Source organism: Scyliorhinus torazame, chromosome 13 (assembly GCF_047496885.1).
Source record: "Scyliorhinus torazame isolate Kashiwa2021f chromosome 13, sScyTor2.1, whole genome shotgun sequence".
NCBI lineage: Eukaryota > Metazoa > Chordata > Chondrichthyes > Carcharhiniformes > Scyliorhinidae > Scyliorhinus > Scyliorhinus torazame.
Genome location: NC_092719.1, coordinates 61,077,308 through 62,230,740, shown reverse-complemented (window position 1 = coordinate 62,230,740; position 1,153,433 = coordinate 61,077,308). Strand labels below are relative to the sequence as shown.

Below are 1,153,433 nucleotides of genomic sequence, written 5' to 3'. Positions count from 1 at the left end.
TACCTCCCACACCAATGGTCTTACAGCATCAACCTGGGTACCGCAATACCGACTACCACCCCCCCCTTGTAACTTTAAATTCCACCCTGGGAAAAAGTCACCAACTGTTCACCCCATCTATACCCCTAATAATTTTATAAACTTCTATCAGGTCACCCCTCAGCCTCAGTCTCTCTAGGGAGAACAATCCTAGTTTATTCAATCTCTCTTCATAGCTAATACCAGAACAGGAATGCAGTAGGGGTCCACCGGGCAGTCATATCGTGTTGTAAATAAAACTATGTTTCTTTATTTTACTCAGTGTGGACTCCCTGTGTCCTTTTTAAACTAACAATATTAGGTCAAGTGACAAAAAGTTTGCTTAAGGAGATAGGTTTTAAGGAGCATCTGGATGGTGGAGAGAAGGTTAATGAAACAGAAAGGTTTAGGGAGATAATTTCACAGATACCTTAGACAGCTGAAGGCATCGCTACCAATAGTGATGCAATAAAAATTGTGGATGTGCAAGAGGCCAGAATTTGAAGAGTGCAGGGATCTCAGAGAGGTGACTCCATGGACGGGTTTGGAAACCAGGGAAAACCGAGCCATTGCTGAATTGGAACATAAAAATATTGGCCTGGACACAAAATAGTGCAATGAGATATTTTATATCCACCTGAGTCGGCAGGCGGGTCCTTAGTTTAACATCGACGGCTCCGAGCGCCATCTTGGATTTTGACCACCATAATACCAGTACCAAAGAAGAACAAGGTAGCCTGCCTCAACGACTACCGACCGGTGGCCCTAACGTCTGTTATCATGAAATGCTTTGAGCGGCACATCATGAGACAGATCACTGCCAGCCTCCCAGACGGTCTCAATCCACTGCAGTTTGCCTATCACCACAACCGGTCCACAGCAGACGCTATCTCACCGGCTCTGCAATCAACACTCAAACACCTCGACAACAAGGACACCTATGTAAGATTGCTGTTCATAGACTACAGCTCTGCCTTCAACACCATTATCCCAACAAGACTTATAACCACACTCTGCAATCTTGGACTTGACCCCTCCCTGTGCAGCTTTGGTTGCATGGTGTACCAAAAACAACCTCTCTCTAAATGTTGGAAAGACCAAGGAAATGATCATCGACTTCAGGAAGCACAGTATGACACACACTCCTGTCTGCATCAATGGCTCCGAAGTGGAGATGGTCGATAGATTGAAGTTCCTGGGGGTCACCATCACCAACAGTCTGTCCTGGTCCACTCACGTTGATGCAACAGTCAAGAAAGCCCAAAACTAAGGAAGCTAAAGAAATTTGGCATGTCTGCATCAACTCTCACAAACTTCTACAGATGTGCGATAGAGGGCATCCTATCTGGCTGCATCACAGCCTGGTATGGCAACTGCTCGGTCCAAGATCACAAGAAACTGCAGACTGGTGAACTCAGTCCAAAGCATCATACAAGCTTTCCACCCCCACATTGATACTGTATACACCTCCCGCTGCCTCAGGAAGGCAGACAGCATTAGCAGAGACAGCATTACCTCCATTGCCCTGCCATTTTACCAGCTGCAGCAGGAGGCTGTAATAAAGCCACAGTTGTACCCAATCTGCGTCTTTGTGCAATTGATTGCGCATCAATTTATTACAGTCAGATTTTGCCACAGAATGGATATCAGAATCAAAACCGATCGCCTGCAGCTGGATCCGCACTCACCTGACGCCAGAAAAGACTTTACTCACTGGCTAGCATGTTTTGAGGCCTACATCAACGCTGCGGACCCCGCGCCAACGGAGGCTCAGAAGATAAACGTCCTGTACTCCAGACTGAGCTCCAGCGTGTTCCCGTTGATCCAAGACACCATAAATTACGCGAAAGCAATGGAACTCCTTAAAGAACACTATGCGCAGAAGGCGAACACGCTCTTCGCCAGGCATGTACTCGCCACCCGCTCGCAACTACCTGGTGAGTCCATCGAAGACTTCTGCCGTGCCTTAATTCCACTCGTCCGGGACTGGGACTGTCAGGCCGTTACGGCCGCTGAACACGCGAACCTCCTCATGCGCAATGCTTTCGTGACGGGGATTGCGTCGGACCGCATCCGGGAACTATTACTGGAAGGAGCCACGCTCGAACTGGCGGAGATGAAAACCTTGGCGCGCTCCATGACGGTCGCATCCCGTAATGTGCAATCTTACTCCTCCCGCCGCGCTGCTCACCCTGATACCCCTTCCTACCCCTCCTGGACTCCGCTGACGACCTCCTCAGCTGGGGCCCTGCCTTCCCAATACGCCTGCGCCGCACACCGATCCGCGCACCCCGGGGGTCCCCGCTGCTACTTCTGTGGTCAGCAGAAGCAACCCCGCCAAAACTGTCCGGCCTGCACTGCAGTTTGTAAAGCCTGCAGTAAAAAGGGCCACTTCGGCGCGGTGTGCCAAGCCCGCTATCGCCCCCTCCCCAAGCCAGATGCACAATGGGAGCTCCTCCTGGGGCCATGTGTGACCAATGGGCGCCGCCATCTTGTCTCCCTTCGGCCACGTGCGCCCCATGGGCGCCGCCATCTTGTCCTGATCCCGCAATGTGCGCACCATGGGCGCCGCAATCTTGTCGCTCACAGGGTCTCCGGACATTCCGAGATCGGAACCGCACACGCTCGCCACCCGAAGCATCCGATGGCTACCCGCAGCTCGCTTCGATGATGCTGGACCAATCTCGCCCGCACAACCTGGCCACCACTTCGACAACGGTGAAAATCAATGGCACGCGACCTCGTGCCTGCTGGACTCCAGGAGCACCAAAATCTTCGTACACCCAGATACGGTAAGGCGCTGCTCCCTCGCGGTCCATCCTGCCAATCAAAGGATCTCCCTAGCCTCCGGATCCCACTCCATCCCAATCCGAGGCTTTTGTAGAGTCACCCTCACTATCCATGGCGTAGAATTTAGTAACTTCCGCCTCTATGGACTTCCAGTGCAATCTCCAGAGCCTCACCCTCACATTTGGCGGTTCCTTGCCCTCCCTTACTGTTTGCGGCCTCGTGACCCTCAAGGTTGACCCCCCTCTCCCTTTTTGCCAATCTAACTGCGGATTGCAAGCCCGTTGCCACCAGGAGCAGACGGTACAGCACCCAGGACAAGACCTTCATCAGGTCCGAAGTCCAGCGGCTGCTTAAGGAGGGTATTATCGAGGCCAGCAACAGCCCCTGGAGAGCCCAAGTGGTATGGTTAAAACTGGGGAGAAACACAGGATGGTTGTGGACTACAGCCAGACCATCAATCGGCACACGCAGCTCAACGCATACCCCCTCCCACGCATATCTGATATGGTCAATCAGATTGCGCCGTCCCGGTTCTTCTCAACAGTTGACCTGAAATCCGCCTACCACCAGCTCCCCATGCGGAATTCGAACCGTCCATACATGGCCTTCGAGGCAGACGGTCGGCACTCCCACTTCCTTAGGGTCCCTTTCGGCGTTACAAATGGGGCCTCGGTCTTCCAAAGGGAGATGGACCGAATGGTCGACCAGTACGGTTTGCGGGCCACCTTTCCGTACTTAGATAATGTCACCATCTGCGGCCATGACCAGCAGGACCACGATGCCAACCTCAATAAATTCCTCCGCACTGTCACTCTTCTCAACCTGACCTATAACAAAGAGAAGTGTGTGTTCAGCACGATCCGGTTAGCCATTCTCGGCTATGTAGTCCAAAACGGACTTCTCGGGCCCGACCCCGACCGCATGCGCCCCCTCATGGAGCTTCTCCTCCCCCACAGCACCAAGGCCCTCAAACACTGACTGGGGTTCTTTTCCTACTACGCCCAGTGGGTTCCAAACTATGCGGACAAGGACCGCCCACTCATTCAGTCCACCAAATTCCCCCACACGGCCGAGGCACAACACGCTTTCTATCGCATCAGAGCAGACATCGCCAAGGCCGGGATGCGCGCAGTGGACGAGTCACTGCCTTTTCAAGTAGAAAGCGACGCTTCAGACGTCGCCCTTACCGCCACTCAAAACCAGGCAGGCAGACCCGCACCCTTTCTTTTCCCGCACCCTTCATGCCTCTGAAATTCGACACTCATCCGTCGAAAAGGAGGCCCAAGCTATCGTTGAAGCTGTGCGGCATTGGAGGCATTACCTGGCCGGTAAGAGATTCACTCTCCGCACGGACCAACGGTCGGTAGCCTTCATGTTCAATAACAGACAGTGGGGCAAGATCAAAAATGATAAAATCTTGCGGTGGAGAATCGAGCTCTCCAACTATAATTATGAGCCATGATGTGGAGATGCCAGCGTTGGACTGGGGTGAGCACAGTAAGAAGTTTTACAACACCAGGTTAAAGTCCAACAGGATTGACCTGAGGAAGGAGCAGCGCTCCGAAAGCTAGTGACATCGAAACAAACCTGTTGGACTTTAACCTGGTGTTGTAAAACTTCTTACTATAATTATGAGATTTTGTATCGCCCCGGTAAACTCAACGAGCCCCCAGACGCCCTCTCCCGAGGTACATGTGCCAGCGCACAAGTGGACCAACTTCAGGCCCGACACGACAGCCTTTGTCACCCGGGGGTCACTCGATTGTACCATCTGGCCAAAGCTCGCAATCTGCCCTACTCCGTCGAGGAAGTAAGGACAGTCACCAGGGACTGCCAGGCCTGTGCGGAGTGCAAGCCGCACTTCTACCAGCCGGACCGTGCGCGCCTGGTGAAGGCTTCCCGCCCCTTTGAATGCCTCAGCGTGGATTTCAAAGGGCCCCTCCCCTCCACCGACCGTAACACGTACATTCTCAGTGTGGTCGATGAGTACTCCAGATTCCCCTTCGCCATCCCATGCCCCGATATGACGTCTGCCACCATCATCAAGGCCCTCAACACCATCTTCGCTCTGTTCGGTTTCCCCACCTACATCCACAGTGACAGGGGATCCCCATTCATGAGCGATGAGCTGCGTCAGTTCCTGCTCAGCATGGGTATAGACTCCAGCAGGACGACCAGCTACAACCCCCAGGGAAACGAGCAAGTAGAACGGGAGACTGGGACGGTTTGGAGGGCCGTCCAGCTGGCCCTACGGTCCAGGAACCTCCCAGCCTCTCGCTGGCAGGAGGTCCTCCCTGACGCTCTACACTCCATCCGGTCACAATTGTGCACCGCCACTAACAACATACCCCATGAACGTGTTTTTACCTTCCCCAGGAAGTCCACGTCCAGGGTGTCACTCCCGACTTGGCTCGCAGCTCCAGGACCAGTCCTTCTCCGTAGGCATGTCCGACACCACAAGGCGGACCCCTTGGTGGACAGGGTTCACCTGCTCCACGCCAACCCTCAACATGCCTACGTTGAGTTCCCCGACGGCCGGCAAGATACTGTCTCACTCAGGGACCTGGCACCGTCAGGTTCCACCCCAACATACACCCCCACCCATGCGCCCCCCCCTCCCACCACCCTGCCAACATTGACCCCACCAGACCACCCCCCCCCCCCCTTTCCGCACAAGAGGACGAAGAGGACTTCGGCACGCTCCCGGAGTTCCCCGATGACTGGCCAGCATCAGCACCGCCACCACCGCCATCGGTGCCACCTCCACCACCGACCTCGCTGCCACCGTTACGCCGCTCCCAACGAAGCATCAAAGCACCAGACCGGCTGAACCTTTGACGGACTCCGGACCGTCAACATGGACTTTTCTTTCCCTACCACTGTACATAATTGCACTATTTGTATATAGTGTCACATCACCACCGCCGGACTCATTTTTAACAGAGGGTGAATGTGGTGAACCACTGTATTAGGGGATGTAAGGTAGGACCTGCACTACAGGTTCGCCAGCTGGCTCCACCCACTAAGAACTGTATGAATGTGCATGACCTCCATTGCCCTGCCATTTCGCCAGTTGCAGCAGGAGGCCACGCATCTGACTGTAATAAAGCCACAGTTGTACCCAATCTGCGTCTTTGTGCAATTGATTGCGCATCACAGACCCTTCCATCAGACAGAAAGTACAGAAGCCTGAAGACTCACACATCCAGTCATAGGAACAGCATCTTCTCCACAGCTACAAGACTCCTCAACGACTCCCCCTCGGACTGATCTGTTACCTGTAAGAACACTATTCACGATGCCTTATTCTGCTCTTGCTCATGTATTTGCTTTGTTTAGCCCCTTGTTCCGCACTGTAACTGATCACTGTTTGTCGATGCACCATTTGTCAATGTTCTCTGTTGATTATTCTTTTGTGTACTATGTACATACTGTGTACGTTCCCTCGGCCGCAGAAAAATACTTTTCACTGTACTTCGGTACATGGGACAATAAATCAAATCAATCAATCAATCTTATCTAAAAGACAATGCCTCAAACAGTGGAGCACCCCTCAGTACTGCACTAGAGTGTCAGCCTTTATATTTGAGTTTAAGTCTGTGAAATGGTTCTGGAACCCACAACCTTCTGGCACAGATGTCAGGATGTTTCCAACTGAGCTACAGCCAACACCATGGGAGGAGCATATTTGTTTAGAAAATTAAAGATACATAAAAACATGTGAAGAATCTTGTTGGTGGTAATTTGTCTCTGGCAGTGACACTAAAATTCCATTGACTGCGGCTGATAATCTTTGTCCAGTTTTCAATTCCACTAAGTTCAATAGAACTGAATATGGACTGGGGTGTATTTCAGGAAGCCTCCATGATAATGCCTGCTCCACTCTTTCACCCTGGCCATCTTTCTGACCTCCTCGTACTTGGAAAGGGGAAAAAGGTAGATTTGCGGATATTGAAAAGATTGAGATTACATTTTAGTCTATTGAGTCTATGCTTAATTGAAAAGATTTCCTTAAGGTGGAGCAATAAAAGTGAATGAACAATAAAATGTAAGATTGTGTTCTCATAGAAGAATTATAGAACCACTACAGTGCAGAAGGAGGCCATTTGGCCCATCGGGTCTGCACCGACCCTCTGAAAGAGCGCCCTATCCAGGCTCCCACCCTACCCCTGCAACCCTATTACCCTACCTAACCCATACATCCATGGACACTTAAGGAAATTTAGCATGGCCAATCCACCTAACCCACACATCTTTGGACTGTGGGAGGAAACCGGAGCACTCAGAGGAAACCCATGCAGACACAGGGACAATGTGCAAACTCCACACAGTGACCCAATTTTGTAATTGAACCCAGGTCCCTGGCGCTGTGAGGCAGCAGTGCTAATCACTGTGCCACCGTGCCGCCCCTCTGTCACTATGGTAAAGTGGTTCATCTGAAGGAAGTTAAAATATCACTGGAACATTTCCAAAGTTTATCACTGAATTCTTCGAAATGCAAACACAAAGATACCTAACAAATCTAAGAAATATGTTAAGGTGACAGAAATGTTTATATCAATCACACACCACTGATGATAGTTTGGCATGAAATGTAATTGATGATGTGTGCAGTGACTTACATCTTCTGAAGCTGGTATAATGAGGCAATAAATCTTTTCTGCTGGAAGTTTAAAATGTGTAATATAATTTAACTATTGTGGTGATCTGGTTCGGTGGATACAGCTCACACAGCCCTCAACTGAAACTCCAGTAAGTAGATAATGAAGGATATGAAGCAATGTAAAATGAGGTTGAAAACATATAATCCCAAAATTACAGGACTTCACATATCAGGGGCGAAATTCTCCCGAAACGGCGTGATGTCCGCCGACTGGCGCCCAAAACGGCGCCAATCAGACGGGCATCACGCCGCCCAAAAGGTGCGGAATGCTTCGCATCTTTGGGGGCCGAGCCCCAACATTGAGGGGCTAGGCCGACGCCGGAGGAATTTCCGCCCCGCCAGCTGGCGGAAACGGCCTTTGTTGCCCCGCCAGCTGGCGCGGAAATGACATCTCGGGGCAGCGCATGCGCGGGAGCGTCAGCGGCCGCTGACAGTTTCCCACGCATGCGCAGTGGAGGGAGTCTCTTCCACCTCCGCCATGGTGGAGACCGTGGTGGAGGCAGAAGGGAAAGAGTGCACCCACGGCACAGGCCCGCCTGCGGATCGGTGGGCCCCGATCGTGGGCCAGGCCACCGTGGGGGCACCCCCCGGGGCCAGATCGCCCCGCGCCCCCCCCAGGACCCCGCCCACGCTGCCTTGTCCCACCGTTCAAAAGGTGGTTTAATCCACGCCGGCGGGACAGGCAATTTATCGGCGGGACTTCGGCCCATCCGGGCCGGAGAATCGAGCGGGGGGGCCCGCCAACCGGCGAGGCCCGATTCCCGCCCCCGCCGAATATCCGGTACCGGAGACTTCGGCAACCGGCGGGGGCGGGATTCACGGCAGCCCCCGGCGATTCTCCAACCCGGCGGGGGGTCGGAGAATGACCCCCCAGATAATCAGACAGATGTCCACATGCTTGATGCACACCTTCTTCAATTTTAAAAGTCCAAAATTGCGAGAGGCAATTGGGTAAGGAGCCCCGTCTCTGCTCAATGCTCTGGTATATTTTATGAGTTATCCTCAGGATAAGGAAGAGGCCATTCAGCCCCTCGATCCTATTCTGCCACCATTCAATGAGATCATGGTTCACCTGTATTTTAATTCCATCCGCCTACCTTGATTTCACATACTTTGATAGCAAAAAACAGAATGAACTCAGAATTAAAATTATTAATCGAGCCAGCGTCTTCAGCTTTTCCACACTTCTACCACCTTTTTCACGAAGATGTGCTTCCAAATTTCTCTCCCGAATGGCCTGGCTCTTATGTCTTGTTGTCCTTGACTCCCCCACCATCTTTCTCTCTGTACATCCTGTCAATTTATTTCAAACGCTTAGTAACCTCATTTAAATCACCCCTTAGACCTCGTGAAAAATGTTAATCACACCCTGAGTGTGGAGTCTTGCAATTTGGGGCCAAAGACTCTTGCAATATCGGCCATTTGACCTATTGTGCCGCTGTTGGCCCTTTGAAAGATCTATCCAAATAGCACACACTCATACTCTTTCCTCTATAGCCCTTAAATTTCTCCCCATCAAATACTGAACCAAATTCCTTTCAAAGGTTGCTACCGTATATACTCATGCAAAAGTCAATCTTGCCAAAGTTGACTCCATGATTTTTGGTATATAAAGAAAAAGTCATATCGCTTGTGTAAAAAGTTGACCCTAGATTTCCAGGGATCAAAGCCCAAACATTTCAGAACCAAAATTTATGTGGGGCTGGGAGAAGCCATTGCTTCAGATGCTTGGGCTGCAATTGAAAAGCAAACCTAATGCTACTCAACATGGGCAATGCGAGAATAAATCCATCCCAGTTGCCATAAAAGCTACAAAGAGCTAAATACTTTGATGGGTTAAGAAATGAGATTATAAATGCTGACTTAATTTCATTTTGTAAAAGGGTGAGAATATATCTGGAACTTTGCATTGTGCAGAATTAGAAGATGGGCTCACTGACAGATCACTCAAAACTGTAGCAAATATTTTTTTGTAAAATTTGGTCAAAATGTAGAGACAGACGAGGGTCTTTTTGTAGCAATGTATGGTTAAGACTATTGAGCAGAAGATTGGGTTTGAGAGATTTATTTAACAGGCTTTCGTCCCATTTTACAAAGGTTAAAAACTATTAAATTTGGTAATACCTCAGCTTCCTCGCCACTACGATCCCCTTGTAAATTCAAAACTGGATTCTCTACCGGCAGCATTCTCCGTTGCGCCGGCAGTGCACCCACGACCACAGGTTTCCCAGCGGCGTGGGATGGCCACAATGGGAAATCCCATTGCCAGATGGTGGGAACAAAGAATCCCACTGCCGGTGAGGGCGCTCCGCCCGGGAAAAACGTGGCTGGAGGACCAGAGAATCCCGCCAAACATCATTTGTGTAAATGTGACTTTTGACCTTATAGAATTCGACTTTTACTCAAGTATTTAATTTGCTTCCAATAACTTTTTAGGCAGTGCAAGCATTACACATCAATACAGAATGAACTTATTCAGCAAGGTCATTCTGATGGGCCCTTCAATCATTGGAGACAACGGGGGGGATTCTCTGTCGGCGGGATCCTCTGCTTCGGTGGCAGCGCACTTGTGCCGTGGATTTCCCAACGGGGAGAGAGTGGCCACAATGGGAAACCCCATTGGCTAGCTGCTGGGACGGAGGATCCCACTGCCGGGAGGGGCGGAGAATCCCACTCCACATATTTAGTACATGAATGTCATTAGTGAGGTGGTACTGGCTGAACTCTCAGCATTAGTCTAATTTAAATCATTTGGAGAATTCCTCGTATTTGTATTTATGAATATGATCATTTCTGAGGGAGAAATTGCGTGCCAAGCAAAGCTTTAAAAGCAGCGGCAGAGAGGAAAGGTTTTGCAGTGCAAGCAGTGAACCAGAGAGAACTGGCCAAATCTCAGTCAGAATGTAGGCCCATTGACCGTATATCTCAATGATTAATTAATTGAATCAACATGTTCCTTCAGTTATTCATAGTAGGCAGAGCGAATACTATCTTCAACCAGTCCACGCTTGTAAAACCCAAAACTACGGGTGGGATTCTCCTATCCCGCGGCGGAGTGCCCACGGCGTCGTAAATGCCGCTGCCAGGAGTAATTCTGGCTCCTACAGGGGGCCAGCACGGTGTTGGAGCGGTTCGCGCTGCTCCAGCTGCCATCCTGCTGAAAACTGAGTGCCACGGGGTCCGCGCATACGCAATGGCACTGGCGCCAACGCGGTCATGCACTGTGGTCTCCTTCAACGCGCCAGCCCCAACGCAACATGGCGCAGGGCTACAGGGGCCGGCACGTAGGAAAGGAGGCACCCAGCCAGAGAGCTCTGCGGAGAATCGCACGGCCCCCCGGCGATTCTCTGACCCGGATGAATCCCGCCCAACATGTCCACTGTTAGGTATGATTCTGTGATTGTGCAGCAGTTTCTGAACAATCCTGAGAGCGCTAACAGCTACAATGGCAACCAATTTAAGATAATCAGTTGAGCTCATAATGTGGTTCATTGAAATGAAAAATGAAATGAAAATTGCTTATTGTCACAAGTAGGCTTCAAATGAAGTTACTGTGAAAAGCCCCTAGTCGCCACATTCCGCCACCTGTTTGGGGAGGCTGATACAGGAATTGAACTGTGCTGCTGGCCTGCCTTGGTCTGCTTTCAAAGCCAGCGATTTAGCCCCCGTGCTAAATCAGCCCCTGTGCTAAATCAGCCCCTCCTGTGCTAAACCATTGACGCTTGTGAGAAGTGACACATTCATATGCAGGGACCTGTTCTCTGCAAACAAAATTATCATGTTCAGTTCTTATATCTTTTTTTTTGAATTGCTTGGGTGCTTGGGAAGCCTCTGGTGTCCCATTGCTTTTGCCATGGCAACCCCTCTGCCAATCAGAGTAAACTTGCCAACCAATCAGCACATTTTTCTCCTGTAGTATAAGTGATGGTGATTGTTTGAAATTTGGCATTCTTGCATTTGTCCTGATTGTCACTGTGCACAAAAGTTCTTGGAAATCCTCATTACTTTCTCTGTTAAGCCTATTGATCTCTAGCCTGCCTCCATAGCATAATTATCTGATACCTGAAGCTATTATGAATAACCCTTGTTCAGTTTCCTCCACTTCAATGCAGTGATATAAATAGAAATCAAAATCACCATCTGAACAATTCTTTACACAGTCAGAATCACTCCCTTACATTTACATTCTCTGGATCTATTTCGAGGCTCTAGCATTTCATCACTTTGAAAAAAATCATCACATTGTGTTAATGCTTGGCAGTTAAATGATCCATCTCATTTTACAATATGTCATTTATTGTGTGATACTAATTACTCTCATGTATCTCACATTTTCCAACACTTAATTCAATGGAGTTCTTGGCCAACGTTTCCACTCCGGCCTGCTGGGTTTCTATAGGAACCAGAGTAACTCCCATAGAAAATTGACCCCTTTCGTTCCACACTGTGGAACTTCTTACACCGCTGTCCCAAGAATCTTCCACAACATCATGATGTGGGTTGTGAAGGAAAGGGACAATAGTTTGATCTATATAGTTTATTGCCACTTCATTAGGATACCCCAAAGTGCTTTAAAATCATTGGGTTCCATTTTTCATCACTTTGAAAGAAAGAAAGATTTGCCCGTTTCACAACCCCAGAATGTCCCAAAGTCCTTTCTAGGCAATGAAGTGCTTAAGAAAATTGGGACAGGAATTTTCAGATGGCACGATTTCCCACCTTGCCCACTTGAACAGTTGCCCACTGTGCATGACAACCCCACAGAATTTTAATTTTTTAAAAATAAATTTAGAGTACCCAATTCATTTTTTTCCAATTAAGGGGCAATTTAGCGTGGCCAATCCGCCTACTCTGCACATCTTTAGGTTGTGGGGGCGAAACCCACGCAAACACGGGGAGAATGTGCAAACTCCACACGGACAGTGACCCAGAGCCGGGATCAAACCTGGGACCTCGGCGCTGTGACGCAGCAGTGCTAACCACTGCTCCACCTTGCTGCCCTCTACCCCACAGAATTTAACGCTCCAGGAAGTGTTAATCATCTGGAAATCTCCACCCGTCACTCAGGAGGAAGTCCAGCCTCAGACAGCTGCCAGCCCCAGCAGTGCCAATGGCATCAGTGGCCAGGACTTGTACTATAGACAGTCCCCAGATTCAAAGGTCCAGGAGCAAGTAAGTGTGCAGAGTCTCATGGTCGGACCGCAGATGAGGCCTGTGAGACTGGGTTGGGCAAGGAGTGGGGGTCCTGATGGTGTGGCAGGGGATGAGGGATCACCTGGGGCGGTGGGGGAAGACCTTTGGTGGGCCGTACAAAAATGCAGCCCTTGAGGGAGGTCCTCCCCTTTGAACCAGAGGCCCAAGCAGGGTGACCATCTGGGCACCCTTGAGCTCCTCCTGCGAGCTTCGAAATTAAGGCTGGACAGGAAGAGATGCCTAAGTGGCCAATAATTGGACACTTCAGGGCCTCAATTGGGGCAAACATGCTGCCCTTGCCACTGAGTTTCAAAGCATGGCTGAAGGGGATGGTAAACAACTACAGGGCAGTGTGGCCGTAAAGTCTGTGGAGGACTGCTATCACTGCAGGTCAGGGGGGTGGGGCATCCCCAGGAGACTTGCCATGTTCGGTGTTCACGTGCTTCCGATGCAACCGAAGGAGCACAGTCAAGCAAGTTCACGCACGAGGCAAAGCGTGCCAAAGCACAAAACAGCAGCAGCAGTCCACAGGGCCACTGACTATAGTAGAGAAGAGCTCTGAAGAAGTGCACACAATGAATAGGTTGAATCCAGTCCAATTGCATAAGACGGCTCAAATGAAATTGCCTTCAGGGTCAATGGTAGACCCTTTAAAATGAAACCAGGGTTTCAGTGACCATAGTTGGTGAGCAGAGCTTCCAATATCTTTGCATAGGAACACAGTCTTTAAGCTTAAATAGTACTACAGCCAAGCTTTCGACATACGCCGGGGAAATTTTGAAGATCCTCAGAACAGCCAAGACCCCAATGGCCGACAAAGAGCAGGGGCCAATTTGCTTTGGTTGTCGTGGAAGAGCATAGGCCCAGTCTTCTGGGAAGAGACTGGTAACAGAGGAATAGGCTCAACTGGCTGGAAATCTACAAAATATCCAACAGCGTCCTCCAAGATGCCTTAAGGTGGCATGAAGCCGTCATCCACAAGGCCGGATTAAGGGAGTAAAAGCCAAGATATAGGCCAATGCAAATTCCACACCCAAGGTTTTAGAGACAGACCAGTGCCAAATGCATTTCATCAGAAGGCTGAAGCAGCGCTAAAGAGATTGGAAGAGCTGGGGATAATCAAGCCAGTCCAGTTTTCAGAGTGGGTGCCAATAGTCCCTATCCTTAAAACTAATCGATCGATAAGGATTTGTGGGGACAATCAGCTGACCATAAATCAGGCTGCCCAGGTTGAGGATTTGTTTATTGTCACTTGTACCGAGGTACAGTGAAAAGTATTTTTCTGCGAGCAGCTCAACAGATCATTAAGTACATGAGAAGAAAAGTGAATAAAAGAAAATACATAATAGGGCAACACAACATATACAATGTAACTACAAAAGCACTGGCATCGGATGAAGCATACAGGGTGTAGTGTTCATGAAATCAGTCCATAAGAGGGTCATTTAGGAGTCTGGTGACAGTGGGGAAGAAGCTGTTTTTGAGTCTGTTCGTGCGTGTTCTCAGACTTCTGTATCTCCTGCCCGATGGAAGAAGTTGGAAGAGTGAGTAAGCCGGGTGGGAGGGATCTTTGATTATACTGCCTGCTTTCCCCAGGCAGCAGGAGGTGTAGATGGAGTCAATGGATGGGAGGCAGGTTTGTGTGATGGACTGGGCGGTGTTCACGACTCTCTGAAGTTTCTTGCGGTCCTGGCCGAGCAGTTGCCATACCAGGCTGTGATGCAGCCTGATAGGATGCTTTCTATGGTGCATCTGTAGGATGCTTTCTATGGTGCATCTGTAAAAGTTGGTAAGAGTCAATGTGGACATGCCGAATTTCCTTAGTTTCCTGAGGAAGTATAGGCGCTGTTGTGCTTTCTTGGTGGTAGCGTCGACGTGGGTGGACCAGGACAGATTTTTGGAGATGTGCACCCCTAGGAATTTGAAACTGCTAACCATCGCCACCTCGGCCCCATTGATGCTGACAAGGGTATGTACAGTACTTTGCTTCCTGAAGTCAATTACCAGCTCATTAGTTTTGCTGGCATTGAGAGAGGGATTGTTGTCGCTATACCACTCCACTAGGTTCTCTATCTCCCTCCTGTATTCGGACTCATCGTTATTCGAGATCCGGCCCACTATGGTCGTATCGTCAGCAAACTTGAAGATGGAGTTGGAACCAAGTTTTGCCACGCAGTCGTGTGTGTACAGGGAGTAGAGTAGGGGGCTAAGTACGCAGCCTTGCGGGGCGCCGGTGTTGAGGACTATTGTGGAGGAGGTGTTGTTGTTCATTCTTACTGATTGTGGTCTGTTGGTCAGAAAACGAGGATCCAGTTGCAGAGTGGGGAGCCAAGTCCTAGGTTTTGGAGCTTTGATATGAGCTTTGCTGGGATTATGGTGTTGAAGGCGGAGCTGTAGTCAATAAATAGGAGTCTAATGTAGGAGTCCTTGTTTTCGAGATGCTCTAGGGATGAGTGTAGGGCCAGGGAAATGGTGTCTGATGTGGATCGGTTGCAGCGGTATGCGAATTGCAGTGGATCAAGGCATTCTGGGAGTATGGAGGTGATGCGCTTCATGATCAACCTCTCGAAGCACTTCATTGTGACTGAAGTCAGGGCCACTGGTCGGTAGTCATTGAGGCACGTTGCCTGGTTCTTCTTTGGTACCGGTATGATGGTGGTCTTCTTGAAGCAGGTGGGGACCTCAGAGTGGAGTAGGGACAGGTTAAAGATGTCCGTGAATACCTCTGCCAGCTGGTCTGTGCAGGCTCTGAGTGCACGACCAGGGATCCCGTCTGGGCCCGTCGCCTTCCGAGGGTTCACTTTCAGGAAGGCCAATCTGACTTCGGAAGCTGTGATGGTGGGTATGGGTGAATTATGGGCTGCTGGGGCACTCGCCAGCGGATTGTTGGTTACCTGCTCGAACCGAGCATAGAATGCATTGAGTTCATCGGGGAGGGGTGCGCTGCTGCCAGAGATACTGTTCGGCTTCGCTTTGTAGCCCGTTTATTGTATAGTCCTTGCCACAACCGCCGAGAGTCTGTCTTTGACTCTAGCTTGGTTTGATATTCTCTCTTGGCATTCCGGATGGCTTTGCGGAGGTCGTACCTGGATTTCTTGTATAGGTCAGGGTCGTCTGCCTTGAACGCCTCAGATCTGTCCTTCAGTAGGGAGTCAATCTCGCGATTGAGCCATGGTATTCGGTTGGGGAACGCACGTACTGCTTTCTTTGGCACGCAGTCGTCCACACATTTGCTGATGAAGTCTGTGACGGTGGTGGCATACTCATTTAAGTTGGTCGCTGAGTTCTTAAATATGGACCAGTCCACTGTCTCTAAGCAGTCACGTAAGAGCTCTTCTGTCTCCTCGGACCAGCACTGCACAACCTTCTTAGCTGGATTCTCCCGCTTGAGTTTCTGCTTGTATGCCGGGAGAAGGAGCACCGTCTTATGGTCTGATTTCCCAAAGTGCGGTCGGGGGATGGCATGGTAGGCGCCCTTGATTTTTGAGTAGCAGTGGTCAAGAGTGTTGTCGCCCCTGGTGGGACAGGAGATGTGCTGGTGGAATTTTGGCAGTACACTCTTGAGGTTGGCCTTGTTGAAGTCTCCGGCCACGATGAACAAGTCCTCCGTGTGTTCTGTTTCGTAGTTGTTTATTACGGTGTATAGTTCATCCAGCGCCTTCCTCACTACTGCCTGGGGTGGGATGTAGACCGCTGTGATAATGGCTGAAGTGAACTCACATGGAAGATAATATGGGCGGCACTTCACGGTCAGGTATTCCAGGTCTGGGGAGCAGTAGGTCGCCAGAGTCGCCACATCCAAGCACCAGGAGGAGTTGATGAGGAGGCAAACCCCTCCACCCTTCGCTTTGCCTGATGATGCCGTGCGGTCCGCCCGATGAATTGAGAAGCCTTCAGGTTGTATGGCACAGTCCGGTGAGGCAGGGGTGAGCCATGTCTCTGTGAAACAGAGCACACAGCAGTCTCTTACTTCCCTCTGAGAGGTAAGTCTGGCGTTAAGTTCATCCAGCTTGTTTTTGATCGCTTGGACGTTTGTCAGGAGTATGCAGGGGAGAGGGGTCTTGAAACCACGTTGCTTCAGTCTAACCTGCAGACCGCTGCATTTCCCTCGCTTCCTCGGTCGGCGGCTGCTGCTGGATGATCCTGGGATCCGATGGGAGATGTCAGCTCTTGTGGAAGGTAGGTGGTCGCGTCTGGCGGGGTCCAGGGCGCTGGCGGGGACCAGGGCGCTGTTTACGTATCTGGGGTCGCGTCTGGCAGGGTCCCGGGTGCTGGTTGAGGGAGAGGCGTTGCTAGGGCGGCATGTTTGCGGTCTGGATGGGTCCCGGCGTTCTGCGGGCGCGGGAATACCTTGCAGCGCGTTCGGGTCCTCGTGCGGGGTCTCCGCCGTTTCGGGGGTCCTGGGTCCTGGGCAGGGGCTTCCTGAGGCAGGTTGGGCTGGGTCCCGTGGTCTGTTCCCTCCCTGGGCGCTCCTGGGGTCGGATCCTGAAGTAGGCCCGGTTGAGTCTCCACGTGGAATTTTCTTTGTTCCATCAACAGGTAGGTCGGGTCGCTGGGCGGGTCTCTCGGGGTCGGGTCGCTGGGCGGGTCTCTCGGGGTCGCGTTGGGCCGGGTCTTGCCGTCGGGTTGGGAGCTCCGGGGACTGGGCAAGGCGATCCGGGGGCTGGCGTCGGTAGTTAGGCCGGGTTTAGAGCTCCGAGGTCTGGGTCGGCTCCAAATCGAGGTCGGGGCTTCACTTCCGGTTGGCCCCAATCTTCTTCCAGGTCGCGGAGGTCAGGTCGGGTCGGGTCAAAAGGTCTCCAAGGGCCTCTGAGGATGTTCAAGCCTGCAAGAGAGGATAAAAGAGAGAGGTTAGTAATAATGTTAGGTTTAGAATTAAATTTTAAAAGATTAGAACGAGTATAAGTTAAGTAAAAAGATCTGTTTGTGAGAGCTCGCAGAGAGTCGCCTCGCTCCGGCGCCATCTTGGTCAAGGATCGGTCTTCGATCGGTCTTCGATTCCCTGAATTGAGGACCTCTATGCTAAATTGGCAGGGGGCCTTACCTATTAATAATTGGACCTCAGTCACGTCTATCTGCAACTAGAGTTTGGTGAGGAGTTTCAGGCATTTGCCAATACCCACAAAGGTCCCTTCCAGTATACCATTCGGCATCACTCCAGCCTGCGATATCTTTCAGCGCACAATGGAAAATCTCCTCCTGGAAATTCCCAAGGTGATGGCTTACCTTGATGACGTGTTAATCACTGGCACTACTCCGGAAGAACACATGGCCGACCTAGACGAAGTATTGAAAAGGTTTTGTGATGCAGGGGGTCTGCCTAAAACATGAAAAATATACTTTTCAGGCCTCGGAAGTGACGTTCCTAGGATTTCGCATTGATGCGACAGGGTTGAAAAGGTCAAGGCCATACGAGACGTCCCTGCATCCAAAATTGTCAATGGGTTTAAGTCCTTGGTATGATCAATTACCATGGAAGGTTTATTTCAAATCAAGGCACAACATTGGCACCATTGCACCAGCTAGTAAGGAAGAATCAGTGGTGGCAATGGAGGGAGCCTAAAGAAGAAACCCTCCGAGTTGTGAAGAAAGCAGTACAGTCGTCAAACCTCTTGGCGCATTTGACCCGGGGAAACCAATCATGCTGACATGTGATGCATCCCCTTACGGGATCGGGGCTGTTTTATCCCACAAAATGGTAAATGGTTCAGAATGCTGTGTCGCCTTTGCCTCAAGGACCCTTTCTGAAGCAGAACAAATTGAGAAGGAGGTTTTGGCAGTTATGTTCGGTGTGAAGAAATTCCACCGTTATATGTATGGTCGACGGTTCGACATAGTGATTGACCGCAAGCCATTACTGGGCCTGTTAAGGGAAGATGAGCCTATGCCACCCATAGCCTCGGTGATGGTGCAACGTTGGGCCTTGCTGTTGGCAGCTTACAACTATGTTTTACAGCACCAGCCTGGGATGAGAATGGCTAATGAGGATGCACTAAGTCTCGTGTCCCGACTCTGTCATAATATACACCAGTATATCATGGTGCCGACACACACTGATAGACACACAGTGGGACCAATCAACATGCACAACACCGCAGCCAATCACCAGTGAGAGCACATGCACTATAAAGACAGGGGACATCAGAGTTCCCGCTCATTCGAGTAGCAGCTAGCTAGGAGCACAGAGCTCACAGCCTGCAACACAGACATTCACCATGTGCTGAGTGCATCAACTGGTTAGGACAAGGCAAAGGTCTTTAGTTAAAGCTGGTATTGTATTTACCCACAGTTCAAGTATGTTTAAATAGTTAACCTTTTAATAAAATAGTGTTGCACTACTTCAAGTGTTGGTGACCTGTATGTGATCCAGAACACCCAACACATCATGATACCAGGCGTGGTTGCATACTAACACTTCTTAGGCCTACCTGCAAGTGATCTGCCTTCCGCCAGCATTCCGTCATTCTGCAACATGGACAACATCAGCCCGCCGCCACTCCGCATCGCCGGCAACCTCGGGGCCAACTGGAAGATTTTCAAACAGCGCTTCCAGCTCTACCTCGAAGCCACGGAAAGGGAGGGCGCCTCGGACACCAGAAAAATTGCTCGTCTCCTCTCCACGGCCGGGTACCATGCCATCCATATTTTCAACTCCCTCACCTTTGCAGATGACGAAGACAAGATGAAGTTCAAGACGGTTCTCCTCAAATTTGACACTCACTGCAGCGTAGAGGTGAATGAAAGTTTTGAATGCTATATGTGTTCCAGCAGCGTTTGCAGGGTAAGGACGAACCTTTCCAATCCTTTTTAACGCACCTCCGCATCCTTGCACAATCTTGCAGCTACGGGCCCACCTCCGACTCCATGATACGCGACCAGATCGTTTTTGGTGTTTAGTCGGACCCCCTACGTCAGCAGCTCCTCAAAGTAAAGCAACTCACCCTAGCAACCGCCATCGAGACCTGTATCCTACATGAAAATGCCACCAGTCGGTACTCCCATATAGAAGCGGCTGAAACGGCGTGGCAAGGTCCCCACGAGGCGGAACAGGTCCAAGTGATTGAACACCTCCAGGGCCTCAGCCTGGATGAGGGTGGCCATTTCGCGCGCTTTTCGCGGACTCCCACGCTTGTACACACCAAACGAGGGGACGGCGACATGGAGGAACGTAATGCGCAGGCACGCACCATGCAGGACTGCACCGCACATGCGTGGTGGCGCAGCGAACGTGCTGACGTCACGACGTGCGGCAACTGTGGCTCCGCCCATTTAAAGCGGCAATGCCCCTCAAAATCTCGACAATGCCTACGATGTGGAAGATTTGGCCACTATGCTGCCTGCTGTCGAGCCTTCCAATTCATATCGCTTCAGCCAGCCTCGCAGGAATGTTCGGGCAATTCAACCCACGGTCACCGAGTCCGATTCCAACCTCCCACACAGCAGTGACACCGAGGACCCAAAGGTGCCTTTTCGAGTCGGTGTTGTAACGAAAAACAGGCTGTCCCCGAAGCAAAGACACCAGCTGCTGTCGGTATACAGCATCAATCCAGACGATGAGTGGTGTGCCACCCTGACGGTCAACCGGTCCCATATACGATTCCGCCTGGACACTGGTGCCTCCGCCAATCTCATGGCGTGGTCTGCTTTCCAAAGCCTTTGTGTCAAACCAACCATTCTCCCATCGGCCTGCCAGCTATTGGACTACAATGGCAACATCATTCCTGCTACCGGCTTATGCCAACTCGAAGTGATGCTCAAGTCACGAAAAGCCATCCTTCCTTTCGAGATCGTGGGCTCCTCGAAGGACTCTCTGCTTGGCGCACAGGCGTGCAAATTGCTAAACCTCGTTCAAAGAGTTCACTCTCTCTCTCCTGATGACACGTCTGCCTTCCAGGATGCTGACTTCAGGGTGCAACTCAACGCCATCATCGACCAGCACCGCAACGTCTTCGAAGGCATGGGCACGCTCCCATATACTTACAATATCATACTCAAACAGAACGCCACGCCTGTGGTGCATGCACCTCGCAGAGTCCCAGCACCCCTCAAGGACCACCTCAAATAGTAGCTGCAGGACCTCCAAGGCCAAGGAGTGATCTCCAGAGTTACGGAACCAACCGACTGGGTCAGTTCCATGGTGTGCGTAAAGACGCCTTCCGGCGAGCTCAGAATCTGCATTGATCCAAAGGATCTGAATCGCAACATAATGAGGGAGCATTACCCAATCCCCAAACGCAAAGAGATCACATGCGAGATGGCTCAGGCCAAGCTCTTCACCAAACTTGACGCCTCGAAAGGATTCTGGCAAATTCAACTAGACAGATCCAGCAGGAAACTGTGTACCTTTAACACCTCTTTTGGCAGATATTGTTACAACAGGATGCCGTTTGGGATCATATCGGTGTCAGAAGTATTCCACAGGATCATGGAACAAATGATGGAAGGCATTGAAGGTGTTCGCGTCTATGTTGACGACATAATCATTTGGTCCACCACCCCGCAGGAGCATATCAGTCGCCTCCAGCGCGTGTTCAAACGCATACGGGAGCAGGGCCTACGCCTCAACAGAGCCAAATGCTCCTTCGGCCAGACGGAACTCAAGTTCCTAGGGGACAACATCTCCCAGTTGGGTGTGCGGCCGGATGTGGACAAGGTGGCTGCCATCACAGCCATGAAAAAGCGAGAGGACAAGAAGGCGGTCCTCCGATTTCTGGGCATGGTCAACCTCCTGGGGAAGTTCATCCCTAACCTCACTTCTCATACCACAGCTCTCAGGAACCTGGGGCGAAATTCTCCTATCCGCCCCGCCACATTTCTGCCCCGACCGGCCGGCGGGAGTCTCCGTAACACCGGCCGGTCAATGGGGTTTCCCATTGTGGGGCAGCCCCACGCCGTCGGGAAACCCCCGGGCGCCGGCAAAACGGAGACTCCCGCCGGCGGAGAATGACGCCCCTGGTCAGGAAGACGACAGACTTCCAATGGCTTCCTGCCCACGAGAGCGAATGGACAGACTTAAAACCAAACTTACCACGGCCCCGGTATTGGCCTTTTTTGATCCAGCGAAAGAGACAAAAATTTAGACCGATGCCAGCCAATCTGGCATTGGGACAGTGCTCCTGCAACGCGATGAGGCCTCATCATGGGCCCCCGTTGCATATGCGTCACGTGCCATGACCCCCACGGAACAGTGCTACGCGCAGATAGAAAAGGAGTGCCTGGGCCTGTTGACCGGTGTCGTCAAATTTCATGATTATGTGTACGGCCTTCCCCAATTCACCGTCGAGACCGATCATCGCCCGCTGGTCAATGTAATACAAAAAGACTTGAACGACATGACGCCTCGCCTCCAGCGCATTCTGCTCAAACTCCGGCAATACGACTTTCAGCTCGTATACACCCCGGGCAAAGACCTGATCATAGCCGACGCTCTGTCCAGGACAGTCAACACCCCGTGTGACCCAGCGGGATTCGTCTGCCAGGTTGACGCCCATGTGGCCTTCGTGACCTCTAATCTACCGGCCACGGATGAACGCCTCGTCCAAATTCGCCGCGAGACTGCGGCTGACCCCCTGCTACAGCGTGTCATGCACCACCTAACAGATGGGTGGCTCAAGGGCCAATGCCCGCAGTTCTACAACATCAGAGATGATCTGGCGGTAGTCGATGGTGTCCTCCTAAAGCTGGACCGCATTGTTATCCTGCACAGCATGCGCCAGCTCGTCTTGGAACAGCTACACGAGGACCATCTTGGCATGGAGAAGTGCCGCCGACGGGCCCGAGAGGCAGTGTACTGGCCCGGCATCAATTACGACATCGCCAACACAGTGCTCAACTTCCCCACCTGTCAGCGCTTCCAGCCGGCCCAATCACGTGAGACCCTACAGCCCCATGAGGTGGTCACGTCCCCTTGGTCCAAGGTCGGCATCGACCTGTTCCACGCGCTGGGCAGGGACTATGTTCTGATTGTAGACTATTTTTCAAACTACCCGGAGGTGGTACGTTTGCACGACATCACATCGTCTGCAGTCATCCGTGCCTGTAAGGACACCTTTGCTCATCACGGCATCCCACTCACTGTGATGTCGGACAATGGCCCCTGCTTCGCAAGCCAGGAATGGTCCAACTTTGCCAGGAGGTACAACTTTGTGCATGTGACATCCAGTCCCCTGTACCCCCAATCCAACAGTAAAGCGGAGAAGGGCGTCCACATAGTCAAACGGTTCCTCTGCAAGGCTGCCGATGCGGGATCCGACTTCTACCTCGCCCTGCTGGCTTATCACTCGGCCCCACTGTCCACTGGCCTGTCGCCAGCCCAGCTGCTCATGGGTCGCACCCTGAGGACAACGATGCCATCCATTCACTTCCCAGACCTTGACCACGTTCCGATCCTTCAACGAATGCAACTGTCTCGTGCACAGCACAAGGCGGCTCATGACACCCATGCAGCTGATCTCCCTGCTCTGGCTCCAGATGACAATGTCCGCATCCATCTTCCAGATGGTGGCTGAGATGCAACTGCTGTGGTTCTTCTGCAGGTGGCTCCCCGCTCGTTCCTGGTTCGTCTACCGGATGGTTCCATTCTGCGCCGTAATCGGCGTGCCCTTCGTCTCGTTCTGCGCTCGCTATGTGATCCTCCGCCAGTGCCACACCCTCCTGTTGTCCCTGACCTGGACTATGGAAAGATTCCAGTTACTCTGCATCCTCCTCACTCTGACACAGTCCAGCCCGCTCCTCAGCTGAGGGCTCCTGACCCACCCTTGAGGCGGTCAACCAGAATTCATCGCCCACCTCAGACTTAATTTGTGAACTTTGCACTAATGGACTCTCTGGTCTGTTCTGTTCTTCCGTTTAATCGTTCAAGTGGTTTGTATATAGTGTTCATCTCGTTATTTGTGTGACACACTGTTTTTTTCTGCACCAGGCACCTTCCCATGTAAATAGCTTAGTTTTATGTACATAGTCCTGTAAATATTTCGCACACACGTAGTCAGGAACATTCACCACACACTATTTATTGTCACGCAGGCACATTTTTTTATATAAAAGGGGGGATGTCATAATATACACCAGTATATCATGGTGCAGACACACACTGATGGACACACAGTGGGACCAATCAACATACACAACACCGCAGTCAATCACCAGTGAGAGCACACGCACTATAAAGACAGGGAACATCAGAGTTCCCGCTCAATCGAGTAGCAGCTAGCTAGGAGCACAGAGCTCACAGCCTGCAACACAGACATTCACCATGTGCCGAGTGCATCAACTGGTTAGGACAAGGCAAAGATCTTTAGTTAAAGCTGGTATCGTATTTACCCACAGTTCAAGTATGTTTAAATAGTTAACCTTTTAATAAAAGAGTGTTGCACTACTTCAAGTGTTGGTGACCTGTATGTAATCCAGAACACCCAACACATCAGACCCAAGAGCATTCTGCCACCACGGGTACCCCAGGAGATCGTTCTAGCTTTAAACTTCCTGAACACTCTGCCAGTGTCCGCAGGGCACGTTTACATCTGGACCCAGAGGGTCTCTATTCTTTCAAAGATGAAATGAATGATACAGTCTTGCTGGCCGTACGAGAAGTCTGAACAGCCGACGCCCTACTTCATTCATCAAGTTGAGTTGACGTGTGAAGGCAGCGTGATTCTGTGGGCATCACAGGTGGAAAAGCTGCCTTAGGCTTGCCACCTTCAGGAGTTACACTGCACCCACCCAGGGCAGTCAAAGATGAAGATGTTGGTGTGCAGTTACATCTGGTGACCAGGCATCGATAAAGCCATTGAAGAACTAGTACAACCGTGCCATACTTGCATAATGCAGCAATCTATGCCGCCTTCCGCCACCCTTCTTTCTCAGGAATGGGCAGGCCACCCATGGGCCAGGGTCCACGTTGATCATGCTGGCCAGTTTATGGGCAAGATGTTTTTGATGCTGGTGTTTGCCCGCTCAAAGTGGTTATAGGTCCAGGAGATGGGGACCACGACCTCGGTGGCCATGGTGGATACCTTGTGCTAAGTGTTTGCCATTCATGTGCTTCCTGAATCAATTGTTTCAGACAATGGCACCCTCTTCACCAATGATTACCAGATTTTTGTGCGCGCAAATGCCACACGACACACAAGGACAGCCCCCTACCACCCAGCATCCAATGGGCTGGCTGAGACAGCCGTTCAAACTTTCAAGAATGCCATAAAAACTGACTAACCAGTTCGCCAGAAGTCATCGAATCTTTTGTTGTTGTACAACTTAGCCCCTCAATCCACAACGGGGGTCACAGCAGCCGAGATGCTCAGGGGCCATCGGTTGAGAACCTGCTTGGATCTTGGATTTCCAAATTTGGCGGGGACGGTGGGTGGAGGCACGTCAGGCCTCCCAGAAGAGTCAGCGGTCAGGGCAGAGATCTGCAATTTTGTTTCAGATTCGCCTTGGTTAGAAGGATGGTCTCTGGCCCAGTCAGGGCACCGCGTTGTCTTATGTGGTCATTGTTAGCAGGGGGACTGTCAGAGAGCACGTCGGTCACTTGCGGAGTAGAGGGGTGGCGACCCCCAACGCGAAACTGGCTAGTCCAGCTCGCACCATGAACGCTCCTGTAACTCGGTCCAGCCAAGGGGTGCCAGGGACCCCTGATTCTGCTCAACCAGCTGCGCCTGTCGAAGCCAGTGAGGCCAGTTCGCCTATCATTGAAGTGGTGCCTCCTGAGGTGACACCGACTGTTGATCACTCGATCACCCAAGAGTGCCGAGCCTGTGGCAGGACTATGGAGGTCTAGGAGGACCCAGAGGTCTCCAGACTGATTGACCTTTTCATGGACTTCCTTTCCCTTGTTGACTCTGCTAATAATTGTAACTTGTGTATATATATATATTTAGTTTTTGGGAACTTGGCGGGGGGGGGGGGGGGGCGGGTGTGGAGGGTCGTGGAAATGTGGCCCCTTTAAGGGGGTGGGCTCCACAGACCAAGTGACTGGCTTAGGGCCAATCGCACATGAGCATGCGAACCCAAGCCAATGGAGAGTTTGCATGGGGCCTGGGAGTAGGACCCCGGGCAGTGTGGACCAGCGCACTTCAGTGTAAAAACCTGTTGTATACTGTTCGGTGCCTGTTACTTAACTGTCTGTGCCTTTCATCAATAAACCTCTTTGAAAACTACTGGAAGCCTCCAGTGTGTGTCTCAAAACACCACAATGATATCCTTATTTAATTGCTAATGGGCCTAATCACGTTTTTAGTCTGATAGATCTGTAGCTTGTTCCTGCGGCATCAATTGGACTGGAGAATCTGAAATGTGGATATTAGCACCACCTACTGGGAACATAAAGTAATGCAAGATTCAGAGCTGAGTAAAATTCTGTGAAATAAGTGACATAAAGACAGTGATGTGTGCAGCAATTAGGCTGGCAAGCATGACTGTGACAGAAAATATGTGAGAACTATTGAAAGTATTACCTAAGATTAAGTGTATGAAGACAGGTGGCTTTTAAAACACTGGGTTGATTTTACGCTTCGTGCACAATCAACTTTCTGGATGTAAATTGCTCCCAAAATCATTCTACCTTTCAGCAGTGATTTATTTGCTCAAGTTTCCGCTCAAACCAATTTGCATAAAATCTGTCATAAATCAGTACAGGCAGGCAACACTTTAGAATGTCATTTCTTCAACAAGAGAAGCATTACTACAGACAACTTTAGGTTTGTTCATTTCTCTTACTCAAAATTGAACATCTCCCCCAGCCCCTTCCCCCCCGCCCCCCGCCCCTGAAACTGTTGGCATTGGCCAGTTACTGACCTGCCTGTAAAGGCTTAATTAAATGAGATCAAGAAGAAAGTCTAATGTTGTATGCTTGCATGGTTGGAGTTGCCCAAACTGATTCCTGGTATTGCAGGACTGATGTGTGAGGGGAGATGGAGTTGGTTAGGATGTATTCTCTGGAGTTCAGAAGAATGAATGAAGAGGGTTCTCATGGAAACCGATAAAATTCTAACAGGACCAGATAGGGAAGATGCGAGAAGGATGTTCACGATGGTGGGTGTATCCAGAATCAGGAGTCCCAGTCTCCGGATAAGGGGTAGATCATTTAGGACAGAGATAAGGAGAAATTTCTTCTCCCAGAGAGTAGTCGGCCTGTGGAATTTGCTACCACAGAAAGCAGTTAAGGCCAAAACATTGTGGGCTTGATTCTCCGGACCTGCGGCTAAGTGCTGATGCCAACAGAGGATCCGCGGAGTTCCGCAGCGGAGAAATTGACACCACACCCGCACCGATTCGACTACCGCTGAGGGGCTAGCACCGGCGCTGTGTGGAACACCCGTGGAACACCCAGAAAATGGTGAGAGTTTGCCGGGTCTGTGCTGGACACGCGCAGGGCTGACAAGCTGCAGCCACGCGTACCCTTACACCCCCCACCCCCCCCCCCCACACACGCACCAATCGCGTCTGGAAATATGGCGCCGGTTGTGCTGGACCGTGTACCCATCCACTCCGACCCCACAGCTCACTTCCCGGCCACTCCCTACTACAGCCCTCAACCCTGGCAGAAGTGCCCTGGCCAGTGGGATGACTGTCAGTGACGAATGGTGGTGCTGGACACTGTCAGTACGTCCTCTCTCTCTCTCCGCGGCCACGACACCAGGCTCACTACTGTTGAGACCACAGGTGGACCTCGCCATCGGGAACACGGCCTATTGGAGGTGAAGCATCACGGGTGGGCCCGATAATGAGATGCAAACACGGTCGTAACTGTGCGCGGCGTGCATCACAATGACTCCGACTTAGAGGGGGTGGAGCATTGCGATTCAGCATCAAACCGGCATCTGCTGTGAGTTTGGTGTCGGGAGCTATTTTCCGCCTGATCGGCGTTCCCAATTTTGGTGTCAGGCAACGGAGAAACCCGCCCTGTATGTTTTCAAGAAGTAGTTAGATATAGCGCCTGCGGTGAAGGAGATGAAAGGACATGGGGGAAGGTCGGGATCTGGCAATTGAGTTGGATGATCAGCCATGATCATTATGAATGGTGAAGCAAGCTCGAAGGGCCGAATGGCCTCTTCTTGCTCCGATTTTCTATGTTTCTGTGGAAGTTGGTCAGGAGTAAGATAGAAGGAACTGAAGGGAGGATCCTTTAGAACTGAGATGAGGAGGAATTTCTTCAGCAAAAGGGTGTTGAATCTGTGGAACTCATTGCCGCAGAGGGCTGTAGAGGCCAAGTCACTGAGTGTCGTTAAGACAGAGATAGATATTAACAAGGGGATCAGAGGTTACGGAGAGAAGAAAGGAGAATGGGAAGGCGAAACATGTCAGCCATGATTGAATGCCGGAGCAGACTCTATGGGCCGAATGGCCTAAATCTGCTCCTATATCTTATGGTCTTATTGCCATCAAAATCTTTAACACCGGTGAACTATTTTCTGTTGTACATCATCATGAGGGAGGCGCTCTAATCGATGCAGGAGATTCTGAACCCGATGAAAAGACTTTTCAAATAATTTCATTTATTTGCTTTATTTATAGATAATACAGTACATTTGAATTTTAAAGACCTTTCGCTGAATTTTAAAATATTGTTATTTGAAATAATCAATTTGACAATAATTTCTAAGCATTTATATAAAAGTTGTATTTAGAATGATTTTATACTGAAATATCTACTTGTGGTCAGCAATGAAGGAACAGAGCTTGTCATTCACGACACTGACAGCTGCCGACAATGTTTTGGGGGTTTTCTGAGCAGGCATTTGCTGCGGATCTGGAGTCACATGTAGACCAGACCGGGTAAGGGTGACAGATTTCCTTTCCAGAAATTTGATGGTTTTTTTTTTTTAATGATAATCGACAATGGTTTCATGGTCATCATTTAGATTTTATTTAAAACCCGGGTTTTTTTTAAATTCAATTTTTACCATCTGACATGGTGGGATTTGTAGCCGGGCTCTCAGAGCATTATCCTGGGTCTCTGGATTACTAGTCTAGTGACAACACAACTGTGCCACTGCCTCCCCAATAAGATAGAGAGAGAACACAAGGAACAGGAGCAGGAGTGGACAATAGGCCCATCAAGCCTGCTTTGTCACTCAATACGATCATGGCCGATCTTGCGCTTCAACTTCATTTTCCCGCCCGTTCCCCATATCCCTCGATTCCCAGCTTTAAATGTATTCAACAATGGCTCATCCACAACCCTCAAGGCTAATGAATTCGCAACCCTTTGAGTGAAGTTGTAACTCCTCATCTCAGTCCTAATTCCTCAGCCCCTTATCCTGAAACTGTGCCCCTGTGTTTTAAGCTCACCAATCAGCAAAAGCTGTTTCTCAGCGTCCACCCTATCAAACCCCTCAGAATTTTGTAGCTTTCGATCAGATTGTCTCTCATTCTTCCAAACTCCAGGGAACATGAGCCCAATTTACTCAGCCTCTCAGCGCAGAATGGCCCACCCATCACAGGTGCCAAATTAGTGAATCTTCACTGTGCTGCCTCCATGGCAAGTATATCGTTTCTTAAATATGGGGACCGACTTTTACACCTGGTCCGCCAATATGACAGTTCAGTTTTCCACAAGAGGTATTATTGCCATCTTTGATGCTGATGGTCTAGCTTCCAATAAACTTTGTACCACTGAATTGTACATGGATTGAGATTATACAAATTTACATACAGCCTTCAGAGGAGGTTTTCATCAAACCAGGCTGGCTTCAAAACTAAATACCAGAGATGCAAGTTCACCCTTGTAATCCGCCGTATAATTTAATACCTGTGAAATGATCGATCATGTGCAATCTTCCATTCACAACACAACTGGCTTAACTTTAATCCTTACACCAGAGTTGTTACTGAATTGTTTTTACAACATTATTGTATTAATTTAGCTTCTACCAGACAGGACATAAACAGTGTCATAGTTTCGGGCAGAAGTTTACTTAAAATTGTTCTGAAATCTTAGAATGAAGTGATTTATAGCAATGTTCCATTTCAACTGAAGTACTTTCTGTGCATAAGAAATGCTCTCTTTTGTTAGGCTATTAAGTACAGTCATTATTATTTTTAAAAAACCTTTGACTAAAAATATGAATTTCAGTGGTGCTCAAAATAAATGAGCTATTTTTGTTAAAGAATGCATGGAAAAAGACAGAAAATTATTTTGATTTAAATACTAACTTGAAATCATGCTTATTATGAATATTGTTATGGACAGGAGCAAGGGGCAAACTGTATTCTTTTATTTTCTCACCATCTGACCATGAACAGAGGCGTTTTAATTTTTGAAATAGGCTGTGGAGTGTTTCCCATATCCCTGTTTGTGAAACAACTTGCAGCAAACTCTATTCAGAATTAAATCAGGAGTATAGTTTATTCCAGTGTTTTCAAACTTTTTGGCCAGGACCCATTTTTATCAACCGGCCATCCTTCGGGACCCAAGCCGGTCGACCTTCGCGACCCACACCAGCCAACCTTCGTGACCCATGCCGCCCCAACTTCACGCCCCACCACTTTTGCTTACCTTTAAAAGGTGACAGGTGAGCCTGCTTGGTCCTTACGATCTCACTTGCTTTGTCATTCAATGTCGCAATTCTGCTAAGGACTTCAGCTGATGATTTAAGATCTCACTGCATCCGTTGAGAAAGATCAAGAGGTTTGTCCTTGAAATCGCCATGCTTAGTCTTGAAGTTTTGAGGGTGTTAATCTTTCATTTGCCAGTACTTCCTTCAAATACATACATGAACATTGCATCCTGATTTGCAATGGCACAATTAATAAACCCATACCTCAAGAAATCAACTTTATACTGCTTTGTTCTGTTTTCAGCTTCTTCATCATGGGTTTCTATCCAGACATCCTGGAGCTCACACCAGCACCGCTGGCAGCTACAAAATGGAGGATCTTTCTTGTGCCCAGAGCACGTGATGTTAGTGTATGGGGCGCTTGACCGGCTCTCTGCAGCCGTCTCTGGTTTTAAGGAGGAATAGACGAGCACTCCTAAAAGTGACACAACCTGTTGCTGACCAGCAAGGCAAGGATGTATATGAAAGTTTACATTAATCAAAACTGACACAAGCAGTGAACGAGTTAAATGTCAATGTGCTGAATGATGTTCAGAACAATGATACAATCATAGTAGAAGTACCTACAGAAGTTCAGAATTATCACACAGATTCACCATAAGACCATAAGACATAGGAGCGGAGGTAAGGCCATTCGGCCCATCGAGTCCACTCCACCATTCAATCATGGCTGATTTCAACTCCATTTACCCGCTCTCTCTCTATAGCCCTTAATTCCTCGAGAAATCAAGAATTTATCAACTTCTGTCTTAAAGACACTCAACGTCCCGGCCTCCACTGCCCTCTGTGGCAATGAATTCCACAGACCCACCACTCTCTGGCTGAAGAAATTTCTCATCTCTGTTCTAAAGTGACTCCCTTTTATTCTAAGGCTGTGCCCCCAGGTCCTAGTCTCCCCTGCTAATGGAAACAACTTCCCTACGTCCACCCTATCTAAGCCATTAATTATCTTGTAAGTTTCTATTAGATCTCCCCTCAACCTCCTAAACTCCAATGAATATCCAGGATCCTCAGACGTTAATCGTATGTTAGGCCTACCATTCCTGGGATCATCCGTGTGAATCTCCGCTGGACCCGCTCCAGTGCCAGTATGTCCTTCCTGAGGTGTGGGGCCCAAAATTGCTCACAGTATTCCAAATGGGGCCTAACTAGTGCTTTGTAAAGCTTCAGAAGTACATCCCTGCTTTTATATTCCAAGCCTCTTGAGATAAATGACAACATTGCATTTGCTTTCTTAATTACAGACTCAACCTGCAAGTTTACCTTTAGGGAATCCTGGACTAGGACTCCCAAGTCCCTTTGCACTTCAGCATTATGAATTTTGTCACCGTTTAGAAAATAATCCATGCCTTTATTCTTTTTTCCAAAGTGCAAGACCTCGCACTTGCCCACGTTGAATTTCATCAGCCATTTCTTGGACCACTCTCCTAAACTGTCTAAATCTTTCTGCAGCCTCCCCACCTCCTCAATACTACCTGCCCCTCCACCTATCTTTGTATCATCGGCAAACTTAGCCAGAATGCCCCCAGTCCCATCATCTAGATCGTTAATATATAAAGAGAACAGCTGTGGCCCCAACACTGAACCCTGCGGGACACCACTCGTCACCGGTTGCCATTCCGAAAAATAACCTTTTATCCCAACTCTCTGCCTTCTGCCTGACAGCCAATCGTCAATCCATGTTAGTACCTTGCCTCGAATACCATGGGCCCTTATTTTACTCAGCAGTCTCCCGTGAGGCACCTTATCAAAGGCCTTTTGGATGTCAAGATAGATAACATCCATTGGCTCTCCTTGGTCTAACCTATTTTTTATCGCTTCAAAGAACTCTAACAGGTTTGTCAGGCACGACCTCCCCTTACTAAATCCATGCTGACTTGTCCTAATCCGACCCTGCACTACCAAGAATTTAGAAATCTCATCCTTAATAATGGATTCTAGAATCTTGCCAACAACCGAGGTTAGGCGAATTGGCCTATAATTTTCCATCTTTTTTCTTGTTCCCTTCTTGAACAGGGGGGGTTACAACAGCAATTTTCCAATCCTCTGGGACTTTCCCTGACTCCAGTGACTTTTGAAAGATCATAACTAATGCCTCCACTATTTCTTCAGCTATCTCCTTTAGAACTCTAGGTTGTAGTCCATCTGGGCCCGGAGATTTATCAATTTTTAGACCTCTTAGTTTCTCTAGCACTTTCTCCTTTGTGATGGCTACCATATTCAACTCTGCCCCCTGACTCTCCTGAATTGTTGGGATATTACTCATGTCTTCTACTGTGAAGACTGACGCAAAGTACTTATTTAGTTCCTCAGCTATTTCCTTGTCACCCATCACTAGATTACCAGCGTCATTCTGGAGCGGCCCAATGTCTACTTTTGCCTCCCATTTGTTTTTAATGTATTTAAAGAAACTTTTACTATCATTCCTAATGTTACTGACTAGCCTACCTTCATATTTGATCCTCTCTTTCCTTATTTCTCTCTTTGTTATCCTCTGTTTGTTTTTGTAGCCTTCCCAATCTTCTGACTTCCCACTACTCTTTGCCACATTATAGGCTTTCTCTTTTATGCATTCCCTGACTTCCTTTGTCAGCCATGGCTGCCTAATCCCCCCTCTGATAACCTTTCTTTTCTTTGGGATGAACCTCTGTACTGTGTCCTCAATTACTCCCAGAAACTCCTGCCATTGCTGTTCTACTGTCTTTCCCACTAGGCTCTGCTCCCAGTTGATTTTCGTCAGTTCCTCCCTCATGCCCCTGTAGTTATCTTTATTTAACTGTAACACCTTTACATCTGATTCTACCTTCATTCTTTCAAATTGGAGATTGAATTCTACCATATTATGATCACTGCCTCCTAAGTGTTCCCTTACTTTAAGATCTTTTATCAAGTCTGGCTCATTACATAACACTAAGTCCAGAATGGCCTGTTCCCTTGTGGGCTCCATGACAAGCTGTTCCAAAAAGCCCTCCTGTAAACATTCAATGAATTCCCTTTCTTTGGGTCCACTCGCAACATTATTTATCCAGTCCACCAGATTTACCAAAGTTGAAGCGATCAACAAGAAACAGAAAGAAACCGGAATGGTTGGATCTGTGAATGGATAATATATCTGTATGTGATGCAAAATACATTGTGATGCATATCATATGTAATATTTACTGAAATAATGGATTATATGTTTTCATTGAAATCTCAAGGAAAGGGGATGTAGTGATATGCATTAACAAGTGTATGTGTAAATATGTATAGCCTCTGACCGCAGGTGTCAGGCAAGGAGCAGCATGTGACACTGTAGCCTGGGGGGAGTCTTGAGGAGAAACAATTGTGGTCAGTCGTGTTTGTATTAGTTCCAGTTTTATAGCATTGGTTTCCTACCCACAGTTTATTATACTATAATAAAATTAACTAGTCTTGAATTAGATGTTCTTTAGTACGACCACTCAGTAATTATCTCTGTACAAGAACATCACAATGAATAGCTTAAAAGATAAAGAACCATAGATTATGGATATCAGTTCATGTGCGAGCCCAGAATGTCAGAGTCCAGTGAGAGGTCCTTCACACAGGAGTTACAGTTCAGGCAGGTTCAGTTAGCGTGAAGCAGGAGTTACAGAATTCCTTTCACGTTGGCGGTGGCACAGTGGGGTGAGCTTGGTTCTACAGAGACTTGGTCTGCTCGGCAAGCGATGGCAGGAATCTTCCAGAGAACCAGGCTCTGAGGAGGCTTAGACTTGATTAGGCTGTTGGTCAGCCTGGAGCCCTGCTTTGGAGTTTGTGGTCTGGAGGTTAACGAGCAGACTGAGCCATCAGTCCAGAAAAGTAAAAATATTTTTTCAAACGGCCGGTAGCTTAGATCATGTGATTCATTAGTTAGGGGGCTCATGTGTGGTTCAGAATAATGCCGATAGCACAGGTTCAGTTCCTGCCTCCAGCTGAGGTAGACTTGAGACCTGCCTTTGAGAGAGAAGGCAACGGCAAACCATCACAGACAAAATTGCCACGAGCTCAGGGTGAAGCATCAATAGAGAATGAGGCAAGGGTCTGTCTTCACCCAGTGCTCACATGAATGAAGGTATCCATACGTATTTGTATGTATTAAAATCAGAGAAAATGCTATGTTTTTTGGTGTTTGTTGCAACAGCCTAATAGAACAATGCAACTTCTAGGATAAGACAGAGCAGGTGATCCTGTTACAGCATTACCCATTGAAATAGTCTGAAGAACTGTTACATTATTTAGTGAAGTATTACTAACTTGTGATGATAAATGTGCAGAATTTTAATACGGATAAAGAAGTGGTCTGACTCTATCAATCTTTGTGTCTCTCACCCAGCTGCCTCACTTTTTCACAAGGATATGCTTTTTCCAAATCAGAATGTATTTAACTATTTAAGCTGTGAGTAAACAGAGCCAATCAAATACAGTTTTCTTGATTAAAGAAAAGAGCTGTCTCACTCAGCTTCCGGCATCTCATTCATTTCTTTTGTTTCTACAGGCTCTGTAGATATCATTGACCTGGATTTGGCGGTTGCAATGACAGCAAAGCTGTCAGCATTCCCTGTCAATATGCTGTGACACTTTGCACCTTCTGACATCTGCAAAGTTAAACCTGGAAGTCCAAACGCTGCTGACAGTGATTCCCTCCATCTCAGCTCTTTCTGAAGTTCGCACAGTTGGAGATGCTTGAAATTGCTCGAATTGACGTCAACTTCCACTTTTATGCTATTCTACTTGTGAAAATCCCTGAAAAGATGCTAAATGAGATGTGACACAGTATTTCAAGTTCACAATTACAACTGAAAATGTTCTATTTGTGGAATGTTTATATCTCATGTTACGAAACTACGTCCCTCATTTTAAAAAAATTAGGCAGGATTCTCCAGTCCGCCAGCCACGTTTTCCAGTGTGCCCCCGCCAACAGCGGGTGTGGTGGTATGTATTAGGGGTAATACGGTACACCACATGTCGACAGGCTATTGGTGGAGGGATGCCAGGTCCTGATAGGATCTGCCACCTACTGGACTCCACCCAGAAATGCCGGTATAAGAACCCAGTTTTTCCCTCCATTTCCCTCAGCAGTTGCATTCTGTAACCATGCTGCTGGGGATAAAGTTCTGCTTAATAAAGCCTTCAATTGACATTACCTCAACCTGCCTCGCGTCATATTGACGGTGCTACAATTTATTAAGCAGAATTTAAATTGAAGAAAACGACGAGGGAACATGGAGCTCCGAATCACCCCGGAGTGCCTGCGCATCGCACCCCAAGCAGCTAACTCGGTCTCTATCTTCAAACACTGGATGGCATGCTTTGAGGGCTACCTCCGAACGGCCCCCGGCACACCGACTGACGAACAAAAGATGCAGGTCCTCTATTCCAGGGTGAGTCCTGACGTCTACTCCCTTATCGAGGACGAGGACGGTTTCACCGGTGCCATCGCCGCGCTGAAGGATATCTACATCCGGCCCGCCAACCAGGTTTTTGCTCGCTACCAGCTCGCCACACGACGGCAATTTCCGGGGGAAATCGCTGGACGAGTTTTATAACGCCCTGCAGATCCTGGGTCGAAATTGTAACTGCCCGGCGGTAACAGCGAGTGAACACAGAGCTCCTGGTCCGCGATGCGTATGTGGCAGGTTTGGCCTCTTCCCAGATCTGCCAGAGGCTTCTGGAGAAAGAATCTCTGGGACTTACAGAAGCTCGGGCCCTGGCGGCATCCCTCGATGTGGCCTCGCGTAACGCCCGCGCCTACGCCCCCGACTGCACTACAGCCCCTTGGGCTCCATGGACCCCCGTTGCGGTCGACTCTCCGACACACCCCCACCCCCGCAAACCTGCACGGCCAAAACACCAGACCAACCGGGGGGGGCCCCGCTGCTACTTTTGCGGCCAGCCGAAACACATTCGGCAGCGCTGCCCGGCCCGCGCGGCTACCTGCAAAAGCTGCAGTAAGAAAGGCCACTACGCGACAGTGTGCAAGTTCCGCGGGGTCGCCGTTAACTCCGGGGAAGAAACGGGACCACAGACCCAGCCCCCCCAGCGATCCACGTGTGACCAACGGACGCCGCCATTTTGGACCCCGGACGCCACGAGGGAGAGATGGGCGCTGCCATTTTGTCCACCCCCGACCGCGCTCGATCAGTGGAGGCCGCCATCTTGGCTGAAGGACCCCGACACAGACGGCCACATACTGCCTGATTACGATGCTCAACTTCAACAACCACGTCTGGCTTCGACGACCCTCGACCAGTCACGACCCCGGACGCTCCAGACTGCAACTACTACAGTCCTAGTGAATGGCTACGAGACGCCGTGTCTTATCGACTCTGGGAGCATGGAGAGCTTCATTCATCCGGACACGGTAAGGCGCTGTTCCCTCGTAATTCGGCCAAGTACCCAGGAACTTTTCCTGGCGGCAAGTTCCCACTCCATTCAGATCACGGGGTTCTGCATCGCTAACCTAACGGTGCAGGGGAGGGAGTTCCGAAATTACCGGCTGTATGTCCTCCCCCATCTCTGTGCGCCCACATTCCTAGGGTTGACTTCCAATGCAACCTCCAGAGTTTAACATTTAAATTTGGCGGCCCTATACCCCCACTGACTGTCTGCGGCCTCGCGACCCTCAAGGTTGAACCGCCTTCCTTGTTTGCGAACCTCACACCGGATTGCAAACCAGTCGCCACAAGGAGCAGACGGTACAGCGCCCAGGACCGAGTATTTATCCCGTCCGAAGTCCAGAGGCTGCTGAAGGAAGGCATCATCCAGGCTAGCAACAGTCCCTGGAGAGCCAAGGTGGTAGTTGTTAAGACCGGGGAGAAACAGAGGATGGTCATCGACTATAGTCAGACCATCAACAGATACACTCAGCTAGATGCGTACCCTCTCCCCCGCATATCCGACATGTCAATCGGATTGCACAGTACAAGGTCTTTTGCACCGTGGACCTCAAGTCCGCCTACCACCAGCTCCCCATCCGTCCCGGTGACTGCAACTATACTGCCTTCGAAGCAGACGGGCGGTTATACCACTTTTTAAGGGTTCCATTCGGCGTCACGAACGGAGTCTCGGTCTTCCAACGAGAGATGGACCGAATGGTTGACCAGCACGGTTTACGGGCCACGTTCCCGTATCTCGACAACGTCACCATCTGCGGCCACGACCAGCAGGACCACGACGCCAACCTCCAAAAATTCCTCCAGACCGCTCACGCCCTGAACCTCCCTTACAACAAAGAAAAATGCGTGTTCCGCACCGATCGTCTAGCCATCCTGGGCTACATAGTGCGTAATGGAGTGATAGGCCCCGACCCTGAACGCATGCGCCCCCTCATGGAGTTCCCTCTCCCCCACTGTGCCAAAGCCCTGAAACGTTGCCTGGGCTTCTTTTCTTATTACGCCCAGTGGGTCCCCCAGTACGCAGACAAGGCCCGTGCACTAATCCAGTCCACTACTTTTCCCCTGACGACAGAGGCATGCCAGGCCTTTAGCCGCATCAAAACGGATATCGCAAAGGACACGATGGGCGCCATCGACGAGTCCCTCCCCTTCCAGGTCGAGAGCGACTCATCGGATGTAGCTCTGGCGGCCACCCTCATCCAAGCAGGCAGACCAGTGGCCTTCTTCTCCCGAACCCTCCACGCTTCAGAAATCCGCCACTCCTCAGTGGAAAAGGAGGCACAAGCAATAGTGGAAGCTGTGCGACATTGGAGGCATTACCTGGCCGGTTGGAGATTCACTCTCCTCACTGACCAACGGTCGGTTGCCTTCATGTTCGATAATGCACAGTGGGGCAAGATCAAGAACGACAAGATCTTGCGGTGGAGGATCGAACTCTCCACCTTAAATTATGAGATCTTGTATCGTCCCGGAAAGCTGAACGAGCCATCCGATGCCCTATCTCGCGGCACATGTGCCAATGTACAAGTGGACCGTCTGCAAGCCCTCCACGAGGACCTCTGCCACCCGGGGGTCACTTGTTTCTACCACTTCCTTAAGGTCCGCAACCTCCCTTACTCCGTCGAGGACGTCCGAATAGTCACCAGAAACTGCCAGATCTGCGCTGAGTGCAAACCGCACTTTTTCAGGCCAGATAGAGCGCACCTGGTTCAGGCCTCTCGACCCTTTGAACGCCTCAGTTTGGATTTCAAAGGCCCCCTCCCCTCCACCGATCGCAACGCGTACTTCCTGAACGTTGTTGACGAATACTCCCGTTTCCCTTTCGCCATCTCCTGCCCCGACATGACCGCGTCCACGGTCATTAAAGCCCTCGGTACCATTTTTACACTGTTCGGTTTCCCCGACTATATCCATAGCGACAGGGGGTCCTCCTTTATGAGTGACGAACTGCGTCAATTCCTGCTCAGCAGGGGCATAGCCTCGAGCAGGACGACCAGTTACAACCCCCGGGGGAACGGGCAGGTAGAAAGGGAGAAGGGCTGGCCCTCCGGTCTAGGAGCCTCCCAATTTCCCGCTGGCAGGAAGTCCTCCCGGATGCCCTTCACTCTATCCGGTCCCTGCTGTGCACCACCACGAATCAAACACCTCACGAGTGCCTCCTCCTCTTTCCTAGGAAGTCCTCCTCTGGAATGCCACTTCCGACCTGGCTAGCAGCTCCGGGACCCATTCTGCTCCGGAAACATGTGCGGGCGCACAAGTCAGATCCGTTGGTGGAATGGGTGCATCTCCTTCACGCCAACCCGCAATACGCCTATGTGGAGTACCCCGACGGGCGACAGGACACGGTCTCCCTGCGAGATCTGGCGCCCGCCGGAGCTACCCACCCCCCCCCCCCCAACGCCAATCACCACCTCCTCACTCCCGCCGGTTCATCCCGCAGCCACCCCCTTCCCGGGGGGTTCGGTTCTCCTCCCAGACCCACCCAGGAGTAAGGACACAGGGGACAGCGCTACGCTCCCAGAGTTGACGGGACTCGAGCCAGCACCATCACCACCACGCCCGAGACGATCGGAAAGGACGACCAGGGCGCCCATCCGGCTCATCGAATCACTAACTCTCAACGTTTTCAGTTATTGTGTCTTGTTATAGTTATGGCATCATGCCGACCCTGTTTGGCCCGTTGGCCCAGTTTTCAGTTATTGTGTCTTGTTATAGTTATGGCATCATGCCGACCCTGTTTGGCCCGTTGGCCCAGTTGAAGCGATAATTTTGTGTTTTGTTCAAAGTTACGGCACAGTACCGACTCTGTAAACCCCTACCACCATCCCGCTGGGTTTATTTTCAACAAGGGGTGAATGTGGTGGTATGTATTAGGGGTAATACGGTACACCACGTGTCAACAAGCTATTGGTGGAGGGATGCCAGGTCCTGATAGGATCTGCCACCTACTGGACTCCACCCAGAAGGATCTGCCACCTACTGGACTCCACCCAGAAATGCCGGTATAAGAACCCAGTTTTTCCCTCCATTTCCCTCAGCAGTTGTATTCTGTAACCACGCTGCTGGGGATAAAGGTCTGCTTAATAAAGCCTTCAATTGACATTCCCTCAACCTGCCTCGCGTCATATTGACGGTGCTACAGCGGGTTTCTCCGTTTCCACAGCCGGCCAATGGGGTTTCCCATTGAGGCCACCCCACGCCAAGGGGAAACCCGCGGGAATGGGTGGGCTGTTGGCGGACCAGACGATCCTGCCGGCGGACAATTCCGCTGATGATTTTTCGACGTTCAACTGACCAAAAATGTTGTAATTTGAACTGAAACAGAGCAAACTGGTGAAAAATGCAAGGTCTCATTCCAAGGTGAATGTGAGAAATAAAATAATCACCCTCGGGAGTGTGAAGAGAGAGTCATTCCTATAATCCGGAGACCCATTGAAAATCACAATTGTCATAATGAAGAGACATTAAGAATGCAACGTGCTGGATATTGAAGCAATAGTTGCCACAGACAAAACCTCTTGGAAATACACAATGGGTGAAGTATTTTTGGCAAGGCTGTCACGCCACATGAGAGAGATTGCAAGTGACACAGATGGTATGTCAAGACAGTCTTCAGCAGAGCAAACAGGTGCAAGGTTACTCTTCTCTCTCTTAGGAAACAAGAACGTCACACAGCTTCAGAAACCAACTCTACCAGAAACCTACCAGAGGCACAGTGGTTAGCACTGCTGCCTCACCATCCAGGGATCCAGGTTCAATTCTGGCCTTGAGTTTGCACTTTCTCCCGGTGTCTGTGTGGGTTTCCTCCGGGTGCTCTGTTTTTCTCCCACAGTCCAAAGATGTGCAGGTTAGGTGGATTGGCTATGCTAAATTGTCTTTTAGTGTTCAAAGATGTGCAGGGTGAGTGGGGTTACGTCAATAAAGTGGGCCTAGGTAGGGTGCTTATGCAGTGGGTTGGTGCAGACGCAATGGGCCGAATGGCTCCCTTCTACACTATAGAGATTCTATGATGTAACTGCATCCAAGAATCTGGTAAATTTAAATCAGCTGTAATGCTTAAAATCTACCCTTCAAGGGCAATCGAAGAACATATAACCGTAAATTTGATGTGTGTGTGTGCTTGCGCCCATGTTTGTGTGCGTTTAGGCCCGAATGGCTGCTTGAGGTCCAAATGCCTGACTTGCATTTTAATATTTTTCTGGGGTTCAGCGTTTAATAATGTTGCTTTCCTTGACTCAAGAAAATCTTATTTGATTAGTTCCTTATTGTTCACAGCTTCAGCAGTTAAATACATTCTGATTTGAAAAAGGAATATCCTCGTGAAAAAAAAACTTGAACTTTTGTTGTGACATGCTGAGAAAGCTGAATGGAGGGGAGCCAGTCCACCCCTTCTCACCTCGTTGTAACATTCTGCATTTATGATAAATAAAAATGCCAACATTTTTAAAGACAGTTCAGCTTCTGTTTTAAGCTTAGCCTGCTCAATTACATCACAGTAGCTGTCAGATCTCCTATCACAGGCACTGAAATTAATGTCAGGAGCAGGGCGATCCACATCAGGGATCGCTGGATATTTTTGTATACTTTTTTTCAAGGTCAGCGGCTAGCAAAATACAGATCATTGTGTCCTTTATCTCCTTTCTTTGTTTCAATCACTACCTTGATTTCTGCAGTCACCCTTGACCACAACCCCATCTCTCATCCCAAATCTATGATCTCCTCTATCCATCAGTCTCTTCCCAGACCTATCACTCATTTTTCCCCCTTCTCCATCTCCTTGTTCTTCTGAGATGCAGTCAATAGATGAAGCGGGATTAAATCATTGGCTTCAGTAGATGGCAGCACGACATTTTAAATCTTTAAATGGCTGTTCGCGCTGAAGCCTTATGACCGGGCTTAGCTTAGAGAGGCATGCAGCACCTACAGTAAATGGCTACAATGGCTAAGGGCAATAAAATGAGAAAGTTGAATGGAGGGGAGCCAGTTCACCCCTTCTCACCTCGTCGTAACATTCTGCACTTATGATAAATAAAAATTCCAACATTTTTAAAGACAGTTCAGCTTCTGTTTTAAGCTTAAGGGAGGGCATGGATGAGAAGGGTTGCACATCTGGATAGTAGGAAAGGTGAAATTCAGGTCAGGGTTAGCAGTGGTTACTGGGTAGGTTGGAGAGATGGGGGAATAATGAAACAGCTGTAATTCTGTGGGAAACCTGCAATGTAATACAAGTTGACGATAGATTTAATTTTGGAAAGTACAACAGCCAGGGTTTACTTTCCACAGGCAAAGGAAACAAACATTAAAAAAGTTCAGGCAGATTCAAGATATTTATTCATTCACAGGGAATCGTTGACAAAAATCAGTATTTATTGCTTATCCATAGCTGAAAAAGGGAAAATGTACCTTCTTCATGAACCGAAGGCTTCGTACCCCAGTGCTAGCGATGAAGAAGCAGAGATCCATGTCCAAGTCAGAGTGGTGCATGACTTGAAGGTGATGCCATTCTCATACAATTATCCTCCTTGATATTGACGAAGAGGCAACCAGTGTTCCGAACTCTTTCTTAAAATAATGATCATTATTGCATTGAAACTAATTTTCCAGGTGCTTTGTGAAACTGATTTTCAGTTCAAATACACAGAAAAGTGGAAGTAAGGTTTCCAGATTGCAAACAGCTGCGCTATTGTTTTCATTCATTTAAAAAAAAATCCTTGAAGAATCCATTTGTTTATTCTGTCAAAGAACCTCTTTCACTGACATTCGACAAACAATTGCATCCAGTAAGTTGCCAACTTTGTCCTCAGGAGGAGACACTTTGTAAAACTGTGAAAAGTAAAACATTTTGATTATAATGAATAAGAGCAAGGCCCCTTTATAAAATAAAATAATGTTAGATTCCCCCCGTCGGCCCACCCCTTCTATTACTTTATGTCTTACAATTCTTGGTTGAAGAAGAAATATAGCTTCAAAGTTGCTTTAAAGTTTGCCATTAGCACATGATTTGCAGTTTCTCACCCACCCTTCCAATGAAGAACCAAATTGGCCTCTTCAGTGTGTGCCTTTGCAGCAGCAATGCTGGGACCAGACTTGTTAGTCATTGGACTCGAAACGCTATCTCTTTTCTCTCCCTACAGATACTGCCAGACCTGCTGAGATTCTCCAGCATTTTCTCTTTGGTTTCAGTTTATGAACGATTGTCGGTGTGAAGAGGCAGTTGTCATTGCTGTGACAAATAAATCCCAACTAAGAATGAGAGCACATCATCGCACTATGCTGCAACATTTTGCCATCAATAATTCATCTGTCAAGATACTCTGATACTCCAAACTTGATATAAAAAATGTTCTTATTAAGAACACATCTTGTAATGATGCAACAACTCGAAGTCAATACGGCAGCCATTTGTTCTTTGCCCAGCTAGTTTTGGAACATTGAGTGCCATTGGAATGCAATAGTTTCTGTAAGAAATAAACTTAGCTGCAAAACATATTTTATTCCTGTTGATAACATGTTGAGATAATTCACCACTGCGTGAAATGCAAATTGTATTTTTGCTGCCAATTGTGCAAAAAAAAAACCCCAAGTAATTTTTAAAAATTTGCAATGCAGCTACCAAGCAGGACTATTATTTTACACGCTTCGTCATGATTTACAAACCTTTTTGATTTTGGCCACATCTGCTATTGAGGAGATGTCCTGGACACAGATTTGTTGCCCCTCCACTTGCCTTATGATATCTTCTAAATGAGATTCTCTCTTTCCATCATGCACCAGAACGACAAGAACAGCAGTGTCACTGTCTGATATCCCAAACTTTCTGAAGGCATCAGAAATCTGGGGAAAAAAATTAGTAATGATGCATTTGGGGAATCTTTAACGTTCTTCGCCACAGATGGGACGTGGAAGGAAGTTATGTTATGTTTAAGAATCACATTTTAAAGAGAAGCTATCTGAGGCTGGAGCAATGTGGGACGCCTAATTAGCCACCCACCCCTATTATTGTCTTTAAGGATGCGAGCATTAAGCAATTCATTTTCCCCTTCCAAATAACAACCATTCCTGTGGTGGGGATAGTTCTATCATTCTGACAGTGTGAGGCCAGCATGCGATGTTGCCAGAGAAAAGGTTCGTGAAGAGGGTGGTTGGTTTGATTGACAGAGCTACAAGTAAATCCTTGAAAAGGGAAGGAGTCAAGAAATTTTGTAGCTCTTTTTCTATTCTTATAATGGATAAATATTAATTTTAATGATAGATTACATTTGTGAGTGGCATTACTGGTTAGTTCCAGTGAGCTCTTTGAATTTTCCACCCCAAAGGTACCATCAGTTCACAATTGTGAGGCTTAACGCTATAGTTACGTAACTGGTGTATTCAGGTGATATCAAGGCAACAATGTAAAGCAGCATGAATACATCTGATAATGAGAGATTACAGCACGCGCCAAGATGAGTTCATTGCTCAGGAAATCAAATCTTACATTATTTGTTGGCGAGAGATTAAATATGATTTCAGAGTAAAGGCCTCTTGTCTTCATTTTGGACAGTTTGTGTAAATGAACTGCTTTGTTAGCTGCTACAAGGATCTGAAATGGATCCACTATCTGCAACAACAAAAAAAGAGATAAAGACTATGTGCAGAGTTTACACAAAATGAGGTATTGTAATGACAACTCCATTTGTTAAATCACATCACCATTGAGAAAAGCATCAGAATAGGGTGGTTGCATTTGGACATAAGGGGCGGAATTCTCCATTCGCGGGACTAAGTCCCCACGCCGGTGGGAAAACCGGCGCGAATCACTCCGGCGACAACAGCCCCCGAAAGTGAGGAATTCTCCGCACTTCCGGGGGCTAGGTGGACACCGGAGGGGTTGGCGCGACGCCAGCCGGCGCCAAAGGGACTCTGCGAGCTAGCGCATGCGCAGATCGGTTGGTGTATTCTGGCACATGCACGGGGGACAGTCTTCTCCGCGCCGGCCAAGGCGGAGCCCTACAGGGGCTGGCGCGGAAGGGAGAGCCCCCACGGCAGAGGCCCGCTCGCAGATCGGTGGGCCCCAATCGCGTGCCAGGCCCCCCTCCCCCCCCCCCATCCACCACCACCACCCCCCCACCACCACCACCCCCCCCTCCCCCCCCACCCGCCACCACCACCACCCCCCTTCCCCCACCACCACCACCCCCCCCCCCCAACCACCACCACCCCCCCTCCCCCACCACCACCACCACCCCCCCCCACCACCCCCCCCTCCCCCCCGCGAGGACTGCCCCAGCCAACATACATGCCAGACCCCACCGTGTGGTACCATGTCTAATCCACGCTGGCGGGACTGGCCAGAAACGGATGGCCGCTCGGTTCATCGGGGTCCGGAGGATGGCCGGGTGTGCCGCTGCCAACGGCCCCCGGCCGGCGTGACATGAACCCGCCACCGCCCGAAAACCGGAGAATACGGCAGCCGTCTTCAGGGCGGGATTCGCACCGCCCCCTGGGGATTCTCCGACCCCAATCCCGCTGAAGGTCTTGCAAATCAAACATAAATTACAATATTATAATAAGAGGAAAATGTCTTCTGAAAATAGCTCGGCCGTTAATATTTTTAACATTAGAAAATTTTAGGCCTGACTCTGATACTGCAATGATTTTATTCGAGGAAGTTAGCTCTAATAATTGTAGATTGAGGTGCTTTGTAACTGCGACTTTGCAGGATTTAACATCACAAGAAGATTGCTGGTTATCCCTCACTGCCACAACTTACCTTATAGGATATCCAAACGTGCCTGAAGCTGGACTGGGCGGGGCAGGGAAAAAAAGGTGACCACGCCCAAACATGATGTTTTCCGCACCCAAAAACTTAAAACGTATAAATTTCCAAGACAGGCCATTGGATAACCATACAACAAGGAGTGAAACCCTGGCTTTTTCTTTTTCTATCACTACCCCAAAGTTCCTGGAGCCAGCGCTACCTTGTCAACATGCCTTAGCTGAGATACCGAGCTAAGATCAGCTATTTAAAGAGTTGGTTAGTTAAAAATAGTAGAATTCATACTAACCTGGTAAACCGCAAACAAAAGCAGATTCAGGAGATCCTGCCTGGCTAAATTCCTTGATTTATGAGGAAGTTGTACCAAAATGATCTCAAGAAAGTCCATAGATCTAGTGTACTTTCCATGTAGGGCTGAATGTGGAACGTTCCTGGTGTAAGTGGATCAGCAACACTAACCCAAATGTAATGATATACCCAATGGTATAACAGCATTGCATAAAATGACATGCAACTGGAAATCACACTTGTTTAAATAATACATGAAATACATTGGGTGGAGTTCACCGTTCCCCGACGCCGATATCGTAATCGGTGATTGGGTCGGAGAATTCCTTCCGATGCTGAAATCGGGGGGTGGCGGCGGTTTGACACCGATTTTCTATCTTCCGCCACCTCTGAAATGGCCTCATCGCATTTCGCACCGCTCGCCGTTGGAACAGCATTGGTGCGTCACCTGAAGGCCTTCCCCCGATGGGCCGAGTTCCTGACCGTGCGGGGGACATGTGGTCACAGCGGTCGGGAACCCGGCTTGGCGGCTGCGAACTGTGTCCAGCACCACCACAGTCGGCCGGGAGTCGAGGTGCTGGCCTGGGGAGCTTCTGAAGGGGACAGGTGGGTCATGGCCATGGGGGCACTTTTTGACAGGTCGGGTTCGCGCACGGCCTGCACCATTCTCCAACCGTTTATATCGTGGGAGCCAAGAGTTTTACTCGGCGCGACTGCAAGCAGGATCATTGAGGGAGGGTTCGGTGTCGATTTTGCCATCATAAATGCCACTGTTCCCACGTCAGCCTTGGCACTTAGCCTCCAAAATAGTGAATCCAGCCCATTGTTTTTTTCTGCTCATCCGCTGGTGTTATATCTTGTACTTACACCATCTCTTCAACTATAGAATATTTCATTTCAACAATCTAGTCACAGAAGGCAGCACGGTGGAACACTGAGGACCAATCCCGTCCACGGGTCACTGTCTGTGTGGAGTTTGCATTCTCCCACTGTCTGCATGGGTCTCACCCCCACAATCGGACGATTTGCAAGGTAGGTGGTTTGTCCATGCTAAATTTCCCCTTAATTGGAAATTTTAAAAAGAAAAACAATCTAGCCATGAAATATAAAATCACAGCAGTAATTTAGACAATAATTCTCACCATCGATGCATTTATTAATGCTCCATCTATAGCTCCCTCCACAGCCTTCTTTCGAAGTTCAGCAGCATTTTTAACATCTTTGAACAAAAGAAGTGTTACAGTGCATCCTGGAAAGAGTTTGAGTTCATGTGTCATAATCATCTTGTTCATTGCTAAAAACAGCAATTCTTCGGATGATAAGCAGTCCTAAAGTAACAAAAGTTATAATTTCAACTCAACAAAACACTTGCTAAGAAAAAAGTAAATAAAGTAACCATGCAAAGTTCCATAATTACAACTTAAAATCCTTTTTCAAAAATACTGCATGGTTCATACCAACACTTCACCAAATGATAAACAAGAATGAGTTCACTTTCTGGTTAGACACAAGCTAGAAAACAACTTTATTTCTTATTACTTGTTTAGTGTGAAGACCTACTGCCTTGAATGGTGAACAATATTAATTAACATTTTATATAACTGCAGTATTTCTAAACTACACCCTTCCACCTCTGCCTCACCAGCAGAATGGGGATAAAATGCCAGTACATGCTTCCTTAAGAATAATGCTGTTCATTGTCCTTCACTGATTCATTAATCAATGGGCTGGATTATTCCGCCCCGCCCACCGCAAGAACACCACGGGCGAGAGGCGGACAATGGAGAACTCCATTGACGTTGGTCAGGATTTTCCAGTCGCCATGCGAACTCGGTGGCGAATCCTGCCCAATAACACCAAATTTGGTTATTTAAATCCCATTTATAAATTTTCCTAAAAGCTATTTTACAAATAATGAAAGTCATGACCTTTTAATATCTTCATTTTTGGGGTGTTTCTTATTCTTTGAAACATTGGGAAGATCTAGTGAGGTAATAAATATGGCTTAAACAGAGCCATTACTATCAATGGCAATTATCAGGATTAATGGTTTAGCAACTTGGAAGTTAGTATAATCTATTTCAAACTCACCCAGCTCCACTTTCTTCACATTTACCAGAGCAACTGGAATGGGAATAACTGTTATCATCTCATAAATGGAGTTCAGCCCACAAACTCAGTAGTGACATTGGCTGAGTAGTCTGAGCATTATTTCAAAATTATTATTTTGTTCTGCAGACCATTTGTGATTACAGAATAGGAGACAATTCTGTGACACACTAAATATCATTACAAGGGAGTCAATGAGTACTGGGGTGGTTAGCACTTTGAATGCTGACTAATGTACAGCCCCTTTTCAAACCTGGCACAAAAGCAGGCCAGTACAGACATACAAGGCTCATGTCAATGTTGTATAAAATAATGAAATTCATATTAACCTGGTAAACCGCAGACAAAAGCAGATTCAGAAGATCCTACCAGGCTAAACTCCTTGACTTTTATGAGGAGGTTGTACCAGTGATCTACAGGAAGCCCATAGATCTAGTGTACTTTCTCTGAAAAACAAATATGACAATGGTCACAGCAGAAGATTAGTTTAATTTGAAAGGTTGGGAGTTCAGCACAAGTCTTGGGAATGGGTTAAAAAAGAACTCAAGGGGCGACATGTGGCGCAGTGGATAGCACTGGGACTGCAGCGCTGCAGACCCGGGTTTGAATCCCGGCCCTGGAGTTTGCACATTCTCCCCATGTCTATGTGGGTTTCACCCCCACAACCCAAAGATGTGCAGGTAAGGTGGATTGGCCACGCTAAATTGCCCCTTAATTGGAAAAAAAAAAATTGGGTACTCTAAATTTTTTTTTTTAAATGGACTCAAGGATAAAAGAACCATTATGTTGGCCAGAGTGGGGAGCAGAACGTTGAACCTTGGAACTGGTTTTAGATCATTACTTGCTATATCTTCTGGTAACTATAAATTAAACGTAATCACAATTTAGATTCAAATAAAGTGTATTTCTGTCAGCTCTCCATGTAGGGCTGATAAATTACTAAGTGCACAACAGCAGTACAACAATGAACAGGGTATGTGTTCACATAACCATCAGTTCCAAACTCTTTACGAATAATATAACATACTGTTTTGAATTTACATTATTTACTACAACACAGCAGTAATTACATTTCAAGTGTATTTCATTGGTTATAAAGTGCTTTTAGATGTTTGAAGGTTTATGGAAAGCACCATAATAAATTCAAGTCTTCTAATGATTTGGATTCATAAAGTAAATGCAAATTAGTGAAACATATAGACAGCAAAACTGGGATGAGGAGTTGATAGGAGGGGATAATACAAAGACATTCTATAAAAATGGAAAGAACGATGGTGAACAAGCAAAGAGGGTGCAAATTAGGGTCTGGTTTAGCACGCTGGGATAAATCGCTGACTTTTAAAGCAGACCAAGGCAGGCCAGCAGCACGGTTCAATTCCCGTACCAGCCTCCCCGAACAGGCGCCGGAATGTGGCGACTATGGGCTTTTCACAGTAACTTCATTTGAAGCCTACTTGTGACAATAAGAGATTTTCATTTCATTTCATTTCAAATAGACAACACACTAATGGTCTTGAAATGGTTAAGAATGAAGTTTAAAGAAATTCAAGAGTCTTGAAGACTTGGATGCTCAGCTGCTCCCAGCAGAATCTTCAAACAAAGAAAATAATGAAATAAAGAAAACAGAAAATGCTGGAAGCAGGTCTGACAGCTTCTGTGGAGGGAGAGACAGAGCATCCAATCATGACGAACTTTCAGATGGGCAGCCACAATAGTAAGTCTCCCAACACCAACTATTCCAAAGAATTAAACCAACATCCGATCAAGCTCCTCCAGCATTTCATTCCCGCCCTCATTTCAATAAATGCATCTCACCATTAACTCCCGGGGCAGCCACTGACTGAAAGCGGCTCCGCGTTCCCACCAACATATTGAACCCCCGACAGGCTTGGAGCGGCGACAATGGTTCCGGTGTCCCCCCTCGTGCGTCACTCCAGTCCCGCCCCATCTCCCTGCGTCACGCGTCCTCATGCGTCACTCCGGCCCCATCTCAGCCTTACGTTTTACCGCCCCGCCCCACGTTCCTTGCGTCGCTGTCGCCCCGCCCCCCTCCCCCCTTGCTCGGTCGGGCCCAGTCCACTCCGGTCCGGCTCGGGATGGAGCGCCTGGAGCCTCTCCTGTTCTCAGCCGTGGTGAGCTGCGGCTTCCTCGTTTCCTCGGTCGTCTTCGCTCTGCTCAGCCGGGAGCAGAGGAACCCTTACATGGACGAAGTTTTCCACGTGCCGCAGGCGCAGCGCTATTGCGATGGGAGATTTTCCCAGGTAGGCGCGGGGAACGTGTGGGTTAAAGGCGGCGGCGGCGGCTCTTCCTCCTCCCGCTCTGACTGAACTGAGTCCGTGCAAAGCCCCTCACTCACCCACATAAACATCATCTGCATCGAGGAACCGATCCCTTCCAAGACTTCTGAAACGTTGCACAACTGAGTTTCCCTCCAGTTGTAATCAATTTAATTGGATGAAATTTTCACAGAAGGAGACCGTTCGACCCATCCAGTCTGTGCTGGGAAAACTCAGTAAATAGTCCCACCACCACCCTTGGTGCTGTCCCCAAAACATTTCACTCTCCCTACCTCCCCCCCCCCCCACGTATTCAATTCCCTTTAGAAAGTTACCATCAATCTGCTTCTACCGTCCTTTAAAGGCAACACTTTCTACCACCTTGTACAAACTTTTGCCTATCATCTGAGGGATGGAATTCTCCTGCCGTTGCGATTCTCTTTTCCCACTGGCAGTGCACCTCGCCCGCAGAGTGGGATGGCTTCAATGGGAAATCCTGCTGACAAATGGTGGGAAGGGAGAATCCCGCTCCCAGCGAATGGTGCACCGCTGAGAAACATGCGGCTGGGGTAACGGAGAATCCAGCCCAAGATCTTTGACTTTTCCTGACTTTTCAGTTGCTTAAAATTTTTTTATTTTTTTCCTTCATCGCCATATCAGTATATGTGTGACGACAGCACGGTGGTTAGCATTGTTGCCTGACCTCGCCAGGCACCTGGGTTTGATTCCGGCCTTGGGTGACTGTGTGGAGTTTGCACATTTTCCCTTCGTGTGGGTTTCCTCCAGGTGCCCCGGTTTCCTCCCACATGCCTAAGATGTGCAAGTTGAATGGAATGGCCATGATAAATTGTCCCTTCGTGTCCAACACTTAGGTGGGGTTACAGGGCAGTGGGCCTAGGGTGCTCTTTCGGAGGGTTCAGTGCAGACTCAATGGGCTGAATCGCCTCCTATACTGTAGGAATTCTATGATCAAACAGTTGCCACGGTATATTGCCTGATATTGGCAAGCTCTGCACACGGGTGGACCACTGAGGCAGTTAATTGCCCAATGTAGGACCGCTTCCCACACCCACTGGCATTTTACCTGCATCAGCAGGCCCTGATGTGAGTGGTAACTTCAGGTAAAGCTCCGTGGGAGTGCGTCCCCTGTATGGCCACTGGGTCCCCTGGCAACTGCCCCCCCCCCCATCACCATGACCTCCCTGTGTTGTCTGAGCATGATCACAAAGAAACATCCATTCTTCAGCTGGGCTACAGCGCCTAGGGATGAGATTCTGTTCTCAATTGGATGGCTGTCCAAGCAACGGCCTATTAGTTAGCCACCACCTCCTTGCAAGATGCTGTGATTGGGTCCTGCTGCCCACCCTGAGTGGGGTCAGCTCCCACTTTTGATCCCAGCGGGTCTGACTTATCACCATCCAAGAAAATTTGGCCCTTATTATCACCAGTGATATGAACATGAGGTTGAGAACTCTCCATGATTTCCTGGAGTCTTTAGGAATAAAAATTAAGAATAATCTTTATTGTCACAAGTAGGCTTACATTAGCACTGCAATAAAGCAGCGCCTGTTCGGGTACACAGAGGGAGAATTCAGAATATCTAATCCACCTAACAGCACATCTTTCGGGACTTGTGGGAGGAAACCCATGCAGACACAGGGAGAACGTGCAGACTGCACTGACAGTGACCTAAGCTGGGAATCGAACCTGGGACCCTGAAGCAACTGTGCTAATCACTGTGCTACTGTGCCGCCTGAATACATGAATACCTAAATATCTGGATGCTTTTGTTAGCAAATTCGGAGAAGGAGTTTTGGGACATTTTCTTATCCACTATGTTCATTTTTCCTCCTTTTCGAGTTGTCATGTCCAGATATTATTTTGCAGTAATTAGTGAGGAAAGGCCCAAGTTTTAGTTTTGTGGTGAAGTGACAGTTGATTTTAATTTTTGTGTTTCCCATAATATATGGAAGAAATTGACCTCACTTGTCACCTCTTGACTGGTGTTGCTGAACAGCAGAAATTATTACCACAACCTTTCAATGCGGTATGATTGTTAACTTGCAGTGTGTAGCAATTTTAAACTTGGATTTTAAGGCGTTCCATCCATCCGTCTTTAGCCATAATCTGTGAGGGGCCATTGGCACCTCTTATCTGCTCACTGCAATTCTGCACACCACTCATTCCTCCCTCCATCCAGTTTCTGATGTTGCCCAGCCCATCCAGTCCTTCTCTGACCAGACTTATTCTTTCCTGGTGTTTTTTTTACCTTTTGTTGCCAACACTAGACTCTCAACTTGCCTTTGCCAGAGGTCATATAGTCTCAATTTCCTCTTCACTTCAGCTAAAATCTCATGAGCTGCTGGCACACAGATTTTCCTGCGGACAAATTCATAAGTTCTTTGCTTTGTCCATTTTATTCTAAGGACCATTCAAGGCATTCATGAATGCTAAAGATAATGCACCAACCTGTCGGTACTGTCACTCTTAACCTGATGATTCCAGATTTACCCAAGACGCAAATGAAGTATTTGCAAGATTTTAGGCTTATGATTTAAAAGTAACTTTTCAAGTATAACATTCTTGGAATAGTGTGGAAAGGCAAATCATGAGGTGTGCAATGTTTATCAAACAGACACCAATAATGCGTTATGGCTTCCTTTACTAACACCTATATAAAATGACAGATATTCAAGTTCAAAATCCTGTAAATTGCTCTTCCCCAAAGGTGTCTTTATTGTGTGGGAGACAATAAATACATGTTCACAATTCTGATATATTTAAAATTGTAAATTTTCAAATGTTATGCAGTGGGATCCAATGATCACGACTCTACCTGGCCTCTATCTGGTATCTACTGGGATAATCAAGCCGGTGTCTTGGCTGATGGGCTGGACAGGAACTGTGGTGTGTTCTACGGGAATGCTAAGATTCATTAATCTGCTGTTCAGCACTGGGAACCTCTACTTACTTTACCTGCTATTGTGCAAGATACACCAAAAGAATAAGGTACACAAGTTCCCGTTCATTTTTCTTTTACGCACCAAAATAATAAAGCGTGCCTGCTGCACTTAAAATTGAAAACCCTGTAATTAAAACCAATTGACTTGTGTTGTAAGAAGTATTGTATTCTGGAAAGCCAATTGGTGAAAGCAGGTGCTGGAGCCAAGTCTTAAATTTATTTACAGAGGTAAACATTAAAATCATGCACCTATCTCAACCAGTCTCAATAAGTGTCTCTTTATCTTTGCCCTAGTGAAACCCCAGTTAATCACCATCTGCATATAATTAAACACCTTTCGCAAACAATTAACGTGAACTGCTTCTTTGATCTTAGTAGTTCAAACATACCTCTTCAGAATTTTATGTATTTATGCAGAGAAGGATACTTCTGTTCTGTAGAATATCTTCTCTTCCCCCCCCCCCTTCTAAAGCACTGATATGCAGACATATGAAGGTAAAATTCCGATGACAGGCTCACAAATTCAAGCCGCAGAGCATGATTTTCGATTTCTTCTCTCCTTACCCTCTCTGAAACACTAGGATGTGAAACTTAGTCCTGGTTTCCTTGTTGCTAGCCCATGGGCTTTGAGCAAAAGATCAGACCTTAGTTAATGTCGTGCAGTGTCATACCAAACTACTTCCCCACGTAACCATCACAGGAGCTTTGTGCTGGAATATTTTCATACTTCCATCTGACATGTCTGTGGACGTGGAAATGCTGTTTAGAACTAATGGAAATGACACTGTTTTCAAATTCCTTTTTATTCATCAAATATTAAGCTATAACAGGGGGCCCAGAGTAGCAATGAAATGTTGCCCCATTTACCTTCTTGGACCAGTTTGCATTCCTGGGGAGTAAATTTGAAGAAAGGAATTGATGATAGCTCAAGGAGTTTACCTGAATATTAAAATCTGCTGAGCTGTATAAAATAAAAAAAATGTTGCAAATATATGTTGATGTGCCAATTTTCATTATTGTTCTCCCTTAATGGAATTGGCACAGAATGCAAAGCCATTGGCTCTCCACAAGTATGATTGAAGAATTGTAATGGATGCGCCACTAGATTATTTTGGGGCAGTTATAACTTGTCATGGTTAGTTTCGATTTGAAAAATATATCGTTGGGACAAGTGACTTACAAACCAGTTGTATCTAGGGCCCAGTCTGTTAGAGTAGAAACGTTCAGAACCAGCAAAAATTCCTACGCTCAAATGTTCTGGTGTAGGGGACGCAGAAAACATGCTTGTTTTTCCTGGCCATGCTAATCTAAATGGTGGTTGGCCTAACATCTGAGTGTATTAACAGGACTAGTGGAGCCTGTTGTTGGGAGTGAATGGTGATCATGTGAGGCAGTGGTCAGAAAAATGAGGAATATGAGCATTTGTTCTAAAATTAGTTTTTTTTCGTTGATTTAATGGAGATGTGTTGTCAATGATTAATGTTGTAATTGTTTCTTTATTTTTCCTTCCCAGGCTACCTCCGCATTCCAGCGAATTGTGTCTGCATTAGCACTTGCTTCATTTCCCCTGCTTTACTTTTTCTCATTCCTCTATTACACAGATGCAGGCTCAACGTTTTTCATATTGTTTGCTTATCTGATGTGCCTGTATGGGAGTCACGGTATTGCTGCCTGCCTTGGCTTCTGTGCCTTTATGTTCAGGCAGACTAACATCGTCTGGATTATATTCTGCGCAGGAAGTGTTGTTGCACAGAAGTTGACAGAAGCGTGGAAAACCGATTCACTCAAGAAAAAGGATGAAAAGACACCCCCTGTTCCAAGTTCAATTGCAGAAATCATGAAAATTGTGCAATTCCTTTTAGAGTATGTCCTGTCGCTGAACAATCTTAAAGCACTGATACTTCTGATCTGGCCATACATCATCTTAGTTCTGGGTTTTCTGCTGTTTGTCTTCCTGAATGGAGGGATAGTTGTTGGCGATAGGACCAACCACGAGGTCTCTCTGAATTTCCCTCAGTTATTCTACTTCTTCTCCTTCACCCTTGTATTCTCTGTTTCTCACCTGCTTTCCCCTCATAAGGTTTCTTCCTTCCTACATTCAGTGAAGAAGCATCCATTGTTTTATACTGTTCTTGTAATTGTCTCCCTGTTGCTGGTTTGGAAGTTCACTTATGTTCATAAATTCTTGCTGGCCGATAACAGACACTACACGTTTTATATTTGGAAAAATATCTTTCAGAGGCACGAACTGATCAAGTATGTTTTGGTCCCAGGGTACATCTTTGCTGTTTGGGCATTCATTGAAACATTGAAGTCCAAATCACTATTCTGGAACTTAGCATTTTTCATCTGTTTGGGTGTTGCTACTGTTCCACAAACACTATTAGAGTTTCGTTATTTCATTGTGCCATACCTGATCTACAGACTGAACATTCCGATGCCCTTGGGGTTTAAGATTCTTGCAGAGCTGGCTTTGTATTCTCTAGTAAATGTGCTAACTATTTATTTGTTTCTAAACAAAACCTTTCAGTGGCCAGATAGGAAAGAAGTTCAAAGATTTATGTGGTGATTATTTTGGGGGGGACTGGAAAAATCATGTACAGAAACGCTTCTCATTCTTAATTTGTAATGTCCATAATACATTACGAAGAAGAACCATTTTTCCCATTATTTCTTCTCTATTTAGTTGACTTGGCTACAGTAGTTGTGCTAGATACAATCATTGAGCTTTTTTGCCAAACTGTATTCATTGTGATAACTTTGTTTATTTAGAGCTGTAAAATAAATGTAAATGTCGCCACAGTCCCAAAGGACTATAGGCTGCTCTTCCCCTTTGAGTGAGAGAGCTGATTGGTGGTGATTTAACCTGAGGATCGCCACACCTCAGGCGAGGGGCAAGGTTGAGAAGGTAGGGTCATCATGAATTCCCTCAGCTGGTACGGGAATTGAACCTGTGCAGTTGGCGTCACTCCGCATCACAAACCAGTCGCCCAGCCAACTGAGTAAAGAACTTTTTAATCACATGTACTATATTGGTTTTGCTTGTGCTACCTCAGAAGTAAGCCTAGTTGTTGATGTATCTGAATTATAGATACATTTAATGGTATATTTTATATTCCTTAATCTCTTATTAATGAAACAGCCTGTAAAAAAGAAAATATTTGTTTATCCATTAGAAACTGTGACTCTATCCATGGTGAACAGTTTGATCTTATTTTCGCATCACAATCCATTTGAGTTCTGCATGTCATCACTTAATGCGTGTTTTTCATATTGGTCTGAGGATTTAAGGAATTGTATAAATATTAGACATTTGTGTCCTGGTATTCTGATCCGTTAAAGTGTTTCTATTGTTAGGCCTACATTAGAGACATTACTCATGTTTTCCCTTGGTGTATTCTGGTCATGTTTGACATTGAACTGGAAAGTCAGTCATGCTATCACAGCTTTTATCTGAAACACAACATTACATTTGGTACAGATATCTAACTATTTTATGACCTTGAATAATTAGCATTCCTAGCAAATCTTTTGTGGCGTTCCTCATTGCGTTGGAGGTCATTATGAGGGAGGAGAGTTGGGCATTTCTACAGAGAGGATTTGGAAAGTCGTTTGAGATGTCAGGTGCAGTAAAGTATATTTTTGGTTCATAAAAGAAAAGGTTTAATTTGCCTACCACAGGAAGTTAAGTAAATAAATAGTTATACCCAACTGATGAATGAAATTACCTGCATTTAATAATACCTGTCACATCATCAAGATATCCCAAAGTGTTTTGCAGTCAATGAATTACTTTTGAACAGTAGTCATTGTTTTTGTCAGCAAATTCAGCTGTCAGTTGCATATAGCAAAGCCCCAGAAATAACAGATGAATAACTGACTTAATCTTGTTTGGTGTTAGTTGAGGGTTGGTCTGGACAGAAAGGCCCTTCTGTCCATCAAATAGACAATGGGGATCTTTATGAAGGTCAAAACAGAGCCTCAGTTTTACATCTAATCTGAAAGACAATTTCCCCGTTAATGCAATGAGGCAGAATTAATTAATGAATGTCCTCTGTAAAGGATCCTCTAGGTAACAGTGATCATAACGTGATGGAATTTTGCATAACATAATAGAATTTTGCATTCAGTTTGAGGATGGAGAAATTTGTGTCTGAAACGAGTGCCCTAAATAAAGGCAATTGTAAGGATGTAAAGACAGCTAAGTGGAATGGGAATGTAAATATAAGGTAAATCGGTAGAGGAACAGTGGCAGATATTTGAGATATTTAATTGCTCTCAACAAAAGCATTCCATTCAGAAAGAAAGATGCATGAGATGAATGCACCATCCGTGGCTAACTCAGGAAGTTAAGGACAGTATCAAATTGAAACAGTATGTATAATGCTGTATGAGAGAAAATTAGCAAGAAATATAAAAACAGACAGTAAAACTGTAAAATTTTGTAATCTTGCAAAACTCCCCAGATTCTGGAAAGGATCCCTGCAGATTAGAAAATCACAAATGTAATGCCACTTTTTAAAGAAAGGAGGCAGACAGCTGGAACCATAGACCAGTTAACATCTGTCATTGGGCAAATGCTGGAATCCCTTATTAAAGAGATAGCAACAGGACATTAAAAAAATTATAATACAATCAGGCCTGGGTTTTGTGAAAGGGGAATTATGCCTGATAAATTTATTAGAATTGATGAAACCGAGTGGATGAAGGGGACCCAGTAGATGGGGCATAGGTATTTGGATTTCCAAAAGGCATTGGATAATGTGTCACATAAAAGGTCATTGCACAATACAAGAGCTTAGGGTGTTGATGGTGGATATATTAGCATAGGCTTCTCAGGTACAGGCCTCCAATGGAATATCCCAGTAGACTTTTTTCAAATAGATAAAATGTTGCTTTGCTTCCAAATTTAATCATTTGTTCACAAATGTAATTTTTTTTTAAAAATAAAGAACCTTATTTTTAGTGCTGAGTCGCTTTGACAGTGGAAGTTCAAAATGGTGGTTCAAAAGACTTTTTAATGATATTGCACCATACTAATTGGTGCATTTCCATTGGTAGCTGGTTGATTTTGTATTTAACATAATAAGAACACAAGAACTAGGAGCAGGAGTAGGCAACCTGGCCCTTCGAGCCTGCTCCGCTATTCAGTGAGATCATGGCTGATCTTTTGTGTACTCAGCTCCACTTTCCCGCCCGAACACCATAACCCTTTATTCCTTTATTCTTCAAAAAACTATCTTTATCTTGAAAACATTTAATGAAGGAGCCTCAACTGCTTCACTGGGCAGGGAATTCCATCGATTCACAACCCTTTGGGTGAAGAAGTTCCTCCTAAACTCAGTCCTAAATCTGCTTCCCCTTAATTTGAGGCTATGCCCCCCTAGTTCTGCTTTCACCCACCAGTGGAAACAACCTCCCCGCATCTATCCTATCCACTTCATAATTTTATATGTTTCTAAAGATCCCCCCGCATCCTAAATTTCAACGAGTACAGTCCCAGTCGACTCAACCTCTCCTCGTAATCCAACCCCCTCAACTCCGGGATTAACCTCGTGAATCTCCTCTGCACACCCTCCAGCGGCAGTACGTCCTTTCTCAGGTAAGGAGACCAACACTGAACGCAATACTCCAGGTGTGGCCTCACTGACACCTTGTACAGTTGCAGCAAAGCCTCCCTAGTCAAATGCCATCCCTCTAGCAATGAAGGACAAAACTCCATTCGCCGCCTTAATCACCTGTTGCACCTGTAAACCAACCTTTTGCAATTCATGCACTAGGACACCCAGGTCCATCTGCACAGCAGCATGTGTTAATATTTTATCATTTAAATAATCCCTTTTGCTGTTATACCAAAATGGATAACCTCACATTTGTCAACAATGTATTCCATCTGCCAGACCCTAGCCCATTCATTTCAACTATCCAAATCCCTCTGCAGACTTCCAGTATCCTCTGCACTTTTTGCTTTACCACTTATCTTAGTGTCATTTGCAAACTTGGACACATTGCACTTGGTCCCCAACTCCAAATCATATATGTAAATTTGAAGATTTTCTATTTGCTTTTCCTCTTATCATTTTGTATATTCCTTATGTTTTGTCCTTATATTTTTCAAATGCTAAATTAGAGCCAGTCACATAAAAGTAAAATTTGCTTGACATGCAATTGCCAAAGTAAGATCGACACAGTTTTAAAAATCTTTTTATTGGTATTTCTCATTTTTATAAACCGTTGTATATATACATTACATTTTTCTTGCCCGCGCTAATTTACTTTATTGTAGAGAGAGGTTTATTTTGTCCTTCGTTTAACTGACCCAATGTAGATTTCGCTGCTCTCTGGATCGGTCTGTGGTTTCTTCCCCCCCCCCCCTTTGGCTTCAGCTGTGTTTTTCTTTTATTTTCCAGGGAAGAGGGAGGCGGGGTAGCTCCCCACTGCTCCCGCCTCTTTTGTGGTTTCCCCAGCTTCCGTCTCCCTCCCTCCCCCCTGGGTTGGGCAGTCCTTTGGTTCCTCATCCATCTTGCTTTTTTATTCTTAGCTTACTCCTCATTGCTGGCCTCAAACAGGTTTTGGAACAGGCCGACAAACTCCCCAAGTATCCAGGAAGCCTTCCTCCGACCCTTGGATGGCGTACTTAATCTCCAAGTGGAGAAATTCTGAAAGGTCAGCGAGCCAGTCTGCAGCTGTGGGTAGTGCTGCCGATCACCAGCCGAGCAGGATTCTCCAGCGTGCGATTAGGGAAGCAAAAGCAAGGGTGTTAGCCCCCTTCCCCATGTGTAGCTCTGGCTGCTCCGATACCCCGAAGATTGCCACGATCGGGCATGGCATCACCCTCACCCCCACAACCTTGGATATTGCCTCGAAGAAGGCTGTCCAGAACCCAGCAAGTTTGGGACAAGCCCGAAACATGTGGGTGTGGTCGGGCCGCTCTGGCAACTTCCACATTGTCCTCCATCTCTGGGAAGAATCTACTCATTCGGGTTCTGGTCAGGTGCGTTCTGTGCACCATTTTTAGCTGCATTAGGCTTAGCCTTGCGCAGGAGGAAGTGGAGTTAGCCCTGCTCAGTGCTTCGCCCCAGAGTCTCCATCCTACCTCTGTCCCCAGTTCGTCCTCCATTTTTGTCTGGTTTCATCTAGTGGTGTTCGGGCTCTGTCCAGTAGCTGTCCGTATATTTTCCCACATAGCCCCCCCCCCGTTCTCGTTGCTTGTGCTTATCAGGTCCTCTAGTAGTGTGGTATCTGGGGCCCGGGGTACCCTACTGTCTCTGCGGAGGAAGTTTTTTTTTTGGAGGTGTCTCATTTCCTGCCCTTTTGCTAGTTTCCACTTCCTCGTCAGTTCATCCAGTGTTTCCAGTCTACGCCCAAGTAGAAGTCCCCGACCGTCAGTGGCCCCCGCCTGCCTCCACCTTTTGAAGGTGGTATCTAGCATGGCTGGGGGGGGGGGGGGGGGGGGGATCTGTGATTGGCGCAGATGGGGGACATTTTGGTTATCCCGAAGTGTCTCAACTGGGTCCACGTTCTCAGCGTGGCCTCCACCACTGGGCTTGTGTATCTTGTTGAGAATGGGAGTGCTGCTGTAGCCAGTGCCCGGAGGGTCATTATTTTACAGGATGATTCCTCCATTTGTACTCAATCTCTGCCGGGTTCTTGTACCCATTCCCTCACTCTTTCTGCCGTTGCTGCCCAGTGGTAGTATTGTAGGTTTGGTAGGGCCAAGCCCCCTTTGATTTTCCTTTGCAGTGTCGGCTTGGGAATTCTCGGGTTCTTACACCCCCACACAAATGCCATGATTAGACTGTCTACATTTTGGAAAAAGGCCTTGGGGATGAAGATCGGTATGGATCTAAACTGGAAGAAGAAACTTGGCAGTTTGTACATCTTGATCGTCTGCACTCCCCCCGCCAGGGAGATGGGAGTGAGCCCCACCTTTGAAGGTCTTTTCTTCCTCCACCAGGCTGGTCAGGTTCGACTTGTGGATCTGTGTCCAATCTCTGGCTATTTGGATCCCCAGGTAGCAGAAGCTGTTCTGGGCCGTTTTAAACGGGAGCCCCTCCAGCTCTGTCTTCCCCTTTTGGGTTTACTGGGAATGCCTCGCTTTTGCCCAGGTTAAGCTTGTAGCCTGAGAAGGTTCCAAACTCTTTCAGTATTTCCAGTATTGCCTTCAGTCCCTCCTGTGACTTTGAGACATAGAGGAGCAGGTCATCGGCATAGAGTGAAACTCTGTGCTCTCAGTCACCTCTCCGGATTCTCTTCCAGCTTTTCGTGTCCCGCAAGGCTAGCGCCAGGGGGGTGGCGGAGGGGAGCGGTCGCACATAGAGGAGCTCCGGAGGGGTGGAACATAATCGCGTCCCGTTGCCCCCACAAAGAACGCGTCCCTGGGTGCGTGAGCTGGGCCCCCGCACGGCGGGAGAGAAGGAAGAGGAGCGACCTGGACTCTGGAGCGGGGCTGGAGATCCGGGCGCTCGGGAACGGAGCGTGTGGCAGGAGAAGTACGAGGGAAAAGAGCACCCCTGGGGAGGAGAGGAGGCCTGAGGGAGGAAAGGTACGTGGGAGGAGCCGGGCGCTGGAGACCAGGAAGCGACCGGAGAGAGTCGCGCCCCCCCGAACGGAGATGGCACAGCGGAGCGCGGGCCTGTGAGCTGGCCCGACCAACCAAGCCCCCACCCCCGCACAGCAGAACGCGGGGCACGGGACAACAACGCGGGGCAGGAGGAGCAGCGTCCTGAGCCAAAGTGGGATCCGAGCCAGCAGCGAGGCCTGACCACCCACCCCCCCCCCCCCCCCCCCCCCCCGCTCTCGGCGGCAACCACCATGAGGCAGGCAGCGGCGGAACAAAGGGGGACTCCTGGCCCGGGAAGCCATTCTCTCTCTGGTTCCAGGGTGAGTGAGGAGGAGGGGGAAAAGAAGAAAACAAAAACTCCCTCTTTTTTGAGGGAGGGGGGGAAAAAAAGAGGAAAGACTTAGAAAAAGAAAACTGTTAAAGGGACAGAACACTCCCTCTCTCCTTCCACGCTTCTCAAAAAAGAAAACCAAACTTACCTGAAAAGAGTCTTCAGAAGAGAGGAGGGGGAGAGAAAAGGGGGGGAATAAGGAGGAAAGGGGAAAAAATGCCAGAAGGGAGTCAAAGCAGAGGGAGAAAGGGCACCCAGAGCAAACGGGCAATACACAAGCCCACTCAGACGAGCTAATAGGCACACGAAGCGGCGGAATGGAAGCCTCGCTGCAACTAAAAGAACTGGGCAGACAGGAGCATTTTCCCCTGGGCCAGAGGGGAACTGGAAGGCAGCCTTTGCCGAGGCGCTGAGGGAACACCAGCAAGAAAGCAAGGCAGGGACCAAAGCAGACATAGAGGCCGCAGTACAGGCAGCAATTGCCAAGACTCTGGCGGAGGTGCAGCTCGCCCTGGGCAGAGCAGAGAAGAAACTGGAAGCCCAGGAGGAGAAACTGGAAACCCAAAAGGCGACCATTAAGGAGCTGGAGAGGGCTGCGACTGACAAGACCAACTGGATCACGGCCCTGGAGAAGGAGGTGGCGAGAATGGGCACAACGCAGGGGAGCCTGAAGGGCAGAGTGGACGACCAGGAAAACCGCTCAAAAGACAAAATGTCAGGATAGTGGGCACACCAGAGGGGATTGAGGGTAGAAACCCCACAGCTTACATGGCCGAGATGCTGGGCAACTTAGTGGGGAGGGAAAATTTCCCCAACCCACCTGAAATGGACAGAACGCACCGGTCGCTGCGCCCGAAACCCAGGGTGGGGGAACACCCGAGGGCAGTTATAGCCAAACTGCACCGGTACAAAGACAGGGAAACAATCCTGTGCTGGGCCAGGCAAAACAGAACCTGCAGATGGGAAGGGCACCTCATTAGAGTGTACGAGGACATTGGGGCAGACCTCGCCAGGAGACGGGCCGAAGCCAATAGAGCAAAAGCAACCCTTCACAGGAACAAGGTGCGCTTTGGTATGCTGTACCCAGCGAAGCTCTGGGTCACATACCAAGAAAGAGAGTATTTCTTCACATCCCCCGCCGAGGCAAACAAATTTAGCGAAGATCATGGGCTGGAAAACCAACAGCGAGGATAGAAACACGGGCCCCTGGTAAGGGGCAACAACACGCCGACGGGGAGTGGGGGGGTAAGGCAATGCCAGGCCCCCCCCCCCCCCCCCAACATGGCAAGCGCACCCTGAACAAAAAGCAAACCGCTACCCAACGAACCGCCATAGGTGGGAAACCAGGCCCCAACATAAGGGTACGAGAGTAGCGGAGAAGGGTGAGCAAACAGGGGGAGTGCAGGGTAGGGCGGGGGAAGAGTGGGCGAAAAAACGCAGAGGCCGGGCAGGGGAGAAGCGAGACAGTAACTCCCTAGAGGGGGGGTCGCCGCACTAGCAAGTAAGCTAGCACCGGGGACATGCAAAAAAGCAGGGCTGCAGCGCGCCCCCAACAGAGGGGACGGCGCCAGGCAGAGGGCGGGTGGGACCACTCAACAGAGGCGGGAGGGCAAATGGGGACAGAAGCAGGGCAAGGAGGGACATATGGGAGAGGGGGAGGAAAGGGAGGGACTGGGGGGGTAGGGGCACGGGGGGGCGGAACACAGGGACGGAGGGACAACAAGGCTAGAAAAGGAACAGTAATAGGGCTACAGAGTGCCGCAACCAGGGGCTCGGAACAAGGAATCGCTGCAAGCACCCACCCAGTACGGCCTCTGGGCGAAAGGAAACCCCAGAGTGAAGGGGGCTACCCGCGTGGCGGCCACACAGTGGGCGACCACGGCGGGGGTCCCCTGGACGGAGAGAAGCCCCGGAGGGCAGGGGCCTGACCGCATGGAGACAGCAGTGACAGCGACCAACCAGGATGGCCCCCTAACAAGGGGGAACCCTGGAGGGCAGGGGCTCGTCCACCAGGTGAATATGGTTAATCCCACAGGAGCGAGGGGACAGAAGCCCCCCACCAGGATAGTCACCTGGAACGTAAGGGGACTCAACAGCCCAGTGAAAAGCTCCAGAGTCCTCAACCACCTAAGAAACGTGAAGGCAGACATAATCTTCCTTCAAGAGATGCACCTGAGAGAGCAGGACCGACTGCGGGTAAGAAAGTGCTGGGTGGGACAGACCTACCATTCCTGTTATGGGACGAGGGCCGTGGGGTGGCAATACTGGTCAGCAAATGGACGATGTTTAGGGTGACAAAGACGGTTGCGGACCCAGGGGGACGGTACGTCATGGTTAGCGGGACCCTGGATGGGCACCGGTAGTACTAGTTAATGTGTACGATCCCAACTGGGACGACCTGAGCTTCATCAAGAAGACCATGGCAGAAATCCCTGACATAGCGACGCACCGGCTAATCATGGGGGGGGACTTCAACTGTGTACAGGACCCAACGACTGACAGATCGAACCCCAAAACGGGGAAAAACTCAAACATGGCAAGGGAACGCGGTCACTTTATGGAACAGATGGGAGTGGTGGACCCCTGGAGGTTTACCCACCCAGGGGAGAAGGAGTTTTCCTTCTTCCCCTCCCCCCCCCCCCCCCCCCCCCCCCAGTACACAATGTGTACACCAGAATTGACTTCTTTGTGGTGGGGAAAACGGTGCTTCCGGGGATAGACAAAGTGGAATACTCCGCAATTGTGATATCAGACCACGCTCCACACTACATGGACATGAGGCTGGAAACGGGCAGGGCCCAAAGCCCCACATGGAGGTTGGACGTTGCCCTACTAGCTGACAAGGCCGTCAATGAAAAGATATCACGTGCCATAGCAGAATACACGGAGAACAATCAGAACGGAGAGGTCTCGCCCTCCACGTTCTGGGAAACGCTAAAGGCCGTACTAAGAGGGGAAATCATTGCTTTCAAAGCGCGAAGAGATAGGGAGGAAAGGGCGGCTAGGCAGCAGCTGGTCGACTCCATACTGGAGGTAGACCGTAAATACTCCGAGGCCTTGACCATAGAGCTCCTGGCGGAGAGGAAAGAGTTGCAAAGGAACTTGATCTGCTCTCCACCAGGAAAGCAGTGCTTCAACTCCGCCAAGCACGTGGGACCTGATGCACGATCAATGACCACTAAAGCAAGGCTGTAGTCCAACTGAAGGCTTTAATAAGCTAGATGTTTCCCCCAGCTCAGGTACAGAATGAAGGCTGCTTGGGGCACGGGCTCTTATACCCCGCCTAGCAGGGCGGAGCTACCATACATCCTAACCAATAGAAAGCATACAGTTTCCACCAATGGTGCTCCAGCCTATCAGGTACCGTAATACCTCTAATACCACATTCAACCCCTGTTAAAAAAGAGTCCGGCGGGGGTGGTGGCCTGATACTACAAACATGGCAACATGGTAGAATTAGTTATGGAGGTACCGTAATACCTCCGTACAGCGTTTTGTAACTATTTACAATTCTGATAGCTATTTACAATTGATGATTTAAATTTACAGTTTACAATTTAAAATGAAGCAATCAGTCGATCCGGCGCCCTGATCGTCCTCTGTGATCGTCGGAGCTTCGGTGGTGACTCCGGTGGAGGCTCGGGCGTCTATGACTCCGGGAGCGTGGCTTCGATCTCCATGGCAGCTTCGGCACCCCTAGACGACACTGGTGGAGAAAACGGTTGATCTGGGAAGGGAGCGCCTGCAGGGTGCGTCGGTGGGTGGGGGGCCTAGACGGGGCCGGCGGAAGGACCGATCCTCCTGTAAGGTGCCCCGGTGGAAAGGAGGGTGGGACTGGTGGCTGGGGTGTGCGTGGGGCTCCGGCGGGTGCCAGGTCTCATAGGGAGACTATCTTGTCGGCCGTCGGGGTACGCCACGTAGACGTACTGAGAGCATGGAGCAGATGGACCCTCTCGACCAACGGGTCCGACTTGTGTGCCCGCACGTGTTTTCGGAGCAGGATGGGCCCGGGAGCTGCCAGCCAGGTCGGGACGAGGTCCCAGAGGAGGACTTCCTGGGGAAGACGAGACGTTCGTGAGGTGTCTGGTTGGTGGTGGTACAAAGCAGTGACCGGATGGAGTGTAGGGCATCCGGGAGGACTTCCTGCCAGTGGGAGATTGGGAGGTTCCTGGACCGTAGGGCCAGTAGGACGGTCTTCCAGACCTTTCCGTTCTCCCTCTCTACCTGTCCGTTACCCCGGGGGTTGTAACTGGTCGTCCTGCTCGAGGCGATGCCCTTGCTGAGCAGGAATTGACGCAGTTCGTCGCTCATAAAGGAAGACCCCCTATCACTATGTATGTAAGCGGGGAACCCGAACAGTGAAAAGATGCTGTGGAGGGCCTTGATGACGGTGGTTGCGGTCATGTCGGGGCAGGGGATGGCGAATAGGAACCGGGAGTACTCATCAATCACGTTCAGGAAGTACGTGTTGCGGTCGGTGGAGGGGAGGGGGCCTTTGAAGTCCATGCTGAGGTGTTCAAAGGGACGGGAAGCCTTTATCAGGTGCGCTTTCTCTGGCCGGTAGAAGTGCGGTTTGCACTCCGCGCAGATTTGGCAGTCCCTGGTGGCTGTCCTGACCTCCTCGATGGAGTGGGGCAGGTTGCGGGTCTTGACAAAATGGAAAAAGCGAGTGACCCCCGGGTGGCAGAGGGCTTGGAGGCGGTCCACTTGTGCGGTGGCACATGTGCCGCGGGACAGGGTGTCAGGAGGCTCATTTAGCTTCCCGGGACGGTACATGATCTCGTAGTTGTAGGTGGAGAGTTCGATCCTCCACCGCAAGATCTTGTCGTTTTTTATCTTGCCCCGCTGTGCATTATCAAACATGAAAGCAACCGCATGTTGGTCAGTGAGGAGAGTGAATCTCCTGCCGGTCAGGTAATGCCTCCAATGTCGCACAGCTTCTACTATGGCCTGGTCCTCCTTTTCGACTGAGGGCTGGCGGATTTTGGAAGCATGGAGGCTACGTGAGAAGAAGGCCACTGGTCTGCCCGCTTGGTTGAGGGTGGCCGCCAGAGCTACGTCAGACGCATCGCTCTCGACCTGGAAGGGGAGGGACTTATCGATGCCGTGCATTGTGGCCTTTGCAATGTCTGCGTTGATGCGGCTGAAGGCCTGGCGGGCCTCTATCGACAGGGGAAAAGCTGTAGATTGGATCAGGGGACGTGCCTTGTCCGCATAGTTGGGGATCCACTGGGCGTAGTAACTGAAAAACCCGAGGCAGCGCTTCAGGGCCTTGGAGCAGTGAGGGAGGAGGAACTCCATAAGGGGGCGCATGCATTCAGGGTCGGGGCCTATAACTCCATTTTGCACTACGTAGCCGAGGATGGCTAGGCGGTCGGTGCTAAACACGCATTTATCCTTGTTGTATGTCAGGCTACGGATTTTTGCGGTCTGGAGGAATTTTCGGAGGTTGGTGTCGTGGTCCTGCTGGTCGTGGCCGCAGATGGTGACATTATCGAAATACGGGAATGTTGCCCGTAAACCGTACCGGTCAACCAGTGACTAGAAGACCGAGACCCCATTGGTGACACCGAAGGGAATCCTTAAGAAGTGATAGAGCCACCCATCTGCCTCGAAGGCAGTGTATTTGCTGTCACTAGTGCGGATGGGGAGCTGGTGGTAGGCGGACGTGAGATCCACCGTGGAGAAGACCTTATAATGCGCGATCCTGTTTACCAGGTCGGATATGCGGGGGAGAGGGTACGCGTCCAGCTGCATAAACCTGTTGATGGTCTGACTGTAGTCGATGACCATCCTATGCTTCTCCCCGGTCTTTACCACCACTACTTGAGCTCTCCAGGGGCTGTTACTGGCTTCAATGACCCCCTTCCCTCAGTAGCCTTTGGACCTCTGACCTAATGAAGATCCGGTCCTGGGCACTGTACCGTCTGCTCCTGGTGGCGACAGGTTTGCAATCCGGGGTGAGGTTCGCAAACAGGGAAGGCGGGTCGACCTTAAGGGTCGCGAGGCTACAGACAGTAAGGGGGGGTATAGGCGAATTTGAAGGTTAGACTTTGGCAGTTACACTGGAAGTCTAAACCCAGGAGTGTAGCCGCGCAGAGGTGGGGAAGGACGTAGAGACGGAAATTTTTGAACTCCCTTCCCTGGACTGTGAGGTTTGCTACACAAAACCCCTTTATCTCCACTGAGTGTGAACCGGAGGCCAGGGAGATTTTTTGATTAACGGGGTGGATGAGGAGACAGCGCCTTACCGTGTCGGGGTGTATGAAGCTCTCCGTGCTCCCAGAGTCGATTAGGCAGGACATCTCATGCCCGTTGATGAATACGGTCGTTATAGCAGTTGAGAGTGTTCGAGGCCGGGACTGATCCAGGGTCACCGAGGCTAAATACAGCAGTTGAGAGTTCTCCTCGGGCAGTGCGTGGTCAGCCGAGCTGGGATCCTGGGGGTTCATCCAAGATGGCGGCTCCCATTGGTCGCAAATGGCTGGGGTGCACAAAATGGTGGCACCCATGGAAAGCATGTTGCGGGGTGGAGCAAGATGGCGGCACCCATGAAACACGTGTTGCGCGGAGGAGAAGATGGTGGCACCCATTGGTTGCACATGTCCTGGGGAGGAGAAGAGGATGGCGGTGTCCATTGTCCGTGACTTGGGGGGGGGGGGGGTGGGGGGGGCGACCGCGGCCGCGGAGTGAGCCTGGCACACTGCAGCGAAGTGGCCCTTCTTCCCGCAGGCCTTCCAAAGGGTAGCGCGGGCCTGGCAGCGTTGGCGGGGGTGTTTTTGCTGGCCGCAAAAGTAGCATCGGGGCCCCCCGGGGTTCGCTGGCTGGCGCGTAGCGCAGGCCTATTGGGTGGGTAGCGCCCCCGCTGGGGCAGCTGCTTGTGGGGCCCATGAAGCGTAGGAGGAGTGGTCCGTGGGGTTGGGGGCGTAAGACTTGACATTGCGCAGGGCGACCATCATGGAGAGCGCTAGTGTTTTAGTCTCTGCGAGGTCGCGCGTGGCCCCTTCTAGGAACCGCTGCCTGATAATATCGGAGCCAATCCCAGTCATAAAAGCGTCCCGCATAAGGAGATCTGCGTGCTCCTTAGCTGTAATGTCCTGGCAGTCACAGTCCCGAACTAGTGGGATCAGGGCCCTCCAGAAGTCTTTGATTGACTCACCAGGTAGTTGAGCATGAGTTGCGAGCTCGTGCCTGGCAAAGAGAGTGTTTGTCTTCTGTTCATAATTTTCTCTGAGTTGAGTCATGGCGTCAGCGTAATTGGGCTCATCCTGGATCAGCGGGAAGACTTTAGAGCTGAGTCTGGAGTATAATATCTGGATCTTCTGAGCCTCTGGAACAGGGGTCGGCGCCGCATTGATATATGCTTCAAAACAAGCTAGCCGGTGATGGAAGTCCCTTCTGGTGTCGCTTCAGAGTGGATCCAGCTGAAGGCAATCTGGTTTAATACGGAGGTCCATCTTCTGAATCTGAGACTAATAAATTGAGGCACGATCAATTTGACTGGAGACGAAGTTGAATCCAAACTGAGGCTTTATTAGTATCTGTGTGGCCTCCCACAGCAGCTGGCGAAATGGCTGCGAGCTGGAGGCCACGCATATTTATATCCGCCTCCTGGGCGGAGCGAGCATGCAGGATCCACAGGTGAACCTGCAGTGTAGGTTCTACTGTACAACCTCTAATATCAGAACACAGTGGTTTACCACAAGTCCATTAAGATCGACAAAGTTAAGTTTTTATAATGGTCCAAAGAATTATATATGGATGGTTGTCATTTGCAATAATGCTGACCCTTTCACACACTAACACAAATCAGTATATAGGAAGCCGAGGGTGTTTAAAGAGGCCCATATTCAGGCAGAGGAATCTAAATGAATTCTATTCAATGGAAATGAGTGGAATTATTGGCCTGGATTTTGAAATGATTAGCAAAGTGATGGCACTCATCACTGGCAAAGAAAGAAAACTGGCCACAAAGATCTAATCATCCCTGTGATGCGGATTTAATCTTTTCTGAGATTAATTTTAGTCTGGCGCTGTCAAAAGGTGATCTCCATGCATCCAGTAACAGTGATGTGATCATGCAGGATAAGCAGCCAATCACATTGAAGAATCCTCACAAAGCAAACTAGGAAGTAATGTGCATTGAATATCTTTTTTCAATACATTTTGCAGAGCAAAATAAAGATTGGGACACGCTGATTGGGTAGCAGCTGAAATGTCATAAACATGAAGAAAGGAAGGCTGGAATTTTTATCATAATGGGAAAAACCTGCATTGTACAAATATAAATTTTATTGCTGAAGAACCCAACTGTGGAAAACAGTTCAGACTTGGCATACAGTTAAAATCCTAGTTGCACCTTGTTCCACAATTAAGGAGTAACTTTATTCAGGGGTTTTAACTGCAATATTATAATCAAAGTTATCGCCAGTCCAGTGATTTCTAAATGATTTCCATCTGCAGAATCATTAATAGCAGTGTAGAATTGCTGACAGCAAATTCTGGATTACCACATTTAACCACATGGACTGCAGATGTTGCTGTAATGACAGCGAATGCTACAGTTTTGCTGTTGCTACTGAAAAATCTGGGCAATTCAGTTCGTACTATATATCGCAAAACTCATGAATTATTTATATCTTTGAACCTGAATTTTATACAGTATCATTTAGAATTGTACATTTTTCGCATTTTAGAAACAATTACAGCTCAATGTTAAATCGAAGCTAATATCCAAGAATGGGACAATAAGAGTTTGAAATATGCCAATTCCTCATCTTATTTTGGCAGATCGATTTGTGCATTTCTGGATTTTAGATTTTGTTTAATTTCCTTGATCATTGTACATTGACTCAACTGGACCTTCATTTTTAATGGCCAGATCAACAAACAGGACATTCTAACTGATGCCAGGTTTAGGAAAGTGCAGTTAATGTGGCAAGAATATCATGACTCTTTAATAAAGATAGTCTTTCCAAAACTAACCGAGAAGCCAAATGACCAATATTTAGAAATATATTTTACAATACTGTTACAATCAGGTAAGATGGAGCTGAATGGCCCATGACACAAACACAAAACCTTGAAGGGTATTCTGGTGGTGATGATAGTTTGATGTCTTTGTGAGCATCGTCTGGCATTGTGTTGTGAGGTATGTCCTGTTGACAAATTGACTCGTTCAGGTTCAGTGTAGGAAAGACTGGTGTTTGGCGTTGAATCTTCAGTAGATCTCGGCGATTGCGTCGAAAGAGCATTCCCTCTGCAGACTTAACGATGTAGGACTGCGGTGCTGCCTGCCTGAGCACCATGGCTGGATCAGAACATCCTCCTTCTGGATTCCTTAGTCTGATGGTGTCACCTATTGTCAGTGGCTTTAGTGGAATCGCGTGCTGATCATAGTATCGCTTCTGTTTAGAGCGTAGTTCCTGCATTTTGTTGAGAATAGGCATGTGATCGGGATCTTGGAATTGCATGGCCGGTAAGGTTGTCCTGATGTCTCTGCCGAAAAGCAGCTGCGCTGGCGATAGTCATGAGCTGAATGGGGTTGCTCAGTATGATAGCAAAGCCAGGTGGATGTCGGAGCGTGAGTCAGTTGCCTTGCTGATGAACTGTTTGATGATGTGGACACCTTTTTCCACTTTCCCATTTGATTGTGGGTAGCATGGACTAGAGTTACATGACAAAAGTTGTAGTTGGTGGAGAATTCTTTCTATTCCCAACTCGCAAAACAGGGACCATTATTGGACATTATCGTGTGCGGAATCCCATGTCTCGGAAATGTCTCCTTACACACGCCTTGATTACAGATGATGACGTGAGATCAGGGAGTTTCATGACCTCCGGATAGTTCAAGTAATAGTCCATGATTGGAACATAGTCACGACCCGTGGCATGAAATAAATCAATGCCCACTTTTGTCCATGGTGACATTGTCAGCTCGTGTTGCTGAAGTGGCTCATTTCACTGCGCAGGTTGATGCCTCTGGCAGGTGTCACATGTCATGACCATGTCAATGATGTCTTTGTTAATGCCAGGCCAGTAAACAGCCTGTCGTGCTCGCTTCTTACATTTCTCGATTCCGAGATGTCCCTCATGAATCCTGCATAGCATCTCGGAGCGTAGAGTCGGCAGGATCACAATTTGTTAATTGCGTAACAGGAGGCCATCAACCGCTGTCAGCTCGGTCTTGATGTTCTGGTATTGTGGACATTGTCCCTTTGTCCAACCATGCTGGGAAGGTGCAGCACTCTCAACAAGGTTGCACCTTTCTGCGTCTCTTGACGAATTTGTCGTAGTTTCTCATCAGAAGAGGGAAGATTTTCCGTGCATAGCTTGGGCCTCGATTTCTCTGATGAATTCTGGTGGTGAGCTTTGTGTCGATTGATCTGGACAGCGTGTCAGCAATGGCGAAATCTTTTCCCAGAGTGTATACAAAGTTGAAATCATACCTCCTTAACTTCATCATACTACGTTGCAGGCGAGGAGTCATTTCGTTCAGATTCTTATCTATTATGTGGACTAATGGTCGGTGGTCTGTGTCCACTATGAATGTGGGAAGACCGTACACGTAGTCGTGGAATTTTAGTAGCCCCGTTAGTAGTCTGAGACATTCTGTTTCTATTTGTGCGTATTTGCACTCTGTTGCAGTCATGTCCCTGAAAGTGTATGGAACCGGGACCCAGTCAGATTGGTTGTTCTGTTGGAGAAGAACTGCACCGATCCCATCCTGACTGGCGTCAGTGGAGATCTTGGTGGGCCTGGTTGGGTCGAAGACGGTGCCATCGTCAGTTGCTGCTTGAGATCCACCCATTCATTTTGGTGGCGGTGTCCATTCAAAATCGGTGGTCTTCCGTATCAGATCGCGTAAAGCTGATGTCCTCGTGGACAGATTCGGGATAAACATATCCAAGAAACTGACAAAGCCCAGAAATCGTAACAGCCTTTTTGTCATGTGGCATCTTCATATTCTGTATCGCAGAAATTTTTGCCTCATCTGGTCAGATGGTTTCTTGACACATATGAGAGAACTGACCCAGTCCGTTGGCTGCATGACTCGCGAGATGATGCCTTGTGACTGTAGTCTTCGAGTTCTGACTTCAACTTCTCTCACAAAGGAGCTGCAACCCTCCTGGGCGGGTGAATTACAGGTTTAGAACATAGAACATAGAACATTACAGCGCAGTATGTTGCGCCGACCTGTGAAACCACTCTAAAGACCATCTACACTATTCTCTTATCGTCCATATGTCTATCCAATGACCATTTGAATGCCCTTAGAGAATCTTGTACTGGCAGGGTAAAGTACCCATGCCCTTAAATACGTTGGTGTATTATTACAGTATCAGCCGGATTTCATCTTCCATGTGTGGTGTATCCTGAGTGTGCATGTAAATTCTTTGTACCAGCCGCAAGTCTTTGCAAGCCTGAGCACCTAGCAGTGAGGATTTGTCATATTCCACGATCTCAAATCGTATCTTTTTCTGTATCGTCTTGATTTCCACTTGGAGACGGCACAATACCTTTGAGGTGGTCTGATTGCCATGTAGTCCTTCAGCCTACATGTAACAGGTATCACCTCGTGTTCTCCTGGAATAGAGTCGAGATCTTTGCTGGTGAGGAAGTTGGCTGAAGCCCCAGAGTCAAACTTGAACACTACCGGAAAGTGGTTGACTTGCACTGTTGAAGCCCATTCACTGCTGGAGTCGATCATGTTGACCGGTTGAGGGATGCTGTACGTTGCGTGAGGTTCCTCAATTTGTTCGATCATTCCCACAAAAACCGTGTTGTCGTAGGAGAAATTGTCCTCGTCTGATGCGTAATCGCCATTGGATTATTTGTACTCTGTTGATTTTACATTACGAACGTTGAAGTTCCTTTGTTTTGGCCTAGGAGTTTTTATTTACCGTGCAGCTCTGCATAGTGCAGCATAGTGGCTGTGTTTTCCACACTTTAAACACTGTTTGCCTTGAGCCGGACATTGCCACATCGGTGACACGTCATGACGCTGCCTCTCCACGCTCGTGCATACGCAGAAGGCTTCCCGTCAGTTTCAAATTTTCGGGTAAATGTAAATTTAGGAACTTTTTGGCAAGTTTGGAATTTTTGGCAGTATCGGCTCCAATGCACTCAGTAGTATTTTTGGTTTTCTCAGAGTCTGAAAGATTCTTGTCAGACAATAAGGAACGAACGTCATGGGCTTTTCCCTGTTTTTCTGCTTTGCAATAGAAAGGTGCAAATCTCTGCTAGCCAGTTCAGCTGCTATCCAAATGAGACAAATAATTTCTTGCACAGCCCCCCACAACAGATTTTAGTGTCAATAGTGAGAACTCTGTGTTCTGGGCTCAGACCAGTTACCTCACAATCTTTTTTAAAATTTAGTAAGAAGTCTTAAACACCAGGTTTTTTAAACTTGTTCATGGGATGTGGGCGTTGCGGCTTGGCCAGCATTTATTGCTCATCCCTGAGGGTATTTAAGAGTCAACCACATTGCTGTGGATCTGGACTTGCATGTAGACCAGACCAGGTAAGGACCACAGATTTTTATTTCCTTCCCTAAAGGGGCATTCGTGAACTAGATGGGTATTAACAGCAATTGACAATGGTTTCATGATTACTTTTAATTTCAGATTTTTATTGATTTCAAATTTCATCATCTGCCATGGCAGGGATTCAAACCCAGGTCCCCAGGTCCCCAGAACATGACTCTGTGTCTCTGGATTACTATGCCACTGCCTCTCCATGTTGAAATTCCCATGAATGGCGTCATCACTGGCTAAAGTGGGGCTTCCTTACTCCGTTACAATTCTAGGCCTGATTCCTTTCCTTCAAGTTCAGTTGCAAAATGGTTGGATACAAGGTTTAGGTTTTCAGGCTTCCTAACCTTTGGACAGGTATTTATCTCTAAATGTCTAGCCACACTCCTTAATAATTCACTCTTACAGGAAGGTTGTGACCTTGAAGTGGACATAAGGGGCGAGATTCTCCGACCCCCCACCGTGTCGGAGAATCGCCGGGGGCTGGCGTGAATCCTGCCCCCGCCGGTTGCCAAATTCTCCGGCACCGGAGATTCGGCGGGGGCGGGAATCGCGCCACGTCGGTTGGCGGGCCCCCACCCCGCGATTATCCGGCCCGGGTGGGCCAAGGTCCCGCCGCTAGGATGCCTGTCCCGCCGGCGTGGATTAAACCACCTCTCTTACCAGCGAGACAAAGCGGCGCGGGCAGGTTCCGGGGTCCTGGGGGGCGCGCAAGGCGATCTGGCCCCGGGGGGTGCCCCCACGGTGGCCTGGCCCGCGATTGGGGCCCACAGATCCGCGGGCGGGCCTGTGCCGTGGGGGCGCTCTCTTCCTTCCGCCTTCGCCACAGTCTCCACCATGGTGGAGGCGGAAGAGACTCGTTCCACAGCGCATGCGCAGGGATGCTGTGAGTGACCGCTAACGCTCCCGCGCATGCGCTGCCCAACAATGTCATTTCCGCACCAGCTGGCGGGGCACCAAAGGCCTTTTCCGCCAGCTGGCGGGGCGGAAATCAGTCCGGCGCGGGCCTAGCCCCTCAAGGTTAGGGCTCGGCCCCCCAAGATGTGGAGGATTCCGCACCTTTGGGGCGGCGCGATGCCCGACTGATTTGCGCCGTTTTTGGCACCGGTCGGCGGACATCGCGCCAATACCGGAGAATTTCACCCAAGTACTCTAGCACAAGAAAACCAATATGGAAGGTTTTTAAAATGTACTTCTCAGGATCAGTTTGGCTTGCTGCTTCCAATTTCTCATTTGTGTGTGGGGTCGATTCTGAATGCGGCCCACAAATATTTGCCATGAGCAGGTGGAGGGGCCGAATGGCTCATCTTCCCATTCCTCCTTTGACTGCAACCATTTTTTTTTTAAAAAAAGGATGTGTTTGACAATTCATTGAGTGTTTAACTATTTACTTGCTGTGAATGTAAAAGACACACACGTAGGTTTTCGATGGGATTTATTTTGTTTATAAATTTAGAGTACCCAATTTATTTTTTCCAATTAAGGGGCAATTTAGCGTGGCCAATCCACCGAGCCTGCAGATCTTTGGGTTGTGGGGGTGAAACCCACCCAAACACCGGGAGAATGTGCAAACTCCACACGGACAGTGACCCAAAGCTGGGATCGAACCTGGGACCTCGGTGTGAAGCAACAGTGCTAACCCACTGCACCACCCTGCTGCTCTTCTATGGATTTTTATTATACTTAACCCGGTCTAAGTAAAATAAGAAAATGCTCTGACTCTCGCATGCAACACTTGAAGTTCGTGCACACATGTGTGGAATGAGTTAAGTATTTTAAAGTCGAGTAAAGTTTAAGGGGTATACAAATCTTGACATTTGGTGGCTTGGCTGGCTTCAGGCTGAATTCTGTGGTCTCTCTGTCTTTGGCATCGAGACAGTTTATAAGATGTAGATGGGTAATTTATCTGTTCTTCTGAAGATAGCAGTTTCAGAGTTGATTTCTTTTTTAACATCTGTGGCACATGGGGAGTCAAAAAAACCAGATAAATTGAAAACTTGCAAGTTGGATAGAGGTAACCCATTCAGGGTCTTCTTTCTCTGCATCTACGTTGCTTGTCCTGTTCTGCAGAGAAATTAGGTGCTTAAACACACAAAGGGTTGGCTTGTCTTATGGTCCTCTCACTCCAACTGTCCAGGGACAGCCAATACATATGGCTAGTGTATTTCAATTATAATGACTGGAAATCCCTCTCAAAGGGTCCCACTGTCCAAGTAATCATGTCTCATGGTTTGTTTCCACTCTGTTGCGTATCAGTTGCGTACCCAGGTAATTGTCTGGATGCTTTGTCAATGGGATAGGAGATGACCCCATTCATACTCCCCTAAGGCCAATGTACCTGCTATGGTTTTACTGATAGGTTGTCTCCATTTCAATGTTATTGCAATGTACAAGGTAAAGTGATGTAACTATTCAGCCCATCTTTGACTGCGATTCCAAGTCACTAGAAAGTGGCTTTAATCTTACTTTAAAAAAATCAAGTGCAGCTTTCCAGCCAGTAAATTCAAAGATCATTTTATATGAATTATATAAAGCATGGTTTCACGATTGAAAATGGAGACACGTTCAACAGAATTGTATCTTGAAAATTAAGCACTGTACCTTTATCCAATTTCGTTGAGGCTTCTGAAAGTAGCAGCATTGAATTGTTTGACCAGAAGATGGCAGATGGCCCCCAGGAAAAGCTACATGCATGAAAATAATAAACTTGGGACTTTGGGATTTTTTTCCTTTCTCCACTAATTCCATTATCATTTGGAACAAGCATTAACACTTCATCCCTCAATCAACATCACGAAAACAATTACCTGGTCATCATCAAATTGCTATCAGAGTTTATTGTCTGCAAAATTGACTGCTGCGTTTTCTACATTACAATAGTGATTACAGCGATTATAGTACTTCATTGGCTGTAAATTGCTTTGCTGCACCCGGTGTTCATGAAAAGCATGATATAAATGCAAGTATTTTTCCCTTTGATAATATTCAAGACACTTACTCCAATGGACAGCTCTACATATTTTTCACTTACAAGGTTTGCATGTTAAAAGTGTGAGGTGTCACTTGACGTTGACTATTTAAATGTAAGTGACCACCATTTTAAAAAATTCTGTGGGTCAATTTATGTTACAGCACTAAATTACATCAGTTCAAGCAACTCGAGAATTAAAGACCGTATGTTCACTCAATTTAAAATAGAAAAAGAAAATCATATTGCATTCTAATTTATTTAGATGTTGGCTACAAATGTTTAAAATAGGGTACAATCTTCCCAAAAGGGAACAAAGTCCCGGAACGAGTGGGTTTAGCAGCGTGTTTCCCTGCACTCGCAGTGCCGAGAAACACATGGCTATACAACGCGACTCGCTTTGAATAAGGGGCCTGAATGGGGAACACGTGGCCGAGGCCGCACATGCCCCCGTTTCTTACAATGGGGAGCTCCACTCACCAGAACTCCCCATTGTAGCCATTTTTCAATGGCGTCCCAATCTCTGAGGCGCCAAAAAGAATCCTCGACTGCCCCCCAGCCCAAATGCAACATGGGAGGGTCCACCAGCCCCATACCAGGCAACACCAGCCAATCGCATGCGCACAAAAAATGCCAGCTAGGCAGCCCCCCTGCCACCTGGGCACGTAGGTGGCACTGGCAGTGCCAGGGCACCATCCTACTCAAAGGGCATGCAGCTGGGGGCCCTCCAATCCCTTTGGAGACCCTCCAAAAGTGCTGTTCCATCAGGAGTACCAAACGACGCTCGCCCAAATCCCAAAGCCTCCGGTACCTTGGGAATCTGCACATTAGAGTAAGGCTTACTGCCTCGCTCTAAAATGCAGATTTACTAATTTACCATTGTGGGCGGGATTCCCCTTGCAACGTCTCACGAGATTGCAAGGGTAGTTCCCAGGAATGGGGTCACCTGGCTTTCACAGGCCATGCTGGTAGAAGGGCAGAGAGTGTGATTGATCCATGGAAAGAACATAACTCATGTAAGCCTTAAGTAAGCACAAGACATTTCACAGATGTGGATGCTCAGGGTTCGATGCTGACTCTCAGGGTTCTGGGGAGGTACATTGTTTATTTGAAACAATAGCATAGCCCATCATGTTTACAATGAGGACATTTTTGTCTATCCTTGGCTGTGCTTTCTCAGAAAATATTAAGATTACAATCGTCTGCTGGCTTCAGGCACATCCTTTGGTCCACAGATTAGCTTGGATCTGATAGTTTCGTTTGAAAGGTGTGGTAATACCAGGTATTGCAGTACCTGAGAGGTGGATGCCCATTGGCCAAACCTAGGAGTCTACCATTGGCCAATGTACGTAGCTCCGCCCTGAGAGGCGGGGTATAAGAACCCATGCCATCCCAGTAGCCCTCACTTTCTGTTTCGGAGCTGCTCGGTACAGTTCTAGCTGATTAAAGCCGATTAGTATGACTCCCCTCGTCTCACGAATAATTGATTGTGCATCAATTTAATCAGCTATTACTTCTGAAAGGATGGACCTCCGCATCAAGCCGGAGTGCCTTCAGCTCAGTCCCCACGCAGACAACTCCGCTGGTATTTTTAAGCACTGGCTGGCGTGTTTTGAGAGCTTCATCGACACAGCCGCCGACACCCCCACGGAAAGGCAGAAGATGCACCTTCTACGCTCCCGAGGCAGCCCTGCAATCTACCCTCTGATCGAGGAGGCGGAGAATTATGCTGCAGCTATCACGCTGCTGGAAGGACATTACATCCGTCCCCTGAACCAGGTCTACTCCCGTCACCTGTTGGCAACTAGAAGGCAGAGCCCTGACGAAACACTGGAGGACTTCTAACGGGCTCGACTAGTGCTGGGCCGGAACTGCGGCTGCCCGCCAGTCACGGGGAATGAGCACACGGAACTTTTAATTCGGGACGCTTTTGTGGCAGGTATGTCTTCTCCTGACATCCGCAGAAGGCTCCTTGAAATGGACACGCTCGGCCTCACTGAGGCACGGGCTCTGGCAGGGTCCATGGACGTTGCGTACAAGAACGCACTGGCTTTTGCTCCCGGGCGCACGGCACCCCCCTGGGCTGCGTGGCACCCTGTTGCGGCAGCCCCCCAGACTTTCCCGCTAACCCCGCAGGCCTGCGCCGCTAGACGGCCCGGTTTCACCGCCGGCCAACGCTGCTTCTTCTGTGGCCAGGCGAATCATCCGCATGCACGCTGCCCGACCCGCACCATCACCTGCAAAGGGAGCGGCAAGAAAGGCCACTATGTCGCGGTCTGCCAGGCCCGCGCCGTGGCAGCGGTCGGCAGCGACTATCACCAGCCTTTGTTCCAGGTCCCGGCCATCCAAGGCCCACCGCCACCCTCCTACCCACAGGCAACGTGCAACCCACGGGCGTAGCCATTTTGCCCCCCGGCCACCACGCTGGGTGGATGGCCGCCGCCATTTTGTCCCTCGCCGACGCCAACGTCTGTATCCCCGGATTCCATGTGCGACCCGTGGCTGACGCCATCTTGGATGGGGCATCAAGCCCCCAGCGCTGCCGACGCCACGCTGCCTAACCGGAACTCCCCCTTGCTACAGCTGGCCTCCGTTACCCTGAACCGGCTCAAGCCCCCAGCACCGCCGACTCCACGCTGCCTGACCAGAACGCCTCCTTGCTGCAGCTGGCCTCCGTGACCCTGGACCAGAGTCGGCCCTGGACGCTAGCGAAAGCCACCACAACGATCGCTATCAACGGCCACGTGACGTCGTCCCTGATCGACCCCAGGAGCACGGAAAGCTTCGTCCACCCTGACACGGTAAGGCGCTGTTCCCTTGTCACCCATCCCGTAAACCAACGGATCTCCCTGGCCTCCGGGTCACACGCAGTGGAGATAAAGGGGTTCTGCCTAGCGAACCTCACTGTCCAAGGCAGGGAATTCCGCAATTTCTGCCGCACCTCTGCGCAGCCACTCTCCTTGGGCTGGATTTCCAGTGCCATCTGAAAAGCCTAACTTTTAAATTCGGCGGCCCTATTCCCCACCTTACTGTCTGCGGCCTCGCGACCCTCAAGGTCGAACCGCCTTCCCTGTTTGCGAACCTCACCCCGGATTGCAAACCCGTCGCCACCAGGAGCAGACGGTACAGTGCCCAAGACCGGACCTTCATCAGGTCCGAGGTCCAAAGGCTGCTGAAGCAAGGCGTCATCAAAGCAAGCAACAGCCCCTGGAGGGCTCAAGTAGTGGTGGTAAAGACCGGGGAGAAACATAGGATGGTCATCGACTATAGCCAGACCATCAACCGGTTTACGCAGCTGGATGCGTACCCTCTCCCCCGTATAGCCGACCTGGTAAACAGGATTGCGCAATGCAAGGTCTTCTCCACGGTGAATCTCAAGTCTGCCTACCACCAGCTGCCCCTCCGTCTTGGGGACTGCCAGTACACTGCCTTCAAAGTAGATGGGCGGCTCTATCGCGTTTTAAGGGTTCCCTTCGGTGTCACGAACGGGGTCTCGGTCTTCCAGCGTGAGATGGACCGAATGGTTGACCGGTACGGTTTACGCTCAACGTTCCCGTATCTTGATAACGTCACCATCTGCGGCCATGACCAGCAGGACCACGACACCAACCTCAGAAAATTTTTCCAGACCGCGCACCTCCTTAATCTGACCTACAATAAGGAGAAATGCGTGTTTAGCACCAACCGTCTAGCCATCCTAGGCTACATAGTGCGAAATGGAGTCATAGGCCCCGACCCTGAACGCATGCACCCCCTCATGGAGTTCCCCCTCCCTCACTGCCCCAAGGCCCTAAAGCGCTGCCTCGGCTTCTTTAGCTATTATGCACAATGGGTCCCTAATTACGCAGACAAGGCTCGACCCCTGATCCAGTCCGCAACCTTCCCCCTGTCGACGGAGGCCCTCCAGGCCTTCAGCCGCATCACGGACATCGCAAAAGCCACAATGCGCCTTCCAGGTCGAGAGCGACGCGTCCGACGTAGCTCTGGGGCCACCCTCAACCAAGCGGGCAGGCCCGTGGCTTTCTTCTCCCGCACTCTCCATGCTTCCGAAATTCGCCACTCCTCGGTCGAAAAGGAGGCCCAGGCCATAGTAGAAGCTGTGCGACACTGGAGGCATTACCTGGCCAGCAGGAGATTCACTCTCCTCACGGACCAACGGTCGGTGGCGTTCATGTTCGACAATACACAGCGGGGCAAGATTAAGAACGACAAGATCTTGCGGTGGAGGATAGAACTCTCCACCTTCAATTACGAGATCTTGTACCGTCCGGGGAATCTAAATGAGCCTCCTGATGCCCTGTCCCGCGGCACTTGTGCCATAGCACAAGTTTCGTCACCCCTAGGCGGCGATCCCTCCACGAGGACCTCTGCCACCCGGGGGTCACTCGTTTCTTTCATTTCGTTAAGACCCGCAACCTGCCCTACTCCATTGAGGAGGTCAGGACAGTCACCAGGGACTGCCAAATCTGCGCGGAATGCAAACCGCACTTCTACCGGCCAGAGGCTACCTGATAAAGGCTTCCTGTCCCTTTGAACGCCTCAGCATGGATTTCAAAGGCCTCCTCCCCTCCACCGACCGCAACACGTACTTCCTGAACGTGATTGACGAATACTCCCAGTCCCCATTCGCCATCCCCTGCCCAGACATGAGATCAACCACCGTCATCAAGGCCCTCCAGGGTATCTTTACACTTCGGTTTCCCCGCATACATACACAGTGATAGGGGGTCCTCCTTCATGAGCGACGAACTGCGTCAATTCCTGCTCAGCAAAGGCATCGCCTCCAGCAGGACGACCAGTTACAACCCCCGGGGAAACGGGCAGGTAGAGGGGGAGAACGGAACGGTCTGGAAGCTGCTGGCAAGAAGTCCTCCCAGTGGCCCTTCACTCCATTCGGTCGCTGCTCTGTACTACCACAAACCAGACACCTCACGAACGTCTCCTTGTCTTCCCCAGGAAGTCCTCCTCCGGGACCTCACTCCCAACCTGGCTAGCGACACCCGGACCCGTCCTGATGCGGAAACATGTGAGGGCGCACAAGTCGGACCCGTTGGGCAAGAGGGTCCACCTGCTGCATGCCAACCCCCCAGAACGCCTACGTAGCGTTCCCTGATGGCCGCCAAGACACGGTCTCCCTTCGGGACCTGGCACCCGCCGGAGCCCCACGCGCACCCGCACCATTGCCCCCACCCTGACCAGAGGGTCAGTACTGCCGCCGCCCCTACTCAGTGCCGAACAGGCACCGACGCCCCCTACAGGTGCCCCTCCCCCTGCCCACTTTTCACCCCAACAGCGCCGCCTAGGGGTGACGAAACTGCCAGGGAGGAAGACACCACGTTCGCGTTCCCAGAGCCACAACCGCCGGGGCCTACACCAGGATCACTGCCGAAGCCCAGATGCTCCAGAAGGCCGACCAGGCCACCCGATCGTCTGATTGCTGCACCATAAAACAATAAAAACTTTCTCTGTTACCCTCAACATCATGGTACCTGCAATACCTGGTCCTCCCATGCAAAAGGCGACAGTAACACTGGCCATCACCCCGCTGGGTTCTTTTTTAACAGGGGGTGAATGTGGTAATACCAGGTATTGCGGTACCTGAGAGGTGGATGCCCATTGGCCAGACCTTGGAGTCTACCATTGGCCAACGTACATAGCTCCCATAGAGGCGGGGTATAAGAACCCATGTCGTCCCAGCAGCCCTCACTTTCTGTATCGGAGCTGCTGGGTACAGTTCCATCTGATTAAAGCCGATTAGTATGACTCCCCTCGTCTCACGAGTAATTGATTGTGCATCAAAAGGAATAGTTGAATTTGTAGCTTCCACAGGGACTGGATGTTTTATTTTCAAGCGTTAACTGCTGTTTTTCCGGGAGTTCAAATGTTAAAACTCCAGGTTGCCAAGCAAGTATTTTACATGCTTTATCTACTTAAGGGCTCTGAATGGTTATTCTAATTGGCCATTTAAAGAAAAATCTCTTTGATCTTGGGTGGCAGGTTGATTCTTTGGAATCGGAGTAAAATGTATAAAAGCTGTGGGCTTTTCCCTTGTGCTTCATTTCTTGCTTCTCATGTCCTATTTCACATTGACAGAGAGCCTCGAATGGGTCAGCACCTGCGCAGTGTTTTATTTGTTGGAGGCTGTTGAAGAAAAGATTATGGATTATATTGCTTTGGAGCCCTTTAAATATCTTGTAAATCAAGAATTGTATAACAGTTGACTTGCTTCATTATAATTATGTTGTAAATAAACTCAATTGTTAACAATAGCTTGAACCTGAAGGTGCGATTCTTATTCTCTTTTCCTATGGACAGAATAATGTAATGGCCACTCCATCCTGCACAGCTCTGATAGAGAATACAAAGCAAGAGTAATTCCTAGTTTGTGTCACATTGTTCCAATCAAAGTATATCTATGAGTTTCATTCCACAAGAAACATTTTTAAAAGTTTATTCATGGGATGTGCGCAACGCTGGCTAGGCCAGCATTTTTTGCACCTCCCTAATTTAGTGGCTTCCTCGGCCATTTCAGAGACAACCACATTGCTGTGGGTCTGGAGTCACATGTAGACCAGATAAGGACGGCAGATTTCCTTCCCTAAAAGGCACTAGATAGATTTGTACAGCAATCAATAATGGTTTCATGGTCATCATAGAACGTGGGAACAGGAGTAGACCATTTGCCCCTTCAAGCCTGTTCTGCCATTCAATATGTTCATGGCTGACCCTCTATCTCAGTGCCATATTCCCACTTTCTCTCTTACCCCTTGATGCCATTAAAATCTAATACATTACAGAACCATAAAACATTTACAGTACAGAAGGAGGCCATTCAGCCCATTTTGTCCATGTCAGCCCAAGGACACCCAGGTGCCCTTTCTAATCCCACCTTCCTGCACGCGGTCCATGGCCCTGTAGTTTACAGCACTTAAGGTGCCAATCCAGGTACTTTTTAAAAGAGTTTAGGGTCTCTGTCTCCACCACCAACTTGGGCAGCAAATTCTAGACTTCCACTGCCCTCTGCATAAAAATATTCTTCCTCATGGCGGCACGGTAGCATAGTAGTTAGCACTGTTGTTTCACAGCGCCAGAGTCCCAGGTTCGATTCCGACTTGGGTCACTGACTGTGCAGAGTCTGCACGTTCCCCCCGTGTCTACGTGGGTTTCCTCCGGGTCCTCCGGCTTCCTCCCACAAGTCCTGAAAGGTGTGCTTGTTAGGTGAATTGGACATTTTAAATTCTCCCGCAGTATACTCTGACAGGAGTGTGGCAACTAGGAGATTTTCACAGTAACTTCATTGCACTGTTAATGTAAGCCTACTTGTGACAATAATAAAGATTATTATTATGTTTCCTCTACATCTGCCATTTATCTTGAATCTATGTCCTCTGGTTCTAGAATTCTCCTCCAAGGGAAACAATTTTATCCTGTCCACTTTATCTCTTCCCATCATAATTTTATACACCTCAGTTAAATCATCCCTCAGCCTTCTTTGTTCCAAGGAAAATAACCAAACCTATCCAATCTCCTAGTAGCTGCACTTTTCTAGCCCTGGCAACATTCTTGTAAACCTCTTCTGCACTCTCTCCAGAGCAGTAGGGCCCTTCCTGTAATGTGATGACCAGAACTGCACACACTACTCCAGTTGTGGCCTCGCCAGTGTTCTATACAATTCCAGCACTATATCATTACTTATATGTTCTATACCTCTGCCAATGAAGGAGAGTGTTCCATATGCTTTCTTTACAACCTTGTCCACTTGAACCGCTGCCTTTCACAACCTGTGTACTTGTAAGCCAAGATCTCTCACTTCATCTAACCCTCTTAGTATATTCCCATTTATAGTGTACTCCCTATAACTGTTTGACCTCCCTCAATGCATGACTTCACACTTCTGTGGTTGAATTCCACCTGCCACTTTATCGCCCACTCCACCAACCCATCAATATCATTTTGGAGATAATAGTTATCCTGTGCATTGTCCACCACTCGGCCAATCTTTGTGTCGTGGGAAATTTTCCAATTGTGCCCCCCACATTCACGTCCAAATCATTAATATATAACACAAACAGTAAGGATCATAACATTATCAATGTCTTTCTTAAATACATTGTGACTTGGCCTCCATAGCCTACTGTAGTAAAGAATTCCATAGGTTCACTCCCCTTTCAGTGAATAAATACTTCTTCATCTAAACACCAAATGATCTACCACGTATCCCGAGAATGTGTCCCTTGCTTCTAGATTCGCCAACCAGGGAAAACATCCTGCATCTAGTCTGTCCAGCCCCATTAATACATTGTTCATTTCAATCAGATCTCCTCTTCTCCTTCTAAACTCTAGCGAATACAGGCTCAGTCGATCCAATCTCTCCTCATAGGACAGTCCCACAAACCCCAGTATCAGCCAAGTGAGCCTCCGTTGCACTCCCTCTATGCCATGTATATCATTTCTTAGATAGGGAGACAAAACTGCAAAAAATACTCCAGGTGTGGTCTCACCAAGCCCCTGTATAACTGTAATAAGATATCCCTACTTCTGAACTCAAACCCTCTTGCAATAAAGGCCAATATACCATTTGACTTCCTAATTGCTTCTGCACCTGCTTCTCCACTTTCATTGACTGGTGTACAAGGACACCCAGATCGTTTTGTACACCCACACTTCCCAATATATCGCCATTTAAATAATGCCCTTGCTTTCTGTTATCCACACCACTCTCGGTGGTTGTGGCAAGGCTTAAACAACATAACGGGCTACAAAGCAAAGCTGAGTAGAATCTCCGGCAACAGCGCACCCCTCCCCGATGAACTCAATGCATTCTATGCTCATTTCGAGCGGGAAACCAACGAACCATTGTCAACTGCCCCAGCAGCCTTGGACACACCCATACCCACCATCACAGCTTCCGAAGTCAGATCGACCTTCTTGAAAGTGAACCCTCAGAAAGCAAGGGTCCTGTCGGAGTGCCTGGTCATGCACTCAGATCCTGCGTGGACCAACTGGTGGGTGTGTTCATGAACATCTTCAACCTCTCCCTACTCCATTCCGAGGTTTCCACCTGCTTCAAGAAGACCACCATCATACCAGTGCCAAAGAAAAACCAGGCAACATGCCTCAACGACTACCGTCCGGGGGACTTTACATCTATCTTTATGAAGTCCTTCGAGAGGTTGGTCATCAATTCTATTCTCCCAGAATGCTTTGGTCCACTGAAACTCGCATGCCGCCACAACCAGCCCACAGCAGACACCATCTCCCTGGCTCTACACATCCCTGTAGCATCTCGACAACAAGGACTCCTACATCAGACTCCTATTCATTTGCTACAGCTCCCCCTTCAACACCATAATCCCAGCCAAGCTCACATCAAAACTCCAAAACCTAGGACTTGGCTCCTCCATCTGCAATTGAGGCACCTTATCAAAAGCCTTCTGAAAGTTTAACTACATCACATCCCCTGGTTCTCCCTTATCCGATTTACTACTGTATCCTCAACAAACTCTAGTAGATTTGTTAAGCATGATTTGTCTTTCATAAACCTATGCTGATTTTGTCCAATCCAGTTAATGCTTCCCAAATGTTCTGTTGTCATGTCTTTTATAATAGAACAGTACGAAGTCTTACAACACCAGGTTAAAGTCCAACAGGTTTGTTTCGATGTCACTAGCTTTCGGAGCGCTGCTCCTTCCTCAGGTGAATGAAGAGGTCTTATAATAGACACAAGGGGCGAAATTCTCCATTATCGGCGGAATGTCCGCCGATCGGCGCAAAAAACGGCGCAAATCCCACTTGCGTCACGTCATAAAAATGGGCCGATAGTCTGCGGCCCGAAATGGGCTAGCAGCGACGTAACGGGATCCGCGCTTGCGCAGTGGTTCACGCCGTGCAGCGTCATACGCGCTGCACGGCGTGACGGCTCATAAGGCCGCGCAGCTCCCCCCCACCCGACCGGAACAGCCGACCGCAACACCCGACTTGATGGCTGGCCGTCGCTCAGCCCCGAGGTTCGAGTCACGCGATGTGGAGGCGCTCCTGGACGCGGTGGAGCAGAGGAGGGACACCCTGTATCCCGGGCACGGCCGCAGAGTTGCCCCACGCCACAGCCGGCGTCTGTGGAGGGAGGTGGCAGAGGCCGTCACCGCTGTGGCCCTAACACCACGCACAGGCACCCAGTGCCACAAGAAGGTGAACGACCTCGTCAGAGCAGGCAGGGTGAGCCTCCCCATATCCCCCATATCCCCCCTCCCCCAAATCCCCCCCTCCCCCATATCCCCCCCTCCCCCATATCCCCCATATCCCCCCCTCCCCCATATCCCCCCCTCCCCCATATCCCCCCCCTCCCCCATATCCCCCATATCCCCCCTCCCCCATATCCCCCCTCCCCCATATCCCCCCTCCCCCATATCCCCCATATCCCCCCTCCACCATATCCCCCCTCCCCCATATCCCCCCTCCCCCATATCCCCCATATCCCCCCTCCCCCATATCCCCCATATTCCCCCCTCCCCCATATCCCCCCTCCCCATATCCCCCCCTCCCCCATATCCCCCCTCCCCCATATCCCCCCTCCCCCATATCCCCCATATCCCCCCTCCCCCATATCCCCCCTCCCCCATATCCCCCATATCCCCCCTCCCCCATATCCCCCATACCCCCCATATCCCCAAGTGAATCCAGCCCTAACCTTAACCTCTGCAATGCACGCGCAACCGATGGCGTGCATTCATATACCTGCCTAACACTGTTGCCTTTTACCCCTGCCAACACCCACCCCCGCCCCCCCCAGGAGAAGCGCGCACACAACAATAGGGAGCATGTGAGGACTGGAGGAGGGCCCGCTGATGAGAGGCCACTGACCGTACACGAGGAAAGGGCCCTGGAACTGGCTGGCGGACCTGAGGACCGGGAGGTTGCTGATGCAGAGGTCGGGGCCCCACGAGCAAGTGAGCCACCAACAGCCCGTCCCCATATCCCCCCTCCCCTATATCCCCCTCCCCCGTATCACCTGATCACTGCCTGATGTCTAACCATGCATGCTTCATTGTGTATCGCAGGACCAAACGTCCAGGCACCCATCCCCGCAGATGCAGACCGCCCGCAGGATGCCCCTCGGAGACCACGGGAGACGGAGAGACCCGAACCCTCCAGCATGCGACGCCCGCAGGATGCCCCTCGGAGACCACGGGAGACGGAGAGACCCGCACCCTCCAGCATGCGACGCCCGCAGGATGCCCCTCGGAGACCACGGGAGACGGAGAGACCCGAACCCTCCAGCATGCGACGCCCGCAGGATGCCCCTCGGAGACCACGGGAGACGGAGAGACCCGAACCCTCCAGCATGCGACGCCCGCAGGATGCCCCTCGGAGACCACGGGAGACGGAGAGACCCGCACCCTCCAGCATGCGACGCCCGCAGGATGCCCCTCGCACACCGCGGGAGACGGAGAGACCTGGAGCAACAGGGAGACGACACCCCCGTCACGTGCGGGAGCGACCACCCAGCGATGAGGGGGCAGCCACAGGCCCCCGTCACATCCGAGCCAGGACACCACTACCCAGGACACCACTATCCAGGACACCCCTACCCGGGACACCACTACCCAGGTCACCCCTACCCGGGACAGCACTACCCGGGACAGCACTACCCAGGACACCCCTACCTGGGAAGACGAAATACCGGACAGTGACTCAGAGTGGATGGGTGGAGACGAACCCCCACCCCAAAGTGCCATGGACTCAGAGTGGGACGAAGAGCACGACACAACGCCACTGCTGTCACCAACACCCTCCACCATCGCAGAAACACTCACCACGGTTGGGCACTTTAGTGATGAGGCGTCTGGTACACTCACTGGTGCGCACAACACAGCCGTCCCGGTACAGCAGGTGGAGGTAGGAGCAGCAGAGGGACCGGGCGGTCGGAGGGCAGCCCAGGCCAAGCGAACATCTGCCGCCCAGATGGATCCCGGGTTCCTGCAGTTACCACACCCACACATAGATCCGATGCAACCACCGACACGGAGACGAGCGAATAGGGTGACGGGTGGCTTGCGGCGGCTGCGGTCGCAGGTGGAGGAGTCCACCCGCGTCCAGGAGCTGGGAGTGGTCCCGGTCATGCGTGCCACCCAGGCTGACACCGCACGGGTGGCGTCCGCGGTGGAGGCAATGGGTGCGACGGTGTCAGACATGGGGAACGGTTTGCGAGGCCTGGGGCCTTCCGTGCAGGCGGCGTCTGTGGCCCAGGAAATGGCTGCCCTCTCACAGGAGGCCATGAGCCAGTGCCAGCGCCAGATGGCAGAGGCGCTCAACGCCATAGCCCAGTCTCAGCAGGCCATGGCCCAGTCTCAGCAGGCCATGGCCCAGTCTCAGCAGGCCATGGCCCAGTCTCAGCAGGCCATAGCCCAGTCTCTGCAGGCCATGGCCCAGTCTCTGCAGGCCATGGCCCAGTCTCAGCAGGCCATCGCTGAGGGCATCGGCGCCAGTGGCCATGTGCGAGCTGGCGTCGCACTGTCGCAGACAGGGTTCGACAACCCCCTGGGCTCCATGGCTGCAAACCTGCAGACCCCTGTCGATACCAGCACAGGCCTCCAGGACTGGCAGCGCCAGATGTCGGGGGCGCGTCGGATGGCCAGTCCGTTCGTATCCCCCACCCATGTAGAGGCCTGGGGGCCATCGGGCACCCCGAGGGAGGAGGAGGTGGTGTGGTCCATCCCGGCTCCCTCTGTAGGGGAGGTCCCGGTACACCGCGACACCTCGGACTCCCCCCCTTCCGTCCCAGGTGCATCGGGTGGGCAACGGGCAGGACAGGCTGGCAGCTCGCCATCCCAGTCGCCCGGGCCGCAGCCTGGCCCATCTAGGCCAGGACGCCCCAGGAAACGGCCGCCAAAGGGATCCAGTGTCCGAGGGCAGGAATCACAGGAGTCCACCTCCAGTTCTGCTGTACCGTCTGGGGGACCACGTAGACGTAGTCAAAGGGCCCGTAAGGCCAAACAATTAGACACGGAGTAAGTTGGCACGGGTGCAGGGCACAGATGAGTTTTAGGGGCTAGGGCACGTGCATGAACTCCTTTGGTGATTAAAGTCAATGTTACACCTACCGAAGCTGCCTTTGTGCTCTGTCCAAAGTGTGCGGGGGTGTCATGTACGTTGAGTGCAAGTGTGTGTGTGAGGGGTGGTCTTACCTCAGCCCCAGGTGAGTCTGCCCCCTTCCCCCTGGGCCGCCATCAACATCCCCCGGGCAGAGGACGGGACCGTGCGCTGCAGTGTCACAGCCTCATGCAGGGATGGTCCGGGTGGATGGTGGTACTGTGGCCATGGGTCAGACATAGTCCAACGATGTAGAGCCAGGAGCTCATCGGAGGCGGGTTGTCATCATTCTCCATGGCCTGCGATAGACACGCGTCCACCCGCAACTGGGTGAGCCCGGCCCGTTGTGCCGCCGGTGGATCGGCAATTGGGGGTGGGGGGGTGGTGTGCATGCGGGTGGGGTGTGTGGGGTTGGGGAGGGGGGTGAGGGTGCTGGGTGGGTGGATGGGTGGGGGGTGTGGGTGGTCGGCTGTTGTCATGGTGTGCGGTCTGTGGCCATACTACCCGATTCCCACGCCCATCTAGTCAGTGAAGCGGGCGTCTATCAGTCTGTCCCGTGCCCGCTGGGCCAGCCGGTAATGGTGGACAGCCACCCGCCTGTGTCTACCCCGTCTGCCCTGACCATTGCCCCCATCACCCTCATCTGGGGAGGACTGGGCCTCTTCCTGCTGCTCCTCCACTCCGCCCTCCTCTGCCTGCGGCACATCGCCCCTCTGCTGGGCTATGTTGTGCAGGACGCAGCACACCACAATGATGCGGCCGACCCTATCTGACCGATACTGGAGGGCGCCCCCAGAGAGGTCCAGGCACCTGAAACGCATCTTCAGCACGCCAAAGCACCTCTCGATCACTCCCCTTGTCGCTACATGGGCATCATTGTAGCGGTTCTCCGCCTCATTGCGTGGCCTCCGTATAGGCGTCATCAGCCACGATCGCAATGGGTAGCCCCTGTCGCCCAGCAACCAGCCCCTCAGCCGGGGATGGCGTCCCTCGTACATGCCGGGGATGGATGACCGCGACAACACGAATGAGTCGTGTACACTGCCTGGGTGACGGGCGCAGACGTGCAGGATCATCATGCGGTGGTCGCAGACCACCTGTACGTTCATTGAATAGGTCCCCTTCCTATTAGTGAACACGGCCCTGTTCTCTGCAGGTGGCCGCACGGCGACGTGCATCCCATCGATCGCGCCCTGGACCATGGGGAACCCGGCAACGGCAGAGAAGCCCACGGCCCGGGCATCTTGGCTGGCCCGGTCCACGGGGAAGCGGATGTAGCGGTGCGCCATGGCATAAAGGGCATCTGTCACTGCCCGGATGCACCGATGCACCGATGTCTGCGATATGCCGGACAGGTCCCCACTCGGTGCCTGGAATGACCCCGTTGCATAAAAGTTCAGGGCCACCGTAACCTTGACGGACACGGGGAGAGGGTGTCCCCCGCCAGTGCCACGCGGTGACAGGTGTGCCAGCAGGTGGCAGATGTGTGCCACGGTTTCCCGGCTCATCCGGAGTCTCCTCCTGCATTCCCGGTCCGTGAGGTCCTGGTATGACTGCCGGGGCCGGTACACACGGGGCGCCCTCGGGTGCCTCCGTTGCCGTGGGGCCGCGACGTCCTCCTCCCCCTCCTCGTCCTGTCGGTCAGGTGTCCCTCCAGCCTGGGCGGCTGCCGCCTGCCCCTCTGCGGCAGCATGCGCCGCCTCTCTGGCACGCTCCTCCTCCTCCTCCTCATCCAGGGCAACATAGACATGAGCGGCTGCCACCACGGCGGTCAACATCGCTGGATGGTCTGAAAACATGACGGCCTGGTGGGGGGGAGGGGAACGACGACATGTCAACATTGCCCATATCCCCTCCTCCCCCCAGCCAGGTGGCATGGACCGCATGGGTCCAACTGTTGGAGGCTGGCACCTGGCCAGGTGGACCAACTCATTTGCCCTCCCATCACCCACCCCGGCACGGACCCCAACCCCCCCAACCTCCACCCCGGCACGGACCCCCCCCCAACCTCCACCCCGGCACGGAACCCCCCCCCCCAACCTCCACCCCGGCACGGACCCCCCCCCCAACCTCCACCCCGGCACGGACACCCTCCCCAACCTCCACCCCGGCACGGAACCCCCCCCCCAACCTCCACCCCGGCACGGACCCCCCCCCCAACCCCCAACCTCCACCCCGGCACGGACCCCCCCCCCCCCAACCTCCACCCCGGCACGGACCCCCCCCCCCCCAACCTCCACCCCGGCACGGACCCCCCCCGCAACCTCCACCCCGGCACGGAACCCCCCCCCCCAACCTCCACCCCGGCACGGACCCCCCCCCCAACCTCCACCCCGGCACGGACCCCCTCCCCAACCTCCACCCCGGCACGGAACCCCCCCCCCAACCTCCACCCCGGCACGGACCCCCCCCCAACCCCCAACCTCCACGTCCTGCACGGACCCCCCCCCCAACCTCCACCCCGGCACGGACCCCCCCCCCAACCTCCACCCCGGCACGGACCCCCCCCCCCCCAACCTCCACCCCGGCACGGACCCCCCCCCCCAACCTCCACCCCGGCACGGACCCACCCCCCCCAACCTCCACCCCGGCACGGAACCCCCCTCCCCAACCTCCACCCCGGCACGGACCCCCTCCCCCAACCTCCACCCCGGCACGGACCCCCCCCCCAACCTCCACCCCGGCACGGACCTCCTCCCCAACCTCCACCCCGGCACGGACCCCCCTCCAACCCCCAACCTCCACCCCGGCACGGACCCCCTCCCCAACCTCCACCCCGGCACGGACCCCCCCCCAACCCCCAACCTCCACCCCGGCACGGACCCCCCCCCCCAACCTCCACCCCGGCACGGACCCCCCCCCAACCTCCACCCCGGCACGGACCCCCTCCCCAACCTCCACCCCGGCACGGACCCCCTCCCCCAACCTCCACCCCGGCACGGACCCCCCCCCCAACCTCCACCCCGGCACGGACCCCCTCCCCAACCTCCACCCCGGCACGGACCCCCCACCAACCCCCAACCTCCACCCCGGCACGGACCCCCACCCAACCTCCAACCCCGGCACGGACCCCCTCCCCAACCTCCACCCCGGCACGGACCCCCTCCCCAACCTCCACCCCGGCACGGACCCCCCCCCCAACCTCCACCCCGGCACGGACCCCCTCCCGGCACTCCCCCGGAGCCCAGCCTACTCTAACCACCCCCCACCCCGCCGCACACACACACAAGCCGAGACACACCTCTCCTCACGCAATCAGTCTGCGGCCACGCCATTTCCTGCCCAGAGCCAACCCCCCAGGCCGTCACTCACCTCCTCGCTGGTCGGCGTGAGCCTGGAGCACCGGGTCACGCCGATGAAAAGGAGGTTTGATTCACGTCGACGTGAACGGTCATCACGTCGACGGGACTTCGGCCCATCCGGAAGGGAGAATATCGGCAGGCCGAAAATCGGCTGCCTTGCGCAGACCCGTGACATTCTCCGCGGCAGCGGCGCCATTAACGCCCCGCCGACTTTTCTCCCTTCGGAGACTTCGGTGGGGGCGGGGGCGGGATTCACGGCGGCGGGGGGGTCGGAGAATGACGCCCCTGGATCTTCAGATGTCTGTAATTCTCCCTTTTTTCTCTCCCTCCCTTTTTAAATCATTTAAACTGCTCCAAAGTCTATAAACCTTTGGAAGATGACCACCAATATTTCCAGTGCCACTTCCTTTAATAATCTGGGATGTAGATTATCAGGCCATGGTGATTTGTTAGCCTTTAACCCCATTAATTCCCCCCGCATCATTTTCTTACTATACTGATTTTCTTCAATTCTGCTCTCTCGTTAGACCCTTGGTTCCCTAATATTTCTGGGAGGTTATTGGTGCCCACTTTTGTGAAGACAGAACCAAGTATGTCTTCCATTCGTCTGCCATTTGTTCCCCATTATAATTTCCCCTGCTTCTGACTGTAAGAGATCTACACTTGTCTTTACTAACCTTTTTCCTCTTCACGTATTCATAGAATATTTTACGGTGAGTTTCTATGTTCCCTACAATTTTACCCTCATTAAATTTCTAATTCCAGATTCTCTTCATTGAATTCAAATTTCACCATCTGCCATGGTGGGATTCGATCACTGGCCCCTGGGTCTCTGGATTACAAGTCCACAATGCCATCAGGGCATCACCTTCCTTGTACACAAACTATTGGAGGGAAAGGCCAAATGCTAACGATAGATCTGGAAATCTAGCACAAAGACCTTTACTAATCTTCAAGCATAAGAAAATAAATTGCACAATGGGTAATATTCATGGAATTTACAGAACAGAAGGAGGCCATTCAGCCCATTGAGTCTGCATCGGCCCTTGGAAAGAGTACTCCACTTAGGTCCCACACCTCCACCCTATCCCCGTAACCCAACCTAACCTTTATGGGCGCTAAAGCAATTTAGAATGGCCAATCCACCTAACCTGCACATCTTTGGACTGTGGGAGGAAACCGGATCACCCGGAGGAAACCCACGCAAACACGGGGAGAACGTGCAAACTCCGTACAGACAGTGACCCAAGCCGGGAATCGAACCTGGGACCCTGGAGCTGTGAAGCAACTGTGCTAACCACTATGCTACCGTGCTGCCCATGGTACTGCTGAATAATTTTCAAATACCGATGTCTAGTGATATGCAATAAATGAAAAAAAAATCAGTAGGGTTAAATCTTTTACAAATTAATTCTTTTTTTAAATCAATGATATATTCAACAGTGATAGATTATGTTTGATGCTGCTCACAGGAAAACAGGAGACTGGGGAATAGGGGCTGGAGAGGCTGACAAGAAAAGAATGCTTCCGCATCCTTGATTTCCCCGATCCTCATGCTTTTGGGCGGTTTCTTGATTTTAAAGCTTATTACACAACAGCTGCTGCTATACAACCACAAATAAAGATGTTCAAATATGAGGGACCCAACCTTTACACATGTTTATATAAAATATTTGTAGAAGTTGCGTGATCTGATGTCACATGGTCAGATGCCATGTGGTCAGAACATCAGCTGATCAAACCTCTAGGAATGCTTCCAAACACAGTTGGCAGCTCTACTGTAGCAGCAGCTCATAGTATCAGATGAACTAACAACCACTACCCACCATCCAACACTTCAAACACCAGCAGCTGTAGCACATGGAGGGGAGTGGGTTGTGGTCCTTAACAAGGGTCTGCAGAACATTAATCCCCAAACCCCCACTGGGGGTTCTCTCAAACCCCCACCCACACTGGCATCCATCCCTCCCCCATGTCATCCCTGATGTAGTTTGAATCTGCCAGTCAATCTGACCCTGTTCAGGTTGTCAACATATCTATCATTGGAAAAGGACTCTGGGACAGCAATGGAAACCTAAAGGACAGAAAATGAACTGAAAAGACATTGCGCTGGCAAGGCTCCAGAACTAGACATGATCCAATGTGGAGCCAAAAGAGAGATGAAACATGGTGGGAGACATGGCCAATACTGAAATATAGGCTCATCTGTTTGACTATATACATAATGACCATTTTTAGATGAGGGCGCAAGTTGCCATTTTACTCGAAATAACAATTAGAAGTTATTTGTGCTGCAGGCTGAAAATCAGAATAAGTTGTACACAGTTTAAGACCTTTATTTGGATTTTATTTATTTCAACATGATGAACCATCAAAATATAATAGGCTGAGCAAAAATCACATTTTGCACTATAGCTCAGTAGACAGGATTGTATTTATGATAAATACAAATTGTCAAATTTAATAATTACATAATTGAATAATTTCCGAGAAAATACTTGAGCGAGAGAGGTACATTAATCGAACACCAGTATGTTTTTTTGAACATATTCATTGTAGGAGACTGAAATGGAATACCAATCAAGAAGCAAAGTGGGAAAGGACCTTTGAAGTCACTTTGCTCTTGCATCATAACTAACTGCACTGTAGATGGTAATTCTTAAAGGCCTTTGTAATATCTTTAAACATCAAAAATAAGGTTGGAATACTGATTTATCTCTTACAGAGTAGTATGATATAAAATAACCTAAGCCCCCCGAGCACCATTTAAATGAGCTAACCTTTGTTTCCTTTTTTAGAACCTGTCCCTGTCTTCAAGGGGCTGGTTTAGCACAGGGCTAAAAAGCTGGCTTTTAAAGCAGACCAAGGCAGGCCAGCAGCACGGTTCAATTCCCGTGCCAGCTTCCCCGAACAGGCGCCGGAATGTGGCGACTAGGGGCTTTTCACAGTAACTTCATTTGAAGCCTACTTGTGACAATAAGCGATTTTCAATTGCAACACACGCCGAACTGAACTTTAACGAAAGCCCCATCATCTTTATATTTGGTGTTCATATCTGGAAGATACATAAACCATTAAAATTGTTCACCTTTAAGAAGGCTACTTTATTAAGGCTGTTTTGTTGGTGTGTGCTGCAACATCAGTGTTCTTTGCGAGTTCTTTAAATGTTAGATTGTTATACTGAATGAGTGCAACGAAGAAATTCTTGACACGTTTTTGTTCTCGTAGATTTACTAATTCTTTTTATAGCCTAGACTTTTATTTGCATCAAACCCACTAGGAGCATGTTATCACATGACACTACTAACATTAGTCACCATGGCAACAGTATCTGTGCCATTTCTGAATCCCAAGTGCTACCCCAATGACTGCCACAATCATGCACTCATTCCGAGCTGAAAAACTGCATTATTTACACCATTCTGGGGCTAGGAAATGGCTTGCATTAAGGAATGAAGTCTATCCAAAAATTCTAATAACAGACACTGCTAAGCTCATTTGATATCCCTCCTGATTTGCGAGAATAAACTGGAATTATATCATAACAAATTAATTTTCTGCCTGTTTACAGTAACGTCCTCTGTGACAAGCCCTTTATTTGTCTTCTAAAAAAAATCAAAGTGCCCATAGCATCTATAACAATAATACTCAGATTGCATCTGCATTGTTCTGATTGGTTTGTTGGGGGATTGATTTGGTGGAAAGTTCCTGATGTATGCAGAGGACTGGAGCATGCCACTAATGTCCACTCCCAACAGTTTGAGGGAGCGGCGTATTGGCAGACTTTGGAGGTGAACAATAACAGTAGAAGGCAAGGGAAGTCCAACAACAAAATTACCCTGACTGGAGAGATTGTTTCTGTGAGGAATGTGTTGGGGATGGCATGGGAGGGATTGAAGGAATGCAATGACGTGAGAGAGAAGAAATGGGAAGGATGGAATGGGGATGACACAGGAGAGCAGGATGAGATGATAGGATTTCATAAGTGTAATGGCGGGTTTAATAATGCAATACATATTATTCAAAAGCTATCCTTTGTGCTAAAAGTGAAAATGCACTAGATTCAAATGGAATTGTTTTAGAAAATCTGTCAGGTGAATGAAAAGTGGACATCAGCATTGATCCTAGAGACAAAGAACAAAATAACAGTCTACCCTTTGAGTTTCTACACAGTCTAACTCCAATGGACATGCTGCTGCGCAAGCTTAAATTCAAGGAAGCAGCAGCTATATGTTGCCTCTATCTGAAACAAGGACTTGGTTATAAACTCTCCTCATTGGGAGTTCACTAGGTGCCTTTTAGGGTGGAATTAAACAATAATATGAAAGACAACCCGTTGACATTGACCACATATGACACTGGTCCCGACTGGGTCATAACCCATCCCGCTAGCCAAGGCGGCCCTGAAGCAAAGTTACCGAAACCAAAACCCGGTCTCCCACCTGAAAATGACGTGTCATCCTGCTGCTGTGACCATTGACTCCTCTGGGAGGCCTGATGTGCCTCCACCCTCACCGACAAATTTGGAAACACGAGATCCAACCGGGTTCTCAGGCGACAGCCCATGAGAGGCTCAGTGGGTGTGACCACCATGGTGGCATGGGGGACTGAGTTGTACAACAACACAAAATTAGCCAAACGCTGGTAAAACGGTTTGTCTGATTGCTTTAGCATTGCATTCTTTAATATCTGAACAACCCTCTCAGCCATCCGTTAGACATCGGGTGGTATGAGGCCGTCCTCATGTGTCATATGCCATTGGTTCATACAAAAACCTGAAAGCCATCGCCTGTAAAAGGGCTGCGATTATCCGATACAATCGATTTCGGAAGCCCGTGAATAGCGAACACTCGGTGCAAGGCATTCACTGTGGCCGCTGAGGCTGTAGCCCCCATCTCCTGAATCGATAGCCACTTAGAGTGGGCATCCACCACAACTAAAACATGTTTCCCATAAAAAGCCTGGGTAGTCACATGGACCCCAGTACATGGGCAACCTTGCCATTCACAAGGATGGAAAGTGGTCGATGGAAGCAGAGACTGATGTGTTTGACAAGGATGGCACTATTGCACCAATTCTTCAATGGCTTTATCTATGCCTGACCACCAGATGTAGCTGCATGCCAGCATCTTCATCTTTGTCTGCTCTGGGTGGGTGCAATGCAGCTCTTGCAGGAGCGACCCTCTGGCTGAAGGCAGAATGACTACTTGTGATCCTCACAAAATCACACCATCCACGCAGGCCAACTCATCCTGACGGTTGAAGCAGGGTCTTAGTTGCTCAGATTTCTCAAAGTGCCACTGGGTTTGTACCATTCTCTTCACCTATGAAAGTATGGGGTCTCTCTGGATCCAGTTACGGACATGTCCGGCCGACACCGGCAGGGTGTTGAGGAAGTTAAAACCAATACAATCTCCTGGGGTACAGGTGGCAGCGGGATGTTCTTCGGCAGGGGGAGATGACTCAATGCACCTGCATTGGCAATCTGCGTGCCGGGCTGGTGCTGGAAAACATAATTGTAGACCACCAGAAGCAAGGCCCAATGTTACCCTCTAGCCAAGGCTATGGACAGTATGGGCTTGTTTTCCCTTAAAAGCCCCAATAACGGCTTATGGTCAGTAACTATGTCTAACCACCATCCATACACATATTGACGGGATCTCTTTGCACCTTATACATCTGCTAAGCCCCCCTTCTCAATCTGGGCATAATTCTGTTCCGCTTCTGAAAGGGACCTTGAGGCAAAGGCGATATGACACTCAGAATCATCTCCCATCTTGTAGGGTAAAACTGCCCCAATACCGTAAGGGGACGGATCACATGTGAGTATGATCGGCTTCCCCTGGTCAAAGTGAACCAAGAAGTTTGAAGACTGCAAGGCTTGCTTCATCATTTGAAAGGATTCCTCTTGTGGTTCCCGCCACTGCTGATGGTTCTTTGTAGCTGGTGTAATAGTTCCAATATTGTGGCTAAATTTGAAATGAATCTTCCATAATAATTTACCATACCAAGGAAGGATGTGAGCTCACTGACATTTTTGAGTGCAGGGACTTCGAGTATAGTCTTGACCTTTCCTTCCAAGGGCTGCAACCCTGTCTCATCGACGCAATGTCCTAGATATGTCATTTCTGAAGCCTGGAAAGTACACTTTTCGCATTTGAGACAGACACCCACATCCTGAAACTGCTAGATATGTATTCTTCGGGGGTGGTGCCGGTGACTTGAACATCGTCAAGGTAGGCCATCACTTTGGGAATTCCCTGTGTGATAGATGTAATAAATTGTTATATTTTATATTTGTTGCAGTAATGTTATAAATCACCCTGAATCCCATGCCTCCGTGTTTTCTGCAGTAGCCTACCGTGGAGAACCTTATCAAACGCTTTACTGAAATCCACATACACCTCATCAACTGCTTTACCCTCATCCACCTGTTTGGTCACCTTCTCAAAGAACTCAATAAGGTTTGTGAGGCACGACCTACCCTTCACAAAACCGTGTTGACTATCTCTAATCAAATTATTCCTTTCCAGATGATTATACATCCTATCACTTATAAACCTTTCCAAGACTTTGCCCACAACAGAAGTAAGGCTCACTGGTCTATAGTTACCGGGGTTGTCTCTACTCCCCTTCTTGAACAAGGGGACAACATTTGCTATCCTCCAGTCTTCTGGCACTGTTCCTGTAGACAAAGATGACTTAAAGATCAAAGCCAAAGGCTCAGTAATCTCCTCCCTAGCTTCCCAGAGAATCCTAGGATAAATCCCATCCGGCCCAGGGGACTTATCTATTTTCACACTTTCCAGAATTGCTAACACCTCCTCCTTATGAACCTCAAGCCCTTCTAGTCTGGTAGCCTGAATCTCAGTATTCTCCTCAACAACATTGTCTTTTTCCTGTGTGAATACTGACGAAAAATATTCACTTAGCTCCTCTCCTATCTCCTTGGACTCCAAGCACAACTTCCCACTACTGTCCTTGACTGGCCCTACTCTTACCCGAGTCATTCTTTTATTCCTGACATATCTATAGAAAGCTTTAGGGTTATCCTTGATCCTACCTGCCAAAGACTTCTCATGTCCCCTCCTGGCTCTTCTTAGCTCTCTCTTTAGGTCCTTCCGAGCTAACTTGTAACTCTCGAGCGCTCTAACTGAACCTTCATGTCTCATCTTTACACAAGCCTCCTTCTTTCTCTTGACAAGTGTTTCGACTGCTTTAGTAAACCACGGTTCCCTCGCTCGACCACTTCCTCCCTGCCTGACAGGTACATACTTATCAAGGACACGCAGTAGCTGTTCCTTGAACAAGCTCCACATTTCCATTGTGCCCATCCCCTGCAGTTTTCCTCCCCATCCGATGCATCCTACATCTTGCCTCATCGCAACATAATTGCCTTTCCCCCAGATATAACTCTTGCCCTGCGGTATATACATATCCCTTTCCATCACTAAAGTAAATGTAATCGAATTGTGGTCACTATCACCAAAGTGCTCACCTACCTACAAATCTAACACCTGTCCTGGTTCATTACCCAGGACCAAATCCAATACGGCCTTGCCTCTCGTTGGCCTATCCACATACTGTGTCAGGAAACCCTCCTGCACACACTGGACAAAAACTGACCCATCTAAAGTACTCGAACTGTAGCGTTTCCAGTCAATATTTGGAAAGTTAAAGTCCCCCATAACAACTACCCTGTTGCTTTCGCTCCTATCCAGATTCATCTTTGCAATCCTTTCCTCTACATCTCTGGAAGTTTTCGGAGGCCTATAGAAAACAGAACTGGCTGGCTGAAAGAAGACAGCGAGTGGTAGTGGATGGAAAGTATTCCGCCTGGAGGTCGGTGACCAGTGGAGTCCCGCAGGGATCTGTTCTGAGACCTCTGCTCTTTGTGGTTTTTATAAATGACTTGGATGAGGAAGTGGAAGAATGGGTTAGTAAGTTTGCTGATGACACGAAGGTTGGTGGAGTTGTAGATAGTGTCGAGGGCTGTTGCAGGTTACAACAGGACATTGACAGGATGCAGAGCTGGGCTGAGAAGTGGCAGTTCAACTTAGATACATGTGAAGTGATTCATTTTGGAAGGTCGAATTTGAATGCTGAATACAGGGTAAAAGGCAGGATTCTTGGAAGTGTGCAGGAACAGAGGGATCTTATGGTCCACGTACATAGATCCCTCAAAGTTTCCATCCAGGTTGATAGGGTTATTAAGAAGGCGTATGGTGTGTTGGCTTTCATTAACAGGGGATTGAGTTTAATAGCCGCGAGGTTTTGTTGCAGCTTTATAAAACCCTAGTTAGACCACACTTGGAATTTTGTGTTCCAGTCGTCTCATTATAGGAAGGATGTGGATGATTGGAGAGGGTGCAGAGGAGATTTACCCGGATGCTGCCTGGACTGGAGGGCATGTCTTATGAAGAAAGGTTGAGGGAGCTAGGGCTTTTCTCACTGGAGCGAAGAAGGAAGAGAGGTGACTTGATAGAGGTGTACAAGGTGATGAGAGGCATGGATAGAATGGGTAGCCAGAGACCTTTGCCCAGGGCAGAAATGGCTGTCATGAGAGGGCATAATTTTAAGGTGATTGGAGGAAGGTACAGGGGAGATGTCAGAGGTAGGTTCTTTACACAGAGAATGGTGGGTGCGTGGAATGCACTGCCAGCGGAGGTGGTGGGGTCAAGAGTCATTAGGGACATTTAAGCGACTCTTGGACAGGCACATGGACAGCAGTAAATTGAAGGGGTGTGGGTTAGGTTGCTCTTAGATTAGGATAAGTGGTCGGCACAACATCGTGGGCCGAAGGGACTGTACTGTGCTGTACTGTTCTATGTGCTATGTTTCTGGGTGTAACCAGGCACACTGATTTTGTGAATGATGTGGTGAATTCCCTTCATCTTACCTAGTCCTCTGAACAGCTGTGGAAATTCAGCTGTGAAGTCTTTAGGTTGATCTTCTCGGCTTTCCAGGTCCTCTACTCTGTAAATCAGATGTAAGTCATTATATACTTTCCTGCTCAAAATTTTTTTTAAAAGAAAAAGAAAAGAAATTTAGAGTACCCAATTCATTTTTTCCAATTAAGGGGAAATTTTAGCATGTTCAATCCACCTACCCTGCACATCTTTGGGTTGTGGGGGCAAAACCCACGCAAACACGGGGAGAATATGCAAACTCCACATGGACAGTGACCCAGAACCAGGATCGAACCTGGGACCTCGGCGCCGTGAGACTGCAGTGCTACCACTGCGCCACCGTGCTGCCCTTTCCTTCTCAAAAATGAGCAACTCTAGTTCTGAATCACATGCAATGGGCGGGATTTAGTGCCTGCGCTAGCCACTGTGCAAATCCATCATGGCCACTAAATCTTGCAAGAGGCCAGAAACGGGATTTGTGTGGACAAGATTTCCGATCGCAATCTTCCAGGGCCCTCCCCGATCACTCGATCAGATTCACGCCTGAAGGGCACGAACCTGATTTGCATTAATTTGAATCCATTGCCATGTACTTAGTGGGGTTAACATTGCATCTTCAGACCTTATTCACGCTTTCCACTCACAAGACGTGATGCATGCCGGCATGAGTTACTACTGCATTTTCGAAACAGGAAACAGGAGCCATGACCTCGGAGAGGGTGGAAGGAGATTAACACCACTGTCTTCACTGAGCACCCGTGAGTCCAAGGGAACGGAACCCACTGGCCAGCTTTCGAGAGAGGAGTGTCGGGGGCTTGGAGGAGGGTGTGAGGGCTTGGAGGGGGGTGAGGGCTTGGAGGGGAATATGGGGCTTGGAGGGCGATCGGGAGCTAGGGGGGTAGTGGGGACTTGGAAGGGGAGTCGGGGGTGTGGGGTGCTTGGAGAGGGGGAGTCGAGGGTGTGAGAGAAAGAGGAAGGCAGCTGTCGGGGGCATAAACCCGCACTACTTGGGGTGGGTGGGATTGTTGTTGGTGTGTGTGGTCCTGAGGTTTGCTGTCTGTGTTGTTTGAATGAGCTTTTAGGGCTGCGTAAGTCTGCAGTCTGCAACATGAGAGTGAGGGGCAGTCATGGCTGCAGGGCTCATGGGGTGGGAGGTAGAGTGTGCTGTGAGTCACGGAGCTGGGCCTAATGGGATGAATGGATGGATGAGACCCCAAAAGCGAAGGCAACAGTGCGCGTCCTGGGGTCGGGGGCTGGTGGCGGACGGAACCTCTGGAGTAGCTTCCAGGAGGCTTAAATGCTGAGGCATGACAGCAATGAGATCGCTGAATGATACAGCTTGAGTAAGAAGAGTGCCTATTAGCTTTGTCTATCGCTGAAGCATTAAGCAATTTTGCCCTCTAACATTCCTGAGACTTATGCTCATCAAACTAATTGGCCATCAAGAGTTAACCCTCAGCAATGTCAGCTGCCCACAGACTCAAACACAAGGAACGGAATCAGTACTCAGGGTTCAGGTCTCAAAGCTGGGACACAAGGGATCAAGAGGCATTGGGCTCGCTTCTCTGCTGGACCCCAATGCCTGCCAGTCAGGATCCATTAGCCCCCAGGTGGACATTACCGTCCAGTTTACCCTGGCCATTCAGATTGAGCAGCATATAACCCTTCTGTCAGAACCCCCAGTATTAGAGAGCATAAGCGAGGGGAGAACCAGACCAGAGGCCAAAGGCGAGTCTAAGTGAGTGAGGACATAGGCCAGGGTCAGTTTTGTTATGAAGGTGGGACGGCACCTGAGGTGTGAGTAAGCAGTCGCCACCGGATAAGGTCTGGGACTGGCTACTTCCAGGTCCAGGTGACCAATGAGCCAGGGGAAATAATGATGGTCAGCAGTCGAGACCCCCACCTGACTTTTTCTCTCTCTTATCCATTGTAGAAATCCGATCAATATTGGTGTGGAGCCAGTGGAGCTGGCCAGCCTCTTAATAACTACGCTGGAGGAGCACAGACTCCAGCAGCAACTTACGGTGGAACCGAAGGAAGATCCTGCGGATGGAGGCCAGGGTTCGCATGGCAGACTCAGGGGCCGGAGGCTACACCAGCCTTGCAGGGGCCACGAAGGCTCCAAAGGAGACCAAGAGTCAACAGGATTCGGGTGTCCTTCATGGAGATATCTGACAACATGTGCCATCGAAGACTCTGCCACACGAGGGAGACTGTGCAGTGCCTGTTCCATGTCCTTGCGGACTCGGCGCCATGTGGTACCAGAGGACACCCACTCCAAACTGATGTGGCTGGCCAGCCGGTATTTCCCTTAACAAATGGCGATGAGGATGGGATCTGCCCAGGTCAGTTGTGAAGGCAGGTCTACGATTTGGCAAGTATTGTCTTTGATAATACTCCCAACCGGGTACTGTGCTTAAAATCAACAGGTGATTAGAGGGGCGGATCCGAACCAAGTAGGGACCCCAGGCGTTGGAGGTTGTTAAGAGAATCCCCATGAATGGTCAGAGAAACTTTGAGCCATGGCTTTTAACACCAATAAGGTGACTGCTGAAAAGGCGGACCTTGGGTTCACTGCAGTTTTGGGAGGTGAAGGGACAGTGTCCCTGCACATTTCCCCAAAATATCATAAACTAATTGGTAAAATGCGAAAACAGGGCTGGATTCCAACAGACATCCTGCTGCACGGTTAGAAGATGCTGGAAGGCCCAAACAAGTGATAGAAACTGAGAACGCCACTGTGCTTAGCTTGAGCTTTTACTTACAGCGAAGCTCATTCAGAATTACATGGGGGCGGCAGCTCCCCTAGATGCGCTGCAGGTTCCCGCAGCTAACCGATCCTCCCAGCTAAAGCTGAGTGGGATTTAGGGGGAAGAAGAGGCAACTGAGTACAAAGAGCAATGGGAGAATTGTAAAAGAAATGGAGGGTCATCCACCTCCATATAATGGATCCAGTGCCATCCCACCCAGAGTGTGGATAACCACTTACCAAACGGTGGGGAAACCGCAGCACGACGGGGCCCAGATAAGGGCCGGGATTCACCAACCCTGCGCCGGGTCATGAATCCCCAGGGGAAGTGCAAATCCCGCCCCGACGCCGGCTGCCCTATTCTCTGGCACCGTTTTTCGGGGGCCGGCGGGATTCCCGCCACGCCGGTCGGGGGCCATTGACAGCGGCCCCCCTGCCGATTCTCCGGGCCAATGGCCGTAATGTTTTGGCCAGTCCCGCCGTCGTGAATTACTCACTTCACGCACGGCGGGACCTGGCAGTTAAGTGCGCAGTGGCTGTCCTGGTGGGGGGGCACGGGGGGATCTGACACAGGGGGCACCCCCACAGTGGCCTGGCACGCGATCGGGGCCTACCGATCTGTAGGTGGGCGGTTCCATGGGGGGCACCTTTTTCCTCTGCGCCGTGCCCCTGTAGGGCTCTGCCATATTGCCATGGGGCCGGTACGGAGAAGGGAACCCCCGCACATGCGCAGAAACACGCCGGCCGGTCCGTGCATGTGCAAACTCGCGGAATCTGGAGCGGCGCCAACCACTCCGGCGTCAAACTAGCCCCCAAAAACGTGGAGAATTCCTCACTTTCGGGGGCTGTTGACGCCGGAGTGGTTGGTGCCGGTTTTTCCGCCGGCATGGGGACATAGCCCCATTTCCGAAAAATCCCGCCCAAGGAATATCGTAACAGTGTCTGTTACTACTGCAGAGAGACAAATGTTATCACAGGAGTTACACACCCTTAAGAAAAATTGTGGAAATGTTGTGTTTAGTTCCTGAGGAAAAAAATTGTAGGAATGAGAATAGGACAGAACAGTATAACATTTGAGAAAGTGAAGTTCAATATGGTGTTGAGAATTTGCTAAGAGAAAGTTACGTGGAGCTACGCAGTTGCGTACTCCAAGAATGTTTCACTCCGTCCTTTTAGACTCTGCAGAAACATTAATCCTTTCAGCAGACAGTTGAGTTATTTTTAAATTGCCTGGAAACAACGGCCGGCGATCTCCGGTCTGCCAGCCTTGTGTTTCTCGGCCAGCCACTCGCCATTCGCTGGCGGTGGGATTCTATCTTCCCGCCGATTGTCAATGGGAATTCCCATTGAAGCCACCCCATGCCGGTGGGAAATCCGCTGACAGGGCTGTGCTGCCGGCGGGTAAATAGAATCGGCAAATCGGAGAATTCCAGTCAATGTTTCTCTTCACACCCCTGGAACTCACAATCTGGGGATACTTTTGACATTTATCTCGTTCATATTTCTAGGAGTGCTGGAATTATGAAAATGTGTTTGCGATTATATATGTGTCTATGTTAATTTATATAAGGATTAATTCTGTTTTTTTGGAACTCAATGACCAGTTACGTGGGGACATTTTAAGCAAAGTGTGGAGGAATTTGGAATAAGTATGAGAATTTTAGTGTGTTGTCACATCACTCCCAGATAAAAAACTAATATTTTGCAGGTGGTAATGGGCAGCACGTTAGCACTGTGGCTTCACAGCTCCAAGGTCCCAGGTTCGATTCCTGGCTGGGTCACTGTGGCAATACCAGGTATTGCAGTACCTGAGAGGTGGATGCCCATTGGCTAGACCTAGGAGTCTACCATTGGCTAACGCACATAGCTCCGCCCTGAGAGGAGGGGTATAAGAACCAATGCCGTCCCAGCAGCCTTCACTTTCTGTATCGAAGCTGCTGGATACAGTTCTAGCTGATTAAAACCAATCAGTATGACTCTCCTTGTCTCACGAGTAATTGATTGTGCATCAATTTAATCAGCTATTACTTCTGAAAGGATGGACCTCCGCATCAAGCCGGAGTGCCTTCAGCTCAGTCCCCACACAGACAACTCCGCTGCTATCTTCAAGCAGTGGCTGGCGTGTTTTAAGAGCTTCGTCGACACAGCCGCCGACACCCCCACGGAAAGGCAGAAGATGCACCTTCTACGCTCCCGAGTCAGCCCTGCAATCTATCCTCTGATCGAGGAGGCAGAGAATTATGCTGCAGCTATCGAGCTGCTAGAAGGACATGACATCCGTCCTCTGAACCAGGTCTACATCCATCACCTGTTGGCAACTAGAAGGCAGAGCCCTGAAGAAACACTGGAGGACTTCTATCGGGCTCTACTAGTGCTGGGCCGGAACTGCGGCTGCCCAGCAGTCACGAGGAATGAGCACCCGGAACTTTTAATTCGTGACGCTTTCATGACAGGTATGTCTTCCCCCGACATCCGCAGAAGGCTCCTTGAAATGGACACGCTCGGCCTCACTGAGGCACGGGCCCTGGCAGGGTCTATGGACGTTGTGTACAAAAATGCACTGGCCTTTGCTCCCGGGCGCACGGCGCCCCCCTGGGCTGCGTGGCACCCCGTCAATTGTGCATCAGTCACTGTCTGTGCAGAGTCTGTACGTTCTCCCCGTGTCTGCGTGAGTTTCCTCTGGGTGCTCCAGTTTCCTCCCACGTGTCCCAAAAGATGTGCTGTTGGGTAATTTAGACATTCTGAATTCTCCCTCCGTGTACCCGAACACGCTCCGGAATGTGGCATCCAGGGGCTTTTCACAGTAACTTCATTGCAATGTAAGCCTACTTGTGACAATAAAGATTATTACTATTACTATGTTTGGGTACGAATGTGTTTCTGATTTTGATTCAAGAAAGAAAAGGAGATGTCTATAAAGTCAGGCATTGGATATTGGCTTAAATGGAGCAAAGAAAAGCTAAGTTACAAAGAAGGAGAATGAAGGGGGATCTGTTTTTTTTTCAATTTTATTCAATGAATTGTGAGTTTCTCATGCTCTGTTTCTTAAAGGAGCTTTAGCTGCGAGAGAATACTGAGAATTAACTGTTTGAAATTTACAAGCTGTGAGAATCTTTGCATTTCATTTGTTTTATATGAATGTTCATAGTTTTGTGTTATCATTGTTTTGAGCTACATTTGTTAAGGTTTCTCTTTATGGGGAAATAACCTTATCTTGAGTTTTTAATTGCAGGCATTTTGGAAATTTAAAAACAGAGAACCACAAGAACACTTACATAATTGTTTTGGTTACTGTTGTATATAGCAAGAGCTATGATTCTCTTGATGTTTGGATAATATTTGTGTGTGGTATATTTCGAGCTTTAACGTTTTCCTGTCTGAAATTGTGATTCTGTGATCGCAGTTTAAGTGATTTAATTCAAAAGCTAACAAGAAGAAATGTAATTACTTTTTTTTCCCAAGTTATAACAATAATCTTTATTGTCACAATTAGACTTACATTAACACTGCAATGAAGTTACTGTTGAAATCCCCTAGTCGCTGCACTCCACCGCCTGTTCGGGTACACAGAGGGATAATTCAGAATGTCCAAATTACCTAACAGCATGTCTTTCGGGACTTGTGGGAGGAGACCGGAGCACCCGGAGGAAACCCACGCAGACACAGGGAGAATGTGCAGACTCCGCACAGTGACCCAAGCCAGGAATCGAACCTGGGACCCTGGAGCGGTGAGGCAACAGTGCGAACCACTGTGCTACCATGCCAGCCCAAGTTATGAACCTGGAATCATGATTACTGGCCAGAATCATAATTCCAGGATATTTTGATCATCATGGGGGAATTTTAATCCAAATACAAATTCATGCATGTGAGAATGAGATATTTGAAATGATTATGACCAATCCTGTGTTGGATTGATCTTAGGTTAAAACATCTTGTCAGGTTCAAAGAATTCTTCCTGACGCAACTGGCACAACAGGCAGCATGGTGGCACATTGGTTAGCACTGCTGCCTCACAGCTCCAGGGACCCGGATTCAATTCCGGCCTCGAGTGACTGTGTGGAGTCTGCACTTCTTCCCCATGTCTATGTGATTTCCTCTGGGTCCTCCAGTTTCCTCCCACAGTCTAAAGATATGCCGGTTAGGTGGTATGGCAATGCTAAATTGCGCCTTAGTGCCCAAAAGGTTAGGTGGAGTTACAAGGATAGGGTGAAGGCATTGGGCCTACGTATGGTGCTCTTTCCCAGGGCTGGTGCAGGTTCTAACGAATCATAGAATTTAGAGTGCAGAAGGAGGCAATTTGGCCCATCAAGTCTGCACCAAACTTGGAAAGAACATCCTACTTAAATCCAGGCTTCCACCCTATCCCTGTAACCCAGAAGCCCCACCTAACATTTAGGACACTAAGGTGCAATTTAGCATGGCCAATCCACCTAACCTGCACATCTTTGGACAGTGGGAGGAAACTGGAGCTCCCGGAGGAAACCCACGCAGACATGGGGAGAAAGTGCAATCTCCACACAGACAGTCACCCGAGGGCATAATTGAAACGGAGACCCTGGAGCTGGGAGGCAGCAGTGCTAATCACTGTGCTACCATGCCACCAAGACAGGAACATTTTGTGATTATATGTTGAAAGAAAAAGTTTAAATGGAGAGCTTACAAAGAACAAAGAAAAGTACAGCACAGGAACAGGCCCTTCGGCCCTCCAAGCCCGTGCTGACCATGCTGCCCGACTAAGCTACAATCATCTACACTTCCTGGGTCCGTATCCCTCTATTCCCATCCAATTGATGTATTTGTCAAGATGCCCCTTAAATGTCACGATCGTCCCTGCTTCCACCACCTCCTCCGTCAGCGAGTTCCAGGCACCCACTACCATCTGTGTAAAAAACCTGCCTCGTACATCTACTCTAATCCTTGTCCCTCGCACCTTAAACTTATGCCCCCTAGTAATTGACCCCTCTACCCTGGGGAAAAGCCTCTGACTATCCACTCTGTCTATGCCCCTCATAATTTTGTAGACCTCTATCAGGTCGCCCCGCAACCTCTGTCGTTGCAGTGAGAACAAACCGAGTTTATTCAACCGCTCCTCATAGCTAATGCCCACCATACCAGGCAACATTCTGGTAAATCTCTTCTGCACCCTCTCTAAAGCCTCCACATCCTTCTGGTAGTGTGGCGACCAGAATTGAACACTATACTCCAAGTATGGCCTAACTAAGGTTCTATACAGCTGCAACATGACTTGCCAATTCTTATACTCAATGCCCCGGCCAATGAAGGCAAGCATGCCGTATGCCTTCTTGACTACCTTCTCCACCTGTGTTGCCCCTTTCAATGACCTGTGGACCTGTACTCCTAGATCTCTTTGACTGTCAATACTCTTGAGGGTTCTACCATTCACTGTATATTCCCTACCTGCATTAGACCTTCCAAAATGCATTACCTCACATTTGTCCGGATTAAACTCCATCTGCCATCTCTCCGCCCAAGTCTCCAAACATTCTAAATCCTGCTGTATCCTCTGACAGTCCTCATTGCTATCCGCAATTCCACTAACCTTTGTGTCATCTGCAAACTTACTAATCAGACCAGTTACATTTTCCTCCAAATCACTTATATATACTACAAACAGCAAAGGTCCCAGCACTGATCCCTGCGGAACACCACTAGTCACAGCCCTCCAATTAGAAAAGCATGCTTCCATTGCTACTCTCTGCCTTCTATGACCTAGCCAGTTCTGTATCCACCTTGCCAGCTCACCCATGATCCCGTGTGACTTCACCTTTTGTACTAGTCTACCATGAGGGACTTTGTCAAAGGTCTTACTGAAGTCCATATAGACAACATCCACTGCCCTACCTGCATCAATCATCTTTGGGACCTCTTCGAAAAACTCTATCAAGTTAGTGAGACACGACCTCCCCTTCACAAAACCATGCTGCCTCTCACTAATACGTCCATTTGCTTCCAAATGGGAGTAGACCCTGTCTCGAAGAATTATCTCCAGTAATTTCCCTACCACTGATGTAAGGCTCACCGGCCTGTAGTTCCTTGGATTATCCTTGCTACCCTTCTTAAACAAAGGAACAACATTGGCTGTTCTCCTGTCCTCCGGGACATCACCTGAAGACAGTGAGGATCCAAAGATTTCTATCAAGGCCTCAGCAATTTCCTCTCTAGCCTCCTTCAGTATTCTGGGGTAGATCCCATCAGGCCCTGGGGACTTATCTACCTTAATATTTTTCAAGCTGCGCAACACCTCATCTTTTTGGATCTCAATGTGACCCAGGCTATCTACACACTCTTCTCCAGACTCAACATCCACCAATTCCTTCTCTTTGGTGAATACTGATGCAAAGTATTCATTTAGTACCTCACCCATTTCCTCTGGCTCCACACATAGATTCCCTTGCCTATCCTTCAGTGGGCCAACCCTTTCCCTGGCTACCCTCTTGCTTTTTATGTACGTGTAAAAAGCCTTGGGATTTTCCTTAACCCTATTTGCCAATGACTTTTCGTGACCCCTTCTAGCCCTCCTGACTCCTTGCTTAAGTTCCTTCCTACTTTCCTTATATTCCACACAGGCTTCCTCTGTTCCCAGCCTTTTAGCCCTGACAAATGTCTCCTTTTTCTTTTTGATGAGGCCTACAATATCTCTCGTTATCCAAAGTTCCTGAAAATTCCCCTATTTATCCTTCTTCCTTACAGGAACATGCCGGTCCTGAATTCCTTTCAACTGACACTTGAAAGCCTCCCACATGTCTGATGTTGATTCACCCTCAAACATCCGCCCCCAATCGAGGTTCTTCAGTTCCCGCCTAATATTGTTATAATTAGCCTTCCCCCCAATTTACCACATTCACCCTAGGACCACTCTTATCCTTGTTCACCAGCACTTTAAAACTTACTGAATTGTGGTCACTGTTCCCGAAATGCTCCCCTACTGAAACATCCACCACCTGGCCGGGCTCATTCACCAATACCAGGTCCAGCACAGTTGGACTGACTACATATTGTTGCTCCTTACAAACTCTGCCCTGTCTAAGCCCCTGGCACTAAGTGAGTCCTAGTCAATATTGGGGAAGTTGAAGTCTCCCATCACAACAACCCTGTTGTTTTTACTCTTTTCCAAAATCTGTCTACCTATCTGTTCCTCTATCTCCCGTTGCCTGTTGGGAGGCCTGCAGTAAACCCCCAACATTGTGACTGCATCCTTCTTATTCCTGATCTCTACCCATATAGCCTCACTGCCCTCTGAGGTGTCCTCTCGTAGTACAGCTGTGATATTCTCCCTAACCAGTAGCGCAACTCTGCCACCCCTTTTACATCCCCCTCTATCCCGCCCGAAACATCTAAATCCTGGAACGTTTAGCTGCCAATCCTGCCCTTCCCTCAACCTCAACATCATAGTTCCAAACAAGTTCATAATGAGTTGGTCTCTGTAATGGCAACAACATCATAGTTCCAAGTACTAATCCAAGCTCTAAGTTCATCTGCCTTACCCGTAATACTTCTTGCATTAAAACATATGCACTTCAGGCCACCAGACGCGCTGTGTTCAGCAACTTCTCCCGGTCTGCTCTGCCTCAGAGCCATACTGGCCCTATTCCCTAGTTCTCCCTAGCTTGCCTAGTTCTTCCCTAGTTTGTTCAATAAAAATAAGTCCCGGACAATGTCCTTATTAGGTTAAAACAAAAGGAGTGTGGTGATGTAATGACATCCATTTTAGAACTTTTACTCCACCCCTTTTCAAACTGGCGGAGAATTAACTCTTGCCTACGAACAGCTGAAGCTCATCATACCTGAAGATGTATTGATATTTTTACAGGAAATGGGAAATACAAAATTTCTGAATTGTCAAATATGTTCAGATGAATTAACCTATTTTGCCCCAAGCAGAATGGATCTTTTGTGTTTTGTTTTACAGGTCACTGCAATGTTATGGTAGCTTCAAGAATTTATTTGTAGATTTTCACTATCTCAGCAATAGCCATGGACTAAAGGCTTTGTTTTTTAAAAAAAACAGATATCTTAACCTATTCAGGCCACTTGTTGATCCCAGAAACAAGTGCTTGGGTGTGGGAAATTTGATGTAACTGCCAGGACTCGGCACAAAAAATTGGAATTGATCAATTAATTTTAATTCATATGATTTGGTATTCTAAAAAAATAACTGACGTTTGAAGCGATTCTAAAAAAACAAAAAAAACATACACACAGTCTAAGTGGTTTCTACGGATATAAGAACAACGTTTATTTTGAATAAGAGATGAAATAAGCATTAATAGAAATTTGTCAGCCCATCAACACTGTCATTTGAACTTGAGACAACTCTGAGATGTGAAAAGTGAGCTGTATTTTAGCAAGTTACTTTTGAAAAATGATGTTGTCACCTAAGATAAAGAACAATCAATCAAAGCATGTTGACACCTGGCATCAAATAGAAATATTTAATTTCTGTTTTAAAGGTATGAAAATATTTTATTCTACTGCAATTTCTGCAGGGCTCATGATTGGGATAGGATAGTAACCAGTGCAATGCATCAAACTGGATAGATAATAGAAAATCAAAACAGCAAATGGAAATTAGGATATTGGGTGCAATTCAATGGAATATTTCAATGTAGCATTGCTGCGTTTTCTAACAAAAGGAAAGTATAGATGAGGCTCATAAATTGATAGCTTTCTCTTGGCGATGTTTGTGTCTTTATTTTTTTTTTACGAGAACCAACTTTGATACTCTGGTCACCGCCCAAGGCATCGGGACCATATGTGGAGAGAGATAAGCAATAACTTTGAGATCTTTTAAAAAGATCACAAGGAATTCAAAATGTGTGGTGTGACACTTGGGGCATTGCATAAGTGTGCAGTGTTACACTTGTGTACAGGAAACAAGTTCATAATGAGTTGGTTCAAAGATTTGGAAGTACTTGGACTACTGCACTGATAAACAGGTCCCAGGCATTGACACTACTTGACAAACAAGATGGCTTAAAATGGTTAATGGGGCCATTAGAGTAAAACAACACCATTAAATACTCAAGGCACAAGCACATATTCCATAGAATCCTCACAGTTCAGAAAATTCCATGGACAAACTGTTGTTAAAATAATTCAAACAGAATTAAACACATTGATACCTGTCTAGGTAAGCAAAATAAAAGAGAAAGGCTGAATCATTTGGACAGGAACAATTAAGGGCCTTGGGGTAATTAAACCTAGTAAGGACTACCTACAAGATGCATGATGTGAATTTGAATGATATTGAGTGAGGTGATCTGCAGCTGGGAAGTATCAGGCAGAAAAGAGCATCAATCTAAATTGACATTATTCAGAGATCACATTCAAGTTACAATGGATTATTTCATATAATGGAATTCAACACAAATTATGGGAAGAGGAAACTGAAATCGAAACAAGTGTTTTTTTTGTGTGTGCAGATCACCCCACTCAAGGGCTAGAGAAAACAAAGAAAGTGATCAATAATAATAATGATGCAAGGGGTGAAGATGTAAGATCTCACCCTGTGAAAACTGGAACCTTTTTATACATGACTCACAAATTGAAATGACATTTAATCCACATCGGAATCAATGACTGAAATCAATAACATAGCAAATGGCCAATTTTGAACTTTTACAAATGATAGCAGGGTTAGTAAATGGTTTGTGAGTTGCAATGATGAAGCCAGAAAACATGGGCTATCATACTTAGTAAAGTGGGGTCGATCTATGGAGTCTAGTGCCCATACTTACAAGAGAAAACACAATGCGAGATATTTGACACACAGCAGTAGAGTTATATGTGGGGCATCAAATGCCCAGGCAATCTCAGCCTCAAGGTAGGGAAACTGATGTTCAATGATTCATTTTAATTTAGTTAATACACGATCTAAGTATGTCAACTCAATATGATTTTAAACAGAATTCTGGGCCACAATCTCATCACATGACTTGATCATAGCATCATATTCAAAATTGACAAGGGAGAAAGAACATATGGTCTTAAGGCAGTGATGCGAGATATCAAGGTTGAATGATTACTGGTACAAACTATCCACCTACCTTGCAATTAAAATGATTAAGTCGGTTCTCTAAATTCAAACTCCTTTGTGCAAAGAAAAACAAGTATTAAAACATTCAGCCTTGCGCATTAAATTAGTGCAGTTTAACTTGTGATGTTTACGAGAAGTCACTTTATTTCACACTGTAACCAACTTTGATTTTGTAAGTTTAGAGTTAATGGGCTGGATTCTCTGCTGTCGGGATTCTCCGTTGCGCCGGCAGCACACCCTTGGCCAGGGATTTCCCAACGCCGTGGGGCTGCCCACAATGGGAAATCCCACTGGCCGGCTGGTGGGATGGAGAATCCCGCTGCCGGCGGGGGCGCACCGCACCAGAAAACTGATGCGGCGAGACAGAGAACCCCACCCAATTTCTGTAGTTAGCTTTTGAAACTCTTTTACATTTTAATATCTGTTAGTTGAATGTACCATGTTCCATGTATCATGTTCCATGTAACCTTTTGGAAACAAGGAATAATTTAGCATAACCTACACATCTTTGGACTGTGGGAGGAAACTGGAGCACCCGGAGGAAACCCACACAGACACAGAGAGAAAGTGCAAACTCCACCCGAGGCCAGAATTGAACCCAGGATTCTGGAGCTGTGAGGGAGCAGTACGAACCACTGAGCCACCGTACCGCCCAACTAAACCAATCATAAATTGATCACACCACTTAACCCAATTAAGAAGTGGTCCTGCCTCATTTAGACCAAATTAGATCACACTGTGTGTTGTGGCTTGCAATTAGTTAATAAGCAGCAGCTTTCACTGACCAAGTTGAGCCTTGATTATGAACTGAAGTCTGTTTGTTGAACCTGCTGTTCAGAGCGAAGAAGAGGTGAGGGGAAATTAACTTTCAACTGTTAATTTGGCCCGTTTGGGTAATTGCCAGTGGCCAGAATGGGGGATTGAAAGAGTTAAGAATCAGACATGCTGTAAGAATTTCTATGAAGCAGGGGGTGGCATGTGGTGCAGTGGTTAGCTGGGTTCAATTGGGACTACGGCGCTGAGGAGCCGGGTTCGAATCCTGGCCCCGGGTCACTGCCTGTGTGGAGTTTGCATATTCTCCCCATGTCTGCGTGGGTTTCAACCCCACAACCCAAAGATGTGCAGGTTAGGTGGATTTGTCACACCAAATTGCCCCTAAAATTGGAAAAAAAAATAATTGGGTACTCTAAATTTAAAAAAAAGAATTTCTATGAAGCAGCTGTAACTGCAAATACAGCAGAACAATGGACAAAGGGTCCATTGGGCAGAACAATGGACAAAGGGTCCATTGGACAACTTAGGTAACCATATGGGAGTCGCAAGCCACTTCTCCGGATAATGATTGCAGACAGTCAAGGATTATTCATAAGCATTTTAGCCAATGATCTGATAGTATAATTATGTAGACATGCCTTGTTAATGATTGGATATTATAATTAGGTATCTGTATTGATGATGTAATTGATTAACTGAAATCATGTGTATCGAGTGTCACAGGTATGGACATTAATTGTATTAGCCTCTAGATAACAGTAAATTTCAATGTATACTTTTGATTGGTATATGATAATCACTTAGATGATAATTTGGAGGTGTAAAACTGGATGTAATGTATTATTCTGGGGGTCCGTGCGTCATTATGTGAATATGGCTCCCTTGCATGATTGAATAAAACCGCTGAAAGAAGAATCCTGTCTGCGGGTTGTCTCTCGGGTAGAGGAAGTGTGATGAATGATATCTGTATACATATCTGTATACATATGTACCTTTAATGCTTAGGCCCCTATAAGACCTGGTTTGGAACCCTGGGGGACTCCGCTTCCGCCCCCAGGAAGCTGTATATAAGGTTACATTCAGTAGGCAGCGTGCAGTGAGCACATTACTCGGCAGCTGTCTGGTTATTAAGGCCTTTGTATTATCAAACGCCTCTCCTGAGGGTATCTCAATTTAATTACCAGACTACATCAAGATTGACAGCGGTCTAAAGCCGGAGAAGCTCAATTTGGACACTCGGTCGCCGGAAGCCACTGAAATTTTTAAATACTGGCTCCGGTTCTTTGAGGCCTTTCTGAATTCCTCAGAGACTGAAGTTGACGGACCTCGCAAGCTGAGCTTACTACATGCCCGGGTGGGCCACCGACTATCCTCCGTGATCGAGAAAGCTACGACGTACGAAACGGCGGTCAAAATCCTACAGAAACGCTTCGTAAAGCCGATAAACGAGGTACACGCCAGACATTTGCTCTCGACCTGCCGCCAGCGCTCCGGGGAAACGCTAAATGAATACTTGGAGAGACTCACCGCACTCGCCAGGAACTGCGACCATAAAGAGATGACGGCAGAAGTCCACATGAACTTATATATTCGTGATGCTTTCGTGTCCGGTATCCGATCCACGTACATCCAGCAGTGGCCCCTAGAAGACGGAGCGAAGGACCTCCAAGGCACGGTAACTCTCGCCTCTTCCCTGGAAGCGGCCCACCACAATCTCCGCACGTACTCCGCGGACCTTGTGAGTCCCTCTCGATCCCCTCCAGACTCGGCCACGCTTCAGGCCTGTGCCGCGCGGCGACCCGCTCACACCGGGGGCCCCCAATGCTATTTCTGTGGGCAAGGCCAGCACTCACGCCAGCGTTGCCTGGCCTGCTTCGCTATCTGCGGCGAATGCGGAAAGAAGGGGCACTTCACGAAGGTCTGCTTGGCTGGGCCCAAAGGCCAGAAACAAAAGTCTCATCGGGCCCAGAAATCGAACTCCCGGGACCACAGGCCCCGCAACGCGGCCGCGCGGTGGCCAGACACGCCTACGTACGACGTGTCATCGGCCTCGTGCGAGTCATGGGGGTGGACATCTTGGCGGCGGCCATCTTCAAAACTCAAAACGTGCGACCGACGGCGGCGGCCATTTTGTGAGTCCGATTCAACCGAGGACTCTGACTGCCCGCAACTAGGAGCGATCACGCTCGATCAATCTCGGCCGAAGCACCTGCAAAACTCAATGATGCAGGTTCAAATCAACGACTGCGACACCCCCTACCTTTTTGACTCCGGGAGCATCGAGAGTTTTATCCATCCAGACACGGTAAGACGCTGCTCCCTGCGCACCTATCCCGTCTCCCAAACTGTCGCCCTCGCATCCGGGTCTCATTCAGTCCAAACGCTGGGTATTGTGTCGCGCACCTCGCTATCCAAGGAGCCAAATACGCCCGGTTTAAACTTTATGTCCTCCCTCACCTCTGCGCCCCCCTGCTGCTCGGTCTGGACTTTCAGTGCAGCCACCGAAGCCTGACCCTGAAGTTCGGCGGACCCCTGCCCCCGCTCACTGTATGTAGCCTGGCGACACTCAAAAGTTGCACCACCCCCCTCTTCACGAACCTCAACACCGACTGTAAGCCCATCACCACCAGGAGTCGGCGGTACAGTGCCCAAGACAGGACTTTCATCAAGTCAGAGGTTCAGTGGCTACTAAAAGAAGGGGGTCATAGAGGCTAGCTACAGCCCTTGGAGGGCACAAGTACTGGTAGTCCGCTCCGGGGAAAAACAACGTATGGTGGTGGACTATAGCCAGACCATGAACCGCTTTATGCAACTCGATACCCACTTCCCCGCATAGCAGAAATGGTGAACTAAATCGCCCAGTAACGAGTATCCTCCACGGTCGACCTAAAATCGGCCTATCATCAACTCCCTGTCCGCCCAGAAGACCGCCCCTATACAGCCTTCGAAGCAGCCGGTTGGCTCTTCCACTTCCTCAGAGTCCCTTTCGGGGTCACAAACGGAGTCTCTGTTTTCCAAAGAGCGATGGATCAAATGGTGGACCAGTACGACTTACGGGCTACATACCCGTACTTGGACAACGTCACCATCTGCGACCATGACCAGCAGGACCATGACGAAAACCTGAGGACGTTTCTCCAGACCGCCCGGGCCCTCAATCTGACACACAATAAAGAGAAATGCGTGTTCCACACAACCCGGCTAGCCATCCTCGGCTATGTCGTGGAAAACGGGGTCCTAGTGCCAGACCCCGACCATATAAGGAACTTCCCCTCCCCCGTAGCCTCGAGGCACTCAAACGGTGCCTGGGGCTCTTTTCCTATTATGCCCAGTGGGTCCCCAGATATGCGGACAAAGCCCGTCCACTCATTAAGACCACGGTTTTTCCCCTGACGGCTGAGGCTCAGTCGGCCTTCAGTCGTATCAAGGCCAATATCATCAAGGCCGCCATGCACGCGGTGGATGAAACCATCCCCTTCCAGGTAGAAAGTGACGCATCAGACGTGGCCCTGGCTGCTACCCTCAACCAGGTGGGTAGACCGGTAGCGTTCTTCTCCCGAACCCTCACCGCCTCGGAAATCCGACACTCTGCAGTTGAGAAGGAGGCACAAGCCATAGTGAAGGCTGTGCGGTACTGGAGGCACTACCTAGCCGGTAGGAGGTTCGCCCTCGTCACCGACCAACGGTCGGTCGCCTTTATGTTCAATAACGCACAACGGGGCAAAATAAAGAATGATAAAATTCTGAGGTGGAGGATCGAACTCTCCACCTACACGTACGATATTACATATCGTCCGGGGAAGCTCATCGAGTCCCCGGATGCCCTGTCCCGCGGCACACGTGCACCAACGCGCAGAAAGACCGTCTGCGGGCCATCCACGATGACCTCTGCCATCCGGGGGTCACCCGGCTTGCCCATTTCATCAAGTCCCGCAACCTACCTTACTCCACCGAGGAGGTCCAGGCCATGAGCAAGGCTTGCCAGATCTGTGCGGAGTGCAAACCACACTTCTATCGACCAGACAAGGCTCACCTGCGTGGACCAAAGGGCCCCTCCCGTCCACCGACCGCAACACCTACTTCCTCACTGTCATCGACGAATTCTCCCGCTTCCCATTCGCTGTCCCCTGCCCCGATATGACCTCGGCCTCCGTAATCAAGGCACTGCACAGCATCTTAACCCTGTTTGGTTTCCCCGCTTATATCCACAGCGACCGGGGTACATCGTTCATGAGCGATGAGCTGCATCAGTATCTGCTCAACAAGGGCATCGCCTCGAGCAGAATGACCAGCTATAACCCGGGGGGAAACGGGCAGGTGGATAGGGAGAATGCAACAGTTTGGAAGGCTGTTCTTCTAGCCCGACGGTCACGAAGTCTCCCAATCGCCCGTTGGCAGGAGGTCCTACCCGATACCCTGCACTCCATTAGGTCGCTCCTCTGTATGGCCACGAACGGGACCCCTCACAACCGTTTGTTTGTCTTCCTCAGGAAGTCCACCTCTGGGGTCTCGCTTCCACGTTGGCTGTCGACTCCGGGACCGGTTCTACTCCGGAGGCACGTGAGGAGCCATAAAACAGATCCACTGGTCGAGAGGGTCCAATTATTAAACGCAAACCCTCAATATGCCTACGTCGAGCACCCCGACGGCAGACAGGACACTGTTTCCCTGCGAGACCTGGCACCCGCTGGCTCGCCCACCGACGGCCCCCCCTTCCACCGACGCTCCCCTCCCCGCACCGGCGGTCGACTCCGATAGCGCCCCCCCCCCCCCCCCCCAATCACCCTAGTCACCCTGGATACCCCCCTGCTCCAACGCGGGTAAAGGCTCAGACCGCCGTGCTCCTGGATATACTACCACCGAGGACGACTGTAGCCGCCGCACCACCGCCGGAGCTGAGAAGGTCGACACGAGCAATCAGACTACCCAAAAGTAACTTGTAATTCCACTTCACCCCCGACGGACTATGCGTTTTTTTTAAACTGGGTGAATTTGATGAATGATATCTGTGTACATATGTACCTTTAATGCGTAGGCAACTATAAGACCGGGTTTGGAACCCTGGGGGACTCCGCCTCTGGCTCCGCCCCCAGGAAGCTGTATATAAGGTTATGTTCAGTAGGCAGTGTGCAGTGAGCACACTTCTCGGCAGCTGTCTGGTTTTCTGGTTATTAAAGCCTTTGTATTATCAAACTCCTCTCCTGAGTCGGGTATCTCAGGAAGCAAACCAAGTGTGCCTGCACGGCTAGCAGTTCCCGTAACATGGCCTCTTTGGTGGGGCTGTTTCCCTACCTGTGTTTCTCCCTGCCACGCCAATTACAGTTAGCCGGGACTGTTCATGGATTCTTTTCCTGGGCGAAATTCTCCGTTTGCGGCGCAAAATCCGACTTGCGTCACGCTGCAAAAATCGTCGCGAAGTCTCCGGCCCGAAATGGGCTAGCAGCGACGTGACGGGATCCGCGCTTGCTCACGTGGTGCACGCCGTGCAGCGCCATACACGCCGCACGGCGTGACGGCTCATAAGGCCGTGCTACTCCCACTCCACCCGACTGGAACACCCGACTGGATGGCTGGCCGCCGCTGAGCCCCGAGGTTCCAGTCCCGCGACATTGAGGCGCTCCTGGATGCTGTGGAGCAGAGGAGGGAGGCCCTGTATCCCGGGCACGGCCGCAGAGTTGCCCCACGCCACAGCCGGCGTCTGTGGAGGGAGGTGGCAGAGGCCGTCACCGCTGTGGCACTGACACCATGGACAGGCACCCAGTGCCACAAGAAGGTGAACGACCTCGTCAGAGCAGGCAGGGTGAGCCTCCCCCCCATCCCGCCCGATTATACATATCCCCCCCCTCCCCCATATCCCCCCCTCCCCCATATCCCCCCCTCCCCCATATCCCCAAGTGAATCCAGCCCTAACCTTAACCTCTGCAATACACGCGCAACCGATGGCGTGCATTCATATACCTGCCTAACACTGTTGCCTTTTACCCCTGCCACCCGCCCCCCCCCCCCCCCCCCCGCCACAGGAGAAACGCACACACAACACCAGGGAGCATGTGAGGACTGGAGGAGGCCCCGCTGATGAGAGGCCACTGACCGAACACGAGGAAAGGGCCCTGGAACTGGCTGGCGGACCTGAGGACCGGGAGGTTGCTGATGCAGAGGTCGGGGGCATACTAGCAAGTGAGCCACCGACAGCCCGTCCCCATATTCCCCTCTCCCCTATATCCCCCTCCCCCATACCACCTGATCACTGCCTGCGTGTCTAACCATGCATGCTTCATTGTGTATCGCAGGAGCAAACGTCGAGGCACCCATCCCCGCAGATGCAGACCGCCCGCAGGATGCCTCTCGGAGGCCACGGGAGACGGAGAGACCCGGACCCTCCGGCATGCGATGCCCGCAGGATGCCCCTCGCACACCACGGGAGACGGAGAGACCCGGACCCTCCGGCATGCGACGCCCGCAGGATGCCCCTCGCACACCACGGGAGACGGAGAGACCCGGACCCTCCGGCATGCGACGCCCGCAGGATGTCCCTTGGAGACCACGGGAGACGGAGAGACCTGGAGCAACAGGGAGACGACGCCCCCGTCACGTGGGGGTGCGACGACGCAGGCGTGTGCCACCCAGCGACGAGAGGGGCAGCCACAGGCCCCCGTCACAGCCGAGCCAGGACACCCCTACCCGGGACACCCCTACCCGGGACACCTCTACCCAGGACACCCCTACCCGGGACACCCCTACCCGGGACACCCCTACCCGGGACACCCCTACCCGGGACACCCCTACCCGGGACACCCCTACCCGGGACAGCACTACCCGGGACAGCACTACCCAGGAAGACGAAATACCGGACAGTGACTCAGAGTGGATGGGTGGAGACGAACCCCCACCCCAAAGTGCCATGGACTCAGAGTGGGACGAAGAGCACGACACAACGCCACTGCTGTCACCAACACCCTCCACCATCGCAGAAACACTCACCTCGGTTGGGCAGTTTAGTGATGAGGCGTCTGGTACACTCACTGGTGCGCACAACACAGCCGTCCCGGTACAGCAGGTGGAGGTAGGAGCAGCAGAGGGGCCGGGCGGTCGGAATGCAGCCCAGCCCAAGCGAACATCTGCCGCCCAGATGGATCCCGGGTTCCTGGAGTTACCACACCCACACATAGATCCGATGCAACCACCGACCCGGAGACGAGCGAAGAGGGTGACGGCCGGCTTGCGGCGGCTGCAGTCGCAGGTGGAGGAGTCCACCCGCGTACAGGAGCTGGGAGTGGTGCCGGTCATACGTGCCACCCAGGCCGACACCGCACGGGTGGCGTCCGCGGTGGAGGCAATGGGTGCGACGGTGTCAGACATGGGGAACGGTTTGCGAGGCCTGGGGCTTTCCGTGCAGGCGGCGTCTGTGGCCCAGGACATGGCTGCCCTCTCACAGGAGGCCATGAGCCAGTGACAGCGCCAGATGGCAGAGGCGCTCAATGCCATGGCCCAGTCTCAGCAGGCCATGGCCCAGTCTCAGCAGTCCTTGGCCAGTCTCAGCAGGCCTTGGCCCAGTCTCAGCAGGCCTTGGCCCAGTCTCAGCAGGCCTTGGCCCAGTCTCTGCAGGCCATGGCCCAGTCTCAGCAGGCCATAGCCCAGTCTCTGCAGGCCATCGCTGAGGGCATCGGCACCATTGGCCATATGCGAGCCGGCGTCGCACAGTCACAGACAGGGTTTGCCAATCCCCTGGGCTCCATGGCTGCAAACCTGCAGACCCCTGTCGATACCAGCACGGGCCTCCAGGACTGGCAGCGCCAGATGTCGGGGGGGTGTCGGATGGCCAGTCCGTTCGCATGCCCCACCCATGTAGAGGCCTGGGGGCCATCGGGCACCCCGAGGGAGGAGGAGGTGGTGTGGTCTGTCCCGGGTCCCCCTGTAGGGGAGGTCCGGAACACCGCGACACCTCGGACTTCCCCCCCCCCCCCCCCCACCTTCCGTCCCAGGTTCATCGGGTGGGCAACGGGCAGGACCGGCTGCCAGCTTGCCATCCCAGTCGCCCGGGCCGCAGCCTGGCCCATCTAGGCCAGGACGCCCCAGGAAACGGCCGCCAAAGGGATCCCATGTCAGAGGGCAGGAATCACAGGAGTCCACCTCCAGTTCTGCTGTACCGTCTGGGGAACCACGTAGACGTAGTCAAAAGGCCCGTAAAGCCAAACAACTAGACACTGAGTAAGTTGGCATAGGTGCAGGGCACAGATGAGTTTTAGGGGCTAGGGCACGTGCATGAACTCCTTTGGTTATTAAAGTCAATGTTACACCTACAGAAGCTGCCTTTGTGCTCTGTCCAAAGCGTGCGGGGGGTGTCATGTACGTTGAGTGCAAGTGTGTGTGTGAGGAGTGGTCTTACCTCAGTCCCAGGTGAGTCTGCCCCCTTCCCCCTGGGCCGCCATCAACATCCCCCCGGGCAGAGGACGGGACCGTGCGCTGCAGTGTCACAGCCGCATGCAGGGATGGTCCGGGTGGATGGTGGTACTGTGGCCATGGGTCAGACATAGTCCAACGATGTGGAGCCAGGAGCTCATCGCAAGGCGAGTTGTCATCATCCTCCATGGCCTGCAATAGACACGCGTCCACCCGCAACTGTGTGAGCCCGGCCATTGTGCCGCAGGTGGATCGGCAATGGGGGGGCTGGTGTGCATGCGGGTGGGGTGGGTGGGGTTGGGGAGGGGGGTGAGGGTGCTGGGTGGGTGGATGGGTGGGGGGTGTGGGTGGTCGGCTGTTGCCATGGTGTGCGGTCTGTGGCCATACTACCCGATTCCCACGCCCATCTAGTCAGTGAAGCGGGCGGCTATCAGCCTGTCCCGAGCCCGCTGGGCCAGCCGGTAACGGTGGACAGCCACCCGCCTGTGTCTAGCCCGTCTGCCCTGACCATTGCCCCCATCCCCCTGATCTGGGGAGGACTGTGCCTCTTCCTGCTGCTCCCCCACTCCACCCTCCTCTGCCTGCGGCACATCGCCCCTCTGTTGGGCTATGTTGTGCAGGACGCAGCACACCACAATGATGCGGCCGACCCTATCTGACCGATACTGGACGGCGCCCCCAGAGAGGTCCAGGCACCTGAAACGCATCTTCAGCACGCCAAAGCACCTCTCGATCACTCCCCTTGTCGCTACATGGGCATCATTGTAGCGGTTCTCCGCCTCATTGCGTGGCCTCCATATAGGCGTCATCAGCCACGATCGCAATGGGTAGCCCCTGTCGCCCAGCAACCAGCCCCTCAGCTGGGGATGGCGTCCCTCGTACATTCCGGGGATGGATGACCGTGACAACACGTATGAGTCGTGTACACTGCCTGGGAAACGGGCGCAGACGTGCAGGATCATCATGCGATGGTCGCAGACCACCTGTCTGTTCATCGAATCGGTCCCCTTCCTATTGGTGAACACGGCCCTGTTATCTGCAGGTGGCTGCACGGCGACGTGCATCCCATCAATCGCGCCCTGGACCATGGGGAACCTGGCCACGGCAGAGAAGCCGACGGCCCGGGCATCTTGGCTGGCCCGGTCCACAGGGAAGCGGATGTAGTGGTGCGCCATGGCATATAGGGCATCTGTCACTGCCCGGATGCACCGATGTCTGCGATATGCCGGACAGGTCCCCACTCGGTGCCTGGAATGACCCCGTTGCATAAAAGTTCAGGGCCATCGTAACCTTGATGGACACGGGGGGAGGGTGTCCCCCGCCAGTGCCACGCGGTGACAGGTGTGCCAGCAGGTGGCAGATGTGTGCCACGGTTTCCCGCCTCATCCGGAGTCTCCTCCTGCATTCCCGGTCTGTGAGGTCCTGGTATGACTGCTGGGGCCGGTACACACGGGGCGCCCTCGGGTGCCTCCGTTGCTGTGGGGCCGCGACGTCCTCCTCCCCCTCCTCGTCCTGTCGGTCAGGTGTCCCTCCAGCCTGGGCGGCTGCCGCCTGCCCCTCTGCGGCAGCCTGCGCCGCCTCTCTGGCACGCTCCTCCTCCTCCTCCTCATCCAGGGCAACATAGACATTAGCGGCTGCCGCCACGGCGGCCAACATCGCTGGATGATCGGAAAACATGACGGCCTGGGGGGGGGGGGTGGGAACGACGACATGTCATCATTGCCCATATCCCCTCCTCCCCCCAGCCAGGTGGCATGGACCGCATCGGTCCAACTGTTGGAGGCTGCCACCTGGCCAGGTGGACCAACTCACTTGCCCTCGCATCCCCCTCCCCGGCACTGACCCCCCCCATCCCCCTCCCCGGCACGGACCCCCCCATCCCCCTCCCCGGCACGGACCCCCCCCCCATCCCCCTCCCCGGCACGGGCCCCCCATCCCCCTCCCCGGCACGGACCCACCCCCCATCCCCCTCCCCGGCACGGGCCCCCCATCCCCTGGCACGGACCCCCCCCCCCCCCATCCCCCTCCCCGGCACGGACCCCCCATCCCCCTCCCTGGCACGGACCCCCCCCATCCCCCTCCCCGGCACGGACCCCCCCCCCCCATCCCCCTCCCGGCCCTCTCCCGGAGCCCAGCCCACTCTAACCACCCCCCCCCGCCCCCCCCCCCCCGCCGCACACACACACACACATCCCTAGACACACCTCTCCCCACACATTCAGACTGCGGCCACGCCATCGCCTGCCCAGCGGCCAACCCCCCAGGCCGTCACTCACCTCCACGCTGGTCGGCGTGAACCTGGAGCGCAGGTTGACGCCGATTTAAAAGGAGGTTTGATTTACGTCGACGTGACCGGTCATCACGTCGACGGGACTTCGGCCCATCCGGACGGGAGAATATCGGCAGGCCCAAAATCGGCTGCCTTGCGCACACCCGTGCCATTCTCCGACGTCTGTGGCGCCATTAACGCCCCGCCGACTTTTCTCCCTTTGGAGACTTCAGCAACCGGCGGGGGCGGGATTCACGGCGGCCAACGGCCATTCTCCGACCTGCTGGGGTGCTCGGAGAATGACGCCCTCTGTCCCTGTTGCTTTTTTACCACAGCTTTCCTTTTTCATTTTTGACATACACCACTGAATAGCTATTTTTAAGATAGAGATCCCCCTGTCCCTTCTAGCCACCGATCAATTCTACATCCTGACCTCTACATGATTGCTCAGTTGAATTGCCTTTGCTAAGGTGACATCATCTTTTGACTGCAAGTGGTCAGACAAGGCATTATCCAACACTCCCATGACTACTCTGTCTCTGATGAAATTATCTTTTAAGTTGCCATACCCACAGTTCTCTGCAAGTCTATACATGTTGTTTCAAAATCCATCAACACCTTGTCATTTGGTAGATTTGTTCAGTTTAGCCCGCTCAACAATGGTATTCTTTCTCAGGTTGAAGTGTGCATCGAGTTCTTTAATTACTTCATTGTACATGGCTTTTCCCTCACCAATACCCTGCCTGATGACCATATCATCTGCACAGCCACCCATTGCTTAAAACAGCATACTGACCTGCTCACTGCTCACCTTTGCAAAGGAGTCTGGCACGGTTCGATATCTAGCAAGTTTCCAATACTAAATTTTGCATGTTTGGGCCATGTGACCTTTCTGGATTTTTCCGGTAATGACCGAGAATTCTCCATAACTATTCTATCACCAGCTGCCACCATGAAATATTCTTGGGATTGTTTGACTATTAGAGAATGTGTAATGAGACTGCAGAGCTATATAAAACATGACCTCTATTGGAACAAATTTTAATAAGGCTTGGGGAGTCCAAAATAAAATAAAGTAAACATTTATTTTGCAACAATTATATACGTGAATACCGGCAGAACCTCACCGGCTATACTCTCCTGTTGGTTGAGTCCACACTGGACACCCGCTTCTCCTTGTCCCTTAGCCATCTCAGACACTACCTAGATAACCTCCCCCTCAACCCCCGATCCTAATGTCCTGATGAATTTTCTCCACGGCTGGTCACATCATTGTCCTCAAGATTGATTGTCCTGGAGATTGATCTTCAATTGCTGGAGACTCCTGGCCAATTCTGGAGGATTGGCAACCCTAGACTCCCCAGATCCTTTCCTGGAAACCCCTTCCCCACGAGCCTCACCAGACACCTCCCTAGCCCAATATTGGAGCTGGCCCCACGGGCCTAGGCCTGAGACTGCTGCCAACACTGGACCCTACTTCAGAACAATCACCCCCACCCTGGGTCACGCCTGAGAGTTGCCACCACTGCACCCGGTCACCTCTGGACTCCCCAAACCCAACCACCCACCTTCAAAGCTGTGTGGGAATTGGTGACAGCCAGAAATGTTCCTGTTCCCCACTGGCTGTGTCTGTGTCACTGCAGTATTGGCCCTCACACTCACAACAGTGTGCATATATGGACACCAACAATGATCGGGCAACGCCAAGAGGAGAGAAATCTGGGACAACAGGAAACCCACTCCCGGGATGGGGGACAGGAAACCAAAGTCCAGGACAATCCTGGAAAACCTGGGATGGTTGGTCACCCTGCTTGCTGTTCCTCACCACTCAATGAGATCACAGATGATTTGTGATCTAACTCAAAGAACAAAAAGAAGAAAGAAATGTAGAGCACAGGAACAGGCCCTTCAGTCCTCCAAGCCCGAGCCGACCATGCTGCCCGACTAAACTACAATCTTCTACACTTCCTGGGTCCGTATCCCTCTATTCCCATCCTATTCATGTATTTGTCAAGATGCCCCTTAAATGTCACTATCGTCCCTGCTTCCACCACCTCCTCCCGTAGCGAATTCCAGGCACCCACTACCCTCTGCGTAAAAAAACTTGCCTCGTACATCTCCTCTAAACCTTGCCCCTCTCACCTTAAACCTATGCCCCCTAGTAATTGACCCCTCTACCCTGGGGAAAAGCCTCTGACTATCCACTCTGTCTATGCCCCTCATAATTTTGTAGACCTCTATCAGGCCGCCCCTCAACCTCCGTCGTTCCAGTGAGAACAAACCGAGTTTATTCAACCGCTCCTCATTGCTAATGCCCTCCATACCAGGCAACATTCTGGTAAATCTCTTCTGCACCCTTTCTAAAGCCTCCACATCCTTCTGGTAGTGTGGTGACCAGAATTGAACACTATACTCCAAGTGTGGCCTAACTAAGGTTCTATACAGCTGCAACATGACTTGCCAATTCTTATACTCAATGCCCTGGCCAATGAAGGCAAGCATGCCGTATGCCTTCTTGACTACCTTCTCCACCTGTGTTGCCCCTTTCAGTGACCTGCGGACCTGTACTCCTAGATCTCTCTGACTTTCAATACTCTTGAGGGTACTACCATTCACTGTATATTCCCTACCTGCATTAGACCTTCCAAAATGCATTACCTCACATTTGTCCGGATTAAACTCCATCTGCCATCTCTCCGCCCAAGTCTCCAAACAATCTAAATCTTGCTGTATCCTCTGACAGTCCTCATCACTATCTGCAGTTCCACCAACCTTTATGTCGTCTGCAAACCTATTAATCAGACCAGTTACATTTTCCTCCAAATCATTTATATATACTGCAAACAGCAAAGGTCCCAGCACTGATCCCTGCGGAACACCGCTGGTCACAGCCCTGCAATTAGAAAAGCATCCTTCCATTGCTACTCTCTGCCTTCTATGACCTAGCCAGTTCTGTATCCACCTTGCCAGCTCACCCCTGATCCCGTGTGACTTCACCTTTTGTACTACTCTACCGTGAGGGACCTTGTCAAAGGCCTTGCTGAAGTTCATATAGACAACATCCACTGCCCTACCTGCATCAATCATCTTTGTGACCTCCTCGAAAAACTCTTATCAAGTTAGTGAGACACGACCTCCCCTTCACAAAACCATGCTGCCTCTCACTAATACGTCCATTTGCTTCCAAATGGGAGTAGATCCTGTCTCGAAGAATTCTCTCCAGTAATTTCCCTACCACTGAAGTAAGGCTCACCGGCCTGTAGTTCCCTGGATTATCCTTGCTACCCTTCTTAAACAGAGAAACAACATTGGCTATTCTCCAGTCCTCTGGGACATCACCTGAAGGCAGCGAGGATCTAAAGATTTCTGTCAAGGCCTCAGCAATTTCCTCTCCAGCCTCCTTCAGTATTCTGGGGTAGATCCCATCAGTCCCTGGGGACTTATCTACCTTAATATTTTTTACGACGTCCAACACCTCGTCTTTTTGGATCTCAAGGTGACCCAGGCGATCTACACACCCTTCTCCAGACTCAACATCTACCAATTCCTTCTCTTTGGTGAATACTGATGCAAAGTATTCATTTAGTACCTCACCCATTTCCTCTTGCTCCACACATAGATTCCCTTGCCTATCCTTCAGTGGGCCAACCCTTTCCCTGGCGACCCTCTTATGTACGTGTAAAAAGCCTTGGGATTTTCCTTAACCCTATTTGCCAATGACTTTTCATGACCCCTTCTAGCCCTCCTGACTCATTGTTTAAGTTCCTTCCTACATTTCTTATATTCCACACAGGCTTCGTCTGTTCCCAGACTTTTAGCCCTGACAAATGCCTCTGTTTTCTTTTTGACGAGGCCTACAATATCTCTCGTTATCCAAGGTTCCCGAAAATTGCCGTATTTCTCCTCCACACTCTTCCTTTACTCTGCATTCATTAATACCTTTGGTTAACAGAAATCTATCAACCTCAGTTTTAAAATGACCAATTATTCAAGCAGCAGTTACCATTTGTGGAAGAGCGCCCCAAATATCTCGCACTCTCTGTATGTGGAAATTTTTCCTAATTTCACTTATCCAATTTTTAGACTATGCACTCTCATCTGAGACTCCTAAACACCAGGGGCGGGATTCTCCGACCCCCCACCGGGTCGGATAATCGCGGGGGGGGCGGCGTGAATCCCGTCCCCGGCGGCTGCCAAATTCTCCGGCCCCCCAAAAATCCCGTTGACGTGAATCGCGCCGCCCACCTCGGAGAATAGCGAGGACCGGGGCAACGCAATGGGCCTTGGGGCCGCCCGAATTCTTCGGGCAGGATGGGCCGAAGTCCCGCCGACGTGACCACGGGTCAAGTTGGCGTAAATCAAACCACCTATTTAACGGTGTCAACCAGTCGTGCGGAGGTAGGGCTCGGCGTGGGGTGGCCGCAGGAGAAATGACAGCACGGCCGCAGTTGGTTGAGGGGGGGGGGTCGCAGGATCCGTTGGACTGTGCGTGCCGGGGGGGGGGGGAGGGAGGGGTTTGGGGGCACGCGTGCCGGGGAGGAGAGGGCACGTGCTGGGGAGTGCACGTGCTGGGGAGGGCGCGTGCCGGGGAAGGGGAGGTGCATGCCGTGGTGGGGAGTTGGGGGGCACGTGCTGGGGAGGAGCGGGCAAATGCTGGGGAGGAGAGGGTGGGGGGGGGGGGTTGGGGGGCGCGTGCTGGGGAGGAGAGGGAATGTGCTGGGGAGGGGGGTGTTGGGGGACGTGAGGGGGGCGTTGGGGGACGTGTGCTGGGGAGGAGTTTCCGCATGCTGGGGAGGAGAAGGCGTGTGCTGGGGAGGGCGCGTGCCGGGGAAGAGGAGGTGCATGCCGGTGGGTTTGGGGGGCGCGTGCTGGGGAGGAGGGGGCGTGTGTTGGGGAGGGGGGGTAGGGGGACATGTGCTGGGGAGGAGATTGCGCGTGCTGGGGAGGAGGGGGCGTGTGCTGGGGAGGGGGTGGTTGGGGGACGCGTGCTGGGGAGGAGATTGTGCGTGCCGGGGAGAGGGGGGGGGGTTGGGAGTTGCGGGGCGGGGTTGGGGGGCGCGTGCTGTGGAGGGTGGGCCCCGTGCTGGGGAGAGGGGGTGGGGTGTTGGCGGGCGCGTGGAGAGGGCGAATGCCGGGGAGGAGAGGGTGAGTGCCGGGGAGGAGAGGGTGAGTGCCGGGGAGGAGAGGGTGAGTGCCGGGGAGGAGTAGGCGAGTGCCGGGGAGGAGTAGGCGAGTGCCGGGGAGGAGAGGGTGAGTGATGGGGAGGGGGGGTGGGGTTTGGGGAGTGTGTCCGCCTGGCCAGGTGCCAGCTTCCAACAGTCACGACCATGCAGCCCATGGCACCTGGCTGCGGAAGGGGGGAGGGGCGGGGGTTATGGGCAATGATGTCATGTCATCTATCCCCCCACCCCCTGCAGGCCGTTATGTTTGGTCATCACTCAGCGATGTTGGCTGCCGTGGCGGGAACCGCACTTCTACATGTTGCCCTGGGGAGCAGGAGCAGGAGCGTGCCAGGGAGGCGGCAGAGGCTGCCGCAGAGAGCGTGGTGCAGGGAGGCAGGTGGCAAGCGCCCAGGCTGGAGGGCCGCCCGCCCGACAGGAGAAGGAGGTGGTTGTGCCACGGCGACGGAGACGCCCGATGAGGGCCCGTGTGCACCGGCCCCGCTCATCGTACCAGGACCTCACGGACCAGGCATGCAGGAGGACACTCCGGATGAGACAGGAAACCGTCGCCCATATCTGCCACCTGATGGCACAAGTGGCACCGCGTGGCACTGGGGGAGGACACCCTCTGCCCGTGGCCGTCAAGGTTACGATGGCCCTGAACTTTTATGCCACGGAATCATTCCAGGCGCCGAGTGGGGACCTGTCTGCCATCTCGCAGGCATCGGTGCACTGATGCATCCGTGCAGTGACAGAAGCCCTAATGCCATTGCAGACCGCTACATCCAGTTTCCTGTGGACCGGGCCAGCCAGGTTGCCCGGGCAGCAGGCTTCGCTGCAGCGGCCAGGGTGCCCATGGTCCAGGGGGGATCGATGGGATGCACGTCGCCGTGCGGCCACCTGCGGATAACAGGGCCGTGTTCACGAATAACTAATTCCGTGAACATTCAGGCGGTCTGCGATCACCGCATGGTGATCCTGCACGTCTGCGCCCGGTACTCATTCATATTGGCGCAATCGTTCATCCCCGCAATGTTGCCCCCCCCCCACTCCGCTGGATAAGGGGCTGGTTGCTGGGTGACAGGGGTTACCCGTTGCGGCCGTGGCTGCTGACGCCTATACGGAGGCCACAGACTGACGCGGAGAACCGCTACAACGATGCCCATGCAGTGACCAAGGGTGTGATCGAGAGGTGCTTTGGGCTGCTAAAGATATGCTTCAGGTGCCTGGACTGCTCTGGAGGGGCCCTCTAGTACCCGTCAGATAGAGCCGGCCGCATTGTTGTGGTCTGCTGCGTCCGGCACAACATAGCCCAGCAGAGGGGCGATGTGCTGCAGGCAGAGGAGGGGGAAGGGTAGGAGCACCAATACGAGGTGCAGACCTCCCCAGATGAGGAGGATGGGGGTAATGGTCAGGACAGATGGGCTGGACATGGACGGGAGGCTGCCCCCCGCTACCGGCTGGGCCAGCGGGCACGGGGAAGGCTGATAGCTACCCGGTTCACGGACTAGGGGGGCACGGGAATCGCCGGGTATGGGCACAGACTGCACACTACGGTGCAGCATGGTAGCATTGTGGATAGCACAATTGCTTCACAGCTCCAGGATCCCAGGTTCGATTCCTTGGGTCACTGTCTTTGCGGAGTCTGCACATTCTCCCCGTGTCTGCGTGGGTTTCCTCCGGGTGCTCCGGTTTCCTCCCACAGTCCAAAGATGTGCAGGTTAGGTGGATTGGCCATGATAAATTGCCCTTAGTGTCCAAAATTGCCCTTAGTGTTGGGTGGGGCTGCTGGGTTATGGGGATAGGGTGGAGGTGTTGACCTTGGGTAGAGTGCTCTTTCCAAGAGCCGGTGCGGACCCGATGGGCCGAGTGGCCTCCTTCTGCACTGTAAATTCTATGTAACTACGGCACCAGCCTACCACCCTCACCCCACCCACCAGCCTACCACCGTCACCCCACCCACCCACATGCATACCACCCCTCCATTGCACATCCACCTGTGGCACAACAGGCAGGGCTCACACGGTCGCCGGTGGAAGCATGTCTATTGCAGGCCATGGAGGATGATGACAACCCGCTCTGCGATGAGCTCTGAGCTCTACATCATTGGACAATGTCTGAGCCATGGCCACAGTACCACCCTCCACCCAGACCGTCCCTGCATGCGGCCGTGACACTGCACGGTCCCGTCGTCTGCCCAGGTGGATGGCGAGGGCGACCCGGGGGGAGCTGCACACTCACCTGAGGCCGACGTTCTATCACCCCTCACACATACACTGGCGTTCACCTCACACCACACCCCCGCACGCATCGGACAGAGCACAAAGGCAGCTTCTGTAGGTGTGAAAGTGATTTTAATAACAAACAGTTCATACACGTGCCCTAGCCCCGACAACTAATCTGTGCTCTGCACCCGTGCCAACTTATGGGCCCTTTGACTACATCTAGGTGGTTCCTACATGGGTCGGGGATGCAAACGGACTGAGCATCTGACGCCTGACACCTGGCACTGCCAGTCCTGGAGGCCCGCCCTGGTATTAACAAGGGTCTGCAAGTTTGCAGCGATGGAGCTCAGGGAGTTGGCCATCCCTGTCTTTGTCTGGGCGACGCCGGCCAGCACCTGGGCAATGGTGCCGATGCCCTCGGCGATGGACTGCTGAGACTGGGCCACGGCCTGCAGCGACTGGGCCATTGCCTGCTGGGACTGCGCCAGGGCCTACTGGGACTGTGCCATGGCCTGCTGAGACAGGGCCACGGCGTTGAGCACCTCTGCGATCTGCTGCTGGCTCTGGCTCATGGCTGCCTGTGAGAGGGCAGCCATGTCCTGGGCCATGGACGCCGCCCGCATGGAACGCCCCAGGCCTTGCATACTGCTCCCCATGTCTGGCACTGTCGCACACATTGCCTCCACCGCGGACGCCACCCGTGCGGTTTCGGCCTGGGTGGCACGCATGACCGGCACCACTCCCTGCTCCGGCACGCGGGTGGACTCCTCCACCTGCGTCTGCAGCTGCCGCAAGCCGGCCGTTACCCCCTTCGATTGTTCCTTGGTCTGTGACTACATCGGGTCTATGGATGGGTGTGGTAACTCCAGCAGATGGTTGCTTGCGCCGGGCTGCCCTCCGACCGCCCGGCCCCTCGGCTGCTCCTGCCTCCACCTGTTGTACCGGGACGGCTGTGTTGTGCGCACCAGTTAGTGTCTCCGATGCCTCATCGCTCATGTGCCTAACCGAGGTGAGTGTCTCTGTGATGGTGGAGGGTGTAGGAGATAGCAGTGGCATAGTGTCATGCTCCGCATCCGACCCGAAGTCCAGGGTCCCCAGGAGTGGTGGGTTCTTGTCCATCCGTCCCCTCTGTGTGGGTGAAGTGCGCGTCAGTGTCCTGTGCGTCAGTGTCCTGTGCGTCAGTGTCCTGGGCGTCAGTGTCCTGGGCGTCAGTGTCCTGGGCGTCAGTGTCCTGGGCGTCAGTGTCCTGGGCGTCAGTGTCCTGGGCGTCAGTGTCCTGGGCGTCAGTGTCCTGGGCGTCCGTGTCCAGGGCGTCCGTGTCCAGGGCGTCCGTGTCCTGGGCGTCCGTGTCCTGGGCGTCGGTGTCCTGGGAGTCGGTGTCCTGGGCGTCGGTGTCCAGGGCGTCGGTGTCCAGGGCGTCGGTGTCCTGGGCGTCGGTGTCCTGGGCGTCGGTGTCCTGGGCGTCGGTGTCCTGGGCGTCGGTGTCCTGGGCAAGTGTGTCCTGGGTAGTTGTGTCCTGGGTAGTTGTGTCCTGGGTAGGTGTGTCCTGGGTAGGTGTGTCCTGGGTAGGTGTGTCCTGGGCGTTGGTGTCCTGGGTAGGCGTGTCCTGGGTAGGCGTGTCCTGGGTAGGTGTGTCCTGGGCGTTGGTGTCCTGGGTAGGCGTGTCCTGGGTAGTTGTGTCCTGGGTAGTTGTGTCCTGGGTAGGTGTGTCCTGGGTAGGTGTGTCCTGGGTAGGTGTGTCCTGGGTAGGTGTGTCCTGGGTAGGTGTGTCCTGGGCGTTGGTGTCCTGGGTAGGTGTGTCCTGGGTAGGTGTGTCCTGGGTAGGTGTGTCCTGGGTAGGTGTGTCCTGGGTAGGTGTGTCCTGGGTAGGTGTGTCCTGGGTAGGTGTGTCCTGGGTAGGTGTGTCCTGGGTAGGTGTGTCCTGGTAGTTGTGTCCTAGGTAGTTGTGTCCTAGGTAGTTGTGTCCTGGGCGTCGGTGTGTCCTGGGTAGGTATGTCCTGGGTAGTTGTGTCCTGGGTAGTTGTGTCCTGGGTCGGTGTGTCCTGGTAGTTGTGTCCTGGGTAGGTGTGTCCTGGGTAGGTGTGTCCTGGGTAGGTGTGTCCTGGTAGGTGTGTCCTGGTAGGTGTGTCCTGGTAGGTGTGTCCTGGTAGGTGTGTCCTGGGTAGGTGTGTCCTGGGTAGTTGTGTCCTAGGTAGTTGTGTCCTAGGTAGTTGTGTCCTAGGTAGTTGTGTCCTGGGTAGGTGCGTCCTGGGTAGGTGTGTCCTGGGTAGGTGTGTCCTGGGTAGGTGTGTCCTGGTAGTTGTGTCCTGGGTAGGTGTGTCCTGGGTAGGTGTGTCCTGGGTAGGTGTGTCCTGGTAGGTGTGTCCTGGGTAGTTGTGTCCTGGGTAGTTGTGTCCTGGGTAGTTGTGTCCTGGGTAGTTGTGTCCTGGGTAGTTGTGTCTGGGTAGGTATGTCCTGGGTAGGCTGCAATGGGGGCCTGTTGCTGTGGCTGCCCCCTCGTCGCTGGGTCTGGCCTGCCGGCGTCGCCGTACTCGCACTAGATGGGGGCATTGTCTCCCTGGTGCTCCGGGTCTTCCCTGGCTCGTGGCCATCCTGGATCATCCTGGGGGTGTCGTATGCCTGATGGGCCGGCTCTGTCCCTGGCCCGTGGCCGCCCTGGATCATCCTGGGGGCGGTCGCAATCCGCGGGGACGGGTGGGTCGACGTGTGGTCCTGCAATACACAATACAGCATGCATGGTTAGTCGTGCATACGGGGATATGGGGGATGGGGGATATGGGCGAAGGGGGAAAGGGGGCAGGCAGTGGGGGGCCTCACTTGGTGGTGTGCCCCCGTCTTCTGCATCCAAAACCTCCGGTCCTCGTGTCCGCCTGCAAGTTCCAGGGCCCTCTCCTCATGGATGGTGAGTGGTCGCAGTCTGGGTGGACCCCTCCAGCCCTCTCGCGCTCCTGGTTGTTGTGAGCGCGCTTCTCCTGTGGGGGCAGGAGGGTGGCAGGGATAAAGGGCAACAGTGTTAGGCAGACATACACATGTGGACCAGCGGTTGTGTGTATGTTGGCAGAGGTTCACAACCCATGGTGCCACTGCAGCCTGCATGGGTTGGTGCAGCCATGTCGGTTGTACCTCGAGCTGTGCCACCCATCAGGGGGGGGGGGGGGGTACTCGCCCTGGCTGTCCTGACAAAGTCATTGATCTTCTTGTGACACTGGATGCCTGTCCTTGCTGTCACGGCCACAGCACTGACGGCGTTTGCCACCTCCCTCCACAGGCACCGGCTGAGGCGTGGTGCGACCCTGTGGCCGTGTCCGGAGGAAAAGTCCTCCCTCCTCTGCTGTACTGCGTCCATTTTGACGGGTCTCCGGGGGGGGGGGGGGGGGGGCCTCTTTTGTGCTGCGATGCGGGGGGGGGGGGGCCTCTTTTGTGCTGCAACATGAGGGGGGGGCCGTCTTTTGTGCTGTGATGCCTCGCGTGTCTGTGACGGGTGACGCCGTCACGCATGGCATCATGCTGCTGCTAGCCCATTCCCGGCCGGAGTATTCGCGACGTTCCGGGGGGTCCGACGCCGGTGTCATTCGCACCGTTTTTGCCGCCGGGTTCGGGCCATCGCGCAGATTCACGGAGAGTCCTGCCCCAGAAATAGTTTCTCACTATCTACCTGCCTGTTCCCTTACGGCAGCACGGTAGCATTGTGGATAGTTGGAGCGCACAAAGACTCCGAGAGACGAAGAGAGTGAAGTCGATGAGGCTTTATTAAGCATGTCTGTTCCCCCGCAGCTCGATAGTAGAATGGCCTGCGGGGGAGGACTCCGGCTTCTTATACTCCGCCTTCAGGGCAGAGCTAGAGGTCAACGGCCAACCAGGACCCGGGATCTGTCAGCCAATGACATTAGGGCTTCCTGTCCCACATGACCCCTAATACATACTACCACATTCACCCCTTGTCAAAAATGAACCCGGCGGGGTGATGCTTCGCATGGTGGTGAGGGTTTACAGGGCTGGTCCTGGGAGGAAAACATTCATATGGCAATACAGTATGTACAATTTTGTCCTGTTTCAACTATTTACAGAAGGTATCGGGAGAAAAGCAAAATGTTCTTGTGAAAAGTCCATATATTGATTTAGATCGACGCCACGAGTCGGTCGGGCGGTCTGGTCGGCCGTGTCGATCGCCTCGGCCCCGGTGGTGGTGGTGGTGCTTATACCGGTGTTGTCGTCTCCGGGAGCCTTACGGTTTCAGCTTGGGCTTTATTCTTGGTTGGGCCTGAGGGGAGGGGAACCGATCCTCCTGGGAAGGGGGTGGTCGCAGGGTGCGGCGGTGGCAGGAAGGGGGGGGTTGGGTGAATGGTGTCGGGGGGGTGTGTGTGTTGCCGGCGGGCGCCAGATCCCGCAGGGAGACTGTGTCCTGTCGGCCGTCGGGGTACTCCACGTAAGCGTACTGCGGGTTCGCGTGGAGGAGGTGAACCCTTTCGACCAACGGGTCGGCCTTGTGTGCCCGCACATGCTTTCGGAGCAAGATGGGTCCTGGGGCCGCCAGCCAGGTCGGCAGCGACGTTCCAGAGGAGGACCTCCTAGGGAAGACAAGGAGACGCTCATGAGGCGTTTGATTAGTGCTCGTACATAATAGCGACCGGATGGAGTGGAGAGCGTCCGGGAGGACCTCCTGCCACCGTGAAACTGGGAGGTCCCTGGACCGTAGGGCCAGTAGGACGGTCTTCCAGACCGTGCTGTTCTCCCTCTCTACTTGCCCATTCCCCCGGGGGTTGTAGCTGGTCGTCCTGCTTGAGGATATGCCCTTGCTGAGCAGGAACTGGCGCAGCTCGTCACTCATGAAAGAGGACCCCCTGTCGCTGTGGACGTATGCGGGGCAACCGAACAGTGTGAAGATGGTGTTCAGGGCTTTATTGACTGTGGCCGCGGTCATGTCAGAGCAGGGAATGGCGAATGGGAAGCGGGAGTATTCGTCCACCACATTAAGGAAGTATGTGTTGCGGTCGGTGGAGGGGAGAGGCCCTTTGAAATCCAGACTAAGGCGTTCAAAGGGGCGGGAAGCCTTAATCAGGTGCGCACCATCTGGCCTGAAAAAATGCGGTTTGCATTCCGCGCAGATGTGGCAGTCCCTTGTGACTGTACGGACCTCCTCTAAAGAGTATGGGAGGTTGCGGGACTTGATAAAGTGGAAAAACCGAGTGACCCCCGGGTGGCAGAGGTCCTTGTGGAGGGTTTGGAGGCGGTTAATTTGTGCGTTGGCACATGTGCCGCGGGATAGGGCATCGGACGGCTCGTTCAGCTTTCCGGGACGATACAAGATCTCGTAGTTGAAGGTGGAGAGCTCGATCCTCCACCTGAAGATCTTGTCGTTTTTGATTTTGCCCCGCAGTTCATTATCGAACATGAAGGCTACCGACCGTTGGTCGGTGAGGAGAGTGAATCTCCTGCCGGCCAGGTAATGCCTCCAATGTCGCACAGCTTCCACTATGGCTTGGGCTTCCTTTTCCACTGAGGAGTGGCAGATTTCTGAAGCATGGAGGGTTCGGGAGAAAAAGGCCACGGGTCTGCCCGCTTGGTTAAGGGTGGCCGCTAGAGCTACGTCGGAGGCGTCGCTCTCGACCTGGAAGGGGAGGGACTCGTCGATGGCGCGCATCGTGGCCTTTGCGATATCCGCTTTGATGCGGCTGAAGGCCTGGCAAGCCTCTGTCGACAGAGGGAAGGTCGTGGTCTGTATTAGGGGGCGGGCCTTGTCTGCGTACTGGGGGACTCACTGGGCGTAGTATGAAAAAAACCCCAGGCAGCGTTTCAGGGCTTTTGAGCAGTGCGGGAGGGGAAATTCCATGAGGGCGCGCATACATTCGAGGTCGGGGCCTATTATCTCATTGCGCACTACGTAGCCCAGAATGGCTAGCCGGTTGGTGCTAAAAACGCACTTGTCCTCGTTGTACGTGAGGTTCAAGGCTTTGGCGGTCTGGAGGAATTTTTGGAGGTTGGCGTCGTGGTCCTGCTGGTCGTGGCCGCAGATGGTTACATTGTCGAGATACGGGAACGTGGCCCGCAACCCATGTTGATCAACCATTCGGTCCATCTCCCGTTGGAAGACCGAGACCCCGTTTGTGACGCCAAATGGGACCCTTAGGAAATAGTATAATCGCCCGTCTGCCTCGAAGGCTGTGTACTTGCGGTCACTTGGGCGGATGGGGAGCTGATGGTAGGCGGACTTGAGGTCCACGGTGGAGAAGACTTTATATTGGGCAATCCGATTGACCATGTCGGATATGCGGGGGAGAGGGTACGCGTCTAGTTGTGTGTACCGGTTGATGGTCTGGCTATAGTCTATGACCATCCTTTGTTTCTCCCCTGTCTTCACTACTACCACCTGTGCTCTCCAGGGACTATTGCTGGCCTGGATTATGCCTTCCTTTAGTAGCCGCTGGACTTCGGACCGAATGAAGGTCCGGTCCTGGGCGCTGTACCGTCTGCTCCTAGTGGCGACGGGTTTGCAATCCGGGGTGAGGTTCGCAAACAAGGACGGGGGTTGCACCTTGAGGGTTGCGAGGCCGCAGATAGTGAGTGGAGGTATTGGGCCGCCGAATTTGAACGTAAGGCTCTGTAGATTGCACTGGAAATCTAATCCCAGTAATGTGGGGGCGCAGAGTTGGGGAAGGACGTGTAGTTTGTAGTTTTTGAACTCCCTTCCCTGCACCGCTAGGGTAACTATGCAGAAACCTTGGATCTGTACGGAGTGGGATCCTGCAGCTAGGGAAATCTTTTGTGCGCTGGGATAGGTGGTCAAGGAACAGCGTCTTACCGTGTCGGGGTGGATAAAGCTCTCCGTGCGCCCGGAGTCGACTAGGCATGGTGTCTCGTGCCCGTTTATTAGCACCGTTGTCGTCGTCGTCTGGAGTGTCCGGGGCCGAGCTTGATCGAGCGTAATTGACGCGAGACGTGGTTGTAGTAGTGGAGCGTCTTCCTCGAACCCCGTGGAGCCGTCGACACTGGGGTCCGTTGTTGCCGTCCAAGATGGCGTCGGGGATGAACAAAATGGCTGCCCCCATACATCGCACATGGCTGGGGGGTCACAAGATGGCGGCGGGGGTGGACAAAATGGCCGCCCCCACGCCTCGTACAGGTCTGGGGTGGTCCAAGATGGCGGCGCCCTTTCTCCCCTCATGGTGGCCGGGACCCAAAATGGCAGCGTCTGCGGGTCGCACATGGGGCGCTGGGGGGGTTGGGGAGCGTTAGGACCTCGCAGGGCTCCCTCATCTCTGGGGACAGCGGTGGTCGGGACCCAAATTGGTAGCGCCGGCGGGTCATACGTGGGGACGGCGGGGGAGGGGGTTGGGGAGCGTAAGCGGCGTGCAGGGCTCCCTGTTCTCCTGGGACCGCGGTGGTCGGGACCCAGAGCGGCTGTGCCTGCGGGTCGTACATGGGGCGCTGGGGGGGTTGGGGAGCGTAAGCGGCGTGCAGGGCTCCCTGTTCTCCTGGGACCGCGGTGGTCGGGACCCAGAGCGGCTGTGCCTGCGGGTCGTACATGGGGCGCTGGGGGGGTTGGGGAGCGTAAGCGGCTTGCAGAGCTCCCTGTTCTCCCGGGACAGCGGCGACCTCGCGGGACCGGCACACAACCGCGAAATGGCCCTTTTTCCCGCAGCTCTTGCAGATTACTGCGCGGGCCGGGCAGCGCTGCCGGGGGTGTTTCGCCTGGCCGCAGAAATAGCAGCGGGCGCCCCCGGTGCGACTTGGCGTTTGGACCGCGCAAGCCTGTGGGGTGTCCGGGGGGGTGGGGGTGGGTTTGTCGCGATGGGTACGTACGGAGCCCAATGGGCTGCCGCGCGGTCGGGGCCGTAGGCGCGGGTATTACGCGCGGCCACGTCTAGAGAGGCTGCTAGGGCCCGTGCCTCTGAGAGTCCTAGCGACTCTTTTTCTAGAAGTCTTTGCCGGATTTGGGAGGAATTAATACCTGCCACAAAAGCATCGCGCATTAACATGTCCGTGTGTTCATTTGCGTTCACCGAAGGGTAGCTGCAGGCTCGTCCCAAAATCAGCAGCGCGGCGTAGAATTCGTCCATCGATTCTCCGGGACTTTGCCGTCTCGTCGCGAGCTGGTAGCGAGCGTAGATTTGGTTAACTGGGCGGACGTAGAGACTTTTCAGTGCTGCGAACGCCGTCTGGAAATCCTCCGCGTCTTCGATGAGGGAGAAAATCTCTGTGCTTAACCTCGAGTGCAGGACCTGTAGTTTTTGGTCTTCTGTGACCCGGCCGGTGGCCGTTCTGAGGTAGGCCTCAAAACAAGTCTGCCAGTGCTTGAAGGCTGCTGCCGCGTTCACTGCGTGGGGGCTGATCCTCAGGCATTCCGGGATGATCCTGAGCTCCATAGTCCTTTTTAGGCACGCTTAATAAATTGTAGCGCACAAAGACTCCGAGAGACGAATAGAGTGAAGTCGATGAGGCTGTATTAAGCGTGTCTGTTCCCCCGCAGCTCGATAGTAGAATGGCCTGCGGGGGAGGACTCCGGCTTCCTATACTCCGCCTTCAGGGCGGAGCTAGAGGTCAACGGCCAACCAGGACCCGGGATCTGTCAGCCAATGACATTAGGGCTTCCAGTCCCACATGACCCCTAATACATACTACCACAATAGTACAATTGCTTCACAGCTCCAGGGTCCCAGGTTCAATTCCGGCTTGGGTCACTGGCTGTGCGGAATCTGCACATCCTCCCTGTGTGTGCGTGGGTTTCCTCCGGGTGCTCCGGTTTCCTCCCACAGCCCAAAGATGTGCGGGTTAGGTGGATTGGCCATGCTAAATTGCCCATAGTGTCCAAAATTGCCCTTAGTGTTGGGTGGGGTTACTGAGTTATGGGGATAGGGTGGAGGTGTGGACCTTGGGTAGGGTGCTCTTTCCAAGAGCCAGTGCAGACTTCGATGGGCCGAATGGCCTCCTTCTGCACTGTAAATTCTATGATAAATCACTCCTTAACCACCTAAATCCAAATGTAACCCTAATTTGTGTAATCTGTCCTTGTAATCTAATCCTTGGAGTCCAGGGGTTTTGGTAAGTCTACATTGCACTCCCTCTGTGAGCAATACATCCTTCCTAAGGAATGGGCAGGATTCTTCGTTTGCCGATGCCGAAATCGGAAAAGGCGATTGGGCGGAGAATATGTTCCGATGCCAAAATTACGACAGGTGCATTCCGGAAAACATCTACAGTAAACACCGTTTTCATGCCATTAGCGGACCCGACCTGGTACTCTCCGGGGCCGACGTAATTCTCTTCCTCCGATAGGCCGAATTCCCGACAGCACGGTTCACTTGCACTTTTAAAAATCGTGAAACCGGCTATGTGGCAGCTGAGGGAGAGAGAGGGTAATGGAAATTGTTCAACATCGCCATAGTTTGCTGACAGGTGTGCTGCTACTTGGGGGTCTTCTGCCAGGGCTGGGGGGAGAAGCGGGTGGTGACCAGGAGGTGGGCTGTGGGGTCGGGATGGATGGACACGGAACACCATTGCTGCAGCCAGCAATGCAGCCGTGCAGCTGCGCATACCACTAACAGCCCACTGTGAACTCAGTCCCATGGGTCATATAAGTGCCCCCCAGGGCACCCCCCTGGGTTCCCTCTGGCCCCAGCTGACCCATTAGTTGTATGGGAGTGCTCCAGCACAACCAGTGCCATCTTGTTGGCTGGGATGAGTGCATGTGGGGAGTGTAATGTGTATGTGTGGCTGCAGCTTGTCAGTCTCCCGAGTGTCAATCACGGACACGGTGAATCCCGCACCATTTTTCATTGGAATTGATTGATTGTGTTCCAGACAGCACCGGTGCTAGCCCCTTAACAATAGCGGAATTGGTCCAGGTGTGGCGCCAGTTTTGCTGTCGTGAAAGTTCACAAATTCTGCGTTGGAGTCAACTTAGTCTCAGAAACGGAGAATCCAGGCGGTGATGTCGAAAATGCTCATAATTCTCCAGATATTGCCTAACCAAGGCTTCCTATAGCTGTTGTGTAAATTCTGCCCTTTTGTTTTGCAGTCCTTTGGATATAAGGGCCAGCATTTCAAAATTAGTTTCTGAACCTGTGCAGGACATTTTAATAATCCCTATAACTGGATCCCCAAGCCTCTTTGGACTTCTACTCATTCTAGCTTTTCACCAATTAGAAAGTGTTATGTTCAATCCTTTTTAGATCCAATGTTGTTGAACTCACATTTGCCTAAAATGAAATTAATGTCCCTCTGTTTTGCCCACTCATTTAACCTATTGATAATTTTATGCTTTAATCCAGACAGTTTTCAATACTTCCTATATTGGCAAACTCAAATATGGGACTTTCTATCCCATCATTTAAGTTGTTAATAGATAGTGTATAGTTGAGGCCCCTTGTGGTAAACTAGTATTCATATTTTCCAATTACAGTATCTGCCCAGTATCCTTTTCTGACATTCAAACAATTTCTAATGAGATCAACAATTTGCGTCAATTTGACAAATCTTAATTTTAGCTAACAGTCTCTTATGTGGAACTTTATCAAATGCCTTCTGGAAGTCCACTACTTCAGTAACCCTGCAAAAATTCAGTCAGGTTTTTCATGCTTAACATACACTTTACAAATTGATACCCTCTCTGATGAGCTGAAAACTTTTCAAGATGTGCAGTCACTTTATTCTTAATTATAGACTATGAATTTGCTGGCAGCAGTAGTCAGGTGAACTGGTTGAGGTTTTCCTGGGAATCTCTCTCTCACCTTTCTTTAATAGTTGAGTGACCTGTGCAATTTTCCAGTCTAAAGTGATAATTCCCGAATTGAGAAGATTATAATTAGGGAATCTGCAGTGTTCTTACCTACTTCTGATAAAACTCTGATATCAAAACCATGTACCCTGGGGATTTGTCACTCTTTAATACCATTATTTTCTTAATTACTGCTATTTTGCGAATGTTAATTTTGGTTCATCTCTGTCACTGATTCAGTTGTAGCTTCCTTGGGATGTCCGGCAGGGTAACCTCTTCCTCTACTGTAAATACTGATGCAAAGTAGTTATTCAACATGCCAGCCTTTTCCTAGGCAAGAGTTTTATTTGATTGATTGATTGATTGATTGTCACATCTACCAAAGTACAGTGAAAAGTATTTTTCTGCGGCCAAGAGAACGTACACAGTACATACGCAGTAGCCAAAAAGAATAATCGACTAAGTACATCAACAAATAGTGATTGGTTACAGTGCGGAACAAGGGCCAAACTGGCTGGGATCGGCATGCACCCAACCCGCAAATGCGATATATCGCTCAAGAAGGCAGTGGGCATGCTTCCCGATGTCATTACGCACGTGTGTGATTTCAAGGTCGGTGAGCGTGTGTGCAAACTGCATGCGCACCTGCCAACAAATTAAAAGGCCAATTAAGGCCATTAGTAGTGCAATCAACAGCAACGTCATGCTGGCCATGTGATTTTGCAAAACAGGTGGGCACTCATCAGGTTTTTAAAATTTCCTCATCCAAATGTGAGATAAAAGGCAAGAGTAGTTTCTCTGTGACCAAGAGTTTGTAGCTGTGTAAGTCAAGGGATTTGCTTGAGTTTCCTACTTATTGTTCAGCATTTGAAGTGCGACTTTCAGCATTTCAGGACTTGGGAGGATTGGAGCATGGTAATACCTCTTCCCCCGCCCCACGGCCTCCAACCCCATCATAAAAACACGCATTAAGACCCTAGTACTGTGACCTCTGCTTCTTTATTGTGATCAATATTTGCTTGACGCTGATCTGTTCCCAGGCCTTCCCAGTATGTTTGTAAGGAACCTTCCCTTAGACTACACAAAGACCACATTAGCACTTACCCAAAGAGGACTATGCAGGTGACAGCTAGATAAGCTGCTCAAATGATAACATCCACAAGGCAGCCATGTTTGTTGGGGGTAATTTCAGGGTGAGCGATGTTCAGTGCTGGATACCATTTGATTAGAACGTAAAAGCATACCAAACTGATAGGAAGAGAAAGAAAAACAGCTATTTCATCAATTCTGGCCCACATAACAATGTCCGGACCCCCTACTGTTGCTAAATATCTCTTCCCAGCTCCAACCTCTCTCACACGTCAGCAGCTATGTCATCTCCTGGCAAAGGTAAAGAATTCAGGGACAACAAGGAGAAAAGATTCTGTAAAATGCCTCTCCAACCCTCTTGGGCAATCAAAGCCAGTCCAGGAGTTCACATTTTGTTAGATATAAAGACACCCTGGCCTTCCAGGTGATGTAAACTCAGTTTGGAACCAGATCCCTCTTGAAAACACGCTGATGGTTTGCACTCACTAAACCAGCAGATACTCTACTCTGGAGGCTCACAATTCTCTGAGAAAAGAACAACTGCCAAATATCCAATCTGTTCCTTCTCTGTGCTCAACAAACTTTGTTTTACTATTTGGCTAGACCCGCATTTGCTCATTCATAATCTCCCTCGAACTGAGTGGCTTGCTAGGCCATTTCCGAGGGCAGTTACGAGTCAACCATCTTGCTGTGGCTCTGGAGTCACATGTAAGCCAGACTGGGGAAGGATGGCAGACAGTCCTTCTCTGAATGGAATCAATGCGTTTTTACAACAATGGATGTTAGTTTAATGGTTACCGTTAATGAGACTAGGTTTTTACATTACATTTCAGGTTTACACATATTCCACATTTTATATATTTTCCATAGCAGCCATAGTTGGATTTGAACCCCTGTCCCCACCGTATTAGCCTAAACCTTTGGGTTGCGAGTTCAGTTACGCCGCCATCTACCCCCAACTACGTAAAACAGGCCTCCATGAAAAGCATAGGACGATCAAGTAATTTAGGTAGACGTGATCTAAAAGCCTTTCCTGAAGCAGGGAAGAGAAAAAATTTGATCTTGAAAATTATTCAACTGAAATCAGATTTAAGTTGATATGCCTGTACATGATTCCTTGCAGTCATGTGTGTTTATTTCTGAGATACACACTTAATGCATTTGCATTTAGATAATTTCATTAGTTTTAAAGTAATATATTGCTGAACAAACACTAAATACAATGTACTTTAATCATCGTATCAGTGTTGTATAGCTCACCAAATGGCAATTAAAAGAACATTTGGATAGTCATTTTATTTGGGCACGAGCATCTTTAGTGAAGTTGAAGACTGAATTGCTGAACTTTACTAATTTTTCTCCACTTGGTGGCATTACTGTTCTACTGTACCGCACTGAGCATCATAGAGTATTATAGTCACGATGGCCATTTTGATGGCCTGTTTTGTACAATTATCTTTGTACAATCATTTTTTCGAGTTTAAATGAGAAGTATTACATATAACTTGCACAATGATACAAAATCAAACAATGAGGGGAGGTGGTGGCATCGTGTTATTGTCACTGGACTAGTAAACCAGAGATCCAGAGTAATGCTCTGGAGACCCAGGTTAAATCCCGCCACGGCAGATGGTGAACTCTGAAGTCAATAAAAGCCTGGAATTAAAAGTCTAATGATGACCATGAAGTCAGTAAAAGCCTGGAATTAAAAGTCTAATGATGACCATGAAACCATTGTCGATTGCCGTAGAAACATATCTGGTTCACTGGTGTCCTTTAGGGAAGGAAATCTGCCGTCCTTTTCTGGTCTGGCCTATGTGGTTGACTCTTAACTGCCCCCTCAAGGGCGAGATGGGATGGGCAATAAATGCCAATCCCGCCTGCGACGCCCATGTCCCATGAACGAATAAAAAGAAAAATATGCAAATAATCTGTTTTATTATTCATTCTTGCGATGTGAGCACTTAGTGCCCATCCTCAATTACTCTTGAGAAGGCGGTGATGAGCCAACTTCTTGAACCATTGTAGTCCAAGTGGTGTATGTCATAATATCTACTCATGTATATACTGAAGTGCAGACAGGCAGTGATTGACATACAGGACGACCAGTAAGCACACAGCACAGTGCAGCCAATCACCAGACAGCACACTACCACGATAAAGCCAGAGGGCACTAGGTTTTCCGCTCTCTCTGGACCCAGCCACTGAGACAGTCAAGAGTCCACAAGCTAGCACAGTGCAGTAGCTAGTAAGTCTGGTCAGGCTAATACAAGGTCTCCAGTCAGTTCAGTATAGTGTCGACCCGCAGCTGAACATGTATATCAGTTCTATCATTGAATAAAACAGTGTTGGATTTTCTCCAGTGTTAGACGTCTGCTTCTAGCTTCTCTGCATCGAGTGCAGTCCACATCGAACCAGTCAGCCTAACACATCATGGTACAGGAGTGATACTGTTATTGACAGACCTACCTCGAGTGAATCAGCATTGACCAACAAGCAGCCATCCAGTGAAATGGAAAACATCCAGCCTCCCCCGCAGCTCCGCATCTCCGGCAACCTTGGCACCAATTGGAAGATCTTTAAGCAAAAGTTCCTCTTGTACATCGAGGCCTCCGACCTCGAAGCTGCATAGGATGCCAGGAAGATCGCACTATTTCTCCCCACCGCAGGGGACCACGCCATCCACATCTACAACTCCCTTATGTTCGCTGACGGCGAAGACAAAACAAAATTCAAAACAGTCCTGCTGAAGTTTGACAACCACTGCGACATTGAGGTGAATGAGAGCTTTGAACAGTACGTTTTCCAACAGAGGCTTCAGGTTAAGGATGAACCTTTTCAGTCCTTCTTGACCCATCTCCGCATCCTAGCACAATCATGTAACTATGATTCGCCGGCTGATTCAGAACGTTTTCGGGGTCCACTCCGACTCCCTTCGGCAGCAGCTCCTGAAAGTCAAACAGTTGACCCTCCCTGTCGCTATCGAGACGTGTGTTGTCCGTGAGCATGCTAAGGATCGTTACTCCCACATCAGGGCGGCAGAAACTGCGAAGCTGGCCTCCCATGAGGCGGAACGGGTTCAGGCCATTGCATAGATGCAGGGCCTGAGCATCGAGGAGAGTGGCCGTTTCACGCGCTTTTCCAGGGTCCCTGCGCATGCGCGCCTCGACCGAGTGGACGACGAGCCCAACAACCCGACTGCGCAGATGCGTACGTCGACCGACCGCACTGCGCATGCGCGATGGCACACGGAACGCGCTGACATCAACGTCATGACGTGTCTGAATTGTGGCTCCGCCCATTTAAAGCAGCAATGTCCGGCAAAAGGACGCCGGTGTCTACAGTGTGGCAAGCTTGGCCACTACGCAGCCCTTTGCAGATCTGCTCCACTGCTCAGCAGCCAGCAATCCCAGCTGCGGCGCAGAAGTGTCCGCTCAATGCAGCAAGGCATTCCAGATTCCGATCCCGACAGCCCAACAGACCCTGATGCTGAGTGCCTCAAGTCCCCGCACTGGGTGGGCATCATAACTACACATGCACTGCCTTCCACCACAACGGCGCAACGCCTATCCATCCTCAGTGTGTATCCCGATGATGAGTGGTGTGCTGTCCTCACAGTTAACAAGTCTCGCATCCGGTTCAAACTGGACACCGGCGCATCGGCGAACCTCATCTCAAAATCCGACCTCGACACCATCCGCGCCCGACCAAGCATTCTTCCACCGGCCTGCCAGCTCCTTGACTACAATGGCAGTGCTATAGCTGCCAGTGACTCGTGTCAACTAGCGATATCCAACAAGGCGATCAAGGCGACGCTGCGGTTTGAAATCGGCGGGCCTGACAGAGCATCCCTGCTCGGTGCTCGTGCCTGCAAGCTCCTGAACCTGGTTCAGCGCATCCACACCATGTCATCATCACCGGCGACGGCCTCGCCTGATGGTAACTTGCAAGCCGACGTAGATGACATTATCACGCAGTACCACAGTGTATTCGATGGGATGGGCACGCTCCCATACCGATAGAAAATCCTGCTCAAGCTGAACGCCACCCCTGTAATTCATGCCCACGCCGGGTGCCGGCACCCCTCAAGGATCATCTGAAGGAGCATTTACAGGACCTCCAAGACCAGGGCATCATATCGAAGGTCACAGGGCCCACAGACTGGGTCAGCTCCATGGTCTGCGTAAAGAAGCCGTCAGGGGTGCTTCGCATTTGCATTGACCCGAAGGATCTAAATCGCAACATCATACGGGAGCATTACCCGATTCCAAAACGTGAAGAGTTGGCCAGTGAAATGGTTAATGGCCAAATTCTTTACTAAGCTGGACGCCTCCAAGGGTTTTTGGCAAATACAGCTCAATGCGTCCAGTCGCAAGCTGTGCACGTTCAACACCCCATTCGGTCGCTACTGCTACAACCGGATGCCCTTTGGTATCATATCTGCCTCCGAAGTATTTCACCGAATCATGGAACAGATGATGGAGGGTATCGAGGGGGTGCGAGTATACGTTGATGACGTAATCATCTGGTCCACAATGCCCCAGGAACACATCGCTCGCCTCAAGCACGTATTCCAGAGAATTCATGAACATGGTCTCCAGCTCAACAGAGCCAAGTGCTCATTTGATCAATCAGATATTAAGTACCTAGGTGACCTCACCTCGCGGCAGAGCATGCGGCCAGATGCCGACAAGGTCTCAGCGATCAACGCCATGAAGACCCCGGAGGACAAGAAGGCGGTCCTCCGCTTCCTCGGGATGGTCAACTTCCTGTGGAAATTCATTCCCAATATGGCATCCCACACCACGGCCCTCCGCCATCTCGTCAAGAAGTCGACGGAATTCCACTGGCTGCCCACGCACGAAGAGGAATGGCGTGAGCTGAAAGCAAAACTCACCACAGCCCCAGTTCTAGCGTTCTTCGACCCAACCAAGGAAACCAAGATATCAACTGATGCAAGCCAGGATGGCATTGGGGCGGTGCTCCTCCAGCGAGATGACTCCTTGTCCTGGGCTCCAGTGGCGTATGCCTCCAGGGCCATGACGTCCACTGAGCAACGGTACACTCAGATTGAGAAGGAGTGATTGGGCCTCCTGACAGGGATAGTCAAGTTTCACGACTATGTTTATGGCCTGCCAAAATTCATGGTAGGAACGGACCACAGGCCTCTAGTCCACATAGTCCAGACGGATTTAAATGACATGACACCTCGGTTACAGCAAATTCTTCTTAGGCTACTCCGCTACGACTTCGAACTTATCTATACGCCAGGCAGAGCTGATCGTTGCAGATGCCCTACCAAGGTCCACCACCACAATGTGTGAACAAAGTGACTTCATCTGCCACATGGAAGCGTAGTTGTGTGCCACCAACCTTCCGGCCTCTGACGAACGGGTGGTCCAAATTCGTAAGGAGACGGCCAAGGATCCTCTGCTGCAGCGTGTGATGCAGCACCTTACCAATGGCTGGCAGAAGGGACAATGTTCCCAGTTCTATAATGTAAAATATGACCTGACAGTGGTGGAGGGAATCCTTCTGAAACTCGACAGGATCGTAATTCCTCAGAGCTATGGTGCTAGGCCAACTCCATGAGGGTCACCTTGGGGTCAAAAAATGCCGACGCATAGCTCGGGAGGTGGTCTATTGGCCGGGCATCAGCCAGGACATTGCCGACACAGTCCTCAACTGCCCTACCTGTCAGAAGTTTCAGCCAGCTCAACCCAAAGAAACGTTTCAGCAATACGAGATCGGGACCTCTCCGTGGTTCAAAGTAGGTGTAGACCTTTTCCACGCCAAGGGGCGTGACTACGTACTCCTGGTCGACTACTTCTCCAGTTACCCAGAGGTGGTGAAACTCTCCGACCTCACGTCAAAGGCGGTAATCAAAGCCTGCCAAGAAACGTTCGCCAGGCATGGGATACCGCTCACGGTATGAACAACAACGGTCCTTGCTTTTACAGCCAGGAATGGTCTGATTTTGCACAGTCCTACAACTTCCATCACGTTATCTCCAGTCCCCACTACCCGCAGCCAAACGGGAAGGCCGAGAAAGAGGTCCATATTGTAAAGCGGTTGCTGTGCAAATCTGCAGACTCAGGCTCTGACTTCAACCTGGCGATGCTGGCATACAGGGCAACCCCACTGTCCACTGGATTGTCTCCAGCGCAGATGCTCATGAATCGCACTCTGAAGACCACAGTTCCAGCCAACCACGTTCCCGACCTTGACCACCTCACAGTCTTACAAAAAATGCAGCAGTTACAGGCCGAACAAAAAGCCACATACGATGCTCATGCCACGGATCTACCCGAGCTGGCCCTCAATGATCATGTTCGTGTCCAGTTGCATGAAGGCGGCTGGTCAGCCACAGCTGTTGTGATCAAACAAGTGGCCCCAAGATCGTTCCTTGTGCGCATGACTGATGGCTCCCTGCTACAGCGCAACAGACGGGCACTGCGATGAGTTCCACGTCCGCTACCTGACCGACTTGCCCCGCCACCTACGATGCTTCCTCCGGACATACCCTACCACGAGGCCACCGATCTGCCACCAATCCTGCCGGCCCACGCGACCACCGCGATGGCAGCGACCCCGCCTATCCAAGTGCAGGCGGCTCCTGATCCACCTCTGCGGCGATAGACAAGAATTCGTCGCCCACCACAAAGACTGAATCTATAGACTGAACTCTTGTACAGTTTGTGACTTCATCGCTTTAACCTCTGTAAATATTGTTTAATTTGCCATGTATCTGCACTATCGACACCTTCCTATGTATATACGTCCATCCAGACATCTTTTGTATATAGTCAGGCACATATAGTATATTTATATATCGCTCACAAACCCTAGTATTTATTTATCTAAAAAAAAAAGGTGAGAGATGTCATAATATCTACTCATGTATATACTGAAGTGCAGACAGGCAGTGATTGACATACAGGACGACCAATAAGCACACAACACAGTGCAGCCAATCACCAGACAGGACACTACCACTATAAAGCCAGAGAGCACTAGGTTTCCTGCTCTCTCTGGACCCAGCCACTGAGACAGTCAGAGTCCACGAGCTAGCCAGTGCAAATACCATGAAGTCTGGTCAGGCTAATACAAGGGGCGTCATTCTCCGACCCACCGCCGGGTTGGAGAATCGCCGGGGGCTGCCGTGAATCCCGCCCCCGCCGGTTGCCGAAGTCTCCGGCACCGATTCTCCAGCCCGGATGGTCCGAAGTCCCGCCGATAAATTGCCTGTCCCGCCGGTGTGGATTAAACCACCTTTTGAACGGCGGGACAAGGCGGCGTGGGCGGGCTCCGGGGTCCTGGGGAGGGGCGCGGGGCGATCTGGCCCCGGGGGGTGCCCCCACGGTGGCCTGGCCCGCGATCAGGGCCCACCGATCCGTGGGCGGGCCTGTGCCGTGGGGGCACTCTTTCCCTTCTGCCTCCGCCACGGTCTCCATCATGGCGGAGGCGGAAGAGACTCCCTCCACTGCGCATGCGTGGGAAACTGTCAGCGGTCGCTGACGCTCCCGCGCATGCGCCGCCCGGGGATGTCATTTCTGCGCCAGCTGGCGGGGCAACAAAGGCCGTTTCCACCAGCTGGCGGGGCAGAAATTCCTCCGCCGCCGGCCTAGCCCCTCAATGTTGGGGCTCGGCCCCCAAAGATGCGGAGCATTCTGCACCTTTGGGGCGGCGCGATGCCCGTCTGATTGGCGCCGTTTTGGGCGCCAGTCGGCAGACATCGTGCCGTTTCGGGAGAATTTCGCCCAAGGTCTCCAGTCAGTTCAGAAGTGTGTCGACCCACAGCTGAACATGTCTATCAGTTCTATCGTTGAATAAAACAGTGTTGGATTTTCTCCAGTGTTTGACGTCCGCTTCTAGCTTCCCTGCATCAAGTGCAGTCCACATCGAACCAGTCAGCCTAACACATCAGTGTAGATACATATGGTGTGCTATTCTTTTCTGTAGTGGTTTTTGCTAATGACTTGTAAGGCCATTTCAAAGGGCAGTTAACAGTCAACCACATTGCTGTGGATTTGGAGCTCCAAGTAGGCCATGCCAGGTAGAGATGGCAGATTTCCTCCCTGAAAGAAATTAGTGAGCCCGATGAATTTTTCCAACAATTCAATGGTTTCATGATCATCAAGACAGATTTATTAATTTATTGAATTAAGCCCTCCAGCTGCCATGGTGAGACTTGAATTTACATCTCCATAGCAATCGCTTGGGCCTCTAATCCAATAACAGGACTACGATGCGAGTGTATTCCCTGAGAAATGTAAAAATGAGTCAGGCATTTATTGCAGAGTTTTTAATAATGTACGGCCTGAAATAACTGATGGAATACAATAACGCAATGACTGACATTAAATGTGTTATGAAAGGTAGTAAAATGTCACAATGTGGCTCACAGGTGCATTATCAAACAATATTCAACAGCTATTTCAGGAGTTATTCCGACAGATAAGCAAGAGGTTTTATGAACATCTTAGATGAAGAGAGAGAGCGAAAAAGATTTAGGGAAGGAATTCCAGAGCAATGGATTTAGGCAAGCGAGGGCATGGTCACCAATAATGAAGCAATTAAAATTAGGAATTTTCCAATATTCCGTAATATGCCCAGATCTCGATTACTTAAAACATAGAGAATGAGTTCTCAAAACCAAGAAAGAATTAAACTATCAGGCTGAATAAGCTTGCATTAGATCTGCATGATCATCCAAGTCAGGAGTATGATGGAACACTCTCCAATCGCCTGGATGAGTGCATCTCCAACAAAATTCAAGAAACCTGACACCATCCAGGATAGGACAACCCACTTGATAGGCATCCCATCCACAACATTAAACATTCGCCCCATCCACCACTGGTGAATAGTGATAGCAATGGACACCATCTACAAGCAACTGGGCAAGACTCTATTGACAGGACCTTCCAAACCTGCGACCTCTGTCAACTGGAAGAACAAAGGCAGCAGATGTCTGGGTGATTTAGATAAGTTTAGTGGGTGGACTCTAAAGGCCTCCAGGGATATGGAGAGAGAGCAGGAGTATGGCTTTGAGATAGAGGATCAGCTGTGATCATTTTGGATAGTGGAGTATGTTCAAAAGACCAACTGACCTACTCCTGCTCCTATTTTCTATGTTTCTACCCAAAAAACACTCCAACACCCCGATCCCACATGAACACCCGACTACACACTAACCTCCTGACTGCCCTCTTTTCCACCTGACTAACATCCACGGGACCCCCCCCACCAACCCTCCACAGGATGCGTCCACTACACCCTCACCCACCCCCCCCACAACTGCACATCACCCCCCCATTCCCCAAATGCGTTCCCCATTCCTTGACTACACCCCCACCCACCCCACTGCCCTCCCCATACCCTGACCACATCCCACTTCCACAAATCACCTACACACCCCAAGCCTTCTGCCCCACCCCGCAATCCTCACCCACCGACTACATCTCAACCACCCCCGACTGCCAGCCCCACCCCTTGCCACTGGCCACCACCTACTGTCCAACACCCCCACCCCCTCTCAATTGACCAGCTCCTCAAAACTGGCCACCCAACATCTCCCTGACTCATTCCACTCCCCTCAACCCCAGGCCTGCCCATTTACCTTCTCCATTTAACTTCTTGGCTGCTCAGATTGACTGGACCGTTCCACGTACCTGCTTTCTGGCAGTTCCTGCTGTAAAAGAGGGGGCGTGTCCGCCTTCACTCTTGTGCTGCCCTGTACAGAAAGCCTCGGGAACCCACTGCGCATCACAGATCTCACTCAGCTTGAGTCAGAAGGTCGAGAGAGATAGGATTTCCAGGTAAGGAACTAAGAGCGGAGTGACAAACTGAGTCAATTGCCCCTCCACTGCAAGTTACGATAATATCTTTCCCTGTAAATCAAAACTTCAGTCCTATTATGTTCTGTGTCAGCACATGCCTATTGGTCCCTGTCTGCCAGCATTATTTCATACTCCAGCCCTCTCTTCTCACATTTTCCTTTTTCTGAACTCTTAAACTCAGACCTTCATACTTTCACGGGCTAAGCTTCCAAACATGTTGCACCAGCCCCTGAACAGCCTTGTTACCCGATCATTTACATGTAAGTTGTCTTCTCACTGCATACTCTAAACTTTAACAAAGATCAAACATTAATGTTGACTACATCATTAAAGGACCTAATGTGAGGCCATGCAAAAAGATGGGAATACACACAGACGTGAAAAAAAAAAGCCAGAGACGAGGGTGATAAAGAGCAGGACACTGTGAGCAGAATTTCTGATTCAAGCAGAGGCAGAAACATAAGTAACAAGGCTGGAAAATTGGTGTTCAAGAGGGGTACACCGTTTGCTAGCATGTTGTTCCCATTTGATAGAGGCAGGTTCAGTGGGGGTAGAACCCAAACGTGGTGGTAACCTACTAAGGCAATTAAAAGGCCTATTAAGACCAATGTTTTGAGTGATGCACTATAAATTACGACGAGACGGGAGTAGAGAGTAATCAAGGCTTTATTAAGCAGAGATGTATAGCCTCCTGCAGCTACTGCCGAAATGGCTGCAGCTCGGTGAGCACACACATTTATACTCCCGCCTACTGGGCGGAGCCAGCAGGCAGGGATCTACCCCAGTACCTGTAGTACAGGAGCCTTACCGTATTACCCCTCATATGTGATATATACAACAGTGGTGACTACCACATTCACCCCGTGTTAAAAAAGAGTCCAGCGGGAGAGGTGGAAAACTATTTACATGCATTTTAATGTAAACATTTTGGGGAAAGTTCACAAATTCAGCCGATCGGGTGCCTTGATCCTCCGTTGTGAGTGCCGCAGTCCTGGTGGCGATGCAGGCATCGGCTCGGTCGCCGGTGACTCCGGGAGCGTGTAGACCTCCTCTTCATCCCTGGGTGGGACCAAGGGGAGGACGGATCGGCCTGGAGCAGGGGCTGTGGTGAGGTGCGCTGGGGGGAGGGAGGGTGGCGCCCGGGCAGGGGGGGGAGCCCAGCTGGTGCCAGGTCCCTGAGGGAGACTGTGTCTTGGCGGCCATCGGGTACGCCACGTAGGCGTACTGCGGGTTTGCATGGAGTAGCGTACCCTCTCGACCAACGGGTCTGCCTTATGGAGCCGCACGTGCTTGCGGAGGAGAACGGGTCCTGGAGCTGCCAGCCACATTGGGAGTGAAACCCCGTAGGTGGACTTCCTGGGGAAGGCAAGGAGACGTTCATTAGTCGCAGTGCAAAGTAGTGATCGGATGGAGTGCAGGGCGTCGGGGAGGACCTCCTGCCAGCAGGAGACCGGGAGATTTTTGGACCGTAGGGCCAGCTGGACGGCCTTCCAGACCGTCCTATTCTCCCGCTCTACCTGCCCGTTTCCCCGGGGGTTGTAGCTGGTCGTCCTGCTTGAGGCGATGCCCTTGCTGAGCAGGTACTGACACAGCTCATCGCTCATGAATGAGGGTCCCCGGTCGCTGTAGATGTAGGCGGGGAAACCGAACAGGGCGAAGATGGTGTTGAGTGCTTTGATGACGGTGGCAGACGTCATATTGGGGCATGGGATGGTGAAGGGGACTCTGGAGTATTCGTCCACCACGTTAAGGAAGTACATGTTTCAGTCGGTGGAGGGGGGAATTAATATTAAACCTAAATCTGAACAAACCAACAGACATCAAGGAGAAAAGGTCGCCATTTCCAATGAGAATCTTTGCCACAAGTTCTTCGTTTGACCCTTTGCACGTTTTAGATTCTGAAGGATCTCGTTGAACTGCATCATGGGCCTGGTTACAGCTGCGATCAAGCGGGCCTGGCATACAGCAGCGAAATGTCTTTTCTTTCCGCAGGCCTCGCAGAGTGCGCTCCGCGCTGGGCAGCGCTGCCGGGGTGCTTTGTCTGTCCACAGAAGTAGCACTTGGGTCGCCCGGGGTTGGCTGGCTGCTGCGCGGCGCAGGCTTGGGGTTGGCTGGGAGCGGTTGCTGGTGGGGTCAATGATGGGGTGTTCGCTGGTGGGGTCCACGAGGTCCAGGAAGAGGGCGCCGTGCGGTCGGGGGCGTACGCTTGTACATTACAGGAGGCGACTGTTAGTGAGATTGCGAGTTTCTTGGTCACCGCGAGGTCAAGGGTAGCCCCTTCTCAGAGGCGCCGGCGGATGTACGGCGACCCTATGCCCGTAACGAAAGCATTCCTAATTAGGCATTTGGAATGTTCAACGGCCGAAACGGCCTGGCAATCGCAGTCCCTCGCCAGGGCACGCAGGGCACGCCAAAAATCTTCCACAGACTCACCGGGAAGTTGATGCCGCGTGGACAGGAGGTGCCTGGCATATAGTTTGTTGGTCTGCTGGGTGTAGTTCTCTTTCAGTAGTGCCATGGCCTCAGCGTTGGTAGGCGCGTCCCGGATGAGGGGAAAGATATCAGAGCTCAGCCGCGTATACAGGATCTGGAGCTTCTGTGCCTCTGAGAGTGGTTCTGTCGCAGATCCGATGTAGGCTTCAAAGCAAGCTAGCCAATGTGTGAAGGCTGACTTGGCGTTGTCTGTTTGAGGGTGCAGCTGCAGGCGATCCGGCTTGATGCGGAGGTCCATCGTTGTAAATTATCTGCTCAATAAACTGATGCACTATCAATTACGATAGGACGGGAGTAGAGAGTAATCGAGGCTTTATTAAGCAGAGATGTGTAGCCTCCTGCAGCTGCTGCCGAAATGGCTGCAGCTCGGTGAGCACACACATTTATACTCCGCCTACTGGGCGGAGCCAGCAGGCAGGGATCTACCCCCGTCCCTGTAGTACAGGAGCCTTACTGTATTACCTCTCATATGTGATATATACAACAGTGGTGACTACCATACTGAGGCTGACTGGAAACCAGTGGGCCCCATCCCACCCCTCCCTGCCATCCCCCTCCCACCTTACAATACCTTTTCCTGCTGCGCCCTCCATTGCACCACCCAGGTCCACCCCAATCCCTGTGGAAACCAAAGTTCAGTCGATGCATGGAGATAGCTTACTGGCAGCAGACCAGGAAGGCCAGAACTCCAGAATCGTTGTAAACCCCTTCCCACAATGGCGGTCATGCAGATGTGGCGACTTTCTGTTTTGCGAAATAATCACGTGGATTTAGAGGCCCCTTCTCTCACTAATTGACATCAGCAATGCCCACTCTGATAGTGTAACTGCTTCCCTCTCAGTGCTGGATACCCTCCTTATTGGTCCGTCAGTGCTTGCAGTCAGCCCACCATCTTTAACTGCATGGTGAAGGACTCGCTCTGACCACTGATTGCACAACCCCTTCAAAATTGCATCGCATATCAGGCCCTGACACTGTGCAGGATTGGGACCTAGAAATTCTCCTCCATGAGAATCCTGACCCTAAAAGTGAAAATTCAGTCGAAGGAAAGGGATTCAGGTGGACATCATATTGATCGATAATAGAGAAATAATGATAGGAAGACAAACCTAACCAAAACCACAAGGTGCAAAGAAATAATTAGTGGAGAGGATGCAGAGAAACAGCTACAAAGAGAGAGACACTTTTTTCTTTTAAAAGATAATTGGCAAAGGACCGAAAGGGGATGGCTGAGGAGAATTGATCTGGAACATCCTATCTGAAATGACAGGAAATGCAGATTCATTAGAGATTTACAAAAGAAAATAGAATATTTACTTGAAAAGAAGATATTTGGAGGTCTATAAGAAGGATTGGGTCTGGACGTGAGATTAATTGGACAGTTCTTTCAAAGAGTGTGCAGAGGCCAAACAGATTATTTCTGTGCTGTGTAATTCAGTGAACCAACCTCAGATTGCTTGCTGACTTTTAGGTTTGCTCTGGTGGTTGAATGTGATCATAAAATTTGTAGGAGTGAGGTGAGAATTGGTTATGTTGCCATAGTAATCTGCCAGGACAGATGGTCTTTGCATTGTCCAACAACAACAAGATTGTACACCCTTGTAAAAAAGCACTTTTAATGTATACTGTTCAATTGTTGAGTGCTTGGTTTGTTGAGCAACTTGAAGTTTTAATGTATGAAAATAATAATTGTTTTTTATTCTTCTAAAGATATAAGCAGCAGATGATGGGTGAGAATTTGATAAAATATTAAAGTTTACCACTTATGGCTGAAAAAACACATTCAATGTCATTCTTTTTCAACCAATATTCGATGCAATATTTCATGCTTCTCTCACAAGGTCTGACTTGTTATTTGTCAGATTGCTTCAGGCAATATGAAAATGCACACATTTTTCCATTAGTTCTGTCATTACATTTTAATCTTAGGCCAATAGCATGTTCCACTTAAAGGAATTCTCCCACAAAACAAAAGTTGTACTAAGGCAAGATAAGGATTCCTGATTCGCTGCTGTAAATGTTACAATCACATGTAACAAGGTCAAGGACTAGAAAAGATCATTTGTCCTATGAAGGCTCATTTTATGAGTTCCAAAACTCTCCCAGTGCACTGCCTAAGCCAATTTTAGCCTCGCGAATAAGCTTGCATCTATTATATATGTGTCAGAGATGAGTGAGCTACCTTTCAGTCCAGCGTTAGTTTTTCTGACAGATTGCTGCATTGTTGGAAATAGCCCTTTTTGCATGAAAGATTAAACTGCAGTTCCCCATCTACTTGTTCAAGTGAATGCAAATGATCTTGTGTCACAAGTTAAAGAAGAGCAAGGAGTTCTCTCAATGTCCTGGTCAATGTTTTCCTGTGAACCGACACGATCAAAACAGATTCGCCCCACTAGTCTTTGAATTTAACAGATCATCATCAGCCATTTCCCCACCTCCAGCGTGACAGCAGTACCAAACAACATTTTACTCCCTCTTCCGTTTGTAAGGCTCCTTCTTGTTTATTTCCTGTTCATTTCCTTATTTCCCCACTCTTTTATTTTTACCATTACATTTTTGGTCCATGGATGATTTCTGCACCTATGTCTTTAAGGCGGCATGTATCTTTAATTCAAACAGAAGGCAGCAGCGGTCTGTGTCTTTAGTTCAAGCAGAAGCCTGTGCTGATTTAGACTGGTGATTGCAGACTGGCCAGCAACAGTGATGACTCGGTTTGATTGATATGGCTGGTGGTCAATGAATTGGACCAAAAAGCTGTGCTGTGCCTGGTAACAGGTGGTGATTGGATCTCATCCCATTGGAATGTTTTCAGAGTCACGAGGTTCCACGTTTGGTTTCATTTTTGATTCTGGCAGCCTGGGTGAAGAGATCTAACTAACTCACTCCAAAAAGGTCGAACTAATTCTCTCCAGAAGGCCACTGTGGGGGCTGACTCTCTCTCCAGCAAGTTTTGGTGCCACTCTCCTGAGACTGCAGAGGCCTGAAGTCAAACCATGAGCTGAAAGCAAGGTTTGAAGTAAAATAAAGTGTCTCTCCAGAAAGATATAGGCCTGAAGCTGAATCTCGAGCTGAAGGCCCAGTTTGATGAAAAATTAAGGAGCAATTTAGCATGGCCAATTCACCTACCCAGCTCATCTTTGGGTTGTGGGGGGGGGGGGGGGGGGGAGGTGAGGTGAGACCCACGCATAAATGTGGAGAATGTGCAAACTCCACCCAGACAGTGCCCTGGGGCTGGGATCAAACCTGAGTCCTCGGCGCTGTGAGGCAGACTTTTGCTTTAGGAAGGCATACCACATGATCTCTCACTCCCCACTCCTACTCTGCAGCGGAACTTCAAAACTCCAGACACCAGACTGCTTTTTGAAAAAGACTCTACTCTGGCTTGGATAGAAGGCTGCATGAGCTCTTTTCCCATCAATGAGTGGCACCCGAGGAGGTGCCGGAATGTGGCGACTAGGGGCTTTTCACAGTAACTTCATTTGAAGCCGACTTGTGACAATAAGCGATTTTCATTTTCATTTTCTTACATGGCTAATCCAAACACATCTCTCAACATCTCTCCTGAACTATTCTTTTGTCTCTTTCATCTTTGCTTCCATTGTCCTTAGCGCCCCTTAGAAACTTAACTTTACCAGAATATACAAAATCTTTCATTTTCTCCCTATCACTCCTACTTTTGGATCAAATAAAATTAAATTACCTTGCCTTATTTATTTATTGAAACTTTGCAAGCTGTGAAGCTCTTTTTCTTCCATTTGAAATATAACAATGATAAACAACATGCCTTGAAATGCACTCCCTTTATGTCCTAAAGCTTGTAAACAATCAGTCTCCAGCTTAATTGAATTAAGTTCACACACAGACATACATTTGCCGGGGGCTGGCATGGAAGGCAGCGTAGAGCACCCAGCCGAAATGCCCCGAAGAATTGTAGGGTCTGTGGCCGTGCATGCACGCGGTGGCGGACTGCAGCGGCTGCGCCGTGCCACATGGCGCTGGCCGCTCGCGGACCCGGCCCACAAAATAGTCCCCCCCCCCCCCCTTCTGCCGGCTCGCACGCCTCGCACCACCACCCCTACTGTGCCCCCAGCTCCGAAAAATGTCCCCTTCTGCCCCTGGATCGGCCCTCCCCTGACTGTGGCAGCGCTGGATTCTGTCCGCAGCCACCATGCCGAGTCCCTGACAGGTGAGACCACGAGAGACCCATGCCGTCGGGAACTCAGCCTGTCAGGGGTGGAGCATCGGGGGGCGGGCCTCAGGCAATGTCCTGAGGCCACCGATACATGACGCAGGGGCGGGGGCATGGAGGAGGCGGAACATCGCAAAAGCAGCACCGCCCCTGATTTGGTCGGGAACCCAGATTTTCCGGCCGTTCGCCGAACGCGATTTCGGCGTCGGTGACCAGAGAATCCAGCCCAATAAATCCCAAAATATCAATCTCTCATCACAGTAAACTCTTTATAATGTGTTTTGGACAAAAGCAAAGGAATTGTCAAACAATAAATCTCAATTTTAACAAGGAGGGTGCAGAAGGCAGATTCAAAACATTAGATGCAGGATTCTCCGTTTTCTGGTGCGGTGCGCCCCCGCCGGCAGCGGGATCCTCTGCCCCACCAGCCGGCCAATGGGGTTTCCCATTGTGGGCACCCCTACGCTGTTGGGAAATCCGCGGGCATGAGTGCGCTGTCAGCGAAGCAGATAATCCCACCGACGGAGCATCCAGCTGTAGGGCCTTTTCACTAGAGCAGGCAAACGTGGCCTGATATGGGATGTCAAAGTCATGAAAGCTTGTGATAAGATAAATAGCAGCTGATTAATCCCACAGGTTGGTTGTGTAAGCAAGGGGATGAAAGGTTATCGGGGGTAGGTGAGAATGTGGAGTTGAGGTTGCAATCAGATCAACCATGATCTTATTGGATGACGGGCCAGACTTTAGGGGCCCAGTGGATACTCCTGTTCATATATATTAAAGGGCACCAGTTAAAAACAATCAGAATAAATGATCAGTGGGAAAGTTGGAAACAAATCCTTTACACAGAGGATGCTTAGACCATGAAGATCTCCATCCCAAGTCATTGTTGACATAGTGTAAAAGTTCCTTTAAAAGAGAATTAGATGGCTATTTGAAAAGGAGGAACAGTGAAGTGCATGAGAATGTGGAGTGTGGTAACCACGTGACTCATGGAGAACATCAGTGACAGACTTGACGGACTGAGTGGCTTGTTTCTGTGCAGGAACATTCCGTGCAACTACAAATTTTATTCATTTATTCGTGAGATACCAAGGTTGCTGGCAAGACCAGCACTGATTGCCCAACCCTAATTGTCCTTGAGAGGTAGTTGATGTGCGGTCTTCTTGAGCCGCAGTCTATGTGGTGTAGCTAAAAGGCAAAAATATTAAAAGGAGAGAGAAATTGGAGTAAGAGAGACAGCTAACTGGAAATATAAAAATAGATGCTTAAAGTTTCTGCGGTTAATTAAAAAGGAAGAGTGAGTAAAGTGAGTGTTGGTCCCCAAAAGAGTGAACATGGGGAATTAATAATGAAAAACAAGGAAATAGTGGATGAATTGAACAGCTATTTTACATCTTCACTGTGAATCAAGGGATGAAAGGGAGGAAGAAACTTAAAACAATTGCAATCACCAGGGAAAGGGCACTGAGAAACCTAATTGGACTTCATCCTAGAGTTTTAAAATATGTGGCTGCTGAGATAGTAGGTGCATTTGTTTTAATTTTCCTCGATTCAAGAAAGAGCCCATCAGATTGGAAAATAACAAATGTGACTCCTGTATTCAAGAAAGGAAGGAGACAGAAAGCAGGAAATTCCACTGCCACAGGGACATTGCTGGAATTTATTATTAAGGAGGTTAGAAAATCACTTAGAAAATGCCATTGCAGTCAAGAAGAGTCAACAGGTTTGTGAAAGGGAAATAATGAGAGACAAACTTATTGGAGACTTGGGCAGAGAAATGGCAAATGGAGTTTAATCCGGCCAAATGTGAGGTAATGCATTTTGGTTGGTCTAACATAGAGGAGAAATATACTGTAAATGGCAAAACTCTTAGGAATATAGAAAGTCAGAGAGATCTGGGCTTGCAGGTCCACAGATCTTTGAAGGTGGCAACACAAGTGGACAACGTAGTCAATAAAGCATACGGAATACTTGCCTTCATTGGACGGGCATCGCGTATAAAAACTGTCAAGTCATACTACAGTTGTATAGAACCTTGGTAAGGACGCACTTGGAATATTGCGCACAATTCTGGTCGCCACACTACCAGAAGGATGTGGAGGCTTTGGAGAGGTGCAGCGGAGGTTTACCAGGATGTTGCCTGGCCTGGAGGGTGTTAGCTATGTGGAGAGGTTGAATAGACTCAAACTGTTTTCATTTGAAAGACGGAGATTGAGGGGTGACCTGATAGAGGTCTACAGGATTATGAGGGGCATGGATAAAGTGGATGGGTAGGCACTCTTTCCCAGGGTGGAGGGGTCAGCCACATAGGTTTAAGTCCGTGGGGCAAAGTTTAGAGGAGATGTTCGAGGCAGGTTTTTTTACGCAGAGGGTGGTGAGGGCCTGGAACGCGTTGCAATGGGAGGTTGTGGAAGCAACATTAACGGCACTCAAAAGGCATCTTGACAAGCACATGGATAGGATGGGCACAGAAGGATACAGCGCAAGGAAGTACTGAGGGTTTTGGCAAAGGTTGGTATCATGACTGGTACAGGCTTGGAGGGCCGAAGGGCCTGTTCCTGTGCTGTATAGTTTTTTGTTCTTTGAGGAAGTAACAAACAACATTGGTAAAGGTGAACCTGTGGATGTGCTGTACTTAGATTTCCAGAAGATATTTGACAAGGTGCCACACCAAAGGTTACTTCACAAAATAAGACCTCATAGTGTAGGGGTAACATATTGGCATGGATCGAAGATTGGTTAGCTAACAGATAGCAGAGAGTAGGGATAAATAGATCATTTTCGGGTTGGCAAGATGGGATCAGTGTCGCAATTGTTTACAATTTATATCAGTGGCTTGGACGAAGAGACCAAATGTATAGTTGCGAAATTTGCTGATGGAACAAATATAGGTGGGAAAGTAAGTTGTAAAGAGCACATATGGGCTTGAATTTCACGCTTGGCGTGCATGTGAAATCGGTGGGCCTGTGGATGTAGAACCCGTTCTCCAGATGATTTCACACTGGATTGCCCCAGTGCGAGTGGGAGTGGGTGGGAATGGGTTGGGTGCCGGGGCCAATGGGGACCCAGTAGGGGGTTTGAAAATTCTGCAGGGAGCACCGTGAGGTTTGTTTGGGTCATGGGGGAGGGAAAGGGTGGCTTCTGCAATGGAAGGAGTAAGCATTGTTTGTGATAATGGCCTCGGCAGCTGTTTGGCATGAAAGGAGGGAGAGCAGATCCACTGTGCACTGTGTCTCCTGTATTGAATATCTCGGTGTTCTGCTGGGTGAGGTCAGCGACAGGCGGGATATTTTGAAGCTCGGACAGTGAGAGGAAGTCGACACATGTCATTCAGAATGCCTGGACAGAGGTTGCCAGTTCATAAAGCTAGAGCACTGTGTACAGTTTTGGTCTCCTTATTTAATGAAAGGATATAAATGTCTTAGAAACAATCCAGAGAATGTTCACTTGATTGCTACCTGGGATGGTGGAAGTGGGGGGGTTCTTATGAAGATAGGTTGGACTGGTTGGAATTGTATCCAATGGAATTTAGAAGATTGAGAAGTGATCTCATTGAAACATTAAAGATCCTGAGGGAACTTAATAGGGTGGATGTTGGAAGTATCTCCCACAAGGGAAAACTTCCTCTCCGCATATTTAAAATCTCCATTTAAGATGGAGATGTGAAGACATTTTTTTCTCCCAGCAGAGATTAACAGCAGCACAGGCGGCACGGCACAATAGTTAGTTAGCACTGCTGCCTCACAGCATCATGGTCCTGGGTTTAATTCCGGCCTTGGGTGACCTGTCTTTGTGGGTTTCCTCTGGGTGCTCCGGTTTCCTCCCACAGTCCAAAGATGTGCAGGTTAGGTGGATTGGCCACGCTAAATTGTCCCTTGATGCCCAGGGATGTGCAGGCTGGATTGTGGGAATAGGGCAGGGTGGATGGTGGAGTGGACCTGGGTGGAGTGCTCTTTCGGAGGGTAGGTGCAGACTCAATAGGTTGAATGGTCTCCTTTTGCACTGTAGGGATTCTCATGATCAGATTGGTGATTTGTTGGAACTCTTCCCCAGGGAGCAGTGGAGGCAGGGTCAATTAATATTTTAAGGCAGAGGTAGATAGATTCTTGACCAACAAGGGAGTCAAAGTGGGGGCAGGTGGACTGTAGAGTTATGTCTACAATCAGATCAGCCATGATCTTATAAAATGGCAGAGCAGGCTCGAGGGGCCGAATGGCCTACTCGCGCTCCTAATTCATATGTTCATATGTTCGTTTGTGTTGGAGTGGGAGTTTCCCTCCACTTAAGTCATACACCATCCTGACTTGGAAAAATATCGCCATCCCTTCACTGTGGCTGGATCATTGCAGGTGATCCCATGCCTCGGTGCCCTTTAGGTATATTTTCAATTTCAGCACCATGGTTATCTTTAAGAATTATGCCTGCTTTTATAACTATTATGTTACTGGAAAAAGGTTTGAGTTAGTTTGCCTCCCTGAATATTCTCCTTGCTCCCTGTGAATTTTATAATCCACTTTTCTTCATGATTTTAAAAAAGTTTCCCGATTAATTAATCACGGGACTTTTGTGTATTTATTCATCATATATTTCAGCATAGATTTATAATTGTGCCATTTCCTCCAAACAGAGAACCCAAACCCTTCAGAACTGTTTTATCTCAGAGATCATATACTCCTTCGCTAAAATTCGATTTGAACACAAATTACTTTTGCAGTGTTCTGTAATACACCATCTCAGATCAATCCTATACTACATTCATAAGTCCCACTTTGCACTAGACAGATTAAAGTTATCCATTATCATAATATCATTTGGCAAGTCGGCAGTTCGTAGTGCATTCTATGAAACAATAAGTGTACAGTTTTACCAAACTGTATAACGTACAATGTTTATTTTTGCTCATTTTAATCTGAATGTGGCTGATTTAACTGCCTAGTTCTGAAGTAGGTTTAATGCTTCAGAGACTGAAAAATGTCTGCCAATTTTCAATAGCGCAATGAGCCAAAGATATGATTGTGAATTTGGTGCCAATTTTCTAAAATATGAACCATCATTCTTAGATTCTCCTTATTTATTAATCCAAACAACTCAAGGGAACAATATTTCGCTTAGTCTTGCAGGTCAGTAGGTCGTAAGAGTCACTTTTATGATTCAGAGCAAACAATGAATTCCAGACATTCTTAGTTTTTTTTCCATCACAGCTAACATGAATTCCATCCAACTGTGATGTACAATCCCTCCTGAATTCTTGTTGACATGAACTAAAGCAAGATGGCAACCACGATTTAATAATCAGAAACAACAACTTGTATTTCTCTAGTAAAAGGCCCTAAGGTTATTACAAAACAAAATCTGACACCCAATCACTTAAGGAGATATTAGGGCAGATGGCCAAACCCTTGGTCAAAGAGATAGGTTTCAAGGAGCATCTTAAACGATTAAAGTGAGTTTTAGGGAGGGTATTTAGTAGCTAAGGTTCCAGGCAGGGATGGCCACCAATAATGGAGCAATTAAATATTGGAGTGGTCATGAGGACAAAATTAGAGGAGTGCAGATATCTCAGAGGGTTGTGGGGCAGGAGGAGATTACAGTGATGGGGAAGAGAGAGGCCATGGAGGGATTTGAAAAGAAGGACAACATTTTTAAAATTGAGGTGGTGTTTAACTGGGAGCTAATGTAGGTCACTGTGCACAGGGGTAGAAGCTGAGCAGGACTTGGTGCTGGTTGGGATAGAGGCAGCAGAGTTTCAGATGACATTGAGCTTACAGAGGGTACATGTAAAGATGTACTTTCACAGATTTCATTAACGAAAGCAAACGGTATTTATTAATAATAATTGCACAGCTGCCGCTTGGCTGCAGGTAACTCCCAAAATGTCTCTGCTTCGGAGCCTCTCTCTCACCATGGGGTGACTCCACACCCCGAGTCCCGATTGGTTACCCAGGCCAGGTGTCCCTTACTCTGCTGTGTTGCCCTTAAAGGGGCAATCACCACAGTAGGATGTGAGAGGCCAACCCAAAATGGATTAAAATAATGGATTCAGGTGGTAACAAAGGAACGGATCAGGTTTTCAACAGCAAGTCGGCTGAAGCAGGGCAGAATTGGGTGACGTTACAAAGATGAAAATAAATGGTTTTGGTGATGGAATGGATGCTTATTAAGGTTAGTCGAATGTATTATTACATTTTATGCAATCTTTTTCGGTCCCTATCCATTGATGTGAATATATGTTATTCTTCTGAAAAGCTAATGTTCTTTTTTCAACTGCAGAGCCACTATGCTTGGAATAATTTTAAGTTAAATTTTAAAACAAGATAAAAATCATGTACCTTTGCATAATGCTCTTAATGAAAATAGCTGTAGCTGTCAAATGTAATATACTTGATTTACAGAAGTGCTTCTGGCTCATCTTCGGTCCCTGTATCTACTCCATTTTTATGCTGCAAACTGTATTCAAGATATCTTTCAATTAATGTGAGAATTTTGAATGATAAAAGGATAGTTATAAATTAAACTTGCCCTCATAAGTAGTCGACAACCTAAAATAATATTGATATTTCAAAAATTAATTTAACCTCTGCCTCTTAGGTAATGTTAGATGCAGCCAAACAAAAAGATCCAAAAGTTAACTGGTACAGTGCCTCTCTGTTGACAGGATCTGCAGCCCAAAATTGAGGTAAATGTTCCTGGACAAGGAGCTACTATGTAACCTATCAAGAATCAGATACAAAGCTATAGGCGGCATTGCAAGTGGTGTAGGTGGAAGCATAGTATAATGGAGAGATACTAATAGAAGAAATGGGTGGTTAAAACTGTGGCAAATGGATTCCAATGCAGACTATGTGAGATTGTCCACTTCTGACCTAAGAAAGGTTAGAATCAGGTAACTTTCTAAATGGTGAAATATTAGAAACAGTGGAGGTCCAAAGAGTTAAAATGTCATGAACAGGTACAGAAAATACTTTAAAAGATTACTGAGTGGCAGGCCTTTATACCTAGAGGCTAGAATGAAGAGTCATGTAGTCATGACTCAGGGGAAACAGTGGCGGAGTGGTATTGTCAGCGGACTAGTATTCCAGACACCCAGGGTAATGCTCTGAGGACATAGGTTTAAATCGTACCACGGCAGATGATGACATTTGAATTGAATAAAAATCTGGAATTAAATATCTAATGATGACTGTGAAACCATTGCCAATTGTCATAAAAACATCTGGTTTACTGATGCCCTTTTGGGAAGGACGTCTGCCGTTCTTACCTGGGTGTTTACAGCACAGAAAAGACCCATCGGCCCATCATACCTGCGCTGGTCAAAAATGACCATCTAAGAATTCCAATCTCATTTTCCAGCACTTGGTCCATAGCCTTGTATGCCTTAACATTGCAAGTGCACATCTAAAATACATTGGATTGATTGATATTTATTGTCACATGTACCAAGGTACAGTGAAAAGTATTTTTCTGCGGCCAAGGGAACGTACACAGCACGTACATAGTAGACAAAAGAATAATTGACAGAGTACATTGACAAATGGTACATCAACAAATAGTGATTGGTTACAGTGCGGAACAAGGGCCAAACAAACAATACATGAGCAAGAGCAGCATAGGGCGTCGTGAATAGTGTTCTAAATGCATCTAGATTCCTGTGATTCAATGATTCTTAAACATTCTGAGGGTCTTTGCCTCCAACACCTTTTCAGGAAGTGTGTTCCAGACTCCTACCACCCTCTGGGTAAAAATGTTTTTCCTCACAACCCCTCTAAACCTCTTGCCTCTGACCTTAAATCAATGCTCCCTAGTCATTGATCCTCCCACCAAAGGAAAACGTTTATTCCTGTCTACTCTATCTATGCCCCTCATAATTTTATACATCTTTAGCGTGTAATGAGGCAGTGGGGAAGGGAACACTGACAATGGAGAGTACTTGCAGGCACGGAGATGGGTTGAAGTGTGTATACTTCAACGCAAGAAGCATCAGGAATAAGGTAGGTGAACTTAAGGCATGGATCGGTACTTGGGACTACGATGTGGTGGCCATCACGGAAACTTGGATAGAAGAGGGGCAGAAATGGTTGTTGGAGGTCCCTGGTTATAGATGTTTCAATAAGGTTAGGGAGGGTGGTAAAAGAGGTGGGTGGGGGGGTGGCATTGTTAATTAGAGATAGTATAACAGCTGCAGAAAGGCAGTTCGAGGAGTATCACCCTACTGAGGTAGTATGGGTTGAAGTCAGAAATAGGAAAGGAGCAGTCACCTTGTTAGGAGTTTTCTATAGGCCCCCCAATAGTAGCAGAGATGTGGAGGAACAGATTGGGAAACAGATTTTGGAAAGGTGCAGAAGTCACAGGGTAGTAGTCATGGGTGACTTTAACTTCCCAAATATTGAGTGGAAACTCTTTAGATCAAATAGTTTGGATGGGGTGGTGTTTGTGCAGTGTGTCCAGGAAGCTTTTCTAACACAGTATGCAGATTGTCCGACCAGAGGAGGGGCAATATTGGATTTAGTACTTGGTAATGAACCAGGGCAAGTGATAGATTTGTTAGTGGGGGAGCATTTTGGAGATAGTGACCACAATTCTGTGACTTTCACTTTAGTAATGGAGAGGGATAGGTGCGTGCAACAGGGCAAGGTTTACAATTGGGGGAAGGGTAAATACGATGTTGTCAGACAAGAATTGAAGCGCATAAGTTGGGAACATAGGCTGTCAGGGAAGGACACAAGTGAAATGTGGAACTTGTTCAAGGAACAGGTACTACGTGTCCTTGATATGTATGTCCCTGTCAGGCAGGGAAGAGATGGTCGAGTGAGAGAACCATGGTTGACAAGAGAGGTTGAATGTCTTGTTAAGAGGAAAAAGGAGACTTATGTAAGGCTGAGGAAACAAGGTTCAGACAGGGCATTGGAGGGATACAAGATAGCCAGGAGGGAACTGAAGAAAGGGATTAGGAGAGCTAAGAGAGGGCATGAACAATCTTGGGTGGGTAGGATCAAGGAAAACCCCAAGGCCTTTTACACATATGTGAGAAATATGAGAATGACTAGAGCGAGGGTAGGTCCGATCAAGGACAGTAGCAGGAGATTGTGTATTGAGTCTGAAGAGATAGGAGAGGTCTTGAATGAGTACTTTTCTTCTGTATTTACAAATGAGAGGGGCGATATTGTTGGAGAGGACAGTGTGAAACAGATTGGTAAGCTTGAGGAAATAATTGTTAGGAAGGAAGATGTGTTGGGCATTTTGAAAAACTTGAGGATAGACAAGTCCCCCGGGCCTGACGGGATATATCCAAGGATTCTATGGGAAGCAAGAGATGAAATTGCAGAGCCGTTGGCAATGATCTTTTCGTCCTCACGGTCAACAGGGGTGGTACCAGGGGATTGGAGAGTAGCGAATGTCGTGCCCCTGTTCAAAAAAGGGACTAGGGATAACCCTGGGAATTACAGGCCAGTTAGTCTTACTTCGGTGGTAGGCAAAGTAATGGAAAGGGTACTGAAGGATAGGATTTCTGAGCATTTGGAAAGACACTGCTTGATTAGGGATAGTCAGCACGGATTTGTGAGGGGTAGGTCTTGCCTTACAAGTCTTATTGAATTCTTTGAGGAGGTGACCAAGCATGTGGATGACGGTAAAGCAGTGGATGTAGTGGACATGGATTTTAGTAAGGCATTTGATAAGGTTCCCCATGGTAGGCTTCTGCAGAAAGTAAGGAGGCATGGGATAGTGGGAAATTTGGCCAGTTGGATAACAAACTGGCTAACCGATAGAAGTCAGAGAGTGGTGGTGGATGGCAAATATTCAGCCTGGATCCCAGTTACCAATGGCGTACCGCAGGGATCAGTTCTGGGTCTTCTGCTGTTTGTGATTTTCACTAATGACTTGGATGAGGGAGTTGAAGGGTGGGTCAGTAAATTTGCAGACGATACGAAGATTGGTGGAGTTGTGGATAGTGAGGAGGGCTGTTGTCGGCTGCAAAGAGACATAGATAGGATGCAGAACTGGGCTGAGAAGTGGCAGATGAAGTTTAACCCTGAAAAGTGTGACGTTGTCCATTTTGGAAGGACAAATATGAATGTGGAATACAGGGTTAACGGTAGAGTTCTTGGCAATGTGGAGGAGCAGAGAGATCTTGGGGTCTATGTTCATACATCTTTGAAAGTTGCCACTCAAGTGGATAGAGCTGTGAAGAAGGCCTATGGTGTGCTCGCGTTCATTAACAGAGGGATTGAATTTAAGAGCCGTGAAGTGATGATGCAGCTGTACAAAACTTTGGTGAGACCACACTTGGAGTACTGTGTACAGTTCTGGTCGCCTCATTTTAGGAAGGATGTGGAAGCTTTGGAAAAAGTGCAAAGGAGATTTACCAGGATGTTGCCTGGAATGGAGAGTAGGTCTTATGAGGAAAGGTTGAGGGTGCTAGGCCTTTTCTCATTAGAACGGAGAAGGATGAGGGGCAACTTGATAGAGGTTTATAAGAAGATCAGGGGAATAGATAGAGTAGACAGTCAGAGACTTTTTCCCCGGGTGGAACAAACCATTACGAGGGGACATAAATTTAAGGTGAAAGGTGGAAGATATAGGAGGGATATCAGAGGTAGGTTCTTTACCCAGAGAGTAGTGGGGGCATGGAATGCACTGCCTGTGGAAGTAGTTGAGTCAGAAACATTAGGGACCTTCAAGCAGCTATTGGATAGGTACATGGATTACGGTAAAATGATATAGTGTAGATTTATTTGTTCTTAAGGGCAGCACGGTAGCATTGTGGATAGCACAATTGCTTCACAGCTCCAGGGTCCCAGGTTCGATTCCGGCTTGGATCACTGTCTGTGCGGAGTCTGCACATCCTCCCCGTGTCTGCGTGGGTTTCCTCCGGGTGCTCCGGTTTCCTCCCACAGTCCAAAGATGTGCAGGTTAGGTGGATTGGCCATGATAAATTGCCCTTAGTGTCCAAAATTGCCCTTGGTGTTGGGTGGAGGTGTGTTTGGGTAGGGTGCTCTTTCCAAGAGCCGGTGCAGACTCAAAGGGCCAAATGGCCTCCTTCTGCACTGTAAATTCAATGATAATCTATGATTAATCTAGGACAAAGGTTCGGCACAACATCGTGGGCCGAAGGGCCTGTTCTGTGCTGTATTTTCTATGTTCTATGTTCTATCTCAATCATGTCCCCCCTCAGTCTCCTCTGCTCCAAGGAAAACAGCCTCAGCCTATCCAATCTCTCTTCATAAGTAAAACTCCCCAGCCTAGACAACACCCTGGTAACTCTCCTCTGCACTCTTTCCAGTGCCATCACATTACTCTTATAATGTGGATTCCAGAACTGCACTCAATACTCCAGCTGTGGCCCAACCAACATTTTATACTGTTCAAATATAAGCTCCCTGCTCTTAAATTCTATACCACGGCTAATAAAGGCAAGTATACCATGTGCCTTCTTAACCATTGCTACCTTAAAGGGCCAGTGTACAAGCATACCAAGGTCTCTCTGAATCTCAGTGCTTCCCAGGCTCCTGTCGTTTATAATGTATTCCCTTGCCTTGTTTGTCCTGCTCAAGTGCATCATCTCACACTTAACCGGACTGAATTTAATTTGCCATTGATCAGCCCATCTGATCAGCCCGTCTATATCCTCCTGTAATCTAGGGCCTCTTCACTATTTACCACCCCACCAATTTTCATATCATCCGCGAACGTACTGATCAACCGTTCTACATTCATGTCTAAATCATTTATATAAAGGCACAAACAGCAAAGGCCCCAACACTGATTCCTGCGGTACCCCACTAGACGCAGGCTTCCAATTGGAAAAACATCCCTCAACCATCACCCTCTGCTTCCTGCCACCCAGCCAATTCTGGATCCAATTTGCCAAATTTCCTTGGATCCCATGGGCTCTTACCTTTGCTATGAGTCTCCCATGTGGAACCTTATCAAAAGCCTCACTGAAGTCCAAGTAGATGACATCAAATACATTGCGCTCATCTCGGCACCTGGTCACCTCTTTGAAAAATTCAGTCAAGACCTCCCCTTCACAAAACCATGCTGACTGTTCCTGATTAATCCCTGTCTCTCCAAATGCAGATTAATTTGGTCTCTCAGAATTGCTTCCAATAGTTTCCCCACCACTGAGGCTGGACTAACTGGCCTGTAGTTTCCTGGTTTATCCGTGCTACCCTTCTTGAATAATGATCTGGTCTACATGTGACCGTAGACCCAAAGCAATGTGGTTGACTCTTAACTGCTCTCTCAAGGATAATTATTAGGGACAGGCAATAAATACTAGCCCAGCCAGTGACACCCACAGAAATATTTTTTTTAAGTTACTGCTATACAAAACCCTGATTAGACCTAGCTGGACAACTTTGAACAATTCTGGGAAGGATATTCTAGGAAAGATATGTGTAACACTATCCCTGCTCACCATTTCAGGCCCTAAATATTCTTTTCAAGTGAGGCAGCGCTTCACCTGCACCTCCATTCAATCTGCTCTATTGCATTCACTGCTCACAATGAGGTCTACTCTACATTGGAGAGACTAAACACAGACTGAGTGACCGTTTTGCAGCACACCTCCGGCCCGCCCACAAGCAGGACCTTCCTGTTGCTTGCCATTTCAAATCACCATTTTGCACTCAAATCCACATGTCCGTCCCTGGCCTGCTACATGTCCTTCCCTGGCCTGCTGCAATGTTCTAGTGAAGCCCAATGCAAACGGGAGGAACAGCATCTCATCTTCCGATTAGGCACGTTACAGCCTTCCAGACTTAACATTGAGTGCAATAACTTCAGACTGTGAACTCTCTCCTCCACCTTCACCCCATTTTTATTTTGTTCAATTTATTTTAATTTTCATTTCTTCCATGAATCTGTTTTTCCCCTCACCATTGTTTCTCCCCCCCACTCCACTTGGGCCAACTGTTCCTAGTTGCCTTTTAACACACTGCTCAACTTTGTTCTGCCATTCACACGTTCTAATCTCTTTATGTGCCGCTATCAACGCCCTTCTTAGCCTTAATCACCCCCATTTACATTCCTTTTGTCTTCTGTCCACGACAACTTAGTCGATTTCCACCTGTCGCTGGCTCCCTATCCAGCTCCACCGCTCCACTCCAGTATAAATCTGACCCCATTTCCAATTCTCTCTAGCTCTGACAAAGAGTCATCCAGACTCAAAACGATATTTCCCTTTTCTCTCCACAGATGCTGTCAGAGCTGTGGAGACTGTCCAGTATTTTCTGTTTTTGTTTCAGATTCCAGCATACACAGTAATTTGCTTTTATCAAGGAACGATATATTGTCTACAGAGGAAGTGCAAATTACAGAAACACATAAAGTGTGGTAGATACTTGGAATTAATGGGCTGGATTCTCCGCTGTCGGAATTCTTCATTGCGCCGGCAATGCACCCCAGGATTTCCCAACGGCGTGGGGCTGCCCACAATGGGAAACCCCATTGGCTGGCTGGCGGGAGAGAAAATCCCAGTGCCGGCAGGGGCGCGCCACACCAGAAAACTGGTGCGGTGGGGCGGAGAATCCCGCCCAGTATTTTTAAAAATAAATTTAGAGTACCAAATTATTTTTTCCACTTAAGGGCCAATTTGGCCCAATGTACCTACCCTGCACATCTTTGAGTTGTGGGGCTGAGACCAACGCCGACACAGGGAGAATGTGCAAACTCCACACGGATAGTGACTCAGGGCCGGGATCGAACCTGGGTCCTCAGCGCCGTGAGGCAGCAGTGCTAACCACTGCATCACCGTACTGTCCTGATATTTGGAATTATATATGATGGATTAATTATTAATTTTAAATCTGCAACTGATCATTTTTTGTGAGCCAGTGATATAAAGGGATGTGAGCCAAAGGCAGGTTTATGGAAATAGGCACTGATCAGCCGAGATACATTGAATGGCGGGGCCGGTTTGATTGGCTTTAAGGCCTGCTTCTGTTCCTATCTCCTTAAATGAGATGAACATTGGTGTTTTGGCAAAGCATATGTTGAAACAGTCAAAATTTGAGTGGATGCTTGATTGATTGCTATGAATGTTGCAAGTTTTGATTGTACGACAGGTTTGCAACAGTTAAATTCTGCCAGAAGATGGTTGACACTTAAGTGTCACACAATCATATTTAGTATACTAGATGTAGGAGAAACCGTCTCTTTCAAATCATGGGTGGAATGTTCCCCACCATGCCATGAGAAAGTGTGATCTTTATCATCACATGTCAGATGGCTTATCCATTCACCAGGATTTTTGGAATGACTGCTCTTCATTTTTGTAGAATTGTGCTTCTTCTTCAGGGCTTCTTCTGTAATAAGGAATACTTTTTTTCCTTCAGTATTCGTGGAATAATATGCCCATCAAGCAGTTGCTCATGGAAAAATATTCCTTGTGTTTGTACTTTAAATAAATTAGCAGAAACATTGCAGTTTTTTCCCCCAATTAATTTGCTTTGAGTCATTTTTAAATTGTACCTCCTTGAGGTGGGTATCTACACTCTCATCCACGACCAAAGGAAGAAGGCTCGTTTCCACACTACATAAGTTGAAATTGTCAACAAATGTGCGTAACCGTTCCAGCTTTGCTGGACAGGTGTTGCACCCTCATTAACACATTCTGTAAACCATCATCCCATTTCAAAGATGGATGTAATGTCACTTTTAATTACAAGTAAATTAGATACTTTAGAATTTCAGAGCATGTGTTAGCTTCGTGGTACAGCTTCCTCACAGCTGCATATTAAGCTCCATCTTTATGGTGCAAGTTGGCAATTAATGATCTTCTTGATGCTCAGTCATCAAATGATCTGTGCACATAATGAATACTGAAGATTTTAAGAAGACTGCCACTCAATGCTTATTTTCTTAGACATTCAGACTTCGAAATAATACTTAGCCAACAGGCATGTATTGCATAATAAAGTAATGATTACAATTCAGATATCATAATTTGCATTCTCGTCTTCATCTCTGACATTCGTTTCTTCACAATTTCTTGAATTTATAACCTAACCAGTTTCACAGTATTTCTTTGGCCTATAGAAACTGATAATTCCTGTCAACTACCGTGAAGGCTTACTTGCAATATACTTTCTATTCTTACAAATAATCGAGATGATAGATTGTGAGGGAAGAGTTTTAAACACGTTTTACACACAGATCCATGCATAATGCAAAGGAGCATTAACGTAAGGTCAATGTTCCAAGTTTCTTGTGCTCGCGCTCTGTGAATTATTGGAAACGGTTCCTGCTTTAGAGGCAGTGTATAGTGTGGCCAGCAAACAGAAATTAGGGGTGAGCGGTAAATTGGAAAGTACAATGAGTTGTTGGGGAAAGGACAGGTAGTTCAGACAAACTATACAGAGTGCCATCATTCTGGCCATCTCAGATCAGCCATTATCTCATTCAATGGTGGAGCAGACTCGATGGGCCGAATGACATACTTCTGCTCCCACATCTTATGGTCTTCTGGCCAGACGAATGTCCTACTAGTTTATTCGCAACCTTTAAAGTCAGTTTAAATTCCCAGTTTTTTTTAATGTTTATTTTTATGTTTAGCATTAAATCCAGGAGAAACTTTTGAGCCCCCCAAAAACCCAGTAAAAAATGTGTTTTTTCACTTTGAACATTAATAAACCTCAAGAAAACCATCAACAGATGAGTAAGGCAGGAAATGATGGCTTAAATTTTACGAAATACTCAGCGATAGTTCCACAGGTAATTTGCTTCCATGATTGCAAAGCACTGGGTGCGATTCAGCCAATAAGTTGGCTCTGTGCAGGTCGCACCGTGTGAAACCTGCGAGAGCCCCAAACCGGGCTCTGCACCCGGCGCAGGGCCGATCACGAGTCACCCGACTCATGGCGCCCGTCACGATCGGCATCACGCCCACCGAGACAATGATATTTAAATATGCTGTTCGGGATACCTTGGCCCTGGCATCCTGTCACCCTGGAAGTGCCACTCAGGCATCCTGGCAGTGCCACCTAGACACTGCCATGGTGCCAGGTCGGCACTTTCAGAGTTCCGGGTTGGCATTGCCAAGATGCCTCGGTGCCAGATATCGGTGCTTGATGGGACATGGCCATGTAAGGGGGTGATGGGGGCTTGAAGCATGCAAAAAGGTTGGGGGAGTGAAGGGGGGGGGCGGAGTCCTGAAAGCGGGGAGGAGGACCTGAAAGAGAGGATGTAGAGTTCGGGGCAGCCGTTCAAAATGGTGCCCCAATCTGCGAGGAGCCTTTCCTGCTGCCGGGCCCAGCTCCCCAGTGGAGGAAAACTGCTTCTTATGTGTGGCCTCGACAGGGAGAAACTCCCTGAAGGCCCAAAAAATGGCACGTGCCTTTGAATAGTGGGGTGAATCTCAGCGTTGCAGTGGCTGGGAAACACCCTGTAAACGCATCCGAAACCAGACACTTTCAGCTGTATCTTGCCCACTCTTAAGCTATTTCACAGAATTGTTACGGTGCAGAAGGAGGCCATTCAGCTCAGTGTGTCTGCACAGGCTCTCCAAGCGAGCATTATGACTTAGTGCCATTTTTCCTGTACCTTTGCACATTATTTATATTGAAATATCATCTAAAGCCCTCTTGAATGCCTTGATTAAACTTACTTCAGCAATAAAATATATTTATAATATTTGTGGGTGGATAATGCACTGCCAAGAGGTTGCCTGCTAAAATGCATATTTAAAGTAACACATCAACATTATGTGAGGAAGCACAAAAATTGAAGTGTTGATGTTGACTCTGTGTTAACTCTCTCATGTCTGAATCAGAAAGTTAGCTGTTGACGTCCCATTCCGGAGACTTGAACGCATAACTCAGGCTGAGATTTCAGTGCAAAGGAACTGTGAACCTTCTAATAAGACCATAATAATAATTGATTATTGTCACAAGTCGGCTTCAATGAAGTTACTATGAAAAGCAAGACATAGGAGCAGAATTAGGCCTTTCGGCCCATCAAGTCTGCTCCGCCATTCAATCATGGCTGATATATTACTCATCCACATTCTCCTGTCTTCGCCCCCTAACTCCTGATCCCCTTAATAATCAAGAACTTATCTACGTCTGTCTTAAAGACACTCCGTGACTTGGCCTCCATAGCATTTTCCGGCAAAGAGTTCCACAGGTTCACCACCCCCGGTTGAAGAAATTCCACCTCATCTCAGTTCTAAAGGATCGTCCCTTCACTCTGAAGCTGTGCCCTCGGGTTCTAGTAATTTAATGTGACATTAAACCAAAGTCTTGTATGCCTTATTTGAATGGAAAAGATCCCATGGTACTATTCGAAGAACAGCAGAGGAGTCCTTAGCTCTCAGCATCCTGTCACTATTTATCTTTTGACCAACATCACTAAAACAGGCTGCCTGTTTGTTACCTCATAGCTGTTTGTGGGAACTTACCATGAACAAAGTAACAACTGCATTTCCTATGTTACACCAATGACTACATTTTGAAAGTACTTAATTGGTTGTAAAGTGCTTTTGAATATCCTGAAGATGTGCATGATGTGCTTTAAAATGAAGATTTTTATTATTATCAATCCCCAAAAGTGTTTCACAACAAAATGATTGCCAAGCTCATTGTAGAGATGCACTTTCAGAGACTCCGGGCGCGATCTAACCCAAAAAAAAAATTCACAGTCTATTCTGGGTGAGATTAACACGATCATTCCGGCACTTGTAGTGAAGGGAATGACCCTGCTATCTAACGGCACTCTTGCTATTTCGGGCCCTGGCGGGGAACACCCCACCGAGGCCGCACTTTAGCATAATTTCCTGAACTGAGGAGCTCAGCGAGTGGGGCTACTCAGTGCAGGAAGAGAATGGGAGGCCAATTTTAAATGGTGCCCTCCAGACCCTCCCAATGTCCCAACTCACCTGTAAGTTGGGAACCTCTGCACCCTACCTCACAGGGACAGGGCACCCCTGTGGGCAAAATGCCAGCCTGGCACCTTGGCACTGCTAGCCTGGCACCCTGGCAGTGCCTTTCCTAGCCAGGCAGAGCCAACTGGGCACTCTGGCAATGTCAAGTTGGCAACAGGTGGCACTGCCAGGGTGCCCAGGTGGCACACCCAGGGTGCCAGGCTGGCAGTGCCATGATGCTTGGGTGGTATCAGCAGTGCCAGGGTGGCACTCTTCCCGGAGTCTGATCACCCAGGGGGCTCTGATCACCTGGGAGCCCCCCCCAAATGCCATTTTGCCTGGGCTCGCTTTGTGGGGACCTGTGCTAAACGGGCCTGGCTGGGATATCCTCAGCGAGGCTGATAAATGCCCGGTGGCCGTTTCATCCAGCGTGTGCATGGCTAAGTTGGTTTCTGAACTCACTTAACCCTGCGAGGCTGGGTCCCACCCATTGTGGGCGGGATCCAGATCACGACATCTCGTGAGATCTAGTTAGATTTTGTAAGGTGAATCAGCCATCGGGAATCCCAGGGGAGGCTTCTCCCTGGATCTACCAGCTGCGCCTCACCCTGTTTCCGGCAGGACGTGGCCGGTAAATCACACTAGCCATTAGTAAAAACACAACAAAGGATTTATTAATATGAATTATTCAGCAGCCTCATGGCTGCAACTAGCTCCCTACATGTCTCTTTCCGAAGAGGGCTCCCAAAATGCATCTTGTCTAAGAGAACACCCTACCCCCCCCCCCCCCCCCCCCCCACCCCCACCCCCGCCAACCTCCGAGGTGATTTCCTACTCTGAGTCCCAATTGGTCCCTCAGGCCAGGCAACTCTTAATCTGCTGTGTTGCTCTTAAAGGGAGAATCATCACAATGCTCTCCCTTTAACTCCTTGATACAATCTTCAGTAACTAATTCACTCAGTCCTAAATACTAACTAAATGTTATATGCACGAGCTGGACAATTGTAAATCAAGTTCATTACTACATGTTCCACGGAGACATATGTCTACAACAGGTTGATCAGGTACTTTGCTGCTGATGGGTTCGAAAACATGTCTTGATGGCAACACTGACTGCTGGAGAGTCTCTCTGCTCCTCAAGTGGTCCACATGTTTACGAACGATCTGTCCCTCCATGTCTACTTGGTATGACAGGGGTCCAGTCTCAGATATAATAATTCCAGGGATCCAACTTGATCCACTACCAAAGTCGCATATTATGTACTTAATATGGATTCTTTTATTGTTGCAGTGGTGATGGCTCATCGATAAGATCTTGAGACTTCGGTGTTTAAACATAAACACTTTTATCGGTAGGCTTGAACTATGTAGTTTCAAATATGATCTTGCATGGAGCTGTTCCATGCAGGCTAGCTGCTTACTAAGTTCTGTCCCAGACAGTTCTCTGACCCTGTAACTACGTATATTACTCTGTGAGCAGTACCACTTTCCAGTCCCACCTTGACCCTTTCTCCGTCATTGTAACCTACCTTACATTATGCATGCAGGCACATATCATCACAATATAACTGTCTTATGTCTTGACTGTCCTTTCACAATCTTGGTCTGTCACATGTGAAGGAATGGTCAAGGTACTTTGTTTCTGGTACTTGAAAATGAAATGAAAATCGCTTATTGTCACAAGTAGGCTTCAAATGAAGTTACTGTGAAAAGCCCCTAGTCGCCACATTCCAGCATCTGTTCGTGAGGCTGATACGGGAATTGAACCGCGCTGCTGGCCTGCCTTGGTCTGCTTTCAAAGCCAACGATTTAGCCCTGTGCTAAACAGCCAGCTACTTAGGTCGTGTGATAAAGTTTCTTCTCTTTCAAGCATTTCAATTCAGCATCTTTTTAATTGACAATTTTGTCATATTGGTTCTTGTGCTTTTTCTTATTTCTAGTTGCTCTTTCATGAAGTTCAGCTTATTCTGCATTGTCTCATTAATTTCTCCTTCTTAACTTTCATTTGTAAATGTTTGCAACTTTTTTCCAAACTTGCTGCCAGTCATTTCATATTGTTGTTTTAACATCTTCTCTCGAGCTTCAATTCTTTTTACTGATTCCTCTTTATGTTCTATAGTTTGTGGTTTCATTTTAAGTCTTTAATTTGTGCATTTCTTCCAAGGAGAATCCATCATGTTCTTACTGGATGTATACATTTCATAAATGGAACATAATTTTCTACTTGTCTTAACTTAAGCCAAACCTTTTGGGCTTCACTATTGGTCAAGTCTGTCTCGGACAAAGTATTGGCTTGTTCCCGTTCTGCAGTTCTCACAATGCCCTTCTTGTGGGGTCTTTCATTGCCCTCCTTCTTGAGTCTGTCAGTGCCCTCCTTCTGGGGTCTTTGATTGCCTCCTTTCTGAAGTCTTTATTGCCTCTTCTTTGAGGACTTTGTTGCCTCCACTGAGGTTTTTCCTTGCCTGTTCTTTGAGGTTTTCTTTGCTTAGAGACCTTTTTTGAGAGTTGTCTTCTATCTGGGGTCTTGTCTAATTTTCTTGTCCATAGCCGTTTGTTCCTCCTTGTGGCTGCCGCTTTAAATGAATTGTCACTTGAAATGCATTACCTCTTGAAGGGAATTATTGCTTTAAGACTGTCATACTTTTTTCACACAACTGTCAGCTTTCTTTCTGCATTTTTCCCGCACTTTTGGAATTTTGGCTGCTCTTTTTGAATTGATAAAACTTCAATTTTTATTGAAGGAAGGTCATTTCAGTGATCTCTGGAGTCTTTTTCTTCTATTCGTCAGTTGGAGTGCTCACTGCTTCTTTTATTTTCTTTAATGTGCCAGTTTTCTTTTATTTCTCCTACACTTGGAGACCTGGTGCTATCATAGTCTGATCAGGTCATTTTTTTGAAAACCTTGTTAACTTTCCTTTCTTTGTTCAAGAGGTTGAGAAATTCTCTGCTTGATTGAAATTCATCAGAGCAGCGATCGCTGCTATGGAACTCTCAAAAGCTCTGCTCCAATCCTGCACATCGGGAGCTAGCCAGATTCAGCTTCATAATGTTTCCCATGCTTTGGGATACCTAGCTAACTACAGTGCACCTGGGGCTTTTTCTTTTACTTAAAGCACAGCTTCCTGTGTGCTCCTTTAAAACAAACTTTGTAGCAATTCTTTGTTTTTAAGTTATTTTTTTAACTTAAACCCACAGCTCTTGCTTCACAGGGTTATTTTCTCTTTTTGTCTATACGTTTCTTTCTAAACCTTTGACTGTGCCAGCCAATTCAGGTTTCTTCTGCACCTGTCCCTCAGCCTCTTCAATACACTGAGCCTCCCAGACCATCTTCTACTCCATTACTCAGGGTCTGGGAATATCTCAGTATACCAAATGGACCTATTTGCCCGAAGAGAGGCTTTCCGGTGAGTTTGTTTTTGAGATTTCCATTAAAACAGACTACTCACAGTGTCTGGCCAGAAGCGGTGTCATGATCATTTACTTTCGTTGCCAGATGTGATTATGCACTTTCAGAGGCTCCATTGGTAAACACAAAAAGGATTTATTAATAAGAATTATTTAGCAGCCTCATGGCTGCAGCTCGCTCCCTACATGCCTCTTTTCATAAGATGGCTCCCAAAATGCCTCTTGCCTAAGGGGACTCCACCCCCTGAGGTGATTCCTTACCCTTGCGTCCCAATTGGTTCCCCAGGCCAGGTTACCTTTAATCTGCTGTGTTGCCCTGAAAAGGACAATCACCATACTCTTTGAAGTGCAGTAATTGTTGCAATATGCACAAATATTACAGCAAAACCCTTCAAACACATTTATGGTTGACCAGAGAATCTACCAGTACAATGGCCAACCGACAATGTAGCCATTAATTCATTGAAAAATAACAATGAAGCCAAATTCTAACTCTTATTAATTTCAAATATTCTTATTATTTCTGTGTTCAGTTTATGTGCATTATTTTAATTGATTTGCAAGCCCTTTTCATGAAAGATGTTTTGGAAAACATGCATATTTAGCAAGAAATTTTAAAAATTGCTTTCTGAATCTAAGAATTGCGTAATAAAAAAAATCCCAAGATCCATTTAGTTTTTCTCCTACTACCCTGGTAGTTGAATGTTACAATGAGAACAGAGTTGTTGACTAAAGATAGCAATCAATCTGATTATTAGTCCACAAAAGACCCAGAAATAGTGTGAGGAAAGTCCCAGGGAATCAATCACCTCTTTCCTCCTAAGCAGGCTAAACTTACTGAATATCAGAGTTAAAATTACTCATATTCTGTAAATCAAAATGGGATTACTAAAATTTCTATGTTTCAAATCCCACTCCCAGTATATCTGATCCACAAAATTAAAGCTGAAACTCCAATTCCGACCAACCTTGAAATGTCCTCCTTCCTAAGATCTGGGTTTGTGCCAAAATTGGGAGTGCTGCCCCTCATATTATCCAAGCAATACCCTGACACAGTCATATTCATGGAATCATATTTTACAAACAATGTCCTAGACACCAGCATCATCATCATCCCTGGGTATGTCATGTCCAACTCAAAACCGGGCATCCACGAGGCGCTGTGGGTCAGCAGGAGAATTGTACCCTCATATAGTCCGGCATATCCCCCACTTTACCATCACCACCAAACTGGAGGATCAACCCTGGTTCAATGAAGAATTCAGGATGGCATACCAGGAGCAGGACGAGGCATAACTAAAAATGAGGTGACAGCCAGTTAAAGCTACAACACAGGACTACTTGCATGCCAAAACAATACAAGCAGAATGTGATAGACAGAGCTATGTAACCCCACAAATAATCGATCAAATCTAAGCTCTGCAGACAACCACATCCAGTTGTGAATGGTGGTGGACAGTTAAATAACTCACTGGAGGAGGAGGCTCCACAAATATCCCTATCCTCAATGATGGGGGAGCACAGTGCATCTGTGCATTGAAAGAATGTTAACCTGCAATGGGTGTTGCTCTGCGCAGATGATTAAGTCAACAGGAAATACTGGTGTGGTGGACCCCTGACATGATTCTGTTCACTCCTGCATTTAACCAATGCTACAGACCACTGGCGGACCTACATTTTGGGGGCCCTGAAGCTTGAACTGTTATGGGGGCCCCTTCGCAACCAGCATCGAGGTCTGGGTAACCACTGTTATCTTCTTCAATGGGGTTGTTCCACGACAGATCACCACAAATTTTAAAAAAATTAACCACTACATCTCAGATTTTGATTAAAATTGCTGTACTGGATTATCTCACATGTCAAAGTCACTGGTGTGAATAGAAAATTCCTATGCCTTATAGTTTTTGAGTTATGGGGGGATGAAAATTAGGGAAATGTTATATACATGCATGATGCATCATAGAATGATGAAATAAAACATAGAAAAGACCACAGTCAATATAATCTTTTATTTTAGACACCTATGAGAATACATACTACATGAAGCACATTTTGCAAAATACTCTTTTTTCTGTTTTTTCACATCCAGTTTTGTCATATGAGAGCTTCCTTGCAATGTCATTTTCTAGAGACAAAATGCATAAAGAATTTAAGCGCTCTTCAGTCATGGTAGACCAAAATTTGTTCTTTATAAAGGATAGCTTTGAAAAATTCCTTTCTGCTTCACAGCTCTTGATTGGCATTGTTAAGTACAGCTTAAGCGCAGTAGTAATATTGGGGAACACTTCAATTAGGTGTTGCTCACAAATAAGCTGAAGAACTTCTGCGCATTGCATTTTAGATGGTGTGTTTTCTTCTGTGTTCTGGGATTTCCTAAGGTGCAAATATTCTTTGAACTGATAACCCTCGTTTACTAATTTGTGGTCAATATCTGTGCTACTGACTTTCAAACTTTGGGATTGTTGAAATATATACAACAAAAAATTAATCAATTTGAGTTGTGCAACTATTGTCGATTGCTTTGAAAGGAAAACATTTTAGGTCTACTTTCTGAGAAAGGTTTTTTTTAAAACCCCTTCTCAGAAAGTAAAGCGCCATTTTTTAAGATTTATAATAAATAAGCTAAATAGGCTTATGTTCAAGCTAGCCTACGCTAGGCTAGACTAAGTTTGGCAAGACTAGGCCACCAAAACTCATAGGCTAAGGTAATGTAACACAATTTTACCATTATTTGAACACTTTTCAGAATAAACACCTGTAATTTAACACAAATTCACCCTTTTATTACTTTTTCATAAATACTTGTAATATAGTATTAGCCTAGGCTATGCGGTCGTCGCCTACCTTCCATTCACCTCTTCATAAAACAATAGGCTTAGGCTAATCTAACACTATTTCACCTTTATTATTTACCTTACTTTTCTAAATATAACTTTTTTGAGTAGGGGTAATTAAAATATTGTATCCTTCTGAACACTTTATTGAAAAATATTCTTGTCGAGATCGCTATGACGAGTGCTATCACGTTGAAAATTCACGTTAGCATTGTGATTACCTTTTCAACGGCTCCCCTTTTTTGTTACGACACATCATCTACTGTTTGTATTTCTGTCATAAATGTTAATAGTGTTTTAAATTATTTATAATTATTTTATATTAAATATATTTAGAATGAAACATCCTTAATTTGAACGTTTTTTCGTTTACGGCTAGCATACATGATACTTTAATAACCTTTAAATTTTTATTTTAACTATTATTTTGTATTGAATTGCACTATATTATTAATATTATTATTTTTTTGAAACCCTTTCTCACACAGTAGACCCAAAATTTTTAAGCAATGTGGACTAAAGTCACTTGTGGGCCCTCTCCGGGATTAGGGGCCCTGAAGCTTAAGTTTCATTAGTTTCATAGTAGATCCGCCCCTGCTACAGACTTTCCCACAGATACACGAGGCAGCACGTGGGACGCTGACTGCTGACTGAACGATGCAGAATGTGGGACTCGACTGAAGAACTAGAACAAGAGGGAAGGAATTAAATCATTGGATAGATTCAAAGTTGAGTTAGATCAACTTTTGTTTGACAGGGGAGTCAAGGATTATGGGAGATGGGCAGGAAGGTGAAGCTATCACTTCAGCCATGATTTATAGTGGAGCAGGCTCTAATAGCCATATGGCCTACCCCTCCTCCTATTTCTTATGTCCTTTTGATTAGGAATACCTTGAATAGAGTCCCCTCCTTTCCATGTGTTCCTTCTCAACCTTCCCTCTTATCTTCCCAACCCACATGTCCCTGAAAGCAAAAAACTGGAGTGCACTTAGGTTGGGGGGGGGGGTGTATTGGTGGGGGGGGGGGGGGGTTGTGGTGGAACCTGACGGTGCAAGGTCACTGACAGTATCTTGGCGGCCGTCGGGGAACTCAATATAGGCATATTGAGGGTTGGCGTGGAGCAGGTGAACCCTGTCCACCAAGGGGTCCGCCTCGTGGAGTCGGACGTGCCTACGGAGACGGGCCGGTCCTGGAGCAGCAAGCCAAGTCGGGAGCGACATTTCGGATGTGGACTTCCTGGGGAAGGTAAAAACACGTTCATGGGGTGTATTATTAGTGGCGGTGCACAATAGTGACCGGATGGAGTGCAGAGCGTCAGGGAGGACCTCCTGCCAGCGAGAGGCTGGGAGGTTCCTGGACCGTAGGGCCAGCTGGACGGCCCTCCAAACCGTCCCATTCTCCTGTTCTCCTTGCCCGTTTCCCCGGGGTTGTAGCTGGTCGTCCTGCTGGAGGCTATACCCCTGCTGAGCAGGAACTGACGCAGCTCATTGCTCATGAATGAGGATCCCCTGTCACTGTGGATGTAGGCGGGGAAACCGAACAGGGCGAAGATGGTGCTGAGGGCCTTGATGACGGTGGCAGACGTCATATCGGGGCATGGGATGGCGAAGGAGAATCTGGAGTACTCGTCGACCACACTGAGAATGTACGTGTTACGGTCGGTGGAGGGGTGGGACCCTTTGAAATCCACGCTGAGGCGTTCAAAGGGGTGGGAAACCTTCACCAGGCACGCACGGTCTGGCCGGTAGAAGTGCGGCTTGCACTCCGCACAGACCTGGCAGTCCCTGGTGACTGTCCTTACTTCCTCGACGGAGTAGGGCAGATTGCGAGCTTTGACCAGATGGTCCAATCGAGTGACCCCTGGGTGACAAAGGCTGTCGTGTAGGGCCCGGAGTTGGTCCACTTGTGCGCTGGCATATGTACTTCGGGAGAGGGCGTCTGGGAGCTCATTGAGTTTACCGGGGCGATACAAGATCTCGTAATTATGGGTGGGGAGCTCGATTCTCCACCGCAAGATTTTATCATTTTTGATCTTGCCCCGCTATGTTATTGAACATGAAGGCTACCAACCATTGGTCCGTAAGGAGAGTGAATCTCTTACCGGCCAGGTAATGCCTCCAATGCCGCACAGCTTCAATGATAACTTGGGCCTCCTTTTCGACAGATGAGTGTCGAATTTCAGAGGCATGAAGGGTGCGGGAAAAGAATGCCACGAGTCTGCCTGCCTGGTTTAGAGTGGCGGCAAGGGCATCGTCTGAAGCATCGCTTTCTACTTGGAAAGGCAGTGACTCGTCCACTGCGCTCATCCCAGCAAGGGCGATGTCTGCTCTGATGCGGGCGAAAGTGTGTTGTGCCTCGGCCGCGAGGGGGTATTGGGTGCACTGGATGAGTGGGCGGGCCTTGTCCGCATAGTTTGGGACCCACTGAGCGTAGTAGGAAAAGAACCCCAGGCAGCGTTTGAGGGCCTTGGGGCAGTGGGGGAGGGGAAGCTCCATGAGGGGGCGCATGCGATCGGGGTCGGGCCCGAGAAGTCCGTTTTGGACTACATAGCCGAGAATGGCTAACCAGGTCGTGCTGAACACACACTTCTCTTTGTTGTAGGTCAGGTTGAGAAGAGTGGCAGTGCGGAGGAATTTATCGAGGTTGGCATCGTGGTCCTGCTGGTCATGGCCGCAGATGGTGACATTATCTAAGTATGGAAAGGTAGCCCGCAAACCGTACATTCGGTCCATCTCCTTTTGGAAGACCGAGATCCCATTTGTGACACCGATAGGGACCCTAAGGAAGTGGTAGAGGCGACCGTCCACCTCAAAGGCAGTGTATGGCCGTTCCAACTTCCGGATGGGGAGCTGGTGGTAGGCGGATTTCAGGTCAATTGTTGAGAAGACCTGGTACTGCGCAATCTGATTGACCATATCAGATATGCGTAGGAGGGGGTACACATCGAGCTGCGTGTACCGATTGATGGTCTGGCTCTAGTCCACGACCATCCTGTGTTTCTCCCCAGTTTTAACCACCACTACTTGGGCTCTCCAGGGGCTGTTGCTGGCCTTGATAATACCCTCCTTAAGCAACCGCTGGACTTCGAACCTGATGAAGGTCTTGTCCTGGGTGCTCTACCTTCTGCTCCTAGTGGCAACGGGCTTGCAATCCGCAGTAAGATTGGCAAAAAGGGAGGGGGGATCGACCTTGAGGGTCGCGAGGCCGCAAATGGTAAGGGGGGTAAGGGCCTGCCGAATTTGAAAGTGTGGCTCTGGAGGTTGCACTGGAAGTCCAGTCCCAACAGGAGTGCAGTGCAGAGATTAGGAAGGACATAGAGGCGGAAATTACTAAATTCTACACCCTGGACCATGAGGGTGACTGTACAAAAGCCTCGGATAGGGACGGAGTGGGATCCGGAGGCTAGGGAGATCCTTTGATTGGCAGAGAGGACCGCGAGGGAGCAGCGCCTTACCGTATCTGGGTGAATGAAGCTTTTGGTGCTCCCGGAGTCCAGCAGGCACAGGGTCGCGTGGCCATTGATTTTAACCGTCGTCGACGCAGTGGCCAGGTTGTGTGGGCGAGATTGGTCCAGCGTCATCGAAACGAGCTGCGGGTAGCCATCGGATGCTTCGGGTGGCGAGCATGGGCGGTTCCGATGTTGGGATGTCCGGGGACCATGTGGGGAACAAGATGGCGGCGCCCATTGTGCGCACATTGCGTGGTCAGGACAAGATGGCGGCGCCCATTGGTCGCACATGGATCCGTGAGGAGAAGATGGCGGCTCCCATTGTGCATCTGGCGTGGGGGAGGGGGCGATAGCGGGCGCGATCACAGCGATTGCGCGGGCCTGGCACACAGCCGCGAAGTGGCCCTTTTTACTGCAGGCTTTACAAACTGCAGTGCGGGCTGACCGCAGAAGTAGCAGCGGGGACCCCCGGGGTGCGCGGATCAGCGTGCGACGCAGGCGTATTGCGAAGGCAGGGCCCCGGCTGAGGAAGGCCGGTGGCGAGGTCCAGGAGGAGTAGGAAGGGGTAAAAGGGTGGGCAGCGCGGCAGGAGAGGTCCGATTGTACCTTACGGGATGCGACCGTCATGGAGAGCGGCAAGGTTTTCGTCTCCGCCAGTTCGAGCGTGGCCCCTTCCAGCAATCGTTCTCGGATGCGGTCCGGCGCAATCCCCGTCACGAAGGCATCGCGCATGAGGAGGTTCGCGTGTTCAGTGGCCGTAACGGCCTGACAGTCCCAGTCCCGGACGAGTGGGATTAGGGCCCGCCAGAAGTCTTCGATGGACTCACCAGGTAGTTGCGAGCGGGTGGCAAGTACATGCCTGGCGAAGAGCGTGTTCGCCTTCTGCGCATAGTGTTCTTTGAGGAGTTCCATTGCTTTTGTGTAAGTCGTGACGTCTTGGATCAACGGGAACACGCTGGAGCTCAGTCTGGAGTACAGGACGATTATCTTCTGAGCCTCCGTTGGCGCGGGGTCTGCCGCGTTGATGTAAGCCTCGAAGCATGCTAGCCAGTGAGTAAAGTCTTTTCTGGCAGCGGGCGAGTGCGGATCCAGCTGCAGGCGATCGGGCTTAATTCTGATATCCATTCTGTGGAAAATCTGACTGTAATAAATTGATGCGCGATCAATTGCACAGACTAAAGTTGGGTACAACTGTGGCTTTATTACAGTCAGATGCGTGGCCTCCTGCTGCAGCTGGCAAAATGGCAGGGCACTGGAGGTCATGCATATTTATACAGTTCTCCCTGGGCGGAGCCAGCCGGCAGGAGATACTGGCGAACCTGTAGTTCAGGTCCTACCTGACATCTCCTATTACAGTGGTTCACCACACACTTTGCTGCACTTCTCTGAGTTGCTGAATGGCCAAGGCCATAGTTTTTCCTATTTAAAGATTGAGAGTGCTGGCAATTGATGTGGGCCACCATGTTCTTGATTCCCTGCCATGCTTGATACACCATACAGATGGCCGCACTCTCGATGGAGGCAGACATCAGCACAAAGGCCTGAGACATCATGGGCTAGATTCTCAGGTCGCCAACGGCGAAAACGCATTCGGAGACCAGCCGGAGAATCCGAGTTCTCGCCCAAATCGGGGGCGGTGCCGCTTTCGCGATGTTCCGCCCCCACCAAAGTGCGCCACGTATCGACAGCCTCAAGACATTGCCTGAGGCCCGCCCCCCGATGTTCCACCGCTGACCGGCCGAGTTCCCGCCAGCGTAGGTCTCTCATAATCTCATCCGTCGGGAACTCGGTGTGGCAGCTGCGGACTCAGTCCAGCGCTGCCACAGTCGGGGGAGGGCCAATCTCGGGCTGGGGGGGGGACATTATTTAGGGCTGGGGGCACTGTGGGGGAGGGGGGGGGGTAGTCCGGGGCGCGCGAGCTGGTCGAAGTGGGGGACTATTTTGCGGGCCAGGTCCGTGAGCGGCCGACGCCATATAGCATGGCGCGGGCAATTCTCCGGGGCGTCTCGGCAGCTCGAGCTGGGTGCTCTACGCTGCCGTTGTGCTAGCCCCCAGCTAAACGGGGATTCGATGGCCCTTTTGCCCCATTTTATCTGGCGCAAAATGCCACCATTCCCACGCCGGCATGGGGACATAGCCCCAGAATCGGAAAATCCAGCCCTATGGTACTCATACTAGCGACGGACTCTTCCACCGCTCACGTCAATGGTCTGCATTCCCTGTGCTAATGCTGACCATTACACATTTCTGTATCTGTTCCAGAATGGTCCTCTTCATGGATGACCCATAAATCAACATTCACAACCAGTTAAAAAGAGCGTTTGTGCCCTTTGGCAAGGACTCCGTCTCCATCTGCAACACCTGTTCCTGCTCACCTATGATGTGTGGCTTGCCATGTGACACTGAAGCTGCCGGCCTTTTGAGGCCCAGTTGAGGTGGTATGCATCTATACTGGTGGAGCTACACCCAGGTTGTGTGACGATGCTTCCTCACGGCAACCTCCTCCTGCACCAACTCCACATCACACTTAAAAGACAAAATTCATGAATTAAAGCTGATATGGGTAAAGGGTTGAGACATCATTGTGCAGATAATAATCAGTTGGACAGCCGGGATTGCCAAGTGATATGTGGCAGTGTAATATTTAATTCTGTCACTAGGCATCTCCAATGGCCATGTCCTCTCCACTCTACTGATCTCCATGTCCTCCTCCATAGTGTTCAGATCGGTTATGATTGGAGGGCCTTTCCCAGTTCTCTGTCTCTCCTTGAAGCTTTCTTCCACTAGGAGAGAAAACAGACTTAAGAGTGTGAGAAATGGATTGTGAGGCGAGGAGGGAATAACAATACTTGTGGAAATTTTCAGTGAGGTATGGATTGGAAATGGCAGTGCGATGAAGATGCCTGTCTGCATTGGCTATTCAGATGAGGATCTGCAGGTATCGTGAGAGAGGAATGGGTCGAGCTGCAAGCTTTGTTGATGTGAGGAGGACTGCGCAGGAGAATGCTGGGGATCTCAATGTGAGATTACTACTTGAATGTGCACTCACCTTTCCACCTTCTACCCTAGCCACCACCCGTCTATATTCTCACCATCCTACCACGTCACCCAGCCACTAGCGTACCCACCTCACCCACCTGCCACTTTATCTACTCACCCACTTATCTCACCCAACCTACTACCCTACCCATTGACTCATTCAGCCGCTCGCCTATTCACTAACATTCACACTGGACTTATAAACTTACCTTACAACAGCTATTAGCGTATAAGGGGGTGTGAAGGGCAGAATGGTATGCAGGATTAGCACTGCTGCTTCACGGCACTGAGATCTCAGGTTCGATCCCGGCTCCAGGTCACTGTCCGTGTGGAGTTTGCACATTCTCCCCGTGCCTGCGTGGGTTTCGCCCCCACAACCCAAAGATGTGCAGGGTAGGTGGATTTGCCACGCTAAATTGCCTTCAATTAGAAAAAATGAATTGGGTAGTCTAAATTATAAAAAATACATACATACATGCCTTCTGTTCTGATTCTCTTCACTGTCCTCTTTGTAGATTCCTGTACAGGAGGAGCTCTTCTTCATCGTGGATCGGACGTTGGAGCCTTTTCAATGTATCCAGGTAAATGAGCAGATTTCTGTTCAATCAGTGATGGGCAGTGGCTCCGACGTGAATCAGAAGATTTGGTCCAGTGGGTTTTGGTTTGGTCAGCAAGTGTAACAAAACCCAGAGAATAAGGAACATGTCCAAGATCATTTCTGAAGAATACGACCCAGTTTTCAGATCTTTATACTTCTGCTTGTCCCTTTTCTTACATTCACACTACAAAAGTCAGGAAATGTTACTGATTGGTTGGACTGTTTCAGTCTCTCTTGCAATATGATGGCTCTGCCTAGTGTTACATAGGGTTTAGGTGTAGGAGTAGGATACTCAGTCCTCGAGCCAGCTCCGCCCAAGTGTTCCAGCACTTGCGGATGCATCTGAGCTGTCCTTTCATCCACATATCACTCAATAAACATTCTTCAGAGTGAATACAACTTTCTAATCACTCCTCGGTTTCACCACTGTTGAATTGTTTTCGATTGAGTCAGGTATACTTCCTGCTTTACTTTTTCTGCTTTCCTTGCATTCTCTTAGTTTTGTCTGCAGGTCATCCAATTTGTCCGAGGGTCATCACATTTTTTTGTCTGCCACTTGTTGATACGTGTCTCAATATCTTTACTGAGCTCTTGGGATTAACCTTTCTGGCATTCATCTCAAACTGAAAACACCACATTAGTTTCCATTCAGATGCATTGTAATTGCTGTGGCATCTCAGACAAGCCTTATTAGGTCTCACAGCTCTTGAGACTCGCAGATGAGTGTCAATATGGGGTTGTGTGATTCACAGCTGTGCTTTGACCCAGGTTTGCTCGACCTGTCGTGGAGTTTTAGCCTCAGCTAGTCCGATCTATTTATACTTCTTGGGACATGTCACAATGTTCAAAGTGCTCTATAAGTACAAATTGCTTTTGCTAAGTCTTGGCCGGGGCTCTTAACACTCAGTTTAGTTTGATTGGATTCGCTGTTGATTCTCAGCCGAGGGTGATTGAGTTCATTGGCAAACATCAGTCTGGGCTGATTTGGTTTATCGCTGCTCCTCAGCCTCAGCTGATTAGATTCATGGCTGAGGCATCCTAATTGGGTTCACTGCTAACCCTTAAATCTTCCATTGTTTAGTCACCTCTCTCTCTATCTAGCAGTGTACGAAATATGGGTATAAGTGGGGCTTTCACTCTGATTTTCATGCTGTCAATTGCACTTCTTAACTCCACATCACCTTGAATTAATGGGTGTTTCTCTGGCTGACAATCAGTAGCTAGTGGTGTCCCTCAGGGATCAGTGTTGTGTCCACAATTACATAGATGATTTGGAGTTGGGGACCAAGTGCAATGTGTCCAAGTTTGCAGGCGACTCACTGAGGTGAGTGGTGAAGCAAAAAGCGTAGAGGATGCTGGAAGTCTGCAGAGGGATTTGGAAAGTTTGAGTGAATGGGCTAAGGTCTGGCAGATGGAATACAATGTTGACAAATGTGAGGTTATCCATTTTGGTAGGAATAACAGCAAAAGGCATTATTATTTAAATGATAAAATATTAAAACATGGTGCTGTGCAGAGGGAGCTGGGGTGTCCTAGTGCACGAGTCGTAAAACGTTGGTTTACAGGTGTAACAGGTGACTAAGAAGGCGAATGGAGTTTTGTCCTTCATTGCTAGAGGGATGTAGTTTAAGACTAGGGAGGTTATGCTGCAACTGTATAAGGTGTTAGTGAGGCCACACCTGGAGTATTGTGTTCCGTTTTGGTCTCCTTACCTGAGAAAGGACTACTGGCTCTGGAGGATGTGCAGAGGAGATTCACTAGGTTTATCCCAGAGTTGAGGGGGTTGGATTTCAAGGAGAGGTTGAGTAGACTGGGACTGTACTCGTTGGAATTTAGAAGGATACGGGGGGGGATCTTATAGAAACATATAAAATTATGAAGGGAATAGATAGGATAGATGCGGGGAGGTTGTTTTCACTGGCGGGTGAAAGCAGAACTAGGGGGCATAGCCACAAAATAAGGGGAAGTAGATTTCGGACTGACCTTAGGAGAAACTTCTTCACCCAAAGGGTTGTGAATCTATGGAATTCCCTGCCCAGTGAAGCAGTTGAGGCTTCTTCATTAAATGTTTTAAAGGTAAAAATAGATAGTTTTTTGAAGAATGAAGGAATAAAGGGTTATGGTGTTCGGGCGGGAAATTGGAGCTGAGTCCACAAAAGATCAGCCATGATCTCATTGAATGGTGGAGCAGGCTCGAAGGGCCAGATGGCCTACTCCTGCTCCTAGTTCTTATGTTATGTTAACTACAAGCCGTCTTTCTTCATCCTTTGCCCTATATAAACAATATAATCGAGGCAATATTGGTCCCTACTTGTTTTCATGCTATGGGTGGCATGATGGCACAGTGGTTAGCACTGCTGCCTCACAGCACGAGCGACCCGGGTTCACTGTCTGTGTGGAGTTTGCACATTCTCCCGTGTCTGCGTGGGTTTCCCGCGGGTGATCCAGTTTCTTCCCACAGTGCAGAAATGTGCAAGTTAGATGAATTGGCCATGCTACTAATTGCCCCTTAATGTCCAGAGCTGTACAGGTTAGGTGGGGTTATGGAGATAGGGTTCTCATCTTAATAATGGTTGTAATGTGCTGGCCCCTGTCGTATCTCCAGAGATCTTGCCAATCACCATGGGACAAATTTGGGCTGACTAACCATCTTGAATCCTGGAATGGGTTGTGGGCATACGGAGAGTCAGATGCAGGCAAACAGCTGACAGCAATACTTTGGAGCTGGGAGCAACATTCCTGTTTTCTGCCACCTCCACAGAAAGGCAAGTTTTAAAATATTTTCTTACCTTTTTGAAAGCAGATGGCCACTTAAGGACTATTATTGGTTTGGCTTGGTTTGGAATCAAAAGAATTGGGACAAGTTTCATGGGAAGGTATATAAACAGGTTTCAGGTCCCACCTTAACGCATTCTAAAAGACGAATGCATTGGTGTTAACTGTGTTTTATTTGGTTGCACATTCACCTCTAAACCACAAAGTTCTGCATTCAAATTCCAACACCAGGACTTTTGAGCACGAAAATCAAGGCTAACACTCGGTACATTACTCTGTACCATTGGAGGTGCCACCTTTCAGATGAGATATTTCATTGAGGACTTATATGTATGGTCATTGCTACAACCCTCATAGAGGTCACGGGATGTGGACCATCTGGTTCCCGTGACCTCCACGGAGTACGAGCTTCCCCGGTAATGGGGTGGGGCTTCCCCATTAATGAGAGGAACCCTCTTGTTATAAAACCCCCGATCTGGGTGAAGGTCAGGGAGTGAGACCCTTCAGGGAATGGAGAGTTATTGTGTACAGAGAATAAATCTGCTGGATTCTACATCATAGTGGTTGAAAAGATCCCATGGTATTATTTTGACGAGGCCCTTGGAGCTGACCATACGTATTCCTCAGTCAGCATCGTAAAAACTCTGGATATTATCACACTGTTGTTTGTGTCATGATATCCACATCAGCATATCATGGTGCAATCACACACAGACTGATGGACAGGTAGTTGGACCAACCAACACACACACAACATCGCAGCCAATTACCAGTGAGAGCACATGCACTATAAAACCACCACAGTTCCCGCTCATTCTACCAGGAGATAGCTCAGAGCACAGAGCTCACAGCGTGCCACTCAGACATAGACCATGTGTTGAGTGCCTCACCAAGATAGTGATAGGGCTGGGTCCACAGGTTAGCTGGTGAAGCACAAACCTAAACCAGCAGTTAGTAGATGTCATTGTTTAAGACAATAAAACAGAGTTGTACCATCTACAGCCATGTTGGATCATTTGTGCATCGGAACACCCAACATGACAGTTTGTGTCTACCAACTTGCCTCCATTACAACAATGCCGACACTTCAAAACACATCACTGTTTGTAATTCACAATGAGATGTCTGTTGGTCACATAAAGTGCTGTATAAATGCAAGTCTTTCTTTTGTTGTTGTTTTAGGTGATTGTCTGAACATCACCCCCATCCAAAATGGGGCTGCACATACTTCAGCCGTTCTGGATGTTGCAGCCCCAAGATCGGTCCTTCCCCTGCCATTTCCCCCACAGAAAACAGGCACAGTGGGGACCAGTTTATCCCCTAAGTCATCTGTTGGGCCTGAGAGGAAGATCTCAGCATGGGCAGCATGGAAGCACAGTGGTTAGCACTGTGGCTTCACAGCACCAGGGTCCCAGGTTTGATTCCCGGCATGGGTAACTGTTTGTGCGGAGTCTGCACGTTCTCCCTGTGTCTGCGTGGGTTTCCTCCAGGTGCTCCGGTTTCCTCCCAGAAGTCCCGAAAGATGTGCTATTAGGTAATTTGGACATTCTGAATTCTCCCTCCGTGTACCGGAATGTGGCGACTAGGGGCTTTTCACAGTAACTTCATTGCAATGTAAGCGTACTTGTGACAATCAAGATCATTATTATCATTATCTTGCTGCTGTTGATAAATGAATTAGATTTTGGATTTTATTCAAATCTTGGAGGGACCTTGAAATGTAATGAACCAATCAAAACCGCGAGTGGTTTCAAGGTTCCCAATAACTGGCTGTTACCCTTATAGGTCCACCAGCTTGGCTGTACTCAGCTTGATATCGTTTTTTTCCAATTATTGAGAGCTATCTGTTAATTTGAATCTGAAGGACTGTGATGACTTTGCGCACCATCCTTTGATGATTGAAAAAATGCCATGTTGATTTGCAAATGTTTCAGGCTGATGAAAATGTAAAATTAGGCTTGAAATGTCTGATTGCTGCGTATTTGTTGGCTGACAAATAATATCTGAGCAAATTGCTTTCAGATTTTTGGAGCTAAGTGTGCACTTTCTGTGGGTAAGGAGGCATTTGAGTTCTGGGATGTGCAGCGCGCTATGATAACAATCACTTTCATGTGGAAACTGAATGATGACCTTTTCCTATCGAGTCTCTATTCAGCAATAATAAGATGTAAGGTGCCATAAACGTGTTATAATGAACCATTTGTTTTCTAAACAGTCATAATATTCACTGTTACTTCCAATAAAGCAATAAATTGAAATTATTAAACTATTATAATGCCCCTGGAATATCTTGATAATAGCTCAACCATAATAGGAATTGGAGGAGTTGTCTCATCAAAATATAGTGAAGTTAATGATTCAAAACGAGGATACAGGATATCCTTTCTCTTTTAGCCAATAAATGCTAAGGAAATGTTCGCATAGGGAGCTAAAGAAAGCAACATTATGGCAGTCAGTAGCTATTATATTTTATCTTCCTGTCTCATAATTCAAATTATAAACAGGATTTTAAAAATTTAGGAAGGTCTCCTGGCTTTTATCTCTAAGCTAAAAGGGCAACAGAACAAGGTAAACTTGCATCTTCTTCAATTTTTCTCAGTGGATTTATCCTCTTTCCTTGTCTTCAAAGTGCTGACTCCTTGTTGGAGTACAGATCCACAGGCGCTTCAGTATTTCTCAAGTCGTCACTTTATTTCTGAAACTTGACCGTGAGCGGGCTTGCTATTTGACTGTGAAGTGCATCACAGTAATACGCCATTGCCTGCCTCCACTTTGCATAAAGGTGCACCATTCCCTGGCAAGAAAGCAGAGAGAAAAGGGACAGAGATTCATTCTGCAAGATCTCCTCCTCCATCCTTCATGCTCATTGGGATCGGGTTCCATCAGGTGGAGTTCACAATCCACGTGCTCTTGCCCAGCGTACATTCAGACAAAGAGGCAAAAAAAAGGAACATGACAGCACCTTGATGTAAATGCAACAAAGGCTGACAAATTCTACACTCCTGCTTAAACAGTGAATCTTCTGCTCTCCTCTTTTGAAGGCTGACTCTAGGACATGAACCCACGGTTGCTAATAGTCTGAAAAAGCGAATCTTTACACTATCTGACAATGTGGGATAACACAGTGGAACAGCTTCCTGTCCCCACCTTCTAATGTATGTTACTGAGATTTTAAAAATCTCAACCTTTGTTTTTAGTTCGCATCATGGTTTCACTCCTCCTGAAATCTGTAGCCTCCTCCAACCTTAAAACCCTCGGGTCTGTATCTCGATCCAATTTTTATGCATCTACGATTTTCCTCTCTCCGCCGCACACCCTGAAGACCTGGCCACCTATCAGGCTGAGGAAGAACCCAGAAGGGGAGGCCAGCGACAGCCCAAGCTGGACAGACGTCGTTGATCATTCAATGAGCTGATGGAAACCATGTGCTGCAGAAAACTGCATCTCAGCAAGGAGACAGTGCGACACGTGTCAAGTTCTCACAGACTTGGCACCCCGTGGAGGAGGAGGATACCAGATCCCAGTGAGCGTGAAGGTCACTACAACCCTGAACATTTATGCCACTGGGTCACTCCAGCGTTTGAGTGGGGACCTGATGCATCCGGGAGGTTATGGATACTCTGTATGCCTGAGAATCCAAATATATCACCTTCCAGCTGAACCAGGCCCACCAAGATGTCTGGGCTGCTGGATTAGCTGCCATCGCCGGGATGTCCCAGGCTCAGGGAGCCATCGATGACATGCATGTCTCCCTGCAAGCACCGGGGTATCAGGGAGTGCCCTGCATTAACAGTAAGGGGTTGCACCCCCTGAATGTTCAGATCATGTGCAACCACAGCCTCCAAATCATGCACATATGTGCCTGCTAGACAGGGAGCGCGCATGACAGCTACATCCCCGGTGTTTTTGAGGACCACCCCGGGTGATGAATTGGCTCGTGGGGGATAAAATATACGCTCTGAGGGTATGGCTGATGACACCGGTGCGGAGGTCAGAGACCAAGGTGGGGGGGTGTGCCTCTGTGCTGATGGAAGGTGTGGGTGATAGCTGTGATGCCTCGATGGTGGTTTCCAAGGACTACCTCTAAGGTAATCTCTTGGGTGGCACGAGTGGCGATGACTCCTGATGGCCCGGCCATCAGGAGTCATCGCCAGGAGTCAGATGGAGATCCAGCCAGACTATGTGGTCAGTGAGAGGAAAAGATCATTTTGTCTGACATTAACTACTCACTTGAGACAGGGTGAAGGGGCAGTGGATCCTCACCTCTGTGGCGCAGGCCAACCTTCCTGTTGGCGACTGCTCTCTCCTCGGGTAATCCCACGATTTCCAGGATCCGCTCCTCATATGGGGTGAGAAGCCGAATCTCTGGTACTCCACCCCCCATAAACCTTCTTGTTTATTATGGGAGATCTTCTCCTTCGGGGACAAAGAGAGGCTATTGTGAGCTGCACGATTGATGGGTCTGGGGGGGTGGGGGGCGGTGTCCCCAGCAGGTGGCATGTGTGGGCACTGCACCTGGACATGAAGCAGTTGTTCTGGTGGGTGCCAGTGGATTCTGAGGAACAAGCACAAAGATTGGATGTGGGGAGGGTGCGAGATGTCAGCCAATGATTTGTGGGGGGGGTGGGCGTTTGGTAATTTGAGGGTGGCAGGCGGAACTGATGCCAGGAGATGTTTTGTTATGCTCGTGACGTAGCATAAGCTGCATTCTTGATGTGCACTCTCTGACAAAGGAAGGTTCAGACTTGGAGATAGCTTTAACAAGTTTATTAAACTATTAATAATTCTCCTACTTGGATTCAACGCTACTGTTAATCCTGCTATAGCTACTCAGACTGACGAACCAGTCTTCTACAATCCACTTGGTGGGTGTGATGTTCAATCAACGCTCGTGTCTGTACTCAATGAGTGTCTCCACTGGAAAGAGACTGAGCATGTGTGCTGTGTCCTTTTATATGGGTTGGTGTAATGCCCTCCTGTGGTAGTGTCACCTCTGTGTGTATCTTGAATGCCCATTGGTTGTGTCCTATCTTACTGACCTATTGTTTGACTGTCTGTGTGTCATGTCTCTGGTGCTCCCTCTAGTGTCTAGCTAGGTGTAGTGTATGTACATTAACCCTTTGTGTACTTACAGTGATGTATATCACCACATCCCCCCCCCCCCTGTTTTTCATGTTACATATTTTCTGTACAATGTTAACGAAAATTGAACAAACTAGGTAGATGAGTGATGCTATGTACAAGTTATGATGACTGTGATGACTGTACAATAGTATACAAGACCAAATAACAGTTGCGATGACTTTGAGGATAAGACAATACAAAATAAAAGTTATGAGTCCAAAGTTCATGAATTTATATGGTCTGGTATAGAAGTGTCAATGGTGACGTTGTCATTCCCTTGTGAACGCCGTCAGCGTCCTGGTGTTTGGTCATCAGGAGGGGTTCAAGTGTTCAAATCACCTCATTGACTGATTTGGAGTCTGTTGCTTTTTTCTTCGATGCTTATGGTAGCAATTCTTGATGGCATCTGTCCTGAAAGCCATGTTGCCTGTAGGTAGTGCAGCAAACGTGAATTGGTAAGATGCATCATCCTGCCATGGTATGTCATTGGACGCTGTTGCCTTTGGTATGCTTCTTGTTATTGTCTTTGATGTTGTTGTTGTGTTGGTTGGTTTTGTTGTCGTGTTTGCTGTGCTCAAGGACCACACTCTGTGGATAATACGAGTCCTTCACACAGATACTCGTGTCAGCGTCCTTTGTGGCATCTGCTGTCTCCATGAGCGTGCCGTCACTGAATTTGCAGCGCTCCCCGTCTGAAGTCATGTCCGGCTTACTGGAATCAGCTTTGACTTGTCGATTCTCCCCGTCTGGAGTCTGGTCTGTTTCACCTGAGTCAGTTTTGGTGTCTTGATGCTCCCCATCCGGAGTCATTGCAGGTTCACTTGAGTCAGCTGAGGTTTCTTGATGCTCCACGTCCGGAGTCAAAACATTCAGGAATGCATTTGCTTGTGGAGAGGCTCGAGCGAATGAGTTTTGAAGTAACCTGGTGTCACCGGAGTCACCAGTAGTCTCACTGTGTTTGTCGAGTGCCTCTGTACATTCTAACTGAGGTCTGTCACGTTGCACATCTTGTATGGGAAGTGGGATGCCGTTGTCATTTGTCTCACATACAGTGGGTAGAGCCTCAGTGTCTTCATGTCGTTCACTTGAGCTGGGTAGACTGTCAGAGTCTTCTTCTGGTGGCTCAAATAATCTGGCTAGACTGTCATTGTCTGCTTGCTGTACACTTGAGCGTGGCAGACTGTCATAGTCTTCCTGTTGTTCACTTGAGCGTGACAGACTTGCATCGTCTGCTGCTGGTTGCTCAGAGGAGGTTGCTAGACCCTCATGGTCTTGCGCATGCAAGGACTGCGCTTCGGAGTCTTGCGTTGCTTCTGTCGTGGAGGCTGTCCACGAGCTCACTGTGGAGGCTTGTGTCACTCGAGTCACTTCTTGTTCATGCAAGGACTGCGCTGTGGAGTCTTGCGTTGCTTCTATCGTGGAGTCTGTCCACGAGCTCGCTGTGGAGGCTTGTGTCACTTGAGTCACTTCTTGTGTGGAGACGTGCAGTTGTCTCGCTGTGGAGTCTTTCATCGTTTTCTGTGTGGAGGCTGGGACCCTTCGTGGTGCGTGGACCACTCTCTGTGTGGCAGCAGGCCGCTCTCTGTGGGCTTGTACCGCTCTCTGTCTCTTGGTGTCAGGCCTCAGCATAATCCTGCACTCACGAGTCAGGATGTTATATATGCTGGGCTGAAGATCCTCAAATCCGAAGAACACATCCGCGTCTGTGTCGGATTCTTCACTGTAGAACACATCTTGTTGCGGTTCGGATTTGGTACTGGGGTCGCCATCTCCAATGATGAAAACATCGTCTGAGTCATAGTCTTCTAGGACCATATCATCACCTTTTGTGTCGGAGCTGGCACTGGGCTCGTGATGTCCAAAGAAGAATTCAGGGTCTGAGTCATAGTCTTCAAGGACTGTATCATCTCTTTGGGTGGTGTGTGCTGCTTGTTGCAGGGTTCTGTGGAGGTTACTTTCAGCTACTGGTCGAATTTCAGGCATTGTGCTGTCATTCCAGGTGAAAAAATCTGGGTTTGAGGCTTAAAATTTTTTTTCCTTGTTTTGGGACATTTCCCCTTTAAGTGGGCGTGGTCAGGGGCCTCTGACGTCATGACGCTTGTGACGTGGAGCGTAGGAGGCGATTGCGCATGCGCAGATCGCTGTTCCTTTATTTTGCGCGTTTCTCTCAACTGTGCATGTGCGGTACCTTTTCCAAGATGGCTGCAATTCAAAACTGCCATTCGTTGTTGCAAGCCAACTCGTGGTGAGGTTTGGAGCCTCTTTTACCTTTTCTTCTTGTATGTTCCTCGCAGAATTCTTGGAATTTGTCCAGGACTGCCTGGAAGTCACCCTTGTTTTGCCCCTACTTTCAACTGCTTCTGGACCCGCGATGGTAAGTAGAAGCTTTATTTTCTCGGCATCCGCCATGCCATCTATGTCGGACGCTGCCAGGTAGATCTCAAATCTCTGCCTGAACCAACGCCAGTTTTCACTGAGATTGCCTTGGCACCTGAGCTGCTGTGGAACCGGAATCTCGATCATCTTGCCTGGGTGTTGTTTCTTGTTGTCACTGTTTTGTTGAGTTGAGCTATATGGATTTAACAGTCACTCCTGGTACCATGTTTTGTTATGTTCTTGACGTAGTGTAAGCTGCTTCCTTGATGTGCACTCTGATAAAGGAAGGTTCAGACTTGGAGATAACTTTAACACGTTTATTAAACTATGAACAATTCTCCCAATTGGATTCGATGCTACTGTTAATCCTGCGATAGCTACTCAGACTGACAAACCAATCTGCTACAAACCACGTGGTGGGTGTGATGTTCGATCAACCCTGTGTCTGTACTCACTGAGTGTCTCCACTGGAAAGAGACTGAGCATGTGTGCTGTGTCCTTTTATATGGGTTGGTGTAATGCCCTCCTGTAGTAGTGTCACCTCTGTGTGTACCTTGAATGCCCATTGGTTGTGTCCTATCTTACTGACCTATTGGTTGACTGTCTGTGTGTCATGTCTCTGGTGCTCCCTCTAGCTAGGTGTAGTGTATGTACATTAACCCTTTGTGTACTTACAGTGATGTATATCACCACAGGAGAGAGGTGGAAACATATCCTTGCAGCTCGGTGGAGGTTGTTTATCTTCTTCCTACGGTGGTCCTCCTTGTCATTTTGCCCGCACAGAGAGCCGCTGCTACTGCCTCCCAGGCAGCACTGCTGAATCTGCTGCTGGTCCTCCGACCCCCTTAGGAGAGCAGGGTGGCCCGCTTCTCATCCACAGCGTCGAGAAGCCTGGCCAGGTCGGCATCCCCAAACAAGGAGCAGGTCTGCGTGCTACCATGTGTGTGTGTTGACTGGGAGTGAGTGGTGAGGAAGCGTTTAAAACCAACTCGCCCTAATTAGCGGCAAGCTGCTGATGCATGAGTCAGACGAATCAGACAGCAAGGGAGCCAGTAATGCCAAGAGTCTCGTAGGGGCTCATTTTTAGCACTACATACCATTGAATACTGAGATCTCTCCAACATGGCCATCATGAAACACCCCACCAAACGAGCCAAAACCGGACTTTGAAATTTTTCCATTGAATCCTGCCCATTGTGTCAAGCTGTAAAACATTGTCACTCGCACAGGATATTTCAATAAGTTTCTGTTTGAGTTTCTCCCCCATGACAACCAGATCAGGTTGGCATATCTTTGAGCTGGAATGCATCCGGAATTCTCATTTTACCTTAAGTTAAAGGGGACATTTTAAAATATAACCATCTTGCGAAGCTCAATGTTCATAACACGTTAAACGAAGATGACAAAAATAATTAATATATTTAATTGTATAATGCAGAGATGTGTGCGGTGATACATTTTGGCCGAAGGAATAGGGAGAGGCAACAGAGACTTAGTTATTTGTTCTAAAGAGTGTGCAGGGAAAGAGGGGGCTCATCTATTTAAATCTTTGAAGACTGCCCGGCACTTTGAGAGAGTGATTAGCAAAGCAAATGGAATCCTGGGCTTCATAAATAGACAGATTGAATGCAAAATCTAGGAAATTATGCTGTTTCTTAATATTTATCACCGGCTCTCCATTATCAAGAATGTAGTTATCAATCATCTGCCCTGTCTAAGTAGAATTTCCCCAAGGTAAAAGTGCCCACTGTAATAACAATTCTGTATGATTATGTCTTTCCCCCAGACAACTTGACAGCAGTACGAAATGGTGAAAACATCCTCCATTGTTCATTGTTATCCTTGATAACGACCATCTGGTGCTCATCTCTTTCTGGGGTCCCCTCACCAGCGAGATGTGTCCTTGGGCAGATTTCCTGCAGCAAACAATTTCAGCTAATCAGCCTATGTGTGTAATACAGATCGATACAGAAGAGAAGGGAGGCCGGAGAGAGTGCAAACCTGGTGGGGAGAAGCTGATCGGAGCGCCAGGAAAACCTTAAAAAGAGCAGCGCAGCGAACTTTCGCTGAATCCCGGGGCGTCATTCTCCGACCCCCCGCCGGGTCGGAGAATGACCGTTGGCCGCCGTGAATCCCGCCCCCGCCGAAGTCTCCGGTACCGGAGATTGGGCGGGGGCGGGAATCGGGCCGCGCCGGTTGGCGGGACCCCCCCGTTCAATTCTCCGGCCCGGATGGGCCGATGTCCCGCCCAGGAATTGCCTGTCCCGCCGGCGTAAATCAAACCTGGTATTTACCGGCGGGACCAGGCGGCGTGGGCGGGCTCCAGGGACCCGGGGGGGGGCGCAGGGCGATCTGACCCCGGGGGGTGCCCCCACGGTGGCCTGGCCCGCGATCGGGGCCCACCGATCTGCGGGCGGGCCTGTGCCGTGGGGGCACTCTTTCCCTTCCGCCTCCTCTACGGCCTCCACCATGGCAGAGGCGGAAGAGACTCTCCCCACTGCGCATGCGCGGGAAACTGTCAGCGGCCGCTGACGCTCCCGCGCATGCGCCGGGAAACTGTCAGCGGCCGCTGACGCTCCCGCGCATGCACCGCATTTCCGCGCCAGCTGGCGGGGAAACAAACGCCATTTCCGCCAGCTGGCGGGGCGGAAATCCCTCCGGCGTCGGCCTAGCCCCTCAATGTTGGGGCTAGACCGCCAAAGATGCGGAGCATTCCGCACCTTTGGGCCGGCGCGATGCCCGTCTGATTGGCGCCGTGTTTGGCGCCAGTCGGCGGACATCGCGCCGTTGGGGGAGAATTTCGCCCCAGAAGCGGCGCTCCTGAGGTGACGGCAAGGTTCAGAAAGTGACCCGGGCAAGAGGAAACGGCTCATATGATGAGTAAGGACAAGTGCGGGTCAGGTAAGGAAAGCTGGGGCATACGTTTCAGTAGCACTACATTATAGACTGAACACTTCTGTGTGATATCACAGGTAAATGACTGGTAGGTGAGTCGTTCTCTCTTCTACATTTCTTACATTGGAAGTGAAGGATAGGTAGGGAAACAGAAATTGTGGGATCTAAAGATTAGTGGTATAAGTAAAAACAAATTGAAATTCTAAATTAAATAAATTCTGATTAAATAAAATTGGGATGCAGGGCCAGGCGAAGTGCTGTAGCTGCAACATGTGGGAGCTGGTGTACCCCATTGTGGTTCACAGAGACCAGGGGCGAAATTCTCCGTTATCGGCGGAAAGTCCGCCGATCGGCGCAAATCCGACTTGCATCACGTCGGAAAAATGGGTCGATAGTCTCCGGCCCGAAATGGGCTAGCAGCGACGTAACGGGATCCGCGCTTGCGCAGTGGTTCACGCCGTGCAGCGTCATACGCGCTGCACGGCGTGATGGCTCATAAGGCCGCGCTGCTCCCCCCCACCCGACCGGAACACCCGACTGCAACACCCGACTGGATGGCTGGCCGCCGCTCAGCCCCGAGGTTCGAGTCACGCGATGTGGAGGCGCTCTTGGACGCGGTGGAGCAGAGGAGGGACGCCCTGTATCCCGGGCACGGCCGCAGAGTTGCCCCACGCCACAGCCGGCGTCTGTGGAGGGAAGTGGCAGAGGCCGTCACCGCTGCGGCCCTGACACCATGGACAGGCACCCAGTGCCACAAGAAGGTGAACGACCTTGTCAGAGCAGGCAGGGTGAGCCTCCCCATCTCCCCCTCCCCCATATCCCCCCTCCCCATACCCCCCTCCCCCATACCCCCCCTCCCCCATATCCCCCCTCCCCCATATCCCCCCTCCCCCATATCCCCCCTCCCCCATATCCCCCCTCCCCCATATCCCCCCTCCCCCATATTCCCCCTCCCCATATTCCCCCTCCCCATATCCCCCCTCCCCCATATCCCCCCTCCCCCATATCCTCCCTCCCCCATATCCCCCCTCCCCCATATCCCCCTCCCCCATATCCCCCCTCCCCCATATCCCCCTCCCCATATCCCCCCTCCCCCATATCCCCCTTCCCCATATCCCCCCTCCCCCATATCCCCCCTCCCCCATATCCCCCCTCCCCCATATCCCCCCTCCCCCATATCCCCCTCCCCATATCCCCCCTCCCCCATATCCCCCCTCCCCATATCCCCCCTCCCCCATATCCCCCCTCCCCCATATCCCCCCTCCCCCATATCCCCCCTCCCCCATATCCCCCCCCCCCATATCCCCCCCTCCCCCATATTCCCCCTCCCCATATTCCCCCTCCCCCATATCCCCCCTCCCCCATATCCCCCCTCCCCCATATCCCCCCTCCCCCATATCCCCCCTCCCCCATATCCCCCTCCCCCATATCCCCCCTCCCCCATATCCCCCCTCCCCATATCCCCCCTCCCCCATATACCCCCTCCCCCATATCCCCCCTCCCCCATATCCCCCCTCCCCCATATCCCCCCTCCCCCATATCCCCCCCTCCCCCATATCCCCCCTCCCCCATATCCCCCCTCCCCCATATCCCCCTCCCCCATATCCCCCCTCCCCCATATCCCCCCTCCCCATATCCCCCCTCCCCCATATCCCCCCTCCCCCATATCCCCCCTCCCCCATATCCCCCCACTCCCCCATATCCCCCCTCCCCTATATCCACCCTCCCCCATATCCCCAATTGACTCCAGCCCTAACCTTAACCTCTGCAATGCACGCGCAACCGATGGCGTGCATTCATATACCTGCCTAACAGTGTTGCCTTTTACCCCTGCCACCCCCCCCCCCCCACCCCCCCACAGGAGACGCGCGCACACAACAATAGGGAGCATGTGAGGACTGGAGGAGGCCCCGCTGATGAGAGGCCACTGACCGAACACGAGGAAAGGGCCCTGGAACTGGCTGGCGGACCTGAGGACCGGGAGGTTGCTGATGCAGAGGTCGGGGGCGTAGTAGCAAGTGAGCCACCGACAGCCCGTCCCCATATCCCCCCTCCACTATATCCCCCTCCCCCGTATCACCTGATCACTGCCTGCGTGTCTAACCATGCATGCTTCATTGTGTATCGCAGGACCAAACGTCCAGGCACCCATCCCCGCAGATGCAGACCGCCCGCAGGATGCCCCTCGGAGGCCACGGAAGACGGAGAGACCCGGACCCTCCAGCATGCGACGCCCACAGGATGCCCCTCGGAGGCCACGGGAGACGGAGAGACCCGGACCCTCCAGCATGCGACGCCCGCAGGATGCCCCTCGGAGGCCACGGGAGACGGAGAGACCCGCACCCTCCAGCATGCGACGCCCGCAGGATGCCCCTCGCACACCACGGGAGACGGAGAGACCTGGAGCAACAGGGAGACGACACCCCCGTCACGTGCGGGAGCGACCACCCAGCGATGAGGGGGGCAGCCACAGGCCCCCGTCACATCCGAGCCAGGACACCACTACCCAGGACACCACTACCCAGGACACCACTACCCAGGACACCACTACCCGGGACAGCAGTACCCGGGACAGCACTACCCAGGAAGACGAAATACCGGACAGTGACTCAGAGTGGATGGGTGGAGACGAACCCCCACCCCAAAGTGCCATGGACTCAGAGTGGGACGAAGAGCACGACACAACGCCACTGCTGTCACCAACACCCTCCACCATCGCAGAAACACTCACCTCGGTTGGGCACTTTAGTGATGAGGCGTCTGGTACACTCACTGGTGCGCACAACACAGCCGTCCCGGTACAGCAGGTGGAGGTAGGAGCAGCAGAGGGGCCAGGCGGTCGGAGGGCAGCCCAGCCCAAGCGAATATCTGCCGCCCAGATGGATTCCGGGTTCCTATAGTTACCACACCCACACATAGATCCGATGCAACCACCGACCCGGAGACGAGCGAAGAGGGTGACGGGCGGCTTGCGGCGGCTGCAGTCGCAGGTGGAGGAGTCCACCCGCGTCCAGGAGCTGGGAGTGGTGCCGGTCATGCGTGCCACCCAAGCTGACACCGCACGGGTAGCGTCCGCGGTGGAGGCAATGGGGGCGACGGTGTCAGACATGGGGAACGGTTTACGAGGCCTGGGGCTTTCCGTGCAGGCGGCGTCTGTGGCCCAGGAAATGGCTGCCCTCTCACAGGAGGCCATGAGCCAGTGCCAGCTCCAGATGGCAGAGGCGCTCAACGCCATAGCCCAGTCTCAGCAGGCCATGGCCCAGTCTCTGCAGGCCATGGCCCAGTCTCAGCAGGCCATGGCCCAGTCTCTGCAGGCCATCGCTGAAGGCATCGGCGCCAGTGGCCATGTGCGAGCCGGTGTCAGACAGAGTTTGCCAACCCCCTGGGCTCCATGGCTGCAAACCTGCAGACCCCTGTCGATACCAGCATGGGCCTCCAGGACTGGCAGCGCCAGATGTCGGGGGGGCGTCAGATGGCCAGTCCGTTCGCATCCCCCACCCATGTAGAGGCCTGGGGGCCATCGGGCACCCCGAGGGAGGAGGAGGTGGTGTGGTCCGTCCCGGCTCCCTCTGTAGGGGAGGTCCCGGTACACCGCAACACCTCGGACTCCCCCCCCCTTCCGTCCCAGGTGCATCGGGTGGGCAACGGGCAGGACAGGCTGGCAGCTCGCCATCCCAGTCGCCCGGGCCGCAGCCTGGCCCATCTAGGCCAGGACGCCCCAGGAAACGGCCGCCAAAGGGATCCAGTGTCAGAGGGCAGGAATCACAGGAGTCCACCTCCAGTTCTGCTGTACCGTCTGGGGAAGCACGTAGACGTAGTCAAAGGGCCCGTAAGGCCAAACAATTAGACACTGAGTAAGTTGGCACGATTGCAGGGCACAGATGAGTTTTAGGGGCTAGGGCACGTGCATGAACTCCTTTGGTTATTAAAGTCAATGTTACACCTACAGAAGCTGCCTTTGTGCTCTGTCGAAAGTGTGCGGGGGTGTCATGTACGTTGAGCGCAAGTGTGTGTGTGAGGGGTGGTCTTACGTCAGCCCCAGGTGAGTCTGCCCCCTTTCCCCTGGGCCGCCATCAATATCCCCCGGGCAGAGGACGGGACCGTGCGCTGCAGTGTCACAGCCGCATGCAGGGATGGTCCGGGTGGATGGTGGTACTGTGGCCATGGGTCAGACATAGTCCAACGATGTAGAGCCAGGAGCTCACCGCAGGGCGGGTTGTCATCATCCTCCATGGCCTGCGATAGACACGCGTCCACCCGCAACTGTGTGAGCCCGGCCCATTGTGCCGCAGGTGGATCGGCAATGGGGGGGGGGTGGTGTGCATGCGGGTGGGGTGGGTGGGGTTAGGGAGGGGGGTGAGGGTGCTGGGTCGGTGGATGGGTGGGGGGTGTGGGTGGTCGGCTGTTGCCATGGTGTGCGGTCTGTGGCCATACTACCCGATTCCCACGCCCATCTACTCAGTGAAGCGGGCGTCTATCAGTCTGTCCCGTGCCCGCTGGGCCAGCCGGTGACGGTGGACAGCCACCCGCCTGTGTCTACCCCGTCTGCCCTGACCATTACCCCCATCCCCCTCATCTGGGGAGGACTGCGCCTCTTCCTGCTGCTCCTCCACTCCGCCCTCCTCTGCCTGCGGCACATCGCCCCTCTGTTGGGCTATGTTGTGCAGGACGCAGCACACCACAATGATGCGGCCGACCCTATCTGACCGATACTGGAGGGCGCCCCCAGAGAGGTCCAGGCACCTGAAACGCATCTTCAGCACGCCAAAGCACCTCTCTATCACTCCCCTTGTCGCTACATGGGCATCATTGTAACGGTTCTCCGCCTCATTGCGTGGCCTCCGTATAGGCGTCAGCAGCCACGATCGCAATGGGTTGCCCCTGTCGCCCAGCAACCAGCCCCTCAGCCGGGGATGGCGTCCCTCGTACATGCCGGGGATGGATGACCGCGACAACACGAATGAGTCATGTACACTGCCTGGGTGACGGGCGCAGACGTGCAGGATCATCATGCGGTGGTCGCAGACCACCTGTACGTTCATCGAATAGGTCCCCTTCCTATTAGTGAACACGGCCCTGTTATCTGCAGGTGGCCGCACGGCGACGTGCATCCCATCGATCGCGCCCTGGACCATGGGGAACCCGGCCACGGCAGAGAAGCCCACGGCCCGGGCATCTTGGCTGGCCCGGTCCACGGGGAAGCGGATGTAGCGGTGCGCCATGGCATATAGGGCATCTGTCACTGCCCGGATGCACCGGTGCACCGATGTCTGCGATATGCCGGACAGGTCCCCACTCGGTGCCTGGAATGACCCCGTTGCATAAAAGTTCAGGGCCACCGTAACCTTGATGGACACGGGGAGAGGGTGTCCCACGCCAGTGCCACGCGGTGACAGGTGTGCCAGCAAGTGGAGGGTGTGTGCCACGGTGTCCCGGCTCATCCGGAGTCTCCTCCTGCATTCCCAGTCCGTGAGGTCCTGGTATGACTGCCTGGGCCGGTACACACGGGGCGCCCTCGGGTGCCTCCGTTGCCGTGGGGCCGCGACGTCCTCCTCCCCATCCTCGTCCTGTCGGTCGGGTGTCCCTCCAGCCTGGGCGGCTGCCACCTGCCCCTCTGCAGCAGCCTGCGCCGCCTCTCTGACACGCTCCTCCTCCTCCTCCTCCTCCTCATCCAGGGCAACATAGATATGAGTGGCTGCGGCCACGGCGGCCAACATCGCTGGATGATCTGAAAACATGACGGCCTGGTGGGGGGAGGGGAACGACGTCATGTCATCATTACCCATATCCCCTCCTCCCCCCAGCCAGGTGGCATGGACCGCATGGGTCCAACTGTTGGAGGCTGGCACCTGGCCAGGTGGACCAACTCACTTGCCCTCCCATCCCCCTCCCCAGCAGGGACCCCCCCCCCCATCCCCCTCCCCGGCACAGACCCCCCCCCCCAACCTCCACCCCGGCACAGCACCCCCCCCCCCAACCTCCACCCCGGCACGGACCCCCCCAACCTCCACTCCGGCACGGACCCCCCCATCCCCCTCCCCAGCAGGGACCCCCCCATCCCCCTCCCCAGCAGGGACCCCCCCCCATCCCCCTCCCCGGCACAGACCCCCCCCCCAACCTCCACCCCGGCACGGACCCCCCCCCAACCTCCACCCCGGCACAGACTCCCCCAACCTCTACCCCGGCACAGAACCCCCCCCCCCCCAACCTCCACCCCGGCACGGACCCCCCCAACCTCCACCCCAGCACGGACCCCCCCATGCCCCTCCCCGGCACGGGCCCCCCCCCCAACCTCCACCACGGCACGGACCCCCCCCCCCAACCTCCACCTCGGCACGGACCCCCCCATCCCCCTCCCCGGCACGGACCCCCCCCAACCTCCACCCCGGCACGGACCCCCCCATCCCCCTCCCCGGCACGGACCCCCTCCCCCAACCTCCACCCCGGCACGGACCCCCCCATCCCCCTATCCGGCACGGACCCCCCCCCCCCCCCAACCTCCACCCCGGCACGGACCCCCTCCCGGCACTCCCCCGGAGCCCAGCCTATTCTAACCACCCCCCCCCCCCCCCCTGCCGCACACACACACACAAGCCGAGACACACCTCTCCTCACACATTCAGACTGCGGCCACGCCATCGCCTGCCCAGAGCCAACCCCCCAGGCCGTCACTCACCTCCACGCTGGTCGGCGTGAACCTGGAGCACAGGGTCACGCCGATGAAAAGGAGGCTTAATTTACGTCGACGTGAACGGTCATCACGTCGACGGGACTTCGGCCCATCCGGAAGGGAGAATATCGGCAGGCCGAAAATCGGCTGCCTTGCGCAGACCCGTGACATTCTCCGCGGCAGCGGCGACATTAACGCCCCGCCGACTTTTCTCCCTTCGGAGACTTCGGCAACCGGCGGAGGCGGGATTCACGGCGGCCAACGGCCATTCCCCGACCCTCTGGGGGGTCGGAGAATAACGCCCCAGGTCTGTAGCAAATGTTGGTTGCTCGAGGAACTTCGACTCAGATTTAGTGAGCTGGAGTCTGAGCTTCAGACATTGCAACACCACAGGGAGGGGGAGAGTTCCCTGGATACAGTGCTTCAGGAGGCAGTCACACTCCTTGGATAACTGCCTTAAATTCTGTCAATGGTCAGGGACAGGAGGGTGTGACTGAAAGTGAGACAGGTAGAGGGATCCAAGGGATAGCACTGTAGGAACCTCAGCCCTTGTCCCTATCCATCATATGCAAGATTCTTATTCTTCTGTGGATGAGAGAGGGGATTGTAGGGACGATGACCACAGCACCAGGGAGCCATTCAAATGGGAGAGAAGAAATAAATGTAGTCATAGTTGGGGATAGGGCAGCATGGTAGCATAGTGGTTAGCAGTTGCTTCCCCGCTCCAGGATCGATTCCCGGCTTGGGTTACTGTCTGTGTGAAGTCTGCATGTTCTCCCCGTGTGCGCGTGGGTTTCCTCCGGGTGCTCCGATTTCCTCCCACAGTCTAAAGATGTGCAGGTTAGGTAGATTGGCCATTCTAAATTGCCCTTAGTGTCCAAAAAGGTTAGGTTGGGTTACGGGGATTTAGGGGATAGGGTGTTTCATAATATACACCAGTATATCATGGTGCAGACACACACTGATGGACACACAGTGGGACCAATCAACATACACGACACCGCAGCCAATCACCAGTGAGAGCACACACACTATAAAGGCAGGGGACATCTGAGTTCCCGCTCATTCGAGTAGCAGCTAGCTAGGAGCACAGAGCTCACAGCCTGCAACACAGACATTCACCATGTGCTGAGTGCATCAACTGGTTAGGACAAGGCAAAGGTCTTTAGTTAAAGCTGGTATCGTATTTACCCACATTTCATGTATATTTAAATAGTTAACCTTTTAATAAAATAGTGTTGCACTACTACAAGTGTTGGTGACCTGTATGTGATCCAGAACACCCAACACATCAGGGTGGAGGCATGGGCCTTAAGTAGGGTGCTCTTTTCAAGGGCCAGTGCAGACTCAATGGGCTGATTGGCCTCCTTCTGCACTGTACATTCTATGATAATCTATGATAATATAGTCAGGGGAATAGACTGTTCTCTGTAGACAGGATTGAGAGTCTCAAAGACTGTGTTGCTTGCCTGGTGCCAGGATTTAGGACATCTGCTGTGGATATAAAGGAATTTGCAGTGGGAGGGGGAGCATCTTGTGGTCATGGTCCATGTAGGCATGAACGACATAGAATAAGTAAGGAGGTTCTGTGTCAGCAGTTTGAGGAGATAGGCACTAAATTAAAGAACAGAACCTCCAAGCTTCTAATCTCTGGATTATTACCTGAGCCACATGCAAATTGGCAAAGGGTATGTAAAATTAGAGAGATGAATATGTGGCTCAAAGACTGGTGTGGGAGAAGTGGGTATCAGTTCATGGGCCATTGGCATCAGTACTGGAGAATGTGGAGGCTGTACCGTTGGGACGGTCTACATCTGAACCATGCTGAGACCAGGGTTCTTGCAGACCGTATAACTAGGGAAGTAGAGAGAGCTTTAAACTAAAGAGTGAGGGTTCAGTTGCTGGGAAAATTAGGAAGTCAGAGTTGAAGGTAGGAGTGCGGGTTAGTGATCGGTCTGAGTGTCAACAGAAAACAGGTAGGGACAGTTCATATGAACATTATATTGTACCAAGGACTCATACAAGAACCCTAACTAGGAGGGGGGAGGGTTCCAAGAACAGAAGGTTTAAAAAAATCAGGGGTATATGAGGGAGCGGTGACACAGGATAGTGAGGGGAAACTTGACTGCCATAGTGTGACAGGCTAGGGCAGGAAACATAAACAAAAATATTGAACAGAGCAAACCCAGAGTTGTAAATAACTGTAAAAAATCAAATATAAATGTTCTTTATCTGAATGCACAAAACATTTACAACAAGATAGACGGGTTGATAGCACAGATTGCATCATATGAGTATGATGTATTAGCGATTACAGAAACCTGATTGCAGGATGACCAGGGCTGGGTGCTCAACATTCCAGGGTATAAAATGTTCCAAAAGAACAGGCCAAAAGCCTGTGATTAACAAGGGCTCTTGTGGTTAAGGATCCCCTAGGGGGTAATGACCATAATATGATAGAGTTCCAGATGCAGGTTGAGGGTGAATGCCACAGGTCCATAACCAGTGTCTTCAACTTAAATAAGAACAGTTATAATGGTATGAGGGAGGAGTTGCCCAAGGTGTGTGATGAATGTAGGTATTTCAGATACATTGTATTGTAAGTATTTGGTGAAGTTAGGGTTAAAAGCCTGGGTTAGAGGGGGTTTGACTGCTGAAGTCATGTTTTAGAAGAATTTTGGTTTGAAACACAACAAAGCTTTTAGGAGCCAGAGGTCCAATTAACCATCGTAAAAAGGTTTGGCTAATGTAATTTTGTTTTGATTAATGGGATTCATTGGGGAGTTAATTTGTTTTCAGCTTGGTGAGATGATGTAATTGTCGGGGGGAGCTAAGGCATCAGGCATTTTGAGAAAGCATTTTCAGTTCAGTTCCATTCTGGGTGAAGCTGGGACCGCAAGTCGGGTTTTTCTCTCTGCAGTTTAGTTAAAAAGAGATTAACATTCTTTAAAACAGTGCAGACTTGTCTGAGGACAAGGGGGAGCTGAAACAAGCCAGTTGAAACTGCTTTGGAAGACATACAGCCAAAGGTTCTGCATGGTCCTTACCTAAAAAAGGGATGTAGTCACATTGGAAGGCAGTCCAAAGGAGATACACAGGCTAACTCTTGAGATGAGAAACAAAATAGTTTGGGTGTGTATTCCTTGGAGTTTAGATGAATGAGGTGTGACCTTATTCAGACGTATAAGATCCAGAGGGGGATTGACAGGGTAGATGGTGAGATGTTTTCACAGAGGGTGGTGAATCTCTGAAAATTCCCTGATCCGCAGGGTGGTGGAGGCTGGATCATTAGAATTATTTGAAGTAAAGGTGCATAAATATTTGATAGATCAAGGGATCAAGGGCTATGGGGAAATTGCACAGAGAAGTAGTTGAGGTCGGCATAGATCAGCCATGATTGTATTGAATGGCGGGGCAGGCTTGAAGGGCCTGGTGGCCTACTTCTGATTCTATTTCTTGCGTTCTTGTGAGGAGGGATGGGGTGTGTGGGGCGGGTAATTCAGCCCCATAAAATCCACCCCTTCTGATTCTAAAATTACATGTGCTGCTTTTCAAGGGTTTCAGAGAATTTTATCGTGAAGGGGACCTCAGAAGCCAAACCTCTGATTTGTTGAATTGTGCTCATTTCATTTATTCCACCCTACAACTACCAGTGGAGATTTTGTCACCTTTCCAGGGGTAATTTAATATAGAATAACACTGTTATTTACCTTTGTGGTATTCTTCACTCACATAGAAAAGAAGGTTTCCAGTTAAAAGGTTCACCTCATGTTCATGGCAATTCCTATTATTGTACTTTGGTACATTGCTTGTTGATGGGGAAGATATTGGATTTAGATCAATGAGCTATTCATTCTCTGACAGAGTGGAAAATACATCAAAGGAGTTCTGTGTACAAAGGATCTCTGTGTAAAGGATTTGCACCATCAGTTGGTTGGGGATTTGAAAAAGCACATAGTTTCCCTCCTGTCAATCTATTTGCCTTTTTGGAATCTGTAATTGCTTTACTGTGGTTTCAACACCCAGAACAAATAGAATAAAAATAAAGGGGACCCTTGTCTAGTTCTCTCCCCAGGCGAAAAACTTACGCATTCAGTGGTGAGAGATTTAGCAGCAGGGAGCTGGAAGTGTTTTTTTTATTCAATGCCTAGCTGCTGCACAGCTTTCGAAAATAAATCTTCTGCTCAAGTTAAACTATATATTATACAATAAACACCAGCACACTTTGGAGATTCCCTGTTCCTTAAATCTCCAAGAGTCGTGTCGGTTTTGTCCCTTTTTTTCAAATAGGCAATGAACCCTCACAAGCATCCTGCTTGTTTTTAACACAAAACAGTCCTCTGTTTCATGGGTGTCATAACCCCCATGGGACCATGGGGAAACCATTGTCGATCTCCCAGAGGGACTCGTGGAGTACAAGCTTCCCAAGTAGGGGCGGAGGCTACCCGTCTGGAATTCGTTAGACCAAGCAGGGCCCGGAGCTGATGGGTGTCCCAGCAGGGACTAGATTGAGAGAGAGTTACTGCCGTGGGGCAGAGTATTGTACATAGTTCAACAAATCCTTGTTCCACTACCGCTGGCTTCCTCAGTTACTAAAATGAGCCTATCATAGATTTTCTACTCCATTCCCTGCCCTTTTTAATTTATCTCTTTTTTTTGCAACACAGATTCCAGACCGAGGCTCCTGCTATCTTTATTAAAAATTGATCACCTATCTCCATTCTCGATGCAACTTCTAAAAGACGTGTTGAGGAAACAGAAGCAACTCTAAATATTATACATTCAGGCTTTTTTTTGAGTATTCCTTTGACTTCTAAGACATTTTTTTTCTCACTTGCATATTTCAAAAGAAAACAGAGGACAGGAGTGCCCCTTTCTCCCAGCCCTCATACATAATATACTACCTTACTACCTTGTCCAATACTATCTGCTGCCTTGGTATCAAACCAGTTCCCCACTAGCTCTAATCCTTTGGATTTAAGTCGTGATCCCACAAGCAGCATATTTTTTTGTTTGGGTAAGTTTTGAATCCTGCATGTTTTGTTCACAGCAACAGCAAATCACTGATGGCTGCTTTGCTCAATAATTCAAATGGTATTTTTGAGATGTTTTAAAACATTAAGCACTTTGCAATTACATATGCATTCACTAAACCTTTAACTAGTCCCACTCTGTGCAACTTAACACACAGATGAATAGGCTTTGTCTCATCAGATTAGTTTATATTATTTTTTCAGTTGCGTGAATCAGAATCTTTGACCTCCCTATTCAGTTCCGAACACTGAGGCACTTTGTTTTCCAATATTCCATCCACTGCTATGCTAAATTAATGACATTTATCATGTCATGTACATTGCATCATTTCCATGGTAAATGTGCCCAAGGAGGGAAGTTTTAAGAATCTAAATGGAGATGTGATAATTTCAGTGCATGAGAAAAAGAAGTGTGTTACAGTACAATCACAAAGACTGCCACCAAATACTCAGGTCAACATTTCCCCAAATACATTACAAGAAAGCTGCAGAATATAGTAATGAGCAGCCAGGTTAGCAATGCAACAGTGAGGTTGAAAAATGAAATGAAATGAAAATCACTTATTGTCACAAGTAGGCTTCAAATGAAGTTACTGTGAAAAGCCCCGAGTCGCCACATTCCGGCACCTTTTCAGGGAGGCTGGTATGGGAACAGGTATAGGTTTTGACAAGGATCAGAAATGGAGATAGGTCATTCAGTTCCTTGAGTCAGTTCAATTATGGGTTGCCTGTATCTTAACTTGATCTATCTACCCTGGTTCTATAACTAGGTACATGGCGTCAGGATTAGGTTCTGTGAGACACGCAAAAGCACTCTTGCACAGTTTCAATGGATGCTGTGACCACAGACCTCTTGCTTCCCACGTCATTCCTCCTTCCATCATAGCAACCTTCCCCATCTGATTTCCTGCTGTCAGACACCCCAAGAACCACCACCTCCCCCGCAATAAAGGTCCCCAGACGAGGAAGGCGAGCAACAGCTCGACACTAATGAAGAGCCCTCACCACTTGACCTGACACTCAACTGAAGTGTCTGCCATTGAATTTGAACCTGGAGATTAGCCGAGAGTTGGGACCGGCATGTGATGAGTCATCTGGTCATGAGTTGCCCTGCAGCCAGGCCGGGGAAAGGATGGTTCATTTGCCACTCATCAGAGGGTGAGGTGACAGAGAGGTACTGCTGAATAGGGTTCAGTTGAGGACGTTGCTGGGGTAGCATCCAGGAGAGCACTGATGGTTGCACCCACTGAGATCTTGGGTTCATTGGTTGAATGGCCAGGAAGCCTCGTACCGTTTTCAAGGATCACGGAGGGGTTTGGCTCCAGATTGGCAGAGGGAGGTGGCTCAGAGCTTGCCCTCTTTGAAGGCACTGTTCCATCTCCCTATCACCTTGCAGACCCAGTGCACTGACACTGCTGCCCCCAAAGGTGCCGCAGCCTTTGTGTTGACAGACCACCTACCCCTCAACCCCTCACATCCACCCATCTTACCGTGTCACTTGTGAGGATGCTCTGACAAATCCAGGAATTCACATCTGCGGGACCACTCCAGACTATTTACATACACTTTGCGATAGAAGACGTTCCCCCAAAAAATCTTGCCATCAGGATGGATGTCGGCCCTTTAAATAACAATAACATCTATCTTGCAGCTTGCCACTTGTTTGCAGAGCAACTGACGAGGAGGTTGCCTGAATATGCATTAGCCAAATTTGTAATCCTGGCATCATATCATCTAATTGCGCTGTCTGACCATCGAGATAGCATCAATTCAAGATCATCCGGCACACTTAGGGGACACTTTCTTACCCAGAAACACTGTGCAGGACATACAGGAAGTGGTCGGTAGCATGGGGCAAGCAGAGTGGCATAAAAGTGTCAGCAGTACCGCTACAAGTGATGAATCACAAGGATCATCTTGCCTGAATTATCTATACATCTGAAGAAGTAGATAAACTCTTTTAGAAAGAGGGAGGAATGTCAAATTAAATTGAACATTTTTACTGTTAAACACTCCACAGAACATTCCAGATGTCGATCTCACTGCAGCAAACGAAACTGTAATCTTAAGTATTCAATTTGTGAAAGCCAAAAGGAAGGTTCCATGACACATTGTGGGGACGTGTAGACATCGGATTGTTTCATTACTGTAAACAAGATTTTTATTTCAAAAGTGGTGGATATTTCTAGTGACCTGGCTCAATAAATGTACTACTTTTTTGAAAATTTAAAGTGCCCAATTATTATTTTTTCAATGAAGGGACAATTTAGTGTGGCCAACACACCTACCCTGCACATCTTTTTGGGTTGTGACGGTAAGACACACGCAGACACTGGGAGAATGTGCAAACTCCACACAGACAGTAACCCGGGGCCGGGATCAAATCCGGGTCCTCGGTGATGTGAGGCAAAGTGCTAACCAGTGCGCCCATGAATCTACTACTTCTGATTTATATTTATTTTCTCATAATGATATAATTATTTGCATTCAAACCGGACGGTGTCCACCCATCAGAGAGCATTTGTGTCTTGGAGGAAGCATGTGAGTTCATTGAGCAAGCTGCTCAGTCCATTGCTATATTTTGATGTTGGGCAGAGGAGGTTTAGAATACATGGCTGCAGTACTGCTCTGCTTGTACGAGGAATTCCCCTTTTGAAGGGTTAAAGAATGCAGGTCCATGAGGGAAGAGTAGGACTAATTGGATAGCGCTTTAGAGTGTCGCAACACCCTGGGCTAGTATGCGGTCAATTCCAGCCCCACTTGATCCGGAATCATAGAATCCCTACAGCGCAGAAGGAGGCCAACCATTCGGCCCACCAAATTTGCACTGACCGTCTGAAAGGGCACTCTACCTAGGGTCGGCCCCTACCTTATTCCTGTAACCCAGTAACCCCACGGATCCTTTTGGACAATAGGGGACAATTTAGCACGGCCAATCCACCTAACCTGCACATCTTTGGACTGTGGGAGGAAACTGGAGCACCCGGAAGAAACCCATGCAGACACTGGGAAATAGGGCAACTACACACTCCATCCAAGGGCAGAATTGAACCCGAGTCCCTGGTGCTGTGAGGCAGCAGTGCTAACCGCTGTGACACCGTGCAGTCCACTCACACCACAGGTGAAATTAGATTTTATTTAAAGTATCCAAGGTCTTTAGTTGATGCAAATAAACTACAGTCACCAGGCTTGTCACGTTAAAACACAAATGACCTTTTCTTATGTACAGTATTAGAATTAAATTACTACCCCTTTCCCAAACCCCCCCTTCCTAACTCTCCCCACTTTCTACACACACATTCACAACCAAACAAAACAGGTGGAAATAGGTATTGGAAAGCGAAAGAAGATATTGTCATGTGAGAGTACCTTTAAGAAATGGATGTTTAAGCAATGTACCTTTAAGGAATGGAGCTGATCATGTTACTGAAGTGATGTCAGAGGTTGGGGGAAGCTGAGCTCACTTCTGCTTTTGGTTTCAGTTTGAGAGAGCAGCTGGGAGAGTCTGTGTGTTTAGCTGAGAGCTGCAGGAAGAAAAGCAAAGTGCTGGAGCTGAAGTCAACCAAGCTGATATATCTCTGCCATCCAACAGGAAATATATATTAACTGTGACCTGGTGTGTTACTGTTTTTTTGAAGGTGAAGTCTTGTGGATGTTTAAAGGGACAGTTTGAAAGATTGGGTAGTGTTGTATTATTTTCGGGGTTATCTTTGAAGTAAGGGGTGTTAAAGGATCCGATGTTTATTTAAAAGGTTAATTTGAGTTCATGGAATAAACATTGTTTTGTTCAAAAACCCACGTGTCCATAATTGTAATACCACACCTGGGGAACAAGCCGTGTGCTTCAAAAGCAACAATCCATTAAAGGGGGAGGTTGGTTGAACTCCATGATACATTTTGGGGTTCTGAAAACACCTCTCCCATAACAATATAAACAAAAATAAAAGGATAAGGATCTTTGACGCACTGAGATGACTTCCAGTCAATGTCTTTCTGAAGTTCAGGCTTTTGGTACTTCTTCCTTCTAGTCTTGAGATGGTTTTCTTTGGCAAAGTTGTCTACTCTCTCTGCAGACTCAGCATAATTTCAGGTTTACAGCAAAAGATGTGCCAGGCACTGACTGCTTTCAGAACAATAGAGTAGTTCATAGAATCCATAGAATATCTACAGTGGAGAAGGAGGCCATTCAGCCCATCAGGTCTGCGCCCACCCTCTGCAAGAGCACTCTACCTAGGCCCACTTACCTGCCCTATTCTCGTAACCTATAATCATGCCAATCCACCTAACCTGCACATCTTTGGATTGTGGAAGGAAACCGGAGCACCCGGAGGAAACCACACAGGCACAGGGAGAACATGCAAACTCCTCACACTCGCCAAGGCCGGAATCAAACCCAGGTCCCTGGCACTGTGAGGCAATAGTGCTAACCACTGTGCCACCGTGCCACCCTTTCACTTCAGCAAGCAGGAAAGAGAGAGATAATTCCTTTCACTTCCAAGGCCTAAACACTTCTGCTAAGCTCTGTCCGAAAACACCATGCGGGAACCAATCACTGACCGTGATTCAGGCAAAACATTGTCCCTGGCCAACCCACTGGTTGGCAGTTAACCAATCGAACCGACTCTCTCCAGAGCTGGTTCCTAAGATCCACTCAGTGCCGAAGATTCTGGTTTCTTCTCTCCAAAATTACAAAACCTGGGAGCACAGTGTCCTGGGAACCAGGCTGCTTCACTGTGAATAGTCTGCTTAAAGGCACATCCCGATTATGGGTCCACGGACCAAAATAATAAAATAAGATAGAAGAAATGGGAACAAAGAAGTAAACAGGAAGGACTCTTACAAGTGGCAGTGCTATTGTATCATTTATGAGTAGTGGGTAATTCCAAAGCATGGACACCTTTGGACCATCCCAACCTACACCAGTAACAATGGTCAATGTGGAAACCATGAAGATTCAGTCGGAAATCAACCGTGATGACAATGACATTTGATCTTTCCAGTGAAGTCATCCTTCGGCATAGATTCCTCATGCCCAACTCCTACATACCGGGAAATTGCCACCGATGAGAGACATGGCAGCTGAATAGCATATGGCCCTGCAGAGTGGCAATCACTATAGATGAGTGGTCATCTTGATGACTCACCTGAAAGGCTATCTGGATTCCCAGGGTTTGTACAGCTCTTCACTAGCACGGCAGATAAAATAAGCAAGCTTCAAGCAAAACTATCTTCCAGTAATTATCCTCTTAGTAAATGATAGACCTGCACACTTGCTTCAGAAATCACTTTTAGCCCAGCAACCCTGTGACACTTCCTAAGGTTGCTAAGTAACAGGATATTCAGCAAAAGACACTGAGGTCATACATTTTCTTCACTGAAAATGGGGATCTGAATACATAATTTGAGTTGGCGACATAAGCTGTCACTGCTCCTGATTGACGAGGACTGATGGGGTTATTTTAATTTAACCCGCCTGTCAGGAAGCTGACAGAATTGGGTTGGCCACCTGATTTTGAAATCAATGGAAAATATAAACGGACGATGTTGAAAATGTGCAGCCAATCTGATCCCTGCTGAGTGGCTTCAGTTATAATTGCCCCCCAATATTACAATTTATAATTCTCTTAAAAATGCATTATGCATTCCACATTACAGATCGATCAGTCTTCCCTGTTGGGGGTGTTTAATCTTTATGCACTAGCTGAATCTCATAATGACATGGTATTAAAATGATTTTGTGAAGTGCGTAATCAGTTTAAGATCAGGGTTTACAACCTGAAGTTGAGAATGCAGCATGTTCCCACGATGGTTCCCTCATTACAGGAGCTGCGTTCTGCAGCAGGAAGATTAGAACGCCTCAGAAATTAGTGTCAAAGGTGCTCCAGTTTCAAGCTGAGCTGAGTATTTACTGCATCTGCTCTTGAACTTGCTGTCTTCATCATTTTGTTCAACTGTCAGTTCGGAAGGCTGAATCTGCTGGCTCCTGTCATGGTGACATTTTATGCTCCAAACATAGTTTTCTGTAAAAGGTTTTCATGCACACATGATAACAAATGGTTGGAATAAGAATGAGTGAACAAGTAGTGTTTCTTGACTGTGTTCTTGCTCTAGGGATGTCATCAACAATTTTCCTCAGGCCTTGTGTTCGACTCTATGTCCATCTTTGACTATAAGATAGACTTAATTTTTCATCATTGGACAGTAGTGGTTTAACTAAACAGGATGTAACCTTTATTTTTAGTTAGGTTTTTAGTGGCATGGATATCCACTACTCATTATAATAAGACCATAAGATACAGGAGCAGTATTAGGCCATTTGGCCCACCAAGTCTGCTCCACCATTCGATCATGGCTGATATGTCTCCCATCCTCATTCTACTGCCTACTCCCCATAACCCATGATCATTATGATTTCTAATGTTCTGAAAAAAAACAACGGCGGAATTCTCCACTCCTGAGCAAGTATTGACGGTGGGGCAGGATTCGTGGACTTCTACGACCGGAAAACTGGCGCCGTACCTGGACTGATTCAGCGATTGCTGAGGGGCTAGCACCGGTGCCACGTGGAACACAAGCAATTTCAAAGAAAAACGGTGTCTGATTCGCTGGATTCATGATTGACAGGAGGCTCACAAGTTGCAGCCGCATATACACACATAACCCCCCCACACTCATCACAGTCAACAAGATGGCACTGGTTGCGCTGTAGCGCGTGCATCCCATTGATGGGTCGGCTGGTGCCAGAGAGCAGCAAGGGGGGATGGCTTGGGGAGACACCCATACGACCGCTGGCCCTACGTTCATAGTGGGTAGTCAGCAGTGTGCGCAACTGCATGGTTGCCTTGCAGGCAGCGGCAATGGTGACCCATGCCCATCCACCGCACAAGTGAACCTCGCTGTCGGGAATTTGTCCCAGTGGAGGTGGAGAATCGCAGAGGCCCCGGAGAATACCGGGTCAGGCCCGCTAGAGATATGCCAATGGCGTTTACTGTACCTACAGAGGGGAACACATTGATGCTGCTGTCAAGGCAATGGAGAATTACGATTTGACGTAAAACCGGCGCCCTCCAGGATTTCGGTGTCAAAACCGATTCTCCTCTCAATCGCGCTTCACGCTTCCGGTGTCAGCCGACAGAGAATCCCACCCCATATTTGTAATAGGATTTTCAGCTTTTGGTACACACAAACTGGACACAGAGCTTGGCAAATGGTTTTCACCCAGAAAATCAGAAAAGGTTTGAAACAAACTTCCGGTAGCGGCCATGTCTGACTAGGTTGCATACACGGCAGCTCCCGTCGGAATCGGGGTTTCGGGCCTTTGAACGGGGCGGCGACGGCACTTGAAGGGTGAAAACCGGCGTGGTAAAGGACGCTGGAGAGGTTCCCCGCTCTGCTGTATGGAGGGAACCAGGAGCGGGGCCGTGAAACGAGCGATTGCGGGGAAGAAAGCGGAGCGGGTCCGGGAGGACAAAATGACGGCCGGCGCGGACCAAGAAGCGTGGGCCCAGTGGTCAAGAGAGCAGCAAGACTTTTTGAGGAGCTGCTTTGCGGAGCTGAATACGGAGATGCTGGCCCCTATGAAGGCCTCCATGGAAAAGATGGTGGAGGTTCAGAAGGTTCAGGAGAAGGCGATCAAGGAGGTGGAGAGGAAGGTGTCTGAGAATGAGGACAAGATCCTGGGCCAGGCGGTCAGGGTGGAGGTGCAGGAGAGGCTGGATGACCTTGAATATAGGTCTCAGCGTCACAACCTGCGTAACCTGGGCCTCCCTGAAGGTGCGGAGGGAGCGGATGTGAGCACGTATGTGACTGCAATGATGGGGACGCTGATGGGCGCGAGGGCCTTGGAACTGGACGGGGCGCATAGAGACCTTGCGAGGAAGCCGAGGGCGCACGAACTGATGGCGATGGTGGTAAGTTTCCACCACTTTACAGATAGGGAGCGTGTCCTGCGTTGGGAAAAGAAGGAGCGGAGCAGTAAGTGGGAGAACAGCGAGATTCGCATATACAAGGACTTGGGAGCTGAACTGGCGAGGAGGCGTGCGGGTTTCAACCGGGCCAAGGCGGTCCTCCACAGCAAAGGGGTGAAGTTCGGGCTCCTGCACCCGGCGAGACTTTGGGGAACATACCAGGACAGGCACCATTATTTTGATATGCCGGATGAGGCGTGGACATTCATTAAGCACAAAAAGCTGGACTTGAACTAAGGGGCAGCTGCACGTGGGTGAAACGTGCTGGCGGAGATGTGCAATCGGGTGTCGGCCTGGTGTAAGATTGTTAGTAGAATTTGAGTTTGTTTGCTTTTCTTTTGCTGTTGTTTTGTTTCAGGGGGCGGGGGAACGCCCGGCTTGTGGTGCTCGGTGCACGGGAAGGATCCGGATGGCAATTGCCCTCTTACCCTGTGGGGCAGGGGAGGTTGGGCTCCCGAAGAGGGAGACAGCAGTAAGTTTGGAGATCGAGGCAGGAGCGGCCGCGGTCAGCTGACTTACGGAAGCGCAATGGGGGGGAAATCGGTGCTAAGCGGGTACTTGGCATGGGGGTTGGGATCGTGTGGCTGGGGGGGGGGAGGGGTGCTGCTTTGCTGACTGAAGGGGAGCCAACTGTTGGGGATAGATGGAGAGTCGGGATGGGGGGCCTCCAGCGGGAGGGCTGGAGCGAGCGGGGGGCCCGGGCACGTGGCTGGCCGAAAAAGGGAGATGGCTAGTCGGCAGGGTGTGGGGGGGGGGGGGGGGGGGGGGGGGGGGAGAGGGGGGGGGGGGGGGGAGGGGGGAGGGGGGGAGGGGGGGGGGGGGAGGGGGGAGGGGGGGAGGGGGGAGGGGGGGGTCAACCCCCTGTCCAGGCTGATCACGTGGAATGGAGGGGCCTGAATGGACCGGTCAAGAGGTCCCGCGTGTTCTCGCATTTAAAGGGGTTGAAGGCGGACGTGGCCATGCTGCAGGAGACACACTTAAAACTCGCTGACCAAACTAGGTTAAGGAGGGGATGGGTGGGCCAGGTGTTCCGCTTGGGGCTAGACTCAAAGACCAGTGCGGTGGCAATTCTGATTAGTAAACGAGTGGCGTTTGAGGCAGGGAGCATTGTGGCGGACAAGGGGGGCAGGTACATAATGGTGAGTGGCAAGCTACAGAGGGCCCGGGTGGTGTTGGTGAACGTGTGTGCCCCGAACTGGGACGATGCGGAAATCATGGGGTGCATGTTGGGTAAGATCCCGGACTTGGAGTCAAGTAACTTGATCATGGGGGGGGGACTTTAATACGGTCTTAGATCCGCCGCTGGACAGGTCTAAGTCAAGGTCGGGTAAGAGACCGTCGGCGACCAGGGCCCTGTAGGAGTTCATGGATCAGATGGGGGGCGTGGACTCGTGGAGATTCGTGCGGCCAAGGGCGAAGGAGTTCTCCATTTTCTCCCAAGTCCATAAAGTCTACTCGCGGATTGACTTTTTTGTGTTGAGCAGGGCGTTAATCCCGAGGGTGGAGGAGGTTGAGTATTTGGCCATTGCGGTCTCGGACCATGCCCCGCACTAGGTGGGCCTGCGACTGGGGGCGGAGTGGGGGCAGTGCTCTCTGGAGATTCTTAGGGGAGACAGGAAGTATGTGGAGGCCCCGAGGGGGGGCTGCTAAAGGAGCGCCGGAGATTACAGGCGGAGTCCGATTTGCTGACCACGAGGAAGGCGGATCGGGGGAGTGAGGGATAAGGAAGGTAATACGGTGTTGAGCCCAGAGAGGATCAATGAAGTCTTCAAGGAGTTTTATGGGAAGCTGTACGAGTCAGAATCCCTGAGGGGAGGGGAAGGGATGAAGCAATTTATGGATCAGTTGAGGTTCCCAAGGGTGGACGAGGATCGGGTGGAGGGACTGGGGGCCCCGATTAAGTTGGAGGAGATAGTTAAAGGACTAGCAAGTATGCAGTCGGGCAAGGCCCCGGGCCAGACGGCTTCCCCGTAGAATTTTATAAGAAGTTCTCGGAGCTACTGAGCCCACTCCTGCTAAGAACCTTTAAAGAGGCAAAGGAGAGAGCAACGCTCCCCTCGACAATGTCGCAGGCATTGATGTCGCTCATTTTGAAGAGGGAGAAGGATCCGCTTCAATGTGGGTCCTACAGGCCGATATCGCTCCTGAATGTAGATGCCAAACTGCTGGCAAAAAATCTGGCTACCAGAATAGAGGACTGCGTCCTGGGGGCAATAGAGGAGAACCAGACGGGTTTCGTCAAGGGCAGGCAACTGAACACAAATGTGAGGAGGCTCCTGAATATTATTATGATGCCCTCGGAGGGAGGGGACGCAGAAGTAGTGGCTGCAATGGATGCAGAGAAGGCCTTTGTCAGGGTGGAGTGGGAGTACCTGTGGGAAGTGCTAGGGAGGTTTGGATTTGGGGAGGGATTCATAGGGTGGGTCAAGCTACTGTATCAGATCCGCGTAGCGAGTGTGTCCACGAACCAGCTGAGGTCGGAATATTTCAGGCTGCACCGAGGGACGAGGCAGGGGTGCCCCCTATCCCCGTTACTATTTGCCCTGGCAATTGAGCCGTTGGCCATAGTGCTGAGGACTTCGAGGAACTGGAGGAGGCTTGTCCGGGGGGGGAGGAGCACTGGGTCTCCCTCTACGCGGATGACCTGCTATTGTATATTTCGGACCCGCTAGAGGGGATGGGGGAGGTCATGCGGATCCGGGGGGACTTTGGGAGCTTCTCGGGGTACAAGTTGAACGTGGAGAAAAGTGAGCTGTTTGTTATCCATGTTAGGGGTCAGGAGGAGAGATTGAGAGAGCTCCCGCTCAAGATGGTGGGGAGGAGCTTTCGTTATTTAAGTATACAGGTGGCTCAGACCTGGGGCACCCTGCACAGGCTCAATTTATCTTGGCTTGTAGAGCAGATGGAGGGAGACTTTAAAAGGTGGGACATGCTCCTGCTTTCCCTGGCGGGAACAGTGCAAACTGTGAAGGTGACGGTTCTTCCCAGATTCCTGTACGTTTTTCAGTGCCTCCCCATTTTCATCCCCAAATCCTTCTTCAAGCGGGTGAACAGGATTATCACGGGATTTGTGTGGGCAAATAAAATCCCGCGAGTCAAAAGACTTCTTGGAGCGTAGCGGGGGGGGGGGGGGGAGAGAGTTGGCACTGCCGAACTTCTGCAGCTACTATTGGGCGGCTAATGTGGCCATGATTAGGAAATGGGTAATGGAGGAGGGGTTGGCGTGGGGGCAGTTCATGCAAAGGCACCAGCCTAGGGGCACTAGTAACGGCACCGCTGCCGTTCTCGCCGGCACGATACACAACAAGCCCGGTGGTGACGGCGGCACTGAGGGTCTGGGGTCAGTGGAGGAGGCACAGGAAGGAGGAGGGGGCCTCAGGGGACCTTTGTGAAATCCTACGGAACAACCATAGATTTGCTCCGGGCAAGATAGACGGGGGGTTTCAAGGCTGGTATAGGGCAGGCATTAGAAGGATGGAGGACCTGTTTATAGATGGGACTTTCCCCAGCGTGCAGGCGCTGGAGGAGAAGTTCGGCCTGCTCCCGGGAAATGCTTTCAGATACCTCCAGGTCTGGGACTTTCTCAAAAACAGGTGCTGACTTTTCCGCTGCTACTCCCTCGAAGGGTACAGGACAGGGTAGTGTCTGGCATCTGGGTAGGAGAGGGGAAGGTGTCAGAGATATACCAGGAGCTGCAGGAGGCGGAGGAAGCCTCAATGGAGGAGCTGAAGGGCAAGTGGGAGGAAGAGCTAGGCGAGGTGCTAGATGTGGGCTGATGCCCTGGGCAGGGTGAATTCATCCGCATCATGTGCCAGGCTCAGTTTAATTCAGTTCAAGGTGGTGCACCGGGCTCACATGACGACGGCGAGAATGAGCAAGATCTTTGGGGTGGAGGACAGGTGTGCGAAATGTGCGTGGAGTCCGGCGAACCATGTCCATATGTTTTGGGCATGCCCGGCACTTAACGAATTCTGGCAGGGCTTTGCGAGGGCTATGTCCAGGATTTTGGACACGCGGGTGAAGTCGAGTCCAACAATAGCGATATTTGGGGTGCCGGAGGATCCGGGAGTGCAGGAAGCGAAAGAGGCTGAGGTGTTGGCCTTTGGCTCCCTGGTAGCCAAAGGTGGGGGGGAATTGTCTCGTTAATGTGTATTTGCGTTTTGTATAATGATAACTGTCATGATATCTACATTAACATATCATGGTGCAATCACACACACTGATGGACAGAAAGCTGGACCAACCAACACACACACAACATCGCAGCCAATCACCAGTGAGAGCATACGCACTATAAAACAGGGAACACCACAGTTCCCGCTCACTCTACCAGGAGATAGCTCAGAGCACAGAGCTCACAGCGTGCCACTCAGACATACACCATGTGCTGAGTGCCTCAATAAGATAGTGCTAGGGCTGGGTCCACAGGTTAGCTGGTGAAGTGCGAACCACAGCCAGAAGTTTACAGTTGTTATTGTACAGAATAATAAAACAGAGTTGTATCATCTACAACCGTGTTGGTTCGTTTGTGTATCGGAACACCCAACACGACAATAACAACCACCTAGTTTTGTTAAATATTTTTCGTTTATTTTTCTGTTATGTAAAAGTTTTGGTTGAAAAAAGCTTTCATAAAAACAATTTAAAAAAAAGAAAAGGTTTGAAACTCCTCTTCAATTCCCCAATTCAAATGGACCTGATGAGATATCACCTTGGAATCAGATAATATCAGCTACAATACCCTGAACCAAACTATTATGTACTGGAGCATGTTCAATGCCAAATTGTAGGCTTAATCGAGACATGAGCTGAGATTAGATACCCTGCTGACTAAGATGCTGTTTGGGACGTCTTTCAACTGAACTGGAGGTGGCAAACATGGGTTGACACTTGACTCCCAGGCAGTGGGTGGAAATATACTGAAAAGTATATTGTAGCACTTACTGCCTATACACTGCTGATTCAACACAGCAGCAGAATAAAGCAGAGAAGCCAATAGTTTCACAACTGTATAGAGTGGAATGACAATTGTTCAATTAGTAATAAGTGCACTTGCACTGCATTACTCAATAGCCAAACTGAGACTGCTTGTGACGAATGAGCAGAAGTTATGAAGAGCATATGCTTGTGTGCTCATCTAGAATTGTTTCAATAATAAAGATTTTGCTTGCTTTGTGAAATCCTATCCCACTTCAAAGTAAAACAGTTTGGAATAATGTCCCGTAGGTTCCTCTCCAGCTTAAGTCGCTGGTGCACCGCGTAACCTGGAAGTGCGGGTGTACAGGCAGGCATGCTGGAAGTGTGTGGCGTTCAAATTCCTGGCCTATTTTGTTTTGACAGCTTCAAGCCCCGCGCTGCACTGGAATGAAAAGAGCTAACTTCGTCCACTTACCTGGATTTTAGGTGAGTGTTTACATATTTAAAAATGTTTGGTCTAGCAGAGGCAGGAGACATCGGGAGACACTTTTTTGGTAGGTTGATGTTTCATATTATTCGTGTTTAGCATTTATACATATGCTTAAAATGCAAATAATATGAAAGGAAGATGTATATATTTTTTTAATTTTGGTTTGTCGTGAGTCTGTTAATTCTATTAAAAGGGTACTTTACTGTATAAAGAAAGTCACAGAAAGTAAAATATAGATTTTTTAACTTTGGTGTGTCATGATGAAGTTAATTCCATTACATGAACTATAATGGATAGAATGCAGCGATCACGCGTGAATGAGTATGATTGTCCACCTGAGATACTCCTTGTTACTGATCACGGGTTCTGTGGGTCCTTGTGTGGCTGATGAGCCCGATCCAAGAGCCGCATCTTCAGTCACTCACTTGGTCGGAGTTTCGAAAAGGTGGGATCGGACCTCGAACTCTAGGTCGCGGTATTCCTTTCTCAGGCTCTTTTCTGGGCCTCCTCTTGTTGTAGGGTGTTTTGTGACCAAGTTAAGTGATAGGGAAACCTCAAGCAGTGATAAAACCAGCGCCCTTAATACCCATTCCAGCATTTTACAAGGGTCCTAATTGATTGCGTAGGACCGCTTTCTAAAACGAAAAGTGGGAATCAATGGGCGAAATTCTCCCCCAACGGCGGGACGTCCGCCGACTGGCGCCAAAGACGGCACCAATCAGACGGGCATCGCGCCGGCCCAAAGGTGCGGAATGCTCCGCATCTTTGGCGGCCGAGCCCCAACATTGAGGGGCTAGGCCGACGCCGGAGGGATTTCCGCCCCGCCAGCTGGCGGAAATGGCGTTTGTTGCCCCGCCAGCTGGCGCGGAAATGCAGCGCATGCGCGGGAGCGTCAGCAGCCGCTGTCAGTTTCCCGCGCATGCGCAGTGGGGAGAGTCTCTTCCTCCTCCGCCATGGTGGAGGCCGTAGCGGAGGCGGAAGGGAAAGAGTGCCCCCATGGCACAGGCCCGCCCGCGGATCGGTGGGCCCCGATCGCGGGCCAGGCCACCGTGGGGGCACTCCCCGGGGTCAGATCGCCCTGCGCCCCCCCCCCCTCACCCCCCCAGGACCCCGGAGCCCGCCCACGCCGCCTGGTCCCGCCGGTAAATACCAGGTTTGATTTACGTCGGCGGGACAGGCAATTCCTGGGCGGGACTTCGGCCCATCCGGGCCGGAGAATCCAGTGGGGGGTCCCGCCAACCGGCGTGGCCCGATTCCCGCCCCCGCCGAATATCCGGTACCGGAGACTTCGGCGGGGGCGGGGGCGGGATTCACGGCGGCCTACGGCCATTCTCCGACCCGGCGGGGGGTCGGAGAATGACGCCCAATATCTTTTGACTATAATGGATGTGTCCACTCGGTTTCCAGAGGCCATTCCAGTATGTAATAATACAGTTAAAAAGATTGTGGAGGAGTTACTTAAATTCTTTACTAGATATGAACTACCCACAGAAATACAATCGGGTCCAGGATCAAATTTTACCCCAAGGTTTTTCAAAGTTATGGATAGCTTAGGAACAAAACAATTTAAATCAACTGCGTACGATCCAGAATCGCAGTGAGCGGTAGAAAGGTGGCATGAGACATTAAAGACGATGTTAGCTTTGACAAAGCTTTGACAAAGAGTCATCGGACTCGAAACATTAGCTCTTTTCTCTCCCTACAGATGCTGCCAGACTTGCTGAGATTTTCCAGCATTTTCTCTTTCGTTTCAGTGTGCACAACACCTTCATCCTGGTACACCCGCTGATTCCAGGCAAGTTCGAGACACCCCCCCAGTTGGGGGGTTGGCTCGTGGGTGACAGGGGCTATCCACTGCAGTCCGGAGGCCACGGACTGACACCGAGACCCGCTACAACGACGCCCAAACAGCAACCAGGAGCGTGATCGGCGATGCTTCGGCCTCTCTAAGATGTGGTTCAGATGCCTGGACCACTCTGGAGGGACCCTCCAGTATGATACTGAGAGGGTCGCCCACATTGTGGCAGCCTGTTGCGTGCTCCACAGTATTGCGTAGCAGAGAGGCGATGTGCTGGAGGAAGAGGATGAATGCAAATCCTCCTCTGATGAGTAGGATATGGGGAAGGGGTAAGATGGGCAGGACATGGAGCACAGGCAGCCCCTGGGCTACTCAATGGGACGAGGGTGCGAGCAGAGCTAACCCTTGAGGCCCCCCACCACCTGGCACTGCCAATCCTGGAGGCCCGCTCTGGTCTCGACCAGAGTCTGCATGCTCGCAGCCATGGAGCACAGGGAGTGAACCATCTCCACCTGGGACTGCGCTACATCACACTGTGACTGTGCCATCACCTTCTGGGTTTGTGTCACATCAGCCAGTGACTGCACCATCTCCCTCTGGGATTGGGCCACCTCCCTCTGTGTCTGCACCACGTGGGCCAGCGCCTGAACAATGCCGCCGACGTTCCAAGCCGTGGCCTGCTGTGACTGGGCCAGAGGCACCGCTGCGATTTCAAGGTGGCTCAGGGCCATGTTCGCCTGAGAAGCAGTAACCCCGTCCTGAGCCTCAGCCTGCGCCTGCTCAGTATTCCCCAGGTCTTGGACATGCTGATCCATAGCCAAAACCTGCGTCCCCAATGCCGCCACCGCAGACACCACCCATTCTGTGTTGGTCTGGGTGACACCACCTCCTGCCCCCGCACGCGGTTAGACTCCTCCAACTGCACCTGCAGGTGCCGGACACTAGCCGACAACCCCTCATGTAGTGTCTGGCTCTGTGACTGCATCTCCACAATCGATGGGACTGTCTGTTCCAGAAGCACAAAACCTACCTGGGGTCAGCCTGCTCTCTGATCGTCTGTCCCGTCGGAGTTCCTACCTTCAGCTGCTGTACCAGATCAGCTGTGCGGTGCACCAGATAGTGTCCAGGAGCCTCTTCACTAAAGTGCCCAACCGAGGTGAGTGTCTCTGGGATGATGGAGGGTGTTGGAGACAGTTGTGATGGGAAGTCAGTGTTATCCTCAGGCTCGAGTTCTAGGGTGTCCTGCGTCTTGGCTGGAGAGCTGGTGTCCGAGCTACTCTCATCATCAGTGTTCAGCGTGGGTGGAGGGTGGGGGTGGGGAGGGAGGGGAGGGGAGGGGGCTGGGCTCCGGCTGTGGCACTGACTGGGGGCGGGGGACACCAGATGGGGCCGCCCCATCACCAGCAGGTCCTGTAAGACACCAGACAAGACGCAAGATTAGACCGTGGGCCGGGGGGATGGTGGGGTTGAGGGTGGTGTGGGGGTGAGGTGAGGGTGTGGGTGGTGTGGAGGTGAGGGTGTGGGTAGTGTGGGGGTGGAGGTGAGGATGTGGTTGGTGTGGAGGTGAGGGTGTGGATAGTGTGGGGGTGAGGGTGTGGGTGGTGTGGGGGTGGAGGGGAGGGTGTGGGTGGTGTGGGGGTGGAGGGGAGGGTGTGGGTGGTGTGGGGGTGGAGGTGAGGGTGTGGGTGGTGTGGGGGTGGAGGGGAGGGTGTGGGTGGTGTGGGGGTGGAGGGGAGGGTGTGGGTGGTGTGGGGGTGGAGGTGAGGGTGGGGGTGAGGGTGGAGGGGAGGGTGTGGGTGGTGTGGGGGTGGAGGGGAGGGTGTCGGTGGTGTGGGGGTGGAGGGGAGGGTGTGGGTGGTGTGGGGGTGGAGGGGAGGGTGTGGGTGGTGTGGGGGTGGAGGGGAGGGTGTGGGTGGTGTGGGGGTGGAGGTGAGGGTATGGGTGGTGTGGGGATGAAGAGGAGGGTGTGGGTGGTGTGGGGGTGGAGGTGAGGGTGGGGGTGGAGGGGAGGGTGTGGGTGGTGTGGGGGTGGAGGGGAGGGTGTGGGTGGTGTGGGGGTGGAGGGGAGGGTGTGGGTGGTGTGGGGGTGGAGGGGAGGGTGTGGGTGGTGTGGGGGTGGAGGGGAGGGTGCGGGTGGTGTGGGTGGTGTGAGGGTGGAGGTGAGGGTATGGGTGGTTTGGGGATGAAGGGGAGGGTGTGGGTGGTGTGGGGGTGGAGGTGAGGGTGTGGGTGGTGTGGGGATGGAGGTGAGGGTGTGGGTGGTGTGGGGATGAAGGGGAGGGTGTGGGTGGTGTGGGGGTGGAGAGGAGGGTGTGGGTGGTGTGGGGGTGGAGGTAAGGGTGTGGGTGGTGTGGGGATGGAGGTGAGGGTGGGGGTGGAGGGGAGGGTGTGGGTGGTGTGGGGGTGGAGGGGAGGGTGTGGGTGGTGTGGAGGTGGAGGGGAGGGTGTGGGTGGTGTGGGGGTGGAGGGGAGGGTGTGGGTGGTGTGGGGATGGAGGTGAGGGTGTGGGTGGTGTGGGGATGGAGGTGAGGGTGTGGGTGGTGTGGGGATGAAGGGGAGGGTGTGGGTGGTGTGGGGGTGGAGGTGAGGGTGTGGGTGGTGTGGGGATGAAGGGGAGGGTGTGGGTGGTGTGGGGATGGAGGTGAGGGTGTGGGTGGTGTGGGGATGAAGGGGAGGGTGTGGGTGGTGTGGGGGTGGAGGGGAGGGTGTGGGTGGTGTGGGGATGGAGGTGAGGGTGTGGGTGGTGTGGGGATGGAGGTGAGGGTGTGGGTGGTGTGGGGTTGGAGGTGAGGGTGTGGGTGGTGTGGGGGTGGAGGTGAGGGTGTGGGTGGTGTGGGGATGAAGGGGAGGGTGTGGGTGGTGTGGGGGTGGAGAGGAGGGTGTGCGTGGTGTGGGGGTGGAGGTAAGGGTGTGGGTGGTGTGGGGGTGGAGGTGAGGGTATGGGTGGTGTGGGGATGAAGGGGAGGGTGTGGGTGGTGTGGGGGTGGAGGGGAGGGTGCGGGTGGTGTGGGTGGTGTGGGGGTGGAGGTGAGGGTGTGGGTGGTGTGGGGATGGAGGGGAGGGTGTGGGTGGTGTGGGGGTGGAGGTGAGGGTGTGGGTGGTGTGGGGGTGGAGGTGGGGGTGTGGGTGGTGTGGGGGTGAGGGCATGGATGGTGTGGGGGTGGAGGTGAGGGTGTGGGTGGTGTGGGGGTGGAGGTGAGGGTGTGGGTGGTGTGGGGGTGGAGGTGAGGGTGTGGGTGGTGTGGGGGTGGAGGTAAGGGTGTGGGTGGTGTGGGGGTGGAGGTGAGGGTGGGGGTGGAGGTGAGGGTGTGGGTGGTGTGGGGATGGAGGTGAGGGTGTGGGTGGTGTGGGGGTGGAGGTGAGGGTGTGGGTAATGTGGGGGTGGAGGTGAGGGTGTGGGTGGTGTGGGGGTGGAGGTGAGGGTGTGGGTGGTGTGGGGGTGGAGGTGAGGGTGTGGGTGGTGTGGAGGGGAGGGTGTGGGTGGTGTGGGGGTGGAGGTGAGGGTGTGGGTGGTGTGGAGGTGGAGGTGAGGGTCTTGGTGGTGTGCGGATGGAGGGGAGGGTGTGGGTGGTGTGCGGGTGGAGGTGAGGGTGTGGGGATGGAGGGGAGGGTGTGGGTGGTGTGGAGGTGAGGGTGTGGGTGGTGTGGAGGTGAGGGTGTGGGGGTGGAGGTGAGGGTGTGGGTGGTGTGGGGGTGTAGGTGAGGGTGTGGGGATGGAGGGGAGGGTGTGGGTGGTGTGGGGGTGGAGGGGAGGGTGTGGGTGGTGTGGGGGTGGTGTTGGTGGGGGGGGGGTTAGGTTGAAAAGTGACACAGGGAATCACAACTCAGCAGGGTCTCATTTCCTAGCCTGCTGCCAAACTCTACACCATCGCCCTCCCATTCCTCCGGGCCACCGACTACGTCCAGGGCCCTCTGCTCTGCCACGGTGGGGTCCGTACGTCCGGCGGTCTCCCTCCAGTCTTCTCCCGCTCCCAGGAGGCCTTCTCCTGGTGCGGAGCAAATGGAAAATGATAATGATAGACAGTTCAACTCATGCAGCCCAGGGGGTGAGTAGCTGGTGGGCTCAATGGCCAGGGCACCCAGCCATGGTGGGCGGTATGGGTGGCGGCATGTGGTGCAGGGTGGGGGTTCGGCCGCCCTCTGGGTTGGGGGGGGTTCGTTTACGGGTGTATGAGATTGGTGCCAGGGACACAGTTCTGCCTCCTCACTTTGCCGCCCTGAGAAGTTCGTGCAGCTTTCTCCGGCACTGCTGGCCGGCCCAGACAGGGTTACCCACGGTGCTCACCGCCTCTACCACCTGTGCACAGACATGGCGGTGGCTGGCAGCCTCCTTCCCGGGCCGAGGTACAGGGTAATCAGCCTCTCTTCCACGGCAAGTAGGAAGGTCTCCAGTTCAGTGTCGGTGAAGTGTGGAGATGCTGTCCTTGCTGCCATCTTGTTGTCTGGATTGTGTGTATGTGGAGTGGTGTGTATGCACGGCTGCAGCTTGTCAGCCTCCTGAGTGCCAATCACGAAACCGGCGAATCCCATACCGGTTCTCATTGGAATCGATGGCACTGGTGCCTGCCCCTTAACAGTAGCTGAATCGGTCCAGGTGCGCCGCCAGTTTTGCTGTCGCGAAATTCCACGAATTCTGCACCGGGGTGAACACTTGTTGTCAATCCTCTGATTTTGAGGTGCTGTCCGGAGCATGGGTCTAGTCTTACGACGGAAAAGTCGGTGCCGCCCCGGTGGGGGGCTAGCAGCTGCGCCACGTAAATCTCCCGACGTTCTCCACAGATACGGATGGAGAATTGCCGGGTCTGTCGCGCCACACAACATGCCCCCTGTGACCCTCTCGCCACCCCCGGACCACCTCCCACCAGTTCTCCCAGCCCCCGCTGACCCCCGGCCAGCAGAACGGCTCCCCCCCCCACATCTGTAATGGAGCGAGTTCACGCGAGGTTGACGAAACCTCAGACCACAAGTGATCCACGCCATCGGGAAGTTGGCCCTTCGGGGGCAGAGCATCGGATAAGGGCCTTCAGGCGACGTCCTGAGGCCGTCCCAAAGGCATGCGGTGTACTCACCGATGACGCCGTTTTGGAGGGGGCAGACCATCCGAAAACAGGCGGCACCCCCGATTTCGGCATCAAAAGGGATTCTCCGCCCAATCGCCGAATGCGATTTCGGTGTCGGCAATCGGATAATTCCGCCCTTGGTCTCAGAATGTAGAATCAGATGTGTTGGGTGTTCTGGATCACATACAGGTCACCAACACTTGAAATAGTGCAACACTATTTTATTGAATAATTAACTGTTTAAACATACTCAGACTGTGGGTTAATAGGATAGTAGCTTTAACTAAAGACCTTTGCCTTGTCCTAACCATATGATGCACTCAGCACATGGTGAATGTCTGTGTTGCAGGTTGTGAGCTCTGTCCTCCTAGCTAGCTGCAACTCGAATGAGCGGGAACTCTGATGTCCCCTGTCCTTATAGTGTGTGTGCTCTCACTGGTGATTGGCTGCGGTGTTGTGTGTGTTGATTGATCCCACTGTGTGTCCATCAATGTGTGTCTGCACCATGATATACTGGTGCATATTATGACATCTCCCCTTTTATAAAAATGTACCTGCGTGGCAATAAATAGTGTATGGTGAATGTTCCTGACTACGTGTGTGCGAAATATTTACAGGACTATGTACATAAAAACTAAGCTATTTACATGGGAAGGTGCCAGGAGCAGAAAAACAGTGTGTCACAAGAATATCAAGATGAACACTATATACAAACCACTTAAACGATTATACGGATGAACAGAACAAATCAGAAAGTCCATAAGTCCACAAAGTTCACAAATTGAGTCTCTGAGGTGGGCGACGAATTCTGGTTGACCGTCAGGGTGGCACACCACTCATCGTCTGGATCGATGCTGTGTACCGACAGCGGCTGGTGTCTTTGCTTCGGGGACAGCCTGTTTTTCGTTACGACACCGACTTGAAAAGGCGCCTTCGGGTCCTCGGTGTCACTGCTGTGTGGGAGGTCCGCATCGGACACGGTGACCGTGGGTTGAATTGCCCGGACATTCCTGCGAGGCTGGCTGAAGCGATATGAATTGGAAGGCTGAGCTGCTCGACGGAAGGCAGCATAATGGCCAAGTCTGCCACATCGCAGGCAATGTCGAGATTTTGCGGGGCATTGCCGCTTTAAATGGGCGGAGCCACAGTTGCCGCATGTCGTGATGTCAGCACGTTCGCTGCGCCACCGTGCATGCGCGGTGCGGTCGTGCGCGGTGCGCGACTGCGCATTACGTTCCTCAACGTCGCCGTCCCCTCATTTGGTGCGTACAAGCGCGGGAGTCCGTGAAAAGCACGCAAAATGGCCACCCTCATCCAGGCTGAGGCCCTGGAGGTGCTCAATCACTTGGACCCGTTCCGCCTCGTGAGGACCTTGCCGCGCCGTTTCAGCCGCTTGTATATGGGAATACCGACTCGTGGCATTTTCATGTAAGACACAGGTCTCAATGGCGGTCGCTAGGGTGAGTTGCTTTACTTTGAGGAGCTGATGACATGGGGGTCCGACTGAACACCGGAAACGATCTAGTCGCGTATCATGGAGTCGTAGGTGGGCCCGTAGCTGCAAGACTGCGCAAGGATGCGGAGGTGTGTGAGAAAGGATTGGAAAGGTTCATCCTTACCCTGCAAACGCTGCTGGAACACGTAGCGTTCAAAACTTTCATTCACCTCTACGCAGTGAGTGTCAAACTTGAGGAAGACCGTCTTGAACTTCGTTTTATCTTCATCATCCGCAAAGGTGAGAGAGTTGAAAATGTGGATGGCATGGTCCCCGGCCGTGGAGAGGAGAAGAGCAATCTTTCTGGTATCCGAAGCACCCTCCCTGTCTGTGGCTTCAAGGAAGAGCTGGAAGCGCTGTTTGAAAATCTTCCAGTTGGCCCCGAGGTTGCCGGCGATGCGGCGTGGCGGCGGCGGGCTGATGTTGTCCATGTTGCAGGATGACGGAATGTTGGCGGAAGGCAGAACACTTGCAGGTAGGTCTAAGAAGTGGTAATATCCCACCACACCTGGTATCATGATGTGTTGGGTGTTCTGGATCACATACAGGTCACCAACACTTGAAATAGTGCAACACTATTTTATTGAATCATTAACTGTTTAAACATACTCAGACTGTGGGTTAATACGATACTAGCTTTAACTAAAGATCTTTGCCTTGTCCTAACCAGTTGATGCACTCAGCACATGGTGAATGTCTGTGTTACAGGTGTGAGCTCTGTTCTCCTAGCTAGCTGCAACTCGAATGAGCGGGAACTCTGATGCCCCCTGTCTTTATAGTGTGTGTGCTCTCACTGGTGATTGGCTGCGGTGTTGATTGGTCCCACTGTGTGTCCATCAGTGTGTGTCTGCACCATAATATACTGGTGTATATTATGACAGAATCCAGCCCCTTGACTTTGAAAACCAGGATGGGAATTTTAAACTCCACCGTGGCCTTGGCCCTCCATAACTCTGAAATCTAATTCGGCCGCATAATCCTCCAAAACACCCGTGCTTCTCTAATTTTGGCCCCTCAATAATGACTGTTTTCACTGTTGGTCACCTTGCCTTTAGTTGCCTAGGCATTAAGCTGTGGAATTTCCTCTCTGTTCCTCATTGCCTCTCGACCTCACTTTCCTCCATTAAGAAACTATCGCTCTCTGACTAAGCTTTTGGCCATCTAATCTAATATCTCCTTATGTGGCTCAGTGTCATACCCTTGTTTTATAGTGCTGCTGTGAAGCACCTTGAGACATTTCATTATTTTAAAGGCACTATTTACATACGAGTCATTGTTGATAGCTGCTTTCACAATCTCAGAATGTCTGAAAGTACCAATTAACGACCATTGAAGTGTCATCACTGTTTTAGTGTACAAAATTGTTTTCAAAGTGTTTTGTCTAAATGCATTTTCTTCATTCTCTTGCAAATGTTTCAACAAAGCGAAGTTTGCTGCTTTAAGATGGATACAGGAATTTCCTGTAAAAAACTGAAACAGTATCCATCTGCTTTTCACTGCCATAATTCAATGTTCCAAATGTTATTTATGCACCGATTTGTTTCAATGCATATGTTTAAATGACTGTAAAGCAGAATAGAATTTTTAACACATATTTATGTTCTATATTAATAACTTGGATAAGGAGACTGACTTATTGTTGCCAAATTTGCTGACAATGCACAGGAAAGCAAGTTATGAGGAGGACAAAAAGAGTGTGCAAAGAGGTATCGGGAGGTTAAATCCAATTCCAATCCTCTTCTCCCACCCGGTGGTGTACTAACGCAGACTGTTCCACAGCTAATCATTCCCAGAACAGCTCGTTAGTCTGCCACCAGAGGTTGATAGCAAGGGCCCACTCCACATCAAGAAGGTGACTGGAAGTCTCTCCCGCTCTTTCTGGCAGCCATTGATGTGTTGGCAGGATTTGCAGGTTGGCCACGTTATGAACAGACCTTTCTTGGCCATCAAGTCCTGGACTGGGACTTCATAGAGTCCCTCAAGTGCAGAAGGAGGTCATTCGGCCCATCGAGTCTGCACCAGCCCTCTGAAAGAGCACCCTACCTAGGCCCAATCCCCCAGCCTATCCCTGTAACCCCAACTAGGGGCAATTTATCATGGTCAATCGACCTAATCTGCATATCTTTGGACTGTGTGAGGATACCGGAGCACCCGGAGGAAACCCACGCAGATACAGGGAGAACGTACCAACTCCACACAGAGAGCCACCCGAGGTCGGAATTGAACTCGGGTCTCTGGCGCTGTGAGGCAGCAGTGCTAACCACTGTGCCATCGTGCCACCCAACCTGGACTTGAACCTGGAGCTTCTGGCTCAGAAGCAGGGATGGCAACCACTACGCCACTAGACTTCCCTGATAGATTAAGTGAGTGGGCAAAACTTTGGCAAATGGAGCTTAATGTGGGAAAAAGTGAGGTTGTCCACCTTGGCAGGAAGAATGGAAAAGTAAATATTATTTAAACTCCTAAAGAGTACAGAATGTGGCAGTACAGAGGGATCTAGGCGGGATCTGGGTGTTCTTTGTACATGGATCTCAAAACGTCAGCATTAAATACACTAATAATTAATAATGTTATCCTTTATTAAAGGAGGATGAGTACAAAAACAGAGAAGTCTTGCTACAATGTACAGGACATTGATGAGACCACATCTGGGAGACTGTGCATAGTTTTGGGCCACCTTGTTTAAGGATGGCCAGACCTGCATTGGAAGCAGTTCAGAGAAGGTTGGCCAGGCTGATTCCTGGGATGTGAGGTTTGCCTTGTGAGGAAAGATTGAGCAGATTAAGCCTGTACTCATGCAAGTTTAGAAGAGTAAGAGGTGGTCTTATTGGAACATATGGGCTGGAATCTCTGCAGCGCTGTCAGTAGCAAGGTCCCCGATGTGACGGAGAATCGGGTGTCCGGAATAAATCGGGATCGACGCCGGGTGCCAATCCGATTGCGATGTTCTGGCCGGCCACTAGCGGGGGGGGATTAGGGTTCACGCTTGCGCGCCAGCAGGAGGATGCACTTAGCAGGCCTGGCACCTGAATCTCTGCGCCCCCCCCCCGTGATTCTCCATTCCACTGGACAGGGAATCACGTCGGCGGGGATTACAATAGGTATCACCAAACGTGAAACTGATCCGGAGGTTCTTGCAATGGGCCAATGGAGTAACCCCTTAAGGGAGTTGCCCCCAAAGTCCATCTGAGGGGCCGCCCCCACCCCCCACAATGCATAACTTGCGCACCTCTCCCCTACCAGACCCCACCCCACCAACCCCCCCCCCTCCCCCATCAAGACCCCCTAAAACGGGAGACCACCCCATCTAAATGGGCCATATTACAGGGAACCCCCTAACTAGAGGGATCCCTCACCGAGACCCCCTAATTAGATAGACCCTCCATGGGGACCTCCCAACTAAAGGGAAGCCCCATAGAGACCCCCTATCTAGAGAGAGGCCCTCCAACTAGAGGGTCCCTCCAGACCACCCCCAAAAAAAGACCCTTTTCTGGAAACTAAAGAGCAATCCAGACAGGGACAGTGAAAAAAAATTACAGTTGTATTACTTACCTGGAAGCTCCAAGTGTCCATTCCCGGAAGGAGAGCTCAGCACTTCAAAATCAGTCAAGAATGAAGGTGCGTGCTTGGAATGCGCTTAACTCTCTTTGATCTGGTTGATGTTTGTCAATATTGTGGTTTCAGCAGTTAGACTTATTCATCTATGAAGAAGATGAGGAAAGCAAGGCTCACAGCTGGTTTGAGGAAGCTGTCAGTCACAGCCCAAAAGCAGAAATGAATCAATGGCTTGCAGCTAATGGATCTGAGGGGTTTGGACACAGGTCACAGCTGTTCTTGTGATTTGGGAGCACAAATGACATGCAATTTAGCTCCAGAACATAGGGCAGGATTCTCTGTCCAGCGTCGCCGGAATCGCGACGCATGATCGGATGGCTAATCGCACGTCCGCCGAAAATCGAGGCCGAAGCTGGCGCCATACTCTGGTGCTTCAACAACGGCGTCAATGAAATTAAACGAAATGAAAATCGCTTCTTGTCACAAATAGGCTTCAATGAAGTTACTGTGAAAAGCGACTAGTCACCACATTCCGGCGCCTGTTCGGGGAGGCTGTTACGGGAATGCATTCTACACTGCCCTGTCATGTGCCTCAGCCACTACCTGCACAGAGTGCCCCACGCCTTGGACATCCTGAGGCTGACATCCTCACCCCCAAGGCCTCCACCGCGGACGCCACGCATGTGGTGTTGGTCTGGGTGGCACGCTTGGTCGGCACCGCCTTCTGCCCTGCAGGTGGTTGGACTCCTCCAACTGCATCTGCAGGCATTGGATGGTTGATGACGCCCCCTCAAGTAGTCCCTGGCTCTGTGTGTCTGCATCTCCCCAATCGATGGGCAGCCCTTTCCAGAAGCCCGAGATCCATCTGGATGGCAGCTAATCCCTGGGGTCTAAATGTTACGTACACTCTAAATCTTAACACCGGCTAAAGCCACCTTGCTTTAGACTTAAGTTTATACAATTATAAAACTTGATTTTAAAAAAAATTATTCATTCAGGCTATGTGGGCGTTTCGAGCTTGGGCCAGCATCTCTCATTGTCCTTGAACTGAATGGTTTGCTAGGCCATTTGTGCAGGGAAATCTTCTTGCTTTTGGAGAAATTTTATGTATTACAAGCAGCATATAGCATAAATTAAAAATAAATCCTAATTGCCTCTGGTCAACATGCCCAAACATTCAAGATTCAATCTGAATATTGACTTACCTTCCAGTCCCCCAACTTGGTGTAGTAAACCACGTTATTGTATTATATTCACTGTGCTGTATTGTACATGCCTGGGCATGTCCAGGCTGGCTCCTCCTGTGGCTCTTCCCCTCAGGCTTCTGTATAAAAGTGGCAAGTCTCCGCCTCCGGACCCAGTTCGGGTCCAGAGGCAGGAGGCTTGCTGTATCGTGCATTAAAGCCTCAGTTACGTTTATCATTTGTCGTCTATTATTGATGGTGCATCAATTTAATACACTAAACTTCTAAAGGTGGACTCTTCACTCAAGATGAACTCCTCACTCAAGCCTGGTCGCTTGCAACTGGACCCACAAGCAGGCAATGCTACAGAGACCTTTGAACACTGGCTAAGCTGCTTCGAGGCCGATCTCGCATCGTTCAACGAAGACTTCACAGACCTCCAGAAGAAAAAGTCTTCCACGCACGGGTGAGCCGAAGAGTCTTTAACCTCATCAGGGACGCCCCCTTGTACGCGGAGGCTATAACGCTGTTAAAAGGACATTACGTGAAATCTGTTAACCAGGTATATGCTAGGCACCTCCTCGCCAAGAGACGCCAACGCCCTGGGGAATCACTCGCGGAATTCCTGTGTGCCGTGCGCATCCTCTGCCGGAACTGTGACTGCAGGGCGATATCGGCTACCCAGCACGTGGAGCTGCTGATCAGGGATGCCTACGTCGCGGGCATGCACTCGAACTATATCCGCCAGCGATTATTAGAAGGGGGGACACTCGGCCTCCCAGAGACAGTACAACTCTCCAACTCACTGGAGGTGGCCTCCCAGAACTTGGACGCCTACACCTCCAACCGCGCGGCACCCTTGTGGACCTCGTGGGCGCAGCCATCAACCGACCCGGGTGCGACATAAGTCTGCGCCGCGCAGCGGCCCGCCAATGCCGGAGGCCCGAAGTGCTACTTCTGCGGCCAGAATAATCACCCCCGACAACGTTGCCCGGCACGGAACGCAACCTGTAACGGCTGTGGGAAGAAGGGCCACTTCGCAAAAGCCTGCTAGGCCCGACCCCCCCCACCTAAATCTTCTAAGCTCGGCAGCGCTGCCTGCTGCCTGTCGGGGCCACTTCCAGCTGCCGCGCCACCCGCCATGTGCAACCCGTGGGCGCCGCCATCTTTAATTTTGGCCGACACGTGCGACCCACGGAGGCCGCCATCTTGGATGCCATCTTACACCTCACCTGGCACGTGCGACCCATGGGGCCGCCATATTGGATGCCATCTTGCACCTCCCCCCCCACATGCGACTCATGGGGGCCACCATCTTGGGACCACTCCGCAGTCTCCCGGGAGCCCTGCTCACCCGAACGTACACTGGCCGCCGTTACCTACGACCGGCCTACCGATCGCCTTCCAACTCTCGCCTTCGTCACACTCGACCAGTCCCGGCCACACCACCTCGCGAAGTCCACGATGACACGATCAACGGGCATGAGACGGCCTGTCTCTTCAACTCCGGGAGCACAGACAACTTCATTCACCCAGACACGGTAAGGCGCTGCTCCCTCCCCGTCGTACACGAGACCCAGAAAATCTCCCTGGCTTCCGGATCCCACGCAGTGGAAATCCGGGGGTTCTGTGTCGCGACCCTCACTGTGCAAGGTGTAGAATATACCAACTTTAGGCTCTACGTCCTCCCCCATCTCTGCGCTGCCCTATTACTGGTGCTCGACTTCCAGTGCCATCTCCAAGCCTTACCTTAAAGTTCAATGGACCCCTGCCCCCCCTCACCATCTGTAGCCTCGCGACCCTTAAGGTCGCCCCACCCTCACTCTTCGCAAACCTCACCCCGACTGTAAGCCCGTCGCTACCAGGAGCAGATGCTACAGTGCCCAGGACAGGGCCTTCATCAGGTCGGAGGTCCAGCGACTCCTGCGAGAAGGGATCATTGAGGCTAGTAACAGCCCCTGGAGAGCCCAAGTGGTGGTTGTCAAGACTGGGGAGAAGCACCGGATGGTCATCGATTATAGTCAGACCATTAACCGGTACACGCAGCTCAATCCATACCCCCTCCCTCGCATATCTGACATGGTCAATCAGATTGCGCAGTATCGAGTCTTCTCTACAGTCGACTTGAAGTCTGCATATCACCAGCTCCCCATCCACCCGGAGGACCGCCAATACACTGCCTTCGACGCAGATGGCCGCCTCTATCACTTCCTCAGGGTTCCCTTCGGCATCACCAACGGGGTCTCGGTCTTCCACAGGGAAATGAACCAAATGGTTGACAAGTACGGGCTGCGGGCCATGTTCCCGTATCTAGACAACGTCATCATCTGCGTCCATGACCAGCAGGACCATGACGAGAACCTCCAGCGCTTCCTCCACACCGCAAAACTCCTGAACTTAACTTACAATAGAGAGAAATGCATCTTCCGCAAAACCCGTTTGGCCATCCTTGGCTACATCGTGGAACACGGAGTCCTAGGGCCCGACCCCGACCGCATGCGCCCCTCCTGGAACTTCCCCTCCCTCACTGCCCCAAGGCCCTGAAGAGATGCCTGGGGTTCTTCTCTTACTATGCCCAGTGGGTCCCCAACTGCAGACAAGGCCCGCCCACTGATCAAAGCCACCAATTTTCCTCTGACGACTGAGGCCCGACTGGCCTTCATTCGCATCAAAGCAGACATTGCTGAAGCCTCATTGCATGCTGTGGATGAGTCCATCCCTTTCCAAGTGGAGAGCGATGTGTTGGACTTTGCTCTGACCGCTACACTCAGCCAGGCGGGCAGGCCCGTGGCTTTCTTCTCCCATACCCTCCATGACTCCGAAATTCGACACTCCTCTGTCGAAAAGGAAACTCAAGCCATCGTAGAAGCTGTGAGACATTGGAGGCATTACCTGGCCAGCAGATAATTCACTCTCCTCACTGACCAACGGTCAGTTGCCTTCATGTTCAATAACACACTGCGGGGCAAGATCAAGAATGACAAGATCTTGAGGTAGAGAATCGAGCTCTCCACCTGCAGCTATGATATCCTGTATCGTCCCGGGAAGCTCAATGAGCCCCCAGATGCCCTCTCCCGCGGTACATGTGCCAGCGCACAAGTAGACCGACTCCGGGCCCTCCACAACGACCTCTGTCACCCGGGGTTCACCCGGTTTTTCCATTTCATCAAGGCTCGCAACCTGCACTACTCCATCGAGGAGTTCAGGTACGTGACCAGGGACTGCCAGGACTTCGCGGAGTGCAAACCGCACTTCTATCGGCCAGACAGAGCACATCTGGTAAAGGCCTCCCGCCCCTTTGAGCGCCTCAGCATGGACTTCAAAGGGCCCTTCCCCTCCACCGACCGTAACGTGTACTTCCTCAGCATCATTGACGAGTACTCCAGATTCCCCTTCACCATCCCCTGCTCTGACATGACCTCTGCCTCCGTTATCAAGGCCCTGCACAGTCTTTTCACCCTGTTCGGGTTCCCCGCCTACATCGACAGTGATCGGGGCTCCTCCTTTATGAGCGACGAGTTGCATCAGTTCCTGCTCAGTAAAGGCATCGCCTCCAGCAGGACGACCAGCTATAACCCCCGGGGAAACGGACAGGTGGAGAGGGAGAACGTGACGGTCTGGACGGCCGAACTCCTGGCCCTACGATCGATAGGTCTCCCAGTCTCCCGCTGGCAGGAGGTCCTCCCCGATGCGCTCCACTCCATCCAGTCGCTCCTCTGCACAGCCACTAACGAGACGCCTCATGAACGTATGTTTGCCTTCCCCAGGAAGTCCACCTCCGGGGTCTCGTTTCCGTCCTGGCTGACAGTCCCGGGGCCCGTCCTTCTCCGCAAGCATGCGAGGAGCCATAAAACTGACCCCCTCGTCGAGAAGGTCCTGCTGCTCCATGCGAACTCCCAATACGCCTACGTGACACACCAGGACGGGCGGCAGGACACGGTCTCCCTTTGGGATTTGGCTCCTGCAGGCTCCCCGGCGACTATCACCACCACCCCCCGCCCTACACAGTCTTCCCCCACCCCTGCTCATCTCCCTCACGAACTGACACCCGCAGGCCCACCGGCGACAAGCACCACCACTTCCGCCCATACACCACTCCCCCCCCCCCCCCCCCCTTCACCGACTCAACATCTGGGTGAAGAAGAAAACAACACACTCCCGGACGTGCCGGTCTCGATGCTGGCGCCCACACCACAGCCGGGACTGAGGCGGTCACAGCGGAAGGTCAAGGCTCCCGACGGACTTGACCTTTAAGACCACTTCACCCCGCCGGACGTTTTTTAAATGGGTGAATGTGGTTAACCACGTTATTGTATTATATGCATGGTGCTGTATTGTACATGCCTGGGCTTGTCCAGGCTGGCTCCGCCTGTGGCTCTTCCCCTCAGGCTTCTGTATAAAAGTGGCAAGTCTCCGCCTCTGGACCCAGTTCGGGTCCAGAGGCAGGAGGCTTGCTGTTTAGTGTATTAAAGCCTTGATGCACGATCAATTACACAAAGACGAGAGTAGGATGTAATCGTGGCTTTATTACACTGAGATGTGTGGTCTCCTACAGCAGCTGACAAAATGGCTGCTGTACTGGGAGCACACATATTTATACTCCGCCTACTGGGTGGAATCAGCAGGCAGGGATCTACCCCCGTACCTGTAGTACAGGGGCCTTACCGTAAGGCACCTATATCAACATCCTATATATATACAATATATACATCAGTGGTGACTACCACAAGCCTCTGTTATGTTTATCACTCGCCGTCTATTATTGATAGTGTATCACTTCAGAAGAATCTTTAGACCCTAATGAGATGGGAGCAAAAATGTGGAAGCAGAAAGTGGTGTGGTGGTAGTGGGTGGGGTGGGGGTACAGTAGGAGGACCAGATTCAGGGATAATTACAGCTCCATGACTATTCTCCACACCATGTGGGTTTCTGATCCCCCTTTGAGCCTGATGACTTCTTCCTGAAGGTCATGGGTAAAATCCCGCTTATTATTTTCTAAAGTTGATAAAATTCCTCTTTGATTTCTTGCTCTAATGAAACCGTCTCTTTTTTTTCCAGCCTAGCTTCACAGCTTCATGTGTATGGCCAGGTACAATCTATATTGCATGCCCCTCCTTGCTTTGAAACGCTCACTTTTAACAATGTGACATTTCAATTCCCCATGCTATCTCTTTCTATCCTCCCTGTCAAAGACATTGTCAAGTAAGTGCTGAATTAGAAGTAGTTTCCTGCTGTAGACATGTAGCCTGGCAAGTGATTTTGGATTGTCTGCTCACATCACACTGCGCGTGACACTCTTGGGAAGCTGCAATGCCCCTTGCCAGTCTCCGTTAGATTGGAACAAGAAAATTGTGATCATTTCACTGACACTGCTTGGTGCCAAAGCTAAATAGCAAATTTATTACTTAGCATTGTGCATTAGCTAAAAAATCCTCTTAATAATGCTCATTTTTGATGCACAGTATAAAATGGAAATAAAACACCGATGTAAAGACCAAATTGAGCAATCTATGACAGCAAAAAATCTGACAGAAGAATATTTTTAATCATGATCCATGAGCATCAAAAATAACCATGTTATTAAGTGAATTTACTTAAGTAGAGTTAAGCTAATCTTCTCAAAAATCACAGAAAACATGCTTTGCTTTTTGAACATGAATATGCTGTTTGTCATTCCCAGTTCAATTTTCCTTTGCCATCCTTTAACTTACTCATTCTGTTTTTTGACATACTCTAGAAAAAAATCATTTGTATAGCGTCATTCACATCCTCAGGATATTTTAAACCGATGGATTCCCTTTTTGAGTTATGGTTGTGTGGGTGAACATGGCAGCCAATTTGCACAATCAAATTGCCGCACACAACAGCGAGGTGCGCCAATGTGTAAATAAACAGCCACAAGAGCCCAAGCATCTTCATTTGATGCCTCATCTGAAAGGTGTCATTTTCAATAGTGCAGGACTCATTCGGTTCTGTAATGAAATGCCAGTCAGTTTAAATCATGTGCTCCAATCTCGGGAGTGTGGGCACAATCTCCTCAAACAAGATGATGGCTTTGCCTTTTAAAGAGGCAATTGATGTTCTGGAAATGGGTTAGTTAGGAAGAAAATTGATGAAGTTCTTTAAATTCTAAGCATGATATAGTCAAGAAAATGTAATGATTTTGGATGGAAATTTCCATTTGGAGACTAAGGTGCGATCATCCAGCCTCGTTACGCTCTCGCTCAAGCGAAACGTGGCCGGTGAGCAGTGGGAGAGGTCAAAAACGAGAACCGCGCCAGGCACCAGTGTGCGATGCAACTGGCCCGTTCACGTGGGCGAAATTGGGATCTCGTCGTAGCGTGACGAGAAATCAATTATCACCACTTAAGCCCAATTTCCATACAATTAATGAGAGCCACCCATATCCAACAGCCTCCCATCATTCAGCCGCCTCCTCAGCAAGTACTCACACTGGAGCCGATTAGTATTCCCTTTGAAAAATGTGAACCTGGCGGAAGGGCTTCTGTGGGGAGTCGAGGAGGTGAGTTGCCATCTTTACTCACAGACAAAGAGCCTGGGGGCACTGGGCTTGCTCCCCTGTGCTCGATGGAATGTGGGGGACCCTCGGCTGAGGCTGGGAGACCCTCCACAGGGGTAGGCCGCCATGGGAGAGTGGGGGGAGGTGGGGGGGGGGTGGCTGGAGAGACAACCGGGTGGGCAACTGCTCGCAGCACCGCCATGCCAAACCCTGGATCATGTGTACCCATTCCGGGGCAACCCTTGTCTCTGCCCGTCTGCCCCAATGACCACGCATAACCCCCACTGACTGCCGAGGCCTCTGGCTATTCAGCTGAATGATGTGGCCCCTAGGGAATTGGCAATCATGGTCAAGTGAGCACTTCGCACAACCCGCAGATTCCCATGGTGGACAGGCCATGTAGCATGTGGGAGTCATTGCCCAGCATCCCAATCAGACTGTGATACCTGGACACTGTGCCTGAACACTGCGGGAGGCAACACCACATACGCAGCAGCCAACATCCGAATACCCAGGGGATGGGACACAGCATCAGGGGAACATGTCCACAGTCAGAGGTAGGTGAGTGCCCGGTCCAGTTGATGTTTTGAGTGGGTGTCCGAGGTACAGGGCCAGTGAGGGTGGCCTGCTGGGGTCGGATGTGCGGGGGCAGTGCATTCCGGGTAGGGGGGGTGGGATCAGTGGAGGAATGGAGTGTCCCGGGCTGGGAGCCACAATTGTTTATCAGTCTAACACCCTCTCCCAATGCCTTACAGATATTGAACACTATGGTAGGGATGTTGGACGCAGAAGTTTCCCTAGTGGTGTTGGTGCTACGCGATGTGGCCAGACACTGGAGAAAGCGACAGCAGCAGTAGCATCTGCAAATGCTCGAGGCGGTGGCCCATGTGTTGGACCCCGCCCCACACCCTGAGGACCCGGCCATCCATCAAACATGGTCACAAATATCCCCCACCTTTTCTCAAGCTCCCCTGCTGAGCCCCTTAACTCATACTTTATCTTCTCTAACTACAGGAAGTCGTACAGATCACCCAACCATGCTGCTACCCCCGGTGGCGATGCCGACCGCCACGCCAGCAAAATTTCGCCCACGTGAATTTCGCCCGCAGTGTTCAGGCACAGTGTCCAGCAATCATAGAGGCGAAGACCAAGACATCGGCCTTCCTCCTCTCCATGAGCTCCGGCTTCTCTGAAACCCCAAATATCGCCACCAATGGGTCCGGCTCCACCTCCTCCTCCACTGTCCTGGCTAAGACTGCGAACACTCCCGCCCAGAATCTTCCCAATTTTTCACAACCCCAAAACATGTGCACATGATTCGCTGGCCCCGCCCACACCTCTTACACTCATCTGCTACCCCCGAACGAATCCACGCATTCTCGCCCGAGTCATATGCACCCTGTGCACCACCTTAAACTGTATCATGCTCATCCTTGCACAAGAGGATGTCCCGTTTACCCTTCGCAGTGCCTCGGTCCATACTCCCCAATTGATCTCCATTCCCAACCTCCGTTTCCCATTTCTCCTTGATCTTCAGCACCCGCTCGCCTCCCTGCTCCCCCAGCCACTCATATATATCCCCAATTCTTCCCTCCCCTTCCACATCCAGAAGCAGCAGTCGCTCCAGCAGGGAGTATCCTGGCAATCTAGGGAACCGCTTCCGGACCTTTCGTGCAAAGTCCCTAACCTGTAGATACCTGAACTCACTACCCCTCGGCAGCTCTACCCTCCCCCTTAGCTCCTCCAGACTGGCGAACCCTTCCTCTAAATACAAATACCTCACCTTGACCAGCCCCACTTCCCTCCACCTCCTGTATACACTATCCATCCACCCCCCCCCCCCCCCCCCCCCCCCCCCGCCCCGGCTCAAACCCATGATTCTCCCACGGCGGCGTTAGCACCGACATCCCTTCCACCCTAAAATGCCTCCTCAGCCGATTCCATATCTTCACCGTAGACTGCACCACTGGGCTCCCTGAATACCTATTCGGAACCATTGGCAATGCTGCCGTCATCATAGCCCTCAAACTAGACCCCTTACAAGATTCCTCCTCCATCCTAACCCACTCTACCTCTTCTCCTTCCCAACACGGCTGCACCTTGTCCACATTCGCCGCCCAATAATAATGAAGCAAGTTTGGCAACGCCAACCCCCGTGCTGCCTCAGCCTCTGTAGCAGGGTCCTCCCCATCCTCGGCACCTTCCCCGCCCATACAAAGTCAGAGATGATTGTGTCCACTTTCCGAATAAAGGCCTTTGGTATAAAGATCGGGAGAGCCTGAAAGATAAACAAGAACCTCGGCAGAATATTCATTTTCACCACTTGGACACTCCCCGCCAACGTTAAGTGCAGTGTATCCCATCTCTTAAGATCCTCCCTGGCCTCCTCCACCAGCTTTGTTAAGTTCCACTTATGGAGCCCCATCCATTCCCTCGCTACCTGAATCCCCAAGCACCTAAACCTATCCCTCGCTACCGTAAATGGCATCCCCACTAAATTAGCCGCTGTGCCAGCACATTCACCGGGAATACCTCGCTTTTATCTACATTCAGCTTGTATCCCGAGAACCCTCCAAACCTCTCCAACAGGCCCATAATCCTTCGCTTGCTCTCCAATGGATCCGAAACATACAGCAAGAGGTCATCGGCACAGAGCGACACCCGATGCTCGCTCTGTCCCCTCATTATCCCCTGCCACTCTGCCGACCCCCTGAGAGCCACCGCCAATGGCTCTATGGCCAGCACAAACAGCAGCGGCGACAGCGGGCATCCCTGCCTCGTACCCCTGTGTATATCAAAGCTTCGTGAGCTCATATCATTCGTCCTCACCCTCGCTCTTGGTGCACATACAGCAACCGCCCACCCATGCCACAAATCTCGGCCCAAACCCAAACCTTCCCAAAACTTCGAACAAGTACCGCCACTCCACCCGATCAAATGCTTTCTCCGCGTCCATGGACACCACCACCTCAGTTACCAGAGCTGTCGACGGATTTGTCACCACATTCAACAGCCGTCTTAGATTACTCGCGAGCTGCCTGCCCTTCACGAAGCCTGTTTGATCTTCTGTAACCACCCCCGGGACACAATCCTCCATCCTCCCTGCCAACAACTTAGCCAATACTTTCACATCCGTGTTTAAATACGACCCACATTCCACCGGATCCTTCTCTTTTTTGGGGATTAGTGTGATTACCGCCTGCTTCATCGTCTCCGGCATCTCCCCCTTCTCCAGTGCTTCATTACACGCCCCCAACAGATGTGGTGCCAGGTCTGCTGCAAATTCCTTATAAAATTCTGCCGGGTACCCATCCGGCCCAGGGGCCTTCCCTGACTTCATACCCTTGATACTATACAGCACCTCCCTCAGCCCCAGGGGCTCCTCCAATGCCTGCCTCATTGCTTCCTCCACCTGGGGAAATTCCAGCTCGTCAAGAAACCGCCCCATGTCCCCCTCCTCTCCTCCTGGGTCTGCCTCATAAAGTCCCTGGTAATACTCTCTAAATGCCTCATTTATCTTCCCTGGCTCTGAAACCACATCCCCAGCTCCAGTCCGGATCTTCAATATTTCCCTGGATGCAGCCTGCCTCCGCAGCTAGTGCGCCAGCATGCGGCTCGCCTTCTCCCCATAGTCGTATTGCACCCCTCTTGCCCTACGCAGTTGCCTTACCGCCCTCCCCGTTGTCAGCCTATCAAATTGCCCCTGCAACTTTTTCCTCCTCACCAATCCCTCCATGGTGGGCACCCTCGAATATTCCTGTCCACCTCCACTATCTCGCTCACTAGACGGTCATGTTCTTCCCTCCTTTCCTTATTCGCACGAACCGTAAATGAGATAATTTCTCCCTGGACCACTGCCTTCAGTGCTTCCCAAAAAATGTCCTCCGACACCTCCCCATTCTGATTAAACTCCACATAATCCCGAATCACCAACCGCACCTTATCGCAAAAACCTCCATCCGCCAACAACCCCGAGTCAAACCTCCACCCCAGCCTCTGCTCTCGTCCCCTACTGAACCGAATATCCAGCCAGTGGGGTGCATGGTCCGAGATAACTATCCCAGAATACTCTGCCCCCTCCACCCCAACCAAAATCTCCCAACTCACTGCAAAGTAATCCATCCTCGAATACATTATAGACGTGTGGAAAGAAGGAATACTCCCTTCCCCCTGGGTTCTGACAGCGCCATGGATCCACCATACCCATCCTCTCCATAACCCCCCCCCAGCTCCCTTGCCATTCGTACCCTACCCATCGATCTGAGGCTCGATTTAGCCACCCACGGCTCCAGGACACAGTTAAAATCTCCCATGATCAACTGTTGCGTGGCCAAATCCGGGATTGCTGCCAGCAACCCCCTCATAAAACCCACATCATCCCAATTTGGGGCATCCACATTTACCAACACTATCGGTGCCCCTTCCAATACCCCACTCACAATCACATATCTCCCACTTGGATCCCTCATCTCCGTCGCACTCACGAATCCCATTTTTTTGCTCATTAAAATCGCCACACCTCTCTATTTCGAATCAAATCCCGAGTGAAAAACCTGCCCAACCCACCCCTTCCTTAACCTAACCTGGTCCTTCACACGGAGGTGTGTCTCCTGCTAAAAGACCAACCCCGCTTTCAAGCTCCTGAGGTGCGCGAACACCCGTGAACTTTAAACCGGCCCATTCAGTCCCCGGACGTTCCACGTTACCAACCTTAACGGAGGCTTGGGCCTCCAATCCCCTCTACCATCCGTCAACTTCCCCACTTAACTCCTGCCCCTTTAATTCCACTCTGTATCTAGCCCATCCCGGATGGCCCTTTCTTCGCCCTTGACCATGTCATGCTCACCTCTTGCCGTGTCGCAGAAACCCCACTCCCACTTTTCCCCTTCCCCTCCCCCACCTTCCCCTTTCTCCCCTCACCCGGCCATCCCTCTTGGCCTTCTCCCCCACCACCTCACTTCCGTTCACCAGCATAACCTGCTAGCGCGGCTGCCCCTGCCCCAAGGCACATCCTAATGACCTCCGCCCCCCCCCCCCCCCATTCCTCAGCTCCAAGAAGAAGGCCTCCTGCTGGCCTTACCCTCCCCCACCCAAACAAGGACTTCTCGTGAACTCCAGGTAGCCTTCTCCAAAAGCAAACAAACAGATGTTAAACACAAACAGTCCCATAAAACAGGATGTGGGATGGGATCATCCATCCCACATTAACTTTCCAACCCTACAACTCCTCACAATCTCAACATTGAACAGAAACCAACCCGCACAAAAAAAAGGCGAAAATCCCCCAATCCCTATACCCACTTCAAACATGCTCCCGACGATTGCATAGTGCAAGCACCCTGGTTCCCAAGCATTGTCCGCTCAGTTCTCCCCCAGGTTATGCTCCTTAATGAAGTTTTGGCCACTCCTGGGGTCTCGAAATAATACTCCCGGCCTCCGAACTGATGTGTTGGGTGTTCTGGATCACAAACAGGTCACCAACACTGGAAGTGGTGCAACTCAATTTTATTATAAGGTTAACTATATTAACATACTTGAACTGTGGGTAAATGCAATACCAGCTTTAACTGTTGATCCTTGCCTAGTCCTAACCAGGTGATGCACTCAGCACATGGTGAATGTCTGTGTTGCAGGCTGTGAGCCCTGTGCTCCGAGCTGGCTGCTACTAGAACGAGCGGGAACTCTCCTGTCCCCTGTCTTTATAGTGCGTGTGCTCTCACTGGTGATTGGCTGCGGTGTTGCTGATTGGTCCCACTGCATGTCCATCAGTGTGTGTGTGTGTGTGTGTCTGCACCATAATATACTGGTGTATATTATGACATCCCCCCTTTTATATACAGAACATAAGCCTGCGTGACAATAAATATTGTCTAGTGAATGTACCTGACTATGTGTGCGCGTGTTATTTATATGACTATGTACATGAGGCTAATCTATTAACGCGGGAAGGTGCCTGGTGCAGAGAAATAGGGGGCGTCATTCTCCGACCCCCCAGAGGGTCGGAGAATGGCCGTTGGCCACCGTGAATCCCGCCCCCGCCGGTTGCCGAAGTCTCCGAAGGGAGAAAAGTCGGCGGGGCGTTAATGGCGCCGCTGCCGCGGAGAATGTCACGGGTCTGCGCAAGGCAGCCGATTTTCGGCCTGCCGATATTCTCCCTTCCGGATGGGCCGAAGTCCCGTCGACGTGATGACCGTTCACGTCGACGTGAATCAAACCTCCTTTTCATCGGCGTGACCCGGTGCTCCAGGCTCACGCCGACCAGCGTGGAGGTGAGTGACGGCCTGGGGGGTTGGCTCTGGGCAGGAAATGGCGTGGCCGCAGTCTGATTGCGTGAGGAGAGGTGTGTCTCGGGTTGTGTGTGTGTGTGTGCGGCGGGGGGGTGGTTAGAGTAGGCTGGGCTCCGGGGGAGTGCCGGGAGGGGGGTCCGTGCCGGGGTGGTTGGGGGGGGGGGGTCCGTGCCAGGGTGGAGGTTGGGGGGTTGGGGGGGGGTCCGTGCTGGGGTGGAGGTTGGGGGGGGTCCGTGCCGGGGTGGAGGTTGGGGGGGGGTCCATGCTGGGGTAGAGGTTGGGGGGGGGTCCGTGCTGGGGTGGAGGTTGGGGGCGTGGGCGTGCTGGGGTGGAGGTTGGGGGTTGGGGGGGGGGGTCCATGCTGGGGTGGAGGTTGGGGGGGGTCCGTGCCGGGGTGGAGGTTGGGGGGGGTCCGTGCTGGGGTGGAGGTTGGGGGGGGTCCGTGCTAGGGTGGAGGTTGGGGGTTGGGGGGGGGGGTCCGTGCTGGGGTGGAGGTTGGGGGGGTTCCGTGCCGGGGTGGAGGTTGGGGGGGGGTCCGTGCTGGGGTGGAGGTTGGGGGGGGGTCCGTGCTGGGGTGGAGGTTGGGGGGGTCCGTGCTGGGGTGGAGGTTGGGGGTTGGGGGGGGGTCCGTGCTGGGGTGGAGGTTGGGGGGGGAATCCGTGCCGGGGTGGAGGTTGGGGGGGGGGGGTCCGTGTTGTCGCGGTCATCCATCCCCGGCATGTACGAGGGACGCCATCCCCGGCTGAGGGGCTGGTTGCTGGGCGACAGGGGCTACCCATTGCGATCGTGGCTGATGACGCCTGTACGGAGGCCACGCAATGAGGCGGAGAACCGCTACAATGATGCCCATGTAGCGACAAGGGGAGTGATCGAGAGGTGCTTTGGCGTGCTGAAGATGCGTTTCAGGTGCCTGGACCTCTCTGGGGACGCCCTCCAGTATCGGTCAGATAGGGTCGGCCGCATCATTGTGGTGTGCTGCGTCCTGCACAACATAGCCCAGCAGAGGGGCGATGTGCCGCAGGCAGAGGAGGGCGGAGTGGAGGAGCAGCAGGAAGAGGCCCAGTCCTCCCCAGATGAGGGGGATGGGGGCAATGGTCAGGGCAGACGGGGTAGACACAGGCGGGTGGCTGTCCACCGTTACCGGCTGGCCCAGCGGGCACGGGACGGACTGATAGACGCCCGCTTCACTGACTAGATGGGCGTGGGAATCGGGTAGTATGGCCACAGACCGCACACCATGGCAACAGCCGACCACCCACACCCCCCACCCATCCACCCACCCAGCACCCTCACCCCCCTCCCCAACCCCACCCACCCCACCCGCATGCACACCACCCCCCCCCCCCCATTGCCGACCTACCTGCGGCACAATGGCCGGGCTCACACAGTTGCGGGTGGACGCGTGTCTATCACAGGCCATGGAGGATGACAACCCGCCCTGCGATGAGCTCCTGGCTCTACATCGTTGGACTATGTCTGACCCATGGCCACAGTACCACCATCCACCCGGACCATCCCTGCATGCGGCTGTGACACTGCAGCGCACGGTCCCATCCTCTGCCCGGGGGATGTTGATGGCGGCCCAGGGGGAAGGGGGCAGACTCACCTGGGGCTGAGGTAAGACCACCCCTCACACACACACTTGCGCTCAACGTACATGACACCCCCGCACACTTTGGACAGAGCACAAAGGCAGCTTCGGTAGGTGGAACATTGACTTTAATAACCAAAGGAGTTCATGCACGTGCCCTAGCCCTTAAAACTCATCTGTGCCCTGCACCCGTGCCAACTTACTCAGTGTCTAATTGTTTGGCCTTACGGGCCCTTTGACTACGTCTACGTGGTTCCCCAGGCGGTACAGCAGAACTGGAGGTGGACTCCTGTGATTCCTGCCCTCTGACACTGGATCCCTTTGGCGGCCGTTTCCTGGGGCGTCCTGGCCTAGATGGGCCAGGCTGCGGCCCGGGCGACTGGGATGGCGAGCTGCCAGCCTGTCCTGCCCGTTGCCCACCCGATGCACCTGGGATGGAAGGTGGGGGGGTGGGGGGGGGGGAGTCCGAGGTGTCGCGGTGTACCGGGACCTCCCCTACAGAGGGAGCCGGGACGGACCACACCACCTCCTCCTCCCTCGGGGTGCCCGATGGCCCCCAGGCCTCTACATGGGTGGGGGATGCGAACGGACTGGCCATCCGACGCCCCCCCGACATCTGGCGCTGCCAGTCCTGGAGGCCCGTGCTGGTATCGACAGGGGTCTGCAGGTTTGCAGCCATGGAGCCCAGGGGGTTGGCAAACCCTGTCTGTGACAGTGCGACGCTGGCTCGCACATGGCCACTGGCGCCGATGCCCTCAGCGATGGCCTGCAGAGACTGGGCCATGGCCTGCTGAGACTGGGCCATGGCCTGCTGAGACTGGGCCATGGCCTGCAGAGACTGGGCTATGGTGTTGAGCGCCTCTGCCATCTGGCGCTGGCACTGGCTCATGGCCTCCTGTGAGAGGGCAGCCATTTCCTGGGCCACAGACGCCGCCTGCACGGAAGGCCCCAGGCCTCGCAAACCGTTCCCCATGTCTGACACCGTCGCACCCATTGCCTCCACCGCGGACGCCACCTGTGCTGTGTCAGCCTGGGTGGCATGCATGACCGGCACCACTCCCAGCTCCTGGACGCGGGTGGACTCCACTGGGTAGTGCTGTCCCGGGTAGTGCTGTCCTGGGTAGGGGTGTCCTGGGTAGTGCTGTCCCGGGTATGGGTGTCCTGGGTAGTGGTGTCCTGGGTAGTGGTGTCCTGGGTAGTGGTGTCCTGGGTAGTGGTGTCCTGGCTCGGATGTGACGGGGGCCTGTGGCTGCCCCCCTCATCGCTGGGTGGTCACTCCCGCACGTGACGAGGGTGTCGTCTCCCTGTTGCTCCAGGTCTCTCCGTCTCCCGTGGTGTGCGAGGGGCATCCTGCGGGCGTCGCATGCTGGAGGGTGCAGGTCTCTCCGTCTCCTGTGGTCTCCGAGGGGCATCCTGCGGGCGTCGCATGCTGGAGGGTGCGGGTCTCTCCGTCTCCCGTGGTCTCCGAGGGGCATCCTGCGGGCGTCGCATGCTGGAGGGTGCAGGTCTCTCCGTCTCCCGTGGTCTCCGAGGGGCATCCTGCGGGCGTCGCATGCTGGAGGGTCCGGGTCTCTCCGTCTCCTGTGGTCTCCGAGGGGCATCCTGCGGCGGTCTGCATCTGCGGGGATGGGTGCCTGGACGTTTGGTCCTGCGATACACAATGAAGCATGCATGGTTAGACATCAGGCAGTGATCAGGTGATACGGGGGATATAGGGGAGGGGGGATATGGGGACGGGCTGTCGGTGGCTCACTCGCTAGTACGCCCCCGGCCTCTGCATCAGCAACCTCCCGGTCCTCAGGTCCGCCAGCCAGTTCCAGGGCCCTTTCCTCATGTACGGTCAGTGGCCTCTCATCAGCGGGCCCTCCTCCAGTCCTCACATGCTCCCTATTGTTGTGTGCGCGCTTCTCCTGTGAGGGGGGGGGGGGAGGCGGGTGGCAGGGGTGAAAGGCAACACTGTTATGGCAGGTATATGAATGCACGCCATCGGTTGCGCGTACATTGCAGAGGTTAAGGTTAGGGCTGGATTCACTTGGGGATATGGGGGAGGGGGGATACGGGGGATATGGGGGAGGGGGGGATATGGGGGAGGGGGGGATATGGGGGAGGGGGGGATATGGGGAGGCTCACCCTGCCTGCTCTGACGAGGTCGTTCACCTTCTTGTGGCACTGGGTGCCTGTCCGTGGTGTCAAGGCCACAGCGGTGACGACCTCTGCCACTTCCCTCCACAGACGCCGGCTGTGGCGTGGGGCAACTCTGCGGCCGTGCCCGGGATACAGGGCGTCCCTCCTCTGCTCCACCGCGTCCAGGAGCGCCTCCACATCGCGTGACTCGAACCTCGGGGCTGAGCGGCGGCCAGCCATCCAGTCGGGTGTTGCGGTTGGGTGTTGCGGTCGGGTGGGGGGGAGCAGCGCGGCCTTATGAGCCGTCACGCCATGCAGCGCGTATGACGCTGCACGGCGTGAACCATTGCGCAAGCGCAGATCCCGTTAAGTCGCTGCTAGCCCATTTCGGGCCGGAGACTATCGACCCATTTTTCCGACGTGACGCAAGTGGGATTTGCGCCGTTTTTTGCGCCGATCGGCGGACTTTCCGCCGATAACGGAGAATTTCGCCCAGGGTGTCACACCAACAACGAAATGAACATTATATACAAACTACTGGAACGATGAAACAGGATAACAGAACAGATCAAAGAGTCCAACATTGTAAAACTCATAAGTCAAGTCTCTGAGGTGGGCGACGAATTCTGGTTGACCGCCTCAAGGGTGGGTCAGAAGCCACCGGCTGAGGAACGGGCTGGGCCACGGCAGAGTGAGGAGGATGCAGAGTATTCGGAATCTCCACATAGCCCAGGTTGGGAACAACAGGAGGGCGTGGCACCGGTGGAGGATCACGTAGCGAGCGTGGAACGAGACGAAAGGCACGCCGATTGTGGCGGCGAATGGAACCATCTGGCAGACGAACCAGGAACGAGCGGGGAGACACCTGCCGAAGAACCACAGCAGTTGCAGACCAGCCACCCTCTGGAAGATGGAAGCGGACGTTGTCATCCGGCGCCAGAGCAGGGAGATCAGTCGCCCGAGCGTCATGCGCCGCCTTGTGTTGTGCACGAGACTGTTGCATCCGCTGAAGGACCGGAACGTGGTCGAAGTCTGGGACATGAATGGACGGCACCGTGGTCCTGAGGGGGCGACCCATGAGCAGCTGGGCTGGCGACAGGCCCGTGGAGAGTGGGGCCGAACAATAGGCCAGCAAGGCGAGGTAGAAGTCGGATCCTGCATTGGCAGCCTTGCAGAGGAGCCGTTTGACAATGTGGATGCCCTTTTCCACTTTCCCATTGGATTGGGGATACAGGGGACTGGATGTCACATGCACAAAGTTGTACCTGCTGGCAAAGTTGGACCATTCCTGGCTCGCGAAGCAGTGGCCATTGTCCGACGTCACAGTGAGTGGGTGCTGTGACGAGCAAAGGTCTCCTTGCAGGCACGGATGACCGCCGATGATGTGATGTTGTGCAGGCGTACGACCTCTGGGTAGTTCAAAAAATAGTCTACAATCAGAACATAGTCCCTGCCAAGCGCATGGAACAGGTCAACGCCTACCTTAGACCAAGGGGATGTGACCAACTCATGGGGCTGTAGGGTGTCACGTGGTTGGGCCGGCTGGAACCGCTGACAGGTGGGGCAGTTGAGCACTGTGTTGGCGATGTGCTCATTGATGCCGGGCCAGTACACAGCCTCTCGGGCCCTCCGTCGGCACTTCTCCACGCCAAGATGGCCCTCCTGTAGCTGTTCCAAAACGAGCTGGCGCATGCTGTGCGGGATCACGATGCGGTCCAGCTTCAGGAGGACACCATCGACTACTGCCAGATCGTCTCTGATATTGTAGAACTGCGGGCATTGGCCCTTGAGCCACCCGTCCGTCATGTGGCGCATGACACGCTGTCGTAGGGGGTCAGCCGCAGTCTCGTGGTGAATGTGGATAAGGCGTTCATCCATGGCCGGCAGATTGGAGGCTGTGAAGGCCACATGGGCGTCAACCTGGCAGACGAACCCCTCTGGGTCACACGGGGTGTTGACTGCCCTGGACCGAGCGTCGGCTATGATCAGGTCCTTACCCGGGGTGTATAGGAGCTGAAAATCGTACCGCCGGAGTTTAAGCAGAATGCGCTGGAGGCGAGAGGTCATATCATTCAGGTATTTTTATATAATGTTGACCAGCGGGCGATGGTCGGTATCGACAGTGAATTGGGGGAAGCCGTGCACGTAATCATGAAATTTGTCCAGGCACTCCTTTTCGATCTGCACGTAGCGCTGTTCCGTGGGGGTCATGGCATGTGACACATCTGCAACGGGGGCCCATGATGAGGCCTCATCGCGTTGCAGGAGCACCGCCCCAATGCCGGATTGGCTGGCATCCGTTGAAATTTTTGTTTCCTTCGTGGGATCAAAAAATGCCAATACCGGGGCCATGGTAAGCTTTGTCTTAAGCTCCTCCCATTTGCGCTCGTCGACGGGAAGCCATTGGAAGTCTGTCGTCTTCCTGACCAGGTTCCGAAGAGCTGTGGTATGGGAGGCGAGGTTGGAGATGAACTTCCCCAGGAAGTTGACCATGCCCAAAAATCGGAGGACCACCTTCTTATCCGCTGGCTTCTGCATGGCTGTGATGGCTGCCACCTTGTCCGCATCCGGCCGCACAGCCAACCGGGAGATGTGGTCCCCTTGGAACTTGAGTTCCGTCTGACCGAAGAAACATTTGGCTCTGCTGAGGTCCCGTATTCGTTTGAAAACGCGCTGGAGGCGACTGATATGCTCCTGCGGGGTGGTGGACCAGATGATGATGTCGTCAACAAAGACGCGCAGACCCTCAATGCCTTCCATCATTTGCTCCATGATCCGGGTGGAATACTTCTGAAACCGATATAATCCCAAATGGCATCATGTTGTAGCAGTGTCTGCCAAACAGGGTATTAAAGGTACACAGCTTTCTGCTGGACCTGTCTAGTTGAATTTGCCAGAATCCTTTCAAGTTTGGTGAAGATGTTGGCCCGAGCCATCTCGCAAGTGATCTCCTCGCGCTTGAGGATAGGGTAATGCTCCCTCATTATGTTGCGATTCAGATCCTTTGGGTCAATGCAGATCCGGAGCTTGCCGGAAGGCTTCTTTACGCACACCATGGAGCTGACTCAGTCGGTTGGTTCCGTCACTCTGGAGAGCACTCCTTGGTCCTGGAGGTCATGCAGCTGCTGCTTGAGGCGGTCCTTGAGGGGTGCTGGGACTCTGTGAGGTGCATGAACCACAGGCGTGGCGTCTTGTTTGAGCAGGATTTTGTAAGTGTATGGAAGCGTGCCCATGCCTTCGAAAACATCGCGGTGCTGGTCGATGATGGCATTGAGTTGTGCCCTGAAGTCCACATCCTGGAAGCCAGATGTGTCCTCTGGAGAGAGAGTGTACACGTTGAACAAGGTTTAGGAGTTTGCACGCCTGTGCGCCTAGCAGAGTCCTTCGAGGAGCCCACGATCTCAAAGGGAAGGATGGCTTTTCGCGAGTTGTGCGTCACTTCGAGTTGGCATGAACCGGTAGCAGGAATGACGTTGCCGTTGTAGTCCACAAGTTGGCAGATCGACGGAAGAATGGTTGGTTTAACCCCAAGGGTCTGAAAGTCTGACCACGCTCGGAGATTAGCGGAAGCACCAGTGTCCAGGCGGAATCGTATCTGGGATCGGTTGACCATCAGGGTGGCGCACCACTCGTCGTCTGGATCAATGCTGTGCACCGACAGCGGCTGGTGGTTTTGATTCGGGGACAGCCTGTTCTTTGTTATAATAGCGACTCGAAAAGGCTCTCTCGGGTCCTCGGTGTCACTGATCTGCGGGAAGTCGGAATCGGACTTGGTGAACGTGGGTTGAATTGTCCGAATGTTCCTGCGAGGCTGGCTGAAGCAATGTGAATTGGCAGGCTGAGCTGCTCGACAGCAGGCAGCATAGTGGCCAAGTTTGCCACATCGTAGGCATTGTCGTGATTTTGCAGGGCATTGCCGCTTTAAATGGGCGGAGCCACAGTTGCCACACATCGTGACGTCAGTACGCTCGTTGCGCCACCGCGCATGCATGGTGCGGTCCTGCGTGGTGCGCGCCTGCGCATCACGTTCCTCCACGTCACCGTCCCCTCGTTTGGCGCGTACAAGCGCGGGAGGCCGCGAAAAGCCCGCGAAATGGCCGCCCTCATCCAGGCCGCAGCCTTGGAGGTGTTCAATTGTTTGGACCCGTTCCGCCTCGTGGGGACCTTGCCGCACCATTTCAGCTGCCTGTATGTGGGAGTACCGGCTGGTGGTATTTTCATGCAGGACATAGGTCTCGATGGCGGTCGCTAGGGGGAGTTGCTTAATTTTGAGGAGCTGCTGACGCAGGGGGTCCGACAGAACACCAAATATGATCTGGTCGCGTATCATGGAGTCGGAGGTGGGCCCGTAGCCACAGGACTGCGCAAGGATGCGGAGGTGTGTTAAAAAGGATTGGAAAGGCACGTCCTTACCCTGCAAGTGCTGCTGGAACAGGTATCTTTCAAAGCTTTCATTGACCTCTATGCTGAAGTGGGTATCGAATTTGAGGAGAACCGTCTTGTACGTTGTCTTGTCCTCGTCGTCTGCGAATGTGAGGGAGTTGAAGATGTGGATGGCGTCTTGCCCGGCTGTGGAGAGGAGCAGAGCAATCTTCCTGGTGTCCGAGGCGTTCTCCCTGTCCGTGGCTTCGCGGAAGAGCTGGAAGCGCTGTTTAAAAATCTTCCAATTGACCCCGAGATTGTTGATTGTTGATGAGGCGGGTTGATGTTCTCCATACTTCAGGATGCCGGAATGCTGTCCTTATAGTGCGTGTGCTCTCACTGGTGATTGGCTGCGGTGTTGTGTATGCTGATTGGTCCCACTGCATGTCCATCAGTGTGTGTGTGTGTCTGCACCATAATATACTGGTGTATATTATGACACGAACGTCACCCATAATTTCGTCAGGTAGAGCACCCCAAACTTGATCTGCCGCGGGTACAGCACCACCTTGGCCTTGTTGAAACCTGCCCGTCGTTTTGCCAACGAAAGGATTTTCGCCTTTTTTTTGTGGGGGTTGGTTTCTGTTCAATGTTGAGATTGTAAGGAATTGGAGGGGTGAAAGGTTTATGATAAATCCGGACGTTATTTCCCTCCCAGTCGCAGCTAGGTTTCTCCCTGGCCCACTGTAGAATGTTCTCTTTCTCCACCAATGTATGGAGCCTCACGATCACCGCCCGCGGTGGCTCCCCAGCTCTAGGCTTCTGCCTCAGAGACCTAGGCGCTCGGTCCACTTCAGGTGCCTTATCCAGCACCCCTTCTGCCACCAGTCCCGCCAGCATCCTCGAGACGTACCTCGTGGCACTCACACCTTCCACTCCTTCAGGCAGGCCCACTATTTGCAGGTTCTGTCTTCTTGAGGTATTCTCCTGCTCCTCAACCTTTGCCCTCAACGTTTTACAAAGGTCACCTAGGAGCCCCACCTACACCTCCAGAGCCACCACATGATCGCTGTGGTCCGAGATCACTCCTTCAATCTCCCGAATCTGTGACCCCTGCACCTCCAAACACCTCTCCATCCGCTCCAAAGTACTCTTCAGGGGTGCTGCAGCTTCTGCAATGGCCTTTGCATGATCCTCACGCATTTCTTTCCTCTGCTTATGGAATTCCTCCTTGATAAAATTCATCAGTTCCTGTACCTGGGGCCTTACAGCTTGCCCCTCCCCCACCTGCATGCTGGAAGAGGCTGTTGCTGCAGAACCAGACTGTTTCAACTTTCCAGCCAAATCTCTCACTGCTTTCTGCCGGCTCTGGCGATCAGAAGACAGACCTTTCCAGGGGTAAAGTACTCCTCTAACATTCACCTACGCCTTTTCATCAAAATTCCACCCGGATCTGCGTGAAAAGTGACCTTTTCTGTGACTTTAAGCAGGAACAGCCTTGTATATGACCACTCACTCGATCGTCACAACCGGAAGTGTGGCGTCGCTGGTCATGTGAACAAATGATGGACAGCGCGTGTCGCCACAACAAGGTGGTGCGATACCTATGCCATGTCCTCACGCACTTGGCACCACGTGGAGGAGGAGGACAACCGTTCCTGGTGGTCGTCAAAGTCACCGCAGCTCTGAACTTTTACGCCTCGGGAACATTCCAGGGCTCGAGCGGGGACCTGTGTGGTATCACGCAGGCCATGACCCACAGGTGCATCCGGCAGGTCACGCATGCCCCGTATGGCCGGGCGGAAGGCTACATCATCTTTGATATGGACCAAGCCCAGCAAGATGCCTGGGCTACACGAGGAGGAGGGGGATGATGATAAGGATGAAAAAAGGCGCTGGACCAGAAGGGACTGAAGGATGATGCCAGGGATGAACCTGAGGCCCAGCCAGAGGCTGCAGAACAGGCAGCATCGGTGAGAGTCCTGCAGGCCCGGAGGGCCAGGGAGGCCCTCATTCTTGCCCGCTTCACCTAGGATTTGGCCAGGTCTGTTATTGATTTGATTTGATTCGATTAACCTTAACATTGCAACCTTAACATTGCAACCTTAACATTGCAACCTTAGCAACCTTGATTAACCTTAACATTGCAACCTTAGCAACCCACCAGTCCCGTTTCCCACTCTCCCAGAGTATGTGTCACATCACTCCAAGGTGCTGGGATTGTGCCGGCACTGTCAGCGGATCATTGTCGAGGGCAGGAGGGTGAGGATAACCCGCAGAGAGCTGAGCGCTGATGCTCCTCAATCTATGCCATTGTTCGACCGATGCCTGTCTTCTGTGCGCTCGCTCACACCCATCACCTGCATTGTGGATGAAAGTAACAGAGGCATCCTACTGGTTGTGCACAAGGGTGTTTTATTGTTCAATACAGGTACCCACTCCCCCGATGGTGCAGCCCACCTACCCCCCCAACCCTCACCCGCCACACGCCCCTTCCCCCAGTGCCCTCAATGATCCTCGATGTGCCTGGCCTTCCTAGCTCTACCACTACATCTAGGTGTATCCCCAGGATGCACATGTGAGGTGGAGGTAGCCAGCTGCTTACCTCGTCCTGTGGCCTTCAATGCCCCTGGTGGGCGTCATCTGGGTGCTCTGGGGCCAGAGGGCCCCGGTTCACTTGCCGACGGCACATGCACAGCCCTGCCGCCCTGTTCCGTGAGCTGACCCCGAGACGCGGCCTCATCAGTGGGATGGAACTTGGGGAGCTGGTGGTCGTCGTTGCCCATAGGTCACTGGGGTTCATCTTGGGATGCAGGGGAAGCTGATTTGAGCCCCAGCTGCCCCTGCATCATCTGGCTCTGCCAGCCCTGGCGGTTCCCCAATGTCTGCACCACAGCGTTGACGCCCTCAGCGATGCTCCTCAGTGACTGGGACATGCTCTGCAGCACCTCGGCCATGCCCATCTGAAAGCAGGACATGTCCCGCAGAACCTCATCAAGGTTGGCCTGATACTGGGAGACATCCCCCAGCGAGTTGGATATTCTGCAGAGACCTTCGGCCAAGGCCGTCACCAATTGAGTAATGCCTTGGACACCTTCACTCATGGTGCCAACGTCGTACAACCAGACTCTCCACTGCGGTCGCCACCCTCGCAGTGTTGGCTTCAGTGCCACTCCTTGCCCGGTGCCATCTCCTGCGCCCGCAGCCTCTGGGACTCCAATCGCTTATGGAGCTGCTGGAGTGAAGCTGACATCTCCCTCTGAATATCCCGGCCGCTCCCTAAAGTTTCCGGGTAACCCTGTTCCAGAGGCTCAGCATCAAGCTGAGACCCAGCTGGATCCTGGGATCCAGCAACCCTCTGACTGCTCTCGTCTGGGGGTTGCTGCCTCTTCCAGATGTGCATCAGCAGCAGTGTAGTGCTCACCAGATTGTGCCCCAGAAACCTGACCACTAATGTTTCCCACCAGTCACCTCCAGGGCCTGCTCCTCAAAGGAGGTAAGGATCCTCAAATCCAGCACCCCACCGCCAGTCTGGGCCCCCTGCCGCCAATTGTGGGAGAGCTTTTTCTGAGGAGATACAGAGAGGGGGGGGGGGTGAAGGGAGGGTTGAAGGGGTGGGTGGGGAGAGGATTGAAGCGGGAGAGGGGTGGAGGGAGGATTGAAGGCGAGGGGGTGGAGGGAGGATTGAAGGGGAGGGGCATAGAGGGAGGATTGAAGGGGAGGGGGTGGAGGGAGGATTGAAGGGGAGAGGGTGGAGGGAGGATTGAAGGTGAGGGGGGTGGAGGGAGGATTGAAGGTGAGGGGGTGGAGGGAGGATTGAAGGGGAGTGGGGTGGAGGGAGGATTGAAGCGGCAGTGAGGTGGAGGGAGGATTGAAGGTGATAGGGGTGGAGGGAGGATTGAAGGGGAGAGGGTGGAGGGAGGATTGAAGGTGAGGGGGGTGGAGGGAGGATTGAAGGTGATAGGGGTGGAGGGAGGATTGAAGGGGAGGGGCATAGAGGGAGGATTGAAGGGGAGGGGGTGGAGGGAGGATTGAAGGTGAGGGGGCTGGAGGGAAGATTGAAGGGGGGGATGGAGGAAGGATTGAAGGGGAGGGCGGTGGAGGGAGGATTGAAGGTGAGGGGGTGGAGGGAGGATTGAAGGGGAGGGGCATAGAGTAAGGATTGAAGGGGAGGGGTGGAGGGAGGATTGAAGGTGAGGGGGTGGAGGGAAGATTGAAGGGGGGGATGGAGGGAGGATTGAAGGGGAGGGCGGTGGAGGGAGGATTGAAGGTAAGGGGGTGGAGGGAGGATTGAAGGGGAGGGGCATAGAGGGAGGATTGAAGGGGAGGGGGTGGAGGGAGGCTTGAAGGGGAGGGGGTGGAGGGAGGATTGAAGGGGAGAGGTTGGAGGGAGCATTGAAGGTGAGGGGGGTGGAGGGAAGATTGAAGGGGGGATGGAGGGAGGATTGAAGGGGAGGGGGGTGGAGGGAGGATTGAAGGGGAGGGGGTGGAGGGAGGATTGAAGGGGAGGGGGAGAGGGAGGATTGGGGTGAGGGAAGGTTGAAAGGCTGGGTAGGGGGAGGGTTGAGGTGGGTTCTGAGGCTCTCCTTGGAGATCTATTGGCCAATCTGATTGCACTCACCAGGAGAGGTACAGTAGCACTCTGCCTCAGCCGAAATCCCGGGACCGCAATTGAGGTTGGTTTCTGGGGTTCCAGAGGGCATGAGTATAGGGAATACACTGAACGATCAGGAGGAGGGGTGAGGGGGTGATCTCTGTGCTAGGTCGTAGGCTGGAGTGGATGGAGGACCAGAGCTTCCAGTTTCAGGAGGGGAGGGCATACCAAGGGACCTTCAGATTGAAGCGCACCCCTGCTTTCCTGCTCAAGATTGAGATTAATTCATTTTTTCAGTTTACCACCATGCTCTGACCAGTAACCACAGGCCTAAAACTAGAGACGGGGTGGGAAATGCCATCAAGAGGAAAAGGGCAGGTTTCCTGCCTGAGGCCCTGCCCGCCCCACTGTGAAATTGAGTCTGGATCGGGGCGGGTGGGATCCCAGAGGGAATTCCGTCCATGCAATTTTATGTTCCCTCCCCCTAGGGTGAATCAATTGATTGCTTTGTTACTGACGTTAGACTGCTAGCTCAATCTTGTAACTTCTTAGTATTGAATGGTTCAATGATCAGAGACCTAATAGTCTTTGGCATAATTGATGAAAAGCTCAGAAAACGTTTGCTGAGGCAAAAGGATCTCACGCTTGAAAATGCGATCGAAAAGTCAGTACCTTTTCTCTGTGAAAATCTTTTCTCCGTGAAAAGGGCATGAAAACAAACCACGAGGTCGGGTGTGTTAAGGCAGTGATGCAGATGAGGAAGATGCGTGTTTTGAATGGCAGCCATCTTGCGCACGTGCATTCTAACCCTACACATGCGCACGTCATTAATAGATGCGAGACGGCCGAAGACCAATCTGCGCATGCGCAAAGAAGTTTGGTGCGTGATGATGTGTACGTTATGACGGGTGGAAGGTGTGGAACCACCCACTACCCAAAAAAATGCCCTGTTCTGGGAAAGCAATGCTCACAATGTGGCAAGCTAAACCACTTTGCTGCTCAGTGCAGAACCACACACGCATTTAAATCTGCCAAGTCAAAATCAAGTCAGATTAACGTGAGAAGTGTAGATTCAAAGGAAGAAGGTTTTGAAACAAATTTTTCCAAAGACACAGATGCTTATTCTTTGGAAACCTCTTTCTTTGTCGGCATCAGAGAGAAGTATGATAGAACCACAGAAGTATCATCACCTCTCAAGGCAATCCATCCATCAACTCTGACACATAATGGAACACTGTATTGCAAGTCAATGATTATCCAATCAGCTTTAAGCTGGATACTGGCGCGGTTGCCAATATGCTTACTCAGCTTGACTTCAAAATGCTAAAGCAAACTCCGAAAATAAGTCAATCAGCTTGTCAACTGCGCGACTATAATGGCAATGTAATCACATCAATTGGATCTTGCTCGTTGCTAGTTTCCAATAATGATATCGCGATTTCGCTAAGATTTGAGATTGTTGATTCATACAAGTCTTCACTCTTAGGTGCGCAAGCCTGCAAGGGTTTACACCTAATTGAGAGGAGTTATAGTGCAAATTCATCACAACCAATGATTCAAGATGACATGCAAGGGATTTTGGACCGATTTCCAGAAGTCTTCGAAGGCATGGATACTCTTCCCTACAAGTACCCATGCCTTCTGCTATGATCGGATGCCAAAACTGTAGTTCATCCTCCGAGATGAGTTCCTACTCCACTTAGAGAGAGATTGAAACTTGAACTGGCAAGATTACAGCATCAAGGCATTATATCAAGAATCACTGAACCGACTGACTGGGTCAGCCCCATGGTTTGTGTGAAAAAACCTTCTGGTGAACTGAGGATATGCATTGACCCCAAAGATCTTAACAAGAATATTAAGAGCAGCACTATTCCATTCCCAAGTGAGAGGAAATCATTCGTGAAATGGCTAACGCACAAATCTTTTCCAAATCGGATGCATCAAGAGGTTTCTGGCAGATGCAACTTGATGAATCTAGGAGAAAGTTCTGTACTTTCAACATGCCTTTTGGCAGGTTCTGTTTTAACAGGATGCCATTTGGGATCATCTCAGCGTCTGAGATTTTCCATCATGTTATGGAACAGATGACTGAGAGTATCGAAGGTATTCATGTATATGTGGATGATATAATCATTTGGTCAACTACCCGACAAGAAAACATCTCAAGATTATTAAAGGGAATCATAATAATAGCTTATTGTCACAAGTAGGCTTCAATTAAGTTACTGTGAAAAGCCCCTAGTCGCCACATTCCGGCGCCTGTTCGGGTAAGCTGGTACGGAAATTGAGCCCTCGCTGCTGGCCTTGTTCTGCATCACAAACCAGCTGTCTGCCCCAATTAACCAAAACAGCCCAAACTATTGGGTTAATGAATATTTTTATTCCACAGAGAGACATTCTGTACAATTAAAGGCATAATTGGACGTGCTAACATATGAATGCATAATACATTGTTACGAACTGCCTCTAATCTAACAGAGAGGCTAATCTGAATAAATAAGCTAATAACTCAATTAAAATAATGGAGAGAAAAAATTGACAAAGGGATCTTAAGTAATCATACAATAATATTAGGGATAATCATTTGTTTCTTAAGTCAAGTTATATTCCGAAACCAGCAAATATTTTAGGAAAGGTACCAATCAAAACTTACTGGTTCAAAGGCCAACAGATTTCCCCTTCATCCTAAATAGATAAGAAAAAAATGTAACTTTCAGATCCTCGGAATGTGCTTCCTATAAATGCAGTCACTATATTTTCCACTGGATGTTTTTCAACATGAACAATGAGGGCAAATAATCTATCACATTTCTCCCTCTCTTCAGTTCGTAAGAAGAGTCACGCGGACTCAAAACAATAAGTCTGTTTCTCACTCCAAAGGTGCTGCCAGACCTACTGAGTTTATCCAGTGTTTTCTGTTTTTATTTCAGATTTCCAGCATTCGCAGTATTTTGCTTTTAATCAAATCAAAAACAGTCCTTTGTTGAGATGTTGCTTCTCAATCAACATGAAAATGCTGTCATGTCATAGTATGTGAGGCCTGCCAATCAAATGTACCCAGAAGTTAAAATCAATTCTGACATATAGAATCATAGAGTCCTTAAAGAGCAGAAGGAGGCCATTCAGCCCATCAAGTCACCGCTCTACCTCGGTCTCCTTCCCCGCCCATCCCGCTCTATCCCCTTAACCTAACCTGCACATCTTTGGACTCTAAGGGGCAATTTATCATGGCCAATCCACCCAACATGCGCATCTTTGGACTGTGAGAGGAAACCGGAGCACCCGGAGAAAACCCACGCAGACATGGGGAGAATGTGCAAACTCCACACAGACAGTCACCCAAGGCAGGAATTGAATCCGGGTCCCTGTCGCTATGAGCAGCAGTGCTAGCCACTTTGCAAATCCTTTCTTTAAGCCAAATTTAAGAGATCCCCAGACTTTGTTAACAAATCTGTAATATGGTAGTTTATGCAACACCTTTTTCAAATCCATATGCACAATATCAACCATCATCCAACTTTTACATTACCCCATCAAAGAATTCAATCAAGTTGGTGAAACATGATTTGCCATTACCAAGTCCATGCTGGCTTTCATTCATTCACCCATATTTTTCAATTCACCAAACCTGTGCTTGCTTTAATTTATTTATCCAATTTTTTCAAGGGCCACTTAAGTTATAATTTTAATTAATTAAAATAATTTAAGCTGAAATAATTTAAAGAGGCTGCAAAGAGATCTAGGCAGGTTCAGCGAATGGGCAGCAAGGTGGCAGATGGTGTGGGGAAGTGTGGGGCTATTCACTGTGGTCTTAAAAATAGAAACGCTAAGGAAATGAAGAAGGAGCTGTTGGCCCCGATATTACAGGCGATCGAAGGGCTAAAGGATGAGCAAAAGACCCAGGAGCGGGAGCTTCGGGTCGTGAAGGCAAAGGCTGCCGAGAATGAGGACGACATACAGGGCCTGGTGGTGAAGACGGAGATGCACGAGGCACACCATAAACGATGTGTGGAAAGACTGGAGGTGCTGGAGAACAACGCGAGGAGGAATAACTTAAGGATTCTTGGTCTTCCCGAAGGTGCAGAGGGAGCGGACGTCGGGGCATATGTGAGCACGATGCTGCACTCGTTAATGGGAGCGGAGGCCCCGGCGGGTCCGCTGGAGGTGGAGGGAGCATACCGAGTGATGGCGCGAGGACCGAGAGCAGGAGAAATTCCTAGAGCCATAGTGGTGAGATTCCTCCGTTTTAAGGACAGAGAGATGGTCCTTAGATGGGCAAAGAAAAAACTCGGAGCAGTAAGTGGGAGAACGCGGTGATCCGTGTATACCAAGACTGGAGTGCGGAGGTGGCGAGAAGGAAGGCGAGCTTTAATCGGGCCAAGGCGGTGCTTCACAAAAAGAAGATAAAATTCGGAATGCTGCAACCGGCAAGACTGTGGGTCACAGACCAAGGGAGGCACCACGACTTTGAGACGGCGGATGAGGCGTGGACTTTTATCGTGGAAGAAAAGTTGGAATGAGCGGGTGATTAAAAAAGAACGTTTGAAACAAAGTGGTGGGGCGAGTATGGGGGGGGGGGCGAAGAGGGGGGTAAAAAGGGGGGAAAGAGGAGTTTTATGTTATTAATCCTGCGATGTGGTAACTTTTCTCTCTTCCACAGGTGGTGGTGGGGGGAGGAAAGGAGGTGGAGGAGATGGGGCGTTGGCCATTGGGGGGGGGGCCAAGGGGGAAGCGCGGGCTTGGCTCCCGCGCTATGATAATCACGGCGGGAATAGGGAAGCAGGAAGGAGGGGGCGTCGCACGGTGCGAGCCGAGGTCACGGGGGAAGCCGAGGTCGGCCAGAGTTTGCTGACTTCTGGGAGCAACATGGGGGGTATAACTACGCTAGTGGGGGATCTAGCGGGGGGGGGGGGGTGGGAGGGGGGAATTATTGGGTTGCTGCTGCTGGGGAGAGGGGGGAGCTGGTAGGGGGTGGGGTGGGCGGGGGGCACCGCCTGGGGGGGAGACAGCTGCGTGGGAACCGGGTGAGGAGCTGGAAAAAGGGGATGGCTAATCGACAAGAGGGGGGGGTAAAAAGCCCCCCAACCCGGCTGATCACGTGGAATGTGAGAGGGCTGAACGGGCCGATAAAGAGGGCACGGGTACTCGCACACCTTAAGAAACTTAAGGCAGACGTGGTGATGTTGCAGGAAACGCACTTGAAACTGATAGACCAGGTTAGACCACGCAAAGGATGGGTGGGGCAGGTCTTTCATTCGGGGCTAGATGCGAAAAACAGGGGGGTGGCTATATTAGTGGGGAAGCGGGTAATGTTTGAGGCAAAGACTATAGTGGCGGATAGCGGGGGCAGATACGTGATGGTGAGTGACAAATTACAGGGGGAGACGGTGGTTTTGGTAAACGTATATGCCCCGAACTGGGATGATGCCAATTTTATGAGGCGTATGCTAGGACGCATCCCGGACCTAGAGGTGGGAAAGTTGGTAATGGGGGGAGATTTCAATACGGTGTTGGAACCAGGGTTGGACAGGTCGAGGTCCAGGACTGGAAGGAGGCCGGCAGCAGCCAAGGTGCTTAAAGATTTTATGGAGCAGATGGGAGGAGTAGACCCGTGGAGATTTAGCAGACCGAGGAGTAAGGAGTTTTCGTTTTTCTCCTATGTCCACAAAGTCTATTCGCGAATAGACTTTTTCGTTTTGGGAAGGGCGTTGATCCCGAAGGTGAGGGGAACGGAGTCTACGGCTATAGCCATTTCGGATCACGCTCCACATTGGGTGGACTTGGAGATAGGGGAGGAAACAGAAGGGCGCCCACCCTGGAGAATGGACATGGGACTAATGGCAGATGAGGGTGTGTGTCTAAGGGTGAGGGGGTGCATTGAAAAGTACTTGGAACTCAATGATAATGGGGAGGTCCAGGTGGGAGTGGTCTGGGAGGCGCTGAAGGCAGTGGTTAGAGGGGAGCTGATATCAATAAGGGCACATAAAGGAAAGCAGGAGAGTAGGGAACGGGAGCGGTTGCTGCAAGAACTTCTGAGGGTGGACAGGCAATATGCGGAGGCACCGGAGGAGGGACTGTACAGGGATAGGCAAAGGTTACACTTAGAATTTGACTTGCTGACAACGGGTACTGCAGAGGCACAGTGGAGGAAGGCACAGGGTGTACAGTACGAATATGGGGAGAAGGCGAGCAGGTTGCTGGCCCACCAATTGAGGAAAAGGGGAGCAGCGAGGGAAATAGGGGGAGTGAGGGATGAGGAAGTAGAGATGGAGCGGGGAGCGGAGAGAGTAAATGGAGTGTTCAAGGCATTTTATAAAAGATTATACGAAGCTCAACCCCCGGATGGGAGGGAGAGAATGATGGGCTTTCTGGACCGGCTGGAATTTCCTAAGGTGGAGGAGCAGGAGAGGGTGGGACTGGGAGCACAGATTGAAATAGAGGAAGTAGTGAAATGAATTAGGAGCATGCAGGCGGGGAAGGCTCCGGGACCGGATGGATTTCCAGTTGAATTTTATAGGAAGTATGTGGACTTGCTCGCCCCGCTACTGATGAGGACCTTTAATGAGGCAAAGGAAAGGGGACAGCTGCCCCCGACTATGTCTGAGGCAACGATATCGCTTCTCCTAAAGAAGGAAAAGGACCCGCTGCAATGCGGGTCATACAGGCCCATTTCCCTCCTGAATGTGGATGCTAAGATTCTGGCCAAGGTAATGGCAATGAGGATAGAGGTTTGTGTCCCGGGGGTGGTCCACGAGGACCAAACTGGGTTTGTGAAGGGGAGACAGCTGAATACAAATATACGGAGGCTGCTAGGGGTAATGATGATGCCCCCACCAGAGGGGGAAGCGGAGATAGTGGTGGCGATGGATGCCGAGAAAGCATTTGATAGAGTGGAGTGGGATTATTTGTGGGAGGTGCTGAGGAGATTTGGTTTTGGAGATGAGTATGTTAGATGGGTACAGCTGTTGTATAGGGCCCCGATGGCGAGTGTGGTCACGAATGGACGGGGATCTGCATACTTTCGGCTCCATAGAGGGACAAGGCAGGGATGCCCTCTGTCCCCATTATTGTTTGCACTGGCGATTGAGCCCCTGGCAATAGCATTGAGGGGTTCCAGGAAGTGGAGGGGAGTACTCAGAGGAGGAGAAGAACACCGGGTATCTCTGTATGCGGATGATTTGTTGTTATATGTAGCGGACCCGGCGGAGGGGATGCCAGAGATAATGCGGACACTTCGGGAGTTTGGAGAATTCTCAGGATATAAACTGAACATGGGGAAAAGTGAGTTGTTTGTGGTGCATCCAGGGGAGCAGAGCAGAGAAATAGAGGACTTACCGCTGAGGAAGGTAACGAGGGACTTTCGCTACTTGGGGATCCAGATAGCCAAGAATTGGGGTACATTGCATAGGTTAAATTTAACGCGGTTGGTGGAACAAATGGAGGAGGACTTCAAGAGATGGGACATGGTATCCCTGTCATTGGCAGGGAGGGTGCAGGCGGTTAAAATGGTAGTCCTCCCGAGATTCCTCTTTGTGTTTCAGTGCTTCCCGGTGGTGATCACGAAGGCTTTTTTCAAAAGGATTGAAAAGAGTATCATGAGTTTTGTGTGGGCCGGGAAGACCCCGAGAGTGAGGAAGGGATTTTTACAGCGTAGTAGGGATGGGGGGTGCTGGCACTACCGAGCCTAAGTGAGTACTACTGGGCCGCCAATATCTCAATGGTGAGTAAGTGGATGGGAGAAGAGGAGGGAGCGGCGTGGAAGAGATTGGAGAGGGCGTCCTGTAGGGGGACTAGCCTACAAGCTATGGTGACGGCCCCATTGCCGTTCTCACCGAAGAAATACACCACAAGCCCGGTGGTGGTGGCTACGTTGAAAATTTGGGGACAGTGGTGACGGCATAGGGGAAAGACGGGAGCCTTGGTGGGGTCCCCGATAAGAAATAATCATAGGTTTGCCCCGGGGAGAATGGATGGGGGATTTGGAATATGGCAAAGAGCAGGAGTAACACAATTGAAAGATCTGTTTGTGGATGGGAAGTTTGCAAGTCTGGGAGCGCTGACCGAGAAATATGGGTTGCCCCAAGGGAATGCATTCCGGTATATGCAACTGAGGGCTTTTGCGAGGCAACAGGTGAGGGAATTCCCGCAGCTCCCGACGCAGGAGGTGCAGGACAGAGTAATCTCAAAGACATGGGTGGGGGACGGTAAGGTGTCAGATATATATAGGGAAATGAGGGACGAGGGGGAGATTATGGTAGATGAGCTGAAAGGGAAATGGGAAGAAGAGCTGGGGGAGGAGATTGAGGAGGGGCTGTGGGCAGATGCCCTAAGTAGGGTAAACTCATCGTCCTCGTGTGCCAGGCTAAGCCTGATACAATTTAAGGTGTTACACAGGGCGCATATGACTGGAGCACGGCTCAGTAAATTTTTTTGAGTAGAGGATAGGTGTGCGAGATGCTCGAGAAGCCTAGCGAATCACACCCACATGTTCTGGTCATGTCCGGCACTACAGGGGTTTTGGGTGGGGGTGACAAAGGTGCTTTCGAAAGTAGTGGGGGTCCAGGTCGAACCAAGCTGGGGGTTGGCTATATTTGGGGTTGCAGAAGAGCCGGGAGTGCAGGAGGCGAGAGAGGCTGATGTTTTGGCCTTTGCGTCCCTAGTCGCCCGGCGCAGGATACTGTTGATGTGGAAGGAAGCCAAGCCCCCGGGGGTGGAGACCTGGATAAATAACATGGCAGGGTTTATAAAGCTGGAACGGATTAAGTTCGTCCTAAGGGGATCGGCTCAAGGGTTCACCAGGCGGTGGCAACCGTTCGTCGAATACCTCACAGAAAGATAGACGGAATGGAAAAGAAGAAGGCAGCAGCAGCAGCCCGGGGGGAGGGGGGGGGGGGGTGGAAGAACCAGAAGGACTCTCAGGGTTGTTAATATATATGTATAATATGTATAGGTTGTTGCTATAGATAATTGTATATTGGACTGTCAAATCATATTTTTGGAGAGTGTTTATCTGAGACAAGGCAGTTGCCATTTAGAGTTAGTTTTCGTTTTTTGTTATATATTATTTATTTTTTGTTTATAAAACAGGCCATTGTTATTTATACTGTTATATTACTGTGTAAAGGATACACAATGTACTGTGATGGTTGGCCAAAGATTTTCAATAAAATATATATTTTTTTAAAAATAGAAACGCTGAACATGTTTAAAAGGTATGAAACTTGTAAATTTTGATGATCAGAAAGACTTGGGTGTACTTGTACAATGAACCAATAGGGCTGGATTCTCCATTTTGGAGACTTAGGGCTGGATTCTCCGATTTTGAGGCTATGTCCGGAGGAAATGTCCAGTCTTACGATTAAAAGGTTGTTGCCGCCCCCGCACCGATGGCCGCATATGCGCACAGCGACAGCGTGCAGCAGTCGCGTAATACAACATGGCACCAGCCACACGCGGAACCGACCTGCCAGATAGTGCCGCCCTGTAACCCCCCTTGCCACCCCCGGACCACCCCCACCAGTCCCCCCCATCATCCGCCAGAGTCCCCCGGCCAGAGGAATAGCTCCCCCCCCCCCCCCTCCAGCTGTGGCGGCGTGGACACAGTCCACAACCGCCATGCAAGGTTGACGAAGACTCAGCACAAATGATCCATGCCGTCAGGAAGTCGGCCCATTAGGGGTGGAGCATCAGGGGAGGGCCTTCAGGTGACGTCCTGAGGCCATCCCAACGCGTGCGGCATACTCACCGATGACGCTGTTTTGGAGAGGACGGAGCATCCTAAAATAGGTGGAGCCTCCTATTTCACCGTCATAAGGGATTCTCCACTCGATCAGCGAATGCGATTTCGGCGTCGGCAAGCGGAGAATCTCACCCTAAGTGCAGAGTAGAATTGATCCTGGGCCCGATGGAGCTAGAAGCGGCACCCAGGAACGATTCATTCCCCTTCTCCATGCAAATGAATCCATGGAGGGGTGCTCGCGGGAATCATTTTGGAATCCAAGAATTGGTCCGCCATTTTGAACAGGTGGCCCCCCACCCCACTACCCCCCCCCCCCTCCACAATGCAATTCCTGGCTCTCAGACCCCCCCATCCCACCCCCCACCGGCAAGTAGGGACAACCTCCCCCTGACTACTACAGGAATTAGAGTGCATGCCCCTACAGTACGCATGCACGAGGGTGATGCGACCCATCCAACACCCCCCCTGTCAGAACCCCCCCCCTCCTCAACTAGGCCCTCCATCAGCACCCTCCCCATCAGAGCCCCTATCAGACACCCGATCAGATGTCCCAGCCCCTCATCGGGCTCCCCAAACAGAGACCCCCTCCCCATCAGACACTCTCAGCTCCCCATCAGAGAAACCCAACAGACTACCCCAACAGACTCCTCAAGAGAGGCCCCCTTTCAGATCACCAACAGAGGCGCCCAAGATAGACCCCCCCCCCCCCCCCCCCACAATCAAAGACCCCCTACCTGAAAGCTGAATAGCAGTCCCGGCAGTACAGTGAAAAATCACTTACCCTTTCCTAACAGTTGCTGCTGCAGACAAAGGTGTTCAAAGCAGCAGCTGTTACAAGTGTCAGAGATTTCCTGGAAGGCCCAGTGCACCTCAAAGGGCTTGAAATTCCTTGACCAGCTTTTAAATGCAAATCTTCCATTCGATTTCACACAGCAATACATTGTATTAGCCAGTGATTGACAGTTTTAATACTCCAGAGACAGCTGCTTGGTGCATTGTTTATGGATATGTCCCTTCATGGTTGAATGCCTCTCAGTTACCCTGCTTTGATGCTAACTACAATGTTCAAAACACTCTTACTATGAATGATAGGTCCTCACCACGTCAAAAGCAGCTAAGTGCTTTGACTTCCTTTTTTTCACAGCAGGAAGCTGCTTTTGATGTGGTGTGGGGCTGTCAATCAAAGCAAGCGTGTTTATAAACACTGTGGTTAGTATCAAAGCAAGATAATGGAGATGTATTCAACAGTGAGGGGAAAGATCAATGAACTATCCACCAAGCAGCTGTCTCTGGAGTGATAAAACTGTCAGTTGGTGGCTAATGCAAGGTATTGCTGTGTGAAATTGAAGGGAAGATATACATTTCAAAGGCTGCCAAAGGATTTCAAGCCCTTTGAAGTGTACTGGGCTTTGGAATAAGCCTCTGACACTTGTAACAGCTGCTGCTTTGGATACATCTGTCTGAGACAGCAGATGTTAGGATAGGCTGAGTGAAAATGCAACAGAGAGGGGAACTCATAGAAACTTACAAAGTTCTAACAGGATTTCTAAGAAGGAGGCACGGTGGCACAGTGATTAGCACTGCTGCCTCACAGCGCAAGGGACCCGGGTTCAATTCGGGCCTCGGGTGACTGTGTGGAATTTTCATTTTCTTCCTGTGTCTGCGTGGGTTTCCTTCGGGTGCTCCGGTTTCCTCCCACAGTCCAAAGATGCGCAGGTTAGGTGGATTGGCCACCCTAAATTGCCCCTTAGTGTCCAAATAATTAGGTGGGGTTACTGGGTTATGGGGTAGGGTGGAGGCATGGGCTTAAAATGGGGCTCTTTCCATGGGTCGGTGCAGGCCCGATGGCTGAATGGCCTCCTTCTGCCCTGCAGGGATTCTATGGATTCTGTTGGACAGGGTAGATTCAGAAAGAATGTTTCTGATAGTGAGGGAGTCCAGAACTGCTGGTCATAGTTTGAAGATAAGGGGTAAACATTTTAGGACTGAGTTGAGGAGAAATTTCTTCACCCAGAGAGTGGATCTGTGGAATTCGCTACCACAGAAAGTAGTTGAGGCGAAAATGATGTGTAATTTCAGGAAGGAATTAGATATAGCTCTTGGGGCTAAAGGGATCAAGGGATATGGGGGGGAAGGCGGGATCAGGGTATTGAACTTGATGATCAGCCATGGTCATAATGAATGGCGGAGATGGCTCGAAGGGCCGAATGGCCTCCTCCTGCTTCTATTTTCTGTGTTTCTTTGAGGGCGGGATATGATGGGGGTGCCAGGGGTGGGGGTCTGTTGGGGGGGCTGAGGAAGTCTGATGGGGAGGAGTCTGATTAGGGATGCTGGAGGGGCAGGATTTTCATTATGAGATGAGGGGGGCTCTCCGATGCACTTTGGGGAGCACCTACGTGACACACTTACCCCTTGATCCACCATGAAGTCCACCGTGTCAGGGCCACATTTAAAAATGCATGTACCATTCATTCCACGCCCACATGAATCCCGACTGAGAGGCCTCTAGCATCACGGGGGTATGGAGAATCAGGCTTCCAGCCCATCAATCGGATGCAAATGGGTATTAATGTCCCACTCACACCTTGCCCAGGGCGTGTAACTTGCTGCGGCCACTGGCAGTGGACCAGAGGGGCGGAACGGGATCGCCGCCTGGCACCAATCCCGTTTTGAGCCAGGCGCTTGATTCCCTGCTAGATCAGGAACCCCACTACCAGCGGCAGGTGGCGGAGAATCCAGCCCAAAACGTTAGCATGCAGGCACAACTCGCAATTAGGAAAGCAAATGAAATTTAGAGTACCCAATTCATTTTTTCCAATTAAGGGGCAATTTAGTGTGGCCAATCCACCTAGCTTGCACATTTTTGGGTTGTGAGGGCGAAACCCACGCAAACACAGGGAGAATGTGCAAACTCCACACGGACAGTGACCCAGAGCCGGGATCGAACCTGGGACCTCGGCACCGTGAGGCCGAGTGCTGACCCACTGCGCCACCATGCTGCCCAGCAAATGGAATGTTGATCTTTACTGCAAGGGGTTTGGAGTATAAGAATGAATAAATTTTTCTACAATTGTACTGGGCTTTGGTAAGACCACACCTCGAATGCTGTGTGCAATGTAATCTCCACATACCTGCATTTACAGCAGTCTGGCAAAGGTTCAGTGGATTGGTGCCGGGGACGAGAGGGTTATCCTATAATGAGAGGCTGAGTACGTTGCGTCTCTATTTTCTGAAGTTTGGAAAAATGGGAGGTGATTCCATTGGAACATTCAAGACAATGAAGGGGCTTGACAGTGTATTTAGTGTATTTATGTCCCTTGGCTGGGGAAGTCCAGAACACAGTGGGACAGTTTCAGGGTAAGGGGCAAACATTTCGGACTGAGACAAGGAGAAATTTCTTCATCCAAAGGGTAGCGAATCTTTGGAATTCTCTACCCCAGAGGGTTGTGGATGCTCCATTGATGAATATATTTACGTTTCAAGGAATTTGGGGAATGCGCGGGAAAGTGGAATTGAGGCCAAAATCAGTCATGAGAAAGGGGAGACGAGGTGCAGGGAGGGCTGGTTTGTTTAGGAGGTTCATTATCTTGATTATTCTCATGGGAAACAGCATCTCTCACTGTCTGGTATTTTACAAGAAGCCATTTTAAATCTTGGGCCATTTATTCCTTTAATTTGTTATATACTAAAAGGTAGATTCTTTACCAAAAAGGTAGATTCTATCAGAGGGCAAGGTGACGTATTTCTTGGTGGAGTAGTGGATATGTCAGTAAGCCTTAGAAACCCAGACCCAGACTAATGGTCTGGAGACATGGGTTTGAATCCCACCACAGCATTGCAGCACTTATGTCCATTCGGGAAGGAAATCTGCCATTCCCACCTGCTCTGGCCTCCATGTGTCTCCAGATCCACAGCAATGTGTGGTTGACTGTTAAAGCGGCCCCTCTGAAATGGCTGAGCACACCAATTGGGCGTGAGCAACAAATGCTGGTTTTGCCAGCAATGCCCAAAGCCCATGAAAGACAGGCTGCATGATCTTCTCCTACCGTTTCTTACGATCATTCTCCTCAGAATTGCTTTCATCTGCTGAAGAACATTTGGAAAATTACACGATTTTTCACAGTGCTTAGCGAAGGTTCCCATCGGCAAAATATTACAATTGTTATGTAAGTAATGCCCTCTTGGAGATTTAGAGAACTAATTTTCTCAAATATATTACTGCATTAGATGCACTGATTAAATCTCCTCCTGCATTGACTGCATTTATGTCCTAATGAGTTTGGGCTGCTGAAAGAAAATGAGCGTACAATGACTTGACTGCATCTTGGATGTCACATTTGGCTAGAAAGTGTGATATGTGACTGTAATTTGGAAGGGCGGAAATACATGGTACTGGAAACAGAACATGAACTGAACTGATGCCTGTCAATGTATACAAAATACATTTGTGGTGAATGCTAAGGGAATATGAGAGAATTTTATTCCTTTCACAAATAATCAGATATGAGGGAAAATGGTAAGTCTACACGGGCATCATTCTCCGACCCCCCGCCGGGTCGGAGAATGGCCGTTGGCCGCCGTGAATCCCGCCCCCGCCCCCGCCGAAGTCTACGCTCCAGGAGATTGGGCGGGGGCGGGAATCCGGCCGCGCCGGTTGGCGGGACCCCCCGCTGGATTCTCCGGCCCGGATGGGCCGAAGTCCCGCCCAGGAATTGCCTGTCCCGCCGGCGTAAATCAAACCTGGTATTTACCGGCGGGACCAGGCGGCGTGGGCGGGCTCCGGGGTCCTGGGGGGGGGTGCGGGGCGATCTGACCCCGGGGGGTGCCCCCACGGTGGCCTGGCCCGCGATCGGGGCCCACCGATCCGCGGGCGGGCCTGTGCCGTGGGGGCACTCTTTCCCTTCCGCCTCCGCCACGGCCTCCACCATGGCGGAGGCGGAAGTGACTCTCCCCACTGCGCATGCGCGGGAAACTGACAGCGGCCGCTGACGCTCCCGCGCATGCGCTGGGAAACTGACAGCGGCCGCTGACGCTCCCGCGCATGCGCCGCATTTCCGCGCCAGCTGGCGGGGCAACAAACGCCATTTCCGCCAGCTGGCGGGGCGGAAATCCCTCCGGCGTCGGCCTAGCCCCTCAATGTTGGGGCTAGGCCGCCAAAGATGCGGAGACTTCCTCACCTTTTTGCCGGCGCGATGCCCGTCTGATTTGCGCCGGCTTTGGCGCCAGTCGGCGGGCATCCGCCGTTGGGGGAGAATTTCGCCCCACATTAGCCCTGAGTTTTCCGGACTCCTGCCATAGCAACAGCAGGATTCTCTGGAAAAAGGCAAAGGGCTAGCTAGGTCAATTTGTAGTACGAACCTCACCTCCCTTCTCTCATGACAGGTAGAGCTGAAGATGCATTGCAAGCGGCCCTATGTCAATTCGGCACTTTCTTGCTGGTTGGACATTCTGAGCTGTGGTCATTACTAGAAGGCAGCAGCAGGCAGGTTTGTACATATAACTAGCAGGTTCACAGCATGTGGATGTTCAGGGCCCGTTTCCCCAACATATATCCAGAACTTCAATCTAGCTGAGACAATTAAAGTTAACATATCAACTGAGAAGCGGATGTAGTCATATGTGTACAGGTTTTGTGGAGAATAACTTAAAAAGAAATATAATGACAAATGTGCTCAAGGCACTGAGTAGCTTTTATGGGCTGGATTCTCCATTCTGGAGACTAAGTGGTCCTCCCAGAGTAGCATCACTCCTGGTCTCCGATGGTGCTAGGAGCGGTGCCCGGGAGCAATTCACTCCACTTCTCTGTACAAATTTATGCATGGAGTGGGGGGCTTGTGGGATTCTTTCACAATCTCCGTATCAGGCCTTCGTTTTGAACAAGTGGCTCGATAGCGAGGACCGGTGACAGGCCCTCTCCCACCCAAAAGTAAATCCTGGCACGCCCCCCCCCCCCCCCCCACCCCCCAACCCTCCACCCCGCACTGACAGGTAGGGGCACACACACACATCATGGACACATGCAAATGTCCTGTCCTCCTCACTAAACGTCCAACAAAAGCCCCCAGCTTCCCCATCTGACTCCCCCAGCCCATCCATCAGATTCCCCCCCATCAGTTCCCCCCAACAGAAACAACCATCAAACCCTCCCATCACACCCCTCCCCATCTGACCACCCCATCAGATGGCCCCAGCCCCCTATCAGATTCCCCCCTCAGAACCCCAATTAGAGATCCCCCAACAGAGGCCCCCAACAGAGTCACTCATCAGCCCCTAACAGAGGCCCCTCTATCAGAGACCCATTTCAGACACCCCTGCCTGAAAGCTAGAGAGCAGTCCAGCCACTAGGTTGAAAAATCATTGCGTTTTCACTTCCCTTTCTTCACATCTGCTGCCTCTCACAGTAGTGTTCCAAGCAGCAGCTGTTCCAAGTGCCAAAGGCTTCCTCAAAGCCCAGCACACTTCAAACGGCTGGGAATCCCTTGAAAGCCTTTGAAATGCAGATCTTCCATTCATTTGATTTTCTCTTTCACTGCAGGAAGCACTTAGCTGCTTTTGATGTGCTGAGTGGCTGTCAATCATAACAACTGGCCGGGATTCTCCGAGCACCCGCTGGGTCGGAGAATTGCCTGTGACGCGCAAAATTCCCGCCATGCCGCTCCGCAGCCAGGGTGCAATTCTCCGGTGACCGGAGAATCAGTAGCAATCGCGCCGTCGACGCGGTGCCAGTCGGGGGCCGCTGAAAGAGGCCACCGCGGCAATTTTCCGTGGTCGACCAGCTGAATTCCTGCCGAGTCCTGCCGGCGTGCTTCCAACCTGGTATCACCCGGCGGAAGCTCGGACCCGTGGCCAGGGTGGCCACATGGAGGGGCAGGGGGATCAGATTCCGGGGGGGGTCCCCACGACTTCCAGGCCTGCGATCGGGGGCTGCCGATCGGCAGATGCCCGCGACCTGGACGAGGCGTACCTCCTTCCGCGCGGGCCCGCTGTAGGGCTCCACCAGGTTGCTCCGGCTCCGGCGCCGGCGCGGAGACAGTCACCACACGCATGCGCCAGCATGGAGACAGACATTGCGTGTATGCGTGGACCCGCGCCGACAGTGCTGGACCGCCTTTCGGCGCTAGAGCAGCGCAGCAATCTGTCGCTGTGCTGGCCCCCTGAGGGCCGCTGAATAGCTGTGCCAGGAAGCCTGTTGACGCCGACGTGCACCACTCTTTTTAAACATTGTGGTTTGCATCAAAGCAGGATAATGGGGATGCATTCAAGCATGAAGGGAATGATCAATGATCAATCCACCTAGCAGCTGTCTCCAGAGTAATAAAACTGTCAATCACTGGCTAATGCAATATATTGCTTTGTGAAATTGAATGGACCAGAGGGCATAATTTCAGAGTTAGGGGTCATCCATTTAAACAGAGGTGAGGAGGAATTTCATCTTTCAGAGAGTAGTGTATCTGTGAAATTCTTTACCGTAGAGAGCGGGAGAGACTGGGTCGTTAAGTATGTTCAAGCCTGAGATGGACCGGCAGTCAAGAAGGGAATTAAGGATAACACGGGAAAGTGGAGTTGAGGATTATCACATCAAATCAGTCATGATCTCATTGAATGGCGGAGCAGACATGGTGGGCCGAATAGCCTACTTCTGCTCTGATGTCTTATGGTCCTTTGTTCTATGAATTTTCTTAACATAATTGCACACTAAATTACAGAACATGTATGGATACTTCCAAACATTCGTAAAAAAAAACCAGACAATTTTATTCAAAGTGTCATTTGGTCTCCAGATAATACCAAAACTGAACGCAGTTTATAAAATGGGTCATTTTATAATAAATACACGGAAAGATGACCTGAGAACCGATAGCATGCAACAGGGAGACCATATTGCTCAAGCTAGGTGCTAATGGGTTCACTGTTAATTGCACCTGAGTTAATAATGTGACTTGTTCAAAATGCCATTTTTAAGCGATGTTGTATTTTTTGTACTGAGAGGAGAACCCGTTAGCTTTGTGGATATTTTCTTCAGCGACCTCCAGGAAGCAGGAAGTGACAGGGTGCCACTTTAATCCTGGTTGTTTTTTTTTGCAAAAATAAAACGTATTTATGAGCCAGATTCTTGGCAGGACTCTGGCCATTTGTTGTGCAAAACATTCTTAATATTCAGATAGAACTGGTTTGCCCATCTGAGATGGCATTTTGAGTTCTTAGATATTTCAGTCTCTTCACAGATAGCTCAATTTCTTTAAACAAGAGTTGAGAAGTCTCCTTACTACTTAATGTATTTAGCAATTTTAACCTTAAAGCATGACTAATTACTATTAAGCGGGAATATCCAATTATTAGCGTGAAATAATTAATTGGTTCATATCGAAAAAGATGGAAAAAAAGAAACATTTTACAATCCACAGCAGCCTACCTGTCAAGAATTAAACATTAATCGCACATAATAACAGCCCAAAAGCTATTTCTTTCATAAATAATAAATGAAGGCTGTTCATTATTAACACCACTGTGTTTTGAAATGTGGTGCACTGCACTTTGGAATAGGCTGGTGTACATTTAATTGAAGAATTATACAAAGGAAGCCTTGAAGTGATTTCTCATGGTGCTCCAGTTTCTCACTGAATTTTGACACAGCTTTCTCATTCAAAATTGCTTTGCAACAGTTTCTTTAAGTGGAATAGGTCTCTTATGTATGATACTCGTGTCTATAATTTTCTGCCCTTGAAGACGTAGGGCTGGATTTTGCTTTGAAATGCGACCTGTTTGTGGTGTGGGGTGTGGAGGTGTGGAATGTGCAGGGTCATTTTGGAATCATGTGAATGGACAAAGTGATTCACCACAGCAGTCCCACACAGAAAGTGCCCACTAAAATGTGAGTAAATGGAGATTTCCCATCCAGAGAACAGCCTAACCTGGACAATGTAAATCGGGTCAGATGGGGATGACCCTGATATCCTGACAATTTTCCTCAGTTAGGGCTCATAATGCAATCTCGAGAAACAGTGCTCCAAAATAACTCAAAGGGTGAGCAACACAGGAGCAGACACCATAAAGACATAATTATCTTCAATAAAATTATTGCAGTTTTTCATAATTTTTCCAAAATCATGAGTTCCTTTCTTTGAGTTATCCTGTCATTGAGAAAAGCAAACTGAAGATTTTTATGCCTTGAATTGGGAAACTTAATTTCTCAATGGGAAGCTCTCACTATCTGTTGCTACAAAAAGAATTATGAGAAATTGGAAGAAGCTAGATTGAGGTGAAGAGTAGAAGATGCTTGCCGCCAAAATGTGGATGTCACCTCCACAGAGTTTAGATTTTAAAGTTTCTCTTTCATCAGTGCCTCAGATGGTTGTACTCAGAAAGGTTGCTGAAGCAAAGGATTATCCATGGCAGTGAAAGGAGCCATGATTTTATTTTGTCACGGGATGTTTACAGGCAGCTTCAGGTTATCTTTGAGTCAGGCAGTAGCGTATATAACTGATATTCTATTCAAGCTAGCTTTCATGTTGAGAGCTCGCTCGGTGGAAACTTCAAAACACAGCGTGAGCAGTTTAATTCTGGCAGGATTCCCATGGATGCAGGGGAAAATTGATGCAACTCGAGTGACCTTGAATGTTCCATATGAAAATATGATAAATACCGTTACTTGGAAATAGTGTTAGTCCATCAATTTGCAGCGGTGTGTGATGTCAATCATCTTATTCAGCTTGTTAATATTTACTATCCAGGAAGCTGTCATGAGGCTTTCATCGTGTAATAGCCTATCAGGCCTGATCTGATGACTCAAGATTATGCATTAGGATAGTGCATTGATGATCAGATAGATCATGGCTAATGGATTCTAATGTGAGTCGGACAGAGTGAGTCAGAAAATGAGCCTATGGAATTAGAAGAAGTGTGATGGAGCAGATGATTTGCATTCTGACATCTCATTGTCCCTGTACAATGAGAGGAGTGGTCCATGGCTGTCCCTCCAAACAGCCTGATTTACACATTGGTTGTACTTTTCAGTACATTCCTCTGAGTGACCCCAGTACTGAACCACCTCAAAATGAGTACCCTCAAAGGATTTACTGGCCTTCTGCAAATAGCAGGTTTCCAAGGTGCAACCCTGGACCTGGAATTTTAGTCAGCGGGAATGTGAAATCGAAGGAATGGGATTTCCTCTGGATTCCCGCCCACCCCGACTTCGTACGTGATTTTATGCTGGGATGGGCAAGGCCTCGGATGGGATACCCACCCTACTGCTAATTATTGGCACTTAAGGGCAGCATGAGGACCCCCCAAAAAATTGTTTAAATCTTGGGTGTGATGTTGGTGGTTGAGGGAAAGCCTCCATCTGAAGTCTTCTTGTGACTGCAGGCACCTTACTGCCTTAAGCTTCAGTGGCCGTTGGATCTCTCTCACCCTCCATGTTGCATGACCCCTCGTTCCCCAGATTCCTGGGCGTCCCCACCCTGCCGGCCCTGGGACCCCTAAACTCACCTTGTCCTCAGAGTTCAGGCATATTTCTGACGTTGCTCTACAGTCCACTGCAGCCCTTTTCACGGCAGGGACTGGTAGCTTCCAGACCAATCAGTTTGACCGGCAGCTCCCTAAGGCAGTCCTTCCTGCCGAGAGATGGAGAGTCAAGTGGCTGCAGGTAACTCGGAGTTGGCAGGGATGTGTTCCTCGTCGACTCTCCGGATGATGGGAAGGGAAACCTCACCATCGGGAATATTCAGGCCCAATGGCCTGGGTGGCCAATGATTCTCAATGCTGGAAAGCTCCTCTATCTCACACTCACTCACGTGCTCGGGACACTCCAGGACTTTCTTCAGCCGAGCTAAGCAAAGAAAGAATGAACTTGCATTTGCATGTCATCTTTCACAGCCTCAGAATTGTCAAAACGCTTGCAGCCAATCATCTAATTATGAAGGGTAGCGACTATTTTCTGTGGAAAAGCAGCAGCACATATTCACTCACAAATACCTCGTAAACAGCTAAGTGATAATATCCAGTTGCTGGAAAGCTTTGGGAGAGGGACGGTCAGTTCTTCCGGCTCCAGTCCCCCATCACCTCATTTCTTTTGTCTTTCCTGTCCATTAAAGGAAGACAGACAGAAATGGAAGTAATTTGGCTAAATTCTGGTGGCCCCAGGCCTTTGTCATGAAGATGCAGCAGGACAGGAAATGGGTGGTTACACAATGGATGGTCGGGAAATGCCGGCTGCGTATTTTAAGTGACAGTCAGTATCCCGCATTGTTGTGATGTTTGAACAACACAATGGGCTGGATTTTCACTCCTGGGTCGAGCGCGCAGAGTCAGGAGAGTTCCCGGCTCCACCAAACTCGACCAGGGAGAAGGTGGCCTGGAAGGTCGCATTTAGGTTTGGGGGTGGCAGGACCAGGAGACCCCAGAACAAGTGCAGCGGATTCTGTGTGCGAAGATGTGCTGGGTTGAAAGTCAACCTCAGAACATCAACACAGTATCGAAGTTTTAAAAAAGAAAAAGAAAAACATAAATCAGCCACCCTTTCCTCGCCCCTCACAGTCCGCTAACCCCACACACACTGCCCATGCCCCATCCATGCTAATCCATGTCAACATATGCTCCCACCCACTCCCCATGGCCCAATATATACTCCATTCCAACCATATGCCCCTCTTCCCATCCCAATGACCCCACATATCATCACTGAGTACATATTTCCCCCTTCTCCTCTTTGTACCCGCCCCCATGGCCTTTATAACCTCTATGCAAACTTAGTGCAAACTCATTCCTCCCACCCACCATCATTTGCCCTTACACCTATCATGCCAACTCAACCAGTATCCACCATGCGGAGACCTCAGGACCCTTGCTGTGATTAAATAAAATAAAGTTCTAAGTGTCTATACTCTAAAAAGTCTCATTGATGAAAACCCATTCAAAACATTTGCATTCTTTGAACAACATTATTGGATTGGATTGGATTGGATTTGTTTATTGTCACGTGTACCGAGGTACAGTGAAAAGTGTTTTTCTGCGAGCAGCTCAACAGATCATTGAGTACAGAAGAAAAGGGAATAAAAGAAAATACATAATAGGGCAACACAACATATACAATGTAACATATACAATATCCACCTCGGCCCCGTTGATGCTGACAGGGGTGTGTACAGTACTTTGATTCCTGAAGTCGGATTGCAACGGGATCTTGATCAATTAGGCCAGTGGGCCGACGAATGGCAGATGGAGTTTAATTTAGATAAATGTGAGGTGATGCATTTTGGCAGATCGAATCAGGCCAGGACCGACTCAGTTAATGGTATGGCGTTGGGGAGAGTTATAGAACAAAGAGATCTAGGAGTACAGGTTCATAGCTCCTTGAAGGTGGAGTCGCAGGTGGACAGGGTGGTGAAGAAGGCATTCGGCATGCTTGGTTTCATTGGTCAGAACATTGAATATAGGAGTTGGGACGTCTTGTTGAAGTTGTACAAGACATTGGTACGGCCACACTTGGAATACTGTGTGCAGTTCTGGGGCGAAATTCTCCATTATCGGCGGAAAGTCCGCCGATCGGCGCAAAAAACGGCGCAAATCCCACTTGCGTCACGTCATAAAAATGGGCCGATATTCTGCGGCCCGAAATGGGCTAGCAGCGACGTAACGGGATCCGCGCTTGCGCAGTGGTTCACGCCGTGCAGCGTCATACGCGCTGCACGGCGTGACGGCTCATAAGGCCGCGCAGCTCCCCCCCACCCGACCGGAACAGCCGACCGCAACACCCGACTTGATGGCTGGCCGTCGCTCAGCCCCGAGGTTCGAGTCACGCGATGTGGAGGCGCTCCTGGACGCGGTGGAGCAGAGGAGGGACGCCCTGTATCCCGGGCACGGCCGCAGAGTTGCCCCACGCCACAGCCGGCGTCTGTGGAGGGAGGTGGCAGAGGCCGTCACCGCTGTGGCCCTAACACCACGGACAGGCACCCAGTGCCACAAGAAGGTGAACAACCTCGTCAGAGCAGGCAGGGTGAGCCTCCCCCATATCCCCCATATACCCCCTCCCCCAAATCCCCCCTCCCCCATATCCCCCCCTCCCCCATATCCCCCATATTCCCCCCTCCCCCATATCCCCCCCTCCCCCATATCCCCCCTCCCCCATATCCCCCATATCTCCCCTCCCCCATATCCCCCATATTCCCCCCTCCCCATATCCCCCCTCCCCATATCCCCCATATCCCCCCTCCCCCATATCCCCCCTCCCCCATATCCCCCATATCCCCCCTCCCCCATATCCCCCATATTCCCCCCTCCCCCATATCCCCCATATCCCCCCTCCCCCATATCCCCCATATCCCCCCTCCCCATATCCCCCATATCCCCCCTCCCCCATATCCCCCCCTCCCCCATATCCCCCATATTCCCCCCTCCCCCATAACCCCCATATCCCCCCTCCCCATATCCCCCATATCCCCCCCTCCCCCATATCCCCCCTCCCCCATATCCCCCCTCCCCCATATCCCCCATATCCCCAAGTGAATCCAGCCCTAACCTTAACCTCTGCAATGCACGCGCAACCGATGGCGTGCATTCATATACCTGCCTAACACTGTTGCCTTTTACCCCTGCCACCACCCACCCCCCCCCCCCCCCCAGGAGAAGCGCGCACACAACAATAGGGAGCATGTGAGGACTGGAGGAGGGCCCGCTGATGAGAGGCCACTGACCGTACACGAGGAAAGGGCCCTGGAACTGGCTGGCGGACCTGAGGACCGGGAGGTTGCTGATGCAGAGGTCGGGGCCCCACGAGCAAGTGAGCCACCAACAGCCCGTCCCCATATCCCCCCTCCCCTATATCCCCCTCCCCCGTATCACCTGATCACTGCCTGATGTCTAACCATGCATGCTTCATTGTGTATCGCAGGACCAAACGTCCAGGCACCCATCCCCGCAGATGCAGACCGCCCGCAGGATGCCCCTCGGAGACCACAGGAGACGGAGAGACCCGCACCCTCCAGCATGCGACGCCCGCAGGATGCCCCTCGGAGACCACAGGAGACGGAGAGACCCGCACCCTCCAGCATGCGACGCCCGCAGGATGCCCCTCGGAGACCACGGGAGACGGAGAGACCCGCACCCTCCAGCATGCGACGCCCGCAGGATGCCCCTCGGAGACCACGGGAGACGGAGAGACCCGCACCCTCCAGCATGCGACGCCCGCAGGATGCCCCTCGGAGACCACGGGAGACGGAGAGACCCGAACCCTCCAGCATGCGACGCCCGCAGGATGCCCCTCGGAGACCACGGGAGACGGAGAGACCCGGACCCTCCAGCATGCGACGCCCGCAGGATGCCCCTCGCACACCACGGGAGACGGAGAGACCTGGAGCAACAGGGAGACGACACCCCCGTCACGTGCGGGAGCGACCACCCAGCGATGAGGGGGGCAGCCACAGGCCCCCGTCACATCCGAGCCAGGACACCACTACCCAGGACACCACTATCCAGGACACCCCTACCCGGGACACCACTACCCAGGACACCCCTACCCGGGAAGACGAAATACCGGACAGTGACTCAGAGTGGATGGGTGGAGACGAACCCCCACCCCAAAGTGCCATGGACTCAGATTGGGACGAAGAGCACGACACAACGCCACTGCTGTCACCAACACCCTCCACCATCGCAGAAACACTCACCACGGTTGGGCACTTTAGTGATGAGGCGTCTGGTACACTCACTGGTGCGCACAACACAGCCGTCCCGGTACAGCAGGTGGAGGTAGGAGCAGCAGAGGGACCGGGCGGTCGGAGGGCAGCCCAGGCCAAGCGAACATCTGCCGCCCAGATGGATCCCGGATTCCTGCAGTTACCACACCCACACATAGATCCGATGCAACCACTGACACGGAGACGAGTGAATAGGGTGACGGGTGGCTTGCGGCGGCTGCGGTCGCAGGTGGAGGAGTCCGCCCGCGTCCAGGAGCTGGGAGTGGTCCCGGTCATGCGTGCCACCCAGGCTGACACCGCACGGGTGGCGTCCGCGGTGGAGGCAATGGGTGCGACGGTGTCAGACATGGGGAACGGTTTGCGAGGCCTGGGGCCTTCCGTGCAGGCGGCGTGTGTGGCCCAGGAAATGGCTGCCCTCTCACAGGAGGCCATGAGCCAGTGCCAGCGCCAGATGGCAGAGGCGCTCAACGCCATAGCCCAGTCTCAGCAGGCCATGGCCCAGTCTCAGCAGGCCATGGCCCAGTCTCAGCAGGCCATAGCCCAGTCTCTGCAGGCCATGGCCCAGTCTCTGCAGGCCATGGCCCAGTCTCAGCAGGCCATCGCTGAGGGCATCGGCGCCAGTGGCCATGTGCGAGCTGGCGTCGCACTGTCGCAGACAGGGTTCGACAACCCCCTGGGCTCCATGGCTGCAAACCTGCAGACCCCTGTCGATACCAGCACGGGCCTCCAGGACTGGCAGCGCCAGATGTCGGGGGCGCGTCGGATGGCCAGTCCGTTCGCATCCCCCACCCATGTAGAGGCCTGGGGGCCATCGGGCACCCCGAGGGAGGAGGAGGTGGTGTGGTCCGTCCCGGCTCCCTCTGTAGGGGAGGTCCCGGTACACCGCGACACCTCGGACTCCCCCCCTTCCGTCCCAGGTGCATCGGGTGGGCAACGGGCAGGACAGGCTGGCAGCTCGCCATCCCAGTCGCCCGGGCCGCAGCCTGGCCCATCTAGGCCAGGACGCCCCAGGAAACGGCCGCCAAAGGGATCCAGTGTCAGAGGGCAGGAATCACAGGAGTCCACCTCCAGTTCTGCTGTACCGTCTGGGGAACCACGTAGACATAGTCAAAGGGCCCGTAAGGCCAAACAATTAGACACTGAGTAAGTTGGCACGGGTGCAGGGCACAGATGAGTTTTAGGCGCTAGGGCACGTGCATGAACTCCTTTGGTTATTAAAGTCAATGTTACACCTACCGAAGCTGCCTTTGTGCTCTGTCCAAAGTGTGCGGGGGTGTCATGTACGTTGAGCGCAAGTGTGTGTGTGAGGGGTGGTCTTACCTCAGCCCCAGGTGAGTCTGCCCCCTTCCCCCTGGGCCGCCATCAACATCCCCCGGGCAGAGGACGGGACCGTGCGCTGCAGTGTCACAGCCGCATGCAGGGATGGTCCGGGTGGATGGTGGTACTGTGGCCATGGGTCAGACATAGTCCAACGATGTAGAGCCAGGAGCTCATCGGAGGCGGGTTGTCATCATTCTCCATGGCCTGCGATAGACACGCGTCCACCCGCAACTGGGTGAGCCCGGCCCGTTGTGCCGCCGGTGGATCGGCAATTGGGGGTGGGGGGGTGGTGTGCATGCGGGTGGGGTGTGTGGGGTTGGGGAGGGGGGTGAGGGTGCTGGGTGGGTGGATGGGTGGGGTGTGTGGGTGGTCGGCTGTTGTCATGGTGTGCGGTCTGTGGCCATACTACCCGATTCCCACGCCCATCTAGTCAGTGAAGCGGGCGGCTATCAGTCTGTCCCGTGCCCGCTGGGCCAGCCGGTAACGGTGGACAGCCACCCGTCTGTGTCTACCCCGTCTGCCCTGACCATTGCCCCCATCCCCCTCATCTGGGGAGGACTGGGCCTCTTCCTGCTGCTCCTCCACTCCGCCCTCCTCTGCCTGCGGCACATCGCCCCTCTGCTGGGCTATGTTGTGCAGGACGCAGCACACCACAATGATGCGGCCGACCCTATCTGACCGATACTGGAGGGCGCCCCCAGAGAGGTCCAGGCACCTGAAACGCATCTTCAGCACGCCAAAGCACCTCTCGATCACTCCCCTTGTCGCTACATGGGCATCATTGTAGCGGTTCTCCGCCTCATTGCGTGGCCTCCGTATAGGCGTCATCAGCCACGATCGCAATGGGTAGCCCCTGTCGCCCAGCAACCAGCCCCTCAGCCGGGGATGGCGTCCCTCGTACATGCCGGGGATGGATGACTGCGACAACACGAATGAGTCGTGTACACTGCCTGGGTGACGGGCGCAGACGTGCAGGATCATCATGCGGTGGTCGCAGACCACCTGTACGTTCATTGAATAGGTCCCCTTCCTATTAGTGAACACGGCCCTGTTCTCTGCAGGTGGCCGCACGGCGACGTGCATCCCATCGATCGCGCCCTGGACCATGGGGAACCCGGCAACGGCAGAGAAGCCCACGGCCCGGGCATCTTGGCTGGCCCGGTCCACGGGGAAGCGGATGTAGCGGTGCACCATGGCATAAAGGGCATCTGTCACTGCCCGGATGCACCGATGCACCGATGTCTGCGATATGCCGGACAGGTCCCCACTCGGTGCCTGGAATGACCCCGTTGCATAAAAGTTCAGGGCCACCGTAACCTTGACGGACACGGGGAGAGGGTGTCCCCCGCCAGTGCCACGCGGTGACAGGTGTGCCAGCAGGTGGCAGATGTGTGCCACGGTTTCCCGGCTCATCCGGAGTCTCCTCCTGCATTCCCGGTCCGTGAGGTCCTGGTATGACTGCCGGGGCCGGTACACACGGGGCGCTCTCGGGTGCCTCCGTTGCCGTGGGGCCGCGACGTCCTCCTCCCCCTCCTCGTCCTGTCGGTCAGGTGTCCCTCCAGCCTGGGCGGCTGCCGCCTGCCCCTCTGCGGCAGCCTGCGCCGCCTCTCTGGCACGCTCCTCCTCCTCCTCCTCCTCCTCCTCCTCATCCAGGGCAACATAGACATGAGCGGCTGCCACCACGGCGGCCAACATCGCTGGATGGTCTGAAAACATGACGGCCTGGTGGGGGGGAGGGGAACGACGACATGTCATCATTGCCCATATCCCCTCCTCCCCCCAGCCAGGTGGCATGGACCGCATGGGTCCAACTGTTGGAGGCTGGCACCTGGCCAGGTGGACCAACTCATTTGCCCTCCCATCACCCACCCCAGCACGGACCCCCTCCCCAACCTCCACCCCACCACGGACCCCCCCCCCAACCCCCAACCTCCATCCCGGCACGGACCCCCTCCCCAACCTCCACCCCAGCACGGACCCCCCCCCAACCCCCAACCTCCACCCCGGCACGGACCCCCTCCCCAACCTCCACCCCGGCACGGACCCCCTCCCCAACCTCCACCCCAGCACAGACCCCCCCCAACCCCCAACCTCCACCCCGGCACGGACCCCCTCCCCAACCTCCACCCCGGCACGGACCCCCTCCCCAACCTCCACCCCAGCACGGACCCCCTCCCAACCCCGAACCTCCACCCCGGCACGGACCCCCCCCCCAACCTCCACCCCGGCACGGACCCCCTCCCCAACCTCTACCCCAGCACGGACCCCCCCCAACCCCCAACCTCCACCCCGGCACGGACCCCCCCCCCAACCTCCACCCCGGCACGGACCCCCTCCCCAACCTCCACCCCAGCACGGACCCCCCCCAACCCCCAACCTCCATCCCGGCACGGACCCCCTCCCCAACCTCCACCCCAGCACGGACCCCCCCCAACCCCCAACCTCCACCCCGGCACGGACCCCCTCCCCAACCTCCACCCCGGCACGGACCCCCTCCCCAACCTCCACCCCAGCACAGACCCCCCCCAACCCCCAACCTCCACCCCGGCATGGACCCCCTCCCCAACCTCCACCCCGGCACGGACCCCCTCCCCAACCTCCACCCCAGCACGGACCCCCCCCCAACCCCGAACCTCCACCCCGGCACGGACCCCCCCCCCAACCTCCACCCCGGCACGGACCCCCTCCCCAACCTCTACCCCAGCACGGACCCCCCCCCCAACCCCCAACCTCCACCCCGGCACGGACCCCCCCCCCAACCTCCACCCCGGCACGGACCCCCTCCCCAACCTCCACCCCAGCACGGACCCCCCCCAACCCCCAACCTCCATCCCGGCACGGACCCCCTCCCCAACCTCCACCCCAGCACGGACCCCCCCCCAACCCCCAACCTCCACCCCGGCACGGACCCCCTCCCCAACCTCCACCCCGGCACGGACCCCCTCCCCAACCTCCACCCCAGCACGGACCCCCCCCAACCCCCAACCTCCACCCCGGCACGGACCCCCCCCCCCCCCAACCTCCACCCCGGCACGGACCCCCTCCCCAACCCCCAACCTCCACCCCGGCACGGACCCCCCCCCCAACCTCCACCCCGGCACGGGCCCCCCCCCCCCCCAACCTCCACCCCGGCACGGACCCCCTCCCCAACCTCCACCCCGGCACGGACCCCCTCCCCAACCTCCACCCCGGCACGGACCCCCTCCCCAACCCCCAACCCCCAACCTCCACCCCGGCACGGACCCCCCCCCCCAACCTCCACCCCGGCACGGACCCCCTCCCGGCACTCCCCCGGAGCCCAACCTACTCTAACCACCCCCCCCCTCCCCCCCCCCCCCCCACGGCCGCACACACACACACACAAGCCGAGACACACCTCTCCTCAGGCAATCAGTCTGCGGCCACGCCATTTCCTGCCCAGAGCCAACCCCCCAGGCCGTCACTCACCTCCTCGCTGGTCGGCGTGAGCCTGGAGCACCGGGTCACGCCGATGAAAAGGAGGTTTGATTCACGTCGACGTGAACGGTCATCACGTCGACGGGACTTCGGCCCATCCGGAAGGGAGAAAATCGGCTGCCTTGCGCAGACCCATGACATTCTCCGTGGCAGCGGCGCCATTAACGCCCCGCCGACTTTTCTCCCTTCGGAGACTTCGGCGGGGGCGGGGGCGGGATTCACGGCGGCCAACGGCCATTCTCCGACCCGGCGGGGGGTCGGAGAATGACGCCCGTGGTCACCCTATTATAGAAAGAATATTATTAAACTAGAAAGAGTGCAGAAAAGATTTACTAGGATGTTGCCGGGACTTGATGGTTTGAGTTATAAGGAGAGGCTGGATAGACTGGGACTTTTTTCCCTGGAGCGTAGGAGGCTTAGGGGTGATCTTATAGAGGTCTATAAAATAATGTGGGGCATAGATAAGGTAGATAGTCAACATCTTTTCCCAAAGGTAGGGGAGTCTAAAACTAGAGGGCATAGGTTTAAGGTGAGAGGGGAGAGATTCAGAAGGGCCCAGAGGGGCAATTTCTTCACTCAGAGGGTAGTGAGTGTCTGGAATGGGCTGCCAGAGATAGTAGTAGAGGCGGGTACAATTGTGTCTTTCAAAAAGCATTTAGATAGTTACATGGGTAAGATGGGTATAGAGGGTTATGGGCCAAGTGCGGGCAACTGGGACTAGCTTAATGGTAAAAACTGGGCGGCATGGACTGGTTGGGCCGAAGGGCCTGTTTCCATGCTGTAAACCTCTATGATTCTTCTATGATTCTATGAAGTCAATTACCAGCTCTTTAGTTTTGCTGGCATTGAGGGAGAGATTGTTGTCGTTACACCACTCCACTAGGTTCTCAATCTCCCTCCTGTATTCGGACTCATCGTTATTCGAGATCCGGCCCACTATGGTCGTATCATCAGCAAACTTGTAGATGGAGTTGGAACCAAGTTTTGCCACGCAGTCATGTGTGTACAGGGAGTAGAATAGGGGGCTAAGTACGCAGCCTTGCGGGGCGCCGGTGTTGAGGACTATTGTGGAGGAGGTGTTGTTGTTCATTCTTACTGATTGTGGTCTGTTGGTCAGAAAATCGAGGATCCAGTTGCAGAGTGGGGAGACAAGTCCTAGGTTTTGGAGCTTTGATATGAGTTGGCTGGGATTATGGTATTGAAGGCGGAGCTGTAGTCAATAAATAGGAGTCTAATGTAGGAGTCCTTGTTTTCGAGATGCTCTAGGGATGAGTGTAGGGCCAGGGAAATGGTGTCTGATGTGGACCGGTTGCAGCGGTATGCGAATTGCAGTGGATCAAGGCGTTCTGGGAGTATGGAGGTGATGCGCTTCATGATCAACCTCTCGAAGCACTTTATTACGACTGAAGTCAGGGCCACTGGTCGGTAGTCATTGAGGCACGTTGCCTGGTTCTTCTTTGGTACCGGTATGATGGTGGTCTTCTTGAAGCAGGTGGGGACCTCGGAGTGGCGTAGGGACAGGTTAAAGATGTCCGTGAATACCTCTGCCAGCTGGTCCGCGCAGGCTCTGAGTGGTGGAATTTTGGCAGTACACTCTTGAGGTTGGCCTTGTTGAAGTCTCCGGCCACGATGAACAAGTCCTCCGGGTGTTCTGTTTCGTAGTTGTTTATTACTGTGTATAGTTCATCCAGCGCCTTCCTCACTACTGCCTGGGGTGGGATGTAGACCGCTGTGATAATGGCTGAAGTGAACTCACGTGGAAGATAATATGGGCGGCACTTCACGGTCAGGTATTCCAGGTCTGGGGAGCAGTAGGTCGCCAGAGTCGCCACATCCAAGCACCAGGAGGAGTTGATGAGGAGGCAAACCCCTCCACCCTTATAATAACAAAGATTTCATTAACTTACATAATCCCTTGTGAAAACAAGCATTAGAATTCATAGTTCCACTTCAAAGACTCCATGACCACTTGGAGTTGAAATTAAACTGTGAAATGGCAAGCACCCAACTGCGTTAATGGAAGGTTGTGAATGCAGCACTAATCCAGTGTCATAGAATCATAGAGCTTGCAGTGCAAAAGGAGTCCATTTGCCCCATTGAGGATGTGCAGACTCTGCACAGACAGTGACCCAAGCCGGGAATTGAACCTGGGACTCGGGAGCTGTGAAGCGACAGTGCTAACCACTGTGCTACCATACCTTAGGGCAGTGTTTTTCAAACCTTTCTTCAGGGGACCCATTTTTACCTACCGGCCAACCTTCGGGACCCAACCCGACCGACCTTCGCAACCCACGCTGGCCGACCTTCGCGACCCACGCCGGCCGACCTTCGCGACCCACGCCGGCCGTCCTTTGCGACCCACGCCAGCCGACCTTCGCGGCCTACTCCAGCTGATCTGCATGACCCACCATTTTCTCTTACCTCGTTTGCTGCTGACAAAAATGGAGGAAATGGTTTTGGGTCCCTTTGGCCCTCGTACACACACTTCCAATGGAACCTGTTGGATGAAGGTGAAGTCTTCCAGTGTCGGAAAGCATGGAGTCTCCAACTGTCCAAAGTTCTGCATTTTTCTATTGTAAAATTTAATCAAGTAAAACCCCCCAAACTTGTAAAGAAAATTAAAATAAAATGAATAAAATAAATGAATAAAAACCCTCCGAACTTGTAAAACAAAAAGCTGCGAATGTTTTAAAAAAAGCGTCCGCACTGCGCATGCGTGCCCGATTATCGGAGCGCATGCGCAGTGCCGCCGCATTTTTTTTACATGTTCGCAGCCATTTTGAAGGCTGCTGCGGCTGTTGCGCGCAGATTTGCGCGATCGGGAGCGCCACGGCGGACTGCTCCGCGACCCTCCCGACACCTGCCTGCGACCCAAGGGTGGGTCGCGCCCCCGGGTTTGACAATGCCTGCCTTAAGGTTACCAAAACGGTAACCCTAAGGCTCATGTCAACTTGCAGAATGAAATAGCAAGTAATTGTATTTTTAATACTCCAGCTTTTTCCGAAGAGTCAAAAGGCAGGGGTTCCAAATGCCTTGAAAGCCTGCAGCTTGACAATTCATCTTAATAATTTTAACGGTTGTTTTGACAGTTCCCATAAGCTTCACAGTTCCAATGAGTTTATTCATTTTTTAAAACACATCCATGCCAACTTCTAGCAATCCCAAAGGGCACGTGACCTCTATAAAAAGGGTACCAAAACTCCCCCAAAGGGCACCTGTTCTTCCCAGGGAACACTGAGACCATAACAGCAGGGTCCCACCACCAACCCTCAACATGACCTTTGAGTAGGTATCAGAAGAGGACACAGAAGAAGTGTTACTGCTATCACCCGCAACACCCATCAGCACAGAGATACATACCTCAATCGGCGATTGTAGCAGGTAGGTTTTAGGGTCACTATTTCGTGAGAACCACACCGCTTCTGATGTACATCAGGTGGAGGGAAGACTATCCTAGGGATCAGACAGTCAAAAGTCTATTGGATCCCTGAACTCAGCTATGCCCCCGCCACGTGGCGTGCCTCAGAAGTCGTTCATCCATCAGTTGCTTGAGATACAAATGCAGAGCTGTGAATACCAGGAAGGGGTGTCAACGACACTCCTATAGCTACAAGGCTGAATAGAAAGTTTTCTGTTGCAGGAGATGGTGCCAGCAATATGTGGCACCCAAGCCATCGCTACAAGAGTAGCATCCACAGTGAAAAGCCTGGGCTACAAGTTATAACCATGGCGGGAGAAGTCTGGAGCATGGCTCAGTCCCTGAGCACCATCGCTGAGGCCTTCAACTGCATGGTCCAGACACAGGTGGGGACCAGTGAGTGCCGGCACCAGAGAATGGAGGGCCTTCTGGATCTCACCCCTGCTGCTCCTCTGTCCCATGGAGTGACCCAGGGCCTCTGAGCACAGTCTGGGGCCTTCCCCCCAGGACACCCTGGGAGCACTCAGCCAATTTGACTCCCCCCCCCTTCCTGAGACCGGCAAAACTCAGGCAGAGTGGACTGAACAGGGTGGCACAACAGCCGCCTGAAAGTAGGTTGACGTCCTCTATGTCTAAGCACTCCAAAGGGCGGCTCCCAAGGACATCTCAGGCAACAGGGTGTGGAAGACGGCAGGCCATCTCCACGTCAGATGTGCATCCTGGGGACACACTAAACATAGTGTGAGGGTATGGATGCCTAAGGAATTGAAGGGGCACAGTGTGGGTACAGGCACAGTTAGACACAAGTCATTGGGGAACATTGTCACTTGCCAAATTATGAGATGTCACTGAATTAAACATTATTGTTGCTCACCACGTTAATGCCTCAAAATCTTAACTGATCTCCCTGTGACATGGTGCTTCTCTCCACTGGAACACTGTTGTTGGCACTGGGACACCATGCCTACCAGAAAATTAGGCCCTCTCAGCACGAATATCTTATTCATTGTGATAGAACTTGTTACATTCTGGTGCTTGGCCGGTTGGAATAAATGCACTAAAGAACGTCAAGTTCTGAACTAATTAAAGTTTTATTGTTCAACAATAGCGTGGGTTAGAAAATCATAAGAATATTATTAAAAACTACTAACTATTATAAATTTAATAAGAGCTGCTACAACTTGTGACTGTCCATTACGAAGACTATCCTCAAACTCCCTTAGGTAACAGTGTCATGTGGTTGTTCTCTACTGCCACCTACTGGTTGGAGGTCTTCTCTATCACTATATACATGATTGCTTATCATATCATCACAGAACTCAGGCATGGTTCAGTGAACCTTCGACCATTGCCCCAAACCCCCTCTCGAGTAAAAGGACAGAGGAATGTAGTGCTGATCCTCACTCACACATGAGCCGCGGAGCCAGCATGCTGGCTTCAGATGGACAGCAGTCAGAAGTAAGCATTGGCTGAGGAGCATCGCAGGCATTCCTCATTGCAAATGGTCATCACCTTCCTGTACTGGCTGGGCAGCAGACACACAAGGACACCCCAGCCCCAGTACCCTGATGAGTGAGAGCTTGGTCACCTTCATCTCCTGGTCACGGGGGGGGGGGGAGGGGGGGGCGGTCACAACATCCTGTTAGTTAAGGAGGGAGGGGCAGGGTTTCCCTGTTGGCCAGCAAGATTGTTGTCATCCATTTAAAACATTTTTTTTTCAGTACCCAATTATTTTTTTTTCCAATTGAGGGGCAATTTAGTGTGACCGATCCACCTAACCTACACATCTTTTGGGTTGTGGGGGTGAAACCCACGCAGACATGGGGAGAATGTGCAAACTCCACACAGCCAGGGACCCTGGGCCGGGATTCGAACCCGGGTCCTCAGCGTTGCAGTCCCAGTGCTATCCACTGCGCCACATGCCGCCCACTGATTGTTGTCATCCATGAAGCGGGAGGTGATGAGAATGTCTCTACCCACCCTGCCCATGCGCACCCTTGCCCCCACCTGGCCACCATTCTTAGCTTCCTCTGCAGGCTTTTCCTCAGCACCCTCGTGCATGTGCTCCTCATCTCAGGCCACGTACCACTTAGAACATAGAACATACAGTGCAGAAGGAGGCCATTTAGCCCATCGAGTCTGCACCGACCCACTTAAGCCCTCACTTCCACCCTATCCCCATAACCCAATAACCCCTCCTAACCTTTGGTTTTGGGCACTAAGGGGAATTTAGCATGGCCAATCCACCTAACCTGCACGTCTTTGGACTGTGGGAGGAAACCGGAGCACCCGGAGGAAACCCACACAGACACGGGGAGAACGTGCAGACTCCGCACAGACAGTGACCCAGCAGTGAATCGAACCTGGGACTCTGGCGCTGTGAAGCCACAGTGCTAGCCACATGTGCTACCGTTCTGCCTGGTCTCCACATCGCCATCAGTAAGCTCCTCGCCCCATTGCAGAGCTAATTTATGGAGGGCACAGCAGACCACAACAATTCTAGAGACACTGAAGGCTGTACTGAAGGGCCCCATTGGGCCTGTCAAGGCAGCGGGAAACACATTTTTAACAGACCAATACACCGCTTGATGACTGATCGAGTCGCATTGTGAGCCTCATTGTACCTGGTCTCTGCAACAGTCTATGGCCTCTGCACTGCCATCACCAGCTACAATCTGAGGGGATGTCCCTTGTCTCCAAGGAACCATCCCTGTAGCCTGGGGTGATCCTCGAAGGGCCCAGGGATCTGGGACTGAGCTAGGACAAAGCTGCCATGCACACTCCCATGCACACACATCTGATGGTCACACACAAGCTGGGCGTTTAGGGAGTGGAACCCCTTCCGGTTTATGATGGAAACTCCTTGTTCCATAGGGTACGGAGAGCAACTCGGGTGCAGTCTGTCAACCCCTGCACCTGTGGGAGACCAGCTATGTGCCCAAACCCTGTAGCCCTCTCATCCTGTCAGTCCTGGTCCTGGTCAAAGTGGTGTAATCACCAGTCACAACATACAGTGCATCTGTCAACTCAAGGAGGAATGTATGAGAAAATTCCTGTGTGATTTCACAATGGTCTCCGGTGGATCCCTGGAAGGATCCCATGGTGAAGGTCTGCCATGACCTTGACGGCCACAGGGAGTGGATGTCTTCAGCACCACGTGGCGCCATGGTGACGCACCATCTCCTTTGTCAGGCGAAGTTTTCATAAGCTGAAGGTGTCAGACAATTCAAAGAAGGATAGGCAAGTCTTGGACGTTTTCAGTGCTTTCATGCTCCCTGCACGGCTAGTGCGGCCTCTGGCCCCTAATCCTGCCCTGTGGCCCCATGGTCTTGGTCTCCCCTCGGAGCTGCCGCACGTAGCTGGAGGAGTCTGTTCTCCTCCAACACTGTGATGAGTAAGATTGCCAGCTCCACTGGCTCCATCCCAAGTTTGATCATATTCCTGCAAGGGATGAGGAAAGGAGAGAGAATTAGATTGGTGTAACAGCTTACTGATCATCATTATCTCCCCTGACCTATCGGTCTTCCGGACCTCGGAGCAGCCAGCCCAAGAGCACTGGCGGCAGCGACCACGCACTCACAGCTCACAGCTGGGTACAGCAGTCTCTGTCCCCTTGGACTCCCTGGTGCTAAGTGAAGACAGTGGTGTTCACCTTCTTCCCTCTCAGAGGTCAGGGCACCTGGTTCCCATTTCACACAGATTCACACTGGCGTGACATCACGGCTGTTAGATGGGAAGATTCAATGATGGTTGAAGATGTGGCATTAAGCCTGCTGAGTAGATAATGCAATCATATTCATGATAATCAGATCCCTGCCCTTCCTGGGCATTAATGGCCGAGATCCGGATTTGCACATTCAAATCTGTAGTCATGCTCACTTGAATATGCTTTTGCCGGAATTACCCAAGGCGAGGGATCTAACCCCTGAGCCTTGGAGACCTTGAGCGAGCGCTGTTTAGCACTGGTCTCCAACAAGGTGCAGTGAGGGGCATGGGCAATAGTGTGGTGATATGCATGTGCACGTCAATGTATATGGTTATCTATCAATGTATATAGTTATCGGTATGACCCCCGATCCGCAGGTGGCGATAGAGATCCACCATTGGCCTGGAGAGATCCGGCAGTTGGTAGTGAGTCGGGCTAGAGGACAGTCGTACTAGAGGTAGCTCCAGGAGAATTCAATTAGCAGTTACCGTTTGTATTTTAGCTTGTTAGTTATCTTTCCATGTGTTGATCTTGTTAATACATTATCTTACTAGTTAAAGAACCAGATGTTCTGTGTGCATCTGCACTGCGGCAATAACACAGAATATAACAATGAGGTGCAGTGAGAGACACGGGCAGCAGGCCATGCAGTTATGGTGAGGTATGGGTCAATTGGAGAAAGAGCTAAATAAACATAATTGGAGGTTCAGGAGCAGGTGAGTGAGTAAAGACCCATGAGAAAGGAGAAGGCCTGTCTGAAGAGGGAGAATAGTTGGAGGAACTAAGGCAACTATGGCACATAGTTCAGTAATTTGTTTGATTTGTTTAAATTTGAGGTATTTGTTATGTTGTCTTTTCCATTGTCAGGTTATTTGCAGGCTAGTGAATTGACTTGGAAAGAAATATATGAAAGAAATATGCGAAGTGATTAATGTTTTATCAATTGTCTCAAATTCCCCATGAACTGATCTGGGCTTAGTGGGAAATTTGAAGAGGTGAGGATTTTTGTGTGATTGCAACTTTGCATCTGGTAGGTAGATGTAGTAATTTTTGACTGTGAGAGATCCCACTGTGCCAAGTAGGCTAAAGTGCCAATGAAGCAAGGCATTAAATTGATTAAAGGTTTATATCTCCCTTTGAGAGTAAGTGCTGCATCCACCTTTGGGAAAACAATTACCCTCATAACAGACTGCATTGGCCGGCAGTTTCAGAATGGTGAATGCATTTCTGGCATTGATTTTTATCAGTTCCATTCTCTGAAGCTCCCCCCAACAACTTCATTACATCGAAAGGAGAAGACATATTATACCTTTCAAATCTGTCAGAATAAGTATGCCGCTCACTTCTGTGTTATATGTGGATTTTTCCAAAGTTACAATTTGCCTGAGGAAGTAATTTGTGTGATTTCAACCAACACTACGCTGAAATTTTTTTAAAGAACAAAGAAATGTACAGCACAGGAACAGGCCCTTCGGCCCTCCAAGCCAGCGCCGACCATGCTGCCCGACTAAACTACAATCTTCTACACTTCCTGGGTCCGTATCCCTCTATTCCCATCCTATTCATGTATTTGTCAAGATGCCCCTTAAAAGTCACTATCGTCCCTGCTTCCCCCACTTCCTCCGGCAGCGAGTTCCAGGCACCCACTACCCTCTGTGTAAAAACGTGCCTCGTACATCTACTCTAAACCTTGCCCCTCTCACCTTAAACCTATGCCCCCTAGTAATTGACCCCTCTACCCTGGGGAAAAGCCTCTGACTATCCACTCTGTCTATGCCCCTCATAATTTTGTAGACCTCTATCAGGTCGCCCCTCAAAGGTGAATTCTTAAAATTGAGCAGAAAGGATCGATTACATTCACAAATGAATGGATTGCTTTTTTCTCAGCATTGGAATTTGGTGTGAGAAAAAAATCTATTTGTTTTATGCACATTGTTCTTGTTTCTCAGCCTCCAGGGTACGTTGAAAGGTTGCCCAATCAGTCTGCTTTCACCATATGTTATGTGCTTCTTTATACTGCTGATAGGGTGCAAAACTGATCCCAGGTTCAGTTTCTTCCCCCTCAGTACCCTTCTGTTAGTGGACCCACTAGACATGGAGAAATCGCGGGCTTGTCCTCACCAGCAGGATCTTCCAGACCCGCCGACAATAAACGCCCGCCGCGGGTTTCCCAGCGGCCAAGGGTGGATTCAATGGGGAATCCCATTGGCAGTGGCGGGATCAGAAGATCCCGTTGCCAGCCAATTGCGGATCACCTCCCACGCTGAGAAACACGCCGCGGGGGGCTTGTAACCCCACCCCCCCCGCCCAACCATAAGTGCAGCATTGTAAACTATGGGGAGGACAGTGTAGAACTTCAAAAGGACATAGACAAGTTGGTGGAGAGGACAGATAGGTGGCAGATGATGTTCATTGCAGAGAAGTGGGAGCTAATGCATTTTGGTAGGAAGAACATGGAGAGACAATACAAAATAAAGGTCAAATTCCTAAAGGGATGCTGGACTAAAGTGAACTGGGTGTAAATGGACCTAGATCATTGAAGGTGGTTGGAGGTAGAGAGATTAGTTAATAAAGTATACCGTATTCTGGGCTTTATTAACAGGAACTTAGAGAACAAGAGCAACGGTGGTATGCTGAATTTATACAAGCAACTAGTTAGACTTCAGCTGGATTATTATGTACAGTTCTGGGCACCACATAATAAGAAAGATGTGAACACATTGGAGATAGTGCAGAAGAGATCACAAGAATGGTTTCAGGGGTGAGAAACTTCAGTTATGAGCATAGATTGGAGAGATTGGGACTGTTCTCCTTGGAGAGAAGAAGGCTGAGAGGAGATTTGATAGAGATGTTTAAAATCACGAGGAGGCTGGACAGAGTAGGTAGGGAGAAACTGTTCCCGCTCTTAAAACAATCAAAAGTGAGAGGGTGCAGATTTAAAGTGATTTGCAAAAGAAGCAAATGTAATGTGAGAGAGAAACTTTTGCACACAGTGGTTCGGGTTTGCAATGCAATGCCTGGAAGTGTGATGGAGGCAGTTCAATCAAGGCATTCAAGAGAGCATTAGAGGTTACTTGAATGGAACGATGTGCATGGGTACAGGGAAAAGGCAGGAGAATGGCACTAAGTCAATTTAAGACTGAGATGAGAAGGAATTTCTTCCCTCAGAGGGTCGTGAGTCTTTGGAACTGCTCGCCACAGAGAACTGTTGAAGTAGAGTCCTTGGGCAAGATTCTCCACTGGCGGGAATCCCCGTGGCGCTGTCAGCACACTGAAGCCTGCAGATTTCCCGGTGGTGTGGTGTGGCCACAATGGGAAACCCCATTGGCAGATGGTGGGAACGGAGAATCCCGCTGCCAGCGAGGGTGCGTCGCCTGGGAAAACGCAGATGGCGGACCGAAGAATCCCACAGCCTGTGTATATGTAAGGCTAAGATAGACAGATTCTTGATCAGTAAGGGAATCAAGGGTTCTGGGGAAAGGGCAGGAGAGTGGACGTGAGGAATGTTGGATCAGGTACAATCCTTTTTTTAAAATAAATGTTTTATTAAAGTTTTTCCAATCAGCATTTTTACATAACAAAAATAGAAATACAGATGGTAATAAAAAATAACAATAAGCATAGTCCAAAGCTTACAATAAAACTAATTACAAAACAGAATTTTAAAAAAAAAAACAGAACAAGGTGGGTTTTGTCTCTGTGTCCAACTCACATTATATCAACAGTACCCCCCCCCCCCCCACCTGAACCCCCCCTTCCCCCACCGACCCCCCCCCCCCTCCCCCGCCTCCCCCCCCCCCAGGATGCTGCTGCTGCTGACACTTACTACTCCTCTAGAAAGTGCTAGAGAAACTAAGAGGTCTAAAAATTGATAAATCTCCGCACTAAACGACATAGGGTCAGATGATGTGGAGTCTGTGTGGGTAGAGTTGAGGAACCACAAAGTCAAAAAAACCATAATGGGAGTTATGTACAGGCCTCCTAACAGTGGTCAGGACCGGGGCACAAAATGCACCACGAAATAGAAAGTGCATGTCAGAAAGGCAAGGTCACAGTGATCATGGGGGACTTCAATATGCAGGTGGACTGGGTAAATAATACTGCCAGTGGACCCAAGGAAAGGGAATTCATTGAATGTTTACAGGAGGGCTTTTTGGAACAGCTTGTGATGGAGCCCACGAGGGAACAGGCCATTCTGGACTTAGTGTTATGTAATGAGCCAGACTTGATTAAAGATCTTAAAGTAAGGGAGCACTTAGGAGGCAGTGATCATAATATGGTCGAATTCAATCTCCAATTTGAAAGAAAGAAGGTAGAATCAGATGTAAAGGTGTTACAGTTAAATAAAGGTAACTACAGGGGCATGAGGGAGGAACTGACGAAAATCGACTGGGAGCAGAACCGAGTGGGAAAGACAGTAGAACAGCAATGGCAGGAGTTTCTGGGAGTAATTGAGGACACAGTACAGAGGTTCATCCCAAAGAAAAGAAAGGTTATCAGAGGGGGGATTAGGCAGCCATGGCTGACAAAGGAAGTTAGGGAATGGATCAAAGCAAAAGAGAAAGCCTATAATGTGGCAAAGAGTAGTGGGAAGTCAGAAGATTGGGAAGGCTACAAAAACAAACAGAGGATAACAAAGAGAGAGATAAGGACAGAGAGGATCAAATTTGAAGGTAGGCTAGCCAGTAACATTAGGAATGATAGTAAAAGTTTCTTTAAATGCATTAAAAACAAACGGGAGGCAAAAGTTGACATTGGGCCGCTCCAAAATGACGCTGGTAATCTAGTGATGGGAGACAAGGAAATAGCTGAGGAACTAAATAAGTACTTTGCGTCAGTCTTCACAGTAGAAGACATGAGTAATATCCCAACAATTCCGGAGAGTCAGGGGGCAGAGTTGAATATGGTAGCCATCACAAAGGAGAAAGTGCTAGAGAAACTAAGAGGTCTAAAAATGGATAAATCCCCGGGCCCAGATGGGCTACATCCTAGAGTTCTAAAGGAGATAGCTGAAGAAATAGTGGAGGCTTTAGTTATGATCTTTCAAAAGTCACTGGAGTCAGGGAAAGTCCCAGAGGATTGGAAAATCGCTGTTGTAACCCCCCTGTACAAGAAGGGAACAAGGAAAAAGATGGAAAATTATAGGCCAATTAGCCTAACCTCGGTTGTTGGCAAGATTCTAGAATCCATTGTTAAGGATGAGATTTCTAAATTCTTGGAAGTGCAGGGTCGGATTAGGACAAGTCAGCATGGATTTAGTAAGGGGAGGTCGTGCCTGACAAACCTGTTAGAGTTCTTTGAAGAGATAACAAATAGCTTAGACCAAGGAGAGCCAATGGATGTTATCTATCTTGACTTCCAAAAGGCCTTTGATAAGGTGCCTCACAGGAGACTGCTAAGTAAAATAAGGGCCCATGGTATTCGAGGCAAGGTACTAACATGGATTGACGATTGGCTGTCAGGCAGAAGGCAGAGAGTTGGGATAAAAGGTTCTTTTTCGGAATGGCAACCGGTGACGAGTGGTGTCCCGCAGGGTTCAGTGTTGGGGCCACAGCAGTTCTCTTTATATATTAACGATCTAGATGACGGGACTGGGGGCATTATGGCTAAGTTTGCCGATGATACAAAGATAGGTGGAGGGGCAGGTAGTGTCTGAAGCTTTATAAAGCATTAGTTAGGCCCCATTTAGAATACTGTGAGCAATTTTGGGCCCCACACCTCAGGAAGGACATACTGGCACTGGAGCGGGACCAGCGGAGATTCACACGGATGATCCCAGGAATGGTAGGCCTAACATATGATGAACGTCTGAGGATCCTGGGATTATATTCATTGGAGTTTAGGAGGTTGAGGGGAGATCTAATAGAAACTTACAAGATAATGAATGGCTTAGATAGGGTAGATGTAGGGAAGTTGTTTCCATTAGCAGGGGAGACTAGGACCCGGGGGCACAGCCTTAGAATAAAAGGGAGTCACTTTAGAACAGAGATGAGGAGAAATTTCTTCAGCCAGAGAGTGGTGGGTCTGTGGAATTCATTGCCACAGAGGGCGGTGGAGGCCGGGACGTTAAGTGTCTTTAAGACAGAAGTTGATAAATTCTTGATTTCTCGAGGAATTAAGGGCTATGGAGAGAGAGGGGGTAAATGGAGTTGAAATCAGCCATGATTGAATGGCAGAGTGGACCCGATGGGCCGAATGGCCTTACTTCCACTCCTATGTCTTATGGTCTTAAAGCCAAGGAAAGGTTGCCACCGCCGGGAGAACCCCATCAAGGACCCTCTCAAGGCGAACGTTATTCGCTCCAGGCTGAGGAACCCCGCCATATCGCTAACCCAGGTCTCCACGCATGGGGGTTTCGAGTCCCTCTACATTAACAAAATCCGTCTCCGGGCTACCAGTGAGGCAAAGGCCAGTACCTATGCCTCTTTCGCTTCCTGCACTCCCGGATCCTCCGACATCCCAAATATCGCTACCGTTGGACTCGCCTTCGCCCGAGCATCCAAAACCCTAGACATCACCCTTGGAAACCCCTGCCAGAATCCTTTAAGCGCCGGGCATGCCCAAAACATATGGGCATGATTCGCCGGACTCCCTGCACACCTCGGGCACCTGTCCTCCACCCCAAAAAACCTACTCATTCTTGCCGCCGTTATATGCGCCCGATTCACCACCTTAAACTGGATTAAGCCGAGCCTGGCACATGATGAGGAGGAGTTCACCCTGCCCAGGACATCGACCCACAGGCCCTCATCCAGCTCCTCGCCCAGCTCCTCCTCCCACTTATCCTTCAACTCCCCCACTGAGGCTTCCTCTACCTCCTGCAGCTCCTGATATATGTCCGACACCTTCCTCCTCCTACCCAGACACCAGACACCATCCTATCCTGAATCCTACGTGGGGGCAGCAGTGGGAATGTCCCCACCTGTTTTCTAAGTAAGTCCCGAACCTGAAGGTACCTGAACGCATTCCCCGGGGGCAGGCCGAACCTCTCCTCCAGCGCCTGCATGCTGGGGAAAGCCCCGTCTATAAACAGGTCCCCCATCCTCCGAATACCTGCCCTATACCAGCTTTGGTACCCCCCATCCATCCTACCCGGATGTAAGATGGCAGGTGAAGGAATTCCCGCTGCTGCCAGCACGTAGGATCCAGGATAGGGTGCTCTCGGGGGTGTGGGTTGGAGAAGGCAGGGTCTCGGCGATCTACCAGGAGATGCAGGAGGAGGAGGAGGCCTCGGTGGAGGAGCTGAAAGGTAAATGGGAGGAGGAGCTGGGGGAGGAGATAGATGAGGGTACATGGGCAGACGCCATGGGTAGGGTAAATTCTTCCTCCTCTTGCGCCAGGCTTAGCCTGATACAATTTCAGGTCCAGCACAGGGCGCACATGACTGGGGCAAGGCTGAGTCGGTTTTTTGGAGTAGAGGACAAGTGTGTGAGGTGTTCGGGGAGCCCAGCAAATCACGCCCACATGTTCTGGGTGTGCCCAGCGCTGGTTGGGTTCTGGAGGGGCGTTGCGAGGACGGTGTCTAAGGTGGTACACACCCGGGTTAAACCGAGGTGGGGGCTCGCACTATCTGGGTTATCGGACGAACCGGGAGTGCAGGAGGCGAAAGAGGCCGGTATTCTGGCCTTTGCGTCCCTGGTAGCCCGGCGGAGGATTCTGCTACAGTGTAAGGAGGCAAGGCCCCCAAGCTTGGAAGCCTGGATCAACGACATGGCAGGGTTCATTAAACTGGAGAGGATAAAATTTGCCTTAAGAGGATCTGTGCAAGGGTTCTTCAGGCAGTGACAACCGTTCCTAGACTTTCTAGCGGAGCGTTAGGAAGTGGACAGCAGCAGCAGCAACCCGGGGGGAGGGGGGGGTTACTTTTTGTTTACTATTGTGTTTATTATCATTTAATGGGGGGCTTGTATATTGGGGAGATACGTGACATAGCTATAAGATGTTTATTTATGTGTTCTTTGTTTGTTTCTTATTTTTGTAAGGAGTGTTTGTATTTGGTTGAAAATATGTAAAAAATTTGAATAAAAATATTTTTTTTAAAAAGAGAATGAAAGATGAGTCATAGCCACAGAAACCCAGGGAAACGGGATACTAATAGCCACAGAAAGCAAGGGGAAAGAATGCTAATGGCAGTCCCCAGAGAGAACAAAAGGTGTGAAAGGCCAAACTGCAGAGAAATTAACATCAGAGGGTAAACTGTGACAGGTGTAGATGTGGGGGGAGGGGAAGGTGGAAGCAAGGGGGGGGTAAAGGGTAATGAAAGGTGGGTAAGATGGGGGGGGTGCGAATATATATAAAGAAAGACAAGAGAGAAAGAAATGGTAAAAAAGTTAAAATGAAATGGGATGAAAACAAATGGGTCAATGTGGGGTAGAGCTAATCATCTGAAGTTGTTGAATTCGATGTTGGGACCGGAAGGCTGCAGCGTGCCTAACCGGAAGATGAGATGTTGTTCCTCCAGTTGCATTGAGCTTCACTGGAACATTGCAGCAGGCCAAGGACAGACATGTGGGCATGGGAGCAGGGTCTTGTGTTAAAATGGCAAGCAACGGGAAGGTCAGGGTCCTGAATGCGCACAGACCGAAGGTGCTCAGCAAAGCGATCACCCAGTCTGCGTTTGGTCTCTCCGATATAGAAGAGACCCATTGGGAGCAGTGAATGCAATAGACCAAATTGTACAAGGTCAAAGTGAAACGCTGCTTAACCTGGAATGAGTGTTTGGGCCTGGGATGTTAAGCATGGAAGAGGTAAAGGGGCAGGTGTTATACCTTCTGTGATTGCATGGGAAGGTCCCATGGGTGATGGGAGAGGTGTTGGGTATGGTGGAGGAGTGGACTAGATTATCTCAGTGGGAACCCTTTTTAACCACATCTCTACTGTTTACCTTTTAACCTAGTTTCCCAGTTCACTTGAGCTAGATCTGCTTTCATATCATTATGATTATACCTTTTGTAATATGTTCACGGAGGCAGAAGTCCCTTCACCAGAATTCCTTTTATTTACAATACCAAGAGCCGAACAATCAGGTGCATTCAGTCTGCTGTCTACACTGGGAGTGCAGAGGATCTGACACTCCCTGTTATATTCAAAGAAAGGGGTTCCCTGATTAGACCACTAATCAGTGAACTCATATTCTAATTGGCCAATCTCAAAGGCCTGGCCTAAGTCATTACACCTTTATTTATGTTTAAACCACTAACTTCTGTAGCCACCTGAGTTGGCCACTTCCTGACTTTAAATGGAGAACCGCAAAGGCTGAAGGGAAATTCAGCCAACACAGGCAAAGACTAGCAAGTGCAGAAATCATGTATATTGGAACCTGCAAAACAACCAGACAGCACCGAAACCAGCAGCCATCTGCATAGTAATGCAGCAGCCATCTGCATAGTAATGTGCGATTCCCAGGCACAATGGCAACAGTTAAGGTAAACAAAGCCGAGCCAGACTCCTCAGCGCCAGCAGCAGCCAAGACAAAGGAAGGCCAACGGACATTTAGGGACCGCCTAGCGATCAGGGAACCGCTCCAGCATTGGAGAAATCGATCCAAGTGATCGGAAAGTAGTCCAATCACTTGGAACCAGGTACGGGGTCCGCCTCGAAGGGCGGGAAGCCCCTGGGGACTATAAAGTAAAGCCCCCAAGTTCAAATCATCCTTCTTGGCAGGGTCACTCAGCAGCAAATCAACCCTTGAGAGTGAACTACCCAAGCTGCCTCCAAGCAAGTAAGTCTCAAGTCAACGCTCGCTACGAGATAGGCGCTCCTAGCTGCCAGTCCATGCCAGCTTTTGAATCCTGCAGACTCAGGACCTGAACGAAAGGCCATTTGTTCCCCTGACCTGGTGGGCCAGTCCAAAGCTAAGTATAGGCCTGTTAGTTATAGAGATAGTTTATTAAGTAGAATTTATGCATGAGTAGCGATTGAAACTATGTATAATAAATGTGTTTTGATTTGAATCTTACTAATTGGTGTTTGAGCTATTGATCATTACTTGAACTTGAACCTCGTGGCGGTATCATAAAGATACCTGGCGACTGTGGTAGTATGTATTGGGGGTCATGTGGGACTGGAAGCCCTAATGTCATTGGCTGACAGATCCCGGGTCCTGGTTGGCCGTTGACCTCAAGCTCCGCCCTGAAGGCGGAGTATAAGAAGCCGGAGTCTTCCCCCGCAGGCCAGTTTACTATCGAGCTGCGGGGAAACAGACACGCTTAATAAAGCCTCATCGACTTCACTCTATTCGTCTCATGGAGTCTTTGTGCGCTACAATTTATTAAGCATGCCTAAAAAGGACTATGGAGCTCAGGATCATTCCGGAATGCCTGAGGATCAGCCGCCATGCAGTGAACGCGGCAGCAGCCTTCAAGCACTGGCAGACTTGCTTCGAGGCCTACCTCAGAACGACCACCGGCCGAGTCTCAGAAGACCAAAAACTGCAGGTCCTGCACTCGAGGGTGAGCACGGAGATTTTCTCCCTCATCGAAGACTCGGACGATTTCCAGACGGCGTTCGCAGCACTGAGAAGTCTCTACGTTCGCCCAGTTAACCAAATCTACGCTCGCTACCAGCTCGCGACGAGACGGCAAACTCCCGGAGAATCGATGGACGAGTTCTACGCCGCGCTGCTGATTTTGGGACGAGCCTGCAGCTGCCCGTCGGTGAACGCAAACGAACACACGGACATGTTAATGCGCGATGCTTTTGTGGCAGGTATGCAATCCTCCCAAATCCGCCAAAGACTTCTAGAAAAAGAGTCGCTAGGACTCTCAGAGGCACGGGCCTTAGCAGCCTCCCTAGACGTGGCCGCGTGTAATACCCGCGCCTACGGCCCCGACCGCGCGGCAACCCATTGGGCCCCGTACGTACCCGTCGCGGCAAACCCCCTACCCCCCCCCCCGGACACCCCACAGGCTTGCGCGGTCCAAACGCCGAGTCGCACCGGGGGCACCCGCTGTTATTTCTGCGGCCAGGCAAAACACCCCCGACAGCGCTGCCCGGCCCGCGCAGCTATCTGCAAAAGCTGCGGGAAAAAGGGCCATTATGCGGTTGTGTGCCGGTCCCGCGAGGTCGCCGCCGTCCCGGGAGCACTGGGAGCCCTGCGCCCCAACCCCCCCAGCACGCCATGTGCGACCCGCAGGCGCATCCGCTCTGGGTCCCGACCACCGCGGTCCCAGGAGAACTGGGAGCCCTGCACGCCGCCTACGCTCCCCAACCCCTCTCCCCGCAGCCCATGCATGACCCGCCGCCGGCGCTACCGCTTTGGGTCCCGGCCAACACTCTCCACGGAGAGGAGGGAGTTTTCCGCGTCCCTAACGCCACCCTAACCCCCACCCCGCGCCCCACGCCTGACCCGCCGGCGCCACCTACTTGGGCCCCGACCACCGCTGTCCCCGGTGAGGGAGCTCCGCGCGGTCCTAGCGCTCGCGGTCCTAGCGCTCGCGGTGAGGGAGCACCGCGCGGTCCTAGCGCTCGCGGTCCTAGCGCTCCCCAGCCCCCCCAGCACACCATGTGCGACCCGCAGACGCCGCCATTTTGGGTCCCGGCCACCACGAAGGGAGGAGGGGCGCCGCCATCTTGGACCGCCCCAGACCTGTACGACGCTTGGGGTGGCCATTTTGTCCACCCCCGCCGCCATCTTGTGACCCCCCAGCCACGTGCGATGTATGGGGGCGGCCATTTTGTTCAACCCCGCCGCCATCTTGGACGGCAACAACGGACCCCACTCCACTACTACAACCACGGCTCGCTTCGATTACGCTCGATCAAGCCCGGCCCCGGACACTCCAGACGACGACGACAACGGTACTAATAAACGGCCACGAGACGCCATGCCTAGTCGACTCCGGGAGCACGGAAAGCTTTATACACCCCGACACTGTAAGACGCTGTTCCTTGACCACCTATCCCAGCGCACAAAAGATTTGCCTAGCTGCAGGATCCCACTCCGTACAGATCCGGGGATTCTGCATAGTTACCCTAACGGTGCAGGGGAGGGAGTTCAAAAACTACAATCTAAACGTCCTTCCCCAACTCTGTGCCCCCACCTTGCTGGGATTAGATTTCCAATGCAATCTACAGAGCCTTACGTTCAGATTCGGCGGCCCCATACCCCCACTCACTATCTGCGGCCTCGCAACCCTCAAGGTGCAACCCCCGTCCTTGTTTGCGAACCTCACCCCGGATTGCAAACCCGTCGCCACTAGGAGCAGACGGTACAGCGCCCAGGACCGGACCTTCATTCGGTTCGAAGTCCAGCGGCTACTAAAGGAGGGCATAATCCAGGCCAGTAATAGTCCCTGGAGAGCGCAGGTGGTAGTAGTGAAGACAGGGGAGAAACAAAGGATGGTCATTGACTATAGCCAGACCATCAACAGGTACACACAACTAGATGCGTACCCTCTCCCCCGCATATCCGACATGGTCAATCGGATTGCCCAATATAAAGTCTTCTCCACCGTGGACCTCAAGTCCGCCTACCATCAGCTCCCCATCCGCCCAAGTGACCGCAAGTACACAGCCTCCGAGGCAGACGGGCGATTATATCATTTCCTACGGGTCCCTTTTGGCGTCACAAACGGGGTCTCGGTCTTCCAACGGGAGATGGACCGAATGGTTGATCAACATGGGTTGCGGGCCACGTTCCCGTATCTCGACAATGTAACCATCTGCGGCCACGATCAGCAGGACCACGACGCCAATCTCCAAAAATTCCTCCAGACCGCCAAAGCCTTGAACCTCACGTACAACGAGGACAAGTGTGTTTTTAGCACCGACCGGCTAGCCATTCTGGGCTACGTAGTGCGCAATGGGATAATAGGCCCCGACCCCGAACGTATGCGCGCACTCATGGAATTTCCCCTCCCACACTGCCCAAAAGCCCTGAAACGCTGCTTGGGGTTCTTTTCGTACTACGCCCAGTAGGTCCCCCAGTACGCAGACAAGGCCCGCCCCCTAATACAGACCACGACCTTCCCTCTGTCAACAGAGGCTTGCCAGGCCTTCAGCCGCATCAAAGCGGATATCGCAAAGGCCACGATGCGCCCCATCGACGAGTCCCTCCCCTTCCAGGTCGAGAGAGACGCCTCCGATGTAGCTCTAGCGGCCACCCTTAACCAAGCGGGCAGACCCGTGGCCTTTTTCTCCCGGACCCTCCACGCCTCAGAAATCCGCCACTCTTCAGTAGAAAAGGAAGCCCAAGCCATAGTGGAAGCTGTGCGACATTGGAGGCATTACCTGGCCGGCAGGAGATTCACTCTCCTCACCGACCAACGGTCGGTAGCCTTCATATTCGATAGTGCACAGCGGGGCAAAATCAAAAACAACAAAATCTTAAGGTGGAGAGGATCGAGCTCTCCACCTTCAACTATGAGATTTTGTATCGTCCCGGAAAGCTGAACGAGCCGTCCGATGCCCTATCCCGCGGCACATGTGCCAACGCACAAATTAACCGCCTCCAAACCCTCCACGAGGACCTCTGCCACCCGGGGGTCACTCGGTTTTACCACTTCATCAAGTCCCACAATCTCCCATACTCTTTAGAGGAGGTCCGTACAGTCACAAGGGACTGCCACATCTGCGCGGAATGCAAGCCGCATTTTTTCAGGCCAGATGGAGCGCACCTGATTAAGGCTTCCCGCCCCTTTGAATGCCTCAGTCTCGATTTCAACGGGCCCCTCCCCTCCACCGACCGCAACGCATATTTTCTTAATGTAGTGGACGAATACTCCCGCTTCCCTTTTGCCATTCCCTGCTCTGACATGACCGCGGCCACAGTCATTAAAGCCCTGAACTGCATCTTCATACTGTTCGGTTACCCCGCATACGTCCACAGCGACAGGGGGTCCTCTTTCATGAGTGACGAGCTGCGCCGGTTCCTGCTCAGCAAGGGCATAGCCTCAAGCAGGACGACCAGCTACAACCACCGGGGGAACGGGCAAGTAGAAAGGGAGAATGGCACGGTCTGGAAGGCCGTCCTACTGGCCCTACGGTCCAGGGACCTCCCAGTTTCAAGGTGGCAGGAGGTCCTCCCGGACGCTCTCCATTCCATCCGGTCGTTATTATGTACGAGCACTAATCAGACGCCTCATGAGCGTCTCCTTGTCTTCCCTAGGAGGTCCTCCTCTGGGATGTCGCTGCCGACCTGGCAGGCGGCCCCAGGACCCATCCTGCTCCGGAAGCATGTGCGGGCACATAAGGCGGACCCGTTGGTCGAAAGGGTTCACCTCCTCCACGCGAACCCCCAGTACGCCTACGTGGAGTACCCCGACGGCCGACAGGACACGGTCTCCCTGCGGGATCTGGCGCCCGCCGGCAACACGCACACCCCCCCGACACCATCAACCCAACCCCCCCCTTCCTGCCACCGCCGCACCCCGCGACCGCCCCCTTCCCAGGAGGATCGGTTCCCCTCCCCTCAGCACCGACCAAGAATCAAACCCGAGCTGAAACCGTACGGCTCCTGGAGGCGACAACACTAGTACAAGCACCACCACCACCGCCGGGGTCGAGGCGATCGACACGGACGACCAGACCGCCCGACCGACTCGTGGCGTCGATGTAAAACAAATATGGACTGTTCACAAGAACATTTTGCTTTTCTTCCTATACCCTCTGTAAATAGTTGCAACAGGACGAAATTGTCCAATACTGTATTGCCATGTGAATGTCTTGTCCTCCCAGGACCAGCTCTGTAAACCCTTACCACCATACGAAGCATCACCCCGCCGGGTTCATTTTTGACAAGGGGTGAATGTGGTAGTATGTATTGGGGGTCATGTGGGACTGGAAGCCCTAATGTCATTGGCTGACAGATCCCGGGTCCTGGTTGGCCGTTGACCTCAAGCTCCGCCCTGAAGGCGGAGTATAAGAAGCCGGAGTCTTCCCCCGCAGGCCAGTTTACTATCGAGCTGCGGGGGAACAGACACGCTTAATAAAGCCTCATCGACTTCACTCTATTCGTCTCATGGAGTCTTTGTGCGCTACAGCGACTCTAGAGCAAAGGTTATAAAACAGAGCCAATTGAACCAACCAAAAGTTAGCAACACTTCAGACTCACACTTCTCCCCTTCAAGCTGAACATGATCATTGTTGCCTGGAGGCTTCTTTATTACGAGGTTATTGATTAATCCTGTCTCATTTGCCATTACTCGTCGAGAATAGCTTGCTCAATGGTTGGTTCCAGAATATACTGTTCTAAGAAATTGCCTTGAACACATTCTCTGAACTTATGTGCCAGGCTACCTTTGCCAATCTGATTCGCCTAATCTACATGTAGGTTAAAGTCACCCATAGTTATTGTGGCACCTTTCCTATCTGCTGCATTTAGTTATTCCAGTTTGCCCTCCTATCATGTGTAAACTGTCAGAGGGCCTATAAACTATTCCCACAAGTGGCCTCTTGTCATTGCTATTTATTACACGTTCTCGCACTGTCTATATGGGTTGCATTTGAGTGTTCCAGTTTCTTCCCGCAGTCCAAAGATGTGCAGATTAGGTTGATGACCATGCTAAGTTGCCTCTTAGTGTCCAAAAGGTTAGGTGGGGTTATGGGGATAGGGACGGGGAGTGGGCATAGGTGGGGTGCAGTTAAAGAGGGGGGGGGGGGTGGATCAATGTGAGCTTGATGGGCCAAATGGCCTCCTTCTGCAATGTAGGAATTCTATGACCCCTATATCTTACCTCTACCCAAACCAATTCTACATTTTTCTCTTTCGAACCTAGGCCACCTCTGCATACTGTACTAATTGGATACTTAATTAGCAGAGCTACCCCACCACCTATTCCTGCTGCCTATCTTTTTAAAATGTCAAATACCCTTCAATATTTAGATCGGAGCATTGGTAACCCTGCATCCATGTCTCTGTAATAGCTGTCAGATTATACATATTTATTTCTATCTGTGCTGGTAATTCATCCATTTTGTTACAAGTGCTGCCTGCATTCAGATACAGAGGCCGGGATTCTCCAAGCCTCCGCGCCACAATCACGCTCGGTGCGGACCGGAGAGTCGCCCGCCAACCATGCGCGCACGGTCAACGCGGCGGCGGTCAGGGGCCATTGAAAGAGGCCCCAGCGGCGATTCTCCGCAGTTAACCGACCGAGTTCCCGCCGAGTTCCACAGAGTCCCGCTCGCTGTCACGGCTGCGGGTGCCATCCTGGTGGGGGGCCGGGGGGATCAGACTCCGGGGGAGGCCAGGTCCATGATTGGGGGCAACCTATCGGCTGGCACGCACATTCCGGTGGGCCTATCTTATTCCGCGCCGGCCCGCTGTAGGACTCTGCCATGTTGCGCGGGGGACGGCGTGAAAACAGCTGCCATGCGCATGTGCGGACCCACGAGCAGGCGCCACGCGCATGCGCAGACCTGCGGCCAGAAGTGCAGGGCCCTGTATCGGCAGCAGCAGCTGCTGGGAGCATGCCGGGGTCCTGCTATCCCCCTGAACTCCGGAGAATCACTCTGGACTTTTCGAAAAAAGTCTGGAGTGATTTACGCCCGTTTTCCGGCGGGCGTGGGGACATAGCCCCATTTTCAAAGAATCCCGGCCTTTTGACTATTTTGCACACTTTGGACTTATGTACTGGTGCATTCTTAAGTTTGTACCATCTGTCCCTTCCTGCTACACTCTAGTTATCATTATCACAACTCTGTTGTTACTTCATTGTTTCCTTTTGATTTACTACATAGCCTCTTGAATGATCCCTTCGCCTCTTTATTTTGTTTAAAGCACTCACTATCACCCTAGTTGATGTGGAGTAAGTCTTATGCAGAATTCCATGCAACTTGTTGTTGATAAAATAGCCCAGGTTAGAAATAAATTGTTACAATAAAATGCCCATCCAATATTGCTATTTTAAATCCTCTCCCTTTTATGAATGGAGTTTGCAATGTTGATTAACATGAGGAAGACATTTTTAAAAAACAGATACCAGCTGACATTCTGAGGAGGTTGAGGAGCTGCCAATTTCCAGCAGCTCCTCCTGGTGCTAAAGAACCTCTGAGGTGGCCAAAATGGCTGAAATGCCAGTCTAGCAAGGGTGCCATCATGGTAAAGGAGTTGAAGCTTGTGCTGGAAATGACTGTCCAAAGGATCATTAAGGGACTTATTTGTCCCATTAATTCCCTTCTAGTGCTGATTAACAAGGCTGCCTGGCATTTTGGTCGATCAAACTTAACCTAATGTCTGACATTGATCAGTTGATGTTGTGTTATGGGTTAATTTGGTGTCTCGTTGATGCGATCTTGAGACATCGATATTTAAACATGAAACATCGCTACTGTGATGCATGGTACTGCCTCCATGCAGGTAAGGTTCTTATGGACTATTCTCTGCGGCTAATACCATGTAACTCTATACATCATACAATGGGTGGTGCTATTTTCTAGTTCCATGTTAACCCTTGCTTTTCCAAGCACCTTTACTTTACAATGGCATGTAGGAACACACAACAGCTGGTTGAGAGTAAACAATGCTGTTGCTGAGTATTTCAGGCTCTACATAAAGGCACTGTGCCACTATCAGCACCCCTATTTTTTTAAATTTTATTTATTCTCCTATTTCTTCATATTTCCATCCAAATTTACACCCACCAACAAACAATCAATGCTATCAAATACAATATCAATCCTCTGGCCAACAATTCCTCCCTTCCACCAACCCCAAAACAACCCCCAACATTTTAAATACAAACATTAAAGAAAAGGATTTAGGAATCCACCATCCACCCATACATAGTCACTAACAACATTCACAGTCCAACTCCCCCACCCACCCCCCCTACCCCCTAATGTTCAATTGTTATGGGCCAGGGTTTAACAACTCCAAAGTATATTATGGAGTCATCCTGGCCTGCAACCGTTTATTGATTTTGGTTACGATGACCACAAGAGCCTCCCTTTCAGGTATTATTCAACAGAGTTCTTTGATGCTTTTAATCAAAAAATAAGCTTTATTCTTCGAATTTAGTTAACATTTGTATAAACACACACAGTAAGAATTATTATCAACTACAAACATAATGACCCTACACAGCGACAGTAATCTATGTATAACCCTTAATAAATTCCCCCTTAACCATTCCAATTCAATAACAAGATCCCATAAACCAAAAAACCCTTTTTCCAAATCAGTAGGTATCTATAATATTTGGGTTTCTTCCTTGGAATAAGTCTTTAAAATTGAAAATAGAGAGACAGGCCAAAATACTTCTTTGTCTGAGTCGACAGCAGCCAAATGTGAAAACGAAAGTAAAAACTCAGAGCCACAAACCAGCTCCAAACCCAAAGCAAAAGTAAAACCAACTTCCAGAGCCACAGCCCAGCTCCACCCACATAATGACATCACGGAAGCCATGTGATAAGACAAAAATATTTCTTAAAGGGACACTCCCTTAACATCGATGTCATCCAATTCTTGAAAGTGCATAATAAACAAAGCCCATGAATTGTAGAACCCTTTTATCCTTCCCCTCAACTCAAACTTCTCATTCTCGGTGTTAAAAACTCCAACAAATCCCCCAACCACGCCAGGGCACAGGGTGGAGAAACTGACCTCGACCCCAACAGGATCTGCCTTCAGACGATCAGCGAGGTGAAGGCTAAAACATCTGCCTCCGCACCCGCTTCCAACCCCGGCCGATCCAATACTCCTAATATGGCCTCCAGAGGACCCTGCCCAAGCCTGACATGTACCACCTTCAAAATTACCCTGAACACCTCCCTCCAATACTCCTCCAGCTTTGGACAGGACTAAAACATATAAACGTAGTTTGCGGGACCCCTCCCCCCGCAACATTCTCTCCAAACATCCCCTACCCCCTCAAAGAGTCGGCTCATCCTCGCCTTTGTGAGGTGCGCCCTATTCACCACCTTCAGCTGTATCAGCCCCAACCTCGCGCATGAAGTTGAGGCATTCACCCTCCGGAGCACCTCACACCACAACCCTCCTCCATGTTCTCTCCCAACGCTTCCTCCCACTTGGCCTCAATCCCCTCCAGCGGTGCCTTCTCTTCTCCCAGAATAGTCCCATAAATCACCGGCGCCACCCTCTTCTCCATTCTCCCTGCCGTCAGCACCTCCTCCAACAGTGTAAAGGCAGGCGCCACCAGAAAGCTCTCTATCTCCTTCTTAGCGAAATCTCAGACCTGCATATATCTGAACATGTCCCCAGCTCCCAGCTCCTTCAATCCCACAAACCTGCCCGCTGGAGACAAATCCTTTAATGCCCTGACTCCCTTTCTCTTCCCACCAGCACCCTTGTTATTCATGATCACCACCATTTACATTACCTTTGTCTTTTTGTCCACAACATCTCCCTAGCCTCCACCTATCTCTGGCCCTCTATCCAGCCCCAGTGCTCCACCACCTTCCCCCACCTCCGCCTGCAACAACAGTATAAATCTCATCCTATTTCCAGTTTTCTTTAGCTCTGAAGAAGTGATCAAGACTCAAAAAGCTGGCTCTGTTCTCTCTCCACACATGCTGTCACATCTGCTGAGATTTTCTAGCATTTTCTGTTTTTGTTTCAGATTCCAGCATCCACAGTATTTTGCTTTTAGTGACGTAGAATAGAATGGAATCGCTACAGTGCAGAAGGAGGCATTTGGCCCATTGAGTCTCCACCAACCCTTCAAATGAGCATTCAGTAAGATACAGTCCTTTGCTACTCTGTCTTACTGAAAACTGACTGATAGGAGTTATTAAGAGACAGGCACCGTGCCACAGTGGTTAGCACTGCTGCCTCACAGCTCCAGGGACCTGGGTTCAATTCCAGCCTCGGGTGGCTGTGTGGAGTTTGCACATTCTCCCTGTGTCTGTGTGCGTTTCCTCCGGGTGCTCCGGTTTCCTCCCACAGTCCAAAGATGTGCAGGTTAGGTGGATTGACCACGGTAAATTGCCCCTTAGTTTCCCAAAGGTTAGGTCGGGTTACTGGGTTTACGGGGGTAGGGTGGGGGCGTGAGCTTGAGTAAGGTGCAGACTCGATGGGCTGAATAGCCTCGTTCTGCACTGTAAATTCTATGGTTCTGTGAAAGGGTATAACTCGGTCATTGATTTTTTGCTGTAATTGGAGGAGTTTGTGAAGCCAGACAGAGCAGCACCAGCTGCTGCTGGAGAGAGAGCGAGGAAGGCAAGTTGCCCGCCCCCCCACCTCCCGGGGTACAACAGGACGTCCCTCCTCCTCTGGACTTACTTCATATGTGCCCTGCTTGAGAACTTATGCACCCTCTCCCTTGATCCCTGTGCTATCCTGAAACCTGCCACCATATGACAGCGAGCACATTCCGTACCTCTAATGGAAGTGGGTGAGTGGAGAATTGTGTCTAATTACCACTTGACTGCCAAACATTCAGACATGCATGTTATCAGTACGTAACCCATCTTACATCTGTTTTCACCCTCTCACCAAAAATAACTCCCCCAGCTATTAGAAGTCAGGATTTTGTCAGAATTGTGACAAAATTATCTAGTACTGGAAACGCTCTCCAGGTTAGTTAACATCTGCGGAGAGAGCAGAAAAGCAATCAGCCCCATTGGAAGTGGGGAAAATAATATACAGCATTTAAAAAGGTATAGGCCACAGAGACAGCACACAGAAACACACACAAATGGGAAGAACGAGAATGACCTGGAAAGAGCTTAAATTAAAATCAGGAGATGGCTACATGGCTAATTTAGCGTGAGATGTTGGGAAGAAGCACAGGAAAAGCACGTTAAGACGTCTAGGGGGACACCGGCAACGTGTGAATAGCTGTGACATTGACGGCTGAGGCTGGTCTGAAATGGGAGTAAGAGTAAAGGTAACAAAGGGAAACAGAATCCAACAGCCTGAGGAAAAGATTTTTTAAAAAGCAGACTACACCACGAGTGCAGTGCCTGCCCTGCCAGCAAATCAGATTATGTTGTCTGACCCTGCCGCATGGCACTAGCTTTGTGCAGCTGTGATAGCACAGCTGTTTGCTGTCTCAGATTAAGACCTACACATTGGCTGGGGCATTGTAATCATTAGTGCTCATAGATCTAATTGAAAATTAAGCATTATGCAGAATGCTCTACAAAGGGATCAATAAGTCAGAACGATAAGGAGCTCATTCTGGTTCCTCTCCCCTGAGATGAGTACGAATTGCTACACTGGATTCTTCATTTATTTAGGCCAGAGGATGTATAGATATACAGATATGGGCGAGGCACGGTAGCACAGTGGCTAGCACTGTTGCTTCACAGTGCCAGGGACCCGGGTTCGATTCCCGGATTGGGGGCTGGATTCTCCGCGGGCGGGGTGCTCCGTTTTGCCGGCAGCCGGGATTTCCCGACGGCGTGGGGCTGCCCCACAATGGGAAACACCATTGACCGGCCGGCGTAACGGAGCACCCCGCCGGCATGCTGAAACAGAAATGTGGCACGGCGGGGCAGAGAATCCGGCCCTGGGTCACTGTCTGTGCGGAGTTTGCACGTTCTCCCGTGTCTGAGTGGGTTTTCTCCGCGTGCTCCGGTTTCCTCCCACAAGTTCCGAAAGGCGTGCTGTTAGGCGAATTGGACATTCTGAATTCTCCCTTTATGTACCCGAACAGGCACCGGAGTGTGGCAACTAGGGGATTTTCACAGTAACTTCATTGCAGTGTTAATTAATTTAAACCTACTTGTGACACGAATAAAGATTATTATTATAGATACATCTGGCTGAATAATACTAAGTAATTTTTAAGCTTTTATTTTATGTGCCACATTGTCAATTTCCAAATGATACAAATTAAAGATAAGAGTTCAAGTATTTTGGTGAAGGTGTATTCTACTGCATGTGGATTAAGTGTTTTATGATTATGGAGAGTTGCTATGATTCATTCCAAAATAACGTGCTACAGATGTCAGCCTTTCAAAGAACAAGCAAAGCGCACTTTGTAATTTCAAAAGTTCACATGCTTCATTGTAACTAATGTACTTCCCACTCGGGGAGCTGAATAATCCTTTTGGGCAGAGGGGCAGGTTCCAAACCCGGAAGTGGGCGGCCTTCCGACTTCTGGGCCCGCCATTTAAACGCACCCGATAAAGCACAAGTTGGACCATTTGACTTTGGAGGGCACGTTTGAGGCCTTCAGGTGAGCATCACACCTAGTCAGTGTTGGAGTGCGGGATGTCCGGTCTCCGAGGTGGTTGACTGTCCTGTGTGTACATTTTTGAGAGCTCTGATCCAATTTTGCCTCCGAGCAGAGGAGGCTTTATTTTTGAACATGAAGAAAGTTTTCCACATCTTTGCAGAGAGGAGTTCTCTGCATGGTTCCTTCCAGGGCCATTGGAGCAAGGGGGAGAGGCAGTGGATTAGGGCCAAAACCAGCCCCTCGATTTACTGAAGACTCCCTAAGAATCCCACTCCATGCAGTCTCGAATTGAAGTGAAAACATCATGCCCTCCGGTGAGAAGAGGAGAAACCCAAACAAAACATGTGCTGCCTGGAAGGAGGGAGCCACGGAGGTCAAGAGCATTGGGCTGGTGAGGTGAGCCTATTATCAATGTCAAGAGAGACTGTGGTGATCCACTGTAATAGGAGATGTAAGGTAGGACCTGCACTACAGGTTCGCCGGAAGCTCCTGCCGGCTGGCTCCGCCCACAGAGAACTGTATAAATATTCATGACCTCCAGTGCCCTGCCATTTCGCCAGCTGCAGCAGGAGGCCTCGCATCTGACTGTAATAAAGCCACAGTTGTATCCAACTTTAGTCTTTGTGCAATTGATCGTGCATCAATTTATTACTGTCAGATTTTCCACAGAATGGATATCTGAATTAAGCCCGAATGCCTGCAGCTGGATCCGCACTCCCCCGACGCCAGGAAAGACTTTGCTCAATGGCTAGCATGTTTTGAGGACTACATCAACGCGGCAGACCCCGCGCCAACGGAGGCTCAGAAGATAAATGTCCTGTACTCCAGACTGAGCTCCAGCGTGTTCCGTTGATCCAAGACGCCATGAACTATACAAAAGCAATGGAACTCCTTAAGGAACACTACACACAGAAGGCGAACACGCTCTTCGCCAGGCATATACTCGCCACCCGCTCGTAACTACCTGGTGAGTCCATCGAAGACTTCTGGCGGGCCCTAATTCCACTCGTCCGGGACTGTGACTGTCAGGCCGTTACGGCCGCTGAACATGCAAATCTCCTCATGCGCGATTCGTTCGTGACGGGGATTGCGTCGGACCGCATCCGAGAACGATTACTGGAAGGGGGCACGCTCGAACTGGCGGAGAGGAAAACCGTGGCGCTCTCCATGATGGTCGCATCCCGTAACGTACAAACGTACCCCTCCCACCGCGCTGCCCACCCTCCTACTCCTTCCAACCCGATACGCCTGCGCCGCACACCGATCCGCGTACCCCGGGGGTGCCTGCTGCTACTTCTGCGGTCAGCAGAAGCACCCCCGCCAAAACTGCCCGGCTCGCACTGCAGATTGTAAGTCCTGCAGTAAAAAGGGCCACTTTGCGGCTGTGTGCCAGGCCCGCGCAGTCGCTGCGATCGCGCCCGCTATCGCACCCTCCCTCATGCCAGATGCACAATGGGGGCCGCCATCTTCTCCTCCCGGTTCCATGTGCGACCAACGGGCGCCGCCATCTTGTGCTGACCCCACAATGTGCGCACCATGGGTGCCGCCATCTTGTCCCGACCCCACAATGTGCGCACCATGGGCGCCGCTATCTTGTCCCTCACAGGGTCTCCGGACAGCCCAACATCGGAACCGCACATGCTTGCCACCCGAAGCATCCGATGGCAACCCGCAGCTCGCTTCGATGACGCTGGACCAATCTCGTCCGCACAACCTGGCCACCGTGTCGATGACGGTTAAAATCAACGGCCACGCGACCTCGTGCCTGCTGGACTCCGGGAGCACCGAAATCTTCGTTCACCCAGATACGGTAAGGCGCTGCTCCCTCGCGGTCCATCCTGCCAATCAAAGGATCTCCCTAGCCTCCGGATCCCACTCCATCCCAATCCGAGGCTTTTGTACAGTCACCCTCATGGTCCAGGGCATAGAATTTAGTAACTTCCACCTCTCTGTCCTTCCTAATCTCTGCGCTGCACGTCTGTTGGGCCTGGACTTCCAGTGCAACCTCCAGAGTCTCACTCTCAAATTCGGCAGGCCCTTACCCCCCCTTACCATTTGCGGCCTCGCGACCCTCAAGGTCGATCCCCCCTCCCTTTTTGCCAATCGTACTGCGGATTGCAAGCCCGTTGCCACTAGGAGCAGACGGTACAGCACCCAGGACAAGACCTTTATCAGGTCCGAAGTCCAGCGGCTGCTTAAGGAGGGTATTATCGAGACCAGCAACAGCCCCTGGAGAGCCCAAGTGGTAGTGGTTAAAACTGGGGAGAAACACAGGATGGTTGTGGACTATAGCCAGACCATCAAGCGCAGCTCGACGCGTACCTCCTCCCATGCATATCTGATATGGTCAATCAGATTGCGCAGTACCGGGTCTTCTTAACAATTGACCTGAAATCCGCCTACCACCAGCTTCCCATCCGGAAGTCGGACCGGCCATACACGGCCTTTGAGGCGGACGGTCGCCTCTACCACTTCCTTCGTGTCCCTTTCGGTGTCACAAATGGGGTCTCGGTCTTCCAAAGAGAGATGGACCGAATAGTCGACCAGTACGGTTTGCAGGCCACCTTTCCGTACTTAGATAATGTCACCATCTGCGGCCATGACCAGCAGGACCATGATGCCAACCTCGATAAATTCCTCCGCACTGCCACTCTTCTCAACCTGACCTATAACAAAGAGAAGTGTGTGTTCAGCACGACCCGGTTAGCCATTCTCGGCCAAAACGGACTTCTTGGGCCCGACCCCGACCGCATGCACCCCCTCATGGAACTTCCCCTCCCCCACTGCCCCATGCCCTCAAACTCTGCCTGGGGTTATTTTCCTACTACGCTCAGTGGGCCCCAAACTATGCGGACAAGGCCCGCCCACTCATCCAGACAACCCAATTCCCCCTCGCGGCCGAGGCACAACACGCTTTCACCCGCATCAGAGCCGACATCGCCAAGACCGGGATGCGGCAGTGGACGAGTCACTGCCTTTTCAACAAGAAAGTGACGCTTCAGACGTCGCCCTTGCCGCCACCCTAAACCAGGCAGGCAGACCCGTGGCATTCTTTTCCCGCACCCTTCATGCCTCTGAAATTCGACATTCATCCGTCGAAAAGGAGGCCCAAGCTATCGTTGAAGCTGTGCGGCATTGGAGTCATTACCTGGCCGGTAAGAGATTCACTCTCCTTACGGACCAACGGTCGGTAGCCTTCATGTTCAATAACACACAGCGGGGCAAGATCAAAAATGATAAAACCTTGCGGTGGATAATCGAGCTCTCCACCTATAATTACGAGATTTTGTATCGCCCCGGTAAACTCAATGAGCCCCCAGACGCCCTCTCCCGAGGTACATGTGCCAGCGCACAAGTGGACCAAGTCCGGGCCCTACGCGACAGCCTTTGTCACCCGGGGGTCACTCGATTTTACCATCTGGTCAAAGCTCGCAATCTGCCCTACTCCGTCGAGGAAGTAAGGACAGTCACCAGGGACTGCCAGGTCTGTGCGGAGTGCAAGCCGCACTTCTACCGGCCAGACCGTGCGCGCCTGGTGAAGGCTTCCTGCCCCTTTGAACGCCTCAGCGTGGATTTCAAAGGGCCCCTCCCCTCCACCGACCGTAACATGTACATTCTCAGTGTGGTCGATGAGTACTCCAGATTCCCCTTCGCCATCCCATGCCCCGATATGACGTCTGCCACCGTCATCAAGACCCTCAGCACCATCTTCACCCTGTTCGGTTTCCCCGCCTACATCCACAGTGACAGGGGATCCTCATTCATGAGCGATGAGCTGCGTTAGTTCCTGCTCAGCAGGGGTATATGCTCCAGCAGAACAATCAGCTACAACCCCCAGGGAAACGGGCAAGTAGAACGGGAGAATGGGACGGTTTGGAGGGCCATCCAGCTGGCCCTATGGTCCAGGAACCTCCCAGCCTCTCGCTGGCAGGAGGTCCTCCCTGACGCTCTACACTCCATCCGGTCACTATTGTGCACCACCACTAATACCGCACCCCATGTACGTGTCTTTACCTTCCCCAGGAAGTCCACATCCGGTGTGTCGCTCCCGACTTGGCTCGCAGCTCCAGGACCGGTCTTTCTCCGTAGGCACGTCCGACTCCACTAGGCGGACCCCTTGGTGGACAGGGTTCACCCGCTCCACGCCAACCCTCAATATGCCTATGTTGAGTTCCCCGACGGTCGCCAAGATACTGTCTCACTCAGGTTCCACCCCAACACCCCCCCCACCCCCATGCACCCCCCCCCCCCTCCCACTGCGCCGCCAATATTGACCCTACCAGACCACCACCCCCTCCCCCTTTTCGCACAAGAGGACGAAGAGGACTTCGGCACGCTCCCGGAGTTCCCCGATGACTGGCCAGCATCAGCACTGCCACCACCGCCATCGGTGCCACCTCCACCATTGCCAGCACCGACCTCGCTGCCACCGTTACGCCGCTCCCAACGAAGCACCAAGGCACCGGACCGGCTGAACCTTTGACAGACTCCGGACCGTCAACATGGACTTTTCTTTTTCCTACCACTGTACATAATTGCACTAATTGTATATAGTTTCACGTCACCCCCGCTGGACTCATTTTTAACAGGGAGTGAATGTGGTGAACCGCTGTATTAGGGGATGTAAGGTAGGACCTGCACTACAGGTTCGCCGGTAGCTCCTGCCGGCTGGCTCCGCCCAGGGAGAACTGTATAAATATGCATGACCTCCAGTGCCCTGCCATTTCGCCAGCTGCAGCAGGAGGCCCTGCATCTGACTAATAAAGCCACAGTTGTACCCAACTTTAGTCTTTGTGCAATTGATCGTGCATCAGAGACACAATGGCCTTCCAGAGGGCAACCAATGTGAGTAAATCCACAGTGCGTGTTATCGAGTGCCAGTATGCAACTGGGCACCACCATGGATGCAGGAAGAATGTGCTAAAACTCCAAGGCAGCATTGCTGTCAACGCCGGGGGAGCAGGATTTTCATTGTGCAGGGCGAGGGTCTTATGATGGGGTAGCATCTCAGTTATGCACTGACCCCCTTGACAAATCATAGGGTCCACTGTGTCAGGGCCACGCTTGGGAAAACTTGCATCAAAGCCCGCCCAGAGGATTTCCCGCTGTGGATGTCAGATGTCAGTGCATAACGTGGGGGGAGGGTGGGGGTTGTATGGAGACTCTGGCCACCAGCCCATTCATCAAATTAAAATGTATGCATATTATTGACTTGCATCCTCCCGCCGGTGTGAGGCGGGTAGCACAGTCAGACTATCGGCGCGGGGGGAGGTGAGGGGGGGGGGGGCTCAGAGCATCACAACGGGACGCCAAACCCATTTCCCCTTCGATGCTCCATTCTCCGCCTGATCGGGAAACCAATTTCTGGCATCGGGCAATGGAAAATCCACCCCTGAGTCAGTGTGAGCGGGGAACACTCTTCTGCAGCTCAAAGTTTGGTTTACGTCTGCTATAAGAGGTGACAAGCGATCTTAAAGAGCCCTTTCAGCATGGATGGTTCAGCAGTTCAGAGCTGGTACAAATGTGCAGTGCCTGCCTGTCACATGCTTTTCCCATTTGAATCTCAAAAATAGCAATCGGGCAACTTGTGTACAAAGGACTTGTGACTTGCACTTTTAAAGGACCCTCTCTCCTCTATCAGGTGGTGATGCGTGCCTTCTCAGGGGCCTGACTAAGATGGTGGTGGCCAGAGCAACAATATGTGCAGGGAGTTCAGTGTGGTACGTTGTCAAAAACACAGCAGCCAATCATCAAAGGCCACTTGAGCTGCTGTACCACTGAGCAATACTCCCTCAAGTCAAATGAGGAGTTAAGTCACACAGCTTCAGTCTTAGGCCATTACTGCATCAATTAGAACAGGTGGAGTTACTTAGAATTGATCTTGTTGGGCGAGGAAGCCAGCAAAGTACTGCAGGATTTTAAAATCTGCAACAATTTTAACGAAGCAGTTAGCCACCAATGTACCCTGAGAGCAAAGGATCATGGCATGTTCCGTAATATGCCTGAAAGGCATGAAGGGGAAACAGAATGTCACCAGATCCTTAGGAGCAGCAATGGAAGTTCTAATGCAGCAAACTAGACAGAGGAAGGAAATCCTGGCCTGGGAGCAGAAAATGGATTTGAGCACTTCGGAGCAGCAGGCGGAGGTGGCTAGGACGGCATTGGATACACAGCCACTCAGTCAGAAGATGTTTGACCTTGTCAGCAACCATAACTTGCATTTATATACACCATTAACTTAATAAAAACATCCCAAGATGCTCTCCAGCTGCATTGTAAAACAGAAAATCATACCAAGCCACATAAGGGACTATTAGGGCGAATGATCAAAAGCTTGTTCAAAGTTTGGTTTTAAACAACAGCTTAAAAGAAGAAAGCAAGGTGGAGATGTGGAGAGGTTTTTTTTAACTCTTTCACGGGATGTGGGCTTCACTGGCTTGGTCAGCATGTATTGTCCATCCCTAATTGTCTTTGAGAAGGTGGTGAACCACTGCAGTCCATCTGGTGTAGGTACACCCACAGTGCTGTTAGGACCGGAGTTCGAGGATTTTGACCCAGTGATAGTGAAAGGACGGCGATATAGTTCCAGGTCAGGATGGTGTGTGGCTTGGAGGAGAACCTGCTGGTGGTGGTGTTCCCATGTATCTGTTGCCCTTGTCCTTCTAGGTGGTGGAGGTCACATGTTTGAAAGGTGCTGTTGAAGGAGCTTTGGCGAGTTGCAGCAGCACATCTTGTAGATGGTGCACACTGCTGCCATTGTGTGTCGGTGGTGGAGGGAATGATGTTTAAGGTGGCGGATCGGGTTCCAATGAAGTAAGGCTGCTTTGCCCCATTTAAGGAGGAAATTCCACAGCAAAGACACAGCCACCAATGGTGGGATGATTCAATCACCTATGCTCCAGAGTTCAGAATTAGAGGACGTAGCTATGTTGCAGGATTATGGGTCGAGAGCAAAATACAGAGATGGGGAAAGGCAATAGCATGGATGAGAATTTTAAAACAAAGGTGTTACTCAGGAGCTAGTGTGGTTTGGTGAGCACAAGAGTGATGGTGGAATGGGACTTGGTGTGAGTTAGGACATGGGCAGCAGTGTTTCGATGACATCAAGTTTACAAATAGTAGAGTGTGGGAGGTCCACCAAGAGTGCATTAGATTAGTCAAGTCTAGAGGTAACTAAGGCATGAATGAGGGTAGGGGTGGAGTCAGTGGTTGCCATGGAGATGGAAAGAAGCAGTCTTGGGGACAGGATGGGTATGTCGTCAGAGTTTCATCTTGGGGTCAAATATAACATGGCATCAAGGGCGCAAACAGTCAGTTTCATTCTCAGTGGGTTGCCAGGAAGAAGAATGGAGTTGATGGCGCGGGAGCTGAGTTTGAGGCATTTGTCATTGTCTTTGGTCTTGGCAATATTAAATTGGAGAAACCTTTGCTCATCCACCACTGGATTTTGGACAGTCTGATAAGCAAGAGACAGTGGAGAGGTCAAGAGAGGTGGTGTTGAGATGGAGGTGGGTGTCATCAGTGTACATATAAAAATTGACCTTGTGCTTTCGAATGAAATACATGGATGAGAAATGAGAGGGGTCAAGGATAAATTCTTGTGGAACGCCAGAAAATGGAAGAGAAGGAATACATAGAACATACAGTGCAGAAGGAGGCCATTCGGCCCATCGAGTCTGCACCGGCCCACTTAAACCCTCACTTCCACCCTATCCCCGTAACCCAATAACCCCTTCTAATCTTGTATTTTTGGTCCCTATGGGCAATTTATCATGGCCAATCCACCTAACTTGCACGTCTTTGGACTGTGGGAGGAAACCGGAGCACCTGGAGGAAACCCACGCAGACACAGGGAGAATGTGCAGACTCCGCACAGACAGTGACCCAGCAGGGAATCGAACCTGGGACCCTGGCGCTGTGAAGCCACAGTGTTGATCTCTTGTGCTACCGTGCTGCCTAATGCAGGTGATTCTCAGGCTGAGAGTAGAGAGATAAGGATGGGACTTGGTGAATGCAGCCCCACACACCTGGATAATGAGAGGAGATGTTGGAGGGGGTTGAAATGGCTCATTGTGTAAAAGGATGCTGACAAGTCGGGGAGGATGACAACTTTGTGACATTCATGAAGAGTGACAGTTATGACTTTGATCAGAGCTGTTAAGAGCTGTTTTGGTATTGTGGCGGTGCAGAAACCTCATTGAAAGGATTCGGCCATGGACTTCCAGGAAAAATGGACATGGGTCTGGGAGCTGGCAACACAATCAAGGAATTTGTCAAGGAAAGGTTGGTCGAAGTTGAGCAAATGGATGATGGCAGCACATTTGAAGGCGAGAGAACAGTTCCCAAGGAGAGAGAACCATTAACAATATCGACCAACGTGCCAGGAAGGTAAGTTGGGTGTGAAATAAAAACAGACCATGCTGGACAAACTCAGCAGGTCTTATAGCATCTGTGTAGAGGGAAACAGAGTTAACATTTTGAGTCGGATGTGACTCTCCTTCGGCACAAAAGTTGGGCGGTCAGTAGTTTAGTGGAAGTAGAGTGAAGAGAGCAGGAGATGGGTCTCAAACAAAATGTCCTCGACAAGTGGCACAATTCAATAGTATTAAGTGCATCTTCCACTTACAATGATCCCCCTCATACTGTGCTAACACACTGCAATTGCTTAACATCATCATCTGGAAGCTTGAATGACAATCTTTTTACCTCCACAATTCATCTACAAATGTTATTTCACCACAGCCTGACACCAATCATCAAATACATTATGGGCTACTTGCTGAGGTTTTGATTTTACTGTAAATCATCGTAACCTTAAATAATATATTGCAGGATGCGGTAACCAAAGATCATTCTCATGTGTTCTTTCTCTATATTAGTGTTGGAGAGAAAACGTGTCCTAGAGGAGTCAAGGGACTTTACTTAGATAACAATACTGGAGTAAAGGGCAGAGAGAGGGAATGTGAAAAAGGAAATAAGAGAGGCAAAAAGAGAGTATGAGAAGAGCTCGTACTCTGATCTAAAAAGGAACCCAAAAGTCTTCTATAATTTATAGAAATGTATCAGCTTGTCAGCAAAGTTGAAGTCCATGGAGTTAAAAGGACGGTGGCACCTTGAATACAAAGTTGGCTGAGTGACAGGAAACTCAGAGTAAATGGGACTGAGGTCACAATTGAGTGAGGGTGGTCATAGGGATGGGGGTAATTGGGTGGTCAGAGGCAAGGGAAGAGTGTGGCTTTCAGTAGCCAACCACCTGCCCAATACAGCGTCCCTCAATCGGACGCAAAGCACCTTTGGAAGAGGGACCCCCCCCCTCCCAATGTACACCCGACAGAGGGGTACAGCAAAGCTGTGTCACCCGCATGTAATCCCTGAGCCATCACTAAATTTGTGTGGGCTTAGAGAGAATGGATGGCAATTGACTCATTAATGAGCCTAATTGACAACCTGTCACGAGCAGTGAAGTCTCCCCCATGGGCCTGCTCAGAACATCAAAAATGTAATATTCTCCTGAAACTATGAAATTAAAAGCTCCAAAACAAAATTACATGTAAGATTATAACAGTTCAACATTTACGACTCTTTGTCTTGTCGTTCTTCCATCTTCATATTCTCCTCCCTCATCTGTTTTTTAATTTTAACTGTGATTTTACTGTTTACTTCTGCCTCTACTTCAGTTCAACAAAAGTTATTTTTGATACCCATTTTCACTTGACAATCCTTGACTTTCTGACCTTCTTCCTGTTCCCATTGTTCATTTTGGACACAGGAATATGTTTCTTTTTAATAGGCAGCAACTTTAAAGGCTATTGCTGTATATTGATACCTCTAAATTAATGATAAGCTGCACTGTCTGATAATTTCATGGATAGGTAAATGTTTAAAAAGTATAATGAATCTTTTTTTTTTTAATATTTTTATTCTCCTTTTTCACATTTTCTCCCAAATTTACACCCACCAACGATAAACAATAATCAGCAACACATGTCAATCCCCATAACAATAACAACGATCCCATCCTCCCACCAAACCCCAAACATTAGCCCGCATGTTTACATAAACAAATGACAAAAAGGAATCAGGGATCACCCATAGTCACCCTTAATACACACAGCCCCCCTCCCCCCAACCCTCCATCCCCCCCCAACTAATGTTCGATGTTATCCAGTTCTCGAAAGTGCATGATGAATAATGCCCATGAATTGTAGAACCCCTCCGTCCTTCCTCTCAGTTCAAACTTAACCTTCTCAAGAGTCCAGAATTCCAACAGGTCCCCCCGCCACGCCAGGACACAGGGTGGATAGGCTGCTCTCCATCCCAACAGATGCCTTTGGGCGATCAACGAGGCGAAGGCTACCATACCTGCCTCCGCCCCCGTTTCCGACATCCTGGATATGGCCTCCTGGGCTCCCGGGTCCAGTTTCACGTGCACCACCTTGGAAATTACCCTAAAAAACTCCTTCCAGTAATCCTCTAGCTTTGGACAGGACCAAAACATATTAACATGATTTGCCCCCCCCCCACCCTGCAACGCTCACACACATCTTCTACTCCTTCAAAGAATCGGCTCATCCTCACCCTCGTGATGTGTGCTCTGTATACCACCTTCAGCTGTATCAGCCCCAACCTCGCACACGAGGTGGAGGCATTTACTCTCCGGAGCACCTCACACCAGAACCCCTCCTCAAAAACCTCTCCCAACTCTTTCTCCCACTTTGTTTTGATCCCTTCCAGTGGTGCCTTATCCTCTTCCAAAATAGCTCCGTAAACTGCTGACACTACCCCTTTCTCCAGTCCCCCTGTCGTCAGCACCTCCTCCAGCAATGTGGAGGCCGGTTCCTCCGGGAAGCTCTGTATCTCCTTTCTGGCAAAATCTCGAACCTGCATGTATCTAAACACTTCCCTCTGCTCCAGCCCATACTTCGCTTCCAGCTCCTTCAGTCCTGCAAACCGACCCTGATGTGTTGGGTGTTCTGGATCACAAACAGGTCACCAACACTGGAAGTGGTGCAACTCTATTTTATTATAAGGTTAACTATATTAACAGACTTGAACTGTGGGTAAATGCAATACCAGCTTTAACTGTTGACCCTTGCCTAGTCCTAACCAGGTGATGCACTCAGCACATGGTAAATGTCTGTGTTGCAGGCTGTGAGCTCTGTGCTCCGAGCTAGCTGCTACTAGAATGAGCGGGAACTCTCCTGTCCCCTGTCTTTATAGTGCGTGTGCTCTCACTGGTGATTGGCTGCGGTGTTGTGTATGCTGATTGGTCGCGCTGCATGTCCATCAGTGTGTGTGTGTGTGTCTGCACCATGATATACTAGTGTATATTATGACAGACCCCTAAGAAACAAATCTTTTAGCGTATTAATTCCCTTCTCCTCCCATTTCCGAAAATTTCCATCCCACCTACCTGGCTCAAATCTGTGGTTCCCCTGAATCGGCATTTCCCTTGACCCTGCCCCCAACCCAAAATGTTGGCGAAACTGCCTCCAAATTCTCAATTAAGCTATTATTACCTGACTCCCTGAGTATTTCCCCGGAGCTATCGGGAGCGGTGCTGTTGCTAGTGCTTTCAGTCCCGACCCCCTGTACAAACTCTCCTCCATTCTAACCCACTGGGAATCAACCCCTCAGATACAGCTCCGCACCTTCTCCACATTCGCCGCCCGGTAGTAGTACATCAGGTTCGGAAGACCCAAACCCCCTGCCTGCCTTCCCCTCTGTAGCAGCACCTTTCTCACTCTGGCCACCTTCCCTTCCCATATGAACGAGGTAATCCTTCCCTCAATCTCTCTGAATAAAGCCTTTGGCAGGAAAATCGGTAGGCATTGAAAAATAAACAGAAATCGCGCAACACATTCATTTTAACCGCCTGTACCCGACCCGCCAGTGACAGAGGGAGACAATCCCACCTTGCCAGATCGGCTTTCACTCTCCCCACCAAACTAGAGATGTTGTACCTGCGAAGCCCTCCCCCACCCCCACCCACCCCATCCCCCACTCCCGGGCAAAGTGTAATGAATCTTAATGTAATTTTTTATTTCCAATGTCTGAAAGATTTTTTTCATGAGATTGATATTGGAAACTCACAGACTGGAAATGGGTAAGATAGGTCAGCATTGTCACTGCGCAAAGCACAGGCTGAAAATGCTTCTCCCCAGTGAGAGCAAAATATATATTATTTCATAAAGGGATAGAGTGAAAACAAACTTATTTCACTGTCAGGTTTCTTCAGGGGGAGGCGGTGACGGTGGCCTACATTAACACTGCAATGAAGTTACTGTGAAAATCCCCTAGTCACCACACTCTGGCACCTGTCCGGGTAAACTGAGGGACAATTCAGAATGTCCAATTCACTTAACAGCACGTCTTTCGGGACTTGTGGGAGGAAACCCACGCAGACACGGGGAGAACGTGCAGACTCCGCACACAGTGACCCAAGCGGGAAATCGAACCTGGGTCCCTGGCGCTGTGAAGCAACAGTGCTAACGCCTGTGCTACCGTGCCACACAACCAATGGATCAGATCTAAGCTCTGAAGTCCTGCCATATCCAGTCCTGAATCCAGGTGGACAATTAAACAACTCAGTGGAGGAGGAGGCTCCACAAATATCCGCATTCTCAATGATGGAGGAGCCCAGCACACCTGTGCAAAAGTCAAGACTGAAGTATTTGCAATCGTCTTCAGCCAGATGTGCTGAGTGGATGATCGATGTCAGTCTCCTCCAGAGATCCCCAGCGCATCACAGATGCCACACTTCAGCTAATACGATTCACCCCACGTGATATCAAGAAACAGCTGAAGGCACTGGATACTGCAAAGACTATGGGCCCTGACAAGATTCTGACAATAATACTGAAGACTTGTGCTCCAGAATTTACCGCGCCCCTATCCAGGCTGTTCTCGTGCAGCTACAACACTGGCATCTACCCAACAATGTGGAAAATTGCCCAGGTGTGTCCTGTACACAAAAAGCAAGACAACTCCAACCCAGTCAATTACCTCCCTATCAGTCCACTTTCAATCATCAGAAGAGTGATGGAAGGGGTCATTAACAGTGCACGACACTTACTAAGCAATAATCTGCTCACTAATGCTCAATTTGGGTTATGCCATGTTCACTGAGTTCCTGACCTCCTGACAACCTAGGTTAAACATGGACAAAAGAGCTGGATGCCAGAGGTGAGGGTAAAGTGACTGTCCTTGGCATTGAGGCTGCATTTGATCGTGTATGCCATTAAGGAGCCCTACCAAATCTGGCTTCAGTTGGAATCAGGGGGGAAACACTCCACTGGTTGGAGTCATGTCCAGCACAAAGGAAGATGGTTGTGGTGGTTGCTATATAAACTGTATAAAGCTATTTTCTACATAAAGTTTAATTCACTCAAAAGCAATTTTGAGTGGATTATTCTAATATAAGCCTCCATATTCAATAAGCAATCATGTGATATATGCAAATGCAGAAGTGTGGGACTGAGTACTGAGTAATTCAGGTTGACTGTCTATGGCTTATGCCTCGATTTTATTGTTGATTGAGGTCACATGCTAATGTGTTACAGAGAGGGCTATCATGTACAAATGTGTGACTGGGAATATTTTATACTGTTGATGACCCCTTTTATAACTTTACTGATGATCGAGGATAAACAGATGGGACAATGGTGAGATTCGAGCTGGGTTGTTGGATTATTAGTCGAGTCACAATGCCATTATGCCACCACATCCCCACGTATGTCACACTAGTGCATCTAACTACTTTTAAGATTCACTGAATATGGGCAGGTAATGTTAAATCTTCGCTAAATAACCATTATTATTCAATGTATGAATTGAACCAGATGGTGTTTCAGATACTGTTTAAAAATAACCTATTTGGTTCATGCCAGGGTTGGAGTATTATGCAACCTCTTAATGGTTGACAATTCATATTTTTTAATCTACCACTTGTTGGCTCAATGAAATTTATTCTAATGGGTTCACATGATGAAGTATCAGATCTACATTCATCTATAAAGATAATATTTACTCTTTAAAGTAACAACGGGTCTGATCCACGTGTGCTGTAGGGAAGTTTCTAGAATGCGTCGTTAGGGACAGAGTGACTGAGCATTTGGACAAATCTAAACTGATCAGAGAGAGCCAACACGGATTTGTAAAAGCTAAATCATGTCTAACTAACCTAGTTGAATTTTTGAGGTGGTCACTAATGTGGTAGATAAGGAAGTGTCTTTGGATGTTATTTAAATAGATGTTCAGAAGGTATCTGACAAAGTTCCTCACAAGGAATTATCATCAGGGATTAGATAAAAGGGAACAGAATTGGAGACAACACATTGACATGAGTAGGGAATTGTTTAAGAGGCAGGAGACAGAGTGTAGAGATAATAAGTATACACTCCAATTGGCAGGTTGAGGCTCGTAGTGGCCTCCAGGGATTTGTACCGGTGCCTCAGCTTGATACGACATTTACCTATGACCTACATGGAGGAACAGAGAGTCGTATAACTAAGCTTGCTGATGACACAAAGTTAAATGGCGCAGAAAATGATACAAATGGGAGTAGAAAGTTACAACAGGCCACTGATAGGTTGAGTGAACGAAACTGTGGCAAACGCAATTCAGTGTGGGGACCTAAGAGCTAGCCACTTTGTCTCTCAGGAAGATAGATCAGAATAGCTTCTGAATGATGAGAAGTTAAAACTACTCAGAAGCAGACATTTATGTGTTCATCTACAGAAATCAATTTTAAAAAAGGACAGTAACAAAAAGTAAGTCAAATAATTAATGGAATGTTGGCCTTCATGACAAGAGGTGTACAAGTGGAATACAGAGAGGCGTATTTTAGGCTGCTGTTGTTTAAAGCTCTTGGGCTGGATTCTCCGCAGCCCTGCGCCAAAATTGCGTTTGGTGCGTGGGCGGAGACTCCAATTTCACGCCGAAATCGGGCTCGGCTCTGATCCGGCGATTCTCCGGGACCCGAGAGGCAACGTGATCATGGAGTACTCCGTGCGGCTGGGGGGGTCATTGCCAGAGGCCCGCCCAGCGATCCTCCACTCCCAAACGGCCGGGATCCCGACGGCATGGTTCTAACCACCTATCACCGTTCGTGAAGCTCACGTGGCGGCTGTGGACTCAGTCCGCGGCTGCCCTGGTGGGGGGGGGCATCTGGCAACAGGGTGGGCCTTATGTGCGCTGCCGGATCTTCGGGCGCGCGGCTGATCAGGGGTGGGGGGCCTACATTTCTCATCTGCCATGGCGCTCGGCGCGGCCGCTGGAGGGTGCTGCTGTGTGCATACGCGGACTCAAAACCAGAAGTGTGCGGGCCCATATCCACAGCTGAAGCTGCGTGAATCACTCTGGGTCTCTGCTAACCCCCTGCAGGTGAGTGAATTGGCTGATCTTTTTTATGGGAAATTCCAGAGTGAAACGCCAGCGTTTTTAAGCTGGCGTGGGGACATAGTCCCATTTTGGTACAATCCAGCCCCTTGTTTATTGCATCTGGGGTATGGCACAGCCTTAATTTCCTGACACAGCACTCAAGAAAGATACACTGGCTTCGAGGAAGATGCAGTGCAAAGCTTCACGAGAATGACACTGGTGCTAAAGGGGTTAAATTATGTGGACAGGTTGCACAGACTAGGCTTGTATTCTCTTTGGTGTAGAAGATTAAAGGGTGATATAATGAGGTGTTTAAGATGATTAAAGGAGTTGACATGGTAGACGAAGAGTGTTCCTTTGATGGGGGAGTTCGGAACAAAGGGGCATAACCTTAAAATTAGAGCTAGTTGTTAAGGAGTGATGTCGAGAAGCCCTTCTTCACACAAAGAACAGTGGCTACCTGGGACTCTATCCCAAAAAGCTGCTGAGGATAGATGGATTGAAAATTTAAAAATTGAGAATGCGAGCTTTTGTTTGACGGAGGAATATGGAGCCAAGCAGGTTAATGCAATTAAGATGATCTAAATGGATGCAGAACTTGAGGGACTGCAAGACACTGAACTGGATTCTCCATTGCCCAAAGTTAGTAGCGGGTTTCCCGACACAACGAAGAATGGAGCGTTGGCCAAAAAAACGGGATGGGCACCCGGTTCCGATATTCCGGTCACCCACCGGCTGCAGCATCGAGCTACACGCCATGCGCCGACAGCAACATGGAAATTGGAGAGTTGCATCCATTTGCATCTGATTAATGGATTGGAAGCCCGAATCTCCACACCTCATCATGCTCCAGCCCTCTCAGCTGGGAGTCGTGCAGGCATCTGGGTGGCACTGTCGCGCAGTGGTTAGCACTGTTGTTTCACAGCACCAGGGACCCAGGTTCGATTCTCAGCTTGGATCATTGTCTGTGCGGAGTCTGCACGTTCTCCTTGTATCTGCGTGGTTTTCCTTCGGGTGCTCCGGTTTCCTCCCACCAGTCCCGAAAGACGTGCTTGTTAGGTGAATTGGACATTCTGAATTTCTTATTGATTTACGGGATGTGGGCGTCGCTGGTTAGGCCGGCATTTATTGCCCATCCCTAGTTGCCCTTTACTAAAGTGGTGATGAGTTGCCTTCTTGAATCGCTGCAGTCCTTCAGGTGTGGGTACATCTACTGTGCTGTCAGGGAGGGAGTTCCAGAATGTTGCCCCAGCAACAGTGAAGGAACGGCAATATATTTCCAAGTCAGGGTGGTGAGTGACTTGGAAGGGAACCTCCAGGTGGTGGGGTTCCCAGGTATCTACTGTTCTTGTCCTTCTAGATGGTAGTGGTCGTGCATTTGGAAGGTGCTGTCTAAGGAACCTTAGTGAGTTACTGCAGTGCATCTTGGGCGGCATGGAAGGACTGTGGTTAGCACTGTTGCATCACAGCTCCCTGGTCCCAGGTTCGATTCCCGGCTTGAGTCATTGTCTGTGTAGAGTCTGCATGTTCTCCCTGTGTCTGCATGGGTTTCTTCTGGGTGCTCCGGTTTCCTCCCACAAGTCCCCAAAGACGTGCTGTTAGGTCATTTGGACATTCTGAATTCTCCCTCAGTGTACCCGAACAAGCGCCGGAATGTGGCGATTAGGGGCTTTTCACTGTAACTTAATTGCAGTGTCACCTACCTATGATAATAAAAATTATTATTATTTGATGATACACACGCTGTTGGTCGGTGGTGGAGGGCTTAAATGTTTGGGGAAGGAGGAGCAATCAAGCGGGCTGCTTTATCCTGGATGGAGTCAAGTTTCTTGAGTGTTGTTGGAGCTGCACTCATTCAGGCAAGTGAAGAGTGTTCCATTACACTCCTGACTTGTACCTTGGAGATGGTGGACAGGCTTTGGGGGGTCAGGAGGTGAGTTACCCATCATAGGATTCCTAGCCTTTGACCTGCTCTTGTGTCAGGTGAGTGTCCCTTTAAGAAAGGTTTAGTCTCTTATTATGTGACTTGTAGCACATTGGGCTGTGGCTGTGACGTGAGAGGGGATTTCAGTTTCCGTTTGACTGCTTTTGACTACATAAGGAGAAAGAAGTGTTTTCCCTGTTTTCTCTGTTTTCATTTTAAAAGCTGTTCCAGTAAAAAGCACATTGGTTGTGGCTAACTGCCTTCGTAACTTTAAAGATATTGTTGCTTTCTGGAAGGAGTTTGAATCTGCTGGTTGGAACTGGATCAGAATTTCAGCAAAAGGACCAGTCCCATTCAAGTGAGAATACAGTGTGCTGGGCCACGCCCTTTAAAGGGGTTTTGGTTTAATTTGAGTTTGTTATTGAATTGGAACAGCTAAGGGGGAGTTCATTAAGCACTATGTACATAGATTACTGCAGCTGTGTGGTGTCTTTATGTTTGTAATTGATAAAAAAAATTATTGCTGTGTTTTTATATATATATATATGTTCACTACATTGTTCGAATAAACCTTGTTTTGATTAACGTGTCGAGGGAGTCTGATGAATCACACATGCAGTGAAGGCTTTTGTGCTCATCTGAGCCAAATTCAACATGGGTCAGGTGAACTTCTTAATACACTTTGGAGTTTCTAAGCCCTGGCCCATAACACCTGGTAGCCGCAGTATTACTGTGGCAAGTCTGCACCATTATCTGAGGAGTCCTTGCGAATGGCGCTGAACATTGTTTGTGCAGTCCCCACTTCTAATCTTATGATGGAAGGGAGGTCGTTGACGAAGCAGCTGATGATGGTTGGGCGTAGGACACTACCCTGAGGAACTCCTGCAGTAATGCCCTGGAGCTGAGATGATTGGCCTCCAACACCACAACCATCTCCCTTTGTGCCAGGTATGACTCCAACCAGCGGAGAGTTTTCCACCTGATTCCCATTGACTCCAGTTTAGCTAGGGCTCCTTGATGCCATACTCGGTCAAATGCTGCCTTGATGTCAAGGGCATCACTCTCACCTCACCTCTGGCATTCAGCTTTTTTGCCCATGTTTGAACCAAGGCTGGTAATGAGGTCAGGAGCTGAGTGACCCTGGCGGAACCCAAACTGAGTGTCCGTGAGCAGGTTATTTCCGAGTGAGTGCCGCTTGATAGCACTGTTGATGACTTTTTCCATCACTTTGCTGATGATGGAATGTAGACTGATCGGACAGTAATTGGCTGGGTTGGATTTGTCCTCTTTCCTGTGTAAAGGACACACCACATTGCCGGGTAGATGCCAGTGTCGTAGCTGTACTGGAACAGCTTGGCTAGGGGTGCGGCAGGTTCTGGAGCACAAGTCTTCAGTAGTATTGCCTGAATGTTATCAAGGCCCATAGCCTTTGCAGTATCCATCTCCTCTAGCCGTTTCTTGATATCACGTGGAGTGAATCGGAGTGGCTGAAAACTGACATCTCCCTCAGTGCGCCATAGTGTGGCAACTGGGGGATTTTCACACTAACTTCATTTTAGTGTTAATTTAAGCCTACTTGTGACACTAATAAAGATTACTCTAATGAATTAGTGCAAGAACTTACAAATGAGGCCTGGGCACCATGGTCGTTGAGGGGGAGCAAAGAGGTAAGCAAACATTTCAAACTTGCTGGACCTCAGGGAGTAGCGGGGAATGAATTGGTGACAAGTGCGTGGACTTGATGTGTCTCCCTCAGGATCGGGCTGCCCTGGTTGATACCCAATTGTTGGTTAAAATCATTTAAACCCACAAATAGCTGCAACTTACAGGCTCATAGAATCATAGAATCTGTACAGTGCAGAAGCAGGCCATTTGGCCCATCGATTCTGCACAGACCCTTTGAAAGGCCATCCTACCTAGGCTCAATCCCCCCACCCTATCCCTGTAGCCCAACCTAACCTTTAGACACTAAGAGGGAATTTAGCATGGCCAATCCTCTAGGGATATGCTTTATTAAAACAAATTTCATTTTTACCACAGTATTACGCTACCTTTAACATCATGAAATAATAGATTACAATTACCAGTTAAACAATGCTTAACAGTAAAATGAAACACTTTAACCCCTAACTTCTATCTTTTATATCTCCAACCAAGCAAAACCCATCACAGGTCAAAACGCACTTTCAAATACAATTAGCAAACACAGGAATACTTGCTGTTGTTATGACGCCCTGCGAAAGTGCACGGTCAATTCCAGCCCCACTCATCCCGGAGTCACAAGACAAGTGAATTAACCAATAATCCTGGAGTGTTTGACCCTTGGCTGTCCAATAATTACAGTCACCAGGTTTGTAAGTTGAACCACAGTTACTGTTTATTTATACCAAGAACTAACATGAAATATACAATAAATACAACTGGATAACAACAAGTTAATACCTCCTGTATACTTACTGTCCCACCCTCTAATAATAATAATATTATTATTACAACAACAAGTTAATATTTCCTATCTACTCACTGCCCCACCCTCTATCCACACACACAAGTCAGACAACATAGAGGGGAATCGGTAAAAGTAATAAGGATGATGAAGGTCTTTGCTTTAAATGGTGGTTCTTTAAAATGCTTTTCTCATAGCAAGCTAGTAAATCACAGTCTTTGTTTTACAGTCTGTACTCACAACTTTCTTGGAGAAACAGTGTCCCTGCTTCATCAACCTTTGTTTCAGTTCATGGGCCTCTGTGATTTCAGGACTCCAACACCCACAGACATTTTGGTGAAAGAGTTAGCTGGTTCCTTCTGGAGAAAAACAGAGATAAGAGAGAGTGGGTCTTCTCTCTAAGCTGCCAAGAGTCAAACTACAACCAAACTGAGAACCTTGTGATTCTGAAAACATTTCAGTCGGATCATTTTCAATCACCATAAGACATAAGAGCAGAATTGGGCCACTCGGCCCATCGAGTCTGCTCCGCCATTCAATCATGGCTGATATTTGTCTCATCCCCATTCTCCTGCCTTCTCCCCACAACCCCTGATCCCCTTATTGATCAAAAACCTATCTATATCTGTCTTAAAGACACTCAGTGATTTGGCCTCCACAGCCTTCTGCGGCAAAGAATTCCACAGGTTCACCAACCTCTGGCTGATGAAATTCCTCCTCATCTCTGTTTTAAAGGACCATCCCTTTAGTCTGAGTTTGTGTCCTCTGCTTCTAGTTTTTCCTACAAGTGGAAACATCATCTCCACATCCACTCTATCCAGGCCAAGCAGTATCCTGTAAGTTTCAATAAGATCCCCCCTCATTCTTCTAAACTCCAACGAGTAGAGACCCAGAGTCCTCAACCGTTTCTCATACGACATGCTCTTCATTCCAGGGATCATTCTTGTGAACCTCCTCTCGACCCTTTCCAAGGCCAGCGCATCCTTCCTTAGATACAGGTCCCAAAACTGCTCACAATACTCCAAATTGGGTCTGACCAGAGCCTTATAAAGCCTCAGAAGTACATCCCTGGTCTTGTATTCTAGCCGTCTCAACATGAATGCAACATTGCATTTGTCTTCCTAACTGCCGAGTGAACCTGCACGTTAACCTTCAGAGAATCGTGAACAAGGACTCCAAAGTCCCTTTGTGCTTCTGATTTCCTAAGGATATTCCCATTTAGAAAATAGTCTATGCCTTCATTTCTCCTTCCAAAGTGCATAACCTCACACTTTTCCACATGTATTCCATCCGCAACTTCTTTGCCCACTCTCCTAGCCTGTCCAAGTCCTTCTGCAGCCCGCCTGCTTCCTCAATACTACTTGTCCCTTTACAGATCTTTGTATCATCTGCAAACTTAGCAACAGTCCCTTCTTCCAGATCATTAATGTATATTGTGAAAAGTTGCAGTCCCAGCACCGACCCCTAAGGTACACCACTAGTCACTGGCTGCCATCCTGAAAAGTACCCTTTTATCCCCACTCTCTGACTTCTGCCAGTCAGCCAATCCTCTATCCATGCCAGGATCTTACCCTGAACACCATGGGTTCTTAACTTATTTAACAGTCTCCTATGCGGCACCTTGTCAAAGGCCTTCTGGAAATCTAAATAAATCACATCCACATGTTCTCCTTTGTCTAACTTCCTTGTTACTTCCTCAAAGAACTCTAACAGATTTGTCAGACATGACCTCCCCTTGACGAAGTCATGCTGACTCAGTCCTATTTTAACATGCACCTCCAAGTACTCCCCGATCTCATCTTTAATAATGGACTCTAAAATCTTACCAGTGACCAAAGTCAGGCTAACCGGCCTATAATTTCCCGTCTTCTGCCTCCTTCCCTTCTTAAACAGGGGTGTTACATTAGCCACTTTCCAGTGCTCTAGGACCCTTCCTGCCTCAAGTGATTCCTGCCTCCACAATCTCCTGAGCTATCTCTTTTAGATCCCTGGGGTGTAGTCCATCCAGTCCAGGTGATTTATCCACCTTCAGACCTTTCCATTTCCCCAGAACCTTCTCCTTAGTAATGGTCACTGCACTCACCTCTGCCCCCGGTTCTCCTCGAATTCTGGCATCCCACTGGTGTCTTCCACCGTGAAGACTGATGTAAAGTGTTATGGGCCAGAATTTAGAGAACCCCAAGGTGTATCATAGAGTTCACCTGACCCACAACTTTTAATAGATTGTGATATGGGGAGCACACGGTTCACTCTACAGGTGTGGTGCAGCAGAAATCAAAAAGTATTTTTTAAAGCAAAACAATGTTTATTCTATGAACTCAAGATCACCTTTTTAAAACATACAGTGAACATCTTAGCAACCATTAATTCAAATTGGGATAGGATAAGAGCCCGTTCTTGTAACTGCATTAATCTTTGTATAGTCCACACACAACCATTGGGTACTGTCTGGTTTAGGTACCATCACTACGAGTGAGCTCCATTGGCTGCAACCCACTTCAATTATGTCATTTTTAAGCAAACTCTCAATCTCTTTGTTATGTTATGGGCCAGGGTTTAGCGAACCCCAAAGTGTATCATGGAGTTCACCTGACCCGCAACTTTTAATAGATTGTGGTATGGGGAGCACACGGCCCACTCTACAGGTGTGGTACAGCAGAAATCAAAAAGTATTTTTTAAAGCAAAACAATGTTTATTCTATGAACCCAAGTTCACCTTTTTAAAACATACAGTGAACATCTTAGCAACCATTAATTCAAATACAACGCCCAAAGAATAGAATAAGCTGTCCATTTAACATCCAGAAGTCTTTTTTTTTAAAACCTTTAAACAGAAGCACATCAGGTTAAACTCACTACTGTTATTAGTTTTAAATCACCAGGATCGATTTACAGTCTTTAGATTACAGAGAGAGACTCTAATACACCTTCTGGCTGTGACTACAGCTATCCAGCACTGAAAACAAAACTAAAACACACCCTGCAGCAAACACCCTAAAACGAAAGTAAAAAGCGAACCGACAGCCCAGCTCCACCCACTCTCTGACATCACTGCAGTAATTAACACCCATTTCTTAAAGGTTCTATCACTACAGATATTTATATACATACCCATTTCTTAAAGGTACTCTCACATGACAGTTAACCTGTGCCAATTTTAAAGGGTTAAGTCAATATGGAAGTTGTTTAATTGGAACAGCATTTCCCACATCTACATCATGTATAGCCATTTTAGTACTTCCCAATTTATCTCCGCAAACCTGCCCATGCGATATCAATAACTCTTACAGGTCAGTTAGCTTTTCCTCTGGAAGGTAACTTAACAATTCATCCCAATTTTTAAGAACATCCTCATTTTCCAATTTAATTTGAGGTATGTCAAATTCACAGTCATCTGGATTTGGTTCGTCACTTTGAATTAAAATCATTAAAACCTCCTCCTTTTTCTTTCCTTCCCTTTCAAAGTACCTTTTAAGCATATTCACATGACACACTCGATGAGTCTTCCTTCTATCTGGTGTTTTTACCACATAATTCACTTCACTTAATTTCCTTTCAATCTGATAAGGTCCACAAAACCTTGCTTTTAAAGGTTCACCTACCACTGGTAACAACACTAAAACTCTATCTCCACTGGCAAAACTACGAACTTTGGATTTCTTGTCCGCTACCCGTTTCATCACATTTTGTGCAACTTTTAAATGTTGTCTCGCCAATTCACCTGCTCTATTTAATCGTTCCCTAAAATTTGACACGTAATCCAATAATGTAATTTCCGATTTCTCACTCACCAATTTTTCCTTAATCAATTTACCTCATGACCAAAAATTAGTTCAAAAGGACTGAATTAAGTTGACTCATTAGGTGCATCCCTAATTGCAAACAGTACGAATGGGATTCCTTTGTCGCAATCCTCTGGATAATCGTGACAATAAGCCTGCAACATTGTCTTTAATATCTGATGCCACCTTTCTAACGCTCTGTGTGATTCTGGATGGAATGCAGTTGATTTAAATTGTTTTGTTCCCAAGCTATCCATAACTTCTTTGAATAACCTTGAGGTAAAATTTGATCCTTGATCCGATTGTATTTCTGTGGGTAGTCCATATCCAGTAAAGAATTGAAGTAACTCCTCCACAATCTTTTTAGCTGTAATATTACGTACTGGAATGGCCTCTGGAAACCTAGTAGACACATCCATTATCATCAAAAGATAGTGATTCCCACTTTTTTTTTAGGAAGCGGTCCTACGCAATCAATTAGGACCCTTGTAAAAGGTTCCTCAAATGCTGGAATGGGTATTAAGGCCGCTGGTTTTATCACTGCCTGAGGTTTCCCTATCACTTGACATGTGAGACATGATTGACAAAATTTAACTACACCTTTATGTAGTCCAGGCCAATAAATATGTTTTTGTATTTTAGCTTGAGTTTTCCTTATTCCCAAAAGACCTCCCACTGGTACCTCATGTGCAACTCGCAACGCCTCCTTTCTATACCCTACTGACAACAGTACTTGATGAACTTCTGCCCACTTTTCACCCGCCTGCATATGTAAAGGTCTCCATTTTCTCATCAAGACATCACTTTTACGGTAATAACACTCTGGTATACACTCAGATTCCTCTTCTGTGTATGCTTTCTGAAACATGCATTTTATTTCTATATCTATCTGTTGTAACTCCGCCAATTTTCCTGAACTAAAAATATCCGCCTCATCCTCCACCTATTCTTGTTCTTTTTCAACCATCTGATTAAAAATCATTTCTGACAATTGCACTTCAACTTCATCTTCACTCTTTGATTTCTCCTCTTGTCTTAACCTGTGACTTTGCAAGCTTGTTACGACACAATCTGGAAAAATCCCAGGATATTCATCCTTCAACACTTTGGTTGTCTAATTTTCCACTGGCTTATCAACCACAGTAGGCATCACTCCCACCTGCGATCCAGCTATATCATTCCCAAGATACACTGTATTCCTGGACAAGATAGTTTCTCTATTACTCCTACTACCACTTCACCACTCTTCACTGGACTTTCCATCCTTACCTTATATAATGGAACGCTACTCCTCTCACCCTGAATTCCACATATTACCATCTTTTCTGGCAGTATTCTTCCCAAACTACACAACTCCTCATCTCTTACCATTAAAGATTGACTAGCTCCCATATCTCTTAAAATTGTGACTTCTTTACCTGCTCCTCCTGATACACATGAGTAAACTTTATCCACACAAGTAAATTCTTTAAAGAGATCTGGCATCTTATTATCAACCACCTGTTGATCAGGCTGTACAATCTTTTGCACCTCCTTCGCTTCACTTGGGCTTTCCTTTTCCACTTTAACAAACCCCACTGTCTTATCCTGTTTTACCACATCAGCCTTCCCATTGCTTTTCTTCAACCACCAACACTGTGACTTTACATGGCCTAGTTTATTACAGTGAAAACATTTGAAACTTTTCATGTCTCTTCCATCCTCCTGGATTTCTTTTTTAATCTGAGGTACACCCTCCTTATTATCTCCCATCAGATCACCTTTACCTTTACCACTTGAGTATTTCTCATGTCCCCAGTTTCTATCCCTCACAGGCTGAAACTGATGTTGGAAACCAAACTTTGATTTATGAACTAATTCATAATCATTTGCCATTTCTGCTGCTAATCTCGCAGTTTTAACCCTCTGCTCTTCCACGTGAATTCTCGTTACATCAGGAATTGAATTTTTAAACTCCTCCAAAAGTATAATTTCTCTGAGAGCTTCATACGCTTGGTCTATTTTCAAAGCCCTTATCCACCGATCAAAATTACTCTGTTTGATCCTTTCAAACTCATGTATGTTTGACCAAATTCTTTCCTTAAATTTCTAAACCTTTGTCTGTAAGCTTCAGGCACTAGTTCATATGCACCTAAGATGGATTTTTTAACCTCCTCATACGTCCCAGATACCTCCTCCGGTAGTGATGCAAACACTTCCCTACCCTACCTACCAGCTTTGTTTGAATCAGTAATACCTACATGTCCTGTGGCCATTTCATTTGTTTAGCTACCTTCTCAAATGAAATGAAAAAGGCTTCTATCTCCTTCTCAGCAAACCTTGGCAATGCTTGGACATATTTAAATAGTTCCCCACCAGGATAGACTTTTATCCCGGACGAGCCCCCAATTTATGTTATGGGCCAGTGTTTAGAGAACCCCAAAGTGTATCATGGAGTTCACCTGACCCACAACTTTTAATAAATTGTGGTATGGGGAGCACACAGCCCACACCACAGGTGTGGTGCAGCAGAAATCCAAAAGTATTTTTAAAGCAAAACAATGTTTATTCTATGAACTCAAGTTAACCTTTTTAAAACTTACAGTGAACATCTTAGCAACCATTAATTCAAATACAACCCCCAAAGAGTACAACACTAAGTAATCCTTACTTTCTTTTTAACATCCATAAGACCTTTAAACAGAAGCACATCAGGTTTAAATTCACTACTGAGAACAGTTATATCTCTGAATTTACCAAATGATCAAGAGATAGTCTTTACATGGCAGAGAGAACAACATTACACATTCTGTGGCTGACTGCCGCTCCAACACTGAAACGAAACCAAAAAAACACAGACACATCCAAGCTTTTCTCAAAGAGAAACTAAAAGCTGACAGACAGCCCAGCTCCACCCACACTCTGAAATCACTGCTGGAATAAATGCCCATTTCGTAAAGGTACACCCACTACAGTTATTCTATAAGAAACACCCATTTCTTAAAGGTACTCTCACATGTCAAAAGTAACTATTCAGTTCCTCTGCCATTTCTTTGTTTCCTAGTATTACTTCTACCACCACATTTTCCAGTGGTCCAATGTATATTTTTGCCTCTCGCTTTTATATTTTGAAAAAAACTCTTCCTACCTTCCTTTTTACTCGCTAGCTTGCACTCAAACTTCATCTTCTCCCCCTTATTGCTTTATTAGTTGCCCTCTGCTCGCTTTTAAAGGCTTCCGAATCCTGTGGCTTCCCACTATTCCTCACCACTTTATATGCTTTTTCTTTAGCTTTTATGCTGTCCTTGACTTCCCTCATCAGCCATGGATGCCTTGTCCTCCCCTCAGTATGTTTCCTCCTCCTTTGGATGAATTTCTGTTGTGCCTCCCAAATAACCCCCAAAATCCCCTGCCATTGCTGTTCCACTGTCTTTGCTGCTAGGCTCCTTTTCCAATCAACTCTGGCCAGCTCCTCCCTCAAGTCTTTGTAGTTATCCTTATTTAATTGTAATACCTTTACATCTGATTGCAGCTTCTCCCTCTCAAACTGCAGGGTATATTCTATCATATTGTGGTTACTGTTCCCTAAGGGTTCCTTCACCTTAAGTTTCCTAATCAAGTCTGCCTCATTACAAATAACCAAATCTAGAATTGCCTGTTCCCTAGTCGGCTCTATCACAAACTGCTCCAAAAAACCATCTCTTAGACATTCCACAAATTCCTTTCCTTGGTATCCACTACCAACCTGACTTTCCCAGTCCACCTGCATATTGAAGTCCCCCATGATTATTGTAATATTGCCTTTTTACATGCTTATTCTATCTCCTGATTTATTTTCTGCCCCACATCCTGACTATTGCTAGGGGGCCTGTACATAGATCCCATCGAGGTCTTTTTACCTTTGCGATTCCTCAACTCTATCCACAAAGATTCTATGTCTTCTGCTCCTATATTGCTCCTTGCTATTGTTTTAACTTCATTCCTTACTAACAATGCACCTCGCCCCCTTTGCCCATCTGCCTGTCCTTTTGAAAGGACACATATCTTTGGATATTTAGATCCCAGCCCTGATCCCTTTGCAGCCACGTCTCTGTGATGCCCGCAACATCGTACCGGCCAATGTGCGCAACAAGCTCATTTACCTTGTTCCGCATACTGCGCGCATTTAGGTCCAACACCCGCAATCCTGCATTGACCACCTCCCTTTTCACATTTGGCACCTTTTTTGCTCTGCCTGAGGGTGATTTTGTTCTTTTATTTTGGTTCTCTATTTCCCCTTCAGTTAATACACCTTCTAAGCTCACATTCTGTTCCCACACCCCCTGCCATACTAGTTTAAATCCTCCCGAGTGAATCGAGCAAACTTCCCAGCCAGGATATCGGTGCCCCTCCAGTTTAGTTGCAACCCGTCCTTCTTGCACAGGACCCACCTGCCCTGGAAGACATCCCAATGGTCCAAAAATCTGAAACCACCTGTTATGAGGCAGAGCATAGTGTTTTGGGGCGAATTCATTGGGCACCAGCCAAATCAATCAAACCGAGTCTCAGCCAATCTCTGTCATTGGTACTGGACAGTCCATAGCTCAGGTTTGAACCAGCACAGACTGACACAGTGGTCCTCTTATATTGCTGTAAGTATTGTAAGAAATGATTGTGAAGGAAGTACAAGAGGTTACATTATTGAGTGAAAGAAGGTGAGTATGGGTATAAAATCCAAATATAATGTTAACACTTCCCATATTTATTAATTGGGAAGTGGAGTATATTGATCAATTTCATGGTTTGTTTCTGAGAGAAACACAATCTGAACGGTCAGAGGTCAAAGAGTAATTAAGCAGCTATTTTTCTCCTTCCTGCAAAATGTTCCAAGACATGGGGCGGGTTTCTCGAATCCCCTGCCGGGCCGGAGAATCATGGGGGAGCGGCGTGAATCTCGCCCTGCCGCCCCAACGGCGGATGCAAGACTCTCTGGCGCCGGTTTTTCGGTGGGGGCGGGTATCGCGTCATGCCGGTCGGGGGCCGTTGGCAGTGGCCCCCCCCCGGCAATTCTCCGCTCCATGATGGGCCGAGTGGCCGCCCATTTTCAGCCAGTCCAGCCGGCGTAAATCAAACAAGGTCCTTACCGGCGGGACCTGGCGCTGCGGGCGGCCTGCTGAGTCCCCGGGGATTGAGCGGGGGTGATCTGGTCCCGGGGGGGGGGGGGAGGGGGGGTGGAGGGGACACGGTGGCCTGACCCGCGATCGGGGCCCACCGATCTTCGGGCGGGTCTGTGCCGTGGGGGCACTCTTTCCATCCGCGCCGGCTGCTGTAATGCTCCGCCATGGCCGGCGCGGAGAACCCTTCTGCACATGCGCTGGGAACACGCTGGTGTTCCTGTGCATGCGCCAACTCGCGCTGGCCGACGGAGGCCCTTTGGCACTGGCTGGCGTGGTGCCAACTCCGCTGTCGCCAGCCTTGCCCCTGCAGGTGCAGAGGATTCTGCACCTTCCGGGCAGCCCGACGCCGGAGTGGTTCACACCACTCCTCGGCGCCGGTACGGCTCGCCCCGCCGGATAGCGGAGAATCCCGGCCATGATGTTTGTGCCAGAGAATAGGGTGGTTAAGTGTGATGCAATACAATTTTTCTAGAACAGGTTTAACACCACTCTGTTCAATTCAAGCAATATTAGCAAAATTGTCATTAGAACTTATGTTACAAAGATGTTATTGCAAACCTGCTGACATCATCACAATTTTGCTTGACTCTATACCTCCATAGATTGGATTTGTTTATTGTCACGTATACCGAGGTACAGTGAAAAGTATTTTTCTGCGAGCAGCTCAACAGATCATTAAGTACATGGGAAGAAAAGGGAATAAAAGAAAATACATAATAGGGCAATACAACATGTACAATGTAACTACATAAGCACTGGCATCGGATGAAGCATGCAGGGTGCAGTGTTAATGAGGTCAGTCCATAAGAGGGTCATTTAGGAGTCTGGTGACAGTGGGGAAGCAGCTGTTTTTGAGTCTGGTCGTGCGTGTTCTCAGACTTCTGTTATTGCGATTTAATGAGCAGATACAGTTATTAAAGTTAAACATTCATCAAAAATTGGCATTCATGCAGACTAATTTAATGGCAGAGAAAGGCCGGTATTCTCCAGCCTCCCAGCCATGTGTTTTTCGGCAGCGGGAGGCGGCGCACCGTTCGCTGGCAATGGGATTCTCTGCTCTTGCTGCCACATGTAGGTCAGACCAGGTAAGGATGGCAGATTTCCTTCCCTAAAGGACATTAGTGAACCAGATGCGTTTTCACAACAATCGACAATAGTTTCATGGTCATCATTAGAATTTTAATTCCAGATTTTTATTTAAAGGCTTGTTAAAATAGGGATGCTGCTGAACGATTTGAAAAGGAAAACGTGACACAGTGCTGAGGATTTCAACATTCATGCAGTAAATATATCAGCAAACTATTTGCAATTCTAACTAAGGTTAGAAGTTAGGAATGAATTAACTCATTCATTCTTCTGCCCATTTCTCAAGATTATAACTGATACTATTGCAAAATCTTAAAGCAAAGATAATGGCCGGAATTCTCCAGCTGTTGGGATTCTCTGTTCCTACCAGCAGCCTATTCCCAATCCACGGGTTTCTTGGCGGCGTGGGGTGGCTTCAATGGGATAGCCCATTGACAAGCAGGGGGGGCAGGAGAATTCCGCCCAATAAGTCACTGAATGTATTTAAGAAAGAAAAAGAAAAAGCGTCAAGGGTATGGGGAGAGAGTGGGAGTATGGAATTAGGATCAGCCATAAACCCATTGGGTGATGACGCAGACTCGATGGGCCAAATGACCAACTCCTGCTTTCTTTGTGATCAGTGAGCAAAAGAATACAAATCGGCATTTCATGTGTTGACCATTAGCCGCAACTCCCGCAGTGTTTTAACCTTGTTCACATTTACAATTATGAAATGAATCTTTAATCTTTAAGTATATTTATATATTATTGTCATGTCGTTTTTATTTTATTACTCCACATGAGCTGGAGGCAATATATTTAGGATGCATTATTGAAGATGAAATGCATTCTCAAGTTGTGATATGAGGCTATAAAATATTGGTTGTAAGAGACAAAAACTTAACACATTCTTGTGACATTCCCTTGTCTGCTATTTTAATGTGTGTTTTGACCTGCTTTTCTTTAAATGGGTTAATGTCTCTACTACAATACAGAGGTGCACAAAACAATGTCATATCCATGTGGTGAGCAGCTGTCTACTAATATTACAACGTATTAAGTACTGGTAGCATTAAAGTGTAAATTTGTCAATATTGTTGTATGTTCAATATTTCTTCTCTGACATCTCAATACATCAAATATTCATCTGCTAATAAACTCAACTATTTCTAGGCCGTAGCAATGATTGTTTGAATTTTTCTTTTTCGATCCACAAGGTGGCAGCAAAGAAGCCTTGGTTTCAACACTTGGCGTGGCTAGATCTTGACTTGTGAAGAAACATTTTAAGGATAAATTGCCACCCTTTCTAGACTGGTAATATAGAAATGATCAAAATGGGTCCCAATCTGTCTTTGGTTATTATAAAATGATTATCATTGGTGATATAAGCAGGTTAATGGGCGTTGTTGGGGTTTCTTTTGCAGTCAGCCAGAGTTTCACTTGGATTGAAGCAATATTGTGGCTGGAAACATCTGGACTGTCACGGGGTGAATTCCAGCCGCGTGTTTCTCGGTTTCGCACCATCGCGGGCAGCAGGATTCTCCGTCCCTGCCACTGGCCAATTTGATTTCCCATTGTAGCCACCGCCATGTCGCCGGGAACCCCGCAAGTGGGGGTGCACTGCCGGCAGATCAGAAAACCCTACTGCCAGAGAATTCACCGCCTCTCTCCTCCGCCCCCTCATTGTTGGATAAATGTGCTTTGTCTTGAAGAAAAAATAACATTAGGCGGGATTCTCCAACCCCCCGCCGAGTCGGAGAATCCCCGGGGGGCGGCATGAGTCCCAGCCCGCCGCTCCGACGCCGGCTGCCGATTCTCCGGTGCCGGTTTTCAGGCGGGGCGGGGAACACGCCGCGCCAGTCGGGGGCTGTTGGCAGTGGCCCACCCCCCTGCAATTCTCTGGTCCCCGATGGGCCGTCAGTTTCTGGCCAGTCCGACCGCCGTGGATTGGACATGGTTCCACATGGCAGGACCTGGCTGGTGCGGTCCTCGGGAGGGCGTGGGGGTCTCCGGCCCCAGGAGGTGCCCCTCGGTGGCCTGACCCGCGATCGGGGCCTACCGATCTGCGGGCGGGCCTGTGCCGTGGGCGCATCCTTCCTTCTGCGCCGGCTTCTGTCGAGCTCCGCCATGGCCGGCACGGAGAAGATACCCCCCTGCGCATGCGCTAGAATACGGCGGCGGTTCTGCACATGCACCAACTCGCGCCGGCCCTTTGGCGCCGGCCTAGCCCCCGGAAGTGCGGAGGATTCCGCAAATTCCGGTCAGCCTGACGCTGGAGTGGTTCTCGGCGGTTTTTACTCCGGCGTCAGGCCATCGCGGGGATTCGGGAGAGTCCCGGCTCCAGATCTTGTAATGGCATGATTTCTATACATTAGTACCTTACTCCATTATTGACAATCATGCCTTCAGCTCACTAGGTAGGCCCTTAGCACTGGAATTTCATCCCGAACCCTCTCCACCTCTCTCCCCTTCTATCTCTCGTTTAAAATGTTTCCTAGAACCGGCTTCTTTGACTAGGCTTTTGACCATCTTTCCTAATATCTTAAGTGGCTCAGTGTCAGAGTTGTCTGCCGTGAAGTGCCTTGGAGTGCTTTCCTACCTTGAAAATGTGATATAAAAGCAATCTGTTTTTATTAACTCATGAGAAATCCCTGACTTATAACCACTTTGGGTCTTAAACTCACACATTACTGTTTTCTTGGTCATGGGAATTTTTATTTTAAATTATATTTACTGAGGATTTACATTTTTACAAATGATGCAACAAAACCACAGGAATGGTACTGCACCACAACAAAAAGTGAAGGCCTCAACATACATGAATACAGAGGAGAACACGAGAACAGCAGTCCAATAATAATAATAATAATCTTTATTAGTGTCACAAGAACTAAGTCAAATAATCATTAGACATAACTTGATACCTCTAAATGCCCCACCAGAGAAGGAGGGAGATATAGGCTGGAATTCTGCAGCCGTTGGGATTCTGTTTTCCCGTGGGTTTTCCAGCAGTGTGGGGTTGCTTCAATGGGAAATCCCATTGACAAGTGACGGGAAGGGAGAATTCCACCACCAGCGAACGGCACGGCGCCAGAGAATCTCGCACAGGATAAAATCCTGAAAACATGGTAAAATGGTGCTCACCTTCCCACATGGCGATTGCTCGCAATTAGCACAAGAGTTCAGGATACTTTTATCATGCCATGTTCAGACGCACACCAAAATACACCTCCCTCAACTTCAGCCACATCCTTCCCTCAGATACCAGACCCCGCCTGTATCCAGCAGGATCTAATCACAGATTCTTTATACCGACCCATATAAAAAAAACAAAGAAAACTGGCAAGATCCCCAGTTCTAAAGGGACGTTACATATATGCCACACGATGTAACATAACGCCAAATTCAGGCCAGTCCAGATCCAACATTATTCTATGCAATTATACAGAGAGGACCAACAGCTATATATCCGGATTGTGATCAGTGCTGTCAACACCTCCCACCAAAAGGGATGGAAAACTACCAGGAGTGGATCACAGGATAATAAAGGGTCAAAACCCAACCTGGGCCCATATTTACTGGCACATGCTTCCATTGCTGAAAAAAAAACTGCTCAATCAAATAAGAAGTGTCCTGACCACAAAGGGGGCCATAGGGTATCAACTAAAGTACGGATATTGGCTCAACCAAAGGCCAAAAAAAGCACAAAAGGATATCAACCAAAGTGCACAACTTGGCTCAACCCAGACCACCATGCTCAGCAGAGTTCTCTCAGGATTGTGTGTATCTTCCCGAAAGTGGCAGGAACCCACGGGCCGCCGATTTTAAAAGAGAAATATGCGCACTTCCGTGCGCTCGATGATGCATCCAACCTTCCTTCTCTGTGGTAACCTGGGGCCTCCAGCGCCCTGTTCTGTGCAGGCTCCAATGCGGCACAGGTGGAGTGCAGCCCCTCTTATGATGCAGCCAGCTTGGGAACGCCCATTGAGGGCAGACATTTAAACAATAGACTTACATGGAAAATAACAGGTAACTTTTTCAACAAGTGTTTCACAGGTATATAGACTATTTTTCAACAGTTTCTTTAGCTTTTTCTTTTAAACAGGCATTGCTGTTGATAATTATTTTAAAGTAATTTTTTTTAAAATTTATGATGAAAGGTGATTATTTATAAGTAAACATAGGTTTGGTTATTTGTTTTAAATATGTGAAACTATTTAAATATGCACCATATTATTATATAATTTTATGTGTGGCATGCTTAAAAATGTTTGTATGTTTTAATTTAAATTATGAGCCCCAGGGCTTTTCGCTGTCATTGTCCTTGTGTTTTTAGAATCACTGAAGTGAGAAGAAAGCCATTCAGCCCATCAAATCTGCACTAACACTCTGAAAGAGCACCTCATCCAGGCCCACTCCCCTGCCCCACCCACAAAACCCCACCTAACCTTTGCACACGAAGGAACAATTTAGCCACGCTAATCCACCTAACCTGCACATCTTTCGACTGTGGGAGAAAATTGAAGCACCCGGAGGAAACGGCAGAAGCACAATGGCACAGTGGTTTGCAGTGCTGTCTCCCAACGCCAGGGACCTGAGTTTAATTCCAGTCTTGGGTGACTGCCTGTGTGGATTTTGTACATCTCCCTATGTCGGCGTGGATTTCCTCTGCGTGCTCTGGTTTCCTCCCACAGTCCAAAGATGTGCTGGTTAGGTGGATTGGCCATGCTAAGTTGTCCCTTAGTGTCCAAGGATGTACAGCTTAGGTTCCAGGGATAGGGCGGGGGAGTGGAACCACGTAGTGTACTCTTTCAGAGAGTCGGTGCAAACTTGATGGCTGAATGGAAACCTTCTGCACTGTAGCAATTCTATGGTTCTGGCAGCACGGTGGTGCAATGGGTAGCATTGCTGCTTCACGGCGCTGAGGTCCCAGGTTCGATCCCGTGTGGAGTTTGCACATTCTCCCCATGTTTGCGTGGGTTTCACCCCCACAACCCAAAGATGTGCAGGGTAGGTGGATTGGCCACACTAAATTGCCGCTTAAATTGGAAAAAGAAATTGGGCACTCTAAATTTATATTTTTTAAAAATTCTATGGTTCTATTCCATAGTTCTAGGAAACCCATGGAGACACGGTGAAAATTTACAAAGTCCACACAGTTACCCAAAGTTCCAAATTGAATACGGGCAGCAGTGTTAACTAGTCTGCCAGCGTGTTACCCACATGAAATATGTTTCTGCCTTGTTTACTTCCATTATCTTATTCATTTATAATTATTTCAGTATTAAATGTTGTGTTCTGATGTTTCAGTAAGAAATTTGTAGAAGCTTGTAAAGTTAAATGTAAAACATTTGTTAACAAAAATAATTTTGTAAATACAAAACTTGAAACCAGTTAACATTTATTTAACTTAATGTTTAACTTTATCAGCTGAATAATCACATAAAACTACCTCAACTTTTACAAATTTCTTGCAATAAAATATATTTTCTCACTTAAACACAATGGTTCCGTCCATTTCTAAAGGGAGGGAGGAAAGGGGGAAGGGGAGAGAGGGAAGAGGGAGAGATAGAGGGAAGGGGGGGGGGAAGGGGAAGATTTTGACAATTGTTTATTGACAAGCTCAACATCCGAAAGCAGTAGCTGCTTATGTGCAGCATCCTGGCACACATCTCCTCTGACATCATTTCAGGATGTCCTTTGGCAGTACACTCTTGGGGGTGGGTGATTGATTCATTGCAATTACTGTCAGACAGATAGTTCACATTAGCTTACAGGAGGCTTGCATATATCGACTAAGGCATTAAACTTTGTTAAATCATTTTAAGTAATCACTGAGGCTTCTATAGATGAATATTACATCAGGGATACTCATAAATAACCTAGCTTAAAATACATTGCAAATTCCAAATGAACTTTAGCTGTGAATCACCTGGGAGGACAGGCGTGCTAACATTATTGTCCTTGAAGGAGTCAATAGCACCAGTATCAAGGCCATGATCACCCAAAACCAACTCCACTGGGCCATCCATATGCTTAGGATGTCAGAGTCCCGATTGGCAAAGCGAATATTCTTCACCAGCTCAAAGAACGCTGACCAGAGGAGGACGAAGGAAGCTCTTCAAAGACACACTGTAGGCTTACCTCAAGCAATGGAACATAAATGTCAATGCTCAGAAGAGACCAATTTGTAGGAAATGGGTTGAGAGTTTAAATTCCGGGCCGTTCCGGCACGCACGTCTGAATGCCCGCACTTCCAGATTGTTGCGCCACACATGTGCGGTGCACCAGCGACTTAAGTCATGAATCATACAGGAAGTTACGGGCCGATGTGTCTAATAAGTGCCTTCGAAAAGGGATACCCCAAGCTCCAGGGGGCAACAGGATACCAACCACAGCATGAACCTGGCCTAGCACAGCTCTCCCAGGGCCCCCAGCACACCCCAAAACCTATACCCCAGCCGGTCCTGCTCCTCTTTGATCATACCCAGGACAGTGCACCCCTCCGCTGAAGAGCACACTGCTCAGATATGAAGAAAAGAAAGAAAAAAAAAACCTTAATGGAAAAAATCCCGAGTTGGTCTAGGAACAACAATCAACAAATCAAGGATTAACCAAGCCCATCTCGGGTGCGCCACCAGTCACTCATTTCCTAAGAACACCGACCGCAAGGAAAGGTCAGAGGGAGCCCAGTCCTCATCAGGTTACATAATCTGCCCAGCCTATCAGAGATAGGCACGGATTCTTAAATTCCAAATAAGAAGCTAAATAAAAACCCGATATGGTTATCTCTAATTGGGGAACTATCCTCAATTTCAGTGAGGACTTAACTAACCCTACTATCCAACTGCACCCCAACCATCCACCCATCACCCTCTATGGCTCAGGGTGATGGATTTGACCCACTTGGCAACCTCCACCCTCTCACGACGAGCATCGAGGATAGGATAAAATACGGCAAGTTGTCGGGGGGCCCAACCGACCCCAGGCCGCAAAGGTTGGATACACTGTGCTCCATCGAACCTGACCACCCACCCTCCAAATCAAGACCACTAAAGCATGGCAGAAAATGTTCAAACTTAGAACCCATCAGGATAAACGTCACACAATACAGCAGGATCTTGACGTCTAGAAGGCGGGCCTTTGCCAGGGAAAGTGCTCTTTCAATGCAAGAACTCCCTCATGCACCTCAACCATTCTCTCAAGGAAACCTTGCAAATCTTCAAAGTGAACGCTAAAGACCTGCACCACAAAGGTGAGATCTTCATCCAGAACAACATTCTCATTGTCAGCCATCATCCGGATGCAAAAGCAACTCCGAGGCGTAAACCCGTTCACCCGCAACAACATCACTGCAAGCTGGGCCCCACCCCAACTTACTCAGAGCACCACAATCAAACTAGCATTCTCTAACATTTATCTCAGCTCCTCTTCGCAATCAGGATCCTCCAGGGACATAGTGCTGGACACAGGAATAATATGATCAGGGATAGTCAGCATGGCTTTGTGAAAGGTAGGTCATGCCTCACAAACCCTATCGAGTTCTTTGAGAAGGTGACTGAACAGGTAGACGAGGGTAGAGCAGTTGATGTGGTGTATATGGATTTCAGTAAAGCGTTTGATAAGGTTCCCCACGGTAGGCTATTGCAGAAAATACGGAGGCTGGGGATTGAGGGTGATTTAGAGATGTGGATCAGAAATTGGCTAGCTGAAAGAAGACAGAGGGTGGTGGTTGATGGGAAATGTTCAGAATGGAGTTCAGTTACAAGTGGCGTACCACAAGGATCTGTTCTGGGGCCGTTGCTGTTTGTCATTTTTATCAATGACCTAGAGGAAGGCGCAGAAGGGTGGGTGAGTAAATTTGCAGACGACACTAAAGTCGGTGGTGTTGTCGACAGTGTGGAAGGATGTAGCAGGTTACAGAGGACATAGATAAGCTGCAGAGCTGGGCTGAGAGGTGGCAAATGGAGTTTAATGTAGAGAAGTGTGAGGTGATTCACTTTGGAAGGAATAACAGGAATGCGGAATATTTGGCTAATGGTAAAGTTCTTGGAAGTGTAGATGAGCAGAGGGATCTCGGTGTCCATGTACATAGATCCCTGAAAGTTGCCACCCAGGTTGATAGGGTTGTGAAGAAGGCCTATAGAGTGTTGGCCTTTATTGGTAGAGGGATTGAGTTCCGGAGTCAGGAGGTCATGTTGCAGCTGTACAAAACTCTGGTACGGCCGCATTTGGAGTATTGCGTACAGTTCTGGTCACCGCATTATAGGAAGGACGTGGAGGCTTTGGAGCGGGTGCAGAGGAGATTTACCAGGATGTTGCCTGGTATGGAGAGAAAATCTTATGAGGAAAGGCTGATGGACTTGAGGTTGTTTTCGTTGGAGAGAAGAAGGTTAAGAGGAGACTTAATAGAGGCATACAAAATGATCAGGGGGTTAGATAGGGTGGACAGTGAGAGCCTTCTCCCGCGGATGGAAATGGCTGGCACGAGGGGACATAACTTTAAACTGAGGGGTAATAGATATAGGACAGAGGTCAGAGGTAGGTTCTTTACGCAAAGAGTGGTGAGGCCGTGGAATGCCCTACCTGCTACAGTAGTGAACTCACCAACATTGAGGGCATTTAAAAGTTTATTGGATAAGCATATGGATGATAATGGCATAGTGTAGGTTAGATGGCTTTTGTTTCGGTGCAACATCGTGGGCCGAAGGGCCTGTACTGCGCTGTATCGTTCTATGTTCTATATCCCAGGAAAAGACAAAAGTGAAACGTGCAGCAGGATAAAAGAAAGGATTACAAGATGAGTGGAGCCAGAGCGCGGGAAAACGCAGCTGCTCCTGCGCTCACATCACGTGATCCCTGCACAGTCATGGGAGTGTAATGAATCCTTCCATCCATTTGATGCCTATTTTGAAACCTGCAAGACAGTAATAGATGTGCACTAGTACGACATATCAAATATGCTGAAAAATAAAGGTGTGACACTCATGCAGTGCTATCTTTTGCTACTTTTATTTGTGAAATAATAGGACATTGGAGAGTCTCAGGGAAGTAGAGTGGGTTATCTGCAGGAGACAAAATTAATAATACCCTTTTCACTGCACTGTAAGTGTCACTTCTGTTAGCCAGTGTCTTCAACAGAAGTCTTGGAGAAATATGTTTTTAGATAGCACATTTGGAATACCGTTTGGATATTTGGATAGCCATTTTGGGGATCTTTTTATAAGGGTGTCGATGCATTGGAAAAGGCTTAGAGAAGAGTCACGAGTGTGATTCTGAATTTGAGCATCGAATTATGAAGAAAATATCTGTAAAACTGATATGAAAGAAAAGTCCTGGAAATCTGAAATGCATTGATCCTGAAGAGAAGTTGCATGTTTTGTTCATAAGCTGAGTATCTGATCGCTGACACTGGGGACCTTTGTATGGAGGGGTGGGTGCGGGCAGAGGCAGGGCACGACTGATTGGGGGTTGTTTGATGGACTGCACCAAAACACTCAAACACCTACTGGCTTAAAAGACCAATGCCATGAAGCCTAAAGCTGTCCCCATCTCATTTCAATTACTGGACTTCCTGAGACCTGGAACGCCAAGCCATCGACTGTAAAAGCTGCAAAGCAGGTTAAATCAGAGGCTGCCAGCCTCAATAACATATTTATTTATTTCTTAACAAACAATTTTATTGAGGTATTTTAGGCATATAGAAAAAGTGACATTGTACAGTACAGTACAAAAAAAAGTCAAGACACAAATTAAACATAGTGCAAACCACGGCTCTGTTCGCGCGAGGACCTGCCTCAATATCCCCCTACTCTACTCTACCCCCCCCCCCCCTCCCCCCCACAGCTGATGCTTACTCCTCTGCAAAGAAGTCAATGAATGTCTGCCACCTTCGGGCGAACCCTAATAGCGAACCTCTCAAGGCGAACGTGACTTTCTCTAGGCCAAGAAAGCTCACCATGTCCGATAGCCATACCTCAGCCCTCAGGGGCTTTGAGTCCCTCCATGCTAACAGTATTTGTCGCCAGGCTACCAGGGAAGCAAGGGCCAGAACGTCGGCCTCTCTCTCTTCCTGGACTCCCGGGTCCTCCGAAACCCCAAAGTTTGCCACCTGAGGGCTCATTACCACCCCAGTTTTCAATACCCCGGACATGACATCTGCGAATCCCTGCCAATACCCCCTGAGTTTAGGGCACGACCAGAACATGTGTACATGATGAGCCGGATGGCCCTCCGGCGCATCTAGCACACTTGTCCTCCAGCCCGAAGAATTTGCTCATCTGGGCCACCATCATGTGGGCCTGGTGCACACCTTAAACTGGATCAGGCTGAGCCTGGCGCACGTTGCGGTCGTGTTTACTCTGCTCAGGGCTTCTGCCCAAAGACCGTCCTCTATCTCCCCCCGAGCTCCTCTTCCCACTTAAGCTTCAGGTCCTCGGTCTCCGTATCCTCAGCTCCCATTAGTTCCTTGTAGACGTCTGAGACTCTACCCTCTCCCACCTCTCCCCTAGAAACTACCCTGTCCTGCCTCCCCTTCGGCAGGAGACATGGGAAGGACAGCACCAATCTGTGTACAAAATCCCACACCTGCAAGTATCTAAATTCGTTCCCCCTCACCAGCGCAAACTTCTCCTACAGTGCCCTCATGCTCGGAAAGCTCCCTTCCAGGAACAGATCCCCATCCTAACAATCCCTGCCCTCCTCCACAGTCGATACCCCCCCCCACCCCCATCCATGTTCCCCGGGGCAAATCGGTGGTTGCTGTAGATTGGGGTCCACACCGATGCTCTTACCTCCCCTACATGCTGATGCATGATTAATTACACAAAGGTGAGAGTAGGATGTAATCGAGGCTTTATTACACTAAGATGTGTGGCCTCCTTCAGCAGCTGGCGAAATGGCTGCTGTACGAGGAGCACACATATTTATACTCCGCCTACTGGGCGGAGCCAGCAGGCAGGGAACTATCCCCATACCTGTAGTATCGGGCCTTACCACAAAGCACCTAATATATACATCAATGGTGACTACCACATTCACCCCCTGTTAAAATTGAGTCCGGCGGGGGTGGTGGAAAACAAGTAGATGTTTTAAAGTACAGAAAAAAAAATTGAGTCCAGCGGGGACGGAATTGAGTTATCCAGAAGGATGATTTTTTTTAAGAGGCCCGATCAAGTTACAGGTTCAGTCGGTCCGGAGCCTTGATCTGCTGTTGGGAGCGCCGCAGTGATTGCGGCGATTCCGGTGTCGGTCTGGTCTTCGGTGACTCCGGGAGCATGCTGAAATCCTCTACATCCTCGGGCGTGGGCACGGGGGCGATGGATTGTCCTGGGGTGGGGGTTGCGGCTGGGTGCGCCGGGGGAGGGGAGGGTGGCGCCGGGCCGGAGGGGTGTGTGTGTGTGTGGAACCAGATGGTGCCAGGTCCCTGAGGGAGACAGTATCATGGCGGCCATCGGGGTATGCTACGTAGGTGTACTGTGGGTTAGCGTGGAGTAGCTGTACCCTCTCAACCAACGGGTCCGCCTTGTGGAGCAGTACGTGCTTACGGAGGAGTACGGGTCCTGGAGCTGTGAGCCATGTCGGGAGCAACACCTCGGAGGTGGACTTCCTGGGGAAGGCAAAGAGACGTTCATGGGGTGTGTCGTTAGTTGCAGTTCATAGGAGCGACCGAATGGAGTGCATTGCGTCGGGGATGACCTCCTGCCAGCGGGAGGCCGGGAGATTTCTGGACCGTAGGGCCAGCTGGACGGCCCTACAGACCGTCCCATTCTCCCTCACCACCTGCCCGTTTCCCCGGGGTTATAGCTGGTCATCCTGCTCGAGGCGATACTCTTGTTGAGCAGGAACTGACGCAGCTCATCGCGCATGAATGAGGATCCCCTGTCGCTGTGGACGTAGGCGGGGAAGCCAAACAGAGCGAAGATGGTGTTGAGGGCTTTGATGACGGTGGCAGACGTCATGTCGGGGCATGGGATGGCGGAGAGGAATCTGGAATATTCATCGACCACACTGAGGAAGTACGTGTTACGGTCGGTGGGAGGCCTTCACCAGGCGCACACGGTCTGGCTGGTCGAAGTGCGGTTTGCACTCCGCGCAGACCTGGCAGTCTCTGGTGATTGCCCTGACTTTCTCGACTGAGTAGGGCAGATTGCGGGCCTTGATGAAGTGGTACAAACGTGTGACTCCCGGGTGACAAAGGTTGTCGTGCAGAGTCCGGAGTTGGTCCACCTGTGCGCTGGCACATGTACCTCGGGATAGGGCATCTGGGGGCTCGTTGAGCTTACCGGGGCGATACACAATCTCGTAGTTGTAGGTGGAGAGCTCGATCCTCCACCTCAAGATTTTATCGTTCTTGATCTTGCCCCGCTGTGTGTTGTTAAAAGTGAAGGCTACCGACCGTTGGTCAGTGAGGAGAGTGAATCTCCTGCCGGCCCGATAATGCCTCCAATGACGCACAGCTTCAACGATGGCTTGGGCCTCTTTTTCGACGGAGGAATGCCGAATTTCGAAGGCATGACTGGTTTGTGAAAAGAATGCCACGGGCCTGCCTTCCTTTTTGAGGGTGGCGGCCAGAGCGGCGTCTGATGCGTCGCTCTTGACTTGAAATGGTAACGTCGCGCCGACTACGTGCATTGCGGCCTTGGCAATGTCAGCCTTAATACGGTTGAAGGCCTGGTGAGCCTCAGCTGTCAGGGGAAAAAGAGTGGATTGAATGAGTGGGTGGGCCTTGTCCGCATAATTTGGGACCCACTGGGCGTAGTAAGAAAAGAACCCCAGGCAACGTGTGAGGGCTTTGGGGCAGTGGGGGAGTTCCATGAGGGGGCACTTGCGGTCGGGATCGGGCCCCAGTACTCCGTTCTGGACCCCATAGCCGAGGATGGCTAAGCGGTTCGTGCTGAACACGCACTTCTCCTTGTTATAAGTTAGATTGAGGAGAGTGGCGGTGTGGAGAAATTTGGCAAGGTTGGCGTCATGGTCCTGCTGATCGTGGCCGCAGATGGTGACATTGTCTAGGTACGGGTAAGTGGCCCGCAGCCCGTACCGGTCAACCATTCGGTCCATTTCCCGTTGGAAAACCGAGACTCCGTTGGTGACACCAAAGGGAACCCTAAGAAAGTGGTAAAGGCGGCCATCTGCCTCGAAGGCAGTGTATGGGCGCTCCGCCTTACGGACGGGGAGCTGGTGGTAGGCAGATTTTGGGTCGACAGTTGAGAAGATCCGGTACTGTGCAATCTGATTGACCATATCAGATATGCGTGGGAGGGGGTACGCGTCGAGCTGCGTGTACCGATTGATGGTCTGCTGTAGTCCACAACCATCCTGTGTTTCTTCCCAGTTTTCACAACTACCACTTGGGCTCTCCAGGGGCTGTTGCTGGCCTCGATGATGCCTTCCTGAAGCAGTCGCTGGACTTCGGACCTGATGAAGGTCCTGTCCTGGGCGCTGTACCATTTGCTCCTGGCGGCGACGGGGTTAAGTTTGCAAATAGGGAAGGTGGGTCGACCTTTAGGGTCGCGAGGCCGCACACATTAAGGGGTGGTAGGGGCCCGCCGAATTTCAATGTTAGGCTCTGGAGGTTGCACTGGAAGTCTAGGCCGAGTAGCAAGGCAGCACAGAGGTTGGGGAGGACGTAGAGGCGGAAGCCGCTGAACTCCATGCCCTGGACAGTGAGAGTGGCTAAGCAGTGCCCCCGGTTTGCCACGGAGTGGGACCCGGAGGCCAGGGAGTTTCTCTGGTTGGCAGGGTGTACCGCGAGGAAGCAGTGCCTTACCGTATCGGGATGGATGAAGCTCTCAGTGCTCCTGGAGTCCAGCAGGCAGGAGATCTCATGCCCATCGATTTTCACGTTGGTAGAGGCCGTTGCTAGGTTGTGTGGGTGGGACTGGTCAATTGTGACCGAGGCGAGACGCGGCTGGTCGTCGATGGTGGCAGACGATGGGGTGCCCGGGGGCATGGGTCCTGGTACGATGGCGGCGCCCATGGGCCGCACGTGTTATGGGGGAAACAAGATGGCAGCGCCTGATGATCCTGGGGAGGACAAGATGGCGGCGCCCACGGCCGCACGTGGTGGGGGTTGAACAAGATGGCGGCGCCCATGGGCCGCATGTGGTGTGGGTCGAACAAGATGGCGGCGCCCACGGGCTGCACGTGGTCCGGGGAGGGGAAGATGGCGGCGCCCACTGGCCGTACGTGGGGGGGTCGGAACAATAGGGGCGACTGCGCGGGCCTGGCACACCGCAGTGAAGTGTCCCTTCTTGCCGCAGGCCTTGCAAAGGGCGCTCCGGGCCGGGCAGCGTTGTCGGGGGTGTTTTGGCTGCCCACTGAAGTAGCATTTGGGACCCCCGGGGTTGATTGGCTGCCGCGCGGCACAGGCGTGGGGTTGGCTGAGTGGGGTCCCTGATTGGGCGGCCGGCTGCGGAGTCCACGATGCGTAGAAGGGGTGGGACGGGCAGCGAGGTCGAGTGTGGCCCCTTCTAAGAGGTGTTGGTGGATGTAATCCGACCCTATCCCTGTAACAAAAGCGTCTCTCATGAGCAAGTTCGAGTGTTCCGTGGCCGTGACGGCCTGACAGTTACCGTCTCTGACTAGGGGAATTAGAGCACGCCAAAATTCTTCCACTGACTCACCAGGAAGTTGACGACGAGTGGAGAGGATGTGTCTGGCATAGAGCGTGTTAGTCCGCTGAGCGTGTTAGTCCACTGAGCGTAGTTTTCCTTCAGTAGCGCCATGGCGTCTTCGTAGGTCGGCGCATCCTGGATAAGTGGAAAGACGTTGGAGCTCAGCCGCGTGTAGAGGATCTGAATCTTCTGAGCTTCCGGAATTGGGTCTGGTGCAGACCTGATGTAAGCTTCGAAACAGGCTAGCCAATGTTCAAAGTCCTTTTTGGCATTGCTTGATTGCGGATCCAGCTGCAGGCGATCCGGCTTGATGCGGAGGTCCACCTTCTGAAAAACTCAGTGTAATAAATTGATGCACGATCAATTACATAAAGACGAGAGTAGGATGTAATCAAGGCTTTATTACACTAAGTTGTGTGGCCTCCTTCAGCAGCTGGCGAAATGGCTGCTGTACTGGGAGCACACATATTTATACTCCGCCTACTGGGCAGAGCCAGCAGGCAGGAAACTACCCCCGTACCTGTCGTACAGGGCCGTACCACAAAGCACCTAATATATACATCAGTGGTGACTACCACACATGCCTCCTCCACTGGCCCCAGATCCGAAGAGCCACCACCACTATTGGGCTGGTGGAGTACCGTGCCGGCAGAAGCGGCAGTGGCGCCGTGACCAGGGCTGCTAAGCTAGTGCCCCTGCACGAAGCAGCCTCCATCTGCTCCCAAACCAACCCCACACCCACCATCCATTTCCTTATCATCGCTATGTTGGCCGCCCAGTAATAGTTGCTGAAGTTCCGCAATGCCAGCCCCCCTTCTCCTCTGTTCCTTTCAAGCATCACCCGCGGGAACTTCCCCGCCCATACAAATCCCAGAATAATTTTATTCAGCCTCTTAAAGGAGGATCGCGTGATAAAGATGGGGAGACACTGAAAAACAAACAAGAACCGCGGGAGAATCGTCATCTTAACAGTCTACACCCTCCCCGCCAATGACAGCGGGAACGCATCCCACCTCCGGACCTCCTCCCTCACCCGTTCCACCAGTCAGGATAGGTTGAGCTTATGCAACTTGCCCAGTCCTGTGCCACCTGAATCCCCAAATATCGGAAACTCTCCCCCACTAGCCTGAACGGCAACCCCTTCAGCCTACTCTCATGCCCCCTCGCCTGAATTACAAACAACTCGCTCTTAGCCATGTTCAGTTTGTATCCGGAGAACCGGCCAAATTCCCTCAGGTTTGCCATGATACCGTCCATCCCCACCATTGGGTCCGATACATATAACAGCAAATCGTCTGCATATAGCGAGACTCTATGTTCCACTCCCCCCCGCACCAGACCTTTCCAGCCCCTAGAAGCTCTCAGTGTAATTGCCAGCGGCTCTATGGCCAGCGCAAACAGCAGTGGGGAGAGAGGGCAGCCCTGTCTTGTCCCATGGTGCAGTCTAAAGTAGTCCGATGTCGTCCTGTTTGTCCTTACACTCGCCTCCGGGGCCTGATATAATAGCCTAACCCAGTCCCGAACCCGAACCCGAACCCGAACCATCCTGGTACCTCCCACAGATAATCCCACTCGACCCGGTTAAACGCCTTTTCAGCATCCATGGCTACCACTATCTCTACCTCCCTATTCTCCGGGGACATCATAATCACGTTGAGCAGCCTTCTTAGGTTGGCCACCAGCTGCCTCCCCTTTACAAACCCGGTTTGGTCCTCCCCAATTACATCCGGTACACAATCCTCAATTCTAGTCGCCAAGATCTTGGCCAATAACTTGGCGTCTACGTTGATCAAAGAGATCGGCCTGTGTGACCCACAAGCCTCCGGGTCCTTATCCCGTTTCAGAATAAGCAAGATGGTGGCCTGCGACATCGTCGGGGGTAAACTCCCTCTGTCTCTTGCCTCGTTAAAGACCCTGACCAGCACCGGCCCCACTATCCCGGCAAATTGTTTGTAAAACTCCACCGGATACCCGTCCAGCCCCGGGGCTTTACCCAACTGCATGACCTTCAGGCCCCCCAACACCTCTTCGATCCTGACCAGGGCCCCCAGTCCGTCCACCAACCTCCTCCCCACTCTTGGGAAGGTCAGTCCAGGAATCGCCTCATCCCCCCCCGGTCCCCCGGGGGGTTCCGAAGTGTACAGCTTCCTATAAAAGTCCCTAAAGACCTTGTTCAGCCCTGCTGGGTCACCCACTAGATTACCCTCCACATCCACTATCGTCCCTATTTCCCTAGCCGCTTCCCTCTTCCTCAATAACATATTTAAATTGGTAACCGAGCACTTGGGTGTGGGTTGGCTTCCTGCCCCTTGTCCTTTGTCTGGGAAGCGGGGAGATTGTTTGGAGTTCAGCGTTTTAAAATTTTAAACATCTGATCCAATCCCAACGTACTCATTTGTATGTGCTAAAGTGCAGCTTCAAGAAAGTGACCACCATGAGAAGAAGAAACGGACCAATAATAATAATATAATAATAATAATAATCGCTTATTGTCACGAGTAGGCTTCAATGAAGTTACTGTGAACAGCCCCTAGTCGCCACATTCCGGCACCTGTTCGGGGAGGCTGGTACAGGATTTGAATCCGCGCTGCTGGTCTTGTTCTGTATTACAAGCCAGCGATTTAGCCCACTGTGCTAAACCAGTGCCTTCATCATATAGCCCCAATATGACAAAGAATGTTCAATTATGGTGACATGATGGCACAATGGTTAGCACTGCTGCCTCACAGCACCAGGGACCCGGGTTCAATTTCGACCTTGGGTGACTGTCCATGTGGAGTGTGTATGTTCTCCCTGTGTCTGCGTGGGTTTCCCATGTGTGCTCCGGTTTCTTCCCACAGTCCAAAGATGTGCAGGTTAGGTGGATTGCGATGCTAAATTGCCCCTTAGTGTCCAAAAGGGTCGGTGGGGTTACTGGAATAGGGCGTTGGGCCTGGGTAGGGTTTCTTTCAGAGGGTCGGTGCAGACTCGATGGGTCGAATGGCCTCCTTCTGCACTGTAGAGATTCCATGATTCTATGTACTGTATGCATCTGCAGTTGAGATTTATACAGGAGTTAGGTGGTAGGTTTGCGCAACCTCTTTCTAGCAGATGAAATGGTTTGGGGTAAAATAGATGACAAGGGATCTTTAGATTCAACAGACTTGATGCGCTGAATAGCCTTTCCTCGATGTATGGACCACATTTTTCTCTTTTAGATCATATAACCCAACTGGAAGAAACAATGTAGAGACCAGAAGAGAATCAAATATGGAGCGAGGAGAACAATTTTAAATCATTTTTTTGTCTTGCGTTGTTAAGTTGTGTTAGTTAATAATTGTGTTAATTAAAATCTATTTTGTGCACTATGCAATTAATGTCTGAACATTTGAACAATTTATAACTAAATTATCTTTAAAAAAATGAACAAAGTTAATTCAAAGCCTGAGGGCTGGATTCTCCGTCGGCCAGATCCTCCGCTTCGCCAGCAGCGCACTCACGCCCATGGATTTCCCGACGGTGTGGGGGTGCCTACAATGGGAAATCCCATTGGCAGGCTGCCAGGATGGAGGCTCCCGCTGCCGGCGGGGGCACACCGCATCAAAAAACGGGTGCGGCGGGGCGGAAAATCCCACCCCTTACCTTTTGCAATCTGTTTATTGTGAGAAATATATTAGCCTGCATAGAAAAGGCATCTATTTTCAGCTGTAATAAACGTTTTTCAAATAAGGGTCAAATGCATTAGAAACAGTTTACTGGACTAATATCTAGAATCGGCGAGTTGTCTTAGATTTGGATTTGGATTGTCTTGTGGGGAACGATTGGTCAGGTTCGGCTTTCACTGGAGTTTAGAAGAGTAAAGAAACAGCTTGAAACCTTTAAGGTTCTCAGGGTATTGACAGGGTGGGTGTGGAGAATATGTTCCTTCTGGTGGGAGAATGTACAACCAGGGGTCACTGTTTAAAAATAAGGGGTCGCTCATTTAAGAGGGTTGTGAGTCTTTGGAACTCTCTTCCTCAAAAGGCAATGGAAGCAGAGTCTATGAATGTTTTTAAGGCCGAGCCAGATAGATTTTTGGTTAACAAAGGGGTGAAAGATTATGGGGGGTAGGCAGCAATGTGAAGTTAATGTTACTATCAGATACGCGTGATCTTATTGAATGGCGGAGCTGGCTCGAGGGGCCGAATGGCCTACTCCTGCTCCTAATTTGTATGTTTGTATGTTCGTATTAGTGCAAGCTGCACATATTCTTATGTGCTATATTCAGTACAAGCTGGTGTCATTTTTATTTGCAACATTCCCGAAATGGATCAATAAATCAATATCGCTAACTTGTTAAAGTTTGAAATTACTTACATTTTAATAGGCTCCTGGTTTGTTTATAATATGACCATCAGCAACCGGCTCATATCAGTGTGGTGATGGCTGACTCCATTGGGTATTATTTCTAAAAAAGAAAGTGTGACACTTCAGCTTTCCATTGAAGTCTCATTGAAAGTGCTGGCTGCAATGGGTATCTGAAAATAGAACATCAAACATCACTGCGACCCGTGTCGTCACATGGCCTTGTATTACAGCCTTCCTCATCCTTGTGTGCATTCTTTGAGCTTGACTTAAAATAGAATCTGTATCAAAGCAATGGTACAGACTGGGATTTCTGTCAATATCGAACAAATGTAAATAGTGACAATTTGCACTGCAACTGACAGACCTTTCTATCTGCCACAGAGCAGCTCGCTTCAAGTGGACACCATATAATTCTTCACATCTTTATCTAGTGCTGTTTGTGTATCAAATATGTTGCAATTCTATTTCAGCCTTTGCCCTTCAGCAATAACACTCCAACATAGCAATCAACTTGTAGATGTGGTATTTATTATTACAGTGATCAATTCATCTAGGTCAGAAAATTTCTGTAAGAAGACTGCTTGCTGCTCATCAATATAAATGGGAATTTCTAAAAATATCCACCTGAGCTATAAATATATTCAGCATGTGCTGCTGATCTACAGCACTGGGGCAGATTCTTAAAAGGAAAATTATTATGAATAAATGGCATGTGGCCTGTAGAAGCTCAATTCAGGAGTTATTTTCTGGGCTGGTTATTATGCCTCCCTGCGCTTGATTGATTGCAAACAATTATTGTCAAATTCTGTTCTTTAGTTTGCTGGTGCTGAAATGGAATTTAATCCTGGGTGCACTGCCTTCACCGTTTGGCTTTACTTTGTATTAAACAAGTGATTGCAATGTTTTATTCCACAAAAAGGAAAGTGAGTTTTTAAAAGTCAAAATATATGTTTATTCAGATGTAGAAACACGCACTCTATTGATTTATTGACCAATCACTGACCAATCAGAGACTTTTTCCCAGGAGAGACGGGTCAATTACTAGGGGGGATAGGTTTAAGGTGCGAGGGACAAGGTTTAGAGGAGATGCATGAGGCAAGTTTTTTACACAGAGGGTAGTGGGTGCCTGGAACTCGCTGCCGGAGGAGGTGGTGGAAGCAGGGACGATAGTGACGTTTAAGGGGCATCTTGACAAACACATGAATAGGATGGGAATAGAGGGATACGTACCCCGGAAGTGTAGAAGATTTTAGTTTAGACAAGCAGCATGGTCGGCACAGGCTTGGAGGCCGAAGGGCCTGTTCCTGTGCTGTACTTTTCTTTGTTCTTTGTACTTTTCACCCTCATCTCTGAAAAATTACATTTCTCTGTGCAGCAACAATTTTGTTCTAAATGAGGCAAATGTAAAAAAAAAAGGACACACTGAGTAATGAGGGAATTCAACTTTTTTTTAGTTTATAATTTTTGGTGTTTTGGTTTCTTGTACCTCTTAAGACAAGGTGCTGCCCAATGAAACACACTCGTGACTGTCAGGATGTGTACAGAACAGCTGGATTTAGGGGGGAAAAGCTTATCTTTCAGCCTTCCCAATGCGCCTTAACCCCAATGTCACAGGAAAAATAAACTTACATTGACGCTTCATCTTTCACATCTACTGGGTGTTACAAACCAATGTGCTTAGAGTCACTGTTCATTAGGTACGCAATCCCAGCAGGCAATTTTGCACAAGAAGATACCACAAACAGCAAGTTGGGTAATTTTCCAGATAATCTAGAATTCTATCGGCTTTGCTTCAGGGGAAGAACATTCGTTAAAGTGTCAGGAGAATTCCCTGCTTCCCCTCAGTGGGATTGCTCTGTCCCCCAAACAAGTTCAGGGCTCTTGGGTTCAATTAATTTATCCAAAAAAGGGAAACTATGCGACCCTGTAACACGTGCAGCACTTCACTGAAGGGTCAGCTGAGATTGTCAGCCAGGGCCTTCTTCATGACCAACTGAATCAAGCTGACAATATAGAGCACCTGCTGCATTATGTAAGATTATGGGAGGAATTTTCCTCAAAAATGGCAAAGTGTCAGGTTCTCACTGAAACCCAGTGTGTTTCTCCCCAGAAAGACAGCCAGGTTTTCACTCCAGCCTTTCCAACACTCAAAAAAAAGCAACAGGGTGTGTTTTAAGCTATTCCTCTGGCGGGGCGGGGCCTGACAGAGCCAGCAAGCCCGGCATCAGGATGACCCCCACCCCACCCCCGCACCACGCAGGCATCAGGATGACCCCCCACCCAATCATCACCAGCATCAGGGCACACCCGCATTCTCAGAGAATGTCACACCCACCCGCCCTCACTTTCATGCTGACACAAACCCTCTCTCCACCATTGCCCTTCCACCCCACCTAATGGGGACCATCCCTCAAGGGGTTCCCCAGACGCCGTGTCAAATTAGCAATGTCAGGTTGGCAGGGGATAGTGCCAGGTTGCCAGCGAGCAGTGTCAGGGTGTGAGGGGACATGCCAAGGCACTTCCCAGCCATTTTCCTCACTACCCCAGGGCTATACTCACCTCCGCGCCTTTGGCACGATCAACATGACTGGTTTCCATTTTCGGAAAGCAATAGTGATTCCTGCCGGCAGGGGGAAGGCAGGGAAGAGTTGGGCAGCAGATCTAATGATGCCAGAAACAACGGCGCCAGCTGCTTAATGAAATTTAAATTCATTTAAACACATGGCAATGAGGCGGGGGCATCTGGTGAGGGGTCTGTTGTGGATCTCTGGGGGGTCTTTATTGAGAGTATCTTTCAGGGGTGTCTGGTGGTGGGTTTTTAGGGGGTCTCTGATAGGGGGTCTGTGGGTGTTTCTGGTGGGGGGTCTGTTGGCATCTCTGGTGGGGGGTCTCTGGTGGCTGGGTGGGTAATATTTGCATTGTGAGACAAGGGGGGCACTTTGATGGACTTGGGTGCACCTACCTTAAACAGTTACCCCCTTGGCCCACCGCGAGGTCCACCACATCAGGGCCACGTTGGGAAATACGTGTAGCCATCCATGCCCGCATGGAAAATCCAGTGTCCAACCCGTTAATAGGATGCAAGTGGGTCAAAATGACCCATTTCCATCCTCCCGCTGGTGTAGGGCACGTACCTCAAGGCTGCCACCAAGCAGGGGACCAGAGCAACAGATTCTCCGATGCATCAGGAACTCCGCTACCAACGGCAGCTGGCGGAGAATCCAGCCTGATGCTTTTCAATCTACACTCTTAAACTGGATTAGTGCTTTTCCTTGTGCTGCTGGAGTTTGTGTTACCACATCGGTAGCATTTTGATTACTTACCTATTATTTACTGGAATCCTATCTGCTCTGTACTGTACACCTTACAAATGAATATCTGTACAGGATGTTAATGAATTAGACATTTATTCGGGTGTATGGCTCTTAAGAAACTAAGGTGAGAGACTAAAACCCGAAGCGCAAGACACCCAAGTTGAAAACAAAAGATATTCATCAGGAATCAATAGCATCAAGGTTTAAGTTTTAAAAGCCTAAAAATTGGTGCAGAAAGGAAATCTTGGGGGGAGTAACGACGTTCACAATTTTGAGGTCCTGGACTCAATGGGATAGTGTCTGAAACTGTGCACTAGATATTGGGAAGAACCAAGACATTTTGAAATGAAAACAAAAAGTGCTGGAAATACTCAGCAGATCTGGCAGCATGTGTGAAGGGAGAAACAGTTAATGTTGCATGTCCAATATTACTCTTGTTTGGAACACTTTATACCTTATTGTCTTTTGGTCCTGCTCACAAACTCCATTCCCAAGTCACTGCTTCCATCCCTCTCCTTGGCTACTGGCTAAGGTCGAACCATAATGCTCGCAGCCTTGGTGTCAAATTTGAACTCATATTGAGCTACCTACACTTTAGTGTAGCCCTGCCTACCCCACAAAAATCTTGGGCGGGATTCTCCAATAATGGAGCTATTGTCCCCATTCCAGCATGAAAACGTGGGTGAATCACTCTGGACTTACCTGAAGAAAGTTCAGAGAGATTCTCCTACCTCGAGGGGGCTAGCAGGGACCCGGAGTAGTTCCCGCGGCTCCGGCTGCTGATACGGGGCCCTGCACCTCCGGTCGGGGGTCCGCGCATGCACACGCCAGCGGCCTGTGTCGGCCGCCCCGTGCGACATGGCGGACCCACACCGCGGAGCGGCACCAAAAAGATAGACCCCCCTCCCGGGATCGTGCACGCCCGTGGATCGGTGGCCCCCGATTGATAGCCTGGCCGTCTGTGAGGCCCCCCCCCAAACCGGTGAATGACCTCCCTCCCCCCAAACCATTGCTATCGTGCGCGATTTACGGCGCTTCTCCGGGGGTTGCGGGAGCGGCGTCGCCCCGTATTTTGGCGTCGACGCCCATTCTCCACCCCCGCGCCAATCGCGATTTTGGCTCGGAGAATCCCGCCCCCTATATCTATCTCTGTGGAATCACCCAACTCCTCTGTCCCAGTTTATCTGCTGCTGACACCTTGATCCTTGGCTTTGTTAATTCAAGGTTTTACTATTCTAATGCACTCCTAGCCAGCCTCTCATGTTTTAGCTTCCAGTAACATGAACTCACCCAAAACCCAGCTGCCGTCACACTATCCTGAACCAAATTCCATTCCTCCATCACCCCTCTGATGGCTGCCCCACATTGGATGTGTTTCAACAATGCCTCAATTTTAAAATTCTTATCCTTGTTTTAAAGTCTCTCCATGGCCCTGCTTCTCCCGATCTCTAATCTTCAGCCCTACAGCTCTCCTGAGATATCTGCACTCCTCTAATTCAGGCCTCTGGAACATCCCTAACATTAATCGCTCCATCATTGGCGGTCGTACCTTCAGCTCCCTGGGCCCCAAGCTCTGGAATTTCCTCCCTCAACCATTCCACCTCCCTAACTTGCTTTCCTCCTCTCAGACACTTTTAAAAACATACCTCTTTGACAAAACTGTGATCATCAGCCCTAATATCTCCTGAAGTGGCACTGTGTCATATTTTGTTCAATAAATGCCACTGTGAAATGCCATGTGATCACGGGCATTATGTCAAATGCAAGTTGCAGCTACCCTGCTACAAAAGATACAAGGTGGAGGAAAATGAACAGTGACATGTTGGGAAGTCATATTGTATACTTGTTGCTGGGACCACAACTTTTCACAATATACATTAATGATCTGGAAGAAGGTACTGAAGGCACTGTTGCTAAGTTTGCAGATGATACAAAGATCTGTAGAGGGACAGGTAGTATTGAGGAAGCAAGGGGGCTGCAGAAGGACTTGGACAAGCTAGGAGAGGGGGCAATGAAGTGGCAAATGAAATACAATGTGGAAAAGTGTGAGGTTCTGCACTTTGGAAGGAGGAATTTAGGCATAGACTATTTTCTAAATGGGGAAATGCTTCGGAAAGCAGAAGCACAAAGGGACTTGGGAGTCCTTGTTCACTATTCCCTTAAAGTTAATGTGCAGGTTCAGTCAGCAGTTAAGAAGGCAAATGCAATGTTAGCATTCATGTCAAGAGGATTAGAATACAAGACCAGGGATGTACTTCTGAGGCTGTATAAGGCTCTGGTCAGACCCCATTTGGAGTATTGTGAGCAGTTTTGGGCCCCGTATCTAAGGAAAGATGTGCTGGCCTTGGAAAGGGTCCAGAGGAGGTTCACAAGAATGATCCCTGGTATGAAGTACTTGTCATATGAGGAACGTTTGAGAACTCTGGGTCTGTACTCATTGGAGTTTAGAAGGATGAGAGGGGATCTTATTGAAACTTACAAGATACTGCGAGGCCTGGATATAGTGGACGTGGAGAGGATGTTTCCACTTTTAGGAAAAACTAGAACCAGAGGACACCATCTCAGACTAAAGGAACGATCCTTTAAAACAGAGATGAGGAGGAATTTCTTCAGCCAGAGGGTGGTGAATCTGTGGAACTGTTTGCCACTGAAGGCTGTGGAGGACAATTCACTGAGTGTCTTTAAGGCAGAGATAGATAGGTTCTTGATTAGAAATGGGATCAGGGGTTATGGGGAGAAGGCAGGAGAATGGGGATGAGAAAATATCAGCCATGATTGAATGGCAGAGCAGACTCGATGGGCCGAGTGGCCTAATTCTGCTCCTATGCCTTATGGTCTTATGCTATTTAGTGGAAAAGGAGATTGAAGAGTAACATGATGAACCTGTGGTTGATACTGAAGCTGTTCTCAATGCCAACCTTGTGGGTAGATATAACGTGTGTGGCAAAGAACCTGACGGCCATGGGAGACCATTCTTGCAGCGCCAATTGGCTACGGGTATGCTTGATGCACGTGTCACTGCTCCATGGCTGCTCCTTGCTGGAGACCACACAGGCAATTACCTTCCATCTATGCCAGACAAGGCCTGCAGATAGAATTAGTAGCATAATCATGAGTGTGGGCAGAATAGCACTTGGGGGGTGATTTTGAGCCCACGTTCGGGGTCCCTGGGATCGCCAACGCGGGCTGAAAATCCAGAAAGAATCACGTTTCCCGATTTTCCACGTCCCTCGCCGGTGACGTCACGTGGTTCACGCCCACAAAGGGCGAGACTATCATTTTAATGTTTACAAATACATTTAAATGTAATTACTCAGTCACACACCCCCACCACATGATCCCCCCTCACTGAATATTGCTTTTTTTAAAAAAAATATTTTAATTCCGATTTTATCAAAAACAAAATTTTTTACATAACCATTAACAACATTTAACAAAACAAGGTGAACGTTAACATTATATAAAGAAAAAAAACCAAGAATATGCAACATTTCCCCCCCCATCCCGGATTGCTGCTGCTGCTGATATTTTAATGCTCTCCTAGAAAGTCGAGGAACGGCTGCCACCTCCAAGAGAACCCCGTCATGGACCCTCTCAAGGCAAACTTTATTTTCTCAAGACTGAGAAACCCAGCCATGTCACAAATCCAGATCTCCACGCTCGGGGACTTCGAGTCCCTCCACATTAAAAGGATCCGTCTCCGGGCTACCAGGGAGGCAAAGGCCAAAACATCGGCCTCTTTCGCTTCCTGAACCCCCGAATCATCTGACACACCAAAGATCGCTATCTCTGGACTAGGCACCACCCGTGTGTTTAGGATCTTGGACATTGCCTTAGTGAATCCCTGCCAGAATCCTTTGAGAGCCGGACATGCCCAGAACATATGGACATGGTTCGCTGGGCTTCCCGCACACCTCGCACATCTATCCTCAACCCCAAAGAACTTGATCATTCTCGCTGCCGTCATGCGTGCCCGGTGGACCACCTTAAACTGGATTAAGCTAAGCCTGGCACATGATGAAGAGGAGTTAACCCTGTTTCGGGCATCTGCCCACAGGCCTGCATCCAGCTCCCTGCCTAGCTCCTCCTCCCACTTGCCCTTAAGTTCCACCACTGGGGCTTCCTCCGCCTCCTGTAGTTCTTGGTAGATGTCCGACACCTTCCCCTCCCCTACCCAGGTGCTGGAGACCACCCTATCCTGTCTCCTATGTGGGGGTAGCAACAAAAATGTTGCCACCTGTTTTTTTTAGAATGGCGCGTACCTGAAGGTATCTGAAGGCATTTCCAGGGGGCAGATTAAATTTCTCCTCCAATGCTTTCAAGCTTTGAAAAATCCCGTCTCTGAACAGGTCCCCCATCCTTTTAATACCTGTCCTATGCTAGCTTTGAAACCCTCCGTCTATCTTGCCCGGGACAAATCTGTGATTGTTGCGTACTGGGGTCCAAACTGAGGCTCCCTCCACCTCCCTGCGACTTCTCCACTGACCCCAGATCCTTAGTGCCGCCGCCTCCACCGGATTTGAGGAGTAGCGCGCCGGCGAGAACGGCAGAGGTGCCGTTACGTGTGCCCATAGGCTGGTGCCTTTGCGTGAGGCTGCCTCGAACCACTTCCACGTCGACCCCTCCCCCAATACCCATTACCTAATCATGGCTGTATTAGGTACCCAGTAGTAGCTGCAAAAATTCGGCAGCGGCAGGAACCCCCCCCCCCCACCCCCCCACCCCGACTGCGCTCTAGATACAGTGGGCGAAATTCTCCCGAAACGGTGCGATGTCCGCCGACTGGCGCCCAAAACGGCGCCAATCAGACGGGCATCGCGCCGCCCCAAAGGTGCGGAATGCTCCGCATCTTTGGGGGCCGAGCCCCAGCATTGAGGGGCTAGGCCGGCGCCGGAGGAATTTCCGCCCCGCCAGCTGGCGGAAACGCCCTTTGTTGCCCCGCCAGCTGGCGCGGAAATGAAATCCCCGGGTGGCGCATGCGCGGGACCGTCAGCGGCCGCTGACAGTTTCCCACGCATGCGCCATGGAGGGAGTCTCTTCCGCCTCCGTCTTGGTGGAGACCGTGGCGGAGGCGGAAGGGAAAGAGTGCCCCCACGGCACAGGCCCGCCCGCGGATCGATGGGCCCCGATCGCGGGCCAGGCCACCGTGGGGGCACCCCCCGGGGCCAGATCGCCCCGCGCCCCTCCCAGGACCCCGGAGCCCGCCCACGCCGCCTTGTCCTGCCGTTCAAAAGGTGGTTTAATCCATGCCGGCGGGACAGGCAATTTATCGGCGGGACTTCAGCCCATCCGGGCCGGAGAATCGAGCGGGGGGGCCCGCCAACCGGCGCGGCCCGATTCCCGCCCCCGCCGTATCTCTGGTGCCGGAGACTTCGGCAACCGGTGGGGGCGGGATTCACACCAGCCCCCACCGATTCTCCTACCCGGCGGGGGGTCGGAGAATGACGCCCAGTCTCTTTACTCGCGGGGTCTTATTTGCCCATACAAATCCCGAAATGAAGAAGAACTTAGGGATGAAATTGGGAAGGCACTGGAAAACGAACAGAAATCTGGAGAGGACTGTCATCTTAACGGTCTGCATCTTCCCCGCTAGAGAAAGCGGAGCATGTCCCACCTTTTAAAGTCCCCCTCCATCTGCTCTACCAGCCGGGATAAGTTAAGCTTGTGGAGGGTATCCCAGTTCTGAGCCACCTGAATGCCTAGGTACCGGAAGCTCTTCTCTACCATCTTAAGAGGAAGCTCTCCCAGTCTTTTCTCCTGCCCTTTATTTTGGATCACGAACATCTCACTTTTCTTCTTGTTTAATTTGTACTCCGAAAATTTATCTAAGTCCCTCAGGATCTGCATAACCTCCCCCATCCCCTTTAATGGGTCCGAAATATACAGGAGCAGATCACCGCATAGAGCGAGACCCGATGCTACTCTCCCCCCGAAACAACCCCTGCCAGTTCCTTGAAGTCCGCAGCGCTATAGCCAATGGCTCTATTGCAAGGGCGAATACTAACGGGGAGAGGGGGCACCCCTGCCTCGTCCCTCGGTGAAGCCTAGAATACTCCGACCTCACCCTGTACGTGCATACACTTGCTACGGGGGCCTGATAAAGTAGTTGGACCCACCCTATGACTCCGTCACCGAATCCAAACCTTCTTTACGTTTCCCACATGTACTTCCATTCCACCCGGTCAACGGCTTTCTTTGCATCCATCGCAGCCACTATGTCTGCCTCCCCTCCTTCTGAGAGCATCACAATAATGTTTAGGAGCCTCCGTACATTGGAGTTCAGATGCGTGCCCTTAACGAAGCCTGTCTGGTCCTCCCCTATCAACCCGGGACACAGTCCTCTATTCTAGCGGCCATAATCTTGGCCAGCAATTTGACATCTACGTTCAAGAGCGATATCGGTCTGTAGGACCCACATTGTAGCGGATCTTTCTCCCGTTTGAGAATGAGTGAGATCGAGGCCTGTGACATTGTTGGGGGGAGGGTCCCTCTCTCTTTAGCCTCGTTAAAGATCCTTAGCAGGAGTGTTTTGTTATGCTCTTGACGTAGCATAAGCTGCATTCTTGATGTGCACTCTGACAAAGGAAGGTTCAGACTTGGAGATAGCTTTAACACATTTATTAAACTATTAACAATTCTCCTACTTGGATTCGACGCTACTGTTAATCCTTCTATAGCTACTCAGACTGACGAACCAGTCTGCTACAATCCACGTGGTGGGTGTGATGTTCAATCAACCCTGTGCCTGTACTCACTGAGTGTCTCCACTGGAAAGAGACTGAGCATGTGTGATGTGTCCTTTTATATGGTTTGGTGTAATGCCCTCCTGTGGTAGTGTCACGTCTGTGTGTATCGTGAATGCCCATTGGTCGTGTCCCATCAGGCTGACCTATTGGTTGACTGTCTGTGTGTCATGTCTCTGGTGCTCCCTCTAGTGTCTAGCTAGGTGTAGTGTATGTACATTAACCCTTTGTGTACTTACAGTGATTTACATCACCACAGAGTGGACTCAACAGTTCCGAAAATTTCTTGTAGAATTCTACAGGATAGCCGTCCGGCCCCGGGGCCTTGCCCGACTGCATACTCCCTAGGCGCTTAACAATCTCCTCCAACTCTATCTGGGCCCCCAGTCCCTCCACCAGATCCTCTTCCACCTTTGGAAACCTCAATTGGTCCATGAATTGCTTCATCCCTTCCCCTCCCTTCCGGGGTTTCTGACTCGTACAGTTTACCATAATACACCTTCAAGACTTCGTTCACCTCCTCTGGGTCCAAGACCATGTTACCTTCCTTGTCCCTAACTCCCCCAATTTACCTGGCCGCCTGTCTCCTACGAAGTTGGTGCGCCAGCATTCTACTCGCTTTCTCCCCATACTCATAGACTGCCCCTTTTACCTGCCACAGCTGTACTACCGCTTTCCCTATGGTCAACAGATCAAACTCCACCTGCAGTCTCCGGCGCTCCTTCAGTAGACCCGTCTCGGGGATCTCCGTGTAACTCCTGTCTACTCTGAGTATCTGCTCTACTAGCCTCTCTCTCTCCGCTCTTTCTTTCTTCTCTCTATGGGATCTGATAGGGATGAACTCCCCTCTAATAACTGCCTTCAGAGCCTCCCAAACCGTAGTCGCTGTTACCTCTGCCGTATCGTTTGCTTCCAAGTAGTTTTGGATGTTCCTCTTTATCCGCCCACAAACCTCGCCATCCGCCAGCAGTCCCACATCTAGCCTCCAGAGTGGGCGCTGCCCTCTCTCTTCACCAAGTCGCAAGTCCACCCAGTGCAGAGCATGGTCAGAGACTGCAACGGCTGAGTATTCCGTCCCCCCCCACCCTTGGAATATACTCCCCGCTCACAACAAAAAATCTATACGAGAATAAACTTTGTGGACATGGGAGAAAAAAGAGAACTCCTTCGCCCTCGGCCGAGCGAACTTCCATGGGTCTACGCCCCCCACCTGTTCCATGAAACCCCTCAGTTCCTTAGCCGCTGCTGGTCGCTTTCCTGACCTGGACTTTGACCGGTCCAATACAGGGTCAATGACTGTGTGGAAGTCACCCCCCATGATCAAATTATGTGAGTCTAAGTCTGGAATTTTACCCAGCATGCATCTCATGAATTCCACGTCATCCCAGTTCGGGGCGTAGACGTTCAATAGCACCACCCGGGTCCCCTGCAACTTCCCACTCACCATTATGTATCTGCCCCCTTTATCAGCCACAAAACTCCCTGCCTCAAATGCCACCCGTTTACTGACCAGAATTGCTACCCCCCTGGTCTTTGAATCCAGCCCCGAATGGAACACCTGGCCCACTCACCCCTTTCTCAATCTTGTTTGATCTGTGAGTTTTATATGCGTCTCCTGTAGCATGGCTACATCTGCCTTTAGCCCCTTTAGGTGCGAGAACACGCGAGCCCTCTTGACTGGCCCATTTAGACCTCCCACATTCCACGTGATCAGCCTGGACGGGGGGTTAACACCGCCCCCCCTCCCCTGCCGACTAGACATCCCCCTTTTTCGGCCAGCCACGAGCCCGCGTCCCCCGCTTACTCGAGCTCTCCCACTGGAGGCACCCTCCCCTGCCGACTAGACATCCCCCTTTTTCGGCCAGCCACGAGCCCGCGTCCCCCGCTTACTCAAGCCCTCCAACTGGAGGCACCCCCCCCCCCCCGACTCTCCATCTGTTCCCCAAAGTTGGCTCCTCTTCTGTCAGCAAAGCAGCATCCCCCCCACCCCCCACCCCCCCGCCCCCAGCAGTCCCACGATCCCAATCCCCCAAGTCAAGCACCAGCTTAACACTAACTCTCCCCCCATTATGCTTCCGTGAGTCAGCTGACCCATGCTGACCCTGGACGCTCCTGCCTCTGTCTCCGATCATCCTGGTGCCTCGTTATTCGGGCCCCTCTCTTCCTATGGAAAGCCCAATTTAACTGCCTTTACAGCCCCCAAAGAATAGTCCCCCCCCCCCCCACTCCCCCAGTGAAACAAGAAATAAACCCCGGGTGCTAACCTGGCCCCACAAAAGAAACGACTCCAGATGCCAGAAGAGCAGCTCTAAATATAGGGCCCCTCTCCCCCCTCTGCGGCTGAACTCTGCAAAAGCAGAGAGCATGGCCAGAGAAACAGGGAACAAAAAAGGGAAAACAACATACCATAGCTCCCTCCAGCCACCTCCCCAGCCCCCTCAAACAATTAACATTACTCCCAATTTTATGTTAGGTCAGCATCATGTTACACCAGAGTGTTTCATCAAAGTGTGGCTGTCCTTTAGCTCGAGTCCAACTTTTCCTATTTAATAAATATCCACGCCTCGTCCGGTGTATCAAAGTAGTGGTGCCGGTCTTGATACGTGACCCAAAGCCTCGCCGGATGCAGCATCCCGAACTTCACCCCTTTGCTGTGGAGGGCCATCTTAGCACGGTTGAATCCAGCGCACCTCTTGGCCAGTTCTGCTCCCAGGTCCTGGTATGTGTGACTTACGCTGTTCTCCCACCTACTGCTCCGCTCCTTTTTGGCCCATCGCAGGACACGTTCCTTGTCTGAGAAGCGGTGAAATCGTACCACCATAGCCCTCGGCGGTTCGTTAGTCTTGGGCTTCCTTGCAAGGACTCTGTGCAGTTCCAGAGGCCGAGGAAATGTACCCGTCCCCATCAGGGTCCCCAGCAACGTGGTCACAAATGCACTCGCATCCGACCCCTCCGCACCCTCAGGGAGGCCCAGAATTCGCAGGTTTTGTCTCCTGGACCTGTTTTCAAGGTCTTCCAACCTCTCCTGCCATCTCGTATGCAAGGCATCATGCGCCTCCACCCTGATGGCCAGACCAAGTATCTCATCTTTGTTATCCGAGACTTTTTTCTCAATCTCCTTGATCACCTTCTCCTGCATCTTCTGGGTCTCAACTATCTTCTCCATTGAGGCCTTCATCGGGGCCAGCATCTCCGTTTTTTGTCTGCAAAACAGCTTCTGAGGAACTCCTGCTGTTTCCGCGACCACTGTGCCCACGCTGCCTCATCCGAGCCGGCCGCCATTTTGTGTTCCCGGGCCCGGTCCACCCGCTTCTCGGCACTCGCTTGCTTCGCCGCCCTACTCCTGGTCCTCTCCATAAAACGATGCGGGGAACCTTTCCAGCGTTGCTTGACCCGCCGAATTTCACCGAGGAGGAGCCGCTGAAACTCCGAAAAAGGGCCCGTAAGTCCGTTCGCGGTGGGAGCTGCCGAATTCGCGACCTACCCTCGCAGGGCCTCCACCGGAAGACCTCACTGAATATAGCTGACATGATGACACGTCGGTGAGGTTCACAACAGCTTTTCGAAGACATGAATCAGCCTCGGGGATCCCTTCCCGGGGAGAAGACGTACTCATCGCCATTGGTGGGAGAGGGACATGCTCAGGCAGTGCTATGGCACTGCCCCAAGCACTGTCTTTTAGCACAGGTCAGCACTGCCTGGTCAGCACTGGCAGGTCAGTGAGAGGGGAAACACCAATGATACCTCCATAGTGGGGGTGATGGGAGAAGCTGAAGATCACCGAGTGGGAATTGGTGGAAGAAAATGCGGTTTGAAACAATAAATTAGTGAGCCAGTAAACACAGAGTTGAAAAATTAGGATCTAATGGCTCACCAGCTTAAAAGATGTTACCCCAACCTAAAGATGGAGTGACGGCATAAATCACGGCCACTTTTTTCTTACTCAAAGAGGCTCAAGGTTTGGAGTGAAAACTGGTCTGTGCAGCTGGAGAGCTACACGCCGGTTTTCAATCTGAGCCTGACACCTAATTCTGCTCATTGAGTCCACAAATCTCCCCGCTAAATCTTCTTACCTCCCATACCAATTCAACCATGAGATGTTGTATTTGGAATACTTTGAGACCAACTCCCTCCCACCACTAATTTAAAACTTAGTTTGGTCACCAGCACAGCTCACTTCCCCCAAATGCACCATGAAAGTTGACCACGGGAGACTTCCCATCTTCTTGTTTTATATCTCACCAGCTTTTCATTAATGTCTTAAAAATGCTTCAATTATGGTTGTCTTTCTGGTGATCTTTCAGGTAATATTCAGTTCTTTCTGTTTTTACATCCTGCAATTATCCACATCCCCCAAAATTCTCAGAATAAATTTAAGATTTAAAAACAAATATGAGGTGAAAAGTGAAAATAAAAGAATCTTACAAATAAAACTATGCTGCTTTGAAGGAATCAACATGCGTGTTGTTACACCCACGCCAGATGGATGAGCAGCCTGCACAGCACCATCTGTCGTATTCGGAAGGGGAATCTCATTATGCCTTATTCACATGCATCTAAATAGATTATAATTTCAAAATAAACCCTTTGGACGTTTTGTATGGCAATGCATTGAGCTAGGTTGGAGGGTTTACCAGAAGCACTCACGCTGCGTAAATGGATGTGGATCCCACATAAAGGATTCCCCTCCAGGTTCCCCAGTCACCACGCACACCATTTGAGCAGGCAAGCTGGCAGGAACGCATGTACCTTCGTGAGGGAAGATTGCAATGGTTGTTCCAGCTACCTTTTGTTCAGACTGCGCTATAAGTAGTAAGCTGTTTCATTTCTAGAGCCCTTTTGTAAATCACCCATTGTAATTGCAGAAGGCATCTTCGATTTAAATAATAAGAGAATGACAATATTAAACTGGTAACTGAAGTATCTGTTACCTTTTGGGCACCCATCAATTCAAATTCTGAGTTATAATCCTCTGATTGATTTAATGAGGTAAAAGCAACAGAACAAAAATCACCGCTCAACCTTCTTATAACATTATTCTTGATAAAATAGTCATTTGTTTCTGACTCAATCATGGAATGGACATTTGTGGCAGAAAATGTGGTTTGGAATAATAACTTGGTAGGTCATCAAATTCACAGTTGGAAAAACTAGGATCTAATGGTTCACCTAGCTTCACCTACATACCAAATGTTTTCCACATTTTATAGATTTGATCTATGTAGGTCCCTATTTCGGACAGCTCACGGTCAAAATATTGTTTGGATAAAGTTTTACAGTTTGTTTTTAGTTTCCCCCGGCACTGCCCCCTGGTTTACCAAATGGGGGGAGCTCCTCTGGGGATCTCCAGTAGGGCAGTTCCCGTTATCCATAGAGAGGAGGAGGGGTTGCCTGTGTCTGCTGGAGTGGGGGTTCCACTTGTGCATGTGTTGGGGGTCTCCATGTATGTGGGGGGTGGAATTCTTTGTTTTTTACCCTTCTTGAAGAGCGCCCAGAAGTCAGGATTTCTAGTGTTGCTAGGTTTTTCCATCCTTGACCCTCCAAGTGTCTCTTAATGAGCTCTTTTCAAAATAAACAAAAACGTAATAAAATGAACGAATTATCAAATTAATAAAGTGAAAGTTTATTATAGTAACAAAAATAAGACATTCAAAGAAAACTTACCTCACTACATTAAAATGTTATTCCCGGGTCTGATGATGCACTTAGTCCCTGCGGTGCCCACAGGTCGCACAAAGCATCAACTGTACCGACAGCAGCGCAGGCTCCTTCTTTAGGAAAAAGTATTTTTGGATGCTGAAATAAAAGAAAATACAACGGATGCTAGAATCTGAAAAAGACACAGAAAATGCTGGAAAAATTCAGCAGACCTGTCAACATCGGCCCTCAGAATTAAACACCGAGTTCAAGCACGACAGTGACTTTCCTCTTCTAATTTGACTTTTTTTTCACCAAATATTTTTTAAATGCAAAAAAAAAACCTCCCCCTCCCCCACCAGACCATCTGTCACCTATTGTTGAGTTTTGCTTTCACTGTGTACTGACCTGTATTTTCTCCCATTAACATATTCTGATATCCTACCTTCATGCAACTACTAGGACCTTCTCCTGCCATTACGCTTCCTCTGTCTCGTGACCTACACATCTTTATTGCATTTTCTCCTAGACTCGAAGCATTAACTCTGTTTCCTCGCTCCACAGATGCTGCCAGAGCTGCTGAGGTATTCCAGCATTTTCATTTTCCCTGTTTAGAATCATAAAAACCCTGTGGTGCAGAAGGAGGCCATTTGGCCCATCGCATCTGTACCAGCCCTCCGAAAGAGCACTCCCACCCTATCCCCATGATCCCACATAACATTTAGGCACTAAGGGGCAATTTTTTTTAGAATGACCAATCCACCTAACCCGCACATCTTTGGACTGTGAGAGGAAACCGGAGCACCCAGAGGAAACCCATGGAGGCACACGGAGAACATGCAAACTCCACACAGACAATCATCCAAGGTCGGAATCGAACCTGGGTCCCTGGAGCTGTGAGACAGCAGTGCTAACCACTGTGCCCCTGTGCTGCCCAAAACATGTATATGTTTACTTTTTGAAGAAACCATATAAAAATGAAATAAAAATGGTCTTCCTGGGGCTATTAATGCAACACAGCCCCCACAGTGCCCACCTGGGTGGTGGGATCAGACGAGGATGGTTGTGGGCAGGGGAGGTTAAAATTCCAAAAATGGTGCCATGCTGAGAACTCGGCTTGATCCCCCACTTCCATGTTTAACTGGGATGTTTTTACAGGCAGGCGGAAAGGACCCCTGAACCCCCAGCAGAAGCATTCATAGACACACACATTTCCCATTGCTACTCAACAAGTTCCTTTTTCAAGGATCATGCCAAAAGCTCAGCATCTACATCCAGCTGATCAGAGCTTAGAGTGGCCAGTACCTTCAAAGGCATACTCATCCAATGCTGTCCCCTACTCCAGTGCTTATACATTTCAGCAACTCAACAAACTTCTTCAATGACACCTTTTAAGCCCATGAACTTTACCACCTGGAAGAACAAAAACAGGGGGCGGAATTCTCCCCCCCCACGCCGGGTGGGAGAATCTCCGGGGCGGCGCGCAAGTCCCGCCTCGCCGCCCCGCCACCCGCACACAATTCTCCCACCCCCTCCAAACCCAGCGCCGCGAGAATCACGCCTGGCCGCCCGGAGAATCGCCGCTCGCCGTTTGCAAAAGGCAAGTTCCGATTCTCCGGCCCGGATGGGCCGAGCGGCCACCCCAACACAACAGGTTCCCGCTGGCGCCGTCCACACCTGGCGGGAACTGCGCAGGAAGGCTGGGGGGGCAGCCTGTGGGGGGGGCGGGGGAGAGGGGTTCCTGCACCGGAGGGGGGGGCCTCCGATGGGGTCTGGCCCGCGATCGGTGCCCACTGATTGGCGGGCCGGCCTCTCTAAAGGAGGACCTCCTTTCCTCCGCTGCCCCGCAAGATCCATCCATCATCTTCTTGTGGAGCAGCCTCGGGGAGGAGGGCAACCGCGCATGCGCGGGTGACGTCATTTACGCGATGCCGGCCGGGTCATTGACGTGGCGCCACTTTCTATGCGGCGCCAAGGCCCAGCGCGTGTAAAATACATGACACCGCTCCTAGCCCCCCGGGGGCGGGAGATTAGGGGGCTGGGAGCAGGCTCCGACGCCGGAGTGAAACACTCTGGTTTTCACTCCGGCGTCGGGACTTTGTCTCCATTTCAGAGAATCGCACCCAGGTGCTTTGGAACAGCACCACTTACAGTTCTTTTCCTGACTTGCCATTCCTTCATTGTCACTGGGTCAAAAATCTGGAAGTCCATTCCTAACGGCGCAGTGAGTGCACCTACACCACACACACTGCAGCGGTTCAACAAGAGGGCTCACCTTCTCAAAGGAAATTAAGGATAGGAAGTAAATGTTGGTCTTGGCAGTGGAGTCCATGGGCCTGAATTCTCCATCCATTCATGCTGGTGGGATTCTCCAGTCCTGCTGCAGTGAATGGAGTTTGGGTTGAGCGCCAAATTCTCCGTTCTCGCTGGCAGTGGTGCCGGGTTGAACTCGGATCGGAGAATCTCTTGAACAAGCAAAAAAAACTCATGTTTGAATTCTGGTTTTCTTCAGTAGTCTTCAATTGCTGACAAGTATAGATGAGAACAAATGAGAAAATTATCAGGTGCTACTGTTGGTGATATTCATGAACATCCAAACTAGGACTCACACCTCTGTAATAGTCACAAATTCTTACACCACCATTTGGTTTTACTAATACATGAAGAGCATTTGCTGCGAATGATGTTCTCAATTATGCCCTCACACACCACACAGTATAATTCTAATGATAGTATTCCCTTTAAAGTCTCCAGCTTAAACTATTTGCTCCCCTCCTTTACATTAAGATGTACTTGACACACTAAAATATGGACTGAAGAAGAACTTGTACTCTTCCATGTGTTTACCCATCGGTCTTAGAACCGTAGAATCCCTACAGTGCAGGAGGCCATTCAGCCCATCGATTTGCACCAACCTTCAGAAAAAGCACCCTACCCAAGCCCGCACCCCACCCTATCCTGGTAACCTTAGCTAACCTGCACATTTTTGGACACTAAGGAGTAATTTAGCATTGTCAATCTACCTAACCTGCACATCTTTGGACTATGGGAGGTAACCGGAGCACCCAGAGGAAATCCACGCAGGCACAGGGAGAACGTGCAAACCCCACACAATCACCCGTGGCTAGAATGGAACCCGGGTCCCTGGTGCTGTGAGACAGCAGTCTTAACCATTATGCCACCATGCCATCCACTTGGATCTTCATAACACTGATCAAGTTTAACTGCAGGCTACAAATTGGTCAATCAATTAATCACAGACTTTAACAGATATTTATTTGAACTAATTTTTGTGTTTACTTGGATTTATACTTCTTGAGAATGAGCATTCAATCCCTTCAATGATTTCTCAATAAAATGTTTTTGTGCTGGAAAACCTTACAGAACCTTTCTTCGGATATGTTTGATAACAATCGCGATATTCAAATTTAAATTCACTTTTTATGCCTTCTAAACAGACAGACATCACAACGTCATTTTTCCCCATTTCACAATGTGCAGGGAAATATGTTTCTTCTCTATGTGAATCTTCGTACGGCACATTGCTTTTTTGTTGAAAACTATGTAATAAGCATTGAATCTTTGTTGTTTCTTCTGTTCTACTGTGATTTGGGATTTCTCTCTGCCTCCAGTTTAGTATTTCACAGATTCCATGCAGCTATGCCATTTGGCCTTCGTTAGAACATTGATCTGGATAATGATTATTTTTTGCCACATTTCCAACATGCACAAGCGACTCTGTTCACTCCAGACCTGGTGGGCATTGTGGGATGCAGCTCATCAGCACACCTGCGAGCATGTCTCGATGCCAAGTGCTGGTTTGAGAGCACTCGTCTTCTACCAACAGTTTCCTTTATATCGGCTTGACATCCCCACTAAACGGCATACAAAGTTCTCCCTTACTCTGTCACCAAGAAACCCAGCATGAACCAAGGGAACATTTTCATTGACCCTTTGCTTCCTTGTGTTGAACAAACTCTTCTGCAATGGCTCAACTTTGGGCTTAGATGCTCTTTGACCACTTGGGCCACATTTCCACGTGTGATCAGATTCTTAGTCAAAGTGTAAGCTACAAGTCTGCAGATATCACACCAGACTGTTTTCCTGTTGGCATCTGCTGTAAACCCCTTTGCCTCAAAATAAGTGGCACCTTTCTTGGCCTTTCACACTCTCCACAGGCGAAATTCTCCTGAAACGGCGCGATGTCCGCCGACTGGCGCCCAAAACGGCGCCAATCAGACGGGCATCGCGCCGCCCCAAAGGTGCGGAATGCTCCGCATCTTTGGGGGCCGAGCCCCAACATTGAGGGGCTAGGCCAACGCTGGAGGAATTTCCGCCCCGCCAGCTGGCAGAAACGGCCTTTGTTGCCCTGCCAGCTGGCGCGGAAATGACATCCCCGGGCGGCGCATGCGCGGGAGCGTCAGCGGCCGCTGACAGTTTCCCACGCATGCACAGTGGAGGGAGTCTCTTCCACCTCCGCCATGGTGGAGACCGTGGCGGAGGTGGAAGGGAAAGAGTGCCCCCACGGCACAGGCCCACCCGCGGATCGGTGGGCCCCGATCGCGGGCCAGGCCACCGTGGGGGCACCCCCCGGGGCCAGATGGCCCCGCGCCCCCCTCTGGACCCCGGAGCCCGCCCCCGCCGCCTTGTCCCGCCGGTAAGGTGGGACAATCCAGGTGGTTTAATCCACGCCGGCGGGACAGGCAATTTATCGGCGGGACTTCGGCCCATCCGGGCCGGAGAATCCAGCGGGGGGGGCCCGCCAACCGGCGCGGCCCGATTCCCGCCCCCGCCGAATATCCGGTACCGGAGACTTCGGCAACCGGCGGGGGCAGAATTCACGGCAGCCCCCGGCGATTCTCCGACCCGGCGGGGGGTCGGAGAATGACGCCCCACATCTCAAACACTACATCCAAATGCTCTTGATTTTCATAACGAGGATCTAATTTGCCTTTTTCGGTTTTCTTTTATAAAATCAACCTCAACTACCAGAATAAAGTCTCAATAAGATCAAAAACGGCACTCGGTAACTTTATAGACTGTTGCTGAACTATTGTGACATTAGGGATTAATTTGTATGTGCAATTTAACTTGCGAAACTGATGGCAGTAGTTTAAGGCTGATATATGCACATACACAAAAGTAATTACAGGATACTTCACAGCACAGGATTAAGTCATGTAATGAGTTACTGCATTGTAACCAATGAATTATTTTACTTCATCATCGAACACCCAATGGGGAAAATGTTCCAGCATATTTCAAGAAAGGCTATCAAGGCTCCTCTGGGCAGTCAGAATGAACACTGGGCTCATATTTCATTAGAAGCTGAAGTTGGTAAATGTAGGCTAATTACACTGTAAAAATACTTTGCATTTTCAAAATACATTTGATGCTGTGGTAGCATGACTCCTTTAGAGGGGGTGGGCTCCACAGACCATGTGACTAGCTCGGGGCCAATCGTGTGGGAGCGCGTGAACCCCGGCCAACAGGGAGTTTGAGCCGGGAAAGATAGCAGGACCCCGGGAAGTATGGACCAGGGATCCAAAGTGTTAGGACCTGTGGTATCGTGTTCGGCTCCTGTTACTTCAATGCCTTTGCTTTTCATCAATAAACTCTGCCTTAATTATTGGAAGTCTCCAGTGTTTAATTCGAGCTGCCACAGATGCATTTCCAAATTTTCAAAGAAATAAAGGTTGACAGCATTAGAACATAGAACATACAGTGCAGAAGGGGGCCATTTGGCCCATCGAGTATGCACCGACCCACTTAAGCCCTCACTTGAAAAAAAATGAAAATCGCTTATTGTCACAAGTAGGCTTCAAATGAAGTTACTGTGAAAAGCCCCTAGTCGCCACATTCTGGCGCCTGTTCGGGGAGGCTGGTACGGGAATTGAACCGTGCTGCTGGCCTGCCTTGGTCTGCTTTCAAAGCCAGCGATTTAGCCCTGTACTAAACAGCCACCCTATCCCCGTAACCCAATAACCCCTCCTAACCTTTTTGGACACTAAGGGGCAATTTATCATGGCCAATCCACCTAACCTGCACGTCTTTGGACTGTGGGAGGAAACCGGAGCACCCGGAGGAAACCCACACAGACACGGGGAGAACGTGCAGACTCCGCACAGACAGTAACCCAGCGGGGAATCAAACCTGGGACCCTGGCGCTGTGAAGCCACAGTGCTATCCACTTGTGCTACCATAGCAGCAAGTTGGGTGGCTAGGTTGAAAACTGAAGTAAAGGCAGAAGATTCAGGAAATCCTCAGCGTGTCAGGCAGTACATGACGTGGAGAGAAACTGAGTTAACTCTTCAGTTAACACGATAGCGACAGGTCCGTAAAATGTGACGATCCGTTCTAAACTCCATTAACTTCAGTGGGACGGGAAAATCTCGCCGGCGCAAACTTCCGCCACAGAGCTGCTCGATAAGGATTAGGAGGATGCTGCAGCAGCGAAGCTTGCCCCAGAGGAGCAGGAGGCAGCTGGTGAGGATGGAGAGCCGGCCGCCTAACATGCCGGGGAGGATGAGGTGCAAAGAAGACGCCGCTTTTACACCACAAGGTCCTTCCAGGCGCAGAGTGGGGACCTGTCCTGTATCTCACTGACCTCGATGCACAGGTGCATCCATGCCGTCACGGAGGTCCTATGTGTCCAGTTGGCACAATACATCCATTTCAATGTGGACCGGGCCCACCAGGATGCCCGGGTAGCGGGGTGTGCCTCCTTTGCCGAGATGCCCCGGGTCCAGGGAGTGATTGACGGGATGCATATCGCCCTACAAGGATTTGCAGATGACAGATCTCTTTTCACAAACTGAAAGGGTTCCACTCGATAAACGTGCTGCTGGTGTGTGACCATCAGCTGCACATCGTGCACGTCGGCATCCGATACCTCAGCAGTGTGCACGATCCCTGGCACACTCGACGGTTCTTGGTCTCTTCAAGGCGCACCCCTGGCTGGGGAGTTGGTGTCTGGGCAACACGGGTTATCCACTGCAGTCGTGTCTGATGACGCCTATCTGGAGGCAACAGACCGATGCAGAGATCCATTACAATGTCGCCCAAGCAGCGACCAGGAGCGTGATGGAGCGGAGCTTTGGCATCCTGAAGATGCGCTTCAGGTGCCGGGACCTCTCTGGAAGAGCCCTCCAGTATAATGCTGGTGGCCTGCTGTGTCCTACACAACATCACTCAGCAGAGGGGCAACATGCTCGCGGAGGAGGAAGAACATCAGTCCTCATCCGATGAGGAGGATGTGGTGCAGGCTGACGAAGGACAAGGTGCCCAGGTAAGCACGGGAGGTCATACAACATGTGCGCCAAGGCCAACGTGCCTGGGATGCTCTGATTGCCTCCAGGTTCACCGACTATGGAGCCTGGCCAGGGGCATGGACACCGCACCCCCCCCCATCCCCCCCCCCCAACACCACCCCCCCCAACCACACACCACCCCTCGCCCGATGCTGACCTCTACCCCGATTATTGCCCTTCCCTCGGGCCCTCCGACCATGTCCAATGCCCTCTGCCCTGTTGTGGTGAGTGGCTGCAGATCTGGCAGCCTCCCTTCAGTCTTCTCCCGCTCCCTGCATTTTATGAGCGGCCTTCTACTGGGAGTGGAGAAGGGGGGTGAACACAGAAAACGCAGTGTTAGACAGTCCGACGCATGCAGCGCCAGGGGTGGGTAGCTGGTGGCTTCAGTGGCTAGCATGTGGTGCAGGGTGGAGTTTCAGCCACCCTCCAGGTGGGGGGGGTAGTGTTAGGATGGGTGTGTGGGATGGGGGTTGATGCCACTGCACACTTTGAAACATGTTCTTAAAAATTGTACGTTATTGAGACTTCCGGAGGCGACCATGGAGTGAGTGATCGCACATTTGGTGGCTCTCGCTCGTGGTGGACTTTTTGGACCTTTTCCCCGGCTAACAGTGGAGTAGACTGATGGTATAAGGTGGAGGAGAGGTGGAAGAAGAGAGTATCCCACCGGTTTATGGATTTGTGGACCAGAATTGGTCAAAAAAGGAGGGAACAACAGTTGAAAGCTGGTGTGGAGTCTTCGACACAGGGGAAGATGGCGGAGGGTCGGGGTCCGAGCCTGCCGGCCGAGTGGTCGACTGAGCAGTTAGTGAGCTTCCTCCACGAAAAATGTGCCCAGCAGAGGAAGGAGGACCTGGCCAGGGCTGTGGATCCTATAAAGGAGAGGATCGACCGCATGGAAATGAGGTTGGAGTCCCCGGCCCAGGTGATTTGAAAGGTGGAGGAGGTGGTGGGAGAGGACGAGGAGCAGCTCGCCTCGATGGCTACAGAGATAGGGTTGATGAGAGATCAACAGAAGAGGCTTAAGGATAAAGTGGAGGACCTGGAGAATAGGTTGCGCAGGCAGCATTTGAGGATCGTGGGCCTGCTGGAGGGCAGTGAGCGAGTGAACGCCGGCGCAAATGTGGCACGAATGTTCGAGAAGCTATTGGGTGAAGGAGCGTTCATATTTTGTATTTTGCTTTCTTCTGGTTTGTATAAAACATGTTTGCACTAAGTTTGGGGCCATTGCTCTGTTCGGTTTTGGGTTTGTTTCGTTCTTGATGGGGGATGGTGGGTTACTCCTTTCTTTGTGTTTGTTGGGGATTGTAAAGTTTGCACAGGGAGGATGGTTGAGCGGGGGAGAGGAGAATCAGTGGGGGTAGAATACTTGGTGCCATGGGCTAGCTGGGCGGGTTAGCTCTCGTAAGCGCAGTGTGGCGTGAGCAGCTGGTGAGTGTGTTGATGGGGGTTGGGCTTGTTACTTTGTTATGGGGTGAGGGGGAGGGGGAGGAGGGATAGAGGTCTGCTGACAGGGGAGGGACTGACAAAAGATGACAGGGAGAGGGTCGATGATGGTGGGCGCCCGAAGGTGGGCCTGAACAGGTGCAGGACACAGGCTGGGGGCTGGCCTAGGAAGGCTATGGTTGATTGGCAGGGAGGTGCCCCCCGACCTGGCTGATCACATGGCATGTGACAGGGTTGAATGGGCCAGTCAAGAGGGCCCGTGTGTTCGCACATCTGAAAAGCTTAAAGGCGGACGTGGCATTGATACAGGAGACACACCTGAGGGTGTTGGTCAGACGAGGCTGAGGAAGGGGTGGGTTGGGCAGGTATTTCACTCGGGGCTAGATTCTAAAACAAGGGGAGTGGCGATTCTGATTAACAAGCGGGTGGCGTTTGTGTATAGTGGCGGACTTGGGGGGCAGATACGGCATGGTGAGCAGGAAGCTGGAGCGGATGCCAGTGGTGCTGGTGAACATTTATACACCGAACTGGGACGATGTAGAGTTTTGAGGCGGGTATATGGGAAGATCTCTGATCTGGACTCGTATCGGATGATTATGGAGAGGATTTCAATACGGTTATGGATTCGTGGTTGGATCGGTCGAGTTCTAGGACAGGGAGGGTGTCAGCGGCTGCAAAGGAACTAAAGAGGTTTATGAAACAGATTGTAGGGGTGGATCCGTAGAGGTTTGGGTGGTCGAGAACGAAGGAGTTTTCTTTTTTTTCCCATGTACATGAAGTGTACTTGCGGATCGATTTTTTGTCATGGATAGGACGTTGCTGGCAGGGGTGGTGGATGCTGAGTACTCGCTGATAGTAGTGTTGGATCATGCCCCACACTGGGTGGATTTACAGGTGAGCAAGGAGGGGGGCCAGAGCCTGCACTGGAGATGAGATGTAGGACTACTAGCGGAGGAAGAGGTGTGTATGCGGGTGAGGGAGGCCATTCGGAGATACAAAGAACAAATAACAAAGAAAAGTACAGCACAGGAACAGGCCCTTCGGCCCTCCAAGCCCGTGCTGACCATGCTGCCCGACTAAACTACAATCTTCTACACTTCCTGGGTCCGTATCCCTCTATTCCCATCCTATTCATGTATTTGTCAAGATGCCCTTTAAATGTCACTATCGTCCCTGCTTCCACCACCTCCTCCGGCAGCAAGCTCCAGGCACCCACTACCCTCTGTGTAAATATGTGGAGATAAAAGATATGGGGGGAGGTTCTGGCCACTATGGTATGGGAGGCGTTGAAGGCAGTGGTGAGAGGGGAATTTATCTTGATACGGGCACACAGGGAGAAGGTCGAGCGGGCGGAGATGGATAGACTAGTGAAGGAAATTCTCCAGGTAGACAGGAGGTACTAGAGGCTCCGGAGGCAGGGTTGTTGAAGGAGCGGCAGAAGCTGCAGATGGGGTTTGGGTTGCTGTCTACAGAGAAGGCGGTGGGGCAGTTGAGAAAGGCAAGAGGGGTGATGTATGAATATGGGGAGAAGGCTAGTAGGATGCTAGTACACCAGCTAAGGAAATGGGAAGCGGCTAGGGAGATAGAGAAAGTGAAGGATGGAGGGTGGAACACGATCTTGGACCCGGTGGGGGTGAACTGTGTGTTTGGGGACTTTTATACTAGGCTGTATGAGTCAGAACCCCTTTTGTAAAAAGTTTTCAGGAGTGCTGGGGACCCTGCTGGTAAGGGCGTTTAATGAGGTTAGGTTGCGAGGTGTACTCCCCCCTACGATGTCACAGGTCTCAATCTCTCTTATCCTGAAGTGGGATAAGGACCTGGAACAATGCGAGTCATACAGGCCAATCTCCCTTCTAAATGTAGACACCAAGTTGCTGGCCAAGATCTTGACCTCGAGAATAGAGGATTGTGTGCCAGGAGTGATAGGGGAGGACCAGATGGGGTTTGTGAAAGGGAGGCAGTTAATGGCTATCATCAGAAGGCTGCTAAACGTGATTATGATGCCGTCCGCAGGAAGGGAGGTGGAGCTGGTGGTCGCGATGGATGCGGAGAAGGTCTTTGACCGGATGGAGTGGGAATACCTGTGGGAGGTTCTGGGGCGGTTTGGGTCTGGGCAGGGTTTTGTGGACTGGGCCCGGCTGCTGTACCAGGCACCGGTGACGAGCATGCGGACGAACCGAGTGAGCTCAGGTTATTTTAGGTTGCACCGGGGGGCGAGGCAGGTATGTCCACTCTCCCCACTGCTGTTTGCCTTGGATATAGAGCCACTGGCGATGGCGCTGAGAGCGTCACAGGACTGGCAGGGGATAGTGCGGGGGTTGGGGGGGGGAGGGGGGCTGGAGCACAGGGTCTCGTTATATGCGGACGACCTACTTTTATAGATTTCTGACCCGCTGGGGGAGATTGGAGAGATGATGGGGATCCTAGGGTAATTCGGCTGGTTTTCATGGTACAAATTAAATGTGGGCAAAAGCAAGGTCTTTGCGATCCAGGCGAGGGGGCAGGGGAGGAGATGAGGGAGGATGCCGTTCAAGGTGGTTGGAGTGAGTTTTCGGTATTTGGGAATCCAGGTGGCGCAGGAGTGGGAGCCCTACCGAATTTCAGGAACTACTATTGGGCGGCGAACATAGCAATGATCAGGAAGTGAGTAGTGGGGAGGCGTGGGAGTGGGTGGAGGCGGCATCATGTAGGGGCACAAGCTTAGGGGCACTGGTAACGTCACCTCTGCTGTTCCCGCCAGCTTGGTACTTCCCAAGCCCGGTATTAGTGGCGGCTTTGAGGGTGTGCGGACAGTGGCGGAAGCACATGGGAGTGGAGGGAACGTCGATATGGGCTCCAATTTGTGGCAATCACCGGTTTGTGCCGGGGAGGCTAGATGGGGGGGTTTTGGAGGTGGCAGCGAGCTGGGATTGAGCGGTTCGGGGACCTGCTCATTGACGGCAGCTTTCCGTGCTTGGAGGACTTGGAGGAGGAGCTTGAGCTGCCAGGTGGGAATGGGGTCCGCTACCTGCAGGTGAGGGACTTTGTACGGCGGCAGATTTCGACCTCTCCGTTCCTACTGCCCCAGGGGATACAGGACAAGGTAGTTTCGAAAATGGGCATGGGGGAGGGGAAGGCCTCGGAAATATATAAAGAGCTCATGGAATGGGAGGGAACCCCAATAGGGGAGGTAAAATAAAAACGGGAGGAAGAGTTGGCAAAGAGTTGGAGGCGGGATTGTGGAAGGATACCTTGAGTACGGTTAACGCGTCCTCCTCGTGTGCCAGGCTCAGCCTGATACAATTTAAGGAGGTCCACAGGGCGCATATAATTGTGGCCCAAATGAGCAGGTTCTTTGAGGGGGTGGAGATTAGGTGTGGGCGGTGTGCAGTAGGGCCTGCGAATCATGCCCACATGCTCTGGGTGTGTCCAATGCTTAGGGGACTCTGGCAAGGATTTACCAATGTCATGTCCACGGTATTAAAGGTACAGATGGTTCCGAGTCCAGAGGTGGCGATGTTTGGTGTGTCAGAAGGTCCGGGAGTCCAGGGAGCAAGAGAAGCTGATGTTTTGGCCTTTGCCTCCTTGGTAGCCTGGAGACAGATCTTATTGGCATGGAGGGACTCGGAGCCTCCGAAATCGGGGGTATGGGTTAGTGACATGGCTAGCTTTCTGAGGCTTGAGAAGATTAAGTTCACCCCGAGAGGTTCGACATTAGGGTTCGCCCGGAGGGTGGCAGCCATTTACCAATTTCTTTGGGGAAAATTAAGCTGTCAGCAGATATAAAATGGAGGAAGGGAGGTAGGGGTGTTGGTTGAGGCAGGATTAGTTAGTGGGGGAGGGGAACTGGGGAATTGTGTATGTAAACCAGATTGGCTGAGGGTGGTTGTTGGTTGGGTGGGGGTTATTTACTTTGTTGTTTTTCCTCTTGAAAATTGTTGTTAAAAATTTATAAATAAAATTTTTTTTTTAAATTGTACATAAATGATTCAATTCCTTGACATATACATAGTCTGTAGAATATAGCTAAATTGATTAGATTATCACAGGATTGCTTAAATTTATATATTTCCTGTGTTTATATATTTCATGTGTTCCAGAACAGTTTGAAGTTAATAAAAGTTAATTACATAGAAGCATCTTTAATGGATGATCATGAGTATGAGGACAGAGGATCCTTGGGGAAAGGACTTGTGTTTTTGTTAGGCACACATGAGGAAGAGAATGCAAAACCACCTCATGTATTCCTTCCCCTAGTCATACTGCTCATTGTTTAGTGAAGTAATAAATGTGAGGATCTTGCAAACTATTGAAGAGGAAAGCACAGGACCCAGAGACGCGGAGGAATTAGCAAAGCACCTGACCTTGGGCATATGATTACTACCAGTGAACAGTACACATGGAGGGTGGGGGGCGCGGTGAAGGGGGGGGGGGGGGGTCTGAAGAGGCCTTCAGAAGGGTGGGGGTCCTGAAATGGAAGGGGCCTGAAAGGGAACGTGAGAAGGCCTGAACAGGGGGGGGGGGGGGGGGCTCAACTACCCCATAGAGGGGTGTCCTCACTAGCCGGGATATGGGATAATGATCCTGTGTGCGGGGGGTGACATTTCCCATGTGTGGGTGATGTAGGGGACCTTCCAGCTCACTTAGAGATTGGGGTACTCTTTCAAAATGGCAGCCTGATCTCTGCGGAGCCGGTTGGGCCAGCGAGTTCAGCCCCGCAGTGATGAAAATAATTGTAAGTGTGGACTGGCCCAGAGAGAAACTCCCCAGGGCCCAAAACAATGACTATGTGGTTAGAAAGCAGTGGAGAACATGTCGACAGAGCCTGGCAGAAACTCCCAGCCAAACACGTCTGAAATTCCACTTAGGAACTCTTCCATTAAATCGCGCCCTCAGTATTACCTGCACTAATGAAGGAGACTGGCCAGGCTATAATCACTTAATCACTCGGAATGGATATGTTCTTCTCCAAGCTCAGGGCTCCACTTGTGCGATGGTTGCTCCTGGGGTTCCCAGGTTGTCGCTGGCGATGTGTTCCAATGTCCCTTCTTTTATCCAGGTTCTGCTCGTGCTGAGACATCAAACACACACAAACACACACATGACCTGAGTTCTATTGTCTCAACAAGACTTAAACTCATTAATAGAAATGAACAGGAGACTCCTGTTCAATGTTCTTCTATTAAGTTGATGAACCATAAAAAACTACTCCTGTTCAACCCGGGTGATTTAATCAAGATCCATTGCCCTCTAAAAGCCTCAAGTCTGACCAGCTATTAGCCAATTATGGAGTCTGATGGTCTCTTTGTTTATCATTCTTCCAATTGCAAGTTGATCTCTACTGTCTCAAAATTAGTTACATATTCCTCGCTTGGTCTTTTTGTCATTTTGTGTTCAGGTGATGAATACTGTAATTGGGTGATCATAACGTTCCATTTAGCGATAATGAGTTTTTGTGCTGACTTGAGTGGTCTGGCGAACAACCAATATCGATTCAAGCCAGGGCCTTATTTGGTATTTCCTGTTTACAGCCTATTTGCCTTTCTCCCTTGATCAGCCTGTCCCCAGTACGACAATATAAGTAATATTGTAAACGAAGTATTGATTATACAAAACCATAGACTAGAGAAGCAAACTTTGGGAGAATAGACAATCTCCAAAACCCTGGGCGGGATTCTCCGAGCCTTCGCGCCAAAATCGCGATCAGCGCAGGGGCAGAGGATGGACGTCAACCACAAAATCCGTTCCGACGCCGTTCCCGCGATTCACGCGCACGTGGTCTACGCAGCGCGGGTAGGGGTCCATTGACAGAGGCCCCCGCGGCGATTCCCCGCTGAAAACTGGACGAGATGCCGACGGCATGGTTCTAAACACATTTTGCCTGTCGGGAACGGCCAGTGGCGGCTGCGGAGTTAGTCCGCGGCCACCCTGGTGGGGGGCGGGGGGGGGATCCTTCACCGGGGCAGGGGCCTCACAGACGGCCAGGCTAGCGATCGGGGGCCACCGATCCACGGGCGCGTGCGATCTCGGGGGGGGTCTATATTTGCGGGGCCGCTCCGCGGTGCGAGTCCGCCATGTCGCGCGGGGCAGCCGCCAAAGGCCGCCGCCGTGCGCAGGCACTGACTCCCAACCGGAAGTGCAGAGCCCCGTATCGGCAGGCAGAGCTGCCTGGACTTACTGGGCCCCTGCTTGCCCCTTCCAGGTAGGAGAATCACTCTGGACTTTCTTCTGGAAAATCCAGAGTGAAACACCCGCGTTTTGACGCTGGAGTGGGGACATGGCTCCATTATTGGAGAATCCCATCCCCATCCTAAAGAAATACACTTTCCAGTGCAAGTATTTTCTTAAAATGGGTAATGGTATTAAGAAATGTTATAGAGATCACAAGGACTTCCGGTGGTGTAGGCCGGCCGCAGCAACAAGAGCTCCCGCCGGTGGCCACAATTCGCAGCGATTTCGGAGAAATCCCCGAGTCTTCATGTACCCCCCGACTATCGTCGGCCTTTGGGGCCGGCACGAGCAGCCAGCGGGGCTGGTTTAAAAACCGGCGAAGAACCCCGCGCGGGTGTCGGGCGGCGGGGGCTGAGGCGCTGGGCCCAGCGCGGCGTTGAGGTCAGAGCAGTGGGGGCGGAGCTACGAGGAGGCCCAAGGCCAGGGCACTATGTAGGGAGGGTGCTCCACGTCGGATGGCTCCCACCTAGGAGGAAGAAAGAAGGCTGAAGCCTGGTCCCAGGGGGGCTCTGGGTGAATGCAGAGGAGAAAGAAAGAAGGTTTAAGGAAGTTTGGTAAAAGTTTTTTCTCTCCCCATTTTTTTTCTCAAAAAAAAAATAAGTCAGATTGATGAAGGACAGGAGGGTGAAGGGGGAGAGAGGAGAAAAGAAAGAATATAAAAAACAATAAGCCGTTAAAGGATGCGAAGAGCAGCGTCGAAGAAATGAGGAAACGCGGGTTCGCCGTTGAAGTAGACGAGCAAAAGTGTTGACAGGATGGGGGAAGCCGAACTGCAAGGTGGGGCCGCACTACTTACGGTGGAGAAGATGACCGAGGTGATGGCGGTAGAGCTGGAAAAACAGTTTGCGAGGCACATGGAGGCCTTGAGGAAGGAGACGGCAGTCGCATTGAAGTCATTAGTGGAGGAGGCACTCGGCCCGGTGAGGGTGGCGGTGGCAAAGGCATTGGCCGAGGTGAGAGAGCAGGGCGAGAAGATGAAGGAGGTGGAGGAGGCCGTGACACGACACAGCGACCAGGTCACCTCGATGGGGGACGAGCTGCGGAGGGTGGTGGTGGTTAACAGAGGACTCTGAGCAAAGCTGGAAGACTTGGAAAACCGCTCAAGGCGGCACAATTTGAGAATTGTGGGCTTGCCCGAAGGGACAGGGGGCACAAGGCCAATGCAATACTTCGCTAAGAAGTTGGCGGAGCTGATGGGGGAGGGTGAGAGCCCCACCCTGTATGAGCTAGACCGAGCTCATCGGTCATTAAGGCCGAAGCCCAAAGTGAACGAGCCGCCAAGGGCAGTAATTATCTGCTTCCAAATGTTTTGCATGAAGGAGAAGGTATTAAGCTGGGTGAAGCAGAAGTGCTGTGGGATGGTACTGCGGTTTGGATCTACCAGGACTTGACGGTGAAGTTGGCAAAAAGACGAGCGGCGTTTGGGCGAGTGAAGGCGGCTTTGTACAAGAAGGGGATGCGATTTGGTATGGTGTACCCGGCGAAGTTGAGAGTAACATATGACACCAAAGACTTTTATTTTGAGACAGCGGAGGCGGCTGAGGCGTTCGTGAGGGCAGAAGGCTTGGGACAGATGTGAAGAGCGGAACTGGAAGAGAGACTGTGGACTGTGTTTGAGCAGCTGGAAAATGTATAAATGTTACAACTTTCTTTTTACTGATTTGTATTGCAATTTACTTCTCTTTGCATTGTTACAGAGTTCGAGTTAATGGCGTTCTGTGTTGCGACGGTTAAATGTTATGTTAGTGAATTGTAGGGATTGGATTGTTGGGTTTGTTTTGGCGTTTCTTTCTCTGGGATTGGGTGGAAGGGGGCGAGATGTCTTGGCGGGGGGAGCCACCCGCGCTAGCTAACTAAAGTCAGCTAGTGAACGGGGGTGAGGTGAGAGGAGGGCTGCGGACGTTGGAGCCTGGATAGCAGGCTTCAATGGGCCTACGAGGCAAGTGAGAGGGGGGAAAGGGATGGATGTTGGGGGATGTTTTTGTAAGGGGGGTTCTTGGGAGGGGGGTTCTTGGGTTCGATGTTAACAATGGACAGGGGCGGGTCAGGCTTATGGGGCAGGGCCCGGTGGTATGGTGATGGTGGATAAGAAAGGTGGGGGGGTGAGAGACCCCCAGTAAGGATAGTCACGTGGAACGTGAGAGGGCTAGGAGCTCCGGCAAAAGGTCAAGGGTGCTTGCGCATCTTAAAAGTTTGAAAGCCGATGTAGTAATGCTGCAGGAGACTCACTTGAGGGTGAAAGACTAGGTGAGACTTAAAAAGGGCTGGGTTAGCCAAGTGTTTCACTCCGGATTTGATGGAAGGGCTCGAGGGGTAGCGGTGCTGGTCAGCAAAAGGGTACGCTTCCAGATGGAGAAGGTGGTGGCAGATCAGGGGGGTAGATATGTGGTTGTGACAGGGGCACTGGAGGGGAGATTAGTGGCGCTGTTAAGTGTATACGGTCCCAATTGGGATGATGTGGGATTCGCGAGGAAGGTGGTTGGGGCTATTCCCGACTTAGACACGCATGAGCTGATTGTGGGGGGGGGGGACTGGAACTTGGTGCAGGAGCCAATGTTGGACAGATCACGGCCGCGCTCGCTGGTCCCATCAGGGGGGGGCGAAGGTGCTGGCTGGGCTAATGGTGGAAATGGGAGGGGTGGACCCTTGGAAGTTCCTGCACCCAAGGGAACGGGAATACTCGTTTTTCTCAGCGGTCCATAAGGTAAACTCGCGGATCGACTTTTATGTGGTGGGAAAGGCTTTGCTGGCTGGAGTCCTGGGGTCGGAATACTCTGCAATTGCAGTGTCAGATCACGTTCCACATTGGGTGGATATGGTGCTGGAGAAGTGGGTAGCGCAGAGACCGGGGTGTGGGGCTTTTGGGGAACCAAGTGTTCTGTGAGAAAATTGAAAAGGTAATTAAGGAATATGTAGGTTTCAACTGTATGGATGAGGTGTCGAAGGCAGTCGTCTGGGAGGCTCTAAAGGCGGTGGTGAGAGGAGAGGTAATTTTGTTTAAGGCCAGGGTGGACAAAGAGGAGAGTTTGGAGCGGCAGAGAGTAATAGATGAGATGTGGGAGGTATGCAGAAGATGGGGACCCAGCAAAGTTGGAAAAGAGGAAGGAACTACAGGTGAGCTTCGACCGACTGTCCACCAGGAAGGCGGTGCGCCAACTGAGACGAGCAAGGGGAGCAGTTTATGAACATGGAGATAAGGCGTATGTTAAGGGATATGTTAGCAGGTCAGCTCCGGAGGAGGCACCGGCAAGGGAAATTCTTCAGGTGAGGGATAGGGCAGGGAAGTTGGTGGTGGCCCCAGTGCTGATTAACAAGGTTTTTGAGGAGTTTTATGAGAGGTTGTACAAGTCACAGCCACCCGGGGGAGACCGTGAGATGCAGGAATTTCTAGATGGGTTGGAGTACCCCACGCTAGGGGAGGGGAACAGGGCTACATTAGAAGGAGCAACAGTGGAGCAGGAGATAAAGGATGTGATTGGGAGGATGCAGTCGGGGAAGGAGGCAGGGCCGGATGGGTTTCCGGTGGAATATTATAAAAAATTCAAGGATAGGTTGGCACCCCTGATGGTGGGGATGTTTGAAGAGGCGATAGGGAAGGGGGTGTTGCCGCAAACCTTGGGGCAGGCAACGATTTCACTGTTGCTAAAAAAAGATAAGGATCCGCCAGAGTGTGGGTCGTATCGGCCCACATCACTTCTGAATGTGGATGCAAAAGTGTTGGCGAAGGTACTGGCGGGTAGGCTGGAGGAGTGCCTCCTGAAGGTGATAGGGGAGGATCAGACGGGGTTCGTGAAAGGGAGGCAGCTGTTTTCGAAAATTAGGAGGGTTTTAAACGTCGTTATGGCACTGGCGGAAGGGAAGGAAACAGAGGTAGTTGTGGCATTGGACACCGAGAAGGCGTTTGATCGGGTAGAATGGGGGTACCTGATGGCAGTGCTGGAGTGGTTTGGGATTGGACCAAAATTTGTGAACTGGGTAAAGCTATTATATAAGGAGCCGAAGGTGAGTGTCCGCACAAACAATATCAGTTCGAGATACTTTTCTCCCCACCGTGGGACGAGGCAGGGATGTCCTATGTCCCCCCTGCTGTTTGCACTTGCGATGGAGCCGTTGGCCATCGCATTGAGAAGTTCGGGAGCATGGAAAGGAATAGTGCGGGGGTGGATAGAGCATAGGGTTTCCTTATATGCCGATGACTTGCTGCTGTGTGTGTCGGAACCGAGTGCGTTGATAGGAGGAATATTGGAGCTACTGCGGGTATTTGGGTCTTTCTCGGGGTACAAGCTGAACCTGGACAAGAGTGAGTATTTTGTGGTGTCTCGGCCGGGGGTGGGGGCAGGGGGGGTGGGGGAGCTGCCATTCCGTAGGGCAGGGACTCACTTTAGGTATCTGGGGGTGCAGGTTGCCCGGGAGTGGGGAAGGCTTTGCAGGTACAACATCACTAGTTTGGTGGGGAGAGTGAAAGCCGATCTGGCAAGGTGGGATGGCCTTCCTCTGTCACTGGCGGGTCGGGTACAGGCGGTTAAAATGAATGTGTTGCCGCAAATTCTGTTTATCTTTCAATGGCTACCGATTTTCCTGCCAAAGTCTTTTTTCAGGGAGATTGAGGGAAGGATTACCTCGTTCATATGGGGAGGGAAGGTGGCCAGAGTGAGAAAGGTGCTGCTACAGAGGGGAAGGCAGGCAGGGGGTTTGGGTCTCCGGAACCTGTTGTACTACTACTGGGCGGCGAATGTGGAGAAGGTGCGGAGCTGGGTCAGAGTGGTTGATTCCCAGTGGGTCAGAATGGAGGAGAGTTTGTGCAGGGGGTCGGGGCTGAAAGCACTAGCAACAGCGCCGCTCGATAGCTCCGGGGAAATACTCTGGGAGTCTGGGAATAATAGCTTCATTGAGAATTCGGAGGGAGTTTTGCCAACACTTCGGGTTGGGGGTAGAGTCAAGGGAAATGCCGATTTGGGGGTACCACAGATTTGAGCCAGGGAGGTGGAATGGAAGTTTTCGGAAATTGGAAGAGAGGGGGATTAAGACACTAAAAGATTTGTTTCTTCGGGGTCAGTTTGCAGGATTGAGGGAGCTGGAAGCGAAGTATGGGTTGGAGCAGGGAGAAATGTTTAGGTACATGCAGGTTCGGGATTTTGCCAGGAACGAGATACAGAGCTTCCCGGAGGAACCGGCCTCAACATCGCTGGAGGACGTGCTGACGACAAGGGGACTGGAGAAGGGGGCAGTGTCAGCGGTGTACGGAACTATTTTGAAAGAGGATACGGCACCACTGGAAGGGATCAAAGCAAAGTGGGAGGAAGAGCTGGGAGAAGTTATAGAGGAGAGGGTCTGGTGTGAGGTGCCCCGGAGAGTGAATGCCTCCACCTCATGTGCGAGGTTGGGGCTGATACAGCTGAAGGTTGTATATAGAGCGCACCTCACAAGGGCGAGGATGAGCCGATATTTTGAAGGAGTAGAGGATGTGTATGAGCGTTGCGGGGGGGACCCCGCTAATCACGTTCATATGTTTTGGTCCTGTCCAAAGCTAGGGGAGTACTGGAAAGAGGAGTTTAGGGTAATTTCCAAGGTGGTGCGTGTGAAACTGGACCCGGGTCCCCGGGAGGCCATATTCGGGGTGTCGGACCAGCCAGAGTTGGAAATGGGTGCGGAGGCAGATGTCATAGCCTTCGCCTCGTTGATTGCCCGAAGGCGGATCCTGCTGGGATGGAGAGCAGCCTCTCCACCCTGTGCCCTGGTGTGGCGGGGGACCTGTTGGAATACTTGACCCTTGAGAAGGTTAAGTTCAAACTGAGGGGAAGCTCGGAGGGGTTCTACAAGTCATGGGCACTATTTATTATGCACTTTCAAGAACTGGATAACATCGAACATTAGTTTGATGGGTGGGTGGGAGGGTTGGGGGGGAGGGGGGCTGTATATATTAAAGGTGACTATGGGTAATCCCTGATTCCTTTTTGTCATTTGTTTATGAAAACATGCGGGCTGATGTTTGGGGGTTTGTGGGAGGATGGGATCGTTGTTATTGTTATGGGGATTGACATTTCTGTTGCTGATTGTTGTTTATTGTTGATGGGTCTAAATGCGGGAGAAAATGTGAAAAAGGAGGAGAATAAAAATATTTTAAAAAAAAAAGAAATGTTATAGATAGAAATACCCTTGGGCTTACTAGTCTGTGGTTTACTAACATTTTAAAAGTTTGAAGTAACCAAAAGCTGTTAGCTGTGACAGATATGTGGTATTATCACAAATTAAGGCACAAATTAATGAAATGTATACAGACAGCCACTAGAGGGAGCTAGTCCTATGAGTATATAAGAGATGACGCTGAGCCTTGTGGGTCAGAAGAGAAGATAGAAGAGATAGAAGAACAGAAGAATCAGACAGAAGATAGTGAGGCACGAGAGAGAGAGAGAGCAGTTGTCTACTTGAGATTTCTGCAGTTAGAGATAGCATAGTTTAATACAGTAACCTTCTACTTTAGGAATGTGAACAAATCATAGTTAGCATGTCATAAATGTATGGTTTTGTTTGTTAACAAAGCTTTATGTTCTTTATTCAACACTATGCATCCAAGCCATTCAGGTAAAGCAAAATAGAGAACACAACAGGGTAAGCTTGGAAAATGTTTTTGGAGTGGTAGGCAGTGAGGCTTCTCTGGAAGTGAGCAAACAGATGTTATTCCAGTAACAAAAGTCAATTAACTTCCTTTTATTTTCAATGATTGCATTTTATAAGGCTCTGTACCAGTTATTTCCAAAACTTCTGGCATTAATGAAAACACTTAAGTGCTTTGAGCAACTGCTAAAAATAAAGATTGTTTCAAACAACTGGATTCATAATGAGTCAATTCAGACTTTGCAACATTTTTCAACTCCTGGTGTCTCACGCGACTGCTTCTTAGGCAGGGTTTTGTACCTTGCCCAGGAAGCAATATGTTGCTTCCTGATCTATACGTACTGGTAATTTTCTGCAGTCTAATTTTCTGGCCTTATGGGCCCTAACGCTACGCTTAGTAAAGTTGCACTCTGCACTCATTAAATTATATACACAGAATTAGTTCCACTCCTGCGCAGAGCTAGGTTGCTTGCATCATAATTTGCCACAGCTCATCACGGACTTCAGTGTTGCCAGAAACCCCAACTGTCATTATTAATGTGGTACAGATAGATTAAAGATATTAAATTATGCAAGTAGAGGCTTTGGATCTGTCTTCTTAAAGCTGAAGGTACAGCAATGAGAATTTAGATTTTTCAATTTTTATTCAATAAACAGGTGGCGCACCATAAATTTTAAAAAGAACATCAGAATTCACTGTATTCATAACTGAACCTGCATTGATGCATTTTGGAGTCATGCTTTTAATCTATATGGATTATGAGTATTATGTTAACCCATAAGCCTAATCTTTCAGAATTTAATGGCCTTCTGTTTAATAATAGACTTTAATTCTGAAAGGGAAAAACATTTGCATTTATATAGCTCCTTCTGACTTTCTTATTAGATCACAAAACATCTCGGATCCAATGAATTACTTATGAAATGCAGTCATTGTTATGTAGATTTTGAAGGCACATCGGACCACATATTTCAATAACATTTTCCCTTAATTCCCGTAACGGCTTGTGCAGTCTTGGCACTTTGATATTTTTGGATCACACATTCCTATCTGTCACTGATAACGGTCAGTCTGCTGTATAGGAGCTGACAACAAAGGTGGTGGCAATGACAGCTCAAGTTTTAACATACCGCTTTTAGGTTAGAAAAATGTTCCGAATGCTTCACAGAGGCTTAAGAAAAACAAAAGGTGGAAATAGTAGCAGGTGTGAGGTAAAGCTTTGTTACAGGTAGATTTTAGGGAGGAGGGAATTACAGAACATGGGAGCTCGGACAGCTTGACTACCAGGCCACCAATGGTGGTGGGTGGGGGGGGAGAAGCGATCCATAAGACGCTGAATATTTGATTAATCATAGAATCGTTGAATTCCGACAGTGTAGAGGGAGGCCATTTAGCCCAACAAGTCTGCACCGACTCTCTGAAAGAACACCCTAAACAGGCCCACTCCTCTGCTGTATCCCCATAACCCCACCTAACCTTTGGACACTAAGGGGCAATTTAGCATGGCCAATCCACCTAACCTGCACATCTTTGGACTGTGGGAGGAAACCGGAGCACCCGGAGGAAACTCACGCAGACTCGGGGAGAATGTGCAGATTCCACACAGACAGTCATCCAAGGTCAGAAGCGAACCTGGGTCCCTGGTGCTGTGAGGCACTAGTGTCCTGGGTCCCTGTTGCTAACCACTGTGCTACCTTGCTGCCCTTAGTGAAAAGGTGCAAAACAGTGATAAATTTGGTAAAATGTTATAATAATGAACAAGTAGCAGGCAGTGGTCATTACTGCAGGAGCAGAACAGATCATTGAGGAAGAGGTAGTCCAAAAGCAGAAATAAATAGGACAATCATATGGGTTGAAAAATCTAAATATAAAGTGGTAGAATTATGGCAAAGGTTCTTCTGGTTAGCTGCCCTAACTTTAAAAGAACATTGTCATGGGCAGCACAGTGGTTAGCACTGCTGCCTCACGGCACCGAGGTCCCAAGTTCAATCCCGGCTCTGGGTCAGTGTCCGTGTGGAGTTTGCATATTCTCCACGTGTTTGCGTGGGTTTCGCCCCCACAACCCAAAAGATGTGCATGGTAGGTGGATTGGCCACACTAAATTGCTCCTTAATTGGAAAAAATGAATTGGGTACTCTAAATTTATTTTAAAAGAGAATACTGTCAGAGATGAAGTTAATAGAACAAAGACTTAAAAGGTGGACAAATCAAAAGAGATTGATAATATTTAGGATATTCGGGTGCAGTGGGCACAGTTAGCTCAGTTGGCTGGACGGCTGGTTCATGATACAGAGTGGTGCCAACAATGTGGGTTCATTTCACGTACCTACTGAGATTATTCATGAAGGTCCTGCCTTTTCAACGTTGCCCCTCAACTGAGGTGTGGTGACCCTCAGGTTAAATCACCACCAGTCAGCTCTCAAAGGGGAGAGCAGCGTCTGGGATTGTGGTGACATTTACATTTTTACTAGATGGATAAGTACTGAGTTACAATTGGATTTTCATGGAGGAGTTGAACAACAATGCATCAGTTTTGCCAACCATCAAACAGGGGTTTATGGCAGAGCACTTGTTCACTTGCACACATTCCAATCCACCAACTCATGTCTTAGTTCCCCCCCCCCCCCCCCCCCCCCCCCCCAGTTAACTCCAAATGCTTTTCTGCAGTGAAGACCTCAGTGGGAGTCTTCATGACCCTCAGGTAAGATTTTGATAATAATATTAAATACTTAGAGGTTTTATATCGGTGTGAGATAAAGTTTTACAGATTTTATCTTAAACCGCCTTCTAAATATTTCAGTTAGAATTTCTAATTGCTAATGAGACCATTTACAGTTAACGCAGCCTAGGACCAGGATAGCAGTTGCTCATGAAAACTAAATGACCTGAAAGATGCTGTGCGAAAGTCGACGTTCAAACAGTCTCTTTTAATTACCATGTGCAATTTGAGGCCTCTTCATCAGCTTTAAAGATATAAGCAAAAGTTGTGACCTTAAGCAGTTTGATCTTCAGCAGAATTGGCAGCCTACAGCAGGAGTGGAGTTTTGGAAAGTTGTGGTGGTGGTGGTGGGGGGAACTTGATGGCGTGCACACCGCCAGCATATCCGGGCACAAAAGGGACTTGGACATCCTGACCATCAACACCTACCTGGATGTCAGGAAGGGGAGGCGAAGGTGCAATGCCCAAGGTCACTGATGCCTCCCTTCGTGTCCTCTTTGACCCTGTCAAGGTCAGGAGGTATGTACTTTACCCAGTTGATGGTAAAAGGAGGCCCAGCAGGGAAACCAATGTGGCATGGACGTAGGTGGCCAAGGCTACAAGTGCAAATGGGTGAACAGGAGGTCAGCAACCCTATTCCGCAAGAGGATGAAAGACCTTATTCTCTCCGCCAGGGTAAGTCTCATTGATGGTCGCATAATCCACAAAGACTCCAAAATCTCAGAGTCCATTTCAGTGCATCCTCGCTGTGGTGGAGTGACCACTTTGCCTTCCTCACCCTTCCGCATGGGACGCTGCATGGAACGGGTTGGGGGGTTTCGGTGGAGGGGAAAGTGGGGTTACCCGGAATAGGAGCAAAGGGAACTAGCAGCCTCTACATGCATGTATGAACCTTCTCCTTGCGCGTGGTCAATGCTCAATGCTCTGGGAGGAGCTAGTACACAACCCTTCTGTCACACGGGAGTGAGCTATCTTTCGAGGGAAGGAATGAGGAATGAACTCTAGTGCTCCAATTGATGTAACGTACAACTGCTCTCAACTTTTCTCTTCTTTGAGCAGCAGAAGCTTCAACGCAATCGAGCAGAAGGGGAGAAAAGCACAATGAGGGGTGGGGGGGGGGGGCTTGAAGAGAGGGCATCAGGGCTCATGGGCATCGAGCACAAGAGGGCCACTGGAGATGGTGAACTTGGCCTTTGACATTCACCTGGCAACAATTCATCAATGCAAACCTGAGGGTTGAATGTGCCTCTATGTTGGAAGCAGCTGATGCTGTCACTTGCACACTACTATTTAATTTACGGATTCCTCCAGGAAGAGACAAAAGTCTGAGGAGAAGGAGGGGTCACCCTTTCCAGCCCCAGCCAGAGATGAGCCTGGAATGATTGGAAGAGCCCCACATCGTTAGAGGCGTCACAGCGCTCACTCTCACCCTCCACCAGCTCACCTCGGTGGATAGTAGTGATAGTTCAGGAAGGCTCTCACAATCCGGTGGTCACCGCATTGATGCATGTCCACAGCCGGGGGAAGCAGGTTCAACCGAGCTCCCCAGCCCTCGGAGGACAGCTGGGGAAGTGGCACCTATGAGCTCCTAGTCCAAACATGAGCCTCTGGAATTGGTCTTCCAACTTATGCTGGAGAACCAGCACAAGTGGGGCAACATCAAGCTGAGCTGTTGGAATTCCTGAACAGGGTGGCAGGCGGAGGAGTCCATCCGTTTGTCTTCATTCTGGTGACGTGGTGCTGACTTGTTACACACTTCATGGCCTCCTTGGGGAGTGCGATGGATGCCATGGAGATCCTGGTCCAGAAGAATGCCCAGTTTCTGCCAGATGCACGCAGACCGGCACTCCCTCGCCATTGCCAAGGGTGAGTTCATGCATTGGGGAGCCGACCTGGGAACCTCAACCAGGTTTCCGGTTCCTTCAAGGAGTCAGGCCATAGCCCTCAGGCACACAAAGGGAGGAAGGAGAAACATCTGGACACCCCTGGATCATCCACTCAGGACTCTCAGAGGTTGTCCACTCCCTCTGAAGCCCCTTGGCTTGTGACCCCTCCAATGTCATCCCTGGTCACTGCAGAGGGAGCAGCTGGCCCACCGGTGGAAAACCAAAATAAACTGGACCCTCCAGTCCTTGGCTCTCCAGAGGAAGGCTGCCCGAGTCATCAAAGGCAACTGGGCAGACAACCCTGCAGGCTGATGTTGATGTCACAACAGCACTTAGAAGAAGTAACAGGCCAAGAAAAATACAAAATATTGATCACGTGGTTGCACGGGTGAATGTTATCGCTGTGTTATCTGTAAATATATTCACTGTCACTAATTAATGTCTAGTCTTGCCTTTCAGCGTCATTATATAGGCCTCACAAGGCCTTCACCCCTGTCACATCCCCTCAACACTGGCAGTTCAACTGCAGGCAGCCGCACCATGAGTGATTCTGCAGGCAGTAGTGCCTGTGGCAGGGTCTTTCACAGCCTCATAGAGCATTATCACGCACACACGGATCCTCCAACCCCACACTCATCTGACTGTCCCGAGAGCTTCCAATGCTCCCCCCTGGGGTTTTCTTTCAGATGTCCACCTGAGCTGACAGCATCTCCATCCACCGATCCCCATGCAGTCCGTGTCAGTACAACACGTGGCTCTAATTACTTTCATTTTTGGTAAGATAGTGATCATGTCCTATTTTATCAGCTCCACACGCTTTTCCCCACCTCGCCCCATCACCCATCATCCATGTCCTTTATCGTGTCACTACTCCCACCCTACCCCTGCACCCGGCATCACCTTTGATCTCCCCGGCCTCGACTCTTCTATCTCCCGGGACATCCCACCCCCCTCCACAATTACCTCCCTGACCTGCTCCTTCCCACCCCAGGGTGTGTGACTGCTTCTGAGTCCCCACCAACGACCCTCGCCATCCCTTCTACTGGTACCAACGCACCCTCACACTACCAGCTCCCTCTGCCCCCTTCCTTCCTTCCACCATCCTTCAGTTCACTTCCCAGGAGATAGTCATTGACTCCACAAACCCCTCCCTTGCATGTTCACCTGGACACTCCCACTCCACCCTTACTCCTTTCACCCCTGTTACCCGTTCCTCAACACTGACTCCATCCCCCCTCCAAACTCCCTTCCTTACTCTTTTCTCCCTTGTTACACCTACCTCCTCACCTGTATCCTTGTCTCTGTTACCCATTGCGCTCCTAGAAGACCTTCACCCCTACGAGCTCCCAATCTCCTCCCAGCCTGAACCCCTCCCAGCATTTATTCCCCCCTCCCAGCTTCTCCTCCCTCCCCCCCACAAAGACCTTCCTCACCCATCCACACTTAAGCTATCTACTCTCTCCCCCAAACTTTGCTGGACCTTGCCAGCACTCAGTGAAGACCCTGAAGTGCCGAAGGAAGTCTGGTCTGATATCAGCAAAGCTGAAGCTGCTGTGTGGAAACCCGGAAACCTCCCGGCAGCCAGGAACACCTTTGCAGTGGCACCAAGTGCATGAGGATCCACCACCATTCAATGCCTGATGTGTTCCTCCCGAATCCAGGAGCTGCAGCCCTCCAGCATCACCTTCTCCTCAGATGTTCATGATCTGAGCAAGGCGCGAAAGGTAACTTCCAACCTTTGCATGTTATGTTGGCCCAGATGTGTTTTGGAGTGAAGTGTTTTCCTGCTGGCGTGACGGAGGATCAGACATGGGAGTAAAATTCTGGTTTGGCCTTCATTTGCATCCCATTAGTAAGATGAAAGTCAGTTTCACATCAGCCTCCAGGGGGGTTCCCGAGCTGCCAAGATAGGCACCAGCGGAAGATCCCACTGTAAATTCACGCCAGTGTGAAACAATTTCTTTACCTCCTGCTGAACTCTTGCACAACCACCGCCACCATTGATCCCGCCGGCAGGGCGAATTATCTTTCAGGGGGAATTATCTTTCAATAAGAATCATGGCCGGAATTCTCTGCCCCTGGGATTCTCTTTTCCCGCCGGCAGTGCACCCCCATCCGTGGGTTTCCTGGTGGTGTGGGGTGGCTTCAAAGGGAAATCCCAATGCCAAACGACGGGAGAAGAGAATCTCGCCACCGAGAAACACACAGCGGGGGGAGCGGAGAATCCCGCCCCTTGTATTTCAATTAGGTTTTAGCTGACTAACTGTTTTGATCTATTAACCATATTTGTAGGACAGGAATACCTATATTTGAAAGAACTATTATTTTATGATATTCAGCTTGCGATTACTACTGATCTCTGTTCTTAATTTCTCAGTATCGATGGGAATATGTTAATGTCTTTATGTGAATTGTTTACAACAGTTTGTAGTTTTGATAAACAAATGTAGAGTGGTTTGTTTAGCTGCAGTCTGTGCGAAAATCCGTTGAGAAGTCACGGGAATAGATAAACCTGCCGCCAGCGAACGGTATGGTCTAATTCTCCTTCCTCGCCAGCAGCGATAGAGTGCCCGACTCGCAATGGAGGATCCAGCCCCATGTGTCATTTGTTCAGAATAGACTGCAACCCCTGGGCACAAAGGACATAAGAGATCCGTCCACATGACTCAAGTTAGAGGTCGGGATGACCCACTGGTGACTCTCACCCTTAACTCATGAAAGGGGTTACTTCAGACTATTTCCTAATATGGAATGAAGAACTCAAAATTAAAGGGAAATGTTGAAAAGTCAGAGCTTTCCTCAGCACACTTCCACCATTGCTTCTTTGGCGCAATTGTTCTGTGACACAGTTCAACATTACTTCAGAGTCAGGAGGAGAAAGTCATCTCCTGTGCTGTCAGCAGGCAAGGCAGTCTAAGGCCTTGGGGAAGTGTGGTGATCCACTGTAATAGGAGATGTAAGGTAGGACCTGCACTACAGGTTCGCCGGTAGCTCCTGCCGGCTGGCTCCACCCACAGAGAACTGTATAAATATATATGACCTCCAGTGCCCTGCCATTTCGCCAGCTGCAGCAGGAGGCCACGCATCTGACTGTAATAAAGCCACAGTTGTATCCAACTTTAGTCTTTGTGCAATTGACCATGCATCAATTTATTACAGTCAGATTTTCCACAGAATGGATATCCGAATTAAGCACGAACGCCTGCAGCTGGATCCGCACTCCCCCGACGCCAGGAAAGACTTTACTCACTGGCTAGCATATTTTGAGGCTTACATCAACGCGGCGGACCCCGCGCCAACGGAGGCTCAGACGATAAATGTCCTGTACTCCAGACTGAGCTCCAGCATGTTCCCGTTGATCCGAGACGCCACGAATTACACAAAAGCAATGTAACTCCTCAAAGAACACTATGCGCTGAAGACGAACACGCTCTTCGCCAGGCATGTACTCGCCACCCGCTCGCAACTACCTGGTGAGTCCATCAAAGACATCTGGCGGGCCCTAATTCCACTTGTCCGGGACTGTGACTGTCAGGCCGTCACGGCCACCGAACACTCGAATTTCCTTATGCGCGATGCCTTCGTGACGGGGATTGCGTTGGACCGCATCCGAGAACGATTGCTGGAAGGGGCCACGCTCGAACAGGCGGAGACGAAAATCTTGGCGTCTCCATGGCGGTCGCATCCCGTAACGTACAATCATACCTCTCCCGCCGCGCTGCCCACCCTTCTACTCCTTCCTACTCCACCTGGACCCCGCTGACGACCTCCTCAGCTGGGGCCCTGCCTTCGCAATACGCCTGCGCCGCATGCCGATCTGCGCACCCCGGGGGTCCCCGCTGCTACTTCTGCAGTCAGCAGAAGCACCCCCGCCAACACTGCCCGGCCCGCACTGCCGTTTGTAAAGCCTGCAGTAAAAAGGGCCACTTCGCGGCTGTGTGCCAGGCCCGCGCAGTCGCTGCGATCGCGCCCACTATCTCCTCCTCCCCCATGCCAGACGCACAATGGGAGCCGCCATCTTCTCCTCCCGCGTCCATGTGCGACCAATGGGCGCCACCATCTTGTTCTCCTTTGGCCACGTGCGCCCCATGGGCGCTGCCATCTTGTCCCAACCCCGCAATGTGCGCACCATGGGCACCGCCATCTTGTCCCGGCCCCGCAATGTGCGCACCATGGGCGCCGCTATCTTGTCCCCCACAGGGTCTCCGGACATCCCGACATCGGAACCGCGAACGCTCACCACCCGAAGCATCCGATGGCTACCCGCAGCTCGCTTCGATGATGCTGGACCAATCTCGCCCGCACAACATGGCCACCGCGTCGACGACGGTTAAAATCAACGGCCACGCGACCTCGTGCCTGCTGGACTCCGGGAGCACCGAAAGCTTCGTTCACCCAGATACGGTAAGGCGCTGCTCCCTCGCGGTCCACCCTGCCAATCAAAGGATCTCCCTAGCCTCCGGATCCCACTCCATCCCGATCCGAGGCTTTTGTACAGTAACTCTCACGGTCCAGGGCGTAGAATTTAGTAACTTCCGTCTCTATGTCCTTCCGAATCTATGCGCTGCACTCCTGTTGGGCCTGGACGTCCAGTGCAACCTCCAGAGCCTCACCCTCAAATTCGGCAGGCCCTCACCCTCAAATTCGGCAGGCCCTTACCCCCCCTTACCGTTTGCGGCCTCGGGACCCTCAAGGTCGATCCCCCCTCCCTTTTTGCCAATCTAACTGCAAGTCCGTTGCCACTAGGAGCAGACGGTACAGCACCCAGGACAAGACCTTCATCAGGTCCGACGTCCAGCGGCTGCTTAAGGAGGGTATTATCGAGGCCAGCAACAGCCCTGGGAGAGCCCAAGTGGTAGTGGTTAAAACTGGGGAGAAACACAGGGTGGTCATGGACTAGAGCCAGACTATCAATCGGTACACGCAGCTCGACGCATACCCCCTCCCACGCATATCTGATATGGTTAATCAGATTGCGCAGTACCGGGTCTTCTCAATAATTGACCTGAAATCCGCCTCCCACCAGCTCCCCACCCGGAAGTCGGACCGGCCATACACTGCCTTTGAAGAGGACGGTCACCTCTACCACTTCCTTAGGATCCCTTTCGGTGTCACAAATGGGGTCTCGGTCTTCCAAAGAGAGATGGACCGAATGGTCGACCAGTACGGTTTGCGGGCCACCTTTCCGTACGCAGATAATGTCACCATCTGCGGCCATGACCAGCAGGACCACGATGCCATTCTCGATAAATTCCTCTGCACTGCCACTCTTCTCAACCTGACCAACAACAAAGAGAAGTGTGTGTTCAGCGTGACCCGGTTAGCCATTCTCGGCTATGTAGTCCAAAACGGACTTCTCGGGCCCGACCCCGAGTGCATGCGCCCCTCATGGAACTTCCACTCCCTCACTGCCCCAAGGCCCTCAAACGCTGCCTGGGGTTCTTTTCCTACTACGCCCAGTGTGTCCCAAACTATGCGGACAAGGCCCGCCCACTCATTCAGTCCACCCAATACCACCTTGCGGCCGAGGCACAACATGCTTTCGCCCGCATCAGAGCAGACATCGCCAAGGCCGGGATGCGCGCAGTGGACGAGTCACTGCCTTTCCAAGTAGAAAGCAACGCTTCAGACGTCGCCCTTGCCGCTACTCTAAACCAGGCAGGCATTCTTTTCCCGCACCCTTCATGCCTCTGAAATTCAACACTCATCCATCGAGAAGGAGGCCCAAGCTACCGTTGAAGCTGTGCGGCATTGGAGGCATTACCTGGCCGGTAAGAGATTCACTCTCCTTACGGACCAACAGTCAGTAGCCTTCATGTTCAATAACACACAGAGGGGCAAGATCAAAAATGACAAAATCTTGCGGTGGAGAATCGAGCTCTCCACCTATAATTACGAGATCTTGTATCGGCCCGGTAAACTCAACGAGCCCCCAGCCACCCTCTCCCGAGGTACATGTGCCAGCGCACAAGTGGACCAACTCCGGGCCGTACACGACTGCCTTTATCACCCGGGGGTCACTCGATTATACCACCTGGTCAAAGCTCGCAATCTGCCCTACTCCGTCGAGGAAGTAAGGACAGTCACCAGGGACTGCCAGGTCTGTGCGGGGTGCAAGCCGCACTTCTACCGGCCGGACCGTGCGCGCCTGGTGAATGCTTCCCGCCCCTTTGAACGTTTCAGCGTGGATTTCAAAGGGCCCCTCCCCTCCACCGACCGTAACACGTACATTCTCAGTGTGGTCGATGAGTACTCCAGATTCCCCTTCGCCATCCCATGCCCCGATATGATGTCTGCCACCGTCATCAAGGTCCTCAGCACCATCTTCGCTCTGTTCGGTTTCCCCGCCTACATCCACAGTGACAGGGGATCCTCATTCATGAGCGATGAGCTGCGTCAGTTCCTGCTCAGCAGGGGTATAGCCTCCAGCAGGATGACCAGCTACAACCCCCGGGGAAACGGGCAAGTAGAACGGGAGAATGGGACGGTTTGGGGGGCCGTCCAGCTGGCCCTATGGTCCAGGAACCTCCCAGCCTCTCGCTGGCAGGAGGTCCTCCCTGACGCTCTGCACTCCATCCGGTCACTATTGTGCACCGCCACTAATAACACACCCCATGAACATGTTTTTACCTTCCCCAAGAAGTCCACATCCGGGGTGTCGGTCCCGACTTGGCTCGCTGCTCCAGGACCGGTCCTTCTCCGTAGGCACGTCCGACTCCACAAGGCGGATCCCTTGGTGGACAGGGTTCACCCGCTCCATGCCAACCCTCAATATGCCTACGTTGAGTTCCCCGACGGCCGCCAAGATACTGTCTCACTCAGGGACCTGGCACCGTCAGGTTCCACCCCAACACCACCCCCCTCCCCCCCACCAATGCCTCCCCCCCCCCCCCCCCCACCTCCCACCACGCCGCCAATATTGACCCCACCAAACCACCCCCCCTCCCCTTTTCCGCACAAGAGGACGAAGAGGACTTCGGTACGCTCCCGGAGTTCGCCGATGACTGGCCAGCATCAGCACCGCCACCACCGCCATTGGTGCCACCTCCACCAACGCCAGCACCGACTTCGCCGCCATTGTTACGCCGTTCCCAACGAAGCACCAAAGCACCGGACCGGCTTAACCTTTGACGGACTACGGACCGTCAACATGGACTTTTCTTTCCCTACCACTGTACATAATTGCACTAATTGTATGTAGTTTCACATCATCCCGCCGGACTTATTTTTAACAGGGGGTGAATGTGGTGAACCACTGTAATAGGAGATGTAAGGTAGGACCTGCACTACAGGCTCGCCGGTAGCTCCTGCCAGCTGGCTCCACCCACGTTGAACTATATAAATATGTATGACCTCCAATGCCCTGCCATTTTGCCAGCTGCAGCAGGAGGCCACGCATCTCACTGTAATAAAGCCACAGTTGTACCCAACTTTAGTCTTTGTGCAATTGATCGTGCATCAGGGGGATAAGAAACTTCCACGCTGTCTACACTAGTTTTTGTTCAGCGTACATAGCACCTTACTCAATATATCCTACTTGATTCATAAATACTGGTCTTTTGTACTATTGCAGGTCAGGCACAACTGAGGACCCCATCATTATAAATTAAGAATTGGGAACTTAGATATCTGAATTAAAAGGATTTCATACCTCAAAACGCCTAAAATTTATATATTTTTCCTTTACTATTCCTTACAAGCATTTCAAGTGTTGCAACATCGGAAATCATAACCTCACATAGGTGAGCTTGCTCTCGATGGTGAGAATCCTACTTGGAGCAAGGCCTGGAATGAGCCCCGGCAGAGGAATATATTAGGGAATAGTTGATGTCTTATGTATTGCACTCGCCTCTGATGAGCAGAATCCTCCCTGTGTGGTCTGTTATAAACATAAATTATTATAGACAAACAAAAATTGTCTCATAAATATTCAAAATGTATCATTTATGCAATTTCCAGGTTTTGTCATTCCTTAAAAATGGTGCAGGGACATTTTTTTTTCAATAAATACAATTCAAAAGAATAATCAACTGAGAAACAAACCATTCTTCACAAACAATCTGTTTTCCTTTTTCACCATCAACAAAAAGGCTATGATAAACTGGTTACTGTTCCCAGGTGCTGCTACCCACACAAGGACAGCTGCTACTCTTATTCAGTAAAATTTTAAAGTGACATTTTAGTGACAGGAAAAGTTTGCTTTGTATAGTATAAGGCCTGCTGAAGATAGACACTGGGCACAATTTATCGGCTTCGTCCCACTGGAATCGTGATGGGACACGGCCTGTAAATCCCAGAAGTGGCCTTTTCCGGGATTTCCAACGGTCGTAACGCCTCGCGAGATTTATTGAGATCTCACGAGACGTCATGATCTGAATCCCGTCCACTATGGTCAGGACCCAGATTGGCACATTGGGTACATTGACACTGCCAGCCTGGCACCCTGGCAGTGTCATCTGGGTCAGGCACTGCCAGGGTGGTCAGGTGACACTGCCAGGCTGGCAGCAGGGCTACCAGCGTGTCAGGGTGGCAGAACCAAGGTGGCAAGCTCTCATTTTGCCCGTGCTAGTGATCAGGCTCGTGGATGCCCTGCCCGTATGAGGGGTGCAGGGAGTCTGTAGGACCCTTTTATATGTGAGTTGGGGTGTTGTTGGGATCCAGGGGTCATGTCGGGGGTCGACAGGTCGGGGTGTCATTTAAAAATGGCGCCCCAATCTCTTCCTGCACTGAGGACCTCCACTTGTTGGAGCTCCTCAGTACAGGAAATGATGCTAAGTGCGGCCTCAGTGGGGCAACCCCGCTAAGGCCCAAAAATAAAACAGTGCTACCAGCACCGGGAACAATCCCGATAATCATGCCCAGAAAGGACCCTCTTTGTTTTTGGTTAGATCGCACCCACTATTAGATTCTGCATTTAAAACGTCATGTAAAAAATGGATTTTTTTTTAAGGTAAAGCTGATCTTTAAAGAACCAGCAGTTTAATTATCCTTTTTGGTGTCAATGATCTTTTGACAAACAGTCAAAGGCCACAAAAAGGAACATCTAGGCCCTGAATGTATGCGAGTCAGCTTGGCTACTCACCAACTCATCATCTTCCTAATTATACAGGGATATAGGAGATGTTTGATATATTTGATTGCTAGATACCATGTCAGTGCAGTGACAGACTGCTCATTCCCTTCACAGGTAGAAATGATTTGTACCAACACAAGCATTGCCTTGCTGTCCAATTAACTGAGAAACCATAGGGTTCAGCATTTAGTTTAACTGCTTTATATTTTCCAATTAAACATTGTAGCACATTTTATTATGGGAAGATGTTGGTTATAAGAGGGTCTAAGGATTGGATTGGTTGATATGAGAAGAGATAGGAGGACCTCGCTTACAGTAGAGGGGATTTAGACCTTTTTCTGTTCATCAAATTCACCGTCCGAAGTTGCTCTTTAATTTTGCCTGGGTGTAATGTTGTGGATGGTAGATGTGGCAAGAATTATGTCAGTTGTAGTTCCAGGCCTTAAATAGAAGGACAGTTAGCCTAGATCATCGTGCACCCGCCCGGGAAAGGACAGCTGACAGCTTACAGTCAAGGTAGAAAATCTTGGGGTTCCTCTAATTTGGAAACTATGGGCTTGATTTCTACTCCTACCAGGGCTGGAATAAGAGGCAGCGGGTGCTCGAAATAGCCCTGCCAGCCGATGTGCCAGTTTTTGAGCTCCATCCCAGCCCTAGGCTACGATAATATGCATGTGGGCAATATCACAGATATATGGGGCGAAATTCTCCTACCCGCCCCGCCACACTTGTGCCCCGACCGGCCGGCGGGAGTCTCCGTAACACCGGCCGGTCAATGGGGTTTCCCATTGTGGGGCAGCCCCACGCCGTCGGGAAACCCCCGGGCGCCGGCAAAACGGAGACTCCCGCCGGCGGAGAATGACGCCCATGGTGTGTGACAAACAAACAAAGAACAAAGAAATGTACAGCACAGGAACAGGCCCTTCGGCCCTCCAAGCCCGTGCCGACCATACTGCCCGACTAAACTACAATCTTCTACACTTCCTGGGTCCGTATCATTCTATTCCCATCCTATTCATATATTTGTCAAGATGCCCCTTAAATGTCCCTATCGTCCCTGCTTCCACTACCTCCTCCGGTAGCGAGTTCCAGGCACCCACTACCCTCTGCGTAAAAAACTTGCCTCGTACATCTACTCTAAACCTTGCCCCTCTCACCTTAAACCTATGCCCCCTAGTAATTGACCCCTCTACCCTGGGGAAAAGCCTCTGACTATCCACTCTGTCTATGCCCCTCATAATTTTGTATACCTCTATCAGGTCGCCCCTCAACCTCCTTCGTTCCAGTGAGAACAAACCGAGTTTATTCAATCGCTCCTCATAGCTTATGCCCTCCATACCAGGCAACATTCTGGTAAATCTCTTCTGCACCCTCTCTAAAGCCTCCACATCCTTCTGGTAGTGTGGCGACCAGAATTGAACACTATACTCCAAGTGTGGCCTAACTAAGGTTCTATACAGCTGCAACATGACTTGCCAATTCTTATACTCAATGCCCCGGCCAATGAAGGCAAGCATGCCGTATGCCTTCTTGACCTCCAACCAGCAGACACACCATGCGATCTCAAGACCGTGGTCATGTGACCAGCTACTCCCATGTAAGGGGAGGCATATCCAGCCATCAGCAGATGGTTAGAGATGATAATAAGACATACAGGTAAACGGTCAGTGCTAGGTGTAGTTCCAGTGGAATAATAAGGAGATTCCATGATAACGTGCTCTGTAACAGATTGCAATCTTACCACACGCGACTTAATAAAGATCCTGATTTGGACTTCCGGTTGCGGCGATGCACTGCTAAGCCGCACGTTTCGGCAGCTCCCGTTCTAACGGACTTTTGGGCTCTTTTCGGGAGCCCCAACGGAATTTTTTTTAGACCAAACCCAGTGTGGGGTGACGAAGTAAGGTCCCCCCCCATGTGTGTATGGAAAGGACCAGTGGTAGTGGCCAGATTGCGAAGGATCCTTTGGAGCAGCGGCAGAGAAGAGAAAGAAGAAGCAAGATGGCGGCAGATGGAGCCCAGACGACATGGGGCCCGGACCAGCAGGAATTCCTCCGATGATGTGTGGAGGCACTAAAGAAGGAGGTGCTGGCGCCGATGTTATTGGCAATCGAGGGACTGAAGGAAACACAAAAGGTCCAGGCGATAGAGCTCCGTGGAGTGAAGGCAAAGGCAGCTGAAAATGAGGATGAGATACAGGGCCTGGTGGTAAAAACGGAGACGCATGAGGCACTACATAAGAGATGTATCGAAAGGCTTGAAGCCCTGGAGAACAGCTCGAGGAGGAAGAACCTACGGATTCTAGGTCTCCCCGAAGGAACAGAGGGAGCTGATGTTGAGGCTTATGTGAGCACGATGCTCCATACGCTAATGGGAGCGGAGACCCTAACGGGCACCCTGGAGGTGGAAGGAATGTACCGGGTCCTTGTGAGAAGACCAAAGGCGGGTGAAATACCAAGGGCGATAGTGGTGAGATTTCACCGCTTCATGGACAGAGAGGCGGTCTTGAGCTGGGCCAAGAAGGTACGGAGTAGCAAGTGGGAGAATGCGGTGATACGAGTGTATCAGGACTGGAGTGCGGAGGTGGCGAGAAGGAGGGCGAGCTTTAATCGGGCCAAGGCGGTGCTTCACAGGAAGAAAATAAAATTTGGGATGGTGCAGCCGGCGCGATTGTAGGTCACGCATCAGGGCAAGCACTACTACTTCGAAACGGCGGATGAGGCATGGACCTTCATTCAAGAAGAAAAACTGGACTAGAACTGAGAGTTTGATGTTGGGGGGGAAGCAACGAGGTGGTGGTATAGAAATGTAAAGTGGGAAATGGGAGGTTTATTATATAGTAACGTTGGATGGGAAATTTCTCTCCCCTTGATGGGGGGACACGAAGAAATGTGGGCGCCGGTGGAAAAAGGGACAGAGAGGGGGAGGGGGAATGAGGGAGCTGCGCCATAGGGGGCGGGGCCGATAGGAAAGCACGGGGTTTTCCCGCGCTATGGAGATGATGGCGGGAAGATAGGCGCAGGAAGGAAGAGAGCCCCACACGCAGGGAGGTCAAGAGAGAACGGCGGAAGCCGGGGTCAGCTAGAGTTAGCTGACTTTCGGAAGCATTATGGGGGGAGTAGCCATGCTAGATGGGGATCTAGCGGAGGGGGGGGGACTAACTGGGTTGCTGCTGCTGAGTGCAAGGAGGAGCTGGCAAGAGAAGAGGTGGTCGGGACGGGAAGGCGCCGCCTGGGGGACAGGTGGGTGCGCGGGACCTGGACGGGGGGCTGGCCCAGAAAAGGGGATGGCTAGTCGGCGGGGGGGTGGGGGGGAGGGGGGGGGTCGAGTGGCCCCCCAATCCGGCTGATCACGTGGAATGTGAGAGGCCTAAATGGGCCGATTAAGAGGGCCCGGGTGTTCGCGCACTTAAAAAGACTGAAGGCGGACGTAGTCATGCTCCAGGAGACGCATCTGAAGGTGGCGGATCAGGTTAGGTTAAGAAAAGGATGGGTGGGACAGGTATTCCACTCAGGGTTGGACGCGAAAAACAGGGAGGTGGCGATACTGGTGGGGAAACGGGTGTCGTTCGAGGCTAAGAATATAGTGGTGGATAACGGGGGCATATATGTGATGATGAGTGGTAGATTGCAGGGAGAGGCGGTCGTGCTGGTAAATGTATATGCCCCGAACTGGGATGACGCGGGATTTATGAAGCGGATGCTGGGACGTATCCCGGACCTGGAGGTGGGAAGCCTGGTAATGGGGGGGACTTCAACACTGTGCTGGATCCAGGGCTAGACCGGTCTAGATCCAGGACCGGAAGAAGGCCGGCAGCGGCCAAGGTGCTTAGGGGATTTATGGAACAAATGGGGGGAGTGGATCCGTGGAGGTTTGCTAGGCCGTTGGCCAAAGAGTTTTCCTTTTTCTCCCACGTCCACAAGGTATATTCCCGAATAGACTTCTTTGTTATGCGTAGGGCACTGATCTCGAAGGTGGCAGGAACGGAGTACACGGCCATAGCCGTTTCAGACCATGCCCCGCACTGGGTGGATCTGGAACTAGGAGAGGAGAGGGAGCAGCACCCACTCTGGCGACTGGACGTGGGACTATTGGCGGATGAGGGGGTCTGTGGAAGGGTGCGGGGGTGTATTGAGAGATACCTGGAGGTCAATGACGATGGTGAGGTTCAGGTGGGGGTAGTATGGGAAGCGCTGAAGGCGGTGGTTAGAGGAGAGCTGATCTCCATTAGAGCCCTCAAGGAGAAACAAGAGGGCAAAGAAAGGGAGAGATTAGTAGGGGAGATTTTGAGGGTGGATAAAAGATATGCGGAGGCCCCAGACGAAGGACTATATAGAGAAAGGCGAAGACTTCAGACGGAGTTTGACCTGCTGACCACAGGAAAGGCAGAGGCACAGTGGAGGAGATATGAGTATGGGGAAAAGGCGAGCCGGCTGCTGGCCCACCAACTTCGTAAGAGGATAGCGGCGAGAGAGATTGGGGGAGTTAGGGATGAAACGGGAACTATGGAGCAGAGAGCAGGGAAGGTAAATGAGGTGTTTAAGACCTTTTATGAGAGGCTATATAAGTCCCAACCCCCGGGGGGAAAAGAGGGAATGCTACATTTTCTGGACCAACTAAGGTTCCCGAGGGTGGAGGAGCAGGAGGTGGCAGGTCTGGGGGCGCCAATCGAGGTGGACGAGGTGACTAAGGGACTGGGGAACATGCAGGCAGGGAAGGCCCCGGGACCAGACGGGTTTCCGGTGGAATTCTACAGGAAATATGTGGACCTGTTCGCCCCGCTGCTGGTGAGAACCTTTAACCAGGCCAGGGAAGGGGGGATACTACCCCCGACAATGTCGGAGGCGACGATATCATTAATTCTGAAGCGGGATAAAGATCCGCTGCAATGCGGGTCATACAGGCCTATCTCACTCCTAAATGAAGACGCCAAACTGCTGGCAAAAGTGCTGGCGACAAGGATAGAGGATTGCATCCCGGAGGTGGTGCACGAAGACCAGACAACTGAATGTCAACGTTCGACGGCTGCTGGGGGTGATGATGACGCCCCCAGCGGAGGGGGAGGCAGAGATAGTGGCGGCGATGGATGCGGAGAAGGCATTCGATAGGGTGGAGTGGGACTATTTGTGGGAGGTGCTGAGGAGGTTTGGGTTCGGGGAGGGGTTTGTTAGATGGGTCAGACTCCTATATGGGGCCCCAGTGGCAAGTGTAGTCACAAACCGGCAAAGATCGGGGTATTTTCGGCTACACAGGGGAACAAGACAGGGGTGTCCCCTGTCCCCATTACTGTTCGCGTTGGCAATTGAACCACTGGCCATAGCATTGAGGGACTCTAAGAAATGGAGGGGGTGGTTAGAGGGGGAAGAGGAGCATCGAGTGTCACTCTACGCTGATGGCTTACTGCTATATGTTGCGGACCCTGTAGAGGGGATGCCAGAGGTCATGCAGATACTGAGGGAGTTTGGAGATTTCTCGGGATTCAGGCTAAATATGGGGAAGAGCGAGCTGTTTGTAATACACCCCGGGGATCAGGGAAGAGGAATAGATGCTCTGCCGTTAAGGAGAGTGGAAAGGAGCTTCCGATATCTGGGGATCCAGGTAGCCAGGAACTGGGGAACTCTACACAGACTTAATCTGACGCGACTGGTGGAGCAGATGGAGGAGGACTTCAAGAGGTGGGATATGTTGCCACTCTCATTGGCGGGCAGAGTGCAGGCGGTAAAAATGATGGTCCTCCCGAGGTTTCTTTTCATGTTTCAGTGTCTCCCCATTCTGGTCACAAAGGCCTTTTTCAAAAAAATAGACAGAAGCATTATGAGCTTTGTGTGGGCAGGGAAGACCCCGAGGGTAAAGAGGGGGTTCCTGCAGCGCAGTAGGGATAGAGGGGGACTGGCGCTGCCGAGCCTGAACGACTACTACTGGGCCGCCAATGTGGCGATGGTTTGTAAGTGAATGAGGGAGAGAGAGGGGGCGGCGTGGAAGAGGCTGAAGATGGCGTCCTGTAAAGGAACGAGCCTAAAGGCGCTGGTGACGGCGCCGCTGCCGTTCTCCGCGAAAAGGTATACCACAAACCCAGTGGTGGTGGTAACCTTGAGGATCTGGGGGCAGTGGAGGCGACACAGGGGGGTGACGGGTGCCTCGGTGTGTTCCCCGATTAGGAATAACCACAGGTTTGTCCCAGGACGGATGGACGGGGGGTTCCAGAGTTGGCACGGGTAGGAATTAGGAAACTGAGGGTCCTGTTTATAGACGGGACGTTTGCGAGTCTGGGAGCGCTGGAGGAAAAATATGAGTTGCCCCCGGGGAATATCTTCAGATATATGCAAGTGAGGGCGTTTACGAGGCAACAGGTGAGGGAATTTCCGCTGCTCCCGACACAGGGGATCCAGGATAGAGTGATTTCGGGGGTATGGGTCGGGGAGGGCAAAGTGTCCGAAATATATCAGGAGATGAGAGATGAGGGGGAGGCGTGGGTAGAGGAGCTGAAAGGAAAATGGGAAGAAGAGCTGGGGGAGGAGATTGAGGAGGGGCTGTGGGCTGATGCCCTAAGTAGGGTAAATTCCTCGTCTTCATGTGCCAGGCTTAGCCTGATTCAATTTAAGGTTCTACACAGAGCACATATGACGGGAGCAAGAATGAGCAGGTTCTTCGGAGTGGAGGACAGGTGCGGGAGGTGCTCGGGAAGCCCGGCGAACCACACACACATGTTCTGGTCGTGTCTGGCATTGGATGAGTACTGGGGGGGCGTGGCAAGGGTGATCTCAAAGGTGGTGAAGGTCCGGGTCAAGCCAGGCTGGGGGTTAGCGATATTTGGGGAAGCGGAACAGCTGGGAGTGCAGGAGGCGAAAGAGGCCGATATTCTGGCCTTTGCGTCCATGATAGCCCGGCTAAGGATCCTACTTATGTGGAAGGAAGCGAAACCCCCCGGCGTGGAGGCCTGGATAAACGACAAGGCAGGATTCATAAAGCTGGAACTAATAAAATTTGCGCTGAGAGGATCGGCTCAGGGGTTCTTCAGGCGGTGGCAACCGTTCCTTGACTATCTCGCGGAACGTTAAGGGAAAATAGATTGACAGCAGCAGGAACCCGGGGGGGGGGGGGGGGGGGGGGGGGGAAGGTGGGGGGGGAGTACTATTTTTTGTCACTTTGTTAGTTCACTATATTATTTAAATAATGTTATTTACCAGTTATTGTATTATTTTTATGTTGTTTTGTAAAAACGGAAAAATTTTGTTTGAAAAATTTAATAAAATATATTTAAAAAAGATAAAATAAAGATCCTGATTTGGACAAGTCAAGATGTTAGGTGGAATCCTTTGTAAGGTGTAGAGGACCAAAGACAACATAGGCCATTTTTACAGAGGCAGAATTGGTGGGTGTGTGGGGAGGGGATAGTTACATGATGCCTTCACAGCTTGTTTAGAGGCTAAAGAGGCTATCAAAGGAAGTTAACTGAGATTTTCTAATCAGCCTTCAGAGGCCAGAATCTCCGATTCTGAGGTTAAGTGTGGAGGAACCGTGGTGTTTTACCTCGGCGGCGGCCCCTCACCGATGCTGCGACCAGTCAGCGGCCAGCAGCCGCACCACATAAAACGCCCGGCCTCCACGAAACAAACGGCGGAAGAATTGCTGGGTCCGTGGCCGTGCATGCACACGGCGACAACCTGCAGCGGTCGTGCGCGGAGCCGACCTGCCAGATAGTGCCCCCCTGAACATCCCCTGGCCACCCCCTAAGAGTCCCCCCAGCCTCCCCGGTCAGCAGTACAGCTCCCGCCCAACTGTGGCAGCGCTGGACACAATCTGCAGCCGCCACACCAGGTTCACGCACTGCTGGGACCACACGTCAAACCCGCTGGCAAGAGTGCATTTCTGGCGGGAAAAGTGAATTCCAACGGCCTTCAACTTCTGGCCACTGTCGTGAAAGGGAGATACTTTAGTAAGAAATGGTTATGAACAGTGACTGTCTCGTACGCACATTTCGAGAAATACTTTTGGCTGTATAGTTGTTTCCTGTTTGTACCTGGATGGTGAAAAGGAAGGATGTGCAGGGTCACAGACAATCAGTGAATTGTTGATTCGGTGAACCATCACAGATATGGACAGCCTCTTCTGAGCTGCAACAATTCTGTGATTCTGGTAAGGGAAAGATAGACGTTTGACAGAATTAAGCCAAAACCTTTGACAATAAATTATTTTGTGAGGAGTGAGAGCAGGGGAGATGTAAAGGGATTTTATCTGATGCGTCAACTTTTATTCATTGAGAGCAGCAGGGTTACGTTGTGTCCACCTTTCCCGGGCTGCTGGCTGTTTCTTTTCCACATCCACTTCCTGTGGAACCATCAGTCCTAATCATCATCACCTTCAGTTTCCAGTGCAGCAAGCCTTTCATTATCTTGATATTTATGTGGTACACAGCATTAGTTCTGGAGACTATTGCTTGGATCTATTTTGGGGCTGAACCATATTTATTCAGGCACCTAGAGCAGACCACATGCATTCTTAAGTCTTCCTTTATCATCGTGTGTTGTCCCATTCCACATGCCTCCAATTTGGCCTCTGCCATAACCCCAACCTCCTCCTCTTTGTAACATCAAAAGAGAGATCCTCGTTGGAAATCCATGTCCTCAGCACAGATGTGTACTTTTTTTACACAGCTGGCTAAAGATTACAGCAAATTTGTGGCAGACCATTGAAAGTTCCAAACAATTCAATATTCATGCAATGTGACAGATACAACAAACAAAACAACCTCTGGACTGCCTCAGGGATACTCCAGGGCTGGATTCTCTGCACCCCGACAGTGAAATCACGTTCGGCGATGGGACGGAGAATCCAGTTTCACACATGAAATCGGGACCGGCGCCGGTTTGGCGATTCTCTCCCGCCGAAAAGCCGTGTACTCGGGGAGTGCGCCGTGCAGAGTATCCACCACCTGAGGCCATTTGCCAGAGGCCTGCCCCACTATTCTCCTCCCCTAACCGGCCAAATTCCTGACGGCGTATTTCTAATATGAACCCAGCCGCGGCCGCCACAGTCGGGGGCAGGCCGATCGGAGGGCAGGGGGTCCTCATTCGGGACTGGGGTATATTTGAGCGGGCGGTCCGGTTTGGGGGCGTGGCCGATCAGGGACACTATTTCTGCGTTCCAGGTCCGCAGTCAGGGTCCGCCATGGAGCATAGTGCAGCCGCTGGAGGAAGTGCAGGGGCCGTATCGGCAACTGGAGCTGCGATGTCCATGACAGCTGCCTGCTAGCCTCCTGCAAGGCAGTGAATCTGTGGCCGTTTGACGCCAGTTGTTCTGGTGTAAAAGACCACAGTTTTCACGACGGCGTGGGGACATAGTCCCTGAAACGGAGAATTCAGCCTCAGGTGTCAGAGGACAATTCATCCAGTGACGATGATAAGTTGTGATCTGTTTGAGGCAAAAATTGGGAAAATAGGTTAGGGCTAGCCTTGCCCACATGACCCCATTTAATTAGGGCTCGATGGGGTCCGAGCAAACTTTAACACGGTCTCAGAAGACATTTCTAGTGATAAAGTGCCGTTCCCAGTTGCGCTTGAGGAGGTGGAGTGAGCTGCCTTCTTGAACCGCTGCAATATGTTAGTAGCAATATGTTTGCTGCAGTATGTTCATAACTATTCAGCGATTTTAGACCAGCAGTCTAAAATTACTGCTGGTAGGAATTACTGCCTCTAAATAGCCAAAATCCAGACAGCAATTCAGAGAAAAATCCAGTTTATGGGATCTGTTGATCGAAAATCCAGCCCCGCTGGCCTCCAGCACAATGGTCCGGGGGCATGATGGTGCCAGCATACTTGCACGCCAGCCGGCGGCGTGGATTCCCACACCCACCTGCTCTTGTGCCCACGCCTATTACAGTTTAAAATCCTGCCCTGTCACACAAGCAAGACATGCACGTACTTATTCTAAAATAGTTTATATTCAACTGAGGCTTATGCAATGGTCACGTACACAAGCATGCAACCTTGTAACAGAAAATACAATTGGAAGTTATCAATTGGTTAATTGAGGTTACGGGAATAGGGTGCACTTTCGGAGGGTCGGTGCAGACTCGATGGGACAAATGGCCTACTGCACTGTAGGAGTTCGATGAACTTCTATTTTATGGACGAGAATAGAATAGTTTGCAAATATTCTGAATCGTATAAATTAATTCAAAAGGCAACTAATTACAGTTCGATAAAGAATATGAGTTGAGGGATAAGGCAAGAAATTGCGGTCATGATTACCGGCTTTTTCTTCTTCCTAAAACTGCTCATATTCCATCCGCTCTTTAGAATTTATTGTTTAGGACAATGGAAGTAAACCCAGTCAGGTGGACCCATATCCTTAACTATTTCTCTTTCCCATTGGATAGAAACATAGAAAATAGAAGCAAGAGGAGGCCATTCGGCCCTTCGAGCCTGCTCCGCCATTCATTATGATCATGGCTGATCGTCAAATTCAATACCTTGATCCTGCCTTCCCCCCCCGTATCCCTTGATCCATTTAGCCCCAAGAGCTGTATGTAATTCCTTCTTGAAATTACACAATGTTTTGGCCTCAACTACTTTCTGTGGTCGCGAATTCTGCAGATTCATCACTCTATCACTCTCTGGGTGAAGAGATTTTTCCTCACCTCAGTCCTAAAAGATATACCCCTTATCCTCAAACTATGACCCCTAGTTCTGGAACCCCCCACCATTGGGAACATTCTTTCTGAATCTACCCTGTCTAATCCTGTTAAAAGTTTGTAAGTTTATATGAAATCCCCTCTCACTTTTCTAAACTCCAATGAATATAATCGTAAACAATTTAGTCTCCCCTCACATTGCATCCTGCCATCCCAGGAATCAGCTTGGTAAACCTTCGCTGCACTCCCTCCATAGCAAGAACATCCTTACTCAGATAAGGGTGCCAAAACTGCCCACAATACTCCACGTGTGGCCTCACCAATGCCCTATACAATTGCAGCAAAACATCCCTTTCCTACACTCAAATCCTCTCGCAATGAAGGCCAACATACCATTTGCCTTCTTTACTGCCTGCTATACCTGCGTGTTTGCTTTCAGCTGATGTACAAGGACACCAAGGTTTCGCTGAGTATCCACCTCTCTCAATTTACACCCAATAGAATAATAATCTGCTTTCCTATTTTTGCTACCAAAGCAGATAGCCTCACATTTATCCACATTATACTTCATCTGCCACACATATGCCCACTCACTCAGCCCGTCCAAACCCCACTGAAGCTTCTCTTCATCCTCCTCACAGCTCACCCACCCACCCAACTTTGCATCATCTGCAAATTTGGAGATAATACATTTAGTTCATTTATCCAAATCATTAATATATAATGTGATTGGAGATGGCAGCTCCAATGATATTTTGTACCAGGAGTCACATTATGGCATGGTCGTGGTGGAAAGGAAATTAAATGCCATTTGCAGTAATTGATGAAATCTTGGGGAATCCTGCACTAATTAAAACACTGTGCAGAAAAATATTAAAATGAGCCAAATATCTGCGATCTCAACCAATTGTAGTACCTAGTTCCTTAGGCTGAATCTGTGGTGTTTAGAATATGGGAGTGCTTCTCCATAATCGGAAACAACTAACTACAGGTAAGGAAGGGGAAATAAACATTCTCGAGAACTTGAAAATATATTTGTGATGAACATTAATGTGCTGAAAGATATGTCGAGAATGATATTTATTAAGAAAAACTGAATTTGCTGCATCCTTAATGAAAATAAGGAATGCACGTGACATTTTGATTCTACTATGCTGCCCAAATTATTGTGCTATGGAAGATGATCCTCGGATTGCTAATTTACACAGTTGCCAGAGTACCAGAGAACACCAAGATTGTAGTGGAAACGCCAACACTGCAACTCACTTCCATTTCGGTTGGCAGATGCCTCATTTCATTTTGTCATTTGATAGTGACCCTTGTGCCAATAGTTAGGATCATTGTGAAGTCTGCAGGGCTCTGGTGTGGAGATCGTGGGCGTTTGTATATTGGAATGGAAGCCCCAGGGGAACAAGGCACTGTGTATGCAGGAGAAATCAAAATGTAATGCCAGAAACTGCAGCAGAAAACTGGTCAATTCTGAAGACATGAGCGGCTTTACCTTTTGAGTGCTGAATGGCCTTTGGAGCGTCTGTTGATTTTGCTGAACATTATTTTCTGTAATTCTGCCGTGGATGATTTCATAAATAGAGTTGAATAAATCAATGGAATCAGAGAACAATTAATTAACTGTATCCCTAAGTGGAGTCAGTATAGTCACAATAGTAACTTTGTTTGTTATTTACAATTTGAGAGAATGTGTCTGCTGAGTTTCCAGTTAGCAATATGATTGTATTGCATCTAAATCCAAGATAATGGCCCAGACCTTGCAGTGAAACTAACAGTGAAACTAATGATGCCTGTCATTACTTATTGTCACAATATACACCAGTATATTATGGTGCAGACACACACACACACTGATGGACAGGCAGTGGGACCAATCAGCATACACAAATCCGCAGCCAATCACCAGTGAGAGCACACACACTATAAAGACAGGGGACAGGAGAGTTCCCGCTCATGCTAGTAGCAGCCAGCTCAGAGCACAGAGCTCACAGCCTGCAACACAGACATTCACCATGTGCTGAGTGCATCACCTGGTTAGGACTAGGCAAGGGTCAACAGTTAAAGCTGGTATTGCATTTACCCACAGTTCAAGTATGTTAATATAGTTAACCTTATAATAAAATAGAGTTGCACCACTTCCAGTGTTGGTGACCTGTTTGTGATCCAGAACACCCAACACATCATGGTACAAGGACTGGTTGCATACTAGCACTTCTGAGACCCACCTGCAACTAATCAGCATTCCGGCATCCTGAAGTATGGAGAACATCAACCCGCCGCCTCCGCTCCGCATCGCCGGCAATATCGGGGTCAATTGGAAGATTTTTAAACAGCGCTTCCAGCTCTTCCTCGAAGCCACGGAGAGGGAGAACGCCTCAGATACCAGGAAGATTGCTCTGCTCCTCTCCACGGCCGGGCAACACGCCATCCACATCTTCAACACCCTCACATTCGCAGACAACGAGGACAAGACAAAGTACAAGACGGTTCTCCTCAAATTCGATTCCCACTTCAGCATAGAGGTCAATGAAAGCTTTGAAAGATACCTGTTCCAGCAGCGCTTGCAGGGTAAGGACGAGCCTTTCCAATCCTTTTTAACACACCTCCGCATCCTCGCGCAGTCCTGCGGCTATGGGTCCACCTCCAACTCCATGATACGCGACCAGATCGTATTTGGTATTCTGTCGGACCCCTGCGTCAGCAGCTCTTCAAAATTAAGCAACTCACCCCAGCGACTGCCATCGAGACCTATGTCCTGCATGAAAATGCCACCAGCCGGTACTCCCACATACAGGCGGCTGAAATGGCGCGGCAAGGTCCCCATGAGGCGGAACGGGTCCAAACAATTGAACACCTCCAAGGCTGCGGCCTGGATGAGGGCGGCCATTTCGCGTGCTTTTCACGGCCTCCCGCGCTTGTACGCGCCAAACGAGGGGACGGTGACGTGGAGGAACGTGGTGCGCGCAGGACCGCACCGCACATGCGCGGTGGTGCAACGAGCGTGCTGACGTCACGACATGTGGCAACTGTGGCTCCGCCTATTTAAAGCGGCAATGTCCTGCAAAATCGCGACAATGCCTATGGTGTGGCAGACTTGGCCACTATGCTGCCTGCTGTCGAGCAGCTCAGCCTGCCAATTCGCATCGCTTCAGCCAGCCTCACAGGAACATTCGGGCAATTCGACCCACGTTCATCGAGTCCGATTCCGACTTCCCGCAGATCAGTGACACCGAGGACCCGAGGGAGCCTTTTCGAGTCGCTGTTATAACAAAGAACAGGCTGTCCCCAAATCAAAACCACCAGCCGCTTTCGGTGCACAGCATTGATCCAGACAACGAGTGGTGTGCCACCTCAAAGGTCAACCAGAATTCGTCGCCCACCTCAGAGACTTGACTTATGAGTTTTACAATGTTGGACTCTTTGATCTGTTCTGTTATCCTGTTTCATCGTTCCAGTAGTTTGTATATAATGTTCATTTCGTTGTTGGTGTGACACCCTATTTCTCTGCACCAGGCACCTTCCCGTGTAAATAGATTAGCCTCATGTACATTGTCATGTAAATAACACGCACACACATAGTCAGGTACATTCACTACACAATATTTATTGTCACGCAGGCACATGTTCGTTATATAAAAGGGGGGATGTCATAATATACACCAGTATATTATGGTGCAGACACACACACACACACACACTGATGGGCAGGCACTGGGACCAATCAGCATACACAACACCGCAGCCAATCACCAGTGAGAGCACACGCACTATAAAGACAGGGGACAGGAGAGTTCCCGTTCATTCTAGTAGCAGCCAGCTCGGAGCACAGAGCTCACAGCCTGCAACACAGACATTCACCATGTGCTGAGTGCATCACCTGGTTAGGACTAGGCAAGGGTCAACTGTTAAAGCTGGTATTGCATTTACCCACAGTTCAATTATGTTAATATAGCTAACCTTATAATAAAATAAAGTTGCACCACTTCCAGTGTTGGTGACCTGTTTGTGATCCAGAACACTCAACACATCACTTACGGTACAGCAACTTTACGTGGGAAAAGATGTTAAATGCAGATAATCACAAGTTGCTGAGGCTGCATTGTTAGCTTTGCAAAAACGGTAACTTGCTGACAGCCTCAACATTGAAATGGATTGAACGACGTGAAATTGCCTCAAAGAGCTAAGCCAAGAAATTTCAAGCCTTTTAATAATGATGTAAGTGTTAATTATTGCCAATCAATATCTCTATGCAGTCAAAATTAGCAATTCATTATGGTTTTTTTTGTCCCTGAACATAATCGTTCATTCTCCAGAGGCAGGCTTCTTAGCCTCTGATTGAGGCGGGCAGGTGAAAGCGTTTGCAGCACCGCCAAGCATGAAGTTTTCCAGCACCTCTGAGCCATTTTGGTGAGAGGAATTTAGGGGTGGGGAGGATGAAAATGGGCTGCAGGTATACCTGCCCACAATTGGCAGGTAGCCAATTAAAGGGGCTAACTGGCCACCTGAAGGGCATTGCCAGAGTCTGACTCGAATGTTCCAGTTGGCCTCCGAGCACCCTGGGGCAGTGGCGACTAGGTCAGCTTCCTGGTGGCAGTCTCCTGGTGGCATTCTCCATGCCAGCACTTGCCGAGCTTCATCTAGAGCCACAGGCCTACCCTGTGGAAGGGTTCCCTCTTCACAATGTTGGTCTTTCCACTCAGAAATGTTTTATTGAAATTTTAAAAGGTTGGAGAGAGAACGCCTCCATCTTGTGGCAACCCCTCCTCTCTCACCTGAAAAGGCGGCTTGCTGCTTCTTCAGAGCAAGAGGGATTTCTAATGGCCCTATGGCTTTCTGAGCCTTCCCACCATACTTCTTTGGATAGCTAGCCCATCCTCGAGCCACTAGTTGGCCAACTTGGGGGAAATGACTGACTGGTGACTATTCCTCACTCAGAATGGCGTTCCAACCGCCATCTGATTCCATTGCTGGATTCTGAACCTTTTTTTCTTCTTTCTGTACCTGATTTTACATTGAATGAATCTATTCTAATTTAGACTTCCTCATCAGCCCTTGTGCTCATCACCTTACAATCTTAATTTGACTGTCAATTGTTGCTGAGTTGAAAGCACTCTCGCCATTGAGTCAGTAAGTAGTAGGTTCAAGTTTAACTCCACAGACGAGAGCACAAAATTCTAAGCTCACATTCTGGTATTGAGGGAGTGCTGCACTGTTGGAGGTACCATCATTTGGATGAAACATTAAACCAAGGCACCTGTTCTCTCAGGTAAATGCAAAAGATGCCAGGTCACTATTTCAAAAAAGGGCAGGGTAATTTTCCTGGTGCCCTGGCCAACATTTGTTCCTCAATCAACATTCCTAAAAGATTATGTGATTGTTATGATCACTCTTGGATGCTGTTTGGAGATGGACCCAGGGATTGCTGTGGTAAGACAGACTATTTAAAAGGCACACCTCAGTTCTCTACAACTTCACCCCAGTTGTTTTCTTAAATATTAGCCCCTCTAGCCCTCACTCCTTACATCCCCTCAACTCCCACCTGCTCCCCATGCCAACCCATGCTCCTTCACCCAACCCCAATGGCCCCTTATACTCTCCATTGCCAATCATGTCCCTCACTCACTGTTGTGCCAACTTATTGCCAATGTAAGCTTCACCCACTGATCTCCATGACCCGTCATGGCCCCTTGGTGCCAACTCATTTCTTCCACTCATTACACTTTGCTCTTCCACCCACAATGTCAACTCACTTAGTATCCATCATAGGCAGACCTCAGGAGCGACGCGGAGATGAAATAAAACGGGGCGGCACAGTAGCATTGTGGATAGCACTAATGCTTCACAGCTCCAGGGTCCCAGGTTCGATTCCGGCTTGGGTCACTGTCTGTGCGGAGTCTGCACATCCTCCCCGTGTGTGCGTGGGTTTCCTCCAGGTGCTCCGGTTTCCCCCCACAGTCCAAAGATGTGCGGGTTAGGTGGATTGGCCGTGCTAAATTGCCCATAGTGTCCAAAATTGCCCTTAGTGTTGGGTGGGGTTACTGGGTTATGGGGATAGGGTGGAGGTGTGGACCTTGGGTAGGGTGCTCTTTCCAAGAGCCGGTGCAGACTCGATGGGCCGAATGGCCTCCTTCTGCACTGTAAACTCTATGATTCTATGAAAACAAATTTCTGAAGTATCTATTTCAGACTTCATGATAAAACAACACTCTTGTTCATGAAAGCCAACTCAATACATTAAAATCTCCTCAAGTAGGCATTTTCTTTCTTCACATTTTCAAGGACAGGGAGATTAAAGAACTTGATGGCCTGACAGTTTTACACATCTTGTCTACTCTTCAAAAGCATTTACAGCCACCACACACTGGAACACACAGTGCACGCTGAAGCCATTACTGGAGTGATTCCTCTTGCGCCAGTCTTTCCCTGTGTGTTTTGAAGGAGCAACAGCTTCCTCAGACTGTCCCAAGTTCTTCTCTTTCAGTCCCAGAGATTTGCAAGGACCATGCTCCTCATTCTTCTTTGAATCAGTCTTTTATTGAAAAGCTTTTGTTGTCCTTACAGCTCAGTCATTCTGCAACCTACACTCTGCTTCCTGGAAATGCTGCTAAAGTGTTGCCCTATTCAGCAGATGATGATGTCTTAGCAGATGCACGTGCTGCTTGCGTCCCATCACGCCAGCCTGCCTGGCTAAGACTATCATGCCAAGGAATAACAGCAGAGGCCCTGTGGCAGCAGGAATGGAACCAACAGACCACCGTTAAAAAACACTTCCTCATCACAAATCCCACAGCCCGCCCACCCAGCTTCAACTTGCCACACCAACCTTGAGCACTCCTCAACCGTTTCTGCACTGGCAAAAGCCTTTTGTGCAGCAAAACAGCATCAGTGGGGCCTTGCAGGGAACCTGGACGGCAGTTTGGCCCACTCCAATCAATGACCCACATCACTGAAGACTGTACCCTGACAACATTCAGTGGAGGGCTCAGAGAGCTCCATTTAGCCATTCCTGAAGCTATTGCCTGCCTTGGTGATTACTGCACACACTTCAAAAATAGTGCAAAGAAAGTCTTCTAGACATCTTCCCTAGGGGCCGGGAATACTGGGGGGAATTGAATTCCCCAGGACTGTGACTTGGGGAGGAGGAAGAGGAGGAGTTAGAGTTGGGTAGAATTCAGCGTTGCAAAACGAGGGTTACAGAAATGCAATGTAAATAGTGAAAGACATAGGCCAGAATTTTACATTACCCCACCAGTGGGGGTTTAGGTAGGGGCTGAGCATGAAATTGACCGGATGGGATTCCCTCTGGGTTGCGCAGGCCACACAGCGATTCTACACTGGGGAAGACAAGGCCCCAGACGGGAAGCTTTTCCCCAACTGGGGTCATTAAGTAGCCTCAGTTATTAGGCTGGTGAACTTGCAACGGGGAAAGCTGGAAATCAACATCTTAGGCAGGAGGTTTTGGGGGGGGGGGGGGGGGGGGCACCTCTATCAGCAGCCGATTTTTGAAATCCGTCCCCCCTCCCCCCTCCCCCTCCCCCCTCCCCCCTCCCCCTCCCCCTCCCCCTCCCCCTCTTCCTCTTAGGATGCGGTGGTCTCCAGGCTTCCCACTCCCCCGAACCCAACCTCTCCTTTGAGACCCTGATTACACCCGTTCACACCCCAAAAGATCTTCCCTCCCCTCCCCACCCAGAAACCCCTTAACGTACCTGGGCCTTAATGCCCAGACTTAGCCTCTGGCGTCCTCCTGCATTTCTTCTTCTGTCTGCTGCAGAGCTGTCACTGGAGAGGCTGGAGAACTGCCAGCTGGCTGGCGGCCCACTAGGGTGAATCTTCCTTCTGAGTGAAGGGAAAAAGTCCCACCTGCAGCCACTTACCATTCATTTGAGTGTGAAATGGCTGCAGAGGCAGTTAACTTGGGAGGAGGTGTATATAAAGGGTTAACAGATGGTGAGTCACTGACATCAGTAAGTCCTGTGTTTGGCTCTCTCTCCAGAGGAAGGTTGGAAACATGCTTGGGAGCTACATCCCAGCAAGGTCAGGAGCTGCAGTGATCCAACCTCATGGAATATCCCCCAGTCCCTAGAATAAATCTGGTGGCCTTTGCTTGCAATCACTTTATGCAAGGTCAATCACTTCCCAGGTGAGGAGAGGAACAGGCTAGACAATATTCCAGGTGGGATCTCAACAAGGCTGCAGTCAATTGCTGCCACACATCTTTAATCCCATGCTTAATCCCTCTTGCAATCAAGGGCAATTTTTGCCAGTTGTCTCCTTACTTGCCGCTGCACACACGTTAGCTCACAATTACGTTTGAACAAGGACAGCCAGGTCCATTTGGCCGTCCACATTTCTTAGTACCTCACCGTCTGGGGACGACTCTGGTATTCTATTCCTCAGACCACAATGGAGAACCTCATGTATTTGACCTTCACACTCCATCTGCCACATTCCATCCCATCACTTAGCCTGTTTAGCTCCCCTTGAGACCTCTTTGCATCCTCAGGACACCAGCTGGACATGCAATAAACATTCAATAAACATTGTGCAGACAGCACTCTCCAGGACTCAAAAGCAATACCTACTGGGTTGCCTGATGCGTGACTAGCTTGCACCTTCATGAGTGATGGCCAAGACTGAACAGGGATACTCAATGATGACCACCTACTGATGACAGGAGACAATAAATGGTGTATCCATAGAACCACATCATTGGTATCCGATTGGGAATAAAGTGCAACATCCTTAAATCCTGCAGCAACTAGCCGCATCAGGAGAATACAGCAAACCTGAACATAGTATAATTAAGCATGTATTTAAAATTGCCTGAAGAAGTGACACAATGGACAAAGTCAGCATTGATTTACGAAAGGAAAATCATGCTTGACAAATCCACAAGAATTCTTTTAAGATGTAACTAGCAGAATTGACCAGGGAGAACTGGTGGATGTGGTTTATTTAGACTTTCAGAAGGCTTTCGACAAGGTTTCACTGAGCAGATCACTATGTAAAGTTAAAGCGCATGGGACTACGGGTAGTGTCTTGAGATGGATAGAAAGCTTAGCAGGCAGGAAGCAGAAAGTTGGAATAAATGGGTCTTTTTCTGATTGGCAGGAAGTGACTAGTGGGGTACGCAGGGATCTGTGCTAGGCCCCCAACTGTTCACGTTATATATTAATGATTTGGCCGAGGGAACTAAATGTAATATCTCCAAATTTGCAGATGATGCAAAGTCGGGTGGGAGGGTGAGCTGTGAGGAGGATGCAGAGATGCTTCAGCAGGATTTGGACAGGCTGAGTGAGTGGGCATATGTATGGCAGGTGCAGTATAATGTTGGTAAATGTGAGGTTATCCACTTTGGTAGCAAAAATAGGAAGGCAGATTATTATTTGAATGAGTTTAAATTGAGAGAGGTGGATACTGAGCGAGATCTTCTGTCCTCGTGCATCAGTCACTGAAAGTAAGCCCGTAGGTATAGCAGGCAGTAAAGAAGGCAAATGGTATGTTGGCCTTCATAGCGCGAGGATTTGAGCATAGGAATAGGGATGTTTTACTACAGTTGTCCAGGACATTGGTGAGGCCACACCTGGAGTATTGGGTGCAGTTTTGGTGCCCTTTTTTGAGGAAGTATGTTCTTGTAATGGAGGGAGTGCAGCAAAGATATACCCGGCTGATTCCTGGGATGGTGGAACAATCATATGGAGGGAGACTACATTGGTTAGGATTATATTTGCTGGAGTTTAGAAGAGCGAGAGGGGATTTCATAGAAACTTACAACATTCTAACAGGACTAGACAGGATAGATTCAGAAAGAATGTTCCCGTTGGTGGAACTGTCCAGAACTAGGGGGTCATAGTTTGAGGATAAGGGGTAAACCTGCGTGAGTAAATGGCTGTCTGGATGTCTTTTGAGTAGGTCACCAGGAGCTTCAACCCCAAAAGACAATGTTAGGATGGCATCTTCCTGCCTGCTCCCACCATGGGATTCACCATTCTGCTTGTAGTATATGTAATGAGTTGAACAACACAAGATCATGTGTAACCAGCCGCCCTGTTCTCCCCAGAAGAGATCATTCTCAGTCCCACTCCAGCCACCAAATGTACACTCTAGAAGCAAAGTGTCCGACCTCTGTCGAGGGGACCAGTGGAAATCATGGAGTGTTGGTAGTGACCCACGGGGGTGATGCAGTGTGTGTGTGTGTGTGATACCAGTGGAGATGATGGAGTGTGTGTGTGATGAGTGGAGATGATGGAGTGTGTGTGTGTGGGACCAGTGGGGATGATGGTGTGTGTGTGGGACCAGTGGGGATGATGGTGCATGTGTGGGACCAGTGGGGATGATGGTGCATGTGTGGGACCAGTGGGGATGATGGTGCATGTGTGGGACCAGTGGGGATGATAGTGTGTGTGTGGGACCAGTGGGGATGATGGTGTGTGTGTGGGACCAGTGGGGATGATGGTGCCTGTGTGGGACCAGTGGGGATGATGGTGCATGTGTGGGACCAGTGGAGGTGATCGTGTGTGTGTGTGTAACCAGTGGAGATGATGGTGTGTGTGTGGGTGGGGGGGGGGTTGAGGGGGGAACCAGTGGGGATGATGGTGTATGTGTGTGTGACAAGAGGAGGTGATGGTGTGTGTGGGATGGACCAATGGGGATGATGGTGTGTGTGTGTGTGTGTGGGACCAGTGGAGATGATGGTGTCTGTGTGAGTGTGACAAGAGGAGGTGATGGTGTGTGTGTGACCAGTGGAAATGGTGGTATGTGTGTGACCAGAGGACATGATGGTGCATGTGTGACCAGAGGAGGTGATTGTGTGTGTGTTTGTGACCAGAGGAAGTGATGGTGTGTGTGTGTTACCAGTGGGGATGATGGTGTGTATTTGTGACCAGAGGAGGTGATGGTGTGTGTGTGTGGCCAGAGGCGGTGATGGTGTGTGTGTGTGGCCAGAGGAGGTGATGGTGTGTGTGTGTTAACAGTGGGGATGATGGTGTGTGTTTGTGACCAGAGGAGGTGATGGTGTGTGTGTGTGGCCAGAGGAGGTGATGGGGTGTGTGTGTGGCCAGAGGAGGTGATGGTGTGTGTGTGTTAACAGTGGGGATGATGGTGTGTGTTTGTGACCAGAGGAGGTGATGGTGTGTGTGTGTGTGTGTGTGTGTGTGTGTGTGTGAGACCAGTGGGGATAATGGGGTGTGTGTGTGACCAGTGGGGATGATGGTGTGTGTGTGTGACCAGAGGAGATGATGGTGTGTGTGTGAGACCAGAGGAGGTGATGGTATGTGTGTGTGTGTGTGTGTGTGTGTGTGTGTGAGACCAGTGGGGATGATGGTGTGTGTGTGACCAGTGGGGATGATGGTGTGTGTGTGACCCGAGGAGGTGATGGTGTGTGTGTGTGACCAGTGGGTATGATGGTGTGCGTGTGCGACCCGAGGAGGTGATGATGTGTATGTGTGACCTGGGGGGATGATGGTGTGTGTGTGTGACCAGAGGAGATGATGGTGTGTGTGTGAGACCAGAGGAGGTGATGGTGTGTGTGTGTGGCCCGAGGAGGTGATGGTGTGTGTGTGTGTGACCAGTGGGGATGATGGTGTGTGTGTGTGACCCGAGGAGGTGATGGTGTGTGTGTGTGTGACCAGTGGGGATTACATAGATTACATAGAACATACAGTGCAGAAGGAGGCCATTCGGCCCATCGAGTCTGCACCGACCCACATTAATCCCTCACTTCCACCTTATCCCCGCAACCCAATAACCCCTCCCAACCCTTATGGACACTACGGGTAATTTAGCATGGCCAATCCACCTAACCTGCACGTCTTTGGACTGTGGGAGGAAACCGGAGCACCCGGAGGAAACCCACGCGGACACGGGGAGAACGTGCAAACTCCGCACAGACAGTGACCCAGCGGGGAATCGAACCTGGGACCCTGGCGCTGTGAAGCCACAGTGCTAATCACTTGTGCTACCGTGCTACCTGTGCTACACTTGTGCTACCTGTGCTACAGTGGGGATGATGGTGTGTGTGTGTGACCCGAGGAGGTGATGGTGTGTGTGTGTGACCAGTGGGATGATGGTGTGTGTGTGTGACCCGAGGAGGTGATGGTGTGTGTGTGTGTGTGTGTGTGTGCGTGAGACCAGTGGGGATGATGGGGTGTGTGTGACCAATGGGGATGATGGTGTGTGTTTGTGACCAGAGGAGGTGATGGGGTGTGTGTGTGACCAGTGGGATGATGGTGTGTGTCTGTGACCAGTGGGGATGATGGTGCATGTGTGGGACCAGTGGAGATGATGGTGCATGTGTGGGACCAGTGGGGATGATGGTGTGTGTGTGTGGGACCAGTGGGGATGATGGTGTGTGTGTGGGACCAGTGGGGATGATGGTGCATGTGTGGGACCAGTGGGGATGATGGTGCATGTGTGGGACCAGTGGGGATGATGGTGCATGTGTGGGACCAGTGGGGATGATGGTGTGTGTGTGGGACCATTGGGGATGATGGTGTGTGTGTGGGACCAGTGGGGATGATGGTGCCTGTGTGGGACCAGTGGGGATGATGGTGCATGTGTGGGACCAGTGGAGGTGATCGTGTGTGTGTGTGTAACCAGTGGAGATGATGGTGTGTGTGTGGGTGGGGGGGGGGTTGAGGGGGAAACCAGTGGGGATGATGGTGTATGTGTGTGTGACAAGAGGAGGTGATGGTGTGTGTGGGATGGACCAATGGGGATGATGGTGTGTGTGTGTGTGTGTGGGACCAGTGGAGATGATGGTGTCTGTGTGAGTGTGACAAGAGGAGGTGATGGTGTGTGTGTGACCAGTGGAAATGGTGGTATGTGTGTGACCAGAGGACATGATGGTGCATGTGTGACCAGAGGAGGTGATTGTGTGTGTGTTTGTGACCAGAGGAAGTGATGGTGTGTGTGTGTTACCAGTGGGGATGATGGTGTGTATTTGTGACCAGAGGAGGTGATGGTGTGTGTGTGTGGCCAGAGGCGGTGATGGTGTGTGTGTGTGGCCAGAGGAGGTGATGGTGTGTGTGTGTTAACAGTGGGGATGATGGTGTGTGTTTGTGACCAGAGGAGGTGATGGTGTGTGTGTGTGGCCAGAGGAGGTGATGGGGTGTGTGTGTGGCCAGAGGAGGTGATGGTGTGTGTGTGTTAACAGTGGGGATGATGGTGTGTGTTTGTGACCAGAGGAGGTGATGGTGTGTGTGTGTGTGTGTGTGTGTGTGTGTGTGTGAGATCAGTGGGGATAATGGGGTGTGTGTGTGACCAGTGGGGATGATGGTGTGTGTGTGTGACCAGAGGAGATGATGGTGTGTGTGTGAGACCAGAGGAGGTGATGGTATGTGTGTGTGACCAGTGGGGATGATGGTGTGTGTGTGACCAGTGGGGATGATGGTGTGTGTGTGACCCGAGGAGGTGATGGTGTGTGTGTGTGACCAGTGGGTATGATGGTGTGCGTGTGCGACCCGAGGAGGTGATGATGTGTATGTGTGACCAGGGGGGATGATGGTGTGTGTGTGTGACCAGAGGAGATGATGGTGTGTGTGTGAGACCAGAGGAGGTGATGGTGTGTGTGTGTGGCCCGAGGAGGTGATGGTGTGTGTGTGTGTGACCAGTGGGGATGATGGTGTGTGTGTGTGACCCGAGGAGGTGATGGTGTGTGTGTGTGACCAGTGGGGATGATGGTGTGTGTGTGGGACCAGTGGGGATGATGGTGCCTGTGTGGGACCAGTGGGGATGATGGTGCATGTGTGGGACCAGTGGGGATGATGGTGTGTGTGTGGGACCAGTGGGGATGATGGTGTGTGTGTGGGACCAGTGGGGATGATGGTGCCTGTGTGGGACCAGTGGGGATGATGGTGCATGTGTGGGACCAGTGGAGGTGATCGTGTGTGTGTGTGTAACCAGTGGAGATGATGGTGTGTGTGTGGGTGGGGGGGGGGTTGAGGGGGGAACCAGTGGGGATGATGGTGTATGTGTGTGTGACAAGAGGAGGTGATGGTGTGTGTGGGATGGACCAATGGGGATGATGGTGTGTGTGTGTGTGTGTGGGACCAGTGGAGATGATGGTGTCTGTGTGAGTGTGACAAGAGGAGGTGATGGTGTGTGTGTGACCAGTGGAAATGGTGGTATGTGTGTGACCAGAGGACATGATGGTGCATGTGTGACCAGAGGAGGTGATTGTGTGTGTGTTTGTGACCAGAGGAAGTGATGGTGTGTGTGTGTTACCAGTGGGGATGATGGTGTGTATTTGTGACCAGAGGAGGTGATGGTGTGTGTGTGTGGCCAGAGGCGGTGATGGTGTGTGTGTGTGGCCAGAGGAGGTGATGGTGTGTGTGTGTTAACAGTGGGGATGATGGTGTGTGTTTGTGACCAGAGGAGGTGATGGTGTGTGTGTGTGTGTGTGTGTGTGTGTGAGACCAGTGGGGATAATGGGGTGTGTGTGTGACCAGTGGGGATGATGGTGTGTGTGTGTGACCAGAGGAGATGATGGTGTGTGTGTGAGACCAGAGGAGGTGATGGTATGTGTGTGTGACCAGTGGGGATGATGGTGTGTGTGTGACCAGTGGGGATGATGGTGTGTGTGTGACCCGAGGAGGTGATGGTGTGTGTGTGTGACCAGTGGGTATGATGGTGTGCGTGTGCGACCCGAGGAGGTGATGATGTGTATGTGTGACCAGGGGGGATGATGGTGTGTGTGTGTGACCAGAGGAGATGATGGTGTGTGTGTGAGACCAGAGGAGGTGATGGTGTGTGTGTGTGGCCCGAGGAGGTGATGGTGTGTGTGTGTGTGACCAGTGGGGATGATGGTGTGTGTGTGTGACCCGAGGAGGTGATGGTGTGCGTGTGTGTGTGTGTGTGTGCGTGTGACCAGTGGGGATGATGGGGTGTGTGTGACCAATGGGGATGATGGTGTGTGTTTGTGACCAGAGGAGGTGATGGGGTGTGTGTGTGACCAGTGGGATGATGGTGTGTGTCTGTGACCCGAGGAGGTGATAGTGTGTGTGTGTGACCAGTGGGGATGAAGGTGGTTTGTGTGTGGGGGGGACCAGTGGGGATGATAGTGTGTGTGTGTGTGATCAGTGGAGATGATGCTTTGTGTGTGTGACCAGAGGAGGTGATGGTGGTGTGTGTAGGGGGGGACCAGTGGAAATGATGGGTTGTGTTTGTGATGAGAGGAGGTGATGGTGTGTGTGTTTGTGACCAGAGGAGGTGATGGTGTGTGTGTGTGTATGTGTGAGTGTGACCAGTGGGGATGATGGTGTGTGTTTGTGACCAGAGGACGTGATGGTGTGTGTGTGTGACCAGTGGGGATGATGGTGTGTGTTTGTGACCAGAGGTGATGATGGTGTGTGTGTGACCAGTGGAAATGATGCTGTGTGTGACCAGAGGAGGTGATGGTGTGTGTGTGTGTGACCAGTGGGGATGATGGTGTGTCTGTGTGTGTGTGACCAGTGGGGATGATGGTGTGTGTTTGTGACCAGAGGAGGTGATGGTGTGTGTGTAACCAGTGGAAATGATGCTGTGTGTGTGTGACCAGAGGAGGTGATGGTGTGTGTGTGTGTGTGTGACCAGTGGGGATGATGGTGTGTGTTTGTGACCAGAGGATGTGATGGTGTGTGTGTGACCAGTGGAAATGATGCTGTGTGTGTGTGACCAGAGGAGGTGATGGTGTGTGACCAGTGGGGATGATGGTATGTGTGTGTGACTCGAGGAGGTGATGGTGTGTGAGTGTATGTGTGTGAGACCAGTGGGGATGATGGTGTGTGTGTGTGTGACCAGAGGAGGTGATGGTGTGTGTGTGTGACCAGTGGGGATGATGGTGTGTGTGTGTTACCCGAGGAGGTGATGGTGTGTGTGTGTGTGTGTGAGACCAGTGGAGATGATGGTATGTGTGTGTGACCCGAGGAGGTGATGGTGTGTGTGTGTGACCAATGGGGATGATGGTGTGTGTGTGTGTGTGTGAGACCAGTGGGGATGGTGGTGTGTGTGTGTGTGTGAGACCAGTGGGGATGGTGGTGTGTGTGTGTGTGTATGAGACCAGTGGGGATGATGGTGTGTGTTTGTGACCAGAGGAGATGATGGTGTGTGTGTGACCAGTGGAAATGATGCTGTGTGTGTGTGACCAGAGGAGGTGATGGTATGTGTGTGTGTGTGACCAGTGGGGATGATGGTGTGTGTTTGTGACCAGTGGGGATGATGGTGTGTTTGTGACCCGAGGAGGTGATGGTGTGTGTGTGTGACCAGTGGGGATGATGGTGGTGTGTGTGGGGGGGGACCAGTGGGGATGAAAGTGTGTGTTTCTGACCAGAGGACGTGATGGTGTGTGTGTGTGACCCGAGGAGGTGATGGTGTGTGTGTGAGACCAGTGGGGATGATGGTATGTCTGTGTGACCCGAGGAGTTGATGGTGTGTGTGTGGCCAGTGGAAATATTGCTGTGTGTGTATGACCAGAGGAGGTGATGGTGTGTGTGTGACCAGTGGAAATAATGCTGTGTGTGTGTGAGACCAGTGGAAATGATGGTATGTGTTTGTGATGAGAGGAGGTGATGGTGTGTGTGTTTGTGACCAGAGGAGGTGATGGTGTGTGTGTGTGTGTGCGTGACCAGTGGGGATGATGTTGTGTGTTTGTGACCCGAGGTGGTGACGGTCTGCGTGTGTGACCAGTGGGGATGATGGTGTGTGTGTGTGACCAGTGGGGATGATGGTGTGTGTGTGACCCGAGGAGGTGATAGTGTGTGTGTGTGACCAGTGGGGATGATGGTGTGTGTCTGTGACCCGAGGAGGTTATAGTGTGTGTGTGTGACCAGTGGGGATGATGGTGTGTGTGTGTGACCCGAGGAGGTGATGGTGTGTGTGTGTGTGTGTGACCAGTGGGGATGATGGTGTGTGTGTGACCCGAGGAGGTGATGGTGTGTGTGTGTGACCAATGGGGATGATGGGTGTTTGTGACCAGAGGAGGGGATGGGGTGTGTGTGTGACCAGTGGGTATGACGGTGTGTGTGTGACCCGAGGAGGTGATGGTGTGTGTGTGTGACCAATGGGGATGATGGGTGTTTGTGACCAGAGGAGGTTATAGTGTGTGTGTGTGACCAGTGGGGATGATGGTGTGTGTGTGTTACCCGAGGAGGTGATGGTGTGTGTCTGTGTGTGTGACCAGTGGGGATGATGGTGTGTGTGTGTGACCAGTGGGGATGATGGTGTGTGTGTGTGTGTGTGACCAGTGGGGATGATGGTGTGTGTGTGTGACCAGTGGGGATGATGGTGTGTGTGTGTGTGTGTGTGTGTGTGAGACCAGTGAGGATAATGGTGTGTGTGTGTGACCAGTGGGGATGATGGTGTGTGCGTGACCCGAGGAAGTGATGGTGTGTGACCAGTGGGGATGATGGTATGTGTGTGTGACTCGAGGAGGTGATGGTGTGAGTGTATGTGTGTGAGACCAGTGGGGATGATGGTGTGTGTGTGTGTGACCAGAGGAGGTGATGGGGTGTGTGTGTGACCAGAGGAGGTGATGGGGTGTGTGTGTGACCAGTGGGGATGATGGTGTGTGTTTGTGACCAGAGGAGGTGATGGGGTGTGTGTGTGACCAGTGGGGATGATGGGTGTTTGTGACCAGAGGAGGTGATGGTGAGGAGAGGAACAGGCTAGACAATATTCCAGGTGGGATCTCAACAAGGCTGCAGTCAATTGCTGCCACACATCTTTAATCCCATGCTTAATCCCTCTTGCAATCAAGGGCAATTTTTGCCAGTTGTCTCCTTACTTGCCGCTGCACACACGTTAGCTCACAATTACGTTTGAACAAGGACAGCCAGGTCCATTTGGCCGTCCACATTTCTTAGTACCTCACCGTCTGGGGACGACTCTGGTATTCTATTCCTCAGACCACAATGGAGAACCTCATGTATTTGACCTTCACACTCCATCTGCCACATTCCATCCCATCACTTAGCCTGTTTAGCTCCCCTTGAGACCTCTTTGCATCCTCAGGACACCAGCTGGACATGCAATAAACATTCAATAAACATTGTGCAGACAGCACTCTCCAGGACTCAAAAGCAATACCTACTGGGTTGCCTGATGCGTGACTAGCTTGCACCTTCATGAGTGATGGCCAAGGACTTCCGGGTGCGGCTATGCAGAGCTAGGTCGCATATTCGGCAGCTCCTGCTTGGAACGGACTTTTGGGCTCTTTTACAGGGCCCCCACGGCATTTGTTTGACATTTCCCGGTGTGGAAAGAAGGCTGCAATATTCCCCCGACAGTGTCCCCCAGGAAGGGTATGTCTCTTGGTTGCCAGACACACGCAGAAACAGTAAAAGATTTGGCTGCAACTGCAGGATAAACAGGGCCTCTTCCAGCATGCAGGCGGGGGAAGGGCAAGCTTAAAGCTGCAAGCTGACCTGAGGGCCTGTATCAAAAGTGAATTCTAGCAGCAGAGGGAACAACTGTGAAAAGACCTCATCAAGGCCACTGAAGGGACTTCCGGTTGCGGTGATGCCTAGCTAGCCGCACGCTTCGGCGGCTCCAGCTCCGACGGACCTTCGGGCTCTTTTAAGAGCCCCAACGGGGAATTTTTCGACGACGCAACCCGGTGTGGGGCGTGTGAGAAGGGAGTCCCCCCCAAACGAAGGAGGAAAAAACCGGCGGCGGCGGCTGCAGCGCGAGGAATCGTCGACCAAAGGGTCAGAAAGAGAGAAGTACAAGATGGCGGCGGAGAAAGCGCAGGCGACATGGGGGCCTGAGCATGAAATTGTGAGACGGTGCGTGGAGCTGCTGAAGAGGGAGGTGCTGACCCCGTTGCTACAGGCAATTGAGGGGCTCAAGGAGACATTAAAGACCCAGGAGACAGAGCTCCGCGTGGTGGAGCAGAAGGTGACAGATATTGAGGACGAGATCCTGGGCCTGGCGGTTAAGACACAGACGCACGAGGCACTTCATAAAAAGTGTACTGAAAGGATCGAAGCCCTAGAAAATGGAGCGCGAAGGAAGAACCTTCGGATACTGGGTCTCCCTGAGGGTGTGGAAGGAGTGGACTGTGGAGCGTACGCAAGTACGATGCTGAGCTCACTGATGGGTGCTGAGGCCCCAACGGGCCCCTTGGAGGTGGAGTGGGCAAATCGGATTCCGGCGAGAAGACCAAAAGCGGGAGAACCACCCAGGGCGATAATCGTGCGATTTTACCGCCTTAAGGATAGAGAAGAGGTCCTGAGGTGGGCTAAAAAGGTGCGGAGTAGCAGATGGGAGAATGCAGTGGTACGGGTATACCAGGATTGGAGTGCGGAGGTGGCGAGAAGGAGGGCGAGCTTCAACCGAGCCAAAGAGGTGTTGCATAAAAGGAAGGTGAAGTTCGGGATGCTGCAGCCGGCAAGACTATGGGTCACGTATCAGGAGAGACACCATTATTTCGAGACGGCGGAGGAAGCATGGACCTTCATCAAAGAAGAGAAATTGGATCGGAACTGAGGGACTGATGCTGCAGGAAATGTTATTGTTAATGTTACGGTGGAAGTTAATTGAGAAGTAAACAGGGAAGGGGGGAGACATTGGGGAAATGTGGGCGCCGGTGAGGGGGGAAAGACGGGACATAGTTGGAGAATGGGGAAGGGGAGGGGGAGGGGAAAGGGAGCTGCGCCATAAGAGGCGGGTCAGGTAAAGGGATGTTCCCGCACCAGAAAGAATAAGGCGGGAAGACAGGCGCAAGGCGGATGGGAGTTCCCCACATGGGGGGGGTCGCGGAGTGAGCAGGAGTAGCCGGGGTCAGTTGAAGTCAGCTGACTTACGGAAGTAATATGGGGGGAGCAATCATGCTAGAAAGAGATCTAGCGGGGAGGGGGGGAGGGAGGGGGGGGCGGGTGGGGGACAACTGGGTTGCTGCTGCGGAAATCCAAAAGGAAATGGCTAATGAGTGGGTGGGCGGGGATGGTGTGCGACGCTGGGGGAGCGAGCGGGAGCGCGGAGGCGGGATATGGGACTGGCCTAGAGAAGGTAATGGCTAGTCGACACGGGAGGGGGGCAGGTAGCCCCCTAGTGAGGCTGATCACGTGGAACGTGAGAGGCCTGAACGGACCGATAAAAAGGGCCAGAGTGCTCGCGCATTTGAAAGGACTAAGGGCAGACGTGGTTATGCTCCAAGAGACGCACCTAAAGGTGGCGGACCAAGTTAGGCTAAGGAAAGGATGGGTGGGACAGGTGTTCCACTCAGGACTGGACGCAAAGAGTAGAGGGGTGGCCATTTTGGTGGGGAAACAGGTCGCATTTGAAGCAAAGAACATCGTAGCAGATAGCGGAGGTAGATATGTAATGGTGAGTGGCAGGCTGGAGGGAATGGAGGTCGTGTTGGTTAACGTGTATGCCCCAAACTGGGACGATGCGGGATTTATGAGACGGATGCTGGGGCGTATACCGGACCTGGAGGTAGGAAACTTGATTTTAGGAGGGGACTTTAATACGGTGCTGGACCCAGGGCTAGATAGATCCAGCTCAAGGACCGGACGAAGGCCGGCAGCGGCCAAGGTACTTAAGGGGTTTATGGACCAAATGGGGGGAGTGGATCCATGGCGATTTCTTAGACCTAGGGCTAGGGAGTTTTCCTTCTTCTCCCATGTCCATAAAGTGTACTCCCGGATAGATTTTTTTGTTTTGGGAAGGTCGTTGATCTCTAGGGTGGAAGAAGCTGAGTACTCAGCCATAGCGGTTTCGGATCATGCCCCACATTGGGTGGACCTGGAATTAGGAGAGGAAAGGGAGCAGAGAACACTCTGGCGATTAGATGTGGGACTGATGGCAGATGAGGGAGTGTGTGCAAGAGTGCGGGGGTGTATTGAGAGATATCTGGAGGTCAATGACGACGGCGAGGTCCCTGTGGGAGTGGTATGGGAAGCACTAAAAGCGGTGGTCAGAGGAGAGCTGATCTCCATTGGGGCCCACAAAAGGAAAACAGAGGCCAAGGAAAGGGAAAGATTACTGGGGGAGATTTTAAGGGTGGATAGGGAATTTGCAGAGACCCCGGAGGAGGAATTGTACAGGGAGAGGAGACGACTCCAGACGGAATTTGACCTTCTGACCACCAGAAAGGCGGAGGTACTGTGGAGGAAGGCACAGGGGAGGAGGTATGAATATGGGGAAAAGGCGAGTCGCCTGTTGGCTCATCAATTGCGAAAGAGGGCAGCAGCGAGGGAGATAGGAGGAATTAGAGACGAAAGGGGAGACACGGTGCGAAGGGCAGGAAAGATAAATGAGGTGTTCAAGACCTTCTATGAGGAACTGTATAGGTCTCAACCCCCAGAGGGAGAGGAGGGGATGCGGCAGTTCCTGGACCAATTGAGGTTCCCGAAAGTGGAGGAGCGGGGGGTGGTAGGCCTGGGGGCACCGATTGGGGTGGACGAGGTTATTAAGGGACTGGGAAGCATGCAAGCAGGGAAGGCCCCAGGACCAGACGGGTTCCCGGTGGAGTATTACAGAAAATATGTGGACTTGTTGGCCCCGTTGATGGTGAGGACGTTCAATGAGGCCAGGAAAGGGGGGACTCTACCCCCGACGATGTCGGAGGCGACGATATCGTTAATTTTGAAGAGGGATAAAGATCCGTTGCAGTGCGGGTCCTATAGACCCATTTCATTGTTGAACGTGGACGCCAAATTGTTGGCAAAGGTACTGGCATCGAGGATAGAGGACTGTGTCCCGGGGGTGGTGCACGAAGATCAGACAGGGTTCGTAAAAGGGAGACAACTGAATGTTAACGTGCGACGACTATTAGGGGTGATAATGATGCCCCCAGTGGAGGGGGAGGCAGAGATAGTGGCGGCAATGGACGCAGAGAAGGCATTTGATAGGGTGGAGTGGGAGTATTTATGGGAAGTGTTAAAGAGGTTTGGGTTTGGGAACGGGTTTATTAGCTGGGTTAGACTTCTTTATGGGGCTCCAACGGCAAGTGTAGTTACAGGTCGACATAGATCGGAGTATTTCCGACTATATAGGGGAACAAGACAGGGATGCCCGCTGTCTCCATTGTTGTTCGCGTTGGCAATTGAACCTCTGGCCATGGCGTTGAGAGACTCCAGGAAATGGAGAGGGGTGATTAGAGGGGGAGAAGAACACCGAGTCTCATTATATGCGGATGACCTATTGTTATACGTGTCGGACCCAGCGGGGGGAATGATAGAGGTTATGCGAATTTTGAGGGGGTTCGGGGATTTCTCAGGGTATAGGCTAAACATGGGGAAGAGTGAATTATTTGTGATACATCCAGGGGACCAGAGTAGAGAGATAGAAGGCTTGCCTCTAAGGAAAGTGGAAAGAAACTTCCGATACCTGGGGATTCAGATCGCTAGGAGTTGGGGAACCTTGCACAGACTTAATCTGACACGGTTGGTAGAACAAATGGAGGAGGACTTCAAGAGGTGGGACATGCAGCCTCTATCGCTGGCGGGCAGGGTGCAAGCAATTAAGATGATGGTCCTCCCGAGGTTCTTATTTGTATTTCAATGTCTCCCTATACTAATCACTAAGACCTTTTTTAATAAAATAGACAGGAGCATCACGAGCTTCGTGTGGGCAGGGAAAGTTCCGAGAGTAAGGAGGGGGTTCCTTCAGCGTAGTAGGGACAGAGGAGGATTGGCACTACCGAACTTGGGCGATTACTATTGGGCCGCCAATGTGGCAATGATATGTAAATGGATGATGGAGGGTGAGGGAGCGGCGTGGGAAAGACTGGAGAGAAAGTCCTGTAAAGGGACGAGTTTAGAGGCGCTGGTGACGGCGCCGCTACCGATCTCACCTAAAAAGTTTACCACAAACCCGGTGGTGGCGGCAACATTGAATATCTGGGGACAGTGGAGGCGACAGAGAGGGGTGCGGGGAGCCCTGGTGGGGTCCCCAATCAGGAACAACCATAGGTTCGCCCCAGGAAGAATGGATGGAGGATTTCAGAGCTGGTTCCAGTTGGGAATTAGGAGGGTGGGAGATCTATTTATAGATGGGACTTTTGCGAGCTTGGGAGCATTGGAGGAAAAGTATAAGTTGCCCCGGGGAAATTTCTTGAGATATATGCAGGTGAGGGCATCTACTAGACAACAGGTGAGGGAATTTCCGTTGCTCCCGACACAGGGGATACAGGACAGGGTGCTTTCAGGGGTGTGGGTCGGAGAGGGCAAGGTGTCAGAGATTTACCGAGAGATGAGGGAAGAGGGGGAGGAGTCGGTGGGCGAACTAAAAGGAAAGTGGGAAGAAGAACTAGGGGAGGAGATAGAGGAGGGTATGTGGGCTGATGCCCTAAGCAGGGTAAATTCCTCTTCCTCATGCGCCAGGCTTAGCCTGATTCAATTTAAGGTGCTACATAGAGCACACATAACGGGAGCAAGATTGAGCAGGTTCTTTGGAGTGGAGGACAAGTGTGGGAGGTGTGGTGGGAGCCCGGCAAACCACGCACATATGTTTTGGGCATGCCCGGCACTGGAAGGGTATTGGAAGGGAGTGACGGGAGTGATTTCGCGGGTGGTGAAGGCCCGGGTCAAACCAGGCTGGGGGTTAGCTCTATTTGGAGTTGCGGAAGAGCCGGGAGTGCAGGAGGCGAAAGAGGCCGACGTTGTGGCCTTTGCGTCCCTAGTAGCCCGGCGCAGGATCCTACTCATGTGGAAGGAGGCGAAACCCCCCGGACTGGAGGCCTGGGTAAATGATATGGCGGGGTTCATTAAACTGGAGCAGATAAAGTTTGCCCTGAGAGGATCGGCTCAAGGGTTCACCAGGCGGTGGCAGCCATTTCTCGACTACCTAGGGGAACGTTAGAGGGAAGACAGATGACCAGCAGCAGCAACCCAGGGGGGGAGGGGGGGGGGTTAGTTTAGGTCAAAGATAAAGGGGTTTTGTTACTTGTGTATTGTTTAAAATTTCTGTATTGTTATTGTTGCGTTTGCTTTGTAAGAGGGGAAAAATTGTTGTTTGGGAAAAAATTTTCAATAAAACATTTATAAAAAAAAATGAGTGATGGCCAAGACTGAACAGGGATACTCAATGATGACCACCTACTGATGACAGGAGACAATAAATGGTGTACCCATAGAACCACATCATTGGTATCCGATTGGGAATAAAGTGCAACACCCTTAAATCCTGCAGCAACTAGCCGCATCAGGAGAATACAGCAAACCTGAACATAGTATAATTAAACATGTATTTAAAATTGCCTGAAGAAGTGACACAATGGACAAAGTCAGCATTGATTTACGAAAGGAAAATCATGCTTGACAAATCCACAAGAATTCTTTTAAGATGTAACTAGCAGAATTGACCAGGGAGAACTGGTGGATGTGGTTTATTTAGACTTTCAGAAGGCTTTCGACAAGGTTTCACTGAGCAGATCACTATGTAAAGTTAAAGCGCATGGGACTACGGGTAGTGTCTTGAGATGGATAGAAAGCTTAGCAGGCAGGAAGCAGAAAGTTGGAATAAATGGGTCTTTTTCTGATTGGCAGGAAGTGACTAGTGGGGTACGCAGGGATCTGTGCTAGGCCCCCAACTGTTCACGTTATATATTAATGATTTGGCCGAGGGAACTAAATGTAATATCTCCAAATTTGCAGATGATGCAAAGTTGGGTGGGAGGGTGAGCTGTGAGAAGGATGCAGAGATGCTTCAGCGGGATTTGGACAGGCTGAGTGAGTGGGCATATGTATGGCAGGTGCAGTATAATGTTGGTAAATGTGAGGTTATCCACTTTGGTAGCAAAAATAGGAAGGCAGATTATTATTTGAATGAGTTTAAATTGAGAGAGGTGGATACTGAGCGAGATCTTCTGTCCTCGTGCATCAGTCACTGAAAGTAAGCCCGTAGGTATAGCAGGCAGTAAAGAAGGCAAATGGTATGTTGGCCTTCATAGCGCGAGGATTTGAGCATAGGAATAGGGATGTTTTACTACAGTTGTCCAGGACATTGGTGAGGCCACACCTGGAGTATTGGGCGCAGTTTTGGTGCCCTTTTTTGAGGAAGTATGTTCTTGTAATGGAGGGAGTGCAGCAAAGATATACCCGGCTGATTCCTGGGATGGTGGAACAATCATATGGAGGGAGACTACATTGGTTAGGATTATATTTGCTGGAGTTTAGAAGAGCGAGAGGGGATTTCATAGAAACTTACAACATTCTAACAGGGCTAGACAGGATAGATTCAGAAAGAATGTTCCCGTTGGTGGAACTGTCCAGAACTAGGGGGTCATAGTTTGAGGATAAGGGGTAAACCTGCGTGAGTAAATGGCTGTCTGGATGTCTTTTGAGTAGGTCACCAGGAGCTTCAACCCCAAAAGACAATGTTAGGATGGCATCTTCCTGCCTGCTCCCACCATGGGATTCACCATTCTGCTTGTAGTATATGTAATGAGTTGAACAACACAAGATCATGTGCAACCAGCCGCCCTGTTCTCCCCAGAAGAGATCATTCTCAGTCCCACTCCAGCCACCAAATGTACACTCTAGAAGCAAAGTGTCCGACCTCTGTCGAGGGGACCAGTGGAAATCATGGAGTGTTGGTAGTGACCCACGGGGGTGATGCAGTGTGTGTGTGTGATACCAGTGGAGATGATGGAGTGTGTTTGTGATGAGTGGAGATGATGGAGTGTGTGTGTGTGGGACCAGTGGGGATGATGGTGTGTGTGTGTGGGACCAGTGGGGTGATGGTGTGTGTGTGGGACCAGTGGGGATGATGGTGCATGTGTGGGACCAGTGGGGATGATGGTGCATGTGTGGGACCAGTGGGGATGATGGTGCATGTGTGGGACCAGTGGGGATGATGGTGTGTGTGTGGGACCAGTGGGGATGATGGTGTGTGTGTGGGACCAGTGGGGATGATGGTGCATGTGTGGGACCAGTGGGGATGATGGTACATGTGTGGGACGAGTGGAGGTGATCGTGTGTGTGTGTGTAACCAGTGGAGATGATGGTGTGTGTGTGGGTGGGGGGGGGGGGGGTGGGGTTGAGGGGGGAACCAGTGGGGATGATGGTGTATGTGTGTGTGACAAGAGGAGGTGATGGTGTGTGTGGGATGGACCAGTGGGGATGATGGTGTGTGTGTGTGTGTGTGGGACCAGTGGAGATGATGGTGTCTGTGTGAGTGTGACAAGAGGAGGTGATGGTGTCTGTGTGACCAGTGGAAATGGTGGTATGTGTGTGACCAGAGGACATGATGGTGCATGTGTGACCAGAGGAGGTGATTGTGTGTGTGTTTGTGACCAGAGGAATGGATGGTGTGTGTATGTTACCAGTGGGGATGATGGTGTGTATTTGTGACCAGAGGAGGTGATGGTGTGTGTGTGTGGCCAGAGGCGGTGATGGTGTGTGTGTGTGGCCAGAGGAGGTGATGGTGTGTGTGTGTTAACAGTGGGGATGATGGTGTGTGTTTGTGACCAGAGGAGGTGATGGTGTGTGTGTGTGGGCAGAGGAGGTGATGGGGTGTGTGTGTGGCCAGAGGAGGTGATGGTGTGTGTGTGTTAACAGTGGGGATGATGGTGTGTGTTTGTGACCAGAGGAGGTGATGGTGTGTGTGTGTGTGTGTGTGTGAGACCAGTGGGGATAATGGGGTGTGTGTGTGACCAGTGGGGATGATGGTGTGTGTGTGTGACCAGTGGGGATGATGGTGTGTGTGTGTGACCAGAGGAGATGATGGTGTGTGTGTGAGACCAGAGGAGGTGCTGGTGTGTGTGTGTGTGTGTGTGTGTGTGAGACCAGTGGGGATGATGGGGTGTGTGTGACCAGTGGGGATGATGGTGTGTGTGTGTGACCCGAGGAGGAGATGGTGTGTGTGTGTGACCAGTGGGTATGATGGTGTGTGTGTGCGACCCGAGGAGGTGATGATGTGTATGTGTGACCAGGGGGGATGATGGTGTGTGTGTGTGACCAGAGGAGATGATGGTGTGTGTGTGAGACCAGAGGAGGTGATGGTGTGTGTGTGAGACCAGAGGAGGTGATGGTGTGTGTGTGTGACCCGAGGAGGTGATGGTGTGTATGTGTGTGTGTGACCAGTGGGGATGATGGTGTGTGTGTGTGTGTGTGTGTGTGTGAGACCAGTGGGGATGATGGTGTGTGTGTGACCAGTGGGGATGATGGTGTGTGTGTGACCCGAGGAGGTGATGGCGTGTGTGTGTGACCAGTGGGTATGATGGTGTGTGTGTGCGACCCGAGGAGGTGATGATGTGTATGTGTGACCAGGGGGGATGATGGTGTGTGTGTGTGACCAGAGGAGATGATGGTGTGTGTGTGAGACCAGAGGAGGTGATGGTGTGTGTGTGTGACCCGAGGAGGTGATGGTGTGTGTGTGTGTGTGACCTGTGGGGATGATGGTGTGTGTGTGTGACCCGAGGAGGTGATGGTGTGTGTGTGTGACCAGTGGGATGATGGTGTGTGTGTGTGACCCGAGGAGGTGATGGTGTGTGTGTGTGTCTGTGTGAGACCAGTGGGGATGATGGGGTGTGTGTGACCAATGGGGATGATGGTGTGTGTTTGTGACCAGAGGAGGTGATGGGGTGTGTGTGTGACCAGTGGGATGATGGTGTGTGTCTGTGACCCGAGGAGGTGATAGTGTGTGTGTGTGACCAGTGGGGATGATGGTGGTTTGTGTGTGGGGGGGATCAGTGGGGATGATAGTGTGTGTGTGTGTGATCAGTGGAGATGATGCTATGTGTGTGTGACCAGAGGAGGTGATGGTGGTGTGTGTAGGGGGGGACCAGTGGAAATGATGGGATGTGTTTGTGACCAGAGGAGGTGATGGTGTGTGTGTGTATGTGTGAGTGTGACCAGTGGGGATGATGGTGTGTGTTTGTGACCAGAGGACGTGATGGTGTGTGTGTGACCAGTGGAAATGATGCTGTGTGTGTGTGACCAGAGGAGGTGATGGTGTGTGTGTGTGTGACCAGTGGGGATGATGGTGTGTCTGTGTGTGTGTGACCAGTGGGGATGATGGTGTGTGTTTGTGACCAGAGGAGGTGATGGTGTGTGTGTGTGTGTGTGACCAGTGGGGATGATGGTGTGTGTTTGTGACCAGTGGGGATGATGGTGTGTTTGTGACCCGAGGAGGTGATGGTGTGTGTGTGTGACCAGTGGGGATGATGGTGGTGTGTGTGTGGGGGGACCAGTGGGGATGAAAGTGTGTGTTTCTGACCAGAGGACGTGATGGTGTGTGTGTGTGACCCGAGGAGTTGATGGTGTGTGTGTGGCCAGTGGAAATAATGCTGTGTGTGTATGACCAGAGGAGGTGATGGTGTGTGTGTGACCAGTGGAAATAATGCTGTGTGTGTGTGTGACCAGTGGAAATAATGCTGTGTGTGTGTGAGACCAGTGGAAATGATGGTATGTGTTTGTGATGAGAGGAGGTGATGGTGTATGTGTTTGTGACCAGAGGAGGTGATGGTGTGTTTGTGTGTGTGTGTGTGTGACCAGTGGGGATGATGTTGTGTGTTTGTGACCCGAGGTGGTGATGGTCTGCGTGTGTGACCAGTGGGGATGATGGTGTGTGTGTGTGACCAGTGGGGATGATGGTGTGTGTGTGACCCGAGGAGGTGATAGTGTGTGTGTGTGACCAGTGGGGATGATGGTGTGTGTCTGTGACCCGAGGAGGTTATAGTGTGTGTGTGTGACCAGTGGGGATGATGGTGTGTGTGTGACCCGAGGAGGTGATGGTGTGTGTGTGTGACCAATGGGGATGATGGGTGTTTGTGACCAGAGGAGGTGATGGGGTGTGTGTGTGTGTGACCAGTGGGTATGACGGTGTGTGTGTGACCCGAGAACCTTAGTTAGGCCACACTTGGAGTATAGTGTTCAATTCTGGTCGCCACACTACCAGAAGGATGTGGAGGCTTTAGAGAGGGTGCAGAAGAGATTTACCAGAATGTTGCCTGGTCTGGAGGGCATAAGCAATGAGGAGCGATTGAATAAACTCGATTTGTTCTCACTGGAACGAAGGAGGTTGAGGGGCGACCAGATAGAGGTATACAAAATTATGAGGGGCATAGACAGAGTGGATAGTCAGAGGCTTTTCCCCAGGGTAGAGGGGTCAATTACTAGGGGGCATAGGTTTAAGGTGAGAGGGGCAAGGTTTAGAGTAGATGTACGAGGCAAGTTTTTTACGCAGAGGGTAGTGGGTGCCTGGAACTCACTACCGGAGGAGTTAGTGGAAGCAGGGACGATAGGGACATTTAAGGGGCATCTTGACAAATATATGAATAGGATGGGAATAGAAGGATACGGACCCAGGAAGTGTAGAAGATTGTAGTTTAGTCGGGCAGTATGGTCGGCACGGGCTTGGAGGGCCGAAGGGCCTGTTCCTGTGCTGTACATTTCTTTGTTCTTTGTTCTTTGAGGTGATGGTGTGTGTGTGTGACCAATGGGCATGATGGGTGTTTGTGACCAGAGGAGGTGATGGGGTGTGTGTGTGACCAGTGGGGATGATGGTGTGTGTGTGTTACCCGAGGAGGTGATGGTGTGTGTGTGACCAGTGGGGATGATGGTGTGTGTGTGTGACCAGTGGGGATGATGGTGTGTGTGTGTGTGTGTGTGTGTGAGACCAGTGGGGATAATGGTGTGTGTGTGTGACCAGTGGGGATGATGGTGTGTGCGTGACCCGAGGAGGTGATGGTGTGTGACCAGTGGGGATGATGGTATGTGTGTGTGACTCGAGGAGGTGATGGTGTGAGTGTATGTGTGTGAGACCAGTGGGGATGATGGTGTGTGTGTATGTGACCAGAGGAGGTGATGGTGTGTGTGTGTGACCAGTGGGGATGATGGTGTGTGTGTGTTACCCGAGGAGGTGATGGTGTGTGTGTGTGTGTGTGACCAGTAGGGATGATGGTGTGTGTGTGTGACCCGAGGAGGTGATGGTGTGTGTGTGTGACCAATGGGGATGATGGTGTGTGTGTGTGTGTGTGAGACCAGTGGGGATGGTGGTGTGTGTGTGTGTGTATGAGACCAGTGGGGATGATGGTGTGTGTTTGTGACCAGAGGAGGTGATGGTGTGTGTGTGTTAACAGTGGGGATGATGGGTGTTTGTGACCAGAGGAGGTGATGGGGTGTGCGTGTGTGACCAATGGGGATGATGGGTGTTTGTGACCAGAGGAGGTAATGGGGTGTGTGTGTGACCAATGGGGATGATGGTGTGTGTTTGTGACCAGAGGAGGTGATGGGGTATGCGTGTGTGACCAATGGGGATGATGGGTGTTTGTGACCAGAGGAGGTAATGGGGTGTGTGTGTGACCAATGGGGATGATGGTGTGTGTTTGTGACCAGAGGAGGTGATGGGGTATGCGTGTGTGACCAATGGGGATGATGGGTGTTTGTGACCAGAGGAGGTGATGGGGTGTGCGTGTGTGACCAATGGGGATGATGGGTGTTTGTGACCAGAGGAGGTGATGGGGTGTGTGTGTGACCAGTGGGGATGATGGTGTGTGTGTGTTACCCGAGGAGGTGATGGTGTGTGTGTGACCAGTGGGGATGATGGTGTGTGTGTGTGACCAGTGGGGATGATGGTGTGTGTGTGTGTGTGTGTGTGTGAGACCAGTGGGGATAATGGTGTGTGTGTGTGATCAGTGGGGATGATGGTGTGTGCGTGACCCGAGGAGGTGATGGTGTGTGACCAGTGGGGATGATGGTATGTGTGTGTGACTCGAGGAGGTGATGGTGTGTGAGTGTATGTGTGTGAGACCAGTGGGGATGATGGTGTGTGTGTATGTGACCAGAGGAGGTGATGGTGTGTGTGTGTGTGACCAGTGGGGATGATGGTGTGTGTGTGTTACCCGAGGAGGTGATGGTGTGTGTGTGTGTGTGTGACCAGTAGGGATGATGGTGTGTGTGTGTGACCCGAGGAGGTGATGGTGTGTGTGTGTGACCAATGGGGATGATGGTGTGTGTGTGTGTGTGTGAGACCAGTGGGGATGGTGGTGTGTGTGTGTGTATGAGACCAGTGGGGATGATGGTGTGTGTTTGTGACCAGAGGAGGTGATGGTGTGTGTGTGTTAACAGTGGGGATGATGGGTGTTTGTGACCAGAGGAGGTGATGGGGTGTGCGTGTATGACCAATGGGGATGATGGGTGTTTGTGACCAGAGGAGGTGATGGGGTGTGTGTGTGACCAGAGGAGGTGATGGGGTGTGCGTGTGTGACCAATGGGGATGATGGGTGTTTGTGACCAGAGGAGGTGATGGGGTGTGCGTGTGTGACCAGTGGGGATGATGGTGTGTGTTTGTGACCAGAGGAGGTGATGGGGTGTGTGTGTGACCAGTGGGGATGATGGTGTGTGTTTGTGACCAGAGGAGGTGATGGGGTGTGTGTGTGACCAGTGGGGATGATGGTGTGTGTGTGTGACCCGAGGAAGTGATGGTGTGTGTGTGACCAATGGGGATGATGGGTGTTTGTGACCAGAGGAGGTAATGGGGTGTGTGTGTGACCAATGGGGATGATGGTGTGTGTTTGTGACCAGAGGAGGTGATGGGGTATGCGTGTGTGACCAATGGGGATGATGGGTGTTTGTGACCAGAGGAGGTGATGGGGTGTGCGTGTGTGACCAATGGGGATGATGGGTGTTTGTGACCAGAGGAGGTAATGGGGTGTGTGTGTGACCAGTGGGGATGATGGTGTGTGTGTGTGACCCGAGGAAGTGATGGTGTGTGTGTGTGACCAATGGGGATGATGGGTGTTTGTGACCAGAGGAGGTAATGGGGTGTGTGTGTGACCAATGGGGATGATGGTGTGTGTTTGTGACCAGAGGAGGTGATGGGGTGTGTGTGTGACCAATGGGGATGATGGTGTGTGTTTGTGACCAGAGGAGGTGATGGGGTGTGCGTGTGACCAATGGGGATGATGGTGTGTGTTTGTGACCAGAGGAGGTGATGGGGTGTGCGTGTGTGAGACCAGTGGAGATGATTTGCCTTGAGGAGGTGGTGGCGAGCTGCCTCCTTGAACTGCTGCATTCCGTGAGGTGTAGGTAGACCCACAGTGCTGTTAGGGAGGGAGTTCCAGCATTTTCACCCAGTGACAGTGAGCGGACAGTGATATAGTTCCAAGTCAGGATGTCTTTTTGAAGGAATTTCCAGGTTGTGTATTTCCATGCATCTGCTGCAGTGTCATTCTAGGTTGTGAGGTCACGGGTTTGGATGTGCTGTTGAAGTCAGCTTGGCAAGTTGTTGCAGGGTATCTTGTCGATGGTGCACACTGATGCCACTGTGTGTTGGTGGTGGAGGGCGGTGGTGTGGGGTAGGGGGGAGATGGGGGGTGTTGAACTGTTTGAGTGTTGTTTGAGCTGTACTCATCCAGGCAAGTGGAAAGTATTCCATCGCACCTAGGACTTGTGCCTTGTAGATGATGGGCAGGCTTTCAGGAGTCAGGAGGGGAGTTTCTGGCCACAAAATTCCCAGCCTCTCCTCTGTTCTTGTAGCCACAATATTTATATGGTTGGTTCCGTTCAGTTGCTGGTCAATGGTAACCTATAGAATGTTGATCGCTTTGGATTTAGTGATAGCAAAGCATTGGATATCCAGTTGAAACTGCGAATCTCTAATTTAGGAGATATTGCCTGGTAATTGTGTGTTAAAAATGTTACTTGTTACATAAGACTTGGGTGCATAAAGCAAATACATTCAAACCCCCAAAAATATATGTTCTGTGAGAAATTGAAATTAGAAATGTATAAAAATTAACAAGTACAGATTGTGATATTCTGGTTCCATATATCCAATATATATCAAAACTTAGCGGTCTACATGTCACAGCAGATATACAAATGGGCCAGAACCGTGTGATTCTAAATGTAGGGTTACAACAATTATTTGTGGACAATTTGGAAAACCGTTTTAAATAAAGCCCATGTTATATTAGCCTAACGATGTATGTTTGCTTCCATGCGGTTATTATTTGCTGGGAAAACAACATGGAGTTTGTCTTTATTAAATTGTAAATAACCGAATAATTTGTGTTAAGGACGAGCTACACCAGCAGTTACAAATTACTGAATGATATGTGCCAATTTACTTCAGGTCTCTTGAGAATTATAGCATGTTGTCAATCTCGCCTCGAGTGTCAAGAAATTGCTACATTCATTGCAAAAAATTGCAGCTGGTACTTAATGATTTAAGCACCTTTTTAATGATAAGATTTATGTTCCTGCAATGCTCCAACCTCTAGCCTAAGGGGAAAAAAATTACCCGTGGTGCATCATTGCTGCAGGTAAGTGTCTCCGAGAGTTCCTTATGTTTTTTTTATCATTTTGCTCTCTCTTACTCCAACCTTTCTCTCTCTTTATGTATCTAATTTGACTTCAATTCATCCATTGCCTCCCTGCCATTTCTCAGTTTCTTCCTCAATCCTTAAATCAAATTAGTCAAAGAGATACACTGTTGGCTGTGTCCTTCAAGACCCAAGGTCTCAGATACCCCATTAAGTGAACTATTATCAGCTTATATTTCCACGAATTCGAGACATAGAAACCTTTTAAGTTGAGAAAAGAGAAATCTATCAAATGGTGCACTGTGGGATTCCCCATGCCGGCAAATTCTGGGACAATGGCAAAATTCTTTATTCTTGTATTGCACAAATATGCTTTCACATCTGTGCTTGAACAAAAAAAAACGAAACTTCAAAACAAGAAGTTTTTGGAAATAAAAGTTTGCAATTATAGATTAAAAATTACACTCAGTTGCATCTGAAGATACGCGCTGGATTGTCACAGAGTCTGGGAGATTCCATGGATTTTTAACAATGATTGCCGGGATCCAATTCTGGGATTCCTGATCCCAATCTCAGGGTTTCTGATTTTCACCAGGGCCTTTTAAATGTGCGAACTGGTTGACCTGGCCAGCTCCACAGGAAGAATAGGCATGTCCTAGTCCTCTGCAATTTCCATGGAGCTGGGCCAGCTTTTCAAAGAGTCATGGTTCATGGCCCCTCAGAGGCATCATCCACCCTTGTCTGCATGAGGAAACCTTTTGAAAGATAAGTTTGAAAAGTCCTCCTCATGCCCCTATGCGAAGGAATGTAACCCACAGATCCCCTATTTCTCCTCTTGACCTGATACCAAGGAATGCCCTTCACCCAGCCCCCTATAGGCCATCCCACCCTCCTATAGCCCATGCTAAGGGATTTCCCCCTATGCCCTTGCCAAGAGATTCCCCCACCCACCTCATTTTGGCCTGCCATTCCTCCAGGTCAAACTATGGCACTTCCATGCTCTTTCAGCCACAATACACTGGAAAGAACCAATGAACCCTTTGGAAATAGGAGGATGTGTAAAAACATTTATTTTTAGACATTCATTGATTACTTTCCATTTTCTTAAAAAAAAACATTTTTACTACAAGCCAATAAAAGGATCAATCAACCAGATAATTTAAAGTTGCAATAACAGAAACTGCATGCACTTGAAACCTCTTAATCTTGTATAAATAAAATTGTGTAATCGACAACAGATATTATAGCGCCAGAGCTGTCAATCAAACATTGGGCACGATTCAGCAGCCTTGTTGCACCTAACTTGGTGTTGGGACGAGGCCATTGGATCTCGCAAGAGGCTTTGTGCAATATTCATGACACTCAAGTAGTCTCGCGAGATTCAACGGAGTCTCACATGGCATCGCGATCTGGATCTCGCCCGCGCTGGGTCAGATCCAGCCGTGCATATTTAAATGATCCTTAGGATCATTTAAATACATGTTCGCCGGATTCACCGCACAAACATGAACCAGGCATAATGGCATCAGGGGGGTGTCTCCCAGGCCATTGGAGACGGCTGGCTGGTCGGGGACAGGACAGGGTGGCACCCTGGCATTCCTGCTGGCACCTGAGCACATTGGCACTGCCAGCCTGGCACTCTGGCAGGGCCACCTAGGCACCCCAGCCGTGCCAGTGTGGCACTGCGAGGGTGGCACTGCCAGGGGCACTATCAAGGTGCCAAGCTGCAGGTCCAGAGTGGCCAGGTGCCATGGGACCGGCCAAGGGTGTCTTTCCAGGGAGTGGGGGTGAGGGGTGGTCACAAAAACAGGAGGGGAGCCTGAAAGGGAGGAGGGGGCGATCAGGCATCCAGACAAAATGGCACCCCATCTTCCAGCAAGAAATCCCTCTAAGTGCGGTCTCAGCAGGGAGAACCTCCTCGAGGATAAAGAAACTGGCAAAGTGCCCTGAATCGCACTGAATATTTTCTGGGCTCTCAACCAAGCTTCAGTATGTATTCTTGGCTGCAGGCCCAGTCATAGAGGCACCATATAGAATATCTTCCCAGCAGCAATTGGTCCTTCCCCAGCCTTGCACATTTCCCCTCCAGTATCTCTGACCTACATAAAAGCTAGGGAAACTATCTCAGTATTATTACCTATTTGTTCCAGGCGGTGACTCTATTGTGAGACTTGCAGGATGTGATGTGATCCTGCATCACTCTTTCCACCTTGTCAGATACCGAATCCAAGAGTTCTCCTGAATTCCATTGCATCATCCCTAAGTTCTAGTATTTCTGTAAAGAAAACAAACTACAGTAATAGCAGGAGTTTGTAAATGGTCGCATCATAAGCAATGTTTGCAATCATCATGACTGATGCTTATTGTATGTTTATCCCACTCATAAGTTGCTATTTGCCGATGTTTCATATGGCAAGTACACAAAATTGATCAAACCAGAACTTATGCACTTCTTGTCTTGTCCAAGGCATCTGTGCATCTGGAAAGTCCTTCATCAGCAGGGCAGCACGGTAGCACAGTGGTTAGCACAGTTGCTTCACAGCTCCAGGGTCCCCAGTTCGATTCCCGGCTTGAGTCACTGTCTGTGCGGAGTGTGCACATTCTCCCCGTGTGTGCGTGGGTTTCCTCCGGGTGCTCCGGTTTCCTCTCACAGTCCAAAGATGTGCAGGTTAGGTGGATTGGCCATGATAAATTGCCCTTAATGTCCAAAAAGGTTAAGTGGGGTTACTGGGTTACGGCGATAGGGTGGAGGCTTGGGCTTGACTAGGGCGCTCTTTCCAAGGGATGGTGCAGACTCGATGGGCCGAATAGCCTCCTTCTGCACTGTAAATTCTATGATTCTATGTTCATCTTATCAGACAATTCAGTTGCAGATCTTTTCCATTGAAAGTCTGTTTCTCCTGTATAAGGTAGAAGGGTCAGTCTGTGCTGTTCTTGCAGTGGGCAGCTGCAAAGGATATTGCTCTTATCCTATACCTCGTCACCTACCGTTTTACTCAGATCCTACCTGGATCTCACTGCATTTGTACTTTCCCACATTCTGAAAAACCTGCATGTATTTTCATAAAGGACATAGACCTGCTTTAAGTTACTTATCTGTAGCAGCCAGTTATTTTGGAATGGATCTGTAAATACTAAGCACCTAATGCATGCAAATTTCCCTTGTAAAGCTCAAGATTCAGGTTGCTGTGTTGTAAAAATCATATGAACTGTTCCAATTTGTACCTTTGAACTACAGCACCTTATTTAAGATGATTGTTTGCCTTGGACATCTGTTTAAGAGAAGAGCATTTTTAAAATGTTATTTAAATAATTTGCAGGCAGGACTAAACTAATCACATGAGAAGTTTTCCGCAGTGCCCCAATATGGCGTGCGTTATTACGGTCTTTTTTTTGTCCTTTAAGAGTGCTGAGGAATCTCATCCCCTTTAAGTGAGACAGACCTTGTTTACAAGCCCACTGCTCTGTATTAATGCACAAAATTGATCGGCAGGAAAAGACAAGCTGATTCATCAAGCCTGCCCCCTACGATGAAGGCAGGAGCATCATGAATCAACATTTCCTCACTCCAGTCTCTCTCTTCACCCACTGCCATATAACCTGGGAACTGAGGCACAAAATGCCTAAAATCAGATCCTCATATTCCTGCTGTGAACCCACTCTGCAAAATAAGTTGGCATCAATAAAAGATGGTCAATTCACAGACTGCCAGGCACACAACAAGCAGCATTTCCCTATACCAGCAGCAATAAATCTGGATTATGTACTTTGCTCCAACCATAGGTTTGATGTGTTATGTACTCTGGGGAAACACAGGCTGCAACTGGATGCAGCTTTAACCAAAAGATACTCCAGACCTTGAAGTTAGTTCAATCTGATTTATTGAACCAGTAGCACAGTTAACACAGTTCTCTATGAGTTCGACTCTCTGCTAACCTAAGTGTGGTTACTCTGTCTGACTGAACCAGACTAGCTCTTAGCCACGTGCTGGATGTGTGATACTGTACATACACCCTGACTCACTCTGTAGATGTTCATCAGTGGAAAGAGGCGGAGTGTGAGTGCCTCGTGCTTTTTATAGTGAGATACCACCCCTGAGTGTCCTGCCTGTTCATTGGTCATGTCCTGTTTTCTGTGTTCATTAGCTGCCTGTCTGTGCCTGTCTGTATATCATTGTCTGCATGTCTGCATATCATGACATCTCGCTTTTTAAAAATGTTTTGTTAGCACATGGGAACGTACTTACATGTGGTGGCGTACATTAACATATTTACAAGTGGTGGCATATGTGGACGTATTTACATGTGAAGTCAGCTGTCTAATGTGAGAAAACAGAACATAGCAAACAAAACAAATGTTCATAAGTCCAGTCTCTGGGGCTTGCGTCTGATCCTTGTCGACCGCAGGAGAGATGGTGGTGGGGATGATGGCTCCTTGACAGGTGGGATGGAAGCCTGACTGGTGGCCTTGTAGCTCGAGGTATCAGGAGGTGGTAAAACAACGGACGGAAATGGAGAAGAAAGCGGTTGCGGGCAGGCAGCTTTGCGCAGTGCCCATCTGTTTCATCGCACAACGGAACCATCAGCCATACATACAACATACGAGCGGGGCGCAGCGTGTCGAACATACGACAGCTGGAACAGACCAGCCATCATCCGGTATCTTGATCCTGACAGTGTCTGCCGGGGACTACATGGGCAAATCGGTGGCGTGAGCATCATAGCCTTGCTTTTGCTGGTTTCGGAGCTGCTGCACCTTCTGCAGCACCGGGAGATGATACAGGTTGGGCAAGTGTATGGCAGGAAGTGTCGTCTGCAGAATCCAGAGCGAGGATGGATTGAATTTGTGATGAGTTGGATGTGGCATATTCACATTTGGTAATGATGCCCACACAGTAGGCAGAGTCCAGGCATTCTTCCTCTGGATCCGTTGTGCTGCCAGGATCAGAATCCTGTAATCGTTGTTACACACTCTGAACGCGCCGTCGTCGGTATTGGGAACGCTGGCCCCTGACTGGTGGTGCAGACCTGCACAAGGCTGCATAGTGTCCAGGCTTCCCGCAGTTTAAACATCGCCTGCCTCTTGCAGGGCAGTGTTTTTTTAAGTGGGCATTGTCGCAGTTCGAGCACGTCATGACGTCGGTGTCCTGACGCTCCGCGCGTTGTCACACATGCGGAGTGCGGGTGTCGGCCGCTTCGTTATCCCGTTCGCATCGCGCATGCGTGGCGCCCCGGGAAAAGTGCACAAAATGGCCGCTTTCATCAATGCTGAGGCGCTGCATCCGGAAGATGGCCTGCACACTCTCTGCCTCGTGGGAGGTAAGTTTCTCATTTTCAGCCGATTTGTACTGGGCATAGCGATTTTAGGTGTGCTCATGCATTGTGCATGTTTCAATCGCGACTGGCAGGGTCATATGTTTGATTTTCAGTAGCTGCTCTCTCAGAGGATCAGAGTGAACTCCAAAAACGATTTGGTCTCTGATCATGGAGTTAGCAATATCACCAAAGTTGCAGGACAGCGCTAGCAGGCAGAGGTTAGTTAAGAAGGAGTTGAAAGATTCATCTTTACCTTGTAGACGCTGTTTGAATATGTAGCCCTTGAAAGTTTCATTGGTGTCCACTTCACAGTGACTGTCAAACTTGTCCAGGATGGTCTGAAACTTTGCCTTATCCTGGCCTTCGGTGAAGTGAAAAGAGTTGAAGAGTTCAATGGCTTGATCACCGGCTGTTGAGAGGAGAAGCGCGATCTTCCTTGCATGAGACGTACCCACGAGGTCTGAAGCTTCAATGTACAGCTGAAACTTTTGCTTGAATGTCCGCCAGTTGGCACTGAGATTGCCGGAGGTCCTGAGCTGGTGAGGAGCCTGAATCTTCTCCATGGTGCCGGGATACATTCACTGATCGTCACGGAACGGACTGAGGTAAACCACCTAGATTAAGCAGTCTTTTGGTAGCATGTCGTGTTATGTACTCTGGGATAACACAGGCTGCAACTGGATGCAGCTTTAACCAAAAGGTACTCCAGACCTTGAAGTTAGTTCAATCTGATTTATTGAACCAGTAGCACAGTTAGCACAGTTCTCTATGAGTTCGACTCTCTGCTAACCTAAGTGTGGTTACTCTGTCTGACTGAACCAGACTAGCTCTTAGCCACATGCTGGAGGTGTGATACTGTACATACACCCTGACTCACTCTGTAAATGTTCATCAGTGGAAAGAGGCGGAGTGTGAGTGCCTCGTGCCTTTTATAGTGAGATACCACCCCTGAGTGTCCTGCCTGTTCATTGGTCATGTCCTGTTCTCTGTGTTCATTAGATGCCTGTCTGTGCCTGTCTGTATTGTTTTGTTATGCTCTTGACGTAGCATAAGCTGCTTCCCTGATGTGCACTCTGACAAAGGAAGATTCAGACTTGGAGATAGCTTTAACAAGTTTATTAAACTATTAACAATTCTCCTACTTGGATTCAACGCTACTGTTAATCCTGCTATAGCTACTCAGACTGTCGAACCAGTCTGCTACAATCCACGTGGTGGGTATGGTGTTCAATCAACCCTGTGTCTGTATTGACTGAGTGTCTCCACTGGAAAGAGACTGAGCATGTGTGATGTGTCCTTTTATATGGGTTGGTGTAATGCCCCCCTGTGGTAGTGTCACCTCTGTGTGTATTGTGAATGCCCATTGGTTGTGTCCTATCTTACTGACCTATTGGTTGACTGTCTGTGTGTCATGTCTCTGGTGCTCCCTCTAGTGTCTAGCTAGGTGTAGTGTATGTACATTAACCCTTTGTGTACTTACAGTGATGTATATCACCACATGTATATCATTGTCTGCATATCATGACAAAGCTTACCCCAGCAGTCACGCAACAGGCCTGGGCAAGACTGCTGGGTCTTGCATTGCTTCACTAGTTGTGTTTCCTGCCAGTGTGCAGGCTGCAAAGAGTTGCTAGGCAACCCTGGTCCATTTAAGGCAAAAAAAAATTATTGAAGTCTAACAGACAATGCGATTATATTGAGTTTTGCATTGTCAGGTGCAATTAGAAATAAACTGCCAACTGATTGAACAGCTCACATCCTTTCAAGTTGTTTTTGTGCTTTTATTCATATTGAATCTTGACATTACTGTCTTAAGCATATGGCTATATTTATATTAATTTAACTTTATAGGCAGCGAGGGGAGAGGGGTATGAAACAAAATTCACCGAATGGAGGGGGGCGCACAAGGTGTAGAAATGGTGAAGGGGGAATTGGAATCACTGCTACAGTCGCAAACCTAACCTTTAACGGTCCTCAGGTGTTTTGAAAAATCCATAAAGCCTGCAAATTTATCTCCAGCCATCTTTCGAATACCCACAGCTTGCTTACATTATCAGTGCACCTTAATTACATTTCCATTTTTACGCTCAGAATTGGAAATTCAGAAAATCTAATTTTAATTGCACATTTAATAAAATATGTATCAAGCAGTATTTTAAACCATTCACAGAATTTGCAAAATATTTATCAACTAAGAGATAAGCTTGTATAGGGCGGCACGGTAGCACGGTGGTTAGCACTGTTGCTTCACAGCACCAGGGACCCGGGTTCAATTCCCAGCTTGCGCCACTGTCTGTGCGGAGTCTGCACGTTCTCCGTGTCTGCGTGGGTTCGTTCCATTTTCCTCCCACAAGTCCCGAAAGACGTGCTTGTTAGATGAATTGGACATTCTGAATTCTCCCTCAGCGTACACGAACAGGTGCTGTAGTGTGGCGTCGAGGGGATTTTCACAGTAACGTTATTGTAGTGTTAATGTAAGTCTACTTGCGACACGAATAAAGGTTATATATATATATATGGATTAGCTTATCTCTTACCTAATGAAGCTGTTAGCAAGAGCTAACCACATTGGAGTCACTAACATTAATCTTGATTTTTTTCCCTCTGGATTCATTTTTTTAGAAGCCAATAAAGGCATTGAAATGTGGGCTGGAATTTTCTCAAGCCGATAGGGAAACCAATGGGGAGCACCCGTCAGTTCCATAGGGAAAGCCAGACGGAATCAAGTACTGTTCAGGCAATGAAGTGGCCACCTGCCGGCTTTCCCCATGATTGAGGTCCCCGGAAGCAGAAGGCTCACCCGCCAAAAGATGCCAACCAATCAGAAGCTTGCAGCTCATTATTGCTGCCAGCGCCAGCAAGAACAGTGTCTCCTGGTGACACCGCACCCACTAGAGGCCCAGGATCTTTTTGGGGCCTCAGTTCAAAGGTCATTGGCGCAAACACGGGGGTTGTGATGTGGGGGTCACAGGAATGGGGAATCAGCTGCTTTCAGCATCCACCCCGCTGCCTGATGGATTTAGATTTGCGTTTATTGTCACATGTACTGAGGTACAGTAAAATGTATTGTTCTGCATACAGTCCACACCGATCATTCCATACATGAAAAAGCATAGGACATACGCTAGACACACAATATAAATACATAGACACCGACATCGGGTGAAGCGTATGAAGTGTAGTACTACTCAGTAAAGAAGATGTGTGGAGAGATCAGTTCAGTCCATAAGAGGGTCATTCAGGAAGCTGGTAACAACGGGGAAGAAGCTGTTTTTGAACCTGTTAGTGTGCGTTCCCAGACTTTTGTATCTGCTGCCCGATGGAAGAGGTTGGAAGAAAGAATAACCCAGGTGTGAGGGGTGATTGATTATGCTGCCTGCTTTCCCATGGCAGCAGGAGGTGTAGACAGAGTCAATGAATGGGAGGTAGTTGTGCATGATGGACTGGGCTGTGTCACGATTCTGTAGTTTCTTACGGTCTTGGGCTGAGCAGTTGCCATACAAGGCTGTGATGCAATTTATCAATTAATTGGATACCAATTTATCAATTCGCTCAGTAATGAGCCTAATTCCCATCCCGCCACAGGAGCTGGAAACCCGCCTCAGTCAGTTCCATCCTTCCAATTAATTGGGAGAGAAATTCCCGCCGCCAGGAGACTGATGCGTGGCCTCAAAATGATTAAATGGGCCCAGCGGCAATGTTCCCCACTGTGATGTGCTGTCATTAATCTAGCCCATACTGTATTCCATTTTGCCTGTTTCAATTTTGTCATAACAAACATAGCAATTCATTAATCTGCTCCAGACCAGAAACTAACTACAACTTTTATCCACACAATTTAAAAATTGGTATATCCCTGTTTCAATTGACTTTTTACATAAACCACATGGACATTTTGAAAAAGCAGTGGCAATAAATAAATCTAGATAACTTGATTTTGACATTTACTCTCCAAGTGTACGGCAATCCTATTCGGGAGATGTGCTGTCAACTTGTTATAAAATTGAAAAGAGTATTTTAGGTAAAGTATATCTCTTCAAATAGTCTGTGACAGCAAGCATCAATCAGCAAGAATTTACTATCAGAAGATGGTGAGTACATCGGCATGGGATTTTCAGCAGCATTTTCTAAACTCTGGAGTAAATGCAACAATGGATTTCATGATAAAAAATTATAGCATGACATAGAAGACAGTGGAAATCCTCACTGCGCTACCAAACATGAGCATATGACGTGGTCACCTTATGAATTCTATCCCATTCAATTTCCATTTTTCAATTATCCATGAAAGATTCAGGTGCAACCTAGCTGTACTTGTTTTAGTATGGATTTCAATGCTCAGTCCGGAAAATGATGTGAATCCCCAGTTATTAAAGATAATGGCTGGGATTCTCCGACCCCGCGCGAGAATCGCGCCACACCGCTCCAACTCCAGCCCGCCAATTCTCCGGCGCCGATTCCCGGGCGCCCGTGGGATCACTGCCATGCCAGTCGGGGGCCGTTGAAAGTGGCCCCCCCGGCAATTCTCCGCATCTCGACAGGCCGAGTGCCCTCCGAGTTCGGCCGAGTCCCGCCGGTGTGGGTTACGTATGGTCCCACCCGGCGGGACCTCGGAGTTCTGGCTGCGGGGGACGTCCTGGTGGGGGGGGAAGGGTGATCTGACTGTGGGGCTGGCTTCATCGGTGGCCTGGCCTGCGATCGGGGCCTACCGATAGGCGGGCGGGCTAGTTCATTGGGAGGCCTATGTTCCTCCACGCCGGGCCCCTGTAGGGCTCCGCCATATTGCCCGGGGGCCGGCACGGAGATGGGAACCCACGCGCATGGGCGGACTCGCGGCGGCCGTGACGCGCATATGCGGACTCACGCTGGCCGTGGCGCACCAACTTCTGAGCGGCGGAGCAACGGACACCACTCCGGCGCCGTACTAGCCCCCTAGGAAGGACTGCATACCCGGGCGGCCCATTGACGCCAGAGTGGCTCGCGCCGCTTTTGACGCCGGAGTCAGAACTTAACCATGGGATCGGAGAATCCCAGCCAATATACCCGCAAATCCACAGGTTGCAATCTAGGAGTGAAACAGGTTGTGGACTCAACCAGCGGAACCTTCTCATGGAATAGAAGCAGAGTACAGTGAGTGTATTGAGGAGGCTAGCTGTGAAAGGCCATGGAGGTCTTAACAATTTCTTTTATGGGGTGTGGGCATCGCTGGCTGGGCCAGCATTTGTTGCCTATCCCTAATTGCACTTGAACTGAATGGCTTGCTGGGACCTTTTCAGAGAGCAGTTAAGAGTAAACCACATTGCAGTGAGTCTGGATTCACCTGTAGGCCAGACCAGCTAATGATGGCAGATTTCTTTCCCTAAAGGATATCAGGGAACCAGAGATGTATTTGCAACAGTGGATTCATGGTCATCAGCAGACTTCTAAATCCACATGTCTTTATTTGAATTCAAATTCTACTATCTGCCATGACGGGGGCGGTGATTTGTTATGTTGTATGTGTAACATTAGCGGCTTCCTTGCGGTGCACTTGACAAAGGAAGGTTCAGACGTGGAGATAACTTCAACACGTTTATTAAACTATTTACACTTCTATTACTCGGGTTCGACACTACTGCTAATCCTACTATAGCTACCCACTGACTAACCAGCTGCTGCAATCCACGTGGTGGGTCTAATATTGAATCAACCCTGTGTCTGTACTCACTGACTGTCTCCACTGGAAAGAGGCAGATCATGTGTGTGGTGTCCTGTATATATGGGTTGGTGTTCTGCCCCCTGTGGTCATGTCACCTCCTTGTGTATCGTGAATGTCCATTGGTCGCGTCCTATCTAACTTAGCTATTGGTTGAGTGTGTGTGTGTGATGTTTCTGGTGCTCCCTCTAGTGTCTAGCTAGCCTACATGCATTTACATTGATGCACATCACCACATTCTCCCTTTTTTATATGTTCATATTTTCTGTACACTTTAAGAAAATTGAACAAAGAACAGGTAGATAAGTTAAGGTATATACAAGTCATGGAACCAGTGATTAAACAATAAGTCCAAATCATTCGTGTGAGTCCATAAACCATCAATCATCATGGTCAAATGTCTCTCTTGGTTATGAATGTCATCAACGTCCCTGTGCCACAGGAACCAAGAAGTGGTCAAATCTCTTCGCTGTCTGATTTGGAGTCCCTTTCTTTTTTCGATGTTTGTGATGGTGCTGTCGGATGGCATCTTGTGGCTGATAAGGTGTTGACGTTGAAGAGGTACCATCAATAGTATAATTCAATGTCATGGATGTGCCATATGGTGAAGTTGGATAAGACTGTACATACTGGTTCTGGCCACGTGCTGTGCAGGAAGGGTGATCCTGCTGAGAACCGTTGAAGCTTGTCGAATTGGAAACAGAATTGCTGCTCGCATAAATACCTAGTGATGGTGTGAATCTAGAACCTTGCATCTGATAGGAATATGCCATCTGGCCAGGCTGGGGTGTAGCAAATCCTGGGCCGTAACTAAAGCATCCAATCTGTAGTGCAGATTGCGTTTGCGGTAGCCCTCCTTCGGTCTTGATTCCATTAGTGGGCAATCCGGAGTACTAGCCTGTTTGAGAATATGCTGCATAGACTGCTGGTTGCTGCATGCCTGAATACTGGGTTTATCCAGCATGAGCTGTCATTGGCTGCACTGCTGGTGTGGAAAAAATGTGTGGATATAGCTGTGGTGAGTATTGGCGTATTCCTCTTGGACTGTTGCCGCTGCTTGTTATTACTGACCCAGTGTAATTGTTTTGTGATCCATCTCCTGTCGTTGTGGCATCTGCTATCATCCAGAGCGTGCCATCACTGAGGTTGCGGCACTCCCTGTCTGGAGTAAAGTCCGGCTTACGTGAATCAGAGTCGCGTTTGGTTGCTCCCCATCTGGAGTCTGGTCTGTTTTAACTGAGTCAGTGTCGGTTTGTTGATGCTCCCCGTCCGGAGTCTTAGCAGGTTCACTGAGATTTCTTGAAGCTGCACGTCTGGAGTCGGAACATGCAGGAATGCATTGACTTGTGGAGAGGTTCGAGCGAATGAGGGTGGAAGTAGCATGGTGTCACCGGAGTCACCAGTGGTCTCACAGTGATCGTCGAGTGCCTCTGTACACACTAGCTGAGGTCTGTCACTTTGCACATCTTGCATGGGAAGTGGGATGCTGTCGTCACTCGTCTCACATGCCGTGGGTAGAGCCTCAGTAGCTGCTTGTTGTTCACTTGGGTTGGGTAAATTGTCAGAGTCTTCATCTGATGGTGCAAACAATATGGGTGGACTGTCATTGTCTTGCTGGTGTCCTTCATTTGGGCATGAACTGTCATCGTCGCTCTGTTCTTCACTGTACCATGATAGACCGTCATGGTGGTCCTGCTGTGCACTGGAGCGTGGTAGACTGTCATAGTCGTCTTGCTGTTTACTTGAGCATGGCAGACTTGCATCGTCTGCTGCTAGTTGGTCAGAGGAGGTTGCTAGACCCTCATGGTCTTGTTCCTGCAAGGATTGCGCGTCGGAGTCTTGCGTTGCTTCTATCGTGGAGGCTGTCCACGAGCTCGCTGTGAAGGCTTGTGACACTGGAATCACATCTTGTGTGTGCAAGGACTGCGCTCTGGAGTCTTGCGTTTCTTCTATCGTGGAGTCTGTCCACGAGCTCGCTGCGGAGGCTTGTGACACAGGAGTCACTTCTGGTGGAGTCTTGCATGTCTTCTTTCGCAGAGTCGAGAACCCTGAGCAGTGCGTGGACCACGCTCTGTGTGGCAGCAGGCAGCTCTCTGTGGGCTTGTACCGCTCTCTGTCTCTTGGTTTCAGGCTGCAGCATCATCCTGCATGCACGAGTTGGGATGTCATATCTGCTGGGCTGAAGATCCTCAAATCCGAAGAACGAATCCGCGTCTGCGTTGGATTCAATACGGGGGTCACCAATGTGCAATATGTTTAGTTGCGGTTCGGATTTGGTACTGGGGTAGCCTCCCAAGGTGAAAGGTTTGTCCGAGTCATCGTCTTCTAGGACCATCTCATCACTGTTTGCGTCGGAGCTGGCATTGGGCTCGCGAGGTCCAGAGAAAATGTAAAGATCGATATTGAAGTATTCAAGCTCGGAATCATCGGTTTGGGCGTAGGTAACTGCTTGTTGCAGGGTTCTTCGGAGGTTTATTTCATTTCCTGGTTCAATTTGAGGCATTGTGCTGTCATTCCAGGTGAAGGAAGGTTGTTTTACAGCTTTAAAAGATTTTTTTCTTTGATTTGGGACGTTTCCCCTTTAAATGGGCATGGTCCGAGGCCTCTGACATCATGACGCATGTGACGTAGCGCGTTGGAAGCGATTGCGCATGCGCAGATCGCTGTTCCTTTACTTTGGGCCGTTTTTGCAATTGCGCATGTGCGGCTTCTCGCGCATGCGCAAACAGACCTTCCTGTTCTGTGCGCCTCTCGCGCAACTGCACAAGTGCCGTCCCATTAGAATTTGGCCGCCGATCAAAATCCTTCTCTGCTCCGGGATTTCGGCCTCGAGGTGGGTACTGGCACTTCTCTTACCTTTTCTTGCTGGTTGGAATGTGTTTTCCTCACAGTATTTGCCGAATTTGTCCAGGACTGCCTGGAAGTCGCTCCTGTTTTGCCCCTTGGAGAACTTGAATTTTTTAAAGCTTTCTTCTGCTCTGGCACCGGCGATGGTGAGGAGAAGCTCTGTTTTTTCAGGATCGGCCACTTCTTCTAGTTCAGCTGCCATCAGGAAGATTTCAAACCTTTGCCGGAATGCCCGCCAGTTTTCGCGGAGATCGCCGTGGCACTGGAGCTGCTGCGGAACCCGGATCTTGAACATCTTGCCTGGGTATCATTGCTGTTTGTCACTGTACACTGAGGTATGACTGTGTGGATTGAAACAGTTCACATCTGGTACCATGATTTGTTATGTTGTAGGTGTAACATAAGCGGCTTCCTTGTGGTGCACTTGACAAAGGAAGGTTCAGACGTGGAGATAACTTCAACACGTTTATTAAACTATTTACACTTCTATTACTCAGGTTCGACACTACTGCTAATCCTACTATAGCTACCCAGACTGACTAACCAGTTGCTGCAATCCACGTGGTGGGTGTAATACTGAATCAACCCTGTGCCTGTACTCACTGACTGTCTCCACTGGAAAGAGGCAGAGCATGTGTGTGGTGTCCTTTATATATGGGTTGGTGTAATGCGCCCCTGTGGTCACCTCCTTGTGTATCGTGAATGTCCATTGATCGCTTCCTATCTAACTTATCTATTGGTTGAGTGTGTGTGTGATGTTTCTGGTGCTCCCTCTAGTGTCTAGCTAGCCTACATGCATTTACATTGATGCACATCGCCACAGGTGGGTCGCCAGAGTATTACCCTGGGGTTCTGGCTTGCTAGTTCCAGTGACAATGCCACTAGGCCACTGCATCCAAGATGTTAAAAAAAAGTTATGCGGAGCTACCTGCAGGTGCCATGTTCATCATATTTTCGATGATTTGCTTGGAGCTCAATATGTCCATGCATACTTACTTTTACAATACCCAGGGCTAGCACGTGGTCAGTTCCAGCCCCACTTGACCCTGAGTCACAAGTTAATTGAATTAACCAATAATTCTTAGATAAATACCCGCCTTTGGCTCTTGGCTGTCCAATAATTACAGTCATCAGATTTGCAAATGTAAACACAATTACTTTTTTATTTGTAACACGAACTATAATGAAATATGCAGCAAATACAACTGGTTAACCATTATTGAATTCCTAATCCCCCAATTTAACTTGCCTCCTACCCCCTACACACACACACACAAGACAGACAAACACAGAGGAGAGGAGAAGGGTGAAAATAATAAGTAAAAGGAAAAAAAGTCTTTGTTTCACATGGTTTTCTTTAAGCAGACCTTCCTTCAAGGTAAGCTTTCAGCAGGTCTCTGTTTGTAGCCTGTAATGGGTTCACTGTACATTCATTGGAGAGAAAGAGAGAGAAGGTCCTTTCACCTGAGTTTCCAAGATTCAAACTGAGTTCCTTGGATCTCTGAAAGTCATTCCACTTGAGTAGGACCCAATCACCACCTGTTACCGGGCAGAATATGGCCTTTTGGCCAATCCATTGGTTGCCAGCCAATGAATTGAACCGAGTCCCACCCCATGACTCGAGTGCAAAGAAGGTTGGATCTTGCTGTCCAAAGCTAGCAGCACCATATACTATGTTGCAACTTCTTGAATGTCTCCTTCTCTCTGCTGCTTGATTCAAAGATACATGTCCATTAACCATCAATGGATCAAAAATGATAGCAGCGAAAATAAAGAAAGGGGAAACAAAGGAATCAGCAGGAAAGACCCCTACATTACTGTGTTTTAAGTTTATAATAATTACAGCATCAGAAGAAAATAAATATTGACTCCCCATTTATTATCAATGATAAAGCCTTTCACAAAGGAGAATATCATTGTTGGAGGCTCACCTTCAACATAAAAAGTATTCCAGATACCAAACGTAAAATAAAGGTTTATACATACACATAACCTGTTGGGACCATTTTCCAATGCTTGATAATTACCTAATTAAGAGGATCAATACTAGCCTGGAACATTAAGAGCTGTGGTTATCTGCACTGCCGGAACCATTACATTCCTTATGGTAGAGGTTTAACTGTAAGTGGCATAGCTTGATTAACTGCCTTGCTGCTGAAGTGTCAAATAGGACCTGGTCGAGTGCTGCACTTCGATTTGGTGATCATGGCCACTTTGCACCATCTTTTTAAGTGCCGTGGCTACCAGAGCACATCTGAGAGGCTGGGAATTCTGTGGTGAGTAACTCATTTCCTGATTTCCCTAAAGCCTGCCCACCATCTACAAGGTGTTAAGTCAGGAGTATGATGGAATACTCTCCACTTGCCTGGATGAGTGCAGCTCAAACATCACTCAAGAAGCTCGACACCATCCAGGACCAAACAGTCCATTTATGTCCCATCAATCTGCTTAAACAATCACTGCCTCCTCGACCAGCACACAGTGGCAGCAGTGTGTACCATTTACAAGATACACTGCAGCAATCACCATGGCTCCTTCCACCGCATCTTCCAAACTCATGATCTCCACCAGCTGCCAGGACAAGGACAGCAAATGCATGGGTACACCACCAGCTGCAAATTCCCCAGCAAGCCACACACCACCCTGATTTGGAAATATATCATCATTCTTTCACGGTCGCTGAGGCAAAATCTTTCCTCACAGCATAGTGTGTGTCCCGACATACACATGCAATTCAAGAACGTGAATCACCACCACCTTCTCAAGGACAATTAGCGATAGGCCTGGCCAACGCTGCCCACATCCTTTGAAAGAATTTTAAAAAATTCTTCCTGGCTCTTTCATGAGCAGTGGGCTCCCCTTTGCAAGGCCACAGTAGCCCCCAACATGGCTGTTGCCTGCCTCAGCTGCTTGAGCCACAAAGGTAGCTCCTCTCTTTAATTGGGCCCCGAATCACCTCACGTCCAATTAGCCCACTTACATTTAAAAATAGCATTGCAAAAATGATGCGGTTCAGGAATGGTGTTGTGACCTGGATCCAGGTGTCATGTTCTTGGGTCCTTGTTGAAAATCCAGCCCCCTGGGCCTGAGCTTGCAGGTAGGCAGTCTATGTCTGTCGTCTTCAGCGTATCTTTAATGTATTTACTCTCCTCTTCCAGTGAGAAAAGTTCAATAAAAACAAAACCTCAGATTTAAATTGGTCTTGAAGCCCCCTCACATTTTGTACTAAAAGCCACCACTGATCTTGCAGGTCAGGAATCAAAAGCACTGTACGAAGCAGACAAAATGCAAGCGAGTCCAGGACTCAGCGTTTTCCAGTGCCCATATATTCCCAACTGCTGGAAGCAATTTCACCATCAGAAATGTTCAGGCTGGGGGTGGTGCAGTGGTTAGCATCAAGGACGCTGGTTCGATCCGGGTCTCAAGTCACTGTCTGCATGGAGTTTGCACATTCTCCCCGTGTCTGTGTGGGTCTCACTCCCATAACCCAAAGATGTGCAGGAAAGGTGGATTAGCCATGCTAAATTGCCCCTAAATTGTAAAAAAAATGACTTGGGCACTTTACATTTAAAAAAAAGAAATGGTCAGGCTGTAGTCTGGTCTTTTCATGTTAAAAGAAGTCTTCGGAATTCAGCGTTCAAAAGAATGCATCAGAGAAGCTAGACTTCCTTGACATTTTGATGTGATAACAGGGGGTAAATTACAATTTAGACTCATAACAAAAACATTTTTCTCAAGTAATTAGAAGCGACAGCCAGGGATTTCAAGGTTCCTCATAGCTCTCTGAACACAATGGGAGATATCGAACAGTTCTTCTCCACAACTCAGCAGGTTCCCAAGGCTGACGCAAGAACAGTATGAAACATGTCTCCGGAAAATCAATATGAGGCCAGTAAACTTAACTTATTAATGGCAGTCCAGCTCAATGGAAGTATCTTTCCCCACAAAAGGATTCATTCATTTCCAAATGGTTCCAGAATTGATTATTTACTGCTGGTCACTCAGGTAATGGTTGGTGCTCAATGCACTTGTCAGCTCTTGAAACAGCTGCTAATGTTATGAATGGGTTGTCAGCTGAATGGAAGGGTAACTGAGCTTTCTGTGATACAATTGAAATCTGATATTAAAGGAAATAATGTGGGGATTTACGAGGTCATGAAAATGAAATGAAATGAAAATCGCTTATTGTCACAAGTGGGCTTCAAATGAAGTTACTGTGAAAAGCCCCTAGTCACCACATTCCAGCACCTGTTCGGGGAGGCTGCTACGGGAATCGAACCGTGCTGCTGGCCTGCCTTGGTCTGCTTTCAAAGCCAGCGATTTAGCCCTGTGCTAAACAGCCCCATGAGCATAAATGAGGTCCTTGTTACGATTTCTTAAATTTGACACAGATCACACACTAAGCATAAGCATGTCTCAAATCCTTTCTCCCATATGTGGTTAGGTCAAATGAAAAGGTTCTGGTTGGTTGATACCCTGACCTTTTTCTCCATCTTCATCACCACTATCCTTCACCTTGTCAAGAGCAAGAAGGTTCCCAGTGGAGTGGACATTGTCCACAGCAAGGTTTTTCAAAGGACGGGTTGCGCAGTTCCCGCGGTGGTCCCGATCGCAGGAGGAGCGCCCAACATCCGCGACCGGCTTTTACATCGGGAATTGGAGCCGCTGCCGCCTTGTCAATGGAAATAAATTAGGCTGTGTGGAGTCTTCCGGCCAGAAGAGGCATCAGAGAGCAGGTCACAAACCCTGCACTTGACAGTCAGCACCCTCCAGGCACCAAATCACATAGCAATGTTGCTTCAAATTTCAGCTGCTGGCAAGCAAGGCAGGTGAACTGTGAAGATGAATGGTTTTCTTAAAAGTAAACCCAGAGACTCAAATAGGCAGTTTACCTATTGGACAGATACTCACAACAGAATCTGCTGGAGAGAGCTGCTCAGAAGAGTCCAGGGCAGGACAGAGCAGTGCTAGTGTTAGAGCTCCAGGGCCTTTGGTTAACAGCCAACAAAGAAGAAACTTAACTCGGGGACAAAGCAGTGTAAAGATGATTTCTTGAGGTATGGTTTTGTCAATTGTGACAATGTAAATAAGGATGCAAAGCCATTTGAGTTATATGCAGGGAACTGGCAAAGGAGAGGAGAAGTTTCAGAATTTGAAAGAGAAGTGGTGGGTGAAAAATGATTTTTGAGGTTGCGACCCCAGAGTCAGTTCTTAAGTTAGAGCTGACTCCAAATTAAAAGGCTACACTGCTGTAGCTGACTTGCAATACCACATTAAAAATATATCAAAAGCCCACAAGGCTGGCAGCATTCTGGTGTAATATCTCGCTGAGTATCCAGTGCTGTGTAAAACATGTATTTTGTTGCTATTGCCCTTCATGATGACCTACATGTGAGAGGTTGAATTTTCCGTTTTCATAAAGATGAGGACAGCGCAAAGGAACTGCCTGAAGTCTGCTCCTGATATGTGCACTGCCCTATCTTCCTTTGAACCTGATTCAAGTGAGATTGTGAGGACCCTTTCACATTAAATGTCAATGAACATGGCGTGTGTTGCGAAGGTGAGCCTGCTTGAGTCACTAAGGTCGGCCGGGATGGGTCCCGAAGGTTGACTGTTGTAAAAAGTGGGTCCTGGGAAAAAAGTTTGGAAAACACTGGTCTACAGGATGGACAGAAAACTTTTCAACCTCAACCGGTTGAAATCATAGAAGAAAATGACACTGACATCGCTCATGAAACATCACCACATGGATGACATTGCCATTTCCACTCTCTCAGAAGAGAATCTCCAAGCCATGCTTCACATCTTTGCAGAAGCATACCAAAAAATTGGTCTCAGCCTCAATCTCAAGAAAACTCAAGTCCTTTACCAACCCACCCCAAGGCAAGATCTGGTCTTTCTCTCCATCATTATCAATGGTGAAATCCTGCCAAACATGGAACATTTCCCATACGTGGGGAGACATCTCTCTTCTGACGATGGCACCGATGCAGAGATCCAACATTGTATCCAATACGTGAATGTCTGTTTCGAACCCTATGGACGAGGACCTTTGACGACCACGACATCTATGCTGACAACAAGATCTTTGTGTACAAGGTAGTTGTCCTCCCAACTCTTCTATATTGCTCAGAAATCTGGACTATGTAAAGATGCCACCTCAATTTACCATAAATGGTGACTGAAACGGATTCTCCGTGTCAAATGGGAGGACAGGCATACTAACATTAGTGTCCTTATAGGAGCCAAGAGCACCAGCATTGAGGTCATGATCATCCGAAACCAACTCCGCTGAGCCAGCCATGTGCTTAGAAGTCCCAGCATCCAAAGCAAACCTTCTTTGCCCAGCTCAAAGACGGCTTTCGAACCAGAGGAGGACAAAAGAAGGTCTTCAAGAAATGCAACATAAACTTCAATACTTGGGAGACACTAGCTCTACTTGGAGGAACCTCCTGATTTTCGAGAACATCCAATGGCAAGAGGAGGCCCGGAAAAGGAGCCTGTGAAAGGAATGCCAGCGATCTATAGTCCAAGGACCGATCTCACCTTTTGGAAAAACCTGTCAAGTGAAGGATTGAAGATGCAGCTCTAGGATCGGGCTAATCAGCCACGCAAGGATCCACAGAACCGGCGACCAGTAACACGGAGTATCTGAGGTGGACAACCATACTCGTTCGTGGGTGATCATGAAGATTACATACTCTCCAAACCCATTCTATCCATTATAGTTCCTTGAATAAAATAAAATTCTCCTGACAAACCCAAGTTCAAACAAAAACTTTCTTCACTTTCTGTGACTCCAAACTCACTTTATAGTGAAAAGAACCTTTTCTTTTTATAAATTTAGAATACCCAATTCATTTTTTCCAATTAAGGGGCAATGTCGCCTGGCCAATCCACCTACCCTGCACATTTTTGGGTTGTGGGGGCAAAACATGGGGAGAATGTGCAAACTCCACACAGATAGTGACCCAGAGTCGGGATCGAACCTGGGACCTTGGCGCCGTGAGGCAGCAGGGCTAACCCACTGCGCCACCGCGCTGCTACCTTTTTAATGGAATTAATGGCCTCATGACAAACCAAATTTTTAACAAAATAGAACATATTTTCCTTTCACTTTATTTGAATTTTAAACATACTTATAAATGCTAAACACTAATAATATAAAACATTAACCCACCAAATAAAAATGGCTCCCGATGTCTCCTGCCTCCGCGCGATGAACCTGGACCGAGAAAAAAAACGCAAATAAAAAAAAGTGTAAAAACTCACCTAACATCGAGGCAAGCCAGCCAAGTTAGTGCTGTCCTGGGGTTTTTAATAAAGGCAGTTCAGCAGGTGACAAAAGTCGGATCTTGTTGTCAATTAATAATGATGCTCTTTAGAGTTGCCAGGTATCAAATGATACCACCACAAGGCTTTACCAATCAAAGGACCACACAACCAGTTAGTCAGTCCAAGTTCAAAGATGGTTTATTTGCACACAAGGATTACTTTGACATGCAACACAAAACATTACAGGTTAAACTACACCAAACAACTACAATAACCTATACTTAACTTCAGGGCAACCGACTCTATGCAGATGGACAAGGCCTTTGTCCAGATCTTGCATGGCTGGGTGGAAGAAGTGGCTCTGTTTCTGCCGGGCTCATCCGCCTGGTCGCGATCGTTGTCTTGAACTTGTCTGTCTGGTTGTTATGCTGCACTTGGGTTGGCCTAGGCCGGATCCAAGAGAGACCGAGCACATGGCTGTGTCTCTTCTTATCCCTCTGGGATTTTGTGCTCTTTGGGGCGGTCCTTAACTTGGACCCAATAATTCTACAGGCTTCGATCACTGCCTTCGATTTTGGCCAATAAAGGGGCGGGTGCCTTGATGGCTGGGCATGTCCTTAGCGGTCATTGACCTTGGCTGTTTGGGCTCCCTGAGTAAAGGGAGTGGCGGCGATTAGTCTGTATCTGTATCGGTTACCTGAGTACAGTTCTTTTGTTCTGGGGAAATGGGCCACTAGAATGCAAACGAGCGGGGGTTTCGATCGCGTCTAGATATCTGGATTGTAAATACACACACAAGCTCTGAGTCTGTCAGAGTCCTGGGTTGGCCATAATTCCCATGGTCCTTTGCAGGTGGCCATCTGAGATGGCTACAATCTGGAGTATAAACATGGCACGCTTCCAACACGCATGCCCCATGCCAACGCTTGGGATGGGGTGTGGTGCCATAGTGACCCATAACCTTCTGTCTGTTTTCGGACATGGTGTATTAGGCAGAATTTTGGAATTGCTGTTTTACAGATGTGAAGCAGTGGTCAGGAATGGAACATTGGTGCATAGACACTGATCAACAGGAAATGACTAATAATGATAAAAGCAGAAAATGCTGGAAAACTCAGCATTAGTGATGAGCGAACATTTCGAGTCTGTGTTAGTCTTCTTCAGAGCTCTCCTTTGTAAGGCAACTGCAGACCCCAACGTGGCTGTTGCATGGGCACCAAGTGATGATAGGAATTGACCAATGGTCTAATTTACAATATAGCAGGAATGAATTGTTATGCCAAGTAACTTAAGCACATGCTTTATTTTTAAAGGCTGCTCCTTCTCAATTACCCCAACAAACAGAATGTTGAGAGGTTTTAGGGACAAATATGTACAAAGATACAGTTGGAGGTATTATCCTCACCCAATTGTGTTGCCAGTCTCTTACTGCTCATCCTTGCAGCATGTGTTTTAAACCCTGAACTTTTGCTGCTTTGCTTGTCCCTGACTTCTAACTTGGAATCTACACAATGCTACTCTGTAATGAGGGCCCGATCCTCTCAATCATATGCTTCCACTATTAAATACTTTCCACAATTCTATCCAACTGGTCTCCACTCATCTAATTTTTCTATAATCCAAGTTGTTTCCTGTCTCTGGTCAATCACAAAGGAATATAACTTCAAAACACAAGTCGGTATTGAAATATTAACTTGCATTGACACTGGCATTAATTAGTTCCAATAAAACAATAATGAAAACTACTTGACAGACATTTTGAATGATCCCATTGCCAAATGCCTTAATGGATTTTCAATGCACTATGCTCTCAATTGAAGTGTTACTTATGTCGGTACTCCAGAGCTTTCATGTCGTCACAATTGTGAAATTGAGGACCAATAAGATCAGCAATTGTATCCCCACCTGCCCGGTAGCAAAGTTCGGAGGCAGACGGCATTTAAGCAGGCAGTAGACCATGGATTAGGCACTCTGCCTCCTTTCTGCCTCTGTCCTACCAGGTCTGGGGAAGGAAGGCTCATGAACAGCCTGCTGCCCGAATGCAGCCATTATGCAGCTAATTGATGTCCACTTAAAGGCCTTATACTGTCTCCGCAGGCATATAACCAGTGGTGGGCAGGGGAGTCATTATGTGGGGATCCTGAAAAGCAAACCTTTTTGGGGATTCTTGCAGGCTATCAGGGGGTTCCTCTTTCAAAGGCACTCAGTGCCTGATTGAGGGATCTGGCATCAAGAACTGAGGAGTTGGGGGGCTCTGCTATGAGCTTTTGTCTTTTCTTCTGACCCCACTTGTCATAATATACACCAGTATATTATGGTGCAGACACACACACACACTGATGGATATGCAGTGGGACCAATCAGCATACACAACACCGCAGCCAATCACCAGTGAGAGCACACGCACTATAAAGACAGGGGACAGGAGAGTTCCTGCTCATTCTAGTAGCAGCCAGCTCGGAGCACAGAGCTCACAGCCTGCAACACAGACATTCACCATGTGCTGAGTGTATCACCTGGTTAGGACTAGGCAAGGGTCAACAGTTAAAGCTGGTATTGCATTTACCCACAGTTCAAGTATGTTAACATAGTTAACCTTATAATAAAATAGAGTTGCACCACTTCCAGTGTTGGTGACCTGTTTGTGATCCAGAACACCCAACACATCGCCACTCACCCCCAGTTAGTGACCCTCATGCAACCCTCACTCACCCGTGGACTGGGTCCATCAGTGATTGTAAGCCTCTGTTGGGTGCACTACTGGAGGAGCCATCTCTCCAAGTGGTGCTGACATGCAATGGAGAGCTTCTGCCGACTGACTAGCCAGCAGTCGGGTGCCTAAGTCCCAGGGAAGGTCCAATGCTGCCCAGTTGAGTGCCTGATGGGCACTAAATTCCGGCCAGCCTTCCCCAATTGAGGTAATGTAGAGCTTGCACCTGTTCTCTAGCCAGCAGGTGAGATCCCTGTCATCGACATTAAATTCTGCCCAAAGTCCCCAGACAGGTTAATTAGTTGAACAAGCAAATATGCTCCATTGTCTTCACCTTGCCAGTTTTCTTGTTCCAGTGAATGTCTTAGCAATGTTACTGTGAACAACTAAAAGTCTTGTCACCTGTAAAAAAAACTGCTTGGGAACAAGTGACTGAATGGAAAGGCCTCTGTTTCGATGTAATGCCTTATTTTGGAATCAGATAGAACAGAGGATTTAATTTAATGCTATGTATTTTTCTTGTACACGGAATTAATGTCTGTTGTTTTATTGTTCCAATGGCTTATAGCTCCCTGTGGATCATTGAGATAATTAGATCTTCAATATTTGTTCAGTTACTGTACAAAGTAATAGAGCTGACAATAACTTGGGTTGTACAGTGTCAAATCATGCATTTGATGCAGATGTCTTGTCTAATGCCATGTAGTTTGGAACCTGCTGAAACAGATCTAATTAGCTGTGTACTCAAAATTGTTTCCAATGTGATATATCATGCTGGTTTGAACATAGCATACGTGCCAAGTTATTTTGTGTGCCACAATAAGGTGCCTTTGCTTTTGTCGATCTATCCAGAACCGCAGTTAGATTCTGCTATGGAACAGAAATTGCTGCAGAACAATTCAGTGCACATATGGCCCAAGTAAATAGTTTAAAGGGGAGTGGGTAAATGTCTATGATTATTCAGAATGTCTTGTGTCTTATTCAGCTTTAAGATGCATTTCAAACCCTTTCCCCTGCACAATGTTTTGTCACTGTCATCCCCACAGAATCAGCAATAGCTCTTGATGAAATTTCTGTCACCTTTTGTTACCTCCAGATTCAACTTTTCAAACAAACCCCAACAAACCTCCCCCGCCCTGTAGGAATCCTACGATTCTAGAAACAAAATGGAACAAATTGAACACTGCCATTCATAACCAATCCCTCACTAAGGCCTGCTCAGCCATTAAGCTCCTCTTTCCTGCTGAGCTCCACTAATTAGCTGTCCTTGGTTTGCATCAAATGCAAAATCCTTGTCCATTTACAAATCAATTCATAACTTTAGTCCCACCTATCTCTTCAACCATACAGATGAATTATGCTGTATTTTCCCCTAATGCTAAGCATTGCCACCTTCTGTTACTCCCTTATTGTTAATGACACTGATCTTTGCACTCCTTACCTGTGCCTTGTAGATGGTGGTCAAGCTTTGGGGAGCCAGGACATGAGTTACTCGCCGTAGGATTCTAGATGTACTGGTAAGTAAGGTTTTCCGTCAGCAGTATGTAACTGGAAATTTCTACTGCCGAATTCTCTTTTGCCATGTACTATATTTGGTCTCTGCTGCACAAAAAAGCAAAATGTTGATTGCTAGCATATGCATAAGTAAGATGCATTTTGAGTAAATATCCATCTTATTTCATGTTTTCCAGCAATAAAAGGTAAATCCATGCCAACGGCCTATACAACATAAACTACATTGGTAATTTCAATGGTTTCACTGCCAATTCCTTAATGAGTCAGAAATGTATTTTCTGAACATTCCTGGTATTTCCTGACGCTGTATTGCATGGCATTCTTCAATTCTAAGAAGCTGTAAGCTATCAAACAAACACTGCATTAAATGGAATGATCCTACAATAAAAAGCAAAACTAAAATGAATATGGCAAAATGATTTCAGGTTACTTAAAGGAGAAAGGCCCTTTGACATTCTGCAGCATTCTCTCAGTTGGGGATTCCTTCTTTTCATTATTCACAGCCAGTGTATTTACAATATGACTCATTCACTTCGAATTGTCATAATTGAGGTGTCACCATCTGGAGCATCTCTTCCACTTGTTCAGGTCATCTGGGATTAATGACAATAATTTGAAGTTTTTGACCCTAAATTTGCTTGGGTGTTGATTCCAGCAACCAGAGCGGGTAGAGTCAGTTGGAAGGATTTTTATTTTCATGGGGCAGACAAATACAAGTCTCACATCCATCCCTGACATCCAATAGCCATGCTACCAGAAATTACAACTATGCTGTTCCTTTGATTGGATTGGACAAGATCATAATGACATCCCCATCTGATCCTATCACTGATTTATTCCACTCAACCAGTGTTCCTTCACCCACCATCCATTTGATCCTTGTACTGATCTAATCACTCCATCTGAGTCTAGAACTGGGCCAATTTTCCCTCAAGCAAGGACACTGACCCATGACATTTATTTTTCAGAGTGGGTCCAGACCACATGCCTACCCCCTCCCTTAAATCAGAACAAGAGTGCATGGTTTAGAGAACCCCTCTCCACCCTAACCACATGCTTGCCCTCTAATAAGTGGAAATATGCAGATAAAAATCCTTGGCAACATCGTCCATCCACATAGAGCCACCTTCAAGAACTATGCCGTCAACTCACAGCTATAACTGTCCAACACTCCTCTGTTGAATTGCTCGTCGGACATCCAGTTACAAATAAGACAGCTTATTCCAGTCAAGCATTGCAAACACTGAAGCTATCATCTTCACCCATTCCATAACTCCATTCCATTCCCCCCCTTAGCCATCAGCTCAGCGGCAAACACATTGTTCACAATCTCAATGTAATATTGAACCAAAAACTAAGCTTTCCAATCCCATATGCTGTCCAACACCAAGAGTTGTTTATTTCCATTTCTCTAATATCACCTACCATCGCACCTGCTGCAACCCTCACAGGTGCCTTTGTTTACCGCTAAACTCAACTGTTCCTACGTGGTCCTGGCTGGACTGTTGTCCTCCAATCCTGTAATGTACACATAAACTCAAGCAAACCCAAAACACTACTGCCCATCATCTATCTCAGACTACTCAGGCGGGATTCTATGTTGGCCAACGCAGGAATTGGGAAACTCAATTGGGCGGAGAATCGGTTTTGACGCCGCGATAACGGTGGGTGCCGGTTTAACGCCAAATCAGAATTCTCCGGTGCCTCAACACTGGAGTCAATGTGTTCCACTCCACGCACACAGTAAGTGCCATTGGCATATCATTAGCAGACCTGACCCAGTATTCTCCTTAGCCTCCATGATTCTCCACCTCCACTGGGGCGAATTCCAGACGGCAAGTTTAACTTGTGCTTTTAAAAACAGGTGCCGTGGCTGCTGAGGGGGAAAGATGGGGGACGAAAAGTATCCAACATCGCCATAGTTTGCTGACAGTCGTGCTGCTGGCTGGGGGGAGTTCTGCCAGGGCCGGGGGAGTAGCGGGGGTGGCCAAGAGGTGGGCTGTGGGGTCAGGATGGACGGGCATGGATCTCCATTGCCCCGGCCTATAAAGCGGTCATGCAGCTGCGCATGCTGCTAACTGCCCACTGTGAATTTAGGGCCACAGGTCGTATAGGTGTCACCCCAGTCCACCCCCCAGGTGCCTTCTGGCCCCAACCAAACCATCAGCGGATTGACGCATCTCCAGCGCCACCATTGCCATCTTGTTGGCTGGGATGGTGTGTGTGGGGAGTGATGTGTGTATATGTGACTGCAACTTATCAGCCTCCTGAGTGTCAATTACTGACCTGTTGAATCCTGCACCGTTTCTCATTGGAATCGATTGTGTTCCATGTGGCGCCAGTGCTAGCCCCTCAATGGCTGCTGAATCAGTCCAGGTGCAACATCAGTTTTGCTGTCATGGAAGTGCGCAAATCCTGCCCCGGCATCAGCACTTAGCATCAGGAATGAAGAATTCCACCGCTCATCTATTCCTGCTGTCCTTGCTGACAATAAAACTAAACATATCTTACCCTGTTTACCTATGAAACCTTTGTAAGTTATAAAGGTCACCCATGAACGTTCCCTTGAAATTCAGCAGCTGACAAGCCAAGTCTCCACTTATCTTATAATGCAAATTTTAGATCCAACCTATTTACTTGTAACTCAAACACACCATAACCCCTCATTATAATTTCATCAACCTAACACCTCTATCTTTCATCTCTCTTATCTCACAGACAATCTGTCTTTAGTAACCTCCCCCAGTTTAATTAATCCTGGAAACACACACACACACACACACACACACACTCACAGCTTTCTTTACTTCTACATAGTATCCAAATAATCCCAGGAATATTAAAAAAATGACATCCAACATGACACAGGATCTTTGTTTCCATCTCTGTGGAATTTTTGGAGACTGCTGAGAGCATCATTAGCTATTGAGTACGGAACCACTTTTTTGAGGGTGGGGCAATATCAGAAGCTGCTTCACAACACCTTGGTTGAATTGTGATATATAATAATTTGCAGGAATGATTGAAATAAGGTTTCAGAGACTACTGTAGGTAGTCTGTCCGCTCTTGCTATCCTTAATAAGCTCAGGGAATTAATTCCACAGTCAGTGCCCACAAAGGCCAAATCATTGCAAAATGTGTTGTGACAAGTCAGATGAAAAGTTTCTAACACGTATTTCAATGGCTGTGAACAGATCCTTCATGTGAATTGGGTAACAGGAAGATTGACTGCCACAGTCTATGATCTTTCTGAGCAGCGATGTTACAGCTTCACATTGCAGCAGCTCCAATGATTGGAGTGTGCAAAACAATGAGAATGAGTATTTTGCAATGGGTTTACTGACTGTCAACAAAATTCTGGAATGATCAAACCATAACAAATAAAAATTACAAAATGTAAAAGATGGGTGAAATTGCTTTTGGCTCTAATGTATGTCAAGCAGTCTTATTGTTTTTTATAGAGGGAATTCCAATATTGGGCTGCCATTTTGAGTGGGTGGCCTGATAGCAAGGTCCTGCAGCCGGCCACTCCGCCCCCCCCCCCCCTCATCGGAAATCAGCCCCCGAAACCCCTCAAAGTGAGGTAAGTACATTCCAAGCACTAAGCGTATTTCAATCACTCAAGTGTGTGATTGCACTGCACTTACCTCTCTTTGATGTGGTCAATGTTTATAAACATTGAGGTTTCACCACTTAGGCCACAGAACCATGAAGGGAGAGGAATTAATCAAAGCTGCAAATGGTTTCTAGAAGCTGTCAATCACAGACCACTACTAGAAAACTATGAATGCCTTGTAGCTAATGGGGCAGGTCACAGCTGTTCTCCTTCGAGGAATGGACATGTGGAGCTTCAAGGTAAATGTTAGAGCTTTAATTCCTCCCACTGTCCCTGTCTAGATTGTCTCTAACTTCCAGCCAAGGCTCTTCTTTCTGGGGGTTGGTCTCTGGTAGGCCAAGGGGTAATTCCTTGGGGGGGGGGGGGGGGGGGAGGCTTACCCCCTTGGTGCACCACAATATCCACCACGCCATGGCCGCGCTGGTAAAGACTTCAAGTGATCCACACCCACATGATTCCCAGCCGCGCGGAGTGGGGAATCACAGGGGGACAGAGAATGGAGTGACAGGCCTGCTAAGTGGATGCAATTGTGTCATTAAGACGCATTTACATGCTCCCGCTATCATGCGGCATGGACCTCGATTCCACGGACTGGAGGAACACGACTGGGTCGGCGCCTGGTGTTGATCCCGATTTTGCCCCAAACCCATTGGAGAATATGATCCGGGTATTCCGGGAGGGAGAATCCCACCCAACATTCCTTCTCTTGGTTGGTCAATAATTTCAGTAGATGTTTGTAATATATATTTCTTTTAAACACGAGCCCTGAATTGTCCTTGCTGTCTTCAGCATCGGTGCCATCATTGCATTGTTACTGCATGAACATCGAATGGAGAAACTTGCCTTCAATACATTATATCGTTCTTGATGCATTTGATAAGAGCTTCCTTTATATCATTGGTAGCATTTCCAGATGGACACAACTCGGCTGGTGACGCTATGTCTGGGGATTTTCCTGCTTTTTGTCATTGTCACACTCTGAGCACGTTAGACCCATATTACCCAGACAAACTGTTCCCTCAGTCACTTGATGCAGATAGAAGAAAGGAGCCAAGCTCTGGACAGTGGCCAAACTTTGCTCATACCTCATGTCAGCCATTGTTTTGTATCACACAGAATGGGCATCACAGAAACAGGCTATTCCATCCTACTGGTCCATTGTGGTGTCCACATGAGCATCCTCCCACACCTATTCAGCTCATTCCATCAACACAACCCCGTATTCCTTTCTCCCTCTTGTGCTTATCTAGCTTTCCCTGAAACACATTTCTTCACTGGCCGGGTTTTACCTTGACGTTTTCAGTGAGCGTGAATGGCAACTGAGCTGCAAAATAGCGCGAAAGTTGCAAATTGCATCTAACCGAGCAGAATACCCATCGTGATTGTACCTGCCCCTCCGCCAATGAGACAATGACGTTCCCACCATGCAACATCGGGAACCCAATTTGAATATATTATCATATCATTTTTGGGCCTCCACCTCGATACTGGACTGTCCACCCAGTGCAGGGTTACATCATGATTTATGACAGCTTTTTAAAAACAGCAACATGGCAAGATCACCGGCGGAGCAGGTTAAGACCGGATAAAGGGCCCTGGGGTGCGGGGAGAGGGTGGCCCAGCAAAGGACCTTGGAAATCGATGGAAGGGAGGGGAAGACCTGACAAACGGCCGAGGAGCGTGTGCATGTGGGGGATTCCGCAAAGGGTCTTGGGTTGAAGGGGGAGGGGGTGACCTTGAAAGGGACCGCGGGGTGTGGGGGTAGTGAACCAGCTAAGGGCCTCAGGGTGTCAGGGAGGGTGTGACCTGGCAAAGGGCCTCGGGGTGTGTGGGGGAGGAGTGACCCAGCAAAGAGCCACAGGGTGCGGGGTGATCAGAAACAAAGTGCCGTGAGCTAAGGAGGGAGAACTGGTGACTGGGCCAGTGGTAAGCAAATGCAGCGGCAGAGGAGGGGCAACTTGCAAGACAGCTTTGGCAAAGGGCTTGTTGGGAGAGGGGGAAGCTGGCAAGGCTGTTCAGTCTGAGGGGGTAACCCGGCAGAGGAGGGGGCAACAGGCAGAGGGGATGACCCGGTAGGGTTGGGGGCAACAGGCACTGGGGGTGACCCAGCAGAGGGGCAACAGGCAAAGAGGGTGACCCGGCAGAGCGAGGAAAGCAATTAGAGGGGTTGAAAGGGGCAACGTCCTCATCACTAGAAGGAGGAGGGAAGAGTTGGGCCTGAAAGGGGAATGACTCAGTGCCAGAAGGGGGAAGAAAGCTAAACTTAAAACTGTCCTATCCTGAGGCTACATTCTTTAGCTGCTGGGCATCTGCCTTCTTGGAGGGCACTGTGAAGGGAAGCCTGGGATAGTGCATCAAGAAGGGATCTGGTAAACACAGGTGAAGGATCCACTAAGATGTGGGGGTGGAGTCGTGGAGCTGCCTGCAAGTTAATGACTGACCATATCAGCTCTAATTGAGATGAATGACAGCAATGAACATTTGTTTGCAGGTGAGATCATTCAGCCACTAGTCAATTAACATTCCTTCAGTCTGACAGCTAAGCCACTTATGCCCACTAAATCATCACTGATGTGCGTGAGAGCCACTGATTACCACTCAGCAGTTAACCCACGACGTGCCAACCTCCTCATTTTATGAGCATATCCACACCCCTCATCAGAGGGCAAGGGAAAATAGGCTAAACAGAACACCATGATTAATTAGTTGTGGGTGCTGGGGTGTCTTTACAGGGGCCCTCCCTTGCAGGGTAACGTGCAGCGACTTGAATTAAACTAGGGACAAAATCTATGCCTTACATAGGAGTTCCAGAGACAAGATGGTTGCCAAAGCTGTGGCCATTCAATCAGACTGAGTGGGGAAAGGGGGGTGTGGTGTCTTGTCCATTCTAATAGGTTCTGAGGGAAAGGTCCTCAGTGTAATGGCCAGCACAGTAATCAATGTCTATTGACATGCTTCTACTGGATGTGAATCATAGATTATCATAGAATTTACAGTGCAGAAGGAGGCCATTCGGCCCATCGAGTCTGCACCGTCTCTTGGAAAGAGCACCCGACCCAAGGATGGGAAAATGGCCAACCCTTGGAGACAAAAGCTCAACATTAAATCTCTCTCTTTTCCTTTTCATTAAGTAGCACGAGAGAGAGATTGAACGTGTGGAACTGGTTATCATTCTTCTAGTGCTTTGAGAATAGAGAAGATATCAATGGAAGCATTTGGCTCTCCATATGCAGGAGCAGAGCACTGAGGAGGAAGGAGCAACAGGGCCTGCTCCACTGCATGAGGCACCCCATAAATCAGCTGCTCAATGGTGCCTACCATGGCCCAGGGTCTACAGATGGTGGCTGACCTTTCTAGAAATGGGTGACAACCAGTGTCGGCATATACTTTGCTGTCCAAGGACAGAGTGTCTCACTTGTGCACCGTATGGGCTTGGAGGACATCTACTGCTCACCCTCACTCATATGGCTCGTGTCATGGGAAGGAACGGTTGCCCATTGTCCCGACATTGCAGGAGGATGATGATGACTTGCAGTGGGAACAGTGCATTGTTCTTCAAAGAGCTTCTGTGAATGCTTGACTCCGCTCTGGCTGAAGGCAGCTCGTGAACTCTCTGTGAACAGGGTCATATCCGGGCAATGTCACGTGGAGCGTTTCATCTCTCATGATCTAGGCTCCTCCTTAGTTACCTGTGCCCTTGAGGTTCTGTCTGTCATGGGAGATGAATACAAACTCATCATAAGTTTCAAGAAGGCAGTTCGACATCACGTGCTCAAGGTCAATTGGAGATGGGCAATGAATGCTGGCCTGGCCAGAAAAGCCAACAGCCCTTGAATGAATAAAGAATACATTTCTCCTCACCCCAGTCTTAAATGAGAGACCACCTTATTTTCAAACTGTGCCCCCATTCCTAGATCCCTCCATGACCAGAAACATCCATCTCATCATTTATCCCATTGAGCCCTCTCAGAATAATACATGATTCAATATGGAGACTTCTCATTCTTCTAACCGTTGATCAGCATAGACGTAAACTACTCAGCCTGTCCTCATGAGACAGTCACCTCATCGCAGGAATCAGCATGGTGAACCTTCTCTGAACTGCTTCCTCTTGCTGGCCCTTATTTACAGTACCTACCAGTGGGCTGCCACTTTGTGCCACGTCCTGGCACTCAGCTGACCGAGGGATCCTATCCAAACACTCCAGAACATTGCCCAGTTCAAAATGGATTGCATCCTGTCTGATTTCCTCCCCATGTTTACATTTATTGCTTATGGTAGCACAGAGACTCTCGTTACTGGACTCATTATCTAAAGGCCTGGACTGATGTTGACCATGAAACTTCTCGGTAGTGTTAAAAATCCATCTAGTTTCCAATCATGGGTTGGATTCTCTGATTTTGCAGCCATGTGCCGACACCGATGTGAGAACTGTGGCGTTCTACGACGCCAAAATCGACGGCAAACCCTCACTGATTCCTAAACTGGTGAGGGGTTAGCAGCCGCGCCGCATAAAACGCCCCGCTCCAAAAATGGCCGGGTCCATGGCCGCGCGCCGCGCGCATGCACATGGCGGCGAACTGCAGCGGTCATGCCGTACAACATGGTGCCAGCCATGTGCGGACCGACCTGCTAAATACTGACCCGCAGGACAACCCCTGGCCACCCCCTGGTCTCCCCCCACCAGTCCCCCCAGCCCTCGCGGAAGCCTACCCGTCCAGCAGCTTGGCTCCCGGCCGACTTTGGCAGCGCTGGACACAGTCCGCGGTCGCCATTCTGGGTTTCCGACTGCTCAGACCACGCGGTCGGGAACGCGGCCTATCTGGGGAAGGCTTTTTGGTGACGTGCCAATGCCGTTCCAACAGCGTGCGGCACGTGGCACGATGATGCCATTTCAGAGGGGGTGGATACGTGATAACCGACATCAAACCGGTGCCGCCCCCGATTTGGGCATCGGAAAGGATTCTCCGCCGGATCGGCAATTACGATATTGGTATCGGGCAGTGGAGAATCCCGCTCCATGTCCTTGCCATCACCATACACAACCCTTAAAATTAATATTTTTAAAAATTCAGGGCTTCACTGACAGGATGTTTGCTTAGGAATTAACTAAACCTGTACATGATCGTCACAGCTAAAGGAGATGTCTGGCCAAATCAGTCTGAATTGGATTGGACCTGGTCTCCCAAAGATTTTGACATAGTGTGGTAACTCCATATATTAATAGTTCCACCCACACTCTTTGTTTTAGCTTTGATTTCCCTTTTCCTTCACCCTACTTTAGTGCAGGACCTCTTGGCCGGGGGTTTTCCGACTCTGCCATGGTGGGACCCCCCTCGGGGGATGCTGCAGGCTTGCCAAAAGACTTTCGGAGGTACTGGACGAAGCCAGAGCGGCTTGAAAATCTCGTCCTTTTACACAATCTTCATAAATAATATACGATATCTGAAATTTCTGGATGGCACCAAGTATGTCAAGCATAAGTTAAATGTCAGTGGGGTGTAGGCTATGGAGCAACAGAAGAAAGTTAAGGTGGATGAAAGCAAGGTTAAAAGACCAACAGCAGAATTAAGGGAATTGAAATTAAATCAAGGAGAGGAACCTAATGGATTCAATATAATATTTTAAAATGGTAATGGTGAATTTAATGTGACTTGAGTCTCCAGGACCTTTACCTCAGGAAGTGGATTAGAAATCGGTCATAATTTTTCATTACTTCTGAAACCTGCTAATGTCACTGTATTATTTAAGGTGGGTTGAAGAGAGACACCAAATAACGACAGACCTTTCAGTTTAATCAATTGTGAAGAAACTACGAGAGTCTGTCATTAGGGTCAGAGTGATTGATTAGTTGAACAAATATGAGTAGGTCACAGAGAAAAACACCTTTTTTTTTAAAGGAGATCACTGATGAGATGGATAAATTGGTGACTCTGTAGAGATCTCCTGAAGTCATAGATCATAGATCATAGAATTTACAGTGTAGAAGGAGGCCATTCGGCCCATCGAGTCTGCACCGGCTCTTGAAAATAGCACCTTACCCAAGGTCTACACCTCCACCCTATCCCCATAACGCAGTAACCCCACCCAACACTTAAAGGCAATTTTGGACACTAAGGGCAATTTTAGCATGTCCAATCCACCTAACCTGCACATCTTTAGACCAATTACGTCATTCACCAATGTTCCACAGAATAGTAGAAGTGAGAGTGCATGGAGTTGGATGCAGTCTCGGCTTGAGTTGGAAATTGGTTGAGAGGTAGCTCAGAGGCAGAGTGTAAGGACAAGTGCTACTTACTCTGATTGGCTGGACATGCTCTCTAAAGGTCTCTTCTGAGGCCTCAACTTTTGACTATATTTATCAATGACTTTGATGAAGTATTAGAGAGCTGTATCTACAAGTTTCTAAATGGTAGGAGGAATGTAAAGTTGTGCAGATAGGAACAGGATGTTATAAAGGGCCATAGGCTTAAGTGAGTTGGCAAAACTATGGCAAATAGAGTTCAATGTGAGCAATTGAGAGGACATCCACTTTATACATTAGAAAGATAAATTGAACCATTTTCTAAATGGTGAGAAAAAGAAACTGTAAAATAATTTAAAAAATGGAAGTACAGGTACAAACATCATTTAAACCTAGTAGACAGGTACGAAAAACAATCAAAGACAGACTTCCGGTTGCGGCGATGCGGAGCTAAGCCGCACGATTCGGCAGCTCCCGCTATTACAGACTTTCGGGCTCTTTAGAGGAGCCCCAATGGGAATTTTTTGAAGACGTTCCATGTGAGAAGGGAAGAGTGAGGTCCCCCTTCACCTTTTATGGACCGGACCAGAAGCGAAACGGCCAAAAAAGTGGCATTGGAGCAGCGGGAGAAGCGAGGGAAGAAAAACAAAATGGCGGCGGCCGGGGATAAAGTGGAATGCGGGCTGGAGCTGCAGGAGTTCATCAAGCGCTGCTTCGAGGAGCTGCGGAAGGAGATGCTGGCGCCTATGCTGTCGGCGATTGAAGGACTAGGGATGACCCAGAAGGCCCACGAGGTAAAGATCCAGGAGGTGCAGAAAAAAGTCAATGAGAACGAGGACGAGATCTTGGGCCTGGCGGTGAGAGTGGAGGAGCACGAGGCGCTGCACAAGAGGTGGGTGGGAAGATTCGAAGACCTAGAGAACAAGTCGAGGAGAAAGAATCTGCGGATCCAGGGTCTCCCTGAAGGAGTGGAGGGGGCCGATGCCGGGGCATATGCGAGCATGATGCTCGAGTCGATGATGGGCGCGGAGGCCCCTTCGAGGCCTTTGGAGTTGGATGGGGCACACCGGGTGCTGGCGAGGAGGCCCAAGGCTAACGAGCCGCCAAGGGCGATTGTGGGGAGGTTTCACCATTTCACGGACAGAGAGAGGGTCTTGAAATGGGCCAAGAAAGAGCGGAGCAGCAGCTGGGACAATGCGGAGATCCGAATATACCCGGACTGGAGCACGGAGGTTGCAAAGAGGAGAGTGGGTTTCAACCGGGCCAAGGCGGTGCTGGACCGGAAAGGAGTGAGATTTCGAATGCTGCAGTCAGCGCGATTGTGGGTTACATACAAGGATCAGCACCATTATTTCGAAACGCCTGAAGAGGCTTGGACCTTTATTCAAACCGAAAAGTTGGACTCAAACTGAGGGTTTGTGAGGGTGGGGGAGATGTTTGATGTTTGATGGTTGTTGTATATAGGGTAGTAATCATGCGCAGGAAATGTTACACGGGCTGGGAGAGAGAGGGAGATGGCGATGGGGGAAAAGAGACAAGGCCGTGACAGGAGCTGCGCCAGAGGGGGTGGGGTAGGCTTAGGAAAGCGCGGGGTTTTTCCCGCGCTAGGGAAGAAAGGTGGGAGGGGGAATGGAGGAACGCACACTAATTGGGAGATTCCCACACGGGGAGGTCAACGGGACGGCGGGGGAAGCCGGGGTCAGCAGGTGTCAGCTGACTTACGGGAGTGTTATGGGGGGAGCAAAAAAGCTAGACAGGGTCTAGCGGGGGGGAGGCAGGGGGGGGGGGGAAGGGGGGGGGAGAAAAAGGGTTGCTGCTGCACTGGCCGAAGGGGAATGGGACACAGACGAGGTGGTCGGGGCGGGGGTCCCCCGGCTGGGGGACTGGAGGGTGAGGACAGCGCGGACACAGGACTGGCCTAGAAAAGGAGATGGCTAGTCGGCGGGGGGGTGGGAGCCCTCCCAATCTGGCTGATAACGTGGAATGTGAGGGGCCTGAATGGGCCGGTAAAGAGGGCCCGAGTGTTCGCGCACTTAAAGGGACTGAAGGCTGACGTGGTCATGCTCCAAGAGACACATTTGAAGGTGGCAGATCACGTCAGGTAAAGAAAGGGGTGGGGAGGACAGGTATTCCATTCGGGGCTGGACGCGAAGAACAGAGGGGTGGCAATATTGGTGGGGAAGCGGGTGTCGTTTGAGGCCAAGAATATCGTAGTGGACAACGGAGGGCGATATGTGATGGTGAGCGGTAAGTTGCAGGGGACGTGGGTGGTATTGGTAAATGTATGCGCCCCGAACTGGGATGATGCCGGATTCATGAAGCTCATGTTGGGGCGCATTCCGGACCTGGAGGTAGGAAGCCTAATAATGGGTGGGGATTTTAATACGGTGTTGGACCCAGCACTGGATCGCTCCAGATCTAGGACCGGAAAGAGGCCGGCGGCGGCCAAGGTGCTTAGGGGGTTTATGGATCAGATGGCGGGAGTGGACCCGCGGAGGTTTGCCAGGCCACAGGCCAGGGAATTTTCTTTTTTCTCCCACGTGCACAAAGCCTACTCCCGGATAGACTTTCTTGTTCTGGGCAGGGCGCTGATCCCGAAAGTGGAGGGAACGGAGTATTCGGCCATAGCCATTTCAGATCACGCCCCGCACTGGATGGAACTGGAGTTGGGAGAGGAGAGGGACCAACGCCCGCTGTGGCGGTTGGATGTGGGACTGCTAGCGGATGAGGTGGTGTGTGGGAGGGTGAGGGGGTGCATCGAAAGGTACTTGGAGGTCAACGACAACGGGGAGGTGCGGGTGGGGGTGGTATGGGAGGCGCTGAAGGCGGTGATCAGGGCAGAGCTAGAGGGCATGGAAAGGGAGAGGTTAGTTGGGGAGATTTTAAGAGTGGGCAGAGGCCCCTAAGGAGGGATTACTTGGGGAAAGGCGATGTCTCCAGATGGAGTTTGATCTGTTGACCACAGGGAGGGTAGAGGCACAGTGGAGGAAAGCGCAGGGGGCGACCTACGAGTATGGGGAGAAGGCGAGTCGGATGCTGGCACACTAGCTCCGTAAGAGGATGGCAGCGAGGGAAATAGGTGGAGTCAAGGATGGAAGGGGAGCTACGGTGCGGAGTGCGACGAAAGTAAATGAGGCATTCAAGGCCTCCTATGAGGAGCTGTACAGATCCCAGCCCCCAGAGGGGAAGAGGGGATGAGACGATTCCTAGACCAATTGAGATTCCCGAGGGTGGAGGAGCAAGAGGTGGCTGGTTTGGGGGCACCAATTGGGTTGGAGGAGCTGAGCAAGGGTTTGGGGAGTATGCAGGCAGGGAAGGCCCCGGGACCGGACGGGTTCCCGGAAGTTCTACAGGAAGTACATAGACCTGTTGGCCCCGCTGCTAGTGAGGACCTTTAATGAGGCAAGAGAGGGAGGGACCCTGCCCCCGACAATGTTGGAGGTGACAATTTCTTTGATCCTAAAGCGGGACAAGGACCCACTGCAATGTGGATCGTACAGGCCGATCTCGCTCCTCAACATGGATGCTAAGTTGCTGGCAAAAGTGCTGGCTACGAGGATCGAGGACTGTGTCCCGGGGGTGATTCACGAGGACCAGACGGGATTTGTAAAGGGCAGGCAACTAAACACCAATGTGCGGCGGCTCCTAAACGTGATAATGATGCCATCGGTGCAGGGAGAGGCGGAGATAGTGGCAGCTATGGACGCGGAGAAGGCCTTTGACCGAGTAGAGTGGGAGTACCTCTGGGAAGTGCTGCGTAGGTTTGGGTTCGGGGGATGGTTTATTAGCTGGGTTAAGCTCCTTTACAGAGCCCTGGTGGCGAGTGTGGTTACGAATCGGCGGAGGTCGGAGTATTTTCAACTGTACCGTGGGACGAGGCAGGGGTGCCCACTGTCCCCCCTGTTGTTTGCATTGGCGATTGAACCCTTGGCCATATCATTGAGGGAGTCTAGGAAATGGAGGGGGGCGGTCCGAGGGGGAGAGGAGCATCGAGTGTCGCTTTATGCGGACGACCTGTTGCTGTATGTGGCGGATCCAGTGGAGGGGATGGTGGAGGTCATGCAGACTCTCAGGGAGTTTGGGGATTTTTCGGGCTATAAGCTCAATGTAGGGAAGAGTGAGCTTTTTGTAGTACAGGCAGGGGACCAAGAAAGGGGGATAGGCGATCTACCGCTGAGGAGGGCGGAGGGGAGCTTTCGGTACCTGGGGATCCAGATAGCCAGGAGTTGGGGGGCCCTACACAAACTGAATCTGACGAGACTGGTGGAGCAGATGGAGGAGGACTTCAAAAGATGGGACATGTTACCGCTCTCGCTAGCGGGTAGAGTGCAGTCGGTCAAAATGGTGGCCCTTCCGAGGTTTCTCTTTGTGTTTCAGTGCCTTCCCATCGTGATCACAAAGGCCTTTTTTAAGAGAGTAGGCAGGAGCATTATGGGGTTTGTGTGGGCGAATAAGACCCCGAGGGTAAGGAGAGGGTTTTTGGAGCGCAGTAGGGACCGAGGAGTGTTGGCGCTGCCGAATCTAGGGAGCTACTACTGGGCAGCAAATGTGGCGATGATCCGTAAGTGGGTGATGGAGGGAGAGGGGGTGGCATGGAAGAGGTTGGAGATGGCGTCCTGCAAAGGAACGAGCCTGGGGGCGCTGGTGAAGGCACCGCTGCTGCTCTCGCCGTCAAGGTACACCACGAGTCCGGTGATGGCGGCAACGCTAAAGATCTGGGGCCAGTGGAGATGACACAGGGGTGCAGTGGGAGCCTCGGTGTGGTCCCCGATCAGGGGTAACCACCGGTTTGTCCCGGGGAGGATGGACGGGGGGGGTTTCAGAGCTGGCATCGGGCGGGGATTAGAAGAATGGGGGACCTGTTCATAGATGGGACGTTTGCGAGCCTAGGGGCACTAGAGGAGAAGTTTGGGATACCCCCGGGAAATGCTTTCAGATACATGCAGGTGAGGGCATTTGTGAGGTGGCAGGTGAGGGAATTCCCGTTGCTCCCGGCACAGGAAATTCAAGACAGGGTGATCCCGGGCGTATGGGTGGGAGAGGACAAGGTGTCGGCAATATATCAGGAGATGAAAGAAGAGGGGGAGGCGTTGGTAGAGGAGCTGAAGGTTAAATGGGAGGAGGAGCTGGGGGAGGAGATTGAGGAGGGGCTATGGGCTGATGCCCTAGGTAGGGTTAATTCCTCCTCCTCGTGTGCCAGGCTCAGCCTGATACAATTTAAGTTGGTTCACAGGGCGCACTTGACAGGGGCGAGGTTGAGTAGGTTCTTTGGGGTGAAGGACAGATGTGGAAGGTGCTCAGGGAGCCCGGCGAACCATGTCCATATGTTTTGGTCATGCCCGGCACTGGAGGGGTTCTGGAGGGGAGTGGCGGGAACAGTATCTAAGGTGGTGAAAGCCCGGGTCAAGCCAAGCTGGTGGCTAGCAATATTTGGAGTAGTGGACGAGCCGGGAGTGCAGGAGGCGAAAGAGGCCGACATTCTGGCCTTTGCGTCCCTAGTAGCCCGGCGAAGGATCTTGCTAATGTGGAAGGAGGCGAAGCCCCCCAGCGTGGAGGCCTGGATAAGCGACATGGCTGGGTTCATTAAGCTGGAGAGGATAAAGTTTGCCTTGAGAGGGTCTGCGCAGGCGGTGGCAACCGTTCCTAGACTATCTCGCGGAGCGTTAGATGAAGGTCGGTCAGCAGCAGCAGCAACCCGGGGGGGGGGAGGGGGGGGATGTCTTGTGAAGGGGGGAGGGGGGAAGGGGGATCTGCCTCGGGGGTATTTGAGCAAGAGAACACATGAAAGATCTGGAAAACTGGCATGTACGGGAGGAACCCAGTGTACAAAGCTCTGTAACATATCGTTTTACCATGTTTATATCTTGCTATGTGCGTTTTCTTTCTATTTTTGTTACGAGGAGGGGGGCTTTTTGTTTGTAAGGGTGAAAAATTGTGTTAAAAATCTTTAATAAATATATTTTTAAAAAACAAAACAATCAAAGACAGGACTGAATGCAAAGTTATCTTTCAGTTTTACAGGACCCCTGCAGATGTCCTTTGAAGTACTTGATATGTCAAGATTTCAATGACGTCTTATTGATATCATAACATGCAATTTAAAAGGGCAAATAACTCTCGCACTTGTCTCATTGGAAGCTGGGGTTATCCATTTCAACATCACCCCCACCAAAATTACAATGAACCAGACTTCAACAAGAAAATATCAGTCAGTACTGGTTTGTCATTTTCGGCATGCTACTGTACTCGTCGGGAAATTTAATTCAGTCCCAGTACTTCTCTAGCTTTAGAAAACTGCCAAAGACATATGTTATGGTATCAGAGGGCAGGATTGTTTCCAGGTCCTGAACCCACCCCTGGGGTGAGGGGAATCAAGCCACTCATTGTATTTTTCTTGAGGGCTTTCCTTTAATTGGCCATGGAGCTGGGCTTGCCATCCAAGCAGATGGGCTTTTGAATTTGAAGGGACAACCAGAGGCCTTCCAGCTTGAAAGGAGCAGCAGGCTCCAAAGGAAGATAACTAAAAGAGAGGGTGTTTCTAGATAGATGTTCCTTCTCTCCAACATGGATTTTGTAGCAAGCCCATCACCGTTGCAGAGAACCTCTCTATGGAGCAGACTATGATTGTTCTTGCACACAGATAGGCAGAAAGGACACGAGACCTGCCAGAAGTGTTCAACTGCATCCCCCTCCACCTTCCCATCTGCCATCCCACTCCTGACCACCATCACACCCCCCACCCCCCCACCCCCACCCCCAACCCCCCGACCTGCCAAGGAAGGCATCTAAACCATTGTCTGTGAGAAAATTCCAGTCAGCCTTCTTTCATCGGACTTAAAGAAGGGCCTATTGAGCCAGATCTGTACACACAGGTGGCCTGCAAAAAATGTCCCAGAAGTGAGGAAGAGATGGGGAACCAGCTCACTGAGCTATATTTAACTCCAAAATGCCTCTGCTTTCCAGCGGGAACTGAAAATCCAGCCCACCATTTCACTATTCTGCAAATGTATTACTTCAAAATACATAACTGACACCAATTTCCATGTTGTTTCAGTATAAAATCTCTTTACTTCAGTAGACCTGACATGACGTTACTTGTGGGTGCCCCTCAGCAAGGTCAATTGATTGGATAAAAGTCAAAGTCGTGCATGTATGAGGACTGGGAAGCATAATGGCTGCCATCTACCGGCCGAATCGCTTCCAATTCAGAATGCGACAAGGCCGTTAAATCTCGCGAGAGGTTTAGCGACCTTGGTACACCTCACGAGATCTAACAAGATCTCGCGAGGCATCACATGCTGGATTCTGCCCACAATGGGCGGGATCCAGATTTGAATATTCAAGTGTGCAGTCAGGCTCCGTTGAATATTTTCGCACTGGAGTTACCCAAGTTGCGGGATCTCATGCCCATGGGTTGGCACCTGGGACTTCGATGTTGTGGCCATTTCGGAGGCATGGATAGAGCAGGGACAGGAATGGTTGTTGCAGGTGCTGGGGTTTAGATATTTCAGTAAGCTCAGAGAAGGTGGTAAAAGAGGGTGAGGGGTGGAATTGTTAGTCAAGGACAGTATTACGGTGGCAGAAAGGACGTTTGATGAGGACTCGTCTATTGAGGTAGTATGGGCTGAGGTTAGAAACAGGAAAGGAGAGGTCACCCTGTTAGGGGTTTTCTATAGGCCTCCGAAAAGTTCCAGAGATGTAGAGGAAAGGATTGCAAAGATGATTCTGGATAGGAGCGAAAGCAACAGGGTAGTTGTTATGGGGGACTTTAACTTTTCAAATATTGACTGGAAACGTTATAGTTCGAGTACTTTAGATGGGTCTGTTTTTGTCCAATGTGTGCAGGAGGGTTTCCTGACACAGTATGTAGATAGGCCAACGAGAGGCGAGGCCATATTGGATTTGGTACTGGGTAATGAACCAGGACAGGTGTTAGATTTGGAGGTAGGTGAGCACTTTGGTGATAGTGACCACAATTCGATTAAGTTTACTTTAGTGATGGAAAGGGATAGGTATATACCGCAGGGCAAGAGTTATATCTGGGGGAAAGGCAATTATGATGCGATGAGGCAAGACTTAGGGTGCATCGGATGGAGAGGAAAACTGCAGGGGATGGGCACAATGGAAATGAGGAGCTTGTTCAAGGAACAGCTACTGCGTGTCCTTGATAAGTATGTACCTGTCAGGCAGGGAGGAAGTGGTCGAGCAAGGGAACCGTAGTTTACTAAAGCAGTCGAAACACTTGTCAAGAGGAAGAAGGCGGCTTATGTAAAGATGAGACATGAAGGTTCAGTTAGGGCGCTCGAGTGTTACAAGTTAGCTAGGAAGGACCTAAAGAAAGAGCTAAGAAGCGCCAGGAGGGGACATGAGAAGTCTTTGGCAGGTAGGATCAAGGATAACCCTAAAGCTTTCTATAGATATGTCAGGAATAAACAAATGACTAGGGTAAGAGTAGGGCCAGTCAAGGACAGTAGTGGGAAGTTGTGCTTGGAGTCCGAGGAGATAGGAGTGGTGTTAAATGAATATTTTTCGTCAGTATTCACACAGGAAAAAGACAATGTTGTCGAGGAGAATACTGAGATTCAGGCTACTAGACTAGAAGGGTGTGAGGTTCATAAGGAGGAGGTGTTAGCAATTCTGGAAAGTGTGAAAATAGATAAGTCCCCTGGGCCAGATGGGATTTATCCTAGGATTCTCTGGGAAGCAAGGAGGAGATTGCTGAGCCTTTGGCTTTGATCTTTAAGTCATCTTTGTCTACAAGAATAGTGCCAAAAGATTGGAAGATAGCAAATGTTGTTCCCTTGTTCAAGAAGGGGAGTAGAGACAACCCCGGTAACTATAGACCAATGAGCCTTACTTCTGTTGTGGGAAAAACCTTGGAAAGGTTTATAAGAGATAGGATGTATAATCATCTGGAAAGGAATAATTTGATTAGAGATAGTCAACACAGTTTTGTGAAGGGTAGGTCGTGCCTCACAAACCTTATTGAGTTCTTTGAGAAGGTGACCAAACAGGTGGATGAGGGTAAAGCAGTTGATGTGGTGTATATGGATTTCAGTAAAGCGTTTGATAAGGTTCCCCACGGTAGGCTACTGCAGAAAATACGGAGGAATGGGATTCAGGGTGATTCAGCAGTTTGGATCAGAAATTGGCTAGCTGGAAGAAGACAAAGGGTGGTGGTTGATGGGAAATGTTCAGACTGAAGTCCAGTTACTGGTGGTGTAGCACAAGGATCTGTTTTGGGGCCACTGCTGTTTGTCATTTTTATAAATGACCTGGAGGAGGGCGTAGAAGGATGGGTGAGTAAATTTGCAGATGACACTAAAGTCGGTGGAGTTGTGGACAGTGCGGAAGGATGTTACAAGTTACAGAGGGACATAGATAAGCTGCAGCGCTGGGCTGAGAGGTGGCAAATGGAGTTTAATGCAGAAAAGTGTGAGGTGATTCATTTTGGAAGGAATAACAGGAAGACAGAGTACTGGGCTAATGGTAAGATTCTTGGCAGTGTGGATGAGCAGAGAGATCTCGGTGTCCATGTACATAGATTCCTGAAAGTTGCCACCCAGGTTGAGAGGGTTGTTAAGAAGGCGTACGATGCGTTAGCTTTTATTGGTAGAGGGATTGAGCTTCGGAGCCATGAGGTCATGTTGCAGCTGTACAAAACTCTGGTGCGGCCGCATTTGGAGTATTGCGTGCAATTCTGGTCGCCGCATTATAGGAAGGATGTGGAAGCATTGGAAAGGGTGCAGAGGAGATTTACCAGAATGTTGCCTGGTATGGAGGGAAGATCTTATGAGGAAAGGCTGAGGGACTTGAGGCTGTTTTCATTAGAGAGAAGCAGGTTAAGGGGTGACTTAATTGAGGCATACAAGATGATCAGAGGATTGGATAGGGTGGACAGTGAGAGCCTTTTTCCGCGGATGGTGATGTCTAGCACGAGGGGACATAGCTTTAAATTGAGGGGAGATAGATATATGACAGATGTCAGAGGCAGGTTCTTTACTCAGAGAGTAGTAAGGGTGTGGAATGCCCTGCCTGCAACACTAGTGGACTTGCCAACACTAAGAGCATTCAAATGGTCATTGGATAGACATATGGACGATAAGGGAATAGTGTAGATGGGCTTTAGAGTGGTTTCACAGGTCGGCGCAACATCGAGGGCCGAAGGGCCTGTACTGCGCTGTAATGTTCTATGTTCTAAGTTCTATGCCGCGAAGACGCAGAGTGAGCGCTGGTTCGCACTGTTCTCCAGCAATGTCGCCCAGGTGTACCGGCATTTGGTGGGATCTCCAAGGTGATCGGAGGTCCCTGGATGGTCCGACTCTGGACCCTGGCACCCCAATGCCACCCGGGCACTGTGGCACTACCAGCCTGGTGCCATGGCAGTGTCACACATTCACCCTGGCAGTGCCACCCAGGTGTCACTCTGGCATGTCCAAGGTGTCCAGGTGGCACTGCCAGGCTGGCAGGGACACTGCCGGGGGTACCAGGCTGGAAGTGCCAGGCTGGAAGTGCCAAGATGCCATGGTGGCTACTTGCCCATGCTGGGGATCGGGCCTGGGAGTGCCCTGCCCTTATGAGATGGGGTGCGGGGGGCTCGAAGACCTGATTATTGATAAGTTGGGGCATTGGGGGTGCACCAATCACATCCTGCACTGGCAAGCGGAGCTCCTTAATGCAGGAAATGGGACTGTGCGGCCTCGGTGGAGCACTCCTCGACAAGGCCAAGAAATGAAGCAGAGTCCCTTTTAATAGTTGGGAAACACCCGGCTAAAAGCACCTGACACAGGACTGTATTTCATTTCCGTTAAATCGCACCAAGTGATTCTGTACTTTCCAAATGGTGTGAAAATGTTTAAAATAATACCCGAGGAATGCTGTGCAGCCTGATAGCCATTTGTGCTGTGGACAGGTCAGATATCATTAAATGCAAAACTTTCATTCAAAGCAATGTTGGTGACAGTCAAATTTAAAGTAAGACAACTTTAATCTTCCTCCTTCATTGTTTGTGATGTTTGTTCAGTTGTACATCAAGCAAGCACAGGATGCTTATCACCTCCCCCTTTGCAGTGTTATGTAAATTACTGCACTGCTAAAGGGCAATTTACATGGGTTCGGAGGAGAAAATTAATAACCTGTTGCTGAGCAACGTTAATTTGAACAGATAACAAACTAAACTTGAAACTAGAAATGCCAGGCTAGAAAAAGTATAACATTCTAATGAAATGTTGAGTTGTCTGCAATAAGGAAGTGGTGAGAGAATAAACTTTCAAGTAATTGCTATCTAATTAAGGTTCCTCTATCTGCTTCATTCATATTTTATGACCAGCGAAGTAGAACAGTCAGTCACTCCTAATTGAGGATATAATTATCAAACACCAGTGTAACCCTTGACGCATTGGGAAGACAAAGGGAATTAAAGATAAAGCAGCTGTGAATAGAAAAGTCATTTCCAACCGATGGCTGAGCTTTTGGTTGTGACTATGGTGAGACCTTGTCAGAAATGTTACCCGACCATTTGGTTTGCAGTATTAACAATGCGGCCACCCAGAGAAAGTTGTTAGCTGAGCCAACATTGACTTTTCAACAGGCCATTCAAATAGTATTGTCCCGAGAGAGCGCAGAACGAGGAGTGCAGGAGCTACAGGGAATGGAAGTGCATGCCTTGGGGCGCAACCCCTTCCGTCCGAAAACGTCCCCCCGCACTCCTGCGGTACCTTGGGCGAGGCGACGTCCGGACCGACGCCAGTGGCCGTCGGACATTCCTCCCCGAAGGGAGCCTTCTCCAGAACCAATGGATGAGGAGCCATGTCCGTGTCAGACTTGTAGGCGCCGACCCCGTCACGAACGCCAGTCCTGGGGGCGCCAGAGGCGCCGTCGTTCCGACCGAAACTGGGACCAGCCCAGGGGCCGTACCTTCCATGTGGATGAACCTGTGGTGACTACTCCTGAGGATGTGGAGAAGGAGGACGACTGCCTGCAGCTGCATTGTGTGGCAGCTCCCCGTGTGGCCCCCATTAAGGTGACAGTACGGGTCAATGGTCACCCACTTGAGATGGAGTTGGACACTGGTGCAGCGGTCTCAATGATCGCCCAGAGGACATTCGACCACATCAAGCAGGGTATACAGACCCTTACATTAACCGACTCACAGGCCAGGTTGGCCACCTACATGGGGGAACCACTGGACATTGCAGGAACTACAATGACCCTGTTGTTTATGGACGCCAGGAGGGGCGTTTCCCACTCATCGTGGTGCGCGGCCATGGGCCCAGCCTGTTGGGTCGGGACTGGTTGCGCCATTTGTGGTTGCAATGGCAGCACATCCTCCAAACAGTTTCTGAAGGGTTGACTGAGGTGCTAGGACGATACCCAGATGTATTCCAGCCTGGTTTGGGGAAAATAAAAGGGGCCGTAGCCCGTATCCAAGTCGAACCAGGAGCCACGCCGCGCTATTTCCGGGCGCGCCCGGTGCCTTACGCCTTGCTCGAGAAGGTAGAAGGGGAGCTCACTCATTTGGAGAGTTTGGGTATTATCAGGCCAGTCTGTTTTGCTGACTGGGCAGCACCAATTGTACCAGTAATGAAGCCAGATGCCACAGTTCGCTTGTGTGGCGACTATAAACTTACAGTGAATACGGCTTCCCGACTCGACCGATATCCAATGCCTCGCATAGAGGATCTCTACGCGAAGCTTGCAGGCAGACTCTCGTTCACAAAATTAGATGAGTCACGCCTACCTACAGTTGGAGCTGGACCCTGCCTCCCGACCATATGTAACGATTAATACACACCGGGGCCTGTATGAATATACACGGTTGCCCTTTGGAGTATCCTCTGCCTGCGCTATTTTTCAACGTGTTATGGAGGGCATTTTGAGAGGTTTACCATGTGTCGCTGTCTACTTAGACGACGTTTTGATCACAGGGACGTCGGAGCAGAAACATTTGGAAAATCTGGAGGCTGTCCTTAGACGCTTTTTGGAGGCTGGAGTCTGTTTACGTCGCACAAAGTGCGTATTTCAGGCAAAGGAAGTAGTCTACCTAGGTTATCCAGTAGACTGCGAAGGTTTGCACGCCATCGCAGAGAAGGTGCGTGCGATTCAACAGGCCCCCGCCCTGACTGACACTTCGCCTCTTCGTTCTTTTCTCGGTCTCGTAAACTATTACGGGAAGTTCCTCCCCAATCTGGCAACTACGCTGGCCCCTTTGCACCTTCTGCTAAAGAAAAATCACACCTGGGTTTGGGGTCAGCCGCAAGAAACCGCTTTCTGGCGGGTAAAGCAACAATTGTCGTTGTCTGGGTTACTAACCCACTATGATCCTGGAAAGCCTTTGCTCGTCACATGTGATGCATCCCTGTATGGTATTGGGGCCGTCCTGTCCCACATGATGGAGAACGGGGCCGAGTGACCGATAGCTTTCGCCTCCCGCACATTGACTGCAGTGGAGAAAAAGTACGCGCAGATCGAGAAGGAGGGCCTGGCAGTGTTTTTTGCGGTGAAACGCTTCCACCAGTATGTGTATGGCCACCATTTCACTATCGTGACTGATCATAAGCCTCTCTTGGGACTTTTCAGAGAGGATAAGCCAATACCGCCCATTGCTTCCGCACGGATCCAGCGCTGGGCTTTGTTGTTTGCTGCATATGAGTATTCTCTGGAGCATAAACCAGGAATGCAGATAGCAGATGCCGACGCACTGAGCCGATTGCCTTTATCGACCGGCCCCATGTCGACCCCCACGACCGGTGAGGTGGTTGCAACCCTAAATTTTATGAACACCTTGCCTGTCACAGCATCACAGATCCGTGAGTGGACCCAGACGGAGCCAGTCCTGTCAAAGGTTCGGCACATAGTCTTGTATGGTGGGCAGCATAGACAGCTCCCAGGCGAGTTGCGGGCATTTTCCTCCAAGCTGTCAGAATTCAGCGTGGAAGGCGGCATCCTCTTGTGGGGGACGCGTGTGATTGTCCCGGAAAAAGGCCAGGAGCTGATACTAAGAGACTTGCACAATGGGCATCCAGGTGTGACCAAAATGAAAATGTTGGCCCGGAGTTATGTCTGGTGGCCAGGCCTCGACACCAACATTGAGAAAGTGGCCCAAAACTGCATCAGACGCTTCCGCCGGCCGCGCCCCTACATCACTGGGAATGGCCAGGGCGGCCTTGGGCGCGCTTGCATGCAGATTTCGCAGGCCCTTTTCAAGGATCCATGTTCCTTCTATTAATCGATGCCCAGTCTAAATGGCTAGAGGTGCATAAGATGCAGGGGACAACGTCCTGCGCAACAATTGAAAAGATGCGTTTGTCTTTTAGTACGCATGGCCTCCCCGAGGTGCTGGTCACGGATAACGGCACTCCATTCACGAGTGAGGAGTTTGCGAGGTTCATAAAGCGCGGGAGCTGCGAGGCAGAGGGGACCGTTTAAAAGGTCGCTGCCTGGGTGAGGTAAGTACTGATTAACTTACTTACCTTGCAGGTCAGCTGTTTAGTTCGGGAGTGAGAGCCGGGACCTTAGAAACAGTGCGGGAATTTGAAAAAGCGCGGGAGCTGCGAGGCAGAGGGGACTGTTTAAAAGGTCGCTGCCTGGGTGAGGTAAGTACTGATTAACAACTTACTTACCTTGCAGGTCAGATGTTTAGTTCGGGAGTGAGAGCTGGGACCTTAGAAACAGCGCGGGAATTTGAAAAAGCGCGGAAGCTGCGAGGCAGAGGGGACCGTTTAAAAGGTCGCGGCCTGGGTGAGGTAAGTACTGATTAACTTACTTACCTTGCAGGTCAGCTGTTTAGTTCGGGAGTGAGAGCCGGGACCTTAGAAACAGCGCGGGAATTTGAAAAAGCGCGGGAGCTGCGAGGCAGAGGGGACCATTTAAAAGGTCGCTGCCTGGGTGAGGTAAGTACTGATTAACTTACTTACCTTGCAGGTCAGCTGTTTAGTTCGGGAGTGAGAGCCGGGACCTTAGAAACAGCGCGGGAATTTGAAAAAGCGCGGGAGCTGCGAGGCAGAGGGGACCGTTTAAAAGGTTGCTGCCTGGGTGAGGTAAGTACTGATTAACAACTTACTTACCTTGCAGGCCAAGTCGATTTCAGCAGGAGCGGAGCAGGCTAGTCCATTTCAGCGGGGGCAGTGCGGAAGTGATTTCTGGGAGGTAAGTCTCTTCTTTAAATTTTTTTTTTTAAATTTTAGTGTTTAAGGTGGGAACAGGAAGTCGACCCGCGGACTTCTGGGAAGACCCTCACCAATAAATTCTGGTGGAGAGGAAACCCAAGACACTACACGTGTAGTGTCTCCCACCCGCCCTCCTCCTCTAACCTAATAATAAAATCCTTTGGTGTGAGGTAAGTACCATATTTTATTATTGTTATTCATATTTTTTTTTAATATAAAAAATTTAAGTTAGTTGGATGGCAGGGAAGGGAGTGCAATGTTCCTCCTGCAGGATGTTTGAGGTGAGGGATGCCATTAGTGTCCCTGCTGATTTTACCTGCAGGAAGTGCTGCCATCTCCAGCTCCTCCAAGACCGAGTTAGGGAACTGGAGCTGGAGTTGGAAGAACTTCGGATCATTCGGGAGGCAGAGGGGGTCATAGATAGCAGCTTCAGGGAATTAGTTACACCAAAGATTGGAGATAGATGGGTAACTGTATGAGGGACTGGGAAAAAGCAGTCAGTGCAGGGATCCCCTGCGGTCGTTCCCCTGAGAAACAAGTATACCGCTTTGGATACTTGTGGGGGGGACGACTTACCAGGGGTAAGCCATGGGGTACGGGCCTCTGGCATGGAGTCTGTCCCTGTTGCTCAGAAGGGAAGGGGGGAGAGGAGCAGAGCATTAGTAATTGGGGACTCGATAGTCAGGGGCACAGATAGGAGATTTTGTGGGAGCGTGAGAGACTCACGTTTGGTATGTTGCCTCCCAGGTGCAAGGGTACGTGATGTCTCGGATCGTGTTTTCCGGGTCCTTAAGGGGGAGGGGGAGCAGCCCCAAGTCGTGGTCCACATTAGCACTAACGACATAGGTAGGAAAGGGGATAAGGATGTCAGGCAGGCTTTCAGGGAGCTAGGATGGAAGCTCAGAACTAGAACAAACAGAGTTGTTATCTCTGGGTTGTTGCCCGTGCCACGTGATAGTGAGATGAGGAATAGGGAGAGAGAGTAATTAAACACGTGGCTACAGGGATGGTGCAGGCGGGAGGGATTCAGATTTCTGGATAACTGGGGCTCTTTCTGGGGAAGGTGGGACCTCTACAGACAGGATGGTCTACATCTGAACCTGCGGGGCACAAATATCCTGGAGGGGAGATTTGTTAGTGCTCTTTGGGGGGTTTAAACTAATGCAGCAGGGGCATGGGAACCTGGATTGTAGTTTTAGGGTAAGGGAGAATGAGAGTATAGAGGTCAGGAGCTCAGATTTGACGTCGCAGGAGGGGGCCAGTGTTCAGGTAGGTGGTTTGAAGTGTGTCTACTTCAATGCCAGGAGTATACGAAATAAGGTAGGGGAACTGGCAGCATGGGTTGGTACCTGGGACTTCGATGTTGTGGCCGTTTCGGAGACATGGATAGAGCAGGGACAGGAATGGATGTTGCAGGTTCCGGGGTTTAGGTGTTTTAGTAAGCTCAGAGAAGGAGGCAAAAGAGGGGGAGGTGTGGCGCTGCTAGTCAAGAGCAGTATTATGGTGGCGGAGAGGATGCTAGATGGGGACTCATCTTCCGAGGTAGTATGGGCTGAGGTTAGAAACAGGAAAGGAGAGGTCACCCTGTTGGGAGTTTTCTAAAGGCCTCCAAATAGTTCTAGGGATGTAGAGGAAAGGATGGCGAGGATAATCCTGGATAAGAGCGAAAGTAACAGGGTAGTTATTATGGGAGACTTTAACTTTCCAAATATTGACTGGAAAAGATATAGTTCGAGTACATTAGATGGGTCGTTTTTTGTACAGTGTGTGCAGGAGGGTTTCCTGACACAGTTTGTTGACAGGCCAACAAGAGGCGAGGCCACATTGGATTTGGTTTTGGGTAATGAACCAGGCCAGGTGTTGGATTTGGAGGTAGGTGAGCACTTTGGGGACAGTGACCACAATTCGGTGACGTTTACGTTAAGGATGGAAAGGGATAAGTATACACCGCAGGGCAAGAGTTATAGCTGGGGGAAGGGAAATTATGATGCCATTAGACGTGACTTGGGGGGGATAAGGTGGAGAAGTAGGCTGCAAGTGTTGGACACACTGGATAAGTGGAGCTTGTTCAAGGATCAGCTACTGCGTGTTCTTGATAAGTATGTACCGGTCAGGCAGGGAGGAAGGTGCCGAGCGAGGGAACCGTGGTTTACCAAAGAAGTGGAATCTCTTGTTAAGAGGAAGAAGGAGGCCTATGTGAAGATGAGGTGTGAAGTTTCAGTTGGGGCGATGGATAGTTACAAGGTAGCGAGGAAGGATCTAAAGAGAGAGCTAAGACGAGCAAGGAGGGGACATGAGAAATATTTGGCAGGAAGGATCAAGGAAAACCCAAAAGCTTTCCATAGGTATGTCAGGAATAAGCGAATGACTAGGGAAAGAGTAGGACCAGTCAAGGACAGGGATGGGAAGTTGTGTGTAGAGTCTGAAGAGATAGGCGAGATACTAAATGAATATTTTTCGTCAGTATTCACTCAGGAAAAAGATAATGTTGTGGAGGAGAATGCTGAGCTCCAGGTAAATAGATTAGATGGCATTGAGGTACGTAGGGAAGAGGTGTTGGCAATTCTGGACAGGCTGAAAATAGATAAGTCCCCGGGACCTGATGGGATTTATCCTAGGATTCTCTGGGAGGCCAGGGAAGGGATTGCTGGACCATTGGCTTTGATTTTTATGTCATCATTGGCTACAGGAATAGTGCCAGAGGACTGGAGGATAGCAAATGTGGTCCCTTTGTTCAAAAAGGGGAGCAGAGACAACCCCGGCAACTATAGACCGGTGAGCCTCACGTCTGTAGTGGGTAAAGTCTTGGAGGGGATTATAAGAGACGAGATTTATAATATCTAGATAATATGATCAGGGATAGTCAGCATGGCTTTGTGAAGGGTAGGTCATGCCTCACAAACCTTATCGAGTTCTTTGAGAATGTGACTGAACAGGTAGACGAGGGTAGAGCAGTTGATGTGGTGTATATGGATTTCAGCAAAGCGTTTGATAAGGTTCCCCACGGTAGGCTATTGCAGAAAATACGGAGGCTGGGGATTGAGGGTGATTTAGAGATGTGGATCAGAAATTGGCTAGCTGAAAGAAGACAGGGTGGTGGTTGATGGGAAATGTTCAGAATGGAGTTCAGTCACAAGTGGAGTACCACAAGGATCTGTTCTGGGGCCGTTGCTGTTTGTCATTTTTATCAATGACCTAGAGGAAGGCGCAGAAGGGTGGGTGAGTAAATTTGCAGACGATACTAAAGTCGGTGGTGTTGTCGATAGTGTGGAAGGGAGTAGCAGGTTACAGAGGGATATAGATAAGCTGCAGAGCTGGGCTGAGAGGTGGCAAATGGAGTTTAATGTAGAGAAGTGTGAGGTGATTCACTTTGGAAGGAATAACAGGAATGCGGAATATTTGGCTAATGGTAAAGTTCTTGGAAGTGTGGATGAGCAGAGGGATCTAGGTGTCCATGTACATAGATCCCTGAAAGTTGCCACCCAGGTTGATAGGGTTGTGAAGAAGGCCTATGGAGTGTTGGCCTTTATTGGTAGAGGGATTGAGTTCCGGAGTCAGGAGGTCATGTTGCAGCTGTACAGAACTCTGGTACGGCCGCATTTGGAGTATTGCGTACAGTTCTGGTCACCGCATTATAGGAAGGACGTGGAGGCTTTGGAGCGGGTGCAGAGGAGATTTACCAGGATGTTGCCTGGTATGGAGGGAAAATCTTATGAGGAAAGGCTGATGGACTTGAGGTTGTTTTCGTTGGAGAGAAGAAGGATAAGAGGAGACTTAATAGAGGCATACAAAATGATCAGGGGGTTGGATAGGGTGGACAGTGAGAGCCTTCTCCCGCGGATGGAAATGGCTGGCACGAGGGGACATAACTTTAAACTGAGGGGTAATAGATAGAGGACGGAGGTCAGAGGTAGGTTCTTTACGCAAAGAGTAGTGAGGCCGTGGAATGCCCTACCTGCTACAGTAGTGAACTCGCCAACATTGAGGGCATTTAAAAGTTTATTGGATAAACATATGGATGATAATGGTATAGTGTAGGTTAGATGGCTTTTGTTTCGGTGCAACATCGTGGGCCGAAGGGCCTGTACTGCGCTGTATTGTTCTATGTTCTATGAACGGCGTACGCCATATCCGCACTGCCCCTTACCACCCGGCTTCAAATGGGTTGGCAGAGCACGCAGTGCAGACATTCAAAAGAGGCCTAAAGAAGCAGTCTTCCGGATCAATGGACACGAGACTGGCTCGCTTTTTGTTTACGTTTAGGACCGCCCCCCATGTGGTGACTGGGGTAGCTCCCACAGAACACCTAATGGGCCGGAAACTTCGCACCCGCCTTAGTATGGTTTTCCCAGATATTGGTGCAAAAGTACGCCGCACACAAGAACGGCAGGGACAGGGATTTTCTCGGCATCGGCCGATTCGGCAGTTTGCGCCCGGTGACCCAGTGTTCGTTCGGAATTTTGCTGGTGGTGCCCAGTGGGTTCCTGGCATAATCTTTTGCCAAACGGGCCCTATATCTTACCAGGTGCGAGCCCAGGGTCGTCTCCAGTGCAAACATGTAGACCACGTTCGGTCCAGAAGACTATCCCCTCCAAAGATTCCCCGCCCCCGGAGCTCATTTCCACAGCCGCAGAGACCAGAGACAATGGAAAGTAGTCCTCACAATCTTTCTCTGGTGCCTCACTCAAAGCCTGCGCAGGTCGTTACAGAACCGAATGGAGATAGAGACGCTGACATGACGAAGGCAGCAGACTCTGACTCCGAGATGGAGACACAGGACGCATCAGACGGGGAATCCTCGGGTCCACGGGCCGTGGATGTACAACTGTTACACCGTTCATCACGGAAGCGCCGGTCTCCGTCTCGTTACACGCCGCCTGATCCAGCGCCGCATGCAAATGGTGTCCGGCCTGCGGCAAAACGAATCCGACGCCCTCCTTCGCCAGGGTCTTCGGTGGATTCCTTGGACTTTGGGGGGGGGGAGGGATGTTATAACCTGCCTGCTTACCATTGGCTGGGGACTAATGACAATCCCACAATCCTGTGGGAGTATGAGCTTCCCCAATGAGGTGGGGCGGAGAAACCATTAGTTAACTCCATGTATAAATAAAGCTGGCCAGTTTGGAACCAGCAGGAAGGAGTGAGCAGCAAGGGAACTTGCTGCTGCTGTTATATATGTTATTGTAAATAAATGTTATTGCTTTGTATCCTTACAACTCGTGCTGGATTCTTCGTGGCCCTCACAAAACTCTGGGAACTGTGGATGGCAAATGGCAACCGGTGAACCTGACTTGAGGGCCAAATCGATTTAGTGCGAAAGTGAGAGTGGTTAGGGTCTGTGATGCACTCTCTGAGAGTATGTTCGAGGCAGGTTCAATTGAGGCATTCCAGAGGGAATGTTTTGAAAAGGAAAAATGAGCCATGTTACATGCATAAGGCAGGAAAATGGCACAAATTGAACTAGACTGAATGGTCTCCTTCTGCACTGGAACAATTCTGTGATTCTGTGAGGGATCCGACATATCAGAGACCAAGGACGGGATTCTCCGTAGCCCAGCGCCAAAATCAGGATCGCCGATTGGGCGGAGAATGGCTTCCAACGTCAGAATCGGGGCAGGTGCTGGTTGGCGATGCTCCGCCCCCTCCAAATCGGCATCATCGGGACACGCGGCGCCTGCAACTGCAACGCCGTTGGTGCATTATCAGCCTGCCCACCTATGATGCTCTGTCCATGACGGGCCGAGTTCCCGACGGCGTGGGCCACGTGTGATCCCGGCGGTTGGGAACCTGGCGTGCCGGGTGTCCGACAGTGTCCAGCGCCGCCACACTTGGCCGGGATCTGTATCGCTGGCCAGGGGGCTTCTGCTAGAGCTGGGGGGAGTGGTGGCGGTGGCCAGGGGGTGGGCCGGCGCCATGTTTCCCTGTGCGACCGGTGGGGGCGTAGGCGGCGCGGCTGCAGCTTGCCAGGCCTGTGCACGCACGGCCATGGACCCGGCCATTCTCTGGCCATTCTCCACACAATCCGCGGGTGTTCCATGCAGTGCCGGTGCTAGCCCCTCACTGGTACCAGAATCGGTGAGGGCTTTGCGCCGATTCCCCCGTCGTGGGGCACCACGGATTCTCCGTTGGCGCCGACACTTAGACGCAGAAATGGAGAATGCAGCCCCAAGTTTGAGAATTTTGGAACTCTGCATGACTGCAGGGAGTGGTGTGTTTGCTTGTGGTGGTGTAAGATGTATCTTGTTGTATCAACTATTCAAAGTGAAATGTACCTTTTTATGTGAAGGATCATTTGCCAGTACATGAATTGTTTAATTTGTATTTATTCTGATTCATGTTAAAGTAAAAATCACAAAAAGTGCAATCATGTTCGTAATTTGGGGTTGTTTGATAAATTTGGTTATTTTTGTTAATGGTTCTCCCGGGGATCAAAACAATGCAAAGGCTAATTTTCTAAACCTGGTACTCAAATCTTAGGCGGGATTCTCTGTTGGCCGATGCCGAAATCGGGAACGGTGATCGGGCAGAGAATAGCTCCTGATGTCGAAATCGCGGCAGGCGCCGGTTTGACACCGAATCGCGATGCTCCACCCCCTCCAAAACACCGTCATTGTGACACACGCCGTGCATAGTTCAACCGCGTTCACATCTCATTAGCAGGCCCACCCGCGATGCTCTGCCTCTGAAGCGGTTCACGTGTGCTCTCAATAATCATGAAACTGGCATGGTGGCTGTGGAGAGAGAGGAGGGGCGTACGGACAGTGTCCAGCACCGCCTACTTCACCGACATTCATGCTGTTGGCCGAGGGGCTTCTGCAAAGGCTGGGGGAAGTAGTGGGAGGTGGTCAGGAGGTGTGTGTGGTGTTGGGGTGGACGGGACACGCTCCAGCCCAACCAGTACTATCTTTACGGCTGCGATCGCTGTGTGTGGGGTGTATAGTCTACACGTGGCTGCAGCTTGTTAGCCTTGCACGTGTCCACCACGGATGCGGCGATTCCCGCACTGTTTTCCGTGTGTTCTGCTGGTGTTCCATGCGGTGCCGGTGCTAGTCCCTCACCGGCAGCGAAATCGGCGTGGGTAAGGCGCTGACTTTTTTGACATGGAACTCCACCTTTCCTCCATTAGTGTCAGCACTTCGACTAAAGATGGAGAATCCAGCCCCTTATATTCACAATAAATGTATTGGATATCTTGCAAATCCCTGATTTCCATTGCCCTACCTTTGGCCTTCAGCTGCATCATCCCCAAGATCTGAAATACTCTTTCTAAACTTTCTCCAAGTTACCTTTCTCGTTTATGACATTTATTAAAACATATCTTATTTTTTAATTACTTTTTCTAAGTTACAAAGCCTGGACTCAGAGTGTGGACAGGGGCGAACCCCTAAACCAGCTCCTTGTCTGCTCCAAAAACCAACTCAAATTCAAATTGAATTCAATTCATGGTCCCCGCAAGCGAGACATACCAGGTCTGAGCCAAAAGGCAGAACAGATACTACACTTGATCTTAGCCAAAAGGCCGAGAAGCGATATTAGAACATAACTTTGTGGTCACCTGTCCTAATATTTCTTAATGTGATTTGGTGTGAAATATATATTTGATAACACTCTGGTGAAGCTCCTTAAGATGTTTCACTCTGTGAAAAATCATATACAAGTGTGCCTTTGTTGCTGAATGATCATTAGGGATTCTGAATATCATCCTTCTATCAGTTTTCAGATTGCAAGTTGACGATAGATATACCCGCCTCCCCCCACCCCCCCTATTTTCAATCTCATCCTAAAGAAAAGTGGCAATGTGAAGAACTAATATTAAGGGATATAAACCTACCAATTAAGGCCTGGAATTAAAATTTAAGTTCTGAAATTTACAAGAATGTGAAATAAACAAGGAAGATTGGTAATCACTTCCACTTACAAGTCAGGTACCGTCAGCTTCAATGTTGGTTTCCATGTCAAAAAGGTCACCTCACCCACACCAACAAATCCTTCTCTTTCACCCATGAAGCTGAGCGCCATTAAAACAAACTGGCTTTCTGTCATCTTTTTCTATTGTTGCATACCAGCTTATATCCATTGGTGACACACTACTTTAAAACAACAGTGGTGTTTTATTATATAATGCAGAATGTATGATTATTCTGTCCTTTGTTAACAAGTGTCATGGCTATGTTTTCTTAAAGTGGTCCATGAGGTAAGTATGTGTGTGTGTGTGTCTGTGTCTGTGTAGCCGCCCCTGCCCTTTTAATTTATGAGTGGTTCAAATAAAAATAACCCAGCTGACAAGCTTTCGTCTTAAACAGGATAAAGGTCAGTTTATTACAAAGGCTACTGCTGAAAGTTACTTAGGTAAGTGTGATAAAGTAATACAGGTACAAAAATTAAAGGCTGATAAAGATAAATGAATACTTCAAGTCAGTCTCTGTGAGATACAATTGTGGTTCCTATTTCTTGAATTCCTTTCTTTCTGAAGTGAAAGGGTTGAAACCTGAGGTTTGATTAAGCAGCTATGATAGTTTCTACAGTTGACCAGTTGGCATTTGCTCAGGAGGCTTTTTGGAGAGAGAGGTTCCTATTCCTCACGACGTCTGCAGTTACAGCACTTGCAAATTGCGTGGACTTGTTTTTGGCAGAAACAGCAGTCGATTTTTTAATACCTTTCTCTTTGTCTTCCCTTGGCCATGAACCCTTTCTGAGGCTGTTGCTGAGAATTTTTCCTGGGTTCTGCATAAAGTTTCTGTTCACAGCCTGCTTTCATACAACTGTGCCCGGTTGGTAAACGTCACCTCACCTACACCAGCAAATCCTTCTCTTTCACCCATGAAGGTGAGCGCCATTAAAAGTAAGGATGATGCAAACATTAGTCCTCCTGATTGCTAGATACCTATTCTGCTGCCCGCTGAAAGTGCATTGGGCAGCATGGTAGCATAGTGGTTAGCACTATGGCTTCACAGTGCCAGGGTCCTGGGTTCAATTCCCAGCTTGGGTCACTGTCCGTGCAGAGTCTGCACGTTCTCCCTGTGTCTGCCTGGGTTTACGGGTGCTCCAGTTTCCTCCCACAAGCTCCAAAAGACGTGCTATTCGTTAATTTGGGCATTCTGAATTCTCCCTCTGTGACCCAAACAGGCGCCGGAATGTGGCGACTAAGGGCTTTTCACAGTAACTTCATTGCAGTGTTAACATAAGCTTACTTGTGACAATAAAGATTATTATTATCCCTGATCTAGCTGAATGCTCTGTCTACAGTTTACAGTCTTCAACTGTGACTTATTCCTTCCTTCTTTTCTCCCGTCTATAGCATGCTACACCAACCACCTTGATATAAAATGGCGTTAGCATGGAGGACGTTGCAAAGGAACAAGTCCATGTGAATAATTATTTAACAGAGAAGGTCTACTTCAGTACAAACTACCAAGCCAGCCAACGGTTTGGAGTCATTAGGGAATGGCGGAATGGTGTGTTTTGTAAAATGCTTTATGAAAAGCATTCAATTGTTTGCCCCCATGGATCAATTTTCAGATTGTGTATGTAAATACCAATTGCATTGGTTCTCCAAAATAAAGAAACAGTGTTTAAAAATTTAATGACTCTCTCCAATATGAGCCACAGCCCTCAGCACTTGAACCCACACAAACCTGGAACACCTTTACATGCATTCAGTTACAGACAACCATCTTCGCCATAATATGTTTGCAGTATTTAAATCTAATGAAACAAATCAAAATGAACATATATTTATGAATGGAATAGCAGTGGAGTGTCAGCATTCAGTGCCATGCACTGGAGAATTGGGGAAATAACCCATCCTCACCTGTTCGGAACTGGTGTTAATGCTGCCTACAGTGCCAGATATGCTAGGGCCCTAGCTAGGGCTATGGGCAGTGCTAGGGCCAGTAATTCCGGTGTCATGCCCCATGCACTATGCCCGGTTTTACTGTGCTAGGGCCATACGCTACTATCTTTACAGTTTTTACAGCTCTGGTACCAGATTGGGGCTGGCAGCTAAATCCCATGGTATATTGGTGCGAGCTGGTACCAGACTTACTGGTTTGTCCCTTTGGGAATGTGAAAAATTAAAAGAACTGCTTTATGTTATATGAAACTTATCTTCCAAATAAGGCTAGTGATAATCCATTTAGCAATCCAAATAAAGTTCCCTTATTAGCTTCAGAATTCAAAAGGGGACATTTTCACACCTCCAGGGGAAGCCATTGTCTGTTTGAAGACTGATTGAATTTCAAAAGTATTTTCATGTCTTATGTCTGCCCACAATCCACTTAAAGTTTTCTGGAAGTCTGACTACATTGCAGTTGAAAAGGCCAAGGGCTGGATTCTCTGGTCCTCCAGCTCCGCTGTTCACTGGCAGGATTCTCTACTCCAAACTCTTATCAATGGAATTTTCCATTGAAGCCACCCCACACCACTCTGTAACCCATCGGTGGAGGTGTGCTGCCGAAGGAAACAGAGAATCGCAATGGATGGAGAATTATGGTCCAAGTGACTTCTGGCAGCCATCTTTAAAGCTTCTTGTGTTTCTTTGACAGGAAGATTAACATTTTTTACAATATTTATAATATCACTACTATACATTCATAAAATACAGAATTCCAAGATTCTGAAGGAGTCCCAATATCCAGCCTTGGTTGCACGACCTTACACACTTGCACAGGTCTTCAGAGCTGCATGGACAACCTGAATTATTCACTTAAAGTGCATTGGCCTGAACCCACTAGCATCAGATGGCCTTTTGGGGATGGTTGGAAGCTCCACACCATAAATTGTTGTGGAAAGATCAACCCATGGCTTTGACCCAGCATATTTTCAGCTGTTCCTGATGTTCTTTCCAGTAAAATCAACCAGACATTTCAGCACCTTAGCAGATGGCTTTCCCCCACCCTGCACCCCAAATTTCTCTCAAAACCACAAAACTAAAGAACTATGAGGAAATAAGAAGATAACAGATAAGAGCAGGAGGGGGCAACCTGAATTCACCCTTTGGGCCTACTCCTCAATTCGAGAAGGTCATGGCTAATCATTTCCCTCAAACCCACATTCCTCAAACCACGTATCTTTTGATTCCTTTTGTATCAAAAAAATCTATCAAATCTGCTGATGAATACATAAATTCTCCAGCTGCCTTAATGGGCCTGAACTCACATTCTCCAGATTACTATCCCAAACTTCTGTATTGCTCGTCTAGTGACATAACCTACCGCTCCACCAGAGACTCACAGGTGCATAGGGACCCATAAATGAATGAAATAAAAATCTCTTACTGTCACAAGTAGGCTTCAAATGAAGTTACTGTGAAAAGCCCCTAGTCGCCACATTCCAGCGCCTGTTCGGGGAGGCTGTTACGGGAATCGAACCGTGCTGCTGGCCTGCCTCGGTCTGCTTTCAAAGCCAGCGATTTAGCCCTGTGCTAAACAGGTAAAGTGGCCTGCAAATGGCTTCAAAACTGCATTCTCAGTAAATTATAATCCAGAACATCTAGTTACTTAAAGTTTGGAGTATTGTGCTACACATCAGCTGTAAGAAAACTTGATTGAAACACACAACTTCAAAATTAGGTGAAGTGCTTCAAATAAGCAGTTCCTTTGCACCAACACGGCTAAATGATCACGAGTTAATTTTTGTTATTTTGCCGTGATTTTTTAGAAATTACTGGCCTGAAAAATCTTAGTTGCTTAATCAACTTATTTGAGTTGAATTGAAACTGAAAAATGTGGTCTTATGTTTTATTTAGAAGTCAGAGCACAGGAGTGTACTTGAAGTGCGACTGCCATGAGTGATCACGAGAAGGCGTCCTTAATTGGCTTTGACTGTTCCTTAATTAAAACATGAGGATTTCCAGAGGCCAACCTTAATGCAGTACTTTACAGTGTAGTCAGTCTCTTGTGGTTCTGCTCACAGTGAGTCAGAAGACATGCTTATTTCAAAAGGAGGTGCATTAAGTAGCAAGAGGAAATCTCAATTACGCTAAAGAGCTCCCACTAACAGAAGTAGCTGCCACTTGTGAATAAACTGCAGGAAGTGAGCACTACTGACTACATGTGCAAGAGGCTATCCCACTCCTAACACCGCAATAGTATTCTGTCAAGTCGAGAGAAACAGTCCTGGAAAAGCATGTCACCATCACTGCTTTTATCTGCAGCATTGCCAATGACAGCAATTATTGTAAATTAAATGGAAACTCAGATGAGCCGATAGGCGAGAAAAAACACGACTAAGTTATCATGGACCAATCAGAAACATACTAGACATGTCATGATCATCCATTGTTTGCAGACATAGTTTTCAGTATTGGTAATTGAACTGAACCCTAATGAAAGTGTAAGCACATTTTTGTGACAAATTTTGGGGGGTCAAGTACCAGTTGATTTTTCCTCTGATGTGGGTGGATATTTTGCTGCTTTCTACAGAAGAAACAGGTACAAACAGCTAAATCTTTGATACTGCTATTTTCTTACGCCAATGAAAATCATTTGGAATTTTAGGCAAGGTTTTACGGTTACTCTGTCCACAAGACAAGAACCAGGGTAACAATCAAGAAAGTAAGAAATGAGAGCTAGCAAGAAAGCACAAACTTAAGTGGATGGAATGTAACAATTATAATCCTGCGCTCCGAGTCCGTTAGTCTGTTCAAACCTTGTACCTCTTTATGTTTCCAAAAGACTTGTGATTGTTCACTGTAGGGGTGCACGTCACTCTGACGATAATGGCAGACACTAGGGTATCTCAGTAACTACAATTTGTTAATTTGCCTCTTTAGACCAACATTTAAAGATTTCTGCCACCTTCTGTTTGGTCTCTTCACTTTATAATGATGATGTGGAGATGCCGGCGTTGGACTGGGGTGAGCACAGTAAGAAGTCTTACAACACAGGTTAAAGTCCAAAAGGTTTGTTTCTAATCACTAGCTTTCGGAGATATTTGGAACTGAATCCATACTGTTCCTGCGCTGGCTTAGCTAGAATGTCTCTTAGGTTACAAAGAGGCCCAGTCTTCTTCGAAGACATATAATTCCTGACTGTTGTTTTTGTCATATCATGAAAGGTCAGCCTAATAAGTCAATCCTCAAAGACAACACAGCCCCACACGGAGCACATTTAAAAAAATATAAATTTAGAGTACCCAATTCGTTTTTTCCAATTAAGGGGCAATTTAGCGTGGCCAATGCACCTACAGTGCATATGTTTGGATTGTGGGGGCGAAACCCGCGTAAGCTCCACGCGGACAGTGACCCAGAGCCGGGATCAAACCTGGGACCTCCGTGCCGTGAGGCAGCAATGCTAACCACTGCGTCACTGTGCTGCCCCTACATGGAGCACATTTACCTATTGGACCTGATCCGATGCTTTAAATGAATTTTTCAATTGGTTCCATTCCTATCTCTTTCCTCATAACCCTTGCAAATTTATCTTTTCCCTGTACAGATTCAGTTCTCTTTTGAAAGTTACTGTTAATTCTGCTTCCGTCCGTTTTTCAGAGAGCACATTCAAGAGTCTGATTACTTGCTCTACAAAAAAGGTATCTGCGTCTCCCTTTCGTTATTTTACCAATTCAATAATAAATCTGCGTCCACCAGGGCCAGGGGAGTAGTGGGGAGAGCGACCAGGAGACGGACCGCCATTGCCGCAGCCCACAAAGCAACCATGTGGCTGTGCACTCCATTGGCTGCCAATGTGACCCAAAAATGTGAAGAGCTCCATCGGCCATATGGGTGCCCCCCCCCCCCAATCCCAAGGGGAAGAGCACAGCACTCTATCCTTCCCCCAGGCAGATAGGCACAACCATGCATCGCAAGGAGGACCCACGGCACACTGTAGCCACGGCACACCGTAGCTACGGTCACCGTAGCTACGCTCCCAATGAATGCCCACTCCTCTCACCCAGCCCGATGGCCCTGCACAGTGCTAGTCGATGACACAGAGTGCCAGCCCCACCCTGCCCCATCCCACAACCAGGTGCCATACCGCTGGCAGATAGCATACGGCCCACGAAAGGAGGACACCCTCAGTAGACTGCTCAGGAGGGCGCAGGACAGGGGCAGTGAAGTGTTGCGCTGGCATGGGTAGCACCAGCCACCGATACTCCACGGACGGGTGGCGGGGTTTGAGGCCCCCGGTGACAGTCCCCAACGGGGCCAGGAACGCAATGATGATGGCAGAGTGTCGGGGGAATGGTTGGGGGTGGGGGGCATTGAGCAGGGACTACACTGTAGGACAAGGCCAGTGTGAAGTCTGTTGAACCTGGATGGCCACTGGAATACTCACCATGCTAACATGACTGCCCTTTATCCCCTGCACGCAATGGATTTTGGAGGTCCACCAGGGATATTTGGCATCTGCCTGGCTGCAGCAGCCCTTGAGGACGCAAAGAGGCTGCGCGAATGGGAGTTGTTTGGGAGGGTCACTGCAGAACAGGAGCCTGCCCCAGAGGAGCAGGGAACAGTTGGCGAGGCTGGAGAGCTGGCCGCCCAACAGGCCGAGGAGGGGGTTGGAAGAAGGATTTGAGGACTTGCCAGACCGAGCGTGTCGCCGATGACTGCAGCTCAGCAGGGTCACCATGTGACATCTGTGCTAAATGATGGAACTGTGGGGGTATGGGGGGAAACACCCGCTCCTCCCGGTGGCCGTGAAGGTGATGGCTGCCCTGAACGTTTTTGCCACGGGATCCTTCCAGTTCACATGTGTATCTGTCATGCGATGGACCTATATGCCCAGGTGGCACAATACGTCAATTTCAATCTGGACCGAGCCCACCAGGTTGCCTGGGCAGTGGGATTCACCGCCATTGCAGGCATGCCCCAGGTCCAGGGGGTGATAGATCGGACACACATCACTCTACAGGCACCAGTGCATGAGGGGGCGTCATTCATCACTGGAAGGGCTTCCTCTCGATGAGTTTGCAGTTGATATGCGACCCAGTATCCAGGCAGAGTGTGCACGATGCTTTCATCCTGGCAAACTCGTCGGTGCCCGACACATTCGAGTCGCACCCTCGGGTCAAGCGTTGGCTCATGGGTACCAGGGTTGCACGCTGCGGTCATGGCTGATGACACCTATCCAAAGGCCGCAGACCGACGTGGAGAACCGCTATAGCAAAGCCCATGCAACCACCAGGAGTGTCACGAGCAGTGCACGGGCGTTCTCAAGTTGCGGTTCAGTTACCTGGACCACTATGGTGGGGCCCCTCAGTATAGCCCCAGCATGGTTTCCCACATCGTGGTGGCCTGCCTCGTCCTCCACAACATCATGCAGCATGTTGGAGGAGGAGGAGGAATGCCAGGCCTTGCCCGACGAGGAGGATGGGCAGGACTTGGGGCCTGTGCGGGCACAGGAAGCCACACAACATGTGCGCCAAGGCTGCCTGATCGCCTTTAGCTTCACCGACTAGGGGGCCCGGCCACCGGCGGTTCAACTATCCTGCTCCATTTCCACGTACCTCCCACCGACAATGACCCCCCCTTCCTTGCACTCCATCCCACCCACCCACCCCAGCATCTGCAACCCCCGCCCCATGCTTCCCATCACCTGCACCACAGGGTATTTGCTCTTGGTTGGCAGTACCAGCGGGTCTGGTCCATGAGGTGGAGGAAGATGACAACCCGCTCTGCAATGAGCTCTGTTGCTCTGCATTGTTTGACAGGGTCTGACTGCCGTCCCAGTGTCACATTCCACTGTCCGCCTGGGTGATCCCTGCATGCATGCTGGCCATTCCATGAGTGGTGGTGGATCACTCACTGGGTCTGCTCGACCATATTGGAACTCCACATTACCGGCCTCCCACATCCTCCCCCTTCCCCACCCAGCAGATCCTCTGCACCTAGCCCAGCCCATCCCTCCCACCCTTCAGATAGAGGATCAAGGCTGTTCGGAATGTTGGTAAACAGGTGTTTCTTTGTGACAGTGCTATGTACATTAACTTTACCCTGGACCCTAACGCATTCCTATGTGCTGCAGCCGAGCCAACTTAACTTACATTTCTAATCTTACGTGTCCTAATGTAGAGGCGGCTTGCTGTCTATCCCACCCTGTGCCCTGGGTCCCCTTTAGATGCTGTCCTCTGGAGCAACTGGGCCTAGATCGGCCCGTCGGCTTTTCAGGTGTCACAGGTGGCATGGTGCCATCCTGTTCTGCCCGCTGCCCATCAGATATGCCAGGGCAGCTTGGGGGGGGGGAATTCAGAGGCACTGTGGCGCACCGGCACCTCAACTGTGGGAGTCACTGGCATGGGCCGCATCACCTCCTCCTCCCTCGGGCTGCCCGATGGCTTCCAGGCTATTCCTTGGGATGAGAGTATGGCTGGAGCGAGCTCCTTGGGCACCTTGGGAGCTGCCAGTCCTGGAGGCCAGGTCTTGTCTCAACCAGGGTGCTTGCAGCCATGGAGCACACCGACTGTGCCACGTCCTTTCGGAACTGACCACGTCACTCAGCGGATCTGTGTCTGGCTCAGGTCAACCAGCGCCCGTCAAAGCTCTTGTTGCCCGCAGCCGTTACGTGTTGTCCCTGGGCCATGCTCTGGAGCACTGCATCAATGTCCAAGTGGCACTGATACATGGTTGCCTGCGACATGGCTACCCTGTCCTGTGCCTCAGCCACCGCCCACTGTGAGTACCCCAGGCTTTGCACATCATGACCCATGGCCATGACTCTCACATCCAAGGCCTCCACCGTAGATGCACCAGTGAGGTGTTGGCCTGGGTGGCACGCATTGTCAGTAGCACCTCCTGCTCCTGCAGGCGGTTGGACTCCTCCAACTGCACCTTCAGGAGCTGGATGGTTGCGGCCATCTCCTCATATAGTCCCCGGCTCTGCGCATGCATCACCAACGTTGATGGGACCATACTTATCGGAAGCCCTGGATGTCTGGACGGCAACTAGTCCCTGGTGTGGATAGACCTCCAACCAGCCGGCCCCTTGGGGGTTCGTACCTCCACCTGATGCATCACTACATGCGTGTTGTGCGCGCCAAATGCTGCCCCAAGAGCCTCTTCACTAAAGTACCCAACTGAGGTGAGTGCCTCTGGGATGGTGGAGGGTGTTGGTGATGAGAAGTCGGTGTTGTCCTCGGACTTGTGCTCTGGTGTGTTGCGGGGTTGTGGCAGGGGATGAGGGACCCCGAATGGTCCCGCTCCATCGGCAGGTGAACCACGGGGTTGTGGGGTGTGGAGGGGAAGGAGAGACACCAGCCGCCCTGCCTCATCAGGAGGTGACACTGCAAGACAAAAGACAAGACGCATGGCAAGACCATGGGTAGGCACGGTGTGTGTGTGGCGCGGGGGGGGGGGTGACTCATGTTCTATAGGGACATCGCAATGCACTTGCTTGTCCCAATGCCGACCTTCACCTCTGTGGCTGCCCGGTCTCCCACCCACCAACCAGGTTCATCGCCCTCTGCTCCGTGATGGTGAGGGGCTGCAGGCCCAGCGAGCTCCTTCTGGTCTTCTCCCACTCCCACCGGTTGTTGGCCGCCTTCTCCTGGGGGGGGACGACGACAGATAATGCACAGTGTGAGACACTTGGATGCGGGTAGCACAGGGGGTCCCCAGCTGGTGACCTGTGTGTGCGGGGCACCAGGCCATGGCGGGTGGTATGGGTGTTGGCAGGGTGGTGTGTAAGTGGACTGTTGGACAGTGGGGTTCGGTTGTCCTCTGAGGGGGGGGGGTTATGAGAGTGTGGGATGGGGTTGGTACCAGGGGCACAGAGGTGGTGACTCACCCAAGCTGCCCTGAGGAGGTTATGCAACTTCTTCCTACACTGCTATCCGGCCCTCGAGGTGGGGCCCACGTGCTCCCAGCTCTGCCCAGACCCAGTTGATGTCAGTGGGTGGAAGCCTCATCCCCACCCCAGGGAACAGGGTGTCCCATCTCTCCTGCACATCATCCTGTCATTTCTCAAGCTCTGCGTCCACGAATCTCAGGGCCGCTCTCCGGGGTGGCATCTTCTTGGGTGGAATTAGAGCGCGTGTGGGGACTGGAGTGCTTACATGCAGCTGTGGCTTGTCAGGCTCATCGAGTGCTGTTCCCAATCCCAGTGAATCACACAACGGTGTGCGTTGGAATTGCACTAGTTCCACGTGGCACGACTGCTGAACATTTTGCAAGTCCTGAATGATTCTGGAAGTTGCACCCCGATCGGGACCGTGGAACACCCGCCACTCAGTCCGGGCGTCAGCACTTCGTGTCTCAAATGGAGAATCCCGCACTGTATATTTTCAAGAAGGAGTTAGATATTGTTCTCGGGCCTAAAGGGATGAAAGGATCGAGGGGGGATGCAGGAATAGTTTACTGAGTTGGACGATCAGCTATGCTCATGATGAATGGCGGAGCAGACTCAAAGGGCTGAATGGTCTATTCCTCCTAGTTTCTAAATGTCTGTGTTTCTAAAGTGGTTTCAGTTTAAAGGGCTTTATTTTTTATGTCTGGATTTCATTTAAATTGCAGTATTCCCCCTTTAAAAGTGTGGCAGGCAGTGTGATGATATCATGTCCAGAGGTGATAAGGTCATGTGGCAGCACGGTAGTACCAGTGGATAACACTGTGGCTTCACAATGCCAGGGTCCCAGGTTTGATTCCCCTCTGGGTCATTCACTGTCTGTGTGGAGTCAGCATGTTCTCCCCGTGTCTGTGTGGGTTTCCTCCGGGAGCTCCAGTTTCCTCCCACAATCCAAAGATGTGCAGGTTAGGTGGATTGGCCATGATAAATTGCCCTTAATGACCAAAAAAAAAGGTTAGGAGTGGTTATTGGATTACAGGGATAGGGTGGAAGTGAGGGCTTAAGTGGGTCTGTGCAGACTCGATGGGCCGAATGGCCTCCTTCTGCACTGTATGTTCTATTGCGACCAGGAGCAGTTATTCTGTATGGAGTCTGGCTTCTGATCATCCTTTTGTACACTCGAGGAACATTTTTTTTGCTGCATTTTCAGGTTCCCTCCCCATTTGAGACAAAACGTAATTTTTAACCCGTTATGTTACTGTACACTGTAAGAGCCCTGTGGTCTTTGTTTTTTCAGAGAATTCTCCAACGTACTGTTCCTTACAGTACAGATATTGTACTGTATTATAAACTTTATTTCTTTGCTTGCTGCTGGTAATGTATGTACCTGAGGAACTGTTGTGGAGTTCTGTTTTTAAAAGGATTCTTTGCTACACAAAGGGCACGATTCACCCAGCGAGGGCGTCATCCAGATTGCGCCGGGCTTCACGGGTCACGTGACTCACCCGCGGTTTGAGGCCCAATGCGATGCCCGATTTGGGCCTCGTCCGCAATGCACCCGGCACGCCAGATTGCCACCAACGCGGTGGGAAAACCATGCCCATTATCAATTTTACTTTGGAATAGGTAAAGTTGAAAGCTACAAAGTAGTAACAACAGACTACAGACCAGCTCTTCTGAACTGATTGGAAATGACACTTATTAAAAATTAACCAGTCATTCCCAATAACATTCAAACTGTAAGGGATTTAATTTCCTCATTTAGTGTACTGTTTAAAACGGTTAAGGAGTGTTAAAGTGATACACTTAAGGTATTTTACACTAAAGTGTTAAGGATTGCAAATTCAAAAAGAAATTGAACCACTAAATATGCTGGTTTGCAAGCATGTTGTCTATTCTCTGTGTGATTTATCAAACTATATTTTTATTTTCAGAATTCCAAAAGTTAATCCAGCAAAGAATATAATTTTCACTCAAATCAAAGCAAATGATGAAAATAGAGCAGTTGCACAAGGCGTGGGTTAAAATGATTGATGTAAATTTGGTTTAGAAATATTCGGTGTGACTTTTAGTTGCTGTGAGAAAATAATAATGAATTTCAGAGCATAATTTTATGGTGACCCAGATGCCTGCCTTATTGGTACAAAGTTGGATGATTCAAGATGCAGTGTTGTTTGGTAAAGTACTTTGTTTGATATTTTATTCAATTTGAAAGTAAATATATGCAGGATGATCCCTTACAAAAAAAACGATAACATAAGCAATCCAGTTCTGCCTTGTTGGCAGATGTGACAGTTCTTAATAGCACATTAGTAAAAACAAGCTGTTAACCGATATTTATCGTACTGATGTGGTTGTCATGCCAATTTAGGGCATCGATATTAAGGAGTTTAATTTTCAGGGAATATCATTGGTGCAGTTGAGGAGATCTACTGCCATTCACCTTGTTAGGAGTTTTCTACAGGCCCCCCAATAGTAGCAGAGATGTGGAGGAACAGGTTGGGAAACAGATTTTGGAAAGGTGCAGAAGTCACAGGGTAGTAGTCATGGGTGACTTCAACTTCGCAAACATTGAGTGGAAACTCTTTAGATCAACTCTTTAAATCTTGAGTTTGGATGAGGTGGTGTTTGTGCAGTGTGTCCAGGAAGCTTTTCTAATACAGTATGTAGATTGTCTGACCAGAGGGGAGGCCATATTGGATTTGGTACTTGGTAATGAACCAGGGCAAGTGATAGATTTGTTAGTGGGGGAGCATTTTGGAGATAGTGAGCACAATTCTGTGACTTTCACTTTAGTAATGGAGAGGGATAGGTGCGTGCAACAGGGCAAGGTTTACAATTGGGGGAAGGGTAAATACGATGTTGTCAGACAAGAATTGAAGTGCATAAGTTGGGAACATAGGCTGTCAGGGAAGGACACAAGTGAAATGTGGAACTTGTTCAAGGAACAGGTACTACATGTCCTTGATATGTATGTCCCTGTCAGGCAGGGAAGAGATGGTCGAGTGAGGGAACCATGGTTGACAAGAGAGGTTGAATGTCTTGTTAAGAGGAAGAAGGAGACTTGTGTAAGGCTGAGGACACAAGGTTCAGACAGGGTGCTGGAGGGATACAAGATAGCCAGGAGGGAACTGAAGAAAGAGATTAGGAGAGCTAAGAGAGGGCATGAACAATCTTTGGCGGGTAGGATCAAGAAAAACCCCAAGGCCTTTTACACATATGTGAGAAATATGAGAATGACTAGAGCGAGGGTAGGTCCGATCAAGGACAGTAGCGGGAGATTGTGTATTGAGTCTGAAGAGAGAGGAGAGGTCTTGAACGAGTACTTTTCTTCTGTATTTGCAAATGAGAGGGGCCATATTGTTGGAGAGGACAGTGTGAAACAGACTGGTAAGCTCAAGGAAATACTTGTTAGGAAGGAAGATGTGTTGGGCATTTTGAAAAACTTGAGGATAGACATGTCCCCTGGGCCTGACGGGATATATCCAAGGATTCTATGGGAAGCAAGAGATGAAATTGCAGAGCCGTTGGCAATGATCTTTTCGTCCTCACTGTCAACAGGGGTGGTACCAGGGGATTGGATAGTGGCGAATGTCGTGCCGCTGTTCAAAAAAGGGACTAGGGATAACCCTGGGAATTACAGGCCAGTTAGTCTTACTTCGGTGGTAGGCAAAGTAATGGAAAGGGTACTGAAGGAATGGATTTCTGAGCATTAGGAAAGACACAGCTTGATCAGGGATAGTCGGCACGGATTTGTGAGGGTTAGGTCTTGCCTTACAAGTCTTATTGAATTCTTTGAGGAGGTGACCAAGCATGTGGATGAAGGTAAAGCAGTGGATGTAGTGTACATGGATTTTAGTAAGGCATTTGATAAGGTTCCCCATGGTAGGCTTCTGCAGAAAGTAAGGAGGCATGGGATAGTGGGAAATTTGGCCAGTTGAATAACGAACTGGCTAACCGATCGAAGTCAGAGAGTGGTGGTGGATGGAGCCCTGGAGTTCCAGGATTCAGCCTGGAGCCCAGTTACCAGTGGTGTACCACAGGGATCAGTTCTGGGTCCTCTGCTGTTTGTGATTTTCATTAATGACTTGGATGAGGGAGTTGAAGGGTGGGTCAGTAAATTTGCAGATGATACAAAGATTGGTGGAGTTGTGGCTAGTGAGGAGGGCTGTTGTCGGCTGCAAAGAGACATAGATAGGATGCAGAGCTGGGCTGAGAAATGGCAGATGGAGTTTAACCCTGAAAAGTGTGAGGTTGTCCATTTTGGAAGGACAAATATGAATGCGGAATACAGGGTTAAAGGTAGAGTTCTTGGCAATGTGGAGGAGCAGAGAGACCTTGGGGTCTATGTTCATACATCTTTGAAAGTTGCCACTCAAGTGGATAGAACTGTGAAGAAGGCTTATGGTGTGCTAGCATTCATTAACAGAGGGATTGAATTTAAGAGCCGTGAGGTGATGATGCAGCTGTGCAAAACTTTGGCAAGGCCACATTTGGAGTACTGTGTACAGTTCTGGTCGCCTCATTTTAGGAAGGATGTGGAAGCTTTGGAAAAGCTGCAAAGGAGATTTACCAGGATGTTGCCTGGAATGGAGAGTAGGTCTTACGAGGAAAGGTTGAGGGTGCTAGGCCTTTTCTCATTAGAACGGAGAAGGATGAGGGGGCGACTTGATAGCGGTTTATAAGATGATCAGGGGAATAGATAGAGTAGACAGTCAGAGACTTTTTCCCCGGGTGGAACAAACCATTACAAGGTGACATAAATTTAAGGTGAATGATGGAAGATATAGGGGGGATGTCAGAGGTAGGTTCTTTACCCAGAGAGTAGTGGGGGCATGGAATGCACTGCCTGTGGAAGTAGTTGAGTCGGAAACATTAGGGACCTTCAAGCAGCTATTGGATAGGTACATGGATTACGGTAGAATGATATTGTGTAGATTAAGTTGTTCTTCAGGGCAGCACGGTAGCATTGTGGATAGCACAATTGCTTCACAGCTCCGGGGTCCCAGGTTCGATTCCGGCTTGGGTCACTATCTGTGCCGAGTCTGCACGTCCTCCCCGTGTGTGCGTGGGTTTCCTCCGGGTGCTCCGGTTTCCTCCCACAGTCCAAAGATGTGCAGGTTAGGTGGATTGGCCGCGATAAATTGCCCTTAGTGTCCAAAATTGCCCTTAGTGTTGGGTGGGGTTGCTGGGTTGTGGGGATAGGGTGGAGGTGTGGACCTTGGGTAGGGTGCTCTTTCCAGGAGCCGGTGCAGACTCGATGGGCTGGGTGGCCTCCTTCTGCACTGTAAACTCTATGATAATCTATGATTAATCTAGGACAAAGGTTCAGCACAACATCGTGGGCCGAAGGGTCTGTTCTGTGCTGTTTTTTTCTATGATCTATGATTCAGCTAAAGTAAGTTTTGTGTTATCTCCAAAATGATTCAACTCGGATTTTTCAAATGTCAGAGTGGCACAGGCACAAGGCAATTATTCTAAATAATTGAGTCCATGATAGAATTTCCTCCTCCCACAGCTGTGACAGAAGGTAACCAGCTCCAACTGGTGGATGCCTTCATTTTATTGTAGCCACCATTTGAGTGACTTGTCTATCCTTTTTATTTCTCCCCCTTTTCCTCCCCTAAATGTTGGAAAAAGACCACTCAATTCATATCTACTCTTGAAAAGAAATATGAACCAGTAACACTTATTCCAGAATGGACAGAAAATTCCTCGGGCACATTAGCCATCACCAGTTCGGCGCGATGTTGTGAAAATGCTGGAGAGGTTAGCAAAACAAACCGTTACTTTTGTGTTATCTTGATTTATTATCTTAATATCCAGTCTGGCATTGCAGCTGAAGTTGAGACTGGCAATCTTAGATGCTGGCAATAGTCAGCAACATTAGTGCTAGTTTGACAAGCAGAATGTGCAGCAGAGTCAGGAGAGGACAATCTGGTACATTATTATGGCTGGACAAGGAAGGTATTTGTTACATTTGGCAGGAGACACTCTACCTTACACTGTACTTACCACTTTTTTGGGTGAAAAGGGGAAACATTTTCTTCTCTCACAATAGCTGAAAGTTTGACGATCTCATAAAAAGGGAAGAACACAAAAAAAAATGAAATGCATTAATTTTATTCTGGCATTTTATGGAGGATTTTATTTTTTTCCATTTATTTTAATTGGGCTATTTCCCTTGATGACATCCCATAACATACAAAAGATCTGGATTACTGAGCACAATTCTGTAATCAGTTTCTTTTGTTGGATTCTGTGGCACGAATATGAATTAAGTTCTGGAAAAAAAAGTTCAATGCGACGAGAAAGCACATTTCCCACTGGGCTGAGAGAAATTATATTTTGCTGATTTAAAAGAAAAAGGTTAATTCCCAAAAGCAAAGCAAGATGCAGAAACAGGAAATCTTAAATAAAAACTGAAAATACTGCAATTATGCAGCAGGCCAGGCAATATCGGTGGAGAGAGAGAAAAACGTTCACCCCAGTGATAGATCATCAACCTGAATTTTAGCTTTCATTATCTCTCCACAGATGCTGTCTGACCTGCTGAGTATTTCCAGAATTTTCTATTTGGTAATGACCAAAAGTCTTGCTAGATTTCTGGAGTCATAATTGCCAATATTTAATAATTCAAAACCACACATGTCATGGCTTCACTGTGTTGGTTGTGCTGTTGTGGGGAGGTGTATAGATTATGGCTTGACCATGGCTGAAAAAAGACATAATGTTGAAGCTTTCATTTTGCACTCATCAGGACAGTCACAAGAATATCAATGTCAAGGGGAACAACATTATACTGTTTGAGAAGAGACTCTGACTGGTAGAGGTGTTTCCATGCCCAAACAGAGTCCATTTAACAACCAAGTGGCACTTTCTTCTCATATTGCATAAAGGTGTTGTTTCCCCTGACATTGTCCTGATGCGAGAAAAATGAAAAGCTTCAACAAAATATCTTTGTTCAGCAATACCCAAGCTCTGTTGCGATGAATGTAGGAATTTCGGATATATTGTATTATATGTGTTTGGTGCAGTACAGGTTAAAAGCCTGGGTTAACGTGTGTATGACTGCTGCAGTAGTGTTTTTTTAAATCCTGGTTTGCAAGACAGCTAAGCTTTTTTGGCAGCAAGAGGTGCTATTAAAGCATCATAAAAACTTGGGCTAATGGATTTTGTTTAGATTGTAAGTTGATTCCCTGTGGAGTAGTTAATTAGATACATTGTGTGCATGTGGTAAGATAATGTAGTTAATGGGAGGAGCTAGAGTGTCAGACATTTTTCAGAAAAGCAGTTTGGTTTTAGAGTGAGATGTGAACAGACGTTCAGAACATAGAACATAGAACATAGAAAATACAGCACAGAACAGGCCCTTCGGCCCACGATGTTGTGCCGAACCTTTGTCCTAGATTAATCATAGATTATCATTGAATTTACAGTGCAGAAGGACGCCATTCGGCCCTTTGAGTCTGCACCGGCTCTTGGAAAGAGCCCCCTACCCAAACTCAACACCTCCACCCAACACCAAGGGCAATTTTGGACACTAAGGGCAATTTATCATGGCCAATCCACCTAACCTGCACATCTTTGGACTGTGGGAGGAAACCGGAGCACCCAGAGGAAACCCACGCAGACACGGGGAGGATGTGCAGACTCCACACAGACAGTGATCCAAGCCGGAATCGAACCTGGGACCCTGGAGCTGTGAAGCAATTGTGCTATCCACAATGCTACCGTGCTGCCCTTAAGAACAAATAAATCTACGCTATATCATTTTACCGTAATCCATGTACCTATCCAATAGCTGCTTGAAGGTCCCTAATGTTTCCGACTCAACTACTTACACAGGCAGTGCATTCCATGCCCCCACTACTCTCTGGGTAAAGAACCTACCTCTGATATCCCTCCTATATCTTCCACCTTTCACCTTAAATTTATGTCCCCTCATAATGGTTTGTTCCACCCGGGGAAAAAGTCTCTGACTGTCTACTCTATCTATTCCCCTGATCATCTTATAAACCCCTATCAAGTCGCCCCTCATCCTTCTCCGTTCTAATGAGAAAAGGCCTAGCACCCTCAACCTTTCCTCGTAAGACCTACTCTCCATTCCAGGCAACATCCTGGTAAATCTCCTTTGCACCTTTTCCAAAGCTTCCACATCCTTCCTAAAATGAGGCGACCAGAACTGTACACAGTACTCCAAATGTGGCCTTACCAAAGTTTTGTACAGCTGCATCATCACCTCACGGCTCTTAAATTCAATCCCTCTGTTAATGAACGCGAGCACACCATAGGCCTTCTTCACAGCTCTATCCACTTGAGTGGCAACTTTCAAAGTTAATAATAATAATCTTTATTATTGTCACAAGTAGGCTTACATTAACATTGCAATGAAGTTCCTGTGAAAATCCCCTCGTCGCCACATTCCGACACCTGTTCAGGTACACAGAGGGAGAATTCAGAATGTCCAATTCACCTAACAGCACATCTTCTGGGACTTGTGGGAGGAAACCGGAGCACCCGGAGGAACCCACGGAGACACGAGGAGAACGTGCAGACTCCGCACAGCCAGTGACCCAAGTGGGAATCGAACCTGAGACCCGGTGCGGTGAAGCAACAGTGCTAACCTCTGTGGTACCGTGCCACCCATAAGCACCTGTGTTTGATATAGTTCCATTAAAGACTGCCTGTAGAAAAATCAGCAGTTTCTTTCCAAACAGTTCAGAGAGTGAATGTTGTGGCTGGAAGGCAACCTGAAACAAACAGAGCACTTTCTAAAGAAATACAGTAAAATAGATCCTGCACTGTTCTGACAGGGCTGGGTGGCTTTCTTTAAAGCAGACTCAAAGTGGAGTTTCAAGACATCTCTGTACAGCAAGCATCCTTGAGTGCTAACTGTATTTAAAAGTGATTGGGTTCGGAGATGGTTCTGTTGTTTTAGTGGAAGTAAAGATAGCAGTTAAGGGTCATTGTGTCACTATATTGATTAGCATTGTTTATGGGGTAATGGTAAGCTATTTTCTTATGTGGTGTTAAAGATATTTTAATATTGTGCTGGAAATAAATTTGTTTTAATATACCATATCCTTATTTTGCATGAAATCACTCCTGGAGCAAGGTATCCTTTTCTCACAGTCTTACAAAATTAAAATAAAATATTGGGCTTTCTGTCCAGTATCCTAGCCACTTTTGGGGTCTTGTTGGGTCTTGTAATATTCTACTTCAAATGACATGATAAGCCTTTTAGTGTATGTTTATATGTCAGCAACATAATAATTGAAATATAACATCAGTGTTTAACAATCATCCAGTTTTCTGTAACCAAAAGGGAAAATGCTGGAAAATCTCAGCAGGTCTGGCAGCATCTGTAGGGAGAGAGAAACGCTAACATTTTGAGTCCAGATGACCCTTTGTCAAAGCTAAATGACATAGAAAGTGGGAGGTATTTATCCTGCAGGGTGTGTGAATGAAAGATGAGTCATAGCCACAGAAACCAAGGGAAAAGAATGCTAATGGCAGTCCCCAGAGAATAAAAGGTGAGAAAGGACAAACAGCAGAGAGTTTTCTGTGATGTTTATCAGACATAGAATGACATTGTGTGATTCATTCCTCATCTTTGAGATAATGCTCTGTTCTACTGTTTGATTGTACTTTGTCACCTAATATACTCAAAGAGCAAGATGTAAAGGAAGTTTGCAAGACTATTGTGTGTTAGCATTCATTAAGAAAACCAATGTACAAGTCCATTAGTGCTAATGGACTATTAACATCTAAAAACGTTAAAAAAGTAAATATCAACTATATTTAATTTTTTTTTTTTACTCAGTGTTAAAATAACAGTATGTAATACTTCTGCAGATAGACAATATAAGATTTCATGAAAACAGTCTGTACGATAGTGTGTAAAAAGTATATAGCAATATATTTGGTGTTAAACATTCAGAGCACAATAGATTCTGAAAATCACTATTCAACAAGACTACCAAACTGTACTTAATTACAAGATTTGAATTGGTACATGCCTCTTTAACATAAACTAGTCACTGTCAATAGGACACTGTAACTTCTTAAAACTTTTCAAATCGTAATTTTTAGAAACATATATAAAGAAAAACATAATTGTTAATTTCAGAACGATTACCAAAATCCGATTTGCTTACAAATTTTAATGATTATGAAGGATAAAATGAAGCTAAAATATGTTTTTTTAAAAAAGACTGCTTGTAGTAACACAAATCCTAGTAACATATTCCCAACCAAATTAGCGGACCCAATTTCACATTGGCATCAGTGGTGGCTTAATAAGAACAGTAGAAACTTTCAAATGCATTGTATTACCCTTGAAGTATACCACGGCAGTAAGGTGACAGCCAGGGCTATCTATTATGATATAGAGTGTTGATTTTACAATAAGTTTGACAGCCAGCAAAACATAAGGTTTTGTTTCCCCCATATTCGTTGCACATTGCTTTTTAAGGAGGGGGAAGGGGCAACGTAATACTTATTTCTCTTTAATTGCAATGATTTTCCCTTTGTTGGCAAAATGCGCTAACTAGTGACTAACTAGTGCCACTACTGCACTTTCAAAGATGCCAATTATTGCAACAGCCTGAAAGTATCACAAAGAAATTCCACTTTTATGAATGCTCATCGAAGTGAAGCGTACTTGGTCCCACCATCCCCATTGAAGTTGAGCATAAAAGGTTTGTTTCACAGCTAAATCTAATTTAAAAAAAATACAATTCTTTTAACATTACAAAAAAGGATTTGGCGCACTTCAGGTGGCAAAAATGTAATTTAGTGACAGTGAGAAGAATACAAAATCCAACAAACATTTAATCATTATGAGAACACAATTTTCATCCTCTCATTTTTCAAAGTAATTTGGATTTTTTTGGTACTAAACATGTTAAAGTTTCTGTTTTCCTGTATTCGGATGTACATATACATTAAGAAATGTAGTTAGTCCAGTTAAAAAAAAAAGGTTTTTCCAGTGAGTGATTTACAGTTACAGAGCAAATGTTTGTCACATTTATTCTGCCTTCGTTCTGCAAATCCACCCTATATATTTAGTTTGTTATTGAAACAATAATGTTCAAAATTTCCATACAAATGCAAAATAGTAAATAAACAAAGCAGTAACTTTCCACTCACCGTGGAAAAATTAAAAAGCAACTACCGTGTTGGCACAAAAAAGGTTTCAAAAGCACGTCACGTTTTTCAATATCGAAAGGCATATTGCAAAAAAGTCATTTTAGTATTTGCTGAGAATTTAAGGCCATTTTGTACTGAATTTAATCGAGCACATTACTCACAAAAGAGTGCATTTCTCTTCCAAAACTGTACATGCAGCTAGGGGCATGTGCTGTAAGATTTGAACAAGCGTGTTACAAATTAATGGGCAGCTTAATAAACAAGAGCCTGAGCACACGATCACATGTCTGTGCAGTTACTATTCTGGCACATTCACCTGATACATATAGGCTTGCACACCATTGGCATTGCGTAGTGCAGTGGTTCTCAAACTTTTCCAGGACTTTTTCCAGTCAAACAGTTCTCAGCTTGTTGCTCCCTAGAAGGTCATGGATCAGACTGTAAAACCTACTTTCTCAACATTTGTCATATTTTCCAGTCATTTCTCTGTTTTTCTTTCTTTTTTCATTTTCTGCTTTTTCCCCCTCCACTGTCACGTGAGGGAATGAAAAGGATGACCAATTGTGAGTCGGTTGGGAGACGATCATCCATTGGAGTTGCAATTGCAAGTATTGGGCAGTGATCATTAATAAGCAGTGGTGGATTAGGAATCAGGCCCATTTCCAAATCCCTGCTGGATCATGTGCCCCAGAGTTTGAGAATCACTGGTGTACTGGAACAGCTAGCACCCCCCTACCCCTCCCCCGCAATCTGAGTTCATCATCAACAAATAGAGGTGCAACAAACCAGCAAAATCACAATTATTTCAATATTTAAAACTGTTTGCAGGAAGTATATGTTAGTAAAAATGATTCCATTGTAAAAAGAATTAACATGTAAACATTCAAAGAAAAAGAACCGCACATTCTCAATTATTTACAGCTGATGAGGACTTCAACTTCAATTAGTTTCCAAACAAACTTTCACCATCCCCCTGTTCGCACTATTTTAAAAAAGCATCATTTTTTTTTTCAGAAATGTCCAGAATTGTCACTGTTCCAAAGGCAATGGTTCAGGGGGGCACAGACGTTCTCTTCCCTTCCCTCTTAGAAAAATCAGTTGTTTTCTTCACGCAACCTCTCCCTTGCATTTGCCTGACAAACGGTATCCTTGACATCATATGTTATCCGAAGCCCAGCAGACATTCTTGGATTCTTTCTGAGTGGCGAGCTGACAACATCCATGCGTCTCTGCAGTGCAACCTGATTAAAAACAACAGCTGGCTCGGCCACTCGAAATAGTTCAGGTCAACAGTGATACCTGGGAATGTTAGAATCACCCTCTGTTAAAGCTGTGTCTGGAAAGGGTAACCTGGAGGGGTATATGGAGGTGGAGCAGGAGAAGGCTTGATTCCTCTTGATTTCATATATGAGAGAAACTGCTCTGGAACCTCAGCTAAGACATCCTTCGCAAGTCGAGCCATGCTCAGTACATGGTTTCCAGTTCTGTCAACGTAGTCTCGGAAAGGCACAAACTGAAAAAAAATGTTTCATTCCAAACAATTGTAATTGTAAAATACTGAGGAACGGCACAAGCTTACTGAAAAACAATGTTAAGAGCTAAGGAAGTTAATTACTGTTTATTTGACAAGCACTTTTTCCTATGATCGATATCTGAAAAGTCCAGAACATTCCAGTTAGAAAAATAAAAGGATTATTTCCTTCTCCCAGAAGGTGGTTACACCAAAAACAAAAATTCTTGAAACACCAAATTGTGTATGAATATTTTGATCGAAAAACATTTTATCCAGCAGTCAAGTCCTGACAGTATTATTTATCACTCCACATAATTTACTCTTAACAATTGCACAAATAAATAGCCAATCTAAATTCAATTATCATTGTACAGATGCAACACCATCATGACAGAAGTTCATCGCAAAGCATCTACAACTGATTTTCTTAGCGACAAGGTTTAAAAACATGCAATAAAACTAGTGAACTTAGGAACTTAACTAGGTAAAATTGGACACTGAAGGGTCTGATTTAACGTGCAGAGTGTGCACTTTCTCATTCAGCATCATGTGCCATTTTGATAGGCCATTGCCTGTGTAAATAACTGGTCTAATGCTTATCCCACCTTTCAGATATTGGATTGTGACTGACTGTGGAATGTGCTATGCAAGCTACAAATGGCAGCCTGACCCTGTCTGTAAACAGATATGTAAAAAATATACTCCTGGTTCGACTCTATACTATGGGCTGCTGGCAGCTATTGCTAACCTCCCCCATCCCAATCTGTATCCATTCACCCGGGCTGAACCGGTTACAGAGACCTCGCTGATTAATCTTAACCCTCTTTGCAACCAATGCACCCTCTATTGGGGCACAACTGGCATCCCAAGTCGTATGCTGCTAAGGCACAAGGGCCAATTTCAGGAGATCCCTTTGTTCGCATCTTCTTCAGCATGCAGTTCATAATTGATGTTGGGCTTGGTAGGAAAAGCAATGTCTTGGGCATGTTGCTTCAATTTGGAACCCAGCACAAGTTGAATTGGTCAATGACCAATCATTAACTGGAAAGAAGTGACCTGTGAGTTATGTGCTGAATTTAACTTGAAGTGGAATTCATCATCATGGTTGAGTATGACAAATCCTCATATAGTATCGTGACAAACCGCATAAATTACAGCTTTTAAAAAATGCCCCTCTACATACTGTCCTACTGTTGTGCCCAGTGTTTTTCCATTGACTTTCAACAATCTTCCTAGGTACCATGGACCATCAGGTCACATGGTTAAAAGTTCAGCATAAACCCTGATAAAGTTCTGGAGTGGTCTATGTGGTAGATTTATGGAAATTGTGTTTCACATTATAAGCATTTCTACATATGTGACTACATGTAAAATAAGTTCTTCATTGGTTGTAAAGTGCTTTGGGAAACCTAACTCGCAGATAATTTTCAGGTCTTGCTCCATCGCTGCATCTGCATCACTCATGCAATGTAATCTTGAAATGTAAATACCCAAATTTAACTGGAGGCAAGCTCTACGCTATATTAATGGCGCCAAGAATTTCCTTCAGGCCAGAGCTGTGCGGCAGCAAAGGCAAATGACAGCTTCTGGGCCAGAAGCACCGGCTTCAAGTCCTACTTCAGGACTTGATGGCCAGGGAAGGTGCATTCAGAACGTGGATGATGAGGCCTGTAAGCCCCTTCCAATATGCCTGATGGCAGATGATAAGGGTGCAAGAGTTTCCTGGACAGCTTTATTGCAGAAAGCATCAGCAAATCACTGCAGTACTTTGCCAAGCACAATTGTGGACCAATCCAGTGAAAATCCATGGTCAACAACACGCTCATGATACCTGAAGGAGGAGTTGCAGCGAAAACTGCAACATCAGAGCAAGGTGAGGATGCCATTGCCAGCGCCTATGAAGGTGACCATGAACTAGGAAGTGGGCCTGACCCCTTCCAGCTGGAAGTATTTGGAAAATGGTTCAGTTGACTTCCGGTTGCGGCTATGCGGAGCTAAGCCGGACGTTCGGCAGCTCACGCTTGGAACGGACTTTTGGGCTCTTTTCAGGGCCCCCAACGGAATATTTTCGACATTTCCCGGCGTGGGAAGAAGACTGCAACATTCCCCCGACAGTGTATGGCTTGGACCAGGAGCGGGGCGACTAAAAATGTGGTGGTGAAGCCAAGGAAAGTGCGAGGGAAGAAGAGCTAGATGGCGGCGGGCGGGGACCAGGCAGCGTGGATGCAGTGGGCGCAGGAGCAGCAGGAGGTTATCCAGCGCTGCTTCAGGGAGCTCAAGGCGGACCTGCTGGAACCGATGAAGGCTTCTATTGATAAGTTGCTGGAGACCTAGTCGGCCCAGGGGGTGGCGATCTGCAAGGTCCGTCAAAAGATCTCAGATAACGAGGACGAGATCTTGGGTCTAGCGGTAAAGGTGGAGGCGCACGAGGCCCTCCACAAGAAATGGCAGGAACAGTTTGAGGAGATGGAGAATCGGTCGAGGCAGAAGAATCTGCGGATCCTGGGCCTCCCGGAGGGGCTGGAGGGGTCGGACCTGGGGACCTATGTGGTCACCATGTTAAACTCGCTGATGGGAGCGGGGTCCTTCCAGGGGCCCCTGGAGCTGGAAAGGGCCCATAGAGTGCTGGCAAGGAGGCCCAAGGCTAACGAGCCGCCGTGGGCGGTGCTGGTGCGGTTTCATCGATTCGCTGATCGGCAGTGCGTACTCAGGTGGGCCAAGAAAGAGAGGAGCTGCAGGTGGGAGAACGCGGAGGTTCAAATATATCAGGACTGGAGCGCGGAGGTGGCGAAGAAGAGGGCCGGGTACAACCGGGCGAAGGCGGTGCTGCACAGGAAGGGGGTGAAGTTTGGCATGCTGCAGCCGGCACGTCTGTGGGTCACCTACAAGGACCGGCACCATTATTTTGAGTCCCCGGAGGAGGTGTGGGCCTTTGTTCAGGCCGAGAAGCTGGACACAAACTGAGGGTCGGGATGGGGGGTCGGGCGTGGGGACGGTCGGGGATTGTTGTTGTTGTGTTACATTTTGAGGGGGGGTTCTTTGTTCTTGTTTATTTTTGGTTCGGTGTGGGTGGTTAGGATGGGTTGGGCACTGTTTTGGTTGGGTCTGTCGGGTGGGCTCTTGGAGGGGGGCAAGTAAACGGAGTAGGGGGTGGATGGCCGGTAGGGGGGATGGGGCCCCGCGGGGGAGGGTGTGGCCCGAGTCGGGGGTGAGTGGACTGGGCCTGTAAAAGGAGCTGCGCCAGAGGAGGTGGGGCCGGGTAGGTGGAAAGCGCAGGCTTTTTCCCGCGCTGAAGGCTGGAGGAGGCGGAGCCGGGGTGGGGAAGCGTGGTTTTTTTCCCCGCGCTTGGGATGGAAGGGGGAGGCGGAGAGCCTGGTTGGGTAATGGAGGGGGAGGGGAAGTCCCATAATGGGAGGAGTCGAAGGAGAGGCAGGAGCAGCCGGGGTCAGCAGGAGTCAGCTGACTTGCGGGAGTGCAATGGGGGAGTGGGGAACGGGCCGGGCCTGGGGTGCGAGCGCATGGCTGGCCGAGGGGGGGTTATGGCTAGTCGGTGGGGGTGGGGGGTGGGTAGCCCCCTGATCCAGCTGATAACCTGGAAAGTAAGGGGTCTGAACGGGCTGGTTAAGCGAGCCAGGGTGTTCGCGCATCTGAAGGGGCTGAAGGCGGATGTGGTCATGCTCCAGGAGACTCACCTGAAGGTGGCAGACCAGGTAAGATTGAGGAAGGGGTGGGTGGGCCAGGTGTTTCATTCGGGACTGGATGCCAAAAATCGGGGGGGGGTGGCGATCTTGGTGGGAAAGAGGGTGTCGTTCGAGGCGTCGATATTGTGACAGACAATGGTGCCAGGTACGTAATGGTAAGTGGTAAGCTGCAAGGGGTGAGGGTGGTGCTGGTCAACGTGTACGCCTCGAACTGGGACAGTGCGGGTTTTATGTGGCGCATATTGGGTCGGATCCCGGACTTGGAAGTGGGGGGCCTGATAATGGGGGGGGGAGACTTTAACATGGTGTTGGATCCGGCACTGGATCACTCCAGGTCTAGGACGGGTAGGAGGCCGACGGCGGCGAAAGTGCTGAGGGGGTTTATGGACCAGATGGAAGGGGTGGGCCCTTGGAGATTTGCAAGGCCGGGGGCTAGGGAATTTTCATTCTTCTCGCACGTTCATAAGGCCTATTCCCGGATCGACTATTTTGTTATGAGCAGGGCGCTGATAGCGAGAGTAGAGGATACTGAGTACTCAGCGATAGCCATTTCGGATCACACCCCGCATTGGGTAGACCTAGAGCTGGGGCAGGAGAGGGACCAGCGCCCGTTGTGACGCTTGGAGGTGGGGCTGTTGGCGGACGAGGAGGTGAGCGAGCGAGTCCGATGAAGCATAGAGAGATACCTAGAGGCCAACGATAACGGGGAGGCCGAGTGGGGATGGTCTGGGAGGCGCTGAAGGCAGTGGTTAAGGGAGAGCTGATCTCCATTAGGGCCCCCAGGAAAGGAGAGAGCAGAGGGAGAGGGAAAGGCTTGTGGGGGAGATGGTGAGGGTAGACAGGAGGTATGTGGAGGTGTCGGAGGAGGGACTGTTGAGGGAGAGACGTAGTCTCCAGGCCGAATTCAACCTGTTGACCACCAGGAAGGCGGAGGCGCAGTGGAGAAAGGCCCAGGGTGCGATTTATGAATATGGGGAAAAGGCAAGTCGGATGCTGGCGCACCAGCTTCGGAAGCGGGACGCAGCTAGGGAGATCGGGGGAGTTAAGGATTGGGGAGGGAGTGTGGTGTGGAGTGGGGTTGGCATCAATGGGGTCTTCAGGGACTTTTATGAGGAACTGTATCGGTCCGAGCCCCCACTGGAGGAGGGAGGGATGGGCCGCTTTCTGGACCAACTGAGGTTCCCGAAGGTGGAGGAGGGACTGGTGGCAGGATTAGGGGCCCCGATTGGGCTGGAGGAGCTGGCCAAAGGAATAGGGAGCATGAAGGCGGGGAAGGCACCGGGGCCGGACGGTTTCCCGTTCGAATTTTACAAGAGATATGTGGACCTGTTGGGCCCGTTGCTGGTTAGAACTTTCAATGAGGCAAGGGAGGATGGGGCTTTGCCCCTGACGATGTCCCAGGCACTGATCTCCTTGATCCTGAAGCAGGACAAGGATCCCCTGCAGTGTGGGTCTTACAGGCCGATTTTGTTGTTAAATGTAGATGCCAAGGTGCTGGCGAAGGTCCTAGCCACGAGAATTGAGGATTGGGTGCCGCAGGTCATCCACGATGACCAGACGGGGTTCGTGAAGGGGAGGCAGTTGAACGCGAATGTGCTGAGGCTCCTGAACGTTATTATGATGCCGGCGAGGGAGGGGGAGGCGGAGATAGTGGCGGCGATGGACGCTGAGAAGGCCTTCGATAGGGTAGAGTGGGGGTACTTTTGGGAGGTGCTGAAGAGGTTCGGGTTTGGGGAGGGGTTCGTCAGGTGGGTTAGGCTGTTGTACGAGGTCCCGATGGCGAGTGTGGCCACGAGCAAGAGGAGGTCTGAGTACTTTTGGTTGCATCGAGGGACGAGGCAGGGGTGTCCCCTGTTCCCCCTGCTCTTCGCACTGGTGATTGAACCCCTGGCTATGGCACTGAGGGTGTCGAGGAACTGGAGGGGGCTGGTGCGGGGTGGGGAGGAGCATAGGGTGTCGCTCTATGCGGACGACTTGCTGCTATATGTGGCGGACCCGGTGGGGGGAATGCCGGAGGTAATGAAGATCCTCAGGGAGTTCGGGGATTTCTCAGGGTACAAGCTCAACATGGGGAAGAGCGAGTTGTTAGTGGTTCACCCAGGGAGAGGGGGATTGGCAAGCTCCCACTAAAAAGGGCAGAGAGGAGCTTCAGGTATTTGGGGGTTCAGGTGGCCAGGGGGCCCTGCATAGACTTAATTTCCCAAGGCTAGTGGAGCAAATGGAGGAGGAGTTTAAGAGGTGGGATGCGTTGCCGCTGTCCCTGGCGGGTAGGGTGCAGTCAGTCAAGATGACGGTGCTCCAAAGGTTTTTGTTCCTGTTCCAGTGCCTCCCCATTCTTATCCCGAAGGTCTTCTTTAGGCGGGTCAACAGGAGCATAACGGGGTTTGTTGGCCGCGAGGGACTCCGAGGGTGAGAAGGGTGTTCCTGGAGCGGAGTAGGGATGGGGGGGGGGCTGGCGCTGCCCAACCTCTGCGGGTAGTATTGGGCCGCCAATGCGGCGATGGTGCGCAAGTGGGTGATGGAGGGGGAGGGGACGGCATGGAAGAGGCTGGAGATGGCGTCTTGTGAGGGTACGAGTCTGGAGGCGCTGGCAACGGCGCCACTGCCACTCCCTCCTATGAGGCATACCACGAGCCTGGTGGTGGCGGCTACCCTCAAAATTTGGGGTCAATGGAGGCGGCACAGGGGGGAAGTAGGGGCCTCGGTGTGGACCCCGATACGGTGTGAACCACCGGTTTGTCCCAGGGAGAATAAATGGAGGGTTTTCGGGGTGGCATAGGGCAGGGATAAGAAGGTTTGGGGACCTGTTTGTGGATGAGAAGTTCGCGAGCCTGGGTGAGCTGGAGGAGAAGTACGGGCTCCCCCCGGGAAACACCTTTAGGTATCTACAGGTAAGGGCATTTGCCAGGCGGTAGTGGTGGAATTCCCGCTGCTGCCGCCACGCACGGTACAGGACAGGGTGCTCTCGGGGGGGTGGGTTGGAGATGGGAAGATCTCGGCAACGTACCAGGTGATGCAGGAGGAGGAGGAGGCCTCAGTGGAGGAGCTGAAAGGTAAGTGGGAGGAGGAGTTGGGGGAGGAGATCGAGGAGGGGACGTGGGCAGATGCCCTAGGGAGGGTGAACTCTTCCTCTTTGAGCGCGAGGCTCAGCCTCATACAGTTTAAGGTGCTATACAGGGCACACATGACCGGGACAAGGATGAGCCGGTTTTTTGGGGGTGAGGACAGGTATGTTAGGTGCTCAGGGAGCCCAGCAAACAACACCCATATGTTCTGGGCATGCCCAGCGCTGGAGGAATTTTGGAAGGGCATAGCGAGGACGGTGTCGAGGGTGGTAGGATCCAGGGTCAAACCGGGCTGGGGGCTCACAATATTTGGGGTTGCAGAGGAGCCGGGAGTGCAGGAGGCGAAAGAGGCCTGTATTCTGGCCTTTGCGTCCCTGGTAGCCCGGCGAAGGATTCTTCTTCAGTGGAAAGATGCGAGGCCCCCAAGCGTGGAATCCTGGATCAACGATCTGGCGGGATTTATTAAATTGGAGAGGGTGAAATTTGCCTTAAGGGGATCGGTGCAAGGGTTTTTCAGGTGGTGGCAACTGTTCTTGGACTTCATGGCAGAACGGTAGACAATGGTCAGCAGCAGCAGCAGCCCGGGGGGGGGGGGGGGTTCTATTTTATTTTTGTTTGTCTATACTGGGGGATCTGAGCGGGTGTATATATTTGCTGTGTTTGCTATGTGTTTCGGCGGGTGTTAATTTATTCTTTATGTATAGGGGGGAGGGGGGCACTGGGTTGTTTTGTTTTGTTTGATATTTAATTCTGTTGGGTTCCTTTTACATTTTGTTGTTGATATTTTGTGAAAACTTTAATAAAATTATTTTTTTTTAAAAAGAAAATGTTTCAGTTTAATTTCCACTGTTGCAGAACAGAAGCCACTGAGATTCTCTATTGTAAAACAGCGGATTACATTTTATTCTCGCTTGTCGGAGAGCATTGACCAAGCTTGCCACTTTGCAAAGATTGTGGGCTTTCTCACCGTGCAAATCTCTCATGCATCGAAAGAAATCATACAGTCCACTCTCACGTCTGTTGCACCATTATTAAACCCATTTCCAGTTCAGAACCAGTTCCAGAAAAACTTCCACCGCAATGCACCTCCCATTCAAGAGGTGCAGGCTAGTTTATGTGGTGCTCGCCTCTCACAATTTAAGGCTAACTGCTGGAGCAGAGTAATGCTGGGCACAGTATTGCTGGCACACACGAAAACAAACTCAATTAGCCGGCAGCTCAAAGTTATTGTGCTGCCTGCAACAAAGGAATGGGTGTGTGCTAATATGGCATCACAATCCCTGTAATATTTGTGGGAATTATCAAATTTAGTCCTACATGTTCTTCATGGTCTTACTATCTCTGTCATGTTATATATATTGGGAACTGAGGTTGGCTGGGTGCTTAGTTCATTGGAGTCCAGTCCCACATGAAGCATGAATGCATGTTCCAAAATGACTGAAGATAATTACTCAGGCGTTGTTTTCACAGGGAACTACACGTGCAGCCCTGGAATTCCCTCCCTTAACCTCTCTGCCTCACTACCTCCCTTTGGTACGTTGTTTGACCCAATGAACCTACTCGTTAAATATGGAACCTACTCGTTATCTCAATCCTAGTTATCTATTCTTACTCAATATGTCTTAATATGATGTAAGTATCCTTCCAGTTTATTTCCTTTGTTCCCATTTATTTCATGTTACTTTATAATTTTTGTCCGTGGAACCAAAATCGGAATGTGCCTTTAAACTGAAGACTCAAGGTCTGCTTGTCAGAACACTGTGTTCCCAGGTTTGGTCTTTAACCAGATTCCTCGGCACCAAATGGATATTAGAAACTAGGTTTGGAGGAAGTTGGATCGGTTGGTTAACTGGCAACTGGTGGGCTGGCCAGGGTCAGTGTTCTGCCTGACAACAGTCAGTTATTGTTTCCTGTGTGATGCTTTCTGAGAGAATGGTGCAGAAACATTTAGACCTTGGAAATGAAAGGAACTCCGTCTCTCTCTCCTGCCTGCTGAAGTAAAAGAACTGATTTATTGTTCTGAAAGCAGTGAGTGCCTGGCTCATTGTTTGCTGTGAACTTGGAATGATGCGGAATCTGCAGAGAAAGTAGACAACTTTACCAGAGAAAACCGTCTCAAGCCTAGGATGAAGAATTATAAAAACAAAAGCTGAACTTCAGAAAACACGAACTAGAAGTCATTCCAGTGCATCAAAGATCTTTATCCTTTTATTTTATTAATATTTTCCTTCCTTCGCAACCACCTTTTTCCCTCTGTGTTGTTTGTCTGTGTGTGGGGGTAGTGAGGAAGGGGAGGGTTGGGAAAGGGTATTAGATAGTCAGTTCTGTCCATTTAATCACAATACTGTGCATAATAAAAGGTTAGTTTTGTTTCAAACCTGGTGACTGCGGTTTATTGGGATCAGCCAAGGACCTTGGGTATTTTTAATTAAATCTTATTTCACCCGTGTTGTGACTCCATTCGTGACTCCAGATACGGAAGCAGTCCATGTCCAAATGCAGCAAGACCTGGACAATGTCTAAGCTTGGGCTGAGAAGTGGCAATTAACAAACCAGGCAATGACCATCTCCAACAAGAGACAATCTAACCATTGTCCATTGACATTCACATTACCATCACTGAATCTCCCACTATCAACATCCTGGGGGTTACCATTGACCAGAAACTGAACTGGACTAGCCACATTAATACTGTGGTCACAATCAGAAGCCAGGAATCCTGCTGCGAGTGACTCACCCCCTGACTCCCCAAAGCCTGTCCAACATCAACCAGGCACAAGTCAGGAGTGTGATTGAATGTTCTCCACTTGCCTGGATGAGTGCAGCTCCAACAACACTCAATAAATTTTACACAATCCAGCACAAAGCAGCCAGCTTGATTGGCATCCCTTCCACAAGCATTCACTCTGTCCACCACCAACCCACGGTAGCAGCAGCATGTATCATCTACAAGATGCTCTGATGGAACTCACCAAGGCTCCATCAACAGCACCTTCCAAACCCGTGAGCAACTACCATCTAAAAGGACAAGGGCAGCAGATATCTGGGAACTCCACCCCTGGAACTTCCCCTCCAAGTCATTCATCATCCTGACTTGAAAATTTATCGGCATTACTGCGCCACCACTGGGCCAGAATCCTGGAACTCCCTCCCTGAAAACACTGTGGGTGGACCTACACTACACTGACTGCAGCGGTTCAAGAAGTCAACTCACCACTACTTTCTCAAGGGTAATTAGAGCTGGACAATGAATACTGGTCAAGCCAGTGAAGCCCACATCCTGTAAGTGAATTTTTTAAAAATGTAGATGTATATGGAAGACATTGCAAGATTTGGGAGATGAAATCTTTTGGAGATAAAGTTGAAATTTGCAAAGACGTAGGGAGTCACAGCTGTGTTTTTTGAGGAGGGGGATAAATGATGGTGATTCTGGAAAGGAAAGCATGCCCAAGAGATGGAACTATTTACAATGCCAACTGGCATCTAGAGCAGGAAGGGAAGTTGGGTGATCACCAATTTACTGGGAATCACTCCATAAAAATCAAGTCAAAATGATACAAAATACAGACAATTTCATCGACAGACTTGAGTTCTAAATTCTAAAATTATTTTTTAGAACTGTGTTTTGAATAACATGTTCATGTTCTGTTGAAAACAGAAATGGAAAATCTAAATCATGCCACGAACGGTCTCTTGAGTGATTTATACACGGGTTAGCATCACGACAGCCATATTATAAAATATCCTTGAAGTATTGCCGAGGGATTGATTTGTTGGTATCAGCTTTATGTTGTGTGGATTTTTCAATGAAATGCTTAATAATCTTACCCAAATCTTTTTCTTGTCTCTTGTTAATAAATGCTCCTTTGTCATGTACAACGTTGATATTTCCAGTACCACTGTGAAATCCCTGCATTTATCTACATTAAAATCCATGTAATTTCCAACCCATCTGTCGAATTGGGCCCGTCTCGGAACGCTGTTAATCTTTCTTTTTATTTAGCAGCAGGCCACTTGAAGGGCTCAGGCCTAATATTGACGGCTATTGCTCTAAAACTAATGTTATTCCAATTAAGGGACAATTTCTGCTGCATCTGTAAGTGAATTCATTGAATATTGATACCACAATACTCTCTTAATTCAGTGAAGAGTGACGTTTCTCATTTGGAAGAATTGAAATACTGGCCCATTAATAATTGCTTATCAAATGAAAATGCAGTTCATTACAAGGGGAATTTTTGGACAGGATTCTATATGATCCTATTATAATGAAATATTGAGTAATAAATTACACCAAGAATAAAACAAAAGGGCGGATTTCAATGGAACTATTTCTAAGTTTATTTGTGGTGGGTTTTTCAGAGGTTCCCACTGACTCTGCCGCTATTCAGTGACAATTAGGACACAATCTTCCCAAAAGGGAACAAAGTCCCTGAGTGAGCACGTTTAGCCACGTGTTTACCAGCATTCGTGGTACCAAGAAGCACATGGGTATCCAACGAAACTCATGTTGAATAAGGAGCCTGAATGGGGAATGCGCAGCTAAGGCCGCACTTAGCCTCGTTTTTTACAATGGGGAACTCCGCTCGCCGGAACTCCCCGTCGTAGCGAGAGATCGGGACCCGTTTTTTAAATGGCATTCCGATCCCCGAGGCTCCCAAAAGAATCTGCGACCCCCGCCGCAAATGAGGACACCCAGTTATGGAGTAATGAGGGGCCCCCCCTTTTCAGGTGCCCCAACCCCATTTTCACCTGCCCCCACTTTCAGAACCCATCCTTCAGCCCCCCCTTCAAACCTCCCTCTTCCCCCTTTCATGAGCATGGCCACCCTCAGGTCCCGTCCCTTGGCAGTGCCACCCTGGCACCAGGGCACATGGCACTTCCACCCTGGCAGTGCCCCTGAAAGCCAGTGCAGTGCCAAGGTACCAGTCTGGCATTGCCAAGGTTTGTGTGGTCCAGGGCTAAATGGCTGGGGTGACGGTTAGTTCCTGAGAGGCCATTAGATTAAACTAACATCTCGCTAATGAGATGCAGATTGCCCTTAATTGGTGTCATTTGGCGTCTGGGCGGCATTTGGAACTCACCAATGGAAGTGGGCCGGTTAGATCGTGAACCGGTTCGCACCCGGCGCGGATCAAGATTTTGGTCTCACGTGCGATTTAACCGGCATGCCCGGATCTGCGCTGGGCGCAATGCGGCTGTTAAACTACGCCCTCAGTATCTTGTGGATATTTAGTCAGGTTGTGTCTTAGTTTCAGGCAAATTGGCTTACCCTTACCCCCTCCGCTACCCTGCTCCATCCAAATCATCCAGTCTCTAGATGTTGTCCTGGCCTTGTGAATGTTGCACTTATGCCATAATTGGGCCTGCTGGGATCATTTAACATTGACTCCAGTAACTTTTATGGGTCAGGGAAAGATTATATATCTCTAAAAAAGAGATTGGTTTGAATTCGTCAGGGGATTAGACCACAATCCTTAGCTCGAGTACTCTTCCCACCCCAAGACTATTGGTGGGAAAGGTTGGGTCCCATGCCAACTTGACGGCCATAGTCTCTGAAGTTTTGGGACATTTACTTTGGTTTCTTCTTAACAGCAGGAATACCACACAGAGTCGGCAATGTAAATGGAATGAGTCCATCCCAGACAATGGACTGCAAGAGCAATTGCACTGCTCAGTGACACCCATTTCAGAGTGGAGGCCCATGAACTATTCATCTCTTCAAAATATCAGTGAGTCACAGTCAGGGAAAAATAAGCTTAGAAAACTGAAGGAGGGGGAGAATTTGTTTTTAGTAAAATATCAAATATTATGCGCTATTGTTGACTCTATTATGTTTGTACAATGAAAAAAAATGCATATAATTGTGTATTTAGTGAGAAAATGAAGAATTATTGTCGTGGCTTTCAAACAAAAACTGATGCTTTTACATTTGCATTATTGTGGCACATTCAAATAAAATTTAATAAATTATTGAATCCTATATAATTGTGCATTTCTATACCATGCTCTTCAATATCTTACCTGAACGATATCTCTCTCAGCATATCTTCCTCTTGATGATATCCTAATCTCATCGCCATCTAGTTCTTCCATTGCTAGACCAGAAAAAGGAAGGTCATAATTGATGTAAGGTAGATAAATTTTACGTATTCTAATACATAACCAAGACAGACAGATAATACAGCATAATTGGTTTAACCATTGTTCTCCTAAATTCCGTCCTTCTCTTCAGTGAAGCCAATAACATTGGAAAGGATAAATTTCAGAGCTGAAGTTGTTAATGTTGTAAGGATAGACTTTGAAAAAGCCGGCTCTTGTTCAGAGCAATAAGCGAGGCGATTATTGCAATATAGAAGGGAATAGGTTCCTTTTGCTACAGAGCACAACATCAAAGGTTGCCATAACAAAAGCTATGACTCGAAGCAAAAACAAGTATGGGAAGCAAAGGTATCCTGAGGTCATCTCTGTCTAGTACTCTGTTCAAAGAATTACGGGTCATAAGGCTACCCAATAATACCGGATCTAGAAAGAACCAGGCCATTGAAGAAAGTGGTACAAAAGAGAAACAACATTTTCCCTCAGTAGGAGCTTTACCTACCTACAAGACCGGGAAATATGAACAAATTTGGGTAAGTTATGCCCTCAGCTTTCTCTAGAAACATGCAGGTCAGATAGCTTTAGCGATCAGGCTAAACGTTCACTATTCTGTTTGAAGCTTTGATATGAATACATTGAAACACTCAGGTAAGTTTATTCTCAGGCATTTTATCCCTCAAGCCGTGAGAATCTGTTAAAAGATAAGGGGCTGGATTTGAAGCACATGATCGGGGTCTCGCCCTCCAGTTAGCGAACCAGTGGGGAAACTGCAGCACATCCCCGGAGCAGGTTCAACACAACGAAGAGCCTGTCGGGCACTTAGCTGGTCAATGTCATGACTTTGGTGGAATTTAGGACCTCCTGATAGGGTGTGGAAATTCCACCCTTGGCGAACGGCAGAGGCTTGCTGCTCCTGCTGCCTATGGTCTGCTCTCAGTTTTTCTCCAAGGGCTTTACCAGGGATCATTCTTAGATCCTCGGACAGTGGTGAGCGAGGGTGGAATGGAGGATGTTAGAGAGGGACGCCTGGAGTTCAGGAGCAAGGGCACGGGTATGCCCCCACCCCGCCCTGCCCTTCCTGATGCCAGGCCCCTCAGGTACCCGGCAACTAGGCGCCCCATCGCCCATAACTGGTAGACCACTGGAAAATCCGCCAAGGTTTATTGGCCTGTCTTCGGGATCAGGGTAGGTCGTGCAGCCCACATTTAATCTATGAACCATCATAAATTTCAGTGGGCTCAGACGTAACTGGTGTCAACTGGCTGAGTTAAGGAGCCTAATTAACCCACTGCCATGATCAGGTGAATTTCTCACATCAACGCTTTCCCGCCTCCAATCTAATCATCCAAAGTATTCCCCCGCTGCCGTATCTCTCTCTACCACGTTTGAGTGGATCCGGCTGCCATGTTTCTCACTATGACAGGCTGGATTAAATCCTGTCCAAGGAAGAATTTATCCCAACGATTGATTCAATAGTACCAATGCGCTGATACACCAGGAGTAAAAAGGACTTTGCTCAGTATCAAGCACAAAGGCCTTCAACTAAGGGGGCAGCTGATGCATCATCATGATTACATGTCCTGGTACTGAGGCCATTCAAAAATAAAAACAATAAAAAGGTGGGAGTGGTCATTCTCATCTCACTGAGGCTGGATTAGCAGAAAGCTGGATGAATATAGTTTTCACTATTTTTCACACTTCGGAATGACAACTTTAAAACCTACTTGGGGCTGGATTTTACAAGGGGCTAAGGCGTGTGCGTGCCGGGGGTGGGGGAATATAAAAGGTGGAGGTGAGTCCCATTTGACAGCCTAAAGTGTGATAAAGTCATGAATGATATGTGAAGGCTGTATGAATAAATGTCTTGTGCTTCAGAAAAAAAAACAGGCATCACGATTTGCTTATTGCCTTAAATTAGAAACAAGCAGTCAGCCAAGCACAATGCAGCACAAATACTGTTGATATGGTAACAAATCCATGTAACATATTATAATTTCATCTAAAATCAGAAAAGTTACATTGTATTCAATGTTGCACCAGCATTTCTTTCCAGAGAGCTAACTGTATCTCTGGAGGTTCAAACTCATTTTGTTCCTTTGCCTGAAGCCTGATTTTATTTCGCAATTCATTGTATGAAAATGGTGTCAAAGTTTGCGTTTGGGCCCTTTCTGCCTTCATGGTTTACTAAAAAAACATACTTTTCTAATTTACTGCTGTGTCTCTCTTTCCTGCACTCAATCTATGGTCTTTAGCTTCTCCAGATTAAATGATGTGCTCCAGCCACTGAACTTCATTACCCCCTTCCATGCATGTTCCCTGGTAATGAACCTTTCTTTCAATTCATGAGCAGTGCAATGGGAGAGGAATTGGACGTTATATTTCACCAAAGCTAATTATATAGATTCAGAATGAAATTATTGATTGTTATAGGCTTGTTGAATTAATTCTATCTAATGTTGGCACTCAGCATTTCTCTATACATAAATGCAATCACACTTGACACAGACTCTCATTCCTAGCTGTCAGAAAATTTACCATCACATCTGCAAAACCGTACAACCACCTTAACACTTGAAATAATTTTCCAATGCTGACGCCAGGGGAGCAGAGAGTTCCGGCAAATAAAATTTCCATGCATCGTTCTTAAGTATATTTCTGTAAGGGTGCATTTCTAAATCAGTGAGCAAGCAGTGAATCATTCCTGCCGTTTGGAAAGCTAATTTACATTGGATTAGTGCCTATATCCTCTGGCATTTAGGGAAACAAAAAGTGATCGCATTGTAACTAAGGAAATTCTTCGACGGCTGGACAGGGTCGGTGCTGCTGGAGAGGATAGAATTTCTAACATTAGTAATGACCACAAAAATACCCCATCTCACCACAACTCATATTTAGCAGGTTAGTGGCCAACGTGTTCCGCAACATCTCATTTGCCTGTCCCTGCGGTTGTAAGAGACCCGTATGGCACTATCCAAAGATGAGCGGGAGTGTTATTCTCACAGTCTTGGCCAATATAGGTTACTCAATCAACATTACAGAAGCAGACTAGTTGGTGATTATCACGTTGTTAAGCATGCTGGTAAATGTTGGCGAAATAGAGATGTTAGTCTGTGACGCCAACACAATCAAAGCAGAAGACGCAGAAGCTGTGCTGCTCGACAGTGAAAAGGGGGATTGCCTCAGTGCCTCCTTTCCAAGCCCTTAGTGCGAATCAGCAAATCCCAGTTTTCTCTTCCCACGTGCAGCTTCAATGGAGTGGTCCCACCTTTAGGTGGGCTGCCATTGGAGTCGGAACTGCACTCTATGGAGGTTGGGCTGACCATCAACCTCATTAAGATCTCAATCTTAGGTGCCATTTTGTGACAGTACTGGAAATTTCCTGACGTCATATGGGCACCTGCTATTCCAAGATCCTGACAATGATTCAGCGACGGCCTCTCATTGAGAGGTCAGAAGACCATTGTAGACTAATTGAAATGGCATTGTCAAGGCTCTTGAATGCGCAAAGAGGTCCAATTGCAGCCGAAACATTTTTGTGGTAGGCTTTCCCCTCCACTCTAAGGCCCCTCACAGTTTAACCATTGTTTTTGGAAACAAAATTTGGAGACTTTTGTGACAGCCTCCATTTTGAAGCACCCCCTCGATCACCTATCCTGGTGGGGCTATCAGCCAGACACTCCTTGGATCCACCCGCCTCCTTATTTCATTTTTATTAAATGGTGAACACAGACATGGCCGGCTAATAGGTTACCTGTTGGAAGATCCCCCAAGTTTGCATGCTACATGGGCCAATCTGAAGTCAGACCTGAACCTGAAGTCTCGATGGCCAAAACGTTTTTAAGTGTTTAAGATTCGGCCCATTATTTCATTTTTTTTCCTCATTTTTTTTTTCATTTCAAAATAATTTTATTGAAACAAGTTTGACATATCAAGGAAAAGATAGAAGTGGGTAGAAAAGCTGCTTGCGAACCACGTTCAGGAACATCAAAAATAAGACAATAAATGTATTTTTTAAAAAGTCACAAAAATAAAACTATGTTCAGCTTCATCCAGGCTCTGGAGATACTCTCTGGTGACTGGTGTGCTCCAGGTTCTGAAACAGTAAAGAAATGGCAACGAAATGTGGTCATCCCAAACTCAGAGACTGGCATGCTGAGAAAGGAAGGTCCTTATCCTCTGCAAAAGTTCCTTCTTCACACTGTCTGGCACTAGAGCTCTCCCTTTAGGAGTGATTTCGGCTACCAAATCATCAACTGTAACATGCTCCAACCCCTTTTCCCTGATCACATCTTTACAGTGCGCTTTCAACTGATCTTTCCATCACATTCAGTCAGCTTTGCTCGGAGCAACTCCTTCAGACATTCTTGTTCGCCTGTCTCTATCAACTTCTGGTTTATAGTTGCTCGGAGTTGGGCATCTTTATTCATTTCAGAAATCTAGTAACGAGCCTCCGGGGCGGATCCGCGGGCTCTCCGCCCCCCGGTCCCGGGCAGCTGGAACCCCGGAGCGGGGCGAATAAACAGAGGTGGCTGCGGGAGCCGGCCCATTATTTCATAAGCACGTGTTTGTGAAATTTTATTTGCCATGATGCCTCCTCTGGGTGCTCTTGATTCCTCCCACATCTGGAGTCCAAAGATGTGCAGATTAGGTGGATTGCCCCTGCCAAATTGCCCCTTGGTGTCCAAAGGTTAGATGGGGTTACGGGAGTGGTGGAGGGGAGGGGGGGTTCCTAGGTGGTGTCATAATATACACCAGTATATCATGGTGCAGACACACACACACGCACACTGATGGACATGCAGTGGGACCAATCAGCATACACAACACCGCAGCCAACCACCAGTAAGAGCACACGCACTATAAAGACAGGGGACATCAGAGTTCCCGCTCATTCTAGTAGCAGCCAGCTCGGAGCACAGAGCTCACAGCCTGCAACACAGACATTCACCATGTGCTGAGTGCATCACCTGGTTAGGACTAGGCAAGGATCAACAGTTAAAGCTGGTATTGCGTTTACCCACAGTTCAAGTATGTTAATATAGCTAATCTTATAATAAAATAGAGTTGCACCACTTCCAGTGTTGGTGACCTGTTTGTGATCCAGAACACCCAACACATCAGGTGAGGTGCTCATTCAGAGGTTTGGTACAGACTTGATGTGGAATGGTTCCTTCTGCAATGTAGGGATTCCATGGCTATTGATATGAACCGGAGAATGTAAACTGATGCAAACCTGTGTTCATTTAAAAAAATTAAAGTAAAGCAAAACACCACAGGTGTGGGAAGTATCAAAATGAAGTTCAATGCTTGCACCAGGAAATCTTGCTAGCAGAAAAGTATGGACCAGTCCTAAGTAACCATAATCAGGGTGTACATACAGGACTGAGCATTTGGGGTTAGGTGGACTCGTCACTGGAAGAATTCTCAAAATACTGAAAATTGGTAGTTGTCCTGAGACCTTGATGCATTTAATATTCATTTGCAGAAAGGAAATTATTCTAACTGCTATTTTTCCTGTTTTTCTACCCTGTCTGTCCACGAGCGATCAAATTTGTCTTTGCACTTTCATCATCAACATCTAATACATTGTAAAGCCTAAAGTTTTGTTGGGATGCGTTAATCCCTTGCAGCTTCTAACAATAAGAAATACATTTTTGAATAGCTTCACTGAATTAGCAGTTTCCCACACATTTCTATTGAAAAATGCTGAGACATGCACTCAGGACACTTATGTTAGTGCTTCCATGAACCAATTAGAATATAATTAGATAATCCACTTCATTGTTTTTGAAGTACATTATTTCTGTGCCTCACCATCAAATTCTGCAGGTCCAACTCCAACAATAATTATCGACATTGGAAGACAAGAAGCCTTTAAAGAGTGAGGAAAGAAACAATAAATTGCAACAAAAGAACAGTTATATAAAATATAGATATATTCTGATTGTACAAAACTTTAAAGATGACTGAAACGATTTTGAATATGGTTAAACTAGAAATTATGCAACAACACCACCTTGCATTTTTAAAGCACCTTTTAAAAAGTAGATTTTCTTCAGATTTTCATTTTATATAATACACAATAGTACAAAACAATAAGACGGAATAAAACAGCGGTTCAGACATAAACCAACAAAACATTGCCTATCATTTCCCACAACCTAACCCCTCCCCCCAACCCCCCCCTTCCCTTCTCCCCCCCTCAACACCCCTTTTTAACATTGTTTTCTATTGGATATTTACATTTGGCTGGTAGCAGCATTGTCACATTAGTGTTTAAACTTACAAGAAGCAAGTCTGAATAATGAGGGATCTATTGAGAATGTATAGTGCAAAATATAGTGCAAACAGGAAGTTAACGTATTTTGTGGCAAATACCTGGAGAACAGGGGCGGGATTCTCTGCACCCCGACGCCGAAATCACGGCCGGCGCCGGGGCAGAGAATCCATTTCCCCGCGTGGAATCGGGACCGGAGCCGGTTCCCTGATTCTCCGGGCCCCGAAAAGCGGCGTACTCGGAGAGTATGCCACGCCGCATATCCCTACCTGTGACCATTGCTGGAGGCCCGCCCCGCCTTTCTCCGCCCCCGACAGGCCGAAGTCCCGACGGCGTGGATCTAACATGGTCCTGCCGGTCGGGATACTAGCGTGAGTCCACAGCCGCACTGGTTGGGGGCGGGGCGGTCGGAGGGCAGGGGGGGGCCTTATACGGGGCCTGGCAATTTCTGGCCGAGCGGTCTCGATCGGGCGTGCGGCCGATTGGGGGCCCTATCTTTAAGGTCCAGCTCCGCGGTCTGAGTCCGCCCTGGAGCACGGCGCGGCCGCTGGAGGCCGCCGCCATGTGCATGCGCAGCCTCTGATCCAGAAGTGCGGGGCCCATATCTGCAGCAAAAGCTTCTAGTTTCACGCTGGTTCACTGCTAGCCCCCTGCAGGGCTAGGAATATGTGGCCCTTTCACGCCAGTTTTCCTGGCATGAAAGTCTCCAATTTTTACAACGGTGTCAGGACATTGTCCCAAAGACAGAGAATCCAGCCCCTTATATGCAGATTTGTGAGGCCTGTTTGCATTCGGCCCCTGGTGGTCGGGTACCTGACGTTTCTGTTCTCTATGTATGTGTAGCTCCCTGGTACTGGAATATACCAGGGCATGCTTGCAGTCCCCAGGTGTGTCCTTCCTGTTTCTGTTTTGGATATCCTTTGTGGGCTGTTCACCCCTCCTCTACGCCCTTTAGACCCCTCTGCCCTATTTCCCCAGTGTTCTGGGTTGTGTCTCCTTCTCCCTCTACTTAGATTCCTCACCCCCCCTCATTTTTTGTTTATATCAGTCCCACTCTTCCCTTATCGGTTGCTGGTTATGAACAGGTCCTCAAACATGTTGAGAAAATTGTTTCCATGTTTTGTGGAAGCCCTCTTCCAATCCTCTAATGGCAAATTTAACTTTTTCCAATTTGAGGAATTCGGCTAGGTCTCCAGCTGAGCAGGATTTTCCGGTGAGCAACCTCCCCCTCCCCCCCCCCCCCCCCCCCACTGCACACCACACAGGTATTGGGAGCACTCTCGCACTCTCCCCCCCCAAGCACAGAATGGAGGGCACTCTTCCCTCCCTCCCCACCACATTACAAGTATCAGGACCACTCTTCTACCTGCCCCCATCACCCCAGCGTAATGGTCCTAGTTTATATTATAATTGCACAGGAAGATCCCAGAATGGAACCCTGGCTCAAAAGACCGTAACTTTTACTTTTCTTTATAAAACGTGGAGGAACAATGTGAAACGGCCGCTAATTAATTTTAACAACAAGGAAAAAACATTTATTAAACATGACAAATTTGGATTATGATACAATACTCAATTACTCCCCCCTTAGCTGAACAAATACATACAGATTCTAAGTTTAACATGGATTACAATGATCTCCTGAACACAAAAAGTCCCTTTGAAGCACACAAGATGACTCTGGTCCAAAACATGCATTTCAATTTGAACCCAAGTTAGTGTCTGTGAATTTCTCCTCAGAATTCCCCCAGATGATTGTCACATGAGAGTTTCCAAACTCCACTCCCAAGAACACGCTTAAAAATCTTCTCTCACAATAATGCTTTCCCTCAAAAGTTTGCATTCCGAAATCTACTCCTGGTTTTGCAAGTGGCTCATTTAAACAAGCCTCCCCTGCACTTTTCACAGTGAATCCAGCCCAGGATTTATACTAACCGCTTTAGGATTTCCTTGTCTTGATTGCTGTACAAATAATTGCTTTAACTGTCAAATCCAGACTCTGATATAAGGACATCAAAAATTTAATTTATCTCTGGAGTCTGCTGTCCCACTTTAAATCTGGTTACTGCAATTGTCTATTTAACTCAGAAATCTTTGTTTACTCTTCCTTGCGTACTTCCGTTAAATACCTTGGTCTCTATTCACTTAACTTCAGTTGTCTTAGACAATCTTTCTGTCCCAATTCCTGGTCATCTGAATTATAACTTGTTTCTTCGGAAGTCTGCATCTTTGCAACTCCCTTCTCCTGTCCAGCTTATCCTGGCAGAGTTGAGAGATGCGCCCACCCACATCTTCAACTGCAATATATCCAGCTGAAACTAAAACTTCAAAGCTTTTTCTATCTTTACAAATGCTTCCAGTTTCTAAGCAACCCCTGCTAGTTCTATTTATTCATCACGCTGTAACCTTCCCTCAGCATAATAGCACCACAGTTGGAATTAACAAAACCTCGCACACATAAACACCTTTGTCCAGCATGAATCTAACTATAGGTTATACCTTTCCTTCCACAGAGACATTGGGGCGATTTTGAGCTCGCGTTAGTGGTCGGTGGGATTACCAACACAGGCGGAAATCTGGAGAGAATCAGGAGAGTTTGCGTTTCTCAACTTTCCACACCTCTTACCCGTGATGTCAAAAGGTTTAACATGCATGGGCAATGCCCTGGTATTGCCTCCAGGATGGCAAGCTGTGCCAAGGGGCAGTGCCAGGGGGCAGCTAATCACTGGGGGCTGGCCCTCTCCGAGCCAAATTGGCGGGGTGGAAAGAGTTGATCTTCACTTTTGATCGGGACGCTTTAAAGATGGCACCCCAATCTCCATGGAGCCAGTCTTGCTGGCTCTATTAGGTCCTGCCCCAACAGAGTGATGGCATAAACCACCCCCAGTGTCTTTTCACTTTGCTTAAAATAACCAAAAGGTTGACTTCTGGCGGCGGAGGGGAGCGGTCGCGCGTAGAGGAGCTCCGGAGGGGGGGGAACATAGTTGCGTCCCGTTCCCCCCACGAAGAACTTGCACCCGGGTGCGCGAGCTTGGCCGACTGGGCCCCCGCACGGCGGAAGAGAAAGAAGAAGAGGAGCGACCCGGACTCCGAGGCGGAGCGGGGCCGGAGACCCGGGCGCTCGGGAACGAAGCGAGCGGCAGCAGAAGCACAAGGGGAGAGCCCCTCCCCCCCGGGGAGAAGGTGACGAGGCCGCAAGGGAACGGAGCAGTACGTTGCAGCCCGGGGGGAGGAAAGGTACGCAGGAGGAGCCGGGCGCCGGAGACAAGGAAGCGACCGGAGAGAGTCGCGCCCCCCGCGCCCCACTCCCCCCCTGCCCTCCACTACGAACGGAGAAGGCACAGTGGAGCGCGGACCTGCGAGCCGGCCAGACCGACCGAGCCACCTCCCCTCCCCGCACAGCAGAACGCGGGCAGCAGCGGGGCACGGAACAACGCGGGGCAGGAGGAGCGGCGGCCTGAACCAAAGTGGGGTCCGAGCCAGCAACGAGGCCCGACCCCCCCCCCTCGGCGGCAACCACCATGAGGCGGGCAGCGGCGAAACAAAGGGGGACTCCCGGCCCGACGAGAAGCCTTTCTCTCTCTCTCTCTGGTTCCAGGGTGAGTGAGGAGGAGAAAAAAAAAGAAAACGGGAACTCCCTCTTTTGGGGGGGGGGGGGGGTGGGGGGGTTGGTGTGGAAGGAAGGAAAAAACAAAAGAAAAGAAAGACTTAGAAAAAGAAAACTGTTAAAGGGACGGAACACTCCCTCTCTCCTTCCACGCTTCTCAAAAAAGAAAACCAAACCTACCTGAAAAGCGTCTCTTCAGAAGGGGGTGGGGGGGGGGGAGAGAAAAAGAGGGGAAGGGGGGGGAAGGGAAAAAAAAAATGAAGGGGAAAAAGGGGGGGGCGTCAAAAATGCCAGAAGGGAGCCAAAGCAGAGGGGGAAAGGGCACCAAAAACAAACGGGGCAATACACGAGCCCACGCAGACGAGCAAATCGGCGCATGAAGTGGCGGAATGGAAGCCTCGCCGCAACTAAAAGAACTGGGCAGACAGGAGCTTTCTCTCCCTGGGCCACAGGGGAACTGGAAGGCAGCCTTTGCCGAGGCGCTGAGGGAACACCAACAAGAAAGCCAGGCAGGGACCAAAGCAGACATAGAGGCCGCAATACAGGCAGCAATGGCCAAGGCCCTGGCGGAGGTGCAGCTCGCCCTGGGCAGAGCAGAGAAGAAACTGGAAGCCCAGGAGGAGAAACTGGAAACCCAAAAGGCGACCACTAAGGAGCTGGAGAGGGCTGCGACTGACATGAGCGACCGGATCACGGCCCTGGAGAAAGAGGTGGCGATCTTCGGGGTTTCAGACCAGCCAGATCTATTTCTGGGGAGGAGGGCAGATGCCCTTGCCTTTGCCTCCCTGATCGCCCGCCGTAGAATCCTGTTCGGCTGGCGGTCAGCAGCATCACGTAAAGCTGCAGACTGGCTGTCCGACCTCTCGGAATCCCTCCAAATGGAGAAAATTAAATTCGCCATCCGAGGGTCAGACGACGGCTTCCACAGAACGTGGGAGCCATTCACCCAATTGTTCCGGGACTTGTTGGTGGCCAACAAACAAGCAGAAGAATAGCCAGGTAGCCAGGAACCAGGGGAAAGCAGCCAAAGCATGAGAGGGGGAGATAGAACGGAGCGGGGGGGGGGACGACAACTCAGTCTAAGAGGAAGGGAAGGCGAACCACGGGGGGGGTGGGAGAGGAAAGGAAAGGCGAACCGCAGGGGTTGGGGGGGGGGGGGAGGAGGAAGAAACAGGGAACAGAGGAGAGCCAGGGAGGTAGTTGGGGGGAAAGGGGGGGCGGTGGGGGGGGGGTGGCAGGGAAACGTTAACTAACCTGACGTCCACAGGAACAAAGGAAAAGGAGAATACAGGCGGAGGACGGGAGGGCCGCCCTGCAGGCACTCCTCAGGGTGTCTTAGACCCAATCGTCTTCCAGAGCAACATCAATGGCCTTTCATCCAGCAAAAGATCCAAAGTGGGGAGTTTTGCTCATGATTCCACAATGTTCAATACCATTTGCAGCTGCTCAGATACTGAAGCAGTTCCTGTCCACTACGCAGCAAGACCGGGACAAAATTCAGACTTGAGTTGATAAGTGACATATTGCATTCACGCCACACAAGACTGAGTCAATGGCCATCTCCAATAAGAGGGAATCTCACCATCTCCCCTTCACATTCAATGGTATTCCCATCACAGAATCCCCCACATCAACATCTTGGGGATTACCATTACCAGAAACTGAACTGGACCAGCCATATAAATACTGTCGCTACAAGAGTACGTAAAAGGCAGGGAGTTCTGTGGCATGTAATTCACCTCCTGACTCCCTAAAGCCTGTCCATTATCCACAGGTCACAAGTCATAAGTGTGCTGGAATACTTTCCACTTGCCTGGATGAGTGCAGTTCCAACAACACTCAAGAAACTCAAACTCATCCAGGACAAAGCAGCCCGTTTGGTTGGCACCCCTTCCACCACCTTCAATATTCACTTCCTTCACCACTGATGTGTTCCATCTACAAAATAAACTGCAGCATCTCACCATTATCCTTTGACAGCACCTTCTGAACCCATAGCCACTATCACTTAGAAGGACAGGGGCTGAAAATGCATGGAAATACCATCACCTGCAGGTTTCCCCCCTAGCCACATATCATCCTGACTTGGAACTATATTGCTGTTCCTTCACTGTCCCTGCTCGTAATCCTGGAATCCCCCTCATGACAGCACTGTGTATTGTACTAAATTTAAGAGATTAGTATATACATTGTAATTTATGTATCTGGTGTAGTAATGCTTTTAAAAGCCTGAGTTAAGGTGTGTGTGTATGCTACAGTATATTTTTAAAAATTGTTTGAAAGGAAGACAGACACTGTGGATGCAAAATTGTGCAATTAAGGTGTTGTAAAAGCGAGATAATCATTGGGCGGGATTCTCTAATCCCGCGGCAGAGTGTCCATGCCGTCGTAAACGGGCCGAGCCGAGGACTAATTCTAGTCCCTGCAAGGGGCCTTGACGCCACTCCAGCTGCCAATCCCAGCGCGAACTGGGCGCCGCGGGATCCGCGCATGTGCCTGGCCTCGTTCAATGCACCGGCCCCGACGCAACACGGCGCAGGGCAACAGGGGCCGGTGCGTAGAAAAGGTGGCCCCCATCAAGAGAGGACGGCCCACCGATCGGTGGGCCCCGATCATGGGCCAGGCCACATCGGAGCCCCCCGCCCCCCAAGGTCGGAAGCAGTAGACTTGACACATACAAGAATCTGTAGGATGCTTCCTGACAGGATTTCTCTCTCTTCAAGCAGTCTCTCAAAATGTCTATCTATCCAAAGATAGGCAAGTAATCGTGTGTTTCCCAGCTTTATTTAAAAGTGGGTTTTGACCTGTGATGGGTATTGCTTGATTGGAGATAAAGAAGGTAGCAGTTTGGAGTTAAAGAGTTTGATTTTATAGTTAAGCACTGTTTAAATGGCAATTGTAAACTATATTCCTGTGCTGTTAAAGGTAGCTTAATACTGTGTTAATAATAAATTTTGGTTTAATGTATCCTAAGCAATTTGTGTGTGGAATCACTCCTGGAGCGAACCATCCTTTCCTCACAGTTTTACAAATTTAATAAAAGTGATTGGGGTTCCTGTCCATTATCCAAGCAAATGTTGGGATCAGGGGCGAGATTCTCCGACCCCCCGCTGGGTCGGAGAATCGCCGGGGGGCTGGCGTGAATCCCGCCCCCGCCGGTTGCCGAATTCTCCGGCACCGGATATTCGACGGGGGCGGGAATCGCACCGCGCCGGTTGGCGGGCCCCCCCCGCGCGATTCTCCGGCCCGGATGGGCCGAAGTCCCGCCGCTAAAATGCCTGTCCCGCCGGCATAGATTAAACCACCTACCTTACTGGCGGGACAAAGCGGCGCAGGCGGGCTCTGGGGTCTTGGGGAGGGCGCGGGGCGATCTGGCCCCGGGGGGTGCCCCCACGGTGGACTGGCGCGCGATTGGGGCCCACCGATCCGCGGGCGGGCCTGTGCCGTGGGGGCACTCTTTTCCTTCCACCTTCGCCACGGTCTCCAGCATGGCGGAAGCGGAAGAGACTCCCTCCACTGCGCATGCGCGGGAATGCCGTCAGCGGCCGCTAACGCTCCCACGCATGCGCCGCCCGGGGATGTCATTTCCACGCCAGCTGGCGGGGCACCAAAGGCCTTTTCCGCCAGCTGGCGGGGCGGAAATTTGTCCGGCGCAGGCCTAGCCCCTTAAGTTTGGGGCTCGGCCCCCCAAGATGCGGAGCATTCCGCACCTTTGGGGCGGCGCGATGCCCGACTGATTTGCGCCGTTTTGGGCGCCAGTTGGCGGACATCACGCCGATACCGGAGAATTTCGCCCCTGGTCTGGGATCGTAATAAAATCTACAGCAGGTGGCTCTAGAACATAGAACATAGAACATTACAGCGCAGTACAGGCCCTTCGGCCCTCGATGTTGCGCCGACCTTTGAAACCACTCTAAGGCCCATCTACACTATTCCCTTATCATCCATATGTTTATCCAATGATGACTATTTAAATGCCCTTAATGTTGGCGAGTCCACTACTGTTACAGGCAGGGCATTCCACGCCCTTACTACTCTCTGAGTAAAGAACCTACCTCTGACATCTGTCCTATATCTATCACCCCTCAATTTAAAGCTATGTCCCGTCATGCTTGACATCACCATCCGAGGAAAAAGGCTCTCACTGTCCACCCTATCTAATCCTCTGATCATCTTGTATGCCTCAATTAAGTCACCTCTTAACCTTCTTCTTTCTAAAGAAAATAACCTCAAGTCCCTCAGCCTTCCCTCATAAGATCTTCCCTCCAGACCAGGCAACATCCTGATAAATCTCCTCTGCACCCTTTCCAATGCTTCCACATCCTTCCTATAATGTGGCGACCAGAACTGCACGCAATACTCCAAATGCGGCCGCACCAGAGTTTTGTACAGCTGCAACATGACCTCATGGCTCTGAAATTCAATCCCTCTACCAATAAAAGCTAACACACCGTATGCCTTCTTAACAACCCTTTCAAACTGGGTGACAACTTTCAGGGATCTATGTACATGGACACCAAAATCTCTCTGCTCAGCCCAGCGCTGCAGCTTATCTATGTCCCTCTGTAACATGTTACATCCTTCCACACTGTCCACAACTCCACCGACTTTAGTGTCATTGGCAAATTTACTCACCCATCCTTCTACGCCATCCTCCAGGTCATTTATAAAAATGACAAACAGCAGTGGCCCCAAAACAGATCCTTGTGGTGCACCACTAGTAACTGGACTCCAGTCTGAACATTTCCCATCAACCACCACCCTTTGTCTTCTTCCAGCTAGCCAATTTCTGAACCAAACTGTTAAATCACCCTGACTCCCATGCCTCTGTATTTTCTGCAATAGCCTACCGCGGGGAACCTTATCAAACGCTTTGCTGAAATCCATATACACCACATCAACTGCTTTACCCTCGTCCACCTGTTTGGTCACCTTCTCAAAGAACTCAATAAGGTTTGTGAGGCAGGACCTACCCTTCACAAAACCGTGTTGACTATCTCTAATTAAATTATTCCTTTCCAGATGATTGTACATCCTATCTCTTATCAACCTTTCCAACACTTTGCCCACAACAGAAGTAAGGCTCACTTGTCTACAATGAAATGAAATGAAATGAATGAAAATTGCTTATTGTCACAAGTAGGCTTCAAATGAAGTTACTGTGAAAAGCCCCTAGTCGCCACATTCCGGCGCCTGTTCGGGGAGGCTGGTACCGGGGTTGTCTCTACTCCCCTTCTTGAACAAGGGGACAACATTTTCTATCCTCCAGTTTTCTGGCACTATTCCTGTATACCACCTTCTCAAGGGCAATTAGAGATGAGCAATAAATGTTGGCCTAGTTAGCGATGCCCACATCCAGTGAAATAAATATTTTAAAAATAGCCCAGTGAAAGCGTCTTGAGTAAAGTGGAGTTCACGAAACAATATCATAATTGAGTTTCAGATTGTTTGAATCTTCGTCTGGGGGTAATGATAAGGCCAGTGATAATGCCTCCGCTGTATTGAGTAATCTAACCTCATTTAGAGATGCCATTTTATAGCTTACATGGAAAGAGCTTTTCTAGACTTAATAGGAGAGCAGAAAACGCAAAAGAAATCTGCTCATGGTGAACTTCAATCGCAACAGCACGCGCCAACAATGGAGTAAAATCTTGTGAAGAAAATGTTAGCATGTAAAAATAAAACCTTCAATATCAATGTATGGAGAAAAATGCAACTCAACAATAATCCTTGATAATTAAAACTGAGTTAACTTTAACACCTGCGAACATTTCTTATCGACTTTTCAGTGTTCATTGTGCCCATATCCATGTTACAACAGGTGACTCTTATCTGTCATGTTTTTAAGAGGGTTTTCAATTAACTTTACAATCAGGTATTCAAGCATATTTTTTAACTGCTTTGAACCTCCTTAAAACCCTTCTCTTTAACCACCTCCTCCTAGCTACTTCATTGGCTCAATATTCATTATTTTGGTAATACCTTTTCGGGGGCTTCATTAATATTTAAATGACGCAATTAGAGATCAGCTGTGATTTTATCAACTAATGAGGCAGTCATCCCACAGCTGACGGTGAAAGTTGACATAAAGCAGGCCCAGAGAAGCACCTTTTATTTTCAACGATAAAGATGTTATATAACTGGTAGTTTCTTCCCCCCAAAATACCGTGCAATTGCAGGGCCATTAACCTGCCAGAGTTTGTTTCAATTTCTCTAGAGACCTTCAGCCGGCATGTGAGGCCTAATTCTCTTGCATTACGGTGTGAAGCGATGGGCGGAATTTTATGTTGGAGATGAGGGGCTTGCCAACTGGCCGAGTGGGAGCCCTGCCTCACATTGCCTCCGTTGGTGTAGGTTCACCGGAATACGTGCCCATTAGGTCATGGAAAGCTCCCCCCCCCCCCACCATTCCCCCCCACCATTCCCCGCCCCCCCCCATTCCCCCCTCCCCCCCGCCAACCCAAGAGCTACCAGCCAATCAGAGGCCAGCAGCTCTCCATTGACCAGCAGCATCACCAGGACTCACAAATGTTCGAAGATCACAAAACTACTGCAATCCAAAGATGTGCTGGTTAGGTGGATTGGCCATGAAAAAATTGCCCCTTAGTGTCCAGGAATGGGCAGGTTAGTTGGGGCTATGGGGACTGGGTGGGGAGTGAGCCAGGCTGGGGTCCTCGTTCAGAGGGTTGATGTAGACCCGATGGACCGAATGGCCTCCTTCTGCACTGCAGGGATTCTATGATCACTGAGGGTCCCAGTCAGAGACGAATGAAAGCAGGATTAGGGTCGTGGAGAGGTGTGAAATGATTGGTGAAATCCTATGGTCCTGTGGCAGGGGGCCATTCCAAACTCCACTGACTGGACGATCCCGCCAATAGGCAAGGCCACAGAGTTCCACCTGATGTTCTTCTACAGAGTGGGAGTGTGCATCTCAGTTGCTTGATATCGATGGGGGCCTGTATGCAACTACCTGATGTGTTGGGTAAGCTGAGTCTGCGAGGACTGCGTTTACTGTAGCAGAGAGAGAGAGACAGGCTTCCAACACTTTAAGAAATGCAACTCTATTTTATTAAACTCTTAACTATTAACCATGTTTGAACTGTGGGTTGACACTATGCTGAGTTGACTGGAGACCTGAGGCTAACCTGACCAGACTATCTTAGTCTGGTGGATGTTCTAGTTGTTGCTCACAGGCTCTGACTGTCTCAGAGGCTGCATCCCAAGCGAGCGGGAAAACTAGTGCCCCCTGGTTATATAGTGGCCGTGTCCTGTCTGGTGATTGGCTGCTGTGTTCTGTATGTTCATTGGTCATCCTTTGTGTCACTCACTGTCTGTCTGTGCACCATCATATACTTGTGCGTATATTATGACATCTCCCCCCCTTTCAAAATATGTGTGTATGTGTCAATACATAGTGGGTGTGTGTATGAGCCTGACTATGTACAAAGCATGTGAGCATATTTACATGAGTAGGAGCTGAACAATATACAAAATACGTGAACGTATTTACATGGGAAGGTGCCTAGTGCAGATAGAGTGCATACAACAAATTCTGAAGAAACAATATGTACAGATGTGTAAACGAAGCACAAGGCAATGCACCATTCAGTCTATAAGTTCAGTCTCTGTGGCGGGCGACGAATTCTGGTTGACCGCCTCAAGGGTGGGTCAGGGGCTGCCTGCACTGGAATGGGCGGAGCTGCATCGAACATAGACGGTGGCAAAAGAAACGGCAGATCGGTGACCTCTTGGAAGGGTGTGTCCTGAGGAATCGGCAGGCGAAGCGGGACATCACGTTCAGCAAGCGTGGAAGCAGCCGCAGTGCCCGCCTATTATGGCGAAGAAAAGAGTCATCATGCATGCGAATGAGAAATGATCTGGGGGCCACTTGCTTAACCACCACAGCTGTGGCAGACCAGCCACCGTCAGGTAGCTGAACACGAATTCGGTCAGCAGGGACCAGTGCAGGGAGATCTGTGGCATGGGCATCATACACCGACTTGCATTGGGCCTGAGCCAGTTGCATTCTTTGCAGAACCGGAAAATTGTCAAGGTCCGGGACGTGGATAGCTGGCACCGTCGTCCATAGTGTGCGGTTCATTAGCAGCTGTGCTGGGGACAGGCCAGCAGACAAAGGAGTCGCCCTGTAGGCTAGCAATGCCAGGTGAAAATCTGAACCCGAATCAGCAGCTTGACACAACAGTTGTTTTACAATGTGTACCCCCTTTTCTGCTTTCCCATGACTGGGGGTAGTGGGGGCTTGAAGTGATGTGCGTGAAATTGTACCGTCGGGCAAAATCCGTCCACTCCTGACTGAAGAAGCACGGGCCATTATCTGTCATGACCGTAAGTGGAAGGCCATGACGGGCAAAGGTTTCTTTGCAAGCCCTGATGACTGTTGCTGATGTGACGTCATTCAGTCTGACCACCTCGGGGTAATTTGAAAAATAGTCCACGAGGAGGACATAGTCCTGGCCTTAAGAGTGGAAGTGATCAATGCTAACCTTGGTCCATGGGGACGACACCAGTTCATGCGGCTGCAAAGTTTCTTTTGGCTGAGCCGGCTGGAACCGTTGGCACATTGGGCAATTTAAGACAGTGTTGGCGATGTCATCATTGATGCCAGGCCAATATACTGCCCCTTGAGCTCACCAGCCACCCCCAGATGACCCTCGTGGAGTTGGCCGAGGGTGAACTCTCGCATACTCTGTGGTATTACTGTCCTGTCCAGTTTCATTAGTATGCCATCGACCACTGCCAGGTCGTCTTTTATATTGTAGAACTGTGGGCACTGGCCCTTCTGCCAACCATCTGTGAGATGGCGCATGACCAGTTGGAGTAAAGGATCCCTGGCCGTCTCTTGACAAATCTGCACGACCCTTTCGTCAGTGGCCGGAAAGTTAGATGCGCAGAACTCAACATGGGCGTCGATCTGGCAGACAAAGTCCGACTGTTCGCACGGCATGGTGATGGAGCGAGAGAGTGCATCGGCCACAATGAGCTCCTTGCCCGGGGTGTAAACCAGGTCGAAATCATAGCGTCAGAGTTTGAGGAAGATACGCTGTAGGCGTGACATCATATCGTTGAGGTCCTTCTGTATGATGTGAACCAGTGGTCTGTGGTCCGTTTTGACCGTAAACTAGGGGAGTCCATACACGTAATCATGGAATTTGTCAATCCCCGTGTGGAGGCCCAGGCACTCTTTCTCGATTTGAGCAAATCGCTGCTCAGTTGGGGTCATGGCTCTAGATGCATATGCGACTGGGGCCCAGGAGGAGGATTCGTCGCGCTGGAGGAGTACTGCCCCAATGCCAGCCTGGCTCGCGTCGGCGGAGATCTTCATCTCCTTGGCAGGGTCGAAAAACGGCAGGACCGGGGCCTTGGTGAATTTCGCCCTGAGCTCACGCCACTCTCGCTCATGAGCGGGGAGCCACTTGAAGTCGGTAGGTTTTTTTACAAGATTGCGGAGAGCTGTGGTGTGAGATGCGAGGTTGGGGATAAACTTCCCAAGGAAGTTCACCATCCCTAGGAAGCGGAGGACCGCCTTCTTGTCCTCCGGTGTCTTCATAGCATTGATCGGCGACACCTTATCTGCGTCTGGCTGCACACCGAACTGCGAAATATGGTCGCCGAGGCACTTTAGTTTTGCTTGACCAAACGAGCACTTGGCTCTGTTGAGTCGGAGGCCATGCTTGTGGATCCGATGGAACACTCGCTTGAGGCGATCGCTGTCTTCCTGAGGAGTTGTGGGCCAGACAATTATGTCATCGACGTACACTCGCACCCCCTCGATGCCCTCCATCATTTGCTCCATTATTCGGTGGAACACCTCCGAAGCGGAGATGATGCCAAAGGGCATCCGGTTGTAACAGTAACGAACAAATGGGGTATTAAAAGTGCAGAGCTTTCGACTGGATGTGTCTAGCTGTATCTGCCAAAACCCCTTGGAGGCATCCAGCTTCGTAAATATCTTGGCGTGAGCCATTTCGCTAGTGAGCTCTTCTCGCTTAGGGATGGGGTAGTATTCCCTCATGATGTTACGATTCAAATCTTTGGGGTCGATACAAATGCGAAGTTCCCCAGACAGTTTTGTGACACAAACCATGGAGCTAACCCAGTCCGTGACCTTAGAAATGACGCCCTGGTCCTGGAGATCTTGCAGCTGCTGCTTGAGGCGGTCCTTAAGGAGTGCCGGCACCCGACGCGGTGCATGAACCACGGGTGTGGCATTCGGTTTCAGAAGTATCTTGTATGTGTAGGGGAGTGTGCCCATACCCTCGAAGACGCTGTGGTATCGTGCTATGATGTCATCTAATTGGGTTTGAAGGTTGGCATCTGGCGAGGCTGATGCCTCAGCGGGCGACATGGAGTGAACCAGCTGCACAAGATTCAGGATTTTGCAGGCATGAGCACCGACCGAGCAAGGAAGCTTTGTTGGACGCTACTATTTCGAAATACAGGGTGGCTCTTGAGGAACGATGAGAAACCACAATCTGGCATGACCCACTGGCAGCAATGGCATTGCCATTGCAGTCGATAAGCTGGCAGGCCGATGGAAGAATGCTCGGCTTGACGTGGATGGATCCAGGTCAGACATCGAAATGAGGTTCGCTGAAGCGCCGGTGTCCAGCCTGAAGCGTATGCGAGATTCGTTGACCATAAGGGTGGCACACCACTTGTCGTCCGGATCAATGCTCAGCATTGGGAGTGGATTAGTCTTTTTTTTTAGAAAGCATCGTATGCTTGGTGATGATGCCCACCCGGAATGGGGATGTGAGATCCTCGGTGTCGGGATCTGGAACCATGTCGGAGTCGGAGTCTGCAACCGCTTGCTGCACTGACCAGACGTTCCTGTGCTGCGGCTGGGATCGCTGTGTGGTGGGCAGTTGAGCAGATCTGCACATGGCTGCGTAGTGGCCAAGCTTGCCACACTGGAGACAATGTCGAGATTTCGCGGGACATTGCCGCTTTAAGTGGGTGGAGCCACAGTTGTTGCACGTCATGACGCCGACGTCAGGACGTTCCGTGCAGCACCACGTAAAGATGTGTACACATGCGCAGTTCGATCCTCGGTCTCGCCGTCCCCTCGGTCGTTGTGCGCATGCGCAGGAGCCCAGGAAAAGCGTGCAAAATGGCTGCCCTCATCCAGACTCTGGAGCTGTTTTACGGCCTGCACCCGCTCCGCATCGTGGGGGCCTTGCCGTGCCGTCTCTGCCGCCTTGATATAGGAGTACCAGTTATTAGCGTGCTCATGTAGGACGCAGGTTTCGATGGCGATGGTGAGGGTGAGCTGCTTAACTTTGAGGAGTTGCGGGCGAAGTGGATCGGAATGGACCCCGAAAACGATCTGGTTGCAGATCATGGAGTCGGAAGTGGAACCGTAGTTGCAGGATTGCGCGAGGATATGGAGATGGGTTAAGAAGGACTGAAAAGGTTCATCCTTACCCTGAAGCCTCTGCTGGAACACATAGCGTTCAAAGCTCTCGTTGACTTCGATGTCACAGTGGCTGTCGAACTTCAGCAGGACTGTTTTGAACTTTGTCTTGTCCTCACCTCCAGCAAAGGTGAGGGAGTTAAAAATGTGAATAGTGTGGTCCCCGGCTGTAGAGAGGAAGAGGGCAATCTTTCTGCTATCCGATGCGGCCTCAAGGTCGATGGCTTCAAGATACAGCTGAAACTTCTGCTTAAAAATCTTCCAGTTCGCCCCAAGGTTGCCAGCGATGCGGAGCGACGGGGGTGGACGGACGCTGTCCATGTTACCGGATGGCTGATCGCTGGTCAAAGGCAGATTATCTCAAGGTGGGTCCCTCAAACTCAAACATAACTCACTGGTACCATGATGTGTTGGGTAAGCTGGGTCTGCAAGGACTGCGTTTACTGTAGCAGAGAGAGAGACAGGCATCCAACACTTGAAGAAATGCAACTCTATTTTATTAAACTCTTAACTATTAAACATGCTTGAACTGTGGGTTGACACTATGCTGAGTTGACTGGAGACCTGAGGCTAACCTGACCAGACTATATTACTACCACATGTTGGATGTTCTAGTTGTTGCTCACAGGCTCTGACTGTCTCAGAGGCTGCATCCCAAGCGAGCGGGAAAACTAGTGGCCCCTGGTTATATAGTGGCCGTGTCCTGTCTGGTGATTGGCTGCTGTGTTCTGTATGTTCATTGGTCATTCTTTGTGTCACTCACTGTCTGTCCGTGCACCATCATATACTTGTGTGTATATTATGACACTACCCTCAATCCTAAAATTTCTGTTGGGTTCAGGAACACTTTCCTGGGCTGCCCTATTACAGCTGACCCTGTGCGCATGAGAATTGAACACAAAATTGAAAGCCTCTCTCTGTACCATTTACACAAAGATCCTTTCAAAAATTAACATGAAGAAGGTGACAGAAAACAATATAAATGTTTGTACATGATATGGACATTTTTACTGCACTTTTAAATTTATTTTTAATATTTGTAAACTTTTTACTTTTACAATGTGATTGGCCAAAATAATTTGAAGTTGTGGCCATGTTTAAATGATTCTGTAATGATAACTGCAATTGTTTTGTATGTGTGTGAGAGTACATGGGGCGTCATTCTCCGCCGGCGGGAGTCTCCGTTTTGCCGGCGCCCGGGGGTTTCCCGACGGCGTGGGGCTGCCCCACAATGGGAAACCCCATTGACCGGCCGGTGTTACGGAGACTCCCGCCGGCCGGTGGGGGCAGAAATGTGGCGGGGCGGGTAGGAGAATTTCGCCCATGGTGTGTGCGTGTTTGTATACCAGGACTAGGGATGTTTTGCTAGGTAAAGGAGCTCTTCCTTTTTCAGGTACTTTGCATCGGAGCCAGAGGTAGATTAAAAATGCCTGTATTCTATGTTCCACATCAACAATATGCCCAAGTCTTAACTCAACAAATTTTGTCCATTTCCCACAATGGTCAAGTGGAGCCTCTCGGGAGGGCCCCTAACCAGCGGAGCATGATTCCATGGTGAAGAGATGGCTGCAATTTGAAATTTAAACAAACTCAAATTCTAAACGTGTTGCTTTTCCAAAATCCACCAATTGCTCTGCAATTGGCACGGGTCTTTGAAAGCTTGCATTTACATTGCATCTTTAATGTGCTTTCATGCTCCGCCGGACTCCACACACAAATAATTTCACATGTCCTTTCGCAGAGACTCTTCCCTACAGTATATGGATCTGCATACTAAGAGGGGCCAACTGCCTGAAACAGGCAGATGTGTAGCCAGACTGGTTCAGTTAGTAGAGCTCCTGCCTCTGCGTTGAAATGCCTTTGGTTCGAACCTTACCGCCAGACTGCTGACTGTGGTCAGGAATATTTATGCAGTTCAAAATAATTGGTAGGTCTCGTGGCACAATGAGCCAGATACTGCGGGTCCGGATCTCACTCCACAGGTCCTGATGGCCACAGAAGATATGTTCATATCCGGCCAAACGGGTTAGTTATCGACATGCAAATTGTTCCAAAATGCCTTCGGGAGAGTGTTAACATGGGTGACATTCTTGATCAGTCCCCCCTCCCCAAACCAGAGCCTCTAACTTCATGTTAATGATGTGTCCCAGGAAAAAAACAAAACTCGGGAAAACAGACATATGCTTTGTCTTCTGGAAGCCTCCCAAGTCTAATTCAGCATTTATCATAGTTTGAAAACAGCGTGGAAATTTGTGGGAAAAATACTCTGATGACAAAAAATAGTAAAAATGAAACAGGCAGATTGAACGCCCAGCAGGAGGCCCCTATCAAAATGGCGGCGGCCACAATGTCAGGGTTAACAAAACAAGCAGACCACTGACCACATTTTGAGGCCATTACTGCCCTGTTAATACCTGACACAACAAGTTAACATCACTCCCACTGAATAAAAAGTGAAAGGTCAGTGTCTAGCCCACTGCACTACCCAGCACCCCAATCACATTTTTTTCAAAGGCACAGTTACTGGCTGCAAATTAATCACCACATTGCCCTTAGTTATTCCGAAAATGTCATGCAACATGCAAAATGCGAAAAATAACATTGTAAAAAGACATATCTGATATGGTAAAGGATTTGAGTTCAACGCAACTAAGAATAGCATTGAAACTATGAAGCCATCCTCATGAATTATTTAAGGTTCCCTGTCTTGCCAAAAGCACATCACATCTGCTAGTATTAGGAAATGATCTGGAATTGGCAGCTGCCTAGAGCAAAGCAACAAGAAAAAAATGCATCAGGCAAATGTCAAGGCTGCCAAGCACTATCCAGTGCTAAAACTTCCAGCATCCAAGCACAACAGTCAGCAGTATTGCAATACAGTAAATAGAGTTCAACAACAGCAAGGCTGTTGGTATTTCTTATCTCAAAACACTACGGCCTCGATCATCTCGTGATACCCAAACCCTGAACAACCCGTTTCAATCTCCTTCCCAAAATCCACAAACAGAACTGTCCTGCTGGGCCCATCATCTTCAACCTATTTCTGCCCCTATTTCGTCCTATCTTGAGTCCATTTTTTTCTCATGTCCAGTCATTGCCAACCTGCCTCTGAGCTCACTTGACGCCCTCAGTCTTTTCAACAATTTCAAGTTAATTGCTAGAAAATACATTTTGTCAAAGCTGTTGGTCTTGCATTCATCAAGACAATCGCAAGAATACCAACTTTATACTGTATGACAAGAGGGTGCTGATTGGTTGTGTTCTCTGCATGGTACAGGCATTGCCGTAGAGAATGCACCAGTTGATGGTGACTGACAGTTAAGTGCCAAACATTGGGCGGAATCTTCCCAGGATTTGGCAAAGTGTAGGTTCTGGTGAGAAAATTGGTGCGAAAACTCCTAAGGAATATCAAGCCTCTTTAACAAAACTTTCTTTTAACCACGTTAATCATGCCGTGCTCGTGGCAGTCTCCCACTGATTCAAGCACAACGAGGCAACTTATTTTTTGCAATCAGTGAGGGGCTCCATCTGAACATCACCCCAGCATTTGTTCCAGATCCATTCGAGGGAATGGCGGCCAGGAAGCCGCACCGCGTTTTTCAGAGGGAGCCCTGACCAGGCTCTTGGATGGAGTGCAGCAGAAGCAGGATGCCCTCTGTCCATGGTCATGCAGACATCCAGGAGGTAAATGCAGCCCCAGACAGTGCCAGGCCCCGGCTGAAGAAGATGGGGTAGCAGTGCTTCAAAAAGATGAATGGCCTTCTTCGCATGGCCAGGGTAAGTCTGCCACCTCCATGTGAGCCCCTCACATGCCCCTCACATCTCGAAGGTGACCTCCTACCTCGCCACTTTGCGGGTTGCCAACACCTGTCACGAGTCCCTCTCCCTCAACCTAATCTCCATGGTCACCCCAGTTTCTTCTCTGCTCCTCACATCCCTACTCAAGTCCCACTCATACCTCACCTCATCACCATCTGAACGGGCAGGACGCCTGCCCACACTCTCCCCCTCTGTGTCATTACAGGAAAAAAATCGAGCATAACAGGCGTGCACAGCCGCCCGGAGTAATGCCCGAGCTCAGGTGCCTCACACCCTTTGAGGAAAGAGCCCTTGAGCTGGCCGGGATGGAGCAAGACTGTGACTGTGAGAAGTGTGGGATACAGACAAAAGTGAGAACCCTCAAGACACACAGTCAATCTTCAAGCGTCATGTGAATAAACTTTGTCCCATCGTTTAACCCCAGGATGCGCTAATCCCTTTCAGGGCAATCATACGATCAGCCAGGACCATCCACACACCCCTTGGAGACCATGGAGATGAGCAGCTCCAAGGGAGACTTCTTGGGCAACACCATGGGAGAGGTGTCACATCTGTCACCCGCACCCTCCACCAGCGCAGATATTCACACCTCAGTGAGATTACGTAGTTAGGTAAGCCTCTGGTTCACTCACTGGTGAGCATCTCACAATCAAAGATCCACAGCAGACAGAGGACGGAACGTCCCAAGGAACTGACAGTTGGAGGGATGCTGGACCCCAAAGTCTGCTGAGCCTTGGCTGATGACATGCCCCCGTGTCTGGTTGTCCCAGAGCTGCTGAACGTGCTAAGGCAGAATTGTGGACATCAGGAAGGGATGACAGCATCTCTTTGCAAGGCCAACTGGGGGAGGCACTTTGATTTCTGTCTGAGGAGATGGTGCCATCATTCCAACACAACAAGGCCAACACCGTGAGGCTGGCGTCCGAAGTGGAGACCTTGGTGCAGGATATGCGCTCCTTGGCGGGGGATGTCCGCTCCATGGTTCAGCTCATGGCCTCCATGGTTGAGGGCATGATCTTCATGGTGAAGGTCTTCAACTGCAAGGTGCAGGCACTAGTGGGAACCCACAAGATTCAACATCAGAGGACAGTGGCCGGGGGGCTTCCGGATCTCACTCTAGCTGCTCATCTAACCCATAAGGAGCCCAGGGGCCGGATACACCTGGCGGGAAGAGGATCAGCAGGACCACAGTCTGGGGACCTCCACCCAGGGAACCCAGCTCATCTGTCACCCCCTCCCTGTGAGAAACACACCTCCAGTCCAGCACACTGAGGAGGACAGCACATCCATGCTGCCTGAAAGTAGGCCCGGTCCAGGGCCCCAGGAGACCCCCCGCCAAAGTCATCTCAGGCAACAGGGAGTGGCACGCTGCCTCAACCTCAGTGGTGGATCCTAAGGGTGCAACTAGATGTCGCGGGAGGGTGAGGAAGAGTAAGAAATTGTAGGCATCCACTGGGTACGGGTGAATCTAGGCACTAAGTAGATATGTCATCATTGTGATATAACTCTTGTATTAAACACTTTGTTCACCAGCAGATCCTCCACCCTGTCATTTCCTGACGCCATGCTTCGCGAGCCCTCTCACAAAACCGGCACTTCATCCCTGTGGAGCATGAGAGTGGCAGCGCTATGTCTCTCCCATCTCCCACATTGATGACTCTGTAAAGACACGCTGCTGCGAGCATAGGCCCCCCCACCTTCCCTGCCCGCATCACCACCACCACCAACCCCTCCCCCAGCATCAATGCTCAGGTCCCTCTTGTCTGCCACTCTATTACAGTGATGAGGAGGCCATAGACTGACAAAGTGTAGAGAGGTTGCCCGCCTCGGATGTTGGTTGGAGGAAAACACCAGGACCCCAGATCTAGGAGGGGCTGAAGCAGATGAGAGATCATCCAGTGTCTGTGAACCCCATGACAAGCCTGTTCATTGGCAGTACGCGTTCAGCTCTCTGTCAAGCATCGCTCAGTCCGCAATGAAAGTCATCATCATTCTCCCGCACAGTCCGGCCAATTCTTTTAGCACCCTGCCTATGAACATGGTCACCATCATGAGAACCTACCGCTGGTACCACATTACTGATGAGATGTCACAACCCATGGTGGGAGAGCTCTTCACTCCCAAGTCCTGGTTGTCCCCAAACCGAGAGGAGTTGAGGGTATTCCTAGCTCTTTGGCCCATGCGGGTCCTGACCATCGCCCGAGTTCCTTCCACCTCCTCCTCCACAGGTTGCCCTTCACTGTCCTCCTGGATCTCTTCCTTATCCGAGGAGATGTGTCACTCCCCATCTCCTCCTTGTCCAGCTGGTCACCCTTCTGTAGTGCCAAGTTGTGAAGAGCGCAGCAGACCATAATATATGGATGCACCCCATTCCTGAGTCCTCCTCTCTGCCCTTACAGCCTGATCTCTCATGGAACTCCACCCAGAAACCTCACAGTCACCCCAGTGCTGACCATCTGACCACCGACGCAGGCTTGGAGGGCCGAAAGGCCTGTTCCTGTGCTGTACTTTTCTTTGTTCTTTGTATTAACCTCTTCCCACGCTGGTACACTGCCCCTTGTGAATAGTGGAAGGGACATGCTGTTTGACATGATCCCTCAGTCTTTGGGATATACAGCGTACATACCTAGCATCACACTGGCACTGCAAGTCATATACCTCATTTGCTCATTTGTGTGATAGGCAAAGCATCTTTTACAGCTAACAGCCGCAGTCTATTAGGTGGTGAATACCACTTGTGTTGCTACTGCATGGTAACAAGTTAACATCGCAAAGGTGAAATTTGCACCACAGGTATCATTAGGTTCCTGTGAGCAGCTTTCTTAATGGCTGGGCAAAATTCTTCGCCTCACGATGCCGCAAACGTGAACCGCGATCGGGCTGAGAATCGGGCGTTCGGCCAAAATTGAGAACCACACCTGGTGCCGATTAGGCGCCATGCTCCAGTCCCTCGCTGGTGGCGATAACAAGGTTTGCAAGCATTTAAATGTGAATAGTGGGTTGGACATAGTATTGTCCGCCCTTCCGCGATGCTCCGCTCCTCTCAGGCAGAGGTCTCCCGGATGTGAATTACTACAAGTATTGACAAACGTGAACTGGGAGCCATGGCTGCAGAGGGGGAGCTGGGGGCTATAAAAACACTGAAAAACTGATGAAAACTGCCTGGCTTGCTGGGGGATGGTTGCCTGGGCCGGGGCAATAGCTGGTAGTGACTTGGTGCGAAGTTCAGGGAATTGGGGTGTCCCCCTCAGGACCGGGGTGACCTGGCTCAGACCACCATTGCTGCAGTCTGTCTTTTAAATGCACCCCTTCGGCCCTGCAGGCTCCTGGCTGCTCACACTTCTGAGTGCTGCCTATGTCCTTTAAATGCTCAGAAGGCCTCTGGTCATCTGGATGCTCACCCAGGCTGCCTCTTTAGACACCCTCATACTCCAGCTGTATCATCAAGGGTAAAGCTCAATCAGGAGCCCAGCAGGTGTTGGCACTCCTCAGAAGCGACGCCCCATTGCAAAGGAAGCAGGGGATCAGCAGAGCTCACCCCAGCCAGAGGACACCTGCGCTGCAGCCTTTGGAACCTCACAGTGAAACCCACTCGAATTGATCACCAGCTGTATCCTCCTGCTGTGGCTAGCAATGCTGACTACCTCTGCCAACAGCTCCCAGGTAGTGTTCAGGAGGGCAGGCTTGAGTCTGCGACCCCCTGGGGAAGAGGATATCCCTCTGCTCCTCACTGGCATGGAGCTGTGGGTTCATCTCGGACTCCCGACCTCGGGGACAGGTCTGATCTGAGCCATCTTGCTGGCTGGAGTGAGTTGTGGTAAGTGGAGCCCTTAAAAACAGCTCCAGTTACCAGGCTCTTTGGAGCTAAAACCGGCCCCAGCGATTTGAACCAATTCCCTGGGTTGGGAATTGCTCGGAATTCATGCCAGCAGAGTTCCGACTGATTAGCATATTCTGAATTGCACCCCAAGTAGCGCCCCCAAGGGAACGCGAACCGCACGTAATTCAGTCCCAACGTCAACACTTAGTCTCCCAAACGGAGAATTTCAGCAGCTGTTACAATGCAGGTGACCCCAAAATCCAGGCCATAGTGTTTCCACAGTAAATTAAGAGCCATTCATCTTTATGTAGTACACAAATGCATATAGGAACATTCCAGAAAGGTTGTGCACTATAGTTTAGAACCCTAGCACAGTGTAACAACAAGATAGATAACATATTTGCATATTCAGTGTTGATTCTGAATCTTTGAGTCTTCCTCCAAAATTCTAAAAAGTTGGATCATGCCTCCACTTGAATTTTATAATAAGGCTAGATGCATGCATGAGCACACAACCTTGCGTAAGAGTCCCTAAGCCAAATTACTAAGAAATTGCCATGAGGCAGATTTCCTTTTGCTGCATATGGAGTATCCATATCGGGAAACAACCCTTTAGCTAATCCCAGAAGCAAGGCAAAATTAACTCCTTGATAGAATCCATAATTTAGGACTTGATAAAAAATTCTCAATTTTAAAATTGTATTAAAACGCATAATAGCTCAGATATCTTTGGTAAATGTCACTCACCTTCTACATGTAAGGGGTTGTTTTTGGACTTTTAAAAATTTGTTCATGGGATAAAGGCCTACTTATTGCTCACCCCTGATTATAGGCCAAACTGGGTAAGATGGCAAATTCCGCTCCCTGAAGGACATTCGTGAACCAGATGGGTTTTTACAACAATCTGGTAGTTTCACAGTCACCATTACCCCCCCCCCCCCCCCCCCCCCCCCACCCCCCTCCAAACACTGCATCCCTCGCCATCTCTGGATTACTATTGCAGAAACATAACCACAATATTATTCTATCGAGTCAGGCCCTTTACCTCAACGTTCCCCATTTAGTGGCTTCACACACAGAAATGAAAAATAATTAACAAATATTTGACTTACGTTGACAATGGATTCTTTTGCTTGTGCCATATCTGAGATGACGCCATCAGTTAAAATAAGAAGGATAAAATATTGTGAACCATCCTTTACTGAGGCAGCATACCTGCAATAAGGATAAGAAGAACATGCTGGAATCTGAAAAGATACTGAAGCTTAGAAACTGCTTACTATTTTAATGGATGCCTAAGCCCATATAAAATACCTGGAAAATGTCGGAAGAACACATTAGTGCAAAAACGGTAATTTCTTGAGTTTAGATAATTTGTCCACTTACAGCAAGCATGGATCCAAATAGATTCCAGAGTGTGCAATGGAAGTGCAGATCCCAAATGCAGCAGGCTGCATCAAAAAATCAAACCAAGTGCAGAATCTTTGAAAATCTAAGGTCATTTCCATGTAGGCAACAAATATGTGGTACAGGGGATTGAGTACTGGGGATATCATCTAGCAATACAAAGTAGTATGGGTATACCACAGGAACTGCAGTGGTTCAAGAAGGTGGTTTACCATCACCTTCTCAAGGGCAATTAGGGATGGGGCAACACATGCTGGCCGAGCCAGCATTGCCCACACCCCATGAATGAATAAATTTAAAAAACCTCGGGCGTCATTCTCCGCCCCCCCGCCGGGTCGGAGATGGCCGTTGGCCGCCGTGAATCCCGCCCCCGCCCCCGCCGAAGTCTCCGCTCCCGGAGATTGGGCGGGGGCGGGAATCCGGCCGCGCCGGTTGGCGGGACCCTCCGCTGGATTCTCCGGCCTGGATGGGCCGAAGTCCCGCCCAGGAATTGCCTGTCCCGCCGACGTAAATCAAACCTGGTATTTACCGGCGGGACCAGGCGGCGTGGGCAGGCTCCGGGGTCCTGGGGGGGGGGGCGCGGGGCGATCTGACCCCGGGGGGTGCCCCACGGTGGCCTGGCCCGCGATCGGGGCCCACCGATCCGCGGGCGGGCCTGTGCCGTGGGGGCACTCTTTCCCTTCCGCCTCCGCTACGGCCTCCACTATGGCGGAGGCGGAAGAGACTCTCCCCACTGCGCATGCGCGGGAAACTGACAGCGGCCGCTGACGCTCCCGCGCATGCGCCGGGAAACTGACAACGGCCGCTGACGCTCCCGCGCATGTGCCGCATTTCCGCGCCAGCTGGCGGGGAAACAAACGCCATTTCCGCCAGCTGGCGGGGCGGAAATCCCTCCGGCGTCGGCCTAGCCCCTCAATGTTGGGGCTCGGCCCCCAAAGATGCGGAGCCTTCCGCACCTTTGGGCCGGCGCGATGCCCGTCTGATTGGCGCCGGCTTTGGCGCCAGTCGGCGGACATCCCGCCGTTGGGGGAGAATTTCGCCCCTCATGTGGTGCAAATTAGCTGGTTTCAGTCATGAACTATATTCCCTAAAGTTCACTCTATAAACACTCGTCAATGAAATCTGAAAATGAGAAATCACATTTTAACACCAACTGATATATTGTTTCAAATTTCAAATAAAGATGGCTTCAATGATTCAATGGCTTCAATGGTTCAATGAGTCAACCTTTCAAGGATCAATTCTGCTGACCATGTACAACCCCTGGTGGGACATACACAGCAATGGTGTGAGAGGAGTTTAGGATGTTGGCTGATAGATATGGTTCTGTGAGTATGACTACATCAAGCTATTGCTTGACAAAGTGGTGGCACAGGTCTACCAACGTTTCTTAGTTTTCAGAAAGGACTGGGCTGGGTGTGCCATCTCTATGTGCTGATTCAGTGCCCAGGTCGAAGCCAAATGGCCCACCTGCCCTTACTCTGCTCATTCCCTATAGTAGTTTGGTTCAACTGAATGACTTACCATTGAACCAGTGACATGGGGGGATGTTTGTGACATTTGGCACGGAGCCCGGACATAGGCAGCTGGAGTTTGTCAAGTCAGTCCCGAGCTTGGCAAGTAGCCACATGTCCCAAGAGCTGGGTGGTGAGTAAAGCCACCCTGGTGCTATCTTCACAACTAATGCAGCAGAAATATAAATCCAACTTGGGCAGTAAAATGAAGAAAATCGATCCTTCATAATCATATTAGTTACTTGAGCAGAGGGCAAATACTGCAGATCCAAAGTTCAAAGGCAACAAAAAGAGTGTAAAATAATTGAGAATGAAGGTTTTCGGGGAGAGGAGGGCAAAACTGCTTTCATTTTAAGTAGGTTGTATAAACTTGTAGAAAAAATGTACCACAAACATCCTGTGAGCCCACACACCTTTCATTGTCAGTGCACTAAATCTCCTTTCTGGGGGGTTCTGCTGGTAAACCATGTGACACAGCAGGTGGGCTGCGGGATGGGGTTGGGTAGTTTGCATATGACATCCAGCCAAAATGCTCCCAACTCCAAGAAATGGACTGGGCCATGAGCACAGGCAAGGGACAGACTAAGCTCTGACCACGCCAAGCATTTGCCACCATCACAACTCCACAGGAATGTTTGGGCTAAAGTAATGCATATTTTTGCCAGTCAAGTGACATATTGCTTTGGTGCTGTGTTGCAACTTTGCACGGAACACTGCTATTCTCAGGCTGAAACGGAACTGTGAATAAATAACACCATTCCAAGTTGAGGGCGACCCATGAACGATGCCACATGAGATTTACTCGTGACTCTTTTACTCCATTTCTAGCAAACTTTGAACTGACCACACGAGTAGGCAAATACCTTCACACATGGAAAGGTTTCCTCATCGGGTCAGAAAAACAAAACAGAAATACTTCCTGCATGACAACATGAAATATGCTTGCAAACCATGGTCAAGATTCTCAGCTGTCTACGTGGCGGAATGCAGACTCAATCCATTCAGTTATTCATAAATAAATAAAGGCACCAGTGACATTCTGTCTATTTACAATGAATTCTACTATTGCCACCCTCCTCCACCCCTCCCCAAACTGTCTTGTGCTACAAATAACGAGGGAGCGGAAAGATGTACAATACACACCTCACATATCTTGAATGTCCACATCTCATTGAATATCAGAGTAGACTCAATGGACCGAATGGCCTACTTCTGCTCCTACGTCTAATGGTCCTCACAATTGTGCAATTGCAATATGTGGTTGGTTATAGTTAAATACGCTGGTAACAAAACATCGTGCAGTTCAATAATGAAAAAAGTTGACATATGTCACGCTCTAATTATAAAAGTCTGAAGTACCTTGCTACATGATTAATTACAGGAGCAAAGTTGGTTGGTCCATAAAGTTGCACAGACTTTAGGCTCTGGTAGTAAGCTTCCATAACCCCTTCAATTCCTTGGCAATATGGATTATGAGGGTTTCCATTCTGCAAAAGCAAAAGGCCAGGGGATTAAATATATCACAGCTTATAAATTACGAAAAGGTTACAATTACATTTTGCATTTCAAGGAAAAAAATGTGAACTTACTTAAAAGAAGGAAACTCAAACACATTGGGCTGGATTCTCCGCCCCGCCGCGCCACTTTTCTGCCCCGACCCGCCGGCGGGATTCTCCATTACGCCAGCCAGTCAATGAGGTTTCCCATTGTGGGGTAGCCCCACGTCGTCGGGAAACCCCCGGGCGCTGGTGGAGAATCACGCCCAGGGATCCTCAAATTCTGATCAGGACTAAGATAGAATCCTCGCACGAAGACATCTAAAGTTTGGGCCCAAAGGTTCAATGGGACTTGTTCCGTCAGTGCCCTGATATCATCAGGGAACATCATGAGTAATTCCAGCCTAATACTGCTGTAGCCAACTGGGCTTCGGGTGGGATGGCGCTGACTACTGACTTTCCATTCGGAATGTGGCACTCCATAAAATCCAGCTTCATGATGCCACAAAATATTTAGCTTGGGAGATGAGATAGTAAACAGGGGGCTAGATTCTCCGATTTTGAGGCCATGTCCGGAGGATGTGTCTGGTTTTATGACAAAAATGTTGGTGTCACCCCCGCACGGATCCTCTGACCGGTGAGGGGCTAGCAGCCTTGCCACGTAAAACGCACGGCTCTCCTGATAAAAATGCCTGGAGAATTGCCAGGTCTGTGGCCGTGCATACGCATGGCGACGACTTGCAGTGGTCGCGCCGTACAACAGCTGGCCCTACTTCCAGATTGTGTCCCCCTGGACACCCCCTGGACACCCCCCCACCAGTCCCCTCAGCCCTCGCCAAAGCTCCCCCGGCCAACAGCACGGCCCAGGCCCGACTGTGGCAGCGCTGGACGTAGTCCGCAGCTGCCAAGCCATGTTCAAGAAAACTGTGAGCACACGTGCATCACGCAGTTGGGAATTCGGTCCATCGGGGACGGGGCATCGGGGAAGGCCTTCAGGTAACGTTGATGACGGCGTTTTGAATGGGGCGGAGAATCCGAAAACAGTTCGTAAACAGGGATTCGCCGCCTGATCGACGATTACGATATCAGCGTCAGGCAATGGAGAATCCGCCCAGGGTCACATTAAAGCACTCCAAAGTCTTCACTTGTAGCTTCAGGTGGAAATTACATTCAATCATGTTCAGAAAGGTAAGCACTAGTTCTGCTCAAGTTAAATGTTAAAATAGTAGCTTCATAATCACATAAATGAAAACCTACACAGAACGTTCAAATGCTTGCAGCTAAAAAAGCTTAACCAACTAGTTAGCCCCCGATACTGGCACGTTATTTGAATCAGAACATGCCTGCAAGATAATTTGATGTTACAAGATATTAGAAGAATAAAATCTTCATTCCAGGTGTATGGCTATTTATTTGTCTCATTTCCATTTTTATTCATCTGTAATACTGGCCGTGCACCTGCCATTTTAAAAAAGGTCGAAACCCAAAGTCCACTCACATGTCCAAAATCCAACTGGTCTTAATAATGAGCTAAATAATTAGTGTGGATTTATATAGTTCCATGAAGTGATACTAGTGCATGAAGAATTAAGTTCACATTGGCGTTTGAATAGAAATTAAATCATTTATATTTCTTATGGAACCAATTTCATAACAGACAATAATTGCTGTACTGCTACAAAACAAACTCAGCCGTTTTACAGCAGTTTTACCAGAACTGGAGCCAGCTGTACGAAGTTGAAGTTGAGGGTTCAAAAAGACAGTTGGTAGAATAGTAAATTTCAACTTTTACATTCAGTGTTTCTTATCTCAGCTTTACTTGTTGTGATAACCCTCACAAGGATCATGGGGAATCACTTATCGTTCCCCCTGTGGGGCACATGGAGTACGGGTACCCATGGTAATGGGCGGAGGCCCACCCAGTTGGGACTCATTACCGAGCATTGTAAATGCTGTCCCAGACCCGAACCCAGCAGTTTGGTTAGTCCCGGGCTGGGACACTTGGATTGAACACTGCGGGTGTGGCTTTGCTTTTGAGTTCAGAATAAATGTGCTTAAACCTTCCTCTTTGGGTCGCCTGGATTACTACACTGGCGATGAGGAGCAATAACGGGTTCTGGACTCAGGAAATCGAAGTGGTCACCCTCAGGAAATTGAAGTGGACACAGGAACCATTGTCTCCACCATTCGCAATAGAGCTTGAGGCACCTCCGAGGGGCCATTGTTCCCGTGAGCTGCATGACACGAGGGCCATGCTGACCACATACACGGGGGAGAGGCTGATTTGTTTTTCAGCTTGGGGAGATTAAGGCATTGCTGGGTGGAGCCAAGGAATGCAGAGAGACATTTTGGAAGGGGAGTTGCTTTCTGATCTGCCTGATGCTGAGTCTGCAATTCCCCCACAGAAAGATAGATTGAGGTCTGATTGTTTCCTTTCTTGTTGTTTAATGGGAAATTGAGTAGTAATGCTTAAGGGGCGATTTTGAGTTGTTCTTTTTGGGTGCGAAGTTAAGAAATTTAATATTGCATCCATTAAAAATACTCAAACCCTATTTCTTCATGCATTCACTCCTGGGGCAAATCATTCTTTCCGCACAGTCTTACAAATAAACTAAAATATTGGGCTTTCTGTGCAGTATCCTATCTATTGTTGGGGTCTGGTCTGAGATCGCAATCAGCTATCTTTCACTTTATGTGGCTGGAATGAATTTCTGTTCCCACGAATAATGATCCATTAACTAGCAGTAAATCTGTGAAACTTAACAAACAACAGGGAAAACAAAATAATGAGTTAAGAGTCATCAATGTATACCTTCTGCGATTGAAAAAAAAACACTTGCAAAGAAATCATCTCACCAAAGCAAATTCATGTGAAATTCTCCCATCTGGAGGCAACTTGGCACCAAATCCTAAGGCTGGGAACATCTTGTCACTGTCATAATCCTGAATGATTTCTCCTACAGCTTTCAATGCCATGGCATAAGTATTAAGTTGATAAGGGTTCATATAATGGAGAGAGGTTGGTTGAGCAGGGTGACCTATTTGAAAATATGATTTAAACACAAACAATCAGACAAAAAATTATATTGAAAACATAGCTGTGTTAAACTTGGCAAGATTTTTGTCCATCAGTTGCGAATAAAATAATATTTAGAAATTCAAGCTAATTCCAAAATGAATTATGAGGTTAGATTACTTTTTTTTAGACAGAGGTTTGGTGTGCTATTGCAATCAATGATTGAAGCAGAATTCATAATCTCTTTTAAAAGGAGAGCGGATATATATTTTACAAAGAAAAAATGAAAGGGGACGAGAGATGAGATTAAATAAATATTTTTCAGAGAACTGACACAGGCATAATGGTCCCAAAGGCCTTGACCTATGCTAATAATTATAAAGGCCGTGGCCAGAATTCTCCAGCCATTCGCTGATAGCAGCATTCTCTGGTCCCATCAGCAGTGTACTCCCGTCCACAGGCTTTCCGGTGGCGTGGAGTGACTTCAATGGGAAATCCCATTGACAGCAGCGGGAACAGAGAATCCTGCCACCAGCAACCAGTGCGTTGCCTCCTGCCGCCAAGATACACGTGGCTGGGGGGACTGAAGAATCCAACTCCATGGCATGTTATCAATATGCATCATGAAGATATCACATTGCATTGTCACACTGTCGGCTAAGGGTGAGATCCTGTGGCCTCCCCGCAGTGGGTTTCCCGGAGGCGGGAGGCGGCCTACTGTTCGATCCATTGAATGCCCCCCATGCTGCCAGGAAACCCGCGCGGAAGGGGTGCTCCATCAGCGGGACCGTAAGATCCCGCACGTGTGAACAGCCCGAGGTCTTAAAATTAAAACAAAACTTTAAAACTGAACAGAAGACAACATTGGCTGGAATTTTCCTGCCGTTTCCGCCAGTGAGATCTTCCAGTCCCGATGACAATGAGCCCCCACCAAGGGTTCTCTGGCGGTGGGGGCGCAACCCTGCTGACAGGGGCAGGATCAGAAGATCCAACCACCAGCCAATGGTGGGCCAGTTCTGCCACCTCAAAACTCTGCAGAGCCAGGGAAAATTCTGCCCATTGCGTATTACGCAGAGAATAATAACATTGATGACTGTATTGTGATTCGCTGCTGCACCACTGCAAAGTTCATCGTATGACCATCGAGAATTTGAAAACTTAATGTTACCCTCTGTGCGAATGACATTTCTCTTTTACTTATAGTATCTCCAGCTTATGAAGCTACAGGAATAATAAATATTGCAAACTTTATTATTTGCTGCAATGACAACCCAGAGGCGAAATGTATTTGAAGATGTAAGCAACTTTAAGAAACAATGATCCAGGCCAAACTAAGTTGAGGTATTAGTTTTGGATCTCAGATACTTGTTCTTCCCTAATGACTCAGAAATCAATTTACTTCATTTAAAAATGTAATGCCTTGAGCTGAGAATCCAAAGAATGAAATTTCAATTCCACCATGATAATTGGAACATTTGAGTTTAGTTTTTTTTTAAATTCTGGAAAACAAGGCTGGTCGTAGTAAAAGTGACTGCAAAATTGACCACAATGTTGTGAAAGCCCAACTTCCCTCTCAGGAAGCAAGCTTGGCTTCTTATCCAGGCCTTGCCGAGATGTAGCCCCAGTCTCACATCAACGTGGTTGACTCTTAACCTACCCTGATTCAAACCACTGCTACTTTCTCAGAGCAGCGAGGGACCGGCAGTATATTCTGGCTTCACAAGTTAATTAATTTTTTAAAACTCAAAGCTCTATTGTAATTTCACAGTGCTTTAACCTAATTAAAAATTCATATAAAATATTGCTGTATTGCTCTGCATGATTTTTTAAAAATTAGTTCATCGAACGTGGGCGTCGCAAGCTGTGCCCGCATTTATTGCCCATCCCTAATTGCCCTTGAGGGGTCAGTTAAGAGTCAACCATATTTCTTTTTAAAAATAAATTTAGAGTACCCAATTCATTTTTTCCAATTAAGGGGCAATTTAGCGTGTCCAATCCACCTACCCTGTAGATCTTTGGGTTGTGGGGGCGAAACCCACGCAAACATGGGAGAATGTGCAAACTCCACACGGACAATGAGGACCTCGGCACCAATGGGACCTCGGCACCATGAGGCAGCAGTGCTAAACACTGCACCACCGTGCTGCCGTGAATCACATTTCTGTGGGTTTGGAGTCACATGTAGGCCAGACCAGGTAAGGACGACAGATTTTCTTCCCTAAAGGACATTAGTGAACCAGATGTGTTTTTACGACAATCGACAATGGTTTCATAGTCGCTATTAGACTGTTAATTCCAGATTGTTTTTTTATTGAATTCAAATTTCACCAACGGCAGTTGCGGGATTTGAACCTGGCTCCCCAGAGCATTATCCTGGGTCTTTGGTTTACTAGTCCAGTGACAATATCACTATGCCACCGCCTATAGACGAAGAGTCGCATTTCTATTACAGAAATATCTCAACCTTTCATTTCAACATAGGATTATGGTGGGATCTTCCAGTCCCACTGACGGCGTACCCTCGCCATGGTTTCCTGGCGGTGTGCGGGGGATTCTATGGGAAATCCCATTGATAGCGGATCTTAATGGTTGCCCACCTCTCACTGCTGAGAAACATGCCTGTGGGGAGCCACAAATTCTCCCCCTAGATTTTTCACCCATAATCCTGATCAGGTAGAAAAATTAGCCCATTACAACTGCAGGGCATCATTGTTCAATGCAATGAAAATATTTCTATCCCAGTACCCCTATTATATGTAAAATAATTTCTCAGTGAAATAGACTTTAATAACAGCGCAAGTCAACTAAAACAATTTAATTATTTCAATCAAGCACCTTTTGACTTACTGAATATTGGACATTTATATAAAAGAAGAGTATTAATTAAGTGCTTTTAAGCTCTTAAACCTTGGGTGTACCAAGTATTAAACTCTACACTATGAATATAATTTTCTCAAACATTTATGATAACAAATTCCATTTTCCTCCCTTTGTTTTTAATGCAGTGCAGAATTTCACCAGAGTTTGCTCATCTAAATACCATTAATAGATTGTGCACAAATTGATATGCTCTCTGAGCTGATGCCAGTTAAAATCGCTGGAGCAATTAAAACAAGATTTCATCTTATTTTAATTAGGTAAATAGAATAACAACTGACAAGGTAATTATACTTATTTGAAAAAGACCTGTCAGCTATTTAATTTGCTGGGTATAATTCTGCATTTCCCAAGGGAAATAATGATTCAAAAATAAATTTTACTTTTTAGTCGAATTATAATTGTACAACAATAAAACATGTGGTTCATTGGGGTGCGGATTCTAACACTTAATAAAAAATGAGAACCGAGGTTTCAAATCCAGACTTTTGGGTTGCCAGAAACATGGATACCCATCTAATGTTGTTGAAGGTACGTGGCTAACAGGTTTTAATGAAATCTTCACCATAGTTCTGCTGGTTCTTCTTCATCCTTGTCCTTGTTGGGATGCAGTTCTATGGCAGTGGTCACTCTCAGATACACCACACCAATGGCCATTATTCATGTTTCTGGCTTGACAACGAATATTGGCAGGACATTTGATCATGTGGGGAGTAGAAATCATAGTCTCACTCAATCCCTTCAACAGTGTACACAACACTGCACGGTGGTGCAGTGGTTAGCACTGCTGCCTCACGACGCTGAGGTCCCAGATTCGATCCTGGATCTGGGTCACTGTCCGTGTGGAGTTTGCACATTCTCCCCGTTTTTGCGTGGGTTTCGCCCCCACCACCCAAAGATGCGCAGGTTAGGTGGATTCACCATGCTAAATTGCCCCTTCATTGGAAAAAATGAATTGGGTACTCTAAATTTAAAAAAAAACAGCCTACACAACTGCACATTTAAAACATGGGTCACCAGATAACAATGACGAGAAATAATAACTGGGGACTCAATTCCAGCCTCGTCTGTCTGGAGTATGGATGTTCTCCCCGCGTCTCTGTGGGTTTCCTCCAGGTGCCCCGGTTACCTCCCACAGTCCAAAGATGTGCAGATTAGGTGGATTGGCCATGCTAAATTGCCCCTTAGTGTCCAAAGTTGTGCATGTTTGGTGGGGTTACAGGGTTATGGGGACAGGGTGGGGGAGTGTACCTAGATAGGGTGCTCTTTCAGAGGGTCGGTGCAGGCCTTCTTCTGCACTCTAGGGATTCTATTCTTCTATGATCAACTCCACCTCCTTAACCCAAAGATTAGTTGGAACATCTCTGTAGACGCGTTGGGTTCCAATAAATGGCGACCAGGGACTAACGACAGTGGATGTTTATCAACAGTAACTGAGCAGCTCTTACATGCTGTGTCTTTGCCCATGCTCCAGAAGAACTCGTGCGCTCCCAACACGTAAATCCTTTTGTACCCCCATAATTATCCACGTGACCACCCGGTCTACAATCTCCATGATCATCTCAGCTGAAATCAAGGCTTAATATCATCACTCATTCCCAGAACTATTTTGAGAGACGACTGTGTGGTGGTCTGCACCTCAGTCAGTGAGTTAGGATAAAATAAAGTCCTACTTGACTCTACTTCTCCAGACTGGATGGTACCCATTTTAATGAGAATGCCATTGACATCTGATCGAGATCAATGTGTTGAGCGCCTTAACCATACCACAAACCTGGATCTATGCCTGTCTTTCTGCCCATTGACAACTCTATTGAATCATTACATTGAACTTGAAGGATCTTCATCAAGAACTTTCAGTTAGCCTTGTTTCACCCATCTCCTGGGTCACATAGAATTGTCTCCATGATGCCATGATGAACCTACAACCAAACATGATTCCATTTAATTCTCTAGCAATCAGCCACAATCTTGGAACCCCATTACTTTCATTCATAAAATATAAGCAACCAGACCACCACTGCAAAATATCCAATAACATCTCAATGTTCTAATACATTTAGAGTGGCTGTTTTAGTTACACAGAACCCCCACCATGTACGATTTAAAATTGTAATATAGATAGAAATGAGGCACACAATTTAGCAAACTAACGAGGATCATTAATAAACATGCCCATGGTTAGAAATCTCTTTCACAATACAAACCTTGCCTCTGTTAGGGGCCGAAGGGTTGGGTGTTCTATTCTTGAGGCTTGATTTGCTAATTTGGGACTCTCTTCTCTAATTTTATTTGGATTTCTGCACATATGTAAGTTTCCTGCCCCTTATTGTCAGATTTTCTGGAATCGCTGAATTCGTGCCATTGAGGTCCGCCATACAGGTTTTCTGCATCTGATGCACATATTGAATATTTTCATTCCAACTCAGCTTCATGCTTTGTGATGCCCTTACTATCTGTTCCCTGAATGGCTTGTTGTTCTCATGATCTGATTTCCAACCTTTGCCATGTTTGCTTAGGCTGGTCCTGGCCTTTTCTCTGCATACAGAACTGTAATTTAGGCAACCTTGCTGTTTGTGCTTCTTGGCATCTTTAATATCAACATCTTTTCAAAGTTCCCTTCACACGCCTTCTCCCTTGACCCCCCTCCCCATCCCCCCCCCCCCCCCCCCCCCCCCCATGCCCACTGTGCCATCTGGTTCCAGGTACTCTATCTCTATGCCAGTAATCTGATTTTAGCAGTCGACAAAGTGGCCCTTGCAATCCACAAGAATCAAAGTTTTTGGGCAGCATGGTAGCACAAGTGGATAGCATGTGGCTTCACAGCTCTCGGGTCCCAGGTTTGATTCCCCGCTGGGTCACTGTCTGTGCGGAGTCAGCACGTTCTCCCCGTGTCTGTGTGGGTTTCCTCCGGGTGCTCTAGTTTCATCCCACAGTCCAAAGACGTGCAGGTTAGGTGCATTGGCCATGATAAATTGCCCTTAGTGACCAAAAAGGTTAGATGGGGTTATTGGGTTGCGGGGATAGGGTGGAAGTGAGGGCTTAAGTGGGTCGGTGTAGACTAGATGGGCCGACCGGCCTCCTTCTGCACTGTATGTTCTATGTTCTATGTTCATGGAGTCAGTCAATGAGGCCTGGGTGATAACTAATGTTCCCTTGTTTGAGTGTTGATCCTGGGAGACAGGACAATGGGAAACTTGACATAACCATGCTACAGCAGTCACAACTTCAACAAGAACTATACGTCTGTGGGAACAGGGGTAATATATTTTAATAAAAGATAAAATCATCGCCCATATCATGTTATTCTGATCTACCAAAAGCAGAATATTCTCAAACATATGATAAGACCATGGGACAGGATTCTCCGGCCTCCCAGTGGCAGGATTCTCTGTTCCCGCAGCTGTAAATGGGAATTCCCATTGAAGCCACCCCATGCCACCGGGAAACCCGTGGGGGAAGTGTGCTGCTGGTGGGACCAGAGAATCCTGCCGCCAGCGAACGGCCAGAGAATTTCAGCCCATATAACCGCTGGTACATTCTTTTCTGAACTTCAATATTAATGCTGGCTTCCTACAATCAAGATATTTTCTGCTGCACCTCTAGTACAGACATGAGATTATTGCATCAGAATATGAGTTATGTGTTATTCGGGAGAGGATCAAGTTCCCTCCAGGGTCACATGTGAGCATCAGCTCAGTGGTAGCAGTCTTACCTCCAAGTCCAAAGTTTTATCATATCATATATAATTTACAGTGCTGAAGGAGGCCATTCGGCCCATCGAGTCTGCACCGGCCCTTGGAAAGAGCACCCTACAGAAGCCCACACCTCCACTCTATCCCCATAACCCAGTAACCCCACTGAACCTTTTTTTTGGGCACTCAGGGCAATCCACTTAACTCGCACATCTTTGGATTGTGGGAGGAACCGGAGCACCCGGAGGAAACCCATGCAGACATGGGGAGAACATGCAGACTCCGCACAGACAGTGACCCAAGCCGGAAATCGAACCTGGGACCCTGGAGCTGTGAAGCAACTGTGCTAACCACTATGCTACCGTGCTGCCCATCCAAGTTTTGGATACAAGCCTCAATTGAGCAAATGATCCAGGCTGTCACTGCCATTGTTTTGGAAGAGATGTTAAATCACAAACTGATCTGCCCTCACAGGTGTTTGTGAAAGATGTTTGGCATGATTTGAGGAACATCAGGCATAAACTTCCAGTATCCAAGCTTCCATGCACCGCTGAACAAACACTTTTGGAAGGGATTTAACTGTCATTCACTGTTTGTGCAGCCCTGCTGTCCAAAAATTGGCTACTACATTTTCCTCTATTGCACTACGTTTCAAAAATACCTCATTGGTTCTGAAGTGTCTTCGGCTCAGGTTGTGAAAAGTGCTATATAAATGCCTGTTCTTTGTTTCTTCAGCATAGTTAATTATGTTGAACTAGACACATCTAATTGACAGCAACATGTCACTTGTTTTAAATTGGCATTCACACTACATGAACCTTTACTTCTCCAGTTGTGATCTACAAATATTACGGGTGCAATTCAGTGACCCCGTTGCTCCAGGTACGGATCTGGGCGCGACAGGCGAATCGCATGAGAGCCCCAAATCTGGCTCCACCTAATGGCTCATTTAAATACCCAGCCTTCGGATTCACATCAAAGAAAGGTAAGTGCAATGAAATCATACTCTTGAGTGATTGGAATGCACTTAGTGTTTGGAATGCACTTACATCTCTTTGATGTGGTCAATGTTTACAAACATTGGGGTTTCACCACTTAGGCCACTGAACCATGAAGGGAGATGAATGAATCAAAGCTGCAGGTGGTTTGTGGAAGCCGTGAATCACAGACCACTACTGGAAAGCTTTGACTGGCTTGGAGCTAATGGATGTGTGGAATCCAGACACAGGCACAGCTGCTCTCCTTCAAGGAATGGACATGTGAAGCTGCAAGATAAATATTACATCTATAATTTTTCTCACTGCCCCTGTCTGGACTGCTCTCTAGCGTCCGATTTTTAAGTGTACCAGTTTAGAAAGCTAAGGCAAACACAAGATCATCTGGTAAAATTCATAAACATGACAACAGCAAAATCACAACCAAAATTAATGTGCTTCTGCTCCGGGGGTCTTTTATCACACACTTGATGACAAATTGATAAAAGTCTAACGCCCGGCTGCCCTTTTTTCCCCGTGCAATGGCCGCCAAATCACAAGGACAACATAAAATCTTGATGAACCAGTGTTTTGATGGCCTTAATTGGCCCTGTAATTGTCGGCGGGTACAACTCTGACTCTCGCACACATCTGCCAACCTCAGTGTTGCACATGCGCGCAATGACGTCGGGACACATGCCCAATGCCATTTCACACAATTTTCCATGCGTTTGGGCAGGATGCCTGCCTGACTTCGGATCCAGACCCTGGTCTTCAGAGTGACTTTAGTTTCACATGTACAATTCTTCAATGCCTTCTAGCATACAGGAAGGTTGATAAGATTACAATTTATTTTGATCACAAAAAAGGTACATGAGTTAAAACAACAACTTGTTATCAATGTGCTGTGAGGCTTGAGTATAAAGTGTCATCTTTATAAAACATACCTCTCTGATAAAGTCTTTAATAGTAACAGATTTGGAATTCTTTTTAAACTGTAAAATTCAGAAATGCATTAGACTACTGTGCTGAAATACTGCTTTCCTAGATTAAATATTAATTTGGAAACACTCAGCAAGTCGATCTTAAGGTTTATGTTTTAATTCACAGACTCTTTGCCAGATGAACCTAACCTTTAGCATAACATATTTCTTTTCTCTTCAGATGTTGCCTCACCTTGAGTGTTTCTATCATGTTCTGTTTTTATTTCAAATTTCTAGCCTCAGCAGTATTGTGTTTTTGCGAAAAATTATTTTGCATGGGCAAAAAGAGCAGGTGGGCATGAAGGTTTTATCAATGTGTCATCAAGTGCAGGATAAAAGACCCCTGGAGCATACGCAGGTTCATTTTATTTGTGATTTTGCTGCTGTCATATTTCTGAGTTTTGCCAGATTACCTTTTGATTGTATTTCTAAACTGGTTCAATCTTATATATCAATGTAAACATGCAATTTTCTTCACTGGAGAGAATCTGTCACAATATTAACAATAAATGTGCAAGAATCACCAATATGAAATAACTCTATGGAAACTCTATATCACGCTAAGGAAAAGAAAATCATATTTTGACAATATTCTACAAATCTATTGTCTGCACTCCGTTGGTGTTACTGGCACTGAACAAGATACTGGGGGTAGGATTTTCCCTGTGGGTTTCTGAATCCATTGTCAGGCTGAAATGTGGGTCAGTAATGCACATTGTGTGGGAAACAGTCACTCATTGGCCCAGATCTTCTGGTCAGTATCAGAGAGGAAGCGTATGATGCTGATTGTGATTTTAAACCGCTCACAAGATTCTCGCCAGCGAGATCTCATGCTGCAATAATCCCTGCCCCCCCGCCAATCATGTAATGGGATTCCCACCAAGCAATGACAGGATCTCCATTTAAATACATCTGAATATAATTAGTGGGCTTTCCTGCTGTATCGTTCTTTGTACATTCAGATCTCCCCCCCCGCCCCCACTCTCCTCTCCCCCCCCCCCTCCCCCCCCCCCGACGTCACATCGGCAAGGTTAACAACAGGTCTGGAGCAATGTGAACCAGGTGAAAGGAACCCACCAGGTTAAGTTCAGCCCTGAGAGAGGGGTGGAGAGTGACAAAACCCAGGTAGTGTCAGGGGACAGTGCCAAGGGGAGGGGGGGGGTCTTCCTTTGGAGAGGTCAATGGGGAGGTGTTCCCCATGTCTATCGGGAGGGTGGGGCTGGGTTCCTGTGTGACTGTGTGAGGGGGAAGGGGCGATATGTTTTCATTTTTATGTCGGAAAATTTGGAGCATCCTTTAAAAAAGGTGCCCCGATCTCTGGAAGACCGATGTTGCCCGCGGAGTGGGCTCTCCAGCTTCCCAGCAACCTCATAACGCTTTCCTCGTCTGAGCCAACTCTTTCAAATAAAAATGGAAAATTCCACCCACAGTCCTTAGAGCCTGTCTTCATCTCATTGACTTGCATTCTTTTCAATGGAGCTGTTAGCCTCTGAAACTGTACAGCCTCACCCCATTGGCAGTGTTAGCTCCCCCTACCCTGGAAATGTCACCTGTCCTCACCCCCAACAATGCTCATCCCCACCCCCAACAATGTATACCCCACCCCTACAATGCTCACCCCCACCCCCAACAATGTACACCCTCCTCACCCCCAACAATGTACACCCTCCTCACCCCCAACAATGTACACCCTCCTCACCCCCAACAATGTACACCCTCCTCACGTCCAACAATGTACACCCTCCTCACCCCAACAATGTACACCCTCCTCACCCCAACAATGCTCAACCCCACCCCCAACAATGTACACCCTCCTCACCCCCAACAATGTACACCCTCCTCACCCCCAACAATGTACACCCTCCTCACGTCCAACAATGTACACCCTCCTCACCCCAACAATGCTCAACCCCACCCCCACCAATGTACACCCTCCTCACCCCCAACAATGTACACCCCCACCCCCAACAATGTACACCCTCCTCACCCCCAACAATGTACACCCCCACCCCCAACAATGTACACCCTCCTCACGCCCAACAATGTACACCCTCCTCACCCGCAACAATGTACACCCTCCTCACCCCAACAATGCTCAACCCCACCCCCAACAATGTACACCCTCCTCACCCCCAACAATGTACACCCCCACCTTCAACAATGTACACCCTCCTCACCCCCAACAATGTACACCCCCACCCCCAACAATGTACACCCTCCTCACCCCCAATAATGTACACCCTCCTCACCCCAACAAGGTACACCCTCCTCACCCTCAACAATGTACACCCCCACCCTCAACAATGTACACCCTCCTCACGCCCAACAATGTACACCCCTCCTCACCCCCAACAATGCTCACCCCCACCCCCAGCAATGTACACCCTCCTCACCCCCAACAATGTACACCCTCCTCACCCCCAACAATGCACACCCTCCCCACGCCCAACAATGTACACCCTCCTCACCCCCAACAATGTACACCCCCAACAATGTACACCCTCCTCACCCGCAACAATGCACACCCTCACCCCCAACAATGTACACCCTCCTCACCCCCAACAATGTACACCCCCACCCTCAACAATGTACACCCATGCCCTCAACAATGTACACCCCCACCCCTAACAATGTACATCCTCCTCACGCCCAACAATGCTCACCCCATCCCAACAATGTACACCCTCCTCACCCCCAACAATGTACACCCCACCCTCAACAATGTCCACCCCCACCCCCAACAATGCACACCCTCACCCCCAACAATGTACACCCTCCTCACCCCCAACAATGTACACCCCCACCCCCAACAATGTACACCCTCACCCCCAACAATGTACACCCTCCTCACCCCCAACAATGTACACCCTCCTCACCCCCAACAATGTACACCCTCCTCACCCCCAACAATGTACACCCCACCCCCAAAAATGTACTCCCCTCTTCATCGCCAACAATGCTCACCCCCACCCCCAACAATGTACACCCCCACCCCAAACATTGAACACCCTCCACACCCCCAACAATGTACACCCCTCCTCACCTCTAAAAATGCTCACCCCACCCCCAACAATGTACACCCTCCTAACCCCCAACAATGTACACCCCACCCCCAACAATGTACACCCTCCTCACCCCCAACAATGTACACCCTCCTCACCCCCAACAATGTACACCCTCCTCACCCCCAACAATGTACACCCACCCCCAAAAATGTACTCCCCTCCTCATCCCCAACAATGCTCACCCCCACCCCCAACAATGTACACCCCCACCCCAAACATTGAACACCCTCCACACCCCCAACAATGTACACCCCTCCTCACCCCTAAAAATGCTCACCCCACCCCCAACAATGTACACCCTCCTAACCCCCAACAATGTACACCCCACCCCCAACAATGTACACCCTCCTCACCCCCAACAATGTAAACCCCCACCCCAACAATGTACACCGTGCTCACCCCCAACAATGTACACCCCGCCCCCAAAAATGTACTCCCTTCCTCATCCCCAACAATGCTCACTCCCACCCCCAACAATGTACACCCCCACCCCAAACATTGTACACCCTCCACACCCCCAACAATGTACACCCCTCCTCACCCCTAAAAATGCTCACCCCCACCCCCAACAATGTACACCCTCCTAACCCCCAACAATGTACACCCCACCCCCAACAATGTACACCCTCCTCACCCCCAACAATGTAAACCCCCACCCCAACAATGTACACCCTGCTCACCCCCAAAAATGTACACCCCTCCTCACCCCCAACAATGCTCACCCCACCACAACAATGTACACCTCTCTGCATCCCCAACAATGCCCACTGGCCCCTCCAAACAATACTCACCATCTCACTTCCTAGCAATGCTCCCTCCTGACAATATTCACTCCCTCCCTCACTTCCAAAATTGTTAACCACCTTCCCTCACCCCTCCACAATGTTTACACTCTCTTAACCCCTGGCATTGGTCACCCCCCCTTAATCCACTCACCCCACTAAAATGCTCTTCCCAACCCTAACCTCCATTCTGCCCAACTATGCTGTCTCTTTTGACATCGGCCAGACAGGAACCAGTGATCCTTGAAGCTGAAGGGGGAGTGAGGCTGATCTCTGTCCGGGATGCAGGAGAGACTGAACATTGCCGGGATAGCATTAACATTGTGAGAGGACGTCATATGAGAACAAGACGCAATTGATCCATTGGCCATCGCTTCGAGGGCCTCGAACAAGTGGAGAGGGATTGTGAGTAGGGGGTGGAGCACAGGCTATCTTTGTACACTGATGATCTTGTGCTGTATGTAAGAGACCCAGGGACAGTGATGGGTGATATTGGAGAGGTTGGTTCCTTTTTGGGATTGAAGGTGAATGTTGGGAAAAGTGAGTATTTTGTGGGTGGTCCCTCGAGGGTTGAGCTGAGGTGAAGAGGCTGTGCTGGGACTAGCTTTCACTATCTGGGGGTCCAGGTGGCGTTGGACTGGGTGCGGCTTTGCAAGCTGAACTTCACTAGTTTGGCGAGTAAGGTGAGGGCAGATTTGCAGAGGTGGGACAGCCTTCGATTGTCTGTGGAGGGCCGGGTGCATGCGATTAAGATGAATATTGTGCCAAGATTTGTGTTCTTGTTTCAGTGCCTTCCTGTCAAAATCATTTTTCCAGGGTCTGGAGGCGGTTCTAACGGGGTATATATGGGAGGAGTGACTGCCTCAGATTCGGAGGGGGACTTACAGAGGGAGTGGCAGGTGGAGTTGGGGGGCATGTTGACGCTGCCAAACCTGTTTTACTACTGGGCAGCCAATGCAGAGAAGGTGTTGGGTTGGTTCAGGGACCGGCATGTTGGGTTGGTTCAGGGACCGGCATGTTGGCTGTGTAAGGATGGAATTAAGATCATGTAAGGAGTCGCACCAGGAGGAGTTGGTGACGGCTACTCTGCTGTTTGCTCCAACAAAGTATTCATCAAATCCGGTGGTTACCTTCTCGTTAAATATATGGTGGCAACTCCGCCAGCATTTCAAGCTGTGGCGGGCGTCAAGGTGGTCTGCTATCTGCGGGAATCATTTGGTTCCGCCTGGGAAACCTGATGCCACTTTGGGAGCTGGAAATGGAAGGGGCTGTAGCAGGTACAGGATTTATTTTTGGAGGGTCGGTTTGCTTACTGGGAGGAGCTTAGGGGGAGGGCAGGCCTTGGTGGGGTAGATATGTTCAGGTACTTCCTGGTGCGCAATTGGGTCCGGCAGATGTTTTCGACATTCCCGGTGGCACCGCCATCCACTTTGCTGGGAAAGATTGTTTCCTGGGTGAGGCCGGAGTAGGGCAGCGTGTCCGGGATATACGGACGGATCATGGGGGAGGAGCAGGCCTCAGTGGAGGAGATGAAGGCTAGGTGGGAGGAGGAGCTGGGTCACATCTTAGAGGAGGAGGTGTGCAGTGAGTCTCTCTGTAGGGTGAATGCTACGTCATCCTGCGCAAGGTTAAGTTTGATACAACTCAAGGCCGTATTCAGGGCATATCTCACCCAGGGTAGAATGTGTTGCTTTTTTGAGGGGGTTGAGGAGAGGTGTGAGCACTGCTCGAGAGGGCTAGCCGTGCACACATTTTCTAGTCATACCCCAAGTTAGTGGGTTTTTGGGGGTCTTTTTTAATACCATATCGGCAATTTTAAATGTGGATTTGGAGCCCTGTCCATTAGTTGTAATTTTCGGGGGTATTGGGCCAGCTGGAATTGAGGATGGGTGTGATGGCGGATGTGTTGGCTATTGCCTCCTTGCTGGCTTGGCAGTCGATCCTGCTGAGTTGGAGGTAGGTGGCACCGCCCAGTGCTGCAGCATGGCTGGGTGACTTGATGGAGCTTTTGTATCTCGAGAAGATTAAGTTTGCGATGAGGGGAGCGATTAACGGGTTCCATTGCAGATGATGACTGTTTATATTGCATTTCAAGGATCTGGCCACTGTTAGCTGTTAGAGAGATCGTTCTGTTGGGGAGGGGGGAGGCTATAATTGTTGAGGGGGATTTGTTTTTGGTTGGTATGGTTTGTTGAGGTGGTTGATACATGCTTTATTGTTTGACTGTTACTCGTGTATAAAATGTTAAAAACTCAGTTATAAAACCCCATTGTTGCGAGGTAGTGATGCTTAGCAGGGTGGTGAAAATTGGCAGGATCGAGCATGCGGAGGGCAGCAGGGTGGGGGAAGGGGGCAGGTTAAACATCGCTGGCATGGGGACTGAACAATGCTCCAGCTGCGACACTTCAGCTGATTTACTTAAGAGTATGCTGGTTTCATGCCTGCTCTGAAAATATTAAGTAAATCCATGTAAAATCCAGAGAATGTATAGCACCAACAGCCCAAGTCTCTCTGATTCTGGCTATCTGATCTCACTATTGTTGGAATCATGGCGTACTCGGGGCAGGATAAAGCTGGCAATTGGATCTTTAAACTTCCCGCTTAAGTACAGCGGATATATATATTTCGGGAATTCCTTAGGGTCCTGAGACACAACAATGACGCAAGTTATCAGTCGGAGGCCACTCCCCACATCGGAAGATTTGAGTCATTGTGATTTTCCCTGGGCTGCCAATTAACAATCAGAGTGTGGATCAGAGGCCTTGAAAGTAGCAGCAAGGATGCGCTAGATGATAAGTGAGGAGATGGCACTTCAAAATGGAAGCACTCTCTCCAACTTCTTTGCATTTAAACGTAAGAATGGCTTTTGCAGTTAATGTAAGCCTACTTGTCACAGGGTGGGTGTAGGGCAGGGAATGGTGTGGGGCAGGCCCCCCCTACAGGGCCAACTGTAGCTGCTATAACATGTAAACAAATAGAGACGGCTTCTCAGTCTGGATCACTGCCCTCCCTATCTCCATCCCACACCAGTCTGCTTCTGCAAGGCAGTTACCCTGGCCTTACAGTCTGCGGGGATATGGTGCAGGGCTGGTTTAGCTCAGTGGACTAGACAGCTAGCTTGTGATGCAGAACAAGGCCAGCAACGCGGGTTCAATTCCGGTACCAGCTGAGAATTCTGAATTCTCCCTCTGTGTACCCGAACAGGCGCCGGAATGTGGCTTTTCACAGTAACTTCATTGGAGTGTTAATGTAAGCCTACTTGTGACAATAAAGATTTAAAAATGAAATGCTATGCATGTACTCATCAGTGCACATAGTCATCGGTGCGACTTCCAACCAGCAGGTGGCGGCAGACATCTATCACGTGACTTGAGACACCTGGCAGTTGGTAGTAAGTCACACACGACGATCGTCGCACTTCGAGTAGCTTCAGGAGAATTCACTGAATTCATTAAGTACCCATCGTCTCTGAATTGTAGTTTGTTAGTTATCATTCCACATGTTTGTTAATAAATCATCTTTCTAGTCAAACAACCAGATATTCTGTGTACACCATTACAATGGTTATATGACAGAACACAACATTGGAGACCAACTGCAAAATCCCAGTCGCCTCGTCTAATTGGCCTTAATGATGGTGCAGCAGGTAGTCCTGTTACCTCCACCATCCCCCAATCCATGAAAATGCCTGGTGGTGGGGTGGAGTCCGGGGAGCAGTGTGCGGATCTGTGTGCTGTTTTTACTGGCAGCCTGTCTCTGATCTCAGTGATGACAGGGCCGACAAGTTAAACCCTGGAGGACAGGAAAAAAAGACAGGAATCGCTCTCCTGCTGCACCGACAACTCTGAATGGCAGATCTGTGATTTTTGTTTTGTTAAGAAAAGGGGAGTGAACGGAATGGATGCAGGGCAACTCCCTGAGTGTAAAAGTGGGGCCCTTCACTCACTCTGACCACATGGTTATATCTAGCACACTTACCGAGGAATGTCAGAGTTGGCAAAGCTTTGCCCCACAAGTGAGATTGTGATAAACACATTGGATTTTGTTTATTGTCATGTGTACCGAGGTACAGTGAAAAGTATTTTTCTGCGAGCAGCTCAACAGATCATTAAGTACATAAAAAGAAAAGAAAATGTAAGAAAATACATAATAGGGCAACTCAAGGTATACAATGTAACTACATAAACACCGGCATCGGGTGAAGCATGCAGGGGTGTAGCGTTAATGAGGTCAGTCCATACGAGGGTCGTTTAGGAGTCTGGTGACAGTGGGGAAGAAGCTGTTTTGAATCTGTTCGTGCGTGTTCTCAGACTTTTGTATCTCCTGCCCGATGGAAGAAGTTGGAAGACTGAGTTAGCCGGGTGGGAGGGGTCTTTGATTATGTTGCCCGCTTTCCCCAGGCAGCAGGGGGTGTAGATGGAGTCAATGGATGGGAGGTTACGATCATCATAGAATCTAAAGTCCTGTAAACCCTCAGCACAGGGACAATACTGGCAACAACCACAAATGTCTGGCGTATTTATATTGCTGCCTCATCCCAAGGTGCACAGGAGACTGCAACAGCAGCCAATCTACACTTTACACATTTATTCAGGCAGCAAGAGGAACATCACAGACTATCCAGCAAGCCCCTCCTAGTCCTGCATCATTCTTCATACCCGCTCTTGAGGCTGGACAGTTAAAAGGGTCAGGGACTGGAGTTGACCAGGGTGCTCAATTTAGCACTGCCAGCCCTCACTCTGTATTCCGGTCAACAGCTCCCACTGTGGCCAGAGAGGTTGCTGATCACCGAGCGCTGCACGGCGTTCCATTGGCCCTCCAATGCCGAGAGTCTGCCCACCAACCTTGATTGGACGACAAGCCCACTTCCTGGCCTTTAATTGGCTGAAGATTTGAAAATTCCCATGGACATGTCTAAACATGCCATGTGAGAGTGGGACCTGGAGTTGTCTGTCCCTCATGTACGGTTCCTGAACATTGATGGAAAATCCAGTTCTCAACGTCTGTGAAGTCTCAGGCAAGCAACTATTTAGAAGCGACGACTGTAGAAAAAAAGGTTTATTTCTTTATATTATTATGGGCGAGGCGTTTTCAGAACCTCAAAATGTATCATGGAGCTCAGCCAACCTCACCCTTTAATGTATTTGTTGCTTTTCCGAGCACGTGGCTTTTTCCCTAGGTGTGGGATTACAATTATGGACACGTGGGTTTTTAAACACAAAACACTGTTTATTCCATGAACTCAACTTAACATCTCAAATAAACATTGGATCTCTTAACACCCCTTTCTTCAAAGATAACTCAGAAAATATTGCAACAGTAAATAACTCCTTAAAATGTTCCTTCAAACTTCCAAGAGACTTAACACCTTTAAACAGTATCACATCAGGTTAAAGGATATATATATTTTCTGTAGAATGGCAGAGATATATTAGCTTGGGTGACTTCAGCTCCAGCACCTTGCTTTCTTCATGCAGCTCTCTGGAAACCCACTGACACACCCACGCTGCTTTCTCAAACCTGGCTTTCTCCCTTCAAGCAGATCACAGCAAAACAGAACTTCTCAAGCTGGGCTGTCTCAAACTGGCTTTCTACTTTTAAACTGCTCTCAGCAAAACCAGCCAGGCACTTTTTAGCTGCTCTCAGCAAAACCAGCCAGGCACTTTACAAACTGCAAAACCACCCTGCAAAATGGCTGAACTGAGCTGAGCTCCACCCACTCTATGACATCACTGTTTTCTTAAAGGTACATTACTTAAACATCCAGTTCTTAAAGGCACTCTCGCATGACAATATATTTACACCTGTTCCTCCCCAAAGGATATCCCGTGCCTGGCCTGCACTTGGGCCGGGGCATTTATGTCCCAGCAGTCCCTAGTTTAAGGGGTGGCTCTCCCCCCCTCATCTAGGTAGATCATACTCAGGTGGGCCACAGGGACTCTAAAGTTGCAGATCCCTGGGTCTCCTGTACGGTAACAACACTGTCCCTGTTCCTCCACCTGCAGCCCTCTCACCAGTTCCCAGACTCTCCCCAGCTCCATCCACAGCAGACTATTGAGAGAGTGAGACTGGTGCTTGGGTGCAGCTGCCATGCAGTAGAAATGGCGGCACGGTAGCACAGTGGTTAGCACGGTTGCTTCACATCTCCAGGGTCCCAGGTTCGATTTCCGGCTTGGGTCACGGTCTGTGTGGAGTCTGCACGTTCTCCCCCTTTCTGTGTGGCTTTCCTCCGGGTGCTCCGGTTTCCTCCCACAGTCCAAAGATTTGCAGGTTAGGTGGAATTGCCCTTAGTGTCCAAAAACGTTAGGTGGGGTTACTGGGTTAGGGTGGAGGTGAGGGCTTGGGTGGGGTGCTCTTTCCAAGAGCCGGTGCAGACTCGATGGGCCAAATGGCCTCCTTCTGCACTGTAAATTCTGTGATTCTGTGAAATGCATCAAAAATGTAAAATATACAACTTACAACTCCTGACACATGCAAACACACATTATTTTAAAACCTACTAATCATAATACTATCTAGGTAATAATCCTGACCCACTCCCTGTCAAACAAAAATCCTTCTGGCTCTCCCATGAGGCTTTAACTGCACCAGCCCATGTAGATGCTATTAAGACTCATTCTGATGCCCTCGTCTCTTCAAGGCTATGACCCAGAAGATAACCCCCTTGACGGGGAAAGCAAAACATTTTCATCCTGTGTCAAATGGGGCATTTTCTTTCATCTCTGCATTATAAGGGTGCGGCATATATAGGGCGGAATTTTCTCTTTTTCTTCCTCAGAGTGTCAACTTGGGCAGGACAAGTGGTGGGTAGCCCGTCGGCTGCTGGCTTTTCCCGCCAAACTTTTCAACATTCAGAATTTTTTTTTTTATTGGTGGGTCCCACAACGTCATGCAGTGCCAAGGGGCAGCGTCAGGGTACTGCCCGGCCATGAACCTCTCCTCCCCTGGGCGCTCTGATCTCCCCGCCTCCCCCCCCCCCCCCCCCCCCCCCCCCCATCTCAGTGGGTTCTGTTCGCCAGTTCACTGTTTGTAAAACTTGTCTGGGTCCCTGGCAGTGTGACGTCATGTATAATTAGATTTAAATCAACTCATATGGTCAGAACCCCATTATATCACTGGTGGAGGGGCCGGGGACAATCGCACAGGAAGTCCTGCGGGTGTGAAAGCTGTTCTGAGCTCCCCCCCTAGATTCTCCACCCCTGCCACCATTCGTGCCCGTGGAAAATGGGGATGGAACATTCCCACTACCATAGGGTTAAAGTTGCCACTGAGTACAGTACCACCCACACAGTGATGTGAGAGAACACATGACCCATCCCCAGTTGTCATATAATTCCTAGAGTGCCGAAGGAGGACATTCGGCCCATCGACTCTGAAAGAGCACACCACATAGGCCCACTACCCCGCCCTATCCATGTAACCCCTCCTAAACTGCACATCCCGGGACACTAAGGGACACTTTATCATGGCCAATCCACCTAACCTATACATCTTTGGACTGTGGTAGGAAACCGGAGCACCTGGAGGAAACCCACGCAGACTCGGAGAGAAAGTGCAAACTCCACACAGTCACCCAAGGCTGGAATTGAACCCGTATCCCTGGCACTATGAGGTAGCAGTGTTAACCACTGTACCACCGTGTAGTCCTCGGTCAGTCTAGTCTGGGATGGGCCGTCCCTCGACGAGACCCGAAAATAAAGCAGAGTCGTGTTTAATAGCCGGGAATCGCTCCGCTAAACCCAAAACAGGACTCTGTTTAAAACCATTGGATTGTGTCCACTATCTTCAATACAGGAATAAAGTCACAGACTTCACTGATTAGAAGACTCAGGCTGCTTAGAGAAGACTTTTTTATTGAAATCTAGAAATTTTGGAAGTAAGCCCTAAACCAGAACAAACATATCACATGGGATAGGACTAAACAAGTTGGAGAAAAACCATTTAGTGATTGTTCTCCATTTTTTCTTATGAACTCGAGGGCAGTTACCGGATGTGATGGACGTATTGGTCATCTCCTCATCTTACTGCTGGGTGACCAAGATACTTGCCTGAATCCAGTGGTAGCTTCATTAACCAATGTAAATTGGGGTGCTTCTGACATTCTAATCGCCTCCAGCACTCTGAGTGTGTTACGACCCCCACTCAGTTAAATCCAGGTCAAAAAAGATGTGTTGAATTATATTTGTGGGACCATTGAGAGCAGATGTGCTTCTTTGAGCTCTGCAAAAATAATGAACCAAATCTACTTTCTTGCTGGGTAGGTTGCCCTCCAACCCACCTGATTTTATTTTATTTTTTTATTTTTATTTTTTGAAATGTTTCATTTAAAACAAATTTGTAACATTTACAAAGAAAAAAAAAAGGCCCAAACTCTGCAAGCAACTTTCTCCCCTGGGGGATCCTTGGTCACTCCCCCTTGCCCACTTAAGTCTCCTCTGCTATACTTCTCAGCTGACTCCCCCCCCCCGACCTCCCCTGCCCCCCGAGGCCTGACCTGCCAGGTCAGCCCTGCGCTTGGCCCTAGCCCGCCCCTCCTCCTACTCTCCCTGTTGCCCCCTGACAAACGCTAGCTACGCTGACCCCTGCCCTTGGCGCCTGTCTCCCGCCTGAGCGCTCGGGCCCTCCCCCCACACACCAAGGACCAATTAACCTGATTGTATCTCCCTGTGCCCTTTCAGGTCCCTTAACCAGCCCCTAGCCCATCCCCCTATCAGAGGCCCCGATCTCCCGCCAAAAGGTACCAAGTGCAGGGCCCCCTTTGCAGGCCCCCCCCCCCGTCCGTCCGTCGTTGTAATCTCCCAAAAACACCCTAAGCAGTGCGCCCTCCAGCCCCCGCTCTCTGTCCAGGCTAAAAACAATCTTGGATAAAACATTACAGTACAGGAGAATTTAACAAACCGCCGCCACACAAAAGCTCTGAGAGCCCAGAGTCCTTTAGTTCAAGTCCAGCTTCTTCTTTGAATAAAAGTCCACTCCTAGTCAGAGCAAGTTAGGTTAACAGACCGCCGCTACTGTACAGCACTGAAAAAACTAAGTACCCATTAGTTCAAGTCCAGCTTCTTATCTTTAATGAAAGCCCAAACCTGTTCTGGTGTCTCGAAGTAGTGATGGAGTTCCTCAAACGTAACCCAAAGCTTCGCAGGATACAGCATTCCAAACCTCACCTTTTTGTAGAGGGCTGCCTTTACCTTGATGAATCCTGCACGCCACTTGGCCAGCTCCATTCCCAAGTCTTGGTAAATGCGCACCTCGCAGTTCTCCCATCTACTGCTCCTCTCCGCCTTGGCCCATCGCAGCACACGTTCCCTGTCAGCAAGCCGGTGGAGGCGGACCACCAAGGCCCTCGGTCAGTCGCCCGTCCTGGGCTTCCTTGCGGGGGCTCTATGCGCCGCATCCAACTCCAGGGGTTGAGGGAAGGCCTCCGGCCGCATCAGCGCCTCGAGCATACCTTTCCCGTATGCACCCACATCCGATCCCTCGCAGCCCTCGGGGAGGCAAACGATCCTCAAATTCTGCCTGTTGGCTCTGTTCCCCAGCTCTTCAAGCTGCTCCTGCATCCTCTTCTGGCGGGCATTCAGCTCCTCCACCTCATGCTCCAGCTCCGTTACCGTGTCCACCTGGCTGGAGAGCTTCACCTCGACCTCCCTGAGCGCCTTCTCTTGGACTGCCTGTGTCTCGACCATTCGGACCATTACCGCTCTCACCGGGTCCAACGTGTCCCTCTTCAGTTCGGTGAAGCAATTCCTGAAGAACTCCACCTGTTGCTCCCTTGGCCAGTGAGCCTCCGCTCCCTGGTCCCTGCCGTCCGCCATGCTTCGCCGCCCGGTCTGGGGTCCCCGCTGCTCCCGCTTCGATCCTTGCCGCTCCACTCGACCACTTCTGGTCCAGCCGTCTATACCCTGGGGAGAAACCCTCTCCCTATCATCCCCTCCACCGATTCAGGTCGCCAGGTCCCGAAAAAGTCCGTTGGAAAAGGTCCGTTTGCCCATCGCAGGCGGGAGCGATCCGGCCTGCGACCTGCTTCCTCGAGGGTGCCACCGGAAGTCCACCCCAACCCACCTGATTTTATGATAGCCCTGCAGTGGATGTGCCAATGAGGTGCCAGCTGCTCAAAAGCTACATGTTAATAACATCTTATCCTCCGGACTGGGCCTCTCATTGGAGGGACCAACCAGACTGGTTGGTCACAACCCCAGTAAATTACCTAACACTCGGGTTGGGTGATTCCCATTTAATAGTCACGAAATGGGATCTTGCAGGCCTTCCCAAGTCAACTCCACTGTGGCGGGTTGCACGGCGGCCTTGGTTGGACTGTAAGATCCCGCGAGTGGCCAACGGCTCACTCTATCCACTGTGGAAAAACCCATTGGGGGTGGAAATTCCCAGACTGTCTTTCAATAAGCAGAATGATTTGTGTCTAAATGTAACATTTAACCATCAATCAAACATCGCTAGCAACTATGAAAGAACTTCCCTGTCAGCCAGACTGACCATTAAAACAAAATTATAAACAAACTCCACTATCCATCTATTAGGCCTCTTCCATTGGTTGTAAGATCCATCCGTAAAGCACCAACAGGTATAATGGCTAACACTCAGGACACAGATGCTGGATTCCTGGATTTTGGACAGTGTCTGGCCAGCACGTTTGTCAAAAACGTCTAGTTTCTTAGATTGAGGCTTTTTTTTGTGGACAGTCATGGTTGAAGATATCAATGTGCAGCCCGGTGGCACAGTGGTTAGCATTGCTGCCTCACAAGTAGCAGGGACCCGGGTTCAATTCTGGTCTTGGGTGACTGACTGTGTGGAGTTTGTACAATGTCCCCGTGTTTGCATGGGTTTCCTCCGGGTGCTCTGGCTTCCTCCCACCATCCAAAGATGTGCAGGTTAGATGGATGGGCCATGCCAAATTGTCCCTTAGTGTCCAAAGATGTGCAGGTTAGGTGGGGTTACGGGGAAAGGGTGGGGGAACGGACATAGGTAGGGTGCTCTTTCCGAGGGTCAGTGCAGAAATAATGGGCCGAATGACCGCCTCCTGCACTGTAGGAATTCTATGGTTCTAACATACAGTGGGAGATCAGGTATCAGCCTTTCAACCAGGCTGCTGCTGCTTAGGTCTGGTCAAGCATTTTTCAAGCAGATGAAAACTGGTGGGCAATGGCTCAAACAGTAACCGTCTCTACGATGGACATGTCTACCTTTCAGATATTTCCGGTTTTCGGATAGCTGGATTTTGTGTATCGTACCCTGTATTGGTATAAGCATCACTTGAATTTTTTTAAATTGTTGCCAAAATCAATATTAACCCAAGTGCTTGTTATTGTAACAAGTATTAGTATATCATAAAATATAACTACTGGTGTTGGTTATGTTTGATATCATAAAATTTGATATGTTTGATCCTTTTTTAAGCTATATTTAGATTCTTGAGATATGACGACCACCACTGCATGCAACACTTCAGGACTGATTGCATATTGCCTGTAATTTAGTTGATTTTTAATTTAATTCCAAATTCACATTATTAACTGTTTTGCATAGCTCATTTTTCATATCTATTTTCAGCAGTCTGTCTGAAAGCCTTTTTCTTTTCAGCCTCTGCCAGTGAAGACATTTTGCTGTTGCACACAATTATGATCTGTTCCGAAATGTATTACCTGCCCATATTAATTTCATCTGCCGTCTTTGCATGACAGAATGGATCATACAACAATGGGGAACATCTTTTGTATTAAAAGTGCTTCGAGCACCCGTTCCCAGAAGCAGCAGCAAGCAGAGATCTGTGCCTATGAGAGGATGAGCCCCAATGTGGGTGTCAAGCACAAGGGAACTGGGAGTCAGCAGACAAGCTGTGCGAAAATTCAGTAGGTCCCTTACTTCGTGATAATGTCACTGGACTAGTAATTCAGAAACCCAGGCGCTTGGGACTTGGGTTCAAAGCCAACCACGGCATCTGGTAGAATTAAAATTAATCAAAATCTGGAGTCAAAAGCTAGTTTCAGCAATGGTGACTGTGAAACAATTATTCACTGTCGTAAAAACCCATTTGGTTCATCAATGTCCTTTAGGGAAGGAAATCTGCCGCCCTTACCCAGTCTGAAATTCCTGTGACTGCAGAGCCACCACAAGTTAGTTAACTCTTAACTGCCCTCTGAAATGGCCAGGCAAGGGCTCCATGGTAACACAGCACTGTTGCTTCACAGCGCAAGGACCCGGGTTGGGTCATTGTTTGTGCGGAGTCTGCACATTCTCCCTGTGTCTGCGTGGGTTCCGGTTTCCTCCCACGAGTCCCGAAAGACGTGCTTGTGAGGTGAATTGGACATTCTGAATTCTCCTTCAGTGTACCCGAGAAGGCGCCAGAGTGTGGCGACGAGGAGCTTTATACAGTAATTTCATTGCACTGTTAATGTAAGCCTACTTGTGACACTAATAAAGATTATTATTGTTATAAGTCACTCAGTTCAAAGGCAATTAGAGAGGGCAACAAATGTTGGCTTTGCCAGCATTGCCCACACTACATGTCGGAGGCGATTTTCTGCTCCAGATTTCAGTGGACAGGATTGGTAGCAGGAGCAGGGGTACCAAAATGGAGTTTACACCGGCGGGATTTCCCATTCCGAGGGAGGTGGAAAATCGGAAAACGACGAGAATTGCATTTCCCGATTTTCACGCGATTTCCCACCCGTGTCATCGTTCCCACTGACGGTGAATGGGAGTTGAAAATTTCCCCCGTTGCCTTTTCTGGTAGCTGACAGCAAAGGCACAAAACAAACTCGATACCAAACCACTCAAATGATTTACTGAAGTATTGTTTATAATTGTTTCATTGCTCTCATGTTATGCAAATTATACAAATGGTTGTCATACTGAGCAATAATCCTTTATAATGGATAATAACAAGACAAATTACATCTGATTGTTAAAGCTTTGTACATATATGTCAGGTAATTAATTGATTTAAAAAATATATATTCCCAATCAAAATAGAAAAAATATAACATTTCAATTTGAATACACAGAATCTGACTTACCATTTGATGCAGTAAAATCAATGGCCACGGTGAAATTGATTTGTGTCCTAAAAGACAAAAGTAAGCAATATTTAATCTGCAATGTATGGAAAGTCTTACATTTATACATATATCCCATCAACCTTCCAGATTATAAATTCCTACATCCATGTTTTTTTTTTGAGAAAGTGGTATGGCATTACCATAGACAGGAGCGGTAATGATAATGTGACAAATTTACATTGGCTCTGCCCATTATAAATGTGAGTGCATGAATTTATGATAAGAATTATAATACTTGTTCAAATAATGCATTTCATGCAACAAGGATGAAACAAAATGTAAAGGAAAATAAGATAATTTAGAGACAAAGCTGTTCATAATGTTCATCACTGATCACAGTATTTTTTACTTATTAAATAGAATGGAGCACAAAATGTACTTTACGTTACTCAATAGTACCAATTCACTTAACAAGCAAGCGCACTGTACCACAAACATTTTAAAAGTGTGCTGAAGACATCCTCTGGCAAGTGAAGAATATTATTACATTATTACAAACCTATAAGAAGGAGGAATGAGCTGGAATCATGCCACCCTGGCTCACCCTATTGTTTAGGTCAATCCGCAAGCCATGGTCATGTTCCTGTTATCTTCCCCTTGCCTTGTAACAAGACTGTTCACTCAGGGGGCAGTGGGAGACAGTGTGTGCTTTTTCAAAAACAATACTTCAGTTGATTTCTCTTTCGCACAGTAATTCATTTGGCCACATCATCAATAGATTTACCTAGCCAAGTAATTTCAATTCTCCCCAATTAATCGAGACCCATAAATTACACATGATCTCCTGTCACTGTGAGGTTCGATGGCTGTGGTAATGTGCTACCAGCTGGCAATGTAACAGGAGGTAGTGAGTCAGCTGTTGGGGAAAGTGAGATACAAATGCTTTATCCATGTTCCTTAAATAGACTACTCCCCTGACCATTCTGATTTCTCTGTTCCCACCCCTGCAGCTTTATGGACACCATTACTGTACATGCACATTGGTCCATACCAGCCTTCACCATAATTTGAACCCACACATTTTCATTGCTTCAGAGTATTGGACAAGCAACAATAAGGGTATAATTAAGAGCCATATTGAGAAAAAAGACTCAGAAAATAGGCCAGGAGGTCAGTACAAGAGCCATGGCGGCGTGGGCGGGCTCCGGAGTCCTGGGGGGGGGCACGGGTCGATCTGACCCCGGGGGGTGCCCCCACGGTGGCCTGGCCCGCGATCGGGGCCCACCGATCCGCGGGCGGGCCTGTGCCATGGGGGCACTCTTTCCCTTCCGCCTCCGCTACGGCCTCCACCATGGCGGACGCGGAAGAGACTCTCCCCACTGCGCATGCGCGGGAAACTGACAGCGGCCGCTGACGCTCCCGCGCATGCGCCGGGAAACTGACAACGGCCGCTGACGCTCCCGCGCATGCGCCGCATTTCCGCGCCAGCTGGCGGGGCAACAAACGCCATTTCCGCCAGCTGGCGGGGCGGAAATCCCTCCGGCGTCGGCCTAGCCCCTCAATGTTGGGGCTAGGCCGCCAAAGATGCGGAGCATTCCGCACCTTTGGGCCGGCGCGATGCCCGTCTGATTGGCGCCGTCTTTGGCGCCAGTCGGTGGACATCCCGCCGTTGGGGGAGAATTTCGCCCATGGAGTTAGATCACAGATCGGCCATGATCTCATTGAATGGCGGGACAGGCCTGAGGGGCTGAATGGTTTACTCCTGTTTCTATGTTCCTATGTCCTATGTTCCTATTTTTTTGCAAAAATTAAGGCCTAATTCATTTAGAATTAGAGGCCTAATTAGAAAATTCAGGCCAAAAATTCAAGTGTTGCCTTTCCAATATTCTGTTGAGGTTTAGTGTGGCTCCCTACTCTGCTTTCTTCTGAAGCTTCTTATATGTAAAGCCAAATCGATTGTTGTACTCAATGTGATTATACTTTCAACATTTGCTCAGATAGTGTAGCCATTTCTTCATTGGGTGCCTGATCTATTAATGGTTTAATACAAATGGATTAATTTTTATTTTAGTGAAGACATTCATATTTTCAAGAATTTATTTCGTGAGATTCAGAAAACCTGTGGATTTTCAAAGAAAAAGTTCACAGCATCTCAATTGAGAGTTTACCAGCTGTAATTGGGAAGTCTATTTGAAAGGATGTCATAGGAGAACATTTAGAAATACATGTAATAATCAAGCAGAGTCAGCATTGCTTCATGAAGGGGAAAACATGCCTCACAAATTTATTAGAATTCTCTGAGGTGGTAATGTGCAGGATAGATAAAGGGGAAACAGTGGATGAAATATACTTGGATTTCCAAAAAGCATTCGATAAGATACTGCATAAAAGGCTACTTAATGAGATAAGAGCCCATGGTGTTGGAGGTCATGTATTAGTGTGGATAGAAGATTAGCTAACTAATAGAAGACAGAGAATTGGGATAAGGGGCATTTTCAGGATCACAACCCATAAATAGTGGAGGGCCACAGGGATCTTATTTTTTAAGTGTTTTTTATTGGTTTTCACATCTTTTATTTCACAATTTATAAGTTACATATTACAAAACAGCGCAAAAAGGAAAATAAAAAAGAGAAACAGAAATCAGCACATGTGTTTACAGGAAATTGCCTTCCCTCCCACTGTGGCCGTGGCCCCACTTTAGTTGGCATACATCTGTTACCATCCCCAGTATGACCAGAGCACGTATTTACAAGTGTCTATTTACAGTTTTAGTTTGGGCTTCCGCTTGCCTTCGGACCAGTCCCCTGCGACTTTGTCCCGTGCCCCTCTTATTTTCTTTGTGTGGCTTCGCCCCTCTAGTGGTTGCTCGCTACGAACATATCTTGGAACAAGTTGGTGAATGGCTTCTACATCCTGTGTACTTGGGAGATGAAGGAGAACTCCTTCTCCCCTGGGTGTGTGAACCTCCACTGCCCCCATCTGTTCTATGAACATACCCAGTTCCTTCGCCATGTTTGACTTTTTCCCGATTTGGGGTTTGATCTGTCTATCCATGGATCCTGTACGCAGTCAAACTCCCCTCCCATGATGAGTCGGTGTGTATCTATGTCGAGGATTTCCACCATGATTTTCTTCATGAATTCCACGTCGTCCCAGTTGGATGCATACATATTTACAAGGGTCACTGGTGCTCCTTCCACGACACCACTAACCGTGATTTACCGTTCCCCTTGGTTAGTAACCATCCTTGTTGCTGTAAATGCTGTCCTGTGATTGAGCAGTATGGCCACCCCCCCTAGGCCTCATCCCATAGCACAAATGGTCTGTTTATCCCACCAAGCCCTTTCTTATCTGCAGTCAGTCCTTCTACCTCAGGTGGGTCTCCCGGAGGAAGGCTATGTCAGTTTTCATACTTTTCAGATGGACGAAGACTCTGCATCTTCTCACTGGGCAGTTAAGTCCCCTGACTATTCTGACGGTGAGTGAGTTTCTGTCCCCCACCCCCTGTGGGGTCAATCATACTTACCTTGTGGATGCGCCCCTGCATCCGGAATTTCCCTTTGTTAGGAGCCATCCAAGATGGCTATGGTCACCGTACTCACCATGAGACTGGGCCCCAGTGCCCCAGGCTTTCTCTTTGTCCAGGGGACACCCAAGATGTCCTGCATAAATGTGTACACCATGTGGATGCCGCCCTGCACTCCGGGGTTTCCCTTTGTTAGGGGCCATCCAAGATGGCTATGGTCACCGTACTCACCATGAGTCTGGGCCCCAGTGCCCCAGGCTTTCTCTTTGTCCAGGGGACACCCAAGATGGCCTGCATCCATGTGTACACCATGTGGATGCCGCCCTGCACTCCGGGGGCCCTCCTGTTTCACTGTTTGCGGTGCCTTTGTTTTCCTTGCTGCCACGTGCGATCTGCCATAGCCAGCCTTGTGCCCTTCCCTCCGACTTTCCCCCTGGGTCTGCCACCCCTCCCCCCCTTGCGCATTACACTCCCCCCCCCTCCCCCCCAGCTTCTCCCTCTCTATTTACACCCTCAAAGCCCCCCCCACAGAATGTTCTCTCCTGCTGTCGCCAGGCACCCTCCCCTCGTCGGGAGATATGCTGTGCCCCCCCCCCCCCTCGCTTGTGCTTCCTTGTGCTTACTCACCTGCTGGTGTAGTGCCCCCCCCCACCACACCCAGGGACGATCTATACCTGCCCCGGCCGGTGCATGTCTCTTCCCCCCATTTCCTCTTCAACGCTGCCTCCTTTGGCTTTCTGCTCTCACCCCCTCCTTTCTGAGACTCAATATCAGAACTGAAAACGGATACGTTGAGGTGCCTGGTTCACTGCTGCTTTTGTTGCCTCTCATCGTGCTGGACACTAAAATCCAGCCCATGGAATCAGTTAGATGCTACAGTGAAGTGGTATTCAGATCTCTCCAAACAGATGAATCCAGACTGATTGAATGGCAATCCTGCTTTGTAATTATCTCATGACCTTATGACTATGGCCATGCGAGTTCCTGACAGTGCCCAACGCGAGCAAGGTTCCAATGTGGAAAATTCACCTTCAGACTTATAGATGCCACATTACCTAGGTGCTTAAAAAAGCAAGCACATGATTAAACCAGCTCACTCAGCAAGACTCAATGCGGCACAACCTATAATGAATCATATCATTGATTTTTCTGACGGCACACTTGATATATGCGACTCACCACCTAAATCTTAGAAACTATTAAAATTAAACAATCTGACATTTAATTGACATTTTGAAGTATAGCTCAATAATAGAAAAAATAATTTTACTCTGATAAAATCTAACTACCATTTTAATTGCTATTTTCTGAGATTATAACTGATGATTATGCAAAATGTAATATAGTTTTGAGCCCTTAGGTTTTACTACAAAATATTTAAGGTTTGAGCAAGAGCCAAGAGTAAGATTTTAATATTTTACGAACTGCTCAGTTTATTGAATAATACTCATTACTGAAATGTTCATCATTGGCTTAAAGACACGGCTGGATTCTCCGTTTGGGAGACCATGGACTGGAATCTCCGATTGGGAGACCATGGACTGGAATCTCCGATTGGGAGACCATGGACTGGAATCTCCGATTGGGAGACCATGGACTGGAATCTCCGATTGGGAGACCATGGACTGGAATCTCCGATTGGGAGACCATGGACTGGAATCTCCGATTGGGAGACCATAGACTGGAATCTCCGATTGGGAGACCATGGACTGGAATCTCCGATTGGGAGACCATGGACTGGAATCTCCGATTGGGAGACCATGGACTGGAATCTCCGATTGCCGACGCCAGAATCACGTTCGCCGATTGGCCGGAGAATCCGTTATTACGCCGAAATCAGGGATGGGGCTGTTTTTCGGATGCCACGCCCCCTCAAAAATGGCATAATCGCTGAGTACGCTCAGGACGCCACCTGAGGCCCTCCCCTGCTGACTTCCCGACGGCGTCGGTCGCGTGTCCTCTCAGTTTTCGGGGACCTCACGTGGCGGCTGTGGACTGGGTCCAGTGCCGTCACATTCGGGGGGGTGGGGGGGCCGTTCCGCTGGCAGGGAGGGCTTCGGTGGGGGCTGGAGGGACTGGTGGGGGGTGGTCTAGTGTGGCGAGGGGGTTTACGGCAGGGCACGATCTGGCAGGCTGGGTCCGCGTGCGGCCTGCACCACGTTGTACGGTGTGGCCGCTGGAAGTCACCGGCATGCACATGCGCGGCCTCGGACCCGGCCATTCGCCGTTCGTATCTGCAGGTAAAGCGGGCTTTATGTGGCACGGATGCTAGACCCCCCCACCGAGCGGAGCATTGGTGTGGGGGCGCCGCCGACATTTTGGTCGTAAGACCAGACACTTCCTCCGGACATAGCCGCAAAGTCGGATAATCCAGCGATCAGGCAGAGAATCCTTTTTCACGATGGAATTGGGGGCGGCGCCTGTTTTCGGATGCTCCGCCCCTCCAAAACGGCATCAATGCTGCACGCCATTGGGACAGCCTCAGGATGTTACCTGAAGGCCCCCACCCCCCTAATGCTCCGCACCTGGTGGGTCAAAATCCCGACCGCGCGGTCGACGTGCGGTCTCAGTGGTCGGGAACACGGCTTGGTGGCTGCGGACTGTGTCCAGCGCTGCCACAGATGGGCAGGAGCCGTGCTGCTGGCTGGGGGGGGTGGGCTTCGGCAAGGGGGGGACTAGTGGGTGGTGGCCCGTGGGGGTACTATCTGGGAAGTCATGTCTGCGCACGTCCGGCGCCATATTGTATGGCGCGACCATTGCAGGTCATCAGCATGCGCAAGAGCGGCCATGGACCCGGAAATTCCCCAGGCGTTTATATCAGGAAGGCCGTGCGTTTTATGTGGCGTGGCTGCTAGCCCCTCACCGGTCAGAGGTTCGGTGCTGGGGCCTCGCCGATATTTTCCACGTAAAATGCCATGGATCCTCCGGACATAGCCCCAAAATCAGAGAATCCAACCCTATGTTCTCCTGCAGGAGCTTAATTGTACCAGTTTTACAACCCCCTTGCGGTCGTAAAGCAGCATGCAATTCACTGCGCCATGCATAGATTTGCATGGTGTAGAACACGAGGGATTCGCAGGGAATCCTGCTCTCAAGCCGCATTTGGGTAGGTGACCCGAGGCCACCCCCACCCGCAAATCAGCCCCGGGTCCCACGCACCCCATCGCACGGAAAATCAAACCCAACCCCCCCCCCACCGCACGGCAGCCCCGCCAGCCCCAGATTGCCTGGGACACCCACCCCTCCCCCACATCCAAGTACGGAAGTGACCTGACCCTCCTTGCCATGGACCCTGTAATAGGGGGACGCCTCCCCAGGGAGATACGTGCAGTGCAATTACATGCTTGAGTGATTAGAATGCGCTGAGGGCAACTTGTATCTCTCCAATGTGGTCAATGTTCACAAACATTGGAGATTCACCACTTGAACCACTGAAGCATGAAAGGATATATGAATGGATCAAAGCTGCAGATGGTTTTTACGAGCTGTCAATCACAGACCACTCCTTGAAAGCTATGAATGGCAGATGGTGCATCTGTGGGAACCAGATGTAGGCAGAGCTGCTCTCCTTCAAGAAATGGACATATGCACTGGGATTCCCCCTTCGGGGGACTAAGTCCCCGCACCGGCAGGAGAACCGGCGGCAAATACTCCGGCGTCAACAGCCCCCGAAAGTGCGGAGAATTGCTCCAGCCGGCGGCGAAGGGACGGCGCGAGTTCGCGCATGCGGCAAAGTGCCAGCGTGATCTCACGCATACGCGGAACCGCCGGCGTGATTCTGCACATGCGCAGACCAGCTGGCATATTTTGGTGCATGCACAGGAGGTTCTCTTCTCTGCGCCAGCCATGGCGGAGCCCTGCAGAGGCCGGCGCGGAAGAAAGGAGTGCCCCCATGGAACAAGCACGCCTGCAGATCGTTGGGCCTCGATCGCGGGCCAGGCCACCGTGGGGGCCCCCCCCGGGGACAGATCCTCCCGCGCCTCCCCGAGGACCGCCCCCACCGAGTTACCTACCAGGACCCCGCCGGTATGTGAGTTGAATGATTCACGCCGGCAGGACTGGCCAAAAATGGGCAGCCGCTCGGCCCATCGGGGCCAGGAGAAATCGCCGGGGGGGCCACTGCCAGCGGCCCCTGACCGGTGTGGCGGGAATCCTGCCCCCACCCGAAAAACGGCGCCGGAGAATACGGCAGCTGACGGCGGGGCAGGATTCGCGCCGCCCCCCCGGGGATTCTCCGACCCAGCGGGGGGGGTCAGAGAATCCCGCCCATGGAGCTGCAAGGTAAGTATTGCAGCTATAAAGATTCCATGTCTGGACTGCTCTCTAGTTCCAGACAAGGATCTCTTTTCTGCGGGTGGGGTTGGAGGTCTGTGTGTTGGGGGGTCTGCAGAAGGGGTTCCTTTGGGCAGAGGATCTGTGTGGGGGTCCCCCTATTACAATGGTACCTGTGGGGCATCCACTGTGAAAGGGGTCCCTGTGGGAGGTTTCCCTATTATACTGGTCCCTTTGGGGGGTTCTCCCTATGACAGGGGTCATTGTTGGGGTCTCCCTATCACAGGGGACCCAGAAGAGGGTCTCCCTATTTCAGGGGTCCCTGGGGAGGTGGGTCTACTCACCCCCGTATTTAGGGGTAGGATGGGGTACCGAGGCAATCCGGGGGTTGGGGCCTGCTATGCAGTGTGGTGGGTGGGGGGGGGGGGGTTGGCCCGATGTGCAGTGAGGGGGGTGGAATTGGTTCTCAGATGGGCTTGAATGGTCTCTATCATCGTGGCCCATCATGTGGTGCACCACGACAGGGCCATGATTGTAGAGACCACAAATGAATTGCGCCCAAGTGTTTCGCGGCTGCAAAGGACATCTATGCGTTCCGGAAGCCTGCAAGCAAATACACCGGGGCTTGCTTTTCGAGCATCCTGCATGAGTGTCTGCACCCCCCCCCCCCCCCCCCCCCCCCCCCCACCACCACCACCACCACTGGGTGAATCCAGCAACAGTGGGATGAGGGCCAAAAGTGGGCATTATTTCCCTCTTAATAAACCTCAATTGACGGCATGGCAGAAAGGCCTTCCAAAGGGCCTTCCCATCACAGACTCATGAGGGAAGTAGAGAGAAGGCAGTATGGTCCCCATCCACCATCCTCCCACCATATTGAATGCACCTTGGGGAAGGGCATTTAATTCCACCCAGGTAACTGGATGTGTAAATTGAACCTATCATCAGAGAGTGATTGAACACTGAGAAAAGTATCAGTTGTGAAGGCTTGTAACATCTGACAAAGTTTTTTTTTTTTTAATGAGCTGACTAGCAAATCGATAAGGATGTCTGTGGATGTTGTTTATATGAGCGTCCAGAAGGCAGTTGATAAGGTTCCACAGAAGAGATTATGAGCAATAACAGAAGTTGCGATAGCTTTGTGATATGAGTTAGTAATTGATTTAGAGGCAAGGTACAGTGGACGGGATTTTCCAGTTAGACCTTGCGAGGCGTGACGAGCCAGGTAATTGCCAGAAGAGACCTCTCGTGCCCCTGTTTGGGGGGCGGGGGGGGGGGGGGGGGGAACACGGCTGGTAGATCGCACCCATAGGCTGGTTGAGAGTGTTGGTCAACTTGTAACCAATGAGGTTTATTGTGGGGAAATGAGAGTTCATCTATTTTGATTTCAAGATAAGAACAGCCAAATAGATTAGGAATTCACATCTCTCCTGACTGTTCTGCAGCTCATTCTCCTGAAGATCGGTAGGACTACTGAGCAAAGGTTGGGTGGTGGCCCAGCTGCAAAATAGCAACGTAATTACTTCAAATGTTTGTTACCGCCATTTAGGCGTTCGAAGGAGATTTTAGCAGGAACAGTTGAAGGTTTCTCCTTCAACATTGCCACGTTTTGGGATTTCGAAGGAGTGATTCGGTGGTTCACTGTCACGTGCATGGGGTGGGCTGAAAATGGGTCTGTGGATCAGCACCCCAGAATTCTTAAAATGTTTTCATTGTGGGAAGATGTGTCAGGGGTGCATTTGAGATGAACATGTACATGAGCATTCTATCACACAAATTCCAGCTGGCCAGAAAATCTCACGAGCTGAAAGATGCCTGAAGCCACCATGTCTGATTTTCCCGCGCACTGGCGCCTGTTCTTTGCCCTCACATCTGGCAAAAAAAATAAATGCAAGATCCACTCCGTTAAACCAAAATGCTGGAAATGTACAACAGATCCATCAACATCTAAGAATCTTTTCAGGAATCTTGGCAGTTCACACATGAAAGTTAAAAGAGAGCTCATATATAATCTGTTAAAGGCTATCAAAACACAGCCTATCTTTAAAATCTTTAAGGCTCACAAACTTGCTCAACAGCAGAACAAAAGGCTGATTCTATCGAGCCAAGTATCGTTGTTACAAAAAGCACTGGCTGGGAAATCACAGGTGGCAGCCCTCGGGTTTCAGGCTTTATGGATGCAAAATATCTGCTTCAGCGTTTCCTGCGAGTGCCACTCCTCATCAACAGTGTCCAAACAGTGTATACTTGTATATTTAAACTCATCATTACATACATATTCTATACACAAATCATACAATTACAAGATCTGGGGAATCACAGATAATAAAATCACTGGGGGTCAACTTTGAAATGCTGTCAGAATTGGGTCTGTCATCAATCATTGTTATTGCCCCCCCCCCCACCCCACCACCCCTGCCCCCCCCCCCCCCTCGCCCCTCCCCACCACCACCATCGAACAGAACAATTTGGTTCTCAGATCCTTTTAGCAAGGAACTGACGTGCTATGAGCACTGAAGAGTCGCTCCAAGCTTACTGGTATGGAAGAGCACCAATTTAGTAGGCTCTTATCCTGGGATCCCAACACAATTGTTTGGCTGGTCCAAAAAAAAAGGCAAGCAAAACGATTGATTTGTTTTTTTGTGTGGCAAAGAGAAGCAGGCTTGCTCTTCCAACGAAAAGAATGCTTCTGAAAGCTGAGTGTTGAAGCACGTAAATTGAGCCGATCTTTGCACACTTTTATAAGCATTTCCTTAGAGAGCTAAACATTACAAATATGCAAACCCCCCCCCCCCAGCTTCAGCCGGTTCCTATTCATAGGAGCAGACGTGAATCAATAACTAATGCCCACACCCTGCATAAAATGAAATACGAGTAAACTAAAATTAACATGCTTCAATCTGCTGCTTGTCCCATTGTGCCTCCCGCCATCCCTCGTGTGAGATTTTCACCCATACTCGCCCAGGGGAAATGTATCGGGACAGCTATAAGCAGATAAAAATAGCCCCATTAATTCATTGTGCCCAGTTCTTTAAAACACTTTGTTGTGATATGCGATGCATATGTTGTATAAAACAGTCATCATTGAATTATCTTGAGGAAATTACTGGTCTAGTAATTCTTCTCCGAATGTCACTGCATACTTGTAAAAGAGACATACACCAGTATTTTGTCACCCACCTGTGGTGGGTTCTGAGGCATGGGCAATGGGCGGGGGGGGTGTAAAATAGCATGGACGAAATTCTCTCCGAGACCCCGCCTGCCCCCACCTGGATGCAATTTATGGTGGGACGGACAGGACCTCGGACAAAAAGTCTGCCCATGCCTGTGCCCGTGCTCCTATTAAGCTCCAGGGTCCTAGGTTCGATTCCCGACTTGGGTCACTATCTGTGTGGAGTCTGCACGTTCTCCCAGTATCTGCGTGGGTTTCCTCCGGGTGCTCCGGTTTCCTCCCACAATCCAAAGATATGTTGGTTAGGTGGATTGGCCTTGCTAAATTGCCCCTTTGTTTCCAAAAAAGGTTAGACTGGGTTACGGGGATAGGGTGGATAAGGACCAGTGTAGACTCAATGGGCCGAATGGCTCCTTCTGCACTGTAATTTCTATGAAGTAGCCACATAGGGCCTTTTCCCACACAGCCACAATTTTCAGGCTGACAGCTGCCCGGTGACTGGAGGGTGGGAAACAGAAAAAGATCTCATCTTCAATTCGGGTTGGGGGGGGCATCACCAACTCTCCAGGTGACGGGCGCGAGTGCTCACCATCCTAAACATTCTGACCATAAAGTATTATCATCGCGTTAATTGCTTCCTATATAAACTGATTGATGTACAATGTTCCCCAAGAGATGAACAACATCAATATCGACATTCAGCTCCAATATTTCTTTTGCAATAACTTTATTCGTTTTATTTTGGCAGATGTTTAACTTTATTATTTCCCCCCTGATTTTCAATTCCTTTAACCAGTCTCCTTCAACCAGGGTGATTGCAAGGAAGTGGATTTTCTATTATTTATTGACAGTGAGTGTACTCCTGTGGAATGGGACTGATTCTGCAAGTTATAAACCTTGTCCTTTGATAGGATACACAGCTGCTCCACAATCTGCCATCAGCAAACTGGCCAAAAACTAGTGAAATATGCATGTGGAAGGCCAGTCACTCTGGCTTGGGAATCCAGTCTCTGCCCACTGTGCCAATAATGATAACTATTACAAAGAATACATTGGATCTACCGAAGACATCTGGGGGAGAAGTTGGATAAGACCTGAAAATGAGAATAGGGTTCACGTAGTGCAATCAACCCTCTCTCCCATGCATTTTGTCATGCGTAACACAGAAAGCTGGAGCAGCTTTCTCAATGCATTCAGCCCAATATTGCGAGTAGCTAGCACTACTTAAAGGCAGCATGCAACTTTTAAAGGGGAGATGTATTGTGACTGCAAGAGGTGGAGGGAACCTTTTCAATCGACATTGGGCAGTGATACTTTGAACAGTGGCTGAACATGCGAGAAAAAAAGCAATCATATTTTCAGACAATACACTGCAGGACTCGGTTGGAAGAGGTGGACAGAAAGAGAGATGTCCCACAGACCCAGGGGCCCCAAGAGACCTACTGGACATACCTCATGAGGTACTGGGAGCCGTTAGTGATGCAGGTCAATGCCTGGAATGTAGCTCCAAGAACATGAATTCCATGCAGGAATTGTTTCTTGATCTGACATGAATTGTCAAAGTGAGTGAGTTCATTTTGATATATCCTGCCAAGTGTGCCCATAGCCTCACCCACTGCTCAATTCATTAAACTCCTATCACTAGCCTCCCATATCTGAGATCCCAATTTTGATCATTTGGAAGCTTCAGACAGACTAAGAGCAGGCACTACAAAGCTCTCTTTCTCCCCTATTAAATCTTTGAAGCTCCACAAACAACCTGATTTGCTTGTGATACTAATTAAGGTAACAAAAGAAAATGGAAAGAATGCGTACTTCATTGCGAATACCCAATTCATAATTTGTAGAGTATATCTTTTCGTTTTAGGAATTAAAGGGTTAAATTTAAGGTCAATGGAAACGCCTGGTTAAGAAACCGATAAACTAATACAAAATGTCTGTGGCCATAGAATGCCATGGTTACAAGCAGTCGACTTGAACCTGAGACACTGGCCGGGCAGTAGAACAGAATTGGTGGCAAAGATCAGGCAATTGTGGCATGATCAGAGAAGATAGCTTTGGTGTTCCCTGTGTTAACCTGGAAGAATTTGCAGCTCATCCATAACAGGACCGACTTGGACAAAGCATACTGACAATGCAGAGGTGGTGCAGTTGGCAGGAGCCTAGGCTTAATTAATCTAAAAAGCCAAGGGCGATAGTGAAACTAAAAGACAGGATGTGACCCTTCTCTGGACTTCTTTCTGGATCTTGGAATCTGGAGAGAGGGCAAGACATATCCATTATTCATGTAGTTACAGAACAAAAGGTTGTGTTGAAGGTAAAATAATTTGTTTGCATTTCTGTTGGAGACCTTTGCAAAGCCTGCCACATTGTCATAGAAATGGGTTGTGGGACAAAAGGTTATTTTGTTAATATTTTCGGGGCGTTTTCTCAGAAAGCAGGCAGTTTTAGTATTGGTCAAGGAATAGGCTGCCGCTTACTGAGCTGGGAAATTCAGAGGGAATTAATGTAAATCACGTCTGCATCTTAAGCAGTGTCACAACAATGTGTTGTGTGCAATTTGGAATATTAATCATTAGTTTCATTGCCTGGTATAATGCCTTTGGTTATTTTTAAAAAGGAAAACAAATAGCTAGAATGGCAAAGACATTTGAAATTGTTCCAGAATGCAGAAGTCACCTGACCTACATATTTCCCAGGCTTCGCGATATGGCTCAGCAGTTCGCTTGTTGGACTTCATGCCTACCATTGCCTGAACTCTCCACTAAAAGTAAGAGCACAGTAGAGCACCAGACTTCATAACTCCAGAAACTGCCACGAACAACAAAGAACTAACAAAACGTATTATGCACGGAGCATGTTAAGGATCCCCTCTCTGTTTTGATAGCGTCTTTTTAGCATTGACAATGGGAGATCAAAGCTCCATTACAATGGATTGCCCTCCATTGTGCGTTGATAACAAGTTGCCAACCCACATGTCGAAACCTCACATGTTAAAATCTATATGATGTGGAGATGCCGGCGTTGGATTGGGGTGGGCACAGTAAGAAGTCTTACAACACCAGGTTAAAGCCCAAAAGGTTTATCTGGAATCACTAGCTTTCGGAGCACAGCCCCTTCATCAGGTGAGTCTATGATTAAAAGCATGTCTGTTTGTTACAATCAGAGTCTGCAGGAAGTAACATCATCTCTTTCTCTCGGCTATTTTCAAGTTCGGACCCTATATATATTACATTTTGGAATGCATCAGAAAACGACAAATATAAAACAGAAGTTCGAAATTGCAATAAGGCCAATTTTACTAAGTGAGGAGCGATTTTACAAAAGTGGACTGGGAACAACTACTTGAAGGTAAATCAGTGCCAGAGTCGGGGGAGGTATTCCAAGGGGAGAGTTAAGGGGTTCAGAATAGAATGTGTCCCCACAAAGAAACGGCATGGAAGCCAAGTTTTGAACCCTCTGGATGTCAAGAAGCTTGCAGGGTAAGATATGGCAGGAAAGGAAACCTATGCCAGACACCAATAATTTAAAACCACAGGAAACCAAAGGGAGCATAGAAATATAGGGTGCAAAATCAAAAAGTTATCAGGAAAGCAAAGAGAAGGCATGAAAGAATATTAGCAACAAAATCAAGGAGAACTTAAAGATGTTTTATCAATACATTAAGAGCAAGATGATAACTAAGGAAAGAGAAGAGCCCGAAAAGGACTAAAAAGATAACCTAAGTGTTAAGGCAGAGGATGTGGGTATAATTCTCTCTTCAAAAAAGGGGATGATGCTATCATTGATGCTGAGGAGGCGTGTGAAGTGTTGGATGTGATAGGGAGAGAGGAAAAAGTGGATAAATCACCAGGACTAGATGAAATCTACCCCAAGTTGTTTGAAGAAGCCGGGGAGGAAATTGCAGAAGGTTTGATCACAATTTTCCAATCCTCACTGGATTAGAGGTCTGCGAACACTGTACCTTTGTCTAAAAATGATAGCAAGGGATAGAACAAAGTCAGCCTGACATCGGTAGTGGGAAAATAATTGGAATCAGTTCTGAGGGACAGAACAAATTGTCGCATAGTAAGGCATGGATTAATCAAGGACGCTCGATTGGATTTGTTAAGGGAAGGTCATGTCTGACAAACTTGATTTAATTTTTCAGGAACTAGCAAGGAGGATCAATGAGGGTAGTGCAGTTGATGTGGTCGACGTGGATTTTAGCAACGCTTTTGACAAGGCTCCACATGGCAGACTGGTTAAAAAAACAAGTGTCCATGAGCTCCAGGGGAATGTAGAAAGCTGGACATGAATTAGGCTAAGTGGCAGGAAGCAAAGGGATGTGTTTGTGACTGGAAGACTGTTTCCAGTGGCTTTCTGCAGGGCTCAGTATTGGGTCCCTGGCTTTTTGTGGTATAGATTAATGGTTTGGATATAAATGTAGGGGAGTGAACAAGAAGATTGCAGATGATACAAAAAGTAGCTACATAGTTTATAACGAGGGTACCGCTGTAGACTGCAGGCAGATGTCAATTGAATGTTCAGGTGAATGGAGAAGTAGCAAATAGAATTCAATCCAGAGAAGAGGGAGGTGATGCATTTTGGGAGGTCAAGCAAGGCAAAGCAGTACACAATTAATGAGAGGATACTGAGAGGTGTAGAAGAAGCGAGAGAGTTTGAGGTGAATGTCCACCGATCCCTGAAGGTAGTAGGAGACACTGATAAGGTGGTTAAGAAGGCACATGGAATCCTTTTTATTAGCCGAGGCATTGAATTTAAGGGCAGGAAAGTTATGTTTGAACTGTATAAAACATTAGTCAGGTCACAAGAGTACTGTGTACAGTTCTAGTAACAGAACTCATTACACAAAGGTGCAATTGCATTAGAGAAGATACAAATGAGATTTGTGAGGATGTTACCAGGACTGGAAAATTGCAGCTACGGGAAAAGGTTGGACAGTTTGGGGTTGTTCGCCTTGGAACAGAGGCGGCTGAGGTGAGATTTAATTGAGATGCACAAAAGTGTGATGTGTCTGGATGGAATGGAAGGGAAGGATCTACTTTAGCAAAGAGGTCAGTGACTCAGGTGCATAGAGGTAAAGTGATTGGTCGAATGATTGGAGAGGAGATGAGGATTTTCTTTTGTGAATCTTGAACACACTGTCTGAAACTGTAGTACAGGCAGAAACCCTCAACTCATTCAAAAAGTGTCTCATGTGCACCTCAATGCAGAAACCTGCAGGATTATAGACAAATACTAATGTGAAGATAGATGTTATTCTTTTGAAATATATTTGAGGAATATTGTGTTATGGTGTAAAGAATACTGTGTGTAAACTGGGGAAAAGTTAATGGGGACCAGCTTGTCTGGGAGAATGAGAGATGAAAAGAGTAAAATGGTTAAATGCATGCATGTGTAATGGAGCTAAGGTCAAGTAGATTTGTAGGTAAATAAGTGGAGTTAAAAAATTTGTATTATGAGATAGAGATGGACTTGTTTTTTTATCAGCTGTTAAATTGCAAAAGTGTGTAAGACTTTCCAGATTGCAAAGGTTTCATAAGTGAACAACAGAATCATAGAATTCATACAGCACAGAAAATGGCCATTTGACCCATCAAGCCTGCATCGACCCTCTGAAAGAGCACCCTACCTTGGCACACTCCCCCATAATCCCGCACAACCTACACATTCCTGGACTCTAAGGGACAATTTAGCATGGCCAATCCACCTAAACTGCACACCTTTGGACTGTGGGAGGAACCCAGACAATCCTGAGGAAACCCACGGAGACAAAGGGAGAAAGCACAAACTCTATACAGATGGTCACCCAAGGCAGGAATTGAACCAGGGTCCTTGACGCTGTGAGGCGACAGTGCTAACCACTGTGCCAACATGCCACCTCACAGGTTATAACATTTTATTTGAGGCAATAGAGAAAACACAAAAGATTTTTATATTTTGGAAAAGTTATGTTCAAAGGGGAACTCAGGACAATGGAATTGAAGATGAAAGGGAGAAAGGATACTTAAGGGAACATGTTGAACTGAGTTGTATTGCCTGTGTGGGGAAGACCTCCTGGTAACAGTTTTGTGCTGGGAGATGGTGAGACTTGAATCATCCACCCAGTCAAGCCAGAAAAGCCTTGGGTTTCAGAAAGAAGTTTGCTTCTGAGTATTCTTGGATTTACACAGCAGAGTGGAAGGAAGTGAGAAGTTGTATGGTATACATGTACCTGTACAGCAGTGTTGCCTTGGGTAATATTACTGGATTACTTAGGTGTCTATAAGGCAGTGTTGCCCAGAAGGTGTTTACTTGTGGCCTGACAAAGTGTGTTTCTTTTGGGGAATGTTTTTTCAGTCTATTTTAACTATAACTGTAATCGTGTCTGCTTAAATCTTCTTTTCTTGTTGTCAATAAATCATTTACTTTTTCAAATCCTTAAAGTGTCACTGGAATTCCATGTTACTGAGATCAATAGGTGAGAGTAAACAGTGAGAGTTCCTCCTCCACCCCCGATTCCCCGCTGGGTCACTGTCTGTGCAGAGTCTGCACGTTCTCCCCGTGTCTGCGTGAGTTTCCTCTGGGTGCTCCGGTTTCCTCCCACAGTCCAAAGATGTGCAGGTTAGGTGGATTGGCCATGATAAATTGCCCTTAGTGACCAAAAAAAGGTTAGGTGGGGTTACTGGATTATGGGGATGGGGTGGAGATGTGGACTTAAGTAGGATGCTCTTTCCAAGAGCCAGTGCAGACTCGATGGGCCGAATGGCCTCTTTCTGCACTCTAAATTCTATGATTCTATAAGCCAAGTTTCCATCTGGGATTTGGTTTGTTCAGCAATTATCATCTGCTGTGCTCATAACACTGGTAATTGGAATTAGGCTGGGTGGCTCATTGGATAAACCAATGATCTCTTTCTGTACCATAAACTTTATCTGATTCTCTAAGTAGATAATCTTTATCAAAGGGAAGTTCAAGTGTCATAACATCCACTTTGGTAAAATACAGATTGCAATTTTAAGAACTCAAGAAAAACAACCCATTTGCATCAGCTGCAATATCCCTGGAAATTTCAAGACCACCAAAGGAATGTCAGAAAATACATTTCTTGTTTTCCTTTTGAAATTTAACTTTATCAATTCCAACCCTTCCATTTAGTAACTTGTTCTGTTTTGCATGCTTGTGTGTGTGCATTATGGGATTCTGCACATGTTTCTACCTTTTTAATAAAGCTTATTGAATGAGTTTTAAACAATGAACTAACTCCTTACTTGTTAACCAAAGAGATCTGGTTGTTTTTTTCTTCATATAGCTTCACATATGGTCAAGTATATATTTAATTGAATATTAATAGAATCATCGAATCCCTACGTGCAGAAGTGGGCCATTCGGCCCATTGGGTCTGACACCAACCTGCTGAAAGAACACCCTACCAAGTTCAATCCCCACCCTATCCCCGTAATCCCACATAGGTGCAATTTAGCATGGCCAATCCACCTAACCTGCACATCTTTGGGCTGTGGGAAGAAACCGGAGCACCCGGAGGAAGCCCACGCAGACATGGGAAGAATTTTCAAACTCCACATGGACAGTCACCTGAGGTTGGAATCGAACCCAGGTCCCTGGCACTGCGATGCAGCTGTGCTAACCACAGTGCTATTGTGCCGCCCCTATTTTATAATTTTCTAAAAATTCTAACACTGTTATAACTAACTTCAGGAGTGGCAAGGCGATAAATTTATTCACCCCTCCAGACTTAGGCTTTGAAAATATATTTTACAACACTGAAGCCGCATAAAATTCTTGTTGGGCATATTTGCAATACTGCGATTTTCATCTCATTACTGCCCCGATTTCGAGCAGCACTGAGAATGAGCAAGGACTATAATGCAGCTAAACTGCCAGATTTCTGCTCAGCGCGATGCTCGATATTCAAGGCAGGCTTGAGATTGACATATATCTGAAGCTCCCAACGCAAAGTGGAGAGAGTTCCATTACCATATGATTAAGAGAATGCGCTGCAGCTTTGTGCTATTTTTGGCCGAGTGCAAGCTGGGCTGACTCTCCTGCGTCTGACTCAGAGCTCTGGGCAGAAGCCCATTTAAATATCACAGACACCTTCAAAGGAAAGCCTTCTTTTTATTGTGTTCACAAATGGCATTTAGGCTTTCATGAATGACATGTGTAATTAGTTATTTATTTATTCCTGTCAGCAGAGAGTTTGTCACTAGAATTCCTTTGAGGTGATACACATGAAGGAAAAGGGGGAGCACCAGGACGTTAGCAGCCACTCGGTTTACACAAGGGGTCACCTGGACCCTCCTGCTCACACCTGCACTCTTCTGTCAATAGCTGCAAAGTGATGCTGCTGCTGTTGGAGAGCATCACAGCAAAATTCTGCTTATGGGGATCTGATGCAGCATCAACCAGAGTTCAGCTGCCATTTGTCTATTAATTCATGCCAGCACATAACAATCTGTTTCCCTTTGTTCTGAGAAGCAACTTTTTGAGTGTATGCAATTAGAAGTACTGCCAAATGAAGTTGTCCTCTGGTTCAAACTATCCAATTTGTAGTTTTAATATTGGTCCAATGTGCTACAAGTCTCACAGGGAACGTTATCAATAATTTATCCAATGATAAGTTGCATCATTACAACCACATTACCTGCGTCCACAAAGTTATCCACCTAAAATGCTTGCTATGTAAGCAGCCATTTATGAACCATACTATCCGAGGTGTACCTCTGTTTTTTCTGAATGCTGTTGAAACAAATCCCTATTTCCATCCAAAATATATTATTACCAACATTTTTCATGCACCTGTAGGTTTTCACCCAATCACAGTAATTAACAAAACTTTCACTTTCGATAATAATTGATTTAATAGATCCATCAATCAAAATGCATCTTGGGGCATTTCCTACTGCTCTGGGTGACAGATTAAAAAGTGTGGCCTTGGGTGTTTGCACGTTCTCCCCATATCTGCGTGGGAAACTATCTTTGTTTCTCCCCAATCACTGCGTTAACCTCCCAATTTAACAGTTTATACTGCATTTTCATTACCTTCACCTTATTGTGAACAATTCATGTAATTGTCTTTCCTCGTCTGTGGTCCAAGGTATGCTGTTACCTGAGTCTTTCAGAACTACACGCTGGTTCAAAGATATTTTGCACTGATGATTCATGCTTTTGTTCTGTTATCAGGTCATTAAGGTGTTATTATTATCTCAGTAATTACATTTTGATGACCTCTTCCATTTTTAAATATTATGATTTACATTTTTGCAACCACCAAATCAATGTAGGCTGCATTGTTCATTCCCGCCAGTGGAGAATGACTACTGGTCTCCGCTGGCGCTAGGAGCGCCTTTACTGTGCTAGTTTGTGCACGGAGGAGAGCACGCTGAATTCCATTGGAATTCCAGTATCGAGCCGCCATTTTAAGCGGTTGCCCAATACAGGGGTCCAGTGGCTGGGCCCCCTCGCCTTCCCTTATTGATTCATTGAACCAGCATGTAGTTCTCAAAGTTTGAGGTAAAAGTGTGCCCTTAGACCACAGACTGGGAAAGACAATTGCGTGAATTGTTCACAATATGGTGAAGGTAATGAAAAAGCAAACAAAATTGTTAAATTGGGAGGTTAAAGTAAAGATTGGAAAACCAAAGATGGTTAACGCAAATCCTGCTCTCCCTTCCGCCGCTGATAGGTAGGAGCATCCTCCCCCACCACGGGAGTAACGGTCACCCACAGCACAACATGCACACATTAGGTTGACCGACCCCCCCCCCGCCAATTGTCCTCCATCAGAGACCCCATCAGTCGTCATCTCTGCCTGAAAGCTGAAGAGCAGTGTAGGCAGTAATGTGAAAATTAACTGCATTGTCTTGTTCACTTACCCTTCTCTCACAGCTGCTGCGTCAGACACAAGTGTTTGAAACAGCAGCTGTTACAAGTATCAGAGGCTTCCTCGAAAGCCAAGTACACTTCAAAGGGCTTCAAATCCCTTGACAGCCTTTGAAATGCAAATCTCCCATTCAATTCCACACTGCAATACATTGCATTAGCCAGTGATTGACAGTTTTATTACTGAAGAGACAGGTGCTTGGTGGATTGTTTATCTTTCCCTTCACGCTTGAATTAATCTCAAATACCCTGCCACAATGGTGTCCTGCTTTGATGCTACCACAGCTTCTCATCACGTTAAAAGCAGCTAAGTGCTTCCTGCTCAGAAAAATAGGAATTCAAAGCACTCAGCTGCTTTTGAGGTGGTGAGGAACTGTCAATCTTTTAAAAAGTGTTTATAAACATTGTGGTTAATATCAAAGCAGGGTACTGGAGGATTTCCCGCTGTGGGGGTCAGTGCATAAGGGGAGGGGGCAGGTGGAGACTCAGGTTTCTAACTGAGTCAGATTTGCATCCACCCACTAGTTTGTGGCGCATAATTCGCTGCCGCCGTCAATAGAAGATTGGAGTATCAGACAGGTGTGGCGCCTGGAGTCAATCTCGATTTTTGGCCAACGTTCCATTCTCCGCCCCATCAGAAACCTGGGGCGTCATTCTCCGCCGGCGGAAGTCTCCGTTCTGCCGGCGCCCGGGGGTTTCCCGACGGCGTGGGGGTGCCCCACAATGGGAAACCCCATTGACCGGCCGGTGTTACGGAGACTCCCGCCGGCCGGTCGGCGCAGAAATGTGGCGGGGCGGGTAGGAGAATTTCGCCCCTGATACTGGTGTCAGGCAATTAAGAATCCACCCTCTTATCTGCTCAGTTTAATCACTAATGATAATTTCACAGGAGAAAATTGAATGCATGTCATCTTTTATTTAAGCTTACTTTGCTCATTTGCCCAACTCAGTGAGAATAAAGCTGAAGCTAAATCATATTATTCCATTATTATTCATCCATAAGTGGTGACCAACATGTACAAGTCACTCTGCAGGAAGCATACACTGCGTAAAATAGATTTGATTACGTCCTTGAAAAAATAGACAAATGTTGTCAAATTAAAGGATTATATATTTTTTAATTTCTGCTTGATAAATTCAACAAATTAATTTCTAAAATTGCCTCTTGACACATCAGTAGTTAAAGTCTCTCCTCAGAATTGCTTCAAAAGGCCTTCACTGTCACCACTGAAATTACACTTGAAGGTTAACATCTGTTAAGGCATAATATTGCACTTTGCTTGGCTGGTTTTCAATGTACTTTGAATTTGTACTGGGATGGGAAGGGCTAGTGCTGTGGCGCAAAACACAACAGTGGGATTTTCGTAGACCGACACCGGAATTGGGAAACATGATTGTGCGAAGAATTTGGTGTCAGCCGAAATCGAGATACGGAATGCCTGCTCAGGCCCCTCGACAGCCCCGTGAATGCGCCCTACGTCACACGCCAGCATGGGCATCAAAATTGTACAGTAAAGGCCATTGGCCTATCATTAACACGCCCGCCCCAGTATTCTCTGAGCCTTCCCTGTTGCTCCGCCGCCGCCAGGATGGCAAAGTTCACTTGTGGTATTTCAAATTGGGAAACAGGTGCTACGTCTGCGGAGGGGGAGGGGTGAAAACAGTGTCCAACGGTGCTAGCGTGTTCTGACAGTTATGCCAATGGCTGGGGGGGCTGTGTGCCAGGGCTGGGGGGGGTAACGCAGGGCTGGCATGGAGGTGGGCCATGAGGTTGGGGTGGCCGGACATGGACCGCCTTTGCCACAGCCTGTAGGGCAGCCATGCCGCTGTGCATGCCACTGACTGCCCACTAGGAAATTAGCGCTATGGGTCAATTGAGTGCCCCCCCCCCCCCCCCCCCCCCCCCAGGCCACCCCCTAGGTATTCTCCGGCCCCAGCTGACCATCAATGGGATGGGCATGCTCCAACGCAACCAGTGCCATCATCTTGGCTGGGTTGAGGGTCGGCATGCATTGCAATTGCATGAGTTCTACGTGGTACCGGTGCTGGTCCATTAACGGGAACTGAATTGCTCCAGAACTGGAACCTCTTTTGTCCGCCTAGAATGGACGAAAGAGTTTGTAAGCAATGGGTAGACCTAAGGCTAGGTTAGGCAATGTTTTTGTTGCCAAATTCGGATTATATAGAGGACATAGGAATGTAACACGGCCACCAAAACCACTTTAAAAAAAATAAAAGAACGATTTGACCTGTTTGAAATTTTGCCTTAATATTCTTGATTAGCAGCAGCATAATGAGGTACCTGTTTGGAGTGAATCACAGTGATATGTGAAAGGTTGGCCTGCTTCATCCCAATCATAGCATGGTCATAAACATGTATAAATGGAACGACTTAAATACTCACCCTCCTCTGATGTAATCAAGGAAAGTGCATTCCGTGTGAACTGCAAAGGAAAGCAATGTTACCTAGAAAAAAAATAACAGAAGCAATTGTTTTGTCTCGTGGGATAGTATTACAATACTAGTTGCAAACAAATGCTAAGCCCTCTGCAACACCCTCATGGCAAACTTTGAAAGTAAAATGAAGCAAGGGCAACAGTTAAACAGGAAAATTATATAATTTATAATTCATGTGCGAATATGTGTATTATCTTAAAACTGGTGATCCAGATTGGATATTGCGTTCCTTTAAAAAACAAACTTTCTTTCATTGTTCTATTCCAGTTACAGTAGTTGCATGTTTTTTTTCTTACTCGTACATCAGTTAGTAAATTGGGTTGCCGACTAACCGCACAATCTTATGGGGGACAATTTATTAGCTTACTGGAACGATATGTTATATTTATATCTTTGAACTAATTGGGTGTGGAATTGATCTTAGACAGTAGCTCAAAATAAGCGATGGCACCTGCCTTACAACATGCCTGATTCCACTGAAGACAATGAGAAGTAGTTTGCAATTGTACAGTGACCTTCAGGATGTCCGCCCAAAATGGTGCACAGCCAAAGAAGTAGTTCCGAAGCACATAGCCACTGTTTGTACTGTAGGAATTGCAGAAACCAATGTGTGCACAGCATGGTCTCGTAGTTCAATATCCCATCCGCAAGGCAGCATCTCTGATACTGCAGCACTCCCTCAGTACTGCACTGAAATGTCAGCCTTGATTATATGCTTGAGTCTGATAAGCCGGACGTGAATCCACAACTTTCAGAGTGAGAGTGCTACCACTGAACCAAGGCAGGGAATTGGATGCAGTGGCCGTCAATTTGCTATAGCCCACTTCACACTATTGCACAAGACTAAAATTATCCTTCCATTATTTCTTCAACCAAGCTTTAATGAAGTTTCAGATGTTAATTACGACAATACTTCCTTAAATGTATTTTAAATTGGATTTGGGAGCAATTTTTAAAAAATAATAATCAAATAAGAAGTATGTTACATCCCATACCCTATACTATCCCTGCCCAATAGCTTACGTTCTGTCACATATTTTTTGAAAATTTAAATTAAAATATTTGAAGTACCAAAACTTGGTGGGCGGGATTCTCCCAATGGGAGTCTAAGTGCCGACGCGGAGTAAAAACCGGAGTGTTTTACTCCGGCGTCGGCGCCCGTTCCCAGACCCCTATTCTGGGGCCTCCATGGGGCTGGCCGGGGCGTGGCGCGATTTGCGGGGGCGGGGCCACGGCGCGGCGTCGGAGACCCGGCGCGTGTAAAAGACGCGGCGCCTTGGGTCCCGCGCTTCTGCAGTTGGGCAGTAGCCAAATAGCACATGGCCGTCCTCCCCCAGGCTGCCCCGCACAACAATGGCGCAGGGATGTGACATTGACAGCGGAGGAAAGGAGGCCCGCCGTTAGAGAGGCCGGCCTGCCGATCGGTGTGCCCCGATCATGGGCCAGACACCATCGGAGGCCCCCCCCCCACCGGTGAGGGAGCCCCCGTCCCTCCTCCACAGGCCGCCACCTGAGCGTCCCCGCAAAGTTCCCGTCGGCGGGACTCTGTCGTGTCGGTGCAGCCGCACGGCCATCCGGGCCGGAGAATCGGCGGCCCTGCCGATTCCAGCGGCCAGTGGTCGGCACCACGCCAAACGCGCCGGCGCAAATTCTCTGCACCTCGGAGAATCGGGCGTCGGCATCGGGGGGGGGCGTCATTCTCCGCCGGCGGGAGTCTCCGTTTTGCCGGTGCCCGGGGGTTTCCCGACGGCGTGGGGCTGCCCCACAATGGGAAACCCCATTGGCCGGCTGGTGTTACGGAGACTCCCGCCGGCCGGTCGGAGCAGAAATGTGGCGGGGCGGGTAGGAGAATTTTGCCCGGGGTGTCGTGGCGTGGTTGCTCCGATTCTACGGCTCAGCGCGGGGCTCAGAGAATCACCCCCAGTATCTCTATTTCTATTCACACTTCTTTCCTTGTAGCTTTTCCATGTAAAAGCTCAGAGAGGCCCTGGGCAGGATTTTCATGGCACAAAGTGAGTCGGAATGGAGGCAAGTGGCTTAAAAAATGACGGTGCTATTGTGCATTTGGATGTCCTTTTTCCGATTCTGGGGCGAAATTCTCTGGTATCGGCGCGATGTCTGCTGACTGGCGCCCAAAATGGCGCAAATCAGTCGGGCATCGCGCCGCCCCAACGGTGCGGAATGCTCTGCATCTTGGGGGGCCGAGCCCCAACCTTAAGGGGCTAGGCCCGTGCCGGACGGATTTCCACCCCACCAGCTGGCAGAAAAGGCCTTTGGTGCCCCGCCAGCTGGAGCGGAAATGACATCTCCGGGCGGCGCATGCGCGGGAGCGTTAGCGGCCGCTGACGGCATTCCCGCACATGCGCAGAGGAGGGAGTCTCTTCCGCCTCCGCCATGGTGGAGACCGTGGCGAAGGCGGAAGGGAAAGAGTGCCCCCACGGCACAGGCCCGCCCGCGGATTGGTGGGCCCCGATCGCGGGCCAGGCCTCCATGGGGGCACCACCCGGGGCCAGATTGCCCCGCGCCCCCCCCAGGACCCCGGAGTCCGCCCGCGCCGCCATGTCCCGCCGGTAAGGTAGGTGGTTTAATCTACGCCGGCAGGACAGGCATTTTAGCGGCGGGACTTCGGCCCATCCGGGCCGGAGAATCACGGGGGGGGGCCCGCCAACCGGCGCGGCCCGATTCCCGCCCCCGCCCAATCTCCGGTACCGGAGACTTCGGCGGGGGCGGGGGCGGGATTCACGGCGGCCAACGGCCATTCTCCGACCCGGCGGGGGGTCGGAGAATGACGCCCCTGATGTCTCCAATTCTCCAGACGACAGGAGGGACCCGGGTCGCCAAGCTCATCTGCACTCCTAAACAGGCCAATCAACATCATGATGGGCCTGTTACGAAAGGGGTGAAATGTTACCAGGGGTAGGCAGGAATGTGTGGGTTGAGGTTACAATCAGATCAGCCATGATCTTATTGAATGGCGGAGCAGGCTCGAGGGGCCCAGTGGCCTGCTCCTGCTCTTAACTCATATGCTTGTTCATTAGGAGCTTGTCTCTGCAAAGCTTTTGAATTTTCCTGGGGGCTGGCCAAAGTTTTGCAACTGTCTACCTCAGATAGCTGAAAACAGGGGAGGACTTCACAGGGAGAAAGTCATGAAGGCAAAAGTTGAAAATCATAAAGGTGCGAGTTCGTGCTTTTCATAGCTTAAAGTTACACCAGCCCATCCCAGGTCAGGAGAAGTCAACATTAAGAGCTTAGTGTGTTCAGCGGGTTGTCACCTCTCCTGACATGGGCATTGGAGCAATTGGTAAGACTGCCTGGACTCCACACGAGCAGCAGGAACAACAGATGCATATTCCTGTTAAGGCACAAAAACCCAACCGGAAATGTAAGCCAATCATGGCTATCGAAGTAATTTAAAGATTGTAATATGTACAATAAAAAATGTAAATGTAATATTTCCAAGTTTGCAGATGACACAAAACGAGATGGAAATGTGTGTTGTGAGGATGATGATGTTTGTCTTTGATAGGGGTTGCTGTACTTCACTCTTCTGGATTATCAAGTTTCACACAAGCAGAGCAAAAACTACAATTCATGATGCATTGTTCTCTCACACAACAGAGAGTCCCTACATTGCAGAAGGAAGCTGCTCTGCCTCTCGAGTCTGCACTGACCCTCTGAAAGAGCACCCGACCTCGGCCCACTCCCCATAAGACCATAAGACCATAAGACATAGGAGTGGAAGTAAGGCCATTCGGCCCATCGAGTCCACTCCACCATTCAATCATGGCTGATTTCAACTCCATTTACCCGCTCTCTCTCCATAGCCCTTAATTCCTCGAGAAATCAAGAATTTATCAACTTCTGTCTTAAAGACACTCAACGTCCCGGCCTCCACCGCCCTCTGTGGCAATGAATTCCACAGACTCACCACTCTCTGGCTGAAGAAATTTCTCCTCATCTCTGTTCTAAAGTGACTCCCTTTTATTCTAAGGCTGTGCCCCCGGGTCCTAGTCTCCCCTGCTAATGGAAACAACTTCCCTACATCCACCCTATCTAAGCCATTCATTATCTTGTAAGTTTCTATTAGATCTCCCCTCAACCTCCTAAACTCCAATGAATATAATCCCAGGATCCTCAGACGTTCATCGTATGTTAGGCCTACCATTCCTGGGATCATCCGTGTGAATCTCCGCTGGACCCGCTCCAGTGCCAGTATGTCCTTCCTGAGGTGTGGGGCCCAAAATTGCTCACAGTATTCTAAATGGGGCCTAACTAATGCTTTATAAAGCTTCAGATGTACATCCCTGCTTTTATATTCCAAGCCTCTTGAGATGAATGACAACATTGCATTTGCTTTCTTAATTACGGACTCAACCTGCAAGTTTACCTTTAGAGAATCCTGGACTAGGACTCCCAAGTCCCTTTGTACTTCAGCATTATGAATTTTGTCACCGTTTAGAAAATAGTCCACGCCTCTATTCTTTTTTCCAAAGTGCAAGACCTCGCACTTGCCCACGTTGAATTTCATCAGCCATTTCTTGGACCACTCTCCTAAACTGTCTAAATCTTTCTGAAGCCTCCCCACCTCCTCCATACTACTTGTCCCTCCACCTATCTTCGTATCATCGGCAAACTTAGCCAGAATGCCCTCAGTCCCGTCATCTAGATCGTTAATATATAAAGAGAACAGCTGTGGCCCCAACACTGAACCCTGCGGGACACCACAAGTCACCGGTTGCCATTCCGAAAAATAAACTTTTATCCCAACTCTCTGCCTTCTGCCTGACAGCCAATCGTCAATCCATGTTAGTACCTTGCCTCGAATACCATGGGCCCTTATTTTACTCATAACATCCATTGGCTCTCCTTGGTCTAACCTATTTGTTATCTCTTCAAAGAACTCTAACAGGTTTGTCAGGCACGACCTCCCCTTACTAAATCCATGCTGTCTTGTCCTAATCCGACCCTGCACTTCCAAGAATTTAGAAATCACATCCTTAACAATGGATTCTAGAATCTTGCCAACAACCGAGGTTAGGCTAATTGGCCTATAATTTTCCATCTTTTTCCTTGTTCCCTTCTTGAACAGGGGGGTTACAACATCGATTTTCCAATCCTCTGGTACTTTCCCTGACTCCAGTGACTGTTGAAACATCATCACCAACGCCTCCACTATTTCTTCAGCTATCTCCTTTAGAACTCTAGGATGTAGCCCATCTGGGCCTGGAGATTTGTCAATTTTTAGACCTCTTAGTTTCTCTAGCACTTTCTCCTTTGTGATGGCTACCATATTCAACTCTGTCCCCTGACTCTCCGGAATTGTTGGGATATTACTCATGTCTTCTACTGTGAAGACTGACGCAAAGTACTTATTCAGTTCCTCGGCTATTTCCTTGTCTCCCATCACAAAATTACCAGCGTCATTTTGGAGTGGCCGAATGTCAACTTTTGCCTCCCGTTTCTTTTTAATGTATTTAAAGAAACTTTTACTATCATTCCTAATGTTACTGGCTAGCCTACCTTCAAATTTGATCCTCTCTGTCCTTATCTCTCTCTTTGTTATCCTCTGTTTGTTTTTGTAGCCTTCCCAATCTTCTGACTTCCCACTACTCTTTGCCACATTATAGGCTTTCTCTTTTGCTTTCATGCATTCCCTAACTTCCTTTGTCAGCCATGGCTGCCTAATCCCCCCTCTGATAACCTTTCTTTTCTTTGGGATGAACCTCTGTACTGTGTCCTCAATTACTCCCAGAAACTCCTGCCATTGCTGTTCTACTGTCTTTCCCACTAGGGTCTGCTCCCAGTCGATTTTCGTCAGTTCCTCCCTCATGCCCCTGTAGTTACCTTGATTTAACTGTAACACCTTTACATCTGATTCTACCTTCTTTCTTTCAAATTGGAGATTGAATTCGACCATATTATGATCACTGCCTCCGAAGTGCTCCCTTACTTTAAGATCTTTAATCAAGTCTGGCTCATTACATAACACTAAGTCCAGAATGGCCTGTTCCCACGTGGGCTCCATCACAAGCTGTTCCAAAAAGCCCTCCTGTAAACATTCAATGAATTCCCTTTCCTTGGGTCCACTGGCAGTATTATTTACCCAATCCACCTGCATATTAAAGTCCCCCATGATCACTGTGACCTTGCCGTTCTGACATGCACTTTCTATTTCGTGGTGCATCTTGTGCCCCTGGTCCTGACCACTGTTAGGAGGCCTGTACATAACTCCCATTATGTTTTTTTTGCCTTTGTGGTTCCTCAACTCTACCCACACAGACTCCACATTATCCGACCCCATGTTGTTTTGAGCTATTGATTTAATTTCATTCCTAATTAACAAGGCAACCCCGCCCCCTCTGCCCACCTCTCTGTCTTTTCGATAGGTTGTGAATCCCACGATGTTTAAATGCCAGTCCTGAACCCCCTGCAACCATGTCTCTGTGATGCCTACCACATCATACCTGCCAGTCACAATCTGGGCCACAAGCTCATCTACCTTGTTCCGTACACTGCGCGCATTTAAATATAGCACCTTTAATTCTCTATTGACCGTCCCTTTTTGTTTTCTTAGTGTGGTGGACCTTGGTTTACTGAGCCTTTCCATACACTGTGTCATATTTTGTGGGATGGGGACTATTGTAACCTCTCCTGAGTTCTGTCTTTTCGTGCTTTTTTGTATTCCTAAGCAGCTACGCTTCCCACTGATTACTTCACCTCTTGGTTCCCTGACTTTCCCTTCCCCCCCAATCTTTAGTTTAAAGTCCTATTGACCACCATATTTACTCTTTTCGCCAGAACACTGGTCCCAGCTCGGTTCAGGTGGAGACCATCCCAACGGTATAGGTCCCCCCTGTCCCAAAACTGATGCCAGTGTCCCATGAAAAGGAACCCCTCATTCCCACACCACTCTTTCAGCCACGTGTTAACTTCCCTTATTCTTGCCTCCCTATGCCAATTTGCACGTGGCTCGGGCAGTAATCCGGAGATTATGACCCTTGAGGACCTGTTTTTTAATTTGAATCCTAGCTCTTTATAATCTCTAAACAGGTCCTCTTTCCTAGACTTGCCTATGTTGTTGGTACCGACATGGACCACAACAACTGGATCCTCCCCCTCCCTCTCCAGTATCCTTTCAAGCCGGTCAGAGATGTCCCGCACCCTAGCACCGGGCAGGCAACATACCATGCGGGACTCTTTATCCTGCTCACAAAGGATACTATCTATCCCCCTGATAATAGAATCCCCTACAACTACAACTTGCCTATTTACTCCCTCCCCTTGAATGGCCTGCTGAACCATGGTGCCTTGGTCAGCTGACTCATCCTTCCTGCAACCTTGTTCGCCATCCACACAGGGAGCAAGTGCCTCATACCTGTTGGACAGAGTCAAGGGCTGAGGCTCCTGAGTTCCTGACTGCTGGTTCCCTTTACCTGCCTGACTTGCAGTCACACCCTGTTGTCCCTGGCCACTAGCAGGATTTAAACTACTTACTCAGACAGGTGTGACTGCCTCCTGAAACACAGTGTCCAGGTAAGTCTCCCCCTCCCGGATGTGCCTCAGTGTTTGAAGCTCAGATTCCAGCTCATCAACTCTGAGCCGAAGCTCTTCGAGCAGCCAACACTTACTGCAGATGTGGTCGCTGCAGCTCGCAATGGAATCTGCCAGTTCCCACATCAAGCAGCTCAAGCACATCACCTGACCAGCCATCACTAATTAATTAATTAGTTTAATTTAAGTTTATGGTGGGGGCAGCTTCAGCCAATCAGACACTACCCTCCACTTTTAACTGAAAAACAGCACAATTAGATTAACCACTTACCTTTCCTGGTTACCTTACTGCACCAAACTACCAAATTCTCACTGTCTGTATCTCTCTCACTCCGGCTGTGTCTCCTTGACCTGCGCAATGCTAATAATATAATATAATAATGCTAATAATAATATAATATGGCACTTACCTCACACCAATGGGTCTTATTATTAGGTTAGAGGAGGAGGGCGGGTGGGAGACACTACACGTGTAGTGTCTCGGGTTTCCTCTCCACCAGAATTTATTGGTTGGGGGGGGGGGCGGAGTCCACAGGTCGAAATAAATAAACAGACAAGAAGTGTTTTTTTTAAAGGATAAACTTACCTCCCAGAAATCACTTGCGCACCGCTCCCGCTGAAATCGACTGGCCTGCTCCTGTGAAGGTAAGTGTTTTCCCCATCCTATCCTCGAAACCCTACCTAACCTGTATATCTTTGGAGACTAAGGGACAATTTTATCATGGCCAATCCACCTAACCTGCATATCTTTGGACTGTGGGAAGAAACTGTAGCACCCGGAGGAAACACACACAGACACAGGGAGAATGTGCAAACTCCACACAGACAATCACCCAAGGCTGGAATTGAACCTGGGTCATAGAACATAGAACATACCGTGCAGAAGGAGGCCATTCGGCCCATCGAGTCTGCACCGACCCACTTAAGCCCTCACTTCTACCCTATCCCCGTAACCCAACAACCCCTCCTAACCTTTTTGGTCACTAAGGGCAATTTATCGTGGCCAGTCCACCTAACCTGCACGTCTTTGGGCTGTGGGAGGAAACCGGAGCACCCGGAGGAAACCCACGCAGACACAGTCAGAACGTGCAAACTCCGCACAGACAGTGACCAGCGGGGAATCGAACCTGGGTCCCTGGTGCTATGAGGCAGCAGTGCTAACCACTGTGCCACACAGGAGTTATAAATCTCAGCACACGATCAAGATTCAAGTGAAATTCCAAACCATAGGATATGCAAACCGATTCAACACAAATCACTGAGGTGAGACAAGCCAATTTCTAATGTTAAATGATTCATTTTACGAATGAGGAAAATGAGTTCAGTACCAATTATTATATTTTCTGCAAGACAAATGCTGATAAAAAATATAGCTTTCATGTTTCTTTAATTATATTATTGGTTTAAGTTTCAGCAATTCAATTTATTGCCTTTCTCATTGTGACCTCTACTGCTCGTTGGGTCAGCAAATGCGTACAATTAAATTGTACCGGTTAGAAAATCGTAACATTTGATTGCTTTCTGATATGGTTTTAACATGTCACCAGCATTTAATGTGCTATCCTAATGTGTTGTTAACAGTAATACTGTTAATAGTCATTTGGTAGTACAGAACTTCAGTATTGTGAAGAAAAAGAGACATGCTGTCAAAGTTTTTCGTCCTGCACACATCAGGACAGATTTACAAGAATACCAAATCTAAGAGGAAAAAGATCTTCTCCGCCTTTACCAATCAGAGTTCTCTTGCCAACCAATTAGCACCCTTTTCATTGCAGTATAAATACCCATTGAGTTTTGGCATTCTTGCAAATCTGCCCTGATGAGTGCAAGACAAAAAGCTTTGACAGCATGTCTCTTTTTTTTTAGCAATACTGTTAACATTAGAATAAATAGCCTATTCTAAGGCGTTGGACACAATAAGGAGTCATGGAATTTAGCTGCTGGCCAAGGTGACATCAATGCAGGAGTCCGAAGGGACTGATACTGTAAGACTCCCTTGTCAGTCAGAAATCTGTTTAACTCAGCCTTGAATATATTTAATGGCCCAGCCTCCATTGCTGTGCGGGGAAGACAATACCAAAGATTAAAGACCTTCTGGAGTTTGTTTATTGTCACGTGTACCGAGGTACAGTGAAAAGTATTTTTCTGCGAGCAGCTCAAAAGATCATTAAGTACATGAAAAGAAGGAAATAAAAGAAAATATATAATAGGGCAACACAAGGTACACAATGTAACTACATAACACCGGCATCGGGTGAAGCATACAGGGGTGTAGAGTTAATGAGGTCAGTCCATAAGAGGGTCGTTTAGGAGTCTGGTAACAGCGGGGAAGAAGCTGTTTTTGAGTCTGTTCGTGCGTGTTCTCAGACTTTTGTATATCCTGCCCGATGGAAGAAGTTGGAAGAGTGAGTAAGCCGGGTGGGAGGGGTCTTTGATTATACTGCCCGCTTTCCCCAGGCAGCGGGAGGTGTAGATGGAGTCAATGGGTCGGACGCAGGTTCGTGTGATGGACTGGGCTGTGTTCACGACTCTCTGAAGTTTCTTGCGGTCTTGGGCCGAGCAGTTGCCATACAAGGCTGTGATGCAGCCAGATAGGATGCTTTCTATGATGCATCTGCAAAAGTTGGTCAGAGTTAATGTGGACATGTCGAATTTCCTTAGTTTGTTGAGGAAGTATAGGCGCTGTTGTGCTCTCTTGTTGGTAGCGTCGACGTGAGTGGACCAGAATAGATTTTTGGAGATGTGTACCCCTAGGAATTTGAAACTGCTAACCATCTCCACCTCGGCCCCGTTGATGCTGACTGGGGTGTGTAACATTACTTTGCTCTCTGAAGTCAATGACAAGCTCTTTAGTTTTGCTGGCATTGAGGGATAGATTGTTGTCACTGCACCACTCCACTAGGTTCACTATCGAGATCCGGCCCACTATGGTCGTATCGGCAGCAAACTTGTAGATGGAGTTGGAAATTCTTCCCCATTTCTATATTAAATGGGATGCCACGGGTGGGATTCTGCATCCCACAGCACCCGTTTTCTGGGAGTTTCCCATTGTGGGAGCCCATACGCCGTCGGGAAATCAGTGGGCGTGAGTGCGCTGCCTGCGAAGCGGAGGATCCGGCCAACGGAGAATCCAGCCCCACTTAATTTGAAATGTGCCCACTAGTTTTAGATGCCCCCATGAGGGGAAACATTCTCTCTGCATCCACCCTGATAAACCCCTCTCAGAATCGCATATGATTCGATCAGCCTCTCGTCCATTTAAACCCCAATGACTATTGGCTCAATCTACTCAATCTTTTCTCGTAAGATCTCATAATTCCTTCATCCCAGGATACAGCCAAGTGAACCTTCTCTGAACGGTTTCCAATGGCGGAATATCCCTCTTCAAGTAAGGAGACCAAAGACTGGACACAGTACTCGAGGTATGGCCGCACCAACGCCCTACACAGTTGTAGTAAGTTTTCCTTTATACTCCATGTACCTCCCTTGCAATAAAGACCAATATTCAATACGCCTTTCTAATTGGTTGCTGTACCTGCAAGCTAATGTTTTGTGATTCATCTTTACGGCCACCAGATACCTCTGGACTGCAGCACTCTGCAATCTCTCTCCATTTAAATAATATTCTACTTTTTGTTCTTCCCACAAAAGTCAACAACCTCGGGCGCGATTCTCCCCTAACCGGCGGGGCGGGTCGTACCGGCGCCGAGGAGCGGCATGAACCACTCCGGCGCCGGGTCGCCCGGAAGGTGCGGAATCCTCCGCACCTTTAGGGGCAAGGCCGGCGCCGGCGGGGTTGGCGCCACGCCAGCTGCGCCGAAGGACTTGGCGCCGCGCCAACCGGCACCGATGGGCCTCCGCTGGCCGGCGCGAGTTGGCGCTTGCGCAGGAGCACCAGCGTGTGCTGGCGCCATCTCAGTGCATGCACAGTGGGGTTCTTCTCCGCGTCGGCCATGGCAGACCGTTACACCGGCCGGCGCGGAGAGAAAGAGTGCCTCCACGGCACAGGCCGCCCGCGGATCGGTAGGTCCCAATCGCGGGCCAGGCCACCGTAGCGACCCCCCCCGGGGCAAGATCCCCCATGCCCCCCCCCCGAGGACTCCGCAGGCCGCCCGCAGAGCCAGGTCCCACCGGTAAGGACCTGGTGTATTTCACGACGGCGGGAACCACCGAAAACTGGCGGCCACTTGGCTCATCGCGGGCCGGAGAATCGCCGGGGGGGGCCGCTGCCAACGGCCCCGGACCAGTGTGGTGCGATTCCCGCCCCTGCCGAAAAAACGGCGCTGGAGAATCCGACAGCCGGCGGTGGGGTGGGATTCACGCCGCCCCCCGCCGATTCTCCGGCCCGGCTGGGGGTTCGGAGAATCCCGCCCCTCATATTTTCATACACACTTAGTATCTGGTGCATAAGAAGGGCATAAGAATATTGTTTGGACACAATCAGAGAATATTATTCTGCACTATCTTCTAAACATTTGTACGATCCTGCAGGGGTAAATTAATTATTTAGTGTTTGTGACCCCTCATCAGGATGCCTCACCATCTTAGAGAGCATATCGGAAATTATCGGTCGTGCAGCTACCGATTAGGGATAGGGAAACGAAGAGGCTGATAAATCTCGGGAGAGGCCGCTCGTGAGATTTACTGGGCTCATCACAAGCTTTTCAAGACCTAATGAGATCTCGCGAGGTGTTGCGACTTGGAACCCACTCATTGAAATGTGGACCCAGAGTTGCATGTTCAAGTTAGCAGTTAGTTTCCACTTCAATATGTCTACGCCGGATCTACCTCGCACTCAGGACCTAACAGCCTGGCCTCGAAGATTCCGTGTCGGCACCGTTTAGCACTGGTTTCTACAAACCTGGAACGGGCTCACTGCCACTTGGGGGGACGTCTCCCAGGCGATTGGCCGCCCCTGGCCGGGGCCTGGGCAGGGTGGTACTCTGTCTCCCCAATACCACATGGGCACTGTGGCACTGCCAGGCTGGCAATCACAATGCTTGGGTGCCGGCCTGGCAGTGCCAAGGTGCCCAGATGGCATCATGCCCATGCCAGGGGGTGCCCTGCCCTAATGAGGTGAGGTGCGGGGAGACTCGATGAACCCCTTATGGGTGAGTTGGGGCGTTGGTGGGGGGGGAGGGTCCGGTGGCCGCAATGGGGGGTGGGGGGGGGGGGGGGAGAAGGTTCTAGAGATCAATCCGAGATGCCGCAGAGTCCCATTTAATACTGGTGTCATTCTCGATGCTGTCAGCACCAAGAAAAATCCAACTAAACGTGCTTGACAGGGGACTCTGTTTAATTTCTGTTTAATCGCACCTTTAGGCTCTCACCACATGATTTTCCGATCACTGCCTTAAATCGTTAAAGATCATGCTCCTTCCTTCCACGACCCTTTTAAAAACTTCTTTGAAATACACATATTCGCAAGCCTTTGGTATTATTACACACAACATTGTTTAGCTAATGTTTAAGTGAATGGAAGAATGTAAAAGGCATTTTTCTAATGGGGAAGTGAACAAGGAATTTGCTCGTCAAACTCCAGAGTCAAAACTTGGAACTTAAGAGGATTTAATCAAACAAAAATAGTCTTACAGAATGCATGTCATTTAATAAATCAAATTTGGTGTGAAGAATTTGTGAACACTGTATTGCAGGGACCAAGCAAAAAGTAAGAACTAAATTCACTAAAACTCGGTACAAGTTAAGAAGTTTCACATTCTTAAAACTATCAAATGTACACACATGCATCAACTCACAAACTGCATCAATGTACTGTATCTGCAGCAAAGGAGACAGAAATTGTGAACTAAAAAATTAAAATATAAAATTATGGTCATATTATTCACATCAGAATAAAAATAACCTGAAAAGAAATAACCAGGAGTAAATAAAGCAACTCCTTAAATTGCTCGCTCTAAATGATCGACAGCTCATGCAGAGACATTTAAATATTTTTTTGAATTGCCATTAAATACTCAAGTACTTACTGTTCCAGAATTAATGTATTTTTTCTTTTTTGCTTTCTTCTTTGGATTTAGCACCTGCAAGATAAAATCATCAATTGTCACTTATTCTAAAGAGTTGTTAAATACCTCAATTAAAATACAGAAAATTAATATTCATTGTGTAACCCGAAAAATGAACACAACTATCATAAGTTCTGTACAATGTTATGGGCCAGGGTTTAGAGAACCCCAAAGTATATCATGGAGTTCACCTGACCCACAACTTTTAATAGATTGTGGAATGGGGGGCCCACGGCCCACTCTACAGGTGTGGTACAGCAGAAATGGAAAAGTATTTTTTAAAGCAAAACAATGTTTATTCTATGAACTCAAGTTAACCTTTTTAAAACAAACAGTGAACATCTTAGCAACCATTAATTCAAATACAACCCCCAAAGACTACAACACTAAGTAAAACTTTAAGCTTTCCTTTTTAACATCCATAAGACTTAAAAACAAAACCTTTATCAGAAGCACATCGCGTTAAAGTCACTACTGAAAATATTTATAATTCTGAATTCACCAAATGATCAAGAGATAGTCTTTTGATGGCACAGAGAACAGCAGTACCCCAGCTTGGTCTGGCTGCAGCTCCAACACTAAAAACAAAACTAAAACACACCCTGCAGGCTGCTCAAAAACGAAAGTAAAAAACTGACAGACAGCCCAGCTCCACCCACTCTCTGACTTCAATGCAGTAGTAAACACCCATTTCTTAAAGGTACTCTCACTACAGATATTTATATACACACTGGTAGTCACCACAAGCTGTATTATATGTATTACGGTAAGACACATATACTAGAGGTACATGGGTAAATCCCTGCCTGCTGGCTCCGCCCAGTAGGCAGCGTAAAATGTGTGTGCACGCCGGTGCTGCAGCCACTCTGGTTCCAGCTACAGGAGGCACAACATCTTGCTCAATAAAGCCTTGATTATTCCACTACTCTCGTCTTTGTGGTAATTGATAGTGCATCAATTTATTGAGCAAAGAATTTTAAAATGATGGATCTTCGCATCAAGCCTGATCGCCTCCAGCTGAGCCCTCAAGCAGCCAATGCTACGTCCGCTTTTGACCATTGGCTAGCCTGCTTCGAAAGCTATCTCCGAACATCCACTGCGGAACCCTCGGTCGCACAGAAGCTCCAAGTCCTTTATTCACGGGTGAGCCCTGACATTTTTTCCTCTCATCCGGGATGCGCCCACTTACTCCGAAACAATGGAGCTCCTGAAGGGACATTACGTTCGGCCAGTCAATCAACTGTACGGACTGCGGGCCACCTTCCCGTACCTAGACAACGTCACCATCTGCGGCCACGATCAGCAGGACCACGACGCTAACCTCCTAAAATTTCTCCATACTGCCAAGCTCCTTAATCTCACGTACAATAAGGAGAAGTGCGTGTTCCGCACCAACCGCTTGGCCATCCTTGGCTATGTTGTAGAAAATGGAGTTCTAGGGCCCGACCCCGACCGCATGCACCCCCTCATGGAACTCCCCCTCCCCCACTGCCCCAAGGCCCTGAAACGATGCCTGGGGTTTTTCTCCTACTATGCCCAGTGGGTCCCTAACTATGCGGACAAGGCCCACCCACTCATTCGGTCCACAGTTTTCCCCTGATGGCTGAGGCCCGTCAGGCCTTCAACCTCATCAAGGCAGACATCGCCAAGGCCACGACGCACGCGGTCGACGAGTCCCTCCCCTTCCAGGTCGAGAGCGATGCATCGGATGTAGCTCTGGCGGCCACTCTCAACCAGGCGGGCAGGCCCGTGGTCTTCTTTTCCCGCACCCTCCATGCCTCTGAAATTCGGCACTCCTCTGTCGAAAAGGAGGCCCAATCCATTGTGGAAGCTGTGCGGCATTGGAGGCATTACCTGGCCGCAGGAGATTCACTCTCCTCACTGACCAACGGTCGGTTGCCTTCATGTTCAATAATACACAGCGGGGCAAGATCAAGAAGGATAAGATCTTGAGGTGGAGCTCTCCACCTATAATTACAAGATTTTGTATCACCCCGGGAAGCTCAACGAGCCCCCTGATGCCCGATCCCGCAATCCATGTGCCAGCGCACAAGTGGACCAACTCCGGGCTCTCCACGATGGCCTCTGCCACCCGGGGGTCACCCAGTTCTTCCATTTCATCAGGGCCCGCAACCTGCCCTACTCCATTGAGGAGGTCAGGACTGTCACCAGAGATTGCCAGGTCTGCACAGAGTGCAAGCAGCACTTCTACCAGCCAGATCGAGCGCACCTTGTGAAGGCCTCTTGCCCCCTTTGAGCGCCTCAGCATGGACTTCAAAGGGCCCCTCTTCTCCACCGACCGCAACACGTACTTTCTGAACGTGGTTGATGAGTACTCCCGGTTCCCTTTCGCTGTCCCATGCCCCGATATGACTTCTGCCACGGTCATTAAAATCCTCCACAGTATCTTCACTCTGTTCGGTTTCCCCATCTACGTCCACAGCGATCGGAGATCCTCCTTTATGAGTGATGAACTGTGTCAGTTCCTGCTCAGCAAGGGCATTGCCTCGAGCAGGCCGACAAGCTACAACCCCCGGGGAAATGGGCAGGTGGAGAGGGAGAACGGGACGGTCTGGAAGGCCGTCCTGCTGGCCCTGCGGTCTAAAAATCTCCTGGTCTCCCGCTGGCAGGAGGTCCTCCCCGACGCGCTCCACTCCATCCGGTCGCTCCTCCGCGACTAACAAAACCCCCTATGAACATCTCTTTGCCTTCCCCAGGAAGTCCACCTCCGGGGTCTCGCTCCCAACATGGCTGACAGTTCCTAGACCCGTCCTCCTTCGCAAGCACGTGCGGACCCGTAAGTCGGACCCTTTGGTCGAAAGGGTCCACCTCATACACGCAAACTCGCAGTACGCCTACGTGGCGCACCCCGACGGGCGCCAGGACACAGCCTTCCTCCGGGACCTGGCACCCGCTGGATCCCCACCCACGGCCCCCGACCTGACACCCCCCCCCCCCGCCCCCCCCCCCGCCCCCCACTCCGTTTGCCTCATTCACCCCTATGCCACTCACCCTCCCCCAGCGAACCTCACAGCAGCCCCGCCCCAGGAGGATCCATCCTCCCACTGGGTCCACTCAGGGGTGATGAAGACGAGGACATCATGCTCCCGGAGTCACAGGTGACCAAGTCGGCGCCCACATCACCAGCAGGACTGAGGAGATCACAGAGGAGGATCAAGGCCCCCGACAGACTGAACTTGTACATTTTTTTCCACCACCCCCGCCAGACTCTTTTTTTTAACAGGGGGTGAAAGTGGTAGTCACCACTAGCTGTATTATATGTATTACGGTAAGACACATATACTAGAGGTACATGGGTAAATCCCTGCCTGCTGGCTCCGCCCAGTAGGCGGCGTATAAATGTGTGTGCTCGCCGGTGCTGCAGCCATTCTGATTCCAGCTTCAGGAGGCACAACATCTTTGCTCAATAAAGCCTCGATTATTCCACTACTCTCGTCTTTGTGGTAATTGATAGTGCATCACACACCCATTTATAAACACCCATTTCTTAAAGGTACTCCCACATGACAACATGGAAAATGAAATTGACTACATAAAAAACCAAGCATTTCTTTGTTCTAACATTGAATAAATTATTTATGAAGTTACAGACAAAGAAGTGACAAAGCATTAATGCAAATGAATTAATGTGTACATTTTTACTGATGAGCTAAGCTAAATATATCAAAGATAAGAAGACACATGTAAGTGTTTGATTTCGCATTACTCTGGGGCGTTCCATCTACTCTAACTGTAGCACTGTGTGGAATTTTGGAGTTGGTTTCACAAAGCAGTTGAGAAATTTCAATGTCATGTTACAAGGCCGAAGATCAATTAATTCCTGTTTACATAGGGTTTACATTCTTTCTGAGCATTACTAATGGGGGAGCAGGCTCTCAGGGCCGAATGGTCTACTCCTGCCCCCATTTTCTATGTTTCCACGGATACACTTGCTTAGGTTGCTGAACAGGGGCGAAATTCTCCCCCAACGGCGGGATGCCCGCCGACTGGCGCCAAAGCCGGCGCAAATCAGACGGGCATCGCACCGGCAAAAAGGTGCGGAAGTCTCCGCATCTTTGGTGACCTAGCCCCAACATTGAGGGGCTAGGCCGACGGCGGAGGGATTTCCGCCCCGCCAGCTGGCGGAAATGGCGTTTGTTGCCCCGCCAGCTGGCGCGGAAATGCGGCGCATGCGCGGGAGCGTCAGCGGCCGCTGTCAGTTTCCCCGCGCATGCGCGGGAGCGTCAGCGGCCGCTGAAAGTTTCCCGCGCATGCGCAGTGGGGAGAGTCTCTTCCGCCTCCGCCATGGTGGAGGCCGTAGCGGAGGCGGAAGGGAAAGAGTGCCCCCACGGCACAGGCCCGCCCGCGGATCGGTGGGCCCCGATCGCGGGCCAGGCCACCGTGGGGGCACCCCCTGGGGTCAGATTGCCCCGCGCCCCCCCCCCAGGACCCCGGAGCCCGCCCACGCCGCCTGGTCCCGCCGGTAAATACCAGGTTTGATTTATGTCGGCAGAACAGGTAATTCCTGGGCGGGACTTCGGCCCGTCCGGGCCGGAGAATCCAGCGGGGGGTCCCGCCAACCGGCGCGGCTGGATTCCCGCCCCCGCCCAATCTCCGGGAGCGGAGACTTCGGCGGGGGCGGGGGCGGGATTCACGGCGGCCAACGGCCATGCGGGTCGGAGAATGACGCCCCAGATGTATGAATTTAGGAAGATTTTGCACCAGTATCCACCAAACTGTTAAATTGGCACTATCAAAATATGAGGTTAATACACACTATGTAAAACACACAGCATTTATCTTTTCTTAATCAAAACCACATTCCACATTGGGGATATTAAACACAGACTGTGTGACCACTTTCCTCAGCCCACAAGCATGACCTCAACTTTCCTGTCGCTTGCCATTTCAACTCATCATCTTGCTCTCATGCCCACATGTCTTTCTTTGGCCTGCTGCGATGTTCTCGTGAAACCCAACGCAAACTGGAGGCGGGAGCGCGCCAAACCAGAAAATGGGTGTGGCAGGATGGAGCATTTCGCCTCTAATCTTCCGATCAGGCACATTACAGTTTTCTTGTCTCAACATGAGTTCAACAAATTTAGACTGTGAACTTTCTCCCCATCTTGACCCTTTTTTGTTTGTCCCAATGCAACACTGCCACCCCCCCTCCCCCCCCCTCCCCCGGCCATGCATATTCCTCCCTGCCTCCCCCCTCGCCCCCAGGGTCACCTGTCACTTGTCAGTGTTAAGTGAAAGCAAATCGAAAGAACCTTTGTTCTCCTATTAACACATTTCTGCTATCTTACAATTGTGCTACTATCAGCACCTCCTTTAGTCTTCAGTACTACCATTAATACTTCCTTTGACTTGTGTCCATGACATCTTTGTCGATCTCTCCTTAGCTCCCACTTATCTCTGACCTTCTATTCTGCTACAGCGTCCCCACCCCCCTCTCCAACAATGTAATCCGTCACATTGCTACCCATATGGACGCGAAATGATAACTCCGTTTCTCACTCCACTGATGCTGTCAGACCTGATGAGTTTATCTAGCATTTTCTGTTTTCATTCCACATTCATAAGGGTTTCCCAGCACGTGCATCATTCATTGCTGACAGGGTAGACTGATGACAGCCCGTGGTGCTATTTGCATTGATTCTCGACAGTAATAATTTGCCCACATAAAACGGGGCTGAACTGTTCATGAGTAAACCCACAAATAATACAAAGTATTCAAATAAATATTTTGCAAGTTGCAAAATATTGCATACCCTAAAACAGCAACTTGGTCAACAACAAAATAGAGGATAGTGTCAAGATGAAAGAAAAGACTTACACAACTGCAATGAAAAGTGGAAATCCAGCAGAATGGGAGAGCTATAAAAAGCAACAAAGGGATACAAAAGAAGTAAACGTGTGCAAGACAAAATGAAAAAAATATATAGCAAGGCATATCAAAGCCAAAAGCAAAAAGGTTTATAAATGTATCAAGGGCAAGAGATAGATAATAGGGAATGGGAATATGGGTCCATTGAAGACAGATGACGGTGACACTATAATGGATAGTAAGGAAATGGCAGATTTGTTAAAAGTACTTTGTAACATTTTTCAGAAGTCAAGGGGACCTAAACTAGATTAAGGAGAGGAACTTTGTGGATTTAATAGAAGTTAGAAAAAAGGTAATATTAAAATAATTACGAGACTCAAGATAGCTAAATCTTTAGGAGTTGATGGTCTCCATTCTATGTGTTAAAAGGAATATTTAATGGAATAGTTTTCCAAACCTCTCTAGATTCAGGAATTGTGTGTTGGCTTATATCAGAGGCAGGGAACTAAGTATTTGTTAGGCTGAGGACGCAGCACCACAGGTGGTGAGGCTGAAATTTCACATCACCGAGGGGCGTGCTGGCTTTCCGACACCGTCCCTCACCTCGGAGTGATTTTGCAGGAGACAGCAGGTCCGAAATGCGAGCCAGCTGCCCAAACAAGAAGAGTAAAGGGCACTCTCCTGACCATGAACGGATTCTCAATCTGGTACACAGGGAATCCATTGCATCAGGAGAATGTCCCTTAAACCATGGGGGTCTCCCAGCAGCAGGCGGGGGGGACGGGGGGGGGGGGGGGAGGGGGGGGGGCACAGAAACATCGACTCTGGTGATTTCAATCTACTTGAAAGGTGCCACTGAAAATTGTCCACAGTCTCGGCACTGCCTGTTACTTTTGGAGGCTTTCCCCTGATGTCTGAAGGCCCTAACTCTTCTGGTGCTCTAAGTTAGCTAACTTGTGGTCAATGACTAGGAATGGAATGGAGCCCTCGCCACTCAGTGTCTACTTCCACAACTCCCAGCTCTAACAGTGGAACTATCAATCCATTAGTGCTAGGGAGACTGCTATCGGTCCTCAAACTCAGGAGCTCACCCACTGTCCTAAATTGGATGGGGCCATCTCATTAAAAACCGGCCTCCAGGCCCTACCGCCAGCATCTCCTGGTTTCTGACCCACATTTTTTCCGGATGATGGGGTTGGAACCCTCAGGCCAGATTGACACTTGGACATGTAACAGCTGATCAAAAAGGCTCAGTCTGGCTTTGTCTTTGCTGAATGTAGTTGAATTGCTTTTTGAGCTCGTCACTCACATGGTGACTAGTGAAGTGTCAATGAATGTATGCTATATGTACTTCTGGAACAGTAAGAAGTCTTACAACACCAGGTTAAAGTCCAACAGGTTTGTTTCAAATCACTAGCTTTCGGAGCACTGCTCCTTCCTCAGGTGAATCCATTCACCTGAGGAAGGAGCAGTGCTCCGAAAGCTAGTGATTTGAAACAAACCTGTTGGACTTTAACCTGGTGTTGTAAGACTTCTTACTGTGCTCACACCAGTCCAACGCCGGCATCTCCACATCATGGGTACTTCTGGAAGGTTTTTGATAAGGTTCTACATGAGATTTTCAGCAAAAACATGAGAGCTGACTGAATTGAAGGCAACCTTGTGATATGGGTTGTTAATTTGTTTGGAGCTGGGAGACAGAGTTAGGTTAAAACATTAATTCTTTGAGTGACATGATGTGACAAGCAATAGTCCTCAGGGAACTATATTGGGATTTCAGATTTTCATTTGAACCTGGAAGAAGGAATAGAGTTGTGTGGCCAAGTCTGCAGATGATAGTACGTTGCGGTGCACAGTAGGCTTTGCAGATGGAATCAAGCAGTTATACAGCCTTAGTGAAAGCTGCAGATAGAATCCAAACGTGGGAACAGTAAAAGCAACTAAAGCTATTGTACAGGTACAAAAAGTCATCAAATAGGCTAAATAAATGTTGGTCTTTTATTTGAAGGTAGTTGGATTAAATTACAAGGATATGGTGTATAAAATTGGTTTCCATTCCCTTAAGTTGCAGTTTAGATTAGCTATGATCTAACTGCATGGCGGAATGGATTTGCGGAACTGAACAACCTATTCTTTTCCCAATGTTTCTATATCCTGGACGAACTCACTCTTCCACTTTCCTTGATTTGGTCTCTGCTCAGTGTCTCGCTATAACAGCAAAGCTTGAACTGGTATTGTGCAATGTTTGGTGCTTGTGGCTACAAACGCACCATCAGAACTGCCAACCCCCTGGAGCACCAATGTAAAATATAACACAACAATGGAGTTTCTCCAGAACAAAAAACATCTCAGGCCACTGTCATATCAACATCCACCTCACCACCACCACATTGTCTTTTATCAGTTTAGCTATTTTTATGAAGACACAATTGCCAACCCTTCTGTGTGTGTGTGCGTGTTTACAAAGAGTGATGCTAAAATAGCAAAGGAGCTCCACCACTTCAGGGAAGTCTTAAATGAAAATGTTAGAGGGCGGTCTTTTCTTATAATGGGGTGTCCCCGTTAATGTTGCACCTCCACTTCCTTTTATTCCAAGGGCCAAGTTTTCAAAGCGCTGTTCTACCCCTGCTGCTGATAGAACTTCAAAAGAAGGGGGGCAGCCCCACACTATCTGCTAATGCCCAATAATGGAGGCCTCTGATTGCCATTCACTGAAACCCCTTAGTTAAGCTGCGGGAACATGACAAAAATATTTGAACAAGCTGTTTTATTGTGCAGGGTAAGCCTATTGGAGAGCAGGTTGCAAACAGTGCCTGGCAAATGGCACTTTCAGTGTCACCTCCTGGGACCACATTCTTCACAACTGAATACATTAGTTCACCAGTTGTGTGAGACAGGATCATCATAACAACAAAAAAACAACACGTATGAATACCAAACCCCCCCCCCCGGCTGCTTCCCCAAACCCAAATTCACTTGATTTGCTTTTTATTCCCCTACATATCCCATATAGATTTTCAATATGTAACTGTTGTACTCGCAATGTCTAATCCAGTTTATAAAGATGAGGAAATTGTCAGTGAGATTGCCATCTACTGGCCAGCAGGGCACAGCAGGATTTCCATCTAAGTGTTTACATATGCAGTTTTGGTATTAAATGTTCTCTTGACAGCTTGATAGTTTTCTTGACAGTTCCTTTCAGCTAGGCAGTTCCAATGAGTTTATCCACTTATTATGCGCATTGGTGTCTACCTTTAACAACCTCAAAGACCACTCAACCTCTCCAAAGGTCTATCTGGTTCCATCCCCAAAGGGTGCCTATCCGATCCAAAGGACTCTGCCAGCTTCATGAAATGAAAAATGAAATCAAAATCACTTATTGTCACAAGTAGGCTTCAAATGAAGTTACTGTGAAAAGCCCCTTGTCGCCACATTCCGGCACCTGTTCAAGGAGCCTGGTACGGGAATTGAACCGCGCTGCTGGCCTGCCTTGGTCTGCTTTAAAAGTCAGCGATTTAGCCCTGTGCTAAACCAGCCCCTGGTTAGCCCTGTGCAAAACCAGCTTTATACCGTCTCCTGAACCATTCCAGGCAGTTCGAACCCTTCAAACGGTAGTGTCCGAAGGTGTGCATTTCGAAAATTGATGTTTGTACAATACATTAACAAGAAATGAGTTTCCATAGTCTACATGTAGTATAAGCTCTTATGTAACAAGCGATAGGAAGTCCTTTGTTTAAACTTAGGGTGGGATTTTCAGGCCCCGCTAGGATCATCCTGTCCCACTGAAAGTCAATGACCTTTTGGCTGGGCCACCACTCCCACATAGCAGGTCGCTCCACAGCAGGGTTGGAAAATCCAAGCCTATCTGTTCCAGTTCCCTGGAAAGTACATGAAAACTTCTTTTCTATTTGACTTCAAATTCCATTTTTTTCCCCAAGTTTTCAAAACGCAAATTCTAGTTATGAATGCAACTGCTAATTTCTTTTGTCCTTTCACTTTTTGAGATTATTTTATACCTGTAATCTAGATACTGAATGTATATTTGAATGCATGATGCAATAAGTTTTATCTATGAAAGAAAATATGTTACAGGTAAGTCTTAAACGATCACATCACTGATGACATAGTTTTGCTTCTTGACTCTCAGCATCCTTCATGTCGCTAAAACCCTTAATATCTCCCTGGGACAGTGAGTCCAAAGCATTAACTTCCTGATCTTTAACAAAAGCAAATGTCATTCATTCAAATGAGGGGCAAAGATGGGAATGTTGGAGACATGAGTTAATCATGTCAGGAATGTTCCGAGCATTATCCTGATAACTCAGTGACAGAAACTGGGAACAAATGTGTTGCTTCTGCACTGGTGTGGAGGGAATCATTGCCCTTCATAAAGGATAATTTTAAAAAACAATTAAATAGCCAAAATAAAATGTACAGTTGAATCTAGGATTATTTCTTAGGATTCATCAGTTGTTCCGACAAACATGGTGGCTTCAAAATGGTATAAATGGGGGTTAGCATTGTGTGAGCACGGGAGCAGTCGGGCTTTCACGGGCTCCGGTTCTGGTCATCTTTTGATCCATTGTTTCATCCTGGTGCAATTTCGTGTTTGTCTTTTCTTGGGCTGCGTGACTTGTGCTGTTTCCCCGGAGATTCCTGGTTGGCATCTATGCGACAAAAGCCTAGATGAAATGATGGTGTCCTCATTTGTTCGTGGCAGCTGGGGTGGGCTCGGGTGGGGCCCGACTTGTGGTGGCACAGTTGCTGTTGGGCGGACTCTCGCCTTGGCGGTGCTGCGTGCACGGATGGTGGCCGCCATCAAATATGCTATTGAAGATGCTGTCTTAGCCGGGGGTTTCGGGTCACTTTGATGAATTGCGGGGTGCTTTTGGGGAGGAGATGGAACTATATGGGAGCGGTCTTGCACTTGGTGGACTGCTTTCCTTGGTGAGGGCATGCCTCCGTGTCATCAAGATCCTGCTGCATACTGTCCTAGCGGGATCGGGAGGTGGGAGCCAGGCAGGGTGTATCCTTGGGCCTGGTCCCTGGTGAGGGGTGGAGGGCGAGTTCCCAACAGGTTCCTTATGCCCCTTCCTTAGGGTTGAGGTTTTTTTTCTTGCCAATTGGGTCTCTCTCTTTGCTCCTCTCTTGAACTGTTGGATCGTGATGTGTATTGTTGGCGCAGATGGTTATGGCTGGTTGGTAGGGAGGTGGTTTTCTTTGGGTGTCCTTTCTGCGACAGTGGTCACTCTGGGGTGGTCTGGGCACTCCCTACTTGGAAGCTCTGTTTCTATTCTTTTCTTCATCTCGGTGAGCATTGTGCTGGTTCCTAGTCCTGTTCTAGTCCAGTAGTTCGGGGACGGGGGAATTGTCCCTCCCTCTCATGGCGCCCATTTCCTCGGCGCCTTGACAATACTTCCTCTTCTCAGGTTGGGCTCCCCTTCGGCTAGGGCTGGAGTAATTATTATTTTCTTTTTGTGGTGAGTGGTGCCGGTATGTTACCCTGGATGGGGTTGAAGGGGTGTTAGCCTGGCGAGGGTGTGGAGTTTTGGGGTGTGTTGGAGGTCTTAGGAGTGCGGTTTCTTGTGATTTGGGTGATACTGGGCTGGGCCAGGTCCAGGGCCGTGATTTGTGTCCTGTTGCACCTGAGAACCTGGGGTGTCTCTTTTCGGGAATGACTGCGGTGGGGGGGTGCGGTGTAATAATAATAATAATAATCTTTATTGTCACAAGTGGGCTTACAGTAACACTGCAATGACGTTACTGTGAAAAGCCCCGAGTCGCCACATTCCGGCACCTGTTCAGGTACACAGAGGGAGAATTCAGAATGTCCAAATTACCTAACAGCACGTCTTTCGGGGCTTGTGAGAGGAAACCGGAGCACCCGGAGGAAACTCACGCAGACACAGGGAGAACGTGCAGGCTCCGTACAGACAGTGACCCAAGTCGGGAATCGAACCTGGGACCCTGCCGCTGTGAAGCAATAGTGCTAACCACTGTGCTACCGTGCCGCCCATTCTGTGTATACTGGGATGCTGGGAAAGAGATGTGGATTATTGAGAGATTGGAGTAGAACTTTACGAGAATGTTTCCAGATATTGGGGTTTTTAGCTGCAAGGTTAGGTTGGAAAAGCTGGAGATGTTGTCCTTGGAGCAAAGGAGGGTGAAGGGAAGTTTGACAGAGGTGTACAAGGTTATGACAGGTTTGAATAATGTAGACTAAGAAAAGCTGTTCTCATGAACTGATTTTGCAAGGACTCGGAGACACAGATTTAAGGTTTCAGGTAAGAGATGCAGGGGGCATCTGCAAGAAGAAAACATTTTATGCAGCAGGAGTTAATGACCCAGAACTCACTGCTCAGGAAGGTAGTGGAATCGGAAATAATCTATAATGTACAAAGGATGTTGATGGGGTGCTTGAAGGAAATAAGCCTGCAGGGCCATGGGGTGGAGCAAGAGAGTGAGGCTGACTGTATTACTCTGCGGAAAGATGGCATGGACTCGATGGGCTGAATGGAATCCTTCTGTACCATAAATGACTCTGACTATAACATCAGAGATCATGCAGGTTTTATAACCCCCACGAGGAACACGAGAAAACCATTGTTGATCTCCCCGTAGGACCCGTGGATTATGAGCTTTCCAGATATAGGTCGGAGGCCACCCAGCTGGAGCTCGTTACTAGCAAACATAAAAGCCGGCCCAAAGCAGGGCCTGGTGTGGTTAGTTCTCCCAGCAAGGACTGTACTGGAAGTGAGTTGCTGTCTTGAGCAGAATGGTGTATATAGTTAAATAAATCTCTGTTCTCTTACCGCTGGCTTCCTCAAGTTATTAAAGATAGGTTACCCATGCATTAGGAGAAGGGGCACAGCCTGAAGGAGGTCCACTTCAAGAATAAGCCATTGGGAAGAGAGGGTCACCTCAATCCCAGGATGCACACAGGCACACATAAGAACTAGCCACTTCCCATAGCTCTGCCACTAAGGTCATACAGAGGTACAACATAAGGCTAAGAGTTTATTCATCACACACTATCACCAGTGCAAGACTGTGGAACCACAGACTAAGAACCAACATACCTTACATGGTTTGACATTAAAATTCTGCTTTCACTGAGCTGCATGTAGGCAGACTTTGCAAAGCTTTGGTGGCATGAATGTGGTAATTGTGTCTGGAAGATTCAGGAGAAGCATAAAGATGATACAGACAGGAAAATCAAAGCAGTGGTTATCTTTTCAATTTAGGAAGGGTGAATGGCTTCTCGGCCTTTTGTCTAAGATGAGCGTGAGGTCAGGTGTAATGCCTGGATCTGGTATGTCTCTCTTGTGGGGACCAATGAATTGGATTCAGTTTGAATTGGATTTTGGAGCTGGCAGGGAGCTAGGTTAGGGATTTGCCCCTGTCCACACTCTGAGCTCCGGCTTTGTAACTCTGATAAAATAATAAAAACAATAAGAACATTTAGGAAGGGTGGAATTTTCCTCTTCTCCTCTTTTTAAGTCCCCTCGATTTTCCTGGAATCCTTCCTCCTCTACCATCGCCTACCTCCATGCAATGGCAGAGCATGCGGCACAGAACATGGGGAGGTGGTGGCGTAGTGGCATTGTCATTGGGCAATCAATCCTGCGATCCAGGGTAATGCTCTGGGAACCCGGGGTTCGAATCCCACCATGGCAGATGGTGAAATCTGAATTCAATGAAAATCTGGAATTAAACCTCAAATGACGACCCTGAAACCTTGTTGACTGTCGTAAAAACCCATCTGATTCAGTAATGTCTTTTAGAGAAGTAATTCATATCTGGTCTGGCCTACAAGGGATTCCAGATCCACAAAACGCTCAGAAATGGCCCAGCAAGGGCAATTAGGGACAGGCAATAAATGTTGGCCCAGCCAGCGATGACCATATCCCATGAATGACCTAAACAAAAAACGTGGGAATGTTAGCTGGGCTGTGTTACAGATATTAATTTGGATGCATTGCTTTGACATTTCAGTGCTGCACTTGATCATCACTTGGTTGAACAGATGCACCTTAACATACCTGTATTCAGCGAGACTGCTGCCGAGGATAGCCTTGGTTGGTCAAGAGCCAGCAGAAGCCGACTTTCAGTATCACATATTGGTGAGATGGCAGGATGTCTTAAAATGAAGGCATTGTGAAAATAGCCTCCAAGGCAAAACTCAGCTTGTATATTGTGGTGCTAGCAGCTGCAAATGAATTGTACATTTGAAGAAACGGAACTTTCACTGACTTATGTAGTAGTGGCCTTGAGCAAAGGAACTGGTAGCGGCTCCTCGGTGTCGTCCACATTCCCCTGAATTTTTACAATTTCACAACTCTTTCAGGTTGCTCTTGCTGTCAATATGAAGAAGATTAAATTGTATGCTCATGGAAACAGACATCCATTATCTGACTTGTACATCTTTGGAGTGTTGTTTGATGCCCTCAGTGACAACATGGATTTCATCCCAAGCATAAAAGAGAAGTTGCAATCTTGACAGCTATTAGCAACATGACATGAGGATTTTGGCTGTGGATCAGAGAGGATAACTTTTGCGGTGAGCTTTGTAAATTGAACACTAACCATAAAGCAGTCTCCACATCATGAGCACCACGTCTGCTTCACTTCTGTCTTCCTTGTCCTCTACTAGCTCTCTGCCCATCTGCTATAATGTAACTTTCTTATCAACCACTCCATGCTCTTGTTCCATTCTACCTTTGCAACTGGCTACAACTTATATCCTGTATGTGCCGTCGAATTTTCTGATTGCGGGCATTTGTGCGATCCTTCCTCTCTTTGCCCCCCAGTTGTTATCAATGGGCAGCTGCTTCAACCATCATCATCTGGAGCTCCCTCCCAAATCCCGTTAACCTGTCCACTTCCCTATTCCTGTAAAAGCCTTTTCAAAACCTTTCTTACTGTTAAAATCCATATTTATACCTCAATTTCATGGCAAATATCCATAGGTACATTTGCTGCTCGTGTTATCTGTGTGGTGGAAAACAATGCCATTGCTTTTTACAGCTTAACACACACCATTATATATCGGGGAAAATAATACAGGATAAATCTCTGCATTTGGAGTACAAATTCATAAAAGCTACTCGTTTTCTCTGTCTTATTTACTAATCTGCTGAATAATGCTTAATTTATAGAATTGTCCTTGGATGAAAACTTTACCAATGTGACCAAGTGGGCATCCGTTAATAGATGTTGTGGGCATCTCACTTGTAGGATGGAATTTAATGCCCCCTATAGGGGCAAGTTTGGATGCGGGAGGACCATTGAACCGGGCAGAAGACGAGCAGTGGGGATTCTACCATCTCCCCACCTCCCCCTGATTAAATCAAAGGCAGGAAGTCCTGTGGTAAGCCTTCCCACCCAGATGCCAATTGATGCCACGCAAGAGCCTCACCCCACTAACACTGGTATTCAACCAGTGGTGGTGGGGCTGTGGGACTCGCCATGTGGGGAGACTGACAAGCAACCCCAAACTCAAATCCTGAAGTGAGACATGAACCCACAAGCCTCTGAGCTTCCAACCGAGTGACAGCTGACACAGATCCTGCAGTGATGTATAAAGCCTTGATAAGTGAATCAAATTACTGAGTACTACTGAACAATCATTTTCCAGCAAATGCACTCTTCTTTGCCTGACAGTGAATAGGTAGTCATCATTCAATTTCCTGTTATTATCACAAGAAGAGAATAATGAGATAAAATGATCAAAGTTTCTAGTTATCACAATTGAGCTATGAAATCCAAAATTTAAATCTCTTGAATTGGAAGAAATTCAGTAAAACTCAGCAAATAACATAGTTAGATTGTAATATGAGCATTTTTGATTATAAATTACTAATTTCAATTTTAAAAGTTAATTCAACAAGGGCACCTTTACTACATCGAAGTGTCATGCAGGAAACCTTTCAGGTGATTTTGCTCATCACATAGGTTTTATTTAACGTTTTGATGTCTCATTCTTTCTGTGGACGGAAAACCTTGTGGTCGAGAAATGCGTTTGCCCCTGAAAATGGCGATGCAATGGCATGCCTGGTTTATGTCCAGACTCTTGACCAGCAGCAGGAGCCACGTCTGAAGAGCTGTCAGCCTGTGGCACCGAGGACAAGCAATGGCTGAATGCATCTAGACCGCTGATAGGATAGGGTACACAGATCAGCATGAATGTGGTGCTGTGGTCACAAACAAGCTGGGCTCTAAGGGAGTAGACTTCTTTCATAAAAAAAGAAGGCAGGCTGGTGATGGGGAGCGCACGAGACAATGTGGATGTTGTCCATGTCGCCCTAGATCCTGGGGAAGTCTGCAGTCCAGGTGAAACTGCTCACCGTGCTTTTCCCTGTCGATGGGGAAAGGAATGTCATGTTCATTTTGATCTAGAGCACTTTAATAACTTGCCATGACGGTAAACTGCAATGTGGGAATAATTGCTGATGTCACCTGCTGCAGCTGGAAGGAGCCCCATATTGCATAAAGGTTAAGGGCCTAAACATTGCTTTCAAAGCCTCGGTTCATGGTTTGTGTTGTGATATACTCAGTGACAGTTTCCTTTGTAAAGCAGGCATTGCCCTTCAAGAGCAGTTCAGGTAGGACTGATCATTGCCACCCCTTTGCGTCTGGTGGAGGACCTCATTCCCTCTTTTCTCCCAGCTGCTGTCTCCCGTCTTCATTGCTACTCCTCCTTGTCCTCCCTCGACACCAAAGGCAATCCTTATCAGACCAACTGTAATTGCATTAAAACTGTTTTGAAGGCAGACAGAACCTGTACAGCATCAACAAAAACCTTTTCTTAGAAATCAAAATTTTGTGAGATGGATAGTAGGTCATAAAAAGACCAAATATTAATCATCAGCTTAAATGGGCAACCCAGCAACCAATCTGCATGTAATGGATGAACTTTAAATGTAACTTCCTAAGAGTGCTTCCTGCCTTTTAATACAGCAAGTTGGTCAACCAACATTGCAAAGGATCCAACAGCCATTGAAGGACCCTTACTTCAATATTTTACCCACTACCTTTGCGTGCCCTGAATGAATATGAAGCAGCTCAAACCCAACACATGTAGTGCCAGACTTATTCCAGTGTGTACTCAGTAAATGTATGATTGTAATAAGATAGAAGTTAAAATGAAGATAATCTAAAATCTACTCATTTTCCACTTCGAAAATGTGGAAATTATCATTAATATGGAGAAATTTGACATTCTAATTTCCCAGGGTCAGTGATCGTGTTTAGCAGTGATTATGAATTTAGTACGCCACTAAAAAAAACAGCTACACCACATTCAACCGGATATCAATTTTGCAAAGGCTAGTGAGAATAACATTGTAGACATGGAATTCTCACCAGATCGTGGTTTCAAGGGAGATTGCACTTTGAACCTCTACAGCACAGCCTTTGCAGGAGTGAACACTCACTCACAGCACCTTTTGGATTTCCATGTTATTTAGCACATCTGCGAACTCTGGAAGCTGCTTGTTGCCTATTTCAGTGAAGCAATGTGGTCAGCACTGTTGCTTCACGGTGGCAGGGACTCGGGTTCAATTCCCGGCTTGAGTCACTGTCTGTGTGGAGTCTACACGTTCTCCCCATGTCTGCGTGGGTTTCCTCCGGGTGTTCCGGTTTCTTCACACAAGTCCCAAAAGACATGCTTGTTCGGCATTTTGGACATTCTGAATTCTCCCTCAGTGCACCCGAACAGGCGCTGGAATCTGGCGACTAGGGGATTTTCACAGTAACCTCATTGCCGCGTTAAGGTAAGCCTGCTTGTGACACTAATAAAGATTATTAATGTTGGCGGTCACTATCACTGGATAATCTGGTCCAAGCAAACATCAGTATCAACGTTAACATTTAGCATATCTGACACTGAGCAACGAGATTGCACATTCAGAATTCGGGCACAGAAGCCTGCAAAATGCAGCAGCTGCTGAAAATTTTAATTTTAATGTCCAGGACACTTAGAGAACTCGCTGCTTTTTTTCCAAACATTGCCAGGGAAATTTTAATGCCCACCCAAACTTTAGCTCAGTTTACATGTACAAGCTCTGGCATGGGGACAGCTCGCACAATCTTCAGAGGTATCAGCAAGCCTCTCCGTGGAATGGAGCAAGACAGTTGCTTTATATATAATGATGCACTACGGGACACATCCAGTGATAGCTGCTATCAAATGTTGCAGGTGATGTGATGCCATACTGGTTGCAAAGAGTATCTGTTATTACAGCGACCAGCTGTTAAAGATGGTGTCAATGCATGCTCAGCATGAGTACCTGTTACTGCAATCAGTCGCTTTAGGTGGTGTGACTCCACACCGAGTTCCGGAAGGCACGAAATATCACAATATTAAATTTCATGCACAGACTAACTACTGAACAAGTGTATTTAATATATGAAACAATTTGTAGCAGCATTAAAGAAGTAAAACATGCGACACAAAATATTAAATTGGGAGAACTAGTTTGAATGGGTCTACTGGCAATGTGATTATATATAGGATACTTAATTCTGTTAAATAACAGGAGAAGATAATAAAAACAGGCTAGGAAATGTTCCTGTTTTGAGCTGTTCTCATGCTTACACTGTAGATATGCCACCATTTTGTTTGAATGGCCACCTTAAACTATAATTTGTCCCTTTTATTAGAGTAGATCTAGTATTAATCTCATCAATTCAGTTGTGGAGATCACTCAGCAACTCCTGAGAAGAATAAATTTTCTCCAACAATCTTCCAAAAATGTCTAAAATCAATAAAAAGAATTAAAGAATGAAAATGAATCACTGAAGGGTAACATTGAAAGTACAAGTCAGGGCTGAAAGCTCCAAGTAATCATGCATCAAATAATTAAAAGAAACTCGAATGTGAATACTTATTCAGTAAAATTTATATTAGGAGCATAGTTGGCAATGCGTAGCTCCAAGCAAGGACAAATTGCATTATGAGGAAGAATCATTGAAAAGGATAGGCGGCTAGAAGGATAAAAAATACTAATAACGACTCGGTAGTATTATTCTCAGTCATCCATCCACTAAGATAGCTAGATTGAACAAAGTTTCTTCTGTAACAAAATGATCCACAATACCCCACAGCTTCAAAGGTTCTTCATTACAATCTTTCAAAAGATGTCTGCATTTTCTATGAAATGTCTCTATAACAATTAGTATTTCCTCCTGTCTCGTCCAACATCTCAATTCTAGACAGTCTCTTTTACCTCCTCCCATGTCACACAAACAAATATGTTGATATAATTGAAGCAAACATAGAGTTCACTTGATTACAACAAATATAATATCACTATTAAACTTGGATAATAAGTTATTATAATACAACAAGAAAGAACCGCAGAGATATTCAGATCGAATTGGAAAATATAGCACCTTTCAGAAACTGCAGAAAACAGCTGATATATATTGAACATCGGCTTTTCAATTAGACAGGTGTCATGCCGAGAAGGCACGAAAATAAATCTTTTAAAAAATCCCTTCCATATTCTCTTATTTGAATTCTGTATTTAAAAATGGACAAAGCCTAACTCACAACCTCCTGGAATGTGACTTGTACTGAATGAATATTCCAGCGCAGCCAACACAAAGGACTAATAGACGTAGGGGCAGGATTCTCCGTTGGCTGACACTGAACTCGGGGAAACACGATTGGGTGGAGAGTAGGTTCCGACGCCAAAATCCCGGCGGGCGCCAATTGTACGCCAAATCGCAATCCTCCATCACTTTGACAACGGCGTCAATGAGGTCCGGAACGCACATACAGTAAACACTGTTTGCATGTCATTAGCGGGCCCGACCTGGCAAACCGGGGCCTCTGCGATTCTCTGCCTCCGATGGGCTGGGTTGCTGATGACACGGTTCACTTGCGCTTTTAAAAATTGTGAAACCGGCATCGCGTCTAATGAGGGAAAGAGAGGACACAGGACACGGCGAGGCGCGACTGTGGGCTGCTAGGCCGGACAGTGGCCGGGCTGGCTGGGGTGGGGGAGACAGGGGAACATGCCGAAAGGCCGGGGTGCCCCCTCCCCATGGGACTGGGCGGTGTCCAGGCACGGACTGCCATTGCAGCGGCCTGCAAAGCTGGCATCTTGCTGCGCACCCCACTCACCAATCACCTTGGCCCCATGTTCTGCAAAGTGACACCGGCCATATGGGTGCCCCTACCCCCCCACCCCACCTTCTGCCATAAACTCCCAACCGGCCGCCACCCACCGGCAGGGCATCAGCCGGACCACCCAGTGCAATGCCCATTGTAGCCCATGCGGGAGCATCAGGAGGGGGCCGCGGAGCATACTGCTGGCAAAGGCAATACCAGCCGATGGTACCCTTGGCATCAGGGATGGGCGCCAGGGCCAGAGGCCCCCCACGGTGCTGGGCACCAATGGGCTAGGGGTGCGGGGATGCGGGGGGGGACAGATTCCACAGTGCCAACCGGGGGCACCATGTAGCGTGGTGGACTTGGTTGGGTATGGGGGTACGCACCATGCTAACATGTCGGCCTTTCAACCCTTGCAGACAATGGGTATTGGAAATCAACCAGCAAGGTTGGCATCCCTGCTAGACCCTGCAGCCCTGGGGATGCCCTGCGACAGTATGAGCTGGCGCTGCTTGAGGAGGAGGAGGAAGCTGCAGCAGCGGAGGATGGGGAGCCAGATGTCCAACGGGCTGAGGAAGAGAAGGTGCCTTTAAAGAATTTGCTTTGGGGTTATTTTTAACATTGGACCTCATAAACCATCATTTGGGAAACACATCATGGCCCATTTCAACAAGGGTGGGGTTACTAAAGGAAACAAATTAAATTAGAACTTGAAATTATCGCTGAATAGCGGAAGTGTAATAATAATTCAATTCACCTCACCCTTGTGTCCGGAACACAAGATTATTAAACAAAAGCAGCAATGGTGTTTATCAACAGAGGATAAGAAACATGAGCATATAAACCTGGAAAATTACAAAATATTATTTCACGAATCTTATGCACGATAGCACAAGTGGATAGCACTGTGGCTTCACAGCACCAGGGTCCCAGGTTCGATTCCCCGCTGGGTCACTGTCTGTGCGGAGTCTGCACGTTCTCCCCGTGTTTGCGTGGGTTTCCTCCGGGTGCTCCGGTTTCCTCCCACAGTCCAAAGACATGCAGGTTAGGTGGATTGGCCATGCTAAATTGCCCTTAGTGTCCAAAAAGGTTAGGAGGGGTTATTGGGTTACGGGGATTGGGTGGAAGTGAGGGCTTAAGTGGGTCGGTGCAGACTCGATGGGCCGAATGGCCTCCTTCTGCTCTGTATGTTCTATATTTTATGTTCTATGAATAGTTATCAGAATCTGTGCCTCGACAAACAGTCTTGCCCACTTGCTCACCGGAGGTACATACCAGAAATTGGGGCTCACATTGCCCATGCTTTTCTGACCATTCGTTCTAAAATCCCATGCTGGTAAAAAGAAATTAGCTCAAGAACTGTATTCCTTTTAATTTGTTAATATATTATCAAGTCACCAGAATGGTGAGTGATTTGGAGGGGAATTTGCAGGTGACGGTGTTCCTTTGCACCTGCTGCGCTTATTTTCTGGGTTCTAGAGCTTGTGGGTTTGGAACGTGCTGTCAAAGGAGCCTTGGCAAGCTACTGCAGTGTATCGGGTATGTGTTATACACTGTTGCCACTGTGCGGTCCCGGGAAGAGGAGGGATTGAATATTTAAAATGGTAGACGGGGTGTTGATCAAGCCAGCTGCTTTACCTTGATGGTGTTGAAGATGTTGTTAGGGATGCACTTATCCAGACAAGTTGAGAGTATTCCATCACACTCCTGATGTGTGCCTTGTAGACGATGGACTGGCTTTGGGGAGTCAGGAGGTGAGTTAACCAACACAGAATCTTTAGCCTCTGATCTGCGGCTGGTCCAGTTAGGTTTCTGGTCAATGGTGACAGCCAGACTGTCGTTGGTGGGTAATTCAATGATGGTAATGCTGTTGAATGTCAAGCAGAGATGGTCTGATTTTCTCTTGTTAGTTATTGTCTTCCACTTTTGTGGCATTAATATTACATGCCTCTAATTAGCCCAAGCCTGAATGTTGTCCAGGTCTTCCTGTATGCAGTCATAGATTGCTTCAGGAGCTGTGGGGTTATGAATGGTCCTGAAAACTGTGAAATCATCAACAAATACCTCCCCCTCTGACCTTATGATGAAGGAAAATGTATTAATGAAGCAGCTGAAGATGACTGGGCCTAGGACATAACACTGAGGAACTCTTGCCATGATGTCCAGGGGCTGAAATGATAGGGCTCCAAAAACCACAAACATTTTTCTTTCTGTTAAAGTACAGCTCCAGCCACTCCCACTGACTTAATTGTTTTCCAGGGCACCTTGATGCAACACTCAGTCAAATGTTGCCTTGATGCCAAGGGAAGTCACTCTCACATCACCTTTTGATTCAGCTCTTTTGTTCATGTTAGGACCAGGATGGCCTGGAACTGAATAGCCCTGGCAAAATTGTAACTAAACATCAATGAACAGGTCATTTGTAAGTAAAAACGATATGATAATAATATCAATGAGAGCTTCCATCACTTTGTTGATGACTGATGGTGCAGTAATTGGCTGGATTGGATTTGTCCTTTTGTTTGTGGACATGTCTGGGCAATTTTACACTTTGTCAGGTAAATGCCAGGCTTTTAGCTGTACTGGAACAGTTTGGCTAGGTGCTTTGGAGTATAAGGCCTAGGTTTTAGCCTAGGATTGGAAGTGCAGAGGCAGGACAATTATCAGCTCTGCAAACTCAATCTGGGAAAAAATGCTCCAGGACATCAGTTTTTGTGATGGGAGAGGGGGGGGGCACACACTTCCTGTACTGCGTCCATGTCAACCCATGCTACCTTATGTCCCACCTGACCCCATGCCTCCTATACTATTGTGCCAACCTCTGCCACCTCATATCCAACCCCTCAATGGGCTCTCATACCACTCTGCTCAACCCCATTTCCCTTAATAGCCCTGATACCAATTTAGTGCTAACTCATGTGGTCCCCTACCCACCACCTTTTGCCCTTATACCTACCATGTTAACTCTTTTTTAAAAATAAATTTAAAGTACCCAATTCTTTTTTTTTTCAATTAAGGGACAATTTAGCGTGGCTAGTCTACCTACCCTGCACATCTTTGGGTTGTGGGAATGAGAACCACGCAAAGGGGAGAATGTGAAAACTCCACACGGACGTTGACCCAGAGCCGGGACCGAACCTGGGTGCTCAGCACCGTGAGGGAACAGTGCTAACCACTGTGCCACCGTGCCTCCCCTACTCAACTCAACCAATATCTACCACGGATATTTTGGACACATGCTGTGATTATATAAAGTTCTTAAGTATCTATTTATGAATTCACTATTTCAAATGAAAAATCAGTCTCATTGATAAAAACCCATTTATTACATTTAACTTCAGGAAAGCCCTTATAAAAACAAGTATTGGAATTCATAGTCCTGTGTTTATAACCACTTGGACCTGTCAATCAAATTGTGAACTGACTGGAATCCTACTATGGCAATTTCTGGTTGTGAAATGAGTCATACAGCACTAATCCTATAATGATAACACTCAGGCTTATGCCAACAGAAAGCAAAATAACAAACATTGATTGTTTTTAACACTGCAGGCAATTTGTAAAAATACTGAGAAGGGCAGGAGTTTAAAAATAACAATCACTCCCTTTGAAAGCTCTATGAAGAGTTCCAGTAAGCTTGACAGTTTCACTGAGTTTCCGCACTTACCAAACATATTCTATTTGTAACAACCCTAAATAGCACCGTATCTCGCACCGTATCTCTCCCAAAGGTGCCCAAAACTCTCCAAAAGTGCACCTTACCAAAGAAATCTGGCAGTTTTTTGGACATCCAGCTAGTGAAAATCTGATCAACCTGGAGCAGCTTTAACTTGTTCAGTTGCCTCCATGAACCACAGATGTGCAAGGTGGAATCCACACCCATTCCTCCAACTTGCCATGAGAAAATGTAAGTGCCATATTCAGGGGCGGGATTTCTGGATTCGGACCAAGGCCAACATGTTCCTAACAATGGAGAGCCTCTCCAGCTTTACGTAAACACAGGCCCAAGCCTTCAGCACTACAGCCAGGATGCGGTCAGGATCTTTGCCTTTGCCATGTCCAGTGCAATCAGCCTGTTCCTGATATCACATGGAGTGAATGAACTAGTTGCAGGCTGGCAGCTGTGAGCCTGGGGTTGCCAGGAAGATGCCGAGATGAATCATCCACTTGGCACTTATGTTTACAGTGTGCTGCTTCCACTGTTTAGCATGCATGCAGTCCTATGTTGTAGCTTCACAAGATTGGTGCCTCATTTTCAGATAGGGTGGCTCTCAGTGTCGCAGCATTCTCCACTACACTCCGCCCCCTCAACACCCCCACCTCCCCCACACACTTTGATGCTAGGTCCCGCGATCAGGTTCTGAGTGCCTTTGAACAAAGCATTCGCCCGCAACTCCCAATTCTCTGTGGGCCACAGGCAAACCTGACAGGTTTGTTTGTCAGTCTTGCCACATGGCAGGTACACCACCCACCACTAGTTGAATGCCAGGAGCGGCGGGATGAGCTCCCTAAGTTGTCATTAATTTCCCTCTTAGAAGCCTTCATTGGCATTGGGCAGGAAGGTAGCCTGCAAGCCTTCCTGCCCTGCACCCTCCTGCCCATTGAAACAGCCCCCTACCCACCTCAAAATTCACCTCCAAGGGCTAGAGAGGGACAGGGGGTCATTAGATTCCACCCAATATTTTCATCATCATTTTAGGTCACAAAAGAGATCAAGGTGTAATTATATGATTATTTAGGGCAGCGCAGTAGCACGGGGGTTAGCACAGTTGCTTCACAGCTCCAGGATCCCAGGTTCGATTCCTGACTTGGGTCACTCTCTGTGCGGAGCCTGCACATTCTCCCCGTGTCTTCGTGGGTTTCCTCCAGGTGCTCTGGTTTCCTCCCACAGTCCAAAGATGTGCAGGTTAGGTGGATTGGCGATGCTAAATTGCCCTTAGTGTCCAAAAAGGTTAAGTGGGGTTACTGGGTTACGGGGATAGGGTGAAGGTGTGGGCTTGAGTAGGGTGCTCTTTCCAAGGGCTGGTGCAGACCCGATGGGCCAAATGGCCTCCTTCAGCACTGTAAATTCTATAATTCTATGATCTATGATTTCACTGTAAAAGGATTGGAGGTTATCAGCACTAAAGGTGTGCAATCTGAAAAAAAAGTTAGTAAGTGTGCAATGTATTCAGTGTTTGTGAGTGAAAGAGGGTAATAATATGTCGAAAGAGAAAGGACAGAGCCCTGGAGATTCTTAATCAGTGGGAAAGAGCTATCAGTCAGGTCTAACAAATGGAAAGAAGCTAGCTAGCCATGTAGAAAACTTTGGTGCAAGGCAACTTGCTGAAGAAATATACAATGTCAGATTCTGTCAAAGATGTGGGACTGGATTCTGTGTTTTGGGGACTACGTCCCCACGCCAATGTAAAAACTGTGGACTTCCATGCCAGAAAAACTGGCATGAAAGGGCCACATATTCCTAGCCCTTCAGGGACCAGCGTTAAACTAGCAGCTTTTGCTGCAGATATGGGCCCCGCACATCCAGGTCAGAGGCCACGCATGGGCATGATGGCGGCCTCCAGCGGTTGCGCCGTGCTCCATGGTGGACTCAGACCGTGGAGCTGGACACTAAAAATAGACCCCCTGATCGGCCGCGCGCCCGGCCCTGACCGCCCTCCCAAACATTGCCCGGCCGCATATAAGGCCCCCCCCCCTGCCCTCCGATCAGCCCGCCCCCGACCAGGGCGGCCGCGGACTGAGTCCGCAGATGCCACACTAGTATCCTGACCGGCAGGCCCATGAGTGGTCCACGCCGTCGGGATTTCAGCCGATCGGGGGCGGAGAATGGCGTAGCCAGCCTCCAGCAATGGCCGCAGGTAGGTGCTGGGCTTTTCGGGGCCCGCAGAATCGGGCAACTGGCGGGGAAACAGATTCTCCGACCTGGCGCTGGCCACGATTTTGGCGTCGGGGTGCGGAGAATCCAGCCCGTGGTGTTCTTTGTGTTGCTAATACTCAGGTTGGATTCAGGCCGTAGTGTGCACAAAGAACTACAAAGCTAAGTTAAATTAACAAAGCTAATTTTTATTACACTACTCTTAATACAGTTCGAACACTATTCCTAAAGCTAGCAATACTACAGATTACAATTAATATCTACACTATACTACCTACTGTCTCTATCTCTTCACCTATCTGCTGTAGTAATAATCAGGGCCTAGTTTTAAGGATATCTTAAATTAAAGAATTGGGCACTTTAAAAACCACAGTCTGCAGAAGCCTGCAGAATCCGAATATACAGAACTCAAGACAAGCTGCTGGGGTCTGTCTGAAGCAGCCCCTGAATAACCCATCAAGTAATTATCATTGCTACTTGAGATCCACTGGCCTACTGTCCACAGTTCTTGATATCCCATCAACTGATAGTTGCTCCTACTTAAGATGGATTGGCCTATTGTTCACAGTTCCTATAACCCATCAAGCAATCATCGCTCCTCCCAAGGCGGGCTCAGGTGCCTTGTCAAGAGGTCATCAACCAGACCATTGGGCACTGAGACCCTGCCTCCTGAGACTCCATTGGCCGGAGGCCAAGGGCAGATGGAGAAAGGAGGTGGGTGGCGACAGGGAGATAAAAAGATAAGCATTTTCCAGACATCTGGAGAGAAAGGACTGGAAGCTAAGACTGGAAGCAAAAGACTCAAAGCAAAAAACTCGAAGCAAAAGACTCAAAGCAAAGACACTGAAGCAAAGACTCAAAGTAAAAGACTCGAAGCAAAGACTCGAAGCTTGGTGTGTGAGGTGACCTTGGCCAGATCAGAAGGAAGCAAGCAAGCAAGGGCCAGCCAGCGAGAATCACCTTAACAAAGAGGAACCAGAGGGACTCAGGGATCGGATCTGCAGCTTACCAAATCACCTTTACGGGAAGTATAGTCGAATCCTGGGTGTTTCTTGTATATCTAGTGGGTAATTTATGGGTTAACTATATTTAATAAAGTGTGTTGCTTTATATCTGTGACCTACTTTGTTCCCTTCATAAATAAAGACACCTGGGTAAACATTAATTTAAGAGCTGGTTGAAGTATCTGAATTGGACAGACACAATACTGCTTATTCTCTACTCGCCCACTACACTCTCCCAGAAGTCTGAGAGGCATTCCCTTTAATAGTTCTGCTCCCCAGCTCCATCTGGTGGTGGAATAAAGAATCGCATTAACTCTTAATGTGCCAGACATTACAGATAATGTCACAAAAGGTTTTCAAAAGTAATAACTGATGATTCACCAGAATACTCAAAAGCAATTACAAGATTTATGCTCTGCCGTTCTCCAAGAACACCACATGGTGAGAATATGGCATGAAAAATCCTGGTGTAATGCTATAGCCCAGTACTCATCTCGCAATACAAACTAGGCAGGATCTGTCCACGGAACATGTCCTTGCTGAATTCCCTTTCTGGAAAAGAGTAAGGCATTTGACTTGGTTTAAACAAATGAGCTGGGCTATTTGCTTTTGATATACTTTTGACACCAAGATAACATTTACAATAACAACCAAAAAAGAAGCCTCAGTTTACTTTTTAATCTTAAAGACAGTGGTTGTTTTTGTGAACAAGAAAATTACCGACCTTTTCTGGGCCTGGCACATTAGCTTCAGGGATTTCTTTCAAAGGTTAGCAGTATAAGATACTGTTATGGTCCAGTGTTTAGAGAACCCCTAAGTGTATCATGGAGTTCACCTGACCCACGACCTTTAATAGATTGTGGTTATGGGGAGCACACGGTCCACTCTACAGGTATGGTGCAAACAGAGCTTTACAGTACTTTTAAATTAAAACAATGTTTATTCTTTGAACTCAAGTTAAACTTTTTAAAACATACAGTGAACATCTTAGCAACCATCAATTCAAATACAACCCCAAAGAATACAACATTAAGTAATCCTTAATAACTTCCCAAACAACATCCAGAAGACAAAAGAAACACCTTTTAATAGAAGCACATTAGGTTTACATTCACTACTGAGAACATTTATAATCCTGAATTCACCAAATGATCAAGAGATAGTCTTTTCATGGCAGAGAGATCAACAGTACACCTGCTCTGTCTCGCTTCAGATCCAACACTGAAAATGAAACTAAAACACACCCTGCAGCAAACAGCCTAAAACGAAAGTAAAAAGCTGACAGAAAGCCCAGCTCCACCCACTCGCTGACATCACTGCAGTAGTAAACACCCATTTCTTAAAGGTACTCTCACTACAGATATTTCTATACACACCCATTTATAAACACACATTTCTTAAAGGTACTCTCACATAACAATACTTCTGAGAAAAAATTCAACGCTATTTTGAGCAGTTTAATGAATTCCAAGCCCGTTTTTCCTCATAGATTTGCATACAACCAAATTACAATTAATAAACTTGAATTTAAAAAGCTACTCCCTTATTTAAAGTGCTATTAATATTGCAAAGATGCAATCAGGCAAAAATGAACACCAGGAGAATATTTTGGTAGGTGTGACCAAAAGCTCAGTCAAATGAGCGGTTTTCAGGAGGACCTTAGAGGTCATGAGGCACGGTGAGTTTGGAGACGGAATTCCAGAACTGAAAGCTTCAGTGGCTGAAACAACATCTGCCAATGGTGGGTGATGCACAAAAGGCCAATCTGTGTGACAGAGAATGTGGGGGTGTTGGTGGAGGTTACAGGGTCAGAGATGAGAGTGACTTCAGGGATTTAAGGACACAGATTAGAATTTTAAATTAGAACCATTAGGAAACCAGGAGCCAGTGTTGGTCAGTCAGCAAATACTTGATACGAGAGCTGGCCACAGTGCAAACCAGGGTACAGATAGCACCATTCTGAACAAGATTAAGTTTACAGAGGGTAGGAGATGGAAAGCCAACCAAGAAAAAAGTGGTAGTTTGGAGGTGACAACTGTACAAACAGGGGTTTCAGTGACAGATGCTTCAGCAGGGGCAGGTGAAGGCAATGTAATGGAGGTGAAGCTCTTTGTGATGCCAATGACGTGAGGATTATAAACTCAGCTCGGTCATAAAGGATGCAAAGATTGCAAAAAGTCTGGTTTACTCATGGATGACAACCAGGGAATGGTACGGAATCAATGGAAAGCAAATAAAGTTTATCAAAATGATAGTATGTTCCATAAATTTTACAGGTCGCAATTCAGCGGACTTAAATCTAAGTCCACTGACAGACGCGTTTGGTGGGGTGATTATCGGTGGCTGCAGTGCCGTGAATCTCCCCGCTTTTCAACAGCACTTTATACAGTTTTATTTGGCCTCGGGGAGTTTCTCTCCGTCAAAGTCACACTTAGAGTCATTTCCTGCTGGAGAGCAGATCTCGCAGATTGATGCGGCATTTTGATCGGTAGCCACGATCTTTCTCCCGACCCCACTTTCTGGCCACCTCCCCGTTGTCATAATATACATCTACGTATACAATGGAGTGCAGACAGGCAGTGATTGACACACAGGATGACCAGTAAGCACACAGAACAGAGCAGCCAATCACCAGACAGGACACGACCACTATAAAGCCAGAGGGTTCCAGTTTTTCCGCTCTCTCGGGACCCAGCCTCTGAGACAGTCAGAATTAGTGAGCTGGCCAGTGCAAACACCATGGGTAGCTAGTAAGTCTGGTTAGGCTAGTATCAGGTCTCCAGTCAAGTCAGCATAGTGTCAACCCACAGTTGAACTTGTATAATAGTTTAGATGTTAAATAAAATTGTGTTGCATCTTATCAAGTGTTGGAGGTCTGTCTCTCGCTTCACTGCATCAAGTGCAGTCCACATCGACCCAGCCTACCCAACACATCATGGTACCAGTGAGTGATGCTGAAAATTGACGGACCTACCTTGAGCGAATCAGCGCTGACCAGCAAACAGCCATCCGGTGACATGGAAAACGTCCGCCCTCCTCCGCAGCTCCGCATTGCCGGAAACCTCGGTGCAAATTGGAAGATCTTCAAACAAAAGTTTCAACTCTATCTAGAAGCCACCGACCTCGAGGCTGCATCGGACGGCAGGAAGATCGCACTATTCCTCTCCACAGCCGGGGACTACGCCATCCACATCTACAACTCCCTTACATTCGCTGAAGGCGAAGACAAGACGAAATTTAAAACAGTCCGACTGAAGTTTGACAGCCACTGCGACATTAAGGTGAATGAGAGCTTTGAACGGTATGTTTTCCAGCAGAGGCTTCAGGGTAAGGATGAACCTTTTCAATCCTTTCTGACCCATCTCCGCATCCTCGCGCAGTCATGTAATTATGACTCGACCACTGATTCCATGATCCGGGATCAGATCGTTTACGGGGTCCACTCCGATTCCCTTCGCCAGCAGCTCCTGAAAGTCAAGCAGCTCACCCTCACCATCGCCATCAAAACGTGCGTTCTCCACGAACATGCTAACAATCGGTACTCCTACATCAGGGCAGCAGAAACGGCAAAGCTAACCTCCCACGAGGCGGAACGGGTGCAGGCCATCGCACAAATGCAGGGCGTAAGTATCGACGAGAGTGGCCATTCCGCACGCTTTTCCCGGGCCCCTGCGCATGCGCGCCACGACCAAGGGGATGGCGAGACTGACGACCAGACTGCGCAGGTGCGTACGTCGTTCAACCGCACTGTGCATGCACGATGGCGCACGGAACTGCTCATCATCACGCAGTACCACAGCGTGTTCGACGGAATGGGCACACTCCCATACCGATACAAAATCCTGCTCAAACCAAACGCCACCCCTGCGATCCACGCACCTCGTTGGGCGCCAGCACCCCTCAAGGACCACCTCAAGCAGCAGTTACACAACCTCCAGGACCAGGGCAACATATCAAAGGTCACAGAGTCCACGGACTGGGTCAGCTCCATGGTCTGCGTCAGAAGCCATCAGGGGAGCTTCGAATCTGCATCGACCCCAAGGATTTAAACCGCAACATCATGAGGGAACATTACCAGATACCAAAACGAGAGGAGACCAGCGAGATGGCTCATGCCAAACTCTTTACGAAGCTGTCAAGGGGTTCTGTCAAATACAGCTGGATGCATCCAGTCGCAAGCTGTGCACATTCAATACCCCGTTCGGTCGCTACTGCTACAACTGGATGCCTTTTGGCATCATCTCTGCCTCAGAGGTATTTCACCGCATCATGGAACAGGTGATAGAGGGTATCGAGGGGGTGCGCGTGTATGTTGACGATGTCATAATCTAGTCCACAACTCCTCAAGAACACATCGATCGCCTCAAGCAGGTATTCCACAGAATCCATGAGCATGGCCTCTGACTCAACAGAGCCAATGCTCGTTCGGTCAATCAGAAATCAAATTCCTTGGTGACCACATCTCGCAGCAAGGCGTGCGGCCAGATGCCGACAAGGTCTTGGCGATCAACGCCATGAAGACCCCAGAGGACAAGAAGGCGGTCCTCCGCTTTCTAGGGATGGTCAACTTCCTCGGGAAATTCATTCCCAACATGGCGGCACATACCACAGCCCTCCGCCATCTCGTCAAAAAGTCGATGGAATTCCAGTGGCTGCCCGCTCATGAGAACGAATGGCGTGAGCTGAGGGCAAAACTCACCACAGCCCCGGTTCTGGCGTTCTTCGACCCTACCAAAGAGACCAAAATATCCACTGACGCGAGCCAGGACGGTATTGAGGCGGTGCTCCTCCAACGGGATGACTCCTCCTCATGGGCCCCAGTTGCGTATGCCTCCAGAGCCATGACGCCCACTGTGCAACGGTACGCTCAGATCGAGAAGGAATGCCTGGGCCTCCTAACGGGAATCGACAAATTTCACGACTATGTGTATGGCCTCCCAAAATTCACGGTTGAGACGGACCACAGGCCACTAGTCCACATAATCCAGAAGGATTTTAATGACATGACGCCTCAGTTACAACAAATCCTTCTCAAGCTACGCCGCTATGACTTTGAACTTGTCTACACACCAGGCAAAGAACTCATTGTTGCAGATGCCCTTTCCAAGTCTATCACCACACCGTGTGAACAAACTGACTTTGTCTGCTAAATCGATGCGCAGGTGCAATTGTGTGCCTCCAACCTTCCGGCCACCGATGAGAGGGTCATCCAAATTCATGAGGAAACGGCCAAGGATCCTCTGCTACAGCGTGTGATGCAGCACCTCACGAATGGCTGGCAGAAGGGACAGTGTTCCCAGGTTTACAATGTCAAGGACGACCTGACGGTGGTGGACGGCATCCTCATGAAGCTCGATAGGATTGTGATTCCGCAGAGCATGCGAGCTATGGTGCTCGGCCAACTCCATGAGGGTCACCTGGGGGTTGAGAAATGTCGACGCAGAGCTCGAGAGGCAGGCTATTAGCCGGGCATCAGCCAGGACTTTCCAAACGCAATCCTCAACTGCCCCACATGTCAGAAATTTCAGCCAGCTCAACCGAAAGAAATTCTGCAGCAACATGAGATAGTGAGCTCCCCATGGTCCAAAGTCGGTGTCGACCTTTTCCACGCCAAGGGGCGTGACTATGTCCTCCTGGTCGACTACTTCTCCAATTACCCTGAAGTGGTGAAACTGTCCGACCTCACGTCGAAGGCGGTGATTAAAGCATGCAAATAAACGTTTGCCAGGCATGGGATACCGCTCACGGTGATGAGTGACAACGGTCCCTGTTTTTACAGCCAGGAATGGTCTGATTTTGCCCGCCTGTACAACTTTCGTCACGTAACCTCCAGCCCCCACTACCCGCAGTCAAACGGGAAGGCCGAAAAAGGGGTCCATATCGTCAAGAGATTACTATGCAAGGCTGTAGATGCAGGCTCCGACTTCAACCTGGCGCTGCTGGCATACAGAGCATCCCTGCTGTCCACTGGGTTGTCTCCCGCGCAGAAGCTCATGAATTGCACTCTGCGAACCACGGTCCCAGCCATCCATGTTCCTGACCTTGACCATCTCACGGTCATACAAAAGATGCAGCAGTCTCGGGCCCAACAGAAATCAGCATACGACACTCATGTCACGGGTCTCCCCGAGCTGGTCCCAACTGATCGTGTTCGTGTGCAGTTGCCTGACGGCAGCTGGTCTGCCACAGCTGTGGTGGTCAAGCAAGTGGCCCCGAGATCGTTCCTCGTCCGCATGGCTGATGGCTCCTTCCTACGACGCAACCCGTGCCATGCGCAACAGGGTCACTGAATTGTGCCCATAATATAAGGTACATTGTACCATGTGATGTACTGCTGTGTCTCTTTACAACTGTGCAGTTTAATTGTTCAATAAATATTGAATTTATACAGAGGTCAAGTAAGAAAGTGCACCTGTAAATGTTCAGCGATTTGCTACAGATACCAATCAAGGGACTGCATAAAATCTCGCAACAATTATTTGGACACTTTGAAAGTTTTGTGTCTTTGTTTGCACGTTCTGAATTGCAATACAATATTAAATTTGACACTTGCAGTACAAGACAGAGGTATGATGCACAAACTATGCAAGCAACATGTACAATTTTTCTGATAACATTTTATAAACATATATGGATGTTGATACATATTGGAAGATTGTTTATTTGATGTGACTGTAAGATATTTGCTCAGTGAAATTAATAAAGCTGATCATTATGGGAGGGCCAAGTGATTTCTTGAGCTGATATGTGAAGATTGAAGATCTGCACAACACAAAAAGATGGATTCTGTGGTGAGGAAGATTTTATCATTTATGTAAGAGCCTGACACCCTTCTGGGAAAATCGGACATTCGAAGGTTTATTTACTAACTGTTGATGACCCATGTCAGCACATGTAATCCAAGAGATAACACAAATTGGACAGAATATCACAGGTATCCATATTTGAAAGGCCACAGTGCAGCTCAATAGGATTTGCTCTGATTTTAATTAAGTCTTCTTGAAAGATGAATTGAATGTCTGGGTAGGTGATGATAAAAATAGAAGCGCTAGTTCATAAGGGGGAGTTGGACTGTTTTTCAGAAGGGTAAGTGACCGACATAAACAGGATGGAATACAGTATCATTAAAAGTTTGCACTTACACTCTTTTAATAAAAACAATAATCAATAAATTAAACAAAAATGGTGGGCCACTGTAACTAAAACAAAAAGTCAAAAGAAGACTTAACTAATTGTCATTCCCGGGGTAATGATGCACCCCCAGCCTCCATGGCACCCGGCGGTCACACAAGGCCTGAGTGTACCAGCAGACAACGCGCGCTTCCTCTCCAAGACCGCAAATATAGCCACTATAGAGGGGCAGACAGTCGGGTCGGACAACCCAAGTTTCTACTTACATAAGTACTTTGGAATTGAGTTACTTTACTGGTTATAAAGGATGGTAATTATTTCTTTATACTTAATGTAATATTAGATTTCCTGATAAAAGAAAACAAATGTTTGCCAAGATTGACACTCAATCACCTTCATGTCAAGCCATAGCATATCCATCCATAATAATATATGAAGTTTCTTATATCTGCACACACATTTCCTGTTGTCAACTTCTTCCTATTATATATTCCTGTGGCCATGCATAGAATGGAAAATATATGTAAACGTCCCAAGCTGCATTTTTACCCTTCGACCAGTGGAAGGTCCAAAAACGCAGTTTCACATCTCCCAGTCTCTCAGCTTGCACAATGCAGGAACTTCTATTTCCCAAACTATTTTGTTATTTAACGATCAATTCTATAAATTGAGGGCATGATTTATGGTTGGGATTTCTATCAAGCGAGTGGGTGCCATGGGCGGATATAAACACAGGTGGAGTCTTGTCCCGTGGCCCACAGCAATTTACTGTTGAAGCATAATGTCCGGCCCCATTTCTGGAGGAAGTCCTGCCTCAGAGAACTGCTGGCCAAACAGACGACCGGGAGCTCTTTGGTCCTCAACATCATTTGTCACTGAGCTGAATGCAAGGTAAGTGAATGGGGCTGGTATCTTTGGGGCCAAGCATTGCCAGGGCCAAGCTGACATTCCCTGGTGACAAGAGTGGGGGAGGGTGGTGGGGGGGGGGAAGGGTGGACAGGGAAAAGGGAAGTTGAAACATGGGGGTGTCTGCAGCTGGAGGGTGGGCCCTCGGTTGAAACAGGAGATGTGTAAAGGAGGCAACACCCCTTCCCCCATTTTATTCCGACCCAAAGCTCAAGCAATGTCACCTGCCAGGTTTACAATCCATTTCTGGCCTCAGCCCATAAAATAGCAGCCATTAATTGGCCACTTAAGGGTCTCAGTTGACACAAGGGTGGGTGGGCTGTTCATCTCCTCCTCTGCCACTCGTAAAATTCCATCGGGAGTAGGGGCGGGGGTGTAGGTGGCATGCTATATGCCCATTTTATGGGGACTTCCCGCATGCAAACCCGCCTGCAGGAAAGTGTAAAATTCTGCCCATAACTTTAACATGGTGTCCGAATTACATTTGAAAATCGCTTATTGTCACAAGTAGGCTTCAATGAAGTTACTGTGAAAAGCCCCTAGTCGCCACATTCCGGAACCTGTTCGGGGAGGCTGGTACGGGAATTGAACCGTGTTGCTGGCCTGCCTTGGTCTGCTTTAAAAGCCAGCGATTTAGCCCAGTGTGCTAAACCAGGCCCTCTGCAACATCTGCAACAATTATCCTTGAACTCTAACCCTGAAGGCCAAAATCTTTCTTAACTTCCTGTGCAAAATGTTTTTCGACTTCTACTAGTAAAATGTCAATTGCCTATGTCTACATGCGCTGCCTTTCAATTTTGCCTGATAGAAATTTCTATTTTTACACCCTTAATAGAAACTACCTGTATAGATTGTTGCAATGCAATTTTTTTTCACCCTTTTTGTACAGTGCCTTAGTTTTGTATGATGTGGAGATGCCAGCGTTGGACTGGGGTGAGCATAGTATGAAATCTACAACACCAGGTTAAAGTCCAGCAGGTTTGTTTCAAACACTAGCTTTCGGAGCACTGCTCCTTCCTCAGGTGAATGAAGAGATGGGTTCCAGAAACATATATAGACAAAGTCAAAGATGCAAGACAATGCTTTGAATGCGAGCATTTGCAGGTAATTAAGTCTTTACAGATCCAGCGATAGGGGTAACCCCAGATTAAAGAGGTGTGAATTGTCTCAAGCCCCCCACTCCACCCCCTCACCCTAGGCCCAACTCCACACCCGCACCCCAGCCCCCCACTCCACCCCCTCACCCCAGCCCATTACTCAACACACTCACCCCTGTCCGCCTGTCTAACGACACATGCTGTCTTGTGTCTTGCAGGACCAGCCGCCAATCATCCCGGGCCGTCTGGCGTACTACGCCCACGGCCAGTGCCAGGTCCAGTGGCCCCCAGGGACGCAGGTCACGGCTGACACAGAAGCCCTGCCACCGACAGAGAGACCCAGGACACGGACACCCAGGATGCAGACACACAGAGGATGGACACACAGGGGACGGACACACAGAGGACGGACACACAGGGGACGGACACACAGATGACGGACACACAGGGGACAGACAGACAGGACACTGACACACAGAGGACGGACACACAGGGGACAGACAGACAGGACACTGACACACAGAGGACGGACACACAGGGGACAGACAGACAGGACACTGACACGCAGAGGATGGACACACAGAGGACGGACACACAGAGGATGGACACACAGGGGACTGACACACAGAGGACGGACACACAGAGGATGGACACACAGAGGACGGATACACAGAGGATGGACAGACAGAGGATGGACACACAGAGGACGGACAGACAGGGCACTGACACACAGGGGCCGGACACACAGGGGACAGACAGACAGGACACTGACACACAGGGGCCGGACACACAATGGACAGACAGACAGGACACTGACACACAGGGGCCGGACACACAATGGACAGACAGACAGGACACTGACACACAGGGGACGGACATACAGAGGACGGACAAACAGGGGACGGACAGACAGGTCACAGACACGCAGAGGATGGACACACAGAGGACGGACACACAGGGGACGGACACACAGAGGATGGACACGCAGGGAACGGACACACAGAGGACGGACACACAGAGGACGTACACACAGAGGACGGACACACAATGGACAGACAGACAGGACACTGACACACAGAGGACGTACACACAGTGGACAGACAGAGGACGGACACACAATGGACAGACAGGACACTGACACACAGAGGACGGACACACAGTGCACAGACAGAGGACGGACACACAGAGGACGGACACACAGAGGACGGACAGACAGAGGACGGACACACAGACGACGGACACACAGGGGACAGACAGACAGGACACTGACACACAGAGTACGGACACACAGAGGACGGACAGACAGAGGACGGACACACAGACGACGGACACACAGGGGACAGACAGACAGGACACTGACACACAGAGGATGGACACACAGGGGACGGACACACAGGGGACGGACACACAGGGGACGGACACACAGAGGATGGACACACAGAGGACGGTCGCACAGAGGATGGACAGACAGGACACTGACACACAGAGGACGGACACACAGAGGACGGACAGACAGCGGACGGACACACAGACGACGGACACACAGGGGACAGACAGACAGGACACTGACACACAGAGGATGGACACACAGGGGACGGACACACAGGGGACGGACACACAGAGGACGGACACACAGAGGATGGACACACAGAGGACGGACAGACAGAGGACGGACACACAGAGGACGGACACACAGAGGATGGACAGACAGGGGACGGACACACAGGGGACGGACACACAGGGGACGGACACACAGGGGACGGACACACAGAGGATGGACACACAGAGGACGGACACACAGAGGATGGACAGACAGGACACTGACACACAGCGGACGGACACACAGACGACGGACACACAGAGGACAGACAGACAGGACACTGACACACAGAGGATGGACACACAGGGGACGGACACACAGGGGACGGACACACAGAGGACGGACACACAGAGGATGGACACACAGAGGATGGACACACAGAGGACGGACAGACAGAGGACGGACACACAGAGGACGGACACACAGAGGATGGACAGACAGAGGACGGACACACAGGGGACAGACACACAGGGGAAAGACAGACAGGACACTGACACACAGAGGATGGACACACAGAGGATGGACACACAGGGGACTGACACACAGAGGACGGACACACAGGGGATTGACACACAGAGGACGGACACACAGGGGACGGACACACAGAGGACGGACACACAGAGGACGGACACACAGGGGACAGACACACAGAGGACGGACACACAGAGGACGGACACACAGGGGACGGACACACAGGGGACGGACACACAGAGGACGGACACACAGAGGATGGACACACAGAGGACGGACACACAGGGGATTGACACACAGAGGACGGACACACAGAGGATGGACACACAGAGGACGGACACACAGGGGATTGACACACAGAGGATGGACACACAGGGGACAGACACACAGAGGATGGACACACAGGGGATTGACACACAGAGGACGGACACGCAGAGGACGTACACGCAGAGGACGGACACACAGGGGACAGACAGAGAGGACACTGACACACAGAGGACGTACACGCAGAGGATGGACACACAGGGGACAGACACACAGAGGACGGACAGACAGGACACTGACACACAGAGGACGTACACGCAGAGGATGGACACACAGGGGACAGACACACAGAGGACGGACAGACAGGACACTGACACACAGAGGACGTACACGCAGAGGATGGACACACAGGGGACAGACACACAGGGGACAGACAGAGAGGACACTGACACACAGAGGACGTACACGCAGAGGATGGACACACAGGGGACAGACAGACAGGACACTGACACACAGAGGATGGGCACACAGAGGACGGACACACAGGGGACTGACACACAGAGGACGGACACACAGGGGACGGACACAAAGAGGATGGACACACAGGGGGTTGACACACAGGGGACAGACACACAGAGGACGGACACACAGGGGATTGACACACAGAGGACGGACACACAGGGGATTGACACACAGAGGACGGACACACAGAGGATGGACACACAGAGGACGGACACACAGGGGATTGACACACAGAGGACGGACACACAGGGGATTGACACACAGAGGATGGACACACAGGGGACAGACACACAGAGGATGGACACACAGGGGACAGACACACAGAGGATGGACACACAGGGGATTGACACACAGAGGATGGACACACAGGGGACAGACACACAGAGGACGGACACACAGGGGATTGACACACAGAGGACGGACACGCAGAGGACGTACACGCAGAGGACGGACACACAGGGGACAGACAGAGAGGACACTGACACACAGAGGACGTACACGCAGAGGATGGACACACAGGGGACAGACACACAGAGGACGGACAGACAGGACACTGACACACAGAGGACGTACACGCAGAGGATGGACACACAGGGGACAGACAGACAGGACACTGACACACAGAGGATGGACACACAGGGGACAGACACACAGAGGACGGACACACAGAGGACGGACACACAGAGGATGGACACACAGAGGACGGACACACAGGGGACTGACACACAGAGGACGGACACACAGAGGACGGACACACGGGGGACGGACACACAGAGGATGGACACACAGGGGGTTGACACACAGAGGACGGACACACAGAGGACGGACACACAGAGGATGGACACACAGGGGACGGACACACAGAGAATGGACAGACAGAGGATGGACACACAGAGGACGGACACACAGGGGACAGACAGACAGGACACTGACACACAGGGGCCGGACACACAATGGACAGACAGACAGGACACTGACACACAGGGGACGGACATACAGAGGACGGACACACAGGGGACGGACAGACAGGTCACTGACACGCAGAGGATGGACACACAGAGGACGGACACACAGGGGACTGACACAAAGAGGACGGACACACAGGGGACGGACACACAGAGGACTTACACACAGAGGACGGACACACAATGGACAGACAGACAGGACACTGACACACAGAGGACGGACATACAGTGGACAGACAGAGGAGGGACACACAGAGGACGGACACACAGAGGACGGACAGACAGAGGACTGACACACAGACGACGGACACACAGGGGACAGACAGGACACTGACACACAGAGTACGGACACACAGAGGACGGACAGACAGAGGACGGACACACAGACGACGGACACACAGGGGACAGACAGACAGGACACTGACACACAGAGGATGGACACACAGGGGACGGACACACAGGGGACGGACACACAGAGGACGGACACACAGAGGATGGACACACAGAGGACGGACACACAGAGGATGGACAGACAGGACACTGACACACAGAGGACGGACACACAGAGGACGGACAGACAGGGGACGGACACACAGAGGATGGACAGACAGGACACTGACACACAGGGGACGGACACACAGAGGACGGACACATAGGGGACGGACACACAGAGGACGGACACACAGAGGATGGACAGACCGGACACTGACACACAGGGGACGGACACACAGAGGACAGACAGACAGAGGACGTACACACAGGGGGCGGACACACAGAGGGCGGACACACAGGGGACGGACACACAGGGGACGGACACACAGGGGACGGACACACAGGGGACGGACACACAGAGGACGGACAGACAGGGGACGGACACACAGAGGATGGACACACAGGACACTGACACACAGAGGACGGACACACAGGGGACGGACACACAGGGGACGGACACACAGAGGACGGACACACAGGGGACGGACACACAGAGGATGGACACACAGAGGATGGACACACAGGGGACGGACACATGGGACGGACACACAGAGGACCGACAGACAGGACATTGACACACAGAGAACGGACAGACCGGACACTGACACGCAGAGGATGGACACACAGAGGACGGACACACAGCGGATGGACAGAGGACGGACACACAGGGGACGGACACACAGAGGACGGACACACAGAGGATGGACAGACCGGACACTGACACACAGAGGATGGACACACAGAGGACAGACACACAGAGGACGGACACACAGGACACTGACACACAGAGGACGGACACACAGAGGACAGACACACAGAGGACGGACACACAGGACACTGACACACAGAGGACGGACACACAGGGGACGGACACACAGGGGACGGACACACAGACATGGACAGACCGGACAGTGACACATAGGGGACGGACACACAGAGGACAGACACACAGAGGACGGACACACAGGACACTGACACACAGAGGACGGACACACAGGGGACGGACACACAGAGGACGGACACACAGAGGACGGACAGACCGGACACTGACACACAGGGGACGGACACACAGAGGACAGACAGACAGAGGACGGACACACAGGATACGGACACACCGAGGGTGGACACACAGGGGACGGACACATAGGGGACGGACACACAGGGGACGGACACACAGAGGACGGACAGACAGGGGACGGACACACAGAGGATGGACAGACCGGACACTGACACACAGGGGACGGACACACAGAGGACAGACAGACAGAGGGCGGACACATAGGGGACGGACACACAGAGGACGGACACACAGGACACTGACACACAGAGGGCGGACACACAGGACACTGACACACAGGACACTGACACACAGGACACTGACACACAGGGGACGGACACACAGAGGACAGACAGATAGAGGACGGACACATAGGGGACGGACACACAGAGGACGGACACACAGGACACTGACACACAGGGGACGGACACACAGGGGACTGACACACAGGACACTGTCACACAGGACACTGACACACAGGGGCCGGACACACAGAGGACAGACTCACAGGGGACGGACAGACAGGACACTGACACACAGGGGCCGGACACACAGGGGCCGGACACACATGGGACGGACAGACAGGTCACTGACACGCAGAGGATGGACACACAGAGGACGGACACACAGGGGACGGACACACAGAGGATGGACACACAGGGGACGGACACACAGAGGATGGACACGCAGGGGAGGGACACACAGAGGTCGGACACACAGAGGATGGACAGACAGGACACTGACACACAGAGGACGGACACACAGTGGACAGACGGAGGACGGACACACAGAGGACGGACACACAGAGGACGGACAGACAGAGGACGGACACACAGACTACGGACACACAGGGGACAGACAGACAGGACACTGACACACAGAGTACGGACACACAGAGGACGGACAGACAGAGGACGGACACACAGACGACGGACACACAGGGGACAGACAGACAGGACACTGACACACAGAGGATGGACACACAGGGGACGGACACACATAGGATGGACACACAGAGGACGGACACACAGAGGATGGACACACAGAGGATGGACACACAAGAGGACGGAGACACAGAGGATGGACAGACAGGACACTGACACACAGAGGACGGACACAGAGGACGGACAGACAGAGGACGGACACACAGACGACGGACACACAGACGACGGACACACGGGACAGACAGACAGGACACTGACACACAGAAAATGGACACACAGGGGACGGACACACAGGGCACGGACACACAGAGGACGGACACACAGAGGACGGACACACAGAGGACGGACACACAGAGGACGGAAACACAGAGGACGGAAACACAGAGGACGGACACACAGAGGACGGACACACAGAGGACGGAAACACAGAGGACGGACACACAGAAGACGGACACACAGGGGACGGACACACAGGGGACGGACAAACAGAGGACGGACACACAGGGGATGGACACACAGAGGACGGACACACAGAGGACAGACAGACAGGACACTGACACACAGAGGATGAACACACAGAGGATGGACACACAGAGGGCGGACACATAGAGGATGGACACACAGGGGATGGACACACAGAGGACGGACATACAGAGGACGGACAGACAGAGGAGGGACACACAGAGGACGGACACACAGAGGACGGACAGACAGAGGACTGACACACAGACGACGGACACACAGGGGACAGACAGGACACTGACACACAGAGTACGGACACACAGAGGACAGACAGACAGAGGACGGACACACAGACGACGGACACACAGGGGACAGACAGACAGGACACTGACACACAGAGGATGGACACACAGGGGACGGACACACAGGGGACGGACACACAGAGGACGGACACACAGAGGATGGACACACAGAGGACGGACACACAGAGGATGGACAGACAGGACACTGACACACAGAGGACGGACACACAGAGGACGGACAGACAGGGGACGGACACACAGAGGATGGACAGACAGGACACTGACACACAGGGGACGGACACACAGAGGACGGACACATAGGGGACGGACACACAGAGGACGGACACACAGAGGATGGACAGACCGGACACTGACACACAGGGGACGGACACACAGAGGACAGACAGACAGAGGACGTACACACAGGGGGCGGACACACAGAGGACAGACAGACAGAGGACGTACACACAGGGGGCGGACACACAGAGGGCGGACACACAGGGGACGGACACACAGGGGACGGACACACAGGGGACGGACACACAGGGGACGGACACACAGAGGACGGACAGACAGGGGATGGACACACAGAGGATGGACACACAGGACACTGACACACAGAGGACGGACACACAGGGGACGGACACACAGGGGACGGACACACAGAGGACGGACAGACAGGGGACGGACACACAGAGGATGGACACACAGAGGATGGACACACAGGGGACGGACACATGGGACGGACACACAGAGGACCGACAGACAGGACATTGACACACAGAGAACGGACAGACCGGACACTGACACGCAGAGGATGGACACACAGAGGACGGACACACAGCGGATGGACAGAGGACGGACACACAGGGGACGGACACACAGAGGACGGACACACAGAGGATGGACAGACCGGACACTGACACACAGAGGATGGACACACAGAGGACAGACACACAGAGGACGGACACACAGGACACTGACACACAGAGGACGGACACACAGAGGACAGACACACAGAGGACGGACACACAGGACACTGACACACAGAGGACGGACACACAGGGGACGGACACACAGGGGACGGACACACAGACATGGACAGACCGGACAGTGACACATAGGGGACGGACACACAGAGGACAGACACACAGAGGACGGACACACAGGACACTGACACACAGAGGACGGACACACAGGGGACGGACACACAGAGGACGGACACACAGAGGACGGACAGACCGGACACTGACACACAGGGGACGGACACACAGAGGACAGACAGACAGAGGACGGACACACAGGATACGGACACACCGAGGGTGGACACACAGGGGACGGACACATAGGGGACGGACACACAGGGGACGGACACACAGAGGACGGACAGACAGGGGACGGACACACAGAGGATGGACAGACCGGACACTGACACACAGGGGACGGACACACAGAGGACAGACAGACAGAGGGCGGACACATAGGGGACGGACACACAGAGGACGGACACACAGGACACTGACACACAGAGGGCGGACACACAGGACACTGACACACAGGACACTGACACACAGGACACTGACACACAGGGGACGGACACACAGAGGACAGACAGATAGAGGACGGACACATAGGGGACGGACACACAGAGGACGGACACACAGGACACTGACACACAGGGGACTGACACACAGGACACTGTCACACAGGGGACGGACACACAGAGGACAGACTCACAGGGGACGGACAGACAGGACACTGACACACAGGGGCCGGACACACATGGGACGGACACACAGGGGACGGACAGACAGGTCACTGACACGCAGAGGATGGACACACAGAGGACGGACACACAGGGGACGGACACACAGAGGATGGACACACAGGGGACGGACACACAGAGGATGGACACACAGAGGACGGACACACAGAGGATGGACACACAGAGGATGGACACACAGAGGACGGACACACAGAGGATGGACAGACAGGACACTGACACACAGAGGACGGACACACAGTGGACAGACGGAGGACGGACACACAGAGGACGGACACACAGAGGACGGACAGACAGAGGACGGACACACAGACTACGGACACACAGGGGACAGACAGACAGGACACTGACACACAGAGTACGGACACACAGAGGACGGACAGACAGAGGACGGACACACAGACGACGGACACACAGGGGACAGACAGACAGGACACTGACACACAGAGGATGGACACACAGGGGACGGACACACAGAGGATGGACACACAGAGGACGGACACACAGAGGATGGACACACAGAGGATGGACACACAGAGGACGGACACACAGAGGATGGACAGACAGGACACTGACACACAGAGGACGGACACACAGAGGACGGACAGACAGAGGACGGACACACAGACGACGGACACACAGACGACGGACACACAGGGGACAGACAGACAGGACACTGACACACAGAAAATGGACACACAGGGGACGGACACACAGGGGACGGACACACAGAGGACGGACACACAGAGGACGGACACACAGAGGACGGACACACAGAAGACGGACACACAGGGGACGGACACACAGGGGACGGACAAAAAGAGGACGGACACACAGGGGATGGACACACAGAGGACGGACACACAGAGGACAGACAGACAGGACACTGACACACAGAGGATGAACACACAGAGGATGGACACACAGAGGACGGACACATAGAGGATGGACACACAGGGAACGGACACACAGGGGACGGACAAACAGAGGACGGACACACAGGGGATGGACACACAGAGGACGGACACACAGAGGATGGACAGACAGGACACTGACACACAGGGGACGGACACACAGGGGACGGACACACAGAGGATGGACATACCGGACACTGACACATAGGGGACGGACACACAGAGGACAGACACACAGAGGACGGACACACAGGACACTGACACACAGAGGACGGACACACAGGGGACGGACACACAGAGGATGGACATACCGGACACTGACACATAGGGGACGGACACACAGAGGACAGACACACAGAGGACGGACACACAGGACACTGACACACAGAGGACGGACACACAGGGGACGGACACACAGAGGATGGACAGACCGGACACTGACACACAGGACACTGACACACAGAGGACGGACACACAGGACACTGACACACAGAGGACGGACACACAAGGGACGGACACACAGAGGACGGACACACAGAGGATGGACAGACCGGACACTGACACACAGGGGACGGACACACAGAGGACAGACAGACAGAGGACGGACACACAGGGGGCTGACACACAGAGGGCGGACACACAGGGGACGGACACATAGGGGACGGACACACAGGGGACTGACACACAGAGGACGGACAGACAGGGGACGGACACACAGGACACTGACACACAGGACACTGACACACAGGACACTGTCACACAGGGGACGGACACACAGAGGACAGACTCACAGAGGATGGACACACAGGACACTGACACACAGGGGCTGAACACACAGGGGCCGGACACACATGGGACGGACACACAGGGGACGGACAGACAGGTTACTGACACGCAGAGGATGGACACACAGAGGACGGACACACAGGGGACGGACACACAGAGGATGGACACACAGGGGACGGACACACAGAGGACAGACAGATAGAGGACGGACACATAGGGGACGGACACACAGAGGACGGACACACAGGACACTGACACACAGGGGACGGACACACAGGGGACTGACACACAGAGGACAGACTCACAGGGGACGGACAGACAGGACACTGACACACAGGGGCCGGACACACATGGGACGGACACACAGGGGACGGACAGACAGGTCACTGACACGCAGAGGATGGACACACAGAGGACGGACACACAGGGGACGGACACACAGAGGATGGACACGCAGGGGAGGGACACACAGAGGACGGACACACAGAGGATGGACAGACAGGACACTGACACACAGAGGACGGACACACAGGGGACGGACACACAGAGGACGGACACACAGAGGACGGACACACAGAGGACGGACAGACAGAGGACGGACACACAGACGACGGACACACAGGGGACAGACAGACAGGACACTGACACACAGAGGATGGACACACAGGGGACGGACACACAGAGGATGGACACACAGAGGACGGACACACAGAGGATGGACACACAGAGGATGGACACACAGAGGACGGACACACAGAGGATGGACAGACAGGACACTGACACACAGAGGACGGACACACAGAGGACGGACAGACAGAGGACGGACATACAGACGACGGACACACAGACGACGGACACACAGGGGACAGACAGACAGGACACTGACACACAGAGGATGGACACACAGAGGATGGACACACAGAGGACGGACACACAGAGGACGGACACACAGAGGACGGACACACAGAGGACGGACACACAGAGGACGGACACACAGAGGACGGACACACAGAAGACGGACACACAGGGGACGGACACACAGGGGACGGACAAACAGAGGACGGACACACAGGGGATGGACACACAGAGGACGGACACACAGAGGACAGACAGACAGGACACTGACACACAGAGGATGAACACACAGAGGATGGACACACAGAGGACGGACACATAGAGGATGGACACACAGGGGACAGACAGACAGGACACTGACACACAGAGGATGGACACACAGGGGACGGACACACAGGGGACGGACAAACAGAGGACGGACACATAGAGGATGGACACACAGGGAACGGACACACAGGGGACGGACAAACAGAGGACGGACACACAGGGGATGGACACACAGAGGACGGACACACAGAGGACGGACACACAGGACAGTGACACACAGCGGACGGACACACAGGGGACGGACACACAGAGGATGGACATACCGGACACTGACACATAGGGGACGGACACACAGAGGACAGACACACAGAGGACGGACACACAGGACACTGACACACAGAGGACGGACACACAGGGGACGGACACACAGAGGATGGACAGACCGGACACTGACACACAGGACACTGACACACAGAGGACGGACACACAGGACACTGACACACAGAGGACGGACACACAGGGGACGGACACACAGAGGACAGACACACAGAGGATGGACAGACCGGACACTGACACACAGGGGACGGACACACAGAGGACAGACAGACAGAGGACGGACACACAGGGGGCTGACACACAGAGGGCGGACACACAGGGGACGGACACATAGGGGACGGACACACAGGGGACTGACACACAGAGGACGGACAGACAGGGGACGGACACACAGGACACTGACACACAGGACACTGACACACAGGACACTGACACACAGGGGACGGACAAACAGAGGACGGACACACAGGGGATGGACACACAGAGGACGGACACACAGAGGACGGACACACAGGACAGTGACACACAGCGGACGGACACACAGGGGACGGACACACAGAGGATGGACATACCGGACACTGACACATAGGGGACGGACACACAGAGGACAGACACACAGAGGACGGACACACAGGACACTGACACACAGAGGACGGACACACAGGGGACGGACACACAGAGGATGGACAGACCGGACACTGACACACAGGACACTGACACACAGAGGACGGACACACAGGACACTGACACACAGAGGACGGACACACAGGGGACGGACACACAGAGGACAGACACACAGAGGATGGACAGACCGGACACTGACACACAGGGGACGGACACACAGAGGACAGACAGACAGAGGACGGACACACAGAGGACGGACACACAGAGGACGGACACACAGAGGACGGACACACAGAGGATGGACACACAGGGGACGGACACACAGGGGACGGACACACAGAGGACCGACAGACAGGACATTGACACACAGAGAACGGACAGACCGGACACTGACACGCAGAGGATGGACACACAGAGGACGGACACACTGGAGACGGACAGAGGACGGACACACAGGGGACGGACACACAGAGGATGGACAGACCGGACACTGACACACAGAGGACGGACACACAGAGGACAGACATACAGAGGACGGACACACAGGACACTGACACACAGAGGGCGGACACACAGGGGACGGACACACAGGGGACGGACACACAGAGGATGGACAGACAGGGGACGGACACACAGAGGATGGACAGACCGGACACTGACACACAGGGGACGGACACACAGAGGACAAACACACAGAGGACGGACACACAGGACACTGACACACAGAGGACGGACACACAGGGGACGGACACACAGAGGATGGACAGACCGGACACTGACAGACAGGACACTGACACACAGAGGACGGACACACAGGACACTGACACACAGAGGACGGACACACAGGGGACGGACACACAGAGGACGTACACACAGAGGACGGACAGACCGGACACTGACACACAGGGGACGGACACACAGAGGACAGACAGACAGAGGACGGACACACAGGATACGGACACACCGAGGGTGGACACACAGGGGACGGACACATAGGGGACGGACACACAGGGGACGGACACACAGAGGATGGACAGACAGGGGACGGACACACAGAGGATGGACATACCGGACACTGACACACAGGGGACGGACACACAGAGGACAGACAGACAGAGGGCGGACACATAGGTGACGGACACACAGAGGACGGACACACAGGACACTGACACACAGAGGGCGGACACACAGGACACTGACACACAGGACACTGACACACAGGACACTGACACACAGGGGACGGACACACAGAGGACAGACAGATAGAGGACGGACACATAGGGGACGGACACACAGAGGACGGACACACAGGACACTGACACACAGGGGACGGACACACAGGGGACTGACACACAGGACACTGTCACACAGGGGACGGACACACAGAGGACAGACTCACAGGGGACGGACAGACAGGACACTGACACACAGGGGCCGGACACACATGGGACGGACACACAGGGGATGGACAGACAGGTCACTGACACGCAGAGGATGGACACACAGAGGACGGACACACAGGGGACGGACACACAGAGGATGGACACGCAGGGGACGGACACACAGAGGACGGACACACAGAGGATGGACAGACAGGACACTGACACACAGAGGACGGACACACAGTGGACAGACGGAGGACGGACACACAGAGGACGGACACACAGAGGACGGACACACAGAGGACGGACAGACAGAGGACGGACACACAGACTACGGACACACAGGGGGCAGACAGACAGGACACTGACACACAGAGTACGGACACACAGAGGACGGACAGACAGAGGACGGACACACAGACGACGGACACACAGGGGACAGACAGACAGGACACTGACACACAGAGGATGGACACACAGGGGACGGACACACAGAGGACGGACACACAGAGGACGGACACACAGAGGATGGACACACAGAGGATGGACACACAGAGGACGGACACACAGAGGATGGACAGACAGGACACTGACACACAGAGGACGGACACACAGAGGACGGACACACAGACGACGGACACACAGACGACGGACACACAGGGGACAGACAGACAGGGGACAGACAGACAGGACACTGACACACAGAAAATGGACACACAGGGGACGGACACACAGGGGACGGACACACAGGGGACGGACACACAGAGGACGGACACACAGAGGACGGACACACAGCGGACGGACACACAGAGGACGGACACACAGAGGACGGACACACAGACGACGGACACACAGGGGACGGACACACAGAGGACGGACACACAGAGGACGGACAAACAGAGGACGGACAAACAGAGGACGGACACACAGAGGACAGACAGACAGGACACTGACACACAGAGGATGGACACACAGAGGACGGACACATAGAGGATGGACACACAGGGGACGGACAAACAGAGGACGGACACACAGGGAATGGACACACAGAGGACGGACACACAGGGGACGGACAAACAGAGGACGGACAAACAGAGGACGGACAAACAGAGGACGGACACACAGAGGACAGACAGACAGGACACTGACACACAGAGGATGAACACACAGAGGATGGACACACAGAGGACGGACACATAGAGGATGGACACACAGGGGACGGACAAACAGAGGACGGACACACAGGGAATGGACACACAGAGGACGGACACACAGGGGACGGACACACAGGACACTGACACACAGAGGACGGACACACAGGGGACGGACACACAGAGGATGGACATACCGGACACTGACACATAGGGGACGGACACACAGAGGACAGACACACAGAGGACGGACACACAGGACACTGACACACAGAGGACGGACACACAGGGGACGGACACACAGAGGATGGACAGACCGGACACTGACACACAGAGGACGGACACACAGGGGACGGACACACAGAGGGCGGACGCACAGGGGACGGACACATAGGGGACGGACACACAGGGGACGGACACACAGAGGACGGACACACAGAGGACGGACACACAGAGGACGGACACACAGAGGACGGACACACAGAGGACCGACAGACAGGACATTGACACACAGAGAATGGACAGACCGGACACTGACACGCAGAGGATGGACACACAGAGGACGGACACACAGCGGATGGACAGAGGACGGACACACAGGGGACGGACACACAGAGGACGGACACACAGGACACTGACACACAGAGGGCGGACACACAGGGGACGGACACAGAGGGGACGGACACACAGAGGATGGACAGACCGGACACTGACACACAGGGGACGGACACACAGAGGACAAACACACAGAGGACGGACACACAGGACACTGACACACAGAGGACGGACACACAGGGGACGGACACACAGAGGATGGACAGACCGGACACTGACACACAGGACACTGACACACAGAGGACGGACACACAGAACACTGACACAGAGAGGACGGACACACAGGGGACGGACACACAGAGGATGGACAGACCGGACACTGACACACAGGGGACGGACACACAGAGGACAAACACACAGAGGACGGACACACAGGACACTGACACACAGAGGACGGACACACAGGGGACGGACACACAGAGGATGGACAGACCGGACACTGACACACAGGACACTGACACACAGAGGACGGACACACAGGACACTGACACACAGAGGACGGACACACAGGGGATGGACACACAGAGGACGGACCGACCGGACACTGACACACAGGGGACGGACACACAGAGGACAGACAGACAGAGGACGGACACACAGGGGGCGGACACACAGAGGGCGGACACACAGGGGACGGACACATAGGGGACGGACACACAGGGGACTGACACACAGAGGACGGACAGACAGGGGACGGACACACAGGACACTGACACACAGGACACTGACACACAGGACACTGACACACAGGACACTGACACACAGGGGACGGACAGACAGAGGACGGACACACAGAGGACGGACACACAGAGGACGGACACACAGAGGACGGACACACAGAGGATGGACACACAGGGGACGGACACATGGGACGGACACACAGAGGACCGACAGACAGGACATTGACACACAGAGAACGGACAGACCGGACACTGACACGCAGAGGATGGACACACAGAGGACGGACACACTGGGGACGGACAGAGGACGGACACACAGGGGACGGACACACAGAGGACAGACACACAGAGGATGGACAGACCGGACACTGACACACAGAGGACGGACACACAGAGGACAGACACACAGAGGACGGACACACAGGACACTGACACACAGAGGGCGGACACATAGGGGACGGACACAGAGGGGATGGACACACAGGGGACGGACACACAGGGGACGGACACACAGAGGATGGACAGACAGGGGACGGACACACAGAGGATGGACAGACCGGACACTGACACACAGGGGACGGACACACAGAGGACAAACAGACAGAGGACGGACACATAGGGGACGGACACACAGAGGACGGACACACAGGACACTGACACACAGAGGGCGGACACACAGGACACTGACACACAGGACACTGACACACAGGACACTGACACACAGGGGACGGACACACAGAGGACAGACAGATAGAGGACAGACAGATAGAGGACGGACACATAGGAGCCGTCACATAGGGGACGGACACACAGAGGACGGACACACAGGACACTGACACACAGGGGACGGACACACAGGGGACTGACACACAGGACACTGTCACACAGGGGACGGACACACAGAGGACAGACACAGAGGGGACGGACACACAGGGGACGGACACACAGGGGACGGACACACAGAGGACGGACACACAGAGGACGGACACACAGGGGACTGACACACAGAGGACGGACACACAGGGGACGGACACACAGGACACTGACACACAGGGGACTGACACACAGGACACTGACACTCAGGGGACGGACACACAGAGGACAGACACACAGGGGACGGACACACAGGACACTGACACACAGGGGACGGACACACAGAGGACAGACACACAGAGGACGGACACACAGAGGACGGACACACAGGACACTGACACACAGAGGACGGACACACAGGGGACGGACACACAGGGGACGGACACACAGAGGACGGACACACAGATGATGACATGCACTTTTTGCCACTGCTGTCTCTCATACCGTCCACCATGGCAGACTCTCACCTCGGTTGAGCAATTTACTGATGAGGCTTCTGGGACACCCACTTGTTCGCACCCACACAGCGTCCTGGTACAGCAGGAGGAGGTAGGAGCAGTCGAGGGGCCGAACGGCAGAGTGCAGCCCGGCCCCAGCAACCAGCTCCCGCCCAGACAGGTCCCGGGTTCTTGGAATTACCAGACCTACCCAGAGACCCGAAGCAGTCAGACACCCAGGGACTAGACAACGGGATGGCGTCCGGCTTCCAGCAGCTGCAGATGCAGGTGGTGGAGTTCATCCTCGTCCAGGGGCAGGGAGTGGTGCCGGTCATGGCTGCCACCCAGGTCGACACCGCACGGGTGTGCCTGCGGTGGAGGCAATGGGGGCAACGGTGTCGGACATGGGTCAGGTCATGCAAGACTTGGGACTTCATGTGCACGTGTCATCCGCAGGCCCAGGACAGGGCTGCCCCCTCTCAGGCAGCCATGTGCCACAGCCAGCTGGAGATTGCTGCGGCACTCCGCAGTGTGGCCGAGTCTCAGCAGACCGTCGCTGAGCATCGGCGGCATTGCCCAGGTGATAGCCCAGTCTCAGCAGACCGTCTCTGAGAGCAGCGGCGGCATTGCCCAGGTGATAGCCCAGTCTCAGCAGGCCGTCTCTGAGCAGCGGTGGCATTGCCCAGGTGATAGCCCAGTCTCAGCAGGCCGTCGCTGAGCATCGGCGGCATTGCCCAGGTGATAGCCCAGTCTCAGCAGACCGTCTCTGAGCAGCGGTGGCATTGCCCAGGTGATAGCCCAGTCTCAGCAGGCCGTCTCTGAGAGTAGCAGCGGCATTGCCCAGGTGCTGAATGGCGGCACACAGGCCCAGAGGGAGGTGGTGCAATTTCAGTCAGGGATGGCCCACTCCCTGAGCTCCATAGTTGCTAACGTTGAGACCCTGGTCGATACCATAGCGTTCCTCCAGGACTGGCAGCGCCAGGTGTCGGCGGTGCCTCGGGGCTTGTCTCCACTCGCACCCCCATCCCATGGAGAGGCCTGGGGCCACGGGCACTCCGAGGGAGGAGGAGGTGCTGGAGGCCATGCTGTTGACTCCTGCAGGCGAGGTCCCAGAACACTGCGGCACCTCGGACTCCCCCTGTTCCGCCCCTGGTGCATCTGGTGGGCAGCGGGCAGATCAGGGTGGCACCACGCCTCCAGGACGCTCGAGGAGCAGCCTGCCCCATCCAGGCTGGGCCGCCCCAGGTAACGAGCGCCAGGTCGCAGGGCAGGAGTCTCAGCAGTCCGCCTCCACTACTGCTGTACCATCTGGGGAACCACAAAGACGTAGTCATAGGGCCGGTAAAGCCAGGAAGTTAGACACCAAGTAAGTTGGCACGGGTGCAGAACACAGCACCCCCCCCCACTCCAGACATCCACGCCACCCCTCCCCCAGCAATTCAACAGGGCCATGTGATGGAATGTCCAGCACGTATACAGGGATCACCCAGGTGGAAGGTGTAACTGTGGCCTTGAGTCAGACATTGTCTAACGATGTGGAGCTCAGAGCTCATCGCAGAGCGGGCTGTCATCATCCTCCATGGCATGGACCAGACCCGCTGTCACTAGCAACCATGTGAGCCCAGCCCGTTGTGCCGCAGGTGGATGTGTGATGGAGGGGTGGTGTGCCTGCGGTGGTGGGGGAGGTAAGGGTGGTGGGTGGTGGGGGAGGTAAGGGTGGCGGGTGGTGAGGTGGTGCAGTACAGTGGTGTCAGTGCCCCTGCTCAGCGAACCCCCGTCCCCCCCCTCGTTGGTGAAATGTGCGGCGATCGACGCGTCCCGTGCTCGCTGACCCTGCCGGTGGCATCGTGCAGCCTCCCGTCCATGTCCAGCCCCCATGTCCTATCGATTGCCCCCCCCTCCCCATCCTCCTCATCTGGAGTGGCTCCTGCCCCTCCCCCTCCTCCAGCACATCGCCCCTCTGCTGGGCTACATTGTGGAGGACGCAGCAGACCACAACGATGCGGCCGACCCTCTCCGACGGGTACTGGAGGGCCCCTCCAGTGCGGTCCAGGCACCTGAAGCGCATTTTCATCAGCTCGAAGCACCTCTCGACCAAAACCGCTGGTCGCACAATGGGCATCATTGTAGCCGGTCTGTTGCCTCTGTACAGGCGTCATCAGCCACGACTGCAACGGGTAACCCCTATCGCCCAGGAACTTGCCCCTCAGCCGGGGCGGGGGGGAGGGGTCCCTCGAGCACGGTGGGAATGAACGATTGCACCAGGATAAACAAGTCATGCACACTGCCCGGGTAACGGACGCAGACGTGCAGGATCTTCATCTGGTGGTCACAGACCACCTGCACGTTCATGGATTAGGACCCCTACCTGTTCATGAACCCCGCCCTGTTATCCGCTGGTGGCCGCATGGCGACGTGCACCCCATCAATCACCCCCTGTACCATGGGTATTCTGGCCAGGGCAGCGAAGCCCACTGCCCGGGCATCCTGGTGGGCGAGGTCCACAGGGAACTGGATCTAGCGCTCCATGATGTCTTACAGGGCATCGGTCACTGCACGGATGCACCGGTACACAGATGCCTGGGAGATACCGGATAGGTCCCCACTCGGCGACTCAACGACCCCGTCACGTAGAGGTTCAGGGCTACCGTCACCTTGACGGCCACTGGGAGAGGGTGTCCTCCACCAGTCCCACGCGGTGCCAGGTGTACCATCAAGTGGCAGATATGGGGACGGTTTCCCGGCTCATCCGGAGTCTCCTCCTGCATGCCCTGTCCGGGAGGTCATCGAAGGACATGCGGTGCCGGTACACACGAGGCCTCATCGGGCACCTCCGGCACCGTGGCACCACCTCCTCCTCCCCCCTCTCCCCCTCCTCCTCATCCTCATCGGTATCCTCATCCTGTGTCTCACCCTCGTCGTTGTCCTCCTCCTCCTCCTCCTGTGCCTGTCGGGCAGGCGGCACTCCAGCCTGAGCGGCTGCCAACTGCCCCTCTGCAGCCCATCCCTCTGCTGCAGGTTCGCCACCCCTCTGAGCTCCTGCGCTGACACTGCCACAGGGCTGCATGCAAGACAGTGGTCCCAGCCACGATGGCTAGCATCGCTGGCTGGTGCCGAAACATTATGATCTGCAGTGGGTGTGGGATAGACACCAAGTTTAACCATGGCGCATGACCCCCTCCACAACCAGGTGCCATGGTCTACATGGCCGCCCTGGTTGGCAGCTTGCGCCGCAGCCACGCATGCCCCCCACTGCCGCCCGCCCCCTCGGTGCCCCGACTCCTGTTGCCCCTCCCTCCTGCTAGCGCCACCATTGAATGGCACTGCCCTCACCGGGGGCTGCCGTGGGTGCGGCCCTGGATCTACCCGCCTGTGGGTGCCGGCAGCTGTGAAGGCCGCCCCCTGGGGTGTCCGGCACCCGTCCGCATGGCTGAGAGGCTTGCGTTCAGCCAGCGCCCGGGGTCGGTGCCCATCAGCCTGGCCGAAGGAATGGCGTCCGCGGCTTGGGCATCGCCCGGCCATGACGGGCCGTTCCCGGCCGGCGGCGCTGTCCACCCCACGCCCCCATCCAAACCTGGGGGGCCTCACCCCCCCGCCCCCCCAGCCACGGCCGTACCTGTCCCGCTAGCCCTAGGTCCCCCCCACGCCGACCCCTACCTCCTGCTGCCGCATCGTCAGCCAGCATGACTGGCTGAAGATTTTTATAACCACATTAGAACCGCGCCGGCGTGACCTCGGGCAATATCGCCGGGAGCCCGGAGAATTGCTCATCGGATCACCTCAGGCGATTCTCCGGTCTGCGCGGCGCCTTTCGCGACCACGGCGTTTTTGTTCAGAGAATAGTGAAGCAGCGTCGGACCGGCGTCACGCGACTTTCCGTCGTGAACGGCGATTCTCCGACCTGGCGCGGGCTCAGAGAAATCCGCCCATGACATGTGTGCTCTGCCCTAAGACAGGTCCTTGGCCCATTGTCTGCTGATGCTTCATCCTGGGCCATTTTCATGGCAGTTTTTGTCACTGGCGCTTTCCCATTGCCTTCCATTCTCAGGGGCAAAGGGAGGCGGCAGATTGCAAGCCAGAATGAGAATTGAGTCCACTCTTGTTGACATTGTTTTGAACCACATGTTAACCACCCAACCAGCTGAGCCAACCAGTTCCATGATTGTGAAGTGCTTTGATATTTGACGAAAATGTGACAAGTTACTCTATATGTGCAAGTTTTTTTTTCTTTAAAAGCATTCCCTTTTTATTTCTTCACTGAAAGATGAATCCAAATGGTCAGTTCTTGTTGCAACAATCTATAATTTGCTTTGCTACTGAATGGCAGCATGATGACATAGCATTAGTACTGCCACCACACCGCGCCAGGGACCCGGGTTCGATTCTGGCCTTTGGTGACCCTGTGGAGTCTGCATGTTCGCCCCGTGTCTTCGTGTGTTTCCTCCGGGTGCTCCGGTTTCCTCCCACAGTCCAAAAATGTGCAGGTTAGGTGGATTGGTTCTGCTAAATTGCCCCTTAAGTGTCCAAAGATGTGCAAGATAGGTGGATTTGCCATGATTAATGTGCAGGGTTACAGGAATACGGCGGAGGAGTGGGCCTAGGTAGTGTTCTTTCGGAGGGTGGGTACAGACGCGATGGGCAAAAAGGCCTCCTTCTGCACTGTAAGGGTTCTATGGATTACAAGAATGCAATATTCTACACAAATAATGGCCAGATTCTACATTTAAAATAGTTTCCACTTGCTGATTAGATTGGACAAAACCAGTTTATACAATATAATTGGAAATATTTTAGTTTCATTCCCTGGTAAATCATTACCGACATCCCACACACTGTATATTGTAGAAAGGATTATACCTCAAGTGCAGACACATTGCATAGAACTTCTGCTTGAGTAAATATTTAATGATCTTGGTGTAATGCTGAGGGAATAACAGCACTTTTACCTCATGAAATATGCAAAACCTATCTAACTGCCAATGTCTGGAAGTACATAACATCCATCCGGCTTCCTCATGTGTCACTCTATGGATTCTTGTGTTTACCAACCCTCCCAATTGACTTCTGCACTGCTACCAACATAAGATTAACCAGCCGCTAAGTAACTACCTCAAGATAACCCCCAAAAAAGAGTCTTCACCCCAAAAATGTTTATTTTTTAACAATAAAGCTCAACACACCAGAAACGAAGTTTTAACCTATATTGTCCTATGCAGAACTTAAAAACAAATCTCACCACCTATCTTTACAAGGGTGCAGATAATGGCAGCGTGATAACTGTGATGAAATCAGAGTTGGCAACCCTATCTCAGTTTTGGGGGGCGGGGGGGGGGGGGGGGGGGAGAGGACTGAGGTCATGTATATGAAAGCTGACTGCTCAGATCCAGAGCAAAAGAAAATAAGCCCCATTTTATTGGTCCTTGGAGGCAGCAACATTGCGACACCAAAATAAAAGCCATTTGAAGCCTTACATTATTGCAGTCTGGACGCACTTGGGAACAGATGCGAACAAATATGCCATTCTTTTATGAAATTGCTGCCAATCTCAAACTTCATTATTTGTTAACTGCAGACAGATCTCGCAGCGGCTGCCAACAACGGAATTCAAAACAACTAACTGAATTAAGATGTAAAACAACAAGATTTAAGAATAGTCCAAGGCCTTATCTCATCCACACAATGAACAAATCCTAATAACTGTTAAGAGTTTGAACCCAGATAACATAAAGGCCCTAATCCGATCGTCGGTACTTTATATTCTATTCTTTCTACCATTTTTGTACTTTATATTTTGCTTGAATGGTTAATCATAAAGCTTGCCTCAATTTGGCGCTCGGCCATGACAGAAGTACATTTTTTAATAAATGAACTTTTGAATTGAAATTAAAATTCCAGCAGCCAACAATGACTTAAGTGTCTTGTTCAGCCCATGCTAGATGAATCTATCTTTACTTTGCCAATCTCAGGGAAAATAAAGTTGTGAAGTGCGATTTTCTAACTCCACTGGTTTAGAACTTGTTTAATGTAAATGTGATGGATTGAACAACAACAGCAAGGCTGTTTCAAGTTGGGGCTTTTCTTCAATGGAATAAGGAAGGTTAACGAAGGGAGGATATTAAGGTTTCAAAATGATGAAAGCTTTTGTAAGGGGCAATTGTGAGAGATTGGTTCCATTGGTTCCACCCGGGGCGGCACGGTGGCACAGCAGTTAGCACTGCTGCCTCACAGCGCCAGGGACCAGGATTCGATTCCAGTTTTGGGTGACTGTCTTTGTGCAGATTGCACATTCTCCCCGTGTCTATATGGGTTTCCTCCGGCTGCTCCAGCTTCCTACTACAGGCCAAAGATGTGCAGGTTAGGTAGATTGGCCATGTTAAATTGCCCTTAGTGTCTAGGTAAGGTAGGGTTATGAGGTTACAGGGATAGGGCGGCAGAGTGTGCCTAGGTAGGGAGCTCTTTCAGAGGGTTGTTGCAGATTCGATGGGCCGAATGGCCTCCTTCTGCACTATAGGAATTCTATGATTCTATGATTGGTTGATGAATCTGTTACAAAGGGCACAGTCTGAAGATTATCACAACAACAAAGGGGATTAAAAAGGATTGCATTGCCTTTGAAAAGGCACAGAGGTGACTAATACAGATAAGTCATGATGAATATAAATTCTGAAGAAAGGTGAAAGGCATTGGGCATTCTTTTGGGAAGGGAGAGAAATTTTCAAGGGGATTTAAGCATTCAAGATCATGAAAGAAATTGATAAGGGCTCCGAAGGAGAGTCACACGATTCAAAGTGTTAACTCTGTTTCTCTCTCCACAAAAGCTGCTATTGTTTGTTAAGCATTTTCTATTTTTATTTAAGGAATTGATAAAGCTGGTTCAAGCAAGTGTAGAGAAGAGTTCCATAGGTGAGAGCAGAAATGAAAATTGAGGAAGTTACTAATAAGAAAGGAAGTTGAGAGAAAGCTTTTGGTCTAAAAAGATAAGAGAATTGTCAAATAAATTACCAGAGGCTATTTCAGTACGCAGCATGAATGGCGAGCATAAGTTTTGGAGAACTGAGGAATTTAAGTTTATCATAAGGCAACAGATATGTAGATTGATTTTTAAAAATTACCGCTTTTCCTGTACCAAAAAGCTTTTGTTATTTGTAATATTTAAATCAACATAATTATTCAACATTTCTGTGAAGAAAACAACACAACTGGTTGGAACCAGCTTCCAAATATCTACTCTAATCCAATTATTTTAATCAGGTAAAAATAAAAGCAGGCACTTACCTCATACACATTGAACTGTGACTGTCCCCTGGAAAGTTCTCGGTAATTTGTGGTGAATTCCCCAATAAAATCATGGCTGCACATCAAAAACACAATGCGATGTCAAACTTTGGTCACACAGCAGAAACAGCTAATTAACCAATAAATGCAAACAAGTACCATTAATCATACTGAATAATGTGGCGTCGGCCGAGAACCAGGGACAAGAAATACTTCAGCCAGGTGAGTAAGAAAACTCGATTAGCTCCTTTCTATGTGTGAATAATTTAATGTTTGCATGGCAAAAGTTACATGATGTAAGGACTGGGTACTTCTATCGATTTGATAAAAGACAGCCTTATAGTGATTCTTCTTTAACAATTTGACTTTGTCGAACAAGAATATTTTGAGGAACACCTTCCAAAATCTTTTAATTAAATATCAAAAAAGAGTGAATTAAAAATGAGTAGCATTCTCAGACTACATAACATAATGACACCTCCCAACAATGGCAGAATGTTACATTCAAAACAATGCTCAATGCGAAACAAAAAAGGGATAATTCTGTCATATCAGAGCCGGAATTCTCCGGCGGTCGTGATTCACTGTTCCTGCCAGCAGCGCATCCCCGCCCGCGGGTTTCCTGGTGACGTGGGAAGGCTTCAATGGGAAATCCCATTGACAAGCGGCCAGGGTACAGAATCTCACTGCCAGTGAATGGCCCGCTGCCGAGAAACACATGTCTGGGGGACCGGAGAACCCAGTCCCAGAGTTTAATTATACACCAGTTTACAGCGATGTGTGTAATAAAGGTAATGAAAGAAGCTAGGTTTGAGGATAAAAGGGTCCGTTTGTGTGTTCAAGAGCTTTAATTTGCCAACGTGACACATTGAAGACTTGAAGCCATTTTGCAACAGATGGGGGGTCTATTCTGGAAAATTTACTACATGATTTATGAGCCGGTGTGTAAATTCTTGGGATTCAATCAACTTGTGAAGACCATTCTGCTGTTTTTATTTGATTGTCGGCAAAGTGCCATTATTGTGGTGATGAACTGCAGGACATTTTAAAGAAACCTGATTTTCACTCAAGCTATTTTGAATCTGAGAATCAACAGGTTTCGTGACTTGACCACATAAAGCACAAATGAGAATGCCAACTGCCAATGCCACTTTCCTTTCTGCATTTAAATGAGTAGCTGCAACTGAAAAAGGGTCAAATTAATTATTTCGAACTCGGAGCTCTGAAAGTATCCAGGCAACGGAAATAAGCTACTGTTTGGTACAGCTGACCACTTTGTACGTTCCATTAGATTTTGGATTATTTTGCTCACTCTTCAGTTCAAAGCATTTTGGTGCCACAATTTGGGACAAATGCAAATAGATAAATGAAGAGAGCGTCGGGGACTTTGGTGAACGACTGGTCCAATTCAACCAATTAAATGTAATGATAAAGTAACAGAGCCAATCGGAAAGAAGGAAATAGTAAATTAAAGTCAAGATACAGAAAGTGAAGTGAAGAAAAGAAGAGAAAAAAAGATCAGATTGAGAAGGAAAAAAAGATGCAACGGAAAAATAAGAAACAAGTCCTTAAACTTAGATCAGAAGTTTATAAAACATTGAGGAACAATTTCCTATGTGCAAGAATGAGACACCAGAGTTTCAACTGATCCCCTTTCTGGGTCTCCATGCCTGAGTGGCATTGTAAGAAATAAACATCTCGGGCGAAATTCTCCTACCCGCCCCGCCACATTTCTGCCCCGACCGGCCGGCGGGAGTCTCCGTAACACCGGCCAGTCAATGGGGTTTCTCATTGTGGGGCAGCCCCACGCCGTCGGGAAACCCCCGGGCGCCGGCAAAACGGAGACTCCCGCCGGCGGAGAATGACGCCCCTCATCAATAACAGTGTCTTTCTGGCATGAAATAGCAGACCTAACTTTCTGCAATGAGTTTAATTCATATTTACAGCACAATCCAGCAATTTCTTGAAACTCACATGTAGACTGCAGGTGAGATACTGTCTAATGGTGGGCCGGCGCAAACACACACCACGGGCAGGTTTTCCGGCTCCACCCAACGCCGGATTCATCCGGTCCCACTGAAAGTCTGTAGACTTTTGGCAGATCCGCTACATCCCCTGCCACAGTGAGGCCGGAAAATCCTGCCCTTTATCTTTCCCTTGCTGGAAAGGGGTGGATTTTACGCACACTAATAATAGTATGCATCTTTAACATGCCATTATTTTGCCAGCAAATTCTGTACCGATGTTCCACTTGTGACTTTAAAGTAACTCAGGTGGACCTGGGAAACATCTACAGGTTCAAAAATATGCATGAATTCATCAGATCATAAAAATACATAGAAACATACATAGAAAATGGAAGCAGGAGTAGACCCTTCAAGCCTGTTCTGCCATTCATTATGATCATGGCTGATCATCTAGTTCAATAACCTGATCTCGCCTTCCCCCTTGATCCCTTTTGCCCTGAGAGCTATATCTAATTCCTTCTTGAAATCACATAACGTTTTGACGTCAATTACTTTCTGTGATAGTGAATTCCACAGATTCACCACTCTCTGGGTGCAGAAATTTCTCCCCATCTCAGTCCTAAAAGCCCTTTACCTTCAAATTATGATCGCTAGTTCTGGACTCTCCCACCATCGGGAACACTCTTTCTGAATCTTACCAGTCCTGTTAGAATGTTCTAAGTTTCTAAGAGATCCCCTCTCACTCTTCTAAACTCCACTTAATATAATCATAACCGATTTAGTCTCTCCTCATATGACAGTCCCACCATCCCAGAAATCAGCCTGCTAAACCTTTGCTGCCCTCTTGCCATAGCATCAACATCACTCCTCAGATAAGAACACGAAAACTGCACACAATACTCTAGGTGTGGCCTCACCAACACCAACAATTGCAGTAAAACTTCCCTATTCTTCTACTCAAATCCTCTCACTATGAAGGCTAGCATACCATTTGCCTTCTTTACTGCCTGCTGTATCTGCACATTTATTTCCAGTGACTGATGCACGAGGACACCAAAGCCCTGCTGAGTATCCACCTCTCTCAATTTACATCCATTCAAATAATAATCTGCCTTCCTATTTTCGCTACCGAAGCGAATCACCTCACATTTATTTACATTATACTGCATCTGCCATGCATATGCCCACTCACTCAGCTTGTCCAAATCCCGCTGAAGCATCTCTGCATCCTCCTAAAAATTTGGACATAATACATTTAGTTCCATCATCCAAATCATTAATATATAATGTGAACAGTTGGGGTCCTAGCACAGATCCTTGCGGTACCCCACTAGTCATTGCCCTCGAATCGTAAGAAGACCCATTTATTCCAACTCTTTGCTTCCTGTCTGCTAAGCAGCTTGCTATCCATCTCAAGACATTATCCTCAATCCCATGCGCTTTAACTTTACATAGTAATCTGCTATGTGACGCCTTGTCAAAAGACTTTTGAAAGTCTAAATAAACCACATCCACCAGTTCTCCCTGGACAACTCCACTAGTTACATCTTCAAAGAATTCCAGCAGATTTGTCAAGCTTGATAGGTGCAGAAGTAGGCTATTTGGCCCCTCCGCCAACATTAATTACGAACATGGTTGATCTATCTGATTGTGGCCTGCTTATATACTGAGCAAAGAGAGTAACATTATGACCCAGATAACAGCATATTAGCGGAAGATTGTGTGAATGAATCATCTCCCACACATTTGTTAACCCAGTGTACTGCCATAATTCTATCTGACCACACAGATAAACTTCCCTCCCTGGTTAGTCCAGCAGTATTCTGGACTAGCCTTATGAAACAATCAATTGATTTTCTAGGTAAGAGGCACTGAGGGTGGATTTTATGCTTCCCCGCTGACAGATTTGAAGGCAGTGGGGTTTGTTAAATCCAAAGTCTGGCCTGCCTGCTGCCTCAGCTTCTGCCCCCACAATTACACCAGCGGTTGGTGTGGCTAAGTCCGTCATTGGCAAATGAAGTCCTTAAGTGGGCAATGAAGGGCATGAAAGGGCCTCAACCCATCAATCAGTCGCAAGAGAAGCCCATACCAAGCGGCCTGCTTGGTGTGTTTCCTTACATGGGCTGGCGGTGGGCACAAAATGGAGGCCCTCCTAAACAGGTCACTGGGAATATCGGAGGGTGCCCTCCCCAAGGTTTGATGACCCCCAGGTTCCCCTCCCCCACATGGCTTCTCAAAATCTAGCCCCTCACACCCTGTGCCACATTCGCTGGGTCTGTCAGTTGGCACCGGGCAAGGCTACCAAACATTGATCCGAACACTGGATCAACTTCAGTCTGTTCATTCAGCGAGTGCCAACTCCTATCACTGCATACATGTTCAGCTTATTTTCTCTCCCAGAAGATTTCAGCCATTCCTATACCGTTTAACCAAAAATATAATTCCCTTCTATGAGGGAGCACATCCTAACCTGATTAACTCTGTTGGTATATTCAACAGAGAGTTCTTCTTGGGTTTAAGTCATACTACACCCAAAGGCACAAAGATATAAAGCTGCCTGCAACTAATATCATATACCAGGGATTTGGCGCAATGTAATGTTCCCACCCACCCTGCATTCCATCGAGTTTATAGTGAACAAGCCCACTTTGGAACAACATGGAAACAGGCCCTTCGGCCCAACGTGTCCATGCCGCCCAGTATTTACCACTAAGCTCGTCGCAATTGATCGCTTTATACCCAACTTACCCGTATAACTGTCTAAATGCTTTTTAGAAGACAAAATTGTACCTGCCTCTACTACTGCCTCTGGCAGCTTGTTCCAGACACTCACCACCCTCTGTGTGAAACAATTGCGCCCTCTGGATTCTTTTGTATCTTTCCATTCTCACCATAAACCTATGCCCTCTAGTTTTAGACTCCCCTACCTTTGGACAAATATGTTCACTATCTACCTTACCTATGCTCCTCATTATTTTATAGACCTCTATAAGATCACCCCGAAGCCTTCTACGCTCCAGGGAAAAAAGTCCCAGTCTATCCAGCCTCTCCTTATAACTCAAACCATCAAGTCCCGGTAGAATCCTAGGAAATCTTTTCTGCACTCTTTTTAGTTTAATAATATCCTTTCTATAATAGGATGACCAGAGCTGTACACAGTATTCCAAGTGTGGCCTTACTAATGCCTTGTACAACTTCAATAAGACGTCCCAACTCTTGTATTCAATGTTCTGCCCAATGAAACCAAGCATGTCGAATGCCTTCTTCACCACCCTGTCCACCTGTGACTCCACTTTCAAGGAGCTATGAGTAGATCTCTTTGTTCTATAACACTCCCTAACACCTTCCAATTAACTAGCATGGTAGTACAGTGATTAGCACTGTTGCCTCATAGCGGCAGGGACCCGGGTTCGATTCCTGGCTTGGGTCACTGTCTGTGCTGAGACGGCCCGTTCTCCCCACGTCTGCGTGGTTTTCTCCAGGTACTCCAGTTTCCTCCCACAAGTCCCGAAAGACGTGCTTGTTAGGTGAATTGGACATTCTGAATTCTCCCTCTGTGTACCTGAACAGGTGCTGGAATGTGGCGACTAGGGGATTTTCACAGTAACTTCATTGCATGTTAATGTAAGACTACTTGTCACACTAATAAAGATTATTATTAACTGAGTAGGTCCTGCTCCCATTCGATCTACCAAAATGTATCACCTCACATTTATCTAAATTAAACTCCATCTGCCAGTCCTCGGCCCACTGGCCCAATTGGTCAAGATCCCGCTGACATCCTTCTTCACTGTCCATGATGCCACCGATCTTGGTGTCATTTGCAAACTTACTAACCATGCCTCCTTAATCATCTCTGAGCAATCCAGAGGATAAATTCCAAACCAGACTGGCAGTCCTTCCAAATAGCACAAGAGACATTTTGTTGCTCACATTCAGAGTTTTCATATAATATGGAGCTTTTGTTTAACAATAATCTTAGGCAATTTGACACTATTGTCTTCTTCCACCTCCTCTTTCACTTTAGTCACCAGTACAAAAATGGGCATATTCCATAGCTGGATAATATCAGCCGGTTTAGCTCAGTTGGCTGGATAGCTGGTTTGTGATGCAGAGTACGGCCAACAGAGTGGGTTCAATTCCTGTACTGGCTGAGGTTATTCATTAAGGTCCCGCCTTCTCAACTTTGCCCCTTGCCTGAGGTGTGGTGATCCTTAGGTTAAATCACTACCAGTCAGCTCTCTCCCTCAAAGGGAAAAGCAGCCGACGGTCATCTGGGAATTGGTGACTTTACTTATCAGCTATGCAAGACATGTTGGTAATGGGATGAAGTATGTAAAGGGTACAATTACCGAAGCAAGCGATGGGGAGATAATAAAAATCGAACATGTTACTAGTGCTGCAAAACGTGACTCACTTGTGCCCTGTTTTTCAGTGTTTCGATTACCATATCGCCTCCAAAATGAAACCTTTGTCATACATGCACACTTCTAGTGCTGGATGGGCCAGATACTGTTTTGGTGAGGACATTGATAGATGTGCATGATGTGTCCACCGGGAGTATGCAGAGTAGGCAAATCATTGAGCCAGTCAGGGTAGAAGACTGATTTGATGTCTGCACTGCCGCCCCAGCTACTGTTCTCTCTTAAGCATGCACTACTGAACATGCATTCATGCATTTAACAGCAAGAACCCCCCTGCTAGTACTATTTAAAAGCATCAATTACTTTCAGGTTAGTTGTTGAATGATTTCAGCTGGCACTTGCTGTCATTGTAGAAGTGTTCAGTGGTTTCCAGATTCATTTAAAACTGCTGAACTCTGCAGGGAATAGTGTGGCATGTACTGAAGGACTTTGTCCTGATTTCAGAAATTCTGTATAAGGCGCTCATCTCCAGTCCTGGATGCAGTAGTATACATGCTCTTTGGCCTAGAGTAAGGCAGGGAGATTGAGCAGAGGTCACACAGAGCAAGACAAGCTTCTAGTAGAGGGAGGAGGAGGAGAGAAAGTCTCTCAGTAAGAGGCCATATTTACCCAGAGTACACAGGGTGCCTGAAACTCAGCAACTAACAGTGTGTCGGACACTGTTGCTTCACAAAGAACACCTCACTCAAATTTTCTACCTGCTGCAGACACAGCATCATAGAGAGGGGTAAGCAGAATTATCAGTCGATGTCACGGTGGCCGTGGCTCAGAACTTTTATAGGTCCGGCTCCTTCCCATCTGCAGCAGGTAGTATTTGCAACATCGCCCTGTGTGGCATGCACTTTTCCTTCAGGGAGCTTATTAAGACTTTGGATTGAAGAGAATCGAATACGATTCATTCTCTTTTGCAAGAGACAAGGTCGAGTGAGCATGTGGCTTCATGAGGACTGCAGTCTTCCCATGACACAACAAGCCACGGACTGCATGGACATCACTTTGCGGATGTTACATATCGACTCCAAGTTGTACTGCAACCAAAAGTATTCCATTCCCTGAATGTCCAGCTCGTTGGAAATTATACACCGGCTGTCAGCACAATCCCCAGGATCCTGGCCGCAGTCACAATCCCGTTATTGTGCACCAATTCACTGTACCGTCTGCATTTGAGTCAAGATGACAACCTAGAGGGCTGCTACTGGGCGATAAGTGCTGTCCACCGAAGGCATGGCTCATGATTCCAGTGCACAACCCATGCACCCATAGGCAGCATACACATAACAAGAGCCTTACTGTCACAGAAAAGTGCACAATTAACATGCTTTCACTGCCCAGAGCACTCTTAAGCAGTGTCATGTGAGAGTACCTTTAAGAAATGGGTGTTTATAAATGGGGGTGTATAAATATCTGTGGTGAGAGTACCTTTAAGAAATGGGTGTTTACCACTGCAGTGATGTCAGAGAGTGGGTAGAGCAGGGCTGTCAGCTTTTTACTTTTGTTTTTGAGCAGGCTGCAGGGTGTGTTTTAGTTTTGTTTTCAGAGCTGGATAGCTGCAGTCACAGCCAGAAGGTGTATGAATCACTCTCTGTAATCTAAAGACTGTAAATCAATCCTTTGGTGATTTAAAACTAAGAACTGCTCGCAGTAGTGACTTTAACCTGATGTGCTTCTGTTTAAAGGTTTGTTAAGTCTTCTGGGTGTTAAAAGGACAGCTTACAGATTACTAGGTGTTGTATTCTTTGGGGGGTGTATTTGATTTACTGGTTGCTAAGATGTTCACTGTTTGTTTTAGAAAGGTTAACCTGAGTTCATGGAATAAACATTGTTTTGCTGTTTTAAAAAATACTTGTCCATTTCTGAAGTACCACACTTGTAGGGTGGGCCCTGTACTCCCCATACCACAATCTATTAAAAGTTGAGGGTCAGGTGAACTCCATGATACACTTTAGGGTTCTCTAAACCCTGGTCCATAACAGCAGACCGCAGTACTTAGCAGAGTTCGTATCAAGATTCATAATGGCCTGGTGCATACGATATAACCTTGCTATTATGAGAACACGGCCCTTGCTACCAGCTTCACAGTGAGAAGCTGAGGAGGAATAATGCAGGAGACCTGGATGACACTGAGTAACGTGTCGAATTGTAATAGCAGCAAGCATAAACCCAATTCCCCATTCACCAACAGTCGCACATCTTACCATCCCTCTGTCCACAATGTCCTCGTGGACACAATGCAAAATATAAAATCCACCATAAAATAAGCATTCTAAACCAAATTTATAACTCATACTACATCATACTGCATAGGTCATCTAATCATTCTTGAGTATTCCCTTCGTGTTCGCCTTTTGTGTGTCCTTGCCTGTACTGGCGCTCCTGCGCAATGCTATGCCAGTGGCTACAGTGTGGCTGATGAAAGGCTGCTACCTTTCAGTGGAGAAGGCTGCAGATGGCCTAAAGCCAGTAAATAAAATTTGGATTGGAATTCCTTTAAAGTACAGGCATTTACGTTGACAGCAAATATATGAGATAAAAGTAATCAGTAAAGCAATGTGGAAAACCAACTTACAACCTGTAAAGACAAAGGCACAATGATAACTACACGGATCATCTATGAACAGATTCAATGTACTTGGCTTGGAATATTTGAGAACACTGGACTTACAACGTTCCACTCACACTTACTTCAAAACAATCTTAATTGATTTTTCTGATTGAAAGCATGCAACTTTCTTCCCGCAGCCTGACTTGCTGGGTTGTATATGAAGTGTTTTTACGGTGCATTACCTCTTAGCAGCTTTGTAAAGCACTTTGTCCTCCTCAAAGAGGTGCTTATTTAATAAAGCAGACATCGTGGCAGAACCTTACCAATATTTGTCAAAGTGTCAGGCTCAGCCTGAAAACCGGCGTGTAGATCTCCAGCTGCACAGACCAGTTTTCTCTCTGGATCTTGATTCTCTTGAAGAAACAATAAATGAATGGACATGGTTGATGCCGTCACTCTGGCGGGGAGGAGCCTGATAAAGCCGACAGCTGGCTCCAGAGAGATTGACACCATCTTTAAAAGAGCGCCCTGATCAGAAATGAAACCTGACAGCCTCCAGCCCCCACCACAGAGGTGGGAGATCCTCCTCCCACCCCTGACAATCTGCAGGCATCCCCCACCACCACATAGAAGTATTGCCGGCGCCACCCCCACCCTCCGCCAGTGCCTGCTCCTCATTGCCCACTGTGCCTGCAAGATCCCCCCTCACAGCCTGCTCCCCCCACCTCCCCAGGCTCCCACAAGGGCCTGCCCCCGGGTACAGATTGACACTGGCACATTGTAACTACCTCTTGGCACAGACAGATTGGCACTGCCAGGTTTGCACAACCATGCTGGCACAGCCAACCTGGCCGTACCAAGTTGTGCCGGGGGGCATTGCCGCGGGCAGTCACGTTGGAAAGGTATTAATATTTGGCGGGGGTATCATGTGGCGGGAAGGCCAAATAATAATATTTAATTGCATTACAATCCATGAAAATGAGGTTCACGCCATTTATGGGTGTGAACAGCGTGACGTCGCCAGCGAGGGGCGGGGAAGATCGGGTAACGCGATCTCTCCACAGGCAATCTTGTTCCCTGAGTCTCTCTCCAGATTTTCTGCTCGCGTTGTCATTCTCTCTGTCAGGGTGTCAGCGACCCCGCACCTCTGAGCAAGCATAATGATTTATAAGGACTGTGTAAGCTCAATTGAATAGTCCCAATTTTGAGCTAAGTGGATTAAAATGTTACTTAAACAAAAACAGAAAAGAAGCTAGACAAAAATTAAATTTCCGTCACACTCATAATTTATGACTTTTTATGAAATATTTATCGGGACTTATTAGAATTCATATTGTGTAAATATTTCATGGGCATTTTATTTTTGCTAACATGAACATACTTTATGCTTGCTAACATGAATCTTTTTTTAAAGTTAGTTCCCCCTCCACCCCCACCCCGCTCCTTCTCAGATTTTCCATCACCATGACACCATCCCTGACAGGGGAAAGATGTTTGATGTGATTTCAAACATCCAGCAATGAGACTGTGGAAAAATGAAAGCTTACAATTGTCCCTTAATCCCTGTGAAAAAGCAGCTCGAGCTCCAATTAGTAATACATTTTCTCATTGTGAATGAAATCACTACTGCCACACTGGAGTGGAGGATATTAGAAGTTCAATACCTCATTGCATCATTTTCTTGAGTAACATTTTAAAATGATGCTGAATAGATCACCAATGTTACCGCATGTGGTTTCTAAATAGATTCCTGACTGACATTGTTTGTCACACCATCGGCAGCAAAATATACTGTAGATAGGAAGTGGGTCTCGCAGTTACTGTTTTCATCCCATTGATTTGCTTTTACACACCTTGGGGTACAATGTTTCTCCATCGGAAGCAAAACCTCAGGCCCAACACGTACCACCACATTCCTGGTAGTTTTCTCATGATTTTGGACTAGGTTGCAAAATAGGCACTCAAATTAAGTGATAATTAACTTATGCATATCAGGGTTCTACGATGTACACACAACCCCAACACAACTATAATATTGCAGTGCCCTGCACAAGCCCTGCCTATCAGCATGATGGCACGGTGGTTAGCACTGCTGCCTCACAGCCCCAGGGACCCGGGTTCAATTCCGGCCTTGGATGCCTGTGTGGAATTTATATGTTCTCCCCGTGTCTGCATGCGTTTCCTCTGGGTGCTCCCATTTCCTCCCACAGTCCAAACATGTGCAGGTTAGGTGGTTTGGCCATTCTAAATTGCCCATTGGTGTCCAAAGATGCACAGGTTAGGTGCGGCTACGGAGAAACGGCGGGGTCGTGGACCTGGATTGGATGCTCTTTCAGAGGGTCAGTGTAGACTTGATGGGCCGAATGGCCTCCTTCTGCACTGTCGGCATTCTATGGTTCTTTCAGCAGTCAATTTTTCGAGTGACCCTATTCATCTGATGGGCAAAGGCCATGAACCAACTAATGGATGAACTTTGCCAGAAAGTTTGCCAGTCACGTTGGTAAAGTATTAATATTTAGCGGGGGTATCATGTGGCGGGAAGGCGGGAAAACACTTGGAGTTTCAGCGGGAGCGGAGTGCGGAGGCTGCTGCTGGGTGAGTATTGAAGTTTAAAGTAACTTACCTTACAGGAGCATCTCTTGGAGTTTCAGCGGGAGCGGAGTGCGGGGGCTGCTGCTGGGTGAGTATTTAAGTAAACACTTACCTGGTCCCGTTTCTGTTCCTCTTTGCTGCTGTTGTATTGTTTTTTAATTTTATATTTTTTAAGGCGGGAACAGGAAGTTCGACCCGCGGACTTCTGGGAAGCGCGTGCAGGGGCTGCCGGTAGGTGAGTATTTAGGTTTAAAGTAACTTACCTTGCAGGGGCAATCACTTGGAGTTTCAGCGGGAGCGGAGTGCGGAGGCTGCTGCTGGGTGAGTATTGAAGTTTAAAGGAACTTACCTTACAGGAGCATCTCTTGGAGTTTGAGCGGGAGCGGAGTGCGGGGGCTGCTGCTGGGTGAGTATTTAAGTAAACACTTACCTGGTCCCGTTTCCGTTCCTCTTTGCTGCTGTTGTATTGTTTTTTAATTTTATATTTTTTAAGGCGGGAACAGGAAGTTTGACCCGCGGACTTCTGGGAAGTCCCTCACCAATAAATTCTGGTGGAGAGGAAACCCGAGACACTACACATGTAGTGTCTCCCACCCGCCCTCCTCCTCTAACCTAATAATAAAACCCATTGGTGTGAGGTAAGTACCGTATTGTGTGATTATTATTATCATTTTTTTTTTAAATTTAGTTGTTAGCCAGATCTTGGTAGAAAGTTAGAGGGATGGCAGGGAAGGGAGTGCAATGTTCCTCCTGCAGGATGTTTGAGGTGAGGGATGCCGTTAGTGTCCCTGCTGATTTTACCTGCAGGAAGTGCTGCCATCTCCAGCTCCTCCAAGACCGAGTTAGGGAACTGGAGCTGGAGCTGGAAGAACTTCGGATCATTCGGGAGGCAGAGGGGGTCATAGATAGCAGCTTCAGGGAATTAGTTACACCAAAGATTGAAGATATATGGGTAACTGTAAGAGGGACTGGGAAGAAGCAGTCAGTGCAGGGATCCCCTGCGGTCGTTCCCCTGAGAAACAAGTATACCGCTTTGGATACTTGTGGGGGGGGGGACTTACCAGGGGTAAGCCATGGGGTACGGGCCTCTGGCACGGAGTCTGTCCCTGTTGCTCAGAAGGGAAGGGGGGAGAGGAACAAAGCATTAGTAATTGGGGACTCGATAGTCAGGGGCACAGATAGGAGATTTTGTGGGAGCGTGAGAGACTCACGTTTGGTATGTTGCCTCCCAGGTGCAAGGGTACGTGATGTCTCGGATCGTGTTTTCCGGGTCCTTAAGGGGGAGGGGGAGCAGCCCCAAGTCGTGGTCCACATTGGCACTAACGACATAGGTAGGAAAGGGGACAAGGATGTCAGGCAGGCTTTCAGGGAGCTAGGATGGAAGCTCAGAACGAGAACAAACAGAGTTGTTATCTCTGGGTTGTTGCCCGTGCCACGTGATAATGAGATGAGGAATAGGGAGAGAGAACAATTAAACACGTGGCTACAGGGATGGTGCAGGCGGGAGGGATTCAGATTTCTGGATAACTGGGGCTCTTTCTGGGGAAGGTGGGACCTCTACAGACAGGATGGTCTACATCTGAACCTGAGGGGCACAAATATCCTGGGGGGGAGATTTGTTAGTGCTCTCTGGGGGGGTTTAAACTAATGCAGCAGGGGCATGGGAACCTGGATTGTAGTTTTAGGGTACGGGAGAATGAGAGTATAGAGGTCAGGAGCACAGATTTGACGTCGCAGGAGGGGGCCAGTGTGCAGGTAGGTGGTTTGAAGTGTGTCTACTTCAATGCCAGGAGTATACGAAATAAGGTAGGGGAACTGGCAGCATGGGTTGGTACCTGGGACTTCGATGTTGTGGCCATTTCGGAGACATGGATAGCGCAGGGACAGGAATGGATGTTGCTGGTTCCGGGGTTTAGGTGTTTTAGTAAGCTCAGAGAAGGAGGCAAAAGAGGGGGAGGTGTGGCGCTGCTAGTCAAGAGCAGTATTACGGTGGCGGAGAGGATGCTAGATGGGGACTCATCTTCCGAGGTAGTATGGGCTGAGGTTAGAAACAGGAAAGGAGAGGTCACCCTGTTGGGAGTTTTCTATAGGCCTCCAAATAGTTCTAGGGATGTAGAGGAAAGGATGGCGAGGATGATCCTGGATAAGAGCGAAAGTAACAGGGTAGTTATTATGGGAGACTTTAACTTTCCAAATATTGACTGGAAAAGACATAGTTCGAGTACATTCGATGGGTCGTTTTTTGTACAGTGTGTGCAGGAGGGTTTCTTGACACAATATGTTGACAGGCCAACAAGAGGCGAGGCCACGTTGGATTTTGGTTTTGGGTAATGAACCTGGCCAGGTGTTGGATTTGGAGGTAGGAGAGCACTTTGGGGACAGTGACCACAATTCGGTGACGTTTACACTAGTGATGGAAAGGGATAAGTATACACCGCAGGGCAAGAGTTATAGCTGGGGGGAGGGCAATTATGATGCCATTAGACGTGACTTGGGGGGGATAGGTTGGAGAAGTAGACTGCAAGTGTTGGGCACACTGGATAAGTGGAGCTTGTTCAAGGATCAGCTACTGCGTGTTCTTGATAAGTACGTACCGGTCAGGCAGGGAGGAAGGCTTAGAGCGAGGGAACCGTGGTTTACCAAAGAAGTGGAATCTCTTGTTAAGAGGAAGAAGAAGGCCTATGTGAAGATGAGGTGTGAAGTTTCAGTTGGGGCGACGGATAGTTACAAGGTAGCGAGGAAGGATCTAAAGAGAGAGCTAAGACGAGCAAGGAGGGGACATGAGAAGTATTTGGCAGGTAGGATCAAGGAAAACCCAAAAGCTTTCTATAGGTATGTCAGGAATAAGTGAATGACTAGGGTAAGAGAAGGACCAGTCAAGGACAGGGATGGGAAGTTGTGTGTGGAGTCTGAAGAGGTAGGCGAGATACTAAATGAATATTTTTCGTCAGTATTTACTCAGGAAAAAGATAATGTTGTGGAGGAGAATGCTGAGACCCAGGCTATTAGAATAGATGGCATTGAGGTACGTAGGGAAGAGGTGTTGGCAATTCTGGACAGGCTGAAAATAGGTAAGTCCCCGGGGCCTGATGGGATTTATCCTAGGATTCTCTGGGAGGCCAGGGAAGAGATTGCTGGACCTTTGGCTTTGATTTTTATGTCATCATTGGCTACAGGAATAGTGCCAGAGGACTGGAGGATAGCAAATGTGGTCCCGTTGTTCAAAAAGGGGAGCAGAGACAACCCCGGCAACTATAGACCGGTGAGCCTCACGTCTGTAGTGGGTAAAGTCTTGGAGGGGATTATAAGAGACAAGATTTATAATCATCTAGATAGGAATAATATGATCAGGGATAGTCAGCATGGCTTTGTAAAGGGTAGGCTATTGCAGAAAATACGGAGGCTGGGGATTGAGGGTGATTTAGAGATATGGATCAGAAATTGGCTAGCTGAAAGAAGACAGAGGGTGGTGGTTGATGGGAAATGTTCAGAATGGAGTTCAGTTACAAGTGGCATACCACAAGGATCTGTTCTGGGGCCGTTGCTGTTTGTCATTTTTATCAATGACCTAGAGGAAGGCACAGAAGGGTGGGTGAGTAAATTTGCAGACGACACTAAAGTCGGTGGTGTTGTCGACAGTGAGGAAGGATGTAGCAGGTTACAGAGGGACATAGATAAGCTGCAGAGCTGGGCTGAGAGGTGGCAAATGGAGTTTAATGTAGAGAAGTGTGAGGTGATTCACTTTGGAAGGAATAACAGGAATGCGGAATATTTGGCTAATGGTAAAGTTCTTGAAAGTGTGGATGAGCAGAGGGATCTAGGTGTCCATGTACATAGATCCCTGAAAGTTGCCACCCAGGTTCATAGGGTTGTGAAGAAGGCCTATGGAGAGTTGGTCTTTATTGGTAGAGGGATTGAGTTCCGGAGTCAGGAGGTCATGTTGCAGCTGTACAAAACTCTGGTACGGCCGCATTTGGAGTATTGCGTACAGTTCTGGTCACCGCATTATAGGAAGGACGTGGAGGCTTTGGAGCAGGTGCAGAGGAGATTTACCAGGATGTTGCCTGGTATGGAGGGAAAATCTTATGAGGAAAGGCTGATGGACTTGAGGTTGTTTTCGTTGGAGAGAAGAAGGTTAAGAGGAGACTTAATAGAGGCATACAAAATGATCAGGGGGTTAGATAGGGTGGACAGTGAGAGCCTTCTCCCGCGGATGGAAATGGCTGGCACGAGGGGACATAGCTTTAAACTGAGGGGTAATAGATATAGGACAGAGGTCAGAGGTAGGTTCTTTATGCAAAGAGTGGTGAGGCCGTGGAATGCCCTACCGGCAACAGTAGTGAACTCGCCAACATTGAGGGCATTTAGAAGTTTATTGGATAAGCATATGGATGATAATGGCATAGTGTAGGTTAGATGGCTTTTGTTTCGGTGCAACATCGTGGGCCGAAGGGCCTGTACTGCTCTGTATCGTTCTATGTTCTATGTTCTAAAGCACAGATATTTTCATAGCTTGAGTCCAATTATTGATGGGTTAATGTCCCAAATGGAGGCACTATGAGACAGGCTGGTGTATGCAGGGCTGTGCAGGGCAGAAGTCCTGCAGCAACTCCAGAACTGAACTGTTATCCCTTAACTGGGAAGACAAGGCAATTGCTGTGGGAACACTGGAGCTTGGAAATGTAAATGTACATGAGTAATCAAGAAGGATTGTTTTTTTCGAGGGATGTGGGCGTCATTGGCCAGGCCAGCATTTATTGCCCATCCCTAAATGCCCCTGAGAAGGTGGTGGTGAGCTTCTTGAACCACTGCACTCCAGTTGGTGTGTAGCCATCTGGGACGGCCACGGCCCGATTACAAAATGGACACTTTGTAAAGAATGCAGGGAAAATTGGACAATACCGAAAAAGCAAGCAGGTGCAAGGTCTGTCTGTTGATTAGATCTGTAGCTCTCAGACAAGACCGATACTGCAGAACCATCTACATACTAATGAGCCATCCCCGGGAACAAAGAGGCAACATTTAGGTAAACAATGCGAAGGCAAACACACCGGCCGGCCAGAGGAGACTAAAACAAAACAGACCAATGGCCACCTAGGATACACCCAGCAATCAGGGAACCCACCCCTCTATTGGAGGAAAATCGATGAAACGATTGGGAAATGGCCCAATTAATTGGGGCCAAGTTCAAGGCCCGCCCAAAAGCGCACAAAGCCCTTTTGGGTATAAAAAGGATTCCCCAAGAGAGAATCGCTGTCTTGGCCTTGGCTCTCAGCGAGGAGAGACCTGCCAGCACCTGCCAAAGCTACGCCAGACCAAGTAAGTTCCAAGTCAACGCACGCTACGAAATAGACGCTCCTAGTTGCTATCCTGTAAACAGCTCAACCCAGCAGCCGCAGAACCGAGCAACGGCCATTGTTCCTCTGACTGAGTGGGCACCCGAAGCTTTATTTTTAGTAATAGTGATAGTTTAGGTTGTAGAGTCTTATGCATGAGTATATTTGACTGTGTGTAAATAAATGAGCATTGCGTTTGAACTTACTAACTGGTGTATCGAGTTTTTGATCAGTATTCGGCTTTGAACCTTGTGGTGGTATCGAAAGATACCTGGCGACTCTTGAGCAAATGTAATTAAACAGAGCCAAATTAAGAGACAACAGCAAGTTAGCAACATTTACTGGTGACTCTGGTGGGATTCGACTTAGAAGTGGCCTAACCACTCCGAGAGAACCCAAATTTGAATTGGGAATCCAATTGGAAACAGAAAAACCACAAGTGTAAGAACAATACTGATCAAACCTCCGAGATTCGAAAGTGTGTTAATGCCTGCGTACTAACAGGGGTATAAGGTAAACCTGAGAGATTTTGTTGCGTAAAACTGTCGAGAGTTTTGTAGGCCGGAGATTTACGTAAGCCGTACCCGTGTTTACATCACCACTTTATCAAATGTTCCAAATTCAGTAGAGAACCTAGATAGAGAAAATGGCAATGAAGGCAATGGAACGCCTTATGAACTCCCAGGAATTCGAGGTCGCAGCGACCAGTAGAGTAGGACAGTGTGCAGTTTGGGAAGATGAGATCAGGAAATATCTCAAAGGGAAAGGATGGCCCCTTTGGAGTGAATTCTGCGCCAATGACGAAACAGGTCCCGGGAGTATAGGACATACTTGGTGGGAGAACCTGTCAGAGATCCACAAGAAGAGCTATGGGAACGCTCTCAAACCGATGGCAATCGTGTCCTGTTTGGCACAATTGCGAGGCACAGAGGAGGTCGTTAGGACGCTCCGTAGAGAGATAGAGGAGAGAGACAGAAGTAGTGAGGTAGGCGTAAGCGAAGTAGAGAAGGAGAACAGAGATTTGAGAGAGGAGTTAGCAGCAAGGGACAGAGAGGTGGATGATGTCAAGTGGGCACACCAGTCTTGTCTTGCGCATTTGAGTAGTTTCCAAACGCAATACGATAAGGCCTACCAGGACACGCAATGTGCGGTCTTGGTAAGACAAGAGACCGAGCAACAAGTTGAGAAATTGCAGAAACAGTGCAATGATTTGAAAGCAGCCCTATGAGCACTCCATACTTCCACGACGGAACAAAGGCAGAGCTCCGTAGACCACGCAAAGGGCCGGAAGCAAATTGCAGAATTGCAATCTCTGCTTTCTGTTCAAAATGGGTTACAAAGCACATTCGGATCCCCAGTTAGATCAGGAAAACGGCCCCGATTGGCAGGAATTGAATGAGACTGCCCATAGATACGTACATGGGACATGTACGCAGGAAAAACCCCAGAAAAGGAAAGAGCCCCAACCCCCAACTGAACAGGCAGAACACACCCCCATGAACCCTGTAACCACACACCTCAGGGCCGCAGCAGAAGGAGACGCAGATTTCCTTTATACAACCCTGTTAACCGTGACCCAATTACGGGACGCGTGTGGAAAAATTACACCGTTCCTTCCCATATCAGACCCCCACCAATTTTTTGCGAAAGTCAAACAGCAGGCTACCATGTACGGCCTGGACGAAAAGGAGCAAGTGAAGCTCACAGTATTAAGCCTCGACCCTTCAGTCGTGGCAGCCCTTCCCGACCCACAGAATGTAGGAGGAGGCACACTCCAAGAGATGCACACAGCGATCCTTGATGCGATCGGCTATAACAGAGGAGACCCCGTAGAAGGCCTAAACAAGTGTAGGCAAAAGAAAACAGAGCACTCTACAACGTTTTCTGGACGCTTGTGGATACACTTCACAGCAGGTTTCGGAGAGTTAGCCCCCGCCCATTTGTCCCCAGATAATATGGCCATTATCGAATCCTAGTCTCTCACGCAACAGACGCAGGGCAGAAAGCTTGCGCAAATTATGACCCCCTCAGACGAGTCCCACAATGAAAAGGTTGTCCCGCGATTGGGAGCAATCAGTCCAAAGCAAAACCGCATTTATAAAACCCGATGAAGAGCAGGCAGATATGAATCCCGTTAAAGCGCACCAGAACCCCGCATGGGTAAATGAGGGCAGGAACAGCCCACCCCAGCCCAAAGCTCAAGGATGTTACAAATGTGGACAGTTAGGACACTTTGCACGAGAGTGCAACGCGCCCCAAAAGCAGCAGAGAAACCAACAGACAGGCACCCTAAACAGGAATAGGGCAAAGCCGATCCATAGCGTTAGCGCCCGTTCAGAGAATGCAGACATGAATGGCACTGACTGATGGTGTTCGGGCTCCCCAAACTGAGTCTGCGACACCCTTTGGGACAAGTCCCGTAGACCGGTAGTAGCAGGCAAAGTCCGGGGACACCCCGTAGAATTTCTTTGGGACACAGGAGGGTCCCGCACCACACTCAATTCCTCCACGACGTTTCAATGAGACACGTGGCCCACAACAGACACTATCACACTCAGCGGTTTTGCAGGTCATTTACAATAGGGACACATCACAGCCCCTGTAGCGATACAAATAGGTAACATTACAACTAAGCACCCCATAGTTTTGGATGATCTGCCCCAGACAGCAGAATATATCCTAGGGATCGATTTTATGAGCTCCCACAACCTTTCTTTTGACCCAGTTACCAAGTGTGTTTGGAAAATGGCAAAGGCAGCATGAGTCCCCTCCATGCTCACAGTAGGAGAGTATGTAAACAGGATTAGCTCAGTAGGAGACTTCTGGTTTGACCCTCGAACCATTAGTGCAGACAAACAGGTTAGGGCAGTCCTGCAGGAACACAAAGCGGCATTTGCACAGCACAAGTACAACTGTGGCAAATTGGCTGGCTTTGTGAACATTACAGGTCCCGACCCTAAACCCCAGAAGCAGTACGGATTTCCCCAGGAAGCAGAGGGAGAAATCTCCAAAGACACAGAGAGTTTGTTGGATCAAGGCATACTCAGATCAGTAGCCTCCACAAACAACGCACCAATTTGGCCCGTCAGGAAACCAGATGGATCATGGCGACTAACCATTGATTACCAGGAAGGAGCCCCCACAGTAGTCACGAGTCCCGAGACCATGCCCAAACAGGGACTCCAGTCAAAATTTTTTTCGGTTTTGGACATTAGCAACGGATTTTGGTCCATTCCATTGGCTAAAGCGTGCCAGTACAAATTCGCCTTCACATTCCAGGGACAACAATATATGTGGACGTGCCTTCCACAACTCCCCCTCCATTTTCCACCGACAACTGGCAAATGGATTAGCAAATTTTCCCGCCCTAATTGTCTGGTCCAGTACGTAGACGACTTGTTACTACAGACAGACACAAAGGGAGAGCACATTTAGCTTCTCGCCGATCTCCTAGGACTCCTAAAAGAAATTGGTTGTAAAGTCAACCCCAAGAAGGCCCAGATTTTGAAGGAGAAAGTGATTTACTTGGGAACAGTGATCACACATGGTAAACGCGAGATCGAGCAAAAGTGAATTGACTCGATCATCAAATTGCCCCTTCCCCACAATGTCTCAGCTCTCCGGTCATTTTTAGGACTGGTTGGCTACTGCTGAAACCATATTGACGGTTTCGCCACTAAAGCAGCGCCCCTTTCCGAACTTCTCAAGAAGCAGGCACCTTGGGAATGGCTTCCACCTCATACGGATGCCATGGATGCTTTAAAAAGAGCACTCAGCACAGCCCCTGCATTACAGGTCCCAGATCTACTTTCCCCGTACGCAATCAAAGTTGCAAGCACCGACCGAACCCTTTCGGCCGTACTCCTCCAGGAACGCCATGACCAATTACGCCCCGTAGCATACGCCTCACACGTTTTAGACCCTGTAGAGCAAGGATTGTTTGACGGAATTCCTACCCCTGTGGGAAACGAGAGGATTTGTTTCCGCGGACGGTAAACCCCTACCCTCAGCCCCATTACTCCGCCATATCTTAGAGACAGCGAAGGATAGAAAATATGGAATATTTAAGATTCGCAGTCATCACCGTTCATCCCCCCCGGTAACGTTAAAGCAGACGCCCTAGCGAAGGCAGGCTCCAGGCATGGTTACTTTTGGAACCTCCCCAAAAGCACCCCAGTGCACGCAGTTCAGGTCTCACAGACCAATATTCAGGATATAGCGAAGGCACAGACAGACAACGAGAAACTCAGCGAAGTTTTAAAGGGTACCTTCCCATCCCCATATGATAAATACAAGAATGCAATAACCACACATGATGGTGTGATTTTGAAGGATGGCATTTATATAGTTCCCAGCCAGGACAAGAACCAGATCATTTCTCAATTCATGGACACCAAGATATTGAACCCACCCTAGCCCACCTTAGACCGCTCTGCTGGTGGCCTGATTTAAAAGCTGATGTTACCCACTACATAGAGAATTGCTTGATCTGTGCCCAGAACAATCCGGACAGATATGCGAAAAAGGCTCAACTTAGTCATACCAGCCCCGTTAATGGACCCTGGACAAATCTACAGATAGACTATATAGGATCCCTACCCCCTTCCAGAAATGGTTATAAGTATGTGTTGATGGTCATCGACACCTTCACAAAATGGGTGGAAACATTTCCATCGAAAACTAATACGGCCAAGACAAAAGCTAAAATACTAACACAGCACATCTTTACAAGATGGGGTCTCCCCCGCAGTATAGAATCTGATCAAGGCTCCCATTTCAGAGGACGTGTAATGAAAAACGTCCTCACGATTTTCGGCATTCGACAAAAGTTTCACATAGCATACCACCCCCAGTCAAGTGGTGTTGTAGAGAGGATGAACAGGACATTAAAAGCCACCCTCAGGAAAATGGGACAGCAGAATAACAGCACCCGGGATTCAGTTCTCCCATTTGCTTTAATGTTTATAAGGAACAAGGTATCCACATCCACAGGATACATCCCACACACTCTCATGACCGGACGCCCCATGAAAGGGACAGAGTATTTATTAGGGCTGGATTTGGCCAGCCCTGCAGTCACAGCCCTCACGCATGAAAATGCTGTACAATAATTGATAGAGAACATAAGGGCAGCCCAACTCGCAGCAGCTGTGAGACTTGGGACCAGGAAGAAACAGAGCAAAGCTTATTTCAACAAAACAGTACACGCCACTGAGTTCGCAGTAGGGCAGCAAGTGATGCTTTCCCTATATAACCCCAGTTCATTCCTTTCCCCTAAATTCTCCGGACCGTACTCCATTTCGGACAAAGTCAGCCCCTCGGTATACAAGATTACATATCCCAATGGCAAGTCTGTGTGGTTTCACATAAACCAGTTCAAGGCTTATGGCTCGCAGAGTAGCCACACACAGTTTTCTAGCCGGGGGGGGGGGGGGACATGGGACTGGGTTGCTGCTGCATTGACCGGAGGTAAGAGGGAGAGTCGGGGCGGGGTTCCTCCGCCTGGGGGGCTGGAGAGTGCAGGAGGCTTGGGCACGTGGCTGGCCTAAGAAAGGAGATGGCTAGTCGGCAGCGGGGGGGGAGCAGTCCTCTGATCCGGCTGATCACATGGAACGTGAGGGGCCTGAACGGGCCAGTCAAGAGGGCCCGGGTGTTCACGCACTTAAAGGGACTGAAGGCAGACGTTGCTATGTTGCAGGAGACGCACTTGAAAGTGGTGGATCAGATCAGGCTGAGAAAGGGATGGGTGGGGCAGGTCTTTCATTCGGGGCTGGATGCGAAGAATAGAGGGGTTGCAGTCCTGGTGAGTAAGCGGGTGTCGTTCGAGGCGCTGAACATTGTGGCTGATAATGGGGGTCGATATGTGATGGTGAGTGGTAGGCTGCAGGGGACCCGGGTGGTGCTGGTGAATGTGTGTGCCCCGAATTGGGACGATGCAGGGTTCATGAAGCTCATGCTGATTCGGATCCAGGATCTGGAAGAGGGGAGCCTGATAATGGGGGGGGGGGACTTCAATACGGTACTGGACCCGGCACTGGACCGATCCAGGTCGAGGTCAGCAAGAGGCCAGCTGCGGCCAAGGTTCTCAGGGGGTTTATGGATCAGGTGGGGGGAGTGGATTCGTGGAGGTTTGCTAGGCCGGCGGCCAGAGTGTTCTCTTTTTTCTCCCACGTGCATAAGGCCTATTCACGGATAGACTTCTTTGTGGTGAGAAGGGCACCGATTCCAAGAGTGGAGGGAACGTAATATTCGGCCATAGCGATTTCGGACCACGACCCGCACTGGGTGGAGTTGGAGCTGGGGGAGGAAAGGGACCAGCGCCCGCTGTGGCGCTTGGACGTGGGAATATTGGCAGATGAGGAGGTTTGTGGGCGGGTCCGGGGGTGCATTCAGAGATACATAGAGGCCAATGATAAGGGGGAAGTACCGGTTTATGTGGTTTGGGAGGCTCTGAAAGCGGTGGTTAGGGGAGAGTTAATCTCAATTAGGGCTCACTGAGAGAAGAGAGAGAGGACGGAGAGGGAGAGGTTGGTGGGGGAGATATTAAGGGTGGATAGGAGGTATGCGGATTCCCCTGAAGAGGGGCTGCTGAAGGAGCGACGGAGCCTCCAAACGGAATTTGATTTGTTGGCCACGGGGAAAGCTGAGACCCAGTGGAGGAAGGTGCAGGGGGCAGTATACGAATATGGGGAGAAGGTGAGCCGGATGCTGGCGCATTAGCTATGCAAGAGGGAGGCGGCAAGGGAAATTGGAGGAATCAGGGACAGAGGTGGGAACACGGTGCAGAGTTTGGCTAAAATAAATGAGGTATTCAGGGATTTCTATGGGAGCCTGTGAGTCAGGACCCCTGGAGGGGGGGGGGGGATGCGGCGGTCCCTGGACCAATTGAGGTTCCCAAGAGTGGAGGAGAGGCATGTGGAAGGCCTGCGGGCCCCGATTGGGATAGAGGAGCTGATTATGGGGTTGGGGAGCATGCAGGCGGGCAAGTTCCCGGGGCCTGATGGGTTCCCGGTCGAATTTTACAGGAAGTTTTTGGACCTGCTGGGTCCGCTGTTGGTGAGAACCTTCAATGAGGTGAGGGAGGAAGGGATTCTCCCCCCGACAATGTCTCGGGCGCTGATCCTTAAGCGGGACAAGGACCCGCTGCAGTGTGGCTCGTCTCGGCCGATCTTGCTCCTTAATGGAGATGCCAAGATGCTGGCAAAGGTCCTAGCCGCAAGGATTGAGGATTGTGTCCCGGGAGTGATACACGATGACCAGACGGGGTTTGTGAAGGGCAGGCAGTTAAATGCAAATGTGCGGAGGCTCCTGAATGTGATTATGATGCCCACGGGGGGTGAGGAGGCAGAAGTGGTGGCGGCAATGAATGCACAGAAGGCCTTTGATCGGGTGGAGTGGGAGAACCTATGGGAAGTGCTTGGCAGATTTGGGTTCGGGGAGGGGTTCATAGGGTGGTTCAAATTAAGAACATAAATGGGGCAGGGTAGAGGGGTCAATTACTAGGGGGCATAGGTTTAAGGTGAGAGGGGCAAGGTTTAGAGTAGATGTACGAGGCAAGTTTTTTACGCAGAGGGTAGTGGGTACCTGGAACTCGCTACCGGAGGAGGTAGTGGAAGCAGGGACGATAGGGACATTTAAGGGGCATCTTGACAAATATATGAATAGGATGGGAATAGAAGGATACGGACCCAGGAAGTGTAGAAGATTGTAGTTTAGTCGGGCAGTATGGTCGGCACGGGCTTGGAGGGCCGAAGGGCCTGTTCCTGTGCTGTACATTTCTTTGTTCTTTGTTCTTTGTTATACCAGGCCCCGGTGGCGAGCGTATCTACGAACCGGCGGAGATCAGAATATTTTAGGTTGTACCATGGGAAGAGACAGGGGTGCCCCCCTCCCCTCTGTTGTTTGCTTTGGCAATTGAGCCGCTGGCCATGGCGTTGAGGGAATCTAGAAACAGGAGGGGGTTGGTCCGGGGAGGGGAGGAACATCGGGTCTCGTTGTATGCTGATGACCTGCTTTTGTACATCGCGGATCCAGTGGAGGGGATGGTGGAGGTCATGTTGATCCTTAGGGAGTTTGGGGACTTCTCAGGCTACAAGCTTAACGTGGGGGAAGAGTGAGCTCTTTGTGGTGCATGCGAGGGGCCAGGAAAGGGGGCTGGAGGAGCTGCCGCTTAAGAGGGGGGAGAGGAGTTTCCGATATTTGGGTATCCAGGTGACCAGGAGTTGGGGGGCCCTGCATAAGCTTAATTTGGCGCGGTTGGTAGACCAGATGGAGGAAGACTTTAGGAGATGGGACGTGTTGCCACTCTCCCTGGCGGGCAGGGTGCAGTCCGTTAAGATGACAGTCCTCCCTAGGTTCCTGTTTGTGTTCCGGTGCCTGCCCATCCTCACCCCCAAGGCCTTTTTTAAGCGAGTAAGCAGGAGCATTGTGGGGTTTGTCTGGGCAAGTAAGACCCCAAGGGTCAGGTGGCTGTTTCTGGAGCGTAGTCGGGACAGGGGTGGGCTGGCACTACCGAACCTGTGTAGTTATTACTGGGCAGCCAATGTGGCAATGATTCGGAAATGGGTAATGGAGGGAGAGGGGGTGGCGTGGAAAAGATTAGCGGCGGCGTCATGCGTGGGCACTAGCTGGTGACAGCACCTTTGCCACTACCGCCGACGCGGTACACCACGAGCACAGTGCTGGCAGCGACACTGAGGATCTGGGGGGCAGTGGAGACGGCACAAGGGTGAGTTGGGGGCCTCAATTTGGTCCCCAATACTGGAATAATCATAGGTTTGCACCGGGCGGATGGCGGATTTCGAAGCTGGCATCGGGTGGGAATTAAAAGCCTCGGTGGAGGAGCTGAAGGGCAAGTGGGAGGAGGAGCTGGGCGAGGAACTGGATGAGGGCTTGTGGGCGGAGGCCCTGGGCAAGGTTAACTCCTCCTTGTCTTGCACCAGACTTAGCCTTATCCAGTTCAAAGTGGTTCACAGGGCACATATGACAGGGGTGAGGATGTGCAAGTTCTTTGGGGTGGAGGACAGATGCGTGAGGTGCTCGGGGAGCCCAGAAAATCACGCCCATATGTTCTGGGCGTGCCCAGCGCTAGAGGGGTTCTGGAGGGGCTTTGCAAAGGCTATGTCCAAAGTCTTGGAAACTCGGGTAAAACCGAGCTGGGGATAGCAATATTCGGGGTATCAGTTGAGCCGGGAGTACAGGAGCCGAAAGAGGCCGGATTTCTGGCCTTTGCGTCCTTGGTAGCCCGGAGGAGGATCCTACTAATGTGGAGGGATGTGAAACCCCCAAGCGTGGAGGCTTGGATTAATGACATGGCAGGGTTCATCAAGTTGGAGAGGATAAAGTTTGCCTTGCGAGGGTCTGTGAAGGGTTCTCCAGGCGGTGGCAACCGTTCCTAGACTTTCTCGCGGAGCGTTAGGTGGAGGTCAAGAGCAGCAGCAACCCAGGGGCAAGAAGTGGGGGGGGGGGGTTGGCTTGTTTTCATTATTGTTAGGGGTGTTTGCCCCATTTATGTTCTTAATTTGTTAGATAGTTTAATGTTTAGTGGTTTCAGTTGTTGGAGGGGATGGCGTAAGGCCCCACTTTTTATTTTTCTTATGTATATTTTCTTTCCTTTTTGAGTGCTTTGTAAACATTTATTGAAAACCTTGAATAAACATATTTTTAAAAAAAGAATAGCCACACACACCACATCCTGCTCGCAGCAGCAGACGAGCATGCCACGCCCACAGATGTCGTATTCCTACCCTCCCCCAACCAGTCCAGCCTGCCCTCAGACACGACTTCAACTCCACCCCCAGAGGCACAACTCCGCCTCTCCCTTCCTTCAACCAACAGCGACAACGACAGTGATAGCGATCACAATGACGATAGCCACAGCACACCACGTTATGATTATCCCCGTGTACCAGGCCCCACTCCCAGCGAATCTGAGCATGATTCCACGGACCCCTTCGAGATCACCGACCCACCGCCCGACGATTACAGATTCAAACCTAATAGCTCCAACCTCGACACACGATTCTGGCACCGAGACAATTTGTTCAGGCTCATCCGGAATGATGAGATGGACCCCAATTCGCCCCAAGCAGCTTTAGCACGGTTACTAGAGTCAAGAGTTTGGCAGCCGGGAGAAGATGATGACATAGAGTCTGACTCCCACCAAACAAATCCCTTTGCGACCCTGTTCGCTATTGAGCAATGAGGTGTCCAGATGATGGAAAAAAGGAACCGATGGTGAGATACGGTGTCCTTTCTGAAGAAACCTGCACCATGTTTGTTGTATGTTTGTTAATGTTAAGTGTTGTTTGTAAACTTGAAAGTTTTTCACGGCCCCACATCACCACTCCTTTGACGCCCAATGCCTATTAATGGAACAAGTCTGTCCCCAGACAACAGTTCAGAGGAACTAGTTTGTCCACAGAAACCAGTTCAGAGGAACTAGTTTGTCAACAGAAACCAGTTTAGAGGTACAAGTTTGTCAGCAGACAACAAGGCAACGCCCACGATGACCACAGTCTTACCCGTTCTTGCCGGTTGCTCAGGCAGTGGAGAAACGGCAGTGGTTCCCGCCCTGCCTGAGGACCCCCCTCTGGTCAGCTACGCTCGGGTAGAGCACAAACGGCATTGATCACCGTCCTACCCAGGGATTCCACCCATTTCTTACCCGCCATGGCCCATACGCACCCCATTTCGGCTCGTTACGTTCAAAAGTCTTTTGTTTGGTTTTGGTAACCCTTAGGTTGCTCCCGTATGCTATTTGCATCCTAAACCACTAGGATGGTAGATCGCACAGGCTGCGAGACAGCTCGCACTATGTCAGTATTTTTTTCGGATGTCTTGCTCCCAAATATTTGGTTTAAAAGAAAGTGAGGGAGTCACAGATGGTGACCAATTGTGAAGGGAAATTGGCAACAAAGGACAGACAGACAGACAGGCATACAAGATCTTAAGCAAGATAATAGCAGATATTATGCTTGTGTTCACAGAACTCCAGAAGCTAGAGGAAGACAAAGAAGAAGACAGAAAGACGGAAAGATGAAGGTGACCTCCATCATGTTCACCTGGCTCTTAGCGGGATAACTTCAGTTGCGCGCGGACGCTACCCCCTGACCCCTACCACACAAGCCGTGAATGATTCCCACCCCTGCAATACACAGAACCCCGAGTTAGCTAGCCCCGCGACAGCTAACAATACCTCGACCTGGTGTGATAATTTTATCACCTGGTACTCACTATCATATGTAGTAGAAGCCCTCTTAGTACTGGCGATACTTTGCAGTGTTGTGCAGATACTTAGAATCAGAACATGGCGAAGGAGAGCCTTCCGCTCTCGCACCCCGATATACAGGTTTAGGTCCCCCATTTTCAGATTTCACCAAACCCCCGAACCCCTTGACATGAATTAAAGTGCATCCGCTTCTCTTTATGTATTCTGTTAAATAAAGAAATGTAAATCTCTGTGCCTGACTGCCAGGTCAGAGAAATTTGTGTGCTGCTATTTTGTACAATTTAAGATGTTATAGATCATTTCTGGGATTGTTTGAGTGAGGATAGTTTATTGAGGATAGTGAGAGGTTCCAGTTTTTTTATTTTTCTGTAATGCATGCATTAGTGTCATAGCACCCTGTAGAGTTTATAATAATGTATGTATTTAAAATGATTTAGGTAAAATCGTGTTTCATAGGCTAGGGCAGAGTAGAGCCTGATTATGGGTGCCCCGTTTGGCCAAAGGACGAAGACGACGCAGTAATGTGATCCTTCATGCTTCATGTTGAGGATCACAAGGAGGGTGTGTAGCCATCTGGGATGGCCACGTCCCGATTACAAAATAGACACTTTGCAAAGAATACAGGGAAAATTGGACAATTCCGAAAAAGCAAGCAGGTGCAAGGTCTGTCTGTTGATTAGAGCTATAGCTCTCAGACAAGACCGATACTGCAGAACCATTTACATACTAATGAGCCATCCCCAGGAACAAAAAGACAACGTTTAGGTAAACAATGCTAAGACAGACACCCCGGCGCCAGAGGAGACTAAAACAAAGCAGACCAACGGCCACCCAGGATACGCCCAGCAATCAGGGAACCCACCCCTCTATTGGAGGAAAATCGATGAGAACGATTGGGAAACGGACCAATTAATTGGGGCCATGTTCAAGGCCCGCCCAAAAGCGTGCGAAGCCCTTTTGGGTATAAAAAGGATTCCCCAAGAGAGAATCGCTCTCTTGGCCTTGGCTCTCAGTGAGGAGAGACCTACCAAAGCTACGCCAGACCAAGTAAGTTCCAAGTCAACACACGCTATGAGATAGACGCTCCTGGTTGCTATCCTGTAAACAGCTCAACCCAGCAGCCTCAGAACCGAGCAACGGCCTTTGTTCCTCTGACTGAGTGGGCACCCGAAGCTAAGTATAGGCTTTTAGTAATAGTGATAGTTTAGGTTGTAGAGTTTTATGCATGAGTATATTTGACTGTGTATAAATAAATGAGCCTTGCTTTTGAACTTACTAACTGGTGTAGCGAGTCTTTGATCAGTATTCGGTTTTGAACATTGTGGCGGTATTGAAAGATACCTGCCGACTCTTGAGCAAACGTAATTAAACAGAGCCAAATTAAGAGACAACAGTAAGTTCGCAACAGGTGTGGGTACACTCAGTGGGTACAGTGTTAGGGATGCGGTTCCAGGATTTTGACACAGTGACAGTGAAGGAACAGCGATATATTTCCAAATCAGGATAGTGTGTAATTCAGAGGGGAACCACCAGAATGTGTTGCTCCCATGTGTCTGCTGCTCTTGTACTTCTAGATAACAATAGTCATGGGTTTGGGTTTGGAAGGCTCTGTCTAAGCAGCCTTGGTGAGTTCCTGCAGTGTATCTTGTTGATGGTACACACTGCTACTACTGTGTGGCTGTAGTGGAGGGAGTGATTATTTGTGGATGGGGTTCCAATCAAGCGGGTTGCTTTGTCCTGGATGGAGTCAAGCTTCTTGACTGTTGTTGGAGCTGCACTCATCCAGGCAAATGGAGGGACTATTCCATCTCACTGCTGACTTGTGCCTTGTAGATGGTGAACCGGCTTTGGGGAGTCAGGGGGGGAGTTCTCACGTCAGGATTCCTAGCCTCTTAACAGCTCTTGCAGCCAAATGGCTAGTTCAGTTCAGTTTCAATGGTAACCTCCAGGATGTAGATAGTGGGGGATTCAGTGATAGTAATGCCATTGAATGTCAAGGGGCAATGGTTCGATTCTCTCTTGTTGGAGATGATCATTACCTGATGCTTACATGGCACGAATGTTAATTGCCACTTGTCACTCTGAGCCTGGGTATTGTCCACGTCTTGTTGCATTTGGATATGGACTCCTTTAGTATGTCACGAATGGTACTGAACATTGTGCAGTCATCAGTGAGCATCCCCACTTATGACCATATGTGGAAGAAAGGTCATTGATGAAGCAGCTGAAGATGGTTGGACCTAGGTTACTACCCTAATGAACTCCTGCAGTGATATCCTGGAACTGAGAATATTATCCTCGAACAACCAAAACCATCTTCCTTTGTGCTAAGTATGACTCCAACTAGCAGAGAGATTTCTTCCTGATTCCCATTGACTCCAGCTTTTCCAGTGCTCCTTTATGCCAGACTTGGCCAAATGCTGCTTTGATGTCAAGGGCAGTCATTCTCACCTCATCTCTGGAGTTCAGCTCTTTTGCCCATATTTGAACCAAGGCTGTAGGAACTGAGTGACCCTGGCGGAACCCAAACTGAGCATCAGTGAACAGGGTATTGCTAAGTAAATGCCACCTGATAGCACTGTTGGTGACCTCTTCCATCACTTTAGTGATGATTTGACAGTAGACTGATGGGGCAGCAAATGGCTGGGTTCAATTTGTCCTGCAATTTGTGTACAGTACATACCTGGGCAATTTTCCACATTGCTGGGTAGATGTCTGTAATGTAGCTGTACTGAAACAGCTTGGCTATATGGGCGCAGCAAGTTCTGGAGCTGGAATACTGTCAGGGCCCATAGCCTTTGCAGTATCCAATGCCTTCAACCGTTTCTTGATCTCACATGAAATGAATTGTATTGGTTGAAGACTAGCATCTGTGAGTTTGAGGACCTCAGGAGGAGATAGATGGATCATTCACTTGGGGCTTCTGGCTGAGGGTTGTTGAAAATGCTTCAGCCTTGTCTTTTGCTCGTCTCCTCCATCGTTGAGGGTGGGGATATTTATGGAGCCTCCTCCTCCTCCAGTGAGTTGTTTAACTGTCTGCCACCATTCACGGCTGGATGTGGCAGGACTGCAGAGCTTAGATCTGATTGATTGTGGGATTGCTTAGTTCTGTCCGTCACTTGCTGCTTATGTTGTTTGGCATGCAGGTTTCCTTGTCCAGCTTGATCTGATGCCATGAGACCTCAAGGAGTCTGGAGTCGACACACCTGGCCAATTGTGCAGGGCAGCCTCCTCCTGACTGAATACCATTGTGGCATCACTCCTGCTGGGTCTGTCCTGCCGGTGAGACAGACATACCCAGGGGTGGTGATGGTGGTGACTGGGACATTGGGCTGGATTCTCCGCCGGCGGGATGTTCCATTTTGCCGGCAGCCCGGGGGTTTCCCGATGGCGTGGGGCTGCTACACAATGGGAAACCTCATTGACCAGCCGGTGCAACGGAGCATCCCGCCGGCGGGATGAAACGGAATGTGGCGCGGCGGGGCTCAGAATCCAGCTCATTATCTGAGAAGCACAATTCCATGAGGATGGCCTTGAGAATAACTATGTTTGACTAGTCTGTGAACACTAGCCCCCAGGACTTTGCAGGGCCAACAGGGCTGGCTGAGCCATTGTCGTTTCCAGTGCTTAGATCGATTGCGGGTTGTCCGTCTGCTTTCATAGACTTTGTAGTGGCTTGATACAACTGAGTGGCTTGCCAAGCCGTTTCACAGGGCATTTAAGAGTCAACCACATTGTTGATGATCTGCAGTCACATGTAAGCAGAATTGAACGTCACTTGAGGACATATAACCAGATGGGGTTATATGTCATATAACCAGATGGGGTTATATGACAATCGACAATAATTTCATGGTCATCCTTAGAATTTTCATTACTGATTTTTATTGAATTTGGATTCGAACCTGCGTCCCCAGAGCATTCCAATGGGTTTCTGGAGTACTAGTCCAGCAACAATACCCACCCCCTCCCAGCATTTAAGTTCAGAACAGCGTTCAAAGGTTCCTAGAGAGAATATGTCCTTGCCTTGTCCCACACTCAAGGGCATTCAGGTTGCTCACTCACTTCCATTACTCTAATTACACTGCTCCTGCAATTTCAAACAGGATCATGTTGAGGCCAAAGTGGTGGACTGAAAGTCTTACTCAGCCATACTTTGGCCAATAAGAACATGTCTATGGATGTTCTCCGTCTTTGGCCATATGGACTTGATTTAATCCATCTTCAGTGCTGGGCTCAATCCTGTCATGCACATATCATTACTACCATTGAGGCTTGGTCAGTCAGCGTATTAAAGGCAGCCCTGCCTCATCTAAATCCTCCATTGGTTATGTACAGAATATCTACAGGGGAAAGGGGCATGGAAGTGCCACGGGTTGCCTTGTAGAGTGTGAGGAGTCTTGGGGGTGAGTCAAGGTGCATAGGTGGCATGAAAGGTATGAGGCCATTGGGGAAGAGTGGAGGGACATAGGCTGGCATGGAGCATATGAAGGGAAATGGGGGGGTTTGTGGTCCCATGGGTTGGCATGGAGCATAGGGAATGCATTGGGTGTTGGGGGTGGGCATGGGGAAGGAGAGAGCCCTAGAAGGTCTAATTTTAACTTAAAACAATTGGGACAAAGTCCCAGAGCACCTTTAACCAACCCCCTCTTGGCACTCAACAGCTCCTGTGACTGCCACCAAGGTATATCTGGGAGTGGCGGGAGATTAAACACCCCACCTTTGCAGGCACTTTCTCCAGAGGCAGGTGTGCTGGGAGGGAAATCGCCCAACTCTTGCTACCCACCTCTAAAATGTAAATTCAGTCCTGTGTCTCTGATCATCGGTAACAGTTTTGCACTTTGATGGTCATTTATAACTCTGAGCAGTTAGTACCACTTCCCTGTTCTTTCCCTGTAGCCCCATCAATTTTCCTTTTTATGTATATATCACAGTCCTTTTGAAAGTTCCTGTTGCATCTGCCTTTCAGACAGTACAGCCCTAGCTTCTCTAATCTGTCCACTTAATACCATTTTGGTAAATCTCTTCTTCATCTTTAAAGGGAACTGACTTCTTTTTCTGAAGCATGGTTTCCAGAATCCGGCTAACCACTCTCTGAGATTTATCCAGCAATTTGTAAAGATTCAGCAAAGTTCCATGACTTTGCAATCTGTACCTTTATTTACGAGCTCAGGACCCTGTATGCGCCGCAGACTTACTACCTTCTCCTGCCACCTTAGGAACTCAAAAGAAAAAGTCTAATATTGGACTCGAAACATTAACTCTGTTTCTATCTCCACAGATGCTGCCAGACTTGCTGGGTTATTCCAGCATTTTCTGTTTTTATTTCTAATTTCCAGCGACCGCAGTATTTTGCTTTGATTGGCTAGGCTGTTCCTCCTATTACCAGACTAGCTTATCCTAAAGAATAACAATTGTGCAAACCTTCCAAACAGGTAAAAGTTTCCAAGCACTATCATAACAAACATTTAAAAGCTCGAGATCATATCGTCAATGTTGCAAAATAACCCAACATGGTAAATAATACCTAAGTGAGTATGGTCAAGGGCAGCATGGTGGCACAGTGGTTAGCACTCCTGATTCATGGAACCAAGATCCCAGGTTCGATCCCGGCTCTGGGTCAATGTTCGTATTGGAGTTTGCACATTCTCCCCGTGTTTGCGTGGGTTTCGCCCCGACAACCCAAAGATGTGCAGGTTGGATGAATTGCCACGCTAAATTGCCCCTTAATTGGAAAAAAATTAATGGGGTACTCTAAATGTATTTTTAAAAGTGAGTATGGCCATCAGGCTCAACTACACAGACTATTCCTGATTGAAAATCCATTCAAAAATCAAAGCCAAACTGTTTTGTCTACTCTCAAGTAGAAATGTAATCCCACACTCACATCCAACTTGCTATCAAGATCCAGTTACAATTGTTCACCTGCCTGCTCCAGTATAACCTAATGGTATCAGGACAGAAATGTATTAATGGCAGAAAGTTTGAGGATTTTGAGGATAAAGTCAGGTGTAATACATATGATAATGTAGTGAAGTGCAACCACAGTATTGGTAGAATTGCCACCAATAAACTAACAATGTTTAGGCTCAAATGCTTTGTATGTTAGTTAGAAAAGGATGCAAGTGTGAGGGAATTCCCGCAGCTCCCGACACAAGAGGTGCAGGACAGAGTGATCTCAAAGACATGGGTGGGGGATGGTAAGGTGTCAGATATATATAGGGAAATGAGGGACGAAGGGGAGACTATGGTAGATGAACTAAAAGGGAAATGGGAAGAAGAGCTGGGGGAGGAGATCGAGGAGGGGCTGTGGGCAGATGCCCTAAGCAGGGTAAACTCGTCGTCCTCGTGTGCCAGGCTAAGCCTGATTCAGTTTAAGGTATTACACAGGGCGCATATGACTGGAGCACGGCTCAGTAAATTTTTTGGGGTGGAGGATAGGTGTGCGAGGTGCTCGAGAAGCCCAGTGAATCATACCCATATGTTTTGGTCATGCCCGGCACTACAGGGGTTTTGGATGGGGGTGACAAAGGTGCTTTCAAAAGTAGTGGGGGTCCGGGTCGAACCAAGCTGGGGGTTGGCTATATTTGGGGTTGCACAAGAGCCGGGAGTGCAGGAGGCGAGAGAGGCCGATGTTTTGGCCTTTGCGTCCTAGTAGCCCGGCACAGGATATTGTTAATGTGGAAAGAAGCCAAGCCCCCGGGGGTGGAGACCTGGATAAATGACATGGCAGGGTTTATAAAGCTAGAGCGGATTAAGTTCGTTCTGAGGGGGTCGGCTCAAGGGTTCACCAGGCGGTGGCAACCGTTCGTCGAATACCTCGCAGGAAGATAGATGGAATGGAAAAAAGAAGGCAGTAACAGCAGCCCAGGATCGGGGGGGGGGGGGGGGGGGGGAGGAGGAACCAGAAGGACTCTCAGGGTTGTTAACATATACTGTATAATATGTATAGGTCGTTGCGACAGATAATTATATATTGGACTGTTAAATTATATTTTTGGAGAGTGTTACTTGTGATAAGGCAGTTGCCAATTAGGGTTAGTTTTCATTTTTGTTATTTATTATTTATTCATTTTTTGTTTATAAAATAGGTCATTGTTATTTGTGTTGTTATAATATTGTGTAAAGGATGCACAATGTACTGTGTTGGTTGACCAAAAATTTTCAATAAAATATTTATTAAAAAAAAGAAAAGGATGCAAGCACACCAAATTCAGAAGGACACAAAGATCCACCTGGGCCTGTATTTTTTTGGATGTCTATTTCAAAAGCCAGCGAGACCCTGCAGCCATTTCATGCTTGAATGTGTGGTTAGTGGCTGAAGGTGGGACCTCCACCTCATCACGTGGGAGGAAATTCTGCCTTAGAGAACTGCCGAACCATCGGATTGACCAACAATGCTTCAGTCCCACTAGCAACAAGAGCTGCAGTGGATTGAAGCGAGAGTGCAGCAACATGCCTGAGCCTAAGTTCCGGGACCAGTCATAGGGAGGGTAGGGAAGTAGGGATGGCATTCGGAGGAAAGGCCGGGGGTGGGGTGGGTGGGGGCAAGGAGGAGGATGAGTTCCAGAGGCCACGGGATTTTAAGGGGTGCCAGTCATAAGGGGGAATCTGATGGCGGCAATCCACCCCCCCACCTCCTGGTAAATCTTTCCCCCAGCCTCAAAATTGAGGCAAGGGCAGGATTCCCGCTGGAGGTCTTGTCCGCTCCAGCGCAAAATCGCTACGTGGTCAGGACAGGCAGTAACGCGGAGGGGATCCCGTTCCTTCAAGTTCACACCCCTAGGCGACACGTGGCACAGTGGATAGCACTGGGACTGCGGCGCTGAGGACCCGGGTTCGAATCCTGGCCCTGGGTCACTGTCCGTGTGGAGTTTGCACATTCTCCCCGTGTTTGCGTGGGCTTTACACCCACAACCCAAAGATGTGCAGGTTAGGTGGATTGGCCACACTAAATTGCCCCTTAATTGGGGGGGAAAAATAATTGGGTACTCTAAATTTTAAAAAAAAGTTCACACCCCTACACCACTCCCCAATCCACCCCCCACCCCTCTCCCCCACCTGCGGCCGGTCTTAAAACCCATTGGCGGGGAGGGAAAAAATGTGATCGTAGAAAAGGTTGCCAGAATTCAAGTATATCAGTATTATTTTGTTATTCAGGGGCCTTTAATATGAATTGCCACTCTTGCTCCATTAAGTTTGATGGATGGACATTTATTACAAGTGCGCCTGCTTTCCCATAAAATGTGTTCCCAACAGGCAAGGCTCATTGCGTAAGCACAGAATCAGTAAATCAGTGTTTCTGAGATTGTGCTGAATTTCCAATCACTTAACTACATTGGGATGCAGCCATGTTATGAAACAGATGACATATATTCGATGATATGGCAAATTTGGTAACACAAAAGTAGCAAAGTTAATTTGTTTGGTTTTGTGTACTGTAATTTGGAAGTAAAACACTCAGCAAGAAAGCAATGTGTTCAGGAAAGAAAAGCAATGAAAGAGTCCTACCTTCCATCTCGTTCCCAGTCATAAACCTCCACTTTGATAGTTCTGTTAATAATATTAAAACAAGATAAATATCGATATTATTTGTTTGTTTTGATTAACAGTAAATTGCTGATTCTAGAAAATATGCACAGCTGTCTCTGGCAAAAATAATTTTGGCACACAATATTTATAATAATTTAACATAGCCATGTAAGGACAAATAAAGAATGGTTTTAAAATATCCAACATAACTCTACATAGCATTTAATACTAAAATAAAATAAAACTAAAGTTTGTAAAATAGCTAGTGATTAGAAAAACAATCTCACTAGAAGGAATTAACCTCAGTCAGCAGGTAAAAGGAAGGATAATTAGTTAATTAATTGTTTTGGGTTGAGAAAGGGATTGTTAAATGTCAATTTAATATGTGAAATGTAATTTATATTTAAAAAATGAAAAAGCTAATAAAAATATTTATTAAAAAAAGAAAAACAAGTGGCTGTCATTTATTTTATTCTCAGTACATCCTTTTTTCAATCACATTCAATAATTAGTGGAAATGAGCATGCCCATCACTAATAACTGTTAATAGTCACTTGTGAAATGAGTAACAATCCTTCTGGATATAGTCCAGAATGCCATGAAGTTAATAACTTGTTGACTAAGCCATGCAACCATTGTATTGATACATCTGGTTCCAACCCCCAAGGGTTCTATTTCCAAGTTAGCATTAGCTATGACTTATCGAGAACATGGAATGGTACTAATATAGTTGTGTCCCTAAGAACATAGATATATTACAAGTAATCTGGCACCATCTTGGAGAAACACACTTTCAGGGAAAACAAGTTATGATGCTGGACTAGTCCCTAGTTAAAGTGAATCTCTTTGCAGGAGCACACACACGCAGGGCTCTGCTCATCAGTCTCCAAATGCTAGTTCAAAGTTAAAGACAATTGAGTAACCAATGTCAGCCCTTTGCCAACATTTTAAAGTGCTTATTTCTACACCTTTTCATGCTGGACATAACCTGAACCACTTAAACAGTCACACCAGCTGAGTTATGCAGTGCCCAGTGCAAATGTGAAGTGGTGTCAAAATGCTTCCAAAGGTTAGGTGGAGTTATAGGGATAGGGCAGGGACGTGGGCCCAGGTTAGGGTGCTCTTTCAAAGGGATAGTGTAGACTAAATGGGCTGAATGGCCTCCTTCTGCACTGTAGCGTTCTATGATTCTATATCCTCTGGGTACTGACGCTTCTGTCACTAGAAACAGTTTCTCTTCATTTACTCTATCAAAACACTTAATGATTTTGAAGGCCTCTATTAAATCTCTTAACCTGCTCTGCTTTACGGAGAATAATGCCAGTTTAACTAGTTCTCTATATGAAGTCTTTCATTCCTGGTACCACTCTAATTAACTTTTCAGCATCCTGATACCCTTCCTAATGTGTGATGCTCAGATTTTGCCACAATACTCCAGTTGAAGCCTGAAAAGTTGCTATAAAGATAAACAAACACTGAATATTATTTGCAAATCCATATGTAAATTCAGCAAGTTTGTTTTGATCTGTCGCCACTTTCAAAATGACTGCCAAGATTCTCAGATGATCTCACTAGTTACCAGGTTATTATTCTTCCAGACAGGATTTCAAACTGAAATCCTTGCAAGTGATGTCATTTAATTAAGACCTGCGTTACAAATCCACCATCAGTAAATAGATTAATCAAGGGAGAGATAAAGGGCAGCAAATGAGAATTCAATAAAAGAAAGACACAAAGGAAAGGAACAGAGATAACAGCAATGGGAAAGGGGTATGAGAGATATGTTGGCATATACTGTCAAAGCTGTAACGTATACATAAAAGAATTGGGAAAAGCAAATAGACTGATAGACAAAGGACAGGATTCTCCGGTCACACCCGCTAGAAGTGGGATTCGCGATCAGGCGGAGGATAGCGCATCAGCCCAAAATCGGGATGCGCGACGGGTGTCAGACCCATCGTGAGTGTCTGGGTCTGCCCCACCAGCTATAACGGGATTTCCCTCCCGCCCCTAATCCACAGGAACTTGCAAAATCCTAATTATTTTTAAAATAAATTTAGAGTACCCCAATTCATTTTTTCCAATCAAGGGACAATTTAGCGCGGCCAATCCATTTAGCCTGCACATCTTTTGGGTTGTGGGGGCGAAACCCATGCAAACACGGGGAGAATGTGCAAACTCCACATGCACAATGACCCAGTGCCGGGATCGAACCTGGGACCTTGGCGCCGTGAGGCAGCAGTGCTAACCAGTGCGCCACCGTGCTGCCCTAATGCAAAGTGCTAATAAGCATTCATTTGAATGCAATTAACGAGCAGGAAGTCCGATTCACTAGCTTCCCATGATGACCCCCGGCCGCCGGGAATCACGGGCATGGTTTTGTGCAAGTATTTATAAACAAGGTCCTGGCGCCATGGCCTTCCAGGTGAAGTAAGGAGGTAAGTGCCTTTCAGTTTTGTTTCGGGGTTGCTGAGGGGTGTATGTGTGGTGACTGGGGATCGATTTGGTGGCAAGCGTCTGTACTTGGGTGGAGGTCCCCCTCGGGATCGGGGTTCTGCTACAGCTGTGAAAGGTGACAACTCACTCCTGACATGTAACGTTCAGGCTCCTGATCATTTAAATTGCTGAATGCTGTCACTTGCACTGGAAAGCCCTGAGATCTCCTGGTCATGTAAATTTCCAATCACCCTTCTCATCTAGAACCTTCATTGTTGTATTTAAGCACCCTCATCAAAGAGATTGGGCGTGGCCAGGCTGAATCTGAGGACCACCAGGTGCTGGGTCCATTTATTGAACACGTTGGATGCACAGCTCTACAATAGATGAAGCGCAGCTGAATTCACACAAATGTCACATGCACAACTGGCCACTGAAACCCTCTTTGGCACACATCCCCTGTCAGTGTAAAAACGTCACTGGTGAGACTATCAGCTGACCCACTCCTAGGGCTCAGGCAATTTCCCGTGGCCCCACAGGTCAACCTAGCCCCATTTGTGTCACACAGTATGAGTGCAGCAATCCTCGAACTGCCCAGGAGACATGAACAGATTTCTGAAACTTCTGTTTTTTTAAAATAAATTTAGAGTACCAAATGTTTTTGTTTTCCAATTAAGAGGCAATTTAGCGTGGCCAATCCATCTAACCAGCACATCTTTGGGTTATGAGGGTGAAACCCACGTAGACACGGGGAGAATGTGCAAACTCCACACGGACAGTGACCCAGACAACCTCAGTGTTAAACCCCTGACTCAATATATCATCGCTGTGAAACTCCCAACAAAAGCACACATCTCTCAAGGACTCTCATTTTTCGGATGTTCCCTCACTTCAGCATCTTAAGATAGAGCTGTACGCCGGCACAGTATGAACATCTCCACCACACAAGCAGCTGGCACTGTTCTGGCAAGAATGCACAAGGCTCAATCAATGAGGACACCCCCATTGGGCTCCCTGGCATATCCAGAAGGGCCACATAGCCCATCCCTAACATCTTCTGTTGCAGCCATTAGTTCCTCATTTGGCAGGGAGCGGTTGTGAGGACAAAATGTTTTCGCTTGCAGGGCTAAGCGCAAGTTCCTGATGGGGAAAGGGCTGCAGTGTCAAGGTCATGAACTGGAAGAGGCCAGGGGAAGGGGGTGGCTGGGAGGGAATGCAAGCCGATGTAGAAGTGGCAGGTACTTCAATGGCTGCCTTGCTGGTAGGATTGCATCAAATTGTCAGGGAGAAGGCGGAGTGACATTCAATGCTGATCCTTCCACACCTCGGCGAGAAACTGTGGCCTCCCAGAATCCAGACAGCATCGAGTCTCCTTTCGACTGTCCATCGTCAATGCGATTCCTGCTACACCTCAGGCCCAATATCTAAACATAGCTTAGTGGAAGAGGAAGCCTTCGGAAGAGCTTGAGCCTCGTGGCAATGGACCGCACAGAGACATCCACTGTCACCAGACCAGGAGGGTCGCCATCACTCAGGGAATGAAGGGAGGGATCACCTAGACCTGAGGTAGTGGATGTACAGTTGGAGACATGGGGCAGTTTAGGTGACCATGCCAAATCCCTCTAGTGGCTAACAGCACATTAACACTGCACTGGACGGGGGGAATGGTGAGGGTAGCTCAGCAGTCATACGCAGAATGACCATGAGATTTGGGGTGAATGGATGGTCAAGGGATGCATGGCCTTGCTGATTCCCTCTCTGTCTCTCTCGCATAGTGGCGAGAGTGGCAGGGCCAGACCAGGCAAGACCCTGCATGACAAGAACCTGAGGCACAACAGCAGGGGCAAGCCAGTGAGGCTTAAGTGCCGGCCGTCCATCAGGCTGAGGAGGAGGAACAAAGGCGGTGCATCTATAGGCCTCGTGTCTATCGTCGGTGCTGGTCCTTCAAGGAGTTGCCAGACACCATGTGCCGGCAACAACTCTGCCTGAACAAGGAGACCATGCAGCCGCCCTCAAGCTTTATGTCTCTGGTTCCTTCCAGGGCTCGAGGGGGGGCCTGAGCAGGATCTCCCAAACATCCGCCACCCACAGGTGCATCTGCGATGTCACAGATGCCCAATGTGCCCAGGCCTCGGATTACGTCACCTTTAACTTGGGCCAAGCCCACCAGGATGCCCGGGCTGCAGGATTTGTTACAATCACTGCCATGCCCCAGGTCCAGGGGGATATTAATCACACCCATTAATCACGCCCTCGGAGCAGCGGCTCAACTGGGGGTGGCCTTCGCCAACAGGAAGGGGTTCCACTCCCTGAACATGCGGTTGCTGTGCGATCACCAGGAGCACACAGTGCACTTGTGTGCACGCTATCCAGGCAGCGTGGACAAAGCATACATCCTGGTGCACTTGTCAGTTCCTGGCACCTTCAAGGTGCTCCCTCAGATGAGGGGTTGACTAGTGAGTGACAAGGCGTATCTGCTGAGGTCATGGCTGATGATGTCTGTGCTGAGGCCCCAGACCAAGTCAGAGGACCGTTATAATGCAGCGCACTCAGCATCAGCGGTGTCATCGAGCGATAAGTTGGACTGCTGAAGATGCACTTCTGCTGCCTGGACCGCTCTGGTGGGGAACTGAAATGAGGAGCCCAGAGGGTCTCAAGCATCGTGGTGGCCTACTGTGTGCTGCAGCACTTGGTGCAGAAGGGGGAGACATGGTGAAGGAGGATGAGGAGGAATATCAGGCCTTGTTGGAGGAGGACGACCATGAAGGCGTACAGGAGGAGTCCATGGAGGACCCAGAACTGGCTTGACAAGCCACGCCCAGGGTCATACAGGGCCGTCAGACCAGGGATAATCTCATCCAGCCACACTTCACCGACTAAGGTGCCAATAGTCTACCAACTACATTACCATCATTCCCACTGCTCCTATGCCCTTCAGTCCCATGACCCATTCCACCCCCTTCCCGATACTCTTTCACTCCAACCCTTCCCATTTCACCACCCCCTTCACCTGACCCTTTCATCCCACCTCTTCCCCTTATCCTTTCACCACCTTCCTCTTCCACCCCATTCCTTCCTATCACCCTGTTACTCCACCCCTTTTGTCTATCTTGCCACTCCCCCCTCTCCCCTGCCCTTTCCCACGACCAGGACTCCCCTCTCCACTTTCAAAAGTCATCTCAGCATCACACCAAGGTGATAGGCTTGGGTTGCCAGTGTCAGCGGGTACCTTTAACAGGATGGGGGATGATGACGACTCGCTGGGAGATGAGCTCTGGTGCTCCTCATTATTGAAGCATGTCTGTTTGGTAATGTACCACTGACCGCCTGGTTGATCCCTGGTTGTGCGATGGGGGCTCCTCCTTATGGGCTCTATCTTTTGTTGGGGGGGGGGGAAGTGGGAGATAGAGCAAGCTTTGGGGTCATGGATTGGGTATGCTGTCAAACCCTGGTGTATAACACTGCTATTTCATGTCCTGGCAGCTCTGGGTGACGGTTGGATGTCCCGGGACCTGTGGGATGCCCCTGGGCCCAATGTGCGCGAACCGCCCCCACCCCACAGCCCCAGCGAACCCTCCCACCTGTGGGAAAAAAGTGAGATGCAGCTCCGAGTGGTAGTGCAAATGTGTTTAATCGTATATTTTAACATTGGGTGCCCCCTGACTAACCATGTGCAACTATACCCGTGCCATCTTAGTCGCCCTGAATCTGTCTTTGCTTCCGTGGCCTCCCACTCCTCAGCTTCCACTAGGTTGTACATCAGGAGTGAAGGCGGCCAGCTGCTTTCTGCACCCTCTGCAAAATGATGTAAAACCAGGCAGCAGAACCCACTGCCACGTCGTTTCCATTCCAGGTTGAATTCCCCTTCCTCTCACTCTTGCCGGGACCACAGTTGGCTTCTCTTCACCTCAGCAAATGGGCCCAGGTTCCCTCATACACGTTTACCTCTCATATCTTCACTCCTCAGGACTGCCTGGTGAAAGGAGGCCGAGGCTTAATGCCGACTGAATTTCTCTCCAGTTCGTCTCGCAGCATCAAATTTCAGACTGAAAATTTCTGGCCTGTGATGTCCTTGGCAGGCATCCTCTGGAGGCCCTGGGCCTGGAGGGGCCCTTCCAACATTCGGGTGACACAGGTGATGATGTGTCAGCCTGTTCGGCCCGCTTCCAGTGTCAGGAGGGAGTTAGGTTCAGAAGGGCTGGAGACTTCCAGTGATGGGCCACATCATCTGAACCATGGTGCCAATGCGCTGAGCCATGGTGCTCTATGACTGGGGCATGTCCCTCTGTGTGTGGATATTGTCCCTCAGTGTCCGGCCAATGCTCTCGATGGCCTCAGCCATGACCCTTTGTGAATTATCCAAACTCTGGAGTGCCGCAGTAATGTCCATCTGTATTGGGACATGTCTGCCTGTGTCTTGGCCCTCCTGTCCTGTGCCTCCGCCATGGACATCGCAATGTGACCCAAGCCTTGAACGTTCTCACACATGGCTCTGACTCCTTCCATAGTGGACACCATCCTGCAGTGCTGGCCTGGGTGCCATGTATTGTCGGCACCATCCCCTGCACCTGAAGGCGATTGTACTCCTCCAGTTGCACTTTCAGGCGCTGGAATGTTTCTGACAACCCCTCCTGTAAAGTCCGGCGCTGAATTTGCACCTGCACCAGAGATGGGATCATCTTTTCCAGATGCGCAACATCTGTCTTACGGCAAGCTGTTTCTTGGGATTGGGTAGCCCTCCTACTTGTCGCTCCCTCAGGAGGTCCTGCATCCTTCTGATGTACTGCAGCAGGTGTGTGGTGCACACCAGAGGGTGACCCAGGAGTCTGTTCACTTGCCACTCTAACGCAAGATTAAAATCTATTCTTTGGTGATTTTCCTGTGTACATACTCCTCTTTCAAGAAGTGCAGTGGTGGGAACAGGTTTCTGCCTATTCCTCCTTAACCCATCATGATTCTGGCCCTTAAATGTCACTTAATATGCAGGCTGAGCTCCCAGCATTTTTCTGCCGGCAAACAGAGAGGAGAACATATCCCTCCCATGAATAGGGTCTCCGCTGCAGCACCTGGGGTGGCAAAGAGTGTTTAAAGAGCGGAAGACCCCAGAAGAAGTAAGCTCCAATGTTTGAGGGCCGCGTTTTCAGTCTGAAATTTGATGCTGCGAGACGAACCGGAGAGAAATTCAGTCGGCGTTAAGCCTCGGCCTCCTTTCACCAGGCAGTCCTGAGGAGTGAAGATATGAGAGGAGAACGTGTATGTGGGAACCTGGGCCCATTTGCTGAGGTGAAGGGAAGCCAACTGTGGTTCCGACAAGGGTGAGAAGAAGGGGAATCCAACTTGGATTGGAAACGACATGGCAGCGGGTTCTGCTGTCTGGTTTTACAGCATTTTGGGTGGGATGCTGAAGAAAAATCCAAGCATTTAGAATTAACGAGGATAATAAGGCTCTCCAACCAGCAGTCTAGAACCTTGTTGCCTGACGTAAATACCGTTCCATTTCGCAAAGAACAGATTATTGCATTGATGCCAGCAACAATGAGTTTAGGTCCTTAATGGAGACCAGTAGAGAGAACCAACAGGAAAGGAGGTGACCGAGAGGGAGGGTGGCATTAGTTGCCATGAAGGAGAGAAGCTGTTCATCATTTTAACTGAGGTTGAGAACAGCACGGGTGTTTCTTCCGGCTCCATATTTGGGTAAGCATTTTTAACCAACTTAACTTCTTGTTGGCAGGCTGACCATCTGTTAAGTTGCATGTATATGAAATTTAAAATGCCCCATTAAAACCACTCTGCCTTCGCTTCATGTTTGTCTCATTTCTACATTTATGCATCCTATCACTTCATATCGAAAACCTGGAGGCCTGTACACGACACGCAAGATAGTCCTTTATCTTTTATTACCTTTCTGTAGTATGTTATGATATACTACTGAACGTAATAAATGTTACTCAATCCTGTTGCTGATGAGGTTTTCTGAATCTTGATGAAAAAGACTCGAAGCTGTCCAGTAGTAACAAAAGGATTATTGAGTAACTAGAACAATAATTGCGTGAGTACTTTACTTTAATATTAATACTAGTAGAAAGGTTAACTAGATTTAAATACAGTAACTATGTTTAACTACACTAATCATCTGAGCTAATCTATACTCCTGCCCTGGTCACAATACACCCAAAAGAAAGGGAGAGAGGCACAATGCGGTTGCTTTTATACCATTGTTGGTACTGCCCTCTAGTGATCATCTGGTGCTACTGATTACACCTTTACCCCTTATGTATATGCACATATAGAGATCACTACATCCCCCGATTTTTTTGTGTTACACATTTTCTGTATGTTGTAAAGAAAATTGAACAAATATATGCAGTTTTGCAAATGCATTGCGTGAAATCAATGAGTTAATCAGTCAAATGTTGATAAATTTAGTCACTTAGGTTTCTTTCTTTCTTCCGTTTTCTTGTGTTTCAGTACCAACAAGTCATCATGAGGTGTTCAAATGGTTGAATCACTTTGTTGTCTGATCTTGACTTTTTTTTTGTGCTTGTGGTATCGATTCTGTGTGTCATTTGCCTTAACAACTGTTTTGTTTCTTTGTCCTGTAGCAAATATGAATTTATGAAATTCGTTGACATGCCATGTTATGTTTCTACTCTTGCCATTGTTATGGACTTTGCTGTTACATTGTCCTTCATGCGCAGAGTTGTACCATGTTGTACAGGTTGTTGTTTCATTGTTGTTGTTTCTGTTGTTGTTGTCATCGTTGTTTTCGTTGTTGTCTTTGTTGTTGTTTTTGTTGTGCTCAATGACTGTTCCTGGTGGATAATTTGAGTCATTTTCAAACTTCTCGATATCAGTGACCTTTGTGGTACCTGATGTTTTATTTAGCTTTATGATTTGAGATTCACTTGAATGATCTGATGTTTCATTGATCTTGGTGACATCAGTCATTTCTAGTTGATCTGCTTCATCTGTGATCTTTTGATACTCCTCTTCTGGAGTCATTTCAGGTTCATTTGAATCATCTTTGGTTTCTTGGTGCTCCTCTTCTGGAGTCAAAATCTTCAAGATTTCATTTTCATTTTCTTGTAGGGATGTCAGGTGGATGTACCTTTAAGAAATGGGTGTTTATCAAATAGCTGCAGTGATGTCAGTGTGTAAGTGGAGCTGGGCTGTCTTTCTGTCTCTCACTTTCATTTTGAGCTGTAAAGCTGCTTTGTGGCTCTGTTTTTGGTTTTGTTTTCAGAGTTGGAGAGCTGCATTCAAACAAAAAGCTGTATATCTCTCTCTCGAAAGAATGTCTCCAGATCACTTGATGATTTCAAAATAATACCTGTTTCTGTAGAGAATTTAAACCTGCTGTCTTTGATAAAAAAAGGTTTAACTTATGAATGGTTCTAGGAAAGGTATTAAGGGTTATCTATAGAGTATTGTATCTGTGGGGTTACGTGTGTTGGTAGTTGATAAGATGTTTACTGTGTATTTATAAAATGTTAACTGGATTCATAGAATAAACATTGTTTTGTTTTTAAAGTACTTAAGGTCTCTGTTGCATAACATCTGGAGAGTGGGCCCTTGTGCTCCCCATAACCAAAATCTATTAAAAGTCGTGGGTCAGGTGAACGCCATGATATACTTTGTAGTTTTCTAAACCCTGGCCCATAACAGGTAGTTTAGAGTAAATGAGGTTTTAATTGACGTGGTCTCACTGGACTCATACTTTGATTGTTGAGTGCTTCTGTATGGACGAGCTGAGATCTGTCAGTTTTGTTGTGACCTTGCACATATTGTATGTCGATTGTGATCACATTGTCACTATTCTTGCATACAGTGGGTAGACTTTCATTGTCTTCTTGCTGTTGATTAAATGAGCTGGGTAGACTTTCATCGCCTTCTTCTAGTTGCTCAAATAAGGTGGATAGACTTTCATAGTCTTCTTCATGCATGGTTGTCGCTCTGGAGTCTTTAATTGCTTCCATGCTGGAGTCTGTCACCGATCTCTCGGAGGAGGCTTCCATCGCTCTCTCTGTGGAGTCTTTCATTGCTCTCTGTGTGGAGTCATGCAGTGTTCTCTCTGTGGAGACCATCAGTGGTCTCTCAACAGAGTCGGTCAGCACTCTCTGTGTGATGTCGTTTTCTTCTTGGCTATTTGACAGGTTACTGTCATCCAATGTATCAACGATCTGCCATGCCATTGTGGTATTGGATTCATCTCCACTGAGTAGAGTCATATGGAGCTTTTCAACAGTTTTGCTAATGCTATGATCATCATATCCGAGGGCAGCATGGTGGTGCAGTGGGTTAGCCCTGCAGCCTCACGGCGCCAAGGTCCCAGGTTCGATCCCGGCTCTGGGTCACTGTCTGTGTGGCGTTTGCACATTCTCCCCATGTTTGCGTGGGTTTCACCCCCACAACCCAAAGATGTGCAGGCTAGGTGGATTGGCCATGCTAAATTGCCCCTTAATTGGAAAAAATGAATTGGGTACAATAAATTTTTTATTTAAAAAAAAATCATATCCGAATAACTCAGCCATGTCGGAGTACTATTCTTCAATATACAAATCACCTTCTTTGGTTTCGGATTTGTTATTGAGCTCTTCACTTTTAATTAACAAATCATCTTCTTCGGTTTTGGATTTGTTAATGTGCTCTTCACTTTGGATGCTGCAAACTGCTTCTTCCAGGATGTTGCAAAAGTTATTTTCAACTGCAGGTTGAAATTCAGGCATTGTCCTGTCTTTCGACGTAAAGAATTTTGGTTTTGTAGCCTTCAAACTCATAGTTTTAATTTTCGGACAGTGTCTCTTTCAGTGGGTGTGGTCTGAGTCTTCTGACGTCATGATGCTCGTGACGTAATGCGTTGGCATCGATTACGCATGCGCAAATCGATTTTCCTTCAGACTGCGTTCTTTTTGCAACTGCGGAATTTCGCCGTTATGCGTCTTTTTCCGAAGTGCGCATGTGCGCACTGGCTGGAACGCTCTCGCTCAAGATGGCTGCCGTTTAAAATGTACCTTTGTATCAAGTGAGCTACTGCCTTCACCTCGTAGTAGGTTTTCGTGCCGTTTTTTGGGGGGATAAATTGAAGGTACTGATTATTTTTTGCTCATGCGATATGCACTTTTATATCGCAGTTTTTAGAGTTAGATCATTTTCTTGTGAAAGTTATTCCCTTAAATCTTCATCAGATAGGCCATAAATTAATTGACCCCTGATGATGGTGTCTCTTAAATCAGCAAATTTACAGCCTTCTGCTATTAACTTGAGGTCTGTAAAAAAATTAGTGATTGACTCGCCATTTCTCTGGAACCTATTACGTAAGTTAAATCTTTCCAGGATTTCATTAGACTGACTTTTACAGTGTTCTTCAAATTTTTCGAGTATCACTTTCAATTTAGTTTTTTCTACACCTTCCAAGTAATTAAAGGAGTTATAGATCTCTATAGCTTGATGTCCTGCTATTGCTAGTAGCAGTGCTATTTTTCTTTCTTCAGAGGCTGTCTTTAAATCATTAGCTGCCATATATATTTGGAACTGTTGTTTAAACATTTTCTAGTTATTACTTAAGTTACCATTAGTTTTCAGCTGCCATGGAGCTTGAAAATGGTCCATCGAATCGTTTAGTCGTCGAGGATCCAAATGCTGTGAAGTCTCCCACAGTCGAACAGTTGATACTTTATTTTCTTTCTTTTTTCTAACCTAATCTAACTAGTACTGTTCTTTATAAAGCCAAATAACCTGGTACCATCTTTTATTACCTTTCTGTAGTATGTTGTGATATACTACTGAATGTAATAAATGTTACTCAATCCTGTTGCTGATGAGGTTTTCTGAATCTTGATGAAAAAGATTCAAAGTTGTCCAGTAGTAACAAAAGGTTTATTGAGTAACTTTCACAATAATCGTGTGAGTTCTTTACTTTAATATTAATACTAGTAGAAAGGTTAACTAGATCTAAATACAGTAACTACGTTTAACTACACTAATCATCTGAGCTAATCTATACTCCTGCCCTGGTCAAAGTACACCCAAAAGAGAGGGAGAGAGGCACAATGCGGTTGCTTTTATACCCTTGTTGGTACTGCCCTCTAGTGATCATCTGATGCTTCTGATTACACATTAACCCCTTATGTATATGCACATACAGAGATAACTACACTTTTCTGCTTCTTAATTCTAAGCATAAAATCTCGACTACCTGTTTACCTCATTATATCTTCTCTTACCATCAAACTAATTTAATCTCTTATCATTAAGGTTACTCCTCTCCCTTTATCCTTTGCCTTATTTTTCCTGTCGACCTCCTAACCTTGTATATTAAATTCCACACTCTGAATGTCTTGCAGAATGTCTGCTAGGCCACATGCAGGCCTGGTTTTCCTGAATGCAGCTGATGCCCGTGCTGGCTACCTCAGGACAAATCTACAAGGCACATGGGACCTTCAGCAAAGAATAACCCTCTTATTGTGATAGAAATGGCTTAAAGCCTGTTCCTGGTACGAGCCTCGGTGCCAATATTTCCCCTACCAATATGATCTGGCATTTAGTGAGCTTCCTACATGATCTATTGGAGGCTTAAACACCAATTTAGCATCTAATAAACGGGCATAACACAGTTGAGTTTCTAGGCCCTAATGCCTATCAAACCACATTCTAGCAAGAGATGGTAGGATGCAAATTGGTGAATGAAGAAGTAAAGTGTTATTTTCTCCCAGTATCTTTTCAATATATTCCAAATATTTCCGAGCAGCACTTTAAGACATCTAGGGCGAAATTCTCCGATAACGGCGCGATGTCCGCCGACTGGCGCCCCAAAAAGCGCAAATCAGTCGGGCATCGCGCCGCCCCAAAGGTGAGGAATGCTCCGCATCTTTGGGGGCCGAGCCCCAACCTTAAGGGGCTAGGTCAGCGCCGGACGAATTTCCGCCCCGCCAGCTGGCGGAAAAGGCCTTTGGTGCCCCGCCAGCTGGCGCGGAAATGACATCTCCGGGCGGCGCATGCGCGGGAGCGTTAGCGGCCGCTGACGGCATTCCCACGCATGCGGAGTGGAGGGAGTCTCTTCTGCCACCTCCATGGTGGAGACCGTGGCGAAGGCGGAAGGGAAAGAGTGCCCCCACAGCACAGGCCCGCCCGTGGATCGGTGGGCCCCAATCGCGGGCCAGGCCACCGTGGGGGCACCCCCCGGGGCCAGATCGCCCCGCGCCCCCCCCCAGGACCCTGGAGCCCGCCCGCGCCACCTTGTCCCGCCGGTAAGGTAGGTAGTTTAATCTACGCCAGCGGGACAGGCATTTTAGCGGCGGCACTTCGGCCCATCCGGGCCGGAGAAACGCGCGGGGGGGCCCGCCAACCGGCGCGGCGTGATTCCTGCCCCCGCCGAATATCCGGTGCCGGAGACTTCGGCAACCGACGGGGGCGGGATTCGCGCCAGCCCCCGGCGATTCTCCAACCCGGAGGGGGGTATGAGTATCTCGCCCATGAACTTTGCGTCCCTAGTAGCCCGGCGAAGGATTTTACTCATGTGGAAGGAAGCGAAACCCCCCGGCATGGAGGCCTGGATAAACGACATGGCAGGGTTCAGAAAACTGGAGCGGATGAAGTTTGCGCTGAGAGGATCGGCTCAGGGGTTCTCCAGGCGGTGGCAACCGTTCCTCGACTACCTAGCGGAACGTTAGGGGGGAAATAGATAGCCAGCAGCAGCAGCCCGGGGGGGGGGGGGGAGGGAGGGAGGGAAGGTAACTTGTTTTTGTTCTGGGGGGGGGGGGCAGGGGGGAGCACTATTTTGTGTTATGTTAGTTCACTATTTTCTTTAAACCATGTTATCTATCAGTTATCATGTTACCGCTTTTGTTGATTTGTAAGGGGGAAAAATTGTGTTTGAAAACTTTAATAAAATATATATATATTTTTAAAAAGACATATGAAATGATTGACTGACAGTGTCTCAAACTGAAGAACTTACATTTGGCAGATCTGAAATATTCAGGACTGCACAATATTGAATATACATGAATAGTCTGGAAGAGCCCTGTCAACAGACAATAATACTGTGCCAATGCTTGATATTTATGCAAACTCATATTATATATGTCACCTCTAAAAAAGCCTCAAATTATTTTCAAGTATCCTTGGTAACCAGCTAAATTTGCAAACGGATATGCACTGATTCCTCCTACCTGTCAAAATCCCCATTGCAGAGAGCACGCACAGGGATTGTGAAGGCCTGCCACACTGGGTTCAATGTGTTCTTTACAACTTCTGTCTTGTGACAAATGGTGAACCTAAAATATATAAAACATAGATTGGAATAATCATAATCACTCGCATTTTTTTTCTGTGTTCGTTTTATTGTTTGGAAAAGTTAACTCCACCGGACCACAGGGTAGATTCAACTGGTCAACACTACTTTCCCAAAATAATGAGAGCACAATTTGAGAGTAAATCTCCGAGGTTGGACCTTTATCCATTAATTGAAACTGTTACATCACAGTCGGTAAAAATGACAAAATATCGAACCAGACTGGAAATATAAAAAGTGTAATTCTCCCTCTGCCCCCACTACAGCCTCCTGAGATACAGGGCGGGATTCTCCGCTCCTGTGTCTAAGTGCAGATGCTAACGGAGGATCCATGGGGTGGGATTCTCTAATAATGGGGCTATGTCCCCACGCCGGCGTGAAAACCGGAGGCAACAACTCCGGCGTCAACGGCTCCGAAAGTGATGAATTCTCACCTTTCTAGGGCGGCTAGTTTGCAGCCGGAGTGGTCCCCGCAGCTCCAGCTCCGGAACGGCCCGCGCATGCACGGAATGGCCCGCGTATTTCCACGCATGCGCGGAACGGCCGGCTTCCCTTCTCCGTGCCGGTCACCGGGCAATATGGCGGAACACTACAGGGGCACGGCGCAGAATAAAGTAGGCTCCCACAGAACCAGCCCGCCCGTCGGTCGGTAGGTCCCGATTGCGATCCAGGCCACCGTGGGGGCTCCCCCCCCGGGGTCGGATCCCCCCCCCCCCCCCTCCAGGACGGCACCCGCACACTCACATTCCAGGTCCAGCCATAGTGGGAGGTGAGTAAACGTTTTGCACTGAGTGCTGAATTTGGTGCATTTGAGTGCGATAGTGAGAGTTTGGTGACCGAGGGAGTTAGGTGAGGAGGGAGTAAGGCGCTCCTTTCATTTTGTTTCCGACATTTCCGCAAAGAGTGCGAAGAGAGCCAGGAGTTTACAGAAAGTGTAGCTGACTGGGAGCAGGGTCGGTGGGCGGAGATCTAGTTAGTCCACAGGGCAGCTATATTCTGTCAGGTAAGAGGGGATGGAGGCTAGGCCAGTTACATGCTCCTCCTGTAGGATGTGGGTGGTGAGGGATACCACCGGTGTCCCCACTGACTATACCTGCGGGAAGTGCACCCAACTTCAGCTCCTCAAAGACCATGTTAGGGAACTGGAGCTGAAGCTGGATGAACTTCGGATCATCCGGGAGGCAGAGGGGGTGATTGAGAAGAGTTACAAGGAGGTAACCACACCCAAGGTACAGGACAAGAATAGCTGGGTTACAGTCAGGGGGAAAAAAACAAACAGGCAGAAAGTGCAGGGATCCCTCGTGGCCGTTCCCCTTCAAAACAAGTATACCATTTTGGATGCTGTTGGGGGGGATGACCTACCGGGGGAAGGCCCTAGCGGCCAGGTCTCTGGCACTGAGTCTGGCTCTGGGGCTCAGAAGGGAAGGGGGGAGAATAGTAAAGCAATAGTTGTAGGAGATTCAATGGTTAGGGGAATAGATAGGAGATTCTGTGGTCGCGAGCGAGACTCCCGGAAGGTATGTTGCCTCCCGGGTGCCAGGGCCAGGGATGTCTCGGATCGTGTCTTCAGGATCCTTAAGGGGGAGGGTGAGCAGCCAGAAGTCGTGGTGCACATTGGTACCAACGACATAGGTAGGAAAAGGGTGTGGAGGTAATAAACAAGTTTAGGGAGTTAGGCTGGAAGTTAAAAGCCAGGACAGACAGAGTTGTCATCTCTGGTTTGTTGCCGGTGCCACGTGATAGCGAGGCTAGGAATAGGGAGAGAGTGCAGTTGAACACGTGGCTGCAGGAATGGTGTAGGAGGGAGGGCTTCAGGTATTTGGATAATTGGAGCGCATTCTGGGGAAGGTGGGATCTGTACAAGCAGGACGGGTTGCATCTGAACCAGAGGGGCACCAATATCCTGGGAGGGAGGTTTTCTAGTACTCTTCGGGAGGGTTTAAACTAATTTGGCAGGGGAATGGGAACCGGATTTGTAGTCCAGCAACTAAGGTAGCCGATATTCAGGACGCCAAAGCGTGTAATGAGGCAGTGGGGAAGGGAACACTGACAAAGGAGAGTACTTGCAGGCACGGAGAGGGGTTGAAGTGTGTATACTTCAACGCAAGAAGCATCAGGAATAAGGTGGGTGAACTTAAGGCATGGATCGGTACTTGGGACTACGATGTGGTGGCCATCACGGAAACTTGGATAGAAGAGGGGCAGAAATGGTTGTTGGAGGTCCCTGGTTATAGATGTTTCAATAAGATTAGGGAGGGTGGTAAAAGAGGTGGGGGGGTGGCATTATTAATTAGAGATAGTATAACAGCTGCAGAAAGGCAGTTCGAGGAGTATCAGCCTACTGAGGTAGTATGGGTTGAAGTCAGAAATAGGAAAGGAGCAGTCACCTTGTTAGGAGTTTTCTATAGGCCCCCCAATAGTAGCAGAGATGTGGAGGAACAGATTGGGAAACAGATTTTGGAAAGGTGCAGAAGTCATAGGGTAGTAGTCATGGGCGACTTTAACTTCCCAAATATTGAGTGGAAACTCTTTAGATCAAATAGTTTGGATGGGGTGGTGTTTGTGCAGTGTGTCCAGGAAGCTTTTCTAACGCAGTATGTAGATTGTCCGACCAGAGGAGGGGCAATATTGGATTTAGTACTGGGTAATGAGCCAGGGCAAGTGATAGATTTGTTAGTGGGGGAGCATTTTGGAGATAGTGACCACAATTCTGTGACTTTCACTTTAGTAATGGAGAGGGATAGGTACGTGCAACAGGGCAAGGTTTACAATTGGGGGAAGGGTAAATACGATGTTGTCAGACAAGAATTGAAGTGCATAAGTTGGGAACATAGGCTGGCAGGGAAGGACACAAATGAAATGTGGAACTTGTTCAAGGAACAGGTGCTACGTGTCCTTGATATGTATGTCCCTGTCAGGCAGGGAAGAGATGGTCGAGTGAGGGAACCATGGTTGACAAGAGAGGTTGAATGTCTTGTTAAGAGGAAAAAGGTGACTTATGTAAGGCTGAGGAAACAAGGTTCAGACAGGGCATTGGAGGGATACAAGATAGCCAGGAGGGAACTGAAGAAAGGGATTAGGAGAGCTAAGAGAGGGCATGAACAATCTTTGGCGGGTAGGATCAAGGAAAACCCCAAGGCCTTTTACACATATGTGAGAAATATGAGAATGACTAGAGCGAGGGTAGGTCCGATCAAGGACAGTAGCGGGAGATTGTGTATTGAGTCTGAAGAGATAGGAGAGGTCTTGAACGAGTACTTTTCTTCTGTATTTACAAATGAGAGGGGCGATATTGTTGGAGAGGACACTGTGAAACAGATTGGTAAGCTCGAGGAAATACTTGTTAGGAAGGAAGATGTGTTGGGCATTTTGAAAAACTTGAGGATAGACAAGTCCCCCGGGCCTGACGGGATATATCCAAGGATTCTATGGGAAGCAAGAGATGAAATTGCAGAGCCGTTGGCAATGATCTTTTCGTCCTCACTGTCAACAGGGGTGGTACCAGGGGATTGGAGAGTGGCGAATGTCGTGCCCCTGTTCAAAAAAGGGACTAGGGATAACCCTGGGAATTACAGGCCAGTTAGTCTTACTTCGGTGGTAGGCAAAGTAATGGAAAGGGTACTGAAGGATAGGATTTCTGAGCATCTGGAAAGACACTGCTTGATTAGGGATAGTCAGCACGGATTTGTGAGGGGTAGGTCTTGCCTTACAAATCTTATTGAATTCTTTGAGGAGGTGACCAAGCATGTGGATGAAGGTAAAGCAGTGGATGTAGTGTACATGGATTTTAGTAAGGCATTTGATAAAGTTCCCCATGGTAGGCTTATGCAGAAAGTAAGGAGGCATGGGATAGTGGGAAATTTGGCCAGTTGGATAACGAACTGGCTAACCGATAGAAGTCAGAGAGTGGTGGTGGATGGCAAATATTCAGCCTGGATCCCAGTTACCAGTGGCGTACCGCAGGGATCAGTTCTGGGTCCTCTGCTGTTTGTGATTTTCATTAATGACTTGGATGAGGGAGTTGAAGGGTGGGTCAGTAAATTTGCAGATGATACGAAGATTGGTGGAGTTGTGGATAGTGAGGAGGGCTGTTGTCGGCTGCAAAGAGACATAGATAGGATGCAGAGCTGGGCTGAGAAGTGGCAGATGGAGTTTAACCCTGAAAAGTGTGAGGTTGTCCATTTTGGAAGGACAAATATGAATGCGGAATACAGGGTTAACGGTAGAGTTCTTGGCAATGTGGAGGAGCAGAGAGATCTTGGGGTCTATGTTCATACATCTTTGAAAGTTGCCACTCAAGTGGATAGAGCTGTGAAGAAGGCCTATGGTGTGCTCGCGTTCATTAACAGAGGGATTGAATTTAAGAGCCGTGAGGTGATGATGCAGCTGTACAAAACTTTGGTAAGGCCACATTTGGAGTACTGTGTACAGTTCTGGTCGCCTCATTTTAGGAAGGATGTGGAAGCTTTGGAAAAGGTGCAAAGAAGATTTACCAGGATGTTGCCTGGAATGGAGAGTAGGTCTTACGAGGAAAGGTTGAGGGTGCTAGGCCTTTGTCCTAGAACGGAGAAGGATGAGGGGCGACTTGATAGAGGTTTATAAGATGATCAGGGGAATAGATAGAGTAGACAGTCAGAGACTTTTTCCCCGGGTGGAACAAACCATTACAAGGGGACATAAATTTAAGGTGAAAGGTGGAAGATATAGGAGGGATATCAAAGGTAGGTTCTTTACCCAGAGAGTAGTGGGGGCATGGAATGCACTGCCTGTGGAAGTAGTTGAGTCGGAAACATTAGGGACCTTCAAGCAGCTATTGGATAGGTACATGGATTACGGTTAAATGATATAGTGTAGATTTATTTGTTCTCAAGGGCAGCACGGTAGCATTGTGGATAGCACAATTGCTTCACAGCTCCAGGGTCCCAGGTTCGATTTCGGCTTGGGTCACTGACTGTGCGGAGTCTGCACGTCCTCCCCGTGTCTGCGTGGGTTTCCTCCGGGTGCTCCGGTTTCCTCCCACAATCCAAAGATGTGCAGGTTAGGTGAATTGGCCAATGATAAATTGCCCTTAATGTCCAAATTGCCCTTGGTGTTGGGTGAAGGTGTTGAGTTTGGGTAGGGTGCTCTTTCCAAGAGCCGGTGCAGACTCAAAGGGCCGAATGGCCTCCTTCTGCACTGTAAATTCAATGATAATCTATGATTAATCTAGGACAAAGGTTCGGCACAACATCGTGGGCCGAAGGGCCTGTTCTGTGCTGTATTTTCTATGTTCTATGTTCTATGTTCTATGTAAACCACGCCAGCGAGACTCGGCCAAACTCGTCAGCCACTCGGCCCATCGGAGCCCAAGAATCGCCGGGGTGGCCGCTATCAACGGCCCCCCGACCGGCATAGCGGGAATCCCACGGGCACCCGAAAAACAGGATCGGAGAATTGGGAAGCCGGCGGCGGGGTGACCCGGGTCCGGGTCGGAAAATCCCGGCCATGGTGGTTCACGGCGGAAATATTGGCGTGAAACCCGCACCGATTCCGCTACCAGTCAGGGGCTAGCACCGGCGCCACGTGAAACACCTGCAGAATGCCCGGAAAACATTTGAAGGATCAGCGGGCCTGTGCTGCACATGCGCAGGGCTGACACCCCCAACACGCGCATCCATCGTGCCGGAAAAGATGGCACCGGCTATCCTGGACCGTGTACCCGCCCACCCCGACCCCACAGCCCACCTGCTGGCCATCCCCCACAACTCCCCCAAGCCCTGGCAGAAGCACCCTGCCAGTGGCAAGATCTCGGCCAAGTGTGCTGGTACTGAACTCTGCCTGCATGCCCTCTCTCTCTCTCCGTAGCTGCCACGCCAGGCTCATGACCGCTGAGACCACACGTGGCCTGCGCTGTCGAGAACTCTGCCCATTGGAGGCAAAGCATCACGGGTGGGCCCGCTAATGACATTCCAACGGGGTTGCGACTGCGCGCACCGTGCGTCCTGATGACGCGATTTGGAGGGGGCGGAGAATCACCATCCGGAGTCAAACGGGCGCCGGCCACGATTTTGGCGTCAGGAGCCAGTCTCCGCCTGATCGGCATTCCCAATTTCAGCATTAGGCAGTGGAGAATCCGGCCCACAGTATTTTCTGGAACAGGTGGCCATTTTTTTGCTGGGAAACACATTTTTCACTCTGGGACTGTTGTAAAATTGGTTAAAACAAATAAAAGGGGCGTGATTCGCAGATTTAAATTCGGTCCGCTTTTGGGTGCGTTTGGCGGGGTGTTTTTCGGCAGCTGCAGCACCAGGAATCACTCCGCTATTCAATGGCAGTTTGCCATTTTTTGGGCCTCAGGGAGTTTCTCCCGGCAGAGACCGCACTTGGAGAGGTTTACTGCTGATGAGTTGATCTCGCTACCAAAAAGGGCTGTTTGCAGACTGGGTGCCATTTTGAGCGACAGCACCCATCCCCCCCCCCCCCCGCCCTCCCCCCTCCACCCAAACCTTGAAGAGGCCCCTGAGAACACACCCTCTCCAATTGGCAAGACTCCCCCTGGTCCCGATCCATGGCAGAATCAACCTGGAATCTGTACACCCTGGCACTGGCAGCCTGGCACTGGCAGCCTGGCACTGCCAGATTGGCACCCTGGAAGAGCTACCCAGGCGCCCTGACAGTGCCAAGTTGCCCATGTGCCATGGGAAGTGCCAGGCTACCACCATGCCCTGTGCATTACCACCCGGGGGTCTTGAACGCCCTGCAAGACCCCCGAGGTGCTGTGACACCTGGTTTATGTGGACCAGTACTAAACAGCGCCTGACAAGGTCTCGCAGGCATGGTCGTTGAGTCCCAGGCGCCAGAAGAATTTTGGGTCCAGGTATTTAAGTATGCAGATCTGGATCTTGCCCAGTGAGGGCAAAATCCAGATTGTGCTGGACGGAGCGAGTCGGATGTCTCGCGATCAGCCTGGTGCGGAGCCTGATTTGGGGTTCTCGCCCGATTCACCCGTTGAGCCCGGATCCGCGCTGGGTGCAATGGGTCGCTGAATCGTGCCCAAGGATTCCTTTCTCAGCGCGCTCACTAATATGCTTAAAATAAGCATCCGTTTTATTCTAGGTGCCTTCATAGATACCAAACCTCAACTATACTAGTTTTAAACTGATATTGATTTCTTTTCCATATATTTAGCTATATATACATATATCTTGCCTATGCATTATAACTAAGAACAAATTTTCATGTTTTTGGTTAAGATATACATAAACAAATCTTAAAATTTAAAAAATCCATTGCTTACATCAAGTAGCACAGCTAATAAAAATGTTATTCTTTCACATGTGGGGAATTAAAATGTATGAGTTCTGAGCAGGCAGCAAAAATTGAGTGCCTTATATTGTAGGATGCCTGTTTTGGGGACTTTTACAAATTTCTGTTCATAAACTGTTGCTCAGAGAGTGTATGATAACGGCATTTTAATATGATATCTATTTAGCATTTCGACCAGGACAAATAATCCATAGATATCAGTCTGCCCTTCAGCAAATGTATCCAAAGAGTCCTGACATGTTTATGTTATAAAATGAGTCAATAAAAAGGAAACTGAGGTCTCTGCATAGACTGAGGTGAACTCACTGAGTAGAATCATTTTGTAAGTTATTCAAATATTTCCTAGCATGTGAGTGTTTCTAAAGGAATTGTTAATACCAAAATGTGACCAGAAAGATGAGAGAAATCCTCTTTGAGAAACTTCCTCGACTTCTTTTGAGCAAGTGACAAGTCAGAAAGAAAGTGGACATCAGAGAGTCCTGAGATACTGTGCAACTGGACCACCAGAAAGCCTATTACGAAGTGACGCTTAAAACAAAAGCTGACATCTACATAATGCCTTTAAAGTCTTGAGGCACTGCACATTGGAGGAATGAATGTTCGATGGTAATAGAAGAGTAATCAAGGTGCAAAAAAAGGTTCGAGGAGGATTTTAAAGAGAGAGAGATGGAGAGAGGGACAGAAAAGAGATGCCCCAAAGAGTAGGGCAGAGGCAAATGACGGTGGAGGAGTGGGGGGTGGGGGGGGGAGAGAGGAGATGACTCCGGATGGTCTGGCCTCATTAGATGGAGATCCTGTGAGAGACTGGACATAAGGGGCTGGATTCTCCGATCCCCGACGCCGCAATCGCGTTCGGTGACGGGGCAGATAATCCCCGATGATGACGGAATCGGGGGGCGGTGCCGCTTTCGCGATGCTCCATCCCCTGAAAAGCGGCATACTCTAGGAGTATGGCACATGCTGTATCCACGGCCCCAGCCATTGCCTGAGGCCCACCCCGTGATGCTCCGTCCCCGACCGACCGAGTTTCCGACGGTGTGGGACACTTGTGGTCTCATCCATCAGGAACTCAGCGTGACGGCTGCGGACTCAGTCCAGTGCCGCCACAATTGGGGGAGGGCTGATCCGCAGGCAGGGTGGGCATTATTCGGGGCTGGGGGCACTGTGGGGGGGGGGGGGGGCAGTCTGGGGCGCGCAAACCGGCCAAAGGGCGGGGCTAATTTTGCGGGACGGGTCCACGGGCTGCGTCTGTCATAAAGCACGTAGCGGCCGCTGCAGGCTGCCGCCAGGCACAACCGCGGTCATGGACCCGGCAATGCTGTGAGCTGAGCCGCCCGGCTGCTAGTCCCCTTTGGAGCAGTGAATCGGTGGCCGATTTGCGGCAGTTTTCCTGGCGTAAAACACTACTGTTTTCACGCCGGCGTGGAGACTTAGGCTCCCAAATGGAAAATCCAGCTCATAATCAGTCAAAGGGAAGGATAATTTTGTCTGACATGGGCAACTCACTTGAGACAGGTTATCTGGGTGAAGGGGCAATGGATTCTCACCTCTGTGGTGCAGGTCAGCCTTGCTGTCGGGGACTGCTCTCTCTTCAGTCAACCCCTTAATCTATGGGGTCTGTTCCTCATAGGGGGTGAGGACCCAGATCTCTGGTACTCTGCGTCCCCGCCTCCCAGTCTTGGACTTTTCTCACTTATTATCGGCTATCTTTTCCTGCGGGGACAAAGAGAGGGCATTGTGGCCACCGCGCTTGATGGATCAGGGGGTCTGTGGCAGGTGGATTGTGTGGGCACCGTAACTGGACACGAAGGGGCTGTGCTGGTGGGTGCCAGATCGGATGTGGGGAGGGTGCGAGGTGTCAGCCAGTGATCTGGGATGGGTGGTTTGTGAATTTGAGCTGGGGCAGGGGGAACTGATGTCAGGAGACAGGTGGTAACTCACCCTTGCAGCTCGGTGGAGGTGCTTGGTCTTCTTCCTACATTGGACAGCAGTCCATCTGGACATGGTGCCCACACTGACAGCTGCTGCCACTGACTCCCAAGCGATACTGGTGGCTACTGTTGGCCCTCTGACCCCCTCGGCAGAACAGGATGTCCCATATTGCCTCCAGAAGCTTGGCCAGGTTGGCATCGCCAAAGCGAGGAGCAGGTCTGCGCGCTGCCATGTTTGTGTGTTGACAGGGAGTGAGTCGTGAGGGAGCATTTCAAAACAGCTCCCCCTTGTTAGCGGCGAGCAGATGAGGCACGAGTCTGGTGAACCAGACGGCGAGACAGCCAGTAATGGCGAGAGGTTCATGGGTGCTCCTTTCCAGCACAAAGTGCCATTAAATACGGGCCGCGATCTCGCCGATGCAGCCATCAAGAAACAACCCGCCAGTCGCGCCCGAAATGACACTTGCAAAATTTTCCGTTAAATCGCGCCCAATGTTCCAGCTGAGGGATAGACCCGTGATTGTATGTGAATGAAAAGCAGCTTTCACCTCCAAAAAAAACAATTACAATAAATCACAATTACCAAAAAATCTGTTATGACAAAATGATCATAAAATGTGAAGCAATTTGTAAGTCACTGAAGCATTATATGAAAACATTCTTCAATTATTAATGAAAAGTATCAGAAAATAGTGTAAAGAGGGAACAGAATAAAATTGATTGACAACCTGTCCTGTTGTACCCATATTCTATATCAGAGAATGGCAGATCAGATCAAATCATTATGCAGCACTGACTTCCTCTATCCACACAACCTTAGCAACACTGCTTTCATGGAAGTATGAGAGGCATCACTGAGTTTTGTAAACAAGCTACTGTGAAGGAAAATCTGGCAGCCTGAAGTAATTCCCTTCACAGTCTGAAGCAAGGTAAAATTACAAGAAGTTAACACCACTTGCATGATCAATCTTGTGTAAAAATCATCATTAATATATCACTTACGTTCCATCCTCATTGCTTCTGTAAAATACGAGGAACGGGTCAGACTTTCCAAAGAAATCTTTTTTATCTAATTTGTTGGCACAAAGCTGCATGGCCGCAACATCCTGGGGGAGTAGGGAAAGATCACTGTGAGAGGAAGCAATCAAAAAGTTGCTGCTCAAGCGGTTAAAGCTATTACAATATTGTTTTGATGCTGCTGAGGATTAAATAGGTCAGTAAATATGGCCTCATGAAAAGTCTGTGGAAAACCCCTTGCAGCAATTATAAGTATGAATAAAAAAAGGGACAAAAATACATAAGTAATAAAAAGTAAGCAATGAGGGCAAGTGCACTGAATACCATGGTTTCTAATATGCTTTCAATGTCTCACACGTATTGACTTGTTTAACTTTCTGTTAGCATACAACCAAAAATTGGTTAATTACATTGATTTAACCTATGCTTCCTCGGTATTTATGTGAAAAACCATGAAGCATCACAACATCCAAATCTTCTTTCAGATCGACTGTTAAACTATTAAAGTGTAAATAAACAAGTCAATGAATAATATTAATCAAACATATTTCTGGTAAACTTACACAGCCAACTCAAAATGAAGAGTAAGTGTTGAATGCTCTGTGCAAAATTTACTTTTTCAAAATTAATATTTCAGACATACTTTAGTTTCTTCTTTAGTTTTTAGGTTTTTCACTGTTGTGGTAATACTCTGGTGTGTCCTGTCTTGAAAGTTAAAATCGACCCTCCCCAAGTTGAGCCATTGAACCCAATTAAATAGCTGTGAAATCAGTTCCTTGGAAGTCACAACTCACTCAGAAAAGAAATGCCTATCTTACACGCAACTGAACCAATCAGCATTATGTCGTACATAAGTTGCTGTTCCAATGCAAGTTTTGTGGGCTTTATGAGCAGGGTGATTCAGTCATGAGAAAGACAGAGGGCGGGATTTTCCATGCGACACAGTGGCATGTTCTGTGGTAGCGGGGGCGGCCATCATTGGCCGGTGATGGGATCTTCTGGTCCTGCTGCTGTCAATGGGGTTTCCCGTGTATGCACCCCCTGCCACCGGAGAACCCGTGGCAGGGGTTCACCCTCGATGGGAAAGGAAGATCTCGCTGGCTGGAATGGCGGGAAAATTCCAGCCAGAGAATCTGTGTACAGCACAGGCGAAATTGATTTGCATTTGCAGCCAGAATCTTACCCAATGTATCAATGCAGAATAGCTTTAAAGCTAGACATCATGTATTGTATCTAAATAATTATGTATTAAGATTAATCAGAGATATTGTCAGCAGCTTTTTCTCGTTAATACTGCTTATTTCTTATTTCATACTGATTTTATTCTCAAACAACCTAAAACAGAAGCCCCATTTTATTTCATATTATAGGTCATCATACATCTTCAAATTAAAGTTCATGGTTTGTAAGCCTAAAGATCAGTTTTATGAATTTCCTCTGGTGTTAAGAGTGTTGAATTTTACAGAGGCCACCATGATCCAATGTAATTTGATACCAGAATAACTAGAATAAATCACAAATTAAAGGAGCTTATTCTTTGCACATTGTAACTTCCTGACATAATGCAAGGCTATTGATGATATTTTAAGCCATTTCAGCTCATTTGCAATCAGCAGGTGATAGAAGACCAATATCTGCGCAAAATTATTAATTGGATGCTATCTTTCATCTGGCAATTAGATGGTGCCTGATTCAAGTTAATGGGCATACTACTAACCATATTTTGGAACCTGCTAATTAATTTATGTTACAATGCCAGTGGGTATGTTGATATTTATGCTTAAATTGCATCTTTAATTTGTGAATAAAAAAGAGACAAAGCAAATTTGCTAGGGACCCACTGTAGACATCTGGGATAGCCACTTACAACAAGAAACATGGACGTTCGCAAAGCCTAAAAAGAAATATGGACAATGTAAGATTCAGGCAGGCACAGAGCCTGCATGTATATTCATGAGCAGAGAATCAGACAGCATCGAAACCCCCAGCCAATTAGCATTTTAATGGACCATCTCCGTAAGACAAAGGACTGATACTCAGGTAACCGATACATAGGTCATGGATCATAGATAGAATTTACAATGCAGAAGGAGGCCATTCGGCCCATCGAGTCTGCACTGGCTCTTGGAAAGAGCCACCCCACCCAAGGTCAACACCTCCATCCTATCCCCATAACCCAGTAACCCCACCCAACACTAAGGGCAATTTTGGACACTAAGAGCAATTTATCATAGCCAGTCCACCTAACCTGCACATCTTTGGACTGTGGGAGGAAATCGGAGCACCCGGAGGAAACTCACGCACACACGGGAAGGATGTGCAGACTCCGCACAGACAGTGACCCAAGCCGGAATCGAACCTGGGACCCTGGAGCTGTGAAGCAATTGTGCTATCCACAATGCTACCGTGCTGCCCCTAAATTACAAGTCCAGGCACATCGGCGTCACTCCCGTTACTCCCTTTACTCAGGAAGCATAAACAGCAAGGTCAATGACCGCTTAGGACATGCCCAGCCATCAAGGCACCCACCCTTTTATTGGCTCAGATCGAAGGCAGTGATCGAGAACTGCCCAATTAATTGGGTCCAAACCTAAGGACCGTCCAAAAGAGCGCAAAAACCCCCCAAGGATAAAGACAGACACTGCCATGTGTTCGATCTCTTTTGGACCTGGCACTCCGGCAACATCCATCTCCAACTGCAGCACCACGACCAGAAACAAGTCCAAGTTCAACGCCCGCTACCAGACGGATGATCCCAGCTGAACAGCAGTTACTGCTCCAGATTCAAACAAAGGCCACTGTCCCTCTGACCTAAGCCGGGTGCCTGAAGTTAAGTACAGGTTGTCATAGTTGTTAGGTGTAGTTTAGCTCGTAGTGTTTATGTTGCATGTATAAGTTAATCTTGTGTGTAACTAAAGTATTATTGAACTTGAACTAATTAACTGGTTGCTGGGTCTTTGATCGATATCCGGTTGAACCTTGTGGTGGTATCATTTGATACCTGGAGACGCTTATTGACTGCCATATTTATAGCGAGTAAATATAGCATCACCACAAAAACATACCTTTAAACGACAATGGAAAAGGGTTATTCACCTAAACCTATGTAAACTACTGATTAAAAAGCGACTGCAAATAAAGTACCACTATTGACCCAAACACAAAGTTTTCATTCGGTCTTCATCGAGGATTCAGACGGAATAGTCAGTCCATACTTGTTATAATCGATACATGTGTGTGAGGATTGTATCCTCGAGAAGGGGGACTATAAGGAAAGTTATTTTTTATTTTCTATTTGTGCTCTCTGCTTGCAACTAGTGACCATACCATGGTAGGTTTTAGCATTCAATTTGAGAGTGGGAACCATGGGTCAGAAACAGCTGTACTAAACTTAATTAAGCATAATTACAAAGAAATGAGGGCAGAGTTGATTTTTAGGTGCAGGTCAACTCCAGCCATAGACCTTAGTGAATCTATGAACACCTTCTCGTGCTTCTTCAAATGTGTTGCAAGCTGCCCCTTGAATCCACTAATTCATTGACAGTTTCCCAGTTAAGACTAATCGTAGCTAACCATGTTCTGCCAAATAGAGCAGGAAACTTTCCAGGGACACATGAAGAGGCAACTTCGCTGTCTGTTCATTTGCTTCTACTTTCACCATAATGCATCCTTTTAATGGTACAACCTCTTCAGTGTACGTCCTTAGGATCACATTTGGTGATTTTAAAGGCAGATGCTTCAGCTCTTGATGATAAATTGTCTCAGTTATTAGCGATACTGTTGCACCCATATCCACTTCCATTTTAATTTTATGACCTTCAACTTTTGGATATGCCCAGAAACATTGTTGTTCGCCCTGCATTGACAAAACACCGCACTTTAGCTCTAGCAGTGGCTCGGTTTTGCTGTCTTTTGAATGACCTTGAGCTTTATCCATGACTTGGTAGGCACAATTATATTGTTTAACTATGTTGTTCTTCTTGAAATTTCCAGGTGTAGGAGAAGTTTCCTAGGTCAACATGCCTTGGCAATGTGGCCCTTCTTGCCCTAGTTTTTGCATGTACTCGATTTATTCCAGTGTTCCCCCACCAAGTGTCCAACCTGTGTGCAATGTTGACATGGTTGCATCTTTGCAGCCTTGTTCCTTGTTGTATCCATTTTGTTGTTCTTCCCTCCAGCCCCTATCAGTGAAGTTTCTCTTGTTAACTCCATAGATGTGGCAACTTCCACAGTAGCTTTTACAGTTAAATCACTTGCAGTAAGCAGCTTCCTCTGAATAGCTTCACTGTAGAGTTCACAAACCAGCCTTTCTGGAAGAGTATCAAGCGTTGCACCAAATTCACAATATCTAGCTAATCTTCTTAAAGATGCTATATATATAATAATATAATAATAATCTTTATTGTCACAAGTAGGCTTACATTCACACTGCAGTGAAGTTACTGCGAAAAAACCTTAGTCGCCACATTGCTGCACCTGTTCGGGTACACAGAGGGAGAATTTAGAATGTGCAATACGGTACGTCTTTCGGGAATTGTGGGAGAAAACCGGAGCACCCAGAGGAAACCCATGCAGACACAGGGAGAACGTGCAAAATACGCACAGACACTGACCCAAGTCGGGAATCGAACCGAGGGCCCTGGTGCTGTGAAGCAACAGTGCTAACCACTGTTAACCATCATAAACTGTATAACGGTTTCAACTGCTTCCAGACTGTGGCGGTGGAATCAAAACCTTTCTGCAATCAATAACGGTTTAGGAGAGTAATATCCCGCTAAGATTTTCCTTAATTCGAGTAGGACATCTCCTGGTTTTGCTGGGTAAATTATGTAGCAGCATAAATGTTTTACGGCCAACTGAGCTGAGAAATGTTATGACCTTTAGGTCCTCCGGGGTTTGATTAGCTATTAAAAACAATTGAAATCTTTCCTCATATGAATTCCATGTTTCATAATCTTCATCAAACGGGTCCATGGAGTTCAATTTTCCCGCCATATTTGGTTCCTGCTCCCAGGATCTATATTTCCTCCCTTTCAGCGGTGTTGGAAAGTCCAGAACAAAAAATCTCTTGAACAAGCAACCAACTGGGTGGCATGGTAACACAGTGGTTAGCACTGTTGCTTCACCACGCCAGGGACCCAGGTTCGATTCCCGGTTTGGATCATTGTCTGTGCGGAGTCTGCACGTTCTCCCCGTGTCTGCGTGGGTTTCCTCCGGGTGCTCCAGTTTCCTCCCACAGTCCAAAGACATGCTGTTAGGTGGATTGGCCACGTTAAATTGCCCCGCAGCGATCGAAGGTTAGGTGCAGTTACTCGGTTACGGGGATAGGGTGGAGGTTTGGGCTTAAGTAGGGTGCTCTTTCAAGGGCTGGTGTAGACGCGATGAACCAAATGGCCTTCTTCTGCACTGTAAATTCTATGATTCTATGATCTATCTATTTTTGCCTGAGTATTTTGATTTTTTTCCCAAGTACTGGCACATGCAGAATCAGCAGACTTGAAATTCCCATTCCTCACAGCCCGTGTAGCTCTGCCACTTGCTAGGTCCCTGTAGCCCAGGCCTCACTCACTTCAATGCTAGCAAGTCTTCCCTGACTTGTCAGTCTTCTTACTCACAGTTGCTGTCAAAATATTTGTCAAACCTTCACATCGGCTTCGCCCGATGTGTGTGCGCGCACGAGTCCGGTCACAAGGAGCTTCCGTTGCTCCCGATGTCGTCCCACAGTAGGTCAACAAAATCCTCTTTCCAGTGATTTTCCTGCCCCAATCGTCTCCAACAGTTTTCTCTCCTGTGGTATTTGTTTGTTACCGCAAAGAGAAAAGGTATAGAGGTACCCACACCCTGGATTCGTGTAAGACACGGAGAGGATTATTGAAGGTGTTGCTGAATGCAATCAAGATGCCGATCTGCTCAGAGCCCACACAAACACTCTGCTGACGCCACTGCACAGCACATGAATGAAATGAAAATCGCTTATTGTCACAAGTAGGCTTCAAATGAAGTTACTGTGAAAAGCCCCTAGTCGCCACATTCTTGCGCCTGTTCGGGGAGGCTGTTACGGGAATCGAACCGTGCTGCTGGCCTGCCTCGGTCTGCTTTCAAAGCCAGTGATTTAGCCCCATGCTAAACAGCCCCTGACGCATAACCAGCAGGAATGTATTCTCTGATACATTGCACTGGGTCGTTAAGTATGTTCAAGGCGGAGATAGATAGAATTTTAATCAGTAAGGGAATCAAGGGTTATAAGACAGGAAAGTAGAGTTGAGGATTATTATATCATGATCTCATCGAATGGCTGAGCAGACTCAATGGGCTGAATGGCCTATTTCTGCTCCTACATCTTCCAGTCAATAGTCTTTTGTAGTTCTGTCATTCTTTTTGCATGTTTCCAATGTGCATGGTGTCTTCTTATCTCTATTTGATGAAGACTCCTCGGAATCAGAATAGGGGAAAACTGATGACTATTATGAATCAAAAACCCCATATTGTCATTGAGACATAGGCTTTCCTGAATTCCCAATGCCCATTATCAACTGAGCCCAGTCAGAAATCAATGATTCATAATGCCTGCTAATATTTATTAGTTATTATCACTGAAACATAAAAAATGGAGATCTGCTTACGAGAGACAATCCATTATTTAATTATTAGAAATAGGTTTATGCTATACAAAAGTCTAAATTCAAATAGGTAACTTTGATGGCCCTCCGCTACAATAATTATATCACATTTAAATTAGAGGAAGGTGAATAATTTGTTCTTACGTGGCAATTGCTCAATTCTTCTGCTGTTAGAATAATTGCTCCGCATTTCTTTCCAGGAATTCCCCTGTTGGATTTTAAAAAAAGAAAGAAAATAAATATCTGTGCTTTTGTTTCGTTTTGCTCCACAAATTCTTCTGGCAGAATATTTAATGTTTTACTTGATCTTTCAATGCCTCTGGATAATATCTTTGTTTCAATTACACACAGTCGTAGCAAGTGTCACCATCGGGGGACTGTAAGTTATTCAATATCATGCTCAAAAAAACGACTTCCACATTAGTGCCATCCATTTTTCTGGTTATTCATCACAGCTCCTGCCTCACTTATCAGCATCACGTTGTAATGGATGCAAATCTCCATGTCAAACCCAAACCACATTGGCTAAAATCTCATTCACAGGCCAGCATCAAATCGCAACTGAGCAGGTAAGGCGATCAGGAATGAAAACTGCCAGTTGTAAAGATCAAAAAGTGATGAGTCAAAAATAGCCAGAACAAAGGGAGTAGCTGAGACAATGAAAACATTCAAGAGGTTCTATGTTGTTGGTTGACACATTTCTCGGGTTTACCCACCGAGAATGTTCAGCCACAATTGACATCTACAGCATGAGTAACCAATATAAAATGAAACGATACTGCACAGAACTCTCCAGCTTACCACAGAGCAATAAGTGCAATAAGTGCTTAAACTCATAAAAACATCGGGTGGTATTTTCCACTCAGGTGATTAAGTCCGGGCTGGGTGGGGAAGTCAGTGTGATTCCTGCTGGGCATAAGGAGGTCTGAGCACACACAATCCTCCGCTGGTCAGCACATTAATTATGCATCCATGGGAAGCTCAGTGAATCTCAGAGCAGGGTGAGGCAGAAAGTCGCCTGCAACACCACCGTCAACACCACTGAACGCATCCTCTGAGCGACTTGGTACCACAGTAGCATTGTGAATAGCACAATTGCTTCACAGCTCCAGGGTCCCAGGTTCGATTCCGACTTGGGTCACTGTCTGTGCGGAGTCTGCACATCCTCCCCGTGTATGCGTGGGTTTCCTCCGGGTGCTCCGGTTTCCTCCCACAGTCCAAAGATGTGCAGGTTAGGTGGATTGGCCATGATAAATTGCCCTTAGTGTCCAAAATTGCCCTTAGTGTTGGGTGGGGTTACTGGGTTATGGGGATAGGGTGGAGGTGTGGACCTTGGGTAAGGTGCTCTTTCCAAGAGCCGGTGCAGACTCGATGGGCCGAATGGCCTCCTTCTGCACTGTAAATTCTATGAAATCTATGAAATCCCCGCCCCATTCCCTGACACTCTTCCCTCCCCCCCCCCCCGCCCCACCACCTTCCTCGTTAAACCTGCCACCCTTTTTCAGCCTTCGTCCCACCCTTCCATCCATTTCAGATGGGGTGTCATCATATGGGCGCAACTTTGCTGATGGTTGTAGAGGCCGATTTTTGAGAAGTAGGCTCTGCCAAAAATGCAGCATATGAAGTTATTAGTTGCCATTGTGGGTTGCTATTTTCAACATTGGTGTATGTTGCCACGGTGTTGTAGCCACAAATTATTGCAGTGATATATCCCAGCCCACAGGAGGTGTTGCCATTTTCACCTGTCATGAGCCAGTGATTCCCAGGCACCATATTCAACGTTCAGGGAATTCATATTATACTTTCAAGCATCCATGAAGAGGAGCTTTGGATGTCCAACTAGTAATTTGGCTCCAACTACCTCACCATGCATAAAGTCCTTGGGTATACTATTGTCTTCCATCCTGCAGATGTGCCCGAGCTAACAAAGCCCCTCTCATTGACAACAGTCAAACCTGGAGATGCTGCTTTTAAAAGGACTGCCGACTTTGTGATTTGGTCCTCCCACATCCGGTGCAGCAGATGAATAAGTTGGGAGCCCCATAGGGGGAGGGGTTTCTAGTTATGTGTGGTGGGGGGTAGAGCTGACAATGAGAGGGTAACTGACAGGTACAGGGGGAGCAGGCAATGAAGGGGTAGGGGGAATACCGGCGGTACTACCATGATAATGGGGAGGGGGTTTGATAATTCCAGGTGGGTTGGGGCGGGGGGAAGGTGAAGGAAGAGTTTTGCTTCAGTGCTGATCTGGGGGCTCTTTAGAGCTCTCTATCTCTGTGGTGTATGTTGATCTTAGTGAGCTAAGTATGTAGCCTTGCCGACTCTGTGAGGCCCGGCCCCACCAGACTCATGGCGTAAACCCGCCCACTCATTTTTTAAAAACTTAGAACGCTCGAGAGAAAACTGGTCTGTGCAGCTGGAGAGCTACACGCCAGTGTTCAGTCTGAATCTGACACTTTGAAAACCTATGGTAAGATTCTGCCCACTCTCTTTAAGCTGATAGTGAACAGTGATGACTGGGTGAACACCAAAACACAAATTCTTAAACTTAGACAGGTCAGTGATGCTGCAAACACACTGGATATAATATGCCTCATCACAGGGTGTGCTGCCAGGGGTTCAGTTCTTGTTAAAATAAGCGTTCGCAATATAATGGGAAAGGCTTTTTTCACATCCAGACAAGCGTATTTTAGTTGCACACAACATTAAATGACAATTGCATTCAAGAAAATTCTTGCAGGAAAGTTCGTGGTAATGAATAGGCACATGATATTAATGTTGTAGGGAGGTTTTGTCAGACCCTTTATATGACTTTGAAACTTCCACTTGTGACAAGACTAGGATCGTTCAGAGGGTCATCTGGACCAGCACGCTGATATACAAGGTCATTCCAATCAGGAGCAAAAAAGTGAGGCAGTCACTATTAAAGGTCCAGAAAGGAGTCCATATCAAGCCGAACAGGTTGAGTCAAAGGAAACAGAACAAGGGTACAGAGCAGTTACTCTACTACAGCAGCCAGCTCACAGTTCATGGCCCTATGGGGTGTAGAAGGGCATGCCCCACCCCTCAGTGGGAATATCATTTGGGAATATCAATCCTCCAGTCTCATTAGTGTCCCATGACCTGCTTAACCCCAGGTTGTGACAGTCACAGTGGTGTTCTCTTGCAGCCTTGATGTTGGTACCTGGGATAGTTATAGTGCCATCCGGTAGTCATTATCAAATCTGTAAATCTTCTGCGTTGTCATGGGGTTCACAACTTAAAGAGTTTGATCACAGAATCAGTCAAAACGCTTGAACAACTTCACCACAGCTTGGTTCTCGAAATGGGGGGAGAAAAACATGCTCATTTTACAGCCCAACAACATTTGAGCCTTTTCAATGAGAAGTGTTGTTTCTATCCACAGGCGATGCAGACTTTGCACGGTTACCATACCAGGGGATCATATAAGCTTTCAAGACACAGTTCCCTTGCAGCAAAATAATTGAAAGCATCTGTTCTGGTGACAGTGTGACAGTGCTGAATGTTGCTTGGCATGTAATCCTACTGGATGCACTGCGCATGGATATTAATGCCTTGGGAGCAGTATCAAAAGCATGTATTATGGATTGAACCTGTTCGTACAGGTTTACAGCTCTGAATGACCAAACTCTTAATGAAAAGATTACTCATGCATCTTTGGGGTGAGATTACATAGCATTATCAACTGGACTGAAGTCAATCGAGTCTGGGACACATTCACATTTATAATAGCCTCATGGACATAATAAGGAAAATAAGATCAAAACACTGATGTGGACTGGGGAAATTGTATCACTTAGATAGCCAGCTCGTTGAAATAACTACGCAGCAGAAGAGAGTTGTAGACGTGTTGCAGCAGCTTCAGACATTCTTGATTACTTATTACGATGTTTCCTACTTTTGGCATTATGTTGGGTTTTTTCTATGCATAAAACCTGTAAATTTGGTTTGTTGCTCTCTCATAGCTGTGCAGCATATTGAAACTTGGAGGTGTCTATTTAATGGTGAACCCAAAGTAACAATCCAGTGGAGTGTTACCAAAATTGATTATTACAACTGAATCTAATTTGCTGGTTATGAAGGGATTGTTTGTTTATTCAATTGAAGTTTCTGACAGGAACCCCCTTTTTACTTGTGGTTTCTGATCTAGTTGATGTCTTCAGGTGAAGGAAGAACCTTAAATCACCTGCTCCACTGTCATTTTAGGGAAATATCTGTAAAGGTGCGACTATGGGTAGTGATTTGTAACTGACTGGGAATCAGTATTTTGTCATAGAATCAGACAATTTACAGTGCAAAAGGAGGCCATTCGGCCCATCGAGTCTGCACCTGCCCCTGGAAAGAGCACCCCACACAAGCCCACACCTTCACCCCATCCCCGTAACCCAGTAACCCCGCCTAACCTTTTTGGACAATAAGGGCAATTTAGCATGGCCAATCCACCTAACCTGCACATCTTTGGACTGTGGGAGGAAACCGGAGCACTTAGAGGAAACCCACGCAAACACGGGGAGAACATGCAGACTCCGCACAGACAGTGACCCAAGCCGGGAATCGAATTACCTGGGACCCTGAGCTGCGAAGCAACTGTGCTAACCACTGTGCTACCGTGACGCCCAATTTTATGATGGCTTTCTGCTCACTCATGTCAATTGAAGCCAAACCAATTCATTCATAGTTGCTCTATTTCCTACAAAGATGAGGCTGGCAGAAAGATAGAAGCATCTGCTGGATTCCAGGAAATTGGAGTAGGAGTGTGTGCTCCATGGAAACAGATAAATGTGAGGAAGGGGAGGTCTTGCTGAAATGAAGGTGTTTCTGGACAAAGGGGGGGCACCTTGTTCTTTCTGGCTTCACACACTCCCTGGATAGTCTGTTCAGCCTCCTGATCCTCTTCACCTGCCGCAATGGGAACTTCACTGCTCAAACCAAATTGCTTGCTGGGCCCCAATGGAGTAATTGGATCTCAATTAACGTAAGTAAATTAGGGAAGAAGCCTCATTTAGAATTAGAAACAACCCGATCACGGTGGCTTTCTAACAGCACATGGGTGTACTGACACCGCATGGATTGCAGTGGTTCAAGAAGGCAGTTCACCACCACCTTCTGAAGGGTAATTAGGGATGGGCAACAAATGCTGGCCTATCCAGTGAGGCCCCCATCCCATAAAATAATAAGTTTTTTAAGAAAGTAACCAGGGCATTTTTACCGGCCACCAGCCCAGGTTATTAGGGTTAAAATTCCACCCAACTATCAACTGCCCCACCATCCACAGAATAGATGTCAAACACCTACACTGAGGTCGGATTTTCAATTATCGTCTTTGTTTTGAAGCTGTTGATCTGTTTTTGCTATACAGCATTTTAAATTGCCACACATGAGTAGAGAAGACATTCAGAAACACATTTCAGTCACAGTAGAGCTTCATTATTAGCAATCCATATGTTTAAAACCAGCATGATGCCACCATCAAAGACATCTTCCCCTGAACCGCCCTCCCCATCAGCATTCCATAGAAATCGTTCCCTTCATGACAACCTGGTGCATTTCTCCATCACCCCCAATTCCTCATCCACTTACCATGGCACAATCCCATGCAATCGCAGAGTGCAACAAGTGCCCCCTGTACTTCCTCCCTTCCCACCGTCCAAGGCTCCAAAAACTCCTTTAAGGTGAACCAGTGCTTCATTAAACCTCCCTCAATTTGATCTACTTTATTTGCTGCGCACAATGTGGTCTCCTCTACATTGGGGAGACTATATGCAGACTGGGTGCCTGCTTTGTGCAACACCCTCACTTAGTCTGCAAGCATGATTACAACCTTGCTGCCATTTGCCATTTCAACTCACCATCTTGCTCCCATGCCCACCTTTCCATACTTGGCCTGCTGCAATCTTTCAGCCAAGTTGAAAACAAATTGGAGGAGGAGCGCCTCATCTTCCGATTAGGCACTTTACAGTCCTTTGGTCTTAACATTGAGTTCAACAACTTCAGACCATGAACAGTCTCCTCCAATCTGATCTCTGATTTAGACAAGGGGACTAAATAATGGCGCGATTTAGCGGCCTCATTGCAGCAGACTTGGTGTCGGGATGAGGCGGTTGAATCTCGCGAGAGGCCTGCTGCGAGATTTGTGACGCTCGCAATGGCTTGCGATGATTAACAAAATCTCGTGAGACGTCACCATCTGGATCTCAGCCACACTGGGCGTGATCCAGATTTGCATATTTAAATAACCATTAGGCTTATTTAAATGTGCATTCGCAGGGTTCTCCGGGACCTAACGGCCGTGCATGGGAGACCTCACCAAAGCCCCATTTAGTACTGGTTTTCCACAAACATGGATAGATGTAATGCACCCGAGGGGTCTCCCAGGCTATTACATACCGCCAGGTGGTCAGCGGTAGGGCAGGGTGGCAACCTGGCACTCCCTCTGGTACCCAGACACATAGGCACTGCCAGCCTGGCACCCTGGCAGTGCCACCTGGGCTCCCTGGCAATTGCACCCGGATGCTGCCAGGGTGTCTGTGCCAGGGTGCCAGGTTGGAACTGCCAGGAATCAAGGACGGGGCCTTACCAGGTGGGGGGGGGGGGTGGGTGTGGGGTGTTCCCAGGGAGCTCCGTGTGGTTGGGGGGGGCAGGAGTTTTGAAAACAGGGAGGGGAGAAATGTGGGAGAAGGGGGGGATGAGATTGGTGCAGCCAGACAAAATAGCACCCCCACCTGCAAGGAGCCTTTCCTGCTGGCTTGGCAGCAGGAAATCACTCCAAGTGCAGCCTTGGCAGAGAGAAAAACTGCAAAGTGCCGTTGAATAGCGCCACCAAGAAATACCCCGCTAAACGTGCCCAAAACCGGACATAGATGTCTTTTCCGTTGAATTGCGCCCAATATCTCCAAATTTGCAGATAACACAAAGCTGGGTGGGAGGGTGAGCTATGAGGAGGCTGCAGAGATATGCTTCTGAGTTTATTTGGGGCAAGCTGAGTGAGTGGGCAAAACATACTCCGCAAGGACCACAGGGAAGATAATCATTCTCACCCTGTAGGTCCCATGCGGGATATTACAGTCAATATTCCAAATTTTACAAAACAAATTCCTCCCAAGATCCTCCTTGTTATCCGTCACCTTTCATTTTATTTTGCTTTACCATGTAAAGACTATCTAATTGCAAGGTCTACCACATCATCCAATACTAACGGATGGTCACACGTTATTTTTAAAACAACATAACAATTGCTGTGATGTAATTTATATGCTTTGCACTGAAGAAACAAAATGGCAACACATATCTAATTATAACCTATCTCAGACACAAACAATGCCAATAAGTCAGGAGTGCTGTTCAGCACATCCCTATCAAGAGTTGTAAATGAGCTGCTGCACACTGCTTTGAAACAATGCAATACCCAGCGTGGTTATCAGCATGTCTTTTCCACAGGACTGATTGCACATCTTAGCCACAGGGATCAATGAGTTCCAAACAGTTTGGTAATCTCACAGCCAATGTATTGCGAAAATTTCAATCTTGGCACATTTTCCCCCAACAACAATTCAACATTCTCAACAAATTTTCCCCTGGTGAACCGAGGGCTTTGCCAAATCTTTATGCCCATGAACATGCCCAAATGCCACACTTGCAATCCTGATAAAACTCAATTCGTACATCGTGCAGCAGGTCCGACAGAATTCTATCTTTTCTTATCACCATCAAAAAAGTGAAACTGCCATAACTACCAATTATTTAACAAAATAAGGAAAATATTCAAATATTAAATCTGACCGTAAGCAATAACCTGTTGTTTTATTTTCTATTTGGGATAATTTCTGGCCTAAAGGATAACTTCATTAAATCTGATTACAGTTACATTCTGTCCCATCACCATGATGCACCATCATGGCATATTTTCAATAGTCAGGAGAAAAATTTGATATTTGTCCACATTTTACCACAGCAACAGGAGCCCACAGTCCTCAAGAAATGGGTCAATAGCGTGCTCAGTTTCAGCATGTCTTGAGGTAGTGAACTTCTTGTTTTGTGTGCTCATGTGCGAAACTGAGGAACCATCATATTACCATAACTACTGCCGGTATCCAAGTACTTTCTCACAACGTCTGCTGCTCGAACTCAGCAACGATTTTGAAAACTAAAACTATGTTCATCGGGTTATATGATACAGAACTTCAAGGTTTATGGTTTACCATGTTTTAAAACAGCAACAACCTACATTTATCTAATGCCTTTAATATAATGAAATGTCCCAAAGAGCTTCACAGGTCGATAAATCAGAACATGATACCAAGTGTGATGAACATAGGAATTTTAGATATGTATAGTATTATATATATTGGGTGCAGTAAGGATTAAAAGCCTGGATTAGTGTGTATCTGACTGCTGCAGTATTTTTCTTTAAGTCCCGATTTAAAAGACCGACACTTTGGCTACATAGGATCAAGTAAAACATCGTAAACGTAAGATAATAATTCTTTCCAGACATGGATATTATTTACCTGAACATGGGTTAATGGAATTTTGTTTATATAAAGAAAGTTCCTGAGGATTAGATAATTTGAGACATTGTGTTTAGCTTTAGTAATGTGATATAGTTAATGGGAGGAGCCAGGTGCTGAAGCAGTCAGATATTGAATTTTGGATTTGAATTTTGATCTGTTTGTGAACAGACTAGCAGTTTCTCTGAAAGCAGTTAATCCAAGACATCACTTTATAGCAAATATTCCTGGGTCTGCTAACTCTATTTAAAAGTGGATTTTGACCTGAGATGGGTTTTGCTTGAGTAAAGGTAAAATATAGCAGTTAGGAGTTAATGTTTCATTGTCATTGTTAAGCATTGTTCAACAGGTATTTGTAAGCTACTTTCTTGCATGATGTCAAAGTTATTTTAATCTTACGTTAGTAATAACGTTTGTTTTAATATACTATACCCCTATTTGTGCGTGGAATCATTCCTCGAGCAAAGTATCCTTTTCTCACTTTGGAGGAGGAATTTAGGCATAGACTATTTTCTAAATGGGGAAATGCTGAGGAAATCAGAAGCACTAAGGGACTTGGGAGTCCTTGTTCACGATTCTCTTAAGGTTAATGTGCAGGTTCAGTCGGCAGTTGAGAAGGCAAATGCAATGTTAGCATTCATGTTAAGAGGGCTAGAATACAAGACCTTGGATGTAATCCTGAGACTGTATAAGGCTCTGGTCAGACCCCATTTGGAGTATTGTGAGCAGTTTTGGGCCCCGTATCTAAGGAAGGATGCGCTGGCTTTCGGAAGGGTCCAAAGGAGGTTCACAAGAATGATCCCTGGAATGAAGAACTTGTCGTATGAGGAAAGGTTGAGGGCTCTGGGTCTGTACTCGTTGGAGTTTAGAAGGATGAGGAGGGATCTTATTGAAACTTATAGGATACTGCGTGGCCTGGATAGAGTGGATGTGGAGAAGATGTTTCCACTTGTGGGAAAAACTAGAACCAGAGGACACCATCTCAGACTAAAGGGACGATCCTTTAAAACTGAAATGAGGAGGAATTTCTTCAGCCAGAGGGTGATGAATCTGTGGAACTCTTTACCGCAGAAGGCTGTGGAGGCCAAATCACCGAGTGTCCTTAAGACAGAGATAGATAGGTTCTTGATTAATAAGGGGATCAGGGGTAATGGGGAGAAGACAGGAGAATGCGGATGAGAAAAATATCAGCCATGATTGAATGGCGGAGCAGACTCAATGGGCCGAGTGGCCTAATTCTGCTCCTAGATATTATGGTCTTATGGTCTCACAGTCTTACAAATGAAATACAAATTTCTATCTGGCATGCTAGTAACTATGGAGTCTGGTCTGGGATCGTAATAGCAAGATACATTCGGAAATGTTAGGCCAGATGATAAAAAGCTTGATCAGGGAGTTAAGAAGTGTCTAAAACAAGGCAAGCGAATTGGAGATATAGGGATAGAATTCTAGGGCTTGGACCTACAGGCAAATGAAGCCATGGCTGCCAAAGGTGGAGCATGATTGGGAATACGAAAGGCCAGAATTAGAGGGGTGTATATCTCAGAGGGCTGTGGAGTTGGAGAAGATTGCAAAGATAAGGAGGGGCAAGGGATTTGAAAACAGGGATGAGAGTTTTATAATGAAGACATTGCTTGACCAGAAGCCAAAGGAGGTCAGCGAGCACAGGAGTGATAGGGGAACAGGATTACTGCAAGTTAAGACACGGGCTGCAGAGTTTAGGATGATCTCAGGCTAACAGAGGGTACGGTGTGGGAAACGAGGCAGAGGTGCATTGAAATAGTCAAGTCTTGAGCTCATAGAGGAATGGAAAAGGGCTCCAGTAGCAGATGAGAGAGGGATGACATCCAGCAATGTCATCGAGATAGGAATCTGAATTTTAAGGTTGGCATGAATATGAGGTTGAAAGCTCATCACAGGTTCAAATGTCACACCAAGTTGCAAACAGACTGGCCTAATCTCACTACTATCGTTAGGGAGAGAGATGGATTTGGCTTCAGCCTTCCCAATATCTAACTGGAGCAAAAGAAGCATTTATTTTTTTTAAAGGAGAGAAAAGGTTAGGTTAATCCATATTTAAGCAGTCAACTATTATCATTGTGAGTTATAGGATGTAAACAATGCTTAGCAATGTTGATTTTGTTTTGTGTGTTGTAATTAACAACCAGCTTAATTAACCAAAAGCTAACAGATGTTACTAAATCTTTGTGTGAAATACAAATATTTTTCACTTTCATATGACAGCAGTATGAATTACTGATACATAGGGTGATCTGATAACTTAACAGTTGATATTGTAACACTGCAACACTCAAACCCCGAGGGGGGGGTTTGTTTTCTTTCATCTGTCTGAGATCAGTTTATCAGTTCCCAGCTAGCCCACTGGATGGTGTCCTGCCATGTAATGCCCTGGTGCCTCAGGGGGCAAAGGGAATTAATATTGGGTGTGATCTAATGGAAATGAAACAGAGTCGCATGTGGAACGCGTTTAGCCGGGTGCTTCCTGCGCTCACAGCGCATTACGGGCAGCATGGTAGCATAGTGGTTAGCACAATGGCTTCACAGCGCCCATGGTCCCAGGTTCGATTCCCGGCTTGGGTCACTGTCTGTGTGGTGTTTGCACGTTCTCCCCGTGTCTGCATGGGTTTCCTCCGGATGCTCCGGTTTCCTCCCACAGTCCAAAGATGTGCAGGGGTAGGTGGATTGGCCATGATAAATTGCCCTTAGTGTCCCAAAAAAAAATAAGGTAAGGTGGGGTTACGGGGATAAGAGGAAGGGTGGGGGTGGGGTGCTCTTTCCAAGGGCCGGTGCAGACTCAATGGGCCGAATGGCCTCCTTCTGCATTGTAAATTCTGTGAAAGACTCGCTATCTAATGGAACTCTGTTTTATTTTGGGGCCTCAATGGGAAATGCCCTACTGAGGCCACACTTACTCTCATTTCCTGCATTGAGGAGCTTCACTCACCAGTGCAGGTGGCGCCCTGATCTCAGGAGCCTCCAAAGCTACCCCTGGACCACCTCAACTAACCTATAAGAGTTCATTGAACCCCCCACAGCCTACCTAATAAGGGCAGGGCACCCCCAGGCCCGATTCCCAGCATGGGCAAAATGCCACCCGAGCACCTTGACACTGGCAGCCTGGCTGGGCCCCTGCCATGCTGGCAGTGCCTCCTGAGCACCCTGATAGTGCCAAAGTGATACCCAGGTGGCACTGCCAGGGCGCCAGGCTGGCAGAACCAGGATACCCAGATGGCATCAGGGGTGCCAGTGCATCACCCTGCCCAGGGCCCAGCTACCCAAGGGCCCCGAACCCCTGGGAAACCCTCCAAAATGCCATTCCACCTGGTCCCCATTTGTGAAGACCAGTGCTGAATGGCACTCCCCTGGGGACTTTAAGGTGAAGGCATTAGATCCCAACGGCAGGGGTAGATCTGGTGAGTGCATATTAAAGTGTGACTAGCTACTCATTTTAATATGCAACTTTGCCAAATACAGATCCTGCCCACAGATCACGACGTAGCGTGAGGTATGGCGGGTCGGATAAATTCTCTCGCAGGATTTACCAGCCGCGTCGCACCCCGAGTTGGGCATAGGGCGGTGGTTAGATCGCCGGCTTTGTTCATCATCTCTTGTTTAAATCACAGCTGCATCTTGCCTGTGGACTGCACATCGTACAAAGTTTACAGCAGTTGTAATGAGGATATTCCTACTGACCCACCTGCCAAGAGCTGCAGATATATCTCATTCCACTGCCCATCAAGATCAATTATTTTTCTGCCTGACATAAAACAACCTCACAGCCCAAGAAAGAGTCAATTCACTTTTAATGATTTGTATAGTGCTTGGGTATTGCTGTGCCAAACAAGTCTGAATAAAATTGAGGGGGAGACTGGTGTAGTGGTACTAGTCATTGGACTAGTTATCTAGGGACCCAGGGCAATGCCCTGAGGATACGGGTCAAATCCCACCATGGCAGATAGTGAAATTCAAATCCAATAAAAATTTGGAATAAAAAAATCGAAGGATGACTGTAAAACCATTGTCAATTGTTATAAAGACCCATCAAGGTTCAAGAAAATCTGCCATCCTTTCTGGTCTGACTCTTAAATGCCAGGCAAGCCACTCAGTTCCAAGACAATTAGTGATGGCCAATAAATGCGGGCCATGCTGTAAATTATCTTTTTTTAAATTTGCATTATGCACTGAGGGAGAGAGTGAGGGAAAGAGGCTGCATTATGATGAATTATTGAGGTTTCACTCCATTGTAAATCTAGCTCAAACAAATTTTACCACATTGTTTGGGTGACAGAATCCTTTAGGGAACACTTAAACACACACGCACACGCACACACACCGCACACACACAATGTTTAACGTTGGGATTCGTGTTACATCGCTAGCGGGCGGGGGGGACAACCATGTAGCGCTTTTGGCCAAACTCATCGGTGAAGAATAGGTTTGGAAAATCCTCCCTTAGTTGTTTTTTAACTGGATCCTGTGCCTTCCCAGCCCCACAGCATTGATGGCAGCTTTTTGACCACGGATTGCAAAACACATATACACACCTTCCAACATCCGGGTTCCCACTGAGAGGACCACAGGAAATTGCATTTCTGCGCGCGATTCTCCGTTGCCCGACGCCGATAACGTAATCGTTGATCGGGCAGAGAATCCCTTTCGACGCCCAAATCAAGGGCGGTGCCGGTTTGACACCGGTTTTTGAGTCTCCACCCCCACTGAAATGGCGCCATCACGTTGCGCGCGCAAGCCGTTGGAAAGGTGTTGGCACGTCATCGGAAGCCCCTCCCCCGATGCTCCACCCCTGATGGGCCGAGTTCCCGACGGCGCGGAACACTTACGTTATTCTTTTTAATGTCCAACGGTTAGGTGGGGTTGCAGGGACGTGGCCCTGGGTGGGATGCTCAGAGGGTCGGTGCAGACTCGATGGGCCGAATGGCCTCCCTCTGCACTGTATGGATTCAATGATTCTACGATCTTAACATAATTCCCATTGCTATTGCATGGATCCTGAGGACTATATCTAGTGCATGCAGGACGAGTGGCTATGGCGTTTAAACAGGGGGCATGGAGGTAGCAAGGGTGATCTATGGGTGGAATTCATGGCTTGTGCAATCTGATGGCATGGAGTGATATGGAGGTTTTCCCAACCCCATGACAAAATCATATTCAGGATGTCGTGCATTGATGAGGCATCATCATTCTGAAGAAATGCTAAACAGGGGCTCATACTATAGTTTGCGATTCTGGTAAATGCAAATACCACATGGCAGCTTGGAGGATTGGCCTATGTTACTGCCTCATCCTACATCACCAAAGAACTGTGATTCGCCTTACTAATAAAAACAGAAAATGTTAGATAAACTCAGCCGGTCTGACAGCATGTGGAGAGAAAAACACACATATCGTTTCAAGACCCTTCCGGACTCGAAATGTGCTCCCCTCGCCACCGATGCTGCCAGACCTGCTGAGTTTATCCAGCACTTTCTGTTTTTATTTCAGATTTCCAGCATCCGCAGTATTTTGCTATTATGATCATTCACCTTACCGTTGCTTGTGGAACCTAATTGTGCAAAAAAACATTGGCACACCTCAATTTTCTCTTGAATCATGCTGGCATTTGTTTCATCTTCCCCTACCCTGCAGTTTGCATTGGCACATGTGTCAGCCACCCCTTGCCTTATTATTCAAATCAAGCTGGCACCATTCATACCCTCCCTAATCGCTTCAAACTGGAATTCTTCTCTCCGCTTAACCCCCCAATGAACCTCTTCAATTCTTTTACTGCTTTTCCATCTTTCATTCCCCTCAGATCAAGCTGAATATCTCCTGCTACTGGAAGTCTACCTGCACCAGAATGCTAGTTTGAATATATTTGTTTTATACACATACATAGACACACTTATATATACACATAAACACTCATTTTACATACGTTCATGTATGTTTCCTACAATACAACGGAGATGGCATTTCAAACATTTCATTGACTATAAAGTGCTTTGGGGCAATCCTGAGGTTGTGAAATGCATCATATAAATTCATTTTTGTACACATATACATACACACACACACACTTATGTATGTATATATTTGTATGCAAACACATACATGCATATATATTACACAAATGCGCACTGCCTCTAGACTTCGAACACACCAAAAGACAATGAGCAGTGAAAGACAGCTCACATGGCATGACTCAAAATCTAACAGGATATCGAGCAACTCAATTTTTTCTGCTTTACTACTTTGTCTACCAGATTATTGGAAACATTTATCACTTTTCTGACACAGTTATGTTTTTTTTTGACATGTTGACTTACTTCAAAAGACAGTTTGACGAGTTATTGGGGACCGATAAATGACTCCCCTGAGCATTTTCTTTCTATTGTGAGCCCATTCCAAGTCTCAGGGATAGGCCCACTGCCATATGGACAGTGCACATCAATGGGAAGCAGCCTAGCCGGCTGCTCTGACAGGTCAGGCAATGCATGCATACTTGAGCAGGAACTGATTGGTGTGCTTTATCTCTTTTGACACTGCACATTAGTTTGTAATTGCCAAAATCTAGGGGGCAGTACGGTGGCGCAGTGGTTAGCATTGCTGCCTCACAGTGCTGAGGTCCCAGGTTTGATCCCGGCTCTGGGTCACTGTCCATGTGAAGTTTGCACATTCTCCCCGTGTTTGCGTGGGTTTCACCCCCACAACCCAAAGATGTGCAGGGTAGGTGGATTGGCCACGGTAAATTGCCCCTGAATTGGAAAAAATGAATTGGACACTCAAAATTTATATTAAAAAAAGTAATTGCCAAAATCTGGATTATAGAACAAAGAACAAAGAAATGTACAGCACAGGAACAGGCCCTTCGGCCCTCCAAGCCCGTGCCGACCATGCTGCCCGACTAAACTACAATCTTCTACACTTCCTGGGTCCGTATCCCTCTATTCCCATCCTATTCATGTATTTGTCAAGTTGCCCCTTAAATGTCACTATCGTCCCTGCTTCCACCACCTCCTCCGGTAGCGAGTTCCAGGCACCCACTACCCTCTGCGTAAAAAACTTGCCTCGTACATCTACTCTAAACCTTGCCCCTCTCACCTTAAACCTATGCCCCCTAGTAATTGACCCCTCTACCCTGGGGAAAAGCCTCTGACTATCCACTCTGTCTATGCCCCTCATAATTTTGTATACCTCTATCAGGTCTCCCCTCAACCTCCTTCGTTCCAGTGAGAACAAACCGAGTTTATTCAACCGCTCCTCATAGCTAATGCCCTCCATACCAGGCAACATTCTGGTAAATCTCTTCTGCACCCTCTCTAAAGCCTCCACATCCTTCTGGTAGTGTGGCGACCAGAATTGAACACTATACTCCAAGTGTGGCCTAACTAAGGTTCTATACAGCTGCAACATGACTTGCCAATTCTTATACTCAATGCCCCGGCCAATGAAGGCAAGCATGCCGTATGCCTTCTTGACTACCTTCTCCACCTGTGTTGCCCCTTTCAATGACCTGTGGACCTGTACTCCTAGATCTCTTTGACTGTCAATACTCTTGAGGGTTCTACCATTCACTGTATATTCCCTACCTGCATTAGACCTTCCAAAATGCATTACCTCACATTTGTCCGGATTAAACTCCATCTGCCATCTCTCCGCCCAAGTCTCCAAACAATCTAAATCCTGCTGTATCCTCCGACAGTCCTCATCGCTATCCGCAATTCCACCAACCTTTGTGTCGTCTGCAAACTTACTAATCAGACCAGTTACATTTTCCTCCAAATCATTTATATATACTACAAAGAGCAAAGGTCCCAGCACTGATCCCTGTGGAACACCACTGGTCACAGCCCTCCAATTAGAAAAGCATCCTTCCATTGCTACTCTCTGCCTAGCCAGTTCTGGCTCAACGTCGGATGGGAATGTGTTGCAAGAATCTTATAATGCTGACCCTCTATCAAGTTATGAATTTCTGTATATAATACTGTTTTTAATTAATATTAGAAGAATGTAAGAGGAATGTGGCTAAATATAGAGCAGTTCTTTTATTCAATCTTTAATTGGCGCACTTTTTCAACCATACTTGACGATCACATCAAATTCAAAAGTGCTTGTTGGTGGTGGAATTCCATATGAAGAGTCGATTTTCATGGTGACACACTGGTTTCTTGAGGCATGCCAAACTAACAGGTCAAAAAGGTCACTGTTCAGCACCATTCATAAAACCAAAACAAGCCACAGCTGTCAACTGAGTGATGGTGAATGTTTGAAATATTACTGAACGAGTTCGAAACCTTACAAATACTGAATGAGGAGTGAAAAAAGACAACTTACAAGCAGAAGGCGGAACTGATGAAATTGGCACAATTTGTTTTTGAATATGCATTCGAATGTCATTTTTCTATAACTGGGATCTCTGATAGAGCGCTAAAAATATGTTTGGTAATCTAAAGCAGGTAAAACGATTCATTGAAAATCTTCCTTACAAAGTTGCCAGTATACGTTTTAGCAATCAGTCCTGGGGAGGCAGTGGCGTAGTGGAATTGTTACTGGACTAGTAATTTCAAGACCCAGCTCTCGCGACGTGGGTTTGAATCCCGCAGATGGTGAAATTTGAATTTGATTTTAAAAAATCTGGAATTAAAAGTCTAAAGATAACAATGAAACCATTGTCAATTGTTGTAAAAAAAAAATCTGGTTCACTAATGTCCTTTAGGGAAGAAAATCTGACGTCCTTACCTGGTCTGGCCTACATGTGACTATAGATCCACAGCAATGTGGTTGACTCTTAAATACCCTCAGGGATGGGCAATAAAAACGCCCACATCCCATGAACGAATATAAAAAAAGGTTTCCCTGTCACTTTGTCCTGCCCCACCATGATTAACTATTCCCTTCAGGCACCTCTTGGGCCATCACAGTTGTGAAACAAATGAAATTCCTTCACTCTGAATTTTGTTCAATTGCTCGTAGCAACGAAAGAACAAAGAACTTTACAGCGCCGGAACAGGCCCTTCGGCCCACCAAGCCTGCGCTGATCCAGATTCCTTATTTAGACCTATTTCTTATTGACCAAACGATCTGTATCCCTCTATTCCCCACCAGTTCATGTGTCTATCAAGATATATCTTAAACGTTGCTATCGTGCCTGCCTCCACCACCTCCACTGGCAATGCTCTCCAGGCACCCACCACCCTCTGTGTGAAAAACCTTCCCCGCACATCTCCCCTAAACTTTCTTCCTCTCACCTTGAACATCTGCCTCCTTATAATTGAGTCTTCCACAGTGAGAAAAAGCTTCTGACTATTCACCCTGTCTATACCTCTCGTGATTTTGTAGACCTCAGTCAGGTCTCCCCTCAGCCTCTGTGAGCGGGAATCTCCGCCGGCAGGATGCTCAGTTTTGCGGGCAACCCGGGGGTTTCCCAACCGCGTGGGGCTGCCCAACAATGGGAAACCCCATTGACCGGACGGCGTAACGGAGCATCCCGCCAGCGGGTTGGGGCAGAAATGTGGCGCAACGGGGCGGAGAATCCTTCTGTATGTTTCCAACAAGAGTTTGTTCAATTGTAACACATTACACGTGGGAAATGCAGGTTTATTTTTGTCGTATACGGACATATTCAAACACAAAATTCAAAACCAGCCAACAGAAAAAGGATTAAAATAAAGGCAGCATTTCTGAAAAAAAACTCCATTAACATTGAACAAGTTTTCACTAACATTCCTAAATTATTAGGAAGAAGATTTTAATTATACTAAGTGGTGTTACAGAGTTATTTTGAAAAGCAAACAGGCAAATCAATTTTGGTGTTATATTTCTTCTCAGTTTTGACTATAATGGGCAGAATTCTCCGTTCCCCGACGCCGATATCGTAATCGGTGATCAGGCAGAGAATCCCTGTTTCTGACCGAATCGGGGGCGGTGCTGTTTTCAGATGCTCCGCCCCCTCCAAAACAGCATCATCGAGGATGCCATTGGGACGCCTCAGGACCTTACCTGAAGGTCGTCCCCCGATGGGCCGAATTCCCGACGGGGCGGGAAACGTGTGCTATCAGTTTTCGTGAACCTGGTGTGGCGGCTGTGGACTGTGTCCAATGCCGCCAGGCGGGTGGGGAGCAATGCTGCTGGCCAGAGGTGCGGGGGGGGGGGGGGGGCTTCGGTGAGGCTGGGGGCTGGTGGCGGGTGGTGATGGGTGGCGAGAGGGTGTCCAGGGGGGCACTATCTGCAATTCGGGTCCGCGCGCGGCCAGCGCCATGTTGTATGGCGCGACCGCTGCAGGTCGTCGCCATGCGCATGCACGGCCACGGACCCGCCAATTCTCCATGCATATTATGTGTCGCGGCTGCTAGCCCCTCACCGGTCGGAGGATCGGTGCTGGGGCCGCGCCGATTTATTCGCCGTAAAACTATACACTTCCTCCGGACACAGCCCCAAAATCAGAGAATCCAGCCCATATGTTTCTAACTCAAAACAGGTCGAGCAATCTGACTACTTAAATTCTGGGGAAGTTGCTGCTGTGATCAGTTAATTTTGGAAATCAATTAAAAAATCGCACCAATTTATATTATTTTTGCTCATAACTTTCTCCTTTATTTCTTTAGCAATGAAAGATATATAGGAGGTACTACAAGGCAATATAAAATGTTTTGAATAGTGTTTGAAATGTAAAGAAAAACAAGTGGCTGTACGTTTGTATGCTTCATCTTATGTACTTTAATCCATATATGATTAGCATCATATAAAGTACATTTAATACATAAAATACCTGTACTTGTAAGAAAATGTCTTTATTTGAGTACAATATTCGGCGATCTAAAATTTTAGCTCTCAATGTTGATCTAGATTTGTAGATGCCACATATGTGGCTGGCTTTAATGTGTGATACTGGAAAAGCAAAAATGGAAGAAAGAAGAAAAAAAGAAAAAGAGAAAAGGTAAAGGAACTACTTAAGTAGTTAAGAAAAATCAATGAGCTGCTAAACAGCATTGAGAGTTTGGTATGACAAGTGCCATGTTTTACAATCTGAAATTGGAAGTAACCTCTGCACATGGGCAATAACCTCTACCATGGACAGCACGGTTGCACAGTGGTTACTACTATAGCTTCACAGCGCCAGGGTCCCAGGTTCGATTCCCAGCTTAGGTCACTGTCTGTGCGGAGTCTGCACGTTCTCCCCATGTCTGCGTGGGTTTCTTCCAGGTGCTCCGGTTTCCGCCTACAAGTTCTGAAAAACGCGCTATTAGGTAACTTGGACATTTTGAATTCTCCCCCTGTGTACCCGGAATGTGGCTTGGGGCTTTTCACAGTAACTTCATTGCAGTGTTAATGTAAGCCTACTTGTGGCAATAAAGATTATTATTATTACATGCATGACCTTTCTGCCTTCTGCACATGTGCAACCATCTAGTGCAGTGAATCCTCAGCAGATAGCCATTCTCACTCTTTTTTAAAAAATTGTTTCCAATTAAGGGCAACTTAGCGTGGCCAATCCACCTACCTCCACACCTTTGGGTTGTGGGGGTGACACCCACGCAGACACGGGGTGAATGTGCAAACTCCACACTGACAGCGCCCCGGGGCCGGGATCGAATCCAGGTATTTGGCAGAAATGCTAACCATTGTGCCACTGTGCCGCCCGCCATTCTCGCTTTTAACTGCTCAATTGTTTCCCGGAGATCCATTAAAGAGTCCTCCAGCGATATTCTTGATGGTCCCCCTATAACAATGCCACTGGAGGTGCTTGTGTACAATTAAAATTCAAAATGTTAAGATACTGTGATGACAAAGAATCTTTAATGGTGGCAGTTTTACTTCACTTTAATGTAAATCCATGCTGCTACAGTGTCGGGGGAGGGGACGGGGGGTGTTAAAATTAAACATTTTGCTAAATGTTATGAAGCTTGAGAAATCTCAGTAGTTAATTAGTAATAGTCCATTACCTTTGGGCATACATTATACTTGCTTAGATTGACAGATTTGTTTGTGCTGACATCGATTAGGATCATGTGGGTTATCTTATAAGTTTTATTGAATTGGTGGACCACGCACATATCCACTCTAAACCTTGAATCAACTCCAACATGCACTTACAAACATAAGTAATGGGTAATAAACTTACATAATGAACTGCCCTTTCATGGATTAACACGATGTCAACAGACCCCAGAACTATCTGCTTTTGTGCAGATCCCTTTGTGCAAAGTAACTGAAATCATGAGTCTATTTCTGACCACATAAAATATCTAATGGTACATTACCCACTGCAATAGCTACAAAAGATAATTTATTGTTATTGCTACCATCATAATTGGGCACTTTTCAAGCAATCTACTTTCTACTTTGACTACATGTAAATCAATAGTTTTAACAATACAACTGCACATACAGGGTCCAATTTCAAAAAGCATTCATGTGACAAACATGCAGCTCAGATTATCATAGAATCATAGAATCCCTACAGTGTAGAAGGAGGCTATTTGGCCCATCAACTCTGCACCGACCTTCTGAAAGAGCATCCCAACCCAGGCCCAATCCTCCACCCTTGTGACCCCATCTAGGGGCAATTTAACGTATCCAATCCACCTAACCTGCACATCTTTGGATGATGGAAGGAAACCGGAACACCTGGAAGAACCCCATGAAGACACGGGAAGAATGTGCAACTCCACACAGATAGTCTCCCGAGGTCTTAATTGAACCTGGGTCCCTGGCGCTGTGAGGCAGCAGTGCCAACCACTGTGCCACTGTGTTGCCCTAATAGATATGAACATCACAACATTTGAGTACTGACAGTGCATAATATATCATTGTTCTCTGAAGTATTTTAATGCATTTCACATACATAACATTACTTTGCATGAACTTGCGCAGGCAAATACAGAAGCAGTTTTGAATGATAGCATGACCACGCAAGCATCAAATAAATGGCCAATAGACCTCTTTCAGTGGTGTTGTTTCAGGGAGGGACATTGACCAAGGCATCAGAAAATGGATAAAATGTGTTGCCATCCCAAAATTCAGGATGCCATTTGGCCCTGTGAGTTTGCAACTACCATTGATAATGAGACATATATTTGGAAGCATTATGAGGCAGGTTTGCAATTGAGTACAAGTTACATATCACTCTCATAGGTCTTCTCCATGACTAACAAGTACAGTTTGGAAAATTCCTTCACAACCGTTACTTGTGTTTTATTTTGCCTATATGAAATGCTCATACTTTGATGTACAGAGCACAATTTCAATGTGTGCGGGTGATACAAACTATAAAGCATTTTGAACAGTGAGGAGGGCAGTATAGAACTTCAGAAGGCCATAAACAAGTTGGTGGAATGGGCGGACAAATGGCAGATGATGTCAAGTGGGTGGTATGGTGGCACAGTGGTTAGCACTGCTGCCTCACAGCACCAGGTATCTGGGTTCATTTCCAACTTTGGGTGACTATGTGAGTTCGTACACTCTCCCCGTTTCTGCGTGAGTTTCCTCCGGGTGCTCCGGCTTCCTCCCACGGTCTAAAGGTGCACAGGTTAGGTGGATTCGCCATGCTAAATTGCACCTTATAGTCCAGGGATGTGCAGGTTGGGTTATGGGGATAAGGCGGGTGAGTGGACCTAGGTAGAGTGCTCTTTTGGAGAGTCATGCAGACTCACTGGGCCTAATGGCCTCCTTCTGTATGGAAGGGATTCTATGCAAAATTTCTATTGAAAGACAGTGAAATGTGAAGTGCTAAGGTGCCAGGTTGCCCATACCAGGGGTTAGGACTGGGGGGGGGGGGGGGGGGGACTTGCCCATTAGAAATGAGGTTAGGGAGAACTCGAGGACCCCGGAAGAGATAAGATGGGTGAAGTGGTGGTGGTGGTGGGGTGGGGGGGGGTCCTGGGTCACAGTGGGGTGCTGAGGGGAGTCAAAAGATCGTGGCTGCCTTTACAAATGGTGCCCCGAAACGCGAGTAGTCTTCTTGCTTGGTGACTTAAAGAGTGGCCGTGATGGGAGTTTCTTGGCAAGATCAAGAAAAAACAGCAAAGTGCCATTGAATAGTGGGGTCTTTAGCGTTGAGAGGCACGCTGCAAAACGCATTGTTCGGTACTCTTTAACCCGAGTCTGCTGAATTGCACCCTATAAATCACTCGTTCAGCCTCAGTTAAGGTATTGTAGCCAGTTCTGGGTGACGCACTTTAAGAAGGATGTGAAGATATTAGAGAAGGTGCAGAAAAGGTTCAAGAGAATGGTTCCAGGGAGGCGTAACTTCAGCTATAAAGATAGATTGGAGAAGTTTGGACTATTTTCCATGAAGAGAAGGCTGATAAATTCGATGTAGAGGTATTCACAATCATGAGAGGTCTGGACAGAGTAAATCGGGAGAAAATGTTTCCATTCATGACACCAAGAATTGCCAGTTCCAATTCTCAAAGACTTAATTTGCAAACGTTTTAAGTTTGGGAGTCTAGCATTAAGACTTTCCATCTAAGTTTATCAGATAAAAATATTACATAAATTAAACTTTCCTGCCCTGTAAACCACCAAATCAGTTTGCTTTGGGAATAACACATCACAAAATCTTTACTCATTTTTCACCTCTGGCTGCATTAATTTTAAAAGCTCATTTTTGAATAGTATGTTGATTTGCTGCAGCTTCTGTTGAATGCAGCTATTGGTGAATTTCCCGTGGCCTTGCTCACTGTTAGTCGGAGGGAATAATACTGTAGATTCCGAGCTCCAGTGCAGTGTATCTGAGGGGAGGAGGGGGGCTTACCCCAAAGACGTACTGCAAAATCACTCCCCACCCCCTGCATTCCCACCCACCAGAAATGTGGCCAAGGTCATGCTTGCCTACTCCCAGCCTTCCTAAAAGCATTTTTGCAGCCTTTGTGAGGGATGAAACCTAAATTTGCCCTAAATATGGAAACTGATGTGGGAGTTCCCACAGCACCTTGCCTTTGAAGAGGGCTGGAGGAATTTTGGAGACTGGTGCACTGAGAAGAAAAAAAAAGAGGTATGCTGGCTCAGATTTTTATCTCTAGGGCATTGCATTTTAAAAGTGAGGAAGTGATGCTTCAGTTGTACAGAATCTTGGCCAAACTCCACCGAGATTAGTGCATTATATTATTGTCACCAAGCTTCAGGGAAGCTATTGACCTTAAAAGATGTTTTGCGCATATTCATCAGAATTATACCAGAACTAAAAAGTGTTAAACCATGAGGACTGGTTCCATAAAAATGTTTTGTATTCCCTTCAGCATAGAAAGTAATAGGGGGTGAGGGTTGATTGATTTAAGGAATTGATAATGAATAAGGAATTTGACAGCATATCTACAGCTAAATTATTTTGTCTGTTGCGAGAATCCGTAACAATCTTAAACTTACAGCTGGACCATTTAGGAATTAAATCTCAAAGCAATACTCCTCACACCAATTGTAGTGGAAATCTGGAACTCACTAATCAATAAACTTTGGCCACTGAGTCAACTGAATCCTTGACAAGGTTTAGATCTTTGCTAGGTAAGGGGAACAAGAGATATAGATCCAAGGGATATAGATCCAAGGCAACTAAGTAGAGTTCAAATTCAGATCAGCCAAGATCTATCATGATGGAGGCATGGCTTGAGAAGCTGAATGGTGTACTCCTTTTCCTTTTTAAAAAAAATGTTATTCGCCATATTTTCAGCATTTTTACCATACAAACAGAAAAACTCCCAGAAAAACAACAACAAAACAACCTCACCAATATGCAACCTAAAACATTGACAAATTTAAAAGAAAAAACAAATAGCAAGCAAACCCCCCCTCCCCCCCTCACTCCCTCCCCCCCTTAATGTTCAACAGCAACCAACTGCCAAAAGTGCATGATAAACAAACCCCATGAAACAAACCCCCTCCTTCGCCCCCCTTAATTCAAACCTTCTCCAGAGTCAAAAATTCCAGCAGGTCCTCCTGCCACGCCGAGGCACAGGACAGAGAAGCTGACCACCACCCCAACAGGACCCGCCTACGAGCAATCAGTGGGGCAAAGGCTAAAAAGTCTGCCCACGCCACCGAAAATGGCCTCTAGGGGACCTGCCTCCAAATGCATATGCAGCACCCCCGAGATAATGTTAAATATCTCCCTCCAATACCTTTCCAGTTTCGGGCAGGACCAAAACATATACACATGGTTTGCGGGGCCTCCTACACTGCTAACAGATATCCTCCACCCCCTCAGTGAGCCGGCTCATCCTTGCTTTTATGAGGTGCGCCCTATACACGACCTTCAATTGTATCAGCCTAAACTCGCACATGAGGTTGAAGCAGTCACCCTTCACAGCATCTCGCACCACTAACCTTCTTCCATTATTTCCCCCCGTTCTTCCTCAGACTTAGCCTTAATCCCCTCCATGGACACCCTATTCTCCTCCAGAATTCTTCCATAGATCACCGATATAACCGCCCTCTCTAACCCCCCTCCCCCAATCCCCCACCCCCTCGAACAGTACTCCCTCCAACAATAAGGGGGCCGGCACTATCGAGTAGGTCGGGTAATCCTTCCTCGCAAAATCTAGGACTTGTACGTACCTAAACCCTTCTTCCTGTGCCAACAAGTACTGCTCTCCCAGCTCCTTCAAACTTGCAAATCATCCTCCCAGGAACAGATCCTTCACTGCCCTAATCTCCCTCTCCTCTCCTCCCACCTCTGAAACCTCGCACCCAGCCTCCCCGGCTCGAACTTATGGTTACCACTAATCGGCATTCCCGCTTCCCCCCAACCAGGCCCCCAACTTTTTTTTAAAATTTAGAGTACCCAATTCATTTTTTCCAATTAAGGGGCAATTTAGCGTGACCAATCCACCTAGCTTGCACATTTTTGGGTTGTGGGGGCGAAACCCACGCAAACACAGGGAGAATGTGCAAACTCCACACAGACAGTGAACCAGAGCCGGAATTGAACCTGGGACCTCGGTGCCGTTAGGCCGTTGTGCTAACCCAATGCGCCACCGTGCTGCCCTCCCGGCCCCCAACTTAAAGTCCTAGCTAAACTGCCTCCAGATCATCAAAGTTGCCACCACCACCAAGCTCACCGAATATTTGCCCGGGGGCCTCCGGGAGCATCGCCATTGCCAGCGCCCTCAACCCCAACCCCCTACACAAGCCCTCCTCCATCTTAATCCACCAGGACTCACAGCTCCAGAGTCCCAGGTTCGATTCCTAGCTTGGGTCACTGTCTGGGCAGAGTCTGCACGTTCTCCCCATGTGTGCGTGGGTTTCCTCCGGGTGCTCCGGTTTCCTCCCACAGTCCAAAGATGTGCAGGTTAGGTGGGTTGGCCATGTTAAATTGCCCTTAGTGTCCAAAAAGGTTAGGTGGGGTTACTGGGTTACGGCGATAGGAAGGGGGTGTGGGCTTAAGTAGGGTGCTCTTTCCAAGGGCCGGTGCAGACTCGATGGGCCGAATGGCCTCCTTCTGCACTGTAGATTCTCTGATTCTATGAAAATACTCACTCTACCTAGGTTCAATTTATACCCGAGAACGTCCCGACTCTTTGGAGCAGCCCCATTATAACCCCACCGACGTACTCGGCTCATAGCAAATCATCAGCGTACAATGATACCCAATGTTCCATCCCCCTTCTCACTATCCCCGTCCACAAGCCCGAGTTCCTTAGAGCGATTGCCATTGGCTCTGTAGCCAATGCAAGCAGCATTGCCAAGTACCCCGGTGCAGAGCAAAATACCCTGAACTCATATTATTTTTGTGATCACTCGCCATCGGCTCCCTTTACAACAGCTGTACCCACGCCGTAAACCTCGACCAGATCCCAAATCTTTCCAATGGCACCATCAAATAACCCAACTCTACCCAAACAAACGCCTTCTCCGCATCCAGTGCCACCACCGCCTCCATCTCCTTCCCGTCCGTCGGTGACTTGATCACATTGAACAATCTTTTAACATTCGAGAAGTTACCTGCCCTTCACGAACACTATCTGATCCTCTCCTATCACCTTCGGGAGGCACACCTCCAACATTGCTACCAGCACCTTTGCCAGTAACTTGGCATCCACATTTAACAGGGATATGGGCCTGTACGACTCACACTCCACCGGGTCCTTGTCCTTTTTTTAACAGCAGAGAAATCAAAGTCTGTCTGCAGCAAAACCCCCCTACCTATCGCCCCCTCAAACGTTCCTTTAGGCTCTTTAAATGCACAAATACCCTCGACCTCTTCACGGTGCCCCCAATCCCCTTACGTTCCACATTACTTTTCTGACTGGGGGTCACTCCCCGTACCCTGCCAACTGGGCCTGACCCACCCTGTCCCTTTGTTGATGTCAAACCCTTTCTTCAACCCCAGAATCTCCCCATACAGAAATGTGTCTCGGGCAGCAGCTCATTCCTAACGTGTTGCTGGTCCTGTTCAGGACCACAGCACAACCTTTCGAGCTGCAGGCCCAATTAGAAGGCTGACAGCTCAGCGACGCCAGCAGGCTGAAGCATGCAAAGGCCCTGGGGGCCTTTACCAGGCACAAAGTTGGGGCCACAGGGGCTGTCTTCCTTGCCTACAATCCACCTCTTGGGTTTGTAAAAACATGATCACACCCCCCTCCCCTCCTCTCCCAAGTCTACCGGTAGATGGTTGCCTGCATTCGACTGACAACCTCCCCACCTGGCGGTTGGGCAGGGTTGGGGGAGGGGGCGGTGGGGTTCAATCGAGCACCGACAATATTCCAACAGCTTACTAAACTGGCTAATAATAGGAAACATCAGTATTTTGATTTTCTTCCCTCCTTCTTGGGGCTCAGTCTAGCATCTAGTATGTCCCGGAATTTGACTTCCTTGTCCTCACGAGCAAATCGATGAAGACCCTGTTTTCTGACAACCTGGTCAGGCGAGTACCTTAGATACGCACTTGGCGGTGGCTTATGTCAGCTCCATGCAAACTAGGTGCCCAATCCTGGCTCCATATTCCCCAGCAGAGCCATGTCTGGGAGACATTCGCTGGGCTGACGCCAGCAGCAATGCCAGGTTCACAATGTTGTGGATTATTTCAGTTTTAGAAAATACATTATAAAAGAGTTGCCACAGAATTTCTGGAGCAGGTAACAACACTATTTCCCATTGATTCCAACACACAACATCATCAATTAAAAATTATACATAATAGGTCAAATTTTGCATTTAGCTGGGCATTTAGCAGTATCTGTCGTCGGTGAGACTTGCTCATACCTGGTTAGGTACTTAAATTTGTTGTGTGGCAAGAGGCTGAAAGTGAGAGTTGGTCATTGTCTGGCACCTGAGTAAACAGGGCAAGCAGCTTAACCAGGCAGATTGAAGGATTGAGAAATGAATGGCACAGAAGGAAGCATAAATTACATAAATTACAGTGGATAAATCCAATGCCAACTCAAGATAGATACAGGAAGAGAAATAAAAAGCGAGAGAAAGAATAGTTGGAAAAGAAAGACAGATTTTTCTTTAAAAATTACATTTTTTAAATCACCAGCAATAATCAGCAACTTCACACAATTCAATGTATTTTGATGATTAGGCAGATGATGGAGTGTTAGTTCGGCAAAGCATCTCCGGCAACAATTTTGGTTATCCACATCAGCCATAAGACCATAGAACATGGGAGCAGAAGTAGGCCATTTGGCCCACTGAGTCTGCTCGGCCATTCAATGAGATCTTGACTGGTCAGATCGGATAATCCTCAACTCCACCTTCCCACCTTATCCCCATGACCCTTGATTTGATTGTGCATCTGCCGCTCACCTGTAATCACTGTACCGGAATAGCGATAAGTGTCATTTGACTCATCTTTATCTTGACAGCAAAATCTGACCCATTAACTCACCTGTAACCTACTGTCATAATTACACAAATGATATGCATGCCCTTCAATGTGTCTAAATCGTGGTTTTGCCGCTGGCAATGCTCTCGCAAGTAATAGATGGTTTGTCCCCTTTATTTTCTTGGGTATTCCAATGTTATGTATCATTGCTCTCCAAGGAACAGTGTTCAGTGATTACTGGTATGAAGCTGTATTGTATTATTCAGCTTTATAAAGCGGTGCACTGCAGCAGCCCACATCAGAACCTCAAAGATTTTGTCCCGCAAATTCAATTCTCCTTGAGATCCCATGTCATAAACTCACTGAGTTCTATTTGCCGACCATTTGCTCCCACTGGAAAGCCACAGTCTGATTGAGTGCAGGTTGCAGATGAGGTTACAACATAAAACTGTCAATTCTCCAACCCACACTCCGCCCTGGGAGCATGAGATCAGCAAATTTAACCAGAAATGCTTTCATCACTCGGGCATCTTCTTGAAATACAGCATTGCCATTGTGAGAAATATGGGGCGCAATTCTCCGGTATCGGCGCGATGTCCGCCGACCGGCGCCAAAAACGGCGCAAATCAGTTGGGCATCGCGCCGCCCCAAAGGTGCGGAATCCTCCGCATCTTGGGGGCCGAGCCTCAACCTTGAGGGGCTAGGCCCGCGCCGGACTAATTTCCGCCCCGCCAGCTGGCGGTAAAGGCCTTTGCTGCCCTGCCAGCTGGCGCGGAAATGACTTTGCCAGGCGGCGCATGCGCGGGAGCGTTAGCGGCCGCTCACGGCATCCCCGCGCATGAGCTGTGGAGGGAGTCTCTTCCGCCTCCGCCATGGTGGAGACCGTGACGAAGGCGGAAGGAAAAGAGTGCCCCCACGGCACAGGCCCGCCCGCGGATCGGTGGGCCCTGATCGCTGGCCAGGCCACCGTGGGGGTACGCCCCGGGGCCAGATCGCCCCGCACCCCCCCCCCCAGGACCCCGGAGCCCACCCGCGCCGCTTTGTCCCGCCGGTAAGAGAGGTGGTTTAATCCACGCCGGCGGGACAGGCATCCTAGCAGCGGGACTTCGGCCCATCGGGCCGGAGAATCGCGGGGGGGGGGGGGGGGGGGGGGGGGGGGGGGGGGGGGGCACCAACCGGCGCGATTCCCGCCCCCGCCGAATCTCCGGTGCCGGAGAATTCAGCAACCGGCGGAGGGCGGGATTCACGCCAGCCCCCGGCGATTCTCCGACCCGGCGGGGGGTCGGAGAATCTCGCCCATGGTTACTTACTTCTCCCAGTAATCTCTGCTGGAAAAATGGTCAAGTTTGCACTGTGGGTTTGAGATCAGACCAAGACCCCCAGCATGAGGCACTGCTTTCAGAAGAAGACTGAACATAAGATCATAAGATGTAGGAGCAGAAGTAGGCCATTCGGCCCATCGGGTCTGCTCCGCCATTCACTGAGATCACGACTGATCTGATGTGATAATCCTCAACTCCACCTCATCCCCATAACCCTAGATTCCCTTAAGGATTAAAAATCTGTCTATCTCAGCCTTGAACACACTTACTGACCCAGCCTCTACAGCCTCCATAGCCTCTACAGCCCTCTGTGGTAAACAATTCCATGGATTCACTAGCCTCTGAGAGAAGAAATATCTCCACATCTCTGTCTTAAGTGGGAGACCCCTTACTCTGAGATTATGCCCTCTGGTCCTAGACTCGTCCACAAGAAGAAACAACCTCTCAGTAACTACTCTATCAAGCCCCCTGAGAATCCTGTATGTCTCAATAAGGTCACCTCTCATTCTTCTAAACTCCAATGAGTGCAGTCCCAACCTCTCCTCATAAGAAAGTCCCTCCATACCCCTCCATACCCAGGATCAACTTATTCTTCAGATAAGAGGACCAAAACTGCCAACGATGTCATTGACATTTAAATTTTAGTTGTAACTGTGAGGGAAATAGCAAAAGCACGGAAGTGATGCACGCGCCCGGTTCCGTTGTTCGGAATGGCATTCCATTGAGAAAATCCCAACCTATACGTTTGGAAATGATTGGTTATTGAGATTGCTTGGTTTGCATTTTATTCTGGATAACATTTCTTCATTTCCAATACACACCAAAGAAAAACCAGAGGCTGGATTCTCCTCTGTCGGGATTCTCCATTACGCCGGCAGCGGGCCCATGCCCGGGGATTTCCCGATGGCGTGGGGCTGCCCACAATGGGAAACCCCATTGGTCGGCCGGTGAGATGGAGCATGCCGCTGCCGGTGGGGGTGCGCCACACCAGAAAACTGGTACGGCGAGAGGGAGAATCCCGCCCTAGATGTCAGAGGAGATTAAAGGGAGACTTGGCAGAGAAGCACAAGGTTATGACAGATTTAGATAAAGTAGACAAGAAAAATGTCTTCCCATTGGCTGATTGTACAAGGGCTAGGGGACACAGATATAAGATGTTGGTCATGCAATGCAGGGATAATGCGAGGAAAAATAATGTTTTGCAGAATTGGTAATGACCTGGAACTCCTGCCCGCAGCGATAGTGGAAACAGAAACAATTTGTGATTTCAAAAGGAAATTAGCTAGGAACTTGCTGGAAATAAACTTGCATGACTGCAGGGAGCATACCGACGAGTGCAACTGACTGAATTGCTCTGCAGAAAGCAGGCATGGACTCCTTTCAGCCATATTGCCTTCTTCTGTGCCATATAACTCCCATGTTGTTTCATGTAGAATGGCTTTAATACCAGCAAATGTGGAAAACTGGAGAAAAAATGATAATTAAACTTCAGCACTTTATGTCTTGTGTAACTGTTACGATCCCAGACCAGATCCCAACAGGGGCCTTGATAGGGGACCAAAATGTAAGACTGTGCGGAAAGAATGATTGGCTCCAGGAGTGACTGCATGAAAAAATAGGACTTTGGTATTTCTAAAGCATCACATTATTATGAATACAACTTCACATCCAAAAAGAACACTTAGAATTATCCCTTAACACAACTGTACAACTTTCCATACAGCTCTTAATTCAGTTTAAAATCAGCGGGGCATAAGGTAATACTTGCTTTATAAAACAGATTTTGCTCCAGTTGGAACCCCTTCATACTCTGGCAGAATAACTTCTAATAGCTGCTTCAACTAGGTTGTTTCAGCCTCTTCCTTGTTTTCAGACACCTCCACCTTCTCCCCGTAACCCAGAAACCCCACCTAACCTTTGGACACTAAGGGGCAATTTAGCATGGCCAATCCACCTAACCTGCACATCTTTGGACTGTGGGAGGAAACCAAAGCACCCGGAGGAGATCCACGCAGGCACGGGGAGAACGCACAGACAGTGACCCAAGCAGGGAATCAAACCCGGGTTCCTGGAGCAAATCAAGAACTGCAGAAATGTTGTCCAAGCAGAAGGTTTGGAGAGCTGAATTGCCACTGGAAGAATTTATGGGTGAAGAGCAAAAGGCCAGCAGCAAAGGAAGCAGTTAGACAGCATCTTTTTTTAATTTTTAAAAATGTTTATTCAAATTTTTCCAACAAAATTTTTTAACAAACAAGCCCCCCCCTCCCATAACAAAAAGAAGAAAGAACACAAACACTACAATCAAAAATAATAAACTCCTTATGCATTGGGTTTCTCCTGCATATATTAACCCCCCCCCATATGACACTCAAGAGTACCCTTGGGGAAACCCCCCCGCCCCCCACCCGCCCAAATACTCCCCCGAAAGAGACCCCCCCCCCCGGGTTGCTGCTGCTGACCTCCTCCTAGCGCTCCGCGAGATAGTCTAGGAACAGTTGCCACCGCCTGAAGAACCCCTGCACAGACCCTTGTAAGGCAAACTTTATCCTGTCCAACTTAATGAACTCTGCCATGTCATTTAGCCAGGCTTCCACACTGGGGGGCTTCGCGTCCTTCCATAATAACAAGATCCTCCGCCGGGCTACCAGGGACGCAAAGGCCAGGATACCGGCCTCTTTCGCCTCCTGCACTCCCGGCTCGTCAGTTACCCCAAATAGTGCCAAACCCCAACTCGGCTTGACCTGGACTTTCACCACCTTGGACATAGTCCTCGCAAGACCCCTCCAAAACCCCTCCAGTGTCGGGCATGACCAGAACATGTGGACGTGATTTGCCGGTCTCCCCGAGCACCTCCCACATCTGTCCTCCACCCCAAAGAACCTACTCATCCTCGCCCCTGTCATATGCGCTCTGTGAACAACCTTGAATTGTATTAGGCTGAGCCTGGCGCAAGAGGAGGAAGAATTAACCCTACTCAGGGCATGAGCCCACAGACCCTCATCAATCTCCTCCCCAAGCTCCTCCTCCCACTTGCCCTTTAGCTCCTCTACCGAAACCTCCTCCTCTTCTTTCATCTCTTGATAGATCGCCAAAACCTTGCCCTCTCCGACCCATACACCCAAAATCACCCTGTCCTGAATCCTCTGTGCCGGGAGCAACGGGAATTGCCTCACCTGCCGCCTCACAAACGTCCTCACTTGCATATACCTGAACGCATGTCCCGGGGGTAACCCAAACTTCTCCTCTAGTGCCCCTAGGCTCGCAAACGTCCCATCTATAAACAGGTCCCCCATTCTTCTGATCCCTGCCCGATGCCAGCTCCGAAACCCCCCATCCATCCTTCCCAGGACGAACCGATGGTGCTCCTGAAACGGGGACCAAACCGAGGCTCCCATCTCGCCCCTATGCCATCTCCACTGCCCCCAGATCTTCAACGTTGCCGCCACCACCGAACGCGTGGTGTATCTTGTCGGCGAGAGCGGCAGTGATGCCGTCACCAACGCCCTCAGGCTCGTGCCCCTGCAAGACGCCATCTCCAACCTCTTCCACGCCTCCCCCTCTCCCTCCATTACCCACTTACGGATCATCGCCACGTTGGCTGCCCAATAGTAGCGGCAGTGCCAGCCCTCCCTGTCCCTGCTACGCTCCAGAAACACCCTCTTTACCCTCGGGGTCATATTGTCCACACGAAACCCATGATGCTCCAACCTACCCGTTTAAAAAAGGCCTTGGTGATCACAATGGGAAGACACTGGAACACAAAGAGAAACCTTGGGAGGACCATCATTTTAACCGACTGTACCCTGCCCGCTAGCGAAAGTGGCAGCACATCCCATCTTTTGAAATCCTCCTCCATCTGCTCCACCAGCCGCATCAAATTGAGCTTGTGCAGGGCCCCCCAGCTCCCAGCCACCTGGATCCCCAAGTACCGAAAGCTCCTTTCCACACTCGTCAACGGCAGGTCGTCTATCCCCTTCCCTGATCCCCTGGGTGCACCACAAAGAGCTCACTTTTCCCTACGTTGAGCTTATAGCCCGAGAAGTCCCCAAACTCCCTTAGGATCCGCATGACCTCCACCATCCCCTCCACTGGATCTGCCACATACAGCAACAGGTCATCCGCATACAGCGACACCCGATGTTCCTCTCCCCCTCGGACCAACCCCCTCCATTTCCTGGACTCCCTTAGTGTCTTGGCCAAAGGCTCAATTGCCAATGCAAACAACAAGGGGGACAGGGGGCACCTCTGCCTCGTCCCTCGGTACAGCCGAATGTGCTCCGACCTCCGCCGATTTGTAGCCACACTCGCCACCGGGGCTCTATATAGGAGCCTGACCCAACTGATAAACCCCTCCCCAAACCCAAATCTCCGCAACCCTTCCCAAAGATACTCCCACTCCACCCGGTCGAAGGCCTTCTCCGCGTCCATAGCTGCCACTATCTCCGCCTCTCCCTCCACCGATGGCATCATAATCATGTTGAGGAGCCTCCGCACATGAGTGTTTAGCTGCCTGCCCTTTACAAATCCCGTCTGGTCCTCATGAATCACCCTAGGGACACAGTCCTCAATTCTCGTAGCCAGCACTTTTGCCAGCAACTTAACATCCACATTGAGGAGCGAGATCGGTCTATACGACCCACATTGCAGCGGGTCCTTCTCCCGCTTCAGAATCAGCGAGATCAGCGCCCCGGACATTGTCGGGGGCAGGGCACCCCCCTCCCTTGCCTCATTGCAAGTTCTCACTAACAACGGGCCTAGCAGGTCCACATATTTCCTATAAAACACGACCGGGAACCCATCTAGCCCCTGGGCCTTCCCCGCCTGCATGTTCCCCAATCCTTTAACCAGCTCCTCCAACCCAATTGGCGCCCCTAAACCAGCCACCTCCTGCTCCACCACCCTCGGGAACCTCAGTTGATCCAAAAATCGTCGCATCCCCTCTTCCCCCGCCGGGGGCTCAGATCTGTACAGCTCCTCATAGAAGTCCTTAAATACCTCATTTATTCTCACCGCACTCTGCACCGTATTCCCCCTGCTATCCTTAACTCCACCTATCTCCCTCGCTGCCACCCTCTTACGGAGCTGGTGTGCCAGGATCCGGCTCACCTTCTCACCATACTCATACGTCGCCCCCTGTGCATTCCTCCCTGTGCCTCTGCTTTCCCTGTGGTCAACAGATCAAACTCCGTCTGGAGGCTTCGCCGCTCCCTAAGTAATCCCTCCTCGGGGGCCTCTGCACATCTCCTGTCCACCCTTAAGATCTCCCCCACCAAACTCTCCCTCTCCCTGACCTCTCTCTTCTCCCTGTGGGCCCTAATGGAGATTAACTCTCCCCTGACCACCGCCTACAACGCCTCCCAGACAACCCCCACCTGCACCTCTCCGTTGTCATTGGCCTCCAAGTATCTCTCAATGCACCCCCGCACCCTCCCGCACACCTCCTCATCCGCCAGTAATCCCACATCAAGACGCCACAGGTCCCTTTCCTCTCCTAACTCCAGCTCCACCCAGTGCGGGACGTGGTCTGAGATGGCTATGGCCGAATACTCCATTCCTTCCACTTTTGGGATTAGCGCCCTACTCAAAACAAAAAAATCTATCCGGGAGTAGGCTCTACGTACATGGGAAAAGAATGAGAATTCCCTGGCCAGGGGCCTAGCAAACCTCCACGGATCCACTCCCCCCATCTGGTCCATAAACCCCCTAAGCACCTTGGCCACAGCCGGCCTCTTCCCCGTCTTGGATCTGGAGCTATCTAATGCTGGATCCAGAACCGTGTTGAAATCCCCCCCCCCCCATTATCAAGCTTCCTGCCTCCACGTCCGGAATCCAACCCAGCATGCGCTTCATAAATCCGGCATCATCCCAGTTCGGGGCGTATACGTTTACCAGTACCACCCACACCCCCTGCAACCTACCGCTCACCATCACGTATCGACCCCCATTATCCACTACAATATTCTTGGCCTCAAACGACACCCGCTTCCCCACCAGTATTGCAACCCCTCTGTTCTTCGCATCCAGCCTCGAATGGAATACCTGTCCTACCCATCCCTTTCTCAACCTGACCTGGTCTGCCACCTTCAAATGTATCTCTTGAAGCATGACCACGTCTGCCTTCAGTCCTTTTAAGTGCGCGAACGCTCGGGCCCTCTTAACCGGCCCATTCAGGCCCCTCACATTCCAAGTTATCAGCCGGATTGGGGGGCTTCTCACCCCCACCCCCCCTGCCGACTACCCATCTCCTTTTCTAGGCCAGTCACGTGCCCGCGCCTCCCGCACCCTCCAGTCCCCCAGACGGCGGACCCCCGCCCCGACCACCTCTCCTATTTCCAGTTCCCCATTGACCAATGCAGCAGCAACCCTATACCCCCCCCCTTCCCCCCGCTAGATCCATATCTAGCTCTTTTGCTCCCCCCATAACACTCCCGTAAGTCAGCTGACTCCTGCTGACCCTGGCCTCTCCCGCCTTCCCATCGACCCCCCCAGTGTGGGAATCCCCCCTCCCCCTCCTCCCTAGCAGTCAGTGTGCGCTCCTCCGACCCCCACAGCCATCCTTCCCTAGCGCGGGAAAAAGCCCGCGCTTTCCTGAGCTGGCCCCGCCCCCTCTGGCGCAGCTCCTTTTGCGGCCTTATCTCAATTCTCCCATCCCCGGGCCTCCCCTCCCTCCAACACCAGCGCCCACACTCTCCCACAGTCTCCCCATCAAATCCCTTCATCCATCCCCATCCAGCACCCAACCAAGGGAACATTCCCTACACGTAGTTAAAACCATATATACAGCAAACATCCCCCCCCACAACAACAAACCCTCAATTTGTGTCCAACTTTTCAGTCTGTGTAAAGCTCCAAGGCTCCCCAGGCGTTTCGAAATAATGGTGCCGATCTTGGAATGTGACCCACAATCGCGCTGGCTGCAGCATACCGAACTTCACCCCCTTCCGATGGAGCACCGCCTTGGCCCGATTAAAGCCAGCTCTCTTCTTGGCCACCTCTGCACTCCAGTCTTCTTGGCCACCTCTGCACTCCAGTCCCGGTAGATTCGGATCGCCGTGTTCTCCCACCTGCTGCTCCGCTCTTTCTTGGCCCATCTCAGGACACACTCTCTATCCATAAAGCGGTGGAACCTCACCACTACAGCCCTTGGCGGCTCGTTGGCCTTGGGTCTCCTTGTCAGGACCCGATGAGCCCCATCCAGCTCCAGGGGCCTCGGGAAATCTCCCGTGCCCATCAGCGAATTGAGCATCGTGCTCACATATGCCCCGGTATCGGGCCCCTCAACTCCTTCAGGGAGACGCAGAATCCGAAGATTCTTCCTTCTCGACCTATTCTCCAGGTCCTCAAATCTTTCCGCCCACCTCTTATGCAGCGCCTCGTGTGCCTCCACCTTTACCACCAGGCCCAAGATCTCATCCTCGTTCTCCGAGGCTTTCTGCCGCACCTCCCGGATCGCCGCCCCCTGGGCCCTCTGGGTCTCCACTAGCTTCTCAATCGCCGCCTTCATTGGCGCCAGCATTTCTGTCTTCAGCTCCTCAAAGCAGTGTTTAAGAAACTCCTGTTATTCCTGCGACCACTGCGCCCATGCTGCTTCGTCTCCACCCGCCGCCATCTTGCTTTTTCTCCCTCTCACTTTTCGCTGCTCCAAGATCTCCTTTTTCACCACTCCACTCCTGGTCCAATCCATATACTGTCGGGGGGACCTTGCCGTCACCTTCCCACATGGGAAGCCGTCGAACAAGTGCCGTTGGGGCCCCTCTACAGAGCCCTAAAGTCTGTTCCCGGCGGGAGCTGCCGAACGTGCGACCTATTCAGACATGGCCGCAACCAGAAGTCCAGCTAGCCATCATCAAAGACCTGGCTTGACCAGGACTCCAACAACATTAAAGACCCAGCTTAACCAGAACTCCAACAACATTAAAGACCCAGCTTAACCAGAACTCCAACATCATCAAAGACCCGGCTTAACCAGAACTCCAACAACATTAAAGACCCGGCTTAACCAGAACTCCAACAACATTAAAGATCCGGCTTAACCAGAACTCCAACAACATTAAAGACCCAGCTTGACCAGACCTCCAACAACATTAAAGATCCGGCTTAACCAGAACTCCAACAACATTAAAGACCCGGCTTAACCAGAACTCCAACAACATTAAAGACCCGGCTTAACCAGAACTCCAACAACATTAAAGACCCAGCTTAACCAGAACTCCAACAACATTAAAGACCCGGCTTAACCAGAACTCCAACAACATTAAAGACCCGGCTTAACCAGAACTCCAACAACATTAAAGACCCGGCTTAACCAGAACTCCAACAACATTAAAGACCCGGTTTAACCAGAACTCCAACAACATTAAAGACCCGGCTTAACCAGAACTCCAACATCATTAAAGACCCGGCATAACCAGAACTCCAACAACATTAAAGACCCGGCTTAACCAGAACTCCAACAACATTAAAGACCCGGCTTAACCAGAACTCCAACAACATTAAAGACCCGGCTTAACCAGAACTCCAACAACATTAAAGACCCGGCTTAACCAGAACTCCAACAACATCAAAGACCCGGCTTAACCAAGACTCCAACAACATTAAAGACCGGCTTAACCAGATCTCCAACAACATTAAAGACCCGGCTTAACCAGAACTTCAACAACATTAAAGACCCGGCTTAACCAGAACTCCAACAACATTCAAGACCCGGCAGAACCAAGACTCCAACAACATTAAAGACCGGCTTAACCAGATCTCCAACAACATTAAAGACCCGGCTTAACCAGATCTCCAACAACATTAAAGACGCGGCTTAACCAGAACTCCAACATCATTAAAGATCCAGCCTAAACATATCTCCAACAACATTAAAGACCCGGCTTAGCCAGAACTCAAACAATATTAAAGACCCGGCTTAACCATATCTCCAACAACATTAAAGACCATGTTTAACCAGAACTACAACAACATTAAAGACCCGGCTTAACCAGAACTCCAACAACATTAAAGTCCCGGCTTAACCAGAACTCCAACAACATTAAAGACCCAGTTTAACCAGAACTACAACAACATTAAAGACCCGGCTTAACCAGAACTCCAACAACATTAAAGACACGGCTTAACCAGAACTCCAACAACATTAAAGACCCGGCTTAACCAGAACTCCAACAACATTAAAGACCCGGCTTAACCAGAACTCCAACAACATTAAAGATCCTGCTTAACCAGAACTCCAACAACATTAAAGACCCGGCTTAACCAGAACTCCAACAACATTGAAGATCCGGCTTAACCAGAACTCCAACAACATTAAAGACCCGGCTTAACCAGAACTCCAACAACATTAAAGATCCGGCTTAACCAGAACTCCGACAACATTAAAGACCCGGCTTAACCAAGACTCCAACAACATTAAAGACCCGGCTTAACCAGAACTCCAACAACATTAAAGACCCGGCTTAACCAAGACTCCAACAACATTAAGGACCCGGCTTAACCAGAACTCCAACATCATTAAAGATCCAGCCTAAACATATCTCCAACAATATTAAAGACCCGGCTTAACCATATCTCCAACAACATTAAAGGCCCGGCCTAACCATATCTCCAACAACATTAAAGGCCCGGCTTAACCAGAACTCCAACAACATTAAAGACCCGGCTTAACCAAGACTCCAACAACATTAAAGACCCGGCTTAACCAGAACTCCAACAACATTAAAGACCCGGCTTAACCAGAACTCCAACAACATTAAAGACCCGGCTTAACCAGAACTCCAACAACATTAAAGACCCGGCTTAACAAGAACTCCAACAACATTAAAGACCCGGCTTAACCAGAACTCCAACAACATTAAAGACCCGGCTTAACCAGAACTCCAACAACATTAAAGACCCGGCTTAAACAGAACTCCAACAACATTAAAGACCCGGCTTAACCAGAACTCCAACAACATTAAAGACCCGGCTTAACCAGAACTCCAACAACATTAAAGACCCGGCTTAACCAAGACTCCAACAACATTAAAGACCCGGCTTAACCAAGACTCCAACAACATTAAAGACCCGGCTTAACCAGAACTCCAACAACATTAAAGACCCAGCTTAACCAGAACTCCAACAACATTAAAGACCCGGCTTAACCAAGACTCCAACAATATTAAAGACCCGGCTTAACCAAGACTCCAACAACATTAAAGATCCGGCTTAACCAGAACTCCAACAACATTAAAGACCCGGCTTAACCTGAACTCCAACAACATTAAAGACCCGGCTTAACCAGAACTCCAACAACATTAAAGACCCGGCTTAACCAGAACTCCAACAACATTAAAGACCCGGCTTAACCAGAACTCCAACAACATTAAAGTCCCGGCTTAACCAGAACTCCAACAACATTAAAGACCCAGTTTAACCAGAACTACAACAACATTAAAGACCCGGCTTAACCAGAACTCCAACAACATTAAAGACCCGGCTTAACCAGAACTCCAACAACATTAAAGACCCAGCTTAACCAGAACTCCAACAACATTAAAGACCCGGCTTAACCAGAACTCCAACAACATTAAAGATCCAGCTTAACCAGAACTCCAACAACATTAAAGACCCGGCTTAACCAGAACTCCAACAACATTAAAGACCCGGCTTAACCAAGACTCCAACAACATTAAAGACCCGGCTTAACCAGAACTCCAACAACATTAAAGACCCGGCTTAACCAAGACTCCAACAACATTAAGGACCCGGCTTAACCAGAACTCCAACATCATTAAAGATCCAGCCTAAACATATCTCCAACAATATTAAAGACCCGGCTTAACCATATCTCCAACAACATTAAAGACCCGGCTTAACCAGGACTCCAACAACATTGAAGATCCGGCTTAACCAGAACTCCAACAACATTAAAGACCCGGCTTAACCAGAACTCCAACAACATTAAAGATCCGGCTTAACCAGAACTCCGACAACATTAAAGACCCGGCTTAACCAAGACTCCAACAACATTAAAGACCCGGCTTAACCAGAACTCCAACAACATTAAAGACCCGGCTTAACCAAGACTCCAACAACATTAAGGACCCGGCTTAACCAGAACTCCAACATCATTAAAGATCCAGCCTAAACATATCTCCAACAATATTAAAGACCCGGCTTAACCATATCTCCAACAACATTAAAGGCCCGGCCTAACCATATCTCCAACAACATTAAAGGCCCGGCTTAACCAGAACTCCAACAACATTAAAGACCCGGCTTAACCAAGACTCCAACAACATTAAAGACCCGGCTTAACCAGAACTCCAACAACATTAAAGACCCGGCTTAACCAGAACTCCAACAACATTAAAGACCCGGCTTAACCAGAACTCCAACAACATTAAAGACCCGGCTTAACCAGAACTCCAACAACATTAAAGACCCGGCTTAACCAGAACTCCAACAACATTAAAGACCCGGCTTAACCAGAACTCCAACAACATTAAAGACCCGGCTTAAACAGAACTCCAACAACATTAAAGACCCGGCTTAACCAGAACTCCAACAACATTAAAGACCCGGCTTAACCAGAACTCCAACAACATTAAAGACCCGGCTTAACCAAGACTCCAACAACATTAAAGACCCGGCTTAACCAAGACTCCAACAACATTAAAGACCCGGCTTAACCAGAACTCCAACAACATTAAAGACCCAGCTTAACGAGAACTCCAACAACATTAAAGACCCGGCTTAACCAAGACTCCAACAACATTAAAGACCCGGCTTAACCAAGACTCCAACAACATTAAAGATCCGGCTTAACCAGAACTCCAACAACATTAAAGACCCGGCTTAACCAGAACTCCAACAACATTAAAGACCCGGCTTAACCAGAACTCCAACAACATTAAAGACCCGGCTTAACCAGAACTCCAACAACATTAAAGACCCGGTGTTATAACCTGCCTACTGACGATTGGCTGGGGACTAATGATTATCCCACAATCCTATGGGAGTATGAACTTCCCCAATGAGGGGGGCGGAGAAACTCCTACTATAAATAAGCTGGCCAGTCCAGGAACCAGGAGGAAGGAGAAGGTAGCAAGGGAAGTTACTGCTACTGCTATGTATATATTGTTATAGTGAATAAACGTTATTATTTTGTATCCTTAAAACTCGTGCTGGATTCTTCGGGGCCCTTACAAAACTGGCGACGAAGGTAAAAGTGAATAGCTGTCTACACTGCTGAAGCCACCTCCCTGGATTTTTGTTGGATACAGGTTGGAAGTTGTTTTCTATTATACCATGCCTCTGTACGGACGTTTGGATGTTTTTGATGCTGCGCTGGAAAGCTGGAACCAGTACACGCAACGGATGCGTTACTATTTCCGGGCAAACAATATCACTGAAAACGAGCGCCAGGTGGTCATATTGCTCACTGCCTGCGGACCGCATACGTTTGGGGTGATTAGGAGCCTTACGTACCCAGCTGCGCCGGACACCAAAACGTTTGACGAACTTGTGAATATAGTGGGGCAACACTTTAACCCAACCCCGTCCACGATAGTCCAGCGTTACTGGTTTAATACCGCTGAGAGGACCCCTGGAGAATCCCTTGCCGATTTTTTATCCAGGCTACGCGGGATTGCGGAATACTGTGACTATGGTGAGACCTTGTCAGAAATGTTACGCGACCGTTTGGTTTGCGGTATTAACAATGCGGCCACCCAGAGAAAGTTGTTAGCGGAGCCAACATTGACTTTTCAACAGGCAATACAAATAGTCTTGTCCCGAGAGAGCGCAGAGCGAGGAGCACAGGAGCTACAGGGAATGGAAGTGCATGCCTTGGGGCGAAACCCTTTCCGCCCAAAAACGTCCCCCCGCACTCCTGCGGTACCTTGGGCGAGGCAACGACCAGACCGACGCCAGTGGCCATCGGACATTCCTCCCCGAAGGGAGCCTTCTCCAGAGCCAATGGATGAGGAGCCATGTCCGTGTCAGACTTGTAGGCGCCGACCCCGTCGCGGACGGCGGTCCTGGGGACGCCAGAGGCGCCGTCGTTCCGACCGAAACTGGGACCAGCCCAGGGGCCGTAACTGGGACCAGCCCAGAGGCCGTACCTTCCATGTGGATGAACCTGCGGCGACCACTCCTGAGGACGTGGAGACAGAGGACGACTGCCTGCAGCTGCATTGTGTGGCAGCTCCCCGTGTGGCCCCCATTAAGGTGACAGTACGGGTCAATGGCCACCCGCTGGAGATGGAGTTGGACACTGGCGCAGCGGTCTCCTTGATCGCCCAGAGGACATTCGACCGCATCAAGCAGGGTATACAGACCCTTACACTAACTGACTCACAGGCCAGGTTGGCCACCTACACGGGGGAACCACTGGACATTGCAGGAACTACAATGACCCCTGTTGTCTATGGACGCCAGGAGGGGCGTTTCCCACTTATCGTAGTGCGTGGCCATGGGCCCAGCCTGTTGGGTCGGGACTGGTTGCGCCATTTGCGGTTGCAATGGCAGCACATCCTCCAAACAGTTTCTGGAGGGTTGACTGAGGTGCTAGGACGATACCCAGAGGTATTCCAGCCTGGTCTGGGGAAAATAAAAGGGGCCGTAGCCCGTATCCAAGTTGAACCAGGAGCCACACCGCGCTATTTCCGGGCGCGCCCAGTGCCTTACGCTTTGCTCGAGAAGGTAGAAGGGGAGCTCACTCGTTTGGAGAGTTTGGGTATTATCAGGCCTGTCCGTTTTGCTGACTGGGCAGCACCAATTGTGCCAGTAATGAAGCCAGATGCCACAGTTCGCTTGTGTGGCGACTATAAACTTACAGTGAATACAGTTTCCCGACTCGACCGATACCCAATGCCTCGCATAGAGGATCTCTACGCGAAACTTGCAGGCGGACTCTCATTCACAAAATTAGATATGAGTCACGCCTACCTGCAGTTGGAGCTGGACCCTGCCTCCCGACCATATGTAACAATTAACACACACCGGGGCCTGTATGAATATACACGGTTGCCCTTTGGAGTATCCTCTGCCTGCGCAATTTTTCAACGTGTTATGGAGGGCATTTTGAGAGGTTTACCACGTGTGGCTGTCTACCTAGGTTATCGGGTGGACCGCGAGGGTCTGCACCCCGTCGCAGAGAAGGTGTGTGCAATTCAACATGCCCCCACCCCGACTGACACTTCGCATCTTCGTTCTTTTCTCGGTCTCGTAAACTATTACGGGAAGTTCCTCCCCAATCTGGCAACTACGCTGGCCCCCTTACACCTGCTGCTAAAGAAAAATCACACCTGGGTTTGGGGTCAGCCGCAAGAAACCGCTTTCCGGCGGGTAAAGCAACAATTGTCGTCGTCTGGGTTACTAACCCACTATGATCCGGGAAAGCTTTTGCTCGTCACATGTGATGCATCCCCGTATGGTATTGGGGCTGTCCTGTCCCACAAGATGGAGAACGGGGCCGAGCGACCGATAGCTTTCGCCTCCCGCACATTGACTGCAGCGGAGAAGAAGTATGCGCAGATCGAGAAGGAGGGCCTGGCAGTGGTTTTCGCGGTGAAACGCTTCCACCAGTATGTGTACGGCCGCCATTTCACTATCGTGACTGATCATAAGCCCCTGCTGGGACTCTTCAGAGAGGATAAGCCGATACCGCCCATTGCTTCTGCACGGATCCAGCGCTGGGCTTTGTTGCTTGCTGCATCTGAGTATTCTCTGGAGCACAAACCAGGTACGCAGATAGCAAATGCCGACGCACTGAGCCGATTGCCTTTATTGACCGGCCCCATGTCGACCCCCACGACCGGTGAGGTGGTAGCAACCCTAAATTTTATGGACACCTTGCCTGTCACGGCATCACAGATCCGTGAGTGGACCCAGACGGAGCCAGTCCTGTCAAAGGTTCGGCACATAGTCCTGTATGGTGGGCAGCATAGACAGCTCCCAGGCGAGTTATGGGCATTTTCCTCCAAGCTGTCAGAGTTCAGCGTGGAAGACGGCATCCTCTTGTGGGGGACGCGTGTGGTTGTCCCGGAAAAAGGCCAGGAGCTGATATTATCAGACTTGCACAATGGGCATCCGGGCGTGACCAAGATGAAAATGTTGGCCCGGAGTTATGTCTGGTGGCCAGGCCTCGACACCGACACTGAGAAGGTGGCCCAAAACTGCTCCATTTGCCAGGAGCATCAGAAGCTTCCGCCGGCCGCGCCCCTACATCACTGGGAATGGCCAGGGCGGCCTTGGGCACGCTTACATGCAGATTTCGCAGGCCCTTTTCAGGGATCCATGTTCCTTCTACTAATTGACGCCCAGTCCAAATGGCTGGAGGTGCATAAGATGCAGGGGACAACGTCCTGTGCAACAATTGAAAAAATGCGTTTATCATTTAGCACGCATGGCCTCCCCGAGGTGCTGGTCACGGATAATGGCACTCCATTCACGAGTGAGGAGTTTGCTAGGTTTACAAAGATGAACGGCATCCGCCATATCCGCACTGCCCCTTACCACCCGGCTTCAAATGGGTTGGCAGAGCGTGCAGTGCAAACATTCAAAAGAGGCCTAAAGAAGCAGTCTTCCGGATCAATGGACACGAGACTGGCTCGGTTTTTGTTTACGTACAGGACCACCCCCCATACAGTGACTGGGGTAGCTCCCGCAGAACTCCTACTGGGCCGGAGACTTCGCACCCGCCTTAGTATGGTTTTCCCGGACATTAGCGCAAAAGTACGCCGCACACAAGAACGGCAGGGACCGGGATTGTCTCAGCATCGTCCGATTCGGCAGTTTGCGCCCGGTGACCCAGTATTCGTGCGGAATTTTGCTGGTGGTGCCCAATGGGTTCCTGGGGTAATCTTTCGCCAAACGGGCCCTATATCGTACCAAGTGCAAGCCCAGGGTCGTCTCCAGCGAAAACATGTAGACCACGTCCGGTCCAGAAGATCATCCCCGCAAAAGATTCCCCGCCCCCGGAGCTCAGTTCAACAGCGGCAAAGACCAGAAACAAGGGAAGGTAGTCCTCCAAATCTTCCACTGGTGCCTCACTCAAAGCCTGCGCAGGTCATGACGGGACCGAATGGGGACAGAGACGCTGACATGACGGAGGCAGCAGACTCTGACTCCGAGATGGAGACACAGGATGAATCAGAGGGGGAATCCTCGGGTCCACAGGCCGTGGATGTACAACCGCGCCGTTCATCACGGAAGCGCCGGTCTCCGTCTCGTTATACGCCGCCTGATCCAGCGCCACGTGCAAATGGCGTCCGGCCTGCAGCCAAACGAGTTCGGCGCCTCCCTTCGCCAGGGCCTACGGTGGATTCCTTGGACTTTGGGGGGGAGGGATGTTATAACCTGCCTACTGACGATTGGCTGGGGACTAATGATTATCCCACAATCCTATGGGAGTATGAACTTCCCCAATGAGGGGGGGCGGAGAAACTCCTACTATAAATAAGCTGGCCAGTCCAGGAACCAGGAGGAAGGAGAAGGTAGCAAGGGAAGTTACTGCTACTGCTATGTATATATTGTTATAGTGAATAAACGTTATTATTTTGTATCCTTAAAACTCGTGCTGGATTCTTCGGGGCCCTTACAAAACCCGGCTTAACCAGAACTCCAACTACGTTAAAGACCCGGCTTATCCAGAACTCCAACAACATTAAAGACCCGGCTTAACCGGAACTCCAACAACATTAAAGACCCGGCTTAACCAGAACTCCAACAACATTAAAGACCCGGCTTAACCAGAACTCCAACAACATTAAAGACCCAGCTTAACCAGAACTCCAACAACATTAAAGACCCGGCTTAACCAAGACTCCAACAACATTAAAGACCAGCTTAACCAGATCTCCAACAACATTAAAGACCCGGCTTAACCAAGACTCCAACAACATTAAAGACCCGGCTTAACCAGAACTCCAACATCATTAAAGACCCGGCTTAACCAAGACTCCAACAACATTAAAGATCCGGCTTAACCAAGACTCCAACAACATTAAAGACCCGGCTTAACCAAGACTCCAACAACATTAAAGACCCGGCTTAACCAGAACTCCAACAACATTAAAGACCCGGCTTAACCAGAACTCCAACACCATTAAAGACCCGGCTTAACCAGAACTCCAACAACATTAAAGACCCGGCTTAACCAGAACTCCAACAACATTAAAGACCCGGCTTAACCAGAACTCCAACAACATTAAAGACCCGGCTTAACCAGAACTCCAACAACATTAAAGACCCGGCTTAACCAAGACTCCAACAACATTAAAGACCCGGCTTAACCAGAACTCCAACAACATTAAAGACCCGGCTTAACCAGAACTCCAACAACATTAAGGTCCCAGCTTAACCAGAACTCCAACAACATTAAAGACCCGGCTTAACCAGAACTCCAACAACATTAAAGACCCGGCTTAACCAGATCTCCAACAATATGAATGACCATCTTAACCAGAACTCCGACAACATTTGGCATGGTGGCAGAGTGGTTATCACTGCTGCCTCACAGCGCCAGGAACCCGGCGATTCCGCCCTCGTGTGGCCAACTGTGTGGAATTTGCACTTTCTCCCCATGTCTGCATGGGTTTCCTCCGAGTGCTCCGGTTTCCTCCCACTGTCTAAAGAATTACAGGTTACGTGGATTGGCAATGCTAAATTGCCCCTAGCTGAGATTACGGGGTTAGGGTGGGGAATTGGGCCCAGGTAGCATGCTCTTTTAAAGTGTTGGTGCAGACTAGATGGGCCAAATGGCCTCCTTCAGCATTGAACAGATTCTCTGATTCTAACACTGACACCGGCTTTACCAGGACTGAAAGAACCTGGTCATCCACGGTTAGTATAGTATGGAATACCATGATTGCCTACACTATTCCGCAAGGCCCTTACATGACACAACCATTAAGAGTGATTTCAATAACATAATTAGACCCTCACCTTCCCTTTCCCTGAAGTGTATGGTGGTGCATTTAGATAGAGACTTAGAAATTGGGTTCTCTGTTCAGTTTTCCTTTCCCACTGCACACTCTGTAAAGATTGTTAACAATCAGAACATATATATATCCTTTGATGTCTTATAGTTAGTTCGCCAGAGTGGTGGCATTAGTGGTCTTGAGCCGGGTGGAGGAGTTGTAAAGCTGGGTGCATTGCCATGCTCATGAGAGCCACCTTGACAGATATGCATTAGGTTGCCAAGAGACAAATAATAAATAAGGCAAATTAAGCTATGGATGGAGATTTAGGTCTACCTGTTGAAGAGTATGTACTGACGATGTTAATGCAGGGAGGAAGGAAATGTGGTGCCTCAATGATGGCACAATAATGCTTGCTGACAGAGAAGCAATTCTGCTTCAGATAAAGAAACCCTATCTGATAGTGGGTGGCCAACGCAATTAAAGTTCAAGAATGCTGAAAACTGTTGTTCACATTTAGGATTACAGAGCTGGCTGTAATTGAATCTTCGCTCCTCAGTATTGGCCCTCATTGGATAGAAAAGAGGGTCAGAAATAGATCTATAAAAATGCAGGGTTAATTCTATGGCCGGTACTCGCACCCTGCAAGGCTCAATTGTCTTGCAAAATGAAACTTAAATTGCTACAGTTTCATTTTCAGGATTCTTCTATTGAGCTGTGCACGCAACTCGATTCTATATAGTACTTTGGTTGGATTATTATTTCCTATATTATGGGATGCACATGACTGACTGAAAACGTTATTCAGATTGTCAGTTAATTTGCAGTGAATCTCCTTGGGGTCAAATGTAGCGCGAGTGTTAAAAATATTAATTACATAAATGTAATAGGCAAGTAACAATGATTCATGCAGCAATAAATCAGATGAGGAATTCTAATATCATAAAATATGTGAGAAATGACAGCTATATACTGATAATATTTTCATTTTCTTCTTGAGTAATTGCTCATCTGCATTCATCATCAAACCTCTAGGAGGATAAGGCATTTGATCAGCCTCATCTAAATTTAATGTCAGTGTTCCTTTCTAACTAAGCAAATAGGAAGTACACAGAAGCTAATAGGCCGAATTACACCCAGAGAAGAGATTGTTGTCCCTTAAAGGTAGAACTGATTAGAAGATGAAACAGTGGAACATGCAGCACGGCTATCAACATACCAGGACAAAAAACGTGCTGCACAGCAATTTGTTCGGTTCACAATCTCGGAATTTGTCAATGGATTTTTAAATCTGTTTTAGACCTGATGGCAGTTTTCTTTTACAGTATTTGCAATTTTTCACTTGAATTTTTTTTTCAAATGCTCTTGTGATTTTTTGTGTGCAACGAGTCAATGTCCTGTGCTATCAGCTGTTGAGTCAAGTGAAGTATGAAGTGAAAAAAAAGTGAGGAAGGGAGCAAAACCCGGTGGAGAGGAAGAAGAATTAGAGCAGAGAGAGAGAGAGAGAAAGGGTAAAGGCAGAAGATAGAGAAAGGAGGGTGGAATACAGGATGGGGGAAAGGTAGGACAGCAGCCAAGACTGGTCATTTTTGGGGGGTGGGGCACGGGTGGGCAGGGAAGTACAGTGGGAGGCACAGTTAGAAATATATTTCAGTGGAGCAGGGTAGAAACTAAAGCGAGTGAGCTCCCTTATTCAGAAGGTTGTGAGGGCAAAAAACAATATTAGCAGGGAAGAATGGAAGAACATTTCAGTGCTTGGCACAGTCCTGGTCCAGGTCAGCAACTGGTTGCTAAAATGATGGTTCTTCCTTTTTCTGCATTGAAAGGTCAGTTGATATTGAGAACTGAGAAGGGCTTTGCTTTCGCTAGGGAGGAGAATGGGATGTAGGAACTTCACAATCTCACTGGTCGACAGAATAACTAACATTGTATGAACAGCAATTCTAAGATCATGTCCAGGGAAGCTCGACTCTGCTCTGCTGTCAGAGCTAAAAGGTTGGTTTACATTTAGCTTGTGAGAATTTTCAATGATCTCTAACCACAAGTCATATATTTCTAATCTAAAACAGAGCGCAGCAAGAAAGCTGAGTGCAAGCTTGGCATTTGGTAAATGGGAGAGTTCAAAGTGCTCATCTTGTTCTTAAATTCTGCTCTTAAAATCTAATCTAGTCTGTAATTGGCAGTAAACTGGAAAGCACTGTTCAAGCAGGCTATGCTCTTTCTTTCAGTTTAGACAGAATAAACTCACTCCCAGCTTTGAGTAGTTAATTAGTTAACGGGTTTATTCTGGTTACTATAGTCCCTGTAGTTCCAGTTCAGTTTCCTATACATTCAGTTCAGGGAATGAAGGTATTGAATCATAGAATTACTAAAGTTCAGAAGGAGGCCATTTGGTCCATCAAGTCTGCACCAATCCTCTGAGGAGCACACCACCCAGGCCCATTCCCCTGTCCTATCCCCAATGCATTCACTATTTCTAGAGCCACTTCCTTACAAACTCTGGGATGTAGATTATCAAACCCTGGGGATTTATCGGCCTTTAATCCCATCCATTTCCCCAACACCATTTCTCTACTAATATTGATCTCCTTCTGTTCCTCCCTCTCAGTAAACTCTGCATCCCCCAACATTTCTTGTATCTGATTTGTGAAGACGCAACCAAAGTATGTGTTTACTGCTCAGCCATTTCTTTGCCCCCTTTTATACATTCCCCTATTTCTGACTGTAAGGGACCGACATTTGCCTTCACCAATCTTTTTCTCTTCACGAACCTATATAAACTTTTACAATCAGTTTTTATGTTTCCTGCAAGATTACTCTCGTACTCTATTTTCCCTTTCTTCATCAATCCCTTGGTCTTTCTTTGCTGAATTCTAAACTGCTCCAAATCCTCAGACCTGTTATTTTTCTTGACCAATTTGAATGTTTCTTCCTTGGATCGAATGCAATCTCTAATTTCCCTTCTAAGCTATGGATTGGCCACCTTTTCCCTTTTATTTTTGGGCCAGACAGGAATAAACAATTGTTGCGGTCCCCCATGCGCTCCTCGAATGTTTGCCATTGCCTATCCACTGTCAACCCTTTAAGTAAAGGTCCCCAATTGATCAAAGCCAACTTACGCCTCATATCACTGTAGTTTCCTTTAAGATTCAGCACCCTAGTCTAATAATCGACTACTTCACTCTCCACCTTGATGAAAAATTCTATCATATTATGGTCACTCATTCCCAAAGGGTCTTGCACAACTAGATTGCCAATGATTCTGTTCTCATTATGCAATACCCTGTCTCGGACGGTCTCATTCGTTCCTCAACATATTGGTCCAGAAAACCATCCCGTATGCACTCCAGGAATTCCTCCGCTACGGTATTGTGGCTAATTTGATTTGCCCAATCTATATGCAGGTTAAAATCACCATAATTACAGATGTTCCTTCATCCTGTTTAATGCCACTTTCCTTAAGGGAAACACTTCCCTTAAAGTGTGATATGCTGCTATCCCCTAAAAGACACAGTACAACATAACCAGAGCTCAATTTTCTGGAAGGAGGCAAAGGAAAAGGGGGTGGCATTGAGGCACAGTGGTTAGTACCGCTGCCTCACAGCACAGGGACCAGGGTTCGATTCCGGCCTTGGGTGACTGTGTGGAGTTTGCACTTTCTCCGAGTCTGTGTGGGTTTCCTCCGGATGTTCTGGTTTCCCCCCAAAGTCCATAGATATGCAGGTTAGGTGGACTGGACATGCTAAATTGGTCCTCAGTGTCCAAAGATGTGTAGGTTAGGTGGGGTTACAGGGTTACGGGGAGAGGGCGGGGGAATGGTCCTAGGTAGGGTGCTCTTTCAGAGGGTCGGTGCAGACCTGATGGGCCGAATTGCCTCTTTATGCATGTGGGGATTCTATGGGATATATTGTTGCTTTTTTGGGAAGAACGAAAGAGCATTTGACAAATAGAAAATATTGAGTCAATCAGGAATGCCTGAGATGTTGAGCTAAGGCATGAGTAATAATTTTGAATTTTACAACTAAAACACTTTATAATCTATCCTCCCCAAGAGGATAAAATGCATTGTTGCAACAGATTTAGTTGCCTCTGATTTTTATTTTTTCAGCACTTGTTATTTCCTGTCTGTTGAAACATATCATTGGATTCAATCTTGTGCTGGGAAGTCTGTCAGGGTAATTCATTAACAAAGCACAGGCAGTCCATCTGAAATCCCCTATCACAGTGCCATCTACAGGCATAACAGGTAATACATCCAAATGCTGGCACATTCTCCTGAGATAAGATGCACGGAGTTTTCAGTATATTCTGGCGGGGCGGAAATCCCTCCGGCGTCGGCCTAGCCCCTCAATGTTGGGGCTAGGCCACCAAAGATGCAGAGCATTCCACACCTTTGGGCCGGCGATATGCCCGTCTGATTGGCGCCGTCTTTGGCGCCAGTCGGCGGACATCCCGCCGTTGGGGGAGAATTTCGCCCGTGGTTTTTAACACAAAACAATGTTTATTCTATGAACTCAACTTAACCTTTTAAATAAACATTGGATCCCTTAACACCTCCTTACTTCAAAGATAACCCTGGAAATATTACAACACTAAATAATCCCTCAAAATGTTCCTTCAAACATCCAAAAGGCATCAAACCTTCAAAACAGTAACACACCAGTCACAGTTAATATATATTTTCTGTTTTATGGCAGAGATATATATGCTTGGTTGACTTCAGCTCCAGCACCTTGGTTTCTTCCTGCAGCTCTCTTGAAACACACAGACACACCCAAGCTGCTTTTTCAAAATGGCTTTCTCCCTTCAAGCTGATCACAGCAAACCAGAACTTCTCAAGCTGCTGTCTCAAACTGGCTTTCTCCTTTTAAGCAGCTCACAACAAAACAGTCAGGCACTTTTAAACTGCTCTCAGCAAAACCAGCCAGGCACTTTTCCAAACTGAAACTTCAAAATGGCTGAACTGAGCTGAGCTCCACCCACTCTATGACATCACTGTTTTCTTAAAGCTACATTACTTAAACATACAGCTCTTAAAGGTACTCTCACATAACACCTCCCCCCAAGAAAAAAAAATAAACCATCAACTTCAAGATGGTTTCATTTTTCACTTTTGCACCATCCACTAAGAAATGCACACAGTACAAATACTTTTACGTTTCACAAAAAAAACCACACGCAAACAGGCATAATAATATAGTCTATTTTTCTTTGCTGTTCTTCCTCCAACCGAAATCCTTTTCGATTGACAGTCTCTGAACAAAGTCTCTCCATCCAGTCCTCTACTCCTCGGCATTTCTCTTTAGAATCAGATACTTTAGTTCAATCTGACCACAGAGCAACTTGCAATTCTCCAATATAGGAACATTGGTGATCACAGCTTTCAGGCAGCCAAATGCCTATTGAAAGTCCGATGTCCATTGAAATTTTTGACGTTTCATTAGCAAGTCCATCAGTGGAGCAACCACGCTACAAATCATTTGCACAAAGGTTCAATCAAATTCACTCATGCTAAGAAATCGCATTATTTCCCTTCGTCTTGAGGGTATCGGAAACTCCTCAAGGAAAGTGATTCGGGCTTCTCCAAATTCACTTTCGGCTAGTTTCATCGCCAAATCCACCTCCTGAAGTCGATCGAAGAACTCCATATGATGTTTTAAATGTTCTTTCCACGTCTGGAAGTTGGAAATAAAAGCAGATTGTCCCACTTTCTCAATGCAATCCTTCAAACGTGGGATAGGGTAAGAGTCCGTTCTTGTAACTGCATTCACCTTTCTATAGTCCACACACAACCATTCGGTACCGTCTGGTTTAGGTACCATCACTATGGGTGAGCTCCATTGGCTGCAACCCACTTCAATTATGCCATTTTTCAGCATACTCTCAATTTCTCTGTTAACCTGTGCCAATTTTAAAGGATTAAGTTTATATGGATGTTGTTTGATAGGAACAGCATTTCCCACATCTACGTCATGTGCAGCCATTTTAGTACTTCCCAATTTATCTCTACAAGCTTGCCCATGTGGTATCAATAACTCTTTCAGGTCAGTTCGTTTTTCCTCTGGAAGGTAACTTAACAATTCATCCCAATTTTTAAGAACATCCTCATTTTCCAATTTAATTTGAGGTATGTCAAATTCACAGTCATCTGGATTTGGTTCATCACTTTGAGTTAGAATCATTAAAACCTCCTTTTTCTCTCCTTCCCTTTCAAAGTACCTTTTAAGCATATTCACATGACACACTCGGTGAATTTTCCTTCTATCTGGTGTTTTTACCACATAATTCACCTCACATAATTTCCTTTCAATCTGATACGGTCCACAAAACCTAGCTTTTAAAGGCTCCCCTACCACTGGTAACAACACTAAAACTTTATCCCCACTGGCAAAACTACGAACTTTGGATTTTGTGTCTGCTACCCGTTTCATCACATTTTGTGCAACTTTCAAATGTTGTCTAGCCAATTCACCTGCTCTATTTAATCGTTCCCTAAAATTTGACACGTAATCCAATAGTGTAATTTCCGATTTCTCACCCACCAATATTTCCTTAATCAATTTAAGTGGTCCTCTTACCTCATGACCAAAGATTAGTTCAAAAGGACTAAATTTGGTAGACTCATTAGGTGCATCTGTAATTGCAAACAATACGAATGTAATTCCTTTATCCCAATCATCTGGATAATCTTGACAATACGCCCTCAACATTGTCTTTAATGTCTGATGCCACCTTTCTAACACTCCCTGCGATTCTGGATGGTACGCAGTTGATTTAAATTGTTTTATTCCTAAGCTATCCATAACTTCTTTGAATAACTTTGAAGTAAAATTCGAGCCTTGATCCGAATGAATTTCTGTGGGTAGTCCATATCTAGTAAAGAATTTTCGTAACTCCTCCACAATCCTTTTAGCTGTAATATTATGTACTGGAATGGCCTCTGGAAACCTAGTAGACACATCCATTATAGTCAAAAGATATTGATTCCCACTTTTTGTTTTAGGAAGCACTCTTTGATTTCTCCTCTTGTCTTAACCAGAAACTTTGCAACCTTGTTACTACACAATCCGGAAAAATCCCAGGATATTCGTCCTTCAACACTTCAGTTGTCTGATTTTCCACTGGCTTATCAACCATAGTAGGCATCACTCCCACCTACGATCCAGCTATATCATTAACCAAGATAAACTGTATTCATGGACAAGATAATTTATCTACTACTCCTACTACCACTTCACCACTCTTCACTGGACTTTCCAACCATACCTTATATAATGGAACACTACTCCTCTCACCCTGAATTCCACATGTCACCACCTTTTCTGGCAACATTCTTCCCAAACGACATAATTCCTTATCTCTTACCATGAAAGATTGACTAGCCCCTGTATCTCTTACAATTGTGACTTCTTTACCTGCTCCTCCTGATACACATGAGTAAACTTTACCCACATAAGTAAATTCTTTAAAGACATCTGGCACCTTCTTAACAATTACTTCTTGAACAGGCTGTACAATCGTTTGCACCTCCTTCGCTTCCCTTGGGCTTTCCTTTACCACTCTAACAACCCCACTGTCTTATCCTGTTTTACCACATCAGCCTTCCCAGTGCTTTTTTTCAACCACCAACAGTGTGACTTTACATGACCTAGTTTATTACAGTGAAAACATTTGAAACTTTTCATCTCTTTTCCACCCTCGTGGATTTCATTTTTAATCTGAAGTACACTCTCTTTATTGTCTCCCATCAGATCACCTTTACCTTTACCACTTGAGTATTTCACATGTCCCCAGTTTCTATCCCTCACCGGCTGAAACTGATGTCGGAAACCAATCTTTGATTTATGAACTAATTCATGATCATCTGCCATTTACGCTGCTAATCTCGCAGATTTAACCCTCTGTTCTTCCACATGAGTTCTCACTACATCAGGAATTGAATTTTTAAACTCCTCCACAAGTATAATTTCTCTGAGAGCTTCATACGTTTGTTTGGACTATTTTCAAAGCACTTACCCACCTATCAAAATTACTCTGGTTGAGCCTTTCAAACTCCATGTATGTTTGACCAAATTCTTTCCTTAAATTTCTAAACCTTTGTCTGTAAGCTTCAGGCACTAGCTCATATGCACTTAAGATGGATTTCTTCACCTCCTCGTACGTTCCAGATATCTCCTCCGGTATTGATGCAAACACTTCACTAGTCCTACCTACCAGCTTTGTTTGAATAAGTAATACCCACATGTCCTGTGGCCATTGCATTTGTTTAGCTGCCTTCTCAAATGAAATGAAAAAGGCATCTACCTCCTTCTCATCAAACCTTGGCAATGCTTGGACATATTTAAATAGATCTTCACCACGGCTTCGACTATGACGCTCTGTTTCATTATCCTCATCCATCTCCTCCAACTGTACGTGTCCCTTTGCGTCTGTCAATTTTAACTGATTTTCATGTTTCAGAGCCATTTTCCGAAGTTCAAACTCTCTCTCTTCTTCCCTTTCCTCTCTATCTCTTTCTTTGTTTCTTTTTTCTCTCTCCTTTTCTTTTTCCTCTCTTTCTCTATCTCTTTCTTTTTCTAACATTGCATATTCAAGCTGTTTTAATTCTTTTTCATTGTTCAAGTTGCTTTAATTCTTTTTCATGTTCAAATTGCTTAATCTGCAACTGGAGCTTTGCCATATCTAATGAGTCAAAATGTATCACAAGCATATTCTTGGCCGTTGGCCACCGTGAATCCCGCCCCCGCCCCCGCCGAAGTCTCCGGTACCGGAGATTGGGCGGGGGCGGGAATCGGGCCGCGCCGGTTGGCGGGACCCCCCGCTGGATTCTCCGGCCCGGATGGGCCGAAGTCCCGTCCAGGAATTGCCTGTCCCGCCGGCTTAAATCAAACCTGGTATTTACTGGCGGGACCAGGCGGCGTGGGCGGGCTCCGGGGTCCTGGGGGGCGCACTGGGCGATCTGACCCTGGGGGGTGCCCCCACGGTGGCCTGGCCCGCGATCGGGGCCCACCGATCCGCGGGCGGGCCTGTGCCGTGGGGGCACTCTTTCCCTACCGCCTCCGATACGGCCTCCACCATGGCGGAGGAAGAAGAGACTCTCCCCACTGCGCATGCGCGGGAAACTGACAGCGGCCGCTGACGCTCCCGCGCATGCGCCGGGAAACTGACAGCGGCCGCTGACGCTCCCGCGCATGCGCCGCATTTCCGCGCCAGCTGGCGGGGCAAGAAACGCCATTTCCGCCAGCTGGCGGGGCGGAAATCCCTCCGGCGTCGGCCTAGCCCCTCAATGTTGGGGCTAGGCCACCAAAGATGCAGAGCATTCCACACCTTTGGGCCGGCGATATGCCCGTCTGATTGGCGCCGTCTTTGGCGCCAGTCGGCGGACATCCCGCCGTTGGGGGAGAATTTCGCCCGTGGTTTTTAACACAAAACAATGTTTATTCTATGAACTCAACTTAACCTTTTAAATAAACATTGGATCCCTTAACACCTCCTTACTTCAAAGATAACCCTGAAAATATTACAACACTAAATAATCTCTCAAAATGTTCCTTCAAACATCCAAAAGGCTTCAAACCTTCAAAACAGTAACACACCAGTCACAGTTCATATATATTTTCTGTTTTATGGCAGAGATATATATGCTTGGTTGACTTCAGCTCCAGCACCTTGGTTTCTTCCTGCAGCTCTCTTGAAACACACAGACACACCCAAGCTGCTTTTTCAAAATGGCTTTCTCCCTTCAAGCTGATCACAGCAAACCAGAACTTCTCAAGCTGCTGTCTCAAACTGGCTTTCTCCTTTTAAGCAGCTCACAGCAAAACAGCCAGGCATTTTTAAACTGCTCTCAGCAAAACCAGCCAGGCACTTTTCCAAACTGAAACTTCAAAATGGCTGTACTGAGATGAGCTCCACCCACTCTATGATATCACTGTTTTCTTAAAGGTACATTGCTTAAACATCCAGTTCTTAAAGGTACTCTCACATGACAGGGGGATAGAGCATAGGGTGTCCTTATATGCGATGACTTGTTATATGTGTCGGAACTGAGTGTGTCAACAGGGGGAAGACTGGAGCTGCTTAGGGGTTTGGGTCTTTCTCGGGTACAAATTAAATCTCGAAAAGAGTGAATATTTTGTGGTGTCTCGGTCGGGGTTGTGCACAGTGGTGGGGGGTTGCCATTCCGAAAGGCAGTGACTCACTTTAGATACCTGGGGGTGCAGGTTTCTTGGGATTGTGGGGGGCTCTATAGGTACAATATTTCTAGTTTGGTGGGGAGGGTGAAAGCTGATCTAACAAGGTGGGACGGTCTCCTTCTGTCACTGGTGCGTCGGGTACAGGCGGTTAAAACGAATGTGTTGCCGCAATTTCTGTTTATTTTCCAATGCCTGCCGATGTTCCTGCCAAAGGCATTTTTTAGAGAGATTGAATGAATGATTACCTCTTTCCTATGCATATATGAGTGCGGCCTCAACTCGGACATGGGATTCATGTCACATTACATTCATCCCCCACCATCTGGCCTGCAAAATCCTACCAACTGTCCTGGCTTGACACAATTCGCACCTCTTTAACCTGGGATTACCCCATCATTGGATCTGTAAAGATTTAATCACCTGCCAATGGTCGCATTCCAAGCATTGTCTGGCATCTTTGAATCTGTCTGTATATATGTGTCTGGAACATACCTCTTCATTCACCTGAGGAAGGAGCAGCGCTCCGAAAGCTAGTGACATCGAAACAAACCTGTTGGACTTTAACCTGGTGTTGTAAGACTTCTTACTGTGCTCACCCCAGTCCAGCGCCGGCATCTCCACATCATGGCTCGTTCATATGGGGAGGGAAGGTGGGCGGAATTAGAAAGGTGCAACTACAGAGAGGAAGGCAGCCAGTAGGTTCAGGTCATCCGAAGAGGATGTATTATTACTGGGCGGCAAATGTGGAGAAGGTAGGGAGTTGGGTCAGTGGGTCAGAATGGAGGAGAGTTTGTGTGGGGGTGGGGGTCGGGATTGAAGGCGCTCGCAACAGCGCTGCTCCCGACATCGCCAGGGAAGTACTCAGGGAGTCTGGTAATAGTAGCTTTGTTGAGAATTTGGAGGCAGTTTCGCCAGCACTTTGGGTTGGGGGCAGGGTCAAGGGAAATGCCGATTCAGGGCAACCATAGATTTGAGCTAGGGAATTGTGATGGAAATTTTCAGAGATGGGAGGAGAAAGGAATTAGGTTACTAAAAGATTTGTTTCTTGGGGGTCGGTTGGCAGGATTGAAGGAGCTGGGTGCAAAGCATGGGCTGGAGCAGGGGGAAATATTTAGATATACGCCGGTTCGAGACTTTGCCAGAAAGGAGATACAGAGCTTCCCGGTAGAACCACTGGAAGGTGGTTTTTAGGGTAATCTCTAAAGTGGTGCATGTGAAACTGGAACCGCGCCCTTGGGAGGCCATATTCGGGGTGTCGGACCAGCCGGAGTTAGAAACAGATGTGGAGTCAGATGTTGTAGCCCAAAGGCGGATCCTGTTGGGATAGAGATCAACCTCTCCACCCTGTGCCCTGGCGAGGCGGGGGGACCTGCTGGAATTCTTAACTCTTGAGAAGGTCAAATTGAACTGAGGGGAAGGATGGAGGGGTTCTACAATTCATGGGCGTTATTCATCTTCTTTTTTATAAATTTAGTGTACCCAATTCATTTTTTCCAATTAAGGGACAATTTAGCGTGGCCAATCCACCTATGCTGCACATCTTTTGAGCTGTGGGGGCAAAACCCACGCAAACACGGAGAGAATATGCAAACTCCACATGGACAGTGACCCAGAGCTGGGATCGAACCTGGGAACTCAGTGCCGTGAGGCAGCAATGCTAACCACTGTGCCACCGTGCTGCCCCTTGGGCGTTATTCATTATGCACTTTCAGGATGTGGCATGGGGGGAGGGGGACTGTATGTGTTAATGGTGACTATGGGTGATTCCTGATTCCTTTTTGTTATTTGTTTATGTTAACATGTGAGCTTCTGTTTAGGGGTTGGTGGGAGGATGGGATTGTTGTTATTGATATGGGGATTGACATTGCATTCGTTGCTGATTATTGTTTATTGTTGGTGAGTGTAAATTTGGGAGAAAATGTGAAAAAGGAGAATAAAAATATTTTTAAAAAGGATGACATATCAGCCCACAGCATTTAAAGTCTCAATTTACAGTAATAGTTCCTGTATTAATATCTCAAATAAATAATACATAAATGACCCAGGCAAAGACTATTTCAATCCTCCATTCTCACAGTGAGCATCACAGAGACAGGAATCGGCCATTGTTCACTATAATTCTGTTTGGACATTCAATTAAAGATCATGGCTGAACTTTATCATAACTCCATTCATTCGCTTTAGTCCCATGACCTTTAACATACTTCCCAAAGAAAAATCTATAAATAGGATTTGATTGACACAGCCTCAACAGATTCTTGGGAGAAGACAATTGCAGATTTCCACCACCCTTTGTGTGAAGGAGTACTTTCTGGTCTCAAGAATGGCCTCGCCCTAATTTTAAGGTTACACCCCCTTGTCCCACCAGTGGAGATAAGATTCTGTCCATCGAATTGATCAACTACGGGATTCTCCATAGGGGGGATCCTCCGATTCGCCGGGAGCTCACCCAAGCCGACCACGACGGCATGGGGTGGCCACAACGGGAAACCTTACTGGCCGGCTGCGGGAACAGATAATGCCGCCGGGGGCGCGCCACGCCGGAAATCGATGTTAGATGTTTCGCTGCTGTTGTATAAAGAGTCAAAGGTTCTTCTACTTTTCACAAAAACCATTATTTCGCTTTAACAGACTGCACAAAACTCTATCTTCACCTCACCTGACACAAAGGCCACCTGAAGCCTCTTTGCATATCAGTGTCAATTATTGGATACTTAACATAAATGAGACAACTAATTGGAGTGTCTCTTAACCCATTACTTAACAGTCTCCCGTTCCTTGGAGAAAAAAAATAATTAGGTGAAAACAATATTTTTTTTCATTTCTTTGGGAAGAAAAAAAAAGTCACAGAAACAGGCGCCCTTTTTTAACAATATCCAAAAGTTTCTGTGAGCTAACCCCTCTTTTTGTAAAACAGTCTGACAATTGATAGCCACTGTCGACCCACTTAATTTTTGCTATTTCTCCTCTATCCAACATCTGCTTCAAACTTGCGATGTCTGTCCTTCACCTTTTCTCATTGACACTTTTTGTAGAGTGCACATTTTCCCACAGGGATTTATTGTCAATGTGACATTCAATAGGTATATTACCCAAATCCCCTAATCCCAAAATTTCTGTCAATATCTGAGATATATAAAAGGCCATATCCAATGCCTCTACAAGGCTTAACGTCTCAGCAGCCAAAGTGCATTTGACCACTCTCCTTATTTTCTTTGTTTCCCAAACAAGAGGGCAACATTTAACATTGTTCCCCAAAAGGAAAATTCTAAAACCTCCTGCACTTGAAACCCCATCACATAAATTTGCATAGGACGCATCACTATAAACTATGAGTTTCAAGTGCCTACGGTCACCTAAAACCGAGAACCTCAAAACACACTCCTGCATTTTTAGTTTGACCAACGCTTTATTTGCTCTTATTATGTCTTCCACTTTGGGATCATTCATTTTTGTACTCAACTCTAAGACATCAAAACTCACGTCCGGTCTAGTCTTCTACCTAACCAATTCAGTTGCACAATTAAATTTCGCAGTTGCTCTTTTTCCATCTTTGAAACCATTGCGTCTTTTTGTGAAACCCGGCCACGACAATTGCTATTGGGCCGATGCTTTCCAAATAAGATTGCTGACGTAAAGTTGCCCCTAACTTAGTCTGTCCGATTTCCAGTCCAATATATTTAAATGCACCGGAAGCCTGACTTCCAACCCTGAATTTTTTCCTCAAACCAGAGATTACAATAGCTTTGAAATCACTAGTCCCACCCCACAAAAAATCATCAACATGCATCATAAAGATGCCAGAAAGATTTCCTTTATAGTGCCAGTAAACATTGCTGGATCTGCTTTCAACTGGCAACAGCCTAACTTTAACAAAAGTAACCTGATCGAAAAGTACCAGACTCTAGATGCATCATTCAATCCATATACACATTTGTTCAACTTCCAGAGTACCCCTTCTGTGTTAGCTGCCTCTTTAGGAGGGCGGAGAAAAATGTCTCTCTGGAGCTGATGTCCCTGCAAAAAGGCAGCTTTTATATCTATAGATTTGCATTCCCATGCCTTTGTGGCTAATAGAGCCAAGAAGATCTTTAAAATAACCTTTGCTTTCATAGGTGAATCTACCCTCAAATCCTGATTTTCTTCAAATCCCCTTGCCACAAGCCTGGCCCTTGTCTTATAAGTTATATCCGGAAGAACCTTTTCCGTGCAAATCCATCTGTGGGATAGAGCTCTTTGTCCCCTATCCGGTGCTTCCGTGTATACCCCAAATTCACTCCAACTATGCAGTTCTTGCTGTTTGGCATCTTTGATAACTTTTTCATCTAATTTATTGGAAGCCACCAAAATTTCACGTGCATGTGGGCTTCTACTCCTATTAGTATTTGTAGTCTTACTCATGTTCCGAGATCTTGATAAACTACGTCCCCTCTCCCGCCTGGTATCTCGTTCTGTACTGCTACTGCTTGATCTTTCTCTTCTGCTGTGGGATGTCCTTTCAATAGTTCTCAACCTTTTCCTGCAGACCTGTTCACTATCCGATGTACGATCTGAACTGGCACTGCATTTCTGTGCCCTCCATTTTTGAACTTTGTGTTCCCAATCCATTGTCCTGACTCCCTCCCCTGAATGCAATACATTCAATCAATGTTTATACTTTTCAGTGGCCTTCCCTGCTCTACTAATAACAGTTGCATCCTTCCATTGACTAGACCCTTCAGGCAAGTATGTCACTTTTGTACCAACTTTTGGCACTTGCCCTTTCGGAATAATGGCCTGTTCTAATTCATCAAAAGTGTTGTGTTCCTCTATAGAAACCCTGTCTATATCAGTTAACTGGTCCTCATAGTTCTGTAATACGTGCGTACCAGATGACTCTGGTTCCTCGTCATGCCTGTCTGCTCTGTCTAAGTTTGAAAATTTGTACTCTGTACCCATTATCCTTGATGAATGTACCCTAACAGTTTGATTGCCATGGTGCAAAATAATTGTTTTGCCATCTATGCCTATGATCTTCCCTGGGTCTTTCCATTCATTAAAATGGTCTCTCTTATAGTATACTATGTCTCCTTGCTGAAAAACGGTATTTGATGGCCGTACATTATGTCTTAAAGCTCTGCGAAATTTTTCAGAGACTTCTGCTTCCAAAAAAGCTTTTCTACTGCTATGTAATGCATTTAAATGCTCAGCAAAGGCAGAGCTAATTGTAGTCCCTTCCCAAGCTGGAGGCTGGTCATCTAAAATGGACAGAATTTTAGGATTTCTACCAAACACCAATTGATAGGGACTATAGCCCCCAACCATCTGAAATGAATTCTTTGCATGTACCGCCCATGCTAAAGCTGAATTTAGCCTGCAGTTTGGTCTATCTGCCAAAATTTTCCAGAGCATGTCATCTATTACCGCATGCTTTCTTTCACACACACACCATTACTAAATGGGCTTTCTGCAGCCGTATTCATAACTGTGATATTCACGTTTTCACATATATCCCTAAACTCATCATGAGCAAATTCTCCCCCATTGTCCGTAAGGGATTTTGCCGGTAGGCCCATTCCTGTCCCTATCCATTTTTCCACGATTTGATCCAGAATTACTCTCTTTTCTTTACTTCTTTACAATCGTTGATTGACTAAATCTGGTTGCTAAATGTACAAAATGCAAAATAAATATATTATTGGCTTTATCCTAGATCTTAAGGGCCATGGCCACAATGTCGTTAAAATCTCTGGCCAAAGGTAGGGTTACTATCGGTCTTGCTGGTGTCCTTCTGTACTTCCACAATCTTCACAGCGATCACTAACCTGTTCTATCAGTTTAGTATAGTCTTCATCCCTTATCCCTGAATCCTTTAATAAATTTTTCAGCCTCCGAGGAGACGGATGCGCAAATTGCCTATGCAGTTTTAATACAACAAGCTTTTTATCAGCTAAAGTCCCATTTTCAACTGCCATTAACACATCCTTAACAACTGTACTTGAAATATTATTTGTCAGTAATGGAATACAATAGTGTCCCAACTGTGTAAATTGTAAGTCCACCGTCTTTCCAAAAACTGTTGCCTTATCTTATTCCATATCCAGTTTCATGTGTGCTTTCTTCATCGACGGTCTGCTCAGAAGCAAAGGTATCTCACTTGATACAACGTCCGTGCTAATGAAATGATTCACTCCGGCAATATTGCAAGGGATCACCACTCTTTTCAGCGACTTAAGAGTATTATCATCGCCAAACCTGACACTTGTGGAACTTTCAAATTCCTTAACCTTGTTACGATTTTCAGCATTCAATAAGTCCAGGTAACATTTTAACCAGTCAATTCCACACAGTAGATGTGTAGCCACTGTCCAATACAGCACAATTGAAGGATTCTGCAACCAACACCCTCATTACCGGCGTAAAACTGCTTGTTAATCGGACAATGCCTTCTTTCTGGTCACTATCTTTTTCCTCTTCTGACTCTCCTGTGTCATGTGTCGCTTCAAACAGTCGATTATAACGTGTTGGACAGTTGAAAGCATAATGGTATTGAGAGCCACATCAAAAACATCAATTTATCATACTCTGGGCATTTCTAGGGTTCATCTTCCTGTTGTAGGTTCTAACTGCGTTTCTGTCTTCATAATTTCCGGGTGCCGATCTCCTTCTATAGTCTTGGAACCTGTTTAGCCGTGCGATGTCACCATCCTGTTAGTAGTGTGTCTTCCATATTCTGCTATATTCTGCTTTATGGTCATCAGAGGCATCGGAATCAAATTTTTCCCAGAAACTTTTTTAAAAGTTTCTGTCTTCTGATCGAATAAGATATCCTTATGCGCAAACTGAACTCCTGTCAAAACCAGGAGCCTATCCATGTTTCTCACTCTAGCACAGTCAAGTAATTTAAAGGCCAACACACTGGAAATTCCAGGTTTTGTTTCTGCAGCCTTTTTTTATAGTCTGCCAAATTCCATTATATAGTCTTCCATGGAGAATTCCTCTATTTTCCAGAACCTGTCAAAATCCGACCATGCTTCATACGCACTTAACAAGTCATCCTTTTTATAAATCTTATCCATATAATGTAATAGAGTCTGCAGACCTTCTCCTGAGTCTAACTCTTCCAATTCTTACTCAGAAAACACTTTGCTTCGGATTTTACTGTCATAAGATAGAGAAAGAGACAATGCCATACCTTGTTTTCACTTTCCCAAGTCCACATAACTACTGCACTTCTCCATTGATCATACAATCCCTTTCAGAAAATAAGGGGGGGTAGTCATATCCAGCCATCTTTATCCTAGGTTCAGCCATATATCTCACTCATTCCTTGGTTTGGTCTGGAAAAGTTGTATCTTTCAACCCTTCACATTTACACAGCAACCATCCTCTGCTCCCATTTGTTAGACGTTTAGCTGCTGTTGTATAAAGAGTCAAAGGTTCTTCTCCTTTTCACAAACACCTTTATTTCACTTTAACAGACTCTGCACAAAACTCTATCTTCATATCATCTGACACAAAGGCCACCTGAAGCCTCTTTACATATCAGTGTCAATTATTGGATACTTAACATAAATGAGACAACTAATTGGAATGTCTCTTAACCCATTACTTAACAATTGGGGCTGGCGGAATGGAGAATCCTGCCCCAAATCTTTCAATCATCTTAAATTGATCAATTAAGTCACCCCTTAATCTTTTACATTCAGGTGAATACCAACCTAATCTAATTGATTAACAGGAATGAATTGCACATTTTTTCCTGCATGGATTATTGTTCACCCTCCTGAACAAGTTAACACAAAATCACAAGACAGGTCCAACGGCTGCCACCTGTGCAGTAAGCATTTCACAATATGAAAAACAATGTTATTAGTTATATTATGGCATCCATTATATCCATGACAACACCTCTACCAATCAAAGTCCATTTGCCAACCAATCAGTACTTGCAGCTCATGCAGTATAAATTGTTGTTCCCTTCATACTTTGGGATTTTTGCAAATCATCCTGATGAGTACAAGTCAAAAGCTTCAACAATATGTGTCTTTTCTCAACAACACTACCAATTGAATATTTATTGTTATATTATGATCGACTAAAATATAGAGCTTTAAGTCAATTTTGTGTATAAATGTATGTGGTTGTTTCAATTTTCAAACTGCAAATTGTACTGCACTGAAATTTAGTCTGAGGATAATATAGAGTCAACATTATTATTTTCCATTTTCAGGTAAACGTAATCCCATTCAGCATTGTTTCAAATAAACACAGATACATCTTCAATGTCTGTTAGAGGTAAAGATTCATTAATTTCTACTGACATTTACAATGCAGTCAGGGAATAGCTAAAAGCTGTATTTTTCACTTTTTAAATAAATAATGAACCCCATTACTTTAAAAAAAACACTTTTCTGTAAATCATTCAGAAATCTTAAAATGAATATCAAACTTCTCCCCGGACATGTTTTCATTTCCGATACATCAAACAACGCGGACATTTAGTTTTACTCACCTCTTTGCAGTTTTCACACATTGGAAGGTTATGACTGAACACCTCGATATTAAGTTTCCACATGTGAGATTGAATAACGTGCAATTTTTCTTTTCAAGACATTTAAATAATCTCATTGCAAATTTAGAAATTTTAAAGCACTTTGTAACAAAGTTTCTGACTTTAGCCTACTTCAATCTTGTACATGTGCATTATTCCATTTCTGCTGCTTCTAATCTGCTTCCTCAGTTGAATGATCTCAAGTATGAATCTCTGATTGAAAAACTTCAGATATAGGGCAGAATCTTCCATTCGGAAGCAAGAGTAATTTCTGCTCAAGGGCTGGATATCTGACCATGCGTGGCCTCCTGTAGGTCAGCTCATTAGATACGCAAGGAGCTCAGTGAATCCTGCAGGGGGTGGTGGGGGTAAGCAGGATGTCACCATCCCTGCCATTAGCTCAGGGACCCAAAGATCCAGGTCCATACTTAAAGGGCACCAGGACAGGCATTCACTCACTGAAGACCTGGAGCATCAATATAGCTGTCATTCCAGAGGTGGATACCTGTTGTAGATACCAGAACGTCACAGAGCAGAAGGGTGGCCCCACAGTTCAGTGATGCCTCATTGCAGGAGGGCCTCATGTCTCACCAAGGCAGCCTGAATGGAGGTAGCAGAGCAGGTCACAAACTCAGGTGCAGTGCCAAAAAAGGATGAATGATCAGCTGCATTCCACAAGGGAAAGTGGCAACATCTAGACTCTGCAAAGTGACACTCACAGGAGCATCTGGCAACTTAAATGGGCGAGTGCAGGGAGATGTCAGAGAGGGGGAACATAAGCAGGACACAGCAGCAGATGAAATATGTGGACTGGATTGTGGCAATCACATCTCGCTGCCAATGTTGTACCAGCTGCAGGACAGAGCATTTGTTAATTGCTTACAAGAGACGGGACAGTGTCATGATATCCACATCAGCATATCATGGTGCAATCACACACACACTGATGGACAGGCAGTTGGACCAACCAGCACACACATAACATCGCAGCCAATCACCAGTGAGAGCACACGCTGTCATGATATCCACATCAGTATATCATGGTGCAATCACGCACACACTGATGGATAGGAATTTGGACCAACCAGCACACATAACATCGCAGCCAATCACCAGTGAGAGCACACTGTGGATATCATGACAGACAGGAACTGGGATAGGCATGCTTTTTCTAAACTGCTCACACACGCATTTGGGTGAGAAACAATCCTTTGTCTGTCTGCAAGACAAAAGCGCTCACAGGAGGGAGCAATCTCAGATAGGTGGTAGGATGCCAGATTTTCCAATCCTCATCCCATTCGAGGAGGAGGCCACAAAGCTAGCTAAGGAGGACTGGGACCAGACCTGCCTCAAAGCTGAGCCAGGACTCCCCCAGGAACCAGTGAGGATGTCTCTAGTGTGCAGTTGTCTAATGTGCTGACAGCGTGAGCCATTGTTTACACAAGGGAGTGCATAAACGGTTCAGCTAACACTTTCTCTTATCCACTCCAGCAAGCAGGCCAAGCTGATTAAGAGGAGGCAGCCCAACCCCCAGCTCCACCTCCAGCTCTGCCTTGGACACCCACTCTGAGGATGAGGACTGTCAGTCCTGAGGGGATGCACTGTCTTGCATTCCCCTGCACCCTCCATCAGCGCTGATGCAATCCCTTTGGTGTCTCCAAGTTCTGGAATAGGCTCGGGGTCACATTCCGGTGAGCACATCGCAGACACAGGTCCATAACTGATGGAGGAAGTGACAAGGGCGATCTCTGACATTGGGAGGACTGCTGGGCGTCCAGGACTCTGCTCAGCCCCAAGCAGATGTCAAGCATCTGTATTTGGCCCCGAGATGTTGGAGATGCAGAGACAGGCAGAGGAACATCGGGTTATTATTATTACATGTGCATACATGGAAGCTGAAGGGATCTTTCCGTGTTCTGTCTGCTGTCATGACTCGAGCGTGCAAGCACTTGGCTGCCCCCATGGACAGGGTGGTGATGACCTTGCAGACCCAGGTCCAGCAGAATGCACAGTGGCTGCTGGATATTTCCTTGGACCTGCCCTCCATCACTCCAGCCATAGATGCAGTGCATCAATGGCAAAGCAAGAGGAGAACAGGGCACTGTAACCTCTCTCCAGGTAACCCTTCTCCTCACGGAGTCATAGGATGTCTTCGGACACACAGGGGAAGATTTGGCAGCTAGGTATCTTGGGGGCTTCATCCCAAGACATTCCAAGGGTTCCCTGCCACTCCACCACCCCTCTACCCGTCACATCATCGTCTCCAGCATTTCAGGCCAAGGAGGGTGCACCTGCACCTGTGCAGAGGACCTTCAGCAGGTCTGACCCTTTAGGCCTTGCACTACCAGAGGACGCCCATCAAAGTCATGCTACAGGGTATAGCAGACAATAGGTTGCCTCTACCTCAGTTGTGGATGTTAGGGCTGCACCTTGAGGAAGTAAGAGAAAAGGAAAGGTTTGGAGGCACAAAGGTGGCACAGGTTTCCAATCACTATATGTCTGATTCGCAATTCTAAACACCTGTTTATATACGGTGTTCAGGTTTACTGTATTCGCATGATGCTATCAGTTGCTGCAAAGGTCAAGTAGATTTAAGGGCACTTCATTCCCAATTAGTCCCATGATATGGTTCTAGGTATATACCATTTACTGCCTCATGCCATCAATAAGAGTCATCATTGAGGATCCCTGATCATCCTTGACCATCACTCGTGAATGTGCGAGCTAGTCATGCATCAGGCAACCCAGCAGGTATTGCTCAGCCGGTTTTGAGTCCTGGAGAATGCTGTCTGCAAAGTATTTAAACAAGTTATTGAATGTCCTGCTGGTGTTATGATGTGAGATATGGGGAGGATGCAAAGAGGCCTCAACGGGGGTTAAAAAGGCTAAGTGATGGGAGGAACATGGTAGATGGAGTGTGAGGGTCAAAAACGTGAGGCTTCCCACTATGGTCTGAGGAATAGAATACCAGAGTCTTCCCCAGACGGTGAGGTAATGAGAAATGTGGACGGCCAAATGGACCTAGCTGGCCTTGTTCAAAAGTTGCCTTTGATTGCAAGAGGGATTGAGCATGGGATTAAAGAGGTCTGGCTGCAGTTGACTGCCGATTTGGTGAGATCTCACCTGGAATATTGTCTGTCCTGCTCGTCTCCCTGCCTAGGGAAGAATAGCCCTCGCCTAAGGTATTGGAACTAAGGTTTCCTGGGACTAAGGTGAGAAAGAGGGGAATGGTCCTCTATTCCCGAAAGTGCAGAGGACTGAGATGCCATTGTCTGAAGAATAAAGGCCTTTTACAGGACTCTGCAGGGTGGATGCATGAAGGATGTTTGCCACAGTGTGGAGAAAGAGGTTGGCTATTCAGGACTGAGATGTATAGGAATTCCAATTTACAGAGGGTGGGGAATGTTGGAAGTCTCCACTTCTTAGGGCAGTGGAGGTTCGGTCTTTGAGTATGCTTGATCGATTAGTAGCTAAAGTCCCAGGACCCTCCAGAATATGAACTTCACATTGCTGTCATTTCACACTTGCAGAACGCCTACGTTTCAGTGAAAATATTTTAAAATGGTGCATATCACATTTCAGACCACCTTACACTATCTTCTATCTTCCCCCTATCACCCATCAACTTCCACCCATCACACTTGACCCATCCAATATATCCATTCCTCTCCCCCTGTTACCCTTCAACCTCCCTATGTTACCCTTGAGTCTAAAATTATCACCCTCATTGCCTCCCCTCCCCCTTGAGCCTACACCTGTTACTGTTCCTATCCCTCCCTGATCTTAGCCCCTTCTGTTATCCATGCCTCCTGTTTTGTCTGTTTCCTTGATCCCTCCCATGAGTGTATCCACTACATAACCATGATCCTGGACTTTCCACCCTACTGACCCCAGTCCCCACTCTCTCTCCATCCGCTGCTTAGTATCCTCTGTTTAACCCTGACGACCCCGCCATAGTCAGCACCTACCCCACTGTTTAAAACCATCTACCTCCCATCATCCCTGTTTGGAAACCCCTTTCTCCACTCAAACAGCATCTCTGCACCCAGTATACAAAGCCCTTCCCTCCGTTCCTCATCCATGAACCCTCGTATTCCCTCATTACCCCAGACAGCCTGCCTCCCTTTCTGGCTCCCTCTCTGTCCTGGACAATCTGGCATCCTTTCCTTGACACTCTCCCACCCTGCTGACCCTTGCACATTTTTCTAAACCCAGTTCCACCCTACCCGACCAACCCTGCCTCCCGAGTCCACGCCCCTTCACCCTTGCCCAATTAACTCCATCCTCCCTCCCTTGGTCACCCTCTGTGCACCTTGGAAAACTGACACCCAAACTCAATCAGAACCTGCCATGGAACAACACTCCGACAAGTGGGCAAGGTAGTGACTACTCACTCCAAAGTCTAGGAAGATGACTATCTCGCCCAGTGCACGCCACTAATATACAGTCATGAAACTGAAGCATGTATTTCTTAATCATGGAGACCTTAATCCAGAGGGTGTCTTAATTCTGGTGAGTTGGCCTTTTAATGAGCATGCATGCAGACAAAATGGCTTCCAACACTTGGCACCAGAAAGCTCAAGCCACCTTTACAGTTCCAAGAACTTAATTGCAAATGTTTATCCTGCCATCAGGAAGCTGAATTTTGGCCTCCCGTAAATTAACTTCCCCCTTCCTTCCTGCTGAAGGTGGGCCTGGAAGATTCCACTCATAGTTTCTGGTAGTTTGATGGCAGCGTAACCCTGATACATTTGCAGACTTTTGATCCTGGTGTTTGATATGGGAATTGTGGTTCAACTTCCACAAAACTAACTTCAAACTGGTGAAGTTAGAACAGTTTATAAATTGCAACACCTTTGACAATCAGTGTAGAATATATGATGCATCAAGCACCTAGACTTCATTAAAAACTAACGGGTAAATTGATCAATCCTAAATTCTCAGCATGAAATTAAGCTCAAAGACAGCAAGAGTTGAAGAAAGAGAACTGCAATATCATAGTCTTATCTCTGACCTGTGATCTTTTGGAGTAAATCTCCTTGCTGAGAGAGTGAGATTGCTGAATTTAATCTGGAATGTCCGAATTCACACTGTAAAATTGACGGCTCACAACAGAAAAACAAATTATTGCTGTTGTGTTATGCTGCTTTGGATAACACAGGGTGCTACTTGATGCAGTCTTAACTAAAGGATGCTCCAGAGTCTGAAATGAGTTCAATGTGTTTATTGAACTATTAACACAGTTCTCAAATTAGTTCTACTCTCTGCTAATCTAACTGTAGTAACTCAGTCTAATTGTACCAGCCTGCTCTAAGCCACGTGCTGGGGTGTGATGCTGCTGATGAACCCGGTCTAACTCTCTAGATGCCTGTGCCTCATCCCTTTTATAGTGTTTATGTCATGCCTTCTTGTGGTGGTGCCACCTCTGAATGTCCTGACTGCCCATTGGTTGTGTCCTATTCTGAGTGTTCATTGGTCGCATGTTGGCATATCATGACATCGCCCTCTTTTTTTTTAGATGTATATACATGTGAATGTGTCTGTCTAATGTGACTGACTGAGGAATACAGAACAGAACAAACAAAACAAATGCTCATAAGTTCAGTCTCTGAGGCTTGCGTCTGATCCTCGTCGACCGCCGGAGAGGTGGTGGAGGGGATGACGGAGTCTTGACAGGCGAGTGGGAGGCACGACTGGTGGGCCTCGTGGTTCGAGGTCTCTGGAGGTGGCAAAATGTGGAAAGGGAGGCGAAAGTGGTTGTGGGCAAGCAACTTTCTGCAGTGCCCTTCAATTCCTTCGCACAATGGAGCCATCAGCCATATGTATGACATAGGATCTGGGTGCGGCCTGTCGAACAACAACAGCCGGAGCAGATCACCCACCATCCTGTATATTGATCCTGACCATGTCTGCCGTGACATCGGTGGCATGTGCATCATAGCCCTGCTTCTGGCTTTCGCGAAGCTGCTGCATCTTCTGCAGCATCGGGAGGTGATCAAGGTAGGGCAGGTGTATGGCTGGAAGCGTCGTCCGCAGGTCCCTGTTCATCAGCAGTTGAGCTGGCGACACGCCAGTGGACAAGGGAGTCGCCCGGTACGCAAGTAGTGCAAGGTGTATGTCGGAAGCGGGTTCCGAGGCCTTGCGGATGAGCTGCTTAACGATGTGTATCCCTTTTTCGACTTTGCCATTAGACTGCGGATAGTGCGGACTGGAGGTGACATGCCTGAAATTGTAGCTCTTGGCAAACGTGGACCGTTCTCGACTGTGGAAGCACGGGCCATTGTCACTCATGACGGTGTTCAGGATGCCATGCCGTAAGAATGTCTCTTTACGCGCTTTGATGACGGTCTGTGAGGTGAGGTCTGGCAGCTTCAGCACCTCAGGATAGTTCGAAAAGTAATCGATGATTAAGATATAGTCGCGACCATTCGCGCGGAATAGGTTGGTGCCAACCTTAGGTCATGTGGTTGGAGCGCCTCCTTGCTCTGCGCTGGTTGGAACCTCTGACTGGTTTCGCAGGTCAGGACCATGTCCGTGATGTCCTGGTTGATGCCGGGCCACTAGACAGCTTGCCAGGCCCTGCGCCTGCACTTTTCTATGCCAAGGTGTCCCTCATGAATCTGCCGCAGCACCATGCTCTGGAGAAGTAGCGGGATGACTATCCTGTCCAGCTTGAGCAGGATGCTGTTGATCAGCGTCAGGTCGTCCTTGACGTTGTAAAATTGAGGGCATTGCCCTTTCTGCCAGCCATTGCTGAGGTTGTGGATGACTCGCTGCAACAGGGAGTCTTTGGCCGTCTCTTCTCGGATGACAACGATCTTCCCATCTGATGCCAGGAGAGTTCTTGCACACAGTTGTACCTGCAATTCAATGTGCTGGATGATCTCCAGTGGTTCACTGGATGAGTTGACGGTGCGGGACAATGTATCGGTGATGATGAGCTCTTTGCCAGGTGTGTACACCAAATTGAAATCATACCTCCGGAGTTTGAGCAGAATTCTCTGCAAACGAGGCGTCATGTCGTTCAGGTCTTTTTGGATGATGTAGGCCAGAGGCCTATGATCCGTCTCAACAGTAAATGTTGGCAAGCCGTAGACATAATCATGAAATTTGAGGATGTCGGTGAGAAGATCTAAACACTCCTTCTCAATCTGCGCATATCTGGTCTCAGTGGGTGTCATTGCCCGTGACGCAAATGCTACTGTACCCAGGATGACGTGTCGTCTCTTTGAAGCAACACCGCCCCAATGCCATCCTGACTCGCATCTGTGGAAATCTTGGTCTCTCGGTCTGGGTCAAAGAATGCAAGGATGGGTGCAGTGGTGAGCTTGGCTTTCAGCTCCAGCCTCTCTGTTCGGTGCTCCGCCTTCCACTCAAAGGGTGTTGATTTTTTCACCAGGTTGCGTAGGGCCGTGGTGTGTGTGGCCAAACTCGGGATGAACTTGCCAAGGAAATTTACCATTCCCAGGAAGCGCAGTACTGCCTTCTTGTCCTCGGGGACTTTCATTGCCTCGATGGCTTTAATCTTGTCTGTGTCCAGGTGCACACCGTGTGGCGAAATCTGATCGCCCAGGAACTTCAGCGTGGATGTCCCAAAACAGCACTTGGACCTGTTTAGCTTGAGGCCATGTTCATGTATGCGTCAGAATACTTCCTTGAGTCACGACACATGTTCCTCTGGGGTTGTGGACCAGATTAAGACACAAACTCCTTCTATTCCCTCCGTCATCTGTTCCATGATGCGATGGGAAATCTCTGATGCCGAGATGATGCCAAATGGCATTCGGATGTAGCAAATCTGCCAAAAGGCGTGTTGAAGGTGCAGAGCCTTCTGCAGGATTCTTCAAGTTGGATTTGCCAAAATCCTTGGGATGCGTCCAATTTTGTGAAGAAGCACGCGTGTGCCATCTCACTCGTGATTTCTTTCCTCTTCGGGATGGGGTAATGTTCCCCCATAATGTTTTTGTTTAGATCCTTGGGGTCAATGCAGATGAGTAGGTCCCCCGAAGGCTTCTTTACGCACACCATCGAGCTGACCCAGTCGGTTGGTTCAGTGACCTTGGAGATGATACCTTTTTGTTGTAGAATCGTGAGCTCTGCCTTCAGGCGCTCTCTCAGTGAAGCAGGGACACGTCGTGGTGCGCGGACCACTGGTTTGGCATCAGGCCGCAGTAGAATCTTTTACTCGTACGGCAGCGTGCCCATCCCGCTAAATACATCTGGGTACTGGGTTAGGATGTCGTCGATGCTGGCTTGAAGATCCGAATGGGACGGCATCGTGGTGTAGACCCTTTGAATGAGGTTCAGTTTCTTCCGGGCGTGCGCACCTAGCAGGGACGCCCTGCCTGGTTGAACAATCTCGAAGCGTAAGCTTGCTTGTGTGTGTTGGCTGGACACCTGCAGGTGTCAGGACCCCAGTGCCTTGATTGCGTTTCCATTGTAGTCCAGGAGTTTGCAGGCAGCTGGAAGGATTGTGGGGGGCTTCTTGATTCTCTTGAAGTCCACCTGCAAAATCAGGTTGGCAGAGGCACCTGTGTCCAGTTTGAACTGGATGGGGCAGTGGTTGACCTTCATCACTGCATGCCATTCGTCTCGGAATCCACAGCCAAGATTGATTGGATTTGCGATGTGTCTGATGTGGCGTATTCGCAGTTTGTAATAATGCCCAATCGGTAAGTGTTGTCCAGGTATTCATCATCTGGATCCGTCGCACTGCCTGGATCAGAGTCATGCATTCGGTGTTGCACACTTCTGATGCGCCGCTGTAGGAATTGGGAGCACTGGCTCCTGACTGGTGGTGCAGATCTGCACAGGGCTGCATAGTGGTTTGGTTTCCCACAGTTTAAACAGCGTTTGCCTCTTGCAGGGCAGTTTTTTAAAAAATGGGCGGTGCCGCAGTTCGCACACGTCATGACGTCGGTGTTATGACCCTCAGTGGGTTGTTGCGCATGCACGGTGCGGTTCTCGGACATCTGAACCTGTGCAGTGCGGTTTTCGGTCACTTCATGTTCCCGATCGCATTGCGCATGCGTCGGGCCCCGGGAAGAGCGCGCGAAATGGCTGCTTTCCGCAATGTGGAGGCGCTGCATCCGGGAGATGGCCTGAACACTCCCCACCTCGTGGGAGGCTTGTTTTTTACTTTCTCCCGTTTTGTACTGTGAATAGTGATTTTTAGAGTGCTCATGCACAGTACACGTTTCAATCACGACTGGCAGGGTCATCTGCTTGATTTTCAACAATTGCTCTCACAGAGGATCAGAGTGGACTCCAAAAATGATTTGGTCTCTGATCATGGAGTCAGTGATATCACCGAAGGTGCAGGATTGAGCTAGCAGTCTAAGGTTCGTTCGATAGGAGGTGAAGGATTCGTCTTTACCTTGCATCCTCTGCTTGAAGATGTAGCGCTTGAAGATTTCGTTGGTGTCCACCTCGCAGTGGCTGTCGAATTTGTCCAGGATGGTTTGGTACTTTGTTTTGTCCTGCCCTTCGGAAAAGTAAAAGGAGTTGAAGATCTCTATCGCATGGTCACCCGCAGTGGTGAGTAGAAGAGCTTTCTTCTGAGCATCGGTCGCGCCATTGAGGTCGGATGCTTCCACATATAGTTGAAATTTCTGCTTGAATGATCGCCAGTTGGCACTAAGATTGCCGATGGTCCTGAGCTGATGAGGAGCCTGAATCTTGTCCATTGTGCCTGTATTCAGTAGCTGGTTGTCACAGATCTTGCTGAGTTGAACTAAATAGATTAAACAGTCACACCTGGTATCATGTTGTGTTATGCGGCTTCGGATAACACAGGCTGCTACTTGATGCAGTCTTAACTAAAGGATGCTTCAGACTCTGAAATGAGTTCAACATGTTTATTGAACTATTAACACAGTTCTCAAATGAGTTTGATTCTCTGCTAATCTAACTGTAGTAACTCAGTCTAACTGTACCAGCTTGCTCTAAGTCACGTGCTGTGATGTGATGCTGCTGATGAACCCTGTCTAACTCTCTAGATGTCTGTCTGTGGAAAGAGGCAGGGTGTGAGTGTCTCATCCCTTTTCCAGTGTTTATGTCATGCCCCCTTGTGGTGATGCCACCTCTGAGTGTCCTGGCTGCCCACTGGTTGTGTCATTCGTTGCATGTTTGCATATCATGAGAATTGCTAACATTGCTTGCATGTTGATTAAAACCATGCATAATAAGGAACCATGTTAGAATTTCAACAAGATATTTCATCTCCCCCCCACCTCTCCTGGGATGTTTTCGGCAAATGGGCACATAGATCATAGAACATACAGTGCAGAAGGAGGCCATTCGGCCTATCGAGTCTGCACCGATCCACTTAAGCCCTCACTTCCACCCTATCCCCGTAACCCAATAACGCCTCCTCACCTTTTTGGTCACTAAGGGCAATTTATCATGGCCAAGCAAGCCACCTATCCTGCACGTCTTCAAACTGTGGGAGGAAACCGGAGCACCCAGAGGAAACCCACGCAGACACGGGGAGAACGTGCAGACTACGCACAGACAGTGACCCAGTGGGGAATCGAACATGAGACCTTGGCGCTATGAAGCCACTGTGCTATCCACTTGTGCTATCGTGCTGCCCGTTGTATGACGGGTGGAAAATCCATGGCTTTCCTGCTCAGCGCCGCTTACCCACCCAGCCTGCAAGCCCCACCTAAGTGCCATTCCACCTGGTCCCCATTTGTGGAGGCCAGTGGTAATCGGTGCCCAGCTGGGGTCTTCTCGGCAAAGGGATTCGATCCCAGGGATTGGTTAGCATTGGCGGAGACATATTTAAGTGTGATTAACTGCACACTTAAATATGCAAATTTAGTCACCCCACATTCTGGGCGGGATCCAGATCATCACATCTCATGAGGTCCCGTTAGATCTCGCAAGGTGTGGCAAGCTGGGTAAATTTACGAGCCACGTCATGTTCCGGGTTCAGCGCTGCCATTAGATCACGCCCATTATAACCAATGCCTCCACTATCTCTGCTCCACTTCCTTTAACACCCGAGGATATCGGCTTTCAGGGCCTGGGGACTTGCCTGCCTTTAATTCCAATAGCTTTCTTGGTACTTTTTCCCTAGGATGGCAATTGTTTAAAGTTCCTCCTTTTCTTTTCAACAACCCCTGCATTACCTGTTACTATTGGGATGGTTCTAGTGTCCTCTACCGTGAAAACCGAGGCAAAATATTTATTTAGCATCTCTGCCATTTCTGTGGTCCCCACTATTAACTCCCCTGCCTTGCCCGCTAAGGGACCAATGTTGACTTCAGTTATCCTTTTCCTTTATATATGTTGATAGAATATTTTGCTACCCGATTTTATATTTTGCACCGGTTTTCTTTCATGATTCACCTTTGCTCTTTTTATTACTTTTTAGTAACCCTCTGTTGGTCTTTAAAAGTTCCCCAATACTCCAGACTGCCACGGACGTTTGCATTATGATATGCCTTAGATTTTGCCATTGTGTTAGCTTTAATCTCCTTGCTCGGCAACTGGATGCATTTTCACCCTCTTATAAACTTTCTTCTGCTCTGGAATGTATTTTAGTTCGAAGGAACTGAACATATCCTTAAATATCTGCCACTGTTTATGAACATGGTGGTACAGTGGGCGGGCGGCATGGTGTCACAGTGGTTAGCACTGCTCCCTCACAGCGCCAGGGCCCCAGGTTCAATTCTGGCCTTGGGTGACTGTCTGTGTGGAGTTTGCACTTTCTCCCCATGTCTGTGTGGATTTCCTCTAGCTGTCCCGGTTTTCTCCCACAGTCAGTTTAGTTGGATTGCCCATGCTAAATTGCCCCTTAGTATCCAAAGATGCACAGGTTAGGTGAGGTTGTGGAGACAGGGCAGGGGAGTGGGACAAGGCAATGTGCTCTTTCTGAGGGCCGGTGCAGACTCAATGAGCCAAATGGCCTCCTTCTATGTGCTAACTGTCAAATAAATATAGAAAATAGGAGCAGGAGGAGGTCATTCGGCTCTTTGAGTCTGCCCTGTCATTCATTATGACCATGTCTCATCATCCAACTCAATAACCTGATCCTGCCCTCCCCCAATATCCTTTGATTGATCCCCTTCGCCCCCAAGTGCTATATCTAACTGCTTCTTGAAAACATACAGTGTTTTGGCCTCAACTGCATTCTGTGGTAGAGAATTCCCCAGGTCGACCACTCACTGCGTGAAGAAATTTCTCCTCATATCAGTCCTAAATGGTCGACCACATATCCTCAGCCTGTGACCCCTGATTCTGGACAACCCCACCATTGGGAACATCTTCTTGCATCAACCCTGTCTAGTCCTATTAGAATTCTGTAGGTTTCTATGAGACCCCCCCCCCCTCCCTCATTCATTTGAAATCAAGCGAATACAATCCTTTTTTAAATAAATTTAGAGTACCCAATTCATTTTTTCCAATTAAGGGGCAATTTAGCGTGGCCAATCCACCTACCCTGCACACCTTTGGATTGTGGGGGCAAAACCCACACAAACACAGGGAGAATGTACAAACTCCACACGGATAGTGACCCAGAGCCGGGATCAAACCAAGCGAATACAATCCTGACTGACTCAACCTCCCCTACCTTTCAGTCTTTCTACCCTGAACACTAGAGCCAAATCTGTCCTCATGCCTATGTAATTACCTTGGTTTAACACCAGAACATTAGTGTGGGATTCTGGTTTATTGCCCTCAAACTTAATTTGAAATTCAAGCATGCAATGATCACTTTTCCCTCAAGGATCCTTTACTACAAGATCATTAGATAATCCCATCTCATCATACAATACTAAATCCAAAACAGTCTGTTCCCTGATTGGATCAATAACATATTGTTCCAAGAAATAATCCATAATATACTCTATGAACTCTCCCTCGAGACTACCTTTGCCATTTTGACAATCAAGTCAATGTGCATATTAAAATTACATATGTTTATTGTCATACCTTTCTTACAAGGCCCCAGTTGTAGTGATCTTTACATGGGTATGTACAGAAGGGGCTGAGGGATAATTGAAAGACCACTAGGGGGCAGCACTGGCGTGTATAAAAGGGGGAAGCAAGCAGCCCTCTGGTCTCTTTGGCTGATTAGACTGTGAGGAGAACAGAGGCAGAGATTTAGCTCAGGGCTGCTAGTGTGGTCAGGCCTAGTTGTAGGGCATAGAAAAGTTGGAACCTTTCTACAAGTACAGTTTTTAAAGTAAGAACTCACGCAGTTATTTAAGTTGTGTTGCTCAATGAACTTTCTGTAAAACTTCTGGACGACTTCAAGCCTTCTTCCAAAGCCTCTACTGTAACTGAGTTGAGTAGCACAGATTACCTGCCTTACAGGTAACAAACACCAGTATTTCCTGGGTTTTACTGCATCCTACTGTGGAACTACTATTAGGGGTATAATTTATCAGAGGTCTACCTATTATTTTATTGGGGCTTGATAAAATACAATTCTGCAAATGGTCATTTGGGCAAGGACACAGCAATGTAATATATAGGTTGGCAGCAGACTCGCACCGAATCACAAGGTTGTGGGTTCAAGTCCCACTGTAGGACAGTTTTGGAGAATATTTATTCCTCAATCTACGTCACAAGAACTGATTATCAGGTCATTAACACGTTGCTGTTGTGGGAGTTCATGCTGCACAAATTAGCTCCTATATTTCTTACATTACAACAGTGATTACACTTCAAAAGTACGTAACTGGCTGCAATGCACTTTGAGATGTCCAGTAGTCACAAAAGGCCTTACATTAATGCGAATCTTTTTTCCTTACAGATTTTCGACATTTTTCTATGTTATAATTATTACAAGGTTGCTGTTGGTACATCTGTGGACATGGAATCCTGAGAGTGGGCAACTGGAAAAGGGACAAAATAAGTCAAGAGACTTAAAGTCTGATCAGATTACAATTTTTGATTTTTTTTGGGAGGAAATTTGAGTGCATCACCCAGATTTGCAGACAGGTCACCGGAGGCTTTGTTACATTAACCAAGGAAATGCCAACCTGCCTGCCAGACAAAATCACCTGTGAATATTCATTCAGTCCTGTACTAAAACAGTGCAGTATTACCATCCACACGACCCTCTCCATCTGCCAACCGCCCTCCCCCCCCCACTCCACCCCCCTCCCCGCCGTCCACACCAACTTCTACAGCAGGTTTTCTCAACGGAGGGTTCATGAGTGGGCCTCAAGGATCTGTCAAAAACCAACCAGGGAACGGGTAGAAAAAAAACTTGTCCCCATAAATTAACTGCCTGATACCTTGAAGAAATACCTCCGTTTGTCTTCATTTTTTTAGCCTACTGAAATAGGGTCTGCATTCTGAAGGTAATTTACTCTCCAAAGCATTTTGAAATATGTAAATTTTGCAAGGGGCAACGAAAGGAATCCACACTGACTTGCCGCGAAAAACAAAACTTAATTTATTTAACACATTAACTATTATGTACAGCTGACGTCCGTGCGGCGGCTATGAGGAAGTAAGTCGCACATTTGGGGGCTCTCGCTCCGGTCGGACTTTTGGACCTTTTCCCCCGACTTTTTTGTGCTTTTGAGGGCTGGATCTGAAGGCATAGGCACTCAGGCACTGACTCCAGGTATAGGTGTATGGAATTAAGAAGCAGAAAGTATCGAAAACAGCTGAAGAAGTGGGAAAACAAGGGCAGTGTGGAAGCTGCTGCTGAGGACAATATGGCCGATGTCCGGACCCCGGTGCAGGCAGCCCAGCCAACAACGCAACATCTGTTGAAGGCCATCCAAAAGGGCTTCACCGTGCTGAAACGGGACAGTTTAGACCCGATCCAGAAATCAATCGAGCGCCTGGAGCACAGGCTGGATGTCCAGGATCGGACGATCCAGAAGCTGAAGAAGGCGCTGGAGGAGCAGGAGGATCACCAAACTGTGGTGGATGTGGAGATGGGGAGGCTGAAAGACCAAAAAAAAGGGCTTCTGGAGAAGGCGGAGGACCTGAAAAATAGTCCCGACGGCAGAATTTAAGGATCGTTGGTCTCCCGGAGAGGGCTGAGAGAGTGGATGCTGCCACGTTTGTGGCAGACATGTTCCAGAAGCTATTGGGGAATTATGTCTTCCCTCGTCCGTTGGAGGTGGACAGGGCACACAGGCCGCTGGCGAGGCAGCCCCGAGCGATGGTGGTCAGGTTCCACAGGTTCCTGGGACAAGGACTGGGTGCTACAGTGGGCCAAGTGCACGCAGAGCTGCAATTGGAACAATAGTGTCATGCGCATGTACCAGGACCTGGGCGTGGAGGTGGCCAGAAGGAGGGCAGGCTACAGGCAAGTCAAAGAGATTTTGTTTAAGAAGCAGGTGAAGTTTGGGCTGCTGTACCCGGTGTGCCTTTGGGTCACGCACGAGGGAAGGCACCATTATTTTGAGGAGCCCGAGGACGCGATGGACTTCACCAAGAGAGAAGGGCTGGTGCTGAACTGAGGACTTTTGGACTTAAGTTAAAAAGTTATTGAGTGATGTTTATATGTTTTTCTTGTTTCTTGTTTTTTTCTTCTGTATTCGAGTTTTTGTTGGAAAAGAGGGAAGTTAAGGTATTTGGTTCTGGGGGCTTTTTGTGTTCTGATGGGGGTGGTTGGAAGAGCCTATTACTTACTTTATATTACTTGAATTGCACTAGTGTTGGGGTTTTCTTTGTTCCTTGGGGTTTTTTTTCAGAGCAATTGCTCGAGGATGGCTGGTTTGGGGAAGTGGTGTAGAGGGGCGGGGGGATGGGTCAGAGGGAACAATAGGTGGGAGACTTGTTGGTGCCGGAGTCGAGAGTCACCAGGCTAGCTGGGTGAGCTGGTCTACGGAAGCCAGGTGGGGGGTGTGCATATAGCTAGTTTATGGCAGGGATTAGGTTACAGGGTGTTGTTGCTTGGGGGGGGGGGGGGGGGGGGCGGGGGGGGAGGGGGGGGGGTAGTTGATCTGCTGACAAGGGAGGGACTTGGGTTTAGTAACATGGAGGAGGTTGGAGGTGGGGGCTGCCAGGAGGCCGGCCAGGGGAGGCGCGACACAGGGGCTAGGGGGCGGGCCCAAGAAAGGAGATGGCTGATCGGCGGAGGGGGGGGGTACGGTGCCCCCCAACCAGGCTGATCACCTGGAACGTTAGAGAGTTAAACGGGCCGGTAAAGAGAGCGTCACTGTCAGGATTCGCCCGGAGGTGGCAACCATTTATCGACTTCTTCGCGGAAAATTAATCGTCAGCAGGGGGGGTGGGGAGCGGGAGGAGGGGTTAGGGCAATGTAGATTAGGGGGTTAATTAGGCGGGTTCTTGTGGGAGGGGAACTGTTTTTTTGCACCATGTTGATTGTTTTTTGCACATTGTTCTGTACTGTTGCTGTTTACGATGCCAAAATGCCTCAATAAAATTGTTTATTAAAAAAAACTGTTATGTACAGCTCCTGTAGTTCCCTACTGGGTCTTCTCTAATCAGTGCCTGACTGACCGACTCTATTTATACAAAGGCACAAGGTCTTAGTTAATGGTCCCAATCCCCTTATCGGGGGAGCTCGTATTCTGCAAGCTCTACCCAGTGAGACCCGTGTGGGTTATAACTGTAGAGAGCATGAAAAGGTGTCTAATAATGTTAAAGGCATTTAGATCACAACTCGATTTCATCTGGATAGAGACTGGCACATGAATAATGGCGCAGGAAGGTGAAGGTGGCGAGGGTGCCAATCGTCTGCCTTAATATCTTGTAGTCACCTCGGCCTCAATACGAAAAGTGTGAAAGGGTTTGGTGAGGAGGCAGGGGCCTTCTGGGAGGAGGGGAATGAATTTGATTTATCTGATTGGTTAAGAAGTATAACCCGATTACAGAAGGTTACTTTGGTGCTATTGTTTGCATGATTGAAGACTTTTTTAAAAAACGTGCTTTCATTGAGGAGGGCGGTTGTGGGAAGTTAACTTGAATGAAGGAATAAGAATTGAGGATTTTTACTCTGCACCAACAAGTTTCACATTAATTGGGCCAAAATAAATCTGATTTTAATTGTACAACTAATTGTCTACATAAAAAATGTAAGGGGTCACAAGAATTATTATAACGCAGGAAGGCTAAGAACCACTGCACTACAGCATGAATAAAATTATTTCTTTAGAAAACCGAAAGTTGTCGAGCTGCCCTTTCCCTGGCATTTCAAAACTGAATACCAAACACGATTCAGAGAAAAAGGCTAACAACGATCCCTATGAGCCAATCCCAGTGATAAGGCTGGGATCTCCAGGGAGTTTGTAGGGTGAGTGCAAGGGGGCCTAATTTTCATGGGGCAGGTGAGTGTGTGCGTCAACGCACTTGCAGGCAAATCTCGGGCACAGCCTGTGTCAAGCAGCTAAAAAAGTGTTACCTGGGGCAACTGCCCCAACCCCACCCAACCCCAATGTCGATATTCCTCGCAGTGCCCTGCCTACATTTGTGCTCTTCAAGATCCGCTTGCACCCAGATACCCATACGGAATCTGCCATTCCACATCCCAGTGTGTACACCAGCTTCTACTGTTACAGCAGGTCCTTTACTCGGCATGTCAAAAAATCCCAGAAGAGGGAGAGATGCAACTGTTCTCTTGTGGATTCCAACATTCCCCTGCCAGAGTTATATGGTACGATTTAACAGAAAAAGCTATGTCTCGTTTTGTGCGTGTTTAGCAGGATGTTTCTCAACGGCTGCAGCGCTGAGCAACACCCATCTATTCACCAGCACTTTGCCATTTCTTTTGGCCTTGGAGTATTTCTCTCCAATGAGTCTGCACAGAGTCATTTCCTGTTGGCAAGCCCAGCAGGAAAGGCTCCTCGCACATTGGGGCATCATTTTGGAAGGCTGCCCCCATCCACTCTGGCGGTGCCAGGGTGGCACTTCCAAGTTGCCTAGGTGGCAGTGTCAAGCTGCCTGGGTGCCAGAGGGAGTGCCAGGATGGCATCCTGCTCTGTCCACAACCACCCGGGGGTCCCTGATGGCCTGGGAGACCCCCAGATGTCATTATGACTGGTCCATGTTTGTGGAAACCAGTACTAAACAGCACCCTGGCCAGGTCTCCCAGGCGCAGCTATTAGGTCCCAGGCACTGGGAGAATCCCGCAAACCCGTTTTAAAATTAGCCTAACGGTCAATTAAATATACAGACCTGGATCACACCCAATGAGGGCAAGATCCAGATTGCAACATCTCACGAGACTCCGTTAAATCTCATGAGGAATTTCGAGCGTCACAAATCGCACAAGAGGGCCTCTCACAAGATTCAATGACACCAAGTCTGGTACAACGAGGCCATTAAATAGTGCCCAAACTGAGAGATAAATTGGATCCTCCTGTGGATTTTCAGGGCTCTACATCTGCCAGGAAAACCCTCCCACAGTGTCCAGCAAATAATTGCACAATGTCTGCCATGAACCCACTTCCCCCCAAAAAGGAAAAACATCCAATGTATTGATCTTTTAGGTTTCTCAGTAATCATTAACTCACTGACATTTCATTCTGCAATCTCCTATGGTCTCTCTATCCCTATCTGAATGTACACTGACGCATACCCAAATAGTTTTTTACTCACTGAATTACAGGGCAGTAGACTTTGAATACCGAGACCTATCTCTGGTACTGCTGCCTAACAAAAATAAAATGTCCTCAACGCCAGCTTCACCATTTGCAGGACTTGAAACTGAGATCATGATAATCTTTTCCACCCTTTGAAATTTAGTCCTGATAGATTCATTAAAATGCTAGGTATGTCCAGCCAATTAACAATTTCTGTTTTTCTTTTACACTTTAATCCTCCAGTGTTTCACTCCAATGCTCATTTAGGTTGTGGCATTTTCAGCTTAGGCTTGTTACCATGGAAACAGTTCTGTAGTACAATGCGGTTTAAATCAATGAAGACAATGGAGTGCTTTAATACGCATAGGATATGCTGTTTACCTGTAACACTGAGAGAAATAAAACTCAATGTTAGAGCAATTCAAATGAAGTGAAACAAGAGTGCTTTACTTCAAATTACTTCATACAATTCCAGGATCGTGACTGAACCATGACATATACTGATAGGGAAAATAAAGTTCATTCCAACTTCTTCAGAATATATATTATATGAAGTATGGTCCGAGTTTCTTTAAAGGATTTAATTCTTTAGAAGGATTTAAGAAATGTTGATGACCTAATAACATTGTAAAACAAACTTAACGATACTGATTTGAGTTATTTTCTGAATTTATTAAATATACGACTGGTTTATATCACATTGGGCCGGTAACCCAGGGGCCTGGCCAATGATCCGGAGACATGAGTGCAAATTTCACCACCACAGCTTGGTGGGATTGTTTAAGGTTACGGGGAAAGGGCGGGGAGAAAGCTTAAGTCGAGTGCTCTGGGGAGGATCAGTGCAGGCCCGATGGGCCGAATGGCCTCCTTCTGCTCTGTGGAAATTCTATGATTCTATGAAAAAGCTAGTTTCAGAAATGGTGACCATGAAGCTATTGGATTGTTATAAAAAAAACACCTGGTTCACTAATAACCTTTAGGGACAGAAATCTGCCGTCCTGACCTGGTCTGACCTATATTTGACTCCACGCCCACTGCAATGTGGTTCATCCTCAATTATCCTCTGAAATAGCAAGCCAAATAATACGGATATATATGTGTTCTGAATTAAATTTACTAATAAACTGACTACTGTACTACAAAATAACTAGCAAATGGCTCTGAAGATTTTTTAGGTCATTTTCAGTAATTTAACATTTTATGACTCACAGGTGGTGAATTGAAATTGTGATTAAAAGTGACTTTTTGTGATAAACCCTAGCTGTCTTAATCAAACTGCAACAAGTTACCTCTCCCAATCATATATATTTTAAAGTAACATTCTTTTTAAAATCTGCATTTTAATGCCACTGCCCAATGGCAATGGTTCATGGCAGATGTTACATTGAGCAATATGCAAATGAGCTTGACTGGAAACTGGCAAAAACAAACAGTTCCCAAGTTACGAGCAATTTGGAACCAGATCACCTATTGTGCCCAATGTGCCCAAAGTGCAGAGGCAGATTTACAACAAGACACACCGTGCCTAAGCACAGGATCCTGACCAACGGGGGAACCCGCACCGCACCTAGTAAGCACCAGTTTGACATTGTCATGTTATGTACTCTGGGATAACACAGGCTGCAACTGGATGCAGCTTTAACCAAAAGATACTCCAGACCTTGAAGTTAGTTCAATCTGATTTATTGAACCAGTAGCACAGTTAGCACAGTTCTCTATGAGTTCGACTCTCTGCTAATCTAAGTGTGGTTACTCTGCTGACTGAACCAGACTAGCTCTTAGCCACGTGCTGGAGGTGTGATACTGTACATACACCCTGACTCACGCTGTAGATGTTCATCAGTGGAAAGAGGCGGGGTGTGAGTGCCTCGTGCCTTTTATAGTGAGATACCACCCCTGAGTGTCCTGCCTGCTGATTGGTCATGTCCTGTTCTCTGTGTTCATTAGCTGCCTGTCTGTGCCTGTCTGTATATCATTGTCTGCATGTCTGCATATCATGACATCTCCTCCTTTTTTAAAAATGTTTTGTTGGCACATGGGAACATACTTACATGTGGTGGCACATATTAACTGATTTACAAGCGGTGGCATATGTGAACGTATTTACATGTGAAGACAGCTGTCTAATGTGAGAAAACAGAACATAGCAAACGTTCATAAGTCCAGTCTCTGGGGCTTGTGTCTGATCCTTGTCGACCGCCGGACAGGTGGTGGTGGGGACAACGGTGCCATGACAGGTGGGATGGAAGCCTGACTGGTGGCTCGAGGTATCAGGAGGTGGCAAAACAACGGACGGAAATGGAGAAGAAAGCGGTTGTGGGCAGGCCGCTTTGCGCAGTGCCCATCTGTTTCGTCACACAACAGAACCATCAGCCATACGTACAACATACGAGTGGGGCGCAGCCTGTCGAACAACGACAGCTGGAGCAGACCAGCCACCATCCGGTATCTTGATCCTGACAGTGTCTCTCAGGGATAACAAGGGCAAATCGGTGGCGTGAGCATCATAGCCCTGCTTTTGCTGGTTTTGGAGCTGCTGCACCTTCTGCAGCATCGGGAGGTGATCCAGATTGGGCAAGTGTTTGGCTGGAAGTGTCGTCTGCAGGTCCCTGTTCATCAGGAGTTGAGCCGGTGACATGCCAGTGGATAGTGGGGTTGCCCTGTACGCAAGCAGCGTGATGTAGATGTCAGAAGCAGAATCTGCGGCCTTGCAGATGAGCTGTTTCACAATGTACACCCCTTTTTCAACCTACCCATTGGACTGCGGATAGTGTGGGCTGGAAGTGACATGTTTCATAGATAGATGTTTCATAGAAGTTACAGTGCTTTGAAATGGTATGACTTGGCAAAGATAGACCACTCGTGGCTGTTGAAGCACGGGCCATTGTCACTCATGACAGTGAGTGGGATACCATGCCTGGAGAACGTCACCTTACAGGCCTAGATGACAGTCCGAGATGTGAGGTCTGAGAGCTTCACGACTTCAGGGTAATTGGAGAAATAGTCAATAATCAACACATAGTCACGACCATTCGCAGGAAAGAGGTCGATGCCAACCTTGGACCATGGGGAGGTCTCGATTTCATGCTACTGGAGCGTCTCCTTGCTCTGCGCTGGCTGGAAGTGTTGACAGGTCGCACAGTTGAGGACTATGTTCGAGATGTCCTGGCTAATACCGGGCCAGTAGACAGCCTGCCTGGCTCTGCATCTGCACTTCTCAATGCCCAGGTGTCCCTCATGATTTGGCAGAGCACCAAGCTCTGGAGACTGAGTGGAATGACAATCCGGCCCAGCTTGAGGAGGATACCATCAATCACCGTCAGGTCATCCTCTACATTGTAAAATTGCCCTTTCTGTCAGCCATTGGCGAGGTGGTGCAGGACACGCTGCAAGAGGGGGTCTTTGGCTGTCTCCTCACAGTTACGAACTACCTTCTCATCAGACGCCGGGAGGGTGCTAGCACACAGCTGCACCTGTGATTCAATCTGCCGGATGATTTCTAGCGGTTCACTGGCAATGTGGTGAAGCGGGACAATGCATCAGCGATGATGAGCTCCTTGCCAGGCGTGTGCACGAAGTCAAAGTCGTACCTTCTGAGTTTGAGGAGGATGCGCTGCAACCGAGGCGTCATGTCGTTCAGGTCCTTGTGGATAATGTGGACAGAGGCCTATGATCCGTCTCAACAGTGAATGTCAGCAGGTCGTAGACAAAGTCTTGAAACTTGAGAATGCCAGTGAGAAGACCCAGGCATTCCTTCTCTATTTGCGCATATCTTGTTTCGGTGGGCGTCATGGCCCTCGATACATAGGCTACCGGTGCCCAGGATGAAGTGTCATCACGTTGAAGCAGCACCGCACCGATGCCATCCTGGCTCGCATCTGTCGAGATCTTTGTCTCCCTGTCTGAGTCGAAAAATTCCAAGATGGGTGAAGTGGTGAACTTGGCTTTCAGCTCCAACCACTCTGCTTGATGTGCGCCTTCACCAGTGGACTTTTTCACCAAGGTTCGTAGGGCTGTGGTGTGTGAGGCCAGGTTTGGGATGAACTTGCCCAGAAAATTGACCATGCCCAGGAAGCGCAGCACCACCTTCTTGGCTTCAGGGACCTTTATGGCTTTGATGGCCTTGATCTTGTCTGTGTCCGGGCGCACGCCCTGCTGAGAGATCTGGTCACCGAGGAACTTGAGTGTCGACATGCCAAAGCACCATTTGGACCTGTTCAGCTTCAGGCCATTGTCATGGACACGGCGGAATACCTGCTGGAGACGGGAAACATGTTCTTCAGGGGTCATGGACCATATGGTGATGTCGTCCACGTACAAAAGAACCCTTTCAATGCCCTCCATCATCTGCTCCATGATGCGATGGAAGATCTCCGATGCCGAGACAATTCCAAACGGCATGTGATTATAGCAGAATCTGCCAAACGGTGTTCTGCTGGACTCATCCAGCTGGATTTGCCAAAATCCATGTGGTGCATCTAACTTGGTGAAAAAATGTGCGTGTGCCATCTCACTGGTGAGTTCCTCCCGCTTCGGGATGGGGTAGTGTTCACTCATTATATTCTTATTGAGATCCTTGGGATCAATGCAGATGCGCAGGTCTCCCGAAGGCTTTCTGACACATACCATCGACTGACCTAGTCGGTCGGTTCGGTTACCTTGGAAATGATGCCCTGTTGCTGAAGATCCTTGAGCTGTGCCTTCAGGCGCTCCCTCAGCGGAGCCGGGACCCGGCATGGTGCATGGACCACTGGCTTGGCATCAGGTCATAGCAGAATCTTGTAACGATATGGCAGCATGCCCATCCCATCGAACACATCCGGATACTGAGCGAGGATGTCGTCAATGCCGGCCTGAAGATCCACATTGGAGGATGTCGTTGTGTAAACCGCTGCACGAGGTTCAGCTGCTTGCAGACATGCGCGCCAAGTAGGGATGCCCTGTTTGGCTTGACAATTTCAAAACGTAACCGTGCATGGGTGCTCCGGTTGGAGACGAGTAGATGACAGGATCCCAGTGCCGTGATGGCATTCCCATTGTAGTCCAGGAGCCTGCAGGCTGCTGGAAGGACCTTTGAGGGCTTCTTGATGCGTTGAAATCTGCCTGTGAGAGGAGGTTGGCAGAAGCACCTGTGTCCAGCTTGAACTGGATGGAGCAGTGGTTGACCTGCATCACCGCATGCCATTCGTCTGCAGAATCCACAGCGAGGATGGATTGAAGTTGTGATGAGTTGGATGTGGCATATTCACATTTGGTAATGATGCCCACACAGTAGGCGGAGTCCAGGCATTCTTCCTCTGGATCCGTTGTGCTGCGAGGATCAGAATCCTGTAATCGTTGTTACACACTCTGAACGCACCGTTGTCGGAATTGGGAGCGCTGGCTCCTGACTGGTGGTGCAGACCTGCACAAGGCTGCATAGTGTCCAGTCTTCCCGCTGTTTAAACATCGCCTGCCTCTTGCAGGGCAGTGTTTCTTTAAGTGAGCATTGCCGCAGTTCGAGCTCGTCATGACGTCGGCGTCCTGACGCTCCGCGCGTCGTCGCACATGCGCAGTGCGGGTGTCGGCCGCTTCGTTATCCCGTGCGCATCGTGCATTCGTGGGGCCCCGGGAAAAGCGCGTGAAATGGCCGCTTTCATCAATGCTGAGGCGCTGCATCCGGAAGATGGCCTGCACACTCTCTGCCTCGTGGGAGGTAAGTTTCTCATTTTGAGCCGATTTGTACTGGGCATAGCGATTTTAGGCGTGCTCATGCATTGTGCATGTTTCAATCGCGACTGGCAGGGTCATATGCTTGATTTTCAGTAGCTGCTCTTTCAGAGGATCAGAGTGAACTCCAAAAACGATTTGGTCTCTGATCATGGAGTTAGCAATATCACCAAAGTTGCAGGACAGCGCTAGCAGGTGGAGGTTAGTTAGGAAGGAGTTGAAAGATTCATCTTTACCTTGTAGACGCTGTTTGAATATGTTGCGCTCGAAGATTTCATTAGTGTCCACTTCACGATGACTGTCAAACTTGTCCAGGATGGCCTGAAACTTTGTCTTGTCCTGGCCTTCGGTGAAGTGAAATGAGTTGAAGAGTTCGATGTCTTGATCACCCGCTGTTGAGAGGAGAAGCGCGATCTTCCTTGCATCAGACGCACCACGAGGTCTGAAGCTTCGATGTGCAGCAGAAACTTTTACTTGAATGTCCGCCAGTTGCCACTTAAATTGCCGGAGGTCCAGAGCTGGTGAGGAGCCTGAATCTTCTCCATGGTGCCGGGATACATTCACTGATCGTCACGGAACGGACTGAGGTAAACCACCTAGATTAAGCAGTCACCTGGTAGCATGTCGTGTTATGTACTCTGGGATAACACAGGCTGCAACTGGATGCAGCTTTAACCAAAAGATACTCCAGACCTTGAAGTTAGTTCAATCTGATTTATTGAACCAGTAGCACAGTTAACACAGTTCTCTATGAGTTCGACTCTCTGCTAACCTAAGTGTGGTTACTCTGTCTGACTGAACCAGACTAGCTCTTAGCCACGTGCTGGAGGTATGATACTGTACATACACCCTGTCTCACTCTGTAGTTGTTCATCAGTGAAAAGAGGCGGGGTGTGAGTGCCTCGTGCCTTTTATAGTGAGATACCACCCCTGAGTGTCCTGCCTGCTCATTGGTCATGTCCTGTTCTCTGTGTTCATTAGCTGCCTGCCTGTGCCTGTCTGCATATCATTATCTGCATGTCTGCATGTCTTGACAGACATGGCTTGAATCGACACAGTTAGCAGGGCATCTAGTAGAGGGCTGATTGCTCTGCATTTGCTGCTGATAGACTCATGACCCTATCAGCAGCAAATGCAGAACAAAATCAGACTGTGGATGAGTCACAAAGAGTGGGAAAAGTAACAGTTGTTGACTTGTGCAAAAGTACAGGTTTGAAGCATGGAATTTACAGTGCAGAAGGAGGCCATTCGGCCCATCGAGTCTGGAAAGAGCATCCCACTTAAGCCCACGCCTCCACCCCATCCCTGTAATCCAGTAACTCCACCTCACCTTTTTGGACACTAAGGGAAATTTATCATGGCCAATACACCTGACCTGCACATCTTTGGACTGTGGGAGGAACCCGGAGCACCCGGAGGATACCCACGCTGACACGGGGAGAATGTGCAGACTCCTCACAGACAGTGACCCACGCCAGGAATCGAACCTGGGACCCTGGAGCTGTGAAGCAACTGTGCTAACCACTGTGCTACCGTGCTGCCCTGTTTGCGATCAGCAGCAGAGTGGAGCAGACCCCCAACCCCACACCCCATGGCCGGCAAGAAGCACACAACAATGCCCCAAAACCAAGCCATCAGAAGCCGAGCAGGTTTCCGCCAACAGCATAGGGAACCAAACCCCCCCTCAACCCCCCCCCCCCCCGCCCCCACACCCCAAACCCCCCACCCCCCCCCCCACCCCTCCCTCTCACCATCACCACCCAGGCCAGCAACAGGCGACGAGGGCCGAGAACAAGCCATGGGAAGCCGATCACTAGGTTTCCACTGGCAACAGAGCAAGCTCCCCCAGGCCAGCAACAGGTGTGCGATGATGCCCCGAGGAGAGAGAGAGGCGCTGTGACCATGAGGAAGACACAACAAGGGTGAGGCAGCTACCGTGAAGACCCCAGGTGAAGATCTTTTTAAAATGTCCCTCTGCCATGTTCTCTCATTTAAATTCTGTTTTTCAAAATGGACCATTGCTGGTCTGATATAATCACTGCAGCTGGTCACATGCTAATAGTTCTACTCACCATCGCTCTCAAGCCTGGCCTTCAGGAAGTCTCTAGGACAAAGAACGGAATCCTGCCAAACAGTCTACTGACATTAGACTTGGACTCACATGAATTGATGGAAATAACCTCTTTGATTTTGTGAGAGGAAGTAAGTTACCTTTGTTTTTGAAACTGAAATATACTGAATGGCAGCGCATGCTTCTTGTTGATTGGACTATTTGCTCCTGCACCGGACTGACTCATTCTATGCTGCACTGGCCTGTGCTGCAGTGATGTCATCGGCTGATTTTCCCATCTTGCTGCTCATCAGCAAGTTCCTGTTTGCTCGCCATGAAACTCATATCGCAATATTGGCCATCTTTACCGCCATTCTGACAAGAGGTAAGCTTGTGGCGACACAGTGGCGCAGTGGTTAGAACTGCTGCCTGCAGTGCGGTGAGGACCGGGGTTTGATCCCGGCCCCGGGTCACTGTCCGTGTGGAGTCTGCACATTCTCCCCATGTGTGCGTGAATCTCACCCCCACAACCCGAAGACGTGCAGGGTAGGTGGATTGACCACGCTAAATTGGCCCTTAATTGGAAAGATTTTTTAAAAGGTTTAAGCTTGGATTTCAGCAATTGTTCATCCAAGCGTGTTTTTACAAGTGAAAAGCAGTGATCAATTTGTGTATTTTTTTATGGGGTGGCACGCGGCACAGTGGTTAGCACTGCCGCCTATGGCGCTGAGGACTTGGGTTTGCATCCCATCCCTGGGTTACTGACTGTGTGGAGTTTGCACATTCTCCCGTGTCTGCGTGGGTTTCACCCCTACAACCCAAATATGTGCAGGTTAGGTGGATTGGCCATGCTAAATTACCCTTAAGTGTCCAAAATGTTAGGTGGGGTTACGGAGGTAGGGTGGGCCTAGATGGAGTGCTCTTTCAGACGGTCAGTGCTGACTTGATGGGCCAAATGGCCTCCTTCTGCACTGTAGGGATTCTATGTTTACGTTCTGTGGGGCGAGGGTGGGTGGAGAGGGATGTGAAGTTGCAGGGCTCCAAAAATGAAGGTGAGCGCATGGCCCCACTAACTGTAAATCCACCTCTGCCAAATTGGGAACTTTTTAGGGGAATAATTGTTCACATGGCAGCACTTCCCTGAGGAGGGACAGCGCTGTGGGCCATTACCTGCACAACAGGTGGCTCCATTGATCTGGGAACAAATTTTCACCCATTGACCTTATTTGCTAGTGACAAAAGATAAATCACACCAAATTAATATAATTAATCCTCCAAATTAGATGTGGAAAATGTATGTACATTTCATGATTTTCACAGCAGAACTGTGACATGTACCTCATACAGCCTGGAATAAACAGAGCTGTTGATGATGATCATCCCTGACAGTTAGTATTGATGCGTTCCTGACACATTTACATGATTTCTTTTCATTATCTTGCTCTCTGTAACAAAAAGTCAATGCAATTTGTGATTTTTAAAAATTCACTTTTAGGTTTTTCAGAAGAGTTTGAAAGGATATGTCTCCTGATGCGTCAATGTGTGTTCATCATCTTCAAATGATGGTAAACTCGGATAGCATTGCATTCGCAGTGGGAGCTCCCCACCAGCTTTCCTCCTTGGACTATTTCACATATGTTCCAAAATATTCAACGCAACACTAATCTCATTCGGTGCCTCCTTCCACTAAAGAGAACAATTTTGGAACATCAATTTTGGAGGCGGCATGGTGGCACAGTGGTTAGCGCTGCTGTCTCACAGCACCAGGAACCGGGTTCGATTCCGGCCTTGGGTGACTGTGTGGAGTTTGTACTTTCTCCCCGTGTCTGCGTGGGTTTTCTCCGGATGCTCTGGTTTCCTCCCACAGTCCAAAATGGGCAGATTAGGTGGATTGACCATGCTAAATTGTCTCTTGGTGTCCAAAGGTTAGATGGGGTTATGAGGTTGTGGTCTAAGTAGGCTGATCATTCAGAGGGTCAGTGCAGACTCGATGGGCCCAAAGATCTCCTTGTGCACTGTAGGGATTCTATCATTCTATGATCACATTAGTAAAACCTACCGAACCAAAAATGTTTTTTTTTAAATTAGGTGAAGAGCCTGAGCCCATATTTTTAGCATCGATGTGGACAATAAGATAGTTTCCTGAGCTTCATCTCCATGGTTCACATCAATCTCCTACCCAATCCCAGCAGGAAGTGTCAGCTAACCTGCAGTCAGGAGTTGGATTTCGGGCAGCAGAGGGCCACTGCCAGGGACTTGACTTAATCATTTCCAATAGGCAGGTAAGTGGTTATGCAGGCATTTGGGAGGTCAGACTAGTTAGGAGAGGGGCTAGGGAGGCCCAGGTTTTTCTTGTTGGGGATCAGAGGAGCACACCACTATACTTGCCCAAGATAACTTTTCAAATGTTATCTAACCAATTTGCTCTTATAGTCACAGTATTTATATGGCTGGTCCAGTTAAGTTTCTAGACAGTGGTAATCCCTACAATGTATATTGTACAATGTACATAGAGGATTTAGCATTGGTTATGAAGCCTGAAGTCAGTTTTGCGGACTTCCAGGACTGCTCTCTGACCTGCTGGTGGGACAAGATACACCCCAGGATGGAGATGGAGGAATCTGGGACATTGTGTAAGGTATGATTCTGAGTATCACTGTGTCAGTGGCTGTTGCTTGACTAATCAGTGGGACAGCTCTGTTACTCCTAACATAGTTGCAGAGATGTAATTGAGGAGAATTTTGCATGCTTGACTGGGCAACCAGCCTGTTTATCAATTCCGGTTTTAGGTCAATGTCAAAGGGTCTATCAGGTCTTGTTTGAGTTTCCCGAGCTGGTTTGACACAACTGGGTGGCTTCCTAGGTAATTTCCGAAGGCAGTTAAGAGTCAATCACATAGCTTTGGATCTGGAGTCACATGGAGGTCAGACCAGGTAAGATCACCAGTCCTTGAAGAACATTAGCAAAGCAGCTGGCTCTTATGGACAACCTTCGCTGAAATATAATCTAGCCCCATTAGTCTGAATCAACATTTAGCTTGGAAAAATTTCACATTGTCCACTAACTTGATTAAACGCCTTCGAGAAACAGCACAGAAGTTTTCTCGCACCATTTCAACACAAATTAACAAATAATTCAAATGAAGTAACTTGAAATTTTAAGTAGCAGCCAATTTGCTGTTCAAATTATTACAGAATCAAATCAGCAGATGGTGTGCTTAATGTGTTGGTCGCATCCTTGTATGCCGCATTCAGCCCTGGCAGCTGAGAGCAATGTGAGTAAGAACTTCAACGCTGATTCTTGTGCCAGAGAAAGGAAAGACTGGAAAAACTAGCATGCTGAATAAACTTTAGCCTTGAAAGGACGTAATTGAGAGGGGATAATTTTGATGCATAAATTAAGGGCTGTGCGGTAGTACAGTGGTTAGCACTATTGTTTCAGGGCGCCGGGGTCCCAGGTTCGATTCCCGGCTTGGGTCACTGTCTGTTCGGAGTCTGCACGTTTTCCCCGTATCTGCGTGGTTTCCACTGGGTGCTCCGGTTTCCTCCAACAAGTCCCAAAAGATGTGCTGTTAGGTGAATTCGACATTCTGAATTCTCCGTCTGTGTACCCAAACAGGCGCTGGAGTGTGGCGACTAGGAGGTTTTCACAGTAACTTCACTGCAGTGTTACTGTAAGTTTCCTTGTGACAATAATAAAGATTATTAGAAGTTGGAAGACTGAAATGAGGTGGAGTGAGAATCATGTGGAATATACAAACTAGTTGTATTGAATGGCCTGTTCAGTGCTACATATTCTATGTAATGTTAAATGGTATAGATATGGTAAAGCCAGCACAGTATTTGAATAAGGGGCATGAATGAAAACAAAGACAGCACGGTAGCACAGTGGTTAGCACAGTTGCTTCACAGCTCCAGAGTCCCAGGTTCGATTCCCGGTTTGGGTCACTGTCTGTGAGGAGTCTGCACTTTCTCCCCTAGTCTGCGTGGGTTTCCTCCGGGTGCTCCGGTTTCCTCCCATATCCAAAAATGTGCAGGTTAGGTGGATTGGCCATGATAAATTGCCCTTAGTGTCCAAAAAAATGGTTGGGTGGGTTTACTGGATTACGGGGATGGGGTTGAGGCGTGGCCTTAAGTGGGGTGCTCTTTCCAAGGGCCGATGCAGACTTGATGCGCTGAATGGCTTCCTTCTGCACTGTAAATTCTGTAAAAACTGGTCAATGTTGCACAGATATCGGTCAGAGCTTCTTTATGCAAAAACACTGTCTATTTTTCTGAAGGAGCAATGAAGACAAAAACAATAATAATGCAGGGTTGCACGGTGGCACAGTGTTTAGCATTGCTGCCTCACAGCGCCAGGGTGACTGTCTGTGTGGAGTTTGCACATTATCCACGTGTCTGCGTAGGTTTCCTCTGGGCACTCCAGTTTTCTCCAAAGATGTGCGGTTTAGGTGGACTGGCCATTCTAAATTGCACCTTAGTGTCCAAAGGTTAGGTGGGGTTACGAGGATAGGATGGGGGTGTGGGCCTCTGAGGGGTGCTCTATCGTAGGGTTGGTGGAGACTCAATGGGCTGAATGGCCTCCTTCTGCACTGTAGGGATTCTATGATGCATTCATACGTGAGTTTGGCAATGTGAGGGGATGTGGATTATATTTGTTCCTCAGACAAATAAGACTGTCTACCCATAACGACAATTTGACTCAGTGATAGCGGTCGTACCCCCGAGAAAAAATGTTGTGGGTTCAAGCACTGCTGTGGAACTCAAATATGTAATCAAGGGCAACACTTTAAAGCAGTGCTGAGACAGAGTTGCATTGTTGAAAATTAAGATACATGCTTGTTCAGGTGGGTGTCAAACTTCCTATGATACTACTTGGAGAAGAACATGGAGCTTGTCCTAGCCTGTTTATCCTTCAACCACCCACCACCAAAACAGTTTAACTGATCATTCATCTTGTTACTGTGTGCAAATTGGATGTTGTTTGTAATAGGTTACAATTATGAATACACTGAAAAGTAATTCATTCAAAATGAAGTACTTTGGGTTATTGCTAGGACATGTGAGACTGAGGCAGCCTGTGCCCATATGCAGCAAGGTCTGGACAACATTGAGGCTTGGGTTGAGAAACAGCAAGCACCTCACAAGTGTGAGGTAATGACCATCTCCATCAACAGAATAGTCAACCATCTCCTCTTGACATTCAATGGTATCACCATCATTGATCAACATCCTGGGGATTACCATGGACCAGAAACGGAACTGGACTAGCCATGTATATCCCATGGCTACTAAAGCAGGTCAGGTGCTAGGAATTCTGCAGAGGGTAACTCACCTCATAATTTCCAAAAACATACCCACCATTCACAAGGCACAAGTCAGGAGAGTAATGGAATACTCTCAACTTGCCTGGATGAATGCAGTGCCAATAACACTTAAGAAGCTCACTACTATCCCGAATAAAGCAGCCGGCTTGATTGGCACCATATTCAACACCTTCAAGATCCACTCTCTCCACCACCAATGAACAGTGGCAGCCGTGTGTACCATCTACAAGGTGCACTGCAGGAACTCACCAAGGTTCCTTTGACAGCATTTTCCAAACCCATGATCTCTACCACTTGGAAGGAGAAGGAACGCATTTGCATCGGAACACCAGCCCCTGCAAGTTCCCCTCCAAGCCACATTCCATCCTGCCTTGGTCCACTATTACTGTTCCTTCACTGTCACTGGGTCAAAATCGTGGAGCTCCCTTCCTGACAGCAATGTGGGTGTTCCCACAATGCACCACATGGCTTACCACCACCTTTTCAAAGTTCTCAAGATTCAGACTGAACAAAGGTGTTTGTGCATGCAGGAGTTCAGAATCACAGAATTGTCACGGTGCTGAAGGAGGCCATTCGGCCCATCGTGTCTGCACAGGCTCTTTTTCTGAGTTAAAGAGACAGTTGCAGTAACTAGACTTAAAGTGCAACAGCAGCCTTTAAAGGTAAAACAAATGTCTGATGCCATTTTACAGTCTGGGAATAGAGAATTAAAGCAATTGTGAGCAGTTTGCACAGCAGTCAATTCCTAAATGAGTTAGTGTGAAATCCTGGACTGAATTCACTGTTAAAAATAGAGTGGAAACTTTGTTTAAAAGTGTCATTTGGAAAACCTGGTTGGGATTTTGGAATGCACACTGCTATTGGAAAGCATAATTATGAGAGAAGATTTTAACACTTGTTTTTGGGAGTGGAGTTTGGAAATTCTCACATGACAATCATCTAAGGGTATTCTGAAGAAACATCTACAAACATTCACTTGGGATTCAGAATGGAGAGTGTATTTGCCCACAGACATCTTGTGTACTTAAAAGGGACTTTGTGTTAATAAGGTTAAGATGTACTTTGTAATCCATGTTAATCCTAAAATCTATGTTTAATTCTTAAACTAAGAAAGGAGTAAAGAAGTATTGTGTCATAATTCAACATTTTTATGCTTAATAAATGTTTGTTTCTTGTTAAAACTAGTCAGCAGTCCTGTGGCTCTGCTCCTCCACCTTTTATTAAAAAAAGTAAACGTCACTGTCTTTTGAGGCAAGGTTCCATTCTGGGATCTTCCTGTCCAATTTAACACCAACTGGATTGTAACAACAATACATTGATATTCTGTAATAGGTCAACAAAGTGATTCGAAGGGATTCAGACATATATATCAAACTATTTATAAAGCTACACATGAAAACAATGAAGCAATACCTAAGACAATCATAAATCTTCCCAGGTGCCACCACTGACGTTTCAAAACACTGCCTCTTGTCCTACTGGGACAAGATCAGGTGAAGTTAATTATATTGCATTACATGAATGTAATTACACTGAATACAGGAACAGCAATTACCTGGTGGGGGCCATCTGCAAATGGTTTGGGGGACTTTACACTTTAGTAGACAATTATGTTAAATGCTATGTACTTAATCTTCTGTCAAAGTACAATCACGCACAGGCACAGTTGCAATAGGTAATATAAAAGAAAGATGTGGAGCTCCCACGCCACATTCAGAATTCTTGGGTCCCTGGACCCCCAAGAACATTCAGACACTTTGCCCCTCCACTAACCTCCACATTCACTCCCCCCGATCCATCTATTGAAAACTCTGCGTTCCTAGATATTGTAAGACAAGAGAAATCAGGAATGGTGTTTTATGAACACTGGTGTACAATGCCCAAGGTTGCCAGAAATTAAAACATGTTTGTAACCCTAAGCCAACCAAGTACTAGCCTAGAAACAGCTTAATGTTATATTGCCTAAAGGTAAACATATGTTCAAAACCTAACATTTCACTGATCTTGCAGATGCCACTTTCGGAAAAGACACAGACTGTTGAGATAACTAGTTAAATGGCAGCAGAAAGCAGAGCTGCGAAAGCAACGACTACAATAGACTGCAGACGATGAGAAACCTTCGGTCATTGCCTCGGCAAACTGACTGACGGTCAGAAATCCATATCAAAACCTGCAATGTATTACACAGGAAACTCTGACAATACCCAGTTCATTCTTATTTTTAATCTTTAAAGCTTTTTACCTTTTGTATGTTTTATCCCCCATCATATTTGATTATTCAAAAAGAGTTTGGATCAATATTCTTATGCAAATATATATGACAAAAATGCCACATCACTTGCTACTGTGGTACAGTCAGGGTGCCAAGCAACAATGGACACCCCTCCTGGAGAACTGCAAGAAATGCATTGGGTGAAAGCTCACGCATTTGAGTTTAAAAGTGTGATTATTTCCAACTGCTGGGAAGCATAAGACATAACATGGTGGCAGCAGGTAACTGCGAGTAACACCAAGCTTTATTCATGAAACAAATGCTGAACTCCACTGAGAAAACTCGACCTGAATTAGTCACCGAAAGAGAGATTAAAACGGAGTGAATCATGCCAAATGTAAATGGACACTGCCATGACAATGAATGTGCAGCTGTAGCTGAAGCTGAATCGGCAGGCCAATGATATCGCAGAGGCTTATGAGAATTTGTTTTTTAAAAAGTGTAGACTGACATTCAGTAATTTTCCAAAGGGCACTAGTGAAGAGGAAAGAGTCAGGTACATCCTTTGTAGGAGAGAAAAGATTAGGGGCGGGATTCTCCATCGGAGGGATCCTCCGCTTCGCCGACAGTGCACTCATTCCTGCAGATTTCCCGACGGCGTGGGAAACCCCATTGGCCGGCTGCCAGGATGGAGGATCCCGCTGCGAGCGGGAGGGTGACGCACCAGGAAACGGGACAGAGAATCCTGCCCTAGATCTGCTTAATAACTGATAAATGAGGACAGCAGTAGTAACCTATCAAAATTTGAGGAAGTCAATATACATTCCTCAGATCAACCTGTTATAACCCTCACGAAGACCATGGGCTTTGTAGAATTTAAGTTCCCATGTTGAGTGGACAGAGTCCCGCCCAATAGGGGCTCACCAGCGTAGCCTTAAATATCGACCCCCCCAGACCTGGAGCGGCAATTCCCGACAGTCCCGGGCTGGGACATTTGCTTTGAATGCCATGGCTGCGGCTTTACTTGTGTTGGTGAATAAACCTGCTTTGTCTTTTAGCCTGCACCTCCTGAAATTATTATAAACCAATATGAATTTCAAACCCGGAAGGTGAGCTGGTTGACATTTTTTGAATGAGATTGAGAAATGTAGCCAGCAAATGCAAATTCAAAGAAATAGTTAAGGGCTGGTACAAAAGCTCATTTGGAGCTCTGCACAGTTTGACTTGTAAAGCTCTGATTGGACATGACAAGCTCAGAATTTCACGAGCTTTTGACATGACCAGAGCACATGAAGCGACGAGTAAAACAGATGACTACCCTAATTGCGAGCCTTCAGTTAAGTCAAGAGAAAGTTGGCACGGTGGATGCACTGAAACAGCAACAAAAGTAAGCACATCAGACAGAGGAAGACGTGCAAAAAAATGTGGACAACCAAATGAGTTCACAGGCAGAAGAAACAGAAGTGGCAAAGTAACATTCACACCACACAACTGCCAGTCAATGACCATCTCCAACAGGAACGAATCTTACCATCGCCCCATGACATTCAAAGACATTATCATGACTCAATCCCCGCTATCAACATCCAGGGAGTTACCACTGAGCAGAAACTGAACTGGATCAGCCATATAAATGCTGTGGCTGCCAGAGCAGGTCAGAATTGTGAGGCAGGTAACTCATCCCCTAACTCCCCATAGACTGCCCATAATCTACAAGGCAGAAGTCGGGAGTGCTCAACACCATCTAAAAAAAGCAGTCCACAGTTCCCCTTAAGCTATATGCCATCGAACCTTCGAACTATATCTCTGTTCCTGCAGTGAATCGTATGGCACAAAGGCTGTACATTTGGAAGATCGTGCCTCTGCCGGCTCCTTAAATGTTTGAAATTATTTTAACCATTCATCCATCTGAAGGTCTCTATCAGAAATATTATCCTGCCTTTACTCATTTTGAATGGACCTGATTTGTATTTTCTGTTTTGATTTCACGGGCGGCATGGTGACCCAGTGGTTAGCACTGCTGCCTCACAGAGCCATGGACCGGGGTTCAATTCTGGCCTTGGGTGACCGTCTGTGTGGAGTTTGCACTTTCTCCCCATGTCTGCGTGGGTTTCCTCCAAGTGCTCTGGTTTCCCCTCACAGACCAAAGAGGTACAGGTTAGATGGATTGCCCATGATAAAATTGCCCCTTAGGATCCAAGGTGTGTAGGTTAGGTGCGGTTACGGGATAGAGTGGAGGACTAGGCCTAGGTAGGGTGCTCTTTCACAGGATCAGTGCAGACTCAATGGGCTGACTGGCCTCCTTCAGCACCTGTTTTCTTGTAGGTGTAGTATTTTGTCTGATTTATGGCTTGTAACAACATTTCACTCCATTATGCATCTAATCACTCTGCATTCTCAGTTGATTTGATGGAAGTTTGTTACTCCACTGTGCAATTGGAGATTTTTCTCTTATAGAAATCTAAAAAACAATGGAGTACTCAAATACCTATTCCTTTTAGTTCCATACCAGGCAGCACAGAATCCCTGTTGCTCTGCCTGTCCTTGCTGATCTGACTTTATCCTTTTATTCTCTGAACATACATTTTGGATTTTAAACTTTTTTTTTACATTGGACTCTTAGGCGTGTTAATCTCGTCACCCGTCAAGATCATATATATTAAGATATCACAGGCATGGTGCCTGTGATTTCTCTTCAGTCATGGGCATTTGCTGTGATTTGCCAAAATTTAGTCCTAGCAGGTGCGGCACAGCCCTGGGAGTATGCATTTGGAAAATTGGCTTCTCAACCAACCATATAGACCAGACATTCTTGGCAGATAACTGAGCAAATTTCAGTTCTGCATTCCTGTCTATCTTTGGCTGAAGTCCAATTCCCCTCCATTATGGTGATGGACACAGTGATTTGCATGATAACACATTGTCTTTATTACTCAAGTAATCTTGTTAGGATACTATTATAAAACCTTTGCCTGCTCTGTGTTTCCTTTTCAATTCCTGTCCTGGCTCTCTTTAATCTATAATCTTCTTGCTAGCTGCTGCTAAATGAAACACCCCTGTCTAATGGATTTGCCCAGGACTTCCCTTTTAGATTCTGTGGCAGAGCCCATGATGTCAGTTTGATAGACTAGGCAAGCAGCCAATGGATGAATCTGAAATTCTGAACTATCTCCTGTTGTTGCTTGCGATTGGTGGAGCCATTTCGAATAATCCGGAAGAAAGGCGGGTCATTTGGATAGCTTCATTTTTTCCTCAGTTCTGAAGAGAGATTCAGTCTGGAAGCAGATGGAAGACATTCTCTCTCTCTCTCTCTCTGCTAGGCGATTTTAAAACCTCCTGGTCAGATTTGTGAAGGCACTCCTCTTTAAAAGACAGACAGCAGTCAGAACTGTAAAGGGAAAATTCTGGAGTGGAACTTTGCAAGCAGTTTCTCAACCAGGTCTGTCATTCTTTAACCTTCTGTCTGAATGGCTAGGAAGAACCCAATCTGCGAACACTCTTTGTAATATAGCCAGTGTTTCTATACAAAGATCAGGCAAACCAAAAACTCTGTAAAATTCTCAGGTTTAAAGTTTCCGGAAAATCTCAAGGAGACAGCACTGACCTGAATCTCCTGTGTGAATTCCATCCGGTGGTCAGAGGTCAGAACTGCATCGACATGAAACTCTTACATAAACCAATTCCTCAGAAGGTCGCTTCCGGAGAAGACAGCCGCCTACAGAGGGCACAACCGCAGCAACGGAGATTCATCTCAAAATTTTTCCTTCAATTCCTGTTGTTTTAATTCATCCCCTCCCCTTACCTTGTGTCTGTCTTAGGTATATCTGGGGGAGGATGGGACAGGGTTTTGGTGAAAAGGTACACTGGTAGTGCCTATTATTTCCTTCATAGGTTCATCTTTTACTCTTTTATAAATAAACAGTGTGTCAATGTTTTAATTATAAATCTGCTGTCTGTTACTCATTGGAGCAGGCATGGGTTAAAGATCTTAGGAAAACACATTATCGGCTAATTCACTTTTGTTCAGACTCCTGGTCTGTGGGGCTGGAATTGACTGCGCACTCGCCCAGGGTTTCATATCAATCTTGTAAGAATCAGAATTGACACAGCTAGACCCTATAAAAATCAAATGAGCTTGAGAAATCCGTCCACCATTAGAAGTCTTTCAAACATCTGGTTATATCTTATTTATCCTTGAACCCTTACTTCTTGAACCGCTGCACTCCCCCTGTCGTAGGGGTACTACGACAATGCTGTTAGGGAGAGAATTTCAGGATTTTGATTGACAGCAGTATTTCCAATAGAGGCTGTCAACTCGACGAATGCTGTAAAAAGAATTTCTAATTTTTATGGCGTCGGATCAAGTTTTCATCTCTGGGACCTCGTTTCAAACCCAGGGTAAACAAATTGGATGGATTTTATCAACAAAGAATATTAATGAAGCGATTTTGTCCTGTTTCAAATCAGTTGTCACCGGATATGAACCAACTCTAAGAGAAAGCTGGCAATAAGGATCTAATTAGGCAGTACAATTACAAAAGGACACAAAGAGGCCCTTACAGGAAACAGAATGTTATGTGTGAGACAAAGTGGTCTCTTCAGTTTTCAACCATTCCTTGGTGTATGTTTTGCGGAGTGGAAATTTGGACATAAATTGCATTTCTCAACACTGAAATGTTTGTTCTGATCCCTAGATAAATTCCACCCTGTGCATAAAGTCAATAAAATCTTTTTTGAGTGCGATTACAAACAAGACGCAATCCCATTATTAACTACTAATTACCTTACTTTGTGTGTTGTTTCCTGGTTCTACCATCACCATGTTGATAATTCTCTAAATGTAATCATTGTTTTCTTACTGGTGGCCTTTTTTACATAAAAAGAACAGAACACAAAAACTTTTTTTAGGCGTCATCAGTGGGAACAAAACAAAGACCTCCAGGCCAGTTGTTAATCGTGGTGTCAAGTTACTCACAGGTGAATGTACTGCAAACGCCATCAATACAATACACAGGAGTGACAATTCCATGCTAACAAAAAGGTGTCTTTAATCCCACCTCATGGTTGAAGGTGTCCTCAAATTGTCTGAGCTGTCTCAACAAGGGCTCTTTGAAGCCATGCTTCTTCACAAACTGTCGCTATTACCAAAATTAAAGAGGGTAGTTAGATTTTGTGGTCAGTAGATAAGCAACAGCGCTCATCGACACCCTCAGCAGCACATCCTCTGGGCAAACCTAGAACCAATAACAACAATATCCAGATAGCTGCATTTAACTGTGCACGGGCAGACTCCAGACATTGCTGTCAGCTTCAGAGTAATCACCATAGCCAATACTGGCAATGCAACCGGTGACTGCAAAATTCAGACCAATGGGCATGGATTGGGTGCAAGAGAAAAGGCAATCTGAGAGACTTGACTGTAAGAAAGAAGGTTTTTTTTAATTCATTTATATAGCACCTTTAACATCCCAGGACATCCTAAAGTGCTTCTCAGCCAATTTGGTACTTAAAAAATTGTGCTCACTGTTTTAATATAGGGTAATACCGTAGACAATTTATGCTCAGCTATCTCCCATAAACAGGAACGAGTTAAATGCCCAGATAATCTGTTTTAGGATGATGTTATTTGAAGGATAAACAGTGAACTGGACAGAGGAGAACTCTCCTCGTCTGTGAGAAATGGCATGAGGTATTTTACATTCAGCTGAGAATGCAACCAAGGGCTCCGTTGAACATTTCAACTGCACGATGGTCCATCAAACAATGGAGCACTCCTTTAGTACTGCATTGAAATGTCAGCCAAGGTGGTGTACCCAGAGTCAGATGTGGGACTCCCCGTGACCTTCTGACTCAGAAGCAAGAGTTCTACCATTGAATCACCGGTCATGCCTTGGTTCATGACAGAGAAGAAGGTAGTGCTTTTTTTTTGGTAATTTTCCACTTACACCAAATGACCACACTGAATGAGCAACTGCTTCAGGACCAAGGTTAAGCACAAATTATCTGAAAAGGAGTCTTGGGTCTGTTTGGGACTATGACTGTTACCTTGAGGCATGAGTTCACAGGTTTCTGGGGGATGGTACATCAGAAACCTGTGAACAATGCCTCAAGGTAACAGTCATAATCCCAAACAGACCCAAGACTCATTTTCAGAGCAGTAATTGTTTTTTTTGATTTTCAACTTCCTTCACCCACAGCATTTCCTTTCAAATTGCTCTGTAATTATCTAAAGGTAACTGAGTACCTTGTTTGCTGAATCACCAGTTGATCAGTGTCAGACCTCTAACTTCCAACCTACGTGGGTGGCAAGGTAGCAGTGGGCGGCACGGTAGCACAGTGGTTAGCACGGTTGCTTCACTGCGCCAGGGATCCGGCTGTGATTCCCAACTTGGGTGACTGCCTGTGTGGACTCTGCACATTCTCCCGGTGTCTGTGTGGGTTTCCTCCGGGTGCTCCGGTTTCCTCCCACAAGTCCCGAAAGATGTGCTTGTTCGGTGATTTGGACATTCTGAATTCTCCCTCTGTACCCAAACAGGCGCCGGAATGTGGCAATTCGGGAATTTGCACAGTAACTTCATTGCAGTGTAATGTAAGCCTACTTGTGACACCAATAAATATTATAGTTCTACTCCTCAATTCCATACTGGCAAAAAATACAAAATTGTCGACTAAGCTACCTAACTTGGGATCCTGAGTCACATAGAAATATAGAAGGTAGGAGCAGGAGGAGGCCATTTGGCCCTTTGAGCCTGCTCCGCCATTCGTCACGATCATGGCTGATCATCCAACTCAATGTCCTGGTAAAGCAAATAAATGAGGGAAGACAGCTACTCCCAGCCCTGCCAAATCACTTCATCATATAATGTTAAATTAATGCAATCCCTACACTAATTTAGACTTTAAAAGCCACTTTGGGAAAAAACAGTAATGATAATATGTATGGAAATGTCAATTTGTACCTGATATTAAACATTGCCACAGTCCCAGAGGCTGTTCTCCCCTTTGAGAGTTTACTGATGGTGACTTAACGTGAGGGGCCTGGTTGAGAAGGAACAGGAACATGAACAACCTCAGCCTGTACGAGAATTGAACCTGTGCCGTCACCCAACCTCTGATAAACATGTTACAGTAAGGAAGAGGATTTGATGAACAGTGGGAAGCTAAAGAGCGCAGCAATCATTTTATCAATAAATGGGAGGAAATGTTGACTCATTCAGTTCACAGCGTGAAAAGGAAGTAATAACTTCAATCAACAGAGGAATGGAGACACAGAATTGGGTGTTGTCAGTGTATACATGGTACCTGCCTGAGATCATGGGTATCAAAGTTTTACCCATTACATTTTATGTTTGCTTTCATTATACACAGCACAAACAATACTGATGTGTAATGGAACATGTGGTAACAGTAGCCCTGTTTATAATACTGGTAAGTATCTAATTTAATCTCACACTACAAACTCTCCCTAACCTTCAACATACATCATTTGGTATTTGTGTACCTTCCTTCATCTACTACTGAAAAATCAAAAATATGATCGGCTGCAGAAGCTACAGTGCAAATCCATGTTTGCAATAAAGACTAATATCACATGCATCCTGCAGATCCCTAGCATGCGGAGATTCAGCAGTAAGGAATACAGAGAGAACAGTAATATAGAATGATGCAAGACTCTTCTGTCAATAATTTTTCACATAAATAAAGGCATCATTGTAAGTCCTTGAAATATTAGGAAATGTGCCTTAAGATCTGAATGTTTGATTTGCATAGCCAATCAGATAATCAAATTCCATTAAAGAGTATCACAATTTATGGAGTTTACAAAAGTGAGTGATTCTATTTGCCTCCACATGAAAATAAATCTTTGTTTAACCAATGATAAAATTGAGGGAGGGCATTGTTTTAAAACATATAGGCTGGGATTAGGCTGGGATTGAAGCAGCATTGAAGATACTGACGGCAATGGTGGATTCCAGCGCCACGTGGTGCAGCATTGAGAAAGAACGACTTCAAGTGACAGGTACCACGACATATCACTGGCAGGGTGGCCTCTGATTCACCCACCCTGCCATCAGCTTAGACATGCATCGATTCGATGCATAATTTTTAAAGGATATGCCAGCGCACAGCGGACAAGCCATTCACCGTGGCATTCCCCCCCCCCCCCCCCCCCCCCGCCCCAAAGCACTACCTGGGCATTGCCCTGAACACTGAACTCACCTGAGTTCCCCTGGAAGATCTGTTCGCCAAGTGCATGCCTTTGAAGACAAGTCAGGCTTCACCCCGTTCTGCCATTGTGCCGCTGTGGATGGGATTCTTGACGAGCATTGGGGGAATAATTCCAATAGAGGGGCATGATAATGACATGGTAATATATTCAAATAAGGTTCTCAATTTTCAATGGCGGGAAACATGCCCCACCACTGACAGTCACGTCACGTGTCCACTTGATGTCCAAAGCAACTTTGCACTTCTCGCAATATTTTCTGATCCCGTCGCCAAATCCGCCCAACGCAAATGGGAACAGAAAATCCCATCCATGGTTTCTGAAAATGTCTTTTTTTCAACAAGAACAAAAACAGACCCATCACAAACTTGCTGTAACAGATTAAGTATCATTATTGCAGGCGCAATACGGTGAGGTGTTATTTTTTTCCACTGTTCACTGTTATTCAAGCAGTGAATGAGCCACTTACAAATATCAATATCCAGAAACAGGGAATGGAGTTCCAGGCTTATGACCCAGTGTCAATTAAGTAACAGTGATATAGTTGCCCACCTTCTTGACTTGGAACCAGATCATTGTATCTTCACTGTCACTGGGGCAAGAACCTGGAACTAACCCCCCCTGAGAGCACTGTGGGTGAGCCTACACCAGATGGACTGCAGCGATTCAAGATGGTAGATCACCACCACCTTCTCAAGGGAAATTAAGGACGATCAACAAATGCTGGCCCTTGCCGGTGACATTAACGGCCGATGAAAGAGTAAATAAAAATCCATGTACGTTGAACATGGTATTACTTTTATTTATGTGCATTTATAATTTATGCTGTAATGTAATTCTATGGTATAATTCTGCCTTACCTTTCATTTCCTTGTGAAAACATGCATCGTCTACAGGAAGCAGTTGAGGCCAAAAGATTGTGGACGGCATTTACTGACCAATCCGCCACCTGATTTACGGCAGCGGAGGCGGCCCACCTGTGGGATTTACTGGTCCCGCCGTTGTAAATGGGATTTCCAGATGACTGCACCCCTCGTCGCCGGGAAACTCGCGCACCATCAGTGGGACCGGAATATCCCGCCGGCATGAACAGCCGATGAATTCCTCCCTGTATGTTTTCAAGATTCAGTTCAATATATCACTTGGAGCAAAAGGGATCCAAGGATATGTGGGGGGGGGAGGTGGAATCAGGCTATTGAGTTGGATGATCAGCCATGATCATAATGAATGGCAGAGCAGGCTCGAAAGGCCGACTGGCCTCCTCCTGCTCCTATTTTCTATGATTCTTTGTTTCTATCTTCTGGGTCTCTATCTATGACTTCCATGTCCTGAAGATAAAAGTATGTATTGTCACATTTCCCACATGTTTTGCTTCCCCCACAAAATTTGGCGGGATTCTCTCTGCCCGGGGCCGGGCCGGAGAATCCCCATGACTGGGCTATGCCTCCCCCGATGCCAGCACGCAATTCTCCACAGAGCAGAGAATCGGCGCCATTGGCGCCGGCGTGGTTGGCGCTGCGCCGGTCGCGGGCCGCTCTACACGGCCGGCCCGCCAATTCTCGGCCCGGGATGGGCCGAGCGGCCAAAGTGAAAACGCTCGCAGCCGGCGGGAACTCTGCGTGGAAGGATTGGGTCGTGGCCTGTGGGGGGGGGGGGGGGGGGGGTCCGACCCCGGGGGGGCCTCCGATGCGGCCTGGCCCACGATGGGGGCCTACCGATCGGCGGGCCGGCCTCTCGGTCCTCCGGCCTCTTTTCTTCCACGCCGGCCCTGTACTCCTGTGCCATGTTGCGACGGTGCCGGCGCGCTGAAGGAGGCCACAGCGCATGCGTGTGTTGGCGCCGGCGCCACTGCACATGCGCTGATCCCGCAGCACCCAGTTCGCGCCGGGATCAGCAGCTGGAGAGGCGTGAACCGCTCCAGCGCTGTGCTGGCTTCCTGTAGGTGCCAGAATTACTCCTGGCAGCGGCCCATTCACGCCGTCGTAAAACGCAACGGCGTTTACGACAGCGTGGACACTCTGCCGCGGGATGGGAGAATCCCGCCCAACTGTACCTACATGAGTCCATTAATACGGAGATTAGACAGCCACATTGGCATTCATCTGCAGGAGTTCAGCGTTTGCACCCTTCACAGATGGATTAAAAAGTTTTGACACACGCAAAGTGGCCAGTTACCTGCTTAACCAGAATTAAAGGATCATCATTGCAGGTGCATCATGACCAGCTGCTTAACCTTTCCACCCTTGCTAACAAAATCGCATTACAATAAATTGTATGCTTGAAAGCTGTGCATTTGTCAGATTTGGGAGAACAACAGGCTTTTCTCATCAATTTAACCAAACGGGTAACATTTTGCTTATTCTCACTTATACTTGTGAGCATCTTAAAAATAGTTGATTTTGATATGTGCAAGCAACACGTTTGGATAGATTTGAACACCAAACAAGAAAAAAGCTCCTGCTGGATTGGGGCCTTCCCTATTCCAGCGGCTGCGGGCTACATTTGTGGGCAGCTGGCAAATTGCCCACCCTGAATAGCCAACTCACTGCAGATCATGAGCTCTAGGCTGGCACAATATCAGGTGTCCGGGAGGCCAACCTCAGCAGCAGGCACTTCCGTCTGGGAAAGGAGGGGTTGGGTTTAATTGCAAAGATGGGAGGAGCCGTGGACGCCTTGTTTCTCCTGAGCTCGGAAAATAATTCTAAACTTACCTTTTATCATGATAATCTTTATTAGTGTCACAAGTAGGCTTACATCAACACTGCAATGAAGTTACTGTGAAAAGCCCCTAGTTGCCACATTCCGGCACCTGTTCGGGTACACGGAGGGAGAATTCAGAATGTCCAAATTGCCTCACAGCATGTCTTTCGAGACTTGTGGGAGGAAAGCGGAGCACCCGGAGGAGACCCACGCAGACACGGGGCGAACGTGCAGACTCCGCACAGACAGTGACCCAAGCCAGGAATTGAACCTGAGACTTTGGAACCGTGAAACAACAGTGCTAACCACTGTGCTGTCGTGCTGCCCTTTTGACGCCTATGGTGACTCCCAGACTTATACAACTGTGCACTCTGGGTAGAGTGCACACGCCATCTCATTTCCTTTCAAAATTCCACTGGGGTCTTCTGAAATGAAAAATGAAAATCGCATATTGTCACAAGTAGGCTTCAAATGAAGTTACTGTGAAAAGCCCCTAGCCACCATACTCCGGCACCTGTTCGGGGAGGCTGGTACGGGAATTGAACCGTGCTGTTGGTTTGCCTTGGTCTGCTTTAAAAGCCAGCGATTTAGCCTTGTGCTAAACAGCCCCTGTATGGTTTCATGAGACCCCAATCTGGGTATCATAACAAGACTTCTGCCTGATTCAGGCATATACCTCGGCTGCCCAGTAGAAGGCAGCGGACGGAATCCAAAAACGGAATGCGAAGTACAGTATGGCTAATCTGTGAACCTGTGTCGTCCTTGTGCCAGACAAGCGAATATTGGCCCTATTGTATTTAATGTCTTCTTTTAGCTAAATCTCCTATTGTTATCATTGTTATCATCTTTTCCCTTTTCCGTCAAATACTTGTCCAGCTTCCCCTTAAATGCATCTGCCTCATTCACCTGCCATCCCACCCATCCACCACACCCACCTACTACCCCACCTACCACCCTACACATCTACCACATTACACTCTATTCATCTGCCACCTCACCCACTTACCCATTTACCTCACCCACTCTACCCACCTACCTTACCCACCTACCCACTCTACCAATTCACTCATTCATCCAGTCTGCCATTCGCTAACATTCGCACTGGACATTTAACCCTACCATAAGGCAGCCAGTGCCATAAAAAGGAACCATGTCCTGCATCCCCTTCCCCCTCCCCCGCAGACATTACAGTGCTGTGATGGAGCTCTCCGAGAGACACCACATTCCACATATCTGGAGAAACTGAGCTTGGAAGATCCAACAAGAAATGTGGAACTGCGTCGAGATGAGGAAAAGTTTGAGTGCAGCACAAACCAACCCAATGAAGATTGCCGAACCACATTGATACGGGCAATTGTATTTTGCAGGAGTGTCAATGCGCAAAACGTTATTGTTTTTAGTATTCTAATCTTTGTCGTATCTGACAAAATAAAGGGTGACTATCAATAATTCTGAAAAGCTAAGGTTTAATGTTTTGTTAAATTTAAATTGGAATGGAGTTATCATGGAAAATAAGGGGACAGGTCTCAGAGACTGCAGGTGAAGGCTGATGGGTATATATTAGAAAATATTTGATGGTTTGCGACAGATGCCAGAAAGCTGCGGCCAATGTCAAGATACAAGGAGGAATCTAGCATTGACTTTGCAGAGCACTTTGCCGGAAGCTGGAGCCTGGCCTCTCCACGCAAAAGTGGTGGCCAACTCCACTTGCACACTTGTGGACATGGTGCAGTGTCTGATGGCTGACATTACAGCTTCCATTGCAGCCCAAGCAGCAACCACCCAATGTCTGACTGCTCCAGAGGAAGCTCAGACTGTTGTCAGGAGAGATTAGTTTGCCACGACCCAAGCTTAAACTGCTGCCACCATCGTTGTTAATTATAATGTGCAAAGACACTAAGAGGGTATCAAAGCAGTGCAGCAATCCATCCACTGGCAGGTTTGTGAGGATTAATGGAATCAATGTAGAAGGTAACAGATTTCAAGGAGGATGCCCTGACTGAAGGGCAGACTTCTCGCACACTGTTCCTTGCTGATGTTCAGTTAGGATGAGTGCCCCCCCGGGGCAGATGCAGCCTCCGATTAAGGGAACATCTCTCCCTCCTTGACATCCATCTTCCTGCAATTTGCCCTGCTCTGCTTGTCCTCTGCTCATTCTCCAGGTTACGTTGCACTCCAAGGTGATCACCTACAATCATGCACGTCTGCGAGCAACTAGTTTGTGCAGAATCCTGGAAGCAAGGACAGGTTCGTTCATCACATGTCACACTACTCCCTGTAGGCAAAGTACCAAACACTTTTACAATGGCAGCAACAGCCAATAGATATTAATCAGCAACCAACCCTTAAGTGGTTGACGATCCCTCAAGTGGGACTCGTGAGGTGCCCTTCCTGCTGCTGAATGTGCTCAACCTTGTGTGATTAACTTTGTGAAGCATTAAGCTCCAAAATAACAGCACTGACGTTAAAACAGTATTTCATGTTGCTTGAGATCTTGCACATGCAGTAATGCCCTCACTAATACACTGTTTGCCATAACTTGCATCAAAAGTATATATGTGCACCACAGATGTCATTTTAAACTGAGAAAGCAATTCATGGCTCGGAAAGCAAGCGCTACAGATCCAAACGTTGCAGCAAATGTACTTCAACACCCTGTGCAAAACTAAAGCTGACCATTTACACTAAACATTGTACAAGACTCAATTGAAGGACTTCCCAGATTAACTATATTCTTTCGCCACCAATATAGACTATGTTTTAGGCTATGTTTTACTCACACTAGAGGTTTTTCCAGTCTGCTTCCCTGTGAACCGACAATCTCTCCCAATGTGCAGAATGCTTGGCCCAAGAAGTCCTGAAATTCAGAAAAAACACAAAATACGTTTGAAAATGGGAGAAAATTATGATCTGTAACCATGGAATGTGAACCAATGGGATCAATATTTATTCAAAATGTCCTGGGATTTAATACTAAGAATAGTTGTCGTAGGTTCTTGCTGATCTCCCCTCAGCAGGTCACCTGGAGAAGCAGTACAAATGGCCATTTTTAGGTATTACTTTGGAGGTTCTGCCGATTTTTCTCAGAATTAATGGTGCAAGGTTAAAACAAGAGGGTCAACAAAGGTTTCCAACATAAACAATAAAAAGTCAATTCATAAAATTATTTCAACTTATTCATTAAATGGGGTATCACACTTGAGCTATGTGGATGATGAGAACATGACCAAGTACCTGGAGAACTGAAGAAAAGCACTGGAAAACAGAAAGATGAAGATCAATAAACCAAAGACCCAATATATGGCTGTCAGTATGATCCGGGGAAGAGGACTGAAGTAAAGGTGCAGGTGTCTTCAAACAGATTCAATTTTGTTATTGGGATTTTCAAAACACAACATGCTGCTGGAACTATTTGGAGAGCAAGGAGTTAAATACTTGAAAGGATTTAAATGTTATCAGTGAGAGTGTTTTTTTAAAATAGTGAAGTCTGCAATAAACACTTAAAACTTAATTTTGTTTCATCTTACCCTGACTCCTGAGTTCTGCTCATGGAGGTATACTGGGTAAGTTGGTATAGAGGGCTTAAGGGCAACGGTGTAAGGGACATGGGTTAGCACGAGTTGTCGTGACATTGGCACAGGGAGCTATAAAGGACTACAGATGAATAATTAGCATGGAAGGTACCATGGGCAAAGGGTGGGAGGCATAAGGTGGCGTGAATATAGGAACAGGAGTAAGTCATTTAGCCCCTCGAGCCTGTCCCACCATTTAATGAGATCATGGCTGAGTTTGCAGACGGCACCTGGGGAATGTGTGGGGGTGGGTTGGTGGGGAGGGGGGGGGGAGTAAAGGAGTGTGAGGCTTGAGGGCCAGGGCCCTTTTTTTTGTTGTTTTGTTGTTTTTATTGAAACTGGGACAAAGTCCCAGAGCATCAAGGCGGGCCTTTTGAGAAGGCTCCTTTGGCACCTGACAGTCCAGGTGGAACTCGACTCCAGCTGACATTCCCCTTCCCCCCACACGTCACCCCAGAACAAAAATTTGAAGGACCACGGTGAACTCAGGAGTGAAAATTTGGCCCCAAGCAACAAATTTGCTCTGGGTGGAGTGATTGGACAAAGTGCAGCGGAACGTTATCTGCTGGAAAAATATACAAGACAGCTGTGAGAGCAACCTTGTTATTTGGTACATAAACTTGGGCAGCATCAAGAAGAAAAGAATAACAACTGGATACGAATGAGTCACAGATGTGTGGATTAATGATAAGATCAGGAATCAGTACATCAGGGGTCAGTGAAAAGTATGGGAGCGTCAAAGAAAGTAGCTGAGAAGAGACTGAAACGATACGGTCATCTGTTGTGGAGAGATAAATGGAATTTGGGGAGGCGAGTGATGGAAATAGAACTGTCAGGAAGAAGGAGGTGAAGGAAGTCCCACAGCCTGATGAAAAGAAGCCGTGTCGAGAGGCTTTAACACAGCGGGATTGGAAGAGGAATGAGTGATTGGCGGGAGGCGATGGAGAAGGGTGATTAACCAGAATTGTGGCGCTCCCAAGTAAAATCGGAGAAGGCAAAAAAATGTATTAAGTGAATAGCAATGATAGAAATGCCTGCAAGAAACGTTCCTGTCAGGCCTGGCCATCTGCTTCAGCCTCAAAGTAGGAGATTTATCTGATAAGATGGTCAGCTCCTATGGTGTTTAAATGCTTTTGAAATGCAGATGCAAAATCATTGGAAAAAAGAATATCTGACTATCTCATTGCTGTTTCGGGAATCTTATCTAACGCAAACGAGCTTCCACGTTTCCTACAGTAGAACATGATCTAAACTTCAAAAAGCATCCTAACCAGCAGATCTGAAAGGGACCTCTGTATTTCCTCTTAAGAAAAGAGCAAACACCGGTCTGGCATTGCACCCTGTCTGGCTTTACCCTCTGTGATCTACTTCCTCCAGAAGTGAAAAGTAAGGAGGAATGAGAAGAGTGATAAACTAGTTCCAATTAAAGCACCGCCCAATGACAGTACCCTGCGACAATGGGATATAATGATAAGGGGCTGGATTCTCCGTTAGCCGACGCCGACATTGGGAAATGCGATTGGGCGGTGAATAGCTTCCGATGCCAAAATCGCGGCAGGCGGCAATTTAATGCCAAATCGCGATTCTCCGCCACCTAGAAAGCGGCGTAAATGTGTTTCACTCCGCACGTACAGTAGGCACCGTTTGCATATCATTAGCGGACCCGACCCGTGTACTCCAGGACCTCTGCGATTCTCTGCCTCCAATGGGCCGAGTTCCCGACGGCGTGGTTCACTTGTGCTTTTAAAAATCGTGAAACCGGCGTGGCAGCAGCTGAGGGAGAGCGGAGTGCGGAAGGTGTCCAACATCACTATAGTTTGTCGACAGTTGTGCCGCTGGCAGGGGGCTTCTGCCAGGGCTTGGGGGAGTAGTGGGGGGTGGCCAGGAGGTGGGCCGTGGGGTCGGGGTGGACTGGCACGGAGCACCATTGCCGCAGCCGGCAAGGGAGCCATGCAGCTGCACACACCGCTAACAGCCCACTTTGAACCTGGTGCCATGGGTCGTATAGGTGTCCCCAGGGCACCCCCCTGGGTACCCTCTGGCCCCAGACAACCAATTAGCTGTATGGGTGAGCTCCAGCACAACCAGTGCCATTGTTTTGACTGGGATAAGTGTGTGTGGGGAGTGTAATGTGTATATGCGGCTGCAGCTTGCCAGTCTCCCGAATGTCGAACACTGACACGGCAAATCCCGCACCATTTTTCATTGGAAGCGATTGTGTTCCATGAGGCACTAGTGCTAGCCCCTCAACGGTACTGGAATCGGTCCAGGTGCGGCGGCGGTTTATCTGTCATAAAAGTCCATGGATTCTCTGTTGACCTAGAAACTTAGAATTCCTCCCAAGGATTTTCCTATAAGAAACATGCACTCAATGTTATGGTTTCGAAAATCCTAATTTCTGCTCCATCGACTCAAATCTATAGGGTCAGATGTTCACTCAAGTCAGAAAATTTCCTAACTCGAGGGAGGAGGGGTGGGATAGAGTGGGGCCCAATGCGCCTGGAAGCAGATTGGGGACAGTTGAATGTCAAGGTGGGCTAGTTAAAAGGCCCGCCTCATTTCTCTTGGATTTCATATCAGTTGTCTGGTTACATTTTTGGCCTCCATCCCTCACAGCTCATCACCCCCCCCCCCCCACCTACTCTTTAGCCACCTCCACATCCGCATGCCAACTCATGCCCTGTCACCCCTATGGCCTATTATGCCCTCCAACTGTAGCCACCTAAAATGGTTGATTCCCGATTAAATTGGTCAAACCCCGATCTAAAATGGCGAATGAAAGAGGCTGATGGGAAAATCAGCCAACAGGACTCAAATGGACAGCTGCAGGCAGAACAGTGTATTCGGCTCTGGGGAAGTCGGTCCTGATCGACACCTGCAACCATTAACAGCACATCAACCCAGCCATCTGCATTTTAATCAGCCATCCCCGAGAACAATTGCTACAAATTAGCAATTGAAAGCCGATCCAGACTTTTCGGCGCCAGCAGTGGCTGAGACAAAGAACACCCCCCGATCAAGGAATCGTCCCATTATTGGAGCATATCGAACCCAGTGATTGGGACCAAGTCCAATCACTTGGAACCAGGGTCAAGGTCCGCCCCGAGAGGCGGGAAGCCCCTAGGGACTATAAAAATAAGGGGACAAGTTCAGATCGACCCTTCTTCTCCTACTCGCAACCTTCAAGACCCTTTGACGAAAGAACAAGTGTTACTCCAGCGATCGCTACCAGATAGATGTTCCAGACTATCGACTCATACCAGCCTTTTTGAATCCCGCAGGCCAGACCTGATTCGATAGACCATTCGTTTCCCTGACCTGGTGGGCCATCACCAAAGTTAAGTATTGGCCTTTAGTGGTAGGTAATAGTCTAGAAGTAGGATTATTGTATAAGTATTTATTGCTGTATATAATAAATGATCGTTGATTTAACTTTTACTAAGCGGTGTGCTGCATTATTAATCATTACTTGACCTTGAACCACGTGGCGGTATCAGAAAGATACCTGGCGACTCGTGAGCAAAGGTGACAGAATTAGAGCTAATAAAACTAAGGCTAATAGGAACAACACAACTTATGGCCTTTCTGCCTGTTCACCCAGTATACATCAGATACAGAACTAATGAATGCATGCGTGAATCTGCTTAGAAAAAAATCATCCAATTATAATTGGTTGAAAAAAGATCTATAACCAGAACATAAAAACTACTGTAACAATCATTTTATACTGTCCATAAAACAAAGTTGAATCAATAACAGGTTTTGCCACTTGATACTTCTTAGGCCTTTGCAAATAAACATTAAGGCATTTGCAAAAGAAATCGCAGAAAAAACTTATAACCTCAAAGAGCTGCTAATCAAGCAAAGTTGACACTTCTCTGCAGCTGTGTAAACAAATACTCTCACATAATCCTTTTATGAATCTTTAAATGAAAGGGCAAGCAAATAAAACTTTAGAGGCTTCCTTTTCTATGTAACAATAAAGTTGATACTGAGTTAAATTTCAAAAAATATTTTCCCTGACTTTAGCAAAAAATGACCTGTATTAGCAATAGTTTTTTTCTCTAATTCGGCATGACTAATAATGAGTATGACACCACAAACAGTTTCTGGGAGCTCTCCAAATAAATTAATAGCCTCCACCAAGGAAATGGAATATATCCTCATCCACAAAAGCCTTCCAACAGATCCCCTCTCCTCCTACTTGCCACAATGGAACACATTAGTTCCTCTTTATCATTTCCAAGAATTGTGGCAGTTGTCTCTTGTCCCACTCCCCAAACCTCTCCATCTCACCACCCAGGTTCCAACATGATGCCTATCCTTGCTAATTTGCTCATCTGCAGCCTCATCTCCCTTTATTGGCTCTAGATTCCCTTCTTCCCACTTCCCCAAACCTCTAGCATGCAGTCTCTCCTATTCCTCGGCCTAAATCTTGGTATGATTCTTCTGCTTCCTATTACCCCTCCAACTTGAGAATTCCTGCCTCTTTCTTTCCTCCGCAAAGGACACCGCCATGCTCTTTTCCTTCTCAAACCAAGTAAACATCTTTGTCAAAAAGTGAGCGGAACAATTGAATATAAACATGTTCATTCATTGCGAATAAAGCTCAGAGATAACACAATGGTGATAAATTGTTGGAGCATCAAAATTATTGCGTGCATTTTCGGAGGGCCTATCCCTCCAAATTTGAGCTACATCTCAGCATTGAGCTTCATCCACCAAGAGAACAAAACAGGATTGTTCTTTTCCATCCATTTATTTTAATGGAAGGGAAATCCTGGGAGACGGACTGACCTAACTCCAAAAGCTTAGTCACGAGGGAAAATTTGGAAAATGTATCTTTTGGCCTCAGTCCCCACAGGATCTGTGCTGCCCACTCAGGAAGTCTTAAAATTATGCTATTTCAAGGTGCTAATTTATGAAATAAAAAAAATACATGCAGGTATCTCCTTTTTACTTTGAAAATATCTGACCAATATACTGAAATTGGAACGTTTTTAGCAAGTTTACAAAAGTCATGCCTGGTTTATAACTGGGAAGGAAATGTCACTTTAATCCTGCCTAAGCCATTTCCCCTTCTGCATATTCCTGAATGCCCATAGTTCCAACCCTCATCACAAATGAATTCACTGTCATTTACTGTTCACAATGCCCCAGGTCCTCACTGACTTAGTCTGTTGCTTGGCTCAAATACCTTCCCAAATACTCACGGATCAGAGACACCCCTCCCCCACCCAGCGCTGTGACATTGGCTTTTTCCCAGAATGATCCTGCAAGAGTCTCCTGAATTATTCCAGATCATCCCTCCCAACAACCTCTCCCCCCATCAACTGTGTCGTTTTACATACATTCCATTCCAAGGGCTCTCAGGCCCCAGGTCACCCATATCGAGTTGCTTTGACAAAGAGTCGTCCAGTCCTGAAACCTTAGCGGTGTTCTCCCTCCACAGATGCTGTCAGACCTGCTGAGATTGACCAGTATATTCTGTTGTTGTGTCACCCATATTGAGTGCCTCTCTCACATTCTCCCACATATTTCAAAATCCCTCCTTCCTCTAATTTCTATCACACCACTGCGCAACTCCAAGTAGACAGACTGTGCAATACCATGGGAGAGCTAACTTTAATAAATGGGCAGGTTCAACATTGTGCCTGTGCTCACCTTATCTTCATTATTGTTATTCCTTTCTTTCGCTCAGAAGAAAAGCATTTGTTCAATTTTACTTTGAAGAAATAAAATCAGAAAATGCTGGAATTACTCAGCAGTTTAGTCAGCATCCACGGGGAAAGAAACAAAGTTAAAGAAAACATTTTTAAAAAACATTAAAACATTGCCACAGACACCTGTGGGAGCAAGGTCCTTGTGTATATTTAAGGCAGAGATAGATAGATTCTTGATCAGTAAGGGAATCAAGGGTTACGGGGAAAGGGAAGGAAAGTGGACGTCGGGAATGTTGACTCAGCCATGATCCTATTGAATGGCGGAGCAGGCTCAAGGAGCTGAATGGCCTACTCTTGTTCCTATTTCTTATGGTGTTATTATTTCTTTCCCTGTACACACGCTGCCTGAGCTACTGAGTAATTACAGCATTTTTGGGTTTTATTTCAAATTTCCAGCATCTGCACAATTGTGTATTTTATTTTACTTTTGACAATATGGGAAGGTTAAAGAATTGGATAATATTATCCATTGGATAATAATGGATAGGAAAAAAACATTTAGCCCGCTCAAATTGAGCTGATTTTATTTCTTCAAGTAAAATTAAACAAATAACTTTTTTTTTTCGAGTGAAAGAAAGGAATAACAATAGTGAAGATACGTTGAGCACAATCACAATGTTTAAAATGTCCATTTATTAAAGTCAGATCGTTCATGGTGTTGCTCACTCTTCTTGGAGTTAGGTGTCCCAACTCTTCCATTACATCATTCACTTATAATGATTTAAATGTTTATCTCCACTCCAATGCATTATAACTTACTTTAAATGTTTGTTGCCCTTTGGATAAAGCAATTACTACAAACAGCAGTTTAAACTGCACATGTAACAAAACATGAATCGTTGCCTGCTGCTACTTTCCTTGTTTAATTTGAAGATAGGTGCTGGGTTTATCTTATCCGTATAATTCATTATTTTATATCACTCCACGAGATTACTCATTAATCATGTTTCGCTCAGACTGTCAAATCTCAGCATCACCAATATTTCTTCACAGTTCATTCCCTTTATATTTTGAATAGTGTCGCTTTTCTTCTCTGATTTCACTCCAATTCATGGATGTTTCTTTCCTGTGGTGCAATATTTCTTATTCTTGGAGGGGAACTTGCAGATGGTGGTCTTCCCATGTGTTTGCTACCCTTATTCTTCTGGGGGGCAGAGATTGCAGGTTTGGAAGCTACTGTCAGAGAACCCTTGGAAAATTGCTGCAATGTATCTCATAAATGGTTGATATTGTTGCTACTGTACTTTGAAGTTGGAGAAAGTGAACGTGTAAGCTGATGGATGGGATGCCAAATCAAGCATGCCACTTTTTCCTCACCGCTTGAGTTCAACTCTTTTCTTCATGTTTGGACCAAGGCTATATTGAAGTCAGGAGCTGGGTGGTTCTTGCAGAAGCCAAATTTAGCATGAGTGAGCAGGTTATCGTGATGCAACTGCCATGACAGCACTGTTAACAACACCTTTCATTGCTTTGCTGATGACTGAGAGTAGACTGATGAGGTGTTATCTGGCCAGATTGCATTTGTCCTGCTTTTAGTGGACAGAACATGTCTGAGCAATTTTCCAGATTGTCAAGGAGATGCCAATGTTGTCGCTGGCTTGAACAGCTTGGCATGAATTGGCATGGATGGGGCATATAAAATAAAACATGGTGATGTCCTAACCCCTCAAGCTCTTGCAGTATCCACGATATACGTACATATGAATGTGCAAATCAGGAGTATGCCATATTGGTGCTTCGAGACTGCTTCCCTATTCAGTCGGATCGTTTGATCTGATTGTGGCCACAACTCCATATTTCACTTACCCATAATAACCTTTGACTCCCCAGTTAGTCAAGAATCTATCTACCTCTGTCTTAAAAATGTTCAGCCATCCTGTCTCCACCATTCTTGGGAGAAGAGAGTTCCAATGGCTCACTACCCACTGAGAGAAAAATATTCTTCTCATCTTAAATGGGAGTCCCCTTTTTTTAAAACTATGTCCTCTAGCTCTAATCTCTCCAACAAGGGAAAACATCCTTATATTACCTGCTTGACACAATATTTTGTCGCAATGGGGGAAAGCTAATGATAGGATAGTTTGATTTGAGTAAGCAATATCCAGTTGCACAGTTTTGAGAGATATATAAACCTATTGAAACCTAATGAAAACAGGGGCATTTTTTATGCTGTTATGGGCCAGGGCTTAGAAACTCCAAAATGTATTATGGAGTTCACCTGCCCTATAACCTTTAGGTTGAATTTGGCTAGGATGAGCACAAAAGACTTCGCCTCAGGTGTGATTCATCAGACTCCCGAGACACTTTAATCAAAACAAGGTTTATTCTAAGAATATAGTTAACATATATATATAAACCCAGCAATGTTTTTAATCAATTACAAACGCAAAGACACCACACAGCTACAGTAGTCTGTGTATAACACTTAATGAATTCCCCCTTAACTGTTCCAATTCAATAACAAAATCCAATAAACCAAACCCCTTTTCAAGGGCGTGGCCCAGCACACTGTAATTCTCACTTGAATGGGGCTGGTCCTTTCCCTAAGATTTTGATCCAGTCTCAAACAGCAGAGACTTCCGGAAAGCAAACTATATCTTTTAGGTTACCAAGGCAGGTAGCCACAACCAATGTTTTTTACTGGAACAGTTTTTAAAATGAAAATAGAGAAAGACAGGAAAAAAAACACTTCTTTCATCCTCTGGAGTTCAAAATGAAACTATAACCCAAACACCTCACAGTCACAGCCCAGCTCCACCCACACAATGACAACACCCAAATCATGTGATAAGACAAAAATCTTTCTTAAAGGGACACTCACATGACAATACTGAGAAACAACATCTTAAAGTAGCCTTGTAGGCTTTTTTAAACGCATGTTTTAAACCTCTCTGCAAAAAAATGAGTGAAACCAATTGTTTTGGCCATTGTTTATCTTATATTCCAGACACCCAGCAACTAACACAGCAAAATTCATTCACGGCACATTTTAATTGCAATTATACAGACAGAATTCAAAATGCAACATCAATGTCAACATTTCAAAGATATTAATGACATGGTTGGAAGCAACACTGAACACTTTTTACTGTTAGCAGATCAAATTAAATTTTGCAATTCAAGTTTAATCTTTCCATATTATGGCTTAAGACTTGTGGCTACAAAGCTTGAAAGGCTAAAAACAAAAGAAAACTTACATGTTCAGATAAATTCGAACTCTTTGAATCAACGTCATACCTGAAAACAACAATAAAATGAGAATTTACTATCCCACACCATAAATCTACAATGTATGACATAATAGGTAAGTTTGAAAGATGAAAGGAACAGCTGAAACCTGTTTTCGATTTTCTCATATTCCAAATAACCCTTGAAATCAATATTATAGTATTATGGCCTTATTAAGTTCACCCCATGGCTTTCTGTGATAAGTTAATTCAGAACTGAATTTTAGTGTTAAAATGATCCCAGCTATATAATGTCCCAGTATTAACCATGATCATTTTAACATAAATAATTCAGAACGGTGCTTTACAATTCATGTCGTCATTCTGAATCAAGAAGCCTTACAACACCAGGTTAACATCCAACAGGTTTGTTTCGAATCACTAGCTTTCAGAGCGCAGCTCCTTCATCAGGTGATTCACCTGAGGAAGGAGCTGCGCTCCGAAAGCTAGCGATTCGAAACAAACCTGTTGGACTTTAATCTGGTGTTGTAAGACTTCTTACTCTGCCCACCCCAATCCAACACCGGCATCTCCACATCATTCTGAATCAAGTTATGTCTGTTTTGGGATTATTTTTTTCCTTTTCTCACCAGTTTTCTTTGTATGCCATTTCTCTTTATTTCCTCGTTGGTGTACGGTACCATGGGTCTGATTGCCCTCTTCACTTGAGCCAAGAGGCCATGATTGCCATCTGACTTTTATCAGTGAGTGCCAAGAGACCTTTTCCTTCCCCATCTGACTGCTACTGAGCAGGAATCCCACCCCCTGCCCAACTTACTTTTCCAAGCACCAATTCCTTTGCTCCCCAGTTATGTTTCGCTTCCACCCCAGTTCCTGTTCCTGCCTCCTAATTATGGCATCATTCAAACCAATTTTGGCCAGAAGACAGAGTAGAATAATTAAATGAGACTCAAGACTTAGGGTTACCATCCTGCATTGCTCCCTATCCATACAATCCCACAGAATCCCTACTGTGCAGAAGGAGGCCTTTTGGCCCGTTGAGTCGGCAGCGACCCTCCGAAAGTCACACTACCTAGCCCTACTCACCTGTTCTATCATCTTAACCCCACGCATTGATCATGGCCAATCCCCTTAAGCATCTTTGGATTGTCTGCTCTAAACTTGCCAGAGTAAATAATTGCTGCTTTAGTTACGTTTTCTCATGAAAAATTGAGCAATCTACTGACGTTGGTTAGTCAGCTATGATTGATATTATTTGGTGCTGTCTGAAAATTACATTCTTGTAGTTCCTTAGAGTACTTCTAAAGGGTGCCTCAATTCTTTAAAAACCCATGAATTTGAAGACATGCCATTGGTTATCCAAGTGAAAAGACTGTAAAATATAGAAAAATACTAATCATAGACCCAAGTTATCTTAACATTCATAATGATAGAGCTAATTAATGTAACAACTATAAGCCTTAATTAAAATCAGTGGGACATAAATTTGTCTAGAGCAGAATTGTCATTTGCACAATCGTGAATAGTCACTCATTTACACTCCACCAGAAGCCAGTGTCGTTACAAACAAACGCTATTTCATTTTAAATTGTGCAGTCAAGATGTTTTAGATTCAGAAGTTTTCTGTCAGTTAGGAAGGGTCAGTTTTGATAACCATAATTTGAGCTGCTTGCAATATTTTTTTATACCCTGGGCAGATGCACCACATTAGCTACAATTAAGAAATGTTTTTAAACTTAGGTTTCACTTGCATTGTTGATTCATAAACTATGCTCTGAACAATAAATGTGCTCATTCTTCATTGATTTTTCATTATCTACACTACACCGTATTTTTCCACAATGCACAGAAAAAGGCACAGAAACCGCTGTCACTTATTTTTGAAGAGGATAAGTATGATATTCATCCACTGAAACCCTGAAATAATTTGAACGCAGAGCTCAATTATTCAAAGAAACAATAAATATATACCGGTGAAAGCTAAAGTTTCTGAAATAAAGATTAAGCTGGGCAAAACTAACATCCTGGGCTAGATTTTCATTCTCCATTCTCCGACGCGTTCTTCGGCGCCCACGGGATCGCCGCCACGCCGGTCAGGGGCCATTGACAGCGGTCCCCCCGGCGATGGGCCGAGTGGCCGATGAGTTTGGCCGAATCCCGCCGGCGTGGATTACTCACCTCCCACACGGCGGAACCTGGAAGGTGAGTGTGCGGGGGCCGTCCTGGAGGGGGGCGGGGGGATCCGATCCCAGGAGGCAGGGGGGCCATGGTGGCCTGACCCGCGATCGGGGCCTACGGATAGGCGGGTGGGCTGGTTCCGTGGGGGCTTACTTTGGTCTGCGCTGGGCCCCTGTAGGGCTCCGCCATATTGCCCGGGGGCCGGAGCGGAGAAGGGATCCCCCGCGCATGCGCGGAAATACACTGGCCGTTCTGCGTCGGCTGGAGCTGCGGGGACCACTCCAGCGCCAACCTGGCCCCCTAGGAAGAGGAGAATTCCTCACTTTCGTGGGCTGGTGACGGCGGAGTCGTTGGCGCCGGTTTTCACGCCGGCGTGGGGACATAGCCCCATTATTAGAGAATCCTGCCCATGTCGCCATCCATGTCGGAACAGAGGCCGAAGGACCCAATTCTGGAATTCCTACCTCATTCCTATCTCCAGCAATGTTTGCCGGTGTGGGATGTGATGAATGTGGGAATTTCAGATGTATTGTATTATAGGTATTTGGTGCCGTAATGGTTAAAAACCTGGGTTAGAATTTGACTACTGCAGTCATGTATTAAAATATATCCTAATTTGGAAGACAACAAAGGTTTTGGGGGGCAATGGTGCAATTAAGCCACCAAAAAGAACTTGGCTAATGCAGTTTTGTTTGGATTAAGGGGATTCTTTGTGGAGTTAATTAGATTTCAGTTGCTAAGATGATGTCATTACTAGGTGGAGCCAAAGTATCAGGCAATTTGCAGGAAAAGCAGGTCAGTGGAGTTTTAGATGAAGCTGTGAACAGAAATCAAGCAGTTTGCTCTCTGCAGTTTAGTTAAATATATATCTGCAGACATATTAGCAGTATTGCGAAGCAATTCAGACTTGCCTGCTTAGAAGGTGAGCAGAAACAGCTTCTGAAGACATACAGCCAGGGTTTCTGCATGGGTCTGACAGGTATCAGAGTTTTCTTTAAAGCAGTGGGACAATACCTCTCTTTTTCAAAGAACAACTCTATACAGCAGGTATTCCTATCTGCTAATGGTGTTTAAAGTGGTTTGAGAGCTGAGATGTTTTTTCTTGCTGTTTGAGTGGGAATAAAGATAGCAGTTATGGGTAGTGTATTCACACTATTGAGGACCATTGTTTAAGGGGTAAATGTTGAGCCATTTTCTGGTATGATGTTGAAGATATTATTTACTGTATTAGTAATAAAGTTTGTTCTAATATACCATATCCCTATATCTTCATGAAATCACTCCTGGAGTGAGATATCCTTTCCTCACAGTCTTAAAAATTAAAATAAAATATTGGTGTTTCTGTCCAGTATTCTAGCCACTGGAGTGCTAGTTGGAGTCTGGTCTGGGATCACAATAGGGATAGTACAGTTAGTGAGTCCACATACAGTGCTCCAGACCTTGCAGGCTCCATTGTGGAGGTGGGCATTCCAGGCTCTCTGCAATTTTGATGGTGCCAGGCTGGCTTTTGCAGGGGACCTGGCTCATGGCTTCTCAGAGGAGTTGTGAACGATGGAGGAACTCTACTCTGGAGTTGGGAATCTTATGACAGGTACGGTCAAAAGGTGGTCAAATGGTGGTTTATAATACATTTTTTTTACTATAGTTAATTAAGTGTTCAAGGCTTTTTAATGACTTCAGGTCTGTTTTCAATGTAGCGATTGATCATCGGAACCAATAGGAAAGGTAAGAGACCATTAAATTTACCAGCACTGTGTAAGGATTCAGGTGCACTGGAGTACTTTCTTCATGGGATAAAGGACGCAATTCAGTGACCCCGTTGCGCCCAGCGCCGATCCGGGTGCAACGGGAGAATTATGTGTGAGCCCCAAATCGAGAACCGCGCCAGGCAGAAATCTCATGCAAGTCAACCAATGTGCTCCGCCCAGCGTGGTCTTGATCAGGCCCTCGCTGGCACCCGTGACTCACCGGCCACACCTAGGAGACCGCACCTGGGCGCCGTTTAGTACAGGCCCACACAAACGTGGACCAATCGTGATGGCACCAGGGGAGGAGGGTTCCCAAGCAATTGGAGAACTCCAGGTGGTTGGGGACAGGAAAGGGTGGCACCCTGACACTCCACCTGGCACCTGGGTACCTTGGCACTGCCAGCCTGGCACCTGGGCAGTGCCACCTGGGCACCTGTACCAGGTTGGCACTACCAGGGATCGGGGCCAGTAGGGTGAACTAGGGGGAGGGGGTTCCCAGGGTCCTCTCCAAAGGTTGGGGGGGGGGGATGAGGGGTCACAAAAGTGGGGAGGGACTGAAAGGGGAGGTGGAAAGATCGGGGCTGCCGGACAAAATGGCACCCCGATCTGTTAGGAGCTTTTTTTGCTTGCCAGCTGAAGTGCGGCCGCAGTGGGGAGAAACTCCCCGAGGACAACAAAAAAAGCAAAGTGCCATTGAATAGGAGGATATTTCTCAGCGCTGCAGCCGCCAAGAAACCCCCCGCTAAATGTGTTGTTCAACGGGCTTTAACTTGAGTCCGCTGAATTGCACCGCAAGTGTTCTCCTGAATTCAACATATTGAGAAACAGGTATTAATGTATGTAGGGGGCCCTGTGGTTTGATTTTCACATTGAAATAATATCCTGACATCGGTTGAACCTTTGTAACACTCTTCCAGTATCCATTAATCTAGAACTCATGAGCAAAATAAAAACACAAACAAATCTTTGCAATGTTCAATGGAATTTAAAAGAATCAGAGATTCATCATCCCCCTGGAAAATTAAATGCCCCTCTTAAAATATAATACAGCTGTCAATCACTGTCAATGAAAATCCCTTTGAAGAAACTTTCAATACAGTTAATAGCTCTGAAATAGGTCCAAATAAACCCAGTAGTTATGGAGAATTCAGGCAGAGTGTAAAACCAACATTTCACATGATGCTGGGTGGGATAAGACAAAATAACATCCATGAATCGGCTATTGATCTGAAAGATGTGTTCTCACTGCAAACTAAACCATAAAATCTAACAGTTGGGCCTTGGGACATGTGTTTTAAATGTCAATTGTTCCAAAACGTTGGGCTGGATTCTCCGGCCATTCATGCTGGTGGGATCTTACAGTCCTATTGACAGCGCACCCCTGCCGTGGGTGTCGCGGCAAGGGGCGTATTGATAAATGCAGGACTATAAGATCCCGCCACCGGCCACTGGAGAGCCACCCTCCACTGCTGCAGGACACACCACGGATGGGGAGGAAAATCCCACCCATTTGTTCTATGTTTCATGAAGCTATAAAATTGAAGCTTCCTGTCAATTGAACCAGGGGATGACACTGTCAGACCCATGAGAGAGAATATGAATTGGGTTGCAGCTGAGCAAACAATCAAGTACTATTACTATTTTTATTCAGAAAATCCCTTTTTGTAAACTATAACATTTTTGTAATCTAGGAATAGCATCATTGTTATATATCAATATATATATGTATGGCAGGGGGGTGGGTACCGGAGCAATAGGTCAGAAGGTGAAAGCATTGAAGGAGAACTAGGGAATAGGGCCAGTATGGCTCTGAGGAAGAGCAGACAGGGAGATGTTGCTGAAAACAGCAGGCCTGGAGGCCTGAAGTGCATATGTTTTAATGCAAGAAGTATAACAGGTAAGGCAGATGAACGTAGAGCTTGGATTAGTACTTGTAACTATGATGTTTTTGCCATTACAGAGAGCTGGTTGAGGGAAGCACAGGATTGAGAGCTAAATGTTCCAGGATTTAGATGTTTCAGGCGGGATAGAGGGGGATGTAAAAGGGGTGGCGGAGTTGCGCTACTGGTTAGGGAAAATATCACAGCTGTACTACGGGAGGACACCTCAGGGGGCAGCGACACTATATGGGTAGAGATCAGGAATAAGAAGGGTGCAGTCACAATGTTGGGGGTTTATTACAGGCCTCCCAACAGCCAGCGGGAGATCGAGGTACAGATAGGTAGACAGATTTTGGAAACGAGTAAAAACAACTGGGTTGTTGTGATGGGAGACTTCAACTTCCCCAATATTGACTGGGACTCACTTAGTGCATCCAGGAGGTCTTCTTAAAACAATATGTAGTTAGTCCAACTAGGGAAGGGGCTGTACTGGACCTGGTATTGGGGAATGAGCCCGGCCAGGTGGTAGAAGTTTCAGTAGGGGAGCATTTCAGGAACAGTGACCACAATTCAGTAAGTTTAAAGCTGGTGGACAAGGATAAGAGTGGTCCTATGTTGAATGTGCTAAATTGGGGGAAGGTTAATTATAACAATATTAGGTGAAATCTAAAGAACCTAGATTGGGGGCGGATGTTTGAGGGTAAATCAACACCTGACATGTGGGAGGCTTTCAAATGTCAGTTGAAAGGAATTCAGGACCGGCATGTTCCTGTGCAGAAGAAGGATAAATACGGCAAATTTCGGGAACCTTGGATAACAAGAGATATTGTAGGCCTCGTCAAAAAGAAAAAGGAGGCATTTGTCAGGGCTAGAAGGCTGGGAACAGACGAAACCTGTGTGGAATGTAAGGAAAGTAGGAAGGAACGTAAGCAAGGAGTGAGGAGGGCTAAAAGGGGTCACGAAAAGTCATGGGCAAATAGAGTTAAGGAAAATCCCAAGGCTTTTTACACATACATAAAAAGCAAGAGGGTAGCCAGGGAAAGGGTTGGCCCACTGAAGGCTAGGCAAGGGAATCTATGTGTGGAACCAGAGGAAATGGGCGAGGTACTAAATGAATACTTTGCATCAGTATTCACCAAAGAGAAGGAATTGGTGGATGTTGAGTCTGCAGAAGGGTGTGTAGATAGCCTGGGTCACATTGAGATCCAAAAAGACGGTGTTGGGCGTCTTGAAATATATTAAGGTAGATAAGTCCCCAGGGCCTGATGGGATCTACCCCAAAATACTGAAGTAGGCTAGAGAGGAAATTGCTGAGGCCTTGACAGAAATCTTTGGACCTTCACTGTCTTCAGGTGATGTCCCAGAGGACTGGAGAATAGCCAATGTTGTTCCTTTGTTTAACAAGGGGAGCAAGGATAATCCAGGGAACTACAGGCCGGTGAGCCTTACGTCAGTGGTAAGGAAATTACTGGAGAGAATTCTTCGAGACAGGGTCTACTCCCATTTGGAAGCAAGTGGAAATATTAGCGAGAGTAAGCATGGTTTTGTGAAGGGGAAGTCATGTCTCACTAACTTGATAGAGTTTTTTGAAGAGATCACAAAGATGATTGATGCAGGTAGGGCAGTGGATGTTGTCTATATGGATTTCAGTAAGGCCTTTGACAAGGTCCCTCATGGCAGACTGGTACAAAAGGTGAAGTCACACGGGATCAGGGGTGAGCTGGCAAGATGGATACAGAACTGGCTAGGTCATAGAAGGCAGAGAGTAGCAATGGAAGGGTGCTTTTCTGATTGGAGGGCTGTGACTAGTGATGATCCGCAGGGATCAGTGCTGGGACCTTTGCTGGTCGTAGTATATATAAATGATTTGGAGGAAAATTTAACTGGTCTGATTAGTAAGTTTGCAGACGACACAAAGGTTGGCGGAATTGCAGATAGTGATGAGGACTGTCAGAGGATACAGCAGGATTTAGATCGTTTGGAGACTTGGGCGGAGAGATGGCAGATGGAGTTTAATCTGGACAAATGTGAGGTAATGCATTTTGGATGTCTAATGCAGGTAGGGAATATACAGTGAATGGTAGAACCCTCAAGAGTATTGACAGTCAGAGAGATCTAGGTGTACAGGTCCACAGGTCACTGAAAGGGGCAACACAGGTGGAGAAGGTAGTCAAGAAGGCATACGGCATGCTTGCCTTCATTGGCCGGGGCATTGAGTATAAGAATTGGCAAGTCATGTTGCAGCTGTATAGAACCTTAGTTAGGCCACACTTGGAGTATAGTGTTCAATTCTGGTCGCCACAGTACCAGAAGGATGTGGAGGCTTTAGAGAGAGTGCAGAAGAGATTTACCAGGATGTTGCCTGGTATGGAGGACATTAGCTCTGAGGAGCGGTTGAATAAACTCGGTTTGTTCTCACTGGAGCGACGGAGGTTGAGGGGCGACCTGATAGAGGTCTACAAAATTATGAGGGGCATAGACAGAGTGGATAGTCAGAGGCTTTTTCCCAGGGCAGAGGGGTCAATTACTAGGGGGCATAGGTTTAAGGTGTGAGGGGCAAGGTTTAGAGGAGATGTGCGAGGCAAGCTTTTTACACAGAGGGTAGTGGGTGCCTGGAACTCGCTGCCGAAGGAGATGGTGGAAGCAGCGACGATAGTGACATTTAAGGGGCATCTTGACAAATACATGAATAGGATGGGACTAGAGGGATACGGACCCAGGAAGTGTAGAAGATTTTAGTTTAGACGGGCAGCATGGTCGTCACAGGAGGGCCGAAGGGCCTGATCCTGTGCTGTATTTTTCTTTGTTCTTTGTTCTTCGTATCAATGGGGCTCCATATGAAAGTTTGTTGAGGAAAATTGTATATCATATCAAGCCTTCTAACATTGTGCTATAACTAGAGTTTGAATTTTTCATTTGTGAGATAGAAACCAAATTAGTTTACATATATAGCGCACATTTCCCGACCCAAGGGCATCCCAAAGCAATTCACAGCCAATTAATTATTTTTGAACTGTAGTTATCACAGTAATGTAGGCAAATGCAAGAGCCCATGTGCGCACAAGTTCCCACAAACAGCAATAATTGATGTTTATTGAAGGATTGATATTGGCCACAACATCAGAAAAAGCTCCCCTGCTCGTCTTCAAACAGTGTCATTGAGGTTGTTTACATCCGTCATAGAAGGTGGATGGGGTCTCGTTTCAATGCCTTAGCTGAAAGATGGCAGCTCCAACATTGCTGCACGTCCTTGGTACTGCTCTGGAGTGTCAGTCTAAATTATGTACTCAAACCTCTTGCGTTCCAATCTTGCATTTTTATTGACACGAATATTTAACCAAAAAAGCCCCGAAACAAACTGGTTTCTGGCCACGATAGAGCAGTAAGCTTCACTGCAGTTGCAATATTCTGAAATACTGTGAGAGACACCAGAGCTGACAGTGAGGTTTTGGCGTTTCCGCGATACAACTGTGCTTGCGGGGACTGTTGGCTTGAAAATCACAGGCCAGCAAAAGTAGATTTTCCATCCAAATGGAAAGAAGATAAGGCGCTGCAGCCCATGAATTCCCAGGAGCAACTTTCCAAACGTTCCAGACCTTGAACCTCCAACTGAGGAATTAACTCTATATTTTTTTTTAAAGACCCAGAAAACACTCCTGCTATGGTTAAAGGAAAGCTCTTGCTCTATCTGCATAATCTGAGGGTCAAGTTAAATGTTTGTGATTCTTTCACAAAATGTCAGTTTGGATTTTATTTGAGCAATGGGCTCGAACAATGGGTGAAACGTGCATACCAGCTGCTCAGACTTCCAGAAAGCTTTTGATGAAACTCTGTCAACAACTTCTTCGGAAAACCTGGATGGTATTACTGGGGAAATTGAACTGGCTCCAGATTGGACTCTGGCGACCAACGGAGTTCACTCGAGTTCGGAGCTAGGCCTCTTACTGTTCATTACTTTATTAATGATCTGCTGGAGGGCAGCATTAGCACTGTTATTAAAAGTATGGCAAGGAAGAGAGTACTATGTTTCAAGCTAATTTATATATAAATTAATTTACCCAGTTACTGAAGGTATACAAGAATCGAAACGCAAATGCAATTCTTGGAAATACTACCCAGATCAATGTGATCAAACATAAGAGCTCAAAATTTGTTTTAGACTCTGGTTCATCTGCACTCATTGTTGTGTCTAATTTTGGTTGCATGTCCAGTGATGGACATCAAGGTTGCAGATGAAGATAACAAGAGGATGACTGATGTTTACAATGGGGAGAACTATCCATATCCCCGCGGTGCTGTGCATGTTCATGCACAATAAGGTGAATGTTTAAAAAGTTGATTGCCATGTTTGTAAAGGGAGACATGACAAAATCATTAGGGATTGCTCACCCACCATTTCAACCAAATTGCCGAATGCTACTCTGAATTGAAATCTTCATGCTCAAATATTGTTGATATATAAATAAATGCTGCAGCTCTCTCCCAGTTGGGGATTTTTTTCCAATGTGCTGACGCATGGGTGGAATCAATCAGGGGACTACTTGTAAAAGCAGAGTAAAAGTGGTTTCAAGAAATGACAGAAAATTACTAAGTGACTAACATTTTTTGTTAACTTGAAGGACACAAAGAGTTTGACGTGGCATTACAATCTAGAGTATTTAACTGTTTGTGTCTCCGTTTAACTTTATTTCTTATTCAACTTGATTTGTAGTTTGTAACTGGTCTGTCAGACAGCCATCTGTCCATTTGTCTAAGGCATATAGAGTTCACGGTGTAATCTATAGTGGGGGGGGGGAGATTTTCCGCACCCATTTTTGATGGGTGGGAATATGGAGAAGGCAGAAAATCGAGGGGTGTCCCAAAACGGCGGGGATTTCTCCCCTTGATTGTCCCCGCCGCCCCCCCCCCCCCCCCCCCCCCCCTCCGCCAGAGACATAATAGTCTGTAAAGTTAGGAAGCCAATCTGAAGACATTTTAATCTAATTAGCAGGCCTCCCCACTGTAACATCCATTCCCCCCATGTAGTAAAGTCCTCCAACCTCCAGGTGGCATGACGTTATGTAGACAGGGTTTGCACACACATCCCACCACCAAAAGTGCATGGGTAAGTACACTTCGGAGCGGGTGTGTAGAATATTTATACCCGGGCAGTATCCTCAAGACAGTGTCAGGGGACAGTGCCTGAGGGAAGGTCCATGGGGGAGATGCAGGGGATTCCCGCTTTTCTATTTTTATCTTATTTACATTGGTGCGCCCATTAAAAATGGCTCCCTGATCTGTCAGGAGCCGAGTTTGCGGGAAGGGCAGGCTCCGCCAGTGGGACATCGTGGGACCCGCCCTTGAACATTTTTTTTGCCTTTAATGTGTAAAAATGTGGTGGGAAAAAGCCGGCAGTGCAACCCACGGGCTACACTCCAGTTTTCCCACCTGAGTTCATACTTAGAGAAAAAAAATGAGAAAATGATTTCTGGTGTTGCTTGATTAGAAATGGATTCATCATTTACCTTCGGGCCACAAATTACTTAAGGCAGACTTTCACATTTTGTTTTAGAGAGTGTGACCTTGGCTCTGGAAGCATGCCATGCACTGGGAATGACAGAATGTCTCTGAAGTATTCATGAATCACTATATCCATTAAAACATAATGTTTACCGTAAGTAATAAAGACACACACATAACAACTTGCATAAGAAAACACTCATCCTAGCAGTGTTGAATACAAGTTGCATCCCCATTAGAGGGCAAGTCCTTGATATTTGGTAAATACGAGAGAATAAAACTTGTAGCGATCTTTAAAAACACATCATTTAGCATCATTTCCTCACTATATTGATAGTTCATATTTTATTGAACGAAGGATAGCTGCTTCTCCCAAAGTCCATCTTGAGGTAAGCAAGTCATCACAATTCTCTTAGTATTAGGACATTTTTGATTAAGTTTTTAGTTACTTTACACTTCCAATCAAATCAAGATATTTATCCAAAAGCAAAATACTGCAGATGTTGGAAATATGACATATAAAAACAGAAAATGTTAGAAATCTTAGCTGGTCTCCCAGTATCTGTCAAGAGGTAAAGAGAATCCTGTTCTGATTGAATATTTTCAGGAATCAAACCCGTTTCTTTCCCGATCCCAAGCCTGCACAGGACTCTGATGTGCACAGTCCAGTGCGATCTCTGGGAGGCGGTCTACATCCGCTGTCCAATGAAGGATGGCGGGCTGTCTCCATGGGTTGCAGACACAATCAGAGGGCCTGCAGGCAAGGGAATGTAAAGGTGCCTCAAGATCTGAGAAATAATGGGGCAGAGTTTTCCATACGGGCTTCTGAATCCCACCCATCCAGCTCAGATAGGGGTCAGAAATCCACAATGTGATTTTCTATCGAGTGGTCAGTTAACGGGCACACATCCAGTTAAGGACGAATTTCCAATCCTCACTAGATATAGAGGAGGTACCGTAGGACTGGGGAAATGCAAACTTGGTTCCATTGTTTAAAAACGGATCGAAGGAAATGGCAAATAATTATAGGCCAGTTAGTGTTACATCGGTGGTGGGTAAATTAGGAGAATCAACCCTGAGAGATAGGATTAACTGTCACGTAGAAAGGCACAGGCTAGTCAGGGATAGTCAGCATGGATTTGTTAAAGGAAGGTCTTGCCTCACAAATTTGATTGAATTATTTGCGGAAGTAACAAGAAGGGTTGATGAAGATGGTGCAGTGGATGTTGGTGAACATGGATTTTAGCAAGGCGTTTGACCAGGTCCCACATGGCAGATTGGTCAAAAAAGTAAAAGACCATGGGATACTGGACAATGAGGCAAACTGGATAAAAGCTGCCTTAGTAACAGGAAACAAAGGGCAATGGATCCCCTTGCAAATGGAAAATTGTTTAAAGTGCTGTTCCACAGGGCCTGTTGTTTGGACCCTTGCTGTTTGTGTTATATATTCACGATTTGGACGATAAAATGGCAGCTGGATTTTAACACAGGGAAGTGTGAAATCATGCATTTAGGGAGGTCAAACAGTTACAAGGAGTACACAGTAAATGGGAATATACTAAGAGGGACAGATGAAGAGAGAGATCTTGGCGTACAAGTACACACGTCCCTAAAGGCAGCAGTTCAAATAGACAAGGTTGTAAGGAAAGCAAATGGAATGCTCTCCTTCATTGGCAGAGGTATAGAATATAAAAGTAAGGATATAATATTGGAATTGTATGAAACTCCAGTGAGGCCACAACTGGAGTATTGTGTGCAATTCTAGTCACGGCATTACAGGGAGGACGTAATTGCTCTGGAGAGAGTGCAGAAGAGGTTTACAAGAATGTTGCCAGGGCTAGAAAAGTGTAGCTATGAGGAGAGATTGGTTAGGTTAGGGTTATTTTCCTCGGAACAAAGAAGGCTGAGGAGTGATTTGATTGAAGTGTACAAAATTATGAGGGGAAAAGATAGAGCAGTCAGGATAAAATTGTTTCCCTTGGTGGAGCATTCTAGAACCAGGGGACATGGATTCAAGGTAAGTTGCAGAAGGTGTAGAGAGGACACGAGGAAGAACATTTTTACAAAGCGAGTAGTGAGTGTCTGGAATTCACTGCCTGAGTTGGTGGTGGAGGCAGAGACCCTAAACTCTTTTAAAATGTACCTGGATCTGCACCTTAAGTGCTGTAATGTACAGTGCCAAGGACCGGGTGCAGGAAATTGGGATTAGAAAGGGTACCTGGGTGTTCTTGGGCTGGCATGGACAAGATGGGCCAAATGGCCTCTTTCTATGCTGTAACTTTTCTACGGTTCGAAGGACAACAGGCAGGCTCTCAAAACTGAGGCAAAGTCAGAAGCCTTCCAGCTTGAAAGTAGCTGCAGGTTACTATCTAAAGTAAATGAGGGAGAGGCCCTTCGAAATGGATGGCTCTGTCCACCTTTTTCAAATACGTTTTTTAAATTAATTGATGTGATGTGGGCGTCTCTGGATAGGCCAGCATTCCTTGTCCATCTCTAATTGCCCTTGAGAAGGTGGTGGTGTGCTGCCTTCTTGAACCGCTGCAGTCCCTGAGGTGTAGGTACACCCACAATGCCAGGATTTTGATCCAGCAACCCAGTTGGGAAACGGCTATATATTTCCAAGTCAAGATGTGGCTTCGAGGGGATATTGCAGGTCGTGGTGCTCCCAAATAATAAATAGTTTTGGCAGCTGAACTACCATTGTTTTTGCAGGAACATTCTGGTGGAGTTCTGTCCATCCTCCTCATTAGGCCATTAATTGATCATTAATGGCTACACATTGCTGCCTGACAGGGTGTCACCAGCCTCTGGCAAGATTGTCCAGAGACAAGAACATGCTGCCCTCCAACCCAGTGCCCTAATCTGCAAGTTTGCTTCTGGTCCCACCTTCAATCCCATCTCCAAACCCACCATTGTGGGACCGGGAAAACAGTCCAACATTTAGAATAATGGCCAATCACCTGAAGTTAATGCGAAACATCAAATGCTGCCTGACCATGAAAGCATCATGGTGTGAGTATGAACCATCATGCTGAGTGTTTCCAGTGTATTTACATCAAAGTATTCCATTGAAGTTATTTGTGCTTTAATTGTCGGCTCTCTTGCTTCTGCGTCTGAAAATTGTGGGTTCATGTTTCACTCCAAGACATAGAAATCTAGGCTGACACTTCCGTGCAATACTGAGAGAATACTGCACTGTCAGAGATGCTTTTTTTCAGGTGAGACATCAAACCAAGGCCCTGTCTTTATGGTCAAAAAGGTTCCATGGGATTATTTCAAACATTTACAGGAGAGTTATCCATTGTGAGACCATGATGAGACAAGCCATGATCGTATTGAATGGTGGAGCAGGCTCGAGAGGCTAAATTGCCCACTCCTGCTCCTAATTCTTATATCCTTATGTTCTAAGAAAGAACTATTCTGTCTAATTCCACCTTCCAGTTCTTGGTCTGTAGCCCTGTAGATAACAGCACCTCAAGCACAAATCTGGCGTTCTTGATTAATAAGGGGATTTCCTGATTGATAAGAGGATCAGGGGTTATGGGTGAAGGGAGAAGAATGGGATTGTGGAACATATCAGCCATGGTCGAATGGCAGAGCGCACCTGATGGGCAGAATGGTCTAAATCTGCTCTTATATCTTATGGTGTACAGGCCACTATTTATGCCTCAATCAATATCACAAAGAACAAAGAATATTTAGACATTGCCATTTGTGGGAGCTTTTTTAAATTATTTTGTGGGATGTGGGCACCAGTGACAAGGTCAGCATTTGTTGCCCATCCCTAATTGCCCTTGAACTGGCCTGCTTGACTGTTTTAGATGGCAGTTAAGCGTCAACCACACTGTGGGTCTGTAGTCATATGTAGGCAAGGCCAGGTAAGAATGGCAGATTTCCTTCACTAAAGGACATTAGTGAACCAGGTGGGTTTTAACAGCAATCAGTGCCATCACTGAGACTAGCTTTTCAATTCCAGATTTATTTATTGAATTTAAATTCCACCAGCTGCCATGGTGGGATTTAACCCCATGACCCCAGAAAATTCACCTGGGCCTCTGGATTACTAGTAATTCACATTACCATTACATCACCATCTCCCCACCGTGTGCAGGTTTGCTGCTATGTTTCCCTGGATTACAATGGTGACTACTGTTAAGATTCTGGATCAGACCCCAACATTTGTTAGGATGGCAGACAAGAACTCCAAACACTTTTTTTAAATTTGTAAAACTGTGAGGAAAGAATACTTCACCCGGGAGTGATAACTCTGACCAATAGCCATCTTTTATGTTAAAACAGAGTTTAATTTAAACACAGAATTAACCACATTAACATAAAAGAAAATAGCATTAAAATTATCAGTCAAACAGTTCTTAACCTCAAGGAAAAACGTACGATCTATACCTGCGACTAACTCCAATTCAGCAACCCCAATACAGTTCAAATGCCACTTAAAAATAAAGTTAACAGAACAGGTTTACTTGCTTACTTGTGCAGAACTTTGAAGAGAGAGACCCTTTCAGGAACAACCTGAAAATCCTTCGGTCTTGTCAGTCTCTTCTGCTCAACCTGGCAGCATTTGGTAAAATTGCTGTTCAACTTCAAAACTTCCAGGAGATTGTCAAAACTAAAGGCAGACTTGGCTCCTCTCATTAATTACATAATCTGTATCCCACTATGATGTTCCATCATCTACTTAGCTAGAACTACATACAATCCCTCACAAATTAACTATCTCCAGGGAAGCTGCAGCAATCATAACAATGTTCCTTTAGGCATCTCCATGAAAACAAGTAAATAGCTAAAATTAATAATTACCTCACATGTATGGTCTCTTAATGGCAGATTTAGCAAACACACACTCTGGATACCTTAACCTAGGTTCTTAATATTACTGCAACAAATATATATCTTAATTCCAGCTTTTTAAAAAACCTTACTGCAACAAATACAAAATACAATATTTCTACCAATTTCTTACATTCATCACACTACACCTTAAAGTATTACATTGGCAGTAAAGTGCTTTGGGGCAACCTGAGGTTGGAAGAACTCTATCCAGAGCCAAGTCAGTCTTTCTTTTCCTTATTATCCCCCAAAGTCAGGAAATGAAAAAATGTTCAGCAGCTAAAATCTCAACTGATTTATTGTCAATGTATTTGTGTACTATACATGAATATGACACTCAAAGCAACACAGTTTATTTTGTTTGCAGTGCTTCTATATCACAGAATCACAACAACAGCACCATAAATGCTGCCAAATCCTATGCAACATCCATGTCTTGTACAGGAGCCAGCAGGTAAAATCTATAAACCTCATCTCTGCCGATCTCAAAGTCCAATTTTCCAGACCATAAAAGCTTTGTTAAAAGATGTGAAACGTAAACTCGGCTTTGCAGCAGATTCCTTCAGATTTTGTTGTGTAATGTGTGAAAACCACCTAAACAGTCAAATGTGCTGCTGCACTGCTTTTAAGAAATGGAGAATAAAGAAGTGATTTTGCGTGCTTGAGGTGCTTGTAAAAGCTTATTATTATCTCCCCGGCAACTCACCGAGTATCAACACATTATTTATCAGTGAATCGACCACTTGTATTGTTGTTGTGAAACAGGCTAATTAATATCTGGGGTAATTTTACAACATGGTCATAAGTATTACAGCTGATCCTATCTTTCTGTTTCGCACTTGCTCTTGCATGATGTAATTTTCTCCATCTACCTTGCACGGATGTGGCTAGACAGATGTGAGTTTTAATTAATTAAATGTATTAGCGAGAAACCAGTTAGCAATATTTGCAATTATTGTCAATAACGGTTTCTATTAAGTAATACATTTAACTGAAATATGTCCTGTGAACAAAGCTGCCACAATTTTATTACAATCCCAGACCAGACCCCAACAGTGGTTAGGATACTGGACCGAAACCCCAATACTTTATAAGACTGTGTGGAAAAAATACTTAGCTCCAGAATAGATTGCATGAAGAAATAGGGATTTGGTATTTTAAAACAATACTTTATTATTAACACAATATTGAACTCTTTAATCTCACAGCCGAAAATAGTTTAAAATTACCCCTTAAACAATACTACTAAATACATGAAACACAATACCCTTAATTACTATCTCTGGATTGGATTCTTCCGCCCTGCCCACTGTAAAAATGCCACAGGCGAGACGTTGACAATGGAAAAATCCATTGACGCGGGTGGGATTCTCCAGTTGCCGGTCGAACATGGCCAGAGAATCCCACCCTCTATTTCCAATTAAAGAACAAGAAAGGAAAAACATACAGCTCTCAAGCCAGCCTACATCCCAATGGCATGAAGTAATACTTACTTTCCAGAACAGATTTGTTTCATGTTAGCACCCCTGCAGACTCTGGCTGGATATCTTCAAAAAGCTGTTTCAACAGGCTTGTTTCAGCTTCTTCATTGTCCTCTGACAAGTCATAACTGCTTTCAATACTATTAATCTTTTTCAACTATCCTACTGTGAGAACAAAATACTTTATTTGTGGTCCAAAGGGTAGCCAGATCCAAACTCAACTAAAAAGCTTTCTCAAAATGTCTGAATATCTTAGCTACACCCAGCAATGACATCACCTCCCCAAGCTGGAAAACAAATTAACTCCCCAGGTTGAAAACTCATTAACACCCCAGGGACTCTCCCCTAGTCAAACAACAATGCATTAGCTCCAGGCTTTGTATTCTGGCCAATTTCACCTGTGGTTCCTAAAAGCTTTCTGGTCTTGCTAAAACAAGATTATTTTTAAAACATGACAACTGCAGTCAAACACACTCGAACCCAGGCTGGCTAACCCTTAAATCTCCAAATGTTTATATGGTTTCTACTTGGTTCCATAACATTCTGCTCTCGGAAACAATCTGCTTTCAATGAACCCCTCATCCAGGTCATTGCTGATAATCTGATTTTTACAATGTATATGTAGATTAAAATGACCCATGATTATTGCACTCCCTTTATCAAAAGCCCCCAATATTTCTTCCTGTATACTTTGTCCTACATTGTGGTTACTGTTAGGGGGCCTGTGGAACATTCACACTTGTGACTTCTTTCCCTGACTATTTCTCACCTCTACCTAAAGCAATTCTACATCCTAATCTCCTGAATCAAGGTCATCTCTAACTACTGTACCAATGCCATCCTTGGTTAACAGTGCTACCCCTCAGGCAGCATGGTGGCGCAGTGGTTAGCACTGCTGCATCACGGCACCGAGGTCCCAGATTCGATCCCGGCCCTGGGTCACTGTTCATGTGGAGTTTCATTCTCCCCATGTCTGTGTGGGTCTCACCCAATAACCCCCCAAAAAAAGATGTGCAGGGTGGGTGGACTGGCCATGCTAAATTGCCCCTCAATTGGAAAAAAAGTAATTGGATACTGTAAACATTTAAAAAAAATAACCAGTGCTATCCCTCAACCTTTCCCTAGCTTCCTATTCTTCTTGAATGTCATATAACCTTCATATAATATTCCGGGCCCCAATCCATCTCATCCTGTCACCATGTTTCCATAATGGCTGTCAGATCATATTTATTTACTCCAATGGGCGTCATCAATTCATTTACTTTGTTATGAAGTCTGCATATATTCAGATACAGAGCCAGAAGTTTTGTCTTCTTGTTAACTTTATACCATCTAGTCTCTGTCCTGTTATTCTATGACCCTCATTCCAAATATTATTATTGTCTCCTGCCTTGAATCTACCCTTGATTTGCTATATTTATCCAAGACTGGCCCCTCACCCTCTTTGTTCAGTTAAAACCCTTTCTACTTCTCTTGCTTTGCGGCTTGCTAAAATACTCATCCAGGCACGGTTCAGGTGTAGACCGTCCCAATGGTACAGCCTGCCCCACTTTCTCCAGCACCGATGCCAGTGACCCATGAGCATTCATCTCTGTAATCTTATTTTCCCAATGCCAATTTGCACTTGGCTCAGATAATAATCCGGAGATTATCACCTTTGAGGTTCTGCTTCTTAATTTGGTGCCTAGCTCTTAATACTGACTACGCAGAACCTTTTTCCTTCTCCTACCTATGTCGTTGGTACCGACATGAACCACAAAAACTGGATCCTCCTCCTCCCACTGTAGGTTCCTCTCCAGCTCTGGGCAAATACCCCCAAACCCTGGCATCGGGCAGGCAACACAGCCGTCTGGACTCTCGCTATTTGCTGCAGAGTGATGTGCGAGTAAAAGGATCATGATTAACAATGAATTAAACTCGGTGATATGCATAAGCAGAGCAGATGAACATGTAATTTACATTAGAGGATAGATGCACTATAGTTAAGAATTAAGATGGATGTTGGTCCATTTGGTTATTTTAATGATCTGTGCAGCTCATTAAATATATATCCATTTTAAATAGCAATCTGAAACTAGGTTAAAACAATCAAATATTGGCCATTTGGCTTCTAGCTGGAAACCAAATGGCCAATATTGACATTTATTATTAAAACATTTGTTCGTCTAGCAGATTGTTCCAAAAATGTCCTATAATTGAAGCTGTCCCAGTGCTTCCAATTTTTGTCAATATCCAGTTCTGAGTTGCAGAGATGGAGCAGCTGTAGTGCATTGGCTAGATAGCATGTTTCTGGACATGTTTATTCTTCAGCTTAAGGGTGTGCAGGCAGAGACGTAACGGGGGACCAACAGGCAGTTGAGAAGGATCAGGCAGGTCGTGCAAGAGGCCCTAAGCGTGCATCTCATTCCCCATTCTGAACACTGGTGAGACTGAGGGTTCTCCTGGGGTGTGCAGTCAGAGCCTAGACGACAGCATCATGACTGGCTCAGCTGTAAAAAGGGTCAAGAGGAAGATTGGAAAAGCAATAATGATGGTGAATTCAATAGTTAGGGGAACAGATAGGTGTTTCTGCGACCACAGATTTGACTCTATGGTTTCAAGGATGTCACTGAGCGGATTCAGAGCTCTCTAAAGGGGGGAGATGGGCACAGTTGTGGGGGCAGCAGGGGTAAGCATGAACATTCATCAGCCCAGGCCTAAAGCAGCACCAACAACATAGATAAAAAGCACAATGAGGTGAGGGAGCTAGGGAAGAAACTAGACCAGGACCTAAAAAGGTAGCAATCTCTAAGTTATTTCCAGTATCACATGCTCGTGAGAATGGAAATAGGAGGGTACCGCATGGCTGGAGAGATGGTGCAGGTGGGAGGGCTTCAGTTTCTGGAATATGAGGGCCAGATCTAGGGGAGATAGGAACTGTACAATCCAGATGCAGTGCACCTGAACAAACCCAGGCCCAATGTTATTGCAGGGCTAGTACTATTGGAGAAGATTTAAACTAACATGATATGGGTGTACGGGAACCAGGAGGTAATCATAGAATCCTACAGTGCAGAAGGAGACCATTCGGTCCATCGAGTCTGCACCGACCCTTCGAAATGCCACCCTACTGTAGCCACCTGGGTTGGCCACTTCCCGACTTAAAATGGAGATCCGCAAAGAATGCAGGGAAATTCAGTCAAGCCAGGAAAAACTAGCAGGTGCAAAGTTCCTGTGTATTAAAACTTGCAGAAACCCAGACAGCACTGAAACCAACAGCCATCTGCATATTTATGAGCGATCCCCGGGAACAAATGAAACATTTAAGGTGAATAAGGCCAAGCCAGACTCCTCGGTGCCAGCAGGAGCCAAGACAAAGGAAAGCCAACGGACACTCAGGAACCGCCCAGCGATCAGGGAACAGCTCCAGTATTGGAGAAATCGATCCAAGTGATCGGAACGTAGTCCAATCACTTGGAACCAGATACGGGGTCCGCCCTGAACGGCGCAAAGCCCCTGGGGACTATAAAGTAGAGTCCCCAAGTTCAATTCACCTTTCTTGGCAGGGTCACTCAGCAGCTCGAAACAACCCTTGACAGTGACCTGCCTAGCTGCCGCACCAACCAAGTAAGTCTCCAGTCAACACACGCTACGAGATAGGCGCTCCTAGCTACCAGTCCATACCAGCTTTGAAGCCTGCAGATTCAGAACCTGAACAAAAGGCCATTTGTTCCCCTGACCTGGAGGGCCAGTCCCCAAAACTAAGTATAGGCCTTTTAGTGTTAGAGATAGTCTAGTAAGTAGAGTTTTATGCATGAGTAGTGATTGACTGTGTATAATAAATGTGTTTTGATTTGAATCTTACTAATTGGTGTGTCGAGTTATTGATCAGTACTTGAACTTGAACCTCGTGGCGGTATCATAAAGATACCTGGCGACTCTAGAGCAAAGGTTATAGAAACAGAGCAAATTAAGTAAAGATACAACGGGCAACATTTAAAAGCCAACCAAAAGTTAGCAACATTTACTGGCTGACTGACGGAACCCGACTTAGAAGTGGCCTAACCACTCTGGGAGAACCCAAAATTTGAATTAGAATCCAATTGGGAACAGAAACATTCACAAGTGTTCAAGCAGTTCTGATCAATCCTCATAATTCGGAAGTGTGTTAATGCATGCATAACTAACAGGGCTATAAGGTAAAACTGATAGATTTTTTGTTGCGAAAAACTGTCGGGAGTTTGTATTCCGGGAATTAGCGAACGCCATACCCGTGTTTACAGCACCGCCTTCGTACCCCTCGTTCCAAATTTTAAAAGAGCATTCAGATAGGAAAAATGGCAGTGAAGGCAATGGAACACCTCATGAACCTCCAAGAATTTGTGGTCGCAGCGACCAGCAGCAGAGTAGAACAGTGTCCCGTTTGGGAAGAAGAGATCAGGAAATATCTCAAAGGGAAGGGATGGTCCCTTTGGAGTGAATTCTGTGATAATGAGGAATCAGGACCCAGGAGTATAGGACATACTTGGTGGGAGAACCTGTCAGAGATCCATAAGAAAAGCTTAGGGAAGCTCGCAAGCCGATGGCAATCGTGTCCTGTCTGGCACAATTGCGAGGCACAGAGGAGGTCGTTCGGACGCTCCGCAAAGAGATCGAAGAGAGACATTGAATGAGCAAGGTCGATGTTAGTGAGATCGAGAGAGAGAAGATAGAGTTGAGAAGGAAGTTGGCAGCAAAGAACGGAGAGGTGGATGATACCAAGTGGGCACACCAGTCTTGTCTAGCGCATCTGAGCAGCTTCCAAACTCAATACGATAAGGCCTATCAGGACACGCAACGTGCAGTCCTGGTAAGAGAAAAGACAGAGAAACAGGTAGAGGCATTGCAAAGGCAGTGCAGCGATTTAAAAGCAGCGTTAAGAGCACTCCATGCTGCCACCACGGAGCACAGACAAAGCTCAGTGGATCATTCAAAATGCAGGAAGCAGATTGCGGAACTGCAGTCTTCGCTTTCAGTGCAAAATGGGTTTCAGAGCACCTTTGGATCCCATTTAGATGAGGAAGACGGCCCTGATTGGCAAGAATTAAACAAAACCGTGCATAGATATGTTCAGGGAACATGTGCACAAGGAAAGCCCCAAAAGAGAAAAGTACCCCAACCCCCCACAGAGCAGATAGATCAGGCACCCATGAATCCAGTAACCGCACAGTCACATCGGAAGGAGACGCAGAATTCCTTTACACCACCTCCTTAACCGTGACCCATTACGGGACGCGTGCGAAAAGATCACACCGTTCCTCCCCACCTCAGACACTCACCATTTCTTTGCAAGAGTAAAGCAGCAGGCGACCATGTACGGCCTGGATGAGCGTGAGCAAGTGAAGCTCACAGTTTTGAGTTTAGGCCCTTCAGTTGTAGCAGTCCTTCCCGACTCACAGAATGTAGGAGGAGTCACCCTTGCAGAGATACAAGACGCGATCGGTTACAACAGAGGTGACCCAGTAGAAGGCCTGAATAAGTGCAGGCAGAAGAAGACAGAACACCGCACAGCGTTTGCTGGACGTCTGTGGATCCATTTTACAGCCGTTTTCGGCAATTTAGACCGCGCCCATTTGTCCCCAAACAACATGGCCAAATGGACCAGCGCCCTTATCTCCCATGCCACAGAGGCAGGACAAAAAGCTTGTACCAATTATGACCCTTCGGAAGAAGCGCACAACGAAAAGTGGGTTTTAAAAAGATTGTCCCACACTTGGGAGCAATCAATTGCAGGCAAAACCGCATTTATAGCACCCGATGAAGACCAGGTATAAATGAACCCAGTTAAAGCACACCAGAACCCCGCATGGGTAAATGAGGGCAGGAACAGCCAACCCCAGCCCAAAGCTCAAGAATGTTACAATTGCGGACAATTAGGACATTATGCACAAGAATGTCAAGCCCCCCTGAAACAGCAACGGAATCAGCCCACAAATGCCCTCCGAACCAGCAAAGACACCAACAGCCCCGACCCCCCACCCAGGGAACCATACCCAAGGGAACAATGCACCAGAGAGCCTACTCCACCTTATGTGCTCCAGGGGTCATGTTACAACTGTGGGCAGTCAGGACACTTCGCCCGAGATTGCAGGAGACCCCCACCAGCTAGACTAGCCCCCAGATATGAAAGAGAACACCACCCACAGCAGTTACAAGGTCCCAGCTGCCCCATGCAAACTGTGAGCGCTTACCCACCACTTCTCCTGGCAGGGACACCTCAGCAAGGCCACTTCATTTTTGTTTCACTCCTCCTTCCTCTCTTCTTTGGCCACACTACAACTGCCTCCATATGCTAGTTACACCCCAGTCCAAACGTGATTTACGATGTCCTTTCTGATGAAACCTGCAGCATGTTTGTTCAATGTTTGTTCGTTAATGTTATCGTTAAGTGTAGTTTGTCCCAGACAATAGTTCAGAGGAACTAGTCTGTCGGCAGACAACAATCATAACTACTCTCCTGATTTGAATGTAATCACGAGAGGACGCCCCCATGACGACCACTTTCTTACCCGTTCTTGCCGGTTGCTCAGGCAGTGGAGAAACGTCATTGGTCTCCGCCCTGCCTGAGGAACCCCCCCCCCCGCCGGTCAGCTACGCTCGGGTAGAGAACATACGGATCACCGTCTTACCCGGGGATTCCATCCAAATCTTTCCCGCCGCGGCCCATACGCACCCCATTTTGGCTCGATTACATTCAAAATTATTTTGTTTGGTTTAGCAACCCTTAGGATTGCTTCCCTATGCTATTTACATTCTCAAACACTGGGATGGTAAATGACACAGGCTGCGGGATGGCTCGCAGTATGGCAGTATTTTCTTAGATGTCTTGTCCAAATATTCGATTAAAAAAAAAAAAATGATGGAGTCACACATGGTGACAAATTATAAAGAGAAATTGGCACTAAACGACAGACATGCTAACGTACAAAGATATTAAACAAGATGGTAACAGAAACTACGCTTGATCCCCAGAATTCCAGAAGCTCCAGGAAAAGAGAAGAGACAAAAAGGAAGAGAAGAAAGGAAAAGGAGAGAACAATAAAGACGGCATACGTGTTTTTCGTAATAATGTATATTTGGTTACGGGCGGACACAAACCCCATGACCCCAACCCAACCCCCCCCCCCCCACCCCCCCCCGGCCGTCAATAATTCACTTCCCCATAGCACCCAGAGCCCAGTGACAAGTAACAACACACCATCATGGTGTGATAGGTTTATAACATGGTACCCCCTTTTATACGTAATTGAATCCCTTTTAGTATTGACGATATTCTGCAGCATCGTGCAGACTATCCGCATGAGAAAATGGCGAAGGAGAGCCTACCGCTCTCGCACCCCGGTATACAGGATGAGATCCCCTATTTTCAGTTTTCGCCAGGCCCCCGAACCCCTTGATCTGCCATAAAGGACATTCGTTCGGCGTCATTTTGTGAATAAAGACAACTGAGAGATTGTACAACTCTGTGTTTGACCTCCAAGCCAGAGGAAAATGTGAATGCTGCTATTATTTTTGTATTGTTAGGAAGTTAGTATGATTGATGTTTAAGTGAGTGTAGTTTATGGAAGATAGTTAGAGGTACCGTTTTTTTATATTGTAATGCCTATTGTGACATAGCGCCACTTAGAATTGTTAGTTAAAAATGTTCATGCATAGTTATGGCCAGTGTAGAAGCCATGGAAGAGTGCTCGCTGGGTCAGGGAGTGAAGACAACGCAGTTATGTGATCCTTCATGCTTCGCGTTAGGGATCACAAGGAGGGTGTGTAGCCACCTGAGTTGGCCACTTCCCGACTTAAAATGGAGATCTGCAAAGAATGCAGGGAAATTCAGTCAAGCCAGGAAAAACTAGCAGGTGCAAAGTTCCTGTGTATTAAAACTTGCAGAAACCCAGACAGCACTGAAACCAACAGCCATCTGCATATTAATGAGTGATCCCCGGGAACAAATGAAACATTTAAGGTGAATAAGGCCAAGCCAGACACCTCGGCGCCAGCAGGAGCCAAGACAAAGGAAAGCCAAAGGACATTCAGGGACCGCCCAGCAATCAGGGAACGGCTCCAGTATTGGAGAAATCGATCCAAGTGATCGGAACGTAGTCCAATCACTTGGAACCAGATACGGGGTCCGCCCCGAACGGCGCGAAGCCCCTGGGGACTATAAAGTAGAGTCCCCAATTTCAATTTGTCTTTCTTGGCAGGGTCACTCAGCAGCGCGAACCAACCCTTGACAGTGACCTGCCTAGCTGCCGCACCAACCAAGTAAGTCTCCAGTCAACGCATGCTACGAGATAGGTGCTCCTAGATACCAGTCCATACCAGCTTTGAAGCCTGCAGATTCAGAATCTGAACGAAAGGACATTTTGTCCCCTGACCTGGTGGGCCAGTCCCTAAAGCTAAGTATAGGCCTTTTAGTGTTAGAGATAGTCTAGTAAGTAGAGTTTTATGCATGAGTAGTGATTGACTGTGTATAATAAATGTGTTTTGATTTGAATCTTACTAATTGGTGTGCCGAGTTATTGATCAGTATTTGAACTTGAACCTCGTGGTGGTATCATAAAGATACCTGGCGACTCTAGAGCAAAGGTTATAGAAACAGAGCAAATTAAGTAAAGATACAACGAGCAACATTTAAGAGCCAACCAAAAGTAGCAACACTACCTAGGCCCAAACTCCCGCCCTATACCCGTAATTCATCTAACCTACACATCTTTGGACTGTGGGAGGAAACTGGAGCAATGCATGCAGGCACAGAGAGAAACCCCACCCAGACAGTCACCCGAGGCCGGAATCGAATCTGGGTCCCTGCTACTGTGAGGCAGCAGTGCTAACGGCTGTGCCACCGTGCCACCAATGAGAAATTAAATCTGAGAGAGGAACGGCAAGGTGCCAAGAAAGTTCGAGCAGACAGATAACATTAAAATAGGAAATAGTAGTTATTAGGTGGGGTCTGAAAACAAAGGAATTTAATAGAGTCCCAAATTAAGTTTACTGTGAGTTTAAGTGAATGCGCAGAGGTTGGTGAGCTGCAGGATAAGATTTTGTGGTGGTAATGGAGACTGGGCTCAAAAAATGCCGTGAACAGGTACTAAATATTCTTGGTTACAAAGTATGGAGGAAAGATAGGGAAGGACAGAAAGGAGGAGGGGCAAAATTATTGATTAGAAAGTACCGAAGAAGAACAATAGTGGAGACAGAGGATGTCCTAAAGGGTGAAGGGCAAAATCTATTTCATTCGAGCTAAGGAACAACAGGGTATATTTGCTGGGTATATTCTATAAGCCACCAACTTGTGGGAAAGATGTCAAGGAACAAACTTGCAAGGAAATTACAGAGAGTTGCAATAATTATGGGGTAATTATAACGTGGGACTTTAACTACCTTAATATAGACTGGGTCAATAATAGTTGTTCTGTATCAGCGAATCCATCCCTTGGAACGATGTTGGCAAATCGACGGGCACCTTTTAGAAGGCAAAGTGAGCGTTATTCAGGAGTGTAGTCAGGTTTGGAGTGGTATACCCGGTGAGGCTGATAGTGACTTTTCAGTCGAAAGATCAGTTTTTCAATACACTGGAGGAGGTGGAGGCTTTTGTCAAGGAGCATGGACTTAGACTTGATTGAATGGATCAGGTTGCGATTTTAATGGGGACTATCAGGGGATTGGTTTTAGAGGAGTTGTAGTTTGTACCTGTTGTAAGTGTGGGATTGACAGACTGTGGTTGTCAGGGGGTAGTGGTCAGGGCAACAGAATGGGGTATATGTCATGTCAAATCAGCTCAGTGCCATCCTGTAACAAATGGGTTGGCCAAACGTTTAGTTCAATCATGGAAACCTTGCATCAAGGTATCGAAGGACCAAGGTACATTGGCAAGACGAGTAAACAAATTCTCAATGTCTTACTAGAACACCGCCCACACAACAACACAGAGTTCACCAGCAATGCTGCTATTCAGGAGGAAACTGAGAACACAGTTGTATTTGTTCATGCCAACTGATACTTCTGAACTTGTCAAATGACAACAACAAGCGTAGATTGCGAGGAGGGAACAAAGTTCTACAAAGTGAGTATTTGATCAAGGAGAGCAAGTACGAGCCAGAAGCTACACCACTAGCGAGAAATGGCTACTAGCTGAGATCCTAGCAAAGACAGGAACAATTTCATACACCGTACAAATGGATGACAAAGAGTTTGCTGAAGCCATACTGATCAGCAACTAGCTTCGCAAAGTGAAGTCACTGAATCTTCTCAAGAAGTATTTCCCATGGAAAGTTTAGACAACAATACTTTGGACAGAGACAAATTCAGATTCTGTTTCTGAAGACTTCCAAATACTTTTAGAGATGGACACTGGAGTAACTTCCCAGGAAGTACCACCTACTGAAGGAACAGAGGACACTTCTAAAGTCGCGAGTATCCAGGTTCCAGAACATCAAATACAACCCAAAAGGAATTGACATCCACTTGAGAGACTGTCCTATTAAGTTGTATAAATAATGTATAGCGATCATGCATAAGTGAGTCTGTTGTATAAATGTCAAGTAATTGTACTAAAGAAGTAAAGGGAGAGGGGTGCTATATATCAGAGAATACATCTCTGCTGCTGAAACGTCATGTGATCTGTAGTGAGGTCAGCAGAAAGTGTTTACACTGGCTTCAGTTCTCCATCTTAGTTTGTATGAGCAACATTCCTAAATAAAACATCTCATCGTGTTTGTAAGAGTCCGCAGTTTGGGCATCTCCATTCCTTTTCTCTTTGCGGAAAACGCAAAGAGATGACAATAGTTGAATGGGCAGAATCGCCAGAGTGTTCAGTAGAATTTTCTACGTTAGTACATTCCCAGTCCAACAAAGGATCTGTTTTGTGGAATAAGATGGCTTAAATTGATCAAATGTCGGTCAGGGACTGTGATCATACCATCATAAGGTTTAGATTGGCTATGGAAAGGCAGAATTCCAAAGTAAAATAATTTCATTGGAATAGGGACAACTTCTCTGTGGTAAGAACTGATCTGGTGCAGGCAAATTCAAATCAAAGGTGAGCAGGAAAAGCTGTAATTGAAAAATGAGGTGCCTTTAAAAATTAGATGGTTTGAGTCGCATCAAGATACATTCTCACAATAGGGAAAGGTAGAATAATCCCACAGCTCATGGTTAATGACAGAAATAGAGAATAAAATGAGGCAGAAAAAGAGTGAATATGACAGATGTCTGGTGAATAATACAAGTGAGAGCTAGACTTGTTTCTGAGAAGAAATGGGAAAAACAAATAGAAGCAAATAAAAATATAAGAAGAGACCTGGGGTGGGATTCTCCCCTACCCGGCGGGGCGGGGGGTTCCTGCGTAATGGAGTGGCGGGAACCACTCCGGCGTCGGACCGCCCCAAAGGTGCGGAAGTCTCCACACTTTTAGGGGCCAAGCCCTCACCTTGGCTAGGCCCGCGCCGGAGTGGTTTCCGCTCCGCCGGCTGGCGGGAAAGGCCTTTGGCGCCACGCCAGCCGGCGCGAAAGGTCTTCGCCGGGCGACGCATGCGCGGGAGCGTCAGTGGCTGCTGACATCATCCCTGCGCATACGCAGGGGAGGGGGTCTCTTCCACCTCCGCCATAGTGAAGACCATGGCGAAGGCGGAAGAAAAAGAGTGCTATCACGGCACAGGCCCGCCCGCCGATCGGTCGGCCCCTTTTGCGGGCCAGGCCACCGTGGGGGCCAGATAGCCCCGCGCCTCCCCCAGGACCCCAGAGCCTGCCCGCGCCGCCTTATCCCGCCGTTCAAAAGGTGGTTTAATCCACGCCGGCTGGAAAGGGTTGCCAGCGGCGGGACTTCGACCCATCACGGGCCGGAGAATCGGCGGGGGTGGGCCCGCCGACCGGCGTGGCGCGATTCCCAGTGGGGGGTCGGAGAATCACGCCCCTGGTTAGTAACATAACACTGCTGCCTCACGGCGCCGAGGACCTGGGTTCGGTCCCGGCCCACTGCCCATGTGGAGTTTGCACATTCTCCCCGCGTCGGCATGGGTCTCACCCCCACAACCCAAAACACGTGCAGGGTAGGTGTATTGGCCTGCTAAATTGCCCCTTAATTGGAAAAAAATTAAATGGATAGTCTAAATTTATAAAAAGAAATGATTTGGAACATAAAAGGAAATCCAAAAGTCTTCTAAGGTTGTATAAATAGTGAAAGGGTGCCCCCTCGCCACCCCCCCCCCCCCCACAAGGTCCCCAGAATCATAATCAATTCAATGTACTCCACATGATATCAAGAAACAACTGGAGATACTAGATACAGAAAAGACTAAGGACTCTGATAACTTTCCAGCAATAATACTTGTGCTCCAAAACTAGTCGTTCCCCGAACCAAGCTGTTCCAATAGCAACAATGCTGGCATTCACCGAAAATAATATGAAAAAATCCCCAATTATGTCCTGTCCACAAAAAGTCCACTAAAAGTTGGACAAGTCCAACCCCAACAATTATCGTCTTTATGATCAGCAAAGTGCTATCAACAGGGCTATCAAGTGGCACTTAGACAGCATCAACCTGCTCACTGACACTTAATTTGGGGTTATGCAAGGGCCACTCAGCTCCTGGCCTCAAAATAGCCTTGGCCGACACATGGAAAAAGAGCTGAACTCAAGGCGGTGGGGTGCCCTTGACATCAAGGCAACAGTAGAGCGAATGTGGAATCAAGATGCCTGAGCAAAACCGAAGTCAATCGGAATCGGGGGAAAGCTCGCCACTGGTTGGAGTCATATCGAGCAGAAAGGAACTTATGTTGAGGTTGTTGAAGGTTAATCAACCCAGACCCAGAATGTTGCTGCAAGAGTTCCTCAAGATGGTGCCCTAGGCCCAAACATCTTCAGCTGCTTCATCAACAACCTTTGGTCCAGCATAAGGTCAGACATGGAGATGTTCACTGATGACTTCACTATGTTTAGCACCATTTGTGATTCCTCAGACACTGACGCAATCCATTTCCATATGCAGCAAGGTCTGGCAAACATTCAGGCTTAGGGCAAAAAGTAGCAAGTAACATTCAATCCACACAAGTGCCAGGCAATGACCGTCTCCAACAAGACAGAATGTACCCAGCTCCCCATGACATTCAATGACATTATCATTGGTGAATTTCCCATCATCAACATCTTGGGGGGGATGGGGTGTTACCAATGACCAGAAACTTATTTGGGCCAGCCACATAAATAATGTGGCTACAAGACCAGGTCAGAGATTAGGAATCCTGTGGCGTGTAAGTCACCTCCTGCCTCCCCAAAGTCTGTACACCATTTGCAAGACAAAGGTCAGGAGTGTGATGGAATACTCTCAACTTGCCTAGGTGAGTGCAGCTCCAACAACACTCAAGGTCAATGCCTTCCAGGGAAAAGCAGTCTTTAATGGCCACTCATCCACCATATTAAACATTTATTTCATCCATCAATGCTGCGCAGTGTCAACAATACCATGTATAAGATGCACAGCAGCAACTCATCGGCCTCCTTTAACAGCACTTTCCAAACCTGCGACCCCTAACACCTGGAAGGCCAAGGGCAGCAGATGCATTGGAACACCACCACCTGCAAGTTCCCCTTGGAACTATATTATCATTCCTTCACTGTCACTGGGTCAAAATCCTAGAACTCCCTTTCTAACAAGACTGGGTGTACCTACACCACATGAACTGCAGCAGTTCAAGAAAGAGGCTCACTACCATCTTCCCAAGGGCAATTAGGGATGGATAATAAATGATGGACCTATCCAGTGATGTCCACTTCCGGTGAAGGAATAAAGAAAAGGAATAGTCCCAGTAGGCTCCTAGAAAAGGATTCACACATGCAGGTGGGGCATGGCTGAGATACTAAATTAATCCTTTGCACCTAATTTTATATAACTAATGAAAGGGAGTTATTAGATAAGCTGGCTGAAGTTAAAGTGGATAAGTCACCAGGATCAGATCCGATGCATTCAAGGATACTTCAGGAAGTAAGGATGGAAATCATAATCAGTTTAACCTTGGTGGTGGGAAAGCTTTTAGAAACGATGATTTGGGACACAATGAATAGTCACTCGGACGGATGTGGATTAATTAAGGGAAGTTGGTTTGGATTTTTTTAAGGGAAAACTTTTACTGACTTGTTTGGCTATTTTAGTGAGGTAATAGAGAGTGTTGGTGAGCGAAATGTGGTTGACATGGTGTACATAGACTTCCCAAAGGTACTTAATAAAGTGCCACGTAACAGACTAGTGAGCAAAGTTAAGGCCCATGGAATGAAAGAGACAATAGGGACATGAATATGAAATTGGCCAAGTGACAGGAAATAGTGTCATGGTGAACAGTTGTTTATCATACTGGTATGCATTCTCAGCTCAACACTGGGACCACTGCTTTACCTGAAGTAGAATAATGACTCAGATTTGGATATACAGAGCACAATTTTAAAATTTGTGGACATCATAAAACCTGGAAGCATTGTGAGAAAGGCTTCAAGAGAACATCGGCTGGGGAAATGGGCAGGCAAGTGGCAGATGAAATATAATGCGGAGAAGTGTGAAGCAATTCATTTTGGTAGGAAGAATGAGAAGAAACAAATCAAAAGAAAGGGTACAATTCTGCACAGGATGCAGCATCAGAGAGGCCTATCAGACCAATCGGTGTTGACTTGCCAACCTATCAGCATCCTTTTCTTATGCAATATAAATTATTGCTCCCTTTGAAATTTAGTATTCTTACATCTGCCCTGATGAGTGAGGGGTGAAAAGCTTCCATAGCATGATTCTGTTTTCAACAATACTCAAGTTCTGTATCATCAAAGCGATTTAAAGTAGGTTAAAATAATGAGCAATATTTGTTATATTTTCAATGAGAGTGGATATTAATCATCTTTAATAAAATAAAAATTATCTTCTAGCTATGGATCTTTAAAGCGTATATACATACAGATCAAATCGGAGATTCTGGCGTTCTTCAAAGAAGTAATCTAGAAGGAATTTTCGTACAAAATCTGGGTTCAATGTATTGTCGATAGCTTCTGTTCTTCCGTACTGTTGAAAAAAATATATATTTAATTTGGAGCACCATCTTATGCACTTTCTGACATTTTCAGGAAGGCGAAAGCATAACAAATGTGCCAAAAAGTATAATCGAGATTTATATATAAGCGCAGTGAATAAGAAACATATACTCGGCGGGATTCTACGGCTTCCCAGCCGTGGATGGCTTGGCAGCGGGATGCGGCACGCATATCTCTGCTCCCACCACTTTCCCATTGAAGCCACCCCAAGCTGCCGGAAAAACTGCAGTAAGGATGCACTGGTGGTGGGACCAGAGAATCCCACTGCCAACGAACGGCCAGAGAAATCAGCCACTGAATTTAAATGCCCAATTCAGAAATTTTAAGCCAAATTTCCCATTCTCCACTATTAGTGGAAAAGTAAACACAAGCATAAGCCTATGTAATACTGATAAATATTGCATGCCAAGCAATTCTCATAGTCCAACTTGGTTTCATAGACATTAACAAATATTGTATTCAACATTAATTATGAAAAACTCATGCATAATTACAAGAGGAGGTTAATTGAAATTGGATGTTTAACTTCAGGTTAAGCCTCTGGTTCATGAGTTTAACAGAGATTTCAAAGTATTATCTCAATAGTGACAGAAATGAATATAAAGTGGATAGAGTTTCAGCTTTGTTCACTCAAAATTAAACCTATTTTGGGGTTTATTTATGTTTATTTTCTCAAATTCCTGCTCAAATCATTTGCACATCGCTCTATGCAAAATCCGCCATGGATCAGCACAATCAGGCAACATTTTGGAACGTAATATTTCTCAAAGCAAATTCGTCTTTAGAGATATAACTATTCTTTGATATACTTAAGTTTGGTAAATAATTAGTGCCATTTCTTCATAGAGCTAGTGATTACCACAAAAATTAGGCATTTTAAGCAAAGTGTCCAGTCCCTCCTGCAAGTAGCCCAATTCTAAAATATGGAAAATTACTTTAAAATAAATTGTACAAAACCATTTACGAGTGATATTGGTGTACAGTAGTCAGTCTTAGTATATTATGAATATTATATTCAAAGGCTTTCTTATTAGTGTCCGAGCATCTGAAGAAAATTAGTTTTTAGAGTCTTCTTGAATGCCTGAAAATTAGTAAAATGATCACAGAAACATGAGTTGCGCTGAACATTTCAAATTCCACAGTCTTTCGCACTGGATTTTGATGATTTGGAGCGAACTGTGGGAAAATCATACAACCGAGAAGAAATTGATAACATATGCAGGGAACAGCTATTTCCACTAACTGGAGTTCCAGTAAAAGAAAATAAAAGGATTGAGTTCTGTATAGCGCCTTCCATGACCTCAACACTTTACAGCGTGGTCAGTGTTTTAATGTGAACAGTAAGGTTCCAGATCATGGGTGGGATTCTCCAGTTCCCCGGCCGCGTGTTTCTTAGCGGCGCAGCATCTACTGATGGCAGGATTCTATCTTCCTGCCACTTGCCAATGGGATTTCCCATTGTAACCACTCGACATCGCCAGGAACCCTGCGGGTGTTGATGTGCAGTAGGCGGGAAAAGTGAATCGCAACAACCAAAGAGCCCCATCTGTTATAAGGTGTCGATTGATGGCTAGATTTTGGCCAGGACACTGGGGAGAACTGCCCTGCTCTTCTTCGACTACTTCCCCTCATTCTTTTGCATCTAGCTGACGTAGTTCAACGTCTCATTCAAAAGATGGAGGTCCTTCAAGATTGCAATTGTCGGGTTAAATGTTTTAAGCTCAAATCTCAAATGGGATTTGAGCTCATGACTTTGGACTGAGAGGCGAGAGTATTACTGAGCTATGGTTAATCCCTATAACCAAAAAAAAACAAAGTTAAGATTGTTCAAAAAACTAAGGGAAAGTTCAGAGAAATTTTCTCACACTTAACATTGTTAGGACTGATCTTTCAGCCTCTCCACTGACTACCCACTAGCCCCATCAGATCTTGGGCAAGCGGAGATAAGCCACTGAGTGTCAGAGAGGAGTTGTCTTCCGGGCCCATGGAGGCCATCAGGTAGTCCCGACATGTGAACAATGAAAATAGTGGGAAACCTGGCAAACAACGGTGTTAATTTTCCACATGTAAACGCTGCAAATGACTCCAAAGCTGGAAATATGTCTAGAGTCACTGGTACATCACTGGGTCATGCTGAAATCTCACTCCACTAAACATCAGGGAAGGGAATGGCAAAAAGGCTCATGCAGTATGTTCTTATCCCTTGGCAGATTATAAATAATAATCCATCAGCTACATTTAATGCTCGCTCTAACTACTACTGCCCTCGCGGAATTCCACCCAAAGGTTTAACCTGTTTACTTTTATTTAATGGCTCTAGTGGTCGCTTTGATGCTCAATTTTAACCATTATTAATGTTTAAAATGCAGAATTTGTTATAATTTGCATGATTGCTTACATACCTCTCTCCACTCTTTGTTCCCAATTCCTTGCAAATACAAAACACAAACTGCAGGAAAACAATGCACAGATATGAAGATTAATTACAATTATCACCACAGCATGACATAAGCTACCTTTACAGCTCATACATATGGTGTAAAAAAAACTACATTACAAATTGTTTCATACATTTGTCCCAGTACATGATTTCTGGAATAGCCAACATGAAATTAGGGATACTAGGTTAAGATTAACTTTGTTGTTCATATTATGAAATTGGTTCTCCATAGGGTATATTTAAATTATGCCAATTAAGTGAATACACATGAAAAGATTAAATTAGTAGGAATAATTACTTTTGCATACCAATGAAACAGGTTAAGTCGGTTACGGTCAATGATGAAAATAAATCCCCTAAAGTACAAAATAAATAATGTGTACACTTCACACATAACTGCTAATTTCCTGGGAGTGCAGGAAGGGGGCTATTAAATGGATAGGGACATACCTCTGATGTACTCCAGGAGAGGACCCCCCAGAAGTTCTCACACAATGGGAAGTTCAAACTTACAATGTGCTATTACTCTGCACTGAGAACTATCCAATGCTCCCAAGTTAAATTGTGCATTTCGGATGCTTCCAGTTCTCTTAACAGAATAATTGCTCAGGAAAAGTTAGAAGAATTTAAGCCATTTCTATCTCCACCCGCTGACCACCCCCAACTAGACCCCCAACAACCCTCCCGACCACCACCCTAAACCCTACTCAGCTGCCCGCTGCAACAACTATCCTCCTACCCACACAACTACACACACCACCCCTTCAACTACCCTCCCAAATCTTCGACTAGCCCCACCCCAACTCCCTGAGTGACCCCCAAACTCCCTCGCCCCAACTACCCTGTGGATCCACCCGGCTGTCCCTAAACTACACCCCCCCCCAACCCCAACTACCCTCCCGAACCCAGACAACACATTCACCCTCCCCCAACTACCCTCTCGACCTCCCCGGCTACCCGACTGTGATTGCAATTACTCGGAAGTTATGGCTTTAGTTTATGGGTTCTAGATTTAAAAATTGTGGCTCTCCATCAGTTAAGTGATAGAATAATGAGGAATGGATTTGAGGATGAGAAACACGCACAAAATACAATACATGACGAATTATAAACATAGAATTGTGCATAACAGATAAAGGTTTTAAAAATATGCATTTGCACAAATGTATGGGTAAACCTTACATGAAATTATATATATATACATTGTTCTATGAAGTTACATGTAAATTACTGCCACATTTCCCATAACATGGTGTACAAAAGAACACTTCAAATAAAACAGGAGGCTAAAAATCTGTGGGCTCAGCATCTGGACTCCAAGTGTCTCTGAAAATGACCCTGGTTTAAACGTACATCAATGGGGCAGATTATCAAGACACCCCATGGAACAAATATAAAAAATGTATTCTCTCTGAACTGTTGCTGGTTTTCTAATTTCCTTAAAGTGACAGCATATTTGAAATGAGCCCTAAATTTGGTATGCCTGCTTTCGCTTGATGTATTTCACCAGATCAGGAGTCCCGTCCCCTGACCATACCTCCCCGAAATAAGCACCATCAGAATCTAGTAGGTAAAGCAGGACCCAACTTACAATCCTCCTGTCAACACCCCCACATTGAAAGAACCAGAAATGTTCAGCCGTAGGAGTGTAAATAAATAGTGTTTCCCTTATTCACTACTACTGCAGATAAATGAATACTGTAAATCTCGCCTCCTTCACAACTACAGCTACAAAAATAAATAAGTAAATACATTCTTAGTAAAAACTACAAATACAGAAATAAATACACATTGTTGAAAAGAGAGACATTTGCTCAAAGCTTTTAATTTTGTACTTATCAGGACAAATGAAGGAATGCCAAATTTGAAACAGCCATAAGAATTTATACTACAGGAAGAGTTGGGAGAGGGTATGGAGGAGTGGTTCTGGTGTGAGGTGCTCCAGAGGGTGAACGCCTCCACCTCGTACGCGAGGTTGGGGCTGATACAGCTGAAGGTAGTATATAGAGCACACCTCACAAGGGCGAGGATGAGCCGGCTCTTTGAGGGGGTAGAAGATGTGTGTGAACGTTGCGGGGGGGCCCGCAAACCGCGTTCATATGTTTCGGTCCTGTCGAAAGCTGGAGGATTACTGGAAGGAGGTGTTCAGGGTAATCCCTAAAGAGGTGCACGTGAAACAGGACCTGGGCCCTCGGGAGGTCCTGGGCGGGATTCTCCGAGCCTCCGCGGCAAAATCGTGATCAGCGTGGGGGCGGAGAATGGGCCTTGACGCCGAAATCCGGCGCGACGTCACTCCTGCGATTCTCCAGTCCCCAGAGAATCGCCACGAATCGCGCGGGCGCTGTCTACGCGGCGCAGGTCGGGATCCATTGACAGAGGCCCCCCCCGCAATTCTCCAAGTGTAACTGACTGAGTTCCCGAAGGCGTGGGTCTCTCATGGTCTCACCCATCGGGAAATCGGCGTGGCTCTGCGGACTCAGTCTGCGGCCGGCCTCGTGGTGGGCAGGGGGATCCTTCACCGGGGGGGGGGGGGGCCTCATGGACGGCCGGGGCAGAGAATGGCGGCACTGATCTGCGGGCGCACGCGATCTCGGGGGGACCTACGTTACTGGTGCTGCTCCGTGGTGCGAGTCCACCATGTCCCATGCCGCAGGCCACCACTGTGCGCATGTGCAGCCTCCTGACCAGAAGTGCAGGGCCCCATATCCGCAGCCAGAGCTTTCTTAAGGAAAGTCCAGAGTGAAATGCCCGCGTTTTGACGCTGTCCCATATTCGGGGTGTCGGACCAACCGGGGTTGGAAACGGGTGCGGAGGCAGATGTTGTAGCCTTCGCCTCGTGATCGCCCGAAGGCGGATCCAGTTAAGGTGGAGATCAACCTGGCGAGGCGGGGGGACCTGCTGAAATTCTTGACTCTTGAGAAGGTCAAATTTGAACTGAAGGGAAGGATGGAGGGGTTCGACAATTCATGGGCGTTATTCATTATGCACTTTAGAGAATTGAATTACATCGAACATTGGTGGGGGAGGCTGCGAGGGTCAGGGGGAGGGGTGCTGTATGTGTTAATGTGACTATGGATGATTCCTGATTCCTTTTTGTTATTTGTTTATGTTAACATGCTGGCTAATGTTTGGGGGTTTGATGGGAGGATGGGATCGTTGTTATTGATATGGGGATTTACATTGCATTCGTTACTGATTATTGTTTATTGTTATTGGGTGTAAATTGAGAGAAAACGTGAAAAAGGAGGAGAATAAAAATACTTTTAAAAAAATCAAATTTATACTACAGGAGAAAAAGGTGCTGATTGGTTGGCAAGATGACTCTGATTGACCGAGGTGTTGCCGTTTAGAAAACAATAGAGAACTAAAGCTCCCCAAGTGCCTGGGTAATTTAACAAAGGCTTGAACATATTTCTTTTGTTTGCAGAGGACGGGCCTCTGTGTATGGATGTATGTCACTTCTATCAAATGTAAATGAGCCTCATTACAAGTTCAACTGATTATCTTACATTAGTTGCTCATGAAGTTAATTGTTGCTTGCGTAGGTAGTCTTATTTAAAACAAACCACTGGTTCTCTCCTTGACACTTCTCTTCAGGCCACTTCGCCTCCCGCCCCTGACCCTCCCAATACACCACTCCCTTCCCCTGAACCTTCCGCCTACCATTCCATTTCAACTCTCCCACTTGCCACTCATTTTGGTCACTTCCCCACAACACTCTCGTTCGCTGCCTCCCCCGACCCCATGCTCGCCGTTAGCCTCCCCCACCACTCACATTCACCATTTCCTTCCCCTGATCCTCCTGCTCTCCTCCTCCCCTCCTGCTCACCACTTCCCTCAACAACCCCTCACCCAACCCTCACTCTGAACGTGGGATCAGGGTAGGGGCAGCGTGAGCCAGGGAGTGAGCAAGAGGAGCTGTAATTGGGAGGGAAAGTGGTGGAGCAGTTGAGAACATAGAACATACAGTGCACAAGGAGGCCATTTGGCCCATCGAGTCTGCACCGGCCCACATTAAGCCCTCACTTCCACCCTATCCCCGTAACCCAATAACCCCTCCTAACCTTTTTGGACACTAAGGGCAATTTAGCATGGCCAATCCACCTAACCTGCACGTCTTTGGACTGTGGGAGTAAACCGGAGCACCCGGAAGAAACCCACGCAGACACGGGGGGGCGGTATTCTCCACCATCCCCCCTCCCCGCCGGGTGGGTGAAACGCCACCCCGACCCCCGCACGTGATTCTCCCCCCCCTGAAACCAGCGCCGCGCGAATCACGGCGGGTCGCTCGGAGAATCGCCGCAAACGGCGAGCGGCGATTCTCTGGCCCGGCTGGGCCGAGTGGCAGCACGTAAACGGCCTAGTCCCGCGGGCGCCGTTCCCACCTGGTCGCTGCCGGCGAGTACTCGTCAAGAAGGCTTCGGGGGCGGCCTGTGGGGGAGGCAGGGGGGGCTCCGTTCCCGGGGGGGGGGGGGGGGGGGGGAGGCTCCGGAGTTGCCTGGTACGCGATCGGGACCAACCAATTGGCGGGCCAGCCTCTCTGTCGGCGGGCCTCCTTTCTTCCGCCGGTGAGCCTGGATCCATCCGCCATGTTTGTTCGGGGCGGCCTGGGGGAGGACGGCCACCGTGCATGCGCTACTTGGCGCCAGCCCAACTGCGCATGCACGGGACCAAAGGCGCCGTGTCTTTTACGTGGCGCTGGGTCTCTGACGCCACGCCGAGGCCCGCCCCCGTAAATCAAGCGATGCCCCTGCTAGCCCCACAGAGGGGGGAGAATAGGGGAACGGGCACCGACGCCAGAGTAAAACACTCTGGTTTTTACTCCAGCGTTAGCACTTAGCCTCCCGTTGGGTGAATCCCGCCCGGGGAGAACGTGCAAACTCCGCACAGACAGTGACCCAGCGGGGAATCGAACCTGGGACCCTGGCGCTGTGAAGCCACAGTGCTATCCATTGTGCTGCCCTAATGAGTTGGTAATGAGTGCCTGCATGACGTGCCTGGCTCTTATTCCCAGGTGCCTTGTCAGATATTTCTTTCTCTCAAATGAGGAAAATAAGGGCTGAGTGCAAATATTTCAATGTCCAGGACAAAATTGAGGTCATTATTAAAAAGCTGGAATTTTTGGTTTGTTGTCTGGAGGAGGAGAAAGCTGAAATATTTCCTAGCCTGCCCGAATTCCAGATGAATAATGAGAGAAACTTGGGGGGCAGCATTGAAAGTGACAGCAAGCAACATCTCACTGAACTGACATGCCAATTACTTGATTAATTCCAACCTGACAGACAACTCAAAAAACTGGATTTGGGTTACCCTTTCTCAAATTTTCCTACAATTCTCATGGCACAAGAAGGAATAGAAGAACAAGACATCCTCCTTGACATAGAAACTAATGGCACATTCAAGATTGAGTTCCAACAAAAGCAATTTGCAGATTTTTGGGTCCAAGAGCACACAGACCCTATGTTTCTAGACAGTGCTGGCAAGGCTTTGATGCCCTTTGTCACACGTACCTTGGTGAAAGAGGATTTTCAGCACTCACTGGAATTAAATCAGAGTAACATCACTTTATGTATGCTCAAAGGTTGAAATTGTCACCCATTTCCCCCCCACTTCATCTATTTAGGCTCCAACAAACAATCTCATTCGCCACACTAACGTTAAGGAATTCTGTAGGCATACGTTTATTTGCATGGTGTAACTATAATGATTTACAAAACTTGTGGCCACTAGAGAGGTAATTAAGAAAAGAAATTGCCTGTCAGCATTGCAAAAAAGTTGTTAAATCTGAACAAGGGTATGCAGCCAAACACCTTTGAGGATGATTGGCCTAGAGCAACAAGGTCACTCTCACAAATCCAGAAAATTGCGGCGGGAATTGATGCTTTAAAGAGATGGACAAGATAAAGACAAAATAAAATAGACTTTTTCATTGGTAGAATAATCAAAGGTAAGAGGTGCTGAACGTAAGGTAAGTTTCAAATGCATAAGGCTGTAGATTAAAACAATCTTTTTCACACCAATTTATTAGAATGCTTTGACGCAATTGGTAATCAATGCTAAATCAATTACAGCAGTCAAATATGTAAAGATTACATGCTTATACAATAAGATAAAACCATATGATTAGAAAGCAGGAAAACAAGATTGTTTAAAATCAGTTCCCAAGATAGGCAAAATTGAACACAAACAAAAGCGGTCTTGTCTTCCAGTCGGAATACTGTAAATGATAAAGTCTGAAGTTACATGGCACTACAAATATACTATACAAGATATGGCATCTAACTTTACTTTGCATGTAATGGAACTGATTTATTTGCTAATGGAAAATCAAGTGCTTTTAATGGAATAACTGATAACAGTATCCTTGGGCTGTGTTATATACTGTCCAATAGGTTCCCTCAAAAGTACATTATGAATGACTGAAAATGTAGTTTTATTTAGACCATGAAATTAACATTTTGATGATGTAAGAAGTGGGCGGGGGATAGCGTGTAAACAATGCACTCTGTTATTAATGTGCAAATCAGCCAGTAACCTGTGGTTGTGAATTGCAAATCAGCAATTGTGAATTGGAGCATTGATTATCAAACGTAGAGAAAGATACAAAAGAAAAATGGAAAAGTTTAGAGAAGAAATGGCAGCTGATTGCCCACTGGGCCATACAGCTGCCCAAGGTATGCCTTCTGGATCACGGGGGCCCCTGAGAATCTAGTTATGGGAGGGAGTCTCCTGGTGGTCAGACAGTACCACTGTGCGGTTTTGCCCCCTGCCTTGGTTGCCGTGGTTGCCTCCTGGCACTGGGCTGTGCTGGAGGGCGGGGGGGGGGGGCTTCTCCGTTGCGTGTGCTCACCACCTATGGCTGTTTTTACCTACTGCTCTTTGTCCCTTCCAGTTCCCTCCTTCAACCTGCCCTCTTTCCTGTGGTTTCTTCCCCCACACCCTCTTGTCCCCACCTCCTCCCTTCTACCTGCCCGCTTTCCTGTGGTTTGTTCCTCCCGTGCCACCCTCCCCCTTGCGCCCCCCCCCCTCTCCCCTTTCCACTCTCCCCCCACCTCTTCCTTTCCCGTCCTTGTTTTGTGCTCTGCTCTGGTGTTCCCCTCCCTCCCCCGTCTACCTCCTCCACCCACCACCCTCCCCACCCCCACTTTATTGTCTGCTGGTTACAAACAGATCTTGGAACAAATTGGTGAATAGCCAACACATTTTATGAAAGCCTTCCTCCGACCCTCTAATGGCGTACTTTATTTTCTCTCTCTTGAGGAATTTACCAGGGCGGACAGCCAGTCAGCAGCCTTGGGTGGTGCTGCCAATCGCCAGCCGAGCAGGTGGGTGATCAGGGAGGCAAATGCTAGGGTGTCCACCCCTATCCCCATGGATAGCTCTAGCTGTCCTGGTACCCCGAAGACTGCCACAATTGAGAACATTTTTATAATCGTTAATGACTGCCAATAAAGTTGTCTTGCCCAGAGAGTGAACAATTGAAAGTGTGGAGGCTCATTCCTTCAGTGTGTGAATTATTGGTGCAGATTTTTTAAATGTCAAATTGTAATTTAAAAAATAAATTCTAACATTACCTTTTTGTCTCATTTTCGTCTCTCCGCCCAATCTTTCTTAATTCTCCTTATTCCTCTTTCCATTCCTGATTTTTACATTAAATTTACCCACTCTGATTCACACTCCTCCCTCTGTTTATTTCTCAATTCTTAAATCTCACTGAGGAAAGGATTACACTGCTTGTCCTGTTGCTCGCCAATCTCAGATATCCTTTTGCCATGCTGTCATCAGCTTTCAATTCCCATAATTGAATGGGCAAAACAACTTTTAAATTAAAATTAGCATAAATAGGTTGAACAGGGCACTCATTCGGATGCCCCTTGCCAGCAGAATCTGGGCCATTAACTAGGTCAGGAAAAGTCACTGGTGCAATTATTCTACCCTTCCAAACCTTTCTGACCATGGCCCTGATTTTCGCCACAATAGAGAAAAGGTAAGATAGAGAGGATCTCCATCATGGCAAAAACCTGGATATTGCTATAAATTGGAAGTCCAGACCCAAACACAACATTTGCCTATTTTCACAGAGGTGGGACTGGAATCGGGCTGGGGCTCACACGTGTGCAGTTTGGAGTAGTGGACCTTTTAAATCATCAACTGCCCCCACTAATGTGTAAGTTTGGTAGATTAGGAACGTGAATCCCAAGGTCTGCAGTTTAGAATATGTAAGAGGACATTTGAACTTGGTGCATTTGATTGGACAGCCAACGTACCCCTTTGAAGAGGTAAGACACCCCATTGGACCATTTGGGGTGAGGGGCAGTGTGAGATGGAGGTGGGTACCAGGGGTCATTTGGAATAGGTAAGTCACCCTTTGGGAGATACATAGAAACATACATAAAAATAGAAGCAGGAGGAGGCTATTCGACTCTTCGAGCCTGCCCCGCCATTCATTATGATAGTGGCTGATCATCAAGTTCAATACCCTGATCCCACCTTCCCCCCATATCCCTTTAGCACCAAGAGCTATATCTAATTTCCAATTTGGGCAGCATGGTAGCATTGTGGATAGCACAATTGCTTCACAGCTCCAGGGTCCCAGGTTCGATTCCGGCTTGGGTCACTGGCTGTGCGGAGTCTGCACATCCTCCCCATGTGTGTGTGGGTTTCCTCCGGGTGCTCCGGTTTCCTCCCACAGTCCAAAGGTGTGCAGGTTAGGTGGATTGGCCATGATAAATTGCCCTTAGTGTCTAAAATTGCCCTTAGTGTTGGGTGGGGTTACTGGGCTATGGGGATAGGGTGGCGGTGTGGACCTTGGGTAGGGTGCTCTTTCCAAGAGCCGGTGCAGACCCGATGGGCCAAATGGCCTCTTTCTGCACTGTAAATGCTATGAAATCTATAAAATTTCTTCTTGAAATTAAACTATGTTTTGGCCTCAACTACCTTTCTCTTGGTGAAGACATTTCACTCACTCTCTGGGTGAAGACATTTCTCCTCACATCAATCCTAAAGGCTTTACCACTGATCCTCAAACTATGACCCCTAGTTTGGACTCCCCCACCATCGGGAACACTCTTTCTGAATCTATCCGTCTAATCATGTTAGAATTTTGTAAGCTTCCATGAGATCCCCTCTCACTTTTCTAAACTCCAATGAATATAATCCTAACCAACCTAGTTTCTCCTCATATGGCAGTCCCACCATCCCAAGAAACAACCTTTGCTGCACTCCCTCAGCAAGAACATCCTTCCTCGGATAAGGCAACCTTTTGCATTGCTAAAAGTAAATATGATTGTACATAAAAAGTGCAAAAACTCATTGGAACTGTCAAAACTGTAAAAGAATTGTCAAAGAACTGTCAAAGTTGTCAAGCAAGTGTTCAGCTTATCAAAGAACTGTTGTGCTGTCAAGGAACTGTCAATGCTGTCACGGAACTGTCAAAGGATACGAGATGTGTTGGCATGGGGGGAATAGGTAAAAGGGTGATGGCTCCAGACACAATGGGCGTGACATCCAATCCAGTCTTCCCTTCATTAATGAAAATCCATCGCTTCTCGGCCTTTTGGCTAAGATCAAGTGTAGTGTAGATTGAGCCTTTTGGCTCAGATTTGGTACGTCTCTCTTGTGGGGACCATGAATTGGATTCAATTTGAATTGGTTTTTGGAGCAGGCGAGGAGCTGGATTAGGGGTTCGCCCCTGACCCACACTCTGAGCCCTGGCAAATCCAAACTGCAAGCGACCATTTTTCAAGGTTGGGTTTGCAGAACCAGGAATCATCCCCTCTCTGCGCAGCTGACGCAGGAATGGAAATCTGAGCCCATGTTTCTAAAGCAAACGCACACTTCCTCAATCTTACCGACCAATTCAAGAAAATAATTACGTTCGTCAACATAACCCGTTCTTTAAAAACGCCAATCAGATTCTGTGCTTCCAGCTGATTCCACTCATCAAACTCTCAACCACAAATTTGTTCTTCCAATTATGTCCATTTCTGTTGAGTTAAAACTTTTAAGCATGTAACAGAGGATCTCAAGAATAGCAAAGATGTCACCTGCTTATGAATTCTTAGTGAGGTTTTTCCTGGCACTCTGAACACAAAGCTGACACCTCTAACATACTATTGTGTGTCAAAAGCTGTGGTTAGTCTGGCAGAAAATCATCTTTAATCCAAGTCGTGCAAAAGTGATAATTTCAAAGGGTTTCAATTAGCATTTCTCATTCCATGAAATCCAATATAACTGAAAATATGCATCAATTAAGATAGTGTTTATTAGATTAATACTGCAGTGGTCCCCATTGGTGCTAGGAGCTCTGGAGAGTCAAAATTCCCCACCTTCAGATGGACCAGCACGCTGCCCACTTGAATCGCGCCAGATTCCTGATTCTCCAGGCAACTGATCGCTGGAGTTGCGAATCACCTTGTTAGCTTGGCACGGTCGATTAGCTTTTAAGCACTCCACTCACCCCAGACTGTCATTCCAGCCAAGAAGATGGCTGCACAGAAGACTAGCTCCAAGATTTCTGGATGTCGATATTGACTGCTTGCTGGACCCGGCGAGGAAAGGAGGGGCACCCCCTTCCTCAGGGTGGGGCAAAGGCACCAGCCAGCAGTCATGAACCAAACCTGGGATGAGGTGGCAGATACGGACTGCTGGCAGCCTCAACAGAAACATTGGCATGCAATGCAGGAAGAAGATGAACAACCCCCTTCGAGCTACTAGGGTGAGTAACCACCTGTGTGACACTGACATTGATCCTGCCCTGACCCTAGCCATCTCCCCAAGACCCTTATATGCCTGTAATATTCCCAGAATGTCCCTCAGAATCCACCCTCCAGGAATCCCCAACACAAGCCCCTACCCGATTTGGCCAGGCGCCTTTTCCAAATATGCCACCAATTAGAAATCCCACCACATCAGGTGTACCAGCGTCTCACAATGTCCTTTAAGGCTAAAGCATGACATAATAGAAAGGAGCGTCAGAAGACAGCCGGGACCTGCTGGAGCCATAAGTCCTCACCCCCTTAGAAAAACAGGCCATGGAATTTGCAGGGAGGCCAAGAAGAGGGCAGTGGCTTTTATAGAGTTTGGCATGTGCCGAGAAAGAGTCCAATGCAACTTTGTCCAGGTGTCCTATCTCAATTGAGTCTTCCATCTCCCAAAGTCCTGTCCAGTCCAAGATGTGACCGCATGTCCTTTGCATTGCAGGATCCCTACCAGAGGTCAGACCACCCGGGGTAGATGACCCCCATCCAGCTCCTTAGAACATTTGGCACAGAGCTCCGGAGAAGGCACAGATTTGTCGGCACTGCAATCACCTGTACTATCCACCAGCGCAGACACGATCACCTCGGTTGGACACGTTAGCAGCTGCACGTTGGAACAGCTGCCCCCAAGACACACGGCACGCCTCTGGAAAAGATCCAGATGCAAATCCAGCCAGAATGTACAGGAGGGGGTGGCAGCAACATTCCAGCACCTGCAACTCCAGCTGGAGGAATCCAGTTGCCTTCAGGTGCAGGAGATGGTCCCAACATTGTGTGGCAGCCAGGCTAACACTGCAGGGTTGCGTCCGTTGTGGAAGGCCTCAAGCAAGAAGCTAGAGCCATGTGTGAAGATGGCCAAGACTTGGATCACACTGCATTGACCATGACTGGGGCACAGGACAGGAGGGCCCATCCAGAGGCAGACATATCTCAGGTGCACATGGACATTGCTACGGCACTTCACAGCTTGACCCACTCACAAAGGGTCATGGCTGAGAGCATTGAGAGCATTGGCCAGATGCTGATGGATCGTAACCAGACAGAGGGACATGTCCGAGGCACTGGGGCATGGCATAGTCACAGAGGGACATGACTGAGGCAATATAGTTTACTCGCTGAAGGCAAGGGTCAAATTACAGAGCACTGCTGCCTCACGGCGCCGAGGTCCCAGGTTCGATCCTGGCTCTGGGACACTGTCCGTGTGGAGTTTGCACATTCTCCCCGTGTTTGCCTGGGTTTCGCCCCCACAACCCAAAGATGTGCAGGGTAGGTGGATTGGCCACACTACCTTGCCCATTAATTGGAAAAAATGAATTGGGCACTCTAAATTTTTTTTAAAAAGGAAGGTGTTCAGGTCTCCTGGGAGGCCCTGGCTTCATGCACTCACATGGTGTGATACCAGTGGGGCACCATTAACCTGCAGAGCCAGGTAAAAATATGTGAGGTTTAGGAGTGGGTTAGCTAATAGTCTCACTGATGACAGAGTCTGTGTGCCAATGAGGGTTCAGCTGCCACTGGCGCTCGTGACATTTGTGTGGAGTAAGCTCTGCTAATCCCCTGCTCCATCTGCTGTGCAGCTGTGCATCCAAGGAGTCCAATGAGGTGGCCCAACACTGGTGGTCCTATGAGCTAGCTTGGCCCACCCATCCGTTTGATGAGAGTGCTGATGCATGAGGGTTTCCAGATGGGTGGGGTAAATGGATATCTACATGATCAGGAGACCTCAGAGCATTTCAAGGAGACTGTCAGCATTCAACAGTTTAAACAATCAGGAGCCTGAAAATCACACCTGAGGAGTGGGCTGCTCGCATTTCACAGCAACAATAGGAGATTCAGGTACGACACCCGATCCCAAGGGGAGCCCCTCCTGAGTCCACACCCTTGCCACCAAATTGGTTCCCACTAGCCCCAGGTCACCAGACATACACCCCCCCCCCCCCCCACCGCCACCCCCCCCACCCCCCCAGCAATCCCAAACCAAACTGAAAGGTACTTGCTTCATTACTCCTCCTCAAAGGCCATGGTGCCAGGCATCTGTTTTTAAATACTTGCACCAAATCATGCTCATGTGACTCCTGGCAGGGGGGACGGCGAATCACAGGCAAATGCAGGCATATTGGGTATTTGCACGTCCCTGCTATTGTGGGACGGGAAGCCCATTCTGGCCAGCGGGGCAGGACCCAGGACTCATAACGAGTCTGCTAAACAGCGCCGATCCCATTTTTAGGCTGACGCGGGAGCCTTCGTCCAATCACTTGATGATGGTACAATTCAGCAGAAAAAGTACAAAGTATGTTGCATTTGCAACGCTCCTGACTTACCCCTGATTAGAGACTCCATTGCTGAATCTCCAATTCATGTTCCTTTCGAGACTTTTTACCAGGAACAGAGGGCGGGATTCTCCCATCGGGCGGCTAAGTGCCGAAGCCGGCGTAAAAACGGGAGTGTTTTACTCTGGCGTCGGCGCCCGTTCTGGGACCCCATTCTTTGGCCCACAGGGGGCTAGCATGGTGCTGGAGTGGCCCACGCCGCTTCAGCTGCCGATCCGGGCCTGAACCCGGCGCCGCGGGGTGCGCGCATGCGCAGTGGCCTTCTTCCCCTCGCCGGCCTCAACGCCAGATGGCGCAGGGCTACAGGAACCGGCACGGAGGAAAGGAGGCCGGGGAACAGAGAGGCCGGCCCGCCGATTGGTGGGCTCCGATCGCGGGCCAGGCACTACGGAGGCCCCCCCGGGGTCGGATCCCCCTCCCCCCCCCACCATGGGCTGCCCCCGGACTCTTCAACGCCGAGGTCCCGCTGGTTCAGAGGATGTTAGAACGGCGCCGGCGGGACTCGGCTTTTTGATGACGGCCGCTCAGCCCATCGGGGCCGGAGAATCGTCGCGCCGGCCCGTGTCGGCCCAGGCCGGAGAGTCGTCGCATACCCCAACCGTCGCCGCGCCGACCATGCTGGCCCCAATGACGCCGATTCACCCGCTCTGCGGAGAATCGCGTCCCGGCATCGGGGCGGCGTGGCACAATTCGCGCGGCCCGCCGCCGATTCTCCAACAAGGCAGGGGGTCGGAGAATCCCGCCCAGAGTTTGTGACAATTTATGTTTAGAGACAAGTGCCAACATTATGAAAGAAAGCTAAAATAAACCTCGCAAAACAAAAATTAAGTTGAATTGTTACACTAATTTGCACCTTCTATAGTTTTTTTATTACAAATTTAGAGTACCCAGTTCATTTTTTCCAATTAAGGGGCAATTTAGCGTGGCTAACCCACCTAACCAGCACATCTTTGGGTAGTGTGGGTGAAACCCACACAAACACGGGGAGGATGTGCAAACTCCACATGGACAGTGACCCAGGACCGGGATTCGAACCCACGTCCCCAGCACCGTAGTCCCAGTGTTAACCACTGCGCAACCCTGCTGCCCTGCACCTTCTATGGTAAGTACAGTGCCCAACACTTCTTATTTAGTGGTCGCAGTTTTCAAAATGAATGGCATTTACTCGGGGTCACATCATTATACATAGGCATTATCCAAGTTTAATATTACAGTGTCGGTGTTCAGGTCTTGCATTCATTATCCTGATATTCAGCATAAATCTAAGTCTCAGCCAACCCAATCCGCATTCCAGGCTCCTGGGAATGCACCCACACACTGTATCGTGGCATGGTTTCTGTGCTCAGCAGGATGCCAGCGTCATCACAGATGCTGCGAATCTGCCTGGGAGGTGAGCAACTCAAAAGCCTGTGCTCCAACTAGCTTTGCCAATCAAGACTTGATGATACGTCCATGGAGAGTTCTTCGGGTAACGTCAGGAACAAGGTCCCCTAGAAGGGCAGGACCTGGCAGCACAAAATTGTTAAGGGAAAACGCAAGGGAGTTTAGAAAGGAATCTCTTCAAAGAAGAAAAAATAAGACTGAACATTGAAAGTGAAAACAAAAGGGAAATGTGTGACCAAAATGAAGCAGAAAGCAGGAGCAAGATTTTGTCATGGAGGCCTGATGAGATAACTCAGTCTGAAACTACGTGGTTTGAAAATGTAGATTTATCGACCTGAAGAGTAGAGTTTATATTCCAATAAAAATATGGTATACTTCATAAACTTATAAATGCATCAGAAAGAGGCTGCTGCGGGCATAAAGGAGCTGCAGAGGTTTGCTTTCTGTAGCAAAAACAGAAAATACTGGACAATCTCAGCAGGTCTAGCAGCATCTGTGGGGAGACAAGGGAGCTAAAGATTTGAGTATGGATGACCCTGGTGTCAGGATGAGGCCATTGAATCTCACGAGATGCCTCTCGCAAGATGTGCGATGCTTGAATCGCATTGCGAGATTCAATGGAATCTCGCGAGATGTCGCGATCTGGATCTTGCTGGGTGAGATCCAGATATGCACATTTAAATGAGTCATCAGGCGACCCTGGCAAACCTGTAACCTACAAAAACAAAACAGTTACAAAAAGGGAGCATTAAAAGAAACTTGTCAGGGATTCAAAGTCAACACAAAAAGTATGATTATGTGAGAAAAAAGAGGGTGATCAGGTGCAATGTGGACTCTTTAAAAAGTGATAACAGTGATAATGTCACTGAAAATAAGGAAGTGGCAGACATGCCAAATAATTACTCCACAACAATATTTACAGGAGAGGGATGGGTCAAAATGTCAGGCATCCCGAGGAAGCTCATATTGAATCATGGGCAGGACTTGCCCAGATCAGAATAACAGTAACAAAGAAAATAACGGCACAAAAGAGTGACAAATCTCCAACACCAGATGGTTTCCAGCCCAAGGTATTAATTATATTAAAGCTGCCCTACCTTTAATCTTCCAAACTTCTCTTAATTCTGGAACAGTTTCTTTAGATTGAAAATGACACATATCACCCCACTATTTAAGAAAAGATAAGAGGGAACCCAGGTAATTATATTTCAGTTAGCCTGTAACTGCCACATTACAAGAGTATATCATTCTGAACAGAGCGACTGAACATCTTAAATTGTTAGTTGATCAAAGAGAGCTAGTGTGTATTTGTAATGGGTAGGTCATGCCTGATGAATCTGAAAGAATCTTTTGAAGATATGACTAAAGTTGTAGAGAGTGGAATGTCTATGGATGATATTTATATGGACTTCAGGAGACATATGATAAAGTCCCTCATAAGAAACTATTAGCTAAAGTCGAAGATCATGGAATTAAAGGAAAATGATTAACCCGGTTAGGAAACTGTCTGGAGTCGGGATAATGGACAATTAGCAGGATGTGACTGATTGTGTCCCACAAGGATCTGTGTTGGGGCCTCAAATATTCAGCTTAGATGATGGAATATAAAACCACTGAACCAATTCACAAAGATAGGCGGCATTGTAAATAGAAGCAAAACATTACAAAGAGATGTTGACAGGTTAAGAGAATGGGAAAAATTGTGGAAATGGGTTTCAATGTAGACACATGTGAGGGCATCCAATTTAGACCTAAAATAAATAGAACCAGTGAAGAGCTAGAACCAATGGAGGTGCAAAGAGACTTGGGTTCTATGGACAAAGATCATTAAAATGTCATGAACAGATACAGATAAATCAAAAAACCAATCAGGTGCTTGAATTTAGTTCTCGAGGCCGTGGGAACAAGAAGCCATGCTTCAGCTTATATAACGCCCAAGTTAGATCACACCTGGAATATTGTGAGCAGTTCTAGGCACCATACCATGGGACGGTTGTATTGGCCCTGGAGGGAGCACAGAGGCGACTTATCAGAATGAGAGATCGACAGATTTCTGTGAACCAAAGGCATTAAAGGATATGGAGCAAAGGTCAGGCATGTGACGTTAAGTCTCAGATCAGCCATGATCTCACCAAATGGTGGAACAGGCTCAAGGGACTCCTCGTGTTGGCATGTATCCTGCAACACAAATGATGAAGTGATGGGTATGGTTTTTGATTGACCACAGCTGACTTCAGAATACTCCCCTAAATTAATTTTTCTTTCAAAAATAATTTCCCCTTTAACAACTCATCACTTCATAAAATGGGAGCATAAATGTATATGCTACTGCATAAATTGTATAATGTTCTTTTCCTCCTACAAGGAGCACTTTAAATCTTCTCTCAATAAAATCTCAACTGAACTATACCAATGAATATCTAGCTCACAATTACCTGAAAACATTTTATTAAACAAGCATTAGATAGACTGTCCCCCAGTGGACTCTGTGATGATATGCATACGCCAGCTTGTATATAATAATGTACATGACCACTGACCACCATGTGGCAGTGTAAACCTACCATGTGGCTCTGTGCCTCGGGGAGTTGGGAGTAAGTCGTTTTGGTGGATAGACATATTTTGCAGTAGCTTTAGGATTATTAGTTAGTGTTAGTAGATTGTTATATATTTATTCCAGTTATCTTTACCACGCAGTTATTTTATAATAAATTATTTTAACTAGTCAAGAACTAGGGGCGAAATTCTCCCCCAACGGCGTGATGTCCGCCGACTGGCGCCAAAATCGGCGCCAATCAGACGGGCATCGCGCCGGCCCAAAGGTGCGGAATGCTCCGCATCTTTGGGGGCCGAGCCCCAACATTGAGGGGCTAGGCCGGCGCCAGAGTGATTTCCGCCCCGCCAGCTGGCGGAAATGGCGTTTGTTGCCCCGCCAGCTGGCGCGGAAATGCGGCGCATGCGCGGGAGCGTCAGCGGCCGCTGTCAGTTTCCCGGCGCATGCGCGGGAGCGTCAGCGGCCGCCGACAGTTTCCCGCGCATGCGCAGTGGGGAGAGTCTCTTCCGCCTCCGCCATGGTGGAGGCCGTAGCGGAGGCGGAAGGAAAAGAGTGCCCCCACGGCACAGGCCCGCCCGCGGATCGGTGGGCCCCGATCGCGGGCCAGGCCACCGTGGGGGCACCCCCCGGGGTCAGATCGCCCCGTGCCCCCCCCCAGGACCCCGGAGCCCACCCACGCCGCCTGGTCCCGCCGGTAAATACCAGGTTTGATTTACGTCGGCGGGACAGGCAATTCCTGGGCGGGACTTCGGCCCATCCGGGCCGGAGAATCCAGCGGGGGGTCCCGCCAACCGGCGCAGCCCGATTCCCGCCCCCGCCCAATCTCCGGTACCGGAGACTTCGGCGGGGGCGGGGGCGGGATTCACAGCGGCCAACGGCCATACTCCGACCCGGCGGGGGGTCGGAGAATGACGCCCATTATCTGATACCAAAAAGAGAGGAAATAACATGCAAGATGGCAGGAGCAACATGCTTCAGTAAGTTAGACACTTCGCAAGGCTTCTGGCAGCTTAAATTAGACAAAGAAAGCACAAAGTTATGTCCGTTCAACACACCCTTCAGAAGATATTGCTTCTTAAAGATGCCATTTGGCATAATTTCTGCTTCAGAAATTTTTCATTGTGCCATGAGCACAGAGTTGAAAGGATTCCAGGAGTCAAAGTTTATGTGGATGACATAATCATTTGGGGATCAACACGGGAAGAACATGATAAAAGGCTTCTCAGGGTCCTGAAGAGCATTAAGAAGAATGGCTTGGACTTCCGGGTGCAGCGATGACCAGCTGAGTCGCACGTTTCGGCAGCTCCCGGTGGAACGGACTTTTGGGCTCTTAATAGGAGCCCCATCGGCAATTTTAACGGCAAATAACACTGTGCGGTAATCCAGAAGGGAATCCCCCCTGGACACGGATGGAAAAAAGAGAGGAAAGTAGCCGGATTGCGGTGGATCCTCTAGAGCAGCGGCCAGGAAGGCAGGCACAAAGCAAGATGGCGTCGGAAGGAGGCAGTTTAATATGGGGCCCTGACCAACAAGAGTTCCTGCGGCGTTGTGTAGATGAACTCAAAAAGGAGATGAAGAAGGAGCTGTTGGCCCCGATATTACAAGCGATTGAGGGGCTAAAGGAGGAGCAAAAGACCCAGGAACAGGAGCTTCGGGTCGTGAAGGCAAAGGCTGCTGAGAATGAGGACGACATACAGGGCCTGGTGGTGAAAACGGAGATCCACGAGGCACAACACAAAAGATGTGTGGAAAGGCTGTAGGTGCTGGAGAATAATGCGAGGAGGAAGAACCTAAGGATTCTTGGTCTTCCCGAAGGTGCAGAAGGGGCGGACGTCGGGGCATATGTGAGCACGATGCTGCACTCGTTAATGGGATCGGAGGCCCCGACGGGTCCGCTGGAGGTGGAGCGAGCCTATCGGGTTATGGCGCGAAGACCGAGGGCTGGAGAAATTCCTCGAGCCATAGTGGTGAGATTTCTCCGATATAAGGACAGAGAGATGGTCCTCAGATGGGCAAAGAAAACTCGGAGCAGTAGGTGGGAGAATGCGGTGATCCGCGTATATCAAGATTGGAGTGCGGAGGTGGCAAGAAGGAGGGCAAGCTTTAATCGGGCCGAGGCGGTGTTGCATAAAAGGAAGGTCAAATTCGGAATGCTGCAACCGGCAAGACTGTGGGTCACACATCTAGGGAAACACCACTACTTCAAAACGACAGATGAGGCGTGGACATTTATTGTCGAGGAGAAGCTGGAGTGAGCGGGCCAGAAAAAGAACGTTTGGGACAAAAGTAGGGGGGTGAAGTTGTGGGATGAAGGGGGGAAAAGGGGGAAGAGAGGACTTCCCAAGTTGTTAAACCTGCGACCCTGTAACTTCTCTCTCTTCCCCATGTCGTGGGGGAGGGGCTGAGGGAGGATGAGGAGCTGAGGGTGCCAGCCATTGGGGGCGGGGCCAAAAGGGAAGCGCGGGCTTTGTTCCCGCGCTATGGTAATCATGGCGGGAACAGGGAAGCAGGAAGGAGGGGGCCTCGCACAGTGTGAGCCGAGGTCACGGGGGGAAGCCGAGGTCGACCAGAGTTTGCTGACTTCTGGGAGCAACATGGGGGGTGCAATTACGCTAGCTTGGGATCTAGCGGGGGGGGGGGGGGGGGGTTAACTGGGTTGCTGCTGCTGGGGAGAAGGGGGAGCTGGTATGGAAGGGGGGGGGGTCGGGGCGGGGGGGCGCCGCCTGGGGGGAATACAGCTACGTGGGAACTGGGTGAGGAGCTGGATTGAAAAAGGAAATGGCTAGTCGTCAAGGGGGGGGGGGGTAAAGAGCCCCCCAACCCGGTTGATCACATGGAATGTGCGAGGGCTGAACGGGCCGATTAGGAGGGCACGGGTACTCGCACACCTAAAGAAACTTAAGGCAGATGTGGTTATGCTTCAGGAGACGCATCTGAAGCTGATAGACCACGTTAGACTTCGCAAAGGATGGGTGGGGCAGGTGTTTCATTCGGGCCTAGATGCAAAAAACTGGGGGGTGGCCATACTAGTGGGGAAGCGGGTAATGTTTGAGGCAAAGACTATAGTGGCGGATAGTGGGGGCAGATACGTGATGGTGAGTGGCAAACTGCAAGGGGAGGCGGTGGTATTAGTGAACGTGTATGCCCCGAACTGGGATGATGCCAGTTTTATGAGGCGTATGTTAGGACGAATCCCGGACCTAGAAGTGGGGAAGTTGGTAATGGGTGGAGACTTTAATACGGTGCTGGACCCAGGGCTGGACAGATCGAGGTCCAGGACCGGAAGGAGGCCGGCTGCAGCTAGGGTGCTTAAGGATTTTATGGAGCAGATGGGAGGAGTAGATCCCTGGAGATTTAGTAGACCTAGGAGTAAGGCGTTTTCGTTTTTTTCCTATGTACACAAAGTATTTTCACGAATAGATTTTTTTGTTTTGGGAAGGGCACTTATCCCAAAGGTGACGGGGACGGAGTACACGGCTATAGCCATCTCGGATCATGCTCCACACTGGGTGGACCTGGAGATAGGGGAAGAAAAACAACAGCTTCCACCCTGGAGAATGGACATGGGATTATTGGCAGATGAGGGGGTGTGTTTAAGGGTGAGGGGGTGTATTGAAAGGTACTTGGAACTTAATGATAATGGGGAGGTACAGGTGGGAGTGGTCTTGGCGGCACTGAAGGCAGTGGTTAGAGGGGAGCTGATATCTATTAGGGCACATAAAGGGAAGCAGGAGGGTAGGGAAAGGGAACGGTTGTTGAAAGAACTTCTGAGGGTGGACAGACAATACGCGGAGGAGGGACTGTACAGGGAAAGGCAAAGGCTACATGTAGAATTTGACTTGTTGACTACGGGTAATGCAGAGGCACAATGGAGGAAGGCACAGGGTGTACAGTACGAATATGGGGAGAAGGCGAGTAGGTTGTTGGCCCACCAACTGAGGAAAAGGGGAGCAGCGAGGGAGATGGGGGGGTGAGAGATGAGGAGGGAGAGATGGAGCGGGGAGCGGAGAGAGTGAATGGAGTGTTCAAGGCATTTTATGAAAGATTATATGAAGCGCAGCCCCCGGACGGGAAGGAGAGAATGATGTGCTTTCTGGATCAGCTGGAATTTCCTAAGGTGGAGGAGCAGGAGAGAGTGGGGATGGGAGCACAGATTGAGATGGAGGAAGTAGTGAAAGGGATTGGGAGCATGCAGGCGGGGAAGGCCCCGGGACCAGACGGATTCCCAGTTGAATTCTATGAGAAATATTTGGACTTGCTGGCCCCGCTACTGATGAGAACCTTTAATGAGGCGAGGGAAAGGGGGCAGCTGCCCCCGACTATGTCAGAGGCAACGATATCGCTCCTCCTAAAGAAGGAAAAAGACCCGCTGCACTGCGGGTCATACAGGCCCATTTCCCTCCTGAATGTGGATGCTAAGATTCTGGCCAAGGTAATGGCAATGAGGATAGAGGATTGTGTCCCGGGGGTGGTCCATGAGGACCAAACTGGGTTTGTGAAGGGGAGACAGCTAAATACAAATATACGGAGGCTGCTAGGGGTAATGATGATGCCCCCACCAGAGGGGGAAGCGGAGATAGTGGTGGCGATGGATGCCGAGAAAGCATTTGATAGAGTGGAGTGGGATTATTTGTCGGAGGTGTTGAGGAGATTTGGCTTTGTGGACGGGTATATCAGGTGGGTACAGTTGCTGTATAGGGCCCCGATGGCGAGCGTGGTCACGAATGGACGGGGGTCTAACTATTTTCGGCTCCATAGAGGGACGAGGCAGGGATGTCCTCTGTCCCCGTTATGGTTTGCACTGGCGATTGAATCCCTGGCCATAGCATTGAGGGGTTCCAGGAAGTGGTGGGGAGTACTCGGGGGGGGAGAAGAACACCGGGTATCTCTGTATGCGGATGATTTTTTGCTATATGTGGCGGACCCGGCGGAGGGGATGCCAGAGATAATGCGGATACTTGGGGAGTTTGGGGATTTTTCAGGGTATAAACTGAACATGGGGAAAAGTGAGTTATTTGTGGTGCATCCGGGGGAGCAGAGCAGAGAGATAGAGGATTTACCGTTGAGGAAGGTAACAAGGGACTTCCGGTACCTAGGGATCCAGATAGCCAAGAATTGGGGTACATTACATAGGCTCAATTTAACACGGTTGGTGGAACAGATGGAGGAGGATTTCAAGAGATGGGACATGGTGTCCCTGTCATTGGCAATTAGGGTGCAGGCGGTTAAAATGGTGGTCCTCCCGAGATTCCTTTTTGTGTTCCAGTGCCTCCCGGTGGTGATCACGAAGACTTTTTTCAAAAGAATTGAGAAGAGCATTATGAGTTTTGTGTGGGCTGGGAAGACCCGAGAGTGAGGAGGGGATTCTTGCAGCGTAGTAGGGACAGGGGGGGGCTGGCACTACCGAGCCTAAGTGAGTACTACTGGGCCGCCAATGTTTCAATGGTGTGTAAGTGGATGGGAGAAGGGGAGGGAGCGGCGTGGAAGAGATTGGAGAGGGCGTCCTGCAGGGGGACTAGCCTGCAAGCAATGGTGACGGCGCCGTTGCCGTTCTCACCAAAGAAATACACCACAAGCCCGGTGGTGGTAGCTACATTGAAAATTTGGGGGCAGTGGAGACGGCATAGGGGAGGGACGGGAGCTTCGGTGCGGTCCCCGATAAGAAACAATCATAGGTTTGTTCCGGGGAGAATGGATGGGGGATTTGGAGCATGGCAAAGAGCTGGGGTAGTACAACTAAGAGATCTATTTGTAGATGGGACGTTTGCGAGTCTGGGAGCGCTGACGGAGAAATATGGGTTGCCCCAAGGGAATGCATTTCGGTACATGCAATTGAGGGCTTTTGCGAGGCAACAGGTGAGGGAATTCCCGCAGCTCCTGACACAGGAAGTGCAGGATAGAGTGATCTCAGAGACATGGGTGGGGGACGGTAAGGTGGCGGACATATACAGGGAGATGAGGGACGAGGGGGAGATCGTGGTAGATGAGCTGAAAGGGAAATGGGAAGAAGAACTGGGGGAGGAGATTGAGGAGGGGCTGTGGGCTGATGCCCTACGTAGGGTAAACTCATCATCCTCATGTGCCAGGCTAAGCCTGATACAAATTAAGGTGCTACACAGGGCGCATATGACTGGAGCACGGCTTAGTAAATTTTTGGGGGTAGAGGATAGGTGTGCAAGATGCTCGAGAGGCCCAGCGAATCACACCCACATGTTTTGGTCATGCCCGGCACTACAGGGGTTCTGGGTGGGGGTGGCAAAGGTGCGTTCGAAGGTGGTGGGGGTCCGGGTCGAACCAAGCTGGGGGTTGGCTATACTTGGGGTTGCAGAAGAGCCGGGAGTGCAGGAGGCGAGAGAGGCTGACGTGTTGGCCTTTGCGTCCCTTGTAGCCCGGCGCAGGATATTGTTAATGTGGAAGGAAGCCAAACCCCCGGGTGTGGAGACCTAGATAAGCGATATGGCAGGGTTTATAAAGTTAGAACGGATTAAGTTCCTGTTAAGGGGTTCGGCTCAGGGGTTCACCAGGCGGTGGCAACCGTTCGTCGATTACCTCACAGAAAGGTAGAGGGAATGGAAAAGAAGTAGACAACAGCAGCAACCCAGGGGGGGGGGGAAGGGAAGGGCGGGGGGGGTGGGGAGGAATCGGACGGACTCTCAGGGATGTTATTGTATATGTATAGGTATTTGGTATATGTAATTGTATATTGGACTGTTGGATTGTATTTTTGGAGAGTATTTATTTTGGACAAGGCAGTTGCCATTTAGTTTTGTTTTTGTTTATATATTACTTATTTATTTGTTTAAAACTGGCCACGGTTATTTATATTGCTTTATTGTTGTGTAAAAGAAACATTACGTATTGGTATGTTTGGCCAAAAAATTTGAATAAAATATATTTTTAAAAAAAGAATGGCTTGAAGTTGAACAGGACTAAATGTCAAGTTGGTGTGCACAGCATCACCTTCCTGGGAGCTCGTCGCACAAGACATTCAGCCCAATCAAGATAAAATAAAAGCGATTTTGCAGATGCCACGTCCCAATGATAAAAAAAGATATACTAAGAATGTGAGGGATGATAAATTTTGTTCGAAAATTCATTCCCAATCTTGCAGCTAAAACGGCACACGTCAGAGAAACTATCAAGAAAGAAGCAGTATTCCAATGGTCTGCTTGACATGAACAGGAATGGCAAGCATTGCACGTATCATTGACAATAGCGCCAATCCTGAAGTTTTTCGACCCAACGAAAAAGATTTTGACGGATGCATCAAATGATGGTTTGGGAGCGGTCCGACTACATCAAGATCTGGAAGCAAACTAGCTTCCAGTAGCTATGCATCCAGATCAATGTCTGATACTGAACGCAGGTTTGCGCATATTGAAAAGGAATGCCTCGGGTTAATTAATGGTCTTAGTAAGTTCCATGACTATGTATATGGTCTTCCATCGTTTGTAGTGGATACTGACCACTGGTCGCAATACGTAAGAAAAATCTTGACACAATGTCCCCTAGGATTCAGCGAATGATCATGAAGCTACAACACTATGACTTTGAGCTGATTTACACACCAGGCAAGCATCTCATTGTTGCTGCCTCACAAAGCCGAGGATCCGGGTTCGATCTCGGCCCTGGGTCACTGTCCATGTGGGTTTGCACATTCTCCCCGTGTCTGTGTGGGTCTCAGCCTCACAACCCAAAGATGTGCAGGGTAGGTGGATTGACCATGCTAAATTGGCCCTTAATTGGACAAAAATAGTTGGGTACTCTAAATGTATTTATTTTTTAAATAGAAGAGATCCACCAGTTGGATGAGGACGTTCAAGTTAAGGGCAGCACGGTAGCATTGTGGATAGCACAATTGCTTCACAGCTCCAGGGTCCCAGGTTCGATTCTGGCTTGGGTCACTGTCTGTGCGTAGTCTGCACATCCTCCCCGTGTGTGCGTCGGTTTCCTCCGGGTGCTCCGGTTTCCTCACGCAGTCCAAAGATGTGCAGGTTAGGTGGATTGGCCATGCTAAAATTGCCCTTAGTGTCCATAATTGCCCTTAAGTGTTGGGTGGGGTTACTGGGTTATGGAGATAGGGTGGAGGTGTGGACCTTGGGTAGGGTGCTCTTTTCAAGAGCCGGTGCAGACTCGATGGGCCGAATGGCCTCCTTCTGCACTGTAAATTCTATGATAAAAAATGTGAACCTTTTCACTGAGTCTCTGCTGGTATCTGATAACAAGTCAAAATTAATAAAGGAGGAAAAGACCAAAGACAATGTTTTGCAAAGGGTGATAACACATCGCTACGAGGGCTGGCTAAAGGTTCCTGCTAATGGTTTTATAATGTAAGGGAGTTAAGTGATGCAAATGGATTTTTGCTTCGACAACAAAGATTTGAGATTCCACAATCATTAAGGTCAATGATCCTAAAGAAACTCCATGGAGGACACTTGGGAATAGAAAAGTGCAAGAGTAGAGCCAGGAATGCAGTTTATTGGCCAGGGATAAATCACAATATTGAAGTGATGGTTCATAACTGCGAAACCGGTCAAAAGTTTCAACACAAACAGAGCAAAGAGCCGACGCAGATGGTAGAGATCATCACAACTCCATGGCAGAAGGTTGGCATGGATCTCTTTTACCTGAATGGAAAGAAAGGAATACCTTCTTGTCATTGACTACTTTTCCAATTATCCCCAAATAGCACAGCTAGCGAATTCCATGGCCAGATGTGTAATTAAGCATCCTAAAGAGATTATCACGTGCCATGGTATACCAAATGTAGTCATGAGTGACAATGGCCCCGTTTCAATAGTTATGAGTGGACAGAGTTTGCACATCAGTATGATTTCCAACACGTCACCTCGAATCCTCTGTACCCTCAGTCTAATGGAAAGGCTGAGAAAGGTGTTCATGTCGTGAAACAACTACCGAAAAAAGCCATAGATAGCCGAGACGACACTTATCTTGCGCTCCTGAGATATCGTGCTTCACCATTAACCAAAGGGCATTCGTCAGCTCAGTTGCTGACCTTGCCTTATATTCCTAGAAAAACAGTTAACCTCACATCAGAGGGGCAACTGATCTCTCAAAAAAGGAGGCAAAAGGGATTTTATGATAGATCCGCGAGTAGACTCCAACCATTGCAACCAGATGACATAAGAACATCAACATAAGAACTAGGAACAGGAGTAGGCCACCTGGCCCCTCGAGCCTGCTCTGCCATTCAATGAGATCATGGCTGATCTTTGTGGACTCAGCTCCACTCTCCGGCCCGTACACCATATCCCCGAATCCCTTTATTCTTAAGAAAGGTATCTATCTTTTTCTTTAAAACGTTTAAGAACGTGTGACGTGGTCACACTGGAAGATTTCAATGGTCAAAGTCTGCGAAAGCACTGCGACAAGCAGGTCTAAGTTTGTATCTCATCATCACGGATGAAGGCGTTGTCTTAAGGGGAACCAGAAGAGCTTTGCTGAAAGTTCAGCAACCTTTTGTGATGCAACCGCAAGAAGTGCCAAGACAGCTGAAGAAAAAACAGTTCAGCATACCGAGCCACAACAAGATAAAGACACAACAATACAAGAAGAACAACTAGCAGCATCCACAACTACAAAGGAAGATGAAGTAACTTCATAAGTTCAGCAGCCACTCAGAAATCATCAAGGCTAAGATGTAAATCTGAGAGACTGAATTTGTGACAGACTGTAAATAGATTAAAGATGTAAAGATTTATGCATATTATATTGAATTGCAAAAATTATCTAATGAACGTAAATAACTACATTTCCAAAGGAAAGAGGATCTGATGAGATGCATAAGCAATCTTGTATAAAATAATGGACACAACTTCTGACCACAAGGTGTAAACCTACCATGTGACTCTGTGCCTCGCGGAGTTCAGAGTAAGTCGTTGATGTGTTGGGTACTCTGCTACACAGATGAACCAACACGGTTGCGAATGGTACAACTCAGTTTTATTATTATCATTTATTTACAGTGGTAAATTGGTTACTGAGGTTCGATCAAAACCCTAGAATCTGTGGACCTATTCCTAATACTATCTTGTAGTGGCACTCAGCACATGGTGGATGTCTGAGTGGCTTGCTCTGAGCTCTGTGCCCTGAGCTGTCTCCTGCTGGAATGCTCAGGAAGTGTCGTGTTCCCTGTTTTGTACTGTGTATGCTCTTGCCTCTGATTGGCTGTGGTGTTGTGTGTGTGTTGATTGGTCCGTTGATCTGTCCAGCAGTATGTGTGTATGTTTGTGCTATGATGTTTACCTGGATATCATGACAGTCGTGTTACTGGATAGACGTATTTTGCAGGAGCCGTAGGATTATTAGTTAGTGTTAGTAGTTTGTTATATATTTATTCCAGTTATCTTTACCATGCAATTATTTTATAATAAATTATTTTGACTGGCCAAGAACTAGATGTTCTGAAGTGCATCATTCATACCGGCCAGTCGACAGAACATGACAGACACCACTGAGGAAATCTACCAGAAACAGCAGATCATGAGCAACAATTCACTTGGCAAACAAGCACAAGACAATTTTTTCTTGTGCTCAACCATGGGAAATAGTATTGGGTTTGCTAAATGTCATGGAAACAAAATAGCTCAATGGTTCTTTCTGCCCTCTCTACATGGTGGTCCCCTTTGCGACAACCACTTATTAATATTCTCTTTCATAAAATGCAGCTGTGGTCTATCAGTTCACTATAGTAATTTATCATGGAGATTGAGGTAATTTTTGAATTAAGGTACAAAGGAGACATAAGGAGATAACTAATTAAATCACAATTTTCTCTGCCTGCCGAGATTAGTTTCTCTTTTAATGCAGACATACTGAAATTGGTACAAATGAATAATTATCCAGGACTTACATCCATTGTTGATTTTTTTGAAACACATTTTTTGTTCTAATACTTCAGTTCTGCTTAAAACAATGTAATATTTGGTGACCTTAATATGTTTCATCTAAGCTAATGTATTATTATCCAATGTATGAGAAAACAGAAACTATGGCCCACAAATGACTGTACCAACTCTACAACCATACAAGACGTCTCATACCCTGAACTCAGGTCTAGTGGACCCCCCAAATGCCTGGCCTTGAAGCTCTGCAATTCTCTCCCTAAAGATCTCTTCCTCTACCACCTCACTCTATCGTTTTAAGACCGTCCTTAACATCTACTTAATTGTCCAAGCTTCAGGTCACCTATTTGGTTTGGTGTCAATTTTTGTCCAATTATGATCTCATGAAGTAATTTGGGGCATTTGCACATGTTAAAGGTGCTACATGAGTGTAATTTGCTGTTCTTTCAAATATGATATGTTTTTTATCATATATATCAAAATCCTCCCAAATGTTCAACATCTATCTTAAAATAATAAAAGAAAATGGAGAGAAAAACTTTGTTGAAAAAACATTTGCATCATAACTTCATGAACTGTTAGAGATGGTTCACAAAATGACAAACACATCAACTAGCTGCCCAGCAATTGCCAGAAGGTTCGTTTGTTAATTCGCTCAAAATAAAACTGCATGCAAGCCGTCCAGTTCCCAGGTCTGACAAAAACAGTCAGGGCCCAGCCAGAATATGTCAACTGGACCTAAAATTAAGGGCATGAGTGCAGATGAATTTGGAGGAAAGAGAGTTAGGACGTTTAAAAGAGGTTTGAAATCACCAAGTATGACAGGACCTTTGTTGCATAGGCTGGAGAATAGACACAGGTCAGTAAGGAAATCTAACTACGGGCCTTGTGAGAACAGTAAACAAAGAAAACATTCAAGAGAAGGAAGAGTTAGTGCAGGATGAGCATCTCAAAGGGAGAAGCCAGAATCAAAGAGATAAGACCAGAACCTAATGAAAATGGACGCATCACTACAATGGTTGATAGAGCAAGGGAATTTGTAACTAGAGGGACCAGCCCCCGTAAGGGGTAGGAGTCACCATATGTTCATCAGCCCTATGATAGGTTCGCCCAAATGAGTTTACAGATTCTGAGAGCTTTGTCGTCAGGGCCATGGACATTTTGAAGCTAAATGCAGCAATTGGGTGACAAAAATGATCAGATGAATGTACATGTCAAAGCAGAGCACAAAGGAACCCTGACAATTTCCCCAGGGATCGAGTGGAAGAAGGTGTAATACTGGGCCATACAAACCAGAGGTTTCCAACTAAGCTCAGCTGGGCAGCAATCTGCAAAATCACAGAACAATTACAGATGAGAAAAGCCATTCAGGTAAAGCTTAGTTTATTTGTCCAGAGTGAACCTAAAGTGTTCCAACTTAAATAACACCCACACTTACTCAAAATGGAAGGTAATTCCATGTATTGATCACTTTTTATTTTCAGAACCTACTGATATCAGTTTTAAATCTGCCATTTAATAGCTTACATTTAGATTTCCAGTTCCACTGTCACAATTTAGCATGAACTAATTTTAGAAATCTATTTTTTCCACATTATTTACCTTAAAAACTAAGCCTGCCCATGAAATCCTGTTACCAATGCTGAAATGTCCAGGGGCGAAATTCTCCCGAAACGGCACGATGTCCGCCGACTGGCGCCCAAAACGGCGCCAATCAGACGGGCATCGCGCCGCCCCAAAGGTGCGGAATGCTCCGCATCTTTGGGGGCCGAGCCCCAACATTGAGGGGCTAGGCCGACGCCGGAGGAATTTCCGCCCCGCCAGCTGGCGGAAACGGCCTTTGTTGCCCCGCCAGCTGGCGCGGAAATGACATGTCGGGGCGGCGCATGCGCGGGAGCATCAGCGGCCGCCTGCGCCATAGTGGTGACCGTGGCGGAGGCGGAAGGGAAAGAGTGCCCCCACGGCACAGGCCTGCCCGCGGATCGGTGGGCCCCGATCGCGGGCCAGGCCACCGTGGGGGCACCCCCCGGGGTCAGATCGCCCCGCGCCCCCCCCAGGACCCCGGAGCCCGCCCACGCCGCCTTGTCCCGCTGTTCAAAAGGTGGTTTAATCCACGCTGGCGGGACAGGCAATTTATCAGCGGGACTTCGGCCCATCCGGGCCGGAGAATCCAGCGGGGGGGCCTGCCAACCGGCGCGGCCCGATTCCCGCCCCCGCCGAATATCCGGTACCGGAGACTTCGGCAACCGGCGGGGGTGGGATTCACGGCAGCCCCCGGCGATTCTCCAACCCGGCGGGGGGTCGGAGAATGACGCCCCAGGTCTCTTGCAGTATTCTTTCATCATCTAATGTTTAACAATAGATGTCAACTTTGTGATCTCAAGGTTACGTAGTGGTTTGCACTGCTGCCTCACTGCGCCGAGGACCTGGGTTCGATCCCGGCCCCGGGTCACTGTCCGTGTGGTGTTTGCGCATTCTCCGCGTGTCTACATGGGTCTCAGCCACACAATCCAAAGGTGTGCGGGGTAGGTGGATTGGCCATGCTAAGTGTCCCCTTAATTGGAAAAATTTAAAAAATGACTGTGATCTCCAAAGGTGAAATGTATCCTTTGCCTTGGTGACCGCAAATGGGCACAGCTCTCGTGAGAGCACTCACTTAATGATTTTATCATCAGTTCATCTGCCTTATCTATTACCAAAATAAACTGCGGACGGTGGAATCTGAAACAAGAACAAAGGACCTGGGATCAATTCAGGCCTTCACATTCTCATGCCTGCATGTTTCCTCTGGGTGCCCCAGTTTCCTCCCACAGTCCAAAGATGTGCAGGTTAGATGGGTTGGCCATGCCAAATTGCCCCTTGGTGTCCAAAGATATGGGGTTACGGGGTTAGGGTGGAGATTGGGCTTAGGTAGGGTGCTCTTTCTGTGCATCTGTGCAGACCCAATGGGCCAAATGACCTCTGTTTGCGCTTTAAGGATTATATGCATACTATGGATTCTAATAGTGGATGCTGGAAAATCACCTGGAGGATCTCCCAGACCATTGGAGACCCTGGGTGGTAGGACATTGGGCAGGAGATCACCCTGTCGCTCCCATTTGCACCTGGGTACCTTAGCAGTACCACTCTGGCAACTTGGTAGTGTCATCCTGGCACTGCACTCGTGACTGGGTGGCATTGCAAAGCTAGCAGGAGCACTGCCAGGCTGGCAGTGCCAAGTTGCCCAGGTGCTAGGTTGTGCATGCTAGGGTTCGGGCCCGGGTGTGTCTTGGCCATAAGAGGTAGGGTGAGGGGGGAGCTTGACCACCCCAGAAGAGGTGAGTTGGGTGATGTGGTGGGGGCCATGGCGGGGTCGCTGAGTGGGTGGGGTGTCTAAAGATTGGGCCTGCCTTTAAAATTGGAGCCCTGATCCGCAAGTAGTCTTCGTGCACAGGCGATAAAGTGCGGCCTCAACGGGGAGTTCCTCGCCAAGGCCAAAAAAATGGCAAAGTGCCGTTGAATAGCGGGGTCGTTCTCAGCTCCTGCACACCTGAAACCGGACATAGATTCTTTTTGGTTGATTGGCGCCCAATAACTCTCTTTCTCTCCTGTTATATGCTGGTAGGCCAGCTGAATTTTTCCAGCATCCTCTGTTCTTGTCTCATTTATTACTCATCTGGCAAAACAAATCAAAATACCAATGGCTTCCTTGATTGCTCCTCTGTTAAACGTGTGGTTCCAGATAGAGTATGTGGAAGTAAAAACTCTGGAATTATTTAAGTACCTGTTGGATGTTAAACTCAGGAAAATTCTGATTCATTCTCAACAGATAAACTAAGCTTTGCCTGAATGGCTTTTCTCATTATCTTGTTATTTTGTAAATTAAATGTATATTGTCCCACTTGAATTTATGACCTTTGTCCAGGTTAAATTTTATCTGTCATTGGCCCACCCACTTAAATATTTTGTCCAGCTCTTTCTGTAATTTCAGATCTGCTTTCGACGATTTCACAGCCCCTCGACTAAAGTATCATCTGCAAATTTGGCCAATTTCACATCATCAGTTTCTTCCATTTGTCAATTCTTACTGGAGTCACCAGCTGCTGTCAGCACTTTTCGTCATTCACCTGCGCCTTTGTCCCTTCTTTTATCACACGGAGCACAATTAGATGGATAGTTCCTTATCTCTAATTGCCAGAATGCTGCGCCACCATTAACATTGCAATTAAGGGATCATTACTACCTAGCTGCCTCCTGAGAGGATACATCTCAGTTCACAAAGCCGTTAGTCCTGTTTTCACATATGAGTATTTAATAACAAACAAGATAGAATTTGCATTTATATTAAATCACTTTCACCATGTGTGATGTTACTGTCAAAACTCAAGCAGCAATAATGCAATCATGTAATGTAATCGTTTGATTAATGGCAGCATTATTTATTAGTACAGGTGACTTTTTGAGGGCCGCACTTAAAGTAACCAAGGCAATGAAACTTTAAGCTGGCCAGTCTATTTATGGCAAATGAACCATCAACAAAATAAATCTAACTGGGGCTTTCTGGCAGGAAAGGGATAATAAGTATGTTTTTGGCATGGCTGCTGATAATATAGATCATTTTACTGTTTCACTGCTTATTCCCGTATTTACATATTACAAAAGCATGAATAGTCCATGCCCCCACACTGATACGTTACCTCAAACTGTCACAGCAACTACTTCACATTTAGTTTTTAAAATCTATTACTCTTACCAAATAATCTAATTGTTTTAAAATATTAATGCTTTAAAACATTTCCAAAAGTCCCTTTGAATAGTATGCAGAATAAATAGTATTACTTTGAAAATTCACTCAGCTATGAAAATTAAAAAGTAATTTCAAATTAATATTTGCTGAATGATTGCTGCGATACACAGTGACTGTGTAATTCATGCCAGCATGTTGGCCAGTAACTTATAAGTTATTAGTTATTTCACTTTTAATCACATCACGAAGTGCATCACGGAAAATAATTTGTGCTATCCGATCTTTTTGAAAAAACTTTGGAATAAGAAATAAAAGCAGAATAAAGCAGAACAGAATATGTCAATAGAAAGGAAAAGGCCTGTAAAAAGAGTTTAAAAATATAACGAGGATTAAAAGATGAAATGTGCACACAACGTGTCTAAAAGCACACAACTGGCTATTAGAAACATAGAATTCTTACAGTGCAGAAGGAGGCTGTCATAACTTGTGGTTAAGTAGATCATGAGATGCGTATGAAACCTTAAGCAGGTCATGGGACACTTATGAGACTGGGGGATTGACACTATGGGGAAAAGCACTCCGTCACTGAGGGGCAGGGTGCCCCCATCCACATCCTGTATAAAACCAGAGGGCCATGGACTGTGAGCTGGCTCCTGTAGTAGAGTAACTGCTCTGTATTCTTATTCTGTTGCATTAAACCTTTTTCGTTATGATTCAACCTGGTTCGGCTCAGTATGGACTCCTTTCTGGACCTAATAATAGAGGCCATTTGGCGCATTGAGTCTGCACCAACCCTCTGAAAGCGCACCCAACCTAGGCTCACGCCCAGCCCTATCCCTACAACCCCACCTAAAGTCACATCTTTGGACACGAAGGGGCAATTTAGCCTGCACTTCTTTGGACTGTGGGTGGAGACCGGAGTACCCAGAGGAAGCCCACGCAGTCATGGGGAGAAAGTGAAAACTCCACACAGTCACCCAAGGCCGAAATTGAATCCGAGTTCCTGATGCTGTGAGGCAGCAGTGCCAACCATTATGCCACCATGCCGCCATATTCTGCCTAACTTTTCTGGGTTGGTGCTTGTGCTAAACACAAGTCTCCTCCCATTCCATCTACCTCATCTCAGCCTTTGAGTTCATCTTTCTATTCCCTTAATTCTTCTGCTTTTGTCGAATTTCCTCCTGAAAAAATTTAAGCTATTTACCTCAACCACTTCCAATGGCAGCGATTTCTATGTTCCAACCAATCTCTGAGTAAAGAAATGTCTCTGATTCCCTATTCAAATGGTTAGCGATTATTTTCTACCTATGCATCCTAGTTTAGGTTTCTCCTATGAGTGGAAATATTCTTTCCAAATCGACACTGTTGTACCCATTCATTATCTCAAAGACCCGCATCAGGGGCGAAATTCTCCGTAAGCGTCGCGATGTCCGCCGACTGGCGCCCAAAACGGTGCCAATCAGACGGGCATCGCGCCGCCCCTCCGCATCTTTGGGGGCCGAGCCCCAACATTAAGGGGCTAGGCCGACGCCGGAGGAATTTCCGCCCCGTCAGCTGGCGGAAACGGCCTTTGTTGCCCCGCCAGCTGGCGCGGAAATGACATCTCGGGGCGGCGCATGCGCGGGAGCGTCAGCGGCCGCTGACAGTTTCCCGCTCATGCGCAGTGGAGGGAGTCTCTTCCGCCTCCGCCATGATCGTGACCGTGGCGGAGGCGGAAGGGAAAGAGTGCCCCCACGGCACAGGCCCGCCCGCGGATCGGTGGGCCCCGATCGCGGGTCAGGCCATTGTGGGGGCACCCCCCGGTGCCAGATCGCCCCGCGCCCCCCACAGGACCCTGGAGCCCGCCCACGCCGCCTTGTCCCGCCGTTGAAAAGGTAGTTTAATCCACGCCGGCGGGACAGGCAATTTATCGGCGGGACTTCAGCCCATCCGGGCCGGAGAATTGTTGGGAAATTTGTACTGGATATTGTATGAGCTAGGTATGGAATTCAGAATCATAGGTTCTAGTGAAATAATAAAGCAGATTTAGGTGAGTAGTGAAATGGGTATGTAACCTATGTGACCTAATGTAACCTAGAGTAACCTCGTGTGACCTAACGTAATCAAACATAGAATAGATGACCTAATGTAATCAAGTATAGTTGATATGATCAAAGCAGAAGACCCAGAGAAGTAGTATAGCAGTCACTAATTAACGAATGCAAACAATAGTCACTTGGGGGAACAATGAATACTGCTCAGTGGTTCAATTTAATAGTTGACCATAATAAAAAAGAGAGAATAAAGTGAGCAGGTGTTTCTACACATTCGGCCTAAGTCAGCTAAACCACGATTATTGCACAAACAGAGAAGTTTAGATAAGGGCAAGAGTTATAACCACCATGGTTTAAGAAACAAAGAGATGTAACAGGAAGCGACCAATCTTGAATAAGACAGATAAAGAGTCAACTAAAAACAATGGTGGCCAAAGCAAGGTCGGGCTGTAAAGTAAGATAAGAATCTTGAGATATGGAGCTGAAATGTACATAAAAAGACTGTAAGCCTGAGGGCTCGTCGGATTGTTCCGGACATCCCGATTTTATTCTCTTGTGCTGGTGAATAAAGTCTACTGCTTGGAAGATTGCTGCTCAGACTCTCTGTTTTAATCGGTGTGAACAAATTGTCGTCCTGGGGAACCACGACAAAATTGGCGCTGCGAGCAGGGTTGGTGAGAGATCGCCCAGAAAAGCATCTGGAAGGAGTGGCGGAGGCGGAGGTCCGACCGGGGCTGGACATCCCAAAGCCGGCATTCTGACAGCAAGGTAAGCAGATTTGTATTGCATGTAAATCCTTGTTGTCGGAAAAGGGATCTCGAGGCCCGGCGCACCCGGCTCTCTGCTGGTCCTGGATCTCCCCAACCCAAAAGATATCCTGCATAGGTAAAACTAAATTGTGTAAAATATTTTGAGAGACTGAGTCTGATCTGAAGAGTAGAGTTTTGCATGCAAAAGTGCGCTGAGAATACTGTATTGTCTGTGAATGGGTAAAAAGTGAGACGGGAAAAAGGCCGAACGCTAAAGTAATGCAATTAGGTTAAGTCAAGCGGTTTGGAGGGGTTTTCAGGTTACGACTTGCCCAGAAGAGAGTAAGTGTGGGAAAATCTGCCAGTCCAAACCTACCCAGGGCCTCGGGTAAGGGACGTCAACCGAGAGGGAGAGAGATCAGTGAGAGATCGCTCTCTGACCTAATACGGTAGTCAAAAGCACAGGAGTGGAATCTAACCCAGAGAAGGGGATTAGCAGCTAGAATAGAGGAAGTAAAAGACCAATTTGAACAAACTGGTCTGAGGTAGCGGCGTGGAGGACAGAAATAAGAGGGAGAGTCGGAACACAGGTAGGGTAATAACTAACAACTTGGAAAGATTACACTGACAAAACCGCCTAGTGGCGAGATTGGTACAATCGGTTGAGAAGGAAGAAAAGTCAGGGGATTAAAAAGGATAATAACAAAAACGGAAGCAACACTGGATTGGAAAAAGATTACACATATAACTAACTTAGAGGAGATAAAGAATGAGTGGCCGTATGTAAACTGGGAAGGAATAACCGATAGGAATTGGATAGACGAAATAAAATTGGAAACTCTAGAGAAATTAATAAAGGAATCTGACCGATACAGGGTTTCTATACACATAGACGAGCAAGTGAAAACCTACTACCCTATAGCCCGGGAGAGGAAGATAGTGCCGGGACAGGGGACTACGGGGAAGTGGATATCGGGACCCCGGTTAGAGTTACAGATATTGGTAAGGGAAACCCAAAGGAAAGGTAAACAGGGGACTGAGCACGGAAAAACAATACAGCGAGTAATAATCACTGTGATACCTAACTCTGACAGATTAAGTGATAAAAATTGTGACAGTAGTCCGAAAAGACGAGTAATGGCACACAAAGTTAAAACACCAGTGGAGATAGTAGGGGATAAGTTCCCAGCCCTCAGGGGAGATATAGAACACGTCTCTAAAAAGTGGGCCAAAAGAACAAGTAAGACCAATACACAGTGGCCGGAGGAAGGCACATGGGACATAGAGAGGTGTGGGGACCAGAAGGGAATGATAAAGAACTATAAAATTAAGGATAGGTCGAGCAAAAGAAGGGAGAAGCGAGAAAAGGAGTTAGAGATACTAGCACTATTCGAACGAGAGGGGAAAGAGAGAAGAAGGGTATGGAGGGGAGGTAGGATGCAGATGCCAGTGCAACTTCAGGAAAAAGCAGAATTGGAAGATCCAAACGTAGCCCCGCCCCCATACTTAGGGGAACAGAGCTCCACGGGACTGTACCCAGTTATATCAGGCACAATGAATTTTGAGGGAGAATATAACATAGAACAGATGACGAAGGAGGAATGGGCACAAAGGGAGAGAGAAAAGAAACAAGGTATAGAAGAAGCGGCTAGGAAAACAGAAGAGGATTTGGATGGGCTGAGCCAAAGGAGAAAGGAGTTGGAGGAAGAAGTAAATGTGGTAGAACTTTTGAAATGGGCAAAGAAGGTAATGAAAGTGGATAAGGAACGAGAAGGGAAAGGAAAGAATGTTAGAAAAGAATATGAGTGGAAAACAGAAGATGATCCCTACGAGTGTGGAAGTGAGACATCACAGGGAAAAATAGAAGGAAAGAGAGTCGGAGTGAACAGAGAGGAAAAAGAAAGAGAAAGGAGCATAGAGGAAATATGCTGGGAAGTGCACAAAGGGGCAGACAGACGAAGATTGGGGAAAACATGGATGTGGAAGCACCCAGAGAAAAATAGAATAGAGGGAAAGATGGAAGGAGAGACAGAAGAAAGTAGTGAAGACGAAGGGAGACAATCAGTGTTAGGGGAACAAAGAAAATCAACGCGGGAAAAACACCAACCTGTAAAGTTTCCAGCTGTGGATAGGAGAGAGAAAAGGATGTTCCCGGTGATTCTGAAGGGTGGCAGACTGCAGTATATCCCTTGGTCAGGTCAGGATTTGCCTAGTTTAATTAATGAATTACCCAATATTTTGGATGGAGCTGGAAGGTGGATTGGACAGTTGGAGGCAGGAATGGTGGGAAAAAGGATGGCACTGGGCGACATCAAAGCTCTCCTGACAAAGGTGCTAGGAATGGACCAAATGGCGGAAGTAATGAGACGTGCTGGCATCCCGACCGCAGCTTATGACCCAGAGGTAGATGGGACACTCATGGACCCGTATCGCCACGACATCTGGCAGGCACTGCGGGATATATACCCCAACCGAATGGATGTAAAAACCCTAAGGGGAGAGCCATTGGGTGAGGAGGAGAATGCAGCTGTGTATGTGGAAAAGCAATTAAAAAGATGGAGAAGGGACACGGAAAGGGACATTCTAATAGACCCGCTGACCAACTCCATGTTCCGGGCTGCAATCCTAGAGGGCTTGCCAGTCTCAGCTAAGACAAGACTGGAGGAAGTAGTGGGCTTGGACTCAAAAAGCTACCGAGAGTTTGTGGATTATGTTGCCCATGCAGTAGAAAGACATCGCAAAGATGAAAAGAATGCAGACAAACAGCTGAAGGAGATACAACGTAAACTCCTTCAGGCACAATTGGAGGAGATCAAAAGCAAGGATAAGATAAAGGCAAAAGAGGATCTCGCACCCAGAAAAATAGCACCGATGATGGTGGAGCAAAAGTCAGAGGAAATACCTGCACCAATATTAGGGGGGAGCGGGGATGGAGGCCGGCCCATCATAACCTATAACATTTCTGCCTTCCCACTGTCCATGAACCCAGAAGCCTATGGCCTAAATTATCAAAACCCATACGCCCTGCAAAGTCAGACTGACTGGAATAGAAATGGGAAAGGACAGGGAGGTGGTAGGCCACCCTATCAGAATCAGAGAGGACAGGGACAGGTTAATCATCAGACTCCGAGACAGGGACCATTGCCTGGCCCTTCAGGTGTGTGTTGGGGGTGCGGGGAGGCAGGGCACATAAAAAGGAATTGCCCGCGGAATTCCCCCAGGCAGGGAGAAAACCAGCAGCAGACAGGCCAGCAACTGATCCAAGTGTCGCCGAACAGCATCCCGATGTTTCAAGGGCCGGTAAACCATCAGAGTTCCCCATAGGGAGGCCCAGAGAACCCCAAAATGGTAGGACAGTACGTACAAATAACAGAAACCGCAGAGCAGGAACCTATAGTTAACGTTAGAGTAGGAGGGATCGAGGTCCCCATGATGATAGACACCGGCGCCACATGTACGTGCATACAAACGAAATATGCGGATCACTTACCATTGTCAAACCAGTTTGTAAAAACTGTGGGGTTCTCGGGGAAAGTAACATTAGCTCGAATGACGACGCCGGTGCCTGTTACCATTGGAAATAAGACTACCCATGTACCTATTTTAGTATGTGATAAAACTCCTTTAAATCTATTGGGAAGGGATGCAATCCTAGGTCTAGGACTGAAGCTAGAATGCACTGAACAAGGAATTGATTTGATGGGAATGTATCCACTTGAAATACCAGGAAAGGAAAGGGTTAATGTATATTGGTTGGGAGATATAGAGGAACAAGTTAAAAAACAGATATGGGAAGTTTGGGGAAAACTTATAGACGCTTGGGTTCCACAAGCCAAATGGCCAAGAACAGAATTACATAGTACAATGATATTTGATGAAAAGCAGGAACCTGAGGTACAGGAGAAATGGGAAAGGGAGGCGGGACGAGAACAGGAAATAAAGTCAGGAAGTATTTTAATCGGACTAGAGGGAGCGGCCCTCACAATCGTTAGGAATGAATGGGTTGACAAATGGTTCTCTGTATCTGGGGCGGAGCCACATGTCACATTGAAAGTGAATCCGGGATATAGATCAAAAGACCTAGGACCAATGGTGTTAAGAGCACAAGACTTAGAATTTGTCCAGACAGACAATGTAGATATTTGGATGTCCAGCGATGGACAAATGATGAACATAATTTTGGATGTTAAGATGCTTGGGAAACCAAAGCAAATAACAATAGGAGTGCAACTTGAGAAACAGGAACTGGAGTGGAGAGAGAGTTTAGAGCAGGATTTGAACTCCCTCCCGCAGGAGTTGTGGTCCAGACAGGACACGGATGTAGGGAGGGTCAAAACCGCTAATCCAGTTGAAGTCAGATTAAAGACAGGACGCCAGGGACCTTATAGGCCGCAATACCCAATCAAGACAGAAGCAATTGAAGGAATTAGAGGAACGATTAAGGGATTGATAGAAGCAGGGGTATTAAAGGAAACCCGGAGCAGGTGTAATACACCGCTGCTACCAGTAAAAAAGGCGGACGGAGAAAAATGGAGATTGGTGCATGACCTAAGGGCAATTAATGAGGTAGTGGAAGATATGCCAGTAGAGGTTCCAAACCCTTACACCTTGTTGACAAATATACCACCTGAAAGTAGATGGTTTACTGTGATAGACCTATGTTCGGCATTTTTTAGTGTGCCGCTAGCTCAAGAAAGTCAGTATCTCTTTGCATTTACGTTTGAGGGGAAACAATACACATACAATAGGATGCCCCAAGGATTTAAACACTCCCCACATGTATTCAATCAGGTGTTGAGAGCAGATTTAAAAGGAGTGCAGTTGGAAGGAACACTGATACAATATGTGGATGATTTATTATTATGCACAGAAACACAAGAACAATGCAGGAAGGATAGTTTAAAACTATTGGAAAGACTAGCAGAAGGGGGCCATAAAGTATCCAGGAAAAAGCTGCAGCTGTGCCAGAAAAAAGTAGAGTACTTGGGAAGAGAAATATCAGCAGGGCAGAAGGGGATAGCTTCACAGCAAATAGAAGCTGTACTAAAAGTTCCGAAACCACAGACGGTGGGACAAATGATGACATTTTTGGGAATGACAGGATTCAGTTCAGAATGGGTGGAAAGCTATGCGGAAAAAACGCAGGCACTACGAAAGATAATGAAGGAGGCAGGGTGCGAAGAATTAAGAACCAAACTAAGATGGGATAAAGATGCTTCAGACGCATTTGAGAATATAAAGAGAGAAATGGCACAGGCACCAGCATTGGCTTTACCGACCTATGACAAACCCTTTGACTTATTTGTGAGTAACAGAGAAGCCGGATTTGCTACAGCAGTGTTAACGCAGGAAAATTGCAAGGGTAGACGAAGGCAGGCTGTAGCATATTACAGTACCAAGCTAGACGACGTAGCAATGGGATATCCTCCGTGCTATCAAGGCCTGGCAGCAGCTTGGTGGGCGTACGAAAAGGCAGCTACAGTCACAATGGGATATCCGATAAACATACATGTGTACCATAAGGTAGCTGAATTGATTGAAAAAGGGAAGTTTGTTCTGACGCCGGCTAGAATTCATCATTTTCAAATGCTGACCACATTCCCGGACATTACGATAGTGAAGTGTAATAGGGCCAACCCAGCTGACTATATGCCATTACCACATGAGGGAGAGGAGCATGAGTGTGTAAGAGAGACAAGAGTGTTTATGAAACTGAGGAAAGACTTGAAGGCAGATAGATTAAGCACAGAAGAAAAGAGAACGTTGTATGTTGATGGTTCGTGTTATAGGGATCATAGGGGAAATCATGCTGGCTATGCAGTAGTTGAACAGAGAGGGGAAACATTTGAGGTAATAGAGGCAAAAGAATGTGAGCAGCCATGCTCAGCCCAGTTAGCGGAGCTTGAAGCACTGACCAGAGCATGTGAGTTAGCAAACGGGGAAGCGGTGGAAATTTATACTGATTCGGCCTATGCCCACGGGGTCTGCCACCTGTTTGGGGCAATATGGAAGCAAAGGGGATTTATGAAAAGTGGAGGAGGACCAATACACCACGAAGGTCAAATCAGGGCTTTAATAAGGGCCATGATGGGTCCAAGGGAATTAGCCATAATTAAGTGTCAGGCGCATAAAAAGGGAACGGATAGCATCACACAGGGAAACACCAAAGCTGACAAGGCAGCTAAAGAAGCGTCAGGATGCATTGAGGCTACGATAGCCCCAGTAGAAATAGCAAGGCCGCACCCAGGGCCAGGTGTGGGGAATATCGAACCTCAAATCACATTAGACGATGTGGCACAGTTACAGGAGGAAGCCCCTGTAGCTGAAAAGACAATGTGGAAAGATAGAGGAGCACTACAGGAACAACATGACAAAATATGGAGAAATGGGGAGGGATTGGTCATAGCACCCACATCATTACTAACCATACTAATCAGCGAAGCACATGGAGTGGACCACTGTGCAAGAGGAGAGGTGGCTAGAAAGATCAAGAAGGAAGGATTCTGGTCACCATACCTGCAAAACTCAATTGACTACATACTAAGTCAGTGTGAGGTGTGTGCTCAGAATAATATCAGGAAGGGCATTACTGCCCCAATAGGGCATATACCCATTCCCGAAGGACCGTTTAAACATCTATGCATGGACTATGTGGATATGGGAAAGGTGGTAAGGGGGAAAAGATACATGCTAGTGATTATTGATAGATTCAGCAGATGGATAGAAGCAACGCCATCCAAAGATCAAGGATCTGGAACGGTGATTAACTTCCTGTCAAAAGAAATTATCCCAAGATTTGGCATACCCATGCAATTAAGTTCAGATAATGGATCTGCTTTTATAGGAAGGGCACTGAGAGAGACGCTCTCAGCACTCCGAATAAAGCAGAAGTTTGGATGTGTGTATCATCCTCAATCCCAAGGAATGGTGGAGAGAGCAAACGGGACCCTTAAGGCTAAAATAAGCAAAATTTGCAGCGAGACAGGGAAAAACTGGATGGATGCTCTGCCATTGGCTCTAATGCAATACAGGAGTCAGGAAAACAGAATCACACATTTGAGCCCACATGAAATGATGACAGGAAGGGTAATGCCGGTGCCAAAGATCAGGGGAGCAGGGGGCCCCGCGCTGGAGTGTTTAGATCAGGACGCAAGGGAGTATGTACGACAATTAACTATTATACATAGAACTATATTTGAACAGGAAAAGGCCAAGGAGGAGGAGAGCCCTGCAACGGAACACCAGATCAAACTTGGAGATCAAGTATACATCAGAAAGTTCCGGAGACGTTGGAACGAACCGAGACGAGAAGGACCGTTTGAAGTCACCAAAGTGTCTCCCACGGCGTTGCAAGTAGAAGGCAGTACACTGTGGTATCACTTGAACCATTGTACCAGAACGATACCAGGGGTAGGGGAGAGAAGGGAGATTGAAGATAGTGGCAGTGCGGATAGAAGTAGCAGCGAGGAAGAGATAGAACTACACGGGGAGAATCGTGGGGAGGAGGAACAGAGCCAAAGTAGAACAGAAAGAGTAGAGGATGATGAAAGTGGTTCTGTGCATGAGCTGGCTGATGATACAAATGCCCAGCCTGGGCCTGTTAGTCAAGGTGCCGGGGGAGGTGAGAACAGGGAAGGGGCCTCGTTCCCCACCTGGGACTTGGAAACTATTTCCCTTAGGGACTTCCTTGACCCATAACAAAGGAAAGTGGGATGCAGAGGACATAGGGGTGCAGAATCAGGAAGGTGGAGTATTAAGACAAACAAGACGTAAACGATCAGTGAGCACAAATACTATTTGGGAGAAAGCACAGAAAAACAAATGGTGGAAATGGGCTGAGTATACAGGTAAGAAAAACAGTGATGGGAAAGAGTGTGTGATATGTGCAGCAGAAAGACCTAGCACCCAAGTAACTGATATACCGTGGGGATCAGGAGACTGTAGAACCAGGCTGCAAAACTGGAAAAAGGAAAATTGCCGTACATATACCACATATACACAGACATATACGATAGGGAATCGGACGTTCACGTATGAGACGATAAACTGTTCAGGATCCGCATGTGATAACCTTTGTAAGGGGAAAATGCCGAGGTGTCAATACCAATGCATCCTGCTTGCTGGGGTAAAAAAGGGCATCTACAATGTAGCCCACAATTGTCCAATGTGGCCAAAAACGGCAATGGACGCGGCCCCAAAGGAATGGAGGGTAGAGCCCAACTTACAAATCCAAGATTGCTATTGGAGGGAAAGCAGCACGGGAAGTAGTTTGGGAAACTACACAGGAGAGTGTGAAAGGATTTGGAATATAACCGACGTCCGTGGTCTGATCATCCCTGGTGTTTCCGCCCGGAGAGGGGGAACGCCACCCCCTCCTTATGTATTAGACTTTCAAGTAAATCAACTGGCCGATCTCTGGTGGCTTTGTGGCCCGGAAAAAGGGCTGCTGGCTCGATTACCACTGAATTGGAAGGGACTATGTGCCCGAGTTATGCTGGCCCAGAGCACTGTGATACTGCCGGTAGAAAACGAAATTAAATCACAAAGAGTTAAGAGGGCATATACCCTTGACCCTAACGTACAAATGGACGCAATCGGACAGCCCCGAGGCATCCCGAATGAGTTCAAAGCTAGGAGCGAAATAGCCGCAGGGTTTGAATCCATCTTTGTTTGGATCACACCCAACAAGAATACTGAGTGGATCAATTACATCTATTATAATCAGCAGAGGTTTATTAATTATTCAAATGCTGCCCTGGAGGCCTTGGGAGAGCAGTTGGATGCGACTAGCAAAATGGCGTGGCAAAATCGACAGGCATTAGATTGGCTCCTGGCAGAAAAAGGAGGTGTGTGTGTTATGTTTGGGGATCAGTGTTGCACATTTATCCCTAATAACACTAGTCCAGAGGGGTCATTTACACAAGCCATGAATAAGTTAAAGAATCTTGCGAAAGAAATGAAAGAAAATGCTGGGTTTGGGCATGGGGTATGGAGTTGGCTGGACAGAATGTTAGGAAGATGGGGGGCATGGTTTGCCAAGGCTGGAGCTGTAGCAATCACAACAATAATCATTCTGGGATTAATATTTTGTTGCTTTCTACCCGTCCTGAGATCCTTCCTTACCAGAGTGGCAGCGCGGCAGATGGTGACACGGGTGATAAGCAACTCACGCTCAAGAGGAAAAACAGAGGAATGGGAAAACTTTGAGCCGCCCCCGCTGAGTGAATTTACCATGACCTTGGTCGAAGTTGAAACTCGTCACTCTGTAAAATAACTACGATAGTGGAAGATCGTCTTGTGACAGCGATAAGCACCTTGCTGAAGTCCGCGGGGGACCAGGAGAACTTAGTCTGTACACAGGAATCAGTCTTTTTCCCTTCCCTAGACAAGGGTGGGAAGGTTTTTGGCTGATGACTGTCAGGAGCAGGCAATCTGGGGGAGCAACCCAAGAATCAGAACCTGGATAGACACATTATGATAAAGTTAGAATAGGGACATTGATCCCTGACCAAAGTATTCGGCTCCTCCACATTGCCTGCAAAGAGTGATTAAAATAAAAATGCAAATGGGATCGAGCGAGGGGATTATTTGAGCTTGGTAATCGGGATGAGGCTAGGAAATAGCCTCAAAGGGGGGACATGTTGGGAAATTTGTACTGGATATTGTATGAGCTAGGTATGGAATTCAGAATCATAGGTTCTAGTGAAATAATAAAGCAGATTTAGGTGAGTAGTGAAATGGGTATGTAACCTATGTGACCTAATGTAACCTAGAGTAACCTCGTGTGACCTAACGTAATCAAACATAGAATAGATGACCTAATGTAATCAAGTATAGTTGATATGATCAAAGCAGAAGACCCAGAGAAGTAGTATAGCAGTCACTAATTAACGAATGCAAACAATAGTCACTTGGGGGAACAATGAATACTGCTCAGTGGTTCAATTTAATAGTTGACCATAATAAAAAAGAGAGAATAAAGTGAGCAGGTGTTTCTACACATTCGGCCTAAGTCAGCTAAACCACGATTATTGCACAAACAGAGAAGTTTAGATAAGGGCAAGAGTTATAACCACCATGGTTTAAGAAACAAAGAGATGTAACAGGAAGCGACCAATCTTGAATAAGACAGATAAAGAGTCAACTAAAAACAATGGTGGCCAAAGCAAGGTCGGGCTGTAAAGTAAGATAAGAATCTTGAGATATGGAGCTGAAATGTACATAAAAAGACTGTAAGCCTGAGGGCTCGTCGGATTGTTCCGGACATCCCGATTTTATTCTCTTGTGCTGGTGAATAAAGTCTACTGCTTGGAAGATTGCTGCTCAGACTCTCTGTTTTAATCGGTGTGAACAAATTGTCGTCCTGGGGAACCACGACAGAATCCAGCGGGGGGGGGGGGGGGCCCGCCAACCGGCGCGGCCCGATTCCCGCCCCCGCCGAATATCCGGTGCCGGAGACTTTGGCAGCCGGCGGGGGCGGGATTCACGGCGGCCAACGGCCATTCTCCGACCCGCTGGGGGGGTCGGAGAATGACGCCCCAGATCTCCTTTATATCTTCTCTTTCCAAACAAAACAAATCCCTCCCTGGTAGCTGTAGTCTCTCAATCTGGTACCACTCCTGCACGTGTTTTGTTTACTTTCTCTAATGCTTTCACAAGTTTTCACTAGTATAGCAACCAGAAAGATCCACACTGGTCTAAGTGCAGCCTGACCAGAGCCCGATTCAAGTTGAACATAATTTCACTTCATAACTTATAGCCCTAGGAATTAATTCCCGTGCTTTGTTAAAATTTTTTAACACTTTTCTGACCTGCAATGCAACTTTTAATGATTAGTTCACCTTTGTTCCCTTTGCCCTTCTATGTTTACATATTTTTAAGGTGTAGGTGCTGTTTCTGTTTTTCCTATTAGAGCGCATCACCTCACATTTATCCAACTAAAAGTGAATTTGCTATTCAAGTGGTCAGTTTACAAGTTTTCTAATGCCACCTCATATTATCTTACATTCCTCCCAGTGTTAGCTGTACTTTCCAGTTAATTACTTGTTCATGGAAATGGTGAATACCGATAGCCACATACTAATTAGCCCCTGTGCAACATCACTTTCTACCTTCCTCCAATCTGAAGAACTCCCCTTCACCCTTATTCTCGGCTTGCTTTATTTTTTAAGCACATTTGCCATCCCTTTAGCTATATTTTCCAACTCTTGTTATGAGCCTACCACGTGTTATGTTATCAAATTACAGGAATAAAGACAGAATAAACAATCCACCCTTTACTTTCAGTTTAGGTTTCAAACCTTCTTAAAAATAATTATCTCTTCAAAAGCAAGGTTCACAGGATATTTTTACTATTATGTCTTGATGTTAAATAGCAACTCAGATAAGCCAAGATTTTATATAAATCATGCAAACAGTTGGAACATCTGTTACTTACTTGGGTCTGACTTAGAAAATGTATCTCTGTCCAAAAGGTTCCTGTGGGGAAACAAAATTTCTCATTAAACATGAGTTCATGTTTAATATTTAAATTGTAAGAAAAAATATACGATGGTCTAGCATCTTTCCTGCTATAGCTTGAAATACATATAATTGGAATCCCGTTTCAAATTATAGCCTCAATATATTTAAACACAGTGGGCGCGATTCTCTGCTCCCGCGCGTTTCAGAGAATCGCCTGGGTCGCCAAATTTTCCCGCGACGCCGGTCCGACACCCTCCCGCGGAAGCGGCCAGATCGGCACAATTGTGTTTTGCGCTGCGCGGTCCAGTGAATCGCCCGAGACAGCCAAAATGGCGATTCACTGGACCGCCATTCTCAGTGCCGGATGGGCCGAGCGGCCTGCCCAAAACGGCAGGTTCCCCCCGGTGCCGTCCACACCTGGTCACTGCCGGCGGGAACAGCGCAGGAATGCTGGGGGGGGGGGGGGGGGGCGGCCTGTGGGGCGAGTGGGGATACTGCACCAGGGGGGGGCCTCAAATGGGGTCTGGCCCGCGATCGGTGCCCACCGATCGTCGGGCCGGCCTCTCTGAAGGAGGACCTCCTTTCTTCCGCAGCCCCGCATGATCCGTCGGACATCTTTTTGCGGGGTGGACTCGGGGAGGACGGCAACCACGCATGCGCGGGTGATGCCAGTTATGCGGCGCCAGCTGCGTCATGTATGCGGCGCCACCTTTACGTGGCGCCAAGGCCTGGCGCGCATAAATGACGTGGCGCTGCTCTTAGCCCATTTACGGGCCCTGAATCGGTCAGGATAGGGGCCGTTTCGCGCCGTCGTGAACCTCGACGGCGTTCACAACGGCGCGAACACTCTGTCTCCATTTCAGAGAATCGCGCCCAGTATTCCCCACAGGCAAGATTCACCAAGTGTCAGACAAACAATGAGATAGAGTTCCACTCAAAGACACATCTTCTACGCTTGTGATCAAAGGCATTTGCAGAAGACCCTCCCACTTTGCTTCACAAAGCACTGTTCTCTTCCCCTACAAGAGCCTGAATACGTTTTTATAGCTTGACAAAATTGATTTAGGCAAAGAGTTCTTTATGGTGAAGATTTCAAGCATTGGGTTAAAGCAAAATTTGGGAAGTTATTTATAAAGACAAAAGTCAGGCAGAACAGTGTTGTCTAATGGGCAATACACTTGTGTGACGGGATGTCAGTGAAAACAACTGAACCAAACGATATAATTAAGCACACAAAGTTCCCTAATGCAATGCAGGGGATAGATGGAATCTGCTGAACAGGCTAGCAGGTGAGGTAGTTCTCCCGAAAAGGATGGATGGTCTTGTTGAGCCTAATAGCCATTTTTCAGACTGCTAAAAATTCCTATGTAAGATCTGTTAAGAATCCAGAAATAAAACATTGTGGGGTGTGTTTTTAATCACTGAGAACACAGATGAAATTCCCAAACTCATTTTGCGAAAGACTCAGACACTCTCATTTCATTAGTTTGGCACAATTAAACCCAATGCCTACCAGGTCAAACGGCAATATTCTAATCAAATCTGCACCTGATCCCATACAGCCTATGCTAACCTTCTTTTGTAAATAAAATATAATTAACTGTGCATACTGAGTCCAAATGACCATATATAAAAAATCAATATTCACAGTTTATGTTTGTAATCAATTAACTGCAGAAGAATGTCTTACAATGACATTCTACAAAATTAATTACATTTATCCAGTAAGATGAATCTTCACTAAATAAACATTCTTATAAATATGGATCTTTGGGATATGGGCGTCACCTTCTTGAACTGCTGCAGTCTATGTGGTGAACGTACTCACTCTGTGCTGTTGGGAAGGGAGTTTCAGGGTTTTAACCCAATGACTAGGAAAAAAACAGTGGTGTGTATCACATAAGATGAATAATTCTGTGTCACATAACATTAACACTTTGTCCAATTGCCTCTTCAGTTGGATTCTCCCCGACCCGGTGGGGCGGGGGGTCCCGGCGGGATGGAGTGGCGTGAACCATTCCAGCGCGGCCCGCCCTAAAGGTGCAGATTTCTCCGCACATTTAGGGGCCAAGCCCTCACCTTTAGGGGCTCGGCCCGCGCCGGAGTGGTTGCCGTCCTGCCGGCTAGAGTGGAAGGCCTTTGGCACCATGCCAGCCGGGCCAAAGGGACTCCACCAACCGGCGGAAGTCCGCGCATGCGCGGGAGCGTTAGCGGCTGCTGACGTCATCCCCGCGCATGCGCAGGGGGGTCACCTCCGCGTCGGCCATCGCGGAGACCGACACGGCCGACGCGTAGTAAAAGAGTGCCCCCACAGCACAGGCCCGCCCGTGGATCGGTGGGCCCCGATCGTGGGCCAGGTCACCGTGGGGGCACTCCACGGGGCCAGATCGCCCCGCGCACCCCCCAGGACCCCGGAGCCCGCTCGCACCGCAGGTCCTGCCGGTAAGGGAGGTGTTTTAATTCACGCCAGCGGGACCGGCAATACAGCAGCGGGACTTCGGCCCATCACAGGCCAGAGAATCGCTGGGGGGGGGGGCCCGCCGAACGGCGCGGCGCGATTCCCACCCCCGCCGAAATTCCAGTGCCGGAGAATTCGGCGGCCAGCAGGGGCAGGATTCACGCCCCCCCCCCCCCCCGGCAATTCTCCGATCCGGCGGGAGGTCGGAGAATCCTGCCCGGTTAATCATAAAGTTATGGGGCGGGATTCTCCCTTACCTGGAGGGGCGGGAGGTCCCGGCGGGATGGAGTGGCGTGAACCGCTCCGGCGTCGGGCCGCCCCAAAGGTGCGGATTTCTCTGCACCTTTAGGGGCCAAGCCCTCACCTTTAGGGACGAGGCCCGCGCCGGTGCGGTTGCCGCACCACCGGCCGGCGGGAAAGGCCTTTGGCGCAACGCCAGCCGGGGCCGAATAGATTTCGCCGACCGGCGGAAGTCCGCGCATGCGCAGGAGCGTCAGCGGCTGCTGACATCATCCCCGCACATGCGCGGGGGGGGGAACAAAAAGAGTGCCTTCACGGCACAGGCCCACCCGTGGATCGGTGGGCCCTGATCTTGTGGGCAAGGCCACCATGGGGGCACCCCCCAGGGGCAAGATCACCCCGCGCTCCACAGGACGCCGGTGCCCGCATGCGCCGCCTGGTCCCGCCGGTAAGAGTGGTGGTTTAATTCACACAGGCGGGACCGGCATAACAGGGCCAGGATTCTCCCCTACCCGGCGGGGCTGCGGGTCCCGGCGGGATGGAGTGGCAGGAACCACTCCGGCGTCAAGCCGCCCCAAAGGTGTGGATTTCTCCACACCTTTAGGGGCCAAGCCCTCACCTTGAGGGGCTAGTCCCGCGCCGGTGCAGATGCCGCACCACCGGCCGGCGGGAAAGGCCTTTGGCGCAACGCCAGTCGGGGCCGAAGGGATTTCGCCGACCGGCGGAAGTCCGCGCATGCGCAGGAGCGTCAGCGGCTGCTGACATCATCCCCGCACATGCGCGGGGGGGGGGAAGGAAAAGAGTGCCTTCAAGGCACAGGCCCGCCCGCGGATCGATGGGCCCCGATCGCGGGCCAGGCCACAGTGGGGGCACCCCCCGGGGCCAGATCGCCCCACCCCCCACCCCCCAGGACCCCGGAGCCCGCCCGTGCCGTCAGTCCCGCCAGTTAGGTAGGTGGTTTGATTCACGCCGGCGGGACTGGCATGACAGCAGCGGGACTTTGGCCCATCGCGGGCCGGAGAAACGCCGGGGGGCGCGTCGGCCGGCGCGGCGCGATTCCCGCCCCTGCCGAATTTCCAGTGTTGGAGTATTTGCGGCCTGCGGGGGCAGGATTCACGCCGCCCCCTGGCGATTCTACGACCCAGCGGGGGTTGGAGAATCCCGCCCCAGCAGCAGGACATCGCGGGCCGGAGAATCGACGGGGGGGCCCGCCGACCGGCGCGGCGCGATTCCTGTTCCCGCCGTATCTCCGGTGCCGGAGACTTCGGCGGCCGGCGGGGGCGGGATTCACGCCGCCCCCCCGGCAATTCTCCGACCCGGCGGGGGGTTGGAGAATCCCGTCCATGAAGTGTAACGTCGCTCTAATCCTAATCGGAATTGCAATAAGGCTGACATTATTGGTCCCAATATCACTTCAAAGTAATTCTTCCAGGAAAACAAAGAATGTCATGATTCACATAAATCAATGGACTATCACCTTGTAACTGTCAACAATTTCAACCTTCCCTGTCATTCAAACATTATTTCATGAGAGACTGGCATGATGCACTTTCACAATCGTTCTGTGATATTCTTGATCTCAGCCAAAGTGGAATGTAGTGGTAAATCCTTTCAATATAGAAAATGTAATCCTTCTCTACTCGAAGATTTGGACCATCAGGTAATTCAGGCCATTCTTGCATGTCGGCTGGTGACAAGTAACAAAACATCTTCGAGAGATACCTGGGAACAGTTCACTTGTCTGATGGCTCAGTTGCATCAAAAGACAATTAAAAAGCCATAAAATCAAAATAAGAAAAAGGAACAAGATCTGGGGGGAAAATAAGTAATTGATCATTCTCCATGAGTTATTGCCCAAAACAACTACAAAGTTAAAGCTTCTTCAAAATATTGAAGTAACTCGCTTTTTGAATTACTAAATGTATTAATGTGGTTTGTGCATTATTTGAAAAAGGCAACTAGAGTCTAGGATTGAACTGCACACCTGGGGCGAAATTCTCCCCCAACGGCGGGATGCCCGCCGACTGGCGCCAAAGGAAGGCTCCGCATCTTTGGCGGCCTAGCCCCAACATTGAGGGGCTAGGCCGACGCCGGAGGGATTTCCGCCACGCCAGCTGGCGGAAATGGCGTTTGTTTCCCCGCCAGCTGGCGCGGAAATGCGGCGCATGCGCGGGAGCGTCCGCGGCCGCTGTCAGTTTCCTAGAGCATGCGCGGGAGCATCAGCGGCCGCTGTCAGTTTCCCGCGCATTCGCAGTGGGGAGAGTCTCTTCCGCCTCCGCCATGGTGGAGGCCGTGGCGGAGGCGGAAGGGAAAGAGTGCCCCCACGGCACAGGCCCGCCCGCGGATCGGTGGGCCCCGATCGCGGGCCAGGCCACCGTGGGGGTACCCCCCGGGGTCAGATCACCCAGCGCCCCCCCCCAGGACCCCGGAGCCCGCCCACGCCGCCTGGTCCCGCCGGTAAATACCAGGTTTGATTTACGTCGGCGGGACAGGCAATTCCTGGGCGGGACTTCGGCCCATCCGGGCCGGAGAATCCAGCGGGGGGTCCCGCCAACCGGCGCGGCCGGATTCCCGCCCCCGCCCAATCTCCGGGAGCGGAGACTTCGGTGGGGGCGGGGGCGGGATTTACGGCGGCCAACGGCCATTCTCCGACCCAGCGGGGGGTCGGAGAATGACGCCCCTGATTTCTTTTACAATTGAAGCTTTACATATCCATGGCATTTTCTGAATGAAATGCGATGCAACAAATTCAATTTATTATGTTGACTTTATCACAGTTACATAAAAACATATTTATAAAATAATGATCACTAATTACCTATGATTATCTATGATTAAATTACATTTTCAATGATAGTTACAATTTTCAGAATTTAGGCCAGTAATGAAACCATCTGCAAAATCCCAAATGGCCCAATGAAAGAATTCAGAATCTAGTTAGTTATTATTTATCAAATGTGACTCTCTGAGAACAAAGTCAAATGCACAAAGGGTTTGTCTGTTCATCTTCAAAAGGCACTGACAATTTGATAATAGGATGTCTGTTACACATTGCTGAAAATCCAATATGGCATTTTAAATTATTGAGATAATAGAAGTCCCAATGCGGCACAAAATATACAGTTCCCAGCTAAATCATTTTTTAAAGAAGGCCAAAATCAGATGAGAGGAAGGCAATGAAGATGAGTCAACATGATGAGAAAACAGTTTTGAAGAGACAGACAGAAGGACAATGTAACAGCACAAAGGCCTCACTTCTGACAATGCGAAAAAGCACTTTTAGATTGTCCCTTTCTGGGGAAAGTTGCCCTCAAAAACATAAAATGCCAGAAAGAACAGATGAAAGAAATTGCATTAAATAGTACCCAGTCATATTGTTTTAGCTACTATTGTTCACAAAGCAAACAGCTGTTTGTTTGCTTAAGACAAAAGGCTGGATTTTTGTCTCCCAATGGTGGTGCACAATGAGCTTCTTTAGCTGGAAAATCAATATTCCTCTGCTTCCCGGCCCCAACCTATTGATGTGTGGCATTTTCACAGGTCAGGAAAGCCTTGGGTGCAAACGCACATGTACCTCTTCTCGGATCAGGATCCCTATTATGAGAACCATAGGAAAATTGGATTTCCTCCCGCACACTATTTTCATCTGGTGGTGTGGCTTTGGATGCCCGAAAAAAAGTACATTTGGAGAGTTTGTGACCACTCTGGGAAACCTGCCGTGCCAAGGCCGCACTTAGTCCTGCTTCCTGCACTTAGGAGTTCCGCTCGCTGTAACTCCTCAGTGCAGGAGGCGATTGGAAATTTGTTTAAATATGGCGCCCTGATCTCTCAACCCCCCCCCAACATGACCCCCGAACCCCCAAAGCTCCATCTCACCTATAAGGGGGGCCGTGCCACCGCACCGCACAAGTGTAGGGCACTTCCGGGACCAATCTCTGTCACGGAAAAAATGCCAGCTTGGCACCTTAGCACTGCCAGCCTGGCACGCATGCAGTGCCCCTGCCAGCTGGCAGTGCCACCAAGGAAGTGCCACTTTGGCACCTTGGAAGTGCCAGGCTGACACCCAGTTGGCACTGCCAGGGTGCCAGGTGGCATGAGCAGTGCCAGGATTCCACCCTCCCCAAAGGGCAAGTATCTGGAGGCCTCCGATCCCCTTGGGGTCCCCCCATGTGTGCTGTTCTGTCTGGTCCCCCTTTATGGAGACAAACACTGAACGGTACTCACCCGAGGTCTCCGAGGCAAAGGAGTTAGATCCCAACGCCTCGGATAGATCAGGGAGTGCATATTAGAGTCAGACCAGCTGTCTGACTCTAATATGCAGATTTGCAAAATAGTTATTCCGCCCTTAATATCGCCACGACACACAAGATCACGTAAGGTGTAGCGAGCCGGTCGATCCCTGAAAAGGGTTCTCCCGGCATCTACCAACACGCCGTGCTGCTTTTTGAGCACACGATGACCGATAGATCACATCCAAAGTAGTTTGCTTGATTGCCGTCCCATCCACCACCTTAAATATTCAGTCCTACTGCCACCAGTGCATAGTGGTAGCTGTGTATATCACCTACAGGGTACACTGCAGTAACATGTCAAGGCTCTGTCGATAGCGCCTTCCAAACCCAAAACCACCTAGAATAACAAGGACAGCAGACATGTGGGATTCTTGAGCCACTAAATCTCTGTTCACATCCTTAGTGAGTTTGTGACCACTGTGGGAGACCGGCCACACCAAGGTCGCACTTAGTCCTGTTTCCTGCACTGAGGAATTCCGCTCTTTGAAACTCCTCAGTGCAGAAAGAGATTGGGAAGTCATTTAAAAATGGCGTCATGATCTCTCAACACCCCCCCCCCCACCCCCCCCCCCCCCCCCACCCCGCCCCCGACATGATCCCCGAACCCCCCAAAGCCCCAACTCACCAACTGGAAGATCCCGCTGACGTGGAGTGCTGGAAAATTCTGACTTTTTAGTGGGTTCAGGTGTTGATTAAGGTATTGTTTATCATCAATATTTTCTGATTTTGTTTTACACATAAGCGTATCCATATTACCTCAAAATCAGATAAAAAGAAAGAAGGAACTTCTTCTTAGAAAGAAATCCTAAAGCCTTCCACACCTGCAACTAAGTATTTCTGAAGTGCAGTCACTGTTGTGATACAGGGAAACATGGCAGCCAATTTGCACACAGCAAGGTCCAACAAGCTGCAATGAAATAAATGACCAAATGCTCTGCTCTAGTGAAAGGATGAATGTTGATCAACATTATAGGAAAAGCTGTTCTTCTTTGAATATTGCTGTGATCTGGATAGCACAATGCAACTTCAGTAATAAGCACAAAGAAAATACTGCTGAACACTATTGTCGCCAACAGATAGTCGGCAGCTGGTATTGAGGACCTGCCAACTGTAGTTCCTGCAATTATCTTGAATTTCATTGAAACCTCCATACTATTGCCCGACACACTGGGCCATAATAATTATATAATTAATTATTTTGGAATGTGTGCTTGATACAGTACCAATTGGACATTAACACAGAAATTCATGTAAAATTTATATTTTTAGTTTTAATGAATCAATGTTTAATGATAAAGTGGGCTGCCATTGGGTACGTATTGAAGGCGACTCAATTTTCTTTGCTCACATCCTTTGGCTTCACGAATCCTTCAATGACCTTGTTACTTTCCTTCAACTTCATGTAAACATTTACAGCTTGTTAAAAATGGCACAAATTATAAACTGCAAAATAACAAGCAATTATTTTTCATTTCCTGGCCTGGAAACATTCTGAATGAAAATGAGCGCAATACACTGTGAAATGTCTGTGTTACACAGATTATGAATTTAATAATTGATGATAGTTAGAGTTCTCTGAAACAAAAAGAAATGCAAAAATAAATTAATCTATCAGTTGCCTTTGTTTTATCTTAATGCTCTGATAATTCCATTTTCTAATTGTACTAATGATTGCTCACAATCCTCAGATTACACATTCATGTCAGATTTTATTCCATCTACTTCGGTGGCCAGAAAACGCACATGTTACTCTTGATGGTGAGCCTATCCGCCCATTTAATTTCTCAATCACATTTTCAGTTTTTATAAACTTGGCAGTCAAAGCGGTATTTCAGAATCAACGTGGAGTATATTTTCATACGCTCCTCAGGATTTTGTGTAAAGCAAGGAAGGTCGTCATGCCCAAATTTCAATTTTTGCCACGGTTGAAGTATTTCATCAATTCAAGCATAACTTGAGTCAAGAATTTCTTCCTTGACCTGAACAACTTTTGATTGTAAAATGTGAATCTGTGTGAAGAGAATGGTCCATTCGGTTTGAAACTACTTTCATCTGAGTTGAATATGATTTATCAAAGTGGTGGGGGACAATGGGCTGGATATTCCTTTTGGGAACATGTTTGGCGAGTCAAGCCATTTCCTACCTCGCAAATTGCTCTCCCACCTGATGTGCGGCTTTTGCGTGATTTTTGTCTTCTCCCGCAAGGTTTGGGTTTGCAGTGCGGTTTATGAACAGCCAACCCCTATGAGAGGAGTGTTGGGCAGATAGGTGAGAAGGCCAGCTTGGTTCTCGATGACAGCAGAAAGGCACCTAACATGGTTTGAAGGCACCCTAAACATAATCTCTCACCCTTCACACTCCCCCACCTAACCACTGCCACCCCATGCCCGCTTCATGCATCCTCCATAGCTACTCGCAGTGCCCACTTTGGATTCCGTGCCATATCAATGGAAAATTTTATACATTCCTTGAGGAAAGCATAAATCGTTCATCAACTAATAAAAACCTTCATCAAACACTCCATAATTTGTCCTGAAAATAAATGCATTCTACCAAGTGAGAAAAACCTATGTAATACATGTAATCTTATTAGATTGTGTCAACAGACCAGTAACTACATCAACAGCACAATCAGTGGTGCCTTCTCCTCTTCCAAAATAGCTCCGTAAACCGCTGACACCACCCCCTTCTCCAGTTCTCGCTGTCGTCAGCACCTCCTCCAGCAATGTGGAGGACGGCTCCACAGGGAAGTTCTGTATCTCCTTCCTGGCAAAATCTCGAACCTTCATGTATCTAAACATTTCCCCCTGATCCAGCCCATACTTCGCATCCAGCTCCTTCAGCCCTGCAAACCGACACCTAAGAAACAAATCTTTTGGTGTCTTAATCCCCTTCTACTCCCATTTCCGAAAATTTCCATCCCACCTCCCTGACTCAAATCTGTGGTTCTCCCGACCCTGCCCCCAACCCGGAGTGCTGGCGAAACTGCCTCCAAATTCTCAATGAAGCTGTTATTACCGGACTCCCTGGGTACTTCCCCGGGGAGGAAGAGTTGGGAGAGGATATGGAGGAGGGGTTCTGGTGTGAGGTGCTCCGGAGAGTGAATGCCTCCACCTCGTGCGTGAGGTTGGGGCTTATACAGCTGAAGGTGGTATACAGAGCACACCTCACGAGGGCGAAGATGAGCCGATTCTTTGAAGGAGTAGAAGATGTGTGTGAACGTTGCGGGGTGGGGGGCCCTCTAATCACGTTCATATGTTTTGGCCCTGTCCAAAGCTAGAGGATCACTGGAAGAAGGTTTTTAGGGTAATTTCTAAAGTGGTGCACGTGAAACTGGACCCGGGCCACCGGGTGGCCATATTCAGGGTGTCGGACCAGCCAACATTGGAAACGGGTGCGGAGATAGATGTTGTAGCCTTCACCTCGTTGATCGCCCAAAGGCGGATCCTGATGGGATGGAGAGCAACCTCTCCACCCTGTGCCCTGGCGTGGCGGGGGAATTGTTGGAATTCTTGACTCTTGAGAAGGTTAAGTTTGAACTGAGGGGAAGGACGGAGGGGTTCTACAATTCATGGGCATTATTCATCATGCACTTTCAAGAACTGGATAACATTGAACATTAGTTGGGGGTGGGTGGGTGAGAGGGTTGGGGGGAGGGGGGCGGTGTGTGTTGATGGTGACTATGGGTGATTCCTGATTCCTTTTTGTCATTTCTTTATGTGAACATGCAGGCTAATGTTTGGGGTTTGGTGGGAGGATGGGATTGTTGTTATTGATATGGGGATTGACATATTTGTTACTGATTATTGTTTGTTGTCAGTGGGTGTAAATTTGGGAGAAAATGTGAAAAAGGAGAATAAAAAATATTTTTTTTAAAACCCCAGCACAATCAATTCTTAAAATCTCTTAAATTGCCATTACACAGGTATTAGGAGCAGAAGTAGGCAATTCAGCCCCTTGGGCCTGCTCCGCCATTCAATCAGATCATGGCTGATCTCTTCGTGGTCTCAAATCCGCCTCCCACCTGTTACCCGTATCCCTTTAACCTGTTATATCTGTCTTTTTCTTGAAACCATTGAATGACTCAGATTGCACCGCTCTCTTGGGCAGCAAGTTCCACAAATTCACCACCCTTTACGAGAAGTAGTTTCTCCTCATCTCAGTTCGACATCTACCGCCTCTCAGCCTATATCCGTGACCAAGGGGGAACATTTGGTCTACATTTCCTTTATCAATCCCAGTTAGTATTTTATACACCTCGATCAGATCCCCTCTCATCCTTCAAAGCTCCAGCGAGTCTACGCCCAAACTGTTTAATCTTTCCTCATAGGCCAACCCTTTTATCTTCGGAATCAATCTGGTGAACCTCCTCTGAACTGCCTCCAATGCCATCAGATCCTTCCTCATAAAACCGTGCTGACAATGGTGGATTGAGCTTTGTCTTTCTAAATGTTTCATCATCTCCTCCTCACTGATTGATTCCAGCAACTTCCCCGCCACATAGGTCAAGCTAACCTGCCTATAGTTTCCTACTTTTTGAATAGGGCCGTAACATTAACATGTTTCAATCCACCGGGGCCCTTCCTGAATCCTGGGAATACAGAAATATCATAAACAATGCATCCACTATCTCCACTGCCACCTCCTTTAATACCATAGGGTGCAGGCCATCAGGTCCCAGAGCCTTATCTGCCCTTAATCCCATCAGTTTATTCAATACAGTCTCCCCAGCATTGGTTATTGCACCAAGTTCCTCTGCATTAACTGTAGTTTTTGAAGTCAGAGGCAAATGTTGGTTCAGTGTCTCCACCATCTCTGTGTTCCCCATTATCCTGTATTTCCCATATTTACAGCATCATCCTGTAAAGGGCCAACATTTACTTTCGCTATTCTCTTCCTCTTTATATACTTACAGAAGCTTTTGGTATCAGTGTTTATGTTTTCTGCTAGTTTCCTTTCACAGTTCATCTTAGCTCTTTCGATTTTATTTTTAGTAGCCTTTTGCTGAACCTTAAAGTTTCCCCAATCCTCCAGCTTACCACCAGCCTTTGCACATGCTTTGTCCTAGTTTTTGCCTTCATGCCTTCCTTGACTTCCTTATTTAGCCATGGAATGCATTTCGCCCATTTACAATTCCACTTTCTCTCAGCAATGTACTTTGAGTGGTATTTAATATCTCTCTGAACATCCACCATTGTTCCGCAACTGTCATAGAATCATAGAATTTAGAATGCAGAAGGAGGCCATTTGGCTCATCAAGCCTACAACAGCCTTTGGAAAGAACACCCTACTTAAGGCCACACCTCCACCCTATGCCCGTAACCCAGTAACCCCACTTAACCTATTTGGACACTAAAGGCAATATAGCATGGCCAACCACTGCACATCTTTGGACTATGAGTGGAAACCGGAGCACCTGGGGAGAACGTGCAGACTCCCCACAGACAGTGACCCAAGCCGGGAAACAAACCTGGGACTCTGGAGCTGTGAAGCAACAGTGCTAACCACTGTGCTACTGTCCCACCCTTAAAGGTATGAACGCACCGCTGTCCTACCGTCAATTATCTGACCCCAGTCTACTTGGGCCAACTCTTTCCTCAGGCCTGTATAATTACCTCTGCCCAATCCTAACCTCTGCCCAATCCTAAAACTCTAGAATGGCACTCCGTCTTCTTTCGCTCAATCTGAATTTTAAATTCTAGCATCCTTTCAAGAGGATCCTTTATCAAACCTTCTCATATTCTTCTCAGATGAATGGAACACAGCTATGCTGAAACCATTATCACTTGAAACTCATCCAAGCATTCATAATGGTCAAAGCCGTCCAAACAATAGCGAGCTCTCCAAGATGGAAAGAATAGAAGGTGGTCATTTCAATTACAAAGCACGGTGCCTTTCAATCAATGGGTGAGAGCAGGTCGTTAGATTTTATTGAGCATCAAAAGCAGTTTTCTTTTAATCAGCCAGGGCTGTCACTCAATTCAAATGACAGTACAAAAGGCGTAAGCAAAGGCTGACAGGACATTTTGTTTGCATTTTTCACTGCATGGTGGCACTTTCTCCATTGGAGAAGTACTGTTATGAGGGCCAGGTTACCGTAGCATGACATATCGCAGTGATCAACCACTGCATTAAAAACACATATCCATTACATGCAGAACCTATTAGTGACAGTTGGAGGTAGGAAAACATTACAGTTGCCTTTTCAATGTCCCTGACTCCTCATCAGGCTTTACATTTGCTTCACAAACTCTCAAACTTGGGACTGCTTTCAATGGGCTTCCAAAATCCCGGACCTCCAGAAAGCAACGCTGAAGGGAATTGGATTGTTGTCCCCCATTTAATGTGGAGAATCTTTTGCACACTAGGCGTTACTGACCTGCAAAATTGCCATGGGGTGGGGTGCAGAGAAAATTCTTACCTCCTCCAAAAAAAGAAAAAATGTGGCCATTTGTCAATGGACTTCCGTTGTCGGCCACGGTTTGAGTGGTCACACATTTGGTGGTTCCCGCTCGTGGTGGAATTTGCGGACCTTTTCCCCAGCTAACGGATGGATCTTTTGATTAAAAAAGGAGCAGGAGGGGTGGTAGGAGAGAATGCCCCACCGGTGGATGGATTTGTGGACCAGAAGTGGCCGAAAAAGAAGGAAACAGTTGGTGATAACTGGAGTGGTGCCTGTGACACAGGAGAAGATGGCGGAGGGTCAGGGATCGGTCCTACACTCTTAATGGTAGACGGAGCAGCTGGTGGGCTTCCTCAACAAGAAGTTCGCCCAACAGAGGAAGGAGAATTTGGAGGACCTGGCTAGGGTGGGGGACCCGAAAAAGGCAGAGATCAACTGCATGGAGACGAGGCTGGAGGCCCAGAGCCAGTCAGTCCAGAGTATGGACTATACGGTGGGGGGGCATGAGGAGCAACTTGCCTCGATGCAGCGGAGATGGGGTTGATGCGGGATCAACAGAGGTGGCTGCAGGAGAAATTGGAGGACCTGGAGAATCGGTCTCGCAGGCAAAATGTGAGGATCACGGGACTGCAGGAGAGCAATGAGGGTGCGGACGCCGACGCGCATGTTGTTCGAATATTCGAGAAGCTGCTGGGAGAGGGGGCATTTGTATGGCCTTTGGAAGTGGACCGGGTGCACAGGGCGCTGATGAGAAAGCCGCAGGAAACGAGCCGCCGACAGCAATAGTGGTGCGCCTGCATCGTTTTTGGACAAGGAACAGATCCTGAGGTGGGTCAGGCAGATGAGGTGCTGGGCCTGGACGGGCAGCGAGCTGCGTGTATACCAGGTCCTGGGTGCGGAATTGGCTAAAAGAAGATCGGGCTTCAATAAAGTGAAGGCTGCCCTCTATAAGCAGGGGGTGAAGTTTGGTACGTTGTACCCAGCGCGCCTGTGCGTGACAGAATTTACAGTGCAGAAGGAGGGCATTTATCCCATCGAGTCTGCACCGGCCCGTGGAAAGAGCACCCTACCCAAGCCCACACCTCCACCTTAACCCTCGGGGCTGGTTCAGCACAGTGGGCTACTCAGCTGGCTTGTAATGCAGAATAAGGCAGCAGCGCGGGTTCAATTCCCGTACCAGCCTCCCCGAACAGGCGCCGGAATGTGGCGACTAGGGGCTTTTCACAGTAACTTCACTGAAGCCTACTTGTGACAATAAGAGATTATGATTATTATCCCCACACCTCCACCCTATCCCCGTAACCCCAACTGACCTTTTTATTTGAACACTAAGGGCAATTTAGCATAGCCAATCCATCTAACCTGCATGTCTTTGGACTGTGGGAGGAAACTGGAGCACCCGGAGGAAACCCATGCAGACACGGGGAGAATGTGCAGACTCCGCACAGACAGTGACCCAAGAATCGAATCTGGGACCCTGGAGCTATGAAGCAACTGTACTAACCACTGTGCTACCGTGCTGCCCTATAAGGGTCGGGAGCTGTATTTCAGGAAAATGTGACTCAACGTTCCCTCTGAGTTGCATGAGTGACACAGGAATGTGTCATTTAGGAGACAAAACGAGCGGCACACAAACTTGATCCCTTTCAGATCCCCATATGAATGACTGCATGGTAATGTCAAAAGCACTACATGGTGCAAGAACATTAGGAGGACAATTGGTAGGAATAAGTTTGTATTCAGCCTGGACACCAGAATGGACATGTTGGGCTATGTAATGTTTTAGACTCGGTGTATCAAAGGTTATAACTCTCCCCAGTTGTTCAGCTAACGAGAAGCATTTACCAAATAACCGTTTGATCATGCTGGAGGGACTGCTATTCCTCTGGGAGTGTAGTCAGTGGAGCAATTATGAAGTAAACATTTCATCTGTCAACAGGAGCTTACACGGTCAGCTTCAATCCAAAGCAGTTATGATCTTGAAATGTAAATGTTGATTTCAGCTGAGGGAATTCAGAGTTGCCTAGGCAGCATACATAGTAACAGGCACACAGCCTGAAACCAGTTGTTACATTCCCCTGATTACAACTACAACTTGCATTTACATAGTAACTTTAGCAGAGGAAATAATCACAGACTGCTTTACAGATGTGCAATCAGAATCAGACAAAATATTGACACTGAGCCAAACAAGGACATACCTTGACAGATGACTAAATATTTGTCAAAGAGATAGATTTTAAAAGGAGCGAAAAGAGGGAGAGAGATTTAGGGAGAAGGTTACAGTGTTTAGCACCAAGTTGACGGAAGGATGGCTATCATTGGTGGGTAAAAGCTCAAAAGGCCAGATTTGGAAGTTCTTTTAAAAAAATAAATTTAGAGTACCCAATTCATTTTTTCCAATTAAGGGGCAATTTAGCGTGACCAATCCACCTACCCTGCACATCTTTGGGTTGTGGGGGCAAAACCCACGCAAACACGGGGCGAATGTGCAAACTCCACACGGACAGTGACCCAGAGCCGGGATCGAACCCAGGACCTCGGTGCCGTGAGGCAGCAGTGCTAACCACTGCGCCACCGTGCTGCCAGAATTGGATGAGGTTTTGAGCAGCAAATGGGCTGAGTTCGGCATGGAGGTGAAGAACGGCAGTTTTTGTGAAGCAGAGAATGTGAATTTGGTAATTTAGCTCAGGGCCAAATAGGACTGGGGATATGGGAGAAGCAGGCTGAGAATGCACAGGGCATTACTCAATATATACATGATGTGGAGATGCCGGCATTGGACTGGGGTGAGCACAGTAAGAAGTTTTACAACACCAGGTTAAAGTCCAACAGGTTTGATTCAATGTCACTAGCTTTCGGAGCGCTGCTCCTTCCTCAGGTGAATCAGGTGTAATATATACATGGACAGACTACCAACAAACCATATATTGACCCCAGCCATGAACGAGTTGAGGATTTTGAGAGGGGGCAGGGGCCCATCGAACTCCAAGGTAAGACTTTTGAGGTGGCATTGGAAATCTAGACCTAGTAGTCTGGCAGCGCAGAGTTGGGGGAGGACGTAGAGCTTGAAATTTTTGTACTCGACGCCCCGTACTGAAAGGGTTGCGACACAGTACCCACAGACTTCCACGGAATATGATTCGGAAGCCAGGGAGATTTTTTTGGGTCGCAAATTGGTAAAGAGGGAGCAGCGCCGTACTGTATCTGGGTGAATGAAACTCTCCGTGCTCCCGGAGTCGAAGAGGCAGGTCGTCTCATGGCCGTTGATCCAGACGGCCATAATGGATTTAGTGAGGTGATGAGGTCGAGATTGGTCGAGGGTGATGGAGGCGAGCTTCAGAAGGTGGGTGGGCTGATCGAGGGTAGCGGAGGCCAGCGTACGATCTGGTGAGCAGGGGTTCCGGGAGGCGGCGGGGTGATTCCAAGATGGCGTCCCCCATGGGTCGCACGTGACGGGTGGTGTCGAAGATGGCGGCCCCACGTGTCGCACGTGGCGGATGACGTGGACGATGGGGGTGGTCCCCGCGGGCTACACGCAGCGCTGCTGGGTTTAGAAACAGGTCGAGCCTGGCAGACTTTAGAGGAGTGGCCCTTCTTTCCGCACCCGTTGCAGATCGTGCTCCTCGCTGGGCAGCGTTGTCTGGGGTGCTTACCCTGGCCACAGAAGTAACATTTCGGCCTCCGGAGTTGGCCGGTCGCTGCGCGGCACAGACTTGCGGCGCCCCTGGGTTGGGTGATGGCGGCGCCCACGACGTCCACGAGGGTGCCGCGTGGTCGGAGGTGTCGGCATCCATGTTATGGAAGACCACTTCTAACGAGTCCGAGAGTTGTACTGTGTCTTGGAGGTCGAGTGTACCCCCTTCTAGTAGGCGCTGGCGGATGCAATTAGATTTGATGCCTGCAACATAGGTGTCCCGGATCAGTAATTTGGTGTGCTTGACAGCCCATACTGCCTTATAACTGCAGTTCCGGCCGAGTACCCACAAGGCGCGCAGAAATTCAGCTTGCGATTCCCCGGGGCGCTGTTGCCTCGTGGCAAGGAGATGCCTAGCGTACACCTCGTTGACTTCCTTAACATACTGCCCCTTCAACAGCGTTATCGCATCCTCGAACGAGGTAGCGTCTCTGATAAGAAGGAAAATTTGCGGGCTCACCCGGGAGTTGAGGACTCGCAGCTTGTGGGTCTCAGCAATGGCAGCGGCGGAGGAATCAATGTAAGATTCGAAGCAGCTTAGCCAGTGTTCAAACGTGGCAGTGGCATCGGCTGCTTGGGGGTCCAGCTCCAGGCTATCAGGCTTGAGTGATGGATCCATCTTAAAATTTTAGCTGATTAAATTGATGTACCATCAATGACGACAGACGAGAGTCGGAAGAGTAAACTGTGGCTTTAATCAGCTAAAAGACACCTGCTGGCAGCCGGTCCCAGAATGAGGGCAGGGCTGGAGGTTAGCTACCTTTATACTTGAGCCCAAGGGGCGGAGCCAGCAGGGACAAACCCAGACATGTAACAAACAGTAAGAACAGTAAGTACCATAAGTAAGAACAGTATGTACAATATAATAGTGGTTCACCACACGCTGTCACAACGCAGAGGTGCAGATCCATATTCTATATTGCACATTCAAATAGAATTACCAAATTTAAAACCAAATTGGGTGGGTTTCTGCTGCCAAAATTGACTGCTTCTACTCTGACCCCTCTGTCAATTTATACCTTTCTGCACACATTACTGTCTTTAAGTAACATGAAGAGAATTTAAGAAGAATTCCCGCGGCTAAACGGAAAAAAAAAGTTATTTTGCTGATCTTTCAACCAAGGCACTGAACTGAAGACTTTCAAACATAAACTGTTACGATATTAAAAATAACTAGAATTGTGACTGGTGCTGGGATGGTACAGGAATGATTCATGGCTATGGTAACATGCTGGCTTGGCTAGGTATAAATAGCTATACTTCACTTGTCAAAAAGGTCACGAGCCACCACTGGAAGGAGCTTGAAAGATAGCTATAAAGAGATAACTGTTTGGATAACTTTGTAAACCTCTAGAATATATGACAGTTTACTCTAACATTGTTCATTCTTCATTTAGCACCTTGGTTTCCCTGGGAATGAGTTGCGCAGATGAATAGAAGGTGTGTTTGTGTGGTCAGGATTTTGTTCAGAAACTTAAAAAGGGCATCCTTGCTATCCTTTAAATTGCAGAAATATTGTCTAACATCTAAGCAATAACTATACAGAGTTCTACCTAGTTTAGGACACAAGTTTCTTGTTTTATGTTCCCTAATTTGTTTTTGAGTTACATAGTGATATCTCCACCAATGCCGTGCTGCCTTCCCAAAATAATTGAAGATTTAGTTTGCCTTAAATATAAATATGTGCCACATATACTTTATTTAGAATTGCGAAGAATGGGGGGCAGCACGGTGGCGCAGTGGGTTAGCCCTGTTGCCTCATGGCGTCGAGGACCCATGTTCGATCCCGACTCTGGGTCACTGTCCATGTGGAGTTTGCACATTCTCCCCGTCTTTGCGTGGGTTTCGCCCCCACAACCCAAAGATGTGCAGGCTAGGTGGATTGGTCACGCTAAATTGCCCCTTAATTGGAAAAAAATGAATTGGGCACTCTAAATTTATTTTTAAAAAAGAATTGCGAAGAATATTCTTAATAGATAGCCATGCAACTTTGAAAATTTTATTAACAGAGCCATTTAACCTCTTGGCACTGTGGTGAGCAATCATGGAGAAACAGGTCCAAGATTATATTATTTCAATAAAGTTTCATATTTAATATCTTGGAAACCATTTAGAATTTAGTGCTGGCCAGCCAGAATAGCCAGGATTCACAAAGCTTGCAGCTAAAGGAAGGCAGAAACAGCTAGACCCGTGTTTTCTTTGCAGCGCTGCTTGGGGGCCAGGAGGAATAGGACTGCTCCCTCCCCCCACTCTTCAAGCAAACCTCCTGCCATGGTTGAACGTAAACCCCTCCAAATCCTCAATGTTTCCCCGTCTCTCCTCGTTCCGTTAGCAGTCAAATTCACCCCTCTAAACCCGGAATGTTTTCTGCCAACCCTCGCCCCCAAGTAATTATTCATCCAACTGCACAGCCTCCAACCCAAAATCTGCTCCTGCTGCCTCTCAACCTTGTGATTTCCAGTTCAAACCCAAACCCTATCTCCATCACAACCCGAGCAACCTGCTATGTTTTGCAGCGCGCCAGTTCAACTTCACCACCTGTTATGTATCATAGTAACATCATTGGCTGGTGTAATGTCATGTTCTACTCAATGATATCATTGGAGCGTTTTGCGTGGGTTTTTGTGGAGTTCACCATTGCACCCTGTTTGAGCAGCATCTTGTACATAAACCCCTTGCATTATGTTATACAAACTCGACGTGTGCCAGCTCTGATTCTTTCCCTTTGCGTCTACCACATAGAATATAACAAAAGAGAAACTGGCAACAAGATATGGGCTGTAAATAAATCAAAACAGGAGAAAAACAACTTTCAGCAATGATTTTGTGACCCAGAAGAAGGAACCATTGACAGAGATCCAGAGTGAGACCTATACACCATCGGGAGTGAGGTCAGGAGAAATATCATCGACCCTCAAGGCAAAATCCTCATTGTGGCAGTAAAAACAACTCAAAGGTAAATACTTGGACACTACAAACAGAATTTGTAGCGGGGGGTCGACGAATCATCCGGTCAATCGTGCCGTCCTCTAGTGAAGTAAAAGGTCTTTCAAAAAGCTGTTGGAAAACTGCGAATTACTGGGGGCTTACTTCAAATGGAGGTTTGGAGTTTTCAGTCCACTTACCTTCTGCAGTGGGTAGAGCTGCAGAGACCACACACGAGGCACTGAAACGGGCCAAGGGAACACAAACCTATGGGTCTGTGACTCTCCCACTGCCCAAGAATCGATAGCGAGGCACAGAAACAGCTAGCTTTGTTATGTGCTGCGAGTTTGTCAGAGTTTAAACAGAGAGAAAATAAACAGCAGGGAAGACCGGCTGAAGGCCGATTAGCATAGATCAGGGAGCTGCAAACCAAAAATGAAGGGAAGAAAAGGAGACATGGACGAGCTTGATAACGTCGAGGAGACATGGTACTCTTAGGAGGAAAGGTTCCAGGCGTTCCTTAAAGTCATTCAGACACCAGCGGACCTGCATACTGCCACATTTCTCCGCTCATTTGGGAGGAAAACTGTCGTGTTACTGCAGAATTTAGTACTCCAGCTAAACCTGGAGACAAGTCACATGATCAGTTAATGATAAATCTTGCAAGAACATTTCTCTTCCCGCCCCCTATTAATAGCTGAATGATTCCACTTTCACCCTCGTGCACAGGAGGAAGGGGAAAATATTTCACAATTTGCTGCACCCCTGTGAAAGCAAGCAAGGTACTGCAAATTTGGCCAGACTTGGGATGATACAGATTGCAACCAATTAGTTTGTGCCGTCAGGAATGTAGTCATCCAAAGGAAATTGACTGAAGGTGAATTAACCCTAAAATGTGCTACAGAAATCGCAGTGTCTATGGAACTTTCTGAAAGAGAAGCTTCGCTGATTGGAGTTCAACCTGAAGCAATCCACGAGAAGCAGGTCCACCAAGAACCTACCATGTCACCGCTGCAAAAAAGTGGGACATATGGCTGGAGATTGTTGGAGCAAGGGAAACAAATGTAAAAGATGTGGGAAGGTTGGTCACATTGCCAAGGCATGTTGGTCACACCAACATTCCTCAGCACAAATTAAGTGTACCAAAAAAAATACGGTAAAGTCTACAGGGCGAGTTTACCAGTTAAGTGAGCCAACTGAAGACTCACTGAGTACCAAAGTGTCAAGTCAGCTTAAGGAATTTAAGCTCGCCGTTCTAGCAGTATAAATAAACCAGCAACAATTTTTGGTCTATCCCAAATTAAGTGGGAACACTATTAAGATGGAAGTGGATATGGGAGCTGCAGTATCACTTATAGCTGAATCAACATACCATCAGAAATTGAAGTATCTGCCATTGCAACCATATGATGTCGTCTTGAGGACATATACTGAGGGGGTTGTTCCGCTGAAGTGCTTCATCAAGGTGACTATGGAAGTTAGCATGGAGAAAGTGGAGTTGCCTCTTCACATTGTTCAAGGAAACTTTCCAGCATTGTTTGGGAGATCTTGGTAAAAGAAGGTTAAGATAAATTGGGCCACCGTGAACCAACTTGTTGATTCTACGAATGATCTTCAACCACTTCTGAGAAAATATGCGAAGGTATTCGAGGATTCATTTGGATCCATGCTTAATGTCAAAGTGAAACTCAAGATATAGGCAGACAGTGTGCCTACGTGTTTGAACGCACGCACCATACTCTATGCTATTTGACCCAAAGGGGAAGAAGAACTCGAGAGGTTACTGAAGACAGAAGTCATTGAGCCTGTTACCACCAATGATTGGGCAACCCCAATCGCCCCAGTCTTAAAGGATAATTCAGTACGAATATGCGGGGATTTCTAAGCAGCTATTCTAAGGCGGCACAGTGTGCTGATCAGTACCTTCTACTACTTATCAAGATCTCAGGTGGTCAAATATTTAGCAAAATTGAACTCTCCAAGGCCTATCTGTAAATGAACATAGCTATTGAGTCTCAACTGTTACTATGCATAATAAACAAGGGTTTGTTTCGGTATCAGAGGCTTCCATTCAGGATAACATCCGCACCACTCTCTTTCAACAATCTATGGATCAGATCTTGAGTGTAATCAGGTATGTAATACCCTGGACGACATTTTGATTACAGGTCTAAACGATAAAAAGCATGAAAAGAACCTAGAAGCTACTCTTGCAAGGCTGCAACTAAATAATCTCAGGGTCAAGAAAGAGAAGCGCAACTGTTTTAAACATTCTATTCACTATCTTGGACACATCATTAACCAAGGTGGCCTTCACAAAAAATCTTAGAAGATGTTGGAGACCCTGGATGCTCTACGACCACAGAATGTAACTCAGTTAAGGTCATTTCCATGATTATTAAATGGCTAAGGAAAGTTCGTACTGCACTTAGCAACAAGGCTGAAGCCTTTACGCACAATACTTTGCAACAAATAAGGTGGCTCTGAATGAAAGATTGTGAGAATGCTTACCAAAATGTCAAAAGAATTTACAGGAATTGAGTTATTGATCCATTATAACCCATAACTGAAGCTGAAGCTTGTTTGTGATGCATCACCCTATGGGGTTGGAGCTGTTGTCTTGCATATAATGCCTTCAGGCAAAGAGCGGCCAATAGCATTTGCTTCCAGGACGTTGACTAGTGCTAAGTTCAACAATGCTCAACTTGGGGGGCTGCACGGTGGCACAGTGGATAGCACTTCTGTCTCATGGCGCCGAGGTCCCAGGTTCGATCCCGGCTCTGGGTCACTGTCCGTGTGGAGTTTGCACATTCTCCCCGTGTTTGCATGAGTTTCGCCCCCACAACTCAAAGATGTGCAGGGTAGGTGGCTTGGCCACACTAAATTGCCCCTTACTTGGAATAAATGAATTGGGTACTTTAAATTTATAAAAAAAAACAATGCTCAACTTGAAAAAGAAGCTGTCAACATTAGTTTTGGTATTCGAACATTTCACCATTATGTTTTTGGCTGTCAATTTACTCTATTAACCAACCATCGTCCCTGAACAACAATCTTTGGGCCGCGTAAGGGGATCCCTTTACACACGCTAGTTAATTACAGTGTTGGGTGTTAGCCTTGTCGGTACACGATTATGTCATTAAATATCATAAGTCTAAACAGCAGTGAACATAGACGCTTTGTCTAGACCACTGCTGCAAAATCAATAAGATCAAAAAGATAAACACAAATCTGATGAACACTTCAACGACATATTCTATCTGTCTCGTTGGATTGGATTGGATTTGTTTATTGTCACGTGTACCGAGGTACAGTGAAAAGTATTTTTCTGCGAGCAGCTCAACAGATCATTAAGTACATGAGAAGAAAAGGGAATAAAAGAAAATACATAATAGGGCAACACAACATATACAATGTAACTACATAAGCACTGGCATCGGATGAAGCATACAGGGTGTAGTGTTAATGAAATCAGTCCATAAGAGGGTCATTTAGGAGTCTGGTGACAGTGGGGAAGAAGCTGTTTTTGAGTCTGTTCGTGCGTGTTTTCAGACTTCTGTATCACCTGCCCGATGGAAGAAGTTGGAAGAGTGAGTAAGCCGGGTGGGAGGGATCTTTGATTATACTGCCCGCTTTCCCTAGGCAGCGGGAGGTGTAGATGGAGTCAATGGATGGGAGGCAGGTTCGTGTGATGGACTGGGCGGTGTTCACGACTCTCTGAAGTTTCTTGCGGTCCTGGGCCGAGCAGTTGCCATACCAGGCTGTGATGCAGCCTGATAGGATGCTTTCTATGGTGCATCTGTAAAAGTTGGTAAGAGTCATGTGGACATGCCGAATTTCCTTAGTTTCCTGAGGACGTATAGGCGCTGTTGTGCTTTCTTGGTGGTAGCGTCGACGTGGGTGGACCAGGACAGATTTTTGGAGATGTGCACCCCTAGGAATTTGAAACTGCTAACCATCTCCTCCTCGGCCCCGTTGATGCTGACAGGGGTGTGTACAGTACTTTGCTTCCTGAAGTCAATTACCAGCTCTTTAGTTTTGCTGGCATTGAGGGAGAGATTGTTATCGCTACACCACTCCACTAGGTTCTCTGTCTCCCTCCTGTATTCGGACTCATCGTTGTTCGAGATCCAGCCCACTATGGTCGTATCGTCAGCAAACCTGTAGATGGAGTTGGAACCAAGTTCTGCCACGCAGTCGTGTGTGTACAGGGAGTAGAGTAGGGGGCTAAGTACGCAGCCTTGCGGGGCGCCGGTGTTGAGGATTATTGTGGAGGAGGTGTTGTTGTTCATTCTTACTGATTGTGGTCTGTTGGTCAGAAAACCGAGGGTCCAGTTGCAGAGTGGGGAGCCAAGTCCTAGGTTCTGGAGCTTTGATATGAGCTTGGCTGGGATTATGGTGTTGAAGGCGGAGCTGTAGTAAATAAACAGGAGTCTAATGTAGGAGTCCTTGTTTTCGAGATGCTCTAAAGATGAGTGTAGGGCCAGGGAAATGGTGTCTGATGTGGACCGGTTGCAGCGGTATGCGAATTGCAGTGGATCAAGGCGTTCTGGGAGTATGGAGGTGATGCGCTTCATGATCAACCTCTCGAAGCACTTCATTACGACTGAAGTCAGGGCCACTGGTCGGTAGTCATTGAGGCACGTTGCCTGGTTCTTCTTTGGTATCGATATGATGGTGGTCTTCTTGAAGCAGGTGGGGACCTCGGAGTGGAGTAGGGACAGGCTAAAGATGTCCATGAATACCTCTGCCAGCTGGTCCACGCAGGCTCTGAGTGCACGACCAGGGATCCCGTCTTCTCAGGTGCGGAAATCTATCCGAACAGATCCAGTGATAGGGAAGGTGTTGGACATGATTCAAAAAGGCACTCTAACACAAGTGCACAGAAAAAATCCAGACCTTAAACCCTATATTACCAGGCATCTTGAGTTGACAGTACAAAATGGAGTATTGTGGGGTATTAGAGTAATCATTCCGTCATGTCTACGAAGTAGAATCCTGGAACAGCTGCACAAGAGCCATCCTGGTATAGTTAGAATGAAGGAGTCAGTGAGAAGCAACTTCTGCTGACCCGGGTTAGATGCCCAAATAGAGAAGATGGGTTGTGCCAATCATGCGCTGCGTTGAGAAATGTACCTCCACTACAACCTTTGCATCCATGGGAATGGCCTACCAGGCCATGGCAATAATCCACATCGATTTTGCGGAACCAGTCGAAGGACATGTGTTTTTGTTCATGTTTGATATGCATTCGAAGTGACCCGAGTTTGCCATCATGAAATCGACAACTACGGAACAGATCCTAGAAAGGCTTGACGAGGTATTTGCAAGATTTAGGATACCTGAACAACTCGTGAATGCTAGCAGTACTCAGGTCACATCAGCCAAATTCAAGTGCTACCAGAGGGGTTTGGCATCCGTCTTATCAAATCTGGCCCCAAACATCCAGCTACCAACACCTTAGTTGAACGTCTCGTACAATCGCTCAAGCATGGTGAAGGTTTCATGGGATAAAGGCTCTCTACCTAAATGTGTCAATAGCTCTCTAATGACATACAGAACACTGTGCATTCAACATCACAAATCTCACTGACTATACTGATGGTCAAAAGGAAACTATGTCCACTGTTATGACTAACCCTTCAACTTCAGAGATAGTCAGGCAACAACATCAGACACAATTGGCTGGAATAGAACAACATTTCAAAAGCAGAGTCTTTGACCGTGGGGAACGTGTTCTTGTGAGAAATTACACCTCAGGTGAAAAATGTACTCCAGCAATAGGATTAGCCAAAACGGGTCCAATTTCATATACTGTACAATCTGATGATGACTGAATTTGGTGTTGGCATGCTGACCAATTATTGTCTGCACATAGTGAGAGTACAGAATTGTACCAGATGTTTTCCCCACAGAGTATGGACAGCGATATGCCGACTTGAGGAATACAACTGCCGAAATTATGGAAACTGTTCCAACAGAATCATCCACACAACCAGAGACAGTTCCTGAGTTGGTTTCGCCAGATGTAACACCGACCAGTGTACAGGAAGATACTCCTAGTACCCCGAAGAGCCAAGTTCCTGAACGTCGCATTCTGCAAAAATGAGACAGACGTCCACCCAAGAGACTGGCTTATTAATGTACATATTATAATGTTCTTGTTGGATGGTTTAATTTATTACAAGAACATTTGTAGTCAAAGTTAGAAATGATTTATCAACTTTAACGGTGGGTGAACTATATACAAAACAATGGATTGATAACAGCAAAATCGTTCAGAAGCAGACTCTCTCTTTTCCAGCTCACCAGTCAGTCTGAGGGGTCAGCTGACTAACATACACTTATCTACTAGTGAAACTCCTAGTGGTCAGTCGGTGAATTACAACACAACCATGATATCACTACACCGCCTTTCCATTGAAGAATAAATTAATACATTCTCATCAGTATATTTAAATGTGATATCATGAGCCTATGAGCCTAACAGTATTTTTTTTTAATGTTTAAACTGGTTTAGCAAATATACATTTATATATATATATTTAAATTTAGAGTACCCAATTAATTTTTTTCCAATTAAGGGTCAATTCAGCATGGCCAATCCACCTACCCTGCACATCTTGGGGTTGTGGGGGTGAAACCCACGCAAACACGGGGGAAATGTGCAAACTCCACACGGACAGTGACCCAGAGCCAGGATCGAACCTGGGCCTCGGTGCCGTGAGGCAGCAGTGCTAACCACTGCACCACCGTGCTGCCCACACATACCAAGAACAGCAAGCATAGTATGTACAAATAGTCCAAATCTGCATTGAGTTGATCAGGTTTTCTTCTGACTCAGGTTGATCTCAAAGTTTGACTTTGCTGCTCAGAACTTGTAGGTTCAATGTTCTCCATGACATTCTCATGCTAAAGAACTGCTGAACTATCTGACACTGCAGCTTACATTGATTCTGATGTAGATTTGTCATCCACCACATTGTTGTGAAAGTCTTCTCTGGTTTTCAAGAGTGCGCGATGATTTCTTCTTAAAACCAACCCATTCTCTGTCAGTGCATTGTAGGAACGAGGTGCTACTTCTTCAAGTACAATGGCTTTTTTTGATCAATTGCCTGAATCTTTTATTCTCACACTGCCATCGCTACTCAGAGCTGGTAAAGTTCTAGACACTCTATCATATAACTGTTTTTGTTTCTCTTTAATGGTTTGCATTTCCTGCAGTACCACTGCATTCTCCTCCTTCCTTGCCAAGTATGGAAGTGTGGTATGCAATCTTCTAATCATGAGTAACACTGTTGACGATCTACCATGTGACAATGGTGACGCTCTGTAACTCAATAGTGCGAGATATGGATCAGATTGGCTGTCCATTGCTTTCTTCAAAAATTGCTTGAAAATATGTACATCTTTTTCGCCTTTTTCATTGACTTGAGGGTACAAAGGACTGGACGTGATGTAATTGAAATCATACATGACTGCAAAGTGTTGCCACTCTTTACAGCTAATACATGGACCGTTGTCACTCATGACGACTTGCGGAATTCTGTGTTGAGCAAAAATTGACCTGGAATGCAGCATTACACTGCTTGTGGTTATGCTTGACAGTGGAGCCTTTTTTTGGGATAATTTGAAAAATAGTCTATGATCATTAAATAATCTTTCCCTCCTAGGTGAAAGAGATCACCAGCTATTTTCTGCCATGGTGCCATAGGTAAATCAGATATTTCCATGGGTTCTCTTGTTTGCTTGCAACGATGCATCTGGCATGTGTCACAACAACTGACCATCCTTTCAATATCCTGGTTTATATCTGATCAGTGAACAGAGTCACGAGCTCTCCATTTACATTTTTCAATCCCAAGATGTCCTTCGTGTATCCTCTTTAGTACATCCTTGCGAAGAGATAGAGGTATGACTATAGTGTTCAAACTAAGTACCACTCCATTAATGATACTTATTGTAGAATTCCATGCATTGACCTCTGGGCCAGTGTGAGTTGGTGTTCCTCATAACCTTTGATCCTTCCTGGTCTCTTCTTGGATCCTATGTAGTTTCGCATCTGATATTGGTAGTAGTGCAGAAATAAGATTGTCATGCAGATCTACATCCTCAGTAATCTCACCACCAATACTTTGCATCGGCGCTCTCGATAATGCATCTGCTAAAAACAAATATTTGCCTGGTATGTAGATGAGATTGAAGTCATAGCGTTGTAACTTCATCAATCTCTGAATGATGACATCTGGAGACATCTGGTTGAGATTTCTTTTGATGATTTTAATCAAAGGACAATGATCTGTCTCCACTGTGAAAGTTGGAAGCTCATAGACGTAGTCGTGGAATTTTCCAAGCGTACAACTAAACCCAGGCATTCCTTTTCGATTTGAGCTTAACTCTGTCATTATGGGTCGTGATGCATACGCGACTGGTTTCCAATCGTCATGCCAGAGTTGCAGAAGAACTGCTCCCAGACCATCTTTGGACCCGTCTGTCGACACTTAATCTGCTTCAATCGGTCAAAAAATGGGAGAACTGGCGTAGTGGTTAGTGAAGTCTTGAGCTTCTTCCACTCTTACTCATGTTGCTCAGTCAAGTAAGATCTGTTGTCTTGTGCAGGAGATCACGTAGATGTGTTGTTTTTGCTGACAGGTTTGGAATGAATTTTCCTATAAAATTGATCATACCCATCACTCTTATGATGGCTTTCTTGTTGTGTGGTTTTGGCATGTTGAGAGTTGCTTGGACTTTGTCCTTGTCAGGTTCAATGCCATGAGATGTGAGCTTCTCACCTAGGAATGTGACCTCAGTTACTCCAAATTGGCACTTTTGCTTGTTTAGCTTCAGCTCATTTCTCTTGACGCTCATGAGAACTTTAAGCAACCTCATATTGTGTTCTTCTACGGTTGAGCCCCAAACAATGATATCATCCATGTACACACGTACATCTTCAATGCCTTTGATTATGTGTTCCATGGCACGGTGAAAAATTTCTGATGTTAAAATTATGCCAAACGGCATTCTCAGAAAGTATTACCATCGAAATGGCGTAGTGAAAGTTCAGTAGTTTGTACTTTGTTCCTCTAGCTTTAGTTGCCAGAAACCCTGAGATGCGTAAAGTGCCACCTCAGATGTGATTTCCTCGTACTTTGGTATATTGCAATGTTCTCTTTTGATATTCTTGTTGAGGTCTTTAGAATGCATGCATATGCGAATATCGTCATTCATTTTCTTTACACAAACCATGGAAGTTACCCCGTCGGTAGGTTCTTCTATTTTTCTGATTACTTTTAATTTTGTCATTCTGTCTAGCTCCTTTTTGAGACAATCCTAAAGAGGTGCAGGTAATTTTCTGGGAGCCTGTATCACAGCTTTTGCATCCTCCTTGAGTTGTATCTTGTAGGTGAATGGTAGTATACCAAAATCTGTGAACACATCGCTGAATTTGCTGATAATGTTCTCAGAATCATTGGAGTGTTGATCCAATCTATTGTGGATACTATATACCAACTGCATGAGAACTAATTCTTCACAGGACTGATCACCTAATAATGAATCCAAGCCCTCGGACACAATACAGAATGGGATGGAATAAACTGTTCTTCACCACCACACTCAGGTCACAAGCACCATAACATTTAATGCTTGAACCTTATAATCTCTCAGAGATATTTTGTGATTTCTTCTAATCGGCTGAAATTTCAGATTTTAAAAATCAGTCATGCTGATTAAATCGGCTTTGGAACCAGAGTCTAACTTCAATCGGACCACTGTACTGTTCACTTCAAGTGGTAGCAGCCATTTGCCCTCATTGACCGCATTTATTTTAAATGGAGTATCAGTTTGCATTTTTTTAAGTGCTGGAGAATTTTTTGATATCTCCAACAAATTATTCTTCTGAGTTATTACTCCAACAAACAATGATGTTTCATCAGTGGAGACTGTGTCTTCCACTGTGCTGACTGGTCTAGAGTTGAACTTAAGAGTAACAATTCTGTGCAAAGTGATTTTTTTGCTTTGCATCTGGAACAAAACTTGCCAAATGCTGAACACTGCCTTAATTTGTGCCTGTGACCACATTTTTTACACAGAAATACTTTGTCCTGATCTTTAACCTGTTTGTTAGTGTGCGAGGAGCTGCAGGAACTTTCCCGCCTTCTATTGGAAGTTTCCCGCCTTTTTGGAATAAAGGCGACGACTGAAGTTTTCTCCTCCAAGAAGACGCTGCCATTGCTGAGAAACATTTCAGAATGACGTGCTGTTAGCTCGTGAACCTGACAAATCTTAACTGTTTGTTCCAAAGACAGCTCCGATTCCCTCAGCAACCGTTCCCTCAGCTTATTTTCATTCACACCAAATACAATCTGGTCCCGAATTATGCAAGATTCCACTGCAGATAAATTACAGGTTTTAGCTTTTAACTTTAAATCAGTGATGTACTGACCTATGCACACTCCTGTCTTCTGTAAACGTGATCTAGACACAGAGCGTTCACAAATTTCATTCTTTCTGGGACTGCATTGGGCATCAAATCCTCAAATTACTTCATGAAAATTTTTAGTGTCATCATCGTTTGCAAATTTAAACGTATTAAACACAGCAATTGCTTCTGGTCCTGCCGCTGTTAAGAGCATCGCTACCTTACGTGAATCTGATTGATCTTCTAAATTTACTGCAAAAAGGAACAGATTAAATTGTTGTTTAAACACACACCAGTTGCTGTCCACACTTCCATGAAAGCTGAGACTCTTTGGTGGCTTCAACGACTCAATTTGTTAAATTCTTGCAAAATCTTCAAATCTCTGTGGCAGGCTGATAATTTTTTCTCAGTGTTTAATACTTCTCCCTGGTACTATGTAATGTTCCTGTCAAGTGGCTTGATTTATTACAAGTTTAGGGTAACACAGTGGTTAGCACAGTTGCTCCAGGGTCACACGTTCGATACTTGGCTTGGGTCACTGTCTGTGCGGAGTTTGCACTTTCTCCCTGTGTCTGCATGGGTTTCCTCCGGGTGCTCCGGTTTCCTCCCACAGTCCAAAGAGGTGTAGGTTAGGTGGATTGGCTATGCTAAATTGCTCTCAGTGTCCAAAAAGGTTAGGTGGGACTGCTGGGTTACGGGGATAGGGTAGAGGTGTGGGCTTAAGTAGGATGCTCTTTCCAAGGGCTGGTGCAGACTTGATGGGTCGAATGGCCTCCTTCTGTCGTGTAAATTCTATGATTCTATGATTCTTGCAGTTAAAGTTATAAACGATGATTTCCGGTGACGGTGGGCGGGAGGCAGCCGCACACTGGAGGGCACCCGTTCGGGAATAGGAATTTTGGAGTTTTAACGCCCGGTCCTGGGGGCAACGGAGGCTGAAAAGGCTGTAAGAAGGCACAGGGAGGAGAAATGTCCAAGTTTGGGAGAAAAACGGCCGTGAAAAAGGGGGTTAACGGAAGTCTGCCGGAGAGTGAAAAAGTCAGCAAAAGGAACTGAAAGGAAAGCGGAGGCTGGAGCACCAGGGGAGGCCGCATCACTCACAGCAGAAGAAATGACCAAGGTGATGACTGTGGAACTTGAAAAACAGTTCACAAAACACATGGAAGCAATGAAGAAATAGATGGGGGTGGTATTGAAAGTGCTGGTGGAGGAGGCGATTGCCCCGGTAATGGCGGCGGTATCAAGCTCAGCAGTGGAGGTGCAGGAACAAGGTGAGACACTGAAGGAAGTGGAAGACACACTATCACAGCACAGTGATCAACTCACCTCGATGGGGAAGGAGTTGCGGAGTGTGATAGAGACCAACAAACGTCTGCGAGCAAAATGGAAGACCTGGAAAACAGATCTAGGCGACAGAATCTGAGGATTGTGGGTCTGCTCGAAGGGGTGGAAGGCCCAAGGCCGACGGAGTATTTTGCCACGATGTTGGAGAAGCTATTGGGGGAGGGGGGGCGACCCCTCCCAATATGAACTGGATCTGGCTCATCGGTCGTGGAGGCCTATACCAAAGGCGAGTGAGCCGCCAAGAGTATTAACTCTGTGTTTCCGTAGGTATAGTGTGAAGGAGAAAGTCCTGTGCTGGGCAAAGCAGAAGTGGGTGGTGCAGTGGGCTGGAGCTGGTATACACAAATACCAGGACTTTACGGTGGAGCTGGCGAGGAGGCGGGCTGCCTTCAGCCGGATGAAGACGGCACTGTACATCTGTAAGGTGCAGTGCGGCATCGTATATCCAGCTAAGTTGAGGGTGACCTACAAATCCAAAGACTTATATTTTGGGACGGCAGAAGCAGCGGAGGAGTTTGCGAAGGCAGAAGGACTGTGGCAGAATTGAGAAATGGTTGTGTACCGATGTAGCCTCATGTAACTTTATTTGTTCACTGCGTGTTGGTGTATGCACTAAATGAGTCGACGCTGTATATATTTGGACAAGGGATGAGATGGGACTTTCATTTGCAATGATGGGTCTCTGGGGCTTGGGTGTGTACGAGGGGGTTGTATGCTGAAGGAGATTTCTTGGTTTTCCTGGGACCGGGCAAGGGGGAAGGAGACCCGAGCGGGGGCCTCCACGTGGCCGATTTAAGCCGGCCAGTGAACGGGAATGAGGTGGGGGGGAGGGGCTTCGGCCATCGGAGCCTGGCAGAACGGGTTTCGGTGAGTCAGCCGGGGTGAAACGTTGGAGGAAGGAACCAAGGTTGGGGGGAGGAGTTTACAAGAGGAAGTGGAGGGGAGGAGTCTGGAAGGGGGGTTGTGGGGGGCTGTCTACAATTCATGGGTGTCATTCACGGTACTCTTTCGGGGTTTGGATGGCATTGAATATTAGGGGAAGGAGGTTGGGGGGTGGACTGTATATGTCAATGGTGACCATAGGCGATTCCTGGTTCCTTCTTCTTTTTTCCTTTTTTCCACCTTGGGTTTGTTTTATTTGATGCTTATATTGTCAGGTGGGTCGTTGTTTGGGGGGTGATGGGAGGATGCGATCGTTGTTGTTAATAAGGGGATTGACATTGTATCTGTTACCATTTACTGTTTGTTGGTGGGGTGTAAATTCTGAAGAAAATGTGAAAATGGAGAATAAAAATATTTATTAAAAAAAAGTTATAAACGATTTATTAACTTTAACGGTGGGTAAACTATATACAAAACAATGGATTGAGAACAGCAAAATCATGCAGGAGCAGCCTCTCTTTTCCAGCTTTCCAGTCAGTCTGAGAGGTCAGCTGACTAACATTCACTTCTATAGAATCATAGAATTTAAAGTGCAGAAGGAGGCTATTCGGCCCATTGAGTCTGCACCAGCTCTTGAAACGAGCACCCTACCCAATCCCACACCTCCACCCCACCCCATAACCAAGTAACCCCACCCAAGACGAAGGGCAATTTCTGGGCACTAAGGGCAATTTAGCATGGCCAATCCACCTAACCTGCACATCTTTGGATGTGGGAGGAAACCGGAGCACCCGGAGGAAACCCACGCACACACGGGGAGAACGTGCAGACTCCACACAGACAGTGACCCAAGTCGGGAATCGAACCTGGAACCGTGGAGCTGTGAAGCAATTGTGCTAACCACTATGCTACCGTACTGCCCCCATACTTGTGAGACTCCTAGTGGTCAGTCAGTGAATTACTACACAACCATGGCATTACTACTAAGAAAGGTTTGGTCTTACCACATGACTTGTAGCACGGCTTCAGTGATGTCATTTATAGGTGAAGTTGGGCTGTGGCTGTCAGGTGAGAGGGGTTTTTACTGTTTGGTTTCAGTCATTTTTTGTAGCTTTTGACTGCAGAAGAGAAGCAGTGTTTCCACGTTTTCAGTTTAAGGCTGTTCCAGGGAACTGAGAGCACATTGGGTCTGGCAAACTGCCTTGGTAACTTTAAAGATAGAGTTGCTTTCCGGAAGGAGTTTTGAATCTGCTGGTTGGAGGCTGGACCAGACCAATCCCATTCAAGTGAGATTACAGTGTGCTGGGCCATGCCCTTGAATGGGATTTTGGTTTATTGGATTTTGTATTGCATTGAAACAGCAACTAAGGGGGATTCATTCAGAGTTATATCCATAGATTACTGTGACCTGTTGTGTTTTTTTCATATTGTAATTGATACCAAATTCTTGTTTTATATATGTTAACTACATTCTTACAATAAACTTTGTTTTGATAAAAGCGCCTGGGAAGTCTGATGAATCACACCTGAAGTGAAGACTCTTGTGCTCAGCCTAGCCAAATTCAACATAAAAGTTAAATGTCAGGCGAGCTTCATCATATACTTTGGGGTTTCTAAGCCCTGGTCCATAACACAACACATATGTGTTCATAGACATCTTTAACCTGTCCCTACCCCGCCCCGAGGTCCCCACCTATTTCAAGAAGGCCACCATCATACAAATGAGAACCAGGCAATGTGCCTCAATGACTACCGTCCGGTGGCCCTGACATCAGTCATAATGAAGTGCTTCGAGAGGTTGGTCATGGAGTGCATCACCTCCATATTCCCAGAACACCTAGATCCACTGCAATTTGCATACCACCACAACCGGTCCACAGCAGACGCCATCTCCATGGCCCTACACTCATCCCTAGAGCATCTCGACAACAAGAACTCCTACATCAGACTCCTGTTTATTGACTGCAACTCCACCTTCAACACTATAATCCCAGCCAAGCTCATATCAAAGCTCCAAAACCTAGGACTTGGCTCCTCACTCTGCACATGGATCCTTGACTCTCTGACCCACAGACCACAATCAGTAAGAATAAACAACAACACCTCCTCCACAATAGTGCTCAATACTGGGGGCCCGCAAGGCTGCGTATTTAGACATCTACTATACTCTCTGTACACACACAACTGCGTGGCAAAATTTGGTTCCAACTTCATCTACAAGTTTGCTGACTATACGACCACAGTGGGCCAAATCTCGAATAACGACGAGTCAGAATACAGGAGGGAGATAGAGAACCTGGAGGAGTGGTGTAGCGACAACAATCTCTCCCTCAATGCCAGCAAAACTAAAGAGCTGGTCATTGACTTCAGGAAGCAAAGTACTGTACACACCCCTGTCAGCATCAACGGATCCGAAGTGGAGATGGTTAGCAGTTTCAAATTCCTAGGGGTACACATCTCCAAAAATCTGCCCTGTCCACCCACGTCGACGCTACCACCAAGAAAGCACAACAGCGCCTATACTTCCTCAGGAAACTAAGGAAATTTGGCTCTTATCAACTTTTACAGATGCACCATAGAAAGCATCCTATCTGGCTGCATCACAGCCTGGTATGGCAACTGCTCGGCTCAAGACCGCAAGAAACTTCAGAGAGTCATGAACACAGCCCAGTCCATCACACAAACCTGCCTCCCATCCATTGACGCCATCTACACCTCCTGCTGCCTGGGGAAAGCGGGCAGCATAATCAAAGACCCCTCCCACCCAGCTTACTCACTCTTCCAACTTCTTCTATTGGGCAGGAGATACAAAAGTCTGAGAACACGCACGAACAGACTCAAAAACAGCTTCTTCCCCGCTGTTACCAGACTCCTAAACGGCCCTCTTATGGACTGACCTCATTAACACTACACCCCTATATGCTGGTGTTTTTGTAGTTACATTGTGTACCTTGTGTTAGCCTATTATGTATTTTATTTTATTTCCTTTTCTTTTCATGTACCTAATGATCTGTTGAGCTGCTCGCAGAAAAATACTTTTTACTGTACCTCAGTACACGTGACAATAAACAAACCAATCAAAATGCATCTGAAACATAACAATTATAGTTGTGGCATAATGTGGTGAATCTGTGTTAAGGTGTTTGATTAAGTGATAATGCCTGGGATGCAAAAGGGGTAAAGAGGAAGGGGTGCTATGTATCTGAGTAACGTCACTGGCTGGTGTAATGTCACGCATTACGGAGTGATGTAATCGGAGCGTTTCACGGGCTGTTGTGTAGTTCGCCATTGTACTCTGTTTGAGAATCATCTTGCAAATAAACCTCTGTTTATTGTGTACTCTGTTTGAGAGGCATCTTGCAAATAAACCCATTACACTGTGCTGTACAAACTCAGCGCTGATTCTTTCTCTTTGCGGCGACAAGATAGAATATAACACCAGTCCCCTGTTCTGCAATGTTTCCAGTTAGCTGGAAATAATTCCGAATTCCCCCAATTGCGACTTTCTACTGCTGGATTTCCTGCTCAACAGCCAGGCCAGTCTATTTAGTCAGATACTGGATTAGAAACAAAATAGAAAAATCATAACGAGGTCCTGCTGTTAATTTTGGCAGGACGTCGGTGTTCCTGGCATTCCCAGGTTCCTACATGCATCCCCGCCCTGCTCCCTTCCTGCAAATATTCCAAACAAATTACTTTATACACATTAAATAAAATATTTTGCATAACATTTTCTGCACATAAAGTTATATCCATTATGTATGCCAGTATATTTTGCAATATAAACTTATATTTTACATTAATTTATTTTAACCCGCATTCTTTTCCTAAACCATGTAACCTAATGTGATGTTATCCCAATTTCCAAAACACTTCCATTAATTTTATAACTATTCCTACCATTCCTAGTGCATCAATAACTCATTCATCACATTAGATGCAATCCTTATCCAACAACATATTCTCTGATCTCCTCTACACAATTGGGAGTCTACTTATTAATATGAAAAAGTTATTCTGCAATGATAACACAATTATCAGGGCAGCACGATGGCACAGTAGTTAGCACTGTTGCCTCAGTGCCAGGGGCCCGGGCTCCACACTGTCTGCGTGGAGTTTGCACGTTCTCCCCGTGTCTGCGTGGCTTTCCTCCAGGAACTCCGGATTCCTCCCATAGTCTAAACATGTGCAGGATAGAGTGATTGGCTCATGCTAAATTGCCCTTTAGTGCCCCTTAGATTAGGTGGGGTTACAGGGATAGGGTGGGGGAGTGGGCCTAGGTAGGGTGCTCTTTCAGAGGGTTGGGGCAGACTCAATGGGCTGAATGGCCTCCTTCTGCACTGTAGGGATTGTATACTCCTATGATTCTTTTCCATTGGCTAGTTAACACTGCCTTTCAGAAGATGAGACAGGAGTGCCAACATTTGCAGAAGATCCCTCCTTGGTGTTGTTGCTAACTTCTGGTTGGCTCTTAATTCGTAATTTGCTCTGTTTGTTTAACCTTTGCTCTAGAGTCGCCAGGTATACCGCCACGAGGTTCAAGTTCAAGTAATGATCAATAACTCAACATACCAATTAGTAAGATTCAAATCAAAACACATTTATTATACACAGTAAATCACTAATCATGCATAAACTCTACTTTCTAGGCTATTCCTATCACTAAAAGGCCTACACTTAGCTTTGGACTGGCTCACCAGGTCAGGGGAACAAATGGCCTTTTGTTCAGGTCCTGAGTCTGCAGGATTCAAAAGCTGGTATGGACGGGTAGCTAGGAGCACCTATCTCATAGCGAGCGTTGACTTGAAACTTACTTGGTTGGTGGCAGCGAGGCAGGTCACTGTCAAGGGTTGGTTCAAGTTGCTGAGTGACCCTGCCAAAGAAGGACGATTTGAACTTGGGGGCTTTACTTTATAGTCCCCAGGGGCTTCCCGCCCTTCGGGGCGGATCCCGTACCTGGTTCCAAGTGATTGGACTACTTTCCGATCACTTGGATCGATTTCTCCAATGCTGGAGTGGCTCCCTGATCGCTGGGCGGTCCCTAAGTGTCCGTTGGCCTTCCTTTGTCTTGGCTCCTGTTGGCGCCGAGGAGTCTGGCTTGGCTTTGTTTACCTTAACTGTTGCCATTGTGCCTTGGAATGGCACATTACTATGTAGATGGCTGCTGCATTACTATGTAGATGGCTGCTGGTTTCAGTGCTGTCTGGTTCCTTACAGGTTTCAATATACATGATTTCTGCACTTGCTAGTCTTTGCCTGTGTTGGCTGAATTTCCCTTCAGCCTTTGCGGTTCTCCATTTTAAGTCGGGAAGTGGCCAACTCAGGTGGCTACAATGTGTGTCAATATTGGCAGCAGGAATGTTTTAAACCATTGCTTTAACATGTCACTGAAGCAGAGTATATTGATCTCAATGTCCTTTTAGAGCAATGCCCAGTCTCTTCTGAAACATTTTGTATTTTACTGCCCTCTCCATCAAAACGGCCCTCTCCATCAAATCTACAAGAACTATTTTACAGCATCTGGGTTTGAAGGGAAAAATCAGGTATGCTGCCCCCATTAAAATGCAAAAATATCTCTTAAAAGTTAGTAATTTGAGGAACACAAATTGCATGAAAATCTTTTCCTTCTGGTCACTGCTTCTGATGATTTTATAAAAATAATCCCACAGTTAGGGGCATGTGCGTAAGACAATAATAAAACTTTAGCAACAAGCTGTTCTTGTCAGTAACAAAAAATAAATAAGTGAAAGATATATTTATACTTTTTTTTGGAAACAAAAAGGTTTCCAGATATTGTATTTCTCTACAGAAAATATAAAAGCGCATCATACCTATGGTAGAACTGAAAGGTATATGCTGCATTCTATAAATGTAATTAACATTTCAATGACATTGCATTACCTCTGTTCCATTTACCGCACATAGTGGTGACACATTCAAACATTCTTAACTGCATATTATCTAGAATAAAAATCTTACATCTTGCATGCACTTAAAGTCTAAAATCTGTACTTCCTGCTCTTGGTTACAAGTATGTGTCGGATTCGTCATCATAAATTCCATTGAACATTATTTATACAGGACATTGCCCTAAGGAAAATGTTCACATTGTAATAACATCCTTCGACCACTGGTGGCACTTTATTGCACCCATGTATATTCCTGCACCTCAATTCCTGCACAAGAATTCCTGGACCTGATTTTTTGGATGGCGAGGACTCCCTTGTAGCCATCTGGGATGGCCACTTTCCGATTACAAAATGGACACTGCAAAGATTGCAGGGAAAATGGACAATACTAAGAAAGCAAGCAGGTGCAAGGTTTGTCTGTTGATTGGAGCCATAGCTCCCAGACAAGACCGATACTGCAAACCATTTCCATACTAATGAGCCATCCCCGGGAATAAAAAGGTAACATTTAAGTAAACAATATAAAGACAGACACCCCGGCGCCAGAGGAGACCAAAACAAAGCAGGCCAATGGCCACCTAGGACACGCCCAGCAATCAGGGCACCCACCCCTCTATTGGAGGAAATCGATAGGAATGATTGGGAAATGGCTCAATTAATTGGGGCCAAGTTCAAGGCCCGCCCAAAAGCGCACAAAGCCCTTTTGGGTATAAGAAGAATCTCCCAAGAGAGAATCTCTCTCTTGTGACCCCGGCTCTCACCAAGGAGAGACCTGCCCAATAGCAACATCAGAACAAGTAAGTCCAAGGTCAACGCACGCTACGAGACAAACGCTCCTAGCTGTTATTCTGTACCAACTCGGCCCAGCAGCCTCAGAACCGAACAACGGCCATTGTTCCTCTGACTGAGTGGGCGCCCGAAGCTTTTAGCAGTAGTGATAGTTTAATTTGTAGAGTTCTATGCATGAGTATATATGACAGTGTGTGTAAATAAATGAGCATTGAGTTTGAACTTACTAACTGGTGTATCGAGTCTTTGATCAGTATTCGGTTTTGAACCTTGTGGCGGTATCGAAAGATACCTGGCAACTCTAGAGCAAACGTAACTAGAATTAAGGAAGGCGACCATATTGACTGCCATCTTCAGAGCCAAATTAAGAGAAACACAATTAGCAACACGCCCCCGCCATCTGAAGAGTTTCCCACTGACTCAGAGTGCCCGGTAGCCACTCAAATGAGCATTAAATGGCTGTTGGCAAGGCTTCAGCCCCTCACTTGGGAGGATGTCCCACCTTGGGGCCAGCAACTCTCCACTGGCTAGCAGCTCTCTAATCTCCGCAGCCAAAGGAGCTAACGTGGACAGAAAAGGAAGTGCTTGAAGCTACCTGAGCCTAAGTCGCAGGAATGTAGAACAAGGGTAGTTTAAGTGGTCTCAGGGCATGGAGTAGGGAGGCCTGTAGATCACAAAGGGGGTGGTCAGGGTGACCAGGGAAAAGTCTTAAGACCATAAAATATAGGAGCAGAATTAGCCCATTCAACCCATCAAGTCTGCTCTGCCATTTGATCGTGGCTGATGTTTCTCATCCCCATTCTCCTGCCTTCTCCTGTAACCTCTGATCCCCTTTTAATCAAGGACCCATCAATGTCTGTCTTAAAGACACTTATTGAATTAGCCTCCACAGCCTTCTGCGGCAAAGAGGTCCACAGATTCACCACCCTCTGGCTGAAGAAATTCCCCCTCATCTGTTTTAAAGGATCATCCCTTGAGGCTGAGACCACTGGATATTAAAGCCCACAGTCAGAAGGGGATTTGCACCACCTCCCCACTCCATGCTTGATATCTAATGGCACTAGGTAACCTCCCTGATCAACCTAGAAATTAAGGCTGGGTGAGAAACAGCCCTTAAGTGACCATTAAGTGACTGCTTAAGGGCCTCAATTGGGACAAAGGTAGAGGCATTCCTTTCCCAACCCAGTGCAAAATCACCGCATGGTCAGGCAGGTGGAAAGCTGAAGGAAATCCTGTCCCTTCAATTTCCCTCCCACCGCCCTCCCTCTGGCCTAAAAAGCTACAGGCAGGGGAGAATTAAATTCGGCCTCTGCATATTACTTAATAAATTCTGGCTTATTTTTAATTATTCATTTATGGGATATGGGTGTCGCTGGTTAGGCCAGCATTTATTTCCCAACCCTAGATGCCCTTTAGAAGGTGGTGGTGAGTTGCCTTCTTGAACTGCTGCAGTCTCTGAGGTGTAGGTACACCCACAGTGCTGTGAGGGAGGGAGTTCCAGGATTTTGACCCAGCGACAGTGAAGGAACGATGATATATTTCCAAGTCGGGGTGGTGAGTGACTTGGAGGGAACTTCCAGGTGGTGGGGCTCCCAGGTTTCAACTGCTCTTGTCGCTCTAGATGGTAGTAGTCGTGGATTTTGGAAGGTGTTGCCTAACAAATCTTGGCGAGTTCCTGCGGTGCATGTTGTTAATGGTACACGCGGTTGCCACTGTTAGTCGGTGGTGGAGGGATTGAATGTTTGTGGAAGGGATAGCAATCAAGCGGGCTGCTTTGTCTTGGATGGTGTCGAGTTTCTTGAGTGTTGTTGGAGCTGCACTCATCCAGGCAAGTATTCCATTACACTCCTCACTTGTACCTTGCAGGCGGTGGACAGGCTTTGAGGGTCAGGAGCTGTGTTACTCGCCAGAGGATAAGCTTTGACCTGCTCTGGTAACCACAGTATTAATATGGCTAGTCTAGTTCAGTTTCTGATCAATGGTAACCACTAACATGTTGATTGTGGGGGATTCAGCAATGGCGATGCCATTGAATGTCAAGGGGCGATGGTTAGATCCTCTCTTGTAGGAGATGGTCATTGCCTGGTACTTGTGTGGCGCGAATGTAACTTGCCACTTGTCAGCCTAAGCCGGGATATTGTCCAGGTCTTGCTGCATTTGGACATGAACTGCCTCATTATCTGAGGAGTCATGAATGGTGCTGAACATTGTGCAGTCCATAAGACCATAAAACAAAGGAGCAGAATTAGGCCCCTTGGTCCATCGAGTCTGCTCTGCCATTTAATCATTGCTGATATTATACTCATCCCCATTCTCCACATAAACCTTGATCTTCTTATTAATCAAGTCATTTGCAAACATCCCCACATCGAGGTAATTGATGAAGTAACTGAAGATCGTTTGACTGAGGACACTACCCTGAGGAACTTCTGCAATGATGTCCTGAAGCTGAGATGATTGACCTCCAACCACCACAACTATCCTCCTTTGTGTCCGCCAAAAGTCCAAGCAGCAGAGAGTTTTCCCTTAATTCCCATTGACTCCAGTTTTTCTCGGTCTCCTTGATTCATACTTGGTCAAAGGCTGCCTTGATGTCAAGGGAAGTCACTCTCACCCCACATCTGGCATTCAGTTATTTTTTCCATGTTTGAACCAAGGTTGTAATGAGGTCAGGATCTGAGTGATCCTGGCTGAACCCGAACTTAGCTTTTGTGAGCAGGTTATTGCTGAGTAAGTGCCGCTTGATAGCACTGTTGATGACTCCTTCCATCACATTGCTGATGATGGAGAGTAGACTGATAGGGCAGTAATTGACTGGGTTGAATAATGTCCTCTTTCTCGTGAACAGGACACACCTGGGCAATTTTCCACATTGCCGTGTAGATGCCAGAGTTACAGCTGTACTGAAACAGCTTGGCTAGGGGTGCGGAAAGTTCTGGAGCACCAGTCGTCAGTACTGTTGCCAGAATATTGTCGGAGTTTTGGATATTACTTCCTCAATTCTTCTATGCTTTTGAAATGTCAATAAGTATATATTAAAAAATGACTGAGGAATGCAGGCTGAATTATGGTTTTACACCATTCTCAAACCCCATCTCACCTAAAGACTACATCTGAGCCAAAAGAATTTTTGATTGGGTGAGCTTGGGGGAGGAGTGTGAAGTTGAAGAAACAGGATACTCTACAAGTTCCAACCCACCCCGGGGCGGAAAAGGCCTCGGACGAGAGCCCACTCTTGCCCTAATTGGGGCCATAATGCAGCCAATTAACGGTCACTTAGGGGTGATAGGATTTACCTGGCTGGTAGGGGGAGGCCTGGAAAAGACCAGGCCTAGCTATTGAGCAGGAAGGAGCTGGGGTGTCACCTCAACCAAAAGCCCCATTTTGATTGCAGGTGAGGCACCGTCAGATGGTGGCTGGACCTTCCCCCCCACCACCCCCCCATTCTCGCCCGCAGCCTTTTCCCCCCAACACCCCAATCACTCCCTTTGAATCCCACCAGGCCTTCCCTACCCTCCCAACCTGGAACCCCTTAAACCTGCCTGGTTCTTCATTCCCAGAATTTAGGCTCAGGCAATTTCAAACTCAAGGCCGGGATTCTCCAATCCCGCGGCCAAGTTCTGACACCGGCGCGAAAAGAGGCGTCAGCCACTCCGCCGTCAACGGGCCTCAAGTGGCAGGTATCCACCCCTTCCTTGGGCACTAGTTTGGCGCCAAAGTGGTACCCGCAGCACAGGCCCCCGAATGTTGGCGCGCCATGGCCATCACGAGTCCGTGCATGCGTGCCACAGCCGGCGCGAGGTTGCATATGCGCGTGGGTTTCCGTCTCCGCGTTGCCCCCGGGCAATATGGCGGAGCCCTCCAAGGGCCCAGCGCAGAGAAACATAGGCCCCCACGGAACTAGCCCCTGTGGAACTAGCCCGCCCGCCGATCGGTATGCCCCGATTGCGGGCCAGGCCACCATGGAGCCCCCCCCTCCCCCCGGGACGGCCCGCAGACAGAACTGCAAGGCCATCGGGTGGGACCATACGTAACCCACGCTGGCGGGACTCGGCCGAACGTGGAGAATCGGCGGGAGGGCCACTTTCAATGGCCCCCGACCGGTGCGGCAGCGATCCCACGGGCGCCGGAGAATCGGCAGCGGAGAATCGGTGGGGCGGCGCCCGGTGATTCTCCGACCCAGCGCGGGTTGTCTTCTATTCATTCCAACTTCTGTTGCTGCAGGAATGGGAGAGATTCTGGCCAATTAGATTGGTCAGCAGTTCCCTGAGGTGGGACTTCCTCCAACGTGATGGGGCAGAACTCCCATCTGCAGCCCCTTTATGCTCATTTGAACGTGAGTTGGCTGCAGGACACTCAGTCGGCAGTGAGATATTCCCCAGTGACTCTTCGGAAGACAGGAAGGGAGACCCGGGAATCTGAAAAATCCAAGCCATGGTCTTGCATGTGTGCAATGCCACAGAAGATTGATGAATATTTATGTAAATTTTGTATACCCTACTTTCTTTGTCACACAGAATTATATTCCATCACAATCTGTAAACTCTTGGGCCAGGAGAGCTGTACCTGTCTTAGATGCACAGGCCAAGTTGGGTCAAATGGCCTGTTTCTGTGTTGCATTTTCATGGAGATTTCCTGATCTTACACCTCTGCAGAGAGCTTGAGCTCACATGATTAGCCTATCAGAAAATGTGAGGAGATACACTAAGCCACTCTCCAGCTCTATTGTTCACCCACCAACCCCACCCAACTCCTTCACAACCAATCTGAGAAAGCAGTTCAAGTTTGCACATGAATTCAAAACACCAAAAACAAGGAAAAGCATGGACTTTTGCTGTGGTCCCTTTGAAAACAGGAACAATGGACATTCGTTACACCAGCTGATTTCCTACTACTACAATTGTCAAGTCAGTAAGAGGAACGGACTGAGCCAACTCCGCTGAGGAAAGAAACAAGCGTGTGGGAAATGACTCTCGGGAAAATAAGTAAGTGGATCATAGTTTGTAATGGGTTGGGACTGCTTACACCAGCTGCCTGTGTTCCTGCCCACCTAATCTCAAATTGGTTATTGCAAATGTTGGCCATATGGTCAGCAAGTGTTCACTCACTGGCACTCTTTAAACTAAGCAGATGTTACTGAACGTGCAGAAATGCCACTTTGAAGGCAGATTTATTTGTCTGCTACCAAAAAGGATGCAAACATTAGCATTTCCTATTGGGACATTGTTAAACTTAGGCCAAGATAGCAATTTTGAGTGAAACCACATCCAATTTGTATATATTATAAATCTAAACGACAAGCCTCTCCCCATGGGCTCTAGTGGAAAGCTCTTTAATGCCATCACAGATTGCTCAGTCTACAAGCAGGCTAACAAAAAAAATACACTCCATTTATCAATGGCTGAGAATTTCCTCTCCCGTTCATGTCGGACGGGTTCGGTGGCAGGAGCGGAAAATATTCGAGAACTGCAAAAGTTAAGTCATGCGTAGGTGTAAACGTGTGAAATGATTATTCCCTCCGCCATCAGTGACAAGGTGTATTTCCCAACCCTGAACATCTGGAATATCATTCTAATAAATTACCATCTTATTATCAAGCCCCTACACTGGAATCATCCCCCCCACCGACCACCCCAGGAACCCCTTTAATCACTCGAACCCCCTACCACCTGATGACCTCAAAACATCCAATGAGCCTCCCCCAACTATGTTAACCCCTCACTACACCCGCTGTTCAGACACACCTTGGCGTGCCTCATTGCCGTCTAGCGGCGGAGGTCCCCACTGGAGGTCCCCCTACCGAGGCGTCCTCCCCCTAACACATGGGAACCTGAGGTGGAGGGTGATGCATGCAGCAGTGAATCATCGGCTACACCGGTTCACGGATGCCCATGAATCCTGTCCTTTTTGCCGCTTTGTGGAGTCTGTGAACCGGCGCGGTAGGACAGTGGGTAGCACTGTTGCTTCACAGCTCCAGGGTCACAGGTTCAATTCCCAGCTTGGTTCACTGTCTGTGCGGTGTCTGCATGTTCTCCCCATGTCTGCGTGGGTTTCCTCCAGGTGCTCCGGTTTGCTCCCACTAGTCCCAAAAGACACGCTGTTAGGTAATCTGGACATTCTGACTTCTCCCTCTGTACCCGAACAGGTGCCGGAATGTGGTGACTAGGGGCTTTTCACAGTAACCTCATAGCAGTGTTAATGTAAGCCTACTTGTGACAATAAAGATTCTTATTATTATATCTATGTTCAGTGTCCTAGGCTGCACTCCCTTTTCAGTTTCCTAACGACGTTGTTGTCAAAGTTTGTTTACACTTCAGCCCCAAGCTCCTGATCTATTCGCATCCGGTGCAGAGATGGGCGGGAAAGGTGGAGAACTTCCTCGTGAACCTGCTCCTGGCTAAACTTGCCATTAACAGGTCCAGGTATCAGGCAACCGAGGGGGTCTACCGCGGTATCATTTGCGGCTGGGGTCCCTGGAGAAGGAGCATGCAGTGTCCACGGGCACACTCAAGGCCTTCTGTGCTCGGTGGGCAGCGCAGGGGTTCGACTGTGTTATCGACCCTTCTTTGCACGCATTGATTTGATGCTTTTTAAGTTTCCGTTTCTCTTTTGTTATTTTTGGGCTGTGCTCTTACTCGGAGCGGCCCTTTTTAATTTGTCCCTTGGTTACTTTCTGTTAATCTATTCAGTTGTAATGCCCAATAACACCATAATAATTGCTCACCCACTTACCGTCTCCCTGGCTTCTCAAAGTGGCCTTTGAACTCATCTTGTTTATGGCAGCTAGTGCTGGAAGAAGGGGGATTCACTTCAACCCTGACATTGCTGCCCTGTATTGGAAATACTCTGGCGCTGCTGTCCTGCACATTTCTCACCAAATCTGGGACAAAAAAACCCAGAGAAACATGTAGCGAGGTAAGTAAAGAGGAGCGGAATTGCAACCCTAAGGTGATTGTCACTGCTCAGAACTTCTGGGCCAAGATTACTTGAATGTCAATACAATTTTTGGTAAGATTCGGGCAATTGGCTAAATGGTTTCAAAATACCATGACATGAAGCTCACTAATTCTCTGTCTAATGCCAGAGCTAAAAGGCGAAATGTTTAATCTCAGTGCTTCCTAAGCCATACATTTATTCGTTTGTATTTAACATGGTTGAGCTCAAATCAATCCATGAATCAAGAAATCATGAGATACAAATTGTAGAGAACTCAAATTGTACTTCGATAGGGAAAGTACATCAACATGATTTATTTTAAAGAAGGACAACAAAATGACGGAAAGCTGAGTGAGATGAAAAGAAACCTGAAGAGAACGAAGAGGGACACTGCTGAAAGAAGACTTGAGGAGGTTCTTGGGAAAAGAGATAGGTGTTAGCAAATTGGAGAGAACCAGACAAATAATTCTAAAGGAGAGCAACATGAAGAAATGGCTACAAGTGGTGGATCACAGTTATGGGACACGAGGATAATTTGATGTTAGAGAAGTGGAAAATACATAGGGAATATAAGATAGGGGGCGTCATTCTCCGACCCCCCCCAGCGGGTCGGAGAATGGCCGTTGGCCGCCGTGAATCCTGCCCCCGCCGGTTGCCGAAGTCTCCGGTACCGGAGATTGGGCGGGGGCAGGAATCGGGCCGCGCCGCTTGGCGGGCCTCCCCCCCACTCGATTCTCCGGCCCGAATGGGCCGAAGTCCCGCCGAGAAATTGCCTGTCCCGCCGGCGTAAATTAGAGTAGCTATTTACCGGCGGGACAAGGCGGCGTGGGCGGGCTCCGGGGTCCTGGGGGGGCACGGGGCGATCTGACCCCGGGGCGTGCCCCCACGGTGGCCTGGCCCGCGATCGGGGCCCACCGATCCGCGGGCGGGCCTGTGCCGTGGGGCACTCTTTCCCTTCCGCCTCTGCCACGGTCTCCACCATGGCGGAGGCGGAAGAGACTCTCCCCACTGCGCATGCGCGGGAAACTGTCAGCGGCCGCTGAAGCTCCCGCGCATGCGCCGCCCGAGATGTCATTTCCGCGCCAGCTGGCGGGGCAACAAACGCCGTTTCGGCCAGCTGGCGGGGCGGAAATCCCTCCGCCGCCGGCCTAGCCCCTCAATGTTGGGGCTCGGCCCCCAAAGATGCGGAGCGATGCCCGTCTGATTGGCGCCGTTTTGGGCGCCAGTCGGCGGACATCGCGCCGTTTGGGGAGAATTTCGCCCAGGACATCAAAGATGGAATTGACGAGACTACTGAGCAATTAGGAGTCAAGATTTTAAAATAAACTCGAGGAGGCCTGTGGAGTGGAGACAGTGGGCTGTGGCCTTACAAATGACAAATATCATATATCATATAATTTACAGTGCAGAACGAGGCCATTCGGCCCATCGAGTCTGCACCGGCTCTTGGAAAGGGCACCCTACCCAAGCCCACACCTCCACCCTATCCCCAGTAACCCAGTAACCCCACCCGACACTAAGGGCAATTTTGGACACCAAGGGCAATTTATCACGGCCAATCCACCTAACCTGCACATCTTTGGACTGTGGGAGGAAACCGGAGCACCCGGAGGAAACCCACGCACACATGGGGAGAACATGCAGACTCCGCACAGACAGTGACCCAAGCCGGGAATCGAACCTGGGACCCTGGAGCTGTGAAGCAATTGTGCTATCCACAATGCTACCGTGCTGCCCTCAAATATGTGAATATTCAGATTAGGTGAAGATTGTAGTGGATCAAGACAGGAACGCTATGTAGAGAATACAATCCTTCCAGAGGCAAAAAAGCATGAACATTAATTTGGGTGGCAGAGAAGAAATAGACAATACTGTAAAAGTGAAAAAATATTGGCGCCGATTCTCTGGCCATGTTGTGCCCAGTACAAATCCTGCTACATTGGGAAAATTCAGGGCGAGGCCTGAAACGGGATTTGTACTGGGTGCCAAACAGCTTCCGATGCTCCCAGCCTGCTCCAGGTGACATGATCAGGTTCACGCTCTCGTTGGGTGTGAATCCGATTAGCATTTTTCAATAGAAAGGGGCAGGGCCTGTGGGGCGCAGGGCCCGAAGGGCCAGGCATTTGGCAATCCCATAGCAGAGTGTCGCTTACCTGGGGGTAGGGCCTATGATACCAGCGATTGGGGGTGGGAGTAGTGCCAGTGATGATGGATGTAGGGGGTGGGAGTAGTGCCAGTGAGGCTGGGTGTTTTACGGGGGGGAGGGGGGAATATTGCCAGCGATCCTTGTGGGTGTAGGGGGGTGGGGAATGGTGCCAGTGAGGATGGGTGAGGGGAGGGAGGTGTTGCGATGTCCACGGTGGGGCAGAATGGTGCCGTTAGGATGGGTGTGTGAGGGGGGGGGGGGGATCATGAGGTCCATGGTGCGGGGGGTGGGGGCTCATTATGCTCGTTTTGAGACCAGGACACCCTTTCCTGATATCTGTGAACAAGGGCTTGCCGGCATATTTAAGCTCCGGTCCTTTCAATGCTGGACGTCCCTCTCCAGAAACATTCAAAATGGAGGAGGACTGAGATCTGGATCGTGCCAATCCACCCGACGGGAATCAACCCACCCACCAGACACGGGATTCTCCCGAATCCCCCGATGGCCTGACACCGGCATAAAGAAATGGCGCAAACCACTCCGGCCTCAGTCCAACCTCCACATTTCCGGGGGCTAGGCCGGCGCCGAAGGGCCGGCGCGAATTAGCGCATGCGCTGAACCGCCGGCGTAGTTCCGTGCATGCACAGGACGGCCGGCGTATTCTTACGCATGGGCAGGGGTGTGTCTTCTCCGCGCCAGCCGTGGCGGAGCTCTACAGAGGCCGCCACGGAAGGAGTGCCCCCACGGCACAGGCCCGCCCGCAGATCAGTGGGCCCCGATCGTGGTCCAGGCCACCTTGGGGGCCCCCTCGGAGCCGGACCCCCCACACCCCTCCGAGGACCACACCACTTGGCCTACCAGCCAGGCCCCGCCATGTGAGACTATGGCCATTTCTTGCCGGCGGGCCTGGCCAGAAACCGACGGCCGCTCGGCCCATCAGGGCCTGGAGAATTGCCGGGGGGGGGCTGCTGCCAACGGACCCTGACTGGCGTAGCATGATCCCCGCCTCCGCCTGAAAACCGCCGCCGGAGAATACGGCAGCCGGCGTCGGAGCGGCAGGGCGGCATTCATGCCGCCCCCCCCAGGGGATTCTCCGACCCAACGGGGGGGTCGGAGAATCCCGCTTCACACTTTTGGGAGAATTGAACCGTTCTCTTAGGAATTGAGCAGATGTTGAGGAAGAAGCTGCCCTGATGATCCGGTGAGATCTGGGGGTGGGGGGGGTTACACGCCTTCCAACTCAATCTGAAGTGACAGCTAGATAGCCCTATGGTGTCAAGATCAAATAGAATGAAAGGTTGCCTTAGGGTTTCCCAACTTCACACTAGAAGAATAGTTGACTCATCCTTACCTTAATGTCAGTTGGAAAGTTTAGTACCAATGCTTTGATTGATGGAGGAGTGAGAGAGGTAGATGCTGGGTTACATTATCCTCCCTGAAGCAGCTGACCCTATGCTTCTGGAGACTGTTAAGAGTTAGAGATTAGATAGGGGGAAATCAGCGGTTAATCCCTGATATTCTCTGGAGGCAACTATGCTGGCAGAGGAGCAGAAACCATTGAAGATGGTATAGTGCCTGCATTGTAAAAGCAAAACTAGGACAGAGCACTGCTACAGTCAGCAAAGAGAATGAAATAATATAGAATTGTCAAAGGTATTGAAGGTGGAAAAAAGATCAAGGAAGATGAAGGAGACAGCACGAGGCATACCTAAAAATGAGGTGAAAACTTGGTGAAGCACAGACACTGGACTCCTTGCATGCCAAACATGACAGACCTAGGCGACCCCACAATGAATGGATCAGATCTATGCTCTGCAGTCCTGTCATATCCAGTCATGAATAGCAGTGAACAATTAAACAACTCAGTAGAGAAGGCTCCACAAATATCCCCATCCTCAATGATGGGGGTGTCCAGCACATCAGTGCAAAGACAAGGCTGAAGCATTTGCAACAATCTTCATCTCGACCTCTTCATGACGCTCCCAGCATCTCATCTGCTTCAGCCAATTCAATTCACTCCACTTGATATTAAGAAATGGCTGAAGGCACTGGAACAGCTATGGGTCCTGACTATATTCTAGTGATGAAGACTTGTGTTACAGAACTAGCTGTGCCCTGAGGCAAACTGTTCCAGTACAGCTACAGCACTGGCATCAACCCAGCATTGTGGAAAATTGCCCAGATATGTCCTGTTCAGAAAAAGACAGGACAAATCCAACCCAGCAAATTGATAGAAGGGATCATCGACAGTGCTATTAAGCAGCACCTGCTTATCAATGACCTGCTCACTGATGCTCCGTTTGGATTCCACCTGCGGCACCCATCTCCTGATGTCATTATTACAAACATGGATAAAAGAGCTGAACTCAAGAGATGAGGAGTTCAGTGATTGCTTTTGATACTAAAGCCACATGTGACCGTGTGGCATCAAGGAGCTCTGGCAAAACTGGGGTCAATGGGAATTGGAGAAGACCCTCCACTGCTTAGCGTCATGCCTGGCATAAAGGAAGATAGTTGAGGTGGTTGGAGGTCAATCATCTGAATTCCAGGGCATCACTGCAGGAGTTTCTCAGGGTAGTGTCCCAGGCCCAACCATCTTCAGCTGTTTCATCAATCACCTTCCCTCCATCATGGGGAATGCGGGAATGTTTGCTGATGATTGACCAATGTTCAGCACCACTTGTGACTCCTCAGACACAAGCAGTCTGTGCCCATATGTAGCAAGACCTGGACAACATTCAGGCATGGACTGATAAATAACAATTAACATTCGGTAGGCAATCACCATCTCCAACAAGAGAGAATCCAACCATCTCCCCTTGGCATTCAATGCATCGCTGAATCCCCCTCTATCAATATCGTGTGCGTTATCATTGACCAGAAACTTAACTGAACCAGCCATACAAATACTGTGGCTAAAAGAGCAGGTCAGAAGCTGGGAATTCTGTGGCGAGTAACTGACCTTCTGAGTCCCCGAAGCTTGTCCACCATGTACAAAGCAAAAGTCAGGAGTATGATGAAATAACCTTCACTGGATGAGTAAGGAAAGGTAAAATCGCCATAGTTCCAGATGACCATAGGCTGCATTCCCCTTTGAGGGAGAGAGCTGGCTGATGGTAGTTCAACCTGAGGATCACCTCAGGTGAGCGGCAAGGTTGAGAAGGCAAGCCCTTCATGAATAACCTCAGCCGGTACGAGAATTGAACCCACGCTTCTGGCCTCACTCTGCATCACAAACCAGCTGTCTGGCTAGCCAACTGAGATAAACTGGCCCCCTGAGATTATTCATGAATATAATAGTTTTTATCCCTACAGCAGAAACCCATTTGACTATGGGATAATTGTTTCTCTTCATCACATGGATGGTAATTTGACAAAGTTGATCAACCATCTTTTATGTTATCCATGATGTTTTATTCTGTGGATTTTGGTAAAAATGAAAACAGTGCACCACAAACAGATGGGGGAGGGGCACTTTAACATCTTGTCACCCATGTGATGAAGCCAAAAGGTCTTCATCTTTAGTCTGAACAAACATTTCTTGTACCATGAGCGAATGGGAACAACTTTGAGTCGGCAACCTTATTTACACCTGTCATAATCTTAAACACCTTTCTTAGATCTCCCATCAAATATCCTTTGCTCCAAGGAGAACAACCCCAGCATCTCCCAACCTAACCTGGTAGCTAAAACCTGCTGGAATTGTTCGGAATCTCTCCTGTTTAGCATGGTTGCAGTGCTACACAACACAATGGAGGGTAGCCTCAGTGTGAAGATGGCACTTCATCTCCCCGGGACTTGTGCAGTGGTCACCCCTACTAATGTCACTGTAGACAACTGCACCTACAACAAATTACATTGGTACCATGCCACAGTAAATTATGGTTCATTGGGTGGGGCTTTACCCGAGGACCCATTGTAGCCCACTGTCAATGACCAGGAATTTAAACATATGATTGTTCACCTTGAATCTTAGCTGAATCACTAACCATGAATGTCTCAACTTACCTGTGAAACACTTTGTAAACATCCCTGCTGGCTCCATGACAAACATCAGTCTCCCACGGCAACATAGAAAACACTCAGCCTCAGTCCAGAATTATCATTTGACATGGGTTATCGCAGTGCACTCTGGTCAATGTACTGTCATGAACACCTTAATCACAGAAGATAGTTCATCGTCAAGGACTACGCACATTCTGGAAGAATTTGAGTTTTGAAAGGCACCGTCCCTTAATGGGTTAATGCGGAGCTCTGATTGCTATTCATGGGGAGGCGGGGGGCGGGTGGGGGGGGCGCATCCATTTACAAGAACAATTAAGCAGTTTGAAAGAAGCTGGAAACATCTTGACCCTAATGGACTGTATACAAAAGGATCACATGGTATTTTATGGCTCCGGGAAAAAAAAACATGCCAGCAAAACTGTGTTTAAAGTTGATCTCAGTTTTGCTTTGAGAAGGAGGAGGACCAACTGTTTATGTAAAGAACACGGCCTGCATTTTGCAGCCCAGAGCCAGTCCACAGCCGGAAGTGAATATAAGCTGCTGCTAAATTGCTCTATACCTGGAGTAGAGTAACTGAAAATGTTCCTCAAGTCCACGTGAGAAGCAGTGCAAGAGTCATCAATTATTTTGCAGATCAGTGTTGAGAGGACAGCATATCAAGGACTCCACCATCTTCTCTTTTCCCTTCAACCATTAGCTTTTAACCTTTGGCATAATTCCTCCATTTGTTTTTGGTCTGTGTACGCGTGTGCGTGACTTCGGGTGTGCCAAAAGAGTAATTAGTAGACTTTCGTACTCTATGTTAGCCTTTCTATTTGACAAGACTGGTTTTACAGTAAACTAACAAGTTTGTTCTTTATTGAAAGAAGTTTAGTTAAAGTCTCCTTTATTCTGGGTAAGAATATCAAGGTAAACAATTGGCTATTTTGGTGAGTGAATTAAACTTTTAGATTAATGATTATAGAATCCCTATAGTGCAGACGGAGGCCATTCAGCCCATCAAGCCTGCACCAACCCCCCGAAAGAACACTCTGCCTAGGTCCACTACCCCACCCCATCCCAATAACCCTGTAGATGTCTGCACACTAAGGGGCAATTTAGCATGGTCAATCCACCTAACCCGCACATCTTTGGACTGTGGGAGGAAACTGGAGCACCCGGAGGAAACTTACGCAGACACGGGGAGAATGTGTAAACTTCACACAAGTGCTTGAATTGAACCCAGGACTCTGGTGCTGTGAGGCAGCAATGCTAATCACTGTGCCACCGTGCCGCCAATGCGACCCGGGGAGCAGTAGTGATAATTACAATGTGCACTCCTCCATCCTGGCTACAGCAATAGTCCTAGAATAGTATAATAAGTACTACAAAATCAATGATGTATCTCTTGTCAACACAAACTAAATGACCCCATCACTCAATGCCCTGGTAACTTCCACCACCATTGAGTGAATCAGTATGGTAAATTTCAGGAATAATGATCAGTTGAGTCACTAAGATGTAAATGTGTGCCATTGAATATATCAACTGGGTGCCAATTCCTGTCACAGAGTCTAAAGCCCATCGGTGACAATATCCAAAGTGCTCAATGTTATTGAGAAGGTAAGTGATGCAGGAATGAAAAGTATATGATGTTTGGGATGGGATTGATGGCCCAGGTTATATTGTTAGGAACTAAGATGTTTCCTAGTCACCTTTAAAGTCTTCATCACCTCCATCCAAATCATCATTGTCTACAAGATAGAAATGCTTTCCTTCCTTTTCTTCACCCATGAGGTCACCCACTTCTGCTTTGTGTTGCTGTGACAGATCAATAAGAAGCAAGGATAAGGGCTGGTCTCACCCTGGGAGATTGAGGAGGAAGTAAACATGAAATTTCAGATTACTGGATTCAAGTATCTGGTGATTGTCAAGGTTGGCAAACACCTACCTGCAACTTAGTACCCAATCTCACTATCTCGCACTTTGTGTGGGAGGAGAGCTAGAATGGAGTATCTGCTCAGTGGTTTAATGGCCTGAATCTCACAGACGGTTAGCTCTTTTATATCAGTTATGCCGCCTGGGGCCATCGACCTTACACCAGGATTGTACGTGAATTTCCTGAAAAAATTAGTGCAATATGTGAAGAATTTCCCCCAAACAGCATCACACAGCTGCTTTTATGGATCTGCTTCTAGAACTGAACGTCATTACAGTAATGGAATTATAAGAAGCTGAGTGCCAATAGTGCTTATGAAAAGCCTTGGCAATCCAGCTGCAACTATAAGAGTTATGGAGCATTTGAAACATGCAGCTATGTGAAGGAAGCCTTAGATTCCAAGCACAGAGTAATGTTTCTTATACTGCTCAAGAGAAAAAATCAACAGTGACATTTCTCTTAACTTGCATGTCCTGTTCCGGCCATTGAGCTTCTTCCTGCACTTCTTTGCTGTCCTAGGGATCAGGGAAGAGGCACTTACTGCCAATGCCATATCATTCCATGTGGCTCTTGTAACATTCTTTCGTGGTTTTCTTCCAGGAGAGCCGAGTAATGTCTCCCTTTCTTTATATTTCTTCCATTAGAGTCTGAAGGTTTCAGTCTTAAATTGTGATTGTGTTAGGTGAGGATTAAACTCCATCTGCCTCTCAAGAACATATGTTAGATCATCACTAAATTAGTGGATTTCTTAGTCAGCACACTTCATCATGCAGGAATCCGTGCATGTGGAACCTTTCAAAAAAAAGCAAATAGCAACCTTTTTGCCTGTGCCAGGAGCAAGCTCATTGGGCATGTAGGAATTCTGACCTGCATCTCATCTCTGTTGCTGCAAAGGGAAATTTCTGCTGCTGAAACCAAGACACAGAGTTTTTTTTCTTTATTGAGAGGGTTTATTGGCTTGTTCAACGTTATGGCTCTCCTCCCACACAAACCAGTGTCCCAGCTATCCCCTATTTATATTCTCCTTTAATAAAACAAAATCAATAAATTAAACAAAAAAAAAACAATATGCAAGAGGGGGTGACTGTCCCTGGTGAGACATTGTAACTAAAACAAAACGTTAAAGGAAATTTAATTAACTAAAGCAAAATATAATTTCCGGAGGTGATGATATACCCGAGTCCCCATGGCACCCGCTGGTTCCGGGAAGCCTGAAGCATTCCAGTGGACGCTGCATGGAGCCTATCCGCTACTTATATGTACTCAAAGACAATTAATACTTATCGCTTGTTTCTGTTAAGAGTAACAATGCCAGTGACATGAACAAACCTTAACAAGGTAACTGATAAGGCATTGACATCTCTACATTCAGGCCCATTCAACAGGATACTCTAATGATTGCACTCATGTAATTTACATCCACGTGTTGTCTTTGAAATTTTACTAGACGTTTGATTTTCCAGGATAGCTGTGCACTGCCACTGTATTCTTACCGTTCGATATTCAACAAGCAAATGAGAAAACTGCCCAGTGTTTCCCCTGACACTATTTTGGAGCAGAGAATTCCTTTGTGTGCTAATAAACAGCGTTGGAGTCAGCAGCACATTCTATTGACACTCAGGAAAAGAAAATATGGCCCAAATGGAACATGTTTATTCCCCTTCGCACTGCATATAATTCTCATATATTTGTGCCAATCATATATTATGCAGCCTTTCCCATGTGTGAAGAAAAGATTGTGAGCATCACATATTAACATACTTATTTTAGCAACCACTCAGAAACATCAATTACATCAGAAAATGCTGGGAACACTCAAAAGCTCAGACAACATCTGTGGAGAGAGAAACAAACAGAGTTAACACCTAACAGAGAGGGTGGCACGATGATGCAGTGGTTAGCACTGCTGCCTCATGGCGCCGAGGACCCGGGTTCGATCCCGGCCCCAGGTCACGGTCTGTGTGGAGTTTGTCCATTCTCCCTGTATCTGTGTGGGTCTTATTTTGGAAAAATAAAAATAATTGGCTACTCTAAGTTTATTAAGAACGAAAACCTAACAGAGAACAGTGGCCTGAAACATTGGGCAGGTTTCTCCGGTCCCTCACCACGTGTTTCTTGGCGGTGTGCCGTTCGATGCCAGCGGGATTCTCCACTCCCGCCACTTGTCAATGGGATTTTCTATTGAAGCCACCGGGAAACATGCAGACGGTGGTGCGCTGCCGGCTGGAAAAGTGAACCTCAACAGCCATTAACTCCGTTTCTCTCCATCCATGTTATCCGGCCTACTAAATATTTCCAGAATTTTCTGCTTGTGTTTCAGATTTACAGCATCTGCAAAATTTTATTTTTACACTCTGCAATATAATTAGAAATGACGATTGAAGATCTTCTTTCCGGAGTACAAATATATCCTTCAAGCTAACGTCACGTCTTACTGGTAGCGCAGCTTCTGAAAGTTCTGTCACCCTAGCCAACTGTGAGTGTTTCCTAATTGAGCAGGCTCAATGTGTCCCACCTTCGATGCATCACAGCAGGACCATAACACAGATTGTGGTAGAGTTGTCTTATAGTCTAAGTGTAGGTTGGCTGCCTGCCAGCAAAGTTTAATGTCAAATACCTTAAAGTTACGTGCTGCTCGAAAATAGAAAGGTTCCTACAGTTACAGTTTACCCATCTATATTTATCTGCCTGTCAACATAAACCACAGGGAGCGTGGTCAAATGCATCTGGTCAGAATCGCAGGTGTACATAGCAGAAGTTGAATTTCTATCTTGGAATTTAGTTGAATTAACTTTTAAGAGATCAGGGAGAATTTTCCAGAACTTTGCCTGTGGTTGGCTGCTTCCTGAGGAACCCTGGAAAGAGTTTGGTTCAGTCAATGAGCAGGGCAACTTATACACTTGCCCATATTTTATTCTCATCAGCAAAGTAGCCGCTCTCGTCATTCAATTCACATACAACTGCCCTTAGTTCCTGAGGGCTTGTCAACAGAGCTTTCCACTATTCCAAAATCTATTTCAGTCTTGTACCCTCTACAGGGAATCAGTGGCATTTGTGAACTGGACACACAACAGTAAGGCTCTTTAATCAGAGCAGCATGGTAGCACAGCGGTTAGCACTGTAGTTTCACAGCAGCAGGGTGCCAGGTTCAATTCCCGGCTGGGTCACTGTCTGTGCGGTGTCTGCATGTTCTCCCCATGTCTGCGTGGGTTTCCTCCAGGTGCTCCGGTTTTCTCCCACTAGTCCCAAAAGACACGCTGTTAGGTAATTTGGACATTCTGAACTCTCCCTCTGTGTACCTGAACAGGCGCCGGAATGTGGCAACTAGGGCTTTTCATAGTAACATCATTGCAATGTAAGCCTACTTGTGCAAATGGAGATTATTATTACTAAATCCTCACCAAGATGTACAGACCAGCCAAACCAAGATGTATGAAAAAAACACAAAATATATGTGACATTTAAATCAGGTACATGAAGTGGAATTATTAGAAAATAAAGTTGGGATTATAGGAGAGAGATAAAAGACAAATAGAAAAAGCAAGGCAAATTCATTTTTACTTTTTAAAAAACCTTGATAACTTTTTAGAGGGAATAAGTCTCCAAATTTTATTTAATTTTTTGAGCCAGTGAGGTTGTTCTTCTGTAATTATCATTTATTACGCTGCTAAAATCCCACTTACTCTTAAAAATACCCACCCTAAACTTTTAACCCATTTTTAGTGCAGAATTAGTGAGTAAATATTGTAAGGTTATGCACTGCAGTGATTTCAGTGCCAAATCTATCAGCAAGCACTGTAACTGTGACCTCGGATGGAGTAGGGAATACCTGACAGCACATTCTAGATTACTGTCTTTAACTGTGCCAGAAGGTGCTGACAGGCTTACGCTATAACAACAGAGTGCTTATAGCTTCTTCATTATATGATCCAGACCATTGTCTGTGTAGTGAATGTATTTTTGTGGGCTGAATGCTATTTCTATGTTCAAAGCATTCAAAATCAACAGAATCTAATGAGTTTTATAATCATCTTTTTGTCACTACCCTAAACACTAATAGACTCACCGAGCTGTTTTTGTATCTTGGTAAAGGTGATGTCTGCAGGTTCGAATTCCTGAACTATGTGCAAGAGAATTTTATTGATTGTTATGTTTCCAGCCCAATGTGGAGGGAAGCTGGAGAGTGAAATGGAACAGGTGGAGCAAATTTCAGTAGAGAACAGTTGGGAAACAGTGATCATAATATTTAAAAATAATTATTGAAAAGGTTACATTGATGCACAGAAATACTTAAGTGGAGCAGGTAATTCAAAAAGGGATTAGGGCGATGTAGAATAGAATCAAAATCTGCTAGGTAAAACAAAAACAAATTGAACACTGCAAAACCTTCAAGGCGGAGATGATTTGGTTACAGAGTAAACATTCCGATGAGGGGGAAAATAAGGGCATTCAAAGCCAGAACACTGGATGACTAATGGTGCAGAGGTTAAAATGAAACATAAAAATAAGAAACATGACAATTGTAAGGTTCATAATAAGTTAGTGAACAAAGTTGAATACAGAAAGAACAGAGAAAATCTAAAAGGGTAAATAAGAGGGACGAAATGAGTCCAAGAACACATATGCATGCAAGAATAGATTAGTAGCCGAGGGCGGCATGGTGGCGCAGTAGGTAGCGCTGATGCCTCACAGTGCCGAAGACCCGGGTTCGATCACGGCCCCGGGTCACTGTCTGTGCGGAGTTTGAACATTCTCCTATGTCTGCGTGGGTCTCAGCCCCCACAACACAGGTCCTTCCATGTTATTGACGTAGCAGTCTATGGGCAAACATTTCAGTGCTTCTTGTATAGGCTTTCCTTCAGTGTATTAGATAAGTACACCCCTTTATCCATTGCTTTTACTAATGCCAGTTTCAGCTGCTAAGATGTTTTTAGCTGCCCTTTTTATTTTGTTCACTTCCGTGGCCATTGAACATTGATTATTCTTTTCCACCAAGGATAGGATAAACACTGCTGAGCTAGAATATCCATCTGGAAGATTGGCATGTGAAGCATTGCTAAAAATGACAAACCTATCTTCCGGATCACTCTGGTTGCAAACTTCAGTGCACATTTGTCTGAATTTACTTTGTTTAATGTTTAGTGTTTAGTTTGCTCTCATATAATCCTCAACTGTCTTAACATAGACTAGACCTGATGCCATATTGGACCTGAGTACTATGTTAAGACATAGCTGCGATTGAGCGATCGGACTCCTCAGGATGTGGTACTTGCCCGATTCACTTAGGATATGGCCTAGTCCGTCATCCCCTCAAATCCCTTCCCACCCTCCCAGGATATGTAACATCACTCCAGGATGCTCTGACTGTGCGCATGGCATTGAAATTAAACAGAATAAGTTAGGTGACTTTGAGACGCATCCCAATAAATCAAGTCAGGTCCTTGCAAAAAGGTCCTTCCATCCAAGGAAGAAACAGACGTTAAGTGGTTTGAATGGACAGGTGAACAGGGTGTGCACTCAGACTAGACCTGATGCCATATTGGACCTGAGTACTGAGTGCACACCCTGTTCACCTGTCCATTCAAACCACTTAACTGGTCTGTTTCTTCCTTGGATGGAAGGACCTTTTTGCAAGGACCTGACTTGATTTATTGGGATGCGTCTCAAAGTCACCTAACTTATTCTGTTTAATTTCAATGCCATGCGCACAGTCAGAGCATCCTGGAGTGATGTTACATATCCTGGGAGGGTGGGAAGGGATTTGAGGGGATGACGGACTAGGCCATATCCTAAGTGAATCGGGCAAGTACCACATCCTGAGGAGTCCGATCGCTCAATCGCAGCTCGGGTGGTCACATGGGCTATCGTTGCACCGGGTCTTCGTTTGGTCACCAGCCTACGTACTGGTGTCATTAGCAGGTCATCCCCCAAGTGAAAGCCACCCATTCTGGGGTGCTCCTCAAAGAGGGCAGGGATGACGGACTGCCCCAGAATGCAGCTGTCCCCGGGAAGCTGGCACACAGCTTTATGTTGAGGGTGGAACCCCTTTTGGTTAACTTAGGGCACCCCCAGATGGTCTGGTGAGTGCAGAGCAACATGTGTGGCATCTATGACCCCCTGGACTGGGGCATCCCAGCGATGGCTGGGAAAACCGGCTGCCCGGTCATCTTGTTGGACTTGGTCCATGTCAAAAATGATGTCGATTTCCGGCCAGGCATACAGAGCATCTGTGACCTGTGGCCTGTTGCCTACAAGATGCCACACAGGTCTGCTCGAACCCTGGAATGATACCAAGGCTTAAAGGTTCAGGGCTGCGGTGACCTTGATGGCCACTGGATGTCGTCCTCCATCTCGTGCCAGGTCCGCAAGGATGTGGCGCGGGTCGCACCATCTCCTTGTTGAGGCGAAGCCTCCTTTGGCATGCTGTCCATCATCTGTTCGAATGACCAGTGATACCTGCCAGAAGCAGTCGTAAAAGCTGGTGAAGCGTCTGCAACACTTGCAGAGTGCGGAAGGTCAGGGAGCGGCCCTGCCAGTGGACAACAGAGCAGTTGGTGGGCTTCCTGAACGGGTTCACACAGCAACATAAGGAGAATCGTAGGTGATCGACTGCGGGAGGCTGGAGGTCCAGGGTCAGGCAATCCAGAAGATGAGGGAGTGGGGGCTCCTTATCTGGGGGCTCCTTATCTGGGGGCTCCTTATCTGGGGGGCTTATCTGAGGGCTCTTTATCAGGGCTACTTATCTGGGGGGGCTCCTTATTTGGGGGGCTCCATCGAATGGTCCTTATCTGGAGGTCTCCTTATCTGGGGGGCTCCTTATGTGGGGGGCTCCTTGACTGTGGGTTCCTTGTCTGGGAGGCTTATCTGCGGGGCTCCTTATCTGCAGGGCTCCTTATCTGGGGGGGGGGCTCCTTATCTGGGGAGCCTCCTTATCTGGGGGGGGCGACTTATCTGGAAGGCTCCTTATCGGGGGGCTCCTTATCAGGGTCCTTACCCGCAGGGCTGCTTATCTGCGGGGGGGCTACTTATCTGGGAGGCTCCTTATCTGGAGGTCGTTTATCTGGGGGCTCCTTATCTGGGGGCTCCTTATCTGGGGGCTCCTTATTTGGGGGGCTCCTTGTCGGGGGCTTATCTGCGTCTCATCTGCAGGGCTCTTATCTGGGGGGGGGGGGGGTGCTCCTTATCTCGGGTGGCGTCTTACCTGGGGGGCTCCTTATCTGGGGGTTCATCTGGGGAGGTTCCGTGTCGGGATTTATCTGCAGGGCTCCTTATCAGGGGGGCTCCTTATCTGGGCGATTGTTTACCTGGGGGGGCTCCTTATCTGGGGGGCTCTTTATCTGGGGAGGCTCCTTATTTGGGGGGCTCTATATCTGGGGGGCTCTGAGGGGATCTTTATCTGGGGGGCTTATCTAGGGGGCTCCTTATCTGGGGGCTCCTTATCTGCGGGGCTCCTTATCTGCGGGGCTCCTTATCTGCGGGGCTCCTTATCTGGGGGCTATTTATCTGGGGGGCTATTTATCTGGGGGGCTCCTGATCTGGGGGGCTCTTTATCTGGGGGGCTCTTTATCTGGGGGCATCGGGGGCTCATCGCCATAATTCCATAGATGGAAGTTGGCCAATGGGCTTTCCATATGGGACCGGAGCAACAAAGGATCGCGGGACATCTGGGGGGGCTTCTCTGGGGCTCTGGGGGCCTCCTTATCGGGGATCCTAATCGGGGGCACTCCTTATGTTACAACAGGAGGTGGTCATAACCTGCTCATATAGGGGCATCTGGGTGGATTGGGGCTCAGGGGGGGGGCTCATCTGGAAGGCTCCGGTACATCTGGGGCCATGGCATAACTGGGGCCCCTGGGGTGGGCTCCTTGTGGGGCTCCTCAGGGGCATCATCTGGGGCTGGGCCAAAAAAGGACCCCAAATAAGGAGACCCCCAAATAAGGAGACCCCAAATAAGGAGACCCCCAAATAAGGAGACCCCCAAATAAGGAGACCCCCAAATAAGGAGACCCCCAAATAAGGAGATCCCCAAATAAGGATTCAGCTGATGACCCAGCACCATACCAAATATGGAATCTATGGGACAAACAAAAAAAAGGCGTCTTCCAGCTTGCTGGAAGACGCCTTTTTAATATTTCTATATTTTAGGATATATTTAATTTGATTCTTCAAGCCATTGATGCTCGACAATATGATTAATACTAACTCTTTTCTTTGGGTTTTTTTCCAACATTACATTAATAAGATTTTGGCAACATGCACTCAGGGTTGGGGATAGGGGAAATTTCAAAGATTGTGTCTGTAGCTCCTTGAGCTTTGAAAGGTCACTATCATCAAAGGGCATGGAGCCAGTTACAATGACATAGAGGACTACGCCCAGGCTCCAGATGTCTGCTTTAAATGGGTCATAATTGTCACCATTCAGAATCTCAGGTGCCGTATATGCTGCAGATCCACAAAATGTTGAACAAAGGCAACTTTCTGATCCTTTTATACAAGTTGCTAAGCCAAAGTCAGTGATCTTTGGGATATTATCAGCTGTAAGTAAGATGTTTTCACACTTAATATCACGATGTGCAATACGCTGAATGTGACAATATTCCAAAGCTTGGGCAATCTGCTTAAAATATGATCGTGCAACCTCTTCAGAAAAATAATCTTGAGATTCAACCAGGTCAAAGAGATCCATTTTTGCTTCTTCCATTATAAATAATGTATGTTCACTCGATTCAATGATCTGATATACTTTGATGATATTAGGGTGTGAACATTCAACAAAAATGGATACCTCTCTTGACAAAAACTTAGCTATGTAGTTATCAGAAAGCTTTGATTTATCAATGATTTTTATGGCAACAAGTTTCTGAAGCTTTTGGGAGAAGGCTTTTCTTACTGTGGAATATGTGCCCTCTCCAATCACTTCACCAATCTCGAGCCCAAATATGGTAAGGTCCATGATTGAGATTTGATTAGGCCCATCGCTGCCTAATTTATAGCCTTTTATAGGACGTTCTGTTTCAGGAACAGGACGTTCCAATATTACCAAATATGGTATTATACTGATCAGCCCGCCAAAAAAGCCATATATGGAATGAATCCGTGCTCCATATATGGAATTGCTAGGGCCCTAGGGCCATATAGAATCTCATATATAGTCACATATGGTTATCCATATATGGAAATGTCTATATGGAATTTGGATTTGCAGCCATTTTGTCCATATATGGGTGGATTCTAGGATATTTATTCCATATATGGATATAGTTAACCGCCGCAAAATCTTCCATATATGGAAATATATGTTAACCATATATGGAAATATCTATCGGCGCCTTTCTTGTCCATATATGGGCTGAGATTCTAATTCCATATATGGTTAACCATGGAAATTTCCATATTCGGGGCCTTAACCATGGAAATTTCCATATATGGAATTTAATTCCATATATGGAAATTTCCATATATGGTTATCCATATGGAAAATTACATAAAATGGATAATTATGGTTATCCCGGCCTGGGCAGAACCCAGTCCCTGGGGGTGGCCGGGCGGGTTTGGCACGTGGCCCTCCACAAGGATCTGATGCTGTTGCCGTCTCCGACACCTGGCAAATTCTGCGTCCAATGTCCCGAAACCAAAAAGGAATGGGGAACGACAAAGTGGTGCGTACCCCGGGACCCTCCATTCCCCCATTGATCTCCTGGAACGCCCTGCCCACGCACACCCAGCCACAGCGGGATCCCCTCACTGGACCCCAGACATATATGGAATGATGCTCGTAACCGCCTTGACCGGGTGATTGTCCACTCCCAGTGGCACTCACCCACCCTCCGGCCATGGATAATGCCCCGGTGAAGAGCCTCGAGACACTTTACTACATTAAGCGCGATATATCCAGACAATGATTGAGGTTGTTGTTACTGCCTCTTCAAGTGGACTGATTTACAGATTCCCTTGGTCTCTCAAAAAACAAACATAAATGACATATCTGTTCACCAAATGGTATTCGTGAAAGCATTGTTTCACAACAATCTTAAAGAGGTATAGTGGCAAAATATTGCAGATGCTGGAATCCAATGTCTGGTTACTTGTTTGGCTAAGAAGGTCTCAGAACGATCACCTCTATTACGGACATTGGCACCATTGGCCAGGCTCAGACTGAGCAGATAATCATTAGTATAGTCAATTAGTAATTTTTAACCTTACAACTTATGATATTGACATATCATAACCTAAGTTGACTCAAAGGTTTTCTACCAACTTATTCAAAAATGCAAAGCTAATTTGGTCAACAAAGAAAATTGGGTAGGCAAAAGACTAGGGTAGATTATTCCATTGAAAGTTCCATAGGAAATACCCAGACCATTAATTGTCGAGAATGCAAGGTTAAGATCAGCTCCAAACTGCATGGTTATTAATTAGACTCTTATTACCTTGGACTGAGAATGCAATTTTGTCTTCTGCATTCCCTGCTAAATGCAGGGGAGATCACAGTTAGCTTCCTGCTACACCCAATTTTCACTTGATACACAAAAATAATTAACTATTCCATGTAGTAAAATCAGCTCTGTGAACAGATTTGTGGACACTGTGAAATTGATCTGAGACGGTCTTTTTAGAATGTGGTGGCTTACAGTGTGAAACCCCACGTCAAATCATTAGCAGAGCAACATAGGCATTTAAAATCCAATTGCTTTTTGGCTGTTTGCTGTTGGCGTGGATGTTTTTGCATTTTTCTTCTTTGTTATATATATTTGAAAATGCCTCCAATAAAATGTTTTTTTATCAATTTAGGGTACCCATTTATTTTTTTTTCCAATTAAAGGGCAATTTGGCGTGGTCAATCCACCTATCCTGCACATCTTTTTAGGTTGTAAGGGTGAGACCCACATGGGGAGAATGTGCAAACTCCATATGGACGGTCAATAAAATGTTTCTCAAAAAAAAATCCAATTGCTGAATTTCCCACTGAACAGAAACTACGTTGAAGGGGCAGCACAGTAGCACAGTGGTTAGCACAGTTGCTTCACAGCTCCAGGATCACACGTTTGATTCACGGCTTGGGTTGCTGCCTGTGTGGAGTCTGCACGTTCTCCCTGTGTCTGCATGGGTTTCCTCCGGGTGCTCCAATTTCCTCACAGTCCAAAGATGTGCAGGTTAGGTGGACTGGCCATGTTAAATTGCCCTTAGGTTAGGTGGGGTTACAGATTTACGAGGATAGGTGGAGGTGTGGGCTTAAGTGGGATGCTCTTTCCAAGAGCCGGTTCAGACTCGCAAGGGTGGAATGCAAGGGGACCTTGTTTCTATGATGATCTTCTGTGATGATTCCCTTCTGTTGGCAGTGTAACAAAAATGATGATGACATCACAGGGTAATATTTCAAGCACAGATAAAACATTTAAGGAGATTCTTAAAAACCTGTGCTAATTTTTTTTTAACAATTGTTTCATTTTATCCTTCCTCTATATTCTTATTTATTATTCTGAAACATCTCTTTAGAATGGTCTGCAACCTCACACAAGTTAGTCCTACAAACTGTCTCCAGGTCAAGTACAGTGACAGAAGCAACACTGAATCCATCGAGCCTGTCCCTGTAGGACACAATGCCTGGGAAATGGGGTCAGACTGCAGAAGACAGGAAACAACTCAAGCTGTGGTTCTTTCAGTATACCCACCTTGAAAGGTGTAAGAATCTAAAGGAACTTTAAAAAGGAATTTGCTTGCTGTTCAATTGCCTGATTGTAATAAATACAATAACAAAAGGTATTCTCTTACAGCAAATCTATTTTAGACGTACTACTTACTTGTATGGCATGTGTGTTCTGCCTGAAGGCAGGCTCTAGGCTCATTGTCTGCTGATGATTCAGCCTGAGCTATTTCCCTAGCAGTTCTTATTTGTCAAACTTCCACTCTTGGTGACAGGTCCCAGGGTTACCTCAGTCAGTATGGGAATCGAACATGTGCTGTTGGTGTTATTTTAAACCACACACTAGTGTCTAGTCAACTGAGCTACCTGCCCCCAACACTGAATTCTTAAATTTAAAAACTGCTTGAATACTTGTCTGGGAAACACTTCTCCGGGAAACATTTCCACCTCTAAAATGCATCAGAAACACCCAGTAATTAAAGATGACCCTGGTTTTCAAAGGCTATGACAATAACAGGTCTAAAGATTGTTCTTTTAATGTGGAGGGAGACTTCATGTGACAAATTGCACAATATTCTCATTGTATAGCTGAATTAGTTTTGTATAGCAATATAAATTACCACATTATGCTAGTGTTAACATAAAAGCTACAACAGGGAAGGTGAAATATTACCACACAGCTCCCGTGAGTCTAACTTTCAGAAAGTGGTTCTTGTCTTTAGATTCCAAGAAACGTTAATATGCGTTTTCTTATTCTTTCATGGGATATGAACATCACTGGCAAGTTGATGCCCATCCCGGATTTCCCTTGAGCCGCCTTCATGAATCATAGGGGTCCATCTGCTGCACATGTACACACAGTGCTTTTAGCAGGGGCGGAATGTTTCAATGATGTGAACAACATCCAACTGGAGACCTTCCAACGTGAAAACGTGGCTGGCAAAAGAAGCATTAAGCCATTACTATATATTCGAGGCAGTGAGTATTGAATGTGTGACCTGTGAGACAAAGTGATGTAATATGAATTACAAAAGGATTACTGAAAAAAGAGACATGCTGTTGAAGCTTTTCAACTTGCATTCGTCAGGACAAATGCACGAATGCCAAATTTGAAAGGGAACAGCAATTTATACTGCATGAGAATAGGGGTGCTGATTGGTCAGCCCTGATTGGTCAAGACATTGCCGTAGTGAATGCGCCAAAGAGCATTCAAAACAAGTACAATGTCTGGTCATATTCCTTTTGCTTGCAGAGGAGAGGTCCCTGCATATTAATCCATTTAACTTCAAGTAAGCATAAGTGAGCTACATTGTGAGCCCGACTGATACTCTTAAAATGGTTGTTTGTATCATTCTTAGCACACTAAGTATTGTTCAGCAAGTGCTGTCCGCTTGTGGAATCACATCTAACTTTAGATATTATGTTCTGAATTTTGAAAGCACAGGTTAGTTGAGTATGGTTAATACTCTGCCCAATTTGTAGAGATGTGCTATTTGATATGATCTGTCAGTTTTGGAACATATGTTCCACGTACCTCCTATCACACTGGCACTGAAATTTATATACCACACTGTTCATTTGTGTGATAGGCAGAATGTCTTTTTGCTTGGCACAACAACCTGTTCGTGGAAAACATCACTGCATAGTAGCAGTGTGAAACTGCTGACCATCTATTTTTCAAATATTTGAGATACATTACCTGTAAAGAGTAATCTGAGGTAGACTGGGCACTTTCCAGGTCTCAAAGTGCTGGCCTTTGACCCATTAGCACCACTTTTCTCAATCAGTATACATTCTTGTTTCCTTTGAAATTTGATGTTCTTGCATCTGTCCAGATGAGTGCAAGGCAAAAAGCTTCAACAGCAAGTATCTTTTTCTCAGCAATATTCAGACTCTGTATTACCAAGCTATTGGTGCTAAGCTGTTTTGGGTAAATGGTAACCTGAATAACTGCTAGACTGTTGTCAAAGAGTTCTACTACAGTCAGTGACGTCAGAAGACGTGTTGTTAATCGATCTGGACAAGATTGCTTTACTTCTATACAAGTGTGTGCTCTTGCTTTTGTTCAATTTCGTCAAGTAACCCTAGCTGGTTGAGAATCAGAGTTCAGCTCGACTATAACAAAGTCAAAGAAATGCTGGAAATATTCAACAGGTCTGACAGCAACTGTGAAGAGAGTATTTTGTTCCATTGACTTTGGTGTGTTGAAAACAATATCTTCTTGCGGCCTTGAAGAGAAATAAAATGCAGTGGGCATTGCTGAAATAGACATTGGTGCTCTACAGGGATAGAAATCCACAGAGATGCAGTTTCCTGTCCGCAGCTCTCATCTTGCAGCAAGACAGATGAAAGTCAGGGCAGCTCATTCGAATATTCTAGATTTATATCACGCTGCCTGCAGGACAAAATGATGGATTGAGAGGACCCTTGATCTGATGGTAGTAATTTGACCAGTGGACTTATAACTTTGGACTTTGATACGCTAGAACTGTACCACATAAAGCCATTAAAAGGAAACCATTCACCCAAAGTTAATTGATGCCAGATCATACATGTTCGTTCTTCAGACCAATTTGCTGCCCATTGGAACATGGAAACATCAAGGTGTTGCCCAGTGAAAGTACTGCGAGACCACTTCGAACGTTTCTCATTTATTCCTCTTGGATTTTAACTCCTCGCTGACAACTAAACCATCTCAACGTGGGTCTCAGTATGGCTTCATCCAAATTACAGACTGGTCACTAAATTGGCAGCGTCAATGTGAGCTAAGTGCAGCATTAGTGCTCAGTAAATGTTTTCTATCCTATTAGTAGATTCCCAAGTGACTGTACACAGCAAGTTGTTTTCTAACAACAGTGGGGTACACCATAACTATTGAGACAGCTATTCCTCTAAGCACCGTAATGTTAAGCATTGCAAAGTTTGAAAACAGGATGGGCAGCATGCATACAGCCAGGTCCACCTGACTTTCCAGCCTATTCAATAAGTAAATAGAAAAATGTGTGAGCTGCATAACATGTGTGCAGAACTCCTGATTATCCTACATGCACTCCATTAATGCAACGCTTTATGTTCCAGTGCTGTGAGAGAATATTCCTACTGCATTATTAGGACACAGAATGATCTGATCCAATTAATTGAATTGAATTGCAGTGATTTGCTATTATGATAATTTTTCATGTGTTTTGGGTGATCAGGTTCTTTGACTCTGTCCCGTTTGCCAGAAAAACTGTAAATTCTGCGGTGCAAATCCAAATTTATTGACACCGGCAGAAAAAGAGGATCCCAGGCCTTGTGCCTGAAACCGAAGTTAGGCCCTTTCTGTATGTAGATGTTTGAACAACACCGTCCCAACCATCCCCCCCTCCCCCCACCACCCCCGACCCACACAATTCTTGCAAAGTTGCTTTATCCTGAAGGTAGCCAGCACACGCCTGAAGGGAAATGGCAAAAAACATTTTAAAGAATTTACTCACCTGGAGGAGCTGGGATTTTGAAGACCATTGCTGGTTCTCACCTGGTACCCTCTTCTTCCCCACAGCTACCCCATCCTCCTAATTGCTCCCCCATTTATCACCCTTCCTGATTACTTCTTCATCTGATTTTTGCTCTTGACACTTTGCCCAGGTGCTTTTTCATGCTCAAATGGTAAAAATGAAAATATTGTACAGCCAGTCAAACTTCCACTTTGCTCCTTGTGACACTTACGCCTTTGCAAAAATTCAAACCTTTATTACCATTTATGGCAGAGAATTCCACATTTTAGCCACGTGCTCTGTAAAGATTGTTTTCTAACCTTCTCGTACGTTTCTTTCAAATGATATTAAATTTCTCACTCATCTGCAGATTAGTGAAACAATCTATTTCTATGCAACAAATGCAAGTCCCAAGGCACTTCACAGGATCACTTGAAAACAAAATGCACATCAGATGATATTAGGGCAGATGACCCAGATACAGGAGAGATGGTGGCACAGTGGTTAGCACTGCTGCCTTAGCACAGTGGTGCAGTGGTGAGCACTGCTGTCTCATGGCACCTAGGACCCGGGTTCGATTCTGTCCATGGGTCACTGACCGGATGGAGTTTGCACATTCTCGCCGTGTCTGCATGGGTCTCACCCCCACAACCCCAAAAAAAAGATGTGCAGGGTAGGTGGATTGGCCACGCTAAATTGCCCCTTGATTGGAAAAAAATAATTGGTTACTCTAAATTTATGTTTTTAAAAGCACTCCTGCTTCACAGTTCCAGGGTGCCGGGTTCGATTCCAGCCTTGGGTGACTGTCTGCGTGGAGTTTTCACATTCCCCTGGTGTCTGCGTGGGTTTCCACTGGGTGCTCCAGTTTACTCCCACGGTGCAAAGACATGAAGTTAGGTGGATTGGCCAGGATCAATCCATGGGGTTACAGGGTATGGGGGGGGGGGAGTGGGCCTAGGTAGAGTGCACCTTCGGAGGGTCGGTGCAGAACCAAAAGGACAAATGGTCTCCTTCTGCATTGTGGGTCTCTATGGATTCTATGACGAAAAGCTTGGTCAAAGATGTAAGTTATAACGAGTGTTTGAAAGGAGCAAAGTAACGTAGAGAGCGGGAAAGGTTTTGGGAGTGCATTTCAGCGTTTAAGGTCCAGACAGCTTAAGGTACAGCCACCAAAGATGAAGTAATTCAAATCAGACATGTGCAAGAGACCAGAATTAAGTGCATGCAGATATCATGAAGGGTTGTGGGGCTGAAGGAGATTACTGAGATAGGAAGGGGTAAGGCCATGGAAGGATTTGAAAACAAGGATGATTTTTTTTAATCAAGACCTTGCTTGATTGGGAGCCAACATAGGTCAACAAGCACAAGGGTGATAGGGAAATGAGACATGCAGATGCAGGTTGAGTTTGAGCAACAGAGCTTTGGATGAACTATGGAGGATAGAATGTGAGAGCCCAGCCAGGAGTGCTTTGGAATAGTCAAGTCTATAGGCGACAAAAGCATGAATTAGAGTTTCAGCAGCAGGTGAGTTGACCAAAGGGTAACGTCAGAAGCTGTTTCGAAGGTGGAAATGGGTGGTCTTAGTGAAGGTGCAGTTATGTGGACAGAAGTTCATTTTGGCACCAAGGTTGCAAACAGCCCGATTTAGTCAGTTGCCAGGGAGAGAGATAGAATGGGTAGCTAGGGAACAAGTATATCTAGTGAGGACCAAAAGCAGAGGCTTCAATCTTGCCGATATTCAATTGAAGGAAAATTATGTTCTTAGGAGACACCAGAGGTAACATAGGAACAAGAAGTGAAATTGTTGCACCCCATACTGCTGGACAAAAGTGGAGATGTTTTTGAGGAGAATGGTGTGGTAAACGATGTTAATGATTATAGACAATGGTCTAACTAAATGTTTTGTGCAGATTTAACATTAGCCCTTGGTCTTGTATTCCATGCTTCCAGATAGAAACTTATAGTCTCATTATAGGCACTGCCACCTTTAATGACATTAATCTGCGTACAAAATCCCTCTACTACTCCATTGAAAATATTATCATTTAAGGTGTAAAAACATGTCCTATACTTTCACCCAAAATCTATTGCTTCAGATTTTTCAGCACCTACCACCCATCTGTCCAACCCATCATAAGAACATAAGAATTAGGAGCAGGAATAGGCCATCTGGCCCCTCGAGCCTGCGCCGCCATTCAACGAGATCATGGCTGATCTTTTGTGGACTCAGCTCCACTTTCCAGCCCGAACACCATAACCCTTAATCCCTTTATTCTTCAAAAAACTATCTATCTTTATCTTAAAAACATTTTACGAAGGAGCCTCAACTGCTTCACTGGGCAAGGAATTCCATAGATTCACAACCTTTTGGGTGAAGAAGTTCCTCCTAAACTCAGTCCTAAATCTACTTCCCTTTATTTTGAGGCTATGCCCCCTAGTTATGCTTTCACCCACCAGTGGAAACAACCTGCCTGCATCTATCCTATCTATTCCCTTCATAATTTTATATTTCTATAAGATTCCCCCCCTCATCCTTCTAAATTCCAGCGAGTATAGTGCCAGTCTACTCAACCTCTCCTCGTAATCCAACCCCTTCAGATCTGGGATTAACCTAGTGAATCTCCTCTGCACACCCTCCAGCGCCAGTACGTCCTTTCTCAGGTAAGGAGACCAAAACTGAACACAATACTCCAGGTGTGGCCTCACTAACACCTTATACAATTGCAGCATAACCTCCTTAGTCTTAAACTCCATCCCTCTAGCAATGAAGGACAAAATTCCATTTGGCTTCTTAATCACCTGTTGCACCTGTAAACCAACTTCTTGTGACTCATGCACGAGCACACCCAGGTCTCTCTGCACAGCAGCATGTTTTAATATTTTATCATTTAAATAATAATCCCTGTTGCTGGATAATCCTACCAAAATGGATAACCTCACATTTGTCAACATTGTATTCCATCTGCCAGACCCTAGCCCATTCACTTAGCCTATCCAAATCCCTCTGCAGACTTCCAGTATCCTCTGCACTTTTTGCTTTACCACTCATCTTAGTGTCGTCTGCAAACTTGGACACATTGCCCTTGGTCCCCAACTCCAAATCATCTAGGTAAATTGTGCACAATTGTGGGCCCAACACTGATCCCTGAGGGACACCACTAGCTACTGATTGCCAACCAGAGAAACACCCATTAATCCCCACTCTTTGCTTTCTATTAATTAACCAGTCCTCTATCCATGCTACTACTTTCCCCTTAATGCCATGCATCTTTATCTTATGCAGCAACCTTTTGTGTGGCACCTTGTCAAAGGCTTTCTGGAAATCCAGATATACCACATCCATTGGCTCCCCGTTATCTACTGCACTGGTAATGTCCTCAAAAGATTCCACTAAATTAGTTTGGCACGACCTGCCCTTTATGAACCTATGATGCGTCTGCCCAATGGGACAATTTCCATCCAGATGCCTCGCTATTTCTTCCTTGATGATAGATTCCAGCATCTTCCTTAATACCGAAGTTAAGCTCACTGGCCTATAATTACCCGCTTTCCGCCTACCTCCTTTTTTAAACAGTGGTGTCACGTTTGCTAATTTCTAATCCGCCGGGCCCACCCCAGAGTCTAGTGAATTTTGGTAAATTATCACTAGTGCATTTGCAATTTCCCTAGCCATCTCTTTTAGCACTCTGGGATGCATTCCAACAGAGCCAGGAGACTTGTCTACCTTTAGCCCCATTAGCTTGCCCATCACTACCTCCTTAGTGATAACAATCATCTCAAGGTCCTCACCTGTCATAGCCTCAGTTCTGTCAGTCACTGGCATGTTATTTGTGTCTGCCACTGTGAAGACCGACCCTAAAAACCTGTTCAGTTCCTCAGCCATTTCCTCATCTCCCATTATTAAATCTCTCTTCTCACCTCTAAAGGACCAATATTTACCTTAGCCACTTTTTTTTGTTTTATATATTTGTAGAAACTTTTACTATCTGTTTTTATATTCTGAGCAAGTTTACTCTCATAATCCATCTTACTCTTCTTTATAGCTTTTTTAGTAGCTTTCTGTTGCCCCCTAAAGATTTCCCAGTCCTCTAGTCTCCCACTAATCTTTGCCACTTTGTATGCTTTTTCCTTCAATTTGATACTCTCCCTTATTTCCTTAGATATCCATGGTCGATTTCTTCCGCCCTTCCTTTTTGTTGGTATAAACCTTTGCTGAGCACTGTGAAAAATCACTTGGAAGGTTCTCCACTGTTCCTCAACTGTTTCACCATAAAGTCTTTTCTCCCAGTCTACCTTAGCTAGTTCTTCTCTCATCCCATTGTAATCTCCTTTGTTTAAGCACAAAACACTAGTGCTTGATTTTACCTTCTCACCCTCCATCTGTATTTTAAATTCCACCATATTGTGATCGCTCCTTCCAAGAGAATCCCTAACTGTGTGATCATTAATCAATCCTGTCTCATTACACAGGACCAGATCTAGGACCGCTTGTTCCCTCGTAGGTTCCGTTACATACTGTTCTAGGAAACTATCGTGGATACATTCTATAAACTCCTCCTCAAGGCTGCCTTGACAGACCTGGTTAAACCAATCAACATGTAGATTAAAATCCCCCATGATAACTGCTGTACCATTTCTACATGCATCAGTTATTTCTTTGTTTATTGCCTGCCCTACCATAATGTTACTCTTTGGTGGCCTATAGACTACTCCTATCAGTGACTTTTTCACCTTACTATTCCTGATTTCCACCTAAATGAATTCAACCTTATCCTCCATAGCACCGATGTCATCCCTTACTATTGCCCGGATGTCATCCTTAAATACAGAGCTACACCACCTCCCTTACCATCCACTCTGTCCTTCCAAATAGTTTGATACCTTCGGATATTTAACTCCCAGTCGTGACCATTCTTTAACCATGTTTCAGTAATGGCCACTACATCATAGTCATTCACGATGATTTGCGCCATCAACTCATTTACCTTATTCCGAATACTACGAGCATTCAGGTAAAGTACACTTATGTTGGCTTTTATACCTCTGTTTTGAATCTTAACACCTCGATCAGTAACCTCTCCTAAGTTATTTTTCCTCTTAACTTTTCTCCTAATTTTCCTTGTCATTGAACTCATATCTTCATGTAACAACCTGCCGCGTCGCTTACCATTTATGTTTTTACTTCCCGTTTTATTCATTTTAGTATTACTGGGCCTATTCACTGAGCTCCCCTCAGTCACTGTCGCCCTTTTTGATTTTTGACTGTGGCATCTCTGCCTTACACTTTCCCCTTTACTGCCTTTTGTTTCTGTCCCTGCTTTACTACCTTCCGACTTCCTGCATCGGTTCCCATCCCCCTGCCACATTAGTTTAAACCCTGCCCAACAGCTCTAGCAAACACCCCCCCAGGACATAGGTTCCAGTCCTGCCCAGATGCAGACCATCCGGTTTGTACTGGTCCCACCTCCCCAGAACCGGTTCCAATGCCCAGGAATTTGAATCCCTCCCTCTTGCACCATCTCTCGACCACGCATTCATTCTATCTATCCTGACATTCCTACTCTGACTCGCTCATGGCACTCGTAGCAATCCTGAGATTATTACCTTTGAGGTCCTACTTTTAGTTTAACTCCTGTCTCCCTGAATTCAGCTTGTAGGACCTCGTCCCATTTTCTACCTATATCACTGGTGCCTATGTGCACCACGACAGCTGGCTGTTCACCCTCCCCGCCCAGAATGTCCTGCAGCCGCTCCGAGACATCCTTGACCCTTGCACCAGGGAGGCAACATACCATCCTGGAGTCTCGATTACGTCCGCAGAACGCATGTCCCCTTACGATTGAGTCCCCTATCACTATAGCCCTGCTATTCTTCTTCCTGCCCTGCTGCGCAGCAGAGCCAGCCACGGTGCCATGAACCTGGCTGCTGCTGCCTTCCCCTGGTGAGCCATCTCCCTCAACAGTATCCAAAGCGGTATATGTGTTTTGCAGGGAGATGACCGCAGAGGACACCTACACTGCCTTCCTACTCTTGCTCTGTCTTTTGATCACCCATTTTCTATGTCCCTCAGTAACTTTCACCTGCGGTGTGAGCAACTCGCTAAACGTGCTATCCACGACGTCCTCAGCATCGCGGATGCTCCAAAGTGAGTCCATCCACAGCTCCAGAGCCGTCAAGCAGTCTAACAGGAGCTGCAACTGGACACACTTCTTGCACGTGAAGGAGCCAGGGACAATGGACGTGTCCCTGAGCTCCCACATTGCACACGAGGAGCATGACACGGGTCTGGGATCTCCTGCCATGTCTTAAACCTTAGGTTAACGTATACAGCTACAATTCCTAAAAACGAAAGAAAAAATAAATAAATAAATTAGACAATGAAAAGAAAAACTACTTATCAGCCTATCAATGTTCTGCTTTCGTCTTTCACAACCCTCCTCTCAATTTGCTATATGCCCCAATTTAGTGACAAGAGAACATTTTGGAATTGCTCACCCAATTCTGAAGTGCAAATTATTTTACGCTGACATAATTAGGATGGAACCAATGCAGAATCCTTGGAAACCATTTCCATATATCTTTGCGTTACAAGCAGAAATAATTTAACCAATGAAAAGTAAAGAAAGCCATTAGGATGTTAAAAATACTTTGGATGCTTTTATTGGTTCAGTTTCGCACTCCACGTTTTGCTCCAGTTTCAGACCAAACCCAGATTGTGAATGTAGCTGCCTTTATGTTGCAAGTATAGTTGAGTGCAAAGTGAAACAGTCTCACACTGAGTGTCAGGCCCAGTGAAGGCATTCAGTCGATAATTTTTTGCAAGAGTCTTTTGAAATGAAATGAAATGAAAATCGCTTATTGTCACAAGTAGGCTTCAAATGAAGTTACTGTGAACAGCCCCTAGTCGCCACATTCCGGCGCCTGTTCGGGGATTTTAAAATATACACTAACAAGTTGGCTGAGATGGCTGCCAAGGGTTAGGTGACTTTTGCACGAGTCTCCAGAAAGCTCCAAACTGAATAATCCTCAGTGGGGGCCTTTACACTTGAATGGACACACCCAGATGGAATACATGTGTGGAATTTACACCTGTTGTTGTTTGTCGTTCAGTCAGAAACAATGGGCTAGATTCTCCGTTTCAGTGGCTAAGTGCCAGCTGAAAGGGAGAATTCCCGGGCGTGTTACGACGCCAGAATAAGCGCTGTATCCTCACAGATTCTGGGACCGATGAGGGGCTAGCAGCGGCGCAGTGTAAAACCTCCGGCTCCCGCGCCACAAACGGCTGGAGAATGGCCGGGTCTGTGGCCGTCCAAACGCCTGCAGCGGTCGCGCCATACAACATGGACCCGACCTGCCAAATGGGGCCCCACAAGCCACCCCCTGGCCACCCCCACCAGTCCCCCCAGCCCTTGAGGAAGCCCCCCCCAGCCAGCAGCATGGCTCCCGGCCAACTGTGGTGACGTTGGACAGTCCATGGTCGCCACGCTGGGTTCCCGACCGCTCAGACCGCACGTCAACCACGCGATTGGGAATTCGGCTCATCGGGGGTGGCCCTTCCGATGGTGTGACAACACCGTTCCAACAGCATGCGCCGCCTGACACGATGACGCCATTGTAGAAGGGGCAGAGACTATAAAACTGGCATCAAACCGGCGCCACGTCCAATTTGAGCGTCGGAAGGGATTCTCCACCCAATCGCCGATTACGTTATCGACGCTGGGCAACGGAGAATCCCGCCCAATGTACTTCCCCACTTTGTGTCTCCAAGTTTAAAACTTAGCAAAGAAAGTGACAGAAGACAGTTTATCATAGTCGGGTGTGAACAGATCCTCCATCTATTCTCCATTGTATAGCAAGCTATGAATAGGATATTGATAATGCACCAGAAACTGTCTTCAGATCACAAATTATTTTCTCTCAAGACTTAGAGAGAAACTGGTCAGTCTGCAGAAAACACAACAAACAACATAATCTGAGGAAAAATGCAGGATAATTTATGTTTTTAAAAACCTGGAGATTGTAATATCTTAAAAGGCCTCACAGCTGTTACTTTTCAAAATCCACAAGTACAGAAACTTGACCAGTTGGTAAGAAAAACTACAAGTGACTAACTTTGCGACCTGCTGAACTTCCATATCTTCGAGGGAATCCGACAATAATGTTGACAGATAGCTTCAGCTATTGCAATTACAATTGAAGTGAAGATGCTACCTTCACTGAACCTGTAAGAACTGATTTTCCTATAACAAGCCAAACACATGAACTACTCTTTTGCTTACAACTTTAAAAAGTGCATTATCATTCTCACATTCTCGAGTGTGTGAGTAATGTGGCGATTAGATATTTTGGTGCGAATGATTGAATAAATAATCCTATTCATTTAAACCCATGAAAGCTTGCTGCTAAGTATTTCAAAATTGACCACACAGTCATTGGTTGAGAAGAATAACCACCTTCCTTTCCAAAATTACACTGATTGCAGAAAGTAAGAGAGAGGTTAAGGGTTTCAGTTCTCTCCTTTCTCTACTCATAACACTATAAGAGAATTGTGAAGAAGTGCAAGGGCAGCCTTAATCTCTTCTTCCACTGAACTAATGAGCCATGCCATATATAAACCCGCCATTATGTAGATGAGATAGATGCCTTCCTCAGATTTACAGTTTTTTTCCGAAGAAAGTAGTTTTGCCATGCTCAAGTGGTGATTCAACAAATCACTCACTTCACACCATTTTTATACAAAAAAGAAACAACATTAAACTACTGCATCTGTGAATTTACCACATTCAGATTGGGAAACTGGGCCAAACAGGTGCTGGCAACTGTGCAGAGCAACAGTTAATCAGCGAGGAAACAGATCCCATTGTCTACACATCATTTTCACATCCTTTATTGGAGCATCACTCTCATCCTAAACCTTTGCGCAACAATGTGCAATGAAATACTGTTTGCCTTTTGTTTGCAATCCCAAACTCTGTCATTTCCAAGTTCCTGTTAACCAGTGAAGTAGAAAGTAAATGTTCCTCTGCAGAGGGGCGGGGGGTGGGGGGTTGTGTTTAGGGGAAGGAGAAAATGGAAATTGGAATAGACAATTCCATGTTGCTTTTCCATACTTCCCACCTATTGCTTCATGGTGACATTGACAGAGGTCTGGAGCAGATCTCCTGCAAATCCGCTCATCTACAGTCGCTGCATAGCTGGAAAGCTGTAAGGGGTTGTATTTTTGTTCAGAAAATTATTAAACAGAGTTCTCATGATTGTAGCACCTTACACCACCAACTATGACAAAATAATTACAATTGCTAAACAAAGCAATAGCCAAGGAAAACCTATTACACAGTTAATTTGATTAAATTTACCATGTGTAAATGCTAATACATGAATCAGCATCTATTAACAAGCACTGCCAATCCCTTTGAAGAAATAAATTTGAATTTATATAGCGCATTTCACAACCTCGGGATATATCAAAGCCTTTCATAGTCGTGTAAATATGCAAGTGTGGAAAAGCAAAATACTGCAGATGCTGGAAATCTAAAATTTTAAAAAAGGCTTTGGAGAAGGAAATTAAGTTACCATTTCAGATGCATGACATTTCCTCAAATTTTTGGGATAAATGGGTAGCGTGTCAGGGAGAGATTACGGAGCGTTGTGAAGTATTAAGTCATTATGGGGGAGCCACTAGATAAGGTACCATTGATTAGAATCAGGTAACATGAAAGGAGAAAATAGAAACTAGTACCCATTACCAGATTCATTAGTCTTACTTTTGAAAAAGGAGTAAACAAGGATTATCTATACAATCATAATCTGTTAAACAACAGTCAATGTGGATTCAGAGAGGGTACTGATCCTGCCTGCACAATCCACCTTGACAACTTCAGGAAAATAATATTCCTGTAACTATGGGAACCCCTTAGGCATAGTGTTTCCAGATTTGCACTAGGCATTTGACAAAGCTTCACATGAAAGGCTATTAAGCGCAAAACATCAGGGATTTGAAGTAAACCCTGAGGTTGGATCAGAAATTATCTGAAGGGCAGATATACACCAAGCACCTGTTTAAAGGCGTTATGTCAGGATTGGAACGGAGGCACTGAGTGGAGCAACTCAGAATGCATTGGTATTGGGTCCATTCTCATATCTAATTATGGGAATGGCTTGGATTCCAAACACAATGTAAAGTGGTCAAAACTGCAGTTGATACCAATCTACGAGGGAGCAATAGGAGGGGAAGAGACAACTTTGAAATGACCAAATTAAGCAGATAAAATATAACTGGGTAGCTAAATAAAATGTAATATAGACAAATACAAAACACTGCACAATGGAAGGAAAAATAAATACATGTACTACATGAATGGTGATGATTTTTTAAATTATTTATTTGCAGGATGTGGGCATCATTAGCTAGGCCAGCACTTAATGTCCATCCCTAGTTGTCCTTCAAAAGGTGATGGTGAGCTGCCTTCTTGAACCATTGCAGGATGAATACCCAAATCGCGAAATGATGGAGTCAAAAGGAACTTGTAAGCTTTGAACATCGGATATTCCCGACGTGATGTGGGCAAACCCATGTCGGGTGGTTGGAAATGCAAGTCTGTGGGTCACACCTGTGGAGGTACTGCCACCATTCCTATCACCAACTATTTCAATCGGTGCAGGAATGGAGGCTGTGGTTTGAGCTAGTGCGCGGCTGTCCTAACATTGTCGGCTCCATTGTGGGAGTTGACATTTTAGACTCCTCATTATTTTAATAAAGTTGGGTCTGCATCTGAAGGCAATATGGATGATGACAGCTTAGAGGTATCAAGAGCCATGAGGGGACCCCAGTCTAGAGTCAGGAACCTTTTGCCAGGTAAATTCAGACGGTGTTGGCAAATTCACAAGTCATAATATATTCTCTATTATAACTAAAATATGATTTTTATATCCAGTGGTTAATGATAGCGCTTTTTTATTAAAAGGTAAGTGACCATTAAATTGAACAGCATGTGAAAGTGGAAAATGTTCAGATGCATTATCCACTGAATAAAGTGCTCTTCTGCATTGAACAACATGAATATTCAGGTTTTGCTGTGTCAGTTGCCCCCTATAATTTAATCTATGAAGGGTTTAATACATTCAACTCTAGGTTTTGTGAATACAGCAATGGAATCCCATTATGAATGCTCAGCAAAGCTCCAAACCCTTTAATGAATTCAGCTCAGCTGGGATTGTTAACACAGCAGTCAAAGGGACTGAGTTTATTTATATTGACAGCTTTATGAATTACGTAAAGACTTCCCAAGGTAATTATGAGGCAAAATAGTTCTATACATAATGGATACTGAACAAGTCGGCATACAGAGGTGAAAGGGGAATGGTATGCATGGGGGAATATGGAGAGGAATGGGAAGTGAGGGGTGCCTGAGGGTTAGAGAGCCACACACGCAACTCCAGAGCAGGACCAGTGTCTCAGTGAACAGATGTGGCCCTTCTAATCTAGACACTCTGGCAACAACCTGCTTCTGTTCCTATCTTTGCCCCACTTCAGGAAGCAAAGATGGGCTGAATCATCTTCCTCATCTGTATTCATTTTGTGAACTAATAATAAACTGTAATACTTATATTATATGACATTTTAAACATTGAAACATCCCAATGCACCTGTTGTGATGTATTACTTCAGTAAGTGGATGTCATGTAGGCAACTAGTAATAAATAATCGTAAGTAATGAATAAAGCTTCTCCTCTGTTGATTAGCTGAGTGAGACAGTCCTCATCTGATCTCACTCTTGCCTATTCAGTTGTAGTCAGGAAACCTCCTGCAAAGGTTTCCCTCTTCACACCCACACTGTTACCTCTATAGTTCCCATTTAATTCGATATTCATTACATCGCCCAGCTCTGTCCCTGTCTCAGCTTATGGGCTACTGAAACTTTCTGCCATGCATATGTTACTCACCTTGATTATTCCAAGGCTCCCCATCTTCCACCCTCCATAAATGTGAGCTCATCCAAAGTTTTGCTATCCATATCCCAACCTGCATCAAGCCCCATTTGTTAATAGGATATAAGCAATTTGTGAAGCAGAAACCAAGATATAGGGTGGGATTTTCCGCCGCTGGTAGTTACCACTGCTGGTGTTTGGCATAGCTCGCTTTTGGAGGGCCCGGAAGATCCCACCAGCAGGAAAGGCTGGAAAATCCTGCCCAGAATTTTTCATTATTGAGAGAATTTGTCAGCTTTTAATTCTGACAGTTCTACTCTCCCCCTCAGTGTCCCAGCTATCTCTTTTTTGAATGCGCTGAAAGACAATTAATACCCCCATCACCTGTTTCTGTTAACCATAATCATGTAACTGATATTAATGTAATTGCTAAGACATTGACCACCATTCACCCACCATCCATCACTGCAGGACAGTGTTAATCTGCCAATATTTTCCTGTGTATAACACACGTGCATCCTGATTTGCATTGGCACAATTACTAAAACCACACCTTAAGAAATCATCTTTATGCTCCTTTGTTCCTGATTTTAGCTTCTTCTTAATGGGTTGTTCGCCAGAGGCCATGGGGCAGCACTGCTTAGTCCTGCTGTGAACTCTCCTGAGCAGCTCACACCACCACTGCTTTGTCCTGCTGTGGACTCTTCTGAGCAACTCTCTCCAGCAGATTTAGTTGTGAGATCCTGGCCTGTTTGTGCCTCTGACCCTCTCTTCCTTATTACAAAACAATTCATTTTAAATTCTTCATTCCTGTTGCTTGCTTGCTGGCAGCTACAAAATGGAGGAGTTTCTTCAGTGATTTTGCGCCCAGAGTACAGGACATCATTGTATGAGCCGGGCGCATGATCTGCTCTCTGCAGCCGCTTCAGGTGAAAAGATTCCATCGATTTAAAAAGAAATTTACTCCTGGGACAGCATGCTGACATCTGCCTCACTGGGCTCCGGGCCTGCGCACTGCTACATCCGGCTGAGGGGGCACGCATGCGCGGGACAGCCAGTATTCTTGAAAGCCAGTCAAGGGTGGCATTTTTTAAAGCGCTTCTTCCTGCGATCGGGAACACCACGACCATTCGCTCCGCCACCCTCCCAACACACGCCTGCGACCCACCTCAGGCCGAGAGCCTGAGTTTGAAAATGACTGCTGGAGGGATCACAGCTGCCAACTTACACTTAACAAGCTTCCACAAACAGCAATGTGAAAAAAACTGGATAATCTGTTTTAATGGTGTTGCTTAAGTAACAAATATTAGTCAGGGCACATGGGAAAAAATATACTGCACTTCTTTAAAATAGCACCTAGGGATATTTTATGTCCACCTGATAGAGCAGGTATGGCCTCAGTTTAATGCTTCATTTGAAAGATAGCACCTCCAACCATATAATAGCAAGTTGTTGGACAATATTCTGAAGTAGTGTCAAGAGTCGTACCATTTGTTATCAACTGTGTGTTCATTCAGCTTCCTCACATTGCAAGGCTCATTAGAGCCTGCAAGACAATACTGTTGATGTCACATAACCTCTTCAAACAAAAATATTTTTGAAAATTACCAACTGGGTACAACAAAAGAAAGCATCTTAATAATCTTTATAGTTGATATTATACCGGGTCCAAATGGCAAGGTTCCATTTTGTAAACCGAAATATATATCTGGCTTCCTCAAAATAAAAATGTTCCAACAACGAGATATAATAATAACATCCTTGCATATCTATTGTAGTGGAAAATTAAAGCTAACCCAATGCATTAAGGAGCCTGCATAACAGTAACCTCAAATATTTTGCACAGTGCACACGTACATATTATTTTTGAATTAAAAACAAAGGTTAGTCAACTTACAGTTTACCCAAGTAAAATTAGGATATGAGCCCTTCTGCCGTGTACTATGTACGTTCATCAAAACATGTCAATAACTATGGACTGTGATTTGATTTATAGAGGCTTCATTGAATTAGCAGTCAACTGTGATGGTTACTGGAGCTGGTGAAAAGCTCAAAGAATTAGACAAAATGAATATTTCAAAATGGCACACTGCTGATTACTATCACCAAGCAAACATGAGAGTGATAAATAGGGAATGTATTCTACTATTCTACATTATGAGGGGTCCCTTTATTCTAAAAGCAGAAAATTTGGCACTGTTATAAGTTAAAGATGAAATTCAATTCATTATAGCTCCTAGTGTGCTCCAAAACATTGTGGCTACCACTGCTTAAAACTGACTGGGTTGGTGAATGTTCATTGATTTGGTTAAATTACCAAGTCATTACTAATATGAGCTCAAACAGCATTTTTCTGAAACAAACGTAATATTCTAAATGTGATTCTTCATCTGTGCAGGAGGAGCACACAGAAATGACTATTGTACGATAAATTACATTCTAAGAGACAAAAAGTGCTTTTCGAGCTATGAATAGGATTCTAATGTGCTCACTTACCTAATACTCTTACTGTTTCATTCTAAATATTTCTTAAGATCTGTGTTAATTTCCTCTTCAATCCTAAAGCTGTTTGCTCATGCTGGGTATGGTTTTACAGGTGTCAGGAGATCAGTCGTGCTTAACCACTCTTCTATTCAGGCCTAAGCAGGGGTATCATAACACTACTGTGCCTATATTGGAACAGCCGTGGGGGTGTATTGTAGCCATCCTTAACCGCATCCTCGCTTTCGGACATATTTTAATTTTTAGCCAACTGACGATTGAAATGTTTCTGCTGACCACGTGTTCCAGCAACAAAACGGCAAGAGTTGAATGGATGTCTCCAGGTAGCTCACATGATCAAGCCGGAGTAATATCAGTTGGGCAGCCAGCCATGTCCAATGCGGGTTGCAATCGCAGAGGGAGGGACCCAGGGGATTGGAGGCCAAGTTGAATGTTCCTGTTTCTTTCGTAGACCCACAGAAATCATTTTTTAAAATAAATTTAAAGTACCCAATTTTTATTTCCAATTAAGGGTCAATTTAGCGTGGCCAATCCACCTACCCTGTACATTGTTCGATTGTGGGGGTGAGATTCACGCAAACATAGGGAGAATGTGCAAACTCCATACAGACAGTACCCAGGGCCGGGATCAAACCCGGATCCTCAGCGCTGTGAGGCAGCAGTGTTAACCACTGCACCACCCCGCCACCCCCAGAAATTATTTTAAACTTCTGGGACCTCTTCAGCCTGTCTCACATTTAAATCTGATCAGTGTGTACTGCGCGTGTTCCAATCAGCTCTATCCTTCAATAGCAATCAGGGTTCTACGTACATCAGAGGAAGCAGATTTTCACATGAAAAGAAACCTGGGGCGAAATTCTCCCCCAACGGCGGGATGCCCGCCGACTGGCGCCAAAGCCGGCGCCAATCAGACGGGCATCGCGCCGGCCCAAAGGTGCGGAAGGCTCCGCATCTTTGGCGGCCTAGCCCCAACATTGAGGGGCTAGGCCGACGCCGGAGGGATTTCCGCCCCGCCAGCTGGCGGAAATGGCGTTTGTTTCCCCGCCAGCTGGCGCGGAAATGCGGCGCATGCGCGGGAGCGTCGGCGGCCGCTGTCAGTTTCCCAGCGCATGCGCGGGAGCGTCAGCGGCCGCTGTCTGTTTCCCGCGCATGCGCAGTGGGGAGAGTCTCTTCCGCCTCCGCCATGGTGGAGGCCGTGGCGGAGGCGGAAGGGAAAGAGTGCCCCCACGGCACAGGCCCGCCCGCGGATCGGTGGGCCCCGATCGCGGGCCAGGCCACCGTGGGGGCACCCCCCGGGGTCAGATCGCCCCGCACTCCCCCCCAGGACCCCGGAGCCCGCCCACGCCGCCTGGTCCCGCCGGTAAATACCAGGTTTGATTTACGCCGGCGGGACAGGCAATTCCTGGGCGGGACTTCGGCCCATCCGGGCCGGAGAATCCAGCGGGGGGTCCCGCCAACCGGCGCGGCCGGATTCCCGCCCCCGCCCGATCTCCGGGAGCGGAGACTTCGGCGGGGGCGGGGGCGGGATTCACGGCGGCCAACGGCCATTCTCCGACCTGGCGGGGGGTCGGAGAATGACGCCCCATAATATCTGAAACATGCAATGTTCTCAGCGAGTTAATATAATACCCCTTGTGGCCACACGCACCTTGCTGCAGTGAATTAGAATAACATTGTGATCAAAAGCAAACTTTGGCTGATCTTTCCTGCGTTTTCAAGAAGAGGCAAGAAATGTGGAAAGGATAATAATACCAAAGTTAAGAAATATTTACAATGAAATATTTACAATGATGCAGGGATAATTTGTCATAACCCATCACTCCACAATGCAGGCTAAAATTAGTGAAATGAGAAAAGACTATATAGATCATAAAAGTAACCTTCCCAATCTGTATCTGTTATTTGCACAGCATGCAGTGTATTTACCAAAACAGCCCGCAGAACAATTCTGGTTTCAGTTTTGTCAATGCACAGTTGCCAAATAGTGGCTAATTTCAGCAAAGATTTGAGATTGCACAAGCTCCATTAAAAAATTAGTTTCATGGGCAGCACGGTGTCACCGTGGTTAGCACTGCTGCCTCACGGTGCCAAGGTCCCAGTTTCGATCCCAGCTCTGGGTCACTGTCCGTGTGGAGTTTGCACATTCTCCCCGTGTCTGCATGGGTTTCACCCCCACAACCCAAAGATGCGCAGGGTAGGTGGATTGGTCACGCTAAATTGCCCCTTAATTGGAAAAAATCAATTGGGTACTCTAAATTTATATTTTAAAAAATTTGTTTCAGCACTTAGAGCTGGTACCAAAACAAAGAAAATTATACAAATATTTTTCACCTTTTAATGATAGGATCTGTTGAGCACCTTTTCCTGAAGAGCATTTTAATTTGTGGTGGTCAGGTGTTAAACAAGCAAGGTGAAAATTCACTCACTTGAGGAATAACTGAAAATGAGATATTTTTTCATTGGAGCACAGGCAGTAAAGTCACTCGTTGAGTACCGAAAATCTTAAATGCGATGGCTGGAAGGGAAGTTGCCATGAAAGATTCCTCGTGTAGAGTATGGAATTAGTTCTGTTGAGAAAGGGAACTCCTAATAACAGAAGCAAAACAGGGAACTTAAATAGGCTTCAGTTCCATGAAAATGTGGCTTTAAATATGGAAGATGAGCAAGTCAATGAACATTAGATCATCAAAACGGAGCCAAAACCAGCCAATAGTAAAGGGTCAAGGGAGTAATTTGCTTTTCGATTCCATTCCTCATGTTCAGAAAGAACAAAAAATTAGTTTCATTACTGTAGGTATAGACTGTATTTTCTCATTTTAAACACCTGCTAGCCTACTTTTAATTTGAAGGGTTTCTCATGGCCAGCTCACATCGGAACATAGGCATTAGGAACAGAAGTAGGCAATTCAGCCCTTCGAGCCTGCCCCATCATTCAATCAGATCATGTGTTATGGGCGAGGCTTTTCAGAACCCCAAAATGTATCATGGAGTTCAACCAACCTCTCCCTTTAATGGATTTGTTGCTTTTCCGAGCACGCAGCTTTTTTCCTAGGTGTGGGATTACAATTATGAACAAGTGGGTTTTTAAACACAAAACACTGTTTATTCCATGAACTCAACTTCACATCTTAAATGAACATTGGATCTCTTAACACCCCTTACTTCAAAGACAACTCAGAAAATATTGCAACAGTAAATAACTCCTTAAAATGTTCCTTCAAACTTCCAAGAGACTTAACACCTTTAAACAAAATCACATCAGGTTAAAGGCTTTACTTTAAATCACCCAAATGATCCAGAGATGGTCTTTTATGGCAGACATCGCAGTAAATCCAGCTCACTGCAAAACACAGACACTCACAAGCTCTTTTCAAACTAACTGCAAAACACAGACACACACCAGCTCTTTTCAAAACTGAAACTAAAAACCTGCAAAATGGCTGACCTGAGCTCAGCCTCACCCACTCTCTGACATCACTGTTTTCTTAAAGGTACATTGCCTAAACATCCACATCTTAAAGGTACCCTCACATGACACGTGGCTGATCTCTCCCTGGTCTCAAGCCCACCTCCCTGCCGGTTCCCCATATCCCTTTAACCCATTTTTAAAAATCAGGAATATATCTATCTCCTTCTTGAAACCGTTTGATAATTCAGACTCCATCGCAATATGGGGCAGCAAGTTCCACAATTTCACCACCCTCTGCAAGAAGTAGTTCCTCACCATCTCAGTTTTAAATCTACCGCCTCTCAGTCTGTATCTGTAACCTCTCATTCTAGATTGCCCCATAAAGGGGAACATTTGGTCTATGTTTACTTTATAATATCCCTCTTAGTATTTTATATGCCTTGATCAGATCCTCCTCTCAATCTTCTAAATTTCAGCGAATATCAGCCCAAACTGTTTAATCTCTCCTCATACGTCAATGCCTTTCATGTTCGGAATCAATCTGGTGAACCTCCTCTGAACTGCCTCCAATGAAATCGCATCCTTCCTCAAATAAGGAGACCAAAAATAGACACAATACTCTAGATGTGGTTTCACCAACACCCTAAACAATTGCAACAACACTTCTCTACTTTTATGCTCCAGTCCTTTTGCAATAAATGCTAAAATTCCATTTGCCTTTTTTGTTACATGCAGTACCTGCGTACCAACTTTCAGCAATTCATGAACAAAGACACCCAGATCCCTCTGCCCAGATGCATTTTGAGTCTGCTTTCCATTAAGATAACAATTTACATTTCTATTTGTTCGGCCAAAATGGATAACCTCACACTTTTATCAACATTAAATTCCAGGTGACAAATTTTGGCCCATTCTCCTAGCTTATCTATACCATCTGTAAACTCTTTATCTCCTCTTCACTCCATTCTTTCCCACCTATTTTAATATCATCTAAGACACTTCAATAGATGGCAAACACCATCTCTGAATGTGATTTAGCTTCCTGCTTTGGACACAGAACAATGCTAATGGCTGAAAGTAAATGGCCAATTTGATGTTTCCACAGACAAGCTAATCTTTCAGTCTGTCTGCAAAGGAGTGAAATGCAATGTTCATACTACTGGTCTGTATCAACTTCCCCTTGATGTTTGTTAGAAATAGAGTCAAAGCAACGTTTGCATGATTATACACACACACATATGGTTACATATGTGCAATTCATAGAATAGAATCATAGAATCCCTACATTGCAGAGGGAGACCTTACGGCTCATCGAGTCTGCACTGAAAGAGTGCCCTACCTATACCTACACCCCCCGCATTATACCTGTAACCCCGCTACCTAACCTTTTGGACACAGGGGCAATTTAGCATGGCCAATCCACCTAACCTTCACATTTTTAGACTGTGGGAGGAAACCAGAGCTCCCGGAGGAAACCCACACAGACACAAGGAGTACATACAAACTCCACACAGTCACCCAAGGTCGGAATCGAACCCGAGTCCCTGGCGCTGTGAGGCAGCAGTGTTGGCCACTGTGCCATTGTGCCGCCCCAATTGTTACAATATTTCTGCTCGTGGTCCAAATTCATCCAGCAATAAACAGGACACATTGTAACAGAGGCAACTGCATAATACTGAGAGTTGATTTTGGTGGAATCAATTTTATAAAATGAATGCAACGAAATTCTCCCATTCCAACTTTTCCACCTCCAAAATTTCAATTCTCCTTGAATGCCCACTCAATGTTGCTTGACTCATATCTCCCAGTCACCTAGTGACTTCCATGTGTTTCCTTCCATACCTGCTGCTAACTTTGCACATTTTTGTGAGAGAATGCTCCAACAGGCAACAAGACTTCCAGATTTATGAAGTACAAGTGAACTGGTCCAAACCATACACTCAGGATAGCCCAGTCCCCAAAATTCTGTAACTGCAAGAGTGAGAGGTAATAGGACCAGCAGGGAAGAGACAGAAACATGGCAAATATGAGGAACTTGCTGTTAGAGCAACGTGGTACAAAAGAGCGGGTCTCAAAAGATTTTTTTTGTGGGAGAATGTCAAATGGCCACTGTGAATATTTTTTTCAAAGTAAAAAACCTGCTACTTTCAGTGATTTGTGAAACAAACACTAATGCTGTGCTATAAAAAGTGATAGCCAATCTCTTTATTTCAATGAATAAATCTAATAAGAGATTCAGCCTTAAAACCAGACAGTCCCAGGTTCATTCTCCAGTCAGTATTAGATCAGTCAATCTCGCTTACTGCGCAGTAGAGATGCTGAAATTGTCCCCATACACTCAGTTAGTAAGAAAAATGGCCCCAGTTTCTCACTTTTTTAGTTACAACTCTGTCCTTTTCAAATTGTACAACTACAATATTTGCCAGCAATACAAAAAGCAATTCAAGAAAGAGAAGAGGGGTGGGACCTGGCAGTGGGGATAGAGACCAAATGTGTCTCCACCTACAGAAATTAAGTACAAATGTCAGAATGACGGAATTATAGCCTGTTCATGCAAGGTTCTAGACTTAGAAGGGGCTGTTTAGCACAGGGCTAAATCGCTGGCTTTGAAAGCAGACCAAGGCAGGCCAGCAGCACGGTTCAATTCCCGTAACAGCCTCCCTGAACAGGTGCAGGAATGTGGCGACTAGGGGCTTTTCACAGTAACTTCATTGAAGCCTACTTGTGACAATAAGCGATTTTCATTTCATTTTCAGAAAAGTGAGACTTTTAAGTCTTAAACAATTACAACGGGTCACTATTTCAAGGTGAGAGGGGGGAAGTTTAAGGGAGATCATAGACACAGGGGAGATGTGCGTGGACAGTTTTTTACGCAGAGTGGTGGTGGGTGCCTGGAACGCTTTGCCAGCGGAGGTGGTAGAGGCGGGCACGATAGCATCATTTAAGATGCATCTAGACAGATATATAAACGGGCGGGGAACAGAGGGAAGTAGATCCTTGGAAAATATAAGTTTTAGATAAAGGATCTGGATCGGCGCAGGCTGGGAAGGCCAAAGGGCCTGTTCCTGTGCTGTAATTTTCTTTGTTCTTTGTTCTAAACTGCTAGGGCAAGTCTGTGTGAAACAGACAAGTTGCCAACAATATGATACAAGCGTACAGCAATTTAATCAGACATTCTCTTTTTCCAAATTTCTCCTGCATACATTGTAAACATTCCTACACCCTCTACAATACAGAAGCTGTATCTTCTCAGATACAGAAACCCTATTGTTCGGATGCACAACAATCCTAGATTTCCCCTGTGTCTTTCCTTCACCATAACTTGTTCAAGGCAACAGATACACACATCACACACACCACTTTTGAGTCCAATTCAGACTCTGAATTGAGTTAACAAGCATGTTTACAAAGAGCTTAAAGAGTAAAGCATATAGAAAATATCAGAATTCTTACAGAGAAGCTGGAATATACTGCTACATCGCAGTAACGTAAAACATGCTTTACACCACAAATCTTTCACCTTCCCATGCATACTTTCAGCATTTTTCCCACGAGTTATCAGTTCTGTATTTCTTTTCTCATGGTTTAGATTCTTCTTGCAAAAGTCCCGGACCACCTGCCCTGCCATGTGCTAAATATGTCCTATTTAGTCTTTGATTTACGGTCCCCAACTTCAATGTGGCCACAATTGCCAATTTGTCTTGGATCACCTTAATTGCTTAATTTGTCTCTTTCGCAAATGGAGATGTAAACACACATGATGTTATTCACATCTCCGAAACAAAGTCTTTCTGGATCAATGAGTACATCAGAACAGCCTGTATGTCAGCAACAAAACAATCTCCCGTCACCAGGCAAACTACTGCTTATTGGCCAATTTAAGGTTTACACACCTTCATTTTTATTTTATACGGAGAGAGAAGGGCCTCAAATACCTCCAATACATCTCATTAAATCACACACACATTGTCCATATGAATGGAGATCACAGACCGGTGCCCAGGATCCTTCCGATCTGCTAATAGTATCGCAAATGCCTTCACATACGATGCACACAACCTCAGAAGCTTCACAAGTGACAGATAATTTAAAGTTGATTACTAGAAAATAAAACAGCATAAACTACTGTTGCAGCCTTCCATTCTAATTGTAAAGCAACGCAGATGATCCAACTGTATGGGAGGGGGGGTTTTGTTTTTATACTGACATGTCTACTGTGAATAATCAAGGGCATATATATGAATGTCTAAAAATAAAGTGATTAGAACTATCAGGCAAATGCTCATAATACATCCTCCACAGCTTTACAGAATATATTCGCTGATTTGAAAATTAGTTATTAACTGTGAAAATACAGAATCTCAATGAAGCAGCACTGAGGGAGTGCTAGGTTGCTGGAGACACTGCCCTTTGGTTGAAATGTTTACCATAGCTTTGTCAGCCTGTTCATTTGAGATTCCATGGCAATTTTCAATAAACAGCGGGGCGTTCTTGCAGTGTCTGGATTAAGATATTAATTAGCTAGAGATGAACCACAAAAGCTAATGTGAAATCCAGTCTCTAGTGTGAGCAGAACTAGATTGTTTCAAGCATCGGTTTTCAATAGAAATCCATCTAGTTATACCAGATGCCTTGTTGAAATTTTCTTGAAATTTACACAGGGAATATGCAGTGATAATTAAAGGACTTTTTTCGTAGATATATACTCCCCATGGTCAGATAATCTTTCACTTGCTTTTTGTTAGTAGTCTGTCCAATTCTGACTAAGAAGCCAGGCCAAAGGGTTGCTCCAAGACTGTTGTTCAGTGTCCAGAATGGCTCAGAGAGACAACACATTGCAATGGCAGACCACGTACACTAATCCAGGTTCACTACTCAGTGGCATCACATGTCCAACGCATTGTGTCAACCATGCGTCAAGAAACAGGTGGTCGCAATAGCGTGATAGGTTTGTCAGAAAGAAACAAAGTCGCTTTAAGAGCATCATGTCACCTTGACAGGCTGATGAAATGCCGGCTACAGCACTGCAAGTCATTTTTTGTCCCAGGCAATCACAGTTTCTCCAGCCCTACCTCTCCTGTGATATGATTTTATGTTATATGTTATTTGTTGGCCCAGACACCCTACACATATTTTATGTCCATCCTGGTCCATTCTGCAACAATATTTGGATAGCAACATTACTATGCATCAATATTTTTTGCACAATGTGGGTGAGTCAGTTGCATCAGTAAAATGTCAAGTAAGTTTTTTGTTGTATGGCGTTATGTCAAAGCTAACCCTCAGTAAATCTGGGTGATTTTTTTTTGATCAGATATTTTCAGCAAAAAGGTTTTGCTTGTACAAACATTGAACTTTTTCACCAAAAATTCATCAGCTGGAGGAACAGCAGTCCAATACTGCCAAATTTTTATTTCAAGAAGATAAGAATTCTCCTGGTGGCTCAAAAATACAGGATGCTAGATGATTAAATGTTTGAATGTATTATTAATCCCACTAACACATTGGGACCACAAAGCATGCTATCATGAGAAGGCATATATTGGACTGGAATATATTGGACTGGTGTCTGGCACATAAGCAGGTTGACAATCTGAGCCACTCAGATATGGGCAGGTGCTCACGAGATTCTAGGCATCTCTCCAAGGCAGAGAGAAATCAGACGAAACATTGACATGCAAAGAACAATCAGAAAATTAGTGCACTAACTGTTTAAGGAGTGCAACAGAGACAGTAAACAAGAGTTGGGAGCAGATGGTGGGGTGAAGTTAGGGGTGAACAAAATTATAAATACACAAGTCTTGAACGACGTGTTGTTGGGTAATTTGGACATTCTGAATTCTCCCTCTGTGTACCCAAACAGGTGCCGGAATGTGGCGACTCGGGGTTTATCACAGCAACTTCATTGCGGTGGCAATGTAAGCCTACTTGTGACAATAAAGATTAGAAGAGATATCAGATCCTGACAGGGTGGATGCTGAAAAGATGTTTCCCCTTGTGGAAGAGACCAGAACTAGGGTACACTGTTTAAAAATGAGGGTCTTCCATTTAAGATGCCGATGACGAAAAATTGGGTTGCAAATCTGTACAATTCTCTTCCTCAGAGGGTGGTAAAAATAGGCTGCGGGATTCTTGGTCAGCGGGATCCTCGACTTCGCCAGCAACATGCCCACAGGTTTCCCAAAGGCGTTGGGTGGTCACAATGGGAAACCCCATTGCCTGGCTGCAGGAATGGAGAATCCCGCTGCTGGCAGGGGCTTGCCTCACCGGAGAACGAGGCTGCCAGATCCGATCTTGGAAATTGTTATACATTCATTGACAGATTGAAGAAGTAACAAAGATTCAGCTAATGTCGAGGCACATTCTTACTAGCACCCCAGGACCAGTTAAACATGTTCCTGGGGGAAAGAGTCCAAGGTACTGCAGGAATCTGGGAACACGCTGCTCTTCAATTGCTGGACTGGTTTAAGTTGTTGCTTGGGAAGGAGAAGATGGAGCGATCGCAAGTGGCCTACACCCAAACATTGTTTTCTAAATTGCGGCAGGCACACATCGATTTATTTGGTGGGTTAAAGCTTAATTTGTGAGTTAAAATGTACACATGGGAGGAACTGATTACAACTCAACTGCCAATGATAGGGGCAAAGAACAAATTAGGTACCGTTAACTGAGGGAAACCACAAAAACCCAACATTAGACCTGTTTTCCATATTAATGCTATTTGTTGTTAATGGAATGCACACATCAATACTTCAGCTAGTTCTGTACACCCAGCTGCCCGATGTCACCTTTGTTTCCTATCGGGTAACACGCTAAGATTGGAAAATTTAGATTCTCATTCGACTCCACGAACCTGCCCGACTTTGCAAAAATGTTTCAATCGTTCATTTTCAAACAAAAATCTATTACTTTTCTGTCTAACAATAAACAGATGTGTTTGTGAATCCGGCACCCGAGGAGTTAACAGATGGAAATTCCTCCTGTTTCTTGCCAACTAGTGTGTGGTCATGTGCACACATCGCAGTGGGGCAATCTGATCGCAAGGAGGCTTCGAAACCTTCCCAGTCACTTTAAACAGGGAGGCTATAGTACTTGTCCTGACACATGAGATAAGTCAGAAACAGTCTTTACTATCTCGCTGGTCACAGGAACGGTCAAGTTAACATCCACCCCCCAACCCCCTGTAATCTCAAACAGACTTTTCCGCGTCAAGTTAACATCCACCCCCCAACCCCCTGTAATCTCAAACAGACTTTTCCGTGTCAACTTCCCAGAATTTAGCTGGAGACCTTTAACCGAATTAAACTATCGTCCAGGAAGATAAGCAAATGACGCCTCCTCCCCACCCTCCCAGCAACATGCCAAATATTCGCACATGTCAAGCAGGGTGGACAGAAGCCCGCTTGCTTAAGAGTTAACTTGACTTTCTCCCAAGTCCTTTCCACTACATGGGCGATCGGTGCTGCTGAAACTAGGTGTGAAAGTGAATCGCAAATGGCACTTTATGCTCAACATACTGAAGCCCCCTGTTTGTCGCCTGCTATTAAAGAGAGAGAGGTGGGGGTGGGGGAGTTGCTGGGTGGGGTGTAGGAGGGGAGGGGGGTTTTGGAGGATGTACATTACCTGCCTGAGATGGTGATCTCCACTTTAGTGGCCGGGATGTTGACGTGGAGGGGATCGAAGTCTCCTATGGACGCCATGATTCCTGAAGCTTTGGTTTGCGCGGCGTCTCCCCTGAAGTCAGTGAGCTGCCTCCACTCCTCGGCTCGGGTGAGTGTGTGCTCAAGTGATGTCACTTCATAACAAACAGGAGAAAACGTCTGTGGGAGGGAGGGAGGGAGAGAGGGAAGGAGGGAGGGAGAGGAGGAGGAGGAAGGAAACGGCGGTACTGAGCTGTATCTGCACCAAAAATTCCAACTAACCCAGCTCGCAGAGGAGGAGCACAGGCATTTTTACAAACCTGGCAGAGGGAGGAAGGGGGGTGGGGGGGAGAGTGGAATTAAAGAGAGGATGTTGAAACCGCACTCTGATTATGGGATCGATTACTTTGCGCGTGCCGGTGTTAGAGAAATTGCAGAGAAAAATCAATATCCCAACACACGGGAGCCACACACGCAACAACTAAAAACTTTGCCTTAATGGCCAGAATCTGCGATCTGCAAAGCGCTGGAGAAATGCAATAATTCTTGCAATTTCTTCCCCACAGCAATAATAACCCCGGGGACAGCCACAACTGACGTGTTTATCGCTGCACTCAAGGGTGCAGTTTCCTCCCTACACATCCAGGCCACACAAGTGAACGGTTCTGCTTGAGAGAGCCAATGCAACCCGCGGTTCCGCAAAGTAATGCTACCAAAAAAAAGAATGAAGTTTAGGTTTAAGGATCAATCCACTTCCGGTTACAGGCTTTGGGTGATTCCAGTTGGTCACACCAGGAATTACCTTCCTTCATTCAAAAGATCCGGGACAACAAAAGATCTGGGACAGCCGGGTTGGTTCCGAGAGAGACAGAAACAACGTGGCGTGTCAATTTCTGCCTGACAAAACATCATCTGGGGAGACTTTTCGTCAATTGCTTATTTATCATTGCACCTCACAAGTGTTTGGATTTCATCGGCTCTAAAGCTAACAAAAAGACCTTACAACGCGGGTTGCTGCCAATCTGAAATGGAAAACAGAAATACCCCGCCTGTCTGTAGAGGGGGTGGGGGCGAGGGGGGGGGGGGGGGGGGGGGGAGGCGATGACCAGAACTCTCTTTAATCTAATGGCCAGTCCCACTTTAATGGAACGAAAACTGGGTCTGCTTTGGTGTTGTAAAATGACTGTTTCGGCCACTCAGCCCATCGGAATTGCAAGGTCAATTTCAAGTGTCTTTTTGTGAGGCTGGGTTTAGATTGCGCGCACCTTGTGAGTCTGCCTTTACTCGTGTGGGCAGCGTCCACACCAGGATGGCACTGGGCGAGCCCGCTGGAAGGCGAACCAGGCATCTTTCTGTTTAAAAAAAGGATACTGGACAAGCAGCTGATCTTCCGCCCCCTCCCCCCCGCCCCACCCCATATATAAATAGCAGAAACTACAACAATAATTTATAAGAAGAGGGAATGAGTGGCCGACAAACTAGACGGGAATGTACCACTTTCCCAAACAGACAATTTCTCGCTTTGCCTTCTAAAGTTTTGAGTTTTGGACGAGAAGGGTTCACACGACATCCTCGCGCGATATTTAACAAATACCTATTTCCTCGCTGGGGCAGGTCGGGGGAGGGGGGACTTTTTTTCCATCCGCCCGCATGAAAATTGAAAGAAAAAGCTTGGGAAACAGAAATGAGGACAGAAATGCTGCTTTTAAACGTTAGTTCCTTTCTCTCTCCACAGATGCAGTCAGACCTGCTGAGATTGTCCAGTGTTTTCTGATTCTGTGACAACCTTATCCTCAGCCCTAACCAGTTACACCGAAACCTTGCTGCTGCCCCTGGTCCCTTGCTAGCTATTGATCATTGGCCGGGACTGACAGTGCTCGGGTACAATTGGTGGCCGGAGATCTGCCTCAGTGCGACCGCTGAGTGGAACTGAACGAAGGGTCATCGCACCGTGTGCGATTCATGGCACTAGTTTGGGAACAACATGGGAACTGCTGTCAGCAGCTCAGTGAGGTTTTCCCACCCACTTTCATCTTTTGGCGTGTGGCTAGTAGACTGTACAGTTGTTCGCATCTACAGGGCACTGCTCCCTGATTTACCCCTTGGCCTTAGATGTGGTGGGGACTAAGTTAGTCCTGTGCTGATTGTTTTTTAAAATCACTCATAAAGCTTGTGTGCACATGTATTATTGCACCCAACCCCCTCTGAACTTATGTTCTATGTAAACCGCGAGCAATGCCGCATTACAACTGGTGTACTGTACCCTCTGTAACAAGGGCGCATTAAGTTAGTGTGCTCATTTCCACATTTTAGGATTGTGCAACACATTATTCTTGACTCGAATAGATTTGACGATGTGCTTTGGCCCTCATGTCCGATTCTCTGGCAGCATACGTGATCGCAAGGAGGTTCAACTAGCTTATCCACATGCTTTCAATGCCAGAGGATACCACGTGGCTCGGACACGCCCCGGTTATGCTCAACGCCGCGCGGCGGGGGTTTATCCTGACTGTACATTCCTGGCGCCAACAGTTTCCAGATCACTGGCTGGGTGTGTGTATATTCCCAGGCACTGCGAAAAGAATTTGTCTGAAAATGAAAAAAGTTCTATTGTGTCAAATGGTTTCCGCTGAAAAGCGATCGCAGCAGTCAAATCCGGCAGTGGTGCATTTTTAATTCGCTGCATGTTGCATAATGGTAAAATGTTAGTATGTTTGCTGTTTCAAGATACTCCTTCCATGTTAGGGCAGCACGTTAGCATTGTGGATAGCACAATTGCTTCACAGCTCCAGGGTCCCAGGTTCGATTCCCGGCTTGGGTCACTGTGTGGAGTCTGCACATTCTCCCCATGTCTGCGTGGGTTTCCTCCAGGTGCTCCGATTTCCTCCCACAGTCCAAAGATGTGCAGGTTAGGTGGATTGGCCATGATAAATTGCCCTTAGTGTCCAAAATTGCCCTTAGTGATGGGTAAGGTTACTGGGTTCTGGGGATAGGGTGGAGGTGTGGACCTTGGGTAGGGTGCTCTTTCCAAGAGCCGGTGCAGACTCGATGGGCCGAATGGCCTCCTTCTGCACTGTAAATTCTATGATGTCATTCCACCAGAGCCCTGCCCGGAGGCTCGATGACTAGATGTTTTAGATATTCGATTACAAACTGCATTTAAACTAATTTCCCTCATAACTCATTATAGGTGACACACAATAATTGTACAAAAAATTAACGTGTATGTGAACTTCCTTGCTCTTCTTCACAATACAACCTCTCGTGTGGGAAAAACCTCTCTGACAGTGCAGGGGTGCAGCATTCCCTCCAGACTGCTCCAGAAGCAAAATACTGAAGATGCCGGAAATCTGCCAAAGAAAACAAAATATGCGAGAAAAACTCGGCCGGTCAGAACTGAAGCACGGTCACCTCGATCTGAAACCTTAACTCTGTTTCTCTCTCCATAGATACTGTCTGACCCGCTGAGTATCTCCAGCATTTTTTGTTTTTATGTCCTCCATACTGCACTGGAGTGTCAGCCTGAAAGACCCGTCACCCAAACTGGCAAACCTGAGTAGATATCATCGTTGAATCAAAGGACAACCAACGATGACAAGACCACACTTGGTTTACTGCGTAGTCTGGTCACAACATTACACAAACTATGAAAGGAGACTGGTGAGAGTGCAACAAAAGTTTATGAAGATAACACCAGAACATCAAGGTTGTACTGATCAAGAAATATTGAACAGCCTGGATCTTGTTTCTTGTGAAAAGAGAAAACTGAGGCATGATCAAATGGAAGTCTTTAAAATTAAAAAAGGGTTCTGATGTAACAGAGAGGGAGAGCGAGATTATTTTTACTTGTGGGGAAGAGTCTAACTGGCTATCAAAATATAAGTCACCAAGAAATCAAAAAGGAATTTCGTAGAAGCCTCTTTACACAGCGTGGTGAGAATGTGGAGTAGTTGAGGCAAATAATAATTACAGAGAAAGAAAGGAACAGAAATTGCACAGAGAAGGATGGAAAGGGACTGAAGTGGATCTTAAATACCAGAATATACTGGTTGGGTCAAATGCCTCTGTGCTATACATTCTACATCATCCTTTGATTGTGGTTTTCCCTCCCCCCCATCTATGTGTAACTCCAGTGCTCTCATTTATGTTTCTCCTGCCTGAAAATTCTGTCTAGATGTGGTGTTCCAACTCAGAGTAACTCATTTTATTTGTTCCTGCCATTGTGTTGTTCCACAGTTTCATTCTAATTGTCCCCTTGTTTCTGTTTGAATATTATTATTTGTTGCTTTTTCTATGTTGATATTACCCTGTAGGTTCAATTGTTAATTTTCTGTTCCACGTTCTCTCTGTGCAGGTCAAACTCTTACATTATTACTCTTTCCTGTCTGGGTGTGGAGAATTAATGAATAATCTTTATTGTCACAAGTAGGCTTACATTAACACTGCAATGAAGTTACTGTGAAAAGCCCCTAGTCGCCATGTTCCGGCCCCTGTTCGGTACACTGCGGGAGAATTCAGAATGTCCAATTCACCTAACAGCACGTCTTTGGGGACTTGTGGGAGAAAACCAGAACACCGGAGGAAAACTACACAGACACGGGGAGAACGTGCAGATTCCGCACAGACAGTGACCCAAGCCGGGAATCGAACCTGGGACCCTGGAGCTGTGGAGCAACAGTGCTAACCACGTTGCTACCGTGCAGCCATTGTCCCTGTATGGCTGTAACTCCATTGTTCTTGGTCAAGTTCAACTAATAGGAAACGGTCTGGATGATATTCCTATCTGTGCATTTACTAATTTTCTATTTCTGTTTGGATCCCAAGGATTTAGTTGTCACCCCATCCGCTTTCTCATGTAAATGCTGCCTCTGGGCAACATCACCTGAAAACACAACCTTAGCTTCCAAAGTACGATGACAACGTCATCCTTGTTTTCAAACCTCTCCATGGACATACCCCTCCTGCGACCTCCCAGCCCACAACTCTCCAAAACACCTCCAATTCTGGCTTCTTGAACATCCCTGATTTTAATCACGCCACTATAGGCAAAGGTGATAGATGTTTGATTGACAAGAGAGTTATGGGGGGTGGGGAGGGGTTGGGCAGGTAGGAGTGTGGAACTGAGGACACAGGCTTGATCGTATTGAATGGCAGAATGGGCTTATTTGACAAATGGCCTACTCCTGCTTTTCGCCCTTCTGTTCTTGTGACTTCAGCCCACCTGGAGCCTAAGCTACAGAATTCTCTCCCTCAACCTCTCTGCCTGTCTTATCTTCCTTACCTCCTTTAACTCACTCCCTAAAAAACTACCCTTTTGACCAAATGTTTGGTCATCTTCTTTAATATCTCATTATGTCGCCCAGGCAACATAATTTGTTTTACATATTGTCTACAAAGTGTCTGGGAATGTTTTATTACATTTCGAGGTATCACATGAGTAACAGTTATTATTGCTGTTGGAGTGTTGCTATTCTGTCCCTATCTTTCTGCATTTGTCATGTTCTCCCCAGTATTCCTCCAGGCTAAATTCCCACATGTCTTCCTGCCAACATGTGTTTTACCTGTCCAGGGGTAACTGCTCCATTTCTGTGTCGGTTTAATTCTTTTGTGTGGATCCACCTTTTCCTTATAAAAATGTTTTAATTCCATTCTTGAAGTTACAAAGCCAGTGCACAGAGTGGACAGGGCAAGCCCTTAATCCCATCTTCCTCCATGCTCCAAAAAACAATTCAAATTTAAATTGAATCCAATTCATAGTCTGCACAAGTGAGACATACAAGATCCAAGCTAACAAGAAAAGAAAGCAAATACCTCACCTGGGGCTTGATGTGATGGGTGATCTTAGCCCAAAAGGTCGAGAAACAATCCACTTTTTCCTTTCTGAATATTGTTTTGCCTCTGTCCGCATGTTCCTCTGTTTCAGTCTGTGTTGTTCATATGTTCCTCTCTGGGCTGTTACTGTTTGTGTGAGTTGTATCTGTGTTTCTGTATGAAAATGTTTCTCTATTCTACGCTGGGTCCGGTTCCTCTCTACAGGTCTCTTCCAGCATATGTATTTTTATACATTTAACCCCCCACATCCCCCTTTTCTCCTGAACTTACCTCAGACACTTATACTTGTTGCCTGTTTCCAGGTAGTGATGCTCGTTGGTTGAACTTACTGGAGGGAGGGTGCATCCTAAAAGCAAGTTGTTGGTTCAAAACATTTTTTGAAGCACAATGTAAGCTGCTTTAGTTAATAAATTTTTAACTGGTGAACAACAAGTGGCTTTCGAAATATTAACCTCAGTTACTGCTTGTTTACTGGAGATTATTTTCCACATTGTTTAATAACAGAATGTAACGGTTGCACTGGTGACTTCTTGCCTCTTGATAAAGAATAAGAGAGTTCCAATCGACAGTCTACAGCATTTGGGGGCAGAGAATTCAAGGGGCGGGATTCTCTGTTGGCTGACACCAATGGAAATCGTGGAATGCTATTGGGCGGAGAATAGGTACCGGCGGTAAAATCCAGGTCTCTGGAATGCTCCACCTCGGATGGGCCGAGTTCCCGAAGGACCAGTTCACTTGTGCTTTTAAAAATCAGGAAATCAGCGTCATGGCTGCTGGGGGAGAGAGAGGGGGTATGGAAAGTGTCCAACATCGCTGTATGCTGACAGTTGTGCTGCTGGCTGGGAGGGGCTTCTGCCAGGGCTGGGGGGAGTAGCGAGGAGTGGCCAGGAGGTGGGTTGTGGAATTGTGGTGGACGGGCACTGAACACCATTGCCGCAGCTGGCAAGGCAGCCATGCAGCGGCACATGCTGCGAACAGACCACTGTGAACTTAGGGCCATGGGTCATATAGGTGTCCCCCAGGGTACCTCTGGTCCCAGCCAACCCATCAGCTGTATGTGCACACTCCAGCACATCCAGTGCCATTTTGTCAACTGGGATGAGTGTGTGTAGGGAGTGTAATGTGTATGTGGGCCTGCGGCTTGTCAGGCTCCCGAGCATCAATCACGGATCCGGCAAATCCTGCACCGTTTTTCATTGGAATCGATTGTGTCCCACGTGCCACCAATGCGAGCCCCTCAACAGTTACTGAATTGATCCAGGTGCGGTGCCAGTTTTGCTGTTGTGAAAGTCTGGCGTCAGCACTAGTCTCACAAACAGAGAATCCCGCCCAAGATTTCCATTCACTTTTGTTGCGAAAATGATCTGCTTGATCTTGATCTTGTTCCTGAAGAGCCTAACTCGGATGGTATGATGCCTCCCCCTTGTTCTTGAACCCTCCAACAGAGGAAGTAGTTTCTCTGTATCCACTTGATCCAATCTTTGACATCTTAAACGGTTCAGTTTCGCGGCTGTTTTTCATTCCAACTGATAGAATGTAAGAAGAAATATAAGGATCCGCGCACTGGCAAAGGACAAATGCACAGCATGGAACATTCAAGCAAAACAAAAAAACTTTATACGCTGATGATCTGTTTAAACAGAAAAACGCTGGACTCACAGGACAGTAGCTGACAATAAGCCCACACCCAGAATGTTAACTTGGCAGATGTTGCCTGACCCTGCCCAGTGTTTCCAGCAATTTCTGTTTTTGTTACTGAATATATTCAAAGACGTCAATGAATTGGCATCTGTTTTGATTGAGAGCCGAAAGCTTTGGAACTGCAACGGTATTCATTTCTGCATTATTTAGCAGCACAGAATCTTACAGGATTGATGATGTACAAGTAGGTAATGTTAACAAAAAAAAAACATGACACAAATTGTACTTTCGAAGCTGAAAAGTATGCTTCCGTTGTGTTGGGTCGCTTTTGTGTACTATAAATCAAACAAACAATATTGTCATTGTTAACAGCGCGAATACCATGCAGTCCCTGGCGAGTGTTGATCAATATTTGGTTGAAAAAGGCGCTCGGACTGAGAGCTATTCCCAAATCTTCACGGGTTGGGAGCGCCAGCCACTGGTTCAAATCTGCCATGATTTCTTGTGCAAGAAAAATAATCATTTCCTTCCCGCTCCAAAATTGCATTTCGTGTTTAGCTTGCCAAAAAAAACCACACGCAAAAACAAACTTCAACAACAACAAAAATAAAGCTTACTGCAGTTTTGTATAAAACGCCAAACACGTCCGATTTTAATGCATAAAATCCTTTATAGATGCGTGGGAGGTAAATTCTTCTTGCAGATAAATGCCTCCTTATGGTATGTTCGTGCTGGCCAGGCTAATGAAAGAGAGAGAAATGGAGTCAGCGTTGTGATGCATTGAGTCAATGCTAAGGTATGCCATGTGCTCCTAATGCATCCAAATAGAGGTTTATATTCTGGGTCTATATTTTTGCATCCTACCATTTTGAGATTTTACCTTTGCTTGGGCTGTGTATAATAATGGGAAGTATAATAATGAGAAATGGGTGGCATGGTGGCACCGTGGTTAGCACTGCTGCATCACCGCTTGGCCTGGGTTTGATTCTGACCTTGGGTGACTGTGCAGAGTTTGTACTTTCTCCCTGTGTCTGCGTGGGTTTCCTCCAGGTTCTCCGTTTTCCTCCCACAGTCCAAGGATGTGCAGGTTAAGTGGATTGGCCCGTACTGCCTCCCCGAACAGGCGCCGGAATGTGGCAACTAGGAGCTTTTCACAGTAACTTCACTGAAGCCTACTTGTGACAATAAGCGATTATTATTATTAAATTGCCCCTTAGTGCCCAAAGGTGTGCAGGTTTGGTTATGGGGATAGGGCGTGGAAGTGGAACGAGGTAGGGCGCTCTTTCAGAGGGCCGGTGCAGACTCAATGACTGAATGGCCTCTTCCTGGATTCTATGTCAAAAAAGTATTTTGCTCCTGCCTTACTTAGGTGAATGGCCATTGCATTGACTATTGAAAGAAATTTTGTTTTAAGGTGCTTGTTTTCTTTTCAGATTTAACTGCACCCAATTATTTATCCTAGGCCTTTTTTAAAATCAGCAAGACATCAAATGATGCCATCAACGAGGACTTACCTTTGTTTTCCAAAATAAATCCAGTATCAGGAACTCATTTCTGCATCCCAAACTGCTGTGGATTAGACATCCCTGATTACATCATCAGATATCGATAATCATTAGGAAGTCAGATGTCACTTACCATGGATATTGATCCCTATTGTATGGTCAGAATATTTTTATTGCATTGGTAGATTTGTCCCATAATATTAGAAAGAAATGCATGTTGTACTTTTATGGACTAATGATTTCTCTCTAAAATCAAACATTCATAATATTTGGAATACAGTTCTGAGGTTTCACTGATGAGGATAATCTCATTTGTTATTATTCTCTATTTGCTTCATATCACAAAGAGAGTATTGTTATGGGGGTGGGGCGGGGGGGTTCCGTTCAAACAACATTAATGTTTCCCCTCACGACCCGTTTGTAAGCAGATGGGTGTTTTGATTTCTTTCTTTTTTAATAAGTGGTGGCATATCTCCCAAACTCTCAGTGTTTGAATGATCCAATTCCTGTTAATAAGCCCCCCCCCCCAGCTAACCCAAGGTAGGATAAACTGAAAAAGGCCCAGCACATATACAAAAGGAGGGCCTGCAACACCCCCCCCCCCCCCCCTCCTGCTGTTGCTAACATTTGGTTGGCTCTTAATTCATAATTTGCTCTGTTTGTTTAACTTTTGCTCTAGAGTCGCCAGGTATCTTTATGATACGGTCACGAGGTTCACGTTCAAGTACTGATCAATAACTCAACACACCAATTAGCAAGATTCAAATCAAAACACATTTATTATATACAGTAAGTCACTACTTATGCATATAACTCTACTTTCTAGACTATTTCTATCACTAAAAGGCCTATACTTAGCTTCGGAATTGGCCCACCAGGTCAAGGGAACAAATGGCCTTTTGTTCAGGTCCTGAGTCTGCAGGATTTAAAAGCTGGTATGGACTTGTAGCTAGGAGCACCTATCTCGTAGCGAGCGTTGCCTGGAGAGTTACTTGGTTGGTACGGCAGCTGGGCAGTTCACTCCCAGGGGTTGATTCGCGTTGTTGAGTGAGCCTGCCAAGAAGGACAAATTGAACTTGGGGGCTTTACTTTATAGTCCCCAGGGGCTTCCCGCCCTTCGGGGCGGATCCCATACCTGGTTCCAAGTGATTGGACTGCGTTCCGATCACTTGGATCGATTTCTCCAATACTGGAGTTGTTCCCTGATCGCTGGGCGGTTCCTAAATGTCCGTTGGCCTTCCTTTGTCTTGGCTCCTGCTGGCGCCGAGGAGTCTGGCTTGGCCTTATTCACCTGAAGTGTATCAATTGTGCCTGGGAATCGCTCATTACTATGCAGATGGCTGCTGGTTTCAGTGCTGTCTGGTTTTTGCAAGTTCCAATACACAGGATTTCTGCACTTGCTCGGTTTTGCCTGTGTTGGCTGAATTTCTCTTTAGTCTTTGCGGTTCTCCATTTTAAGTCGGGAAGTGGCCAACCCAGGTGGCTACACTGCACACCTACCATTGAGGAAGGGAGAGAGATAAAAAGGATTCATAGTATGGAGACACAAAGAAAATAAACATTGTTTCTGGACTCTCACTTCACGTGAAGCAATGTCCCATGAGGACGGAGGTCAGCGGGCTGAAAAGCAGCGGTGACAATTTCACTTTTCCAGTGGTGTTGACTTCACAAGATGAAATGGACACACAGAGATGAATCAGTTTGCAGGTGACGGTACAAATTTTCAGCAGAGACAGGATATATGGGGCCAGTGTCCAGCCTGTCCATAGCTCATTCTGTGTCACCCACTGGTCAGATGTTAAAAAAAGCAGGCAGGCTTGTCATCCAGGAAGGCAATGTCAACATGTTCAACAAGCCAGAGTCTTAGGTCATGTGACCTTACCTCGCCACAAGGTCTTCAGCGAAAGATGATTATCCAATGTTTGGAATTCGGCTTGGTTTTCAGGACTGCTAATATCCCCACCATTATGGGCTAAAAGGAATGTTTAAGATGCCATTGACTCCGCTGGCAATCTTGGTTTGTTGAATGCCCATGGCCTTTGCATAGCCCAGTTTGAAGTTTGGCTGTGCAGTCCCCAGGTGGTCTGTTCGTAGCTCCTCAGAAATAACGAGGTATTGCAGCCCTGACACCACAACATGGCTTAATTTGCTCTGGTGAGTCCCAGATAAAAATCTTACAGACATAGCCTGTCTTAATAGTCTTTGTCAGCCAAAAGGTTCAGTTTAAAATTAAGAAATAGCCATGAGGATACAAAATTTACTGTGTTAGGTTATGTTCCATCATAGTGTTTTGAACCTGTAAATTGAAACAATATTGCCAGTGTTGTAGGCTAAACATGGCATTTGAAGGTTTTGCTTCCTATTATTTAGATACATATTGACTACATAACCATTACCATGGTCACAATTATGCTTCAACCTGGTAGCAGGGAATGAGAGGGTTGTGATTTATATTGTTGCAATTTGGTGTGAGAACCCAAGGCTGTTTCCTTTCCTAAGATGCCAACATGAATTGTGTTTCAACAGTCTTTTGTAGTGTAATCGTGGAAAACACAGTGACTGTAACATGGGGAGCGTAGCATGAGGTTATGGTGTAACACAGAACCCAGAATTAACAATACAACAGGCCCAGCCAGGCTGGGGAAAATAGGATAATGATAAACAGACAACATAAAAAAACTGAGAACAATTTATTTGCCTAGGAAGATTGGCAATTCTACAACCAGTGCGAAAGGCCTTGATTTTTTATTTGATTCCTACTTAATTAACCAATTTTTCTTTCATCTTGTCTCTCTCTCTCTCTCCTATTTTGCAATCTGTTGCAGCTCCACGAGTCATGAGAGTTGCGGGACCTGCTCAAAGGAATTCCGGACAACTGATGTTTCTTGCTTTCTGGATTGGAAAGGTTACAATGCACTGTTTACTTCGGATATGAAGTATCAGCATCAGGTGGTCCTGGTCCAACTGCTGACTAGTCTCAAGGCTGTGTACATCTCTATATTTTCAGCGGTAATCATGAACCTTTGTTCCAATCTCCAAAGTGCACCTGCGTCACACCGGCGGGAATGTTCTATTTCCCACATTCCCTTGTGCATCTAAATCATTGCTCGTTTGAAGGCAGTTTTGTGCCGTGCATCCTCATCCATTAAGAATTGGGTTTATGCTGCCAAAATTAATATCAGTTCAAACTCCTTCTACCAGCAGTAAATTTCTATCTCGTCTATCTGCAATCAATTCAAACCCAAATCCTAGAGATAGAAATATATTGTGTGCTAACACTTTAAAATAACCTGCTCTGGAAACCAAGCCGCAAATATTAAAACACAATCTATACAAAGTAATAAAGTGTTTATATCAAAATTAATCCATTTTATGTGCCTAAAATATTGGTAGATTTCACATTATTTCAAAAATATTGATACTCTTATTGCAGAAGCTATACTTAGCATGGGCATAATCTTTAATTTCAATGGTGATGGCAGTGCACAGGAAAAAAAAATCAATGAGGGTTACACACCTCATTTTACTGCGATTGATTTTGCCATTTAAAATAAATGTATTGACAAGAGCTTAAAAACACTTAAAAAATAACCATTGCCTCCAAAATCATTTTATGCAATTACATTTTGAATTGACATCACAATAACTGTAGAGCTACTAATTGATTAATAAGAAATTCTTCAAGTCCTGTCAATTTTATTCATATCTGAAATATCAGGACTGAAATTTGTTTTATCTTTTCAAGAGGATTAACTGGAACAACAAAACACAGATATGGTATGCGATCAATATCAGATTTACTTTCCAAGATTAAATAAGATTCATCAGGAGAAGTTAGACTTGTGAAACTGCTGAATCAAAGGCTCCTGCTAATTTTAGGAAAGCTGATTGATTTTACGTTGGCCCAGGGAAACTAAGACTGATTTACCACTGGCACTTTGACATGAGCTGAGAGCAATTAACCATGCAAAGATTAGGGATTGATTCTGGAGCATTCTTGGTCTGAATGATCAAGTACTACACTGCACAGTACATTACCATCAAAGCAACAGGTTGTATATGTAGTTTTTAAAAAAGTATCATGTGGAACTGTAATTTCACAAATTTAAATTATTAAATGAATCATAATTAAAATTATCACTACCCTAATTGCTTAATTCTGCCTTGGTGAACTGCCCTATGTAGATGTCCCTATGTAGATGTACCTTTGTCTCCTCCATTTCAGATTGACTAACCTCAATAGTACAAGAATTATTGTGCCCTTTGGAACATTTGTTTAGCTATGGCTTTAATTCACATTCCTTGTATCCACTTCCTTTATCACATAGCATTCGCTCCTGTTTATATTTTAGAACCTTCCAATCTTTGTCCCAAAGTCATTCTTTAAGAAGGTTAATGCGTTGATCTCCTCATGGAAGATACTTGGTAAACATTGAATGCTTATTATAATGAGATTTGTATTTTGTGGTATTACGGTTCCCTGTTGCAGGCAGTTGCTCGGAAGACTTGATTGTATAGCGCATTTTTAAAGAGATGGCTCATTCCATCCCTGAACAGTTGTTTCTATTTACTCTTGCAAAGCTGTGGAAAAATCCATCAGTGTCATGGTGATTGGATGAAGGGGCCATTTTAAACAAAAAAATTATTCTGCACATTGGAGAGTACTGGAAGGCAAAAGGAAACTGAATTTAACGCACTATTTTTTCTCAGTAATTTTGCTTTTTCATTAGAAAATGAGCACTGGGAGTTAGATTTCATTAACTATCTTCTCAATAACCATCGAAAAACAGCATTAAGAAATCAATCAATTAAAACCAGTTGTTTTACAATTGCTTCAATTCATTCCACTTTTTACAAGGTCTATCTATTTAGGGTAAAAGGGGGCAGCAAATCTTCACTGTAGCAGCATTATGCATGAGAAATTTTAACAAGGTTAAGATTTCATTGGTATTTCAGAAACTACACTGAAAAGCATTGAATATGTTTTAAAGTTATTTTATTCAGGTATTTGCATAAACAAACAAACAGAACAAATGAAAGCAGAAGTGAAATTATATAACATAATAAATAACCAATATCCACTCCCCATCCGCCTTAACCCCTCCTCTCATCCAGCCTTCCCCATTTTAACCCCCTTAACCCCCCTTCCCCCGCTGCTGACACCTCTATCCTCCTCAAAGAATTCAATAAATGGCTTCCACCTCCGAGCGAACTCATCAACCGACTCTCTCAAGACGAACTTGATCATCTCCAACCTCAAGAATTCCGCTAGGTCACTCACCCACACCCCCGCATTCGGTGGCTCAGAGTCCCTCCATGCAAGCAAATTCCTTCTCTGGGCTATCAGGGAGGCAAAAGCCAAGACATCGGCCCCTCTTTCCCCCTGGACTCCCAGTTCTTCTGACATCCCAAATATCGCTACCTCTGGACTCAGGGCCACCTTCACCCCCAATACCTCGGACATTACGTCCGCAAACCCCTGCCAGAATCCCTTCAGTTTCGGATATGCCCAAAACATGTGGACATGATTCGCGGGCCTCCCCGTGCACCGCCCACACCTGCCCTCTACTCCCACAAAGAACCTACTCATCCTTGTCACCTTCCTATGCGCCCAGTCATAAATCATTATATTCCACAGCGCCCCCTTGCCAAAAAATGTTCTCTTGACCCGTGGGGTCTTTTCCGCCCATACAACCCCCCATCGCCGAGATCAACGCATTAACCTTCTTAAAGAATGACTTCGGGACAAAGATTGGAAGGTTCTAAAATATAAACAGGAATCTTGGCAGCACCATCATCTTCAGTGTCTGCACCCGTCCCGCCAACGGCAGCGGCTGCACATCCTACCTCTTAAAATTCCCCTTCATCTGCTCCACTAGCCGAGTCAGATTTAATTTATGTAGTTGCGCCCAACCCCGCGTCACCTGGATATCAAAGAATCCCACCACCTTGAACGGCAGCTTCCCAACCTCTTTTCCTGGCCTCTGGTCTCAATCAGGAACACATTACTCTTTCCCATGTTCAACTTGTACCCAGAGAACCGTCCAAAATCCCCATAATGCTGCCAATGCCCACGAATGGGTCCGAAATATATAACACCCTGTGCTCAACGCCCCTCGCACAATCCCTCTCCAGTCCCCCGAACGCTCTAAGCACCATTGCCAATGACTCTATCGCCAAGGCAAAAAGCAACGTGAAGGGGGTACCGCTGCCTTGTCCCACGGTGCAACCCGAAATATCCCAAACTCACCAGATTCGTCCGCACATTATGACCGGTGCCTTGTACAGCAACCGGACCCAGTCCACAAACCGCCCCAGCACCTCCCACAGATATCCCCACTCCACCCGGTTAGAACATAGAACATAGAAAAATACAGCACAGAACAGGCCCTTCGGCCCACGATGTTGTGCCAAACCCTTGTCCTAGATTAATCATAGATTATCATAGAATTTGCAGTGCAAAAGGAGGCCACCCAGCCCATCGAGTCTGCACCAGCTCCTGGAAAGAGCACCCCACCCAATGTCAACACCTCTACCCTATCCCCACAACCCAGCAACCCCACCCAACACTAAGGGCAATTTTGGACACTAAGGGCAATTTATCATGGCCAATCTACCTAACCTGCACATCTTTGGACTGTGGGAGGAAACCGGAGCACCCGGAGGAAACCCACGCACACACGGGGAGGATGTGCAGACTCCGTACAGAGTGACCCAAGCCGGAATCAAACCTGGGACCCTGGAGCTGTGAAGCAGTTGTGCTACCCACAATGCTACCATGCTGCCCTCAAGAACAACTTAATCTACACTATAGCATTCTACCGTAATCCATGTACCTATCCAATAGCTGCTTGAAGGTCCCTAATGTTTCCGACTCAACTACTTCCACAGGCAGTGCATTCCATGCCCCCACTACTCTCTGTGTAAAGAACCAACCTCTAATATCCCCCCTATATCTTCCACCATTCACCTTAAATTTATGTCCCCTTGTAATGGTTTGTTCCACCCGGGGAAAAAGTCTCTGACTGTCTACTCTATCTATTCCCCTGATCATCTTATAAACCTCTATCAAATCGTCCCTCATCCTTCTCCGTTCTAATGAGAAAAGGCATAGCACCCTCAACCTTTCCTCGTAAAACCTACTCTCCATTCCAGGCAACATCCTGGTAAATCTCCTTTGCACCTTTTCCAAAGCTTCCACATCCTTCCTAAAATGAGGCGACCAGAACTGTACACAGTACTCCAAATATGGCCTTACCAAAGTTTTGTTCAGCTGCATCATCACCTCCCGGCTCTTAAATTCAATCCCTCTGTTGATGAATGCTAGCACACCATAGGTCTTCTTCACAGCTCTATCCACTTGAGTGGCAACTTTCAAAGATGCATGAACATAGACCCCAGTTGAAAGTCTTCTCCGTCTTCATCGCCACTGCCACTTCCTTCCCCTCCAGGGGCATCATAATCATGTTAAGCTACCTCCTCACATTTGCCGACAACTGTCTCCCTTTGACAAACCTCACCTATCAGCCCTGGGACACGGACCTCAATTCGTGAAGTCAACACCTTCACCAACAACTTAGCGTCCACAACATAGTGAATCCTTTGTTAGTTTTTGTGTATCAGGTGTTACAAGTGAGGTCTCACAATTTATTTTGCCCAACAAATATTTTTATATGTTGATCGCATCTGGGAATGGCTTGTTATAATAGTTTTTTTTTAATTTAAAAAGAGTGAAAAGATCTGAAGATGTGATATGAAGAAAAGAATGTAAAATTACATGGTCCAAAGTATACTTTGAACAAATGGAATAGTTAAAGCATTAAAATGTTAGTTTAGCTTAGCTCCATTAGTTTTTTGAAGTCACAAGGTTGTGAGTTCAAACCCCACTTCAGGATTTAAGATTGAATCCAAGCTGTCACTTCAGTGCAGTATTGATGAATTGCTGCAGTTTTTGGAAGTGCCATCGTTCTAATGAAATATTAAACTGGCATCCCAACTGCCCATTCAGATATCCTGATCAACATTAAGCCCTCAAACAACAAAAGCAGGACATCTGATTAATTATTGCATTGCTGTCCCCCGAATTGTATGTGCACAAACTAGGTTGTTACATTTGCCTACAAAACAACAATATTAATGGTCCAAAATTCTGGTCTGGATAGTCAGAGATGGGACACATAGTGGGAAATGAGCATCAGGACTCTGCAGAAGTCCTGACGAACACACATATGTGGAAATTTCCCAGGAGGTTTAAACTTTAAACATCTGATGGGCTGAATCCCTCCTGCGGCCTGGAACCCTCCGCAAATGTCTGATCCTATACTCAGGCTGGAGACTTGGGCCAGATAGGTGGGACTTACCAATACATCCCCTAGACAATTTAACACCTGGTCTAACTCAGTGATTAGTCAGGGTAACTCAGTTTAGCATCACAAGTGAACCCCAATCACCCCAGCAACATCCAACCATCCTCCCAAACACTCACTCACCCATTCACTAACTCACTCATTCATTTAAATGTTTTAGATCTTGAAAAAAGTACTTGAAGACGACAGCAAGGGTAATGTGCGTCCGGTGGCACAGTGGTTAGCACTGCTGCCTCACAGCACCAGAGGCCTGGATTCAATTCCAGCCCTGGGTGACTGTGGAGTTTGCACTTTCTCCCGTGTCTCTCTACGTTGGTTCCTCCGGGTGTTCCAGTTTCCTCCACAGTCCAAAGATGTGCAGGTTAGGTGGAATGGCCATGCAACATTGCCCCTTAGCATCCAAAGATGTGGGGTCATGGTTATAGGGTGGGGGATTAGACCTAATAGCGTGCTCTTTCAGAGGGCCGGTGCAGACTTGATGGGCCAAATGGCCTCCTTCTGCACTGTCAGGATTTTATGGTCCTCTCTTTCCTCAGACCCCTATGCTTGCTGGACATACTCTGGAGCGCCCACACTGCCCTCTTCCACTATCCACTTAGGTAGCATGAGTGGATCAGAGAAAACTTTGCGGGCAATGGCAAAGTGCTCAGCATTGCCGCTGATGGGAAGATCTGGTCCAATATTCCAATGCCAGTGAAGTGCTTTGTGATATCCAGAGAAAAGTGCAAAGCCACGAAGAATAAAAAGGCAACTCTTTCTGTTAATGATATAACTAATGATGCAATACATGATACTAAGCAACTGTTGAACATTGGTCAGAACTTTAAGCTCACTGATTTTAATTTGCTGACTGAGTAAACCCAGCTCTTCAATTGCTAAATCTTCTCAGCTGGAACTAATATGCTCATCTCAATTTATTCTCTGACATAAAAACATTAGAAAACCTTGCAATGTTTTGTCTTGCTAGCTCTGATGTAGCTCCCATCATGGGGAGGATGGATATACTTTTATTTAATCTCATGTGCTCTCACTTCCTAATTAACCATTTTCTAAAATAAACACAAAGTTTTACTGAGGTAAAACTAATATTTTAAAGGTGGTTTATTTTTGTCTTCTGGCACTTGTCAGGTGCAAGTTCGGTTATGCTGAAATGTAATGGGCGTGACAATCAAGTGGTCACAACATGTCAAGGAGGCAGTATCACAGGTGTTGTGCAGACTCCTTGAAGAAAAATCTTCTCTATTTCAGCTCCTGGCCAAATGTGTTGATGACTAGATATACAGTTTAATATCTCTATCTGGCTAATATGAGAAATTAAATAGGAAAAAATAGAATTATTTTAATAATGTTCTAGCTGCAGGATGGTGGACAAAACAACAGATTGGGCTGTATGTTGCAGTCAGTGGTGAGACAACAGCTTGTTTGCTGCCTTCAAGATGGAGGGTGAAATTTTCCCTCTTTGAGGCAGAGTGTCACAGCGGGCAGGAACAGCCACGTTGAAGCCACCGGCCCCAAACAGCAGTTTTCTTCACTCTATTGCTCGCAACTGAGAAAAACAATCCAAGGGGCGTCAATCCCACAACATCACATTGGCAGAGCAGGGTGGGGCGTGGACTCTGACTGATATCACCCCACCAGCAATTTAGTTTTTAAAAGATCAGGGTGCTATTTATAAAGGTCGCCCCAGTACACAAAAGTAAAAATGGAAACTGTCCTTAATCCTGCCCCTGACCGGCATGTGGCGCAGTGGATAGTACTGGGACTGCGGCGCTGAGGACCCGGGTTCGAATCCCAGCCCTGGGTCACTGTCTGTGTGAAGTTTGCACATTTGCTCTGTGTTTCACCCCCACAACCAAAAGATATGCAGGTTAGGTGGATTGGCCATGCTAAATTGCCCCTTAATTGAAAAAAAAAAATTGGATACTCTAAAATTTTAAAAGAAAATTGCCTGACACTTCCCAGGCATGACCTTCTCCCACCTGACTGATGCACTCACGAGCTCCTCTGGCAGGTCTGCCCTCCAGATAACTAGATTAAAATTTATTCTAATTGGATTACCGATGTTGAACGTTGGGAATCCTATTACACCTCTGGCAGGGATCAGGGACAATCGCGACAAGACTTCCCGCAGACATACACTGCAATTTGGGCCTCTCCTGACATTTTGCCCTCCTGTCGCCATTTACGCCCAATGCGAACAGGAGCACAAAATCCCAGCCCTAGAATGTTCTGTGGTTTGGGCAAACCCATTCCAATGGCAGAGTTTAATTCAAGTCAACATGATGTCATGGAGCACAGAAAGGATGATGTCAGCACACGTATGTTTTCCATTTCCGAAGCATTCACACACAGCAAACACAGGAAGTTAAAATCATTTAATATCCTTCACTTCTAAGTTACACACTCAGATAGCAAAATAAATGATTTTAATTAAAATAGTAAGCAAAGTTGCCCTAGTCCCAGATGACCATAGGCTGCTTTCTCCTTTGAGGGAGAGAGTTGACTGGTGGTGATTTAACTTGAGGGTCACCACACCTCAGGTGAGGGACAAGTTTGATGCATAACCTCAGCAGGATTGAACCTGCGCTGTTGGTCTTGCTCTGCATCACAATTTTCAATTAAAATAGAAACTAAAACAAAGGTGAACATTAAAAAAAAACATATTCTTTTTGAATGTTTTTAATCATTATGGAGAAGCTTAATACTCCACAAATATAAAAATGAACTTCTCCGAGCTTGAGGGCGTTTAACAGTAATTATGTAGTTTATATGCTGTACAAAACCCAATTGCACCACATTCCACAGATTTAAGGATTTATTTTACATCCAGACTGAAGCCCTCACCAATCCAACAGCGCACCCTCTGGTGAATTGCGGATTCACTGACAGCAGCTTCTAGGTCTCCCCATGTACGGGCTGGAAATGTACAACTCTTCAAGCTGCTACTTGCAGGACCCGCGCGGGCTTCTTCAATGTCAACGAGGAAACCCGGACGGGCCTTGCAGGTGACAGTGCGCAGCGTTGCCTGCAACCCCACCCCCACTGCCGGGGAAATCAACATTGATTACGTCGCGCGCCGAAAATTAAATATCTCCTCTAAGAAATTGCTGTCAGTTTCAGTGGAGTGGTGACAGCGAATGCTGACAGTTTCGCTGTCACTGCCACGGCAAAATCCTGGCCACTATTTCACTAATACATTTCTATTAGCTGACTTTGTCAATTACTTGAAGTGGGATTAATCTCCTCTGTCAATCAGTATCACCAGCTCTCCCTATTTCACAAGCACCTGGGCGTCGAGCACTTTATACAGAAAAAGTGTGTAATCGTACAGTGGGATCTTGATCATGGTGTGAAACAGAGCCCGAACGGGAGCTAGTAGTAGAGAGGTTGCAATCTTTAATTTTTATCTTTTGCAAAATGTAGACCGAGACAGAGTATAGGAATGAGATAGAGAATCTGGTGAACTGGTGCAAGGACAATAATCTCTCCCTCAACGTCAACAAAACGAAGGAGATTGTCATCAGGAAGCGTAGTGGAGAACATGCCCCTGTCTACATCAATGGGAACAAAGTAGAAAGGGTTGAAAGCTTCAGGTTTTTAGGTGTATAGATCACTAACAGCCTGTCCTGGTCCCCCCATGACGACACTATAATTAAGAAAGCCCACCAACGACTCTACTTTCTCAGAAGACTAAGGAAATTTGGCATGTCAGCTACGACCCTCACCAACTTCTACAGATGCACCATAGAAAGCATTGGTATGGAGCCTGCTCTGCCCAAGACCGCAGGAAACTACAAAAGTACGAGAATGTAGCCCAGTTCATCACGCAAACCAGCCTCCCATCCATTGACTCTATCTATAATTCCCGCTGCCTCAGAAAGGCACCCAGCATAATTAAGGACCCCATGCACCACGGACATACTCTCTTCCACCTTCTCCCGTCAGGAAAAAGATACCAAAGTTTGAGGTCACGTACCAACCGACTCAAGAACAGCTTCTTCCCGACTGCCATCAGACTTTTGAATAGACCTACCTCGTATTAAGTTGATCTTTTCTCTACACTTGCTTTGACTGTAACATTATATTCTGCAGTCTCTCCTTCCTTCCCTATGTACAGTACGCATTGTTTGTACAGCATGCAAGCAACTTTTCACTGTATACTAATACATGTGACAAATTAAAATTTACAATCAGCTCTCTGTATTTTACAAATGCCGAGGTCTCAGACCTGAAGATTGCAGCCTTCAACAATTGTGCCTTTTTAATTTTCTAAAATACTATCTAGCTCGAATTACAAAATGTGTCTCACAAAAAGTAAAATATTTCTCTATTAATTCATGGGATGCAGGCGTCACTGGCTGGCCCAGTCTTTATTGCCCATCCCTAACTGCCCTTGCAATTGAATGGCGAGGCCATTTCAGAGGGGCATTTGGATCTGGAATCACATGTAAGCCAGATTTCCTCCCCTAAAGGTGGATTTTACAGTCGTCAATTTTAAAATCCAGATTGTTAGCAAATTCAAATTTCACCATCTGCTGTGGCGGGATTCGAACCCAGCTTCCCAGAGTACTATCCTGAATTACTCACACAGTGACAACACCACTATGCCACCACTCCCTCATCTTGTGGTGTATCTCACACGGTTTATCAACTGCACCAAAGGGAGTTTTGAGATTTTGCCGATCTTCCTCAGTGATGGTAGCATCTATGACATGACGGTTAATTTCAAAGGGTCTCCCAACATTGCAACATGGAAGGAACAGAAATGCAAAACCCAAACACAAGTTATTTTAAAAATGAGAAGTTTGATATCCATGGTAATCCCTGGAACTGGTTGAAAGAGAAGAAGCGGCAGGTACTAGCCAGGAGAATGTTCTCAGGCTGAGGAGATAGACTGAATGGAGTTTCCAAGGCATTGGTGATGAAGAACAAATCTGCCTACATTAAAAAAAGCCTCTTTTCAGAAGAAAATACAAACAAGTATCTTGGGGCATGATTTTGCCTGTGACACATCTAGATAAAATAATATTAGTGTAGTTACATCAGTGTCTCCATACAATGCTTTTACATATTTTGGGTAGAAGAGGAGACACGATAAAGTGTTTCCTTATGCATTTTGTTGTCATATTGTGAATGAGGAAATAAGATGAGAAGGAGCAACAGGAGAAGACCATCAATAGTCCTAAACACCTGCTATTCTCCCATTTCCAACATCCCTAAGATCCTAGTGCTGGGGACAAGGGCTAAATTAAAATGCCACCTCATATGCACAGGCCATGAGGTAGCCAGCCTCTAGATAAAGCACAAGATTACCTTTAACAGGAAATGCCTTACATACAGTCACCATGGGCAAGCAGCACATTAAGAAAACTACACATCGCAGAAGGTTGTTGAAATCCGGTTGCTTATTTAAACTGTTTTTATTGCTCACAATGTGGTCTCCTCCATCTTAGGGAGGCCAAGCGCAGATTGGGTGACCACTTTGTGCAATACTTCTGTTCAGTTTGCAAGCAGGAAATTGAGCTTCCAGTCGCCTGTCGTTTGAATTCTCCATCCTTGCTCCCATTCTGACCTCAGCTCTTGGTCTGTGGCCATTGTTACAACACGCTGGGCTAGTGCGCGGTCAATTCCAGCCCCACGTGCCCCAGAGTCACGACACAAGCGAATTAACCAATAATTATTGTAAAAATATCCTTGGCTGCCTAATAATTGCAATCACAAGGTTTGTAAGATTAAACACAATGACGTTATTCATAACAAGAATTATATTAAGATATGCAGTAAATACAACTGGTTAACAATCATTTCACTCCTGACTCCCACTTTAACTGCCTCTACCTACACACACACAAGATAGATGAACACAGTGGGAGGAAAGGGTTAAAAATAATAACAATGAAAGTCAAAAGGTAGAGGGCTGGATTCTCATTTGCGTCGGCAGCCCACCCACGCCCGTGGGTTTCCCGGCGGTGTGGGGTGGCCACAAGAACTAAATATAGTTCTGATCCTGGCAGTCGGTGAAGGATTCCAGCTAACTCTCTCCAAAAAGATCGAGCTAACTCGCCAGAAATCCCACTGGCAGGTGGTGGGAACGGAAAATCCCGTTGCCAGCGAGGGCACGCCCCCCAGGAAAATGTGGCTGACGGACTAGAGAATCCCGCTCAAAGTCTTTGCTTCAGATGGTGTTTTGTTTTAGCACCTTTGCTTCAATCCCGGCCTTCAGTTCAAGGCTTTTACAGTGGATTGATTCAGGTATCTGTGGTTTCAGAAATAAACACTTCGTCTCTCCGGAGAAAAAGTAGATCCTTGTCTTTGTCTACAGCCTGTGATGACTTTCCTGTAGATTGATTGTCAGGTTTCTGTCGTTTAGAAATGCATTACTCTCAGCTTTTCCTGGCGAAAGCCCTTGTTTTACATCAAATTTTGCTTTTAATTTGTGGTTTGTCTTTAGGCCTCCCTGGTCCCAGGAAAACAGCACCCACCAGGCTTTCTGGAGAGAGAGAGAGAGAGCCAGCCTTTACAATGGCCTTCTAGGGAGAATTAGCTGGATCTTTCTAACGAGTTAGCTGGATCTTTTTGGAGAGAGTTAGCTGGAACCCTTCACCGGCTGCGGGAATCAAAACTGCAGCCAAACTCAAACCTAAACCTTGGAGTCTGAAAACACATTCCAGTGGGATCAGATCCAATCACCACCTATTACCGGGCATAGCACAGTTTTTTAAGCCAATCCATTGGCCACCAGCCAATCAATCAAACCGAGTCTCACCCCATCTCTCTGCTACTGATTGCATCTTCTGTTTAAACCAGCACAGCCTTCCGGATTCTTCCTTCTTGAATTTAAAATACAGGCTTCTTGCCTTAAAGTGAGATGTCCATTAATCATCCAGGGATCAAAAATATAAAATAAAAAATAAATGGGGAAATAAAGGAATAAACAGGGGAGTAAACAGGAAGGACCCTTATACAATGTTCCAATGAAGCTCAAGGAACAGCTCCTCATCTTTCAACTGAGCCTTGTAGACTCAACACTTTGAATTCAAAATTTTGCACTACAACCCTTGTTCCCATTTGGTCTTGTTTTTCTTTGCTTTTTTCCCCATTTTTCTCATTTTCTATGTTTTGTTGTAGTCAACCTGCCATTCACACCTGCTCCAGACACGTCTTTTAAAAAAAATGTTTTACTTGTCCCACTGCCTCTCCCTTGGCCTTGCATCATGGAGCATTTTGTCATTTAATCTCTCATCACCCCCAGCTTCACAAGCCTTCCTTTTTGTGTGTCTTTCTCCTTTGCCTTGCTCAAAAGCTAATCCAGTTTCAACTTTTCCCAGTTTCAATGCAAGGTCACAGACACAAAACATTAACTCACTTTCTCTCCCCATGGATGTTGCCAGACCTGTTCTGCATTTCCAACATTTTGTTTTCACTTCAGTTTTCCAGCATTCTCAGTATTTCGTTTTTGTGTTCCAAAAAACATTTGTGAGACTATTTTGACGTTGAAGTAGTGGATGAGAAGTATCGGTCGCTCATCACCTACCTGGATTCTCAGAAAGCCTCTGATAACATACTTCTCACGAGGTTACTGCAGATGATGGAATCTTGTGATAGCACCATAAATTTAAAATGCTGGATTAGAAATTGGCTCCAATCCTGCAGCCAATTTTAATGAATGGATGTGTTTCAGCTCGGGGAGTTTAGTTCCAGGAATGCGTCTTAGGCCTCCGATTCTTCACGGTCTTTATTAATAACCTGGGCAGCAGTGTTGGGTCTAGGGTAAGTTTGCAGAGAGCAGCAAAACCTGTGCAAAGGTTTAAATGGTAGAAGAATGTAATCAAATCAAAAAAAAATTCAGATGTGCTGGAGGAGTGAGCCACACATTTGCAGATGGGGTTTTATTTAGATAAATTAGTGCCATGCAAATTGGCCAGGCCAAAAGAGAATAGATGTTTTATTTGCTGGGAACAGTAGTGAAGAGGGAAATAAAAATCTTGGTGTTATCGTGCACAATTCACTGAAGGTTTATGGCCAATATAGATAAATTATAGTTAAGAATTAACTATTCAGTATAAGGCAAAGGACATCATATTGACACTGTACATACTGTGGCCAGTACAGGAATCCCCAGATGGTGGGTGGTATAAAGGCTTCGGAAAAAAGTCCAGAGTAGAGCTAAAAGAACAATTCCTTGTATAAAGAACCTCATCTCTTCAGACAGGGTTAAAGACATTAGTCTATTTCAGAACAATGTAGACTTAGGAATAACCTGATAGTGATCTGTAAAATAATTAATTGGATGGATAGAGTTCCTATTCATTGTTTATTCCAATTTAACAGACTTAGGAGTGCCAGGGGCACAGTTCAAGCTCTGTAAGAGGATGAATAGATTGGATATTAGGCCGTTTTTCTTTTCTCAAAGAATAGTGAGTCTTTGAAAATGTTTTCCAGATGGTGTAACTGTTAAGGATTGGCACCGAGACCCTTCTTCTTCTTGATTATCCTGGATGTTCTAACTGAGCAAGTGAGACAAAGTGCCATGTGTAAAGTTTGAAGATTACATTGGACTAAGTAGTGGAAATGATGAAAACAAGACCGAATAGTTAAAGAACTGGAGAAAAGCACTGGAAGACAGGGGTATGAAGATCAGTAGGCCAAAGACTCGATATATGGACTGTCAATTTGAGCCGAGGGAAGAGGATCAGAGTGAAGGTGTAAATATTATGGGTGACGACTTGGAGAAAGTAAATAATTACAAGTCCCTGAGGTCAGTGGTGGCATGAGATGGGAGTCTGGAAATTGAAATTAAGCCACAGATTCACTCTGGTTGGAATAAGTGGAAGAAGTGCAATGGAATGCTGTAGAAAAGTATTACTAAAACTGAAAGGAATAATCTACAAGACAGTTACAAGAACAGTTTTGTTATTTGGTGCAGAAACCTAGACAACATCAAGAAAAAAGGAACAACGGCTGTATACTAATGAGATGTGGATGCTGAGATGGACACGTGGAATACGAAGAAATTATGAAATCAGGAACCAGTACATCAGAGGGCCAACGAACATTATGGAAGCATCAAAGACAGTAGCTGAGAAGAACTTGAAATCATTTTTTTTTTTTTAAATTTAGAGTACCCAATTCAATTTTCCAATTTAGGGGCAATTTAGCGTGGCCAATCCACCTACCCCGCACATCTTTGAATTGTGGGGGCGAAACCCACGCAAACACGGGGAGAATGTGCAAACTCCACACGGACAGTGGCCCAGAGCCGGGATCGAACCCGGAACCTCGGTGCCGGGAGGCAGCAGGGCTAACCCACTGCGCCACCGTGCTGCCCTAGAAATTGAAATCATAGGGTCATCTGTTACAGCGAGGGGAAACATGGTGAGGTGAATGATCGAGATGGCACTTCCTGGAAGAAAGAAAAGACAAGGTCAGAGACCAGATCAAAAAATGCGGTGGCGAGAGGTTAAATGTAGTGAGATTGGAAGAAGAATGTGTGACTGACATGAGGAGTTGGAGAAGGTGATAAAGCAGCATTGCGGTGACACCAAGTACAATGGAAGATGCCAGTGGCATATTGGTATGGTCACTGGACTAGTAACCGAGCGACCCAGGATAATGTTCTGGGGACCTGAAATAGCCTATCAAACCACTCAGGACCCAGCAAACACAAGACCCTACTCATTGCACGGGCCTGTAGGCTAAGATTGAATTTAATTGACAGGTCTGTATGTTCCGTGAGGGTTTCTAAGGCTTTACGTTGTCACGTCTGAAGGTGGCTGATTCTCCAGCTTCCTAAAAGAATACCTAAAAGCGACCCCATATTATCAATATCTGTCAAAGCCAGCACTAACCTCAACTTCTTAGCCTCTGGGTCCTTGCAGAGCTCTTTGCAGAGCTCTGCCAAACATACTCAAGATTTTCCAGTTGGCGACACGCAAATGCTGTGACAGGTGACTGAAGGTTTGTTTGCCAGGGCCAGCAATTACATGAACCTCACTTGCAATGTTGAATGTGTGGACACTTGGATTTGCATCTCTGGTTGGCTTTCCACAGATACATCAATGCAGCAATCAGGGTGCCTGCAGGTCAACCAGGAACCAGGTGTAAAACTGGAAGTACATTAAAGGGGGGCTGCTAGGAGATAAAGGATAAACACTTCAAACTTGACTGATGGCCCACCTGAAACCTGACCACAGGAGATCAACAGCACTATAATAAATGCCATATGACCATCAGAAGATGTGTGATTTGAACAAACTACTAACATGGTGAAGATATGTTTCAGAGGTCTAGAGAGATAAGAAGGCACCCTTCAGTATGCACCAGCATGGGTCTCCAAAATGTTTGATGTGCTGCACTGTGCAACATCACGCAGCAGTGAGGTTTATACTTACAGGAGGAACAGGGCACAGAGTACAGATCCTCTTCAGATGATTCGCAGGAGGAGCACAAGGAAGGAGAGAAGGACAAGGAGGATGAAGATGATGATGAGGTCAACACAGCAGCGCTGGTCAGCTACATCGCTGTTTGGGATTATCTTATTAATGCAAGGTTCACTTAAGTTGCACCAGTGGACCCATGTCAGGAGCACATGCCACAGCCAGACTTCCTACCCACACCTACTTCAGAAGCAAAAGATTGTGCAGCCAACAAACTACCCGTGCACATTCTGCCAATGGTCCTGTTCATGTTTTCCTATTCATCAAATAGGTTAAAAGGTGACTCACATCTCAGCAACCTAGAATAAGCTAGACAGGAAAGCAAAATATAAATTATCATTTTTTTAAAAGCTGAACAACAAAAACGTATTACTTTCCATCACCCCCCTCCCCCCACCATGCATACACTTGTGCAACTTCAAAGCCTTGTCCTTCCTTCCACTCCACTACAACTTCTGTGACTTGAGCAGAGGAAGAGGCAGATTGAACAAAGCTGGGAGTGGCTGTGTCCTCTGATAGGGACTCACAACTGCTGTCCCTGCCACCACCATCTGCTCTTGCTCGACAGTAAAATGTGAACTGCCAGGTTGTGGTATTATAGGTATTACGGTACCTGATAGGCTGGAGCACCATTGGTGGAAACTGAATGCTTTCTAATGGTTAGGATGTTTGGTAGCTCCGCCCTACTAGGCGGGGTATAAGAGCCTGTGCCGCCCCAGCAGCCTTCATTCTGTACCTGAGCTGCTGGGGGAAACATCTAGCTTATTAAAGCCTGCAGTTGGACTACAACCTCGCTTTAGTGGTCATTGATCGTGCACCAATTTAATAAGCTAGTTTTTTTAAGAAGAAAGGATGGAGCTCCGAATCAAGCCGGAGTATCTGCAACTCAGCCCCCATGCGGCGAACTCAGCGGCAATCTTCAAGCACTGGCTGGCGTGCTTTATAGGGTAGCTCGAGACGGCTGAAAACACATCCACGGTAGAGCAGAATCTGCAAGTCCTGCACTCAAGGGTGAGCCCGGAGATTTACACCCTCATCGAGGAAGCGGAAGACTTCGATGCAGCAATAGAGCAGCTAAAAGGACACTATATTCGCCCGGTAAACCAGGTCTACGCCCGGCACATGCTTGCAACAAGGCGACAAACCCCTGGGGAATCGCTGGAGGAATTCTACCGTGCACTCCCTGTGTTGGGCAGAAGCTGCGGCTGCCCGCAAGTTTCGGCGAGCGAACACATTGAACGCTTTCGAGGCAGGGATGCTATCCTCACAAATCCGCCAGCGACTGTTCGAAAAAGACACTCTGGGTCTCAGGGAGGCACGGGACCTTGCAGGCTCCCTCGACGTGGTCTCCAGGAACGCCTGCGCTTACATTCCCGACCGCGTGGCAGCCCCCTGGGCAGCGTGGAACCCCTCCGCGGCCAATCCCGTGACTTCCCCCATCCACCCCACAGGCCTGCGTTGCAAGGCGGCCTGGCAACCCTGGGAGGCCCGCTGCTACCTTTGCGGGCAAGCCAAGCACCCCCGCCAGCGCTGCCTTGCCCGCACATCCACCTGCAAGGGATGCGGCAACAAGGGCGATTTTGTTGGGGTATGTCAGGCCCGTGCGGTTGCCGCGGTCTCCGGCGGCGAATGCGGACCGCAACCACAAACTTCTCCCCAGTCCCCGGATCTTCCTATTCCAGGGCCACGTGTGGACCACGGGCACCGCCATCTTGTTCCACGGACGCCACGTTGGAGGGATGGGCGCCGCCATTTTGTGCACCCCCAGCCATGTGCGACCAATGGGAGCCGCCATCTTGGATGGACTCCCAGGATCCCAGCTCGGCTGACCACGCACTGCCCAAAGAGAACTCTCAACTGCTGTATTTAGCCTCGGTGACCCTGGATCAGTCCCGACCTCGAACACTCTCAACTGCTACAACGACCGTATTCATCAATGGGCACGAGACGTCCTGCTGAATCGACTCTGGGAGCACGGAGAGCTTTATACACCCCGACACAGTAAGGCGCTGTTCTCTCCTCATCCACCCCGTTAATCAAAAAATCTCCCTGACCGGTTCACACTCAGTGGAGATAAAGGGGTTTTGCGTAGCAAACCTCACAGTCCAGGGAAGGGAGTTCAAAAATTTCCGGCTCTACGTCCTTCCCCACCTCTGCGCGGCTACACTCCTGGGTTTAGACTTCCAGTGTAACCTCCAAAGTCCAACCTTCAAATTCGGCGGCCCTATACCCCCCCCCCTTCCTGTCTGCGGCCTCGCGATCCTTAAGGTCGACCCGCCTTCCCTGTTTGCGAACCTCACCCCGGATTGCAAACCCGTCGCCACCAGGAGCAGACGGTACAGTGCCCAGGACCGGATCTTTATTCGGTCAGAGGTCCAAAGGCTACTGAGGGAAGGGGTCATTGAAGCCAGGAACAGCCCCTGGAGAGCTCAAGTGATGGTGGTAAAGACCGGGGAGAAGCATAGGATGGTCATCGACTACAGTCAGACCATCAAAAGGTTTACATAGCTGGACGCGTACCCTCTACCCCGCATATCCGACCTGGTAAACAGGATCGCACATTACAAGGTCTTCTCCACGGTGGATCTCCTCCGCCTACCACCAGCTCGCCATCCGCACTAGTGACCGCAAATACACTGCCTTCGAGGCAGATGGGTGGCTCTACCACTTCTTAAGGGTTCCCTTCGGTGTCACCAACGGGGTCTCGGTCTTCCAGCGCGAGATGGACCGAATGGTTGACTGGTACAGTTTATGGGTAACATTCCCGTATCTCGATAATGTCACCATCTGCGGCCACGACCAGCAGGACCACGACACCAACCTCTGAAAATTCCTCCAGACCGCAAAAATCCTTAACCTTACATACAACAAGGATAAATGCGTGTTTAGCACCGACCGCCTAGCCATCCTCGACTACGTAGTGTGAAGTGGAGTTATAGGCCCCGACCCTGAACGCATGCGCCCCCTTATGGCGTTCCCCCTCCGTCACTGCCCCAAGGCCCTGAAGCGCTGCCTCGGGTTTTTCAGTTCCTACGCCCAGTGGGTCCCCAACTATGTGGACAAGGCACGTCCCCTGTTCCAATCCACAGCTTTTCCCCTGTCGATAGAAGCCCGCCAGGCCTTCAGCCGCATCAAAGCAGACATTTCAAAGGCCATGATGCACGCCATCGATGAGTCCCTCCCCTTCCAGGTCGAGAGCGATGCGTCTGACGTAGCTCTGGTGGCCACCCTCAACCAAGCGGGCAGACCCGTGCCCTTCTTCTCACGTACCCTCCATGCTTCCGAAATCCGCCACTCCTCAGTCGAAAAGGAGGCCCAGGCCATAGTAGAAGCTATGCGACATTGGAGGCATTACCTGGCCGGCAGGAGATTCACTCTCCTCACTGACCAACGGTCGGTTGCTTTCATGTTTGATAATGCACAGCGGGGCAAGATAAAAAACGACAAGATCTTGCGGTGGAGGATCGAACTCTCCACCTACAACTACGAGATCTTGTATCGTCCCGGGAAGCTAAATGAGCCTCCTGACGCCCTGTCCCGCGGCACATGTGCCACCGCACAAGTGGACCGTCTCCGAGCCCTCCACGAGGACCTCTGCCACCCGGGGGGTCACTCGCTTTTTCCATTTTGTTGAGACCCGCAATCTGCCCTACTCCATCGAGGAGGTCAGGACAGCCACCAGGGACTGCCAAATCTGCAAACCGCACTTCTACCGACCAGAGAAAGAGCACCTGATAAAGGCTTCCCGTCCCTTTGAACGCCTCAGCATGGACATCAAAGGCCCCCTCCCCTCCACCGACCGCAACACGTACTTCCTGAACGTGATTGATGAGTACTCCCGGTTCCCATTCGCCATCCCCTGCCCCGACATGACCGCAACCACCGTCATCAAGGCCCTCCATAGCATCTTTGCACTGTTCGGGTTCCCCGCTTACATACATAGTGATAGGGGCTCCTCCTTTATGAGCGACGAACTGCGTCAATTCCTGCTCAGCAAGGGCATCGCCTCGAGCAGGACGACCAGTTACAACCACCGGGGTAACGGACAGGTAGAGAGGGCGAACGGAACGGTCTGGAAGACCGTCCTATTGGCCCTACGGTCCAGGAACCTCCCAGTCTCACGCTGGCAGGAAGTCCTCCCGGATGCCCTCCACTCCATCCGGTCACTCCTTTGTACGACCACCAACCAGACACCTCACGAATGTCTCCTTGTCTTCCCCAGGAAGTCCTCCTCCGGGACCTCACTCCCGAGCTGGCTGGCAACACCTGCGGGCACACAAGTCGGACCCGTTGGTTGAGAGGGTCCATCTGCTCCATGCTAACCCCCAGTACGCCTACGTGGTGTACCCCGACGGCCGACAAGATACGGTCTCCCTAAGAGACCTGGCGCCCGCCAGAGCCCCACGCACACCCCAGCCACCAGTCCCACCCTCCCCTCCACTGGGGCACCTTACAGGAGGATCGGTCCTTCCGCCGGCCCAGTCTAGGCCTCCCCCCCACCCACCGACACCCCCTGCAGGCGCTCCCTTCCCAGGTTAACCATTTTCCCCACCAGCGCCGTCTAGGGGTGCCGAAGCTGCCATGGAGATCGAAGCCACGCTCCCGGAGTCACAGACGCCCGCACCTCCACCTGAGTCACCGCCGAAGCTCCGACGATCACAGAGGATGACCAGGGCCCCCGATCGACTGATTGCTTCATTTTAAATTGTAAACTGTAAACTGATTGCTCCATTTTAAATTGTCAACTGGAAATGTAAATCATCAAATGTACATAGCTATCAGAATTGTAAATTGTTACAAAACACTGTACGGAGGTATTACGGTACCTCCATAACTAATTCTACCACGTTGCCATGTTTGTAGCATCAGGCCACCACCCCCGCTGGACTTTTCTTTTAACAGGGGGTGAATGTGGTATTATAGGTATTACGGTACCTGATAGGCTGGAGCACCATTGGTGGAAACTGTATGCTTTCTATTGGTTCGGATATATGGTAGCTCCGCCCTGCTAGGTGGGGTATAAGAGCCCATGCTGCCCCAGCAGCCTTCATTCTGTACATGAGCTGCTGGGGGAAACATCTAGCTTATTAAAGCCTTCAGTTGGAATACAACCTCGCTTTAGTGGTCATTGATTGTGCATCACAGGTTAAAACCCAAATCTCTATCAAACTGGGTCCATTGAAATGTGAGCATCTGAGCTGGTACTTGGACTTTGAGTTCTCAGAGTCTTGAGTCTTACACCATGGAAAGAGGCCCTTCGACTCATCGTGTCTGCGCTGGCCATCAAGCACCTATCTACTCTAATCCCATTTTCCAGCACTTGGCCCATTGCCTTGTATGCTATGGCATTTCAGGTGCACATCAAAACATTTAAATGTCATGAGGTCCACCTCTACCACCCCTTCTGGCAGTGAGTTCCAGATTCCAATCACTCTCTGGGTGAAAAGGCTTTTCTTCCCATTCCCTCTAAACCTTCTGCCCCTAACCTTAAATCTATACCCCCTGGTTACTGACACCTCCACTAAAGGGAAACATTCCTTTCAACCACACCATCTAAGCCCCTCGTAATTTTATACACCTCAATAAGGTCCCCTCTCAGCATTCTCTGCTCCAAGGAAAACAATTCCAGTCTAGCCAGTCTCTTGATAGCTGAAACATTTCAGCCCAGGCATGTTTCCTGGTGAATCTCCTCACAACCTTTTTAGTCCCATAAAGGCAAGTATTCCAGATGTCTTTTTTTTAAAAACAATTTTATTGAGGTATTTTAGGCATATAGAAAAAATGACATTGTACAGTACAAACAAACAAAAAAAGTCAAGACACAAATTCCACATTAAACATAATGCAAACCACGGCTCTGTTCACGCACGGACCTCCTCAATATCCCCCTACTCTACTCTACTCTATCCTAGCCCCCCGCCCCTGCTGACGCTTACTCCTCTGCAAAGAAGTCAATAAATGGCTGCCACCTTCGGGCGAACCCTAATAGCGAATCTCTCAAGGCGAACTTGACTTTCTCTCGGCCAAGAAAGCTCGCCATGTCCGATAGCCATAGCTTAGCCCTCAGGGGCTTTGAGTCCCTCCATGCTAACAGTATTCATCGCCGGGCTACCAGGGAAGCAAAGGCCAGAACATTGGCCTCCCTCTCTTCCTGGACTCCCGGGTCCTCCGAAACCCCAGAGATTGCCACCTCCGGGCTCATTACCACCCCAGTTTTCAACACCCGGGACATGACATCTGCGAATCCCTGCCAATACCCCCCTGAGTTTAGGACACGACCAGAACATGTGTACATGGTTAGCCGGCTCTCCGGTGCAACGAGCACACTTGTCCTCCAGCCCAAAGAATTTACTCATCCAGGCCACCATCATGTGGGCCTGGTGCACGACCTTAAACTAACTAAGGCTGAGCCTGGCGCACGTTGCGGTTGTGTTTACTCTGCTCAGGGCTTCTGCCCAAAGACCGTCCTCCAGCTCCCCCCCAAGCTCCTCCTCCCACTTAAGCTTCAGGTCCTTGGTCTGCGTATCCTCATCTCTCATTAGCTCCTTGTAGACGTCTGAAACTCTACCCTCTCCCACCTCTCCCCTAGAAACTACCCTGTCCTGCCTCCCCTTCGGCGGGAGACGTGGGAAGGACGGCACCAGTCTGCGTACAAAATCCCTCATCTGCAAGTATCTAAAGCCGTTCCCTCTCGTCAGCTCAAACTTCTCCTCCAGCGCCCTCATGCTCGGAAAGCTCCCTTCCCGGAACAGATCCTCCATCCTCACATTCCCCGCCCTCCTCCACAGTCGATACCCACCCCCCCCCGTCCATGTTCCCCGGGGCAAATCGGTGGTTGCCGCAGATTGGGGTCCACACCGATGCTCTTACCTCCCCTACATGCCTCCTCCACTGGCCCCAGATCCGAAGAGCCACCACCACGATCGGGCTGATGGAGTACCGTGCTGGCGAAAGCGGCAGAGGCGCCATGACCAGGGCTGCTAAGCTAGTGCCCCTGCACGAAGCAGCCTCCATCCCCTCCCAAACCGACCCCGCACCCACCATCCATTTCCAGTAATAGTTACTGGGCCGCCCAGTAATAGTTGCTGAAGTTTGGCAATGCCAGCCCCCCTTCTCCTCTGTTCCTTTCAAGCATCACCCTCTTCACCCGTGGGGACTACCCTGCCCATACAAACCCCAGAATAATTTTATTCAGCCTCTTAAAGAAGGACCGCGGGATAAAGATGGGGAGATACTGAAAAAGAACCGCGGGAGAATCGTCATCTTAACAGTCTGCACCCTCCCCGCCAATGACAGCGGGAGCGCATCCCACCTCCGGACCTCCTCCCTCACTCGTTCCACCAGTCGGGACAGGTTGAGCTTGTGCAACTTGCCCCAGTCCCGTGCCACCTGAATCCCCAAATATCGGAAACTCTTCCCCCACTAGCCTGAACGGCAACCCCTTCAGCCTACTCTCATGCCCCCTCGCCTGAATTACAAACAACTCGCCAAATTCCCTCAGGGTTGCCATAATACCGTCCATCCCCACCATTGGGTCCGATACATATAACAGCAGATCATCCGCGTATAACGAGATTCTATGTTCCACTCCCCCCCGGACCAGTCGTTCTCAGCCCCTAGAAGCTCTCAGTGCAATTGCCAGCGGCTCTATGGGCAGCGCAAACAGCAGTGGGGAGAGAGGGCAGCCCTGTCTTGTCCCACGGTGCAGTCGAAAGTAGTCTGATGTCGTCCTGTTCGTCCTTACACTCGCCTCCGGGGTCTGATACAATAACCTAACCCAGTCGATGAACCAGAACCAGAACCGTTCTAGTACCTCCCACAGATAATCCCACTCGACCCGGTTAAAAGCCTTTTCAGCATCCATGGCTACCACTATCTCTACCTCCCTACTCTCCGGGGACATCATAATCACATGGAGCAGCTTTCTTATGTTGGCCACCAGCTGCCTCCCCTTTACAAACCCAGTTTGGTCCTCCACAATTACATCCGGTACACAGTCCTCAATTCTGCTCGCCAAAATCTTGGCCAGTAACCTTGGGTCTACGTTAATCAAAGAGATCGGCCTGTATGACCCATAGGCCTCCGGGTCCTTCTCCCGTTTCAGAATGAACAAGATGGTGGCCTGCGACATCGTCGGGGGTAAACTCCCTCTGTCTCTTGCCTCGTTAAAGACTCTGACCAGCACCGGCCCCACTATCCTGGCAAATAAAGACTTTGTCCAGCCCTGCCGGGTCACCCACCTAGATTACCTTCCCCATCCAGTACCCTCCCTATTTCCCTAGCTGCTTCCCTCTTTCTTAGTTGCTGCGCAAGCATTCTACTGGCCTTCTCCCCATGTCCATAAATTGCGCCTTTTACCTTTCTAAGCTGCCCTACAGCCTTGCCACTAGTCAGCACCCCAAATTCGGCCTGCAGCCTCTGTCGTTTCCTGAGTATCTCGGGCCTCGGGGATTCCGCATAACTCCTGTCCCTCCGTAGAATTTCCTTAATCAGTGGGTCCGTCTCTGCCCTATCTATCCTGTCCCTGTGCGCCCGGATTGAAATCAGCTCCCCTCTCACCACTGCCTTCAGTGCCTCCCAGAGCATCACTGCCGAGACTTCTCCAGTATTGTTCACCTGCAGGTAATTCTGCATGCATTTCCTCAGCCTCTCGCACACAGCCTCGTCTGTGAGTAGTCCAACTTCTAGCCGCCATGGTGGGCGCTGAAAGCTGTCCTTACAAAACTGCAGGTCTACCCAGTGCGGAGCATGGTCCGATATGGCAATTGCCGAATATTCTGCCCCCACCATTCCGGCCAGCAGGTCCCTCCTCACAACAAAGTAGTCAATTCGGGAATACACCATGTGGATGTGGGAGTAGTACGAGAACTCGCTCGCCGTCGGCCGGCTAAATCTCCACAGATCTGCTCCCCCCGTTTGCTCCATGAACCCTCTCCGTTCCTTTGCCATGGCTGGCAACCTGCCCGTTCTGGAGCATGACCGGTCCAGGCTCGGGTCCAGGACTGTATTAAAGTTCCCACCCATGATCAACTTACGCGAGTCCAAGTCGGGGATTTTCCCCAGCATCCTCCTAATAAAATCCACATCGTCCCAATTAGGGGCATACACACTGACCAGGACTACTCTCACCCCTTCGAGCTTGCCCCTCACCATAACGAACCTGCCACAACTGTGCCCTCCGCTTCAAATTGTACCCTTTTATTCATCAGGATTGCAACCCCCCTCGTCTTAGAATCAAGCCCCGACTGAAAGACCTGACTGACCCAGCCCTTCCTTAACCTAACCTGGTCTGCCACTTTCAGGTGTGTCTCCAGCAACAAGACCATGTCCGCCTTCAGAACCCGCAGATGCGCAAACACACGCGCCCTCTTCACTGGCCCGTTTAAACCTCTAACGTTCCAGGTGATCAGCCTGGTTGGGGGGCACTTTGCGCCCCCCCCCTTTGCCGATCAGCCATCCCCTTTCCTTGGCCAGCCCCCCAGCCATGTGTCGCGCTTCCTCTGGCCCACCTCCTGGCTGGCTCCACCCATGACCTCCTCACTGTTACCATGCCCAGTTCCCCTCCCCTTCAGCAAAACAACTACCCCCCCCCCTTCCCCCCTCCTAGCAACACCATCCTATCACCTAACCCCTGCCCTAATCTAACTATATGGACACCCCCCCCACCTCGGCTCCCGTTGACTAGCCCCACTCAGCTAGCCTGGGGCTCCCAGCCTCGGCTCCAGCCCGTCTCCCACCGATTGTTCCCAGTCACCCCTCCCCCCAACCCCCCACACCACTTCCCCAGATCAGCCCTACTTAAGCAAACACTCTATACAAGTCATAAACAACCCCCACAATAGCACGATTCAAGTTAAACAAGAAAAAAAAAGATAAGAAATAACAGGCACTCTCAGTCCTTCCCATACAGACACAAAAAACAACCACAAAAAAAAAAGATACATCCCAAACCAGGAGACACCCCACATATACTTAAAAGCTCTAACATGAGTCCAAACGTCCTCAGCTCAGGGCCAGCCATTGCTTCTTAACAAAGTCCATCGCCTCTTCGGGTTCCTCGGAATAGTGGTGCTTACCCTTATACGTAACCCACAGTCGCGCCGGAAAAAGCAGCCCGAATTTCACCTTGTTTTTATACAGTATCTCCTTCACCTGCCTGTAGCCTCCCCTCCTCCTGGCCACCTCAGCACTCAAATCTTGGTAAACACGCAGGGTGGTATTGTCCCAAGTACAGCTTTGTGTGCTCTTTGCCCATTGCAGCACCCATTCCTTGTCCAGGCACCTGTGAAAGCGTGCCACCATCGCTCGTGGAGGACCCCCTTGTCGCGGCTGCCTCACCTGCACTGTGTTTGCCCCGTCCACCAATGGCGGGCGCGGGAACACCTCGTTCCCCAGCAACTTCTGAAACATACCCTCTACATACGCGGCAGCGTCCAGCCCCTCTGCCCCCTCCGGGAGGCCCACGATTCTCACGTTCTGCCGGCGAGATCTGTTGTCCAGGTCCTCCAGCCTTTCCAGAAGCACTTTTTGCTGGTCCCTCAGCCTCTGAATTTCCACATCCGCCACCGTTTGAAAGTCAGCCTGCTCCTCCACTGATTTCTCCAACTGCTGGAGCTTCTTGGCCTGATCATCCAGCCTTTTTCCCATCCGATCAATCGACTTCTGAAGCGGCTCCAAGTTGTCACGCTTCAAAGCCAAAAAGCCCTCCTGCATAGTCTGCAGCAGCTGCTCCATTGATGGCTGGGCTGTCGGCTCCTTGCTCTGAACACCAGCTATGCTGGTCTCTCCCACAGCCTCCACTGTGCCCTTACTCAACCACGTCTTCTGCTGTTTACGGTCCCTCCGGCTTCTTAGGTCCATACAATTCTGTATGGGTCCAGTGCCTGAGTACTATTGCTTTCCAGTTCCGCGCTCAAAAGCGCAAAAAAGTCAGGGGAAAAGTTCCAAAAGTCCGACCAAAATGGGAACCACCAAATGTGCGACCTACTCCCTCATAGCCGTCACCGGAAGTCCCCCTCCAGATGCCTTTTTAACCACCTTATCTACCTGTCCTGCTGTCTTCAGGGATCTATGGATATACACACCAAGGTCCCTCTGATCATCTGTACTTCCTAGGGTCTAACCTTGCATTGTATATTCCCTTGCCTTATTCGTCCTCCCGAAATGCATTACCTAACACGTTTCAGGGTTAAATTCCATTTGCCACTGTTCTTCCCACCTAGCCGGCCCATCTTTGTCATCCTGTAATCTAAGACATTCCTCCTCACTATTTGCCACACCACCAAGTTTTGTGTCATCTGCGAACTTACTGATCATACCTCCTACATTAACATCCAGATCATTACTGTACACGACAAACAACAAGGGACTGATCCCTGTGGAACACCACTGGACACAGGCTTCCAGTCACAAAAACAACCTTTGACCACCCTCCTCTGCCTCCTGCCACTAAGCCAATTTTGGATCCAATTTGTCAAATTTCCCTAGATCCTATGGGATCCTTGTCGAGCATCCTCTCATGCAAGGCCTTGTCAAAAGCTTTACTGATGTCCATGTAGATTACATCAACCGCACTACCCTCATCTACATACCTCCTTGGAAAATTCACAAAAATGTAATCTTTGTCTCTCAAGTGGAGATTAATTCTGTCCCTCAGAATTATTTCCAATAGTTTCCCTACTACTGAAGTTAGACTCACTGGTGTGTAATTTCCTGATTAATCCCTACCAGCCTCCTTGAATAATGGCACCTCACATATGATGCACATTAAAAGGATTAATCTCCGCTGAAAAATTATCTTCAGCGATCTCCACCAATTTTGGCTGCATGTGTGAAAGCCCTGACAGAGAAAAAATACATGAATTGGTACTGGCAAGGTAGGTAACATTGCAAGTTATCACCGTTGAAATTAAGTCAAGATGACTGAGTGCCATTATGTCAGTGGGTCTTCAGTTGCATCATTGTGTATCTGGGAGGTCCTTATCTCTCCATCCCAGGGCCCCTGAAATTCCATTTATCTCCAGTGTCTCGTCTGCTGCATTGGTGAGCTAGCAAACCAGCTCTGGTTCTCTCCTTTTTCCTGGTGTTCAGTGCTCTTGCCTCCCATAATCCGGGAAAGAACAAAGCTGAGTAAATGTAATGTTGTATGTTCACCTGATGGTGCAGTACATTTGGTAACTGTGACTATGAGAGGTATGAAATTACATAAAGGTGGGGATTTAACAAAGTGCATAGAAAGAGAAGGATGGGTGGACAACTGGATGTGTGGAATTATGTGATGTATTGTGCTTGAGGAGGCAATGCTAGGACAAGGTGATGCACAACAGCAGGATGTGGGCGAATATGCAACTATACTCACCTTTCGTGCCCTGGTTAGGCCATTAAAGCACATCCTGCACCAAATCCAGTAGCAAGACATTGTACGTCTGCTGCTGCCTTCGTTGGTCACCTCCAGCCATATCTTCTTGGTGTCAACAGCAGGTTCTTCAAATTCCATGGCTGGTGATCGTCCTCTGGCTCCTCACTGATCCCAGCAGCACCACAAAAAGAGACATCAGTGAACCACAGAGCAGCCTTTGAAAATGAAAATCGCTTATTGTCACAAGTAGGCTTCAAATGAAGTTACTGTGAAAAGCCCCTAGTCGCCACATTCCGGTGCCTGTTCAGGGAGGCTGCTACGGGATTTGCCAGTCTTGTTATACTTTTGTCATGTCATGATTCAAACTCTTCCAAATTCCATCATTGGATTGACCCTTGAAATACTGGAGTTGAGATTATAGCCTGTGGGTCCACATCAAACCATGTGCATTGGACTACAGGCCCAGAAGTAAAATTAAAGTGTTTGAGCTAAAAGGCCACTGAGGACATGGAATTCTGTTCCAGGTTTTCCATATATGAGATAGTCTCGCCTCCAATAGTCTCGCCTCCAATATACCTCCCAATCAAAATCAGTGCCATATCTGAAACAAAGCAAAACCAATTGCCTGTTGAATGACAAGGATCAAATAATAGATTATAATTCTGAGGAAATAACAATGAAGCTGCGAGTAGAGGGTAGGGCAGGGAAGCTTGTCTTGCTTATCACTCCAGAGCATCTCCTGGTGAACAATCCATTCTTAAAGGGTGGCACTTGCAATTCTCATGAGTTATTATAGTAGTCCTCTTTGATGAGAATTCAATAATTATCGATTCCTCAGCATTGTTTCATGGTGTTTTTTCAAGATTATAAATGAGCCCTTTCTCATTACATAACACTAGATCTAAAATAGATTGTTCTCTAGTCAGTTCCTCAACGTACTGCTCTAGGAAACGATCCTTTTTAAAAAAACAAAAAAAATGTAGAATACCCAATTCATTTTTTCCAATTAAGGGGCAATTTAGCATGGCCAATCCATCTACCGTGCACATCTTTGGGTTGTGGGGGTGAAACCCACGCAAACATGGGGAGAATGTGCAAACTCCACACTGCCAGTGACCCAGAGCCGGGATCGAACCTGGGACCTCAGCGCCGTGAGGCAGCAATGCTAACCACTGCGCTACCGTGCTGCCCTCTAGGAAACCATCCTTAACACATGCCAGAAACTCATCTCCACGGTATTATCTATATGTAGATTGAAGTTACCTGTGATATATGTGTTACCCATGCTGCATGCTTCTTTAATCTCCTGATTAATACCAAACTACCACTACTGTTTGGTGACCGATAAACAACTCCTACCAATATTTGCTGCCCCTTGTTTTTCTTGGCTCCACTCAAACAGATTCCACATGTTTTTTTTCCAACTGGAGATCCGCCCGTACTAATGTACTGATCCCATCCCTTATTATCATTGCAACATCACTTCCTTTTCCTTTTTGCCTGTCCTTCCCAAATGCCGAAAATCCTTGACTACTCAGTTCCCCGTCTTGGTCACCCTGCAGCCACATATCCATAATGGCAATTAGATCAAATCCATTTACCTCAATTTGTGCCTTTAAATCATCTACCTTGTTATGAATGCTGTGTGCATTCAGGTAGAGTGCGTTGTCTTTTCAACATTTATGAAAAATGGACATTAATTCAAGAGAAAAAACCCTATTAGATAGAAATTAATCGTTAAAACTCCCTCACTCACCAGCTCTCAGTGAAGACCCTGGAACATCATAATTTATAAATGCCAGGGTAACAGAATATTGACTACTCGTGACCACATTGTGCCCCCTATCCACAAATAGCTTTTTCATTTTATGGATTGTGAACAAATGAGGGGAAATATTAGTGAAACGGTAAACCCAAATTTTTCACTTCACATTCTCCCCAAGATGCAGGAGTCTGTCCCCAATCCTGGGCAATCAGATATTCTCTTTGCTGAATGTGATACCATTAATCTATCAAAATGTGATTGGCTAGTTCAGTCCTCTACAAATAGAGGCAAGCATACTTGATGATCTTCCTGAGGTCCAGCACTAATTCCTCTACTCTCATTGTGGATATATTCATCTCACATCATAAATTAAGTAACTTCTTCAGTTACTGAAAAGGTTACTGATGTGTTGGGTACTCTGCTACACAGACGAACCAACATGGTTGCGAATGGTACAACTCAGTTTTATTGCGAACATTTATTTACAGTGGTAAACTGGTTACTGAGGTTCGATCATAACGCTAGAATCTGTGGACCTATTCCTAATACTATCTTGTCGTGGCACTCAGCACATGGTGGATGTCTGAGTGGCTTGCTATGAGCTCTGAGCCCTGAGCTGTCTCCTGCTGGAATCCCCAGGAAGTGTTGTGTTCCCTGTTTTGTACTGTGTTGCTCTTGCCTGTGGTGTTGTGTGTGTGTTGATTGGTCCGTTGATCTGTCCATCAGTATGTATGTGCTATGATGTTTACCTGAATATCATGACAGTTACTACCATTGTTGAGCTCAATATTTTTCAAAACTGCTGAATATTTAACAAATATCAGCTTCAAAAAGCTCCCTGCCATCACTAGGAATGGCTTAGTGCCATTAACAAACAATTTATCAACAGACAGCATTTGAGGTGCCAAGTAGATGTCTTTTTAAGCCATGCGACCTACATTGGCACCAACAAGCTTTGCCTCAGCTACACTATCACTTGGCAAAATACTTTGTTCAGCTGTTCCACTTACTGGGCTATTAACTACCCTGAAGGAATTTCTCTTTTACAAGGTGTTGATTCCCTTTGGCAGGCTTTTGAGCTGATCTTCAATAACCCAGCTGTCACTTCTAGGTTTTAATGTTAGCTAACCCACTTGGACCAAGTTATATGCTGAGTGCATCCTTTCAGCAGGAGTGCACCATCTGGTCAGCATCTCCTAAACTTATAAGACTGAATGCTATAAATTTCTCATTATGGTTATTTTAGGTGGAATCATAATCCCCTCATATATCTATGGCTTTACAAAGTAAAAAACTATTTGTTTCTTGTGTTGAGTCTAGGGTCAATTTTAAAACATCTGTTGGTTCACAATGCACTTCATACAAGTTATTTTCCTAACCATAGCCTGGTCTCAGCAATCCTACTCCACTGGCACATTTGATGCAGTCACTAAAGAGAACCGTGTCCCCCAAATCCTATGACAACTTTTTCTCTTCGTAAATACAAATCCATATAGAATAAAAATGGACTCCTTGGACGCATTCCTTAATGCTCCTGTTCCACCATTATGCAGACTGTGCCCCTGCAGGAGACGATTTACGCAATTGAAAGGCAATTTCAATCCACATCAGTCTACAGCACTTCAACTCCCCCTGAATGGAATAAGGATTATTAGGAATATATACTCTGTTCAGGATTATTTACCTTTGGATGGTCTTCCAGATTACAGCCCAATCTTAAGGATCACTAAAATTCTTGATGTCCTTCAGGGATCCTTGATAATCAAAACAAATCAGTTTTCCAAAATAACCCATAAATCTCAAAATTCCATGTTCCATTATTCATGTTCACCCCTCGGTGAGATGTAAGCAAAGGTGTTTAGGAACTTAAAGTGCCCAAGCTGATGAGGATACAAATTGCATTCTACTTCAGCAGCATTAGGTATCTATGGTTGGTTTCGTAGTAGTTCTTCAAGCCTGTTCTATTTGAGGAAGTGTTTAGTATAGGAACCCAAAACCACCGGAATTCAAATCTGATCATTCATATATTTTTAATTGGTAATGCTTGAATTAGGCATGCATAAGCTGCATCAGACTGTCTGAAGTAGGATACACACAAGAGGGCAGTGGTTCCATGGATTGTCAAATCTGATGTTAGTCTTCTCCCAAAAAAAGTACAGGTCATTGCCAAGATCAGTTTCATGCACCAAAAACTGAACGTGTAGCAGGAAACAAGGCTTTTTTTTTTAAGAAACAATTTTATTGAGGTATTTTTGGCATTGTAAACATTTACGGTGTACAGTAATGTGCAAATATCAACACAAAGCAGAAACATAGTGCAAAAGACCACTCCTCTCTTATAAACAGTACCCGCCTATTAATCCCTCCTATTCTACTCTAATCTACCCCCCCCCCCCGCCTGCTGACATTTAATTCCCCGCGAAGAAGTCGATGAATGGTTGCCAGCTTCGGGCGAATCCTAATACAGATCCTCTTAAGGCAAACTTAATATTTTTCCAGCCCTAAAAAGCTCGACATGTCCGAGAGCTATGCTTCGGTCTTTGGGGGCTTTGAGACCCTCCATGGCAGCAGTATACGTCGCCGGGCTACCAGGGAAGCAAAGGCCAAGACGTCAGCCTCCCTCTCCTCCTGGACCCCCGGGTCTTCTGAGACCCCAAATATTGCCACCACTGGACTCATCATCACCCTAGTTTTCAGTACCTGGGACATGACGTCTGCAAATCCCTCCCAGTATCTCCTACGTTTTGGGCATGCCCAGAACATGTGGATGTGAGTCGCTGGCCTTCCCGCACAAGTAGCGCATTTATCCTCCACCCCCAAAAATTTACTCATCTGGGCCACCGTCATGTGGGCCCGGTGGACGACCTTGAACTGAATCAGGCTGAGCCTAGCACATGTTGCAGTTGAATTTACCCTACTCAGGGCTTCCGCCCATACCCCCTCCTCCATCTCCTCACCGAGTTCCTCCTCCCACTCGAGCTTCAGTTCCTCTGTCTGGGACTCCTCCCCTTTCATAAGTTCACGATAAATATCCAAGACTTCCCCCTCTCCTACCTCTCCCCTAGACATTACACTGTCCTGGATCCCATTTGGCGGGAGGCGTGGGAAGGATGGGACCTGTCTACGTATGAAGTCACGCGCTTGCAAGTACCGAAAGTCATTCCCCTTGACTAGCCTGAATTTCTCCTCCAAGTCCCTCATACTCGAGAAGCTTCCCCCCCCCCCCCAAAGAACATATCGCCCATCCTTCCCACCCCCGCCCGCTGCCACTCTCTGAATCCACCATCCCAGGGGCGAATTGGTGGTTGTCGCATATTGGAGACCACACCGATGCTCCCACCTCCCCTACATGCTTCCTCCACTGGTCCCATATCCGCAGGGCTGCCACCACTACCGGGCTGGTGGAGTACCTGGCCGGCGGGAGCGGTAGGGGGTGGCTGTGACCAGGGCTGCCAAATTGGTGCCCCTGCACGAAGCCGCCTCCACTCGCCCCCAAATAGACCCCGTACCCACCATCCAACTCCTTACCATGGCTATGTTGGTCAACCAGTAGTAGTTGCTGAGGTTCGGCAGCGCCAGCCCCCCCTCGCTACGGTTCCTCTCAAGCATCGCTTTCTTCACCCGCGGGGACTTCCCCGCCCAAACAAAGCCCATAATAATCTTGTTGACCCTTTTGAAGAAGGACCGCGGGATGAAAATCGGGAGGCACTGATAAATAAACAGGAATCTTGGGAGGATTTTCATCTTTACCGTTTGCACTCTCCCCGCAAGTGATAGCGGGAGTGCATCCCATCTCCTGAACTCGCTCTTCATTTGTTCCACCACTCTAGTCAAATTTAGCTGATGCAGCCTGCCCCAGTCTCATGCCACCTGTATCCCTAAGAATCGGAAACTTTCTCCGACCATCCTAAATGGCAGCCCCTTCAACCTGTTCTCCTGGCCCCTCATCTGCACTACAAACATCTCACTCTTAGCCATGTTCAGTTTGCACCCTGAAAACCTGCCAAATTCTCTCAATATTCCTAGTATACTGTCCATCCCAGCCAGCGGGTCCGATACATACAGGAGCAGGTCGTCCGCGTACAGCAATACCCTGTGTTCCACCCCCTCGCAGCTCTCAGGGCAATCGCCAGCGGCTCTATGGCCAGTACAAACAGCAACGGGGAGAGTGGGCATCCCTGTCTGGTCATCCGGTGTAGTCTAACGTACTATGATGTTGTTCTATTCATCCTCACGCTAGCTTTTGGGGCCTGGTACAATAGTCCAACCCAATCAACAAAGCCCTCCCCGAACCCAAACCGTCCGAGTACCTCCCACAAATAGTACCACTCCACCCGGTCAAAGGCCTTCTCGGCATCCATTGCCACCACTGCCTCTACCTCTCTGCCCTCCGGGGGCATCATGATCACATTGAGTAGTCTTCTCAAGTTGGCTACCAGCTGTCTGCCTTTCACAAACCCTGTTTGGTCTTCCCCGATCACCTCCGGGACACAGTCCTCAATTCTAAGCGCCAAGACCTTAGCCAGGAGCTTGGCGGCGACGTTGATCAGCGAGATTGGTCTATATGACCCACACGCTTCCGGGGTCTTTATCCCGTTTTAATATCAGCGAAATAGTAGCCTGTGACATCGTCGGGGTAGCGTCCCTCTGTCCCTCGCTTCGTTAAATACCCTAGTCAGCACCGGCCCCACTATCTCCGAGAACTTTTTGTAGAACTCCACTGGGTATCCATGCGGCCCCGGGGATTTACCCAACTGCATGGCCTTCAAACCCCCCCAGTACTTCCTCAGCTCTGATCGGGGCCCCCAGTCCGTCTACCAGCCCCCTATCCACTTTTGGGAAGGTCAGTCCGTCTAAGAAACGCTTCATCTCCTCCGGTTCCCCAGGGGGTTCCGAGGTATAGAGCTTGCTGTAAAACTCCCGAAACACCCTGTTCAGTCCTGACGGGTCATCCACTCTGTTCCCCATACCGTCCACTACCCTGCCTATTTCTCAGGCCGCCTCCTTCCTCCGGAGTTGCTGCGCAAGCATTCTATTGGCTTTCTCCCCATGCTCATAGAACACACCCTTTGCCTTCCTGAGTTGTTCCACTGCCTTGCTTGTGGACAACACTCCCAACTCGGCCTGCAGTCTCAGTCTATCTCAAGTAGGTCCTCCCTCGTGGCCTCTGCGTATTCCCTATCTGTCCGGTGGATCTCCTTGACCAGTCTGTCCATCCCATCTCCGCTCTGTCCGTTCTATCTCTGTGGGCCCGAATTGAAATCAGCTCCCCCCTTACCACCACCTCCCACAGGGTCGCTGCTGAGACTTCCTCTGTGTCATTAACCTGCAGGCAGTCCTGCATGCACTTCTGCAGTCTCTCGCACCCCCCCTCTTCCGCTAGCAATCCTACGTCCAACCTCCATTGCGGGCGCTGGTAGCTCACTTTGCAGACCTGCAGATCAACCCAGTGTGGGGCATGATCCGAGATGGTGATCGCCGAGTACTGCGTATTTTTTACCCCGCCTACACAGTCCCTGCTCATGATGAAAAAATCGATTCTAGAGTATACTTTATGAACATGCGAGTAGAACGAAAATTCCCTTCCCTTTGGCTGCCTGGCTCTCCATGGGTCTACCCCCCCCCCCCCCCCCCCCCCCATCTGCTCCATGAACCCCCTCAGTTCCCTTGTCATCGCTGGGAGCCTACCCGTTCTGGAGCATGACCTGTCTAGTCCGGGGTCAAGGACCGTGTTGAAGTCCCCACCCATGATCAGCTTGCGTGAATCTAAGTCTGGGATTTTCCCCAGCACCCTTTTAATGAAGTAGGCGTTGTCCCAATTTGGAGCATATACATTCACCAGGACTAGCATCACCGCCTCAAGTGTACCCCGGACCATAAGAAATCTATCACCTCCATCTGCAATTGTGCCCTCCGCCTCAAATTGAACCCGTTATTGATCACGATTGCCACCCCCCTGGACTTAGAGTCCAAGCCAGAGTGGAAGACCTGGCTAATCCAGCGCTTCCTTAGTCTGGTCTGGTCAGTCACTTTCAGATGTGTCTCCTGCAGCACGATTTTGTCCGCCTTTAGAGCCTGAAAATGCATGAACATATGCGCCATCTTGACTGGCCCATTTAGTCCTCTGACATTCCAGGTGATGAGCCTGTTTGGAGGGCACCTGCCGATCAACCATCCCCCTTCCTGGGCCCGCCCCCAGCCTGTGTGCCTCGCCCCTCCCAGTTCGCCTCCTGGCAGCTCCCACCCCCGACCTCCACTCTGTTACCTACTTTAGATCCCTCCCATGGCAGCAAAATAACCCCCCCCCCAGCAACAACACCCCTTTGTAACCCGACCCCTGCCATGTACTGGCTGTATGCATCCCCCCACCTGACTCCCTTGACTAGCTTCCCACTAGCCCGGTGACTCATCCCTCCGGTGCCCACTTGTCTCGCTCCCATTGTTCCCCCGAGTTGATCCCGCCCCCCCCCCCCCCCCCCCCCCCCGATGTGTCCTGCTCGAGCAGTCTCCCTGCAGTAAGGGAGTTCAAACAAAAAAACAAGGACAATCAAACAAAGAGCCGAGACCGCTCCACCTGTAATGCTGTTCCAGTTGTGTAAACAGATGAGTGATACCAATCACCCCTTTCTGCGCATTAATAATAGAAACACACAGCAACACAGTCACCCCCCTGCATCCAATGCCTTTAACCCCCATTGCGTCCCAGCCAAATTTCTGTTACGTTGGAAGCTCCAAAATGAGAAAAACGCAAAGAAAAAGGAAAAAGACAACCCAAAAGAGAGACTGGGCACCCCCCCCTTGCCCATTGTACCCATAGGCAGCAGCTACCAGGTACCCGTGAAGCAACAAAAAATATAAAGTCAGTCCAAGAAAACTAGAAGTCCCACAGGCAATAATACTCAGACTCTGACTTTGGTCCGTGGGCCCTCAGTTCGGCACCAGTCCCTGATCCTTTGCGAACTCCATCGCCTCATCGGGGTCCATAAAGTAGTAATGCTGGCTCTGGTGCGTGACCAAAAGCCGTGCCAGGAAAAGCAGACCGAACTTCACGTGCTTTTTGAACAAAATCTCTTCAATTCTTTTAAAGGCTGCTCGCTGCCTGGCCAGCTCCTGACTTAGGTCTTGGTAATTGCGCAGGACATTGTTGTTCCATGTACAGCCCTTCGTACTCTTTGCCCAATGAAGGATCCGCTCCTTGTCTGTGAACCTGTGGAACCTGACCACCACTGGTCGGGGGGGCCGGGTCACGGCTGCCTCACCTGCACCCTGTGTCCCCCATCAAGCTCCAGCGGTCGCAGCAAGGAGTTAGCCCCAATCAGCTGCTGCAACAGGTCTGCCCCAAACGTCATGGCGCCCGCTCTTTTGGCCCCCTCTGGGAGGCCAATAATTCTCAAATTTTGGCTGCGGGCTGTTTTCCAGGTCTTCAATTCTGTCACGCAGCCTTCTCTGTCGCTTCTTCAACCCATCTATCTCTATTGTAGCAATCATTTGTGTGTCTGCCTGTTCCTGCACCGCTTGCTCCAGCTCCTTGACCTTTTTGTCCTGGGCCCCTAGCCTTTGGTTCACTTGCTCCACCACTTTCTGCAGCAGTTCTAAGTTATCCCGCTTCATGTCTTCAAAACTTCCTTTTATGACCTGCAGCATATTGTCCAGCGCTGCTTGGATCGTCTGGTCCATGGTCCGGTCAGCCATCTTTGGTCCCGGGTCAGCTCCCACACCACTTTGTCTCTGCCCCTTCTTTTCCTGCTTACAGCTCTTCTTTTTGTTTCCATACAGCTCCGCACACTTCAATCAGCAACTTTGTGGCCGTCTTTTCTAGCGCTCAAAAGTTCCAAAAAGTCGGGAAACCAGATCCAAAAAGCCAGCCGGAGTAAGAGCCACCGAATGTGCGACTCACTCCCTCATAGCCGCCACCGGAAGTCCAGGAAACAAGGCTTTTGATATCACATCTTAACTGCAATTAGCTTTTCCTAACAATAGTAAAAGTAGATTAATTCAGGGCATGGAGTGGGAAATGTAAAAATGCCACATGGGTGGGGTAAGGGGCAATAAAGTTGGGCTGCAAGCAGTCTGGAGGTCAAATAGAAAAAAATTACTCTACAACAACTTGCGCTATACGTGACCTGCATTTGTCAATGATATGCACTAAAATATGCAAGTGTTTTGATTTGCTAATATTAAAACCCTTCACAATGTCTAGGTCAAATTAAATTCTAACAGGCCACTTAATGTCATTCTGATCCTCTATCACAAGCTAATCTGATCATTTTCAAAAGTGTACCAAATGCATAAATCACTCTTCTCCAATTGCTTTTTGAACTTTTTATCAGAGTAAATAATGAATCAGGAAGCAGTATATACACCAAGTCATCAATTAAGCTGAAGTGGCATTACACTTCACTCATTATTTCTCCATTTTATAACATCAGTCTCCAGTTCTTTTCTTTTAGAATTGCATAAAGCACCTTTGTATATCAATTTGACTTGGAGTCATTATTTTAAAAACCTATTTTAAAAATATATTTTCCCATCTTTCTAGTAGAATTAACTTGCTTATCACCGTGCTTTAAAACTTGGAATCTGTTTCCATTCTCAAAATCTTTTTCGCTGCCTAATCATTTAATTGGCATGTTTGTATTCTAATATATTCATTGTGCTTTATAGTGCCCGAGTAACAGCTTTGTATATTTATGTTTTATAGATCTACTTGTACACCCAACTCATCTATTGTTCCCATGTGAACCAATTCTTCAAAACCGATTTCCACATGTAACCTTTTCCTCGGCCTCTTATTTAATAATACACATCCTACAATTTCAAAGAAGGGTCCAAGAAAGATTTCAGGGATTCTGTCCACCAGACTTCAGATTTTTAAAAAACATTTGTTGAGTCACAAACACACTAGCTTTGTGCAAGTAATAAAATGTTTTTGTAAATAGTCGTTAGGTAATACAGAACTTGTGTGATGGAGATCACACTGTCCACAGAATTCGGTTTAGAATAATGACATGTATGAGCAGCAGAAATTAATGCATCAAATATTTAATTCAAAGTAGAATAAAACTACTTCAGCGAAAGGTCTTTCAAAAGTCACCATGAGCTGCAAAAAAACTTTAGCTGACCCCAAGGATCATTAAGTCATCCCAGACAAATGCGGGATAAGGAAGATCCTTGAATTGACAACCTGTAAATTCTTTAAATTACCCTCCTGCAATTATAACCATAAACTAGACCACGGGAAGGACACTAGAAGATAGCAACTAAAATAAATTAATAAACTTTTCTTAGCTATATAACTTTTGACACTTAAGATATCATTTGGAATAGTGGCTATCTGAACATCTACATAGAAACTTGACGTATTGAATATAGACAGAAGTAGAAATGTGTCTCAAACAACTTCCTATCCGACCATATATCTTAGGCACCTGAGATTCAAGCAGGCACTAAGACTATTAAATCACATATTGTTGATAAAGCCACAAACCTGTCCATTTGGCTATAGGAAATTAGCCAGTATCAAAAGATGAGATACGTAAGAACATAAGAACTAGGAACAGGAGTAGGCCATCTGGCCCCTCGAGCCGGCTCCGCCATTTAATGAGATCATGGCTGATCTTTGTGGACTCAGCTCCACTCTCCGGCCCATACACCATATCCCCGAATCCCTTTATTCTTTAGAAAGGCATCTATCTTTTTCTTAAAAACGTTTAAAGAAGGAGCCTCAACTGCTTCACTGGGCAAGGAATTCCAGAGATTCACAACCCTTTGGGTGAAGAAGTTCCTCCAACACTCCGTCCTAAATCTACCTCCCCTTATTTTGAGGCTATGCCCCCTAGTTCTGCTTTCCCCGACCAGTGGAAACAACCTGCCCGCATCTATCCTATCTATTTAGAGGAAAAAGGGGCAACACGGTAGCATTGTGGATAGCACAATTGCTTCACAGTTCCAGGGTCCCAGGTTCGATTCCGGCTTGGGTCACTGTCTGTACATCCTCCCAGTGTGTGTGTGGGTTTCCTCCCACAGTCCAAAGATGTGCAGGTTAGGTGGATTGGCCATGATAAATTGCCCTTAGTGTCCAAAATTGCCCTTAGTGTTGGGTGGGGTTACTGGGTTATGGCGATAGGGTGTAGGTGTTGACCTTGGGTAGGGTGCTCTTTCCAAGAGCCGGTGCAGACTCGATGGGCCGAATGGCCTCCTTCTGCACTGTAAATTCTGTAAATTCCCTTCATAGTTTTATATGTCTCAAGCAGATTCCCCCCACATCCTTTTAAACTCCAATGAGTACAGTCCCAGTCTACTCAACCTCTCGTCATAATCTAATCCCCTCAACTCTGGGATCAACCTAGTGAATCTCCTCTGCACTCCCTCCAGTGCCAATATGTCCTTTCTCAGGTAAGGAGACCAAAACTGAACACAATACTCCAGATGCAGCCTCACCAACACCCTATACAATTGCAGCATAACCTCACTAGTCTTGAACTCCATCCCTCTAGCAATGAAAGACAAAACTCGATTAGCCTTCTTAATCACCTGTTGCACCTGCACACCAACATTTTGTGACTCGTGGACCAGCACACCCAGGTCCCTCTGCACAGCAGCATGTTTTAACATCTTACCATTTAAATAATAATCCATTCTGCTGTTATTCCCCCCAAAATGGATAGCCTCAGACTTGGCAACATTGAATTCCATCTGCCAGACCCTAGCCCATTCACCTAACCTATCCAAATCCTTCTGCAGACTTCCGGTAACCTTTGCCCTTTTTGCTTTACCACTCATCTTAGTGTCGTCTGCAAACCTTGACACAGTGCACTTGGTCCCCAACTCTAAATCCTCTATGTAAATTGTGAACAACTGCGGGCCCAACACTGATCCTTGAGGGACCCCACTAGTTACACGTTGCCAACCAGAGAAACACCCATTTATCCCCACTCTCTGCTTTCTGTTAGTTAACCAATCCTCGACCTATGCTACCACTTTACCCTCAATGCCATGCATTTTTAGTTTATGCAGCAACCTTTTGTGTGGAAAGCCCTTCACTAAATAGGAGAAATTATGTATAAGAAGGGGAGCAGTTTCGCAAAGCTGGCATTCACTCTCTCTCCTGCCAGAGTGTGTCAAAGTTCTGTTCTTCAGCTTGCTTCGTCAAAGGCCATTGTGGTTTTTGTAAGTGTTTCTATTAAACTTCTTAGAAATGTCTTAGAAATTGATATGAGATACTTTAGGATTTTCTATGTTTAGATATATCCTTCTCTTAGAGAAGTTAGTTTGTTAGCAGATAACAAAGGACTGTTAACCAATTTATATTTTTAACTCTGCAATTCTGTATGTATCAATTGAGAGTATTTTATAATATAAAATACCATTATTAGAAATTAAACTGTGCAGTCTTTCAATAAGTTTTAGATTCTAGACACTCATTTGGGAAGTCTTAAATGACAAGGATCCACGACCGACAGAGGGAAGGGGTTTTAGTTATGAATGACGTAACCACGAGAAAATAACTGAAATCCTGTTTAACTGTTTGAGACACAGAAAAGTAACCTCCCCTCGTGAGAGCTATTCTGAGTCTTAACAGAGAAACAGATTTCCCTCTTTTGGTGGCTTTACCTGATATGCCAGATCCGGAATACCTAAACTGCTCACACGAGTATTTCTGAAAAGAGATATACTATTGCAGCTTTTTGACTTGCACTCATCAGGACAGCTATGCAAGATAAAATTTGCACTCTTTACAAACAGTAAAGGGAGCAAAGATTTACATGGCATGGGAAGAAAGTGCTGATTGTTGACAAGTGGACTGATTGGTAGAGACATTGCCATAGCACCTTTCTTCGGCAGCTCGCAATAGACAAAATATTGACCATACCCAATCAGCCTTGCTTGCAAAACTAGAAACAGAGTGTCCAATATTAGTTCCGATCCCGTGATTGGACAGTGCTTGGTATTCAATTGGATCATGCTAAGAATTACACTAAAAGTTTAAGATCAGTCAGGCTTGCAGCATGGCTCACTTACATATGCTAGAAGCCATACATTCATACACAGGACTGACCTTTGCAGACAAAAAAGTGCTTTTCCAATTAAACAAAAACTTGAGGGACTGCCCTTGCCTGCTTCATTCACCATGGCAATGACTTGACCGGAGTTGATCTGCCTGGCTTGAATTTTAAACAAAAGCTTGGCAGTTAACAGTTCTCTATTGCTCTCCATGGTAATGCCCCAACCTGAGTCCACTTGCCAACCAATCAGCACCCTCTTCTCATGCTGTATAAATTATTTTCTTTATTGTTGATTTATCTTGTACAGCTGTCCTGATGAATGCTTTGATAAGGTGTATCTTTTTTCCAGCACGACTAAAACATCTAAAAATTCTTTGAAGATGTAACTAGTACAGTTGACAAGGGGGAGCCAGTCGATGTGCTATATTTGGACTTTCAGAAGGCATTTGATAGTCCCGCATAAGAGATTATTGTGCATGATTAAAGCGAATGGGATTGGGGGAAGTGTATTGAGGTGGATAGAAAACTGGCTGGCAGAGGGGAAACAAAGAGTAGGAATTAATGGGTCCTTTTCAAATTGGCAGGCAGTAACTAGTGGGGTGCCACAGGGATCGGCGCCGTGACCCCAGGAATTCACAATATATATTAATGATTTGGATGAGGGAACAAAATGTAACATCTCAAAGTTTGCAGATGATACCAAGTTGGGTGGGAGGGTGAACTGTCACAAGAATGCAGAGATCCTACAGCATGATCTGGACAGGTTGGAAGAGTGGGCAAATCAATGGCAGATGCAGTATATTTGGATAAGTGTGAGGTTATTCACTTTGGAAGCAAAAACAGGAAGACAGATTACTACCTGAACGGTTGTAAATTGGGAGAGGGAAGTGTGCAGTGGGACCTGGGTGTCGTCGTGCACCAGTCGCTGAAGGTAAGCATGCAGGTGCAGCAGGTGGTAAAGAAGGCTAATGGTATGTTGGCCTTCATTGCGAGAGGTTTCGAGTACAGGAGCAGAGATGTGTTGCTCCAATTATACAGGGCCTTGGTAAGGCCACACCTATAATAGTGTGTGCAGTTTTGGTCTCCTTTTCTGAGGAAGGATGTTCTTGCTCTCGAGGGAGTGCAGCGAAGGTTTACCAGACTGATTCCAGGGATCGAGGGACTGACATATGGGGAGAGATTAACTAGGTTAGGATTGTTCTTGCTGGAGTTCAGAAGAATGAGGGGGGATCTCAGAGAGACTTATAAAATTCTAACAGGACTAGACAGGGTAGATGCAGGGAAGATGTTCCCGATGGCAGCTGTGACCAGAACCAGGGGTCACAGTCTGAGGATTCAGGGTAAACCATTTCGGACCGAGACGAGATTTCTTCACCCAAAGTGTGGTGCGCCTGTGGAATTCACTACCACAGGAAGTAGTTGATGCTAAAACATTGAATATATTCAAGAGGCGGCTAGATATAGCACTTGGGGAGAATGGGATCAAAGGCTATGGGGAGAAAGCAGGATTAGGCTATTGAGTTAGATGATCAGCTATGATTGTGACAAATGGCAGAGCAGGCTCGAAGGGCCAAAAGGCTGCCTCCTGGCTCCTATCTTCTATGTATCTAAGTATCTTTGCAGTGACAGTACCAATTTGCTTTGAATTACTTTTTCTAGTTATTGCAATATCTTTCAGTTTATTCAAGTGTTATGCGAGTCACCTTTTAAGGTTTTAGACATTAATATTACTAATATCCATAAAATGTAACATTTTCAAATAATTCCATTAAATTTGTTAGAAAAGATCCATCTTTCATAAACCTGCAGTGACTTTGTCACATTGCTTAATCGGTCCTGGAATTATTTCCACATAAACATTAAAACCAGAGTACATTCCCTCACTTACCTTGATATACATATTTGTAGATCACAATAAGCTGCCAAGAAAGTGAGCACAGCTCCTATTTCTACTCTAGCTTCCTTGGGTATTTTATCTTATTCTCCTACAAATACTAAAACACCATTCATCGAGCTATGTCAACAGTATGTGCTGTGGTAACTAATTTCAAACTACAATGGCAGGCTATAATTGGCATGAACACTTCGTAATAGACAATTATTCAAGATTTCCAACATTAATTGCTGAACAGTGACCTCCGCTAAAAGTGTATTTATGTACATTAGTTGAAGGTGAGGCTTGTCCGAGATACCTTCAGCAATCAAATCTACAATAAACAACTAAGAGATACTACAACAGAGATAAGCACTGTTCAGTCACTGTAATCTTAAAGTATTTATATTAACATAACTGTGCACAACCCCCCCCCCCCCCCCCACCTCAGTAGCATGCCAGCATTTGCTGCGCATTCTTAAGTGGGCTTGAATTGAATGGATTGCTAGACCATTTCAAATAATCTTTATTAGTCTCACAAGTAGGCTTACATTAACACTGTAATGAAGTTACTGTGAAATCCCCTAGTCGCCACACTTCGGCACCTGTTTGGGTACAGAAGGAGAATTCAGAATGTCCAATTCACCTAACAAGCGTCTTTCACGACTTGTTGGAGGAAACCGAAGCACCTGGAGGAAACCAGCGCAGACACAAGGAGAGCGTGCAAACTCCCCGAATCGAATCTGGATCCCTGGTGCTGTGAAGCAACAGTGCTAACCACTGTGCTATTGTGCTGCCCTAGTGAATCAGATGGACAGATGGGATTTCAGAGAGCAGTTAAAAGTCAAATGGTTGTGGATCAAGAGAATCTCACAGGCCAGACCAGGCAGATTTTCTTCCCTGAAGGACATTATAATAATAATAATTATTATAATTACACTATGGCGCCTGTTCGGGTACACGGAGGGAGAATTCAGAATGTCTAATTCATGTAACAAGCACGTCTTTCGTGACTTATGGGAGGAAAGCGGAGCACCTGGAGGAACCCATGTAGGCACGGGGAGAACGTGTAGAATCCGTAGTGACCCAAGCCGGGAATCGAACCAGGCTCCCTGGAGCTGTGAAGCAACAGTGCTAGCCACTGTATTACTGTGCCGCCCTAGTGAATCAGATGGCCTTTTCCGACAATCAATAATACTTTCATGGTCACCATTACGGAGGCTAGTTTAACATTCCAGATTTTATTGATTTAAATTCCGTGATCTGCTACTGATGTTTTGAAGCTTGAAGAATGTTGACTGTTAAATCCAAGCCATTCTCTGAAAGGAAGCCATCAAAAGGCTGAAGCACCCAACACATGACACGCACGCACATGTACATGCTGGATCACGCTCTTCCTACCAAGACCATCTTCTCAAATCTCAAACCACTTCTCTATTGGTCCCACATTACTGCTATGTGAACACTGCAAATCACACTTCAATCAGCTGGTGTCCCTCTCATATGTACTGCAATAGCTTCTGGAATCCACTGGCTGATCTTATTCTATACATTTGGGGCTTTAGCAAAACTAAGATGCAGAAATAGTATAATATTTTTTTTAAGTGATGAATGAGGAAACAGCAGGAAGGAAACATTTACAGAAAGTGATCAAAAAGTCAAGAAATGGAATGAGGAAAGCGTGTGAAAGCCAGACAGGAAAAACAAATGGACAAGAGAGCAGAGAGTGTGAAACATATCAAGAATGAAAGTAATAAACGAACAAAGTTACGTAACTGGAGTTATGTGCACGAGCAATGCACAAACAAGTACGGTTATTAAGTTAGTTGGCATTATAGTCAACATATATATTTATTAATGTTCTAATGTGACAGAAGTAGATATGCAGAATACAGAATGAACATATACAGAAAGAATCAATGGGCTCTGACAATCCTAATTCTTAAAAGGATCTGTTATTCAACTTCTTGTTTAGTTCATAAGCCTGATCAAATACAAAGTGTCAGAGACAATATTAATTTGGCTAATGCAGATTACACTTACTGCACTTCACCAGGAGCTATACTGTTCTGTCCATTGAACGTATAGTTCACACTTTTAAAAAAAAGTACACAAACATGCTTAGGGGGGGGGGGGGGGCGGAGAGAGAGAGAGAGGGAGGAGGAGGAATTGGTGTCAGATGTCATGTGGGGAAGTCGGGTGGGGTGGGGTCTATAGTTTAGTTACACAGGAGTTAGAACTGGTTTTAATCCCAACTTTTCCTGGGTAACAATTCTAAGGTGAGTTAGAACCATCTGAAATATCGGACTTTAAACAAGAGTTTCTGAGGGTTCCACAAGTGGGGTCATTGCACAGCAGAAGTTGAAACGTCCCAGGGAATTCCCATTCAGTCTTTGCCTGGAAACTTTCAGGTGGTCCCCAGCACATTTTCCAGGGTATTTCCCTCTGAAGAATGGATGATCTGGGCCTGAAACTTTATTTCCCAAGGCATGACCCTGTAGGAAAATCAGGCTACAGGAAAAAAATGGCGTTGTGGGACTGAAGTAGCCTTGCTGTATGCTATGTCACTACATATATATCATCTGAATCTATTAAGTTGGTCCTCTCTCCTTGCTTGAAGGCACGGATTCATGCCATTACAGTCTCAAAAGATGTCATGTGAAGGACAAAAAGGCTCCTAACCTAACTCATAATTTTACAGGCGAGCAGTTTGCATACTGCCCCAACAAATCTAGAAAGAAGATTAAAGAGACTTCAAAATACATTGAATATTAAATGGTACAAGTAAAATAAACACGGATTTAAGGAAACATAATACAGCAAAAAGAGTAAGACCAAATTAGACAAATGGGAAAAACATCACATAAATATAAGCCCATCACTTCTCAAAACATTCACAGATGGTTCATTATTTTCACACACAATGGCAACCGATTGGACAAATAGGAAATTAATGAAAAGTAGAGTTAGAATGCGTAAAGAGTTTGATGGTTAAAGGGAGTGAAATGCTTGGAATAATCTACCAAGCAAGGTACGAGAGATAAAACACTGAACGTATTTGATGCCATGA

General features: G+C 48.4%; 4 protein-coding genes, 4 long non-coding RNA genes, 2 other non-coding genes and 1 pseudogene across 13 annotated transcripts; 4 read left to right on the top strand and 7 right to left on the bottom strand.

Moving 5' to 3' along the window:
- Positions 1-41,928: 41,928 nt before the first annotated feature.
- tprkb (Tp53rk binding protein) lies at positions 41,929-49,714 on the bottom strand. 2 transcript variants are annotated; one of them, XM_072471662.1, is made up of 6 exons: positions 49,591-49,714; positions 48,105-48,221; positions 46,809-46,994; positions 44,098-44,220; positions 43,278-43,454; positions 41,929-42,443 (listed from the first exon to the last, which is right to left on the bottom strand). In XM_072471662.1, exons 3-6 carry the CDS (start codon positions 46,956-46,958, stop codon positions 42,357-42,359), a joined length of 537 nt encoding a protein of 178 aa, XP_072327763.1. In that variant the 5' UTR covers positions 46,959-46,994; positions 48,105-48,221; positions 49,591-49,714; the 3' UTR covers positions 41,929-42,356. The 2 variants fall into 2 exon arrangements, with proteins under 2 accessions (XP_072327763.1, XP_072327762.1); XM_072471661.1 differs by lacking the exon at positions 48,105-48,221 and having other exon boundaries at positions 49,591-49,694.
- A 106-nt stretch (positions 49,715-49,820) lies between these two features.
- Positions 49,821-57,978, top strand: alg10 (ALG10 alpha-1,2-mannosyltransferase). Its single transcript, XM_072471660.1, has 3 exons — positions 49,821-50,036; positions 52,863-53,060; positions 54,527-57,978. Exons 1-3 carry the CDS (start codon positions 49,872-49,874, stop codon positions 55,580-55,582), a joined length of 1,419 nt encoding a protein of 472 aa, XP_072327761.1. The 5' UTR covers positions 49,821-49,871; the 3' UTR covers positions 55,583-57,978.
- A 269,196-nt stretch (positions 57,979-327,174) lies between these two features.
- On the top strand, positions 327,175-532,507 carry LOC140388062 (uncharacterized). Its single transcript, XR_011934076.1, has 3 exons — positions 327,175-327,304; positions 497,855-497,917; positions 532,241-532,507. It is a non-coding gene; the product is annotated as an uncharacterized lncRNA (long non-coding RNA).
- Positions 349,022-393,389, bottom strand: LOC140387701 (uncharacterized). Of its 2 annotated transcripts, none has more exons than XR_011933960.1 (3): positions 393,305-393,389; positions 377,782-377,872; positions 349,022-349,205 (listed from the first exon to the last, which is right to left on the bottom strand). It is a non-coding gene; the product is annotated as an uncharacterized lncRNA (long non-coding RNA). The 2 variants fall into 2 exon arrangements; XR_011933959.1 differs by lacking the exon at positions 349,022-349,205 and adding an exon at positions 368,375-368,429.
- Positions 395,849-550,375, bottom strand: LOC140388061 (uncharacterized). Its single transcript, XR_011934075.1, has 4 exons — positions 546,678-550,375; positions 497,842-498,002; positions 407,104-407,272; positions 395,849-395,931 (listed from the first exon to the last, which is right to left on the bottom strand). It is a non-coding gene; the product is annotated as an uncharacterized lncRNA (long non-coding RNA).
- LOC140388679 (U2 spliceosomal RNA) lies at positions 530,274-530,473 on the bottom strand. Its single transcript, XR_011934250.1, has one exon. It is a non-coding gene; the product is annotated as a U2 spliceosomal RNA (small nuclear RNA).
- A 75-nt stretch (positions 550,376-550,450) lies between the features above and the next one.
- On the bottom strand, positions 550,451-1,095,282 carry LOC140388059 (copine-8). 2 transcript variants are annotated; one of them, XM_072471659.1, is made up of 20 exons: positions 1,094,566-1,095,280; positions 999,594-999,634; positions 952,719-952,765; positions 950,184-950,287; positions 917,611-917,650; positions 907,899-907,975; positions 794,253-794,316; positions 787,474-787,577; positions 777,114-777,218; positions 762,487-762,528; positions 725,885-725,960; positions 664,827-664,880; positions 651,236-651,297; positions 627,992-628,038; positions 602,425-602,606; positions 599,432-599,559; positions 596,264-596,366; positions 572,009-572,066; positions 566,120-566,193; positions 550,451-553,329 (listed from the first exon to the last, which is right to left on the bottom strand). In XM_072471659.1, exons 1-20 carry the CDS (start codon positions 1,094,640-1,094,642, stop codon positions 553,141-553,143), a joined length of 1,674 nt encoding a protein of 557 aa, XP_072327760.1. In that variant the 5' UTR covers positions 1,094,643-1,095,280; the 3' UTR covers positions 550,451-553,140. The 2 variants fall into 2 exon arrangements, 1 of the variants encoding a protein (XP_072327760.1); XR_011934073.1 differs by lacking the exon at positions 572,009-572,066 and having other exon boundaries at positions 553,173-553,329; positions 1,094,566-1,095,282.
- Positions 570,076-570,789, bottom strand: LOC140387700 (transcription and mRNA export factor ENY2-like; annotated as a pseudogene).
- On the top strand, positions 962,297-962,496 carry LOC140388704 (U2 spliceosomal RNA). Its single transcript, XR_011934260.1, has one exon. It is a non-coding gene; the product is annotated as a U2 spliceosomal RNA (small nuclear RNA).
- Positions 1,062,136-1,062,936, bottom strand: LOC140387771 (testis-specific serine/threonine-protein kinase 3-like). The gene has a single exon (XM_072470907.1). It carries the CDS (start codon positions 1,062,934-1,062,936, stop codon positions 1,062,136-1,062,138), a length of 801 nt encoding a protein of 266 aa, XP_072327008.1.
- LOC140388060 (uncharacterized) lies at positions 1,094,597-1,100,846 on the top strand. Its single transcript, XR_011934074.1, has 2 exons — positions 1,094,597-1,094,712; positions 1,098,032-1,100,846. It is a non-coding gene; the product is annotated as an uncharacterized lncRNA (long non-coding RNA).
- Positions 1,100,847-1,153,433: the final 52,587 nt, after the last annotated feature.

What these genes read in the sequence shown, in the direction of transcription:
- tprkb (XM_072471661.1), bottom strand. An exon ending in CATTAATAAATGCATCGATG is followed by an intron (nt 44,221 to 46,808) that starts GTGAGAATTATT and finishes TTGTTGTTGCAG; the next exon opens with ATAGTGGATCCATTTCAGAT. An exon ending in ATCTCTCGCCAACAAATAAT is followed by an intron (nt 43,455 to 44,097) that starts GTAAGATTTGAT and finishes TTTTTTCCCCAG; the next exon opens with ATTTCTGATGCCTTCAGAAA.
- LOC140387771 (XM_072470907.1), bottom strand. Translation starts at nt 1,062,936, where the DNA reads ATGGACCTTACCATATTTGGGCTCGAGATTGGTGAAGTGATTGGAGAG.
- alg10 (XM_072471660.1), top strand. Translation starts at nt 49,872, where the DNA reads ATGGAGCGCCTGGAGCCTCTCCTGTTCTCAGCCGTGGTGAGCTGCGGC. An exon ending in GCGATGGGAGATTTTCCCAG is followed by an intron (nt 50,037 to 52,862) that starts GTAGGCGCGGGG and finishes AATGTTATGCAG; the next exon opens with TGGGATCCAATGATCACGAC. An exon ending in AGATACACCAAAAGAATAAG is followed by an intron (nt 53,061 to 54,526) that starts GTACACAAGTTC and finishes TTTCCTTCCCAG; the next exon opens with GCTACCTCCGCATTCCAGCG.
- LOC140388059 (XM_072471659.1), bottom strand. Translation starts at nt 1,094,642, where the DNA reads ATGGCGTCCATAGGAGACTTCGATCCCCTCCACGTCAACATCCCGGCC. An exon ending in GTTCGAATTTATCTGAACAT is followed by an intron (nt 907,976 to 917,610) that starts GTAAGTTTTCTT and finishes TCTGAATTTCAG; the next exon opens with GACTTCTTGGGCCAAGCATT. An exon ending in TTTCACATGAATTTGCTTTG is followed by an intron (nt 599,560 to 602,424) that starts GTGAGATGATTT and finishes TTGCTTTTGCAG; the next exon opens with AATGGAAACCCTCATAATCC.